The sequence below is a fragment of the Puma concolor genome, chromosome B3, assembly GCF_028749965.1.
Source record: "Puma concolor isolate L17-30 chromosome B3, mPumCon1.1.hap2, whole genome shotgun sequence".
NCBI lineage: Eukaryota > Metazoa > Chordata > Mammalia > Carnivora > Felidae > Puma > Puma concolor.
The window spans coordinates 35,139,304-36,292,736 of record NC_141672.1 but is presented as its reverse complement, the minus strand read 5'-3'; the positions used below and the strand labels follow the sequence as shown (position 1 = coordinate 36,292,736).

The following is a 1,153,433-nucleotide window of genomic DNA, read 5'->3' as shown; positions in this document are numbered from 1 at the left end:
AAAAGTATCTATTTCATTTTTTAATCATCCATGAATAATAAAGACTTGATATTTCCTACCAACCAGGAGCAAGGAGCCTCGAACAGATTCAAATTAATCAGGGGAAATAAAGGAATGTGATACTTCTTTCATCAGAGCTGTGGGTTAAGAGGCACAGCCCCTCAGTGGTCTTATTTTGCCCTTAGAATGTTTTAAGGGCCCACCAAAAACCAAAAGTTCTTCAACTGCAAGATTCAGTGTAGTTAAGGGGATGCCTAGAATGGCAGAGTTTGTAGAAGGTGTCCAAATACCTGCTGATAACTGATGAAATGTAGAAGGTATTTTAAGAAACAAAGAACCAGTCAATTGTTTGAGATAGCAAACCTGGATTATTGAGGAGGCGAAGTGTCATTCATTTCTTTGCATTTATTCGACAGGTATTTATTTACCATGTTCTAGGCACACGTGTAGCTGCTGTGTATATAGCAGAAAACAAAACAGACCAAGTCCCAGCCATCATATAGCTGGCAACCTAGTGAAGAGAAACAGATAACAAACTAATGAAATATAGGCATTGATATGTGCTATGATGCAAAGAAAGCAGGGAGAGGAACTAGAGGGGAGGGCAGAATAGGGGTTACTGTTTCAACAGGGGAGCCAGAGATTTAGATGACATGGCCAAATGGCTAAAGTGAAGAGCAGGCATAGCAGGCAGGATTTCCATCCCCATGGTCTCCATCCCTACTGTCATTCTCATGAGTATGTTACTGTCTTGTGTTACGTGGCAAAGGGACTAAGTAAGAGTACTAATTAATTGACCTTAGAATACTGAGATTATCCAGGAATATGGGGGTCAATCCAATGTCATGACCTGAGTCCTTGAAAGCAAAAAGCAAGAGTAGAAAGGAAGTCAGTGTGACTCAAAGTGGGTGGATACAGCACACACTGTCACTGGCTTAAAGATGGAGGGGCCACGTGAGAACGACTGTGGGATGGACTGTCGGCTGCCTCTGGAAGCCGAGAGGCAGAGGGATGGAGACCTCAGTCCTGCAGCCACAAGCAGCCAAATTCTGGCACCAACCCAAATAAGCATGGAAGCGGATTCTTTCCCTGAACCTCCAGAAAAGAGCCCAGCAGCTGATACCTTGACTTCAACTTTGGGAGAGCCCAAGCAGAACACCCAGCCCCATCATGCCAGACTTCTGGCCAGAGAAATGAGAGATAACGGGTGGGGGGTTATTTTAAGATGCTAAATTTGTGGTGATCTGTTACTCCTGCAGCAATAGAGAATGATTACAATGGGTCATCTACTCTCAGGGAACCACAAGGTACTGGCCCTGAGCTGGGAACACACTTGGCATGTGCTAAGAACAGCTCAGCCAGTGTGGTTGGAGCAGGGTGATGCAGAGTGGTGCGAGATGAGGTCAAAGATACAGTGAGAGCTGGACCACGAGGGACCTGATGGCTTTTACATTTTTACAGGAAGCTATTGGAGAGGTTTGGGCAGGAGAAAGATGTAATAAGAGTTACAGTTTAAAAGGATTTTAATGGCACAAAAACAGACACTAAGACCAATGGAATAGAATAGAAACCCCAGAACTAGACCCACAAACGTATGGCCAACTCATCTTTGACAAAGCAGGAAAGAACATCCAATGGAAAAAAGACAGTCTCTTTAACAAATGGTGCTGGGAGAACTGGACAGCAACATGCAGAAGGTTGAAACTAGACCACTTTCTCACACCATTCACAAAAATAAACTCAAAATGGATAAAGGACCTGAATGTGAGACAGGAAACCATCAAAACCTTAGAGGAGAAAGCAGGAAAAGACCTCTCTGACCTCAGCCGTAGCAATCTCTTACTCGACACATCCCCAAAGGCAAGGGAATTAAAAGCAAAAGTGAATTACTGGGACCTCATGAAGATAAAAAGCTTCTGCACAGCAAAGGAAACAACCAACAAAACTAAAAGGCAACCAACGGAATGGGAAAAGATATTTGCAAATGACATATCGGACAAAGGGCTAGTATCCAAAATCTATAAAGAGCTCACCAAACTCCACACCCGAAAAGCAAATAACCCAGTGAAGAAATGGGCAGAAAACATGAATAGACACTTCTCTAAAGAAGACATCTGGATGGCCAACAGGCACATGAAAAGATGTTCAGCGTCGCTCCTTATCAGGGAAATACAAATCAAAACCACACTCAGATATCACCTCACGCCAGTCAGAGTGGCCAAAATGAACAAATCAGGAGACTATAGATGCTGGAGAGGATGTGGAGAAACGGGAACCCTCTTGCACTGTTGGTGGGAATGCAAATTGGTGCAGCCGCTCTGGAAAGCAGTGTGGACGTTCCTCAGAAAATTAAAAATAGACCTACCCTATGACCCGGCAATAGCACTGCTAGGAATTTATCCAAGGGACACAGGAGTACTGATGCATAGGGGCACTTGTACCCCAATGTTCATAGCAGCACTCTCAACAATAGCCAAATTATGGAAAGAGCCTAAATGTCCATCAACTGATGAATGGATAAAGAAATTGTGGTTTATATACACAATGGAGTACTACGTGGCAATGAGAAAAAATGAAATATGGCTTTTTGTAGCAACGTGGATGGAACTGGAGAGTGTGATGCTAAGTGAAATAAGCCATACAGAGAAAGACAGATACCATATGGTTTCACTCTTATGTGGATCCTGAGAAACTTAAGAAAAACCCATGGGGGAGGGGAACAAAAAAAAAAAAAAAGAGGTTAGAGTGGGAGAGAGCCAAAGCATAAGAGACTGTTGAGAACTGAGAACAAACTAAGGGTTGATGGGGGGTGGGAGGGAGGAGAGGGTGGGTGATGGGTACTGAGGAGGGCACCTTTTGGGATGAGCACTGGGTGTTGTATGGAAACCAATTTGACAATAAATTTCATATATAAAAAAAATAAATAAATAAAAGGATTTTAAAAGGATAACTCTTGCTGTCATGTAGTAATTCACTACAGGAAGGAAAGTATAGATGTAGGAACGATCAGGAATCTATTGTCCTAGTAGATGAGAGATCATTATGTCTGGGAGGTGAGATGAAGTTAAATACCAAATATATTTGAAGATACAGCCACCATGATTAGCTGGTGGGGTGGAGGTGGAGTAAGAGAGGGTGAGATGTGGGGATGCGAGGAGGTAGTTGGATGCATAGGTCAGAGACACGTACAAGGAACTGACAGCAGATAGAGGTGATTTAAAGCCGGGAGACTGGAGATTTCTTAGAGAGTGAACATAATTAGAAAAGGGGACTTCTCTTGAGTCAGGCCATCTTTAGAAATCTGGAAGAGGCCTGGCAAGCAACAGAGGTGTGAGGAAAATCAGACGGGTGGTGTCCCAGGAGCAGGAGGATGTGAGAAGCGAGGGGTGACTGGTGTCACGCACTGCCAGGAGGAGAGGAGAGAAGGACAGGACTGAACCAGTGGATTTGCACAGTAAGGTTGCTGGTGACCTTAATCAGGCTGGTTTTGTAGAGTAGTGAGGATAAAAGACTATTTGGGGCCATCTCAAGGGGAAATGGAAGAAATGGAGAGAGTGAGTACAGACACCTTTTTTTTTTAAACCTTTTACTGCAGAGAGGAACAGAGAAATGAGGCTTTAGCAAGAGAGAAATACAGGGTCAAGAGAGGATAACTTTTCTCTAAGCTGGGAGTTATTATAGCATGTGTTTGATGTTGATGGGAATGACCTGGTGGAGAACAGGGATTCCTGCAGGAGTAAAATGCCAGAATAGGGATCCAGGCCCTGGGAAAGGAGACAGCGAGGATGAGTACAGAGGTCAGCAGGTTGGAACATACACTGGGGGGATGTGGATGTGTCCTATGGAAATAACAGTAACCACCAGGAACACATACATGGCATTCGACACTTTACAGAGAGGTGCCCCTTCATCGCCTCATGGAGATAGTTTTATTTCACGCACAAAGACAATTGTATCTCAGAGAAGGTAAGTAACTTGTGTCTGGTCGCCCATTGGTAGGGTCAGAGTCAGATGGCAGGTTTTTGGGACCAGCTTCAGAGAGAGAACCAATCATGGAAGTTTTGGTCAGTTGGTTTTCTCAGTCCATGGGGGTGATTCCTGCTTAGGACAACTGGAGATTACCTGAAGTAAGTCAGGCCTGCATGGCAGGTAGAGCTGTGAAAAATCAAGGTGAAAGATATCTTGTTGTCTTGTGAACTGAAGAGGTAAGACAATATATATTAGCCAGGCTAGAGGTATGTAGAAAAGACAGACAAAACGAGGAAGAAAAAGCTAGAAAATTCTAATAAGGACAAGATTTTAGACCTGAACATTATCTATTTGTATAGGGTTTGTTTCCAGAGATCTCACCCACTCTAACAAAGTCTCTGGTGCTTGGGCTCCAAATGTTACCTCGATCACGTCACAATGGTTCCAAGGCCCCCCACCCATGCTGAAACTTGGCTACCATCGCCATTTTATATGCGATGCTCACATATGCCCACAGAACAGTCTGTCAGCTTTGGAATTCCTGCTTCTGCCTTGCTCTTTTCAGGCTCCTGTCCCTACTTGTGCATAGCCACAACAATGCTGTGTCCCTCCCCATGGCTTCTACCACTTGTGTCCACCGCAGGATGCCCTAGCTGGGCCAGGGACTGGCTTCTCTTCGTGGCCTTGGGTAGGTGATTGGTGTAGGGTCCTGTGCAGAATCAGGGAGAATATCTTACTGCCCAACCTGGGCCACATTCCTTGTGGTGGTGTGGGGCCCAGAGCTTCGGTGTTTCATAACCTTCTGTGAGTCCCTGGCTTCACCCCTAACTCTGTCTTCCACAGAGACAGTTTTTCCATTTTTTACTTCATTTTCCATTTTTGAGTCAAGCCCAGGTCAAAGGAATGAACACGGAACGGATGCTACACCTTTTCACCACCTGTTCTTCTTTCCTTCTCATCACCAGCCCCCAACCCAAACCCCTCCTTTCTTACCATTTGAATCAAGATTATCAACATCGGGGGAAGAAGGAGAGGCACTCTGCATGACAACAACTCTGAACCCCACGTCAGCCCCAATCTGCTTCCTCTGTCCTCTCCCTTGCTAACCAAGGGCTGACCGGCTGCAGGTGCCTGATCAGAGTGAAAGAACAGGAGGGGAAGAAGGGAGAGCCTAGTGATTGGTGGAGAATATCTCACCATCCTCTTCAAGCCTCTTCTGTGAGGGGGCCAAAGATTTCCCTAGGTCTGTTTATGCAGAACCAGTGAACAAAGAAAAACAGGTTCCACTGGGCTCTCTGTACCTTACTAGGGAGCAGAGTGCTGATACTGACTTCCTTTTAGGCTGTAGGGTGTAAGGGCAAGGATTATATTTTGTTCAACCTGGCAGAGTGCTTCAGACAGGCAGACAGACAGAAACACTCAAGTAAACTGCACACAACTTGAGGGCAACAAATGTGCCTGATACTTTTGTTACTCCCACAGAGCCCCAGGAGTATTAGTCTCCTATTAAAATCTCATCATATGGGGTGATGAGCCAAGGTGGCTCAGTCGGTTAAGTGTCCGATTCTTGACTTCAGCTCGGGTCACAACCTCACAGTTTTGTGGGTTTGAGCCCTGCATCAGACTCTGCACACTGACAGCCCAGAGCCTGCTTGGGATTCTCTCTCTCCCTCTCTCTCTGCCCCTCCCCCACTCACACTCTGTCTCTCTTAAAATAAACTTTAATAAATAAATAAGTAAATAAATAACTAAATAACTAACTAACTAAATAAATAAATAAAATAAATGCTCATCATATGCCTACTGACTACTGGTCATTGAGAAGCAATTCAAGTATCAGGCCAAGAGTGCAGGCATGGGAAACAGAAGAGCTGGCTTCCGGTTCTGGCTCTGCTCTATGACCCTGAGCAAATCCCTCCACCTCCTTGACCCCCATTTTTCATCTTTCTGAATAAAGAACACCACTGGCATGTCACAGGACTCCGTGAGATGAAATAGTGCACGCGGAATTCCTGACTACACTAGACTTGAAGTACTGGACGAAGAGAAGGCATTCTTACACTGCTCTTCCCTCTCTCCTACCACAAGGCACACAAGCACATTCTAGAAAACCTTGAAATCGATGAGCCAGACCCTTCCGCGTAGAGGGGACACATCTACAGTTTCAAGGCTGTTAGCAAAACAACAAAGAAAAACACAGAAAGAGGAAGCCACTTCTATGCACTCTGGAAGACAGACAAGGGGCGCTTAGTAGAGAAGCTCAGGAACCCAGACAGAAAACCCATCCCCAAGTCCAGGGTCACTCGGTTCCTCTGCAGTGACCCAGAGTCAGGGCTAACTGGGCAGCAAATGAGTGGCAACAAGAGACTTTAAGGAGACATTGGCAGTTTCTACTTTTCCTGCAACCAGATATGTTGGAAATAAAGCCTCATTTGGGGTCTCCCCCAAGTTAATGAGACTGAGCTCACAGTTCATTGACTTGCTTCACAGAATTTATTTTATGAGTCTCTCTAATCCACACTTTTCCTCTTCGCTTTGGGACTCAACCAAGGGAAACTTGAGAAATCCCACTGGCTTATTTATACTTACCATGAGGCCTCAGACGCAGTGTGCATTCAATCAACAGAATTATTATTTCATCCTAAGAGAGAAAACATCATTTTGGAGATGATTTTAATTCACATACGTATATACACACATGCCCACATATACACTCACGTGTGTGTGTGTGTGTGTGTGTGTGTGTGTATGCATGTGTTTGTCTGTCTGTCTGTCTGCCTGTCTGAATGCTCAAGTTACAGTTGTAAATTTCCCCCAGGTACTGGGCTTCCCGTTAAACCTAGAATCCAGATGAATTTTACAGGGGAAGTCTCTCCCCAACTGAAGTCAAAATTTCTCCAACTGGCTCAGGAGAGAAAGAGAAAGATCTTGAACAACTGTTCTTTTTCCAGACGATGTCCCCAAGCAAAAGCCAGACCTCAGAGGGAACACCTACATCCACACTCAGGGAAAGGGGTCCTAGACCTGGGTTTCCAGCCACAGTGAAGATTCTGATGTCCCAAATGTCGCGTGGGAGGCGTGGAGGATGGACGTGTGCATTGGTGACCAAGGTCGTCCCCTACCCTCTGCCCCACTTGGGACATAGAGCTTCAAGAATGGCTGACGTTAAATTTCCTCCTGGCTCAGTGAAACAGGGACTTAGGGTCAAATTAGGTAAATCAGAGATTGTAAAAGTAAGAATTGTGCACTCTGAGTTTATGGATAAGATCCATTATCAATTCTGATGGGAAAATGATTTATTACCTAAATGAACACAGTTGGTTTGCTAGATTCAATCTTTGCAAAACAGTGTCTATGGAGAAAAATCAAAGTGGTTTTTTGGAAAGGAGAGAGTCCTTGGCAGCAAAGACATTGGAAATTGAGTTTGTGCCATAATCCACGGGCACACAGCACTCTCTCCTCCCTGGCCTTCCCTGCTGTTTCCTGGACACCCATGAGAGAACCTGCCTGGGCATACTGCTCTCAGGCTTTTGGGGGCAGAGCTGACTTGCTCTGCTTCAGATCAGCTTTTCATCATGTCAGTTACTTCATCACCTGCCCAGGAAAGCAATCTAAAAAGGGTGTGCCCAACTAGAAAGACAGGGTAAGCAGGATGCATATTTAGTCAGGGTCTTTGGGCTGTGAAGAACAGAGGCCCATTCATGTTAGTTTGCATTTTGGGAATCATAAGGACATGCACGAGAGCAGAGGGGTGCCATGAAATCTAGAAACATCTGCATACCAGGCCTTGAGCAAATACAGGAACCTACTTCAGACATTCTCAGCCAAGGAATTTCATCAATCCCTACTGTGAACTCCACCGCTAACATTGACAAAGGTCCCTTCTAACTCTGCTTCTGTGTCCCCAGGAGCCACGTCAGCCTCTGCTCTAGCAACTCCCCTCTACCTCCTAACTTGTATGCTCATGGTCAGTATGTCCTCCTGGACTCTTCTATATCAAACCTGTGTCCTGCCTTCTCTCAAGGCGCTGGTCTATCTCTGCTTCTCCTACAAACTAACCAATTCTGTCCCTAATTCCAGTCCGGATTTCTAAGGAAGACTCATGATATCCCTGTTTGGCAGAGCTTCCATGTCATGTGATGTCAGAGGCCACCACCAGCCAGGCTATGGATTTCCTAATCCACACGTCAGACACCTTCTACTGGCCTGATTGGTTTAAGCCACAGCAGTGAGGTTCCACTACAGAGATCTCAGTCACTACTTGCATAATCACAAAGCAGTGCATGAGAATTTCTTACTATGAGGCTGCGGTCATGGCAGGCTTTTCGAAACTTAGCCTATTTGGAACAATTAGGATGTCAGAGAGCCATTGTCAATTAGCTGAGCGTAGTCTTGTGTTATCTCTTGGGTTGTATTAAATAAACCGTTTTTTAAACCGTAATTTACAGAAGCTCGTCCTCTCCATTTTAAGCAAGTTCACCATAGACGTTTGACCAACATTCCATTTTATTTTTTTTAATGTTTATTTTTGAGAGAGAGAGAAAGAGAGAGCATGAGCAGGGGTGGGGGACAGGGCGGAGGCAGAGAGAGGGGAACATAGGATCTGAAGTGGGCTCTGTGCAGACAGCAGTAAGCCCAATGTGGGGCTTAAACTCATGAATGGCGAGATTATGAGCTGAGCTGAAGTTGGACACTTAACTGACTGAGCCACCCAGGTACCCAACCCGCTTTCTACTTTAAAATAGAAGATACAGGCAGGCAGAAAAGGGGGCTTAGATGCCTGACAAGAGTCCCAGTTCAAGGGCCTCCTATTCAGCATGTCAGGAGCTTCTCAGTGCCCCTCAATGGGGACATGGCTCCTCCCTCATAACAAAGGCTCATGTTTCTAGGACAGTTCTGAAAAAAACCCACCCAAGAAGGACTGTCTTTGCCACTCATTTCATTCCACTGTCTCATCCACCGGCAAACAGAGCAAGGACCTGGGTCTGAAACTGTCACCTGCCTTAACACAAGATACGTGCCCCAACAGGCATCCTCTGGCACCCCACTCTCAGGTGCTGGCTCAGCAGAGCAGGTCATCTTGGTCACTGGCAGCTGAGAGGTTGCCTCTGTGGCCTCTAGGGGCCTGTGGATGGGAACTGCTGCCTCCAACCCCATGTCCCCAGCAAGGGCCACTTGAGTGGAGCGTAAAGAGGCTGCTGCAATCAAACAAGCCAGCAAAATGAGCGCACTTGTGCTCGGTGGTGCATCAGGAAATTGGCCTTCTTTGCTTTTAACAGGTCATTTCTCCAGCAGTGTTATGATTACCAAAGACAATCAGGGCAGTTGGAAACCTGGAATATTTGTACCCTTTATTCTGTTTGGGCCTCAAGCACCAAACATATTAAGTCCATGCCCTGGAGGGCCCCTCCCCTTCAGAGAAAATGTTTAGTAATTGAAAGGCACTCATTAATTGTTTCCAATTCCCCAGTCAATATTCTAACAATTAACATGATTATTTACTACTTAGTGATGTGCTGAAGATATTACAGTCTTTCTTCTACCTCCTTCTGTTTTTCCATCAGGAATGAGTAGCAACATTCAACTATTCATAATATCTGCTGGCAGTCAGTATAGTTTTAAATAATATACATATACATCTACTTTTTTGTGGTTCCATCAACTTTTGGCAGTATTTCTTGACCACCACCTACCACTCTGAGGATCTTACTGTTCCTAACCTACTTCTCTTGTTTTCTTACCCATACTTCTGTTGTTATCCATATTTGCTTTTACATCAAACCATGTAAATTGTGTTTACAGGGTGAGTCTAAAGTTAACAAGCCAATAAGTACCTTTTTTGTTGTAATTACTATCTAAATATTAATCACTACAGAGCTAAATGGTATCATATAATTACTTTTCTTTCTCTATAGGTAAAATGTCATGACCCTTGGGACATTTGGAAAAGAATGTTGTTAGTGTCAAGGTCAAATAGATGATTTGTCCTGACACTCAGCCAATGCTCCAATTAGGTCACAATATAATAAACATTTACATGTCACCCGTGACTTTGTTATAAAACTATTTTTTCCAAGATATCTAATTGCCTTTTGTTTTTCTTGTTGAAAGAAGATAATAAACTGTTAAAATATCCTCAATTTTTTTCTGCCTCTCAATGATAGTGTTTCGTGGAATCCCTATTTTATCCAAAGACAACCTCCAAGGGTCTTCTCTCCCTGCAGATCAGTTGTTCTCCAGGCCTGATGCAGTTGCCATGCTAGGACTTTCCTTTACCACACTGTCCAGTTAGAACACTCTTCCTTACTCATGGCTTTCTTTCTCCCTGCTTTTGCTAGACTTACTCCCTTATTTTGCCAAGTAGATATTTTCTGAGTCCCTGTGTATCTAAAAAGGTATTTCACTGCCCTACCCGCCCCCCCACACTTGATTGACAGTTTGGCAGGATGCAAAATTCTAGATCAAATTAAACACAGTTCAAAATAATTTTCCCTTAGAACTTCGTGGCATGAACTTACCATCCAGTATTGTTGATGCCACTGATTTTTGTTTCAATGCAGGCTAATTGATTTGCTAGTTTGCTTCACCCTGAAAACTTTGAGGGTCTTCTCTTTATTCTGACCTTTCTGAGTTTGGTCAAATTATTTATGTGTGGATCTTTTTCCTTTTATGCTGTTCAGCAGTTGATGAGCCCTGTCAGACTGAAAACTTGTACTTGTCTTCAACTCTTAGAAATTTTCCTCACGATTAAAAAAAAATACTACTCTGTATTTTAATAGTTTAAATTCTGGAACTATTACTGGTCCTATGTTGAATTCTGGATTGATTTTTCCTTTTCATTTTTTTCCCCTCATGTTTTCTGCCTACCTTTTAGCTCTATAGTTTGGAATATTGCTTTGTTTTTATTGTGAACACTTGCTACTAATTTTTAAAGTTTTTAGCATGATTTTTTCACTACAAGAGTTCATTCTTTGACCATTTATTATATTATTCACCCTATTCTTGTCTTGGATACAATGTCTTCTCAGTTGTCTATGAAGGCATAATCGGATTTTTTAAAGTTATCGTTTCCTGAAATAGCTCCTCCAGAGTCCATTATAATTATTTTGGTCCTTCTTTTACATACTGCTCTTCTTCCTCTTGTTTACTATTCACTCATATTCTACAATAAGAAACAAGGCTGATTATTCTAAGTAGTTGGTGATAAAATGAAGGAAAATTTCATATTTTCATGTTTGTGGGCCCTACTCTCAGGTTCCTAAGGAAGCTACACTCTAGCATTTACTAAGGTCAAAGTTACTTGGCAAAAATTCAAAGCATGGGGTCTATTTATGCCCCCAGAACAAATTATACATCTTCTTTTGTTTTAAAAAAAAACAATAATAACCAGAAAGAAGCATTCCAAACATAAAGATAAGAAAAATTTTTAAAAACTGCTTGATTCCCATGATATTAAAGTCATACAACCTCGAACATATTAAAAACACAAGATAAAGCCTGCAACTTTCTAGAATGTCCTTCATCATGGTGATTGGTAACTTTTAAATATTTTTTAAGTTTATTTATTTATTTTGAGAGTGAGCTTGGGCAGGGAAGGGGCAGAGATAGAAAGAATCCCAAAGAGGATCCACGCTGTCAGCACAGAGCCCAACACGGCACTCAAACTCAAAAACCATGAAATCATGATCTGAGCCAAAATCAAGAGTCAGATGTTTAACCAATGGAGTCACCCAGGTGCCCTGGTGATTTTTAACTCTTTATGTGAAAGGAAAACAAACAAACAAAAAAAAAACCTCTGTACCAAATGTGTTTTCCCTCAAGCACTGTCTTCCTTATGAAGATTGTGTATCCCAGGCAGCTGTCGTAACTTGGGCTCAAGTAAACTCTTTTCTTTTTCCTTCAAAATTAAAAAAAAAAATTTAAACATTTATTTATTTGTGAGAGATAGAAAGAGTCAGAGCATGAGTGGGATAGGGGCAGAGAGAGAGAGGGAGACAGAATCCGAAGCAGGCTCCAGGCTCTGAGCTGTCAGCACAGAGCCCGACACAGGGCTCAAACTCACGAACCGTGGGATCATGACCTGAGCCGAAGTCGGATGCTTAACCAACTGAGGCACCCAGGCGCCCTTTCCTTAAAAATTTTTAAAAAGTCTTCTTCATTTTGCATTGATATTGGTATGATTTCTTTCTGCTACTTTATAGGAGTATATAATTATTTTCCCAACAGACCTCTGTCCTGAATTGTAAGGCTGATGGTAACTGTTGTGTATCTGAATAGGATATCTTTAATAGAAGGCTTTTCTTTAGGGTGATCAGTGAGGAATAAGCTACCTAAATTCCAGAAGAAAAAATGCTTGGTTCTGGGGCAGCAATAATCCCCAAGAGTCCTCACTCTCTGTAGATTGCTTGTTCTCTTTATTTAGAGAAAGAACAGAGTTCTCAGTTTGGGTTTGTTTTGCTTTTTGTTTAAGTTTTTGTTTATTGCTTTTTAGTCTTGGTGCAAATTCCAGCTACTAGTTGTTCCATAAAGGGAGGCCAAAGAGAAGGGGAGTAGGGGGTGGACTTCTCTTAGCTTCAATCAGTCCTCTCTGCAGCTCCCTCTCACCACTGCCCTCCATATGTATTAACTCAGATCCAGAACCTCTTCAAGGTTTTATGGAATCAGCTTCCACCTCTCCTCAAGCCCCGTGGTAGCTTCCTCTGCTTCACTCACCAATCAACACACTCTAATCTTCCCTATTCTGAGAATTTCTTGAAATCATTTATTTATTCACCAGTGATTTCTCCTTCCACACTCTTTACCATCATAAATCTATTCCTTTTTGTGTTTCTCTAAATCCTGAATTTCAGCTGGGACTCAGGGAATAAGGGGAGTCCATGAGTGAGTAGTTTTCACACCCTAAATCAGAAGCCCCCAACCCTTCCTTTGGGTGTTTAGACGAGGGGAGAGGGGAGCAGTATTTCCCCTCCCCCAGAGCCAGAGCAGGGGCATCAGTGGACATTGCCCATGGAGGACAGTTGTACCAAATAGAATGGCTCTCTCACAAGAGTCATGAGCCACAGAGGCTATGTGTCAGCAGGGCAAAGAGGACAGACTAGAAGCCCTTGAGAGACAATGGTGAGTCAATTGTCTGAATCAGACAACTGTGAGTCTGTGAGTCAATTGTCTGCAGAATCTGATAAATAATTAGGGGTCACTTTAAGAGGGTAGAAAAGAAGGGGTTAATTTCTAAAACTGGGCAAGCAGAAGTTCATTTCAACATACGTTGGGGATAAGAAAGGAAGTGTAACCTTATATTATAGCCTGAGTTGCTCTTTATAAATTTGCTTCCACAGAAGTGTTAGTAAAGTTCAAGTGAAGATCAATTTTTAGAATATAGAAGTTCACCTCCAGGGACAAATTTTTGTTTGGTACAAGTAATTTGCCTGTTATATAATGTTTGACCCAAAGTGAGGCTAGGATCTTAATATTTATTAAGATTCTAATACATGTTAGGAATGTTACATATCTTATTTCATTCAATACTCATAAGAACTCCATGAGATTCACTCATTCCTTCAATCAAGTAAATTTAATGAGAAGCCTACGTATGTATGTCCTGTGCTTGGATGGGGAGTACAATGGTGTATGAAAACCATTGTATCATTGGCCACCACCACTGGCTCACTGTGTTTCCAGTCTAGTGGAGGATGCATACTTAATTAAATAATTACCTAGTTATAAATGTACAATTATAACTACAAGCTCTATAAAGTACTATGTGATGTCTATCAGAATGCACAAATGAGAAACCTGACCTTTAATGAAGGAGGACCAAGCAAGGCATCTCTAAGAAAATGACACTTGATCTGAAAACAAACAAACAAACAAACAAACAAACAAACAAACAAACAGAGTTAGCCAGTTGAAAAGGAGGAAGAGGCTATTCTGAGTAGAATATATAACGTGTAAAGGCGCTGGGATGGAGAGAACATGGCATTTTTAGGTGTATGAAAGAAGAACCATTTGGCAACCACTCTAGTAATAATTATTTCATGCAATAATCATCATTGGATTCTAATATCAGATGAAATGTTTGATAAGGAACAGGTCTACATAGTCTCAAAGTATCTCTCATAAGATTTTTTTATTACAAAGGGAAAAATAGTAACATTTCAATGGAGGAACTTGATAGACATCACTTTAAGTAAATGACCAAAGTTAATATCACATCAGCAGTAACAGAATACACTGATATCACATGCCTCCTGACATAACGCACTAAGAACACTAAGTGACTTCTATGATATTCCTCCCCCAAATGTATAACCTGTATCTAATTATGAGGAACCATCAGGTAACCCAAAATGAGAGGCATTCTAAAGCAGGACTCTAAAAATGTCAGTATCATAAAAGACAAAGAGAGACTGAGGAACTATTCCAGATTAAGGGGTTGGAAGAGAAATGGAATTTATGTAGAATGTGTGACCCTGAATACTGGAGAAGAAAACATTATTTTCTTTAGCTATAAATGACATTAATGGGATAACTAGTGAAATTTGAAAGAGGTTTGTAAATTAGAAAACAGGATGATATTTAATTTTTTTTGATGCCCTAAAAAGTACAGAAGAATATAGAAAGAATGATAAATATAGTAAAATGTAACATTAGAGGAATATGCATGAAGGGTAAACAAGAATTCTTTGTACTATTTTTGCAGTCTTACTTTAAGTCTGAAATTATGTCAGCATAAAAGATTAAAACAACAGGGACACCTGGCTGGCTTAGTAGAGCAGGCAACTCTTGATCTTGGGGTTGTGAGTTCAAGCCCCATGTTAGGCCTAGAGCTTACTTAAAAAAAAAAAAAAAAGTTAAAACAACAAAAATATGTGACAGGAGACCCTGACAAGTGGAGCTCAATGAACAAAGAATGTGAGACCACATGCAGTCCTTGATAATTGTGTTAAGATGTTGGTCTTTATCCTGAAAGTGATGGGAAGCCACTGAAAGGCATAGGCAGGTAAATGATATGATCACATCAGCGTTTTGTAAAGATCAATCTGGCTTCAGGGCAGAGGAGGAGACTGTAGAGGACCAGAATAATTAATTATAGGGAGGTCAGTTAGATGGGAATGTCATGGTAAAGTGCAACAGAGTGGTGGCAGTGGGCTGGAACACAGGGGGATGGATTAAAGAGCTACTTGGTGGTTGACACTGACAGTGGGTGGGATGGGTTGGAAGCAGGAGAGCAGGGTGAGCAACGAGGGTGGGAGGAACTGAAATGAACTCCCCGGTTTCTGGTTTACACAATTGGATCGGTGACAGAGACCTTCCCTCAGATGGGGAAGATGGGAAGAAGACCGGGTTCGGGGAAGTCAGGAGTTTGGTTGTGGATGTGTTGAGGTTCAGTTCCCTCTGGGACACCTAGGTACAGCTGTCAGGCAGGCAGCTGCACCTGCATGGGTTTGGAATGGAGGGTAAGGATGAGGCTGAGCTCCCTGAGAGAGCAGGGAGCAGGTACAGAGAGGAGAGCGAGCAGGGCCAGGGCGGGGGGGGGGGGGGGGCGCCTTGAACACCTCTGTCTGGTGTATCTGTCTGTGTCCTTTCCCTCTTCCATAGGTGACAAATAAGTCTTACGACTGGTAAGTGACAGAAGAGGGACTGAAGTGGAGTCTGACTTCCAACCTTTGCCTTCCCCAGTAAGTTCTCAAAAAAGTGCAAGATGTAGCCTTGCTTTTGGTCTTTTTCCAATTTTATGTAAAATCAGCCTGAAGAAATCAAAATGTGCTAAGAAAGAGGTGACACGGAAGAAGAGATTTCCATACCCTCCTGTGTCTGGATGCCCAGTTAACAAGGTTGTTGTTTTTTGTTTGTTTGTTTTGCTTTGTTTTGTTTTGTTTGTTTGTTTGTTTTTTTCACCACTTAGGAAAAATAAAAAGCCAGGATTTCTCGAACAGGGTTCAAAGTTTGCTTCAAGTTTACCTTCAGAAGCACATTGGAAAGATGTTCTCCTTTTTAAGTGAATCCTTTGGTGTAAAGAGTAAGAAAAATCTATCCCAGCTTTGGGCACACATTTCGGTGGCTAGGCTTCACTGAGATGCTTCCTCCCTGAACTTTAACATTTGTCTCTTGTCAACATGTAAGAAATGGAGAGAATTGGAGCCAGAAGCAGCCAGCTTAGCTAGGACCCAACATAAACCTGTAGTAATCCTACTTCTTCCTCTACTTCCTCATCTCAGGCCACAGCTGTATAGTTGGAGTGAGGAATTTCACGTATTATTTAGAGATTTCGTGTGTTACCCAGAAATTTCATGTCTAGGATTCCATTGACCTTTTCTCAGTGAAGCAAAGCAAACTCACAACTGTCCTTTGGACATCTCATGAGGAAGTCTATGATAACTCCTGATTTATGAGGTTGGCTGCCAGTGAATCCCTAGGATGGGATGGTGGAATGTGAGAGACCAGCCCTAGAACCCAGCGAACAGGTGTTTAGAGTGATGGACTAAAGATAAGAAGCACAATGATATGAGGCACTGAGATAAGTCAGAAGCCCACCTGGGTTTTTAGACAGTTTTTAACCTTCATAAGAACGTTCCCACATTTATTTGATCTTTCACTGTGCTTTACCAACAGCAAGTACCTGCATATCCATACTTTAGTGTAGTTCTGACCTGAGGTCCAGGACATCTTGCCTAAACTCACAGTTATCTTCTGAAGGAGCAGTGTATTTCTTCGACAAGCAGATAAATCCAGTGTTCATATATGCTGTTAACATAAGGGGAAGCTGGGTGAAAGGTAGACAGAAACTCTATGTACCACTTTTGTGACTTTTCTGTATGTCTAAAATTATTTCAAAATAAAAAGTTTTTTTTTAAAGATGGCATTCCACTATATTCTGGTTTCTACCATTTCTGATGAAAGGAGAATGACAATTCACATCATTTTTCTTCTGTTATGTCACTTTTATGATACCTCATTTCTCTGGCTGTTTTCAATATTTTCTCTTTATTTTTGGTGTTAGGAATTTGCCTTTGATGCACCTCGGCATAACCTTTTTGTATTTAACCTCGGTGTCCCTCTTCTTTCTGGGACTGTGCTTATATAGATTTCACAGTGAGATTTCTTTCTTTTAACTTATTGCAAAAATATTTTCCTTCATTGACAATATTTATAATGGCCATTTATCTTTAAATCTTTGTATGCTAACTCCAAGGATTGATCCTAAATTTCTCTGGGTTTTATTCTGTTTTCTCTCTTTTAAGACTGGGGAACATTTCTTGGTTCTTCACATGTCCAGTAATTTTGAATTGAATTAACCTTGTTAGTGCTATATTGTAGGGATATTGGATTCATTTTTTGTTCCTTCAGAGAATGTTGATGTTTTTTTTTAGTGGTCAGTGAAATTGAGTGGACTTAAACTGTGAACTCTGTCTCTTGGACTCAAATCTCACATCTGAGGCACTGGCTTTCTCTGTGGTGCTTGGAGTGCATCCCTGACATGCATGGTTCATAGGCCAACCATAAACTTGGGCAGAGTTTATACACAGAATTTGGGGCTCCTATGCTCTCCTTTCTCACTCTCCAGTCATTGTGGATCTGTGTCCTCTGATTCTTTGGGACAGAAAGACAGAAGGACAGATCTTGTATCAGAGTTTTGTCATCTCATACACACTAACTTCAGTCTGCCATCAGGCTAAAAGTTATTTAAATGAGGATTTCCTCCTTATTTGCCCCTTCTTGAAGGTTTTACCTCCCCTCAGACTTTGCCTTGCCCCCTTCTAGAAGATTGTAGTTATTTTCTGTGGGATGGTGGGATCCAGTAGGAGCCTAATCAGGCATGCTCTTGATTGCTGCTTCCTGATTGATTCTTGTCTCTCTAGGCCAGTGCCACTTACTACTTAGCAAATGCATCAAAGAGAAGCAACTCAGACTCTTGGGCTGATTTCTCTGCACTTCCCTTTGCAGCAACATCTTCAAGCCCTTGCTTACTCAGTACCCTTGAACTTCAACTGTCATTTCTCAAGCACCATAACACAGCTGAAAACTGCTCAACCTCTCTCTCTTCACAGGTGCCTTTTCTCTTACCCTCAGTCCCTCTTCCCAGACCACTCGGAAATTGGCAAATGCCCCAGTTAAAAATTAGCACAGATTGTCCAGTTTACCTTGATGAGTTTCCCTTCTCTCCTGGCCATCCTGTCCTGGCTGCTTTAGTAGCCACCCACCCCCCAAGTCTCAAACATGGAATTTTGTTTTGTTATTATTCATGTTTTCTAGTTACTCACAACAGTAGGTTTGGTCTTCTATGTGCTAGCTTGCCAGGAATGGGAATGGAATTTAATTTTAATTTTTAAAATTAACCTACATGATTCACGTAAGCGTATGGCAACAAGAAGGCAATTTGGGTAAAATATTTATATAAGGCAAAAGTAGTTGTAAAAGTCAGAGTTTTAAAGGTGTAATTCAAGTCAGTGAACTCCATGAAGCATAGTGGATAAGAGCATTTGCTTTGCAGCAGCCAGATCTTCACTCAAATCCTACTCTGCTGGCTCCTAGACAAATAACTGGGCAAATTACTTAAGTTCAGGTTTTTCACCTATAAAAGGCAGATAATAGTTCTTACCTCCTCCTAACTAATAGTAGTAACTTAATAGTAATCATGAGAGAACGAAATGAATTACTATTTATAAAACCCTTAGTATAAATATCCATGAGGTATAGATACACTATATATATCCATACACACACACACACACACACACACACACACGAATACATAGATACTTAGATAGATAGAGGATAGATAGAACAGTAATGCATACAATACAACATTGTATGGATAAAAAAAGAAGAGAATGCAAAAGCCACAGTATATTATGTATGTATTAGTTTCCTATTGCTGTTATAATGCATTACCACAAACTCAATGGCTTAAAAAAATGCAAATTTATTATCTTACAGTTCTGCAAGCCAGAAGTCCAAAATAGGTTGACAGAACTGTGTTCCTTCTAAAAGCTCTGGGAGAAAACCCCTGCTTTGCCTTTTTTAGATTCTGGAGGCTAGCTGTATTCTCTGACATGGGGTCCCACACCCACTTCTGGATGTTGGCCTCCACTTCTGTTGTTGCAGCTCCTTCTCTGACTCTGACACACTTTCTTCCCTCTTCTAAGGGCCTGTGTGATTACACTGGACCCACCCATATACTCCAGGATAATCTTCCTTTTTTTTTTTAGAAGAGAATGTTTTTAAAAATTTTTTTTTAATGTTTATTTATTTTTGAGAGAGACAGAGACAGAATGTGAGTGGGTTGGGGCAGAGAGAGAGGGAGACACAGAATCCGAAGCAGGCTCCAGGCTCCAAGCTATCAGCACAGAGCCTGACGCGGGGCTTGAACTCATGAGCTGTGAGATCATGACCTGAGCTGAAGTCGGATGCTCAACTGACGGAACCACCCAGGCGCCCCACCAGGATAATCTTCTCATCTCGAGATCCTTAATTTAAGGACATCTGCAAAATTCCTATTATCATGTAAGGAAACATACTCACAAATTTGGGGGACTAGCATGTGGAAATCTGGGGAGGGGAACATTATTCCATAATATACTACAATGTACCACTGCTATGAATTTAATGCCATTCTTCTTACAACTGAGCTAAGAGTAATCAGATACACTGGCTTTTAGATGACTTTGAGCATCTACTTAAGTTTCATCTTTATCATTGTTAATATGGTCTAAAATCCTTTAAAAATGGCTTTTTAAACTTCGAGGTAGCTACACATCAGATTCTGAATTGCAAGAGGCAATCATGTCTTAGAGCCATCATTTCAGATATCATTCCTATCAGTTACCCAGGCTTTGCTCTTGACTGAATGGTTCCGGAAGAATTCCTATTGTCCTCCAAGTGTTGGAGAGAGGATAAAATAAGAATCATTTGGCCATTACCTCCCTACTTTTTCTAAAAGTGCTGGATAGCTCATTTTTTTCCAGGTAATTTTTTTTTTTCTCGGACAGACATCTCGGGGTCAAGCAATCAACCACTCTGGTAATTATGCTATTATCTTTTCCTTGCTAGTCTATCCCCCTTTCTATGCTACCCTCTTCCTTCTATACATGTATCCTCTTCCCCAGGGGTCCCATTAGCCCTTTGCCCACTTGAAACACCATTGTAACAGCTATCTTCCTTTACCATCATTATCCAAGGACTTATAGCCTCTTCCTTTATAATATAAGTGCACTGGACAGGTAAACTAACCGTTGTAACCATCTGTCACAAAATCGGAGTGGATTAATTCAATAAATGCTATATCTCCCTCATATCACATTCCAATGCAGGTTGGTAGGATGTATGGGGGAGTCCTATGTTTTACACAGTTATTCAGGCACCCAGGCTCCTTCCACCTTGAGGACGTATGCTCCTCTGACTCTGTGGAGATAATAGTTGGAGAAAGAGAGAGAAGGTTCACACATGGGAGGGTTTCATGGACCAGTTCTAGAAGTGGCATATGTCACTTCTGCCCCACATCTGACTAGTCAGACTCTAGTCATTTGGCCACACATAATTAATTGCAAGAGAGTCTGGGAAAAGAGTCCCCAGAAGGGAAAGAAAAATATTTGGTGAACAAGTAGCCAGTTTCTACAACAACAAATATTATACTATGTTGTATAGTAGAATATATGAGAGAGGATATCATATAATGATATCAGTGATATAAAAATTGTATATCATCTATATTCCTGGCTAGCTTTTGATATCTTTTAGGATAAAGAGTTTATATCACTTTTTCTGCAGCAGTATCTAACACAGTAGTTGCCCAATAAATGTTTGATGAATGAATCATAGTGTATTGAAGCTAAGAGTCCATGGAGATTTTCTAATCTAAACCCTTCATTTTAAATGTGACGAATCAGAAATCTAGAGATGCTAAGCACTTTGCCCATGTTCACTGGCAGGGCCGGGACCCATTTATCTCACATCCCAGATCAAATGAGACAATCTTTTAAACCAACTTATCTTGTTTCCCAGACCAAATGAGACTCTCTTTTTAACCGACTTATCAGAACTTACACATCTAAACCAGTATTATTTGCCCCTAAGAACTCTCCTTGGGAGTTTTTATACCAGTCAAATACTATTGCCATTTGAAAAATTTATGGAGCTTCTTCGTAGGAATTACTTTCATAGCCTATGACATTTTCTTTAGAATTCCATTAATAGTAGCTGATAAATATTCATCCTTTAAGGATACATTTTATTTTGAGAAACCCAAGTTGTTTGGAGCCCATTTTTATAGATAAAGGTAAGTAGAGGTGATCTGGTCATGTGATACTGGAAAATAAATACAGGTCTTGACCCCAGAAATGGTAAAAGACTGTGTGCCATTTTGTGACAGGCTCTCCTGTATGATTTGCCAACGAGCTTGGAGAGAACTGCAGAAGAGGAGATGTGTGGGCATTTTGAGCAATGGCATCATTGTTGAAAGAAGTGCATGGAGTCCTAAGGCGATGAGTGTGAACAGAACAGTGGCCTGAAATGTACATTCTAATTTGTGTGACACGCCCCCCCCATGTCAGAAATACCTGTGTTGCCAAATGCCCATGTTAACTCTTCTAGCACCTTCAATATTCTACTAGGAAACTTAGATAATTTTTAGGTCCATCCTAGATCCTTATTCAGAAATCTGCCACAAGATGTGAGGAGAAAGGATTGATAGAAGAATGGGGATGGGCACCTGGGTGGCTCAGTCTGTTAAGCATCTGACTCTTGATTTTTGGCTCAGGTCATGATCTAGTGGTTCGTGGGTTTGAGTCCCATGTCAGGCTCAGCACTGGTGGTGCAGACCCGGCTTGAGATTCTCTCTCTCTCTCTCTCTCTCTCTCTCTAAGTAAATAAATAAACTTAAAAAAAAAAAAAAAGAAGAATGGGGGAAATGATTTCTAGATAAAACAGAAGTTGGTAACCTGATCCACCCTTGTCATGGGAAATACTCAGAAAAATATAAAAACAAAAGACTGCAAAATGCTAGCAATTTGACTATGCACTCCAGTCAACCCTCCAGTTCAGGAGCTGAGAGGATTCTAAAAGCAGTCACATGCCCAGGGAAGATGTAAGAAGGAAACTGTTGCCCTTTCCATCAATGAGCCCCAGATCAGAGAGAACTTTCCTCCTTAGGGATGATAAACAAACAACCAAGAAGTAACAGGGATCTTCGAGGAGAGTTTGCAACACAAAATAGAGCCCTGCTCCAGTGAAAAGCGTCCAGGGCTCTGCTTCAATTACACTACGTTAAGCTGGGGAAGAAGGAAGTCAGAGTTCAAGAATCATTGCTTTTGTTTTGTGCACTATATAAAAATGTTAGCATCAGTCTTATTCCTTTCCACTCACACCTGCCTTGTTTTGAGTAGCTTCCCAGCATTTACCTGAATGATCCAATTTAAAGACTTTTTCAGTTGCATAATTACACTCTTTTGGTAAATACCATTTTGGTAAATTTTGAGCAAGGGCCTGCGTGGAAGGAACAGAACTGTTGGGCGCGTATTTCCGGGGCAAGTGCTGTTACAGTAAAGGGGATCTTTTCTAAAGTAAACATTCATTTTGGGAAATAGAAACATGTGAACAGGTGGCCGTGACATAATTATCCAACAATTCAACAAAGACCCCAACCTAGAAAGTCTTCCGCTGGCCTTCTCCGCCCACACAAAACAAGAAAGCACCATGGTTCCATGTCCCGGCCACCGTTTCCTCAGGCTGAGCTCTAATGTCTCTTGGAAGCGGCGCTGACAAGAAAAAGGAGGCATGGGCATACGCCGATGGACAGCCTGTCCAACCACAACCCCATGGCCCGACCTGTCCTTCTGCCTCACCCCAACAGCTGATCCTCCTGAAACATGTTTCCCCTTAGACCTTTAGATCATACTTAGCTGAGGAAGTTCTGAGCCCGGCTGCACACTCCTGAAAGGGCAGTAAGTCACAGACACCACGACTGGGGCTTTCACTTTTCACCTCCCCGCAATCACCTCCAGATTAAATGGTCCTCAGCGAACAGTCAAAAGCTGACTCCTCTATCTGCCGGTCCTGCAGCTCCACCTGGGATGAGGGGCCCAGCTGTGCTATTTTCTGCCTCTCACATCTTCAGAAGTAATAAAGCCTCAGCAGTTGGAAGTTAGCTGTCAATTTTGCTGATGAGGCAGCAGGAAAATGAGAAACCATTTCCCAGCCTATAGCTGTGTTGGACCCAACAAATGCTAACTGGAGCAAAAAGTTGTGGCTGCACACTTAAGTTAGCAGCCAGGACCAAGGCTTGAGGAGCCGGCACATTGACTGAGAAAGGGGCATTTTAAAATAGTCATTATGTTGCCCCAAACTCCTACTTTAAAGGAGGCTTCTCTGATAATTGAGGGTTGTTTAAAATCTGATCTCCTCTGTTAAAACAAAACAAACAACTTAGAAATGCATCAAGCAGATTCCCTAGAGACCAATATAACCCAGAAAATGTAATAATGCAAAGCCTAGGCAGCTGAGTTTTTATTTGTGCCTAGCTTCAGAAAGCCAAACCCCTAAGGGTTCTGAACCCAAGGTTCATTTATTCTTAATAAGCTCAGTTCCAGGGGCGCTGTCAGCCTCCAGCTAATGACGCCACCACCAGCAGCTGGGGTAGCTGGATTCCAAAGAAGAGGGAGAATCTAATTGAGATAAGAAATATAAGCATGACTCATGTCAGCATTCGTTAATGTCCAGACCCCACATCTTCTGTTTTTAACAGCTCATTCAACAGGAATTCTCCAGCTCCCTAAGAGAGAGCACTTCTAGGTGCTAATCGAGATGGCACTGGAGACAGAGGCAGTAATGGGCCCCTCAGTCCCCCGTCCACAGATCTAGTCCCATAGCTGCTTGGAAAAGCTGGTCACCAAATACAGAGGGGGTCTGTCCAGTGTTACACTCCCAACTGGCTGTCTCCTGGTCACGAGAGTCTTTGACCTAGATAATACATCATGAACTCACATTTCATTCCCTTCCCAGGGATGTGTTTCCTTCCTAATGTATCCAATGCTGCTAGAGCCTTGTGGAATGAAGGATCTGGGGGAACAACTTAGGTGTTACTCTAGTCAGCTTGGTCTTGGAAAGCAACTGTCCCAACACAGGCCTTACTCAGATCACCTTCCCTGGGCTGCCAGACTCAGTAACTCAAGTGATCCTCCCTATCCTCTTGGTCAGCCCTATCTGTAACAAAAGCAAGGCATTTCCAAAATTGTGTGAGCAAAGGAACAAAGAGAAGTTAACTGGCCCACAAGGGAATTGTTCTAGATTGGCCTGGGTTGTGTTTCCCTAACAGAACATGAAGAAGGGTTTCCTATCTGAGGATATGCTAAAACAGACAGAGGGATATTCTTGGTAGAAATACCAGGATAGAAATGCTAAATCTAGGAGGCTTCTCTGATTTCTGTTCCCACCTGTGTTCAGTCTAGTCCAAGTTCAGAGCTATATGCTCCAGGAAGACCTGGAGTTTTGCTTTTCATTGATCTCGGGATTTTGTAGCTTGACTCACAGATTCAAATCTCTTGTTTGGACATCTCCTTGGGTCTGGGTCTGCAGAACCACTGTCTATCCAACATGTCCACTTAAACATCTCAAATGATCATCGAATTTAACCCAGTCTCAGTGAAATTTGTGATATTTTCTCCAAACCAGTCTCTTTTCCTATGACATCTCCATGGGTATCCCCATCAGCCTCAGAGTAAATTTAGACAGAAATGAGCACTTGTCTTTGGCATATTCCTCTCCATCACCAGCCTTCATATCCAATTGATCATGGAGTCCTGTCTAGTTATTTCCCAAATGACTGCCAAATATGCCCCCCTCTCCATCTCTCCAGCCATTCTCTCTCTAGCCCAAGAATCTCTCTCTCCCAGCCTTCTGCCAATGACTCCTCTTTGGTCTTCCTACTGTCATCCTTGCCCCTCTGCCTGCAATTCTCCACACAGTATCCAGAATGACCTCATCATAATACAAATCTGATATGACATTACCATATTTATATCATCCGCTTGCTTCCCATGGTTCTCAGGACAAAAGTAAAATACCTAGCATGGCTTGTAAGACTTTCCATAGCCTGGCTCCTACCTCCCTTTCCAGCACCTCTTTCTGTTCTCCAAACACATCAGCTTTTCTTCAGTTCCTCACGGGTGCCATAAGTACCCTACCACAAGAACTTTACACTTAGAGCTCACTCTCCCTGAAGTGCTCTTCTCCTTCTGCTTCATGGCCACTTCTTGAGGGACTCCTCTCTGACCTCCTGACCAGAGCAGTTCTCCTGTTACATGCTGTCATGAGTCTCATGTACTTTCCTTTCAAAGCCTTACCACAGTTATTTGTTGTTGTTGTTCTTGTTTGTACGATTTTTTTTCTTTTAAATACAATTTATTGTCAAATTGGTTTCCATACAACACCCGGTGCTCATCCCACCAAGTGCCCTCTTCCATGCCCATCACCCACATTCCCCTCTCCCCCACACCATCAATCCTCAGTTTGTTCCCAGTCCTTAAGGGTCTCTTATGGTTTGTTTGTATGATTAGTTGATTAATGTCTCTCTCTTCCAGCTTGCTGTAAGCTCTGTGAAGTCCATTTCTGCTCATTAGGTGTCTCCTATACAATGATGCATAGTTGTTATTCAAAAATCATTGAAGAAATTTATTAAATTAAGTGCCAGGAGGCAATAAAATAATGTCTAAAGAATCTTGAAGGAAAAATGTTATGACTTTTTTCCTTGCTTTAAGTTTTAATTTTACTTGCTTTAAAAAATTAAAATCTTACAGTTAACACTAACAGGGTCTTTGACCACTAACCACACACACACACACACACACACACACACACACACACACACACACACACAGAGTCAAAATACCCATTCCTTACTTAGCAGAGATTTTAAACGTGGATAGGTTGTCATTCACTAGGGAAGACAAAACATTTCCAGATATACAAGCACTAAAAATATTATCACTCATATATCCTTGAAAAAAAAGCTTTTAGAAAATTATTTTACCCAAGGAAAAATAAAAATTATGACAACAAAAGATTCATGGGTCATCTCTACATAGTTTAGACTGAGAGTTGTGTTGTATGTTTTCAGATAAGGTCTGTGGTCAGAGGCAAGCTTTCCTTACAATGTTTCAAATTATTTTTAAAAAACAATGTTTCAAATTATTTTTCTCTTTTTGTTTCCATACCTTCCAGTATGCCAGGAAACTGGGTCTTGAGCCATATCTCTCATTCCCCAGTGATTGCTAATTCTGTTTGATAACATCAGAAAACAATAATAATGCTGTTCTAGTCCTTGCTAATTATGATTAAACTCCATGTGGATAGGATGCTGTCCCAGGAGAGTTGCTAGAAAAAAATACCTTTTTTCATTTCTCCACAAAAGCATAGCTGTAGGAAGAACATATTGTTCATTTTATTGCCAAGGAAATTGAGATAAGATTAGCTACTTTAAAACTCATACAGTTTTTTTTAAGTGGTAAAGAATAATAAGCCAGATGCTCTCTGTTATTGCACTTTCTTTTTTATCATTTTCATCCAGTATCTACGAAGGTATCTGTTATTGGTGCTTAAGAGCAGATATACAAATGAACTATGTTGTAAAATACATATAAAAATAAATACACCAAAATGTTAACAACCGTTATATCTGAATTTAATTATTCATTTAAGTAAATATTCCTTGAGGCCATACTGTATGACAGGTACACAGGATGGAACAATAGACAAAACAAACAAAGATTTGTCAAATTTTATGTATCTTATCTACAATTTTTACTTTATAATAACATACTTTCTACAAGTTTGAACATTTATCATACTTTTAGGTTCATTACCATTAAGCTATATGTAATATTCCTTTGTAATATTCTTAAACCTGTCTTCTTCAGTTTTGTTCTTGTTTCATTCTTGATATTATTACTTTGTGGCTTCTGCCTTTTTTTCCCTTAAGTATTCCTGCCAGAGATTTGTCAAGTTTTTAAAGCTTTTCAAAGAAAAACTTTCAGTTTTGTTGATCACGCTAGTGTAACTCTTTTTCCTAGATCAGTAATTTGTCTTTTGGTGATAATTTTCTTTCTTCTGTGTTTTAAGAAGTTTATTCTATTCTTTTTAACTTCATAATTTTGATGCTAAGCTTGTTTATTTCCAGGCTTCTCTTCTAATATGAGCATAATCAGCTATACATATCTCCCTGTAAGTACCACATATATTTGACTATAAATTTCCCTCTGAGAACCACTAACTAGCACACATTTTAATACGTAGTCATTCTTTGTTGTTCAGTTCTAAATGCAAAAGAATCCTGTAAGTAATACCTATAATCTGTACGATGCTAGCAGTTTGCAACGGCTACAACCTGTCACAGTCTATACCTGATCTAAATTTTCCCATAATTCCCAAACAAGAGGCCATGGAGTACTAATTAGCATTGAGAGCATTATGAATAAGTACTAATCTGAGCATAAACTCTGTCTTTAAGGTCTGAATACAAAGACTGGCCAAACAGGCCAAGACCACATAGTAGTTTTTTCCCCATGAGGGTGTCAATCCATTAACTTGGTAAACAACCTGATCTTATTTTCTCTCATCCTGAATTAAAATTCTTCCCCAAGTATCCTTGGGAAGTCATTTTCCTGACTGTAGATCATGTAAACATCTATACATCTGTTCACGTGTGCAAGTCCTTAATAACAATTTAGCTAGTACTCAATTCAGTTCCTGCTTTTTGCTTGTTTTTTCAATATTGTTCAATTCCTGTTACTTCTGACATATGGATTATTTAGAAGTAAGTGTCAAAGGTGACAAATGTGGTTTTAAGTTATTTATTTATTTATTTATTGGTTTCTAATTTCTAGAATGCTAATTTGTTAGCAATGCAGTCATTGAATATGATCTGAGTAATATCAAGTCTTTAAAATGTGTAAAGACTTGCTTAATTACCTAGAATAAATTTGTATAAATGTTCATGAAAACTTAATAGAAATGTATCTTTCCAAGCTGTTGGATGAAGAGCTCTATATGCCCATTAAAACAGTCTTGTTATTTGTATTGTTCAAACTCTCTATGTTCATATTGATCTCTTCTTTTATCTGTTTGATCTAGCAATTATTGAGAAGTGTGTATTAAAATCTCCCACTTTGATTGCAGATTTGTCTATTCCTCCTTGGAGTTTCAGCAATTAAAAACTATGTAATTAGGTGCATCCAAGATTAAAACTGTTGTATCTTCCTGGTGAATTGAAACTTTAGTATTTAGACACCTTCTTTATCTCTAGTAAAGCATTTTGCCTTAAAGTCTATTTGTCTGACAATAATATAATAATACAATAATATAATATCATATATCATAAATAATAATAATAATAATATAATGCTGGTTTTCTTTTGGTGACTATTTGTCTGCATATATTTTTTCTCATGCCTTTACTCTCAACCCTTGTATGTTCTTTTTTTTTTTTAAGTTTATTTATTTCTTTTGAGGGAGAGAGAGAGCATAAACCGGGGGTAGAAAGAGAAGGAGAGAGAGAATCCCAAGCAGGCTCCATGCTGTCAGTGCAGAGCCCAAAGTGGAGACACTGGTATGCTCTTCTGTTTTGGTGCATTTCAGAAAAAGTCATTGGATGGATATTTTTAATTCAGTGTGAAAAGCTTTGTCTTTTAACCAAGGAGTTGAACTTTTTTTGTTTATGAGTACCAAAAAATTGAGATTCATTTCCAACATCTTATTTTGTGCTTTCTATTCATTCTTCTTATTCTAGTCTTCTTCTCTTTGATTGAATTTTACCACATTTCCATTTCATTTTTCCCCTCTACTATTTTGTAAATTGTACCTTTTATTCTATTCATTTAGTGCTCACACTGGACAGATTAATTAAATATGTGTTTTAACATAAAATCTAAAATTAGTTTATTTTGAATCCTTTTTCTTAACAATACTCAAATATTAAAACATTAATTCCTCCCTCCTACCCTCCCTCCCTCTCTCATATGCACTCATCATGAATTAATGAATTGTATGCAATTCTTACATAGAATTCGAGTTTTCTTTTGATATTTCAGCTTCTCAAATTAGAAATTATTGTTGGGGCGCCTGGGTGGCTCAGTCGGTTAAGCATCCAACTTCAGCCCAGGTCATGATCTCACAGCTTGTGAGTTCAAGCCCTGAGTCAGGCTCTGTGCTGACAGCTCATAGCCTGGAGCCTGCTTAGGATTCTCTTTCTCTCTCCCTCACTCCCTCCCCACTCACTCGTGTGTGCACTCTCACTCTCTCTTTCTCTCTCTCAAAATAAATAAACTTAAAGCAAAATTATTGTTGGGGTGCCTGGGTGGCTCAGTTGGTTGAGTGTCCAACTTTAGCTCAGGTCATGATCTCACAGCTTGTGAGTTCAAGCCCCTCATCAGGCTCTGTGCTGACAGCTCAGAGCCTGGAGCCTGCTTCAGATTCTGTGTCTCCCTCTCTCTCTTTGCCCCTCCCCTACTGGTACTCTCTCTCTCTCAAAAATAAATAAACATTTAAAAAATTTTTAAAGAAATTATTGTCATGACTTTACAAATGTTTGCTTACATTTATAAATATAAATTACCATTTTATTTCCTCATCATTCCTTCTTGAATCTCAAACCTTCCTTCCAGAACAATTTTATTTTTATTTGAAGCACAATGTTTAGGAATTCTTTTAGTGAGAATCTGTGGGTAGTAAATCATTTCAGTTTCAGTTAGCCAGAAAATGACCTCATTTACCTTCTTTTTGGAAGATAGTTCCATTCAGTGTACAATATGAGATTGCTTATTATTTTCTCTTGGCTCTTCAAAGATTTTCCACTTCCGTCTGGATTCTACTGTTGCTCTTGAAAGTCAGTTGTGCCTTCTCTGTAGGCAATCTATCTCTTCTCTCACTGTTTTTAAGATCTTTTCTTTGACTATTGTGTTCTGCCCTATTATAACATCAGATACACGTCAGTGCAGACACAGTGATATGTGTAAGTGTGGGTTTTCTTTTCATTATTATGCCTGTGATCCTCTGAGTGTAATGTCTCTAGGATTGATGCCCTCTATTACTTCTGAAATATTCTCAGCTTTTATACATTCTAATATTGTCTCTCCTCCATTCTTTCCTTTCTTTCTTTTTTTATTTGAGAGAGAGAGAGAGTGCAAGCAGAGGAGAGGGGAAGAAGGAGAAAGAGAAAGAATCTTAGCAGGCTCCATGCTCAGTATGGAACCCAAGGTGGGGCTTGATCCCATGACCCTGGGATCATGACCTGAGCCAAAATCAAGAGTCAGACACTCAGCCGACTGAGCCGCCCAGGCACCTGTCTCCTCCATGCTTTCAACTCTCTCCTTCTGAGACTCTGATTAGACTTATATTGGAACTTCTCTTTCTATTATCCATTTCCCTTAACTTCTCTTTTATATTTGCCATCTTCATGTCTCCCTGCAATGAATTCTAGAAAATTTATTTGGATCTTTCAGCTTACTAAACCTCAACTCAACTGTGTAAGTCTGCTGTTTAACCAATACATTTATTTTCTAATTTTCATCATTATATTTGTCAGGCAAGTATTACCTTAAGGTCACTACAGATAAGGTCACTACAAGAAATGAAAAGTACCAACCAATATCCCTGGTGAATATAGATGGAAAAATTCTAGCAAACAAAATGTATTAGGACATTAAAAAATCATGCAAGTGAGATTATTCATCAAGTGAGATTATTCATCCCTAAGATTTAAGGATGGTTCAAAATATGCAAATCAATAAATGTGATATAATCCACTAATAGAATGAAAAAAATCATATGATCATCTCAATAGATGCAGAAAAAGCATTTGACAGAATTCAATATCCATTCATGATTAAAAAAATCTCTCAACAAATTGCATATAGAAGGAACATATCTAAACATAATAAAGTCCATATAAAACAAGCACACAACTAACATCATACTCAGGACAAGACAAGGGTAGCTATTCTCACCATTCCTGTTCAACATAGTACTGTATTTCTTTCCACCTAGATAAGTGAGGTAAGAAAAAGAAATAAAAGGCATCCAAACTGGAAAGGAAGAAGCAAAATTCTCTCTTTGAAAATTACATGATATTGGGCGCCTGGGTGGCTCAGTTGGTTAAGTGACCAACTTCAGCTCAGGTCATGATCTCACAGATCATGAGTTCAAGCCCTGTGTCGGGCTCTGTGCTGACAGCTCCGAGCCTGGAGCCTGCTTCAGATTCTGTGTCTCCCTCTCTCTCTGCCCCTCCCCTCCTTGCACTCTGTCTCTGTCTCTCTCTCTCAAAAATAAATAAACATTGAAAAAATTTTTAAGGAAACTTACATGATATTATATCTGGAAAGCCCTAAAAACTCTACTAGAAACTCCTAGCACTAATAAACAAATTTAATAAAGTTGCAGTATCTGAAATCAACATACAAAAACCAGTTGTGTCTCCATACACTAATAAAATACTAACTGAAAAAGAAATAAAGAAAGCAATCTCATTTATAGTAGCATTAAAAACAATAAAATACTTAGGAACAAATCTATACACTGAAAATTATAAGACATTGATGAAAGAAATTGAAGGAGATACAAATAAATGGAAAGATGTGCTATATTCATGTATCAAAAGAATTAATATTGTTAAAATGTGCATACTACTCAAAGCCATGCATTGATTCAATGCAATCTCTATCAAAATTCCAACAATATTTTTTACATAAATAGAAAAAACAGTCCTAAAATTTGTATAAAACCACAAAAGACCAAAAGCCAAAGCAATCTTGAGAAAGAACAAAGCTATTGGCATTACACTTCCTGATTTCAAACTATATAAATTTTACTTTATACTTTAAAGTTTATTATATAATCAAATTAGTATTATACTGGCATAAAAAAAAAAAAAAACAGATTGACCCGTGGCTTAGAATCAAAAGCCCAGAGATAGTGGTGCCTGGGTGGCTCAGTTGGTTAAGTGTCTGAGTCTTCATTCGGCTCAGGTCATGATCTCATGGTTTATGAGTTCGAGCCCCGCATCGGGGGCTGTCAGCACAGAACCTGCCTGGGATTCTCCTTGTCTCCCTTTCTCACTGTCCGCCACCCCCAATGCTCACACGTGCATTCTCTCTCGTGCGCGCTCTCTCTCAATACATAAATACGTAAACTTAAAATTAAAAAAAGAATCAAAAGCCCAGAGATAAACCCATACACATATGGTCAACCAACATTTGACAAGGGAGTCAAGAATACTCAATGGGAAAAACATAGTCTCTTCAATATACAATATTGGTAAAACTGGATATTTACATGCAAAAGAATGAAACTTGATCCCTATCTTACACCATTCACAAAAAATTAACTTGAAATGGATTAAAGGCTTAAGTGTAACACCTGAAATCATGAAACTTCTAGAAGAAAACATAGGGTGTAAATTCCTTGACATCAGTCATGGCAATGAGTTTTTGGATTGACACCACAAGAAGCACAAGGTATAAAAGCAAAAATCAACATGTGGGACTACACCTCACTAAAATGCTTCTGCACAGCAAAAGAAATGATTAACAAAATGAAAAGACAACCTACAGAATGGAAGAAAATATTTATAACTCATACCTGATATATGGTTAATATCCAAAATTGATAAGGAACTCATATAACTCAATAGCAAAATAAAAGAAAAAAAGTAAGAGAAGAAAGAATACAATTTAAAAATGAGCAAAGGACTACAATAGACATTTTTCCAAAGATAATATTCAAATGGCCAACAGGCACAGGCAAAGGTGCTCATCATTACTGATCATCGGGGAAATAGAAGTCAAAGCCACAAGCAGATATTACTTTACAACTGTTAGAACGGCTGTTATCAAAATGCAACAGATGAGAAGTGCTGGTGAACAGAGAACTCTGTGCATTGTTGGTGAGAATGTAGTTTGGTATAGCCATTATGGAAAACAATATGAAGGTTCCTCAAAACTTAAAAATTAAAAGAACTACCATGTGATCCAGCAATCCCATTTCTGTGTATGGATCCAGAGGAAGTGAAATCACTATCTTGAAGAGAGCTGCACTCCCATGTTAACTGCAGCATTATTTATAGTGGTCAAGACATGGAAATAACCTAAGTGTCCACTGACGGATGAGTGGATAAAGAAACTCTGTGTGTGCGCGCATGCATGCATATGTGTATATACATACACACACAGTGGAATGTTATTTAGCGGTAAAAAAAAAGGAAGAAATCCTGCCATTTGCAACAACATGGATAAATTTTAACGTCATTATGCTAAATAGGTCAGACATACAAAGGCAAATGCAAATGATCTCACTTAGATATGGAATCTAAAATAATAATTGTAAAAAAACCTCATAGAAGCAGATTTAAAAAAAAAAGGAACATATTTGTGGTTGCCAGGGATGGAGAGTTGGGGGTGGGGCATAGTTGAAGGTGGCCAAAGTGTACAAACTTCCAGTTATAAGATAAGTTCTGGGGATCTAATGATAGCATGATGATATCACACTACTGTATTGTATACTTGAAAACTGCCAAGAGAGTAAATCTAAAGAGTTTTTATCCCCTTCCTCCACACACACACGCATAGATGCTAACTATGTGAGGTGACAGATGTGTTAATTAACCTTATTGTGGTAATCATGTAGAAATATATTCTAACATCACATTGTATACCTTAAACTTACTCGATGTTATATTACAATTATATCTCAATAAAGCTAGGGGAAAAAGCATACCCCATGTTGCTCCATATTGACATAGGGCTAGCTAGAACTTTATGATTTTTCCTGAGCAATTCGCCATGTACTTATATATTTCTGAACATTGAAAGGGTCTGATTTATATATATTTACCTACTATCTATCTTTCTTTCTGCTCACCTGACTCCCTCCTCACTTGCTCCCCTACTATTACCTGTCATTGGCTGGTTCCCTTTGGTCTGTTCCTTAGACCTGCCACTCAGTTCAGGGGGTCCTTATCTTCATATTAAATGTGTAGGGCCTAACACAGTGCCTGAGCCATAGAAGACCTTCAATAAATGCCTGGTGGAGGGTAGAAGGGCCATCCCATGGTTATATGAACAATGGCCTTTGGTGGTACAAATGGAAGACTGTTTCCCCTTCATATACATACACAAAAATTCCCCAGTGAAACTAGGCATAAAGACTCACACTCGATTATTACAGGAACTTGCTTTTTAATTTTTTTTAATTTATTATTATTTTTTTATTTTTATTTTTTTAAATATAATTTATTGACAAATTGGTTTCCATACAACACCCAGTGCTCATCCCAACAAGTGCCCTCCTCAATGCCCACCACTCACTTTCCCCTCTCCCTCACCCCCCATCAACCCTCAGTTTGTTCTCAGTATCCAAGAGTCTCTTATGGTTTCTCTCCCTCCCTCTTCATTTGTAACTTTTTTTCCCCCTTTCCTTCCCCCATGGTCTTCTGTTAAGTTTCTCAAGATCCCCCTATGAGTGAAAATATACGGTATCTGTCTTTCTCTGACTGACTTATTTCACTTAGCATAATACCTTCAAGTTCCATCCATGTTGCTACAAAAAGCCATATTTTATTCTTTCTCATTGCCAAGTAGTATTCCATTGTATATATAAACCACATCTTCTTTATCCATTCATCAGTTGATGGACATCTAGGCTCTTTCCATAATAGGGCTATTGTTGAAAATGCTGCTATAAACATTGGAGTACATGTGCTCCTATGCATCAGCAGTCCTCTATCCCTTGGGTAAATTCCTAGCAGTGCTACTGCTGGGTCATAGGGTAGATCTATTTTTAATTTTTTTTTTTTTTTGAGGAACCTCCACACTGTTTTCCAGAGTGGCTGCACCAGTTTGCATTCCCACCAACAGTGCAAGAAGGTTCCCATTTCTCCACATCCTCGCCAGCATCTGTTGTTTCCTGAATTGTTCATTTTAGCTACTCTGACTGGTGTGAGGTGGTATCTCAGTGTGGTTTTGATTTGTATTTCCCTGATGAGGAGTGACATTGAGCATCATCTCAAGTGTCTGTTGGCCATCTGGATGTCTTCTTTAGAAAAGTATCTATTCATGTCTTTTGCCCATGTCTTCACTGGATTATTTGTTTTTCGGGTGTGTTGTTTGGTGAGTTCTTTATAGGTTTCGGATACTAGCCCTTTATCTGATATGTCATTTGCAAATATCTTCTCCCATTCCATCAGTTGCCTTTTAGTTTTGATTGTTTCCTTTGCAGTGCAGAAGCTTTTTATCTTGATGAGGTCCCAATAGTTCATTTTTGCTTTTAATTCCCTTGCCTTTGGAGATGTGTCGAGGAAGAAATTGCTGAGGCTGAGGTCAAAGAGGTTTTTCCCTGCTTTCTCCTCTAGGGTTTTGATGGTCTCCTGTCTCACATTCAGGTCCTTTATCCATTTTGAGTAGGAACCTGCTTTTTTAAAAATTCCTGTTGTTTAGAACTTTATTAAAAACAAAATGCAAGAAGTCCAGTAGCCCTGATCGGAGCAACAAATCAATTTGTTTTCACTCATGGCTGCTTTACCGTTAATGACTTAAGCTAATTAGACAGACAACTGAGAGAGAATTATGAACCTGAATTCAATTCACGACAGTCCAAACAAGTGCTTGAGACTGTTTTCTGGGCAGTGGGAGAAAGCAGAAATCAGCCAGTTAAAGCCTAAAGGCAGATTCAGGTAGAGTAACAGGCAGGAGGGAGCGGTCTCAACCTGGAGGGCCTGCATCTGTCTAGAAAGTTGTTTGAGCTTCAAGTGACACAAAATACACAAAAGTCTTGATGAATTAAAAAGCCGTAAGCAAATCTTGGGGGTTATTATTATTGCATACAGAAAATGTTTGTGAACTGCAGGCAAGACTATCAGCTCGTTCAGGATTCAGGCTGGGGCTGGCCCTGTTCAGCTATGGGTAGAGGGAAAGAAGGGTGTGTTTGAGAGGCTTCAGACTTTGCTGATCCAGGCTGCCATGTTCCTGGTTAGCAACGGACAGAAATAGACTTCTTGTGTAAATTACATCATGGGGCATGACTCTGATAAATTCCACAAGTACTTTCAGGGAAGGATATTGAGTCAGTTGGGTTGTGTTTCCTTCACCCTGGGGAGTTTCCTCTCAGAAACCTGAGCACCAAGCAGCTGAATCCCCAGGAATCTACCCCCACAACCTCTTGCCCTTCTCCTTCCTTTTAAACACATCTTAAGAAGCAATACTCCAGCAGTCAGCCCTTCAGAAGGGCCCAAGGACAGCTCCACTTTGAAATGCTGAGCCAGCACACCAGGGTAGGGGGGACACTTTAGGCACAAAACCCGCCCCTTTAGCAGACTTGCTCTGGGAATTCTCCTCTCAGCCTCACAGTCTCCCTCCCTTAAAACTCTTAGCAAAATTTTAGGACAAAACCAAAACAGATGATTCCTTAATATCCAATGCTTTATTTGTTCAACATGAATATAGGAGTTTAGCGTAGTTTGAAGGAATTCAACAAAGAGGCTTGCATTGGTATTCATCCATTTGATGGACTGAATCCCAATTTGAGTTCAAAAACGGTTGGGGGATAAGGACCATGAGGGCAAACAGAATGAGAGGTCCAACCTTCTAAATAATCAGTCTTTGCTTGGAGACACATATTCAGGGGATTCTAAACAAGAATTTCAAATTCTGAACATTGAAAATTTTGTAAAGGTCCTTTTCCCCTTGTCTGCAAAAACTGCATCCCTGTTGCCATAAGCCTCTCTCCGAAGGACAAGAACAGACCAGACGTATTTTAGTGGAAGAAGGAACCACCCAAAAACAGAAGTTAAAAAGATATGTGTGGAGATGAAAGATAGCAGGCTGGCAAGGATGACAGCTTTGTGACGGCCCAGGCTCCTTCCTCACACTGCTTATCCTTCTACACACTTGTCCTTGTCCTGCAGCTGAACCTCCATCACCAATGTTGTCATAACTCAAAGAAAGCCCAAGGACTTTTGCTTGGCTTTCAAGTGCCTCCTGGGCTCAGTCTTGTACCTATTTTTCTAGCCTCTTCTCACATGGACTCTGGAACCAGACCACCTGGTGCTGAATCCTACCTCTGTCATTTACTAGTGGGTGACCTTGGGCAAGTCCCTCAGTGTCTCTGTGCCTCAGGATAATATATTTTACAAGTGCTATCCTGATCCAGTTTTGAGATCATTGCTAAAAACTTTCAATTCCCCTTTGCAGACAGTTTGCTAAACCTACACCCCCACTGTTTTCCTTACGAGGCTCTAAGACTCTGGGGATTAAACATACATACCCAACTGCCATGAGGCAGTGATATCAAATGTCGAAAGACAGCCCCTTCTTCCTTGCACTTGGAGAATCATTAAAAGTACCCAATCCACCAAAGTCCTGTGAAACATAGCTGACTTTACCTGACCTGCCATATACAAGCCACCTACTACGGTTCGGTTTGCTGTTCCCTTCCCCCAGGTAATACCCCCCCCCCCCCCCCCCCCCCCCGCCATGTGGCTCTGTGTGGCGGCATTCTTTCTTTGGGAGCTGTAAATAATAAGGAGTTCTGCCTTTTATCTTTCTAGGGATCATTGTCTTATGTTCTGCCTTTAGCAGAGTCTAACAAATATTAGGTTAAACATTTGTTACGGAAACACTCAGTTTCCTTATCTATAAAATGAATATAACTAGTATTTTTGGTTATAATTACCTCATGGTAATGTTATGAGAATCAAAGGATTTATTATTTGTAAAGCCCTAGGAGGTTTTATCATACTTGTGAGTAGAGGTTTGACCAGTACCTGTCAGATAAAGGAAAGAAGAGTAGATTAGTCAAATCTAACTACAGGAAGCTGCCTGGATTTGGTATCCATATTCCATCTCCGTGACTTTATCTCAACTTCTGCTTCCTGCAAGATGACTATTTTTTCTCATCCATGCTTTTTTTTTGTCCAAATATTTCCTATTCTTTAAGTCCTGCTTTAAATGCCATATCTTTTATATCAGTTGGGTTGTGCTCCTCTTGCTCTGAATAGTTTATTCTAAGAAACCTGAGCACCAAACAGGTGAGTCTCCAGCAATCCAATCCACCTTCCTTTTAAGGATATCTTAAGAAGCAATTGCACCAACAAGGATGAACCTTCATTCCCACAACCAAAGTAACCTGTCCCTCCATTTCACTCTGGTAGCATCCAGTTCTTAGTTGTATAAAAACAAAGACCTTTAAAGCTGGAAGAAAGCCAAGTGTCAACACATGTCAGGTAGAAGCTCGGTCTACAACATTCCCAACATGTGGCCTTCCAGCCTCTCAGCTCAAGAAGTTCAGGCATTTGATGGGGTGCTTGAGTGGTTCAGTCAGTTAAGCATCCAACTTCAGCTCAGGTCATGATCTCCTGGTTCATGGGTTTGAGCCCTGCGTCAGGTTCTGTGCTGATAGCTCACAGCCTGGAGCCTGCTTCAGATTCTGTGTCTCCCTCCCTGTCTGCCTCTCCCCTGATCGTGTTCTGTCTCTCTCTGTCTCTCAAAAGTGAATTTAAGGGGCGCCTGGGTGGCGCAGTCGGTTAAGCGTCCGACTTCAGCCAGGTCACGATCTCGCGGTCCGTGAGTTCGAGCCCCACGTCAGGCTCTGGGCTGATGGCTCAGAACCTGGAGCCTGTTTCCGATTCTGTGTCTCCCTCTCTCTCTGCCCCTCCCCCGTTCATGCTCTATCTCTCTCTGTCCCAAAAATAATAAACGTTAAAAAAAAAAAAATTAAAAAAAAAAAAGTGAATTTAAAAAAAAGAAAAAAAAAAAGAACTTCAGGCATTTGAGTCTGGCCTTTTGTAGCTCTGACTATGGAGGAAGTTTGGATCTCCAGAACATCACCCAATCCCTTCGGAAACTTCAGGAGGTCTAATGCTTTGCTCTTCTCTTTTCCCAGATCTTGGTTCTACCTTCACTCATACAGTTCTAGAGTACAGGTTGCAAAATGTCAGCTTATGGTGCCAAATCTATGTTTCATTTATCCTATGTAGAGATTTTCTTCTTTATACTTCATAGTATTTGTAACATTAATTGCCAGTATTTAAAACCAGAAAGATTTTATATAAACCTCTGGATTTCTGGCTCCTTTTTAAAAATTGAAAGATTTGGTCATGTTGAACCTGCAATTCCAAGAAGCAATAATCACCTGGGGCTGAATAGGAGCTGCCTCTAAGAAGGGTCATGTGCCCTTCACAGTTCTTGCCTGACCTAGGGCACTTCAGGTTACCTGCATGTTTCCTATGGAAATCTGAGTTTGCAACTCTTCTGCATTAGCTGTACAATTTTCCCAGCATCATTTATTGAAAACACTGTCTTTTCGTCATTATATATTTTTGCCGCCTTTGTCATAGATTAATTGATCATAAAAGTGTGGGGGTTTTCTGGGCTTTCTATTCTGTTTCATTGATCTATGTGTATTTTTTGCGCCTAGCACCACACTGTTTTGATTACTAGATGCTATTACTATATACATTACTATCTGATTACTTTGAAGTGTAGGTAGAAATCTGGAATTATGATAAATCCAGCTTTGTTCTTTCTCAAGATTGCTTTGGCTATTTGGAGTCTTTTGTGGTTTCACATGAATTTTAGGATTATCCATTCTAGTTCTGTAAAAAGTACCATTGATATTTTGATAGGGATTGTATTGAATCTGTGGATTACTTTGGTTAACAGAAGGGAAGGGGTTGGGTGATGGGTGAAATAGGTGAAGGCAATTAAAAGGTACAAACTTCCAGTTACAAAATAAATAAATCACAGGGACAAAAAGTACTGAATAGGGAATATAGTCAATAACATTGAATAACTTTGTATGGTGGCAGATGTTAACTACACGTATTATGGTGAGTGATATGTAATGCATAGAATTGTTGAATCACTATGTTGTACACCTGAAACTTATATAACATTGTATGTCAACTATACTACAATTAAAAGGAAGGAAGGAAGGAAGGAAGGAAGGAAGGAAGGAAGGAAGGAAGGAAGGAAGGAAGGAAGGAAAAAAGAAAGAAATCCCTGATCTTGAGAGTCTGGCTAGTATATACCACATCTACTTACACATTCAATCTAAACCATAATCCTGGGAGTGTTACATGTGTGAGAAGAACATGTTTCTTCTTCCTTTGTTGCTAAAAACGTTGCATTCAAAATGGAGAAAACTGCAAGGACACTGTTGAAACTTTTAAGTTCTAGGAACTGGGGGTAATGTTTTGATGGAGCCATAAAAAAGAACCCAGAAATACTCAAGCCCTGCCCAGGTGATCATCCTAAACCCTTCCTTGCCCTGTCCAGCCCCTCTTCAGGAATCTCACAACTACACAGTATTAAGTGGAAAAATAGGACAATGGGATTAGAGATGTAGGTTGTAGGGGAATTGTAATAAAAATCTCATCTTCATGTTGTCTCCTATCTGGGTTACAATTAAACAAATGTAATGAATTTTGTGCTTTAGCCAGAAACACGTGCAGATTAAGCTTTCTGGAACAGAGTCTAATTGCATTAGAAAGAAAGATGAGGATGTAATTTGGAAGATAGTAAAAAAAAAAAAGATTTGAACTCAAGGGGGAAATAAACTATTCACAAACTTAAAATGGGAGTTGGGGGAAACCAGTGACTTCACAAGACACCAGAGCAAAGCATCTGAGAACATGACCTCTAGAATCACCCTTCTGGATCAGACACAGCACTTCAAATATCCCATTGCTACAAATTCCACATACAGTTATGGGTGCAAATCCTGATGCTCTGACATACTCATTTTGAGAATTTGAATATGACTGCTCTAAGCCTTGATTTCTTCATTTATGATATTACCACCTAATAGGGCAGTTGTGAAGGTCTTACACACTGTATCTAGCCATTTGTACTCAATAAATACTGGCTAGTAATTATAATTATTATTGCTAGTGTTATCAGGAACTGCAGCACTGTTTGGATCAAAAGGAGTTGCTTTTTTCATATCTTACAATTTAAAGCTATATTTTCATCTATTCTCTGCATCAACAAGTTCACAATCATAACATCAGGGTCTCTCTATTTGTACACTGACCTTTCCCTCAACTGACCTATTACGTAGATCTGTTTACTGTTGATGGTCCAAGATCGTGGTTTCAGCCATGTGTCTGCTGAGCTTCTGCGCTCTATCTATTTAGAAAATAAAAGGTGGGAGATAAAGACCCTAAATGTTTGGGGTTTTTAGGAATGGGAAGGAGTGGCCCTAAAGTGTATAGAGGACACCCACTCCAAGGTGGATCTCCATTGCATCTGCCTGTGTGAGCATCTTTTCCAATGTGGTTCGAGAATGTTCCTATATTAAACACCTTTGCTTTGTCAAAAAAAAAAAAAAAAAGGTCTTTTGAAGTTTCTTTTTTGAAGTTGTTTAAGCTCTTTGAATCTATCTCTCTAAGGACTTCTGAGAAATAGTATAGGACGTTCTAGTCTGGCTTCAGAATAAAGAACTTTTTTGAGGTCAGCTATAAAGCACTGTTACTCTTAATGTAATGCTTGCACTGCATTTAATGTCTGTCCTGTTAAACATACCATATGAGCCATACCAGTCTTAAAAAGAATATCCTTGCTCTTCAGTGGGGTTCTGTTAGCATAGTTCACTGAGAACAGAATCACTTACTTGGAGCTGGAAATGATCCTAGAGACTACAGATTTAATAATTTTTAAAAGTAAGACCCAGTGAAGTCATGGAAAGTAAGATCCACATATCTTATCAAGGGCAAAGCCTAGAACCAAATTTCCTCATTTGGGGCTCAAGGCTCTTTCCAGTATACACATCCAGATAGAGGATGATCACAATTTCCCATTCTCACCAAACACCCATTTACTCCCAGTTTGCTCACAAGTTCCTTGGAGGCAACCCTTGGCCATAACTGCCAAAGCTCTGTGGTGGTAAGAGGAGTCCAGTGACTTCTCCAGGCAGCAACTACTCTTTTCCCTTTGTTACACTGGCACTGGTATTTCCAGAGAGTCAACATTTCTCCAGTCCCACATTATTCCTCAAAATGTAAATGGACAATTTGTATTGTGACCCCCACAAGGAAGGTTAAAAGACCTGATGGCCTATTTTCCCTGGTCTCTTCAGGGTGTTAATCAGCAAACAGCCTTTGAACTGCAACGGTTTGGATCCCCACAGGCCTCTGTCACCAGCTGTGGCTATAGATGCTTTGAAGTAAAGAAAACTACCTGATTTTTCATCTAAAAAGCAGGAATCCCCAGAAATAGGGAGCTTTTTTCCTGAGGAGACTGTGCTCCTGATTGTCTTTGAGAGGAAATAGAGAAGCTCTCTCACTGAGAGAAGAACAAAAAAAATGGAGAGGGACAATAACCAAAAAAACAAAACAAACAAACAAAAAACTTGAGAAATTGATACTAAGAGGCACAAGAGAAAAGAGAGGAAGAAAACAGCCACATAAAAACAGAAAGAAATGAGAAAGCTGAAAAGGAGAATTGGGAGCCAGTGAGGCTCATGTGGAAGAAAGAGCATCAGGGACAAAGATGACAGCTGTTCCATACAATCACCCATCAGTAACATCATGGATGTGAAGTATAGCAAAATAGATCACCTCAAAACATGGAACTTCAGCATAAGGATTATACTGAATGAAGGCAATTGAGAGGAAACAGATATAAGAAAAGTTCTCTGTCCTCCCACTATTTGTCTAAAAGCAGGACACATTTTGTAAAAGGGTCGGCCCTCCCCTCTCTACCAAGAAGGATGGACGTTAGTCACCAGAGAGAACTCTATGCCTTTATCAGCCCACACATGGCACCAGAGGAATCTACATAACAAACTTTGCTAACTAGCCATTATCTTCCATTAGTTTCTTTATATATTTACCTTCACACAATTTGTCACCCTAAAAACTCAAGGTCCTTTCTTTTCCTTGTCCCTTCTCTAAAAATATGTTGTTCTTTGGTTAAGATGCTTTATAAGCCCAAGTTCTAACCACTCCTTAACACTCATTACTAAGTGTTCCCATGCTTATTGGGATCAATGCAGATGCCAATAATCTCCTGCTTGTTTTTCTCTTGTTAATCTGTCCTTTGTCAGTCTAAATTTACAAGGCCCCAGCCAATGAAGCTAACATGGTGCTACAGACTGAAAGTTCGTGTTCCCCACAAAATTCATATGTTGAAACCTAGCCCGGAGTGCATTGGTATTAGGAAGTGGAGGCCTTTGTGTGGTGATTAGCATATGAGGGTGGAGCCTCATGAATGGGATTAGTGCCTTTATAAAGAGACCGTGTAGAGAGATCTCTCACCCTTCTGCCATGTGAGGACACAGCAAGAGGCAGCCATCACCAGACACTGAATCTCCTATTGCGTTGATCTTAAACTTCCCAGCCTCCAGAACTGTGGGAAATATTTTTGTTCTCATAAACCACCCAGACTATGGTATTCTCTTATAGCAGCCTGAATGGACTAGGACAGATGGGTAAAGAGAGAAAGAGTTTTTCTCTTCCTATGGGTCACATTAGCAAGAGATGATGGTCCAGCCTTCAAGACAGAGAGGAGTTGCTCATCTAGACTTTCATGGTTCGACAGTTCATACCACTTCCCCAGATGAGGAGGGATGGATAGTGCAAGACATGTAGGTTTGGTTCTAGATAACTAAATAATAACACTCAGTGAATCATCATTAAACTCCCACCCAAATATCAAATGTCATTTGAGACATGTGGGGGGATGCTAGGCTAATGCTATTGAACCTGTTCTCAAAGAAAAGCCAACTATATGTATCCCTGATCCATTCATAGAAAGCAGCAGCAAGGATCACAGAATAGAAATTTGGATGTAGAGGACTTCAGTGACACACATCAATGGGATTGAGTTGTTATGTTCCCAAAGTAAAGGGCAAAGTACTCCACATAACAGGTAAGGCTTTCCAGAGCATTACCTAGGAATGTATGGCTCACACATCTGGGCCTGTTTCCCTATCAAAAAGAATAGATAATCTAAGAGAAAAAGCACAAAAGCATAACCCTCCTGGATCAAACACAACACTTCAAATATTTCATTGGTACAAATTCCACCTACATCACAAATGCCTCTAGCTGTCAGATTTTCAGATTCAATTTCACTCCTTAAATAAATAAATAGATAGATAGATAAATAAAGTTCCTTCCATGTATAAACTCAACTTCATGGACTTTTCTTTCCAAACAATTTTGCAGCCTGGGGGATTTTATGAACTTGGAACTCTGGTTCCTAATCATCCCAGGAGCAGATTGGGTTTTTATATTTAAGGTCAATATTTTGCAGCCTTGCCATTACACTTGTAATTAGCTGCATATACCTAATCTAATTGTCTTTAAAATCTTAAATAAAAGTTTATCTATGGTACTAAGTGAAGAAATTCTTGTTAGGATTCCCATTTGAAACTCACTAAGGGATAAAGTATAGTATGGCAGATATAGACTGGCTGTCCCCAAACCACTGGGTGATCCCTCCCCCCTTGTTCTTCTCTGATAAAGAGTGCAAAAAGCCAGAATACTCCTCTTCCCAGTCTCCCTTACAGCTGGGGGTAGCCATATAATCCCTGAGGGAGTTTTTCCTTCCCAAATATGAAGAGAAAATCTCAAAAGGAGATTTTCTTTCTACCTGAAATTCAGAAAGAACTGCCTGGAGGCACAGCAGCCATCTCGAACCCATGGAGATGAAACTAAGGGTGGAAAGCAGGAGATAGGAGACTGGGTTTAATGCCTCTATAAACCACTGCACCAGCTTAGGACTTCTTATCTACACGTCTCTTAGTACATGAGAAAAATAAATACCTTGCTGGTTTAAGCCACAGTAGGGTAAAGTGAAAAAAAAATTGAAAGACTTTAAAATGGACCAATTGTCTTCAAAGGAAAACTAGGCATTGTCTAATGCTCTCTTTCAGGTTATCTGATTCTATGGGGTCTCTGCACATTTCAGTGTCGTTGAGCTATTTTACAACTCTGTAAATTACATGGAACTGCCAGAAATGCAAATGATTTTTGTCCATAAACATGCAAATGAATCTTGTCTGGCAGAGGTGTGACTGATCTCCCACAGTTTTGCTCTCCTAAGCAAATTCATTTTGGTATTCCCGATTGCCTACATATGTCTCCACTTTTTGGACTTTACTTTGAATTGATTGTAATATCTTACTAAGGTCCTGTTTAAGTAATTAGAGTTCAATACAGTCATCAGCATGTGTTTATTTGTATGAAAGTCATACTTTCACCTTTTTAAAAAAGATATATGCTTTACCAGGTGTTTTATATTACTTGCAGCCTTACTAAACCAATCTAAACTGATGCATATACTTAGCATGACCATACCCAAGTAACCTAGTACCTAGGTGAGAGCTGAAGCCACCACCACCACCACAGAAAAGCAGAGCCAGAGAAATGACTCATTCTCGCAGACTCTGATCAAACCCGTGTCATCTGGACTCACCACACATGGTAATTATCCTCTTCATCACTGCCCACAGCAGAGAATGAGCAGGGGCAGTTGCTCACAAAGAGTTGACTTTCCCTGCAAATTCCTGAGGTATTTTGGCAGGAGAGGAAATTGGCTGCAAGAAGGTCTGGAAGAGCCTGTGTGGTTTTTACTAATCTTGTAGGCCCTGGCGATTGAAAGTTTGATTTCCAGGTGAGGGTGTACATACTAGGAAAGGAACAATTACTCCTGTTCCGTCCATCCTTCCTCTACCCACAGCCAAAGAGCCCATAAGGGAGAAGAAAGGTTAATCAGGGTTCAGTCTTTCTGGTCTCTGACATACAAAAAAATGTTAAAGTGCTCTTCTCCTTCTCCTCTGTATGATTTGCCTGGTCCTCTACGGCCTCGGAATGTGTCATATCTTTCCTTGACGGAAATTCCTTGAGGGCTGGGGCATGTCTTCATGATGGATCTCATAAAGCATCCAGCACACTGGGGGCATTTCATTTGAATAAAGAGCATACTGGTAATTGGAATAAGAAATTAACATTTTTCTTTCTCCCAGGGATTCCTCTGCAACAGTCCCTGGAGATGCTCTAAGTTACATCCTAATAAGCGTGGGGACATTTTGCATGAGATTATTAGACCATGTCATATTCCATCTGACCTTCAGGAGGCTCTGTGGGAAATTGAATTCTACTGTCTGTGTTTAAAGATGTACTCTCTTGTGTATTAGCATGTTAAAGGTTGGTGGCGGGCCAGAAAGCACATTCTAGAGACTTGAGTAAACAAGGGACCAGAGTTTGAAACAGAATATCTTAACATTTGAAAGATCATATTCTAACAATGATGCAATTTAAGCCTAGGCATACTTGATCTAAAGGACAATCAAAAAACTCCCTTGGGATAAAGAATGCTTAAAAGCTGTCCTTCCCCAAAGATGTGGATTCTAAAATAACCCTCAACTGACTGGGTCTGAAGTATTTTCCTTGGAAAGTAAACTAGGCATTTATGATGCTAGTATTTGAGTGATTTAAATGGTCAGGGACAGGGTTTTGGAGTCAAACAGACCTGGGTTGTTGTCACATTGAATCACATACATAGGGAGCTTGACAAGATGCCTGGCACATGGCAGCAGTAGGTGGTCACCATCGATGAGGCCAGCGGAAGTGTATCCGGCTTACCTGACCTCACCTTTGAGGGCCTGTGGCCTGGATTTAGCCAGTGAAGTTAATCATATGAAAGACAAGAGAGGCTACGAAGACAAAAGGCACTGGAATCAATTAGAAATAAAAGGAGTGCAAGAACTTTGCCTTATATACCCTGTGTCTCCAGTGCCCAGAGAGGGCCAGGCACATAGAAAGAGGTCAGTAGATATTTGTTAATTCCATGAAAGATCCAACAGGTCCAGCTCCCTCCCAGGGCTTCTGAGCACTCCAGGGAGACAAGGATTCTGGTCTCTCTGTGTTGTCACTCCTGCCCTCTGAGCTCCAGTCCACTCTGGCACAAACCCTCTCCTGAGTCTTGCTTACCATGTGTGGACATGTGGACACTGGCCCCCTTTCTCTTTTAGTCCCCCTAACATTGCTGGTATAGGTTAGTGTGTGAAGTCCAGTTTTTCTCAACGGCAGACAAAGATCATAGCACTTTTAGGAACATGCTCCCTTGGGAGTCAGGTGGACATCACTGCTCCTCCACCCTGTGTACCATTCCTGCCACAGCAGACACATTTTGGACCAGGCTTTCCCAAGCTCTGACATCCCATTGGGAGCTTGGACTGGTTCTCCCATCTCTGCTCTCCCTGGAGAGACTCCCAGTGTTGGCTCCACACTGACAGATTGGGGTGGCAGAGGTGGGTGGGGGTGCTTAATAATTCTGCCTGACAAAGCAGCTAGACACCTTTTGTCATAGTCTCTTTCTTTTAAACTACACCAAAATCTTGTCTTTCAGAATCAAAAAGGCTGTCTGCCAGTTTCTGAAAATAATCATTCCTCTCTTTTTTGTCTCCCCTAATATACTCTTACCCTACCCCAACCCCAAGTTGAGGGGCAAACACTTTCAACTCTATTAATTTTTTTCTGGTATTTACTTCCATATTTTTTAACATAATGCTTACATGGTTATTTCTTGATTTGTTAATTGTAGACATTATTAATTGACTTCTATACCAGACTCCATAAACCTATGCGGGATAATCCAATAGAAGGAAATTTAATATAGAATATTAGTTAGAAAGTGTTAGAATTGCTGAAAAAGCAGAGATCAATAATTCTAGCTCCTGCCTCCCCCAGGACTAGAGGGGCAAGGAGAAGGAGGTGTCCTTGGGTGCCCAACAGAAGGGGGAACCACTGTGGCTACCCGGCAGATTATGTAAATATTATTCACTCTTGAGTCAGTACTATAATCACATTTTCTTTCTCATACAATTTTTTTGTTTTTCTTGAAACAATTTCATTTGTTGTGATTTGCTTAGTTTACTATATAACCAGTGCTAGGTGTTCCCAAACACTTAACAGCCTATGAAACCTCTCAATGCTCTCCTCCACTTGGTCCAACACAGTTGAAGGGGTTTGGAACATGCCACCCCAAAATATGCTACTTTGGCATATTGATAATTTTGAGCCAAAGGTACTTGAGAAACGGCAGATGAAGAAAAGGCTCTTCCAGCTCCCTTTATCTACCTAACAGCAGATCATAAAATTCCCCATAACAAAGGTGCCCTTCCTATACCAGGAAGAGAAGAACAATCCTATCATGAGAGTCTGGGAGTTGATGCCAGAATGCACCTGCACGAACAAACCTACTGAAGTAACCCATGATTCCCCCTCCCCATATATTCCCTAGTCACTGTCCCACAATTTACTGCCCTTAGCCCAAGCCCCCTTGTCTTGCCACATCTCCATAATTTATCATTATTTATGTAAAAAGGTAAATAAAGCTTTTGGGCCTAATGGCTCCTTTGGGTCTTCATTTACCTTTTGAAATCTCTCAGATGCACATAAAAATATTAAATAAATTTGTATGTTTTTTTTTTCCTGTTACTCTGTCTTATGTTAGTTTCAGTCTTTGGCCAGCCACAGAACCTAAGGAGGCAGGAGGAGGTCTGCCTCCTCTGCGTAGACAAGCCAACAGTTCCATGTACTTTCCCTGAAGAATCTCCCTCCCATCCCCCTGCTCCTGCCTGGGCCTGGAACACAGCTGTCACCCCAGTATCTCCCATCACTGTCCTGCACAGAGGACTCCATAGCTTCTTCTTTCTTGGCTTACTCTCTTACTGTGTAAAACATATCCTCTACAGAAGACAAAAAGTACCACTTTTGAGTCATGGCTATCTGAAAACACATTTACCCTATCCTGACACCAGATTAAATTCTAAGTTGAAAGTTGTTTCTCCCATAGTATTTTAAAGGCATCACTCTACTTTCTTGTAATCTTCACAGTTGCTTTTGAGTTCAGTCCCATTCTGGTTTCTGACCTCTGTTTCTCTCTCGGATGTCTTAGGATTTTCTCTTTATCTCTAATGTTCTATGACCACACAGTAATGTCCTTGGTTGGGGTCTTTTGTATTCATTCATTGTATTGGTTAGTCCAAGGATCTTTTGATTCCAGACCAGAAATCAGCTAACTTTTTCTGTAAAGAACAAGATACTAAATATTTTAAGTTTTGTGGAACATATGGTCTCTGTCACAACTTCTCAACTCTTTCATTGTAGCAAAGCAGCCATGGACAACATGTAAACAAAGAAGCATAGCTGTGTTACAATAAAACTTTATATATAAAACATGGCAACAGGCCAGATTTGATCCATGGACCATTGTTTGCCAACCCCTGCTCTAGATTCTACATACTCATGGCCTTCAGTTTGGGGGACATGTTTTTGTGTTATTTCTTTAATAATATCATCCCCTCCATTTTCTCTATCCTCCCTTTTTTAGATCTTCTATTAGTTAGGTGTTGGGTCTTTTTAAACTGAGTCTCTAATATTCTTATTTTTTCTTTCTTATTGCCCACATCTGTCTTTTTGTTTTCTAAGATCTTTCTTGTTCTCTGATTCTTTTTTGTCATTGTTGTTCTGATTGTTTTTCTTTCATTCTTTCTTAAAAAACAGTAGCTTACTTTTGTTTTGTAGGTGAAATATCTTTGTCTTTCTAAGAACGAAGAGTTTATTTTTTAATTTTTTTCTGCTCTGGGCAATTTCTTTGTCTCCTCTGAGCATGCCCCTCTCCAACATTCCCCCCATTTTGGGGGAGGGAGAACTAATTCTGTTTCTCTTTTATTGTTGGATGCTCTCCTCACACTTCTGCTGATTCTTACCTATCCATTCATTTTTTTTTTAATTTTTAATGTTTATTTATTTTTGACAGAGAGACAGAGAGAGACAGAGCATGAGTTGGGGAGGGGCAGAGAGCGAGGGAGACACAGAATCTGAAGCAGGCTCCAGGCTCTGAACTGTCAACACAGAGCCCGACGCGGGGCTTGAATTCACAGCCCGCAAGATCATGACCTGAGCGGAAGTCGGACGCTCAACCAACTGACCCACCCAGGCGCCCCCCCCCCCATTCATTCATATTTAAAATAAGGTGGAGGGGCTCCTGGGTGACCCACTCAGGTGAGCATTTGATTTTTCATATTGGTTCAAGTTGTGATTTAGCAGTCATGGGATTGAGCTCCATGCTGGGCTCTGCGCTGAGTGTGGAACCTGCTTGGGATTTTCTTTCCCCCTTTCTCTCTGTCCCTCCCCCCCACAAAATAAATGAACTTTTAAAAAAGTAAGATGGAATAAAGTAATGGGAGAATAAAAGTTACCAAAAAGTAATAGCTACCAAAACATAGTTTCCATTAGCTCTCATCAGACCAGGACGGCAGATTTTGTTCACTATAAATCCTGAACAAAATATTAAAAAAACAACTATCAGAAGGCATTGAAGAGTGACCCAAAGTAGCCAGATGTTGGAGAAGAGTTAACACCGGGTCATTTCTCACTCTGTTACAGCTTCTAGCCTGAGAACAAGTTCCATTGAGTGGCAGGCAAAATGGTAAACATTCTAATAGAGAGCCCCAGGCTTACTGGCTTAAAGAATCAGAGTCCCAGGCAATGATAAAGTAAGGGACAATCTGGAAAGGAGAGATTCAGACAGCAGAAGCCCCAAATTTTGTGTACAAACTCCCACCTGTCTCTGGCTGCCATCCATGTGCAGGCAGACCCTAAGCAGCTCAGCTGAGGCTGAAACACAGGACTGTGAATTCAGCTGCTGCCCACCATGGGAAAGATCGAGTCTTCAGTCTGAGTTCATGTAAGTTCACTTCGGGATAATCTTTTCAAATAAACAATTAAGTAATTAGAAGAAACAAACACAGATAGAAGTGATACGAAGTTCAGAATGTGTAGGCCAGGCTTATGAACTTCTAAGGTTTAAGGGGGTCCTCAAACATGAGGATCTGTAAGCATTTCTTGTTCAGTTTCCCCAGAGAAGAAGCAGCCTGTCCCATGAGGGCCTGGTGGTCAGCATTTGAAGGGCAGGACAGGGGAGGGTGGCTGGAGGGCCCCCTCATTCGGAATGCGGGCATGTCATTGACTCCCATATTCATCCTGTGTGTTACCTCCATCACCCATGGTGCATGATGCTCTTGAGACCTGAGCCTCTCCAGCATCAGTTTCTAAAGGGAGAAGGTGTGAGCCTTGGAGAGGAAGGTTTGGTTATCACCTCTCTGCAGGAACTGGGGAGGGACCTTGGGCTCCAATGCAACTTAGGCAGATTTTTAACCAACCCTTTGGCTCAGCCCATGTATCAGGCTCCTTGCACCTGTCTGGGGTTATGGGGTTGCTTCTCCTCTATAGGCACCGAAGCCATAGCTGTCCCCTCTCTGGGGGGCCAGTCACCATTCTTTCATGTGCTTTCTCTGCTTCAAGAATGCACTGATATCTTTCCTAGTTTCCCACGTTTCCTCTATCCTGTGCTTCATAACATTTTATTCTATGGGAGTCACTTTAGGGAGCTCTCAGGAGGAAGAAGAGCTGCCAGCCTGGGTCCATCTGCCATGTTTAGTCCGGAGGAACTAGCATTTGGGAATATGCTGAGCACCCAGCACCTACCATCCCGGCATCGGGTGGCCCAGGACAGAACGCGACGAGAGTCTGACCAGCCCAGCAATGGCTGCCCTGGAAAGGCAGGCACAGACAGAGGGAGATTTAAAGAACCACCTTCAGGGGTCCAGAGCTGTCCTTTATATCTGTTTGAAGGAGGTAGCAGCAGGGGCTCGGGTTTTCAGCTCTAAAGTGTCTGATTTGTAGGCAAAGGAAAAGGAAACATAACCCATTTTCCTGGCAGGTTGTCGATGGATTAAAGCCGAGAGTGTCCTAATGTTCCAGCTGAACCTGCCCTCCTTTCCTGGTGTCCGCGTGATTTATGCCAGGGCCTCTCTCAGGTGACAGCTGCCTCTCTGTTCACCTGGGCAGAGCTTCTGGCTGCTTCCAGACTCCTTCTGAGGAAAGACAAAACAGCGTTTTTCACAGAACATGAGGGGCCACCTTGGGTCCAAATTTCTTTCCCAATTAAACTGCTAGAGAGAAAGCCGGCAGCCTCCCTCCCATCTGGATCTTTGGCAGTTTTCACAGATCTGGAAATGGAGCCAAACCTGCCTCACAGGTGTGTGAAGGCACACAGATCTGCCAGGAACTGGGGCTGGCATATAGTGGGCAGCAAACCCAGACAGTGAGACGAGTGTTGGCTGGAACTGACAGCAGGAGTGAACTCCTGTGCTCACCTCTTCTTCCCCACAGACACACCACAGTGTCTGGTGTGCATAGTACAAGCTCAATAATTTTTTTTTTTTTAAATAGGACAGTGAATAAGAAGAGAGTAAGTACCCGACCAAGTGCACCCACCCGGTACCTGAGGGGAACTGGAAGCCAGGGCTGTCTGACTCCCACACTCCACCCATATCTGACCCAATCCCAACTTGAGTCTACCTGGATGAGCCTCCCCACTGCTTCCTTAGCTAGCCAATTGTGAAGAGTTTTTCTACAACTTGAGCAAACTGCGATGAATCGATACTCTTGGATCAAAGACTGCCACCTTCCATCTTCAAGAAGGCTGCCTTCCAACAGTAAAAGAAATCAATCCCTTCTGTAGTTACCTTACCCGGTCCCTGGAGAGGATAAGGTGGCAGCCCCTGCCCAGATTCAGGTACTTCATCCAGCAGAAGACAGGGAGAGCATCTGCCTGGAGGCCTCAGGTGGGGCCTCCAGGGCACTTTCTGGAAAAAACAGAAACTGGAAGCCACTGAAGGATGGAAAACCCCTCCAGACATGAGCTGTGCCCACTCCAGCCTCTATGTGCCTGCAATTCTACCGGATGTCTTCCTGTCATGATCAACAAACCACCCAACATGATGTCCCTGTGAGGGACATCTCTCATTCTGTCCTCACTTGGGAGCCAGAGAGGACCTTCCTTCCCTCAGCAACCCATCTCTACTTTCCTTGACAACGAACAACAACGGCCAGCCCCAAGCAACCCAAGCAACTCTTGGAAACCTCTGGAAGTGGGGAGAAGAGCATTAGTCAGTAACATCCTTTCAAAAGAAAGGCTGGAAATCGCCTTCTCTTCAGCATCAGAAAAGATTCGTCTACCTCTCTTGTCCCTTTCCTTCCTACTCTTTCTCCTGCTGGCAGGCCATGTCTAATTGCTCCCAGGGAAAGGTCTCTTTATCATTAATCCGTTAAAGCACAGGATTGTTCTTCTGCTATTTCAGATGCCTGGAAAGCCTGACCCTAACTTTGAGGGGGAAAAATTCCCAAGGAACAAAGCAATCATGCAATACAGATATAAAATAGTACTTATAGGGGGAAAGCTTACAAGCAGAAAAGCAGCTGAGCACATGTAACCCCTGGACTTCTCACCATCCCACGGCTCATGCCAAGTATAGACAGTCCACATGCTCCACACAAAATTCCCATCAAAGGGGCCCATCCCTAGAATGCTCTGTGCATTTGGAGGCGGCAGGGAATAGCTTTGTGACTGTAGCACAAGCAAAGCTCCCTGGTGGCCTTGTAAGGGATGGGACCTTGATGCCCAGTGGCCTGTCCATCTGTTGAGTTTATTCACAACCGCTGAACCAGCACCTGCCAAATTGCCAGGAAGAGGAGAGAATGAGCTTCTGGGCCATCTATATTTGTCTCTGAAATCTTCGACTGGACACAGGGTCCAGGCAGTACCAGTCTCCCAACAAAGGGTCACTCAAAAGATGAAAATGCTCTTCTCTTTCAAAATCAAGGGGCAACAGAGTCCCTCTCAGCTACAACCGGGGAGCAAAGTCTTCAGCGTCCCTCATGGCCCACCTCTCTGCTCCATCCCTGTTTTTAGCACATCTCCCATCTGTGTCCCACCTCCTCCCTGGAAAGGAACTCAGTAACTCATTAAAATCTTACAATTAGCTGTGATATGTATCTTTTGCATAGCACCTTATTGTCCATTCTCATTTTCCATGCACAGTAATTATTTAATATATGCCTGGCAGGTACCAAGCACTACACGAAAGGTGGGAGTCCCTAGAAGAATAGAACTTAAATGTCGCCCAAGTGTCCATTCCCTGTGTGTCCCAAATTATCTAGGTCACCCTTCCCTTCAATTTGAAAAATGAAATGAATTGACTGTCCTTCCCTCACTCCATTACACTGTAGGGTTTCTATGTGTTTCTGAAAGGGCTCATGTGCTCACGATCATCTCTCTATCTGACTTCCCTTCACCACTAAAGTCTCGGTCTCCTCTGAGAGCTTCCCTCTCCAAGCCACTGCTCCCTCAGTGCTCCCAGTCCCATTCTCACAAGATTGTTTGGCAGTACTTTCCCATTAGAACAAAGTCCAAGAGATAGTCCACAATTTTCTTTAGGACAAATTTTCCCCTCATTGAATACTGCTCATTGATACAAATAGACCATTGGGAATCACTGGGATGTAGAGACTTGCATTGCAGTGGCATTTGCTATATGGGACTGCACCCATGTTTGAAATTTTCCATTGGCTTCAAATTGAATTTCTTTCCCCTGACCTTACAGAGAGTGAAACGCAATTGCCACAAAACATCATCACAATTTTTAATGATGTGGAGCTATCCACCTCCTCCTCCAAAAAAAAACAACCTGTCGTAGGGTTCCAGGAAAATCTGGTGAAGACAGAAATTTATCTGGCATGTGCAATATTAGGAAAATGTACTGGCCTCATGATGCACATTGGCATCTCAGAAATAGCCAATATAACATCTCAAGCCTACCTCACAGTAGTAAATTTTGTCCCCAAATATATATGGGTCAGGTTCTTCCCCACATCATATTTTTGGTAATTCCCACCTCGTTCCGCATTTCCCCAACTTCCAAAACAACATTCTATAAAAAGCAGTAGCTGTGTTATTAAAAGAGATAGAAGGACAAGGCTTCAGATGCAGTTTGTACTTGATTCAAGAGTGCTTGTCTTCAGGCATAGTATCTGATGTTGTTATTGAAAAGTTCTTGGTCTCTTATGAGAATCTGTTGCCCACAGGAAAGGTCCTCAAAATGTTCACAAGCATTACCAATGTGCTGGATACCAAGGTTATCATTATATGTCCTTCCCACCACACATACACACACACACACACACACACACACACACACACACACACACACTCCAATAAATTGTCCAACAAACGCCAAGTTCACACAAATCCTAAGAATCATAGTTCAGACGATCTAGTACACTGAAGTCACAAAATGAGTCTATAAAACTCTTTAAGTAATCTACAGGGCAATGCAGAAACTCATTGGGGCAAGGGATTGCCTACCCCAAAAGCATTTATGCAAAGGAAATAAAAGGAAAGAGAATTATGGGCCAAAGCATGTATAAAATGTGTACTCAATTTGCTCCTGAAGCTTGGCATTTAGTATAATTTACCTCAATTAAGTTTGAGCATCTCACCTTTTAAGACCCTACAACCCATGTCACCTAACTTTGAGACGGCCAACTACCCCTGAGTTCAGTCACCATCAAGAGCCTGATCATAAGAATCCAGCTCGTGCTGGCGGACAGCACGTGAGCAACTGCCAGTGTATGAGTCTGTGTGCGTGGGGTGCCTTCAAATCCATTTCAATTGGGCAGCTGCTTATCAAGACTTTTCCCCAGAAACCGATTTAGCCTAATGATTGTGAGTAGCAATGACTTTTGCTTAATTAGTACAGTAATCAGTGCAAATTCCCCCTAAATGGTAGAGACCCATTTGGCAGGTGCCAAGTGATATTTAAGCAGGTGCTAAATAGGTGTGAAAGCCTCAGTTCTGGTCTTTCCCAGCTAGTTGCCAAATACATAAAGATGAAATGGGGTTCTAAGTATGCCTGGATGGATGAGTTGTCTAAAACTTCCCTCTAATTGCTGGTAAGAGCCACCCTATCATCATCCCTTCCCCCAGTGAATCTTTGTGAAGGCAGAGACAACACCAGAAGCAGAATAGAGCAAAAATAAAGTCAGTAACACTTTGTTGTCTCTGCCTCTGATTCCCAGTGCCTCCTCTTTCCCAGCCCCCACTCAGAATTCCTTTCCTGGTCATGTGTCCTAACTTCTGTACTTAACAGTGGAGTTGCTCCCATGTACCAAACAAGCCCAGGGCTACATCCCAGTCTGTACTGGGCAGTGAATTTGTATCCCTGGCTGAAGGAGGGAGTGAAGACAAACCTTAAAGAGAAAGGATGTTCCACATATAGTCAGGTGTGTACGTGTGATTGACCCCAAAAATGTTCTCTTCATTATTAGGAAAAGTAACTTTTATGGAGTGCTAGACATAAGCCAGACATAAGCCCATGGGTTTACTACTTAATGCTTCCCAACACCCAGTCCACCCCATGCTAAGACAACCTTGCATGGCATTTGGCTGCTGGCCAAATGGGTGGGAGTGTGTCCCATGGGTGGGAGTGTGTCCTAAGAGGGTCCAGACAGATGGGATGGAAGTGCATGTATTCAACTCTGGGGAAGAGCTTTTTCTCTCCTGGCACTGGATGTGAGCAAGAAAGTATGTTGCCCTAGTTGCTGCTGATGACCCTCTTGTCAACACAAAAGGAGCCAGTCTGACAACAAAGCTGACAGTCAGAAGAGGACAGAGACCAGAGAACGGGAGGAAAGTTGAACTTGGTCCCAATTACATTCTATCTGGAGTCCTCTTTACCTCTGGACTTCTCCCTATGTGAACCAATAAATTCCTTCATTGTTTAAGCACATTTGAGCTGACTTTTCTGTTATTTGCTGCTGAAAGCATCCTAATTAAAACTCGAGCACTCTGGGGAAGGAATTATAATATCCATTTTACAGCTGAAGGACCTAAGTGCATTGGGGTTAAGTAACTTGGCTGAAGAATTGGTTGAATCAGGGTTCAAACTCAGGACTGCCTGGTATCTGGGTTGTCCAAATCATCTCCCCAGGAGTAAGAAGAGCCCAAGAATACTCTCAGGAGTGGCAATTCCCTGTGATGGTTGATTTTACCTGTCAACCTGACTGGTCAAGGGGTGCCCAGATAGATACTTGGCTAAACTTCATTTCTGGATGTCTGTGAGGATGTTCCAGATGAGATCAGCATGTGAAATGGTGGGCTCAGTAAAGCAGATTGCCCTCCCCACTGTGGGTGGGCATCATTCAATCCAATGAGGGACTGAACAGAACAAAAAACTGATGAAAGGAGAATTTGTCCCTTTCTGCCTGTCTGTTGTCTTCTACCCTCAGACTGGGATTTACACCATCAGCTCCACTGGTTCTCAGGCTTTCAGATTTGAACTGAACTATACTACTGGCTTTCCTAGGATATATCCTTAGGATGTATGTGTCCTGTTAATTCTGTTTCTCTGGAGAACGCTGACTAACATAATTTCTCACAGTTATTATTTTTAAATAGGTAAATGATTTACTTGGAGCCAAGCTTGGAAAGTCAGATGAGCGGTCAGACAAAGAAATCACATCCTTGAGTAAAGTTAGGGGACCTTTCCTGTGTGGCTGAAAACAGTTCTGAAGGAAGACTTTCCAGTACTTTTAGTAATGGTAGTATTGTCGTGAGAAGACAAAAATCTCCCAAGATGGCTACTTTGAAGGACTTGCTTGTTTAGATGCACATATTCTGGTGTTTAAGAAATCATGGAGAAATCATTATCATTATCATAATCCTATCTCCCTCACATTCAAGGGCTAGGCTTAAATCTCTGGAAACATCTGAATCCTCCCTTTCTCTCTACCTTTACTCTCACATGAAGTCCAGAACAGTCTCATCCCATCAATGCATCTTGGGAATTCATCTTTTCCTTTCCACTCACCTCTACTTTCACCACAATCCCCTTTCTCATTTTTCTCCTCACACAGCAGCCACTTCACCGTTGGCCTATTGTGATAGCTCCTCTACCTCCAGACTTTCTGCTCTGACCTCCTCACCTCCCCAAACAACTCCCATTATTCCAGCCTCTAAAAAGGCTCAGAAACCTGCCATGTAGCATTATACAAAAAAATGAAGGCTTTGTCAGACAGACATGGGGCCAAATCTTGGTTGTGCTGTTAACTAGCTCTGTGACTTTGCAAAAGTTACTTAACTCTATTCAGCCTCATTTTTTTTTTGTCTTTAAAATGTAAGTAATAATAAGTAGCTCACTGGATTGTGTTAAAGTGTATAATGGGCAATGAATACTTACTGATTTAAAGAGAGTAGGTGAGATGGCATATTAAACATCAATGGCAGGATCAGGTAACTATTAGACATTCAACACTGGCACCAGTCATCATTCATATTGTATTTACCATCCGTAATCACCATACCATATATAGTGACTGTCTCAGGGATCTAATTTCTTGGCTTGGCATTTAAGCTTTACCTGGATTCCTAGGCTTATGTTTCTGCCCTCTCTTACATCAACACTTCACTCCAGTCATATTCTGCTTGTTGTCTTCTAAATATAATTCATGCATTCCCAGCTCTAAATACTAGTTCCCTCTGTTACCCCTCCCAGAGTATTCTTCCCATGCATTGCTACTCATCTAAATAGTATCCCTCATTGAAGGTCTTTAAATCACCCTATCTCCTAAGTCATCTCTGACTGTACCAAACCAGAGCAACTTCCCCATCCACTAAGCTTTTTCTCCACAACAAGCATCCACCACTTAGCCTAAGTGTGTCTTCCCAACTTGAGTACAAACCGCTTGCGGGCATAGAGCGAGCTCACCCTATACCTCTTGGATCCACAGTGCTTAGCAAAGATTCCAGCACATAGTGGGAACCAAATAAATCTTAACCATTATCATTAACCACTACAATGCAGTGAGGCTACAACAACTTTTTTTTAAAAATCACTATCTGACGCTATCAAGTAGGTATCAAGCAAAAATCTTCTATCCCAGATTTTTGAGTTTCTGGGTATGGGCATACATTTCCTAAGTTAGAATTACGATTCCATGAGCAGTTCATGTAAGTAGACCTTGAGAGAATTGGTATCCATAGAAGTTTGTCTTAGCACCACTTCTTCCACCTTCACATCTCTCTCTCTCTCTCTCTCTCTCTCTCTCTCTCTCTCAATATAAATATATTGATGTAGATATATATAGAGAGAGGTTTCAGTCATTCACAGGTGACAGTCCTGGAACCTTTGGGTGTATCAGTAACAGCAGAGCTGGCTCCTGTTTATTGATGATAAATCAGTATGGAGCAAAACTGCTGGGTTTCCACTCCAGGGAAAGGGCCACAGGAAAAATAAGTTAATAAAGGTGAAAATACTTTGTCCACTGTAAAACAGTAGCCTATGGATGAGTATTACAATTGTCATCACCATTGTTATCACCTCCCGATAATACTTAAATCACAGGAATTCTCATATGGGCAAGAGTTGGTCTTCTACTTCTTGGAATCCCCCCTACCACCTAAACTGACTTTATTTTATTTATTTATTTTTTTTTTAATTTTTTTTTCAACATTTATTTATTTTTGGGACAGAGAGAGACAGAGCATGAACGGGGGAGGGGCAGAGAGAGAGGGAGACACAGAATCGGAAACAGGCTCCAGGCTCTGAGCCATCAGCCCAGAGCCCGACGCGGGGCTCGAACTCACGGACCGCGAGATCGTGACCTGGCTGAAGTCGGACGCTTAACCGACTGCGCCACCCAGGCGCCCCAAACTGAGTTTATTTTAAAATAGCTCACACTCTAGCACTTCTTTCTTCGTAGTGAACAACTAGGAAAAAAAAACTTTGAAAAGTTTCGTTTATTAATAATACTCTCACGGAAAAAAATATATGAGAGCTTAGCTGTGAGTGAATAAATGTGTGTGTTATCAATGACCCAAATTTCTCTAGAAATACCTGGAAGGGACCCCCCCCCCTCCTTCTGACAGTGTCATTAACAAGCTGTGTGCACTCCTTGTCTCCATCCATGGAGCTCCCCACCGTTGTGCAGGAATCTGGGATCGAGGACGAGCAGTTCCACCAAGCACAGATTTTAATGAGGGACTCTGCAATGGGACACCATAGCTGCTGCTGCTTTTTACATTACTAGGGGCTGCTGATTGACACCACGGAGGCTTGCCAAGGTCTTGGGGCATGTGAAAGGGAGCGGGAGCTCTGTGCAGAGACTTTTTACATGTCGTTGACAGCCAGTGGGCGCAAGCTACACAAACACAGTTCCAGGCCACACAAAGTTTGCAAAAATTAAACTTATCTGGATAGACAATACAAAATTAAAGTTAATTTCATTCAGCTGCATGCTATTGCATTTCAAGAAAACAACAACAACAACAACAAAACCTGTTTGTTCATGCAAACCTCTCTTCCCCCAAGCCAAAATTCTTCTAAATAAACTAAGCAGATCCAAGATTTGGAGTCAGAAGTTCAGGATTTAAATCCCAGCTCTGTATCTTACTTATTAGTTGTGTGGTCATCAGGAAATCACTTAAATTCTAGAGCTGTCAGTTTCTTCATTTATCATGAGAACAATAAAAGTCATCTTTCAAAAATTTAATTCTCCAAGAGAAGCTGTGAGAATTCAATGAGATAATGTTATCTTAGGTCAGGTCTTCCAGAAGTAGAACCCAAGACAGGATTCCTAGGCAGGTGAGTCAGCACAAAATGCTCCCAGGAGAAACAGGCAAGGCAGTAGAAAGTCGAACAGGAAGAGGAAGAAACCAAGCTGGGGTGCAATTTCAGGCAAAGTTCCATCGACAGTTACCTCTGTCTGATCCCAGGAGCAAACTCAGGAGCATAAAGTATGCATGCGTTTGTCCCAACTGGACCTTTAACTCTGTGTGTGGGAGGAGAGGCACTCCAGGGGCTGGGAGCAGTCTTCAGAGAAGGGAAGCAGGGGCGGCCTGATGGGAACAAACTTGCACCAAAGCTGGGAGAGAAGTTTATATGTACTGATAGCAAAAAGGAGTCAAGAGCAGACCCCTGCCTGGCACACAGTGTGGCTGGATCTCAACCTACCAGTGGCAAAAGGTGCCACTGGTACCTATCTATTTCAGCTTATCTATTTCAGCTCACAAGATGGAATATTGTATGCAACTAAATATCTAGAAGCCTGAAGGATTTTCTGAACTCTTGGCCCTGCCCAAAAGCTGCACATCCAAAGCTCTAGAGAGCCTCAAAACGGCTTCTTGGGAAATGATCAATATTTCTTCCTCATTGCCAGCCAGGCTGTAAGTGAGAAACCAAGATGAGGTTGACATTACAATAATGAACAGGAAGCAATTCAGGGGAAATGAACTCAATTCTTCTTGAACTTTTGGAGATTTTTGGCAGAAGATGGAAAGGGGTCAGGAAATGATTCCAACCTTGTTAATAGACAAACCCCCAGAGTTGAGTCTTGGGACAAATTTCACAAATCCTTAGTAAAGACCTCTCCAGCCACACTCCTGAGGCCAAATCAGCTTCAAACAACACCTAGGAAAGGCTCATCAGGCATCCCCCCCCATTGTCAGCAGTTCCTGTGGGGCATTTAATCTTTAAGGGACAGGAAGAGCCAAAACTGCAAAACTGAAAGAAGCTTAGATATGACTTTTGATTTCATCAATCTCTGAAATCAGAATACCCCCCAAACCCCAGGGATCCTGGCATTTTCTCTCTCATGAGGCACTAAATTCGGAGATTTAGTGAGCTGATGAAAATGTGACCCCTCCTGCCTGAATGAATGACTTTCCAAGTTTGTTAGTTGTTTCTTTCTCCAGGCAGAGGTGACAATGCCAAAACTATTCAGTCTTCCTGGAGACGAACAAAGAGAGAAGGCTGAAGCAGAACCCTGAAGCTCCACTTACAGCCCCATATTATTATTCTGGTTAACAGGTATTTATGGAGTTGCCACTGTACCCTGGGCTCCCTACTACATGCCAGGGGCCAAAACAAAGCTGGTTGAGGTGGGTCCTGCACTAAGTTCACTAGGGAGGCCTGCACTGCACTGGTTCCTCCCTCCCTGGAGAGCTTACTGTCTTTGGATGCAATGTGTTTCAAGGAGGGGTGGCCTGAGGAAGGAATCCCAGAGCTGAGGAGGAGAGCAAGGATGGAGAAAATCAGAGGGATTCTGAGCAGGGTTAGAAGCCAGCAGGCATGGACGAGTGAACCATGAAGCAGCAGCAGCAGCAGCAAAAATTCTTAGAGCAAAACGATTTCTCTCAGCATTCTTACCTCGAACCTCTTACTCAGCATTCTTACTAGAGAAATATCTGCCTTTGGGGGAGCACTTGGGAAAAGAGCTTCTGAGCTTCATTCCCTCCCCTCCTCACTCCCCCACAAGGCAGGAGAAGAGTCTCACCCAAGAGGCAAACCACACCCCAAGCCCCTAAGGATGATCACAAAGATGGCTCACCATAAATGTGGAAGCAGATGAAAAGGAGAGACTGAAAGAGCAACTGAAACAAGAACTATTTCAAGTCAAGAATCAAGGTGTAAAGGTGGGGAGGGGGCAGCAGAAATGGTGGTGACAATGCGTCCAAGATTTCTCAGGGCTGCGCTGGTTTTGCCTGTGGTCCTGACTTCATTCTTTTTTTTTTATTTTTTTTTTTAATTTTTTTTTTAGACTTCATTCTTAATCATAGCCCCGTGACTCTCAGTATTGTCCCGGTTTAGACAATAAGTTATACAGTCACAATAAAGGAAATGGGATCAAGCACCTAGAAGGGAGAGTAGTGTGTTTTGATAGAAAAACATCTACTCCTCAGACAAAAGAAGAAGGAAAAGATGGAGATTTACAAATGAGAAGTTAATACAAGTGACCAAAAGAACAGATAATTACATGAACCCAAGGAGCTAGGTTACATTATTTCTAAGGCCTCTTCCTAAGCTCTATGATTCTATGATTCCCCCCCCCCCCCAACCAATAAGGGATGAGGGGAATATTGGGGGCTTAAATGGGTTGCTTGTTTGACAGAGTTACCAAGAGGTAATTATCTTCTGATTTCCTCTACCTCGTATCTCATCTGCAGGCTTCTAACTCCTGCCTACCCCCTTGGGGGAAAAAACCCAAACACCCTAAATGAAGGCATTTTAATCTCTGAGAAATGACTTGGAACCCAATTAATTGTACAGAAGATTGTGTGAAAATTTAGTGAGAGAAAGTGGTCTTTCTTTCATGGAAGTAGAAAGTGGTCAACTTTCAAGGAGTCAAGACAAATAGAGACCAAACAATAAGAATGTACTGGTACATCTTTAGTACTGCCAAGAGGATGATGTGTCCTTTTTATGAGCTTGTACTTAACAAAAAACTTTTAAATTATAACTTGGGGATTTACCTACACAGAGGGAAGGAGCCCAGCAGTCAATTCAGATTAACATACACATAAATACATATTTACTCCACACCACCCCAATAGTTATATATTCTCATTAGAAGTAAGTAACTGGGTTTTTCTACTTATACATCAAGCTCATGTGAGTTTGGTGAGTGTGAGTCAATTTCCTTAGCCTGGCTTTCTCAGAACACACTCATGTTTCTGAAACCAAAAAGCTAAATAGGTGACCCCAGCTGGGCAAGGTCCCATGAGGTCCCAACTGAGCTGCCAGCCCACTTCTCTTTTGGATAACTCTGTCTATTCTTTCTTCAACATTAATACCTAGGAACTTGGAACAACTATGAAGCCTCTGGGGACCCTCTGCTATGGGTAATGACTGAATAACTCAAGGAGGCTCTGTGGTGGGACCGGAGCTCTGATTCTTCCTCTCTGCATCCCTGGAGTATCAGTGGACTCATCCTGGATTGTTCATCTAAGTCGTCTCTTAGCTCCATTCTCTTTGGGACCAACTTCCCAGAGTATACAGACCAGCAACTCTACCCTCCAGGATGCTTTCTATCCTTGAAGAGCCTCCTCAGGCCAATAGAAGTTTTCATCAAAGCAGTATGAACTTCTTTCTTAATTTCTTGTCTTTGCCAACCCACCTGACTTAGCTATTCTCCAACCCCAGCCAGGCAGATGTGGCCACCCCCTGTTCTCACCAGTACTCAGGTCCTTCTCCTACAGTATTTTCTCCCTTCCTTCCAGACCCAGCCTTTTTCATAAACTGGTTCACTTTTCTAACCTCCAAGAGTTCTCTAATCATCAAACCAAACATCTAGCACCTGCTGACACCCCAGCATCAAGAAAGAAGCTAGAATGAAGAAAGTGAGCACAGTCAGGGAAGCCTAGAGCCCAGGACATAATCTAGTAGGAGCTGTGTCATTTGAGGCCACCTACGAGCCAAGGGCCACTTTAGATTTTTAGGCCTGCTGAAAGTGATGTTTTATTAAGGAGAAGAACATTTTCAATAATACACTGGCATGGGATGCTGTTAGTGCAGAAAGCAGGCAGGAAATGCCTACTCGTTAGTATGCCTCTGCGTGGCTGCATCTTTCAAGCTTGATTAATACTTAATGTGATTGTCTTTAAAATCTGTCACTGCTTGGCAGTGATCAGATGAGTACCAGTGACAGAAGCACAAATATTTGTATTAGGGCTATGCCGTCTGCTAGGGTTGTATGATTAATAAATTTTGCCTGGTCACCCACAGAGATTTTGTTTTCTAATTTAACTGCAGTGGTATTAACCAAAAATGCTGGAATGAGTGTGGGGGAAAGAAAAGAGAGGAAGGGCAGGTTGTTAATAGCTTTGGGGTTTCTCCTTTAATTATTGAAAGGGTAGCCCATTGCTTAAAGGAACTGGCTGACAAATTTAAAAGTCCTCAAAATCCTGCTGGAACCAGAGCAGACACTCTTGAAACCTGAATTTCATCAAGGCAGATATAGCCTGAAGAGAGGAGAATGTGCCAAAGAAATGCTTTAAAATTAAAAAGCGGGTGGGGAGGGTGGGCACAGAGAGAGACAGAGATTTTACCCCAGGGAGGACAATAAGACTCCCCCACTTTTTTTTTTTAATTTCAGAGAAAATGCACACAAAATACCAGATGCTGTAACTTCAACAATTCCAATACAGCCACACTAAATATTTCCGAGCCAGAAAGAATGTTCTGAAAGGAGACGGAAGAGAGAAATGCCCAGGCTCACACTGTCTTGAGAACAGCTGTGAAGTGATTATTACCAAAGGCTCTGCCTGCTCCAGGCAGATCCCAAGATCTGCCTTTAACTCCTCAGTGGTCACAACATAGTCACATGGGACACCATGTTCTAGTTTTTCTGATTTCAGGTGGGAGGAAAGGCCCTCGGGTATTTCTCCAGGCCTTCCTCACTATGTGATCAAGCCAACTCTTCAGAATTGCAGCATCCTGCGGGGTGGGATTGGGGGGCTCCAAGCATGGGTTTCAGTCACTCAGGCCGGGGTTTGAATCATTATCTCTGTCACTTTATTAAGTATGTGATATAGGGCAAGTTACTTAACCTTTCTGGGCTCAGGTCTGCTGCTGGCTTACCTGGATACTCACCTCTATGACACACACAATCATCTTTCAAGTTGTAGTACAAGGACATTGATCCAAACAAATGAAGACAGCAGTCCCTACAGGATACAATACTAACAGAAGGTGTCTAGTTCAATCATCACTATATTATTACCATCATCATCATTAATTAGGAGTCTACTGTGTGCTAGTTTTATAAAAGATGACTAGCCACCTGTGTCCTATAGGATAAGAGCAATAAATTGCTGGCAAGGCCAAATTACTCTATGCCAAAAGCCAAATAATACACAGGGTAGGGAGAATGTAGAAGGGAGAAACCCACAGAGGAGAGGGACTTGGGCTCAATGGCCAACTCTGAAAGTTGACAATTGTATGAAAGGAAGCTAACCTGGAATACGTGGCTAAGCCTGCAGAGTTTTCCATTTTTATTGAGATATAACTGACATATAACATTGTGTAAGTTTAAGGTGTACAAGGTGATGATGTGATACACACATATATTGAATGTGAAAATGATTACTACAATAAGGTTAGTTAACACATCTATCACCTCACTTTTGTGGGAGGTGGGGTGAGTAGTGAAAATTAAGACCTACTCTCTCAGCAACTTTCAAGTACACAATACAGTATTGTTAACCATTATCACTATGCTGTTGATTAGATCCCCAGAACTGTTTCATCTTATAACTCAAAGTTTGTATCCTTTGACTCATTTCCTCCACCCTCCATAACCACAACCTGGAAACCATGAATCTACTCTCTGTGTCTATGAGTTTAGTTCTTTTTAGATTCTACAAGGAGGAGATTATATATATATATATATACATATATATATGTATATATATAATATTATATATTATATATTGAATATATATTCAATATATATTATATATTATATATATTATATGTATTATATTATATTTATATTATTTATATTATATAAAAAATATATATAATTTTCTAATATTATATTATATTATATTATATTATATAAAATATATATATATATAATTTTCTTTGTTCATTCATCCATCAGTGGGCACGTAGTCAGTTTCCATGTCTTCACTATTGTAAATAATGCTGCAATAAACATGGCAACACAAGTATCTCTTCAAGATGGCGATTTCATTTCCTTTGGATATGTACCCAAAAGTGGGATGGCTGGATCATTCTGCTGCCTTGAAATAGTCAGTGACAGACCCACAAAAGAATCACACCCACCACCTATCTCTACATTCAAAATTCAAATTTTGAACACAAAGCCCCAACATATATAAATGCAAATGTAATTACATACACGTAAATTCAGATATGTTCTAACCATCTGAGCCTTCAGCCCCTTCAGTAAGGAGTGTTCATTCAAGGATGAACCAGTCAGACCCAATCCTGGCGCTCACAGTGCTCACAGGCTAGTGGGAGAAAACCACAAGAAACAGACCTTGTCAGCAGAATGTTGGAAGTTTGCCCTTGGGCACTTAGCACAGCCTAGCAAGGAAGAGAGAGCAATGCCTCCAGGAGCACACCTAAACCTGGTCGTGAAGCATGAGGAGGAATCAGGGATCCAAGGACGATGATCAATTGAATGACTACAAATTTGTTTCCATGTAGCCTTCCAAAAAACACATAGTGTAAAGGGGAGCACTGGTTAATGGAACCAGAAAAAATGAGGATTAAAACCTAAAAAGAATACAAAAAGGCATTTGTAACATGTCTTGACCTATGAATAATTAATTTGGAATTACACTAAATGTAAAAGCCAAAAGCTTGGCATCCCATTCCTACCTTGCCAGCCAAATCCCTGAGGAACAGAAAGCAGAGCATTTACAGCTTCTTGAACTCCATGATCCCATCTATAAAATGAAGTGGCAACAGATCACTTACTAACTGTAGAAAATACTTTAATCATTAAACATGCAGAAATCCCTTGTAAATGTAAAAACATGCTATTTTGAAGCTTCCAGATCTAATCTCATTCCTTGTCTAAGTATCAATTAGAAGAGTTTTAACTACCCCAGTGAGCTAGGACTAATTTTCAAGGGCAGAAACTGAGACACCAGAGTGGCAAGAGCCTATCTCCTTCGGCACTGCTGAAGCCTGTCTTAGTATCAAGTCCTCTACCCATCCATACTGCTACTGCCCCATGGGTTCTGCCTTAGGCCCTCTTCTCCACTCTACCCTCTTCCTGGTGACCTCACCACTCCCATGAAGGTTCTGGGAGCTCCCATATCTCTACCTGTAACCTTGACCTCCTTTATTAGCTCCCTGCCTATGTATACAACTGCCTCCTGACCATCGCGCCATTGGATGTTCCAATTGAAATGTCCAATCTGAACATACTATTTTCCGTTGATAAACCTGACCCTCTTCCTGGGTTTCTTAGATGGTAGGACTATCTACCAGATTCCCTCAGCCAGAATTAGGGAGTTATTCACGCTTCCCATTTCTCATCCATCAATCACCCAGGACAATAGACTTCATCTGCTAACCAGCTCTCAAACCTCAAATCTCCCACATCTCTCCATCCCTATGGCCACTACCCCACTGAGCTTTCCTGAAATAGTGTTCTTCCCTTCCAATCCATTTTAAAATGAAACACCATCATGGCATTCTCTTCCTTAAAATCTTTCATGGTTTTCTACTGCCTTTAGTATACAATCCAAACACCTTACCATGGCTTATATGGTGCTTTGGGACCTGGCTCTGCCTATATCTCCAGCTTCGTTTCTCACCTTCTCCCTGTTCACCCTCTATGTCCCAGGCGTGCTGAATTCTTTCTGTTCTGTAAATGTACTGTGTGCCCTTTCTCACTACCAGCTTTCTTTTTTTTTTTTTTTTTTTTTCTCAACGTTTATTTATTTTTTGGGGCAGAGAGAGACAGAGCGTGAACGGGGGAGGGGCAGAGAGAGAGGGAGACACAGAATCGGAAACAGGCTCCAGGCTCTGAGCCATCAGCCCAGAGCCCGACGCGGGGCTCGAACTCACGGACCGCGAGATCGTGACCCGGCTGAAGTCGGACGCTTAACCGACTGCGCCACCCAGGCGCCCCATCACTACCAGCTTTCATATATAGTTCCTCTGCTTGGAATACTCCTCCTTCTTTACTTGGCTAATTCCTACTTATTTTTCAAACAATCTTCCTCCAGGAACTCTTTCCTCGACCTCTAAATTAACTGGTTAGCCCTGAAATAATATTCCCAATTCCATCTGTACTAGACAAGAAAATATGGGCTACACTTTGGCAACAATAGACTCTAACAGCTTAGTGACTTAGTGACATTTTATTTTTCAGCACTTAATTTGGAAATAATTTCAAACTTACAAAAAGTTGCAAAACTAAAAACAGTACAAGGGACATCCATATACCTTTTACCCAAATTTGCCTGTTGTTAACATTTTACCCCCATTTACATCTGTATTTAAGGGTAAGTTACATAACATATGGCTCTTGATCCTAAATACTTCAGTGTATATTTCCTAACAATAGAGAGGTCTCTTACATAACTATAGTATAACTGTCATCTTCACAGGTTTAGACTAATACAAAACTTTTAAAAATTTAATCTAATATTTGCATTTTAATTTTGTCAGCTGATCTAATAATATTCTTTGTAGCATTTTCCCCTTTCCCCATTCATTCTAGAGGTAGATACTGCATTTGTTAGTTGCCTCCTTTAATTTAGAATATTTCCAGACTCTTTCTTTGTCTTTTATGACACTGACATTAAAAGTCTATTTCTCATTCGGGGCGCCTGGGTGGCGCAGTCGGTTAAGCGTCCGACTTCAGCCAGGTCACGATCTCGCGGTCCGTGAGTTTGAGCCCCGCGTCAGGCTCTGGGCTGATGGCTCAGAGCCTGGAGCCTGTTTCCGATTCTGTGTCTCCCTCTCTCTCTGCCCCTCCCCCGTTCATGCTCTGTCTCTCTCTGTCCCAAAAATAAATAAATGTTGAAAAAAAAAATTAAAAAAAAAAAAAGTCTATTTCTCATTCACATCACATGTCTGAAGCAGACTGGCCTACACTCCTCCATCTTATAGCTATGTTCTCTGGAATATGAGGCCTCCAAAGTTATCAAGGTAAGAGTGAGCATGGAGAGAGTGTACCCTGGATGAAAGTGACACATCACTTCCACTCACATGGCTTTGGTGACAATCACACAATGCTATCAAATGCAAGGGGCTGAGAAATGTAGAAATGTAGATAGAGGAGTGAGGGCTAACAGTCTCTGCCAGGCTTCCTACACTTCTGCTATCATGAAACTTATCCTGTCCCATTGTAAATGCACATGGAACTAGTTATCACACACAGATTTTTGACTATGTCATAGCAGAGTTTGCCTTTGTCACTGCCATCTCCCCAGTACCTAGTTAATGCCTGGAACATAGTCAGGGCTTGTTAAATATGTGTTGAATGAATGAATGCCCACCTTTGCTCAGTTTACGTATCGTTACAAATTTCATTCACCCTCTGGGCATTGAGGAGGCACCTGTTGGGACGAGCACCTGTTGGGTGTTGTATGGAAACCAATTTGACAATAAATTTCATATTAAAAAAAAACACAAATTTCATTCACCCTCAAGAACCATAACAAGTTTAGAAAGCTCAGAATAGAATCTACACATTGAGTGTGGTCAAAGAATTTTCCCTAAATTCCCAGGTCAGTTCTAGAAACAAAACACAAGCCTTACTAGTGATCATAAATAAAGCCAGGAAATAGTTAATAGCTACTTAATTGTGATTTAGAAATTGTTTCTTCAATAGCCACAAATTCTACGATACAGCACCTCCTGCTGGAGAGGATATATAAATTAAAGAGAAGCAAATATTCCATTTAAGTCATATAAATGTTGGCCCCATCTCCAAATGAGATCTCTCTGAAGCCTTTAGCAAGTTGTTAGAGAAGATTCTCTGTCTCTTCCTTAAAGACCTTGGACAAAACTTAATGCATATATGGAGGTCACTAAGAATAGTATGTAAGACCTTAAAAACCTACAGCCCACAGGGGTACTCATTCAATATCACAAAACTGGCAAGTGACAAGGCCAACATTAGAACTGAGATTTCTGATTCTATTGTTTATGCTAACCTTCCCTCTCCTTCCCTCTTACCAACACCCTCCCACCCTTCCCCCACCCCCAGTAATCTGGTCAAGTCCCAGCTCTGCAAAGCTGTTGCCACCTCATGTCAGTTGTTTCTGTCTCATCATCCAAATTCATCACTCAGTTAATGTTTTGCCCCCACAGTGCTTATATTCAGACTCAGGCTTAGAAATTTCTACTTGTATTTGGGAAAGGCTACTTCTATGTCTGTTTCTCACCTATAGCTCTGGGAGATAGGTCCCTGTTTCTTTCACTTACATTTTCCCCAAGCTGGCATGTTAATTGGCCGAAATTGTTACAGATCTGATGGTATCTTACACTGTTCCATGGTTTCTAGTCAGAAATCTAAGCTTTGAACTACCCTGAAATTGGAGCTGGGACATCGAAGCAGATGTGACATGGCAGGCAAAGGCTAAGGAAATATATGCATCATCCTGGCTCCGGTAATGGTGGCTTTCATCATATTTCTCTCCTTTAACACAGCACAGTTAGCTCTTTTGTAAAGGCTTTACCTTGAACATCTCTTACTAATTAAGCCCATTCCTTCCTGGAAGTCTCTTTGTACTGCAAATGGGATTCAGCACTGGCTGCTGTGTGATTTGCAGCCACAAGAGTTACAAAGGTGCAGGGTGCCCAGAGAGCACTCTGGAAGAGGTGGGAGAGCAGGGGAGGGGGTGAGGGGAGCGATAAATGGGCTATTTGTTCTAAGTAAAAATTGCATATCCCCTCCTGGACTTTCCTACTATGCCCTGAATTGTTTTATTACCTAGCACTGAAAAGAGCCATGAAATAAGTATTAGACATGTAGAAAAACCTACTTTTTTTTTTTTTTTCAACGTTTATTTATTTTTTGGGACAGAGAGAGACAGAGCATGAACGGGGGAGGGGCAGAGAGAGAGGGAGACACAGAATCGGAAACAGGCTCCAGGCTCTGAGCCATCAGCCCAGAGCCCGACGCGGGGCTCAAACTCACGGACCGCGAGATCGTGACCTGGCTGAAGTCGGACGCTTAACCGACTGCGCCACCCAGGCGCCCCAGAAAAACCTACTTTATTTTTTTTTTAATTTTTTTTTCAACTTTTTTTTATTTATTTTTGGGACAGAGAGAGACAGAGCATGAACGGGGGAGGGGCAGAGAGAGAGGGAGACACAGAATCGGAAACAGGCTCCAGGCTCCGAGCCATCAGCCCAGAGCCCGACGCGGGGCTCGAACTCATGGACCGCGAGATCGTGACCTGGCTGAAGTCGGACGCTTAACCGACTGCACCACCCAGGCGCCCCCTTTTTTTTTTTTTTTTTTTTTTTAATTTTTTTTTTCAACGTTTTTTTTTATTTCTTTTTGGGACAGAGAGAGACAGAGCATGAACGGGGGAGGGGCAGAGAGAGAGGGAGCAGAAAAACCTACTTTAAAGGATGAGTTCATTTGGCAAATAATATGAAACAGTACTTTGTTCAGGTTTCCATTCTCTTAGCCAGCTATAGTGATTACTTTATGCCAGGTGTTTTTTAAGTAGTTAATGTATACTAATTCTTAAATCTTTACATAAGCGTCCTAAAGTAGATGCCATTATTATGTCCATTTTACAGATGGGGAAACTGAGGCAGTGGGATCTTGAGTGTAGCCAGGTCTTACAATACTAAATGGCAGAGCTAGGATTTGAACTTGGTTGTTTGACTTCAGAGTCAATGTACCCTAAACTCCACACCAAAACTTCACAGAAAAAAGAAAACTGTCGCTAAATTTCCTCACTTGGTTAGTGTTTTATGAGGCTAATAGTATCTATCCACCTTGCCAGTTGGACAGGATTCATGGCAATGACTATAAAGCTCCTATGACAGAAAGCCACAGCATGTACTCCATAACAGTAGCTATTATCTTTGTTATTCTTGATACATCAGCAGGGACTCCACAATAGTTCCTTATGTAAACAGAATCATCATGTAAAAGTGTACTCATTAAACCCAAGCCCAGAGACACTGAACAGTTTTCGGTATTGAAAATCTGACCTCAAGTAAACAAATGTCATAGATCCAAATACCTAGCAGAAATTTCCTGAAATCTCCTTTCTCTCCCTGTGGCTCTTTGGGCTCTGATCAGTCCCCAGGGCCGGTCTCAGCCTGAGGAGTCCTTGGGCAGCCAGGTCAACTCCAGGCCCTCTGGGCCAGAGGGCCCACTCAGAGTGTTGGTTCAGGGGTCCCCCTGGAGTATACTTGGTTCCAGAGTTCAGTCCCAGAAGCCCTCCAGGCTCCCAAGAGCTCTCCAGTTTGGGTGTGTCCTAGGCTAGCCACTTGGAGAAGGTCCAGAATGAAAGAGCTCCCCTGGGGTGGAGGAAGAGGCAGATGAAAAAAAGAAAATATTCCATGGCCCTCAGAGTTTCCCAGGCCCAGATTAGTAAACCTTGCACCAAGCAGAAGCCTAGTGGAGCTCAAAAGTGACTTTCAGCAGCCCTGCAAACTTCTGTCCTGGAAGAAAAAAGCCATAAAACACACAGCTTCCTGCCAGGGCCTTGTGACCACAACAGGTTTCCAGCCTCAGGATGGAAGCCCAGAGGAAATACAGGCTGAGACAAGGGAGATTAAAGGGAGTGTAGCCCCTTGGAAGCTCAGCCACAGGGAGGATGTCCCTGAAGAACAGTAGAAGAGGGTCATACAAGGGTGTCTGTCCTGCCTGTGGCCCACTGAGGCAGAGGGTGAACCTCAGAAGTTCCGGAGAGCCCCGTTCTCTCAACATGGGAGGTCGAGGAGTGGTGCTGCAGCTGGTGCTTTGAGAGGCGGACTTGAAAGGGGCAATCCCGGTGTGCGGTTTTGTCAGAATAGGATCAAAACCGTCACTAGAGAAAGAATATTGCTCATGAAAGGACAGGAGCCTTTCTTGTCTACTCAGAAGACTGAAAGAAAATGTATCTGCTCAGCTGCTGAACTTGGCTTGAAAGGCACAGAAAAACCTGTATGAACGAGGGGAACTAACAATACCTCTGCTCAGGGCAAGGATTTGTGGTAATATTAAAACTTCAATTTGAAGAAATTGTTAAAATCCCCAGACATGAAATTAATATAATTAGGTAATAGCTCCTGAACTTAGATCTTTCAGCAAGCTGCGAGAGGGAAAAGGCAGCTAGACCCGACCTCATTAAAAACTAAATGAACAAACGCCAGCTTCCAAAAAAAAAAAAAAAAAAAAAGCCAAGGGGGAAAAAAAACCCCACATAGGGAGTGAAGCTCAGGAAGAGGCAGATGCAGAGGGTTCCAGGTCTACACTGGGGATCAGGAAACCCGGGTCTGCGTCCCTCTGGCTGCTGCATGACCTTGCACAAATGGCTCAAGAGCATGAATCAGAATCCTCTGAATGGCTGCTTAACATGTAGATTGCTGGGCCCCACCCCCAGAGTTTCAGAGTCCCTAGGGGTCAGGTGAGACCTGACTGAGAACCTGCATTTCCAGAAAGTTCCTGGGGAGGCTGATGCTGCTGGTCTGAGGGTCACAATTCCAGACCCACTAGGCCTACCTGGACCTCAGTTTCCCAGTCAATAAAATGAAACAGGAAACCAGGTGATCTCTAAGGCCTGGTCTAAAATTTGTGAGATGAACAACATGAGAAGGCAGGGTGGTGGTAAGAGAATTACTCTACACAACTGAGAACGGCTTACACGCTGTGTGGACTCCCGGGATAGGACACACAGATGTGCTGCCCGAGGAACCACACAGAAGCTGACTGACCGCAGACACTGATTGACTGTAGACCCTCCAACAGGGCAGGGCTGGGAGCTACGCATCCCGAGGCTGCAGCAGCAAATGCTTTCTCCCCACCTGCTAGAAAATGGAAAAAGTGAGTAGCACAAGAAACACCAGAAATACCTCATTAAAATGATGCAACTTTAGTAAGAGTCCCAGTCAATTTTTGAAGGGACAGCCACAAGTGACTAAGGAAAGATATTCTATTTTGGGATTCCAAGGACAAGAGAACTATTTGAAAAGATATACATTACCCTGTTTTAAAGGCAAAGTCAATTGTCAGGCTTTGTCACCCTTGACCACTTTCCTATGTTTCTATATGAACATACTAGCTTTTGGTAGGAAAAATAAAACAACTAAAAAAAAAATTACACTAAACTCCAGAGCTCACTCAAGGGTCTAAGAGCCCTGTGTTCATTTCCTACTTGTTTGTTTATGTAAGTAAATAAAGCAATAAACTTTGAGTCTTCGATATTCCTTGACTACTCTGGTCTATTCCCCCTACATTTATGAATAAATATATATCTCTTGCAACCCTAACATGTACATACAGTGTGTAAAACTGATATAGCTAAGGACTACTAAGCAAATTTCATGGAAATAGCATTTTTATTCATATTAACAATTAGTTGAATTTTTATATATGCATTATATATATATATATATATATATATATATATATATATATATATGTAATTTAACCTATGTAAGTGTTTTGGAAAAATTTATATAATTTAACATATAATATTTATATACTATCTCTTCCACAATGTCTCCCCCATCCCAAAAAATTAGTTGCATTTAGCAAAACAATCTTGCTTTTAGATGAGAGCCTTATTTAATAATTAATATATATCAATATGTGTATATTCAATTACTTCTGTGGTTAATAATATGACTTTGGAGTAAAGCCACCCTAAGTTTGAATTTGGGCTCCACCATTTGGTGGCTAAGAGATGTTGGGCAAGTAACTTAACCTACAAGGAAAATGGAGGAAATAAATGCCTCATAGGGTTATATGAGGATTCTATGAGTTAATGTATAATAAAGCACCACATTTATAAAATGTTAGCTAGTCTTATAAAACAATGTGACATGTTTTTTCATTAAAATGTTTAATAAATTATGTATGGGAGCTTTAATGAATATTAAATTAACATAATCAGTTTTTAACTTTAAAATTAGGTCTCTATTTCCAAGGTTAACTTCAAAAATACTGTGGAACCTGCCAGATACATGCCAAGAGGAGAGACGTTGATCAATGTGGTAACCTAGCAAGCAGTAACCATGTCCTAAGGGAAACAGAATCATTTAATGAATTCGCTAGTTGGTCTTTCCTAGTTAGATTTGTAGCTCTGAATTATAGCCAACATTCCATGTTTGAAAGACTCTTTTTTGCCCATATCTCTGACCTTAACTACTAGTTCTTTGTATTCCCTTACCGTCATTTTCTGCATGACCTGCCACTGCCTATTTGCTATTTCTGCACACATCCCTCTTCTCTATTATCTTCCTGGCATCATCCAGTCACACTTGCAGATTGCTCAAGGCAATGAATTCACCTACTGTGTGCAAAGTAGGCAAAAAAGACCCAGGCTTTGCTTAAGCTGCAGCTCTTATCTAAGGTCTCCTATTTTAGGCTTGGTCAATAATAAGTTATGTTTATTTACTTTGTTTAAATTTTTATTATTTATTTATTTATTTATTTATTTAAATGTTTATTATTTTTGAGAGAGAGAGAGAGAGAGACAGCAAGCAGGGAAGGGGCAGAGAGAGATGGAGACACAGAATCTGAAGCAGGCTCCAGGCTCTGAGCTGTCAGCACAGAGCCTGACGCGGGGCTCGAACTCACAGACCACGAGATCATGACATGATCTGTAGTTGACAGCCCAACCGACTGAGCCACCCAGGCACCCCAATGTTTATTTATTTTTGAGATAGAGAATGAGTGCAAGCATGGGAAGGGTAGGGAGAGAGGGAGACAGAATCCAAAGCCGGCTCCCAGCTCTGAGCTGGCAGCACAGAGTCCAACACAGGGCTCAAAGTGAGATCGTGGCCTGAGCTGAAGTCAGACGCTTAACTGAGCCACCCAGGCACCCCTAAATTACGTTTATTAAATCAGCAAGCATCTAGAGAACAGACAAGACTCCGGGCTGAGCACTCGGGGTGGAAGAGGTGCCTATCTGGGGGCAAAAGCATGATTTTAGGGTCTAACAGGAGACATTATACCTACATGCACATAACTATCACAGGTAGAAAGCAGAATGCAATGAGTATCAGAAAGAAGAGCTCCACATGAACACATGCAGTTCAGAAGACAAAACCCTTCCTATTAGGAGAGGTCTGGGAAGGCAGCGTGGAGAAAAGGATGTTGAGAAGTTTTGAAGTTTTGTATTTCTCTAGAACAGCGGAAGTTGAGAGAGGAAATTCCAGGATGACAGGATGATATTTATAAAGATATTGACATATAAAGGTGGGGTTTCCTTTGGCCACAGTAACATCGGAAGTGTAAAGGAATGGACAACAATCATTAATATTGACCAAATTTGCTGAGCCGCTGCTGGATTTTATTTTTGCACTTTATGTACTTTTGTCTATTATTTTATTGAATCTTCATAACAACCTTATGAGGTACATATTAATGGAAACTTTCCTATCCCTAGAAACAATAGTAGGACCAGGCAAAAATATTTGAGCTACTTGTTCCTGAAATACTTACTCCTGGAAGAGAAGACTGTGAAGTCCCTAAAAGAGCTCACTCTGGGACCTCTGCCTCACAGTGCCCACTAATCCAGAGCTGTTGTTCTAAACTGTGAAATTCCAACCTCTTCTGCTCTTCAAGACCCACTTACAGTCCTACAGTCCAGGCTCTAAAACCCTGTACATATATTCTTCTGACTTATTCCATCTGAGACACCACAGACTTTGGAAAATGGTGATCCCACCTTTACCGAAGTTAGTAAACTGAGCTGTGCTTGATCAATGGAGTTTTTAGCTGTCTTTTGAGGAGTTAGCTATTGATAGACTAATATTATATCCCCCATTTTATAGGTAAAAAGCTGAGGCACAGAAAGGTGAACTAACTTGTTCAGTGTTTCAAAATTAAGTGGCAGAGCTGGAGTAAAACACAGATATTTCTGATGCTGAAGTTAGCTCCTAACCAGACAGTGGAGGCTATAACTGGTAACTTGGGAGTTTGGATATTTTCAGTACTCAAAGAAATGTTCAAAGGATTCTCCTCCTAAAGCCTCCCTGCTCTCTGCCCTGCTTAGGAATGCCCTCTACAACATGACTAGCAAGGGGCCATGTAGCTTCTGTTTCAACATTTTCAGATATAGGTCTTGCTGACTCAGAAGATAGCCCCTTTCATGACTCAACAGAAGTAAGCACTCTTTAGCACTGGGCATTTATAAAAAAAAAAAAAAAAAAAAAAGGAAGCCCACTTATTAGGAGCATGGACCCACCCCACATATTCCTTCACCTGTGTCCCAAGAGTAGAAGATGCTCCAGTGCCCTTCTCCCTGCTATGCAGTGGGCTATGGTGTTATGACTTTAATAACTCCATCTAAACCATGGTTCAACTTAGCAGGCCCCTTGACTTTCATTCTGGAGTACCCACGGGAGTAGAGTTGGGCCTTCAGACATAACCACAACACTTCCAGTTAGAGCTCAGGGCTCACACGTTTATGCAGAATTTCCAAACTTCTATTCATCAGAGCACAGCCAACCTCTCACTGATCCTTTTCCCCAAGGCTATTTCTTCCGAAGTAGGAGCAGAGTAGGGACTGGGGAAGTATGCAGGACAGTATAATTCATTAACTTATTTCCTCTAAAACTCAGGCAGAGGATTTAGGATCTAGTTTCTATTTGGTCACTTCTTTTTTAAATGTAATAAGAACATCCTTCTGGCTGAGTGGTACTGACTGGTACAAAGTTAACTTTTAATACATGAACAATTCTGAGCCAAAATATAATTAGAAACTCTTAGCTTCTATCTTTTCTGGAGGGGATAAACATATACAGAGGAAATTTATCATACGGAGGACCATATCTCATTTGTCTTTTTTCATTCCAAACTCAAGTTTAGAAAAGTAGCCAGGGAATTTAAAAAATTCACTACTTCAAAGATACCAGCTTAGTGCCCAAATTCATATCAACCACAAATTTGAGCATCAAGTCTTCCACCAAAATCAGTGATTTTTTAAAGGAGAGGTGAGAGCAATAACAGGTTCCTGGAACACCTTTATAAGCCTTTTTTCAAGTTTAAGTGAATTCATTTAATAACTTAATACATTAAACCGTACCATCATCCAGACCACACTGTTCCAACTTCTCCATAAGAATTTTGTTCAAACTGATCAAAATGCTAGCTGAAATACAGATAAACTGAACCTCTATCTACGATTGATCTTCCTCTGTAATGACTGGGTTTTTTTTTTTTTAATTTTTTTAACGTTTATTTATTTCTGAGACAGAGAGAGACAGAGCATGAGCGTGGGAGGGGCAGAGAGAGAGGGAGACACAGAATCTGAAGTAGACTCCAGGCTCTGAGCTGTCAGCACAGAGCCCGATGTGGGGCTCGAACTCACAAACTATGAGATCATGACGTGAGCTGAAGTCGGTCGCTCAGCCGACTGAGCCACCCAGGTGCCCCATCTAATGACTGTTAAAAGAGGAAAAAACAAGACCAATCTAAGATGATTTGTTCAGAGCAAACCCAAGTTCATCTCATCTACTTACTAATAAGTTTAAAAATTTTTTAAGATATAGATATCAAACTCACTAGACTACAGAATATAGAACTTCCTACCTTCTTTTTTTTTAATTCAGAAGTCTACCTATCTTTAATCCCTCAGCACCTTTCCAAATCACTACCATGCCTTAAAAAGTCAGCCAATTACTCAGCAGTTATAGCTATATCTTCTCAGCTTCCTGGAATGAAATTCACCGTGGCCCAAAGATTTGAGCTCTTTCAGAAACTACATATACTCTCGTTATATTGTCCCAAGTCTTGTGCTTCATCACTTTCCTTAATAATTCCCAACTAGAATTGTTTTTCCTTTCTAAGAAATTAATATTTCCCTCCTCTATACACATAGAACAGTTTATTGGTACTTCCATCCTAGAACTTATTCCCTGTCCTAGTCCATAGCTCATTATAAGCAGCTTAAATGCAGGGACAAGATATTATTCATTTCTGGGTCCCTTCAGTGCCTATCACAACATGAATAGGAGCCCCATCAATGTTGAGTTGTTGCTGAATGGAGCCTATGAAAATGACATTCTGGAGGCACCTGGGTCGCTCAGTTGGTTGAGTGTCCGACTTCAGCTCAGGTCATGATTTAACAGTTTGTGAGTTTGAGCCCTGCATGGGGCTCTGTGCTGACAGCTCAGAGCCTGGAGCCTGCTTTGGATTCTGTGTCTCCCTCTCTGTCTTCCCCTCCCCCACTCACACTCTCTCTCTCTCAAAAATAAACAAACATTAAGAAATTTTTTAGAAAAAGAAAATGACATTCTGAAAAAGTAGTTCAGGACAATTAATCTGGCTGTGGCATGTGGGAGACATGGGGAAATGTGGAAAATAGAAGCAAGGAAATCACGTAAGGGTGATAGTATCTTAGGATGAGATTAGAAGGGCCTGAATTAGGGTGGTGGCAATGGAAATGGAAGTAGGGAACCAATACAAGAGAAAACTTAGACAGAGAATAGGCATGATCCGCCAAGTGATTGAAAGTGGGATGAATAAGTGTGGCCAAATGACTAGCTGATAGCCAAAAATTTATGTTTCCCTAAGGTATTGTCAAGAAGCAACTGCCCAGCCAGGTACTACATTTCTCTACACACCTTATGCCTAGATGGGGCCACACAAGTAGTTTTTGCCATTCAAATGTAAAAGGAAATGATGGCGTGTTGCTTAGGTCTCAAAGCAGGTGAAAAACCTTCATGATCTTTTGCCTCATCTACCACCCAGAAGGAGAATTCCAAGGTCCTGGAAGAGGAAGGAAATATTCTTGAAGAAGCCTGTGTCCTTGAATAACCACATGGGACATCATCTACCAACTGAGAACTGAAAACACTGATAGTGTACTTTACATGAGTGACACATAAATTGCTATTGTGTTAAGCCACTGAGTTTTTAGTTTATCTCTTATAGCAGCTAGTGTTATCTTAATTAAAATAGAAAGGGGCAGGAAAAGTTTTGGATGCTTTGAGATCTCTGGTGGTATCCAGTAGTTTGGAAAATGGTGGCATTGTCTTAATACAATAAGAGGTATCAAGAGGAGAACCATTTAAGAGGGAAACATCAATACTCAGTTGAATGACGTCATGTAAGGAAAGTGCCAAAGCAAAGTCAGAAGGCTCAGCTTTAGACTCATCTGTTTCCCTTAAAAAGTATGCCCTGGGAGGCTCAGTTGGTTAAGCATCTGTCTGACTCTTGGTTTCAGCTCAGGTCATGATCTCAAGGTTCATGAGATCGAGCCCTGCATTGGGCTCTGCACTGTCAGTGCTTGGGATTCTCTTTCTCTCTCTGCTCCTCCCTTGCTTGTGTGTGTGTGTGCATTCTCTCTCTCTCTCTCTCTCTCTCTCTCTCTCTCTGTCTCCCCCAAAATAAATAAATAAACTTTAAGAAAAATATAAAATTAAAAAAAAATTTTAAAGTATGTCCTTAAGTCCTCTTTTCTGCCTCAATTTCCTCATGCAGAGGCTAATATATGGAGACAGGTCTTATAAACAAGAGTTAATGCCATGTAAAATGGCACTATTATACTCTTATCACCCCCTTTTAAAAGTACAAAGAACCTTAGAGATTGTCTGAGAAAACCACTAAATCTCAGATAGCAGTTACTATAACTGGGCACTGCATTAACTTACACCATTTTCATGACATAGATACTGTTATTACCATCACCAATTTATAGATGAAAAAATTTGAAACACAGACAGGTTAAGTCATTTTCCCATGGTCATACCCCCGGTAAGTGGTTAAGTAGAGATCAAAACTCAAGCAGCCTGGCTCTCAAAATCTGTGCTCTTAACCACCACAAGATGTCCTCTCTAGGTACAGCTTCTTCATTTTAAGTGTGAAAACTCAGGTCATGTCACACAGGTGGTTATGCACCAAATATAGACTACAGTGACAGAGAAGGCAATTTTCTCCCCAGGAAAATTCTAGTTTCTCATAAAAGGCTGCTTCTGCAGAAAATCACTGAGCTGAGAATGCATAAATTACTAAAGAAACTGAACCAGATATTTGAGTAGAATTTATGTTGATAGGAGAAAAAAACAAAATGAGCCTTATCCTTGCCATATCTTTCAAATATGGAACAGGAAGAATAAGCAGATGGATTTATGCAAATGTTCTGCAGGCAAAGTTCTCTTATGGTTCTAAGACATATCAAGGTCCCTAGAGGAGTGAACCCCAATCCCTTGAACCTCTTCCAAAGCAGTGTAGAGAAATGGCCCCAAGGTGACCATGAGGCCAGACCAAGCTCAACTGTGCTTCTGAGAGCACTTAGGGTAGTCCAAATCTGGGGAGCTGCCAGGATAGCCCACAATACATCACAACCCTCCTTGGGTCTCCTGAGATAGCTCACCCCTGAAGAACCTGAACATCCAAGCAAAATGCCTCACAGGGGTTGATGCCAACTGAAACTCTTTCCGGACAAAGTCACCTGTGAACAAGATGCCATCTGAAGTCTCCACAAGAAAGAAGGGCTTCTCCTGGTGTGAGACCATTCACACCTGCTTACCTCCATATCAGAGAAAATCTCAAGTATCTGAAAGCCCCAGGGGCAATATGCATCTACCTTGGGACCAGCTGATCCACATGTCTTACTCATTCCTACTAATTCTCTTTATGGAATGTCACGTTCTCTTAAGACACAGATGGAACATCTTAGATGAATTTCCAGATGGCTAATCTGCCCCTTTCCATTTCCCACACTTAGAGAGACACCAGTCCAGTGGCTGCTACAGAACTGCAAACACACTTGTGAGTATGTTTATCACCCCATATGGACTGTTTATTTCTAACCATGCATTGACCTTGAATTATTTAGGAAGACCCCAAAACCAAGACACATTGACAAAGATCTTAGTTGTGAGCATCACCACATGACACGATAAAACCAAGGAGAAACATCAGGAAATGAGAAGATAAAACCAAGAAGAAAAATCATTAAAAAAGAGAAGGCAAAGTAGGGGGGGGGGCTGGGAGTCTGTAGATGATGAAAAGAGAGAGGCCAATTCCCACATAGACTTTTTCTTTCCAGTCCCAAAGCCAGGGCTCTCTAAATTCAGATATACCTGCCCTTTCAGATGCAAAAAGGCTGGAAAATAGTTATTCCATACCTTTGGATGTCATCCACTTACAAACCCTCTCCCATGTTTTACCTATTTGGTCCTCACAACAGCACATTTTATGAGAACTGTGGCCAATTTGTTTTAAGTAATTTTCTCAAGGTCACAGAGTTCTGAACAAAACATGTCTACAAATTCCAGCCGTGGCCTCTTTGTCCCACCCTGTGCTCCCTCTTGCATCACAATGTGAATTCTGAAAGAATACAGGTTCTACCATCAACCAGCTGTGTAATCAAGGATGAATTACAACTTCTTTATGGCTCAGTGTCTTCACTTGGAAAATGAAGTTACACTAGAAATGGATGATCTACAGTTCTGAAAGTCTAGGAACACAGAAGTCTGTACATCCATGAATTTTAACAAATCACTATTTTTTAATTGCCAGTTATGACTTATTAATGGATCATGAAATTAATTTAGTGGGTAGCCAACATTCCCTCTTTTTCTAAAAAATGAAATGGAATGGAAAAGGTTTGAATGGAGTAAGGTGGGGTTTGGTAGGAAAAAATGGAGTGGGACAGGACAGAAAAAAATGTCAGCAGGCATTGAACCGATGGTGAATGTTGTTTGTAAAACTGGGTATGTAAACTAAGTCACAACAAAATTTATTTCTTACTATATGACACAGTCAAAAATGATTAAAACTTAGATTTAAATTATAAATTCACATGATAATTATAAAAACAGCTTTACTATATTCCCCAAATATGTTCACACTTGTTTTTTTGTGGTTCATTTTGGCTCTGGTTTGACTTTCTCTTTCCCCTTTGGCATCTTTTCCCCTGGACCAGGATTTCTCATCCCCTCTCTCCCTTTCTCACTTGCTCAGCACCCACCCTCCTTGGGGAGGCTTCTAGCTGCTGCTGGAAAGGAAAGTTCCAAAGGAAAGGAAGGCATCAAGGTGTCAGATAGAATTGCAGGTTCTGCTAAGCTCAGGACATCTGGTTTCCTGAAAGGGGGAAACACAAAGGATGAAGACAGTCTAGTTGGGAAGATACTGAAGGCCCTGGAGATTCTGGACAATAGTGTCATTGTCTGGGAGGGACAGGGCTACAATTAACTACATCTCTGGCTCTTCTGCCCTTTCTTTGCAGGGAGGCAATTAATACAAATGTGTCCCAAGTCTTCACATAAAGGTGTTTCAGAAAGGGCTTATGTGAAGGGAGGCAGAAGTTGTATCTGCTTTCCCAAGGCTGGCTGCCCAAGAGAAATTGTCTAAATTTATATAAGAAATGAAAATTTGGGGAGGGAATTGAAGACAAGGGCTTCCAGTCTATTGCTCAAAAACATTCTCCCCCAAAAAGGATTTCCCCCTCTAGTTCAAGTTTAAGCAGGTGAGACAGGAGCTCCATGGGGCTGGATTGGAGTTCTATGACCCTGGAGCCTTCCACAAGATATTTCCAATCATTAGCCTTTCCTGGAGCCTCTCAGGTATAAAAATTCTGGTTTTCTGTGTAATTCAAAATTTGAAGTCAAGGTCAGGAGCTAGAGAATAAAACCCCCTGTGCTAGCAGATTCTTAGTCATCCAATGTCTGAGATGAAGGTCAGAAAAAACATTTGAAAGAGACCTTTAATTCTAAATCATCTGGGTGGAAACTCAAGATGTGATATCCTAATTCTTCCTATCAGTCTGGTCTCAAGGACAGTTTGGTTTGCAATAATGTCCAGGAAATTATTAATAATGAGAAAACATCATTCCTAGAAGCCACAGTCTATTAAAGGGATGCGAAAGGTAAGTGAGATCTCATAGGTTCTGCACAAATATTCTCTTTTGGTCTTTTAATGACAACATCAGTGTTTCCTTCAAGGGGTTGCAGACAGAGGTGAGATGAGGGTGGCCCTAGTATCTAATTGGCTCCCTGTGCTGAGCTCTGAGCAGAGGATCACAGTGTCCATTTCACATCTGTCTAGCAATGATGCCTTGTCAAGTGCCACTGTGTTAAGCAGCCCCTGTGGCTTTATAAAACAGTTGACCTGCTATTGACCTGTTCTGTGTCACTGGAGCTCAAGAGCAGTCTCTTTGGTTAAATACTTATGGGCCCCATGATAGATTATAATAAAGATTATAAAGGCACAGCCAAGCTTAATGGCTCCCAACTGGCCCACAGTACAAGGAGCAGTTCCTGTTAGAGGAGCGTGGGTGAGCTCCTTCAGGGAGACCAGGTCAGCAACAATGACTCCAAAGTTGCTCCATGACAACCCCTTCCCAACTCCTAGCCCTCCAAAGAAAAACAAATGGTCCATCAGGGCCAACTCTACATTTTTTCAGAAAACAAACCTTTCCTTAATTAATTCCCAGACCCAAAGGTGGCTGTTACAAATTTCCACAGGTAAAACCTCATTTTTATCATCCAAAATGACTTGCCAGGAATTATCATTCTTTTTTTTTTTTTTTAATCATTCTATGCTTGCGACTGGGCAAGGGAGGTTAAGCATCACTGCTGCCCTGGACATAGTCAAATAAGTTAAGCACTTGTAGACAAGAGAACCAAAGCTCTAAAGAGACACTTAGATTGGATTAAATCAACATCCAACATCACATGTAGGATAGGAAGTTCACCAAAGATGATAGGAGAGGTCCCTGGTGGTGTACATTTGGACAAGGTAGGAAAGGTTGCTAATATTTTTAAGTGCCTACTATGTATCACACATGTGTTAGGTATTATATATCTTTCATCCCATTTAACCTTTATCAGACCCTTAGAGGGAAGGTATTATTTCTCCTTTTAATAAATGAGAGAATTGATGCTTAGTGAGCTTTAGTTTTGGTCTGGTTTGGCTTTTTGTTTTTGTTTTTGTTTTCCCAGCTTTATTAAGGTATAATTGACAATTAAAAACTGTATACATTCAATGTGTACAACTTGACGATTTGTTATATGTATGCATTGTGAAATACCACAATCCAACTAATTAGCATACCCATCACCTCACATAGTTACCATTTTCTTTTTGTGTCTGGTTATTAGTGAGTTTTAAGTAACTTTCTTCAATATCAATTTCCTTTGGTATGTGAAGATTAAATGAGATTACGCAGGTATGTTCTTATAACTCTTGATATAATGCTCAGTATATGCTATTTTGTGAGTGCCTAGGTTTTTCACAGCTTGAGAAGTCTGTGACTATTATCATTAGCTCTTAGGAAGAGACCTAATGGGATGGTCAAGACAGAGCCTGGGTCTTGAAACTAAGCCCCGGAGACCCAGAGACCTAATGGAACAGTCAAGACAGGAGCCTGGGTCTCGGAACTAAGCCCCATTGCTCTCTCCAGCATGTTTTTCTTTTTTTTTGTCTGTTTGTTTATACTAATCTTTGAAATATTATGAAGTGGCTCACAGGAAACAGATGCATATTTAAAATTCAGGATCAAGAAAAATAAGAATAGGACACAGGCCAGGAACACAAAGATGGAGACCATCAGGAGCTGGGCAGCCACTGTAGCCAAACCTTAATTTACTGAGAACTGAGTTTTCTGGGCACCAATGCAGAGGGAGATGTGATGAGTTACCCCTGTTTTTTGTTCAGGAGGAAGGAAGTATGCCAATTCCTTAGAGGAAATAAAGTGTGTCCTTAAATTTTTCACTAATCTATTTCTCACATGAAGCATCATATTAGAAGCACTGCATGGATAATGTCCTCACCAACCTAAAATGCAGTCATAACTTCATTGTGGCTCTTGTAGTTTCTCTTAGTCAAAGCCAGCAGGGTAACAAAGCACACCTCAGGGAAAGCAGCCTGCTGAAAGTCAAGCAAGATGGTCTGACTGCATCTTTCCTATGGTCTGTTCTGATCAAAGAATGACGAACAGAACATCTGAAGAAATTAATGGACTTGTCAACATACCTTCATAAAGACTACTTTCTTAATGGGAAATACTAGAGGGCTCACTCATGATCTGTCTCACTCTCCAACTCTCCCTCTTCTAAAGAATCTGCTGTACCTCACTGCACTAAACACAGGTGGTTAGAACAGGGCAGGCATTTCATCAGATGGCCAGACACTTGTGAGACCTGGCTTAAAAGATAAGCAGAACCGGGGCGCCTGGGTGGTGCAGTCGGTTAAGCGTCCGACTTCAGCCAGGTCACGATCTCGCGGTCAGTGAGTTCGAGCCCCGCGTCGGGCTCTGGGCTGATGGCTCAGAGCCTGGAGCCTGTTTCCGATTCTGTGTCTCCCTCTCTCTCTGCCCCTCCCCCGTTCATGCTCTGTCTCTCTCTGTCCCAGAAATAAATAAACATTGAAAAAAAAAAATTTAAAAAAAAAAAAAAAAAAGATAAGCAGAACCAAGCAGATTGTTCCCCAGGAATTTGGATCCAAAGCCCCATTTGGAATCGGGAATGTTCTAAGGGCAGGAGTGGGAGAGAACGTGATGGCTAAGTACTAAGGCTGAGCAGGAAGGAAGTAGATGGCATATGTATTCAGGGAAAGCTAGCTGGTAAAGAGTAAGGACAAAGCACATCTACACAGAGAGACCATGCAGCTCCTGAAAGAGGCACTGTGATCATGGACTTTCCCCAAAGGCTGCCCTGGATCCAAAACCACCTCCCATTTCCAGACCTGGCCATGATGAGAATCTTATTTTTGAATTCCTGGGAGAGCCCTCAATTCTTATAATAAACTCTATTTTTCTTGGGTGAGGTTGAATGGGTCTTTGTTCCTTGCAAATAAGTGAGAGAAAATAAGTGAGCCTAAAAAGAACACAGGCTTATAGTAAGAGCTGAACAACAGAGAGTATAACATTCCAGTCTCTAGATTGCAGGCACAGTGGTGTTGATCCAATACATAGGAGATCAAGAGCAGGTGGTGTAACACACAGAAACTTGGATGATTCCAAAGGCATTATGCTGGGTGAAAAAAGCCAGTCGCAAAAGGTCACACACTATATGACCCCATTTAGATGTCACTCCTGACAAGACAAAATGGTAGTGATGGAGAACAGGTCAGTGGTTCCCAGGGGCAGTGGGAGGGGAGAGTGTGACTATAAAGGGATAGCATAAAGGAGTTTTGGGGGTGACAAAGATTGTCCGTATTCTAATTGTAGCAGTGACTACACAAATCTATACTTGAGTTTTAAAACAGAGAACTATAAAAAGAAAAGGAAAAAGGAAGAAATGAATGAAGATAGAAGGAAGGAAGGAAGGAAGGAAGGAAGGAAGGAAGGAAGGAAGGAAGGCAGGCAGGCAGGCAGGCAGAAAGGGAGGGTGTCTCTTGAGTAAACCAACAGAAACTCAGTCACTAAACAGAAACTCAGCCAGATCAGAAGGCGAGCCAATTCTCAGTAAAATTGTCTTGGCATAGGCTGTCCCCATGCTCTTAGCCTTATGTTTTTATCCCTCAATACCTCCTTGTCTTTCTTCTGGCTGGCACTGCCTTCATAGCAAAGTCAAGTCAAAGAAATGAGCAATGATGATGGAATTTCAGGTATCAGCCAAGAGATGAGGGAGGTTGTGATAGCTAGAATCAGAAGGTCTTGCTATCTTCACACTGTAAACACAGAAAATCCTCTATTCTTCCAGCAGATGATCTTGTACAGGAAGAAGCATGATAACCTAGAAGCAGCACTAAAACTTCTGAGAGATAAAGAAAGAAAAATCCCTAAGCAGAAAACAAACTGAATATGAGGATAGGGAGAATTAAGGCAAAAGCAGCTTTTGTTCTAATCAGGATGATTAGGTCTAAGATTTGAAGTTGGAGATGTGAGAAGAGAGCAAAGGTCTTTACCTGCTCTGGCTTAAGCTACTTAGGGCTTCCCAGTGAGGCAAGAGAGTGCCCTCCACATGGTCCAGCACAGTTTCCTGGTCTTGGCCAACAATGGCATCTTGCTTTGCATCCATTCCCCAAATGTTTATTTCCTTCAGAAACTTTTCAGGGAAGGGTAGCTCAGTCAGCAGAGTATGGACACTCCTGGGTTCCCTGACCAAGTATCATCAAAATACTATCACAACCTTACCCCAATGTGTTATTTCTAACAATGGTGTCTGTTGCTCTCGAGACCTGGTGTTTAGCATACAGCAAGTAAAACACATTTATTGAGTGAGTGAGTGAGTGAGTGAGTGAGTGAGTGAGTGAAAAAGAGGCAAATAGAAAGAGAATGGGAGTGAGCAAAGGAGAGGGGGCAGGGGAGAAGGAGAAACATGCGTACCCTAAGGCTCACTCCCTCAGGGAACATGCTGTATGAACATGACAGTCACTCAGTCAACACACATTTATTGAGTGCTATGCTGGAAATCTTCCTTTCACCTCCACAGATGGACTCTCTACCTTTGTCCACCTGCTGTGAACTCCAGGAGGCCAAATGTATATAGGCTGCACCAACAGTGCGCCCTTGCGTGCAAGTGGTTTCAGTCACTGTGGAGCACCTACAGGAGATGAAGGAGGGAGGAGAGTAAGATCAGAGAACTGATTTCCTGGCTCCCTCTCTAAGGGGTTGCCATGGGCAGGCTGCAGCCCTAGATTAAAATGGCTGTTCACACAGATTTTGGTGTCCCTGGTGTCAACTGTCCCTCTCTCACCTTCAGACTTGGGGTAGTAATGACTCCCCACAGCTTCTTAACTCAGGGTGCTACACTATATCTTCTGGCTTCCTACCTCCTACTCACACCTTTGTAAATAATCATTTTAGTAAACTTGGAGTTATTTCTATCTGGGAGCAACAATTGCTTTCTGCCAGTTCCCTGACTGATACAAGTGCCACCTATGTGCCAGGCACTGTGTGAATCTCCTGGGATACAAGTATGGATTAGACACAGCTCCTCCAGGAGTTCGTGATGCAGTAGGCAACAGACGCATAACAGCAAATTCTAATGCAGACTCCAGTGTGCAATGAGGGAGCTATGCACAGGGTAGTGCTTTCCAAGCCAATTTCTGAAAATTAAGCTGAGATCTGCCTCTCAGCAAAGCAGTGGAGAGCTCCCACCGTGCACTGCAGAAAATCCAGAGATAATGCTTCCAAGAGCTCATCTTGTCGGTTTTTTACTGATCCCTGGAAGAGTAAGGAATGACTTGTTTGAGACTTTCAATTTGTAGTTGCAGAAACAAAAGCAAAGTTTAACATGGAATCTTGCTATTCAATCAAATCTATAAATACAGAGAACAAATTGATGGCTGCCAGTGGGGGGATGGGCAGAATAGGTGAAAAGACTTCCAGTTATGGAATGAATAAGTCATGGGAGTTAAAAGCACAACACAGGGAATATAGTCAATGATATCGTAAAAGCGTTGTATGGTGACAGATGGTAGCTACATTTGTGAGCATAGCATAAGGTATAGAGAAATTAAATAACTATGTTGTACACCCAAAACTAATGTGATGTTGTGTGCCAACAGTACTCAAATGAAAAAATAATGAGAAAGAAAGAAAGAAAGAAAGAAAGAGGAAGGAATAAAGGAAAGAAGGAAGGAAAGAAGAAAGCAAGGAAGGAAGAAAGGAGGGAAGGAGGAAGGAGGGAAGGAAGAAGGGAAGGAAAAGAAAGAAACCTAGTTGTATAACTAACTGACAGGATTCTTCAGATTCTCCCACTAGCTAACCACAGCCCTTTGAATCAGTTATTAGTTTCTGTAAGTGATTTTTTTGCTAATTTCTTCACTTTTTGATATAAGAAATATCACAGTACTTTTTTGGTAAACAAATGGGGTTTTATTTTTCTCATCGGACAAGAAGGTTTGAGATGGGCTGTTGCTGATCTTATTTCAGTGGCTCAACAGTGCTATTGAGGATCTGGATTCCTTCTGTTTCTGTTCCACCAGTGGTAGCATTGTTAGCTTTTCCTCCTCATGTGCCTCCTGGTCACAAGGTGACAGCCATACTCCAGGCATCGTAGGCAAGTTCAAGGAGAGAAGAAGGCCGTAGGTAAGCTCTCCTCTCCTGCCTGTACCTCTTATCAGGAAAGCAGAGCATTTTCAGATACCAAAGCAGACTTTCCCTTGCATCTTACTGGCCAGGAATAGTTCACGTGATCACCTCCAGCTATAAGCAGTGCCGGGAAATTTGGTATCTGGCTTTCATTTTTGTGCTTGGTTGTCCTCTTTTCCTGTTTCAATCATTACCAAGTTCATTTTTTTCCTTCTCTTTTGCACCTAGCACAGTCTCCTTTTTCTTGTTCAGGAAGTCACCCTTTTAGCTCACTAGAGATACTACATGCTATTTTCTCTGAACATACTATCCAGAGGAAAAACTTGTACTGGTAGCTCCCAGTTGTCTTTTAACTTTCCTCTTTATTGGGAGGTATGGTATGTCCTGACCAATAGCAAAAACTTTAGCTGTAATAACTCTGCGGAATAAAAGAAAACCTGTGTTGGTGTATGCCAAATAGTAAAGATCAGATCCTGGCAGATCTAAAATGGAACTTGAACAGGATCTTCAGATAAGTTGCAACAAAGACTATCATGTCATAATTTTTTAAAGAGGGTTGGAAGGTAATGCTTCAGGTCAGACAGGACTCAAAAACAATGGCAAAGAAGAGTGAGAAGACCACACGTACCAAGGCTGACCATCCACCAGCCATCGGCCGTCTGCTGTGGTCATTATCCTCCCAGCCACAGAAATGCAGAAGAGACAATGGCAGAAGTGTCAAAAGCAGGGGCTCTGGAGCCACGCCATGATCTTTGGCAAGTTCCTTAAGCAAGCTTCCTCAGAACTGATAATAGCACTGGGGTGCCTGTGTGGCTCAGTTGGTTAAGTGTCCAACCTCAGCTCAGGTCATGATCTCATGGTTTCTGGGTTCAAGCCCTGCCTTGGGCTCTGTGCTGACAGTTCAGAGCCCGGAGCCTGCTTAGGATTCTGTGTCTCTTTCTCTCTCTGCCTCTCTCTCCTTCATGCTCTGTCTCTGTCTCTCAAAAATGAATAAATGCTAAGAAAAAATTTTTTAAAAAGAAATGATAATAGGATCTACCTCATATTGGTGTGAAGATGAAATGAAATACACCTATAAAACATTTAACAGTATCTGGTTCAATATATCACGTTCCTCCCTCCCCAATGCATGCACAAGCACACACACACACACACACACACACACACCATTGTTACAAAGTTATTCTAGGGAGTCAGGTGGAACGCTTACATTGTCCACTGCACATAAGTATTCAAAAGTACTAGTTCTCATGAGGATATGCCTGACAATGAGCCACCCCTGCTCCTCAGGAGGAGAGTCAAACTGAATGAATTAGAAGACATTCTCCATGAGAAGATTTACATCAGTAAGACAGGGAGCAGTAAATAAAGGCAACAGATTAGTGCAATATTACTAAATCCCATCATTTAAGTTCCCGCCTGGCAGATTTAATAAATGAGATCTATCTCTTCTTGGTGGATGCACTAGCATAAGTACCATCTAAATCAGTTCTGCAGAGAATCAAGTGACCTGATGGATATATATCTTTTAGCTCAATAGCAGAAACACATGGAGGATTTGGAGGGATTTGTGCCAGGAATCAGAGAATGTAATGTTTGTCTTGAATTAACTAATTTTTGTAACCAATGGACTGTGAGTGATATTCTCTTGCCAAAGTAGATTTGTGATCTGCCTGAAGTACCAACTATGTTCCAATTTATACAGTAAATCTATTTGGTAATATGAGGTGTTGCAGCAATTTTAACACATCAGTAAAGATGGAAATCAATTTATTTTCCTTAGTATTTGACAACAAGTTTTGTAAATAAAATAAGAAAATAAGGGGGTTTCTGGGACCAGGCCAGCATTTTGTTTCAACCTTTTCTACTTTGTGGCTACTGGTTGAGGGCAGTTTCTCCCCCTAGAGATATCGCTCTGACCCAAGACCAAGCCCACTCCCCTGGGGCCACAAACCTCTTCAGTTGCTAGGAAGAGTGAGCACTTCTTCAGGACAGGCCCACTGCTGGGTTGATGGGCCGGAAGTGACCTTTAAAAGTGTGTCAGGGGTGCCTGGGTGGCTCAGTCAGCTGAGTGTCTGACTCTTGATTTCAGGTCAGGTCATGATTTCACATGATCCATGCTTGGGACTCTCTCTCTCTCTCTCCCTTTCTCTCTCTCTGCCCGTCCCCCACTTGCTCTCTCTCTCTTTCTCTCTCAAAATAAACTTTAAAAAAATAAATAAAATTGTTTTGGGTATTGCCACACACCCTATCTCACCTGGCAAAGGAGATTAGGCAGATATTGGCATCCCTACTTTACAAATAAGGAAACTGAGGCTCAAATACAAGGGATTTGCTGAGGACGAAGGTGAGACTCAAATTCTAGGTCTTTTGACAATAAATCCTGATTTTTGTTTATGAATCCACAAAGTAATTTAATGGTTTAATCTCTATGTAAACCTTCTCCTGTCTCCTGAGAAGATTGAGGACATGAGGTCACGGAGACAGGTAGGAGGTCGTGCAGGCAAAGGGAGGGGACCTCAGACAGAGTGGCAACATGTGCAAAAGCAGAGAGGGCTGGGTGAGACTTCCAGTCTCTGCCTCAGATGGGGAAAGCCAGAAAGAGAAACCCTCCTACACTTACAAAAAATCATTTTACAAGGCCAGACAAATAGCACATGCAACACTTTTCTTGAGACCATTAGGGAGTTCAGGTGATAGGACTACCAACTAACCTAAAACTTGAGGAGCAGGCACCTGCAAGGAGAGATGAGTCATGAGCTCTTGCTTACTTCGGGCTGCTGGAGATTGAAGAACTTAGTAAAACTCAGCAAGCTGGCAGAGGCCAAGGATGAGCTAGCAAAAGTATTTAGAACCCATTGAAGGAAGTGGATCTATAGGAAATCCATGCCCACTTGCAGTTTCTTCTTCATAGATCTCACTGGGCATTCACAGAAAAGTCCAGCATGCATCCTAAGAAAGGAACCCTTGTGCTACAGGCATATAGGAAGGAAATGGCAGCTTCTGCAGGAAATACAAGAAACCTAACCCAGATCCCACTGCTCTCTCTCTCCCCAACAGAACAAAAGCTTTAAACCGTTAGTGGGTTAGTGGGCGAGCTACACACACTGTCACCCTTAGGGCATGGAAGAAAACCAACTACAGCTGAAGGAGGAAAACAGAAAAGAACCCTCTATTCCAGGGTGAGGTGGGAATACCTGCTGAGCCAGAACTACCTCTGGGAGGGGCAGAAGCACTGAAAGCACCCTGGTCCTGGGGCCCAGGAATATAAGACCTGTGTGAGACTGTCCAATTAAGTGGACAAGGAACACCTCTCCACTCCCCACCACTTCCCATGACTAGGCTAACAAGCAGCAAATGACAAATAACAACTGAATATTGATGAGAGACTTATACAAATGTGGAGAGGGGCACATCTCAAAGAGAATATTAAAACCTGAGGATGGAGAAAACGTTAAGAAAAACCTTCTGACAAACTAGCCCCCATTCTAAACACCAGGCAATGCCACAGGTATTTTAAACCCATAGTGCACTGCGGCTAACCATGGCAACAACAAAACCCAACCCAATTAATTAGCAGAAGGAAAGATGTGCTCATTCCAGGCACAAAAAAATTTTACAGATCATACTATGTTGTCTGCTATCTAAGATGGTCACCTTCTAAAAAAAAGAGAGAGAGAGAACAACTAGATATATCATATTAAAAATGCTTAAAACACAAGACAAATTTTTAAAATCTTTAAGAGAGCCAGGGGAAAAAGATACATTATATACAAGGGAACAAAGATAAGGTTTACAGGAGACTTCTTGTCAGAAACCAAGCAAACTAGAAGACAATGGAGTGACATATTTAAAGTGCTAAAAGGAAAAAAAAACAGCAAAATAACAGCAAAAACATCTTTCAAAAATGAAGAAGAAATACTTTCGCAAACAAATAAAAACTAGGAGAATTCATTGCCAGCAGGACTGCACTATCAGAAACATCAATGGAAAATTTTCAGGCAATATGGTACTAGACAGAAACACGGATCCACACAAAGAAATGACAAGTACTTGAAATGGAATAAATGAAGGTAAAGATAAAATTCATTTTTTCTTATTTTTAATGGCTCTAAAAGCAGCGGATTGTCTAACATAAAAAGAGTACCAATGCATTGTGTTTATATCATGTGCAAAACAAAATATACAACAAAAATAGCACCTAGAAAATGAAAGAAAATAGTATGTTGGGAATATACTGTTTAAGTTATAATGTTATTTGAAGAAGGGCTCTAAGTAAATACAGGTGTATTAAGCTATACATTGCAAATATATTGGCAGTCACTAAAAAATTAAAAAGGAAATGTATAGAGAATAAGCCAATGGTAGTGATAAAATGGAATCATAGAATATATTTAATTCCCAAGGTAAAAAAAGAGGAATTTTTTTTCATTTTAGAGAGAGAGAGAGAGAGCACCAGCAGGGGAGAAGGGCAGAGAGAGAGACAGAGAGACTCTTAAGCAGGCTCCATGCTCAGTGCAGAACCCGATATAGGGCTTGATCCCATGACCTTAGGATAGTGACCTAAGCCAAAATCAAGAGTCAGATGCTCAACTGACTGAGCTACCCAGACGCCCCAGAGAGGAAAAGTTTTTTAAACAGATGGAAAAAATTGAAAACAACTAACTATCTAGATGGTAGATTTTAAAGCAACCGTATCAGTAGCCACACTAATTAGAAATGGTCTAAATTCACCAGTTAAAATGCAGACATTGGCCAATTGTACAAAAAAGCAAGACCAACTATAAGCAAAAAATAGTCAAACTGAAGGAAGAAATAGATAAACTCACAATTATAATTGGAGGCTTCAACACTCCTCTATCAGTGATTAATAAAATAAGAAGATAGAAAAATCAGTAAGAACCAGCACTGTCAACCAGCTTAAGCTAATTGGCATTTCTAGAATGCTTCACTTAACAAAAGTAGAAAACATTCTTTTCAAATTAACATAGACTATTCACTAAGACGGACCATGTTCTGGACCACAAAACAAACCTTAACAAATTTTAAGGAAGATAAGTCATACAAAGTATGTTCTGTAACCATAGTGGTATTAGACTAAAATTTGTGAAATAAGCGTCCCCAACAGAGTTTAACTAGAAACTTGGGACACCAGGTTGGGAGGAGGGTCAGTGAGCTTCTATGCATCCATTGCACATGCAAATACAGGCAAAAGCTTTACAATTCACCTGAAGTTAACACACATAGTAGGAAAACTATTTTTGGTTGTCACATTCCTTCCCACCTAATGGGAAATACCTATATTTGCTTTGACTTGAGATGTATATACAAAGAAAGGCCGCGAAATATAGGCTGATACCTGGGAATCCAAATCTAGGGCCTACTGCTCCTCATGCCCTGCTCTTTCCCTTTCTCTATCAGATCACAAGGTGTAAGCAACACAGTGTGACAATTTAGCCCTCAGGCGTAAGGACCTAGAGAGCAAGACTCAATACTTACTCCACTGCTCACTAGCTATGTAATTGTGGGTATATTACTTAATCTCTCTGAACTTCATTTGCTCATCTGTCAAGTGGAGAATAGCAACTGTGTCTATCTCAGTTTTTGTGAAAATTAAATGGAGATGATATATGAAAGTACTTAGCAGAGGGTATATAGACCATAGTAAGCTCTCAATAAGGATAGCTAATGCCATTATCATCCATTATCATTATTCCTAGGGAAGAAATTCTCCAGGGAAGCTTTCCATAGGGCCAAAGCATTTGTACTGTTTAGAGATTATTTAAACTTAGGAACTGGCAAGAGGCATAAAATCTATAGGTATGAAGAAATTAAATCGGCTGTGCTCTCCTGTCTTCTTCCTGGGAAGGTCAGGGAGATAAAATGGAGCCAAAATTTTGGGCTGCCCTTATATAGAGTCTCTCTTAGGAAGACCCTGTCTCATCCCAAACTCTCTAAGTTGTTTTCCCTACCTGATTGTTGGTGCTTGGAATTCCTTTAACTGGAACCAAACACTGTCGTTTCACAGAAATATGACTTAAATATATATGGCGTCAGGATGGGTGATACATTGTATTATATTTTTATTAGGGTAGAAAAGCATGTTTTATATAAGAGGAAAGAAGGCTCTGTTTACATGAAGAATGGGGAATTAGGAGGTCCTCACTGAAAGGGAAGATGGTGCATTCTAAAGACCCCCCTGAACCCAAAGAAAAAAGGAAAACAAGTAAAACCAGAAGGATCTCAGGGGACACAGAGACCAGAAATCTACAAACATCAGGCCTTAGATCCATTTGTTAGAATCACTTAAAGCATTTGTTAGACATACTGACTCCTAAGCTCCACCCTAGACCTACTGAATCTGAACCGGTTGGGGCAGGATGATAGGATTTTAACAAGTGGGAAGAGCCAGATATAGGAATCATGCATCGATACCAACTTTTTACTTTACAGAGGATGAAACTTGAACCTAGGATAATGCAGTAAGCTTGTCCAGGGTCATTTCACAGCTGTCTTCAATAAGCTTGGCTCAGTTCTAACTTTGGGAATGAGAAAGCAATGTGAGCAGACAATGCTAGTCGCTGTCCTGCCTGCCCATAATGGTCCACCCAAGCATTCAACATGTGGACAGCATTGTCTTCCTGTAATCCCAGTGTCTCTATGCTACTACCCATGGTGACACCTCTATCAGGAGGGCTGAGCTAAGCCCAAGCTCTTCTGTAAGTTCAACTTCTTGATTACACCCTCAACTTTTCTCCCCACATTGAAACTGTCAAAAGTGGAAATGTCACATTTGGTCAATAGCTGGCTGTCATGATTGGAGCTGTACACACTAACAAGAGGAAGTCGCAAGAGGCCAAAAATGAATCTAAAGGGAACAAAGTGACCTCTAACCAACAAGAAAACACAGACCAAAAAATGGAGAAAATCGATGAGGTGAAAATGGTCTGCTCAGGAAAATCAATAAGGTGCAAATCAGCTGCATTCAGCCCTGTGGCCTTGCACCTGGCTCCGACCCCAAAGTTGAACCAAATCATTTCTGCTTCCCTAAGACAGCTCTTTACTCCTGCCTCAACCTCCTCCTCCCAGCATCTGCCTATTTATCCAAATGTATATTTCTCCCTGAAATGCCCTAAATTTTGTCACCACATGAAAAGGCCCTTTCTCCATCCTCCCATGTCCATCACTCTTGCCTAGGACCTCAACATTTCACATCCAGATTATTTCCAGAACCTGCTCCTGCTGCCTTCATCCTGTCCCTGGTACACCTGGCATGCAAACCTCAAAATAACCTGCCTCCTATTTTTCCCTTATATGAATCCTCTGCCAACCAAGCACGTCTCCTCTTTATCCCTCCCTGAAACTCGAAGCTTTTGTTCAGATTGGTCTTGAGAAGACCTGTTCTCTTCTCTCCCTAAATATTCAGATCTTCCACCCACTTTGGGTTGAGACAAAGTGTCTCTGGCTCCATCAGGCCTTCCTGGAACACCAGCAGCTCCCAAAGATCTCCTCCTTCTCTCAGCACCCATGGAACTTTCCATCTGAAGATGTGCCCTCATTTCTACATTAAGCACATGCCTGCTTTCACTGTTACAATGCTGGGGGTTGGGGGTGAGCTGTGTCATCCCTACAATATTCTAACTCCTGGAGGAAGGCAGCAAAGAGTGGAAGGCACAGTGGGATGAGAGCTGGGGGTTGGTGCCTCTAGTCATGAAGGGCCTTGGGCAAGTGATCAAACCTCTCCAGCTTTTCTATAACATGAGATGGTTGTATGGGAGAAGTCTAAGTCTCCTCATTCTAACATTCTAGAATTCTAAGGCATGGATTATCTCTTTTTTGATATCCACCATAACACTTATTAGCTCTTTGCTTTTCATTTTCTTTAACCTCTTAAGATTCTCTTGCCTCATTTGTTAAATGGGGTTGATAATACCTTCTTCACAGAATCTTTGAGGGGATCAAGTAAGATACTTGCACCAAGAAGGGTTTTATAAATTTTGTTATTATTATTAAAGAAATACAAGGAGCACAAAAAATATCTGTTGAATAGACGAATAAAAAGAACCTTTTAAAAAGAACAACTATTGGGGCGCCTGGGTGGCGCAGTCGGTTAAGCGTCCGACTTCAGCCAGGTCACGATCTCGCGGTCCGTGAGTTCGAGCCCCGCGTCAGGCTCTGGGCTGATGGCTCGGAGCCTGGAGCCTGTTTCCGATGCTGTGTCTCCCTCTCTCTCTGCCCCTCCCCCGTTCATGCTCTGTTTCTCTCTGTCCCAAAAATAAATAAAAAACGTTGAAAAAAAAATTAAAAAAAAAAAAAAAAGAACAACTATTGTTTGAGGCACACACACACACACGCACACACACACATGACATTTAATGCTCTTCAAATAATAAAGCATGTTATCTTTCCTTTTAAAATTTTTTTTTTTCAACGTTTATTTATTTTTTGGGACAGAGAGAGACAGAGCATGAACGGGGGAGGGGCAGAGAGAGAGGGAGACACAGAATCGGAAACAGGCTCCAGGCTCCGAGCCATCAGCCCAGAGCCCGACGCGGGGCTCGAACTCACGGACCGCGAGATCGTGACCTGGCTGAAGTCGGACGCTCAACCGACTGCGCCACCCAGGCGCCCCTATCTTTCCTTTTAAAACAGAAAGTATTTTCCTTTCCTTTCCCTGAGCTAGAAATCCCATGTATAACTGCCCTTCTGCATTTGTGTCGAAATCAGAAGCTCAAAGCTATTTCTGCAGCCCACTGTGCTACACAGTATGTCCCAGGTAGGCCATGGAAATGTCCTTGCCTACCCACGATGGCACTTCTGAAAGACAAAGAGCCTGCCCCTCCTGAATAGAAAGGAAGAGGTGGACCAAATGTTCCTTTTAGAGAAGCTACAGTCACTCTAACCTGAGACATGAAGATGATAGTCCTCGAGAATAAAATGAGGAGAGGCTGCAATTCAGAAGCCCTTGGTCCCTGGCTGATAGAGTGTTAAAGGTCAGTGAGCTCATTGAATGAATCTTGTTCGTTCTCAGAGCAGATCCACTTGATGATGTTTCTGAGTCAGAAGGTAGAGAAATCTCACCCACGTGGTGCTCAGACAGACAAATCCAAAGCAGAGGTCTCAGACAGACCCCTGAGAATGAATGATCACACCCTGAGCTAGCCACCTGGGAGGGAGAGTCTCAGCTCAGCCAATTGGAGGGTCTCAGGAAGAACCATGACGACGCCAGAGCCCCCAGTGACTGAAAGGCAAGATAGTTCTGCCATAAAATACTCAGGGAAATGGAGTTAGGCTGCCTGGAGCAGATTAGGAAGCCAGAATACACGCATTCCAGAATTCAAGCAACCCAGACAATATTTAAAGAGTGTGATAACGCCCTTCTAGGAAATATAACAACTTATTAAGTCCATAGATAAAAGAGCTTCACACAATAAAAACATTTTTACAACTGCCTAAGATTCCAAATTTTAAAGTATTGCTTCAAGGGCCATCCAAAAAAAAAGAAAGAAAAGAAAAGAAAAAGAAAAAAGAAAAAACTAATATGCTTCCTTTCCTTTGATGGAATTTCACTGGGGCCAGAAGGCAGGTTTGAATGTAAGATGTACAGGGAGATTGAAAAAGAAATGAACATTTTCAAAAATGCATTACTCAGTAACCAGATTAGAGATGAACAACTAGTCAAAACCAATACGTAAATGAACTGTCACACTATTTCTATAATCTTACAAATGCTCAGTATGCACCCCCTCATTCCATAGGACACACATCAATCCTGAAGTCTAATCCATTTCAGACTTTCTATAGGTGGATGGTTGAAATGGCAGCCACAATGCCTTCCTTCATTTACTCTGGCTCACAGGGAAGGAGGAACAGACACAAGATTCTTGCAGTCTCTGCCAGAAATCAGATGGTGTGGTATCTGGGGATCAGGTTAACCACTGTTCAACTGGGTTTTTTTTAATTACCATGTGTTATTTTAGGGTATGTGTATGATATCAAACATATAAAGAACATTTGGGAATTTGACCAAAATTATGTAGTGACAAGGAAGATAATGCTAGAAGTATATGCAGCCTATCAAGGTGAAGTCTGCAGGAGAACAAGTGAGAAGGAGAAAAAAATGTTGTAAGGGAAATCCCATAGCATAAAAGGATTAAAATTAGGGCCAAAATAATGGAAACATGTCATTGCCCTTTCTCTTACCAGCTGTAAGATCTCACATAAGTCCTTCATGTTCTGTCAGCCTCAGCTTCATCATCTAAAAAATTGAGAAAACAGTAAATGACCCTTGTGAAATCAAAATATTTAGTTTTTTTTTTCTTTCAGGACCTCAAGGAGCAAAGTATGAAGACAAATCAGTGACAGACCCATAATCCTGACATTGAACAGATTTATGAATCTGTTTTGAAGACTTGTCGTTTGTGTCAGTATTTTGTGGTCTCAAGGTGGCCCGCATGGTACTGGGCCAGTACCTTGAATCCCTGCTGAGCCAGGAAGGACCCACAGTACAGTGAAAAACCAACATAGAACTTCTGCCATGGAAACTGGGGCTGAATACATGGGTACTCATGTCTTTGGCTAGTGAGGTACATGTGCAAGAATTCATTTTTATTCTTATACAGAAAACTCCATGGCCTGGTCCTCTGAATGTTTTTCACATTCCAAAAGGAGGAAGATTAACTCAATAGCTTAATCCTGCTTCCGTAACAGAAACACCCTCAACAGGGTACTATGTTATGTTCTGCCACAGTCGCTGAGTTCACACACGCATGAGCCAGTGTGTATGTATGCATGCAAGTCAACCGCAGTAGAAGTACCTTGGGTCTAGAAGGATACTGACTCTCTGAAGGAGAAAAGCCAAAGTGACAAGCTCACTCCTAGTGCCTAAGACGATTCCATTCCTGACCAATAATGATGGTCTTTGAGTCAGCCTCAAAAGTGTTTTCAGCAAGCCCGGTATCCCTGCCCTCCCCTCAGTGTCCAGTCCCTCTGTTGTGCCAAGACTGCCAGCCAAAGGACCAATTAGTGCCAACTGTGATGTCAACACTTGCCTGGTGAGTCCCACATCCAGCCACATCTTCCTAACGAAGCTATGAGCTATTTAATTAGGAGCTGCTCTGACAATTCCGTCCTTGTCACATCAGCAATAGATTGGAACACAAGGGAGAACATTTCCATTGAACCCGTGCCACAGCATTTGCTCTGTAAATTGAGACGAGTGGGATGCATTCACCTTGCTGATGCATAGAAATAAGAGGCAATGCAGCTTCTCACCAGATCATGTGGAAAGGTACAAAGACACAGCCATTCACAAAACAGAGAACGTCTGTTTTTTTGCCCTGAGTTGTTTGCTCAACATCTCTTCTTTAGGAGACATGTGTGTGCTGTCTTTAAGGATATTGCCTTTAGAGTCACTGGGACCTGAGTTTTGATTTCTGCTCTGGACTTTATGAACCACCTGACCTTGGGCTAGATTCTTCATTTCCCTGAGGCTCAGTTTTCCTAACTGTCAAATGGGAATAATTATGCTATAACAACTCTGAAGTTGTTATAATGATTAAAACAAACAAACAAACAAAAATGAATATAAACCACTAAGCATAAGAACTAAATATTTAATCAAAGATACTTCTTCTTACTGGTACATCTGAGTGCCCTGTGTTCTAAATTAAAAGATGAACTCAGGGTGCCTGGGTGGCTCAGTGGGTTAAGTGTCCGACTTCAGCTCAGGTCATGATCTCTCGGTTTGTGGGTTAGAGACCCGCGTCGGGCTCTGTGCTGACAGCTCAGAGCCAGAGGTCTGCTTCAGATTCTGTGTCTCCCTCTCTCTCTGCCCCTCCCTTGCTCATGGCCTGTCTCTCTCTGTCTCTCAATAATAAATAAACGTTTAAAAAAAAAAAGATGAACTCTACACTGTGATAAGTATAGCATTGTCTCTATGTTCCTCTCCACTATTTCCACTCCAGACCCTTCTCTTTTCCAACCCAGTCACTTCACCAGTCCTTATATAATGTAGGTTTCAGCCACCTCAACACCTGCATTGGCCTCCTCTATAAATCCAGTTTGTAGGTAATTTTCAAAAAGAATGGCTCTCGGGGTGCCTGGGTGGCTCAGTCGGTTGAGCGTCCGACTTCCGCTCAGGTCATGATCTCATGGTTCGTGAGTTGGAGCCCCAAGATAGTCTCTGAGCTGGCAGCTCGGAGCCTGGAGCCTGCTTCAGATTCTGTGTCCCCCTCTCTCTCCGCCCCACCCCTGTTTGTGCTCTGTCTCTTTCAAAAATGAATAAACATAAAAAAAAAAAAGTATGGTTCTCAAGTCTGAACCCCAAGCTCACTATTACAAAGTACAATGGAATGGAACTTTTATTTCCCTTGAACTGGATAACTTGCTTGCTAATTCAGTCTTAAGTCCCATTAACTTTTTGGCAGCCTTTCCACACAAGGATGGGAAAGGGCCTTTCTAGCCCAAGGGCCAAGAAAAGGTGATTTACTTGGAGGGAACCACCTAACTCCACCCATTTAAGTCCTTATTAAATGGAGAAGAAATGAGATCTTGAGTTATATAATTCATTTGTGATTATTACATTCTTTGAAAAGGTTAAGGTGCTTACCACAAAATATAAAACAGTAATCTGCATCTTTACTGCTGATATTTCAAGAAGGAGATTTGGAAATTTTGGAAGGCAAACATTCCACTAGAGTCTTAGGAGACAAAAAGGGTATTTGGGATGGAGTCTGACAATCAAGGAAAATGAAGATAAAGAGTAAAATCGATCCACAATTTCAGTTTCTCCTATCCAGTTCAAAAGAAAATGTAGGCCTTTTCAAAAGCTAAAACTACCTTTAAAAACCAAGTGTGATAGACTTCTTTCTTTTTTTAAGCCAATATTTTTAAACACTGCCCTTTTACCCTTGAAACCAGCATTCCTCCTCCCTGAAGATGGCCAGCCAGGGCACATTGCCCATCAGCAGAGAAGGGACATTCCAGCAAGAAGGCCTGCAATCATCATGTGATCAAAACACAAGAAATTAACTGGAAGCAAGATCCATTTAGAATTTTCTTTTCCTCATTCAATTTGTAGCCAGGTCAATAATGATTTTTTTTTTTTTAATCTGGCAGGGATTCCATGTCCTATGCCATCCAAATGTATCTGGCACATCTGCAAAGCCATTACTTCCCTCCAGAGCCAGGCAGAGAAAAAAGAAGGAAGAGTGGCTTTACCAGGCTGAGTTTTGTAGTTCACCAGGCTGAGAACAATAGTAACCTGTGGCAGAAACAGAACCTTACGATAACAAGGATGGGAAGTCAAAACTCTCATACACTAACAAAGGGACATTTTCACTGACAAGTAAGAGGAAAACAAGAGTTCCTTAACTCTTGCATGAAGAGATCAAACCAAGAAAGAAAGTAAAATCATCTGTCCCCTCAACCTGTACGTGGAACCAGAAATACAGAGGTCCAAGTACTCTAGGCCAGGATCTCTCTTTAGGAGATATAACAGGCAGGCAAAGAATGAATGATACAGAGAGACAGGCTGAGGGAGCAGATATGGAGAAATGAGACAAAGAAGATATGATTCAAGGAAGGCGAAGGAGAAAAAGTGAGGGGGAGAGAGAAATGCAGGAGGCCCCAACTGAGGGGGAAAGAAAAGTGGCAAAAGGAAATGAAATCAATAGCAGGATGAAAGTTAGAGAAAAGGCATTTGGTGGGCAAGAAATAATGGGAATCAAAATGAAAGGGAAAGGGAAGCAGAGTAATGAATGCAGGGTGGGCTGCAGAGACCCTGAGAACTGGATAAGACACTGAAGCTGTGTTCTTTATGCATTTCTTCGGGGGACTTAACAATTGCAAAGCATAGTCCACAGTGATAAATGTTTGCTCTCCAAGAGCACTGACATGGGGGTCAGGCCAGTCTTGATCCAGATCTTTGAACCTGACACTTAACTTTTTGAGTTTTAGTTTGTGCATCTGCACAACGGGGGTAATAACCTGCTTCACTGGATTGTTATGAAGATTAAATAAAGTATATAAAATCCCACCACAATATATGATTCATAATGGATGCCTAATGAGTGTTAGTTTTCCCTCTTTCCCCATATTAGGCATTCTATACTAGTCTTTTTTTTATCATTAATAATGCACTGCCTCCCCACCCCACCCTGTGGATCTGGCATTTGACTGTTTAAATTCTTTAAGGGCAGAACCTGTGTCTGGTTCACTAGAGAAACCTCAGCATCTTGCACAGTATTGGCACAAATCCAATAGAAGCAAGAGAAGAAACAGGAAGGGATAAGAGATAAACATAACTATTCTATGGCATTGATGTTCTAGCATTGTTCCAGTTGAAATATATGGGTCCATAATCAGACTTCATGAACATTTTTGGGTTTATAAAACTATCTCACATCATATACAGAAGAACAGAATTCACCCAATTCCCCAAATATCATTTCTCCTATGATTTCATCCATCTAGAAGACAGCCAGCATTCTGGAAAGAAATTATAGTAATTGAGACTGGCAAATGTTTCCTTAGAATCTTGAAAACATTCCCATCTGTTGCATAGAGGAGGCATGTTTTCCAAACCAACTTCTGAATGAATCATAAGCTGCAGCAGCTGTGAGAATGGGCCTCCCAAACTTCCAACTGCAAGAAATGTAACTGACCAAGGGCCCCAAGCTTCTGCTGGCTCTGACACCCATTAAAATTTGTCATGCTATGGTGCCAAGGCCACTCTTCCCACTGGCTGCTCCCAGGCAATGACTCAGCACAGCAAGGAGTTTAAGGCTGTCTCTCCTGGGAGACATGAGTGACTTTGGCCCAAGGACTTCCCTGGAGCTTTGCCAAACATCCTCTAGAACTTACCTTAACCCTCTCAGCAGTCTGGGGTGCTTCCACCCAACATTTATTTCCTCTCTTCTTCACTCAAGGCCAGGCTGGCACCCTGATCTGATGGCTCTGGCAGACTCTTGCCTCCCTCTCACTTTCTCTGACATTTTCCTAGACATTCCCTTAATAAAATCCTGTCTTGGCATCTCCTTTCTGGAGTACCTGAACTGTCACATGAGTCATCCTAAGCATGTCAATGAACAGGGAGGGAGACACGAAAGAGGTAGGGACAAGAGGATCATTACAAGACCATCCAGAGCAGTCTTCTTACATAAGCAATGGAACCATATCATATATATATATATATATATATATACACACACACACACACACATATATATACGTATATATATGTATACGTATATATATGTATATACGTATATATATGTATATACAATGTATATACATATATATATATATGTATATACAATGTATATACATATATATATATGTACACAGTCTAATGAGATTGCAGTCATGAGAGAGGAGGAAGTCCCAGAAGAACCAGGAAGGACTAAGAGATATACATGACTACTCTAGATTTTAAGTTCGCAAGAGTGTTCTAATTCAAATATTCTGGACCACCACCAGACCCTGTCTTTGAGCATGTAAAACATGTTCACATCAGAAACGGAAGAATAGAATTCACCCCAGTTCCTAAATATCATGTATACATATATACACGTGTGTGTGTACGTGTGTGTGTGTTTATTTAGGAGCAGCAACATTTAAAGAAGGACATTTTGCATTGTTAATCTTTGTAAAAAAAAAACCAATCTCCATTCTTGAATAGATAAAATAATTAAAATGTTTTAAAGCTTTCTTCTCCTGCCTGTATTCAGGCAAAATTTTCTTTCCTTTTGATGAGTTTTTATTCTTAAGAGTTCAGTTCTTTTGTTTAAACTGTAATTGAATCAAAGTTTTCCTTGATTATTTCATTTCTAGTGTACTCTTTGTTAGAATAGATAATGGATGATAGTCAGATAGATGTATAGATAGATAGATAGACCTCGCAATTTTAGAAATCTAGTCTGTAATCTTCACATCAGTATAATTCAAGACTGTAACATTAGACCCTCTCATAATGCTGAGCATATAGACAGCACTTGAAAAAATTTTGTTGATAAAGTCTTAACCTTGATCCTCATGAAGGCTGATTTCATACAAACAACTCCCAAAAGATTCTCTTTGCATTTCTTTCCCAGCATTTGCTAACCCCTTAAACAAGGCATATCTAGAAGGACTGAATTTAAAGCTGACTGGCACAATCCAGATCATGTGAAGTATGGAAAGGGATTGTCAAATGCCCACATGGGAACTTGAGTTAGTTACTGGTTAACCCCAAATAAAGTCCATCCAAATACAGTGATTCAAAGTCCTTTGCAACCACCCTTGGAGATCTTTAAAATGTGAAATGTTCAAGGATACCCAACACTCTCTGAGCAGTCTGAGAGGTTCTGGGATTGCTCCTACACCATTGTTTTGGCTCCAGAAGATAAACCTGGAAGGAGAAATTGCTTGCTACCCAACTGACATTCGGATTTATTGAGTTTACATACCCAGGGTTCCCTTGGCCAATAGGGTTCAACTCTAAATGAAACAAGAACTTGGAGTCTGGCCAAAGTGATCCCATGACCTAATTATTAATACCTTTCCAACATAACCTTGATGATCATATAGGCTGAGAAAACCATTTTTCAGTGGCCTAGATTTTGAAAAAGAACAAATATTTTTGAAGAACAAAGATAAACCTTGATATGATGAGTTTGTTTCTTTTGTTGTGATTTTTTTTTTGTCTCTCCCACCGTCTTTCCTACCACTCTGGCCAACCAGGCACAACTATGAAGTAGGAAAATTTTGACCCTCATGAATTCATTAAAAAATTACTTATTGAGAACATACTGTATTTCAGTCCTAAAGTTATATTCTGAGAAGACCATGATGAAAAAAATCAGCATCCTTTCTGCCATCATTAGGGCTTTAAGTTTGGGAGGGATATGGCCAGTAATAAAGTAACTCCACAAATCAATACCTAATTTTAAACTATTAAGTGTGCTACAAAGAGCAGGATGCTATGGAGAATCCCAGAGAAAGTAACAGAGGGAGTAAGTTGTGAAACATGAGGAGCGTTGACTCAGAAGAGAGGAGTAGACCGGGTAGAGGGAATATCTCCAGGCAAGTGGAAAAGCAGGAAGAAACACAGAGCATTTCAAGAACTAGAAGAGGGCTATAATGGCTGAGCCCCAAGCCCCTAGTGCAGTGAGATGAGACCACAGAAGGAGGCCACAGCCAGACCAGCAGGCCCTCACACATGCCACAGCTCTGAAGATTTTCTCTCCTTAGACTTTTTCTAATCCCCTCACCCCAGATCCCTGTGTCCTCAGAGTTTTCTCAAGCTGGGATCTGACTCTGCTTTGCACACTCTCCTCATGCATTTCAATATCCTCTCTCACCTGTTTTCTTCCCCATGAAAACACGAAAACACCCAGGCTTTCATCCTGGGCCAGCCTACAAAAACACAATTGTAGAGACCCTGTCCCTTCCTGCTATTAGCGCTGCCTGAATTGCCCTGCTGCTTTTTCAGTATGTCTTGTTTCTTTTTCTCTCTTTTAGCTCAGATTTATGCTCATATCCTCTCCACTTTGTTGCTGTATAAATACCTGGCTAGAGCCCACTCTATAGTCCTTCACAAAGATATTAGACATTAAAAGAGAAAGCAAGGCCTCTCTGCTTTAACCAACAACAAGGAATCCCAGTCACGGTTTCCAGATCTTTCATGGTGGGAAGACACTGTGGGCACCACATTGCTGGGACTCCTTTAACCTGCACATAAGCAACCACTATTTTTCCCAAATTGTACATATCTAGCTTCTAGAAGAAATATATGAGAGAAGGTCATTCACAGCTGTGTTCAATAAACCCGTGGTTCTCAACTGGGGGTGGGGATTATTTTGGCTCCCAGGAGACTTACAGCAATGTCTGAAGACATTGTTGGTTGTCACGCTGGAGTTGGCAGGTGATGGTACCAGCAGCTAGAAGCTGAGGATGCTGCTAACATCCTGAACATCCTCCAATGCACAGAACAACCCCCACAACAAAGAATTATTTGGCCCAAAATGTTAATAATGCTGAGATTGAAAAACCCTACAATAAACTTCTCCAACTTTGAAGTGACAGTTCAAGGTCTATACCCCCTATCCCAGATTAATATCATTACTTTGCTATAATTAATATCATTCAGTGGCTAACCACCTCCACAATGCATTCACATAATTACTAGCTATATTTGTATGTATTTTTGTTGATTGCACTTTCCTCCTTCTTGTGTCTCCAACTTAGATGTTTCGGGCCTTGAGATAGATGATACTTTAATATACTTGGTGCACATAGTAACGCAGCAAGACCTGAGCAGCTGGCATCCAGCAACCTTGTCCTGTGTTGGAAGAGATTAGATTGTTGAAAAGTACCAGGTTTCCCTTTTGCTTTGCATATTCTCTTTAGGTAGGGGACCACTGCAGTGGAATCCAGGGCTGCCCTGGGTAGAGGCAGACAAGGATCTTTAATATTCAAGATAGGAGTGAACACGTTATAGTGACAAAAATACATCACTGCTGTCACCCTCCTTTCATGAGGACACCAGTTATGTCAGATCAGGGCCCCACCCTTATGATTTCATTTAACTTTAATTACTTCCTTAAAGGTCCCATCTCCAAACACAGTCACATTGGGGGTCAGGGCTTCAACATGTGAATGAGGAGGCACACGATTCAGTCTATAACAGTGGGCAAGTTTGGTGGCAGGCCAGTCAGAGAGGTGAAAGGTACAGCAGAAATCCAAGAAGAAAATGATGAGGCCTGCACTGAGTTAGTGGGCATAGGGATGAAGAAAAGGGGAAGTATCTGAAAAACAGAAAGTCGGTAGGACTGATGAGACATAGTAACTGGTTAATTGTGGAATGACTTCAGTAACTGAGTATGAGATAATCATGTGCTGAGGTGGAGGAAAAGCAGAATGTGGGAAAAAAATGGAGAGCTCACTTCTTCACTCTTGGTGTTGAGGTTTCTGGGGGATATACCAATGGAGAGATTAAACATGTGGTAGGATGTTTAATCCTACCTGGATTAGGGTCCAGCCTAATCAGGCCTGGATCAGGAAAGAAATCTAGGCTGAAAAATAAGATTTGGGAATTGCCGGCATGGGTAGAGGCTGGCTGAAAACATGAGAATGGATGAAATCACCTAAGAAAAGTAAGTAGAGTGAAAAGAAAAGGTGGCCAAAATCCAAACCTCAGAAAGAAACCATTTAAAGAGTGGGTGGAGGGGCACCTGGGTGGCGCAGTCGGTTAAGCGTCCGACTTCAGCCAGGTCACGATCTCGCGGTCCGTGAGTTCAAGCCCCGCATCAGGCTCTGGGCTGATGGCTCAGAGCCTGGAGCCTGTTTCCCATTCTGTGTCTCCCTCTCTCTCTGCCCCTCCCCCATTCATGCTCTGTCTCTCTCTGTCCCAAAAAATAAATAAACGTTGAAAATAAAAAATAAAGAGTGGGTAGAATAAACGTTGCTTGTGAAGGTGCTGGAGAAAAAAGAACTAGGAAAGTAATTGAAAAATCAAGAGCATTTGAGGTCAAGGAAGCCGGGGAGGAGAGTTCAGGAAAGGCCTGGTCAGCAGGGCCAAATGCCACCCAAACATGAACAGTGTGACTTAAAAATGGATGCAGCAGGCAGATAGGAGGGCCCCCCATGGGAAGAGATCTAGCACTGCACAAGAGGCAGGAGCCACGCTTGGGGGTTGGAATGGGGGCACAAGGAAGGGGTGACATTGAGTAAACTAATCCTGTCAATTTACCGTGTGAAGGAAATGACAAGGGAAGAATGCAAACAAAGGGGAATGTAGAAGCAAATTAAGGACCTGTTGTTCACATAAGAGGCTTAAACACATTTATGTGCTGAAGGGGATGTGCCAGTAAACAGTAGACTGGAAATACAACCAAGCGTAGAACACTGAGGGCATAAGGATTCCAAGGAAGCAGGGAGTGCAATTCAGGGTCCAGATGGAAGGAACACATCGGGCATAAGAACCTTTTGAATGGATAGATTATAGCCCTGAAGTCAAAAAACTCAGCATGCCAAGGCTCCTACTTCTCCCTCTCCCATCTTCATGTTACCACTTCTGCTTTACTAGAGCCTTTGCCCTGTTCAGACATCTTATTTTTCAGGACAAACACATTTTTCCAGTTGGGCTATCATAAGCTAGCCATCTGGGACTTAACACAGTCCCAGGGGCCTAGTAGTTTCAATAAATATTTGTTGAATAAAAACCTAGGGGTGGGGCCTTAGCTTGTTCAATGCAGACCTTGTACCCTCCCATGGTCACCAGAGAATGGACCATAAAGAAAAGGCAGACCTACTTTCAGGGAAGGTCTCTGGGAAAGATTCATTATTCATTCTACAAACATTAACTGAGTGCATGGTACTGCCTTTAGCCACCGAACAGATGGCCCAAGGCAGCTGATTCATAAGGACTCCTCCAAACTGGAGGATTCCCTTCTCCCCACAAATGACAACTCAGTGGCGTCTACACGCACCCATCTGCCACAAACTGGAGCCCAAATATTCTCTCTGAATCCCCGGCGTTGAGAAGCAGATCACTATCAATTTTTCTTTCTGTCAATAGGAGCTGAGGAATAATTATGTCCAATTGACATAAGCAACTCCAATTGCCTTCAGAATTTGGCCTGAAGCCCAATTATATTTCTCTAGCTTGTGCCACAGTATATGAACAGTACAATTTGTCTTATTTCTTTCTCCCACTTTTTAGAATATTCAGGAAAATTTGGCTCACTGAACCCAACCAAGCATGTTCTTTAAGAATAATTTTGAGCACGATCCATAAGCCAAGTTAATATGATATATATTCTGAGAGAAATTCAGTTGAAAGCATCTAGATATATTATTTTTAAATTATATGCACATGAGTAAAGTATATTTCACACAAATAATTTTAAAATGCTGTTGCTAGGTTGAATATAAATTAAGGTTGTAAATGTGTACATTCAGGGGTGCGCATGTGCACGCACACACACACAGTCTCAAATTCACCCCTGAGCTGTTTTATAAAAATTATTTTCTAAGCTGGTTGTTTGAAATTTAGATTGTACATTTCCACAGAAAATGCCATGAATGCTGGGCAGCTTCCCAGGGTTATCTCTAAAAACCAACTTTACTTATAATTAGATGAACTAGGTAGGACTGGTCTGATTCTTGGGAACAGTGAAGTGCCTGTGTGTTCAATAGGGAAGAAAAAAGAGGTCAGGGGACCATTGGATAGGAAAAGAAAATCAGCTCCAGCTAAAATTTTGCATTCTCCCCTCTCCAAGCGCCCCCCGCCCCCCGCCCCTGCATGCTGCACTAAGTCTTATGTTCTGGAATCCTTTTCCCAAGCTCAGAACTTCACTTGATGTCTAAGTCTCCATGTACCAACTGTGCTTATCCCTGCCCATCACCAAAATCTGTATTCCCTCAGAAGCACAAATCTTACCCCATGAACAGACCAGCCCTGCCCAAGCATTTGTCCTCAGGAACCCACTGGTGATACCAAGACCAAAGGAGGGTTTGTTTGGCTCATTCAGTATAGGCTTGCTGAGTCTTGTTTTCTTTTTTTTCAAACTGCATTAAGTACTAATATTCTAAAATCAAGAGTAGAGAACAGATACTACTAACACTCACCAATATCCACTTATCTTCTTCTGAGCACACTTCCCAGCCCCTTTGTAGTTGGCAGGGCCACATGACTGCCTCGGGCCAACGGACTATAAGCAAAAAGGACATGTGTCTTTGAGGCTGAGGCAGGGAAAAGCTCCTGTGTGTGTCCCAGTCTTTCTGTTTCTCTCTGTGTTAGTTTCCTAGGGCTGCTATAACAACATACCAAAAACCAAGTGGGTTAAACAACAGAAATTACTGTCTCAGAGTTCTGGAGGTCCAGAAGCTTGAGATCAAGGGATTGGCCAGGCCATACTCTCTCCAAAGGCCCTAGGGAAGGATCTGTTCCAGGACTCCATCTTTGCCTCTGCCAGTGCCTTGGCTTGAGACCACACGACTCCACATCCTTACATGGCATTCTCCCTGTGTCTGTGTCTCTGTGTCCAAAATTTCCCATTTTTAGAAGCACAACAGCCATATCGGATTGGGGCCTACCTGATGACCTCACTTCAACATGATTACTTCTGTAAAGACCCTGTCTCTAAATAAGGTAACATTCTCAGGTTAAACCTCCAACATATCTTTTTAAGGGGATTAGGTTCAGCCCATAATACAACGCAATTCAACCCACTAGGAACATGGAGACCTGGTGTTGACATAGCAGAGCCTGGATTGCTGGCTCCCAGACTCTGAGAGGACTTCACATGAGGAAGAAATAAATTTTTGTTAAGCCACTGGAATTTGGGGGTTGTTTGCTATCACAGCATAGGCTAGCCTAACCACCTAATGATGCAGGAATATTTCATGTGAAAATGCAGGTTTCTTCCCTAGAAGATCTAGCCTTCTAGATTTACACCTCAGTGGCAACCACCAGCAGGCAACTGAAGAGTAGCAGTTTCCCTCAGACTGAACCAAATACTGCTCCCCAGGCCTCAGTTCACTACAACCCCCACTCCTCCCTATCATCACCCCTCAACCACTTTCCCTTCCATGTGTGTTCTTGTTTTCCTTAATCTCCATGCTTTATATGATTATATTACCTGCCTAGCCTCTTTAAGCTTGTGAATCCACCAAGTCTACTCCGCACTGGTCCTCTTGTTCATGGCTGTCTCCTTATTTCCCTTTCTGAACTTTTAAATTATAATTTGTGTGTGTGTTCTCAGTAGCTCCATAGATAGCTACAGGTTATATTGGTGGAGTAAGTCCCTTCTAGCTCAGAGTTCATAATTACCTATTTGCCTGTTCACTTTTAATGTAGAGGCATATTATCATCTGTTTATCAATGAAGAAACTTAAGAGTAACAAATTAGGTGATATACCCACTGTCCCAGAATGGGAGATTGGTGAAGACAGAATTTGCAGTCCCTAAGACTGAAAAGCTGTGTTCTTTCGAACCTCTGGGTCTCCATTTCCTCACAGAAAAGTGAAGCTATTAGACAAGAAGTAGGAGTTTCCAAATTTAAGTTTAGTTGTGGAAGTTTTATTCTAGTCAAAGCTCGACATGGAGCAGCCACAAGTAGGTAAGTGGCTCTGGCTGACCTAGAGGTGAACTCCCAAGTCAGATAAGTGACATGTTGAGACCAGCATATGTTTTGACCAAGAAACATTTTAACTCAGGAGAAAATACAATCAATTAAACTTCTGATTTTAAAAAAATAATTGCCAGTTTTCTCTTTTAATTACCAAACGTAGTAGATATATCCACATCAAAAAGATATATCCACACCCTAATCCCAGAACTTATGAATATTACCTTATATGGTAAAAGACTGAATGTTGCCTTATTTGGAAAAAGGATCTTTGCAGATATAATTAAGTTACTTAAATTATGGAGCTTGAGATGAGGATGTGATTCTGGATTATCTGGGTGGACCCTAAATCCCATGACAAGTATCTTTATAAGAAACAGAAGACACAGACACAGACACAGAGGAAAAGACCATATGAAAACATAGGCAGAGATTGGAGTTCTGCAGTCACACACCAAGAAATACCCAGATCCATCTTCTGGAAAGGAAAGATCCAGGGAAAGATTCTCCCCTAGAGACTTCAGAAGAAGCACAGCCCTGCTGACACTTGATTTTGGATTTATGGCCTCCAGAACCATGAGAGAATAAATTTCTGTTATTTTAAGCTGCCAAGTATGTGGGAATTTGTTACAGCAGCCAGGAAACTAATACATCAAGTAATGTGGAAAACTAGTAAGTCCATACTATACCTGAGCTTTACCATACTGCCAACACCATTCCATGGTGGAAAAGTAGAGATGAGATCAAGTTGAAGGATATAGTGAGGGTGGATGAGGTTCAGAGACAGAGTGAGGCTCAAGAATTCTCTGAGTATTTCTTACACCTTGGCTGGCCTGTGTCTTGAATTCATTCTTCCATCAGAGTTAAAGACACTTTGTGTTCAGCTATTTAGCCCTTCATTCTCAGCTGCAGACAGCACAGGAAATTGCCAATTATATTTCTAGCAGTTCTCTCAGAACTTTTGATAATATACGTTTTCATTTCATAGTATTTCTATGTAATGCTGCTTTGTGGAGATAAGCCTCATGGTCCTTAGAACCTATCCCAGTTTAATCAGACTTCTAAGAAATATCTTCAATATTTTTCTGAGTAGAAATAATAAATATGCATAAAAACTCAAACAATAGGTCAGTGAATAAAATAGAAAATGAAAATCACTATAACAGGAATAGGGGTTAGGGTAGAATAAAAACCAAGAGTAGCTATTGCACACATTATTGATGATAACAACCCATGATTTTATGGTTTATAGGGTCATTTTGTGCAGCCATGCCATGCCATAATATCTACATCAAAATGATTGAGCCAAGATGAATCTTGTATCAAGACAGCCTTATCAAAGTGCCCTGCTTCTCGCATTGAACTATATATTCTCCCTGTCCTTACAACACCCAGAAAGTCCTGTAAGAGATTTCCAGAAACTCCTAAGAGGTCTTTGTGCCACAGTTTGAAAAATGTTGGGTGAGATGCTCTTAAAGTGTCTCTCAGCTATAACATTCAATAAATGTGTGTAGATGTGGATGTGCTTAATAGGCAGTCATAAAATAACACAATACAACAGTTATTGGAATGGATACCCATAAACCAGTAAATGCCTGCCAGCAATCAGATGACTAGTAGTTTCTGCCTCTATTGATACTTGTGATTGCAACTTAATGATGTTTTTACTTAACTGATGGCAGCTGTCTCCATGAGAAGCTATTAGCACATTAGGTCTTTATTAAGACTGGCAAAGTAATAAATAATGTTTGTGACTTCTCCTTTGTTCACAAGGTTAATTGTTGTTTAATAATATTCCCGTGATGTGTTAAGAGCTCCCAAGGAATTATGTATGTAAACCACTTAGCTAAAAAAAGAAGTCTTAACAATCTACTAATTTTCAAGTTGTTGATAGACTTGAGACATACCTGGTGGTAAAGTACTGGGTATTATCACGATCACCCAGGATTTTTCATTTATTCTAAATTTTTGTTTAAATCAACAAATATTTATCTAGCAAAATACTAAGCTGCAAACTCTGGGAGGTACAAAGAAATATAAGAAACCACCAATGTTCTCAAGAAATGTTTGATGTGGTCGAGGAAGAAACTATACACATGATAAGTCCATTATTCAAATGAGCTATAGTCAGAGTATACAAAGAGAAAACTAGTTCAGCTTGTCTATAATATATAATCTTTTTATACATTGCTGGATTTTGGTGTGCTAAAATTTGTTTAGAAAAATTTTTAAGTCTGTGCCATTTGTTTAAGCCACTGTTATCTGGTTACTTTGCTACTCACTGCCAAACACATCCTAACTTACCTATGTGTGCTGCCTTAGATTCCACTCTCCTCTAGGCAGGAAAGAAACTGAGAGATAATTAATTTTTATCTCTCTATCCTACCAGAGAGGAGGGCAGAGCCCAAAGAGATGAAGGGATTGGCCCAGATAATGTGGTGGCAGCAAAGCCTGGACCAACCAGGACTCAGGTCACCCAATTGCTCATTCCCTGAGGCCTTAAAAAATGGTCTCAGCTGTGCCAGTTCTGCCCTTCACAGTTTGCCCAGTTTGGACATATCATCTCAAATCTCAGCACACAAATTAGACACACAGGCAGAAAGGAAAGAAATATGGTGATAGTGTTGCTTGATGGTAGTGGTAAAAGCAGTGGTGATGATGAATGAGAGGAAGGAGATGAGGATAAAACAGCAATTTAGTGAGAGCTTAAGATGGACTATGCGCTTTACAAACACATCTGTTGTAACCTTTACAGTGTCTCTCCAAGGTAGTGACTAAAAGTATTCTAACTCGACAGGTGAGGAAACAGTGGCATTAAACCTCTGAGGTTGTGCAGTAAGTGGCTGCTAATGAATGTGAAATCCCAGACTGGGTTGACATCAGAGCCCAGATGCTAAACCACAACACATGTATCACAATGGGCTACGTGACTTCTAGAGAAGCTGCCCAACCTAGGAAGGAGTCTGAGAGGGACCAAACAGGGTCATGGGATAGTCCTTTCGGGTGGTGGCTGAGAGAGCTCTGAGAAAAGCTGATTGCTAAAGTAGCCCCAAATGGCATTTCTGTGTTCTTGCCCTCTGTGGTACATTCAGTTACCAAGACAATCATCTCAAATAGGAATTCCAACGAAGCTCAGAGCAAGTTAATTAGCCGTGCTGCAGACACATTAAAACTCTGGGAGCAGTTACCATAGTAGGTAACCTTGCATGTTTTACAAAGTGTGGCGTTTTCATTTCAGCTCATGTTGAATAATGAATAATTTTCCCTGCCCCCTGCTAGACAGTGAATGATGAGAAGCGCTTTGGTAATTCAGTGATATTGAATAAATCTGATGGTAGAATATCCACATCTTTCCCTAGGCCACCATCCCCTTATTCTGTCTCTCCCTTTTCCCCTCTCCCTCCCCGACAAATCCTATCCCAGACCTTGAGAGAAGATGGCTGCTGAGGCAGCACCTGCCAGGCCTCCTGTGTGGGAATGTGGATGGGAGGGTATGGGGGGCTACCAGGCATTCCTGGCAACCCAGATGGGGTGGTACTACCCAGAAGTCTCTGTTCTGCCCATCCTGAACCCATCTTGCCTGTCCAAGGAAGACAATTGTAACAGCCTGTGTAATTCTCCAGCACCTATGTTATCTGTCTTTTAAAAAGTTCTATGTTTAGTTGCTTTTAATTTTATTTCTCTCCACTGAATGTAAACACCATGATAGTAGAGACTTTGTTTTGGGGAGATGGAGCCTAGAAGAGTGCCGAGAACATAGGGGGAATGCAATAATATTAGCTAAATGGATGAATGAGTACCAGAAGCATTTGCCAGTAATGTCAATTTTACTGAAGATTTCCTGGGGAGGCAGAGGAAAGAATGAAACCCCATCCCATGTAGCAAGACTTTACCCAGTTGCCTACTGGACATCTTTCTTCTGATGTACTTTACCCACCCAGCCTCCACAAATGCCCCTCAACTGTCCTAACAATCTAGGAGATACCTGCCATCAAAACAAAGCCCAGAGTTTGTATGCATGCTCCCCAACTCCATCTCAGAAATCAGTTCATCTAAAGACAAAACAATCCAACCATCAAGAGAGAACTGACTAAATAAATTATGGTACATTCATAAAACAGGATACTATGCAGCCATTACAAAGAGTTTGGCCAATGATAGACAGATAGATAGATAGAACAAATAATAACTAAGAAATATTATTTAATGAAAAAAGCAAGACATTGGACCACATGTATAGTATGATTATATATGTGAAAGAGAGAGAGAAATACATATATATTAATATTGACTTAATAGATCTTTGGAAAGACAAAAAAAGCCAATGGTTTTAGTCTGGAACAGAACTAAGAAATTATGTGGAAGGAGACTTTTTTAAGGGTTTTTTGGTACTGTTTTAAGTTTTAGTTTTTGGAGTGTTGCTTTTTGTGTTTTTTCTTTTGGAGTGTTTTAATTTTTTATGTACATCAAATAAACATAATTATAAACTAAAGGAAAGAAAGAGTACACTCTTGATTATTGAAATGAACTATATTCAGGGGATACAAAGAAAAAAACCGTTCAGCTTGGTTATAATATATAGTCTTCTTTATACATTCCTGGATTTAGTTTGCTAAAATTTGTTTAGAAAAATTTTTTAAGTCTATGCCATTTGTTTAAGCCACTATTACTTGGTTATGTGGCCAAGGAGACCATCAATCAATTTCATCATGCCCCTGAAAGAATTCACCCAACCAAATAGGAATATCATGCTCTGGGGATGTCTGCTGAGAACATAGACTTGAATCTTCACTCTTCCATTCTCTGCAAGAATAAAGTCTTAACGTACATAATGCACCTGTTGGATCCCAAGGCCAAAGAAACTCATTGAACTGACAACTTATATGCATTTGCTTCAGAGATGCTATTTAAGAATAACTATGGGATTGGTCTACCCAGAACTTTTAGCTCCCTCAGCCATTCTTCCCATGGAAAATAATTTTTTAAATCAGAATAAATTAGCTTTGTGATAACAATAGAACATATGAGTGTTTAGAAACATGTTGTATTTATAAAAAAAAAAAAAAAAAAAACTTTCCAATCACCTCAGCTTGGCTTTCTGGAATGTATTCCTCACTGAATTATTTATTATCTGCTGGTCCTTTTGCCTGTATCCACCACTTGCTAATATGTCCTATACAGGTCAATTGTCCTATATAGGTCTAATGTGTCCTATATAGTTCAATTGTTGGAGTAAGAGAGAAAACAAGAGCAAGGATTTTCTGGGGTTTTTTTTGTGTGAACCCCATGAGAGAAATCCTACCTGCCCTTTGAAGGGTACTGTAAACTCTCTTAAGGGGTGAGGGTGTCGGCTCTTTGCCAGGGAGAACCCATGGTAGTTCACGACCACATTTAGTGGCTGAACAAACCATGCTCTAGAGCCACTGAGAGACAGTAGGGAATTAAGTCAGGATCTACAAAACATTCAGTCTAGGTGATCTTCACCTCCCATGGATTCTTCCAATCCTATGTCTATGTCTATGCCAGTACCTACACCTATACCCATGCTTATACATATACCTCACCTGTACCAAGATATCTATACCCTTTCTCTTTGACTGAGTTAGACAAAGACTGAGTGAGACCAAGCATAGATAAGGAAAGGGAAGGCTGGTGAATTTCATTCTTGAAAGAAGAAGGGGAAACCCTTCTCTTAGTGATTCTGTACTTTTTGGTACCATCAAGGAGATCATGGTAGAAAGAGCAGTTCCTTTTTGATTATCAAGGAACAAACAGGATTGGATTTTATACTTTCAAGTCAGCCACAGAGAGGGGCTGTGGCAAGGGTTGAAGAGCAAGCCCCACACTATCAAATCCTGGGTAAGTCAGATGATATTTCCAGTGCAAATGAAGATGATATAAGCATAGCAAAGAACCCTAGGTTCATATATTCATAACTTTCTGTTTTGCATCTTCCTGGAATTAAAGAAAAATTGCTAATGTGATCAGCAAATTCCTAGATCACTGACAATTGTAGAGGATAAATGGACACAGTGGCATTTTAATTTAGGGGCTGATTAGCTAATAAAAGAAGAGCCATTTAGAACTGGATGATCCATATTTCTAGCCTTAGAGTTTCACTCGTCTAATTTAAGGCCTTGACAACCACTTACAAATCACTGAAGACAGAGCCGATTTTAAACCCTTATCAGTCATTCACACCTAAATGTGAATTAATCTATTTTATATCTCCCCTTAAGAATAATTTTCAACAGGAGGAAGAGGAACAGAACATGGTCCCAAGTGTTTGAAGGAGTTGGAAAGGATACCACTATCAAATGGAATAACTGGAAGAAAAAGATGGGGAGGACAGAATCAGCACCAAAGACAAATTTCAGTACCTTTCTTAAGGAGCAGAGCTCAAGCACAAGAGAGCTTTGTCACCTCAAGTGCCTCCATGATGTGTCCAGTGGCAGAGAACATGGTGGTTTCCTGACATCTCCTGATTCATATGTTATGTATAGAGGAGCCTCATCCAAGGGTATCTGTCAGCTGCCTGAGCTATGGTTGTTCTCAGACCATTCCTGTAACAAGCAGCAGAATAGCATAACCTTATTCTGAAGTTTCATAGGAACCATTCTCTGCTTAGAGGGTATCACCTCTGCCTGGCCATTCCATCTCCTTCTTAACCACAGCCATATGCACCTTGAACACCCTCATTATACAATAAACATAGAACTCATAATGGTTTATGAATTTATCTGTGTGGTCTAGTATTGAAAACTTGAGAAATTTTAAACATGGCTTTATTAAGAAAGTTATTTGACTAGATTCTAGGTGGTTCCCATAGCCAGAGACCTAACACATAGGGAAAACTGAACCTCACTGTTGGGGGTTAAATTGTGTCCCCCACAATTCACATATTGAAGTCTTAACCCTAGTACTAGAATGTGGCTGCATTTAGAAACACTATTTGCAGATGATCAAGTTAAAATAAAGTCATTAGGGTGGGCCCTAAGCCAATATGACAGTCTCCTTATAAAAAGGACAAATTTGGACATAAACACACACACATGCACACAGGAAGAATGCCACATGAACATGAAGGTAGAGATCAGGGTGATATGTCTGCAAGCCAAGAAACAACAAAAATTACCAGCAAGCCATCAGAAGCTCAGGGAGAGACATGGAACAGATTATCCCTCAGAGCTCTCAGAAGAAGCCAACTCTGCCAACATCTTAATGTCAGACTTCTAACCACCAGAACTGTTTAAACTACCCAGTCTGTTGTACTTTGTTATAGCAGCCCAAGCAAACTTCAGTAATTACAGTAAACTTTAAAGCCATGGCTCAAGATCCCTTGGCTTAATGCTAATAGCTAAAAATGTCCCTTTCTCTACTTTGCCTAATATCCAGGAATCAGTCTTCAGTAAAATAGCTCTAAACTGAGATGGGTCTTGAGTTTCCAATTGGGTATAGGGGTGGAGGTAGGTGGGGAACTGGTTTTAGTCTTGGTTCACTATTTGCATGACACTGAACAAGTTATTTTCAATCCCTATGTCACAATTACCTGATTGTCATATGAGGAGGTTAAATAAAATTCTGGCGGCAAATAGATTTCATCTCCTTTGTCTATTCTAAGTGACTTGTGGCAGCAACCTAGAGTATTGTCTTGACCACTTGATGTGGATCAATTCTCGGCATCCCTGAGCCTGACCCACCAGCTCTGCTCATCTCATCAGATGAGAATCAGGTAATTTAGCAAGTTATAGCCATCCCTTTCATATACTGTTCCAATGGCTCTAGGTAAGACTTTTCTTAATCCTGTAGAGCAAGTACTTCAGCTTTGGGAATCACTCCTTGCCTTGCCATGCAGATGCCCTAAGTAGAAAGAATACAATGAATGATCAGCAATGTCTGCTGCAAACATGAGATGGGGAATTTGCCCCTCCCTCATGTACTTGCCATTCTTGGACTACATGGTCTCTGAGACCTTCCAAATTTAAAAACCTTAAAATTTCTTTCTCCACTGATCTAGGGCTTCTTATTATCCCTCATCATCACTTTTAGTTGTTGCTGCTATTTTATGCTACTCTCTTGAACCATCTGTTCTTTCTCTTTTTTCTCTCATATCTCTTTGCCAATTGTGATGGTTAATTTTGTGTGTCAACTTGACTGATTCTAAGGGAATGCCCAGATAGCTAGCAAAACATTATTTCTGGGTGTGTCTGTGAGAGTGTTTCTGGAAGAGGGTACCATTTGAATAGGTAAACTGAATAAAGTAGATTGCCTTCATCAGTGCAGGTGGGCATCATCATATAGAGGGCATGAGTAGAACAAAAAACAGAGGAAAAATAAATTTGCTCTCCGGTTGAGCCAAGACATCCATCTTCTCCTGTCCTTGGACATTGGTGCTTATTGTTCTCAGGCCTTTGGATTCCAACCAGGACTTACACCATTGGCTTTCCTGGTTCTCAGGGCTTTTGGCTCTAAATGAATTACACCACCAGAATTCTTGGTTCTTCAGCTTGCAGGAGGCAGATCATGGGATCTCTTGACTTCTGTAATCATGTAAGTCACTTTCTATAATAAATAGAAGATAGGTAGATAGATAGATGATAGATAGGTAGGTAGGTGGATAGATAGATACGAGGACATATGTATATATCCAATTGATTTTGTTTCTCTGGAGAACCCTATGATACACCAACCTTTTCCTGCTCTCTTCTCCTGTGCTTTACAGCATTGGTGGTGACAGAATTATCTATTATAATCATTACCAGCCAATGAAAATGCACATTTCCTTCTAGCTGGATAAAATGACCAATCACAAGACCAAAGACAAGACATTGTGTATGACCTTTTCAACTTAAGCTCTTGGCTATTTTCCCTCAATGCTTATAGTAGTGTTTGTTTTTTTTTTTTTAAGTCTCCTAAGGGTTTATGGTAGTCCTGGAGGTTATGAGTGCTGGATGCTAATAAACTGGAGCAGTGTTGTGATATGACAAAAAGCCTTCGAACACTCAATAATTGACAAGACAAAGCCACAGCCACAATTTCTGAAGAGGAAGCTATTGCATTACAGCAAACGAAGCCCTATCTTTATCTATAGCTTTCCGTACATCATCCTGTTTGATCTTCACAATCTTGTGATGCAGGCAGGGCAAAAACTCTGTTATTCCCACATTACATTTAGGGCTCAAAATCAGACTCAGTGACTTAATTGCATAGAATTAAAACATTTCAGGTTGTGTCATCTCACCAATCACGCAACAAATTATTTAATCTCACTCATAGGGATATTATCATATATGAGTAGATCCTCTTTAATAACCATCAAGATCCACCAAATAAATAGGGTTAAATTTGGCTGAGATTGCACTGATTAAAAACTACATTTAATGAGGCTTTAAACTATGTCCAAACAGCTTTTCCCCAAAGCAGCAGAATGGCTTCTCTCTGATGCATTCTCCCTTTTGAATGAACCAGTTTGCTATATAATTTCATGCCTCACTCAAAGCTCTGATTGCCTCATCAGGTGTGAATCAGATAAATTAAAGAAATATCTAAATTCATTTTGCACATGGCTCCAAGTTAATAGGCTCAGAGTGAGGGCCAGTATTTTACTCCACATTTATCCCACAAGAGTAATGGGCTTTGGGGTCACTGTTTTCCTTACTATGAACTCTCCTTTCACTATAGTCTAGATGCCATCAGTGTGTCTAGTAGTCAGACTCACCATAAATATACGAACACATGCCCAAGTGTTTCCACAGAGAAGCAACCAAGCTTTAATGTTTTCTAGGAAAGTGAGGAAATTCTAGTGTATTGTATGTTCTATATTACTGCCACTTTTTCCAATCCCTGAACCTGGACTTTCCTGAAATACTGGCAAATAGAAGCAACGGGTTCCCCTTTAGCTTAAATTTTCCTCTGAACCAGAGTCTAAAGAATGTTATACTGAGAGCTCAAAATAGAAAAGGCTTGCTGTGAAAAAGCACATATCTCTAGGAGGAGAAATCAGCATCTCCTCTGCCTCCTGGTACTGGTGTGGCATCCAGTGTTAGAGGAGTTCTGTGGGGGCGAGCAATGAAAACTCACCTCAGGAGGTGCAGCTGTGTCTAGGTTTAGAGCAAGAACTAAAGGTTTGCTCCCTGAAGAGCTAGTAAGTATTGGGAAGAAGTAGGAACACAACTATCCTTCTTTGCTCTTCACAGGTATTACCCAAGTTATTTGCCAAAAGGACAGCACACAGGTTTCAAATAAGTCTTTCAGGTTGAGACAGCATGGAGCTCATTACCAGATTAGAGATTGAAAGCCACCAGGGTGATGGCTGTGGGGTGGGCCTCCCAAAGTCCTGAATCACTCTTCCCAGGGCTGTCCACCCACACTGCTTCAGGAATATGGTCATCTGTCAAGTATCTCTGGTATATCTGCAAAGCTCAAATACTCAGGTAATTTTTAGGCCTTATTTTATCAAACTTTTCAACAGATATGTGATTATTCTCTACCTCTTTAAATCTTCCTTCTCCTGCTTCTCTGACACTACACTGTCATAGGTTTTCTCCAATCCCTCTGGCAACCTCCCCGTAGTGCTTCCCTCATACCTCCTGCTCTCACTTCCAAATGTTGGCGTTCCCAAAGTGCATTCCCAGTCCCTATTCTTTATTCTTTTCTCTATCCAGACTTCCTTTTAGGTGTCATATCCATTTCACCCTATTTAGTGGTATCTGCATATGACTGTTACCAAAACTTTTCTCCGGACATTCCTCTTCCAGACTTCTGGATTTGTTTACCCAGCTGCTTTTCTGTTATCTTTCTGTGGATGTTTCAAAAGCATAACTGAAGCCTTGATTCAAAAAAGGTCTCACATGTGCCCCTATGAATCAGCACTCCTGTACCTTTTGGATAAATTCCTAGTAGCACTATTGCTGGGTCATAGGGTAGTTCTATTTTTAATTTTTTGAGGAACCTCCACACTGTTTACCAGAGTGGCTGCACCAGTTTGCATTCCCACCAACAGTGCAAGAGGGTTCCCTTTTCTCCACATCCTCACCAGCATCTGTTGTTTCCTAAGTTGTTAGTTTTAGCCACTCTGACTGGTGTGAGGTAGTATCTCATTGTGGTTTTTGTCTGTATTTCCCTGATGATGAGTGAAGTTGAATATCTTTTCATGTGGCCATCTGGATGTTTTCTTTGGAAAAGTGTCTATTCATGTCTTCTGCCCATTTCTTCACTGGATTATTTGCTTTTTGGGTGTTGAGTTTGGTAAGTTCTTTGTAGATCTTAAATACTAACCCTTTATCTGATATGTCATTTGCAAATATCTTCTTCCATTCCATTCGTTGGCTTTTAGTTTTGTTGATTGTCTCCTTCGCAGTGTGGAAGCTTTTTATCTTGATGAAGCCCCAATAGTTCATTTTTGCTTTTAATTCTCTTGCCTTTGGAGATGTGTTGAGCAAGAAATTGCTGTGGCTGAGGTCAAAGAGGTTGTTACCTGATTTCTCCTCTAGTTTTGATGGTTTCCTGTCTCACATTTAGGTCTTTCCTCCATTTTGAGTTTATTTTTGTGTATGGTGTAAGAAAGTGGTCTAGTTTATAGCAGCACTTTCAAATTATGGAAATAGCCAAATTATGGAAAGAGCCTAAATGTCCATCAACTGATGAATGGATAAAGAAGATGTGATTTATGTATATAATGGAATACTACTTGGCAATGAGAAAGAATGAAATCATGCCATTTGCAGTAACATGGATGGAACTGGAAGGTATTATTCTAAATGAAATAAGTCAGTCAGAGAAAGACAGATATATATTTTCACTCATGTGGATCTTGAGAAACTTAACAGAAGACCATGGGGAAGGGAAAGGGGAAAATAGTTACAAACAGAGGGAGGGAGGCAAACAATAAGAAACTCTTAAATACAGAAGTAACAGCCAAGATGGCAGAAGAGCATGGAATTTTTTTGTGTGTCTCTCATCCATGAAATACAGCCAGATCAATACTAAACCATCCTGCACAACTAGAAAACTGATTTGAGGATTAACACAACAATCTGCACAACCTGAACCACAGAATTCACCAGGTACGCAGCATGGAGAGGTGAACTGGGAAGAGAGAAGCTGTGGAGGGCAGAGAGCTGTTTTTGCTTGTGGAGAGAGGACGGAGATGGGGGGGGGGGTGGTTGGAAGGGAAGGACAGGAAAAGCACCCCCCCCAAAAAAAAACACCTGGAGAGAAAGTAGAAAAGTGGAAACAGCCACAGGGACTGAACTAAAAAGGGATAAAGGAGAAAGGAGAGGGTTTAAATTCCATTAAGACTCTATAAACAGGGGGAACAAAGAGTCTGAAACTCCACAGCATGATACCTGGTGGTGCTCTGGTGAGAAGGGCGAATCCCCAGGAGCAGAGTGAAATCTGGGCATCTTCAGCCACACAGGAAGAGGCGGTTCCCCTGCTGGGAGGACATCTGGTAGAGGCTGTGTGGCTCCCCCCACAGGCAAAGGTCCCAGTGGACCCAGGAGAACAACCACATTCACTGGTGCTGGAACAAGGTCGTTGAGGGTGAAGCCTGGTGCCAAATGTGTGTTGTGATTTTCCATAATCCCTGAAATGTTGCTGCTACACGATCACATGAACTTTTTCTGGGGTGGGCTGGTACCCAGCTGCAGTCTCTGGGCATCGGCAGCAGCACAGTCACACTAACGTTCCTGGGTGCAGCTGGCACCCAGCCACTGCTTGGTGAGACCATCCTGCAGAGGGGCAGAACAGGTCAAAGATGCAGTCCCTCAGAAATAAGAGGTCAGGAAAAACAGCGGTATCTGAGATAAAACTCAGGAGGGAGGTGCTGCCTAAAGCTTGGTCACAGACAGTGTAAAGGTGGGGAATGGACAGAAGCCAAAGACAAAGGACAGGTGTGCGATTGCTGATCGGGGAGAAGAGAGTTCCAACACTACAGACTAGGTAGCTGGGTGACGCCATTTTTACCACTCCCATACATGCGCATACGCACCTACCAGCGCCACAACAATCCACCCCAGTAGGCTAGCAGCACTATCTAGTGGAGAACCAAGTCGTTACATTAAGCCCCGCCCAACTGGGCCAACCTCACTCTTCAAGAACACAAGTCTCACCGCCTGCTTAGTTTCTGGACTAGAAAGCACTTCATAGTCTGACTTCTAGGGGAAAACAAAGTAATATCAGTTGTATTTCAATCTGTTAGCTGGTCCACCTATTCAATTTTCTTTTTTTTTTCTTTTTCACTTCTTTTCTTTTTCTTGAATACAGAAAGAGAAAAAAATCAGTTTTATTTTCACTTTTTATTAAAAATATTTTTCTTTAATTTTTTTTTACTTTATTTTATTCTTTTGTGTTAATTTTTTCAAATTCTATTTTACTTATATCATTTTATTTTAGTATACTTCAGTGTATGCACTTTTTCAAATTTTTGAACGATTTCCTTTTTTTCTTTTTCTTTTTTCTCTTTTTCATTTCTTTTCTTTTTCTTGAATACAGAAAGAGAAAAACTTCATTTTTACTTTCAATTTCTATTAAAATTTTTATTTTTTTCCTATATATTTTACTTTTATGTAATTTTTTTCAAATTCTATTTTACTTTCATCATTTTATTTTAGTCTACTTCAGTGTATTCACTTTTTCAAATTTTCAAGTGATTTCTTTTTCTTTTTTCTTCTTTTTTCTCTTTTTTGTTTCTTTTCTTTTTCTTGAATACAGAAAGAGAAAAATTCATTTTTATTTTTAATTTTTATTAAAAATATTTTTCTTTAATTGTTTTCTACTATATTCTTTACCTTTGTGTAAATTTTTTCAAGTTCTATTTTACTTCCATCATTTCATTTTAGTCTACTTCAGTGTATTCATTTTTTTCAAATTCTCAAATGATTTCCTTCCCCCCCCCCTTTTTTTCTCTAATCTATCAAACCACTTTCAATACCCAGACGAAAACACACCTAGGATTTAGCATCATTTATTCAATTTTGGGTGTGTGTGTGTGTGTGTGTGTGTGTTTAATTTTTTAATTTTAACATTTTATTAATTTTAATTTTATTAATTTTAATTTTTCAACCTCATTAATACCTTTTCTCCCTTCAAAATGATGAAACGAAGGGATTCACCCCAAAAGAAAGAACACAGAGAAATGACAGCCAGGGATTTAATCAACACAGATACAAGCAAGTGTTTGAACCAGAATTTAGAATAACGATAATAAGAACACTAGCTGAAGTCGAAAATAGACAGAATCTCTTTCTGTGGAGATAAAAGAAGTAAAAACTAGTCAGGATGAAATAAAAAATGCTATAACTGAGCTGCAATCATGGATGGATGTCATGGAGACAAGGATGGATGAGGCAGAACACAGAATCAGCAATATAGAGACAAACTTAAGGAGATACTGGAGCAGAAAAAAAGGGGGAGATTAAGGCAAAAGAGCATGATTTAAGAATTAGAGAAATCAGTGACTCATTAAAAAGGAATGACATCAGGGCGCCTGGGTGGCGCAGTCGGTTAAGCGTCCGACTTCAGCCAGGTCACGATCTCACGGTCCGTGAGTTCGAGCCCTGCGTCAGGCTCTGGGCTGATGGCTCAGAGCCTGGAGCCTGTTTCCGATTCTGTGTCTCCCTGTCTCTCTGCCCCTCCCCCGTTCATGCTCTGTCTCTCTCTGTCCCAAAAATAAATAAACGTTGAAAAAAAAATCTTTAAATAAAAAAAAAAAAGGAATGACATCAGAATCATAGGGGTCCCAGAAGAGGAAGAGAGAGTAATAGGGGTAGAAGGGTTATGTAAGCAAATCATAGAAGAAAATTTTCCTAACCTGGGGAAAGACACAGACATCAAAATCCAGGAAGCACAGAGGACCCCCATTAGATTCAACAAAAACCAACCATCAATAAGGCACAACATAGTCAAATTCAGAAAATACTCAGGCAAGGAGAGAATCATGAAAGCAGCAAGGGAAAAAAAGTCCCTAACCTACAAGGGAAGACAGATCGGGTTTGCAGCAGACCTATCCACAGAAACTTGGCAGGCCAAAAAGGAGTGGCAGGATGTATTCAATGTGCTGAATCAGGTTTGCAGCAGACCTATCCACAGAAACTTTACAGGCCAGAAAGGAGTGGCAGAATATATTAAATGTGCTGAATCAGAAAAATATGCAGCCAAGAATTCTTTATCCAGCAAGTCTGTCATTCAAAATCGAAGGAGAGATTAAAAGTTTCCCAGGCAAACAAAAATTAAAGGAGTTTGTGACCACTAAACCAGCCTTGCAAGAAATTTTAAGGGGGACTCTCTGAGGGGAGAAAAGATGAAAATATAAATACATACATAGCAAAAACAACAAAGATTAGAAAGGACCAGAGAACACCACCAGAAACTCTAAATCTATAAGCATCATAATGGCAATAAATTCATATCTTTCAGTACTCACTGTAAATGTCAATGGACTCAATGCTCCAATTAAAAGACATAGGGTAACAGAATGGGTAAGAAAACAAAATCAATCTATATGCTGCTTACAAGAGACCCACTTTAGACCTAAAGACACCTTCAGATTGAAAGTAAGGGGATGAAGAACCATCTATCATGCTAATAGTCAACAAAAGAAAGCCAGAATAGCCATACTTATATCAGACAATCTAGGCTTTAAAATAAAGACTGTATCAAGAGATGCAGAGGGCATTATATCATAATCAAGGGGTCTAACCACCAAGAAGACCTAACAATTGTAAACATTTATGCACCAAATGTGAAAGCACCCAAATATATAAATCAAATAATCACAAAGAAACTCATTGATAGTAATACCATAATAATAGGAGACTTCAATACCCCACTCACAGCAATGAACAGATCATCTAATCAAAATATTAACAAGGAAACAATGGCTTTGAATGACACACTGGACCAGATGGACTTAACAGATATATTCAGAACATTTCATCCGAAAGCAAAAAATATACATTCTTCTCCAATGCACATGGAATATTCTCCAGAATAGACCATATATTGGGACACAAATAAGCCCTCAGCAACTACAAAAAGTCGAGATCATACCATGCATATTTTCAGACCACAATGCTATGAAACTCGAAATCAACCACAAGAAAAAATTTGGAAAGGTAACAAATACTTGGAGATTAAAGAACATCCTACTAAAGAATGAATGGGCTAACCAAGAAGTTAAAGAGGAAATTAAAGAGTTCATGGAAGTCAATGAAAATAATAACACCACAACCCAAAACCTCTGGGACCCAGCAAAAGCAGTCATAAGACGAAAGTATATAGCAATCCAGGCCTTCCTAAAGAAGGAAGAAAGATCTCAGATACACAACCTAACCTTACGCCTTAAAGAGCTGGAAAAAGAGCAGCAAATACAGCAGAAAACCAGCAGAAGACAAGACATAATAAAGATTAGAGCAGAAATTAATGCTATCAAAACCAAAAAAACAGTAGAACAGATCAATGAAACCAGAAGCTGGTTCTTTGAAAGAATTAACAAAATTGATAAACCACAAGCCAGTTTGATCAAAAAGAAAAAGGAAAGGACCCAAATAAACAAAATCAATCATGAAAGAGGAGAGATCACAACCGACACAGCAGAAATACAAACAATAATAAGAGAATATTATGAGCAATTATATGCCAATAAAATAGGTAATCTGGAAGAAATGGACAAATTCCTAGAAACATATACACTACCAAAACTGAAACAGGAAGAAATAGAAAATTTGAACAGACCCATAAGCAGTAAGGAAATCAAATTAGTAATCAAAAATCTCCCAAAAAACAAGAGTCCAGGGCCAGATGGATTTCCAGGGGAATTCTGCCAATATTTAAGGAAGAGTTAATACCTATTCTCTTGAAGCTGTTCCAAAAAAATAGAAATGGAAGGAAAACTTCCAAACTCGTTATATGAAGCCAGCATTACCTTGATTCCAAAACCAGACAGAGACCCGACTAAAAAGGAGAACTATAGACCAATTTCCCTGATGAACATGGATGCAAAAATCCTCAACAAGATATTAGCAAAAACCCTCAACAAGATATCCTCAAAGATATCCTCAAGATACACCCAAAAACAAATAATCCAGTGACAAAATGGGCAACAGATCCAACAATACATTTAAAAAATTATTCACCATGACCAAGTGGGATTTATACCTGGGATGCAGGGCTGGTTGAATATCTGCAAGACAATTAACATGATTCATCACATCAATAAAAGCAAGGACAAGAACCATATGATCCTCTCAATAGATGCAGAGAAAGCATTTGACAAAATACAGCATCCCTTCTTGATAAAAACCCTCAAGAAACTAAGGATAGAAGGAGCATACCTCAAGATCATAAAAGCCATATATGAAAGACCCAACGTTAATATCATCCTCAATGGGGAAAAACTGAGAGCTTTCCCCCTAAGGTCAGGAACAAGACAGGGATGTCCATTCTTGCCACTGTTATTCAACATAGTATTGGAGGTCTTAGCCTCAGCAATCAGACAACACAAAGAAATAAAAGGCATCCAAGTCTGCCAGGAGGAGGTCAAACTTTCACTCTTCACAGATGACATGATACTCTATATGGGAAACCCAAAAGATTCCACCAAAAAACTGCTAGAACTGATTTATGAATTCAGCAAAATTGCAGGATACAAAATCAATGCACAGAAATCGGTTGCATTCCTATACACCAACAATGAAGCAACAGAAAGAGAAATCAAGGAATTGATCCCATTTACAATTGTACCAAAAACCATAAAATACCGAGGAATAAATCTAACCAAAAAGGTGAAAAATCTATATACTGAAAACTATAGAAAGCTTATGAAAGAAATTGAAGAAGACACAAAAAAATGGAAAAAGATTCCATGCTCCTGGAAAGGAAGAACAAATATTGTTAAAATGTCGGTACTACCCAAAGCAATCCACATATTCAATGCAATCCCTATCAAAATAACACCAGCATTCTTCACAGAACTAGAACAAACAATCCTAAAATTTGTATGGAACCAGAAAAGACCCCGAATAGCCAAAGCAATCTTGAAAAAGAAAACCAAAGCAGGAGGCATCACAATCCCGGACTTCAAGCTATACTACAAAGCTGTAATCATCAAGACAGTATGGTACTGGTACAAGAACAGACACTTGGATTAATTTAACAGAATAGAGAACCCAGAAATGGATGGCCAACTAATCTTTGACAAAGCAGGAAAGAATATCCAATGGAATAAAGGCTCTCTTCAGCAAGTGGTGCTGGAAAAACTGGACAGCAACATGCAGAAGAATGAACCTGGACCACTTTCTTACAACATACACAAATATAAACTCTAAATGGATGAGACCTAAATGTAAGACAGGAAGCCACCAAAATCCTCAAGGAGAAAGCAGGAAAAAACCTCTTTGACCTTGTCCACAGCAACTTCTTACTCAACACGTCTCCAGAGGCAAGGGAAATAAAAGCAAAAATGAACTACTGGGACCTCATCAAAAAAAAAAACAAAAAAACAAAAAAACAAACTTATGCACAGAGAAGGAAACAATCAACAAAACTAAAAGGCAACCTACAGAAAAGGAGAAGATATTTGCAAATTATATATCAGAAAAAGGGTTAGTATCCAAAATCTATAAAGAACTTATCAAACTCTACACCCAAAAACAAATAATCCAGTGATGAAATGGGCAAAAGACATGACCAGTCACTTTTCCAAAGAAGACATCCAGATGGCCAACCAACACATGAAAAAATGCTCAACATCACTCATCATCAGGGAAATACAAATCAAAACCACAATGAGATACTACCTCACACCTGTCCGAATGGCTAACATTGACAACTCAGGCAACAATAGATGTTGGCAAGGATGTGGAGAGAGAGGATCTCTTTTGCACTTCTGGTGAGAATGCAAACTGGTGCAGCCACTCTGGAAAACAGTATGGAGGTTCCTCAAAAAATTAAAAATAGAACTACCCTATAAGCCAGCAATTGTACTACTAGGTATTTATCCAAGGGATACAGGTATACTGTTTTGAAAGGGCACCCCAACATTTGTTGGCTTGTTTTTTGGTTTGTTTGGTTGTCAACAATAGCCAAAGTATGGAAAGAGCCCAAATGTCCATTGATGGATGGATGGATAAAGAAGATGTGATATATGTGTACAATGGAGTAATACTCAGCTATCAAGGAATGAAATCTTGCCATTTGCAACTACCTGGATGGAACTAAAGAGTATTATGCTAAGCAAAATTAGTCAGAGAAAGACAAATATCATGACTTCACTCATATGAGGACTTTAAGACACAGAACAGATGAACAAAGGGAAGGGAAGAAAAAATAATATAAAAACAGGGAGGGGGACAAAAGAAAAGAGACTCTTAAATAAGGAGAACAAACAGAGGATTACTGGAGAGGTTGTGGAAGGGGGGATGGACTAAATGGGTAAGGGGCATTAAGGAATCTACTCTTGAAATCATTGTTGCACTATATGCTAACTTGGATGTAAATTTAAAAGAGAGAGAGAGAGAGAGATTCTTAAATACAGAGAATAATCTGAGGGTTGATGGGGGACTGGGGGAGAGGAGAAAATGGGTGGTGGGCATTGAGGAGGGCACTTGTTGGGATGAGCACTGGGTGTTGTATGTAAGCAATGAACAGTGGGAATCGACCCCAAAAACCAAGAGCACACTTTACACACTGTATGTTAGCCAATTTGACAATATATTTTTAAAAAAAGAAAAAGAGATAGGGAGGAAGATGGCGGCGTAGGAGGACGCTGGGCTCACCGCGCGTCCTGCTGATCACTTAGATTCCACCTACACCTGCCTAAATAACCCAGAAAACCACCAGAGGATTACCAGAACGGAGTCGCCGGAGCCAAGCGCAGACGAGAGGCCCACGGAAGAGGGTAGGAAGGGCGGAGAGGCGGTGCGCGCTCCACGGACTGGCGGGAGGGAGCCGGGGCGGAGGGGCGGCTCGCCGGCCAAGCAGAGCCCCCGAGTCTGGCTTGCAAAAAGCGGAGGGGCCTGACGGACTGTGTTCCGACAGCAAGCGCGACTTAGCGTCTGGGAAGTCATAAGTTAACAGCTCTGCTCAGAAAGCGGGAAGGCTGGAGGACAAAGGGAAGGAGAGCTGCTGAGCCCCCGGACGACAGAGCTCAGTTTGGTGGGGAACAAAGGCGCTCGCCAGCGCCATCTTCCCCGCCCATCCCCCAGCCAAAATCCCAAAGAGAACCAGTTCCTGCCAGGGAACTTGCTCGCTCAGCGCAAACACCCAACTCTGCGCTTCTGCGGAGCCAAACCTCCGGCAGCGGATCTGACTCCCTCCTGCTGCCACAGGGCCCCTCCTGAAGTGGATCACCTAAGGAGAAGCAAGCTAAGCCTGCCCCTCCTGCCCCTGTGCACCTTGCCTACCCACCCCAGCTAAGACGCCAGATCCCCAGCATCACAAGCCTGGCAGTGTGCAAGTAGCCCAGACAGACCACCCCACCCCACAGTGAATCCCGCCCCTAGGAGAGGGGAAGAGAAGGCACGCACCAGTCTGACTGTGGCCCCAGCGGTGGGCTGGGAGCAGACATCAGGTCTGACTGCGGCTCCGCCCACCAACTCCAGTTATACACCACAGCACAGGGGAAGTGCCCTGCAGGTCCTCACCACGCCAGGGACTATCCAAAATGACCAAGCGGAAGAATTCCCCTCAGAAGAATCTCCAGGAAATAACAACAGCTAATGAGCTGATCAAAAAGGACTTAAATAATATAACAGAAAGTGAATTTAGAATAATAGTCATAAAATTAATCGCTGGGCTTGAAAACAGTATAGCGGACAGCAGAGAATCTCTTGCTACAGAGATCAAGGGACTAAGGAACAGTCACGAGGAGCTGAAAAACGCTTTAAACGAAATGCATAACAAAATGGAAACCACCACGGCTCGGATTGAAGAGGCAGAGGAGAGAATAGGTGAACTAGAAGATAAAGTTATGGAAAAAGAGGAAGCTGAGAAAAAGAGGGATAAAAAAATCCAGGAATATGAGGGGAAAATTAGAGAACTAAGTGATACACTAAAAAGAAATAATATACGCATCATTGGTATCCCAGAGGAGGAAGAGAGAGGGAAAGGTGCTGAAGGGGTACTTGAAGAAATAATAGCTGAGAACTTCCCTGAACTAGGGAAGGAAAAAGGCATTGAAATCCAAGAGGCACAGAGAACTCCCTTCAGACGTAACTTGAATCGATCTTCTGCACGACATATCATAGTGAAACTGGCAAAATACAAGGATAAAGAGAAAATTCTGAAAGCAGCAAGGGGTAAACGTGCCCTCACATATAAAGGGAGACCTATAAGACTGGTGACTGATCTGTCTTTTGAAACTTGGCAGGCCAGAAAGAATTGGCACGAGATTTTCAGTGTGCTAGACAGAAAAAATATGCAGCCGAGAATCCTTTATCCAGCAAGTCTGTCATTTAGAATCGAAGGAGAGATAAAGGTCTTCCCAAATAAACAAAAACTGAAGGAATTTGTCACCACTAAACCAGCCCTCCAAGAGATCCTAAGGGGGACCCTGTGAGACAAAGTACCAGAGACATCACTACAAGCATAAAACATACAGACATCACAATGACTCTAAACCCATATCTTTCTATAATAACACTGAATGTAAATGGACTAAATGCGCCAACCAAAAGACATAGGGTATCAGAATGGATAAAAAAACAAGACCCATCTATTTGCTGTCTACAAGAGACTCATTTTAGACCTGAGGACACCTTTAGATTGAGAGTGAGGGGATGGAGAACTATTTATCATGCTACTGGAAGCCAAAAGAAAGCTGGAGTAGCCATACTTATATCAGACAAACTAGACTTTAAATTAAAGGCTGTAACAAGAGATGAAGAAGGACATTATATAATAGTGACAGGGTCTATCCATCAGGAAGAGCTAACAATTATAAATGTCTATGCGCCGAATACCGGAGCGCCCAAATATATAAAACAATTACTCATAAACACAAGCAACCTTATTGATAAGAATGTCGTAATTGCAGGGGACTTTAACACCCCACTTACAGAAATGGATAGATCATCTAGACACACGATCAATAAAGAAACAAGGGCCCTGAATGAGACATTGGATCAGATGGACTTGACAGATATATTTAGAACTCTGCATCCCAAAGCAACAGAATATACTTTCTTCTCGAGTGCACATGGAACATTCTCCAAGATAGATCATATACTGGGTCACAAAACAGCCCTTCATAAGTTTACAAGAATTGAAATCATACCATGCATACTTTCAGACCACAACGCTATGAAGCTTGAAATCAACCACAGAAAAAAGTCTGGAAAACCTCCAAAAGCATGGAGGTTAAAGAACACCCTACTCACGAATGAGTGGGTCAACCAGGCAATTAGAGAAGAAATTAAAAAATATATGGAAACAAACGAAAATGAAAATACAACAATCCAAACGCTTTGGGACGCAGCAAAGGCAGTCCTGAGAGGAAAATACATTGCAATCCAGGCCTATCTCAAGAAACAAGAAAAATCCCAAATACAAAATCTAACAGCACACCTAAAGGAACTAGAAGCAGAACAGCAAAGGCAGCCTAAACCCAGCAGAAGAAGAGAAATAATAAAGATCAGAGCAGAAATAAACAATATAGAATCTAAAAAAACTGTAGAGCAGATCAATGAAACCAAGAGTTGGTTTTTTGAAAAAATAAACAAAATTGACAAACCTCTAGCCAGGCTTCTCAAAAAGAAAAGGGAGATGACCCAAATAGATAAAATCATGAATGAAAATGGAATGATTACAACCAATCCCTCAGAGATACAAACAATTATCAGGGAATACTATGAAAAATTATATGCCAACAAATTGGACAACCTGGAAGAAATGGACAAATTCCTGAACACCCACACTCTTCCAAAACTCAATCAGGAGGAAATAGAAAGCTTGAACAGACCCATAACCAGCGAAGAAATTGAATCGGTTATCAAAAATCTCCCAACAAATAAGAGTCCAGGACCAGATGGCTTCCCAGGGGAGTTCTACCAGACATTTAAAGCAGAGATAATACCTATCCTTCTCAAGCTATTCCAAGAAATAGAAAGGGAAGGAAAACTTCCAGACTCATTCTATGAAGCCAGTATGACTTTGATTCCTAAACCAGACAGAGACCCAGTAAAAAAAGAGAACTACAGGCCAATATCCCTGATGAATATGGATGCAAAAATTCTCAATAAGATACTAGCAAATCGAATTCAACGGCATATAAAAAGAATTATTCACCATGATCAAGTGGGATTCATTCCTGGGATGCAGGGCTGGTTCAACATTCGCAAATCAATCAACGTGATACATCACATTAACAAAAAAAAAGAGAAGAACCATATGATCCTGTCAATCGATGCAGAAAAGGCCTTTGACAAAATCCAGCACCCTTTCTTAATAAAAACTCTTGAGAAAGTCGGGATAGAAGGAACATACTTAAAGATCATAAAAGCCATTTATGAAAAGCCCACAGCTAACATCATCCTCAACGGGGAAAAACTGAGAGCTTTTTCCCTGAGATCAGGAACACGACAGGGATGCCCACTCTCACCACTGTTGTTTAACATAGTGCTGGAAGTTCTAGCATCAGCAATCAGACAACAGAAGGAAATCAAAGGCGTCAAAATTGGCAAAGATGAAGTCAAGCTTTCGCTCTTTGCAGATGACATGATATTATACATGGAAAATCCGATAGACTCCACCAAAAGTCTGCTAGAACTGATCCATGAATTCAGCAAAGTTGCAGGATACAAAATCAATGTACAGAAATCAGTTGCATTCTTATACACTAACAATGAAGCAACAGAAAGACAAATAAAGAAACTGATCCCATTCACAATTGCACCAAGAAGCATAAAATACCTAGGAATCAATCTAACCAAAGATGTAAAGGATCTGTATGCTGAAAACTATAGAAAGCTTATGAAGGTAATTGAAGAAGATTTAAAGAAATGGAAAGACATTCCCTGCTCATGGATTGGAAGAATAAATATTGTCAAAATGTCAATACTACCCAAAGCTATCTACACATTCAATGCAATCCCAATCAAAATTGCACCAGCATTCTTCTCGAAACTAGAACAAGCAATCCTAAAATTCATATGGAACCACAAAAGGCCCCGAATAGCCAAAGTAATTTTGAAGAAGAAGACCAAAGCAGGAGGCATCACAATCCCAGACTTTAGCCTCTACTACAAAGCTGTCATCATCAAGACAGCATGGTATTGGCACCAAAACAGACACATAGACCAATGGAATAGAATAGAAACCCCAGAACTAGACCCACAAACGTACGGCCAACTCATCTTTGACAAAGCAGGAAAGAACATCCAATGGAAAAAAGACAGTCTCTTTAACAAATGGTGCTGGGAGAACTGGACAGCAACATGCAGAAGGTTGAAACTAGACCACTTTCTCACACCATTCACAAAAATAAACTCAAAATGGATAAAGGACCTGAATGTGAGACAGGAAACCATCAAAACCTTAGAGGAGAAAGCAGGAAAAGACCTCTCTGACCTCAGCCGTAGCAATCTCTTACTCGACACATCCCCAAAGGCAAGGGAATTAAAAGCAAAAGTGAATTCCTGGGACCTTATGAAGATAAAAAGCTTCTGCACAGCAAAGGAAACAACCAACAAAACTAAAAGGCAACCAACGGAATGGGAAAAGATATTTGCAAATGACATATCGGACAAAGGGCTAGTATCCAAAATCTATAAAGAGCTCACCAAACTCCACACCCGAAAAGCAAATAACCCAGTGAAGAAATGGGCAGAAAACATGAATAGACACTTCTCTAAAGAAGACATCCAGATGGCCAACAGGCACATGAAAAGATGTTCAGCGTCGCTCCTTATCAGGGAAATACAAATCAAAACCACACTCAGATATCACCTCACGCCAGTCAGAGTGGCCAAAATGAACAAATCAGGAGACTATAGATGCTGGAGAGGATGTGGAGAAACGGGAACCCTCTTGCACTGTTGGTGGGAATGCAAATTGGTGCAGCCGCTCTGGAAAGCAGTGTGGAGGTTCCTCAGAAAATTAAAAATAGACCTACCCTATGACCCAGCAATAGCACTGCTAGGAATTTATCCAAGGGACACAGGAGTACTGATGCATAGGAGCACTTGTACCCCAATGTTCATAGCAGCACTCTCAACAATAGCCAAATTATGGAAAGAGCCTAAATGTCCATCAACTGATGAATGGATAAAGAAATTGTGGTTTATATACACAATGGAGTACTACGTGGCAATGAGAAAAAATGAAATATGGCCTTTTGTAGCAATGTGGATGGAACTGGAGAGTGTGATGCTAAGTGAAATAAGCCATACAGAGAAAGACAGATACCATATGGTTTCACTCTTATGTGGATCCTGAGAAACTTAAGAGAAACCCATGGGGGAGGGGAACAAAAAAAAAAAAAAAAAAAAAAAAAAAAAAAAAGAGGTTAGAGTGGGAGAGAGCCAAAGCATAAGAGACTGTTGAGAACTGAGAACAAACTAAGGGTTGATGGGGGGTGGGAGGGAGGAGAGGGTGGGTGATGGGTACTGAGGAGGGCACCTTTTGGGATGAGCACTGGGTGTTGTATGGAAACCAATTTGACAATAAATTTCATATATAAATAAAAAAAAAAAAAAAAAAAAAAAAAAAAAAAAAAAAAAAATAAAAAAAGAAAAAGAAAGGTCTGACACTTCTCGTACAGATTTTGATCAAAAAGGACAGCCACCAGTGACAGGAGAATCACTTCTGGTAATAACAGGCCAACTAAGTCAGTCCAGCTCTCCCACTGAGAACAACTAGAAAATCTGGGAACATAGTTCCACATCTGTTTGAGGGCACCAGAGAATGAACATGGCAATGAAAATTATGAGGCCAAGACCCGAGAAAAGGTGGAAAGCCAGAGAAATAAGCACAGCTTTAGGGACCATGTTTCCCCTAGAGAGATCTTCCAAGGCATGTAGAGGTGGCAGAGAGGCAGAGAAACTGAATAAAGCTTTCAACAAACTTCTAAGGCAAGGAGACAAAAAAGAGAATTTGGGGCCTTTCAAGGAAAGAACACCTGTAATCTCCCCAGGGTTTGGTTTGGGACCCTGCGTTCATCAGGGTTCCAGGGTTCTCCAGAGAAACAGAAAATAGGGTGTGTGTATCTGTGTATATGTACATGTGAGAGATAGCTTGAGAGGGAGAGAGAGAAATTTATTTTAAGGAATTGGCTCATGTGATTGTGGAGGCTGGCAAGTCCGAAATCTGCACTGTGAGCTGGCTGGCTAGAGATTCAGGGAACAGTTGATGTTGCAGTTTGAGTCCAAAGGCAATCTGGAGGCAGACTTCCTTCTTCCTCAGAGGACTCCAGTCTTTTGTTTTGTTTTGTTTTTAAGGCCTTCAACTGATTGAGTGAGTACCACCCACATTGTGGAAGATAATCTGCTTTATCCAAAGTCTACTGATTTTTTAAAAAATGGCTTTATAAATGTCTATAGTTGATCTCATCTAAAAAAAAAAAAACAAAAATACCTTTTAATTGAAGAAGATATAAAGAAATGGAAAGACATTCCCTGCTCACGGATTGGAAGAATAAATATTGTCAAAATGTCAATTCTACCCAAAGCTATCTATACATTCAATGCAATCCCAATCAAAATTGCACCAGCATTCTTCTCGAAACTAGAACAAACAATCCTAAAATTCATATGGAACCACAAAAGGCCCCACATAGCCAAAGTAATTTTGAAGAAGAAGACCAAAGCAGGAGGCATCACAATCCCAGACTTTAGCCTCTACTACAAAGCTGTCATCATCAAGACAGCATGGTATTGGCACAAAAACAGACACATAGACCAATGGAATAGAATAGAAACCCCAGAACTAGACCCACAAACGTATGGCCAACTCATCTTTGACAAAGCAGGAAAGACTATCCAATGGAAAAAAGACAGTCTCTTTAACAAATGGTGCTGGGAGAACTGGACAGCAACATGCAGAAGGTTGAAACTAGACCACTTTCTCACACCATTCACAAAAATAAACTCAAAATGGATAAAGGACCTGAATGTGAGACAGGAAACCATCAAAACCCTGAAGGAGAAAGCAGGAAAAGACCTCTCTGACCTCAGCCGTAGCAATCTCTTACTCGACACATCCCCAAAGGCAAGGGAATTAAAAGCAAAAATGAATTACTGGGACCTTATGAAGATAAAAAGCTTCTGCACAGCAAAGGAAACAACCAACAAAACTAAAAGGCAACCAACAGAATGGGAAAAGATATTTGCAAATGACATATCGGACAAAGGGCTAGTATCCAAAATCTATAAAGAGCTCACCAAACTCCACACCCGAAAAGCAAATAATCCAGTGAAGAAATGGGCAGAAAACATGAATAGACACTTCTCTAAAGAAGACATCCAGATGGCCAACAGGCACATGAAAAGATGCTCAACGTCGCTCCTCATCAGGGAAATACAAATCAAAACCACACTCAGATATCACCTCACGCCAGTCAGAGTGGCCAAAATGAACAAATCAGGAGACTATAGATGCTGGAGAGGATGTGGAGAAACGGGAACCCTCTTGCACTGTTGGTGGGAATGCAAACTGGTGCAGCCACTCTGGAAAACAGTGTGGAGGTTCCTCAGAAAATTAAAAATAGACCTACCCTATGACCCAGCAATAGCACTGCTAGGAGTTTACCCAAGGGATACAGGAGTACTGATGCATAGGGGCACTTGTATCCCAATGTTTATAGCAGCACTCTCAACAATAGCCAAATTATGGAAAGAGCCGAAATGTCCATCAACGGATGAATGGATAAAGAAATTGTGGTTTATATACACAATGGAGTACTACGTGGCAATGAGAAAGAACGAAATATGGCCCTTTGTAGCAACGTGGATGGAACTGGAGAGTGTGATGCTAAGTGAAATAAGCCATACAGAGAAAGACAGATACCATATGGTTTCACTCTTATGTGGATCCTGAGAAACTTAACAGGAACCCATGGGGGAGGGGAAGGAAAAAAAAAAAAAAAGAGTTTAGAGTGGAAGAGAGCCAAAGCATAAGAGACTCTTAAAAACTGAGAACAAACTGAGGGTTGATGGGGGGTGGGAGGGAGGGGAGGGTGGGGGGGTGGGTATTGAGGAGGGCACCTTTTGGGATGAGCACTGGGTGTTGTATGGAAACCAATTTGACAATAAATTTCATATATTGAAAAAAAATAAATAAATAAAAACCAATCTCTTAAAAAAAAAATGCCTTTACGTTGACTTCTAGACTGGTGTTCGACCACATACTATGGCCTAGCCAAGTTGACACATAAAGTTAACCATCATATATTACATACCACTGCTGATCCAAAAACCACACATTGATTAACAGTAGTCTTCAGATTTTCACATTATTTGGTATAAGGACAAAGTACTAATTTATATTAGACTTTGGAAAACCAAGATGTATAATATAATATCTAAGATAACCAATATAAAAAAGAATAAAACAATGTTTAACTTGAGATAATAGAAAGTAATCCAAAAAAAAAAAAAAGGAGAGATAAACAAATAAAAATTAAATGGTAAAATGATAGATATAGGACCAGGTATATCAGAAATTATCTCCTATGTAAATGAACTAATATTTCAATTAACAATTAAAGGATGTATTTGAAAAAAAACTATACACTGCTTAAAGAAATACATTTGAATATAATACAGAATGGCTAAAAGCAAGATGATAAATACATATATATATATACACCATGAAACCACTAGCCAAAAAAAATCTATGGTAGCTATACTGCTATCAATTAAATAATACTTCAGGACAAGAAACATTATCAGATTTAAAGAAGACCATTGCATAATAAAAATGTCAATATACCAGGAAGATACAACAATCCCACATTTGCTTATACCTTACAACATAGCTTCAAAACATATACAGCAAAAAATATACCAAGAGAAATGTTCAAATCCACTATTCTAGTGGAAGATTTTAACTGATTTCTCGTAACTAGAAATCAGTAAGGGGTGCCTGGTTGTCTCAGTCGATTAAGGTTAAGGATCCACCTCTTGGTTTTAGCTCAGGTCATGATCTCATGGTCATGAGATCCAGCCGCTCATGGGGCTCCGTGTTGAGTATAGAACCTGCTTGGGATTCTCTCTTTCTCTTTCTCTCTCTGTCCCTCTCCTGCTTGTGTGCAAATGTGCTCTCTCTCTCTCTCTCAAAATAAATAAATAGACATTTAAAAAATCAGTAAGGGTACAGATGATCTAAACAACACAAATATAATAAACGTTTCCTGGTGGACATATATATAGAACAATACACCTAGTGACTACAGAATATATATTCTTTCCAAGAACACACAGCACATTTACCAAAACTGCCATATTCAGAGCCCTGTGGCAAATCTGAACGTATTTCAAAAAATCAAAATCACATCGGAGTATGTTCTTCACTTTTAATGGGATTAAGCTGAATAATTGGAAAATCCATATCAAGAAAACTAAGAAGTAAACTGCTAAATACCTATGGTCCAAAGAAAAAAATCACAAAGGAAATTACATAACCAATATTAACCCAATAATTTAAAAAATACATATTTAAACCATGATTATATGAAATCTATAGCCTTAAAAGAATATAGCAGAAAAGAAAGAGGCTAGGGGACCTGGCTGGCTCAGTTGGTAGAGCACGCAACTCTTGATCTCAGGGTTGTGAGTTCAAGCCCCATGTTGGATGCAGAGATTACTTAAAATTAAGATCTTTAAAAAAGCAGAAAAGAAGGAAGCTGAAAATCAATGCACTAAGTATCCCCTTTAAGAAGTTAGAAAAAGAATAGAAAGTTCATCCCAAAGAAACAAGAAGGAAGGAAATAATAAAGATAGGAGCTTACATTAATGAAAAAGAAAACATATATGATAAAAGGATAATCAAAGAAAATAGTAGTTTTGTTTAAAAGATTAATATAGTGATAAACTCTCCCCAAAAAGGCACAAATAATCAATGTCAGAAATGAAAAAAGGAAAGGGATATCACTATACATTCCACAAACATTGAACAGATAATAAAAAATATTATTTTTTTAAAAACTACATGCCAATAAATTTGAAAATTTAAATGAATTAGACATAATCCATAAAACGTGCATACAATTCAGCAAAACCAAATTTAATTTTTAAATTAATTCATACTTAAAAACTTTCCAACACAGAAAATTATAGGCCTAAATGGCTTCACTGTGAATTCTACAAAATACTTCAAGAAAAACTAATGCCAATTTTCCCATACGTTCTTCCACAGGAGACAAAAGGAAAGATCTCTTTAACTCATTGTTTAAGACCAGCATAATCCTGATATAAAAACTGGAATTACAAGGACATTACAAGAAAGGAACATTAGAGGCCCATCTCTCTTATGACATTGATCTTTTTAAATTCTAAACAAATTCTAGGAAATACAACCTAGCAGTGTGAAAAAAAAAATTATACAGCACAATCAAACCAAAGTTATTTCAAAAATGCAATTGGCTTAACAGTAAAAAAAAAAATCATTCAATGCAATCTGCTTCATTAATAAAATAAAGGAGATGAAGTCTATGATCATCTCAGTAGATGCAGAAAAAGCAATTCATAAAATGCAAAATACATTAAAAAAAAATCTTGTAGCACAGTGAAAATAGAAAGTAACATCCTTCGTTTGATAAAGGGTGTTTACAAAACACCTAAAATAAAACTGAAATTCTTAATTATCTGCTCCAAATCTACTCTTCTCCTGGTCTTCCCCACCTCAGTAAAATGACACCTTTATCCATCCATTTGCTAAAGCTGAATACCTCAAAGTTATTATTTAGAGTTCAGTCTCTGTCTCCAACCAGCCTCACACTCAATCCATTTGCAATGTTTTGATTCTACTTCCAAATATTTCCAGAGTTCATCCACTGTCTTCCATCTCTTTCATTACTACTCTGGGCTACCGCCATCTCTCACCTGCATTACTACCATAGACTTATAATAGATCTCCCAATTTCTATGCTTACCCCCTCCAAAGCATTATCCAAAACCACTTAGCAGACAAAGTGATAATCTTAAGACATTAATCATATAATATCACTGCCTGTTTAACAACTCCCCAATGTCCTTGGGGGGGAAAAAGTCCCAAATTCTAATTCTATTTTCCCTTCGCCCACTACATCATAGTGGCCTCTTTCAGTTCTTTGAATCTGCCAAGCTAGTCCTCTCTCCAGCACTGCTTCTGTATGTGCAAGTTTCTTTTTCCCCCTTCGCAATTGCCAACTCTTACTCGATCTACAGGATTTAACTTAAATGATACCTCTGCACACTTTCTCACTGCCCTATCCTTCCCTTTCTCAGAACTCTATACTTTTCCTTCAGAATTCTTATCAGAAATCTACATTATCTTATACTTTTACTTTTTAAACTCCTGTCTTCTTCACTACGCTGTATACTCCACAAAGGCAAGAGTCATGACTATTTTGTTGTCTTCTGTTTCATCTTTATCTGTCCCGATGTCTAGTAATAATAAACATTCAACAAATCATTGTTGAGATAACAAATGAATGAATACTTCATATATTCCAAATATATTAAAAGTGTATACAGCTGTTTCAGATTCCTTCCAGCATGCACATTTTGAGCCACCATTGTTAGTAGGTGTGACTATAAGCAGTTTCAGGCATATAACCTTGAGCTTTTAGACAAACCTTGAAGCAAATGAGCACTGTGTTTCTCTTAGACCCATGCAATTAATTCTAGCTCCTAAAAACTCTTATCTCCTGTCACTAAGGTTTGCTACACATGGATCTTATGGGAAGTTATCGCAAACGGGCATAAAAGCAACTAAAGGCAACACATTAAGAGTTAAACGTTTTTATTCAGCTACAAATAGTTTTCTGGCTGAGCAGACTTCAAAGTCAAGTTAAAAACCTTCATTTTCGTGGTAAGCAAATAATGTTCCTAAAATAAAACAAATTGCCCAGCCAGTAATATTTATTTACAAATGCCCTTTGACCACCTTCTAGAAATGCTAAATGATGGTAAAATTTCAAAAGGCAGCAGCACAACCAACGCAATCTTTTTGTTAAAAATATTATCACCTTAAGGTGATAACCCCAGCAAAACAATCTTTATTAGTGTTGCAACTCATCTCTAACTCCAAAGTGATGCAAGATTAATTTGGTTTTGCCTTTGTATTTCATTTGTTCTACCTGCAAAAAGTGGTTGCTATGCTATGCGAAAATAGAATCTGTAGAAGCCCTACGTTGCTAATAAACTTTAATGATGGGATCAACTCCCTTAATATCCCAGAAAGAGAAGAAATAAGATTTTCATTTTTACTCATAGTTGAAAGACATGGCCAGACTTTGTGCCATGATTAGAACCAGTTCTTTCTGGGATTAAACTGAAATCAAAATTACCAGCTGATAATCTGATACCAAAAGGTAGTTAACTCACAAAGGGGAGGAGAAACACCCACTGTCTAAACCCTTACTTAAAGAAAGAGTCTAAGTAATTAAAGAGTCTAAGTAATTATCAAGCTGTGGACCCAAGATCATTTAAGGGCTACTGGTAAGGGCAACAAGGGCTTTGCTGGTGGTGAGTTCAAACTCCAGCTCTTTCACATACAAGTTGTGTGACCCTAGGCAAGTTACCAAACGTCACAAAACTTCTATTTATCCAATTATAGAAAGAGGATAACAGTGCCCCCTCAAAAGTTTCCTGTGAGAAATTAAAGATTATCCACAGAAAGTACGTGGCACACAGTAGGAGTTCAATAAATGGTATTTAGTGGAATAGACATTGGCCTTTTTTTTTTTTTTTCTATTCCTCCTTTGTTAAAAATAGATGAAGAAAAGGAGAATGGGAACTAGCAAAAAAAATTTTCTTAAATACTAACATTCTTCCCGGGGATGTTTACTATTGCAAGGAAACCTAAAACCCATCGAAAAAGGAATGTGAACTAGATAGAAACATAATTGGTCTCCAGGACTTTGTTATCTCATGTCGCCAAATTAACATTCTCTAATAAACTGACATTTGTTTATTTTGTATTACAAATTTGTATTACATTGAGAATAATTTTTGGAATCCCATGGGTGAGAGATAGTAAGGAAGGGAGGAGAGGAAGGAAATGGGAGAAAAAGGAAGGGGAAGGGAAGACACAGAAAGAAAGAGAAGAAAGACAGAAAGAAACCAACCAGCTCCATCCGGATTCAAGTTTGCTTATAAGCAGAAGGATATGAGACTCTCTTCTTCCCTCTGCTATATTCCTCATGAAGGCAAAGACCACAGCCACTCTGTTCACTTCTATATACCCAGTAGCTAGCACAGTGCCTGGAACATCATAGATATTTAATAAATAATTGTAGAATGTGCAAATGAATAAATGAATGAGTGCTGCATATGTCCCTGGAGTCATTCATCCTGCAACCAAGAACTTGAAAACACAAAGGACTGATTTTATGCATTGACTCTAGGTATTTGGAAATGGAATTCCAGATATAGGTGTCCCCAGGTTTGTACCTAGTAGTTGTTTCTTAACCGTCTCTCTGGCCCTGCAGAATGGCCTTTTCAAATAAAGATTCGAGGACCTTGCAGGGTGGCCTCAATTTCAGCTCTCACTCTGCCAGTGTTCTCAGTTGCCTTATATTACAATTTCTGGCGCTAGATATTAAAATTCAGAAAGAACTGTTTAGAGACTCTAGGTTGTACACACAAAAAAAATCAAAGATAGAGCTGAGCAGTTAGAAATCAGTCAATACAGTGTCTGCTCTTATTACCGAGAGATGCTTAATCTCATTATTCAGTTTCGGGAGAGAACAGGAGGCATATAGTGAAATTCAATACAGACAAAATATATAGCTTCACATTAGCAACAGATAAGGTAATGTTGCAATTACCAATTTCAACATAAGTTTATCTGTCAATAATTACAGCTATTTAATCAAAACATTATAAGAATATTTTTTGGTATATTGCGTATTAACATTTCTTATTCTATTAAAAATGAGTCAAATGCCCCCATCAAATATATAAAGGCTACATAAATTTCACCTGGTTGATATGAACCACTAGATTTATGTTTTGAGACATTTTCTAAAACAATTCATAGGAACCTACTGCTACCCTAACACAGAGCTGTGAGGATTAAATTTAATTGTGTATGTAGAAGTGCTTTATAAATATTTGGTGTATGTATGGTGACATTGTTTCTTGCTCAGCCCGTTATCATGTAATGTGTAATGAAGTCACTTTCCATCCTTACCTGCCTTTCTGGTAGAGGCAAGATTTTTCTTCTCTTTCCTTTTTAAACTAATGAGACTGTTGAAAAGCAATCTAAACCTCTCAGAAGCCACCATATTTCAGAAATGAAGTGATTTATGGGTAGTAATTACATTACAAAAAGTTTATACATCGTTTGGGCATCATTCAGGGAAAAAGGTATAGTATGTTACTGCCATTATTAAACCCCAAAGACTCATTGATCAAGAATATAAAGATCAGCCACTTGTTTTGTTAAGTAATTAACTTAACTCTTCCCCATAGCTCCCATTCAGCCTTAGAATGATCCCGTTTCTCATTGGTAATGAGGGTCCCCAACAATATATTGAAAAGGGCTACTGAAAGGTGATACCAGTTAATTGCCAAAAGTAATTGTCATTTTGTAATCACATTATTATCTAATTTGCTGCCACTAGATCATTAAAGTGTCAATTATGCATCTCTGCTTTAATGTATTAATAAAAAAGGCAATCATTCATTTACTGCCTTTATAATTCCTGAGATAATTATACAACAGGCTGAAGATATATTTCTTCTCTGGCTCAGCAAACTCTGCTGCCATATTGAAGGCTCCAAAGGTTAGGAAATTAACATACCAGAACTGACTGTAAGAGGTAAAACCAAACATTCTCAGTCACTTCCTTCAAAGTGCCATAGGGCTGTTCATTCCATGGAATGGTGTGGTAAGGAAGAACTTGCCTCAGTAAAATGGTCTATTCCCTTTTTCTCCATTATTTCCCAAAGGAAAATATGAGTCAAGGAGAAAGAAAACCTTGTTCAGGAACAAGAAGGTGCTTTTCAGTTTGGTTTATAGGCCATGTGCTCTTGAGTGGGCATGTGGTTCAGGACAGGTTGCATTTCTAGGCCACAAGGGAAGATTTTTCATCTTGGAAAGTCTCATCTTGCCTGAGGAGACGTTTAAGCATCTCTGCAGCACAGAGAAGGAGGCCAGGGGGGTCAAGTGATAGTCTAGAGACTATGTTTTCAGGGTTTGGTTACATTATTGTGCTTGCAATTCTGTCAATTCCCACATCATAAGCCTGTATCATAAACAGATACAAAAATCCATTCTGCAGATAAATAGAAATCATTTAAGGAGTCTCAATTTTGGATTATCTGTCCTAACTTTTAGTATAAATAATTGAGCTTCAACTGGGTTCAAGTGTCAATCTTTCTTATCAAAAAATTTACGAGAAAAATAAGTTTTACCGTCGCATATCTTTTTGTCCACTCTTTTCTGTATTTGCCACATTTGAGACTGCAGTAGTTGCATTAAGTGCTCCCTGGAGCTACATATAGCAGGATTCTTCAAGATATTGTGGAAGCCACTGCCTTCTCCCAAAAAGGATTCTGTCCAAGTGCTTCTCCAGATGTCAGAGTCCCACTGACATCACTTTATTCATTCCATACATTGTTCTGGTGCAGAGGTCATCAAACTACAGTGGCAGGCAAATCCAGCCCACCTTCTGTTTTTGTAAATGAAGTTTTACTGAAACATAACCATGCCCGTTTGTTTACATATTGTCTCAGTCCCTTTCACTCGACATCAGAGTTGAATAGTTGCAACAGAGGTTGCATGACTCACAAAACCTAAAATATTTACTATCTGAAACTTTACAGAAAAATTGCCAATCCCTGTTCTACTGGGGCTTTTTCATTGTCTGTTACAGAATCTCCTTCCTTACAAATGATGATCTTTGTTCTTACCTTGCTTGATGTTTCACTTTTCTTTTTTCTGGATTATTCTTCTAAATGATGACATCTTTTTCAACTTCCGAAATTTAACTCTCTGTGACACTTCATCCACCTACTCCCCAGTGATTTTGATAACAGTTCCCCCAAGGAACTGTTGCTCAAAGATGCATGACAATTTCTCCTCTTGATCTGTAGCCTGATAAGGAATCACCCTCTAAGTGGATCTAAAAAGATGATTCATTCCTGCAAGTAGTAGACATTTGATGAAGGTCCTTGCTCTGCATCAGGCATTGATGCTGATAATAAGGCACTGATTCCATAAATAAAACACAGCCTTGACCTACCTAGAAACTCACAGTCTGGCAGGAAAGCCCTCATACACTTTCCTCATACAGGAAAGCCCTCGTACACTACACTTGGAATTGTTGTTTATTTTAACACTTTCTTAGTTTACATGCCAAAAACTGTGTTAAGGGCTTTACATATATTAACTCATTTAATATTCATAATAATCCTATGAGGAAGATGCTATTACTATCATTTTAAAGATTAAGAAAAAAAACTCAGGCATGAATAAAGGAATAGACATAAGTTAGGATCATAGCAAAAGTTTAGTGACTAAGGTCACACATTTATTAGCAAATTTACACATTTAGTAGCAAAGCTGGAGGGCTCCTGGGTGGGTCAGGTGGTTGAGCATCAGACTCTTGATTGGGGCTCAGGTCATGATCTCATGGTTAGTGGGATTGAGCCCCACATTGGGCTCTGTGTTGACAGCATGGAGCCTTCTTGGGATTCTCTCTCTCCCTCTCTCTCTGCCCCTCCCCCGCTTGCACATGCGCACTTTCTCTCTCTCTCTCTCTCTCTCTCTCTCTCTCTCTCTCTCTCAAAATAAAATAAATAAATATTTTTTAACAATTTAGCAAACCTGGGATTTGAACCCAAGCAGTTTGGCTCCAGAATCAAAACTCTTACCAATTTGTCAATACTAGCTTTTGTCTTTCCTTTCTGTGACCTGAGAAAAGACACGGCTTGCACATGGGACATCCCTGAATTCCCTGTCACATAATATGCAGTGGATCTGAGTTACACTGTGCAGATACATACTCACTCCCCAGAATCAACCTGCTTCACTTTGTGGGGAGATAGGTGGGTGCTGGCACATTCATACTCCCAGCCATCTGGGGACACCCTATTCTCAGATAATGATTATCTTATCAGACTAGAGCCTTTCAAAAAAGAAAAAAGGTGATTTTAACTCCCCTGTAGTGGGAGGGGAGAAACTATCATCTTATAGCAAAACTGAAGGCAGCTATTTCTGACTACCAGGGAGAGGCAAATTCCCCTTCAGGGGAGACAATTCTTTACTTTAGGAAAAATATTTTGCTCTATCTTAATAGGGTACTTTTATTTGGAACTTGGTTTGGGTTTATTTTTTAATTTTTGCAGTTATTGTAAAAAGCCCCTGAGCACAGATGGAGAGGAGTTTGTGACAACAAAGAGAGTTGAACTGCTCTACATAATCAAATGAAGAAAAAAATGTTTAAGCTTATTTATTTATTATTTATTTTGAGAGAAGAGAGACCCCAAGCCAGGGAAGGGCAGCGAGAGGGAGGGAGAGAGAGAGAGAGAGAGAGAGAAAGAAAGAGATAGAGGGAGGGAGAATCCCAAGTGGTCTCTGTGCTAATAGCTAATAGCACAGAGCCTGGCATGGGGCTTGATCTCACAGACTGAGAGACCATGACCTCAGTGGATATCAAGAGTCAGATGCTTAACGAACTGAGCCACCCAGGCACCCCTAAGTGAAGAAAATTTTAAGGGCACCCCAAAGAAAGAAGATAAGAAGCTTGGGATATATGAAAATGGAAGAAGTATAAAAAGTAAATATAAAAAACACCTAAAGAGAGAAGGAGGCCCCCAAAAATGTCCATGTGGTGGGGACATAGTCAGAGAAAATTGGCCAGGAGAAATCCTCTGTATGAAGACAATCAGTGGCCTTTAGGACTACAATGCCTGATACCAAGTTTAAAGTTCGTTGCTGTGCTGTGTGATCCTGGGAAGGGTGGCAACTCCGGAGGAGATGGGACCAGTGAAGTGGGGGAGGGGCCATTGTGGGAGCAATATTGGTCATAAAAACAGCCACCTAATAAAAAGCACAATCACAACTGGAAAGGAAAAAGTAAACCTATCCCTATTCACAGATGCTATGAAAATAGCTATATATGCTATATAGAAAATCCTAAGGAATCCACAATAAAACTATCTGAACTAATAAAAAAACCTCAACAAGTTTGCGAGACATAAGATCAATACATAAAACTCAATTGTATTTCTATACACTAGCAATGAACAATCCAAAGATGAAATTAAGGAAATGATTCCATTTTCAGTAACATCAAAACAAATTAAATACCTAGGAGTAAGTTTAACAAAAAAAAGTGTAAGACCTATATACTGAAACCAACATACCATTATGGAGAAAATTAAAGACTTAAATGGAAAAACTTCCTATGTGCTTGGATAAGGACACTTAAATATTGCTAAGATGATGGGTTGCCTGGATGGTTCAGTCAGTTAAGCATCCGACTTTGGCTCAGGTCATGATCATATGGTTCGTGAGTTCAAGCCCCACATCGAGTTGGGTTCTGTGCTGACACCTCAAAGCCTGGAGCTTGCTCTGGATTCTGTGTCTCCCTCTCTCTCTGCCCCTCCCTCGCTTGTTCTCGCTCTCTCTCTCCTTCTCTCTCTCTCTCTCTCAAAAATAAACATTAAATATATATATTTACTTAAGATGACAATTTGCCCCAAATTGATCCAGATTCAATGCAATCCCTTAAAAAAAAAAGTCCTTCTGCCTTTTTCACAGAAATTGACAAGCTGATCCTAAATTCACTTAGAAATTCCAGAGACTCGGGGTGCCTGGGTGGCTCAGTCCGACTTCAGCTCAGGTCATGATCTCACATTCCGTGAGTTTGAGCCCTGCATCGGGCTCTGTGCTGACAGCTCAGAGCCTGGAGCCTGTTTCGGATTCTGTGTCTCCCTCTCTCTCTGCCCCTCCCCTGCTCACACTCTGTCTCTGAAAAATGAATAAACCTTAAAAGAAAGAAAGAAAGAAAGAAAGAAAGAAAGAAAGAAAGAAAGAAAGAAAGAAAGAAAGAAAGAAAGAAATTCCAGAGACTCACAATAGCCAAAGCAATTTTGAAAAATAACAAAGTTGGAAGAGACTTGTACTTCCTAATTTCAAAACTCACTACAAAGCTACAGTAATCAAGACAGTGTGCCTGCTGACTTAAGGATAGACATATAGAACAATAGAATAGAATCAAGAGACCAGAAATAAACTCATATACCTATGGTCAATTGATTTTCAATAGGGGAGAGGGTTCAATAGGGAAGAATAATCATTAAGCAAATGGTACTAACACATGCAAAAGAATGAATTTGGATCCTATCTTACACCATACAGAAAAATTCACTTAAAATGGACCAAAGACCCAAATGTAATACCCAAAACTACAAAACTCTTGAAAGAAAACATAGGTATACATATTTATGATTTGGGATAAGACAATGGTTTCTTAGACACAACACCAAAACAGCAAGCAAGAAAAGGAAAAATAGAGAAATCAAATTTCATTAAAATTAAAAACTTTCATGCTTCAAAGATCAGCATCAAGAAAGTAAAAGACAAACCACCAGAATGGGAGAAAAATTTAGCAAATCGTGTATATGACAAGGGAGTTATATAAAGAATAAATTTTTTTAAATGCTTATAACTCAGCAATGAAAAGCCAATGCAGTTGAAAAATGGTCAAAGAATTTTGACATTTCTTCAAAAAAAATACACAAATGACTAACCAGACCATGAAAAGATGTCCAACAACATTGGTCATTAGGGAAATAAAAATAGAAATGACAATGGTACAATTCATATCTACTAGGATAGTAATAATTAAAAAGATGAACAGTAGAGAGTGCTAGGGCAGATGCAGAGAAACTGGAACCTTCATATATGGCTAGTGGGAATTTAAAATGGTGCAGCCATTTTAGAGAACATTATAACAGTTCCTGAAAAGTTTGAACACAAAGGTACGGTATGATCTTGCAATTCTATCCTACATATATGTCCAAGAGAGTTGGAATCATATGTCCACGAATATGATTGCTCATGAATGTTCATAGCAGCACTATTGATTTTATCCAAAAAGTAGAAATAACCCAAATACCCATCAGCTAATGGATAAACAAAATGTGATATATCCAAACAATGGAATATTATCCATCAATAAGAAGGAATAAAGTACTGATACATGTTACAATATGGATGAAGCTTAAAACCTTATGCTGAGTTAAAGAAGCCAGGTACAAAAGGCCACACATTGTGTGATTCCATCTATGTGAAATTTCCAGAGCAGGCAAACCCATAGGGACACAAAGTGGAATGGTGGTTCCCAGGGGCTGGGGGCAGTGGGTGATGAGAAATGACTGCTAATGAATATGAAATTTCTTTTTTAGAAGAATTAAGATGTTTTTGAATTATAGTGATGGTTACACAACTTTGTGAAATACTAAAAACCACTGAATTGTACAACTTTAAAAGCAGGAATTATATGATATGCAAATTATGCCTAATGTTTTTTAAAAACCTCCTTTTCAGCAAATACAATCAAAAGAAGGTGACCTTGAAAAGGGAAGGAAATAGTTGGCAGAGGAGGACATCCCCTCATTCCTAGAGAAAGACCATAGAAAAAGAGTATTCTCCCTCTCCCTCTCTCTCTCTCTCTCTGTCTTTTTAATTCAAGAGAATTAAATGTGGTTTCTAAGGCATTCATGTTTGAAGTAATGCACCAAATAGCAATTTCATCTAATCTAGAAAGTGGTTTCAGACAGTTCTGATTGAAAAGAAAGGGAAAAGAGATTTCCAAACTGACGTGCTGTGGGCAGATGTTTTTTGCTTTTTAAAGTGGCAGGAATTCAAAGGAAGTGTGTGTAGGATTCTCTGGATGCAGTAAAGGCTTCAATCTCAGAAGACTAGGAACGTTCTCTGAAAAGCAAGCTGAGAGTGAACTTGTGGTCTGAAAGCCAGCCCCAGCTGGGCGCCACCCCAGTGCAAGGAGTGAGGGCACACAGCAGGGCAGGCCAGGAGATCTGTAGCAGAATTAACTGGGCCCTTACCCCAACACAACCTTCTAAGGGGCCTGTGCTGGGGCTTGTGGGTTCAGGGCTGCTCCAGGGCACACAGGTCTCTCCATGAGACTATGACCAAGCCCATTTCTGTGACCTGGTTGGTAACTTGAACAAATGGAAGAAAAAAAGTGCTCCTCCCAGTTCTGTCCCTCAACCCCCTAGTTTGTATTCTCTTTTTACTCGAATTTGTTTTCCATAATGTAATAAGCACCTGCATTGGTCAAAATTGGCTGTTAACCTTATAAGATCAGTCAAGGCCCCATGAGACTTGGGACTTAATTCTTCCTGGAGGGCCACGTGGATACTGGAGGAGCAGGAAGCTAAAGGAAGAAGGCTGTGGCCAACGGGGCAGAGGTAGAATATGTGGGATATCCTAGAAGACCTGGGAAGCATCCCATGGTAAAACCCAACCACTCACTCTACTGCTACCCAAGGCGCAGACTAAAGACCTCTTTCCCCGTAAGAACAAAGTAGGAGGTAGCTAGCGCACAGGCAAAACACCAGCACCACCCAGGATCTGAAAGCCCTTCAGGAGAAAAGTAGTATCACCTCTTCCTGCCTCATCATCAGGGAACAGCAACATTCACCATGGACAGCCCAGAACACGGACCCTTCTCTGCAGCTCAGCCAGAAACAGTGGGGCCCCTGTCTCTAGTTTCCTCTGCAAAAGAGACCAGCCACCATTCAACAAGAAGTGAAGGGGTCTACCATACAGGTTCCAGCCCCCTATACCTGGGCATCTCCAAAACCACCTCCTGTTAATGTTGTGGGCTTTAGCTGCAGTTCTGAAATTGGATGGCCCCAAATTCAAATTTTACCTCTTCTACTAACAAGCTAAGTGACCTTGAATAAGTTATCTTTCAAAAACATCTAAGAAAAATTGTTAGGTTTGGAGCTGAGGGAATTAAGCCAAAGGTATAAACTTGAACGTTTATTGGAAGTAATTAAAGCTATGGCTTAGTTGAGATGGCCCAGAGAGACGACAGAATGGTTAGAAGGCTCAGGACTGTCAGGGAAAATTATCAAAACCTTGGTAATGGACAACAGAGGTGACTGGGCTCTACGCATTGTCTAGTGGACCCTCCAGGGATTATCTTATTTTGTGGAGCTGTGCACATTTGATTGCCTTCCTATTGGCAGGCTATTTTACAACCCTCTTAAGGGTAGAAGTTAATTTGTAGAAAACTGATAGTAATGCAAATGATTGTTGTCCATAGCACTGTGACGAATTTTGTCCCAATAGAGATACAATTGATTTTTACTCTGTAGAAGGATGACCCCAAGCATTATATTTTATTGTTCTATAGAATATTAACCATCTTGAATCCATTAGCAGATTCATTTCAGCATTCCTGAATATATATGCATGTGTTCTTCAAATTCTCCTTTGACCTGATTTTAACACCTTAGTGGTTTCTTTATTAATTAATCATTACATAAAAGCTTTGATGTGTTCTCTTACATTTGTGTGAGAGTCCTGGATTTCACCTTTTTGAAAATGATGCTTTCACAGGACCAAGCCCTTAAGGAAAGCCAACAGATGGTGGAGGGGCATGACCTTGCAAAGGAGGGAAAGAAAACATAGCCAACGAAGCAAGGAAAGAAACAGGAGTGTCTGGGCACAAAAGTCAAGGTAAGACAAGTGTTCTGAAAACAGGGAGTGAGCAACTAAATCCAAGGGGCATTTAATTAATTTTCATCTTACTTAACCACCCAGTTGCATTCAACCCCCAGCCCTCCTTACTGCCTCTCTGCACCACTAGTCCCTCCCACAGATGTGAAGCAACCTTTTCTAAACCACACAAAGCACAGGACGTCTTATTACTCCCTTCTCCTGAGACCAGAGACCTACTCGTCTGACATTTATATAACCAAGGGAACCTACTCAAGCGTTCTTTGTAGAGCGAGGAACATTTACTTCAAGGTGATTTTCTGTTCCCAACTTGACTGAATCACATAGCAAAAAAAAAAAAAAAAAAAAAAAAAAAAAAAAAAAAAAAGAAAAGAAAAGAAAGAAAGAAAGAAAGCAAAGAAAGAGAAGGAAAAAAAACAATTTAATCTATCCTCGCACCTCTTTAAATAAAGTGTGTATACCTTACACATCCTTAAAGGTTGTCCCACCACACTAGCATCCTTGGAAGACAATCCGTTGGCAAATTTGATCCCTCCCTTCATTTCAACCACAGACAGGAGCACTGAAAAGAATTATGTGGCTGTGTCTGAACACATATAAGTTGCCCAGCTGCTACTTCTTACGTGACCTTGGGATCTCAGTAAGACCCAATTTCCCCCTCTTTTTCCCTGCTCTGACTTCCAGATAGATTGCATTTACCACAGCAACAATCTTCCCTGTCATTTTCCAATTCCAACAACCTGTAAAAGGCAGGAGCAAGATGTAGAAAAATCATTGAAACCCAACCAATAGTTTTTAAAAAGCAACCAGCACTGTGTCCCACACTCCCCCCCCCCCCGACCCATGTTCTCTAACCTTAAAAAAGCAAAAGCCACAAGGAGCAGCTTGAAGATGGTCTCATTTTTTTCATCCCCATTTGTCCAGGTTGCAGGAAAATCCCCCAACTGCCAGCAGGCATCGTTACTTTTCATTTGTTAAGCACCCAATGGATGGATCAGCCTTTAGTATTGGGTGCCCTACTGCACCACCTGCTATGATCTTTCCAGGTGTGTCCGCAAATGACACATAGCTAACAAGCCTGAAGATTTTCCTGCTCATCTGAAGTGCACTTTAAGAAATTACCCAAGTGTCTAGAATTAGAGGTGGCTGCAGTCACTGGCATCCCAGATGGTACCACTTTTCAGCATTACAGATTCTCAGGGAGGGGGAACCTGACAGCACAGATCTCCCCCTCCAACGTCTACCTTCTCACTTGCTTCCCAAAGGTAAGATGCCAAAGATGCCCTAGTGGTCATTTTCAAACTTTAGAGTTCTTGGTACCTATTCATATGGCACTTATGAGTGCAAGCCAGTGATACCTCTGGTAAACTTCAACAGTTCCCATTCTTGAACTGTACCAAATGTTGGGTAATTCTACTGAGTAGCCACTAGATGGCAGGCTTCAACCTCCTGAAGGCTCTCCAACATTTCCAGTCTTTGTTGCCTGCAGGGTTCGGGGGACACTGGAATGACAAGCTGTGGGCAGAGGCGTCTTGTCTCTTCCATTTATTAATATTCCTAAGCACAGCTTGAGAAGCTCTCACTTCAATTTAGAGAGCTGATTTGTTTGGGCATTCATTTGGTTTAAGAAGAATAATTCACTAATCATGTGTCAGGTGACATGCTTTTACATTTTAGCTCCTGTCTTTATAGAAAAAATGTCTACCTGAAAGATTCATGACAAGAGGATGTGCATATGTGAAGAATATTCACCTGCATGTTAACAGAGCACCAGGGGTTCCAGGGAATAAAGAATTTACCCACTGGCAAAATAAATGTAGATCTATATTACTGGAACACACATACACAATCAGAATGAAAAATCATATTAGCAATAGCTTGCAAATACCGTTTCAAGTTCCAACCATAATTATAACATTCACTATCAATCCTACTTGTTCTTTCTGACTTTTAATGACTCAGTCACCTACTCAAAGATGAGAAAATAAAGGTGCAAGAATCTGCATTTTAAGGTGTCAGTCACAGCTTCAAAAAGCAGAAAAGAGAAAATCTGTTCCAACTTGTTTGGAAAGAGAGAATTATGCACTTGTACCCATGGGGAATCTCCCAGTTGGGGAGAGGGCTGCTGGGGAGGGAAGGCAGGGAACAAATGAGGACAGGGATCCACACTGGGGACAGTGGTTATACAAACAGAAATAATCTAGGTTCTCTTGGAAAAATTGAGGAGGTAATTTAGTTGCAGCTGGATCAGGAAGATTTCAGAGCAATGAGAATCAGGTAAGGGCAGCAGAGACAGTTAATAGAGGACATTTTAGACTCACAATAAAGAAATAATTTCCTTAGGGCCTTAAAAATAACAATAGCTTCCAGAAGGTAGTTAGCATGCAGACTTGGAGATTACTTCTGCTCATCCTGTTCATAAAGACACACACATGGGTCCATCCACAAGCACCAGTAATTAGATTCCACCACTCTCTGTCCCAAGCAGTCTTGCACAGTGACCATTAACCCTCTGCCTCAGAGGTGGGAGAAGTGATCTGAGAACACTGTCTGCACAGGCCAGGGCTCATAATGACAGCAGCTGTTACCCTTCCTCTAAGCGTGTGTCTGCCTCTGGGAGGGCCAGTGCACTTGGCACATTAAAGAGCATTTATAAACAGTAGGTTAGAAGAGCTCAGGGGAAGAAGAAGAAGCATGTAATGAGTGATGGTTATTAATGACCATTATTATCTTTGTCCTGACCTAAGAGCTATTCCTCCAAGAGTGTTTACTTAGCATGCAGGACTGGAACTGAGTCAAACATGAGGCGCCCTGAAACTCTGCTATTAATCTACCAATTTTTATACACAGAGGAGATTGCTTCATGAAGTGAAGTTCTCCTCTTAAAAAATAATACATATAAATGAAAATTTTAGAGCCCCCCATGTTCCACCAGAAGAGAAACGGATCGATTCTCTGTGTGGTGAGTCACGTACTAGGGGGCATTAGGGCAGGTTTAACATGAATAAGGTATTGATTTTCCCTTGTTACTTGATTCAACTTTATTCCTTTTGGATTGCCAAAGGCCTCTGTGATGGCAGAGGCTGCATTCCAGGGGGCAATTGGGAGCTGTATTTTCTGGTCCTTTATTTATTCATTAAACTTTCGCACTAACAACATCTGAGTAAAAGAGAGGATTCAGTTAAAGCCAAAAAATATGTCTAATCCTTTCCACATTTAATAAAGAGAGTGACCAGGTTACTGTAGAGGCACTAAGAAACTGGGTGGGTGGGCCATTCTCAGTATGATTCATGATATCTGGGGGTAGGGGCATTGGTTTATCTTTTTACTTGTCAAAATTTCATAATTCATTAGTACAGTCCTGTTAATATTTTACATTATACAAAATGATTTTGAGGCAAAGTGAACATCTTCTTTTGCATATACCTACCCCCTCTCCCAATCCATGCATTTCCTGTTGGTAATACTGTAAGTACTTAGATAATGTATCTATCCAGGATTTTCTGTGCATTTGCATCTATAAACACGTAGTAGTTTTGTTTCCACAGAAATGAAATCACGCCATATGTATTGTTCTAGAATATAATGTCTTGGAAATCTTTCCATGTGAGGGTAAAGAGCACTCCCTCACACTTTTTAATATCTGCACGGTATTCCCTAATTTTGATGCTGTTTCACTTATTCAATCTTTCCACTGATGGGCTTTCAGAATGTTTCCAGTTTCTTTGTTTTTGTGTTTTTTTTTTTTTTAATGTTTGAGAGAGAGAGAACACAAGCAGAGGAGGGGCAGAGAGAGAGAGGGAGAGAGAGAATCCACATAGTGCAGAGCCTGACACAGGGCTTGAACTCATGAACCATGAGATCATGACCTGAGCCAAAATCAAGAGTCGGACGCTTAACCAACTAAGCCACTCAGGTGCCCCCGAATGTTTCTAGTTTCTAGTTGCTGAGTAATGCTACAGAGCTCACACAACTTGGCCTCACAGAAGGTCCCTTGACACATGGGCAGCCAGATGAGAGGCAAAGTGGTTAGGCTAGGTCTGGGATGGCAGAAGTGTGTCCTGGGACCACCACCTCTCTGCTCTGGTAGCCCATGGCCCCAGAGATAAGCTTAGGACAACATCTGAAAGGTGCCTCCATCACTGCCTGAACCTACCTCACCCCCATGTGGTTCAGGCAGGTATAGTTGAGACTGAAAATGAGCTGGCAGAACTGGCTAAGCCCTCAGTTAAGATGCGAATGTTGAAGCTGAGTAAACTGGTTGGATCCAATGACCTGATACCATACGGAATGTGAGGAGCGACCATGTCAGCAATGGACACAGAACATTTAAAGTCAACACAACAAAGACAGAGACATATCAGCAGACTACAGAGAAGACAGACATCTCTACCTCAGGCCACAACCTAGAGAGAAGGGCAGGAAAGGAGAAAACAATCTGAATTTCCCGTGTCTTTGTCCCAAAGAGACTGTGTTCAGCTGAAGGTTCCCAAATTTGCTTGAATTGACAAGATCAAGTTTATCACCGTCACTGAAAAAGATTTGAATGTTATGTTAGTTTGCTAGGGCTGCTGTAACAGAGCACTACAAACTAAATGGCTAAAACAGCAGAAATTTACTCTCTGACAATTCTTTAAATTCTTAACACTTGAAATCCGAGATCAAGGTCTTAACATGATTGCTTCTTCTGAGGGCCGAGTGAAAAGCCATCCCATGCCTCACCCTAGATTCTGGTAGTTTGCTGGCAATCTTGGCCTTCCATGGCTTATCAAAGCATCACTTTGACCTCTGCCTCTTTCTTCACATGTTGTTCTCCCTGTGTGTATGTCTGTGTCCAAATTTCCCCTTGGTGTAAGGACACTTATCATATTGGATTAGAGCCATTCCCAGTAATGGCACTTGAACTTGATGACCTCTCTAATCTAAAGACTCCATCTCCAAACAAGGTCATATTCTTAGGTACTGGGAGTTAGAACTCCAACATATCTTTCTGGGGGGAGGGGGACAAAATTTAAACCATAACAAGTGTTAAGTTCAGTTAAAGAGAAATAAAGCTCTACTTTTGCTCACTTGAATCACTTGATTGAAATGTGAACCCTCAAAAGTATTTCACTTGCATCAAGAAATAGGAGAACTAAGGGAGATGTCTGTCCTTGAAGATGCTTGACCTACAACTTAGAAAATGTTTTCTCACAAGTTTGTCTCTAAATTTCACAGAATTTACAGATAATCCCCTGAAAATCCATTGTCTCACCCCTGCAGAAGCAAGACCCTCAAGTCTCTGGAAAAGACCCCACTGGCCACCAAGTCTGTCAGAGAATCAGCCCTAGGAGGCAGCAGGTGAAGTTACCATGTGGTGGGTCCTGAACTGCACCAGAAGAGATACCTAAGACCAACCAGGGGGCCCTCCCAGGTCATCCAGGCAGAGCATAGATGCCTAAGGCAGGAAGGAGGAGAGAAGCCAGGAAGCTCAGGTGATGGCTCCCTTCGGCATGCAGGCTTCCCAGGACCTTTCTCATGATTCACTTTCCTGTTCATCCCAGGAAGAACCAGACAGTGGCCTCAGGAGGTGGACTTCAGGCATGAGCCCCAAGGGGTGGCCCAGGTGTCCATGCCAGCATTTTGAATGGTCAGCTAGAAAGCAGGCAGGATTTATCCCAGGCTCAGAGAGGAAGAGACTTGTCAGAAGCCAATTCACTCTCAACTAGTTAATACCTAAAGTGAGGTTAGCAACTTGGCAGCAGCAAGCATTATGTGGAGCTTCTGAACCTGCCATTCTCTCTTGACAGTTTCTATTAAGACATCCAGTTAGGGAGTTGGTTATGGAGCTTTGTTGGAGACTGTTGTTTTCTCGTGTATGTCAGAGGTTGACTGCTCTTTGTGGAGTGGAGGTTGGGGAGGGGGGTTGTCAGCACAGTACATGGTGGGACTGCCAGAGACTGCAGCATGCCATTGTACCTGAGAGGGAGCTTGAAAAACCTCTGTGACAAAAGCCACAAAAAACCCAGAGACACACCACAGGGAGTTGGTGAGTGGCTCACACCTAACTGATAGATTGGATTTACTCCAAAAAGCACAAATAGCATATCATGTACACCACAGGCTGGAAGTGCGAGAAAAGCAGACTCAAATGATGGCTGATGAAATGCAGTAAACAAATACCAGCTCCCTCACTCCGACTGGAAGAGCTCTCCATCTCTTTTGTGTGCTGGCTGTAGAGTTCCCCAGGAGCATAAACTCCAGTCACCCACATGGGTGCTTATAACACTCCTTTGCTGGTTGCCTCCCTTCCCCCTTCCTCTATGGGTGTTTCCTGGCATCACTTCCCAAATATACTCCTGGTGCCCAAATCCTTGTCTCTGGGAAGACCCAATCAGGACAAACACTTGCTCAGTTGGGTGGTTCCTATTTCACCAAGATGTAAATCAAGGTCTGAACATGGATTTGCTGAGAAACTTACCCTGTTCAGCACAGTATGGGCTGAAGGGGCACGCCATGTAAGCAGAAGACAACCTCTGGTACAACAGCAAGTGAGAAGGTGTGGAGAAAAGTAAATGTCACTGAGAAAGACAGGGTGGCTGTGGAGGAGCTCTTTTTTTCCTCCTATGTCTGCAGCACATCTTAAAATAAGAACTTGTGCCCTCTCCCCGTCTTCTCCATTTTCTTTCTCTCTCATCTACTGATACAGGAAAGTGTCCTGAGAACATGACTAGCTCTCGCTGGCCCTCTTTTGGATCCAGCCTGTCCAAGGACTGAACAATGACTTAAAATCTACCTTTACCCCTGTGTAATTTAGCTTCCCTGGCTGTGATGGGGCCATATGTTCAATTCAGACAAGACTATGAAGTCCATGGTGCCCTGACATCCAAGCCCTGTCCTGCTGGTACTGGCACAAGGCAGGTGCAACTGAGCCCTGTGGACTCCTATGCCTACTTCTCAACTGGTTCAAAATTCAGAGGGCAGATGACATGAGTACTTGGCACTTTTAAATACCAATAGTCACCAAATATGCTACTCTCATGATGGAACAGCAGGAAGATGACACTTTCCCTTGCTTTGTTGGCAGAAAGAGTGTTTCACTGGTTCATTTTGTGGCCAAAGGTCAGATGGTCAACCTGGGAACAAATTGGCAGCAGCAGGTGGCAGAAGTCACACAGCCCTACTCCAGCTGCAAACAGCTGGCTTCATTCCGACTCATTTATGGAAGATTAGTTCTCTTTACCTCTTCAAACTAGCTGCTCTGGAAAACAGATCTGCCTGTTTTAGTGGCACAGAAAAGACTCATGTCCTTAGCCAAGTCACTTCACCTCTCAGGGCCACAAAGAACTGCTTTCTTTTCTCCTGCCTTCTTCCCAAGTTTCACATTGCTTGATCTCCTTGAACAAATATGTTCTCCTCTGCCATATCTTTGCCTCCCCCTTGGTCCCATGCTGCAGCCAGACTCCAAGGTGTCTCATATCCAAACCCATCTCCAGTGACCCTAGGAGTCCTAACACCTCTTCCAGCTTTAGGACTCCATGGTTCTGTGTGCCCAGAATCCCCCATACATAGAACTTCCTAACACTTCAATTCCCCCAGCCTGGGAATCACTGCCCCACCCTACCTGGAAGTTGTGTAACTAACTAAATAATCTCCTGCGAATCCACTGCAGAGGTGATACCCTCAAGACTCCAAGGAAAAACCCACTGACCACAAATTCCACTGGAGAAGAGACCCTAGGAGAACACAGGGTAAGGTATCATGTGGTGGGTCTTGCACTGCAAAGAGCAGGGAGCCATGCACTGTGTCACCCAGGCATGGGATAGAGAGGCAGAGGCAAAGGTGGAGGCAGGTTCATGTTCTCCAGGTAGACTCTACTTCTGTACTCAGCAGAAAGTCATTTTTAAATGAGAATATGGAGTAAGAAGGATGTTCCATCACAGTGAGATCATGTGAAACAACTATTTCTAAGCCCCAGGCATTGACCTACATAACCCAAGTGAGGCTGATTTGTGTTAACACCAAGGGAGCTAGACAGTCATGGGGAGTTCACTGTAATAGGATTTGATCAGAAAAATGTTCTCCCTCCTCCTGGGACTCTCATCTATAACCTGACACTCCATGAAGGCCACCAGGCTTTCCACTGGGGCAGACCATGAGGGAGGGCCTATACCAGAGCAGAAAGATCAGAATAACTGGAGAAATTCTGGGCTAGGAGAAAGGACACCAACCAGTTTCCCTTCCTCTGTGAAACAGGCACAATTCAGATCAACACAGCAGATGTTTTACCTCCAAAGTAAACATCTGAAGTATCATTTTTGTTCTTCAGTACAAATGCCTTTTCACAGTGATATCCCCTGGCCTGGGATCTTTGACTCCTCTGCTACACTTTCCACCAGGTAGGGCATTGAAACTCAGTTCTATACTTAGACTATCATTCTCTGCCTCAAGTGTAGTTATTTGGGCTCAGATCTCACCTCTGGCCAGTGGTGAGAACCCGGGGCTGGGAGTGAGGAACCCTGGTTTGGTCTCAGCACTGAAAAGCTACAGATCAAGGGAAAATCTTTTACCTGTTTTAAGTCCCACTTCCCCCCTTTAGAAAATAGATGGATAAACCAAGAAATCTCTAAAGTTCCTTCCATCTCCTAAAATATCTCTCCTTTTATTCAATTTAAAGATACACAATGGTTTCATTGCTTGTATAGGCCATATTCAGGAAGGGGGTAAGAGAGGCAGATGGTTGAGAATAACACCTTTTCAAGACACCATTAAAAAGTAATTTATATTTCAAGACTCCCATTCTGTCTTTTTGGAAAGCCTGAAAGAAAATCCTTTTATCCGGTTGCCAGACAACCTTTCTTTGAGGCTTTCGTTTCCCTTTTTTTTTTTTAAAGAAATATAAATCTGGCTTTGGATACCTGGTTAAGAGCAAGAGCTGACTTTAGGTGTCCCTCAGCAAGAACATGAATTATGGTTGCCTACCAGTAATGTGACTGAAACTGAAAGAATTTAAGGAAAATGCTTTAAGACAGCTGATGAAACTAAAAATGGCTTGTAGATACTGGAGGCTCGAAAAAGCTATAGAAAAGATTGATAATTAAATAGTGTATTGTATTTCAAGATTCTCTATTTTGCAAAAATGTCTTTCCCAAGTAGTATTTTATCTTCACATTAGCCTTTTGAGGAAGAAGGATAGATAGTTCCTTTTTAACTGACGAGGAACTACACCCAAAAGAATAAATGACTTGTCTTAATTTTCCTGTCTAACTAATGACAGAGCCCAGGTTTCCAGCCTCTAGCTTGGCCCTTGACTTCTGGATGAGTATCTACAGAAGACAAAGAAAGGTTATTTTCCTCAATCAGCTTCCCTCAGACCAGCAACCCAAGAAGGGCCAAGACAGAGAAAAATGAGAAAACAGCAGGTAGGTCAGGCAGTGAAATTCTAGGCAGGAAAATCCAGGGTTACTTTTGTAGGGGGCAGGAAGAATCACACTTCTCTTATCTCAAGTCCCCACCCAGCCCCTGGGCAACCAGGGTGCCCCCACTTGTCAGGAGTCAGTACAAAGTTTTAGAAGGAAACAGAAAGAAAAAGTTTCTAAAATTAAGGTAACAGCCAAACTCGACAGAGCTAATTGTTTTGTTTCAGGTTCCCAGCACCACCCTGCCAGTCTGCAGAAATAAAGACTACTTGTCATAATGCAATATATTTATTTATCTGTCTGCTTTCCTATATGTGCATCCACTGAAGGCACAGACTGATGAATCACTCAATTAGGTTTAAGTTGGCAGTAAGAAACCACGTCCCCTTAATCTGTAAGGTTATGTGCCTGATATATTTGGTCAAGAATGTTAGAAGCTTAAAAGCACTGAAACGAAAGTCTGGAGGTAGTGGTCTAAATATTGCATACCTACTAGAGTTAGAGACTCATTCTTTCACTTAGTTGTGGCAACTAAAATCATAGTGAAAAGTTCTCAAGAGATTTTCTCTGCCAAGACCAGTTGTTGTCAAAATCAAATGCCAATTTTGTTTACCATCATAAGATTAAGAGTGGGGACTTTAGAAGTATGTCAGGGTTATATTATTGTATTGTTAAAATAACTTAGGAATAGTGTTATTCCTAAGTGGTATTGCTATCATGTAGATTCCTTCCAAATACAGTAGCTATCGTTGTATCTTAAGTAAATAAATTAACAAATAAATAATTTATTGGTCATGAGAATTTTAAGGAAATTTTATGTAACTCACCATAAAAGATATGTAAAAGGTAATGAATAAGAATAGCGAACTACTTACTATCAAGGACTTAAGTGGCTTGATGCTTTCATGAGTTGTACTTCACACAAATGTTAAAAATGAGAAAATATTTTATAAAGACAAATAATTATACAATAAATGGTATTAAAAGATAGGGGGGAAAATAATGAAAGAATGCTGGAACGAGTGAGGCAGTCACCCAGAGCAGAAGCAGAGGAAGCCATTGTTAGCAGTTTCCTATGGTGCTAGAGCACCTGAGGGTCTGGGTGTCCTGAGGCTACTCAAACCTAATCCCTTCATACCTGGAGCTTGCATCACTATTCAAGAATGTTTGCAAACAGTTCATGCCTTTGATAGGAAACATTTCTGGGTACCCATCAACCTTTTGGTTCTTAAATCAGACTCAGCATCAGCAAGGCCACACCCAGAAGGAGAAGTGAGGGGAGATGGGAGGGCCAGAAGTAAAGGCAAGTATCCAATTTTTCCTGAATAGTACTCTTGCTTCCAGTTCCCCAGCAGTTGAGACAGTCCATTTGCTTGTCATGTCTCATTCCTGGTGTTCTCCAGTGTCTATATAATGTCTAGTTCACGGTTTGCACTTTACATGCATTTTTTAATTGACTACCACAATTGTCTCTTGGCTCAGTTTCCATCTAAACACCTTTTTTCTCCCATTCTAACTACGCAAATATGAGCTTTGGAGACCTTCATTAACTTGAATGTTGACCTCGCTAATAGTGGCATAACTCAGGTCTACAAGCATTGATTCAATCTCTTTTTCTATTATACCACATAACTCCTCTCCTAAAAACCCACAGTTCTGTGTGGCTTACTTAGTACATCAAATTTAGGTGTTTCTTCTGCTCAGCATTCTCACTCAAATGCCTCCTATCTTTTCCCATCTTTTTCCCCCATTCACAGATTCTCTTTGCTAATCAGGCATTCCTGCCGGTTATCTCCTCATTCTTGCCTTCTCAGAAACCCTTGGCCAATCTTTAAAGTATTCCCCTGTTTCCTTCTACAAATGCATGTCTCTTTTCCTTCCTTGGAAATGTGTATCAGACCACACCTTTTCCAGGAAGCCCACCTAAACTAGTACTACTTCACTCCACTCCACTCTGACTATTCCCCTATCAGCATTCCTGAAGTGCTTATCTTCTCTTCAGGTTCATACTGGCTGACACACAGCAGGCACTGAATAAAAAGTTGTTGAGTAAATGAATAGATTCTATTGATTCAGCCTCTGAGCCATCTCTCAGATATGTCCCTTCCTCTCTATTCCCACTGTCACAGTCCCACAAATGGCTCTCACCATTGTTCCCATGGACCATTAAAATAGTCTTCTAAGAGCTTTCTTTCCCTTCCCTTCTTCATCTATTCAGACTCCACAGTGCCATCTGTGTGAACTTTCTGGAAGCAATCTGATCACATCTCCTATTCTTGATCCTATTCTGATCACATCTCCAAAGCCTTGGGGATAAAAATCAAAAGATCTTAGCAGCACTTTCAAGACTCTTCACAATCAAGTATCAAATAATTCCTCTGGTCTCCTTTACTTTCCACTATTGACATGTCCATGTTTGAGTTAACCCTTCAGTGCAGTGTGTACATCTTGTCAGTGCTGCCGCTTTTGCTGGAGGCATCCTCCCCTCTTCTCTACCTGACAATCTTTTGTTTATGTTTTGGAGCCTATCACAGATATCAGCACCACAGCCTGGATGGCTGCCCCACCCAACCTTGGGACTAGCCCTGCTCTCCTCTGGATCCCCACCAATTTCGTCTGGGGGTGGCGTGGGGAAGGGCAGGGCGCACTGAGCATAGTGCCCTATAATTGCTAGTTTGTGAACCTCTTGAAAGCAAGACCAAATGTTCCTATTTTTTCCATCCACAGCCCCATTAGAGAGTGCTTAGCTCCTAGGATGTTCTTAGTATTGTTGATAAGTGAACAAAGCATTTTGTTCACACCACGTTAATTTGCATTCACTTGGAACCATACACTTTTAGAGCCGAAAGGGATATTAGAAAATGTCTCTTCTAACCTGCTTATTTTTCACACGAAGAAACTTCAGCCTATAAGGATTTAAGTGATTTGCCTAAGATCATGAAGAGGCAGCAAGGGGCATCGACCCTGCTCATCTGCAGGTGATTTATACCATCTTCTGCTTATTGTACATATGAAGTCATGATGCCAAAAGACAGAGTAAGTGCCCCTAGTGAGGGAGAGCATCTTTTTTCTTTTGCATTTTCAGGAGGGCTATTTACTCTCATTTGAATTCAACAAATGCGACTGAATGACATTTACAGACCTGAAGCTCTGCTACACAATTGTGCAATTATCCCTTGATATCATCTTGGAGCACATTTTAGTGAATCTATTCCGTTGCCTTGAAATTTTAAAAATTCTTCAGATCTTTGGGGCACCTGAGTGGCTCAGTCTATTAAGTATCCTCCTCTTGATTTTGGCCCACGTCATGATCTCATGGTTGTGGGAATGAACCCCGCATTGGGCTCTAAGCTGAAGGTGGAGCCTGCCTGGGATTCTCTCTCTCTCTCCCTCTCTCTCTCTGTCTCTCCCCCACTCGTACTTTCTCTCTCTCTCAAAATAAATAAACATAAAAAAATAAAAATAAATAAAAATTCTTCAGATCCATTGAAATTCTTCAAAACCCTCTTAAGATGATGTATATTAAAAGATTTAAGTTAAATAATTATGGCTACTGACTTTGTCTAATACTCAAGATCAAATTACAAAGTTCCCAATTTATGCAATTAATCTAGACAAACACCAATGTCCACTTCTTCCTATTCAGATGTCGCTATCACAATACAATGCTGAGGACAATTTTCACTTCTCAAATGGGAAAAAGGTGATAATAGTGACGATCATGGTAATAACAGACATGTGGAAAGCCAAAGGAAATGACACTGTCAGTCAATGGGAAAATAGGACACTCAGATCCTTCTATCTTTTCAATATTCTCCTATATTCTAACACAAAGAGAAACGCTCCTTTTCAGAAAAAAAAATTAGATGAATTCATACTTTACTCTTTTCAGCTATGGAAAGCAATGTGCTCTCTGAATTCATCACTACCTCCTATCTGTTGACACTATCAGTCATGAGTCTGTAGCCTTCTAACAACAGCGAGAGAGCAGCTTAAAAGGTTCCAAGAAATTTGTGCAAGTAAATACACAACAAAGATTTTTCAATCATTTGCCATAGAAAGGGAACTGCCCACTTTCGAGAGATTTAGCAGCTTTTAACAGTACATTCGTACACTAATGTATGCACAGCCTGTAAGCGAGGAGGTTATCTTTATGCTCTCACTAACACACTCCATCTCCACTCCTTTGTCCTGCCTACAGTTAAAACAGGCTTCAATAGTCACATTACTGTCATTTTGTGCTATCTCAAAGTTAAATCATAATGAGCTTTGAGATTGTTAGTTGTTTCTTGTTTCTGCAGAAATGCAGGCTCCTTTTCCATTTTGGAGGATCTAAGCCTCCAGGTTTCTATGATTGCCTCTCACGCCTTCTCTCTTCTTTTATTCTCTTCCCTTCTTTGGCTCAAAAAGCAAACACATTACCAAACCAAATGTATAAGCCTCCCACACAGAATCTGGAGGAGAAAGACATCCCATTTAATTCAGAGGAGGCATTTCCGAGGCTAGCTGTGGTCCACGGCTTCACCGGCATACAGGACATGGCAGGTATAACCTGACTAAATACAGGACTGTCTATTCGGGGACTGCATCTGAACAAAGTCACTGACCCGGAAAAGCAGCTACTTTTCCACTGGAGTACCCCAATCCCAAACAGTCTACAATTGAAAAATTAAAATGAGTATAATAATAACAATAGTAATAATAACAAACTCTTATATAGGCATTAATATGTGCCAGGTACTCATCAAAGCACTTAACATGTATTATCTCACTTAATCCTCACAATCCTGTGAGGTAGATGCTCTCATTAACTTTGTTTTACAGACAAGTAAAGTGAGGCTCAGAAAGGTTAGTAACTTGCCCAAGGTCACACAGCTAGAGGGCAGTAGATGCAGACTCCACTCTATATGCTCTGGTTCTGAGTTCCTGCTCTTTGCGCTATGCTATGCTGCCTCAAATTATAGGATAAATGTATCCATTAATAAGATTCCTCTCATCAAAAGTGTCATAGAATCCACCTGGAAACCCAGAATTTTATAATAAAGATAATAAAAGTAACAAGAACAAGAAAGGTAACAAGAAACATTTACTGAGGGCTTACCATGTGCCACATACAGGTGTTATCATTATTTCTCATTTTGGGGGTTAGGTAGTTGCCCCAAAATCCAAGAGCTTAGTAACTGTCAGTCAGGAACTGAACAGATGCACCCTGACTCCTAAGTCATCTTGGTCTATTTCTCCATCTTACTTCCACAAACGTGAGGAACATGAGGCACAGAGGGGTGTAGTATGTTATGCAATAAAATAACCTGATTTAACTATTTTCAGAGGTAGTCTTTGAAAAGCTCACACCAAACTCCAAGTCTTCTGATCTCTCAGCCATGTGCTTCTTTTTTTTTTTTTTTTTTTCAACGTTTTTTATTTATTTTTGGGACAGAGAGAGACAGAGCATGAACAGGGGAGAGCCATAAGAGAGGGAGACACAGAATCGGAAACAGGCTCCAGGCTCCGAGCCATCAGCCCAGAGCCTGAGGCGGGGCTCGAACTCACGGACCATGAGATCGTGACCTGGCTGAAGTCGGACGCTTAACCGACTGCGCCACCCAGGCGCCCCTCAGCCATGTGCTTCTTAAGGTAGCTGCCCCTCCTATGTTCCTTTTCATTGAATGCCACCCCTCCATCACAGAAGTCCAAGTTCAACACCTAAAATCATTCCTAGCTCCTCTGTGATGCTCAGCCCTGCAGCCAATATGTCATTATGGCCCATTGAGTCTGCCACCAAACTCTTCTTGAATCTATACCCTTTGCCTATGGGATAAAGTCTACCTGCTTCCTAGAGCCACCTAAGGCCCTTCACCATCTTACCTCAACTTTCTTTGCCAATATCGCACCACCACCACAACTGACTCTCACACACATACACTATGCAGTGTTCTGTAGTCATGCTAAGCCACATAAAAGCCATGCTTCTTCACACCAATAGCTTTTGCAAACACTGTTCTCTTTGCAGGCAATACCCTTTCCCAAACTCTCCATTTTGTAAACTTCTATAAACCTTTAAAGCCTTCTTTGTTTAACCAGGCAGTCAGTCACTGTTTCCTTGGTACTCCCATGTCATTTTTATAGTATTTATCAGTCTGTGTTGTCATGTCTTATCAAACTATAAAATCTAGGAGGGTGAGAATTTTGTCTTCAATGACTTTGCATCTCTAACACCTAGTACCATGTTGCTTCATACTAATGATTTAATAACAGAAATTTGAATTAAATTGAACTTTTCTCACACAATAGCTAACCCTATAGGTCTACTCAAAGTGGGATCCAACATTTAGGCTCTATGTGACTAGTATTTGAATAATATTTTTTTTTTTAATTTTAAAAAAAATTTTTTTTTTCAACGTTTATTTATTTTTGGGACAGAGAGAGACAGAGCATGAACAGGGAAGGGGCAGAGAGAGAGGGAGACACAGAATCGGAAACAGGCTCCAGGCTCTGAGCCATCAGCCCGGAGCCTGACGCGGGGCTCAAACTCACGGACTGCGAGATCGTGACCTGAGCTGAAGTCGGACGCTTAACCGACTGCGCCACCCAGGCGCCCCAAATAATATTTTAAATGAATCTCCTTTGTGTTTGGTGATTATTTACAATAATGTGGAACTTTCTTTCCTTTCCCACTTAACCAATATAACGAAAGTCAACTCTACCAATCTTCTAAAATCTGTGGGAGTTCAGAGATACAAAAAATTTTGCAACCACGTGTTATTTATTTAGGCATGCCCAACATGGAGATACTATATTAAGGTAATTTTACCCTCTTGGTATAAAACAGATAATCCATGAAAAATCAGAGTCACATTGAGTAGTATAAAGAAAAAAATGTAAAATTCTTTTTCAACAATTACAATGGAAGTATAAATACTCCAGTATGAAAGTTTAAATTGGCCTTGGAATTCCAAATAAATTAATACATACATTTAAAAAAACGGGATGTATTTCCTTATCAGTTTACAGAAGATAAATAGCAGAAGGAGTTGATAGTGTTTCACATTTAGAGATGTTAAGGCCCTAAACATTTTTTTAACTCATCTTTCCTCCCAATTCTGGGTGTCAAGATCATATAGCTACCTATTCATTTTATTTTATTTTATTTTATTTTATTTTATTTTATTTTATTTTATTTTATTTTATGTTAATATTTAATTACTTTTGAGAGACAGAGAGAGACAGAGCACAAGCAGGGGAGAGGCAGAGAGAGAGGGAGACCAGAATCCAGAGCAGGTTCCAGGCTCTGACCTGTCTGCACAGAGCCCAACACGGGCTCGAACTCAGAAGCCATGAAATCATGACCTGAACCAAAGTCAAACACTTAACCAACTGAGCCACCCAGGTGCCCCTGCAGTAATCATTTATGAGGGCTTACTGTGTGACAGACAAAATGCTAAGCATTTATTTGAATTATCTCAGCCCTCATATCAGTACCATGAAGTGGGTGTTATCCTGTTTCCTCAACTGAGCTCTTCTTTTTTTTTTTTTTTACATTTTAACATCTCTAAAATGGGTGAATTTTGCAATCACTGTTTTGTCACAGTTTGATTAGAAGCATTTTTTCTTCCTTAGTTGTACATAAAATAATGGTGGCATCCTAGAGCTAAGAAAATACAGTTTCAGCCCCATTTCTGCAGGTGAGGAAACTTAAACTCAGAGAAGGAGCTTGTCTAAGATCAAAAAGCTAGTGAATGGCAGGGCCAGGATTTGAACCCTGACAGTTTAACGCTAAACTCACATGCTCATGCTCAACTATCCACAGTACCACCTTGACGTAATCTGCACTCACAGAATCTGACTTGCCAGTGTGGTAACGGATGTTCTACATTGGCCCTAGAAGGCAGCAGTCTCTTTGGTTGCCAGGGCCACTGGGAAGAATGATGTATGATGAGTGAATGAAAAATCAAGTTTCACTTAACAAGTGGCCTTTGATTTCTCTGGGGCTCCTGCAGTGATACAAAGCATCTATCAGTAGGAAAGGCCTGTGGGAAATGCTCATTCTTCCTAGAAGCTGAAGTTGGGTTGCAACATCCTCTAGGGGTGCCCTGGGGTCATCCCTCGGTTCTGCATCTCCCTCTTACACAGGCAGCCATGTGAGAACTCACCTCTGATTAGATCGTCACCTGCTGTGAACTTATTCTATTTCCTAACATAAAGCCTGATTTTTCTCTAAATTGTGAAAACCCTTCTAAGACCGTAATTAAGTTTCCATTATTGGTTGTATTCTAAAAAACAAATTTGGCAAGGCTTAGACTTGACAATAACAACATAGATATGTATTTTTCATTAATGAGAATCAGAATGAAGTTGTATGCAAGAATTGGAATGTGTCAGCTGCTGAGAGAGAGAGGCAGTTGATTTGGAGAGCAGTGTGACTAATTAGGTTTTCTTTTGTGAAGGAATTAGTTTGTATTGATTCATTTATGTCTGATGTAACTCAGTAGTCCTCCCCTTGCTGGGGGTGGGGGGGGGGGTGGGAATGCCTGCCTGGACTAGTAAGTGATGATAAGAAGCTGGCAGAGCAGCTCCCCTCTTTGGGGCTGTGTGTACCTCTCAGCTGAATCAACTATGCAGGGCCAGGATGACCAGGTCACCCTCATGGGTGTCCATTCCCCGCTTAGACACAGGCCAACCCTGTAAACTATCCCTGCTGGCTGGATATGAAAGCCCTAGCACCAGGTTGCCCTGGAAAATCACTAGACAGAGCCCAGACTCTAAGCGATAGGAGCTTATACTTTCTTGATTCAATAAACCAAACAAAACAGGGACCTGTCCTATTTCTCATGCAGGAAAAAGCTCACTCCCCCTCTGTATTCAGGCCTTTACTATCATTTCCATCTCATGTGGGATAGTCTCTCTAGTGAACTTGGCACTAGAGTTAATGGATCAAAAAAACAAACAAACAAACAAACAAAAACAAACAAACAAAAAAAAAAACCATGCAGGCAAATCATCCAGGGCAACTTTCAGCATGGATAGTATTTTTCAGAGAGAAAGTACTATGAATTTCAGATACGGTTTTGTAACTAGCTAGCTATAGGTGCTTGGTCAAGTGACTGAACTTCTCTGGGCCAATGTTTCTTTATTTGTGAAATTTCCTATATAAAATTACACCAGTAAATTTATTATCCCCAGAGCCCATGCAGAGCATTTCTCCCAAGAGACTAATAGTTTGCACTAAGTTATCCACATTCTTTTGCCCAGAAACCTGTCTCCAATACACACCAATACCAATACATAGACAGCAGTCTGAATTTCTACAGCCATAAAAATCCTTTATTTAAAAAAAAAATGGGGTGCCTGGGTGGCTCAGTGAGTTAAACGTCCGACTTTGGCTCAGGTCACGCTCTCACGGTTTGTGAGTTTGAGCCCCACATCAGGCTCCACATTGACAGCTCAGAGCCTGCTCTATCACCCTCTCTCTCTCTCTCTGTCCCTCCACCACTCATGCTCACTCTCTCTCACTCTCTCTCTCTCTCTCTCTCTACATCTCTCAAAAAATAAATAAATAAATTTTTTTTAAAGGCAGGCCTGGAGAGATTAGGTATAGTCGCATATAAGTAGTGGAAATAAGATCAGCCAGGCCAGGTCTGCCCCAATCCCAGATTCACCTCATAGCCTGGAGGCGATGGACCTGGGAGGGAGGGGTTCATGAAATAGTGAATCCCCCAGGACAGAAGAAAGGAAACCATGTTTGGGCATCCCATGGGATTTGTGGAGAAATGGGGAGACATTTAGAGAAACTACCAGACACAGAAAGTGTAAACTTTCTAGTGCCAGATCATGTGGTAGACCAGGGGCAGCTTAAGGAAGCTGTCCTGGGAATGGAATGTCCGAAGAAGGCCAACCCTACGTTGAAGTAACCAGAATGGCAGAGCATAGGAAAGGCTCTCAGTTGAGGTTCAAGTGAGCACCAAAAGAACAAATTCATGCCAACACTCAGGGAGCAGTCTTAGGACTCAAACAGAAAGGCCTTTTTCATCTCACTGACTACCACTCTGCTCTTGGCCATTGTAATTTCAAATAAGTAAGGATCTGTATCAATTAAAGTTCTTTGGTTACAAACAACATAAACTGATTCAAGCTAATTTGAACAATAAAAAAGAAATTTGGGGAAGCACATGGGCAAATCCACAAAAATTAAAGAAAAGCTGAACCTTAGACATTAGAACAGTCAGAAATAAGAATAGCCGGACAATCTCAATAGCAAGATTATTGGATGGTCACCTCAGGTCACTCCTCCAACCACTTCCCATCCTTGGGTCAATCTGCTTAAGATTTAAATTCCTGAAGAGAGTATCTGATTGGCCTACTTTTTCATGTGCTACGTGCACGCAGGCACAAGTGCACCCAGGAATGCACATGTGAAGAGAGAACCAATTTTAATTGGAAGTCTTAGCAAGTGTCATTTGCATTGTGGGAGGAGTCATTATTGCCAGTAGGCAGAAACAGCGGATGTCCACTGAAGGGTTGTTCTGCAACAAGTCTAAGGGGGCAGATTCCTTTCCGGGAACTACCTGGAAAGTTTGCAGGAGCTACAGGTTATTCAGAGCTGAAAAGAAACCCATGCAAGCAAATAAGCGCTCAGGAATGAGAGAGGCTCATGAATCAGATATTCAGAACAGGACAGATAGATATCAAGCCTGGACAGTGTGACAAAATTTCACCTCAGTCAAAATTATCTTAAATATTGTTTGTTTTTGTGAGGTTCATCCAGAACCTGAGTTAGCCTGGTGCCTCCAGAGAGAGAAATACAGTGAATATGAGCTGTTTAGGAGTTGGGTAATTGAAAATAACAGTAAGCCTTGCCAATGATAAGATAAAAAGCTGAACAATTAGTTCTGTCCTTGGAGGGTAGGTGGGCCCACAGCCAAACAGGACTGGAAGTATCTCTGGGAGTCTCTGGTTGTGCCCCAAACACAGTAACAGTTTCAAACACACACACACACACACACACACACACACACACACACACACACACACCGCACCAGGGGTAAAACCAGGGAATAGATGTTGTTGCCTTCAGTCTCTCCCTACCTCTCTTCAAGGACTTAGATTAGTGTCTTTGGCTTTCAAACTGTCCTCCATTCTTCTTTTATATATTAACAAATTCACACACAATGTGGTACACTTTTGCATTTTAAAATCTATTATCTTTTAGTCCCACTATGGAATAAAATATATTAAAACATCATGAAAAGAGCTTTACTTAGTGCCAGGAGACTTGGGTTCATGAATCTAGGCTGGACACACATTAAGCTGGTGTCATTTTCACTCCCCATTACCACAGGCAACGTGCAGGGCAAGGAACAGTGTTTGCTCATTTTTCCCTCTCCTGGGCCATTCTCCTCCCTTAGGTTCAATACTGGTCCTAAGTTGCTCTACAACTAAATCACATCCATCTTTCACATCTGGCCCAAGTAAAGGCAGTGAGACATGAAGGAAAGGATCAAATTGCCCCAGTTCAAACCCCAGCTCTACCAGTGATGAACTGGAAACCCTTAGACAAATTACTTCTCTGATGTTCTGTTTCATGATCTGTAAAATGAAAGTAATCATACATCTCTTTCACGAAGATCATGAAATAGTTTATGTACAAAGAAACGCCCACATGTTGTATGGAAACCAATTTGACAATAAATTTCATATATTAAAAAAAAAATTTAAAAATAAATAAATAAATAAATAAACAAACAAACTTAAAAAAAAAAAAAGAAATGCCCACAGTAGGCACCTGATAGCTATTATCATTACTTCTTCCATAAAGCCTTCCCTGACCGACCCTTTCCAGAGCATATTCTTGTTTTTCTCCATACCTTTGGTGCAAATTCCCTGTATCATTTAGATAGTCATCAAGTGCTCTGAGATGTTAAAATGGTACCTTTCTTCTAACACCTATATCAAAAAATGTCCCCAATGTACTCTTTCTTTTTTAAGTTTATTTATTTATTTTGAGAAAGAGAGGACATGAGTGGGGGAGGGGCAGAGAGAGAGGTAGAAAGAGAATCCCAAGCAGGTTCCATGCTGTCAGCACGAAGCCCGACTCAGGGGTCTCAAACTCACAAACCCTGAGATCATGACCTAAGCTGAAATCAAGAGTCAGACACTTAACCGACTGACCACCCAGGGTCCCTCCCCAATGCCCTTTTAAAAACAAAACAAAACAAAACAAAAAACCACCACCAACAACAACAACAAAATACACCTTATTTGACAACGTATGATCTCGTGTACTCCTTTTCCAGGAAATGTCCTACTAACTCAACTCCCCATCATCATTAAGTCCTATGACTTAGCAGCATGAATAAGATATTCAAAAAAAGACTATTTTGAGTAAGAAGTTTATAACTATATCCAAATATATCCAAATCTGTGCTCATTTTCCTTTCCAATTTAACCCAGAAATGTTTTTCATGCAGATATGCTTAATTTCTGAACCTCAGAACGAGCCCTTATTTCCCTACCCTTAGAGCTAGTCACTTCTTTTTCCTGCTATTAATCCTACCTGCACCATCCACAGCCTGGCAGTCTTTGTCCTAGTTGTTCACGTCATCCTCTCTGTCTCAGTTGTGCTCAGCATCAGGATCTGTTAACCTAGGAAAAACACAGACGTGGGTGGGAATAAGAGCCAGGCTTTGTTAGAAACTCTGCCCACTCTTCCCCTTTCACACCTTCCCAGGCACCATAGCCCTCTAAGGAGCTACTGAATTTGGGTCTCATGTCATTCAATTTCATCAAAAGTCCAGCAACAGCTGCTTCATTTGAGTAAAAGTTCAGAGAATGAGAAAGTTGAGAGCACTAATACCAATTCAGCAAGCTCAAGCCAGAGACACAATCTAGCCTAGCTTTAGTGGAAGAGATAAAAGGGCATGGCTGATGGCTTCCCTGGGTGGGAGAGAAATAAAGTCTGAAGGCTGTTTTTGCTGAGTATGCTGGTTGTCAGGTGTCTGCAAACAAATCCCTAAAAATTGAGCAAGATCAAAGGACTCATCAAAGACCCATTCATCAAAGCTGGAACTCCACGCAGTCTGGGTTACAAACCATGTCTTCTATCCACACCCAAGAGTATCTGCACAGGAGATAGCCTTCAGCCCTGCTTATTGGTGTAAATCAAATAATACTGAAAATGGGGAAGGGAGAAAAAGATAAATGCCAGGAAAATCAAGGTCTCTAATAATTTTATGGCCTTTTGAGACTCTTAAGAAAATCTCTACCTCCTTATTCCTTCTTTTCCTAGCAAGACTCTTGCTAGCACCAAAAACAGATTTATAGTTCTTACTATTTGTAAGAGGTAACACATTGAATGCCAACAACGACAATGTACGATGTACAACTAAATCCAAACACTGTTCTGTGGGCTTACATTCAGAGGAGAGAAACCACTGAAATATCAATGAGAAAAAAGACACAAATGGCCCTCAGGAGCAAGTAAATGTGAGTGTATTTACAGATATTTTCTTACTTTCCCCACCAGCTATGGGAGAGTATGAACTCTGTACCCAAGAGAGTGCCTTGCTTGTAGTAGGCACACGAAGAATTGGAAGAATTGCACTTTGTTTTAGCTACTTTTGAATGTTGGGTGTAAACAGACAGAGTTTGCCCTGGTCACAGATGATAAACAAATAGGCAGAAAGGAAATGCCAGAAGCTACACCTATTCATGAGGAAGGACAAAACCATGAATGGCAAACAAACTTCACACTGCATTTTCTTGCAAAGCAGAATGCATGCTATGAAGGATCAGGTTGCATACAGACTCATAGCAGATTCAGTATTGCAATTAAAGTTCATGGCTTTTTCCATATCGTCTCCAAGGCCAAGTGCCAAGTGGAAAGGAACAATAGATGAAATGTTTCTCCCTAAAAGATCTTGGTGAAACAACAGATGATGACTTTTATAGACTCAAGGTTATGAACCCAGATGTATTTTCCAGTTAGAACAGAAAAATAGAAATCAGTTTTGGACATTGCCAAGCATTGTGATGCCATTGCCAGATAAGTCTTGTCTTAATTTTAAAAGCATTTGAGAAATGGGATGCTTCTCTACAGTGTGGTTTCCTAGAACTTTTCATAGAACAAAACCAAATGTTGAAGAATTTGAAAGAACCAAAAATCATACAGTCCAATTAAGGTTTCAAGTGAGAACTGTGTTCTCTCAAATGAAGTCTTTTCATGAGGAACCAGGATCCTCATCTCCTACAATATTTGGGTCTTGGCTACTATTATCCTTGCTCTCCCATGTGGTTTCTGACCCTTTTCCAGGAAGTAACAGCTGAATGCAAAATTAGGATGAGAGTTTACTGTGGGGGCAGTCACACCTGGAAGACTGTTCCAGGGGGTAGTCCCTCCAGGAAATAAATCCACACACTTCAGTGACAACAGTGGGAAATGTTTTCAACAGACTTGCTACCCGGCCACCATTGGGGTAGGCTGGGGGTGTCACTGCCTGTCAGAGACAGAGCTTTTACTTTGGTTTCTTAGGAAAATAGTACATGCCCTTTCTGCTTCCCACTGAGAGTGAATTACTCTTGCCTGTGCTCAAGCAGAGAGAGGCTGACTGGGCTGGGAGCACTCAGCTACAGCCTATTAAACTGAAGTTGCCTTTAAAGTTGGTTAATGACAAGAAAAACTGTGTTTCCATCTATGTATATATCCAAGCTCAGACACAGGAGAAAAAACTTTGTGTGGAAAAATGCCTTCATTTTACAAATTTGAATGTTCCTGACTTGACATCTAAAAACTCTTAAAAATAAAAACATCTTGAAAATTATTAAATCTATATTCTATGATAATTCAAATGCACGCCTGCTTGCTCACACACCCACAAACAAAATGACTTTCCTGAAGGTCAAACTCCACACAATAAAGTTAGGCAAAGAAGGCAACATACCTTTCCTCCCTCTCTTTATCATTATCATGGGTGGTTAGCATTTACACGGCACTGTGCTCTTGGCTGTTTTTCATAAGCATTCCTATCAGCTGGCCCTCGGCAGTAACCTTCCTTTAGAAGTCAGGTCAGAGAATGCTAGTTTGCAAATGAGACACAGAAGCCAAAGTATTTGCCTAGCATGTCAGATCAAGAAACAATGTCTGAGTATAGCCATCATATTCCCAATCCCAGGTGTGAATCACCTAGGTCGTTTATTCCAAAAAAATTTTCAGGCCAAATTTGTAGCAATTTTATTACTCGATTTCTGATATCTTTCTCTTTATTCTCTATTGCAACCAGCTTTCGGTACTTCTAAGACAAATTTTCTGATATAAAATAACATTAATATAAAAAGACTACATACTTGGAATTACCCTCCTATCTCTCAGTCTTACAAAGCCTGGTTTTGTTCTTTATTTGTTTTAATGTTCAAAGACTATATCCATCCCTTAATTGTCCAAGTCAACTGACCTAATTATTGCTGTCATAGTTTTAACCACTGTTTAAGTATGTTAAATAACCAAGAGTTGGTAATTGTATATGTCCCTGTCACAGTTTTAAAAGACAAAGGAACAATTTCAACTTTCAATAATTTCTTATTAGCTTTCAATGGAAAGTAGAAATAGTGAAGAAAACGCAAAGCAAACTCAACATCATGTGCCATGATTGGTCAACTGTAACACACCATATGAATCTCTGTTGATGTTGATGATGAAGGGAATGGGGCAGGGAGGAGAAGAAGGAGGCAATTGTCATTTCCATAAAGAAGTACCAAGCGTCATTTCTGGTCTTTAGTTTCAATCACATAGACAATCAGCATTGGCTAATTCCAAACTGGTTTTGAAAATTTTAGAGTTACAACATGGCTGGTAGCCTGATTTGGAAGTCTAAATTTCTGATGGAATATAAGCTGACCACATAACACATTTATTTTGTCGGAGTGATAGGATCTCAGTCACTTACCTAGTTTTTGATCTTGGAACTTATCAAATGGCAGATAGATACATAATGCCATAAAATCAAACTGGAAATAACCTGGGACTAACATGTTCTTTTCTCAAGCAAAGGACGCTAAAAACATTTGGTTCCTTTTCAAAACCAGAACATTCAATAACCTGCAGTGATTTTAACTAGGTACAAAATGTGATCATTTTGAACTCAGATTATAATCCATTAAAGATTTCCTATTTGAAATTCTACAGCAGCCATAAAAATAAGCACTAACTTATATATTTTGGGCCTACAGAAAATCATACAATAAACTACAAATAGCTAACTCTGGTTTCTTTGTGTTATTCCCGGGTGTATCTGCACAGATAGGCTGTAAGTAGCATGAATGGGGTACCTTCACCCCATTCAGATGCCTTCCTTTCTGGTGCAACACCCATCCTACCATTACCTCCAAGTATTTCCTTAACTCATGCTGCTATCTCCCCTGTATGCACCACCACCACTGCTCACGGTCTTTGCTATCTAGCTCAAGTCAGTGACTCTGAATTATTTGAAAACTGATCAACCAGCCACTTCTGAAACATTGGTAGTAAGGCTGTGTAGTATGCTGCAAGGGCCACAGTCTCTGGAGCCAGGCTGCCTGGGTTCAATCTCCCTTTGCCAGTTTCTTTTTCTTTTTCTTTTTTAATGTTTATTTCTTCATTTTGAGAAAGAGTGTGTGTGTGAGCAGGGGAGAGGCAGAGAGACAGAGAAAGCACAGAGCCCAACGTGGGGTTCATTCTCACAAACCAAACCATAAGACCATGACCTGAGCTGAAATCAAGAGTTGGATGCTTAATTGACTGAGCCACCCACGTGGCCCTCACCTTTGCCAGTTTCTAGCTGTTTAACCTTGGGTAAGTTATTAAACTCTGTCTCAGTTTCCTCTGTAAAACAGGCATGATAAAATTGCCTCCCCACAGGCTGTTATAAGAATTGAATGCATGAATATATGTAAAATGTGTGGAGTATTACCTAGAATACAGTAAGATTTATACAAAGTTCATTGTTAAGGGCAAATTTTGAAAAACCTCACTGTTGTCCTATTATAGTCTGAAAAAACCTCTGCCTCTCTCTGGTCTGACTGGTAGTTCTCTCAACACCCTTTGGTTCCCCTGACAATTCTCTAACCCTCCTTACACACTGCAGATAGGACAACAGTCACCAGGCCCTCTAGTGCAAGCACTCCCTGGATTCTACCCATCCACCTGTCACTCATATATCACCCAACCAATCCCTTAGGCCACCACCACTCACTCACAAGTGTCCCCGTAATGGTTAGAGATCCAGGTGAAATTTTGTTGGACAATGAAGGAATAGGATTGTTAATGTCAGTAAGAGAACTAAAGCAATGCTTCTTGTCCGTATCCTGCTTGAATACTCCAGAGAGGAAATACCCTAGAACTAGACCTGCCATGTTTACTATTTATTCCTGGCTGCTATCTTCCTTCTGGCTCCTTCTAAGGAAAGAACACAAGCAGCAAATGTGATGTGAGCACCCTCAGAAACAGGCTCTTTTCCCAGAAATACTTCCCCATCAGCTCCTTCCATTGGAGGATTCCACATAGACATCCTACCCTCTCCTCCACCTTGGCAGAAACATCCATCCAGTTCTTCTCTAGCCAAACCCTGCTATTTACTTAGCTGCTGGATCTCCACTATTCCCTTTAAGGCTTTTACCTTCTCTGAAAAGCCCTAAATGGGCCCACTTCTTCCCAACATTTCCTGCAGGTAGAAATTTAAATCCACATAGGAGTGGGAAGAAGCAGTTGCCAGCAGAGAAATTCTCTTGGACAAGGTGGATTCTCACTTCACCTTACATTTCTGACCAGCCTGTTTCCGAGGGTGCTCACATCACACTTGCTGGGTGTGCTCTTTCCTTACAAGGAGCCAGAAGGAAGATAGCAGCCGGGAATAGTAAACATGGCAGGTCTAGTTTGAAAACTGACTTCAAGATGACGTTTTTTTTTTTTTTTTTTTCCAATGGCAAAGATTGGAGGCCAGATACCAGCATGCAAAGTGCTAGCCCTTTACCACTTATAAAAAATTTAGTAACAGGGGCGCCTGGGTGGCTTAGTCGGTTGAGCGTCTGACTTTGGCTCAGGTCATGGTCTCGCAGTTTGTGGGCTCGAGCTCCACGTCAGGCTCTGTGCTGAAGCTCAGAGCCTGGAGCCTGCTTCAGATTCTGTGTCTCCCTGTCTCTCTGCCTTTCCCCCACTCACACTCTGTCTCTCATTCCTTCAAAAATAAATAAACATTAAAAAAATTTTTTTAATTTAATAACAGGCTGCAAACCAATAATCTATCCTATAATATAGAATAGATTATGTTCTACCATGAGGAGGAAGTAGTAAATTATTATGTTTGACAATAAGATCTTGGGACCCTCTAAGATCCACAAAGTACCACACTGTAATTGTTTTTTTAATGTTGTGACTTTACAGCAATTACATATTCAAAAAAATAATGTAAGCATTGCCACATACTGAATGTCTATATTCCTCCTAAATTCATATGTTTAAACCTAATCCCTAATGTGATGTTGTTTAGAAATGGAGCCTTTAGGTGGTGATTAGGTCATGAGGGTGGAGACCTCATGGATGGGATTAGTACCCTTATAAAAAAGGCTCCAGAGAGCTACCTCACCCTTCTGCCATGTGAGGGCACAGCACAAAGAAGTCAGCCCTCACTAGAAACTAAATCTATTGGAGCCCTGATCTTGGGCTTTCCAGCCTTCAGAACCATGAGAAATAAATGTTTGTTGTTTATAAGCCATTCAGTCTATGGTATTTTGTTACAGCAAGCCAAAAGGACTAAGAAAAGCATATTCGAAATCACAGGCTTCTAAAATCTCAAAATCCACTAAAGATTGAGAAATCCACAAAAACAGTTCACTCTTGAACAAAACATATGGAAAAATGTATAAAGTAAATTCTAAGTTAATAGATACAGATAAGCAAATGGAAGCCAAGATGAAAGTGTCTTTGAATTTGTTCTCTCAATCTTTCTATGAAAATTCTCAAATTTTTTTGACAGTGTCACTTTCCTGAGTTCTATCCATAATTTTTATGGGAAAGACATGTTTCCCAACTCAGTCAACTTAGGTGATTCTGATAAGAACCAATTTTCAAGGTCTTACCTCTTTTATTTAATTTTTTTAATTTTATTTTTTTTAATTCACATCCAAATTAGTTAGCATAGTGCAACAATGATTTCAGGAGTAGATTCCTTAGTGCCCCTTACCCATTTAGCCCATCCCCCCTCCCATAACCCCTCCAGTAACCTTCTGTTTGTTCTCCATATTTGTCTCTTATGTTTTGTCCCCCTCCCTGTTTTTATATTATTTTTGTTACCTTTCCATTATGTTCATCTGTTTTGTCTCTTAAAGTCCTCATATGAGTGAAGTCATATGATTTTTGTCTTTCTCTGACTAATTTCCCTTAGCATAATACCCTCCAGTTCCATCCACGTAGTTGCAAATGGCAAGATTTCATTCTTTTTGATTGCTGAGTAACACTCCATTGGGTGTGTATGTATGTATGTATGTATGTGTGTGTGTGTGTGTGTGTGTGTGTGTGTGTGTACCACACACATATATACCACATCTTCTTTATCCATTCATTCATCAATGGACATTTGGGCTCTTTCCATACTTTGGCTATTATTGATAGTGCTGCTATAAACATTGGGGTGCATATGTCCCTTCGAAATAGCACATCTGTATCCCTTGGATAAATACCTAGTAGTGTAATTGCTGAGTCATAGGGTAGTTCTATTTTTAGTTTTTTGAGGAACCTCCACACTGTTTTCCAGAGTGGCTACACCACCAGCTTGCATTCCCAACCTCTTTGTTTTATTGAGCTGAACTGAGCCTGATAACCCAGACTCAGGTAGTTACTCCACCTATAATCCACCTTGTAAGCCCTCTGAGATTCAGCTTCCCTCTTGTGAAATGGAGATGATGATAGGAAATAAAAGCTCTTTGCAAACTCTAAGGTAATACCTATATTCTAACACAATGCATCATTCCAGGGGCATGTATATTTTCTGAAAAGGCTGCAAGAGCAAATACTCAACTTTTTGTACTTACTTTTGGTTTGAGGCTCCCCAATCCTGAGCCCTTAAATTATTTTAGTGAAAGATGCATCCCTCTTTCTGCTCAAATCCGTATAAATAATGGAAGGTTTTTAGTGATTTCTCAAGAGAAGGAACAGCTATTCCCACTTACACATTTTGCAAAGCTGAAAAGTTAAGCTGACAAAAAGAAAGATGTCTAGGTTATAAGTGGAATTAAGATACAGAACAAAAAGAAAGATGATGGTTTCTTTCATCACAACCACCAAAAAAATAAATCTCTTCTCTTTTATTCATTAATTTACTCAATCATTTGTTCAACAAATATGAGCAATCATGGTCACAAGCACTATTCCTGGCCCCAGATAGCCAGCAGTGACAAAATCAAGGCCCTGCTCTCATGGAGTTTACACTCTACTTGTGGGAAAGGGTGGAAACAGACAATAAATAAACTTGCCAGGAGGTGCTAAGTAGTATGAAGGAAGCTTAAGGAACAGAGTGAAGGGAAGGAAAAATTCTTCTCTAGCCTCCAGGTCTTCCAGCTGGACTAAGAATTAAATTTACATGAGACAGATTAACAGGAGAAAAAGCCAAAATTTTATTATGTGTGCACGGAGGCCCAGTACTGAAATTGAGACCTAAAGAAATAACCAAAGTGGGCAGTTTTTATACTCTTTAGGCACAGAGACAATAAATCTGTGAGGAATTGACAAGACAAAAAAAAAAAAAAAAAAAGCTTAACTTTGGGAGCTTCAATTAGTAAGAAATTCTAAACCGAATTTGGTGTGGAGTAGTAAAGCAGTAAAAAGTAACAAGGGTTGTTTATACAGCCTTCTGGGGTCTAAACTCCCCATATCCAGTGATAAGGATGTCTACCTCCTGGTACAGAGAAGGTGCCTTTCACATGGAGATTAATTTCTTGCTCTCAGAGAGACAGAGGGGGATCTGAGTGTCCTTGCATAGGCTGTCTTTCAAGTAACTTTTACATAAAATAATCAATACACCAAAGTGGCACATTTGGGGGCGAGCTGCCCATGGCCCTTACAAGAGCATGATGGAGGGAGAAGGTGTCCAATGGGGTGGTTGTTATGCCTTTCTCATCAGGTGACATTGCAGCTGAAGCTGGAATAGAGGAAGGTGGCCAGTCATTCAGATACACAGGGACAGCATATCCCAACCAGGGGAACAGTAATGAAACCCTAGAGGCTAGAGTGTGCTTTACTGCCCAGCTGCTTGTATTCACTGACCCTTGTCCCACATTTTTCTTTAAGCTCTTCTTTCCAGCTTATCTCTTAACTCGGGGGCAGGTGGGGGGGGGGGGGGGGGAGGAAAGTGAAATCACTCCTCCAGGGATACCAGCTGCCCTGACAAGACCACCAGCAGCCCAGACAACCCAGACCAGTTTGAGCTTAACCTCAGACTCACACCTGCACAGAAGGACCATGGAGTGGCCTCTAGAATGACCAACAACTACCTTTATATCATTATACTATTAAAACCTCAGCCCAAGGAGGAGCATGAGCCTCCTCTACATAACATACAATGCGTGTATAGCCATGTTTCCTTCAGACTCATGCAATACCTTGTGCCCGCCTCTATCTGCAATGCCAAGGCTTCCCTATGTAAAATTCATCCTAACCCTAAGTAAAGGGAACACATCCACCCTTGCTTGGAGTAGTCACAGCTTTGGAAGCCATTCCCCGTGATCTCCTTATATGCTGCAAATAAAGTTTTCTTTGTGCAATCACTCAACCTGGTGCGGTTTCTGACTCACCAAGAAGCAAACTCATGTTGGTTTGGTTACAGGAGCAAGGGTGCCGGTGATGGCCCATGAGGTCGGAGAGGTGCAGAGGGACAGATGGTATGCAGTCTGCAGGTCATGATAAGGATTTTGCATTCTACTCAGAGAAGAGATGACATTATAGGTTTTAGTGCAGAGGAGTGATATGATCTGGTTTATGTTTTTAACAAATTTCTCTGTGGAGTGTATATTGGGTTAGAAGGCTGCTGGGATCCGCATGGTAGCAGTGCAGGTGGCAGAAGTGAGAATTCTGATTATATGCTGAAGATAACTGTCTCTGGGGGTTGCTAATGGATGGGATGTGCAGCAAGTGAGAAAAGGGGGTCAAAGACCAGTACATCAACTGGAAGAATAGTTATGCCATTGTCTGAGAGGGGGAAGTCTACAAGAGGAGTAACTTTGATGGGAGGAAAGAGAATCAAGATTTGTTTTGAACATCGTAAGCTTGAGCTGCCTGTTAGAAATCTAAGTGGAGATATTGGGGTATTAAATATCCAAGATTCAGTTTTGCCATTTATAAGAAGTTCAGGAGAGCCATTTGGGCTAGAGAGAGAAATTTGGGAGTCATTAGCATAAGTTTGCCAGATTTAGAAAATAAAGTTACAGGACTAAATATTATTGGTTATGTATCTAAAATTCAAATTTAACTGGGAATCCTGTATTTTATCTGTCATCCCTGTGGGTGGGGCTAGCTGAGATCACAAAGAAGGTTAGTGTGAAAAGAGGAGAGAGAAGTGGCCCAAGGATTGGGCCCTGGGGCACTGTGATGTTAAAAGATCAGAAAGAGGAGCAGGAGCCACAGAAGGGACCAGAAGGAAAACCAGAAAGTATGGTGTTCTAGAAACCAAGAGAAGAAAGTGTCATAAAAAGGAAAGAGTGATCACCTGTGTCAGTTGCAACTAATATCACTGGATTTGACAATGCAGACGGCATGGGGGAAGGAATGTTAGACTGGGTTTCAGGAAAAAAAAATGGGAAAAGATACACAGTGAGAACAAGAACATACACAATTACTTTTTGTAATGGGGAGTATAAAAATGGGCAACAGCTGGAGGATAATTAGGGGTCCAAGGAGGTATTTTTTAAAGATGAGGTAGTGGTCAGCAGCCATGACAGGTGAGTGAAGTGGCATCCTGTCCCCAGAGTGGAGTTAAAAAGAAAAACACAGGCCCAAAATGGCATTACTTTGGCCAGGCCAAGTCACCAAACCAGGCCTTAATACCTAACCTAATTGCAGCTTTTATCTTCCCCTCAGAAATGTAGTCTTAACCTGCGAATCAGAAAGTAGCAAGGAGATAATCTATCACAAGGTCCTTCTCCATTCCCCCCCACAACCAAAAAAGGAAGAATGAGGTAATCTGCATAATAAGACTTTCTGCCGTTCCCCCTGAGGGAAGGTGATCTTGCCTGAAACAATACTTTCTTTTCTTTTGCCTATAACTCTCTTGCCCCACCAACCTTCTTATAAAAACCTTCCATTTTGTGCAACTTCTGAGAGCTTCCCTCTGTTTGCTAGATGGGATAATGCCCCATTCATGAATCATTTAATAAACCTAATTAGATCTTCAAATTTACTCAGTTGAATTTTGTTTTTTAACAGTAGCTATGCACTTGACACTGAGAAGCTGGTACTTGCCTAGTATTCAGACACAGAGCTTTGGCACCTAGGTTGGTGGGGAAGAGCCACAATGGGTCCTAGATCAGGAATATCCAAGGTGTGCTTAGTGTGACACCATATTTGACTTTATCCCCCCAAAATGCTACTATCTCTGGGGTGGGAAGTGCTTCTACATGTCAATCCTTTGCCCTGGGGATTTGGGGTACACCTCGTGTGGCTCAGCACCAAGGATGTTACTACCTATGACTTCTGGAAAATCAGACATCTGAAACAGTAGTTTATCTTATTTTCAGCAAACATAGGTCTCGTTTCTGGATAGAAACAGACATTTTGCAACTGAAATTGCAAATATTTCTACTGTTCAGATGCTTAGGGCTTCAGAGAGCCAACACAAGATGGCAGGCATGTCCTTGCAGTATTCAGTGACAGGGCAGAGAACATGACCCAATTGAAGGTGCAGCTGGGGGAGACTGGAAGTCCAACAGAAGAAGGTAGCAGGGCTGGCAGCCATTCACCAGTCAGCCAAGTGCCTCCCAGAATCACAGGCCCGTATACTCCAGCCGTGTGAGATGAGAGGCGCCAGTGAGTCTACTGACCTGGACTGACCGCCAATCTGGCACCGTATACCTGGCCCCTGTATACTCACAGGTGATAAATCCTTCCAGTGCTGAGAACTACAATTCAACCATTTGGAGAAGCAGAAGTGTTCAGATTCCTTAGGTGATATGTTGAGTTTATTAATGCATTAAGCAGCTTCACATTTAAGGATTGTATATTATCTCCCTGGTACTTTGTTAGGAGTGGGAAAGTCTAAGCCATACCACTCCTAAACTAATTTTAACATTATCTGTATCAAAGTTACATGACTTCCTAAGTTCACTAGGAATTGGTGGCCCATAAGCATTCATTTATTCCCCCACAAAACCTGATAACTCCTGTTTCTGCTTTATGTTGGAGTCTTTCCATTTTCAAATATGACAATTAACAAGTTTACTTTAGCATATGTTATAGAATGTCTATTTACTGTGTCACTAATTTTGGGCTTTGAAAAAAATGCTTTATGCTCCACTAAAAGAAAAGATCCAGTTTCATGTTCATACCTTTTCACATAATGTTTTCCCTCATTAAAATGACCAGACAGGGGCACATGGGTGGCTGTCGGTTGAGTGTCAGACTCTTGATTTTGGCCCAGGGTCCTGGGACCAAGCCCCACACTGGACTCTGTGCTGAGCGTAAAGTCTGCTTAAGATTCTCTCTCTCCCTCTGCCCCTCTGTCCGCCTCATGTGCTCTCCCTCTCTCTCTAAAATAAAAAATACAATACAATACAATAAAATGACCGGACAGAAATTTGTTTATAACGCTTACAATTAATGCCTCTATTGAAAAATTTTTTAAGGATGAGATATTGTAGAACCCTTGTATGCTGATGGTAATGATTAAGTAAGGAGAAGGAGACTGATCATGCAAGAGAGAATATAAAATTGCAGAAGTGTTGCCCTTGAGTAAGCAGCAAGTTTGGGGAATATGCAAAATCTAGCACACACGTGCAAGGACTGCCCTACAGGGGTACAGGGATAGTTTGCCCCCTACGTCAACAGCTGAAGGCTGGCTTGTCAGCACAGATGCACCTAGGTTATGAGTTTTGGTGATGAAAGCATGAGGAATTTCTTTTCTGGTTGCTTGTATCCTCTCAGTGAAATAAACAATCAGGTCATGAGCTGAGAGTGAGGAGTAGGGAGGGGCGTTGGAAGTTGGAGGGGAGAGGAGAAAGGATCCGATGATGGTCGAGGAGAGAGGGAATGAATTCAGGGAAATGCTTCAAGATTGGCTGGCTACCTGATCCACTTTAGGTTTGTGGTAATTAATTCAGAGTAGGGTGATGGAGGCAGAAAGGGGCAGGGAAATTAAATATGTACACAAGGGAATTAAATCATGCAGTAAAGACTTGAGGGGAGGTAATGATCAGCAAGAAGGTGATGGGGTCAATGGATTGGAGGAGAGGTGGAACAGCTACTAGAGCCCAAGGACTGGAGGGAATGAGCTGGAAAAATAGGAAATGGTGTAGGATATCAGAAGGTTTGAAGCTGAGATTATGAAGGGGTGTTTTTCCATAAACACTGCCTGCCATTGTTTCTAAGTTTCAATAAAAGTCAGTTTGATGTTGCCTAAGAATAGTGCATGCAAGCCAATGAATGTGGTTCAGAAAGTTCCCCCTCCTTCCCCTTGCTTCCTCCCCCTCTCCACCTCGGCTGCCCTCCCTCCCCAACCCCCAATAATTCTGAAATGGAATAAAACTACTCATATGTGAATTTAACCAAAACAGGTTAAAACTGATGCCTGATGAAAGAGCATCTTTCCATCACACTAAAGATGTAGAGAAAACATAAAAAGAACATGTTGCTGACAGAAGCTGAGAGGAAGAACACAAGAAATAGTTGTCTCTGACATTTAAGCAAGCCCAATGCTGGGTGGTTTTAGATTTATATGACTGATAAATAATACAAGATTCCCTGTAGAGGACAAATCCAAGTGAAAAATAACCAATTGAGAAAAGAGGTATGTGGTTAGTAATCTCAACAAGAAAAGGCTGAGCTATTCTGAAATCCAAGATATCAAATGATGATTTTTCACTTGTAAAATTGTATCATTGGCATTAGAAAAATTTAAATTACCTTTTATGGTTAATCCTGGATTGTTCTTTTACTTAGAACATTTTTTGCCTATTTTTCAAAACCTTTCTATTTTCCTTCTCATTCAAACATTACGGCAAAATTCTTCTCAGCATCCTGGCATCTGGCATTTCCAAGCAGTGGAGTGTTTCTTCGAGAAGGGAGGTGGGGCAGGAATTACTATGCTTTTCCCTGGGAGTAATGTGATTTCAAAAGTGAAAAAAAAAATTCCATCCACTTTTTTTTTTACACTGAAATTAAATATTTTGACATTCATATTTAGCAGAAAAATGCAAATGATTAATAAAATATAAAAAGATGTTCAATATCACCAACATTTATTTAACTCATATAGTGTTCATTATGTGTCAGGCACTGCTCTAAGCACCAGGTACTATTCTAAATTTTTACAAATATTAACTCAATTTATCCCAATAATAGTCTTATTTGGCAGGTACTATTATTTTTCCTATTGTCAATGGGAATAATGAAACTGAGTCACAGGGAAGTTGCTAAGGTCACATAGGTAGTAGGCAACACAATCAGGCAGCTGGACTAGAGATCCATGCCTTTAGACACTATGCCATGTGATCTTGCTGGGAAAATGCAAGTTTAATCAAGATGCCATTTTCTATCCAGCAGATTGGCAAAAAAAAATTGTTTTTAATTGGTAACATCAAATGCTGGTAAGAATGTAGGCAAATGACAATCAAATATTGTTATACCCTTCTTAGAGGGCAATCTGGCAGTATTCACTAAAAGTCTGCAGGACACAAAACTCTTCTAAATAACATTCCACTTTGAGGACTTTGGCCAACAGAAATAAAAACATCAGTTTTTATAGTATTCCATATTCCATATGCTATGCAGCTATTATATATGATTTCACTCTATTGATCCACAGAAAGCTGCAGTAATGTGTACAGAAAGATCCTACCTTCTTGTTAAGTATTTTTATGAGCATATTTAACAGTCGCCTCAGGAAGGAAGATAGGGAAGAGAGGATTATTAACTTTTTCTACATATATTTCTGAATTATTGGACATTTTATATAAGCTAGTATTGCCTCTGCAGTTTAAAATCTAAGTTAGAAATAATTATGAATGTAAATGTGATTATCAGCCTACATGTTTTATATTTTCAACCCCACAAAGGAAATTATATAAATAATACAGCTTTTCCATTCAGATGTGAAAGACTCAGAGTCATATTTATGGGTATCTCTTATGTCCAGGCATTGTACATACTTCTCAGAAATTACAGAACAGACATTAATTTTCTTTAATGGGCATTTATAGCAATAGAAAGCAAAAGGAATAGTTTGTTCATTCTTTGTCTAATAGTATAACTTGCCTGTGGAGAGTAATATCATTTTAAAAATCAGTGTATGATCGACAATCTCCGTTTCTATTCCTTCCGTTTCACACTCAGGTTGGAGAGAGAACCCACATTTAAGAGGGAAATGGAGGGGCTGGGGTGTTGAAAGTTTTTAAATTGTTTTCTTCTTTGATAAAGGGAATTAGACAGACATTTCTTGGGCTTTGCTTCCTTCTGTCCATGCTCTACGCTGTGCGGGACTTGAAGCGGTAAAGTTGGAATCTGGAATAGTGGCTGGAAATGGTCAGGGCACAAGAACTACAATAAGGATTCTGCCAGCGTCTTTTGATTTCTGGTTGTGTGAACCACAAACCCTTCCTGGCTGGTGAAATTTGAAGTGCTGCTGCCATCTGCAGGGGTTCCCCATTGTCATATGTGAGTAGAGTCACAAGTGCATCAGATCCAGTCTCATAACCCTCTGCAGGAGTTCTGAGTCGCAGCTAGTAAACAGACATCCCAGGTGCCTGCTAAAATGAAGGTAATTTGTCATAAAACTTAAGATGGTTACCCAATAAGGCAGCTTTTCAGTTCGTATGTTTAATGTTATAGAATAGTGAATTTGTCCCTTTAAGAGGAAATATGCATTAAGATGTAGGGTCCAAGAGAGGATGTGACTGAGAAGTAGGCCACATCTTTAAAAAAAAAATGGGGGAGGGGAGTAAGTTATAGCATTTTAGATGCACCTGGTGTCTCTGAAGACCATCAAGTCAATCTCCCTGAGGACTACAGGCTCAGTTTCCACTGCTAACAACAAGTTTGGAGAACGTTTGGTCAAGAACCTGGGCTTCCATTTTTACCTGTTCTATTGAGTGGTTTGTTCATTAATTCTGAGCCTATCTCTCTCCTCTGATTTCTTAAGTTATGGATAATTGATAGGAAAGGCCAACTGCCTGCTAGCATGAAACTCCAATACTTCTTTCCCAGAAATAATTCTACTTCACTACGATGTGAAGAAAAATTAATTAAGCCCTAAAATGAAAGTAGATCCATTATACAGTCTTTCTTCATGATGGTTCGAGGTGTCTGCAAATGGTCTGGCAAGTCCAGGAGAACATGAATATCCCTGGTGGCTCCAATGGGGGCAGTGGCCCAATCTTCAGGTCATTATACCACAATACTGTCTGCAAATTCTGAGATACTGAAGTTTTCATACAGCTCACTTCACATTTTATTGTTTCCTCATCATTTTAAGCAATCCTAAGCTCTCATGGAAAGTCAAAACGTACCTTATAGAGTCCACTTTTGCCTTTGGTTGACATTATTAAAAGCAGAGAGTAAATTCCTTTCAATTTACCTTTAGAAAAATTTCACATCATTTTAGGAGACATCCAAGTTCCCCTTCACCACAAATCTGGCAGTTAAAAAATGTGTACAGAAAGAGAGGATTATAACACAAAGCTAGCACCCTAATAGATGTTAGATCATCAGCTTGACACTTCAGAAACTTTGCTGTATCTGGAGAAATGTCCTTGTCTTACGAAATTTTGCCGTGGAGTTATTGATTTCTGTGGCAAATACTTTGTAAGGGCTCATTCGTATGCTCAGTATTCTGCCAGGCACTTTTTATACGTTACCTCTTCATTCTTCACGATGACTCTGTGAAGGTCATACATTCCCATTTAGCAGATAAGGAAACTGCGATATGATAGTTCAACTAACTTGCCTAGAGAGACGTAGGATTGGAAGCCGCATGTGCCTTACTTTTTACGCCTATGCTGTTTGCGCGATCGCATCACAAAAGCAGGATTTGCTGAGCTTTTTCCTGCACACTGTGATTATGAAACAGTCATTCAATGAACATTTGACTCTTTGCTACATTCAAGGCATTGTGAATTTTATTAATATAGCACTAAGAGGAAAAAATAAGTCAGGCCTAAAATTAGACCATAAAACAAGCAAAAGTTATAAAAATGGAAACTATGACTCAAAGCATATTGAGCTATTTGTGCTCACTGCCACTGGGGGCATTGCTGACTTCCGAGTAGAAGAACAAGAGATCAGATTACACACAGGAGAAATCTTATAACCTTAAGATAATTTTGAACCCATCCCCAACACCACATAGGAAAAAGAAAATTGGGGTTAAAACTTAAGACATATCAAAATATACCTAAGCATGATTTGGCAGCTGGGCCAAGCTAAAGATTACAATTTTTATTTCTACTTTCCTTCCTATCCCTATTACATCTGACCACTCAAGCCTTGGAATGGAAAAACAAATGATCCTCTGCAAAATTTACCCCATCTTGTTTTATGGGTTATGTTGTTACTATTTCTGAATCTCAGTGCCTATAGCATTAATTCAATGTTAGGGCAAATCTGGCCACGTTCAATTTCACTGCACTCGCTACTCTGTCTGTTCTTCCTACAGAGCTCTAAATGTCCCAGAGTCAGGATTTAAACAGTGAAGCCACCATCTCAGCCTGGTGCCCTCAGAAGCCTCTGGTGCCATGATGCAGATGCTTACAGCTTAATGAACCACTGTTTAGTGTGCTGCTAAATGAGGTTGCAAAGAGTGAACCACCCCTAATGCATCAGCCTTTCACTTGAGGAAAGGGGTTCTTCTCATCACTTACCAGACTTCACCTGAAGGGCAAATGCACCCCCAGATCTTCACATTTGGGTAAACTGAGAGCGCTTAAAGAAGCAGATCTGACTCTGCCTGCTGATCTGATTTTCTGCTCTAACAGTCATCATTAATATTAATGCTAAATTGGAAGAAGAGACATAGGGGTCCTCAGGCAGAAAGTCAGCACAAAAGGCTAAATGTGAATTATCCAGGATGCTTGGGCCACACTTAGTGCTAATAATGATGAAAACTTTACAGACAAATGCTACCCAGATTCAGCCTAAAAGCAATGATATCACTGGTCCTGTAATGAAAGGTACTACAAATGAAAAGTTGAGAAAATCATTTGGATTTCTGTCTGGGGATGTACCCCATACTCAAAGAGACCTTCTAACCTAGAGCTGATAAGGACATTTGTCTTGATATAAACTACCCCAGACATTATTATGAGTGTTCACTTTTTCCTACCACCTCAACCTCAATAAGTCTAGAATATCATCTACGGCACCCGTAGCCTCCTCCTAAGATCACTTGATACTTCAACTATCCCAGTGTCTCTGGCTTCAAACAGTAGAATCTCCCACAGCCCCTCTCTTGGCCCCTACATTCAATGTCTTCAGGTCGTTCTTAATGAAGTTCATCTCACCATCTTTCCATCTGCCTTTCCCCTTGTCCAGACTCTCATTGTTGCACTTCCCACACGACTTAACCCTGAAGGGTAGCAGAAAATGCCACCTCAAATCTGTCACTTTGGTATATCGATTTTTTTGAGATGCAGGCACTAGAAAACCAGCAGATGCAAGGAGAGACTCACTCTAAACTCCTGTCATCCTCCAAAAGGAACTCACTTATCGTCAATCCTCTCCCCAGGAGTTATAGCAACCAGGGAAGATGGACTCTTACCACAGGAGAGGAGACTAAAGTTCACACCACACCCAGACAAACTTTGTCACAAACTATCATACCTTCCATCTATTCTTCTAAAGGCCCATTCATCTCCCTTTACTCTCCCCTAAGAGACCTCCAACCCCACCCTGCTTTCCCTTTTAAGATGTTGTATAGTCCTGGATTCTAAGCCACCTTGGGGAGTCACCCAGTTTTCCCTTCATGTGTACATGAGGTGAACATGGTAATAGGCTTCTGTTTTTCTCCTGTAAATCTGCCTTTTATTGCAGGTATCTCAGGTAGGAACCCAAAAGGGTAGAGAGAAAATTATTTCCATCCCCTATGACCTCTGGCCAGACTCCTGGCCCTTGCAACATCCTTCACCCTTGCAGCAGAGATTAATTTTCCTGATGTGCCACACTCCCCCATGCAAACCCAAGCAGCTCCCAAGTCTTCAGAGTAAAGTTCTGACTCCTCAGCTCCATGATCATCCCAGCATGGGATTCAAATACTTCCCTTTTGTGCCCACACAGCTTCAATCAGACCAGCCTCTCCTCTCCCCTGTAACAGGCTACATGCACTATGATTTTAGCCACTCTGCCTGCCTCTTCTATCATATAAATCCTACTTCTTTTTTTATAAAAGTTCAGGTTACATGAATCACCACCACCTTCCCTGTAGGCCTCCCCAGTTTATCTTTCTGTGTTCTTTTCTTCTCTATTTCTTCCACTTTTCACTTTCTGTTCTTTTCGCTATTTCTTTATTTATACCACTATTTCCCAGCTAATTCCTGCAGAGATTACTGAGTATGTCATTCATTTACCACTTTCCATAATAATAGTAGGTAACACATATAGTACTTACTAATTCCAGGCTCTGTATAGTGCTTTACATATATGAAACTATTTAAAACTCACAACAACCCTATGAGGCAGGTGCTGTCATTATCCCCATTTTACAAGTCAGACACTGAGAGCTTACATAACTTACCCAAGGTTCTAGGCTAAAGAACTACACTGCCAGGAAATTGACCCAGGCAATCAAGTTCTAGAAACGCTTTTCTACCTTCTTATAGATAATCTTTTATTATTCATTAATTTTTTACACCTGCTCTTATGTTCCCAACCAGATTCTTGAGGAGAAGAGTTAGTTCTTTACAGTTTGCTGACCTCATCTGCCTTAAAGCAGTCTTAAATTATTTCTGGAAATAAAAGGTGGAATCTAAACAAATAAGTTTTCTTACACACCAGTCTCTCTGAAAAATCTATGACCAAACCTTATAAATCCTCTGTAATCTTCTTTGAATCATGTATGAGTCTGGAAAATCCAACTGTATAGAATGTATGAATTGTATTTAACAAGGGCTATAAAGTGAAGCCATACCCCACCTCCTCATGAACACACCAATTTCTAATATATTAAAAAGTATTTTCACAGGGGAAACAATTCCCAAGAAAATAATTCCCAAATGCATTAAATACAAAATAATTGTGGAAGAAATTTTGCGGAGTGTAGTCAGACTACTGAAATGCTGGTTGCAATGTTATCCTGAAAGAAGTTTGTGCAGCACTTAGAGCCTTAGAATTTGTCATTCTAAATGTAGAATTGCTTATGAGGTCAGAACCATCACATTGATATTGTCCAAGCACCTCACATAGTCATACCCATATTGGGTCTTTAAAAATTCTCTGGATTTGTTCCTTAACTTTGGGGTTATCTTACTGTCACTGATTGCTTTTCTTGTATTTCCCTGAAATATATCACTTTCTCCAAACTAATGGATTCCCCTCCTCAGCCCTTCTATCTCAAGCAGCTTTATTCTCTTTGTTCATCTTTTTCTGGGCCATTACATTGTCTACTAGAGTTAGCCTGTAATATCATATTTGCCAGCAGGGGCTGCCATTTGCCACAGGATTTGCTAATTTTCAAAATTCCCTAGATCTGAGACTCCAGATTGTATAAAATAGTACAGTGCCTAATTTATCAAGTTGGCAGGTTTGAAATGCTATAAAATCAGTTACTTAAAATGAGTGATGCTTGTAATGTGCTGCACAGTTTTAATGAGCAGAGCGCCACTGCTCCATTAAGACAACGGGAGACCACATTGGGAAACAAGCAGCAACAACGTGAGGTTAAGAGAATAGCAGGAAAACCTGCTTCTTGCCCACAAGATCCCAGTGGGGACAATATGTTCAATAAACAATTGACTTTCTCATTGGCAAACAAAAGGGACTCATCTTAGTGTCTTTCATCATCTGTCCATCCTCTCCCTTTCCATACAAGGTCAGCCCTATGTTACCTCTTATAAAAATTATACCAATAGCCTTATATCCTTTCTCCTGCCCCCAGACTCTTCCAACTAAAAACTATTCGGTGAAGTGCTGGAATAATCTTTCTAAAATGATACTTTCTTAAAAATTGTGATGTCCATAATCAAGGCAAGCCCTCCTCAAAGTGACATACCACACCTCATAAGCCAGTCTGAAGTTATCTGTCCAATGGTACTTTCTACTCCCTGATTCTCCACTTTGACAAGACAGGGGCTTTTATTCTTCCCCACAGATTAAGCTCATTTCCATCTTGATACGTTTGTGCCTGTTAATCCACTAATCCACACACCTGAAATGCCCTCCTTCTTCTCTTAACTCCTTAGTCAACACTATTGCTATATTAATTTCCCAGGAGTGATTAAATGCATGGAATATTGCTAGTTAACATAATTCCTTCTCCCAGCATCCCTGGGAGCACCTGAAATATAAGACAACCACTCTACACCAGAGCAATATTAATGAAATACAATACTGTAACACTTGCATACAGCATTAAGTGAGCAGACAACATACAGATAACTCCTAGGGGACCTCAGCCAGCACAAGCTCTTCCATTTGCCCATGGTGATTTTGCATTCTCAGCTGAAATGTGATTTTGAAGGAGCCTCCTCACCTTCACAGGACTTGTTTTGACTGCATGAGTAAATTCTCTGGGAGAACCCACTGCTGTATTTTAAGTACCATCTTTCCTCTCTGCCCATAATTTCTTACTCTCCTGCCTTCCTGAAAGTCATGTTATTGTCTGCCCCCACCACTCTGGACTTAAGACACACAAATCATGACGTCTGCTGAGATCACCAGAAGAAAGGCTGGCACCATAATGTTCCCCTTTTCAATATTTTCCTATGTTGGCCAGAGTCACTTCTTAACCACAGTCAGTCCTCCAAGGGCTTCTCTGCCCACTCAGTCAGCTAACAACCGTCATTTCTATGATACACCTCTAATTTACTGTTTGGGGATGAAATATGGTCTATTTAGAATCAGAAATCAAAGGTTTATGAATTTTTTAAAATTTATTTTAGAGAGAGAGAGAGTACGAGTGGGTGAGGGGGCAGAGGGACAGAACGAGAGAATCTTAAGCAGGTTCCATGCTCAGCACAGAGCCCGACATGGGGCTCGATCCCATGACCTGAGCCAAAATCAAGAGTCAGACACTCAACCGACTGGGCTACCCAGGCACCCCCAGAAATCAAAGGTTTAGATTCACATTCTGGCTCTGTTACTTTCTAGCTGATATATTTGAACCTCTTACCTCAGAGGTGAAATGGAAATGATAATTTCTACAAGTCAAGAAGTGAGCTCAAAGGAAAGAACATACATCGAAGCACATTGAACACTATATAGCGCTATACACAAGTAAAGTGTCATATCTTTATGCATTAACTCAGTAGGAGTCCCAAACATAGGTCACCCCATGAAGCAGAGACAATAAGAACAAAGCTAAAAATCCTGGCAGGAAGGAGGAGCTCTCCAGTTCATTTTTTCTTAGCATCAATAAGCTATAGAAACAAGAATTTGTCTACCATCTCTATCTGAATGCCATTTAATGGACATAAAGTTCTTGTAATAACAGAAGAACTACAATTACAGGTGATGGTTCCTAAGGCATGAGCCACTGCCAGCATTGTCAATACACAAGGTAAGTCTTAGCCTTAACGGGGCACAAATTAAAGACCACCTATGATGTACAATGTAAAAAATTCTGAATAAGGCCCTGGTTCCTAGTGACTCTCCCCTTAACCCCTAAATCCCTCAAAATTTCATCATTAGAGCTTCATTTTTTCAAGCACTGGAGGGTGTTTAGTCTTCAAACATCCTTTATTACAATTAAAAGACCTATGAGCAATAACCCTTTCAATATTTTTCAGCTCACACCTTAGCAGAGGTTAGATGAAGGTAAAGAAGAAGTAAAGTCTAGAAGAAGTAAAGTAGAGAAGTAAAGGTTGTACTAGAAATCAAGAAGGGCAGGGAAGAGTTGAGGCCTTGGAGAGTCATGAGTGTCAAAAAGGAGACCAGAGGGACCGAAGATAAACTCCATACTCACCCTACTTTTGCTTTAGCCAGGCCTTGTTAATGCACGTTGTTTGCTTGATTTTTTTTTTCTTTTTGTATCCTGCAGCTTACAATTAGCCTCAATGAATGACGAAGCCTACAGTCAAGCAAAAGTGGAAAGGATATATATATTTTAAGATTTAAATATATCTCTGAAGCCACCTCTGCACAGTGAGGCCAGGGAGGGAGGATGGTGGGGGCAGGCAAGAGGGAGACCCGCCTTGTTGTTTGAGTCCAAAGCTTATGGGGCTTCCCACCGACAGCCCTCGTTTGGCAGCATGGCACTGGAGGTGTGCCTCTTTGGACACATATTGGAGTCCTGCTTAGCTGTGTCTGCTCCTCCTCAACATGCTTCCTTTTCTATCTGCAGTATTTAGAAAGATGAGAGACAACGCTGCGAAGAACACAAAGGCTTTTGCAAACCGTCTCTGACTTCATATCCAAAGCTGTCGCTATCGGGGTTGGATTTAGCAACTTGGCATTCGTTTGATAGGACCACCCCTGTTGGTGGCCATCTGGAGTCTTTTGGAGAATTTTTAAAGAGGCACGCTGCTTGGAGAGCATTTTGTAGTAGAGAAAGCACTAGTGTTCAATTCAGGAAGCCTCTGTTTGAACCCACCCAGCAGCAGCTAAGTGACCTTGGGCAACCCAGTGCACTTCCTTGAACCTCTGTTTCTTCGTCAGTTAAGTGAATTGACAATTCCTCACAAGATTTAATAGTCTAGGGCAGAGCTTCCCAAAGTGTGGTCTCTAAACCAGCAGCATCAGCATCACCTGGAAACTTAGTAGAAATGCATACTCTTATCCCCCACCTAGGCCTCCTGAAACAGAAAGACTGGGAGTCGGGTCCAGCAATCTGTGTTTAAGAAACCCTCCAGGTAATTCTGACATGCAGTCAACTGTGAGAACCACTGCTATAGGGTTCTATTATTCTCCTTCCCTTTCCTCTCTAGGTGTGCCTGGGCAACACTGATTTGCAGTTGGTCAAAGTGTATTGGAGGCCAAGGGAAGCATTCACTTGCATAAGTAGGTTGACCAGGCAGCTGAAGAGGTCCCAATCAGGGAGTGGACAGGGATGAAAGGGAAGAGCCTTTCATCACTTCCCCAGACCCTTCCATGGACAAAGTTCCAGAGAACTCTGAGACCATCTACAAAACAGACATCTTTTTGGCCATGTTCTTGCAGCACATTTCGACAACGTCAAAAGTAGCAAGAGCAAAAACAGTTTTTGTTAACGATGCCAACCTCTCTTTTGATTATTTTTGTCTCTAATCCCTGTAGATACATGTCATTAGTGCCGAGAAAGGAAAATTACTTTCTTCATTTTAGTTTTTTTGTTTTTCCCTCTACCTTTTCTGACAGCTTTTCTTTTCCTCTAAGTTATCAGGGACAACCTGCAAGTGTTGTGCTGGGTTCCACCAGGGAATTGTGGTTTCCTAGCAACAGCCAGGGCCTGCTGGGCCATTCTCTGAGTCACCAGCTCCGGGCAGCTCCTGATAAGCGGTGCTGCTTGCAGAGGAATGCTCTATGGACCCTACACGGGAGCCTGCCTGCACATGCCTCCTTCACAGGAGAACAGAATCTATAGAGAATAGACCATCAATAGGACCTAAAGAATGGCATAAACATGGCACTCTTTTTTCTGAGCTAAATGGATCTTGCTTCTTGATTATTCTATGGGGTGCTGAAGGAAAGAAAAGGAGGAGGGAAGTAAGAGCAGGGAGAGAAAGAAAGGAAGGGAGGGAGGGAGGACAAAGAAATTTTTTCAATGAACATCTCTGAGCATCTGCAATGTATCCTGTAGCTACATACTGGAGATGCAAAATCAAATAAGATGTAGTCCTTGACCTCAGAAAGCTTATGGTCTCACAGGGGAGACAGCTCAGTATGCCATCATGATAGGTGTAATACAGAAGACCACTATTTCTAGGAGACTGAGTATAACTGCAGGGTCTCACAAGTCATAATAAGACCTCTCTCAATTTTGTAATGTTTCCATTTCCCTGTGAAAGTATTCTTATCATTGAGATTTTCAAATGTATTAGGATTAACTCACATGCAGTATGGCTCTTACAATGTGTTTACTCTCTGTATCTGTGATTGTATTAACTTTCTTATTCTTAATGTTGTGCATTTGGGTCTTTTCTCATTTTTGTGTGTGTTTGTTAAATCCAAGAGTTTGTCTCTTTTGTTGATCTTTTTGAAATAGGCTCTTGGTAAATTTATTGATTCTACGTTTCTTTTTAAATGTAATGATTTCTGTTTGTTTTTATTGATTCTTTTCTCTCACTTTCCTAAAGTTATATTTGTTTTTTTTTATGTTCTCTTGAGTTGAAGCCATAATTGAATCCATTTATTTTCATTTTTCTTGTTTATTAATAAAAGCACTTAAAACTGTGAATATCTCTGATTTCAGGTTTGGCTGCTGCCATATGTCTTAATATGAGCTCTTGTTGAATGTGCTTATTTACTTTTGTCTGCTTGATCTATCACAAGGACTAAAGTCCCCTCTATGATTATGGTTCTCATTGTATTTCTAAGAGGGTATTTATAAGAGGTTTTGATATATATATTTGATGCCATGCTGTTTAGCACTTAGTTTCAATGATTCCTTCATATTTGTTATGGATTGCACCCGTCAGCAATAAAAAAGAAGAAAGAAAGAAAGAAAGAAAGAAAGAAAGAAAGAAAGAAAGAAAGAAAGAAAACAAAAGAAAGGAAAGGAAGGAAGGAAAGAAGGAAAACACTTCATCTCATTTAACGGCCTGAGCCTTGAATTCTGCCTCATCTGATATTATTTTTGTCATCCCTGATTTACTTTTATCATCTATACCTTCCTTTACTTTAACATAGAAGGGTGTCTCGTATTTTGACTCGGTGTGCTTGGTCCTGGGCCTGTTTTCCCTCCAGTTTATTTCTCTTTCTCTTACTCAGCTCTGCATCACAGTGTGGATCCTATAGACTGTCAGCTGGCTCCCAGCTGCATTTGGCCAATAGTAGAAACCAGTGGGAAAAAGAGATAAGCAAGGTATTCCTCCCCCACTGCCTCTCATGTGTTGTTTTCTGCAATAGCTCCAGTTCCCCTCTGGCTCCAGTTCCTGCTGAATGGGTCTGTCCTGGTTCTAGCTTCTGCCAAGCGACCCTAGTAAAATTCTGCCTTCTCCCTTTGTCTTCTAACCAAGAGTGGATAGCAGCTTCCTGAGGTTGCTAATCTCTGGGTTGCCTCACTGTCCCCTATTTAACTTTACTCTTCTATCTACTGTGTAACCAATTATTTTTGCATTAAATTCCTTCTCTGGTAAATATTTACAGTGGTTTCTATTTTCTTGAATGAGCTTTGATATACCCATTCGTTATTTTAGTATTAAATTTAACCTATTCATTTTTGCAGCAAATACTGTGGTTGACTTCCTAACACCCATTCCAAATCCCTTTGTCCTTGCCTTCTTCTGGTATAAAGGTCTACAAAGCTCTCCTGCAGCAAGCAAAACCATGTGGTACAATGAGACATAAATAGAATATACTGAAGATTTAAGGGAAAGTCTTATTTTCCTCCAAATACCTATATTTGGTATTTAGTACAGGCGTTGCCCATTCTTTCTCTAGCCCTTCTTTATTCCTGTCTGGACAGAATTTGATGGCTGGAGCTTTAGCAGCCATTATGAAACTATCAGGAAAAACAAATAGAAACAGAGTGAACTGAGCCCTGACACCCTTGAGCCACGGAACATATATCAGCAACCTCCACAATTCCTGTTACAAAAGAAACGAAGGGGCGCCTGGGTGGCTCAGTTGGTTAAGCATCCGACTTCAGCTCAGGTCACGACCTCATGGTTTGTGGGTTTGTCTCTGTCTCTCTCAAAAATAAATAAACATTAAAAAAAGAAAAGAAAAATGATTATTTGTTGATACTATTAATTACAGAATTTTCTGTCATTCTCAGTAGGATGCAACTTCTAACTCAATATTTCCCAGAAGAATGTAATTGGCATTTGGGGCTAGCCAATTCTTCTTGTGTAGGTGTAGACCTGCAAATCACAAAATATTTAACATGCTTGGCCCCAGATGCTAAATGCCAGTAACACTAGTCAAGTATTATGCAAATCAAAGTCTTCTGTCATACATTTCCAAATACCTTTGGAAGTGATAGAGTTGCATCCTCTCCAAAAACAAAACAAAACAAAACAAAACAAAACAATGCACATACACATCACACACATAAAGCTTTCTGTCATTTTTTAAATCATTACAGAAGTTACATGGATCCACTCCCTCCCCATGCTCCCCACCCCCCACTAGAAACTCATCAGTCTTCTGATGGAATCATTGTTGTAAGGATAGAGGTTAGATACTTATTACACTTTTGGGGGAGTGTGAAAGATTTTTAAAATAAAGTACAAGAATATTATAACAAACACCCATGTATCCACTTTTGAGAATTAACAAATGTTAACATTCTGTCACTTTGCTTCAGACTTTTTTGAATAAAAGAAGTAAAAACATTATGAAATTGAAGTCCTTTATTCCAATCCACAATCTCAATCTCAAAACTCCCCTGCTCTTCTTCCCCAGAGATAATGACTATTGTGAATTTGGCACATTTCCACTTAGTCCTTGCTTCTCACTGTCTATGTAAGCATACACAATTCGTAGTAATGTGGGTGTAGTTTTGAGGACTTGTTAAATGTACACGAATGCTAGCATGCTATCCATACCATTCTGGAATTTGCTCTTTGACTAAATTTAAGTTTTTGATATTTAGTTAAAACACAAATGTAGTTCACTAATTTTATGTGATGTATATTATTCAATTGTATGAGTTAATCACAGTACATTTATCTATTCCGTTTTGATGGACTTTTAGGTTGCTTTTAATTTTTCACTATTAAAAACAATACCTAATGAAAATCCTTCCAGGAGTTCATGGGGGGTATATTTACAAGAGCTTCCTTGGGGTATGTGCCTAGTAATGGAACTGCTAAATCCTAGAGTGTGCACATCTTCAACTTTGCTTGATATTTCCAAATTCTCCAAAGCATTACTACTAAAGTCCCACCAATAGAGTAAGAGAGTTCCTGTTTCCTCATATGGTCACCAACATTTGGTATGTCAGAGTATTGATCTTTGGCAATTAGATGGATGGATGGGAATTAGTATGTCTTGTTATTTTAATTTGCAATTTTCCTAATTATTTGTTAGATGAAGCATCTTTTGGGGAGGGGACATTTGCCCTTTATTTTCTTCAAATTGCTGTAAGTTGTGTTTGTGTTTCATCTTTCTCTCCAATAGTCTTTTTACTATTGATGCATGGGAGTTATAAATTCTAACTGAGTTTAGAGATTTAGCAGACTTTTCATTCATTTGCTAAGTACCTACAATATACCAGACACTATTCTAAGCCTGGGGATAAATAGTAAACAAATCAGACAAAATTCATATACTCACAGAGCTATTTATTTCCTCCTTTTTCCTCCACATTCCCAAGTTTTTATCTAAATAAGCTATGTTTTTGGATCCACATTATTATCATTTGTAATATCTTTGCTAAATTTCATATGTTAACAGCAATTATTTAAACACTGATACCAAATTTTACTGGTTTCATCTCTTGCAAAAAGTTCTATGATGCTCTGGCTTCGTCCAATTTGGATTCCTTATTTTGATTTTTTTTTTCTTGAATTGCTATAGGACTTCTTCTCAGGAAGAAGCTATAGGAGTTTTCTCAGTAAGAGGAATATTTTATGAGTTCTTGAATGTCTGAGACTAGATTTTTCTATTGCCCTCACATATAAACCAAATAAGAAACTCTTGCATAATAATATTTTCCCTCAAAACTCGACATATGTTATTCCCTGTCTTTCAACAATTAGTATCATGGAAAAGTAGTATACTGACATTCTTCTTTTCCCTTTCTAGATAATTCGTTTTGTTTTGTTTGTTGCTTTACCTAACTGCAAGAAGGAACCTGCATTGAGTTCTATCTCAGTGTGGGAGTCTGAACACTAAGTTTGCCTGATTCTTGGTAGATCCTTTCAGTCTAAAACTCAAATGTTTTCGTATTTTTTTCCTATTATTTCTTTGTTGTTACCATTTCTCTAATTGCTCTCTCCTTTTGGTATTTTTATTATACCTATGTTGGATTTGTTGGATTTATCCCCTGTACATCTTTCCTTTACATGCTTTATGGTTAAATTTGTACATTTTCCTCTGCATTCTAGGAGAATTTCTCAACCTGATCATTTAATTCACCAATTTACTTCAGGATTCAATTTTCTCTTTGCTCCCTTTATTTAAAATTTAAATTCAAGGATTATATTTCTGATCTTATGGCAATATTTTCTAACCTCAGATTGTTCAGTTTTCATAAACAGAGTGTCCTCTCCAATCTTGTACTGAAATATTAAAAGGAATTGGTGATTCACCTAAGTCCTTTCTTTTTCTGGTTTCTTGGAATAAGTCCATTCAGAGGAGTCTGATTGCACTGACTGGTCTCCCTTGTTTGAATAATTTGAATAATTGTTGAATAATTTCTCAGCCCCGGTGGTTTTTCCCTATTTACCCATTCTTGTCACTCTTTGATTGCCTCATGCTCTCTTTTGTCTTGCCTCCAGATCTTTGCATGTGATGCAAAATCTCTGAATGAAACTCTCATTCTAGCATAATGTCTGGCACATAGTAAGTGTTCAACAAAAATTTGAATTTAACAAATGAATGTCTACATTTTTCCTGTTTGGGGATTTGAAAAATGGCTTATCAGAAACAGATCTCAAACTATTCAGTTTCAGACAAAGGAGGAAGGGGAATTTTCCTATTTTTGTAGCTTTATTTTTATAAGATTGGCAGTCTAGGTTATACCCAGAAGTTAGAAAAGAGAATATGCAAGAGAATTCATTTGCTTAGTCCATCATGCTTAGCACATGCTTTTCTGTGTTTGGTGTGATCCCCAAGTCAGCCCTTTCTCACATCAGCACAGCTTCCTCAGTACAAACCTGGTCTGATGATGCCTCCACTTTACTTGACATGGAAGATCATAGCAAGGGTGGAGTCAAGCTCCAATTTCCCAAGGTCATTTATAGGGTCTACATGTAACCCACATATTTTTGAGTCCCTCTTGGTCTGAGCTTGGTGATTATCTGGGACTCTGCTGAGGGAGTCTACTCACTTACTTTCCAGGTGAGTCTTTCTTTTATTGCATCTGGTTCAATACTTCCCTAAATCCATTTTTAAAGTTTTCAGTCAAGCTCGTATTCGTTTCCTAAGGCTGTCGTAACAAATTGTCACAAACTGGGTGACTTAAAATAATAGAAGCTTATTCTCTCACAGTTCTGGAGGCTAGAAGTCCAAAATTAAGGTTTTGACAGGGCCATGATCCCTCTGAAGGCTCTAGGGAAGAAGCCTTCCTTGCCTCCCTCTAGCTTCTGCCAGTTGCCAGAAATCCTTGGCATTCCTTGGCTGGCAACTGTACTGCTCAAGTCTCTGCCTCCATCATTCCATGACCTTCTTTCCTGCATATTCTGTTCCAAATATCCCTCTTCTTATAAATGCACAATCATTGGATTAGAGCCCACCCTAATCCATTATAACTTCATCTTAGTTTGACCACATCTAAAAAGACCCTCTTTTCAAATACGGTCTCATTTGTAAGTGCTGAGGGTTAGGGCTGGAACAGATCATTTTGAGGGATACAACTAAACTCCCAACAAAGCGTTTAAAAACAATTCATAAAATAAGAGCCTCTCATTACCATACAGTATAGCCTAAATCTAGTTCTATATAAACAGTATTTTATAGAAATTTCTTAAAATTTCTGGCCTCAGTATGCTTCATTTTCTGTTTTCTAGCTCTGCTATGAATGTTTTCTAATATTTCTTTGGTCATTTCAAATGGAATTTGGGAGGAAAGGAGAGTCAGATGTGCAGATTCAAATCAGTATCTTAAAGTGAAATAATGTGATCTCACAAACTTTATCAACATTCACTTATTGATAACTATTAAGTGAGATTAGTAATGAGAACTAGGAAGTATAGCAGTGCCATGGCTTTCAGCTATTAGGGAAATACAGACAAAATGACCAATGACATCAAAACCTCTACTCTGATAGCATCCTGAGCAACAGCTCAAGGCAAAATCCTTCCCTCAACTAAAGAGTAGTTTTCCTCCAAAGATCATGCTCAGGTGCCTAACTTAGAAATATCTAAGGGTGTTTCTCAAAAATTTTCTAATGTCAGTAGAAATGGAAAGATAATGCTCAGTGACATTTTCTCATTCTTCTTGCTGAAACAAGAAGGGAAGCCCCGAGGCACAGGTTGAACTTTGGGAGCACTGCAGAGTGGGCATCATGGATGAGGCAGATGACTGGAGGTGGAGAGAGATGAGGCACCTTCTCTGTGCCCACACCTGACCAGGCACTACTGGTAGACTAATTCATTTAATCTTTGCACGAGTCTGGAAGGTGAGTAGTATTAATCCTGTTTTTACAGGTGAAGGACCAGGCTCAAAGGGATTAATGTACCAAGGTCATACAACAGTTAAGTGGCAGAAACAAGGGAAAAGGGATGGGTTGTTAATGTGGAAGTAAATGCTGGGTGGAACAGTGAGGCGGGGATCACATACCTTAGACACAGCTTTGAAAGCAGACACACTGCTTCGGGTCTTGCCTCTGCTGAGTACCAATGAACTGAGCAACTTTGAGCAGGTCACTTATCTTCTCTTAGCCTAAGTCAACTCATACACAAAATGGGAATAATGTCTACCTTGATGGGGTTACACAAGACAAAGTATGTGATACCCGTTTCCAAAGAATATATGTTCTCTTCTCCCACTTTTTCCAACTTAGAAAGGAAACGACCCCAAGGGAATTCTGACTTGTCTAACTTTGTTGTATTAACAATATGTTTTCTTTTCATTTCAAAATGCTTTCACATGCATTATCCTACTTGATCTTGGTTAGGAAAGTCTAACACCCATTCTACTGCCCTGCCAGGTGAAGAAACAGTCACAGAAACATTGAGAAATCCTCCCAAGGTCACAGAGCTCCAGCTGGGCTGGAGATCACCTGACTTCCAGTTACAGCTCTACCTAATGGTGCAGTCCCACAGCATCGCATTTGCTGAATTACAAAGTGCTGTAGCTGTACATCAAAGCCAAAAGCTATAATAAGGTGCTATAACAGCAATTTCAGGTTGAGTTTCTATTGACCTGTTAGCTGCCCACCCTGACTGAGGCATCCACTATCTCACCCATTCTGTGTACAATGTGGGGCTTCAATAAAGAGCCAGGTGGGGACCATCCATCAGTGTCATCTGCTGTATCTGGAGGTCCTTTGGGAGGCAGGAGTGGGGGAGAAGCAATACTGTCCATAGTCCGAGAGCTGGGTAGCAGGTTCACATAACATTTATATTGCTATGCCATGGGGACTCAGCCACCTAACTCTACCTTTTAGATAGAGCCTTATCTAGGAAATAGAAATAAAGACCCCTGTCCCTTAACACTACAAATAGTATGAAATAGTATGAAAAATGATTGTAAATTATTATAAATAATATGGAGTAAATAAAAGTTATCTGAAAGACTTGCTATCTATCATTATTTACCTTCCACTTTCAGATTTCTACATCTACTACATACCTCTACTACACACACACACACACACACACACACACACACACACACACAGAGTCTACCTCAGGTTCAAGTTGCTGGTGTATATTTATTTTGACTTTCACAGAAAACAAGGCAAATGTTAAATCTTTCTCCCCATTGGGATCCAAATCAATAATTTTTGAGAGTCTTAACACTAGGAGACAAGATCCAGAGTAATGCTCAGTTAAAATGCTGCACAACCAGCCTCATTTCCATTGCAATATCTTAAGCTCCTGATTGTTAAACCTTCTGTGGTGGGAATCCTTTGCTTACTATTCCCCTCATGTGCAGTCTGCACGATTAGCTGCTCAAACGTGAGCCATGCCTTATGCCAAGGTGATCTCAGGCTATTGCACACATTACGCAGACTTTGCATATAAGTGGAATAAATCTCAATGACCCTAAAATCTTTCCCTCATAATCAGTTTTCTTTCCTATAACTGCATCCCTCTGAGGACTGTCTGGGGTTTTACTGCAACAAATAAGTTAATGTAGGAGAGGAAACAGATGGGCTTGCTGCATTCTGGGATTTTTATAAAGCAACTCATTTTGGAAAGTGTAAGTGCGATTTTGCCTACAAATTCCCCAAAGACATGAATAAAGAATGGGATTTTGGATCCCAAAATAACAAAGAAGGACAATAATTATGGTTTCAACCCACAAGTGGCCTGAGAACCCAATCAGCAGCACTGAGGTTCCAAATGCTAATTCCAGGATGGTTGCTAACTCACTTCATGATCTTGCACACGTCAGTTAACAGTTCCACATTGAGTTAGAGTTTTCATTTGCCTCACAGATTTGATATAAGAAATATCCATTCTAAGTGAACATGTTACCTTTTATGAGCCACTAAAGAGTTGTGTACTGTATCTTAAAGAAGAGTTCAAGGCTCAGTTCAATTTAAAAATAGTGAATTGTCATCAACTGACCACTTCCATGATTCAGGACTATTCACGGTGGTATGCTGGGGGGTGAGGTGGGATTAGATAGGAGAGGAGAACTATCAAAAGTACCAGACCGGGGCTCCTGGGTGGCTCAGTTGGTTGAGTGTCCAACTTCAGCTCAGGTCATCTCACAGCGTGTCAGTTTAAGCCTGGTGTCGGGCTCTGTGCTGACAGCTCAGAGCCTGAAGCCTGCTTCAGATTCTGTATCTCCCTGTCTCTTTGCCCCTGCCCCACTCATGCCATCTCTCTGTCTCTGTCTCACTCTCTCTCAAAAATAAATAAACATTAAGAAAAAAAAAAGTACCAGACAATCCCTTCTTTTCTGAGAACTGTGCTGCAATGAACCTCTGCATGGCTGTACCATGTGACCCCATTCTGCTCCCACACTCTACTGCCCACCTCATCCTGAGCCACATTGAACAGAGTAGAAATCTGCCCCAAAGGGAACCCATCCCAAAATGGAGATGGGGTAACCAGAAGCTTCTTGTGGAAATTTGAAACTGAAAGGCAATGGGCTTCACCATACACTGCTGGTAGGAATGTGAAATGATGCGGCCACTGTGGAAAGCAGTATAGAACTTCCTCAAAAAGTTGAACGTGGAATTTCTGTAGGACCCAGCAATTCTACTCATCAGGAGAATTGAAAACATGTTTCCACAAAAACTTGTATACAAATGTTCGTAGCAGCAGTATTGATAATAGTCAAAAAGTAGAAACAACCCAAATGTCCATCAGCAGCATTATGCTAAGTGAAAGAAACCAGATGCAAAAGGCCATATATTATATGATGGCATTTATATGCAATGTCCAGAATAGGTGAATCCATAGAGACAGAAAGTAAACTAGTGGTTGGTAGAGAATGGAGAGAGGGGACTAGCTGGGACTAGCTTTGGGACTAGCTCCTAAAAGGTATAGGGTTTCTTTCTGAGGTGATGGAAATGTTCTGGAATTAGATAGCAGTGATGGTTGTACAACATAAAGAATATACTGAAAACCACTGAAATGTACACTGTTAAATGATGAATCTTACATTATACGCACTTGTTTAAAAAATACTTATTCCATTCATCACCCCACCAAGAACTTAGAAGCACTTTCCATGTTTCCTAGGGTATCACATGAAAATGGAAATACTCTCAAGTATAAAATACCTGATTTTGCCAAAGGAAAAAAAAGTTCATTTTTACTTAGTTGGCACACTTGAAAAACCATGAGGCCCAAGCATAGCAGGAACTTAGAGTAACAAACATCTCACCCAATGAACAGAAGGCATGGAGGGCATAGCAAATGCTGTGCTCACCTGACCCCTTAATCAGTATCTGAAGGAAGACCCCTCTTCCGAGCAACTGCAAACTACCCCAAGAGCTCCTCTCAAGTTTTCTTCCTCCATCCTGCCTACCCTGAGGGTATCCTTATTTCCCACTAAAGACCTAAATGGTAAATGTTGGGGAGGACACTCGGTCAAATATAGTAAAGAAGGTTGGGCCATTCCAAAGCCTCTTTCTTTTTTTGAAATCAGCTACATAAGAATTTAGCTTTTCTCCCAAAGTATAAAATAATGTGATATATGATAGGAGACAGCCTTGGTGAACACCCTTCCTAATAGCATCCATGAAAATTAACTTTCATTGATTTGCTATTAAAATTCTACATCCATAACTACTTTGTATAATGATTTACTGGGTAAGGCTGATTTTGAGTCATGAGCTGGCAGGTGCATAGGTACAAATATAGCAGAGAATGCAATCCTTTTAAGGATGCTGGGAGGTGCCTAAACTCAGCATCACTGTTAACCCCAATGCTCCTGAAGATTGGAATCTCTATGTCTTCCAGAGATGCAGCTTATAGAAACTAGTGCTTGCAAAATCAGGATCTTGCCTGTGAGGTCATTGGACCTTGGCCTAAATCTAATTTGAATAATTACATTTTGTTCCACCCTGAGTCAGGAGAGGCCCCTGATTAATAATCAGCATTTGGTACATGCCAGTGAAGTGTTTGCTGCTATAAATAGGCAGAGTTAACAATCTAATTAACTATAGGAACTGGCAAGATGAACACTCCATTCAGGGAGAAAGATAGATGACAATATTTTTAAAGTCTGTGAGCACTGAGCCATCCCTGACCCTAACCCATTAGCAGTTACTGTCAAAGGTCACTCTGTTAACCCTCATTTAAAAAAACAAAACAAAACAACAAAAAAACCCAAAACCTTCCAAAAGCTGCCCCCCTGCCTGGAGGCAGGCATTCCAGCAATAAATGTTCTATAATGATATGAAAGAAACTTGAGGCACCTAAAGATAAAATGTGGCTGGAGAAGCATGTCACTGTCATTTTATTTATTTATTTATTTATTTATTTATTTATTTATTTATTTATTTATTTTGAGAGAGAGAGAGAGAGAGAGAGAACGCACAAGTGGGGGAGAGAGAGAATCCCAAGCAGGCTCTGAGCCTGATGCAGGGCTTGAATCACGAACCATGAGATCATGACCTGAGCCGAAACCAAGAGTCAGACACTCAACCAACTGAGCCATTCACCCAGGTGCCCCTGTCATTCCACAACTTCTACCCACTGACAGTCCACAGCCATTGGACTTGCTGTCCTCAGTGATCAGGCTCCTACCTCTGATGGCCAGGCAGGAACAATTATGCCATTGTCTTCTGCACATTAGTATTTGGCTCTTGTAGAATTTCTTTGAGGCTTTCTTCTACCCGGTTGTAATAAAATCAAATCCAGTGTAGGGTCTCCTGGGAAAAGAGTGTGTTCTATTAAACGATTTATAATCTGAAGTTCACAGTCTGATTTCCATCTGGGAGTATCCAAATTTGGTCTACTATTGAATTAAAATGAGCATTTTACTGACAGTAGCATTTCTATCTTTTTTTTTCTCTCATATTTTATTAATGATGCTGTGCTTCCCTGACTTGTTCTGATCCCCAACAGAGGATACCTGAGCCCTAAAGTACCAAGCCAGCTAAGCTGTGATCTCACTGTTGAGCCAACCTCTGGAATTTACAGAGGGTCTTAAAGACAGGATCTGGGTTGTTCACACATTATCTAAATGTAGATAGCATCCTAGTAGCCTTAGCCCAAGGCCTGGGGTCCATCTCCATATTTGACCTTAGATTTTATATTTCTCTCCGTTCTTACTATCAGACCTCTCTACTGGGTGGTGCTTATCTATTGTGTTGGGCCTCTGCCTTCACTGCTATGTCAAATGCCGTCAAGGGTGTCCTAATGACAAAATCTCATTTCCATCGTTGTTGAAGCATCTGCTACCACCCAATATCTTTTACATCCCATCTTTACATTCTGTCTAATTCTCTCTTTCCTTAGTTCAATTAACATTCTTTTTGGTTTCCTTCAATCTTGGTGATAGGTTTGCCAGATTTAGCAAATAAAACGATAGGACATCCAGTTAACTTTGATCTCAGATAAATATGCATGGGACATATTTATACTGAAATGTTCTTTGTTGTTTATCTGAAATTCAAATCTAACTGAGCATCCTGTATTTTATCTGGCAACTCTACTTGGTGATGATATTTCTCTGCCACTTTCTCTCTGGGCTTCAGTCTTTGTTCTTATTATTTCCTTTATCTTCACTTACCCTTCTCTGAATTTATCTATTCTATGAGGCTCAACCATCATATCACTTCTGATCACCTCTCTCCTTCCTCTGAACTCCTTAAATATATCCAGCATCTTAATACGTTTTCTTGTCACATATATCTCTTCTATTATCTTAAATTATTATTTGAATTTTTCATGTGTTTATTATTTATCTCTGACACCTGATTTTAAATTCTTGGAGGTCAGAATTCTTCTCTGTATCCCAAGGCCTGGGGCATAGCTTCCATGGCTGGGCTGTCAACAAATGTGTAAAATTTCTGGCCCTTGGCTTCTACTCATCAAATTAATCCTTTTCATTTTTATGTGAGGCTGCCTGGAAATCTTACCACTATGTTTCCTTAGTCTGTTCACTCTCCCACTCTCCTGGGCTGTCACATCTCTTCATAATTCCAGCTCTTCCCCCTCACTCCTAGCTGATGGCCTTGCTTTTTACAATGCAGAAAAAAGATAAGCATTCAAAGAAAACTTCCACATGCTCTCCTGTGTAACAAACAACCACTGGTGTGTGTGCCCATATAGCCCTCCTTCCTTCCTGTGACACTGAATCTGTTCTCTGCTCCTTTCCAAAGCTAACCCCTTCCTTGTTCAGTGCATCTCATCTCCCCCACTGACTCAAAGACATCACCTCAGCAATGCCCCCTTCTCTCCCCTGCATAATCAAAGTGCTCCTTTATATAGGGTCATTACCATTAGCATGCACTAGTATTTTCCCTCTTCATAAGCAAGCAAACAAACAAACCTCTCTCCCTTGACATCAAATTACTCTCCAGCTACCACAATACTTTTCTGCCCCCTTTCCAGCAAAACTCTTCCAATGGGTCTATATTTTTGTCTCCACTTCCTCTCCCATCATTTTGTCCTGAAACCACTGCAATAAGGATTTGGTTCCACTTACACCTAAACTGTTTTGTCAAGGTTACCTATTAATTGCTTCCAAATTATCATATTAAATGAAAGCAACTTAGTTTCACCTAACTCAACCAGGCAGCAGTATGTGAATTGAGTTCACTGCTTTAGCAATTGTCCCTCTCTTTTCTGTGTAATTGGTTTTAAAATGTTCTTGGGGCGCCTGGGTGGCGCAGTCGGTTAAGCGTCCGACTTCAGCTCAGGTCACGATCTCGCGGTCCGTGAGTTCGAGCCCCGTGTCGGGCTCTGGGCTGATGGCTCGGAGCCTGGAGCCTGTTTCCAATTCTGTGTCTCCCTCTCTCTCTGCCCCTCCCCCGTTCATGCTCTGTCTCTCTCTGTCCCAAAAATAAATAAAAAACGTTAAAATAAATAAATAAATAAAATGTTCTTGAAACAGCACCTTCCCTCAGCTTTCCTATCACCCCTCCCTTTTGGTTTTCCTCCCACCTGACTGGCTGGACCTCTTCCCTCAACTCCAGACTCATTTGTGTACACAACATCTCTACTTAGAAGTTTACAATGAAACTCAAATTAAAATGTCCAAAACTAAACTGGTTTCCCCACTCTTGCTCCAAAACTGTTTCTCCCACAGAATTCACCATCTTTTTTGTGTGTGTGTGTTTTTTTTTTAATTTTTTTTTTAACATTTATTTATTTTTGAGACAGAGAGAGACAGAACGTGAACGGGGGAGGGTCAGAGAGAGAGGGAGACACAGAATCGGAAACAAGCTCCAGGCTCTGAGCTGTCAGCACAGAGCCCAATGCGGGGCTCGAACTCACAGACCGGGAGATCATGACCTGAGCTGAAGTCGGACCCTTAACCGACTGAGCCACCCAGGCGCCCCTTCAGTGTTTACTTTTAAAAGACAGAGTGAGTGGGGGAAGGGGAAAAAGACAGGGAGACACAGAATTCGAAGTAGGTTGCAAGCTCTGAGCTGTCAGCACAGAGCCCAATGCAGGGTTCAAACTCATGAACTGTGAGATCATGACCTGAGCCAAAGTCAGATGCTTAACCAACTGAGCCACCCAGGCACCCCAGAATTCACCATCTTAATAATTCTGAAATCCACTCTCATTGGATTTCAGTTTGCTCATATCAAAACCTTGGAGTCATCCTTGACACATCACTGTCTCCCACATTCCACATTCAATCAACTACAACATCCTGTGATGTCTACCCTCAAAATATTTTCAGATGTGGGCCATTCTCACTACCTCCACCTCTTGCCTACAGTATTTCCCTTGGTAAACATTCATCAAAATTTTTGTGTGCATAAATGAATGAATGGAACTGTATATTGTATACTTTAATACATTAACCTTCTCCCAGCCGCAGTGTTCTAAAAGAACTGCATGTTTGGGGCGCCTGAGTGGCTCAGTCTGTTAAGTGTCTAGCTTCAGCTCAGGTCATGATCTCCTGGTTCATGGGTTCAAGCCCCATCTTGGGATCTGTGCTGACAGCTCAGAGCCTGGAGCCTGCTTCAGATTCTGTGTCTCCCTCTCTCTCTGCCCCTCCCCCCGCTCATGTGCTGCCTCTTTCTCTGTCAGAAATAAACAAACTTTAAAAATAAAATGAAATGAACTGAAATAAAAGAAAAGAACTGCATGTTTAAGTGTCCAAAAATAAAGGTTTAGTCATTCCTTTATTCATTCAATGAATATATATTGACCATTCACTAAGAACCAAGTGTTTTCCTAAGCACTACCGAGTGCAGCGTATAGGTAGAGAACAAAAAACTCTGTCCCTGGTATTTACTTCCTTTGGCAAGTAAACAGCTTCCCTAAATTTTGCATTGATCTGCAACATGAGATCAAAAACTTATCCACCTTGTAGGGTGATTGGGAAGAACAAATAAGTAATGTTTTTTTTTTTAAATGTTTTTTTTTCAACGTTTTTTATTTATTTTTGGGACAGAGAGAGACAGAGCATGAACGGGGGAGGGGCAGAGAGAGTGGGAGACACAGAATCGGAAACAGGCTCCAGGCTCCGAGCCATCAGCCCAGAGCCTGACGCGGGGCTCGAACCCATGGACTGCGAGATCGTGACCTGGCTGAGGTCGGACGCTTAACCGACTGCGCCACCCAGGCGCCCCCAAATAAGTAATGTTTTTACCTGCTTGTGCTTTGTAAGCATCCTAGTGCTATGTAAATGGAAATCCTTACTGATCCTTATAACAACTTCATGAAGCAGGTAGGGCAGTATTTTTTATAATCATCCTATTTCCTTAATTAAAAAAAATTATAAAACCTCAGTGATTTTCTCCCAAATCAGAGCTAGTTAGAAGTGGAGCCAGAGCTGTATCTCAGGTCTTCTGGCCTGTGGTCTAGCTCTATGTTCATAGTACTCTTCCTTCCAGACAATTCAATTTATGTTGTGGGGATTAATGGAATTATGTTTACAAAATCCTTCAAAAGTCTTTGGCAAAGAGTCTAGAGAAGTATCTGCATTCATTTCCTAGGGCTGCCGTACCTATCACAAATTCAGTGGCTTTAAACAACAGAAATGTATTCTCTCAAAGTTCTGGAGGCTAGAAGACTGAAATCAAGGTGTCAGCAGGCCATACTTCCTCTGAAGGCTCCAGGGAAGAATCTTGCCACCATGTTTGCCTGCAATCTTAGGCTTTCCTGGGTTTGTAGAAGCATCACTCCAGTCTATCCTCCATGGTCACATGACTTTCACCCTAACTGTATGTTTGATTCCAAATTCCCTCTTTTCATAAGGACACCAGTCTTTGGATTAGGGCCCACCCTAATTCAGCAGGATTTCATCATAACTTGATTACATCTGCAAATGTAAGCAATATTACATTTCCAAATAAGGCCACTTACTTACCCTTGTACTAGGGGTTAAGATTTGAACATCTTTTGGGGGAACACAATTCAACCCACAACAGTACTTCAAAGGCCTGGAAACCTCTTTCAAAGAGGAACTTAACATCATTGGAAGGTATGCATGGCCAAAGACAGTCCAGCTGTGCATGGATCAGACACACGCCAGCGTTTCTCTTACAACTGACAAACAAACACAAAGAGAATCAACCTAAAGGCATAAAATTATTATCCTGGTGGGAAGGGGTTTGGCAAAATGCCCTTGTTTTTCTGAGAGGAGGATCAATTCATAAAGTAATCTACCTTAATCAGCATTATATAATCCCACAAAAGGACATGCAATGAAAGCAATGAGGCAAGGAGGGCAGAGCTCAGGGAGAAATCTTGCCCTACATTGTTACGCGGTACCGTTGCGCAGCTGGCACACCTTTCAGCCTCCTCTGCCTCTAGCACCTTGCCCAGCAACTAACCCAGTTTAGTCAGACCTTCCAATGTTAAGGGAGGTTCTATATTTAGACAATGTTCCCTGCCTGAGGATGAACTGGACTGACTCCGGTGTCACACCTTAACATAGTTCTGTTCCTGCCCTTTGTGTTTTTGGGGGAACAAGCAGCCTTCTCTGACATATAACCTTAGGGTATTTTTAAGGCTAGAGAGACCCTGGAAGCTCCTTTAATTTAACTCTTTCTTTTCACAGCATTCAAGTGCAGACTTTGGATCCACTACCTGGGTTTGAATCAGAGTCCCAACTACTTCTAGATGTGTGCCTTTACACCCATTCCTTAATTTCTCTGTGCCTCATTTTTCTCATCTGTAAAATGCAGGCAATCGTAGTAGTATTTACCTGAACAGGTTATTGGACAGATAAACAGGTCTATTAAAATACTTAAAGCAGTGCCTGGCACATGGTAACTACAAAAGAAATTTTAACCATTACTATTTTTATTGTTTCATAAAAGCACACTAAGGCTCAGAGATGTAATGTGAGCTGTCCAGCAATCTAGTACATAGTCAAGGCTGGAATCAGTCTGCTGGGGCAATACTCTCTTATTTGGTCCACAGTTAGCACACTTCAAGGAGCTCCTCTGAGATGGATGATAAAAGTAGAAACCACACCTCAGCAGCTCTATGGCTCTGACTTTAATTTGTCTCCTGGATTACCTGTTTGTCACTGTGAAAATCAGGAGAAGGGCCTAAGGGGATGAGATAATAACAGTAATAGCAAGTTAGGATGTAAGGCTGTGAGATTAAAGGCAAGGAAAGCACTCCGTGACCATTACAGTAGTCCAGCTGATAAATAATTAAATGGGAAGGGAAGAAAGAATGGGAAAATGAAGTTTATATAAAAATCATAATAAACTAAGTTTATTACCAACAAAAGTACAAATGATAAAATGAGTGTCTTCCTGGAGAAAACCATGATGGTAGATTCCAGGCAAGGGAGGCTGGTTTGGTAAAAGCATGTGATCACTTCGGCCAGTTAACAGTTGGAGAGGTACCCAGGTGGAATCATATCCGGTTTCAGTAACTGTTTGAATTATTTGAGGAATGCAAGGGGGAAACTATAGGAGTTTTCCCTCACTCTGCATCCAAACAACTGAGGGCTGACAAGCCAAGAAAACACCCGGCATAGGGTGTTTTCACAGCATAGGAAAGCCTTCCATGACACCAAAAAGCAGGGTATCTTGGGGAAAGGGACAAATGAACTTTCCTCAGGAAAAGAAAACTAATATTTTTTTAAAAATCTCTGAGCTCCAGACATGTCAATTCATCTAATCAAATTATAGGGCCCTGCGTCAGATCTCAAATGGTAAAGGGATGAAGCGAGCTTATTCCCACCTTACAGGGAGAGGAAGTATTGATAGCAACTGGAAGATAATTGGATGTAGAGTTAAAGGGAAAATGTTGCCTTGAGGATGAAGCCCAGATGGAGGGCACTTTCCTGAGTTTGGAATTAACAAAAGCACTTCCATGTTCACTCCTCATTTTTCCACAGTACCTTAAAAGACTGGTAATTACAATAGCAAGTATTTGTTTTTCATACCTACTCTCTTATTTAATCTTTGAAATGTCCCTACTAGGTAAAATTATTCTTGTCTTTATTTTACAAATAAAAGAATCAGGATTCGAACATCACAGAACTCTGGTTTTCTGATAACACATTACAAGAGTTTCAAGTCTGTCAGGGTGATGACCTTGTGGAAAAGGAGAACCAAACATAACAATAACTGAGGAAGCCAAAATTCAGACCCTTTGGCTTCAAAATGCCATATCCAACTAGCATGACCAGGAGAACATTGTAACTTCACTCTGTTCATAGTTTGTCTAGGTTTGGAGCCCTCAGAATGTGGGCCTTTGGAAAATCCTGGAGCAAATTCATCCATCCATCCATCCATCCATCCATCCATCCATCCATCCATCCAACCATCCACTCATTTACACATTAAAGATTTTTTTGAGTGTCTCCTATGGCCAATCTGGTCCTGTTCAAAATGCTGGAGATACAGTCAAGGACAACACAGACAAGGTCCTAGTGCTTTGGTGCCTAAATGGGGAGACAGATAATGAACAAGTAAAGAAGATATCTTCAGACAGTGCTATAAAAAAGTAAATCTGAGGTAACTGGTACAGGGGTTCTAAGTGGGTATTCAGCATCATGAGTTGGGTGGGTCGGGGAATACCTCCTCATCTACACAGCTTCTGAAAGTCTTGTGCAGGAAAGTTGTCAGCTTTGCTGAGATTGGGGCAAAGCATCTTCCAGGCAAAGAGAAGAGCAGATACAAGACCTGAGGCCATCTTAAGTCAAAGCTAAAGGAGCATAGTAGGAGATGAGGCTGGAGAGGTAGGCAGGGAAAGTCTATGTAGGCATGCTCAGAAGTTTAGATTTTATTCCAATTTCAAAGGAAAACCAGTATAGGGTTTCAGGCAAAAGAGTGATGGTATTTAATTTATGTTTCTAAAAGATTCTTCTAGCTGCCATGTATAGAATAGATCAAAAGGCAGCATGAGTGACAGCTGGGAGATCAGTTAGGAGAATATTCTATAGCCTACAACAAGAGATGATGTGGCATGGATTAGGGTAAAGGCAGTGGAAATGGAGAGAAGTGGGCAGATATGGTATGTCCCATATTTTGAGCAGAAAGCTAATGGACTAGATGCAGAGAGTGGACTAAAAAAGGGACTCAGGCAAGGATAATTCATAGAGCTAAGTTTTTGCTGTGTATTCTGGTGAAAGAGGACATCTTTAAGCCTAGGCCATGAATATAATAAATCAAGGCAACTGAGGCAATACACAGAATTAGGAAAAACTCAGGCTTTGGCGGCAAAACTATATTCAACTTCTGGTTTCACCACTAATAACTGTGTAACACTGGACAAATTTCCCTACGTCTCTGAGCATACATTTCCTCATCTATAGAATGGTCATAATAGTGCCTATGTCCCAGGGGCGCCTGGGTGGCGCAGTCGGTTAAGCGTCCGACTTCAGCCAGGTCACGATCTCGCGATCCGTGAGTTCGAGCCCCGCGTCAGGCTCTGGGCTGATGGCTCGGAGCCTGGAGCCTGTTTCCGATTTTGTGTCTCCCTCTCTCTCTGCCCCTCCCCCGTTCATGCTCTGTCTCTCTCTGTCCCAAAAATAAATAAAAAAAAAAGTTGAAAAAAAAAATAGTGCCTATGTCCTAAAATCATTACTAAATAATGTATGGAAAACACTTAACACAATAGTACCATATATTAAGTGCTCAATAAATGTTAGACTACCATTTTTACCCTTTATCATTAAGGACTATTTACAGGGAAACCAAGTGTCACTTTTTTGTTCTGCTCTGTGCTTACCTTCTGGGTCTCTTGCTTTTTATCATGCACCTAATCACACCATCCTCTTGGATCTGAAAGTAGTATCTCTTTGAGTTGGTGGCACAAAAGAAAGGCACTTGATCACCCATTCTCTGGGTTTTCACCTCATGCCAACAGGCACAAGGTTTCTGAGTCTTCTCAGGCATCCTTGCCAGGCATATCTGGCAGGTAGGACATTTTCACAGGCCACCCCTGGCCAACTCTCCTCAAGCCAACTAGGATTTCCTTGAATATACTTGGCATACTCAGAAGCACAACACAAGTCTTAACACTACATAATACATTCTGAAGCTTGATTATTCATGAATGGAGGCATATTGCGATATAGTTGCATTAGTCATCTGCCTAGACCGGCATCTTAAAAACACTTTTTTCACCATGACCTATAGTTAGAAATACATCATGACCCAGTAAACAGTGTGTGATGGAAACAAACCATCATGAAACAGCCTTTATTTTACCACACATGGTGCATTCTGAATGTTTCCTGTTTTGTACCCCTGCCTCCCCCCCCCCCCCCCCACACCACCTTTTGTTTCAAATTCTGGTCACAATCCATTAAATGATTTCATGACCTATTAATGGGTCATGACTCACAGTTTGAAAAACTGTGCTGGAAGGTCACAGCAAAATTGTTTTATAGCTGAGTATATATTTATTTCTCTAAACCTCCTTTCTCAGAAAGTTTCTGTTTCTCTAGCCTCACCCTGTGTAGTTTGCTATGATTTGCATGTGTTTGAACTCTCTACATCTGTAAAAGGCATTCATTGCTTGTAATTTTTCAAAGGGTGCTTCTAACTCAAGAGTTAGCCCATCTGTTAAGACCTATTTATTGCTTTTTAAAAGAAAAAAATTAAAAGCAAATTAGGAATTCCAGGCTTACACTAACCAGGATTTTTTTTTTTCCTTTTGTAAAAGCCTTCCATCTGTCTGCCCTCTTTTGGACACAACTCAAATAGGAGCATGCATCTCATCAAATCAAATGTGGGTGCTGTCAAAAAGCTGCCAAAATATCGTGCCAGTTGCTTAATTTTCTTAAAGAGAATTAAAATCAGATTTAACATAATGAGTTGTTTGTTTTGTTGCTTTTCTTTCCGTCCATTGTAGAAACATGGAGCTCAATTTACTGCATTTAAGTTTATGCGGTAGCCTTCCAGGGACAGTCCCAAGGTACACTAAGATAAATCTGGAGAACACAGTTCCACTGGGGCAGATCAGTGGTGGAGAAACAAACCTTTGTGGGGGTTGGGTACCAAGAGCTTTAACTCTGAACCCATTTAGACCCAGGGTAAGGATAATTACCTCACCTGAGTTGTTTTTCTCTTTCTCACTGGGCCTAATTTCTCACTGGGCCAAATACCTTCAAAATCCATTCCCAGCAAGTCATTTAATTTTTTTTAATGTAAGCTCTACACCCCACGTGGGGTTGAACTCATGACACCCAAGATCAAGAGTCACATGCTTTACCAACTGAAACTAGGTGCCCCTAGTCATTTAATGTTTAACCAGTTCTCTTTCATGACCTAACCTTGAGATTAAAAATAATAGCTCTCAGGGCTCCTGGAGGGCTCAGTCAGTTGAGCATCCAACTCCTGATTTTGGCTCAGATCATGATCTCACAGTTTGTGAAATTGAGCTCTACACAGGGATCTGTGCTGACAGTGTGGGGCCTGCTCGAGATTCCCTCTCTCCCTCTCTCTGCCCCTCCCCTACTTGTGCTCTCTCTCTCTCTCAATAAATAAATACACATTAAAATAATAATAATAATAATAATAATAATAATAATATCTATCTACTCCTCCAAAGATCTTCTAAGAATATGCAGGAACTAAAGAGTTATGTATAAGTAGATAAAGGGACCAAACAGTTACTGCTCAGTTATCAGATGACAGAGCCTGAGGTCTCTTGGAGAGCCCTCCCTCCCTCCACAAGTCAGTGGTCTTAGGACTGTGGCTTCACCACCACCTAGGATGTCACACCTGAAGGGGAGGCTAAAGCCACGCAACTGTTAGGAGCAAAGACTCTGAAGTCAAGCGACCCTTATGTTCAGTTTCTGGCTTTACTATTTAGATCAAATCACCAATCTCTCTAAACCTCAGTTTTCTCCTTGTTGGGGGATTAAATGAGAATAAATCATATGGAGCACTTAGCACACTCTCTAGCAAAAAACGAAGGCCACAAATGGTTGATGCTATTATTATTGGTTTTGTTATTGTTATGAAAAAAAGGAACTTACTCCGGTATCTTGTAGGTATAGAGCAATCAAAATATAAAGAAGTCTATAAAAAAGAAGGAAGGTGGCCTGCTTCAGATGAATATGATGATGAAACCAAATGCTTATATTTGAAAAACAATGACACAGTACAAAATAAAACACTGATGAAGATGAAGAAGTAAAGCTGGGAAAAAAATGTTTAATGGAGTATTTAGGAAGAATTGCTTTTCAGAATCAGGGGTTGGGCCCTATTTAATCCTGCATATATCTTCTAACTTAATCATAGAGGTTTATTAAAGCAGAAGCTTATTTTTCAATTTCCCTTCATGTCATTTTCATCTCTACGTGTCATCTTCTCATTCTGAAGAATCCTCTACAGGAAAGCTAATTTTTGTTTATGCAAAATATGTTTGTTATGGACTCTATCCCATCTCCACTAATTCTTTATTATTGTCCTGTGATGTTAAATCACCTTTTGCCATTCTAATCAATGTACTCCATGAATTTTCAAGTTTGAAGAGCTTGATAGAGCGAAAATAACTGTGGCAACATTTTGGGTGGGTTTTAGCAGCATTTCTTTGTTTATAGCATTTAGCATAATCTATTTATTTATCTTCCCATTTCATGGAATAAGAATCTTGTCTCCAGTTTTCAGTTCTGTTCAATGACTCTCCTCATAACATCTAACAGAGTTCTTTTTAATGCATGACTTCTAAAATACATCTCCTGGGGCGCATTGGTAGGGCTCAGTGGGCTAAACATCTGACTCTTAGCTCAGCTCACATCTTGATCTCAGGGTTGTGTGTTCAAGCCCTGCATTGGGCTCTGCCCTGGGCATGAAGCCTACTTAAAAAAAAAAAAAAAGTCTCCTAACTACCTAGGCAAGGAGATCTTTCCAGCCTAACTCAATTCACTTCTAAGATACATGTATTTGTGGAAAATGAAATATGTTTAGCTGTACTTCCCAGGTGATTTATTTTATTATTCCAGAAAGTCTTTATCCTTATTTCTGATTGATCAGCATTTGGCTATGGTCCCTCAGACTCTCCATCAAGTAACTAATGACCAATAAACAGAATGTGCCAAGGAAATCATAATTTAAAGAAATCCTGATTTTTAAGAAAATGAGTTTGTAAAGTGAGTATTACTTTATAATGTAAATAAGTTTCCAATTTACCTAGGCTTACATTGAGATTTCTGTACAGCACTTTTCTTAAAGGGGAACCTTAAGATTGTATTGTAAAGGAAAAACAAACCCATATTAAAATCCCAGAAATGTTTCTTTTGTGTAGTCTTGAGCAAGGTATTTAGCTTCTCAGAACCTCAGTTTCCTTATCTGTTAATGGTGGTGATAATATCCACCTTAAGTGTTGTAAGGATTAAAAACGATAATATTCCTGGTACACAGTAGGCACTTAATAAAGTCTAGCTAGTATTATAACCAGAGTTTCTAATAGAAAATAAAAGATAGAGGAAGCTGAAGAATAAGTCAAACTGGAAAATTATTTTTAAATAGAGTATCAGGAAGAACTACTCTCATGAATCGACTGAATGTCCCTTTAGTGCTAAGTCATTCATACTAAGCAGCCATCCACTGTCTGTCCACTGGTGTGGCCCTTTGGGAGAAACCCTAAATGCTTAGACTTCTGCCTTTGCCACCATGCTGATTTCCTTCTGTGTCATTGATTAATCAACCTTGCTTGATTTGCCCAAGCATGATCTGGGTCTGGTCCTTTACTCGAGGCTAGAGCTGACATTTGTTAATGTGATGGCCAAGCAGGATTAAATGAGATAATGCAGGGCTAGCATCTTAAGTGCTCCTTTAATATTGTTACTATTTCCTAACTGTAAAAAGTGGTTAGACAACATGACCCCTGAATTCTATTTTATTTTTTAATATTTCATGACTTCAACCCAAAAGACACTAACATGATTCGCTGAAAACGATGCAGTCTTATCTACAATTGCAAAATATGAAGTGCTCTTAAAACTGAAAGTTTTTTTCATTACTCATTCATCTGCAAATCTAACCTGAATGGCTAGGAGGCTATTTATAGTTCTTACATATTTCACTGCAGAAATATTCATTCATTTGATTACAGGGTACAGGCCCTGCTGTCTGTGTTATATAATATATACAGATTGTGTAATTCCTTTACAGTGGCCTGCAAATACTGTAATCCAGGATCATATCTGGGAATCCTGAGATTTACCATCACCAGCTCTTTTCCTACAGAGAGCTCAGCTCAGTATCCTGCCTAAGGCAACCCTCTCCATTCAACTGATTAAATTCTTGTGAAGTATGTTTCTGCCTTACAATTCTTCCTGCAAATCAGGTTTCAGTCATTTGACTCCACAAAGGTATAGATGGGAAAGAAAAAGGAACCAAAATCAAATCAGTAATTTTGCCTAATTATCAGCTGTGAAGAAAATTTTTGATTAAGAAAGAAACTATTGAAATTTTTAGTAAAAAATGAGACTTAGTTATCATGTGGAAATTTCACATGGTATCACATCCTTCTAAGACTATAGCACCAGTATCAAAAGACATTTAGCTAAGTGTTTTCCAAAGATCTTCCACATATTATTTTCCCCAAAGTACTGATTATAGAAAATACTATACCCATTTTTACAAATGAGAAAACTGAAACCCAGCATACTTTTCTAATTACTATGCGTAATATCAACAACAAAGATGTTTTTGTGTAAAAACTAGTAAGTACACCCAAATACTTAAGAACACCAATTTTCAGAAATAGAAGTCATCTCCAGAACTTGAGGTACCAAAAATGCACCTCAGAATTTAATTATTCCAGGAATAGCCCCTTCCAGCCATTGTCTTATAAAATTTCAAAAACCTTGAATCCTATTTCTAATTGTCCATCCATACAGTGACTTTCAGTCACACCAGAGGAATTCTTTTTGCATATAAATATTTCATTGTTCCAGCATATTTGTTGTAAGGATTATATTTTCTAGTTATTGCCTTGGCATTTTTGTCAAGAATCATTTGACCATATATATATTAAGATATATTTTAGACCCTGTTCTGTTGGCCTATTTTTCTATCTTTAGGCCAAAATCACATTATCTTGATCATTTTACAGTAAGTCTTAAAATCACATACCATAAGTCCTCCAACTTTGTTCTTTATTTCCAAAATTGATTTGTCTATATTAAGTCTTCTGTGTTTCCATATAAATTTTAGCATCAGCTTATCTATTTCTACAAAAAAGAAGACTGCTAGGATTTCGACATCTTAAGGACAGTGAGTTATGCAATTAATGAACATGGTATAGCTCTCCATTTATATAGGTCTTTAATTTCCCACAATAATATGTATGTTTTCAATATACAGCTCTAGGATGTTTTATTAAATTTATTCCTAAATATTACATAGTTTTTTATGCTATTGAAAGTGGTATTTTTTATTGAAATTTCCAGTTGTTGCAAGTACTATTGATCTCATTTTTCGCAGTACTTGTTTTATGAAGTTACCAAAAACACTAAATTAGTGAATCCTGAACCTTTGCTCCTAGGGGAAATACAGGATTAGGCTCTTGTGAATCTCTTTTCACAACATTGTCATCAAATGATCAAAACATAGCCTTGTTTTTTTGTCTATTTCTGTTTAAAGACACCTTATTTAATATATATTGTAGTCTCATTAATATTGAACTCACAGTTGACAGCACTGAAACTCATGCCTGAATGAACCAAACCAAGTCAGGCACATCACAGCTTTCTTGCACTTTGGAACATTATTCAGCATTTCAGCACTATACTTGGGTATAGCACACTCATCAATACTTTGAAATAGCATACTCATCAACAAAAAGCACAAAATGCAAAAAAAAAAAAAAAAAGTGGCACTGGCATGCAAAAAGGATACTTGTTAATGATAATCCCTGCCTTTTACTTGGGTTGTTTAGGTTTTTTACATCTAATGTGATTTTGATGTGGTTGGCTTTATAGCTAACATCTTGTTATTTGTTTTCTATTTTCCTCTCTTCCTGTCTTCTGTTGGAATAATTGAATACGGTTTATGGTTCCATTTTATCTTCATTTTTGGCCTATTGGCTATACCTTTTGGTTTTGCAGATTGCTTTAGGGTTTGTCAAGAGAAGAGGAGACCACTGATGTGATGTGGGTTAGTCAAGAAAGAATTCTTGAGATGTTTTCAATACAAAATAGTGTTTTTACTAAAGCACAGGGACAAGACCCATGGGCAGAAAGAGCTACACTGTGATTGTGAGGGGCATTTGATCATATACTTTTAAGTAGGGGAGTAGAAATAGTTTCTAAAGGATTTTCATATGTTAAAGAAGACTTACAGGATCCTGGGGATCTGGCTATTGGCAAGCTAAGGTTGTTTTTTTGCCTCTGGCAAAACATTAACATTAAGGCAGTTGTGAATTCCTTGAGGAATGTCTTACTTTGCCTGTCTCAGGTATTTATCAATGGGCTATCAGTTATAAGGAAATTTAATTTTATCTACATTTCTTTTGCCTTTGTTCTCCTCATCAACTACCACTCAATACTTGAAATGAAAAAGCAATAGAAAAGAAGAGCTATGCTGATCAGGCAGAGTATCTCAGAGCAAAGCAGATTACTGATTTTTATATTTGGTTTTGGAAATGTGGAGTTCAGGAATTGATGGACTTTGAGAGGTGTAAGTGAAAGTGTGATGACTCAGGTAAAATGACTGTTGACTGGTTGACACTCAGTGGCATGTTTATGGAAGTGAGTGCATCCTGGATTAATTCACTTCAGTAGTGAAGGGCTGACACTGATCTGCTGACTTGGAAAGGCATGTTCACTGATGTGAGTTGTTGGTTGGTTAAACAGCTTCAAAGGCAGTTCTAGTGGCTACTTTTCACCATCGCCAAAGCCTGAACATCTTATTCTCAGATTTAAAACCTATGTCTGTAACTTATTATAGTCTAGTTTCAAATAATATTATACCACTTCATGTATATTGTGGGAATCTTACCACAATATGCTTCAATTTCTCCCCTTTCATCCATTGTGCTATGCTGGCATACTTTATTTCTACATTTATTATTAATCCCAAGATACATTGTTATTATTTTTAAATAATCATCTTTTGAATTTTTTAATAAAAGAAATTTTTTATATCTTCTTATATATTTGCCATTTCCAGTTCCTTTCATTCTTCTCTAATAGATCCAAATTTTCATCCAGTTTTATTTTCCATCTGTTTAAAGAGCTTCCTTTTACATTTCTTGCAGTATAGGCTGCTGGTGATAAATTCTACTTTTGCTTTTCTGTTTTATGAAAATGTCTTTTTTTTGCTTTTATTTTTTGAAAATATTTTTGTTGGTTATGTAATCTTAGTGTGTGTGTGTGTGTGTGTGTGTATACACACATACACATGTATATATTTTTTCCCCTTCCATACTATAAAGACATCAGTCCATTGTCTTTCATGGTTTTTAGCAAGAAGTCTATTATCCTTTCTTTGTCCCTCTTTATGAACTATGTCTTTTGTCTCTAGCTGCTTTAATATTTTGTCTTCATTATTGGATTTTAGCAATTTTATTATGATACATTTTGTGTGGTTTTCTTCTGTTTCTTCTACTTGAGGTACATTGAACTTCCTAGATCTGTGGGCTTATAGTGTTCATCAAATTTGGAAATTTTTTTACTATTATTTCCTCAAATATTTTTCTGTCTCTCCTTGTTTTCTCCTTCTGGGGCTTCAATTGCATGTGCATTAGACTACCTGATAGTGTCCCACAAAGCACTGATTTACTTGTCATTGATTTTTTTCCTCCATTTCATTTTAGATAGTTTGTACTGTGACATCTTTAAATTCATTGATCATTTTTTTCTGCAGAGTTATAATTAACCATTAATTCCATTCGATTATTTTTCATTTCTGATATATATTTTTTTATTTTTCGAAGTTCAATTGGGATGTTTTTGTATCTTCCCTTTCTTCATTTTTTTATTTCCTCTCCTTTCTCAAACATATGGAAATAGGAGTTTTAATGTCTCTCAGATAATTCCATCTTATCTGTCATTTCTAGATATGCTTCTATTGATTTTTCTCCTAATTATAGATGATATCTTGCTTCTTTGGATGCTTGATAATTTTTCATGGATGTGGAACATTTTTAGTTGTATACTGTAATGTGCTAGATTTTGTTGTATTCCTTTATTGCTAAACTTTGTTCTGGAATGCAGTTCAATTAATTATAATAAGTTTGATCACTTCAAAGTTTGTTCTTATACTTTGTTAGTGTAGATTTAGGGCAGCCTTTAATCTGAGATTAATTTGGCCAGCTAGTGAGAACACCAACAATTCCCCCCCCCCCCGTAAAATCTACCTACTTTCCAGGGTTCTTCCTAAAACCCCAGGTAATTTTCTCACATGCATGAGCAGATAATTACTTAGACAAAGACTCAAAGAATTCCTTCGACAGATTTGCAAAGATCTCTGTCTATGAAATTCTCCCCTGGCCCTTATTTTTATCTGAAAATTCTAGCCATCTTGGTCTGCTTAAATTTCAAACTGTCTCCTCAATTCAACATGATGGCTAGTGTCTGTTTGGGGTCCCCTTTCCTGTATTGCCATCTGGAAACTCTCTCCAGATAAGCTATTATGATTGTAGGGCTCACCTCATTTGTTCCCTTGTCTCAGGAATCATTGTTCTGTGCTGTCTGTTTACCATCATCTGAACCCCATTGTTGCATCTATTTTGCCCAGGTTTATGTTGTTTAAAGAAGGTGAATAAATATGGTCCTAGTTACTCCATCATAGCCACAAGTTCCCTAAGGGGTTCTTTTAGTGTGAGACGTTTTAGAGACATATCAAAAGATTAATTAAAAATAAATGGGGCGTCTGGGTGGCTCAGTCGGTTGAGCGACTGACTTCGACTCAGGTCATGATCTCACGGTTTGGGAGTTCGAGCCCCGCATTGGGCTCTGTGCTGACAGCTCAGAGCCTGGAGCCTGCTTTGGATTCTGTGTCTCCCTCTCTCTCTGCCCCTCCCTCACTCATGCTCTGTCTCTCTCTGTCTCAGAAATAAATAAACATGTAAAAATTTTTTAAGAATAATTGAGGGGCGCCTGAGTGGCTCAGTCAGTTCAGCGCCCGACTTCAGCTCAGGTCATGAATTCATGGTTCATGAGTTTGAGCCCCTTATTGAGCTCTGTGCTGACAGCTCAGAACCTGGAACTTGCTTCAGATTCCATGTGTCTCTCTTTCTGTTCCTCCCCCGCTCACACTCTGCCTGTCTCTCTCTCAAAAATAAATAATTAAAAAATAAAACTAAATAATTGAACTGCTTTTTTTGAAAACAGGTGTTTTGTTTTGTCGGATTAATAAACAATTAACTGAGACATAAGTTAATATTTGATCATGCACAGCAGTTAAGTGCATGGACTCTGGAATCATGTTGCCTCAGTCTCAGGGCTGTCATCTACAAGCTGTATGAGACGGTCCATGTACTCATTCCCTCTTTCCCTTTGTTTCCCTATCTGTGGAAGGAAAGTGATAATACTACCTATTCCATGGGGTTTTAGTGAATATCAAGTGAGCCATATGTATATAAGGCACTATAGCCATTATCTATTGCTGTATAATAAACTTGTATAACAAAATACTCTAAAATTTTGTGGCTTAAAACAAAAACAACTTATTTAGCTCACAATTGCGTAGGTAACAATTTGTCTGGGCTTCTCTGGGGTTCAGTTCTTTGTTGGCTCTGATGATGGGGATAAGTGGACCACATGTCCCTTTTCCTCCCACATGGTAGCCTGGGTTTATTCACACAATTGTTCAGTATTCTAAGAGCAGCAACACTGCAAGTTTCATTACTCAAGCACTTTCCAAGTCTCTCCCTTAGTCACATTTTCTATTTTTCCATTTACCAATATAAGCCATATGGCCTAGCCCAGAGTCAGTGTAGGAGGGCATCATCAGTGGTATGGATACAGAGAAGGGACAAAATTATGGCCATTTTTTGCAATCTATCATAGGCACTGAGCAACACTGTGACTGTTTAGTACTTGCACACTATTTTTTCTTTATTTTATTGTAATACAAACTCAACGGGCATATAGTAGTTATTACTTATAAATGATAGACAGTAATAAGAACCAGGTAGCTGAGGTGTTAACTATTAACTCTATCTCATCAGTATACTGTTACAGCTAAAATAAATGTGCTTGTCTTGGCTCAGCTGATCTTTTCACTCTGCTTCTGTGCAATCATTACAACTTCAGGGGACATCTCTTGTCTCCAATCCCACAATTACGTTCTGCTGCAAAATTCCTTCTCTCTGCACTCTTCAGTGAGAACAGTTGTATAAATCACCCAGAATGTTGGCAAGAAAAGAGCAACTTCTGGGCTGAGTGCTTTTTGAAAAAAGTCTTCCCTGCTACCCAGAAGTCATTTACATAGGTTAATTCCTGGAGTTTAAAATCCACAGTACCCCTTTGCTGTAGCAACTGTGAAACTGTCTTTTTTACAGCATCACAGAGGGGTTACTGGTTAAGCATTTTATGCACACATATGTGGGCACTCGACAACAGAAATACTATTTATTGTTCCTGTGCACTTAAGACTGAAGAACTCTCTCTCTCTCTCTGGATATGTTGCTCTCCTGACACCAAATGCCACAATTACTGTCCCAATGAAGTATTACCTGAATTGTCCTGTATCGAGCACTCATCTGCAATTCGTTCCTCAATCATTCTCTGGTCCTACACTCCTAAGCTTGATTCAATCATAGATAGTATGTGCATATCCCACAAGTCTTCATTGAACCTCAGTAACCTACAGGTCATCCACTTCTCTGTGGCAGGATGACTCATTGAGATATTAATGTTACCTTGTTCTTGCTGCAGTAGGAGAATACATAGAATAAAAGGAAAAGTTTCCTTATCCTACCTCCCTTCCAAGAATAATCATGTCTCTGTGATCAGCCTCCTTTGCCCTGTGGGAATTATTTTAGTAGATTTTTGTGCTTCAGAAGAGACCCTGAAAGTAACTCTCCACTCACTCCCCCAACCTCATACCCAGATCTGTGTTTAGGAGGAAGCTAGTGCTTGGAAAACAGGGATTAATGGCCCGAACTCTGGTGAAAGAGAAAGATACCTGTAGAGCAGAAATTTGGGGAAGAGGAAGGGAGACATTTTTTGTTTCAGGTATAGATAGAAGACTTAGACCTCACTCCCATGCAGTGGCCCACAAGTTGTCAACATGGATGGCCCATGATGTGACAACACATGGATACCAGGTACCATGGCCTTTGGAACCATGACCAAGTTTGCTGCAAGAGAGTGTTCATATTTATATGGACCAAAGTGGCTTGGAGAATGAACATCTTAGCAGCAACTATGAGAGAATAAAGACTGAGGCCCTCTGTCCAAGTTTCCTATATTGTGTAAGTCCTGATAGGGAAACAGACCTGTTGCCTCTCCCCTGACCCATGTGCCTGCAGTCAGGTTTCCTGCTAGCTCTGGTATGACCAAGCCAGAACAAAAAGCAGGTGTCACCTTTTGCATACCCTAGTCCAGGTGCAAAATTACACTGATTTACTTGTAAAAGTAAAATCTTTATCAACAAGTTCCTAGGAGCTAATCTTCTAAGCTAATTTCCATCCTTGCATTTTTTTTGGATTTCAAGCTAGTCACCAGAAATACCAGGGATAATAAGATACAGGAGTTGGTAGGAGTCTCATGTGTCAGTGCTAAAATCCCTTCTGGATCTGGTGCACGATAACTAGCTGACTGGCACCAGTAAGTCTGTTAGCAGGTGTGAGATAAAGAGGATTCAAATCCTACCATGGCCCAAAAAGCAATTACACAGAAATGTTGCTGCAGGACTTAACATTAAAAACTCTCCATCCCTTCTAGTTGGCTCTATCCACTAGTCCAAAGGCAATTTCCTCCCAAACTTTCAGCATTATAGATTCCCTCTTTCCCCTTGAACCTGAAAATCCAGCTGTGTTCTCTCGCCTCTGACATCAGCATTACTGGCTTTGATACAGCCAACCATCTGGTTGATGAGGCATGAGGCAGAATGGAATCCAGCTCACTATTCCCTGCTGTTTCCACATGAACACTACAAACTCACTGGCGTCAACATGGATGGTGAGCTATGACTCAGACTCACAAGGGATTATCATATTAAATACTATGGGCCATAATTTCTGATGACCATCATTGACATTTGCAGGTTGAGATTGAGGTGGCTGTTTTTGTGGATATCACAGAATTTTGAGGGGATATTTTTTAGTCAGGTGGTCTCTCCCAAGAAGTTTATGAGATGATGTGAAATCTTCAGTATAGGCAGTAGCATAGACATTTAGAATATTGAGAAAGGGAGTTAACATTTTTAGCTATTTCATTGTTTCAAGTATGTAATGTATCTGTTCATTTACTGTTTGAATTCATACTTCTAAAGCTGCTCTTTATTTTTTTTCCTACTTCATTTCAACACATTATCTGTAAGTAGAAAAGTTCTACCCATCAGTGTTAACCATTTTCTTCACCTCCCACCCACAAAACCTCACTCCCTCAGCTTTCCTGTCATTTCTAAATTGGAGAATTTTAAAGGAGAAAAGAAACACAACAACAATCACAAAAGGAGGAGTAGGAGGAGTGCCTGACTGGCTCAGTTGGTTCAGTGTCCGACTCGCTTTTGGCTCAGGTCACTATCTCACAATTTGTGAGTTCGAGCCCCACATCGAGCTCCGCACTGCAGGTGTGAAGCCTGCTTGGGATTCTCTCTCTCTCCCTGATTCTGCCCCTCCCCCTGCTCTCACTCTCTCTCAAAATAAATGAATAAAATTAAAAAAAAAAAAGTAATGAGAACCCTGGGTGGCTCAGTCGGTTGAGCTTCCAACTTCGGCTCGGGTCATGATCTCATGGTTCAGTTCATGAGTTTGAGCCCCATATCAGGCTTGCTGCTATCAGCACAGAGCCTGCTTTGGATCCTCTGTGTCCCTCTCTCTCTGCCTCTCCTCTGCTGGCATTCTCTCTCTCAAAAAGAAATAAAATATTTTTTTAAGTAAAAATAAAATTAAAGAAGGAATAAGAGTAATAAGAGGCAGTATGATGGTAGGAACAGATTTTATAATCAGAGACTTGAATGTAGTCATCATTCTGCTATTTACTAAATGAGTGATCTTGTGCAACAGCATTTGAACTCTCTGCACCTCAATTTCTAATCTGTAAATTAGGAAAATATTAGTAAACAAGGTAGGGTGTGGTCTGTGTAAACTAGCGGGCCTTTATAGATACTATTTATTAAAGGAAAAGTGAGAAAAAGATTTTGAACTTCATATTAGACCAAAAGTAGAACCACTAAAATGAAAGCTGCTAAGGAAAACTAGTTTCTCCTTCTCATTTTCCCCTTGAGCACTGAAATAGGGACTATCCTTGTTTGGTTTAGTGCTTTCATTATGGAGATGAATTCTTGGAATAGATTTTCCCTGGCAGAATGAGAATCTCCCTGCTCTCTCTCTCTCTCTCTCTCTCCCCCCCCCCCCCCCACTCAGGGAATAGAAATTTAGGATTTAGAAAGGAATACCAAGCCTTCCACTTATATATCTGCCTGTGTCCTCTGGACTGTCCAGTCACCCTTCTCCAGCTCTCCTTTTAAACTGAAATGTAAAAAGCAAAATGCCATCTACAGCCTTGCTCAATGTGACTGTGCAAACCTATTCCATTCTTATTTTGTATTCAGGACACACACGCTCCTCCTCCTGTAGTATTTGCTGATATACTTTGCACTCCAGCTGCTGCAATATTTAAATCAGTGATTCAGTACACAGACCACACGATGTGCCACTACACTCCAACAAGCAAGGTCTGTCTCTCCATGGGGACAGAGGATCTAAGCATCTGTCATTCTCCTCCTGTCGCTTATAATTAACCACACACCCCTTTACACACATAAATATTTATGTGCAAAAATAAAACTCCCTGGTGCTTTAAACCAATCTTTCTTCTCCTTGGTGAGCTTCAGAAGTTGCCAAAATGAATTTTTTACTTAATTCAGGACTCTATAAGAAACTCTTTGGTGTGAAGAACCCACAACACATAATTATATTCCCAGAAAATAATTTTAAAACCTCAGGGTTAGAAGTAGATACATGTGTCCTTCTAGAATGTAAGCTCCATGAGGGAGCAATCTTTGTTCATTTCACAGATATGTCTCAAGTGTTTAGAACAGTCCCTGTTGCATAGTGTGAGCTTGAGGAATATTTTTTGAATGTTGAATAAATGAATGCACACTGACCCCAACTATTAAACATGATTCTGTTGTTTAATATGAAGAGTTTAGATATAGAACTTCTGAGCAAACATAGTGGAACCTGAAAATGCTATGATACTAAGGGAGAATAAACCAGCATGAGAAATAATCATGAGATGTAAAAGTTCAACAAGTAATTCATTCACTTAACAAATGATTGTTAATGATTGTCAAGCATCATCACCTTCAAGTCCTTAAAGTGATGATAAAAAATAGTCATCCTTAACTTCAAGGAACTTGGCTTGTGTGTGATTCTCAAAAGATGGTCCATGGATCTCTTATCAGTATCTGTTAAAATTGCAGAATCTCCGGTCACAACCCAAACTTACTGAATCAGAATCATCAAGGACAATCTGAGAAATCTGTATTTTCACCTTGCTAGCCAGGTACTTATGAACACTAATGTTTGAGAAGCTAGTCTACTGGAATTCATGTTATTTGGCCGTTTCTTGGCCGATAGTTGGTCTCTGCTACCATTCAAGTAATGCTTACATTGTCACATCCAAACATCTCTTATTGAACTGATAGAATAGTAATATTAAAATAAATGATGATTTTTGACTAGTTTTTGAGCATCCTGTTGATTCAAGTCTACAAAACAGTCCTCTTTTAAACTAATCCTTACAGGGACTAGTGATTTGAGATGAATTTAAAAGATTGATATTTAGTACATGTAGACTTTCAGAAAAAGCCTAACCAAATTCCTTGCATGTCCATGAGTTCCTAAACTTCTTCAAATAGTATTTGAAACTTGCCTCAGGCCTCATCAATTTCAAATATCCCAGCACCTCCATTAACCTGTCCTGCTCAGCACTAACTCCAGCACTAACACCTGCACACTTCCTTGAAAAGAATAATTAGGTCCTTAGTGCCCAAGGTGTAGTCAGAATCAACTACCATCTGGCTCAGGATGGTACGGCCTTAATATTCTGAATGTTTAGCTTTAATTATGTGTTTGTGCAATTTAATGCATCTTTCTGTGGACTACTGACATAGCTCATTTTTCAACAACTTTGCTGACCCCCTATGGATTGTAAAATTCATTGCTTGGTTCTTCTTTCCCATCAGAATATCTCCTCTGACCTGAATTCCACAAGAAGAGCCTTTCCCATCTTTTATTTTGCTACTGTCTTACGTGCTTCTACTCTTTTAACTCTGTGATTTCAACCAGCTTGTGAACCTTGTCCTGTTTGGATCCTGCTGCCTCTACTAACCCTTCTCTCTGTTTGAACATTCTTGCCAACTCTTCTTTAATTCTTCACCAATTCTTTTTGAAATGATTTGTAAAAGTTTAATATTTAACTATTTTCCTTGTTCTATGCCTCAGAGCTGTGTTTGCCATTTCACTAAGCAGAGAGTACAAACTGAGAGTTTGATCACATACTAATGTTATTATTCACACATTTTTTTATGCTCTTTTTCTCTGTGGAAAAGGTATATTAAATTCAATGCAGGCCAGAAAAAAAATGAAAATGCTTAGGGAATTGCAAACATTGGTCACTGAGCTAGCTGCAAACACCTCCTTAACATTTTGGGGGGAAAAAAACAGATTAAGAGTGATTTGAGATAACACCATTTAATGTCTTAACATTAAACTGCATATTTACTGTTAATCAAAACAATTTTTTCAACTCAAAGTGATGGTACTTAGTGTTCTGTTAATTATGCAAGGAGCTAATCAATTTGTCCCTTAAATGGATGTTCAACTGATTAAGAGAAGCTAATCATCAGTTATGAAATCCATACGGCACAGATGAGTCAGGGATAAAATGCTTTTTCTAACTTGGGGCCAATAATTCTGTCTCCTTAAATTACCTCTTATTTCAGTTGGAAGAGGTTATTTTCTTTCCTTAAATGTGTAAGAGTTATACTCTTATCTGTAGATTGAAAATTAAAGCCTAGTTTAGCCTATAGTTTAGGAGTCAAACCAAGGACCATGCTATATAGTAGTTCAATTTCTTATGTAATCCCTAAAGGTCAATAATTAGGCAAAGGAATTATAATTTAATGTTAAGAATTGCTATGAATAAAATAAGGTTATTTATAAATTTAACTCCTTTCAATGCCATAAAGAGGACTTAGGTATGTTGTTTGGTACCCTAAAAAGATCATTTTATCTGATAATATTCATCCATTCAACAAATAGTTATTGAGCATATATTAAATGTCTGGTAAAATGCTAGACACCAAAAAAAATGTAAGTAAGGGCATATAAGACACAGTTACTGACTTTAAAAGGCCAAAAAGAAACAAAAAGCAATCACCATAGATCTTAAAAGTTCTTCTCACAAGAAAAAAATTATAACTATGTATCATGATGGATACCAACTAGACTTACTGAGGTAATCATTTTGCTATATATATAAATATCAGATCATTATGTTTTACACTTGAAACAAATATAATGATATATGTCACTTGTACCTCAATAAAATAAAAAATTTCAAACTATCATGATAGATAATAAGATACATTTTTACTAGTCAGAGTCACTCAAAATTAAACAAGTTAAAAAGATAGAGAAGCAGAGTCATATAGCAACATGCTATAGTTTATGCATCAGAGATTGGACAAAAGTTACCAATGTCAGAAAAAAATGACTCAATGACTCTAAATTCAGTGGACTGGCAATGAGGATGACTGCCCTCTAATTCTTAGCTTGTAGCTATCACTAATGTCCTGTTTGACTTTGGGAGTACTTAAATTTTCTCTGTATTTAAAATTTCTCATCTGCAAAAGAGCAGTAATAGAGGTAATGTAGTAGTAGAGGTCAATTTCCGATCATTTGGAGGAAAACCAAGACATCCTCAAGGCCTTCTGTACTTGGAATCCAAATGCAAAGTGCATTAGTCGATCAATCATTCAGTCAGTAAGTATCTATTGATTATCTACTGAGTGCTCTCCAGGGTGCCAGGCCCTATGGGGGACACACAGAAAAGGGAATAAAATTATCATTTTCTTTATTAACTGTCAACCATGTTGGGTAGAAAACAATTAATATGCAATAATAATGAGGAAGGAAATGAATTAATTAATACTTATTGGATGGCTACTATATGCCAGACACTGTTATGCTTTTTAGACTGTAAGGCTTTTTTTGCATGGTATGTTATTTGAAAAGTGAGCAAGTGCATATAATCAAAAGCTAGACTATAGTCTTTTAAGAGCTATAGAGTGTTGGATTATAGAGATATCAATGAAGCTACATTTAGGGATGGCTGCACTGAAGTCAGAGAATGTGAACCGAGCCAAAGTTGAACTGTTTTGGAGCAGATGAAGCTGAATATAGAGCAACACATTCTAGAGGGAAAAGATCAAGCCCAAAAGAGGCAAGGGACAGAGCAAGCTGATCATGGTGCATTTATGGGCATATGCTTTCACTAAAACAGAGGTCTTACAGACGGACAATGGGAAGGTAGAGCTGGGCTTTGAAGTCCTCATTTAAAATTTACAGGAATGTCAATTTGGAAGAAAGCGTGTAGGAAAAAAGAAAATATTTGAAATAGGAAGAGGATGAAATTTCTAGAGTAGGGAAGTCGTGATAAAAGAGGTTGAAGAGAGATGGGTCTGAGTATAGTATATTGATTAGGTTTTAGGGTGCAGCAACTGGACCATTAGATCAGCTCCTTCTGACCCCATAATTCTGATTTCTGCAACACCCAGATCACAGATTTTTCTCTTATCATTTGTAGAATAACATATCCCTTAGAGATTTTAGATCTGCCATTTGATTTCCTGAACCTGCAGTGACAGATGGCTTATGCAATATAAAGTGCTAATCCTACTTTGTCCAATTTGAGATTTGTCATGCAGAGATTTTCTCGAAAAGAGAACAGTTGTTTATTTGCCCAACCTTTATTTCTCCATTGTCTTCCATCTACCTTTTTGTTCAGGGTTGAGTTGAAACAAAGTCAGCAAAATAATGCCATTAATCCTTTTCCTTCCTTCAATTTCTGGGAACAGTGAGTGCCTGGCAAAGGTGAAATAGGGCCATGAGTCTTGCAGGGTCTTCAAAGCTTTTCCTAGGATAAGAAGTTTGAGACCAAAGACAGAAAGAATCAAAATGAGAGCTGCTATTGCAACTTCCTTCTCTGCACAACTGTTGGAGAGAGATGGAAAAAGGGAGAAGGAGTCAATGGAAAAAAGAAAAGTGGAGACAAAGTGGGTGCTATGAGGTCATGATCTCAACTCAGAAGGAAACCTATTTTCAAATCTAGCAGAGGAGCCATGGGGCCAGCTCAAGACACACACTTGGTTCTGCCATTGCCTACAGCATCTAAGTAGATCCCTGGGTAGCACCCCTGGCAAAAGCTTTTGCCTTCTGTCCTTCTTCCTCCATCCCCCTTCTCTCTATTTTTCCATCCCACAACCCTATTCCTTCACCAGAAACCTGTCCTTTTTTATCCAGACCCACTGCAACTGTTCAAAGGCAAAAAGATGGGAGTTCTTGTGGCTCCACACAGGAAGGGCTAACATATCATTTTTACAGAGAGTACATTTTTTCAAGTTACATTTCAGGCCTGCATATGTATGTATGTGTGGATATATATATATATGTCTGTCTGTCTACCTATCTATATCAGCTATCTAAATCTATATTAACCAGATATGTTCCTATAAGCAGGGCCATGGGGGTCTTGATTTCGAGGCCTATTTGGAACCTCACAAATGTCCCTTACTGCCATATTTTGCCCCTTCCTTTTTATCCCTATCCCTTTCACCTTGACTTTGCTCTCCTCACTATCTTCTCCTCTTTTCCCACTCATGGCAGAAAAACACACAAAGCAAGGAAGAATATGGGGACTTCCCTGAAGAAATATTGTCTCTACTAGAGGAGATGTTCTAGAAGGTGGAGTGTGCAGGGCAAACCCCCAAAAAGCACACACTTTTTTCTTCATTAGTTTTGTCCATGGCCTAAAGACTTCCTTCTTCCTACATTGGGATGTGAAATTGGGTCACTTTAAAGAGGGCACTACTCATCAAGGTTCAAGGTATCAATGTGCTGCAGCCCTCATGCTCCGTTCTTGCCTCTCATCAGAGCCGCAGTAGGGATGAGGTAACCTCACCTCTACCAGAAGAGCTAATCACTCTCAGGCCTAAGCTTGGGCCACTGAACACAAGACAGAAATGCTGAGATGCCCCTCTGTGCTGGAGAGTTAGAGGAAAAGATCGTCTAGTCTAGAATCTGGATGGAACTTTCTGAATCCGTTCAAGATTCTGTTTTTTTGAATTCTGATATCAGGCATACACCATCATTTCTACTTCTTCTCCTCCTTCCCTCTCTCTGCACTCTCCCTTACACACACACACACACACACACACACACACACACACCCTTTATTCTGTTTTACAGCAAAGAAGTCCTATCTAGTTCCCTGTATTTTCCTCTATTTCAATTGCATGTAAAAACATTAGCGATGATTCTAAAGCCATAAAGTTTATGATTTGGAAATAGTATATTCCAATTAGGTAACACTGCACAGAGCATCTGTACACTGTTTCAGACAAAGTTATGAATCCTCCATTTCCACAGTGCCCTAACCCCACTCTGTAGTCAATTTCATAATAGGAAATGGCTGTTTTAATAAATATTATTCAAGTTCATCAAGTTCACCCATTCTGAACTGGTCTCCAGATTGCCTGTCCGTCCCTAGCTTTTCAATCATGAGTGCCCTGAAGTAATAATTCTCCATTAGCTAATCAATGAGCTTCCTTGTAGGAGCTTTGACATATATCTGAGTATTAAATAGAGGAATGGGATGGAGTAGACACCAACATTGATTTTTTTATATGCTAAGCACTGTAGCAGACACTCACAAATTTAAATCTTAACCTGGTTGTGATAAGCTGAAAACAGAACAGGACGCTTATAGCCAAGGATTTAATAGTTTAAAAATATATTGGTTCCATTTGTCCTACAAGTCTGACAAAGATATATTTCCATGCTTTTTCTTCTAATGCAGTAATATAGTATCTTACCTGTTATATTAAATAATCTCATTCTTTTTAGCCTATTTAAAATTCATTTTTAAAATTAAAAAACTTTTTGATCCCTCTTGCTCAGAATGTTTCAGACACATGCTGCTACATCAGACACATTGTACACCCACATTAATCAAAGCATAGAGAAATGATTACTAAAGATGTGAGATTGATAACACTGTCTCTTTAGACATCCAGAGCAAATACCATACCGCACAGAAGATAATATTAAACCCACACCCCATCTGTCCTCCCTCAACCTCTCAACAGACCCCTACTAGAAGTTCTTATTTGTAAGCCAAATAAGCCACCACTCAAGATGAGAGAATTTTTTAAAATCTTGTTTACAAGCAGATCTACTTTTGAGTGTTTTGAGTAAACAAACCAAACAAGCAAAAAGAATAATCAACGGCAGATATGTTTGTAGAAACTGCCCAGTGGAAAAGCAAGGAGAATAGAAGTCATCCTTCCCTTGAAAGCCATATTGGTCTCCACCAGCAGTGATGTTGCCATTCACTTTTATGAAGCTCATTCGTATCAAGGCTCAGCAGTGTTTTTGTTGTTTTTTTTCTTTAATTTTCTTGAAAGCTCGTTACTTATTCATTCAAGAAATATTTATTTATTATCTAGTATGTCCCATACAAATTCAAAGTATTGGGGATATAAGATTCCTCTTCTCTTGGAGCTTATGTTCTAGGGCAGTACTATATGATACAACTTTCTGCAGTGATGAAGATGTTCTAAATCTATGCTGTCCAATATGGTAGCCACTAGCTACATGTGATTATTGAGAACTTGAAATGTGGCTATCATCACTTAGAAACAATATTTAAACCTTGTTTTAAAATATTTTTAGTGTTTTTATTTATTTTTGAGAGCAAGACAGAGCATGACCAAGGGAGGGGCAGAGAGAGAGGAAGACACAGAATCTGAAGCAAGCTCCAAGCTCTGAGTTGTCAGCACAGAGGCCGAAGTGAAGCTCAGACTCATGAACCGTGAGATCATGACCTGAGCTGAAGTCAGACGCTCAACAGACTGAGCCACCCAGATGCCCCAAAAATAATATTTTAAAATTTATTTAATTTTAGTTTAAATTTATATTTAAATAGTCACATGTGGCTAGTGGCTACTATATTAGTACAGGTTAGTGAATTCAAGTGGGAGGTGTGTGCGTGTGTGTGTGTGTGTGTGTGTATTGAGAGGGCAGTGACACACATGAATACATACATGAATAACAAAGCAGACAATTAAAATCACACAATTAACATAGGGTGATGCTATATGGAGAGTTTGAGAGGCTACTTTAGAAATGATGGTTGAGGGAGGAGCCAAGATGGCGGAACAGCATGGAAGCTTTTTGTGTGTCTCGCGTCCATGAAATACAGCCAGACCAACACTGAACCATCCTACACACCTAGAAAACCAATTGGAAGATTAACACAACAATCTGCACAACCTGAACCACAGAATTCAGCAGGTACGTGACACGAAGAGCTGAACTTGGGGAGCAAGAAGCCCCAAAAGGTAGGGAACCTCTTTTGTGGGCAGAGAGAGGACGGAGACTGGGGAGGGGGGAAAGCACATGGGAAAAGCACCCCTTCCCAAAAGCAGCTGGAGAGAAAGTGGAAAATTGGAAACAGCCGCAGGGGCTAAACTAAAAAGAGAGAAAGGAGAAAGGAGAGGGTTTAAATTCCATTAAGGCTGTAAACAAGGGGAGCGCAAAGGCTGCAACTCTGCAGCTCGATACCTGGAGGTGCTCTGGTGGGAAGGGTGAATCCCCAGGAACAGAATGGGGGCCGCGAGGTCCTCGAGCCACATGGGGAAAAGCGGTTCCACTGCTGGAAGGACATTTGGTAGAGACTGTTGAAGCCACCTGGTCCCAGCAGACCACAGAAGGCAGCCACATTCGCTGGTGCGGGGGCAAGGTTGTTGAGGGTAAAGCCTGGTGCCAGATGTGTGTTGTGATTTTCCATAAACCCTGAAAAGCGCTGCTCCACTATCTCGCGAACTTTTTGCGGGGCGGGTGGCACCTGGCCACAGTCTCGGGGCACCGGCAATAGCAGGGTCCAGTGGGCGTTCCTGGGTGCAGCTGACATTCGGCCATTGCTCATTCGGCCATTGCTCGGTGAGACAATTCCACAGAGGGGCGGAGCAGGTCAAAGCCGCAGTCCTTCAGAAGTAAGGGGCCAGGGAAGACAACCGCATTTGAGACAAAACTCGGGAGAGAGGTACTGCCTGGGGCTTGGTCACGGAGCGTGGAAGAGTGGGGAGTGGACGAGAACTGAAGACGGAGGATCGGTGCGCAATTGCTGATCCAGGAGAACAGACTGGGTGGCTGGATGGTGCCATATTTCACCACTCCCGCGCATGCTCTTGCGCACCGATGAGCACCGCAAGAATCCACCCCAATAGGCTAGCAGCGCCATCTAGGGGAGAATAGAGCTGTTACAGTGAGCCCTGCCCAACTGGGCCAACTTCGCTCTTCAAGATCACAAACCTCACCGCCAGCTTAACTTGTGGACTATAAAGAGCTACATGGACTGACCTCTAGGGGAAAATGAAGCAATTTCAGTCCTACTTCAATCTGTTAGCAGGTTCATCTATTCAGTTTTCTTTTCTCTCTCTTTTTCCTTTTTCTCGTTTACAATTCTTTTTCTTGGATACAGAAAGAGAAAAAACTCATTTTTATTTTCAATTTTTATTAAAAATATCTGTCTTGAATTTTTATTAGTATATTTTTTACTTTTGTGTAAATTTTTTCAAATTCTACTTTAGTTCCATCATTTTATTTTAGTCTACTTCAGTGTACTCACCTTTTCAAATTTTCAAACAATTTCCTTTTTGTTCTTTCTTTTTCTTTTCTTCTCTTTTTCATTTTTCTTTTTCTTGAATGGAGAAAGAGAAAAACTTCATTTTTACTTTCAATTTCTTTTAAAAATATTTTTATTTAATTTTTATTACTATATTTTTTGCTTTTATGTAAATTTTTCAAATTCTATCTTACTCCCATCATTTTATTTCAGTCTACTACAATGTAATCACTTTTTCAAATTTTCAACAATTTCTTTTTTTTGTCTTTTTTTAATCTTTTTTCTCTTTTTCGTTTCTTTTCTTTTTTCTTAAATACAGAAAATGAAAAAATTCATATTTTTTCTTTTTAATTTTTATTAAAAATAATTTTCTATAATTTTTTTCTACTATATTCTCTACTTTTGTGTATTTTAGTCTACTTTAGTGTATTCATTTTCTCAAATTCTCAAACGATTTCTTTTTCTTTCTCTCCCCCCCTTTTTTTTTGTTTCTCTAATCTGTCAAACCACTTTCTACACCCAGACCAAAACACACTTATGATCTAGCATCATCTATTCGATTTGTGTGTGTGTGTGTTTTTAATTTTCAATTTTAATATTTTTTTAATTTTAATTTTTTTAATTTAAATTTTTCTACCTCATTAATTCCTTTTCTCTCTTCAAAATGACAAAACGAAGGAATTCACCCCAAAAGAGAGAGCACAAAGAAACGACAGCCAGGGATTTAACCAACAAAGACACGAGCAAGATGTCTGAACCAGAATTTAGAATCACGATAATAAGAATACTAGCTGGAGTTGAAAATAGATTAGAATCCCTTTCTGCAGAGATAAAAGAAGTAAAAAATAGCCAGAATGAAATTAAAAATGCTATAACTGAGCTGCAATCACGGATGGATGCAGCAGCGGCAAGGATGGACGAGGCAGGACAGAGAATCAGCGATATAGAGGACAAACTTATAGAGAATAATGAAGCAGAAAAAAAGAAGGAGATTAAAGCAAAAGAGCATGATTTAAGAATTGGAGAAATCAGTGACTCATTAAAAAGGGACAACATCAGGGGTGCCTGGGTGGCTCAGTCGGTTAAGCGTCCAACTTCGGCTCAGGCCATGATCTTGCAGTTCGTGAGTTCAAGCCCCACGTTGGGCTCTGTGCTGACAGCTCAGAGCCTGGAGCCTGTTTCAGATTCTGTGTCTTCCTCTCTCTCTCTGACCCTCCCCCGTTCATGCTCTGTCTCTCTCTGTCTCAAAAATAAATAAATGTTAAAAAAAAACATTAAAAAAAAAAAGGAACGACATCAGAATCATAAGGGTCCCAGAGGAGGAAGAGAGAGAAATAGAGGTAGAAGGGTTATGTGAGCAAATCATAGTGGAAAACTTTCCTAACCTGGGGAAAGACACAGACATCAAAATCCAGGAAGCACAGAGGATTCCCATTAGATTCAACAAAAACTGACCATCAACAAGGCATATCATAGTCAAATTCAGAAAATACTCAGGCAAGGAGAGAATCATGAAAGCAGCAAGGGAAAAAAAGTTCCTAACCTACAAAGGAAGACAGATCAGGTTTGCAGCAGACCTATCCACAGAAACTTGGCAGGCCACAAAGGAGTGATGGGATATATTCAGTGTGCTGAATCAGAAAAATATGCAGCCAAGAATTCTTTATCCAGCAAGTCTGTCATTCAAAATAGAAGGAGAGATTAAAAGTTTCCCAGACAAACAAAAATTAAAGGAGTTTGTGACCACTAAACCAGCCCTGCAAGAAATTTTAAGGGGGACTCTCTGAGGGGAGAAAAGATGAAAGTATACATACATACATACATACATACCAAAAGCAACAAAGATTAGAAAGGACCAGAGAACACCACCAGAAACTCCAACTCTACAAGCATCATAATGGCAATAAATTCATATCTTTCAGACTCACTCTAAACGTCAATGGACTCAATGCTCCAATCAAAAGACATAGGGTAACAGAATGGATAAGAAAACAAGATCCATCTATGTGCTGTTTACAAGAGACCCACTTTAGACAAAGACACCTACAGATTGAAAATAAGGGGATGGAGAACCATCTATCATGCTAATGGTCAACAAGAGAAAGCTGGAGTAGCCATACTTATATCAGACAATCTATATTTTAAAATAAAGACTGTATCAAGAGATGAGGAAGGGCATTATATCATAATCAAGGGGTCTATAGACCAAGAAGACCTAACAATTGTAAACATGCGCCAAATGTGAGAGCACCCAAATATATAAATCAATTAATTACAAACATAAAGAAACTCATCGATAGTAATACCATAATAGTAGGAGATGTTAACACCCCACTCACAGCAATGGACAGATCATCTAATCAAAAAATCAACAAGGAAACAATGGCTTTGAATGACACATTGGACCAGATGCACTTAACAGATATATTCAGAACATTTCATCCTAAAGCAGCAGAATATCCATTCTTCTCCAGTGCACATGGAACGTTCTCCAGAATAGACCATATTGGGACACAAGCCCTCAGCAACTACAAAAAGTCGAGATCATACCATGCATATTTTCAGACCACAATGCTATGAAACTCGAAATCAACCACAAGAAAAAATTTGGAAAGGTAACAAATACTTGGAGACTGAAGAACATCCTACTGAAGAATGAATGGGCTAACCAAGCAGTTAAAAAAGAAATTAAAAAGTATATGGAAGTCAATGAAAATGATAGCACCACAACCCAAAACCTCTAGAATGCAGCAAAGGCGGTCATAGGAGGAAAGTATATAGCAATCCAGGCCTTCCTAAACAAGGAAGAAAGATCTCAGATACACAACCTAACCTTACGCCTTAAGGAGCTGGAAAAAGAACAGCAAATAAAACCCAAAACCAGCAGAACACAGGAAATAATAAAGATTAGAGCAGAAATTAATGCTATCAAAACCAAAAAAAACAAAAAACAAAAAACAGTAGTACAGATCAATGAAACCAGAAGCTGGTTCTTTGAAAGAATTAACAAAATTGATAAACCACTAGCCAGTTTGATCAAGAAGAAAAAGGAAAGGACCCAAATAAGTAAAATCAAGAATGAAAGGGAAAAATCACAACCAAACACAACAGAAATAAAAACAATAATAAGAGAATATTATGAGCAATTATATGCCAATAAATTGGGCAATCTGGAAGAAATGGACAAATTCCTAGAAACATATACACTACCAAAACTGAAACAGGAAGAAATAGAAAATTTGAACAGACCCACATCCAGTAAGGAAATCGAATTAGTAATAACAAATCTCCCAAAAAACAAGAGTCCAGGGCCAGATGGCTTTCCAGGGAATTTCTACCAAACATTTAAGAAAGAGTTAACACCTATTCTCTTGAAACTGTTCCAAAAAATAGAAATCCAAACTCTTTCTATGAAGTCAGCATTACCCTGATTCCAAAACCAGACAGAGACCCCACTAAAAAGGAGAACTATAGACCAATTTCCCTGATGAACATGGATGCAAAAATCCTCAACAAGATATTAGCCAACCGGATCCATCAATACATTAAAAAAATCATTCACCACGACTAAGTGGGATTTATACCTGGGATGCAGGGCTGGCTCAATATCTGCAAAACAATTAAGGTGATCCATCACATCAATAAAAGAAAGGACAAGAACCACATGATCCTCTCAATGGATGCAGAGAAAGCATTTGACAAAATACAGCATCCTTTCTTGATAAAAACCCTCAAGAAACTAGGTATAGAAGGATCATATCTCGAGATGATAAAAGCCATATATGAGCAATCCAACGTTAATATCATCCTCAATGGGGAAAAACTAAGAGCTTTTCCCCTAAGGTCAGGAACAAGACAGGGATGTCCACTCTCGCCACTGTTATTCAATATAATATTGGAAGTCTTAGCATCTGCAATCAGACAACACAAAGAAATAAAAAGCATCCAAATCGGCCAGGAGGAAGTCAAACTTTCCCTCTTCACAGATGACATGATACTCTATATGGAAAACCCAAAAGATTCCACCAAAAAACTGCTAGAACTGATTTATGAATTCAGCAAAATTGCAGGATACAAAATCAATGCACAGAAATCGGTTGCATTCCTATACACCAACAATGAAGCAACAGAAAGAGAATTAAGGAATCGATCCCATTTACAGTTGCACCAAAAAACATAAGATACCTAGGAATAAATCTAACCAAAGAGGTGAAAAATCTATACACTGAAAACTATAGAAAGCTTATGAAAGAAATTGAAGAAGACACAAAGAAATGAAAAAAGATTCCATGCTCCTGGATAGGAAGAACAAATATTGTTAAAATGTCAGTACTATCCAAAGCAATCTACATATTCAACACGATCTCTATCAAAGTAACACCAGCATTCTTCACAGAGCTAGAACAAATAATCCTAAAATTTGTATGCAACCAGAAAAGACCCCAAATAGCCAAAGCAATCTTGAAAAAGAAAACCAAAGCAGGAGGCATCACAATCCCGGACTTCAAGCTATACTACAAAGTTGTAATCATCAAGACAGTATGGTACTGGCACAAGAACAGACACTCAGATCCATGGAATAGAATAGAGAACCCAGAAAGGACCCACAAAAGTATGGGCAGCTAATCTTTGACAAAGCAGGAAAGAATATCCAATGGAATAAAGACAGTCTCTTCAGCAAGTGGTGCTGGGGAAACTGGACAGCGACATACAGAAGAATGAACCCGGACCACTTTCTTACACCATACACAAAAATAAACTCAAAATGGATGAAAGACCTCAATGTAAGGCAGGAAGCCATCAAAATCCTCGAAGAGAAAGCAGGCAAAAACCTCTTTGATCTTGACCGCAGCAATTTCTTACTCAACACGTCTCTGGAGGCAAGGGAAACAAAAGCAAAAATGAACTACTGGGGCCTCATCAAAATAAAAAGCTTCTGCACAATGAAGGAAACAATCAGCAAAACTAAAAGGCAACTGACAGAATGGGAGAAGATATTTGCAAATGACATATCAGATAAAGGGTTAGTATCCAAAATCTACAAAGAACTTATCAAACTCAACACCCAAAAAACAAATAATCCAGTGAAGAAATGGGCAAAAGCCATGAATAGACACTTCTCCAAAGAAGACATCCAGATAGCCAACCGACACATGAAAAAATGCTCAACATCACTCATCATCAGGGAAATACAAATCAAAACCACAATGAGATACCACCTTACACCTGTCAGAATGGCTAACATTAACAACTCAGGCAACAATAGATGTTGGTGAGGATGTGGAGAAAGAGGATCTCTTTTGCATTGTTGGTGGCAATGCAAGCTGATGTAGCCACTCTGGAAAACAGTATGGAGGTTTCTCAAAAAACTAAAAATAGAACTACCCTACGACCCAGCAATTGCACTAGTAGGCAATTGCTACCTGCACGGATACAGGTGTGCTGTTTTGAAGGGACATATGTGCCACCATGTTTATAGCAGCACTATCAATAATAGCCAAAGAATGGAAAGAGCCCAAATGTCCATCGATGGATGAATGGATAAAGAAAATGTGATATATATATACAATGGAGTATTACTCAGCAATCAAAAAGGATGAAATCTTGCCATTTGCAACTATGTGGATGGAACTGGAGGGTATTATGCTAAGTGAGATTAGTCAGTCAGAGAAAGACAAAAATCATATGACTTCACTCATACGAGGACTTTAAGAGACAAAACAGATGAACATAAGAGAAGGGAAACAAAAACCATATAAAAACAGGGAGGGGGACAAAACAAAAGAGACTCATAAATACGGAGAACAAACTGAGGGTTGCTGGAGGGGTTGTGGGAGGGGGGATGGGCTAAATGGGTAAGGGGCATTAAGGAATCTACTCCTGAAATCATTGCTTCACTATATACTAACCAATTTGGATGTAAATTTTAAAAAATAAAAAATAAAGTTAAATTACAAAAAAAAAAAAAAAAAAAGAAATGATGGTTGAGCTGGGAATCTCTGATAGGGTGACATTTTAGCTGAGAGCTGAACAATAAGAAGATTCCAAGCAAAGATCAGGGATAAGCATTCCCACGTAAAGGGAACAGCTAGTGAAAAGCCCTGAAGTGGGAACAAGCTTGATGTTCTAACACCAAGGACAGAGAGAGACCAGTGTGACTGGAGGGTAGAGGGCAAGGGGAGAGCAATCAAGTTGAAGCTGGAGAGGTATAAATGCACCTGTATTCGTTTCCTAAAGCTGTCATAACAAAATACCACAAACTTGATGGCTTGAAAAAACAAATTATATTCTCACACAGTTTTGGAGGCAAAGGGGGTCTGAAATCAAGGTGTCAGCAGGACCTACTTCCTCCAAAGACTCTAGGTTCTAAGGGAGACTATTTCCTTACCTCTTCCTAGTTTCTGGTGTCTCTCAGCAATTCTCAGTATTCTTGTGGAGAATGTAGACTATCACATTGTCTTATCACTCCAATCTCTGTCTTTGTCCTCATGTGGTCTTCCTCAGTATGTTCTCTCTCTGCGCCCTTTCTTCTTCTTATAAGGACACCAGCCATTGTATTTGGGGCACACCCTAATCCAGTATGAGCTCATCTTAATTTCATCTGCAAAACCCTATTTCCAAATAAGGTCACATTCTAAGTTTCCAGGTACACGTGAATTTGGGGGAGGACACCCTTTCACCCACAACAGCACTGATTTTTCAGACTTTGAAAGCTAAATTAAGGAGTTTGGCTTTTATTCTAAAGGTAATGAGATGCCACTGGGGGATATGGAGTAAGAGGGTGACTATATGACTTATGATTTTAAAAAATCATTCTGGCATAAGAAGATTAGATTTTGGAGAAGTAACAGGGGAAGAATAGAGACTAGAAAAGAAAACATTGCAGGAGCCCAGACATGAGATAACAATAGCCTGGAGAAGGTAGTGCTGGTAGAAATGGAAGAAATGGGAAGATTTGAGATATGCTTGGAGGTAAAGGGGATAGAATTGATTGATTAGGTATGGAAATGAGAGGGAAAGAAGAATCAAGGAAACTCTTAGATTTGCGTTTTGAGTGGTGTTGCCATTTACATGCCAGAGCAGAGTAGGAATGAGACAGTCCTCTTTGGTGATGTTAAGTTTGAGATACCTTTTAGACAGTCATGTTGAGAGAGAAGCTGGGCAATTACCACACAAAACTGCAATTCTTAGGAGGTCTCAAGTCTGGAGACGTAAGTTTGGAGTTTCAGGTGAAGAAACTAAGACACAGAGAAGCTGAGGAAGTTACCCAGATCACACAGCTAGTAAGTGGCAGAGCTAGGATTGGAAACTGGGTATTCTGGCTCCAGAACCCATAATTTTAACCACTGTGCTATATTACTTGATAATACTTAAAAGGAACTGAGGATTTTGAAGAAGGAAGGAGGAAGCAGCAGCAACAGGGGCAAGGAAAACATCTTTTCCAGCTGATAATTGTACCTGAATATAAACACAATCCTCTTTTAGTCATTCAAGGGTGCTTTGAGGAACTCTTTAATTTCAATGTGTACATATCTCTGGCCATTTTATTTATTTATTTATTTTTAACGTTTATTCATTTTTGAGAGACCGAGCACAAACAGGGGAGGGGCAGAGAGAGAGAGGGAGACACAGAATCCAAAGCAGGCTCCAGGCTCTGAGTTGTCAGCACAGAGCCAGATGCGGGGCTCGAACTCACTGATTGCGAGATCATGACCTGAGCCAAAGTCAGATGCTTAACTGACTGAGCCACCCAGTCACCCCTATCTTCAGCCATTTTAAAGGAGGTGACAGTGTTATGAGAGCCCATGTTTTATGCAGAACATGTTGACTTGGACGTTTTCAGATATTTATTTAGAATAAAATATGTATGGGGGCACCTGGGTGGCTCAGTTGGTTAAGCGTCCAACTTTGGCTCAGGTCATGATCTCGGGGTTCGTGAGTTCGAGCCCCTCATCAGGTTCTGTGCTGATGGATCAGAGCCTGGAGCCTACTTCAGATTCTGTGTCTCCCTCTTTCTCTACCCCTCCCCACCCCCCCTTCTCTCTCAGAAATAAAATAAACATTAAAAAAAAATAAAAACAATATATACTGTGTGAAAATCAAAACCTAACCAGCATTACTTCCTGGAAAGGACAATTACTGTATCTTCCTTGTTGTGTCTGTGTATCCCTAATTGACTTTCAACGTAATTGGAATATAAAGAATACATCCAATGAGAATTCTGCAATGTCCTGATCAAGTACAATCATACAAAAAGAATTGGTTATTTATACCAACTATCAGAATTTAGTAATTAAACTGCAGCAATGGTTGATGCACTTATAATTAATATAGATCAATTTTTTAAATGACTTATTGCATGACTAGTGACAAATACTAAAATATTTAAGTTTATCATCATTGTACTTACTACCAAAAGAGAATGTGGCATTGGTGGAGAATTCTAACTTCTGAAAAAGAGAAAAGTAGGAGATTTTAGAAAGATGTAGTGTGCATCGTGGACTTTTATTTGGGGACTTTCCTAGCTTGTCTGCCTAAGCAGCCAGCATATTGGACAGGAAGCAAGAATGCACAGTTGTTAAAGGCATACAAGGTTCTGTGCTCTGCCACATACTAGATATGAGACCCTGGGAAAGTCATTTAACTTCTCTTGCCTCTATTCTTACCTACTTCTCTGAGTTATGGTAGGAATAGAGTGAGATAACACACAGAAATTGCTTATAGCACTGCTTGGCACATAATAAATACAATTTTCAATTGTCTCACCCTGTCTTTCTGGCCTGAGCTTGAATTAATTGTCTAAGTGTGAGGTCGCAAATATGTGTTCTGTATTTCTAAATGAGTTCATCTAGACTCCGTTCAGAAGCTCCCCCAGTATGAGAGGGTTCTCCCTACGGCCTGACTTTTCTCTCTTCCTTATCTCTGCTCTTGGGAGCTAACTGTTGTTCCCTCTGGAAAATTATTCAAAATCCCTATCGTCAACCAGGAAATTCCACTTCTAGAATTTGCTAAATTTCCCCTGAAAAAGAATTAAGAATTTATGCTCAGATTTAGCTGCCATGTTGTTAATACCAGTGAAGAAATGAATTCAGAAAAACAGTGAACAACAACAGAGGATTGTGTGGACATACTGTGGAGTACCACACACACAACAGAATTTTAAGCAACTCTAAAAAGAATATTGTATAAAAATAGTGAATGACAGGAATGGAGTTCATAACATACATACTTTTTAATTTTTAGAAAGCAAGCTATAATGCAGCAAGTATTATCTGGTACTATTGTTTTTAGTGTAGAAATAAATATAAGCATAGACAATGTCTGGAAAGTTTTGTGGTCACCAAAATGTAGTGCTTCACATACTCCTCCCACTAACGTTGGAATGGTCTACTAGCAAGTCTGGATAACCAGCCATTCTCGTGTAAATTTAGCCTAACCCTTCTCTTGCTAAACAGAGGCTGGGAGAAGAAAGGAGATGCATTGGCTTATAACTCGAAGGTGGTAATAGCACTCTGCACCTGTCTAATTCTCCTCCCTTTTTTTAATGTTTATTTGTTTTTGAGAGAGCGACAGAGACAAGGAGAGAGACAGAGCATGAACAGGGGAGGGCAGAGAAAGAGGGAGACACAGAATCCGAAGCAGGCTCTAGGCTATCAGCACAGAGCATGATATGGGGATCAAACACACAAACCATGAGATCATGACCTAAGCTGAAGTCGGATGCTTAACTGACTGAGCCCCCCAGGTGCTCCTAATTCTCCCCTTTATACCTCTCAGTTTTATAGGTTTTTACTTGGGGGTTTCTCTCGTGACAGTGTCCACAGGTAGCTAAAGGAGTCATGGATGACAACAGAAGCAAAGCATTGTTCTATTTCCTGGGTAAGACTTTGCCCATGTCGCTGCTTTGGCTCTGGGGCCATTGTCCTAGCCCTGACCTAGACCATTCAAATCATTATGATCACTTAGAGACTTAAAATTATTTAAATAATGAATGATCAAAATTAATTTCCCTGTCTTTTATCATTATTGGCAATATTTTTGAAAACAAATTATAGGTCCACTTTATTATGATACTTTTAATTATGAAATACATGAATTTCTCATCCTTTTTTTTTTTTTTTTTTTTTTTTTTTAAATTTTTTTTTTTTTTTTAACGTTTATTTATTCTTGAGACAGAGAGAGACAGAGCATGAACGGGGGAGGGTCAGAGAGAGAGGGAGACACAGAATCGGAAGCAGGCTCCAGGCTCCGAGCCATCAGCCCAGAGCCTGACGCGGGGCTCGAACTCACAGACCGTGAGATCGTGACCCAGGCTGAAGTCGGACGCTCAACCGACTGAGCCACCCAGGCGCCCCTCTCATCCTTTTTTTAACCATAATAATTGAGAGTGCTTGTTTTAACTTCAGAAATGGAAGGGACTGCTACGTGTTAAGGTAATCAATATTTAAGGTCATTAAATCTTCTTACAATACATTCAGATGCTCATTCCACAGTCTGTGGTAGGAGATTTGTGATTAACCATAAAATTTAGTAGTAAAAGTGTCAGCTTCACGTATTTTAATGAAGATGCTGTAATATTTGTTCCAATTTTTGAGATCACTTTCAGTCCCTGGCATTTGGAAGCAAAGAAGAGCCCTTTCAATGAACACTGCATTTTTTCCAAGGTTCAATGTTTCCATCACTTGAAACTGTAGGCATAAACTAGCCAGTAATTTGTAAATTACTAGGGCACCTGGGTGGCTCAGTTGGTTAAGTGTCTGAGTCAGTTTTGGCTCAGGTCATGATCTCATGGTTCAAGAATTCAAGCCCCGCATCAGGCTCTGTGCTGACAGAGCGCCACCCGCTTGGGATTCTCTCTCTCCCTCTCTCTCTGCCCTTCCCCAGCTCATGTTCTCTCTGCCTCTCAAAATAGATAAATAAACTTTATAAAAAAATATAAATTACTAAGATCAAATTTTAAAAACTAAGATCAAACCATATGAAATTGCCAATTTTGACAAAAGACAGTTTCATATGGTTCATCCTCATATGGAAATAAAGGTATATAAATGATTTTTAAATTTTTTTTTTTTCAACGTTTACTTATTTTTGGGACAGAGAGAGACAGAGCATGAACGGGGGAGGGGCAGAGAGAGAGGGAGACACAGAATCGGAAACAGGCTCCAGGCTCTGAGCCATCAGCCCAGAGCCTGACGCGGGGCTCGAACTCACGGACCGCGAGATCGTGACCTGGCTGAAGTCGGACGCCTAACCGACTGCGCCACCCAGGCGCCCCTATAAATGATTTTTAAATAAAACCTAAAACTATTTTTAAAACCTAAAACTATTTTTAAACAATTGTTTTTGGGGTGCCTGGGTGGCTCAGTTGGTAAGCGTCCAACTTCAGCCCAGGTCATGATCTCACGGTCCATGAGTTTGAGCCCCATGTCGGGCTCTGTGCTGACAGCTCAGAGCCTGGAGCCTGCTTCAGATTCTGTGTCTCCCTCTCTCTGCTCCTCTCCCACTCACACTGTCTCAAAAATAAATAAACATTAAAAAAAAATTTTTTAAACAATTGTTTTTACTCAGATTTATTAGTTACAGCAATAGGTTTTTATGTTGTTTGTTTTTAATCTGCAATTTACCAAGTTTTATAATCACACTGGTTCAATTTATGTTCTAAAGGAACTGGGAACCCGGAAACATTAAGTATAAATTATGTAACTTGCTCTAGAGAGTAAACAGGTTAAATGGGCAACTAAGAAAAGAGGCCCAGAGCTGAAATAATCTTTTTATCCATTCAACAAATATTTGTTGAATGCATACTAAGTGCCAGGCACTATGCCAAGTGCTGAGGAATACCAGTGAGCAATATCCTCCTGGAAATTGTGGTCCAGCTTTTTACCTAATTCTATGTAAATATTCTCATGAATATATTTCTGGTTTAGATTTTATGGGACAATTAACTCCAATTTATACGGTTTGTTTCACACAAATAAAATATTATTTTCTATTTTATGTAAAATTATGACACCAAAGATACTATTTTTTGCAATGCATGAGTTTATATTCTTACTTATGTCCCATTGTGACCTCTGATATGTTTTATTTTTAATTACAATACATGTGAAATACATGTAACATGTAACATAAAATGTGCTATTTTAGTGATTCTGATAATATGTTTTTTGTCATTATATGGGTAAGCAAAGTGTTAAGTTTGTGTGTACTTAATACTGTGGATCTATGTGCATTGGACACTATAAATCTGTCTAATGAAGTAGAAAAAGTTCAAAAGTAGAAAACCAAATCAAGAAGACCAGCGTACCCGTTGGGAAACTTGGGAATCAGAACGTGGTTATCGACTTGGAAGCAAGTACTTGATTACTATCTCCCAAACAGATTTGATCTCATTATAACGTGATGATGAAAAATCACCACAAACTCATAAAATATAATAGGCATCTGGATTAAAGCAGACAGTAAAATATGGTTTCAAAGAAAATGTAACTTCTGTTAGACTGAAGCAAAATTTTATCCATATCACAAATATGCATAATATAGGCTGAAGATCATGAAAGAGTCAACATGTATTAATGTTTACATTACATTGGTAAATAGTCAATTTTGACTCCGTATTAACGAATAAATTGAGCACCTTGTCAGTTACCCTTCAGGTGACATATGCAACTTCCTTTGTTCTTAGGATTGTCCACCATTTCTTATAGACAGATACTGCACAATAAGAAGAACAGAAATGTACTCAGTATTTTCCTTACATTTATTTTTGAAATGCATTTTTGAAGAAATATTGCTAACACCAGGCTTTAGGGTTTTGTTTTGTTTTGTTTTTGCTGAGCCTATTAATATCTTAGGACAGTTTGGGAACATTATTCTATATGCCATGCAAAGCTATGCAGATTAATAAAAAGGATTTTGGCCATTTGTGGCACCTCACCTTATTTTTTTTTTTTTTAATTATATGAACACTGAGAGTATCTTGCCATCTATGTGGCTGTGAGTGATCTCCTCCACCTCTTATAGATTGGGACACTGAATAGAAAGCTCAAATGACCAGTTAATTAATTCAGGGTTTTCCTTCTTTAGATTATCAACTCTAAGAGACAAGGATAAACTATTTATTTATATCCCTATTGATTTATATCCCTAAATCACCTATCACAGTACATAGCATTTAATTTCCATCTGTGGAAAAGAGGCAGGATGGCCTAGTCAAACATACCTGGATTCAAATTCTAACTCTACCTCTTACCGGCTAAACAACCATGGGAAAATTTGTTAATCTCAGAATTATTAATCCTGTATTAAATGATGATGGTAACTTGTTCCACAATTGCTATGAAAATTAAGTGAGGTAATAAATATCATGTATCCAGTACAAAGCATGGGCACATGATAAAGACTCAATGAATGTTAGATCCTTCCCCTTACTTCGTATATTCTTCATACCGGGGTGAATCCTGGAACTAATTATCAAGTGAAGTCCCCCCTTCCCCTTCCCCTTTCAGTACCTAAAAATATTGCCACTAGTGGTGGGTTGCTTTTTTGGTGGAGGTACTACTTCCGGAGGAGGTTCGAGTTCCCTCTTTTGTCAGTATAGACACTTTTTGAAAAACTTGGTGACCTTTGAGGTTTCTTTCAGCTCAGGAGTTCTTTCAGCTCATCATTCCCCTCCTCTCCTCTCTACCAAATTTCAACTTAACCTGATAAACTAGGCATCAGGGAAAACCGACTTCATATTGCCCAAGGCTTCCAGAGGCAATTTTCTGGGCACAAGCAATTAGCTGCCCTAGGCAAAATTGCACAGTAGACAAAGCTTTCCTCCTCCCTCTCCTGCAGTACCCACCCCCATGCCTGCAGGGTTCCTCAGCTGCCTTCAGCCTGCCAGAGCACTCACACCCACCTACAATTCTGACTTTACCCAAGCCTCAAACTCTAAATTTCCCCCCTCTCTCTCCATATATAATCTTCTATTCTGTTTTGGGGGGTTAATCTCAGCTAGGTCATACGAGGTAATCTAATCTAAAATTTTCTGACTGACACCTGCATTTTAAAGAATGTGTTAGCATAAATAGTGAAATATTTATGGGGTATCTCTAAACCCTTGAACTTTAAAATGTCCTTTGCTTACTCTGGGCTACTAGATCTTTCTCTACCAGCTTTATCTTTTCAAAAGAATAGAGGTCATTTCTTATACCTTTGCTTCTGAAATATTATCAATCCCTGTGATAAATTCATCAATGCCAGTAGAGTTCTTAGATAACGTGCATGTGATGGTGTTTTGTTTTTTCTTTTTTTCATATTTACTCTTTCACTCTGTAGTGCCTCACTACCCGTCCTCCATCTATGTAAATCGGGGTCTCAAACCAGTGGCCTAGGATTTCTCTAGGGCTCTGGATATGTGCTGCTTTTGGTTATTTCATTGGGCCTATAATAGATACTGAAGCACATATTATTCTTAGCCAGCAACACAAGCAGTTTAGCACTTCTCTAGCCTACGTCACATATTTGTGTTAACTGTCCCAAGACACTTGAGTTTGTGAGCCCCTACTCAGCCCTTAAGACCTCCCATCCAAAAGTCATCTTTTCTATGAAACTGTGAGAACCAATCTTTTGCACACTTACAGCAAGTTAGTTGCCCGTTGTTCTGAGGAACACCTAGTCTTACACACAGGGGCTCCGAATAGAATGGTTGACTGCAAATGCAAAGTAATGGAGTAGGTCTCAGGGCAGAGACTACAGACTGGGGCAGCCAGGAAGCAAGAGCTGTTATGAGATTGACTGGGTTTTATGGGTGTGCCCTTAAATTGCCCAGTTTAGGATGGTAACTCCTTTACATCTAGGAATGTCTAACACAGCCTTGTACCTTCTAGTGCCTCCTAAGACAGTATTTTCCCTTATATACACGGTGTCAATATTTACACAAACTTCATTCCCATTATGCAACATCATTTCCCCTCCCCCCCCCCCCCCCCCCCACACACACATGTAAACTGAGCTGTTTGACTCATTTGGACTACAGCCAGGACCCACTCCTTTGTTGTCTTTTCCCTCCTCATGAGCAAAATAAGCAAAGGCAACTCATCTTGCCCTCAATTCCCTCCATTACCATGACTGCCACAAGAGGTTGAACATAATGACAGCAATCATCATTAATAAAAAGGCATAAATTCAGTGTTTGGATCTTTGCTGTGAGCCTACCATGTAGGCTCATTCTTCTGGTATTTTGGTAACTGAACCTCCCTGGACTGAAGGTTGAAAGGAGAATATTATTCTAAATCTTATTCTTTTGCAAACAGCATAATGGCAAGATTCCAGCATAATAATACTGGACATTTACATAATGCCCTTTTTCACGGGCATTCATAGCGTTTTGCAAAATGTCTTATGTGTCTTTTTCGATATTAGATAAGAAGAGAGGAGGAGATGATTGATTCTAGTTGGGGAAAGTGAGATAGGCAAAGTCTGAATCAAAGAAAAAAAGAAGAAAAGACGGAAAGAAAGAAAGAAAGAGAGAGAGAAAGAAAGAGGGAGGAAAGAAGAGAGAGGAAAGAAAGACATCATAAAAGTGGATTCCTACTTCTGAACCTAAGGTTTGCTCTTTCCACTGTCCTTCTGATAGCAAAGCGTTTTTCCTTGCCTTGATTCTGCTGTCCAATAGCATCAAGTGAATATTGAAATGCAAAAGAACATTAAAATGGCCTTTAAAATGGGATTCAATCAAAAGACATGTTTAGGATGTCAGGGTTTATTAAAAATGGATTCCTAATAAACCTGTTTTTAAAAGTTAAGAAACTGATATCAAAGCAAAATTAGGGGAAAATATTAAATGACCACAAAATGAGCTGCATGTTTCTGTTTCCTATTGATAGAAGATATAGGAAATTGTTAGCTAAAAAAAGACCAGACTATCCTTAAATAACCTAGAGGCAAGCAGTAATAAGTTGTAATTCATCTGATAAATTTCTCAAAACAAAAATACATCCAGCTTGGACTCACTAGGGATTTTCAGAATACTAGATTTAGAAGAGAAAAAAAAGTACTTTGAAAAAGAAAAGTGGGAAAGGGGGGGGAGTAATATATAGAGTGATTAAAGTCTGAGTCTGATGTTTAAAAAGGCGGTAAAAAGAACTAGTGATATAATAATAGCCCCAGGGATTTAAAAAAGAATTTCCTCAAATATATCTGAGGGATAAGAAATACTGGAGAGAAAATAGGCCCATTAATAAATGACAAATGAGATGAAATGAGATTTTGAAAAAGTTGAGCTACTGAACTGCTTTTTTTTTTTTTTTAATAGATCTTTTAACAAGAAAACAAAAAAGGAGCTAAGGACAGAGAAGGAACAAGGCTTGTCAGCAGAATGCTGATAAATAACAAGCAAAGGAATTCAGTCCTTGCAAAAGCTAAGGATTTTCCAAATCAGCAGACTTGGGGGATATGCCTTCTACTGGGGATGAGAAGGAACTGAGTAATTTATATTCTGAACCACATTTTCCCTTGCATCTTCATCTGGCTGAGATGATCAAACCATATCATGAACCCCAGAAACTGCTTTAACTTCAATCCCCTGCCATTGCATCCTCACCCCTAACATCCTCAGATAATCTCATGTGCTTTCACAAACATCATCCCCTAGCACCAAGCACTATACCAGGTACTATGAATACAAAGAATGAAACATTAGCACCTTTTCTAAATCCTCTTTTCTTTTTCCCTTAAATCGTGTCTAATCCTTTACCTTGGGCCCCTCAGTTTCTGTTCAGGAAACCCCACCAGTTCTTTTCAACAAGCACAGGTATAGGCGCACACAGTTACCTTGAAGCATACAAGTTAATATATTTTTCCTTTACATGACATTTACCTATCTTCTTTCCTAAATTAAAGACCTCGAAATTAAATTCCCATGACCTTAAACACAAGCCAATCATTTCCCTGAAGTTTTCAGAAGGTCAATCAACATTCTTCTAAGAAAACATGAGCAACTTTAACTGAAAAAATAATTAATGCATATGGTTAACATTTCAAACTGTCAAAGGATGGATATACAATTAAAAGTAAGTATTCCTCTCATCTTAAATCACCATTCCCCTTCCCTAGAATCACTATTGAATTATTTATGTGGTCTCTCATATACTTTCCATGTACAAACATAGGGGTATGAATATCTTTTTTCTTTTTTTGAAGAAAACATAAACAAGAGCTGATTTTAAATCCTGTTCTGCATTTTTCTTTTTTTTTTTTTTTTTAAGTTGACACTGTATTTTGGGCAACTTTCCGTATCAGCACATGGAGATCTTTAGAATAGCTACATAAAAAAAATAGCTACATAATATAGTATTTTATTGCACAGATTGCTATAATTTACTTAACAAGTCTCCTATATTGCACATATTGATTGCTTCCTCTCTTTTGCTATTACAATGAGCTGTGCTATTTATGCGTCTGAACAAAGGAGATAATAATATACTTTTGTGCAGAGTTAATGCAAAAATTAAATGAGATTTATGTGAAAGCATCTAGAATGCCTGGCACATGTTAGATATTTTTGGTACATGTTAGCTAAATAAATGAATTGAATGAGGACCCAAATAAACTAACAGTGCTTCCAATTTTGTTTCATGTCTGATGTCTCCACCCACTAGAATGAAAGCCTCATGAAAGTAGGGATCAATCTTGTCTGTCTTCTTTCACTGCTGAATCCCTAGAGTCTAGAACAGTGCCTGCATACAGTAAATGTTGAAATGTATAATTGGTTAATTAATGAATAAATATCATCAGTCATCATTCTTAGTTTACTCTGACCCCCCATTTTATTTTTTTTTTAATATTTTTTTTTTCAACGTTTATTTATTTTTGGGACAGAAAGAGACAGAGCATGAACGGGGGAGGGGCAGAGAGAGAGGGAGACACAGAATCGGAAACAGGCTCCAGGCTCTGAGTCATCAGCCCAGAGCCTGACGCGGGGCTCGAACTCACGGACCGCGAGATCGTGGCCTGGCTGAAGTCGGACGCTTAACCGACTGCGCCACTCAGGCGCCCCTACTCTGACCCCCCATTTTAATTTCAAGGTAAAAGGGCCTATTTAAGATAAAAGAGCAGGCCTCTTTCAAGTGACGTTATTCATAATTTGATTCTGAGAAAAGGCAAAGAGCAAGGCCTCTCCCAGATGGGTGTGGAACCCGGGCAACTCAGCCTGTCCTACCTGTCCAAGCTAATCTCACTTGAAAGGAGGCTGCATGGTCAGCAAGTTTCATAAACCTCTTGGGATATCATTAAAGGCAGAAATTTTGAAAGCGATTTTAATTATATTCAGAAAGTAGGAATAGGTGTAATACCTACATGGCCCTCCCTCCAAGCGTGAGACCGGCGGTGGCTACCCTACCTACCCTAAGGATGAGCTTGTTAAAGACAACCATCATTTGTGAATTAATCACTATTTTCAAATAAAGATCACAGTACAGTCAAGGATTTCTTTATAATAACATTACACTCATTAGCATTGCCTTCTTAGTTTGGAGAGAATTAGAGACATGTCTCTTAACCCTAGGTGCACCATGGGAATATGTTCCATATGGGAATGTCATCTTTCCTACGCGTTGCATGAGGGAAAAAAGTTGGCAAACACTGGTCTAAACTAGGGTTTTCAGGTCAGGTTTCTAGAGCCTGTGGTTGCATATCTGGGATAACCAAGGTCTTAAACTTGAGGGTGACCATATAACTGAAATAAATTGTGTTGGGCCTCACTTGGCTCATTCTCAACTTGTTCTCTTATTAGGAGACACACAGTTGGGAAATCACACAGTAATTATTAGCACAATAATCTCTTCACTCTTCATTTCTTAAGTGGAGAAATATGCACCCCAGCGTAGAGAGTGCATTCTGAATGCAGAGCAAGAATCTTTTAAGTCCTTTCTTTGTCTATTGTTGCCTCTCTCAGCCTCACACCAACACAGTTGCTCCTGAAAAAATTCACTCTCAATTACCACCTTCTCTCAACCTCAAACATCCAGTCCGAGGGTCTATCTCTTATCCCCCATCTCCCTGATGGCATTAACCATTAATCTGCTTACTCAGATGTATGCTCTGGGTGCAGTTTAGCCTTCTGGACTTCAGTGCTGATTAAGACAGATACCCTTCATTATCAGAAGTATCTGCAAGTAACATGAAGTTTTTTGTTTGTTCTGTTTTCTATTTTGTTATTATTTTTTCTAAGTATAGACGTTTCAATATTTTCTTTTTCTCCATACTTTCTATTGTTAAGTTAGCATGTATTGATTTTATAATAAGAAAAAAGTCTTTAATTTTAAGTTTCTACACGCGTATTAGAGAAACTTTGGAAAATCCAGAAAATAAAGGACAAACATAATCACTGAGAACACCTTGGTTTTAGTGCATCTTCTTCAGTCTTCTCTAAATGACACACAGACACACATACTGTACTGTTCTCTATTATTTGATTTTGTGTTTTGAGTATTTTCTCTTTTTATTAAATATCTTTCAAAATATGATCTTAATGGTTCCTTTGCATTTTTATTGTATGGACATATTATAATGTATTCACCCATTCTCCAGTTGTTAGAAATTTGGATTGCTTCCAATTTTTTTACTACTTTATAATAAATGGTCATTAATCTTTTATATATGATATTTCCTTAAAATGGATCAATAAAAATTAGAATTCCTGAGCCAAATCCTATATACATTTCCTAAAATTTTGTGAAAAATTCCAACTGTACCCCAAAATAGAGAGACTGGTATAATGAACTCACCTGTATGTATCACCACATGCTCAACATTATATCAAAATTATGTAACATCTTTATGTTTGCAGTTATTGATACGCAGGATACTGCCTAATTGCTTTCCAAAAACGTACCAGTTTTCATGCACACCAGCACTGTGAAGCCCCCACAAGTACTCCAACCAGTACTGAGTGTTTTCAATATCTAATCTCTGCTGGCTAATTTGGTCAGCTATTTCAAACCTAAGTTGTCAGAATCTGGCATTCCATGGCCCCACTGTCCATTCCAGATCCTCTGTGAATTCCTTTTATCCCACAATGTAGTTTCTGTCTTTCAAGATGGTCTGCCTCTCCTCAATCCAGCAGAGGAGCTCAGGCTTCAGCTGACAGTCCTTCAGCCTCCGGAGAATGGACGTGGCAGCAACTCCCTTTCTGCGCGAGTATTCTTGGTGTACCCGGGGCAGCACAGGCCCAGCTGATCATCCCATTACTTGTCGGGACTTACTGTGAGTAATGATTGAAGGTTGTTGGCAGCTTTTAATCTCATGCTAACAGCTTCCATATGTCAGCCTTCTTTAAGGTCTGCATCTTTGCTGAGTAGACTAAAATTTAGAATATATATATATATATATATATATATATATATTTAAACATGGATTTTTATATGCATTATCAAAGCTAGGTTGGTCTATTTATAGAGAAATTGAATATCTCAGCAGCTTAGTATTTTTATTTGAGGCTAGATGTTCATAAGCAAAGAATTATTTATTATTATTATTATTGTATAAGTAATATAATGGCTCTATGGTGTACTGGAAAGATTACTAAGATGGGAATAAAGAGTCAAAATGTAGGCTTGACTCTGTTATTAACTAGTTATGTAATGCTAGGTTAGTTTTAAAATCACTCAAGATTTAATTTTGCCTTCTTAAATTTTCTAAAATCCCTTCCAGTTCTAAAACTCCACAACTTAAAAATGTCTTGATATAATCTATTACCCATTTTCTATTAAAAATGCACTTTAAAAGATGATAAATAGGGGCGCCTGGCTGGCTCAGTCAGTGGAGCAACTCTTGATCTCTGGGTTGTAAATTCAAGCCCATGTCGACTGTAGAGACTGCTTAAAAATAAAATCTTACCAAAAAAAAAAAAATTAAAAAATTTAAAAAAAGATGATAAATAGCTTAGTAGCTGGTATTATATTACCTGTGAGGAGTAAGGTAAGTTGCCCAGTGGTGGGCAGCTGATAAATGTTTAACAACCAGTTCTCGAGGGGAAAAGGCCCTGATAAATATCGTTGGCCTAGTTCCTTCCATAGTATAAATACTCCCACCATAGGTTATTTAAAGCTACCAACTCCAAGTCACTGAGAGTAGAATTGGGAAGAGATAGACACAATTGTCTCACAAGCCTGTGTGAGCTAGTTCTGACACACCACTAGCCCTGCATTTATATGGTATTCCAGGTAGAATCCTTTACACTGCAAGTAACAGAAAATCTTGTTATCCATGGTTTAAACAATAGGGCACTTAATTTTTTCATGTGACAAGAAGTCTGAAGGTAAGTGGTTCAAAAGTCATTTCAGCAGCTCTGCCACATCAGGGGGCTGGGTTCCTTTCTTTGTAATTCTCTTGGCCTTCCGCCTCCTTGTAAAATGCCTACGGTACCTCGGAATTTTCTGCCCTAAGAGGACAGTGTCCAAAGTAGGAAAGGAAAGATAGAACGTAAATATACTTTTTTCTTTCTTTTTTTTCCCCTCCTTTTATTAGAGAAGAAACATTCTGCCTGGAAACCCCAGCAGTCTTCCCCTTATGTTTCCCTAGCCAGGACTGACTCTATGTCCATTCTTAGACCTATCACTGGCAAAGAGGATCTGAATTGTCATGACTGCTTCAGACCAACTGTGATTCCAACCCTGGCCTAGACACAAGGCAGAAAGAGGAAGTAGCACTGATACAGGCAGGCAACAGTGTCTGCTACGTATGAAAGGGCTTCAAGCTGAAAAATGCTGATACTTTTAACTATCAAGTTCAATTCAATTTGGTAAATATTGAATCTGTTCAATGAGCAAGAGAAAGAACGTATCTGTCCCTCTTTCACCATGATCATATGCCCAAGAGTGGTTTCATAGAGGACTTCCTAGGGGCACCTGGGTGGCTCAGTCGGTTGAGTATCTGACTCCGCCTCAGGTCATGATCTCACGGTTCCTGAGTTTGAGTCCTGCAAAACACTGCTTGAATTATCTGTATTTAAATGCCTCTTTAAAAATGATAATTTAAGTACAGGAAAAAAACAAACAAAAACAAAAACAAAAAATCTTAGCCCAGAAAAAAAAATGGATGGATTTATCTTGAATTGAGGTTCCAAATTGGTACTCTAGAAGCCAAATGAAATCCACAGATATGTTGTTTGGTCCATGCAGCATTTAAAAGTCAAGAGATCAAGGGGCACCTGGGAGGCTCAGTTGGTTGAGCATCCTACTTCTTGATTACGGCTGAGGTCATGATCCCAGGATCACAGGATCGAGGCCTGCGTTAGGCTCTCACTGAGCATGGATCTTGCTTAGGATTCTGTCTCTTTCTCCCCCTCTGCCCCTCTCCCCTGCTCTCTCTCTTTAAAAAAAATGTCAAGAGGTCACATAAAAACAGATTTCTACTTTCTTTTGGGGTCAATAATTGGCAGAAATGGGTTTGAATTTTTGGCTTGAGCTGAGTGGTGGCCCCCCACCCCACTATAGACTGGGCCTCTGCTGCCCTTTCTTCCCCTCTCCCTGCCAAGGCTTATACCTGAGGTACCTTATGGCCAAAAACATACATTTTTTTCTAAATTATGAAAGGAGACTCATAATAGCCCTTGCAAAAAGTAAGAATGTTATCCTGTTTGTCTCATTTGACTCTAATCCTGAGGCTGGGCAGGTGTATAATAGGATTTTTAGAATATATGACAAATAAATGATTCTTGTATACATACATACATACATAGACTACATATTTCTATCTTCTACCCTCTACTAAACATTATTTTCAAGGACAGTCAAAAAGTTTAAGGTATCTTTGGAAGACAATTGGCATCTTTATAGATACCAGCCCATAGGATCTGGACCTCCCTTAAGGTGAATTCTGTGAGCCTTGGATCTCCTTATTAGACTTTTCCATTTTAAGAGATTCTACTTTTCCTATTTGCAACATACTACAATCCCCACATGGAACTGAAGCCTGGGTACTCTACCAGCCCCCCAAGTCTACCTAGTCTGTCCTAACTTCCATGTATCCAGTTGTGCACCTGAAAACCCAATATGCCTTACAAATGAGTGCACCCAACATGTAACAGTAAATTCCATCAATCCATTCTCTACATCCACAAGCAAACTTCCTTTACAGATGGATGCACACACACGCATACGCACATGCACACACATAAACACATACAAAGATGAATAAAACTAGAAAATGCTTTTGGTTCCAAATATTTTATCCATATATTTAACAAATATATAGAAACAGAATAATTTTGCCAATTTGTTTCCTTATTTATACTTCTCTAGAAAGGATTTGGAGGTAATTTATTAAAATCATAAAAAAGGGGTGGTTCAGTCAGTTAAGTGTTTTGACTTCGGCCTAGGTCATGATCTCACTGTTCCCTAGTCTGAGCACTGCGTTGGACTCTGTTTTGACAGCTCAGAGCCTGGACCCTGTTTTAGGTTCTGTGTCTCCCTCTCTCTCTCTGCCCCTCCCCCAGTCATGCTCTGTCTCCATCTCTCAAAAATAAATAAACATTAAAAAAATTAAAATCATTAAAAATAAAAAAACTTATTAAAAAATCAAGACCAAGAAAATTTTAATTAGGTTAGAAGGTCATAAGCAGAGGTTAGGATCCAAATGTCCAAGGTCACAAAATTATCTGAGATTCTTAGCAAACCAAAAGAAAAGAAAAACAAAACTAGTTTACTGATATATCTCTAAGAAAAATTCATGCCAGTATTTTCCTAAAGAAGCAACACTTTCTTTAGTACCAAATTCTGAAAGAAATTTATGGTTTGTGGTCACCTGTGAGAAGTGCTGGTGACTGGGAAAGGTGGTGATGGAATGATGTCTTGGGTGATTTTCTTTACAAATGCAGGTAGCCTTCATAAAATTTTCTCAGGACATCTCAAGCAAAAGGTGAAGGTGTGACACAAAATATGACTCAGAGGAGGCAGTTCTACAGATGGCCCAGGGGAAAAAAAAAAAAAAAAAAAAAAAACTCAAGTAAGCAGCTTTCTGCTGATGCACTGTGATCAGAGAAGAAAGCTTGAAGTGATATTTCTCAAAGGTCAGTCCACAGACCACACATCAGAATCACCTAGGAGTGCTTATTAAAACCATATGTTTTGCAGATCTACAGAGTAGCAATCTCTGGGGGTGAGCCTGGAAATCTGCAGATTTTACAAGTTTCCCGGGGGATTCTTAAATACGTCAGAGCCTAGAACCACTGCAAGAGTGCTGGTCTTTAATTCTTTTTTTTTTTTTTTTTGCTTGTATGTTCTAAAAGAATTTTCACATGTTTTATATCATTTCACATGTTTTTAGGTTGGATTCTAAAATTTATTATTTTAAGTTAAATAGCTACAAAAAACATTTCATACTGACATTTTCAAATAAATCTTTTATATCACTTTAAAATGTATGCAATTAATCTTAAAAACCCATATCCAATAACATCTACAACTGTGAATAAGCCCTTCTTTAGCAGTCAAAATTTTTATATTTTTCTCCTTTTTTTCTTTGAACTCACATTTCCATCCCATTTCCCCACAGAATTTTTTATTCAAATGCAACATATTGTATGCTTGGAAGACTTTTTTTATCACCTTATCATACTTCTCTGCAAAATATGTATGTAACATTGAAATTTTATTTTTTATTTCCTGTGACCTTAAGGGTCTAAATGTTAACATTTCTTTAGAGTTGCATTAGCGTTATAATTATTAGTAGAACACAATTTTTTTCATAAATGATTTTTAAGTATAAAAAGTTATTTTGGAAATGCTTGTATTAATTGATGGGTAGACTGTCCCCTCTCCCGATTTATTTCACATATTTACAGGTGAATATTATTTTATCTATATTTTACCTATATTATTCTAGTCTAGAATAATATAGACTTCAGCATCAATTTTATTTATATTATTTACTTCATATACAATACTCACTGAGAAAACTTGTTTACACAAATAAATAGATAGGAATGAAAGGTATTTTGTTACAGCAGTGTCACTGAAATCTTTGAAGTCTTTCCGAATGGTAAGCCAAAACCCATATAGTAATTTATCATCAAATCTCATTTGTAATAAATTTAAGCTGACAATTTTATTAGGTCATCCTTCAATTTTGTTGAAAGCAAAGAATTGGAAACCACCCGACCTGCAAAATAATTTGTAATCCAGTCATTAACAATCTTTCCCTCTCTTTAACCCCAACACCAGCATTTTGAACTGTGGTTAGTTTAATGCCCTAGAAGTTTTTAAACCCATCCCCTGAGCAAATCTCTAAAGTAAGATAAACAAGTCGCTGAAGTAAGACTTCAGATGGTTGAAAGGTATTTCGTTTTAACAAAAGGGAAAAATATGATTAAGAAAAGGGAGATGGGGAAAGTGGCCAAGGGGCATTTGCAGGCAAATCCATTTTAGTGAGGAGCGCTTGTGGAAATTGAGGATCCAGCAAAAGACTCACTGAAAACCAACCTCATTTCCACCTTTCCTGAAATGCTTTTGTGAAAGTTCACCTGCCTCAGTGTGAAGACCATTGTACTAAGTATCTGGACACACTGAGAAAATGCATTACTTTCAAAAAGACCTCAACAGTAACACAGGGAATTCAAGAGTCCTGAAATGTAACTCAATCCTCAAAACTACCCGGATTCACTCCAAATGTAGATGCTACCTAGCTTGGGACAGCTATAAAGAGGTAAAACAGACAACAAAGTGGTCCTAACAAACAGCACAAGGAGAGGTGGGTGATCTTTAAGAACCTAATGTCTATGATTTTTCCAGCACTTCTCTACTTATTGGAAATCTTATAATGTCTTCAAGGTTGAACTGGCTCTGGGTCAGAAAGGACCAGAAGGTCTTCATGTTTCCTCCCTCAGGAATTTTGTGGCCACAACCAAAACTGAGGGAGGGGAGAATAGAAAAACTTCTTTGTCTCGTGCACACTCTTACTTTTTTCCCCCTTAATATGAAAATAATTGCCTCTATTCTTGGAAACCTGGCTTAATTAGACTAATCTGATTCTTTACTGGTAAAACTAACACTAAAATGTTACTGCTCTGAGTTCTCTAATTATAGAGCATTCACGCTTTTTCTTAACAGATACTAAAATCAAATGCTTTAATGTTGGATGAGGTCATTGTAAATAGCTTGTTATAAGGCCTAATTTGAGGTACCATATGAATTTCAGTGGATATTATGCAGTGACAAAGAAACACAATGTTTACTGCAGAAAAAAAATATGATTTGCTACTATAATTTATCTAAACATTGGTGAGGTCCTACAAGTTATTTCATAAGAAGTATGTTCGCTGACCATAACCTCCTGTTCCTCTTCCTTAGACCCCTTAAACTCAACCACTTCCTGGTTTCTCCTCTTAACCACCCGCTCTTCAGTTTCTTCCCTGCACGGCGTGAGTACCATGATCAACTCTCTCTTTTATGGATACTCTTACCAGACAGCTCAGCCCCCTTACTCCTTGAACTTCTGCTTGTATATTCTGCCAAATCGCAGCTCAGAGTCAACCAACCATCTGTTCTTCCTACTATTGCTTCTATCTTGCCAAGTACTGCTGGAGAAATTGTATAACTGCTGATTCATGCCATGACAATCTGCAACTCCCAAACTCACCTTGACCTTTAGCACTACTTGGCGATCCTTTCACTCTTGCCTGGTTGGCTTCCTTTTCCATGGTGCAGGTGCTATTCCAAACCTCAAGTCATTGCTCTTCCCAAGTTTCCTACCATGCTTCCTCAATCAACAGATGACTTAACTTTCTACTGCAGGAAAAATCAGTGTTCAACTTCCCTCCTTTCAATTTCTAACAGTCATCTATAGCTTCACCCTCCCTACCTCTGTCCCAGAGTTAATGTAGTCTATCAATTATCCATTCAATACTAGTTTTTGATTTTAAGCTCTTTTAATGTATACATTATTACAAGACAAATATTCTTCTTGAAGTCAGATTACAAATTGGAGAAATGGGCATCGGAATGTTAGGGAATAAAAGGTGCTGATTGGCCACTGAAAAGAACATATTCTGATGTCAGAATAGCAAATGTTCTTCCCTGTTCAATCATTTGCAAGCAAGGACACAAAGGAAGGTGAGTTGGATGCTGCCTGTCCATTAAGTGTTTTAAAATTCTAACATTATTCTGCCAACCAAACATTAAGACATGAAATTTAAAGAGGCTCTGCTTTAGTATCAATGCCATTATTGTTCTCTACTATTTGATACCACCTACATCTACAGTCTAAAAAAACTATTAGTAATAAGTCCACTTAGTTCCTTCTTTTAACTAGTTTGCTCACCCTCATTAAATCCAAACTTTTCATGGGAACTCTTAAGACAACCAGTGTGAATTACATTGTGCTTCATCTGATATGACTGTTCTAATTTAATGTCATATTATACTAGCTATCATACAAAACGTACAAGTGGCACATATTTGCTTTAGAAAATGTATTTGTAGGGGTGCCTGGGTGGCGCAGTCGGTTAAGGGTCCGACTTCAGCCAGGTCACGATCTCGCGGTCCGTGAGTTCGAGCCCCGCGTCAGGCTCTGGGCTTATGGCTCGGAGCCTGGAGCCTGTTTCCGATTCTGTGTCTCCCTCTCTCTCTGCCCCTCCCCCGTTCATGCTCTGTCTCTCTCTGTCCCAAAAATAAATAAACGTTGAAAAAAAATTAAAAAAAAAAAGAAAATGTATTTGTAGAGACTGCCTAAGAAGGTTTGCTGTAGAAGATCCTGATAGGAAATATTTATCAGATGCAACCAGGGGCAGATCCAGGTTTTTTTGGGACCCTGAAGTATACATAATTTGGAGATTTCCCTCTTTCTAAAAAAAGAATACAAAATTATGGATATAAAATGAGGTATGGAGCCTTTGAGAGAAGTTTGTAAAGATAAAGGGCTCTGAAGTTTAAGTTTCATCAGCCTCATATAAATCAGCCTTTTTTGTATTTTGTATTGCTTAGGGCATTAAACATCCCCAAACCCATAACAACCAAAAACACATGAAAAAGTAAACACCTGACATGAGCCAGGAACTTCATATAATATTATATTTAATTCTCACTCAAACCTTTTGCCATTCTCATTTTTACAAAAATGGGACCTGAGGCTCAGAGAATTTGGTAACTTGCTCACAGTCAGCTCACTTCTCACAGTGAAGCCAAGATTCAAACCAAGATCGACGAACTAAATCTTGTGTTATTTCCACTACAATATTCTGCCTTTAAGGTTTCCCAAAACACAAAGAGGTTAAGTTACTCTGGAGGATGCCCATAGAAGATGCCCAGAAATGCTCAGTCAATACTTGAAATTGACATGACTTAATTCATATTTGAGAACATCACTAAAAATATTGCCCTAAAGCTGTGTTTAAAGGGCTTGAAGAAAAAAATAAAAAATAAAAAAAAATAAAGGGCTTGAAGAAACAAATGTGTGACTCTTTGGGTTATTTTCTGCTCACTAAGTTACATAGATGAAGACAGAAAATCTTAGTCTAGGAGAAGTGTGGTTCTAGCAAGGGAAGAAAAATGGAGGCCGAATCAGAATCTGGAAGTAAGTGTAAATTTGCAGTCTCTCAGGAAAAAGCCTGGCTGTGGAAGGACATACCGATAGTATGGATTTTTCACAAATTATGTCTCTTGCTATGTGTCCAGTATTATTCTCTCTTGCCCTGTAGTATATCAAGTTTTGAAGATAGGAAAATAATGATAGTTAGCTCATATATTGCTCACTATTATATCCATAGCTTATATTTGCCAGTTTGGCCTTTATTTTTCAAAAATGTCTCTTAGAGGTTTTTCTCTTCTCCTAAGACCCTCAGAAGGTAGATGCTCTGTATTTATATTTTCCTTACTCACAGAATCTGGACAGTATGTAGTAGACATTTAATGGAGGTTACTTGGCATGGAAGGTGGTGTTAGTGAGTTATTTTTGACCAGCCACTGTTTTCTAGGAATTCCATAATATAGATGTGTTCTGATTCTCTGCCCTATTCAATCAAAGACTTCAGGATAAAACTTTGGGCATTGGTTAAACCTAAGGAAAGAATTGATCAGATGTATCTAACAGTATTTTCAGTCAACAAGCTGTCTCTGATGTTGGAGTTACTTAAAACACCTGTTGATTCTGTGGTCTTAGGGCCATTGTGACTCAAGCTGCAGCTAAAAACCAGTCCAATGCAACAGACATTTCAAGAACAGCAGCAGAAAAATGATGACCTAACTGAATGGAACAAGAAGGCACGTATTTTCAAGAAGACATCTCTATTCTTAGAGTAGAAATTTCCCTTCAAGATGACAAGTGGTTCAAACCCTTCAGGATCTTACTTGCCCTCAAAAGTAAGGTGAGCCTTGAACAGATGCCAAGTGGTAACTATCCAGAAGGGAAAGGAGAGTCTCTATTATTAACCTAGGCTAAAGACAGATATTATTCTTCCCACAGATGTTCCAAAATAGATGACAACTACTTGAAGGAATTGTATGAGGACTTAAAGCTAAGGAAGCAGGAACTGCTAGAGATCCTAAAACCTCTTGAAGATAAGAACAATCTCTTATTCCAGAAGTTGATGTCTAACTTGGAAGAAAAACAGAGAAGGTAAGGGCTCCCTACTCAGGATTTCCTAGAGGGGAAAAAGCTGGAGAACTTTAATCCATAGGATTAACAATGATTATTTACATTTTTAAAAAGGTTTAGACATTTAGCTATAATAGATAAAGAATTTGTAGCCACAAATCAGTGGCAAGTAATCTTTTATTCACTTTTAGTAAAATTACATATGACTCAGCCCTCATCTCAAGGAGCTACAGTTATCACCCTTCTTCCCTAGGATGCCCATCAGAGAAACAGAGAAGAGCCTTTAGTATCGTCAGTCTATCATGGTTACACTGATAGCTCCTTATACATATTTGTGGAATGACTTTAGGGTAGATGACTCTGCTCTTCCCATGCAAAGCAGTGAAATAGAAAAATTTTCTGGGCCTAGGAGTCTTCTGGAGGTCTGGCCTCTTTAATATGCTAGGCAGATAAGGTCTCAACTCTTAACTAGAGCACTCACTGTTCTTGGGACCCACCAACTTTGTTTCCTTTCCAGTCTCAAAGAATCTCACCTTAATGGATCTACCTTCATTCTCTACCCTTACAGTAAGCATCTCAGGGAGCCCCGACTTTTGGAGAGCAAAAGCCAGGCAGAAAGTTGTGATCAAGCACCAGCTGCTTACAATGCAGAAATAAACGTCTCTCAGGGCAAGAGAACACAAAGGCTTGCTTCGCTGCTTATAATTAAGGAGGGAAAAGTACCATAAACATAAGCATAAATTAATGTTTTTAAAGAATAGAGAGTCTTTGACTCACTTGGTATTGATTCAGATTTTGTTAGAAACTTCTTGATGACTTGGATTCTCTGAGAGCTACCATAAGGATATAAGTGGTTTCCCCAACTAACTCAAATGTCTTTCACATGGAGAAGCAATACCAACAGAGATGGGGTAGGACATAATTCTTGGATTTATGCTGAAGACAACAGATTCTATGAACTCCTTCTTCACAGGGGCAAAACACCCTTTCTACCCCAAAACCCATACACCAAAATATTTTTCTAAAGGAGTAAAGAAGAGTCTCACTGGCTGTTGGAGGCCTAAGTTTTGAGCATTTTTGGACACAGAATTCATTTTAGAGCACATAGCTGAGGCAAATGTCGATTGGGAATAAAATCATCCTATAGAGAGCTACTATGTCCGGAAGGAATTCTGTAATTCCTATGACTTCGGCACCCATCTCTCTCCCTTGACAGAACACTTTCTGACTGCTTGCAGAGTATTAATACTACCCTTTAGGAAGTATTATGTTTTGTGATGTCTTTTCATTCTAGTCTACAGATCATGAGGCAGATCATGGCAGGGAAGGGGAGTGAAGAATCCTCAGTCATGGAGCTCATTAAGGAAGCAGAGGAGATGAAGCAGAATCTGGTAAGAGGTTGGTGGGCATTTCAGGGAATTGCCTCCTGAACAGGGCTCAACTCAATTACTACCATCAGATGTGGAAGGAAAGACAGTTCATCTCTAGCATCTGAGGCTCCAATACTCCTATCTCCTTCATCTAGAAAGGGGTTAGATGAAATGTTGGGCAAATTCAAGACTTGGTAGCAAAAATTCTATTTCTTTTTGACTCTTAAAAACTTTTCATTCAGGGGTTAGTAATACAAGCATATTAACCCTTCACATTTCAGAAAGAATAGAAAATACCAAAGTAAAATAAAAGAAATAGTTTGCTTCAGGAGACTCATAATTAAAAAAACAACAAGGTAAAGGATCTTAAAAATTATAAATTAGTGGTCTAAGCCCCAGAGAAACTTCTGTACGATCAGAACATCTTAAGTGTTGTGTGAGGAACACATTTCTGTTGATATCATACTATAATTACCATAATTATAGTTATTATTAAAAATCATTATTATTTTTTTATTATCATCATCATCAAACTCATCTCTCATGTTCCTGGATTTTGAGCTAGGTCTATTTATTGCCTTCCTTTATGGTTTGTTTTATACCTGTGTCCCCATCCCTTTCCCCTCATTATTTATAATTTCTTCCAATTTCACTTTAATGACTGGACAAACACGTTTCTGTTTGTTTGGTTTCCTCTCCACCCCCAACAGGAAAGGAAAAACAAGACGCTTCGGAAGGAAATGGAGATGCTATGGAACAAGGTGTGCCTCTAAGGATCTCTTGATAGAATTGTCTTACAGGCCCTAATGCAAAGAACTACCCTCTCCTCTGGTCCCCATTCTCATTTTGTCACGTCCCGGCTTCCATCCTTGCCTCCTTCCATTCCATCCTTCGCACAGCAGCCAGAGTGACATTTTTGAAATAATCAAATCACGTCGTTATTCTTATGGAAACCATTTATAGCTGCTCCTTATTGTGGCATAATGTGGCTGCCTCTCTCTTCTCACAGAAGTCTTCCCCTTCCTTACTTTCTATGCAACCCACACGGGCCTCCTTATGGATTCTCAAACATGCCCAGACTCTTCCTATCTCAAGGCTTTTGCTTTACCCTGGCCTATAATACTATTTCTTTTGGTTGGCTCATATTCATGCTTCAGGTCTCTGCTTAAATGTCACCTCCTCAGGGAGGTCCTCCTTGTTCACTCTATCTAAAATAGGGCACCCCGGGGCGCCTGGGTGGCTCGGTCGGTTGGGGGTCCGACTTTGGCTCAGGTCATGATCTCGTGGTCCCTGAGTTCCAGCCCTGTATTGGGCTCTGTGCTGACAGCTTGGAGCCTGGAGTCTGCTTCAGATTCTGTGTCTCCCTCTCTCTCTGGCCCTTCCTCCCTCTCTCTCTCTCAAAAATAAACAAACGTTAAAAAAAAAATTTTTTTAATAAATAAATAAAATAGGGCACCCCTGCCTTACTTTCTATTACATAACTCTATTCATGTCCTCCATAGCACTTTTTATAATTAAACTTATTATTTTTATTTTATTATTATTATTATTATTATTATTAATTATGATTATACTTGTTTCTTATCTCCCTGACCCCCTCTGGAATACAAGCTCCTCCAGTTTCTTGATTGCTTTGTTCATCTCTGAATCCTTAGCATGTAGCACAATGCTTAGAACATAGTAGACAATAAATGTAAGTTGGATGAATGAATTAATAAATACCTAATTCTAATTCTCCTATGATTTTGCAACAATCATGGCGTTGCCTAATATATAACAGTAGGGCCTTTTGCTGGGAAACCAGGTGGGAGTGGATGTTCCTTTGTAGTCTAAGTCGTTGGGATTTGAGTGCTTTTTCACAGACTAGAAGACCAGAAGAATAGATTGTGTCTTGTGATATAAACAGTGTGTAGTGTGATCTCTGACTGCTTTTTTCATATTAACTTTCCACAAATAATCAGGATACCATCAAGTCTTGCATCTTGACCTGAGATCTGCTCCTACTTCTCAGAGGTAGCTACAAATCAGTTCTGTGAATTGTCAGTTTTAGTTCTTCTGTTTTTGAGTCCTTGTGATAAGAGCCATGCCAGCACAATTCGTCTATGAAAATCCAGCTTCTTCAAAGCTCCCAAAAGATTTTAAAAGGGATGTCCCTGTATGTTAGCTTGTGATTGGCTTTCCCTACCCATAGTTTTAGACAGCAGAAAGTGGAGAGAGAAAAACAGTATGGTCAGGGGCTAAGAACATAAGCTTCAGGGTTCACAAGATCTGCTTCAAATTCCAGCTCTGTACTTTTGTAGCTGTGTGACCCTAAACAAATGACTTAGCCTCTTCAAATATCTTTTCCTCTTTGGAAAAGATGGAAGTAAAAATAGTCCTGTGAGGCTTAAATGAGAATGTTTGTAATGTAGTAGCATATTGTAAATAAGTAAAGACATGTGCAAGTAGCTTACAGTACTGATGGCTTATAATAAGGGTACAGTTAGTAGGTTTTATTGTTATAAGTTACACTAAAGAGACCAAATAGAAGGACTTGTTCCATTCTGAACCCCATTTGGTAGTACACTTTTCTGGTCGAACCCTGACAGTTTCCTGACTGGCAGAAACCAAAAAACCTTGACTTATATTGGTTTTCCACTTCCCTCACTAATTCCCACTAATTTAAAGCTTTGCCAAAACGTGTCTCTACAGACATTCGACACAGAAGAACTTGGTGATCAACAAAAAGCACCGCAGATAAAAAACAAAGCAGACTTGCAGGAGGGGAAGGCAAGTGGACTACATGTTACTTAGAATTTCAGGGTTGTTGATGCCACGCTGCTGGAAACAGCCTGTTGACAATCAGGGCTAATTTGGGCAGGCAAATAGGCGGGATCTGAGCCTTGAGCATATGTGTGTTGGATTTACTGTTGGCTGAGACATTGTACTTCTTTCCCGGGACCTTCTCTTCCTTTAGCTCTCTTCTTTTATACCAGGTTCCCAAAACCCCCTCCTCACCTAGGAAGAGCAAGAATGAACTGGAGACATCATGTGCAGAGAAAGTGAAAGAGAAAAAGAAGGTAGTGTGATCTTTCTGAATGGTAGGGGCTTTTAGAGGTGATAGAATGGAAATTTTTAATAATGTATTAGTATGCTCCTGAAACTGATACAAGTTTTATAGGAGATGTGGTTCCTTTGGGATATTATATTTGAATCAGAGTAGCATTGCAAGTTTAGGGGAAATAACGTTAACGAGGGCAAAGTGGGAGAAACTATACCAACAATGTAACTCCACAATAACTATGTGATGTCAAAATAATAGCTAATTTGTTTTTGAACATTTATTTAGGGATATTATGCTTGTATCTAATCTTCTCACAACAAATTTATTCGTAAAAATTGATTCTATTCATTTAGCTTTTAGCTTTTAGAGCATGGATTGTACCGATGAGGGCTACTAGAAGGACTGTGCAGTTGAAACCAATTTATTAGTGAATCTATGACAGCATACTTTGGCTATGAAGTCTTTGCAGCATTTTGAGAATGCTGATTTCTGATCTCAATTTATTTTGTCACCCAGAAGCTCTTTCTTCCACCAGGAAAAGCCACAGAGGAAAATGGAATGGGTCAGGTATCAGGAACAAGCCAACATCCTTCAGGTACTAAGATCTTCCAAGGTTGGACATGGGATACAGTTTCACTCAAATAATACAACGTCTTTTAGTTTCATAATAGTAATCCCTATGCCCTCCTCTGGATTACCAATTATCCTGCTAAAAGAAATGTTCCATGGCGAGATTGCTGTGGAAACCTATCTCCAGCTTCACCTTGAATAACTTAAGATAAATACATTTTTTTTCCTTTAGTCTTGATTTTGTTCTATTTGAAATGGGGGTGGGGGGAATCACAAATACTTTCTGCCCAACTTTAAAGACTGAGCATGATGGGATCATTTTAAACTTCTGAGTAAAAAGGTTTCAAGTAACAGGTGGTTTAGAGAAGCCAATACTATATGTGTAGCTCTGAAAATGTTCTCCTGTAGAATGGCTTTAATGGCAAAATGATTGAGTTGAGAATTGAAGCCTTGAAGAACTACCAGAAGGCCAATGACCTGAAATTGTCACTGAACTTACAGCAGAATTTGGAGCCAAAGCAAGCATATTTTAATCTTCCTGGGTCTCGAGGTAGGTAAAGTATCGGTATACATGTGGAGGTTTTATTTTATTTTACATTGAAAATTCCATTCCTTGCAAAGTGATTACCACAATGCCTGGCACACAGTAAATTAAATGTTAGTAGTGACATAATAAGTTTTATAACTATCATTATTATTTCTCAGAAGCTCTGGTAAAGTAAGGATTCCTCTGGAGAAAATGAATTTTCTTTTGTAAAGACTAAATTACATATTATGTACTTAGTATATGTAGTTGATACATAGTTGACACCTGATAACATTAGTTTCCTCCCCACTTCCTCCATTTTCCTAGGAATTATTGTAGTTTGATCTCATGAATCTTGTTGGAATAGACTCTGCTATTTCAGAACAGAAGGCCAAAGAGATAGCCATCTGACAATGGGTGTGAGTTTTGCCAATCCAGATTTTTCTCTGAGATTTTCAGTGTTTCCTCCCCCCTCCCAAAGAATTTATGGCATCATTAGAGAAAACAGTAACTGATTTTACCATAAAAAAAAAAAGAAAAAGAAAAGAATGGGGGCGGCTGGGTGGCTCAGTCAGTTAAGTGTCCAACTTCGGCTCCAGTCATGATCTCATGGTTTGTGAGTTTGAGATCCGTGTTGGGCTCTGTCCTGACAGCTCAGAGCCTGGAGCCTGCTTCAGATTCTGTGTCTCCCTCTCAATCTCTCTACCCCTCCCCTGCTCGTGCTCTGTCTCTCTCTCTCAAAAGGGAATACACTTAAAAAAATTTTTTTAATAAAAATAAAAGAATAGCTCCTGAGGGACAGGAGAAAAGGTTCTTAAATTTTCAGGGATCTATGAATCTGAACTCTATTTTTTAATTTAAATTATTTTTATAATTTAAATTATATATTTTTTAATTAATTACGTATAACATGTAATATATACAAAAGAACGTACGGAATATATGTAATTGTGAATTACATATATTCATATACAAGATAATAAAATTACTCCCCATGAATATACCAGTCTACTTAAGAATGGGAAAATACTTAGTACAGATGCTCCTGTGTGGAATCTGAATTCTATTTTAAAAAAGACACATGCAGTGAGAAATCATGGTTAGGGGATGACAATGTTTTATTAGTATTGGTATCAGTATGTATATCTCTAATTTCTTCTCAATCTTATTCTATTAAGGGCTTGAACAGCTGATAAAATCACACAGAGCACATAAGATTAAATAAATATATGAGTAAATCAAATCAAAGAGAAAATAAGTTGAAGCCAGGTAAATACATGAAAATACATGATGAAAGTATTATATGTAGTTGGTAGAAGCAGGCTTCAAACTTGGTTCTGGATTTCCCAGAAAAAGAAACATGGGTTTACATTGTCCACAAAATAATAATAAACCAATTGCTCAGGAGAAATATAGATTTTACTAGTACTGAGACCAGAGAGAAATTTCTCTTCCATGGAGATGGGATACTCTACATATGTTATAGTAGCTAATGTCCTCAACAATATTTCTAAGGTGAATTCAGAATCTAAATTTCCTAGCCTGTTTCTTATCTTTGTTGGCACAATATAATAAAAAAAATTATCAATCTGAAATTTTTAAAAAGCAATGGGTCAGTTCAAGATGATTTGGTCCATGTGCACAGCACACTATTAGTCTGACTTGGCCCATAGATAAAATTTACAAAATCTAGATGGCTGGATCTACTACCCATGCTTTAACCCGTGTTCTACTTATATTTTTTCTTTTAACTATTGCTTGATAAGAATTGGAAACAGAAAGCTTGAGATTTTCTTCTCCAATAAGAACCTAGAATACAATCAGAAGCAATATAAAGTCATCAAGTTATAAATTTAAAAGATGGAGGAGAAGAGGGTATGAGAAGGACAGATTCTTGTTTTACTTTAAAATTAGCTGAAGGTCATTTCAAAGGATCTTAGAGTAAGGAGTTTAAAATCTTTTAGCTCCAGATTCAAATCAAGTCAAGATTAGTAAATAGTGAAGGGTTCCATTTGATTCAATCACCCTATGGAGATTTTTTTTTTTTTCCTTCCTTGCAGAACGTTGAATCTTTGAACTTTGGACTAGGGCAGCCCACAGATCGTACCCTCTTTTCTCTTATCTCCTCTTTATGCTTCTGGAGAATTAAGTGATAGGGCACTAAATTTCCAGTTACCACAAATGAAAGTAGCTACAGGCATGTGTGACCCATTACTGCTCTGTCTTACTGATTGTGCATTCACTGAACACTGATTATAGGCCAGTTTCATTTTCTAACACCCACATAACACAAAATCTTTGGGTTTATTTGAGCCTAAGGGGATCTGAAATCTGAGTCCTAGATTTTATGTTGACTTCTTTGTTTGATTATTGAAAAAAGAACAAAAGAAGCATTAGTTTTCTTCATAGAGGGATTTTTAAAGTAATTATGTTAAGATAACATTATCAACAGTGATGTGATACGGTTTAGTCATGCTCAGTGTTTCCCAAATTCCCTTAGTCTATTTTTTATTCAGTATGTTCTGTTTAGATTGGCTTCCTTAATTTCCTAATGCATTCCTGGAAAATAAAGTTAATATTACTGTTTTATTATTTTTTTAAGTTTATTTATTTAAGAGAGTGCACGCATGCATAGAGTGGAGGAGGCAGGGAAGGGAGAGGGGAAAGGGGAGTGACAGAGAAAGAATCCCAAGCAGACTCTTCGCTGCCAGCACGGAACCTGGCCCTACACCGAAACTACAAGCCACAAGTTTATGACCTGAGCTGTAAATCAAGAGTCTGAGGCTCAACCTACTGAACCATCTAAGCGCCCCAAAATTCCTATTTTAAGTGGAAAACCAATAATAGTTTTCCATAATAGAAAGTAAACTTAATAAGTATACTGAAAACAAGATTTTAATGTTCTAACCAGATGCTAAAGCCTGAGGTCCGTTTTATCTTTATTAGGAAGTGAGATTAGCATGGTGTAGGGAGTTTTAAAGCAAACCTGCACCAAACCGAAAATTTCTCCTTGATGCAATCGAGTTTGAAGAACTGAAAAGGGAGTGATTTTTTCACTGTGATTTATATAGTATTTAATGCTGTGTTCTAGCACCTCCTAAATTTATTTCAGTTGCCACTCAAAATCATCCCACCATCAAATTTCTGGAAACAGTACTTTAATAGAAAAGCTCTGGTTTTACAGTCAGATATATGAGCCACAGGCCTTATTCTGAGGCTAAACAGTTAAATAACCCAGGCAAGTCATTTAGTTTCAGTTTTTTCTTTGCCTAAGACAGTCAAAACATATTATAGAGCATATTGAAAACATGTGGTTTTGGGTAATGCTCACAATAACTCTCTAGGGTAGGTATCATAGGACAAAAAACTAGTTCAGAAAAGCCAGGCTTCTGACTCCATCTCCAAAGTTCATCTCCTAAAATGTGCAGAAAATGCCAGTGTTAAAGCATATGATATCTCATGACCCTTCCACATCTAAAAGGTATGATTTAAATCTGAACTTATCAACTTTTTAATATGTAATCGTCCCAATGAAGACTCATACTCCCTAAGGGTAATTTGTTTAGTAGTAAAGGAAAACAGTTCAAAATAGGTTCACAGTTTGTAATTCTTCATTTAACCCAGTAGGTGGCACCAATTACATCCAGGCTTCTAGTCCACAAATAGTGGTAATTCAGGAAACCTGAAATATCGTCAGAGAAATTGGCCTTCTATTACTCTTAGGACAAAATGTGCTACATTTATATATCAAATGAAAAAAAAAACTATTGATGTTTTCTTCCATGCTCTGCACTGAGGTGTATTACTGGCAGCCTTGATTAGACCTTAATAAACTCCATATTCTGCTGTGCAATCCTTACCTATTATTCTATGCCTTGAACTAGAGTTCCCTCCATTCCAAATACATCCACTGTCCACTTCCTCCACAATCCCTATCTAATACTGTTTCTTTCCACCACAGAAAATTCAGGTAATTGGGACACTGAATTATAAAATGAGTTGGGCAATTGTACACGGTGTTGATTTTTTGAAGTTTAAGTCCTTAATACTGTTCCTAGATACAGTTCATTTTCCTCTAGTTTCAAAAGAATTAAATTTCACAAACCTGTCTTAAAGGATGAAGTGTCATTTTGGACACACCTCCCAGCAAATCAGGGTATAGGCCCTTCTGTTCTAGGCATTTCCAAATAGAAAAAAGGTTTCTCCCACTACTCTTGGCCAAGAATCCCTCCTCCCACATGAACTGTCCTCTGTGCTGGTTGGCTGTGTTGCAGTGGTGTGATCTATTTGGTTGGCAAGATACAATCTTGTGTTAATATTAGTTTGTTGTACTTTACGCAATCCATACTTGCAAACCCTCTTGAGGCCCTGGTTATATATAGCATTACCTTTGTCAATCTAATCTGTTTGGCATTCCGCCTCGCCTAGGCTTATAGAAGAGAAAAACATTTTAGACCGAGTGAAGTCCTTATGGACATGGGTCACATGTAAAGGGATTTGCTTTCCCACCAGTGTAAAATTACAATTTGACCCAGGCTATGGAACAGTCCTTCCCCAGCCTCTGTAGAGTCAAGAGAACAGTTCGTGGTCTTTGGCAGCCATGTATCTTAGAGAGCACAGGCATGAAATAATCTTTCAATTCAGCTGACTTTTCCATCATGCCTGCTGGTAGTTTAAAGAGGAAGTTTATCTTCAGCAATAATATAACTGACGATAAGACATTTGATTCTGACAGACTTCTTTTCTCTCCTCCCCTCCACCTCCTCTCCCCACTGAACTCATACTCTTGGCATTTCCTTGAGTTCTTTTGAGAAGAGGCTGAAGGTTGGATGTGAATATTTTGCTACACTTATAAATTCAGATGAAAGCCCAGTGAGGTGGGAAATGAATACTCTTGAGACCTTATTTATTCTATAACTCTCTCTGTTCTTAAAGCAAGTCATTCTTCCTGGCTTTAACCTTTACTTCACTTTAGTATTACTCTTCCTGATGGCTGACATATACTCCAGTAAGTGCTGCCAAATAATGTTAAGCTAAAATGCTGGAAAACAGAGTCAGAAACCCACAGCTCAAATCTGGGTCCTTGGTAAATATGTTTTTAGGTTTGTTTATTTATTTTAAGAAAGAGAGAGAGCGCAAGCAAGGTAGAGGCAGAGAGAGAGGGATATAGAGAGAATTCCAAGCAGGCTCCCTGCTGTGAGTGCAGAACCTGACATTGGGCTCGAACTCAGGAGCCATGAGATATTGACTGAGCCAACCTCAAAAGTCGGAAGGAAGCTTAACCAACTGAGCCAACCAGGCACCCCTAAATATGGGCTTTTTAAAGCTTTGAGGCAACTTGAACCTTTTGTGGATTTTGTTATTTTACTTTATTTTGTTTTGTTTTGTTTTATAGAGAGGACTCACACAAGTGGGGGGAGAGGGGCAGAGGTAGAGTGAGAGAGAGAATCTTAAGTAGGCTACATGCTCAGCATGAGCCCAACTCAGGGCTCAATCCTATGACCCTGAGCCAAAATCAAGGGTCAGACATTTAACTTACTGAGCCACCCAGGCAACCCAACTCGAACTTTGAATGTCAAAGTTAGGTTTCTGTTACAGTAGTACTACATAGTAGTTACTATAGTTACTACTACTACCTATAGTAGGTTATGAAGTTAATTTTGAATCGAAGTCATTTTTTCGCTTCCTATAAAACCCCACAGAAGTCCAGGGGAGAATAAAATTCTTCCTTCCTAAAAATAAATTTTGAAGGTTGAAAAAAATAAACTGTACCTTTATTAATATTATGATTATTTCAATGAGTGACAATAGCTTCCAAAGTTTGTAATATCACACACTTAGGAAACTCAGCAGGATTATTAGGATAGGGTTGTCATATTTAGCAAATAGAGGATGTTCAGTTAAGTTTGAATTGCAGATAAATAATTAATGTTTTAGTATAAGCATGTTCCAAATATTTCATGGAACGTGCTTATACTAAAAATATTTAGTGTTTATTGAAATCCAAACTTAACTGGGTATCCTGGCAACCCTAACCTAGGACAGACTCACTACAGAGCCTACTTAAACGCCCCACAATTCTTCCCCCCGCCCCACTTTTTATTGGCTCTCTTCTTCATCTCAGCCTATGCCTGTCATTCTGTCTGCCTCCTTTTTTTGTCCCCACCTAAAAATACTGTTTCAAGTTGTTTTCTAACACAATTACAAAATCCACATTAATGCTAATGCCAGAGTCATTCTACAGTGATGCAATGATATGTGATGTGTGATGAATGTTAGTAGCCTTACAACTCAAAATAAAACCAGGTTTTGTTTTGTTGGGTTTTTTTCCTCAAAGAAAGCTCCCATTTTCCTAATGTTTCCCACCAGGTACTGTGAACACTACAACTACCAGCAGATTAACTACCAGCAAAAACGAATCTAATGTGGTAAGAACTAGTTTCATTTTCAAAATTATTTTAAAGGCTTGCATAGATAGTGGTTGTAGATTTTTAGAATTTATTTGTTAAAGTACATTCTAATTTAATATTTTTAGGAGATTTGTAAAGTGGGTGCCAGGGCACTTGATGTTTTAATTGTTTTTTGGATTCCCCCCACCCCGCCCTTCTATGTTGTAGAGAATTCTGGGATCAAAAACCTACACAGAACAACAAAGAGCTAAAGGAAATCAGTTTGATGATGTAGGAGGGAGGATCTTTTTTCTGAGGTCACTGCCAGATGAAGCTCTGAAGGATTAGAAGGCTTTCACTCCGTTTGCTTTGGACAGATTTAAAGACGAGGCACAGCCATTTGTGTTAATTAAAATCTCTCAAACCTTTGTTTTAATGCAGTTTATTCTGTCCCCACTAAATTGGGTGGAAATGCTAGTTAGATGTTTGACCTTAAGCATGTCAGGAATTTAGTCATTTAGGGATTGTAAAATAGTCCCTGATTATTTTGATAGCTTTTGATTTTGAAATGACTAGGTTCAAACCACATTGTATGTTGTTAACAAGTCCATGAAAGGCTGTTCCTCTCCACTTCTGAAATGTTTCATTCTGCACAGATCCATCAGTAACATATGAGCAAAAGTACATACAAAATAAGGAAAATTATAAGCCTTACAGTTTTTTTACTCTCTCGTCTATCATGTCCAACTGTCCTAGTTTGCCTCCTAGTTATCTGCCTCCATTCTGCCTCCTCGTTATCTTTTCCTTTAATATCTCCTACCTTCTTATCTTCTACCTAACTGTTTTAGTTCAGGCCCTCTTTCCGGCCTAGATTAGCATGGCTCTTAATTGGTTTCCCCTCTCTAGTTCCTCTATTCTATCTTCCACAGCACCTGAAGCTGTCTCTTCTAAAAGAGGAATGAGATCATGTCTTTTTCCTACTGGTTTTCCATTGACTTTAGTATAAAGTACAAACTCCTTCATAGACCATATAATGATTTACCTTCTGCCTATGTCTCTAGTCTCCTTTTTCACTGTATCTACCTTTCTTCATATATTGAGCTCAACAGACCTATTTGCAATTCCCCTGATGTGCCATGAGGTCTATTATCTCCATGCCTTTTGTATAAAGTTGATTCTTCTCTCCTTGTCTATTTGCCCATTAACATTTGTCCATAGGGCTGAGTTTGGTGCCCTTCTCCCATCCCAGCAATTCTTAATTTTAACTATTGTATTAGAATCTCCTTGGGAGCTTTTAAAAATACCAATTCACTAGGGAGAGGGGCCAAGATGGTGGAACAGCATGGAAGTTTTTTTGTGTCTTACATTCATGAAATACAGCCAGATCAACACTAAACCATCCTGTACACATATAAAACTTATTTAAGGATTAACACAACAATCTGCACAACCTGAACCACAGAATTCCACAGGTATGCAGCCCGCAGGGGTGAACTTGGGGAGAGAGAAGCCGCCGAGGTCAGGGAGCTGTTTTTGCTTATGGAGAGAGAACAGGGGTGGAGGGGGAGTTCAGGAAAAGGACCCCCCCCCAAAAAAAACCCACCTGGAGAGAAAGTGGAAAAGTGGAAACAGCTGCAGGGACTGAACTAAAAAGGGAGAAAGGAAAAAGGAGAGGGTTTAAATTCCATTAAGACTCTATAAACAGGGGGAGTGTAGAGTCTGAAACGCCACAGCTCAATACCTGGTGGTGCCCTGGTGAGAAGGGCGAATCCCCAGGAGCAGAGTGCAGTTGAGGGTCTTTGGGCCACACAGGGAGAGGCGGTTCCCCTGCTGGGAGGACATCTGGTAGAGGCTGTGTGGCTCCCCCAAAGGCCCCAGTGGACCCGGGAGAAAAACCACATTCACGGGTGCTGGAACAAGGTCATTGGGAGTGAAGCCTGGTGCCAGCTGTGTGGTGTGATTTTCCATAATCTCTGAAACACGGCTGCCACATGATCGTGTGAACTTTTTCTGGGGTAGGCTAGCACTCAGCCACAGTCTCTGAGCAGCAGCAGCAGCATGGTCCCTTGAACGTTCCTGGGAGCAGCCGGCACCCGGTCATTGCTGTGTGAGACCCTCCCACAGAGGGGCAGAACAGGTCAAAGCTGCAGTCCCTCAGAAGTAAGGGGTTGGGAAACACAGCTGCATCTGAGATAAAACTCAGGAGGGAGGTGCTACCTGGGGCTTGGTCACAGACAGCGTAAAAGCAGGGAGTGAATGGAAGCTGAAGACAAAGGACTGGTGCGCAATTGCTGGTCGGGGAGAGCACAGAGTTCGATACTAGAGACTGGGTAGCTGGGTGATGCCATTTTCACTGTTCCCATGCATGCGCATACGCACCTACGAGCACCACAACACTCCACCCCAGTAGGCTAGCAACGCCATCTAGTGGAGAATGGAGATGTTACACTAAGCCCTGCCCAACTGGGCCAATCTCACTCTTCAGGAACACAAATCCGCTTGCTTAGCTTAAGGACTATAAAGCTCTTCATAGTTTGACTTCTAGGGGAAAATGAAGTAATTTCAATCATGTTTCAGTGTGTTCACTGGTCCATCTGTTCAATTTTCTTTTTTTTCTCTTTTTTGTTTCTTTTCTTTTTCTTGAATACAGAAGGAGAAAAAATTTATTTTTATTTTCAATTTTTATTAAAAATATTTTTATTTGTTTTTTTCCACTATGTTTTACATTTTTGTGAATTTTTCAAATTCTATTTTACTTCCATAATTTCAGTTTTAAAAAATTGTTTATTTAATTTATTTTTTAATTTACATCCAAGTTAGTTACCATATAGTGCAACAATGATTTCAGGAGTAGATTCCTTAATGCCCCTTAGCCATTTAGCCCATCCGCCCTCCCACAACCCTTCCGGTAACCCTCTGTTTGTTCTCCATATTTAAGAGTTTCTTATGTTAGGTCCCCCTCCCTGTTTTCATATTATTTATGTTTTCCTTCCCATATGTTCATCTGTTTTGTATCTTAAAGTCCTCATATGAGTGAAGTCATATGATATTTGTGTTTCTCTGACTAATTTCGCTTAGCATAATATGTCTAGCTCCATCCACATAGTTGCAAAAGATTTCAAGATGGAAAGATTTCATTCCTTTTGTCCATCATTTCATTTTATTCTATTTCATTGTATTCATTTTTTTTTTCAAATTTTCAAACGTTTTCCTTCCCCCTGCTTTTTTCGCCTTTTTTTTTTTTTTTGGTTTTCAACAACAAGACCAAAACACACCTACAATCTAGCATCATTTATTTGATTTGTGTGTGTGTGTGTGTGTGTTGTTTTTAATTTTTTAATTTTAATTTTTGTTACTGTATTAATTCCTTTTCTTCCTTCAAAATGACAAAATGAAGGAATTCACCCCAAAAGAAAGAGGAGGAAGAAATGACAGCCAGGGACTTAATCAACACAGATACCAGCAAGATGTCTGAATGAGAATTTAGAATCACAATAATAAGAATACTAGCTGGGGTTGACAATAGATTAGAATCCCTTACTGCAGAGATAAAAGAAGTAAAAGCTAGTCAGCATGAAATAAAAAATGCTACAACTGAACTGCAATGTCGAAAGGATGCCATGGCAGATGCTAAGGATGGATAAGGCAGAGCAGCAAATCAGCAATATAGAGGACAAAGTTGTGAAGAATAATGAAGCAGAAAAATAGAGGGAGACTAAGCCAAAAGAGCACGATTGAAGAATTAGAGAAATCAGTGACTCATTAGAAAGGAAGAACATCAGAATCATAGGAGTCCCAGAAGATGAAGAGAAAGAAAAAAAGGTAGAAGTGTTATGTGAGCAAATCATAGCAGAAAACTTACCTAACCTGGGGAAAGACACAGACATCAAAATCCAGGAAGCACAGAGGATTCCCATAAGATTCAAAAAACTGACCATCAACAAAGCATATGATAGTCAAATTCATAAAATACTAAGACAAGGAAAGAATCATGAAAGCAGCAAGGGAAAAAGAGTCCTTAACCTACAAGGGAAGACAGATCAGGTTTGCAGCAGACCTATGCACAGAAACTTTGCAGGCCAGAAGGGAGTGGCAGAATATATTCAATGTGCTGAAGTGGAAAAATATGCAGCCAAGAATACTTTATCCAGCAAGGCTGTCATTCAAAATAGAAGGAGAGATAAAGAGTTCCAGACAAACAAAAACTAAAGGCGTTCCTGACAACTAAACCAGTCCTGCAAGAAATTTTAAGGGGGACTCTCTCTGAGGGTAGAAAAAAATGAAGAAAAAAAGAAAAAAGGCCAAAAGCAACAAAGACTAGAAAGGGCCAGGGAACACCACCAGAAACTCTAATTCTACAAGCAACATAATGGCAATAAATTTATATTTTTCAGTACTCTCTCTAAACATCAGTGGACTCAATGCTCCAATCAAAAGACATAGGGTAACAGAATAGATAAGAACAAGATCAATCTATATGCTGTTTACAAGAGACCCACTTTAGACCTAAAGGCACCTTCAGATTTAAAGTAAGGGGATGGAGAACCATTTATCATACTAATGGTCGACAAAAGAAAGCTGGGGTAGCCATACTTATATCAGACAATCTAGACTTTAAAATAAAGACTGTATCAAGAGAAGAAAAATGGCATTATATCATAAAGTGTCTTTCCACCAAGAAGACTTAACAATTGTAAACATTTATGTGCCAAATGTAAAAGCACCCAAATATATAAATCAATTAATTACAAACATAAGGAAACTCATTGATAATAATACCGTAAGAGTAGGGGACTTCAACATCCCGCTTACAACAATGAATAGATCATCGAAACAGAAAACCAACAAGGAAACAATGGCTTTGAATGACACACTGGACCGGATGGACTTAACAGATATATTCAGAACATTTCATCCTAAAGCAGCAGAATACACATTCTTCTCCAGCACACATGGAATGTTTCTAGAACAGATCACATACTGGGACACAAAAAAGCCCTCAACATGTACAAAAAGATCGAGATCATACCACGCATATTTTCAGACCACAACGCTATGAAACTCGAAATCAACCACAAGAAAAAATGTGGGAAGATAACAAATACCTGGAGACTAAAGAACATCTTACCAAATAATGAATGGGCTAACCAAGAAGTTAAAGAGGAAATTGAAAAGTACATGGAAGCCAATGAAAATGATAACAATCCAACACAAAACCTCTGGGATGCAGCAAAGGCGATCACAAGAGGGAAGTATATAGCAACCCAGGCCTTCCTAAAGAAAGAAGAAAGGTCTCAGATACACAACATAATCTTACACCTAAAAAAGCTGGAAAAAGAACAGCAAATAAAACCCAAAAACAGCAGAAGACTGGAAATAATAAAGATTAGAGTAGAAATCAATGCTATCAAAATCAAAAAAAAAAAAAAAAAAACATCCCCAAACAAACAAACAAACAAGAACAAAAACAAAAGAACAGATCAGTGAAACCAGAAGCTGGTTCTTTGAAAGAATTAACAAAATTGATAAACCACTAGCCAGTTTGATCAAAAAGGAAAGAACCCAAATAAATAAAATCAAGAATGAAAGAGAAGAGATCACAACCAACACAGCAGAAATACAAACAATAATAAGAGAATATTATGAACAATTATACGCCAATAAAATGGGCAATATGGAAGAAATAGACAAATTCCTAGAAACATATACACTATCAAAAACTGAAATAGGAAGACATACAAAATTTGAACAGACCCATAACCAGTAAAGAACTCAAATTAGTAGTCAAAAATCTCCCAAAAAAACAAGAGTCCAGGGCCAGATGACTTTCCAGGGGAATTCTACCAAACATTTAAGGAAGAGTTAACACCTATTCTCTTGAAGTTGTTACAAAAAATAGAAATGGAAGGAAAACTTCCAAACTCTTTCTCTGAAGCCAGCATTACCTTGATTCCAAAACCAGACAAAAACCCCACTAAAAAAGGAGAACTATAGACCAATTTCCCTGATGAACATGGATGCGAAAATCCTCAACAATATATTAGTCAAACGGATCCAACAATACATTTAAAAAAAATTATTCACCACGACCAAGTGGGATTTATACCTGGGATGCAGGGCTGGTTCAATATACACAAAAGAATCAATGTGATTCATCACATCAATAAAAGAAAGGACAAGAACCATATGATCCTCTCAATAGATGCAGAGAAAGCATTTGACAAAATACAGCATCCTTTCTTGATAAAAACCCTCAAGAAAGTAGGGACAGAAGGATCATACCTTGAGATCATAAAAGCCATATATGAAAGACCCAATGCTAATACCCTCAATGGGGAAAAATTGAGAGCTTTCCCCCTAGGGTCAGGAACAAGACAGGAATGTCCACTCTCACCACTGTTATTTGACATAGTATCGGAAGTAGCCTCAGCAATCAGACAACACAAAGAAATAAAAGGCATCCAAATTAGCAAAGAGGTCAAACTTTCACTCGTTGCAGATGACATGATACTCTATATGGAAAACCGAAAAGATTCCACCAAAAAACTGCTAGAACTGATCCATGAATTCAGCAAAGTTGCAGCATATAAAATCAATGCACAGAAATTGGTTGCATTCCTATACACCAACAATGAAGCAACAGAAAGAGAAATCAAGGAATCGATCTCATTTACAATTGCACCAAAAACCATAAAATACCTAGGAATAAATCTAACCAAAGAGGTGAAAAATCTATACACTGAAAACTATAGAAAGCTTATGAAAGAAACTGAAGAGGACACAAAAAAATGGAAAAAGATTCCGTGGTCCTGGATAGGAAGAACAAATATTGTTAAAATGTCAATACTACCCGAAGCAATCTACATATTCAATGTAATACCTATCAAATAACACCATCATTCTCCACAGAACTAGAACAAACAATCCTAAAATTTGTATGGAACCAGAAAAGACCTTGAATAGCCAGCGCAATCTTGAAAAAGAAAACCAAAGCTGGAAGCATCATAATCCCACACTTCAAGCTGTATTACAAAGCTGTAATCATTAAGAGAGTATGGTACTGGCACAGGAACAGACAGATCAATGGAACAGAATAGAGAACCCAGAAATGGGCCCACAAACATATGGCCAACTAATCTTTGACAAAGCAGGAAAGAATGTCCTATGGAATAAAGACAGTCTCTTCAGCAAGTGGTGCTGGGAAAACTGGATAGTGACATGCAGGAGAATGAACCTGGACAACTTTCTTATACCATACAAAAAAATAAACTCAAAATGGATGAAAGACCTAAATGTAAGACAGGAAGCCATCAAAATCCTTGAAGAGAAAGCAGGCAAAAACCTCTTTGATCTTGGCCACAGCAACTTCTTACTCAACACATCTCCAGAGGCAAGGGAAACAAAAGCAAAAATGAACTACTGGGACCTCATCAAAATAAAAAGTTTCTGCACAACGAAGGAAACAATCAGCAAAACTAAAAGGGAACCGACAGAATGGGAAAAGATATTTGCAAATGACATATCAGATAAAGGGTTAGTATCCAAAATGTATAAAGAACTTATGAAACTCAACACCCAAAAAACAAATTATCCAGTGAAGAAATGGGCAAAAGAAATGAATAGACACTTCTTCAAAGAAGACATCTAGATGGACGAAAGACACATGAAAAAATGCTCAACATCACTCATCATCAGGGAAAAACAAATCAAAACCACAATGAGATACCACCTCACACCTGTCAGGATGGCTAACATTAACAATTCAGGCAACAATAGATGTTGGCAAGGATGTGGAGAAAGAGGATCTCTTTTGCACCACTGGTGGGAATGCAAACTGGTGCAGCCACTCTGGAAAACAGTATGGAGGTTCCTCAAAAAATTAAAAATAGAACTACCCTATGATCCAGCAATTGCACAACTAGGTATTTATCCAAGGGATACAAGTATGCTGTTTTGAAGGGGCACCTGCACCCCCATGTTTATAGCCACACTATCAACAATAGCCAAAGTATGGAAAGAGCCCAAATGTCCATCGATGGATGAATGGATAAAGATGTAGTATACATATCTATCTATCTATCTATCTATCTATCTATATATAGATATGTATATACACACAAATATATGTATACACACACACACACACACACACACACACACACAATGAAGTATTACTCGGCAATCAAAAAGAAAGAAATCTCCGGGGCGCCTGGGTGGCGCAGTCGGTTAAGCGTCCGACTTCAGCCAGGTCACGATCTCGCGGTCCGTGAGTTCGAGCCCCGCGTCGGGCTCTGGGCTGATGGCTCGGAGCCTGGAGCCTGTTTCCGATTCTGTGTCTCCCTCTCTCTCCCCCCGTTCATGCACCCCCCCCCCCCCGTTCATGCTCTGTCTCTCTCTGTCCCAAAAATAAATAAAAAACGTTGAAAAAAAAATTTAAAAAAAAAAAAAAGAAAGAAATCTTGCCATTTGCAACTACATGGATGGAACTAGAGAGTATTATGCTAAGTGAAATTACTACATGGATGGAACTAGAGAGTATTATGCTAAGTGAAATTAGTCAGAGAAAGACAAATATCCTGTGACTTCACTCATATGAGGATTTTAAGACAAAGAACAGATGAACTCAAGGGAAGGGAAGCAAAAATAATATAAAAATAGGGAGGGGGACAAAACAAGAGACTCTTAAATATGGAGAACACACAGAGTGCTATTGGAGGGATTATGGGAGGAGGGGATAGGCTAAGTGGATGAGGGGCATTAAGGAATCTACTCCTGAAATCATTGTTGCACTATATGCTAACTAACTTGGATGTACATTTAAAAAATAAATTTAAAATAAATTTAATATTAATATTAAAAAAACCCAATTCACTGGACCCCTCCGTTAGACAATTAAGTCATGATCTTTCCAAGATAGGGCAAGAGCATCTGTATTTTTTTTAATATTTATTTATTTATTTATTTATTTATTTATTTATTTATTTATTTATTTAAATATGAAATTTATTGTCAAATTGGTTTCCATACAACACCCAGTGCTCATCCCAACAGGTGCCCCCTCAATGCCCATTACCCACCCTCCCCTCCCTCCCACCCCCCACCCCCAGAGCATCTGTATTTTTTAAAAGTTCCTTTGGAAATTCTTATGCGAAACTGGGTTTGAGAATCACTGTTCCAGGTCTTCTTGCCTTTATCATAACATTTAATGAATTATATTGGAAGTGTTTGTTTCTCCAACTATCTCTCTCTCTCACCAGATTGTGAACTCTTTGAGGCGCAGGACTATGTCTTGTTTATCTTTTCATTTTGACCACCTAACACAGTACCTGAGAGTAGATAGAAGCTCAGATATTGCATAATGCCTCAGACAGTTAATTGTAAAGTCCCAGGTCTCTTGATACCTTGTCTTGTGTCATTTTGGATCATACTGCTGTCCAAGATCTTCAGATCTTTTGTTTACTCTAAGTGGTCATTAATTTCCAGAATCCTGTCAATAGGGAGAAAGTTTATTTTTTACAAAACATTTCTTAGTCTGTAGGAATCCCTTGTTATATTCTGGTATGAGCAAAGTAAGCCATCCGATTAAAAATTTTCTTTCCCCCAAGGTTAATTTAAATCTGTAAAGGTGTATTTAAAAATGTAATTTTGGGGGCACCTGGGTGGCTCAGTCAGGTAAGCATCCAACTTTGGCTAAGGTCATGACACATGACATGATCATGATCTCATGGTTTGTGAATTTGAGCCCTGTTTTCGGGCTCTGTGCTGACTGTGGGGAGCCTGACTGAGATTTTCTCTCTCACTCTCTCTGCCCCTCTCCCAGTTGCTCTCTCTTTCTTTCAAAATAAGTAAATAAACTTTAAAAAAAATTTAATTTTAGATTTGAAAATGTTTATATGTAATCACAGAATTTGGGTATTAGAAGGAACTTTAAATGAGTATGATGTGCCTTCATTTTATAGAAGAGGAAACTGGAGTTCAGCTTTGTTGAAAGAGTGTCCAAAGTCCCACAGTTAATTGGGGATGTTAACAGTTAGGATAGTTACCAGAGCTCAGGCTTTCTTAGTACCAGTTCATATTCCAATCTAATTCATATCTTTCCTCTCTTGACCACATAAATAACAGGTTCGGCAGCCCAGAGATAGTTTCATGTTCTCCCAACTGAGTAAAATGAATATGTAATCCATATTCTGTTTCAAGAAAGCCACCTCTGTACTTATCTAGTCCTTGTATGCTTCAGCAGTCCTGAGAGACTTTCCAAGTCAATTGAATTAGACAGAGCAATGAGAGCTAAAGTCAAGAATATAAAATCTGACTGTACACTGACTACTTAAATAAGTAATTTAATTTCAGGGTCTTAGATTCCCAATTTTAAAATTGGATTAAAAGAGCACCATTCAAATGTTTTAAAAATCATATGCACATTTTTTGTTTGGCATTCAATAGGTTTAGATGAGTATCTGACCTTTCCCCCTTTTCTCTTCATTAACTAAGGCATGAAATAAACTAGTTGTTGGAAAGGTTTATCCCTTCTTACACAATGAATCATTTGCCATCACCAAAGTATCAAAGCTGTATGTTTACTATCAGTCACACTTATCACCTTTCCTTCAAATCCGCCAAATTTTTCAGTTTCTTCAAAACACAAAACGGAAATATCAAAGCCTTTTATCTTACTTTGTAAAACTTCACATTGGACTCTGATTTGCACTTCTATGGCAGTACAAAGTTATCATTTGGGTTGGCTGGATATTTGTGAGTATCTGTATTTTGATAAATCCAGAATATAGATCTTACCTTTGTAGGTACAAATTTATTTGGTCAACTTACCCAACAGATCAGCAGCTCATCCAAACTCCTCAAACTCCCAAGAGAATCACTGATAAATGGAATCAATTTAAATTACAATGATGGCTATACCTTCCAAGGTGGTTGGAATATGCCTATATTTAGGGCATTCCCGTTTAAGAATTAAGTTATTAGGGAAACTGAATTAGCAATCAGAAAGTATTGATGGAATTGAAACATTATTACAGTTTTATGTACACTCATAATATTTCAGTTATGTTTCTCTGAGAATAAAACCTCTGATTCTTGACTGTACTTGGGAGATACTTCTCAGTTTTAACCTCAGCTGAGGAAAACTTTGTCCCGTTAGTAATACATTTACAAACCATAATGTTGGATAGTACTATTTTTGTAGCTTATTTATTTTACCTTGACTTTTGAACTATTCAGGGAATATTTGCTAACATTTCACTTCCAAAAGTTGCCTTTTTGCAATGACCACAAAGTGATTAGAAATGCTTGTTACACTTCTTTCCTAAATGAAATAAGGCCAACAACAGGATGACACTTTCGTCTTTAGTCTAGAATTGCAATCATCAAAAGGACATGTGGCAGTATGCAAGCATATTGCCTTACACTTTTAGATCCAGGTAGAAAATCCAGCTTTAGTATGGTCTATGGTCACTTGACTATGGTCACCTTGTGTGGTGTCTTCTTTTATAGGCAGAGGTTTCTGAAATCTGTCACATGCCAAGGCAAATTTCTAACAGCCCCTCTGGCACATTGGGAGGGGCTTGTATTGTTCACAATTCAAAGTCTCTATTACTTCATATGCTCTGTATTTAATCATCAAATATTAGCAGTTGTAAAAGAACAAGTTTCTATGTTGGAAAAGGATACTTGCTCTGTAACCAATCAATTCCACAGCAGGAGATCCACAGAAAGATAAATGTGAAATGTAATTACTATATGGTAAAAATGAGTGGTCATCAGCTCTACTTCCTTCACATACTCACTTATGCTTTATAACATTTCAAACTTTAAGAATCATTTTAAGCCAAAACACTGTTTAAATATTCCTATATATCACATTTCCTCCAATTATTAGTCAATCTAGGATAGAATGAGGTTATTTAGGCTAACAAAATAATTTTCTTTCTTTATAAAAATAATTTTCTTATTAAATGTGGTATATATATATACAATGGAGTATTACTCAGCAATCAAAAAGAATGAAATCTTGCCACTTGCAACTACATGGATGGAACTGGAGGGTATTATGCTAAGTGAGACTAGTCAGTCAGAGAAAGACAAAAATCATATGACTTCACTCATATGAGGACTTTAAGAGACAAAACAGATGAACATAAGGGAAGGGAAACAAAAATAATATAAAAACAGGGAGGGGGACAAAACAAAAGAGACTCATAAATATGGAGAACAAACTGAGGGTTGTGGAGGGGATGTTGGAGGGGGGGATGGGCTAAATGGGTAAGGGGCATTAAGGAATCTACTGAAATCATTGCCTCACTATATGCTAATTAATTTGGATGTAAATTTTAAAAAATAAAAAATAAAGTTAAATCACAAAGTTAAAAATAATAATAATTTTCTTATTGTATATTGCTTTTATAGAGACAAATATATTTACCTAGGATAGCTGGGCTTTAAGCTAAGATTGATATCATGGAAACCAATTAATAATAATAATTTAGGAAAAGCATGATGTTTTTCATTTTTTTAAAAGTATAAAACTTGGGGCGCCTGGGTGGCGCAGTCGGTTAAGCGTCCGACTTCAGCCAGGTCACGATCTCGCGGTTCGTGAGTTCAAGCCCCGCATCAGGCCCTGGGCTGATGGCTCAGAGCCTGGAGCCTGTTTCCGATTCTGTGTCTCCCTCTCTCTCTGCTCCTCCCCCGTTCATGCTCTGTCTCTCTCTGTCCCAAAAATAAATAAACGTTGAAAAAAAAAATAAAAAAATAAATAAAAAAAATAAAAGTATAAAACTTAAACTCAAACCATGTCAGTTTTCAAGCTTCAGACTGTTTTTTCTTGGCTTGTGTATACTGAATCCTAAAACCTGAAGGCCTTATAGACAGAGTGCTTTTGAGAAATCAAGTAATTTCTAGGAACCTAATGTTACTTTTTGATTTAACAATCTCTCTTTCCTTTCTCTTACCTGATAATTCCTTCTTCTTCTTCTAGCAAATACTGTCCTCCTCTTCTATGGTCTACCCTTTATTTGAATTAAGGAAGGAGAAAAACCAGTGTTTTCTTTAGAAATTTGACTTTTCCCCTCCTTGCTTCCTTCTTTTATAGATAAGTAGACATAAATAAGTGATGATTGTGTGTAAGTTGTCATGACATACCAGGAAAAGCTTCTCTATCTTCTGAATGATAACAGGAGATAATGTGGGTGGTATTAAACATACAAATTAGTGTCCTCAGAAAAGAATAAAATCTGTAGTAATGGTGGAGAGAGATAGGAGTCTGTAAGAAGAGTTGAACTAACTGTGAACCTATCGAGGCACTAGCCTTACCTATGTTACCTTGATCCCCCCTCCCTTGGTCTTAGCCATTTGGTAGGGGTCAGCTGATCCTCATCCTCTGGGTGAGTACATAACTGAGGCCTAACCAATAGGGTTAACTTGCCTTAGTGTAAGTACTTTGGGGGTGGGGATATGACCTAGTTCTATGGTTCTCAAGATTTTTGGTTTCAGGACCCCTTTACACCCTTAAAAATTATTGAGGACTCCAAAGAACTTTTAAGTAGGTTACATGTATAAATATTTACCATATTAAAATAATTTTTAAATATAGAAATATACAAACACATTTCATTAGCTGTCAGGGTGATGATATCATTGCATATCATGTAGCCTCTGGAAAAATTCCACTGTATCTAAAGAGAAAATGAGAGTGGAAAGACAAATAATGCCTTAGTATTAAGTATGAAAATCTTTTTGACCTTAAAGACCCTCCAAAAGGGTCCTGGGTTCTCCAGGTGTCCCCAGACAAACTTGATAACTACCGATCTAAATTATTGCTTACAAAAGACAATACCAATTTTGCCACTATGTAGGAAGAGCCAATATGAGAAGTAAGTCAACAAAGGAGAAAGCATAGCTGAAAGATGGCATTTTTATGACATGGTTTCAGATTCTGACTCTAGCCAACCCTGAAGCTATATACATGTATGGAATTCATAACTGCATGAGCCTTTTGACTTAAACTAGGATCAGTCACTTGTAGCCAAAATGTTCTTATACATTTGGAGTAAAAAAAATATGAAAGACCTAGGCACAAAATTATTCAAGCAGAAATCTGGGCAGCAGAAATACAATATCAAAAGCCCAAGGAAAAGTTCAAATTTGTTTTTATAAACATGGCAGACATTGGAAAACAGTGTCCTAATTGTTCTCGAATAAGCGCCATCAAACTCCATGGACACAGTTGTCCATGGACATGATAAATGGCTCAGCTTCACTTCACTAAAAAATAACAAAGGCATCAAAAAAAGCAAAATGTCAATTTCATTAGTAGGAGTATATAAACTTATCTCACCTGACTTTGGAAAATTCTAACTAGAATTTTTGTACTGTGTTGAATAGTTTCCCCCCGATTTCACATCCACCCAGAATCTCACAATGTGACCTATTTGGAAATAGGGTCTTTGCAGATGTAATTTGTTAAGTTGGGGTGATACTGGATGATAGTGGGCCCTAAATCAATGACTGATATCTTTACAATAAGGGCAAGTGAAAATACATATAGGCAAGAAAGCCATGGTGGCAAAGACTGGAATGATGCAGCTACAAGCCAAGGAATGCCAAGGACTGCCAGCAACCACTAGAAGCTAGAAAGAGGCAGGGAAGAATTTTTGTTTTTAAATAGTATTTATTTATTTTTGAAAGAGAGAATGAGCAGACGAGGGGCAGAGAGAGAGGGGGACAGAGGATCTCAAGTGGGCTCTGTGCTGACAGCAGAGAAGCCCGATGTGGGGCTCGAACTCACGAATTGTGAGATCACCACCTGAGCTGAAGTCAGACACTCAACTGACTGAGGCACCCAGGCGCCCCCCCTTTTTTGTTATAGAAGCATATTTATTGATATGGAAAGATAATCACACTATACAGTTAGAGAAAAACCAATCAGGAGAGAGAATGGCTTTGCTTTGATTTTAACTTCTCGGCTCCAGAACTTTAAGAAAATAAATTTCTATTGTTTTAAGCCACCCAGTTCATGGTACTTAGTTATGACATCCTAACTTAGGAACTAATACACTGCCTAACTCAGCCCGTCTAAAATTCATCTTGACTATAATCAAGCATCCTTTGGGGAAAATAATAGGTTAAAATCAACCAGAGTTTCACCTTGTACCAATTTTTGTTGTTGCTGTGCTAAATACACATAACAAAATTTACTATTTTAATCATTTTAAAATGTGCAATTCAATGGCATTAAAAAATTCAATTATGTTGCACCCATTTTTAAGTGACTGTTTTTTTTTTTTTAAATGTTTCTTTATTTTTGACAGAGACAGAGACAGAGACAGAATGCGAGTGGGTTAGGGGCAGAGAGAGAAGGGAGACACAGAAGCAGAAGCAGGCTCTAGGCTCTGAGCTGTCAGCACAGAGCCCGACACGGGACTCGGACCCACGAGCTGCGAGATCATGACCTGAGCCGAAATCGGACGCCCAACTGACTGAGCCACCCAGGTGCCCCTAATTGACTGTTTTAATTGTGGTCATTAGCCTATCAGGAAAGAGGGAAGAATCAAATAAGCCTTACAGGGAGAATAATCCATTGCCAAATTTGTTCTTTCTCACATCTAACATCAATGAGGAGAGTCTGACCCCAGAAAAGCCAGTAAGCTTTTGCCTTATACTGAAATTGTAATTAACCATAGGAAAACTCAAGTACCAGGAGGGCTAAGTGTAAACACACTTTAAGTGTTACACTAAATGGAAACACAACTTTTATTCATTTAGTAACTCATTTGTCTTTCATCTTCAAAATGAAAATCATTATGAAAGTCAGATGCTTATCTTTTGTTAATTTTTAGTAAATGTAAACCCCTGTTGTTTTCATTACTAAAACCTTAATAGAGACAGTGAATCCTTGGGACCTTCTAATTCTTTAGGTACAAACTTTTTTTCACTTTTTGTTTCCCCTTTCCCTTCAGTATATTCCTGAGACATCTGTCAAAATTTGGAAATGCTACTCTCTTCTTACCAGAAAAATTTTTTGTTATAACGCTTGTTTCCAGGGTGAACTTTGAAGAAATGCCATACTATACAGCAAGAGTAAAAAAGCATGTGCATACTGCAATATTCATTCAATAAGCAGCAGTAAAAGAAAAGTCACATTAGGGACACCTGAGTAAGGATGTCTGTCAGTTAAGCCTCGGACCTCGACTCAGGACAAGATCTCGCGGTTCACGGGTTCAAGACCTGTGTCAGGCTCTGTGCTCACAGCTGGGACCCTGAAGCCTGCTTTGGATTCTATGTCTCCCTCCCTCTCTGCCCCCTCCCCTGCTTGCGCTCTGCCTCTCTCTCAAAAATAAACATTGCAGGGTGCCCCAGTGGCTCAGTCGGTAGAGCATCTGACTTCCGCTCAGGTCATGAACACATGGTTTGTGGGTTGGAGCCCTGTGTTGGGCTCTGTGCTGACAGCTCAGAACCTGGAGTCTGCTTTGGATTCTCTCTCCCTCTCTCTCTCTGCCCCTCCTCCGCTTACACTCTGCCTCTCTCTCTCTTTCTCTCAAAAATAAATAAAGATTAAAAAAAAACATTAAAAAAGTCACATTAGACAGTAAAGTCAGTGAGTTCTTCCTGTGCAAATTTTGTTACAGTTTGCTAAATTTAGCAGAGATGAATACACTTGAGGAAAATTGTTGGAAGACAAGCACATATTATAGTTGTTCAATTTAGTTCTATTAGTAATTAGTTTTTTTCAGCAATTTTAGTAGTTTCAGCAAACAAACCTCCATATATATTAGGGTTAATTAAATTTTAATGAATTTCACCCTTATTACTTTTATAGATACAGGAAGTCCCTTGTTTTCTGTTATTTATTGTGAAAGGAAAATACCAGTTTCTTTCTACAGATAATTATAGAATATTCTAAGTTGAGAGGGTGCTTATTTAGTCTGCAACCTTAAAAACCCCAAACTTAGTTTAAGGTCATAGAACCTATTAGTAGGCAGGGTTAGAATTTCTCTAAAAATTCAAGACATTTTACAACTATTTCAAATTTGAGGGAGCCGTGGGGAATAAAGATTGCAAAGGCAAAAGATTACAATATAGACTGCAAAGGCAGCAACGTAACCAACCATTTTCTTGGAGGTATTTTCACATATATCTCTCTCACTTGAAACTAGTTTAGAATCTGTTGGCCACCAGGCTCTATGGTGATAGATTATTAAAGTGGCTTTATGATCTGCCTTCCATTTTTTATCTACCATAAAAAATCCTAGCAATGCACATACTCAAAAGAAATTTTACTATTTTATCCCACCTCAGTTTCATCCATCATCTACTTTGTATTCCCATTATTTAAAATGAAATACAAAACAATATGAATCTTCAGTTAGAGGATAAGTCCATGTTTCAATGGCACAATAAAAAAACATAACCATCAAATTGAGATTTTAATTGCGTACAAACGTTGATTATACATTTTTGACAATTTGCTTTTCATTCTTACGCTCCCCAAGTTTTTTATCATGGCTGAGAACATTAGGAAAAAAAATATGTGTGTATTATTTTTTTAATTCCCAAATTGAAAAGGCTAGAAAACAACAACAAGAAGCCAAGGTGAAATTGCCAAAGGTGATTAATAATACATTTATGAAAGGTACATGAAAATAAGTGACAACAAAAACTATTTTTATGGTAATCTCACATCCTACAAATGATGAAATGAAACTCAATTGTCACGGCCTGGCTTCTACTTCCAATCTTTCGATCGTGGTTCAGGGGCGAGGAACACGTTGTTCTCATTCTCTGAGATTGGTGCTTTTCATCTAAAAGCAGAGACCGTGGTGGTGATGGAGCGTAAGGCCACGAAACCACGGGACACCGGGAGGAAGAAAAGCCAGGTATCCCCATTCAGGATGCTCTGCTTCGCTTGTGAGGACCGTCCTGTGGGTACACAGTTGGAAATGGGATCCTAAAGCAGAGAAGAAATGGAAATCCTCCGGCAGGGCGAGCCGACTGACGAAGCAAGCGGGAAGGTGAGGCGGGACAGGATAACTCCTTCACTACGGCGGGCTCTCGGTTTCAGTGGCCACCGTTCTGCCACCCACGTAGCTTTCTAAGCCACTTGCAGGTTTCCTGGCGCTTTCATGGGGTCGAGCGGCTGCACGAAGAAGCCCCGTATGCTGAGTCCTTTTCTCCTCCCCTTGGGAGAGCGGCTCCGCGGCTCGGAGAGCTGGCCGGCGGCTAACCACGACGCGCTGGCTCACCGCGACGCGCTGGCTCGGCAGGGGATTGCTTCTGTCTGGGGCTCGGCTGAGGCGGCGTTCGCGTCCCGCGCGCACCCGCTCCGCGTTCTCCAGCCAATCCGCCGCTACTCGCGCGCCCAGGAGCGTTCCTCCGTCCTTCTCGGGCTGGGCCGCCTCCTTCCCGCTCCCAGTACTCTGCAACCCGAGCTCTCACACCTCCCCTCACTCTCCACGAGTTCCACGCCTCGCGGTGTAGCTCCGCCCCTGTCCCCGAGTCCGCCCCCGCAACCCTCCGAGCGTGTGCACTCCTTTCCCTTCACTCTCCTGCTATCTAGCCGGTCTCGGTCTCGCTCTCCGCAGGGCGGTCTGGGTCTCAGCGGCCTCGTCGGACGCCTCCGCGCGCTCTCCCCCCTGCGGCCCGCCCCCCGACCCCTCTACCGCAGCTAGCCTCCTCCGACCTGGACGCGGAGTCGCGCGCTCTGACTCCGCCCCCCCCACCGCGCACTCGCGCACTCCCGGCCGGGCCTCTCCCCCGCGCAGGCCGCGGAGCGCCCGGCCGCCTCCCCCTCCTTGCCCGGTCGCCGCGAGCTCCCCGGGCGCTCTCGCTCTCGCGCTCTCCGAGGCGAGCGCGCTCCCGGCCCGCGCGCTCCGGGCTCCGGCTTCTCCCGGCTCCTGTCAGTGCGGTGACTGCGCTGGGAAACATGGCGACCGAGGGAATGATCCTCACTAACCACGACCATCAAATCCGTGTCGGAGTCCTCACAGGTAACCGGGGGAGGAGGTCCGGGACCGTCGCGGCCGCTGTCCCCGACTAGTCTCAGGCTTCTCGTCTGTGGTGACTCTTCTCTGCGGCCTCGGGAGGAGGGAAGACTGAGGAGGGGGACGGGGGGGCGCGTTTTACAACCGCTGAGAGCCGCCGGAGGTTGGGGTGTTCCCGCGGGCCCCCCAGGAACTGGGGCCGGCCCGTGGGATATCAGGCCCCAGTGCCTTCGCAGCCGAAGTCCCTGGCCCCCGGGGACTGAGGGGCTGGTGCGGCGGGCGCTGCGGGGCTCCTTGCTGCCGGTGCAGGCGGCGGGATCCCGGCTCCGCAGCTTGAAGCACGCCGCTCTGACTGGCCGGCGCGCTTCCTCCGCCAGTGCTCGTCTTAGAGAGGGGGGATTCCCGTTTCCACCCCCTCCCTCCCCTCCCCCCTCCGCTGGCGGCCCCGCGCTGCTGTAGCTGTGCTTGCCCCGGGCACCGGCCGGACACCACACTGGGGAATAGCAGGCGAAACTCTGCTGTGCCTCAGGCTACCCGTCGCCAGTCGGGCATCCCCTCAACCACCCGTGGGACACCCCTTGTCTGTCCCGAGAGGTGGGGGATCGCTTGCACCCAGACCTCGGAAAGTGTCTGCATTCCGCCTTCCCCAGCAAAGGGCCCTCTCTCTGCCCGCCTCTTGGTTTTCTTAGAGGGACGGGCTGCACCCTGTGGCCGGGGCTTTTTATTTGAGAGGGTAGGATTCCCCGACTTGGGCTTCTCTGTCCCCCTCCTTTCTGGGAACCCCCCTCTCCGGTTGGTCCCAAGGCTTGTGAGCAGCGCACTTTTCCTGGGTCTCGTTTCCCTCCCTCGCAGAAGCTGTGTGTGCTCTGCATGTCTGATTCCGTTGCGTTGTATTTGGGTAATATCCCTCAGTTCGGCGGTAGGCAGTTGCTGCAGGGCATGACTTCCGAGATGAATAGCAAGCCAATTTGTTGGGGGTTCTGCTGTGGTTCTGTAATTGGCAAGGTTTGTGTGTAATTCAGTGGCGAAGTGGGGGTTAAAGAACTATATTTGGAATCTGAGGGCTTAGTTTGGAGTGAAGGAAATCCAAGGCACACTTGCTGTGATTTTGGAAAAAGAAGAGATGTAGACGGGAATCCTTGTGTCTCCCTAGTCCCCCGCCCCTCACTTCTTATTTTTTTTTCTCTTGTCAAATTCTGACAGGTTGAGACGGTGCTCGAGAAGGGACTAAATTGAATGAGACTTGCTTTTATTAGGTAGAAACAAAAATCTCTGTCGGTAGATATTGAGTGCTAAGCTTATTTGGCTGCTGAGTTTTATGAAAAGGAGATATCCGTGGCACCCCTTCCTCTCTTTTAAGTAAAAGGGTTGCCTTGCCGTGGTATTCTTTCCAGATGTTAATGGTGGTTTGTTGAATTTTCCTAATGGAAAGCCCCTGGGATAGAGAAACTAGTGCAAGCCAGTTGCAGGGAGGGGAACCCCCCCCCCCCCCAACAAAAGCAGATGATGCGCTGTTCTCTTCTTTTGGTGCTGAAACTGTTGCCTTGTGTGAAGATTCAATTGTATCAGAATTCTTAGAGTTGACACTGCTGATTTTCAAAGAATCTAATCACGGGTGTAAAAAATGTACAGCCTCTATCAGCCTTCAACTTGCTCTTTACAGTCCAGCCAGTTTTGAAAAATGATAGAGTAGTAAGAGTGAAGCTTAATAGAATCCAAAGTATTTCAGCTGTCCATGGAAACGAAAGGTCAAAGCTGTTTTCAAGTTAAACCATAGCGTTTAAAAAAATTTTTGTTGTTGTTGTTGTTAATTTAAGCTTTCCCTAATAGTTTTATTTAGTGAATCTTCTTACCTGGGTAAAGTGACACAGTAGATAGGTGTACAGAATGCTTTGAAAGAGAACAGCCCTTATCTCTATCCCTACAGTACAATAGGGATAATATTGGTATGGAAACAACTAAAGAAACAATGTATGTAATTATTGTGCTGCTATTTAAATAAATTACGGTGTGTTTGAGGGCTAAGTGTAAAAGGAATTCCATTCCCAGATGAATTAGGAGCAAATGTGACTATCTGAAGGGAGAATTTGGTTCATTTACTAAAGGTAAGAAGAAACTGGCATTTCAAAGGGGAGTTGAAAGTCAGTGGCAACCTTATAAATGAATATATTGTGAGGATGAGGTTCTTGAGCAGAATAAAAATGAAATGCAAGGACCTTGAAAAGCTTAGGTGGAATAGGTAGGTGGCACAGGCAAGATGTCAAGGAGAAAACTTTGGCAGTGGAATTAACAGTAATCTGGAGAAGCTGTCTCATGAAAATGAGGTACAGTAGTTAAGGGGGAAAAGTCTAGGGTCAAGAATAAGGATATAGCTGAAGGAACGAAAAAGGAGTTTCAGAATTGGAAGAAATGGTAATGGAGGACAATAGTATGTGATGATAAAATGGACATGTGAGGTCAGAAATAACTTATGTTTTTACTTGAAAAGTTATAGTCAACTTCGACAGAGCCTGGAAACAGAAGAATCAGAGGAAAGAACACCAGTTCTCAGTCTGCAAATAGAGGATGCTTATTACAGACAGCTTAAAATTTGTGGTCTTGATATTCCATGTGATTTTGTGCAAGAAAAAACCCTACAAAAATGAAGCTATGTTGTGTGATTTTGTGTCTCCTATAACTTAAAGTTTCGCAGTTTTACTGTGTAAAAGTTTTCTTTATTGAACTTAGTACTATGACTTCATACTTAAGAAAATTGAATTAAGAGGCCTCACTTAAAATTGTGATTTTATGAGTTATAATTTGTGGCTCTCTTAAAGGTGGAGAGCGTGTTTTAGAAAATATCTTCTACATGCTTCATGATAATGATAAGTATTTTTATCTATTTTTAAGAGGTGATTGAGAGTATTGTCTACCTATGCACACATTTTACAATGTGTTTGTATTTTGGTGAAATTGTGTTGTCATTTCTCAAGTCTTTAATTGACTTTCATTGTGACATTTTTTATTATCTGTTGAAAAATCATATGTATACTTTGAAACTTCTCATCCTCTATATTTTTTTTAGTCTTCATCTTGGCTATGAATTTTGCAAATAGATGTAGTATGCAGTCTGTTGAAATTCTCATCAAATATTAGAATTTTGAAACAGTGGTAGGAAAATATTTAGCAGAGGCATTTCTTTTTGCTTAATGGTCTTGAATCATTTTGGACTTGAAAATTAGATTATAATAATTAGTGTGACATGGCTATTTTAGTTATGCTAATTATCAGGAAAATGGGAACATTTAGGTAAATAAAAATTGGTTATCACGGAAACATTTTAGGTTTATAGCAGACTCATTATATATTAATGTGTACTTTTCACCTACTTTTTTCTATTTCTAAATAAACTCTTTATCCAGGGAGCACACTAGTTCTCTAACTGTTAAAGCTTCACAGAAACATCAGGAAACTAATGAATGCATGCATTTATATAATATAGAGAATGAGAATAGGGATCTGTAATCAGTAGAAGATATTAGAACAAATATAAGACTAATAGAGATTAAAAACTAATTGTAAAGTAGAACACCAAATATATTACATATAGGCAGTATTTTAGTCGTTCATAAATAAAGTCATTGAAAATATTTAACAGATTCTAAACCGAGGAGATTATAATCATGTAAGTCTAGAATTGTTGAGGCATTTATTTTCATTCCTCAAGTTTATCCTTGTACATTTTCTGAGAAGCTTATTTATTGATGTTTATATATCTTTGTTTTGAGAATAGGTGTTGTCATTAACTAGGCAAATTCGTATTGCAAACCAAACTTAAATTCTACTGAATGGAATTTTGTGTTCAGGCAAACATACCAATATTGATCTGTATGACCATTGTTAAAAAGAATCCTATTCCTCAAACTAGGTCATTCTTTCACGAATTTTTGGTTGAAATCAACGTATTAGAGAATTAAATGTTTAGCTAAAGTAGGAAATCATTAATTTCTAATGAATATACTATCATCACTGGCTAACAACCTTATAAGCTAGCAGTACCTATGTTGTTATATATTAAGAGTTTTAACTATATTAAAATCATGTATGACTATTTGACATTAACTGAGGTGTGGAGAATCAGCAGTATGTTGCTGGGGAAGAAACAATAAGAGTCTAATTTTATTCTTACTGGTGATACATTCGTATTTAAGGTGAATAAAGTACTTTGTGAAACACTCAGTAAAATAGATAAAACTTATACTTTCCTCCTGTAAATAGGATTGAAGAACAAGGAAACATATTTGGAAAAAAAAAAGAGATCCTAAAAAAGAAACAATGAAACCACAAGAGATTTTTTTCCTTCACATCTGGGCAGAGAAGATAAATACCACAGAAGAAGAAAAGATTATTTAACCTGCCCAAAAGTATTTGGGACTGTAGTTAGTATGGATAGCATGCAGTCTTGCTTAATTTTTGAGCAACCACCCCAAAAGCAAAAGTCTAATGAAGAATCTTCATGTAGAAGTTGTATCCAGGTTGTTCAATGAATTCATAAGTGAATTTGTGTTCAATATATTAATTTTAATTAAACTTTCTTAAATTTTATAATTAAACAACCCGATTATTTTTACAGTTTTTCCAGTAAATATGCATTTTGAAAGAATGGAATTAAACTTACTATATGCTTTAAAAAAAATTCCTAATTTGAAAAATAAGGGGGCAAGGAAATGAGATGTGGTAAAAAGGGGCATTATACAATTTGTGTCCTGCTTTTCATATTGGGTACATGATATTGTGTCAAGGGATACTCTTTAAGGATTCTAAGTCTTAGAATCAATTTTAGTCTTACTAAGTCTTAGTATCAATTTTACTTGACAATGTATAATTTAAACCGCTTTAAGTATGTGTAAATTAGGAACAGAATGTAGAATTCACATGAATTGTTAAGATAAAATTAGAAACTTCAAAGAAATTTCAAGTAAACCCATTTTACAGCTCCAGACCTCATCAATCTTCTCTGTTATTGGTCCTTTGACACCAAAAATTTAAGGAGCACTGGGTCATGGGAAGAACACTAGAAGACTGGATTTCTAATGCTAGATTGGCCAGTAAAGTTTTGTAATATTACTTAACTCTTAGCTTTTCTTACCACTAACCAGAAGGAGTCATTCTCTAAGATCACTTTAAACTCTCATGGCAATGTTTCTATACTTTAGCATCTTGAACAACTGGAAAGAGAAATATAGGATATCAGACTTAGTTAATATTTTTTGTCTCAATGAAAATCATGATGGGAGGGGTTAGAAAAATGCAAAAGAATAAGAAACGGAAGAAAAGATAAAATTTCAGAGGTTAAGTCCTGTCAGTATAAACTGAAGGAAAAATATTTAGATTTTTTTTCATTTGGAAATTTTTGTGTTGGGGCGCCTGGGTGGCTCAGTTGGTTGAACTTCAGACTCTTGATTTCTGCCACATGTCATGATCAATCTCATGACTCGTGAGATTGAGCCCCACGTTGTAGGACTCTGCTGATAGTGTGGAGCCTGCTTGGTTTTCTCTCTCTTCCTCTCTCTCTGCCTCTCCCCCTCTCATGCTCTGTCTCTCTCAAAGTAAATAAACATTGAAAAATTTTTGTGACATTGGTAATCCTCTGTTATCAGTAGTGTCAGTCTTATACTTAATTTCAGACTTAGCTCAAGCATTACTTCCTCAACAAAATCCTAGAAATTATTCTCTACGATGATGTCTTTGTTTTCCTGCAGTATTTATAAATGTTGTCTATACCCTGTAATCATGTATATGTGGGAGGCTACAAGGTATAGTTTTAAAAAAAGACAAAAGTACTTTAGAGTCAAACAAACTTAGATTTCAGACCCAGATTTGGTCTTTATTTTGGGAAGTCATTTAATCTCTCTGAATTTCAGTTTCCTTCTCCAAAATGAGGATGGCAATACTTATTTCACAGAGTTGTAAGAACTGAGATAATGTATGTGAAAATGCCTACCATATATGTCTAACTTGGAGTGTATATTTAATAATCTTCCTTTTCTCATCATATGTTGCTTTGATGCAGTTTGGTAATGTCTTCATGTATAAACATCTTAGTCAAAGTAGGTTTTAAAGTTCTTGAAACAGAAGATTGTGTGCTTTACGTCTTTTGTGTCCTTTTGTTGTAGCACCTATTAATGAAGTAATGGCATAGGAGATGTATAATAAAAAAAATTGGGTGGTGTGACATTTATATAGTGGCTTAGGAAGCAGCTACCCAAAAACACTTAGGTTAACCAGAACTTCACTGTTACTAGTAAGAAGACAGTTCAGGGGTTTAGTATTTTTCTATATATTGCTAGTAAGAGGATGATATTAATAATGTGTATTTGAAACATTTTTATACTATCAGGTTTGATATATTTGCTTCTTAGTTGATGGGCAAGTCTTATGAGGATTATTTTAGAGTAATTTTATAGTAATTTTTAAAAATGTCATCTTAAAAAATGAAAAATTTATAGGTTGAAGAAATTCTGAAAATGTTATTTTGAAGGTCAGTTCTGATGGTCATAATAGCATAAAATAGGAATCAAAAGTTCTACGTCTTCTATGACTTTCAAGACACTTAACTGCATTTTGCCTCTGTTTCCTTAGCTTTGAGTGGGGGTAATTATGCTTACTTAATAGAGTTAATGTGATGAACAAAGGAAATAATGTATTCAGTATTCAACATCTATGTGCTAGGGTCTGTGCTAAAGTGAGGGATACAATAGTGAATAAGACAAATACAGTCCTAGTCCTTTTGGAGCTTATATTTTAGCATTAATAGGAACACGCTATTTAGTCAACTTGGATATTGACAAATTCATGCTTCATTTATGTTGCATTTCAAGGAATAAAGTGCTTCTATATTTTCTTTTTGATGTAGATTACTTAAGTATAAACATCAAAACTTTTCGTGTAAAGCCATTTTTGACACAAATTTTTAAACCATTACATATTTCCTACTTTCTAACATAGAAGATATTGAACATAATTTATTTTTGTTCAATCAGGTTTAAGTAATTATAGCTAACAATTATCAGGCCTATATACATGGTATAAACATGTTCAATTTGTTCTAAGCATTTGGCGCCTGTTATTTAATCCTTATGGCCTTTATAAGTTGCCCTTCACCTTCTAGTTTCTAATCTACTATACCCTTGGGAAGCACACAAACTACCTTGCTAAGAATTAAACATGGTAGCATATCCATTTAGACTTGCAGGTCTAAAGAATGATTGTTTTCACTTTTGGGTTGAGGGCATTAGAGAAGGGATGGTTATTACTATAAGACCAAAAGAAATTTACATATTTCTTTGTACTTTGACATTTCAGGATCATGGCTAATTGTGTCTGCCTGATGCTGAAAATGTTAATAAAAATGCAGAAACTCATGAAAGGAAGAGACCAGCTTGAGTGCTAAGTGGAAATGTACTGTTAAGTTTTTTTTTTTTTTTACGAACATTAAGAAAAAAGTATACTTCGAATTAATGATCTTTAAAGTCTAATTCAGGTTAAGAACTTTTGGATATCTTGGACACAAGAAATTGAATAGGGTAAATACTATTTTCAGACACAAAAAGGATGAAACATTAAAAATGTGATCACCTTTTCTCCCTTCCACTTAAGAGTCAATAGTGAATTTTGATCCTAATGCAAATTTAAAAAATTATGCTGTGATAGCATTGATGTCTCCGTGATAGTAGTTACATTTGAATTTAGTTGCAAATGGGATAGCTTCTGAATACTTAGCATGTTGTTAATGAATTTTAAAAACTTATGGAGTATGTTTGTGTTATTGTAAAATATGTAACAGTACAGAAAGGTAAAGTGTAAAATGAAGCCCTACCACTCTACTTTCCCAGTCTCTTTCTCTCTAGTGTTAATCATTTTTAAGATTTTTAATTTTGGGGTGCCTGAGTGGCTCAGTTGGTTAAGCATCTGACTTCAGCTCAGGTCATGATCTCATGGTTCATGAGTTCAAGCCCCCCATGGGGATCTCTACTGTCAGTGCAGAGCCCGCTTCAGATCTTCTGTCTCCCCCTCTCTGCCCCTCCCCCACTCACTCGCTCTCAAAAATAAACATTTAAAAATAAGAAAAAGATTTTTATTTTTGTTCTTCTGTATACAAGCATATGTTTATTACATCAGAGTTTGCAAATTGGCAGACCGATGGCCATAACTGACCAATACACATGATTCATTAGGCCCCGGCTGTGTTTTTACAAAAAAGTGTGTTTCTAATATTTTAAAAATATATTTCATATAAACCCATATTTTTAACTTTTTAAGACTCAGTAACATGGCAACCTCTTTTTCGTATGACAATAGTTGGTTAAGTGGTTGTCCCCTGGAAATAGAGCATGTGTTCTCCAGTTTCTCTCAATTCCCACTGAACCTATTTATATTCTTTACCTAGCTCTGTCATTTGAATTTGTGATCTTTGCTCATACATAGTATTCTGCACCTACCACCCTTTCCAGCATGTCTTGGACATGTTTTTGTATTAGTGAAAATAATAATAGTTAACTTTTTTGAGAGCTTACCAAATGTAAAATGCTTTTCTAGAGCCTGTCATAGAGCCTATTAATTTAATCCTCCTAATAGTATCACTGTTTTACAGTTAAGGAAATTATAGCAGAGAAAGATTAAGTAATTTGCTCAAATTACTGTGATGGGCGAAATTTAAAGGCCAAGCCGCAAGTCGAACCCATGTAGTCTCTTCCTAGAGTGTGAGCTCTTAACACATTATACTTCTTGGCATGTAACAATTAGTTCATATAGATATTTTCTTTTTATGCTGTATTTAATCATCAGTCATAGGTTATTCTGTATTTAATCATCAATCCTCAATTGATGAACCTTGAGATTTCTAATTTTTCACTGTGACAAATGTTGTAGACAGTAACATTGTACATTTATCATTGCATATTTGTGAGTTTTTTTAAATGTAAGATTAATTACTCTAGAGTTTTTGGGTCATTGGTATATGAATTTTAAAATTTTGATAGAAATTAGAAACTTGCCTTCCAAAAATAATGTACTAATTATAATTAATATTCTCCTCTTCATTTGGTATGATCTTTTTTGTTACTTAACTGGTTCTTTTGAGATCTCTTTCTTGAATTACATATGTGGATTAGTACCCTTTTACTGCAAATGACAGGTACCTAGCTCAAAATTAAGTGAAAATGGGAAGTTACTAATTTACGTAGCTATGTAGGAGTATAGAGGAAGAATTGATTTTAGGATCTCAAGCAGTGTGATCAGGGAATTAATATAATCATGAACTCTTACTCTTCATTTCAGTGCTTTGTTTTCCTGAGTATGATGCAAGTTGCTCCTTTGTCCTTCTTTGAACCAATCATTATGACTAGGAGAGTGAGTACTTTTTTTTCCTAAGAATATAGTCTATTACATCTTTTCCTTTTTCTCCTGCTTTCTCCTTTTCCTCTTTCTCCTGCTTCTTCCATGAAAAGGGTTCTCTGGCAGATAGTTATAAATTCAAACTGGAGCAAGTTGTGAGAATTAGTGGGCTAAACTCAGGACCCCTTAATATCAATAGTGGCTAATTGATTTGTCAGTTAACTATGACTGACTTCCACTTCTTCATGCTGTGTTTAAGAATGCTTATCTAATGACATTTTAGAATAGTAATATACGTGTAATAGTAAGATTTTACTGGTTTTTACAACAGCCTTTTTACGTTACTTTATTTTAAATTTATGATCAGTTATGGGTCTTTAGTCTTTTTTTCCTATGAACAATCTCTCCCAGTGTTTTCTAAATTTTGTTCTAGCAACACTTCTCTGGGAGATATTACAATAGGTATGGTGTAAAGAGGTTTTTCTTTTCTTTTCTTTTTTTTTTTAATTTTTTTAACGTTTATTCATTTTTGAGAGACAGAGACAGATATGAGTGGGGAATGGGCAGAGAGAGAGGGAGACACAGAATCTGAAGCAGGTTCCATGCTCTGAGCTGTCAGCACAGAGCCCGACGCGGGGCTTGAACTTACGAACTACGAGATCATGACCTGAGCCGAAGTCTGACGCTCAACTGACTGAGCCACCCAGGCGCCCCAAGAGGTTTTTATTTTCAAATAAATTTGAAAAAAAGTGCTGTATAACATCCCTTCTTTTGGAGATTCATAATATATTAAAGCATATTAGCATAAAAGACATGAGTGATATTATGGTTGTGGATCCTGTTGAACTTTAGTCTAGTGTTTCTAAAACTTTTTGAGAATGGAACACTTTCTCAAGGCACACCAAAATTCAATACTTCTTTGGGAAATTGTTTTTTTTTTCCCCCATAAATGGTCTTCTGGAAGTCCGTGTAAGACCCTTATATTTATTCTTTTAGCTTTTTGCTGTAGAAATAGTGGTTACCTATAATAATCTCCACCATGAAGATTTTTTTAGTTTGGATTTGTATATATATATACATATATATATATGTATATATATATGTATGTATATATACATGTGTGTGTATATATATATATACACACACACACACACACACATTCAGTTGCTTACCAATTCCCATTTCTTTTTTTTTGTATTAAAATATTGACTGAATATATTATTCAGAAAATCTGTGATAGTGAAAACTAGAAAGAGCAATCTTGTTTTGTTATTATTACATGAGAAAGAACATTGGATCAAATTGTTTCGGATTTTTCCAGTGGGAGTTTGGTATCATTATCTGTGAAGTGTGAAGTTGAAGAGATGCTCTCTAAAATCTCCTTCAGCTCTAAAATCTTATTAATCTCAAACTCAGAACATGCCTCATATTTACCATTCTATTATTGCTTGTATTCATGTTATCTACAATCTGTTACTGACAGCACAATTATTGATCTGAAATGCCTTCCTTACTTCAAATAGGAAAAATTGCTAGACATTGACACTGACATTCATACCAAATATAAATGGAAATAAATGTCTGTTACTTTCACTGCATAATATGTGCAATTTATTTCCTTCAATATCACATGCTACAGAGTTCAAATCACAAAGTGCTTAAGATTTGGAATAAACATTACATACATGTAATAACTGTCAAGCTTAGAAGAATGCTAGTGATTTGGATGTATTGAAGTATTACATTTTTCTTCTTTAATTAACAGATATATATCAAGATCTGGAAAGCCAAGATTAGTACTCCTCCCCTGCAAAAAGTTGTAAATATTTTGCTTACATATTTAAAATAAAGCTGTTGTAAAAATAAGACCTATAATTCTAATGAACACTATTGTTTTAGGATCACACAGATACTTGGAATAGTGGGCTCTGGATTAGACCACCTGGGTTTATACCTAAATTAAATGAAGTTAAATTTTTAGAGTTACTTAACTTTTCTAAGCTATGGTTTTCTCATCTGTAAAATGGGGAGTAATACCAATGTCTGCCCTAGAGGGTTGTTGTGATAAGTGAGATAACTGTAAACATTTAATGAATGTGCCCACATAATAAGTACTCATTAAATGTTTGTTTATTGTAATAACTTTGAATGTAATTACCTTTATAAACATGGTAATGGAAATCCATAAATATAGCTGCTATTATTATTATTATTTTATTATTATTTTTAAGTAAGCGCTTTGTGTGATGTGAGGCTTGACTCATGACCCTGAGATTAAGAGTTGCATGCTCTACTGACTGAGCCAGTCTGCTACCCCACTAATACATCTTTTAGATAACTGATCTAGTCATGGTTTATCTTCATGCTGTTTTTCCACTATTTCGTATTATCTTCTTTTAGGAGCAGCATTAAAGATTATTATTATACTGGGGTTGTCTTGATCTAAATTCTTATTTTCTATCTTAAATTTTGGGCTGTTAGGGTAAGAAGATGGTATTTGTAGTGTAATAACTAATGACAATTTGAGATTTTTGATATATACATTTAAAGTATAGATGGGAAACTGTTTCTGATATTCTTTAAGTCTTATTAAGATCTGTGGAGAAAACTGCCTCTACCTATGTGGGTAATTTAATGGAGTTCTATTCTATAGTAAAGAAAGTAGAAAAGTTTTAAATATTATACAAATGATGCAGTAATACAGGGTGGTAAAGCAATAGTAAAATAAAACTACATAGATGATTGTTGATTTGTAGAAGAGAGATTTTTAATTGGTAGATGAGGAAAAGAGTAAGCCCCAGGGATAAGGAGCCAAGACTTGGGCCTGATTGTGCTTGGATTGAAGTAACAATTAGTTGGGGTATAAGGCAAAGGAATATTATGTATAAAAAGGGGGAAATACTTATGAAATATCAGATGCCAAAAGAAAATCTGTAGAATTTACAGCATTGTGCAGATCAGTCTGTGAAGTATTATTAGGTGGGAAAAAACCCTGTCAACTATACATTATGGTGAAACATTCATGCTTTTCTGATTTTTAATGCAATTCAGAAGTGGGTCATATCTAATATATGAGAAACTTGAAATGGAGATCCCCTACCCGCATAGTAGGAACTGATAAGCAAAATAATTATGGATCTGATTTTATTACTCTGTTGATTAATATATTAGTCTGACTGTAGTCTGACTTGTTAACAAACAATACAGACCAGTTCAATATTGTCTTAGTCCTTTTGGGTTGCTCTAATAAAGTACCATAGACTGGGTGGCTTATAAACAACAGAAATTTATTTTTCATGTTTCTAGAGGCTGGCAAATCTAAGATCAAGGTACCAGCAGCTGATCTGATGTCCAGTGAGGGTCCACTTCCTGGTTGATAGACAGCTATCTTCTCTTTGTCTTCTCACATGGCAAAAGTGGGAAGGGAAGTCTCTGGGTCTCTTTTTTAAGGGCACTAATTCCATCCTTATGACCCCATCACCTCCCAAAGGCCTCACCTTCAAACATCATCGCACTGATTTTCACATAATGAGTTTTGGGAGGACATAAACATTCAGCATGTGGCAAGCATGTGATTTGCTTCACATTATGTGAGGCTAAAACCACTAAATATTTATAGTGTCATCCATCCTTTGAGTATGAGGAGTTAGTTGTAAAGTAGGTTTACATTTTAAGTCATTTATATATTAAAAACACTTGCCAAGTACTGTATGATAGAATTTACCAAACTTTTTCTGTAAAAGGCCAGATAGTAAATATTTTGGGCTTTCTGGACTATATGATTTCTGTCACAGCTATTCAGGTCTGCCTTTGTAGCATGAAAGTAGTCATAAACAATATGTAAATGCATGAGCACGACTGTATTCCAATAAAACTTTATTTATAAAAATGGATTGTGGGCCAGAATTGGCACAAGAGCCATAGTTTGCTAAACCATGCTCCAAGACATAGTCTGTGTTAGAAAAGTATAATTCCAAATTACTTGTATGTGAATTGAACTTTTATGTTAGTTAAAATTTACATTTATAAACCATCACAAAACTTAGTGGCTTAAAACTACAGTTTAATGCCTCTCACATTTCTACAAATTAACTCAGTGGTTCTGCTGTAGGTGGCATTAGTTGGGGTTCTGGTATAGCTGCAGTCGTCTGGAGGCTTAAATGGGACTGTTGTCCAGGGCCTTGGTTCTCCTACATGTGGATTTATCCACATGGCTGATTCATTAGCCTCATGGTGTGATGGCTGGGTTCCAAGAAGCATTCCAAGAGCAAGCATTATGAGAGGGAGGAAGCAGAAGCTGCCAGCCCAATTAAGGAATAGGCCTGAAACTGGCACAGCTTCATTTTGACCATTTTTTATTGGTCATAGCACTAGCCCAGAGTCACCGTGGGAAGAGACTAGGAATACTAGGAAGAGTGGTTAGTTGGGGGTCGTCAAAGTAACTGTCTATCGCAGAATTGTTCAAATTGAACTAGCTTTAGTAAAGAGGAAATTTGTTATAAGAATAATGGGGTGTCTAATCTCATAAAACCTAAGTATAGGATGAAGCCTTAGGAATATTGGATCTAGGGTTTGAAGGTCCTCAGGACTGTTTTTCATTTTTGCTTTCTTCTGTAAGTTTTATTTTCTTTCACCACAGATTTGCTTTTTTCACAATGGAAAAAACAGTGCCATCAACAGTTTCTGTATTATTTATATCTTCCCATTTCAGCCATCCAGAGAAGGACTGACTTTATTTTCACAGTTGTGTTTCTAAAATTTTTGAGGAAGAACTTTGTCCTGGACAGTCATTTGTGATCAAAGGATAGAGGTTATGCTGTACCAACCATGTGGACAGGAGCAATGTCAGTTAACAGAAAAATGATGCTGAATATATAATCCTAAAATAGTTTACTTATTTCTTCCCTAACCATCTGTTTATTAAGATAAAATAATTTCATAAATAATTTGTTTCCCCACTGCAGGACTAATTTACTTCTTTCTTCAGCTATCTGCCTACAGATATTTCATTTTTTGGAGAGTAGACTAAAGTAAGGACTGGGATTGGTTCAGTATCTTGAATATTCATAATAATCTCTTACTGCTTTGAGTAGGGGACAGCAGCATTTAGTATATACTATCTCACTTTGCCACTGTTAATATAGAATCAAAAATGAAAGTTATCTTACTGTGCTGTTACTCATTGATTTCCAGGATTGATTTGGCTGATCTAGCTGGCTAAGTGAGTATATTTTTCCTTTTGAAAGGGTCTACTTACATACCTGAAAGCAAGTAACTATAAGGGATACCTGGTTGGCTCATTCAGTTAAGCGTCCGACTTCAGCTCAGGTCGTGATCTCGTGGTCCCTGAGTTCAAGCCCCGTGTCAGGCTCTGCACTAACAGCTCAGAGCATGGAGCTGGCTTTGGATTCTGTGTCTCCCTCTCCTTCTACCCCTCCCTTGCTTGCACTGTCTCTCTCGAAAATAAATAAACATTAAAAAACAAGTAAGTATAAGACAAAGTGAAGAGCCATAATAGAAGTATAAGCAACATACTGTGGGTGCACAGAGGAAGGAACAATGAATTTAGACTGAAGAATGGCTGTAGGAGGGATGGTATGGTATTTTATTTTTTTATTTTATTTTATTTTATTTTATTTTATTTTATTTTATTTTATTTTATTTTATTTTATTTTATTTTATTTTATCATTTTATTTATTTTATTTTATTTTTATTTTATTTCTATAATTTATTTTTTATAATTTGCATCCAAGTTAGCATATGGAGGAGGGATGGTATTTTAAAGAAGGTAGTGTTTGAGTGGGGCCTGGAAGAATGAATAACCCATCCTGGGAAAAGCAAGGAAAGATAATCCGGCTGTCAGGTTTTTTTGGCTGCTGAAGGGGTGGCACTAGAATGTCTTGGCTAAAGTAGATGAACTTAAATATAGGTATAGGAAATTCAGTATGAACAGCTGCATGACTTATCTGATTTAACCTTCCTTAATTAGAATTACAAGAGCTAACTTGGTTTTGCTACATTCAGGCCTTAGGTGACTGTGTGGTAGTTTGAAGTTTAAGAATTAGATTTTTTAATTAAGTAGTTTATCTCAAAGACTCAGATTTTTAGATACAGAACTTTAAGGATTATCTGGGCAAACCCATTCTACTAGGTAAAGACACTAAGACCCAGTTAAATGACTTATTTAGGGTTACATGATAAAGTATGGGGCTAAAACCAAGGGCACCTTACTCGTAGTCTTGGGTATTAAAAACATTATACAGTGTATCCTTTGTAGTAAGATGATTTACCCCAGTATACACCCATTTGAATTTCCTGCTGTAACATTTTTTTTTTTTTTTTTTTTTTTAACGTTTATTTATTTTTGAGACAGAGAGACAGAGCATGAACGGGGGAGGGGCAGAGAGAGGGAGACACAGAATCTGAAACAGGCTCCAGGCTCTGAGCTGTCAGCACAGAGCCCGACGCGGGGCTCGAACTCACGGACCGCGAGATCGTGACCTGAGCCGAAGTCGGCCGCTCAACCGACTGAGCCACCCAGGCGCCCCGACTTCTGTAACATTTTTAAAATGTGAGATATAACATGCATACAGTTAAACGCACAAATGTTAATTGCACAGCATGATGAATTTTTCATGTATATAGACTCTTGTAAGTACCACCCGAGATCAAGATATGGAGCATTTCCAGCACTCCAGAATCTTCCTTCATGCCTTTTACTAGTCAATATCCATTTCCCATGCCACGCCCAAGTAATCACTATTCTGATTCTTGTCCTCAGGGATTACTTTTGCCTATTCTTGAACTTTGTATAAATAGAATGACTTCTGTCACTTATCATTATGTCTATGATATTCATCCATGTTGTGTGTAGCAGTTGTTCATTTTATTGCTATGTAGTATTCCATTGAATGAATGGATCATTATTCTTCTGTTAATAGACATTTGAATTATTGCTAGTTTTGACTATTGTTAATAAAGCTATTATGAATATGATTTTGTATGTCTTTTGATGAATAAATTGCCTCATAGGTGTAGAATTGCTGGGTTGTCATTTCCCAAAAAAGTTTTACCATTTTCTATCCCCACCAGCAAAGGAAGATAGTTTCAGTGTTCTGCATTCTTGTCAAAATTTGGTGTTGTCAATTTTTTTTACTTTCAGCTGTCCTGGTCAGTGTATAGTGGTTTCTGATTTACGTTTCCCAGATGAGTAATGATGTTGAGCACCTTTTAATATATTAAGATATATTAAATATTTAATATTTTAAATACATTTTTTAATAGGGCTGTCTTACAGATTTGTAGGAATTCTTTATAATTCTGAATGTAAGTATTTTGGACATATATATGGCAAATATCTCCTTCCAGTCTGTGGCTAGTCTTTTCATTCTCTTAATAGTGTCTTTTAATAAATAAAAATTCTTAGTATTAATGAAGTTTCATTTATTAAATGAGTAATTTACTCATTTAATTAACGTTACTCACGTTAATTTACTATAAGTAAATTAAATTTTATGTGTAGTGGGTTACTTACTTACTATAAGATCATGAACATATTCTCCAAAATTTTCTTCTAGAAGCTTTATTGCTTTCCTCTGTACTTGAACTTTTTTGGTGCATGTCAGGTTAATTTGTATGAATGAGGCAAGGTAGAAATCAGTAGCTTTTTTTTTTTTTTTTTTTTTAACAGCCTATGGATATCCATTTGCTCCTACTCGATTGTAGGGTACCTTTGATATAAATCAGATGGCTCTGTTTCTAGAGTGTATATTGTGTTCCACTGGTCTGTTTGTGTATCCTCACACCAGTATTATCCTGTCTTAGTTACTAGGAATTTATACTGAGTCTTGATACCTGGTGATATAGGTTTTCCAATTTTTTTTTCTCCTTCAGTGTTTTTCCTTTTGAGGGGAGCTATACTTCATATACTAATACTAAATACATATGCATCTAGAATCATTACAATACAAAAATCGATTGGTATTACATTTGGGATTGCATTGAAGCTGTACATCGATTTGGACAGAATTGGCATCTTTAACAGTATAGAATCTTCCATTCTATAAACCTGTAGACATGGATATCTATCTGTTTACTTGGATAATTTTTAAAAAAATGTTTATTTATTTTGGAGAGAGAGAGCATGAGCTGGGGAGGGGCAGAGAGAGAGGGAGACACAGAACTGTCAGCACAGAGCCCAACGCAGGACTCAAACTCACGAAGTGTGAGATCATGACCTGAGCCGAAGTTGGACGCTTAACTGACTGAGCCACCCAGGTGACCCTCTATTTACTTGGATCTTTAAGTTCTCTCAGCAGTGTTTTATGATATTCAGATAATTCTATTTTATTTTTTTAATCTATTTTTTTTTTTTTTTGAGAGAGAGAGAGCGAGAGAGTGTGAGAGGGGTAGGGGTAGGCAGAGAGAGAAGGAGACACAGAATCCAAAGCAGGCACCAGTCTCCAAGCTGTCAGCCCAGAGCTCAATGTGGGGCTTGAACTCAAGAATCATGAGATCATGACCTGAGCCAAACGTAACCGACTGAGCCATCCAGGTACCCCTTTGGTATTCAGTTTAGATGTCTCATACATCTTTGGTTTATGGCTAGATATTTGATGTTTCAAAGATGCTGTTGTAAATGATATAGTTTATTTAAATTTCATTTTCCAATTGTTTCATATTAATACATAGAAATACCACTGATTTCTGTATTTTCATCTGTAAACCACAACCTTCCTAATCACTTTAATATTTCATATTGTGTAGATTTTTTTTTGTATTTTCTATGCAGCAATATCATCTGGGAGTAATGATATTACTTACTCCTTTCCAGTCTTTGTACATTTTTTCTTTGTTCCTTATTGCAGTGGCCAAGACTTTCAGAACAATGGTAATAGAAATAGTGATAGTTTTATTCCTAAACTTAGGGGAGAAAATATTTAGTATTTCAATATCAATTATTTTGTTGGCTGTAGGTTTTTGTAGATATCTTTATCAGATTAAAGAAGTTCCCATCCATTTCTAGTTCTCTGAATTATTAATGGCTGTAAGTTTTATCAAATGGTTTTCTGCTTTTACTGAGATAATCTGGTTTGTGTTTTTAAGTATATAATATGATGAATTACACTGATTGATTTCAGTGTTAAACTATCCTGTTACTCCTAGGATAAATCAACTTTGTCATGATGTATAATTGGATTCAATTTGTTAATATTTTATTTAGGATTTTTACATCTATTGATAAGAAATAGTAGCCTATATTTTCCTTTCTTGTAAAATTTTTGTCAGGTTTTGATATGAAGATTTGCTGACCTCATAAAAACTATCGGGAAGTGTTCTTTTTGTCTCCCTTTTCAATCCTCTGAAGGAGTTTGTGTTAGATTGGTATAATTCATCTGTACTAGGAAAGAATGTTTATTCTGAAGTTTGTTGATGTTAGTGTTAATTGAGTTGTTGATGTTAGTGTTAATTGAGTTGTTCAAATCTTTTAAAGACTTTTTTTCCCTGTTTTTATCGGTACGACGAAAGAATCTTAAAATCACCAACTATGATTGTATCTCTTTTCTTTTCAGTTTTTTTCAGCTTTTCCTTTATATATTCTGGAACTCTTATTAGGTATATAAAAAGTTAGAATTGTTACAATTTATGGTTGAACCATTATGTCATTATGAAATGTCCTTTGAGGTCTACTTTGAACTTCTGTTAACATAGTCATTCAGTCTTTTCATCAGTAATTCTGTGGTTTACTTTTTTCCTTCCTTTTATTTCAACCTATCTTATTCTTATATTTAAGACACTTATATTTAAGTGTCTTTTGGAAATAGCATATTATTCAGTCATGTTTGTTTAATCCAGTTTGACAATCTGTGTTTTAACTGGAATGTTTATTCTGTTTATATTTAATGTAATTACTAATAATAGTTGGATAGAAATCTATCATTTCTCTTGTTATTTTCTATCTCATATTCTTTCTTTTTTTTGTTCTTTAAAATTTTTCTATTTTTTGATTTGCCAAGTTTTCTAAATTTCATTTTTATTAGCTTTTTGTTTAGAGCTTCCATAATTATAATTTTTTAGTTATCTTAGATATTTTAATATTTTATTAGTATCAGTACTTTTACCACTTATTGAACAATGGAAAACTTAACACAGTTTAATTTCATTTACTCCTTCTCTGCTGTTTGTTTATATGTTTTACTTCAACGTGTGTTATAAACCACATAGACATTTTTTAAACAATCAGTGTTCTTTTGTATTTATCCACATATATACCCTTTCTAGTGCCCTTCATTTACTTTTGGAGTTCTTTGCTACCATCTGGGATAATTTCCCTTTTCCCTGAAGAAATTCCTTTAATATTTCATCTAGTGCTGATCTGCTAAATGCAGATTTTCTTAGCTTTTGTCTGTGAATGTCTCTATTTTGACTTTTTGAAGAAAAATTTTCCTCATGCTGAATTCTAGGTTGGTATCTTTTATTCTTTCAACACTACAAATACTCCTTTTCTGGCTACCATAATTTTTGTTGAAAGTCAGCCATCAGTCTTATTATTGCTCCTTTAAAAGTAATGTGCATTTTTTGACTGCTTTAACAAATTTTTTTTGTTTGTAGTTTATAACAGTTTGTGTAGTGTCTAAGCATGATTTTATTTGCATTCATCTTTTGCAGGAAAAATTTTAATTTCTTTTTTTTTTTTCAACGTTTATTTATTTTTGGGACAGAAAGAGACAGAGCATGAACGGGGGAGGGGCAGAGAGAGAAGGAGACACAGAATCGGAAACAGGCTCCAGGCTCCGAGCCATCAGCCCAGAGCCCGACGCGGGGCTCGAACTCACGGACCGCGAGATCGTGACCTGGCTGAAGTCGGACGCTTAACCGACTGCGCCACCCAGGCGCCCCTGCAGGAAAAATTTTAAATAAATAAATATTTTAAGTGTTTCCACCCTAATCTCTCTCCTCTCTCCTCAACTTGTTAGATGTTTTGTCATCATTAGATGTCATATGTCTGTTGTGCTTATTCTTTTCTTTCTATGAGTTAGGTATTTCTACTGTTTTTTTTTTTAAGGATATTTATTTATTTTGAGAGACAGAGAGAGAATGCAGGAGAGGGGCAGAGAGAGGTAAAGAGAATCCCAAGCAGGCTCTGCACTGTTAGCACATTAGCACAGAGCCTGATGCAGGAATTGATCCTATGAACTGTGAGATCATGACCTGAGCCAATATCAAGAGTCAGATGCCTAACTGATTGAGCCACCCAGGCGCCCCATCTACTAACTTGTTTTTTAAGCTTACTAGTTCTCTCGTTTGCTGTGCCCAGACAAATATTAAATCCATCCAGTGAATTTAAGTTAATTTATCTTATTTTTTCAATTCTAAGAAGTCTGTGTGATTCTTTTTTTAATAGATTTCCATTTTTTTTGTTGACTGTCTTCATACTTTTATATATTTTGTCTACTTTTTTCTCTGTTTATGAACATTAATAATTGCTTGAAGTCTTTGCTTATTCCACTACCTGCATCATTTCTGACTGCTTCTGTTTTCTGCTTTTTGTCTTGATTACAGGTCATATTTTCTTGTCTCTTCACATATGTTGTTAAGGAAGGAAAAAATATACCATGAATAATAATGAAAAGTAGAGTAGTTATATGAATAGATGTTCATTTTTTTAAAGTTGTATAGTAAACAATATATAATTTAACTAGATAGAGGCTGAAAAAAATCTCTTCCTCCAGAGATGGTTTTCCTTTTCTTTTCTCTTTTTTTTCCTTTTTTTATTTTTTAAAATTTTCATCCAAATTAGCATATAGTTCAACAATGATTTCAGGAGTAGATTCCTTAGTGCCCCATTTAGCCCATCCCCTCTCCCACAACCCCTCCAGTAACCCTCAGTTTGTTCTCCATATTTGAGTCTCTTCTGTTTTGTCCCTCTCCCTGTTTTTATATTATTTTTGTTTCCCTTCCCTTATGTTCATCTGTTTTGTCTCTTAAAGTCCTCATATGAGTGAAATCATATGATTTTTGTCTTTCTCTGACTGACTCATTTCACTCGCATAATATCCTCCAGTTCCATCCATGTAGTTGCAAATGGCAAGATTTCATTCTTTTTGATTGCCAAGTAATACTCCGTTGTATGTATATGTGTGTGTGTGTGTGTGTGTGTGTGTGTGTGTGTGTGTGTATATATACACACATACACACCACATCTTCATCCATTCATCCATCAATGGACATTTGGGCTCTTTCCGTACTTTGGCTATTGTTGATAGTGCTGCTATAAACATGGGGGTGCATGTGTCCCTTCGAAATAGCACGCCTGTATCCCATGGATAAATGTCTAGTAGTGCAATTGCTGGGTTGTAGGCTAGTTCTGGTTTTAGTTTTTGAGGAACTTCCATACTGTTTTCCAGAGTGGCTGCACCAGCTTGCATTCTCAGAGATGGTTTTCCTTTTCAACTGTTGAGCCAACTGGCTGTGGTGCTGACACTACAGTTTAATTAAGAATTGAACTAAATTTAATTAGGGTCAGTCTGGATTGCAGTTTTGGTAAGATTTAGTTAGTCATGTCTCTTTTGCCAATCTTGAGTTACTAGGTTTTTGACTGAGAAACTGTCAGGTTGTTTCTTTACCATCTAGAAGATTACAGGAGATTCAAGTCTGTTCTTTGGAAGTTTTGAGGTTGGCCTTTTGATCTCTTGCTTCACACTGCTTCAAATTCAGGCAAATATTGAAAACCTGCTTATGGTTATTTCCTTTTTCTAGCAGGTTTTTTGCTAAGTACCATGAGACTGAGGGAGATTTCATTCTGCCATTCTAGCTCATTCTCCCAGCGTCCTGCATCACCATAGAACTCAGCAAATATCCCTTTTAGCCTTGCATTTGGCACTTTCTAATTTTTAGTCCACCACTCTAAAAAGCTCTGCTGCTTTCTGTCTTTACCAGTCCTTCTGCCTGGATCAATCTCCGTTCTCAGTCAGTGCCCAGAATGTTTAAATGCTCCTGGGAAAGAAATAGCAGGTGATTGTCAACTCAGCTAGCAAGGGCTCTTCTCTTTTGGAATTTTAGTTTATCTACTTCTTACTTCATAAGCTCTCTGATATCTTAAGAATAGGATTTCATTCATTTTTTGCTTTTGAGATATCACAGTAACTGATGTCTTTAAAGATTGAAGCAGTGAACTGTATTTTTTTTCTGGTTATAAAAGTAATACATGCTGTATTAACTTTTGCTGAGTTAGGCTGCATAACAGATTACAATACTTCAGTATTTCATTGGCTTACAATAGCAAAGGTTTATGTTTTGCTCTTGCTACGTGTTAGCTAAGGCTGGCAGTAGCTTTGCTCTTGCTCCATGTGTCTTATGATTCTGAGATCCAGGCTGGAGAACAACTTCTATTTGGGACATGCTGTTCTTATAACAGGGAAAAAAAGAAAGAAATCTGGCAGAAATACACAGTGGCTCTTGAAACTTCTGGTTGGATGTTTGTTTATATGTCATTGGCCAAAGCAAATCAATAGCCAAAGTCAATGGGGCAGAGATGTTTACTTCTCTATAAGAGTACTGTCAGCTACTTAGGAACAGGTGGAGAGGATTATCTTTTTGAAGGAAGGTGGAAAGAATAATTACAAATTATAATAAAATTTACCACACATACGAACTGAAAATAAATACAGAGGTGTGTAGTATTTCTAGTAGAATTCTACCTTCTGCCCTCTAAGGTCATCAGTGATGATACTTTGGTGTATATTCAGGATTGAAACCTTCCTGTTATGCTAATCTGATAGTTCTTTGAAAATGATAATCTTGACATAAATTAGAAATAAGATTTTGTCTTTTTAACTATTTACTCATAATTACAGAAGAGCCCTTAAACTGGTTACATTTAGTTCTTCCTTTGCCAGGTAGTCCCCGACTTACTATAATTAATTTTCAATTTACTTATTTATTACTTTCAATTTACTTCAATTTATAATATTTCAGTTTCTAAATATAAAACATCTTTAGCCAAAATTTGGGTCTGATCCATGACATGTAGTGTCATCACTTTCTTATTCTCTGAGAGAAGATAAAATTCAGAATTGTGGAATTTTGTAAAGGGTATATTTTTTAAGGGAAAGAGTGCTAGAAATAAAAGTTAACAAAAAATTCTTGGTCCAGCTCAACTATTTCTACCTAATGTATTTCACAGTAAGTTTAAAATGGGTCAAACAGACACCCTGTTAGAATGAGACTACCCATGAAGAAGGTTAGGTTTATTTAGTCATTTATAGATGTTTTCATATTGAGAGCAATTTTTAGTGCTTCAGATTTTCATGAAGGGGTTTCATTGGCAGGGAAAAGTGCAAGTAACTTTATACAAATTGGGGAGGGCAAGACTCATGTGTGCATTTGGACTCTGAAAGGCTCTTAGCATTTGGGCCATAGAAGAAGAGGGAGGTGAAAGAGGGCTGGGAAAAATGGTCTAATGTGTAATTTTGCCTTAGGTCCAACCCAATGGAGTTTGGCATGCCAATGAAAATTAAATTTACAAGACAGGTTGGTGTTGTTGGTACCGTGGAAGAGTGACTTGAATGAGGCACATTTGGATTCAGATTCTTTTCTAGTTGTGTGACTAAAATGCTGTGTGATTTGGGCAGTTTATTTAATTTGTATTTATAAAATAGAAATAATAATTGATTTATTGATCCAATCTTTAAATTGTCCCTCTGTTCCTTCAGTCATCACTTCCTCTTTTATCTAACTTAAATTTTATAGGTTTTTTATTATCTGTAGCATACATTCTCAGCTCCCTGGCATTTACCCCTTAACTTTCTTGTCTGACTCTATGTTGGTCATACTCAGAAAAAGTATAACCTAGGTGACATTCAGTCTTCTTTTAAATTCAATCTGTACCTGTGGACCTCTGTGTCTAGAGGAAAATGCAAAATCGTGCTGACGAGTTTTATTTTTTTATTTTTTAATGTTTGTTTATTTTTGAGACAGAGACAGAGCATGAAGGGGGAGGGTCAGAGAGAGAGGGAGACACAGACTCTGAAACAGGCTTCAGGCTCTGAGCTGTCAGCACAGAGCATGACACGGGGCTCGAACTCACAGACTGTGAGATCATGACCTGAGCCGAAGTTGGAAGCTCAACCGACTGAGCCACCCAGGTGCCCCAGTTTTACTTTAAATTAATGGTCATAAACATCAAAGTGAGTCCTTTATATTATCTGGCATTCATACTATATTTTCCTAGGGCATTTATTTTTTTATTCTCTTAGATGGCTTATTTCATGTTTTCTCTCATCAGACTTCCTGACAGTATCTTTTCCCCAATCTTGTCCTCAGCTGATGATTTTGCTTCTTAAGTCACTGAAAAAAAATTGAAGCAATCAGAAGGGAACTTGCATAGACTCCTTTTATCACATCCATCTACCTACCAAAATCTCTAATTCCTATACTCTATATTCTCACCTATTACTTTCAACTTTTCTAAAGCCAGTATCTCTGTTGTGCATTATATTCATTTATTTATGCATCCTTAATAATATTGTTTCATGAATTCTCTACTCTTACTAAAGTTTTCTCAGTACTGCATCACTGCCATAAAAAGACAAAAGATGTTTTATTTTTATAACCTCTTTTATTTGGCCGTCCTTCCCTTACCAGGTAATACTTTATTTGCTCTCCATTTACAACAAACTATTTGAAAGAGTTGTCCATGCTCACTGTGTCCAATTACATTTTTTTCTATTTCCTTTTAAATCCAGTACAGTTATTTTTTATCATTGCATTGAAACTACTCTCCGTAAAGTTACCAATAACTTTTATATTGCCAAATCTCAAGTTAATTTCTCAATACACATCTCCCTTGACTTAGCAGCAACATTTGATAACAGTTGATTATTGTCTCTTGCCTATCCCTTCTTGGCTTCCAGGAAATTATACTTTAAAAGATCTTTCTTCCTGTATCATTTTTCCTTCTTCTCAGTCTCTTAAAGTTGGGGTATCTGTCTTTGGTTCTCTTCTCTGTCTACACTCACTCCCTTGTGACCATGGCTCTAAATACCAACTATATACTGACAACTGCCAAATTTATATTTATATCTCCATTTAAGACCCCTCTCTTGAATTCCACACTCCTATGTCTATATCTGTCTCTCTATGTCTGTCAAGTAGGGGATATATATTTGTGTATATACTACTTGACATTGCCATTTGGATGTCTAATTAACATTGTGTAATTAATATGTCTGTATCCAAATTATTGATTTCCTGCTCAAAACTTGCTCTTGCCACAATATTTTTCAGCTCTGTAAATGTCTACTACATTTTTTCCAGTTGGAGCCACCATTGATTTCTTCTCTTTCTTACTCCCACAACCAATTTGTTATCAAAAGCTTGTCAAGCCATACTTTGAAAATATGAAAATGTACTTAAAATACATCAATTTCTTACTATTTCCACTGCTATTACCCTGGTCCAAACCATTTTATCTCACCTGGATTACTGCAGTAATCTGGTAATTTGTCTCTCTGTTGCACTTTTACACTCCCTCTTACAGTCTTTTCTTAACACAGTAGCCAAGTGATCCCCTTCCAAAAGTAAAATGTTTCACTTCCCTGCTCAGAGTTGTCTCCTGGCTCCCAGGAACCACAGGACCAACTTCCTTAAATGTCACCTTCTCAAACTCTCTTTTTCACATATATTCCTCCCTTGTATACTCCTAATTTCCCTTACCTGCTCTATTTTTTTTCTATAGCATTTATTGCCATTTAACATATTTTTTAATTTACATGTTTAGTTGTTTATTGTCTTTTCCCTTTGTTAGAATAAGCTTCACTAGGGCCGGGATCTTCATCTATTTGTTTTATTTACTGACACATTCTTAGTAACTGAAACAGTGCCTAGCATGTAATAAGTGCTCAGTAAATATTTTTTGAGTGAAATAAGAATGCCTGTTCCTCAAGATTGTATAGATATTAACTGTGACAGTATACTTGAAGTCCAGACGATAACAGGCAAGCTATACATGCTTAGTAATTTTGTTATTTTTCTTCCCGTTTCTTAGTTACTCAGGAAGTGTTGGGAGTTCTGTGTTTATTTCATTCTCCCTGGTGTAGCCTTTGCATCTGAACCAGCTTTTCCTCATTCTTCTTTATGATCTCTCCCTCTTTCTAACAGAGAAGGGGGAAAGAGTTAAAATTGAAGGAGTAGAAATATAGAGGAGGAAAAAGATCTCTCAGTTTCTTGTAGGTGGAAAAAAATTTATCAGACATCAGACTGCTACTTTTAATGATGTTTCTCCCATTTTAGGAAATCTCTTCTTTTTCTCCATATATTATTTTCTGGTTCACAGTTCCTGGCGTGTAGTTGATGCTCAACAAATTTTTGGGTTACCATGTTAGTTTGGTTCAGTGGAATTTACTTTTCCAAACATAGAAGATCTAAAAGGAGCAAAAGAGTCTGAGAACTAATTCAGAACAGTGAGTAAAAACTGATACAGTCTTATGCTACTACATTGGCCAAGGGGAGAAAATATAATTATGCGATGAATCAGACATAGACAGGTGTTGGCAACAACAAGGTGTTGAAAAAAAGTATAGCTCCTTATTTTATGAAACATACTTTTGTTGTTGTTGTTTTATTCTTACAAACCTTTTTGTTATCCCAGTGTTATAAATGTGGAAACTGAGGTTCAGAGTGGTGATATATCCTGTACAAAGTCAAACAGTAAGTATCAGAGTTGGTGCTCAAAATTAAGTCTTCTCAATAACTAACTTCATGCCCATTCTAGTAAGATAGGGAAAGTAAGGAATAAATACTAAAAATTAAAATATTAAAATAATATTTTGAGGTGTTTATCCTAGTTTTATATTCTGGTTTTGCATGTTATCAGTCACATCACATTCTTTCTGAGTGTGATAACCTTTTACAGAGTGATGCTTATGAGACTTAAATGGAAGAATGTTGTAAAAATGTTGTGCTTATTGGTGTTCTTATTCCCTCATAGTGTGGCAAACCACAGCTAGACTGGGTTATAGGAAATGGTCTGAGTAGAGACAAGTAAGAATTTAATTGTATCAAGCCCCTAGGAAGATATCAGCAGAGACAAGTAAGAAAAAAATGGGACTGGTGAATCTAAAGAAAATTAGTTAAATATTAAAATGAATGAAAATAAATGAGATGGGAGAAAGAAAGAATTTCAGAATGAGCAGGGGAAACAGATGAAATGAGCTCCTAATTTAATAAGAGAAGTAGCTGTGAATTTTCTCCTTGATGTTACACTATAATGAGAGATTCTCATACTGAAAGAGGGCTTAGAGTCCACCATTTTATCGGTAAGGAAGTGGAGGAGGCTCGTAGAAGTCAAGTAAATTGCTCAGAGATGTAACAAGTGGCAGAATCGACATATAAGCCCCAATCCAGGGCTTTTTCTATGTAACATGAGAAAATCATCATCATCATCATCACTAACCCATATGTTTACTATATATCAGGCTCTGTATTGAGCACTTTTATATATGTTAACTCAGTTAAAGTTAATAACCTGATGAGATAGTATGGCCTGTTTTCCCAATGTTACATATGTGGAAACTAAGGCACAGAGAATTGGAGTGATATGTCACATAGCTTACTGGTGGAACTGGAATTTTAGCCTGGGTAGTCTGGCTTGTACATGTTGTTAACCACACTACATTATATTACACTACAACTTTATTTCAATGAAGTAAATGACTTAGGGGTGCCTAGGTGGCTCAGTCAGTTAAGCATCTGACTTTGGCTCAGGTCATGATCTCGCAGTTCATAGGGCTCTGTGCTGACAGCTCAGAGCCTGGAGCCTGCTTTGGATTCTGTGTCTCTCTCTGCCCCTCCCCTGCTCATGCTCCATCTCTCTCTCTCTCTCTCAAAAAATAAATAGACATTAAAAAAATAAAAAATAAAAATAAAAAATAAAGAACTTAAAGGTAACCTAGTTTTTGAATGAGGGAGTTTAAAAAAGGGATTTCAAAATCTCACATTCAGTGATAGCTACTTAATAGACTTAGTAAAGTGGAATCCTTGTTTGTACTTTTCAAAAGAATGCTGAATTATTCAGGTATCTAGTTTTTAAGTTACCATATTCAGTTAATATAAAGCTGTTAAGTTGTGATTTTTGATTTATTTATGACCAGCTGATGCCAATTTTAAATGTTTTAGTATAACTGAAAGGAAGATGGCATTGAAATATCTTTTCCAGTGAATACTTTGAAGTTACTCACCTTTCTAAAACAAGCGTTATCAATTTGAATTAATGTCAAAGAAATATCACTGAAAAATTTATTCATACAAAATAATGCTAAGGTAAGATATTTCCAAGTGTGCTAATATTAATAAGTCATCCAGTCAACTTTGGTAGCATTTTGAGAAGTCCTTAAGTTATATTAACTTAGGTTTAAAAATACATAGTTTTTTTTTTTTTTTTTTTTTTTTTTTTTTTTTTTAATGTCATTTTAGGCAACCCCATTTAGGCTTTTTCATAGTGATTGTTTCAGTAGTAAGGATACGTAATATGCCATTTCCATGACCCTCTTGTCTTTTAAAGAAATTCTCATCATCTTGGCTTCTAAGTTTCTTTGGTGGTTATTTGGTACCTATTTTACAGTTCTCTGCATCCTGTGTACTTCACATGTTCCAATGACCATCAACTCTTTGGTTTCACTGTTAGTAAACTGCCTCTTTTCTGTGTCTTTTCTTTATTAAACATACTGTGGTAAATTGCAAAAATGGGCAAAGTTTTTGGATTCTCCTTCCATTGTGAGGGCCTTTTGTCTCACCCTTGTGTTACTTTCTTTGGCCAATTGAATAAGGCTAAGGGCTGTTTTGCAGGTCCTGATCCTACATCTCAAGAGATCTTGCAGCTTTCTCTTATTTTTTGGAGTTTTCCCACTCCTGCTCTGTAGAAGCCTGGATTAGCTTCTAGTATGTTAAGATACATATATGACCCAGTCACCTCTGTTGCCCCAATTGACAACTTATCCGTGTATCTTCCACATAATCACCAACACAAGAATATTTCTGTTTCCTTGGAAAGTTACCTCACATTTAACCTTTCCTACATCTCTCTGTTGATGTCTCATTTTCCACTTGACTCGCCCTGCTTCCTTGTTCCAACTTCCAGTGTAAGACCTTACAACAGTATGATTCCATTTTATTGCCTCTTTTTGGATGTAATTTTTGTTATATATTTTACTTCTATGTATATTATAAACTTCACCTTACAGTGTTGTATTTTGCCTTGAATAGTTATTTGACTTTTAAGCAAAATGAGAAGAAAGAAAACATAGTCTTTGTATTTTACCAACTTATTTACCATTTCTGGTGTTCTTTGTTCCTTCCTGTAAGTCTAAGTATCCATTTGGTGTCCTTTCTCTTTGGCCTACAGGACATGCTTTAGCATTTCATATTGTGTATATAGGCTGGCAAGGAATCTCTCCGTTCTTATTTAGCTGAAAATGCCTACCTAATTTTTGAAGGATATTTTTGCTGAATACAAAATTTTACGTTGCTTCTACCCTCCCACCTCCTCACCCTCATACTTTAAAGACATCATTTTAGGGATGCCTGTGTGGCTCAGTCAGTTAAGCATCCAACTTCAGTTCAGGTCATGATCTCATAGCTTGTGAGTTCAAGTCCCACTTCAGGCTCTGCTGACAGTTTAGAGTCTGGAGCCTGCTTCAGATTCAGTGTCTGTCTTTCTTCCCCGCCCCCATTTAATACATTATATTAAATGTATATAAATAAACATCTAAAAAATAAAAAAAAAGACACCGTTGTATTGCCTTCTGATCTCCAATGAGAAATTAGTAGTCATCCTTGTTTGTCTTATACATGAAGTCTTTTTTCCTTTTTTTTTCCTTCTCTGACTGCATTCGATCAATATTTTTCTTTATCTTTGGTTTTTATCAGTGTGACTATGATATGCCCAGATGTGGTTCTCTTTGTATTTATTCTGCTTGGGATTGGCTACACTGCTTGAAACTTGGTGTTTTTCTTCATATTTGGGAAGTTCTAGGCCATTATTTTTTAAATATTTCTTCTGCCCCAGTCTCATTCTTTTTTCCTCTAGCAACACAATTACACATATTTTAGATCATCTCATATTGGTTCTCAGGTCCCTGAAGGTTTATTCATTTTTCTTCAGTCCCTTTTCTCTCTGCAAAGTTGAATAATTTTAATTGATTGGTTTTCAAATTCACTTTCTTTTACCATCTCCAGTATATTGTTAAATGCTTCCACTAAAGTTTTAATTTCAAATAGAGTACTTTTAAGAACTCATTTGGTTCTTTTTTATAGTTTATATTTAATTTCTCATTTAATCTAAATTACTGGTTTTCAATATGAATTTTAATTTCTTGGCTTCTTTATCTTCCTTTTTAATTTTATTAAAAAGCCTTGTTATTTCATCTTGATTGTGAAATGGTATTAGATATAATTTAGTACAAATTAAAAGTCTTAGGCTACTTATCTAAAAGTTTACATTTTAGGATATTTTACTTTCCTGGACTTTCTGGGTTTTAATGTTTGAAAACCACATGGACTTAGGATGGATGTGTAATCAAGGGTAGAGATGAGGACAGAAATAAACTTAAGGTTAGGTTCTGTAGGATGGCCAATTCAACAATGGGACTAATGACATTTTAAATTAAGTACAGAACCTGTTAGGTGATTGGATTTTATGTATGCTTTGCTCTTATACTGTAAATTATATAGTCAGGGAATCAGACTTTCAGAGCCACAACAGACTTTAGAAATGATCCTAATTACCTCATTTTCATTCTGTTAAAATGGGTGTGTAAGGACTTCATTCCTACTAAGTTGAATGAATTTTCCAGTGCAAATTATTATGGCAAGAATAGAATCATACATACATGGTACAATATAAAGGTTTTGATAGTTCTCAGCCAATATATGACAGATAATATATTTTATTAATGTTTTTATGTAAGTGTAATTAATATAGTGTTCTATTAGTTTTAGTTGTACAATATAGTGATTCAACAGTTCCATTCATCACCTGATGCTCATCACAACAAGTGCACTCCTTAATCTCCATCATCTATTTAACCCATACCCCCACCCACTTCCCTTCTGGTAACCATCAGTTTCTTCACTATAGTTTTTTTTTTTTTTTTTTTTTTTTCAATTCCCGTTAGTTAACATACAGTGTAATATTGGTTTCAGGTATACAATAAAGTGATTGAACACTTCCATACACCACCTAGTGCTCATCACAACAAGTGCGCTCCTTAATCCTCATCACCTTTTCTCTATGGTTAAGAATGTGTTGTTTGGTTTGCTTCCCTTTTTTCCCCCCTTTGCTTGTTTGTTTTGTTTGTTAAATTCCACATATGAGTGAAATCATATGGTATTTGTCTTTCTCTGACTGACTTATTTCACTTAGCATAATACTATCTAGCTCCATCCATGTCATTGCAAATGTCAAGGTTTCATTCTTATAGCTGAGTAATATTTCAGTGTGTGTGTATAGATATATACCACATCTTCTTTATCCATTCATGAATTGATGGACACTTGGACTGTTTCCATAATTTGGCTATTGTAGATTAGATAATGCTGCTATAAACATTGGGAATGCATGTATCCCTTTGAGTTAGTGTTTTTGTATTCTTTGGGTAAATATCTAGTTGTGTGATTGCTGGATCATAGGGTAGTTCTATTTTTCACTTTTTGAGGAACTTCCATACTGTTTTTCCAGAGTGGCCGCACTAGCTTGCATTCCCACCAGTAATGCAAGGGGTTCCCTTTTCTCCACGTCCTTGCTATCACCTGTTGTTTTTTGTGTTGTTGATTTTAGCCATTCTGACAGGTGTGAGGTGGTATCTCATTGTAGTTTTGTGTGTATTTCCCTGATGGTAAGTGATGTTGAGCATCTTTTCATAGTGTCTATTGGCCTTCTGTGTGTCTTCTTTGGAAAAATGTCTATTCATTTGTGACAGGTAATGTTAATGTATAGATTTAAAATACTGGAACAAAAGTGTATTCAGAATTTGAAGGATAAACAAGTTACTAGTTTAAAAACAGAGGAAAAAAAAAACAGAAAATGGTAGTAGCATAAGCACCCAGTGTTTATTTATTGTGTCACAAAATAAAATCTCTGTAGCAGATCCTGAACATATGGTAGATTACATAGAATGGTATATTACACATATGGTATATCAAATATATATGTACATCTATGTACACACATTTGTTTAAGTTGTATCAAGTTCTATAATATTACCAAGTGATAATTTTCATTTTCCTTCCTAAATTGATTGATATAGTATTCATAAATATTTATCAAAAGGAGAATGAAGTGGCTATTTTATAAATGTCTCTATTGTTTATCACTCTGTCTCCCTAGCGTCTATGACAGTGTCTGGCATACAGCAGATGCTTAATAAATATTTATTGAACAAGTAAATGAATCATCCTGTTTTTTAAAAGAATCATTCTTTTGAAAGAGTGCACAGAGAGATGGATTCCATTTTATATTGACTGTATGTACTACCAAATGCATCATAAAAAGTTTAAGAATAAACTTACACAAAATCTTCTGAAATACAGTTGTTATCCTAAAAAAAATAGGGTTTGTCTTAATATTTGGGATTTCTCCCGAGTTTGCTTTTTTTTTTTTTAATGTTTATTTATTTTGAGTGGGGAGGGAGGAGCAGAGAGAGAGAGAGAGAGAGGGAGAGAGTGAATCCTAAGCAGGCTCCTAACTGTCAGCTCAGAGCCCAATGTGGGGCTCGATCATATGAATCGTGAGATCATGACCTGCGCTGAAATCAAGAGTCAGACGATTAACCTACTGAGCCACCCAGGTGCCCTTCCTGAGTCTGCTTTGATGAACGTGAACTTACCGGTTAATGAATGGGTAACTACTACAACATTTTTATGTGATGAGTATCTAAAATTATTGTAAGACTTTTTTTCAAACCCTTACTTTTCAGTGGTTTCTATTCATTTTGGCATTTAATCACATTCTACCTTGTATTTGTTATTTAAGTGTGTCATGTATATGAATATTATTCAACTAGATCGCGTACTTCCTAAGTATGGGGACCCTCTTTTACACAATTATTTGCCATATGGCATAATATTATTCATGTATAGTTGATAGTCAGTATATATTGAATGATTTAAGAGGAGGTTGCAGAGCACAAGTATTAATTTTTGAGACTCTGTTGGCCTTTAAGCCTAGACTCTAAAGTGATTGCTTTTCCACCCGCATATCTTTCTGAGGGATATCACTTCTATAATACTGGCCTCTGCATAAGAAGTACACCCAGGCAGGTGCGCATTTTCTATCTCTTGATACTGTTCTTTCCAACCATAGCCATTTGGACTTAGGAGAGGGAACCAGGTTTAAGAGAACTCCAGTAAATAGAGTGACTGGCAATCTTTTTATTTTTTTGTGTATAAAAATGATTTCATCTAATCTGATTGGAACTAGGAAAATGAATGATTTAGCAGAACAGCTGAACTAAGATTTCATTAGGTTGAATTAGCTTATGTTAAGTTGAATCTTTTACCAGCTGAATTCGTAGGAAGCAGGAAAGAAAGGATAGAAGGTAAAGTAGTTTATTATTAGATCAGAGCAACAGCTATATGAATACTGAAGTACTATGAGACATAAACTGGCTTCACATGAATTAGCTGTTTTAAATCCATACAATAGGAACATAAGTATTTGAAGGCTTACACTTAAACCGGGAATGATATTTTGATGTAAAATATTTACATGTCTGTTTTGTGAATTATTTTTGTGATCTTGTTTTAGGCTTTGTTAGGATTAAGCTATTTCACTTTTGTTCTTATTTGATGTTGGGGCCTTTAGTCCTAAACCCAGGCCATTCTGAAGTCTCAACTCAAAGGCCAGGTTATTTTATCAAGGTCCTTTTAAATTGCCAGGCCTTAAATTGTAATCTCTTCAGTTGTGAGGTTACTGAAATCTCAGCTCAGATCTTTAACTTCCCAGCTGTCTTTTTCTTTTGGCATTCTTAGAGTTTGCCTTATATATATGCAGTTTAGGAGTAAGTCAACAACTTGAGGGGAATAATATCTTTGCAGGTTTTTGGGCTCCTTCTCTGCAATTCCTTTAAAGTCTTAGTCTCAGTAGTATTTTGACAGTAGTTTTATTTTTTCCTCTCATCCTTCTTTCCAGAGACTAGGGTTGTAGTGTAAGTTCAAGCAGTGAGTCTAGCTGTGGTCTTTGCTAGAGCTAGCAAACTTTAATTCCTATTACCCTACAGGAACTGAAAATCTGCTAGTGCTTTCTTCTGAACAAAGGAGCTCAATAGGTTTGTAGCTTTAGCTCTGCTCACCACTTTACATTTTTATTTTATTTCTGGACCACAAGATAGCAATGTGGGGAATAAATATAAATATTTAAATACTATTTATGTAATTATTAAAATATGTAAATATAGATTTAATTCTTAAATTTTTTTTAAGTTCAGTTATCTTTTAAAGTTTATTTTGGGAGAGAGAGAGAATGAGCATGGGTACACGCACTGGGGAGGGGCGGAGAGAGAGGGTAAGAGAGAATATCCTGAGCAGAGCCTGATGCAGGGCTCAAACTCATCAACTATGAGATCATGACCTGAGTTGAAGTTGGCCACTTAACCAACTGAGCCACCCAGTCCCCCTAATTTTATTTTAATTCTAATGTAGTTAACATACAGCATAATATTAGTTTCATGTGTGTAATATAGTGATTCAGCAATTCCAGATATTACTCAGTGCTCATCAAGATAAGTGTGCACTTAATTCCCTTCACTTATTGCACCCCCCTTCCTTTTTTGGCATAGTTGTATGAATTTTAACACATGTATAGGTGCATGTCTCCATGACCATAGTCAGGATAGAAAATAATCCCAATGAAACCAAAACTTCTCATGTGCTATTTCATTTTAGTTATGCCTTCCTTTACTTATAACCTCTGGCAACCACCATTTTGATCTTCATCACTGTAGTTTTATCTTTTTAAGAATGTTGTATCAGTGGAATCATACATTATTTAGCCTTAGGTGAGACTGGTTTCCTTCATTCTGCATAATGTTTTTGAGATTCAACCAAGTTGCATGTATCAATAGTTCATTCCTTTTTATTGCTGAGTAGTATTTTGTTGTACAAATGTGCCACAGTTCATCCATTCACCAGTTGAAGGACAGTTAGGACATCTGGGTGTTTTTGTTTTTTGTTTTTTGTTTTTGTTTTGGAGTATTTGAGCAGAGCTGCTGTAAACATTCATGTACAGGTTTTTGTGTGAACATATGTTTTCGTTTCTCTAGGGTAAATACCTAGATTGCTGGGATTGCTGGGTCCTATGGTAAGTGTATGTTTAACTTTTAAGAAACTGCCAAACTGCTTTCTTGAGTAGCTGTGCCATTTTGCATCCCCCAACAATGTGTGAGAATTCTAATTGCTCCACATACTTGCTAGCATTTGTTATTGTATTTTTATTTTAGTCATTCTAGTAAGTATGTACTGATATCTCATTGTGATTTGCATTTCTCTATTGGTTAATGATGTTGAACATATTTACATGTGCTTATTTGCCATCCATATATCCTATTTGGTGAAATGTCTGTTCAGGTCTTTTGCCCATTTTTTAGTTGAGTTGTTGTTGTTTTTTAAGGCTAGCTAAATATCTCCCCATCCCCATCCCCCACCCTCCTCAGTTTTCTTCTTTTCTCTTTTGTCATTACCATGTGTTTGGAGCTGTGATAGGGTCTGTCTAAATATAAACTCACTATGCCATCTTGATAGGAAGTTCAAGGCAGGATATTTTTGAAGTCAGAATTATTTATGTGAAAGGATTGCAAAAAACAATAGAAATGGAAGGGCATAATTAGAAAGATTTAAATAATCCCACTAGATATTCCTTTTTAGGTATGTATTCTGATGTAGAAAATGAAATGAAACTAGTTTATATTCAGAGCAACTGATTTTGAGAGATTAGCCTAACTTTGGGCCCCAAACTATAAATGCCTCCATTTAAAAACTAGTTTTAAAAACCTGTTTATACAGTCTTACATTAAATGAGTTCATTTAATTTAATTCTTATATTATTGAGTTCATTGAAGATTTACAGACATGTTTTCTTTCATTGCCGTTTTAAATCGATCCTTCATGGCAATTGTAATAGCATCTTTGGGTACTAGAATATACAAAGACTTCTACTTCAAGCATTTGTTACATGTTCTAATTAAAAAAACAAATTGATAATGTTTATTGAGTACTAAGATTTTAAAATATTTTCCCAAGCTTTGTCAAGAACGTAATGATAAAATGATGGCTTAATAGAAAGCAACTTGTAATTACCACTTTTAAATAAAAGGCAAGGCAACACTGATTTAAGTGAACAAAGACTGAGATGTTTGGCATTTATAAATAGAAATGACTGCTTATATAAATTACATCTTTAGAAATTTGTCTATAATTATATTGGCAGAATTATGTTTTCTAAGGGAAATATTCTAGGAGAAAGAAGATACTTTTTTTTAACATTAAATCATAAGGTAGAACATGCTATGTGGTTTTTGAAGGTACTGTGTAATTTTATTCTTAAAGCTTCCATGTTTTTCTCATAAACCAAAGTATTAAATTACAAGAAAGGTAGTTGTGGTTTCACTGTCATTATTTATATGTTCCCTTCTGAATCCACTGGATTCTGTGATTTAAGTGTGTTTAAACAAGGCTGTCGTCAAAATCATCTTGACTGTTAAAAAATGTGTGCTAATATATTTTCCAAGGGATAGTTTTCTTCCCCTTCTAGAGGTTTCCAGGACAATCTTATTGTTCCCATTCGTTCTGTCTGCCTTCCATTCATTCTTGTATAACACAGGATTCAATATTAATAATACAGGATATTTGTAGCATCCTCTGTCAGATATGTTGTATAAGAAAACACCCCAAAACTTAGGAATCGAAAACAATAACAATTTATTTATAACAGTTCTGTTGGTAGCCTGGTCAGTTATGCTGGCTTCACCTGGACTTAGTCTAGTCATCTGGTTGCATGTAGCTGATAGATCATCAGGGCACCAGCCTCAGCTAGGGTGACTGGAATGCCTGGGTTTCTCATTTCATGTGATGTTTCATTTTCAGGGAGGCCAGTTCAGGTTTTTTCACCTCATACTGGTACATATTAGTAGGAGAAAGTCCTATGCACAAACCCAAATTAAGCTTCTGATTGATTCATGTTTGCTAGTGTTCCATTGGTCAAAACAAGTCACATGACTACATCTAGAGTCATGAGGAAAGGGACAACCAAGGATAGATATAGGAAGTGAGATTTATTGAGGGACATTAATGTAACAATTCACCACAAACACAAATGTTCACAGCACTTTTAGGATTTAACATATTATGCCTTGTAACTTTATGTTTCCTTATAATTAGCTTTAGTGGGAATCTCTGTTGCTATAAAACTTTACTTAGCATATAATACTAGAGGAGTTTTATGAAAAAGGACCAGGCATTGGGTAAGAATACAAAAACCGAAATTAACGATTTCTGGTTTACATAGATCTGCTAATATTTGAATAATATTTTCTGTTAGCTGTTATCTTAATGATGAATATCTCAAACTATCCACCTGGCTCTGCCCATGCTATATTCAAAGTGGCTTAAATAAAATAGATTATGTATCTTTTTATTCTTTGAGAATCTGAACAAGTAGCCTTTTTTTTTTTTAAATTTCAAGTTTTTGTTTAAATTCTAGTTGGTTAATATATATGGTAAAATTGGTTTTGGTTGTGGAGTTTGGTGATTCATCACTTATATGTGGCATCCAGTGCTCATCACTAGTGCTGTCCTTGATGCTCATCACCCATTTGGCCCACCCGCCATCCACTTCCCTCCATCAACCCTCAGTTTTTGTTCTCTGTAGTTAGGAGTCTCTTTGGGTTTGCCTCCCTCTTTTTTTTTTTCTTTCCCTTCCCCTATGTTTGTCTATTTTATTTCTTAGATTCCACAAATGAGTGAAATCGTGTGGTATTTGTCTTTCTCTGTCTGACTTATTTTGCTTAACATAATACACTCTGGCTCTATCCGAGTTGTTGCAAATGGCAAGATTTGATTCTTTTTAATGGCTGAGTAATATTACATTGTATGTATACCATATCTTCTTTATCCATTCTTCAGTCAGTGGCCATTTGGACTGTTTCCACAGTTTGGCTGTTTTCGATAGTGCTGCTGTAAATATCAGGGAGCATATATGCCTCTTTGGTTCAGTATTTTTGTCTCCTTTGGGTTATACCTAGTGTTGCATTTGCTAGGTCATAGAGTATTTCGAATTTTGACTTTTTGAGGAACCTCTGTACTGTTTTCCACAGTGGCTGCACCAGTTTGTATTCCTACCCACAGTGTACACGGGTTCTCCTTTCTGCGCATACTTGCCAACATCTGTTTTTTCCTGTGTTGTTAATTGAACAAGTAGCTTTTTAAAGGCAATATTGAGTTTATTTTAATTCTTCAGAATGTAGGAATTTCAAAGCCTAAGAGATAACAGTATCATTTTATCTGTATAAATGTCTTTTTTTTTTAAAGATTGCTTTTAAAATTTTTTTTTTTTTTTACATTTATTTTTGAGAGACAAAGAGAGACAGCATGAGCAGGGAAGGGGCAGAGAGAGATGGAGACACAGAATCAGAAGCAGGCTCCAGGCTCCGAGCTGTCAGCACAGAGCCCGATGCGGGGCTCGAACTCACAAACCGTGAAATCATGACCTGAGCTGAAGTCAGACGCTCAACTGACTGAGCCACCCAGGCGCCCCTGTATAAATGTCTTAAAAATATTTTTGATAAGTTAATTTGCCCAGACATGTGTTTTAAGACAAACTTGCTCCCAATTAGATAAAACACATATGTCTGGGAACCAAGAGTAGAAGTGGGGCTGCCCATTGACACCTGGGCTCTGTTGCATTCAAGATTTTAGAATCCAAGTGGGCAGTGCTCCTATAGGGCTATAATGGTTCTATTAAAATTAAAGCTGAGACTTGATACCTGGCCACTTGCAGCTCTAGATACTACTGGACAAAGAGGCAAGGGGGAGGGGGGTCTGGTGGTTGTTAATAGGTTGTTAGAAGTTATTGATTTTGGCTATCAGGGGTATGTAAGGTTGTTGCTATGTAATGCGGACAGGGAGAAGTATGGATGGAACCTAAGTTATTTATCTGCCAAGCTGCAAAAAGTTAATGAAGACACCTACATCGTTATATGGGAAGGGTCTCCAAAACCAAACCCTGGCCAACTAAGATGCTGTCTGAAAGGAAAGGGAAGATGAAGTAGGGAGTGAAAAAAGAAAGTCACATGCACCACATATCGTAAATATCTTGTGAAAAATTATAGATGTGACTACTGTTGTCTTGTATTTACTTCTTTATTTTGCCATGTATTTCACGTAATCTCCCTTTCTTCCACACTATTGTGTATTGTGTTATGTTGGTGGTTTGCTTTACAGTTTAGACCGTAGTTACATTATATAAAGATAGGATTATATCATCACTAGAGGAGGAATAAAATATCACAAAAAATAAAATATTCAATTTGGAGCTGACTGCAGAGACTGTTGAGACATTGGGTCATTTCCCTTTGGGAAGATGAGTACATTTACTATTCTATGATGGGTCATTGTTTTTAGGCAAGAGGATTTATTTTATTTAATTTTTAAAATTTTTATTTAATTTTGATAGAGCACGAGTGGGGTAGGCACAGAGAGAGAGGGAGACACAGAATCTGAAGCATGCTCCAGGCTCTGAGCTATCAGCACAGAGCTCAACATGGGGCTTGAACCCATGGACTGCAAGACCATGACCTGAGCTGAAGTTGGACTCCTAACTGAGTTACCCAGACACTGTAGGAGGATGTATTTTAATGTAGAGATTTTTTTTTTTTTTCAACGTTTATTTATTTTTGGGACAGAGAGAGACAGAGCATGAACGGGGGAGGGGCAGAGAGAGAGGGAGACACAGAATCGGAAACAGGCTCCAGGCTCTGAGCCATCAGCCCAGAGCCTGACGCGGGGCTCGAACTCACGGACCGCGAGATCGTGACCTGGCTGAAGTCGGACGCTTAACCGACTGCGCCACCCAGGCGCCCCGAGATTTTTTTTTTAACTTTTAAAAAAAATTATTTATTTTTGAGAGAGAGTGAGCGGGGGAGGGACAGAGAGGGAGGGAGAGAGAATCCCAAGCAGGCTCCGCACTGTCAGCACAGAGCCCTATATGGGGCTTGAACCCACAAACCGTGAAATCATGACCCGAGCCGAAACCAAGAGTCAGACACCTAACCAACTGAGCCACCCAGGCACCCCTAGATTTTTGTTTTAACATGAAGGACGAGTGGTGCATATGGATGTTAGGAAAGCAAGGTGGTAGACAGCAGTGAGTCTTGCCATTTTGTTGGCTGTCCAACATCTGAATCTTCTTTCCATTTCAAACCTTGTTCACCAATGAATCAGTTTTGGTGGGGACTGAGTTCTGCCTACCCGTGTTAGAGTAACGAGGACATACATTCCATTTCTTACTTGGCAGCAAGGAGTGAGCACATGACCTAGCTTTGTCCCAACACAAACTCTACTGGAACTTTGAATCTGGAGAGTTATGCAGTGATGCAGGAAACAAAGATTATTTCCTGGGGTGATAGTAAGTGTCCAGGGGCTAATGTCCAGCTGTCCCAGTACTAGTGCAAGAGGTTTTCGCAGCATAATCTTAATCAGTATTTCTGAGCCAAGACTCTTATGCTTATATTTCCTTGATTCCTTACCATTTTCCAAATCTGGTTCTCCATATTTCTTAGATTCAGTAGGTTAGCTGTTAATTTCCTTTCTGTTTAAATATTCCAGAATCAGCTTCTGTCATCCACAACAGGATCTCTGAACAGTGTAAAACAAAAAAGTACCCATCACAGGGCTTTGTAGATGCACATTTAATGGTGATGTCTTTGCCTCCTTCCTTTCCTTCTTGCTCCCTTCCCAGTTGCATTAAAAGATCTTTAGACACCTATTTCTCTTCACTACCCTCCCTCACCTGCCCCCGAAAGGGTGCTTAGTATGTTGCCTTATACAAAGAGTAGTTAATGTTGACTTATGCCTAACCTGCACACTTAGCAAAGTAGAATTCATCACTAATTCCTCAAAGGTTCTAGATAGCATGTATGAAAATACAAAAATGCCCTGGCAAGCGAACTGAAAACATAATTGGTGATATAGTTTTGGCTAGCTTCTTTGGTTACAGCGTTTATAATGCTTAAATGGTAGGAAGAGTTCAATATGTTTACTTTTACCTAACAAACAATATGGGAGTTCCTTCTTGAAATTTGCTTGGGCCATAAATTTCTAGGAATGACTGATTAAAAGTGGTACTCCTACACACAAAAGAGGAGAAAAATAATAAACTGTGTAAATTTTAACAAAACAGGGGTGCCTGGGTGGCACAGTCGATTAAGCGTCCGACTTCAGCCAGGTCTCGATCTCGCGGTCCGTGAATTCGAGCCCTGCGTCAGGCTCTGGGCTGATGGCTCAGAGCCTGGAGCCTGTTTCTGATTCTGTGTCTCCCTCTCTCTCTGCCCCTCCCCCGTTCATGCTCTGTCTCTCTCTGTCCCAAAAATAAGTAAATGTTGGAAAAAAAAATTAAAAAAAAAAAATTTAACAAAACAAAAAAAAAATGTGTGCTACTTCAGAATTATGTGTGGATTAAATCCCTTAAAACAGTTTTTTTTTTCAGTTATTTGAGTTATAAATATATCTAGTAGTTGTGGAATTCCATATTTTGATTTGGGATTTCCTCTTGCCCTTGATTTTCATTTTGGTTTGAAAATGTTTCTTTGATCTGGCTGGAATTCATAGTAAATGGCACTGATTATTGTCTGCCAGAGATTTGATAGTCTTAACATATTCATTATTTTAGGAGTAGTTTAGTAATTCACTTGAAAAATTATTTAAAATTATTTTCTGTTTAAATCTTGAAAAAGTGACATTTTTCCCACTTAAATCCTTCAAACCAAAGTTTCCAGTTGAAGAGTTTTAGTAATCTTTATCATGATGTATTAACAAGTATCACTGTAGAAGACTGATGGTTTATTAGCTTCATGAAGAACTATAGCATTCTGATAGTGTATACTCTCAGAATTTATTTTAGGAAATGACATAAATACCTTGTTATAATTGATCTTTTTTACAATATTTTGTATATAATCATCAGACCCATATATTTTTTGTATCGTAGACTTTAAACAAATCTTTGTTTTTCCCAGCCTTGAAATGTGGTTCTTCTGTTAAGGGCTTTGTTACACATTTGAAGTCATCCTTCTTTTATTTTTTATTTATTTATTAACATTTTTTTAAATGTTTATTCTTGAGAGAAAGAGCATGAGTAGAGGAGGGCAGAGAGAGAGAGAGGGAGACACAGATGTGAAGCAGGCTCCAGGCTCTGAGCTGTCAGTACAGAGCCTGATTTGGGGCTTGAACCCATGAACTGCGAGCTCATGACCTGAGCTGAGGTTGGACACTTAACTGACTGAGCCACCCAGGTGCTCCAAGTCATTCTTCTTTTAATTGTTCATATCATTTAGTATAGAATTCACTGTTATAAATGGAATTAATAATGCAATGCTATTATCATTAATATAATCTTGAATTAATAGATATTTCTATACTCTGTTTAATCCTGAGATTTCTTGAGTCTAAGATAGCATTGACTATAATTGCTGTTTTAACTTATTTCATAACCATTGCTTTATAGAATCATGTTATGGATGGAGAAATTGGTGTCCAAATGACAAAGAAATAGTTTACCCAGGGTCAGACAAATATTTAGTTGTCAGACTAACTGGAATATAAATTATCTTATTTTTAGTCTAGTGTTTTTGTCTATATGTATGTTTGTGTCTTATTTCATGTGTGTGTATTGTTTATAAAATTGGGCTGAGTAAATTGAAGTTAATATCTTAATTTGTAAACCTAGTTACTTGCAGAATATGTACTGCATTAATTTTCTATTTCTAGAACATATTGTTATTTCTATAACAAATTACCATAAACTAGGTAGCTTAAGCAATACAAATTTGTTACCTTATAATTCTGTAGAATCTCCTTGGGCTAACACCAGGGTGTCAACAGTGCTGCCTTCTTTTCTGTAGGCTGTAGAGGAGAATGTGATGATACCTTGCCCTTTTTCAGGTTCTAGAGGCTGCTGGCTTTCTTTGGCTTGTGGGTACCTCTTTTCATCTTCAAAGCCAGTAATACTGGGTCTAGTCCTTCTGACATTGCCATCTGTTCTGTTCTCTTTCTTTGAAAACAACTGAGAAAGTTTCTTTCTTTCTTTTTTTTTTTTTTAAAGACTCAAGGTATTATAGTGGGCCAAACCAGATAATCCAGTATAATCTATCTCATGGCCCATAATCTTAATTACATTTGCAAACTCCCTTTTGCCATGTAAGATAATAAAATCTGGGGATTAAGATGTTGACAGCTTTTAATAAGGAGGCACATAAATAATTTTTTATTTTTAAGGGATTTTATTGATTTAAATATATAATCTGTGAAGAACTTTTTATTAAACAGTATGTAAAGCTCTAGACTTCTTTAAGAATTACAGTCATTTAATCATAAGACTCATTAACTTAAGTTTCTTTAATGCTAGAAATATAATTGTAAAGAATAGTATAGGATGTAATATCTGGCACAGGTAATTTTGTACACAACAAATTAAGATGGAATTTAAACCTCATACTGCATGTATAGGGTTTGCAATTTAGTGGGTTTATTATATATGTATCTAATTCTTTGTTGATGGTTTCACTTTTGTTTCAAAGGCAGAGAAATAAAAAGTTCTTTCTGTATTCTGAATACTAGACTTCATTTAAATTACCTTGCTCCTTTTCATTTAGCTCTCTAAATTTTTCTTCTGACACTTTTTAATGCTCATTTGAAAGTTCAGCTAGACCTTAGTATAGGACCAACCTCTTTCTAGTTTAAAGGAAATGTTCCTTACTAAGCTAGTAATGAAACTAGCTGCTATATTCTTATTTTTACATATCAGTTTCAGTATATTTGTTTCTGTTTATGATAACCAAATACTTTTTTCAGTAATTTGGTTCTAGTAATAGGTATCCTATCTAATTCATTGCCATCTCTTTTTAGAGAAAGGACGTTTGCTCCTAAAACCTAGACCCTATGGCTAGTTTATTTATTTTGCCAACTCATCTTGGTAATTTTGTTTGACTACTTGCATTTCTGTTCACTGGACATGTGTATGACTTTCTGATACCAAGTACTGGTAATTTCTAGTCTGAGTTTCCTTGCCCACTGACAAGCCCTTGGTTCTGCTATTCAGTTTAAGTGAGACCATAGCAAATTTTTATTATCTTAAATGTTTTACATTACTGACATGGTAGATACACATGGTATCTTGTGTACTTGATGAATAAAATAATTGCATCTTCCATTTGAAGCATTCAGGGGGCATGAACATATATTCTAAATGATTTCCTAATGATTTCTGAAGTCCTATTCATCCTTAAACCTCCAGGGATATAGCTAGCTATTTCTATGTAAATGTGGCTCTTTATTAAATTACAAGGAGATTTAAACCTTCCATTGGACTCAAAAATAACTATGCTTAGCATTTACCATAGTGGGTCCTACATTTTTGGATTTCATGGACTAGTAAAATGTATTAAAAAAGTGTGGAAGATGGACAAAGAAGTGACAACTTTTTATTTTTCTAAGAGCATAATAAAATACAACTGTTATTAGCTGTTGCTGTTGTATCATAAAATATCAAAAAAGTGGGAAGGACAAAAATCATTGAATAAAAAAGGCCTCTAAATTCCGTAAAGTTAGCTTTATAGAAAAACTTAATACATTATCATTCAGTTGTCTCAATTTACTGAGAATGACTAAAATTCATTTAAAAAAATTGATCTTGGGTACCACTAATATAGTTCTAGCCTTTTATTTTATTTAGGTGGGGCTCGAGACTCTGTATGTGGCTTTTTTTAAATCCTAAAGCTAGCCAGTGGTTGAAAGTAAAGAGTAGGAGGAATTTAGAAGTAGTAGTATTTTTTTTAAGGTGACTTCTTTTGATCACAAATCCAACATTTTGGTGTGGTAAATAGCAATTTATCCTTTCTGTCCACGGCTATACTCCATGTCCTACAAAAATACCACATTCTCTCCACTTAAAGAGTATTTAGTACTATCTAATCCTCTGTGTTTTCCATGCCCTTGAACCTTAATTTTGTTGTTGTGGCAACCTAACACTTCTTTTCTCATGGTCTACTTAGTACTTTATTTATGATTTATTTGTATTTGAAAAATTAAAATATATACACATGATATATTCAGTATATTATATTTGTTTAAAATGAAAGATATTTCTTGACCTCAACCCCTTGTCTTTTTCTTTAAAGGTAAACACTATAAATTTCTAGTGTAACCTTTTAAAAAAAACATTTTATACATGTACTAGTAGCTGGCTTTATTTAGATATGTCTTCTAATGTATACAACTATTAAAACAGACACAAATGGGTTTACACTAATAGTACATTTTTAGCCTTATTTCAGGTTTTACTTTGGCCTCACTGTTGTGTTTTGTTTTTGTATTTAAGAGCACATGTTTAATTTATGCTCTCTCTCATTTTTTTTTTTTTTTTAGTATACTTGTACTTGAAATTCTTCCTGGTACAAGTAAGGATAGAAAAAGAAATAGTACTTTGTTTTATTTTTAGTATGCTACAATTAAATCTAGATTGATAATTATAAGTTACTTCTTTACAAGTGTTAATATAATTGTAAGCCAAGAATTTTTTAACACTGGAAAGTATTAGAAAATGTTATTCCTTGCCGTGTATATCATTAAATCTTTTCCTCGAATTTTATGGCAAAGTTTTTGTAATTAGTAAAGTTTGCTATGTCTAGTTAGTGTTTATGTTGGATGATTCATCTATAAAATGGGAGGAAGATAAGGGGGTTATGTGTGTATGTCAGATTTTGTTTAATTTACAAAGGTGGTATTAAAAGAAATTACCACAAGGAAAGGGTTATTGTATACCACTATTTATGCCCATTCATAAAAATTCAGTTTATTATAGCAGTCACAGTTTAAAGGATTTGGTAGAACCTGTGATGGTAAATATATTGTCCATTCCATTTGCTGATCTTTTATGGCTGAGTGTTGTGTACTTCTTTAATTACACTTCTCTTTCATACTGAAAAATACTATTGTTTTGGGCAAATTATTGAACTGTGGGCTGAGAGTCCTTCTCTTTGATGACAATGGACATCTTTCAGAAAAAAGTGGTGCTTTGAACATCATAGGTTAGTTTTACCTGGACTTGACACATTTCTTAGTGAATGTGGTATCTTGACAAAAGAAATCTGCTAAACTGGTGTAGGATACATGCATTTTTTTGGTCATGCTGTTTCTTACTGTGTTTAACTTAGATATGCCGTTTATAATAAAAGGTACTTCTTAGAAGCAACTAGTAAGTAACCCAATAATGCTGGGTGTTTGACCTTTCAAAATTAAGTAATTTTATGTGAAAACCTTCTCGTATAACAAACAAGATAAACCTAATGATTTTACAGCCCATAATTCTGAAAGAGTTGGTTGCATTGTGTGATTCACAAATTTGGAAAACTATTTCTCACTTTTAGGCCTTGCTTGATGTACTTTACATATAAACTTAAATGTACGAGTATAAATATGTTTGCTAAGGTTATTTAGCTTGAAAACTGGTTGTCCAATTTCTTTTGTTTTCTGAAGTTCTGATTTGTCTCCATACCATATCAAAAATCAATGTTGTAATTATGGTAGTAATGACTATTAATATGTTTAAAGTGACATGTAGTTTGAGTTTGCTATATCCAAAGTTAGGAAGGAATTTCTGCTTTGTAGGGTATGGGAAACTGTTAGTTTATTATCAGGGAATAGTATTTAAATAATACTAGTTTTTTTGTTTTTGCTTTTGAGCCTAAACTTTCTAAAAAAATTTTTTTAATGAGCTAGCAAGTTTGGTTATTGTATTTATCAACTAAGAACTGAGTAAACTTGGGTTTCAGTTCCAACTCTGCCATTTATTTAGTTGTATGACCTTGGGAAAAACCCTGTGGCATTAGTTTTTTCTACTTTTTAAATAGTGGAGTTGAATTCCTCGTTTATGTCTGAAATCCAGTCTGCTTCTAAAATATTTGGTGACATTTTATGATTCCCACCCCCGCCCCGGCCAAAATATTTTGACTTCTACTTAAATATACCCCTTTCTATACATAAATATCATTTAGGACTCAGAAATTGGGAGGGTGCAAGTTTTAAATTAGACAGAATCTTATTAATAATCCTTTTGCTTCAAGAAACAAGATGGCTTCACAGATTAATTCTACCAAACAGCTAATTCTACCTATTCTTCTCAAATTTTTGTAAAAACTACAAGAGGAAGGAAACCTTCCAAGTTTATGAGTCCAGCATTATCCTCATACCAAAACCAGACAAAGACACTAAATAAAGAAAACTATAGGCCAATATCTCTGAAGAACATAGATGCAAAAATACTTAAAATATTGGCAAACAAAATTCAACATTACAAGAATCATTCATGATGATCAAGTAGGATTTATTCCAGCAGTGCAGAGACGGTTCAAAATCCACACATCAATGTGATACCTCCCATTAAGGAAATGAAGGATAAGAGCTGTACAATCATCTTCATAAATTAAGGAAAAGCATTTGATGAAATTCAACATCCATTCAGGATAAAAACTCTCAACAAAGTGGCATAGGGGCACCTGGGTGGCTCAGTATGTTAAGTGTCTGACTCTTGATTTTGGTTCAGGTGATGATCTCGTGGTTTGTGAGATCAAGCCCTGCATTGGGCTCTGCACTGACAGTGCAAAGCCTGCTTGTGATTCTCTCTCTCCTTCTCTCTCTGTCCCTCCATCCCCTGTCAGAATAAATAAATAAGCATTTTTAAAAAAGCACCATGGATTTAGAGGGAATATATCTCAACATAATAAAGGCCTTATATAACCCACAGCTAACATCATACTTAATGGTGAAAAGCTGAAAGCTTTCCCTTCAAAAAAAATGTTTAATATTTATTCATTTCTGAGACAGAGCGTGAATGGGAGAGGGGCAGAGAGAGAGAAGGAGACACAGAATCTGAAACATGCTCTGGGCTCTGAACTATCAGCACAGAGCCCAAGGCAGGGCTCAAACTCGGAAACAATGAGATCATGACCTAGGCTAAAGTCGTACACTTAACCCACTGAGCCACCCAGGCGCCCCTGAAAGCTTTTCCTTTCAGATCAGGAACAAGACAAGGATGTATATTCTCACTGCTATTATGCAACATAGTACTGGAAGTCCTAGCCATAGCAATCAAAGAAGAAAAATAAAAAGCATCCAGATTGGTAAGGAGTAAGTAAAACTGCCACTCTTTGCATGTGACATATTATATATAGAAAAGCAAAAAAGACTCCACCAAAAAACTGTTAGAGCTAATAACTGAATTTAGTAAAGTTGCAAGGTTCTGTATTAATGTACAGAAGTCTGTTGCATTTTTGTTTTTAGAAATCTGTTGCATTTTTATACACCAATAACAAAGTAGCAAAAAGAGAAATTAAGGAAATAATCCCATTTATAATTGCACCAAAAAGAATAAAGTACCTAGGAATAAATTTAACCAAGAAAGACCTGTAAAGTGAAAACAAAGCAATGTTGATGAAAGAAATCAAAGATAGACTTCAAAAAATAGAAAGATGTACCATGCTTCTGGATTGAAAGAATTAATATTGTCAAAATGTCCAAACTATAGAAAGCAATCTACCGATTCAGAGCAATGCCTATCAAAATACCAACAGGATTTTTCACAGAAGTAGAACAAATAACCCTAAAAGATGTATGGAACCACAATAGATTTTGAATAGCCAAAGCAGTCTTGAGAAAAAACAAAACAAAACAAAACAAAGCTAGAGGTATTACAATCTCAGATTTCTTTTTTTTTAATTTTTTTTTTTAACTTTTATTGATTTTTGAGACAGAGACAGGGGTAGGGGTGGGTCAGAGAGAGAGAGAGAGAGGGAGACACAGAATATGAAACAGGCTCCAGGCTCTGAGCTGTCAGCACAGAGCCTGATGTGGGCTCGAACCCACAAACTGTGAGATCATGACCTGAGCTGCAGTCGGACACTTAACTGACTGAGCCACCCAGGTGCTCCTACAATCTCAGATTTCAAACTAAACTACAAAGCTGTAGTATGGTACTGATGCAAAAATAGATACGTATATCAATGGAATAGAATTGGGAATTCAAATATATCCATGCTTATATGGTCAATTGATCATGACAGAGGAGTCAAGAATACACAATGGGAAAAAGATAGTCTTTTCAATAAATGGTGCTGGGAAAACTGGGCAGCTACATGCAGAAACATGAAACTGGGCTAGTTTCTTCTACCATATACAAAAATAAACTCAAAAATGGATTAAACACCTACATGTAAGACCTGAGACCATCAAACTCCTAAAAGAAAGCATAGGTAATCTCTTGGACATTGGCCTTAACATATTTATGAATATGTTTCCTCAGGCAGAGGAAACAAGCAAAAACAAACTTTTGGGACCACACCAAAAGAAAACGGTTTTGCACAGTGAAGAAACCCATCAGTAAAATAAAAAGGCAGCCTACAGAATGGGAGAGGATATTTGCAAATGATAAATCCAATAAGGTGTTAATATACAAGATATGTAAAGTCCTACAACTCAATACCACAAAAACCCAATTCAATTAAAAAATGGGCAGAAAACCTGAATACACTTTTTTTCCAAAAAATACATGCAAATGGCTAATAGACACATAAAAAGACACTCAGTAATCATCAGGGAAATTCTAATCAAAACCACAATGAAATAACACCTCACCCCCAGACAGAATGGCGAATTTCGGAAAGACAAGAAATAACAAGTGTTGGTGAGGATGTGGAGAAAAAGGAACTCTTATGCACTGTTGGTGGGAGTATAAATTGGCGTAGCCACTGTAGAAAACAGTATGGGACATTACTCAAGAAATTAAAAATAGAAATACTATATGGTCTAGTGATTCCAGTTCTGGGTGTTTCTCTAAGTAAACAAAAACACTAATTTGGAAGGATATGCACCCCTCTGATCATTGCAGTATTATTTACAATGAGTTGGATATGGAAGTAGCTGAAGTGTCCATGAATATAGGAATGCATAAAGATGTGTCATGCACACAGTCTCTCTTCCCCCCACCACACACACATACATATGATGGAATATTATTCAGCCATAAAAAAGAATGAGATCTTGCCATTTCTGACAACATGGATTGTCCTCGTGGGTATTAGGCTACATGAAGTAAGTCAGAGAAAGACAAATATCATACTATTTCACTTATTTGTGGACTCTGAAAAACAAAACAGAAAAACAAGCAAAAAGATGGAAATTCACTGGTAAATACAGAGGACAAATTGGTGGTTTCGAGAGGGGAATGGAGTGGGGGTATGAGCAAAATAAGTGAACAGGATTAAGAGGTACAAATTTCCAGTTATGAAATAAATTACAGAGATGAAAATTGCAGCATAGGGAATATAGTCAATAATATTGTAACAATGTCATATGATGACAGATGGTAATTATGCTTACTGTGTTGAGCGTTGCATAATGTATAGAAGTGTGGAATCACTGTTTTACGTACTTGAAACTAATATAACATTCTATGTCAACTATACTTCAATAATAAAAATTAAAAAACAATCATTTTGTTGACTGCAATATGTGACCTAATGAAGGAATTAAAGAAAACGGGGTTCTAGACTAATGTGGGAATAATTCTTTGAGTGTGTGTGTGTTTGGTGGCGGCGGTGGTGGTGTGTGTGTGTGTCTGTTTGTGGTTGAACGTATGTATGTATGGGTTCATGTAAGTGTACATACACTCTCCTACTATCGTGATGTTAACATTAAGTCTCGATTTTAGGCAGGTGTTTTGAACCTGGATATTGAGATTAAGGCCTTTACAAGTATATCTGTTCCTTTTTCAGTTGTAATGCTGAGACCAGCATGTATTCCTACTTTTCCTCTAAGGGTAGACCAACCCCCCACCCCTCACCATGTTTTCTTCTCACAGCTGTAGTGTTTCCAGGAAGGTGTGGTTTTGATGCACCTCTTCCTACATATTACAGATTTTGCTCAGGGGAGATAACCAAATAGTTGTAGTCAAAGTTTCTGACCTGGGTTGAATAGAATTGTACTAGTGCCCTCCCGTACAGGTTTGCTGCAGATTAAGGTTTTGTTTTGTAAGGGAGGTAAGCTAGATGGTTCCGGGTAGAGTGGCAGCATTGTTTACTGTTCTCCTTTAGCCAGCAATGGGGAGCTTATTCAGAATTCTCCCTCAGCTTTTCTGTGTTCCCAGTCAGGTTCCAGGAGGAAGAGTGTGCGAGAAGGAATGTGTAAAGGAAAAACACTCCTGTATGTGTCCTCGAGTTTCAACATTCTGCTTGGCTCAGAACACTCAACTTTACAACACTTACGGATTTGCCACATACCCAACAGTTCTATGACATCATCTGGGTGTCCTGCAATTTAACTCAATTCTGACATTATCTACCTGGAGTTAGCATCAGATCCCGCCAGTTAGGGGTTTAGTCCTATAAGACTTCTCCCTCCCAACTTCAGATGCTGTTCTCAAGTCCAGGTTGTTACCTACACTTCTGACCAAAGTCGCAGAAATCAGAGATTCCCATCTTCCTCTTTGGATTCAATTAGTTTGCTAGAGTGGCTCACAGAACTCAGGAGAACAGTTTACTTATTAGATTACTGGTTTATTATAAAAAGATATTTTTCAGGAACAGCCAGATGGAAGAGTTGCATAGGCCAAATTATGTGGGAAGAGCCAAGGGGTTTCCTTGCTCTCTCCAGATGCTACCCTCTCAGCATTTCCACATGTTCACCAACATGTAAGTGAAGGATATTGGGGTTAATCTCTAATCAGTTGGTTGGTTTTCCTGACAACCAGTCCCCATCCTTAGGTTATCATGTGGCTTTTCAAAAGTCACCTCATTAACATAAACTCAGGTGTAGTTGAAATGCACTTGTTATGAATAACAGAAGATACCTTTATCCCTCCCATCACTTTGGAAATTACAAGGGTTTTAGGAACTCTGCTAGGAAAAGGGAAGAAGAACAAATTTATATTTCTTATTATAAATCAGGATGTCACAGTGTACATACAACCTTTTCCCCACCCCCATCCTCCTGTTTGTGGCCCCCAGGATTTCACACTCTCTTGATAGCTCCTGGTCAGCCTTTAGTAGTTTATTTAAAATTTCTAGTTTAATTTTCTTGGTAGTTTATATAGTGTTCAGTGGCAACTGTCCTGGGTTAGGAAAGGCTCATGTCTTATTTCACTCTCTAGGTGACTGATGACTGTCTTTTGAAGAAAGACCTGTGGCCTTAGTTCCCTGATGGGCTCAGGAGGAGTTGATAATTTGGTGTTGTAACAGTTTTTTGTTGTTGTCTGGTTTTTTTTTTTGTATTAGTGTGAGTGACACTTTTTCTAGCTCTTTACACCTTCTGTCTTGAACTGGAAATCCTTTTGCTTTTTTGTTTTTTAAAGTTTATTATTTTGAGAGAGAGAGAAAGGGGCGGGGCAGAGAGAGAGGGAGAGAGAGAATCCCAAGTAGGCTTCACACCATCAGCACCCACCCTGATGCAGGGCTCGAACTCATAAACTGTGAGATCATGACCTGAGATCAAGAGTCGGACACTCAGCTGACTTCACCACCCTGGTGCTCCCTTGTGCTTTTAAAAAAAGTTGGTTTCATGTTGCTGTTCTCTATGAACTCATTGTCTTTTTTCCCTTTGAGTCATAAAAATATTTATATAAAGCTAAAGTTTTTGTATACTCCCATCTATATTCAGTTTTTTATTGTTATGGGTCATGTTTTCCAAAGTCTTTGAATTTCCAAGTAATTTTTATTGTACAATTATATATTGTATAGTTTTAATTGTGTATTATATCATATAATGTATGTTCTTTTGTCAGTTTGATCTTTTTGAAATTTTGTTACACACGTCTAGAGTAAATGTACTAAGTAGTAGCCTTTCTAGGATCTTCTTTGAATGTCTGGAGCGTTCAGTGAATTTACTGTGGCTGGTCAGGACTCCTAAATAGTGCAGCACTATGATTTCTGAAATATCAGTAACGCAGGCTTCCTAGTACTATAGTGTGCAGATTTCATAGACTCTCACTCTGTGCATGCAATAGAATTTGCCAGAGCTGTAGACCTTATTGCATATTCTGGAGTTCCTTTTCTGTAAAACTGCCTACTTTTTGGTAAACTGCTCTGCAAATTCCATCTACATTAGTGTCCCTAAACTCTTTATCTGCATCTTTAGCTCATTGTGCTCTGCTTGGGCTCTACCTCCCTGAAGGGTAGTTTGGACCATGTTTCCAGGCAGAAAGCCTTGGCTGTTGTGGGGCTTATTTACTGTGTATTTTCCTTACTTCTCTTAGGGATCTCTGTCTTGGGCTCTTTTGTCTAACATCTGAAAATAGATATTGTTCTATCTGTTGCTTCAGTTTTATAGTTGGATATGGTGAAAGAGGTGATCAGATACCAGTTACTCTGTCATGGAAACAAGTGGAAGTTCTGTTATTATTATTTTTTCTGTTGAGTAAATTTTATGTGCCAGTCATCATAAACTCTTCCATTTAAACTCTTTATATCTCATTTAGCCCTTATTTAATTTTTATGAAAACCATATTTTATTATAATTATTTGTAACAACTAATAATTATTTATCACCATTTTACATATGAAAAATCTAGAGAGGGTCAGCAATCTCCTAGTGGAATAAATCCTAGTAATTAAGTGGTATAGACGTATACTAATTAAATAGTGTAAGCATGTCTCTGTGTCTTGTTATGTAAAATTATTGGATTTTTAAACTGTATTAAAAATTTAGCTATTTTTAAAAATTATTATTTGATTTTGAGAGTTGATATTATTTGATTTTGAGAGTAGAGGTTGGCACAGTTTTTTGTTCAGAGCCACATTATAATATTTTAGACTTGAGGATCATACAGACTCTTGATACTCAGCTCTGCTATCATAGCTCAACAGTAGGCAGAGGCAATTCATAAACAAATCGGTATGGCTGTGTTTCAGTAAAACTTTATTAAAACAGAAGACCAGTTTGTGGGGCCGTAGTTTGCTGACTGCTGAATTAGATTGAGGGTTCCTGTGGTTTTGATCTTTGGCGTTTTCATGTTTTCTTTTCTTTTCTTTTCTTTTCTTTTCTTTTCTTTTCTTTTCTTTTCTTTTCTTTTCTTTTCTTTTTTCTTTTCTTTTCTTTTCTTTTCTTTTTTACATTATTGTTCAGAAAACTTGGCATTTAGTGATAAAGATCATCTCCAAACTTGTTTTAAAATAAAAAGCAAGAAAGTGCTTAAGTGATGAATTGCTTCATCTCTGTAGCCAAGTCCTAATTCCTATATATTGTCCTCTCTGAAATAGGATGTATATTTTTTCTGAGAGTTGAACTTCTACTTTAAGTAGATGGATTCCTTGGTAACAGTTAAATTATAGGCAGCAGGCTATTTTCGCAGTTGCTATATCTTTAGTGGCTAGCATGATACCTGGCATATAGTAGATAGTCATCAAAAGGTTTTGAATGAATTGTTGTAAAACAAAAAAAATACATTCTTATATTTTATTGTAAAGAATGTCAATGAGGAAGAAAGTTGTGTAATCAGGATAACCTAGTATTTTAGCGTTTTAATTAAACATTAAATTAAAAAATAATTACGCACTGTTCAAATTGTTAGGCAAAACAATTTAAATGAAGGTGGTTTGTTTCTTTATGAAAGTAAGATTATAATAATCCTTTTTGACATATTTAATAGGAAGTTAAATTAATGCATGTTAGCATATAAAACCCATTGTCATGGGTTTATGGAGAGAAAAGCAGTTACTTAGAATGGCAACTTAGAATATGTCCATATAAAAGAACCTAAGGAAGAAAAGCCAAGAAAATGAAAGTGAAATGAATGGTCAGAGTTGTTAGAAGAAAGTAAGAAGGGACTGTATTGGGGTCAGAGTTCAGAAAGAGGGAGTAGTGTGTGGAGGAAACAAAGCAAAACCTGAAAACTGACCAAAAAAAACGGGCAAATAATATAAAAAATATACTTGGAATATAAGTTCTAGTAGTGTGTTCTGAGAAGACTAGAAACACAATTCTAATAAACCTATGAAGTTTTTCAGAACCAATCTACACAAAAGTGACTGAAATTGATTACTCAGAAGAATGAAAACAAATAGTTGTTTAGTTCTAGAATGTTTGGCAGAGGTGAAAAGAGATATAAAAATGAGCTCAGTTTCATAGGTGATTTTGGAGAATGGATAAATATTTTGATGTCAATAAAAGAACTAGAAAAAAATGAATTAGGAAATAAAACCAGAATCTTCCACTTTTAAGTGTCTTTCTTTACTAATTTAAAATAAAAATTTCAATATTCTTTGCTCATAATCCATCAGAATTTTGACTTGTAAAACCTCTAAAGCAGTTACTTTCAGTGCTGTATTTAAACCACTTTTAATTAGCAATTTTATTCCAACTTGTGTTTAGACTACTGAATTATTTTTTGGCCTATTAAACTCTTTATTCTGTGGGTTAATGTTGAATCATATTTGTTCTAGGAACTGACAGTTTCAGGGATGCTAGAACTGCCTTTCTCTGGTCTAGTTGTACTTTGATTTTTTTAAATTACAATGAGATGAAAATTTCAGTACACTAGGAAACAGAAACCTATCAAAAGGATTTCTCCCACACTTTATTTCTTGTCCAGTGGAGTGCAAATAATACCTGTACTTTTCCATATCTCCACTTGAAGGTAGGGCTCTTCAATTGTTTAAAAAGTCCTTGTACTCAGAACTAGTTTAGTTAGCTGAAAAATTGTAGTTGGGCAATAGAAGTTTTACCTCCAAACTGTGTTCAGGCCTCCATACATACCAGCACATGAGTGTTCTAGAAAAAATGTAAGTGTTCTGATCCATCATATTACTTTCTCTATGGCAGAAATTGTGAGGTTTGTCACAACTTCTTTTTTGCCTTGCTTGGAAAACTAGTGACAGGTTTGTCCTTAATTTGTTTATGGGGACAAACATATCAAACATGAAAAATGGCAATAGATCTTTAAACAGGGAATTCGCATAAGTTACCCTTCATTTTCTCTCAGGGAAAAAAATGTAATGCATCTTGTGAGAAAGGGTACAGTGACTTCTTATACCTTGTCTAGGTATAAGGGTTATGATTTGTTTTCATTTGTTTTCACAAGGACAAATTGTTACATGATGGCATAAGGAATCTTAGATTCTATTTGGAGTTGATTATTTCTTATAATAATGTCATCTTTATTTGATTGCTGTGGTATGGTAAGAAAATGGGATTGGTACCAGATACCTATATTTAACTTTAGGATTCACATTCCTTCAAACAAGAGGCATCTTCTTTCAGCCTAATTTCCTTATCAAGAAAATGAAGTTTTCTTCAAGATTACCAGAATTGTTGGGGCGCCTGGGTGGCGCAGTCGGTTAAGCGTCCGACTTCAGCCAGGTCACGATCTCACGGTCCGTGAGTTCGAGCCCCGCGTCGGGCTCTGGGCTGATGGCTCAGAGCCTGGAGCCTGTTTCTGATTCTGTGTCTCCCTCTCTCTCTGCCCCTCCCCCATTCATGCTCTGTCTCTCTCTGTCCCAAAAAATAAATAAACGTTGAAAAAAAAAATTAAAAAAAAAAAAAAAAAAGATTACCAGAATTGTTTTGAACATTAATTTAATAGCTGGTATGGCAAAAATTTGCGAATCATATTGCTATACAAATGTAAATGCATTTTCTTTTAAAACTCTTAAAATGACTGAGGCTTTAAAGTCAAGAAAAAGAGTATGACAGTTCATGGAAATGAATAGTTATCATCTGACCAAAAATCAATTAGAAGTATTATTTGTTAATTAATGTAAAACTAGAGAGCTAAAATATTTTAAAAAGAGAATAATTTTGTCTAAATTTTTAGAATGTGAATAAGAGGACCTAACAATTTGTTTTCTTCCATTCATTTGGCAAAGGAAAAATGATTAAGAAAGAAGAAATGTTTCTCTTAATTTTTACAGTTACAATTATATAACTTCTGATTAAGACTTGGTCCAAACTGTGTAGTCTGAGAGGGACAGAACACTAATATAAGTTGTTAAATCACCTTATGACTAATAGGTTAACAGTTTTACAATTAAAAGTGTGTCTTGTGTTTAAAAGCATAAGGTAAATTTTGCCTGGAAATTCTAACACATGTTCTTACCTATAATTTATTGATGTTTAATTGTAGAGAACTAGGGTTTGTTCCTTTTAAGTATACGATATATGACCATTGGATGTATGAATCTAAGGTTTTATTTTTTGTGTGTGTGTTTAAAAAAATTTTTGTAATGTCTGTTTATTTTTGAGAGAGAGCGCATGCATGTGCACAGAGGCGGGGCAGAGAGAGAGGGAGACACAGAATCCAAAGCAGGTACCAGGCTTTGAGCTCTCAGCACAGAGCCTGATGCGGGGCTTGAACCCACAAACTGTAAGATCATGACCTGAGCCAAAGTCGGACACTGAACCGACTGGGACATCAGCTACCCCCTGGTTTTGTTTTGTTTTAATAGAAGATAAGGAAGGCACTGCTTTTGTTCTCTTTCTGTCTGTTTCATCAGTTACCAAAAGTCCACTGTTCTAGTCCAGATACAACTTTATTTAAACTAAATGCTGTGGGCAATAAGCTTAGGAATTTCCTGAGCTTGTGCTTATGGTTTAACAAGGCATAAAGAAATAGGAAGCCACAGGACAAAAGCATCCAAGATTAGGTAAACAAGATTAGGTAAACAGGGCAAAGCGCCCCCAGTATAGAACAAAGGTATAGGAATAGGAAACCTCAGAATAAAAGCATCCAAGATTACATAAACAAGATTAGGTGTTCAGGGTGGAAACGCTCCCCTAAAATTTAGTACAGTAGCAGAAAGCTGCTTTCAGAGGCAGGAAGGACAAAACAGGCAAACAGGACTATGGACCAAAGCAGGGAAAAGTTGCCAGGACCGGAGCTAATTAGTAAAAGAAAGGTGCCTTGTTGACCCTGAGGTACATGCTCTGTTTTATCCCCTAGGCAAGTTTAGGTAAACCAGAAGTGGTGCCTCACCCCATTTGTCCGGCATCAAGATTTTGTTTTGTATTGACCCAAATCCGTAACACCACATATCTTCAAAACCCCCTTTCCCTCACACCCATGAGTTAATTTTCATGGTTTCGTTGTCTCTTTGTGCACGTCCATCATGCTTGTAAGCCTTCTGATACTAATAAAAACAGAGCAGGGACCCTTACTTGGGCTCTTGTCTCCTCCCGGACGTTAGCCTCTCTCGCATTTTAATCCTGCATCCTCTCTTGCTGGACAAGAGAAAACTCCAGACCCAGAGACAAAATGCCACAAAGTGAGTATTGCCAATGCAAGAAAAATAGCATATACTGAACTCTGATATGCCATTTTTAGTACTGAGTGCCAAAGGCTAAGCAAGGGCTTGAAGCCAACAATACAGTAATAAAGTGTTACGACTTAGAAGGGTTTTAGAGGTTATTAATTCTAACTCCTCTTTTCAAATTCTGGTGTTTGGATAAATTAGCCATTTTGAGACTTGATTTACTTTCATATAATTTGATAATAGACTTGTTGAACCTTAATGTGAATGTTAGGATTATACTAATGTAAAAAAATATTATAAAATGTTAATGATTATTAACAACTTATTAATGATTATTAACAACCATTATTACTATTGTGATCAAACTTCTTCCCATATTTTCAAAAATCAACTAAAAGCACTAACAAAAGATATATATAAAAATACAAAACATAAGTAATGCTTAAAGTGAAAAATTTGATGCCAAACCCCTGCCTTTGTGTGTGGACTAACAGATACTAATTTATACTTTTGTGTTTTAATTTTATTTTTGATATTTTACCACACTGCTACATGAATAATCTGAGATTTAAAATAGGTAAGGAGATACTTGAAAACATGAAACTAAAAGGTTGTGTCAGATCTGCAAAATTCTTTCAAGACTTTCAGGATAAAAGGAAGCAATGTAAGAAAACAAAAGCAAAAAGAATATTCATCTTTCTGTTTCCTATTTATTTTAGGATCTTTTTTTTTTTTAAGAGAGAAATATTGAGAGAGACAGAACATGAGAGGGGCAGAGGGAGAGAGAATCTTAAGCAGGTTCCATGCGCAGCATGGAGCTGGACACAGGATTCCATCCCATGACCCTAGGATCATGACTTGAGGTAAAATAGACAATCACCTGAGCCACCCAGGTGCACCAGGATCTTCTGTTTTATTTTTATACCATCCATTTGTCACTTCAAAAGATGATGATTCTTGTCTTCATTAGGAGTGGTAATAATTTTAACATCTACTGAACTCCTATCATCTTATGTTATTTTTTTTAAGGTCTCCCTCTATCCTCCACCTTTAACTTTCATATTACTGGGAATTTAGTTAATTCATTTTCTTGCCTTAAAGAACCTTAAACCTTAAGTATTTTTGACATTTGACTATCAGTAACCTACTTTAAAAGCTCTCTGGAGAAAGAGATTACACCATTTCACTGTAATCCATTCAGGTATTTAATAGTCCTCCTCGAAGAGATACTTCCATTTAATCAGGTAGGCATACTAGAGATGTAAATCCTTGTGTCTTGAGTATTTTCTTAATTCTGCAGCTGACTTTAGAAGATAGCTAGGCAGTTTTATGAAGGAATAAAGATACTAAGGAATGGTATTGATTATGTCTTTGACATATAGTAGGCAACTAGTAAATATTTTTTTGTCTACTTTTTTCCCAGTCTTTGTTGTAAGTGTTCCTAAACTACTCTCACTGTTAACTTAATGTTAACATTGAGAAAGAATTTTTTCTTGAGGGAAAGAATTTTTTCTTCATCATCTGTAAGATCTTTGATAATCAGACCTAGTAATGGGAGGTAATTAGTTAGTTTTTGTTTGTTTATCTTCTGAACTGGAGATATTTTGAGTTTTAGTAACCAACTTATGAGTGTTATAGACTCCTAAATATTTTGTAGCATAAAGCTGAGGACATCACATTTTGTGACAAATGACAAGGTTTCTCTTGGCAACACAGAGCTGTTGACAGTTGTTAAGAAGTCTGGGACTTAATAGACACTTAGCCTCTTTGGAACCTTGTACAATAGATTTGGCTGTAGATGCTGACTTTGGAAATTAAACTGAATAGGTAGAAGAGTAACCAAAAGGTGTGGCACTCTAGGTTGTCTTCACAATAATGTTGTTGATACTAACTTTTCAAGTGGAGCTAGTGTAAATCAGGCAGGGCATATCAGGAAATTCAGTTATAGGTAATCATCATGAACAGATGTAATATCTTGGAGCCAAATTTTGCTCTTCAGCAGAGGCCTGGAACATGGCTTCAGATCCCCAGATACAGAACTGGTAAGAAAATAGAGAAGCAGATACTGAAGCAAATTCCAACCCTGGAATCTTGAACATATTGGGTTAGGGAAAGCTGAGACCTCAGAGCAGACATTAGAGCCTAGAGGTGGTATTTGGATGGTAATATTGCTTTGGCAGTAGTGGGTCTATGTCAGTACTTGGTCTGGAAGGGTGACTAGTGCTAAGCCCTAACAGATAAGTAGATAACTCTATTTAATAATGAATTGCTTTCATCTGGAATCTTCCAAGGGCCCAACTCTTCAGATATGGAGCAAGAAAATGAGAGAAGTGTGGGATGCAAAACTTGATAGATCTAGGAGGATTACCTTGATTCCTGTTAAAATCTTCAGGGATTTGTTTGTATCTTGGACTGTGAGGTCCTATAATACATTGCAGGTGCTCAGAAGATACTTGTTGAATGATAACTAAATGAAGATGGTCACTCAGATATTGTAGTGCCATTAATACAACCTAGTTTAAGTATGTGGATTATTTCCCTTTTATGATTATGGGAATAATAAACTCATTACTTCAGAACTCAAATACACAATTTCCAGATTAAATTATCAGTCTGGGTAATAGGTTATAGGTGTCACTTAAAAAAAATTTTTTTTTTGTTTTTTAACGTCTATTCATTTTTTGAGAGCACAAGCAGGGGAGGGGCAGAGAGAGGGGGAGACACAGAATCTGAAGCAGGCTCCAGGCTCTGAGCTGTCAGCACAGAGCCCGATGTGGGGCTTGAACTCATGAAACGTGAGATCATGACCTGAGCTGAAGTTGGATGCTTAACCTACTGAGCCACCCAGGGGCCCCTAGGTGTCACTTCTGTTGCTTTTGTTCACTATATACCCCACTCAGTAAATAATTATTGAATATATTTTTTGCTGAATATTATGTTTCGTGATCAACTTTATTTTGTGCCTTTTTTATGTAGATATTTTTCAAGGGTCACTATGAGTATCTTCATGTACTATGCACTGAGACATCTATAAAAAAGTGTTAAGATGTACTCCCTGCCAGTAAGAAGCTTAAATTAGGGTAGCTAACTCAGAAAGGTAGCTAAGTATGCCATTCAGTAAATGAAGAGTGCAATGATGTTTAAGAAGAAAATATTTATAACTCTACATTGAAAACTGGATAATGACAGCCTAGTTAGTATTTTGAAAACATATTCTCTAATATTCTCTTAGTTTTAACGAGGAACTGTTAAAGAACTGTTATTTCACATTTTTATCAACTGGAAGAGAACCAATTTATTTTTCAAGTGAGGTGTTACTAGATAATTCATTAATATTTCCAAAAGAAAATTTATAGAATTCTAGTTGAGCTGCGGTAGGAAAGAAAGACATGTTCTGTAAATTATTAACCATATTTAAAGAGGAGCAGAGAGAAAGGGTAATGGAGGATTTGAAGCTCCACTATGCTGACAGCAGAGAGCCTGATGCAGGGCTTGAACTTAGGAACCATGAGATCATGACCTGAGTCGAACTCGGCCACTTAACTGACTGAACCAGCCAGGTGTCCAAGAGCACACTTATTTTGATGAGCACTGAGTAATATATGGAACTGTTGAATCTATTGTACACTTAATACTAAGATAACTCTGTTAACTACACTGTAATTAAAATACAAAAGAAGTGAACAAACCAAAAATCATGTCATGCCAGTTGCATAAAATGTTGGATTATAATAAAAATTCAGTGAATTCAAATTAAAATGGATAATGTAGAATTTTTGAACTGTGTTCTATTTTTAAGAATGGATGAGAGAACAAAAGTTCTTATTAAATTAACAAAAAAAACTTAAGTCACATTTGCAAACAAAATCACTTTATTTTTCATACATAGTAGTGTTGCTAGTTCATTTTTTAAGCTCATCTGCTATGGACGCTAACTCTACTTTAGTCCTCAAATTTACATCTTTTTTTTTTTTTTCTATGGACCAGAAAAGGCCTTACATTTTCTAAGTTTTGAACTAAATTTTTAGTTCAAGTGTTACTTGTGTTTTGTGTTTTTATTGCTACTCTTCTTACAGTCTTGAACATATACTTGTAGTGAATTCAGGAATGAAGGTGGGGAGTGGGGAGGAAGCCAGTAGAGTCAACAAATGTTTGAGATTCCAGGCTTGGGACAATTCTTTCGTGATAAAATTTAGAAAATTCTCACTAAGGCAGATTTCGGACGCAGCCACCTTCTTAAGAGGATCCTTTGCTTTATTTTTATTACCCTTTAACCTGGAGAATCTTAAACATGTAGTAGAATTGTGACTGGAAATCTTTGCTAGCCTAAGATTTCTCCTTCTACTTCTTATGGAGCATTTTTGAGCATCTTATTTCTCTGAATGTATATGACCCTTCCCTTCTTCCTTCCTTCCAATCTAATGTCCTTCTGACCTTAAATAAAACGTCACCAGGTTTCACTTTCCTTAAGCAATTCATTTGACTTCTACCTTCATAGAGTTCTTAGGATGAGAACTAAGAAATCTCAGTGTCACTAAAAACAAGTCTGAATATTAGGCTAGTCATTTCATGTCTTAGGTCCTTAATGTTCATATCTTTAAATGAGTAAGTTGGACTAGTAGGTGATCTTATGAGTCTTTACAGCTCCAAGAATGTAACAATTCTAAGTAAATTGCCTGGTTCGATGACATGTTTTTTCAGTTTACTGAAACATGTGATGAAGTGCCTGTCTACTGTGTACCAGTTATAGGACTAGGTGCTCTAGAAAATTAAATATAAGATCATTTCTTATTGATAGAATTTTAAGCTCTTGTGGGGATTATCAGAGAGAAATATAAATTATGAAACAACATGGTGTGGGGTAGTGTTTTTCAAAGTGTGTCACATTCAGATGCTTGGTATGATGTTAGAGATGTTACAGACAAAGCATTAAGTAACATCAAATTTCTTATAAAAAGTTTTTCCCTTTTTAATTCTCTTTCAGTCCTTTTCACTATCTTAAACATAAGCCTTTAACACCTGGAACACTTAGTATTCTCCCTTTTCAACAAAGAGGGGCTGAGGCTCAGAACATTCTGTGGGCAACATTCTCTATTAGAGTTTAATGAAATATCTATTTACTGTCATCCTTTCTTTATGGCTAGTCATACCTTTTTCTCAGTGTGGCAGTGACATAAAGGTTTTATTTGGAAGTTTTTGTTTAAAAAGTGAGTTGATTAAAAATGCTAACATTGGAAAAAGCTGGTATATTGTTTTAAGAATTGCCGAAATTAGTGATGTCTTCCTTCTTTTCCCTGGACTGTTTTATTATAAGTCACAAAAAATTAGAAATTTTAGGAGAGATGGGTCAAAGATACTGTTTAGTCTTTGTTATTGCAGTGTCTTAATATGTATGTGCTCTACTTTCAGTCTCTTGTGTGAAAGTGGGACTCTTCACTTTTCCAAAGGGTGTTGGTTTCAGACATGATATTGTTCCTTCTGTGACTAGGGGCAGAGGAGTACAGAAGAATTGTATGTAATTTTTGCCGGGACACACATTGTGGGTCCTATGGTAAAATTTAGTTATACTTTTGTCCATAGTGAAATCTCACTAGTCTTGTGGAGATGGGGATAATCCCTTCAGTTCTTTCCTTTGCTTTATCTGGTAATCAATCAAATGGAGACTTGACTTCTCTCTCTCAAAAATCTTAAAATGAGATTGGTCAAAACAGAACAGAATTTCTTAATACCAGAAGGAAGATTTGCATGTATTATTCATTTTTCCTTAGTGTAGATGTACAGGTACTATTTAGACCTTGATTGGCAAATCTTGGCCATAATTGAATGATACCCTGGGTTACTTGAGAAAGGAACAATTGTATCATGGCACATTCTAGTAGGCTCCCTGTATTGATTTACATGAGTACGCTCCATAATTATACACACATAACCGAAGTATGAGAAGCACTGGTGTGGTGCAAAATGCATGGAATCTGTAGTTAGGATAAGTTGGATTTTCTCTGGCTCTACTAGTAACTACTAAGTATCCTTACCCAAGACCCTTAAATTCTGTTTTATTGTCCTTATCATTAAAGCAGAGGATATACTTGATTTTGGATGGATTACAAATTTTGTAAAGTCCCTTCATCTTTAATTTTATTTATTTATTAAAATTTTTTTTAATGTTTATTTTTAAGAGAGAAAGAGCACACAGGTAGGGGAGAGGCAGAGAGAGAGGGAGACACAGAATCTGAAGTAAGCTCCAGGCCCCAAGCTGTCAGCACAGAGCCCAGTGTGGGATTCGAACCCCTGTGATATCATGACCTGAGCTAAAGTCGAATGCTCAGCTGACTGAGCCACCCACGTGCCCCTCTAATTTTATAATAACCCAGTATATACCCTGTTTTAGTCCCTTGCTACTTGAAGTTTGGTCTGTGTACTAGTAACAGCATCATCTGAGAGTTTGTTAGAAATGTAGTCTCATACGTTAACCCTAGACCTACTGAATCAGATTTTTCCAGATTCCTGGGTGACTACATCAAAATGAAAGTTTGAGAGGCACTGCTTTAGACTGCTTCTTTATTTCATTTGTCACTTGAATGTCCAATTGCTTATCAGAACAAAGGGGAAAGTATATTAGAAGGCATAGGAATTGGTTTGAAAAAAGGGAATTGTGGTGATTCATGTCCCTCAAGATTAGCATAATTGAAGAAAAATTAAACCTAATAATGCTATTTCAAATTATGAATTATTTAAATGGTTAGAACTCATTTTTAGAAAAGGGGGATTTTAAAATCACTTATCTCTTTAAGTCGTTTAATACAGAAGAGAAAGATGATAGCTAGCATTTATTAAGAATATATACTAGTCTTTATTACATGGATGTAGTCTGTTGGCAGCACTGAGGGATTGACATTAGGGTATTTTAGCTTTTCCTGTTATTTCCACCACTAATTTCCACCCCCACCAAATCCCCCAAATAAACTTAGGTTGTGTATAGTATGTTTGCCATGGAAATTTAAGATAAATCTCTTAGATTTCTGTGCTTGTAGGCAGATTGCTATCCTGAAGCCCTTATATAGATATCACTGGTATTGTTAAATTTATTTTCACAATGGAAAAACAGGTTGTAGAGAGGTTTAGTAAATTGACTAAGGTCTCTCAATTAATAACTGGCTGAGCCATGATTGATATATCTTTGGATGACTGAGTTCAGTTCTCCTTCTGTTTATACCATACCATTTCTCTCTTGAAAAAAGAAAAGTTCAGATTTATTACAAAATAGCTAAAGACTGAACATTTCCTATAGAAAAGAATTATGCTTCCTTTGAAAACCTTTAGAAGAGGATCCTGGGAAGATGGCAGCGTAGGAAAACGGTGGGCTCACCGCGCGTCCTGCTGATCACTTAGATTCTACCTACACCTGCCTAAATAACACCGAAAACTGCCAGAAGACTGGCAGAACGGAGTCTCCAGAGCCAAGTGCAGACGAGAGGCCCACGGAAGAGGGTCCCCTCCCGAAGCAGATCTCCGAAGGAAAAGCGAGCTGAGCCTGCCCCTCCTGCCCTGGTGCACCTTGCCGATCCACCCCAGCTAATACGCCAGATCCCCAGCACCACAAGCCTGGCAGTGTGCAAGTAGTCCAGATGGGCCACGACACCCCACAGTGAATCCCGCCTCTAAGAGAGGGGAAGAGAAGGCGCACACCAGTCTGACTGTGGCCCCAGCGGTGGGCTGGGGGGCAGACATCAGGTCTGACTGCGCCCCGCCCACCAACGCAAGTTATTCAAGACAGCACAGGGGAAGTGCCCCACAGTACCGCAGCACTCCAGGGACTATCCAAAATGACAAAACGGAAGAATTCCTCTCAGAAAAATGTCCAGGAAATAACAACAGCTAACGAACTGATCAAGAATGATTTAAACAATATAACAGAAAGTGAACTTAGAATAATAGTCATAAAATTAATCGCTGGGCTTGAAAACAGTATAAAGGACAGCAGAGAATCTCTTGCTACAGAGATCAAGGGACTCAGGAACAGCCAGGTAGAGGTAAAAAATGCTATCAATGAGTTGCAAAATAAAATGGAGACAACTACGGCTCGGATTGAAGAGGCAGAGGAGAGAATAGGTGAAGTAAAGGTAAAATTATGGAAAAAGAAGAAGCTGAGAAAAAAGATAAAAAATCCAGGAGTATGAGGGGGAAATTAGAGAACTAAGTGATGCACTAAAGAGAAATAATGTATGCATAATTGGTATTCCAGAGGAGGAAGAGAGAGGGAAAGGTGCTGAAGGTGTACTTGAAGAAATAATAGCTGAGAACTTCCCGGATCTGGGGAAGGAAAAAGGCATTGAAATCCAAGAGGCACAGAGAACTCCCTTCAGACGTAACTTGAATCGATCTTCTGCACGACATATCATAGTGAAACTGGCGAAAAACAAGGATAAAGAGAAAATTCTGAAAGCAGCTAGAGATACACGTGCTCTAACATAAAAGGGGAGAACTATAAGACTCATGACCTATCTCTCTACTGACACTTGGCAGGCCAGAAAGGAATGACAGGAGATCTTCAATGTGATGAACAGAAAAAATACGCAGCTGAGAATCCTTTATCCAGCAAGTCTGTCATTTAGAATAGAAGGAGAGATAAAGGTCTTCCCAAACAAACAAAAACTGAAGGAATTTGTCACCACTAAACCAGCCCTACAAGAGATCCTAAGGGGGATCCTGTGAGACAAAGTACCAGAGACATGGCTACAAGCATGAAACCTACAGACATCACAATGACTCTAAACCCATATCTTTCTATAATAACACTGAATGTAAATGGACTAAATGTGCCAACCAAAAGACATAGGGCATCAGAATGGATAAAAAAACAAGACCCATCTATTTGCTGTCTACAGGAGACTCATTTTAGACCTGAGGACACCTTTAGATTGAGAGTGAGGGGATGGAGAACTATTTATCATGCCACTAGAAGTCAAAAGAAAGCTGGAGTAGCCATACTTGTATCAGACAAACTAGACTTTAAATAAAAGGCTGTAACAAGAGATGAAGAAGGGTATTATATAATAATCACAGGGTCTATCCATCAGGAAGAGCTAACAATTATAAATGTCTATGCGCCGAATACAGGAGCCCCCAAATATATAAAACAATTACTCACAAACATAAGCAACCTTATTGATAAGAATGTGGTAATTGCAGGGGACTTTAACACTCCACTTACAGAAATGGATAGATCATCTAGACACACGGTCAATAAAGAAACAAGGGCCCTGAATGATACATTGGATCAGATGGACTTGACAGATATATTTAGAACTCTGCATCCCAAAGCAACAGAATATACTTTCTTCTCAAGTGCACATGGAACATTCTCCAAGATAGATCACATACTGGGTCACAAAACAGCCCTTCATAAGTATACAAGAATTGAAATCATACCATGCATACTTTCAGACCACAATGCTATGAAGCTTGAAATCAACCACAGGAAAAAGTCTGGAAAACCTCCAAAAGCATGGAGGTTAAAGAACACCCTACTAAAGAATGGGGCAACCAGGCAATTAGAGAAGAAATTAAAAAATATATGGAAACAAATGAAAATGAAAATACAAGAATCCAAACGCTTTGGGATGCAGCGAAGGCAGTCCTGAGAGGAAAATACATTGCAATGCAGGCCTATATCAAGAAACAAGAAAAATCCCAAACACAAAATCTAACAGCACACCTAAAGGAAATAGAAGCAGAACAGCAAAGACAGCCTAAATCCAGCAGAAGAAGAGAAATAATAAAGATCAGAGCAGAAATAAACAATATAGAATCTAAAAAAACTGTAGAGCAGATCAACGAAACCAAGAGTTGGTTTTTTGAAAAAATAAACAAAATTGATAAACCTGTAGCCAGGCTTCTCAAAAAGAAAAGGGAGATGACCCAAATAGATAAAATCATGAATGAAAATGGAATTATTACAACCAATCCCTCAGAGATACAAGCAATTATCAGGGAATACTATGAAAAATTATATGCCAACAAACTGGACAACCTGGAAGAAATGGACAAATTCCTAAACACCCACATGCTTCCAAAACTCAATCAGGAGGAAATAGAAAGCTTGAACAGACCCATAACCAGCGAAGAAATTGAATCAGTCATCAAAAATCTCCCAACAAATAAGAGTCCAGGACCAGATGGCTTCCCAGGGGAGTTCTACCAGATGTTTAAAGCAGAGATAATACCTATCCTTCTCAAGCTATTCCAAAAAATAGAAAGGGAAGGAAAACTTCCAGACTCATTCTATGAAGCCAGTATTACTTTGATTCCTAAACCAGACAAAGACCCATTAAAAAAAGAGAACTATGAACTACTGGGACCTTATGAAGATAAAAAGCTTCTGCACAGCAAAGGAAACAACCAACAAAACTAAAAGGCAACCAACGGAATTGATTCGGAAAAGATATTTGCAAATGGCACATCGGACAAAGGGCTAGTATCCAAAATCTATAAAGAGCTCACCAAACTCCACACCCAAAAAACAAATAACCCAGTGAAGAAATGGGCAGGAAACATGAATAGACACTTCTCTAAAGAAGACACCCAGATGGCCAACAGGCACATGAAAAGATGCTCAACGTCGCTCCTCATCAGGGAAATACAAATCAAAATCACACTCAGATATCACCTCACGCCAGTCAGAGTGGCCAAAATGAACAAATCAGGAGACTATAGATGCTGGCAAGGATGTGGAGAAACCGGAACCCTCTTGCACTGTTGGTGGGAATGAAAATTGGTGCAGCCACTCTGGAAAACAGTGTGGAGGTTCCTCAGAAAATTAAAAATAGACCTACCCTATGACCCAGCAATAGCACTGCTAGGAATTTATCCAAGGGATACAGGAGTGCTGATGCATAGGGGCACTTGTACCCCAATGTTTATAGCAGCACTCTCAACAATAGCCAAATTATGGAAAGAGCTGAAATGTCCAGTAACTGATGAATGGATAAAGAAATTGTGGTTGATATACACAATGGAGTACTACGTGGCAATGAGAAAGATTGAAATATGGCCCTTTGTAGCAACATGGATGGAACTGGAGAGTGTTAATGCTAAGTGAAATAAGCCATACAGAGAAAGACAGATACCATATGGTTTCACTCATATGTGGATCCTGAGAAACTTAACAGAAACCCATGGGGGAGGAGAAGGAAAAAAAAAAAGCGGTTAGAGTGGAAGAGAGTCAAAGCATAAGAGACTCTTAAAAACTGAGAACAAACTGAGGGTTGATGGGGGGTGGGAGGGAGGGGAGGGTGGGTGATGGGTATTGAGGAGGGCACCTTTTGGGATGAACACTGGGTGTTGTATGGAAACCAATTTGACAATAAACTTTATATATTGAAAAAATAAATAAAAATAAAAAACAAAAACAAAAAAAATAAAAACCTTTAGAAGGATTTCATAATCTTTGGTAAAACACAGATGACTTGCAAAATTTTAATTTTTATGTAACTTTTAGAGACACAGGTAATGGGATAAGTAAAGTATACTTGTGTTATGGGTCAGAGTTCAGTCAAGGAAACAGCCACTATGATTGTTATGAAATCATGAATTTATTATGGCTGTATAAAACCTTATACAGGTATGGGAGCAACTGGAAAGTAAGAATCCTAAAGGAAGAGTTGGAAGTATAGAGAAAAGGCACCAGTCACTTCTGCAGAGACACTATTGTGGGGTGGAGCTTAGAAGGGAATATGGGAAACCAGGCATTTGAAATCTTTGTAGGCGGTTCACGAAGAATTAACTAGTGGATAAGTCTGTAGAAGGCTGTTACCTCTGTTCACCACATCTAACCATGATGATCTTCAGATGGCTGCTGCTTCATTTCCCCCTTCCATGTCTCATGCACATTACTCTGGATTACCTTGGAACTAATCAGAGAAGGGGATTCTGGGGAAACATAGTTCTGGCTTATCCAAGTGGATATTATAAAACCACCACAATATGACTTATGACTTAAGACTAAAAAAGATGCTAAGCAATTGGTTGATGTATATATTTACTATTAGTAAGGAATATATTGACACAAAAAGAATACACATATTCTTTTCATTAATCATTCAGTGTGGGATTTTGGGTGAAATATCAGGACTTTGGGGACTTTGGATTCCAATCATATTTTGGACTTTTGACCAAGTTGCTTAATTGTAGTCATGTTCTCTTCTATAAAAACAAAGAGCCAGCTTTATTTGGTAAATATTAGGAAAATGGAAATTCCTATACTTTTCCTCAACATTTTATTATGAAAATATTCTGACATAGCAAAGGTGAAATAATTATACTTTGAATATCCACTTAGGAACCACCTAGAATCTGCTGTTAATATTTAACCAACTGAGCAACCCAGGCATCCCTACTGGTGTTAATATTTTATTATTTATTCATTCACTCATTTTAATTTTTTTAATGTTTATTTTGAGAGAAAGAGCGTACAAGCCAGGGAGGGGCAGAGAGAGAGAGAGAGAGAGAGAGAGAGAGAGAAAGAGAAAGAGAATCCAGGCAGGCTCCATGCTCAAACTCATGAACCATGAGGCCAGCTCGGACTTGAATTCAGGAACCATGAGATCATAACCTGAGCTGAAATCAAGAGTCAGATGTTTAACCAACTGAGTCACCGAGGCACCCCCCCCATTTATTTATTTTTGGAGCAGGGGAGAGGGGCAGAGAGAGAGAAGACTATTAAGCAGGGTCCACACTCAGTGTGGAGCCTGATGCAGGGTTTGGTCCCACGACCCTGGGATCATTACCTGAGTCGAAATCAAGAGTGGTAAGCTCAACTGACTGAGCCAGCCAGGTACCCCAATATTTTATTATTCATGCTTCATCATACATATCTTAACCACCTGTCTATCCTACATTCCATCTATTAATGCATTTTATTTTTGGTGCACAGTAAATTTCAGACATTGGTATAGTTCTCCCTAAAACTTCAGCATGCATATTATTAATTAGTATTCAGTATTGATTTACACTTTTTTATTTTGATTGAAAATTTGCATGTAGTGAAATAAAAAGTCTCCTTTTCTGAGTTTTGAAAAGTGCATGTAACTGTTGTAATCAAAATCCATATTTCTATAGACTGAATATTTGCATTCCCCTAAAACTCATATGTTGAGACTTAATCCTTAATGTGATGGTATTTGGAAGTGGGGTCTTTGGGAGGTGATAAGGTCATGAGGGTGGAGCCCTCATGAATGAAATTAAGTGCCATAACAAAAGAGATTCCAGAAAGCTGCCTTGTGCCTTCCACCATGTGGGAACACAGTAAAAAAATGGCAGTCTGTGAGCTAGGAAGTGGGTTTTGCCAGATGCCAAATCTACTAGTGCTTTGGTCTTGGACTTCTCAGCCTCTAGAGTTGTGGGAAATACATTTCTGGTGTTTATAAGCCACCCAGTCTATAGTATTTTGTTATAGCAGCTCAGCCTAAGACATATCATGCCCTTTTTAACATGCCAAATAGTCCATTCATGCTCCTTCCCCATCAGCACTAACTGCTACCCTCAAGAGGCAACCACTATTATTTCTACTGTAGATTAGCTTTGTCTGTGCTTGAATTTCATTCATGTGGAATAATGCAGAATAGTTTCATGTGAAGCTTCTCTCAGCTTAATGATTTTGAAATTCATTCATGTTTTTGTATATGTCACTAATTTTTGTTCTTTTTATTACTGAATAATATCCCATTGCATGTGATATCGGTTTTTCTGTTTCATTAATGGACACCTGCTATGTTTCCAGATTCTAGCTTTATGAACATTCTTGTACAGTTCTTTCTGTGAAGGTATGTTTTTATTTCTTTTGTGTAGTTAGGAATGGAATTCCTGGAACAAAATGATTGTACCATTCCCACCAATGATGTATAAAAGTTCCTGTTGTTCCATAATCTTGCCAACAGTTTTTGTAATTTTCACCATTCTAGTGGGTGTGTAGTAGTAATTCATTGTAGTTTTAACTTGCATTTTTCTTATGATTAATGAAATTGAATACTTTTTCATGTGTTTACTAGTCATTTATCTTTTATAAAATGCCTACTTAATAATTTTCAAAAAATAGCTAACTGGATTCAGCAACACATTAAAAGGATTGTGTACTATGACCAAGTAAGATTTGTCCCTAGAATGCAAAGATGGTTTAACATATGCAAATCAATAAAGGTGGTAGACCACATTAATAGAGTGAAAGGTAAAAATCATATGATCATCTCAATAGATGCAGAAAAAGCACTTGACAGGGTTCAACATCTTTGTTAAAAACCCTCAATAAATTGAGTAAAGAAGGAACATACTTTAACATAGTAAAGACCGTATATGGCAGACCTGCAACTAATATCATACCCAACCATGAAAGATGGAAAGCTTGATGGAAAGCTTTTCCCCTAAGATCAGGAATAAGGCATGGGTACCCACTGTTACCACTCTTATTTAAGGTAGTACTGTGTGTTAGAACACTTATGTAAGACAAAGAAATATGCAATTCAGAAAGGGAGAAGTAAAATAGTTATTTGCAGACAATATGATCTTATATATAGAAAAATCCTAAAGACTTAAATAAAAACCTGTTGAAATAACAAATTCAGTAAATTTTCAAGATATAAATTCAACATAAATAAATCAGTGCCATTTCTATGCACAGACAACAAGACATCTGAAAAAGAAATAAAGACTATTCCATTCACAATAGCATCAAAAACAATAAAATACTTAGGTGTAAATTTAACCAAGGAAGTAAAAGTATGTACAATGAAAACTGTAAGAGTTTGATGAAAGAAATGGAAAGATATCCTATGTTCATAGATTGGAATAATAGTTAAAATGTCCATACTACCCAAACCCACCTATAAATTCAATGTATTCCCTATTGAAATTCCAGTGGAATTTTTCACAGAAATAGAAAAAAATCCTAAAATACATATGAAACCACACAAGACCCCAGATGGCCAAAGCAATCCTGAGAAAGAAGAGAAAGCTAAAGATACCACATTTCCTGATTTCAACTGTACTACAAAGCTATAATAGTAAAACAGTGTCATACTGACATAAAAATAGATATATAGACCAATGGGACAGAATAGGGAGCCCCAAACTAACTCCCTGCATATATGGTCCACTGATATTTCACAGGGGAGCCAAGAACACTCAGTGGGAAAGGATAGTCTCTTCAATAAATGATGCTGGGAAAACTAGATAACCACATGCAGAAAAATGAAATTGGACCCATGTCTTAACACTACTCACTAAAATTAACTTGAAATGCACTAAAAACCTAAACATAAGACCTGATTCTGTAAAACTCCTAGAAGAAAGCATATAATACATGGATGTATCAAATCAACATGTTGTACACCTTAAACTTACAGTGTTATTAAGTGTCAATTATATCTCAGCAAAAATAAAAAAAAGAGTTTTAATGAAATTATTAAATATTTGGAAATTTAAATAAAGTTGGGTTGTTTGTTTATATTTGGGTTATAGGAGCTCTATGTATACCCTGGAAGATAAATCCTTTGATATGGTTTACATGCATTATCTCATAGCCTCTGGCTTGCTAATTCTTTTTCTTAATGGTGTCTTTTGCTAAACTGATTTTGTTTTTTTTTTTTTTACTTTGATGATCTAAATCAACTGTTTCTTTTATGCTTATTGCTTTTTATGATCTGTCCAAGAAAAATGTCTCCATCTGTAAGGCACAAATATATGTTTTCTTGTAAGTGTTTTATGCCTATATTTCAAATTACTTTTTGTGTATGATATGAGGTAGAAGTCCCTATACCCCATACTGCATTGGATCAGTGAATGGAAATCACTATGGATTATATTTTACCCAAATCTACCAGGTTTTATTTTCCCAAATATGACAACAGGGGTAATCGAGGTGTTACATGTTTAATGTGTTTCTAGATTTAAAAAAAAATAGATTTGAGAGTGTAAGTGATTACAAATTATATGACAAGGTCTTTATAGCTGCCGCTACGGTGACATTACAAAATCAGAACCACTCTGGAAAGGGAAATCCACAGGTCATAAATGATTTTATAAGAGAAAGGGCTGATACTGATAAATGACCTAATGCAGTTCTGGTATAAAAATACTAGTTGGTTGGAAGGGCTCCATTCTAATCTGCTGTCGCATACAGATGGAATGCCTGCTATTAATGTGACCAATTATAATTATGTGCTGAGATGTACTTTTCTTATATACTTAATTTTTTTTTATTTTGTTTTTAATTTTTATTTAAATTCTAGTTAACATATACTGTAATATTATTTTTAGGAGTAGAATTTAGTGATTCATCACTTGCATATAACAGCCAGTGCTCAACAGAAGTGCCTTCCTTAATATCCATCATCCATTTAGCTCATTCCTCACCATCCCCTGCCCTCCATCAACACTGTTTGTTCTTTATAGTTAAGAGTCTTTTATAGTTTACTTTCCTCTCTTTTTTTTCCTTTCCCCTGTGTTCATCCATTTTGTTTTTTAAATTCTGCATGTAAGTGAAATCATATGGTATTTGTCTAGCTCCATCCACGTTGTTGCAAATGGCAAGACTTCATTCTTTTTTATGGCTGAGTAATATTCTATTGTACATATATAACATATCTTCTTTATCCATTCATCATTTGATGGACATTTGGGCTCTTTCCATAATTTGGCTATTGTAGGTAATGCTGCTATGAACATTGATGTGTATGTGCCCTTTTGAATCAGTATCTTTGTATCATTTGTGTAAATACCTAGTAGTGCAATTGCTGGTTGGTAGGATAGTTCTATTTTTAACTTTTTGAGGAACTTCCATACTGTTTTCCAGACTGGCTGCACCAGTTTGCATTCCCACCAACAGTGTAAGATGATTCCTCTTTCTCCACATCCTCGCCAACATCTGTTTACTTAGCTGTTGATTTTAACCATTCTGACTGGTGTGAGGTAGTGTCTCATTATGGTTTTGATTTGTATTTCCCTGATTATGAATGATATTGAACATCTTTTCATGTGTCTTGTGGCCGTCTGGATGACTTCTTTGGAAAAATGTCTATTCATCTCTTCTGCCTTTTTTCTTTTTCTTTTTTTCTTTTTGAGAGAGTGTGTGCACTAGCAAGTGAAGGAGGGGCAGAGGAAGAGGGGGAGAGAGACTCTTAAGCAGCCTCCATGTCCAGCATGGAGCTCAAGACACGGCTCCATCCCACGACCACGATCATGACTTCAGCCGAAATCAAGAGTCAGTTGCTTAACCGACTGAGCCACCCATGCACCCCATCTTCTGTCCATTTCTTAATGCGATTATTTGTTTTTTGGGTGTTGAGTTTGATAAGTTCTTTATATATTTTGGATTCCAACCACTTATCTGATATGTCATTTGCAAATACCTTCTCTCATTCCGTAGGCTGCCTTATGGTTTTGTTGATTGTTGATTGTTTCACTGGGCAGAAGTTGTTTTTATCTTGATGAAGTACCAGTAGTTCATTTTTACTTTTGTTTTACTTGCCTCTGCAGATGTGTCTGGTAAGAAGTTGCCATGGCCAGGGTCAAAGAGCTTGCTGCCTGTGTTCTCTAGGATTTTGATGGTTCCCTGTCTCACATTTAGGTCTTTCCATTTTGAATTTATTTTTGTGTATGGTGTAAGAAAGTGGTCCAATTTCATTGGTTTGCATATAACTGTCCAATTTTCCCAACACCATTTGTTGAAGAGACTGTCTTTTTTCCTTGGATTTTCTTTCCTGCTTTGTTGAAGATTAGTGGCCATGCATTTATGGATCCATTTCTGAATTTTCTATTCTGTTCCTTTGATCTATGTGTCTGTTTTTTTTGTTTGTTTTTTGTTTTTGTTTTTTTTTTTTAATGTTTATTTACTTTTGAGAGAGAGAGAGACAGAGAGCAAGCATGAGCAGGGGAGGTAGGAGGGGGGAGGAGCAGGGAGAGAGGGAGACACAGAATCTGAAGCAGGCTCCAGGCTCTGAGCTACCAGCTGTCAGCACAAAGCCTGACGCGGGGCTCGAACCCACAAGCTGTGAGATCATGACCTGAGCTGAAGTTGGCCACTTAGCCGACTGAGCCACCCAGGCACCCCTCTATGTGTCTGTTTTTGTGCCAGTACCAGACTGTCTTGAAGAGTGCAGTTTTGTAATATAGCTTGAAGTCTGGAATTGTGATGCCTCCAGATTTTTTTTTCTTTTTCAAGATTGCTTTGGCTATCCAGGGTCTTTTGTGGTTCCATACAAATTGTAGGATATTTTGTTTTAGTTCTGTGAAGAATGCTGGTGGTATTTTGATAGGGATTGCATTAAATGTGTAGATTGTTTTGGGTAGTATGGACATTTAACAATACCTGTTCTTCCATTCCATGAACATGGAATGTTTTTCCTTTTTTCTTTTGGCTCTGCTCTAACTCTGTCCATACTGGACATATTGTATTTTGATTTTCATTTAGTTCTGTGTATTTTTCTTAGTTCCTTTGAGACTTCTTTGACCCCTGAGTTATTTAGGAGTATGTTGTTTTATTTCCATGATTTGGAGATTTTTTTTTGTTCTTATGTTACTGATTTCAAGTTTGACTCAATTGTAGTCAGAGAGCATACTTTGTATGATTTCAGTTCTTTTAATTTGTGGGGTTTGGTTTATAATCCAGAATATGGTCTATCTTGATTGTTCCTAGGGAACTTGAAAAAAATGTTTATTCTGCTGTTTTAAATGGAGTTTATAAATGTCATTTAGATTCTGTTGCCTGGAAATATAATTTAGTTCTTTTGTATCTTTGCTGATTTTTTGTATGATAGTTCTAACATATGCTGCAAATGGAATGCTGAAGTGATCAAATATCATTGTGGCTATGTTCATCTCTCCTTTCAGTTCTCAGTTTTTGTTTTATGTATTTTAAAGCTCTGTCCTTTAGTTCATACCATTTAGGATTCCTGTGTCTTCGTGGTCAGTTGACCCTGTTATCATTTTGTAGGATCCCACTTCGTCGCTAGTAATTATTGTAGATATAAAGTCTGCTTTATCTGATAATAATACATCCACTTTTGACTTTTTTATTGTTAATGTTTGCAGAATATATGTTTTTATATACTTTTGTTTTAACCTACTTGTGTTTTTATGTTTGAAATGAGTTTCTTATAGACAGCATGTAGTTAGGTTGTGTTTTTTTTTTATCTACTTTGTTAATTTGTCTTTATTTTTTATTTTATTTTTTTGTGGCTGTGTATTTAGAGTGTTTGAAGTAATTATTGATATGTAAGGGCTCAAGTCTGCCATTTCATTATTTATTTTTGATCCCTTTTTTTCAATGTTTTATTTCTGTTTTCATGGCTTACTTATGGATTACTTGAACAATTTTTAGAATTTAATTTTAATGATTCTGTCCTTTATCTCTTTGTATAGTTTTCTTAGTGGTTGTTAGGGGTATTACAATAAACATATATAATTCATCATAGTCACCATTTTACCATTTCAAGTAAAGTGTGGAAAACTGTCTTTTGTTTAGGTCACTTTGCCTTTATGTTTATATTTAAGATATAGTTCTTGTAAGTATTTACTTAATTGAGCACACTAGATGATGTTATAATTTTTGCTTCTATCATCAAATATGATTTTAAAAATTCATAAGGATAGTTTATTATATTTATCTTTATTACCTTCCATTTCATTGGTGTCTTTTCCTCTCTGAACTTCTGAGACTTCTTTTATTATTTTCTGTTAGAGAACTTACTTTAGCTATTCTTTAAAGTATGTGTGATACCAGAAGGGAGGTCGGGAGGAATGAGTGAAATAGGTGATAAGGTATTAAGGTTGTACTTGGTGGGATGGGCACTGAGTGATGTATGGAATTGTTGAATCATTACATTGTACACCTGAAACTAATACAACCCTGTATGTTAACTGCACTGGAATTAAAATAAAATTAAAATTATTTTTAAAATGTTATGTGTACTATTGTGTAATCTGAGACTTTTTTTAATATCCCATTTATGAAGGTTATTTTTGCTGAATATAGAATTTGTGGTTGATCGTTTTTTTCTTTAAGTATTTGGAAAATGTTATACTGCTTTTTCAGGCTTCCGTGATGTCAGGTGAGAAATCCACTGTCATGGGTACTATTCCCCTATAAGTGGTGCATTGTTTCTTTCTAATTTCTTTTAAAGTTTTTTCCTTTGACTTTCATTTTTAGAAGTTTAGTTATGATATGGCTTGGCGTGGATTTTTGGGGGGCTATCCTGATATGACTTGGCATGGAATTTTGGGAGGTTAGCTCTCTATGTTTGTATCTTTATTAAACAGACGTAATTTGTTAACACCCATTTGTTAACCCTTATTTCTGTAAATTCTTTTTAGCTCTATTCTCTCTCTCTTCTGGCTCTCTAGTAATAGGAATTTAGATCTTTTGATATTGTTCTATGGTTTCCTCAGTTTCTGTGTTTTGTGTGTGTGTGTGCGTGCGTGTGTGTTTTAGAGTCTGTTGCTCTATTGTTCAGAGAGCTTAATTTCTGTTGTCCTATCTTAAGTTCACTAATTCTTTCCATTCTGATGTTCATTTTATTATCAACCCTATCCAATGAGTTTTAAATTTTGGTTATTATATATTTGAGTTCTATAATTTTTATTTGGTTCTTTATGTCTTACATTTAGTGAGATTTTTCAGAGTATTTGTAATTGCTTTTTGAAGCATTTTTATGATAACTAGTTTAAAAATCTAGTTCTAACATCTCATTCCTGTGTTTGTGGATTTTCTTTTATCATTAGTTTTGATTTTTCTTGATCTTGGCGTGAGCAGTGGTTTTTTGGTTGCAATCTGCAAATGGGAGATACTGTTATTGATTATATTTGTCATATTTTAGCAAGTAGTCACACTGTATCAGTTTATTGTATAGGTCTTGGTCTACTTTTAGGGGCTGTAGTTCCAATGACAATTTAGTGCTGAGAGCTTTTGTAGTGCTGTTAAGGTCTTCTTTCACCTGGTACTGGTAGGAATCCCATTTGGTCCTTAATGCTGACATCCTCAAGTGTGAAATGAATGTCCTTGGTCTGGTTCTGCTAGGTCAGGGGTGAGATGTCAGCACTTCAGGAACAGAAAGCTTTTTTCCTTGGCCTCCTGCTGCTGGAAGGACTCCCCTGCCACCCCAGTTGATGCTATTAGTAGGATGGAAGATACTCCTTAATCTACCTGAGCTGCCTTTGTGCCTTTGAGTGTGGGGTCAGATGACACTAAGCCTGGTGTGCCTTTTTTCTTTCTTTCTTTCTTTCTTTCTTTCTTTCTTTCTTTCTTTCTTTCTTTCTTTCTTTCTTTAAAAAAAATTTTTTTTTAATGTTTGTTTTTGAGAGAGAGAGAGAGAGAGAGACAGAGTGTGAGTGGGGAGGAACAGAGAGAGAGGGAGACACAGAATCTGAAGCAGATTGCGGGCTCTGAGCTCTCAGCACAGCCTAACATGGGGCTCAGACTCATGAACCATGAGATCATGACCTGAGCCAAAGTCAGACGCTTAACCGACTGAGCCACCCAGGAGCCCTGTAGTGCCTCTTCTTTAATTGGGTGGTGAATTGGGCAACGTTGAGCTGCTGTGTTGTTATTCAAATCCTGGGGTCCCTGGCTAGTTGCCTTCCTTTTTCCCATCTTTCAGAGGTCTCCTATGACAGTCTGGTGTATTATTTCCGGGGTTTTTCATTGTTCTTTGCATGGAGGAGAATGGAGAGATGAGTCTATCACATTGTTCCTCACACTGAAAATCCTAATGCTTTTTTTAAAAATAAAGAAATGATAAAAATACTATACATGAGGATTTAAGAGGTATTATTTAATGAATGTATGTTTAGCAATATTGGCCATGAGATTTCATTTTTCCACTTTTAAAATTTCCTTTTGTTTTTAACCAAGTGCAGAAGTGTTTTTGTTTTGTTTTGTTTTTTTTAGCTGCAAAGAATCAAAAACAAATTCAATTTTCGTGTAGCACCATTTTAGCCATGTTATAGGGAGAGTAACATTAAAGCAAATTATTCTGAAACCAGACAAACATTTAGCTGTTAATTTATTTCTGCATCTTATATTCTGTATCTCGTCAGCCATCTGTATATTTCTCTTGTACCTTATTATAGAACCTGAAGTGTGTTTGATACTGGATTAGCAAAAAACTCCAAAGTGGACCTAATAAAAGATATTGGTAATGTTATAATTGAAGAATAAAACCTCTTATTAATATATTCATTGAGATGCCATTTGTTTCTGGGAAGCAACAAAAGTTTTTGACAAGTAGAATGAAAGTAATGTGATGACATGGTAACAATGTCTTTTTGGTATTATCTGTTGATTTTGTGTTGAGTAGATTTTCTACTTGAATAAATATAAAGGTAACTTTTCTATTGGTTTGTTTATGTTTAAAGTACAGAATTCAGTGATATATAGTATATTGACAAAGTGGAAAAATTACCAATGTCTGCCTCTGGAACATTTTTATGACCCCATAACTCTTGTACCTAGTAGCAGTCACTCCCATTTCCCCCTTCCACTCACTCCCTAGCAACCACTAATCTATTTTCTCTCTGTATTGTTTGACTGTTCTGGACACTGCATATAAAAGAAATCATACATGGTTTTTGTTTTGTTTTGTTTTTTGTTTTTGTATCTGGCTTCTGTCATTTAGCATCATAATTTTAGGACTTATCCATGTTGTAGCATATATCAATACTTCATTTCTTTTAATTGCCAAATAACATTACATTTTATGAATATACCCCTTTGGTTTATCCATTGATCAGTTGATAGACATTTGGGTTTCTACTTTTTGGGTATTATAAACAGTGCTGGTATGAACACTGATATACAAGTTTTTCTATGGACACATGATTTCATTTCTCATGAGTAAATACCTAATAGTAGAGTTGCTGTGTCATATTATAACTTTATGTTTAACTCTTTAAGGAACTGCCAAACATTCCGAACTAGCTGCATCATTTGACATTTTCACCAGTGATGTATGTGGGTCCTAATTTCTCTGTGTCCTCGTAAAAACTTGCTATGTTTGTCTTTTTTTATTTATCCTCTGGTATCTCATTGTGGTTTTGATTTGTATTTCCCTAATGACCAACAATGTATAGCATCATGTCATGTGCTTCTTGGCCATTTTTATATCCTTTTGGAGAAATGTCTATTCAGATCCTCTGCTCACTTTTTTTTTTAATAGACTTTATTTTTTAGAGCAACTTTATGCTCACAGCAAAATTGAGAAGGTACGAGATTTCCTATATTTCTTCTGCCCCTACATATGCATAGCTTCCTCCATTATCAAAATTCTGCACCAGAATGGTACATTTGTTATAATTGATGAACCCATATATACACATCATTATCATCCAAAGTCCATAGTTTTTGTTAGGATTCACTCTTGGTATAGCACGTTCTATGGGTTTTGACAAATGTATCTACCATTATTCAATCATAGAGTAGTTTCACTGTCCTAAAAATCCTGTGTGCTATGCCTATTCATTCTTTCTTCCTCTAATCTCTGGCAATCAGTGATCCTTTCACTGTCACCATAGTTTTGCCTTTTCCAGAATGTCAGGTAATTGGAATCATAGAGGGGATGGCTTTTTCAGTTGGCTTCTTTCACCTTTTAATATGCATTTTAGGTTCCTCCATGTCTTTTCATGGGTTGGTAGGTCCTTTACTTTAGCACTAAGTAAAATTCCATTATCTGGATGTGCCACAGTTTATTTGTCCCTTCACCTGCTGAAGATATCTTGGTTGCATCAAAGTTTTGACAATTATGAATAAAGCTAATATAAACATTGATATGTAGATTTCTGTGTGGATATAAGTTTTCAACTCATTTGGCTAAAAACTAGGGAGCACAATTGCTGGATTGTATGGTAAGAGTATTTTAAGAAACTACTAAACTGACTTCCAAACTGGCTGTGCTATTTTGCATTACCACCAGTAATGAATGAGAGTTCCTGTTGTTCCATATCCTTGTCAACATTTGGTAGTGTCATTGTTTTAGATTTTGGCCATTCTAATAGGTGTGTGGTAGTGTCTCTGTTTTGTTTCAGTTGGCAATTCCCTAATGACGTATAACGATGAACATATTTTCACATGCCTCTAAATCTTTTTGGTGAGGTGTCCAGTAAGGTCTTTTGCCTGTATTTGAATGAGTTAGATTTCTTTCTTATTTTTGAGTTTTAAAAGTTCTTTATGTATTTTGGATAAAAGTCCTTTATATGTCTTTTGCAAATATTTTCTCCCAGGCTGTGACTTGTCTTCTCATACACTTGACAGTGTGTTTTGCAGAGCAGAAGTTTTTTATCTTTTTTTTTTTTTAATTTTTTTTTTTCCAACGTTTATTTATTTTTGGGACACAGAGAGACAGAGCATGAACGGGGGAGGGGCAGAGAGAGAGAGAGACACAGAATCGGAAACAGGCTCCAGGCTCTGAGCCATCAGCCCAGAGCCTGACGCGGGGCTCGAACTCCCGGACTGCGAGATCGTGACCTGGCTGAAGTCGGACGCTTAACCAACTGCGCCACCCAGGCGCCCCAGAAGTTTTTTATCTTAATGAAGTCCAACTTATTAATTTTTTTTCCTTTCATGGATCATGGCTTTCATGTTGTATGTTAAAAGTCATTGCCACATTCAAAGTCGTTTAGATTTACTCTTCTGTTATAAGAGTTTCATAGTTCTGTGGTTTACATTTAGATATACAATCGAGTTAATCCTCTGCTATTCTTAAATTGGGTTGCCTTTTTTGTTGTTGAGTTGTAAGAATTCATATCCCTAATCACACACACAATTTGCAAAAATTTTCTTTCAGTCTATAGGTTGTCTTTATTTTCTTGAGGTTGTCTTTTGAAACATAATTTAAAAATTTTTTGATGATATCCTATTTATATATGTTTTTATAGCTTATACTTCTATTTAAGTAACCATTTCCTCACACAAAGTCAAAAAGGTTTACTCCTATGTTTTCTTCTAACAGTTTGGAGCCTTATCTACCTATAATTTGGTGTGTGATCCATTTAGAGTTAATTTTTGTATATAATATGAGGTAGGGGTCCAACTTCATTCTTTGGCTTATGGATATCTAGTTGTCATAGTATGATTTGTTGAAGAGAGTATTCTTTCCCTATTGAATGGTTTGGCAGCATTTGATCGTGACATGGTAACAAAATGTATAGGTGTATTGATTTATTTCTGAACTCTCAATTCTTTTTTTTTTTAATATTCATTAAATTTTTTTAATGTTTATTTTTGAGAGAGAGAGATAGAGTGCGAGTGGGCATGAGTAGGGGAAGGGGCCGAGAGAGAGGGAGACACAGAATCTTAAGCAGGCTCCAGTCTCTGAGCTGTCAACACAGAGCCTGACACAGGGCTCAAATCCACGAACCATGAGATCATGACCTGAGCTGAAGTCAGACGCTTAGCCAACTGAGCCACAACAGGTGCCCCTCAAATATTCATTTTTGAGAGAGAGAAAGAGCGTGAGTGGGGGAGGGTTAGAGAGAGAGAGAGGGACAGAGGATTGGAAGTAGGTTCTGTGCTGACAGCAGCAAGCCTGATGTGGAGCTCAAACTCACAAACTCTGAGATCATGACCTGAGCTGAAGTCGGTCACAACCAACTGAGCCACCCAAGCACCCCTGAACTATCAATTCTGTTCCCTATGTCTTTATGTTTATTTTTATGCCAGTAACACACTGTTTGATTGTAATAGCTTTCTAGTATGTTTGAAATTAGAAAGTATGAGACCTCCAACTTTGTTCATCTTTTTTTTTTTTTTTTAATTTTTTTAAGTTTATTTATTTTGAGAGAGAGCGAGCAGGGCAGCAGCTGAGAGAGGAAAAGAGAATCCCAAGCAGGCTCCACACTGCCAGTGCAGAGCCCGAAGTGGGGCTTGAACCCAAGAACAGTGAGCCCATGAGCAGAGCTGAAACCAAGAGTCAGACGCTTAACTGACTGAGCCACCCCAGTGCCCCAACTTTGTTCATGTTTTTAAAGATTGTTTTTGACAATTCAGGGTCTTTGCAATTCTGTATTGTATTGTATTGTATTGCAAACTGAACTTTAGGATCAGTTTTTACATTTCTGTAATGAAGGCCTTTGGGATTTTGATAGGGATTGCATTGCATCCCTAGAACATTTGTATTATATTACCATTTTAACAATAGCAATTCTTCCAATTCATGATCATGCAATATCTTTCCATGTATCTACATCTTATTTAATTTCTTTAAAAAATGTTTTGTAGTTTTTACTGTATAATTATTATATTTAAAGAAAATTTCCTAAGTATTTTTTCTTTTTGATACTATTAATATAATTGTTTATTAAATCTCATTTTTGAATTGTTCATTGCTAGTGTATAGAAATACAATAGAATTTTGTATATTGATCTTGTACCCAGTAATCTTGATGAACTTGTTATTTCTAAAAACTTTATTGTGTATTCCTTTATATTTTCTGTGTAAATGATCATGTTTCTGCAAATATAGTTAGTAGTAGTTTTTCCTTTCCAGTAGAGATGGCTTTTATTTATTATTATGATTATTTTTTTTGAGCCTACTTGCTGTGGCTCAAACTTCTAGTGCAATGTTTAATATAGGTGGTTAAAAGGCATCCTTGTTCTTGTTCTTGCAGAGAAAGCTTTAATCCTTTTATTGTTGAGAATAATGTAACTATATTTTTTATAAATGCCATTTTTCATATTGGGTATGTTCCTTTATATTCTTAGTTTGTTGAATTTGTTTATCATAAAAGAGTTTTGGATTTTGTGAAATGCTTTTATTGCATCAATATGATGATTGTGTCTTTTAAAAATTATATTAGATTTGATTTGATATATATATATATATATATATATATATATATTCAGCTTGAGTTTTCTATAGTATTTCATTCTTTAATTAAAAAAAAAATTTTGTTTTTAACACATGTGACCTGGCACTGTCCTGAACCTGCATTCTCTATTTTTGTTAAGTTTTAAAATTCTTTTATGTATACCTTAAATTAGACATTATAACTGTTGTTTTATATTGTTTACCTTTACACATATATTAATCAAGTTATTTGATCACCATGTTCACTCACTTCTTACAGCTTTTAAGGAAATATTCCCTCTTGTTTGGCATGATTCATTAAGAAATTCTTTTTGAAAGCTTGACAAACTCCTTTACTTTTTATCTGCAAATGTCTTTGTTTTGGCTTGCTCTTGGGGAGTAATTTCCCCTTTCTCTCAAGGTATACCATTACCATTTAGGTGAGTAGTTATTTTCTCTTAGCATTTTGAAGGTATTATCTTCCAGCTTCATTTGAGCTATTGAGAAGTCATCTATCAATCTAAATGTCATTTCTTTGTAAGTGATCTATCCTTTTACTTGGGTAGTTTTTAACACCTCTTTCTCTTCTTGTACTTCAGCTTCAGTATAATATATCTGGATTATATATAGTATGGATTTCTGTTTATTTTCATTTGTTTCTTGTATCTGTGGATTCAAGTCCTTGATCTATTGTGGAAAACTATTAACCATATATATACATTTGATTGTTATTTCTTTTTCATTCTTTCTAGCCTTTCATTATTGTGCCAAGTTCTAAGCTAAATGATTTGCTTATATTGTCTCATTTAATTCTCACAAGTGCACTTTTTACATATGAGAATACGGAAACTCTGAGAAAGACATTAATTAACTTGCTCATGGTTATCTGCTTAGTGAACCTAACAGTCTTGCTTTGAGTGATTGTTCTTTTTTTTAAGTTTATTTATTTATTTTGAGAGAGAGAGAGGGAGGAAGGAAGGGAGGGAGGGGGGATAGAGAGACAGAGAGAGAGGGAGGGAGAGAGAATCCCAAGCAGGCTGTGTCCTGTTTCACAGAGCCCCATGTGGAGCTCCATCTCTTGAACTGTGAGATCATGACCTGAGCTGAAATCAAGAGTCGGACGCTCAACTGACTATACCACCCAGGCACCCCTGGATGATTGTTCTTAACCAAAGAATACAGTGCCCTCTTCCCTACCACCACCCCTAAAAGCCAAAAGCAAAATAACGAAATGGAAAGAAACTCAGTGGTTATCTCATCTAACCCTGTAGGTTATGTAGTCTTTAAACACTGTAATAGTTTAAGAGAGAAGGCCATTAATATAATTTTGAATACATTGAAATTAAGAAACTTTGGAGGCATATATCTTTGATAGTTAGCTTACTCTCAGTTATAACAAACATATCCTTGGTTCATTTTGTGCATTTTCTTTCTTTACCTAGAAGAAATGACTTTCAGTTGATAGTGGTATTAGGGAGTTTAATCTCCCAGAGGTGTTCATTGCTACCTTGTTATTACTGTTTTTAAGCTCTTTCATTGAATCGAAGTAGGAAAAGATTGAGCCCCATGTTGGGCTCTGTGCTTGTCAGCACAGATCCTGTGTGGGATTCTCTCTCTCCCTCTCTCTATGCCCTTCCCCACTCAAAATAAATAAATAAATATACAATTATAAAAATAAAGAAACTGCATGATTTCTTATTAGGGAAAAAGGAGAAACACTAATTGAAAGTAACTGGTTTTTCTACAGTAAGACTGCAAAGAGTGGGTGTTTTGTGACAGTTAAAAAAAAATCAAATACCGTTAAGAATTGTTAAAATATAGAAGCTTTTTATCCTTTCATATAAGACTTTTGTAATATACTCATCATCATTTTCAGCTACATTTCATTAAACCATACCTTTCAGCTGCATCATAAAAACCAGAAAATTAAGAGTTTTTCGGGCTCTAGTTCAAATGTAATATTTTAATTTGAATAGGCAAAATTATAATTACTTTCTTAGAGTTGGGCTGTTATTGAATTGATTTACAATAGTATATACATAATATAAGTCTACTAGAGTATAAGCTAGTTGGGGCAAACATTGTGGCTTTTAATTGTCTACATTCCTAATGCCTACCAAAGTTCCTATTACATAGGAAACCCACAGGAAATGTTTTATTTACTAAATGAATACTCCAAAACCCTTTGTGACTAATATAATTACAAGTGACACATAACTAGATATGTGAATATTAGTCATGTTTGTTCATATTAAAGGATTCAGTTTTATAAAGTTATATAGATTTTTTTTTTTAATTTTTTTTTCAACGTTTATTTATTTTTGGGACAGAGAGAGACAGAGCATGAACGGGCGAGGGGCAGAGAGAGAGGGAGACACAGAATCGGAAACAGGCTCCAGGCTCTGAGCCATCAGCCCAGAGCCCGACGCGGGGCTCGAACTCACGGACCGCGAGATCGTGACCTGGCTGAAGTCGGATGCTTAACCGACTGCGCCACCCAGGCGCCCCAAAGTTATATAGATTTTTATAAAATCTTAATCTCAGTGAAGGAACTTTAGAGATTATTTAGTCCAATTCCATGTTAATGCCTATAGTAATTAATTAATAAATACTGATTTTGGATAAAATGATTTGATTTTTGTAAAAGGTGGAATTCAAGGTAGAAAGAGAAATTACTACCAAAATAGAGAAAATAGAATTTTAATGTAACTTACAAGCTTCTTGAACTCACATATTTTAGGGAGAGAAGTAGAAGACAATTTAAGCATCACAGAGGCTTCAATCAAAGGCCAATAAAATTGAGCATTTTGAAATGGGAGTTATAGATAGTTTAGCATTTGTTATTAGTCAAGTTTTTTTGTCCCCCAAGAAATTAATTTTTAATCTAATGTTCAATATTGATTCTTTCTTTTACACATAGCAGCTTTATGAAGCTGAAATGGGGATTATTTAGCATGTATTTCATTAAAGAAAATTGAAGAAATTTTCTTCTTAAGCATAGGATCACATTGTCAGTGCCCTCTGTAGGCTATGAAATCCTAGTGGTAGGAAATATATATGTGGGTAAATGTTAAAAGAATAACATTTCTAATTTCCAAAAAATCTAAACTTTTTTTTGTTTTGTTTTGTTTTTAAGAGAGGGAGAGAGAGAATTTTAAGCAGTGTTCACACCCAGCACAGAGCTGACACAGGGCTCCATCCCACAAAACATGAGATCATGACCTGAGCTGAAATCAAGAGTCAGACGCTTAACCTGCTGAACCACCCAGGGGCCCCAATAATCTAACCTTTTAATAATAAAATAATCAAATATGGGAACTGCAAAAACACAAAGAAGAAAATAAAAAATTTCTGCATCCCTTCCATTTATAAATAATCATAACATTTTGTTGTAATTCCTTCAGTTTTGTTTTCTCTCTGCTTATATGTGCACGTATGTAAATATTTTACAAACCTTGGATCATACTGTAAGAAGTCTTTTCTTCATTGCCTTTTTCAACTTTATGAACATTTTTCCCATGCCATTTAAATAGTTATATACAATTTGCTGTTGAATGCCCGTATCATAAAATATGACTAATCTCCAACAGTTGGCCATTAGTTATATACGATTATATCATGAGTAGTGTTATGCTGAGCATCATTTTGTGTAAATTTTTCTACATGATTACTATTTTTTAGGATAAAGAGAATGGGATTTTAAATCATATATTGATTGTGGTACTTGCACAATCAGCTGTACTTTTATCTTGCAGCTATACTTCTGCAGCTATACTTTTATTTTATATTAAATATTACCAAATTATATCTTAAATAAATATTTATCTTGGTGATAAGATTTAATGCAAGGTTTAAATGTAAAGAAGGAAGCTTGTATTTCTTCATAACTAAAAATTTGATTACACATGTTATCATTAATGTTAAGATTCCCTGAGGAGAATATTCTAGTACAGAGGAACAGAAGCTGTACAGTCAGCTGTACATTGCCCACTGTGATAAAATATGACTCTGTGCTACCTTTTAAATATATTATTTGTCATGGCCTTAGAGTATAAACAATTGGGTTTATAGTATTAGTCTATGTGTCAGACTAAGCACCTTAATTAGATTATCTCATTTAATTTTTACAGTGTTGTATGAACTATAAGTAGTATTTTCTTTAACATTTTTTTTAATGTTTATTTTTGAGAGACAGAGACAGAGTACGAGTGGGGGAGAGGTGGAGGGAGGTAGATAAAGAATCCAAAGCAGGCTGCAGACTCTGAGTTCTTAACACAGAGCCTGACATGGGGCTCGAACCCACGAACCGTGAGATAGATCATGACCTGAGCCAAAGTTGGATGCTTAACCAGCTGAGCCACCCAGGTGCCCTAGTATTTTATTTTATAAATGAGGAATTCTGATTGTTAGAAATTTTGCCAGAGTTCATACAAAGTATAAGGGGTAAAACCTCTATTGGAATGTAGGAACTCTGGCTCTAATATCTGCATTTGTAAACATGTACAATGGGAATGTATGTTGCTTAATACTACTCTCTTCTTACTCTTAAAGTTTATTTTCTGATGTTTATATCCTTTCATGGATTATCTTCATTAGCAAAAGGTGAAAAGTTTACTATGTGTAATATATATATGCATACACATGTGTGTATGTATTCAGATGTGAATATATACCTGCAAGCACAATTTAATATTAAACTTTTGATATTAAAATAATGGGGCGCATGGGTGGCTCAGTCGGTTACGTGTCTGACTTCGGCTCAGGTCATGATCTCGCGGTTCGTGAGTTCGAGCCCCGCGTCAGGCTCTGTGCCTGGAGCCTGCTTCAGATTCTGTGTCTGCCCTTCCCCTGCTCATGCTCTGTCTCTCTCTGTCTCTCAATAATAAATAAACATTAAAAAACTTAAAAAAAATACTAAAGTAGTTACTTTGTAGATTCTAGGTTATAGAATGATATTTATTGAATGAAATCTTGTTTCTGGCTATAATTGAAGTATAATTAAAATACAAATTTAGGGGCACCTGGGTGGCTCAGTGGGTTAGGTGTCTGACTCTTGGTTTCAACTGAGGTCATAATCTCACAGTTTGTAAGTTTGAGCCCCACATCGGGCTCTGCACTGAGGTGTGTGGAGCCTGCTTGGGATTCTCTCTCTCTCTCTGCCCCCCTACCCTGCTAGTGCTTGGGCACGCGCGCTCTCTTTCTCTCTCAAAATAAATAAACATTTTAACAATACAAATTTAGCTGTCTCTCTCTCTTAAACTATTTTAGTAAAACAGATTTTGTTATTTCTTCATAAGATTAATATGCAACTGTATTATACTAGAAGTATTTATGTGTAATCTAAAATTACTCTTTAGTTTTAAGACAGTATTTTTATTGTTAAGATGGACAATAATTTGTCCTTATAAAGCCTTTCAAAGAATAAAAGCTTTTTAATTGTGAATTTATCTTGAGTAGAAATATTCCAGATAAGAAACTAATATAGTTCAGGGATATATGTAGGGTAGTTTTTACTAGTAATTTAGTAATGTGTTTCTTTTTTTTTTTTCTTCTTTAGCAGTTACAAGAAGGGCAGTGGTGATTTCTCTTGACTAAGGTTTATTCCTTTGAATATAAAACATTATTTTCAGGACTATAGCCATAGGTTTTGGTGGTGGTGGTAGGGTTTTGATAGACATTTGCTGGATAAGATGCTCTTGACACCAGTATATATCCATTTTGTTTTAACATTTCTATAAGGGCAACAGAGTATAGAAAATATACTCATTGCTATTTGGAGTACTTTGTGACAAATCTGGAATCTTTGCTTATGCTTTTATGTAGTTCCATAACAAGGTTATTTTTAAAACAGCATATAAAACTGAAATTCCAGCATTAATTGGATTGACACTTTTAGTTGTAATTTAACACCTCCAGTTGTAAATCTTGAGGAAATTGGCATTAGACTTCAACATATCCTGTTTTCAGTAGGTTAATGTTCTCAGTATTATATCGTATTGAGGAAAAGGAAAAGTATTTAGTGTTTAAATCTCTTCAGGGCTACATAACTTGATCATTGCTCTCTTGAAAATCTTAGCCATCAATTACCAATTCAAATGTCTGTGCCCTTGGCTCTGTAATCTCCCTGGCATTGTTGTGTTAGAGCATTATTATCTTTTACAGGGACATTGTAATGCTTCCACACTATCCTTCACATTACTGCTAGATTAAAATTTCTACAGGTTAGCTCTGATCCTGCCATTGCTAAACTTCAGTGTACAGAATGATTTCCAGTTGCCCAGTGTGTTTTCTTTGGCTTAACATTTCAGTCATGTTTTGGTGATTTCATCTTCTGTCTACTTTTTCAGGTTTATCTCCCATTCTTTTTTTTTAAATTCCCATCATTTCTTGGCATTACACTAAGCCAAAATGTTCCTTAAATAGTCCAACGTTAGTAGTACTTTTACAATTTTGTTTACACTGTTTTCTTTTTCAGAAATGGCCTCTCCTTGTCTCATATTCAAAATCTATCAAATGTTCTCAGTTCTAATGACTTTTCCATGAAGGCCTTCAAACCAAGTTTCACTTTGTTTCTTTTTTATAAAGCTCATTTTCTCTCTTGTAGTTCCTCTACATATTTGTTACTCCTTCTATTTTTTAACTTTTCATTTTGGAAAATTTAAGGAATACAAAGTAAACAGTATGATGTACCCTCATGTGCCCATTACCCAGATACAGCAGGTATCATTATGACATTCTTGTTTCATTTATATCTCCCTCTACTGTCCAACATCTGCTCAGTTATTGTTAATTCTTTGAGGTAAAATTTACATACATTAAAATTCATAAGTGTTAGCTCTATAGTGTTGGCAATTAAGCACACACATGAACTTCCCTTTACTTCCATAATACAGAATATTTCTGTCTCTAGAAAGTTTTTCATGCTTCTTTCCAGTCAGTCTTCCTACTCTGAGGCAAGCACTGTTTAATTTTTTTCACCATATATTTGTATCTTTCTTATTCTTCCAGTGTAAATGGAATTATGCATGCTCTTTGTGTAAGGCTTCATTTGCTCAGCATAATGTTTCTGATATTTATCCCTTGTTATTGCTTGTTATTCCCATTTTATTTCTGAGTACTATTGCCTTGTATGATTATTCTACAATTTATCTGTTTAGTTAATGGACATTTGTGGTTATTTTCAGTTTTTGGCTACTGTCAATACAGCTGCTGTGGATATTTGCGTATGTCTTTTTGTGGATACAGTTGATTCTCATTATATGCATTAGTTATGTTCTCTAAAGTCACTGTGAACATTGAATTAGCTAATACAGAACCATTTCTTCTAGAGGAAATATAAGATTAGGTTCCTTTGAGCCTCTGGTCACTGTATTTTTGTCAAATGATCAAAAAGTAACCTTATTTCATGTGTGTTTCTGTTTAAAGCCACCTTATTCAATATATATATTGTTGATTAACACTGAATTCATGTCCAACAGCACTACACCTCATGTATATACATGAAGCTTATCTAAAATGTATTTTTCCTTAAGGCATATCATAGCCTTCTAGCACTTTGGAATATAGTAGACTTGGATTGCGAGTAACTTGTTTTGCAAGACGAGCAAACATCTCTAATAAATTTTAACTTGTTAACAAGTGATGTTTTGTAATACGAGTAGTACGTGATGCTGAATGTCACGTGGTCACAGTTGAGCCAGTGGTTCTTTCCCCTCTCTCTCTCTCTCTCTCTCTCTCTCTCTCTCTCTCTCTCTCTCTATGGAATTGTGGGTGATTACCTGCCATGCTTGGATGCTTGATCTCAGGTCGCAGTGTTTGGAGGCAATCGATTTTTCAGAACACTGGAAGGTGCCCACAACTGGCACTTGTGTGTTTTTTGTCATTTCAAAGCACCTATGGATAGTTCTTTGCTTTTCCATACAGGAGTAAGCTTAGGAATGCTTTGCTTCATTCTAGGTCAGCCTGCCTGCAGATATAGACCCTTTCCTCTGCTGCCTTATTGCCAGTTACATTAAATACAATATACGACAAGAATTTATTAATACCGTAATGTAGTCAACATCCACGTGAGCGTATACAATGGCCCCCGTGCAGAAAAAAATTGAAAAGAAAGGCAGTAAGAAGAAGGAGATGATTACAGTGGAAGTTAAGAAGGAAATCCTATTTCATGAGAAATATGAACAATGTATGTGAGTGGCTGAAATTGGAAGATTTTAGAAGAAGTCTACATTGACCATTTGCACAATATTAAAGTAGAAAGAAGAAATCAGAGGGCTAGATGCAGCAAAAGGAATCACGAGAATATCAAAGCAATGGCTACATGTTCTGGAAGATGTAGAAAAGTTGCTTCTGGTTTGGATAAATTAGAAGTAAGTAGCAGGTGATACTGTGACCAAGAACTTTATCTGTGAGAAGGCAAAGGCCTCATATACCAACCGTGTAAGTAAACTGCCAGGTACGTCAACAGAAAACAAAGAAGGCTTCAAGGCAAGTAGGGGATGGTTTAATAACTTTAAGAGGAGAAGTGGCATCCATACTGTTGTGAAGCACAGAGAGGCTGAGAGTTCAGATGCTAAGGCAGCTGAGGCGTTCGCTGCCGAGTTCCAATAGCTTGTGGTTTCTGAGTGTTACCTGTTAGAGTAAGTTTTTAACTGTAATGAAGACAGGGCTTTTCTGGAAAGAGATGCCAAAGAGAACCTACATTACAGGAGAAGATAATGAAATGCCAGGTCACAAGCCCATCTCACCCTCTTGTTTTGTGCTAATGCAAGCAGGGATTTCAAAGTCAAACCCCTGCTCATGTATCATTCTGAGAATCCGCAAGCCCTCCAGAAACGCAAGGTGCAGAGGAGCCAGTTAAACATTATGTGGAGGTCCAACAGCAAGGCTTGGGTCACTTGTATCTTGTTTGTTGAGTGGATCTTTTTGGTCCTGCCACTCAAAGCCTTGCTGGTTATGAATAATGCTCCTGCTCATCCTCCAGGCTTTGAGGATGACTTACTGGAGGAATTTGAGTTCATTAAGGTCAATTTCCTTCCTCCCAACACCGCACCAATCCTCCATCCCATGGATCAGCAGGTCATTTCGAACTTTAAAAAACTCTTTATACCAAAGCACTATTTCAGCAATGCTTTGAGGTGACCTAAGGAACAAACCTTACTCTCCAAGAGTTTTAGAAAAATCATTTCCACATTGTGAACTGCTTCCAGATTATTGATAAAAGCTAGGATGGGGTCACCAAGAGAACCTTTAATTCTGCTTGGAGAAAACTGTGGCCTGATTGTGTTTTTGGACATGACTTAGAGGGGCTTGCTTATGAACAGGCGCCGCCAGTTGTCTGAAATTGTGTCCTTGGGGAAGACCATGGGACTAGAGGTGAATGAGGATGCCATTCAAGAACTGGTGGAGGAACATGGCCAGGAGCTGACAAGTGACAAACTGATGGATCTGCATTGTGAGCAACAGCAAGTGGTTATGGAGGAGATCGCCTGTGCAGAGGAGGAGAAAAAATGGTGAAGTGGAGGAATCCCTCACTTCACATGAGATTAGGGAGTTGTGTAAAATGTGGGAAACGGCAAAATTTTGTAAAAAAACACCACCGAATAAGGCTGTAGTAGTGCGAGTGATTAATCTGGTTAATGACAATGCAATGTCACATTTCCACAAAATCCTCAAAAAGGAGGCAAAAGTAAATGTCATTGGATAGGTTCCTTGTTAAAGTTACATGAAGGAAAAAGATTCCATCAAGCCAACAGATAGCAGTAATTCCATTAGTGAGAGTGAAAATTGTCCTACATGATAACCCTCTTCTCTCTCATCTCCCTCACACTAGCCATGAAGGTTTTCAAAGGTAAGTACAGGTTAATTTGTTTATTTTTCTTTATATTTTGTATTTTCTTTATTATTTTGTATTACATTACAGTATTGTGATCATTTTTGTATGAATATTTTTGGGTTGTGGAATGAATCATCTGAGTTTCCATTATTATGGGGAAATTCTCTTTGATATACAGTGCTTTGGATTACAAGCATGCTTCTGGAATGAATTATGCTCGCAAACCAAGGTTTTACTGTACTTGATAGCAGTTCAGTACTGTAATAGGGGCCATTCTAAACAGAAGTATCCCCAACACAAAGCACAATAACACAAAAAACATGGCACTAAAGAAACTACAACAAGGATACTCATTTACAATATGAGAGTTAAAACAGGGCAGTGTGTTACCTTATTCAACTTCAGATGAGAATGTTGGGCAACTAAAAATTTTCTTTATTCTGTGCATGTCCCTAAATTATTGTGAAATATTGCCAATATTAATTATTGGGTTACAAATGAATTTTAGTGAGTAGGCAAATTCACAAACATGGATTCTTTGAATATTGAAGATTGTATGTTTTCATTGGTCATGGATACATATAAGCAGAATTATTGGTCAAATAGTATTTTTAACTTTATATGATACTGCCAAACCTTTTCCCAAAGTAGTTGTATGATTTTTAATTCCCAACAGCAATGAATAAAAGTTCTAGTTGTTTCATGTGCTCACAAGTATCTGGTATTATCATTACTTAATTTTAACTATTGTATTGCTCATTTAATATTTACCGGCTGTAATTATTTGTTTGTGTCTTGTCTTTTCCTCCATCTCCCTACTGAAAGCTTTTTTTTTTTTTTAATGTTTATTTATTTTTGAGAGTGCACAAGTTGGGGAGGGGCAGAGGGAGAGAGATGGACAGAGCATCCAAAGCAGGCTCTGTGCTGACAGCAGCAAGCCCAGTGTGGGCTCAAACTCAAGAATCTTGAGATATGACATGAGCTGAAGTCTGACTGACTTCACCACCCAGTTCACCAACTGACTGAGCCACCCAGGCACCCCAAAGCTTTTTGATGACACCATATAATTCACCTTTGTTTTTGCCACTCTAATATTTTTGAGAGGTTCTATATAGCCTTGTTGCTAAGTGTGCAAACGTTGGACCCAGCTCGCCTACGTTCAAAGCTCAGCTCTTCACCAATTAAAAGTTTTTGAGATCCTGACAATAAAAATAACATAGTAGTAAATGAACTTTTCATAATTAATTAATTGGGTTTCCCAACAAACAATTAAATTTAGAAATCAAGCTTCTTTTGGGTTGATCAACTTGTCCCAGATCAAACAAGTAGGAAGCAGTAGAAAAAGATTTCAACCTAGGCTTAACTAATGCCAAAGCCTATATGCTCTTAACTACCATACAACATAGTACTGCCACCTGAATCCCACTTTAAAACCTACTGTATGTCATTACATTTATTTACTATTCTTAATTAAGATGTAAAGGAATGAAGATACATCTTTAAATATTGAGCTTTGTGATTCATGAATTTGATGTTTCTTTCCACTTAGTTATTTTAATTTTTTCTGAATAAAAGTGCATAATTTTCAATGTGGAGATTTTACATATCTTTCATTAGACATAATGAAATGAAAGGTTATGAATGGTTATGTGATATCTTTTGATGCTTTTATAAGTGGTATCATTTTGAAAATCTTCATTTCTAATTGCTTGTTGCTATTAATTTTTTACATTAACCTTATTCCCTTTAATTTTGCTAAATTCACTTGTTAATTCTCATGGTTTGTGTATTTTTTGCATATATTCTTTATTGTATTGCCTAGCACCACCTGTTCATTTTTGTATAGAAATAATTGTGGATATTTTTGTTTCATTCCTAATTTGAAAGGGGAAGTTTTTAACATTTCACCATTAAGTGTAATGTTTGCTTTAGGGTTTTTGTAGGTATCCTTTGTTAAGGAAGTTAAGGAAGTTTCCTTCTATTAGTAGTGGACTCAGAGTAGTTAACATGAATGGATGTTGAATTTAATTAATTTTTTTGTTACAAATATGAGGTGTTAATATGTTTTTCTCCTTTAAAAGAAAAAATATTAAATAAATTGTGTGCATTGGCTTTTAAAATACGAAACCAACTTTATATTCCAATAAACTTGACTGTATGTATTTTGTAATCACTGGATTTAATGTGCTAATATTGTGTTGAGGATTTTTGTATATATGATTATGAGTGAGGTTGTCTTATAATTTTTTGTTTAATGTTATCAGTGTTATATTGGAAGGGCTCACTCTTTCTTCTGGAAGAGTTTACATAAGACTGCTAGTTCTTTCTGTTCTTTATTACTCTTACTTGTTTTTCTTGTGTTGTTGCAGTGGCTGGGATCTTAGCTGTTCACAGTATTGAACAGAAGTGGTCAGAGTGAATATCCTTCCTTTGTTGCCAGTTATTAGTGGGAACACCTTCAGTACTTCACTATCATAATCATTTTAAGCTTTTGGTTTTATTTATTTTTACTAGATGCCCTATACTAGATTGAGGAAGTTTACTTGTATCCTTAGCTTAAAGAGAGTTAAAATTTTTTTAAATGTTTATTAATTTTGAGAGAGAGAGCATGGGCAGAGGGTGAGGGGCAGAGAGACAAGGAGAGAGAATCCTAAGCAGACTCCACACTGTCAGTGCAGAGTCAATGTGGGGTTCAGACTCACGAAATGTGAGATCACAACCTGAGCCGAGATTAAGAATTTGACACTTAACTGAATGAGCCACCCAGGCGCTCGTGATTTTTTTAAATCATGAATTTGGGATGAATTTTTTCAAATGCTTTTTCAGTATCTATTGGGAAGGTTCTATTGTTTTATGCATTGGTCTGTGTAGAGGTTTTAAAATGTTAATCCAATTTTGCATTTGTGGGATAAACCCAACTTGGTCTTGAAGTATTAGCCTTTTTATATATTTCTGTGTTCCATTTTCTACTTTTTAAAAAGTATTTTTGCATCTACACTCACGATAGGTACTGGTCTGGGTTTATAATTTTGTTTTCTTGTGAAATCCTTGATCATTTTGGTCAGGATTATGCTGGCCTCATAAAATAAAGTAAGTTAAATATCTGATAGAATTTTTCAATAAAATCATCAGAATCTGGGATTGGAGGATATCTGTATCTATATCTATCTATATCTATCTATCTATATATGTGTGTGTATATATATATGTATATATATATATATATATATATATTTTTTTTTTTTAAAGATAGGGTTAGGAGGTGGAGGTTTCTTAATTAGGGAAAATACCATTCTAATTTTATGTTTTTTCTTATGTGAATCTTGGTAAGTTGTAGTTTTTCAAGAAATCATCCATTTTATCTAAATTTTGAAATATATTAGCAAGCAATAGGTCATAATATCCCCTTATACTTTTAATGTCTGTATAATCTTTTATGATGTATATCAGATCTTTTAATCTTGATATGGTCGGGTGTGTGTGTGTGTGTGTGTGTGTGTGTGTGTGTGTGTTTCTGTCTTGCCACAAACTTATCAATTTTATTAAGGTTTTCAAAGACCCAATTATTGATGTGATTTTTCTCTATTTGTCTATTTTTTATTTTAATGATTTCTATTCTTTATCATTTCCTTTTACTCAATTTACTTTGGAATTGGTTACCTCTCCCTGCCTTCCTTCCCCCACCCACCCCAACCTGGCCCAAGATTCTTAAGGTAGAAACTTAGATCTTTGATTTTAAACTTTCTTCTTTTATAATATGGGCTTTTAAAATTAATTTTCCCTACAAAATGCTTTATCGGCCTCTTGAAATTTTTGATGTGTTGGGTATTGTTATTTGTTTGAAGTATTTTTTGTTTTCTCTTGTGATTTCTTCTATGGCATATGGTTATTTAGAAATACATTTCTTAAATTTCTTACTGCTTGTGAAATTTTCTCATTTTTATTGAGTTTTTACTGTAATGCTCTTGAGGTCAGAAAACATACTTTGTATAATTGCAGTCTTTTATAACTTATTGAGACTTATTCTATAGTTCAGCACAAGATCTGTTTGGCAAATGTTTGTGTAACCATAAGTATCTGTTTTTCTTGTGTATCATGCCTTGTAATTTTTTTTTCTTTAAAAAAATTTTTTTTTAACATTTACTCATTTTTGAGAGGCAGAGAGAGACATAGCGTGAGCAGGGGAGGGGCAAAGAGAGAAAGACACACAGAATCCAAAGCAGGCTCCAGGCCCTGAATTGTCAGCATAGAGCCTGATGTGGGGCTTGAACCCACAAACCATGAGATCATGACCTGAACTGAAGTCAGATGCTTAACCGACTGAGCCACCCAGGTGCCCCATTTTTTTTTCTTTTTTAGTTTCAGGTATACAATATAATGATTTAACAATTCTATATATTAGTGCTCATCAAGATTAGTGTACTCTTATTTTCCTGTATCTATCTTAATTTCCTTTATATTATCACCCATTCTTCTACCCACCTACCATCTGGCAACCACCAGTTTGTTCTCTATATTTGAGTCTGGTGTTTTGTTTTTGTTTTTGTCTCTGTTCATTTGTTTCTTAAATTTCACATGAGTGAAATCATCAGTATGTGTCTTTTTAAACTGACTGATTTATTTCACTTAGCATTATACCTTCTAGGTCCATCCATGTTGTTGCATACAGTAAGATCTCATTCTTTTTAATGGCCAACTAATACTTCAGTGTGTGTGTGTGTGTGTCTTAATAAAACCATATCTTCTTTCTCTGTTCATCTGTCACTGGACACTTGGTTTGCTTATATTGTCTATTGTAAATAATGTTGCACATAGGGGTGCATATATCTTTTCAAATTAGTGTTTTTATTTTCTTTGGGTAAATACCCAGTGGTGGAATTACTGGACCATACGGTGCTTCTATTTTTAATTTTTTGAGGTACCTCCATACTGTTTTCTACAGAGATTACACCAATTTGCATTCCCACCAACAAGTACAAGGGTTTCTTTTTCTCCACATCCTTTCAAACACTTGTTATTTCTTGTATTTTTCATTTTAGTCATTCTGACAGGTATAAGGTGATATCTCTTTGTAGTTTTGATTAGCATTTCCTTAATGATGAGTGATGTTCAGCATATTGTCATGTGTCTGTTGGCCATCTATATGTTGTCTTTGGAAAAATTGTCTATTCAGGTCTTCTGCCCATTTTTAATTGGATTATTTGTGGTTTTTTCATGTTGAATTGTATAAGTTCTTTATATATTTTGGATATTAACTCTTTATCAGATACGTCATTTGCAAATATCTTCTCTCATTCAGTAGGTTGCCTTTTTGTTTTATTGATGGTTTTCTTTGATGTAAAAAAGCTTTTTATTTCTGTAGAGACCCAAAAGTTTATTTTTCTTTGTTTCTCTTGCCTAAGGAGACATATCCATAAATATGTCACTAAGACTGATGTCCTAGAGATTATTACCTTTGTTTGCTCTTAGCAGTTTTCTGGTCTCAGGTCTCACATTTAGGTCTTAAAAGTTTTTTTTTTTCAATGTTTATTTATTTTTGGGACAGAGAGAGACAGAGCATGAATGGGGGAGGGGCAGAGAGAGAGGGAGACACAGAATCGGAAACAGGCTCCAGGCTCCGAGCCATCAGCCCAGAGCCTGACGCGGGGCTCGAACTCACGGACCGCGAGATCGTGACCTGGCTGAAGTCGGACGCTTAACCGACTGCACCAGCCAGGCGCCCCATCACATTTAGGTCTTTAATCCATTTTGAATTAATTTTTGTGTATGGTGTAAGAAAGTGGTCTGATTTCATTCTTTGGCATGTAGCTGTCCCATTTTCCCAGCACCATTTATTAAAGAGACTATCTTTTCCCCATTATATATTCTTGCCTCCTTTGTTGTAGATTAATTGATCATGTAAGTGTGGGTTTATTTCTGGGCTCTCTATTGTTGCATTGATTTATGTCTTTTTGTGTCAGCACCATACTGTTTTGATTACTATAGCTTTGTCACGTGTCTTGAAATCTGGGATTATGATACCTCTGGCTTTGTTCTTCTTTCTCAAGATTGCTTTGGCTGTTATTAATGTCTATGTGAAAGAAGTTGATAACGTTCAAATCTTCTATATACTTGCTGATTAATTTTTTACTTGTTCTATTACTGATTAAATTAGATTAAAATATCTAATGTATCTAATGGTTATAGATTAATAAATTCTTTCAGCTCTGTCAATTCTTTATTCACCTATTTGGAGATTTGTTGCAATATGTTATGTATATTAGACAAATTGACCTTTTTAACCATTAAGAAAATCCCTTTATTCTGTCTTTGTTTTTAAGCATTCTTTGATACTGATATAACCATACTAGTTTTTTTAATTATTATTATAGTTAAATACATGTAACATGAAAGTTACCTTCTTAACCATTTTTAAGTGTGCAGTTCAGTGATTTTAAATACGTTCAGAGTTGTGCCACCATCACCACCATCCATTCCTATAACTATTTTTATTTTGTAAAATGGAAACTCTATACCTATTTAACAAGAATTCTCCATTGTCCCCTTTAAGTCTCCATATTTTTTCCAATATTTACTTTCTACCTGTTTGTTTCTATCTTTTGAAAATTATATTTTTAAATAAATAACATACAGTTGGGTCTTGCTATGTTTCCCTTGGCTTGATACTTTCTTCTAATTTTGGTGTTGATTCCATTTATTTTTTATTCTTTTAAAGTTTTATTTATTTATTTTCAGAGAGTGCTAGAGCAAGTGTGAGCAGAGAAGGGGCAGAGAGAGAATCCCAAGCAGGCTCCACACTGTCAGCACAGAGCCCGATACGGGGCTCAACCCCATGAACTGTGAGATGATGACCTAAGCTGACATCAAGAGTTGGCCACTTAACTGACTGAGCCACCCAGGTGCCCCTCCATTTATTTTTAAAACAGCTTTATTGAGGCATAATTGACATACAATAAACTGTACATTTAAAATACATGGTTTTAGGGGTGTCTGGGTGCCTCAGTCGGTTGAGCATCTGACTTCCCCTCAGGTCATGATATCACGGTTCGTGGGTTAGAGTGCTCTGTAGGGCTCTGTGCTGATAGCTCAGAGCCTGGAGGCTGCTTTAGATGGTGTGTCTCCCCCTCTCTCTGCCCCTCCCCTTCTCGCACTTTGTCTCTTTCTTTCTCCAAAATAAATAATGAAAAACATTAAAAAATTTAGATACATGATTTTGTACATTTTGATGAATATATTTATTGTGAAACTGTCACCGTAATCAGGAGGGTATATCTATACATTATCCTCAAGAATTACAAAAAGTTGCCATGTTCTCCTTTGTAATCTTTTTCTTCTGCTCCACTCTACCTCCATTGATGTCTGAGCTGTTTTCTATCACAATGATTAGTTTCCTATACCTAGAATTTTATATAAATGGAATCATATAATATATTGTCAGGTTTCTTACTCCTTTCACTCAGCACAGTTATTTTGAAGTTGCTCTTATTAATATCCCTTTTTATTGCCTACTCATATTCCTTTGTATGGATATACTAGAATATGTTTACCTATTTACCTCCTCATAGACACTTTGTTGTTTCTAATTTTAGGTTATTACAAATAAAGCTGCTATAAATGTACATATATAAGTGTTAGTATGGACATATTTTTTTTATTCATTTGGGTAAATTTACAGGAGTGGAATGGCTGGATCATTTGGTAGATATGTGTTTAACTTTTTTATTTTTAATTTTAGAGAGAGAAAGCATGTGCACGAGCAGGGGAGAGGGGCAGAAGGAGAAAGAGAATCTTAAGCAGGCACCATGTTCAGTGTGCAGCCCAACATGGGGCTCTATCCCACGACCCTGGGATCATGACCTGAGCCAAAATCAAGAGTCAGACACTCAACTGACTCAGCCACCCAGACACCCTGGTGTATGTTTAGCTTTTAGGAAACTACCAAGTTGTTTTACAGTATAGTTGTTTCCACTAGCAGTGTGTTAATCCCATCACCAGTTCCTTCATATTCTCACCTATATATGGTCAGTCTTTTTAATTTTACCTGTTCTAAGAGGTATTTAGTTGTATGTGGTTTTAATTTGCATTTCCTTAGCGACTAATAATAATAATGATTAACATCTTTTTAAGTGGGATTTTTTGGCTTTATTCTTTATTTAATTATTTTTTACCATACATATATCTTCTTTGGTGAAATGTTCAAATCTTTTGTTTATTGAGTTTTTCCTTTTCATTGAGATTTGAGCATATATTTGAATGCAAGTCAGATATATATTTTGCAAATATTTACTCACAGTCTGACTTTTCATTTTTTACTAGTGTGTTTCGAAGAGCAGAAATTTTAAATTATGATTAATAGCATAACTTTTTTATTTAATTTTTTTTCTTTTTTTAAATGTTTATTGTTAGAGAAAATGTGAGTTGGGGAGTGGGGGAGAGAGAGAGAGAGACAGACAGACAGACAGACAGACAGAATCTGAAGCAGCCTCAGGTTCTGAGCTGTCAGCACAGAGCCCAACATGGGGCTCAAACCCATGAACGATGAGATCATGACCTGAGCTGAGTCAGACATTTTAACTGACTGAGCCACCCAGGTGCCCCAATAGCATAACTTTTAAAAGACACATATGAGAACATCTTTGTTTTCTCAGAGTCAATGAAGAGTTCTGAGATATCATACCATAAGCGTAAGCCGTAAAAGAAAAATACATAAATTAGACTTCATCAAAACCAAAAACTGTTGTATTGTAAAAGACTCTGTTAAAAGGATGGAAAGGAAAAACTACAGATTGGAGAAAATATTTGCAAAACTCGTATCTGACAGAGAAGGAGAGGAAGAACTCAAATTTTTATGGCACTGTTGAATACAGGTGCTCAAGTCACCATTTTCTTTAGTCCCATGTGAGGAGGGAAAGCTGGGTGCCAGAGTTGCTGAAGTACCAAAGTTTGTAGGGAAAAGATGCAGTGATATGCAGGTTCTCTGAACTTGGGTGCTTTTCAGATATCAGAAGTTATATGAGAGAGTAAGTAATTGTGGTCTAGCCCCAAACCTTAGGTGAGCAGCCAAAGGAGAGAAAAAGCCTACTGCTTTCTCGTGTCCCTACTGTCTTTTTCCTCTCTTACTGCATTTTGCCCCTGTGTTCTCCCTGGGAATATCATAATCATATATCATAATTTATGCTATAGTTCCTGATGTGTGCCTGTTAGACATCTTGGTCATATTCTGGTAGGAGAAAAAGTAACTGAGTTCAACTGATAGATTTAAACAAAGTTCGCAGTACGGAAGTAATGTTAAACTGACCTTGTGGGTAAATCCTGTGGATTTATCATGTACAGTTTACCTGAAGTGTTTAGGCCTGGTTCACTGATGGTTCAGCTAAGTGTCCACAGGGTGGCAGCCACCCTCCAGCTCCAAGGACAACTCTAGAGGACTAATTGTGGTAAGGATTGATTCACACAATAGGCTGAATTGAAAGTTGTTTTCTTTGCCTTAGACTATGGGTTGGCAAACTTCAGCCCGTGTGCCAAATCTGGTTGTAGCCTATGTTTATACTGCTTTTAATCTGGAAATTGTTTTTACATTTTTTAAACATTAGGAATAAAAAGAATACACGCTGGAGACTGTATATGGCTGACAAAGCTTAAAATATTTGTTTGCCCTTTTTAAGAAAGGCCAAGTCCTGCCTTAACAGTACTCTGAAGGATCAAGTAAGTTCTGTTTTTCCTGAGTGTTGGGCTATTGTCAAAGGCCTCATTTGGGGAAAATTAGAGAATAGCAGATTAAAGGTACATCCTTCATGTGGGCTACAAACTGAGGAAACAAATCATAGCTGCTCCTTGGAAGGTCTTGGTCACTCATGTTGATGCTTAGAGTCAGGAGCTGTTTTTAAATGACGTTGACTGGTATCAAATGGCTGATCAGACCCACACTCCCAGATCACCACCCTGGCCACTTAGATCCATCATTGTACTGGTTATGGCAGTATACCCACCATCATAGACTGGGTCAACAATAGAGTAAGTACTGTATGCTTATGATGTGGAAGCTGTCACTTCTTGCCAAACCTATTACTCCTGATAGAAGTCGTCCCCTTTTTATCATGGTGAAGGACCATTTGACTCCATCTTGGGTCTACTGTTGGTTGCTTCTTTCCATCTTGAGTCTACTCCTGGTGCCTCATATAACTTTTTCAGTTAATGGTAGTGTTGTCCAGTCAGATGTTGTTACCAGTCAGGCCATCACTGACTGGCCATACCATTGTGGCCCCTGAAACTAATGTGACATGTATTTTGGCCTTCTGAACTATTTATATTCTGACAATGATGTTCTTTTTGTCACAAAGGCCAAACTCAGTGGGCCAAGAGTCAAACTATTTGATGGAAGTTCTATGTCTTATACCATCCACAGGTATCTGAATTGGCCTTGAGCACTGGATTGGCCTCCTCTAACATCAGCTCAGGAAGATTTCTGACTCTGTTCTTAACTGCTCCTGGTATACATACCTTGGTAAGGCAATTTGATGCTAAATTTGGTCATCCTCAGAAAGGGATCATCTCTTGACTGCTTCCTTGCTAATGATAAGGGCTAAAGGGATAGGAGATTATGTAGATCTATTCTGAAAATATGGGATTTTTGCTCTGACCATTCCTGGGTATGATGCTTCTTTCTTTTTCTGGCTAGTTTGGTTGGTTACATCCTCAGTGTGTCAGCTTAGCCAGAAAGGGGAAAGTTGGCCAACAAGTACAGACTCTCTTTGTGGCCAGGGTTCTAGAGATTTTAGTCATCATGCTAGCCCAGCCTTATCTTTAAATAGTCATTTAGATGTTTCTAGTTCTTCTAATCCCCATCTTCCTGCTACAGTTACTCTACCAAGGATGAAAGTAGCTCTTCTCTTCTTCCATTTTCTGGATTTTAGTTCTTTTAGGTTTCTTTGCCTCTTAGTTCTGTGACAGGTTTTTTTTTTTTTAAATGTTTTTGTTACTATTATTTATTTAGCAAGTACTTATTTTTTAAGATGAGAGTAGCATTCTCTTGTGACTATAATTTAGGTAGAAGTCCCTAGGGAACAGCTTTTAAATGATATAAAGCACAGAAAGCACTTTGGTGTGAGATATATAGGATATATTCAATAAATATATATATATATATTCAATAAATAGTTTTTATTTATTTGTATTTTGCTATTCCTCATGTTACTTTATCTCAAAGGAATAGATTATGCAAATTTCTTTTATTATAATCCTCTCTGTGATTCAAACATTGTAGCTAGGCAGAATCAGGGAAGTAACTATGGAACAATAATTATTTAAAATCAGATAGAGGAAGTGAATATCAATTAAAATTATTTTTTTCTTGGGTTTTCTCTTTCGAATCAAGGAGTTGCATTGGTATTCAGTATTAAATGGAAAGATGTGTCACAAAGATTCAAAGTAAAAGAAAACACACGTTTTGTTACTTAAAAATGCATTGTAGGGGCGCCTGGGTGGCGCAGTCGGTTAAGCGTCCGACTTCAGCCAGGTCACGATCTCGCGGTCCGTGAGTTCCAGCCCCGCGTCAGGCTCTGGGCTGATGGCTCAGAGCCTGGAGCCTGTTTCCGATTCTGTGTCTCCCTCTCTCTCTGCCCCTCCCCCGTTCATGCTCTGTCTCTCTCTGTCCCAAAAATAAATAAACGTTGAAAAAAAAATTTTTTTTTAATTAAAAAAAAAATGCATTGTAGCTGCTGCTGGTAAGATATGGCAACATTTTAATAGAGTACAAGGTAATATTATAGAATAGAAATCAGAGAGCACATTACCAAGTTTTTTGATACTACAGGAGGAAATTCACAGGCACAGAAATTTGACTTTATGTGGAATGTCAGCATGTTAAGAGTTAATTCCTCAGACAACACATCTAATCAGAACTTCGGTACTTATGTGATATTCATGTGCAGTTTTTGCTAGAATATATTTTAAAATTCATGCTAACCTATTTGATTATTACTCACATGGATATTAAACATTATAAATAAAACCAATAAAACCTTTTGGATCCCAAATTTATTAATCTATGAATAATTAATAACAAATTTGATTCTCTGCTTCAGGTTAGATTTACAGTGTACCTTATTTGTGGTGTTTATCTTCTTGAAAGTTTTGCTACTTCTGATTAATGAAGGAGTTTCTTCTTTGACCTGCCTGAAGTAAAGAAAAGCAGTATCTATTAACTTGACTTGATCTCCAATCAAGTAAGATATCTAAGAAAACATCTGTCTGATAAACCTGGGCATGTGACAATTTCCATTTGGAGTAACATTCTGTTGTCAATCTCAATGATTATTTCAAAATACACATTCTAGGATCATTAGCAAGTTCTCCTAAAGAAACATTGACCCTTCTTTGGTTATGAAAATTACAGATTTTTAAAGGTAAATAAGGCATATATTGTTTAGTACTATACATTAAGCTTGTTATCAGATATCATCAATTTAACACACAGATTTAAAAGCACTCTGAATTTGAATTGCATGTTAAACATTGTTGAAACAACTATTATGGCATAGTTGACGTTGCCCATGTATGTACAAATTTGGCAATAGCTTTTAATAGTCTTACTTCAGTTGAGTTATATGCATTATTGGCACCACACGTTTTCAATTTAACTGCCATTTAAAATGTCTCTTAATGTTGTTTCCTTTGAGACTAATTTAGCTGCTGGTGATTCAGAAAATCTGATCAGTGTGTTTTTTCAGAAACAAAATTCTGAAAAAAGCCTTGTGCAATGTTCACGGGAATGTAACATGGTGTAGCCACCATGGAAAACAGCATGCATGTTCCTCAAAAGACTAAAAATAGAAATATACAATCCAGGTATTTACCTAAGGAAAATGCAAACACTAGTTAAAAAAGATCTATACATCCTTGTCTTTATTGCTGTATTATTTACACTAGCCAAGATATGGAAGCAACTTGTGTTCTTTGATAGACTAACAGATAAAGAAGATGTGGTATATGTGCACAATGCAATACTACTTAGCCATAATAAAGAATGAGATCTTGCTATTTGCAGCAACATGGATGGATCTAGAGGGTATTGTGCTAAGTGAATTATGTCAGAGACAGATGCCATGTGATTTCACTTTTATGTGGAATCCAAAAAGTGAACAAACAACAACAAAAGAAAAAAATAGACTCATAAATATAGAGAACAAACTAGTGGCTGCCAGAGGGGAGGACAATTGGAGGCATAGGCAAATAGATGACAGAGATTGAGAGGTACAAATTTCATTATAAAATAAATGTTACACGTATAAAAAGTACAGCATAAGGAGTTAGTCAATAATATTGTAACAGCTTTGTCTGGTGACAGATGGTAGCTACATTTATCATGATAAGCATTTTGTAATATATAAAATTGTTGAATTGTTGTACACCTGAAACTAATATAATGTCTATAATATTGTACTTCAGTTAAAAAGTAAAAAAAAAAAAAAAAAAAGTCTGAAAAAATGGCCATTTTCTTGCTCCAAACTGCAAAACATTTTCAGTTTTAGATTTAGAGCACCACTTACAATGACCAGACAATGACTTATTTTCATTTCTACACCATCCATTTCCTTCCTATCACCTGTGTACGCTTACCTTCAGTTTTTGTTCCACTTTACAAGCCACATCCAATACATTTTAGCACAAAATCATAAAAGATGAAAAAAAAGTATCACATATGCTTTTAGCAAAATGGGATGACCCAGGTTTTTGTTGCAAAACATAGTGATGGAGTCCTTCCTGTTGGACTAACTGGATGAGAATATGATTATTTGCTTTTTGTTCTCAGAAATTATTTTCTCAATTATTCTTGAGAAAATGCATCTAGCACAGTGTGTCATCTGAAGATTGTTAGAATTTGCTTGTAAGATCAACTTTAGCATCAACATCGGTTTACAGTACTGCTGTACAGGCATTCATTTTGTGACTTGGCTGGTAATCGTGAAAGTCTCCTTTGCCAAGTTTTGTATCTTTTCCATTATGGGCAGAAAATAAAAAGTTCTGAATTCTCAGTTGTGTTCAATGAAAGCTAAAAGCAGACCATAAGTATGGGTTCCTGGCCTTTTATAGTTTTTGAAAAATGATGCAATACTTTGGGCAACTTGGTAAGAAAAGTAAAGGATGATGCAGTAGTGACTATTGATTAAACTATTGCATCGCCTTTTTAGTTAATTGCATTAGTCTTCCATTTTGTTATTAATTTAATTTTTAAGGATAGTTGGAAATGGACTGATGAAAGGACTGAGGAAAATGATGAAATAATTCAAAGAAATTCAAAATAGAGGAAAAATAAGAACTCTGTGATACCAATATACATCTTAGACTTATAAAGGGACCCAACAGATCTATATGGTAATCACAAAGTTAAAATGATTTTTTTAAATACAAATCTGGTTATTCAATATATAGTGTAATAATGATTTCAGGAATAGAATTTAGTGATTCATCACTTACATATAACACCCAGTGTTCATCCCAACAAGCACCTCCTTAATGCCTCTTGTCCATTTAGCCCATCTCCTCACCCAACACCCTGCCAACAACCCTCAGTTTGTTCTCTGTATTTAAGAGTTTCTTATGGTTTGTCTCCTTCTGTTTTTATGTTATTTTCTTCCTTTCCCTATGTTCACCTGTTTTGTTTCTTAAATTTCACATGAGTAAAATCATATATTTGTCTTTCTCTCACTTATTTTGCTTAGCATAATACACTGTAGTTCCATCCATGTTGTTGCAAATGGCAAGATTTCATTCTTTTGGGTTGCTGAGTAATATTACATTGCACACACACACACACACACACACACACACACACACACACACACACATGCACGCACCACATCTTCTTTATCCATTCATCCATCGATGGACATTTGGGCTCTTTCCATACTTTGGCTATTGTTGATAGTGCTGCTATTATGTGCCCCTTTGAATCAGCACTCCTGTATCCTTTGGATAAATACCTAATAGTGCAATTGCTGGGTTGTAGGGTAGTTCTATTTTTAAATTTTTGAGACACTACTGTTTTCCAGAGTGTCTTCATCAGTTTGCATTCCCACCAGCAGTGCAAAAGGGTTCCTCTCTTTCTCCACATCCTTGCCAACATCTGTTGTTGCCTGAGTTGTTAATTTTAGCCATTCTGACAGGTGTGAGGTGCTATCTTGTGGTTTTTGATTGGTATTTCCCTGATGATGACTAATGTTGAGCATATTTCCATGTGTCTGTTAGTCATCTGGATGTCTTCTTTGGAAAAGTGTCTGTTTATCTATTTTGCCTATTTCTTCACTGCATTATTTCTTTTTTGGGTGGTGACTTTGATAAGTTCTTTATATATTTTGGATTCCAGCCCTTTATTTGGTATGTCATTTGAAAATATCTTCTCTCATTCCATTGGTTGCCTTTAGTTTTGGTGATTGTTTCCTTCGCTGTGCAGAAGCTTTTTATCTTGATGAGGTCCCAATAATTCACGTTGGCTTTTGTTTCCCTTGCCTCTGGAGACATATTAAGTATGCACTTGCTGTGGCCGAGGTCAAAGAGATTGTTGCCTGTTTTCTCCTTGAGGATTTTGATGGCTTCCTGTCTTATGTTTAGGTCTTTCATCCATTTTGAGTTTATTTTGGTGTATGGTGTAAGAAAGTGGTCCAGGTTCGTTCTTCTGTGTGTTGTCCAGTTTTCCCAAAAGAGACTGTCTTTATTCCATTGGGTATTCTTTCCTGCTTTGTCAAAGATTGGTTGGCCATACATATATGAATCCATTTCTGGGTTCTCTGTTCTGTTCCACTGATCTATGTGTCTGTTTTTGTGTCAGTACCAGACTGTTGTAATGATTACAGCTTTGTAAAACAGCTTGAAGTTGGGAATTGTGATACCTCCAGCTTTGGTTTTCTTTTTCAGGTTTGCTTTGGCTATTCAAGGTCTTTTCTGGTTCTGTACAAATTTTAGGATTGTTTGTGCTAGCTCTGTAGAGAATGCTCTTGTTATTTTGATAGGGATTGCTTTGAATATGTAGATTGCTTTGGGTGGTATTGACATTCAAAAAATATTTTTTAATGTATATATATTTTTGAGAGAAAGAGAGAGAGAGTGAGAGTGTGAGCAAGCAGGGGAGGGGCAGAGAGAGAAGGAGACACAGAATCCACAGCAGGTTCCAGGCTCTGAGCCGTCAGAACAGAGCCTGATGTGGGGCTCAAACTCATGAACTGTGAGATCATGACCTGAACTGAAGTCAGAGGCTTAACTGACTGACCAGCCAGGTGCCCCATCAACATCTTAACATTTGTTCTTCCAGTCCATGAGCATGAAATGTTTTTTCCAGTTTTTTGTGTCTTCTTCGGTTTCTTTCATAAGCTTTCTGTAGTTTCCCATGGATAGATTTTTCACCTGTTTGGTTAGGTTTATTCCTAGGTATTTTATGGGTTTTGGTGAAATTATAAATGGATTGATTCCTTGATTTCTCTTTCTGCTGCCTTATTGTTGGTATATACAAATGCAATTGATTTCTATAAATTGATTTTATATCCTGCGACTTTGCTGAAATCGTATCAGTTCTAGCATTTCCTTTTGGTGGAGTCTTTTGGGTTTTCCACATGGAGTGTCATGTCATCTGCAAGGAGCGAAAGTTTGACTTCCTCCTTGCTAGTTTGGATGCCATTTATTTCTTTGTGTTGTCTGACTGCTGAGGCTAAGACTTCCAACAGTATGTTGAATAACATTGGTGAGAGTGGACATCCTTGTTGTGTTCCTGACCTTAGGAGAAAAGCTCTCATTTTTTTCCCATTGAGGATGATATTAGCAGTGGGTCTTTTATGTATGGCCTTTATGATCTTGAGGTCTGATCCACCTATCCCTACTTTCTTGAGAGTACTTATCAAGAAACGATGCTGTATTTTGTCAAATGCTTTTTCACCATCTATTGAGAGTATCACATGTTTCTTATCCTTCCTTTTATTAGCGTGATGCGTCACATTGATTGACTTAGCATATTGAATCGACCGTGCATGCATCCTAGGACTAAATCCCACTGATTGTAAATAATTCCTTTATTGTATTGTTGGATCCAGTTTGTTAGTATCTTGTTGAGGATTTTTACATCCATGTTCATCAGGGAAATTTGTAGTTCTCCTTTTGGGTGGGGTCTTTGTCTGGTTTAGGAATCAAGGCAATGCTGGCCTCCTAGAATGATTTTGGAAGTTTTCCTTCCGTTTCTATTTTTTGGAACAGCTTCAACTAAATAGGTATTAACTCTTCTTTAAATGGTTGGTAGAATTCCTGTGGGAAGCCATTTGGCCCTGGGCTCTTGTTTGTTCGGAGATTTTTTATTACTAATTCAATTTTTCTTTACTGGTTATGGGTCTGTCCAAATTTTCTATTTCTTTCTGTTACAGATTTTGTAGTTTGTATATTTCTAGGAATTTGTCATTTCTTCCAGATTGCCAATTTGTTGGCATATAATTGCTCATAAAATTCCTTTATTATTGTTTGTATTTCTGTGGTTTTGGTTGTCATCTCTCCTATTTCATTCATACGTTTATTTGTGTCCTTTCCTCTTTCTTTTTGATCAAACTGGCTAGGGATTTATCAATTTTGTTAATTCTCTCAACAAACCAGCCCTGGTTTCATTGATCTACTATTGGATGGATGGATGGATGGATGGATGGATGGATGGATGGATATCATTGATTTTTGTTCTAATCTTTATTATTTCCCTTCTCCTGCTGGTTTTGGGATTTTTTGTTGTTCTTTTTCCAGCTCTTTTAGGTATAATGTTAGGTTGTGTATCTGAGACCTTTCTTCCTTCTTTAGAAAGGCCTGGATTGCTATATACTTTCCTCTTATGACCACCTTTGCTGCATCCCAGAGATTTTGGCCTGTTGTGGTTTCATTTTGATTTGCCTCCATGTAAATTTTTAATTTCCTCTTTAATTTCTTGGTTAACCCATTAATTCTTTAGTAGGGTGTTCTTTAGTCTCCAAGCATTCATGGTCTTTTCACATTTTTTCTTGTGGTTGATTTTGAGTTTCATAGCGTTGGGGTTTGAAAATATGCAATGTACGATCTTGATCTTTTGTACTTGTTGAGGGCTGATTTGTGACCCAGCATGTGATATTCTGGAGAATGTTCTATATGCACTTGAGAAGATTGTGTATTCTGCTGCTTTAGCATGAAATGTTCTGAATATATCTGTAAGTGCATCCGGTCCAGTATGTCATTCAAAGTCATTGTTTCTTTGTTGATTTTCTGTTTACATGATCTGTTCGTTGTTGTAAGTGGGGTGTTGAAGCCCCCTACTATTATGGTATTATTATCAATAACCTTCTTTACATTTGTGATTAGTGGATTTATATATTTGGTTGTTGCCACTTTGGGGGGCATAAATATTTACAATTGTTCAATCTTACTCGTGGATAGACCCCTTAATTACAATATAATGCCATTCTTCCTCTCTTGTTCTAGTCTTTATTTTAAAATCTAGTTTGTCTGATATAAGTATGGCTACTCCAGGTTTCTTTTGATGACCATTAGTATCATAGATGGTTCTCCATCCACTTGCTTTCAATCTTTTTAGATCTAAAACAAGTCTCTTGTAAGTAGCATATAGATGGGTCTTCTTTTATTATCTATTTTGATACCCTTGGTTTTTTGATTAGAGCATTTAGTCCATTGACATTTAGAGTGAGTACTGAACGATATTAATTTAGTGCCATTTTGTTGCCTGTAGAGTTGGGTGTTTCTGGTGATGTTTTCTGTTCCTTTTAGTCTTTGTTGCTTTTGCCTTTCCTTTCTAGTCTTTGTTGCTTTTGCTCTTTTTGTTTTGTTTTGTCTTTTCTCCACTCAAAGAGTCCCCCTTAAAGTTTCTTGCAGGACTGGTTTAATGGTCACAAACTCCTTTAGTTTTTGTTTGTCTGGGAAACTATTTCTCCTTCTATTTTGAATGACAGCCTCCTGGATAAGGAATTCTTGGCTGCATATTTTTCCATTTCAGCGCATTGAATATATCCTGCCACTCCTTTCTGGCCTGCCTAGTTTGCTTGGGTAGGTCTTCTCCAAACCTGATCTGTCTTCCGTTATAGGTTAAGAACGTTTTTCCTATGCTGTTTTCATAACTCTTTTCTTCTCTGTGTATTTTGTGAATTTGACTGTAATATGCCTTGGTGGTAGTTGGTTTTCATTTAATGGGAATACTCTTTGCTTCTTGGATTTTGATGTTTATGTCCTTCACCAGATTAGGAAGGTTTTCTGGTATAATTTGCTCACATAAATCTTCATTTCCCTTGTCCCCTTGTCTGATTTAGATGTTAATCCCGTTTTAATAAGTCACTGAGTTCTCTAAGTCTTGTATCATAATCTTTTGCCTTTGTTTTCCTCCTTTTTTCTGTTTCATTGTTCACCATAATTTTGTGCTTTATATTGTGAATTCGCTGCTCTGCTTCATCCATCTTTGCCATCATGGCATCCATCCAAGATTGCATCTCATTCGTAGCATTTTTAATTTCATCCTGACTCTATTTTATTTCTTTTATAGCCACAGAAAAAGATTCTGTGCTTTTTTCAACCCCAGCTAGTTTTCTTATTATCTTTGTTTTAAATTTTAGTTCATAAATCTTTCTTATATCTGTGTTGATTAAGCCCCTGGTTGTTGTTTCTTCCTGTTGTTTCTTTTAGGGTGAATTCCTTCATTTTGTCATTCTGGAGGAAGAAAGAAATTAACAAAATATACAATACAAATTTTAAAATTATAAATAAAACAAAAAAATCAAAGGAAGTTAGATCATAGATGTGTTTTGATCTGCTTGTTGAAAGAAGCTTGATAGAATAGCAAAAAAAAAAAAAGGGAAAGAAAAAAAAGTAAGAAAATTTAGTAAATAAAAATTATATATAATAGAGTAAAAGAAAATGAAATAGAATAAAAAATAAAAAACTCAGGGGCGCCTGGGTGGCGCAGTCGGTTAAGCGTCCAACTTCAGCCAGGTCACGATCTCGTGGTCCGTGAGTTCGAGCCCCGCGTCGGGCTCTGGGTTGATGGCTCAGAGCCTGGAGCCTGTTTCCGATTCTGTGTCTCCCTCTCTCTCTGCCCCTCCCCCGTTCATGCTCTGTCTCTCTCTGTCCCAAAAATAAATAAACATTGAAAAAAAAATTAAAAAAAAAAAAACTCAAAGTAAAAAAAAAAAAATAAATTTTTCTCTTTCTGTATCCAAGAAAGAGGAAGAAATAAACGAATGAAAAAAAAACAATTTAAGCAAAAACAGAAGCAAAAGAAACAGATAAATTAACTAGCAAACAGAATGAAACCCAAATGCAGTTATATTCAGTGTCCCCTAGAACTGAAATATGAAGCCCTTTATATTCCATATAATAAGCAGGTGGAGGGACTTGTGCTGGTCTTGTAAGGGATGTGCTTAGAGGGCGCATTTGGGCAAGGCTTGGTGTAATGGCTCCGTTCTCCACTAGGTGGTGCTGCTTAGCTTACTGGGATGGATCAGTGTAGTGTGCATGAGTGCACATGGGAGAGGTGGAAATGGCTTCACCAGCTCCCTAGTCTCTGGCACAGGAACTTCACACTTTCACTGCCCGTGATCAAGCACCCCTCCTTTGTCTCAGGCCTCTATCCACTCACCTCTACCCTGTCTGTGTCCAAGCTGTACGCCTTCTCCAGAGTTTTATCTCAGATGGGGTTATGTTTCAGAACACCACACTTCAGAGACCTGCGGCTTGGACCCACGCTTACTCTCTGAGGGAGGGTCTCATTGAACAATGCTTTGGTGCTGGCTTGCCCCAGAAAATGTTTGGGCGATTGCGCAGTGGCAGGGGTTTGGATATTATGGCAAATCACAGCATACAGTCGGTGTCAGGTTTCACTGCATTCTGGCATCTTTGTCCCAAAAGCAGCAAACATGGTTGCTCTCTGGGGTCCGCTGGGATCTTTGCCTGTGGGGAGGTTGTATGGACTCTACCAAATGCACTTCAAGCAGGGGAACTGCTTCTCCCTGTGTGACACAGAGACCCCTCACACCCTGCTGTCTGCTCCTGGGGATTTGCATTACTTCCTCACCAGAACACCGCCAGGCACTAAGCTCTCAAACTTCAGACTCTGTGTTCCACTGTTTATACAATCCTGTGGTATTGAAACACTCTCCTTTCTTCCTGTCATTGGTTTTGGGGAATAGATTTCTTATTTAGTCCCTGCGAATGATTTCACTCTTTCTTTTTTTCTCCAGCTGCTTTTGGGGGATTGCTTTTCTTGCACGATCCTGATGTGCTGCACTCTCCCCCTTTCTCTTTCTCTGTACTCCCACAAAAACAGCTCCCTACCCTCTAAGACTCTTATCTTCCCCCTCACCCCTCAATTTTCCTCTCTGCACCTCTTACCTGCTGAGTTCTGTGGCTCAAGTTATGCAGATTTTTGTGTTAATCCTTAGATCAGTTTCCTAGGTGTTCAGAATGTTTTGGTGCCAATCTAGGCTGTGTTTCAGGGACAAGACGAGCTCGGGTCTCTGTGCTGCTCCACCATCTTAACTCCTTCTAAAATGATCTTTTTTTTTTTTTTTTTTTTTTAAAGCAACTTGCTCTTTGCGAGACCTCTAAGAAAGAGAAGAAAGTCATGAAATATCCTTAAAAGTTGTTAGACTTCTCCAAAGAAAAAACACGAAACTAAAACAAAGTACTGTAGATCTTGGTATACTGAGGGTAAAGGCCACTAGCTTTCTGATTTCCCTAGAGAGACATAAGCAAAATTAGCTCCACACTTACCAATGTTCATTTTATTTTATACATACTTCCATTATTATACCCATTATATTATACATATTCACATTTGATTCACTAGCTATACTATATTTCTAGAACTTAGTAAAATACTTTAAATGTGGTATCCCTTCAACTGTTTGTTGAATTAACATTTTCTCATGAACTGTTATACTGTCTTATAAAGAAACTAATTCAGTTTCCTTAAACTTGATGGTGGGAATGCCTCTAATAGGGGTTGGATTTAACATAAAAAATAAAATTTAATTATATTTTAGCTCATTGCTAACCTATATATTACAGGTTGTTATTACCTTACAGTCATATTTCCTGATGAGATAAAATTGTAATCTGATTATCGTAAGAAAAATACTTAATTCATGAAATCTGCTAACGTTTCATGTTTGTTATATTAAGGCAGAAAGATAATAAGTTAGAATTTTAAAATCCGAGTTACATATTGGTGAGGATTTTATACTTTATCCTAAATGAATTGGAATAACATTAGAGCATGGCCATGTATAACCTGCTAAGTCAGATGATATCCCATGTTCAAAATCTTAATATGAATATCCAGTGAATTAAAGAACTAAGCAAGATAAAGCAACAAACAAAAAGGACTTTGGAGGAAACAATCATTGTGAGAAACAGAAGAATATTTTTAAAAAAATATTTACCACAATCAAGTGGGACTTATTCTAGGGATGCAAGGGTGGATCAGTGTATACATATCAATCAAAGTGATACATCACATTAAAAAGAGGAAGGCTAAAAACCATATAGTCATCTCAGTAGATGTAGAAAAGGCATTTGACAAATTTAACATCCATTTGGGATAAAAACTCTCAACAAAGTGTATAGAGATGGAATATGCCACAACATAATGAAGGCCACATGTGAAACCCATAGCTGACATCATACTCAGTGGTGAAGCACTATGAGGATTTTCTCTAAGATCAGGAAAAAGACACGACACTCTCACCTCTTTTCAACAGAATTCTGGAATCTCTAGCCATGACAGTCAGACAAGAGAAAGAAATAAAAAGCGTCCAAATTGATAAGGAAGAAATAAAATTGTCACTATCTGAAGGTGACTATATATAGAATTTAAAGACTATCAAAAAACTACTAAATTAATAAATGAATTCAGTAATGTTGTGGGATACAAAATCAATATACGGGAATCTGTTTCATTTTCATACAGTAATAACAAAATAGTAGAAAAACAAGCAAACATTCCATTTATAGTTTCATTAAAATGAATAAAGCACCTAAAAAAATTTAGTAGGTAAAAGACTGATACTCTGAAAATGTTATGACATTGATGAAAGAAGCCAAAGACAGAAATAAATGGATATTTATTATATATAAATATTAATATCTATATTTATATTTATATAAATTTATATTTATATATAATATATATTTATATGTATATATTTGTATACCCATATAAATCCATATAAATAAAAATAAATATAAATAAATGGATATACCATTCTCATGGATTGGAAGAATTAATATTGCACAAATCTCCATACTACCCTAAGCAATCTGCAGGTTCAGTGCAATGGCTATCAAAATACCAATAGTCTTTTTCACAGAACTAGAACAAATAGTACTAAAATTTGTAGGGAACCACAAAAGATTCCTAATAGCTATAGCAATCTTGAGAAGGAAGGACAAAGCTAGAGATACCAGAATTCCATATTTCAAACTATACTACAAAGCTGTAGTAACCAAACCAGTATGGTACTGACACAAAAACAGATGCACAGATCAATGGAATAGAATTGAGAGTCCAGAGAGATACACTCATGCTTATATGGTCAATCTGTGACAAAGGAGGAAAGAGTATACAATTGGGGAAAAGATAGTCTTTTCAATAGATGGTGCTGGGAATACTGGGCAGGTATGTTCAAAAGAATAAAATTGGACCACTTTCTTACATTATGTACAAAAATGAACTAAAGATCTAAATGTAAGACCTGAGACAATAAAAATCCCAAAAGAAAACATAGGCAGTAATCTCTTGGACATTGGATATGTTTTTTTGTAGGCCAGGAAGACAAAAGCAGAAATAAACCTGGACTATATCATAGTTTTTATATAGTTAAGGAAATCATCAATAAAACAAAAAGGCAATTTAGTGAATGGGAGAAGATATTTGCAAATGATTTATCCAGGAAGGGTAAATTTCCAAAATGTATAAAATCATACAACTCACCACCAAAGAAATTCTAAACAATTTGACTAAAAACTGGGTGGAGGATATGTATAGACGTTTTTCCAAAGAAGACAAACAGATGGCCAACAAGTATACAATAAATGCTCAACATCACTAATCATCTGGGAAATGCAAATTAAAACCACAATGCGACACTACCCCATAGCAGTCAGAATGGCTAGTATCAAGAAGATGAGATAATGAGAATGTGCAGAAAAAGGAACCTGTGTGTACTATTGGGGGGACTGTAAATTGGTTCAGCCTCTATGAAAAAAATATGGCAATTGCTCAAAAACTGTCACCTGATCCAGCAATTCCATCTGGATGTTTATGTGTATAGCAGTCGGTATTGAGTTGATGGTCTCTTAAGTTTGAACACTTTATAAAATCATTACATTTTACTTGCTCTTCCACACTTTATGTATATGATGTCATATTTTACATATTTTGTGTATTTCTTGAATAGTATGTGTGTGTGTATATATACGTGTGTGTGTGTGTGTGTGTATATATAATTGACACTGTTATTTAACTTCTTTACAGCTTTGTGAGTGGTTAATCTACTACCTTTACTGTGTTTACTTTTATTAGTAAAAGTTTTTCCTTTCATGTTTTTTTTTTACTTCTAGTTATGGTCTTTTCTTTCCACTTAAAGAGCTCCCTGTACCATTTCTTCTAATGTTGGTTTAATATTGATGAACTTCATTATCTTTTATTTGTCTGGGAAACTATCCATCCTTCAATTTTGAATGATAACCTTTGCTGGGTAGAGTATTCTTGTTTGTAGGTTTTTTCCTTTTCAGTGCTTTGAATATATCATGCCATTATCTTCTGCCTGCAAAATTTCTGTTAAAAAATCATTGGTAGCCTTATGGGTTTTTTCTTGTGTGTAATGGCTTACTTTTCTCCTGCTACTTTTAAGATAGTCTCTTTATCTTTAATTTTTGATATTTTAATTATTAAGTGTCTCATGTAATCTTCCTTGGGTTCATCTTGTTTGGAATTCTCTGTGCTTCTGGAACCTGGATGTCTATTTCTTTCATCAGGTTAGGGAAGTTTACAATGATTATACCTTGAAATAAATTTTCTGCCCCCTTTTCTCTCTCTTCTTCTGGGACCCCTATAATGTGAAGGTTAGTATGCTTGATGTTGTCCTCGAGGTCCCTTAACCTTTACTGTTTTTTAAAAAAATCCTTTTTCTTTTTGCTGTTCAGCTTGGGTGCTTTTCATTATGTGGTCTTCCAGATTGCTGATCTGTTCTTCTACATCCCATAATCTGCTGTTGATTACCTGTAGTATATTTTTCTTTTTAGGTACTGCATTCTTCAGCTCTACGTGGTTTTTTTTTTGTTTTTTTTTTTTTTTTTTTTTTTTTTTTATAATTTCTTGTCTTTTCATTGAAGTTTTCACTGAGTTCATCTACTCTTCTCAAATTCAGTGAGTATATTTATGACCATTTTGAATTCTTTATCAGGCATAATGCTTATCTTCATTTGTTTAGCTCCTTTTTTGTGCTTTTGGTCTTATGCTTTTATTTGGGACATATTTCTCTGTCTCCTCATTTTATCTAAATCTCTGTTTCTTTCTCTTGAGTAGGCCAGCTATGTCTTCTTCTCTTGAAAATAGTGGCCTTGTATAGAAGGAGTTTTGTGGTGCCTTATAACACAGTCCTCCCCTGGTCCCCAGAACCAGGTGCTCCAGGGGTATCTCCTCTATGGGCTTCATCTGCACTCCTCTTATGGCTGAGCTTCAACTGCTATGGGCACTGGTGGGCAGGGTTTGCATTCTATGCGGCTGTCTGTGAGGCCCAGTTGCAGTTGCTGTGGACATGCTGATGTTGGGCTGGCTCTCAGCCTGGTTGTCTGCAGTGAGCTGCTGTGACTGGGTTTGCACCTCATGCTGCTAGCTTAGTAGCCCAGCTGCAGCTTTAGGCTTGCTGGTGTCAGGGCCAATGCTGAGACTGGCTATCGCAATGAGCTGCTCAGACTGGATTTGCACACTGTTAGCAAGAGGCTCAGCTGTAGCCACCATGGGCTTGTTGGTCAATGGGGCCAGCACTCAGCCTAGCTATGATGGTCATTTTCTCTTCAAAACTATGAACTATCTAAGGTTTTAGATAATTCCTCAAGTGTTGCATTAAAAAAATTTTTTTATGTTTATTTATCTAGAGAGAGAGAGAGAGAGAGAGAGAGAGCGAGTGCACGAGTGGGGTAGGGGCAGAGAGAGAGGGAGAGAGAATTCCAAGCAGACTCCGAGCTGTCAGCTCAAGGCCTGATGTGGGACTCAAACTCATGAAGTGTGAGAACATGACTTGAGCCAATATCAAGAGTCGGGTGCTTAACCAACTGAGCCACGCAGGTGCCCCTCAAGTGTTGCATTTTGATGATGCAAGTGCAGGAAGAACTAGAAGTAATGATAAGTCAGATCCAATTTCGAATGTATTTGATGTCTGGAATCAATATTTACCAATAGTAATAGTCCAAGTTCTGTATGACAGTTGATGAGAGAAGTTGGTTGCATTTAGAGGATATTGTAGATTATAAAACCCCACATTCTAATAAAATATCACTATCCCTTTATTTTTATTTCTGTAAATTATTCATGAAATGACATAAAATATTTTTTAAATTATGTTGCTTAGTTGGCCCAGCCGATGAATGGTGGCGATTATTTTTTCTGGCATACTGAAGGTTAAGGTGGACCTTGAAGAATATAATTAAAGTTTGGAAATGGAAGGGAAAGGCAAAAGAATACCTGGAGATATATATTCTCTCCCTCCCCCCCCCCTCTCTCTCTCTCTGTGTGTGTGTATATATTCCCTCCCCCCCCGTGTGTGTGTATATATATGTATACATATATGTACGTATATGTATATACATATATATGTATATATACATATATATGTATATACATATACGTACATATATGTATATACATATATATACACACACACACAGAGAGAGAGAGGGGGGAGGGAGAGAATATGTATCTATATATATAGATATCTATAGATATCTATATATAGAGAGAGATTGCATGTGTATGTACATATATGTGTGTGTGTGTATATATATATATATATATATATATATATATATATATACACACACACACACACACACAGAGAGAGAGAGAGGGGGAGGGAGAGAATATGTATCTATATATATAGATATCTATAGATATCTATATATATAGAGAGAGATTGCATGTATATGCAATATGATATTGTATATATCAATTTATTATTTTGGCTTATATTGATATATAAATATTTTCTCAAGATGATGATAAAAAAGGGGTGCTTGGGTGGCTCAGTTGGTTAAGCATCCGGTTTGGGCTCAGGTCATGATCTCGTGGTTCGTGAGTTCGAACCTTGTGTCAGGCTCTGTGCTGACAGCTTGGAGCCTGGAGCCTGCTTCGGATTCTGTGTCTACCTGTCTTTCTGCTCTCCCCTGCTCACACTCTGTCTCTGTCTGTCTCAAAAATAAAAAAAAGATGATAAAAAGGAAAGATGGGAACACATTATAGAAAGCTTCATATGACAACAAAGGATTGGATTTTACTTAAAACCACTGTTTACCATTGGGGCAATTTTATATTTAAGAGTAAGTAGTACTTTTCATATTTTTCTTTAGATGGGTAACTCAGTCTCTTGGAGGTTAAGAAATGGTCTTTTAGAAGAAAAGATTAAATATAGGGTTTTAATGAGGTATTAGGGATAACATGGATTGGAACAAAATATTGGTGATGAGATAAAATGCCTAAGTGGAATGGATCTTATTATTTTGTTTATTCCTAGTTAATATGTATGATAATCTTTTTTGTAAAAGAAATTGGGAAGGTATCTATAGTAATTGTTTTCCTTGGTCATATTAAAAAGTAGTATAAAATTAGTTACTTTAGACATTTTTTTTGTCCTATGGAATTTTTAAAAGTGTACCACTATCTTATTATTATACTGTAAAATGTCAGCAGTGCTGCTGGAATGTGTGTAAAGATTATTCAGTGACTAAGTTTGACTTTGCATGTCATTTTGTATTTAATATAGGCTTTCAAGTAATATTTGATGATGTAAAAAGCTAAGTGTTGAGGCTTTGCTTCTGAGTGGAATGGAGTAATGGGGGAATCAAATTAGCTTTCTTTGTCTGTAACAAATAGAAAAATGAGATAAGATAGAGACATCACCATTCTGTAGCTTAGTTTATCTCAGAAACATATTCCATTTCTCAGTTGCAGTTGTGGTAAAGTTCAGTCTAGCTCGGTTTTGTCCTAATCGTATTGGCAATTACATAAAATATAAATAGACTAACATTACAATTGAAATACTAATCTTGTCAGACTGTGTAAAACAAAACCAAACCCAATTGTATACTGCATTCAAGAACCACATCTTAAATATAAAGAACAAGGAGGATGACATAAAAGGATAGAAGATAGATTGCCATGCAGTCACTTAAAGGAAATCTAATGTAGCTCTACTAATGTCAGACAAAGTAGACTTTAAGATCAAGACTAGGTATAAGATAGATGTTTACAATGACAAAAGGGTCAGTATATCAGGAAATTATCATAATCATGGATCTATATGTACATAATGAGTTAGTTTTCAACTATATAAAGAAATATTTGTATAAACAGAATAACTGGACAAATCCCAGTTATACTGGGGGAATTTTTGATACTCCTCTCAATAGCTGATAGAAGTGGGTGACCCCAAAATAAGGAAATTGAGTAATCAGTGACCTAGGTAACAACTCTGGAATAGGTCACTGGAAAATGATAGAATTTACATTCTTTTGAAATTCATATAAAACATTAACCAAAATTGACCATATGGATCATATAGATTTATAGCTATAAAGATTAGTGTAATTTCAGTTAAAATGTCAGGTAAGTTTTTTGTGTTTTTGAAAATTAATGATCTAGTCTACAATTTGTTTGGAAATTCACAGAACTAAGGTAGTCAAGGGAATCTTTTTTTTTTTTTTTAATTTTTTTTTCCAACGTTTTTTTATTTATTTATGGGACAGACAGAGACAGAGCATGAACGGGGGAGGGGCAGAGAGAGAGGGAGACACAGAATCAGAAACAGGCTCCAGGCTCCGAGCCATCAGCCCAGAGCCTGACGCGGGGCTCGAACTCACGGACCGTGAGATCGTGACCTGGCTGAAGTCGGACGCTTAACCGACTGCGCCACCCAGGGGCGCCCCAGTAGTCAAGGGAATCTTAAGGAGTAACAAAATCAGTGCAAGACTCTAGTACCAGACATTAAGACTTAGTATAACACTAGAATTATTAAGGCTGTGGTATTGGTGCAAGGATAAATCAATGGAACAGAATAGAGTATCCATTTTTTGTAAAGAGTATAATGGCCTCCAGACATGTCCAACCCAATCCCTGGGACCTGTAATATATCACATTACCTAGCCAAAGGAACTTTTCAAATGTAATTAAGGTTAGAGATAATAAGATAGATGATCCTGAGTTATCTTGTGTGTTTCCAGTCTAATTGTAGGAGTCCTCGAAAGCAGAAAATTTACTCTTGACTGAAAGCAGAAGAGACATGCAATAGAAGGGGCATTCAGAGAGATTTCAAGTGTCAGAAGGATCCTATGCACTATTATTAATGGCACTGTTATTTAGGCATGTGTAAGGGCTAGAGAAGCCTCTAGTTGCAAAGAGCAAAGCCTCTAGCTGAAAAGAGGAATCCCCAGCTACAGCCAGCAAGGAAACAGAACGCTGGTCCTGACACTGAAGGACCTGGATTCTGTGAACTTCAATGAGCTTGGAAGTGGAGTCTTTCCAGAGCTTCATAATGAGAGCTGACAGACCCTTTGATTTTGGTTTTGTGAAACCTGGAGCAGAAAAATCAGGCAAACCAATTCAGTCTGAGTTGTGAGATAGTAAATTTGTGTTGTCTTAAGCTGCTTACTTAAAATTGTGTAATTTGTTATAGTACAACAGAAAATTATTAACATCCATGAAAAGATGTACACAAATACTATCATCTGATTTATAAGACAGATAACATTGCAATACAATGGGGAAAATAATTTTTTTCTCTTAGGGTATTCTTACAGGAAAGAAGATCATCGACCTCTTCAAATCATACACGAAGATCAATTTCAGATACATCGATAGATTGAACTGTGAAAGATGAGAAATTAAGCTTGTAGATGAAATCATGAGAGAATATCTTCATGACCCTGGGTTAGGCAAGGATTTCTTAAACAGTAACCAGTAAAATTGATAAATTGGATCACATTATAAGTCAGAACTTTAGGAACGATAGTATAAAAGAAATAGAATAAAAGAAGATATTTGTAATACATGTATTCAACAAAAGACTCATCTATAACAACTGAATTTAAAAAATGATCAAAAGAATTGGAAAGATATTTCACAAACAGTATGTGGTTAATAGGAACATATAAAGTTGTTCAATATCAGTAATCATTAGGTAAATGTGAGTTAAAACTACCACAAAATATCTTTACACTTCAACAGAGTATCTGGGTGAAAAGGTGACATGTCCAAGAGTTAGTGAGGAAGTTATACAATCAGATAATTAATACACAAATAGGTACTACCAGTTTGGGAAGCTGAACAGTGCCTACCAATCCTGAACATACATATTTCCTATGCCCCAAGAATTACACTCATAGGTATGTATCTAACAGAAATATTTGCTTATGTTCACCAAAAGACATGTGCTGGAGTATTTATAGCAGTACTATTTGTAACATCCTAAATTGGAAACAACCCAGATGTCTATATAATAAATGGATAAATCATTGTATAATTTTATACCATGGAATACTATACAATGAGAATGAACAACATAAAATTAAATTGAAAAACAAAGAAGAATCTCATAATGTTCAGCAAAGGGCACCAGATACAAAAAGAATGATTTATGTAAAGGTATGACTTATGTAAAGTTCAGAAACAGGCAAAACTAATGTATAGTTTTAGAAGTCAGTAATTCCTACTATTGTGGGTGGAGTAGTGACTGGAAGAAAGCATGAAGGGTGTTTTGTTTTTTTAGAAAAATAAAGATTTACACACTACTTTCAAGCCTTATCTATGTTTATTTGATATTAGAGGAAGTGGCTTTTTTACTCCTTTTCTACATAATAATCATGGTTTACTTCCTGTTTCATTTTTATCATTTAATGGTACTGATTATTTACAGTTTTATTTTGAGTCTTATACCTGTGCCAAAGCAAGGAGATAGGAATGTACATGAACAGTCAATGTAACCAATTGAGGTTTATTCAAAAGTGATGGCTTAATTCTACTGTGATTAAAATTTCTTTTTTTATGTTTATTCATTTTTGAGAGACAGAGTATGAGTTGGGGAGGAGCAGAGAGAGAGGGAGACACAGAATCCAAAGCAGCCTCCAGGCTCTGACCTGTTAGTACAGAGCCCAATGCAGGACTGGAACCCACAAATCATGAGATCATGACCTGAGCCTAAGTCAGACGCTTAACCAGCTGAGCCACCCTGAGTGGCACCCTCAGGTGCCACTCTGAGATTTTAATTGCATCTTTTAATTAATCATTTTTTTTGACTTCGGGTATACTCATTGGACTTTACCTTTAAAACTGTCTGTACTTTGTTGAAATTTGGATTTCTGTACTTAATTACTTAGATTTTTGATTAGTTCTGTAAAATTCCCAGTAAAACTTGAGCTATATTTGTGAGTTTGGGAAGAAGTGATTACAAGTATATATTAAGGTTCTGAAAAAATCTGTATAGTGCAGGAACCATCCTTTTTAAATTTGTGTAAGTCTATTTAAATTACAGTGTAAGAGGGTGATTTGGTATACTTTTTTAGATATTTATGATATTTTCTAAGACTAATTTTGTTCTCTGCCCACATTGGTATTTTTTCTGATTGCTTTGATAATTATATAAACCTTCAACAATGCCACCTGCCATCAAAAATGCTTCACTTTTTGTTTCATCCTTTTAAGGGAATTTATCACTAAGCCAAAGCAGAAATAATAGTAGTAATTATAGCAATTGAAGTAATAGCAGCATACATTTATAATGTGTCAAGCAATGTTCTAATTACTTTATATGTACTGATTTATTTAATCTAACAGTTCTGAAAGAAGTGCTATTCGTAGCTTCATTTTATTTTTTTATTTTTTATTAAAAAAATTTTTTTTAATGTTTATTCTTGAGACAGAGAGAGAGGGAGACACAGAATCTGAAGCAGGCTACAGGCTCTGAGCTGTCAGCACAGAGCACTACACGGGGCTCGAACTCACGGACCGTGAGATCATGACCTGAGCCGAAGTCGGACGCTTAACCGGCTGAGCCACCCAGGCGCCCCTCTTAGCTTCATTTTAAACATGAAAAGTTCAAGGAATAGAGAGGTTAACTATCTTGCTGAAGGTCACATCTATTAAATAGATGCACTTGGGTCAAATCCTCTTTGTCTAAGGTCAGAGTCTGGGTTCTTAACCTCTATACCAGCACAAGACAGATAAAGAGATTGTAAAAACTGAAAATCAGTTACTAAGTAAACAAATTAAGGTTTTACAAGTTTTTCAAAATTGTAAAATGGTTAGTGATTGTTCTTAAATAATAGTGATTAATTCTGAAGTGGAGATTTTTGTAATTTTATATAAATTTATATTTGTATATATTTATATATTATATTTATAAACATAAATGTATAATTTAAGATACTAATTTAAACTTTTCATTAAGACATGAAAATGTTTTCTATACTTCATGTTTGGAAAGGTTTCTGTATTTATCTTTTCTTTGCTGAAAGATACGAAAAAAATAATTCATGATCTGTCCTAAGCAAGAGTGGCTGGTTGTTCTATTCCTCTGTGTAGTAATATATCTTCATGTGATGAAGTTGATACAGAATTTTTAACTTGCTCCTTGGGAATTCCTGAATATTTTAGGAACTTCATAAAAGTATTCTGGAAGCAAGCATTAAATGGAGAAGTTGGTGCTTAAAAACCTATGAAGCAAATGAAAACTAGAAAAGACAGTTGAAATGAATGATAAGATTAGAATTTAGATGAGAATTATGCTCATCTAAAACATATTTGTTTGATTCCATTTGTCTGAGTTTTTCTGAATTGCTTATAATATATCCCAATAGGGGCACCTGGGTGGCGCAGTCGGTTAAGCGTCCGACTTCAGCCAGGTCACGATCTCGCGGTCCGTGAGTTCGAGCCCCGCGTCAGGCTCTGGGCTGATGGCTCGGAGCCTGGAGCCTGTTTCCGATTCTGTGTCTCCCTCTCTCTCTGCCCCTCCCCCGTTCATGCTCTGTCTCTCTCTGTCCCCAAAATAAATAAAAAACGTTGGAAAAAAAAATTTAAAAAAATATATCCCAATAACATCACAGTCTCTTTCCTGGATGCTACATCTTTTTTAAAAATATTTTTGTTTATTTTAATTCCACTACAGTTTAACATACAGTGTTATATTAGTTTTAGGCATACAGTATAGTGACTCAGCAATTCCATACATCAACCAGTGATCAAAACAAGTGCACTCCTTAATCCCTGTCACCTATTTCACCCATCCTCCCATGCACCTCCCTTCTGGTAACCATCAGTTTTGTTCTCTATCACTAACAGTCTAGTCTGTTTCTTGGTTTGTCTTTCTCTCTCTTTTTTCCCTTGCTCACTTGGTTCTTAAATTCCACATGAGTGAAATCCTATGGCAGTTGTCTTTTTCCTTTTTTTAAAATTGTATTTAAACCCAGGTTACTTAACATATAGTGTAATAATGATTTTCAGAGTATAGTGATTCATCACTTGCGTGTAACACCCAGTGTTCATCCCAACAAATGCCCTCCTTAATGCCCATCACCCATTTAGCCCATCCTCCCACCATCACCCCTCCAGCAACCTGTTTGTTCTCTGTACTTAAGGGTCTTTTGTGGTTTGCCTCCCTCTCTGTTTTTATCTTATTTTTCCTTCCTCTCTGTTCATCTGTTTTGTTTCTTAAATTTATTTCTTAAATTCCACATAAGAGTGAGATATGATATTTATCTTTCTCTGACTTATTTTGCTTAGCATAATACAATCTAGCTCCATACTCGTTGTTGCAAATGGCAAGATTTCATTCTTTTTGATCACTAAGTAATATTCCATTATATATGTACACACACCACATCTTCTTTATCCATTCATTAGTTGATAGACATTTGGGCTCTTTCCATAATTTGGCTATTGGTGATAGTAAGCATTTGGGTGCATGTGCCCCTTGAATCGACATTTTTGTATCTTTGGATAAATACCTAGTAGTGCAATTGCTGAGTTGTAAGTTAGTTATATTTTTAATTTTTTGAGGAATCTCCATACTGTTTTCCAGAGTGGCTGCACCAGTTTTCATTCCCACCAACAGTGCAAAAGGGTTCCCCTTTTTCCACATCTTTGTCAACATCTGTTGTTGCCTGAGTTGTTAATTATAGCCATTCTGACAGGTGTGAGGTGGTATCTCATTGTGGTTTTGATTTGTATTTCCCTGATAATGAGTGATGTTGAGCGTCTCTTCATGTGTCTGTTAGCCATCTGGATGTCTTCTTTCAAAAAGCGTCTGTTCTTCTGTCCATTTCTTCAAGCTGTATTACAAAACTGTAATCATCAGGACAGTATGGTACTGACACAAAAACAGACACATAGATCAACGAAACAGAATAGAGAACCTAGAAACGGACCCACAAACGTATGGCCAACTAATCTTTGACAAAGCAGGAAAGAATATCCAATGTAAAAAAGACAGTCTCTTCAGCAAATGGTGTTGGGAAAACTGAACCACTTTCTTACCATACACAAAAATAAACTCAAAAGGGATGAAATAAGTAAATGCAAGACAGGAAACCACCAAAACCCTAGAGGATAAAACAGGTAACAACCCCTTTGACCTCGGCCACAGTAACTTCTTATCAGACGTGTCTCTGGCAGCAAGGGAAACAAGGCAAGAATGAACTTTTGGGATCTTATCAAGTTAAAAAGGGTTTGCACAGCAAAGGAGACAATCAGCAAAACTAAGAGGCAGCTGAGGCAATGGGAGAAGATATTTGCAAATGACATATTGGATAAAGGATTAGTATCCAAAATCTGTAAAGAACTTCTAAAACTCAACACCAAAAAAATAGTTATTTGTCTTTTTCTGACAGACTTATTTCACTTAGCAATATTCTCTAGCTCAATCCATTTTGTTGCAAATGGCAATAAATTTCACTCTTTATGGCGGAATAATATTCCATTCTGTGTATATGTGTTTGCATGTGTGTGTGTGTGTGTTTGCATTTTTGTGTGTGTGTATGTGTGTGTATCCCATACCTTCTTTATTTATTCATCCATATTGATGGACACTTGGGTTGCTTCCATAATTTGGCTATTGTAAGTAATGCTGCTATAAACAAAAAGGTGCATGTATGTATCCCTTTGAGTTAATGTTTTTGTATTTTTTGTGTAAATACCCATTAGTGTGATTATTGGATCATATGGTAGTTATATTTTTAACTTTTGGAGGAAACTCCATACTATATTCCACAGTGGCTGTACACTTTGCATTCCCACCAACAGTGCATGAAGGGTTCCTTTTTTTCACATCCTCATCAATCCTTGTTGTTTCTTGTGTTTTTGATTTTAGCCATTCTGACAGGTGTGAGGTAATACCACATTGTAGTTTTGATTTGCATTTCCATGATGACAAGTGATGGTGACCATCTTTTCATGTGCCTGTTGGCTGTCTATATGTCTTCTTTGTCATATCTTCTGCCCATTTTGAAATTGCATTATTTGTTTTTTGGTTGGGGGTTTTTAAGTTTTTTATATTTTGAGTACTAACTCTTTATTGGATATGTCATTTGCAAATATCTTTTCCCATTCTATTGGTTGCCTTTTAATTTTGCTGATTGTTTCCTTTGCTGTGCAGAGCTTTTTATTTTGGTGTGGTCCCAAATGTTTATTTTTGCTTTTATTTCCCTTGCCTCAGGAGACATATCTAGAAAATGTTGCTATTGCTGATGTCAGAGACGTTACTACCTGTGCTTTTATAGGATTTTGATGGTTTCCTATCTGACATTTAGGTCTTTAATCCATTTTGAGTTTATTTTTGTGTGTGGTATAGGAAATAGTCCAGTTTCATCTTTTTGCACGTAGCTAACCAGTTTTCCCAGTACCATTTATTGAACATACTTTTTCCCATTGGATGTTCTTTCCTGCTTTGTCAGAGATTAATTGACCATATAATTGGGGTTTATTTCTGGATTTCCTATTCTGTTCCATTCATCCCTGTGTCTCCTTTGTGCCAGTACCATACTATTTTGATTACTATAGCTTTGTAATATAGCTTGAAGTCTGGAATTGTGATGCCTACTGCTTTTGTTTTCCAAAATTGCTTTGGCTATTTGGAGTCATTTGTGGTACTGGACAGATTTTACAATTGTTCTAGTTCTGTGAAAAATGCTTTGGTATTTTGATAGGGATTGCATTAAATCTGTATATTGCTTTGGGTAGTGTAGTCATTTTAATAATATTAATTCTTCCAACCCCCGGGCATGGAATGTCTTTCCATTTCTTTGTGTCACTTCAGTTGCTTTCATCAGTGTTTTATTGTAGTTGTCAGAGTGCAGGTCTTTCACCTCTTTGGTTCGATTTATTCCTAGGTATCTTATTATTTTTGTTGCAATTGTGAATGGGCTTGATTCCTTAATTTCTTTCTGCCACTTATCAGCGTATAGAAAGCAACAGATTTCTGTATGCTGATTTTCTGCCACTTTATTGAATTCATTTATCAGTTTTAGGAGTTTTTTGGTGAAGTCTTTATGGTTTTCTATATACAATATCATGTCATCTGCAGGTAGTGAAAATTTTACTTCTTCCTTACCAATCTGGATGCCTTTTATTTCTTTTTGTTGTCTGACTGCTGTGGCTAGGACTTCATGACTATGTCGAATAAAAGTCACGAGAACTGACATCCTTGTCTTGTTCCTGATCTTAGAGGAAAAGTTCTCAGTGTTTCCCCATTGAGCATGATGTTAGCTGTGGGGTTTTCATATAAGGCTTTTTGTATGTTGAGGTATATTCCCTATAAACCTCCTTTGTTGAGAATTTTTATCATGACTGGGTGTTGTACTTTGTCAAGTGCTTTCTCTGTGTCCACTGAAATGATCATATGGTTTTGACCCTTTCTCTCACAGATGTGATATATCACATCGATTGATTTGTGAACATTGAACCACCCTTGCATCCTGGGAATAAATCCCACTTGATCATGGTGAATGATTTTTTTAGTGGATTGTTGGATACAGTTTGCCAATACTGTATTCTGTTGAGGATTTCTGCATCTGTGTTCATCAGAGATATTGGCCTACAGTTCTCTTTGTTTTCGGTGATGTCTTTATCTGGTTTTGGTATCAGGGTAATGCTGGCCTCATCGAATAAACTTGGTAGTCTTCCTTCCTCTTCTGTTTTTTGGAGAAGTTTGAAAATAACAGATATCAACTCTTCTTTAAACGTTTTATAGAATTTGCCTGTGAAGCTGTCACCTGTGGTCCTGGACTTTTAATCATGGGGAGTTTTTTGATTATTGATTCAGTTCATTGCAGGTAGTCAGTGTGTTCAAACTTTATATTTCTTCCTGCTTCAGTTTTGGTAGGTTATATGCTTCTAGGAATTTTCCCATTTCTTCCAGATTGTCCAGTTTGGTAATATATAATTTTTCATAGTATTCTCTTACAGTCCTTTGTATATCTGTGGTGTTGGTTGTTATTACTGCTCTTTCCTATGATTTTATTTGAGTCCTTTCTCCCGCACTCTCTCTCTTTTTCTTTTGCTGAGTTTGGCTAGAGGCTTATGAATTTTGTTGATCTTTTCAAAGAACTTGCTCCCGGTTTCATGGTGTGTCCTGTTGTGTTTTTAGTTTCAGTATCATTTATTTCTCCTCTTATCTGTATTATTTCCTTCTTTCTACTAGTTTTGGGTTTTGTTTGTTCTTTTGTCTAGCTCCTGTAAGTGTAAGTTTAGGTTGTTTATTTGAGATTTTCCTGCTTCGAGAGGTAGGCCTGTATAAACTTCCCTCTTGGAACTGCTTTGGCTGCATCTCAGGTTTTTGGACCATGGTGTTTTCATTTTTGTTTGTTTCTATGTACATTTTGATTTCTTCTTTGATTTATTTGATTCATTGTTTAGTAGCGTATTATTTAACCTCCACCTCCACGTATTTGTGCTCTTTCCAGATTTTTTTTCTTTTGGTTGATTTCTAGTTTCATACAATTGTGATCAGAACAGATGCAAGCATGACTTCAATCTTTTCAAATTTGTTGAAGCTTGTTTTGTGGTCTAATGTGTGATCTGTTCTGAAGACTGTTTCATGTGCACTTGAATGTGTATTCTGTTTTAGGATGGAATATTACCTGTGAATCCAGCTGGTAGTGTGTCATTCAAAGCCACTATTTCCTCATTGGTTTTCTGTTTGGATGATCTGTCCATTGATGTAAGTGGGATGTTAAAGTCTCCTACTATTATTTGTTAAAGTCTCCAACTAGTTCCTTTATGTGTGTTATAAGCTGTTTTATGTAACTGGGTGCTTCCATGTTGGGTTCATAAATATTTCCAGTTGTTTTATCTTCTTGTTGGATTGACCCCTTTCTTATTATATAGTGTCCTTCTTTATCTCTTGTCACAGTGTTTGTTTTAAAGTCTCTTATGTCTGATATAAGCATTGCTACCCTGGTTTTCTTTTCACATCCATAAATATTTCTCCATTTCGTCACTTTCAATCTGCAGGTGTTTTTGGTCTGAAATGAGTCCTTTTTAGGTAGCATATATGTTGATCTTGTTTTTTTATACATTTCATCTTCCTCTGTTTTTTGATTGGAGTGTGTAGTCCATTTACAATTAAAGTAATTATTTATAAGTATGAAGATTTGTTACTTGTTTCATGGTGATTTTTGTAGTTTGTCTCTGGTCTTCTCTTTCATGGTTTTTTGGGTTTTTTTTGGTTGGTCTTTGTGGGGTTTTTTTGGTTGTTGTTATATACTTGAGTTCCTTTCTCTTTATTCTTTTCATGTTTATTAGTGGTGTTTGATATGTGGGTACAACTAGGTTTGTTTATAACATCTTCTGCATATAGCAGTCCTTATTAAGTTGATGGTTGCTTAAATTCAAACCCTTTATTTAGCCCTAGCCCCCCACATTTTAGGTATATGGTGTCATATTTTATATTCTTTTTTGGCATTAATCCTTTGGCCAGTTTTTTACAGAAATACTTATTTTTACTGCTTTTGTCTTTTTAAAGTTTCATACTCTCACTAATGGTCTTTCCTTTCCACTCAGAAACTCCCCTTTAACTTTTCTTGTAGGGCTAGCGGCTTGTAGTCATTAACTTCTTTAGTTTTTGTTTGAGAAACTCTTTATTTCTCCTTTTATTCTGAATTATAGCCTTAGTATATAGAGAATTCTTAGCTGTAGGTTTTCGTCTTTCAGCACTTTGAATATATCATATCACTTCCTCTGGCCTGACAAGTTTCTGCTTAAAAGTCCATGACAGCCTCATCGGGTTTCCCTTGTATTTTAATGTTTTTATTTTTCTTGCTGATATAAAATTCTTTTCCACTACTGTTTGCCATTTTGATTACTATGTGTCTTCTTGTGGCCTTCTTTGGTTGATTTTGTTGGGGATCTCTGTGTTTCATGGATTTGGGTAACTGTTTCCTTCTGTAGATTTGGGAAATTCAGCTATTATTTCTGCAAGTAAATTTCTTCCCCCTTCTCTCTCTCTTCTTCTTCTGTGATACCTCTAATGCAAATTTTACTATGCTTGATGGAGTCACTGATTTCCTTAAGTCTATTGTTGGTTTGCTTAATTTCCCCCCCTCACATTTTCAGTGTGGGTAGTTTCCATTACTCTGTCTTCCAGTTCATTAATTCATTCCTCAGCTTCTTCTGGCCTGATACTTTTTCCATCAACTGTATTCTTAAATTCAAGTATTTTGTTCTTCATCTCTGTTTCCTTTTTAACTCTGTGTTAAGTGTCTCACTGATGTCCTCTTCTCTTTTCTCAAATCCAATGAATATCTTTATGATCATTATTTTAAATTCTCTATCAGGTTATGTTACTTATGTCTATTTGGCTTAGGTCTCTTGCTGTGGTTTTGTCTTGTTCTTTTATTTGTGACATATTCTTCTGTTTACTCATTTTGACTAAGTGTGTCTGTTTTTGTGTGTTAGGAAAGTATTTTGGGTTTATATTAGTATTGAATTATAGTTTTAATTTGCATTTCCCTAATGACTAACAATGTTGACCCACCACCTGTCTCTTCTCCTCCTCCTCCAATAAGACCTGTGAGCTTATTGGTCATTTTTGTAGCTTCATTTGTGAAGCATGTGTTCATATATTTTACTTATTTTTCATTTGTAAGTGTTCCTTCTGTATTCTGGATAGCTGTTCCTCATCAGATATATACTTTGTTGATATTTTCTCACAATTTGTGATTTGCCTATTCATTTTCTTCATGGTATCATTTTGATGACCAGTTTTAAATTTTGATGGTCTATTTTATCAACTTTTTTTCCTGTGACTATACTTTTCTGTGTACAGTGTAAAATCATTGCCTATTTCAAAGTTGGAAAGATGTTTTAACATGGTTTCTTATAGAAGCCTTATGTTGAGATCTATGACTTACCATCACCATTGTTATTTTTAATCTAAGGTTTAATTAATGGTCATATATTACTTTTATTTGTCTAGATTCTTTAGTCCAATAGAACAGTTCTGGGGCACCTGGGTGATTCAGTCAGTTAAGAGCCCGACTTCAGCTCAGGTCATGATCTCACAGTTCATGAATTTGAGCCCCGCGTTGGGCTCTCTGCTGACAGCTCAGAGCCTGGAGCTGGCTTCAGATTATGTATCACCCTCTGTCTCTGTGCTTCTCCCCTGCTCATGCTCTGTCTCCCTCTCTCAAAAATAAATATTAAAAAATTTTTTTTAATTAAGAAAAATAAAATGGAAGTGTTCTTCATTTTTTTTTTTGATTATTGAAGTATAATTGGCATACGTCATTATTTTAGTTTCAAGAATAAAGCATTAATTTGACAATTCAATACATTACTCAGTGCTCACCAAAATAAGTGTAGTCCCCATCTGTCACTATACAACATTATTGCAACATTATTGACTATATTCCTGTGCTGTACTGTTCGTCTCTGTGACTTATACCTGGAAATTTGTACCTCTTAATCCCCTTTATCTAGTTTGCTCATTTCCCACCCACCTCCTTCCTCTCTGGCAACTGCCAGTTTGTTCTCTGTATTTAAGGGTCTCTTTGTTTGTTTTGGGTTTGTTGTTGTTGTTGTTGTTGTTGTTACACATATAATGAGATGGATGGTATTTGGCTTTCTCTAACTTACTTTTTTTCATTTTTTTGATTGTTTCAAGTTTTTATTTAAATTCCAGTTACTTAACATATAGTGTAATATTAATTTTAGGTGTTGAATTTAGTGATTCATCACTTACATATTAACACTCAGTGCTCATAGGAACAAGTGCCCTCCTTAATACTCATCACACATTTAACCTGTCCACCTGCCCATCTCCCCTCCAGTAACCCTTAGTTTTTCTGTACAGTTAGGACTGTTTTATGGTTTGCCTCTTTCTTTTTTTTCTCTGTATATTCTTCTGTTTTTTTTCTTAAATTCCATATATGAGTGAAATCAAACGGTATTTGTCTTTCTCTGACTGACTTATTTCCCCCAGTATTATATCTTCCACCTCCATTCACATCACTTCAAATGGCAAGATTTCATTCTTCACCACATGTTCTTTATCCATTCATCATTCGTTGGACATTTGGGGTTTTTCCATAATTTTGCTGTTGTTGATTGGAGTGTATGTGTCCTTTCGAATCAGTATTTTTGTATGCTTTGGTTAAATGCCTGGTAGTGCAATTGCTGGATCATAGAGTGGTTCTATTTTTAACTTTTTTAGGAACCTCGAAACTGTTTTCCAGAGTGGTTGTAACTGTTTGCATTCCCATCAACAGTGTAAGGGATGTTCCTCTTTCTCTGCATTGTTGCCAACATTTGTTGTTTTCTGAATTGTCACTTTTAACCATTCTGAAAGATGTGAGGTGATACCTCATTGTAGTTTTGATTTGTATATCCCTGATAATGAGTGGTGCTGAGCATCTTTTCTTGTGTCTGCTAGCCTTCCGGATGTTTGGGGAAAATGTCTCTTCATGTGTTCTTCGTATGTCTTAACTGGATTATTTGTTTTATGGGTATTGAGTTTGGTAAGTTTTGTATATATTTTGAATATTAATATTAACCCTTTATCAGATATGTCATCTGCAAATATCTTCTCCCAATCCGTTATAAGTTATTCATGAATTATTCGTGGGGTAATGTTTTGAGAATGTCAGTTCCTTTACAACATTTTATCCAGTGTTTTAACATCCACTGACAATTCTTTCCTACATCTGTTATTACTCTGGAGGTTGTTAACTGATAATTGTCTAATTCTATTATTATTTCTACAGGTATTATTCACATTCCCCTATAAAGGAGAGATTTTTGTTTTGCCCAGTCTCTCCTTTGTTTCTTTTTTTAAGTTAGATATTTCATACTCTGTTATATCATTGTTCATTCTGATGTTTAAATAATTCCAAATTTGTCATTGGGCAGTTCTTCATGTTGGCTCCTGTATCATTTTGACATGTTCTCTGTTGTGTTTGACCACTTTTAAACTTTTTATCACAAGATGATATTTCAGTTTCATTTAATGTTTCTTTCTTTGCTTTGTGTTGTTTTTCTGCCCTAGACCTGGAATTAGACATACCCTCCAGGGTGCTAGATGTCCTCATTGTTACTGTGTGTCATGAACTCTTGGCCTTTTCAGTAGACACAGCTTGAAAAAAAAATTTAAAAAGTATGAGCATCATGAATTCCTACTGAAACCTAAAATACAATCCATAATCTCATGGTTTTTCTCTTGTTACCCTCTTCTGTATTTGCATCTCCTTTCTTCCATAGAGAATCCTGGGTCTTATTTTTTCTTTAGTGCTGTTAGGTTATTAATTTGAGTTATGGTTGGGTTAATCTGGTGCCTATATTTTTATTTTTTCATCTTCATTTATTTTAACATTTTGAATATACAACATGAATATGGTTCAAATATAAAAGTTATATCAAAAAGTATACTTAGAGACCTCTCAATCCTTTCCCTATCCATTCTACCCTGTTCTTTTACTCTGTAGGGATCCAATTTCATTTTTTGGTTAATCTTTCATGTTTCTTCTTTACAGAGGTAGATACTTATATAGTCTCTAAATTTACCTTCTTTCTTATTTGAAAATAGCATCAATAATGTTATGCAATTTGCTTTTTCACATATTAATATTAATTTCACATATTAATATCCTGGAAATTATCAATCACTTACAGAGACCTTTTATGTGTTTTACAGTTATATAATATTACATTGTGTGGAAGTGTGATAATTATTCTACCCAATATTTTATGTATGAGTATTTATGAACATTCAGTGTTTTCTGCTCCCAGTTTGTTGCTTTCACAAATAAGTGAATAATCTTATGTAAACTTTTTTTCTCTATTGTTCAAAATGTATCTTCTGTGTAAATTCCCAGAAGTGGAATTCTTGAGTCAAAAAGCAAATGCTTATAAACTTTTCTTATATATGCTTAAATCCTCCATTACAAGAGTTGTAACATTCTGCCCTGCCCCCAGCAATGAAGGAGAGTAAGTTCTTTCCCCACATCCTATTGAGCAAAGTAACATTGCCAAGCATTAGAATTTTTGCCAGTTTGATAGGTGAATGATAGTATCTCAATTTAGGTTTAATTTGCATTTATCTTTTGTAAGTAAAGTTGAACATTGTTTCATATATTAAGGTGCTATTTGAATATCTTTTTTTTAATGTTTGTTTATATTTGAGAGAGAGAGAGGGTGGGGGAGCAGCAGAGAGAGAGGGGGACAAAGGATCTGAAGGCCTCTGCACTAACAGCAGAAAGCCCAACGTAGGGCTCGATCTCATGAACCATGTAATCATGACCTGAGCCAAAATCAGACGCTCAACCGACTGAGCCATGCAGGCACCCCTTAATATCTTTTATTCTGAACACTCTGGTCAGTTTTTTAGTTGTTTTTTTTTTTTTTTTCATTTTTGATTTTTAAGTATAACTTATACATTAGGGTTATTAGCACTTACTGTATCACATGTGTTTAGAATAATATTTTCTAATTTGTTATTTGTCTTTTGAATCCATTCTTGGAGTACTTTGGCTTCACAAAACTTTTTTTTAACTAGTTGAATATACTCATCTTTTATTACTTCTGGATTTCCAATTATCTTTATAAACTTCTTCTGATACCCAGGTCATAAAGGAATTCATCTTTGTATTTTTTACCAGCTTTATTTATATATAATGTACATATCATAAAATTCTTTCATGTAAAGTGTATTTTAATACATTCAGTGGTTTGTAGCATACTCAGTGTTTAGTATATAACAAAGTCATAATACCATCAATACTGTCAATTTTAGAGTATCTTCACACTCCAGAGAAAAACCCTGTGCTCATTAATAGTCACTCCTTATTTTCTCTCCTCTCCTAAGCCATAGTCCATTATGGATCTACATTCTGTCTGTGTATATTTGTCTGCTCTAGACATTGCATATAAAAGGGATCAGTGTAATATGTGGCCTTTCTGTGTCAGGCTTCTTTCATTTAGTATAATCTTGTTCAGAGTTCATCCATGTTGTGTGATTTATCAGTACTTTATTTCTCTTTATTGCCATATAATAACTCGCTTATTAGCATTGCATGCTTTGTTTATCCAGTCATCATTTGATGAACATTGAAGTTCTTTTTTTGCCATTTTGAATAATACTGCTATGAATATTTGCCTAGATGTTTTTGCATGTACATATGTACACGTTTTCACTTCTGTTGTGTATATACATGGGTGTGAAATTATTGAGGTATACAGTCACAGTCTAACTTTTTTAAGGAACTGCCTATTTGTTTTCCAAAGTGGCTGCATGTTTTGATTTTCCACCAGCAATGTATGAGGGTTTCAAATTCTCCGCATTGTCACTGACACTTACCTGATTTTTCAATTGTAGCCATTCTGTTTGGTGTAAAGTTTTATCTCATTTTGATTTTCATTTTCATTTTCTTAATGACTAATGATGTTGGACAGCTTTTCTGTATTATTGACTCATCATCCTTTAGTCATTGTTTAATTTGGTTGTCTTTCAAACATTTTTTTATTTTAAATTCTAGTATAGTTAACATACATTGTTATATTACTTTCAGTTGTACGATAGAGTGATTCAACAATTCCGTACATCACTTGGGCTGTCTTTTTATTGTTGAATTGTAAGAATCTTTATATATCCTGGATACTGCTTTATCAGATAGATGATTTACAAATATTGTCTCACATTCTGTGGGTTTGTCCTTTCATTTTCTTAGTGTTCTTACCAGCAAAAATTATAAATTTTTATGATATCCATTTTTTTCTATTCTTTTGTTGCTTTTGATATCATACCAAAGAAGCCATTATTTAATCCAAAGTCACAAAGATTTACTCTTGTGTTGTCTTTCAGGACATGAAACATGAGTTTTAGCCTCATATGTTAAGGTTTTTTTTAATCCATTTTGAATTAATTTTAATATGTGGTTTAAAGTAGTATTCCACCTTTTTGCATGTGGATATCTCGTTGTCACATCAACATTTGTTGAAAAGACTCTTCTTTCCTCTATGGAATTGTGTTGGCACCTTTACTGAAAATTAATTGACCTTAACTGTCAGGGTTTATTTCTGTACTTTCAATTTAATTCTGTTGATCTATATGTCTGTATGCCAGTACCATATTGACTTGATTTACCATAGCATTGTAATAACTTTTGAAAATGTGATGTGTGAGTCTGCCAAGTTTTTTATTTCTCAAGTGTGTGACTGTTGAGGATCCCTCTAATGTCTATATGACCAGTTTTTTTCAGGATCAGTTTGACAGTTTGTGCAAAATAGCCTACTGAGATTTTAGTAAGATATGTTGAATATATAGATCAAGAGGAGTAATGCTATCTTAATAATTAAATTTTCTAACTCAGGAAGATAGGGTGTTTATTTAGATATTTTTAAGTGATATTTTTTAGTTTTCAATATGTAAGTCTTACACTTGTTTTGTTAAATTTACTTGGAAGTATTCATTCTTTTGATGCTATTTTAAATGGAATTGTTTTCTTCATTTTATTTTCAAATTGTTTATTGATGGTATATAAAAATGTAATAGACTTTTTAAATTAAAATTTTTATTTTGGGATAATTGTAGATTCACATTTCATTATAAGATTTAATACAGAGAGATCGTCTGTAACCTCTATCCAGTTTTTCCAAAAGGTAATATTTTACAAATTAGTACAATGTGATAACCAAGACGTTGATGTTGATCCAGTGAAGATATTTAGAATTTCTGTCAACACGGTGATCCCTCATGTTGCCCATTTATAAAACACCCACATATCTCCTACTATTACCCCACTGGAACCCTAGCAACCACTAATTTGTTCTTCATTTTTACGATATTGTTACTGCAAGAAAGTTATATAAATGGAATCCTACTGCATGTAATGTTATGGGTTACTTTATTTTCTATGGATTCATCGAAATTGTGGTATATATTTGTAGTTTGTTCCTTTGTATAACAAAGTAATATTCTTTGGTATGATAGTGCCATGGTTTAATGTTCACTCATTGAAGGACATCTGAGATGTTTCCAGTTTGGGCCAAATACAAAGCTGCTATAAACATTCCAATATAGTTGAATGGAAACCAATTTGGCAATAAACTTCATATATATTGAAAAAAAAAATTCCAATATAAGTTTTGGTGTGAACATAGTTTTCATTCCTCTGGGATAAATGCTTAAGAGTACAGTTTCTAGGTTGCATGAATATTGCATACTTTTTTTTTTAAAGTTTATTTTAAGAGAGTCTGAGTGGAGGAGGGGCAGAGAAAGAGGAAGAATCCAAAGCAGGCTCTGGACTCTGAGCTGTCAGCACAGAGCCCGATGCAGGGCTCAAACTCATGAACTGCTTGATCATGATCTGAGCCAAAGTTGGATGCTTAAGCGAATGAGCCACCCAGGCACTTCTGCACACTTAGTTTTTAAAGTAATTGCCAAACTGTATTGCTGAATAGCTATACCCTTGTGCATTCCCACTAGCTAGGAATGAGTTATCCAGTTCCTTTACAACCTAAGTTTTTCTTTTTTTTCCTTTCTAAAATTTTTATAGTTTTACATTTCACATTTTAGTCCATGATCCATTTTGAGTTAATTTTTATATAAGGTGTAAAACAGGTGGAGGTTACAATTTTGCCTAAGGATGTCCACTTGCTTCAGCACCATTTGTACGGGTCTGTCTTTTATTGAATTGCTTTTGCACTTTTGTCAAAACTGAGTTGAGCATATTTATGTGAGTCTGTTTCTGGGTTCTCTGATCTGATTCAATGATCCATGTGTATATCCTTTTGCTAATACCACACAGTCGTAATAACTGTATAAGTCTTGAAATTTAGAAGAATGATTTCTCACATTAGGTGCTTTTTTAAAAATAGCTTTAGCTGTTCTAGTTCATTTGCCTTTCCATATGAATTTTAGACTAATAATACCTGTATATACATAAAATGTGACAGACTTTGAGTCTGGAGTTCTCTCTTGTCCAGTAAGAGAGTGGATGCAGAATTGAATACAAGAGAGGCTAATGTCCAGGAGGAGACAGGAGCCCTGAGTAAGGGTCCTTGCTCCGTATTTATTAGGATTGGAAGGCTTAAATGCATGATGGATGTGCAGAAAGAGACAATAAAACAGTAATCATTAACTCATATGTGTGAGAGAAAAGGGGTTTCAAAGATATGCGGTGTTAGGGGTTAGGGTGAATACAAATCAAAGTCCCAGAGCCGAGCAGACAGCCATTTACTGTCTGTTTATCTTAACTTTTCTAGGGGCTAAGACAAATAGAGCATGCTACCTCAGGGTTCACAAGGCATTTTTCTTGCTAATTAGCTCTGGGTGTTTCCGCCCTGCTGTGGTGGCGTTCTACCTCTACCTGTTCTCAAACACTTTTGTCCTGTGGAAGTGGCTTTCCACTCTGTGCTTTCTTCTGTGCTGGGTGCTTTTGTCCTGTGGTGGCTTTCTGCCCTAAGCCTTGTTAATCCATTGGTGAAAGCTCAGAGGATTCTTAAACTTATTCCCCACAACACAACTCACCGAGATTTTAAAAAGAAGCATGCTAAATCTGTGTTTCAATTTGGGAAGAATTGTCATCTTTACTGTGTTCAGTCTTCAAATCCATGAATATCATATGGTTTTCCATTTATTAGGTCTTATATTTCTTTCACCAGTAGTTTGTAATTTTCAGTACAGAAGTTTTATACATGACTTGTTGTATATGCATATGAGTATTTAATTTTCTTTTGAATAGTTGCCAATGGTATTATGTTCTTAACTTCACCATTCATGTTTTCATGGCTAGTTATAGAAATAAAATAGACTTTTGTATATTGATCTTCTATCCCAAGATCTCGATGAACTCATTTATCAGTTTTAGTGGTATTTTGTAGATTTTCTATTTTGCCAGTCATGTCATCTACAGTAATGGACAGTTTACTTCCTTCTTTCCAGTCTTTTATTTCCTTTTATTTCCTTCTTTCACTGGCTAAATCTTCCATTATTTCGTTGAATAAGAGTGAAGAGAGTCAACATCTTTGTTTTGTTCCTGACCTCCAGTGGAAAGCGTTCAGTCTTTGTACTGTTAAGAATGGTGTTAGCTGAAGATTGTTTATAAGTGCTGTTTATCAAGTTGAGGAATTTTCCTTTATTGCTTTTTTATTTTTGAGAATTTTTGCATAGAGGAGTATTGAACAACACTTTTTCTGCTTCAGTTGTGTGATCATGTGATTGTACTTGTTTAGCCTATTTATATGTTGGATTACATTGGTTGTTTTTCAAATGTTGAACCAGCCTTGTGACCCTGGAATGAACCGCATTTGGTCGTGGTGTACAATTACATTTTTATATTGCTGAATTCTATTTGCCAACATTTTTTAAGGGTCTTTTTTTTTTTTTTTTAAGTTTATTTAATTTGAGAGAGAAAGAGCAGGGGAAGGGCAGAGAAAGAGGGATAGAGAGAATCCCAAGGAGGCTTTGCACTGTCAGTACAGAGCCTGACATGGGGCTCAGACTCATGAACTGCAAGATCATGACCAGAGCCAAAATCAAGAGTCAGATGCTTAACCAACTGAGCCACCCAGGCACCCCTTGTTTTTTTTTTTTTTTTTTTTAATATGAAACTTATTGTCAAATTGGCTTCCATACAACACCCAGTGCTCATCTCAACAGGTGCCTCCCTCAGCGCCAATCACCCACTTTCCCCTCCCTCCCACCCCCCATCAACCCTCAGTTTGTTCTCAGTTTTTAAGAGTCTCTTATGGTTTGCCTCCCTCCCTAACTTTTTTTTTTCCTTCCCCTCCCCCATGGGTTCCTGTTAAGTTTCTCAGGATCCACATAAGGGTGAAAACATATGGTATCTGTCTTTCTCTGTATGGCTTATTTCACTTAGCATAACACTCTACAGTTCATCCACATTGCTACAAAAGGCCATATTTCATTCTTTCTCACTGCTAAGTAGTATTCCATTGTGTATATAAACCACAATTTCTTTACCCATTCATCAGTTGATGGACATTTAGGCTCTTTCCATAATTTGGCTATTATTGAAAGCACTGCTATAAACATTGGGGTACCAGTGCCCCTATGCATCAGCACTCCTGTATCCCTTGGGGAAATTCCTAGCAGTGCTATTGCTGGGTCATAGGGTAGATCTATTTTTATTTTTTGAGGAACCTCCACACTGTTTTCAGAGTGGCTTCACCAGTTGCATTCCCACCAACAGTGCAAGAGGGTTCCCATTTCTCCACATCCTCTCCAGCATCTATAGTCTCCTGATTTGTTCATTTTGGCCACTCTGACTGGCGTGAGGTGATATCTCAGTGTGGTTTTGATTTGTATTTCCCTGATGAGGAGTGACAATGAGCATCTTTTCATGTGTCTGTTGGCCACCTGGGTGCCTTTTTTGGAAAAGTGTCTATTCATGTTTTCTGCCCATTTCTTCACTGGATTATTTGTTTCTCGGGTGTGGAGTTTGGTGAGCTCTTTATAGATTTTGGATACTAGCCCCTTGTCCGATATGTCATTTTGCAAATATCTTTTCCATTCCGTTGGTTGCCTTTTAGTTTTGTTGATTGTTTCCTTTGTAGTGCAGAAACTTTTTATCTTGATGAGGTCCCAATAGTTCACGTTTGCTTTTAATCTCCTTGCCTTTGGAGATGTGTCGAGTAAGAAATTGCTGTGGCTGATGTCAGAGAGGTTTTTTCCCTCCTTTCTCCTATAGGGTTTTGATGGTTTCCTGTCTCACATTCAGGTCATTTATCCATTTTGGTTTTATTTTTGTGTATGGTGTAAGAAAGTGGTCTAGTTTCCATCTTCTGCATGTTGCTGTCCAGTTCTCCTAGCACCATTTGTTAAAGAGAATTTTTTTTTTTTTTTTTTTTTTTTTTTTTTTTTACCAGTGGATACTCTTTGCTGCTTTGTCAAAGATTAGTTGGCCATACAATTGTGGGTCCAATTCTGGGTTCTGTGGTCTATTCCATTGGTCTATGTGTCTGTTTTTGTGCCAATACCATGGTGTATTGGTGATTACAGCTTCGTAGTAGAAGCTAACATTTGGGATTGTGATGCTTTCCGTTTTGGTTTTCTTATTCAGTATTACTTTGGCTATTCGGTGTCGTCTGTGGTTCCATACAAATTTTAGAATTGCTTGTTCTAGCTTCGAGAAGAATGCTGGTGCAATTTTGAGTGGGATTTCATTGAATGTGTAGACTGCTTTGGGTACTTTGACATTTTAACAATATTTATTCTTCCAATCCATGAGAATGGAAAAATTTTCCATTTCTTTGTGTCTTCTTCAGTTTCCTTCATAAGCTTTCTATAGTTTTCAGCATACAGATCTTTTCCATCTTTGGTTAGGTTTGTTCCTAGGTATTTTATGGTTCTTGGTGCAGTTGTGAATGGGATCAGTTTCTGTATTTCTCTTTCTCTTGCTTCATTATTGGTGTATAAAAATGCAACCGATTTCTGTACATTGATTTTGTACCCTGCGACTTTGCTGAGGTCATGTATCAGTTCTAGCAGACTTTTGGTGGAATCTGTTGGGTTTTCCATGTAGAGTATCATGTCGTCTGTGAAAAGTGAAAGTTTGACTTCATCTTTTCCAATTTTGATGCCTTTGATTTCATTTAATTGTCTGATTGATGATGCTAGGACTTCCAACACTATGTTAAACAACAGTGGTGAGAGTGGACATCCCTATCGTGTTCCTGGTCTCAGGGGGAAAGCTCTTAGTTTTCCCCATTGGTGATGATATTAGCTGTGGGCTTTTCATAAATGGCTTTTACGATGTTTAAATATGTTATTTCTATCCCGACTGTCTTGAGGGTTTTTATTCAAAAAGGATGCTGAATTTTGTCAAATGCTTTTTCTGCAGCTATTGACAGGATCATATGGTTCTTATCTTTTCTTTTATTAATATAATGAAACATATTGATTGATTTGCGGATATTGAACCAGCCCTGCAGCCCAGGAATGAATCCCACTTGATCATGGTGAATAATTCTTTTTATATGCTGATGATTTTGATTTGCTAGTATCTTGTTGAGAATTTTTGCATCTATATTCATCAGGGTTATTGGCCTGTAGTTCACTTTTTTTGCTGGGTCTCTATCTGGTTTGGGAATCAAAGTAATGCTAGCTTCATAGAATGAGTCTGGAAGTTTTCCTTTCATTTCTGTTTTTTGGAACAGCTTGAGAAAGAGTATTCACTTTGCTTTAAACGTCCAGTAGAATTCTCCAGGGAAGTCCTCTGGTCCAGGACTCTTATTTGTTGGGAGATTTTTGATAACTGATACTATTTCTTCACTAGTTATGGGTCTGTTTAAATTTTCTGTTTCTTCCCATTTGAGTTTTGGTAGTGTGTGGATGTTTAGGAATTTGTCCATTTCTTCCAGGTTGTCCATTTTGTTGGCATATAATTTTTCATAGTATTCCCTGATAATTGCTTGCATTTCTGAGGGATTGGTTGTAATAAATCCATTTTCACTCATGATTTCATGTTTTTGGGTCCTCTCTCTCTCTCTCTCTCTCTTTTTTTTTTTTTTTTTTTTTGAGAAGCCTGGCTAGAGGTTTATCAATTTTGTTTATTTTTTCAAAAAACCAACTCTTGGTTTCATTGATCTGTTTTTTTTGGATTCTATATTGTTTATTTCTGCTCTGATCTTTATTATTTCTCTTCTTCTGCTGGCTTTGGGGTGTCTTTGCTGTTCTACTTCTAGTTCTTTTAGGTATGCTATTAGATTTTGTATTTGGGATTTTTCTTGTTTCTTGAGATAGGCCTGGATTGTAATGTATTTTCCTCTTAGGATTCCCTTTGCTGCATCCCAACGGGTTTGGATTGTTGTATTTTCATCTTCATTTGTTTCCATATATTTTTAAATTTTTCTCTAATTGCCTGGTTGACTCATTCATTCTTTAGTAGGGTGTTCTTTAACCTCCATGCTTTTGGAGGTTTTCCAGACTTTTTCCTGTGGTTGATTTCAAGTTTCATAGCATTGTGATCTGAAAGTGTGTATGGTATAATCTCAATTCTTTATATTTATTGAGGGATGTTTTGTGGCCCAATATGTGATCTATCTTGGAGAATGTTCCATGTGTACTCAAGAAGAAAGTATATTTTGCTGCTTTGGAATGTAGAGCTCTAAATATATCTGTTAAGTCCATCTGGTCCAATGTATTGTTCAGGGCCATTGTTTCTTTACTGATTGTCTGTCTAGATGATTTGTCCATTGCTGTAATTGGAGTATTAAAGTCTACATTCTTACCACATTGTTATAAGTAAGATTGCTTATGTTTGTGATTGTTTTATATATTTGAACACATTTTTTTTTAATTTTTTTTTTTCAACGTTTATTTATTTTTGGGACAGAGAGAGACAGAGCATGAACGGGGGAGGGGCAGAGAGAGAGGGAGACACAGAATTGGAACCAGGCTCCAGGCTCTGAGCCATCAGCCCAGAGCCTGACGCGGGGCTCGAACTCACGCACCGCGAGATCGTGACCTGGCTGAAGTCGGACGCTTAACCGACTGTGCCACCCAGGCGCCCCAATTGTTTTATATATTTGGGTGCTACCGAATTTAGTGCATAGAAATTTATAATTGTGTAGCTCTTCCTGATGGATAGACCCTGTAATTATCATATAATGCCCTCCTTCATCTCTTATTCAGACTTTAATTTAAAGTCTAGTTTGTATAAGTATGGCTACTCCAGCTTTCTTTTGACTTCCAGTAGCATGATAGCCAGTTCTCCATCCCCTCACTTTCAATCTGAAGGTGTCCACAGGTCTAAAATGAGTCTCCTGTAGACAGTAAATAGATGGATCTTGGTTTTTTGTTTGTTTGTTTGTTTTTTATTCATTGTGATACCCTATGTCTTTTGATTGGAACATTTAGTCCATTTATATTCAGTGTTATTACTGAAAGATGGGTTTAGAGTCATTGTGTTATCTGTAGGTTTCATGCTTGCAGTGATGTCTCTGGTACTTTGTGGTCCTTGGAACATTTCACTGACAGAGTCCCCTTTGGGATCTCTTGTAGTGCTGGTTTAGTGGTAATGAATTTCTTCAGTTTTTGTTTGTTTGGGAAAACCTTCATTTCTCCTTCTATTCTGAATGACAGGCTTGCCAGTTAAAGGATTCTTGGCTGCATATTTTTCCTGTTCATCGCATTGAAGATTTCCTGCCTTTCCTTTCTGGCCTGCCAAGTTTCAGTAGATAGGTCTGCTGCTACCCTTTTGTTTCTACCTTTGTTAAGGCCTGTTTTTCCCTAGCTGCTTTCAGAATTCTCTCTTTATCCTTGTATTTTGCCATTTTCACTATGATATGTCATGCAGAATATCGATTCTAGTTATGTTTGAAGGGAGTTCTCTGTGCCTCTTGGATTTCAGTGACTGTTTCTTTCCCTAGATTGGGAAAGTTCTCAGCTATGATTTGTTCAAGTATATCTTCAGCCCCTTTCTCTCTCTCTCTTCTTCTTCTGGAAATCCTATAATATGGATATTGTTCAGTTTGCTTGAATCACTTAGTTCTCTAATTCTCCCCTCATGATCCTGGATTTTTTAAATCTTTCTCAGCTTCCCCTTTTTCCATAATTTCATCTTCCAATTCACTTATTTTCTCCTCTGCCTCTTCAGTCCACACTGTGGCTGCCTCCATTTTATTTGCACCTCATTTATAGCATTTTTACATTCATCACGACTATGTTTTAGTCCCTTGATGTCTGTAGCAATAGATTCTCTGCTGTCTTCTATGCATTTTTCAAGCCCAGTGATTAATTTTATGATTGTTATTCTAAGTTCTTGTTCAGTTATGTTGCTTATATCTATTTCAATCAATTCTTTAGCTGTTACTTCTTCCTGATATTTCTTTTGAGGAGAATTCTTCTGTTTCATCATTTTGGCTAGTTTTCTGTCCGTTTTGAATTTTTAAAGCTTGTTATGTGCTGTGCACCTGTGAGCACTGCTATATTTATAAAGGGGGCTCATATACTGTCCATGGCCTGGCCCTTCAGGATGTGTTTTTTGGAGAGTGTTATTTGCTGTCATTGTGACTTTGGTTATTTTATTTCCCTACTTATAGTTATGTTTTGGACCTTCCACCGGGTGTGCTTTGATTTATTCCTTGAAGTAGCTCTGGAAAGGAAAACAGACAAACAGAAAACAAAAACATGCAAACACATAAACAAATAAAACAAACAAAAACAAAAAAACTAAAAGCTAAAAACAATCCAAAAGCAAAAAACTCAGAAACACCAGCTAGAAGCAAAGAACAGGGTGGATGTGGTGCTGATGGAAGAGCACATACAAAGAGAAATGACAGGGGTGGAGAAAAAGAAAAAATAAACATTGACCAGGCAGAGAGACTAAAAGGCTTAAGAGAGAGAGAGAGAGAGAGAGAGAGAGAGAGAGAGAAAGGAAAATAAGGAAGGGAAAAAGAAATTTAGATAAAGTTACTTAGAGAAACTATACTGCTTGATTATTGCAAAGAGAGAGAGAAAGGAATATAAAGAAGGAGGTGTAGAGCATGTATCAAGAGAATGGATTAAATGTGTTTGTTCAAACAAACCAATAACCAGAGTAATCAGCCTAGTGGAGGGAGAGTTAAGAAGCAAAATGGAATGGACAATACATCTATATAACAAGAATTGTCCTAGAATTAATCCAGGCAATTCATCAGCGCTGGTCTGGAGGAGGGGTCTGTTTCGGCATCGTCTATCCCGCTCCAGAAGACAGGCAGTTACCCAGGACTGAGGGGCGTGGTTTGGTATAGGCTGGTCTCGGCTCCACTGTGGGTCCCATGGACCAATCCCTGAGGCCCCACCTTGGTGGTGGTGAGGAGGAAAATGGCCACCCCCCAGTCATTTCTCCATTACCGGGTCAGCCACGTCACTCCTTTGGAGCCACGTCACTCCTTTGGAGCCACGTCACTCCTTTGGAGCCACCCTCACTGTGTCCTGGCGCAGATGAAGCTGTCTCACTCCGCCGACTCCTTAACTCCTGCTCCATGAGTCCGGGTACTTGGGAAGCACTTCCTGATATGTAGTCCCTGCTGGTTTTGTCCTATGCTACAGTACTTCAGGGGAGGGGACCAGTTCCTGCTGTGGACTGCGCCCCTGATCTACCACCAAACCCAGAGGTTGGTCCCCTCCTCCCCAGGTGTGTACAGGACAGCTTGCCCCAGTTCGACAATGGGATCTGCAGTTAGAAATCCTCTAGCCTGTAGTTAGAGATGGGACCCCTCTCCGTCCTGGTCCCAGGTTTTTTTCTGTTGTCCAGATATAGGCCTACACTTTCCCAGCTGATCTTTCTCTTCCCTTTGTTTCTCTGCAGAAGGGGATTCCTCCCCTCCATGTCTATGCTGCCCATTTTATCTTCCCCAGTTCGCAACCACCCACCTATGGCCCATCAAGTTGTCCCAGTTTCTCCCTGGTAGACTCAGTGTCTTTTCCTCTCAGACTCTGGGTTCAAAGTCCTTTGGCTTCAGCCCTTCTTTGTTTGAGAGACGTGGGAAGTACCGATCTCCCCACTTCTCCACCATGTTGGTCCCTCTCCCAGTGTTTATTTATTTTTGAGAGAGAGATAGAGCACAAGCATGGGGGTGGGGGAGGCAGGGAGAGAGGAAAACACAGAATCCGAAACAGGCTCCAGGCTTTGAGCTGTCAGCACAGACCCTGACCCTGGGGCTTGAACCCACCAACTGTGAAATCATGACTTGAGCCGAAGTCAGATGCTTAACCGACTGAGCCACCCAGGTGCCCCAAAATAATTTAAAATTAAAGAAATGATAGTTGTGAAATTATTATAGTATAATATCTTTTGCAAAAAAGCATTGTTTTGGCTTATGATTTTGGGTTGAATACATTAAGAAAATTACCAAAATTCAATCACTATTATTTATTGTAGTTTGTTGTTCATTTACATCATTCAGTTTGTTTGGTAATAGTACTTTGTGCTTAGTTTACCTTTTTTTTTTTTTTTTTAAGAATTCAGGGAAATTTTAGTTGGTAGGAAATCATAGGACTTAGGCATGGAAGAAAATTTAAAGTAGTGTCTGAGGATAGATAATTAGTTATAGGAAAATCTGTTTTGAAATGAGTCTGCTTAAAATAAGGATCAGAATTTGGTGTAAAATATGGATCAGAATACTAATATTCATATAGAATTGAAAGGAATTATGAGTCACCAAAAATATCTTGAAAAAGAAAAAACAAAGTTGGGGAACTCACAGCTCCCAATTTAATAACTCACTACAAACCATAGTAATCAGAACAGTGTGATATTGGCATAAGAGTAGACAAATAGATCAAGAAAATATAATGTACTCCAGAATAGCCCATATGTGTATAGGTAATTGATTTTTCAAAGAGAGCCAATATCATTCAATAGGGAAAGAATTGCCTCTTGAACAAATGGTGCTTGAACAACTAGGTAAACACTTGTTTGTCAAAGAAAGAAGTCAGACTCTTACCCCCACACAATGTACAAACATTAGCCCAAAATGGATAAAAGACCTAAAGAGTTGAAACTATAAAATACTTAACAAGAAAGCATATGGGAAATTCCTCATGATCATGGATTTGGTAATGGTTTCTTAAATATGACACCAAATAAAAAATAGACAAATTGAAATTCATCAAAATTAAAAACTTTTGTACATTCAAGGACACTATCAAGAGGACATAATGACTTGGGATTGGGATGGGATTAAAAACTTGCAAATCATACGTTTGATAAGGGTCTAGTATCCGGAGTATATAAATACATCTTACAAGTCAACAACAGAAAGATCAACCACTGAATTAAAAAGTATACAAAGGGGGGCGCCTGGGTGGCGCAGTCGGTTGAGCGTCCGACTTCAGCCAGGTCACGATCTCGCGGTCCGTGAGTTCGAGCCCCGCGTCGGGCTCTGGGCTGATGGCTCGGAGCCTGGAGCCTGTTTCCGATTCTGTGTCTCCCTCTCTCTCTGCCCCTCCCCCGTTCGTGCTCTGTCTCTCTCTGTCCCAAAAATAAATAAACGTTGAAAAAAAAAATTAAAAAAAAAAAAAGTATACAAAGGGCTTGAATAGACATTTTTCCCAAGAAGATACACAAATAGTCATTAGCACATGGAAAGATGCTCAACACCATTTATCATTAGGAAAATGTAATCACAACCACAATGACATGATACTTTACACCCCACTATTATGACTGAGTTAAAATGACCGTAATGGCTGGTGGTGAAATGGGACCCTCTTACATTGCTGGTGGAATATAAAATAGTGGAAATGCTTTGGAAAACGATTTTATAGTTCCTCAAACAAATTAAACATGAAATTATCATATGATCAGCAATTCAGTTTCTTGGTATATACCCCCCAAAATTGAAAACAAGTGCAAAATAAGTACTTGTACATACATGCTCATTCAGCACTATTCACAATAGCCAAAAAATGGAATCAGCCCAAATGGCCAAAAGGGTGATTGGATAGACAAAAGTGGTACTTACATACCATGGAAGTAGGTGGAATATTATCTAGCCAATGGAATATTATCTAACCAGAGGAACGAAGTAATGCAACATGCTACAGCATAGATGAAGCTTGAAAATATTATGCTACGTGAAATAATCTAGACAAAAAAAAAATCACATATGCTTCCATTTGTATGAAATATCCAGAATAATTAAATCCACAGGGATAGAAAGTAGATTGGTGGTTGCCAGGGATTAGGGGAAGGGAGGAATAGGGACTTGCTGCTTAATGGGTAGCAGGTTTTCTCTTAGGATGATGAAAATGATTTTGGAAATAGAGGTAGTGGTTGCAAAACATTGTGAATGTGCTAAATGTCACTGAACGTTACACTTTAAAATGGATAATTTTGAAAAATAAATAATTTTGTATTATACGAATTTCACCTTAATAACTAAAACAAAATAGATTTATCTTGAAAAATATGGGGCATCTGGGTGGCTCACTTGGTTAAGTGCTGGAGTTCAGCTTCAGGTCAGGTCATGATCTCATGTTTCGTGGGTTTGAGACCCATGTCAGGCTCTGTGCTGACAGTTCGGAGCCTGGAGCCTGCTTCAAATTCTGTGTCTCCCTCTCACTCTGCCCCTCTCCCACTCACGCTCTGTCTGTCTGTCTCTCTCTCTCAAAAATAAATAAACGTTAAAAAAATTAAAAAAAAAGAAAAATGTGACTAAGATTTATGCAATCAGTCTCATTTTTCTTATGTCAGTTGTTAATTACATATGTTTAGAATAAATAAGTAACATGCTGAATTTTTGGTGGTATTTTAAAATCATAACATATTGACATTTTCCACTAAACATTTAACTTTCACACTATGATCATAGAAGGGGACAATTTTTAGAAAGGTATGTGGTGTTTCCAAGAACCAGATCTTAAGTTTTTGACACTCAAGTATTTATTTTTTGAAGCACTTATATCAATATCTTTATCTTATTCTGTGATTGTAAACTATTGTTGAATTTGTTCAGTCTAACTTTGAATAAATTAATTAGAATCTCTAGATAGTATAAACTACATTTTATTTTAATCTTCAGTTGTTTTTGCAGAGCCATTTCTTTGGGATTTTATTTCACTTGGGTATTTTGAAACTATGGAATGAATGAGTTTTATTATTTTTTTTTTTTTCAACGTTTATTTATTTTTGGGACAGAGACAGAGCATGAACGGGGGAGGGGCAGAGAGAGAGGGAGACACAGAATGGGAAACAGGCTCCAGGCTCTGAGCCATCAGCCCAGAGCCTGACGCGGGGCTCGAACTCCCGGACCGCGAGATCGTGACCTGGCTGAAGTCGGACGCTTAACCGACTGCGCTACCCAGGCACCCCAAGAATGAATGAGTTTTAAATTGGATCTGTTTTTACTGTCAACTTAGCAATTTTCAAGTTGTACCTTATTTTCATGTTCTTAAATATGGACAATACAATAGGTTAAATAAATACTGAATTCTTACCAAGCTGTATTTTAAACAAGAATTTTTGGTGATAGAAATACTTTTGTTATAGGAAAATTCTTCCTGACCAGAACAAGATAGAATATAAATGTCATCCTGAAAGAAAGAAATGACTAGATCTTTCACACTATAGCTTCTAGTAATCAGATGGAATAATCCATAATAGTAGGACTGAGAAAATACATTATAAAGATTTTATCAAAGATCATATTGATTATACATAATACTTGTTGTAAGTAGGAAAATGAACATGAAGTGTTCAGCACATAATGTCAACTATTACTTTGATTGTAAATCATAAAAAAATGACTATATACAAAAATAACGTATTTATAATTAGCCGAGAACCTTGTTAGGATCCATTTCATAAATATTTCTAAGTATATACTGAGTTTGAATGCTGACTCTTGCTGACCGTAGGCAAACTGTGATTCTCACCTATAAAATACTGATGAGTAGAACTAATACTCTTCTGAGGTGTGTGTATGTATATGTGTTTCAGCCTCTATAAAAATTTCTTCAGCATTTTTTTCAAATATAAATACAGCTCTTTAGCTTAAAGTGGAAATGGATGTCATTGATCTGAGATACCTCCATAAAACCCATGAGATATGACGCATGGTTAGCTAACCACTTAACTAGATGATCCATAATGTTTTATTCTACTTTAAAAGCTGTAATTCTTTAATAATGCTTTGAGTTGAAATTTAGTGTCTTATAATGAATTTTAGTTGTATAACTTTTATGTGTTTTGAAGTTATGGAAATGTAGGAGAATCCAGAATATGTGAATGATTGACAAGAACTATGGTCTGTATATGGTATAGTGGTTAAGAGTAGAAGGTCTAGAGTTACAGCATCTAGATTTTCCCAGTACTTCTATTTATTAGCTATATGATTGATAGGATGTTTAATCTCCCCATGCTTTACTATCTTCATCTGTAAAATAGTAACACAGATAGGCTTATCACTGGATGATAAAGAAGATTAAGTGAAATAATAAATATGAAATTCTTAACATATAACAAGTACCAATTATTTTCTTGATTATAGATCCAAAAGTTTAACATTTTCAGGGAAAAGTGCATATGATTGGACAAGAACTCTGCTAGAGTCCATTTTACAAATATTTCTTTCTTTAAAAAAAAAAGTTTATTTTGAGAGAGAGAGAGAGAGAGAGAGAGCGTGAGCGCGCAGAGGAGGGGCAGAGAGAGAGGGGAAGACAGAGAATCCCAAGCAGAATCTGCACTGACAGCACAGAGCCCAATGTGGAGCTAGAACTGCAATATCATGACCTGAGCCAAAATCAAGAGTTGATTTCCCAGGCGCTCCAATTTTACAAGTATTTCTAATTTTTCTTTGTGTCCTTCCAAGTTAATTATTGTATCAATTTAAAACAGATTGAAGTTCAAGTTTATAATTTTCATGTTAGTACCATAGTTTGACCACGTTTCTGTTATAATTTCTTCCATTTTATCTGATATTTGTGGTGACATGTTGAAAACATTTTATTAGTCTGTGGAATGAAGAGTGTAGTAGTTCCTGTAATCATATACTGTGGGAAAAAAGAGAGTAAATTATGGTGATCCAAAATGATTGATTTTAATGTGTTTACATACAAAAAAATCATGTTCATTTTCTTCTTAAGTACTATATTCTTATTTACAATGAAAAAAACAAAATTTGTTGTGTTGGTAAAAAATAAAACTTTAAATATGATATACGTTGTTAGGCACCTAAAGTTTTAGAATTTTTGTTAACAGACTATTTTAGGTTTCTTCCTCTGTGTTTAACTTAAAATTTGGATGGGACATGAATTTTAGAAAAGTCCCTTCTTTAGCAAAACTCATTTCACAGGTAGCTGACTAGCAAGCCTTTAAAGGAGCAAAGGTTTATTCCATTTTAATTAAGCCTCCAAAATTTTCAGGCTCTTGAAGTTTATAAATAAGCTCTTATATTTGCCAAATTAGGCAAGAAACTTTATGAGAACAAATTTTATGGTATATTATGGCTTCAATTTTAGTTCAGCTCAGCAGGAAACCACTTTATTTACACTGTGTCAACATTTTATTTTTTTCCTTTGGCCCTATTCAGGCAATGGTGTAATAAAGAGCATTTGTATTAAAATTACAAAAAGGAAATTTGTAAATCAACAGGTTGAGATCAGTGTCTGTTAAATATGGAATGAAAATTATATATTAATGAAAATCATTTCACTTGTGGCAGAAAAAAAAGTGGGGAATATCTTTTTGGATTTAATAAAAAAAAATCCAAACTTTATTCAACTTCAAATATTTTTAAAGCATCATTGTTTATAGGTATTATCATTAAATTCAGAGAGAGATACAGATGTATAATTTTCAGGGACTTATAAAAAAGGGAATATAAAATCCAAATAAAATATTAGGTACTGAATCTTTGAAAGGAATCAGGCGAATGTCATATTATCTTTGATCCTTCTGTAGGTTAGAAATGACTAAGTTATATATAATAAAATTGTTAAATTGAAATAGAAAATAATCAATACTAAATATTTATGCTACAAATAAAAAATATAAGTAAAGTTTTATTTTGCTTTTAATTTGGGGATGGATATTTTATCAAGGTATATACTTTTAGATTTCCAGTTTTCCATCAGGATATTAACATCTTTCCATTGTCTTCTGGATTCCATAGTTTATGTTGAGTAATCAGCTGTACGGTTTATTGTTTTTTCCTTTGAAAGTGATGTGTCCTTTCTCTCCTCCTGGCTCTTTTTAAGATTTCTTACCATCTTTTATTTTCAGTGGTTTGACTGCTGGGTGTTGTGTTATTTTACTTTTTCCAATGTGGGGTTTGATGTTCCTCCTGAGTCAGTGAATTAGTGTGTTGTATCAGTTTTGGAATATTCTCAGTTGTTTTCTAAAAATATTGCTTTGCCCCATTCTCTCAACCAAAGCTGGAGTCATATACTCAACTACAATTACATTGGGCTGTTTGATTTCCACATGTTTCTTTTCCTCTGATCTTTTCACCTCCCCCCTCCCCCCATTGCTTCTGTTTGGATATTTTCTACTGATCTCTTCATGTTCACAAATCCCGTGTTTTCTGTGTTGAGTCAGCTCAACCACTGATTTCTTAATTTCAGATATTGTGTTTTCAATTCTAAAATTACTATTTGATTCTTCTTCATAGATTTTAATTCTTTGCTGAAATTTTACTTCTTTCATCAAGTGTGAATATTTTTCCGTATCTTCAACTTCTGTTAAATAGGTTTTTTGAAAGTTTTAAGTTTTTGTAAAGTCCTTATCTTCTGATTCTGTATCATCTGTGTGTCACTATAGACACACACACACACAGACACACACACACATATAATTTTTTCTTTTTGTTATTGGTCACATTTTGTAATTTCTGTAATATACCAAATACTGTTTATTATAAGATCATAGAAATTAAATGTTATTTAGTGTTAAGTGCCAGTCACTTTAACTCAACTTCAAATTGAGATGGATAGAGTGAAAACTTTAGATATATACTTAGTCTACCTCGGGTTTTAAATGTCTTTAAGGGCAAAACCTGTTGTGTGCCATATTTCCGATGTGACTTTGTACTTAAGTACTGTGAAATTATGAGAAATTTTACTTTATCTTTTGAGTTCTGTCCCCTTTTCACCCCCTCCCCACATCCCACCTCCCACCTTGCTTGTGGTTGAGAGTAAATTATTCTTAGGGGAGATCTGAAGTTCTACACTGAAAGTGGTAGGCTCCACCTACTGTAATATGACTTTGACTCCTAATCACCACAGTACTATAGAAAACATTATTTGCCCTCTGACCCATTTTTTTCCTCCTCATTCCAAGTCATCTTGTGCAGTCCTGGCCCTTAGCAAATCTCCAGCAGAAAACTGTCTATGTTTTAGGGTTCCAATGGATTTCAGTCTGTCATGCCAGCCTGTGAACCATCAAGAACTATGCTGGTTTCTCTTTTCCCTAATAGTCTTCCTCTTTCTGACTCTTAGGTTATAAGTGGCAAATCCTCCTAGAAATGAAAATAATTAGGAAGCTTGACTCACCTAAGAAGTGATACCACTTTTCTCCTCATTTATCCTTATTAGCTCACATTGTTGTCTAATATCTTTAAAAATATAACTTGGAGGGACAACTTACCTTTTTTTCCCCTAGTTGTTGTGGAATCAGTGATTTGCCACTATATGCTGGTAATTTAGTCTTATAAAAGTAAGAACAAAATTTAGACCTATGTGTTTAGTCTTTTCTGTGTTGTATTTTTTTTATTATTTTAATTTTTAAATTTTATTTAAACCCCAGTTAGTTAAAATACAGTGTAATAATGATTTCTGGAGTAGAATTTAGTGATTCATCACTTACATAGAACACCCAGTGCTCATCTCAACAAGTGCCCTCTTTATTGCCCATCATCCATTTAGCCCATCCCCCCACCTAACACCCCACCAGCAACCCTCAGTTTGTTCTCTGTATTTAAGAGTTTCTTATGATTTGCCTACCTCTCTGTTTTTATCTTATTTTTCCTTCCCTTCTGTGTTCATCTATTTTGTTTCTTATATTCCACATATGAGTGAAGTCATATGATATTTATCTTTCGCTGACTTATTCCACTCAATATATACTCTAGTTCCAATCCATGTTATTGCAAATGGCGATATTTCATTTTATTTGATTGCTGAGTAATATTTCATTTGTGTGTGTGTGTGTATACACCCACATATATATAAAACATCTTTATCCATTTGTTAGTTGATGGACATTTGGGTTCTTTCCATAATTTGGCTATTGTTGATAGTGCTTCTATAAACGTTGAGGTGCATGTGCCCCTTGAATCAGCACTTTTGTATTCTTTGGATAAATACCTAGTAGTGTAATTGCTGGGTTGTAAGGTAATTCTATGTTTAATTTTTTGAGGAATCTCCATACTGTTTTCCAGAGTGGCCCTGGCTGTATGTGTTGTATTTATATAAAGTTTGTATGCTTAGATTATTGGTTTGTTATTGAATATTAATATTTGTTGCAAAATCTGCTAGGTCCAGAAATTGATCAACATTACTGTTTGGAAAAATGCCATCCAGAGAGCCAGTTTTAATTTAAAATTCCATTTTGTCAGGAGTAATTGAAATAAAATGTAAACAAAAATTAATTTTCTTTTTCTCTCTCCCTCTCTTGTTTAGTGAGTGATAGTTGCTTCAGGAATCTTGCAGAAGATCGCAGTGGGATAAATCTCAAAGATCTCGTACAAGATCCTTCTTTGTGAGTATTTGGTTTTCATTACTAAGCATAATTCAAAACTTCATGGTTGGTGTGACTTTTTTCAAAAGAATTGTAACTAAGAACTGATTTGAGGTTGAGTAGTTTTTCTTTTTTTTTTTTTAAAGTTTATTTATTTATTTTGAGAGTAAGAGAGGGGCAGAGAGAGGGAGAGAGAGAATCCCAAGCAGTCTCTGCACTGACAGATCATTGCAGGGCTCAGTCTCACAAGTTGTGAGATTATGACCTGAGCTGAAATCAAGAGTCAGATGCTTAACCAACTGAGCTACCCAGGCACACCAACTTTTTCTTTTCTAACAATTTGAGTTACATATAGTGGAGTACATCCAATAGTTTCAGTAGAAGTGAAGATATAGAATAGTTTCTTTTTAGAAATAGGTAGTAGAAGAAGACATAGCATTATGATTAACAGTGGACTTTCAAGGAGTCTTACTAACGGTTGATCATATCTTGCCAGTGTGGCAGTAGCTACTGAGCAGGGAAATGATGCGTAATTTATTTGCTGGAGAAGGTGCAATTGAATTTGCTCACATTAATTTTAAGTTCTTAATCATTTATAATACTTGTAAGAACAATTAAAAATATAAAATAATTATAAATAATATATTTGAATATTTAGAATATATTTATAATATTTCATATTAGAAAGCTTTATAAGGAAATAATTTTTGAAGAGTTTTATAGGTTTCAATTTTTAATGTTCTTACTAGTGTCTCTATTTTTTATGAATTTTTATAATTTTATATTTACTATAAAATATGCATATTATCTTCTGTATGAACATACCTAGATGATCTTACCTCTGGGTAAGATCACCTTTTATTTAAAAAAAAATAAAGACTAGTTAAGCCTTTGGCAATAGAGAAAAGAAAATGGAATGCTGGCAGGTGCTTTTTTTAATGATATGTGTAATGCATTCAGTAAAATATATTGTAACAGGAAATCAGTCATTCACATCACATATAATCTATATTCCCACAAGTTTTACTAGTAATTCATTGAGTATTTTGTGATGAATGAAACACAAGCATGTGTTGCATCTGAAGGATATTGATTCTTTAATGATTTTCCAGTTATTTAAAAAAATACAGTCATAAGACACAGAATCTTGAAAATGACTGAATCTTGAAGTTTATAATGTAATGAATTTACAAATGAGTTTCCAGACTCAAGTCTCTCAGTTCTGTTTCTCTTTTCCTTACTCAAAAGGAATCCGTATTCTTTCTCCATGATTTTTATTCCAGTGAAGACTGACATTTGTCCTTTCAGTCTATAAATATTTAATCAAGAATATAACTATTTTATGTGGCTGTAAATATTCTGAGTAAATTAATGTTGATAACATTTATTTGCATGAAGAGTTCTGTTTTCCATATGGATATGGGAGGAAACTATATAATTTTTCTGAAAGATTTCATCCATTTGAATGAATAACGTAAATTGTTCCATTATTGTACTATTTGTAAGGCATATTTTTGGTCACAGTAGTAGTATTTATCTGTGTAATGTAGTCTTTGTGGAAAAGATGTGTTCCTGTAGACTTTAATAATATAAAAGCCATGGAGAATTATACTTGAATAATTGATTATAACAATGAGTTACAGCGTTCTGAGAGAATTTGATACTTCTTCCCAGAGTACAGAATGATATTCATCATGCACTAAATTTTACGTTCAATCTTAGTATTCTTAGAAGAATTTATCTCAGATTACTACTGTATGGGCTGAACAAAATTATTCTAAGTCTCTGGTTTTAAATAGCATATATCTTAATTTAGCATCATTCTTTTAACTTGGCATTAGTCTTGAATGTAAGAATTTAGTGATAATTTGTTCTTGCCTTTGCCACTTGGATTTGGAAAGAACTTTTTTAATGAAGAATTGTCAAAATGTACTATTAATGACTCAATTCATATTTTAGAGACATATTTGTTCCTTAGCAAAGCTCTTTAAGGAAGGAAGTGTCCTGTGTAGAAAAATGATGTATTTTTTTCAGTTGTTACTATGGGAAATATTTTATTCTGAGTTATCATTCTATAGCAGTATTCACTTAATAGATACCTCATGGGTAAGGATTTTTCTTTTTGTTAAAGCCATTTACTTCTCTTCTGTCCTAAACTCCTGACAGAAGTCTTTACTATTTGTTCATTGATTCGTGTACACTACATAGTTCTATAGAAGTTGAATTGTTTATGTTGCATCATTGAGTGAAAATATGTCGGAAATGTTTTTACAAAACCTCCTCCTTATAAAAGTAGTTTGATGAGACCTCCACACTAGTATAAGGTTTGTTAAAATTGCATACATATGTGATTTTAATAAATGCTCCAAATAAAAAATATTACGGTATGATATGTGTATTTAATGAGTGCTTTATGTATTTACCTATTTGGTAGACTTATGACTTACCTACTTGAGCTGCTGATGCTGAAAGTAGGTGATGTGTGAAGAATAATTAAGTCTTCCAATCACTAAGGCTGTTATAAGGAAAACAGAAGAAAGAAGGAAAAATTAAGCTGAAGAGAACCCATGGTATCTGGCTAATATTGACACTTGGAGCAGTATGTAGTTTGTCGTAATTGGATAAATGAGCAAGTATGGAATTTCTGTGGACAAAGTACAAATATCAAATCAAATCAAGTGTGTGTGTGTGTGTGTGTGTGTGTGTGTGTGTGTCTATAAATGGATGAGTGAAGTTTTAAGGGTTTACTGCTTCAGAGGAGAATGAAAAGGCAGAAAAGGAAGTGACTAAATCATACTTTCAAATCTGTGTTAGGGCAGTGGAATAATGTGATAGGTCCTCCGTAATTTATCTAGGTTGTGTATAATACACTCTCCAAGATTTTGCTTCCATTGTATAGTAAAACTAATTATTGGACTTGAATGAACTGAGTGAGCTACGATACAAGAACATGATGGTGGGATGCTCTGGGAGAAAAAGTTGAGAAGGTTGTGAATACCTAAGAAAAACTTTCTGGACTTATTACTAACTTCTGATCTGCTTTAATAATGAGAACAGAATGTAACTTTTGGGAAAATTGAAGTAAAGGGGATGGATATTTGAGAAATTCTCTTTTTGATAGTTATTCTGAGAATATTTGTTTCTATCACAGTCTTGCAGGGGTTAAATGTAAGACCACGTAGAAGAACTTGACATTCTTTTCTAATGTTAAGGATTTGTTTGAAGTAGTAACTTTCCTGCATGTCGAATTTTGAAATAAACAATTTAACTGTTTTAATAGCTCATCTTATATTTAGGATTATAAGTGTTTTAAGATGGATTTCTTAACTCTGTGTGTATAATGTATTGAGTTGTGTTATAAGACCTCTTGTTTTAGTTGGGGTCTCTCAATGGCACATTGAAAAGCGTTGTCAAATTTAAGTTGACGTTTCAACATATTAGAAACATATCCAATGTGATATACTTTTAATATATATAAGAAGTTATTCTTAGCATGATATAATTAATTTTTGTTTCTTTAAGTGGAGGGATGCATGCTATTTACATTATGAAAAATCATTTATGCTACTTGTAATCTATGCTAGAGATATGACATTACATGCAAATGAAACACTATGTAATGTTCTTTAAGTTATGTTTAGTTGTATTCTTTATAGAGGTAACTCAAAAATACTTTTAAATCTCTATTGACTATGTGCTGAAGATGAAAGATAAAACATATTACCATATTTATACCTTAGATTTCCTATTACTGAATTATAATCTATTTAACACAAATAATTATTTGAACTCAGATTCATTTATAGAAATTATTAAAGCTGTTTAAGGATCAAAAGAGGAAAAATAACTTAATGAAAAGGGCTAACAGAATTGGACATCTGTTTGTATAATTCATTGTGTTGATGGTGATTATGTTTGTGGGTATGGTGGGTATGTGTTGTTTTATTTAATTTGAAGAAGCTTTTAAAAATCTAGGACCATCCTATGTGTGTTATGTAAGGTAATTATAGGAACAGTTGTTTAATTCATAGCAGAATTGGCCATCTTGTGACACTAGAAATATGATTCATAATGTAGGATAGTAATAATTTTACTTACTAATAGGGAAAGTTTATATTCTTTGAGAATTTTGCACAACATGACAAATATGTCAGTCTTTGGGTTTTTTTTTTTTCTTTATGGTACTCAGAGTATATTTTCAATTGTTTCAGTAATACCAAGATTTTGAAAAAAAGATATTACCAATTTATAACCTCTTATGATTAATAAAAAAGGATGATTCAATAGAATAGACCTTAATTCTGAATTCTGGGTAAATTATATTATGAATGAATAAATACTTTTTCTTGTCAATGTTCTAGGTTATTTCTTTTAATTGTCATGAAATAAACATAATATTTACCATCCCAACCAATTTTAAATGTAAAGTTCAATAATGTTAAATATATACACACTGTTATACAACCAATCCTAGAAGTTTTTCATCCTTCAGAACTGCAACTCGATACTACCATTAAACAATAACTCCCCATCCGCCCAACCCCCAGCCTCTGGCAACTCATGTTGTACTTTCTGTTCCTATGATTTTGACTATTGTAGAAATCTCATATAAGTGGGATCATGCAATATTTGCCTTTTTGTGACTGGCTTATTTCACTTGACATAATAATCCCAAGGGAATTCTTCCATGTTGTAGCATGTGTCAGAGTTTCCTTCCTTTTTAAGGAAGAATAATATTCCATTGGATATATGTACACCACATTTTGTCCATGTTCATCCATCAGTGAACACAGGGTTGCTTCTATCTTTTGTTTATTGTGAATAATACTGCTATGAACATCGATGTGCAAATTATCTCTTTAAGATTCTGCTTTCAGTTCTTTGGTTGTATACCCAGGAGCAGAGTTGCTGTATCATATGGTAATTCTGTGTTTAATTTAAAAAAAAAAAAAATTTTTTTTTAACGTTTATTTATTTTTGAGACAGAGAGAGACAGAGCATGAACGGGGGGCGGGGGGGCAGAGAGAGGGAGACACAGATTCTGAAACAGGCTCCAGGCTCTGAACTGTCAGCACAGAGCCCGACGCGGGGCTCGAACTCACGGACTGTGAGATCATGACCTGAGCCGAAGTCGGACGCTTAACCGACCAAGCCACCCAGGCGCCCGTCTCTGTTTAATTTTTGAAGAACTGCCATACTGTTTTTTTCCATAGCGACTGCACCATTTTATATTCTCACCAACAGTGTACAAGGGTTCCAATTTCTACTTCCTCACCAACACCCATTATTTTCTGTTCTGTTTTGTTGTTGTTGTTGATAGTACCATCTTAATGGGTGTGAGGTGATATGTTCTTGGTATTTTTTTAATTTTTTTTTAACATTTATTTATTTTTGAGAGACAGCATGAGTGGGGGAGGGGCAGAGAGAGAGGGAGACACAGAATCTGAAGCAGGCTGCAGGCTCTGAGCAAGCTGTCAGCACAGAGCCTGATGCGAGGCTCAAACCCACAAACTGTGAGATCATGACCTGAGCTGAAGTCGGATGCTCAACCGACTGAGCCACCTAGGCGCCCCTGTTCTTGGTATTTTTAATTGAACTTCATTCCTTTACATTTTGTCTTTTTAATGATTTCAGTGTAACTCATTTAGGCATTAAAGAAAAATGTTTGTTGTGATACTCTGGTATATTGTGCAGTAAACTGTATAAAACTATTTTACTTCCTTTCATTATCATAATGAAGATTATAAAGTGTAAATATGTAATTTCATAACAATAGCATTTCAATGAATTTATTTCCCTTATTTTGTATTGTATCACTTGCCTTGTATTACTGCAATTCCTGTTACACCTCATCTGTAAGGATTACTTTTATGTAAAAAAAAAAAAAATTAGTTTTTAGTTAAATGATACCAGATTGGAAATGCAGTATACTAATTAAAAAATAATAACAATGTGCTAGTAAAAATGTATTTTGATATTATAGATTATTAGTGCTTAATGATGGCATTTCATAGATAAAATTGAATAAAATAGTTGTATCTGATTATAAATTCTTTAGACATGAAAATTTTATTTATTTTAATATACTTCTTTACAAATCTTACCACCAGGTGAAAACTTCTTTTCATGGTTCTGAAACATAACTTTATCCCCCTGAGTATGTTTGACTTCACACTACAATCTGACTGAGTGATATTTTGGTCCTTTGGATCATGGCATTAAATGTGAAGGAAAAGCAGGATTGCCGTCTGGAAAGCAATCATATCTAAATATAGCCTGTACTTATCTGCTGGTGTTAAGACAGGTTGCTATGGTGAACTGAATTTCTTAAAAATGCCAGTCAGCAGAGGATAAACAGTAGTTTTTGAAGTGGTTATTTTCCATAGAGCTGCACATTCTCATACCACATGTTCAGATAAATGAATTTAGTTAATGTTTTTTATGGTCTATTTGCTAAATTTCAGTTTTAGAGTGTCTTTGAGACCTTTAATTTTATTAAACAAAATACAAGAATTTTTATAATGTTATCCTTTGTTTCTCTGATGATAAATTGATTTGACATGAAAATGGATTTTTTAATTGCAGCTGTTTAAACATTATTGATCATTCAGTTTGTTCTGCTTCCAACAGTTCTGCTAAATCTAAGACAGCTACCAAAGTTGTCTTTGTAATATTACCTCTAAATGTAAGTTTTTATCATTTTTAATCAGGTTCTTTTTTGGGTTATTTATTTATTGGTTTATACAGTATATATTGGAACAATACAGGTTAATTTAGGTTGGTACTATAGTATTATAGTACTATGTTCTATGTCAGAACTGCACATCCAAAGACTTTGGATTTTACTTTCCTTTTAGAAGACTTTCTCTCATTTCTGTCCTTCCATACATTCCTGAGAATGTATATTTTGTGTGGATTTATTTGTTTTAGAATTTAATAGAAAAGCATTAGTAGATGCTTGTATTAAGTTCTTCAGAACTAGGTTTAACAGACATTGTTTTTGTAATCAAGGACCATATGATTGAGGATGGACAATATTTGAGTTGAGTTGGCCACCTAAGGCGTATGGATGACCAATACAGTATTAGAGTTTTTAAATGAAATAATGCATCATTTTAATAAGTGGGCTCTTTTATTTTTATAGTACAGAAACCTGAATCAAACTAGCTTAAAATGGAAAATGGGATTTTATTGGCTTAAAGTGTACTTCTCATGGAATCTTGACAGCCTAGAAACCAGATCAGGTATGGAAACCCCAAAGAATAGATTGAGGGAGTTTGTGCAAATGAGTTTGTTTCTTATCCTCTCTCATCATCTATTCTGGTCTTTCTTGGCATTAGTCTCACTTATGACAGTCAGACTTTCTCCATGAAACTAGGAAGATGGCTGCTACTCTAATTTCCTTGCTTCTAGCTCCATGCTGTCTCCTTACTTCCAGCTCTGAAATGTAAAATCTCATGGAAGAGTTCTGAACTCGTTACTCTGGTTAATTTGGTCATTTGACATCAGCCAGTCACTGTTGCAGTCTGTCTTGGTTGATCAGTCATAGGACAGATACTTGTGGCCAGAATGATGGGATACCCAAATTAAATTTCTCTCAGAAAAAGGGAGTAGGTAAACCAAGAGAGATCTACTGTATTCATTTTCAGTTGTTAATTTAAAGAAGAATGTATACATTGTCAAAAATTGTTAATTCTTTAAAATAGAACATTTTGTTTACCTGCACAAAGTATCTCAATTAGATACTGGTAGTATATCTGCAATAATTTCAAAGGGTATAGTTCAATTAATTGATAATAGTTCCATATTTGCTGATATTATTAACTATTTATATCATATGCACAAATGTGAAATGACTCAGGTGAATTTATTACTTTAGTTACAACTGGCTAGACAGCAGGTGGAATAGTGACAGGTTGTTTCTGTTTTTTCATACTTTCCTCTTTCTTAAATAGAAGAATTTCACCACTGTAAATCAAAAAGGAAAAGAGTCAAAGATTCTCATTTACCATTCCATTATAATATCTTAACTGAGGAGTGTCATTATAGAGGCATATAAAAGTTTAATGGAACAGTGATGAAGTATTTCAAGGAGAGGTGATCCTTGAAATGAAGCATTTGTTTAAAAAGAAAAAGTGAAGGAAAGAAGGAAGGTAGGGAGATGGAGAGGCAGGAAGAGACTAGGGGACTGAGAAAGAGAAGAAGGAAAGAAAAAGAGGGCAGAGAGAGAAAGGGGAAAGACTGATTATGAGAAAGAATGGAAACTCTGTATGTTATCCTGTTTAGAAATGCAGTTTGGGTTAAGTGAATGAGAGTCTAGAAGGTTAAAACTAATGATTAAAACAAAGTTTTGATATCCATGTATTTAATTTATCCAGAATACATCGACACATCTGACATTAATGGTCAGAGTGAACAAATGGATGATTGCACTGTCTACTTATATTACTTTTACATTGCTGTGTGATAAATTACCACAAACTTGCTGGCTTAAAAAAAAACCCACACATTTATTATCTCATAGCACCATGAGTCAGGATTTTGAACAGAGTTTAGCTGGATCCTCTCCTCAGGGTTTCCAAAGATTGTAACCTAGGAATTGATTGGGTTGCATTTTCATTTGGAGGCTTGACTAGGGAAGAATCGCTCCAAACTAATTCAGGTTGTTGGCAGAATTCATATCCTTGTTTTATATGGCTGAATGCTCTGCTTTTTTCTGGGTGTTGATTATTTTCCATCCAGAGCTCCCATCATCTTTGCCAAATAAGGTTGCCTAACAGTGATATAGTGTCACCTTTCCAATATTCTTTTGGTTAGAAGGAAGTCCCAAGTTCCACCCATGGGGGGGAGGGGATTACACAAACGTATGAATACCAGGAGATGGAATCAGTGGAGATCACCTTAGGGTCACACTACTTTTGAAATTTTCTTTCCTACATGGAGTCATATTCAATAAGTTTAATTCTGTTAATGGAGAGATATAAAAACCAAAACTCAACTGATTTGTGATTTATCTCAGCTCATAGAACTGCATAGTGATAGGCCGCCTGACAACCAGATATTGTGCTCTTTCCACTTCCAGCTTTAGTTTTTACTGTTTTGGTTTTGTTATCAGTTAAAATTTTTTTTCTGTTTTATTGAGAGAAAATTGACACATAGTCTGTAATTTTAAGGTGTGTAGCACAATGACTTGGCATTTGACTTTAATTTGTGTTCTAAGTTTATAAAATATATGACTACATCTTGGCACTGACATTAAAATATTTGAAAATATTTTTTCTACATGGTCTGTAGGTATATAATTTTTGACCATTTAATTGTTCTCTCACAATTAAGTTTTCTATCATCTGTATATCTATTTTTCTCCTCAATTTTGCTTTGGAGGAGGAGGAACAGAACTTTTGTTTCTCTTGGTTTGGACTTAGGTTGGCCAAATCTGAGGAGCGAGACTATAGAGACTAAAAGTGAGACTGAGAGTGAGATTTAACACCTACAAAGGAAAAGCATCAATGGAATAATGACAATTGAGTCCACTGTATGACCTCTTCTGTGAGTTTTTCAGTGGGAGATTGCCGGCTGTGGGATGGGAAGACAATCAAATAGGGAGGTCAAGAAGCTTGCTAATAAAAATTCTGCATAAGTATGCTACCCTAATGGGTTTCCATATCTGCTTGTGACTCAGCCCAAATTAGGAAGAAAATGGCAAAAGGAAAGCTAGGAGATATGAGTTGTTTCTTCTTTTTTTTTTTTTTTTTTTTTTAACATTTTTTTAACGTTTATTTATTTTTGAGACAGAGAGAGACAGAGCTTGAATTGGGGAGGGTCAGAGAGAGAGGGAGACACAGAATCCGAAACAGGCTCTGGGCTCTGTGCTGTCAGCACAGAGCCCGACGTGGGGCTCGAACTCACGGACCGCAAGATCATGACCTGAGCTGACATCAGACGCTTAACCAATTGAGCCACCCAGGCACCCGGAGTCGTTTCTTTTGGAGATCTTTTGAGATTATTTTTTGAGAGATTACAGAGAATCAAATTACCCCTACCCAGCTGGGAAATTTTCCCTAATACTGGACTTTGGGCAGCAATTTCAATGAGGCCAGCCCTTGCTGCCTTTTCTACTCTTACTTAAACAGCATAGTAAATTATAAGTACCCTAGTATTTTTTTGCCCTTCGAGAGAAATTAAAGTTTAGAGAAAGTCTAATTATTTATTATTTATTTTTTAATTAAAAAAAATTTTTTTAAGTTTATTTATTTTGAGAAAAACAGAGATAGCATGCGTGGGGGAGGGGCAGAGAGAGAGGGAGGGAGAGAATCCCAAACAGGCTTCTTGCTGCCAGCACAGAGCCCCATCCAAAGCAGGCTCCAGGCTCTGAGCTATCAGCACAGAGCCCAATATGGGGCTCAAACCCACAAACCATGAAATCATGACCTGAACCACCCAGGCAACCCTGAACACAGTGTTTTAGATATGACCTGGCTGTCACTGAGGAGATCAGACTTGCTGAAATCATGTTTGTTATACTTCCTCTAATTCTTTGTGAATATACTTCAACTTTCTTGGGGAGGTGGGGGGCAAAGTAGGTAGGAAACCTAATTAGATATATGACTTCCCTTTCTTAGGGATCTTTTTAATTTTTTTTTTTTTTTTAATTTTTTTTTTAACATTTTTTTTTTTATTTATTTTTTTGGGACAGAGAGAGACAGAGCATGAACGGGGGAGGGGCAGAGAGAGAGGGAGACACAGAATTGGAAACAGGCTCCAGGCTCTGAGCCATCAGCCCAGAGCCCGACGCGGGGCTCGAACTCACGGACCGCGAGATCGTGACCTGGCTGAAGTCGGATGCTTAACCGACTGCGCCACCCAGGCGCCCCAAGGGATCTTTTTAATTTTTAAAGAGCTTACATTTCACTCAAGGTGTAAATCACATACCATACAATTCACCCATTTAAATAATAACCTAGGTGGTTTTTAGTATATTCCAGAATTGTGTAGGCATTATCACTATCAAATTTTTAGAATATTTTCATCTCCTCAGAAACCACTCCCCATTCTCCCTTTCCTAGACAACTATTAATCTACTTGTTGTCTCTATATAGTTGCCTATTTTGGATATTTTGCGTGAATGAATAAGTATGTTCTTTGTGACTGGATTTTTTCACTAAGCATAGTATTTTTCTTTTTTTTTTTTTTTTTTTTTAATTTTTTTTTTTTCAACGTTTATTTATTTTTGGGACAGAGAGAGACAGAGCATGAACGGGGGAGGGGCAGAGAGAGAGGGAGACACAGAATCGGAAACAGGCTCCAGGCTCTGAGCCATCAGCCCAGAGCCCGACGCGGGGCTTGAACTCCCGGACCGCGAGATCGTGACCTGGCTGAAGTCGGACGCTTAACCAACTGCGCCACCCAGGCGCCCCTTGCATAGTATTTTTCAAGTTCATCCACCTTATAGCATATATCAGTACTTCATTATTTTTATTGCCAAGTAATATTCCATTGTATGGATATATCATATTTTGTTTATCCATTTATCAGTTCATAGGCTTTGGGGTTTTCCCACTTTTTGCTTTTATGAATAATATTGTTATAAACATTCATGTGAAGTTTTTGTTTCAAAGTATGTTTTCTGTTTGATATATAGCAAGGAATGGAATTGCTAGTTCATATGGTAACTTCATGTTTAATATTTTAAAGAAGTGTCAAAATGTTTTCTGAAGTAGTTGGCCTCCCTTATCCCTCAATTTTTTAAAAGTGGCAAAATATACATAATAAAATTTTCCATCTTAATAATTTTTAAGCGAGTAGTTCAGTAGTATTAAGTACATTCATATTGTGGTCAGTTAACATCATCTATCTTCATAATGTTTTCATCTTTTCCAAATGAAACTTTGTACTCATTAAACAATAATTCCCATTCTGTGCTTCCCTCCAATTCTTAGGAATTGCTGTTGGCAACCAGTAGTCTACTTTCCATCTCTATGAATTTGGCTACTCCAGAAACTTCCTATAAGTAGAATCATACAATATTTGTTCTTTTATGATTGGCTTATTTCATTATGCTTATTAGCATAATGTCTTATTCATGTCATAACATGTGTCAAAATTTTCTTTCTTTTTAGGTCAAGTAATATTCCATTGTATGCATATATCACATTTATTGATTCATCTGTCAGTGGACACTTGGGTTATTTCCACATTTTACCTGTTATGAATAATGGTGCTATGAACATTGGTATACAAATATCTCTTCAAGATCTTGGTTTTAATTCTTTTGTATATATAACCAGCAGTGAAAATGGATGATTCTTTGATAATTCTATTTTTAATGTTTTGAGGAACTGCCATACTATTTTCCACAGTGGGTGTATCATTTAAAATTTGCCCAAATAGCACACATGGGTTCCAGTTTCTCCACATCCCCTCTACACTTGTTATTTTCCTTTTTTGATTGTAGCCATCCAAATGGATGTGAGGTGGTATCTCATTGATTTGATTTGCATTTCCTTATTAGTGATTAGTGATGTTAAACATCTTTTCATGTGCTTCTTCATCATTTGTGTATCTTCTTTGGAGAAGTATCTGTTCAAGTCCTTTGCCCACTTTTGAATTGGGTTGTTTATTTGTAGGTGAGTTTTAGACATTCTCTGTATATTCTGGATATTAATCCCCTTATTAGATATATGATTTGAAAATATTTGCTTCCATTCTGTGTGTTGCCGTTAAATTCTTTTGACATCATCTTTTGATACAGAATTGTTTAAAAAACAATTTTAGCTCTATTTCCTCCCTTATTTTTACAGTTATTACACATATTTCCTCTACATGTGTTTTGCCATCCCAACATTATAGGTGACCTTTGAACAACATGAGGGTTAGGGATGCTGAACACATGTGCAGTCAAAAATCCACTTTGCTCGCACTCTCAACAATAGCTAAATTATGGAAAGAGCCTAAATGTCCATCAACTGATGAATGGATAAAAAAATTGTGGTTTATATACACAATGGAGTACTATGTGGCAATGAGAAAGAATGAAATATGGCCCTTTGTAGCAACATGGATGGAACTGGAGAGTGTTAGGCTAAGTGAAATAAGCCATACAGAGAAAGACAGATACCATATGTTTTCACTCTTATGTGGATCCTGAGAAGCTTAACAGAAACCCATGGGGGAGGGGAAGGAAAAAAAAAAAAAAAGAGGTTAGAGTGGGAGAGAGCCAAAGCATAAGAGACTCTTAAAAACTGAGAACAAACTGAGGGTTGATGGGGGGTGGGATGGGAGGGGAGGGTGGGTGATGGGTATTGAGGAGGGCACCTTTTGGGATGAGCACTGGGTGTTGTATGGAAACCAATTTGACAATAAACTTCATATATTGAAAAAAAAATCCACTTTGCTCAAAAACTTTACTAATAGTCTGTTGTTTACCAGGAGCCTTTCTGCCAACATAGTCAATTAACATATATTTGATATATGTATTATATACCATATTCTTACAATAAAGTAAGCTAGGGAAAAGGAAATAAAATCATAAGGAAGAGAAAATACATTTATAGTTCCTTCCTTCCTCCCTCCCTCCCTCCCTCCCTCCCTCCCTCCCTCCCTCCCTCCCTCTGTCTGTCTTTATTATTTAGAGAGAGAGAGAGAGAGAGAGAAAATGAACCAGTAGAGGAGGGGCAGAGAGAGGGAGACAGAGGATCTGAAGTGGACTTCTTGCTGAGAGCAGAGAGCCTGATATGGGGCTCAAACCCATGAACCATGAGATCATGACCTTAGCCAAAGTTGGACACTTAACTGACTGAGCCACCCAGACTCCCTGGTAGTTCTATTTTTAATATTTTGAGCAAACTCCATACTGTTCTCTCTAGTGGCTGCACCAATTTATATTCCTACTAAAAGTGCACATGGGTTTCCTTTTCTCCAGATCTTCACTAACACTTGTTACCTCTTTTTGATGGCAGCCATTCTAACCGGTGTGAGATGATATCTCACTGTGGTTGTGATTTGCATTTCCCTGATGTTTAGTGATGTTTAGCATATTGTCATGTACCCATTGGCAATTTGTATGTTGTCTTTGGAAAAGTATCTATTCAGTTCCCTTGTCTATGTATTAATTGGCTTTTTTTTTCTTTTTTTTGCTATTTTGAAGTAATAGGACTTCTTTATATTTTGGATATTAACCCCTTACCACATAGATGTATGGTTTGCAAATATTTTCTCCCATTTCATACATTTCCTTTTCATTTTGTTCATGGTTACATTTGCTGTACAGAAGCTTTCAGTTTGATCTAGTCCCACTTATTTATTTTTTCTTTTGTTGCCTGTGCTTTTGGTGTCAAGTCTAAACAAAAAAATCATTGTCATGACTGATGTGAAGGAACTTACTGCCTTTATATTCAAGTCTTTAATCTGTTTTGAGTTAATTTTTCTGTATATGTAAGATAGTGTGATCCAGTTTCTTTCTTATGCATGTTGCTGTCCAATTTTCCCAACACCATTTGTTAAAGAGACTGTCCTTTCCCCATTGTATATTTCTGGCCCCTTTGTTGTAAATTAATTGACCATATATGCATGAGTTCATTTCTGGGTTGTCTGTTCTGTTCTTTTGATTTATGTGGCTGTTTTATACTGTTTTAATTACTAAAGCTTTTTACTATAGTTTGAGATGAGGGACCATGATGCCTCCAGCTTTGTTCTTCTTTCTCAGTTTCATTTGGCTCTTCAAGGTCTTTTGTGGTTCCATACAAATGTTAGGATTGTTAATTCTATTTCTGTGAAAAATGCCATTAATTTTGATAGGGATTGCATTGTATCTGTAGATTGCTTTGCTTAGTATGGATGGTATAACTATATATTCTTTCAATCCGTGAGCATGGAATATCTCTCCATTTATTTTTGTTTTCAGTTTCTTTCATTAATGTCATAGTTTTCAGTATACAGGTCTTTTATCTCTTTAATTTATTCCTAGGTATTTTCTTCTTTGTGATGCAATTATAAATAGGATTGCTTTCTTAATTCCTCATTCTGATAGCTTACAATTACTAAACAGAAATGCAATATATTGTGTATTGATTTTTTTTTATCCTGCAACTTTACTGATTTTGTTTTAATTTTAACAGCTTTTTGGTGAAGTCTTTGGGGTTTTCTATAATATGTCATCTGCAAGTAGTAACAATTTTATGACTGCAAGTAGTTACAGTTTTACTTGTTTCTTTCCAATTTGGATGCTTTTCATTTCTTTTCCTTGCTTAATTGCTCTGGCTAGTATATCTAACAGTCTGTTGAATGAAAGTAGTGAGTGAGGGCATATTTTTATTTTTTGTTTCTGATCCTAAAAGAAAAGCTTTTACCTTTTCACTATGGAGTTTGACACTAGCTGTTATAAATGGCCTTTATTATGTTGAGGTACATTCCCTTTATATCTGCTTTGTTGAGAGTTTTTATCATAAATGAAGGTTGAATTTTGTCAGATGCATCTTCTGCATCTATTGAAATGATCATATTATTTTTATCCTTATTTTGTTAATGTGGTGTATCACATTGACTAATTTGTAGATGTTGAACCATCTTTCATCTCTGAAGTCAGTCCCCACCTGATCATGGTATAGGATCCTTTTTAATGTATTTTTTAATTTGATTTGCTAATATTTGGTTGAGGACTTTTGCATATATGTTAATCAGAGATTTTGGCCTGTTCTTTTCTTGTGACATTCTTGTCTAGTTTTGGTATTGTGATATCGTTGGCCTTGAAAAATGAGTTTGAAAGTGTTCCCTCCTCTTCTACTTTTTGGAAGAATTTGAAAGGATTGATACTAATTATTCTTTGAACATTGGGTAAAATTTGTCAATGAAGCCATCTTGTCCTGCACTTTTGCTTTTTGGGGTGATTTTGATTACTGATTCAATGTCCTTCCTTATACTTGGTCTGTTAATAATGAAGTTTTGGGGTGATGGTGGAGTGGTCCAGAGCTGAAGGCCAAGAAAGAATTCTTGAAGATGTCTTTGGGGCAAAAAGGTGATTTCATTAAAGCCTGGGGACAGGACCCATGGGCAGGAAGAATTGCAGTGGGGTTGTGACAGGTAGCTTATTATATACCCTTAGGTTGGGAGGGGGTCAGGAATAGAATAGTCTCTAAGGTATTTTGGAAGCAAGGTTTCCAGGACCTTGAAGGGCTAGCTGTTGCTAGGGAAGCACCACTTATTACCATTTAATAGAACCTCAGTCATGAGACCCTTCAGATATATATATTGGGGAGGCCATAAGCTTGGAGTATGATTGCCAGAATATATCTTGGGGCAGTTGAAATAAAGGAAGTAGACTTATAGGATCCTTGAGGTTGGGATAATGTTAAGACAAGGTTCCCTTTTGCCCTTAGCAAAGTGTCATCCTTGAGGCAGCTGAGGTGCTAGAGGGAGGTCACTCTGCAGGTTTTAAGGACTTGTCAGTGGGCTGTAGGCAGTAAGGGAATTTAATTTTTCATTTGCCTTAGTTTCCCACGTTACCATGGCAAGCACTTAAACCCCTTTCCTTTCTTCTTGGGTAGGTAGAAGTGTCTGAGGAGTATCACACATATTCCACTGGGCAGGGGTGGGGAGGGCCGGGATGTGCCAGCCTGTATTTTGCCCTCAGCTTTCCCCAGGCTCCCTCAGCAGTTAAGATTTCTGTTTAATCATGATATAGTCTTGGTAGTTTGTGTTTCTAAGAATTAATCCATTTCTTCTAGTGATTTCAATTCACTGAAAAATTTCAAAAGCTGAGATTTTGGTGCTCTCTCTTGAGTACTTTGATGAAAGATTTTCAACTGTTTATGGAAAACATGCACTCGAATTTAGATGATAATTATAAAAGTACTTAATAACATTGTAAGGTACTTAACTTGATTTGTAAAATAAAGCATAAGCTAGTTTGTTCTCTTTTAGTTTAGAAGCATCTCAAAGCTTCATACCTTTATTTAGCAAACAGCCCAACAGACTATTTACCCTTCTTACCTGTCTTTTCACCTTCCTTCTTTGCCTTCAAACAATGGGAGTTAACAGAATTAGAGAAAAAGGAGAGAAAAGCCTGCAATGCTGTTCAATATCTTGGTTGAAGTTTTGGAAATATTTTGAAAGGGCATACAGTAAGTGAAATGTTACTTCATTATATATCTGAAAATTCTTTTATCAGTATAACACCTCCTGCCTGGAGTTCATAAGAATTGAGCCACATTCAGACAGTATCAACCTTTCCTTGGGAATTTATTTACAAAAGAAAATAACTCACTTTAAAACAAATAGGTATTTTGTATGTTTAATGTTTTTAATAGGCTACAAAACATAAGAAAATATAGAGATTATAAGACTAAGTCTATGGCCTTAATTTACTGTCCTGGGGAGGAGAAACTTTTCCGCTATCCTCTTAATTTAATTCTTGGTTGCCTGCAAAGTAAAATTACAAAGAAATAAACTTAATCACATATGTGTATACCAGAGTTCACAAAGAAATGTGACTCAAACATGTATTAGAATTTGGGCCTTATATACCATCTTAATAGGGAAATGGAGAAGAAGAGCACTTTTAGGGAAACAAGTCACTTTTTAGAAGGGCAGGAAAAAGATCACTAATGATATGATAAATGACTTTGGACAGATAAACGTGTCTTTAGGAAAACAGATGAGAGATATGATAGTTTTATGGTTGTGTCTCTGTTGGTGTGCTGTTTACTTTTCCTCTGAGGAGATTAGAGTTCTTCCCTGGGAGGGTATTTATGACAGTTGAGTTCTTTTGGAATGCTCTACTTTTAGGTAAAGAAATAATTTCAGATACTCAAATGCCTTTCGTTCAAAATAATTTTTGTGTAACAGTGTCATATTATGGATCCTTTCAAATGAGTCTGAGAGATTGCCAGATTTTCTTGGATTTGCCTGCTCTTCATTATTAGAAGAAAGCTAGAGTGTTATCATATTATATATTTTTAAATGTTAAATAAATAGATTTACATAAGTAGTTTTCATGTAACAGTTGGTGCTGTTCTTACTGTAAACTATGTACATGGTCAGCCTGTTTTTCTTCCAGTAGAATTTAGTAGAAAAGTCCCTATCACCAATACTTTATGCTGAGAAAGCCTTTCTAATGATTTTAAGTTAGTGAAAGCTGAACATGTGAAGGACTTTTAATAATCTTTTAGACACAGAGATCAAAACATAAAGTAATTTATAAAATGGATCCAAACATAGGAACAGAATACAGACTTACAATGTGTCATGAGATTATCACTTTAATGATGTGATTTGATGTGGGGTTCAGGAGCAAATGGTCAAGAAAGAAATCTTGAGATATTTTCAGTGCAAAAAAAAAGGTGGTTTTATTAAAGCATGGTGAATGTGGGTCCTGAGAAACTTAACAGAAGACCATGGGGGAGGGGAGGGGAAAAAAAAGTTAGGGAGGGAGGCAAACCATAAGAGACTCTTAAAAACTGAGAATAAACTGAGGGCTGATGGGAGGTGGCAGGGAGGGGAAGGTGGGTTAAAAAAAAAAAAAACGGCAAAACAAAAAAATCATGGTTGCAGGACTGGTGGGCAGAAAGAGCTGCACTGGAATTGTGAGGAGTGATTGATTATACTGATTGATTATATACTTTTAAGTTGGGAAGGGTAGAGACAAAGGAAGTTTCCAAAAGGATTTTCATATGCTAAAGAAGATTTACAGGATCTTGGAGGTCTGGTTGTTGTCAAGGTAAGGTTGTTTTTTCCTCTAGCAAGGCATTAACATTAAGAAGGTGGAAGTTCATGGCCTAATGCCATACTCTGCCTATCTCAAGTATTTGTCAATGGGCTGCCAAATGGCTGTCAAAGTTATAAGGAAATTTAATTTTATCTACATTTCCTTTTGCCTTTGTTCTCCACAGCATTCTCCCCTGAACAATTTTAACCCTTAAATCTTTAAGGTTGTTGAGGGTGGAAGGTTTTATCTTTCGTAACTTCTTCCTGCTGAACAGGGGCATAGAGATGTCCCTACCTATGGGCCAACATTGATCAATTGGGGGAACTTATATATAGGAATTAACAAAGGCAGAGGCAGCCGAACTCACGGTAGCATAAATGACCTCCCTTGAGTAGAAAGGATCATCTGTTGGCAGTGAAAGAGTCTTGGCACCAGAAAAGACAACACCAGAAACACCAGAAAAGACAACAAAATAGACAAAATTATTATGAGAAAAAGAAGCTCAATAAAAAAGTCCTTTGATAGTCGACCAAAACCTTCCTCCAGTCCAGGAGTTTAACCAATCACTAAAGGAAAAATTGTTTAAAGTGCCAGTTTGAATATTTATATCTTTTAGCAACCTTGTTACATTTTTGTGATTTCTGGAATGTATACACAATATTCTGTTTTTATGACAGCACGTTTCACCTTGTGTAGCAGTTAAAATATCTGATGCCATTTTGAGAGTCATTTAAGGCCTTAATTGTGTAGTAAGTGGTGTTAGCCATTATATACTCTGTTTTGTTTAGCAAGCAATCAGGTAATTAATGAGAGGCACCTTTATGGAAACAAAAGAAAAATATAAGTTAATGGTTGCAGCAAATTACAAACCCTATGTCTTGAGTCTCAAGTGCTTAAAATCTAATATCTACAAAGATGGGTTATCAAAACAGATTTTTGCTCTATAATCACCCTCATTTTTATTAAAGATAGCCAAATGAAGACTAACTCATTTGAAAAACCAAATTTTAACAAATTTGGCCTAATTATTTACATAAGCCTAGCAAGAACAGTGATTGATCTTGTAGCTCTTTTAAAATCTGCTTTGCTGAACTGTAAGAGACTCTTAAATACAAAGAACAAACTGAGGGTTGCTGGAGGGGAGTTTGGTGGGGAGATGGGCCAAATGGGTCATGGGCATTAAGGAGGACACTTGCTGAGATGAGCACTGGGTGTTATATGTAAGTGATGAATCACTAAATTCAACTCCTGAAACCATTATTATACTATATGTTAACTAACTTGGATTTAAATTAAAAAGGAAGGAAGGAAGGAAGGACAGAAGGAAGGTAAGAAAGAAAGGAAGAAAAGAAAGGAAGGGAAAGAAAGAGAACGAAAGAAAGATCAATCAATCAATCTGCTTTCCTGGAACTTTTATAAGGAATCTGAATTGAACTTTTATTTTTTTATTTTTTTTAAACTTTTTAACATTTATTTATTATTGAGAGACAGAGCATGAGCTTGGGAGGGGAAGAGAGAGGAGGAGACACAGAATCTGAAGCTGGCTTCAAGTTCTGAGCTGTTAGCACAGAGCCCGATGCGGGGCTTGAACTCAAAAACTGCAAGATCGTGACCAAGCTGAAGTCGGACATTTAACCAACTGAGCCACCCAGGCGCCCCTCGATTGAACTTTTAGTAGCCTCTCTAGGCCAGGAGCCAAGCCAAGTGCTTGCCATCAGACATGTTTGCAATACCTGTAGATGTGGGCAAATTCCTCTTCTGGAGGTCCCCAAAATATCCTGAGGTTCCTGCATCCAACAAGAAGTGACATTCTTTACTCACCTGGTAAGGCTGTTGGGAACTCTATAATCAAGGTTATTATCAGGTCAACATTTCCAAGGGGCTCTTATTGGCTTCATTCTTCATACAGTCAACCTTAGTTCCTTAAAACTGTATGGTCATATCTGAGTCTATGCATGTTTCTCAAATATGACATCTAGTCAAAGCCTTGATAAAATAACCAGTATTTTCAATGGTGTCCTGTTACAAGAACAGATTCTTATTGAACTTCTACAAGTAACTATGATTGCCAAGATGAAAGAAAGAGTATTCACTGAGAGTGTCTGTATTTCAGAGGGTTCAGGTAGAGGGTTTAAATGCTTCAAGCTGTTCATAAAGGAATGTTTTTTCATATTTATGTGGTCATGGATATTTTAAGAGAATGTTTCCCTAAACTGGAAGAGCAAACATCAGAGAATCAGGTTTCAAATAAGAGTCACAAAAACTGTAATCATCTTCCTCAGTTGATTCAGTTCCATGTTACTAATTCTTGTTCAGTTTGAATGCAGCTTTTAATTAGTTCCAGAATTCTTAACAATTTTAGTTTTATGATTTTAAAGATAACAAAAACCTGTATCATCAGAAGCCCTTTTTTATGAATCTCCTTTAAGGTGAAATGCATTTTGCAAGAGAATAAAAACTCAAGAGTTGAGTTGAGATGACTCATTACCCATGTTTGGTGCCAAAATGGTATGATTTGATCTGGGATCTGGAAATGAATGGTCAAGAAAGAATTCTTGAGACATGTTTGGTGAAAATAAGGTGGTTTTATTAATGCACAGGGACAGGACCTATGGGCACAAAGAGCTGCACTGGGATTGTGAGGAGTGATTGATTATATACTTTTCAGTTGGAAGGGGTAGAGACAAAGGAAGTTTCCAAAAGGATTCTGATGTGGTAAAGAAGACATACAGGATTCTGGAGGTCTAGCTAAGGTTGTTTTTTTTCCTCTAACAAGGCATTAACATTAAGATGGTTGGGAGTTCCTGGAGGAAAGCCATACTCTTCTGTCTCAAGTATTTGTCAGTGGGCTGCAAATTATACAGAGATTTAATTTTATCTACATTTCCTTGTTTTGTTTTTAGAATTTTTGGTAAATATATGACCCCTTTATTTAATTTTTTAATTTTTTTAAAATATAATTTACTATCAAGTTAGCTAACATGCAGTGTATACAGTGTGCTCTTCACTTTGGGAGTAGATTCCCATAATTCATCACTTACATACAACACCCAGTGCTCATTCCAACAAGTGCCCTCCTTAATGCCCTTCACCCATTTCCCCTCTCTTCCCACTGTCCCCCTATCAATCCTCAATTTGTTCTCTGTATTTAAGAGTCTCTTATGGTTTGCCTCCCTCTTTGTTTGAACCTATTTTTTCCTCTTCCCTTCCCCCATGGTCTTCTGTTAAGTTTCTCCAGTTCTACATATGAGTGAGAACAAATGATATCTGTCTTTCTCTGCCTGACTTATTTCACTTAGTGTAATACCCTCTGTGTATTACCCTCCATCCACGTTGTTGCAAATGGCAAGATTTCATTCTTATTGCCAAGTAGTGTTCCATTGTATATATAAGCCACATCTTTATCCATTCATCAGTTGATGGACATTTGAGCTCTTTCCATAACATGGCTATTGTTGAAAGAGCTACTATAAACTTTGGGGTTCATGTGCACCTATGAATCAGCACTCCTATATCCTTTGGATTAATTCCCAGTAGTGCTATTGCTGGGTAGTAGGGTAATTCTATTTTTAATTTTTTGAGGAATCCCCACACTGTTTTCCAGAGCGGCTGCACCAGTTTGCATTCCCACCAACAGCGCAAGAGGATTCCCATTTCTCCAAATCCTCGCCAACATCTGTTTCCCGAGTTGCTAATTTTAGCCACTCTGACCGGTGTGAGGTGGTATCTCAGTGTGGTTTTGATTTGTATTTCCCTGATGATGAGCAATGTTGAGCATCTTTTCATGTGTCTGTTGGCCATCTGGGTGTCTTTTTTGGAAAAGTATCTGTTCGTGTCTTTTGCCCATTTCTTCACTGGATTATTTGTTTTTCAGGTGTTGGGTTTGGTAAGTTCTTTATAAATTTTGGATACTAACCCTTTATTTGATACTCATGTGCAAATATATTCTCCCATTCCATCGGTTGCCTTTTAGTTGATTGTTTCTTTTGCAGTGCAGAAGCGTTTTATCTTGATGAGGTCCCAATAGTTCATTTTGGCTTTTGTTTCCCTTGCCTTTGGAGATGTGTCAAATAAGAAGTTGCTGCAGCTGAGGTCAAAGAGGTTGTTGCCTGTTTTCTCCTCTAGGGTTTTGATGGTTTCCTGTCTCACGTTTAGGTCTTTAATCTCTTTTGAGTTTATTTTGTGTATGGTGTAAGAAAGTGGTCCGGTTTCATTCTTCTGCATGTTGCTGTCCAGTTCTCCCAGAACCATTTGCTAAAGAGACTGTCTTTTTTCCATTGGATACTCTTTCCTGCTTTGTCAAAGATTAGTTGGCCATACGTTTGTGGATCCAATTCTGGGTTCTCTATTCCATTTCATTGGTCTGTGTCTGTTTTTGTGGCAGTAGGAACTCTGTCTGGTTTGGGAATCAAGGTAATGCTGGCTTCATAGAGTCTGAAGCTTTCTTCCCATTTCTATTTTTTGGAGCACCTTGAGAAGAATAAGTATTAACTCTGCTTTAAATGTCTTGTAGAATTCCTCTGGGAAGCCATCTGGCCCAGGACTTTTACTTGTTGGGAGATTTTTGATAACTGATTCAATTTGTTGGCTAGTTAAGGGTCTGTTCAAATTTTCTATTTCTTTCCATTTGAGTTTTGTTAGTGTGTGGGTGTCTAGGAATTTGTCCATTTCTTCCAGGTTTCCAGTTTGTTGGCATATAATTTTTCATAGTATTCTCTAATAATTGTTTGTATTTCTATGGTGTTGGTTGTGATCTATCCTCTTTCATTTATGATTTGTCTATTTGGGTTCTCTGTCTTTTCTTTTTGAGAAGTCTGGTAGGGGTTTATCAATTTGGTTTATTTTTTCAAAAAACCATCTTTTAGATTCATTGATCTGTCCTGGTTTTTGTTTTTTTGTTTTGTTTTTTTTTTTTTTTGGATTCTCTATTGTTTATTTCTGCTCCAATCTTTATTATTTCTCTTATTTTTCTGGCTTTGGGGTTTCTTTGCTGTTTTGCTTCTCGTTCTTTTAGGTGTGCAGTTAGGTTTTGTATTTCAGATTTTTCTTGTTTCTTGAGATAGGCGTGGATTGCAATGTATTTTCCTCTTAGGATTGCCTTTGCTGCATCCCAAAGGGTTTTCATTTTCATTTGTGTGTTTTCATTTTCATTTGCTTCCATTCATTTTTAAATTTCTTCTTTAATTTCCTGGTTGACCCATTCATTCTTTAGTAGGGTGTTCTTTAACCTCCATGCTTTTGGAAGCTTTCTAATATTTTCTTGTGGTTGATTGCAAATTTCATAGTGTTGTGCTCTGAAAATATGCATGGTATGATCTCAATTCTTTTATATTTATTGAGGGCTATTTTGTGACCCGGTATGTGATCTATCTTGGAGAATGTTCCATGTGCACTTGAGAAGAATGTATTCTGCTGCTTTTGGATGAAAAGTTCTGAATATATATGTCAAGTCCATCTGGTCCAGTGTATCCTTCAAGGCCATTGTTTCTTTATTGATTTTCTGCCTAGATGATCTGTCTGTTGTTGTAAATGGAGTATTAAAGTTCCCTGCAATTAGTGTATTCTTATCAATAAGATTGCTTATGTTTGTAACTAATTGATTAATGTATTTGGGTGCTTCTAAGTTGGGGACATAAACATCTACAATTGTTAGCTCTTCTTGATGGATAGACTCCATAATTATGACATAATGCCCTTCTTCATCTGTTATTATAGCCTTTAGTTTAAAATCTAGTTTGTCTGATGTAAGTATGGCAACTCTAGCTTTCATTTGACTTCCCATAGCATGATAGATCGTTCTCGATCCCCTCAATTTCAATCTGAAGGTGTCCTCAGGTCTTAAATGAGTCTTTTGTAGACAGCATATAGATGGATCTTGTTTTTGTATCCATTCTGATACCCTATGTCTTTTGATTGGGGCATTTAGTCCATTTACATTCAGAGTGATTATTAAAAGATACAGATTTGTGTCATTGTGTTATCTGTAGGTTTTATGCTTGTGGTGATGTCTCTGGTCCTTTGTATTCTTTGGAGCATTCCACTGACAGAGTCCCCCTTAGGATCTCTTGCATGGCTGGTTTAGTGGTCATGAACTCTATTTTTTGTTTGTCTGGGAAAGCCTTTATCTCTCCTTCTATTCTGAATGACAGCCTTGCTGGATAAAGAATTCTTGGCTGCATATTTTTCCTAGTCAGCACATTGAATGTTTCCTGCCATTCCCTTTGGGCCTGCCAGGTTTCAGTGGACAGGTCTGTTACTACCCTTATGCATCTACCCTTTTTGGTAGTTAAGGTCCCTTTGTCCCTAGCTGCTTTCAGAATTCTCTTTATCATTGTATTTTCTGAGTTTCACTATTAGGTGCCATGGTGAAGACCTATTCTTGTTGAATCTGAAGGGAGTTCTCTGTCTGGATTTAATGTCTGTTTCCTTCCCCAGATTAGGGTAATTCTCAGCTATAATTTCTTCAAGTAAACCTTCTGCCCCTTTCTCTCTTCTTCTGAAACTCCTATGATACGGATATTATTACATTTCATTGAACCACTTAGTTCTCTAATTCTCCCCCATGGTCTAGTATTTTCTTATGTCTCTTTTTCTCAGCTTCATAATTTTATCTTCTATTTCACTTATTCTCCCCCTCTGCTTCCTCCATCTTTTCTGTCACTGTATCTAGTTTATTTTGTTCCTCATTTACAACATTTCTTAATTCATCATGACTGTTTCTTAGTTTCTTGATCTACAGCAATAGATTTTCTGCTGCCTTCTATGCTTTTTGCAAGCCCAGCTATTAGTCTTATGACTATTATTCTAAATTCTTGATTAGATATATTGTTTATATCTCTTTTGAGCAATTTTTTGTCATTTCTTCCTGAAATTTCTTTTGTGGAGAATTCTTCCATTTCACTATTTTTGCTAGTTTTCTGTCCTTTATGTGTTTTAAAAGCTTGTTATATGTCCTGCACCGGCAAGCACTACTATATTAAAGAGGGGTCATATGCTGTCCAAGGCCTGGCCCTTCAGGAGGTGTTTTTGGAGTGTGTTGTGTGCTCTCTTTTGTTGTGACTCTGGTTGCTTTATCTCCCTACTCGTAGTGGTGGTTTGGACCTTCCATCAGGTATCCTTTGATTTGTTCATTGAGGTAACCTGGAAAAAATTTAAAAAGAGGGGTGGTTATGGAAGAAGCCTATCCCATACAAAGAGAAATGATAGGAGTGGGGATAAAGAAAAGAATCAGAGAAACTATACAGCTAATCCAGAGAGAGAGAGAAAGAGAGAGAGAGAGAGAGGAAAATAAGAAGGAGATACAGAAGTGGTGTAAAAAGAATAGGTTAAAAATGTCTGCTTAAACAAACCAACAACCAGAATAGAGAAGGGAAGAAATAAGAGGAAGAAAAGGAAGGGAAAAAAAAAAATATATATATATATATATATATATATTTACAAAATAGGAATTGACCAAGAATCAGATCAGAAAACACAAAACTGCTGGGTCCCTTGGAACTGGTGGCTGTGTTGGTCTGGAGGAGGGGCTGTCTGTTTCCGTCATTGTCAAGCTTGCTTGGGTAGATAGTTACCAGGCACAGAGGAGTGCAGTTTGCTGTAGGCAGGTCCTTCTCCACTGTGGGCCTGCAGTCCCTTCCCTGAACCTCCATCTTCTTGGTGATGGGAAAAAAAATGGTGACACCCCAATGTCTTCTCCCTGAACCGGGTGTTCCAGACCACTTTTTTTCAGGCCTTCCTCATAGTGCCATGTGGGCACAAGTGGGCTGGTTTGTCCTGCTTCACAGTCTTCTGGGGCACCCAGGTGCTACACTGGGATTCAAAACCAGATGTCTTAAAGGATCTGTGCTCCACACGCCCTGGTTCCAGGGTAGTGTCACTCTATACAGCCAGCCAACACAGAGCCTCTGGGTGGCAGGCACCTGCATGGTCTTTTGTCCTTAGAGCTGCTATATACCTTCTTCCTACAGCATTTAAGGAAGGGGACTGCTTTTTCCTACTGTGCCTCTGAACTAGCTACTGTGCCTGGGGCTGGCTCCACTCCCCTCCACCCCCCGTGCTTGTACTGGGCAACAGGCCCTGTTCCACAGAAATCCCCACAACCCTGAATCAAGTTAGAATTAGTTCTTTCTCTGCTTTTTCCATTCCCCAGTCCATGGTTTTTCTCTTGTCCAAATACAATCCTACACTTCCTTCCATAGCCTCTCTTTCTCTTCCTGATGTCTCTCCACAGAGGGGGATCCCTCCCCTCCATGCCTACCCTATCTGTTTTATCTCTCCCAATTCACAATTACACACCTATGGCCTGCCAGGTTGTCCCTCTGGACCCCTGGAGATGTTTCTATCACTCTGTAGTCTGGATTCTTGGAATTGTAAATCTTCTGGCCTCAGTACTGCTGTGTTTGAAGAATGATGGAACTTCGGGTCCCCCTACTTCTCCTCCCTGTTGACTCTTCCCTATGTTTTCCTTTGCTTTTGTTCTCCACATCATTTGTTTATTTCTCAACTAATTTGTATAGGAAGATATTATATAATGCCTCATTGTATCAGTAAAGTTCATGTTGTGGCCCTATTGTCTGAACGTCTTCCTACAGATTTAGATTAATGAAAGATTAGCAGGGTTTTGTAAACAACTATTCTTTAAAATATAAAAGAAAATAAGAATAAAAACAGGATTGAAAGCACTCTGAGGGGAGGAACTTCATCAGTTACATTCAGTTTGTTTCTTCATTGCTTGTCAGTCTCTCATACTTAGTAATTTTCTTAAATAAGAATACCTAATTTAAAATTTTGGCTTTCCCACTTACATGTCATCAGAAAGTATAAATTATTTTAAAGAGAGTGTATCTCCTTTTCAACAGAGCCTTCATTTAGGAGAGAGTATTTGAGTATCAATATCCAGAGATAAGCTGCATTACAGGGGCACCCTTGTGGCTATAAAAAAAGAATATGAATTGTTTGGGGAACAATGAATGTTCAGAGCATTATATGTATAAAGGAAAGTAATGGGAAGCTATGTTGGAGGAAGAGACTTGAATGACAAAGGGAAGGAAAGTTTTGAGCAAGAAATGCATGTTTACAGTTTTCATTATAAGGATGATTAACTGACAATAGTGTGCATGCTCCCGGACTGGTTCCGGGAGCACATGGAGATTATGAATGCTATTGTACATACTTTACATACTACTCCCATAAGTCATCATTGGTTCTAAGTTATTCAAATTTCAAATTTATTTTTTTTTTCAACGTTTATTTATTTTTGGGACAGAGAGAGACAGAGCATGAACGGGGAAGGGGCAGAGAGAGAGGGAGACACAGAATCGGAAACAGGCTCCAGGCTCTGAGCCATCAGCCCAGAGCCCGACGCGGGGCTCGAACTCACGGACCGCGAGATCGTGACCTGGCTGAAGTCGGACGCTTAACCGACTGCGCCACCCAGGCGCCCCGAAGTTATTCAAATTTCAAAAGTTCGTTGATATTTTTATATTAAGCTGTTGAAATACTAGAATTGCTTCTACAAATGCCATATAGTTTCTAGTTATCAATCGTATAGTATCTTGCTCCTCTTTGTTTATAATTCCCAGAATGTGTTCAGGGATTTGGAATCTTAGAAGTCTATTTTCCAAAATACTTTCTGTGTCATATGAGTTATGTTAAAGTGAATCTAATCTTAGTCTGTGCATCATCACCTTTCAGAAGCTGCAAGTTAACCAGGTCGTGATATATCTTTTTTACACATATATGGATATGAAAATAGCACTACATGTATAAAATTTCTTTTTTATGAGCTTGAGAAATATTATTTCTCTCTGTATTTTATAATCACATTATTTAAACTCCCTACGTTGTATTTTCTCCCTTTGTTTTATGCTGCTTTTATTTTCTGTAGCCAATTTAATCAGATCTGATGCCTTGCCCACAAGTAGAATATCTGTTAAGGGAATGAATAGGGGGTGCCTGGGTAGCTCAGTTGGTTATGTGTGTGACTCTTGATTTCAGCTCAGGTCATGATCTCAAGGTTCCTGGGATCAAGCCCTGCTCTGAGCTGATAGTGTGGAGCCTGCTAGAGATTCTATTCTCTCTCCCTCTATTTCTGCCCCTCCTCTGCTGGCATTCATGCTCTCTCTCTCAAAATAAATAAGCATTAATTTTTTTTTAAAGGGAATGAATGAGTTCTGGTGGAGTGGTATCTGGTAAAAATAATTGACATAAAAGAGGCAGTATAGCACAACAGTTAAGAGCTTGATAACTTGGATTGAAATAGTGTGCTTTTCACTTAGCATTGCTTTTTAACCACTGAGCCTCAGTTTCCATACCTGCAAAATTGGGTACTAATCTTACCCACTATATAGGATTATTTTGAGGACAAAATGAGATAATAACAAGTAAAAGCTCTTAGATTTTGCTAAGTGGAAAGTGTTAAATAGATGCTATCTCTCAATCATTACTTTTTTAACTTGAGTTACTTATGTTATCTGAGAAAGCAATAAAGATAATTTACTAGAATAGTTCTTAAACTTTATTGGGCAAATTTTATTGTACAAATGGTAAGAATTTATTAAATTGTATATTACTAGGTCATAGGTGAGAGATTCTGATTTATGAGAATAGGGGTAACCCCCCAAAATTTGCAATTTTAGGAAGCATCAAAGGAAAGCCTGTTATAGGATATGTTTTCAGAAATTTTCCTTGAATTTCAGAAAATGTTAACGGTTTCACTACTGTGGTAAAAAAATCAACGTATTGGATATTGCTACTTGCCATGTAAGCCATACAATTTTAGAAACAAATGTGGCGTTTCTAAATTTTTTTTAATGTTTATTTTTGAGAGAGAGAGAGAACGTGTGAGTGGGTAAGGGGCAGAGAGAGAGGGAGACACAGAATCTGAAGCAGGCTAACGGCACAGAGCCTGACATGCAGCTCAAACTCAATGACCGCAAGATCATGACCTGAGCTGAAGTCAGAGGTTCAACTGACTGAGCCACCGAGGTGCCCCAGAAATTTGGCATTTCTATCAAGAATTATAAAACTACCTTTTGGGGGGCCTGGGTGGCTCAGTCATTTAATCATTCAACTTTGGCTCAGGTCATGATCTTGTGGTCCGTGAGTTCAAATCCCCGCGTTGGGCTCTGTGCTGATAGCTCAGAGCCTGGAGCCTACTTCAGATTCTGTGTCTCCCTTTCTCTCTGCCCCTACCCCACTTGCACACACTTTCTCTCTCTCTCTCTCTCTCTCTCTCTCTCTCTCTCTCTCTCTCAAAAATAAATAAAACATTTTAAAAAAGTTATAAAACTATCTTTGGTTTGATTCAATAATTTATTTTTGATTATTTTTCTTAAGGATATAACCCAAAAAGTTACATTAATTTATCTTTTATTTCTAAAATTTTGACATTAAATATGGCAATATCTAAATATAGATCGCTATCTAAATTATTGTTTATCTGTTCAGTGGGTTCATTACTAACCATTAAAATTTGTAATTATGAATCCTATAGTATCATAGAAAGAAATACATAAATCAAAAAGCATTATTTATATTTATATGCAGACTATACTTGCAATTATGTAAAAATATAAGTAGGCAAGTGAACAAAGAATGAAAGGAATACATTCAAATTTAAAATATTTGGCCTAGGATCAATTAAAAGGGAGGGAAATAATACATATGAACTCATTGCAAAATAGTTGCACAATATATGGATTAAGTTTAGTGTATTATACTTTTAGTTTCAGCTTTCTTCATGTTGTATAGCATCGACCAAGATAAAACAGAACAAAACAAAACTTCGTAAGTTTTATTATAAACTGCTTTCCTACAGATTCAGAAAAGTTGGGTTCTTTCTTGTCTATTTGTTGATTAGTACCCTGCCATTAGGGACCCTTCTGACTCTCAAAGGTAGGAAAATGAATAAATTATCAGCATAATTCTAGAATGTTGTAGTAAGTGTTAATAATTGCTTTCTATTTGCTGGCATATGAAAAGAAAGTTGACAGGCATATATATACATAAATACACACACACACACACACACACACACACACACACACACACACCATAAACCATAGCCAGTTAAGTAGAAATTTGGTACTCCCACCCCTTATTGGTATTATTTAGAAGATAAGTAATCAATTAATTAAATGACAGTTTTTGTGACAAATGGTAAATCAGAAAATAGGGTATGGCAAGATAAAAGAAAGGTTTTGTTTTCTATCAGGTTGCTTTTGCTTACTCTTTTGTGTGACACTTTGAATCTAGATTTTTCTAGGTTATCATTCTAAGAGAAAATTAATTTACCATACTGTGTTTTTACCATCTGGAAAATGACATAAAATGCAACTCAAATTGTCTTAATAAAATGAATATACTGGTTTACAAAATTTAACAAGTCTGTGGGTAGACTTTATATATGGCTTAATCAGAATTCCAGGTGTGTTTTTTTGTTTTGATTGAACAGTTGATTGACTATTTGTTTATTTTTCCTACTACTCTCAACCTGCCCTCTTTCAAACTGACAGAGTTGACAGCAATTTCAGGCTATTGATATCAAGATAAAGCTTTTATATCTCTGAATTCCCCAGGAAAGACCATAAATTCACTCTGATTGTATTGGCTGGCTTAGGTAACATTCTTGAAATGAGCACTCTCTTTGGCAAGTTGTTGGAATGTGCTCATTGGCTTAACCTAGCGCATACCTCAGCACTAAAGCTGGAAGTTTGAGATCAGCGTGCCACCAAGTGGAAGACACAGCAAGAAGGTGGCCAGGCAAGAGAAGAGAGCTTTCACCAGAACCCAACTATGCTGGTACCCTGATCTCATACTTTGAGCCTCCAGAAATGTGAGAAAATCAGTTTCTGCTGTTTCAGCCACCAAATCTATGGTATTTTGTTATGACGACTTAAGCTGACTGAGACATTTGGCAACTTTAAATGTATAACTGTCAAATTTAAGGTGTATGTAGTTACTTTCTTGGGTCTTGATTTAGTTGGTTCTTTGTTTAGTTCTAATCTTTTTTCCCCCTCGTATTTGCATTCATTAGAAAACAATGTGCCTCATATTGTGGTAATAGATCCTTGTAAATAATGATTTTAAGTATGAAAAAGATAATTTTAATTATCTCGTTTCTACATTCTTTTGTAAGTACAGAATATTAAACCCAGTTTTTGTATGTTAGACTAAAATTTTGCTACAGGTTTTTAAAAAAAAATTTTTAGTGTTTATTTATTCTTGAGACAGAGAGAGAGATTGAGAGAGCAAGCACAAGCAGGGGAGGGGCAGAGAGAGAGGGAGACCCAGAATCAGAAGCAGGCTCTAGGCTCTGATCTGTCAGCATAGAGCCTGACGCAGGGCTTGAACCCACAGACCGTGAGATCATGACCTGAGCTGAAGCCGAACGCTTAACCAGCTGAGCCACCCAGGCGCCCCACTGCAGGTTTTTTAAGAGAAATTATTTCATTTTATAATATTCAGCATAGAATCACAGGATGGTTATGCAGTTCATACATGGCACTTAATAGATCAGTAAAGTCCTTCTGACAACTAAGTATCAAAATTGCTACTTTACTTTAATATTTATAATGTACCATGTTCATAAATCTGGTGCTTTGCATCGCAATTACTATTATTGTAATCAGCTCTAAATCAGCTCTTTCAACTGAAAGACATACAAGTAACAGCTACTACTAATAAGTCCTTTTAAAATTAGAAAGTGTAAATTATCAAGTAGTGCCACAAATTAAACACTTCTTTGGAAGACACATCAAACATGCCTTGTTATTCACTGTTAAATTAATAAAAAGACACTATTCTTAAACATGTACTACAGTGCTTTCTTTTTAGCTTTATGCCAGAAAAAAATTTGGAATAATTAACACTCCCAAGCTCTCAGGAGGCTATCTGTCAGTAGAAGTGTAACAGCAGAAGTAAAAGAATTTTGAAATTCATAAAAGGCAGGGCTTAATTAAATTCACAACAAATTCTAATTAGAAGATGGTAGTGTTGTAAAGTTGAGTTCCGGTGAATACTTAGTGTATTTTTTACTATTAGTGATGAGCAAATCAACCCGGTAATGAATCCCTTTTTATATTTTCCTACACCTAATTGCACTTGCTAGACAATCTTTTTTTAAAGATACTATGAAATCTCTTAATTTTTATTGGTTGGTAAATGAACAAAGTGCTAGTTGACAATATGATGATTTTGTGTTATAACTAGTTTGCATTTATATAGTGTATTTCTCTTACGAGTGAGGTCAGATATTTCATAAAAGGTTTTATCAGAAAATCCCTATGCACAAAACAGAAATGCATATACTTAAGAGACAAATCCTTACTTGCTCACAAACCGCTAGAAACAATATATTGATCCACCTTTAAAAATATGTACAAATATCTGACTTATGTGTAGAAAGTTGCAGTTTTAAAAACCAAAACAAGTTGAATAAATTATATAATATAAAAATTATGAAAATATTCTGTAATGTAATTTATGGTGGCAGAAATCTGAAAGTAATTGCCTAGGGGAGAGGAAGTTTACTGAAAAAGGGTCATGTTGAAACTTTCTGGGGTGATGAGAATATCCTGTATCTTGTTTGGATGGCAGTGTCGTAAGTATATAAAATTGTCAAAATTTATCAAACACAACACCCAAGGTGTTTGCATTTTATTGTATGCTAACCTCATATGAGCATTTGAGTAGGGGTATAATATGATTAAATTTGCATTTAAAATCAATTTAGCAATGTTGAAGAAAATGAAATGTATGGAAAATAAAAGTTATGTCTTCTGTGGGCCCTAATAGTTAATGGTTTCTTAGAAAGAAAAGTGGCAGTTATCTTTGTTTTGTTTTTGTTTTGTTTTTGTATAGAACAAGAGAGTCTTAGGAAATTTTTTTCTTATCTGCCTTAATCCTGGTGTGATCTCCCACCAAGATTGTAAAAGCATTGGAAGCCTTTTGAATTTTTTGTTGGGACTTTAATTCATGAAAGCCCACCAGCTAGCTGTCGCCAAGACTGTCATGTGCTATATCACTCCTGGTGAAGTTAATTAAAAAAAAAAAAAAAACTTTATGTAATATTGATAAGCATATTGATTGCTTCAGCAAAGAAGGATAAACGCCATAAGAACTGGGATGCTGTTTTAGAGGGACTTAATAGGGATTTATCATAGGAGTTAGGCTTGTGCCTAAATGTGGTTCCCTTGCACTCAGTCTCCTCATTGCAGAGTCTGCTCGGCTCCACCTGGATTTCTTCTATTCCAGCAACCTGGTTATTCTCTCAAGACTTTCAACTGGAGATGATCAGAAGCCCATCTCTCTGGGATCACCGTCCTTCACTGCCTGAGTTTCACTGTTTGAATACCATAGTTTTATATATTTTGCCTGAATTTTTTTAGTTGTTTTAGGCAGTACAGAAAATCCAGTCTCTGTTATGCCATCATAGTCAGAAGTCAAAATTCTGGAATTGTTTTTAAAAGAAAATATTGGGGGAGGATAATGTGTGGGCAGACAAAAAAAAAAAAAATGTTAGTATGCCAAGGCTTATTTGGAAGACATGAAAGGCCACAAAGCTTAAATGACAGAAGAAAAGTAATATTAAAATATTCAGAAGTAGTTTTGTAAAACTAGTTTCAGGAATAGATTTTGATCTGTGGAAAGAGATGCATTTTAGCTAAGTTGTACTCAGTAATATTGATTAATATGCACTAAATAATTATTCCAAGGTTTAGAAAAAGTGCAGGGCTCAACAGGTGCACCCATCCATTAGTAATTGTGGTTACTTAATAATGAAAGTAAAATATTATTTTTCTTTACATTTTTGTGGTTTTAAAATATAGCTAGTAAGTTGTTAGGACATAAAAATGTATTGTGTTGTTTAGAACTTCTTAATAAACAGAACTCTATTTCTTTTGACTTGGGAATGTCATAAAAGATGATTGAGACACTAAGGGCATCCTGAACTGAGAAAGTTTGGGACTCTGTCATGTAGCCAATTTTTGTTTTTTTTTAATTGCTTCAAGTGTAATTTCAGTCATTTTTGATGGCATTTTCCTGGAGATCTTGTCTTTGGCAGTCAGTATAGATAAGTTTTTGTTGGTAACTGATGTATAGAGTACTATGGAAGTACAGAGAATGAGAAGTATTATTTTCTTGGTGCTTACTGTGCTGTAGGCATTATTTTTTAATCTCATCTAATACTTGACAACAATCCTGAGTTGAGTGTTATTCCCATTTAATAGGTAAGGAACCAAAGATCAAAGAAATGAATTATTTTGCTGAAGGCTACACATCTAAATGGGTGAAACTTGCATTTAAATCCAGTTCCAAAGCTTGTGCAGTTTTCATTGTAGAGGTCACATGATTTTCCTATTTATGGCAACCCTGTAATGAAGTCTTCTTGAAGTGATACTGAAGGTATTATTTTCAACTTAGGGAAGTTAATTAGATGGAGGATCAAGGGAACAAAAATTAGTATGTGTTAGATTTGAGGATTGGAAGTAAACACTAAAGATTAGATTTTTATGTTAATTCTTAGTCCCTATTGTACATGCTGGCTTTTTTTGCATCGTTTGATGGATTATTAGATTTTTTAGTATTTTCAGTAACCTTATTTCCATAGTAGACAATAGTGAGAATTGTTACAGTGTACACATAGTTATGTTTAGTCATCTACAGTTTATAGTCCATAGAAGTCTCATTATACAGAGTTAGTTTTTCACTGTGAATTTTTCATTTTGAAAGTGTTCTTACCTTTGTGCTTCTAGAACATAAAGACATTTCTTGATCCAATAAAAGGCCTTTTATTATTTGTTATTCATTATCTCCTTCTGGAACTTTTACAGTATTTGGAATTATCTCAACCATTCTCCATATCTCTTTACCTCTGTTTTGAGTTTCTATATTTTTGCCTCTTTTTGTTGCAGTCTGTGTCATTTCTTAAGACTTGTCCTCCAGTTTATAAATTCTCTTTTCAACTATGTCTAATCTCCTTCCATCTTCTTTTTTACCAAATCCTAAATATTATTAGATGTTTTATTCATGGATGTCCTGGCTGGTTATTTTCAAATCTGCTTAGATAGATTTCTTATATTTAGTACTTTCTGTAGGCACATTAAGTACATTAATGTTCTTTATCTCATAATTCTAATACAGTATTTTCAGGTCAGATTCTGTAGTTTGATTTTTCTACATATACTTCCTATGGTAGTTTTTTGTTTGTTTTGGAGACTTTTGAATGTGTGAATTCATCCCTTTGCAGGAAATGTGATTCTCCCATGCATGTGGAGGTAGTACCAACTCTGGAATTACCAAATTTTTGAGTGGTATGATTTTAGGCCATAAACCTAGATAAGTGTTGGTTTGTGGTTATTAATTCTCAAAGGAGTCTTTTTTTCTCCTTTCATATCTTTCTATTCTACCTAGTTCCCAGGAGACAGGCATATATATCTGTAACCTCCCTGTTTGGGGTTTTGTTTATATTATGTTTATTTTTCATAGTTTATGATTTACAGAGTCTTGAATGTGGATTTTAAATAATATGACTTCACATCCAGATTGAGCTCTAAATTCTGGGCCCTTAAAAATAGGACTCTTAATGACCAAACTGTAGGCCACACATCAGCAGATGCCACCAAGGTTCAGCAAATACTAGCCTTAGAATTCTTAACTATCTGGATTTCTGCCCCCTTTTTTCTTATAGTCTTTTATAAATTCTTTAGTTTTCAGTGAGCCCAGCCACTGAATAAATAAGTTTTTAAATAAGTTTTTAAAAACATATTTTAGTCAACTTTATTAGATATGCTATACAAGGGGGGGAGTTAACTAAATATCTTGGTCTGTCATTGTACATAAAGACAGCTCATTTGATTTTTTGTAATTAGTACTCATGGGAGTCTTCAGAAGCAAGTTACAAACTTTAGAACTCTTTCATGTGGATTTGCTGTTAACTTAACACAGAGGTGGAATTAGATAGAACTCTTTTCCCTGGCCATATATAGCCAAGTTACTCTTGATTTTCCAAGGAACATTTAAAATCACAAAATATGTCTGAAAAGGTATACTGACATGGTAGTGGTGTTAGGAAACCAGTTGTTACCTATTTTATATTCATTCTTGAATTTTATCTCAAAACAGTAACATGAAATTAAAGTTAGAAATTGAAGCACTGTTAATTCAAAACTCTTTTCTGTTTTATTTTAAACTGTTAAACTAAAACAGATATTCTTCCTACCCCAAAATAGTTACATTAAGAACAGTCTGTTGTCAACAGAAGTCATTCTATTATAGTTATTCTATTATAAAGGGTATCGTTTCTATTTAAAATGCTAAGCTACAAATATTTAGCCTTTTGAGCCATCTGCTCTGCTAAATACCCATAAGTATTTTAGACTAAAATCTGAAAAATGGAAATACTTCAAAACCTTTACATTGTTGACTTTTGATTTTGTACAGCATGTCTTACTTTGAGTAGAAACAGAATGATGTAGAAAGTTTACTTGCAAAATATTCCATTATCCTCATTAAAAAAAAATAGAGTTTTAAACTCTCTTATAGAAAGGACCCTCTATATCTGGATGAAATTGTTTTGTTAAAAATATCTAATTCTTTAAATAAATATAAACAAAAACTCTACTCAGTATATTTATTCCAACAATAAATATATTTGACTTCTTAAACTTAGAGTTCTGTTAGGTAAATTTATGTTTAAAATCATTACCTTGATTAAGAATCTTCTGTTAGAAATGTTTAGGAAAGTTTGCTCCCCACCTTGTAATGAAATTTTAATAATTGTCTTTATAACTCCAGGAAATTAATTAATGTCTTCAATTAGCCATTTTTATGAGTTACATGTTTTATTGAATACTTTATATTTCCTTTTTTTTTTTAAGTTTATTTCTTATGAAAGAAAGAGAGTGCACAAAGGAGGGTCAGAAAAGGAGAGGGGGAGAGAGAATCCCATGCTGGCTCTGCACTGTCAATGCATTGCCTTACGTGGGGCTCAATCTCAGGAACCGTGAGATCATGACATGAGCTGCAATCAAAAGTCGGATGTTTAACTGAGTCACCTATGTGCCCCTATATTTCCTTTTTTTAAAAAAAAATTTTTTTAAATGTTTATTTTTTTGAGAGAGAGAGAGAGAGAGAGAGACAATGTGAGCAGGGGAGGGGCAGAGAGAGAGGGAGACAGAATCTGAAGCAGGCTCCAGGCTCTGAGCTGTCAGCACAGAGCCCAACATGGGGCTCGAACTCACGAGCTGTGAGATCATGCCCTGACCCGAAGTCGGACGCTTAACCGACTGAGCCACCCAGGTGCCCCTATTTCCTTTTTAAATAGCATTCTATTAAACTGTTAAACATGTGGAGAAAGCTTAGTCACCCTTACACTCCCTCCACCATCACTCATACAAAAACACTCACTCCCATTCCCAGAGGACTGGAAACAGGGAAGAATGAAGCATTACAGCTGGACAAAACAGGAGTTGAAGAAAATTGCATGAGAAGTAACTATGAACTGATTTTAGAATGAATTTATAATTCAAATTCAAATATCACTTGTACAAAAAACCTTAAATATGTGAATTTTGTTTATTGTAGGCCATGACTTCAGGTGCTTCTGAGCACCTGACAGAAAGAAATGTAAATTCTCTGGTGACTATACTTTACTTTTAAATTAAAAGAAATACCACAAATTATTTCCCAATGAATATGAAAAGCCCAATGAATATGAATATGAAAGGAAATAAGGTGCCATGAATGAGAATTAGCAGAAACATTAGACAGGTTTGTGCCATTTCATTGTGGTTTCTATTCCATTTGGACATGATTGAATATGCCCCTGAGTCTGTATAATACTTACTGCAGAAATTCATTGTGCGTGTGTGTGTGTGTGTGTGTGTGTGTGTATGCGTATGTTTATAATGTCCCAGTCCCTATTAGGATTCATTTCTGGAAGCAGTGGTAATAAGAACCAAGAGCCATGGCCTGAGGTTGAAGAAATATGTGGTGGAGTTCAAGCCATGCTTGTATTCTTGGTTGGAAGTTTCCTTTCAGGACTTTGAAAATGCCATGCTACTCTCTTCTGTCCTACAAAGTTTCTAATAAAAATCAGCTGAGGAAATCGTATGTGAGTTCTCTCATATGTAACAAGTTGATTTTCTTTTGCTGCTTTTAAGATTTTCTTTATATCTTTAGTTTTTTAAGTGTTTATTTTAATTCTAGTTAGTTAACATATAGTGTAGTATTAGTTTCAGGTGTAAAATACAGTGATTCAACATTTCTATACAATACCTGGTGCTCATCACAAAGGTACTCCTTAATCTCATCACCTATTTTACCCATCCCCCCACCCACCTTCCCTTTGGTAACCATCAGTTTGCTCTTTATAATTAAAAATTTATTTCTTAGTTTATCTCTCTCCCTATTTTGCCCTTTGCTCATTTGTTTTGTTTCTTATGTTTTACATATGAGTGAGATCATATGGTATTTGTCTTTCTCTGACTTATTTTGCTTAGCATAATACTCTCTGGCTCCATCACATTGTTTCAAATGGCAAGATTTCATTCTTTTTGACGGCTGAGTAATATTTCATTGTATGGATATGCTACATCTTCTTTGTCCATTCATCAGTCAATGGACACTTGGGCTAGTTCCATAATTTGGCTATTATAGATCATGCTGCTATAAATATCAGGCTACACATATCCCTTTGAATCAATATTTTTTTTTTCAACGTTTATTTTTGGGACAGAGAGAGACAGACCATGAATGGGGGAGGGGCAGAGAGAGAGGGAGACACAGAATCGGAAACAGGCTCCAGGCTCTGAGCCATCAGCCCAGAGCCCGACGCCGGGCTCGAACTCACAGACCGTGAGATCGTGACGTGGCTGAAGTCGGACGCTTAACCGACTGCGCCACCCAGGCGCCCCTGAATCAATATTTTTGTATCCTTTGGGGAAATACCTAGTAGTGCGATTTCTAGATCATAGGGTAGTTCTATTTTTAACTTTTTGAAGAACCTTCATACTGTTACTACAGTGGCTGCACCAGTTTGCATTCCTACCAGCAATACAAGAGGGTTCCTCTTTCTCTATATCCTTGCCAACACCTGTTGTTTCTTGTGTTATGACTTTAGCCATTCTGACAGGTATGAGGTGGTATTTCATTGTAGTTTTGATTTGCATTTCCCTGATGATGAGTGATGTCAAGCATCTTTTCATGTGTCTGTTGGCCATTGATATATCTTCTTCGGAATAATATCTATTCATGTCTTCTGACCATGTTTTAATTGGATTATTAGTTTTTTGGATGTTGAATTTTGTAAGTCCTTTATATATTTTGGATACTAACCCTTTATCTGATATGCAGATTGCAAATATCTTCTCCCATTCCATAGGTTGCCTTTTAGTTTTGTTGATTGTTTCCTCTGCTGTACAGAAGCTTTGTATTTTAATGAAGTTCCAATAGTTTATTTTTGCTTTTGTTTCCCTTGCCTCAGGGGGTATATCTACAAAGAAGTTGCTATAGCCGACATAACCAAAGAGGATATTGCCTGTGTTCTTTTCTAGGATTTTTATGGTTTCAAGCCTCACATTTAGGTCTTTAATCCATTTTGAATTTATATTTGTGTATGGTGTAAGAAAGTGGTCCAGTTTCATTCTTTCTTCATTTGTGTTGCTCTCCAGTTTAGCCAACACGATTTGTTGAGACTGTCTTTTTCTCATTGGATATTCCTTCCTGCTTTGTCAAAGATTAATTGACCATATAGATGTGGGTTCATTTATAAGTTTTCTATGTTGTTTAATTGATCTGTGTGTCTATTTTTGTGCCAATACCATACCAGTCCCTAAGAGGCTACATTAATCATGTTTTTTTTTCCTAAATCAGTATTTTAGATGTAGAATTGATAAAGCAGATATTGAACTTGCAATTAACTATCATTAGCTATAGATTTAAAGAGTATTTTAGATTTGTCACATGTAATGTATTACTGATGTTTTGAATTGTAATATGCTAAAATTTAAGTGAAATGATGAGTTTGGAATTGGTGACTTTGGCTAAGAACATTCGTCATGGCCTGCAATAGTTACCACCATTTCCAAGGGCCATTTTCCTTAGTATCACTTCTCCACTATACTTTATGGTATCTACTACTCAGAATGTAGCCCCCCATATTTCTGACTTAAGGGATTTCTTAATATAAGGACACTTATATTTCATAGAACAAGATATGGATATTCTAACTTCTATTTTGTAAGGGAAAATTTGTGATAAATGTAGACAATATGATGAGTTATTGAGAGATCTCACCTCTTTTATTCTTGAAATAAGCATATGTAAAGCTCTTCCTGTTCACAGGCATATATCTAGGTTTTGGAGTAGGAAAAAATTGTTCCTGATCTTAAAAACTTTATGTAGAAAGGTATAAAGCCATGATAATAAAATGGATCAAATAAAATAAATGCCAAAATATAAACAATACAAGATATTATACATCCACATTTAACTGACGTCCCCTTAATCAATTCACTAGCTTAACCTGTCTTCTCAATTGCTTATGTAAAACACACTGACAGATGTTCAAAATACAGTAGACCCTTGAACAACATGGGAGTTAGGAGCACTGACCCATTCGATTGAAAATCTGCATGCAACTTTTGACTCATCCTACATTTACTAATAGACTACTATTAACCAGAAGCCTTAATGATAACATAGTTGATTAACATGTATTTTCTATGTTATATGTATTATATGCTATATTCTTACAACAAAGTAAGCTCCAGAAATGAAAATCTTGGGGCACCTGGGTGGCGCAGTCGGTTAAGCGTCCGACTTCAGCCAGGTCATGATCTTGCGGTCCGTGAGTTCGAGCCCCGCGTCGGGCTCTGGGCTGATGGCTCGGAGCCTGGAGCCTGTTTCCGATTCTGTGTCTCCCTCTCTCTCTGCCCCTCCCCCGTTCATGCTCTGTCTCTCTCTGTCCCAAAAATAAATAAACGTTGAAAAAAAAAAAAAAAAAAGAAATGAAAATCTTACTAAGAAAATCATAAGGAAGGAAGCCAGAGCTGCTATGTGGGACTCTAGCTATCACCAGCCAATACCATATGCACATCCTGGGAAGTCTGGCACTATGCTCATTCCATGCATGAGTTGTCAGCCAGGGACATCAAGGGGAGCATAATTAAACTGAACAAGCACCGGGACTTCATGTGTGTATCATCACCTTTGTGGCCTCACAATGAGTCAAAACAGATATAAATTATACTCAGCTGGTTGCCCTGCATACCCTATATTCTAAGTGATGTTTATAGATCTTGGTCTTCTCTTGCAAGTAGTTCAGGAGGCAAAAACCAGGGGGTACTGTAGAGACCATCAATTTGCTGCTGGGTATAACATCACACTTCATATGTACAACATGTATGTGAATGGAGACAATGACCACCTGCTAGAAGTGTATGAAAGTACAGCCCAAGGGGAGAAGAATCCTAGAACATGTCACCAAGTGGAACTTCACCAAGTTCTCTTGATAAGAACAGCTGTGTTGTTAAGTGGTATGGTCTCATGGAAGAGCCTCTGGTAATAGAGAAGGACTTGCCCTCCTACCTCTTGCTCTACAAGTGTGCACCCCCCACCAAAGCGCACCAACACCACCTGGAGTGTTCCACCTGGCAACCATGAGGGTTTGCCTGAAAACTAGCCTGAGCTTCCTGCTGGAGGAAGGTCACTTACCCTGCCTGGTGGCTTAGTGCCCCCCTCACCCCTAGGTCTCTTGTGGGAATACACAAGACAAATAGGGAAATGCAAATTCCCAATACAAATTAGAAATTAGGAAGAGAAAATACGTTTACAATAATGTAAGTAAAAAGTTGTTATTTAAGTGGACCCACATAGTTTAAACCCATGTTGTTCAAGGATGAACTGTATACTAAACATTTGCCATTAGAGTGCTAGGCTACTCTCTAGAATAATTCCCAGCAGTTGACATTTATACTTCTAAGAATCAGTTGTATTTATCCAAAACCATTTTATGCCAGTAGATCTTTTTATTGTAATTGCCTAGTTAAATGTTAAAAATTTTTAAATAAGTGAAAAATTTATTTCTGTTTCTATAAACTTGGGAAGATTATAAAGTTGAGTTACTAAATATTGTTTTTAAATTAGATATGGTTAGATTATATATGAGGTAAAATCAGAAATCTCTTCTAATGATTGTTTCAAAAGAACTTATAATTACTTAGTCTAGGTGTGGCTAATGAAAGAAACCTTGTGCTACCTCCAATCAGAAGGCCCATACTCAGAGCAGATCCTAGTTCCATATCAAAATATTGGTCAATAGATAATCATTTATATGTTTTAAGGTAAAATAAACCATGTAATTTATTGTTTTTATGATTCGTCACCTTAACTAATTTTATTGGTTAGTCAACTAGCACACCCATGTTGAAATAGCTTTCATAGTCAATGAAACAAATAATGAATTCTGTATTTTCTAATGACTTATGCTTCATTGTTGTATGAAGGATCATCAGAAAAGAGTTTGACTATTAAAGAAGTGTGAGACTTTTCTTTACCAGTCCTGTCATTTTTCTTTTCTTCCCCTTAGTTTATGTCTACTTAGTCCATATGCCTTTCTATTCACTGAATGCTAGTACTTTTTGTGGCCAGTTTGGCAATTACTTCCTATAATAATAGTAATCATTAACATATACGTATAACAAGAACATCTACTCTGTTCATTTTGTTATAGACAATTTATGGCAAGTTAAAAAATATGCCCAGTATTATCTCTTAAATTTGATATCTAGTCTACATTTTATCTAACAAGATAACAAAAGCATCATGTTCAAGTAGAATACTGGAATAAAAGCCAAGAGATATGATTTCTGTGCCTCTATGCAGTGTTATCTGGGATAATCTTGGACAAGGCACTTACTTATATTTTTTATTTTAAAATGGAGAATTAAACTAAATTACTTCAGAAATCTTTTTTTAATAAAGCTTAAATAAAATAACCCAAACAAATCCAATATACTTTTTATAGATTATGAGATTTTTCAGAAGGGATTTCTTGGTTGGGTTTCACTTTTTTGACACTATTGTGATACTAAAATCAGACGTAATAGCTGTTTTCTGAATCTGCAAATATAAAAAGTACTAACACAAAGGTGATGGCTATAGTTTCATTGGTCCAGAAGGAAGGAAGGAAATTAATTTGGGAGGAGTAGAGAAGATGGTTTCAGTGCTTTTTATTTCTCTTTTTTTTTTCATTGTTTTCATTTTTTTTTTTTTTTTTTAAACAGAGGTAACAAAGGGGCATTTGGGTGGCTCAGTCGGTTAAGTATCCTAATTGACTTCCACTCAGGTCATGATCTTGTGGTTCAGGAGTTTGAACCCCGCCTTGGGCTCTGTGCTGATTGGAGCCTGGAACCTGCTTCAGATTCTGTGTCTCCCTCTCTCTCTGCCCCTTGCCTGCTCGTGCTCTGTCTCTCTTTCAAAAATATATAAGCATTAAAAAAAATTAACAGAGGTAACACATTGGCTTATAATAAGGTCAGTGTATACTTTTTTTGATAGGAACAAAATAAAGTTTAACATGTCTCAGTAAAATTCTAAATGTCATTGACCTTTTTATATTTTATCTATGTGGAAAATCTGATGATTAAGTCCACAATTTAATGAATTTGAGGTAGACTGAACATTTTCTAAGACTTCATCATTTTGATCCTTCTGTATTACTTCCCCATGTTACTATTACTCCTAATTGTGCAACATAGCTTTGGCTAGATTCCAGCAAGCCAGGCGAGCTGAAACAGTTGTCCTAAAAATAAAATTTTTGTGGTTGTGGCGAGTCATTTGGCTGATTTTCTAATTTGGTTGAATTTGGATCATAATTAATTATGTGTTACTTTGATATCAATGTCAGATAAATAGCAGAAGAACAGTAAATAATATTGAAAATTTTGTGGCACTCACATTTTGGTCATGAACTTCTGAAGGCTCCTAAAAGAAGCATTGTCCTATAGTAGATTTGTCTTATAACACCTATCCTTTCATTTTTTTTTTTTCATACTAGAAATGCACTCTGGTTAGAGGAGAGATTAGGGCACCTTCTGCCTTTTGCAAACATGTGGGTGTTTATGAATCACAATTTGAGAACTAGAGGTCTATAGCAGTGTTTTTGCAAGTATGCTCTTGTACTGTCTGCATCAAAATCACCTAGAAAGCTTGTTTAAAATGGGTATTTCTGGCCTTCATCTAAAGCCTTTTGAATCAGAATCTCCAGGAATGAGATTCAGGAATATAGATTTTAACAAGCTCTCATGTGGCTCATATGCCCACTTAATGTAGAGTATCTTGCCTTAAGTATATTTTGTATCTTGAAATATTATCTAATGATTATAGTATATGCATATACAGTTGACAGGTGTTTGAATTGTGTGGGTTTGTTTCTTTTTGATTACATTAAATTTAACTTAATGTATTTTTTAAAGTTTATTTATTTTGAGAGAGAGAGAGAATGAGTGGGGGAAAGGGGCAGAGAGGAGGAGAGAGAGAGAGAGAGAGAGAGAGAGAGAGAGAGAGAGAATCCTAAACAGGTTCCATGCTCAGCATGCAGCCTGATGTGGGCCTTGATCCTATAACCCTAGGACCATGACCTGAGTTGAAATCAAGAGTCAGACACTCAACCGACTGAACCACCCAGGTGTCCCTGTGCAGGTTCCCTCATATTTAGCTTTTTTTCAGTGAATATTTGGAAATACTTTGGATATTTGTGACAATTTAGAAAAAGTTACAAACTGTGTAGCTTAGAAATATTGAAAATTTTAAAGAAAAAGTTGGGTGTGGGGCACCTGGGTGGTTCAGTCAGTTAAGCATCCAGCTTTAGCTCAGGTCATGATCTCATGGTCCGTGAGTTTGAGCCCTGCATCGGTATCTGTGCTGGCAGCTCAGAGCCTGGAGCCTGCTTTGGATTCTGTGTCTCCCACTCTCTCTGCCTCTTCCCCACTCACGCTCTGTCTCTCTCACTCTCAAGATGAATAAATGTTAAAAAAAAAAAAATATATATGTTTCGCAAGTATGTAAAATATATAGACAATAGTTTATTTTATTTTATTTTTTTTTTTTAATTTTTTTTTTTTAACGTTTATTTATTTTTGGGACAGAGAGAGACAGAGCACGAACGGGGGAGGGGCAGAGAGAGAGGGAGACACAAAATCGGAAGCAGGCTCCAGGCTCTGAGCCATCAGCCCAGAGCCTGACGCGGGGCTCGAACTCATGCACTGCGAGATCGTGACCTGGCTGAAGTCGGACGCTTAACCGACTGCGCCACCCAGGCGCCCCGACAATAGTTTCTTTTATAATATACTACCGTAAGTATTCACAAATCTATTATTAACTTTTTATTAAAACTTATCAATACTTATACACACACTTACAGACTGTACATGGCAATATTTGTAGTTGAGAGAAATATAGACAAACATAAAGTTGCAGTATTAAATCATAATTGCACATAACCACTACATACTGTAGTACTGTAATAGTTTCATCATCACCTCATTGCTATGGCGGTGACCTCAAGTATTGTGAGTTTCCGCTTAAAGTACCATGTGATGCTAACCATCTAGAGAGCTTATCCAATGAAAGGCTTATCACACTAAAAAGTGGTCTTTTGGGGGCGCCTGGGTGGCTCAGTCAGTTGGACGTCCAACTTCAGCTCAGGTCACAATCTCGCGGTCCGTGAGTTCAAGCCCCGCGTCGGGCTCTGGGCTGATGGCTCAGAGCCTGGAGCCTGCTTCCGATTCTGTGTCTCCCTCTCTCTCTGCCCCTCCCCCGTTCATGCTCTGTCTGTCTCTGTCTCAAAAATAAATAAAATGTTAAAAAAAAAAAAAGTGGTCTCTTGTAGTTCTCACATATTTTTATTTTTTATTTTTTATCTTTATATGTAGAGAGAAAGAGTGTCAGCAGGGGAGGGGGGGTGGTGGGTAGAGAGAAAGAGAGAGAGAAGCCCCAAGCAGGCTCCATGCTCAGCGTCAAGGTAATAGGATAACAGGAGAAGCAGCTTCTTCCAACCAAGAGGCATCAGACAAGTTCCCAGGTGCCATTAAAATCATTTGAGGAGAAAGCATATTTGCCTGAACAGGCTTTTATTGAAGACAAAATTGTGCTATTCTGGAAAAAAAAATGTCACAAAGGACATTTGTTAGTAAGGTAGAGAAGTGAGCACCAGGATTTAAGGCAGGAAGAGATAGGCTAATTCTGTTCTGTGCAAATGCAGTTCAGTTTATGATCTGGACTGCCCTTATCTCTAAAGCTGCCAACCCCCAAGCCTTGAGGGAAAAGATAAACACCAGCTGCCAGTCTTTTGGTTGTTATCCAAGAAGGCCTAGATAACAAGAACTCTTATTCTGGATTGGTTCCATCAATGCTTTGTCACTGAAGTCAGGAAATATCTTTCTAGTAAGGGACTGCTTTTTTAAAGTGCTTTCGATATTGGACAGTGCCCCCTGGTGACCCAGAACCCCATGAATTCAGCTACAAAAGATGTTGAAGTGGTCTCTTTGCCCCCAAATATCACGTCTTTAATTTAGCCTCTATATCAGGGGGTCATAATGACTTTTAAATGGTGTTACACAGTACTATATGTAAAGAATTGTCAACACCATGGAAGAGAACCCTGATAGAATATCACGAAAGTCTGGAAGAATTAGACCATTGAAGATGCCATCATTGGTACATGAAAAGTTGTGGAAGCCATCAAGCCTGAAACCATAAATTCCTCCTAAGAAAACTATCCAGATGTTGTGCATAACTTCACAGGATTTACGATAGAGCTAATCAAGAAAATAATGAAAGAGAATGTGGATATGGGGGGAAAGGCAGGTTGTGAAGGGTTTCAAAATGTAGATCTTGGAGAAACCCAAGAGCTAATAGACAACACACCAGAGAAATTAACAGAAGATGACTTGATAAGTGCTTCCAAAACAGTGTCAGATCATGAGGAACAAGACGTAGAAGAAGTGCCAGAAAATAAAATGACTTTAGACAATCTAGCAGAAGGGTTCAGATTATTCAAGACTGACTTTGACTTCTTTAATGACACGGACTTTGGTATGAGCACTGAAACTAAAGCAAATGGTGGATGAAGGATCAGTACTGTATAGAAACATTTTTCGATAAATGAAAAAGCAAAAATGTTGGACAGAAATGATAATGTATTTCCATAAAGTTACACTATTCAGTGTATCTTCCTCTCCCACCTCCTCTACTTTTTCCACCTCTGCCATCCCCAAGATAGCATGGCCAACCTCTCATCTTCCTCCCTCTCTTCAGCCTACTCAATGTGAAGACAAGGGTGAAGACGTTTATGATGATCCACTTTCACTTAATGAATAATAAATAATCATCATGGTGTAGAGTCAATAAACTTATCTGTTGTGTATGCAAGTGTCTTCATGTGAAAGTCTAATAACTATACAGCAAGAATTGTATGAGATACTTTTGTGTCATTATAATCCTCATCATTGCCTAAGTAGTCATCATGTACAACACTGTGTGTAAGTCTTATATGGAAGTAGATGGCCTATCCTTATTTAGGCATTAAGTGAGTGATTTTTAATACTGTATAAAATTATGATGTGTTCTTTTACTGTTTTATGACTTTGCTTCCAAAGAATTACATTACCGTATAGTATGCCTATCTCACATAATTGGAGAAACTGTACATCAGCCTATCATAGGTAAGTGTTTTTTTTAAAAAAACTAATGTTTCCAATATCATGAATATGACTAATACTGTATGCCATAAAACTTTTATAACCATTCATAAGTGTATAGACTAGGCTGCCATAAACAGTCATATTTGATTACACTAAGATACCACAAAGCAATCATATTGCTGCTTCTTTGTTTTCAGTGCAGGAATCATTATACCTGTAAATAAATAGGAATTTCGGGGCGCCTGGGTGGCGCAGTCGGTTAAGCGTCCGACTTCAGCCAGGTCACGATCTTGCGGTCCGTGAGTTCGAGCCCCGCGTCGGGCTCTGGGCTGATGGCTCAGAACCTGGAGCCTGTTTCCGATTCTGTGTCTCCCTCTCTCTCTGCCCCTCCCCCGTTCGTGCTCTGTCTCTCTCTGTCCCAAAAATAAATAAACGTTGAAAAAAAAAAAAAAAGGAATTTCTTTTTCACATTATCTTTTCCTTTTATTAAAGTTTATTTATTTATTTTGAAAGAGCGAGAGAGAGCTCATGCACAAGCAAAGGAGAGGCAGAGAGAGAGGGAAAGAGAGAATCCCAAGCAAGCTCCTTGCTGACAGCCACATTGAGGGGCTCTAACTCAGGAACCATGTGATCATAATCTGAGCTGAAATCAAGAGTTGGTGCTTAACTGATTGAGTCACCCAGGAACCCCTTATCTTTTCATTTTTGATGTTTAGTGTGAGTAATACAACATCTACAGTGCCTTTTATCCTATCATATTGCTGTAGGTACTGATATGATTCATCTTGCAAACAGATGCAAACTTATGGTATTGATAAATACAGTATAGTACTGTAAATGTATTTTCTCTTCCTTATGATGTTTGTAATAACGTTTTCTTTTGTCTAGGTTACTTTATTGTAAGAATACAGTATATACTACATATAACATATAAAATATGTGTTTATTGACTATGTTATCAGTGAGGCTTCTGGTCAACAGTAGGCTATTAATAGTTAAGTTTGTGGGGAGTCAGTAGTTATACATGGATATTTGACTGTGTTGGAGGTCAGGTCAGCACCCCTAATCCTGCATTGTTCAAGGGTAAGCGATAATTTGTACATAAATGTACACAGAAAAACTGGAAGTGCATGCTAACAATTTTTACAGATGGGATGTTCAATCAAAAAAACTTTGGCGAACATTGATCTAGATATACACCATTCAGTATGGTAGCCGACCAGCCACATGTTGCTGTTGAGCAGTTGGAAAGTGGCTAGTCTAGACTGGGATCTAATTATAAAATACACATCAGATTTTAACAGCTTATATGGATGTAAAATATCTCCTTAATAATTATTTAATTGACTACTTGTTGAAATGATATATTTTGTTATATGGAATCAAGTAAAATATATTAAAATTAATTTTACCCATTTCTCTTTACTTTTTTTTTTTTCCAATGTGGCTTCTAGAAAGTTTAAAATTATGGGGCGCCTGGGTGGCTCAGTTGGTTAAGCGGCTGACTTTGGCTCAGGTCATGATCTTGGGGTTCGTGGGTTCGAGCCCCACATCAGTCTCTGTATGACAGCTCATAGCCTGGAACCTGCTTCAGATTCTGTCTCCCCTCTCTCTCTGCCCCTTCCCCACTCACGCTCTGTCTCCACCTCTCAAAAAATGAATAAACATTAAATTTTTTTTATTAGAAAAAGAAAGTTTAAAATTATAGTGTGGTTATTAGCACAGATTTCTATTGGACTGCACTGGTCTACAGCTTACAAACATTGACTAGGGAATTAGAGGCTCTCAATTTCTTCACAGTTCTTATTTATTCCTTTACTCATCTGAATAATGAAGATGGTAGATATTTATAATTAGTATATAGCTAAAGTCTAAACCAACAATTGTTATGTCATTGGGAGAGATTAAGAGATTAACATATATTAATGAGATTAATGGGAAGATCAGTGTCAATTTTAGGAGCCTGCTAAGAAATTCTTAGGAGCTACTGAACTTAAGTATCTCTTTTATCCTTCTGTAAGTATAACTGCAAAATCATTACCAACCAATTGGACCTTAAATTTGGAGTTTTACCAAATATTTGTGATATTGTCAAATTAAAGTCTTAGAGGATTACTTAACACTTGAATAATCTGACTGTAATAACATCCCTGAATAATTGCTTTTAAAAAATTATAGTTCAATAGTTCTGTGGGATTTTTAAAAATAATAGTTGTCTAAATTTAATATCATGTGTCACTGTTGTGTCTGATCAGTGGGGTTTACTGATTTGTCACAAATTTAGATGAATTCATATATAAGTTAACTTTTTACTTGGATTCAGGCACAACCTAAGTTTTTAAAAAGTGATTTTATTGGTTTTTTCAATTATATGTTTTATATCTTCATGCATTTTGGGTTGGGATATACTTTTAAAAGAAAAGTACTGGGTTTGTCTTAATTTCCTGCTGAATCTCAAATTGTAAAATTTCTTAGAGTAATCATGAATGAGCTTATAAAATGAGAAGTTAATTTCTGTTGTCTATTCAAGATGTAGTCCTTGGTCCAGTGTCTTTGACATCTAGGACTTCTTTTTTTTTTTTTTTTTTTTAATTTTTTAAATGTTTATTTATTTTTGAGAGAGATAGAGACGGAACGTGAGTGGGTTAGGAGCAGAGAGAGAGGGAGGCACAGAATCTGAAGCAGGCTCCAGGCTCCAAGCTGTCAGCACAGAGCCCAACCTGGGGCTCGAACTCACGAGCCGTGAGATCATGACCTGAGCGACTGAGCCACCCAGGCGCCCCAGATCATCTAGGACTTCTTAAGTAATGCAGTATTTAAGGTCCCACACTAGATCTACTCCATCAGAATTCAAATGTTTAAGTGTAAGATGTGCTGGTGTTGGTTGTCACCTGCATGTCTAGATTTCTGCTTAGACTGCCATCTAGTGACAGGTTTACAAAATTTATGCAACTAAGAAATCTATTTTTCTGTTTTTCTTTTCGAAGTAGTAAAATATTTTATATATTAAAAAACCATAAATTTAAAAGGAAGATATTACTTTTTCCACATGTAGTCCTATACCAGTTCCCTAGAGACACTTTTAACTATTTCAGATTTTAGTGGTTTTCATATTTACCATCATAACTAAAAATGACAGTTGGATTCCTTTTTCTAAGTCTTAAAATGTAAAGAATATTTATGGACTTCCTGCTCTAAAAGGTGAGGAATTGACTCACATCATCACATCTTTCCCTGTCCCCCCTTTTGATACTTATGTTGATTTAGTTCTTTGATGGGATTAGTTTTTTACTTCACCTAATATGCATCCATTTCTTTCAATGTAAAGTTTAAACACCCTCTCTTTACTTCACTTTCTAAATCAATATCCCATTTCTTTCTTTATTTTTCTTCTTTTGTTTCCCAGATTCTGTCAACTTTGCCATTACTTTCATATTGTGACGATCTCTACCCTTTATATTACTTTTTTAAGAAAATTAATTATTTTTAAAATTTACATCCAAGTCAGTTAGCATATAGTGCAACAGTGATTTCAGGAGTAGATTCCTTAATCCTCCTTACCCATTTAACCCGTCTCCCCCCACCCCACCCCACCCCTCCAGCAACCCTCTGTTTATTCTCTATATTTAGAGTCTGTTATGTTTTGTCCCCCTCCTTGTTTTTATATTATTTTTGCTTCCCTTCCTTTATGTTCATCTGTTTATTATCTTAAAGTCCTCATATGAGTGAAGTCATATAATATTTGTCTTTCTCTTGTCTCTTGTCTTTGGAGTTGCAAATGGCAAGATTTCATTCTTTTTGATTGCCGAGTGATACTCCAGTGTGTGTGTGTGTGTGTGTGTGTGTGTGTGTGTGTGTGTGTGTGTGTGTGTATACACCACATCTTCTTTATCCATTCATCCATTGATGGACATTAGGACTCTTTCCATACTTTGGCTATTGTTGATAGCACTGCTATAAACATTGGGGTGCATGTGCCCCTTGAAAACAGTACACCTGTATCCCTTGGATGAATACCTAGTAGTGCAATTGCTGGGTCGTAGGGTAGTTCTATTTTTAATTTTTTGAGGAACCTCCATAGTGGTTTTGATTTGTATTTCCCTGATGGTGAGTGAATTGAGCATTTTTTCGTGTCAGTTGGCCACCTGGATGTCTTCTTTGGAGAAGTGTCTATTCATGTCTTTTGCCCATTTCTTCACTGGATTCTTTGTTTTTTGGGTGTTGATTTTGATAAGTTCTTTATATATTTTGGATACTAACCCTTTATCTGATATGCCACTTGCAAATATCTTCTCCCATTACATCAGTTGCCTTTTAAGCTGCCTTTTAGTTTTGCTTACATTACTTTGTAGAGCCATATTAAATCATTCATTGCATACATTTTGGCTGATTGCTTTTGAAGTAACAGATACCTTATTAGGTGGTGTGGACGCTGTGGTGAACATTTACATAATATCTGCCTTCATGGGGCATATAATCTAGTCTTCCATGCTTTGTTAAGCATTGATTCTAAAAATTGTAATCTAATAAATTGTATGTAAATGTTTATAATTTTTACATATTCTTCATTGCAGAACCAGGTGATATAACAAGCTTAATAGATAAGGAATTGTAATACTACGTCCCCTAACCCTCTGCTACTCAAAGAAGAATGTCAAGATTAAATGCATTCTCTCTTCCTATACTCCATGACTTCAAAATAATGACTCATTTGTATTTGTTTTATATTTGGATTGTGACTTTTTAATAGTTTTTTTAGAGGCTTCTAATTGCCTCCCCCCCCCACCCCCCCCATAGTGTATGCTGTTACCCTATCATTAAGTTTCTCATTTTCTCATGTATTACTCTGGTGCACATTTTCATCTTTATCTTCCCAGAGTACTCTGATTTTGTCCAGAGACCGTTTGCTCTCTAGACCTACTACACAGCTATTGCCGTTTGCTTTATTTTCATTACACTCCTGAGACAGCTATTGATTCTTGAATTCAATTTTAGTCTTAGTGGATTATATCTTCAAGGTAGTACTTAATAAATGAATTAATGTATGTAGGAGGTAAAGTATCTGAGTTCCGGTATCATTGAAAAAAGGTTTTATTTTCCCTATTCTTAGCTGATACTGTGGTTGGTTGTGGAATTCCAGATTCGAAATCAATTGCCCTCAAAACTTTAAAGCAATTCTCCATTGTTGTCTAGTGTTGCTGGATTTCTTATTTTCCTTCTCTTAACCATTTATTTTTCTAACTCTGAGAGATCTTTTCTTATCTGAAATTTTATGAAATTGCATGTAATAACATGTTTAGTTATGGCTCTTTTTTTTGTTCATCCTGTTTGGCACTTGATAAGTCATTTCAATTGAAAGATTTGTCTTTCTGCTTTTGGAAATTTTCCTCTCTTGTTGAATTGTTTTCACTTGCTATGTATTTCTCTTCTTTTTCTAGAACTCCTACTCAACAGATGTAGTATTATCTTTTCTATGCATTCTGTAGTTGCTGGCTTGCCTTTACTCTGTTTTCAATGTTTCCATCTCTTTAGGAGTGTTATTGGCCTATAATTCATCTTTGTCTACTTTTCTTGCCTGGTTTTTGTTTTCATATCAAGGTTTTACTGCTTATAATTAAATGAATTTGAGATTGTTTTATTTCCTTACTTCCTTGTTATTTTTGTCATTATACACTTGTATAAGACTAAAAGCATTCATTCTGTGAAAGTTGGGCCTTATGCTTTGTTAAGATATTTAACTACTGATTCAGTTTTGAATGGTGTTAGTACTATTGAGACTCTCTCTTTCATCTTGAGTATGTTGTAAAAGGTTATTGTGGAGTACCTGGGTGGCTCAGTCAGTTAAGTGTTTGACTGTTGATCTTGGTGTTGGTCATGATCTCACAGTTTGTGAGATCAAGCCCCACATTGGGCTGTGTGCTGACAGCGCAGGGCCTGCTTGGGACTCTCTCTCTCCCTCTCTCTCTGCCCCTCCCCTGCTCACTCCTGCTCTCTCTCAAAATAAATACAATTTAAAAATAAAAGGTTACATTGTTACTGGAATGTGTCCACTTTGTTACTGTTCAAATTTATTATGCTAAAATTGTTCATACTAACCCCTTGTCTTTTGAAAGCTGGCTAGATTGGTAGTTCTGTTTCTTTTTTATTACAAATATTACTTATTTGTATCTTTTCAAAGTTTTTTTTTTTGGTGTGTTGGGTATTTCATCAGAGTTTGTCTGTTAGTCTTTGAAGGATCATAGTTTTTTACTTTAACTGATCTTTCTCTGTTGTATATTTTTTATTAAATTTTGCTTTTATATTTTGTCATCTCTTCTACTTTCAATTTATTCTCTTTTTTATTTATTAAATTTCACATTAGTCTTTTTAATTTTCTTCCATTCTCTTTTCTATTGCACAGTTTTATAACTTTAAATTTCAGCTTACATAATTTGATATGCAGCCTTTTCATTAGTTTTGTTTTTGTTTAGTCACAAGACTTATTAGAAGAATGTGTTTATATTTCCAAAATATGTGACTTTTGTGTTTATCATATTATTATTGACTTGTATTTAATAATACTGTGTTTTGAGAACTTAGTTTGTATCCTTCTGATTCTTTGAAATTTGTGGAGCCTGTTTTATATACCCAGCACCTAACGTTAATGGTTGGTACCTAAAGGCATTTAACATCTGTTTAATGAATTAACTAAATCCTTTAAGGATGTATCACATAATATGTCATCTTTTTCTTTTTGAAATCTTATTGTTGAAGGAGATTGGTTGCTAATCTTAGCTGTACATGTAGTACATTTTTTCTTTTTTTCATCTACTTCATATGTCATAACATATAAGGAGATATGTAGTTTAAATAATATCTAGAAAGTTGGGTTAATATGCCAGAAAATTAGAAGAGTACCTTGAGATTTCACTGGCCCGCTTTGACCCAGGGGAATAAATACAGTTTTAGTGAAAATGATATTTCTGTGTATTTCTCAGATATGCCCATTGTGTATACCATTTATTAAGCCTGCAGTTTCAATATAATACTTAGAGTGTGCTTTATACCTCACTCAAATAAAGTATTTGAGGTTGCAAATGAGTAAGTACTACAGTCACATACTTTTGTCAAAAAGCCATAGCCAAAAATGCTACTTTCTCCTTCTTTGAGGGCCAAGATATTATCCCAAGCATTTTTTAGGAAGAATACTATACACACAAATCAATTAATCTTATATGAGTGGCCAATCTGTCCCCCATCTTGAAGAATGTTATTAATTTCTGTTCTTACATATTATTATCTCCTTTTTTCTACTTTCCTTGAATTTATTCTATTCTTTTTTATGTCTTCAATTGCACTTAAGGTCCTTAATTTTCATCATGGCTTTCATTAATTCAAACAGTGAATTAAATGGTCAGATCCAAAGTTATAAGGCAAGAAAGTCTGCCTCCCCAACAACTCCTTGCCTTATAACTGGATTTGATGAGCTCACTTGCTGTTACTAATGCAATGAGACTCCATGTATTTGCTTTCTCTCTTACATATCCACCATCCACTGAGAACATACTGTGACAGTTTGTCTCAAGAAAACAAGAAACTCTAAGGACAGCCACCCCTCAGCCAAGCCCTCTCTGAATCAGATAACATGCCAGTTAGCCACATATCCGTGAATGAATCCAGTTGAGCCCAGCCTAGAAAAGGTATTATTCAGCCAGACCACAGATTTAGGGGAAACAATAATTTATGCTTGGTTTAAGCCTCTGAGTTTTAAGGTGACTATTGTAATATTATATTATATTATATTATATTATATTATATTATATTATATTATATTATATTAGCAATAGCTGATACAAATATGTTTGTTCTGCTGAAAAAATGTTTTAAGGTAAGTTCTATTCTGATTTTTTCTTGTATCATTAATTGATAATGGAAACAAAAGATACATCTCTATCTGTTGGTCCAACAGGAAAATAGACTATTACATTATTGGTCTTATTCATTAGACCATGTTAGCAGAAGCAATCATACCAAGGTAAAAAACTAAACTAGCATTATGTTTTTAAAAATGTTATCAAAATATACTTTACATAAAATTGACCCATTTTTTAAAAATCTATGTAATTCACTAGTTTTCAGTATTTTTAGAGTTTTGCAACAGTCACCACAATCTAATTTTGAACTTTCCTGTCACCCCCAAAGAAATCTTTGTGCCCATTACCAGACACTTCTCTCCTCACCTCCCCAGTCCTATTCTATGCAACCACAAATCTACTTATCTGTAGAGATTTGCCTATTCTGGACTTTTTATATGAATTGAACTATACAACGTGGAGTTTTTTGTGCGTGATTTTTTTTTTTCACTTAGCATGTTTTGAGGTTAATTTATGTTGCAACATGTATCAATACTTAGGTTCTTTTTATTCCTGAATGGTATTCTATTATATGGACATACAAGGTTTATTTCATCAGTTAATGGAAATTTGGGTTATTTCCATTTGGGGCTCTTATTAATAAGGTTGCTATTTGTATGGACGTATGTTTTCATTTCTCTTAGGTAAATACCTAGGAGTAGAGTTGTTGGGTCGTGGTACTATGTTTAATAGTTTTGAGGAACTGTTTTCCGAAGTCATTGAACCATTTTACATTCTCACCAAAAATTTATGAGGGAAAACTAGTAGCAATTTTAATTGTATTCAATATTTACTTGTGCTCTTAGAGAGTTTAATGTCATAACAGAGTGATAATAACTATTTCTGATTACTATCTTTTATATATAAACTGTTCTAGGTTTTAAAACCAAGAATAATAACATCCAGAATAATAACACCCTTTGTAACTACAGTTGTTTTTCCTTCTACTTGTAATTCAAGTATTCATGACAGTTTGGCTTCCTTTTTTCTTTTTCTCTTGATATAGAATTGTTTTCTTAGTCTAATCTAATCTATCTCTATAGTATGAATATATATATAATGGATATGTGTATATAATGGAATGGATAAATTACAACTGTAGATTCCATTATTAAGGTGAACCTTATATCTTCCTTTTGGGAAATTGGATATATTTGGTTGGCAGTTGGTACCTGGGAACTAGGATTGGGGTCTTCAGTGTAAAATCAAAAAGCTCTTTCTCTCAGCTCACTCCATGCCAGGTTGCAGGGGCTTTCTTGCAACCCTTCTCCACGTCCATACAGCTACTACTCTTACATTGTAGTTACTGCTAATTCCCTTTACGTCTTTATTGCTGGGTGTAATGGCTTACCATCATTGCTAGCTGTGTGGTATTACCCTATTGCTTGGTGGTTTCCCTGAGCCTAGTTTATAACTTTATTAAACTCTCTTCCTTTACTGAGTTTGAATATGCCATCTATTTCCTGCCAGTGCCTTTAATTAATAAGAGCACAATTGAAACCTTTAAGATTATCTGATGATAGGGTAATGTTTCTTCCATAGTTTAGGAAATTGACTGGTCTGATTTATCTAACTTGTATATTATTTAACATGTAATGAGATGATAATGGAAACTCTCAATATGTTTAGTATAGTATATGGTTGATAGTTTTCATTGGAAGTTCTCATATTGTTCCATAAGGTACAGAATGTGATGCCAATAAGACTTTAATTTAAAATTGATAACTTAAAATTTTGCTAAATGTATTTCTCTGTACATTGACTAGTATGTATAACTTATGCAATAGTATAAGAAATGTGTGAGATGGGCCTTTTAAAATATGGTCTTAAATCTTTTCATGGTTTTTAAAAGTAATAAAATAATATAAATAAGATCTTATTTTCTACCACAAATCTATAAAATTGTTTAAGAACTACATGTTATTTTATACAGTACTTTTGTTTTACCTAGACTCATTTTGTGTCCATGGAGAAATTAAATTACAATAATTTATTTCCTTCATTAAAAAATTAAAATATATTTGACCTTTGAGGGCTGTCATATTTAGAGAAGTTGTCATATCTCAGGTGTAGCTGTGGCAAAGTGCACTTTCCTATGAATCAATTATAAAACCTAAGTGGATGTTTTTATATTTGTTTTTCTTGTATTTTTTTGTAGAAATGTTTGAAATACATTATCAGTCAATGTAAGGAAACATTTGGCCATATTTGGACAGTATATTGACGTATAGTGCTATATGAAGAAAGCCTGCAGCCAAATAATGCATTTGTCACTGGAGGTTAAGTAAAAAAAAATGTAATTGGTAATTTTGTAGTCTTTCAATTTTAGTAGAAATTAGAAATCTTTGTCTCTGATTTTGTCTAAAACAATGCTATTGGTTTGTGACATCAATTTCTAAGAATATGAAGTTATAGAGGTATAGAATATCAGGGAGAGTTTCATGCAAGTAGGGTACTTTTAAAATTTCAATGATATTTCCCAGTAGAGATTAAATGTAGTAATTAGCTTGATATTACTGACTATATTTGCTCAATATAAATCTATTACAGTAAAACTGAATCATAAGGGTTTTAAATGAGGTTTGCTGCTAAACTAAACTTTCAACACTGATCTAGCTTTGGGCAACTTTTCAAGCCTGTCTCAGTGCTTGAAGCCTCATGAAAGTGATCAAGTGGTTCATGAATAGTAGACATTTTTCTAAGAAGCTATTCAAGGTACCTTCCTGTTATTGGCATAGTTTCCATGTATTCCTAGCTCTTTGGGTAGTAGGCTTTATAGAGCTGTTTGACTGTTATTTTCTGGTGATCTTTTTCAGATCTCTTTCTGTGTGAATTACGATTCTGCAAAATGTTACATTTGTATATGGCTAGAATCGTTTAGTCACATTATGGAATATAAAAAATTTCTGTGACCTGTGAGCATTATCAACCAATGTAGAGATACAAAATATATTTCTACCCAAATTAACGTACTTTTCTTTCTTACATGTTAAGTGTGAGTCCAGAATATAAAGGTACTAATTTAAATACTGTGTACTGTTAGGCTCTAAAACAGGTAAAAGGAAAAGGGTAGTTAAAAAGAGAGTCTACTAGAATGTTTGGGCTGGTGAATGAGCCAAAGTAATACATGCCAGAGTTTACCTCTTCATACCAACTTATCACAATTAGAATTAATTTTTCTTTGTACAATTATCTGTTTAGTGTCTCCTCTTTATTATAAATTGTATGAGCACAAAGATTGTCTAATTTTCTCCTTTATCTCCTGTCATAGCACATTGTCTGGCATATAGTAGTAGTTGCTCAAAAAAGTATATTTATGATTTTGAATGTTTAACTCACAAGTTAACTTAAAAATATTTGTAGAGTTTGTCGATTTACTCTGCATATGATATGAATGTTCATTGCATATTGACATGGAAATATCTAACAGCTACCAGTTACTTAGTTTTATTTAAAATTTACAAAATGGCTTCACACTTTTTTATTATTTGTTGTCGTAGTAACCCTGTGAGGTAGATGATGGTATTTTCTGTTTTATAACCATGCAATGTGGAGTTTAGAAAGAGTAGATTATTTGCTGCGAGGACACAAAGATTTATAACTGACAGATCCTAAACTTGAACCATTTGTTTTTATTATCTCTTAGATTCTTATGTTTACTTTTATCATATACCCAGTTCTTCATTAACTATGGGATGGTTGCAAAATTAATACATATAATTATCATTAGGATATACAAATAAGTAAATGAGTACCTTTGAGTATTTCACATGTTCTGAGAATAGTAGTCATCACTGATAATGAACATGAAATTTCATAAATCTAGGTTGTGTTTATTTAAATCCGAATCACATAAAACAAGACAGAACAGCAATATTTCCAAATTGTGCAAAGCAGGAATAGAAATATATGGCAATTAATGAAGAAATAGCATATAGTGGTCTTTGAATTACCTAAAATACTTATTTTTCTTGTCTATACATGCTTGAGTTCAACTCATTAAATTTCCTCTCATTTTTTTAAAAACCAGTATAATCAGCAGTAATACAAAGGGTGAAAGGAAATAAAAACCAAGTAGAGACAAGATATGTTAGTTGAGAGTGAGTGTGTGTGACATGGGTGTGGAGAATCTAGCAAAAGCCATACTATATGAAAAAATAAAATTTAGTGGTATATTTTATTTGAACTGAAAGAATCTCTAAGACCTAGAGATATTCACTCTAAGATCATCTTTTTTGGAAGATTATGTAAACATTATCATGAATATTGAATAATAAAGTATGCAGTAGTGAGTATACCTATGTAAAAGGATCTATATGCATATGTGTGTGTATTTGCATACACAATTGTTTTTATATGCCTAGAGGAGCATCATACAGGAAACTAGTATATCAGGGTAAGGAAGAATTTTTACTATACTTTTCCTAACTTTGGAATTTTTTACCATATGAACAATTATTTATTCCCAAAAAAAATGAAAAATAATGATTGCTTAAACAAGTTAATTTTTCTTTTTTTTTAATATGAAATTTATTGTCAAATTGGTTTCCATACAACACCCAGTGCTCATCCCAACAGGTGCCCTCCTCAATGCCCATCACCCACTTCCCCTTCCTCTCGCCCCCCATCAACCCTCAGTTTATTCTGTTTTTAAGGGTCTCTCTTATGGTTTGCCTTCCTCCCTCTCTAACTTTTCCCCCCCTTCCCCACCCCCATGGTCTTCTGTTAAGTTTTTCAGGATCCACATAAGAGTGAAAACATATGGTATCTGTCTTCCTCTGTATGACTTATTTCACTTAACATAACACTCTCCAGTTCCATCCACATTGCTACAAAAGGCCATATTTCATTCTTTCTCATTGCCAAGTAGTATTCCATTGTATATATAAAGCACAACTTCTTTATCCATTCATCAGTTGTTGGACATTTAGGCTGTTTCCATAATTTGGCTATTGTTGAAAGTGCTGCTAAAAACATTGGGGTACAAGTGCCCCTATGCATCAGCACTCCTGTATCCCTTGATATTCCTCTATTGAATTCTTCAGTTAGTGTATTTTTTCAACTTTAGGATTTGTTTGTTTTTGTGTTAGTTTTTGTCAAACTTCTCATTTTGTTCATGTATTGTCTTCTTCATTGTCTGTTTTCTTATAGTTAACTAAACTTTTGTGAGAGGATTATTCTGAATTCTTTGTCTCATAGTTCATAGATCTCTATTTCTTTAGGGTCAGTTATTGGAGCTTTATTAGTTTCCTTTGGTGATATCTTCATTTTTCATGATCCTTGATTCCTTACATTGGTGTCTGCACTTTTGAATAATGGGGCTTCTCTTCCAGAGCTCACAGATTTTGCTTTGTTAGCAATGGTTCATCAGTCAGCTTAGTTTGGGTTTCTGGGTACATTTACAGCTAATGTCATTGGGCAATTATGCCTGCTACTATGGTTTCTTTTGAGGGAAGATGCCTCTTTGAACTTGAGGACATGGATGGGGCTGAGGCTGTGCCATTGTCTGAGAGCAATGGGGTAGGACTTCTGGCTTGGCTTCTTACCTAATTGAGGCTATAGAATGTACTGCACTATTGCGTGAATTCACGGGTCAGGTTTTCCAGATTATGGAAACTGAGTACTGTAATCTTTAGTATATGGGCTTATTAATTAGATTCCATGCCCTGGCAGATCAGCAGGCCAGTGCCCATGGCCTATACAAATTGTTTGGGGGCCCAAATCAGTCCTGACTGTGAACTGAATTCCCTGGTTAGGTGGGGACACCAGTTTTGGTCTCCAGACAGGGGAAGCCATGGGTTTTGCTCTCAGCTCAAGTGTCTTTGGGCTTTTGAATTGGTTAAACAGTTTTCATGTGTTCTTGTTGGTTTCCTTGGTCAGATGGGCTGAAGGTTGTATTCAACAATGAGACAGACCGGGAATTAGATATTTTTGCCTCGACCCAAGGGGAGAAACAGTTTGAAAACAGGTGAAAATCTTTTTTAAAAAAATGTTTAGTTTTGAGAGGCACAGCATGAGCAGGGGAGGGGCAGAGAGAGAGGGAGACACAGAATCTGAAGCAGGCTCCAAGCTCTAAGGTGTCAGCACAGAGTCTGATGCAGGACTCGAACCCATGGACCGTGAGATCATGACCGGAGCCAAAGTCAGACTCTAAACTAACTGAGCACCTAGGCACCCCCCCCCTTTTTTTTTTAATGTTTATTTACTTTTGAGAGAGAAAGAGAGTGTGTGTGCGGGGAGGGGCTAAAAGAGAGGGGGACAGACGACCCTAAGTGGTCTCCACACTGAGAACAGAGAGCCCAGTGCAGGTCTCTAACACGCAAACCAAGATCGTGACCTGAGCCGAAGTTGGACGATTACCTGACTGAGCCACCCACGGATCCCTAAAACAGGTGAAGTTTTGTTTGTTGTCTTAACTGAAGCCAATCTGCACTCTAAGTTCCCTGGCCAAACAGGGCCATTTGCTTTTCTTTACAAACTATCAACTCTGCCCTTCTCTTGGCTTGAGCACTGCTGGGTCACACAGCTTTCAGGCTTTGTCATCAGCCTTCTAGTCAGATGGGGTTGGAAGACACTTTCTACAGGGGAGCTATGTCCCAGCCCCCTTGCCTGAGCAGGAGTGGGATGAGCTGCTCTAGGCTAGCTGCAATTTCTGAAATAGGCTCTCTGGTTGGGAGGGGCTGGGATCTGTCCTCAACCTGAGCTATGAATTAATTTTTCTGTGTTTGAGTATCATGGCAGGTACTCCTCACCCAATATTGCATTCTAGTTTGTACAAACTGTTTTCATCTTAGCCAGAAGTCCATACTGTGTTCCAGTGCTTCCATAATTTATCATCCATATATGTGTGTGTGTTTATATGTATATTATAAATATATATTAATATATAAATATTAATATATAAATTAATATATAAATAAATATATATATAAAATCCCCTTACTTTCTACTAGATTTCAGCACAGTTTTCCTTATTTTGCTGCCTCTGTCTTCTATGTGTACAATTCTAATTTCTACCTTCTTTGCTTTTGTTCATAATTTCCTATTTTTCAGAAATATCATCTACTTTCTCTTCATCTACTCATATGTGATAGGGACATAAATATATTTTCACAACATGTTATACCCTTAATACCTTTCAACTCCCTTTCTGGATAACTGTTAGAGTGGCATATTGAAGAAGCCAAAAGTGGATATACTGGATTCTTTCACATCATAAAGAGGTGACCAGAGAAGGAGGAATTGAAAGGAGAAAGAAAGGTTAAGGTAAGAGGGGAGTTTTGAATGAGTTTAGAGAGAAAGTAGGGAAATTGCAATTAAATGAGATATAAGACCTTTGTTTGAGAAATGGACAAAAAGCTTTTGAGACATTTGGTTATGTGTAGGGAGTATGCATGTAATTTTCTTGTTCACATGTTTTATATTTAAAACAACTTTTCCTCATATTTTCCCATATATGTCATATAAGATAACATATTTTCACATATATATCTAATATGAGAAAATGTGAGGGATGATATATAAAATGTGACGTGAAAATGCTGGGGTTTGGGAGTGAATGGTCAAGAAAGAATTCCTGAGGCATCATTGGTGCAAAAAAGTGGTTTTATTAAAGCACAGGGACAGGACCTGTGGGCAAAAAGAGCTGCAATGGGGTAATGAGGAGTGACTAATTATATACTTTTAAGTTGGGAGGGAATGGTGGATAATGTGAGTCTCTCAGGAATTTGGAAGCAAGGTTTCCAGAACTTTGAGGGACTAGCTGTTGCTAGGAAAAGGTCATTTACTACTTTCTTGTAAAACCTTAGTCATGAGACCCTTCAAATGTATATCAGTGGGCCATATGCTTGGAGGTTGATTGTTAACATATCTGGAGGAGGAGGGTGGGTAGAGATAAAGAAATTTTCAAAGGAATTTTTTTTTTTTAATTTTTTTTCAACTTTTTATTTTTTTGGGGACAGAGAGAGACAGAGCATGAACGGGGGAGGGGCAGAGAGAGAGGGAGACACAGAATCGGAAACAGGCTCCAGGCTCTGAGCCATCAGCCCAGAGCCTGACGCGGGGCTCGAACCCACGGACCGCGAGATCGTGACCTGGCTGAAGTCGGACGCTTAACCGACTGCGCCACCCAGGCGCCCCTCAAAGGAATTTTTATATGTTAAAGAGGACACAGGATCCTGGAGGTCAGGCTAATGTTAAACTAAGGTTGCCTTTTGCCCTTAGCAAAGTATTAATATCTAGGCAGTTGAATTCCTAGAGGAAGGCCACTCTGCCTGTCTCAGAGACCTGTCAATAGGCTGTCAAGTTGTAAGGCAATTTAATTTTTTTCTTTTGCCGTTGTTCTCCACATTAAAATATATATTGTTACCATAGGTTATATATTATATTTAAATAAATATATACATTTATATTATGTGACATGTATCTATATTATATGGCATATATGCTATACATATATATACTATTCATATATATACATATGCTATATTTATTTATATGTGTTTTACTTTTTCATCAAGATTATAACCTTCTTCAAGCCAAACCCATCAATTTGTATTCTACACATTACCCTGAATATTGCTAAAGTGAGTTTCCATTGCATATTCCCTTAATTTTTGTATTCTGCCCATTGAATATTTCTCAATTAAAAACCTGTTGCTTATTTCTTTCATCTAACAAATGACTGTTCTTTAGTTTCACATGCGAGGCAGTTAAATGAATACAATGCCATGTGCCCAGAAAATTACTTTAAAACCAAGCCTTCAGAAATAAATTATATATGAGCATCTTGAAGTAGAAACTTATTCCAGTTCTTTATTTGAATTTTAGTTTTAACAGCAGGAAAATGCATAACTATAAATCACACCTAAAAGCTAATAAGTTTTGAATTTTTGTTTTTAAATCTATTACAAGGAAATAAAACGATTCCTAAAGAGTAAAATGGTTAAGAGGAGAATGTTTGTATTGCAGGAATGCTGTCGGTTGACAACACCTACCTTTTCCTTTCCAAATAACAGCTGGACAGTGTGGCGCTGTTGCAGGTTTATTTTTGCAGTTGTAGCAGATGGTTACCATTATTCTTACTTAAAACAGTAAAAGAGAAGATTAGACATGAGTGGTAATATTATTGAATGATACCCTTATAGGTTTTTGTTTCAGTGAAGACTAGTGAAAACATAAGACTTCTAAATTTTTTTTTTAACGTTTATTTATTTTTGAGACAGAGAGAGACAGAGCATGAATGGGGGAGGGTCAGAGAGAGAGGGAGACACAGAATCTGAAGCAGGCTCCAGGCTCTGAGCTGTCAGCACAGAGCCCGACGCGGGGCTCGAACTCACGGACCACGAGATCATGACCTGAGCCGAAGTCGACCGCTCAACCAACTGAGCCACCCAGGCATCCCGAGACTTCTGACTAATGAGGGGAAAAGTCCATTTCTATTGTGTTATATAATTTAAATGTCTGGGGCCAGATAAACAATATCCTTTCTTAAATAGTGTTTTTGAAAGAATCTTAGTAACTCTCTGAGATTGCTTACAGTTTTAACTATAGAAACTCATTTTTCATTTTCCAAATTAAATTTTCTCTTTCTTGTTGGTGTAATTTTCTTTTTTTTTTTTTATTGTCTTTTTCTCTCTCTTTAGTACTTTGGAGAAGTTTAGGTTGGTGTTAGTTTTTCTAGCTTTTTGAGTAGGTCACTGTGTCAATCAGGATTCAATCAGAAAAATAAGAATCACTCTACCTTTTATTTATTTATTTAAAATTAATTTTTAAGTTTGTTTATTTTGAGAGAGAGCACATGAGCAGGGGAGAGGGAGAGAGAGGGAGAGAGAGAGAGAGAGAGAATCCCAAGCTGTAAGTGCAGAGATTGATGTATGGCTCAAACTCACAAACCGTGGGATCATGACCTGAGCCAAAGCTAGGAGTCGAATGCTTAACCAACTGGTGCCCCCATTCTACTTTTTTAAAGCAGAAAGGGATTTACTTCAGGGAATTAGCAGTTTCTAAAACTTGTGGAAAGGCTAGAGGAATGAAGGTCAAGTAAGACCTTTGCTGGACTTCAGTTTTACTGCTCACATTTAGAGATTCCGGAAGTTGAAGCAACTTAAAGAATTGTATACATATGATTATGGCTGCCTCCAGTTCCAAATGGGTAATATGTAGGAAAACACCTGGAAGGAAAATGATACTGAGTTAGTAGCAGAAAATCTGGTATTGGTGTAAAATATAGAAGGAGCATATGGTTAAAGTAAGCTCTATAAGTTCTGTGAAAGGCATAGGCTAACATTTTTTTTTAATGCATCAATTTCTATGTGGGTATTTGTCACCTTTTTCTTACTAAGCCTATAAGTACTGACTGTGTTGAAAGTCATCAGCTTCTTGCTGTCTTCTGTTACTGAATTTTTTTAAAGCAAGAAGTTATAGAAGATAAGCCAAATATGCCACATTTAAAAGTATGGAACTATTGAATGTCCATGAAAAGGAAAACTTTTTTCGCAGGTAACAAATTCAATTATTAGTAGAGTAAAAATAAAGGAGAATTTCATCAGATTCTTATGTTACATTCAAAATTACTATCTTGTCTGTCAACATTGTTTCCTGCTGGACTACAGAAAGAAAAAGGTAGTTTTGTACATAATTTAGAAAAGTGCAAGTATTCACAATTTCAAAAAAAATCATTAATTATTGAAGGCAAAGTAACCATCCTATATCAGTTATAGTATGAGTTAGTGACACATAAACCTTTCCATAGAAGTCCTAGAATTCCTTTTGTAGGGTATTTACTATCTTTATATTTTAACCTCAGGTAAGATTCTCTATAGGAATAAAGATTTATCTCGTTTCATTGCTGCATGCCTGATAATTCTAAGTATTCAAGTGCTATAAAGATAAATGCCTAAGCAGTGTTTCTGCGCATTAATAGCGACCAACAGTTTAATTAATCATGATAATGAGGGAAGAGAGAACAAGAAGAAATGGACTACAACTTCTTTTAGTCAGACTGTGAACATATTACCAAAACCCAAGTTCAGCTGCCAATACTAAAGAGACTAGTTTTCATTAAAAAGGAACTTGAGGGGCACCTGGGTGGCTCAGTCGGTTAAGCATCCAACTTCAGCTCAAGTCATGATCTCACAGCTCATGAGTTTGAGCCTCACGTCTGGCTCTGTGCTGACAGCTCAGAGCCTAGAGCCTGCTTCAGATTCTGTGTCTCCCTCTCTCTCTGCCCTTCCCTTGTTCACACTCTATCAAAAATATATAAATACAAAATTTAAAAAAAAAAAGGAATTTGAGCTTTATTCAGGAGGCTGGCCATCTGGGAGCAAGGCAGACTCTTGTCCAAAAGCCAACTTCAAGGTTTCTGCCTGGCCCAGAGAATTTTTACAGGGGTTAGGGCAATTTATCAGGTAAGGGAGTGTAGTACTGTGTGACATTTCTTGATTATGTGCAGACGGATGGTGTCAGCTACAGACATTATCGTGGTACTTGGAGGTTGTGCAGAAGGGTCTGGTTCCTCAGTGCCGAGGGTGGTGCCAAAGAGCCTGGTGACATGTAGAAGTGCTCTGTTCTTTGTAGGAAGGAATGCATAATCTATAGATATACAGAGAAAGGTTTTGTTAATCTCACTGGCTAAGAGTACTCACTAAAGCCTAAAGAATACTAGGTAGGCTGGAGGGTCCAAGGCAGCTTCAAACAGAACCAAACATTGAGAAAAGCGTTAGAACTCCAAGGTGCTTTTGACCATGAAGGGCAAAACAATGACATTATTTGTGAATTTGAAAACCTAATTTGCATTTCTAATTATCTGGATATTAAGTAGTTTGTCTTTTACTGGAAGTCAACACCCATTTATTTGCCCATTGAAAAAGATTGCAGATAAAAATGCCTTTTTTCTTCAAAACCACAATATGTCTTGATTCTAAAGATGCCAAAATTGATCTAAAAGGGAATTTCAAAATTTATTTCTACTCTGAAATTTTGTTATAACAAAAAGTTATGAAAATCATTAATCCTTATTAAAATGGGAGCAAATAAGAATAGTAATAGACACTAGCTTTTCTACCCTCACTTATTTGTTCTCAATATAGTAAGTCTGGGGGCACCTGGGTGGCTCAGCTGGTTAAGCGAGCGACTTCGGCTCAGGTCATGATCTCAAGGTTCATGAGTTTGAGCCCCACGTCGGGCTCTGTGCTGACAGCTCAGAGCCTGGAGCCTGCTTCATATTCTGTGTCTCCCTCTCTCTCTGCCCCTCCACTGCTTGTCTGTCTCAAAAATAAATAAACATTCAAAAAATATATATAGTAAGTCTGCCTCAGTACTATTTTCTTTGATACTTTTATATTAAGCATATATTATATTAAATTTTACCTGTATAATAAGAAAGATCTGTTGATGGAATATGCTCCTATTGAATGAAAGAGGTGAAATTTATGGTTGCCAACCTAAAAAAGTTGGTTTAGGAGACCCAAATTAGATGAGAGTGTCAAAGTATTTCTTAACCTCTATCTGCCATATCATATAATACTTTCATTAATCCTTCCTGAATAGTTTTACATCAAATTGACAAGTAAATGTTTCCATTTGCTTCAGGTCCTAAATCAGTAGTTACAAACGCATGTGCCTACAGGTGTATATTAGAGTGGCTCTTCGCAATACTACTTTCTGTGAATATGGGAATATTCTATCTGTATTGTCCAGCACTGTAACCACTAACTTTATGTGGCTATTGAGCACTTAAAATGGGCTAGTATAACTGAGGAGTAAAAAATATTTTAATAAATGTAAATAACCATGTGTAACTAATAACACTAGATACAACACAAACGCAAAATTTCATTGATTTAAACCCAAGAGAAGTTTTATTTACTTTTTATGGAATAATCCAATGTGAATATTTCTGTATGCCTGGGGCACATCTTACTTCATCTTGTGGCTTCATCATCTGTTAAGGTCTTGGAGACATTTGTTTCCAGATGGCAAGGGGAGAAAAGCACACTTCTTAAAATCCTGGCCTGAAAGTCAGATCACTCTGCTGACAGTACGAACTAGTCATGTGGCCACATCTGGAGCCAAGTAACTGAAAAAATGTGGTCCCTGACCAGGCAACCACTATCCAGCAATAAACTTGACACTGTGGTAGGAGACACACATATTTTTGATAGTTCTGCCATAAAAGACCAGGCAAGTAACATACAAAAATGAAATGGGCCAGATCAATGCATATGCATTAACTGTAAGAGGTGGGGGCAAAGCTATGGCATGCCCTAAACATAGAGAAGTTACTATTCTTCACCAGCCAGTGTTGCCCTCTTTTAAGGTGGAACCTATGTTGCCAGATCATTTAGGGTATGGGGGTTTAGAGGTTTTTAAAATGAAAATCTGAAACCTATGTTTTTATCTGAAATATCACTTGTTTTAAAAGTTTATGAATAAAACTGCTACCAACATTTATGTACAAGTATTTCTATGAGTAAGTATTATGTATAATTTTTAAGAGCTTGCCAACTTATTTTCCTGAATTTCTGTAACATCCCACCAATATATATGAGAGTTCCAGTTGCTCCGCATTCAGAACTTGGTATTGTTGGTATTATTTTATTTTATTTTATAATTTTAATTTTTATTTGAGGGAGCAAATGAGCATGCATAACCGGGGGAGATGGGTAAAGAGAGAAAGAGAATCTTAAGCAGGCTCCATGCTCAGCCTGGAGCCCAACACCGGGCTCCATCCCATGACCCGGGGATCCTGACCTGAGCTGAAAACAAGAGTCAGCTCACCCAACTAAGCCACCCAGGAGCCCCAGTATTTTTTTATTTTAGCCATTCTGGTAGGTATGTAGTAGTATCTCAGAATTGTTTTAATTTTTAAAAAATTTTTTATTTAAATTCCAGTTAGTTAACATACAGTGTAATATTAGTTTCACATGTATGGTATAGCGATTCAACACTTGCATACAACACCCAGTACTCATCACTACAAGTGAATGGTTTTAATTTCAATTTCTTATTGGCTAATGGTGTTGAACATTTCTTCATTAGCTTATTTGCCATCTGTAAATCATTGTCGATGAAGTGTTTATTCAAATCTTTTGTCCATTTTTGAATAGGTTGTTTGCTTTCTTACTGTTGAGTTTTGAGAGTTCTTTATATATCCTTTGTGGAAATATATACAAGCCTTTTGTTGGATGTGTGATTTGCTAATATTTGTTTCCAATCTGTAATTTGTCTTTTCATTTTCTTCAGTGTCTTTCACAGAGCAAAAGTTATCAATTTTCATGAACTGTTTGAATAACTGCTATGGAGGCCACAAAGATTTTTTCCTGTGTTTTCTTAAAAATTGTTATGATTTTACTTTTAGATACAAGATCAATATGAGTTCATTTTTGTGTGAGGTTTAGATCAAGATTCATTTGATGGCATATTGATATCTAATTGTTCCAACACAACTTGTAAAGAACTAAAAGAGCTGTTTTCTAGGCCGCCAGGAGGGAATAAGCAAAGGAAAAGATATTTCTTCAATATTCTCACTATGAGATTTCCTATAGGGCTTCATCTTCCCCATTGGATAACAAGTTCATTTGCTTTAATGTGTTGACATTCTTTGAAAATTGCCTAATTTTAATCAAGAACATATTCATTTACTAAATGCTTACTATAGCAAATTCTAACTACACTATTCCTTTACCATATCATTAGATTAAGAGTGTAAGGCTGTAACCAAATGCCTAGAGTTTATCTCCTAGCCAACATGGGAATAAATCCAATGAAAATAGAATTTAGAAACAAATGGGTTTAATATTCTAAATGTGTAAACTACATCGTCATTTTGGTCATTACATGCATGATTGTACTAACACAAATTTGCTTTAAAATCTCCCTAAAATCACTCAAAAATCAATAAACCAACAAATATTTATTAAACACTTATTTTGTAGGATTTGTTAGGTTCTGCAGAAGGTAAAAAACATAATACATAGCTTTATGTTCTCAGAAATTGTACACTCAAGTTGACATATATTAAAACTTAGAGTTACAAAATCAAATGTCCTCAGTTGCAACACAAGTATTATAAAAATGCCAAGTGTTGGTATAAGACAACAGGGAGAGTTAGGACCTATGTTAGCCTAGAGAGCCCAGTCACTGATTAGAGGAATGCACATAAACATACATATGTCGAAAGAAATTACCTTAAAACATTGAATTAACATGGCCCATGAGTTTACAACACAACCTCTAATATTGCAGATTAACCTTTAGGTGTCTGAAGGGACTCTAAACTTGAAAGGAGTGCCTTCACAAAAAGATATCCGCAAGTGCAGACACAGCTTTCTTTGCTGAAAAAGCAGATTTTTCAAATTACTCATTAGGCTTGTTTCTAGTTAGTGTGTATGAATGTATATATAGGTATGTGCATGTATATTTCCTATAGCGAACATAGCCCTTTTTTTCTCTGTTACATTTTCTAATAGGCCATTATTAGTGTTTTGATTTTTTTTTTATTAATCTCATGTCCACCCAATATATTGAACTCTTATTTGTTCTGATAAGGCCTGAAGTATGGATTTAATTAAAACTGAAGGTACTGTGATTTCCAGACTTGTTCCTGTTTTAGTGAAAATGTTTCTGATATTTCACCATTTAGTACTATGTTACTTTTGATTTCTTATATATCCCCTTTATCAGGTTGAGGAATTTTCCTTCTATTCCTAGTTTATTTGAAGCTTTAGTTTTTGTTTATTTGAATCAGGAGCGAATTAGAATGTTATCAAGTACTTTTTCAATATCTATTGAGGGGCGTCTGTGTGGTTCAGTCAGTTAAGTGTCCGACTTTTGGTTTGGGCTCAGGTCATGATCTCACAGTTTGTGAGTTCCAGCCCGCTGTGGGCCTCTGTGCTGACAGTGCAGAGCCTGCTTGGGATCGTCTCCCTCTCTCTCGACCCCTCCCCGGCTTGCTCTCTCTCTCTCAAAAATAAATAAATAAACATTAAAAACAATGTTTTACTAAAAACATCAGTATCTATTGAGATGGTCTTCTGTTTTTTCATTTCTATTGAACCCTATTCCAGAGATAAACCTTACTTGGACATTATATGGTTTTATTTTAATACACTGCTACAGTCTATTAAGATTTTTGCATCTACATTTTTAAAAGATATTAACCTAGTTTTGGCATCAAATTAATGCTAGTTTATCAAATATTTTTAATGCCGTACAATTGTTTGTATAAGATAGACACTATCTATTGATTGACTGTGTTATGAGACTCATGAACTGAGCCGAAATCGAGACTTGGACACTTAGACACTTAAACAACTGAGCCACCCAGGTGTACCTTGTCTGCCTTTTAAGTCGCTTCTTGGTGGTTGGCCCTTTCTTTTTCTTTTTTTTTTTTTACTTTTAAACATCTTCTTATTTCAATTTTTATAATTCATGTTCTCTTAGGAAATCTTCCTTTAGCATTTTCAAATTTGTGAGCATAATATTGCATACAGAATTATAGAATAGATTCATATATTCTTTTTCTTTGAAAATTCAAAAGAAATTTATTTCTTTGAATAATTCTCTTTCTTTGAAAGAATTCATATATTCTTTCTTTGATTCATATATTCTTTTTCTCTGAATTCTTTGAATTCAAAGAATTTTGATAATTTGATAAATTGATAAAATTTGATAATTTGATAAAAATTGCATAATTTTTAGACATTTAGGTTGTTTCCAATTGATTAGGAAATAACTCAAGTTCATATAATAACTAGAAATAAAACCCAGCAGATTTGATTTCTAAGTAAGTACTCTTATCACTATAGTATTTTATACTGTTTTGTATAAATCCATAAGAAAATACATGTAATTGAAAGTCATTTTTGTATTCAGAAAGTCATATAACAGTTGGACTATCAAAATGGAGAAAATAAATTACAGTTAAGCAAAATAAAACTGTGTAAAAAAACCTGGAGTTAGAGTTTTAGTTTTTAATCATTTAAAATTAAAAATTATGTAATTTTTACTCATTTTAAGACAATCATATCTTAGTAAGCCCTGTATTTATTATAGTCATATAATAAGTAAAACTGTTCCAGTTTTTCTTACTTTGAATAATAATTATATTCTTAGCATTTAGACTTCATAAAGTATATTCATATGTACTATTTGTTACTGGCAAAAAATTTATGAGGGAGAAAGTTGGTCATAATTTTGCCTATTTTATTGATAAAATCTGGCTCTTTGGGAGATTAAGCAGTTTACCTAAAGTCTTATAACTCTTTGTCAGAAATAAAGCTGTTATCAAGCTAAGGTTTTTTAATTCTCTATCTGGTGTTTTACAGATCTATGTGAAATACACTTTCAAAACTTTCTTAAACTGTTAGGTGCAAAATATTTACTCTTCTTTATAAAAGAAAATCTGACTGTTCTTTAATTTTCCCTACTGCTCTTTAGTCTGTTTTTTTCTTCTAAATCAGATTCTTGTTATCACATACATAAATTATTACAATTATCCCTTTTCTGATGTTTCTGTCACCTCATGCTACAATACTGCTTCCAAAGTAATCTTCCAATTATGGTTAATTGTATGTGTCAACTTGATTGGCCTATGGAATGCCTAGATAGCTGGTAAAACATTATTTCTGGGTGTGTCTATGAGGGTGTTTTGGGCAGAGATTAGCATTTGATTCAGTAGACTGAGTAAAAAATATCCCCCTCACCAATATGGACAGGCATCATCTAATCCACTGGGTGCCAGAAAGAACAAAAAAGCCAACAAAGGGCAAATTATCTCTCTGCTTTTGATCTTTAAGATCAGTATGTACAGATTGGACCATTTATCTTCTGCCCTTGGACACTGGCTCCATGGTTCTCAGACTTTCAGACTTGGACTGAATTATAACCACCTGCTTTCCTGGTTTTCCAGCTTGCAGATGGCTGATTGTTGGACTTCTTGGCCTCCATGACAATGTGACCCAATTCTTAATATCTTCAGTCTGCATCTATGTCTATATCTATATTTGTATCCACATTTATATCTGTATATATATTTGTATCTATATCTATATTTCTGTATCTATTTACATGAATATCCATATCTAATTATTCTGTTTCTCTGGAGAACTCTAATACACTTTTTTTTAATTGATTGTTGAATTCAGTTGCAAGACTACTTTTATTTTTTTATTATTTATTTAAATCCAAGTTAGTTAACATATAGTGTAATAATGATTTCAGGAGTAGAATTTAGTGACTCAAACTTACATAGAACACCCAGTTGTCTATCTTAACAAGTGCCCTTCTTAATGCTCATCACCCATTTAGCCCATTGCCCCCACCCAACATCCCTCTAGCAACCCTCAGTTTGTTCTCTGTATTTAAGAGTCTCTTATGGTTTGCTTCCCTCTGTTTTTATCTTATTTTATTTTTCCTTCCTTCCCCTATGTTCATCTGTGTTATTTCTTAAATTCCACATGAGTGAAATCATATACTATTTGCCTTTCTCTGACTTATTTCACTTAGAATAATACACTCTAGTTCGTCCAAGTTGTTACAAATGGCAAGATTTGCTGAGTAATATTCTATTGTGTGTGTGTGTGTATGCATACACAGACACACACACACACACACACACACACACACACACACACACCATATCTTCTTCATTCATCAGTCGATGGACATTTGGGCTGTTTCCATAATGTGGCTATTGTTGATAGTGCTGCTATAAACATTGGGGTGAATGTGCCTCATTTGAATCAGTACTTTTGTATCCTTTCAATAAATACCTCGTAGTACACTTGCATGGTCATAGGTTAGTTCTATTTTTAACTTTTTGAGCTACCTCCATACTGTTTTCCAGAGTGACTGCACTAGTTTGCATTCCCACCAGCAGTGCAAAAGGGTTCCTCTTTCTCCTCATTTTTGCCAACATTTGTTGTTTCCTCAGTTGTTAATTTTAGCCATTCAGACTGGTGTGAGGTGGTATCTCATTGTGGTGTTTATTACCCTGATAATAAGGGATGTTGAGCATCTTTTCATGTGTCTGTTAGCCATCTGAATGTCTTCTTTGGAAAAGTGTCTATTTCTGTCTTTTGACCATTTCTTCACTGGATTATTTGTTTTTTGGGTGTTGAGTTTGGTAAGTTCTTTATAGATCTTGGATACGAATCCTTTGTCCAATGTCATTTGCAAATATCTTCTCCCATTCTGTCAGTTGCCTTTTAGTTTTGCTGATTGTTTCCTTCACTGTGCAGAAGCTCTTTATCTTGATGAGCTCCCAATAGTTCATTTTGGCTTTTGTTTCCTTTGCCTCCAGGTACATGTCAAGTAAAAAGTTGCTGCGTGCAAAGTCAAAGAGGTTGTTGCCTGTTTTCTCCTCTAGGATTTTGATGGCTTCCTGTCTTTCCTTTAGGTCTTTCATCCATTTTGAGTTTATTTTTGTGCATGGTGTAAGAAAGTGGTCCAGGTTCATTCTTCATGTCACTGTCCAGTTTTCACAATACTATTTGCTGAAGAGCCTTTTTTTCCATTGGATAGTCTTTCCTGCTTTGTCAAAGATTAGCTGGCCATATGTTTGTGGGTCCATTTCTTAGTTCTCTATTCTGTTCCATTGATCTATGTGTCTGTTTTTGTGCCAGTACCATACTGTCTTGATGATTACAGTTTTGTAAAACAGCTTTAAGTCTGGAATTGTGATTCCTCCAGGTTTGGTTTTCTTTTTCAGGATTGCTTTGGCTATTGGGGGTCTTTTCTGGTTCCATACAAATTTTAGGATTGTTTGTACTAGCTCTGTGAAGAATGCTGGTGTTATTTTGATAGAGATTACATTGAATATGTAGATTGCTTTGGGCAGTATTGACATTTTAACAATATTTGTTCTTCCAATCTATGAGCATGGAATGTTTTTCCGTTTGTGTCTTCTTCAATTTCTTTCATAAGCTTTCTATAGTTTTTAGTGTATAGATCTTTTACTTCTTTAGTTAGGTTTGTTTCTAGGTATTTGACTAACACACTAATGAAATCTACTTTCGTATGTTATTTCACTCATCAAAGAAATGACATTTGCTTCTCAGTGACTTTATAATAACAGCATTATTCAGCCTAACATTTAAGACTTCCTTGGCCCTGCCCCCTGTGTCTTTCCAACTCTAGACTACTTCATTTGAACATCCAACTTGTGCTATAGGTAATCAGTGTAGATCTTTACTATCTTAACTCACTATACTTTTCACACGAAGTACTTTTTTCCTTTATCTTTATCTAAGTTTAATCCCCTTTAGGCCATAAATAAATTTCATTTTCTTTGTCAGGTCATAAGTAGCCACTCTAGCCCACTCTGATTTTTATATTCTGTACTATTTGATCATTATTATTATCTGTATCATTCATTTTAAGCTTAATTACATGTTGCTATACTTAATTATATCACATTTTTCTAACTGTATTGTCAGTTCTTGATAGACATGGATGATGACTTAAACTTCTTTGTGCTCTAAATTTTTTTCTTTATATTCTTCTCAGCACATAGCACAACACTTTGCTGTGACATTATAGGTGCTCATTAAATTATTTGAGTTAAATAAAACTGTATATTTATTGTTACTGTTAAATTCCTATGTTGGAAAGATCTGTATCAGAAGCCATGAAAAATATATTGTGAATTCTTCTAAAAAAATGTTTTCTCATTTTCTAGTTAGTCTTCATTCCTTTAATGCAGCATTTCTCAGTGCTCTCAACAATTATTTGTTGTGAGAAGCCTTACTGTGCATTGTAGGATGCTAAGCAGTATTACTGGCCTCTACACACTGCATGCTAGTAGCATCATCCATGCTGTAACTAATTAAAATGTGTGCAGACATTGCCAAATGACCCCTGGGAGCAAAATTGCTGGCAGTTACAAACTATTCTGGTGGTTTTAGCAAATTTTTTTTTCAACAGAACATAAGTATGTAGATAAAGCAATTAAATTACAATCTTATTAAAAGTACCTTTGGTTCTTTTTTAGTGTTTTATTGAATTCCCATGCTATTGCAAGTTCATGTTGTTGGGTATAAAGAATGCTATAGAGATATGCTCCTTCAGTGCTATTCAAATTTATAACTTTAGTAGCTTATAATGTCTAAGGTAAATTGTCAGAATGTTGAATTAGGTTTGGCAGGAAGCCTAGTTGAACCACTTAGTAGGGAACAGGGAAGACTTAGTTATAGGAGTGAAAAAGAAGAGAATGAACAAGGTATATCTTTAATTATTCATCTTTCTCAATGTAAAAACATCTTCATATTTATTTAAGAGTTATATATAAAGTGCCTTATGTATGCATATAAGAATGCTAAACACTCAGTAATATATCTTTTAAAAAAGGTAAGAACTGTTCCTGCTTTCTAATAATTTATAATGCGGTGTGAAAAGAAAACACACGCACACACACACATCAGAAACAATAACAAACAAGACAGCATGTGTGATTACATGACAAATGAATTGAGAATAACCACTTCCTATTAAAAGTCTGTAGAAAAAGAATATCATTTTGTTTTAGAACAGTCCTTTTCCAAGCAGTTTTCACTAGAAGCATCTTGCCTTTGCGCTTTCTCTAAAAATCATGGTATCTTTGTATTGTTATACGCCTCTTTCAGATTTTTACCAGAGTTCATTTCATAGACCTGAAGTTGAGATATTCTCCATCCACATTTCCCTCTACCTTCAAATTTCCCGTCAGTAATATGGGGTAATGTAATACTATGAGTTCCACTAACCTCTCTTCAATTCACTTGCAAATAAAAATAAACGGTTTTACTGCTGACAGTCATGATAAGCAAATCTTTTTTCCTGTTAGTCCTTTTGTTTATAGTGTTAGTGTGTGAGAAGGAAGAATTGATAATGTTTGAGGTGAGGAGAACAGAAAAGTTTGAAAGATAATTGCTGGCTAGAGGTAGAAATAAAAACAGTGAAAAGATCAGCTACAACTTACTTTCACTGAATCCTCTACTCTTACTCCAGGCAAACATTAGAAGAGCAATCCGGTTTTTCCACCGTAGAAACAACCTCCTTAGTTTGTTGGGTTTTTCTTTAAAACTTAAGTCTTATTTTTCATTGAAGTAATCTTTCATGTTTAAAAAAATCAAATGATGCAAAATAGCTCATAACAATAATAAAAACTAGTAATCTGGGTTTTCCCCCCGCTGCTTCCATAACCAAACACTTTCTTTTAGTTTTGATACTTATATATATGTTTCATACCATGTCCTTTGTGGTATCAGTTTTAGACACTGTATGTTGACTTCTATATTAGTTTTTTATGGCTACCACAACAAATTATCACAAACTTAATGGCTTAAAATAACACAAATTTGTTGTCTTGCAATTCAGTACTTCAGAAATCCTATTCAGGATCTCATTTAGGTTAAGATCAAGATGTAGGCAAGGCTGTCTTCCTTTCTGGAGGATTTAGGTAAGAATCTGTTTCCTTGTTTTTTTCAGCATCTAGTGGCCACCTTCTTTCCTGGGTTCATAGCTCCCCTCCCCACCTCAAAGTGAACAGTGAGGCACCCTCTTCTTCACAGTGCTATCTCTCTGATTCTCTCTTCTACTTTTAAGACTCTTGTAATTACATTGGGAACACCAAGATAATCCTAAATAAACTTCCTATTTTAGTTCCTGTTTTAAAACTGCAGCAAGTAAGAGACAAATAACCGGGAAGTAAATAAAGTCAGTGAGATAAGAGCAATTGTAACGTTATATTATATATCTTGACTCTACTATTCAGTTATGGTCCACACAGTTCAAGGGTCTATATGCAGCATTTCCTGGAGATGATTATTTAACCTGGGATTTTGAGAATGACTGAACCTACACTGTAATGAAAAAGCAATCAAATTTATTACCTGTGTACATACAGTTATCTTTTTACAATGAAATCTATATCTCAGTAATTAATTTCAGTTGATATGCAGTAGTTCTTCACATTAATCTTTCTCATTCAAGCAATGATGAGACTCTATTCCAGCAGTAATGGAGTAACTTGTATTGGGTAGCCCTTTCACTGAAAACAACAATGAAAACTGAATAAAACATCCAAAACAATGGTTTGAAGGAATTGGAGAACAACCAATTTACATACTACTTGAGAGTATGATATTTGAGAGAATAGAAGCACTGGTGAGCTCCACATTCATCCTGGCTTTTTCCTGAGGGCATTTTTCTGTTCCTGGTGTAGAATATGAGCACCCCAGTGGAAAATGAGTCTTAACTGTCATTAGCCAACTTTAACCAACTCTTAAGATCTATATGTACATTTTGAAATTCCAGGAAATTCATCAAAAAGCAATCTATAAGCCTGAAGAGGTAGCAGAGATTTCAGCAACTGCATGGGCCTGAAGGAAAGGTTCAATTTAAGCCCTGCCAACATGGGAGAGCCTTGGTAAACAATACAGACTTAGCTGAGACCCCAGAAGGACCACATTTTAGGAGAAGACAAAATACTAAAATATATCAGCCCCAACAAAGACTAAAATCACTGGTACTCAGTCTGCCTGACAGAAGAAAACTGTTATAACCTTTTTAAGGAAGATAACAGCATCCAGAGCCTACAATATTTCTCAACCTTAATGTCAGTCATCTCATTAGAAATTTATCCTGTGCAAACACCTCCAAGTAATTAAAACCAAGAGAAAAAACAGACCCACAGGTGATTAAGATACCAAAATTATCAGATATTTTAAAATAACTGCAATTAATATCTTCATAAAAATAAAAGATGGAAAAATCTAAAACCTTGTTTTTTGTGTTTTTTTTAAGAGTCAAATGGAAAGTATAGAAGTGAAAGGTGCTTTAAATGAAATGAAGAATTCATTAGATATGTATAATGGAAGATTAAGCGCAGAAAGAGAAAATAAATGTACAATGAGAGAGTTCAGTTGACAATAGCCACATTGGAACACACAAAAAACAAAGCTCAAACCAAAATAGATCCTAAGACACATATAGCACATGGTAAAAATGTCTAGCATTTAAAGAGAGAATGATATTGAAGCAATATTTTTAAAAATACTGAGAATTTTATAAAAATTGAAAGCATTTGCACATTCAAGAACCAAAAAAATTTTCTATGTACACACATATGTACACATACAGCTAGGCATATTGTATCAAGCTGCTGAAAACAAAGACAAATAGAAAATTTCATTAATTTTGCTTTCTGCTCAGCCAGCCTTTCAGAATAATTAATGACTTTAGCAACTGTACTTTTCCTGTTTTCTGCCATTTTAGGAAAGTTCAGGAAGCCTGTCAGTAGCTTCCAACATAGTTAGCTTCTCAGTCTTGATTCTAATCTCCTTCTCCAACTCCATTATTCTTTATAATAGAGTCACAGCATACGAGCTTTTAACTTACGAATATCAAATCATATGTTCAAAAAGAAAAGAATTATTTAAATATTTTGGATGTTCAGTAGGCATTGTACTCAATGTGTTTATCCCTTGGAGTGAGTATGAGACAAGAGACTTGAATTTATAATCCATTTAGCTGGTTTGATGTCACTACTTACAATGCCTCTTACAATTTGAGCATCTGGCCAAACTGACTAAATTTCTGGTATCTAAAAACACAGGGGTGCCTGGGTGGCTCAGTCAGTAAGGCATCCGACTTTAGCTCTGGTCATGGTCTTCAAGTCCATAGGTTTGAGCCCTGCATCAGGCTCTGTGCTGACAGCTCAGAGCCTGGAGCCTGCTTTGGATTCTGTGTCTTCCTCTCTCTCTGCCCCTCCCCGACTCACACTGTGTTTCTGAAAAATAAACATTTAAAACATTTTTAAAATAAAAATTTGGGGGGCCTGGGTGGCTCAGCTGGATGGCATCTGACTTCCGCCTGCAGGTCATGATCCCACACTTTGTGGGTTCAATCCCAGTGTCAGGCTCTGTGCTGACAGCTCGGAGCCTGGAACCTGCTTCAGATTCTGTGCTTCCCTCTCTCTCTGCCCCTCCCCTGCTTTCTCTCTGTCTCCCCAAAATAAATAAAGATAGATAGATAGATAGATAGATAGATAGATAGATAGATAGATAGAGTAAGTAAAAATAAAAAAAAAAAAAACACATTGTTGATACAACACAGCCTCTAAAACTCGAACCAGTTAATTCATTGTTGGCACAAAGAAACAATAGTCTGTTCTGATTCTGAAAGGGAAACTATGTCTGTTAGAGTTATAATATTGAGGAAGACAGTATGTAAATTTCCAATGTTGAGTAGTTGTAATGGTCTTTCAAGGGCATTGTTGACCCATTTTTTGCCTTCTGTACTGATTTAAAGTAATATGTGATTTACATAGTTTAAATCTTTATACCCTCAGAATATTAACTTTTGGAATTTTTTTCTGACCACATCATCTTTGGTTCTTCCTCCAATTTTGTTATTCTCATAAAAATGTTCTGTCTCATCGTGATTGCCAGTTCCTTTATTCTTTACAACTTCTTCAGTTTTTATACTGGCTTTGTTATCAGCCCAAACCCCGGGATCAGCCATTTCAACAGTACATTTAGTGGCACAGTGGGCCTCCTTCCCAAGGATTTTTTCATTTTCATATTTCTACTCACTAGCTTAGGCTGTTTTTCCCTAGTACGCTCAATTTCTAGTCTGGACTATGAAGTTCTGGAGAGATTATCATCCTATAGATTTCCATTGCTGATTCACCTTCCACCCTGCCCCCCCGTAAAGGAAAAAAGAGAAGAATAAATTCTGGGATCAAGCATACAAAAATAGAATTTATCAGTAACTTCTGTGTTTTTAGTAAGAAGGAAAATTTATCTGGTAAAAGGAAGAGATAGGCATGTGTTAAAAGTTTGGGCAAAAGTGGAAATTTAGAATAATTGCTATCATATACACAGAATGGCCATTGAGCAGCAGTTATATCTAAGTTGCAGTTAACTAGCATAAATTTATAATGAATAAATTCTACCACTGTTTATTGTGTGTTTCCTGGTAGCATATAACAATATTTGTACATAGTAGGTGCTCAAAGGATTATTGAATAGAAATACTTGTCAATAATATATCTGAGATTGACTAGAGAAGACATACTTACATAGATCAGGAACATATTTAATTGTTTTACCAAATAAGGCATTATAAATTGATAATAAAGTTTTAAAACAGTATAAATAAGGGTACACAAATGATGAAAATTGTTCATTAATTTAGAATATGGATCTAGTTGAGGAATTTGGAGATAATTCAGAGAAGAACCACAAGAATATTCAAAGATTTAGAAAATCAAATTTATAAGAATTTTCTTTACTGGAAAATTTTAAGTTACTAAAGAGAAAGCTGAGTAATGACTTGGCCATCTAGCGCACAGACTTGATATATATAGAAATGTGACTATATGTTTGGTATGTATATACTAAAAGCAGAACAAAAGAATATCAATATGAATTGCAAAATGTGTGATTTTTATTCTATAGGAAAAAGTACACAAAATGGGGCATTGGAATATAGTTCTATAGGAGATTGTGTAATCTTCTATGTTATTGAAAATTAAAATAGGTTTTATTTTAAAAACACATTTATTTCTCACCTATTCTATACATTAGGCCAAGTTTTGAAATACAGAAACAGTCTCTGACTTTTGCAGTAAGTTTTAAAGAGGGGCATATTACATTGATAAAAGGGTCAATCCATCAGAAAGAATTAACAAGCACAAACACATCCATCTAAGAGTCTCCGAGTACAAGAAGCAAAAAATGACAATTGGAAGGACAAATAGACTGTCCAACAACAACAGCTAGAGAGTTCAATACCCCACTTTTAGTAATGAGTAGAACAACTATGCGGAACAGTACATTATACTATTAGATTTATAAAGGAAAACAATAGAAATAGGTACACAGTATAGATAGAAAAGAGGTGTTGATGTTTAACCATACAAGAGGGAAGGACTAATGAAGGGATGAGAGAGAGGAATGTCCAAAATAATTTTCCAGAAAATTTGACTTTTCATTTAGGTTTTAAAAGGCATATAGCTGTCTGCCAGAAGGATCAATCAGAGAACACTGTACAGAAAGGTGTGGATATGTGAAAAGATACGGATCTTTGGGCATCTATATGTGATTTTAAATTGTTTGAAATTTAGTAAGTGCATTGTGGTGGAGTAAGGGAAGCAGTAATACTGGGAGATGAGGCTGAAGAGGTGTTAGGCTGTCTCAAGACGGCGAAGAATATAGATAATGTATAGGTATTTATTGACAGTATTTTAAGAAAACTACTGAGCATCTATGAAATGTACATAAATTGAGTTAAGAAACCAAATTTTAATGCTTATTGTTCCTTTGCTTCCTGAAGAATATGCTAGTTATGATCTTATTTCTGGTATATTTTGGAAAATTAATTAATTATCTATTTAAGAGGTGGGGAGAGACAGAGGGGGGGGGAGAGAGAGAGAGAGAGAGAGAGAGAGAGAGAGAGAGAGAGAGAGAGAATCCCAAGCAGGCTCTGCGCTGAGTTTCAGGCTCAATCCCATGACCCTGGGATCATGACCTGAGCTGAAATCGTTGGCCGCTCAACTGACTGAACCACCCAGGCACCCTGAAAAATAATTTTTTAATTAATTTATTTTTGAGAGGCAGAGAAGGGGAGTACACCTGGGGGAGGGCAGAAAGAGAGAGAGGGAGACACAGAATCCAAAGTAGGCTCCAGGCTCTGAGTTGTCAGTGCACAGCCTGACATGGGGTTCCAAATCATAACTGTAAGGTCATGACCTGAGCCAAAGTCGGTCACTTAACTGACTGAGCCACCTAGGCGCCCCCAAAATAATTAAAATATTTGATCCCATGTAGGGTTTTCTTTATGTATTACCTTTAGTATTGATTAAACCTGTAAACCCTGAAAGCTGTTCTGCAGAGAATTAGAGCAAAAATTTATTCTAGCCTTTCTTCTACAGTGCATTAAGTCCTATGCAGTTATCACATCTTTCTAGGGTTAATAGTAACTAAGATGTATGTATTTGTTAATTCTGCATTGTTATCTTATATTCTATAAAACACTGGTATTCCAAAAATATTAATAAAAGTTTAAAACGGAAGGAATAAAAGGATTCTCAGACTCTCAGTTCCTTTGCCACCTTTCATGCAGTGCTGTCATTCATTCTTCTTGAGTCACTGGATCTAGTGGTCATACCCTAAACTACTACATTGCTAACAATTACAACCCTTCTATAATTTTTACTTCAGTCATCCCTCTCTCTAGTCACCACTTCTTTTTCTAACTCCTTCTTGTAACTCAACTGCAGTTGATCTCACTGGGACCTCTGATTCATTGACTTTTGATTAGCTCTTTATCCCTTTCATTTCCCTCTTTACCCAGCTTGTATCCTATGGTCAATCTTTACAATTACTCCCTTCAACACATCTTTAATTTTCCTGTCCCTCTCTTGTTTCATTGAGTTTGTTTAGCTGAATAATAGTGACCCAAAACGAATTCCTGGAACTCTAAATGTTACCTTATAATGAAAGCATGTATTTGCAGTTTATGATTAAGTTAAGGATTTTGAAATGGGAAATTTTTTTGGATTATCAGGGTGAGCTCTAAATCCAATCACAAGTGTCCTTATTAGAGACAGAAAAATTTCATACAGGCAAAAAGAGAAGACATATAGAGGAGAAGGCAATGTGAACAGGAAACAGAGATTATAGTTATGGGCCACAAACCAAGGCATAGAAGCTGCAAGAGGCAAGGAGCAGATTGTCCCCTAGAACCTTTGTAGAGAATGTGGCCCTGTTGACACCTTGACTTCAGTGATTATTTTCAGTCAGCAATAGTGATTTCAGATTTCTCTCCTACAGACCTATGAGAGAATACATTGTTTTCAGCTACCAAGTTTGTGGTGATTTGTTACAATAGCCATAAGAAACAATATACTTGGGTAAACCATAAAGTTGATTAAATCCCAACTTTCCATCTATTTTGGATCTGCTTCCATGCAGCTGGAGATAAACATATAACCAAATGACTCCTTTGTGCTTAAATTCATGATCATTAACCTCACATTGGTCTATCACATAGGGTTATGATTTATTTCTCTAGCCCAGGAGTTGGCATACTTTTTCTGTAAAGGGCCAGGTAACAAGATTTTTATACTGTGAGCCATATGGTCTCTGTCATAACTATTCAACTCTGCTATTATAGCACAAAAGTAGCCATACACATAATACATAAACAGATGAATGTGGCTGTGTTCCATAAAGCTGTATTTAGAAAAACAGACAGCAGACCAGATTTTCCTAAGCCCTGTACTAATACATTATCTCTTTCACCATATTAGATGGTAGTTGTACCTTTCTGTATGTCTTCAAATCTCCAACACCTCCTCCTCAGTCTCCTCCTCTTTATTTATGACCTTGCTTCTTGTGTCATGGAGAAAAGAAGATCAAAAGAGAATTTCCCTATGTTCTTATTACAACTATATACCTTCCTGCATCTGAATTCAAACAATTTGTCTTTTCATGTGTTATTAGTGATGAATATATGTGAAAGAACCATGCGGACTTATAAGCAAAGGTCAAGTCATACATTTGTGTTCTAAATCCTATACCTTTTTATCCATCTGAAGATATAGTTACCAAAATTTTCCAGTCTCCTGAATTTTTACTTTTCTCTTTTCACTTGACTTTTCTTATCAGCATAAAAACGTGCTGTTATTTTCCTATCCTTTAAAAGTATATTTGCTTAAAGATATCTCCTTCTGATTATTGACCTATTTACCTTTTTCCCTTTGTAATAAAGCTTCCCTTTATAGTATGGAATATTTCTCTACTCCCTATCTACAATTCCTTTCCTCCCATTTTTTTTCTCATTTTTAAACCTTACCATGTAAAAATTGAAACATACATAAAAGAGAGAATAGTATAATAACCCCCCCGTACCATTACACTGCTTCAACATTTAATCATTCATAGCCAAACTTATTTCATCTCTACTTCCACTCTCCCCATACACTACTGAATTATTTCCAAGGAAATTTCTGTCATCAAATAATTATATCCACAGATATTTCAGTACGTGTCTCTCAAAGGCAGAAACACTTTCGTTTTTTTAAATGACAATAATACCATTATCATACCTTAAAAAATCAATGTTAATAGCAAATACCCAGTATATGTTCAGGTGTTCCTGATTTGTCTTATAATTCTTTTTCATTTTTACTTTTCATTTTTCAGAATCAGTATCCAAACAAACTTGTTTTGACTTGATATATTTCTTAAATCTTTTTTAATCTATAAGTTACCCCTTTTTCACCCTTTCCCCCAAAATTATTTGTTAAAAAGTCCAGTTTTTCCAACATCATTTGTTGAAGAGCCTATCCTTTACCCATTGTGTATTCTTGGTACCTTTGTCAAGAGCAGTTGACAGTTTATGTGTGGGTTTATTTCTGGACACTATTCTTTTCCATTGGTGTATATGTCTGTCTTTATGCCAGTACTGTATTGTTTTAATTGCTGTAGCTTTGTAATATATTTTGAAATCAGAAAGTGTTCTTTGTCAAAATTGTTTTGAGTATTTGAGGTCTTCTATGGTTTCATATTAATTTTAAGATTTGTTTATTTCCATTAAAAATGCCATTGGAATTTTGATAAGGATTGCACTGAATCTGTTGATGGCTTTGGGAAATATGGACAGGTTTTTTGGTTTTTTTCATTTTCTTTTTTTTTTTATAGAAAACTTTCAGACATTTATTACTTTTATAATGGTATCTGGAAACTGAGTTCTCTGAAGTTTATTAGGATTTGATCCTTGTTAATTTTTTTTCCCAGATTCATTGCATTCAGAAGCTCTGTCTCCATTATAAATACCTTGGTAATTATTAAAAATAAAGTCTTCACAAAAGGCCTTCTTCATAAGTTCATTACACATAAAATGTTGCTCCAAATTATGTCTGTGATAACTTTTGAACGGTGAGGTGGGATAAAGACTCTCCTATGTTTATCAAAATTAGGTGACTTTGGAACAAGAAGGGATTATTTGTTGTAGAAGAATAATGAACCCTCAGAAAAGGACTTTTCAAATTGATTACAATTACAATTTTTATATTCATTTTTAAATTTCTAATTTTCAGAAATGTTTGAAGTGATTTAAATCATTGGTTTCTGCATGGAATAGATGACTTTCCAGATTTTCCAAATTTCTTTTCAGAGAATATGTATGTTTAAAAAATGGAGTTGGTTCTTTCTGTTTATAAGACATTGTTCTGCAAACCTAACTGGAGTTTTCCCCAAAATATTTTATATTCTCTATCTCTTTTGGCAGTAAGGATTCAATTAAGGGTAATTGTCTCAGTTTAGTTATATCCATAATAACATTCTTTCTGCCCTTCACTTCCTTCCATCACCTTCTCAGTCTTTCATTAACTGTGAATTCTCAAAGCCAAGCTTCCATATCTTCCCAATAGCACTTTATGGAATAACTCTTCTTTGCTTGTCTTTGTCAACAATCCCAGGGTGTCATAAGAAGACATAACTGGATGTAAGGCTACTGTCTCCTTTCTCTTCACATTTCCGGGTTCCTCTTTTGTTCCAAAAGGATGACCAGGTCTGGCTTTGACACAATGAGACCCAAGAGGAGTTTTCCATAGTTCTCTAACATCACATTCCTGTACAATTCCCGCTGAATGTGGTTCAGGCATCCCCACTCCTCCTGAGAGAATTCTTTGACCACATCACTGAAGGTCAGCAGTCCCTGAAAGCTGTCTATTTCCTCTTCTTTAACCTAATCCTCTAGATTTCTTTCTCAGAAGATGTTTGAGAGTAGTATGGACATTTTTTTAACAATGTTAAGTCTTCTAGTCCATGAACACAAGATGTCTCTCCATTTATTTGTGTCTTTTAAATATCTTTTAGTAATGTTATTATAGTTTTCAGTATACAAGTATTTTGCCTCCTTCATTAAGTTTATTTCTAAGTAATTTTTTCTTTTTTGTTGCTATTGTAAATGGGATTGTTTTCCTTATTTGGGGGTAGTTAGTGCATAGAATGCAGTTGAATTTTGTATATTACTTTGATAATATGCAACTTTACTGAATTTATTCATTAGTTTCTTGCAGTTTTTTTGGTGTTGTATTGATGGTTTTCTATGCACAAGGTCATGTGATCTGAAAGAGAAAATGATACATTTTTCTCTCTAATTTCTATGCCTTTTATTTATTTTTCTTGCCTAATTTCTCTGGTTAGGAATTCTAGTAGTATGTTTAATAGAAGAGGTGAGAGTGAGCATCTTTGTCTTATTCCGGATTGTAGAGGAAAAGTTTGAGTATGAGTAAGCTGTGGACTTTCATGTATGGCTTTATTATGATGAGCTGCATTCTTTCTATACCTAATGTGTTGAAATTTTTTATCATAGGAGTGTTGGATTTTATCAAGTGCTTTTTATACATCTATTGAGATGATCATGTGATTTTTATCCTTTGTTCTGAAAATGCAGTGTATCACATTAATTGACTTGGATATATTGAACCATTCTTGCATCCAAGGGATAAATTACACTTGGTCATGGTGTCTGACCTTTTAATGTGCTGCTGAATTTGGTTTACTATTCTTTTATTGAGGATTTTTACATCTGTGTTCATCAGGGTTATTGACCTATAGTTTTTGGTTTTTTGTAGTGTCTTTTTTGGCTTTGATGTCAGTGTAGTCCTGGCATCATAAAATATGTTTGGAAGTGTGCCCTATCCTTCAGTTGTGTGGGGTTTTTTGGTTTGTTTTTTGTTGTTTTTTTTTTAGTTTAAAAAGGATTAGTGTCAAATTTTTTAACAAGAATTTTTTAAATTTAAATTCAAGTTAGTTAACCAATAGTGTAGCATTGGTTTCAGGAGTAGATTTTAGTGATTTATTACTTACATATAATACCCAGTTGTCCATCTTAACAAATGCCCTCCTTAATGCCTGTCGCCCATTTAGTCAATGCCCCACCAACCTTCCCTTCAGCAACCCTCAGTTCTCTATATTTAGGAGTCTTGTATGGTTTGCCTCCTCTGTTTTTATCTTATTTCATTTTTCCTTCCCTTCCTCTATGTTCATCTATTGTGTTTCTTAAATTCCACATATGAATGAAATCAGATGATATTTGTCTTTCACTGACTTACTTTGCTTAGCATTATACACTCTAGTTCCATCCATGTTGTTCCAAATGGCAAGATTTCATTCTTTTTGGTTGCTGAGTAATACTCTGTTGTACGTATATACCACATCTTCTTTATCCATTCGTCAGTTGATGGACTTTTGGGCTGTTTCCATAATGTGGCTATTGTTGATAGTGCCGCTATAAACATTGGGGTGAATGTGCTCCATTTGAATCAGTATTTTTGTATCCTTTCGATAAATACCTAGTAGTACACTTGCGTGGTCATAGGTTAGTTCTATTTTTAACTTTTTGAGCTACCTGCATACTCTTTTCCAGAGTGACTGCACTAGTTTGCATTCCTATCAGCAGTGCAAATGGGTTCCCCTTTCTCCTTATTTTTGTCAACATCTGTTGTTTCCTCAGTTGTCAATTTTAGCCATTCAGACTGGTGTGAAGTGGTATCTCATTGTGGTTTTTATTTGTATTTCCCTAATAATAAGGGATGTTGAACATCTTTTCATGTGTCTGTTAGCCATCTGAATGTCTTCTTTGGAAAAGTGTCTATTTATGTCTTTTGACCATTTCTTCACTGGATTATTTGTTTTTTGGGTGTTGAGTTTGGTAAGTTCTTTATAGATTTTGGATACTAACTCTTTATCTGATATGTTATTTACAAACATCTTCTCCTATTCCGTTGCTTACCTTTTAGTTTTGCTGATTGTTTCCTTCACTGTGCAGAAGCTCTTTATCTTGATGAGCTCCCAGTAGTTCATTTTGGCTTTTGTTTCCCTTGCCTCTGGAAACATGTCAAGTAAGAAGTTGCTGCACCCAAGGTCAAAGAGGTTGTTGCCTGTTTTCTCTTCAAGGATTTTGATGGTTTCCTGTCTTACCTTTAGGTCTTTCATCCATTTTGAGTTTATTTTTTGTGCATGGCGTAAGAAAGTGGTCCAGGTTCATTCTTCATGTCGCTGTCCACTTTTCCCAACACCATTTGCTGAAGAGACTTTTTTTCCATTGGATATTCTTTCCTGTTTTGTCACAGATTAGTCGGCCATGCATTTGTGGGTCCATATCTGTGTTCTCTGTTTCTCCCATTGATTTGTATGTCTGTTTTTGTGCTAGTACCATACTGTCTTAATGAATCAAGCTTTGTAAAACAACTTGAAGTCTGTGATATCTCCAGCTTTGATTTTATTTTTCAACATTACTTGCTTATTTGGGGTCTTTTCTGGTCCCATACAAATTTTAGAATTCTTTGTACTTGTTCAACCCCAATTTATAATCTTACAATTATGGTTTTAAAGTCTAGTTCAGACATCTTACTTATATCTGTATTGACTAAATTCCTGGCCATCATTTCTTGCTGTTCTTTTTTTGGGGGTGAATTCCCCCATCTTTTCATTTTTGAGGAAGAAAAAAAATTAATAAAAAATTTCAAATTAAAACATTAAAAAATATAAAATAGAATAAATGAAATTAATAAAAAATTTGCTCTTTATCCAAGGAAGAAAAAAACAACATAAAAACAGAAGCAAAGAAAACAAACATGAACAAACAAAAACACACCCAAATGAGTCTAGATTGAATTTCCTCTAAATCTGAAACTTTGCAGCATACTATGATCCATAGACTAAGCGGGTGGAAAGGATTTGTGCTGGTCTTCTTGGGTAGGGGCCTGCTTCTCTGTTTCTCAGGCCAACTTGCCCTTCTAGAGATGTGCCAGGAGGATGCAGGTAGTCAGGCCTTGGTGTAAAGGTTCCATTCTCTCCTTGGTGGTGCTGCTTAGTTCATGGGGGTCCATCAGTGCAGGTGTGCTAGTAGTAAAAATGGCTTCACCCCTCTCTCTAGTCTCCAGAGCAGAAATTTCATGGCCTCAGAGATGCACAATCAATCAGTCACCCTTCCTTTGTCTCAGCCTTTCCTCCACTCCCTGCCTTTACTCTGTGTCCAGGCTGTCTGCCTGCCAGGCAGTGCCTCCTTCCATAGCTTTATCTCAAATAGGGCTGTTTGAAAACCCCAGACACCCCCATGGTTCATACCTGCACTGATCCTCTGGGGGATGGTCTTGTGAAGCAATGGCCAGCTACCAACGTGTCCCAGAAAACATTTGTGCAAGTATGCAGTGGCAGAGACTTTGAGTATGGTAAATTGCAACACATAACTGGTAACACCAGGGTTTGCTGCCCTCAGCCAGCGTCTTTGTTCCTGTACCAATAAACATGGCAGCTCTCTGGGGCCTGCCAGGACTTTTGCCCACAGACCATCTAGCCTCTACCAAATGTACTCTTAAGCAGAGAAACCACTCTCCCCATGTGGCATAGGGGCCCCTCAGACTGCACTGCCCATTCCTGGAATTTGCCAGGCTTTCTCATCAGAGCATCTCCAGGCACTGAGCTCAAAAGTTCAGACAAGACTGTGCTCCGCTGTTTACAACAAACTGACCATGGTGAAACCCACTCCTTTTTCCAGTGGTTTTGTGGAACAGATTTCTTGTTCAGTCCTCTGCGAGTGGTTTCACTCTTTCTCTCTAGCTCTTTTCAGGGAGAGTGCTTTTCTTGCACAGTCCCAGCATGCTGCACTCTGTCCCCCCTTTCTCTTTCTCTCTTTGTCCTCTCTGCTCAAAAACAGCTCCCTATCCTCTGGCACTGCAAGTTTTCTCCCCCCAAATCACCCCTCTTCACTGCATACCTGCCAAGATCTGTCGCTCAAATTTTGCAAATTGCTGTGTTAATCCTCAAATCAACTTTCTAGGTGTTCAGAATGATTTGATGTTGATCTAGGGATGAGAAAAGCTCAGGGCACCTCTACTACTCTTCCATCTTAACTCCTCCTCTAGTGTTAATTATTTTTTAAAGGTTTGGTAGAATTCACCAGTGAAGTCATCTGGTCTGGGCTCTTTTTCTTAGGAGATTTTTCACTTATGATTCCATCAGCATATGTCTGTTCAGGTTTTCTAATCTTCATGATTCAGATTTGGTAGACTGTACCTTTCTAGGAATTTATGTGTTTCTTCTATATTACCCAATTTGTTGGCATATAAATGTACCTAATAGTTTCTTATGTTTCTTTTTGTTTCTGTAGCATCAGTGATAATGTCTTTTCTTAAATTTTTATTTTACTTGGGTCTTCTGTCTCTTTTTAGTCTGGCTAAGAGTTTGTCAGTTCTAGTTTGTCTAGTTCTGTGAAGAATGCTGTTGGTATTTTGATAGGGATTGCACTGAATGTGTAGATTGCTTTGAGTAATATAGACATTTTAATTATTTGTTCTTCCAGTCCATGAGCATGAAATGTTTATTTATTTTTGTGAGAGAGAGAGAGAGAGAGCAAGAGAGTGAGCGAGCACACAAGCAGGGGAGGGACAGAGAGAGAGAGGGAGACACAGAATCCGAAGGAGGCTCCAGGCTCCAAGCTATCAGCACAGACCATGACTCAGGGCTCGAACCCATGGACCATAAGACCATGAGACCATGACCTGAGCCAAAGTCATTCAACTGACTGAGCAACACAAGAGCCCTTAGACATTTTTATAATATGAATTTAATTTTTTGTACCTATATATTTTTTCCTTTAAAAAAAATCAGGTAGCAGAATGGACTGTCTGGAGCCAAGCGTAGACGCCCATGGAAGAGGGTAGGAAGGGCGGAGAGGCACTGCACACTACACGGACTGGTGGGAGGGAGCCAGGGCGGTGGAGGGGCAAGCCCGCCCAGCAAGGGAGAGCCCCCGGGTCTGGCTTGCAAAAGCGAAGGGGCTGGACTGTGTGAGTTCTGACAGCCAGTGGGACTTAACATGTGGAATGTTATAAGTTAACAGCTCTGCTCGGAGAGCAGGAGGGCGAGAGAACAACAGGAGGGAGAGGTGTTGAGCCCCAGAAGACAGAGTTCAGCTTGACAGGGAACAAAGGCGCTGGCCAGTGCCATCTCCCTCTCCCATCCCCTAGCCGAAATCCCAAAGGGAACCAGTTTCTGTCACCGTAGTTGCTTGCACTGTGCAAACACCCAGTGCTGTGCTTCTGTGGATCCATCCCTCCGACAGGTCTGCCTGCCCCCCTCCCGGTGCTGCAGGGCCCCTCCCTCAGGGGACCACCCACAGCAAAGTGAGCTAAGCCTGCCCCTCCCACCCCTGTGCACCTTGCAGATCCACCCTGGCTAATATGCCAGATCCCATAGAAGCAGCACCACAAGCCTGGCAGTGTGCAAGTAGCCCTACCACTCCACGGTGAGTTCTGCCCCTGGGAGAGGGGAAGATAAGGTACACACCAGTCTGACTGTGGCCCCAGCGGTGGGGGGGTCTGACTGCAGCCCCACCCACCGAAACAAGTTACTCCAGACAGCACAGGGGAAGTGCCCTGCAGTTCCACCCCACTCTAGAGACTATCCAAAATGACGTAATGGAAGAATTCTCCTCAAAAGAAACTCCAGGAAGTAGCGACAATTAACAAATTGATCAAAAACGATTTAAGCAATATAATGGAACAAGAATTAAAATAATAGTCATAAAATTAATCGCTGGGCTTGAAACAAGTATAGACGGCAGCAGAGAATCTATTGCTACAGAGATCAAGGGACTAAGAAACAGGAGGAGCTAAAATATGCTATAAATGAGGTACAAAATAAAATACGGGCGACCACAGCTCAGATTGAGCAGGCAGAGGAGAGAATACGTGAATTAGAAGATATAATTATGGAAAAAGAGGAAGCTGAGAAAAAGATAAAAAAAATCCAGAAGTATGAGGGAAAAATTAGAGAACCAAGTGATGCAATGAAATGCAACAATATCCATATAATAGGGATTCCAGAGGAGGAAGGGAGAGAGAAAGGGGCTGAAGGTGTACTTGAACAAATCATAGCTGAGAACTTCCCTGATCTGGGGAAGGAAAAAGGCATTGAAATCCAAGAGGCACAGAGAACTCCCTTCAGATGTAACTTGAATTGATCTTCTGTACAACATATCATAGTGAAACTGGCAAAATACAAGGATAAAGAGAAAATTCTGAAAGCAGCTAGGGAAAAATGCACTCTAACATATAAAGGGAAACCGGTAAGACTAGTGACAGATCTATCTACTGAAACTTGGCAGGCCAGACAGGAATGCAAGGAAATCTTCAATGTGATGAACAGAAAAAATATGCAGCCAAGAATCCTTTATCCAGCAAGTTTGTCATTCAGAATAGAAAGAAAGATAAAGGTCTTCCCAAACAAACAACAACTGAAGGAATTCATCACCACTAAACCAGCCCTACAAGAGATCCTAAGGGGGATTCTGTGAGTGAAATGTTGCAAGGACTACAAAGTACCAGAGACATCACTACAAGCATGAAACCTACAGACATCACAATGACTCTAAACCCATATCTTTCAAATAACACTGAATGCAAATGGACTAAATGCTCCAACCAAAAGACATAGGGTATCAGAATGGATAAAAAAACCAAAACCCATCTATTTGCTGTCTACAAGAGACTCATTTTAGACCTGGGGACACCATCAGGTTGAAAGTGACGGGATGGAGAACTAGCTTTCATGCTACTGGAAGTCAAAAGAAAGCTGGAGTAGCCATATTTATATCAACAAACTAGACTATAAATTAAAGGCTGTAACAAGAGATGAAGAAGGGAATTATATAATAATTACAGGGTCTATCCATCAGGAAGAGCTAATAATTATGAATGTCTAGGCGCCAAATATGGGAGCCCCCAAATATATAAAAACAATCACAAACATAAGCAACCTTATTGATAAGAATGTGGTAATTGCAGGGACTTTAATACTCCACTTACAACAATGGATAGATCATCTAGACACAGATTCAATAAAGAAATAAGGGCCCTGAATGATACATTGGATCAGATGGACTTGACAGATACATTTAGAACTCTGCATCCCAAAGCAACAGAATATACTTTCTTCTCGAGTGCACATGGAACATTCTCCAAGGTAGATCACATAATGGGTCATAAAACAGCCCTTCATAAGTATACAAGAATTGAGATCATACCATGCACACTTTCGGACCACAATGCTATGAAACTTGAAATCAACCACAGGAAAAAGTCTGGAAAACCTCCAAAAGCATGGAGATTAAAGAACACCCTACTAAAGAATGAATGGGTCAACCAGGCAATTAGAGAAAAAATTAAAAAATATGTGGAAACAAATGAAAATGAAAATACAACAATCCAAACCTTGTGGGATGCAGCAAAGGCAGTCCAGAGAGGAAAATACATTGCAATGCAGGCCTATCTCAAGAAACAAGAAAAATCCCAAACACAAAATCTAACAGCACACCTAAAGGAAATGGAAGCAGAACAGCAAAGACACCCCAAACCCAGCAGAAGAAGAGAAATAATAAATATCAGAGCAGAAATAAACAATATAGAATCTAAAAAAACTGTAGACCAGATCAATGAAACCAAGAGTTGTTTTTTTGAAAAAATAAAATTGATAAACCAGTAGACAGGCTTCTCAAAAAGAAAAGGGAGGTGACCCAAATAGATAAAATCATGAATGAAAATGGAATTATTACAGCCAATCCCCCAGAAATACAAGCAATTATCAGAGAATACTATGAAAAATTATATGCCCACAGACTGGACAACCTGGAAGAAATGGACAAATTCCTAAACATCCACACACTACCAAAACTCGAACTGGAAGAAATAGAAAATTTAAACGGATCCATAACTAGGGAAGAAATAGTATCAGTTATCAAATCTCCCAACAAATAAGAGTCCTGGACCAGAGGACTTCCCTGGAGAATTCTACTGGACATTTAAAGCAGAGTTAATACCTATCTTTCTCAACTGTTCCAAAAAATAGAAATGAAAGGAAAACTTCCAGACTCATTCTATGAAGCTAGCATTACTTTGATTCCCAAATCAGACAGAGACCCAGCAAAAAAAGAGAACTACAGGCCAATATCCCTGATGAATATGGATGCAAAAATTCTCAATAAGATACTAGCAAATCGAATTCAAGAGCATATTAAAAGAATTATGCACCATGATCAAGTGGGATTCATTCCTGGGCTGCAGGGCTAGTTCAACATTTGCAAATCAATCAATGTGATAGATCACATTAATAAAAGAAAAGATAACGATATGATCCTGTGAATAGCTGCAGAAAAAACATTTGACAAAATTTAGCACCCTTTCTTAATAATAATCCTCGAAAAACTCGAGATAGAAGGAACATACTTAAACATCATAAAAGCCATTAATGAAAAGCCCACAGCTAATATCATCATCAATGGGGAAAAACTGAGAGCTTTCTCCCTGAGTTCAGGAACACGACAGGGATGTCCACTCTCCCCGCTGTTGTTTAACATAGTGTTGGAAGTGCTAGCATCAGTAATTAGACAACAAAAGGAAATCAAAGGCATCCAAATTGGCAATGATGAAGTCAAGCTTTCACTTTTTGCAGATGACATAATATTACACGTGGAAAACCCGATAGACTGCACCAAAAATCTGCTAGAACTGATACATGAATTCAGCAAAGTCGCGGGATACAAAATCAATTTACAGAAATCAGTTGCATTCTTATACACTAATAATGAAGCAACAGAAAGACAATAAAGAAACCGATCCCATTGACAATTGCACCAAGAAGCATAAAATACCTAGGAATAAACCTAACCAAAAATGTAAAAGTTCAGTATGCTGAAAACTATAGAAACCTTATGGAGGAAATTGAAGAAGATATAAAGAAATGGAAAAACATTCCATGCTCATGGATTGGAAGTATAAATATTGTTAAAATGTCAATACTACCCAAAACTATGTACACATTCAATGCAATCCCAATCAAAATTGCACCAGCATTCTTCTCGAAGCTAGAACAAGCAATCCTAAAATTTGTATGGAACTACAAAAGACCCTGAATAGCCAAAGTAATTTTGAAGAAAAAGACCAAAGCGGGAGGCATCACAATCCCAGACTTTAGCTCTACTATAAAGCTATAATCATCAAGACAGCATGGTAGTGGCACAAAAACAGACACATAGACCAATGGAATAGAATAGAAACCCCAGAACTAGACCCACAAACGTATGGCCAACTCATCTTTGACAAAGCAGGAAAGACTATCCAATGGAAAAAAGACAGTCTCTTTAACAAATGGTGCTAGGAGAACTGGACAGCAACATGCAGAAGATGGAAACTAGACCACTTTCTCACCCCACTCACAAAAATAAACTCAAAATGGATAAAGGACCTGAATGTGAGACAGGAAACCATCAAAACCCTATAGGAGAAAGCAGGAAAAAACCTCTCTGACCTCAGCCGCAGCAACTTCTTACTTGACACATCTCCAAAGGCAAGGGAATTAAAAGCAAAAGTGAACTATTGGGACCTCATGAAGATATAAAGCTCTGCACTGCCAAGGAAACAATCAACAAAACTAAAAGGCAACCAACGGAATGGGAAAAGATATTTGCAAATGACATATCGGACAAAGGGCTAGTATCCAAAATCTATAAAGAGCTCACCAAACTCCACACCCGAGAAACAAATAATCCAGTGAAGAAATGGGTAGAAAACATGAATAGACACTTCTCTAAAGAAGACATCCGGATGGCCAACAGGCACCTGAAAAGATGCTCAATGTCACTCCTCATCAGGGAAATACAAATCAAAACCACACTCAGATATAACCTCACGCCAGTCAGAGTGGCTAAAAGGAGCAAATCAGGAGACTATAGATGCTGGCAAGGATGTGGAGAAACGGGAACCCTCTTGCACTGTTGGTGGGAATGCAAACTGGTGCAGCCGCTCTGGAAAACAGTGTGGAGGTTCCCCCAAAATTAAAAATAGGTCTACCCTATGACCCAGCAATAGCACTGCTAGGAATTTCCCCAAGGGATACAGGAGTCCTGATGCATAGAGGCACTTGTGCCCCAATGTTTATAGCAGCACTTTCAACAATAGCCAAATTATGGAAAGAGCCTAAATGTCCATCAACCGATGAACGGATAAAGAAATTGTGGTTTATATACACAATGGAATACTACTTGGCAATGAGAAAGAATGAAATATGGCCTTTTGTAGCAACATGGATGGAACTGGTGAGTGTTATGCTAAGTGAAATAAGTCATACAGAGAAAGACAGATACCATATGTTTTCACTCTTACGTGGATCCTGAGAAACTTAACAAAAGACCATGGGGGAGGGGGAGAAAAAAGGAAAAAAAAAAAAGAGGTTAGAGCGGGAAGGAGCCAAAACATAAGAGACTCTTAAAAATTGAAAACAGACTGAGGGTTGATGGGGGGTGGGAGGGAGGAGGGTGGGTGATGGGTACTGAGGAGGACACCTGTTGGGATGAGCACTGGGTGTTGTATGGAAACCAATTTGACAATAAATTTCATATTTTAAAAAAATGAAAAAAAAAGTCAGGTATTCCACATGTACCATACAATGAGATATTTAGTCAATTATTTGATACATGGGAATTTTCAAAGTTATTGAACACAATTTTACCTAACCTTTTATTTCTATCTGCTTGATTTAATATTTGCTTTACATAGTTATGTTATTGTTCAAATAAGAGCAGACCAGAGTTCCTTCCTTTGTGCTGTTAGCATGCATCCACTTTCCAGGTTGGTTTTTGTTTTCCTCTATTTGACAGCATATTTAGAAATTTAGCTGTATTTCAAAATGACACAAAGTATACTTCTTTAGAGTCTATGAAAATTTGAAAGATGGTTTGCTTCTATACTGTTGTATTTCCAGATCTGCTCAGATATTACACCTTTTTCTTAAAGCATGCCTTTTCTCTGAGTGTCACTGAAATTGTGATATTAAAACCTAAAACTTCTTCCCCTAATGGAATAAAATTTAGAGAACTGTTGATTTATGGACTTCTCTCCCAAGAAACCATATTTTGAAAGATTGATGCATTTAGTAGCATTTTACATTATGTGTGACTGATTATAGTTAGACCTAGACACTGTTTAATACTTTCCTTTTTAGAGGAGTGTGGGGTTTTTTTGTGTTTTTTAATTAAAAAATTGCACTTTATTTGAGGCACCTGGTGATTTTATATTTGTATTATTTATATTTATTTGAGGCATATGGTGATTTATAGCATTTAAGATAACTTTAAGAAATCAAAAAGTATTATGAGAAAGAAATAATTGTTGAATGAAACATTTATGACAAATAAGTGGCAGAAATATAATTGAATGAAGGGACATCCAGTTTCTTGATTTGATAATTTTACCATTTTTTGTCTTAACACTGTAAATCTTAAAATAAACCAGTGATAAGCCACATTATTAGGAGATATAATTTCTTGTAACAATTTTAGGTTTGAATTTTAATTAGAGCTGGTGCTAGGACTTTATTGAGTACCACAGGGCCTTAAGCATAGGATAAAAATAGACTAAAATAACCACTTGTGGAATTTGTTGGATATGCGTGTATGTTACATAAGTCTAGTAGTCTCCCCCTTTATATCTGATAGAAGTTTTCTAATGGGATCATAATCTTTAGCATCATTTAGATAACACGATCTCCCTGGGAGGAAAAAAGATTAACCTTACAAGTGACATCTGATAACTTCTAAAATAGAGAGAACCAAGCCCTATGCACAGATATTTTTAGAATATTGTCTACATAAGGCTAATTCATTAATACTAATGTATGAAGCAGTAGTTTGGCCTCTTATAAAATCACTGAACATTTCCTACTTCTGTCAAGTTGAAAGCTCTGAGAGTAGAATACTGCTCAAACTAAGACATCTAAGAATTATTTTATAAAAGAAGTCAGTTTAGACCACATTGTGTGTACCAAAAATGTATGATAAAAATTATTAAAATGGAGATACTGCTTTTAACAAAGGATTCCCTGAAGAGTGTGGTTAACATTTTCATCATTCATTAATTTACTGAACATTTTTACCAAGCTTTAAGTGACCACTGTTTGTCAGTTACAAAACTAACTCAAAATGTAATCTGCACCTTCGTAATCTAATGGGAAATATAGATCTCTGGGTAAATAATAAATATAACAACAACAACAACAACAACAACAATAAATCCCAGAATGCAGGTAAGAGTAAGGTACTACTTATAGTAGAAAAAGAGCATATCTCTGATTCTAGAATCTAGATAAATCCTGTGAAAGTGATATTTTGCTCCTGAAGGATGATTAGGAGAGTCAGGGATGCAGAAGGGCTTTCAGCTTAGGGATAATACAAAGACAAAGAGGCAAGGGAATGCCTAATGCATTAATGAAACTACTGATAATTGTGCATGGCTAGAATAAAGAGGCTGTGAGAGTGTAACAGGAAATGAGAAAAAAAATGGAGTCAAAAATTGGGTTACAAAGGGAGTTGTTTCATCAAACTTAAGATATTAAATATAAAATAAGGATGCAACATGACAAAAATTACATTTTAGAAAGGTCTGAATGGTGCATCTATGATAAGGATACTGTTAAAACTGTGGTTAGAAATTATAAACTCTTAAATAACAATCTGGAAGTAGAGAAATAAGTATTTTCAAGATAAATTAAGCTAAGTAGAAATATGACTCAGTTACTAATTGTTGTGGGGACTAAGAGGAAGACATCCAAGAATATTTCCACAATTCTGACATGGACTTCTGGATGAAGTAATATTTACTACAGCAAAAATTGGAGAAAAGTAAAGGAGAAGCAGATTTTAGGTAGGGACAGAAAATTAAAATATTTCAGAGCAACTCTGAATTACCTTTGAACATCACTATTACCAATAAATTTGGACTTTTTTTTTTTTCTGGAACGGTTTCACTTATGGCAATAACCACTATCTACATATTTCTTTATTTTATTACATAGGTAGTAGACTATTTCATTCAGAAAAGTCATATAATTAAAACTTTTAAAAGAAATCTGTATTAAGAAAATTAATGAATTATCATACTTAATACTTAAAATAAGTTAGGAAAGCCAGGCATAGTTATGCTTCAATAGGCAATTGTTGACAACATACAAAAAGAGATATGGAACACTTTACATAATAAAGCAAATGTTAGGCTACCAAAAGGTGTCTCAGTAAATTTAAAAAGATTAAAATCATATAAAGTATCTTCTCTGACCACAATGGGATGAAGCTAGAAATTAACAAAGGGGGGAAACTAGAAAATTGACAGTATGTGAAAATTAAGTAATTCATTCTTAACCAGTGGTTCAAAAAGTAGTCATTAGTAAAATATTTTGAGACAGATGAAAACAAAACACAACATACCAGAATTCATGAGATGCTGTGAAAGCACTGTTCAGAGGGATATTTATAGCTAGAAATGCCATCATTAGAAAGGAAGAAATATCTCCAATGAATGAGCTAACTTTATACCTTGAAGAACTGGAAAAGAAGTGACAACTAAACCCCAAACTAGCAAACACAGTTGTGACAACAACATAAGAGTGGGAGGAAGATAGAGGTATAGAGTATCAGAGTTGTTTTTTTTTTTATGCTATTGAAGTTAAGTTATCAATTCAACCAGATTGTTATAAATTTAGGAAGTTAAATATATTCCTCATGAAAGCCACAAAGAAAGTATCTAAAAGATACATAACAGAAAATGACAAAGGAATCAAAATACAGTAAAACCTTGGTTTCCAAACATAATTTGTTGTGGAGACATGCTTGTACATCAAAGCAAATTTCAAGAACCATTGCCTCAGTTGTGATCATGTGACATTCAGTATCATATACTACTCATAAGACATCACTCATTTATTAATTTGAAATTTATTAGAAATGTTTGCTCATCTTGCAGAACACTCAAAGAACATGTTATTTGTAATCAAGCTTTTACTGTAATTCATTACAAAGAAAAAGAAAAAAATCAGCTAAACACAAGATAAGACAATAATGCAAGGATAGAAAGAGGGAAAAAGAAAAGGGAGAAAGGAAGAAAATGATAAGGATTTGGATGGAGATAAATGAAATACAGAAGAATAGAAAAACAACAGAGAAAATGAAACCAAAAGTTTGTTCTTTGAAAAGATTAAGAAAATCTTAGGTAGATTGACTAAGAAAAAAGAGAAGATACAAAAGCTAATCAGAGATGAAGGTGGGAATATTACTACCAACTTTCAAAAATAAAAGGATTATAAAGAATACTGTGAACAATTGTATGCCCACAAATGGATGACCTAGATGAATAGATAGATTCCAAGAAACATGTGAATTACCTCAACTGACAGAAGAAATAGGAAATATCAGCAGATCTATAACAAATAAAGAGATTGAACAGTAATCAAAAACCTCCCAACAAAGAAACATCTAGGACCAGATGACTTCACTTGTGAATGAAACCAAACACTTAAAGAAGAATTAACACCAGTACTTCTCAACATCTTCCAAAAAATTCAAGAGGATAGAACATCTCTAATGAGGCCAGCATAACCTTGATACGAAAGCTAGAAAAAGACATCACAAGAAAAGAAAATTACAGGGGCGCCTGGGTGGCTCAGTTGGTTGAGCGTCCAACTTCAACTCAGGTCATGATCTCGTGGTTCATGAGTTCAAGCCCCACATCCGGCTCTGTGCTGACAGCTCGGAGCCTGGAACCTGCTTTAGAGTCTGTGTTTCCCTCTTTCTCCACCCCTCCTCTGCTCATGCTGTCTCTCTCTGTCTCAAAAATGAATAAACAGTAAAAAAATTTAAAAAAAAAAAAAAAAAAGAAAAGAAAATTACAGACCAGTATCCATTATGAATACATATAGGTACAAAAAATACTCAAAATACTAGGAAACTGAATTCAACAACATATCAAAAGGATTATACACCATGACCAAATAAGATTATCACAGGAATTCAAGAATAGTTCAATATAATAAAATCAGTGTAATACAACACATTAAAGAATGGAAAAAAAAAACCCACATCATCATCTCATTTGACACAAAATGCATTTAACAAAAATTTAAAATCTAACACCCTTTTTTGATGAAAATACTTTGAAAACTAGGAGTAGAAGGGCACTTCCTTAACATGACAAAAGACATGAAAAACACATCTAACATGCTCAGTGGTGAAAAACGGGAAAACTTTTCTTTTAAATCCAGGAACAAGACAAGAGTGTTTATTTTCACCAGTGATATTGAACACTGCATTGGAAGTTCTAGCCAAAGCATTTAGATAGGGAAAAGAAATAAAAGACATCCATACTGTTCAGGAAAATGTAAATCTATTGCTATTCACAGTTAACTCTGATTCTGTATATAGAATATCCTATGGAATCCAAAAAAAAGTTATAGCCAGCAAAAGAGTCCACTAAAATTGCAGGGTAGAAGAACACAAAAATTACACAGTTCTATATACCAGCATAAATAATCTGAAAAGGAAATTAAAAGCAATTCCTTTTAAAATGCCATCTGAAAAGTAAAATGTCTAGGAATAAATTTAACCTAGGAAATAAAAGACTTGTACAGTGAAAAATTACAAAAGCTGCTGAAAAAAACTGAAGATTAGCTAAAGAAATGAAAAGTCATCCCATGTTCATGGATTGGAGGACTTCATATTATTAAGATGTCAGTACTAGTCAATGTGATCTACAGATTCAGTGTAAACCCTATCAAAATTCAAACAGCCTTTTAAAAATAGAAATGAGAAAACCATACCTGAAATTATGAAATTACAAGGGGCCACAAACAGCCAAAACAATTATGTAAAAGAAGAACAAAATTGGAGAATGTTTCCCAATTTCAAAACTCACTACAAAGGTTACCAAAATCAAAACAGTGTGGCACTGTTATAAAATAGACCCATAGACCAGTGGAATAGAATTGAGGAACCAGAACTAAATCCATATATGTATGGGAAATTGATTTTAGACAAGGATGCTAAGTCAAAGTTGTAACAACAGCTTTGGGAAAGAAAAGTCTCTTTAACAAATACTGCTAGAACAGCTGGATGATCTTGGATTTGGCAACGGATGTTTGTTTTTCATCATGTTAAGTGTACTCTTTAATCCCCATCACCTATTTCACCACCACCCCCAACCTCCCCTCTAGTTCTCGATGGTTAAGAGTCTATTTCTTGGTTTATCTCTTTTTTCTCCTTTGTTCATTTATTTTAGTTCTTAAATTCTACACTTGAGTGAGATCATATAGTATTTGTCTTTCTCTGACTTATTTCTCTTAGCAGTATATTCTCTAGCTCTATGCTGTTGTGAATGGCATTCGTTTTTATGGCTGAATAATATTCCATTGTATATATACCACATCTTTATCCATTCATCTTCGATGGACATGTGGGCTGCTTCCATAATTTGGCTGTTGTAAATAATGCTTCAGTAAACATAGGGATGCATGTATCCTTTTGAATTACTGTTTCTGTGATAATGGATTTTTATATACGATACCAATAACATTAGCAACGACAACAAAAAAAAAGATAAATTGGACTTAACCAAAATTAAAAGCCTTAGTATGTCAACAGACATTATCAAGATAGAAAATGAACTGGGTGTTGTATGGAAACCAATTTGACAATAAATTTCATATTAAAAAAAAAGAAAATGAAAGAGATAAAATATTTGGAAATCATATATTAGATAGCATTTAATATCCAGAATATGTAAAGAACTACAACTAAATAACAAAAAGACAACCCAATGTGAATGAAAATGGCCAGAGGACCTGAATAGAGATACTTCTCCAAAGAAGATAAACAAATGGCCAGCAAACATCTGAAAAGATGCTCTACATCACTAGTTGTTATGGAAATACAAGTCAAAACTACAAAGAATTACCAGTTTATACTTATTAGGGTGGCCATTAAAAAAACACACACACACACACACTGGGGCACCTGGGTGGTTCAGTCGGTTGAGTGTCCGACTTCGGCTCAGGTCATGATCTCACGGTCTGTGAGTTCAAGCCCTGCGTTGGGCTCTGTGCTGACAGCTCAGAGCCTGGAGCCTGCTTCGGATTCTGTGTCTCCCTCTCTCTCTGCCCTTCCCTCGCTCATGCTCTGTCTCTCTCTGTCTCTCTCTCTCTCTCTGTCAAAAATAAACATTTGAAAAATAAATTAAAAAAACACACAAAGATAAAAATAACAAGTGTTGGTAAGCATGAATTAGAACCCTCACACATTGCTGGTGGTGACGTAAAATGGTATAGCCACTGTGAAAAACTGTTTGGCAGTGCCTGAGTGCTAAACTTAGAGTTACCATATGACTGAGCATTTCCACCTCCTAGATATATACCTAAAAGAATTAAAAAGAGAGACTCAGATACTTATATTCCAATGTTGGTTGCAGCATTATTCATAATAACAAAAAAATGGGAACAATTTTAAGTGTTCACTAACAGATGAATAGATAAAATGTAGTATATATGCATCATGAGATATTATTCAGTCATTAAAAGGAATAAAGTGGTACTTGATACATGCTACAGTGTGGATGCAGCTTGAAAACACTATGCGGAGTGAAATTACCCACACACAAAAGGACAGATATTTTATGATTCCACTTATATGAGGTTCTTAAAGTAGTCAAATTCATAAAGAAAAAATCTGGAGAAAATGGGACATCAATTACTTAATAGTTATAGATTTTCTGCTTATGTGATAGAAAGCTTGGAAATAGTAATGACAGTTGCATATCACTGTGAATGTAATTGACATCACTGAATCATACATGTTAAAATGCAAATTTATTACATGTATTTTCCATGGCAAAATAAAAAGGAAAACAAAAACCAGATGACCATAAATGTGACTTTAATTTATGGACTTTTAGTTGTACTCTGTTGCTATACGTCTGTCCTTATACCAGTACCACTTTGTATTGATTCCTGTAGCCTTCTAGTAACTTGAAATCAGCAAGTGGGAATCCTCGAACTTTCTTCTTTTTGTGATTGACTATTGTGTGTCTCTTGAATTTTCATATGAGTTTTACAATCTTCTTATGAATTTTAGAACTCGGTTCTTAAGCCAAGCTCTGCCATTACTAGTTCTGGGAATTTCAAAAAAATTGCTTGTCTCATTTTTTTCATAATCATCATAGGTTATAGGAGTTAAATGAGAAAATACATGTAAATACATGTAAATGCTCAATATACTAATACTAGTAGTATTGGTACTATTATTACCACTGTCACTGTCAATGTAATACCATTTTTATATATTGACTAGAGTAAATTAGAACTCTACTAGTGTGTAGTCTTTGTTCAACAATGAGAAGTGTATTGTAATGGAAAGAACATGAAAATTGGAAAGATTCTGCCTTGAGTGCAGTAACAATGGAATATTGATAGTATGCTAAATTTATAAGTATTTTAAATCTGGCTATGTTTCTTGATGCCACAAAAATAGAAATGTATCTTCAGTAATCAGTTCATGGGACAAAATTGATGGTGAAGTTACCGTAATTTGGTTTTAGTTGTGGAATAGGAAAAAAAGATAGTTTGAAGTAAGTTTATTCTTGAACTTTCTTTTTTTTTTTATTTTTAAAATTTTTTAATGTTTTTATTTATTTTTGAGACAGAGAGAGAGCATTAGCAGGGGAGGTGCAGAGAGAGAGGGAGACACAGAATCTGAAGCAGGCTTCAGGCTCTGAGCTGTCAGCATAAAGCCCGATGTGGGGCTCAAACTCATGGAGTGTGAGATCATGACCTGAGCTGAAGTCGGACGCTTACCGACTGAGCCACCCAGGCAACCCTTGAACTTTCTTTGTTTAAACTCACTTATGACTCAGTTTTTTTGTTTGTTTCTTTTTTTTTTTTCATTACTTCTAGATTGTTTCTTTTTATGAGATTTTTTTTCTGATGTTATATCATCTTAAATTTTTTTTTACTCTATGTTATGTATAATACAGACGCCCTCCAAGTCTCCTTTGTTTTAGAATACAATTATCCTACTGTTTTGTCAGCATACTATTCATATGCATATTATTTGTATCTCCCATATCCATTTTAATCCAAGTAGGTTCATATTAAATCATATTTTACTTGCCTTTTTTTAACAGTTAAAAGCAGAGATGGCTGGGTGGCTCAGTCAGTTGAATATCCAACCCTTGATTTCAACTCGGTCCATGATCATAGGGTCATGGGATCAAGCCCCTCATAAGGCTCTTTGCTGAGCATGGAGCTTAAGATTCTCTCTCTCCCTCTGCCCCTCTTCCCCACTCACTCACTCAATCTCTCTCTCTCTCTCTCTCTCTCTCTCTCTCTCTCTCTCAAATAAAAAATAAATTAATTAAATTAAAACATTTAAGACCATTATGATTGAGGGGTGCCTGGGTGGTTCAGTCGGTTAAGCGTCCAACTCTTGCTTTCAGCTCAGGTCATGATCTCACAGTTTGTGAGTTCAAGCCTCATGTTGGGCTCTGCGCTGACAGTGTGGAGCCTACTTGGGATTTCTCCCTTCTTTCTCTCTGTCCTTCCCCAGCTTGTTCTCTCTCTCTGTCTCAATATGTAAATAAACTTAAAAAAAAAAGACTATTATAATTGATTTGATCTGATGTAGAAATACTAATCTGGAAGTTTACCTTCCCTAGGTTGGGATTTCAGGAAAGGCAGTATTTGAGTACTGTTAGTCAACATTAATCAAGAGAAAATGAGTTGTTTATTGAAGTTTATCATAGCAACTTTTTAATTTTTCTTCCAGAAGTCAACTGTTATCAACACTGCATCTTTGAATCATAATTGTACTAACAAATCAAAAGTGTTTCTGTAATAGCCATTTATTTAAAAGTTGTTGTGGGCTGCTTGTGTTATTATCAGTTTATTTTACAATGATAGGTATTTTTTAAAAACTCTTTTTTTGAAATAATTTCAAACTTTCAACTTCTGCCTAGTTCTGTTGTGACACTTTACTGCTTTATATTACAGATACTTGTTTACTCAGTCTGCTTCCATATAAGACTGTGATTTCTTTGCATCCTCATTCCCTTGGTTGTATCTATTACATAACATAAACTCAAAGAATAAAATTAACCCATTATTTGCAAGACTCTAAATTGAAGTCCTTGAGTTTTCAATAGTTTTTTTGCTCTAATTTCTTCATTGATATCCCAACAATCTCAACTTTTAATTTGAAAACTTAAATAATTGACAGTGAAAACATTTTTTAAATGCCTACTTCAAACATCTTACAGATGGTTATATAGGGGCATCTGGGTGGCTCAGTCACTTGAGTGTCTGACTCTTGATTTCAGCTGAGGTCATAATCCCAGGGTTTTGGGATTGAGCCCCACATCAGGCTCTATGCTGAGCATGGAGCCTGCTTGAGATTCATTTTCTGTCTCCTCTCTTTCTCTCTCTCCTCGCTCATCTCTCTCTCCTCTTTCTCTCCTCTCTCCTCTCTCTCTTCTCCCCCTGTGCCCCTGTCCCTGACTCACATTCTCTCTAAAAAAATTTAAAAATGGTTATATAATTTTTCATTTTAGTAGCTATGTCCTCGTTTGCTAGTTACTTACTATGGTCTTCTTTGGTATATCACTTATATATATTGTATAATATGAATTAAGTTAAATGTCATGAGTGTTTTCATCATTCAGTTGTGGCACTTTAAATCTAGGAAGTAATTCTCAAATCAAGATATGAACCCTATTTCCATTAGCAAGTATAAATAGTAATATTAAAGAGTTTAAATGTAGACTTTTCAATAAAATTCATTTGGCCAGATGAAGTTATTTTTTAATGGAAACCAGAATGTCATTTTTATACGTTTATTTATTTATTTTGAGAGAGAAAGAGAGTACATAAGCAAGCACGCATGAGTGGAGGAGGGGCAGAGAGAAAGAGAGAATTCCAAGCAAGCTCCATGCTGTCAGCACAGAGCCTGACTTGAGGCTTAAACCCACGAAGCATGAGATCATGAGCTCAGCCAAACTCAAGAGTTAGACACTTAATCACCAGCAGCCCCAAAAATGTCATTTATTAATTTACTTTTGAGACAGGAGATGATATCCTAAAGTATCTAAAGTGTGTAAATGCCTTATTTGTGATTCTCTTTTCTAAAATTCAGATACTTATAAAGTCAAATAAGTAATCAGAAAGTTCCTTTTTAAGCACTGAATCTGAGTAATGATAGGTAAATAATCTTGGAGTTTGAGAACTTAGAATTCCTATTTGATGGATATATGATAATCGCCAAGAAATGCAAGCTATCTTTAATTTAAAAATTTTAGTAGTGACTTTTTAAAAACTGAAAAGAAGTAGATGGTGTTAACTTTAATGACATAATTTAACTCAATATATCCATCATATTGTTTTAAAATGTACTCAGTTGTTTTAAATTAGTCTTTTTTGTATCAAGTATTTGAAATCTGTTATATATTTTACAATTAATGTGCATCTCAGTTGCCTCCTTCAATTGTGAAAATTACTGGATCACTCTGTGTCTCTGTTTCCCCGTTTTTACAATGATAACAGTTATAAGAATTAGATGATACATCACATGCCTGGCAAATGATAAGCGTTACACAAATCTTAGCTAATTTCCAAAAAAAAAAAAAAAATTTCAAACAGGTGAACATGGCATGTAATAACCTCACTCCCTCAAGACAAAGATTGTATTTTAGGAATTAAATTGTAATCCTCAAAACACTCATCTCTTTCCTTTGGACAATGCTGGACACACCTCTCTGACTCTTGTTTAAATTATTTTTTTTAATGTTTATTTTTGAGAAAGTAAAAGCCTTAGTGGGAGAGGGGCAGAGAGAGAGGGAGACACAGGGCTCCATGCTAACACCAAAGATCCAAGATGCTGGGCTCCTACCCATGAGCCATGAGATCATGTCCTGAGCCAAAGTCAGATGCTTTACCAACTGAGTCACCCAGGCACTCCATACATTATTTTTAAAAAGAAGCAAAATCATTATTGGTTCATTAATTGTGACTCATGTACAACACTAAGATATTAATAACAAGGAAAACTGTGATGGGAAATCTGGGAAATAAATCTCTTTACTTTCTACTCAATGTTTTTTGTAAATTCAGAAGTACTCTAAAAAGTAAATTCTGTTAATTAAAAACAAACCAATAAGGAAACTACTGTCTGCTATTAGTGCTTCATACATCTTAGTTGTGACAGAATCCGTCAGTAAAAGTGGTAGCATCATTAAAAGTATCAATGAGAGAAGTTTACTTATAGTTAAAAATATAACTTAATATTTCCTCTTTTTGTAGTCATTCATTATCTACCACTTTTTAAGTAATATATGGAAAACCTAAGCATAAAAAGTTGTTTTTACATCATGGTTACTGGGATGGGCAATGGGCAATTACTGGTGGCATTTTGATGCTAATGGAAGAAATAGTCCATATATTTTTTACACTATTGCTGGTTTTGAGAATATTTTCTTTTCCTAATTTCAGGTTGGGTGGGACTATATCAGCATACAAGATAGTACCAGATGAAATAGAAGAAATCAAGGTATAGTATGGCATTTTTCACCTCTACAAGGACTTAGTATCTTGACAGGTCAGGGAAGTGGGGGGAAGGATTGCTTTTTCTTTGTACTATTGAATCTTTGGGTGTGTTAGGATATCATTTATTTCACAGTTATTCTATTTTAATATATATATATATATATATATATATATATCAGATAGATTTCAATTACCATTATCAATGCATTTCTATGAAAAATATTTGGAAAATCAAAAAACAACCCTTTCCTATAAACTACGTTAAAAATCTACTTAAGAAACACTGTATAAAAGCATTAGAATGCATAGCAGATTATCTTTCTATTTTGTTTTAATTTATTTCCCCTGTAAGCTTTCACTAACTATAAATAGTACCAGTCTTCTAGAAAATATTTCCTGGTTCCATTGAAAACACAGTATGCAAACGGCGACTTAAAATTTGTAGTACATTAAATGAAAAATTGACCTTATTCTTTGAAAATCACATCATTATTGCATTCTTCTGTTTTTAACATTTTACTAAGTCCTATGGATTATTAGTCTTCTAGCATAACATGTTGCTCTGTAAGAGCAATTTACAATCCAGTGAGAATTGAATTTACTATCTGTTACATAAATAAAATTTAACTGAGTAGCAATAGTCAAGGGTAACAGTACTGAGTTAAATTCTTAACAATGACATGTAAAGATCTCAACAAATCATTAAGCTTGATTTAATCAAACTTTCCAAAATTGAGTTCAATAAACTCAAATCTTAGTAAATTATTTTTTAATTTGCTTGCATTATTTTTAAATCCGTTAATGTAATTAGTCTCTATTAAATAATATACTATTAGTTATAACGTGTCAGGCGTTCTGTGTAGCCAATATCAGGAACTAATTCAATAATTACATTCTAGCATAAAAAAAGTGTCAAATGACTCATTCGAACTTGATATAAATTCATAAAATAGTTTGGTTTGGAGAAACCTTAGGTCTAATCCAGCTTATGTTACTGAAAGAGGAGATATAAGGAATAAATTTGAAAGAAAAGAGGAATAATTTTGGACTTAATAATTTGAAATCTCTCTCAGATAACCAAATACTCATTAAATCATTGGATAAATCAGCCTGGAATTCAGAAGGAAGATAATTTTATCTTTCTGTTGATAGTGGGATTTGTCCTTATCCAAGAATTGCTTGAGGCCATGCTAGTAAATGGAATCACCTAAAAGGATATATGAGGTAATAACAGTGAACCAAAACTGTTGACCCATTTAAGAGCTAGAGGATTCATGTATTTTTTATTAGCTTAATTAATTAGCAAAAACATTGCCAATTTTTTAATATTTTCCTCTAAAGAAGTAATTTTTCATTGTATTTTTGAAATTTTAGAGTTATAAGAGTTATCCCTCAAGAAATTCCTTCAAAAAAAACATGATTCGTGGATGACATTAATATATGATTTTTTAAATTAATTGATGGCATTATATCTAAAACAGCTTCAGAGAGTTTGAGGCTTGAGGCATAAAAAAATATGAAATTGCTTCTTGCTTTTTAAAGTGTCAGAAGAAACCTTTTTATAAAATATTTCATCAACTTTTATTTGATGGCACCATTAGCATTTTCAACTGAAATCAGATATAATCTTTTTTGTTTGAATTGCAGGAAATGTGAAATATCTAGTTGTAATGTTCATTTTAGTTGGCAAATAACAGAGTAATTTTAAATATCTAAATAGTACAATTGCATTTAAATTTGAAATATATCCACAATATAACATGTATAAGTAAATATATATGTGTAGTTTATTATTAAATTATAATTGATTAATGAGGGGCACCTGGGTGGCTCAATTGGTTGAGCATCCGATTTCTGCTCAGGTCATGATCTCCTGGTCCGTGAGTTTGAGCCCCACTTTGAGCTCTGTGCTGACAGCTCAGAGCCTGGGGCCTGCTTCAGATTCTGTGTCTCCCTCTCTGTCTGCCCCTCCTCCCACTCATGTTCTGTCTCTCTCTCTCGGTGTCAAAAATAAATAAACATTAAAATATAATTGATTAATGAAACAATTCAATTTTTATAAGGTATGGTAATCTTTCACAATTTTTCTAGCACCAGAAATTATTATTTAGTTCATGCATAGTTTGAATTAAGCATGTATTTATTAATTACAATATATCACCTCATAGTCAATAGATGCTTGGCCAAAGGCTTAAGGGATAAAGTGCAAATACATTCCTGGCCCAGTTATGCCCATGTGTTCCACTCAATACCCTGAGTTTTTATTGTTTTCCATTCCTTGCTTTTATTTAGTTTTACTTTTATATACATCCCTAAATATTATAATATATTTGTATTTCTCTTTGAATTTTAAATGAATTATTTTGTGCCTTACTTATTTGGTTCAACACTATGAGATTTATTCATAGTGTTTTCTTTGGCTAAGATTTTGGAGGGTTTTGTTTTGTTCTTTTTGTTTTTGTTTTTTTGCTGTAAAATACTCCATTGCACCACAAATTATTGAGACTTCCCCTTCGCAGTGGGCATTCAGCTTGCTTCCATTTGGAGCTATTATGAGATATGATGTTATAAAATTCTTATAAAAGCATCCTGTGTAAAGTTTGTCTGAGGTATATACTAAGGAATGGAATTTCTGGGTTTTAAGTAATGTGTATTTTCAGCTTTTCTATATGAAGTCAAACTGTTTTCCAAGATAATTATACCAGTTATACTAGCACCTTGGGTGTATTTATTTTAAATAGAAATATTTAAATAGAAATATTTAAATAGAAATATTTAAATATACTACCACCTTGGGTGTATTTATTTTAAATAGAAATATTTTAAATAGAAATATTTAAATATTTAAATAGAAATATTTAAATAGAAATATTTAAATATTCTTTATCTGTAATTTATATCGGTATAAATTTTTATATATGGGATGACTAAACTTACAAAATATTTTCAAATATATTTTTATTTTCCCAGCCCAATTTATTGCAAAAGCCATCTTGTCCACTACTTGTTTGAGTTGCCTCATTTATCATATACTGAATTTTCCTATGCCTGGGTACACACATATACATACACAAGTCTGTCTTTTCCTGAACTTTTGTTTCATCCATTTATTTACCAGTTCCACTGCTAGCACCACACTGTTGTGGTTATAGTGCTTTTAAAACATAATAGGAAATGTTTGTGGATGGGGAGGGGTGTTTGTTATTCTGTTGGTTCATGTATTAATTACTCCAGATAATATTACGATAAGTTTATCAAATTTCAAAGGTATTCCTACCGATGAGACTTCTGGTTCTAGCCAAGATATAGTAGCCCTATTCTTCCCAGATGTTTTCTTTTATAACTGAAAACCCCTGGACATTACAAAATAAACAAGCATAGAAAGACTCTCAAGGGTAGGAAGAAGAAATCAGACTTTATAAGGTCTTCAGGACTTGAGGAATGATACAGCAGTGAGTTAGCTGGGTTTCCTTTTTGCCTCCTATTTAAACTGAACAGAACACTGATGAAGCCTCTAACCTGGAAATACCCACAGGTACAGACAAAACAAAAAAAAACTACAAAGGTCTGTCTCCTCAAGCCAAAGGACCCAGGACAAGGGTGGACTAACAGAACAAAAGCCTTTGTTAATACTCACCCTACTCCAGCCAAACACTAGTGGGGAAACTACTTAGTTCCCCCATGGTTTTAGCAAAGCCAAGCAGGAAGCTGATCTTCCACCTCACCCCCTGCTACCCCTAAAAGCAGATGGCAAAGCTTTGAATTTCTCCCCTGGTAGTGTTTGTTGGCAGGGCTGAGCCATTCAGTCTTCCACATGACAGAACAGATAGTGCTCTGATTTACCTGCCAGTATATTGTAGGTGAGGCCAAGTGGGTAGTTGATTTTCCATCAGCCCAGCGGAAACAGGCTGTGTTCTGCTTCCTACAGCAGGATATTGTTAGTGGAGTCCAATGATGAGCCAAGTCTCCACCCCCACCCAACAGCAATAAGGCTAAAGAGACAGCACAAGGTGGAACTACTCACCACTCTGCTTTACCTTCCCTTTCCTGTGTCACTGAGGCCTATAAGAGAAATGTAACTCCATCCCTGTCTGCATCAATAAGACTGAATGAGATGGAAATAATTGATACTTCATTCTCAGTACAAGTTAATCTTCTACCTGCCCTTTTGGTATCAGCAGGGCCCAGCAGGGAGCTGAACACATAACTCTTACTTTCAATAATGTGGAGGAAGGTGATGCCCCACTTTGGCCAAAAAGGTTTCAGCAGGGCCAAGAGAGGACCTAAACTTCTACCCTACTGTCTTTAATGAAGCAGTATGAAGCAGTGCCTCAATTTTGCCAGAGAGGTGTCAGTGGGACCCAGCAAGAAGCTGCACATATATATTCATATAGCCCTCATACCACACTACAACAAAGAGACATCTGCTTAAAAAAAAAAAAAAAAAGATTAAATAAGATGTAGAGTCTCATAATATCCAGAATGCCCTGGGTATAGTAAAAAAATCACTCATCATACCAAGAGCAGGAAAAATCACAACCTAGTGGAAAAAAATAGTCAATAGACACCAACACAAAGATGAATCAGACCTTAGAATTATCTGACAAAGATTTCAAAGAACTTATCATAAAAATGCTTCAACAAGCAATTACTAATTTTCTTGAAACAAATAAAGAAAATAGAAATGACAAAAAGGAACAAAATGTTAATTACGGAACTGAAAAGTACAATCACTAATATAAATGGCTGATTGGAGGAGGGAGGCAGGGAGCAGTTGTGCCAGAAGGAAGTGGAACAATATTTTTCAAGTGCTGAAAGAAAGAACTACCAATCACAAACTCCATATACAGTGAAGTTATTCTTCAGAAAAGAAAGAGAAATAAGGACACACTCAGACAAAAGAAAACTGAAGGAATTTGTCACTAGATAAAGTACCCTGTAAAAATGGCTAAATAAAATCTCTAAAGAGAATTAGAAAAGAAATGAAAAAAAAGGAAATGGAAAAAACTTAAAAAAGAGAGGAAAAGGAAATGACAGAAAAAGGCTTGCAATTTTTAAAAAAGGAAAGAACAGCCGAATGGATAAATATAGCAAGCTATCTTATAGTTTTCTTAAATCATATGTGAAGATTGAAGCAAAAAGTTTAAAACTATATGATGTGCACAGTGCATGTAGAGTAAATGAATACAATCATATTTAAATGTGGGAAGGTAAAGGGAGACTAAGTGGAAGTAAATTTTGTGCATTTCATTTCAAATGATAAATGTCAATACCAGTAGATTGAGATAAGTTATATTTGTTTATTATAATATACAAAGCATCCCCTCAAACCAACCACTAAAAAGCAATGTACAAAACACTGTACTCAAATACACTGTAAATTAAGATAGAATCTTAAAGTTTGTTCAAGTAATCCCCAATAAGGTATGAGAAAGAAGACAAATAATAAAATGGCACATTTTGGTACTAAGATGTAATTACCTTAAATATAAATAATTTAAATATACCAATGAAAAAGGTAGAAATTGATGTTATCCTCAAGAAATTCATTTGAAAAACAATGACATAGGTAGGTTGAAAATAAAAAGTTAAAAAAAGATATACCATGAATGCATTAATTTTTACAGAAGAGGAAATTTCTAAAGTCCATAATCCATGTTTCTTTCTCAAAAAAAAAACTAGAAAAAGATAAGCCAAATATTGTCAAAGCAAGAAGACAGGAAATACTCAAGAATTCTTAACAGTGAATTGGAAAACAGTAAAACAATGGAGAAAAATCAACAGAATAAAGAGTTCTTTTAAAAGCTCAGTAAAGTTGATACACAGTAGACTAACAAAGATAAAACTGATACCAGGATTGAACAAAGACTACCACTACAAATCTTCCATCAATTAAGTGGATAATTAGAGAATACTGTGAAAAACTTTATACTTATAAATTGGGCATCTTAGCAGAAATAGACCACTTCCTCAAAACCCACAAACTACCAACATGAAGAAAGATGAATAGACAATCTTTGTAGTCTTACAACCATTAATGAAATTAAATTCACCATGAAAAATCTAAAAAAGAAATATCCAGGTCAAGATGTTTCACTGGAGGGCGCCTGGGTGGCGCAGTCGGTTGAGCGTCCGACTTCAACCAGGTCACGATCTCGCGGTCCGTGAGTTCGAGCCCCGCGTCAGGCTCTGGGCTGATGGCTCAGAGCCTGGAGCCTGTTTCCGATTCTGTGTCTCCCTCTCTCTCTGCCCCTCCCCCGTTCATGCTCTGTCTCTCTCTGTCCCAAAAATAAATAAAAAAAAAACGTTGAAAAAAAAATTAAAAAAAAAAAAACAACAAAAAAAAACTCTTTAAAAAAAAAAAAAAAGATGTTTCACTGGAGAGCTTTACCAAATATTAAAGAAGAATTGACATCAATTTTAGTCTTTTCCAGAAAATAGAAGGGGAGGAAATACTTCTCACCTTATTTTATGAGGCTAGTATTTTCCTGATAACAAAATCAGGAAAACAGTGCAAAAAATGAACTACAGACCAATATCTATCATGAACTTAAAATCTACCAAATATTACCAAATCAAATCCAATAATGTATAAAAAAATTATAGATCACTACCAAATAAGATTTATTTGAGGTATGCAAAACTTGTTCAACACTGGAAAAGCAATCAATCTAATCCGCCATATCAACAAGCTAAAGAAAGATTATATGATTATATATATTGATGCAAAAAAAGTGATAAAATCTAAAATCCATTCCTGATAAAAACTTTCAGTAAACTAAGAATAGAGGGGAACTTCTGAACTTGATAAATAGCATCTACAAAAAAACTTACCACTTAACAACATACTTAATGGTGAAAAAAACAAATGCTCTCCTCCTGGAACAAAAAGCAAAGTTGTCAACTCTCGCTACTTTTTTCAACTGAGTATTAGAAGTTCTAAGCAGCACAATAAGGCAAGAAAAGTATTAAAAGGGACAAAGATTGGAAAGTAAGAAACAACACTCTCTTTTAGCAAATTGTATGATTGTCTACATAGAAAAAGGTATCTACAGAAAAATTCCTACAACTGTAATAAGTCAATTCAGTTAATTTGAGGAATGTAAGATCAACAGTCACACACACACAAAAACCCCAATCAACACACATATGTTAATCTGTATGCTGAAAACTACAAAACATTAACAAAATAAAGGGACACTTAAAGAAATGGACAGACATGCCATGTTCATGGGTTGGGAGACTGAACACACTAAAGATGTCATTTCTCCCCATATTGATATACAGGTTTATGCAATTCCTATCAAAAACCCAACAAGGTTTTTTTGTAGATATACAATTATATTAGTTTATTCTAAAATTATACAGAAAAACCTAGGTCCTAGAACAGTTAAAATAATTTTGCAAAAGGACAAAGTGGAAGGACTAGCTCTATCCAATGGTAAAGTTTACTGTTAGTTACAGTAATCAAGACAGTGTAGGGTTGGCAGAAAAAAAAAAATACATGAAACAGAATAGACAACCCATAAGTAGACTAACACAAATATGTTCAACAGATTTTTAATAAATCTGCAAAACCAGTTCAATGAATAACCTTTTCAAGAAATGATGCTGGAACAATTGGAATCCATAACTGCTCCCCACCCTCCAAAAAAACACCTCAACCTAAATCTCACACCTTATACAAAAATTAACTCAATTTTAGTCTTTCTGACAGGGTTGAGGTAATATCTCATTATGGTTTTGATTTGTATTTCCCTGAAGATGAGTGATGTTGAGTATCTTTTCATGTGTCTGTTAGCCATCTGTTTGTAGTCTTTGGAAAAATATCTATCCCTGTCTTCTGCCCATTTTTTAACTGGATTATTTGTTTCTTTGGTGTTGACTTTTATAATTTTTTTATATATTTTAGATACCATCCGTTTATCAGATATGTCATTTGCAAATATCTTCTCCCATTGTGCAGGTTGCCTTTTAGTTTTATTGTTTCCTTTGCTGTGCAGAAGCTTTTCATCTTGAGGAAGTGCTACTAGTTCATTTTTGCTTTTGTTTCCCTTGCCTCAGGAGACATGTCTAGTAAGAAGTTGCTACAGCTGATGTCAAAGAGGTTACTGCCTGTTTTCTCCTCTAGGTTGTTTATGGATTCCTGTCTCCCATTTAGTAATGTCTTGATTACTACAGCTTTGCTTTTCTTTTTCAAGATTGCTTTGGCGATTCAGGGTCTTTTGTGGTTCCATACATATTTTAGGATTGTTTGGTGTAGCTTTGTGAAAAATGCTGTTGGTGTTTTGATAGGGATTGCATTAAATGTGAGGATTGCTTTGGATAGTACAGACATCTTAACAATATTTGTTCTTCCAGTCAACGAGCATGGGATATTTTTCCATTTCTTTGTGACTTGTTCAGTTTCTTTCATCAGTTTCTTCTGTTTGTCAGTTTGAAGGTCTTTCACTTCTTCGGGTAAATTTATTCCTAGGTATTTTATTCTTTTGACTGCAACTGTATGGGAATTCTTTTTTTGATTTCTCTTTGTGATAATTCATTATTAGAGTTTAGGAATTTAACAGATTTTTACATAATAATTTCATATCCTACGGCTTTACCGAATTTTTTCTAATAATTTTTTGGTGCAGTATTTAGGGTTTCTATCTATATAGTACTATGTCATATGAAAATAGTGATAGTTCTGCTTCTTTTCAATTTGGGTGCCTTTTATTTCTTTTCTTACCTAATTGCTATGGCTAAGACTTCTAATACTATATTGAATAAAACTGGTGAGAGTGGACATCTTTCTCTTGATCTTAGATAAAATGTTTTCAGCTTTTCATTGTTGAGTATGATATTAGCTATGAGTGTGACCTATATGGCCTTTATTATGTTGAGGTATGTACCCTTTATACCCACTTTGTTCAAGAGTTTTCATCATAACTGAAGATTGTATTTTGTTAAATGCTTTTTCTACATCTATTGAGATGATCTTATGATTTTTATCTTTCGTTTTGTTAATGTGCTGATAATGTTGATTGATTTGTGAATGTTGAATTATTCTTGCATCCCTTGAATAAAGCCTTCTTGATCGTGGTGTATGATCTTTTTAATGCATTTCTGAATTCAGTTTGCTAATAGTTTGTTGAAGATTTTTGCGTTTCTGTTTATCAAGGAATATTGGGATATATATATATATATAAATTTTTTTTTTTTTTTTTTTTTTTTTTTTTTTTTTGGTAGTGTCCTTGTCTGGTTTTTGTGTCAGGGTAATTACTCCCAGCCTTGTAAAATGAGTTTGGAAGCTTTTCTTCCTGTTAAGTTTTTTGGAGGTGTTTGAGAAAGATAGATATTAAATCATTTTTGAATGTTTGATAGAATTCACTAGTGAAGCTATATGGTCTTAAACTTTTATTTGGGGGGATGTTTTTGACTACTGATTCAATCTCCTTTCTAGTAATTACTTTATTTATGTTTTCTTTTTCTTGCTGATTCAGTCTTACAAGATTGTATATATCTAGGCATTTATCATTTTTATCCAGTTTGTTGGCATGTAATTTTTTACAGTAGTCTCTTATGATCCTGTCTGGTTCTGCGGTATCAGTTGTAACTTGTCTTCTTCATTTCTGATTTTATTTATTTGAGCCCACTCTCTTCTGAGTGAATCTAGCTAAAATTTTATCAGTTTTGTTTATCTTTTCAGAAAAACACCTCTTAATTTCATTGACCTTTTCTATTGTCTTTTTAGTCTTCATTTATCTCAATCTGATATATATTATATCCTTACTCCTACTACCTTTGGGCTTGGTTTGTTCTGCTTTATTTAGTTTATGTGTAAATTTAGATTGTTTGAGATTTTTCTGGTTTTCTCAGGTAGGATTGTATTGCTATATTAAGGTCTCTCTTACAACTGGTTTTGCTGCATGCAGTAGATTTTGGTATTTAATATTTATGTTTTCATTTTTCCAGGTTTTTTAAATTTCTCTTTTGATTTCTTTGATGATCCATTGGTTGTTTAGTACTATGTTGTTTAATCTCCATGTATTTATGATTTTTCTCCAATTTCCTTCTTGTAATTGATTTCTGGTTTCATATCATTCTGGGAGGAAAAGATGCTTTGTATGATTTCAGTCTTCTTGAATTTATTGAGATTTGTTTTCTGACCTAACATGTGGAGTATACTGGAGAATGTTTTATGTGCACTTGAGAAGATTGTGTATTTGCTACTTTTAGATGGAGCGTTCTATATATAACCATTAAGTCCGTCTGATCTAATATGTTGTTTAAGGCTGATGCTTCCTTATGATTTTCTGTCGGGGTGACTTGTCTATAGAGATAAGTAGGGTGTTAAAAGTCCTCTACTATTATCGCATTGCTGTTGATTTCCCCCTTTAGGTCTGCTAATAATGCTATATTATTTTGGTGCTTCTGTGCTGGGTGCTTATATATTTATAAATGTTATATCTACTTGCTGCATTATCACTATGTAATGCCCTTCTTTGTCTTTTAAAATTTAAATGGTTTTTAGGGGCGCCTGGGTGGCGCAGTCGGTTAAGCGTCCGACTTCAGCCAGGTCACGATCTCGCGGTCCGTGAGTTCGAGCCCCGCGTCGGGCTCTGGGCTGATGGCTCAGAGCCTGGAGCCTGTTTCTGATTCTGTGTCTCCCTCTCTCTCTGCCCCTCCCCCGTTCATGCTCTGTCTCTCTCTCTGTCCCAAAAATAAATAAAAAAAAAATAAAAAAGCTATTTCTTAAAAAAAAATAAAATAAATAAAAAAATAAAATAAAATTTAAATGGTTTTTAAAATTTAAATTTTTTTTAAAATTTAAAATTAAAATTTTAAATGTCTATTTAAAATCTATTTTGTCTGAAATAAATATAGCTACATTATTTTCATTTGCATTTTCATAAAATATCTTTTTCCATCCCTTCACTTTCAGTCAGTATGTGTCCTTACTTCTGAAAGGAGTGTCTTGTAGGAAGAAGTATGTAGATGAGTCTATTTTTTGTCCATTCAGTCACTCTTTGTCTTTTGATGGGAGCATTTAGTCCATTTACACTTAATTATTAATAGATGTATACTTAATGCCAGTTTATTCATTGTCTTCTGGCTGTTTTTGTAGTTCCTCTCTGTTTCTTCTTTCTTTTGGTATGTTCTTTCTTTAGTGTTATGTTTAGATTTATTTTATATTATCTTTTGTGTATTTACTATAAAGTTTTGCTTTGTGGTTACTGAGAGGTTCACATATAACATCCTATGAATAGAACTGTCTATTTAGCAACTTAAATTTGAACACATTATAAAACTACATTTTTACAACTTCCCCCTATGTTTTATGGTTTTGAGGTTACATTTTAGCTCTTTTTATTTATCTCTTAACTAATTATTGTAGTTTAATTTTACTACATTTGTTTTTTAGCCTTCATAGTAACTTCATTAGTGAATTATCTACCATCTTTGCTATATAGTTACCTTTTCTGGTGAGATTTGTACTTTCATATGTTTCTTGTTATTATTTAGTGCCATTTCTTTTCCTTTTAAAAAAGTCCCTTTAATCTTTCTTGTAAGGCCAGTGTATTGGTGATGAACTCCTTTAGCTTTTGCTTATCTGAAAAATTCTTTATCTCCCCTTCAATTCTGAATGATAATCTTGCAAGGTGGAGGTTTCTTAGTTGGAATTTTTCCTGTCAGGACTTCGAATACATCATGCCACTTTCTTCTGGCCTGCAAAATTTTGCCTGCAAAAATTGCTGATAGCTTTATTGGGTGTCCCCTGTATTTAAGCTGCTTTTCTCTTGCTGCTTTTAAGATTCTCTCTTGATCTTTAACTTTTATATTTTAATATTTCTTGGTGTGGATCTCTTTGGGTCCTTTTTTTTTTTTTTAACTCTCTGGACTTACTGGACATGGATGCCTGTTTCCTTCTTCACATTAGAGAAGTTTTCAGCAACTATTTCTTCAAATCTGTATTCTGCCCCTTTCTCTCTTTCTCTCTGTTCTCTTTCACAAATGTTATTATGCTTAATGTTGTTGTATCAGTCTCTTGAGTTATCTTCATTTTATAAAATTCCTTTTTCTTTTGTTCTCCTTTGCCTGGTTGAGTGCTAATGCTTTGTCTTCCAGCTCACTGATCCTTTCTTTATTTCATTCAGTTGGCTGTTGAGTTCCTCTTATGTATTTTTCACCTCAGTTACTATATTCTTCAGTTCTGTGTCTTATGTTTGCTGTTTTCATATATTTTTATTATATAGGTCTTTATTAAAGTTTTCACTATGCCCTTCCATTCTTCTCCTGAGAGTTAAGTGAGCATCTTTGTGACTATTATTTTGATTTCTTTATTAGATAATTTATCTCTATATCATTAAGGCCTTTTCTTGAGATTTTGTATTGTTCTCATGTTTGGAAAATATTTTTCTGTTCATTTTGCTTACCTCTCTGTTTGTTTCTATGTATTAGGCAAAACAGCTACCTCCTCTCAGTCTTGAAGGTATGGCCTTGTGTAGATGATGAGCCTTTTCATTCACCCTTGCACTTGTTCTTGGTTATCTATTGAACCTTTGTGATTGTCTAAATATACTGGTTTATTTTTTATATGCCCTCATTGTTGAGGATCTTTCAATACCTGTCAGTGTTCCAAGAGGAGGAATCGCATTTAGCACCTAGTTTCAGGCAAAGCAGAAGCCAGACCCTCAAGCAGCAGCTTTTAAAGCATGCAATATACACAGTCCGGGAGGGCCACAATAATAAACTCTGCTCACCTCCATACCAAAAGATCTGGAGGTGTACTCTGAGCAACTGTTGCAACAATCAGGGTAGTTGTAGAGCTCCTTTCTGAGAAATCTCCTCAAACTGTAGTGAGACTGGGGGCTACACAGGATGGTGTCTCCTTGTTTACACTCCTTGAAAGTGCCTTCATAGCTCAGATGTGTGGGAAACCTGGAGCCTGTCCTTTAGGCTAAACATTCAATATAAGTATATAGGCCTTTTTCACAAGAAGGTGGGGGTATGTTTCAATCTGTTGTCTGTGGAGTGCTCTAGGGATGTTTTCTTGTTGAGAACTGATTTTCTAATTGCTGTTGTGCCTCTGAGCTCAGGAACACCAACCCCCTTGACTACCAGGGCCAGATGAACAAGGGGCATTTCCTTTGTGCTTTGTGTGCACCCACTGGCTTTAGCAGGGCAGTTGAGAGTATAAGATATGGGGCACACACTCCAGCTTCTGAAAGGCAGTGGGAAAATATCTTGACTGAGTATGCCTGTGGCCTTCGGCAGTGCTGCAGGAGAGTGCCCTATCTGTGCATACACCATGGCCCTGGGTTGGCGGTGGGAGAGTGACATGACCATTTACTCATCAGCTCTGCTGGGGTATGAGCGAGTGTTGCCACCACCTGTGACCATTGACTTTCTTAGTAAGGGGGCCAGAGAATGCTGTGACCATTCACACTTGCCTGCCTCAGTCAGGAAGTGGGGGATCACTGCAACCCCTGTGGTAGGCAGTGGAAGGGTGCCACATCTGAGTGCACCTACCTATGCTAACAGGGTAGGTTTTAGAGTGCACAAATGGCATTTGCCCATGCCTTAGTCTCCAGAGAGAATCCCAAGTGTCCTTTGCCTCAGAATACCCCCAGATCAGCAAGGCCTGATTGTTCACATATAATGTAGGTACTTTTCAAGTTGGTGCTTTTGTGCTGGATCCTGGGGTAAGTGAGACTATACACAAGCCCATTAAAAAGAGAATTTCCATTTCCTATAGCCAGTTAAGTACCTTGATATCTGCCCTTTTGGTGTTCTAAGCAGATGTTTTGGGGAACTCATCTTTCTGGTGCAGATCCCAAGAGTTGGGGTGCCTGATGTGGGGCACTAGCCCCTTACTCCTCTGAGAGAAATACCACACTGACGAGATCCCTCCTTTTGTGTGTCACCATACCTGTGGTGGGATTTTTAGCCAGATCATGTCTCTGCCTCTCCTACCTGTCTGAGTGTTGTCCTTTTACCCTTTGTTGTGGAGAAGCAGTTCATCTAGTTTTCAGAATCTTTAGGTGATTCATATGTAGCTGTAGGTTTGGTATGTCCATGGGAGAGGTGACTTCATGATCTTCATATGCTACCATCGTGGTCTGGCTTCTTTCCAGCATGTTCATTTTTTAACATAGATTGCAAGACGTGCAAAGAATAGGAGATTGTGAAACAAAGCAGACAACTGCCTGTGAGAAGCTGTAGATATTGAATTTAACAGATTTCTAAATATGCTAAAAAAAAAAAAAAGAAAACCTATAGGAGACCATACGGAAAGAAAAAAAGCCATGATGACAATATTTCATCAAATAGAGACTAACAATAGAAATATAAATTTTATTTTTTAAAAGGCTAAGGCAAATTCTAGAACTGCAAGTATAATAACTGAAACGGAGGATTCTCCAGTGGGGTTTGTGCAACAATAGCACTGAGTTGGCAGAAGAAAGAATCAGCAGACTTAAAGATAGATCAGTAGGGATTATACAAGCTGAAGACCAGAGAGGAAAAAAGAATGAAGAAAAATGAACAGTCTCAGAGAAATGCAGAACATCATTAAGCATACCAGCATATAGATAACGGGAATAAAAGAACAGAAAAGAGCACCAAAAAAAACCTTACAAGAAATAATGGCTGAAAACTTGCCAAATTTGATTACAAACATTATACATCCAAGAAACTCCTTCAATTCCAGATAGGATAAACTCAAAGATATCCACACCTAGACACACGATTTTAGTCAGTGTAAGCTGCTATAGCATAGTACCATTGACTGGGTGGCTCATAAACAGTAGAATGTTTTTTCTCGCATTTCTGGAGGCTGGAAGTCTGAAATCAGTATGCCAGCATGGTCAGGTTCTTGTGAGGACCCTCAGTGGGTTGCAGACAGCTGACTTCTAGTATCCTCACATGCCACCAAAAAAAAGCTAGTTAGTTCCCTGGCCTCTTCTTCTAAGGGCACTAGTCTCATTCGTAAAGACTCCACCCTCATAACCTAATCACCTCCTAAAGGACCCACTTGCAAATACCATCACATTGGGATTATGGTTTCAAATTATGAATTTTTGTGGGACACAAACATTTCACACCATATATCATGGTAAAAGTGCTAAAAGACAAAAACTTTTAAAGCAATATAAACAAAATGACTCATCACATACAAGTGAGCCCCAATAAAATTAACATCTGACTTATCATCAATAAAAGAAGGCAGAAGGCAGTAGGATGACATATTCAAATTAGTGGAAGAAAAAAACTGTCAACAAACCAAGATGTTATATCCAGGGAAATTGTCTCTTAGAAATGAAGATGAAAGAAACACATTCCCAGAGGAACAAAAACTGTGAGAGAATTTGTTGCTAGCAGATCCATCTTATAAGAAATACTAAAGAAAATTCTTCAGGCTTAAAAAGCAAGTGACCATGGACAGCAATTTAAATCCACACACTCAATAAAAGAGCACTGGTAAAAGTAATTATGTATTTATAAAAGACAGTATAAATATGTATTTCTTGTCCTTTCCTCTCAACTAATTATTTTTAATTATTTTAATGTTTATTTATTTTTGAGAGAGAGAGCGTGAACAGGGGAGGGTCAGAGAGAGAGGGAGACACAGAATCCAAAGCAGCGTCCAAGCTCTGAGCTATCAGCACAGAGCCCTATGTGGGGCTCAAACCCATTAACCATGAGATTGTGACGTGAGCCAAAGTCAGGTGCTTAACTGACTGAGCCACCCAGGCACCCCTCAACTAATTTTAAGAGCAGTTGTATAAAAGAATACATAGGTAACTTTTGTTGAGTCTATAATGTAGAAATGTAATATATTTGACAATAACAGCACAAAGAAAGTGGTTTGAAGCAAAGCTGCATTGAAGTAAGTATTTAATACCAAATGGTATCTCAAATCCACAAGAACAAAATTGAAGAATCAAAAATAACAAATAAGAATGTTAATACAACAAACTCTTGTCTACATGTACTTGTCCACTTTCTTTTCTCAGCTTTTCTAATAGACATAAATTATGCAACATATTAATTATACCAGTGTATTGTTGGATTTTATATATGTATGTGTATGTATATCTTTTTGTTCACACAAAAATATATGGGGCAGGGGGCGTGCCTGGGTGGCTCAGTCAGTTAAGCATCTGACTTCGGCTCAGGTCATGGTCTCACGGTTTGTGAGTTTGAGCCCCGCATCAGGCTTTGTGCTGACAGCTCAGAGCCTGGAGCCTGCTTTGGATTCTGTGTCTCCTTTCTCTCTCTGCCCACTCTCTCGCTTGCATACATGCGCTTTCTCTCTCTCTCTCTCAAAAATAAATAAACAGTAAAAAAAAAAAATAAAAATTAAAAAATATATGGGTAACATGGCTAAGAATAATAGCACAAAAAAGAAGAGACAACAGAACTGTATAGAAGTAATGTTTCTGTGTTACTATAAATCAGAAGTTGATTTGGTAAGATATGCAGTGTAAACCCTAGAACAACCACTAAGAAAATAGCTCCAAAAATAAATCATTAAAAAAAATCATTAAAGGAATTAAAATGTCACACTGGAATATATTGATTTCATGCAAAAGAAAAGAGTAAGGAGGTAATAGAAGAATAAATAAGAGATAAGAGACACATAGAATGCATAAAGTAAAATGGCAGATGTATACACAGCTGTATCAATAATATTAAGTGTGAATGGATTTAATAATCCAGTCAAAAGGCATATACTGTCAAACTATTAAATTATTAAAGACCCAACTATAATACTATGTACACCAGACATGTTATATATTGAAAGGTGCCATAGAGTTTAAAATTAAAAGGATAGCAAACATATGTCATGCAAATAACAACCCAAAGGAATGGCAGAATTAAATTCTTTTGTTAGTTAGAATACATTTTTAAAGAGATGCTTTCCCTTATCTACTATATAGTTATGCAGTGATACAGTTTATACCGAAAAAGCAGGTTAAGTGCTTGATTCTTTCCCTTCCTATGATTTCAGTTTTTTAAAATTTTCTGAAGCTTGCTTTGTGGTCCAGTATATTGTCTATTTTGGTAATTGTTACCTTTGCGTTGAAAAAGTCTGCACCTTCTGTAGTGATTGGGTTTCATGTTGTATATGATGGAGATTTGTGTATTTCTCCTGTTAATTCTGTCAAATTCTGCCTTATATTTTTTGTAGCTATGTTACTGGTTGTTTATAAAATATTTTTTGTATTTGCTTATTGAATTGATTCTTTTATCAATGTAAAATATTTTTCATCTAACATTTCTTGTCTCTTAGCTCTACGTGGTTTGCTATAATATTGCTACAACCACTTTACTTTGGTTGATGTTCGCATGACATTTCTTTTTCTATCATGTATTTATGTCTCCTTTCTTGTTATTTTATTTAAAATGTAAATGTCTCTTATAAGCATCTTTGTATTTTTTTCTGAAACATCTATTTTTCGCTTACAGCATATATACCATTTACATTTATTATAATTATTAATATAGTACCTATTGTTTGTTTCCTATTTGTCTCATCAGTTTGTCTCCTCTCCTTGTCTTCTTTTAGATTAATAGAGTAGCTTTTAATCAGTTTTTTCTTTTATTAATTTTTTAGTTATATATAGTTTGATTGTAGTTTGGTATTTTGTTGGGTTTTTGTTTTGTTTTCTGCTAGTTTTGTGTGTGTGTGTATGCATGTGTGTGTGATTTATCCCAGGGCTCATTACAACATGCATATGTTACTTTTTTTAATACTAATCATTATTTTTCTATTTCTAATAGTAATTTGGAAGATTTCTAAACATTGGTTTTGACTATTGTTTCTTCCCATTCTGTCTTTCTTCTCTTTCTGGGGTTTAATTATACATGCATTAGACCTCTTGAGTATGTATCACATATGTGTTTTGTCCTATTCTGTTTCTTCATTCTTTCTCTGTATCATTTTGTACCTTTTTTGTTGATTTGTCTTTAATATTCTTGCATTCTGCTGCATTTTTTCTTTTGACCTGAGTTTATATTCTTTAATCCTGATAAACCTGCCCATTTAGATCTGAGTTCCAGATATTGTAATTTATGTGCTAGTGCATCCATTTAATTCTTTTATAGATTCCAATTTCTGCTGAAATTATCTATTGTTTCCTCTCTTTTTTTAAAAAGTACTTTATTTTCTTGAATGTATTAATTTTAGGTTATTTTAAAGTTGGCTACACACTCCCCTTGCATCTGTTGTGGGATTTTTCATCTTTTTTTTTTTTTATCTTAGTATTGGATTCTATTTTCTTGCATGCCAAGTAATTTTTATAAGTTTATATGTTAAAGGACCATATTGTTTGTAGATGATTTATCACCCATCATAGAATGTCTCCCTTTCTCCTGATAGAAAGTATGAGAAACTGATCAATCCAGTCTAATCAGGAATTGATGTGGATTAGAACTGGGTTGAGAATAGTTGGTTTACATCCCTTTATTCCTGAACAATAACAGCAGATTTAGCTCTGCTGGTCATAGTTTGCAGCCTAGCTCTCTTGCCTGCAGCCTAACTAATATGTGCCTCAAAAACTGGCAAACATCCTGAAGGGAAAACTGGCATTGTTCCATGGTTAGTCTTATGTCCCTAACAGGTCTTGGTTTTTTAAGCACTATGAAGATTTTACTCTGTCTTTAATAAGCTTGTTGTCTAGCTTTACAGCCTTGTGTACAGCACCACAATCTACAGTTGTTTTAAGGAGAAAAGCTGCCATGGGCTCAAGTATATTCAGATTTCTAATTCCTAAATGTCTAAAAGTTTTCTGGTTTATTTTCCTCCCATTAGAGACTCTTTGCCTAGAAAAGCTGATTGTCAGCCCTATGACCTCAATCATCAAATACCCCCAGTGGGGATGGGTTGGCAGATGGATGGGAAAAGCTAGAGAGTATCAGTTTAACTCAGGAATGTTTCCCCATTTCTGGAATTGTATTTATCCAATTTATTGTTTCTGTTTCTCCTGTGTCTTTAAAAGTAGGAATTTGTAATTATCTGATTGTGTTTAATTATTATTATATATTATTGACCTGCTGTGACCTACTGCATTCTACCCCAAAGCAGAACTCCTTTATTATATTTTTTGAACTCACTATTGCTAGGATACAGAAAAGCTGTTTGTTTTGTGTATAAATCCTTTAATTATTTATGAAACACTTTTATTATATCTAGTAGTTTATCAGTCGATTAAGCTTTGGTAAAGTGAAATTATAAAGTAAAATCCTTTTGCCTGGATTCTGGTCTGTTTGTTTAATGTTTGATGAATGAAGCACTGTTTCAAGTGCTTTAAAAATGCTAACTGTGGGCGCCTGGGGGGCTCAGTCAGTTAAGCCTCTGACTTCAGCTTAGCTCAGGTCATGATCTCATGGTTCGTGAGTTCGAGCCCCACTATGGGCTCTGTGCTGACAGCTCAGAGTCTGGAGCCTGCTTGGGATTCTGTGTCTCCCTCTCTCTCTGCCCTTCCCCCACTCTCTCTCGCACCCACATGCTCGCTCTCTCTCTCTCTCTCTCTCTCTCTCACTCAAAAATAAACATTAAAAAAAATTTTAAATGCTAACTTGTTTTAATTTTCATGACAAACATGAGGTGGGTATTATTCATTTTTTTTGGTGCATATATGTATGCACACCCAATAGATATCCACCTAATAGACTAGATATGACCTAGAAATACTGGTACATAGAGTATGGAAATGAATAATTTTACTAGATTCTGCAAATAGTTTTCCCAGGTAGATGTTTACTTTTACAGTAACATCATTTTATGAGAACTCCTGTTTGCTTCACATTATCACCAACATTTAGTATTATCAGTCTTTTTTCATTTTAATCATTTCATAATAGTAATACCAAAATTTGTTTTCAATTTGTATTTCCCTAATGACTAATGATATTGAACATCTTTTTATATATTTACTGGCCATTTGAATATCTTCTTTTATGAAGTGACTGTTCATGTCTTCCACTTTTAAAATATTAGGTTAACTATATTTTTATTATTTATTAATAGGTATTCCTTATATGTTCCTTTGTTTGATGTATCACACATTATCTCTGCTGCTTCCCTGTTTTCTTAAAAATGTCTTTGATGAATAGAAATACCTTAATTTTAATATAGGTTAGCTTGCCAATCTTTTCACTTACAGTTAATGAATAATTATTTGTTGTTTAAATGATCCTGAAGACATTCATCATCTAGAAGAGACTATTTTATTATAAAATGTAATTTCTATATTAAATATATGTATAAAAGTTTTTTGTAGTACAGAGGAGACAATGACTAACTCTGGCTACAGGGACAAGAAATTCATGGAGAATATTATGGAAGGGGCTTCTAAAACAAAACAAAATATTAACAAAGACACTAAACATGAGTAAACAGTGTTTTGGGGAAGTGCAAATTGGCTGAAGTCAAGGGGTTGTTAATAATTGCAGAAAATGAGGCTAAAGTTATGTTGGAGTCACATTGTAAATGATTTGGATGCCTTAGGGAGGGGAGCTTCTAGAAATTTTGAAGCAAAGACATTTCCAGATTTATTTCAGAGGATGTATTGTGCTTACCAAAATGAATTTGAAGGGGGAATAGAGGCAGAACACTTAGCTTTATACCAATCTGGATGAATGATGATAAAGACAAGGTTCAAGTCAGTAGCAACAGTAATAGAAAATATGGGAGGTATGTCACAATGTTAATAAAACAGGCTCTGCATCTGAATTGGATTGTGACCTTGTGTGTATTTTAACCGTTCTGTGTTTTCCTAGAAATAAAAGCCTACCTTTGTTGAATTACAAGACCTACCTACTGTTGTTGTGAGAAGTAAATGTTTGTTTAGCCAAGTACCTAATATATAGTAATCACATAATGACAGCTGTGTGACATGATCTAAATAGAGTTGAGAAATGAGGAATAGAAATAGAGATTAATTCAGGTATTTAGCTTAGACAACTTCATGAAAAATAATGCCAATCCCTGAACTAAGAAATTTGGAGGAACAGTTCTATTTGGAGGGAATAATGAATGTTGGTGGTATTTGTGTATTTTTTTTTTTGCTTATTTATTATTTTAGAAATCAAGTATATATGTATGTATGTATGTATTTATATTCTCAAGTTATCTAACATACAGTGTAGTCTTGGCTTCAGAATTAGATTCCCATGATTATTCTCTTACATACAATACCCAGTGCTCTTCCCAACAAGTGGCCTCCTCAATGCCCATCATCCATTTTCCCCTCTCCCATCAAACTTCAGTTCTCTGTATTTAAGAGTCTCTTATGGTGTGCCTCCCTCTCTGTTTTTATCTTATTTTTCCTTCCCTTCCCCTATGGTCATCTGTTAAGTTTCTTAGATCCCATGTATAAGTGAAATCATATGGTATCTGTCTTTCTCTGACTTATTTTGCTTAGCATGATACCCTCCAGTTCCATCCACATTGCTGCAAATGACAAGAGTTCATTCTTTTACATCCCTGAGTACTATTCCAGTGTGTGTGTGTGTGTGTGTGTGTGTGTGTGTGTGTGTACACACATACCACATCTTCTTTATCTATTCATCAGTTGATGGACATTTGGGCTCTTTCCATACATTGGCTATTGTTGATAGTACTGCAAAAAACATTGGAGTGTATGTGCCCCTTCAAATCAACATTTTTGTATCCTTTGGATAAATTCCTAGTAGTGCTATTGCTGGGTCATAGAGTAGTTCTATTTTTAATTTTTTGAGGGACCTCCATACTGTTTTCCAGAGCGGCTGCCCCAGTTTGCATTCCCTTTCTCCTCATCCTCGCCAACATCTGTTGTTGCCTGAGTTGTTAATTTAAGCCATTCTGACTGATGTGAGGTAGTATCTCTTTGTGGTTTTGGTTTGTATTTCCCTGATGATGAGCAATGTTGAGCATCTTGTCATGTGTCTGTTAGCCATCTGGATGTCTTCTTTGGAAAAGTGTCTATTTATGTCTTCTACCTATTTCTTCACTGTTTCACTGGATTATTTAGTTTTTGGGTGTTGAGTTTGGTAAGTTATTTATAGAGTTTGGATACTAACCCGTTATTGGATGTCATTTGCAAATATCTTTTCCCATTCTATCAGTTGCCTTTTAGTTTTGTTGATTGTTTCCTTTGCTGTGTAGAAACTTTTTATGTTGATAAAGTCCCAAAAGTTCGTTTTTGCTTTTATTTCTTTTGCCTTTGGAGACATGTCAAGTAAGAAATGGCTATGGCTGAGGTCAAAGAGGTTGCTGCCTATGTTCTCCTCTAGGATTTAATGGTTTCGTGTCTCAAATTTTAGGTCTTTCTTCCATTTTGAATTTATTTTTGTGTATGGTGTAAGAAAGTGGTCCAGTTTCATTCTTCTGCATATTGCCATCCAGATTTCCTAATATCATTTGTTGAAGAGACTTTTTTCCATTGGATACTCTTCCCTGCTTTGTCGAAAATATGTGGACATATATTTGTGGGTCCATTTCTGGGTTCTCTATTTCATTGGTCTTTGTGTCTGTTTTCGTGTCAATACCATACTGTCTTGATGATTACAGCTTTGTAATACACGTTAAGGTCTCGGATTGAGATGCCTCCAGCTTTGGTTTTCTTTTTCAACATTACTTTCGCTATTCGGGGTCTTTTGTGGTTGCTTACAAATTCTAGGATTGTTTATTCTAGCTCTATGAAGAATGCTGGTGCTATTTTGGTTGGGATTGCAGTGAATGTGTAGATTGCTTTGGATAGTGTCGACATTTTAACAATATTTATTCTTCCAGTGCATGAGCATGGAATGGTTTTCCATTTCTTTGTGTCTTCTTCAATTTCTTTCATAAGTTTTCTATAATTTTCAGCATATGGATCTTTTACTTTGGATAGGTTTATTCCTAGCTATTTTATGGTTCTTGGTGCAATTGTATTTGGGATTGATTCCTTGATATCTCTTTCTGTTGCTTTATTATTGGTGTATAGAAATGCATATAGGATATTGATTTTATATCCTGGACTTTGCTGAATTCATCTATCAAGTCTAGCAGTTTTTTGGTGGAGTCTTTCAGATTTTCCACATAGAGTATCTTGTCATCTGCAAGGAGTGAAAGTTTGACTTCTTCTTTGTCAATTTGGATGCCTTTTATTTCATTTTGTTGTCTTGATTGCTGAGGTTAGGACTTCCAACACTTTGTTAAACAACAGTGGTGAGAGTGGACATCCCTGTCATGTTCCTAATCTCAGGGGGAGTGTTCTCAATTTTTTTTCCATTGAGGATATTAGCTATGGGCCTTTCATTTATGGCTTTTATGATGTTTAAGTATGTTCCTTCTCTCCCAGCTTTCTTGAGGGTTTTTATTAAGAAAGGATGCTGTATTCTGTCAAATATTTTGTCTGCATCTTTGACAGGATCATATGGTTCTTATCCTTTCTTATATTAATGTGCTGTGTCACACTGATTGATCTGTGAATACTGAACTGGCCCTGCAGCCCAGGAATGAATCCCACTTGATCATGGTGAATAATTCTTTTAATATGCCATTGAATTTTATTTGCTCATATCTTGTTAAGAATTTTTGCACCCATGTTCATCAGGGATATTGGCCTGTAATTCTTCTTTTAGTGCAGTCTTTGGTTTGGGAATCAAGGTAATGGTGGCTTCATAGAATGAGTCCAGAAGGTTTCCTTTCATTTCTGTTTTTTGGAACAGCTGTAGAAAGATAGGTAGTAACTCTACTTTAAATGTCTGGTGGAGGGGCGCCTGGGTGGCTCAGTCGGTTAAACATCCAACTTTGGCTCAGAACCAACTTCAGCTCAGGTCATGATATGATTCATGAGTTCGAGCCCCGCATTGGGCTCTGTGCTAACAACTCAGAGCCTGCAGCCTGCTTCGGATTCTGTGATCTCCCCAAATTTGCATACATGCACCTCTGTCCCACCAAGCTCTCTGTCTCTACCTGTGAAGATCTTTCTGTCACTCCGCAGGTTGATTTCCTAGATGTTCTAAGTGTTCTGACCTCAATACAGCTGTGTTTGAGGGATGAAGGAAATCCCAGTCCACCTACATCTCCACCATCTTCACTCCTCCGCTCACTGGTCTTTAAAGCATGTAAGATCCTGTATTAGGAAATTTATTCACTCCCCTAACCAAATAATTTATTGCTTTTGTTTGATTTATTCACTGTTGGTGGTTTTCATCTCTCTTTTTTCTTACTGGTACTATTCATGTCATTGAGAGTTCCTTTTCCTATGCTGTCTTCTCACAGTAAGAGAACGTCAGAGGAATGATGGAAAAAAATACATAGTTTTCTAGTATAATAAATTTTGTATTAATACAGGTTTTCTCTCTACTACATTTCTGAACATTTAGTCCATGCCCCTCCTTTTTTTTTCACCCACAACTTATGATTACCCATTGTATAATCTGGAATCATAATTTTCCTGATGACATTAGGACAATTTGATCTCTAGTTCTTGTTCCTCTTCGAAAAGATAGTTTAAGCCTACCTGTATTTTTGCTATTTTTTGCTGCCTATAAATAGATCAATGTTCTATTGTTTCTCTTACTAATTATTATGTAATAATTTATACAAAAATATTGGCTAAAATTCCACCAGAATACTATACTTTCTTTAACCTTACAAAAATGAATTTCCTCTATTTTTTTACTAATAGACATTAAAATTACATTGTAACACCTTAAGGATTTTTTTCCACTAATATTCTAACAAAAAACTGAACCACAGTGACAGTTATTACTGAGTCACTGTAAATCAGACCTTTTATATTCCACAAAGCACTAAATATCAATGAATGCAACTATTTCCAGATGGTTTTTGTTAAGGGGATTTTTAAGTAGAATTAAATTAATTATACAGTATATGTTATCCATGCCTAATTATTTATCTGGTTTAACTCAGCCTGGAATAAAATGTTCAAAGATAAAGCCATATCATATACAAAACTTTGTCAGAATTATATTACCGATGTTTGAGAGAAGGTGATAGAATTATGACAGAAATCTTTCTATTTCCTTTTCATTGTATAATTTCAACATGAAGATATATGCTCACATCACATTCTCACACTGGTATATACAGAAGCTGGTAATAAATAATATGGTTTGACCAATATCTTTGCTTCCTTAAGAAGTTTCATAATGTGCATGAATGTACACATGTGTGCATACAAACAGACATTTATTTTTTAAGTTTTTATTCTGTACCCAGAATGATAGTAGATGCTTTTCATGTTCTTGTTTACGTTATTGTTTTTAACAGTGACCCAAGTTTCAAAGAGTTTTAGTATCTTGCCTATGGAACCAAAGGTAGTTAGTCGACTGGAACTGGAAGAACAGGCACCCAGGTCTGTCTTGCCCCAATCTTGTTCCCTTTGTCACCTCTTCTTCTACCCCAGTGCCTCACAGCTAGAAAATTTATAGAGGTAAACGTTGTTGTTTGTAGATGAGAAAAACTAAAAGCAGAGTAAATATCAGTAGGGTTTTCAAATTAAAATATGCAGACTGTTGTGTAGACTTAGAATTCATTATAGTGAGCTTACTCATGACGTGTTGTCGAAATGAAAAAAAAAAAAACAAGTTAAAAATACCTGTGTGTGCATTGTGCATCTCTGTAATGCATGTGTGTTTATTTATTTATAGAAATTTGTGTGAAAGGATGATTGACATAAATTTAAAATGGGCTATCTCTGCTAAATTTTTAATGACTTTCAATTCATTATACGTTTTATGTTGATTGAGTTATTTTTGTCTTTTTAATAAGCATGTTTTTTGGAATTATAAAAAAAATCACAAAGAATATTCTCATGTGGGGCCAAAAAATTAAAAATGGAATAAAAAATAGGAATAGGTTGAAATATAAAACACTTTTTTCACCAAATATCATTTCTAGAACCTACTTTACAATTATAAAACAGATGATACATTTAATCAAATTTCTTTCACATAGCCACTCATTTTGTTTTCATATTGCCTATTCTACAACAGTGAGTAGAATGGCTTTAAATGCCAAACTCATAGAGGTGGTACTAAATTTTATTGATAAATAAAATACCTAGTGCTTTAAGGGGAAGCTCTAGTCCAGTATAGCTCAGTAGCTCCTATCGAAAGACTCATCTGTTATCACAAATAGCAGTTATAAACTCTGAACTAAACAAAAAATAACCATCTGAAAACACTGGGTAGCAACCAAATGCAAGAAGATTCTGTCATTTGGAAGAAGGCTCTTGTTGAATACCCCATTTGTATAACTTTTATCCTGACAGTAGGTCCCAGTCTGGTGTATTTGGCAGCTAAAACCTACAAGCTTACTGGCTAGAAGAACAGAGTTTGGGACAAGCACAGATGCTTTAAACTGATGGAGGGGTGGGGATATCCTGGAAGGGAGAGAGCCAAAGAGTAGATCTTCAAATTCTATAAATAAGCCCCTTAGGTCTCTGGCTGACCTCCGAACCATGATAGTGCTGGGTAAACTACAAACACTGCAATTGGGGCTAAAGGAACTTAATTGAATTTTGAATTGCCATCACTGTAGAGCAGACAGAGATTGCAGTTGAGTCTACCCAAGTCATCTGCTTACTAAAATAAAAACAAATCAACATTCCTCAAAGCAATATAACAAAACCTAGAGTTTCTTCAACATATCATTCAGCATGTCCAGAATACAGTCCAGAATTATTTAACGCATAAAGAAACAAAATGTGATCCATTCTCAAAAAAGATAATCAACTGACACAAACCCCAAGATGGCCCAGTTATTTCAATTAACAACGATTTTTTTTTTAATTTTTTTTTTCAACGTTTATTTATTTTTGGGACAGAGAGAGACAGAGCATGAACGGGGGAGGGGCAGAGAGAGAGGGAGACACAGAATCGGAAACAGGCTCCAGGCTCTGAGCCATCAGCCCAGAGCCCGACGCGGGGCTCGAACTCACGGACCGCGAGATCGTGACCTGGCTGAAGTCGGACGCTCAACCGACTGCGCCACCCAGGCGCCCCTCAATTAACAACGATTTTTAAAGCAGCTCTATAATCCGGCTCAAGGAGTAAAGGAAAATATGCTTGTAATGAATGAAGAGATATAAAGTCTTTGCAGAAAAAATAGAAACAAAAAGAACCAAGTGAAAATTGTAGAACTGAAAAATACAATTGCTTTAAAGAGTTTTGAAAGTACCTTTTTATCTTTAATTTCAGGGTCCCACATGAACCAGTTTAAGATTAATGACAGTGCAATCATGTAATAAATGTATAGTTATTAAATAAAACTTTAAAGTATGTTGGATTAGCTTTTAAACCAGTAAGATTCATGCCTAGTTATTTGTGTTTGGAAAGTTTTGGTATTGTTTATTAGTGGAACTATACTGTAGGAATTATATGTAGAATAAAGGGAAAATGAAAATATTAATAATTCTTATTCAAAAAATAATCTTTGGGTAGAGTATAGTGGCCATACTAATGGTAATGTACTGTTTTTCTTGGCAAATTTCTTAAGAAAGATTATCTATTGATTTAGAATTAATAATGGGCAGTAGAATAGCTAGTTTTGGAGTTCAAAGCTCCCATTCCTCCATAGAAACACTGGGAAACAAACAGAAATTGTTAAAACCAACTTTTTCAGCACTCCATTTCAGAAAATAAAGTTTTATAATAACCAAGCCAACCCTGAATTAAGAATATTGATTTGTTTGGGGTGATAAAAGTTTTCAAAAATAGATAGTGGTGCCAATTGCACTATATTGTGAATGTAATGTGTAATGTCACTGAACTGTACGCTTAAAAATGGTTAAGATACAGGGGCGCCTGGGTGGCGCAGTCGGTTAAGCGTCCGACTTCAGCCAGGTCACGATCTCACGGTCTGTGAGTTCGAGCCCCGCGTCAGGCTCTGGGCTGATGGCTCAGAGCCTGGAGCCTGTTTCCGATTCTGTGTCTCCCTCTCTCTCTGCCCCTCCCCTGTTCATGCTCTATCTCTCTCTGTCACAAAAAAATAAATAAACGTTGAAAAAAAAAATTTTTTAAAAATAAAAAAAAATGGTTATGATATAAGTTTTATTATATAACTTTTTTACCATGATAAACATTTTTTGAAAAAAAATGCATGATGTACTGGTAAATGTTACAATATGTATGAAACTTGAAAACATTGTGCTAAGTAGAAGAAGCCAGTTTACAAAAGACCACATATTGTATGAATTCAGTTTTGTGAATATCTAGAATAGGCAAATCCATAGAGACAGAAAGTAAATTTGTGGTTTCCTGGGCCCTCTCAGAGGTGTAGTGACTGATAATATTTACCAGGTTTCTAATGTTGCATTTCTTACATTTGGTGGATTCCTGAGGATTCCTATCAGAATCATAGTCATAATATGGTTGATTTATTATTCTGTGGCTTTAATTACTTATTCCCAATTCTTCAGAGGTCCAATCTTAGACCAAGCTTTATGTCAGTAGAGCCATCACCATTTATTCAGGTCACCTATTATATTAATCACTGAAGAATATCAATATGCATAAAATTTGGCTCTTAAGTTCAGGGAAGGCCTTGGGGAAAATAGAATAAAAAGGCCAAAAGAGTATCTCTTCAATCCATTTAGCTCTGTAAATCATTTAATTGTTCTGTTTTACAGAATCTTCCCTTTTAAAATATTTCAATTTTTGGCCTCTCAGAGTTAGTGATAAAAGGAGTACCATGAACCCTGACTCTACTTGGGTCTTCTAAGGTGGTTAAAGTGGTGGAGAAGCTCACACTTAGGCCACTGTAACTCTGGCATAAATAATGTTGAGAAAATAACAAAAGAAACCATTTATTTACCAGTTATTATGTGTTAAGTACTCTGCCAAGTGTTTAATTTGCACCAGTGAGAGTCCATCAATAGGAGCAAATCCTTGGTATTCTGTAAAGGAATTGAGTTTAGGTCCTCATCACAATACATTGTTCGCATGCTATTGTGATGAGTACAAAATGTGGACCTGAGTTACCTTCATTCAGAACAATATACTAGAGATACTTAAGCACAAAATAATTATTTTTGAATAAGTAGGCATGTGATGTAGTTACATCTACTTATTTCTATTTATTTCAAAAATGAGAGGATTAATATATTGTTATCTAGTAAAGCTGAGAAAATTGTATTGATAAAAAGCATTTATAAAGTACAGAAAAAGCATTATCTGGAATAATAGTAATCTGCTCTTCAAAACCATTTGACACAATAACTGGAGGATCTTTGCATTAATTAAGGTAAACAATAAATAGAACTCCAATCATTCACATTCTCTAAAATAACTTTATAAGCAGTACACACAGTATTTGAATAATATAGTATTTGATGTTTAAATGAATAGAATTAAACTGAAATTGGTCTAAAGATTAAGCTGTCAGTCCACTTGAGTAAAAGAGAAGCCCTGTTTCTCAGGAGGAAAATTATAAAATTAGCCTGAAAAGGCATCCTGGGTTGACACTTTTGGTGGTGTGAGAATAACAAAAAGTAACTTGCAATGCAACAAAATCCTGATTTGGGGATCTTCTCTAGGTAGGAAGTGTTCTAAGGATTATATAAACATGACATGTATATTTTAAGAATATATGTTATAAATACATATAATGTTTATATAAATGCAAATATAAAATAAGAATGTATGAAAAATAATGCATGGATACTCCTTGGATGAAAACACCTATTTACCTTGTGTCTACAGTCCCCAGATATGCCAGGAACCCTTATACTTCTCATTTAAGTAATCACTTGCCAGGTGTGTTACTCTAGTAAATGATAACTATTGTTTGAGTTTGTTTTTTGAAGGTTTTGGTGAAAGCTTCAACTACATTAACAAATATTTGGGAAATAGGTTGATATTGTCTTAATGGAAAAAAGTAGGTTGGGGGGGAAGGTTTTAAAGAAATCCATTTTTAGAATGCTAATTTTAAAGTGATTTGGAGTAGATTCTCAAAGCCAGAAAGGACCAGAGAGGGAGATTTCTAGTTCAGATAACATAATTGAAGATGAGATAACAGACAAGGAATGGGAGAATCTGCCTAGAAAAATAAATGAGAAGTTATTAAGCTAATTTAGTAAACAATTTTGGGGAAAAGACATGAAAGAAGACCTTAGGAAAATTTTCCTAAAATATAAAAGCATGCTTAAGTTAAGATACTTAGATAACTTAAAACTGCTTGCATTATGTTGTTTTGTTCATGGAAATGGTATTTCTGTCATTTATGAAAACTAATAACTGCACACTTAAAAATTAGGAAACAATATCCCTATCCATTTAAAAATGTTCCCTTAGAACCCTCTTGCACTGTTGGTGGGAATGCAAATTGGTGCAGCCGCTCTGGAAAGCAGTGTGGAGGTTCCTCAGAAAATTAAAAATAGACCTACCCTATGACCCAGCAATAGCACTGCTAGGAATTTATCCAAGGGACACAGGAGTACTGATGCATAGGGGCACTTGTACCCCAATGTTCATAGCAGCACTCTCAACAATAGCCAAATTATGGAAAGAGCCTAAATGTCCATCAACTGATGAATGGATAAAGAAATTATGGTTTATATACACAATGGAATACTACGTGGCAATGAGAAAAAATGAAATATGGCCTTTTGTAGCAACATGGATGGAACTGGAGAGTGTGATGCTAAGTGAAATAAGCCATACAGAGAAAGACAGATACCATATGGTTTCACTCTTATGTGGATCCTGAGAAACTTAACAGGAACCCATGGGGGAGGGGAAGGAAAAAAAAAAAAAAAAGAGGTTAGAGTGGGAGAGAGCCAAAGCATAAGAGACTGTTGAGAACTGAGAGCAAACTGAGGGTTGAGGGGGGTGGGAGGGAGGAGAGGGTGGATGATGGGTATTGAGGAGGGCACCTTTTGGGATGAGCACTGGGTGTTGTATGGAAACCAATTTGACAATAAATTTCATATATAAATAAAAAAAAAATGTTCCCTTAGAAAAGTTTTAGTGGATTTTTGAACACATTTGTTAAATATATTTTAATTTTTTTTGATGTTTATTTAATTTTGAGAGAAGACAGAACCCAAGCAGGGGAGGGGCAGAGAGAGAGGGAGGCGCAGAATCTGAAGCAGGCTCCATGCTCTGAGCTGTCAGCACAGAGCCCAATGTGAGGCTCAAAGTCAAGATCTGTGAGATCATGACCTGAGCTGAAGTCAGACGCTTAACCAACTGAGCCACACAGTTGCCCCAAAACAAAAGCTATTTTAAATATTATGTCATCTTTAAATATCTTTTTGTGTGGCATGCTGAATATTTTTTAGCATAACATTCAGAATTTGCTTTACGTATACAGATATATGATCAGAATTTTGGAGATCACTTTTATAGAGGAAGAGGCATGTAAACAAGTAAATTTCAGTAAAATATGAAAAGTGCTATCCCAAAGGGATGCCTGATAATACACACAAGGAATAAATTGTCTGGAGGAGTCAGTGGAGACTACTGACATGTCCTAAAGCTGTGTCTCATTAAGTATATTTCTGCTCTGATCTTTATTATTTCTCTTCTTCTGCTGGGTTTAGGCTGCCTTTGCTGTTCTGCTTCTAGTTCCTTTAGGTGTGCTGTTAGATTTTGTATTTGGGATTTTTCTTGTTTCTTGAGATAGGCCTGGATTGCAATGTATTTTCCTCTCAGGACTGCCTTTGCTGCGTCCCAAAGCGTTTGGATTGTTGTATTTTCATTTTCGTTTGTTTCCATATATTTTTTAATTTCTTCTCTAATTGCCTGGTTGACCCACTCATTCGTTAGTAGGGTGTTCTTTAACCTCCATGCTTTTGGAGGTTTTCCAGACTTTTTTCTGTGGTTGATTTCAAGCTTCATAGCATTGTGGTCTGAAAGTATGCATGGTATGATTTCAATTCTTGTAAACTTATGAAGGGCTGTTTTGTGGCCCAGTATATGATCTATCTTGGAGAATGTTCCATGTGCACTCGAGAAGAAAGTATATTCTGTTGCTTTGGGATGCAGAGTTCTAAATATATCTGTCAAGTCCATCTGATCCAATGTCTCATTCAGGGCCCTTGTTTCTTTATTGATCGTGTGTCTAGATGATCTATCCATTTCTGTAAGTGGGGTGTTAAAGTCCCCTGCAATTACCACATTCTTATCAATAAGGTTGCTTGTGTTTATGAGTAATTGTTTTATATATTTGGGCGCTCCGGTATTTGGCGCATAGACATTTATAATTGTTAGCTCTTCCTGATGGATAGACCCTGTCACTATTATATAATGTCCTTCTTCATCTCTTGTTACAGCCTTTAATTTAAAGTCTAGTTTGTCTGATATAAGTATGGCTACTCCAGCTTTCTTTTGACTTCCAGTAGCATGATAAATAGTTCTCCATCCCCTCACTCTCAATCTAAAGGTGTCCTCAGGTCTAAAATGAGTCTCTTGTAGACAGCAAATAGATGGGTCTTGTTTTTTTATCCATTCTGATACCCTATGTCTTTTGGTTGGCGCATTTAATCCATTTACATTCAGTGTTATTATAGAAAGATATGGGTTTAGAGTCATTGTGATGTCTGTATGTTTTATGCTTGTAGTGATGTCTCTGGTACTTTGTCTCACAGGGTCCCCCTTAGGATGTCTTGTAGGGCTGGTTTAGTGGTGACAAATTCCTTCAGTTTTTGTTTGTTTGGGAAGACCTTTATCTCTCCTTCTATTCTAAATGACAGACTTGCTGGATAAAGGATTCTCGGCTGCATATTTTTTCTGTCTAGCACACTGAAAATCTCGTGCCAATTCTTTCTGGCCTGCCAAGTTTCAAAAGAGAGATCAGTCACGAGTCTTATAGGTCTCCCTTTATATGTGAGGGCACGTTTACCCCTTGCTGCTTTCAGAATTTTCTCTTTATCCTTGTATTTTGCCAGTTTCACTATGATATGTCGTGCAGAAGATCGATTCAAGTTACGTCTGAAGGGAGTTCTCTGTGCCTCTTGGATTTCAATGCCTTTTTCCTTCCCCAGTTCAGGGAAGTTCTCAGCTATTATTTCTTCAAGTACCCCTTCAGCACCTTTCCCTCTCTCTTCCTCCTCTGGGATACCAATGATGCGTATATTATTTCTTTTTAGTGTATCACTTAGTTCTCTAATTTTCCCCTCATATTCCTGGATTTTTTTATCCCTCTTTTTCTCAGCTTCCTCTTTTTCCATAACTTTATCTTCTAGTTCACCTATTCTCTCCTCTGCCTCTTCAATCCGAGCCGTGGTGGTTTCCATTTTGTTATGCATTTCGTTTAAAGCGTTTTTCAGCTCCTCGTGACTGATAGGAATTTCTTAGGTGGTTATATCAGATTCTTTAATAAACCAAAGAAAATATGACATTTCTCAAATGGTTTTATATTGGTGAGGTCTACTTAATTCAGTGATTCATGTTTCCATCAATAAATGTAGAGAAAAGAAAAAATATCTATTGTAATAGATGAGTATGAGACTCTAGGTAGATGTCTGAATGGTGGCTGTATTACTGTCCCATTTTTCTCTTTTGGGGGTTCTTTAGTCTTGGGCAAGAGAAAAATATTGCTTAAAATCTCTGTAATGATGGTTTTCATTCTGGTCACGGTAAAGAAAATGTTATATATTCATAAATACCTGTAATATCTGTAAAACAGTTTTCTTAAGATGATCATACCTCTTTCATAGCACTAACCATGATATGTTGATGTGCCGTATTAATTTGTTCATACCTCTAAGATCTTTGACATCAAGGCCATTTGTCTTACATTTTTTTTCATTCTCACATTTTCCTGGCACATACTAGGCATTGGTATGTTTCTTAAACTGAATGGTTAAAATTGAGTCTTCATGGCAATTTATTTAAACCTAATTCACATCAGGTTTACTTTCAAAGCTGTTTTGAAGATTCTTGTAAAGGTTGTGTAGACTTATGACTAATAAAATACAATAAAATATAAATTGAAAACAGCAGGAGGATGCAAAGATGCTAACTAGGAAAGTAATTTTATAAGTACTGTATTGTTCCATTGAAACCACCACAAGACTTTGTGTCTTACAACAATGATTTATTATTTCTCACAAATCTGTGGGTTTGCTGGGCTTAGCTGAGTGTATCTTTTTCTGGTCTTACTTGGGGGTCATTCATGTGGCTGAAATAATTGGTCGACTCAACTGAGGCTCACTTAGGTGTCTCACTCAGATGGCCTCACTCGGGTGTCTGGGCCCTTGGTGCTTTCTATTCTGCTAAGCTTTCTCTCTACATGTTTTCTCCTCATTCCATTATTTAGACTGGACTTCCTTTCATGGTAAGAGAAATTTACCAAAAGAGTGAAGGTAGAGGAGTTGAGGCCTTTTGAGACCTAACCTTCAGAACTCATATACCATAATTTCTGCCCTAATCAGAGGTACAAGTCTGGCCCAGATGCAGAATTGGTGAAAATAGACTCTACCTCTTGACAGGAGGATTTATAAAGAATATGTGGTTATATTTAACCTACCACAGTATAGAATATGCATAGTTGTTGAGTATAAAATTTATTTCTGAGCTGGCTGAAAATTGAGGGAAAAATGAGATATTAATGTGCTGGCTATCTAAATAAAGAACAAATACCAGAAAGTTCAATTTGTAAAATCCTTTTATTTTTGAATAATACATACAGATTTTAAAGAATTCAAAAATTCAAAAGAAAATAAAAAGGAATTAAAATGTACTTCACATCTATCCAGAAATAACCATTATTAAAGTTGTAAAACATTTCATCTATCTATGCCCATGTTATAGATAGAAGAATGGATAGATGTTTAACTGGAAGTGAAAGAAATAGCTATGCAAAACCAGGAGAGTACTCTCAAGCTAATACAGAGGCATTTTATTTCGTTTAAATAGAAAAAAAAGTGAATGTCAGAGCATAAGAGATACTACATGCTAAACAGAGATCTTTCTCTAACGTTTAAAAATAAGGAAAATTATTAATAAGTTACAGTCCTATTTTTTACCCTTTTTTATTTTTTTTTAACTTTTTTAATGTTTATTTTGAGAGAGAGAGAGTGAGCAGGGGAGGGACAGGGAAGGGGGGAGACATAGAATCCAAAGTAGGCTCCAGGCTCTTCGCTGCCAGCACAGAGCCCAACGCAGGGCTTGAACCCACAAACTGTCAGATTGTGACCTGGGCCCAAAGTTGGACACTTAACCGACTGAGCCACCCAGGCACCCCTACTCTCTTTTTAAACCTTAGACACAGTTGGTTGAACCACTGCTCAGAAAGATCAGGATATTAGCACTATTATATTACCTATCCTCTTCATACCTCCAAGTGTCTGGTTATTATATAGTTATAAAAACAAAATCTTGATCGAACAATATCCAACCTTCTCACCAAACTTATTTCACAAACCATTGCAGATATGTGGAAAGAAAGATAAAGTTATCCCAGACTATTAGATCTGGACAGACTTAAACAGAGAAAAATGGAAAAATCAAAAAACCAGAGTCCATTTATAATCTTTATTAGAATGCTCTGTTTTTCCCTCTGAGATTTTATCAAATATCCAACATTAGACTTTTTTATAAGCTCTTAATTTCTGATATTTCCTATGTTTCATTTTTTTCTTCATTTATTTTAAAAATTTGATGCTTCCTTTATTTTTATACTGCATAAAATAAATACAGAAATAGCAATGTGTTTTGATCAATAGTAAATATGTTCCATGAATTGTGCTTCAGAATTTCGTGTTGATTGCTGAGATAAATGTGTGTTTCTTCACTGGTATATAAAGTATTTGAGTATGTGGATGTTTTGAGTGGGCAGGTAAGTTCTTCTGCATGTGACAATACTATTGTTTTCTTTCAGGAAACCCTGATAGATTGGTGTGATGAAAAGGAACTTAATTTGATATTAACAACTGGAGGAACAGGGTTTGCACCACGAGATGTCACTCCAGAGGTGAGATAGTCTGTGCCTTTCTTTTTTCAAGGAGTAGGCTATTCATTTTATTTTTCATATTTTTTTACTATGTTTTATATTACTTTTATAATGTTGCTAGGCAGAACAGAAGACTTGTGGTTCTAAGAATGTAAAAACTGTTCTGTGGAAGCATTGTAAGCATTGTTATGTAAAAAATGTTTTTGACTACTTTTCTTTGGACTTATACTAGACATGATATAAAATGAGGAAGATTGAACTGGTCCAGAAAGTAATTTTGCATTTGTTCAGTGGACTGTGATAGAAGCTGAACTTCAGACATATTGCCAAAGGAGGTGATAGCGGAACTCTGATTCTTAGCATGGCATCTGGTCTAATGTGTTTTGTTAATGTAATTCAAAATGTATCTGATATCTCTGTTCTTCAGATACCCTTGTCATTGGTCTCAAAGCACAGGAAATTGTGATAGAATACATATACCAAATTTATAGTACTTTTGAAGAGAAAGGGTTACATATTCCATAATTTTAATATGAATTTAAATGCAGAATTTAATAAGCCAAAGCAGAATTAATATCTAGGCTTTATGCCACAAGAATCACCTTAAACCTTTGCATAAGTAGAAAAATTAAGGGAGAAAATGAAGAGTAGGCAGTGCTCAGTGATACAGGAGAGTCTTTTTTCTTTTTAAGGAAGCCATAAACCTCAGAGTCATATGCAAACTTATATCACCACTTGTGATATTGTTTTCTTTACCTCCCAAAAAAATGTTTGTTGGCTGAATTTCAACTTAATATTAAGTACGTCCTTCTATTTTCAAACCAGAACACAATTTTATCTACTGTTTACTTAACAGCAAGATACTTTTACTCTGCATCTATTAAATATTTACTGTCCTTCTTACTCTACTGTGGTGGTTTTCAAACTTTAGCCTGCACCACATTCAAGCTGAGGATTTATCAAAACAGATTATTGTACCCACCCACAGAGTTTCTGATTTAGTAAATCTGCAGTGGGTCCCAAGAATTTGTATTTCTAACAAGGTGATGCAGATGTTGCTGGTCTACAGACCATACTTTCAGACTTTGAAAACCACTGTTCTAGGATATGAAAATGGACATTTTTTTAAATAAAGTGTAAAATATTTACTGTTCGTCTATGTAAAAATCGTGACAGAATTTTTTGGATATTATTGTAATTTTAGACTTATAAATAAAATGGTTTGCTTTTAAAGCAATCAGAATAGAGTTATATTGGGAAGTTGTTAATTTCAACTGCTCAGAAAAGAAATCATTCTTACATAATTAGTTTAGCTTCTGAATCTTATGGGGAAATGGTCCTTTGGCCAATTTTTACATTTCTTTTAAACTGTGAGACCAACTTAAAAAGTACAATTGAAGGGAAGCCATCTCCTATAGAGGTGTGTCTGTGTTTTGTTTGTAAGAAAATTACATACATATGTGAAGACCTTGATTTTTGGAGTTTGTTGTGTTAAGTATTTGAAGTAAATGGCCTTGGGTTTATATGTCCCTGTTTTTTGTGTGATGGTTTGAGATTTTCATACTATTTATTTTTATTACAGAAAAAACAGAAAAAAGTTACTATAGAATTTATATCAGATAACAACATTGTTTTTAATTGGGAGGGAATGCTTTGCACACAAAGTTAAGTATTTTGTTTTCTGTGGAGTGTCAAGTTAATACCAAAATGCTAGGCTGAAAATGTAAACCTTTGAATTTTGGCTCTGCTACTAACAGGGTGACCATAGACTAATTACTGAACTACTCTGTGCCTCAGTTTCCTATAAAGTGAGGTAAACGAAAGTACCTACCTACTGGGAGCTGTGAGGATCCAGTGAGAACTGTTTCTGGCATTTTAGTAAGTGCTGTATATGCAAGGATTAACTTATAAGGGTTAATTTTTTTATTATTATTAGTTGCTACATAAACACTAAGTGGACAAATTTGGTAGTATTTTTTTGTATGTAACTACCAAAAGGATGAAAACAGTGTTATGGTAGATTTAAAGTGTATTGATGAAATCTTTATAATCTTGTTAAATTATTTTTTGAATTTTGATATAGTAAGCTTCATATTTTATCTTTCTCATCTTCATGTGAAATAGAGGTTTAAAATTCTACCATTTTAATATCTGTCTATCCCATCCATTTTTTTTAGTGCCATTAATTGACAAGAGTCTCTTTCCCTGACTTTGTATGTCTCATTATATCCGAAATTAAGAAACCTTTATCCTTAAATGAAGTCTTTTTTTTTTTTTAACATTTATTTATTTTTGAGACAGAGAGCATGAACAGGGAGGGTCAGAGAAAGAGGGAGACACAGAATCTGAAACAGGCTCCAGGCTCTGAGCTGTCAGCACAGAGCCCGACGCGAGGCTCGAACCCACGGACCGCGAGATCATGACTTGAGCCGAAGTCGGACACTTAACCGACTGAGCCACTCAGGCGCCCCTTAAATGAAGTCTTTTAGTTAACTTAAAATCTTAGAGATGTTTTTTAAATATATTTTTTTAATATTTATTTATTTTGAGAGAGAGAGAGAGAGAGAGAGAGCATGTGCACACACATGCATGCGTGACCAGGAGAAGGGACTGAGAGAGAGGGAGAGAGACTCATAGCTGACAGCTGTCAGCACAGAACCCACATCAGGGCTCAATCTCACAAACCGTCAGACCATGACCTGAGCTAAAATCAAGAGTCAGTTTCTTAACCAAGTGAGTCATCCAGGTACCCCTTAGAGCACCTAAATTAAATTCTTATATGTGCCTATAACAACTACCTGTGTAGAGCTGTATTAGGATGGTTTTTTTTAATGAGTTAAAAATATACATAAATAAGGCTTTTTAATATCTTTTTTTTTTTGAGAATAGGTAACTTAGCTGATTGTAGATATATTGATTCTTAATAGGTTCACTTTACTACATATCTTTTTTACATATACATATGGTATGATTATCTACAGCAAAGTCCTTAGAACTGTTATGCCTTTGAAAAATAAACAAACATGAAAGTAATGTAAGGCCAACCAGAAATAGTTCTACTGATTTCCCATTTTCTCTACACACTTTAATACTTGCCATTCTTCTGATATCTAAAATACAACACAGGGATATCTTCTAGGAATCCATAAATATAATTTGAGTTCTGTCATAATACAGTTATTTGTCTTTAACATGTCTTAGATAGTTGTACCTGAAAAATGAAGTAACTATTTCTAGACTACATTTAACTATGTACAGCTTACAGTTGCAAAACTTTTTAAATAGTGAGAAGTTATAGAAAACACAAATATTAATTATTAAGGTAAAATAATAAAACTTCTCTATTAAGGTACTAATGTTTTATAGTCAGTAATTGACAATTGGCTTAATCTACAAACACAAAGGACAAATGTTTGTGGAATATGTGTGTTGTTAGGGAAAAAACTGGATTCCTCCAAAACTGGATAAATGAAATAAAGCAATCTAAACTTAGTGTCTGTGGGTATGAACCCAAGAGAACATGAAAAGTTTATAGACTTGGGTTTCTTCCCAAGTATATTAAAAGAAAAGTGGAATAGCACGTTCAGTAAAGTATGTCCTGTTTCCTTTGTTCATATATAGAAATAAGAATTGATTTTCCTAAATTATGAGTTTGTTTCTATTTTTAGGCCCTGTGGCTTAGAATATGATTCATCTGATATTTACATGCCGGCTGACCTGCTCCCTGCCTCTAATAAATATGAGATACTATCAAAGCTTATATATAATAGCATAATAATCTACTCCCTTCAACTTTTTAGACTTTTATTTTGATATGAAAATCTTCATTTTTTAAGAATAATTTTTATTTTCTCTGATCTGACAAAGGTTGGATAATCTGTTGGCATTGGTGAATGCTAGTAATTATAAAATTCCATAGAACTTAAGAATTCAGGGTTGCCCGGGTGACTCAGTCAATTAAAGCGTCAACCCTTGGTTTTGGCTCAGGTCATGATCTCACGGTTTGTGAGTTTCAGCCCCATGTTAGACTCTGCACTGGTAGCATGGAACCTGCTTGGGATTCTCTCCCTCACCCCCTCCCTCTCGCTCTCGCTCTCCTCTCTCTCTGCCACTCCCCCACTTGTGAGCATGAGTACATGCTCTTCCCCCACTCACTAAATAAATAAACATTTTTTAAAAGAACAAGAATTCATTGCTGTATAAAGTATTATCTCATCATGTCCCATTATCAGTTGTAAACAACTTATGTCCAAAATAGAAATTGTTATTTATTTATTTTGTTGTTGTTGTTGTTGTTGTTTTAAAAGTTCTCAGTGGAGCTTATTTTTATTTTTTTAATTATTTTTTTGAAGTTGTTATTTAAAGAATCTTATTATTCATAAAAAGTATAATTAAGGACATATTACTGAGGTCAAGCCCTTTTTTACACATAAATTCTAGAAGAGAATAAAAGATCAAGAAGCATTAAAAAATGTGTATATATAATTAACAAGCAATTTCTGATGACATGTTATGGTAAATTAGAAAATGTTAAATTATTTAATATAATTGAAGTATATATAAATATATATATTTAAACAGAAGCCCAGCATACATCTTAGTTCTCATTCATTCATCACTTTTATTTTTAATCCTTAATATGTATGCATTGCCATACTTGCTGGGTGCTGGAGTTAAAAAATGAATAAGGCATGGTCCTTATTCTTAAGAATTCTAAATATGTTACAGGAGTCAGCAAATGAGGCATATAGACCAAATCCAGCCTGCCTTTTTGTTTTGGTTTGATTTGGTTTGGTTTTTGTATGTGGCTTGTAAGCTAAGAATGGATTTTGTATTTTTAAATGGCTGAAAAAATCAAAAGGAGAATGGTATTTTGTGGCACATGAAAATTATTTGAAGTTTAAGTTTCAGTGTCCTTTTTAAATGAAGTTTTTTTGGAACACAGCTACACTCATTCCTTTGTGTATTGCTTGTGGCTACAGCAGCAGAGTTAATATTTGCAACCAAAACCTTATAGCCTGCAAAGCCTAAAATATTTACCATCTGACCTTTTGCAGAAAAAGTTTGTTGACCCCTGGTCTATTGGATGACAATGTCATCTTTACTCACATATTTTAGGGACTTTTTTAAAAATTGATTTTTATCTTTTTCTCTTTAGTAATCTGAAATGATACTGGGTTTCATTTCTTAAATGTTTAATTTTAGAAGGAGCAAAGAAAAATGCTTTTCTGCCATAATGAAGTATATTGCCACATTGTCTCAATATACAGTATAACATAAGTAAAAGATCCCTTATTCTAAAAATATATAAAATTTTGAACTTCTAAACTGATCAAAGTAATGGATTTATTATACATTAAATAAAATCTCACTCTTAAAAATTTTTCGAACTGTTGTTCTTAGCAGTACCTTCTAACAAGTGTCCTGATATAATTGGGCATGATGAAACAATCAAGCAAAAGGAGAAATAGCAAAAATTTCAGGAAACTATAAATTTTGATATAAGGGATATTCATTAAAAAGGATTCTTATGGTTCATTATGGAATTGAAGAAGCATCTGACAAAATGACCAATGCTGAAGGGAACAGAATACTGAAAATTTGGTACAAAGGATATTTTTCTAGGAAAAGATTATGAATTCTAGAAGGTATATTCTGTGTATAGTCTATAGTATTTATATTTCTTTGGAACAAATCACTATCTAATCCTTTCTACAAATATTTTCCACTTAAGTTATTGGAAATTTTTTCACAAAAATCTCAAATCAAAGAAAATTTTTTTTTATTTTATAAAATTTGTTTTATAATCAATTTGTCAGAATTCATGTATTTCATCATTTAGGTGTGAGTGTATTGTAAGCCAGGTATCATTTTATGCAGTCATTAGCCATTTTTCTTTCTTGATTATAATGCTTCAAAAATAACAATACTCTGTAAGTAAAATGAAGGAGACATCCTTGACCTGAGTTACTGACTACACATTAATGATTCTCAATTTGTGACTTGTGAAAATCAGTGAGAACTGACATTTAACAGCTTCACCTAAAACTTAACATCAGACATTTTGACAGAAAAATTCCTGTATTATACCAAAAAATATCCTATCTAATAATTTCTGTTTGCGAAAGAAAATTTAATCACTAACACAGGTTGATTAAATTATATCGTTTTCAAGTATATATGATACTCTTCAGGAAACATGGATTCTTTCCCTGGAAAAATATCATATACTGATATTCTAAAACTCTATGAATATTAGAGTTTATTTTGTAGTGCTATGATTGTTTTTTACTAAAATAAAATACCTGTCATATGTGCTAAAGCTAAATATAACCGTATTGAACTAGGATTTTGAGTTTCTTAAAATTGTTCTGTATCAATAGGGTAACTGAACAATATAAAATTGATAAAGCAGAATATCAGAAACCCTTGCACTTGAAACATTTCAAACTAGATTGAATAAAATATATCACTCTTCTGTGGTCAGATATGGCTATAATTTATGCCATTTTAATCTCTTCCTTTAATTTTTATGAAATAGCCCAGGACATAAGAAATATGTTTCCATGTCTTTGTCTTAACATGTTGGGATACACTAACACCATAGAGTCAGATAGACCTGAATTTAAATCCCAACTCTACCACTGTGAAATTAAGGCAAATTAACATGTTCAAACTTCACTTTTTTCATTTACTAAATTAGCTAATGCCTACCTCTCAAGGTTGTTGTTTCTAGTGGTTGAGATAATAAAGGTAGCCAATAATAATAACTAATATTTATATATAGCACTTACTATGTGTTAGCAGCTGTTTTAAGCAAATGTTAATTAATTTAGTCTTCAAAACAACCATACGAGGTATGTGGTTTACATCTATTTTATAGATGGAGAAACTGAGACACAGATCAATTAATTGACTTGTCCAGGGTTATCCAAACTAGTGACAATAATGCATGTAAAATGATCTAGTATAAAACCTGGCACCTTTGTAGATGTTTGGTAAATGTTTATTTTTGTCTTACCTTTTTCTTCCTCATTTAATTAATATTATCTATTACTTCCAATTAGATTTGACAGCCCCAAATATTTCTCCTACTAACCCTTGTACTTCAGGTATCTATTGTTAGCTACTAACATACCTCATGGATAGTCTAAAAAATAAAGATATCAGTCAGCATTTCCCCACTACTACTTTCAGGCATGAGACGAAGGAATAAGATTAAGAATTTTTATAGTGTAAATGATATGAGGAATGTGGAGTATTAGTGCAGTTGCGTTAAGTACCTCTTTATATCCTACCTGAACCTGTTTATTTTGTTTAGGTCCCTAATTCCTCTGTAGTTTAAACTTCTTGGAATTTGGCTTGAAAAAGCTGAGATATATGAGATTCAGGGTAGCTTTTTTGTAATAGCTCACTTTATTCTGGGGTTTATAATTATTTTACAGTATCCATTAAAAAGCAGTATATGTCTCAGAGCATAGGCAACATTTAGGAGCTACCAGTTTGCTAAAAATTAAAGCGTTTATAGTTTTTCTTAGTTTAACAAGTATTATTTTAACAAGTAATAGTTTAACAAGTATTTATCAAGCACCTTGAGCTTCACTGAGTGAGTGCTAATGTACATGTACTCCCCAAATAGTCACCTGACAAATCAAGACACTATAAATCTAGTATCAGAAATGTTCAGCCAGAAGATTTCTTTAAAGAGGACGATTAAGAGAAAGCTAATTAATCAGTAAAAATTTTGTACAAGTAGAATTTAAGCTAAAATTGAAGGAGAGAAATAGGATTCCGATTAGGAAAGAAGAGGACATTACTAATGGGAGTAAAGAAGAAAGGGAAATGTGTGATCAAACTACAGAGAAAGATAAAATTAAGAAATCTTCCTGGCTAGAGGATTCATTTTACATAGAAGGATGGATAAACTAGACTTATGTTATTTTAATCTCTTTCTTAGAACATCTAGAGTAGCACCATCTGTAGAGATTAAAAACAGCAACTGTCCTTATGCCAAGATTCCTTAGAAGCCAGAATTCATAAGTCTACTATGAAGCAGTACACACAGTAAAATCATGACATCAAGGCTCTCTAAAAGTAGACCCTTTTGAGATGTCATTTATTCAAATACAGATCAACACATTCCTCAGTAGGACTAACTTCATTCTTTTTGAAGATTTTTGTTAATGTTTTTGTTTAGTTGTAAGTCCTAATTTAATTCACAGACCTAGTGACTATACGCACCATTATTTATAGATAAAACTGAAACTGCTCTGAAGCACCAAGTTCCAGTTTTTTGATTTATTGTTTGGAAACCATTTCAGTCAATGTTTATCTTACAATCAACACAATCAAGGAATATTTTCTTATGGATTTCATCAGTAATTTGTCTCAAGTTAGCTTAGTGTTTTATATAAAATTACAAACTATATAAAAAATAGGTAAATCATGGTATCTCAGAGTTTGAGGAGAATTCAAAGGCCATTGTGTTCAAAGTCCTAGTCCCCTTTTCATCATTCCCAACCTTTGTCTGAACATCTCAATCACTACTTCTTCCATCTGGGAGTTTGTTGGTTTTGCAATTCTAATTGTTTGAAAGTCCAAACATGTCACACTGAAACCTGGCACCTTATAATTTCCTAATCAATGTTTCCAATTCTTTTCTGCAATGTACTAAAGAAGGTAAATTCCTTTTTACATGGTAATTCTAGTATTTGAAGGTAAATGTTACATTTTCCTCTTAAGTCCACATTCTTTTGTAGATTTTCTTTGCATTCATTTGTTTCCATTAGATACAAACTTTCCCAAGACATTCAACCTCTATTTCACTTATACATTATAAAGAAAAACTCCTTGGTATAATTGTACCAGGGGAAAGGTAAAGGTACAAAATTCAATCATTTAGATAAGGTAATTAAGGCAATAAGTGACATTGAATTTAAAACTATTATGTTGAAAGTCTCCTAGTCCACATAAAATCAATACAGAGGGAAAAACACATTGCTCCTCAAGGTCAGAATTTTAGAATTTTGAGCATAAAACAAAAACAAAAATTTCATATATGAAGAACCCATGTATAAAATGCTGTCTTCATTCCCTTGATTATATTTCTTAATTGCATGCCTACTCTGTATCAGAATATGTACCCAGCTTTTGGGGGCCCTTATGAAGCAGAGAGATGCTATCAATAAAACATACAAATAAATACAAATATATTTATTATGGAAAATTCTGTATCTAATTAGAGCTCTTACTAGAAAAGCAGTGTTGCCCACATAACCATTTGTGAGGCAGCATAACATAGTAGTTAAGAGCACAGACTACTTGAGTTTGAATCCTAGATCTACCTTTTACTAGTATATGACCTTATACAACTTACTTACCTTCCTATAGAAAGAATAAAACTACTTCCTTATAGGATAGTTATATTATGTGAATTAACATAAGTAAAACACGAAAAAATATTTATTTGCTACATAAATATTTGCTGTTATCACCTACAATATAAAGAGCTGTAGCTTAAAAATAAGTAGATGATGGTTGAATAAATATTGAAAGAATTTTTCTCCAGGGGAAAAAATTAAGCAAGATAGGACGTAAAATATACACTGATGTAACTGTGGGAAAGGAAAGAAATAGAGATGACATGCTAAATGTTGATTTTTACCTTGAATTTATCAGAGTGGTAAAATCTTGAAATCATCTTTCTAACTTACCATTACAAGGCTACTGTCATAAAATGGCAGATGCTGGCATAGCAGAATACTTTAGTTTTACAAAATATATACTAAGACAATGACAAAAAAAAAATCATTGAATATTTTACAAATATAAAATGCTCAAAGCATATTTATCTAGAGATATAGTTACAGGAAAGAAGTTTTTAGGATATCCCTTTCTTCATTGTCTGGTCAAGAATATAGATTCATCTCTCTGTGTTAGACCTCCATTTAGACTTAATGTTGCTTTTCACGCAAAATGTAATAAAATGACAACAAATGAATTTATACCTGTGAAGTCCTCTGAGCTTCTTGGAAACATACCATTGACATACCAACATATTGCCTACCATAAAAAGAAACCGTTAGGGAGTCAGAAAGTGGACTCAGATAACAAATAAACTATTTGGAATGATTCTAATAATTTTACCAGTATTATTTTCTTGTATTAGAACTTGGAAAGAACACAGCTGCTATTAAAGAGTAGAGGACAAACGCCCAGTGGGAGGAGTAATCATTTCAGATAAGCATTAATGATTGACACATAAGTGAGAATTTAGGGGAAGAATCCAAATTCCTTTAAAAAATGCTGAGAAGATAGAAGCAGTAACGGTATTGAAAGGTTGGGTTTTGAAAATGAACTGTTGTCAGTTTCACAAAGATAACAATCCAAAAGAAGCAGTTGATTGTGCAGCAACGACCAACTGATGTAAGAGGACATAAATTATACTTCTTTATGAAGATTAAAGGTAGCATACCTTTAATAGTGGTGGATGTCATTGGTATAATTTAAGTGTTTCCCCCTCACCTTTTTCACCCCTTTCCGTAAGTTTGGTTGCAGCATATACTATAATATACTTGCATGTCATAATCCTTAGGGTGAAACTTTATGTAAGGAAAGATGAGTCAGGTGATTAGGAGGTGATTTTGAATAGAGTTTTGCAAATTTTTAAAATACTTTTCGACAAAATGTAGACATTTGAACCAATGAGAAAATAACTATTAGTTTTGAATATTGTATAAATCCAATGGAGTCTTATTATAATGTGTTTCTCGCTTGTAATGATTTAAGACTACAGTTATTTAGGAGACCCCATTATAACAAGGTCAGTTCAGTATGACCCCCATTGATGAGGTTCAAAAAAGATTCACATCATGACAATTTTCCACTATAGTTAATCAGGGTATGTTAAACAGGGTTTTAGTTAATTATGTGATACTTTGATATATAATTTAGGTGGATACCTAAATTTAGGTGGATACCTAATATAATTAGTATAATTTAGGTGGATACCTAAAGTAGTGGTGGATGTCATTGGTATAATTTAAGTGTTTCCCACTATAGTTAATCAGGGTATGTTAAACAGGGTTTTAGTTACTTATGTGATACTTTGATATGAGCTCTATTTGTGGGCCCTATTTACTTTCTTGTTCCCTTCCTTTTCGCCATTTTTAAGTCTTACTTATGCTATGCTCTATCCCTTAAGATGAGGCTGCTTTATTGTGGGATAGATAGATGAATGACTTTTAATAGTCATTAATGTTATTTAATAACATTTAGAAGAATGAGAAGGTTACTTTTATATATGTGAAAACAAATCCTAGTATAAATGTATCTTCCCTCCTAGGTGTATCTTGGGCAACAGCAGCAACAGTATTTAACAATGCTCTAGTTTAGTGTTGCTCAAAATTTAGTTATTACTCTTTGCCTTCTAAGTATAAAATACCATTTGGACACGGGTCAGCAAATGTATTCTTTAGAGGTCCAGACAATAAATACTTTAGGCTTTGTGGGTTCTTTGTTCTCTGTCATAACTACTCAACTCTGCCAGCCCTGTAGCACAAAAGCCATCATAAGACAGTATAAATGAATGCACCTCATTGTGCCCCAGTAAAAATTTATTTATGGATACTGAAATTGGATTTCATATAATTTTATCATGTCATGATATAAATATTATTATTCTAATTTTTTTTCAATTATTTAAAAATTCAAAGATCACTCTTAGATTGCAGGCAATGCAAAAAACAGGCAGCTAGCAGGATTTGTCCCATTGGCTATGATTTGCCAACCCCTAAAGTGTGCCAGAATCTCCTCTGTTAATCAAAGGTTCATAGTATCTGAGCTTTCAGAAGAATGCTCTGAGAATTTAAGACAGAGAACAGAGATGCCCCACAAGAAATTAACACTTTGTAGATTCAATTATATCTTGAGTGCCTGCTGTATATATGCCAGACATTGTTCAAGATGCTGGGGATACAGCAGTAAACAAAGAAGTCATAAGTTTCTGCCTTTACGAAATTTACATTTTAGTGGGTGACACAAATATAAGTAAACAAGATGTGTAATATTAGAGATGATATTAAGTACTGTGGATAAAAATAAACCAAGAAAGGTGAATAGGTAGCACAGCACAGGCAGGAAAGAGAGTTGTAATTTTAAAAAGGCCGTCAAGGAAGGCCTTATTGGTAAGGTGACATTTGAGCAAAGACATAAATGAGCAGAGGGAGCAAGCCATGGATCATGTAGAATCTGTATGCCACCCTTAGGATAATGGAGAGTTTTGAGCAGAGACACTACATGATTGGACTTATATTTTAATAGGGAAATAATTTAGGAGACTATTGAAATAATCCAGGTGAAAAATGATAGTGACTTAGACCAATAATAGAGGTGAAGGTAGTGAGAAATACATTACTGATATATTTTGAAGATAGAGATAACATAAAATAAGAGAAAGAGAGAAGTCAAGTATAATATCCAAGATTTTGACTTGGGCATTTGGAAAGATGGAGTTGCCATTTACTGAAATGGAGAATGCTGTGGGAAGGGTAGATTTGATGAGGAACGTCAGTTTTAATTTGGTCATGGAAATGAACTATCCAAGTGGAGATGTTAAGTTGGCAGAGAAGTCTAGACTGGAGATACTATTTTTTTAAAGTCATCAGCATCTTGAGGGACTTAAAATCTGTGACGATTGATGAGATCACCAACGTATTTACTGGTATTACTATTTATTTATTGGTATTACTGCCCTTGATTTTTTTCCTCATCCACTTTCAAAGAGGTAGGTAGTTTCTAGTAACCTATCCCCTCTTCCTATTCACAAATAGCAGGGATCCCATTGAATCAGAAAGTTGACCTACACAGAAAGTATCATTAGTTGGCCATCCTCAAATTTTGCCATGGTATAAACATGGGAGTGAGTTTTCCCAAGTACCTCCTTGCTGGAAACTGTTTGCACTGGAGGTAAGTGTGAAAGGGGAGGTTGTGGGAAATGATGGGGTGAGGGCTTCCTAAACCTTTCCCAAACCTCAGAAATTGCTTGATTTTGAGGAATGGAGAAGGTTCAGGCTGGTTCTTATTTCCCTGAACCAGTTCATACAGCCCTAAATTTGACCTGCTTTCCTCAAACTGGGAGTCAGAAATCCCTTTTCTCTTCTGTTTTTCTGCTGCAGAAATTCCCAACATTCCCATTTTGTGGGCTCCAGAAAGGGGTAAGCGAAGACTTCAATCCCAGCCAATCATTTCCAGATTAATAATTTTTAGTGTTTTGGTTTTTTTTTTTTTTTTTATCATCATAAAGAATGCTTGGACCCATTTTTCCCATCCATTTAATTTCCTTGTGGATTGTTATGTATCTATGTTCTAGGATCATTCTGTATCCCTGGGCAATAGAGTTCAGATTCATCTGCTATTTCCATTTGTGTGCTGTTCTCTTGTGGATTCTCATATGCAGTTTATTGATGAGTGTTTCCTAGATGGAAGAAACCCAATTCAGGAGACTGGCTTTACTCTCAATTTCATCTTTTCCTGAATGGTGTTTTTGTTCCCTGCTGAGAGCTTTTCCTACCCTACACAACTGCTTCTGATGATCTGTCATTGCTTCTCTGCTGTTCTGTCTTATTGCTTTGACTGCCTTTGATTTTCGCCTCTACTTTTTGCCCCACTTTTATGCATCTGCTGAATGATTTGCATTCTTCACTTACTGGTACTTTGTCTATCAGGAAATGGCCTGATACTGCCATATCCATCTGCTATTTTAGCATTTTAGACTACCCAGCATTGTCTATCTGCTCTCCTACCATTCTCCTATATCATGGCCTTCCAAGTGCTACGCTATCTGCCTGCTTGATCTTGTCCTGCCCAATTTATGCCTGTGATATTATAAGTAGGTTCAGATTGTTTAGCACTTCTGCTAACTATCTCCACTTGTCTTGTGCCACTAAGTTGGACTGCTGACTGAGGTTGCTTGACTACTGTCTCCTTTACCTATTTGCTGCCATGGCTGCTTCACTAATTAACTAAAGACATTGCATTCATCTCCTATGTAATCAGACTTGCAACTTGCTGATCGGCTCATATTACTTCCTTTATACTTTTCTGCATCTGGTAAATCACTGGCGTTGTTCCTCTGTTGTCTTGTAACCCTGATCAGATTTTATTTCCAAGAAAAGTGTTGCCTACGTATTGTCCAAACATATCTTAGAAATAGGAAAATGCTTCACTATTTAACAGTCCAATCCAGTTTACTCCTAAACTGACTTTTAAACTCACTATCACCATCCTTTCTGCCTTTTTATACAACTCCACATTCTTTCCCTTATTTAACAATAGATTTTTTTTCAAATAATTTATCATCTTTGCCTCAGTTGACCTTTGATATCATATATTGTATACTTTTGTTTCTTGTATATAGGATCTTTCAGTGATTTTCCATATATTAAATTTATTTCATAACTTATTTTCCATGATTTTTCTGGGGCTTCATGAGGATGAGTTACTCCTATTAATTTTTCCTTTTTAGTAAGATACAAGAATTTTTTGAAACTTAAAAGTGTCATCTCTAAAAATAATAAATTTAGTTATGATTCTTTGTAGTTAAAGTAGCTTTCCACTGCTCCATTTTTTCCTCTGAGAATATCATTTCTCAGCCACCCCATAATTTATGTAATATCACTTCTTTAGAGATTCTTTTGATGTATTTATCTTTCCCTCCTTTTAAACTATATTTTCTTGTGTGTGGGTAAACTTTAAATTGAATTTCCCCATTATTTGCTAAGTACTTGGCATTTAAGAAGAACTTGAAATACAAAATTATCTGCACTGTGAAGCTTGATGTCTTATTTACTCATATTTCAATGAAAAACAAGACCAAACAAGAAGTGGAGAAGAATTTTGGTGAAATTTGCAAACAATTCAAGAGTCTGAGGAGATTAGAAGTGGGGTGTATATGTATGTATGCAAGTGTGTGTGTGTATGTGTGTGTGCGCACGCGCGCATGCACATGTGGTGTGTATGTAGATTTTAAGTGTTCTTTATATGTATCCACAACATCATTGTGCTTGAAGTGTGAAATATTCTGAGTCCCCATATTAAATTTTATTTTATTTTTATGAAAAAGAAATGGAAAGGAAAAGGCAAAAGCTAAAAAGAGAGTGATAAATTTAGAGAATATAGAAAAAGGGTATGGACACTTGTTTTTTTCTTTTACTTTAACAATAGAGATAAAACTAGTATCAAGAAAAAGGCTGCTGTAAGAAAGTCAAGAAAATCATTTCAATAGCTTTTTATTTTTTTTATTTTGGCAAAATACACATCACATAACATTTACTGTTTTTACCATTTTTAAGTGTACAGTTCAGTGGCATTAATACATTTTGTACAGCCATTACCACTATCTGTTTCCAGAATTTTTCATCATCCAAAACAGAAACTCTCTATACCCATTAAACAGTAACTCCTCATTCCTCACTCCCCCTGTTTTAATATCTGTCTCTGAATTTGTCTATTCTAGGTGCCTCATATAAGTAGAATCATACTATTTTTGTCCTTCTGTGTTTGACTTATTTCACTAAACATCGTATTTTCAAGGTTCATCCATGTGGTAGCATATACCCATTCATTCCTTTTTAAGACTAATAATATCCCATTTATGTATATACTGCAATGTGTTTATCCATTCATCTGTTGACAGACAACACTTGAGTTGTTTCTTGGCTATTATGCATATTACTGCTATGAACATTGGTGTGCAATGTCTGTTTTTCTTTCCATTCTTTGGGTATTTACCTAGAAGTGAACTCCCTAGCTTTTAATATTCTTGTCTAAGAGGAAATTAAAGACCTCAGGGAAACTATATAAGTAACATGAAAGATGGGTAAGTCCAAGATATTGCATTAGGAGCAAAAAATTATAAACTTTTAGAAAGACACAGAATGCCAAGTGAGATTTAGAAGACCTTATGTTCTAAGAATGAAAGGGAGAATGAAATTGGACAGATGTTGGATGTTTGAAGGACAAAAAAAATCATTCTGAACAATGTTGAAAAAAAAATAAACCATCTTGGGGCACCTGGGTGGCTCAGTCATTTAAGCCAACACTTCTGCTCAGGTCATGATCTCGCAGTTCGTGGGTTCGAGCCCTGCTTCAGGCTCTGTGCTGACTGGAGCCTGGAGAGCCTGCTTCCAATTCTGTGTCTCCTCTCTCTGCCCCTCCCCCACTCTCACCCTTTCTCTGTCTCTTTCAAAAATAAACATCAAAAAAAATATACCAATTTTAGGACAGATGATGGCATGTCTTTGAAATGGAATAATGCAGACTTGTAAAGAAGTAGGTATTTAAATGAAGATAACTGGATTGAGATGAGAGAGCTAGGTTAAGTTTAGAGGAACCAGCAATAGGATTAGGAATTCATTTTAAATTCAGTGGTACTCAGTTCTGGACACAGTTTTCTACCTATAGAGATTTTACTAAAAAATTGCTAGGCCCAACCCCACCAAAGATTCTGACTCATTAGGCTGGAGATAATGGTTTAGGCACTATGTATATGCATGTGTGTGTGTTTAATCCACTGGTAAAACACAGTGTGAGTTAAATTGAACTCTGTACCATAGTGTCCTAGACCTTACAGGAGTTAAAAAGTTGGGAAGAATTGGTCCTTGTCTTCAAGGAGTTTAAAACTGGAGTAGTTTAGTATGCAAAAAAATTGATTTTGGAAGGAAGACTTTCAATCCATTAGGTGATAATGTTTTCACTTTGTTAACTCAACAATTTTTTGGTGATTTTACCTACTTTGTCTTGCTTTTCTCAACCAGGGTTTCTCATCTAAACTATCAAACACAGAAAATGATTTGTGTGACTTCTCAATCCTCCCAAGGGTGGTACATGAATTAGTTCTATAAGCATAGGAGAAAAGTTAATTCATTACTTCCAATAATTCTCTCAGAACCTATTTTAAACAGGCTTGTTCTATGCTATGTAGTCTGTTAGGAGTACATAACACAAAGATAAGGCCCAAGAGAGGGAAAGAGACATTTAACAAAACAATGAATTTCTAACATCATTTCAAAATTTTGTTATTTTCTTCTAGTTCTTCAGTGAAAACGTTCAAAATCAGAGTAATTGTATATAAGGAAATTCTAAGCATCTGTGATTCAGGAATAAGAGTATGTTCTATAATTTATGCCTCATCACAACTGGAGGACTCTGGTAATAGTTTAAATGCCAATAAGAATCTCTTTAATTAAAAACCTGAAGTATTCAGTGGCAGATTAGTGATTCATTGGTAACTGTTAATAAACAGCATTATCTAAACCCAATGTTACTAATTTTGTAGTGGAAGAATAGAAAGTGGTTAGAGAAAAATTGATAACTAATGTTCAGGAGGTTGTTCTTGAATGTTATTGCAAGCACAATGAGCTATTCTCCAGCTGTATATCAATATTGAAAATGTTTGGGAATTTAATTTATACTCACTGTCAACTAAACCTCACTTGAATTCCTGGTGTCAGAATTTCAGTCCTATTCATTAGTTTTTATTATGAGTTTGGTTAATTAGCCATTTGAATTAGGAATTTATTTGTTCTCCCTATATTGATGGGTGCCTTCATACTTGAGAGCAGTAAGCTTCATTCCTACTGCTCACTAATTCACAATGATTGCTTTAAAGGAATCTCTTTAAAGTGCTATGCCTAAGAAAGTTTTAGTAACCTGTTTTTCCTCTCATCTCCTGATGTCCTACTAAAGTTGTTTATCTTACCAGCATAGCTGAGGGAGGGTTAAAGTTCTCATGTCAGTAGAGAAGCACTAAAATAGAAATTACATCCAGAATTAACTTGTTTTCTAAAAAAAAAAAAAATGAATAATTTTAAAAGATTTTGCTTTACTTGTATTTATTCTGGAAAACATTTTTTGTGAAAGATAAAGATTATGCAGAAATTTTAAGGTATAAGATCTGAGATAAAGGAAAATATAAGAGTAACATTTTATTAAATTTACTTTATTAGTAATAAATATACTTCTTATTTTCATCTCTGAAATCCTGTTTTTATTTTGAGAAAAGCTAAACTGAAAGTTGTATAATGTGTTTCTTTTTTATGAAAGTTAACTTGAAGACAGTGTTGTTAACACACTCTTATCCTATAGGACTCAAGTCTTTTGTACATTGAATAACAAAATCCTCTAAATTTCCTTGCAATCAGGAGATTCTTTGTAGGCAACCACGCCTAATAAACAAGTTGTCATTCTTTCCTTTTCACTCCTGAAGAACAGTGGAAGATATTCAGGACCTTACAAGGAAGTTGTAACTTCCTGATACAAACATTTTGTGGAGGTAGTTTTACTCCTTCAGTTTTGAATATAGACAATGACAATAGCAGGCACTAATAACTAGTCTCTACATCCCCTCATCTCATTTTCTCCTTTTTGCTCTCTGTCCATCAGATATTTCAGTGTTGCTGGAAAAAATTAACCTAGTACACCTGTGGTACAAGAGGTCCTATGGAGTGAGATATATCATTGAGGGAAAGTTAATTGCCTCAGCTCTGGAAGCTATTTGATGCAAAGATCCTTTATGTATGTTTAATAGTATTTAATTTCATGAATATCAAAATCAGTTCTTGAAAAGTTCACTGGTTAGATATTTGGATATTTACAAAATACAAACCACTCCCAAACATTTTGTATTTGTCTCTGAATACTTTTTAGATTTCTTATAATATTTAGTTTTTATGAAGAAATAGAGTTTATATTCTATTCATATCAGCAGCATAAAAACATCTCAGGTGTTCAAGAATCAGTTTTTCTTTGGTTTGTTCCTAGCTATATTATAAGAGTAAATGTGTATTTACTTTGCAGTTAGAAGTAATAATCCCATTATAGACATCTTAAACAAATATTCTGAAAGAAAGTATCTTTTGTAAGTTAAATTTATATTTTCTCATTCTCAACTTAATGCCTTCTGATCAAAATTAAGATCATTCTTGTGAGGAGATAAAGGCAAAAAGCCTTTTCAGATATCTTGTTTCTCATTATGGTTAGTTACTAAAAACTAAAACCCAAGACCATCTGCAGAAAGCTCTTATGTTATTAACAAGAAAATCTGTCTTCAAATGTTCATACTTCACAGTTAGCGTCAGAATATTAAGAACACAGTATTTTGCATGTAATAGGTGTTCAATAAGAGCATAAAATGATGACTTTTTATTGTGACACAGTAATAAAGATGAGATTGTAAAGTATTATAGATGAGATTAAAGATGAGAAGAGTATATGGTCATTTAGGGGAAGGAAAAGGTAGGGATTTTTAAATACTTATCTTGCCTTATATGAATAGCCTTAAAAGAAACAACACCTATCTTTTTCTGAGTATAGATTTCTGATTATATGGGTTTTTTTCTAAAAAAGAATTTGGGAAATATAGGACAGCAAAATGAAGTAAATGAAAATCACCAATAATTGATACATAATTATTATCTGGGACTAATTCATTAGTTTTCATATTGAGAACCCATCATATATACAGGTTTATATCTTGGGTTTCTAGTTGTTATCATAACTACTAAAATTTACCGTGTACTTAACTACGTTCCAAGCATTGTGATAAGCACTTTATGTAATGTCTTATTTAATACTAACAGCAAACCTACAGAATAAGTACTACTTTAGAGGTGAAAAAAATTAGTTTTAGAAAGATTAAATCATGAAATAACCCACATCACAGAGCTAGTAGAAGGTGATAGAATTAGAATTTCATCTAGATAGTCTTGACACCATAGCCCTTGCTTTTTAACCACTCTTTTTTTATATAAATTAAGCTTTTTTTCCATTTAACAACTGTTTTACAAAAAAAAAAATGAGATTTGCCAATCACTACAGAGTATAAGCAAGCTATAATTAATTTCATTTCCTTGTTATTAACCATTTAGGCTCTTTTTATTTCATATCATAGACATTCTCTTTATAAATAAATTGTCAAAAACATCTCTGATTATAACTTTAGAAATATTTCCTTCAAATAGAATAACTGATTCAGAATTAATTCTCATAATACATAACTGCCAAACTGACCTCAGGAATATATGTATAAATTTATATATTCATACTACCAGTTTTTGGAATTAAACATTCATTATTTCTAATCTTAACAGCTTGATGGATGAAAATTATTTGGCTTTATTGGCATATTGTAGACTAACAATGAATTAAACACTTTTCTTGTATTTGTCTAGTTTTTTCTTCTTTTGTAAATTGCCTGTTTTTTTTGTTTTCTTTGGCTCAGTAGCCAATTCTTGAAAGTTGATTCTAATTACAAAGAGATGTTTAAGAAATTGGTTGTCAGGAAATAATTTTGGCATAATGAGATTTATATTTTAACTATATCATTTTGACTATATCATAAATCTAAACCAGTTTAGGGGCTCCTGAGTGGCTTTGTCGGTTTAGCATCTTGATTTCAGCTCAGGTCATGATCCCAGGGTTGTGGGATCAAGCCCCGCATCAGGCCCCACAATGAGCATGGAGCACACTTAAGATTATTTCTCTTTCTATCTCTCTCTCTCCCTGCCCCCCCCTCCCCGTCCCTCTCTCTCCCTCTCTCCCTTTGCTCTTCTCTGCCCCTAGTGCTCTCTCTCTCTTTCTCTAAAATAAAAACTATATATACATAAAAATCAGTTTATTTTCTCTTTTCTCAAGCTCCATTAACATAATAGTACTCATTTATTTCATTACTTACCCTCTACAGCAAAGGTCAAGTTCAAAAAAATATCCTGAATCAAAGGCATGCAGTTAATAAAGTACGAATGCATTATTTTCTATCAAGCTAGTTATGTGCATAATGAGGTTTTTTTTCTTCCATAGCTGATGCACAGTGGTTTATTTTATAACTATTCTTTTCTTATGGGATGCCAATGTTAAATATTGTGTGGATAGAAAATTATTGAAACTTAATATTCCAGAATTAATGATCCATTCATAGATCTAAATCTTAACAAAATAATTTATCATTAGGACATTGAATATACATAGCTACTTTAGCAGTCATGTTTTTTAAATACCAAATATACAATCCTATTTATACATTTTTTTTTGCTCGGCAAACTTGTTTTTTTTTTTTTTTTTTTTAAATTTTTTTTTTTCAACGTTTATTTATTTTTGGGACAGAGAGAGACAGAGCATGAACGGGGGAGGGGCAGAGAGAGAGGGAGACACAGAATGGGAAACAGGCTCCAGGCTCTGAGCCATCAGCCCAGAGCCTGACGCGGGGCTCGAACTCACGGACCGTGAGATCGTGACCTGGCTGAAGTCGGACGCTTAACCGACTGCGCCACCCAGGCGCCCCCAAACTCGTTTTTCTATATACGAATTCCAAAAGAAACAATATTCTTGCATGCAATTAATGTGAATTACCATTTGATTATCTAGACATTTAAAGCATTTATAGACTTTTTCAGATAGGTAGAGCTTAATTCCCTCCATTGCTCAAAAGAGCCTGTTCTTTTTTTAGTTGCCCCTCACATGCAAATCATTTCATGCCCAAAGCTTTTTGGTAAGTGAATCGTTTAACACTTGGCTTGAATTTTTCCACAGAAACATTTATTTATGTAAGTGTTTCTCAACCTGGGGATTTTTTGGTGCCTGAGGAACATTTGGCAATGGCTGGTGACATTTTTGGTTGTTATAACTGAAAGGATGCTACTGACATTAGGTGAATAGAGGTCAGGGATGCTGCTAAATATCCTACTATGCCCTGAACAGCCCTTACAACAAAAAATTCTCTGTCCTGAATTGTAATAGTGCAGAAATTGAGAAATCCTCATTTAATAATAATATTGAGTATTCACTGACTGCCAGGCACTGTGCTTGGGGTTGGGGACACATGTATAGAAAATTATGATCTTAGCACTGAAGGAAGTTACTAGTTAGGTTGAGGATGGTTAGGAAAGGGAAAGAATTGGATAAATAAACTATAACATGATCATCAGTATAGTAATGGTGTGTCTGTGATATATTAGGAGCAGGATAAAGTTCACCTGAGGGACTTAGGGAAATTTTCAAAGAAATAATATTGGAACTGTTGTTTTTATTCTTATTGTTTGTCTCTTCACTTAAATTTCCAAAAAGCACACAAAAAATATAGCTAACAGCTTAATGAATTTTTAAGAAATGAACATACCTGTCTGACCAGCATCCAGATCAAGAAACCAGATTATCAGTATCCCAGATTGAGCCCCCTTTTGTGTCCCTTTTAGTGACAGCCCAACCCTCAAGAGTAATTACAGTTTTGACTTTTAACATCATTATTTTTGTTTTTTAGTAAGCTTTATGCAAATGAAATCTTATACTGTGTTATCATTTGTATCTGGATTCTTTTGCTCAACATTATGTTTATAAACTTGATACATGTAGTTGTTTCTTCATTATCACTACATACAGTAATTGTTTTTATGACTATGCCAATATATATTAAACAACCGTAAAGACACAATTGCTGAGATCTTAAGTCTGCCAATAGATCAGTCTGACTGCAGAAAGGGATATGAAGGGGAAGTGGCAAGAGAGAGCCTGGGGAGGTAGGTAAGGCCAAATGATGGACGCTGTCTGTGTCTTATAAAAGGCATTTGGGTTTTTTTCTAGTAGAAAATAAAGATTGTTTTGAAAGATGTTAAACAGCAATGAATGTAGTGAGATTTACATTTTACAAAGACCGCTTTTGGTAGAATAGAGAATGAGTTAAATGGGCATAAACTTAGCTATAACATTAATCAGGAGGTTATTAAAATATTCAAACAAAAGATGCTGAGTAGCTAAATGAAGACAAGGGTAGATAGGGATAGATTACTTTCTGAGGATAAAATTAATAGCACTTTTTGACTAACTGGGTATGGAATTTGCAAAGGTTAGTTTCCTGAGCCAACTTCCAAAATCCTATATGTTACTGAAATATAAAATATGTACAGTGAAGAAAAATGATAGAATTCAATGTCAGCAATTAAAAATGAATTCAAAATAACATCCAAGTTTATCTATAGTATTCAAACTTGTAGAAAAACATTTATTATTAGTTGAAAATGAATACATTGACGAAATCTTCATGGAGAATCCATATGATCCATAGAATATGGATCCATATGATCCATAGAATCATAGAGTGGTAACAGTCTAGACCAAGTCTAAACTAAAGGTAGTAGCTTTTATTTTTCATTTTAATTTCAAATTTATGACTTTTTTCTGTTGTTCCAGAATTTCACTATTTTTATTTTATTTTTATCTCTCACTAAATTTATACATTTAGTCATGAAGCAGGTGGGTTTTGGCTTGGGAACTAAAAAATGAGACAAGTGCGTGTGTGTTGGTGCATACACCAAAAGCAAGAGTTGAGAAAGGAAGAAAGAAAGTAAAATATTGTATCGATATGAATTAGAAAGAAACTATCTAAAGTGGAGTTAACAGAGTTCCCAGTCATTATTTCTAGGTTTGAGATTACTGTCTTTTACTTTTTTTGTACATGCATCCCTAAAGAGAATAAAGGCAGTGAGTCAGAAAGCTTCCCATTGTTACCAGGCAATAGTATTACTTCGAAGAGGTATTTATTGCAGAGACAGTGGTTAAGATAGTTGTCTCTTTGTGACCCAGAGAAGAGATATGATTATTCATTTAGAAAACTCCAGAATCAATTCAAAGGGTATTAGAATCAAGAAGAGTTCAGCATGGTGGTTAAATAAAGGGTATTTTCCTTTATAAAAATCTATATGCCAGTATTACTTAAGCTAGAAACAACCATTAGAAAAAGTAATGGGAAAAGATCTCATTTGTAATAGCAGAAAAAAGTAAACTTCATAAAACCCAAGAATAAACTAAAAAAAATTGTCAGACCTGAATAAAGAAAACTTTATTAAAGGACATAAAATATAGCTTGAATGACTTGGTAGTTATGCCATATTCTTAGATGCAAATAGTTTTGTGAAATTGTCAATTTACCTTAAATTGAGATAAATGAGATATAATTCCCAATGGATTTTGGGGGGAATATAGCTTGTGATTTTTTTCTTAAGTAAAACAATGAGAGAGCCTTACTCAGATGTAAAGACATGATATAAGGCGCAGTGATTAAAATATTTGGTATGTTACAAGAAAATAAAGTCAGAGATAAATGCCACCAAATGATATTTTATTAACATACCTATGTGTAAAATTGAATTTAACATATTATATATGTGACATTTCAAGACATTTGAGGAAAGAAGGATTAGCCAGTAAAAGATGTTGAGAAAATTGGCTCTCCATTTTGGTGGACATTGATCATACAACACAAAACTAAACTACAGTTAATTAAATAAAAACATTTAATTAAACATTAAGAACTATAAGTTTATGATTTAAAAATTAAGAGATTATTTTTATTATCTTTAGGCAAGAGAAACCTTTCTAGGTAAGACATAAAACAAAGAAAATAAAATAAAAACATTGATAGAAACCCCCGCTGTTAATAAGCATTGGAAACCTTTTAATGAAAATGCCAACTAAGCAAAAACTTGTTACAAATGTTAAATGTTAAAAATTAATATTTGCAAGAGATTTAACTGCTAAAGTTTAATATTTTAAATATGTAGAAATTTCTTAATAATTCAACAGCAAGAACATGGACACCAATATAGAATAACAGGCAAAAGATATATTCAGGCAGTTTGCAATGGGAAAGAAGCAAATTGCTTTTAAATATGTGTTCATTATAACTGGTAAGAAATGTAAAATTTGAAAATATTGTATTGCTTTGTACACATCATTTAAATAACTATTTAAGATAAAGATTGCCTGGAAGTGTCAAGGCTTGGGTGAAAAGACCTTTGTTCAGAGTATAAATTGGTACCATTTTTCTATAGGGCAATCTGCAGTGTATCAAACATTTCAGTGTAATGGTGTAAAAGACATTCATTTGATAGGGAATAACAACAGTTTACAAATAGGGTACAGCCTAGAATAATTGTTGTTTTAGTACTTAAAAAGCCTTCCCACTCTAGAAAAACTTGACCCAGTACAAAGAAATAACCTGTGAGGCATACTATGTGAAAGGACATAAACAGTGTCAATCATTAGATTCATTGTGTCCCCCAAAATACCATGAGTTGAAGGTCAAAGCAGCAGAGAGCAGGAAGCATAACTGTAGGAAGCCTGGACTTTGCAAAGGGAGGAGAAGTCCTGAGGACAGATGGCTGTACCTGTGCTGTTGGTAAGACACTTAGGCTTGGACAAAAACCCTGTGTAAAATTAAGCCTGGAATTCCCTAAGACTGTGAGATCCTTGTGGGAGGCTAAAATGGAACCAGTCAGTGATTAAACATACTCTCTGATGAAAGGTAGAAGCAGAAATAAATTTTCTCCAAAGGAAATTTTCCCCAGTGTGGGTCAGCCATACTCTAACAGATTAAGATCTAGTAATGAATATCAACAAAACCATTAATCGATAGGTGGACTGAAAAATGTGACAACTACTAGAACTGTCCAATACAAAATATAATATAGCTAAGAATTTGGTGACTATTATCATTCATTTTTCACGCTGGGAAACTTTTGTTTAGGACTATTGCTAGACCAGACAGGATGCAGACACAACAGAAGTATATCAAACTGTCCCTGACAAGCCAGGGTGTATGTTTAACCTACTGATGATGAAATCTTCAAAAGAACAAAGACGCACAAAGATAAAGACATTGCAAGAGATCATTATTTTTGAATAAGCAATTTCGGAGAAAATAGGACTCCTAGAAATGAGAAAATATACATTAAAATTTTTAAATCTGTAAAAAGATGAAACAGCAGATTAGGCCAGCAGAAGAGAGAATTAGCATACTGAAACATGTATCTGAGGAAATTACCTCATATTGGAATAACTACATAGAGACAAAATGTTATGTAAATATGAGACATAAGGTATGGAGGAAGAAGTGAGAAGGTCCAAACCACATTACATCAAAACCACAAAAGGAAAGAATGGAGGAAAGGCAATGATTCAAGAGGTAATGGCTGTAAATTTACTGAACTGCTAAAAAAACATGAAACCACACATCCTCAAGATATGGTGTAAATTGAGAAGGATAAATAAAATAAATATGTAAAAGTGAAACTTCTAAACCAAAATAAAAGAGAAGATCTTAAGAGTAGCCATAAATAAAAGATCACTTATAGGAATGACAGTAGGCTTTTAAACAACATTGGAATAAGACAGTAAAATAATACATTTAAAGTATTGAAAAAGTTATTTTGTAAATTATTTTATACAAATTTTCTTTTTGTGTTGTAAATATGTGAAGTGTCTACTCTGAGGTTCATAATATAAGACAGAAACTTGTTCTAAAATGTTGCCTGAGAAGACACTTAAGACTGTATTCATTAGGACAATATATCAAATCCTAGGATGCCATGTACCTATTAAATTTATGGGTTACATGAAAGTTGTAAAGTGTTTTCTTGAATGAAGATATTATATTTCAAAACTGAATTACACATTGTATTATTTTCTTTTCTAATGTATTCAGTATTGTCAATTTTTTTACTGCACATGCCTTTACACTTTTATGTTTTGGGGGAACAGCTTCTTAAAATCTTTTATCACATAATGAAATTAGCATATATTTAACATAAAAATAATACTAAAAGCTTTGCTCCTCCCACATAATAATTTTACTTCTCATTTGTAATAATTTCACTGTTCTACTTAACTGAAAAACTGAAACCAACCTATAGAATGATCTTAATATACCGGATTGAAAACTCACTCATTTTTGAGTCTCAGATTGCAGTTATCTACAGTTTAACCAAAAGCAGTGTCCTTTTATCTTTAAAGATTTACGCCCAAGAGACTCCTAAAAACTGAGAACAAACTGAGGGTTGATGGGGGGTGGGAGGGAGGGGAGAGTAGGTGATGGGTATTGAATAGGGCATCTTTTGGGATGAGCACTGGGTGTTGTATGGAAACCAATTTGCCAATAAATTTCATATATTAAAATAAATAAATAAATAAATAAATAAATAAATAAATAAATAATAAAACAATTCTAGATACAAAATAAAATAAAATAAAGATTTATGCCCATAGTCATACCTAATATCATATTAGACTCAAAACATTATAGTGTCTCATATTGTTCTGAGGTAGCACTTAAGTAATTCTGAGCTTGCTTTTCAGTTATGATAATAAACCTTATTATTTGTCCCTTGCCTTAAATAATCTTTACTGCTTTTCACAGATAATAGATATCTTTGATATCTATTATCTTTGATATCTATTAATTATTACTTAGCTTTCTGACCTATCTCTCAATGACACAAGAATATCTCAGATTTAATCTCCTTTTTTATAAATAACTTTTAAGAGTAGACCTACATTTGCCCTGATTGATTTAGGCCAGGTTTATTTTGAGATGCTGAAAGTGAATGCTATATCATAATTTTATTCTTTTTTTTCTGATTCCTTCCAAGTTTAAACAACTACTGTTTCTCTTTGATGTTTTCTTTTCATTGCTGCTGATCAGAGCCAGGTCAGGAAGATTAAGGAAAATATTCCTTACATAAACCCATCATTTTGTAATATAAAAAGCTTAAAAAGATAGAGAATTTGACACAGCTGTGTTATCTGAAAATTATTCAGAGAAAATTACAAAATGTCTCGTAGCTTCTGGGCAACTTGCATTATGGAAAAAAAAAAAACTCCTGGGAAACCAGGACATGACAGAATCCAGTCTTGCCATTCTCCACATCCACACCTATTTCTTTGTTTTCTGTCCTTTCCCTAGAGGCAAATTCTGTCAGGTATTGAAGTCTACCTTTCCTATTGCAGATTCGAGCAAAATGCCAGTTTTCACCTGCCCCACTTAATGTTCCTGCGTTGGGCATCCTCTGCTCTTGGACAGTTTTTTATGTGAGGAAAGGACCTGAATAAACCTCATGATTGTCTTAATATAAAACAATATTGCTTGGTTACCAAATCCTTCAGGTTTGTTTTAAAAACCTGAATTTAGGGGCGCCTGGGTGGCGCAGTCGGTTAAGCGTCCGACTTCAGCCAGGTCACGATCTCACGGTCCGTGAGTTCGAGCCCCGCATCAGGCTCTGGGCTGATGGCTCAGAGCCTGGAGCCTGTTTCCCATTCTGTGTCTCCCTCTCTCTCTGCCCCTCCCCCGTTCATGCTCTGTCTCTCTCTGTCCCAAAAATAAATAAACGTTGAAAAAAAAAAAATTTAATAAAAACCTGAATTTAATTTTTTTTTAAAAAGCCTGAATTTTTTATATCCTTTGTTGGTTGATTCTTGTGAATTTGGTTTGGCTCTTGCATACCCTGAGCCACACTTAGGGTACAATTCCTGGAGCGTATCATTGGACTAGAGCATCAAGGTAGCATGGACAGAGGAAAGGTTATAAATGAACAGCCTCAGGAGTGTGTGTATGTTGGTATGTGTGTCATGTGTCTGTTAATAGGATAATCCTTTCTTCCCATTCTGACTAGATGACGGGCTTTGTTTAGTGCCAGTAGATACAACCAACTTCTTCCTCACGTCTACCAGCTGCCCTAATAAAGTCAGCTATTCAGTTTCCTATGGCCCTAACTTGACAACTTCAATCCCAATCCTACGACATGTATACATGTGTACACACACCCATATACATTATTCTGTTTACCAAGTATAATTATTTTGCCCAGTGGTCAACTCTATTTGACTTCTCTTAAATTTCAATCTTTAAAGAGACCACACCACACAGGCTTCATTTGGATAGTGAACTACCTTATTCTAAGTACGATAGTATGAATGTTCCGAAAGTCTCAGTCCTCAGAGCTTAAATTACAGATCCTGATTCATAGATATCAGCCCCATATTCCATACCAAAAAAAAAAAAAAGTGTGTGTGTGTGTGTGTGCGCATGTGTGTATAAAAATTATGATTCCTGGGGCGCCTGGGTGGCGCAGTCGGTTAAGCGTCCGACTTCAGCCAGGTCACGATCTCGCGGTCCGTGAGTTCGAGCCCCGCGTCAGGCTCTGGGCTGATGGCTCAGAGCCTGGAGCCTGTTTCCGATTCTGTGTCTCCCTCTCTCTCTGCCCCTCCCCTGTTCATGCTCTGTCTCTGTCGCAAAAATAAATAAACGTTGAAAAAAAAATTAAAAAAAAAATTATGATTCCTTGGAGGAATCTCATTGAAAAAAAATATTTCTTTTATATACACATATTTGAAATTAGAGTATATATAAGAACTGTAATTTTCAAGATTTTTTTTCTATTTATGATCTTTTTTGCATTCCTATGTTTATACTTTTTCAGTGACAAAGGATAGCTGCACTGCTTTTTACAACAGTTTTTAAAAATTAAGCCTCTGATCATTTTTAAGTTCTTGTTAAGAGATTTTTCTTCCAATATAATAAACATAAAGACCTTCTTTCATTTAACTTATGTCAATTTTATTTAGTAAATAATGTGTTCTTCCTTTTATAGTTCTCCTAGGTTGTAACTCACTAAATTATTTTTATCCATTCTTGTATTTGTAGAGGCTCTTAAAAAGTAAACTTTTCTACTGTGAAGTATAATAATGGTTGATTTAAAATGAGTATGTTAAGGAGCACCTGGGTGGCTCAGTTGATTTAACACCTGACTATTGATTGCAGCTTAGGTTATGATCCCAGGGTCGTGGAATCAAGCCATGCGTCAGGCTCCATGCATGGAGCCTGCTTGGAATTCTCTCTCTCACTCCCTCTGCCCCTCTCCCCTGTCGCACTCTCTCTAAAATAAAGAAATAGATAGATAATAAAATGAGTATGTTTAGACCCCTGTGTTTAAGATGAGCAGCAGAGCATTAACTTGAAGTGAATGGAACATTGCCTCTTTGTGTTACCCTATTTTACACCATCCTGAGTCTTATTCCTGTCCTGACAGCTACTGTTTTTACAGCTTTAAGTTTTAGTGTGTGATCGTTGGTGAAATTTAAGTTAATAAAATTTACTGACATAGTTTTTCATCTTTGCTTAGGTACATAATTACATTACTGTTTTCTATTGGACTTGGGTGAAAGCATAAATCAGGAGATGCTGTTAGTTCTTTTTCCTTCAAAGGATATTTTCAGTCTTTGCACATTCTTTTCCCAAAGATTTATGGTAGTGTCCAAGGCTATCTTTCTGGTAATTGGTGTCCTCAAAACCACTGCTCTGAGAATTCTTCATTAAGTTTTTTTTTAAATTTTTTTAATGTGTATTTATTTTTGACAGAGAGAGACAGAGCATGAGCGGGAGAGGGGCAGAGAGAGAGGGAGACACAGTATCCGAAGCAGGCTCCAGGCTCTAGGCTCTGAGCTGTCAGCACAGAGCCCGACGCCAGGCTCGAACTCACAGATCACGAGGTCATGACCTGAGCTGAAGTCAGACACTCAACCGACCGAACCATCCAGGCACCCCAATTCTTCATTAAGTTTTAAAGATTGTTGCTGGCATGTTGCATTTGTCAGACATCTTTTGATCATTCAAACACATTACAAACAGACATATTCATCTCCTAGCTTCTGTTCTACACTGTTTCTGATAGAACTGTTCAGTTTTCACAATTGCTTTGACTATAGCAACAACTTATACAACATAGATGACTTCAGATTTTGTCTTAGTACAAATAATTGTATCCAACATTTGTTAAGCACTTGATATGTATTAGGAATGATACGAAGTATTTTATATGTTTTATTGTATTTAAGCAAAGGAAAAAAATCCTAAGTCTGAATAGGGTGCAATGTCTTATAAACTGAAAGCATATAATAATGATTAATGGATTAAGTTCAGAATTGGAGTCTACAGGTATGAGTTCCTTTCTGAGGTTTTCTACTGATTTACCCTGTGGCTTTGGATTAGTTATAGAATTTTACCAAAAGAGAAGTAATAAATCTCTTCTGTATTATGTAATATAGGAATATGTTAACTATTTAAATAGAGAATATCTGTAGGTGTTTTGTAAAAGCACATAAATAAAAACTTCTGATGTGAATATTTCTACTATTGAATTATGTGGTTAAATGATATTCATGTTTAACTCTCCAATGTAGTAGAGAAATAAGCTTTTTTCAGAGCATTATAAATTAAATGTAGAGTATGTTATCATAACTAGCATTATATTGTGACATCCTTTTAGTTAGCTAAAAATACTTTATAGTGTTAATACTTTAGTTTTATAAGAAGAGTAACAAACATCATGACCCCTTTTTAAAAATGGAAAACTGAGAGATAAATTTCCAGAGGCATAAAAATAAAAACATAAGCTGATATTCACTTATTTTTTTTTAATTTTTTTTTCCAACGTTTATTTATTTTTTGGGGACAGAGAGAGACAGAGCATGAACGGGGGAGGGGCAGAGAGAGAGGGAGACACAGAATCAGAAACAGGCTCCAGGCTCTGAGCCATCAGCCCAGAGCCTGACGCGGGGCTCGAACCCACGGACCGCGAGTACGTGACCTGGCTGAAGTTGGACGCTTAACCGACTGCGCCACCCAGGCGCCCCTGATATTCACTTATTATGTGAATAATGAAGGACTCTTAGGTTATAGGTGATGAATAAAAAGTGAGACGATCATAAAATGAGAGGTTAGTAGCTTTAAAATCAATCTTTAGATGAGCAAACCTGTAGAGCAGTTTGTTTAATTCAAGGTCTAGCATGCCATAGGCTCCAAATACTTACATGTACACATTTTTCTCTCCTATTTACTAATGGAACTTAGTTAAGTTTATCTCAAAATAACAGAAATATTGGATTACTCTGTTTTTAGGAAGGACTTACTCATTTTCTTCTTTCCCAGTTGGCTTCTAATTTTAAAATTGAGGGTGGTATGAGATGACAAAATACAACACTTTATAATGATAATTAAAACAGAAAGGAAGTGTTTTTACCTGTTTTCTCTCTCTTCTCAGCAGTTCTTCCACTTATCCCAGTTCCTTGACTTCACCTGTGTCTTGTTCCTCTCACTTTATCCCATGTGACTATTTTTGTGAGAACCTAATTTTGTAGAAAGAGAAATTTAAACATGATAATTATGTGTTCGTAATGTAGATACTTTATAAAGAGTCCACAGTGAGAATTATCATACCTTAGGGCAAAAGAGCAAAGTTTGAGACTGTCTAAAGTCAATTGGCAGTGAGCCATTTGCAAACAGTACATATAGGTCTAAAGTAGGAGCTTGTTTCTTTTATTCTCAATTAAGATGTGTAAGGACAGCCTAAAGTTACACTGTGATATAAATATTAAAACTTGCACTGCTTTAGGGATACCAAGTAATTATGTGTGATCATTAGTAAAGTGGAAATTCAATGTATAGATTTTTTTTAGGCAGCTGTTATGTTTCTGTTTAAATTGTACACTTCTAACCACATTAAAAAAACAAACAAACAAACAAACAAAAAACAACTCCAGAGTAGGTGGAATACAGAGACTGGGCTATATTCTCACCTGTTGAGTAACCAGACAGCCCCTTTATAGTACAATTATAAATTGTATCATCTTTCAACTTCATTTTTCTTCAGATTTGAGAAACAGGATATCTTCCCTTATGTACACAATCAGCTTTTGGAAAGGAGCATGAATGAGTAACATTTTTTTTTTTTCTATATAGATTGAAAGACATATGTACTATGTATCTACCATAAAGAATTTTATTTTCTTGGGCCCCTGGGTGGCTCAGTCGGTTGAGTGTCCGACTTCGGCTCAGGTCATGATCTCACGGTCTGTGAGTTCGAGCCCAGCGTCGGGCTCTGTGCTGACAGCTCAGAGCCTGGAGCCTGCTTCGGAACGTGTCTCCCTCTCTCTCTGACCCTCCCCTGCTCATTCTCTCTTTCTCTCTCTCTCTCTCAAAAATAAACATTAAAAAAAATTTTTTTAATTTAAAAACATTTATTGTCTTTTACATAATTATTATGTAAATAATATAATTTATTATATTATATATTATATATAATATATATATAATATATTATAATATAATAAAATATAATAAATGTATATTACAGATATAAAAATACTAATAATGCATAGAAGTATCACTAGTCTTTCACCTTTTCCTGCAATGAGATGTGAAGTAGTGCCATTTATATAAGTGGAATATGAAGATAAGCATTCTCATGAAAATCTCTTATAAAAATAATTTTATCATCTGAGTTCCCTGATTTTTGTTTGATAATTTGATTATCAAGTTAATGTTTAAAGGAGGAAATTAATGTGAAAAAATAACTCATTGTGGAAAGAGAAAAGTAAAGTTAAGAAGTATTTGCTATATACTCTCAAATTCGTTAACAACTTGGTTGGGATCTAAATGTTAGCAGACAAGGTGAGATTTTTCATAAAATAATACTTGGAAATTTTTTAATTACCCATGATGAAGACAGTCTCAGTAGCCCAGAAACTGATTTTTACTCTAATGTTAAAATAAATCCTTTTGTTGAGCTAGATAAACTGGTTAGCTTGCTTTAGGGAGCCATGTTATAAGGAATACTTATCTTTAAACCTTGGTGATATGTTAACTTGGTGACACTTAATGAGAACTGAGTTGAACTGTGGGGCTGTTGGCATCTTATACTCACTTCATTGGGATGGAAGATGACATTGCTGTGGTACTTAAATTTTTACTCTTGTGTGCTTTTTGTCTCCTTTGATCTTTCATCATGCTCAGATCTTACTTAAACATTGTACAACTTTAACTGAAAAACAAAATGAGATTATCTCCACTCTTCTAGGAGTGGAAGAAAATGTAAATATTTAAGAAGTCTAAAAACTCTTGAGTTAAAGAAGTATATAAATAAGATCGTTTCTTCCAAATAAAACTCAGATAAGTACCTTCATTCCCTGGTTGCAGTTTCTCCTTTGTAACAGTAGCTTTTAACCACTTAGTCACATGTTATGATACACTGATTTGTTATGATTGGTTGAAAGGTATAGGCAACTAATAAAAAATTAAACGATGCAAGTGAATATTTTAATCAATTAGAATAAATTCAAGGCTGCCTTTAGAATAATGTCCCTCTTGCTTCCATTATGCTCTGTCTCTTAAATGAAAGGAGAAATGAGCAGATTTGTAGCTGGTGCTCCTTCTTGAATATCTAGGAGTTAGTCGTGTACAAGTTTTATCCATCATGTGTAGTCTTAAGGAAAAAAAATATATTAAAAGATAGCTTCTGTGTGCCATACGATACTTACAGAGGCAGACTCTGAATTGTTAGTTTATTATAACCCTTTTTTAAAGTGTAAAATAAAATTAATGTGTTTACCCTTTAATTGATAAAGTAGGGTAAATTTAATTGGCTGTCATTAAACTGCCTATTTATTACCTAATTTATCTTCTCAGTAGGTCTATATTTTGCTCTGATGAAGGCTCCTCATATTTATTTCAGTCTACTTTACAAAGTTGAATACAAGGTGAGCATGAAAATTAGATCAGGTGGTACACATTATCATTAATCTACCGCATTTCTTCCATCTGTAACGTGTTTTTCAAAGTTGGTCCTTTGACCAGCATCACAAGCATAACCAGAAACTAGTGAGAAATGCAGATTTTGAGGTGCCAACACTTGGTTTCGTTCGGCTCAGGTCATGATCTCATGGTTCGTGGGTCCAAGCTCCACATAGGGCTTCGCCCTGTCTCTCTCTCAAAATAAATAAATAAACGTTAAAAAAAAAAAAAGAGTTTTAAAGATACCCTTTGTGGGGCGCCTGGGTGGCGCAGTCGGTTGGGCGTCCGACTTCGGCCAGGTCACGATCTCGCGGTCCGTGAGTTTGAGCCCCGCGTCGGGCTCTGGGCTGATGGCTCAGAGCCTGGAGCCTGTTTCCGATTCTGTGTCTCCCTCTCTCTCTGCCCCTCCCCCGTTCATGCTCTGTCTCTCTCTGTCCCAAAAATAAATAAAAAACGTTGAAAAAAAAAATTAAAAAAAAATAAATAAAGATACTCTTTGTTATTTAAGACTATTTAATCAGCAGAGGGCACTGCAGTAATTCTTAGGAAATTTTGTTAAATCTATATAGTCAAATTACAGTCATATAGATATTAATACATAGGTTATGCTCTGTTGATAAAAATATGTCTAGAAAAATAAAGAAAAGCACTATACTAAGTGGTTTTTCACAGTCACCATGAGTAAAAGGAATTTCTGCACATTTACATTTAGCTAATATGTGTCCTGTACATATTTAAACCACATGGCCCGTTAGCAATAACATTTTTTGATATTGTTTTTCCTGTGAAATTAAAATGGATCTGAATTTCATTGGCAAGTTCTCGGAGCTATAAAATTATTGTTTATAACACCCTTTTTTTGCAACTTGAACAGTCTATGAAGCACTTTCTGACTTTAATGTGTCTTAAAAGTGTCTTTGATAAAAAGATCACAATAAGTGGTTTTCCCTAGGTGGTTTCATAGTTTAGAAAGTATTTAGCAACTTTCATAGTTTAGAAAGTATTAAGAAGTTAAATATGAAATGTTTTATTTAAAGAGAGTGGCTAAATCCAATTAAACCTCATTATTTTGGACTCCACTAGTTCAGAAAAGGTTATATGTGAAGTAGGAATATAAACTTCTCCTACTGCTCAAGGAAACAAAGATAATGTATAAGAAAGTTAGAAACAATTTAATTTAAAATTTTCAAACTTTTAATGGCATTCTTTTTTGCCACTCATTATGAATAGCCTATTGATAATGAATGCTTGTTACCTACTCATTAACAGGCACAGATAAAGCTACACTTATTAAAACCATTCTTCTGTTTCTATGATCTACTAATTTAGACACAATTTTCTCATTTCCTCTAAATTAAGTTTTATTCCATTGCTCTTTGCCACCTTCTTGTACCTTTTCATTTATGGTTTATAGATGTTTTTACCCGGCTCTTGCCCTGTTGTCCACCTTCCAACTCCCACTTCATTTGGCTGCTTGTTCCTTTTAGATCCAGTATTTCAGTATTCTGCTCCCTGCCTCCCACTTGCCAGTGTTCTTACATTTAGGTTCTTGCTCTCCATTCTCTTTCCCCTCATCTTTGCTTCTCAACCACTGTTTCTAGGTTTCATTTCTGGATTTTTGTATGTTTCCTATTTTCTAACTGTTATAATCAATCAAAACTGCAAGGAAGTAAGGTGGATTAGAAAGAAGAGGCACAAAGAGAATTACCATGTATTGAATGCCTAATCTATGCTAGGTTATTGACTTGTATCATTTAGTTCTCCTAAGATGTAGGTATGTTTCATTATTATCTCCATTTTATTCATAAGTACACTGAAGCTCCAAGAGGTTAAATATTTTGTTCTAATTCACAGAGCAACTATGTGATAAAGCTGGGTTTCAAACCTATATTGGTTCATTTATTCATTCTTTTATTCAACAAATATTTATTGAGTACACATACTATATGTTGAGCACTGTCCTAGGTGCTGCAATACATCCAGCTCTTACTCTCATGAACTGTAACTGTTGTCACTGTCTGACTTCACAGATGGTGATCTTTCTGCTATACTAAACAGCTTTAGAGGAAGAGAAAATACAAAGGAAATAGAAGGGCTCTAATGTTTTATGGAAAAGATAATATTTGATATAGATGTAAAAAAAGGACTGTTCTGTGTGTTACTTAGAAATATCTTGTGTGTATGTATGCATATATATGTGTGTATATATATATACGCATCCTTCAAAGAATTCAGAAATTAATATTGTTATCATTCTTTTCATTGGTTTCATTTTTGTTCAACAAGAGAATGATAAAAAATGTATATATCCAATCAAAAATGCTGGTTTGTGTTTAGTCCTAGAAAGAGTGTGACACTTCTGCACTCACCACTGTAGACACCACTGCCTTTTAGTGGCATCACCAAAGTATCTGTTTTTCTTTTATGTTCTAAAACAAGTAAAATTTGTGTCTGGAGGCCCAGATTATCTAGACGGCTTCACCTTTAATTGTCCTCCCTAAATTACATTTAGAAAAAGATGGAAGACCTCTGTGTAAAGAATACGTTTATTCATCCATCCATTCATCATCCATATATTTATTAATACTCTGAAAAGATATTTAGGATGGTTTGCCCAAATACATGAAACAAAAATAGACCTTTTAATAGAATAAATGTGGGAAAATAAGGAAAGGAAAAATAAGGTGAAATTAGGTTGTGTCCTCTACTAAAAAGGATACACAGATTTGACTCTTCTCAAGGGTAACTGATTCATAAGCATCATAATTAAAAACAAACAAACAAACAAAAACTGGTAGCCCAGGGGAGTACCCATTCCTAAGTATGACACTTGAGAGAAAGTTTCTCATATAGCTCCTCCTAAAGAGGATCACAGTGCAAAGTGGTATACGATGGCCTTAAATACTTCCTAATATAAATCCGAGTTTCACTGAGCCATTTCATTGGATCCAGTTGCATATAGTAAAACAATTCTTAGAACAGTGAGAAGAAGCATTGTAGGTAGACCACTGTGGTCCAGCCAAATCCAGTGGTTTATTTTAGAGAATCTATAAAAATTAGTGAATTACATCTCTTGTAGATAGTTCTCATTTACAATTTGTCAATCAGGTTTTTCATGTGGTAGGTGACGGTGAATTTACACACTCTTAGAAGTTTGTTTTATTCACTACTGTAACATCAATTCTAGAATACTACCTAGGGCATATTAGATGCTTAATAAATATTTGTTGCGTGGATGGATAAATGTTTTTGAGGTATCTGTTTAAGTGAAAGACTTCTCAGCTATTTTAATATTTTCTTCCTTTGTCCTTAAATAATGTATGCTACTATACTTTGGAGTACATCATCTTTATATGGATCCCAAATTCATTAAATGTTGAACACTGTTTATGTGACTTTTTCAAGCAGATGATGAAGTAAATGTTAGCCCTGTCCAAAGAATTCTTTTAAGATTGTTCTCAGTAATATGACATACTTGATTTTTAAGACTCTAAGATTTACAGTCTCTAAGTAAAGGTTACAAACATCAATAAAGCAGTTTATCACATGGAAATAGTGTTTCTTCTCAGGAGACCTCAGAATCAGACTAGAAAGCTGAGTTTGGAAAACCAAGGAGAGATTCTGGATAATGCTAGCTTGGCATTATTTTAACTATATATTTAAATAAAAGTAATTAACTCCCAAACTTAGGAATTTAAGAATTTCCTTTTCTCCTGCCTGCTGGCCCTCTATTTTTAAGGCAGGTTTTATTGAAAGACATTATGGTAGTGTTAATTTTCCTTTAAAATTTCTGCCATTGTTAGATATCACGTTATGCTGGGATTCAGTGGACATATGCTGGGATACCTGATACAGTTCAATTATTTTGCCAAGTCCTTGACCTAAATTTTGCCAGAGCTACAATCTGATTTAGTACTGTCCCTCTACTTCTAATAAAATATTAAAAAATTAATCTTTCTCTATATTCCTCCATAATTTATCTTTTATTTCATTTGCCTTTCTTCTTCTGTACTGGAATAGTTTATTTTGCAAACTTTATTCCTGTATTGCTCCCAATTACTTTAAATTACTTCATATGTAGAAACAGGATTAAGAATACATTTAGTCATTTATTTCACTCCCAACTTTGAGCGTTAAACATATCTTTACCATCACAATATGATAAATATGTATCTACTTTGACCTTTAGAAAGTGAAATTTTCCTGTCTAATTCACTTCAGGTTTAACTACACAGTCTTAAAAATGCCCTATCTTAAAACATCTATTGTATAGTTAAAACCTATCACTCCATTAATTGTTTTTAAAAATACTAAGATAATTTATATTGAAAATATGAAAGATGGTAAATTTAGTTTTTCTTCTACCCAAAACATGAGAAAGTTAACTTGGTACTTCCTGAGTTCCTTTTAATTGTATCATAAAATCATAGAGCTAGGACAGAAACAAAATGATCTCAGGTTTTAGGGATTAATTATTTCATGTGTAATAGACAAAGAAAAATACCCAGATTTCTTGCACTGTGAAAATCATTGAGCTGTTATAACAATCTGAGATTTCATTTTGAAATTTAGGTTTTTAGATGAGACTTGCATCAAATACCTCTGAATTATAAGAAATAAGAAAGGTCTGCTAATATATAAAAGTTCCCTGGATGTCCTGGTTGTCAGCTTTTATTCAGAGGTCCCAAAGAACTGAGTCTCAATAAATACAATGTTTGGGAAAGTACAGAGTATGGTTTATAGAAAGCATGATTTATCATTATTTTTAAGTTAACTTTACTACTCTGCATTCCTTCTTTTTGGCTTATTTCACTCAGTTTGCTATTTAATCTTTAATTACAGGCCACAAAAGAAGTAATAGAACGGGAAGCGCCAGGGATGGCCCTGGCAATGCTGATGGGATCACTTAATGTTACACCTCTGGGCATGCTCTCTAGGTAAGAAAGTCACCAACATGTTGCAAAGAAAATTAATTCCATACCACTAATCACTACAATAGTCTGATTAATATGAGAAACTTTAGCCAATGACACTTAAATTTGCTCCCTTTTTCCCTCCAGAGTTAAGAGTCTTAGTATCCTGTCTAGATAAATCTTAACCAGTTTCCTTCAAGTTTTTTTTTTCACATATTATCTTTAAACTTTTAGAAAATATTAGATTATGCTAAAAGTTGTCAATCCTGACCCAGAGAAGAGTGCAGTTTATTAAGATGTAAAATTATTTTTGTATGTGATTATTTGTAATCATCAATTAATATTCATTAATTGTCATTAAATGCTAATTTAATAGCCGTAAACAGAATTTTTTTTTCAGTAAGTTATTCTCATATGTTAGAAATTTTTAAATAGGCATATTTATGTGTGGTCATAAAAAGCTAAATTAATATTATTAGTGTTTTAAGTTAGTATATTTAAAACTGCCTTTGTTGACATAGATGTTGACATCCTTTCTCTCTGATGTTTTAGTTATTTGTTATTGTTTTAGTAACTTAGATTAAAATTTTCTTTAATGAGGACAGCATACATCATTTAAGTTAAAGACAGAAGTATCAACTTAGTGAGAACCTGTTGACTTAATAGGTTGACATTGATTAATAGACAGTTGATCTCTGAGCAATCTAAAAATACACGACAACATTATAATTTAGGGATTCATAATCATCATGTATAGCCATTTATTCATCCTGTGTACAATATGAATACAAAACTAAATATATCTATGTAACGGTAACACATGGAATATGAATCATAATGTCCTTTCTGTTACTTAGACAGGGTTTATATCCCATTAATGGCAGTTACTTGAAGCACAGCTACAGGGAAATGTGAATGGGTCATTAGTTACTATATTCTCTTTGCTGTGACATGTACTATAACATTTAATTTCAGTAAGAGCAAAAAAGAATTATAGTAGCATGTAGAAATTGTAAATTTAAAAGTCCATGCTGATCTTTAAGGAATTTGCATTGATTCTTTTAAGCTGTTCTTTTTTTAACCATATCTACATTTCTGAGGTCAAGGGTCACATTTGATCCCTTTTCTCTGTGGAATTAAGCAGTGGCCTTTGGACATAAAAGAACATTTTGTTGGCATATAAGGAATATGGTCAAGAAAAAATTAAACTTCACCTCTTGTTGATTCTTTTATAATAAAAATCTAATTGAGCAGAAATAATCTCTATTTGCCAAGCCCTGTATTAACCATTAGGGATACTAAGGATAGAAAGAAAAATAAGGCATAATCCTCACCTTAAGGATCCCAGAGTTTACTTGGAGAACTTGTTCTTTGCAACTGTTAAGGTAACTCTTTAAGTTCAATATAGCTTTTTTTATCTAGTATAGAAATATCACTTTCCGTCTTATTGAAAGATTTTTCTGGATTAATTCCTCTTCTACCTTCTGAATCCACATAATTCCTGAGCACTGGACTATTGAGTGAGTAGAAATTTAATCAGCAGGAGGTGATTCTAAGTACTTTGGAATAAGTCTATCGTCTTTATGCTGAAGGCTTTGAAAATTAAAATAATTACACAGGATGGTAACAGATTCTACTTGCTTTTCTTTCTGTTCATTGCTTATTTAATGGAGAGTTTATTTACAAGTTTAAAGCAGAGATAGTAGTCTGTGTGTATCATGCATAAAAAATTGTGGAATATTTTCCTAACTGTTCATTTTTTGTGAGCAAGGCCTTTTTTCAAGGCCTTTTAAAGATATTACTGTCTTAAAACAGCCATGATTATATTGATGTTTCCTTTCTTATATCATTGTTACCTTGTATGTACTTTGGGCTTTGTACATGCTTCTGTTATAGCACATGCTATATTGTAATTATATACTTATTTGACTGTATTACCTAATTTGTATAAAATCCTTAAGAACAGGAGCTTTATCACATTCATTTTTACATCCTCAGACCCCAAAACAACTTCTGACACATAGTAAGTACTCAAAGAATGTTTATTATTATGATTATTGTTGATAAATCAGTGTTTCATGCTCATTCTATATAATTTTTTTCAAGGTAAAGTAATACAAGTTGTTGCCTTCCTATTTTTTCATCTCTAGAAAACAGCATTAAATAAAAATAATTTTCTAAATTTCTAAATCTGCTTAAAATGGTTTTTATCTATTTGATTAACTAAATAAACTCAAGTTATACAACTTGTAACTTATAACAACTTAGTTACAAGATAGTATCAAGTAATAGTTAAGAGCATCATCTCTGAAGCCACACTGCTTGGGTTCAGTTCTGACTCTACTACTTACTAGCTACTTAACATCTTTTTTGTTTTCATTTTCTCATGTGTATATGAACATGTTAATAGTAACAACCTTTTTGGATTGAATCCATATAAAGTGCTTAGAACAACAACTGATTCATAATAAGTCTTATTTAAGTGTTGATCACTGCTGTGGTGTTTTATTGGTTGAGAGCATGACAACGCCTTCAGTAGCTTTTCTTCATAGTAGTTATTTCATCTAGAAATATTGTCATTCTACCTTCATTCTTGAAGGATATTTTCACTAGATGTAGAATTCTGGATCAACAGTTATTTTCTTTCAGCACTATAAAAAAAAACATTATTCCACTGTCTTCTGGCTCTATGTTTCCTACCAAAACTTAAGTGATTCAGAGAAAGCAAGGCTAACAGGGAAAGCTATAGCTGTAAAAGCTTACATTTAAAAAAAAGGAAGATCTCAAAAACAACTACATAACATTACAACTTAACTAGAAAAAGAACAAATTAAACCCAAAGCTAGCAGAAGGAAGAAAATAATAAAGATTAAGACAGAGATAAATAAAATAGAAAATGTAATGACAATATAGAAATCAACTAAACCAAATACTGACTCTTTGAAAAGATGGACAAAATTGAAAATTTTTAGCTTATATTGGCTAAGAAAAAAAAGAGACAAGACTCAAATTACTAAACTCAGAAACAAAAATGGGGACATTACTACCAATTCTATAGAAATAAGTACTATAAGAGAGTACTATTAACCATTGTATGCCAGTAAATTGGATAACCTAGATGAAATGGACAAATTCCTATAAACACAAACCCTATGCAGATTGAATCAGAAAAAAATAGAAAATCCAAATAGATCTGTAACAAGTTAGATTCAATCAGTAATCAAGAACCTGTCTACATATAAAATGGCTGTATCAGATGTCTTCACTGGAGAATTCTACCAAACATTTAAAGCATTTTTTTTTTAATTTTTTTTTCAACGTTTTTTTATTTATTTTTGGGACAGAGAGAGACAGAGCATGAACGGGGGAGGGGCAGAGAGAGAGGGAGACACAGGATCGGAAACAGGCTCCAGGCTCCGAGCCATCAGCCCAGAGCCTGACGCGGGGCTCGAACTCCCGAACCGCGAGATCGTGACCTGGCCGAAGTCGGACGCTTAACCGACTGCGCCACCCAGGCGCCCCTCTACCAAACATTTAAATGTGTTTTTCTCCTTTATCTTACAACTGTGGTATATTACCTTGATTGCTTTTCATATGCCGAACCATCCTTGCATTCTAGGGATAAATTCCACTTGGTCATGGTGTATAACCCTTTTAATACACTGCTGAATTTGTTTTGCTAGTATTTGTTGAAGATCTTTACATCAATGTTCATAAGGGACACTGGCCTGTAGTTTTCTTATCTTGTTCTTTGTCGGGCTTTGATATTAAGGCAATGCTGGCCTCATAGAATTAGTTAGGAAGTCCCTTTTCTTCTGTTTTTTGGAAGAGTTTGAGGAGGAATGGTGTCTGTTTTTCTTTAAATGTTTGGTGGAATTATTTAAGCTAATTGTAGATTGGCATGCAACTGTAAGAAATACTGCTTAGAAATGCCATGCACCTTTATCAAGTTTTCCCCAATGGGAACAATTTGTAAAACTAGCACAAAATTAAAATCAGCATATTAACATTGATGCACTGAAGATAAAGAACAATTCCATCACCACAAGGATTCTCCCGTTGTCTTTCTTTTGCCATACCTACCTATCTCCTACCCAGCCTTTCTGTCCAAATCTTTGACAACCACTAATCTGTCCTCCATTTCTCTATTTTGCCATCTTGAGAATTTAACTAAGTAGAATCATGTAGTATGTAACCTTTTTGATTGTTTTTTTCCATTCAGCATAATTCCCTAGAGACTCAAACGATTGTTACATGAATCAACAGTCCATTGGTTTTTATTGCTGAGTATTATTCCCTGGAATTGATGTATCATAGTTTGTTCTACCATTTTTCTATTGAAGGACATCTGGGTCATTTCCAGGTTTGGCTTTTATGAACAAAGTTACTCTGAATTTTGTTTACAGGTTTTATTAACAGAAATTTCTGTTTTTCTGGGATACATACCCAGAATACAGTTGCTGGGTCATATAGCAGTTATGTGTTTACTTTTATGATAAACTGCCAAATTATTATCCACAATAACTGTACCATTTTATATCCCCACCAACAATGTATGAGTGATTTGTTAAATTTACATTATGGTTTCCTTTTGGTAGTGTACATCCTATGTGTTTGGCAAATGTATACTGACATATATTCATCTTTATGGTATCATACAGAGAATTTCACTGTCCTAAAAATCCTTTGTGCTCTGCCTATTCATCCCTCTTTCCTTTTCAGTACCTGGCAACCACTGACCTTTTTCCTGTCTCCATTGTTTTGACTTTTCCAGTATGTCATCTAGCTGGAATCATATAGTATGTAGCCTCTCTAGATTAGCTTCTTTTGCTAAATAATATGCATTTAAGCTTCCTTTGTGTCTTTTCATGACTTAATAGCTCATTTCTTTTTAACACTGAGTGATATTCCATTGTCTGGATGTACCATTTATTTATCCATTCACTTACTGAAGGTCATCTGGTTGCTTCCAAGTTTTGGCAGTTATGAACAAAGCTGCTGTAAACATCCATGTGCAGATTTTTGTGTGAAATTTTGGTGAATAAATTTATAGTGAATAAATTTTCAACTACTTGGGTAAATATCAAAGAGCAGAATTGCTGGATTGTCTGAGAAACTGTGATGTCTTCCAAAGTGGCTACATCATTTTTCATTCCCACCAGCAATGAATGCAATTTCTTGTTGTTCTGTGTCCTCAACAGTATTTGGTGTTGTCAGAGTTCAGAATTTCAGCCATTCTTTTTTTTCTTTTTTAAGATTTTTTTTAGGTAATCTCTGCACACAATGTGGGACTCAAACCCACAACCCCGAGATCAAGAGTGGCGTGCTCCACTAACTGAGCCAGCCAGGTTCCCCAAGTTTTGGCCATTCTAATAGATGTGTAGTGTTATCTAATTATTGCTTTAATTTGCATTTCTCTGATGACATATGATGTTGAACATTTTTTCATATGAATATTTACCATCTGTATATCTTCTGTAATGAGTTGTCCGTTAAGGTCTTTGGCCCATTTTTTGGGTTGTTTGTTTTATTATTGTTGAGTTTAAAGGTTTCTTTGTACATTTTGATTAATATTTCTTTATCAGATGTGTCCTTTGCAAATATTTTTTCCATTCTCTGACTTGTCTTTTCTAGACATTGTTTTTCATAGTGCAGAATTTTTAATTTTAATGAAGTCCAGTTTACCAATTATTTCCTTTACGGATTGTACCCCTAGCATTGTATCTAAAAAGTAATCATACCCAACTCATCTATGTTTTCTCCTGTGTTATCCTGTAGTTCTCTAGTTTTGTATTTTCCATTTTGTTCTAGGATCCATTTTGAGTTAATTTTTGAGAAAGATGTAAAGTCTATGTGTGGATTCATTTTTTTCACATGTACATGTCCAGTTGTTCCATGTACATGTCCAGTCTATTTATTGAAAAGACTATCTTTGCTCCGTTGTATTGCTTTTGCTCCTTTATCAAAGATCAATTTACTATATTTATGTGTTTCTACATTTCTGGGTTCTCTATTCTGTTCCATTCATCTATTTGCTGTTCCTTCACCAGTACCACACTAGCTATAACTTTATAGAAGGGAATCAGAGTCCATATGTATAAGTCTGCTAACTTTATTCTGCTTCAATATTGTGTTGACTATTTGGGATCCTTTGTCTCTCCATAGAGAATGTAGAATCAGTCTGTAAATATCCATAAAACAACTTGCTGGGATTTTTATTTAGATTGCCATTGAATCTATAGATCAAACTGGGAAGAACTGACATCCTGATGATATTTACTTTTCTTATGTATAAACATGGAATAGGAACTTTATTTAATTCTTCATTGATTTCACTCAGTCTGATAGCTTTTGTTAGATGTATATAAGTTTTTCATTTGGGGGGCTGCTAATGTAACTGATATATTTTTCATTTCAGTTTCAGTTGTTTATTGCTGATATATAGGAAAATTTTTGACTTTTGTATTTTAACTTTGTATTCTGTAACCTTGCCATAATACTTCTTAGTTCCAGAAGTTTTTTTCTTGACTCTTTCAGATGTTTTACTTAGATGACCATGTCATATATAAAGAAAGGTAGTTTTGTTTCTTCCTTCCCAATTTGAATACCTTTATTTCCTTTTCTTGTCCTATTGCAGTAGCTAAAAATGTCAGGTAGTGTTGAAAAGGAGTGGTGAGAGAGGATATCATACTTGATCTTACTAAGCAAGCTTTGAATTTTCACCATTGAGAAATGTATTGGATGTATGTTTTTGTGGATATTTTTTATCAAATTGAGGATGTTTCCCTCATGCCCCTCTATTCCAGCTTACTGGGTTTTTATCACAGTGGGTGTAGGATTTTGTCAAATGTTTGTTCTGCATCTATTGATGTGCTCATGTGACTTTTCTATTTTTTGCCTGTTGATGTGATTGATGGATTATATTAATTGATTTTGAAATGGTGAACCTGCCTTGCATACTTGGGATTAATCCTATTTGGTCATGGTGTATATATTTTTTTAACACTGTTGGATTCAATTTGCTAATATTTTGTTGAGGATTTTTGCAGATATTGTGTATAGGTTTTTTCTTCTAATGTCTTTGCTTGGCTGGTATTAGACTAATACTAGCTAGCCTCATAGAATGAGTTTGGAAGTATTCCCTCGGTCTCTATCTTCTTTAAAAGATTGTAGAGAATTGGGGTAATTTCTTCCTTAAAGGTTTGGTAGAATGCACTATTGAATATATCCAAACCTGGTGCCTCCTGTTTAGAAGATTTTTTTTTAATGTTCATTTATTTTTGAGAGAGACGGAGACAGAACACGAGTGGGTTGGGGGCAGAGAGAGAGGGAGACACAGAATCCAAAGAAGGCTCCAGGCTCCGAGCTGTCAACACAGAGCCCAACACAGGGCTTGAACTCACAAACTGTGAGATCATGATCTGAGCCGAAGTCGGACGCTCAACCGACTGAGCCACCCAGGCACCCCTAGAAGATTATCAATTAGTGATTCAACTTCTTTAATAGAATAGGCCTATCTAGATTGTCTGTTTCTTCTTATGTGAATTTTAGCAGATTGCATCTTTAATATAATGGTTCATTTCATCCAGGTTATCAAATTTATGAGTGTGGAGTTGTTGTAAGTATTCTTTTATTATCTTTTTAGTGTGCATAGAAACTGTAGTGATACCCTCTCTTTTATTTCTAATATTAATAATTTGTGTATTCTCTTTTTTTTTTTTTTTTTTTTTTTACTTACTTAGCCTGGCTAGAGGCTTATTGGTTTTATTTATCATTTCAAAGAACTGGTTTTGGTTTTGGAGATTTTCTCTGTTGATTGCCAATTTTCAGTTTCACTGATTTCTGCTCTAATTTTTGTTATTTCTCTTCTGCTTACTCTGAATTATTTTGCTTTTATTCTATTTTCTTTTTCTTAATTTTTTTTAATGTTCATCTATTTTTGAGGAAGAGTGAGACAGAGTGTGAGTGGGGGAGGTTCAGAGAGAGAGGGAAACAGAATCTGAAGCAGGCTCCAGGCTCTGAGCTGTCAACATGAACCCCAACATGGGTCTCGAACCCACAAGCCATGAGGTTATGACCTGAGCCAAAGTCAGACGCTTTATCCACTGAGCCACCCAGGCGCCCCAGGTGCCTCTATTTTTCTATTTTTCTTAAGGTGTAAATTCAGATGATTGATTTAAGATCTTTATTTTTAGTGTTCAAGGCTATAAATTTCCTTCTAAACCCTGTTTTCTCTGCATTTCAAAGTTTGAAATTTCTCTCTCCCTATTTTTTTTTTTTTTACTTTTCATCTTTGTGACTTATTTTATAACTAGAAATTTGTATTTCTTAATTCTCTTCAGCTATTTTGCCAATTCCCTTACTCCCTTTCATTTTTGTTTAGTTCAAAATATTTCAAAATTTCTCTTGGATATTTCTCCCTTGAAGTGTTATTTCTTTTCTTTTCTTTTTTTTTTTTTTTTTTTTTTTTTGACTCAAGCATTATTTCAAAGTGTGCTGTTTAATTCCACTGTGGTCTGAGAGTAGACACTGTAGAATTTGTATCCTTTTTAAATTTTTTAAGGTGTGTTTCATGGCCCAGAAAGTGGTCTACCTTGGTGAATGTCTCACATGAGCTTGAGAAGAATGTGTATTCTGTCATTGTTGGATGAAGTAGTCTATAGATGTCGATTATACCCAGTGTTTGATGGAGTTGTTGAGTTTAGGTATGTCTTTACTGATTTTCTGCCTGTTGTATGTGTCCATTTCTGAAATAGGGGTGTTGAAGTCTGCAACTGTGATAGTGGGCTTAATTTCTTCTCTTTGTAGTTTTTAGTCTTTGCCTCACATAGTTTGATGCTCTGTTGTTAGGTGACCGCTTGTTAAAAACATGTTTTTTTGGAGAATTGACCCCTTTATCATTATAAATGTCCTTCTTTAGCACTGGCAACTGTCCTGGCTTTGAAGTCTGCTCTGTCTCAAACTACTATAGTTACTCCTGCTTTATTATTATTATTATTATTATTATTATTATAAATGTTAGCATGATAGGTTTTTCTATATATATCCATTTACTTTTAATCTATATTTATATGTTTAAAGGGGGTCTCTTGTAAACAACATATAGTGGGGTTGTGTTTTTAATCCACTCTGACACTCTCTGTCTTTTAATTTTGCATTTAGACCATCGACATTCAAAGTGATTATTAATATAGTTGGATTAATGTCTCCCATATTCAATACTGTTTTCTATTTGTTGCCATTCTTTGTTCCTATTTTTATCTTTCACTTTTTCTGCCATTTGTTTTAATTGAGCCTTATATATGATTCTGTTTTTTCTCCTTTCTTAGCATATCAATTATACTTCTTGTTTTACTTTTTTTAGTGGTTGCCCTAGAGTTTACAATATACACTTACAACTAACCAAGTCCACTTTCAAATGGAATACCTTATAATTACACCTTGTAATAACAAAATTATCCTAATTCCTTCCTTCCTCCCATCCTTTGTATAACTGCTGTCATTCATTTCACTTATATACATAAGGATACATATACACATAAAATATATACATAAAGCATATATAATGAATATACTGTTGATCTTATCATTTTGAACAAACTATTATATGTTAGATCAATTAAGAATAAGAAAAGTAAGTTTTTATTTTACTTTCATTATTCCTTCTTTTATGCTCTGTGTAAGGACCTATATCATTTACCTTTTCTCTAAACAACTTCTTTTAACATATCTTGCAAGGCAGATCTACTGTCAACAAATACCTTCAATTTTTATTTGAGAAGCCTTTATTTCTCCTGCACTGCTAAAAGGATAACTTCACAGTGTACAGAATTCTAAGTTGGTTGTTCTTTTCTCTCAACACTTTAAATATTTCTCTCCACTTTTATCTTGCTTGCATGGTTTCTGAGCAAAAGTCAGGTTAATTCTTATCTTTGTTTCTCTTTACATAAAGGGTTTGTTTTTCCTCTGACTTTTAGGATTCTTTCTCTTTGATTTTCTATAATTTGAAATTATATGTGTAGGTATAGTTTGAGGTTTTTTTTGTTTTTTGCTTTTGCATTTATCCTATTTGGAGTTCTCTGACTATTTTGGTGTCTGACATTAATTTGGGGGAAATTCTCAAGCATGTTTTTTTTTTTTTAATTTTTTTTTCAACGTTTATTTATTTTTGGGACAGAGAGAGACAGAGCATGAACGGGGGAGGGGCAGAGAGAGAGGGAGACACAGAATCGGAAACAGGCTCCAGGCTCTGAGCCATCAGCCCAGAGCCTGATGCGGGGCTCGAACCCACGGGCCGCGAGTTCGTGACCTGGCTGAAGTCGGACGCTTAACCGACTGCGCCACCCAGGCGCCCCTCAAGCATGTTTTAAGTATTTCTTCTTTTCTTCTTCTAGTATTCCCATTACACACATGTTATACCTTCTTTAGTTGTCCCACAGTTCTTGGATATTTTGTTTTGTTTTCAGTCTGTGTTCTTTTTGCTTTGCAGTTTTCAAAAGTTCTATTAATATATCCTCTAGTTCAGAAATTCTTTTCTCAGCTATGAGCCCATCAAAGGCATTCATCATTACTGTTCAATTTTTTTTTATGCATTTCTTTTTCATTCTTTCATTGGATTCTATCTTTCTGCTTATATTGCCCATCTGTTCTTGCATGCTATCTAGTTAATAGCATGGGTTATATCCATTATAGCCCTTCACATATTAATCTTATTTTAAATTCCTGGTCTGATAATTCCAACATCCTTGCCATACCTGGTTCTGATGTTTGCTCTTTCACTTAAAAATTGTGTTTTTACCTTTTAGTATGCCTTGTAATTTTTTCTTGGTAGCCAGACATTGTGTACTAGGTAAAAGGAACTTGTTTGGTTTCTTTAGATTATTTTTTAAGGTTTTATTTAAATTCCAGTTAATATACAGTGAAATACTTGTTTCAGTTGTACAATTTAGTGATTCAACACTTACATACAATACCTGGAGCTCATCACAAGTGCCTTCCTTAATTCCCATCACCCATTTAACCCATTCCCCTACCCACCTCCTCTCTGGTAACCATCATTTTGCTCTCTATAGTTAAGAATCTGTTTCTTGGTTTGCCTTTCTCTTTTTCTCCCTCAGACTCATTTGTTTTGTTTCTTACATTCCTCATATGAGTGAAATCATATGGTATTTTTCTCTGACATTTCACTTAGCATGATACTCTAGTTCCATCCATATCATTGCAAAGGTCAAGATGGCATTCTTTTTAATGGCTGAGTAATATTTGTGTGTGTGTGTGTGTGTGTGTGTGTGTGTGTGTGTGTGTGTGTGTAAACACATCTTTTTTATCCTTTCATCAATCATTGGACATTTGGGCTGTGTCTATAATTTGGCTAATTTGTAGATAATGATGGTATAAACATTGCAGGGGTATGTATCCTTTTAAATTAGTATTTTTGTATTCTTTGCATAAATAATGTAGTAGTGATTCCTGGATCATAGTGTAGTTCTATTTTTAACTTTTTGAGGAACCTCCATATTGTTTCCCAGAGTGGCTGCACCAATTTGCATTCCCACCAACAATACAAGAGGTTGCCCCATTTTTCACATAAAAGGAACTGTTTTAAATAGGCCTTTAGTAATATGGTGATGAAATTTGGGAGGAGGGAAAGTGTTCTGTATCCCTACATCAGGTCTCTGTACTTTAGTGAACCATTGCCTCTGGACTTTGTACCTCACAAGTGTTTGTAGTTTTTTTTCTCACCACCACCCCCCAACCTTAGGTGGGACAGCATGGCTAGAGGGAGCAGGAGTGGGGTATATTGTGTCTTCCAGGTCAGTTAGTCTCTGATAATATCCCAGCAGATTATGCTCTGGTTAACTAGTTACCTCTGAAGGCACGCCTTGTTAAGAAGAACAGAGTGCTAACAGTGTTTCAAAATGGTTCCTTTCTTCTCCCCTTGCTGGAAGCACAAGGATTTTTCTTCCGTATCTACTATAGGAACCTGGTTATGCTCCTGGAGGTAAATCTCACAATATTTTGGAGGGTCCCCTATGACTAGGTCCTCCTAGAATTTTTAACTTCCACTTGTCCATACTGAGCATCCAGCAATTCATTAATAACAACTCAGGTTTTCTCACCTCAGCACTATTTCTTGCAGCTGTTTCCCTTGCAATTCTCTACTGTGGTAAGCCAGAACTTCCTGTATTTGCTTGTTGGCCTCTCCAGTCATGGAGACAGCAGTTTGCCCTGTGTCTCCCCTCTCTTACAGATTCAAAAAGAGTTGATTTTTCAGTCTCTTCAGGCTTTTACTTGTTAGTAGGATGGAGTGACAATTTTCAAGCTTCTAACATGAAGTACTGGACACAAGAAATCTGTAAACAGTATTTTGTTTTAATTTTTTTAATTTAAGTATAGTTGACATGCAATATTACATCACTTTCAAGTATACAATATAATGATTCAACAACTTTATACATTATTCTATGCTCATCACAAGTGTAGCTACCATCTGTTACCATACAACAATTATGTATTCCTTATACTGTACCTTTCATCTCTGGGACTTATTCATTGCAATAGCTTGAAACTTGTACCTCCCAATCCCCTTCACCCATTTCATTCATCCCCATACTCTGCTACCCTCTGGCAACCACCAGTTTGTTCTTTGTAGAAATATAATTTGTATACTGATCTTATGTACTGCAGCCTTGATTAAATACTAGTGCGATCTAAGAGGGTATTTTTTGTTTTGTTTTAAGAGTCTTTCATCATGTCATCTGTAAATAGGAGCAGTTTTATTGCTTCCTTTCTGATCTGCCTGCCTTGATTCTTTCTTTTCTCTTGCCAGTTGTACTGACTAGAATTTCCACCACTGTGTTCAGTAGCCATGATGAGAATGGACATCCTTGACTTTTTTCTGATCTTACAGGAAAAGCTTTCAGTCCTTCATCAATTAGTATAATGTGATTTGTAGGCTTTTTTATAAAAGCTTTAAAGTCTGAGAAAGTTTGTCTCTATTCCAAATTTTTCTGAAGAGTTGTTACCATGAATGAATATTGATACGCTTTTGTACATAAATTAATAAATTATGTGATCTATTTTTTCTGTCTGTATGGTAGATTATATTGATTGACCTCTTTACGTATAGAACCAGTCTTGCATTCTTAGAATAATCTCCATTAGGTTATGTCATATCATTTTTTTCCATTCTTTTTATATATTGCTGAAATCTGTTTGCTAATATTTTGGTAAGAATTTTTACATATATATTCATAAAAGATACTATTCTACAGGTTTTTTTTTACTCTATCTGTATTTACTTATCAAAGTATATTAGCTTCATAAAAAGTAGTAAATAAAGCGTTCCTCCTTCTTTTCTCTGGAAGAGTTTGTTTATGTAGAATTTATATTAATTTCTCTTTGAACACTTTGTAAAATTTACCAGTGAAACCATATGGCCTGGAGATTTATTTTTCTAGAGTGTTTTCACTGTAGATTCAATTTCCCTAAAAGTTATGAAGCTACTCAAATTATTTTATTTTTGATTGAATGTGGCATTTTGTACTTTTCATGGAATTCTCCCATTTCATCTAAGTTTTATGTATGTAGTACTTTCCTAGTATCTCCTTATTGTTATGTGTTTGTCTTCATTGTCTGTACTAATATTTTTATTTCATTTGTATATTGGTAATTTGTCTTCTTTTTCTTTCTCAGTCTTGCTTAAGATATTTCAGTTTTATTGATTATTTCAAAGATTGGGCTTTTTGTTTCATTGGTTTTTTCTATTATTTTTCCATATTCAAATTTCATTGGCCTCTGCTCTTATCTTTATGATTTCATTGTTTATCTTATTTTGGGTTTATTTTGCTGTATACAGTCCTTAAGGTGGGAGCTTATATTGATTTGAGACTTACCTCTTTTTTAATGTATTAGAAACATTGTTTTAGGTGCATCCCACAAATTCTGATATGTTGTCTCTTCATTTTTAATCACTGCAGTATTTTTTTTTTCATTCCTTTAAGACTTCTTTGCTCCATTGGTTACCTAGAAATTTATAAACTTGGTTTAGGTTCAAAGTGTATGGGAATTTTCCTATTATCTTTCTGTTATTGATTTCTTTTTTTTTCTTTTTTTTTTTTTTTAATTTTTTTTCAACGTTTTTTATTTATTTTTGGGACAGAGAGAGACAGAGCATGAACGGGGCAGGGGCAGAGAGAGAGGGAGACACAGAATCGGAAACAGGCTCCAGGCTCCGAGCCATCAGCCCAGAGCCCGACACGGGGCTCGAACTCACGGAGCACGAGATCGTGACCTGGCTGAAGTCGGACGCTTAACCGACTGCGCCACCCAGGCGCCCCTCTGTTATTGATTTCTAATTTGATTCTGTTATCAGAAAACACATTGTATGATTTCAATTATTTTAAACTTGTTGAGGTTTATTTTTATGGTTTTGGTTATGATCTCTCATGGTAAATGTTCCATGAGCACTGGAGAAGAATATAGATTGTTTGGTCAGGTGACTATTCTATGTCAATTAGATCCTGATAATTGATGGTGCCTTTGAGTTTTTCTGTATCATTATTAGTTTTTCATCTAGTTCTTCTATCACAATATCTAAAAAAGAACTTGCATCCAAAATAAAGAACTCGTAGTTATTTACCCAACTGATTTGAAAACTTTATGCCCGTGAAAAACTGCATGTGAACATTGATAAGATAATTGCTAAAAACTGTAATCAACCAAGATGTACTTAAGTAGGTAAATATATAAGCAAACTGTGTTGCATCCATACAATGGAATAGTATTCAATCATAAAACAAAATGAGCTATCAAACCACAAAAAAGATGTGGAGGAATCTTAAATGCATATGCTAAGTTAAAAAAAAAAAAAGCCAATTTGAAAATGATACATACCATAGGATTCCGATTTTGTGACATTTTGGAAAAAGTAAAACAGTATAGACAGTGAAGTGATCAGTGACTGCCAGGGATTTGTGGAAAGAGGGACATAGATGAATAGATGAATCACAGCCAATTTTGAGGGCAATAACACTATTCTGTATGATACTATAGGGTGAAACATGGAAACATATGTTATGCATTTGTCAAAACTCACAGAACTTTACGTTACAAAGAATGCTTAATATATGCAGAATTTTTTTAAAAACAGCATTTAGGCAGTTGGCATATCCCAGAAAATAATGCAGACTCTGAGAAGAGAAACTAAATATATTAAAAATATAGGAAACAGGGACGCCTGGATGGCTCAGTCGGTTGAGCGTCCAACTTCCGCTCAGGTCATGATCTCGCAGTCCATGAGTTCGGGCCCCACGTCGGGCTCCGTGCTGACAGCTCAGAGCCTGGAACCTGCTTCAAATTCTGGGTCTCCCTCTCTCTCTGCCCCTCCCCTACTCATTCTCTCTCTCTCTTTCTCTCTCTCTCTTTCTCTCTCTCTCTTTCTCTCTCTCTCTCTCTCTCTCAAAAATAAAGAAACTTTTTTTTTTTTAATATAGGAAACAATCTCACTGAAGGGGCTAGAGGGAAAAGATGCTGACCTAAGTACAGTAGTCCCCCTTTATCCACAGGGATACATTCCATGATCCCCAATAGGTGCCTGAAATCACAGATAGTGCTAGACCCTATATGTATACTATGTTTTTTCCTATACATACTTAACTATGATAAAATTTACTTTATTAATTAGGCACAGTAAGAGGTTAACAACAATAACTAATAATAAAATAGAACAATAGTAACATACTGTAGTAAAAGTTATGTAAATGTGGTCTTCCTCTCAAAGTATCTTATTGTACTCTATTCACCCTTCTTCTTGTGGTGATGTGAGATGATACATGCGTATGTAATGTGATGACGTAAGGTGAATTACATAGGCAGTGTGATATAGTGTTCTATTGACCTTCCAATGATATGTTAGAAAGAGGACCATCTGCTTCCAGACTGCTGTTGATCATGGGTAATTGAAGCTATAGAAAGTGAAATTGCAGAAGGGAGGGGGCAGGGATACTACTGTACCTTTGGATACAAGTGGTGTTTGTAAGGCTAAAGGTAAAGGAATTGCACATAAGTATTTTATTCTAGTTGATAGTTCTATCCCTTGCACACTTGAGTTAACAATTCTGATGTTACTATATATGTTTGCTGATATCACTATATATGTTCACTATATATGTTTCAACAATTAAGTAAATGGTGAATGGTGGGAACTGCATTTCTCATTGATACAGTAGAAAATCACATATTTACAATGGGAGGAGGCTAGAATGATCCATGTGTTCAGAGTTGGAGACATCAGTGTGGATTCATGTTTATTTAATATAAATGGTATACAAATGGTATGTATATAGAAATATTTGTAGATATGTGTACGTACATGGTTAGCATACATACATATTCCTTTGCTCTCTCAGCAGAAAGGGTCCAAAAGAAACAATACCTCAGTAAAAACAAGCATACCTAATGCTCAGATCTTGATTTCTAATACTGTTTACCAATAAAAGGAACTTCTTCTCAGACAAATGGCTGGTTCCAGGACTGGGCAAGAAATATACAAGATAAGCCTAGAGCACCTTTTAGTGCTCAAAAGTAAAGAATTGCTCAAAAAAGCAAACAAAAAAACCCACATTTTTGGATGTATGTCAAAGGCATATAGGAGCCAACTGACAAAGCTCCCAATGGCCAAAGTTTCATGAAACAGTTTAAGCAACAAAATGTAGTTGTACTTTATTATAACCCAAGGTGTAAATATCCATGAGTCCACACTGATCTAAATGAATACTTGAATAAATTAACACTGAGGAAAAAGAGACAAGTCTTTCATGTAGATTTCCAAGTTATTCATGTTTATGTTTTACCCTCAAAGAGGGGGCATGTGGGCTGTACAAAATGACATCCTTCCTAAGAGTACAGTATGGAAAGGAAAGGAAAAAAGTACTGTGGAGAAATCTGACAGATACCTCAGGTGATCAAAGTCAGTAACATTCATGTATCATGGTATGATTTTGTGCCTTTGATATGATGTGATGAAAATAGCGCTTTACTTCTATGCTCTTCCTCCCCAAATCCCACAACTCTAGTCTTATGAGAAAAATATCAGAAAACTTGAGTAATGGGGCACCCTACAAAATACCTAAACAATACTTCTCAAAACTGTCAAGGTCATTAAAGCCAAGGAAAATCTGGAAAGCTGTCACAGCCAAGAGGAACATCACAAGACTTGAAAACTAAATGTTGTAATAGGGTAATCTGGATGGGATCCTAGAACATTAAAAGGACAAGAGGAAATATGAATAATGTATGGACTTTAATTGTATTATACCAATATTGGTCATTAAGTCTAACAAAATGTACCATACTAATGTAAGATGTTAAAAGATAGGGGAAACTGGGAACAGGGTATATGTGAACTCTATATTTTATCTTCTCAACTTTTCAGTAAATCTAAAGTTGTTCAAAAAAAATTCTATTTTTAAAAAACAGTTTGGCTCATTTTACAGCCATATTCTATACAACTTTCAAGGAACAGGTAATTCCAATCTTACATAAACTTTTCTTTGGAATAATAGAAATGTAAACATTTCCTAATTCATGTTGTAAGACTACAATAATCTTAACCAAAACCAGAAAAGAATAGTCAAAAAAATGAAAAATATGGGTAATATCATGGTGAACATAGATGAAAAGCACTTCAAAAATAAAATATTAGGGGCGCCTGGGTGGCGCAGTCGGTTAAGCGTCCGACTTCAGCCAGGTCACGATCTCGCGGTCCATGAGTTCGAGCCCCGCGTCGGGCTCTGGGCTGATGGCTCGGAGCCTGGAGCCTGTTTCCGATTCTGTGTCTCCCTCTCTCTCTGCTCCTCCCCTGTTCATGCTCTGTCTCTCTCTGTCCCAAAAATAAATAAACGTTGAAAAAAAAATTAAAAAAAAAAAATAAATAAAAAATAAAATATTAAACACCAAATCCAGCAATATGTAAAAAACAATACTTCAAGATTGATTTATTTCCAAGATAAAAAGATGGTTCAACATTAGATAACTGATTAACATGAAACACCACGTTAACAAATTAATGAGGAAAAAACATATAGTCTTCTTATTTGATTCATAAAAAGCATTCAATAAAATTCAACACCCGTCTATGAATAACAGCTCTCAGCAAGCTAGGATAAGAAGGAAAGTTCCTTAACCTGATCAAGCAAATATAGTTAATAGATGCTGTTAGTCTTCTCTTTAAAGTTAGCAATAAGACAAAGAGTCCTGTCATGACTATCATAACTATAAATCAATTGCTATCCTATAAATCCAAAATGTATTTTTTAATACAGCCATTTGCAAGGTTTATTTTATTTCATGATGTGGAGATTATAACTTTAGCTCAATTTTCTGAACTTGTTACATAAAGTGGATTTATTAATTGCATAAATGATAACATTGTATTTGATGCTATGCAAAAGGTCCATACCTGACCTCTAGAAATTTACAAGTCTTGGACACCCTGCACAAACAGATGAAGAGACATAAATAACAGAGCAAAACTAAAAGGTCAATATATAAATGAACAGTAAGGTGCTTATACAGCATTCTAGCACATTTGTAAAAGTGGAGAAACAAGGATAAAGCTGGTGAACAGAAAATTTGGGGAAAATCAGGATATCCTTGTCCAAACTGATCAAGATGAGACATGTAATTACTTTCTAGTAACTCAGTTGGATACTTCTTAGGGGAAGTGGTATTACCCAAACTGTTTATAGGACAAAGATCAATTGAATGGTGGCTAGAATGAAAGGCTAGTCCAGTATGGTATTGTTTTGAAAAAAACCTTTACAAGTTGAGACAACTTTACCCTAACCTTTTTCTATATCACATTGAAGGACTTTTACAGTGAATACCCTTATAGATTCTACCTGAATTCTGCTATTAACATTTTACTGTAGTTGCTTTTTCATTTATCATCTATTCATTCAAACAACATTTTTAAAAAACTGTCAACATCAAGGCTCGTCAGAATAGGCAGCAGTACTACTGTTAGAAGTGTAAATTGGTACAGACATTATGGAAAATGATTTGTTTTCATATAGTAATGATGTACATCTGCTTATTCCTATGATTCATAAACCACATCTACCAATATACCCTAGAAAGGTAGCTTACACTTTTTGACCATGAGCCACAGTAAGAAATATACTTCACATTGTAATCCAGTACCCACATACATATGTGTGTGTATGTCTCTATGTGGATATATATACATATATACATATATGTATACATATACATGCACATATATGTATATAGAAGTTACAAAACGTTTAGGAAACAATAATCCTAACTACAAGAAAGTCATTCTGATATTTTCTGTTCTATTTTTTTTTTTTTGGCATACTACTTATAACTATTTAAGTTAGTTTACTACCCTGTTAATTGGCGTTGACCTGCAAGTTGAAGAACATTCCTTTAAAGAAAGCCTCGCGCATAGGTACGAAGAAAAATGTAAAGGAACGTTTTCTAATAGCTGCTTTTTTTCGTAATACCAACAAATAGAATAAAAGATGCCCATAAGCAGAAGAATAGATAAATAAATTGTGGTATAATTATAATAGAATACTGTACATCAGTGAAAATGAACTAAAGCTATCTATGTATGTCAGCATGGAAGAACATCACAAACACAATGTTGAATGAGAAAACCAAGTTATATTAGAATATATACAGTATTATTCCACTAATATAAATTTCAAAAACATGCTAAACTGAATAGAACAATATATTTAGATAAACATCTGTGCAAAAGTATTTTTTAAGTAAATGAGTGACTGATATATGCTCCAACATGGATGAACCCTGAAAACATGCTGAGTAAAAGAAGCCAGTCACAAACGGCCACATGTTGTGTGATTCCATTTATGTGAAACGTTCAGGATATGCAAATATACAGAGACAGGAAGTAGATTATGGGTTGTTTAGGGCTGGAGATTGGGAGAAAATGTGGACTGCTAATGGGTATGAGATTTTGGGGGGTAAGTTGATAAAAATGTTTCAAAGTTGATTCTGATGATGGTTGCACAACTCTGTGAAATACTTTAAAATTTTTAAAATTTTACCCTGTACATGGGTAAGGTGTATAGAATGTGGATTCTGTCTCGATAAAGTTTTTATAAAAATAAGTAAGGGGGTGCCTGGGTGGCTCAGTCAGTTAAGCATCTGACTTCATCTCAGGTCATGATCTCGTTCATGGTTCATGGGTTCAAACTCTGCATCAGGATCTGTGCTGACAGATCAGAACCTGGAGGATGCTTCCAATTCTTTGTCCCTCTCTCTTTCTCTCTCTCTACCTCTCCTCTGCTCATTTGCACATGCACGCTGTCTCAAAAATAAACATTTAAAAAAAAAGTAAAGAAATGGTTTTAAGAGTCAGGAAAAGAGTTACTTGGGAAAAAGGAGACAAGAATAGTATAAAACACACAGTGGTCTTTGAAGATATAAATAATCTCAACCTAGATTTTAGGTACATGGGTAACTTATTATCTACATTTTATATATGCATTATAAATTTTTGTGTATTTAATACTTAATAAACTTTTAATTTTAAGGGAAACAAAATTATTTTGTAATATTCTTTATATATCCATGCCTTTATATATCCAAGTTTAACATGAAATATCAAAATTTTGGTATGAATCTTGACTAGGACCAGTTTTCATTGAAATATATCCTATTTTAGTGGGAGGAGCCAAAATGGCAGAACACCATGGAATTTTTTTTGCTTCTTGCATCCATGAAATATAGTCAGATCAACACTAAACCATCTTGCACATCTAGAAAACTGATTTGAGGATTAACACAACAATCTGCACAACCAAGCCACAACTCAGCAGGAATTCACCTCAAGAAAGAGCAGGAAGAAATGACAGCCAAGGATTTAATCAACACAGATACAAGCAAGATGTCTGAACCAGAATTTATAATCACGATAATAAGAATACTAGCTGGAGTCGAAAATAGATTAGAATCCCCCTCTGCAGATATAAAAGAGGTAAAAACTAATCAGGATGGAACAAAATATGCTATAACTGAGCTGCAATCTCAAATGGATGTCATGGCAGCAAGGATGGATGAGGCAGAATGGCAAATAAGCGATATAGAGGACAAAATATGAAGAATAATGCAGCAGAAAAAAAGAGGGAGACTAAGGCAAAAGAGCACAATTTAAGACTTAGAGAAATCAGTGACTCATTAAAAAGGAATGAATTCAGAATCATGGGTTTCCCAAAAAATGAAGAGAGAGAAAAAGGGGTAGAAGAGTTATGTGAGCAAATCATAGCAGAAAACTTTCCTAACCTACAGAAAGACACAGACATCAAATACCAGGAAGTACAGAAGACTCCCATTAGATTCAACAAAAACCGACCATCGACAAGGCATATCATAGTCAAATTCACAAAATACTCAGGCAAGGAAAGAATCATGAAAGCAGCAAGGGAAAAAAATCCTTAACCTACAAGGGAAGACAGATGAGGTTTGCAGCAGACCTATGCACAGAAACTTGGCAGGCCAGAAAGGAGTGGCAGGATATATTCAGTGTGCTGAATTGGAAAAATATGTAGCGAAGAATTCTTTATCCAGCAAGGCTGTCATTCAAAATAAAAGGAGAGATTTTAAAAAGTTTTTCAGACAAACAAAAATTAAAGGAGTTCCTGACAACTAAACCAGTCCTGCAAGAAATTTTAAGGGTGACTCTCTGAGGGGAGAAAAAAATGGAAAAAAAAAAAAAAAAAAGACCAAAAACAACAAAGACTAGAAGGGCCAGAGAACACCACCAGAAACTCTAACTCTATAAGCAACATAATGGCAATAAATTCATATCTTTCGGTACTGACTCTAAACATCAATGGACTCAATGCTCCAATCAAAAGACATAGGGTAATAGAATGGATAAGAGCAAGATCCATCTATATGCTGTTTACAAGAGACCCACTATAGACCTAAAGACACCTTCAGATTGAAAGTAAGGGGATGGAGAACCATCTATCATGCTAATGGTCAACAAAAGAAAACTGGAATAGCCATACTTATACCAGACAATCTAGATTTTAAAGACTGTACCAAGAGATGCAGAAGGGCATTATATCATATTCAAGGGGTCTAACCACCAAGAAGACCTAACAATTGTAAACATTTATGCACCAAATGTGGAGGCACCCAGATATATAAATCAATCACAAACAAAAAGAAACTCATCAATAGTAATACCATAATGATAGGAGACTTCAACACCCCACTCACAGCAATGGGCAGATCATCTAATCAAAAAATCAACAAGGAAACAATGGCTTTGAATGACACACTGGACCAGATGACTTAACAGATATATTCAGAACATTTCATCCTAAAGCAGTGGAATATACATTCTTCTGCAGTGCGCATGGAACATACAAAAAGATCAAAATCATACCGTGCATATTTTCAGACCACAGTGCTATGAAACTTGATATCAACCACAAGAAAAAATTTGCAAAGATAGCAAATATTTGGAGAGTAAAGAACATCCTACTAAAGAATGAATGGGCTAACCAAGAAGTTAAAGAGGAAATTGAAAAGTACATGGAAGCCAATGAAAATGATAACACCACAGCCCAAAACCTCTGGGACGCAGCAAAGGCGTTCATAAGAGGGAAGTATATAGCAATCCAGGCCTTTCTAAAGAAGGAAGTAAGATCTCAGATACACCTTACACCTTATACCTTAAAGAGCTGGAAAAAGAACAGCAAATAAAACCCAAAAACAGCAGAAGACTGGAAACAATAGATATTAGAGTAGAAATCAATGCTATCAAAACAAAGAAACAAACAAAAAACAGCAGTAACAGATCAATGAAACCAGAAGCTGGTTCTTTGAAACAGTAACAAAATTGATGATAAGCCCCTAGCCAGTTTGATCAAAAAGAAAAAGGAAAGGACCCAAGTAAATAAAATCAAGAATGAAAGAGGAGAGATCACAACCAACAAAGCAGAAATACAAATAATAATAAGAGAATATTATGAGCAATTATACACCAATAAAATGGGCAATCTGGAAGAAATGGACAAATTCCTAGAAACATATACACTACCAAAACTGAAACAGGAAGACATAGAAAATTTGAACAGACCCACATCCAGTAAGGAAATCAAATTAGTAATAAAAAATCTCCCAGAAAACAAGGGTCCAGGGCCACATGGCTTTCCAGGGGAATTCTACCAAACATTTAAGGAAGAGTTAACATCTATTCTCTTGAAGTTGTTACCAAAAATAGAAATGGAAGGAAAACTTCCAAACTCTTTCTATGAAACCAGGATTACCTTGATTCCAAAACCAGACAAAAATCCCACTGAAAGAACTATAGACCAATTTCCCTGATGAACATGGATGCAAAAATCCTCAACAAGATATTAGCCAACCGGATCCAACAGTACATTAAAAAAATTATTCACTATGACTAAGTGGGATTTATACCTGTGATGCAAGGCCGGTTCAATATCCACAAAACAATCTATGTGTTTCATCACATCAATAAAAGAAAGGACAAGAGCCACATGATCCTCTCAATAGATGCAGAGAAAGCAATTGACAAAATACAGCATCCTTTCTTGATAAAAACCCTCAAGAAAGTAGGGATACAAGGATCATACCTTGAGATCATAAAAGCCATATATGAAAGACCCAATACTAATATCCTCAATGGGGAAAAACTGAGAGCTTTCTCCCTAAGGTCAGGGACAAGACAGGGATGTCCACTCTCGCCACTGTTATTCGACATTGTTTTGGAAGTCCTAGCCTCAGCAATCAGACTACACAAAGAAATAAAAGGCATCCAAATCGGCCAGGAGGAGACCATACTTTCAGTCTTCTCAGATGACATGATACTCTATATGGAAAACCCAAAAGATACCACCAAAAAACTGCTAGAACTGATCCATGAATTCAGCAAAGTGGCAGGATATGAAATCAATGCTCAGAAATCAGTTGCATTCCTATACACCAACAATGAAGCAACAGGAGGAGAAATCAAGGAATCGATCCCATTTACAATTGCATGAAAACCCATAAAATACCTAGGGATAAATCTAACCAAAGAGGTGAAAAATCTATGCACTGAAAACTGTAGAAAGCTTATGGAGGAAATTGAAGAAGACACAAAAAAATGGAAAAAGATTCCGTGGTCCTTAATAGGAAGAACAAATATTGTTAAAACTACCCAAAGCAATCTACATGTTCAATCCAATATCTATCAAAATAACACCAACATTCTTCACAGAACTATAACAAACAATCCTAAAATTTGTATGGATCCAGAAAAGACCCTGAATAGCCAAAGCAATCTTGAAAAAGAAAACCAAAGCAGGAGGCATCACATCCCAGACTTCAAGCTGTATTACAAAGCTGTAATCATCAAGACAGTATGGTACTGGCACAAGAACTGACACTCAGATCAATAGAACAGAATAGAGAACGCAGAAATGGACGCACAAATATATGGCCAACTAATCTTTGACAAAGCAAGAAAGACTATCCAATGGGATAAAGACAGTCTGTTCAGCAAGTGGTGCTGGAAAAGCTGGACAGCTACATGCAGAAAAATGAACCAGGACCACTTTCTTACACCATACAAAAAAATAAAATCAAAATGGATGAAAGACCTCAATGTAAGACAGGAAGGCATCAAAATCCTAGAGGAGAAAGCAGGCAAAATCCCTCTTTGGCTTCAGCAGCAACAACTTCTTAACACGTCTCTGGAGACAAGGGAAACAAAAGCAAAAATGAACTATTGGGACCTCATAAAATAAAAACTTCTGCAAAGTGAAGGAAACAATCAGCAAAACTAAAAGCTAACCAACAGAATGGGAGAACATATTTGCAAACGACGTATCAGATAAAGGGTTAGTATCCAAAACCTATAAAGAACTTTTCAAACTCAACACCCAAAAAACAAAGAATCCAGTGAAGAAATGGGCAAAAGACATGAATAGACACTTCTCCAAAGAAGACATCCAGATGGCCAACCAACACATGAAAAAATTCTCAACATCACTCACCATCAGGGAAATACAAATCAAAACCACAATGAGATACCACCTCACACCTGTCAGAATGGCTAACATTAACAACTCAGACAACAACAGATATTGGTGAAGATGCAGAGAAAGAGGATCTCTTTTGCACTACTGGTGGGAATGCAAACTGGTGCAGCTACTCTGGAAAACAGTATGGAGGTTCCTCAAAAAATTAAGAATAGAACTACCCTACAATCCAGCAAGTGCACTACTAGGTGTTTATCTGGGGGATACAGGTGTGCTGTTTCAAAGGGGCACATGCACCCCAATGTTTATAGCCATACTATCAACAATAGGCAAAGTATGGAAAGAGCCCAAATGTCCATCAATGGATGAAAGGATAAAGAAGATGTGGTATATATACAATGGAGTATTACGCAGCAATCAAAAAGAATGAAATCTTGCCATTTGCAACTACGTGGTTGAAACTAGAGGGTTTTATGCTAAGTGAAATTAGTCAGTCAGAGAAAGACAAATATCATATGACTTCACTCATATGAGGACTTTAAGATACAAAACAGATGAACATAAGGGAAGTGAAACAAAAATAATATAAAAACAGGGAGGGGGACAAAAACATACAGAGGGGTTGTGGGAAGGGGGGATGGGCTAAATGGGTAAGGGGCATTAAGGAATCTTTGCCTAAAATCATGGTTGCACTATATGCTAACTAACTTGGATGTAAATTTTAAAAACTAATAAAAAGTTAAAAATATATATCTCTCATTTTAAAAATTTGTCCTTTGTGTATTTAAATTTCAAAAAATATATATTTTAGAATACAAGTTAGTTTCATATTCTCTGTAAATCAGAATATACTTAAATATAACATGTCCATTTTGTACATCAGTATTGCAACCATCCTAATTCATCTCCTATTATTCCAACATTCTCTCAACAGGTTTCTTTGCTTCCTGTTTCCCACCCATCAAATCAGTTTTTCAAATTGCAGCCCAGAGATATCCTTTGAAAACAAAAATATCAACATATTATTCTTCTTCTCAAAACTTAAGTGAAATATCATTTTCCTATGAATACAAATTGATTTCTTTAAGATTATTTTCCAGGGCCTATATAAACTATCTCTGCTAACTGCCTTTTTAGCAGCATTTCCCACCCACTGGTTTTAATTTGGGCTGCTATAACAAAGTATCATAGACTGGCTGGCTTCTAAACAGAATCTTATTTCTCCCAATTCTAGATGCTTTAAATCTGAGAGTAGAATGCCAGCATGGTTAGGTTCTGATGAGAGCCTCTTCCAGGTTGTAGAATTCTGACTTATGTTTGTATCCTTATGCGGCAATGGGTCAACAGTGAGAGAGCTCTTTGGAGTCCCTTTTTTAAAGGCACTAATCCCATTTATGATGGCTTCACCCTCATGACCACAGCACCTCCCAAAGGCTTTATCTCCTTATACCATCACAATTGGGGGTTAGGATTTCAACATACAAATTTTTGGGGAGAGACCCATTTACTCTGTTCCACCCATTTGTCCTCATTGTTGTTACCACACACATCAGGTTCTCTTGCTAGCTTCTGAGTCCTTTTTACATACCATTTCCTCTGCCTGGAATGTTCTTCCCAGTCTGCCTCTAAACCTGTTTTTCAGGTAGCAGCTTAAATTTTTTTTTCTTCCTTCTTTTCTTCCCTAATCACCATTACCCTTTCTCACCTAAGACTAAAATGCCTTCCTACCATTTCCATAGTTTTTCATGTACCTGTAGCACCTATTTAATTATCTTAACACTTACTGATATTTTCCTATAAATCTGTAAACTCCCCTAAGGCAAGATTATTTACTCATTCTTGTAACCCCATTGCTTAACACTGCCTTGCCTATGGTAAGCACTCAGTATTTGCTGAATAGATAAATGAATTCACTCTAGTAACCATACTGTTCATATTTTGGAAGGTGTTTGAAGTAATAAAAATAACAAATTATCCCACAATTAATTGGGAAATAAGTTCAGGTTTTTTATTCTTGTATTTTGTTTTTGGTTTTTGCCTTGGTAGCTCTCCACTAGATGGATTTATATTGAAATTAATGATAATTCAATCTGTTACTGAGGGTAATGCACTGAGTTAATTTGATTTTAAATATATTCCTTATTTTAAAAAACTACTTCTGTCTTACCACTTAATATTGAATATGTCTGGCTGTTTATACCTTTTCTAATTTGATATGTTTGAAGAAGACAAAACCAGAACAATCTTTCAAAGGATACAAACAAAAATCCTTATCTTATTTATATTTCTTTTTCTGATGTTTATTTCATAAGTAAGTTTAAGAAAATATATCTCAACTTTTTGTTGAATAACATGTTGCTATCTTAACTCTAGTGCTGACAAAAATAATAATTTTATCTTCTGTATCATATGTAGAAATATCTAAAAATTAGAACTAAAGAGTAAGTAGTTTCTTTCAAAGATGTCAGAAATTTATGTTTACATATTAAAAACTGAAAGGTAATATATAATGCCTACCTCATGGATGTTCTGAGTAGAAAATAAAATTACTAGTATAGTATATGACAGATAAAAAGCAGTAGTTAAATATTAGATGTTAAGTTACTTACAAGTTATCTTAACATCTTTTCCATATTATTAATGGCAAAAGAAAAAGTTAGTTCTCTGCACCCTCCCTTCCCTCAAAAGAGAAAAGAGAAAAAACAGTAGAAAAGGAAGTAAGATATTCTCTAGAAAAAACAAGGTACTGTATAAGGTACTGAAACAGATACATCACAGAACATGAAGCAAAAAAAAATCATTGGACTTTTATCATACTTTTTTTCTTTATATCTTCTATCATTCCCTTTCATGTTATCTTAGACTATTATTTTTGACATAGTCTTTGATAATATTAAAAAGAATCCATCAGTGGTCCCCATTGTGTTAAGTATACATTCTAGAGGGATGTGTAGGTGGCTCAGTCAGTTGAGCATCTGACTCTAGAGGTCATGATCCCAGGGTCATGGGATCAAGCCTCATGTTCAGCTCCTCGCCAAGCATAGAGCCTGCTTAAGATTCTCTCTTTCTCTCCCTCTGCCCTTCTCCCCCACTCATTCTCTCCCTCTCTCTGAAATAAAATGAAATGAAATGAAAGATAAAAAGAATACATTCTTGGAGCCCCTGGGTGGCTCAGTCAGTTAGACGTCCAACTTTGGCTCAGGTCATGATCTTGTGGTTTGTGAGTTCAAGCCCTGTGTTGGGCTCTGGGCTGACAGCACAGAACCTGGAGCCTGCTTCAGATTCTGTGTCTCCTTCTCTCTCTGCCCCTTGCCCATTCATAGTCTCACTCTCTCCCAAAATAAACAAACATTTAAAAAACTTTTTAATTATGGAAACCAATTTGACAATAAATTTCATATATTAAAAAAAAACTTTTTAATAAATAAAATGCAAGAAAAAAGAATACATTCTAGAGACTGAGAAGTGGGAGGATCCTAAGCTCACCTCATCCCATGGATACACCTAGTAACAGCCATGTCAATGTAACAAACCCAGAAAACGAGACAGGCAGAACAGACTCTCCACAGGTAGCTGTAGAGAAGAGGCCACATGAAAAAAACAATAGGAAGAGTAGAGACCTGGGCAACTATGGTATGGAACCAAACTAACCTATGAGACTAACCACATCAGGAGGAATACCACAAGCATGGAAAAGGAAGAACAGACTATACTAGGCACCCCAGATACAGGGGACCTGCCCTGGGGAGATGAGTCGCCATAACATTTGGCTTTGAAAACCATGGGGGCTTAACTTCATGAGTTTTACAGCCAGTGGACTTAACACTAGGAACTTTAAAAATCAGCAGCTTGGCTCTGGGAGAGCCAGAGGTGATAGGAAATTGAATCCTCACCCTTAAAGAGAACAGTATAGCAAACAACCCACTGAAATCAGTGTAGAAGCAGCAGTTTGAAAAGCTCCTGTGGACTGCTCCATCCAACCCACCCTACTCATCAGGGGTCTCTCCAAAGTGGCACCTAACATGTTTCATTCTGCGAGCAGCCCCAGCAGTGGCCAGCACCACTCCAAAGTGACTAAGTAGTTCTTGCCCTGGGAGTAGGGAAGATAACCATACATACAGGTTAACTGCAGCCCAACAGTGGGCTGGGGTCAGACATCTTATCTGATTGCCAGCTTCACCCACCAATTAAAACCTCACTGGGAAGGGTGCCTCGGTGGCTCAATCAGTTAAGCACCCGACTTCGACTCAGGTCATGATCTCAAAGTTGGCAAGTTCGAGCCCCATGTCAGGCTCTGTGATGACAGTTCAGAGCCTGGATTCTGCTTTGGATTCTGTGTCCCCCTCTTTTTCTGCCTTCCCCCACTCATGCTGTGCCTCTGTCTTCTCTCGAAAATAAATAAATATTTAAAAAATTTAAAAACCTCACAGGGAGTAGCAAAGAAAGAACCCTGTAGTTCAGTGTGACTGCAACCCCAGCAGACAGACTGGGGGCAGACATCTGGTATGACTGCAGGCCCCTCCCACCAAAGAGTCTCTTGGGGAACAATGCAGGGAGAGTGCCCTGCAATCTGGTGTGCTCACATTTCTGGCAAACAGACTGAGGGAGGCATCTGATCTAGCCAAACTTCAAGCCCAAGTCAGCCCCAGACTGACCCCTTAACTGCACAGAGACCAAACTCTGCCCACCACAAGCACAGAGGGCCATGGAAGCCAACTGGACTGAAGGCAGACATGGCTCAGCCACAACAGTGGAATGCAAGCAACACACATAGGAGACAGCCCTGAAGCAACACGTTCTTGTGAACAGGGGACATTGCACTACAAGACACTACAAGACTTCTTGATCAGGAAATGTTGACTTTCCTAATATGTAGGATAAAAATCACAAAGTTGGACAAAATGAGGAGAAAGAGGAATGTGTCCCAAATTGAAGAACAAGACAAAATCACAGCAAAGGAGCTAAATGAAATGAAGATAAGTAATATGCCTTATAAAGAATTCAATATAATAGTTACAAACATACTTACTGGACTTGAGAAAACAGTGAGAGGATCTCAGTGAGACCTTCAACAAAGAGATAGAAAATATATAAAATAACCAGAGGTGAAGAACTCAATAACTGAAATAAAAAATACATAAGAGGGAGTAAATAGTAGACAAACAGAAGCAGAGGAACAGATTGGCAAGTTGGAAGACAGTAATGTAAAGCAAGCAAGCTGAACAGCAAATACAAAAAATAATAAAAATTGAGAATAGATTAAGGAAACTCAGTGATAGTATCAAGTGTTAATAATATTTTCATTATGGGGATTTCAGTAAGAGGAGAGAGAAAAGGCAGCATAAAATTTATTTGAAAAAGTAGTAGCTGAAAACATCCCTAGTCTGAGGAAACAGACATTCAGATCCAGGAGGCAAAATCAAGCCCCTTACAAAATCAACCCAAGGAGTCTATACCAGGACACATAATAATTAAAATGGCAAAAAGTATGACAAAAAGAGAATTTTTAAAGTAGCAACAGAAAAGAAAACAGTTATATACAAGAGAAACTCTGTAAACCTATTAGTGATTTTTTTTTAAGTAGAAACTCTACAGACCAAAAGGGAGTGGCATTGATATGTTCAAAGTGTTGAAAGGAAAAAATCTGCAACCAGAATATCCAGCAAGCTTCTCAATCCAAATAGACGGAGCTTTAAAGAGTTTTCCAGACTAACCAAAGTTAAAGAATTCCTCACCATTAAACTACCCTTACAAGAAATGTTAAAGGGAATTCTTTGAGTAGAAAGAAAAAGCCATAATCAGGCCTTAAAAAATTATGAAAAGAAAAAGTTTCACAGGTACATACAAACATGATTAAAGTAGTACATCGATCACTTATAAAACCAGTACAGAGGTTAAAGTGCAACAATAATAAAAATCAATTGTATCTATAAAAATCAGTCAAGGTATTTGCAAGATAAAAGCATGGAAAGTATGACATCATATACATGAAAACTTGGGGAGAGAATAAAACTTTGGTTCTTCAGGATAGTGTCAGACTTAGGCACCATCATCCTAATATAGACTGCTGTATGCGTAGGATGTTATATATAATCCTGGTGGAAATCACAAATCAAAAGCCTATAGTAGATACACAAAAAATAAAGAGAAAGGAATCCAAGCATATCATTACAGAAATCATACACCACAAGGAAAGAGCGCAAGAGAAGAAAAGAACAAAGAACTACAAAAACAACCATAAAGGAAGTAACAAAATGGCAATAAGTATGTACCTATCAATAATTACTTTGAATTTAAATGGAATAAATGCTCCAAAGACATGGGGTGACTGAATGTGTAAAAAGCAAGTCTCATTTATTTTTTTTTTTTTTTCAACATTTATTTATTTTTGGGACAGAGAGAGACAGAGCATGAACGGGGGAGGGGCAGAGAGAGAGGGAGACACAGAATCGGAAACAGGCTCCAGGCTCTGAGCCATCAGCCCAGAGCCCGACGCGGGGCTCGAACTCACGGACCGCGAGATCGTGACCTGGCTGAAGTCGGACGCTCAACCGACTGCGCCACCCAGGCGCCCCAGCAAGTCTCATTTATAAGCTGCCTACAAGAGACTCATTTCACACCTAAAGACACCTGCAGATTCAAAGTGAAGGAATGGAAAAACATTTATTATGCAAATAGAAGTGAAAAGAAAGCTGACATAGCAATACTTATCTTGTACAAAATAGATTTTAAAACAAAGACTGTAATAACAGTCAAAAAAAAGGACACTACATATGTACAAAGGGAGCAATCCAACAAAAAGCTATAACAATTGTAAATATTTATTTACCCAATGTAGAAGCATCCAGATACATAAAGCGACTATTAACAGGCATGAAGAAAGAAATTGACAATAATACAATAATAGTAGGGGAATTCAACACCCTACTTACATCAATAGATAGATCATCCAGACAGAAAATTAACTGGGAAACAGTGGCTTTGAATGACACATTGTACCAGATGGATCTAACAGATGTATTCAAAACTTCCCATCCAAAAACAGCAGAATACACACTCTTTTCAAGTGTACATGGAACATTATCCAGAATAGATCATATGATTAGGCCACAAAACAGGTCTAAACAAAATCAAAATGACTGAAATCATATCATGCATCCTTTCTGACCACAACAATGTAAAACTAGAAATGAAAAAATTTGGAAAGAATACAAATACATTGAAGATAAAAAAAAAAAAGTGCTATTAAATAGTGAATGGGTCCACCAGGAAATCAAAAAAATCTATAGAGACAATTGAAAATGAAAACATACTGGTCCAAAATCTTTGGGAGGCAGCAAAAGCTGTTCTAAGAGAGAAGATTATAACAATACAATTATATTATAATTCTATTAACAATTATATATAGTATTATATATAAAATAGAATTATATGTGTGTATATATATATATATATATACTATAATTACATACATATGTATATGTACAGGTATATGTATATGTATATGTATATGTATATGTATATGGCAATGCTTGCCTCATAGAATGAATTTGGAAGTTTCCCTTCCTGTATTTTTTGGAATAGTTTGAGAAAAATAGGTATTAACTTTTTTTTAAGCGTTTGCTAGAATTCCCCTGTGAAGTCATTTGGTACTGGACTTTTGTTTGTTGCAAGTTTTTTTAACAATACAATAATTATAATAATCTTGAGGCCTACCTCAAGAAGGAGCAAAAATCTCAAATAAACAACCTAAGCTTACACCTAAAAGAGCTAGATGAAGAATAAATAAAACCCAAAGCCATTATAAGGAAGGAAATAATAAGGATTAGATCAGAAATAAATGAAATAGAAATTTTAAAAAAACATAACAGATGAAACCAAGAGCTGGTTCTTTGAAAAAAAATCAACAAAATTGATAAACCTTTAGTCAGAATTATCAAAAGAGAGAGAGAGGACTCAAAAAATAAAATTAGAAATGAAAGAGAAGAAATAACAGCCAGTTCCACAGAAATACAAATGATTATGACAGAATATTACAGAAAATTATATACCAACAAATTGGACAACCTGGAGGAAAAGCAAATTTCCTAAAAACATGTAACTTCCCAAAATGGAATCAGGAAGAAGTACAAAATTTAAACAGACCGGTTACTAGCAATGAAATTGAATCAGTAATCAAAAAATTCCCAAGGGCTCCACAGTTGCTCAGTCAGTTAAGCATCTGACTCTTGATTTCGTGACAGGTCATAATCTCATGGGTCATGGGTTTGAGCCCCAACGTCAGGCCCCACACTGACAACATGGAGTGTTCTTGAGATACTCCCTCTCTCCCTCCCTCCCTCCCTCTCTCTCTCTCTCTCTCTCTCTCTCTCTCTCTGTCTCTCCCTCCCTCCCTCTTCCCCCCCCCCCCCCGCAGTTCCCTCTTGCACTCGCTGTCTCAAAATAAATAGGTAAACTTAAAAAAAAAAAATCACAACAAACAAAAGTCCAGGACCAGATGGCTTCACAGGTGAGTTCTAGCAAACACTAAAAAAGAGTTAATACCTATTTTTCTCAAACTATTCCAAAAAATAGAGGAAGAGAAACTTCCAAATTCATTCTATGAAGCAAGCATTGCCCTAATAACCAAACCAGAGAAAGACACCACAAAAAAAGAAAACTATAGGTCAATATCTGTGATGAACATACATGCAAAAATCCTCAACAAATTATTAGCAAACCAAATCCAACAATACATTTAAAAAGTCATTTGCCATGATTAAGTGGAATTTATTCCAGGGATACAAGGGTGGTTCAATATTCTCAAATTAATCAAAATGATACATCACATTAACCAGAGAAAGGATATAAAACAATATAATCATTTCAATAGATGCAGAAAAAGCATTTCACAAAGTATAACATCCTTTCATGAAAAAACTCTCAAATATATTTATAGGGAACATGCCTCAACATAATAAAGGTAATACATGAAAACCCACAACTAAAATCATACTCAGTGGTGAAAAACTGAGAGCTTTTCTTCTAACATCAGGAATAAGACAAGGATGTCCATTCTCACCACTTTTAATCAATATAATACTGAGAGTCCTAGCCACAGCAAATACACAAGATAAAGAAATGAATGGGGCGCCTGGGTGGCTCAGTCGGTTAAGCGGCCGACTTCAGCTCAGGTCACGATCTCGCGGTCCGTGAGTTCGAGCCCCGCGTCGGGCTCTGGGCTGATGGCTCAGAGCCTGGAGCCTGTTTCCGATTCTGTGTCTCCCTCTCTCCCTGCCCCTCCCCCGTTCATGCTCTGTCTCTCTCTGTCTCAAAAATAAATAAAACGTTAAAAAAAAAAAATTTTTTTTTAAATTAAAAAAAAAAAAAAGATAAAGAAATGAAAGACATCCAGGCTGATAAGGAAGAAGTAAAACTTTCACTATTTGCAGATGTCATGATACTATATATAGAAAACTCTAAAGACTCCACCAAAAAACTACTAGAATTGATGAATGCAATAAATCTCAAGATACAAAATTAATATACAAAAATCTGTTGGATTTCTATCCACCAATAATGAAGTAACAAAGAAATTAAGAAAATAATCCCACTTACAATTGCACCAAAAAAATAAGATGCTTAGGAATGAACCTTACCAAAGACATAAAAGACCTGTAATTGGAAAAAGTATAAAACATTGATCAAAAAATTGAAGATGATACAAATGGAAAAAGTATTACATGCTTATGGGTTGGGAGAACCAATAGTGTTAAGATGTCGATACCACCCAAAGCAATCTCAGATTTAATGCAATCCATCAAAATTCCAGCAACATTTTTCACAAAGCCCGAACAAATAATCTTCTAATTTATATGTAATTACAAAAGACTCTGAACGTAGCCCAAGCAGTCTTGAAAAAGAAGTACAAAACTGGAGGTCTCACAATCCCAGATTTCAATACATGCTGAAGAACTGTAGGAATCCAAACAGTATGGTTCTGGGACAAAATAGACAAATAGATCAATGGAACAGAATAAAGAGCCCAGAAATGAACCCATGATTTTATGGTCAATTGGTCTATGACAAAGGAGGCAAGAATATACAATGGGTGAAAGACAGTCTCTTCAATAAGTGATGTTGGAAAAACTGAACAGCTAGACTGAAAAGAATCAAACTGGACCCCTTTCTTACATGGTACACAAAAATAAACTCAAAATGGATTAGAGGCCTAATGTAGGACCTATAACCATAAAATTCCTACAAGAAACATAGGTAGTAATCTCTTTGACACCTGCTATCAAAACATTTTTCTAGATCTGTCTTCTTTGGCAAGGGAAACAAATGGCAAAATTAAACTGTTGGGACTACACCAAAATAAAAAGCTCTTGCAAAGCCAAGGAAACCAACAAAACAAAAAGACAACCTAATAAATGCAAGAAGATATTTGCTAATTACATATATGATAAAGGGTTAGCACCCAAAATATATAAAGAAGCTATGCAACTGAACACCAAAAAATTGTGAAATAATCCAATTAAAAATAGGCAGAACATGAACAGACTTTTTTCCAAAGAAAACATACAGAGAGACAACATACACATGAAAAGATACTCAATATCACTAATCATCAGAAATGCAAATCAAGACCACAGTGAGATACCCACCTCACTCCTGTTCAGAATAACTAAAATAAAAAACAAGAATTAACAAGTGCTGGCAAGGATGTAGAGAGAAAGGAATCCTCATGCACTGTTGGTGGGAATACAAGCTGGTGTAGCCACTATGGAAAATAATACGAGGTTTCTCAAAAAATTAAAAATAGAATTACCATATATGATCCAGTAATTTCACTACTGGGTATTTGCCCAAAAAAATTAAAACAAAAATTCAAGGATATATGCATCTTTATATTTACTGCAGCATCATTTATAATTGCTGAGATATGGAAGGCACCCAAGTGTCCATCCATAGATGAATAGATAAAGTAGATGTGGTATATCTATAGAATGGAATACTATTCAGCCATAAAAAGAATGAAATCTTGTCATTTGAAACAACATGAGTGGATCTAGAGGACATAATGCTAAGTGAAATAACTCACATAAAGACAAATACCATATGATTTCACTCATATGTGGACTTTATGAAACAAACAGAAAAAAAAAGACTTAAAGAGAATAAATTGGTAGTTGCCAGATGGGTGGTGGGTGAGGAGATGGATGCAGTGGGTAAAGGTGATTAAGATTACTATTATCATAATGAGCACTGAGAAATGTATAGATTTGTTGAATCATTATATTGTACATCTGAAACTAATATAACACTGTGTGTTAACTATACTGGAATTGAAATTAAAAATTTAATAATTAAAAAAAAGAGGTCTACATCTTTACAGGGAATTCATGACCTTCTTCATCTAATCCCAATGTACTTTTTAAGGGAAAAGTGGCCAGTATTTATTGATTATCCATAATATACTAGACACTATACAATACATTATATTTCAAAGATTATATTAATCCTTACAATCACTCAGGTTTTGAAAACTAAGCATTAGAGAGGCTATGTGACTAAGCCAGGATTACATTAATAGTAAAGAGTAGATCAATAGCATTAAGGAAAGGAGAGGGGCAATATGAGAGATTTTACATGTCTAGCAAATTACCAAATGATGCTATGTTCTCGTGCAGAGACTACATTTTGGAAATTTCTAATTTATCTCCATGACATCTGTCCACTGGTACTTCTTACCTCACATTAGTCTTTTGAGTAGACTGTGCTCTCCCTAGATGAAAGACTTAATATACCCAAAATATACTTGGTTCTTTTTTGTCTCTGTGCTTTTACCTTGTATTTCTTCTCTATCTAAACTACCCTCTTTTTCTTACCCTTCCCCCATTTTTTCCTACCTATTGAAATATTTTCCTTTAGAAAATCACTCAAATGTTACCTCTTCCATGTAGACTTACCTCATATCCTCACCAAAAAGTTTACAACTCTTATTTTGAACTTACAGCACTTTTTGTCAATTTGTGTCATTACCTACTATCTTATAGTTGTTTATGTGCTTTAATGTTTTGTATTACATTTGTAAATTCCCTAAGGAAGAGAGTTGCATTTATCTCATAATACTTAGTGCGACTCCTTAGTTTCCTAATATGCCTTAGTTGGAATATACTAAGACTATAGTACTTGTATTTTTGAAAATTATTAAATAGGATAGTGTTTGTGAAAATAAAAGAATTATATAAAGTTAAAACATTTTCTTTTTGCCATGACTCTGGACATTCTATAGATGAAAAACCACATCCCAAAATTAATTTTTAGATATTGAAAGAAACTGATGGACTTTTTGAAAAAGTGGCAAAATAAAAGTCCAAAAAGATTAAGAGAAAGTAACAGATATAGTCTCATGAATATATACTAAGGTTTTTAATTATATACATAATACATGCATAACACACACACAGAAAAGTAGTAATCTAGATATTATAACTTTTCTACATACATACAATACTGACTGGAGTTTTTATTTATACATTTATTAGCACTGCTATTTAGGATGTCATCTGAGAGTAGATGAAGTATTATTGGAAATGTAATAGGCCTGGGCTTGTTTACCAAAAAGTTGGAATAAAAAGAATTAACTGAATTTGTATTTGCCAATAACCTTGTGGTGAAGGGACTTAATACTTGGAACATTCTTAAACATTCTTGGAAAATAGAGTTACATTCTTATAATTGGAAATTAAATTCCAAATTCCATAGTACTTTATAAATTACAAATATATTGAAATACATTATTGTCAGGATAAATTCATTGCCATTATCCTTAGAAAAGGAATCTACATTAACACAGATGGGATGAACTTGCTGTATAAAATTACAAAGACCCCAGGGGCATGTATCAGTCAAATTCTCTGTACCTTAAAGATAAAACCTCATAAAAACACATTAATGATAGAGAGATAGATGATTTAACTGATAAAGAGATCAAAATAATGGTCCTAAAGATAGTCACCAAGGTCTGGAGAATAATGTCTGAACAAAGTGAGAATTTCAAAAGAGAGAATATAAGGAGGTACCACACAAAAATCACATAGCTGAAGAATACATAACTAAAACAATCAGTAGTGGAATTTAACAACACTAGATGAAGCAGAAGAAAGAATCAGCAAACTTGAAGACTGGGCAATGGAATTCAGTCAGAGGAGAAAAAAAAATTGAAGATAGTTTAAGACACTTGTGGGACAGCATCAAGCAGACTAGTATTCACAATGTAAAGATCCCAGATGGAGAAAAGGAAAAGTGGAAAGCTTATTTGAAGTAATAATGGCTGAAAATGTCCCTAAGCTAAGAAAGGAAATAGACATCCAGACTCGAGAAGCCCAAGAGTTCCAAATTGGATGAATCCAAACAGACCCACTGAAAGACATAAAAGCAGCAAGAGAAAAAAAAACTTTTTTTATATACAAGGGATCCTTAGAAGATATCAGTAGATTTTTTTTTAGCAGAAACTTTGCAGGTCAGAATGGAGTGACAAAAAATATTCAAGTGCTGAAAGAAAAAAAAAAGCCTGCCAAACAAGAATCCTCTACCAAACAATGTTGTCCTTCAGAATTGAAGGAGAGAGAAAGAGTTTTCCTTATGAGCAAAAGCTGAAGAGTTCACTACTAGACTGGCCTTACAAGAAGTGTTAAAGGGATTTCTTTTAGCTGAAATAAAAGGGTAATATTTAGTAACAGGAAAACAAATGAAAGTGTAAATCTCACTGGTAAAAATAAATATATAGTTGAATTTAGAATAATGTTTTAATGGTGATGGATTGATCACTTATATATCTAATGTGAAAGTTAAAAGACAGAAGTATTGGGGTGCCTGGGTGGCTCAGTCATTTAAGCCTCCAGTTCTTGATCTCAGCTCAGGTCATGATCTCACGGTTGGTGAGGGCTCTGCACTGACAATGGGGAGCCTGCTTGGGGTTCTCTCTCTCCTTTTCTCTCTGCCTGTCCCCTGCTCACTCTATGTCTCTCAAAAAAAACCAGCAAAAGTATTAAAAAATAACTATAAATATAGTAACTTATTAATGGATATGCAAGTTAAAGAGATGTAAATTGTGACACCAAAAATAGATGTAGTGCAGGGTGTAAAAATGTAGAGCGTTAGAATGTTTTCAAACTTAAGTTATTATCTACTTCAAATCAGCTGTTATAAATATGTTTTATGTAAGCCTCATGGTAACCACAAAGCAAAAACCTATAGGAGACACACAAAAGATAAAGAGAAAGGGATCGAAACACACCACTACAGAAAGCCATCAGATCACAAAGAAAGGGAGCAAAAGAAGAAACAAAGGTATTACAAAACAGCCAGAAAACAACAGAATTACAGTCAGTCCCTACCTATTAATAATAACTTTAAATGGACTGAATTCTCCAATTAAAACATAGAGTGGCGAATGGATTAATGAAAACAAGACCGCACTATATTCTGCCAACAGGAGTCTCGCTTCAGATGTAAGGACACACACAGAATGCAAGTGATAGGATGGAAAAAGATATTTTCAAATGGAAAACAAAAGAAAGCTGAGATAATTATGCTTATACAAAACAGATTTCAAGAAAAAGGCGAAAGAAGGTCATTGTATAATAATAAAGGGATCAATCCAACAAGAGGATACAACATTTGCTAAAACTTATGCACCAAAGAATGGAGTATCTAAATATATAAAGCAAAAATTAACAAACTTTAAGGGAAAATTAGAGAGCAATGCAATAATGGTAGGAGTCTTCAGTACCCTGTGCTTTCATCAATGATTAGATCACCCATACAGAAAATCAGTAAGGAAACATTACACTTAATGACACTTTAGACCAAATGGACTTAATAGACATTTACAGAACTTTCCTTCCAAAAGCTGCAGGATACACATTTTTCTCAAACACACTTGGTCCATTCTCCATGATCATATATTAAACCACAGTACAAATCTTAATAAATTTAAGATTAAAATCATATCAAGCATCTTTTTTATTCATAATTGTATAAAATTAGAAATTACAAGAAGAAAAATGGAAAAATCACAAATATATGGGGATTCAACTACATGCTACTGAACAAGTGGATCAAAGAAGAAACCAAAACAAAATCAAGAAATATCTTGGGAGAAATGAAAATGGAAATGTAGCATTCTAAAACTTGCAAGATGAAGCAAAAGCAATTCTAAAAGGGAAGTTCATAGCAATAATTTCCTACTTTAGACCTCAACTAAACTTTATACCTCAAGGATCTAAAACAGAAAATTTTAAGCCCATAGTTAGAAGGATGGAAATAAAGAACAGCAGAAATAAAAGATCTAGAGAATAAAAACAACAAAAATACCAATGATATTAAGAGCTGATACTTAGAAAAGATTTAAAAATTTGGATTAACCAAAAATATAATAATAAAAAGGTGACTCAACTAAATAAAACCATTTATAAAAGAGGAAATGTTAGAACTGATGTTACACAAATACAAAGATCATAAGAGACTATGGTGATTAATTGTATGCCAACAAATTGGACAACCTACAAAATAAGGATAAATTCTTAGAAACATACAGTCTACCATGACTTAATCATGAAATAGAAAATCTGAACAGACCAATTACTAATAGGGAGATTGAATCAGTAATTTGAAACCTTGTAACAGATCAATGGCCATATGGCTTCACTGGTGAATTTTAAGTTGCAGGCTACAAAATCAATATGTATAAATCAGTTGCATTTCTATACACTAATGAACTATTAGAGAAATTAAGAAAACAATCTCATTTACAATTACGTCAAAAAGAATAAGATACCTGGGAATAAAATTAACAAAGGAAGTGAAAGTCCTATACACTGAAAACTACACGACATTGATGAAAGAAATTGAAGACACAAATAAATGGAAAGATATTTCATGATCATGGATTGAAATAATATTGTTACAATGCCCATATTCCCAAAAAATCTACCTATTCAGTGCAATTCCTATCAAAATTCCAGTGGCATTTTTTACAGAAATAGAACAATCATTCTTAATGGAAACGCAGAAAACCCCAAATATTGAAAGCATCTTGAATGTGATGCTTGTGATGAAATGTGAAGAAAGCTAGAGTCATCACACTTCCTAATCAACTGTATTACAAAGCTATAGTAATCAAAACAATATATCAAAAGCATAGAAACAGACACAGATCAGCTGAACATAATGAAGTACCCATAAAAAAAACCCATGCATATGTAGTCCATTAATTTAGGACAAAGGAGCCAAGAAAATACAATGGGGAAAGGATAGTGTCTTTAATAATAAATGGTGGGAAAACTGGACAGTTACATGAAAAAGAATGACAATAGGACTACTATCCTATCTTAAACCATACACAAAAATCAACTCAATATAAAGTCTTGAATGTAAGACCTGAAACCATAAAACTAGAATAAAACAGTGGATAAGCTTCTAGACATCATTCTTAGGCAGTGCTTTTTTGGATTTGACTCCAAAAGCAAAGGCAACAAAAGCAAAAATGAATGGGACTACATCAACCTAAAAACCTGTACAACAAAGGAAGTCATCAACAGAATGAAAAGGCAACCTATGGAACAGAAGAAAATATTCACAAATCATATATCCAATAAGGGGTTAATAATATCCAAAATATATAAAGAACTCATAGAACTTAGTAGAAAAAAATCCAATTAAAAAATGGGCAAGGATGCTCAGTTGGTCAAGCATCTGACTCTTGATTTCAGCTCAGGTCATGATTCCAGGGTTGTGGGATCCAGCCCTTCATCAGGCTCCATGCTGAATGTGGAGCGTGCTTGGGATTCTCTCTCTCTATCTCCCTCTCCCTCTGCCTCTCTCCCCCACTTGTGCTTGCTCTTTCACTCTCCCTCTCTGTCAAAAACAAAAAAAAATTTTTTTAATGGGCAAAGGATCTGAATAAACATTTTTCCAAATAAGATCTAAATGGCCAACAGTTACATGAAAAGATACAAAGAATTGGAAATCAAAACTGCAATGCAATACCACTTTACTCACCTGCTAGAATGGCTTTTATCAAAAAAGATGAGATAACAAGATGTGCAGAAAAGGGAATGCTGTGTACTGTTGGTGGGAATGTAAATTGGTTCAGTCACTATGGAAAAGAGTATGGCAGTTGCTCAAAAAATTAAAAATAGAACTACCATATGATCTAGCAGTTCCATCTGGGTATTTATCCAAAGGAAAGGAAATCACTATCTTGAAAAGATGTCTGCACCCCCATGTTCATTGTAGCATTACTTACAGTAGCCAAGACATAGAACAACCTGTGTCTATTGACAGATGAATGGATGAAGAAACTGTGGTATGTATATGCAATGGAATATTATTGAACGTAAAAATGAAAGAAATCCTGCTGCTTGCAGCAACATAGTTGGACCTGAGTACATTATGTCAAGGGAAATAAATCAGATGAAGAAAGACAAATAACTATTATCTTACATATATGTGGAATCTAAAAATAACCAAACTCATAAATACAGAGAACAGATTGGTGGTTGCCTGAGGCAGGCATTGCACAATGGGTGAAATGGGGGAATTAGTCAAAGACACAAACTTCCAATTATAAGATAAATGTAAGGGATGTAATGTTAGCATGGTGACTATAGTAAATACTGCTATATTGTATATTTGAAAGTTTCTAAGAAAGTAGATTGTAAGAGTTCTCATTACAAGAAAAAAATAGTAACTGTGTAGTGATGGTTGTTAATTAAGCTTATTGTATAATCCTTTCCCAATATATATACATATCGCATCATTTTTGTACACCTAAAACTAATACAATGCTATTTGTCAATTATATATCAATTAAAAGAATATGGAAAATTTAAAGTAAATAGCTATCATCTCTTGTCTTTGTGAACAGGACTCAAGAAAAAAAAACAATAAAACATAAGACAAATTTAGGTTATTTCAGAGAGTGAAAGTAGTTAATAATCTCATTCATAGGAACAAGTTTTGGGAAAAGATTATTATATGACTTAAAAATCTTAGTTTTAAAATTTTAGAAATAGACTAATCCCTTTGTTTTCAGCTGATGAAAATTAGATGTTACCAGGTGAAAGTAACACAGCCAGTTATTGAAAAAGCATGATTCCAACTCTCATATGAAATCCAGGCCTTCAACTCTTGATTCCTGTCTTCCAGTGCTTTTCCATTGTTTATGTTTCTTATCTAACCACCTAGTTTAAAAGTGGCTTGGAAATTTACAGTAATCTTGAAAGAGCTTTCTGCTTTTAGTTGCCCTTGTTTTTCAATGGATCTGTTAGCAGCTGAGCTCTCCAAACTCTCTCCACTGCCATTCATTTGTGAGAGACCTTATTTTACTTTAAAATTTACACTTTACTAAGAAGCAATAGCTCAAATTTAAGTCTCCCTCAACTCTTGAGTGCTCTTTGTTTTAGACTTTTGAAAATATTACTGTGCTAGACATTTTTACATTTATCTCATTGAAATCTTAGAACTGTATGAGATACAAAGAAGCTAGAGAAAGACGATATTTTGGCCATTACTTCTTTAAATTGGCTAATATATTCTGATTTTATGTCAGTACATCTTTACAATCTAACACACTAGCTATTGTGAAAACCTCAGCCAGAATGCCCAATTTGTGTAACAATTGGTGAATCTCTAGCTGTAGTAATTTCATTCTAAAACAGTTGTTCCCATGTGAAATACAATGTTTGATCTCTGTTGTTGAATGTATTTAAACCAACCATTCATTGCAATTTAGTACTCATCCAGTTTCTCTTTCCTTTCAGGCCTGTATGTGGAATCAGAGGTAAAACTCTCATAATTAACCTGCCAGGTAGCAAGAAAGGATCTCAGGTAAGCCACCTTGAGATTTATATGGTTTAGTATAAAGTTTTAGCCAACCGCAAATTAGTCAACCAAAAAGCTGGAGCACTCCACAAGGCTTCCCTCACTTCTGACACCAGTTGCAACCTAGCATATTCCCAAAGCCACCCTCACTTTCGATAATTCACTAGAAAGACTCACAGAACTCACTGAAAGATGTTATGCTGGTGGATATAATTTATGACAGGGAAAGGATACAAATTAAAGTTAACCAAGAGTAAAAGAGAAGGACTAAATGCACACCTTCTATAATCCTCTCCCTGTAGAGTCATGAAAGCATTATTCTTTTGGCATCAGTGTATGGCAGCACAGGGAGCATTGCCAATCAGGGAGCCGCCAAGCCTTTTGTGTTCAGAGTTTTACTGGGGCTCATCACATTCTGCCAATATGGCTGGCCTTTAGTCTCTAGCCCTTTCCAAAAGTTATGCTGATTCCTTTAGTCTCCACCACTTTCCAGAGGCAAAACTGATACCCAAATGCCCAAAGCACCCATCATAAATCACATTGTTAATACTGTCTGGTGGCCAAAGCTCCAAGGCAAACAAAGACTCCTATCACATCCCAAAAACTGAGAACAAAGGCCACACTCTCTTGAGATAAGGTTAAGTCTTCATTACACAAGCTTCCCCCTGGCCTTTGGCTGAGGCTGTCTTATAGAAAATGATTGTATTCATCTGGCTGGGCATCTATATTTACTACAGCATTTATATTACAGATGCAACAACAGTATCAGTATGAATATGTCTAAAATTTGAAGAAGCCAGTATGAGAGATGAATTTGAGAAACAGCTAATCTATCCTCTAAAGCCATTACACACATTTTCATATTTTTGTACTAATATACTAATTTTTCTACCTCAATCTGCTACTATTTGTATTATGTGATACTTTGAACAGAACTATTTACCACAGAAATTAGCTGACTTTTTCAAGCCAATCATTTTTCCATTGGTATTATATTTTGAGGGGGATTTAACCCAATTTCCCATTATATATGATCATCAATATCAGTATTCTAATCTTTCTAGCAACACCAGTTTTATAACATTTCACAGTAGGGTGGTAGATATAACCTGAAATATGAGCCAGAAGATACTGGCACACTACTGGAGTCCTACACAGATATTAACAACCTAGTCCATCATCATATCATATGACCAAAATGTCTCCCAGAACTATGCTACTCAGGTTTACAGGCTTTTCAGGTTCCCAGAGCAGGAGTAGTCTCAGCAACATAGGGCTTTACCCCTTCTGGCATCTATTACAACTGAGCTAAGAAACAGTATCCTCTTGTTCTAAGGATTTTGAGACACCAATATAATATTGGATCTCTTCCATTGCATAACCCATGTACTCATTCCTTTACCTCCAGTTACCATTCCTCCTTCTCTCCATTTATACTCGGGACTTTTCCTATGAAAATCTTTGAATGAGACAGTTGATTTGGCCACTGTGCTGGTCCAAATTGCCACTAGTAATACTTATTCAGCAAGTGCCACCTGCTTAGTCCTTTTCCATTCATATTAGGTAGGGTTACATAGTAGGTACAGAACTAGTGAGCAATCGCACACACCAGGCAATGTAACTGCATCCATTTTCAATCCCAATTTGTCCAGATGGAGTCAGGCATAATCTACCTCATCAGGCCCTTAGGAACTTTGACATAAAGACTTAAAGATACACTTTCTGCTTAGGAATCATCCTGCTTCTGGCACGCACAGTTGCAGCCCTGCTCCTGTCACCACAACATCAGGTAGAAAAAAAGAAAGTTGATCTGATATGATAAAAGAAAAAGTATAGTCCTAAAGAAAAAATATAGTCTTACCAACATCACCCCCCAACCCTCTCTTCCCCAGAAAGGTAGAGGACTATATTTAGTGGGGACCCTCCCTTGGCCTCCCTCATGTTGAATGTGACCACACACTAATGAGAGTATGTAAGCCATGCTCCTCCTTTTTTAGACAACAAATGTTTCCATTGCCCATTCAAATTTTCTATCAAATCATTGCTCTGAATATGAAAGTGTGTACCTTGGTCTAAAGAAATGTGACTCTACAGTCATTGGTACAATATTTTCTGCCCTAGTCCTTTCATAGTACACTGAGCATTTGTATCTACCATTGGGTAAGCAAAGCCCAGTACCGAGTAAATGTCTATTCCTGTTAGGACTCATTTGTAGCCTCCAGAGACTAGCAACATCAGTGCAACTTGCTAGCTATGTGTAGGACCTTCCCCTATGGAATCTGCCATATAGCTTTCTGCTGTCTTTTTTGTTAGCAGACAGAACAGTTCTTGTTGGCATTTTGTGCCTCAGAGGGTACAAGAGAAATTTATCAATTCAGCCCATCTCTGCATTGTTGCAGCCCCCCATTGTCCATTCATCTCATGGGCCCAGGTGCCATGTCAAGCATGCATGCTCAGATATCTGCTCACGAGTTCCAGTTAACTTCCCATTCTGAAAGGGGGTTTTTCTGATGGGGATTAACGTATTCTACTTTAATATACCCCTTCTATTCCCGGAGTAATTTCCATGTCCTATACAGGCATCCCTTTGATAGACCAATTTTCCATTGCCCTTCTGCCTAACCATATGACCAAGCTCCTGGACACTTCCTATGAGTTGGTAAAAACCCAAACATAGGGGCAAACACCATGCAGTTCAGCCCATCGAGCTGATTTGTTTTTACCTTCTTCAATCAGAGTGGCGGCCTTCCAAACAGGATGCTGTCCCTTCACCTTGGAATTGCCATCCATAAACCAAGCAGCTCTTTGTTGATCAGTAGAAAGCTGTTTATAGGGCACCGCCCAAGTGGCCCAAGTGGCCATAGGATCCAGCAGCTCCTCAGGTGGTTCCGAAGTCGGCCCTAGGTGAAAAGAGGCTACCTGCTCGTGAGTACCTCCTTGCATTCTCCTGGTAGCATGATCCTATATGCACCATTTCCATTTTATTATGGAACTCTCCTGGGCATTGCCTTCCCATTAGAGCATTTCTCTACTATTACCTAAAACATTATGGATATTTCAGGTTTCAAGATAATTTTATGTTCTTCAGTCATAGGGTAGTCTCAATTATAAATCCAATAGCAAGCTAGTAAATGCCCCTCAAATGGAAATTTTCTGGTCCCAAATCCCAGCAGTTGTTTTTAGGTGGCATTCACAGGTTTTTGCTATAAACCTAGTTTGCACTCCACCAGGCCCCTGGACACTTCCTATCAGTTGGTAAAAACCCAAACATAGGGGCAAACATGCAGTTCAGCCCATCAAGCTGATTTGTTTTTCCCTTCTTCAATTAATAACCTGTGTTGATTCAGGCAATCTTACTTATTTCCACTTGACATGTACAATCTATGTTAGTGGAAGAGTGGATTTATATGCTTTGTTTTACAGTACTAGGTAGGGGAAGAATTATCCAGTCAAACATAATATTCATCCCCATAATACATTCCAGTGAAGGAGACTGACCACTTCATATAAAGTTCACTGTTCAGACATTCTAATTTTCATCCCAACTTTCACCATAATTCCATCAACTATTGTATCTCTGTATAATTCCAGTCTAACTGTATCCCCTCATTAGAACTTCAACAGGTGTTAGAATCACAGTACTTGAGTAGTGCCATGTCAAGGAATCCTAGAAAAGGATCTTCTCCTTCCCATGACCATTTTATCCATTTGTGTGTTATATGGCCTTGGATCTCTAGGCCTGGGTTGGACCAAGGGATTCAGACTCTTTGGTCTAGACTTATATTGATTAGATTTGGGACCCTCACTTAAGGTGATTCAAGGTGAGGTTTCTTTTAGTTATCTATGCCTTCTAGCTTTTAAAATTCCTTCAAACTAGGGTAAATTTAGATTTGTTTAGGACCCTTTAATGTTGGGAGACCAGTGCTCCCCATCTGTCTGCTCAACCCATAATGGTGCTACATTAAGACCTTTCTTTTGCCTCCAACAGTGCTCACTTTATTCATCCATTTCTTAATAATCATTTAAGTATTTCTACCCTGACAGGACAAGTCCCTTGTGTCTCCCATTTCTCTTTTCCCCATTCTCTAATGAATAAATCTAACTTTATTACTATTTATTCCTTCAGTGTAACATTTTTCTTTGGAAGCAGCTCAAGGGCTAGCAGCTATATGTCAGATGAGCCAGAATCTAAGCTTGGTGCAACCTTAGGATCCACCCCTACGTTCTCCATTTTGTTTTAGTTAGTACAGATAACAATAGCCAAGAGATTGTATATTTACCTTGTTTCTCTATGCATCCAATACAACTCCTTAAAAGTTGCATCTTTCATTTCAAAATTCCATTGCTAACTTTTATCTCCAATAACTAATCATAGCACAGTTACAACTGCATACTGTGCATGATCCTGTGTTTATCCAGGCTCTAAAGATTCATCATCCCCACCCTCTTCCGTTCTCTTCCCAGATCATGCTTCATGATCACATGAGTCAGGATCTTTCTACTGAGTTTCATTTCTAACACCAACTGTAAGGAGTTTGGGCCAACTGCAAAAGTTAGCCAGCTATAAATGTGGAGCACTCCACGAGACTTCCCTCACTTCTGGCACCATAAAACTACCCTCAATTTTAATAATTCACTAGAAGCACTCACAGAACTCATTGAAAGCTGCTAAACTCAAAGTTATGGTGTATTACAGGGAAAGAATACAGATTGAAATCAGCCAAGAGAAGTAGCATATAGGGCAAACTCTGAGAGGTTCCTCAAATGAGGAACTTCTGTTCATCCTTTCCCATGGAGTCATGGATAGCATTACCTCTTCTTGGCCATAATATGAGACAGTACACACAGAATATCACTAAGTTGGCACACTCACCTTTGTCTTTGATGTCCAGAGTTTTTACTGGGACTTGATCACATATTACCCATATGGTTGACCTTTAGTCTAACCCTTCCCAGAGGAAAAACTGTCTTTAGTCTCCAGTTTCTTCCAGAGGCCAAACTGACCCCATGTTTCCCTAAATCCTCATAATAATCCACATTATTAGATTGTCCAGTGGGCAGATCACCCAGGCAATCAGCGACATTCCTTTTAGGCAAGACCAGGAACTAGAGTTCACCTCCCAAAAGCTGAGAGTAAAGGCCAGACCTCTCGTTAGTCAAGTTTAAATTCTTTGCCATATAATCTTTATCTCTAAGGTGATTGAACCATACAAAGAGAAGTCAAAAGATTAGGCACCCTTACAGATATTCCCATAACCCTCTGTAAATTTTAAGATATTTCTTTATATCTTAGATTTTAAGGTAAGTTATTTTAAAAGAGAAAAACCTCTGCCCAGATACATTCCCCAGACATATCTGGCCCTATGTTCTGGTTTTAAAGTTCTACCTATTCTCTTTTGGTGATACATTACAGGTAACAGTGGACACTTGAGCAGGAGACTATAGTGATTTTTATGCAGTGCTCTGTACAAACTCATATCTATTTTTGCATATTGCACAATGTTGCCTAGCTGTATTTTATGATGGTAGTCAGAACTTTAGCTCTCCAAATAAATTAAGTCAGTCCTCAATTGGTTTGTTAATTCTAGTACTCTGCTCTAACTAGAAAGGTGAAAACTGTTTCCTGCCTTTCTCATAATGCCTCTTTAAGACCCAAAGTTGTATAGAAATTTTAGTTTAAGAAAAATGTACTCTAGGCTTATACATTACTGTAGTTCTACAGCTTACAGAGAATACTTTAATATATACAGTGTTTACTTCATATTTCATATTACAGACAGTACCTTAAATATGATTTATTCTTAAGACTGACAGAAAGATATATAGATCCAAAATCACAAATAAATGTGATTGCTACCATTTTATATGCCTGTAAAGGTGTTTTATCTTCATTTTTTTTCTTCCTCTTGTATACAGGAATGCTTTCAGTTTATACTGCCAGCTCTACCTCATGCCATTGACCTTTTACGTGATGCCATTGTAAAAGTAAAGGAAGTGCATGATGAACTTGAAGATTTACCTTCCCCACCACCTCCTCTTTCCCCTCCTCCCACAACTAGCCCCCATAAGCAGACAGAAGACAAAGGGGTTCAATGTGAGGAAGAGGAAGAAGAGAAGAAAGACAGTGGTGTTGCTTCAACAGAGGATAGTTCTTCATCACATATAACTGCAGCAGCCATTGCTGCCAAGGTAAGCCCGCTGACAAAGACCCAAAGATCTAAAGGAACCACAGGTAAATGTACTGATTTCATCCCTCTTTCTGTCCCATTTTTTTCATAAGTTCAGTACATCTTCAAGGCATCCTTAAAAAAGAACTAAGGTATTCATGACACTTCACAGCTATGTTCCCTCCATAATGTAGATAGACTCGTTGAAAGCACTGAAGTTCTGAGTTTTGAGGCGTTAAAAATATTGCTGTTACCTATTGAAGTATAGCTGTAATGATAAACAATGTGACATTTTAAGAACTCTCCAGAAATGTCATTTTTGTGATCATATTAAATATATAATATTTTTATATTTAAAACATCAAATATTCACAAATTCATAAAGGAGCAGCAAACTGAAGGTAAGAGACCTTAGATAATTTTAAAATTAGTTGAGAAAGCTTAATAAAGATTTTTTTAAAGACAGAGTTTTTCAGCAATTAACACTTATTTAAATATTTCTTGACCCAAATTACCCAAGTACTATAGAGAGGAAATAAGATACAATGTATTTGCATTTTTTATTTAATAAAGTAATATTATTAGAATAGTACCAAAGTATTGCAGATTCTCTGTGGGCAATTTTGGTAGTAAATAGAGTACCATGTGGAACTTGCATAAATTTAGTCACCTTAGTCATAGAACATCTACATTATTATTCATATTTAGTATAATCCACCCAATATGCTTTAAAATCTTCAGAAAGTAACATATCACTTCTGAGAATAATGATTGTTCATTGAGAGCATAAAGATTAAAAACCTAATCTTACTATATGAAGTAATTCCTAAAGTTTCAAGAGTCATCCAGGTATTTTGGTTATGAACATAACTTGAGGGGATTTTTGACAACACATAAATTGTAAAGGATCGTAGAGATCTTTTTAAGGTGTCCTTTTACACCACCAGTAAGTGGTTCTTTCACTGAAGACCAAATGATTTTGCCTCCACATCTATTCAGTGGTCCATTAAGTCTTTACTTAAGACTAGTAAGTAGTTATGTTGTATGTGATTTTTGCTTTGTTTTGTTTCATTTTGTTTTTATGGAGCTGATTAAATAGGTACATTTTTAAATCATTGTATCTTCTCTTTTACTCTTAATTAAAAGAGTAAAAAGTGCCATCAATTGCCATCTTAAGAAAAAGCTTACAACATTTGAAGTCTAAGCTGATATTGTCATTCTACATTTGAGAATTTTTGGCATTTCATTGTTTCATTTGTTTTCACCTTTTCCTTTCCAGTCATTTTGCTTGTATAGTTTCATGTTTTCCTGTCACTGTACTCATAGTTGTTATGTGTTGTGCATTAGAAGCATCCATTCTACACCAGTCCAGCTGTTATCATGGCACACGGTGAGCAGCCCATTCCTGGTCTCATCAATTATTCCCATCATGCAACAGACAGTACAGATGAACGGGTAAGACAATAGGCTTTTGCGTTAATGATTTTGCAAGCATACAGCCTACCTCCTATCCTTGGAGATAGGTATAACATTTTATGGAAGATGTATTTTATTCTGAAGGATCTTCAGCATACTTTTTTCTAAAAGTGTAAGTGCCACTGAGCATATTCCATCAAGGAATTTAATAGAGTTTCTCCTGTACCTAAATACTCTAATATCATTAAGATTCTGTCATATGTGACAAAGAGCATTTATCACACAACCCCAAGAAATTCATTGCTCAGAAATTATTATTTTCCTTTAGTAATTTTATCAAATACCTTTAAATAAATTACCTGGCTCAATTAAGATAAGCCATTAAAAGGATCACTTTAAGTCATAAAAATCCAAACAAATTGGTCAAACTAATATTTAATTAACCTCGCTTTTTGCCTCATGATTTTTCTCCTGATTTTCTTTTCCTTCATTATGTTCTCATTAATACCATTTAGAGATTTGAGTCTTGATACAATTTCTGAGATTACTAATCTTCAAATAAAAGCTTAGAAGGATACATTATCACTTGTTTTAGTCACTGTCTATATGATAGTTTGTAAAAAGCTCCAGGCCAGAAAAGATTAAACTGTTAAGTATAGCTAACTATTAAAAAAAAAAAATCTTTAAAAACCTTAAAAATGTTTTAAAAAATAAATACAGTATAACTAAACAGTAATAATTTAGACCATGGATGTCAAAAAAATCTATCTCAGTCACTAATATGGATATAAAATGAGAGGGGGAAAAAACGAAGAAAATAAAAAGTAATAAAGTGAAATTTGGCTTAAAATCCTTAGGGAGATCCAATTAAAAATGGACAGAAGACATGAACAGACATTTATGGAACATTATTCAGCCATGAAAGAGAATGAAATCTTGCCATTTGCAGTGACGTGGATGGAGCTATAAAGTATAATCCTGAGTGAAATAAGTCAGAGAAAGACAAATACCATATGATTTCACTCTCATGTGAAATTCAGGAAAAAAACAAATGAACAAAAGAAAAAATAGAATTCTGTTGGCATTCGGGATTTACCTGTGGTTGTGACAAAAAGATACCTGTGGGCTTAAGCAAGTGCTTGAAAGTGTACTCTTCCAGCAGTGTGGTTTATCTGGTCCTATTAGTTGAATTCATTGGGCATATTGGTGGATGATCTCTCAAACTGTTAAAGAAGGGGCCTCCGGGTGGCTTAGTCAGTTAAGCGTCCGACTTCAGCTCAGGTCATGATTTTGCAGTTCATGAGTTCAAGCCCCACATTGGGCTCCATGCTGACAGCTGGGAGCCTGGAGCCTCCTTTAGATTCTGTGTCTCCTTCTCTCTCTGCCCCTCCCGGCTCATGCTCTGTCTCTCTCTCTCAAAAATGAATAAACATTTTTAAAAACAATTTTTAATTTAAAACTTTTTAAAAAATATTTATTCTTGAGAGATAGAGACAGAGCATGAGCAAGGGAGGGGCAAAAAGAGAGAGACACACAAAATCTGAAGCAGGCTCCAGGCTCCGAGCTGTCAGCACAGAGTCTGATGCAGGGCTGGAACCCATGGACCTCCAGATCATGACCTGAGTCGAGGTTGGACGCCTAACCAACTGAGCAACCTAGGCTTCCCTTAATTTAAAACTGTCAATGAATAATTTTTAAAGTTAAAATCATAACTTTATTACAAATACTAAATGAATACATATCAATGGTGTTATTTCATTAATTAATTATTGAAGGAACCAGAAAGGTATTACAACTGGTTCACAGGAAAACTCAAAGGACACAAATACGTAAACATTAAGAACTAAATGAATGGAGATGAAATTTACAAATAGATGTAACACTTTAGTTGTTATCTGCAAAGCAGCCCATTACACTTCTCTTGTATAAAAGAATCATTTGGACAAAATCAGTTACATTACTATTTTCTGCAAGTTTGAGTTGTAAGATAGCTGAAAGACTGGACAGTGAACATAATCCAGAATGGTCCACTACACAGGACACCTAATATTTTTGTCCATTTTAAAGTCTTTCACAATTTTTCTTGACCTTTGAAAGGAATACAAAGATGCATGGATGTTTACAAAAGAAAATAAAATTTTTACTCAAGATGTCCATGGATCTAATGTGCTTCTTTAAAAATGACTGTTGATTTTCTCAAAATTTCAATTAAAAACACCAGCAAGTGCTTGTAACACTGCTGTTGTTTGTAAAGGGGTGACTTACTAGGATGCCAATTGTTTTTTTCTAGCATTGACCTTTGAGTAATATTGTGACCCAATTATGTATCTATGTGTTAGGAATAAGTAATGATTATTTGGGCTAATGTATGTTTTTATAAGTTTTACATTAAGCTAACTATTATTATCATAAAATAAGTAGAAAGCTATATTAAAATAAACTACAAAGACCTTTTTCATATTTGGGAAGCAATATGCATTGTGCTTTATGAAACAGCATGAATTTTGGCATCATATATTTTCAGATCCATCAGTTAGTAGCTCTATGACATTGGGTGTAGTGCTTCTCCTTTCTAAGCCCCAGTCTTCTCTAAAATAGGAAGAACAATGATATTAACATCATTATTACTTAATGACTAAGTTGTGAATATTCAAATAGGAAAATGGATATAAAAGCACTTAATTCAGTGTCTGAATAAAAGTAAGCATTCATTATTTTAGGGAGTCAACCACCTCACTGATACCAACTCAGCTTTCAGATGCTACTTCTACATTTCTCTCTTCATACCTCCTCTTTCCTTTGCCCAGTTGAACAATCCTTTCTTTTTCCTTCTTATTCTACCTTTAGATATCATTTAAGGCCTAATAAGTGGTTCTTATATTTTTATAGGTGGTGACCTCCTTTGGAAATGTGATTACTGTGGCCTCCCCTCTCCAAGGGGCTATGCACACAAATGTTGAGCTTAGTTGCAAGGCCTATCCCTTAGATTAAGTATTCTTGTGCCACAACAAACAACAGGTGTTGGTGAGGATGTGGAAAAAGGGGAACCCTCTTGCACTGTTGGTGAGAGTGTGAACTAGTACAGCTACTCTGGAAAACAGTATGGAGTTTCCTCAAAAAGTTAAAAATAGAACTACCCTACAATCCAGCAGTCTCACTACTCAGTATTTACCCAAAGATATAAAACTGCTGATTTGAAGGGATACATTCACTCCAGTGTTTATAGCAGCATTATCTACAATAGCCACACTATGGAAACAGCTGAAATGTCCAATGACTGATGAATGGATAAAGTCAATATGATATGTATGTGTGTATATATATTATGTGAAGCAAAACAAGTCAGAAAAAGACAAGTTTCATATGATTTCACTTGTAGAATTTAAGAAACAAAACAAACAAGCAAAGGGGAGGGAAAAGAAAGATGCAAACCAAGAACAGGCTCTTAAAACTATAGAGAACAAACTGATGGTTACAGAGGGGATGTGAGTGGAGCAATGGGTTACATAGGTGAGGGGATGAAGGAGTGCATTTGTGATGAACACCGGTTGCTATATAGAACTGTTGAATCACTGTCTTGTACACCTGAAATTAATATTACACCGTATGTTAACTAATGAATTTAAATAAAAACTTAATAAAAATAAAAATTCTAAAAAATTCTTGTGCCAGCTAAAGTCCAGCCTCCTCCCTAAACCTTTTCATAGATCTAATCTATATTTATCTTTCCTTTCCTTTTGTATTACGTTCACTCACCAAATATTTATCTCGACACTAATATGCATATATCACTCTGTTGGATGCTGTGAGTTTTTAAATGATTATATATGATTTGGGCCCTGCCCTTGAGGAACTCACAGTATAGTACAAGAGAATATATTCTTAAATGAACTAGTTTTATAAGTAACTGTTTAGTGTTCTCATGAGGTACAAAACTAGTCCAAATTTTATTCTAGAAAATTCTATGAGATTTATCAGTGGCTATTTTGAAACTACTTGGCATGATGAATTCCCAGAGAACAATCTGGTCTAATCCACCATCATCTTTCATCTCAAGTTATTTCAGTGGCTAGTCTCATCAGTTCCACCTTTGCCTCTCTTCAGTTTACTCTTCCTCTCAAAGCAAAGTCCACTTTTTAAAGCATGAAGTAAATCATGTCACTTTTCTACTGGTAACTTTCAATGGATTCTTGTTCCATACAGAATAAAATTAAAACTCCTTGACTTGCTCTGCTAGATTCTACTTGATCTGGCTCTCTCCAACTTTTCTAGGCCTTTCTCTTAGCATTCTTCTCCCTTTCCTCATTGCTCACTAAGCTTCATCAAGCTTTTTCTTGCCTTGGGGAATGTTCTGTCCCCACTACCTAAAACGTTCTTAACCCCACTCTTTGCCTGGCTGACTTCTATTTATTCTTTATGTTTCATTGTAAGTATCTCTTTCTCATAGAAAGACCTGATCTGCCTCCTCCAGTCTAAATTATTCTTACAGTTACTTTCTCTTATAGCATCTAATACTTTTCCTTTATAGCACTTATCACAATTTACAATTGTGTACTTATTCATGTGTTTGATACCTATATATGTAGTCTGTAAGGTCCATAAGGACAAGTATCACATCTCTTAGTTTATATGATTGATCTATACAACATACAGCACAGCTTGGAACATATTATACACTGTATAAATATTTGTTAAATATGTTCCGTGAGACTGTCCATTAACTAAGTTTACAAGACAGATATAAAAAACCAAGATATGGTTATCAATGCTCATGATGTGTAAGGACTCTTCCATGAAACAGATAATCAGCATATTCTTTCCCTGTAGTAAGCCAATATATTAAGTGACTATAGTAATGATGATAACTTTTTTAAAATTATTTTAATGTTTATTTTTTGAGAGAGAAAGATAGAGGTTGAGCAGGGGAGGGACAGAGAGAGAGGTAGACACAGAATCCGAAGCAGGCTCCAGGCTCTGAGCTGACGGCACAGAGCCTGACGCAGGGCTTGAACTCACGAACTGTGAGTGAGATCATGACCTGAGCTGACGTCAGACGCTTAACCAACTGAGCCACCCAGGCGCCCCAAGAAGGTAATTTTTTAATGCTAACTATGCAGCAGATAGTATTTTAAGTGGTTTATATAAACTATCAGAAATTGATACTTAAATGCAGGTATCAGCAAGATAATACTTTTTATTTTCTTGGAACACAAGTTCATATGGCAAAACAAATTTTCATACAGACTCTGATTAATACCATTGAGAACAACAAAAATTCTGAATAATTTCAAACAACATGAGAATAATTTTAATAAGTATAAATAGTCCTTATAAAGAAATAAAATCATGAAGATTTAAAATTTTACATTTATAAAAAAATATGTTATAGTCGACCTCATGTTCACTAGACAAAATCATAAAGTATGGCTTTTCTTTGTAAATATGAATCATAATTCTTTTGTATTTTTTGTCATTAAGTTTAATCTAAATGCAGGTCTTCACATTTATTCTTGTTAAATTTTGTTTTGCTACATGTATCTGATCAATCTAGCCTAAGAAGATCTTTTTTTAAATCGGTATGTGCCATATTACCTGTATTTTCTAGCTCTGTTACGGGCATATATGTTAATCATGCTTTCATTGAAGTTACTGATAGAACTTTTTTTAGGATAGGCCATTTTGCATGCTAACAGAAACACTACTGGTTATTTGTATGTGTATATGTTAACCAGCTAACATATATGTCTCTTCTAGCCATCAAAACCCACTTTCTTTGTCTGTCTTGTCCACAGGAATTTTATGAATGACTTGTCAAATGCCTTACTGAACAGGATACACTAATTTGATAGTTCTGTGCCTTAGTAAAATTTTTATAACACTTAATCATAGCCACTAAAATAACAGTATCAGAAGCTCTAGAAAGATACATGATATATATATTTTACATTTTATATATGTAATCTATTTTTACTATAAATTCAGATCTTATATTGCATATTTGGATGTCTAGTTGGATTTTTAGAAAATACAACCTACCCAGAGCTCCTGGCTGGCTCAGGCACAGGAGCATGCAACCCTTGATCTCAGGGTTGTGAGTTTGAGCCCCATGTTGGGTATAGAGGTTACTAAAAGAATAAATAAAAACTTTAAAAACAACAAAAAAAGGAAAATACAGCCTACCTTGAAGGTCTTTAAACAGAAGTTACCAGGAAAGGGTACACATGATGGAGCTAACCACCAAGCTGGACAGTGACTCTAAAAGCACTGCTACGGAGATTGACAAATTGTAGCTATGGAAGCCATAACCCTTCATACATGCCTGCTTTGGGAAAAACTAGCTCCAATTATTATAAGTTTGCTCACTGTCTACCCAAAATTAAATCCAAACATCTTCCTATTGATTAATTTTCTAACTTTTCTGTAAATTTAAACATTTTTTCAATACAAAATTTTAAGCGGTAAAAATAATGATTCAAGGGGCATTGTATACTCACTTATGAATTTCCTTGACATCAAAATACAAGTTTATGTGTTTATTCTATTAGTATTCTTACTGGCACTTCAAAAGACCACAGAGTTCAAAAAGAGAAGTGATACTTCGGTTACATGTTCTGAGTTTGATATTGTAACTCCATTTTTTCTTTTACAAGTATTCACCCAGTCAAATTAATAGACCAGAAAAACAACATAGATTGAAAGAATTAGCACGGTTCCTTAAAAAAACTATGCATTCTCATTACAATTTCCCTTAAAGGGGAAAATTCTGTTGTTTAATAATCGACATTCAAAATTACATAGCATACCTGCAAAAGGTTTGAGATCAACTGGGACTAATTGTTTCCTCCATGCTCTCAGTTGCATAAGACAATAAGAATACAGATTACTCTCTAAAAGTGAAGGAATGTTATCTCCTTTGGAAGTGATTTGGCATTTCTTTTTCTCATTTGTGCTGACTTAACCCACTATAAATTCTGCTTACTCTAGGTGGATCCTCACTACTCCTTGGCAAGCCTTGGGTTCATCTCTTATTGACTCCTTCATACACATTGATGAATTGCAATTTTCAGAGCTTAACCTTTTTCCACCTCCTCCTTTTCCCCATTCTCTTCTCTTCTTGTTTTATTAAAATAAAGACCATCAAGGCTAAACATCTGTCCCTCTGCTTAAATTATTTTTTCTGAGTTAATTCTTCATTCTATTCCTTCTGTCTCAAAGAGAGCTTATAATTCTTAAAAGTTAGTGGCTGCTTCTACTTCTTTATTATTAAGGAAATAATTATTAAGTATCAAGACATTATTAAGTATGCAAGACATTGTGTTCATTCTTTTACTTCTCCCTAACTGTTGACTGTGTAGACCAGGTATTAATTTTGAAATAATCCCTTTCGTGGATTTTATTAGTAAAAAATCTATAATTGTACAAGTAATACATGAATACATTCTTATTAAAAATGAAAAATGAAAAAAATAAAAAACAGATGATTAACACCCATTTGAACTGTCCCCTCATCTTTTTATTTGCTTTCACGCTGCCCCAGAAGGAATCACTTTTTTTAAAAATCAGAGGGTTACCTTTCAAAACTTTTTTATGCTTTTCTATACAAACATAGTAAATACAATCCTAGTAGTTTCTAAGTGGTGTGTGTGTGTGTGCGTGTGTGTGTGTGTGTGTGTGTGTGTGTGTTAAATTAAGAAAGGAAGAGAGAAACTTGACAAACTGCTTCTAAAATACATATAGAATAAATGCAAAGGCCAAAAATAACCAAGATACTCTTGAATAAGGAAAAGAACCAAATGGAAAGTCCTGCCTTATTAATATCAAGATTTAAAATGATGTAATTAAAGTACTGCATCATTGGTGTAAAATTTAACAGACCATTGGAACAGAATTTAAGCCCCCCCAAACACCAACACACATATGGGCACATATGATAGTTTGTACTACATACTAGTGGAAAAAGTCTTTTTTCAATAAATGATGCTGCCACAATAGGCTGCCCGTGTCAAAAAAAAAAAAAATGTTCACCTATCTCATAAAGTATACAAAATTCAATTCTAAGATTACTGGAGACCTAAATATGAAAGGCAAAACTATAAAACTTGTAGAATGTTATAGGACAACACTTTTTTTATGCTGGATTAGGGAAGGATTCCTTTTAAAAATACTTGAAATAAAATTCACATAACATAAAATTCACCATTTTGACCATTTGAAAGTGTATAATTCACTGGCTTTTAGTACATTCACAGTGTTGTGCAACCATCAGCTCTATTTAATTCCAGGATATTTTATCACTTCCCCCCCATAAATCCCATACCAATTAAGCAGTCACTCCCCGTAACTTCTTTCCCCACCTCTGGCAACTACTAATTTGCTTTCTGTCTCTATGGGTTTGACTACTCTGGACATTACATACAAACGGAATCATATAATATGTGGCTTTTTATGTCTGGCTGGTTTTGCTTAACATCATGTTTTCAACGTTCATCTATGTTGTTGCATATATCAGCACTCCTTTTTATGGCTGCACAATGTTCTATTATGTAGATATACTACATGTTATTTAGCCATTGATCAATTGATGGACATTTGGGTTGGTTCCACCTTTTGGTTATTAAAATAATGTTGGTATGAACATATGTGTACAAGTTTTTGTTTGAACACCACTTTTCAATTCTCTTGCATGTACACCTAGGAATAGAATTGTTGAGTCATGCAATAATTCTGTTCAACTTTTTGAGGAACCACACAAACTGTTGTCTACTGAGATCTATCATTTTACATACCCAGCAGTGGTGGATGAGGTTTCTAGTTGTTCTACATGCTCAACAACGTTTGTTATTTTCCTTAAAGAAAAAAAAAAAAAAAAACTATAGCCATTAAGTGGGTGTGAAGTGGTATTTCATTGTGGTTTTGATTTGCATTTCTCTAATGACTAATGATGATGAGCACCTTTTATTGTTGTTTATTGGCCATTTGTATATCTTTTTAGAAGACTGGTCTATTCAAGTCTTTTGCCTCTTTTAAAAAATGAGGTTGTTTTTAGAGGCATCTGGGTGGCTCAGTCCATTAAGCTTCTGACTCCATGATCCGCGGTTTGTGTGTTTGAACTCCCCCGTGGGACTCTGCACTGATGGTGTGGATCCTGCTTGGGATTCTGTCTTTCCCTCTCTCTGCCTCTCCCTGTTCATGCTCTCTGTCTCAAAATAAATAAATAAAAACTAAAAAAATGAGGTTGTTTTTAAATGGATTGTCTTCTGTTGTTGAGTTGTAAGTGTTCTTTACATATTTTGGGTACTAGACCGTTAGCAGATAGATCATTTGCAAATGTTTCCTCCCATTCTATAGATCATCTTTTCTACTTTTATCAGTAATGCCCTTTTATACAAAGAAGTTTTTAATTTTGATGAAATCTTTTGTAAATTTTCTTTGTTTCCAATACTTTTGATAGCATATCTAAGGATCTATTACCAAATACAAGGTAATGAATACTTATTCCTATGTTTTCTTCTAAGCATGTTTGTCACTTTAGCTCTTATATTTAGGGCTTTCATTGATTTTGAAATAATTTTTGTATGTGGTATCAGATAAGGATCCAACTTCATTTTTTTGAATGTGGATATCCAGTTGTTCTGACACAATTTATTGAAAAAACTATTCTTTCTATTAACCTTAAATGTAACAGGGTTTCTTTCTGAACTCTCAATTCTGTGCGATTGATTTATATGTTTATCCTTATGCAGGATTACACTGTTTTGAATACTGTACCTTTTAAGTAAGTTTTCAAATGAGAAAGTGTGCATCCTCCAACTTTATTTTTCAAGATTATTTTGGCTACAGGGAGACCTTAAGTTTCCATATGAATTTTGAGATGGGTTTTTCTATTTTTGCAAAAAAAAAAAAAAATCTGTTGGGATTTTGTAGGGTTCACATTGAATCTGGGGATCCCTTAAGGTAATATTGCCATGTTTACAATATACATCTTTCCATTTCTTTATGTCTTTTTTTTTTTTTTGTAATTTTCAGTGTACAAGTCCTGCACCTCCTTAATTAAATTTATTCCTTAATTTTTTATTCCCTTTGATGCTATTGTAAATGAGATTCTTTTATTGAAATTTAAAAAAATTTTTCAGTGTTAGTGTACAAAAATACAACCAATTTTTGTGAGTTCCTCATGTATCCTGCAACTTTGCTGAATTTATTGGCTTTAATAGTTCTTTCTGTGGGTTAAAGGATTTTGTATGTATAACATTATGCCCTATGAAGAAGTTTTATTTCTTCTTCCCAATTTGGATAGCTTTTATTTCTTTTCTTGTCTAATTTCCCTGGCTAGAACTTCCAGTACAATGTTGAAAAGAAGTGGTGAATGAAGACATCCTTCATCTTGATCTTAGGAGGAAGCTTTCAGTCTTTTATCTAAAAGTAGGATATTAACTATGGGTTTTTCATAGATGCCCTTTATCAGATTGGGGAAGTTGCCTTCTATTTATATCTATTTTTCTGAATGTTTTTATCATGAAAGGGTGTTCAGTTTTGTCAAATGCTTTCTCTACATCAATTGAGATTATCTTGTGGATTTTTTTCCTTATTCTATTAATGTGTTGTAGTATACTGATTATATTTCTAATGTTGAACCACACTTGCACTTATGGATAAATCCCACTTGGTCATGGTATGTAATCATTTTAATATGCTGTTGGATTCAGTTTCTAGTGTCTTATTTAAGAGTTTGCATCTATATTCATAAAGAATATTGGTCTATAGTATTATTTTCCTGTGATGTCTTCATTTGTCATTGATATCAAGGTAATTGTGGCCCTGTGAAATGATTTGAGAAGTGTTTCCTCCTCTTCAGTTTTGTGGAAGAGTTTGTAAAGAATTTGTGTTAATTAGTTTTTAAACATTTGATAAAACTCTTTAGTAAGGCCATCTGGCCCTGAGTTTTTCCTTATTGGAAGTTTTTTTTTATTATTAATTCATACTTGTTATATGTCTACTCCAGATTTTCTACTTCTTGTATCAGTTTTCATAATTTCTATGTTTCTAAGAATTTTTTCATTTCATCTGGGTTATCTAATTGTTGGCATACAATTATTTATAGTATTATAATTCTTTTTATTTCCTTGTGATTAATAGTAATGTCCCCACATTCATTCCTGCTTTTAGTAATATGAATTTTCTTTTTTTTTCTCAGTCTAGATTAAAATTCGTCAATTCTGTTGTTCTTTCCAAAGAACGAACTTTGATTTTGTTGATTATTTCACTGTCTTTTTGTTCTCTATTTTATTTATCTTTACTATACTTATTATTAGTTCTTCTCTTTGCTTTAGGTTTAGTTTGCTCTCTTTTTAGTTCTTTAAGGTGTAAGGTTAGAGTATTGATTTGAAATCTTTATTTTTAAAGTAGATGTTTACAACTATAAATTTCTCTCTGAGCACTACTGTTGCTGTACTCGTAAGTTTTGGTATGTTGTGTCTTCATTTTCATTTATGCGAAAATATTGTAATTTCCTTTGTGATTTTTTCCTCAACTCATAGTTAAGAATGTGTTTAAATTGGGGGCACCTGGGTGTCTCAGTTGGTTAAGCATCCTTCTCTTGGTTTCTGCTCAGGTCATGATCTCTCAGTTTGTAAGTTCGAGCACCCCATCGGGCTCTGTGCTGACAGTGCAGAGCCTGCTTGGGATTCTCTGTCTCTCTGTCTCTCTCTCCCCCTCTCCCCCCATCCCACGCTCTCCTCCCACCCTACTCTCTCCCCCTCCCCCTCTTATGCACAGTCTCCCGCTCCCTCTCAAAATAAATAAATAAACTTAAAAAAAGAATGTTTAATTTCCACATATTTGTAAATTTCCCAATTTATTTCTATATTGGTTTCTACTTACTTTTCATTATGGTTAGGGAAGATACATTGTATGATTTCAGTATTTAGTGAGACATATTTTGTGGCTTAACATTTAGTCTACTTGGAAAATGTTCCTTGTTCACTTGAGAAAAAATGTGTATTTTACTGTTATCAGGTAGATTTTTTTCCTCTGTATTGTTGCTGATTTATAACGTTGGTCAAATCTTCTGTTTTACTTGTTGCATCTTCTGACGAGTTGTTCTAACCATTTATTGAAAGTGGAACATTGAAGTCTCTCAGTATTATTGTTAAACTTTTTCACCAATACTATTAGTTTTTGCTTCATATACTTTGGGGCTCTCATTAGGTGTGGATATGTTTATAATTCTTACATTTTATGATGGATTGACCTTTTTTATCATGTCACGTTTTTGTCTCTTGTAACAGTTTTTATCTTAAAGTCCGTTTTGTCTGATATTATAGCCATTCTAGCTGTCTTCTTTTTTTTTTTTTTCATTCTAGCTCTCTTTTGGTTACCATTTGCATAAGATAAATTTTCCCATTCTTTTACCTTCAACCTATTTGTGTCTTTGGATCTAAAATATGTACTGTACTTAGATAATGTTTTTTTAATCCATTCTGTTAGTCTCTACCTTTTATTTGGGTAGTTTAATCCACTTACATTTAACATAATTACTGATAAGGTAAGGTGGTTTTTTTTTTTCCAGTTGTTTTCTATATATCTTATTATTTTTATGCCTCATTTTTTTCATTACTTCCTTCATTTTTGAATAATAGTATTTTCTAGGGGTACCTGGGTGTCTCAGTTGGTCAAGCGTCCAGCTTCAGCTCAGGTCATGATCTCACAGTTCATGAGTTCAATCCCCACATCAGGCTCTGTGCTGACAGCTCATAGTCTGGAGCCTGCTTCAGATTCTGTGTCTCCTTCTGTCTGCCTTTCCCTCGTTCTCTCTCTCTGTCTCTCTCTGTCTGTCTGTCTGTCTCTCTCTCTCTGTCTCAAAAATAAACATTAAAAACAAGTTACTGGATATTTTCTAGTGTGTCGTTTTGATTTTTCTCTCATTTCTTTTGGCAAATATTCTTTTAGTTATCTTTTTAGTGGTTGCTCTGGGGGTTAAATTAACATCTTACTTTGTAACAGTCTAATTTGAATTAATACCAAATGAGCTTAAATATTATACAAAAACTTTGTCCCATCTCCCTCACTTATGTTATTTTCACAAAATATATATTTATACCTTGTGTGTACACCAACACAAATTTATAATTATTGTCTTATATAGTTTTATTTTTAAATGGTATTAGATTTACCAAAATATGTATTAATACGTTTATGTCTACCTTGTAGAGTACCAGTTTATTTATTTCTCCATGTGAATCCCAAGTTACTATCTAATGTACTTTCATTTCAGCCTGAAGGACTCCTTTTAGCATTTCTTGTAGGGAAGGTCTACTAGTATTGAACTCTGTTTTTGTTTATCTGAGAATATTTTGATTTCCTTTTCATTTCGTATTATATTTTTGCCAGATATAAAATTTCTGGTTGACCATTTTCTTTTTTAATTTTTTTTTTTCAACGTTTATTTATTTTTGGGACAGAGAGAGACAGAGCATGAATGGGGGAGGGGCAGAGAGAGAGGGAGACACAGAATCGGAAACAGGCTCCAGGCTCTGAGCCATCAGCCCAGAGCCTGACGCAGGGCTCGAACTCACGGACCGCGAGATCATGACCTGGCTGAAGTCAGACGCTTAACCGACTGCGCCACCCAGGCGCCCCGACCATTTTCTTTCAGCATTTTGAATATGTTAATTTGCTACCTATTGACCCTTATTGTTTTTGCTGAGAAATCAGCTGTTAATCTTTTGGGGGATCTCTCATATGAATTGCTTCTCTCTTGCTGCTTTCAAAATTCTTTATCTTTTACTTTCAACAATTTGTTATGTGTCTTGGTATAAATCTCTTTAACTTGGAATTGTTGAACATCCTGGGTATATAGATTTGTGTCTTTCATCACATTTGGAAAGTTTTCAGTCATTACTTCCTCCAATATTTTCTCTGCCTCTTTCTCTCTTCTTCTGGGACTCCCATTACGCATATCATTGCTCTTTGTCATAATTATAGGTTTTGGTTTGTTGATTAACTTTTCTTGTCAAGTTTTATTATTTATTGTGTGTGGTTACTGAAGTCTCTGTTCCATTAGCTTTTTGATCAGCTAGTGATTCAACAGAGATTTCCTTAAATGTCTGGGATAAATATATACTGAAAAAGAAAAATCTCTCATTCTTTGCATTTGGACTCTGTATATGTGTCAGGACATGCCTTCAGCACTCAGCCAGTTTACAGTTTTGACTTAGCCTTCATTTCCTGCTTGTGCAGAGTCTGAAGTTTGACAAGAGGTGAAATATTAGGTGAAGTCTTCTGAGGATGTGGCCAACCCTGGGCATAAATATGACCTCTAGATTCCCAGGAATATGTGGGAGTTTTTCAAAGTCCTTATGCCTGAAAGCGTTTCATTACATTGCCTTTCCTCCCAAGTTTTTGTTAGTCTATTCTTTGTCCCAGCTGTTATCCCTTGCCCAGACAGCAGTAGTTAATATATTTGTCTTTACATTTTTGGGCAGTACCACCAGCTGGTTAGCTGTAGGAGCCCTGGGAGAGTTTGAGGTTAGGAGAAATAAAAGCAAGCCCTAAATGCCCTTCAGTGAACTAACTGACATGTTGAAACAAAGAACTGTAATTCTTAAGAATAAGGTTTATTCTCCCTCCAGTACTAAGAACCTTATGAGGAATGTGAGCTGTGTCTTCAAGTCTACCACTGAGCTGTTTAGTGGAGGAATTGGTTTTTTGTTGTTGTTGTTTTTTTTTTATTTTTGTTTTTTTTCTTGATTAAGTATTCACCTGGTTGCTATAAACTTTTAGTTTTTAGATTTGGGGTAAAGTTGATTCTGACAGTTTTTGCTAGTTTATTCCTCTCTTTCATGGTGTGATAGAATTTTCACATTTCCTACTCTGCCATTTCCACTGGATTCCTTTTAGGACACAAAGACCACTAACTATAAAGGAAACTATTGGTATATTTGGCTAAATTAAAATGTTCTATTAATCATAAAACATGATTAAGTAAGACAACAAGCTATAAAATAGAAATAGATGTTTTCAGCATACAAAACTGATATAGAATTAGTTATCCAGAATAAATACAGACATCTAACAATTTATTTAAAAAGGACAACCCAATAAGGGAATATTTGAGCAAAAGACTTGAAGAGGGTCTTTACCAAAAAGAACATCTAAATGCCTGATAAACATATAAAATAATGCTTTTTCTCATTAATAGGGAAAGGAAAATCAAGCCCTCAAAAACATATTATTACTACTACCAGATTTGAAAAAAAAATTGCTAGTATGGACAATACTAGGTAGAGATAAGTTGTGGAGTAGGAGGAACTATCACCATTTTCTTTTGATAGACATATAAATTGCCTTAACCAATTTGGAAATTTGTAAAAGAGGGTATGCCTACCCTAAAGCCAGCAATTCTGTTTCTGAGTGTGTGTGTGTGTGTGTGTGTGTGTGTGTGTGTGTGTGTGTGTTTGAGTGTGTATCCTAAAATTAATCATACATGCTAGAATATTCAAAGTAGCATTGTTCATAGTGTCTCCAAAACGGAGACAGTACAAATGCCCATCAACTGAGTAATCCATATTCACTGCCTCCTTTTCCTTACCTCCAGTTTTTGTTTTTGTTTTTGTTTTTGTTTTACCTCTTATAATTGGGTACCTGTCTTCATCAAATAATGAAATAGCTATCTCTCAGGGCATTTGGGTGGCATGGTCAGTTAAGCATCCAATTCTTGATTTCAGCTTGAGTCATGATCTCATGGTTGGTTTGAGCCTGTCATTAGGCTCTGAACTGACAGCACGGAGCCTGCTTGGGATTCTCTCTTACCCTCTTTCTCTCTGCCCCTCTCCCCATCAGGTGCGCGCTCTCTCTCTCTCTCTTTCTCTCTGTCCATCTCTCTCTCAAAATAAATAAACTTAAAAAAAAAAAAAGAAAGAAAGAACTGCCTCTCAGACAACTAATAACTACTCCTGCAAAGAATTTCAAAGTTTATCTTTTGCCTAAGTTTCTTTTGAGATAGGTGGGAAATTTATTTCTAGGTTACATAATGAAATTGTGAGTTTATGGTTGCCAGTTATAACTGGATCCATGTTATTGATAATTCCTTGCCCAAATCCTTAGTTATCCTCCCTGCTAATTCATCAACATATATATCCAGATATTTATGAAAGTTATCTTTGCCACTTATATTTCCCCATTTTTCTCATTAATGGATTTTCACTTCAAGCATGAAAGGAAAAAATAACAGTGAATGTGTCTCCTCTTTTCTTACAAATTACCCCACTTTATCATCCCACTTGCTTCCTCAACTCACTTCTACTCTTTTTACTCTACTGGTAACTTCTTTAATTGGTGGATCTAATGACATTTTTTAAAGTTTTTATTTAAATTCCAGTTACCTAACATACAGTGTGATATTAGTTTCAGGTGTATGGGTAGTGATTCAATACTTCCATACAACACCCAGTGCTCATCACAGCAAGTGCACCCCTTAATCTCCATCATGTATTTTACTCATCCCCATACCCAATTCCCCTCTGGTAACAATCAGTTTGTTCTCTATAGTTAAGAGTTTGTTTCTTGGTTTGCCTCTCTTTCTTTTTTTTTTTTTTTTCTTTTTTTCCCATTTACTCATTTGTTTTGTTTGTTTCTTAAATTCCACATATGAATGAAATCATATGGGATTTGCCTTTCTCTGACTGACTTATTTCGCTTAGCATAATACTCCCTAGCTCCATCTACATCATTAGAAATGGCAAGATTTAAATCTTTTTTATGTATGTAAATGTACACACACACACACACACACACACACACACACACACACACACACACGCGTATATATATACCACATCTTTTTTATCCATTCATCAGTTGATGGACACTTGGGCTGTTTCCATAGTTTGGCTGTTGTAGGTAATGCTGCTGTAAACATCAGGGTTCATGTGTCCTTTTGAATTAGTATTTTTGTATTCTTTGGGTAAATATCTAGTAGTGCAATCACTGGATAGTAGGGTAGTTCTATTTTTAACTTTTTGAGGAACCTCCATACTTTGCCAGAGTGGCTGCACCAGTTTGCATTCCCACCGACAGTGCAAGAGGGTTCCTCTTTCTCCATATCCTTACCAACACCATTGTTTCTTGTGTTAGTGATTTTAACTATTCTGACAGGTATGAGGTAATATTTCATTGTAGATTTGATTTGCATTTCCCTGATGATCACTGATGTTGAGCATCTTTTCATGTGTCTATTGGCCATCTGTATGTCTTTTTTGAGAAGATGTCTTTTCATGTCTTCTGCCCATTTTTTAATTGGATTATTTCCTTTTTGGGTATTGAGTTTTATAATGCTTTATACATTTTGGATACTAACCCTTTATTGGATATTTAATTTATAAATATCATGTCCTATTCTGTCAGTTGCCTTTTAGTTTTGCTGTTGTCCCAGTAGTTTATTTTTGTTTTTGTTTCCCTTGCTTCAGGAGATATATCTACAAAGAAGTTGCTACAGCCCATGTCAAAGAGGTCACTGCTGTGTCCTCTTCTAGGATTTTTATGATTTCAAGTCTCATTGAATATTCTTTTCTGCTTTGTAAAAGATTAATCGACCATATAATTGTGGGTTCATTTTTGGATTTTCTGTTCTGTTCTACTGATTTGTCTATTTTTGTGCCAGTACCATACTGTTTTGGTCACTACAGCTTTGTAATATAACTTGAAGTCTGGAATTGTGATACCTCCAGCTTTGTTTTCCTTTTTCAAGGTTGCTTTTTGGCTATCCGGGATCTTTTATGATTCCATACCAATTTTAGGATTGTTTTTTCTAGCTGTGTGAAAAATGCTGGTGATATTTTGATAGGGATTGCATTAAACATGTAGATTGCTTTGGATAGTAGAGACGTTTTAACAATATTTGTTCTTCCATTTCATGAGGATGGACTGTTTTTCCATTTCTTTGTGTCATCTCCAGTTTCTTTCATCAGTGTTTTATATTTCACATCTTCAGGTTAAGCTTATTCCTAGGTATCTTATTGTTTTTGGTGCCATTGTAAATTTAATTGATTACTTGTTTCTTTCTCTACTGCTTCATTATGTGTATATAGAAATGCATCAGATTTCTGTAGACTGATTTTTATCCTGAACCTTTATTAAATTCATTTATAAGTTCTCACAGTTTTTTGGTGGAGTCTTTCAGGCTCTCAGTGGCTTTTTTCCAACTCTCATCCTACTCATATTATAATAGTTGATATCTTTTAACATCTCCTTGAAAGTTTCTTCTCTCTTCCCTTCCCTTATGTTCACACTGTCTTGATTTTCCTTTTAAGTGTCTAACAATTTCTTAAAGATTTGAAAACCAAATAATTTATCTTCCAAACTGAAATACTTTTGAAAATGAAAAATTTGGTATTTAATATTGAGCCAGTATGATAGATACAAATCCTGATTACTCAAGGAAAAATAGGATGTACTATTATTTCATTTACAGATTCTTTTTTTTTTCCTCCTCAATTTTTTCTTCTGTTATCCATCTTCTGAGTTCCATAATATGGATCTTACCTAGAATTATCAGCCATCATCTTTTGTTCTTTTACATACTGTCCTTGGATGATCTGAAACATTTGCATGGCTGAAACTACCACCTCCATTGATAATTACCAAAGTATATATCTTTTTTTTATGTTTATTTTTTTTTGAGAGAGAGACAGAATACAAGTTGGGTGGGGGGGGGGGCAGGCAGAGAGAGAGGGAGGCACAGAATCTGAAGCAGGCTCCAGGCTCCAAGCTGTCAGCACAGAGTCCAACATGGGGCTCGAACTCACAAACCATGACATTGTGACCTGAGCCAAAATCAGATGTTTAACTGACTGAGCCACCCAGGTGCCCCTCCCAAAGTATATATCTAATCCTTAACTTTTTCCTGAGCTCTAGACTCATATTTCTTTTTTTTTTATTTTATTTTTTATTTTTTTTAATTTACAACCAAATTAGTTAGCATATAGTGAAACAATGATTTCAGGAGTAGATTCCTTAAAGCCCCTTACCCATTTAGCCCATCACCCCTCCCACAACTCCTCCAGTAACCCTCAGTTCTCCGTATTTATGAGTCTCTTCTGTTTTGTTCCCCTTCCTGTTTTTTTATTTTTGTTTCCCTTCCCTTATGTTCATCTGTTTTGTCTCTTAAAGTCCTCATATGAGTGAAGTCATATGATTTTTATCTTTCTCTGACAAATTTCACTTAGCATAATACCCTCCAGTTCCATCCACGTAGTTGCAAATGGCAAGATTTCATTCTTTTTGATTGCTGAGTAATATTCCATTGTATGTATTTACCACATCTTCTGTATCCATTCATCCATCGATGGGTATTTGGGCTCTTTCCATGCTTTGGCTATTGTTGATAGTGCTGCTATAAACGTGGGGGTGCATGTGTCCCTTCGAAACAGCACACCTGTATCTCTTGGATAAATGCCTAGTAGTGTAATTGCTGGGTCATAGGGTAGTTCTATTTTTAGTTTTCTGAGGAACCTCCACACTGTTTTCCAGAGTGGCTGCACCAGCTTGCATTGCCACCAACAATGCAAAAGAGATCCTCTTTCTCCGCATCCTCGCCAACATCTGTTGTTGCCTGAGTTTATAATGTTAGCCATTCCAGCTCATATTTCTAGTAGCTCATTGGGTATCTCCAGACTATTAACCCCAAAGTATGTCCTTCAAATTTAAACTTATCTTTTCCCTGAAATATCCTGCTGTTCTGTTTACATTCACACACACACACACACACACACACACACACACACACACACACACACATAGAGAGATGTGTAGTATATGTATACTTGTGTGTGTGAGTCTGGAAATCTATATATCATACATACATCCTACTTTGAGCATATGCTTTCTTAGGTATTGGGCATACAATAGTAGCAAAAGCACAGTTTCATCATGACAGTGCATTCTAGTATGTGAGATAGACATCTAAATGTAGTATACATATAAATATAGTATAAATGTGGAAATTGCTATGAAGTAGAGAAACATGCTGTCAAGTGAAGTACAATAGGAGCCTTCTTTGACTTTCTATCCAATACTTGGCCTTTTTTATTAGACATAAGTGGCAACATATAGCTCTTTTAAACCAGACTATCCACCATTTCTTTAAAATATTTATCACAATTCAGTACTCAAATGTATTAGATAGAGCAGTTTTTCTTCTCAGAATTCCCATTGCCTTCACCCTAGTTATGGGAATATTCTTTATAAATCACATAAAATGTTAGGCCCTAACATGGTAGCAATACCATCAATAATGAGGATGTTGGTATGGAAACTAAATAAAAGAGCTTCTATGGAAATTGTATTATGTCCTTTGGGAGAAACAGATGATACATAAGAACAGCAGTACCTTCCCAGTCATAAAGTCTGGCTGCTGCTTCCTTGTTTTCACATAGTAAGTGATACTTGCTGATTGAATATTAGTTAATTATTTATCCTTTTATCACATATACATCCCCTCTTATGCACAAAACTTGAAAGTGGTCAAGTTCTCATTTTGAGATTAGAAAACCTAAACCCATTAGTACTAGCCCAGAACAAAATTATGCATGCTGCAAAATAATAATTTTATAAACAACATAATTAGTAATTTTTAAAATAAATAATTCATGTTGTTTATATGTTTTTAGAATAGTGACACTCAGTTACATCAGTATCACGTTGATAGGTGTAATATCAATAATAATAAACATTAAGTATTTACTACTTACAAGTGCTAGATAATTTATATACAGTATCTTATTTAACCCTCAATAGTAATCCAGTGAGGTAGATACTATCATTAGCTTCATTTTTTTTAGATAAAGGAAATGGTGATTTAAAAATTATAGCTGTCAGTGTCCCAGCAGAAGTCATAGCATAGTTAAAAGGATAATTGAGAAGAGTTTAATGAAGGGACAATAGTGCCTACAAAAGTTTGGTCAGGTTATAAGGAAAGCAACAAGACACAATGCAGTGTCCCAGTGTTCCCTGGGACTAGTAATACTGGGAACCCTTACTACTCTAGTCCTAATGGGGCAAAGACAGGGAACTCCTACTGAAATCCAGAAAAGAGCTGTAAGCAAGGGTCATCTGACAGGGGCTGTGACTTAGCCAGCCTGCGGTGACCAGGTAGAAAGGAGCCAGGGGAATAAAGACCAGATCTTAATCTCCTCTAATGCTTTAGTTTCCTGGCAGTGCCTCCCACTGGCTGAATGCAACTAGAAACTAGACAGTACAGACTGGCTTATTGATTTTATCTATACAGGTCAGTTTAGAGCAGAGAGGATGAAGAAGGGTGGAGAATCTGAAAGGAAAATGGAAAATATCTAAGAATTAAATAACTATTACGTGGCAGAGCCAGTATATGAATGCCAAACACTTTACTCCGTAACCATAATGCTAAACTGCTTCTCATAAAAAAGTTCCATGAAATATTATTTGGCCAGGGAAAATATTTTAAATCTGAAGGTTTCTGTCCTATCACAAATTGTTGGATAGAAACCTATATCCAAACTCACAGAAAGGCATTTATACCTAACAGTAAGTGACACCAAATATATGAGAGCTAGGCAGCAAATAATGCCACAGAAAAAAAGTTAGGTGTTGATACTGATTTCAGTGTTGTTGGTGTTTTCAGAATATTAAGCCATCCTTGTTTTTCTTGTTCAGATTCCAGATTCCATCATTTCTCGTGGTGTTCAGGTGCTCCCACGAGACACAGCCTCCCTCAGCACTACTCCTTCAGAATCGCCTCGTGCTCAGGCTACATCTCGCCTTTCTACAGCTTCCTGCCCAACACCAAAAGTAAGTACAGTTCCTTGGCACCTTACACCTATTCTACTATCTGAGTGTGGGAAACTTAACCAGTATTTCCCTGTTTGTCAAGGTTGGATTGCATGCAAGATAATGCAATGAAAAATTAGTGGACTATAAGATAATTACCACTCACTGTTTTACAGATTGTGCATATTAGGCCAATAGTAAGATAATAGAAATTTCATGTAAAATGTCTACTCCTACATTCACAGCTACAGATATCACTTTCTGTAGCTCCTGTTTCTTTGCTCTAGACTTGTTATTTTTTAGCATACTCATCAGTAGAGATGTGAAGTTACTTGTTTATGCAAAGGGTGAATGCATTTCTTTAAAAAGCAAAATTAACAAAATAATGTCACCAAAGGGTTTTTTTTTTTTAACTTGTCCAAGCTAGGGTAGCTCCCTGCTCTAGTATCATGCCAAATTTTTTCAAACATATTCAACTTGGAATGTTGCTGCCTAATATTTGGAAACAAATCTAAATTGATTAGAAAGAAAGTTTTAATGCCAACCTTTGGGGGAGGGAGGAAGTTTTTTAGTATTTATTTTTTTACAATTTTTCCCAAGTACTGAATCATGTGTTGGAGGAAAAAAGGATTAGACATTTATTTGCTGCCTCACATCTCCATGTATATGATAAATTAAGTAGCAGACGTAATTATGGCTATTACTGCTTTCTTCCGGAATGTCCCTTTCCTGGTTAAGTTAGTCATTTGTGCTTTCAAGATTTCAATATGATGGATCCAATATTGGCATCAAAAGATTAACAGTAACATTCCTTCTTAATTGATAAGATATGGTGTTCAATATCAAATTTTCACTAAATTTATTCAAGAGATATGCAGGTAATTTTTCAAACTGTGGCTTTCTCTGTCATCAGATTTACCACTTATATAGCTGTCTTCCTCAATTCCAACTTTTTCCTGAGTTTTAAGAATGTTGCAACTGGACTTAACTAGAAGTGATCTCAAGCCATTCTTCATATGTGTAGTACGGTTGCTTTTACATTCCATGGTACAACCTTCTCAGCAAAGTCCTCACAGTGTTATTACTGTTGTATATCATTGTTTTTAGACTTGTGTCAAATACAACCAATATTAATTTATAGTTTAAAAAAATTATGGTTCTAAATTTTTAATGAAGACAAAATGTAAGAACATTCTAGACATAAAATGTATGTTAATGCCATTCAGGTGCCAGTCAGCTTACATCTTCCACTGAATGAAAACATGGAGTTCTAAGATTGATGCAAAGAAGCATCTCATTCATGACTTTCAAAATTTTTTAACAAAATAATTTATTGTTTGCATTAAATCTCAATTACATAAGCTATACTCATTTATGAAGTCTAGAAAATAATGCTAAAACTTAAGTCCACTATAAATGTTTAGTCAAATATTAAGACCTAAATGTTGGGAATGCAGAACTGTTCAAGATGCAGTATTCTTTTCCTTAATAATATACTATGAACATTTATACATATTTTAAGCTAAATTCAGTTATACATAGTAGTTCTTGAGCCTTTTTAAAACTTTATATCCTAATTACAAAGAGAACATTAAATACAATTTTAAAATAATTTGGCATTGCAAATTTACTAAAGTGAAGTCCTAAAAATAAAAAAGTCAAATTAATCTATTGAAAGTCTCAAATTATAAGACTGTTTAATTAAAATCTAAACTAAATATTCTTATATTTGCTTTTATATCAGTGACATATAGTCACTGCACCCATGGAGTTTACAGTTTAATTAATGTATATTAAAATAAATATTAAGATAAATGTAAATTATTCTGATAATCATAATTTTACTGTAACTTAATAATTATAAATTGAAATTCTTGCTAAGCAGAAATGAAAAGTTACATTGATAGAAAATAATAGGAGGGAAACCTTACTTAAATAGGATTACCAGAGAAGACGTCTCTAAGGAGAACATTTCACCAGGGACAAAAAGGATATATAAAAACAAAACAAAATTCAACAATAATGACCATTTTAAAGGTGGCTGTCACCAGCCAATTATCACCAATCAGGAACTCTCAGACTAAAACATCCTTAGTACATGAAAGTCTTAATTCAGTGACTTCAAAATCCAACTTCAGCTATTAGTTCTATGTATTTTAAATAATGACTTTTTGTCTTTGCCTACTGAGTCAAATTACAAGGCCATAGGTTTTAGCACATAATACTAGGTGAATTGTTTATTTTAAAAATGCATAGAATATTTAGGGCAGAAAAGTCAGAAAGCCGGTCTTCTCATTTGAGATGTGGGTAAATGATGTTATTAACTATATTAAGGAATAATAAGAGAAGAAACACATTTTGAAGGTAAAAGGAATTAATACATTTGGTTTTGAACGTCTTCAATCTGAGATATATATGAGACATCCCATGAATGACAGCCAGCATAAAATTAGAACACTAGTGAGTTTGACATTGTTACTGTTACTGTTACTGCATCTTGGTGCTGATATTTATAATTTAGTACCTAATAGTGTTCACTAAACCTCATAGAAATCCCTCTTCTATGTTTCAGGTTAGACATGCAGTCTGTCATGTGCAAAAATATATGTGCAAATACATTTTCTTTACATGAGAAATATAGTACAGTCTTGAATGATCAGCAGTAGAAAAAACACTTGATAGTAGAAGATATAGATTCAAATGCTGGCTTCTCTGCTTAATAACCACACTACCTTAAGCAAGTTGCTCAGCTTTTCTGAGCTTTGGATCTGTGAGTAAATGTAATCTTTGCCTCCCCAACAGGGTTTATTAATTTATTAAATGAGTCTTTTCCTGGTTCTGGGGAAGCAGTGGTGAGCAACTAGATATTGTTCTTACCATTACAAACAGACAAACAGGCAATTACAAATTATAATAAAGTATAAGTGCTATGATTTATCACCAGAGGACAGAATACTTTGGGAATAACCATCAGAAGCAATTAACCTAGTCTTTGTAAAAATATAAAACAGCTAAATAAACAAATTATGATTAAAAGCTAGTAGTTCCAACCTTTCTGTCTGTAGCTTTTTATCAGCTGGTCAGTATTTAAGCTAAAGGACTTATGTGTGCATCTGTTTTCTTTTAGACCAACAACTATAATATCAAACATTATTTTAGGTTCATATTTTATATGTTTACTACACTATAATACCGTATCATATCATAGATTATCCTTTTATTTTTTTTAATTATCAGCTGTATTGAGGACAAGATCTATAAAATATACCAGACAAGATCTATACCATTTGGATTTACCTTTTGGTATATACCAAAAGGTATACCATATACCATTTGGATTTCCTTTTTAGTACAAAATCTAGTAAAGATAACCATGTATTATCTTTTCTAAACAATTCTTTATTAAATGGCTTTGTTTCCAACAAATATTTATTTGCTGAAATGAGATAATATTTTATTGTATGTGGGGAAAAAATTATTTCTCTTTTATATCAGTTATTTTGTTTTAATTAAATCTGTCTGAAATGACAAATGATTTTTACTCCACTTGCTTTATGACACTGTGAAGTATCTTGTAAGAACAAACGAGATTTTAATCTTTCATTGCCCTAAGTAAAACAGTGGCTTAGCCAAAAATGTCAAATAGTATGTAGATTCTATTTCAATAGTAGTGGGCAATATTTAGAAGACTTAAATTCTAACATGGTGGTTGTCTCCCAAAAAATGTTTGCTAAAAGAAAAATTCTATAACAGAAAAATTCTCTTGTAAAGTAAACATGACTCACAATTTATATGAATACCGATTTTTCCATTATAAAAGTCAGTAACATCTCTGTTTGAAATCAAGAAGCATGAGGTAAAGAATAATGACCAGAGCAAAAAAGGGGGGAAGAAATCCAAACTTTCAATCAGTTCACCATCCCAGTAGATGTTGTTAAAATAGGGAATAATTTTTAAAGACCAATTTAAGTATCTTTTTGTTGCCTAAGCATCTGAAGTTTGACTTTAAAAAATAAGTGTAGTCTATTGTTACATATCCCCTGTACCTTAGAGATTAGAATAGAATTTTGTGCCCAGACTAAGAAACAAGTTTATTTTTTCCTCTCAGGAAGAAAATATAAATACTATCTATCTAAAACTAAAGTTTATGAAATGACTAAAAAGTATATGTATTGAAATAACCTTAATATTAAGGGTGTGTTCATTTAATACACTAATGCCTAATCTTCTATTCAAACAAAATGCAGAATTATGATTTCACTATAGGTTTCTATTATTTTCCTTTGAGCAAATGAATTTAGATTCTTCTGGATACAGAATAAATGATTTTCTTCATTCACAGTTTCAGTATGTATGTCTGAAAGGCAGTGTGATTTCCTTTACATATAAAAATGGCATTATTGATCTAGTATCAGGTCTAGTATCTATATTCCCTCTGAGATTTTTTCTTAGTCATATTAGTTTGTACAAATGATTCCACATTGTCACTATTTTCCTTTGTGAACACCAGCGTGATTATGTGATATGGTTAGTTCATTGGTTCGAAACCTGAGGCTCCCAAGTCTGGAGAATCTTGTGAAGTTGTGAAAATTCTAGCCAAGATAAAAACACTAAGTGGAACCCACAGATTATTTTCTACTATTTTGAAGAGCTAAACAAAATCAGTAAGACTACTTTAAATACTAAATTTCTTTGCTTTTGTCTGAAATTACATCAACATTGGTATATCAACATCTGTTCAATTGTTAATGACAAATAGAAATTTATGGGTTCTATATGTAGAGTCAACAAGTGCCAAAGTGTTTGGAAAGCAAAGAATTAGTGACATCAGAAGTTTTCTTTTGTACAAAGTTAATTGCCCTATCTGGGGAATACTAAGCAAATCATTGTCTCAACATTATGGTCAAATCTGGCAATTCTCAAATTTAATGGTCTCAGGAACTCTTTATATACTTATAAATTTTTAAGGACCCAAAATAGCTTATGTGGGTTATATCTAGCAATACTTACTCTTGTAGAAATTAAAACTGAGAAATTTTTAAATGTTTATTTATTTGCTTCAAAATAATAATAAAGCCTTTATATGTTAACATAAACAACCTTGTTAAGAAAAAATATTTTCCAAAACAAAAAATATTGAAAAACGTGGCATTGTTTTACATTTTTCAAATATATTTTGATGTCTGGTTTAAGAGAAGACAACTGAATTCTTATACCTGCTTCTGTACTTCAGTCTGTTGTGATATGTTTTGGTTGAAATATGAAGAAACAAATTCAGCTTCACACATTTATGTAGTCAGAAAAAAAAAGCGAGCATTTTCACATAATTGTAGATCTTCTTTTGGTAGACACTACACCAAAAATTTACAATTGATACTTTATTAAAATTAGTTGAAGTCTGAAATCTAAAACCCTGTTGAGGACTCTGCCATACTCTGCTATATTAAAATCAGTTGGGCCATCTTGAACTTTGAATGAATCTTATACTTGGACATGGTTTTGGAATGTATTTATTGGTTACTTAGAAAATATAAGTTCTTCCAAATGTTGACATATTTCATTATATTATACAAAAAATTATCTTCATTGATATAATCGCCAGACTTCTCAAAAAAAGTTTTGGAAGCGTTGGAAGCTCTCAAGCTCATGGTGATATATGTTTTCCACAATTCTAATTTTATTTAAAAGCTAGAATGTTATCCTTGGCAAAAAGCAACAAATCCTGTCTTGTTTTCCTTGAATTGACAGGCTCATTTCGTTCAGTTTTGAGAAAATGTCTACCAAACATCTAAGTCTGGATAATCATAGTCTGTCTGTCATTCTTTCATTCCTTCAAGTAAAAACCGTGTTCTATGCAAAACCTGGCTAGTTCAGCTTGCCCCTCAATTGCAGAAGTGCTTTTTCTTGAGACAATGTTCATCCTTTGGTATGCAGTGGAAGTATTTTATGCATATTTTCCATTTTATCATACTCAAGGGACAAGTTTTAAATTAGTATTTACTGTTTTATTGAGGACAGTGTTAAATGAAACTAGCTCTTCTTTTTTGAAACAGTTTGGGTTGTTTTTTTTTTTTTTTTAACTATTAGTACATGGTAGTGAATAATACGATGACTATTCATACTGTTTGGATCCACTGCCTTGATTTGCACTAAAGTGCCAACGCACCATTGCTTTTGTACCATCAGTGCAAATGTCAATATAGTGAAAAAGGAAATTAATGTTAAAATAATTTGACCTTTTAGACCCTGAAAGGGTCTCAAGGACCTTTGTGGGTCCATGGACTGTATTTAAAAGGACTAGTAGAGTAAAATAAGTAACCTGCCTTACGTTTCTTGAAAATATATATCCTAGGTCAAAATTATGTATGCTGAATCTCATTTTCCATGAAGACAGTGTTACGGTGATATTCTCAGTCCAGAGATTATAATCTTTATGTAAATGACCACCAGTACCATGCTTAAGTATTATAAATGATTCACCCTGATTCTATGATCCAGATTAATTCTAGGACAGGGAACAGAGTTCCTCCTACCTAACTGAAAACGAGAGAAGACTTTAAGAGTCTTTTGAAGACACATAACCCAGTTGTAATTTCCAGCTAATTCTGTTCATTTCCAATGTGATACTATTTCTGTATTTGGTAGCAACTGATTTATCCCCGGGATATCCTGTCCTAATAAATACATAGAGAGCCCTCTTTCAAGTCATAGCATAGCTATTGGAAGATAATTTTATTAGGGATATAATTGAGGATGGCCCATTTTTTTAAATTAGCTTGGAACATTTAAACTTGATGAGATTTCTAAATAAAAATACAAATTTTCAGCTTTTCCTTAAAAAATCAGATCAACATTACTGGGCTAATACTGACATATATAAATACTAGCTTGGTATTCTTTATACCCACCAAGCTGTTTTATTTATTTGCATTAAATCCCTGGCTTCTATAGACATAACTAATTTCCACTCTCATTCATTATTGCCTACTTTGTCCTTTATAACAACATGTGTGTTTTGCTCTTTATTCTGATTTGATAGCAAAACAGATTTTTGAGACTCCAAATAAAGGATGGTTCTCTTATATTCTTTTCTAATGAGAAAGGTACTACCCAATATGGTAAAGTATTTCATATTTTGATAAAACTGAAATTGGATGATAACAGTATATTTTAGCTATAAATTTTGAATTTATAAATTATTTTTAATAGTTATTCTATGACATTCTGCTAAGTATCCAGGATTAGATGTTGATTTCTATTTCTTCATTCATCTGATTGTCTCCTCTGCCTTTATATGTAATAGAAATTTAAAGTGGAATTCATCCCATCCTTGCCTAATTATTGAATGTTCACAAAATATGTTCATCACTGAAGTTCAGTATAACTTAACTGTGAAATGTATAATTGCCATCCTGAAATCTGAACTTGCAAATGAATTTTGATTAGTTAGCCTGAAAAGATACAACTAACCAGAAATTATTAGCTACAGAGTTAACAGTTTTATAGCTCAGGTAGTCTAAAGTGGCATATTTTTTATTTAAAAAAAGTAATATGTATATGCTCATTTTACAGGGGAAAAAAAGAATTCCTGTATAACTACCCTTAGTAAATAGCAACTTCTAATTTTGCTATATATTCTGTTCTTTTTTTCTATAAATTCAAATATTTTATATAAATGGAGAAAATGGGAAGGCCGTGATTAAGAGCTCAGGTTCTGGGGTCTGAGAGGCCTGGTGAGGAATGTCAGCTTTATTACTTACTAGATGTGTGACTTTCAGAAAGTTTCTTTACCTCTATACCCTTAGCTGTTATTATTAAAGTATATAATATTTTAACCTATCCCATTCATTTAGTAATATGAACATCTTTCTATGTCATGAACTTCTTACTTTTTAAAAATTATCTTCTGCAATATTATTACTAAGTTGGTATTCTGTTTCACACTAAATGTTAGCTATTAAACTATATAATATTTTAACCTATCCCATTCATTTAGTAATATGAACATCTTTCTATGTCATGAACTTCTTTACATTTTTAAAAATTATCTTCTGCAATATTATTGCTTATTTGGTGTTCTGTTTCAGGGATGTAGCAGTTTTTTTGCCAACTACTATTTGGATATATTAGGTGTTAACTATTTCCCAGTTAAAAAAAAATAGTGTAATAATTTTCTACAAGTTAAATATTTTAGTTTTCTCTTAGTTAAACATAGCAACTTGTATTAATTCTACCTTTAAAAGTATATGCAGAATTCATAAGTCTGGATTCCTATAATTTATATAGATACCCAAAAGAGATTACTTTTGCATATTCATAAATTCAGTTTAATGATATTATGGAAGAAGCAAGTTTAGCATTTGCATTTGACTGATTTCCTGGCAGACATTTAAAAATTATGGATCCAAAGCTGTTTGAAAAATTAACAACATTGACTATGTAGAAGTATTGTAGCTATGAGGCGCTATCAACCCTAGTCTGCCACTTTATAACTTTTTGAGAATTAGTAGACTTCAGTTTCTATTTCTGTAACATCCTGGTATTAAATTAAGTATTCTCTAAAATCATCTGTAGGCCTATAATCCCATTCCTCTGTACTAAGTTTCCGTACTGAGTAAATATTATCACTCTATTTACCCTTCTCTTTGATAATATATTAATATCTAATTAATATAATTTACATTTATTTATTCCAGCTTTTGCATTCCATGCTACTATGTAAAGTTAGAGATTATCAACTGAAAATGTTCTAACCTCATTTCAGATCTTTCTTACTCAGATCAAGCTCATCTATTTTAAATGGAATATTGGTTTCTTTTGGTATCCACTAGAGTTCTATTCAAGTTATAGGAAGATAGGACAGTAAAATCTGTAGAAATACAAGAAATAGTGAAATTAAGAACACCAACCATTCAGTTTAATTTAAAAGTTTTGATTTCTATAAATTGATTTTTAATGGTTTAGGGCATGTTTTGCGCAAAAAGCAGCTGAACAAAATTACTGACATGTCTCACTTATGACTTTAATACAGAGCATATCCCAAACTAAAATAGTCTCTATATCTTTTTATTGTAAAAAGATACATATTCTAAAACTGGTCATGTATTTTCTCACCCACAACTTCAGGATTGTCTGCTCTCCCTACTCATTCGGTTTTTATTAACGACGGAACAATACATTAATTCAGAAAATTATTCAATGAATATTTTTAGTGGATATTATGTCAAAATTATGCTAGGTGTTGGGAATATGGTATAAAGCAGTATAAAGACTTACTGACCCTGCCCTCAAGGACCTTATAGTGGAGCTGAAAATGAAAAAAAAAAATTATAAGAAATCTATCAGATAAAGAGTTGATAGATAGTATTCCTATTCACACTAGTAGGAATATAAATTTGTGTAACCTTCAAGTGAACAACTATATATACATACATATATATATATATATATATATATATATATATATGTGTGTGTGTGTGTGTGTGTATATATATATAGACATATACACACACACACACACACACACACACACACACGTATATATAGCCTTAAATTTTTTCTTACATTATAACCAATCATAGTTACCAGAAATTTATCCAGTGGAAATTATCAAAGAAGCCATCAAAGACTTATGTACAAAATTATTTATCATAACATTATTCATATTCATGAAAACTTAGAACCAACATTAATGTCTATGATTAAATAACTTTTAGTACATACATGTCTCAGTTATTTATATAACCTAAAAAATCATATCTTTTAGAATATCTAATGACATAGGAAAATGCTCAAAAAAAACATATGGCTAGAAAAATTAGTAAACAGTACTGCTCAGGGACAGAATTGCAAGTTATTTTATAACATATATATTGTTTTCAACCAGAAAAGTAAAAATGTTTGTTTGGTTATTTAAATAAAATCTGGTGATAAGAGAGATGTCTTGCTTAGTTTCAGATTTATAAAAAATATTCATAAAACCAACTATTTATTTGTTTATACCAGAGCATTTTTATATCTAGGCTAAGCCATTCTATTCTTAATCTTGCTGGGTAGAAAATTGTATCATATTTCAGTAGAAGTTTGAAAATAAATTTTTTTCTGTTTCATATACAAATAATAATTCCTAATAACAGGCACTGTACTATTTAAAACTTATTTCGAAGTGCGTAATAACTCTTTTATACCACACCATTGATGGCTTTATAATTTCTTTCAGAGAGATAAAAATTTTGGAAAAAAACATGAATTGCATTATGCTCTGGCAGGAAATAACTTGCTTAAAAATCTAATTTTGTATAGATTATTTTAGAATCAAAGCTATTATAGAAACTTAAAGATCAAAATTTAAATCCATAATAAACTATAAATAAATCATTTCAAATGTTAATATACCATAAGAAATCAGATCCTTGAAAATAAAGGATTTCCTAAGGATAAAAATTTTTTTAGGGAAGAGGTTGGTGGATCTGTGTCTTGCTAACAAGATTCTGATTTTTGATTTCTCATTTCTTCATTAACCTTTGCAGCCTTTTATTGGTTTAATTTATAATCATATTGCTTTTCTCCAGAAATGCATTGAAGTATTTCTTTTTCCTTGACACATAATTATAACTTATCTTACTTACATTTCTTCCTTCCCTCTTTTTTACTTTACCACAGTAAATCACATATGAAACCAAATTGTTTTATGATGAAACAACAGAGCTGAAATGCAGTGAATTGAACTATTAACTAGATCCTAAAAAATATTTCTTGGGGCGCCTGGGTGGCGCAGTCGGTTAAGCGTCCGACTTCAGCCAGGTCACGATCTCGCGGTCCGTGAGTTTGAGCCCCACGTCGGGCTTGGGCTGATGGCTCAGAGCCTGGAGCCTGTTTCCGATTCTGTGTCTCCCTCTCTCTCTGCCCCTCCCCCGTTCATGCTCTGTCTCTCTCTGTCCCAAAAATGAATAAACGTTGAAAAAAAAAATTAAAAAAAAAAAATATTTCTTTACAAGAGTGTGTTTAAATTTTGAGCTCTAAAGTAAAACATTTTTAAAAATTTCCAAATCATAACTACCAGAAACAATCTATAACTGTACCAATATATATTGAGTGGTATTGGTTAGAAGATAATTTCTAAGACAGAAGTTTTATTTCCTCTCAATGATACCCATACTTTAAAAAGTAGCAAAATAAAGTAGCGTTAGAAATATTTGTTTCTCGGGGTAGTTCTGAACGTAAATTAGGTAATTCTAAAAATACAGCATTTCAGTTCCTAGGACAAAAAAAAAAAAAGGAAATATGTTTAATCTATGCAGTTTTAATTCAAGTCAATATAAAATATATCATGAGAAAAAGAGGGAAGAACTACATTAGGCATTCCATAAAAAGTCCATAAAAGTCTAAGTCCATAAAAGTCTAAGTTTAATGAAAAGACCTGAGAAAGAATTTAAGAGTAGCTGAGCTTTTTTTAATTGATATGTCGTCAGAAAGCCCCTAACCTCTCTAAATCGGAGTTCAAACCCAGAAAATATAAAATCTTTTCTCAAATTTTTTCACAAATCTATAGTAACTAAAGAGAAGTGTGAATACATACACCCAGGGATACGGGCATATAACAATACGGTTTTTACAAGCCTAAAATGTCTTTCAAGTTTTATATTTTATTTTAAAAATTAATATAAAGTTGGGTTTCTTTGCCGAAATCTACATATTTGCTTTAATACAAATATAACGTTTACAACTACTTATTGTTGGCAAGAGAGGTAAAGGTGGGATGGGGTAATTTTCTATCTTGTTAACAGTGGAAATGATCTTACAGTGAACTCAGGTTTGGAGAATTGGACTAAATCAAAGGTAATCAACAACCCATATTGTATTAGCATCCAGACAGTTTCTTCTGTTGCATGATATTTCTAGAATTCAAGCTCATAAAAAAAAGGTAAATACAAATAGCAGAGTCATTTCACTGCTTTTACACGCCACATCCTGGTAATTGATCCTTGCAGATAGATTCCTCAGTAATCAATCTCTGAAGAAAGATTCCCAGAAGGTTGCAAAAGAGGTGATACACTGCAATATTTTCAGACTATTTTCAATAGATATTTTGTTAAATATATTCTAGCTGAGAGGCTCAATAGAAAATTGAAATGTTTTTGATCCTCTGATTTATATCTTTTGAAATCTCAGTGAAACGCTTATAAAAAGGTTTTCTTCAGGGTAGAAAAATTATTAGGGATAACATTTTTTGTTTTACTACTTTTTAATTTTTAATATATATACACTAATAATATCAACCAATCATAATCCCCACAATTCTTTCCATCCAATTGTGAAACTTCATGTATGTTGCAGTGATCCTCTATGTAATATAAATATTTGCAGTTTACTCCTCTTAGTTACTACTGATGCAAAATGTTTAGGCTCGTAGGAAAATATACGTAAAATTAGCTAATAATGTGAGGCTCTTACAATTATCGTGAAGACTAAAGTAATTTATTTCATCCAAATGATAATCTTTTGTGATTACTTTTAAATTATTATCAAAGAAAAATGACAGTCAGGCATTTGGATTAGCTATGAATTTCTTTTATTTATACTACTCCATCAATTGATGATCAAGGGTTGACTAGAATAAGTGAGAGTATTAAACTTTAAGATCTATTGATGTGACTTTTCTCTAGTTCTCAAATTTTAGTTTATGAGACATACTTTTCAAAATTCTTTCTGAAGTTTTTCAGTATTAGCTATTATAGCTGTTTCAGGAGCCACAAAAATAATCACATGACACTTGAATTACAACCACTCTGGCTTTGATAATAACCACATTGGTTTTCTGAAGTCTTCCTCTTGTGATAGTCTAAATTTACAGTCAGACTTATATACAGAAAATTGATGTCAAGCATTGACAGTTGAGCTGTCTACTCCCAAAAATCTTTGTTTAAATTGGTATTATAGTCTATTTTTTACATTTAGAGTTCACGGGTGGCTATCCTTTCTTATAACTCATTAAGTTTTGGTAATTGCACTTGCATTTGGAACTGAAATGGTTGAGGAAAAATTTCTTCCATAAATAAATACAGTAACATAAAATTTCTTCCATCAATGGAGACACAGATACACACAAGTCAGGCAGAGGCATATATATACATATACATCTTCTTATAAACATCAATTTTTTTCCAGCCCTTTTATTTCCACGCCTATAAAGGGAATACAACCTTAAACTAGAAGTCAGGAACTGAGGAACTGTGGGTATTGTTCCTAGATTTGTTATTAACAAATAACCATGAAGAAGATACTTCATGTTGCCGGAATTGATGTAATTTTAAGCCTTCTAGAAATAAAACACTGTATAGAAAATGGTATTCACTTGTTACCGGGTAACAATTCTGAAAGTCTTCATAGCTTCTAAAAGTTTTCAGAAAGCAGCATAGGGCATTAGAATTTATATTTTTATAGGAAATTACCTAGTTTATAATCAAGATATTGTGAGTCTCCACTTAAAATGGGAAACAGCTTTTGGTATAAAGATATTCTCTAAGACCAAAGAAAATAGCACAAGAGAAGGACTAGATATTATAAGTACCCTGCCTATTCAGAAGCCCTCTCTTACAGTGTTGCCATTCTAATTAGTATCCATTGTTTCTAATTTTGAGAATTCTGTTTGACCAAGAAGAATGAGCATTGGTGATTATCTTTTGTGTATAATGTTTAGTTAATGCTGAAGCATTAGTAAAAACTATATCAAGTAAAACCAAAAGTTGATATAATTCTTATGTACCATGATGCTTTTTTTCAAAATGAAAATTCCATTTTCTCAGTATTATTCCTAAGCAGGCTCCATATGCTATCAGTGGTGTCCTAAAAGGGATAAGATAATCTACAGCCTGACTCCAGGAAATAGAATTTTGTAGCATGGTCAGGTGTCTTATTTTTCCTGAGGACTTTAACACTTGGAACCTGGCATCACATCGATGCTTCCTCTACCATCTCCCAAAACAAAAAAACAAACACACACACACACACACACACACACACACACACACACACACACACACACACACACACACACACACACGAGCATCTAGCCAGCATAGCTAACTTGACCTATGCTGGTCTGAATGGAGACCATCATTCTGCACGCATAGGAACCCATAGTGTAAAAACACTTGGTCTGAAGCTTCCTCACCCTTCATCTCTACTTTTTTTGTTTATCTTCCTCTCTAACCAAATATTAGTTCTTGTTACAGATCTATAAAAAAGCAAAAAAAAAAAATTCTAATTTGTACCTCATCAAATGAAACACTTTGTGTTGAGAATCTTCCTTTTCTCATTTAAAGTGAAACCAGTTTTTAAAATGGCAGTTTTAGTTTTTTCTATCTTACCCAAGAGGAAAATTTAACTGAAATAACAGACAGTTTTGGGGGAGCGGATGTATTTAACATTGGTCTGGCATTAAAATTTTCTGGTTGGGCAGCACAATTGTTTAATTGGGAATCTCAGTTACAGCTGAACAACCTCAGCACTTGGGTCAGCAAGCAGAGGAGCGTCACTCTGTCACCTACCAAGAATGGTGCTTGTTGGAACTGATCTTTCCAGTTAGGGAACACTCATGTTTCTAGTCATTCCATTGATGTTTCTGATATTATAATGGAATAAACACTATAATCCTTAAAGAGACAAAGTTCTCTACATAGGTATATTTGTAATTTTTTGTTTTTCGTAAACCAAATGCAAATGTAACACTACTCCAGAAACTGCTACATCAGAAGTCCCCAAGATAACCAAAAGTAAGTGCCCGTTTCCTAATCTCAGGAATAGTGCTATAATAAAGACTGAATTCTAGTAACCAGCCTATTTGCAGAGCATGTCATATAGCCTCTGGGTTAGTTAACTCCTTGGCATCCTAAGAGGTACCTCAAAGAGTCGATTGATGTTTTGCATGTATTACTAATGTGTAGAAAATTTTTTAAGTTCACTTTTTCTTTATTCTGTCTTTTTTACCCATCTTCCCTCATTGTAGCAAATTAGACGGCCGGATGAAAGCAAAGGAGTTGCTAGTAGAGTTGGATCCCTCAAAGTAAATATGTTTCTAACATTTTTTTGGCAAGATTTCGTCTATAGCCTACACTTCTTCCTTTTTGGAGGGTGGTGGGAGGAAGGGGGCTTTTTCCATTTTTCACCATCCCATTTTTTTATTTTAATATTTTTATTGGCTGTTGGGTCATTTTTTTTTTGTTTGTTTCAGCTGCACATAGAGCAACCAGCTGAAGGCAAGCTGCCAAATAACTAGCTTTGAATGGCACCACAAACAAGAGAAAGGGCAACTGTCTCATTACAGGTGCCTATAATTTGGGGTTCTAGAGTAAACCGTTCCTCTGATTGATGTCACTGACTATGTGTTAAGTTCCTCTTACACAGAGAACTAATATTTATTTTCAGAATATTATCTCCCCTTTTTGCTTTTTTTTATAAAAAGTAACTAAATTTTATTTTAGTGTCATTACCATTTGTAGTTCATACCAGAAAAATAACTATTATGAGATAGTAACATTTGTTATATATAATGAATCTTAAGAATTAGAAAAGGAATTTTATATGATGCTGGTGTAATGGGCTCATGTATAGCTAATAGTATTTAAACACTTTTAATCCCATTTGTTTTTTTTTTTCAATTAAAAAATTTATATAACAATCAGCGAAAACTAATATATATCCAAATGTTTGCCCATTTGTGTATGTAATCTGCTAATACACAGCTTAAAGATTTCTGATCTGATGGTCCCATTTGCTAGTTTTTAAATATCTATTTGGTCAATATATCTTGGGCACTCGATACTCTAACATTCAATCACAATGAAAAGGTAAGCCAGTTATCACCCTTTAGAAACAAAGACATAGTCATTGATCACTTTTAATGCTGCCACCATAAATGCAAGGTAGAAAATTTGCTGAATTTTAAAAATGTGCAGAGGAATTTCCCCCCAAATTAACCACTACTTGTATCTCTCAGTCCCATTTGTCCTAACAGCATTAGTAACTGTTAATCAAAATGACAGACAGTTCACTGCATTGGGATGTCTCAAAATTCAATTAACTACCTTAAGGCCTAATATTAAGTCAATTCAAAATTTTATACACCTCCCCTTCATTTTCATTTAACAATTTATGAAGCACTAATTTCTGCACTCCTTCTTCTCCTTGCCTCTTCTGCCTTCTTAATTTTACTTTTTTTGTTGTCGTTTATTTATTTGTGTGTGTGCACACACATGAGTGCACATGGATGAAGGTGTGTCTGTATGTTTGTGTCCTTTATTCCAGACAAGCCATCTTCTCTGTTTCTGACGCTGCTGTATACTGGGTAGTGATTTGTTGTGGGGGGTTTTTTGTTTGGTTGGTTGGGTTTTTTTATGTTTTTTTCACTAAGGATAACGAGAGGGGATGGGAAGTGTTGATTATATGCCTGTTTCAAAATCAAGGAAGGTTAAAATTATTCAGTAAAAAAAATACAAGTTTATGCATCCCAATGATATGTCAGTAGCATTCCTCACTGTCTCTTGTGAGGTATCATATTTTACCTTTGTCTTTAAGGGAAGATAAGTCCACTGTTGTTTAGCCTAATGGATTATGAGTCAGATTCAAGCGAAAAGGTACAGTGTGACATAACTTTTTAGAAATTATTGATAGTGAAATAAAGATAAAATGGCATCTGTAAGTGCAGCACCATCTGCTATAAATTGGATTGTGTGTGCAAGTGTGTGTGTGTTTAATTACCTCTAAATTCAGCTTTTGGCTGTATAGAACTTCAAGTTATAATTGTGTGCTTATTATTTTTAAGTGTATGTACAGTATGATTATGTATATACACATATATATGTATAAGAAAAAAGATACATGTTAGGGTTCAATCAATTTACTTTAATATGTATTCATTCAGCCCTAAATCAAAAAATGTGTTTGGGAAAGAAAGACAAATTTCATAATTTTTAAGTATTTTTATTCCACATTTCTACCAAATAGAAAATTTTAAAGTGAATCTCTAAGGAATTATAAGGATAGTTATAGTATTTATTTATTTACTCTAACACTTTGGGGAGAAAAGATGCTGTAATTAAAATAAAACGTTGGCTTCCTAGTCACAGGTTATTGAACATGTATTCTTCTGTTATACAAAGATCTTTAATGTTTTGAAATGTTTGCCAAAGGCAGTGAGAAATGTATAATGCTGTGATCTTATTTTTAAAAGGAAAAAGGAAAACTGAAAAGAGAACAAGTTGCTTTTTCAATTCATTTTCTGATGTTTACATGTAGCTCCATCGAAAGCTGGAGGAGCTCAGAGATCACCTAGAAGGCAATGTGAAAGGATACTCTCTCAGAGTAAATGTACGATTTCACTCGGTGATTTTTTTTTTCCTAAACTTCTGCTGACTGGTAATTCCAAATCTGATTGGTTTGTCCTCTCATCTCCATCTTTTTTACTTTCTGTCTCTTTTCTCCCTATCTCTCTCTTCCTTTTCTAGCTGCAGCTTCATGCTCACGTTTATGAAATAAAGATTAAATTGGCAGGGTAGAGGACACGCAAGTCACACTAACACTGAAGTTGATTTAATAACATTTTGGCTCCAATGCAAAATAAAAATTCTTTTCAAAATTTGTTTCTTATACAATTGTATAATTTTCTGAGACTTTTTATGAGACTTCATTTGGAGCTTTTCCATTGACTGTGTTCTGCCCCTTGTGGGATATGTCAGCAGGATTATAAATTATTGGCTGGATCCAAGTGCTAGATCCTTAATAATTCAATTTCAGCTATCAAGGAAAATGATCAATGTTAGAATATCATCATAGGTAATCTAGCAAGTAGACACATTTTCTTCTGAATTAATAGGCTTCTCTTAACTCGGACTCTTTGGGAATAGCTATGATAAAATTTTTTTGTTTAAAAATAAAAAAAATTAAGCAGTAAATATCTTCACTGTCATGTAACATCTTACAAATACTTGAGATAAAGGCTATTATACCCAAGACAGCACTCTGAAGGAGAACAATACCTTATAGCTACTCAATATTATACATGTATCAGATAGATAATACTAACAGTAGTATTTTTTTGTGACCCATAGTTCAGACTCAGAATGCTTGGTCCTTCTCCTAAATATATCTTTTCAAAAAAAAAAATGGAAATAAAATCTCTAAAATGGTTTATGATGTAAAATATGGCAGAAGAAAAGCTAAATTAGTGCAGTAAGTAATTTCTGGCTCAATTTAACTCTGACATCCCATTCCTAGTGCTTTTTAAGAAGTTTCTATCAATCCTAGCCTGGCCTGGATCCACTTCTCCCAAGATTATTGTCATACTTTTAATCCATATTGCTATAATAGTTTTCTTTTATAGAATAGAATAAACAACAATAGTGATATTATAATTCTCTGATATCTCAGCTTGTTTTTAATTATATACTATACATAGTTAAGTATATCTCTATATTAAATTTCTGATTACTAAACCTCAAACTTGTTTTTATTAATACTAATTGTTAAATTCTGATTGCTAAATTAAGTTGATGTAGCAATTAATGCAAGTATCTCATTTTTCTACTTTCTTGTGAGTCAGTCGTTCTTTTCTATCCATATTCTTAGAAGTTGAAAGATCATCCATAATCACTCCCAGAATTTATTCCACTGTCTTAAAAAAAAAAGATTTTATGATTAAATCAGTCTGAACATACCTAGATATTCTTCTAGAAAGCCCTAAAAAAAATTCTGATTAATTAATTAATGTATTTAGTGTCATACTCTTTGTAACCAATCATGAGAAGTGATTTTCTTTTTCAGTCAAACCAAGACTAGATAGTTGAGACTTGCTAAGACCTGTATAGAAGGGAGTTAGTGTTAGATTAGGGTTAAATTAAAAATTTTGGCTTCAAAAACTGAGTTATATCATGCCACTTTTCAGTTTCTTTTTTTCAACACCTATACTGCATGGTACAGTATATAATGACTAACCCCAATGTCTTCATCTTTTGTTATATTTCACTGGGTCACACTTTGTTCTGATTACCTTTTTTTTTCCTAATAAGATTGAATATGAGGTATAGCATTCTAAGATTCCCATTAACTAGAAAAGTATCTGGAGGAAAACTATCAAAAGTCAAATTGTATCTTCTATAGACAGTTCAGTTTAGAGAAGATGCGTTTCAAAGAGCTGAATGTTTAGTTTCTCTCCTCCCCTTTAATCCCATTACCCAAGAATGCCTTACAATAAGCCTTGCATGTTAAAAATTGTTGCTTAGAAGCAGAATAAAGCTATTCTCAGTTGCATAGGTTATATAAACAGATTTTGTTTCTAAAATGAGATAAATTGGCATATAATGACCATTCCATTTTGTGAAAATTTATTTTAGGCGTCTATACACAAGAGCAAGTATGTAGGTGCCTTTCAATTCATTGAAACATTTATAAATAGTTCAGTAAGATGAAAGATTAGAACCATGTTTGTACTTAAATATTTTATTATTACTTGGGAAAATGAGACATCATTCAAATCTTTGGGATAAGGACTTAATTAAATCATTAACGCTTCAATTTGTATCTTCTATGTGTTATATTTTAGAGACAAAAGATTCCTGCATCCTTACTTATTACAGATAATCAATGATATAAGGTAGAATATTCTAAGATGTAATTTTTGGAATAATTTTAAAATTGATTTATCATATGAAAATGTACTTCTTTATCATACATTGACACTTCTATAGCAAAAAGTAGGATGTGTTAGGTTCTGGAATTATAAATGTATCATCATTTTCTGTATGTAGTACAAAGTGGAAGTATTCAGAACCCTAAATCAGTTTTTAGTAACTTTTAATAATAATAAAACTATAATCACATGGCTTTACAAATTATCATCTTGTAAACAAAGTTTGTCTGATTAAATGATTGCAAGTTACTACAAATCCTTAGACTAATAATGTGTTGAGAATAATGACTGAAAAATCCCACATAAAGGAAAAAATTACCTTTACATTTAATCAAATACAGGAATCTAGTAGGAAGAACATTAAAAGTAGTGCTTAAAGTTAAAAAACTGTGTAAACAGAGTTGAGAATTGGAAAACATAAGATGATACAAACTAATACTTTACAAAATTAAGTCAAAGTGAGTTTACAAAGTTGAATTAGTTAAAGAGTGATGGAACCCTGAAAAGCTTGAGTGTTAAAATATTCAGAGAAAAAGAAGATAAATGTTCATGAAATAAAAACTAGTAGAAAGAAAAGAAAGGAGAGAAGTAAAAATACCAAAACCACAAATTTTATATTTTCTCAGTGTATGCAATGTGATGGTAAATTTCTACTGAGCTGCAAACATACAGATAGGTTTTAGGTAACCAAATATGTTAGTTTCTTAAAGGCTTTGACAAACAGTCAAAGGGAAAATGATTTATGAAGACAGATTATTGGCACATAAGTGACCTAGGAATTCGGTTATGAAGTAAAAAGAATATAATTACAAGTACTTGCTATGCTAATATAAATAAAGACAAGGTATTATTTGAGGTGGAAAAAGTTAAGGGAGGAGTTATCACTTAAAATAAGACTATGTTTTTAGTAAGTTTAAGAAAACTATCTGCATCAAGTCAGAAAGGAATAAGTCTTTTGAAGAATGATTTTCTGAATGCTGAAATAAGACTTATAGGAAATGGGACTAATATAAATAATGGATTAGATAGTTGTGATTTTATAGATTTTTTAAGATCAATATTTTATTCCAGTCTTTGTTCTTATATTTTTGATAAATTATTTGGGAGGGTTTTTTTTGCATTTTTATATTCATCAAATTAATGCTATCACTCACGGGTCAGCAAACTGTAGCTTCTGGGCCCAAATGCTTTTCTCTCTTGTGGGCCCACAAGCTAGGAATGATTTTTTGCATTTTTAAATAATGGGGGGGAAATCAAAAGACTGTCATTTCATGACATGTAAAAATCATATGTGTGTCCAAAACATATAAATGTCCAAAAATAAAGTTTTATTGAAACACAGCCATATTCATTCATGTGCATATAATATGTGGTTGCTTTTACAGTACAAAAGCAGAGGTGAACAGTTGCAGCAAAAACCATATGGCACAGAAAGTCAGAAATGTTTACTATATGACTATTTATAGAAAAAGTTTGCCAAGACCTGCTGTAACCGGCTAGTGTGTCAAAATGACAAGGACATAGAAATGATTATAATAGAGTCTTTGTAAACTTATCTTCATTTTAGAGCTTGAGGAAAGGAGAGCTGCTCATTTTTCTGGGGATGGTTTCAGATTATTCTGCCCAGAATAATATCTGTCTAAAAGAGTTGATACCCTGATCTTCCACCTTTACTTTTTTATTCTTCTGTTTGCCACTGTTTTCTCTAACTACTCTTTTTTCACACCACATCACACACACACACAACGTAAACCCCTCCATGAAATTAACATTAAACTTTGCAAATATAGATTATAAATTCCTCTTGTTTGAGGAGGCCTCTACAGAGATTTAGGGTGTAAAGGTATGTTCCAATCTTGCTCTCAAACTTTTTTAAAAGGCGTTTTTAGAGTGTTTTTGCTTACTCTGCTTTTTTTCTGTTTTTACTTCATTTTGTTTCATTAAAGATCTTTCCCCTGGAGACCAACTTTTGGTTTCTCCTATTTAAATGTACCTAAAATCATCCTGTCTATAGGAAATTTTGTGCAACTGGTAAAGACACCCTGACATGATCAACTATGTCATATCTTAATATATGGCACTTAACTATCTAAAGGCATCTGCATTAAGTCAGCCAACTTTGAAGAAAGGAAGAACAGCTAGAACATTGATTAGTCCTTAAATATTCAGTAGCTTTTAAAGGAGTAAACATCAGTTTGTTTGTTAACTCTACTTTCTTAGGCAAATTTTATTGTCTTTGGTTCTTACATGAAGAATATTTTTATTTGAGGTTCCTAATAAGTCTTCCTTGTTTGATGTGTTGGCACTTACTCAAAATATTAATATCTATTTATTTACTATTTAATTTATAATAATTATGTAACATCTTGAGCATCTTAGTAGATGATGTATGTCTTATAAATATGACCAGACTACAATAATGGCAAAGATGACAGTAAATCAACTTCAGGATTATCTCTTTGGAAAACAGACTAATTTTGCTACCTTTCACTTTTGGTATTTAATGTGTAAAGTTAACTAATACAATTCTGAGATTTCACTTCTACTGAATAACAAAAATCTGTCTGTGTTTAGAACAAAAATATTCTTATCTAATACTTATAAAATCACCTACAGTAGCCTAAGACATCATGGAAGCGGGAATGACACACTGTGACGTGTTTAATGCTTATTGCAAATTGCTCTTCCCAGAATTGACTTTAATACACAAATAAGGTACTAATAAAAGATCTTCTTGACAAATAAATTTCCCTGGTAACAGAAAATGGAGAACTGAGTGGGGCAGGGGGTGATAAGACTCCAACTGTTTATGAAAGATAAAGTTTTTCAGTTTTATGGACATAGCTATGGAGATAAAACAAACATGCAAAGTTTTCTTAGAACTAGCACCTTGCAGAAGATGTGTGTGTGTAATTAGATGTGTATGTGGTTGGAAAAAAAGATTCAATTTCTTAAGATGTCTATAATGACCATATTTCAGAAAATACCTCAAAGTAATCCGTTAAGTGGCAGTGATAACATTTGATCACAAATCTTTATGATGGTAAATGTAAAATCTTCTCAACATTATTTCACACAGTTCAGTTTTTTAAACATAGAAGAAAAAGAGTTTGTATGTTCATTTATTCATTAAACACTTACTGAGCATCTACTACATTCTTCTGTTCTGGGTGCTAGAAATACAATTAAAGAACAAATCAGATAATAAGAGCATTTCTGATTCCTCCACTATGTCATCTTCTATACTTTCATTTCCCCACCCTGAGTTTGCATTTTGGAACTTAATGAAGAATTTGTAACTCAAAACTGCATACTTAATAATTTAGCTCACGTGGCATTGTACAACCTAATGAAAGAAGAGGCCAGAGAATTGACCATAGCAGTGTGACAACCTAGAAAGTAAGAACAGGGCAGAAAATTATCAGCTCAAATCATGAAGATTAAACATGGTTTTGAGTATAAAATAGCTACTTTAAAAGATCAATGAAACATTCTGATAAAAGGTCTAGATAAGAATTTGTGTTTCAGTTTTTATGTTTTTATGGTGTTTTTATTGATATATATATTAATATATCACATGGACATATATATGAATGTTCAGTAATACTGTGAATGGAATAATAGGAACAGCACATGAGAGTCAGAATACTGAGCTGGCTTTGGTGCCCTCTTTAAAAAACAATATGAAGATGTACAATAGAGCCCTCATTCTATAAATAACGTCACATGTAGTTTGCCAATGTTAATAAAGCAATGAAGATCAGTGTAGTACCTTAGGAGAAAAATGACCAGTGTTCTGCTTTCCAATTAACCTTAAATGAACATCTTCTCAGTAAAATCATACCAGATCTGATCAGAGGGAGTCATCTCTGTCACGGACTTTTTTCTTTTTTTTTTAAGCCAGGTATTTTTATATCACAAGATTCTCCTCAAATAGCTTGACCCTTGAGATTTCAAACTCAAGTGTTTGCTTATAAGGCTATCTTGTTACCTGACAAATGTGTTCGTGATGGAGCCATCTAATCTTCTGAGACCCTTACTATGCTATCACTTCCTCTTTAACAGTGTTTTCTTTTCCCCACTGCAAAACCAGGCTCGGCTTCCCTCGTGCTCATCTACTTATAGTGTATCTGAGGTATACTTTGCACGTGTTATCTTACATGGTCAACAACATGCTCGCCCTCACCATTTTTCTTATTTTATTTTCCTTTTGCCTTAATTTATTTTGCCTTGCACTTTGCACTTGGCTGAAAGGGATGAGGGTACCAAAAGGGAAAAGTTAGCTGTTTTAGGAGGAAATTTCAATATTTTTATACTGTACTGTTTTCTAAGTTAACTTTTTTTTTTAGCAGTCACTGTATCATGTCGAAATGGTTAAAGTCTGAACAGCCAACTTGATTGTTACCACCACCTTAATTCCATAAAAATTTCTTTGAGCCAGGTAATTTGTTATTAAACTAATATTGGCTAAAGACAAAGATTTTGGTTTTCAGGCCTGTCTAGGTCTCTCTGGTAGCTGAAGATTTACATTAAATAAGTGACAATCTTGTCCCATTAACCATAGACACAGCATCCCAAATTGCCTATTAAATGAAAAGTTAATATGATTCCCCTATTTTTGTATAAAATGGAAGATTTATTCCTTTTTAAAAACTGATTAGGTTACTCAGGAAAATAGTTTCCTTGATACGTACATTTTCATAAGGTTCTTATAATCTGGAAGATTAATTTTGTAATCACTCATGAGATTCGTGCTCTTTTAACAAAATATTTTACATGACATTTGAGCTATGTTTTTTTGCCTTTTGGGGGTCTAATTTCTTATTCTTACTGTGTAAAACCATAGTGTACATGTGTTTCTGTTTTTGTGAAATATTATATTGAAATATTAATAGATTTTGATATCCTTTCCAAAGCAGAGGCACTGTTGAGTAGCTGAGAGAAAAGAGAATTTGTGCCTCAAGAGGGCTAGTAAATAAAAGAACTTTAATACCCTATGAATTTTAAGATCTTAATTTTTTATCTTATAGACAAAACACATTTCTACATGTAGTTTTTGCAGACCACGGTAGCTACCATGGGCAGGCCAGTATTGTTAGCTTTATTCTGTTTGCAGAAATAACTGTCTCAGAATATCATGCAAAAAACCCAGAAAGATGGCACCATCTGAAATACCAGGTTGTGTTTGCAGAACCACAGGCAGGATAGCATCTTTTTGCTTTAAAATTTTAAAAATTTAAAAAATAAATAAATAAAAGCCTCGAAAGGAAGAGCATGACTAAACCCACAAGGGTTTAGCCTCACAAGGTTGAATTTATTGAATCAACAGAATTATAGCCATCTTCTGTAATTTTTTTCTTTTGAATGTTACAGCTATTTTAGATTTTTCTTTTAAAACTGATTTTATGGAGAATGAATTTCTTCTTGAAATATGTATATGTAGGAAAAGGAAAGTAATGAAAGGCAGATGAATGACTTGTGATATCAGCAGACTGTTGAAAGGCAAGATTGATATCATCTCATCACCACATTTTCCATAGGTCTTTTCTTAATTCCCCAGGATTATGATTCCCAGTGTAAAAAATATATAACCCATTTCTTTCTGACACTTCATCCAGGCAATTCTCCATTTCCCATGAGAGTGTATAAGAAGTCTACCATTGGCATCATCTTCAAACACAGCCTACAGCATCCATCAGGGTATTACTTTCTCTGTGACAGCATGTTTGCAGGAGGGTTCTCAGGTTGGAATGTGGAACTGGCTTCTGGGGGGATGGGATTGGGTATGCTGTAGCATTTGCTCCCTAGCACTCTGCTCTTAAATGAACTCTGGCTTTATCTGGATTTGTTACTTTCATTGTGACACATTAGCTTTATTTATTTGTCATAAAATGTGTTTCTCTTTTTGTCATTTGTGGTAGGGTTTTTTTGTTACCAGTGCCATACCTCTGTGGACTCCATAGGTGGTGATTATGTTTAATTTATGATGCTGTAAAGACCAATATCTTGAAGAACTCCTTAGGGATTACAGAATAACCTTCCATAATTTTTTCTATTTCATCTTAAATTGGTAAATGATTATTTTATAAAATTTTAGACTTTGACTCTTACTAATTAGAATTTCAAGAAATGTCCTCATGTGTCATTTTTTCATATGGAAGCCTCTTGATGGAACTGTTTTTAAGTGCATTTTTTTATTTTATAGCATCACTATGGAGGTAGCCAAACTTTCCATGGCTCAATATCTTCTTTTCCTCATTTACATCATCTTCACTGACCTTCACCATTAAAGAAATAAATTCTCCAGTACCTATTGCAGCACGTTGGCTTAATCAATTTCATGTCACTGTCTTCTGTGACATTCATAAGACCAAAAAATAAGCTTTGTTCAAAAAGGAATCTATCCATGAATTGTCCAAGAACAACATAATTGCTAACCTTACCTGCTACTGCTCAGCAAATGTTACTCCATGTAGTTGATTGCCCCTTTGTGAAAAATACAATTCTCTTACTATGTGACAACCTTTGTGGTTGACATCTCATTTATCTTATTTCAATTAGTCTTCACTATAGATATTTAAAGAAGATACTGTCATCATCCTCATTATACAGACCAGGAAAATGAGTTCAAAGAGGTTAGATATCTTGCCTAAAGTCATAAAGTTTCCAAGTGAGTGTCAGAAAATTGTTTTTCCTAAATACCATGCTTTCTGCTGCTGTTCAGGAGTTATTAAAAGTTGGCTGTAGGTGGCCTTCAGTAGTCTTACATTTTCATGGACTATATTTACCTGGTTCAGGTTGATCACATAGTTTGGATTCTTGTGAGAGGATATAAATGTATCTATTAGATGCAAACTTTAATTCCAGGAAATATTAGAAAGACATACCTTTTATAATTATTTTTCGTATATATAGTCATTCAGTAAATATTTATTGAACACTTACTATTCCTTATTTAAATGTAATTATAATCTGCTAGCTCTGTCTTGACCTTAGAATTGGCCTCACATTTGGAATGCATAGAATATCATGAATGTAATGAGATCAGTGTCACAGGTTGTGTACACTATTGTTCATCCCCTCAAGCCAAGTAAAAAAAAGAGAATTCACCTTCCACATTTCCAGCTAATCTCAGCTTTCTTTCAACAGTGTTCCAGCAATGTTCATTTTTTAAAATCTTTTGAAAACATTGCTTCAGAATTCACTTAGTTTAGAAGAAAGCCAGCATGAGTACTATCTCCTTGTAGTAACAGTGCTCTTTCTGACTTACTTGAAAAGTTGTAATATACACTGGATGTAAATTTTTTATGATTTATAACAATAAACAAAAAAATAATCATTGAACCCTTTAAAACCTTATATCTAATGTCTTAGATTTCCCAGTAGCAAGGTTGATTTAAATAATTAGAAATTTTGAAGTTAAATTGATTTTTACTGTTGAGTGGACAGAGACTGAAATTTAATTTTATTTTTATTTAATGCTTAAGAGCTTTTAGCTACCTAAAGAAATGGTGACATTTTCAAATTGTAACTTGCAAAACAGTTGCCCTTTGAACCTATCACACTTTTAGAACACCAGTTCTGATCTAAACAAACCTTGACTGACTGACAATTTGGAGCTTCTGAAATGGAAACTTCAGTTGAATTGCAAATAGTAGATCTACATATTCAAGGAAGGAAGGAAAGATGGAAGGGAAGAAAGAAAACTAGATTTTAAACACTGTAACATTTCCTCTTTAAAAGAAAAAATAGAGCCATTTTTGAACTACCAGTAGCACTACAAACTATTTACCTTGGATGAAACTAATAAAATAAAATAAAGATTCTACACTGTGAAATGATCACCTAAGATTTTCTACTTCACAAAATCTCACTTAGAAAATTTTTAATATTAAATGTATTATTTATTTCAGTATAGTTTTCTCTGATGTTTTACTCTTTCCGGTCACTCTTGCATTCATTGTTTTCATTCTCTTTATTTATAATAGGTGGGAATTTGGAGATAGTGTGAAGAAATCTGTTAGGAATAGTATCTTTTAAAAACACTAAAACTGCTGCTTACCAGAATATATAAATTGTTTGAATCAAAATAAGAAAATACCTCTCTCTTACATCCAAATAAGGGACCAGCCATAAAGATAATGGGAACGCACATTTGACTGGAATATTTGATAAACCTATCTAATCAAAACATTCTTATAAAAGAACTGAAAAGAATTGATTGACATATTTTCAAAAAAAAGATGATGGGTACTTCTGTCTACTTGGGCATAACACTTTTAAATTTCCGTAACAAAAAGATTTTTAAACTGTTGTAGTTGACTGTGAATTTCTGCTTATCCTCATACACTGCCTCATCTATTCTGATCATTTGAAATACAAAAGAGGTGGTCACTGGAACAATGGTATGAGAATTTTAAAGTTTAAGATGAGGAAATATTAATGCATGGATAACAAGTTTAGGAAGCTTTTGATGTAAGTATTTTATAGGCTATGTATTTCTTTGAGAGAGAATTATTCTCCTTTTAATTCTTACTTGTAATATGTACAATGAACTTTGTAGCCAGATCTACTTTCAAATCTGGTTGTAGTAAAATAATGAACTTGGTAAGTCATATAGGAGGCATTCAAAAAATATTTAGGAAATGGTGAATGAATTCTTAAATCAGCCAACTTATCTAAACCTTATAAAGTTTCTATATCCGGGTTTCAAGGAGAATTGATAATTTATGTAAAATCTAGTAGAGTACCAGGGACATAGTAAGCACTGATTTCTTTTTCTTCTTAGATGTGTAAGCTCTAATCACCTCAGACTTGGATTTAGGACATTAGCCAAACAATTGGATTCTCTCTGTTAGTCCTTCTTTCTTCTTAGGTCAGACTAACCTTCCTAAGCACTACCTTAATTCCCATCAGTTCTCTAATCAAAAAAGCTATAGTAGCCTACCCCTGAGCTGTTGTATCAAGAGTAAATGCCTTTCTTCCTCTCTCCCAACATCCTTTATAATTTTTATATAGGATAAAATTATAAATTTTATGATTTATATAATTATAATCCACTGTTTATCTAACATTATTTTCTAGTGACCAACTTCTCCCAGTTTGCCCAGGACTCCTAGTTTAGAATTGAAAGTACCACATCCTAGGACTATTTTGTTTTAAAACTGAAAGTTCTGCGATCTCGCGGTCCATGAGTTCGAGCCCCGCATCAGGCTCTGGGCTGATGGCTCAGAGCCTGGAGCCTGTTTCCAATTCTGTGTCTCCCTCTCTCTCTGCCCCTCCCCCGTTCATGCTCTGTCTCTCTCTGTCCCAAAAATAAATAAACGTTGAAAAAAAAATTTTTTTTTTTAAAAATAAAAATAAAAAAAAAAAACTGAAAGTTCTGTACTCCAGGAACCCCCTCAGTCCCTGGCAAACAAGGACAATTTGCCATTTATTCTCTATCATGTACCTACCACTCCAGTCAAGGGATACCTTCTTGTTATATTCCTTCTTTCTTATTGGCCATTATTTGTGCTATTTTGTCTTTCTGAAATGCCCTCATCTACTTAATAGCTCCAGTCTACCTTCCTCCAGAAAACCACATCTACCAACTCCTACATACCCTAATCATCTTCTGAAGGGAATTTCAATTGTGCTTATAGACAGTATTACTCTATATTGCTTTTCCTTCTGCCTGTTTGATTGTTTTTACTTCTGTTCCTTACATGTTGATGATCAACTTGATTTACTCTCAGATTCTTGTTTTTTAAAATTATTTTTAAGCTTATTTATTTATTTTGAGAGAGAGAATGTGCACAGGCAAGGAACAGAGAGAGATGGAGAAGGAGAATCACAGGCAGACTCCACACTGTCAGCGCAGAGCCCAACATGGGCTTCAATTTCACAAACTGTGAGATCATGACCAGAGTCAAGATCAAGAGTCAGATGCTTAACTGACCGAGCCACCCAGGCACCCCTCAGATTCTCATTTTATTTCTCACTATATATCTACACTGACCAGCATGATAGCCAGTTTAAATTCACTAAAATTAATTAAATTTAAAAGTTAGCTTCTTATTTGCAGTAGCCACATTTCAAGCGCTCAGTAGTCACATGTGGCTAGTGGCTACCTTTTTAGAAAGCACAGATACACATTTTTATCACCACAGAAGTTCTCATAATCAACCATTGTTATTATGATCATCACCATTTATCATCATTATTACTTCTGTTTCTACTTATAGCATTAACTTTGGTCAGGGATAATTCTAGGAGCTTCACATATTTTACTATCAAACATCACTGTCACAATATAGTAACTACCTTGGCATCAACTATCTACAGCCCACATCTCTCTCCAGAGTTATAAGCACCTTGAACATGACTCAGTCCCCAATTTTGTTCCTTCATCCACTATTTGAATATATGATACTACCCAATTACTCAAACTGGAAACTCAAGAGTTATTTTATATCTTTTATGACCATTCAGAACCTAAATCCTATAGATTCAGGGTTTTTTGTATCTCTAGAACCTATGCCCTTCTCTCCAGGAATACTTTCAGTGATTTAGTTGGATTTCTCATCTGGATTACTAGATTAATCTCCAAACCAGTTTCTCTACCCTCATCATTTATTCCATGACCATCTCTAATCATTACATTGCTCACCAGAATGAACTTGTTAAAATGTTAATGTAGTCATGTCATTCCCCTGCTTAAAATCTTTCAGTGGCTCTCCATAACCCTTAGGAATTGGCCCTTACCTCATCAACAATCCTCTTACCACCTCCTGTCATGGTTGAAATTAGCTTCAGCCATACTTATTGCCATTTCTCAGTTGCCAGGGTCCCTCATATCTGTGAATTACACTTGCCTTTTTCTCTGATTTCCTTGCCTTTTCTTCAGCTAACCAAAGTGTAATTGTCCCTTAAAATTCTGCTCCTATATCCCAGCTCCAGAAAGTTTTTTCCTGATAATCTCCCCTCAGCTCCTACCTCCATCTGAGTTAGGAGCATCTCATGCATATCCACATAGCAATATGTACTAACTTCTATTACAGCATTTATCATGAGGTGTTATAATTAATATGTTTACTTAACTGTCTTTATCTATTGCATTGTGAGCTCATGCAGACCAGAAACTGCTTTTTTGTTTGAAACCTGTAATTCAGAGGCTAGATCAATTTGGGACAAACAGTAGGTATTCAGTAAATGTGGGTTGAGTGCATGATTGAATGAATGACATTGAATTACCCCCTAATGGGTATATTTAGAATAGTATTCACTCTATTATTAGTTTATGAAACTTGGTTGAGTAAAGACATTGACTTAGCTTCTTTTAGGTTTTACTCCTTCCCCCATCTAGCACACAGTGAGTATTTAATATACACATATTGACCAGATCTTGAGTTAGAACCCAGTTTCAAATATCCCATTATATATGTGTCATATATAAAGATTTGCATGCATTTTTCTAATTTCTAAAAGCGTATGGTAATCACAGTCAGTACTTCTAAAACATTTTCATTCTACTCTGCCTGACTGTTTCTGCAGGATACTCTGATAGCCATTTTTTAAACAAATAAATAACAGGGTTAGCAGCCTAATTTTTCTTGAATGTGGGCTCAAACAATATCAGTTACTCCAGTCTCTACAATTCTAAATCCTTATTGACCTTGGATGTAATGGGAGTGAAGAGAATCTCAAACTGTAGAATTGACTTTCTCACCCTGTTGTTGAAACCTAAGTTTACTGAGAGCAGGACAGCTTTATTCTCTGTGACCCCAATCAGTCTCCTTGACATCCTGTTTGAAAAACACTGAGAACTAAAGTCTATGAAAAATCATGCTCTCATAAATTTAGATAGGAATTTGTATGGGAATCAGAACTGGTACATAAAAAAAATACAGAAACCTGAGGTTTATTGTTAAGCCAGTAGTAAGTATTCCTTAGTTAGCTTTAAACAAAAATGAAGTCAGAATCTAGTGTTATTGATTGGTAAATAAGTTGTACATAGGCCTCTGATTAAAGCTTTATCTATTACCAAGACACAAAGGGAGTATTGGCTGGCATTTTAAGTCAAAAGAAGGACCAACATATAAATTTCCAGTGGCCATTTTTGTTTTTATTGCTGTCTATCCAATAGTAAGGGGAATTGACATCAAAATGAATTTTACTTTTCCCTAGGCTGATGCCTAGCATTCTTTTTCTTCATGTGCCTTATGTACCACAGGCCAGCATTTTGTCTGTTTCTCTTCTCTCTTAATTAACCCACTTGTCTCTTCTACATGGGAGGTAATCCAATGCATGCTGGCACAGCTTCCTATAAATTACATAGGTTTAATGAATTCTAAGTAGCTCATGGTCATACCCTGCTTTGGTTCATACTGATAGATTTATAGACAGGTTTGGTTTACCACCAATCCCCTAATTTTTAAACATTAAGATAAACATCTTCTTGACTACCAGCAATATAAATTTTCTTTGCTTGTTCACACAAATATGCATTTGCGTACAATGAAATGAGGAACCTAGATTTCAGCAAATGGAATTATCAATTTTATCTGGTCCTTTTTTCCCCTTTTCAAAAGCACTACTAGGTATTTACCCAAAGAATACAAAAATACTAATTCAGAGGGATACCTGCACCTCGATATTTATAGCAGCATTATCTACAATAGCCAAATTATGGAAACAGGTCCCTACATCTTGGAAATAAGGATGCTCCTTTCCTCAGGGTATAGGGAGGGCAATGCTTATGACCTGTTTCGAGAATGAAGTGCAGGGCAAGGACAGAGAGACCCTCTTGCTTCTGCCATTTTCTCAGACTTACTCAGTTTAAAATATTTAACATTCCAAGATGCCATATTTTGAGGTAGCATGTCCTGAACCCCATCATCATATTGTCCTTGAATTCCGTTATATGTCATACTCTACTGTCATTTACCAACTTATAAGTAGAGCAAAGTAGTTTCACATGAAAATAACTAAAAATGTTGACCAGATTTCTAGACTAGTGTTCAAAACTGAAATAGCACTGTAGTTTAACTGAATTGGGAGTCAAATAGACATATATGATTTTCTTAAAAATTACTCTTTTTTAATTTTTTTAAGTTTATTTTGAAAGAGAGAGAGCACAAGCAGAGGAGGGGCAGAGAGAAGGAGAGACAGAATCCCAAACAGGCTTCCTGTCATCGAAACAAAGCCTGATGCCATGCAGACTCGAACTCACAAGCTGTGAGATCATGACCTGAGCTGAGATCAAGAGTCGGACACTTAACCAGCTACGCCACCCAGGCACCCCTAGACATATGTGATTAAATGTAGGAATCTATGTACTATTTGTAACATTATTTCTTGGGGAAATGCATTTTAACCTCTAACAGAATCCAGCCTACTGAAAGGCATTTTTATTCTGACAAACTCTAAATGGCAACAGAATCTTTCATCCTCTTTCTTTCCTCCAACAGCTCAAATGGGATATCTTGCTTAGAATATTCACTTACTAGGGGAAGGTATAGGAAGAGGGAAACTTGCAATTTGGGTCAATGGCTTCTTGACAGCATCATCAATCAATGTCTGTTGAGGATGTTTATATCAGGGGTTTATGCCTATATGGTTAAATTTCAATAAGCTTTCTATTATGTGGTATTATTTCTTTTCTTTTTAATGTTTATTCATATTTTGACAGAGCGTGAGGGGGGGGGGGGGGTGGGCAGAGAGAAAGGGAGACAGAATCTGAAGAAGGCTCCAGGCTCTGGACTGACAGCACAGAGCCCGATGCAGGGCTTGAACTCACAGACCTGAGAGTCACAGGTCATGAGATCATGACCTGGGCTGAATTAGGACTCTTAAATGACTGAGCCACCCAGGCGCCCTGTTATTATTTCTACTATATGTTTCTAGTGAATGCTGATATTTCTGACTTATTAAATGCCTTTTTTGTCCTTATTACCTTGTAAACACCATAAAGGTCTTTGAGCCAACTTAGCAAAGTAAAATAAATATATGACTGTGAATTAGAAGAGGTGACTTCTGTTACCTGGTCTATCCATGAGAAAGCTAAGTCATCATGAATGTAGCCAACAAGATTCTCAATACTGCTAAAATATTAATGGTACAATTTTAAAGGAATTGGGTCTTGATCATGCTGTGTGCATTTTCCTTTCTACTTGAAAGTTCAGAGTGCCAAATAAATACAAGTAAAAAAAAAAACATGCTTTGAGCTTAAAAGTCTATAACAGATTTTGATGTCTTGAGTGATTGTAAAAATTGAAATTGATATGGTTGTTATTTGTATTTGGTTCTTTATACTTTCAGTTTTGCTGACACTACCAATAAGTCATGGTTAGTCATCAAGTATCTACTAAGCATCTACAATACCGAGTAGACATTACCGTATTAGGTATATAGAGAATGTAGAAAAAATTATAGGGCCTTACTTAAGGATTTTACAAATTGGTATATTGTCTATTTTTTAATCATATTTATGTATTCAGACTGCGATGTTGAAGAATATCACTAGAAGCAGTGCTGTTGGCTCTGAAAATTAAAGCTATTCAATATTAGCATTAAAGAAAAGTCTATGGGAAAATCATCATTCTTCAGTCCTTTGTTCACAAAATAGTCATGGGGGGAGTATTTTAAAATTCACCAAATTATTGTTCAGTCCCAAAACAGAACTTGCTTAGGGTAGTTTTTCCTAGAATAGATTTGAGTCATTGGGACCTTATTATATAACTTTAAAAGTGCCATAATATTTCTTTAGGCCACATTTTTGTCTAGATAGAGATTGTGTCAGTTATTCTAAGTTGGTGGTAGTTTCATTTAATTTATTTGCCAAGTACAGACCCTTTTGGAAAAGAGGGACAAAGGCAAAGCATGATGTTACTCTTTATTAACATTACTTATTGAAGAAGAATGCAAATTTTCACCTTTTAACTGCTCTCCTTTGCTCTGCTAAGTTATCTAACACATTTGAGTGATATAGGAGACCCTGAAAGAAAGAGGACTCCAGTAAGCATCATAGGTTAGAATGAACAACATATGCAAAGGTGATATTGTTTATGTAAAGTAATTTTATGTATTTTTTGAAGTCCGCTCAGTTGAATATAAGGGCATATTTTAATCAAACTAATAGTCTTTACCATGTATTTTTAGCCACCTGCTTGTGTTTATCTAATAAATTCTTCCTACGCTATTTAACAATTGCAGCTATCATTTTCCAAAATAGATTAATGTATAATATTTACAGGCTTAATAATCCTGTGTGTGCTATGTTTATTATTCAAGAGGTTTTTTAATATCATTTTATCTTTTCACAGCATCTCTCTAAGAATATTCATTTTATTCTCATTTTTATCAAAAATTACAGAGTTAAAAATTATAGAGAGTTGAGGGCTTTTCTATAAGATATACCCTATCATCATCAATATGCTAACTTAGAAAAAAAATGGGGAATATATGGTACCATCCTTTCTATTGGCTTTAAAAAGCTCACCTTGTATAGTTACATATATATAATGTCAGTATTTGATAGGTATGCTCATTTTTATCATACTGATTAACTTCTCTTCAGCTTAAATCTTTTGGGAACCCAGACTCATGTTTAGGTTCAGTGAGGAATTTTATATCCAGGAGTAAATATCAACGCATTGGATGATAAATTGAAGCTACATACATCCTTTGAAATACATGTGCTTGCATTATTTGTGAATCTACTACCCTTTAAAATACTTTTGACTTGGGGCGCCTGGGTGGCGCAGTCGGTTAAGCGTCCGACTTCAGCCAGGTCACGATCTCGCGGTCCGTGAGTTCGAGCCCCGCGTCAGGCTCTGGACTGATGGCTCAGAGCCTGGAGCCTGTTTCCGATTCTGTGTCTCCCTCTCTCTCTGCCCCTCCCCCGTTCATGCTCTGTCTCTCTCTGTCCCCCAAAAAATAAATAAACGTTGGAAAAAAAAAATTTAAAAAAAAATACTTTTGACTTAATTTTCATGTGACTTTTATTACTATAGAAAGTGAAGAATTATGAAAAATAGATTATTATGTAAAATATAATATTTTATAATAAAACAGAGCTAGATACGTGTTATGCATAGGAAAACCAATGTTGCATATATCCCTTGGAATTGAGAGGGGAAAAGAAAAGAAGTAGTAGCTATGTTGGTACTCAAATGTTTTGCATTTTAAGGGGAAAAAAAAGAATGAAAACAAGAGGAAGGGGGTTAAAAAAGAAAGGGAATGATGGAGAAAGAAAACAAGCCCTGGTTTTTCATTCCCTTTTCTGCTTCAGTATTTAAAGAAGAGGTGATTTATTCTGACTTTCCCATATTAAATAGTTCAGTGCATAAGTAGCAACTTACAAAAGAAGGGTGAATTCAAAAAGACCTTAAGGATATTTTTGGATTCATATTCCATGAAACCCTGAAAGGAATTTAGATTCATATGGACTTTCATAGTTTCATGAGAACATAGTTTTCAATTGTGTTAGCAATTTTCCTTGTGTTATTTCTAAATCTTCCTTAGGATCAGAAAAGAAAGGTCTATTTTTGAAATTTAGTCCATGGCATTCTGTACTCAATATTGCCTAGAATCATAAAAATAAGCTTGCTGCTTTTTTTTTCCTCTTTGGCAACTTGCTATTATCCCAGCACACAGCAATTAAATCTAATTCTGTTTGGGCTACCATGCCTAACTGTTCTTGTTAAGAAGCATGGCATGAACTGATGCATGGCTCTTTGAGAAGGCTGCTGTGTGTATCTGCATTGAAAGAAAAGTTCTTATAGCAAACTAGCCTTTTGAACTCAGTATTGAAGTTGCAGTAATTAATGATGAACTGTGCAGTGCTTGACAGAGAAGGGAGTTCCCCAGGAATAAAAGTGGGAACGGTGGCAGAAAATGGTCTCCTGCAGTCAGATGCTGCTAAATTAGTCACAGGTGCTTCTCAGTTGTTAGAGGTAGGCATCCCTTTAAGAATATACATGAGTGGGAGAGTAAGGAAAGGGAAAAAAAAAGATGCCACTGGGACATGCAAGAGGTTGCTATGAGGAAACATTGAATCAATCTTCAATCTCAAATATTTGGCTCAGAGTCAGAAGTACTTTGGGTCCAAGTAAGACTGATTTTAATTGTCTTACCATCAGATTTCACAGACTAATCATCCAGCTTTAAATATATCAAATATGTATCCATGACAATTCCGTATCCCTCATATCCATGACAATTCCAAAATCTTTAAACAAACTTTATAATTGCCTTCAATATTTTAAATGGGAGCATTGGTTTAATGATCAAGTGATCAGCACCCTTCATTAGTTCCATTAACCATTATCTTGTTTCATATGTGCATGTTTTACTTACCAGAAAATAAACTGGATGCTATTTTTCCAATGGGAAAAATGTTTTTCTTTTTTACTTTTAAATAACAGTTTCATCTCAAAAAGGTGGGAAACAAGTGAATGGTCCTGAAATTGGGCATTTAATCTTTATATTCCTAAATTATTTTTGTGGGCATAAATTATTAAGTTTTGCTTAATTTATATCAGGATGTTCCCAATGAAAATTATTGTTAGTACAGCAATTGAACCATACAGCTATCAATTATTCCAACCTTTGATATATAAGTTAATGAAGTTTAAACAAACAAAAAGTGTTGTATGAGCAGAAAGCTCAGAAGCATCTAAGTGCCTTCCTTTAGCTCATTTCCGTTTCTTTATACATAGCAAGTTTATCTTTAATCTCCCCAAGTCATCTGTCTTAGAGCCATGTAACACAGTTCAAGAGTTAGAGGACAAGTCAAAATAATCTTGGGTTATTCACTCAACCTCTGCTGACACCATATAACAAGGGTCTCTATAACCTCACTATTATATGTCAGTGATAGTAGTATTTCTAAAGTGTTCTTGGGCATGTAAGTACCACTTTTTCAGTCCATCTGTATCATTATATTGTCACTTACAATTAATTGACAGTTAACTTGTAATTTATTAACTAACTTTCAAACATAACTGAACTCTGTTTCAAAGGCTTGGTCATGTTCCCCAACTAGAGCTATCTACTTGGACTTTGCTTTACTGAATCATTTATCCTGGTAGATGTAGTCATACTGTGTCATTGCTTTAAGTTATGTTGGAAATCACTTTGGCTTCATTTTAAGCATCCCATCCACAAAGAGAAATTCTGCTCTTGTGATTAGTCATGATGTGATTCTGTCTTCTCTTACATGCACGTACACCTTTTAAAATTTTATAAGCTATGCCTTTTGACTATGGCCTATTGACTTTAAAAGACAGTTTGAGATCAGGAATGATATTGGTGTTTTTAAGGTCTACCATGTGTTTTGAACGTTAAAGTAAGAAGTGTGAAGAGAATAATCTATAAGAATCCCCATTCTGTTATTTATTACCTCATTTACATTCACCTACTTTCTTAGTGCAGTTCCCTACACTCCACTTTTTTCTGTGTCTTTTCCCTTTCCGTGTGTGTGTGTGTGTGTGTGTGTGTGTGTGTGTGTGTGTGTTAACAGAAACTACCTGTCTTCTTTATCTCTAGTTGTTTCTTGTTTTCCTTTCCCTTTTCAATGAATAATAACCCAACCCATCTCAGCCACTGAGAAGGAGTATCAACCTTAATAATTTCTGTTAAAGTGAATGTTTATCTCAGTTTGCTGTAAAGGAACAAAATGGGATGAGTGTAGCTGCTTTAGTGTTTGAATATGGTGACCCAAACATATACTGTGCCCAAATTCTAAGCCAACTAATTCACAGGAGTATGGGAGAGATAATCTGGATGAAACTAGCATAAATGAATTAGGTATTATAACATTTCTACTGTAAAATTTCTAAGTCATACAGTGACCCTGTGAAAAAACTATTTATAAAAAGAATATATGTACCTTTTTCACCTTAGTTGCATTAAAACATAATACTAATGAGTTCAGGGTTACAGATTTGTAAAGCCAGTTGCTTCACAGCTGTTCTATCATTATAGATTATAAACTAATCCTAAATATATTATTGCAGATATGTATGCAGGGGAGGACTGAAGAAGGATGTGTTGATGGTTCAAAATAAATCTGTCAACAATTGAATGAGACTGATTTTAACAAAAATTATAATGGTCAGTCTATATTACACTAACAGTTTTGAATTTTAGAAATTTTTTTAAAGATCAAGTGTCTCATTTTCAACATCAGTTTGTATTTTTCTTTCATTTTCAATAGCTTCTGTCTTGTTTTTCATATGTTCAGTGAAGAACATAGATAAGAAAAGAGAAAAAAATCACTCTTGAACTCCCCCATGTTAATTGTTAAAATTTAACAGAAATAATAAGTGAATTGAAGAAAAGAGAAAGTAGGAGTTTCCTCAGAGTTATAGAGTAAATAAAAAATAAAGAAGCATATATAGAAGGAGTAATTATCATTGAAGGATTCCTTATGTGGAAAAAATGTAAGAATAGCTAGTGTATAAGAGATTTAAGAGTTGGAAAGCTCTGCTGAATGAGTTTCTGCAGAGTTTGACTTCACTCTATTCCTCATTTAACAGCTGAGCAATTCAGGGCACAGCAAAGCTACCTGAAGCAGCCCTGAAAGGATAGAGGGAGTAAGTTGGTTAATAGTTAAACTGTCAAGGACAGCAGTTACAGTTTAACAACATTCTCAGTTAATATATACTTAGTGGAGGAAAAATAATGAAAGTATATGACTTGTAAACATTGGCACTGTGTTTGTTCTTAGACTAAAGAGGGCAAAAGAGTATCCAGATGATCCCAAATTCCAAATTTGAGAAGTCTACACTAAAAGGTTTATGGGTATTGGCAGCTTCATGTAAGTGTCCTTTGGTGAATCAGTTCCCTTTTATCTTTTCTTTTATAGTTCTCATTTTTTAATGAAATATTTCCAATATACAAAAATAAATAAATAAAAAACACCCATATACTGACCACCTAGATTTAGCAAATGTTCATGTTTTACTGTAATTTCTTTAGATCTTTTAACATGTTTTTCTATTAAGGAATTGTGACAAAGCTCAAGTTCCCTTTGCATAGAATTTTCATTATATAAGAACAATACATTATATGATAGAAAATTAGAAATATATCAGAAATATATTCTTTCCACATATATGGCCTATATTAACCCTGCATTGGAATGGTACTATATTTCTCATCATCCCTTTTGCTCCTGTGACAAACTGATATGTTCCTGCTTATATTTTTTTTTAAAAAAAACACTGATTTAGTAGCATGATTTCAGTGATTTTTGGTATGTGCTAGTGGAGAGAAAAATACACACACATACATGTACTATATGTATATGTATTGTTGGGAAGGAAAAATTTTTCTCTGACCTTCAAAGTTTCTTTTGGCTTGTCTAAGAATTAAATTGAAATGAGACAGATTAACAGGAGAAAAATTTAATTTTGTACATAAGAGAATTTCACATACTCAAGAGGTTCAAAGTCAAGTCAGAAATGTAAAATGAGGTATTTATGCTACCCTGAGCTAAGGAATGGGATAAGGGCTTGGGCTTCAAAAGGAAGGAAGGCAATTCACGGGGCAGTAAGAAGAAAAAGAGCAGATGTTTGGTGATTAGATGTTTGTCCTGCCATAGATATAGGTCACTCAGATAAAATTTATGTAATGTAAAAACTCTCATTCTGAGAAAGACCCCCAATTTAAATTCTTCTAGGTAGTTACGGGAGAGGCAGAAGTTTCGCTTAAGCCCACTGCGTCTTGATTGCCTTCAGCTCAAAATAGTCCATGTCTAAGTGGCACACTTTGAGGATATTTGTTCTAAGGATATTTGAACTCCTTCAATAAGCTGTTTATATACTAGGTATGTGTGTATATACGCATGTGTGTGTGTGTATATGTATATGTATACATATACACACACACACATATATGATCATTTTCCTGTTTATTTTGCTGAGACAATAAATAAACTGGACAAAAGTAGGAGCTAAATCTCAAAAACTGCTCTTACGGACCCCAACCAAACCATAATACCATAGATCTATACTAGGAATATATAGGAAATCAAAAGGAACGAAACAGGAATGCAAAAGTAACAAAAAGAACTAACACTGAACCAAAACACCCCCCTGGCATGATTAATAACATTGTTCTGTTCCAAATGAAGCCCAATGTGATTTGGACATGAGTATTGATGATTGTTAAGCATAGAAGTTTTTTATAACTCAGCTTTCTTTAGTTTGCCCATGTGATACATTTTTTTAATAAACTTTGAAAATGCTTCAACACTTCTAATTAATTATAAATCCACTGTCTGAAGAATACTAACAAGTATAGTAGCTATCACAGATTAATAACAATATGGTATCACAAGAGCTTTTATGCAGAAATTTATAGTAAAACTTCAAAAAAGTATTCTCTTTTATCGGAGATAACTTCATTGATTTTTATGAAATATCAAATTATTTTCAAAAGGCATTTTTATATACCACTTAGCTGGAACCCTAAGTCTAAACACATACCATGTCTCTTTTCATTACCAATCCTTGGCCTTTTTGACAAATTACAACACTCTTCTTTGGTCAGTTCCAGACTAAGAAGGATTGACGAGAATAGTTCCAGTAGCTGACTTTTGATAGTTGGTATCATAATCATCATAGTCATTATCATTCTCACCTCTATTATTATCATCAGAGATAACATATTTATCCTTTATTAAATGTCAGGTATAGATCAAATGTTCTACCTGCATTAGTTTGTTTATTTAATTTTCAAAATAGTCCAATGAGGTGGAAACTCAATAAAGCACAAGCCTTTGCATACTACTAGCTTTTCCCTCAATCTGGGCAGTTCTTCTCTTTGATCTTCCTCTGGGTATCTCAGATCTTAACTCAAATGACACCTATTCAGAGAAATTTTTCTTGTCCACTCTATCTAAAATAGCTTTACCCACAGGGCCCCTGGATGGCTCAGTTGGTTAAGCGTCCCAACTCTTGATTTCGGCTCAGGTCATGATCTCATGTACATGAGACCAAGCCCCATATCAGTCTCTGTACTGATAGTGCAGAGTCTGCTTGGGATTTTCTCTCTCCTTCTCTCTCTGCCCCTTCCCCATTTTCTCTCTCTCATTCTTTCTCAAAACTAAATAAGTTTTCAAAAAATAAAATAAAACAGTTTTACCCTGTCAATCCCTTTACTATCTTTTATTTTCTTCATAAGCATTTATTGCTAGCTGAAACTGTCTTACTCATTTACATATTAAATAGTTTAAGTGTTTATTATCTGTCTACTCCTATTAGAATATAAGTTCCATGGTACCAAGGTCCCTGTCAATCTTATTGATGTTTTACCCCACACCTAGATCTAAGCCTGGCATTGGGTAGGTGCTCAAGAAGTATTCTTTCAGTAAATGAATGTTATCATTATCCTGATTTTTGTAACATGTGAAAACCAATGCTTAAACAGTTGAGTAATTTATCCAAGGTCTGTAGTTAGCACAATTTTATATTTTTTGTCTACTTAAAGAAGGATTCATTGCATATGCAAGTCTCTAACTTTAGTAGATCAAATTAGCACATGTTCCTGGACCTACAGCTATCAAGCTTAATTTGAAATAAAGATTGGCGCACATCTAAAATAATCTTGCCTATCCTCTTCATCCTGAGAATGAGTTAAATAAATGTGAACTTACACTAGTATGAGGGAGTAGAACCAGGAATGTATATAGAGCAAATGCAAATTTTGCAAGGTAATTAAAGTGAGCTGGAATACCTCAAAATACTGATAAACCTAAATTTTTTTTTTTAATTTTTTTTTTCAACGTTTATTTATTTTTGGGACAGAGAGAGACAGAGCATGAACGGGGGAGGGGCAGAGAGAGAGGGAGACACAGAATCGGAAACAGGCTCCAGGCTCTGAGCCATCAGCCCAGAGCCTGACGCGGGGCTCGAACTCCCGGACCGCGAGATCGTGACCTGGCTGAAGTCGGACACTCAACCGACTGCGCCACCCAGGCGCCCCTTGATAAACCTAAATTTAACAATGTTCTAAGAATATCCCTTTTTCTTCAAAAATTTTTACACATGGCTATTTAGCTTTTTCTATTTAAAAAAGTCTAAAAGGAAACTTCAATCAGAAAATATAATGCTTAATTACATAGTAATTCATGGCCAATATATTTACATTGAATTTCTTTTATTTTAATGGGTTGTTTTCTTTCTCTCGAGAATTTTTCATGATTGAATCTTGACCAAATAAAGTTCGTTTTCAAGCTGAGTTTTCACTAAACGGATAAAAAAGAAACTACAAAAAATTTTTGTGTATTAAGCCTTGGAAATTATATTTTAAATCAGACGCTTAAAAGATATAATGTATATCTCATGTAAATTTATTCCATTTTTAATACGGTAAACCACTATTTTAATATTATAGTCAAGACAAAATCTACAGTCCATTTGAAAGTGACTACAGAAGGTATTTCATACAATCTTAAAAACCAAAGGTATACACTAGGGAACAAACTCAAAAATAAGCTAGAATTCAGTTAATAGACAAATTCTATCAATAGGTACTCCCACGCCATAAATTTCTCAGGTAAAATTGTGAAAGACTTTGAAATAGACAAGACTTATTTTTGGCTGTCTTGTCTAGGGTACCCTTCTGGATCGTCTTCTCCCTTCTTTGAGCTATTGTACAACACTAAATTGTAATATGTAAATAGTCATGGAAGTTATTCTAATCCATAGGAATAAACATCGTGTGTATTTGGAGATGCAAATGATTTTTGTTCAATTGATCTGAAAGTTCATGTCAACATTCCTGATGGCCCATGTGTGTGAGGTATTTTTAATTCTTTTTTGAACCAATGGGAACATTTTTCTGGTTCTCTTACTAACACTTAGATAGAAATCTTTGACATATGTTCATTTTATATTTGTATGAGAGTCATGAGTTTACCTTTTTTTAAAAAAAATTAACTTCTAACACAGTTATCCCTTCTTTATAAGCTAAATATTTAATTTTAATGGCAATGGATTTTCTGCTTTTCCATTTGATTTAGCCCAGACATCCAAAACTTGAGAATTCAGAGAAAATGCAAAGGGCATGTGTAATGGAAGCAAGAGTCTAATAATATCAAACTACATCTGTAAACTGTTTATTACTTGGTTAGGTCATAACAGACTTGATTAACATAGTATATACCACACATGGTTACAGTATAAGGCTTTAGAAAATTTAGTTCTTATCTCCAGTCCTCAAAGGAACATCCTAAACATTTTCTAACCCACTGCTGTTTTACTAATATAGTATAGAAATGTCTTTGCCTTTGTATATCTTCCATGTGCCTTATGTGTACTGTTAAACATTTAGAAAAATAAAAACTGCAGTACAACAGCCTTTGAGAAAGGAAAACTATGTAGCCAATTCTTATATGGTGTATTATACTCAGTAGAAGCAGGAGTAGTTGTCGTTTTTTAATGAATAAGTAAATGATATGACATAACATTTAAGAATGTGTTAGGGGAAGAAAATAATTTTCCATCTACCTTTCTGAGTCCTTGGCTAAGACCTTTTGTAACAAAAGACAGATTAACAAGAGATAAACAAAAAGAAGTTTATTAAAATGTATACCTCATATATATCTGAGAGTAACTCCCCAAGATAGCCTAAACCACCAACTTAAATACCATCTTTAGCCAAAGACAAAATTAAGTGGAGGCAGAGAGGCCAGTTCTGGGGAGGTTACCAGAAAAAAACACAGTAAATAAGAGTAAGGTTTATTAAACAGATTTGTATCTATGTCGTTTCCATTGATAATATTCTCTTCAGGTACAGAGAGGGAGACAATCTTATATATTTCTTTTATAAATACGAATTTCCTTTACCAAAGGGTAACTTCCACTTTCTTTTCAGAACTTCTTGTGTCTAGTGTTTCTCAAAATAATCAGCTCAAAAAATCTTTATACCAAAAAGGTACATTTTGGAGGGGCATATTCTGCTCCTCCTTATGTGCCACCCCAAAATATAGCATATTGATTATTTTGAGTTAAAGTAACTTAAGAAACAGCCAGTTCAAGAAGGATACTCTAACCCTCCTTTGTCCCCCTGAAAGCAGAAATAAATCTCCCATGTGAAAGGACCCTCCCTGTACTGGAAGTGTTGAAGGCATCCTTATCACCAGAAATAGGGAATTTAGCTCCGAGAAAGCTATATAAACAAACCTTGTTACTTCACTAATTTACTACCCTAACCCCAAACCCCTTTGTCCTGTCAATTCTTCACAGATTTATTCTTTCTCTATCTCAAAGGTACAAAAGCTGATTGTTTTGGTCACTTCTTTGAGCCTTATGTCTCTGGGGCTTCTGTATATACAAAATTAAATTTGTTTTTCTCCTGTTAATCTGTCTTATGCCAATTTAATTATTACACCTGCCAAAGAACCTAGAAAAGAAGAAGGGAAAACGTTTCCTTGCCTACAGCATATTCTGCTATCCTTAAATGAAAACCAAGGAGAATATTAAATCTAGTTAAAAACTCCGTATTCTTAAAACTCATGTTTAATGAAAGCCAATGTGACTTTCTTCCAGAAGTGCCAGAAAATGATAATAATTACAAATGCTTAATAATTCAGAGTTTTATATTATTAACTATATTCGTCTTTTAGGCTCTAGGTCATAAACCCATAAAGTTCATGGTGTTTTTTTTTAAACTTTCTATTCAGATACTTGAATAGATCTTACTTGATCTTATTTTTGAGAGCAACTGTTGTTGCTCTTGGTAGCAAAAGAAATTAGCTAACATTCTGAATTACAGGTCCAGAGTATCATCCAAACAATAGTAACAACAAACACAGTAATAAACTAATACCTATATACCATTCACACTGAGCCAGATACTCTTCTACTCAAACACTTGACACATATTGTCTCACTTTCTTCATAAAAATCCTATGAGATAGGTATTGCTGTTATTTTATATATTAGAAAACAAAGACCTGAAAGAGATTGTAACTTACCTACTGTTATACAACTAATAATGGTAGAGCCAAGATTCAAATCCAGGCAGGCTGTCTCCAGAGTGCTACTCCCCAAACTGCCTTTCACCATACCAGTTTTCCTTCACTCCTGCATCCACCTGCCTATTCTGAGTGGTTCTTATTGCTACGAGAAATAGTCAAGAGCAAAAGACAATGAAAATTCAAGGTCTGATTAGGAATGCACTGATTGCCACCGGTAGGCTAGAAAGATAGGGTCATTTACTGGTGTACAGAGAAATGAATTTGGAAGTCAGGAAGGCTAAGTTTCATTACTACTTTACTGTTTGATCTAAAGCCAGTAACAACCCCTGCTTTGTCATCTCTAGAGTGAAGACAAGTTACACTATAAAGTAATTAATTATTCATCTAAAGATTGAGAAATGGTGTCAAGAATAATCTGAAATCCCTACCAGTCAAAAACTAGTTTATTCAGTTTAGTCTGAATATATATATTCAGATGATTAGGTAGTATATATCCCTTATATTTATCTAATTCAACGTCAAAATTCTCAGAACAAACATCAACTCAAAAATATTGTTGGTACCAAAGAGAGACCAGCCTGAGATTTACAATTTTCTTAAAATCATTGTGAGTGACTCAATTTAAAATTAAAGCTTCATTGATAATACATTAAGGATATTCACCATTGATATCTGAATTTGTATTCTGTTGAGTTATGGTGATAACCAGTTCTGTTCTTAGTTATGTTCTGCATATCATACTATTCTCTTTGAGAATAAGGAACTCACCAAGTTACCTATAAAGCAGCATAAATAGGCTTTTGATTTTAAGTGTTAATTATAATTCATTTCACCAACTGTGTAACCTGCTATAGTTCCAGCTTCTTTTAGAAGAAGTCAATACTGAGAAAGAAAAATTCTTCACATTTACCTAGAAATTAAGAAAGCTCAGTGGAATTTAAGATAATAATAATTCATGTAACAGTGGGGAAACAGTTACAAATAGTCCTCTGGAAAAGATTGTAAAATTGTATTGCTTACAGATACTGTGTGCCTGAAAAGGCTTATGTTATACATAGATAATAGCTTTGTTGCTCTTATCTGTGTTCACCACATGACTAAAAGTTCAAAAAATAATTAGTTGTGGATAAATACGTGTGTGTGTGTGTGTGTGTGTGTGTGTGTGTGTGTGTGTGTGTGGAAGTTCATGTTTTGTTAGGGAGTTTTAAATGTGATGACTTTTAATGATTATTCCATGTAATTAAATATCTAAACCAATGGGAAAAGAGCAAGTGAAGCAGAAACTTTTTATAAGCCTGAGCTCATAACTTTTTGATAACCATATTTCTTTTTGTTTCTTAGATGGGCTATTAAATGGGCAATTGGTTAATTTCATTACCAATTTTATATAATTGTTCTCAAAAAAAGAAAAACTTCTTTTATATATGATTTGCCAAAGAGCAGCAGATGGATGTAGGAGAGATTTCTTAGAGCAACAAAATCCTAGAGATAAAAGGAAGCTTGGAAATTGTCTATTTCAAAATTTTTTAACCTTTTCTCTCCTATGGAGCCATTTGGAAATCTGGTAAAGCCTACAGACTTCTTTTCAGAAAGTACTTTTAAATATATAAAATAAAATATGTACAATTACAAAGACTAATGAAATTAAAATCATAGAAATATCTATAAAAAACAAATTGTGTAATAATACTGCCTCTTTCAAAATACACTAAACAAAATCTAGCAGCAAGTCATTACACTACTGTAATTTGAAATCTTGGTCAATATGAACAATATTTTAAGACATCCATAATAATTTGAAGTAATAGATCCTGCTAATATTACTGTGGTTTGTCTCCTAAGCTCATAATGGAAGAAATTAATAAAATTTAATTAGGTTGGTGAATATAAAAATTTTAATTTTTTTCTCCATCCCAGTAAATGAACTCCTTACTTTTATCCACAGGTTCTCTCAAGGGCTCCTGTCATCCTCAGTTGATACCCCTGGAAACATTCTCATTTTGCAGATGAGGGAACTAAGTCCCATAGAATTAAGATAGCTTGAGTAAAATCATACAGCACAGCATTAGATTAATCCTTGCAAAGGTAACTTCAGACTTTAACTCAGCCTTTTTCTGAAATTTTAGTCTAGAAATTGGCAATTATAGTCTGTCATTTGTCACTGACTCATGGCATGATATGGAGCAAATTCTTTATTGTCATTGTATCTCAGATTCTACCTAAGTAAATGTAAGTGACTTGAAATCTACGTAAGGATAATAATGATGACTTAGACTTGTATTGTTCTTTTTCATTTATAATAGTTTTCACTTTCACAAACAATATCCTACTTAATTTTCCCCATTTTATGGATAAGAAAATTAAAACTCCAAGATGTTAAATGTCATGTCTGAGGTCACACAGCTAAGAATAGAAAAAACCAACATCAGAAACCATACCACTAGACTCCAGAGTATCATGCTGCCTTTCATGTCATAAAGCAAAACTCTGAGTTCCTCAGTTGAATATGTGTTGTGGTAATATAAATCTAATTAAATACAAATGAATTGTCATTAGGTTCAGATAAGCCAAATACTTGTACCCTAATTTATCCAGATAAAGTGATGAATGAATGGAACTATGGAAAGAGCTTTTCTAAACCAATTCTCCATTTTTGATATAAGAATTGAGATGGTAAAGAAATAGAACTTTAAAAGTCTGAGATTGTAGAGTTGTTGGCTTAATGTTGTTTAAATCAAACCTTTCTTTCCTTCTGTTTCTGGGTAGGCTGAAGAGGCAAGTAATCTAAGTACATGCCAATGAGGTCCTTTTTTCTGTCTTCTTAAGTTTTATTTTTATGAGTAAATGGTATTCAAAGAAGTTTGTTCTTTCAGAGGCACACTGCTCTTAAATAAGTTAAGTAGGGTAGAAAAGTCAAAGTCAAAGAGCCAAACTACATCAAACATCTCTATCATCGCTGTCATTCTAGTGACCTCACCATATGAGATATAGAATGCCCTTTTCTCTTAGAAAATAAGGAGTCTGCTTAACCTGACCTAAAATTTTTGGTGTAGAATAACCGTTATTGGAGTCCAAATGTCACTGTTTGATTAACCTTAAATAATATTAATAATGTGTTTTCCAAATTCTGAAGATCATTCTGTAGGGAACTCAGATATGTCTTAGCTATAATCCACATGCTTTTTTATATTACATTTCTTAATATGAGCCCACCCAGCTAAGTAAAAATCATTCTTAAGATGGTACAGGAGTGACTGTGATCATACTTGTACTATAAAAAATAAATTTTAATGTGCTGAATTTGAAAAAAAAAACTATGATTACTACAAAATAAACATTAAGAATTAGCAAATGTTTACTCTGTACAGAGCACTATATTTGACATAGTAGGAAATATAAAGAGAATTAAAGCCATATCCTTTCCCTCCAAGAACCTGTAGTACATTTGGGGACCCACATCAATAATTGGAATATAAATAACTATGGTAACTCATAATATAAGTTCAGATAAGAGGCTTTAAGAATTTAGGTAAACCTAAAACTAGAATCTGGTGATTGATGGTTGTGCAACCATGGGGATTTATTATAATTCATCAAACTATATACGTAAGATGGGTGAATTTTATGGTAGGTAAATTGTATTTCAATAAAGAAATTAAAAGAGTTTAGGGTGGGACACTTAGCTGGCTCAATAGGTAGAGCATATGACTCTTGATCTCTGGGTCTTGAGCTCAAACCCCACATTGGATGTGGAGCCTACTTAAAAATAAATAAATAAAACTTTGAAAATAAAGAACTTAGGGAAAGAAGAAATAACTTCTGATTAAGGAACTTTTGGAATAGTTTTTGCAGCTGGCACATTTTAAGCTAGATCTTAAAGGACAAGTAGTATTTGGATCAGAAAATAAGCAAAAGGTATTCCAGACAGAATAAATAGCTCATTTAGTCTAAAAGCTCAAGAGTACAAGAAATATTCTAGAGGAGCTAGTTCAGACTTTCCTGCAAGCCTTAGATTTTATATATTCTTTATAAAAGTTTTATATATAACGTATATATATAAAACTTGCTTTCCTACCAATATGTATGGCCATATGGCTATGACATTTCCAAAGTTTTGGTCAATCTCTCTTGGAAAGCGTATAACTGTACATGGGTTTTATTTCTTTTGGGGGTTCAGAAAGAAGACTTTGCCTCCATTTTAGCTAATGATCAAGTTACAATGAGGAGGATATAATTATAATTATTTTACAACTGTCAGTTCCTCCACTGATCATAACATCATAACTGACATTTGTTTCTATCTTCATAGCTTAAAATCCTTGATACATGTCTTATTTCCTTTGAGCCGTTTAACAATCTTTATTTCCCCTGTAAGGAAATGGAGATTCAAGGAGGGCCTAGAGCCTAAAATAATAAAGACATGCTAAAGGGAAGGTCAGGATATTCTGGCTTGCTAAGAATAGATGAGGGAGAGGAAATGGTAATATAAGTAAATAATCTTTGCATTATTAAAAATCTAACTAAATTTCATGTCACATATGAATAAAAAAACAGATGAAGTTAACTACTATTATCAATAATAGGAAAGCAAAGTTGAAGTTTTTTCTAAGGAGCTGATATACCCTATTGACAGGAGCAACCCATGTTAAAATAAGTTTTGACAGTAGAGAAGAGTACATAGGAAATTTAGTAACCGTTTCTAAATAGGTAGTCTTTGTTGTGGTTTGTCTTTTAAAATGTAAGAAGATTAAAATTTAAATTATCTTTCTACACCATTGCCATAGAATTTCTCAAATTACATAAGTAAGCAGATATACAGAAGCTTAATTTCTAATTTAAAATGTGACTGCTGACCAGTAAAATGATGCTAAAAATAGAAAGATAGGGCTTTCTCAATGTCCATCAAAGACAACTTCTTTAGTTCTCGACTTTGACCCCATATGACCAACCACTCAGAATTTTTCAGTATGAACCATATTGTATAGATTTATTCCTAATATTTGCAAGGAGAAAGAATACATATTAGCCTGGTGAGCAGCAAAATTGAGGCAGTTTTTATGTAACCTGAGTTGTGCTAACCTGCAATCAAATGTAATCTCCATTTTAATATTTATACATCTTTATATTGTTATGAATCTATTCTTAACATGGGCTTTATTTTATTTGTTTCTCTCCTCCCTCACTTCTGTGAAATGCAGAAGGGAAAGGATGTTTGTTATTCACACATTGTACCCCACTAACTGGTGTTACACATCTGGCTTCCACTGGAGAGCCCCTGACATCGCAGGGAACGGTGATCAAAATTCCACACACTAGCTTCAAGCTGGGGGCTCATAGCTACTGCAGCATTGAAGGGGGTCTTTTCCTGGCTTCTTTAAAATAAGCATGATGATGGGATGGTTTAAGGGAAGAACACCTCTCAAATCACATGACCACTGCTGTGCTTCCGTGTGTCCTGCTTTCTTCATAACAGCTTGGCACTACATTTTTTCCCTGTATCTTAATGGTTTTGTGTGTGTACGAGTGGGATGGGGTGGGGAGACTTGTCAGTGGATGGTTATACATTATGCATGCATCTTTCAGTGTTAGAGTGATGTGCCTTCCCTTATGTGTCACAGATTATAGTCTCACAGATTAAATATTCTGTGTTCCTGAGAGATTGGACTGTCTCTCTTATTGGTGTGAGATTCATGTTTTTTGATGTTTACCCCCTCAATTGTTCTTCATGCTGCATTAAACATAAGTTGAAATGTTCTCCCATAAGAGTTAGCTTTTCATGTTGGGCTGAAAAAGTCTTCATTTCTGTGTAGCAATTCATGTTATTATAACCTATGGCTTTCAATTGTACCTCCCATAATGAAGAGCTGACTTTAAACACTGTGCTATTCTTGTTATGACCTAAGCATAAGGTAAGTCACTTCTCTAACTGTATTTAAAGATTGTGGTTGTTTGTTAAAATTTTCTCAGCTTTGTTTAAAGCATTTTCACTTTTTTTCTTTACCATTATTACATGCTCTCCCCCCTTTTGTTTTCTGTTTCATGGCTTAAGATTTCTTACTGTACAATGTGATCTTCAGCAAAAATTATATTATACATGTAAACACATGTTGAAATGAATTAAATGAATTATTTGATGTCTGAAAGCAGTCTTGATTAGTAAATGAATACCTATGTTTTCAGTAAGTCTCTTGTGTTTTTCTTTTCCTCCATTGACTGTAATATAATAAATGCTGTTTCTAGACATTATTTTAGTTTAATTCCAGTTCAAAGGGGGTTAATTTTCAACACCATAAAGTTAGATGTTAATTGTAATAAAATAACATAATCCAATAAAATAAAGTAATAGATAATCGAACACCATACCTTTCATTTTTAATCCCCAATAAATTTGGTATTAGGTCAAAATGTCAATTTTATTTTGTTTTTCAGACTTCCCTTTGTTTTTTGTTTTTTGTTTTTCCATTGACTAAAAAGCCACTGTAAGATTTAAAAAAAAAAAAGTGAACTGTAAAACTTGGGACAAACCTGTGCTACCTTCTTTCTAATCCATATATATGAGAATAAGAACAGTAATTGTTTCTTGATTTTATTTTTTCAAGTAAATCCCATTACACTGTGAGTTAGGTAAAAATCTTCATATTGGGATTTTATAAAATTAGGTAAATATTGTAAAGGTGACCAGTTTCATGGTATAAGAAAGAGGGACATCACTTTTGCATATATATTTTTAATATCTTAAAATTATTTTTCTCATTTTTTAATATATACTCAAGATCACCAAAGTAAAGAAGTTCATGTAATCATTGATTTTAAGTGATTTTCCTCAAATCTAGGTCAAATAGCCAGTGTAATGTAAATGAGAAAACATTGGTTACACTGCTGTTAGCAATTTGTGAACCAAAATGAATACTCACATTCCAGAAACTGAATTATTTTTTATCACCCAAATTTCTGCAAAATATATAGTTACGAACTCAGGTGCCACAAAACAAGACTTTGGGTTTCATTATTAAATTCATGCTATGAACATTTTTTTTAATTTTTTAGCCACCTAAAGTAGGAAGAGGGTTTTTTGTTGTTGTTGTTGCTGTTTTGGTTTGGTTCAGCTTTTTGGTAAAGCTAGCTAGTTTTTCACCACCATTTCCATTTAGACATCATCTAAATCTGTTGAAACATTTGACGAGACAATTTGAACTACTCATCTGAAATGCTCTGTTCATTATAAATCTCTTGTTTCTATCCACACACTAGCTCCACTCTAAATTGGAAGGGCTTAAAGATGAACTCTGGAGGAATAGAGGCTACGACTTAAGAGTAACTATTACTGATCAAAGGAGCTGCTTTCCATTCGCAAACATTGCTTTGCGCTATGGGTTTGGGCTCCTTCTGTTTCTACATCTTGTTGAAGACTTTCTTGACTTCCATTTGACTTCCTTGAACTCTGTTTTTGTCTTTCAGCATTATCCCCTTTTTTTTCCTTCTCTCTCCCAGATTTTTCTCTCACTCTATTAGCTTTCTCTTGTGTTCCCTGAACTGCTTTTAAAAATGTAGTTTAGGGGCGCCTGGGTGGCACAGTCGGTTAAGCGTCCGACTTCAGCCAGGTCACGATCTCGCGGTCCGTGAGTTCGAGCCCCGCGTCGGGCTCTGGGCTGATGGCTCAGAGCCTGGAGCCTGTTTCCGATTCTGTGTCTCCCTCTCTCTCTGCCCCTCCCCCGTTCATGCTCTGTCTCTCTCTGTCCCAAAAATAAATAAAAAAAAAACGTTGAAAAAAAAATTTTTAAAAAAAATGTAGTTTAACTCTTTATTAAGCTTGTCTATTAATTTGTCTATTAGTGTTTGTTTCTTTTCTCCTTTAAGGCTGTAGTGGTATAGTTACACCTATTTTCATTCCATGGTGTACAAACTTGCTTGTTTATTTTGCAGCAAGTTCATTAGAGATTCTTACTCTCTTAGTATGAATTTTCAATAAGAAATAGCAGAACATTTTGCATTCACATATTGGCTCCTTCTATAAACCCATACTTTCTTTTCTCTTGTCTAGACTTATTTCCCCAGACCTCTCTTTCTTCTTTTTCTTCTTCTCACTCTCATGTCTTTCTCCCTGTATTTTTGTTTTAAGTAGTCATTAATTATTTCCTTTCCCATTTGGTCCATAATTGTTTTTCAATAGAACTTCTGAGTAAAAGAATGTAAGAATATTATCTCCCAGATTAGTTTCTTCATTCTAGTGTAGCTTATAACTAACTAAACAATCTGGGCCAAAAGGGAATAACTTTAACATCTGGAATTATTTTTCCCTTTTTTCCCCTTTTTTTGGTGTGTGTGTGTGTGTGTGTGTGTGTTTTTCTTGTGTGTATGTTTGTGATTTTTTTTTATTGTTGTTGTTTCTTTAAACATTAACAATTGTTCTTTTCAGGGAAGGACAACCATAACCCACCCTAAGTTGCAACATTTCTTTCATAAGTTGTTTCATTACAATAGTAGATTGTGTTAAGCAATAGAAATTAATTTGTTGTGTATATATACATTTGGGGCAAGCTGCTGGGGAGTGGGAAAAAAGAGGTGTGTAGTTTAAATACAGTTTCCTCAGATATTAACAAACATGTATGCCATCCAATGTGGCTTTTGAATTCAACACTTTTGTAACATTTAAAAGAATGTTCTGCTTGGACATCAACTTTTTGCATCAAAGCATAAGGGTTTCTGATTGATAAACTTTATTCACACCTAAGAACTGGCAAATAAATGAGTTCAGTTTTATTGATTCCCAACAAAGGCATCTTTCATAGCCAATATTATAACCAATTATTATAATCAGTAAGTAACAAAAGTCATTGGAATCACACATTAATATTATATATGAGGATTTCTCTGTTTTCCCCTTATCAATGTGTACAACTAAAATTACTACAATGGAATATTTTATTACAACTTTATTACCTGGATTGCATTATTAGTCTAGTCAAGAGTTATCACAGTGCCTTAAGATTAGGGGTCTGTATTCACACCTGAATATGTTGTAACATTTTTTTCCATATACTAATTTCAGTACACATCAATAAAAAATTGCCTTTGGTTTTGCCTCTGTGCCATTTATAATGTTGTACCCCCAGTTTTTTTCAGAAGTCTGCTCTTTCTTTACAGTAAGAAAAAGACAAAAAATAGGAAACAAATGTAATATATTTTTACTACTATGTTTTGATATCTGAGATATATTGAGCCTTTGCTCCTAAACCTCAGGAGCTTGCCCATTAAGTATGCATACATATCTGGCTATCTGTGTTTTGAGCCCTAAATTACTGAGTTTATGCTCTCTTTGCAGGTCCAGTCCAGGTGCAGCAGCAAGGAGAACATTCTCAGAGCCAGTAAGTATGCCATCATTTCAGATGGACTATAAGACTGTGGTTCAACAGGAAGGAGAGCTTAAAAATATTTTGGTGAAAGAATGAAAAAGAGCATTTTGGGTCAGTTTATATAAATGTTAGGGTTTTTACCTCTTAAGAATATTATCAATATGTTAATGAATATTGCCTTCATTCCAGTTATTTCTGGAAGCCTACACCAGAATTTTGATAGCACTTATAACTAAGATTGTAATGAGTTCCTCAATGATTCTGTGATTAGAACCCTCTTTAACTGCCCCACTGCCAAAAATCATTTGAAAATAGACTAACTGAAAATAATAATATAAATCCACTGTAAGCATCTAACTTTAAAAAAAAAAAAAAGTGACTCTTAAGAGGAGTTGTAATCATCTTGTAAATACAAATTCATTCCTGAAATATCCTATTTTCACAAGCAGCATGTTTTCAAACATAGTGCCATGAAACAAGGATGAAGAAACCTTAATTTTATTTTTTTTGTTTGATCACTAATAACATTAACTTGGAAGTCCTTTAACTTTGTGTATTATTCATGTTTCTATCTTATAAAAAGGAACTGTAAATAGCTTTTCCTTACCTGTATCCTTGAAATGATATAACATGGGAGGTTGTGCCTTAAAAGTTTGGGGATCCTAAGAGAAAAGTACTATATAAATGCTAATAATTTAATATTGTTCTCTGTCACTTAAAATTAATGACATCATCCTATCTTCTCCCTGATCTTTATCAAGAAATGAAGTTCACGTGGGCCATACATAACTAAATGGGTCTCTTGCATACCTACACCACTGGGAATTTTAGTAAACAGGATGATTTTCCAGTAGAATATCTGTATTTTTTTTAACTGTTACAAAAGTAATTGGAGAACTTCAAATAGATACAAATGCATGTTTTGTTTTATTTTCTTTAGTGTAAATTTTTCCCATTTCTGTGTTGTGAATCTGTTATGTTAGCTTGAAACCCTTGAGTTGGTAAGCAAGCACACTGCAATTACTTGCCCAGGACTTTTATATTAAAGTTGTATAAAAATAAATTGAAGCAAACAGATTTTACTGGTATACCATTGTAAGTTTCCACAACATTTGACAGACAAGTGACTTGAGGGAGGCTCTTCAATATAAGAAATGTAACATTCTGTAATCCCTTGCTAAGACCTAAGGTTGAGAGAAATCTGAGTCAGGGGAGTGATGATATAATGTTCACTAAAATAAAACTATGCAGATAAATGAGCTTTTAAAATGACATTTATGATGATTACTGTATGATTTCTATTTATTGTTGATCCCAAGATGATGATGGATCATTGATAGTGATTATGATGGTTAGGAACAAAAATAATTTCTTACTGACAACAGATTTCTTTGAATCTTCTTACACCTTTATCATGGATTTTTGTGTTGTTAGAATGTCTTTCATTTCAGTTATGTTCTTACTGGCTTATAGACTATTAATCACTTTGGATGGACGTCACAGTGGTCCAGGTTTTCCTGATCATGTTTTCTTAGGATGTCATAGTCATGTACATGGTCCATATAGCCATTTAGATCCATATAGAGAGCCCATCCAACATTGTAACCTATCTATAAGTTTAAGGTCTTTCCTTTCAACACCACTTTGGTAACTCGTAGTCACGCTCATAGCCACACCCAAGGCTCTTTCATCACCATGAGCTGTTCTACCTCTCAACTTTTTTTTTTTAATTTTTTTAAATTTTTTAACGTTTATTCATTTTTTGATAAAGACAGAGCGTGAGTGGGGGAGGGGCAGAGAGAGAGGAAGACACAAAATCCGAAGCAGGCTCCAGGCTCTGAACTGACAGCACAGAGCCCGACACAGCACTCAAACCCACGGACCATGAGATCATGACCTGAGCTGAAGTCAGACACTTAACCGACTGAGCCACCCAGGCACCCCGTCTACCTCTGAACTTCTTAACTTCAATATCTAATTGCTTATTTAGTCTGCTTTAATCACCCTTAGTTTCATCCTTTGCCTTGTACTACTATATTGCAGTCATATAGACCTAATTAGCAGTTCCTCATTCTCCCACTGCTGTGTTCTGCCTCTATTCTTTTAGGAGTACTCTTTCCCCCACTGCATAAAGTATCCATTCCTCTTGTTTTCCTAGGAAATATTTTTTTTAGATTTATTTATTTATTTTGAGAGGGGAGCACAAGAAAGGGAGAGGCAGAGAGCTAGGATGAGTGAGAATCCCAAGGGAGAATCCCCAGCTAACAGCACAGAGCCTAATTACCAGCCCCACAGGGCTCAGTCCCATGAACTGCAAGATCATGACCCTAGCCAAAATCAAGAGTGAGACACTTAACCAACTGAGCCACCCAGGCGTCCCCTAGAAAACTCTTATTTATCCTTCAAGACTCCATTCAAGTGTGAGCTCCTCGGAGTTCTCTCTCAGCAAGGTAACTATCATCGTTTTTTCATTTATTTACTGAGTTGCCTATTCTCATGGAAAACATTTCCAAAATATAGTCAAGGTGAAGAAAACTATACAAGTATACGTCAGAGATATTACAGATTTGGTCCCAGACCACTTACAATAAAGTGAATATCGCAAAAAAGCAAGTCACATGTATTTTTTTGTTTCCCAGTGCATAAAAAGTTATGTTTACACTATACTGTAGTCTAGTAAATATGCAGTAGCCTTACATATAAAAAAATGTATACACCTTAATTTAAAAATACCTTATTGCTTGGCTCAGTCGGTTGAGCGTCCGACTTCAGCTCAGGTCACGATCTCACGGTTCGTGAGTTCGAGCCCCGCGTCAGGCTCTGGGCTGATGGCTCAGAGCCTGGAGCCTGCTTCCGATTCTGTGTCTCCCTCTCTCTCTGCCTCTCCCCCATTCATGCTCTGTCTCTCTCTGTCTCAAAAATAAATAAACATTTAAAAAATTTAAAAAAAAAAATAAATAAAAATACCTTATTGCTAAAAAATGCTAACCATTCTCTGAAATTTCAGTGAGTTTTAATCACTGATCACAGATCACCATAACAAATATAATAATGATGAAAAAGTGTGAAATATTGAGAGAATTGCCAAAGTGTAACACAGAGACATGAAGTGAGCAAATGTTGGAAAAATGGCACCAATAGACTTGCTTGATGCAGGGTTGCCATATACCTTCAACTTGTTAAAAACCAAAACCAGGGGCGCCTGGGTGGCGCAGTCGGTTGAGCCTCCGACTTCAGCCAGGTCACGATCTTGCGGTCCGTGAGTTCGAGCCCCGCATCAGGCTCTGGGCTGATGGCTCAGAGCCTGGAGCCTGTTTCCGATTCTGTGTCTCCCTCTCTCTCTGCCCCTCCCCCGTTCATGCTCTGTCTCTCTCTGTCCCAAAAATAAATAAACGTTGAAAAAAAAAAATTAAAAAAAAAAAAAAAACCAAAACCAAATAAAACAAAACACAGTATCTGCAAAGCACCTTAATGTGAAATACAATAAAACAAGATATGCCTGTAATCAACTTCTTTGTTAGCATACATAGAAATTTGTCAAAACAAAACATCATCAACAGATCCTAGAAAAAAGAATGGAGTTATAACTTCACTTCTAAGATTAAAACTTGGAGTTTTTCTAGAATTATCCAAGGAGGAGTTAACGTTGGTAATGTTTTTCTAAGTAAGAACTTTCCTTTGGCGCCTCAAAAATGTCATCAAAACAACCTGTTGATAATAAACCTGAGTTTATTCTTCCTGTGGTCTTTTAAGGTTTGCAGCCTAATTCCACCTTGATGGGAGTGTCCACACACACACACAACACCAAGCACTTTTCAGACACCAGCAGGATGTCCAAGAATTCAACTCAATTCTGACACCATCTACCCAAAAATAGCATCATATTCCACAGGTTAAGGATTCAGTCCTACAAGACTGCTGTCCATAGTCCACTTCACATGCCATTTTCAAGCCCCAGGCTGTTACCTGTGCTTCTGACCAACTGGCTATAGATTGAACGTTCCGGTGACCTCCTCCTTAGGTTTCATTAATTTTCTAGAGTGGCTTGCAGAACTCAGGGGAGCACTTACTTTCATTTATCAGTTTACTAAAAGATATGATAAAGGCTACAAATCAACAACCAGATAAAGAGAAACATAAGGCAACATCCAGAACAAAGGAGCTTCTGTCCTTGTGGAGCTTGGTGCCTGGCTCTGAGGCACATGGAAGCATGCTAGCTCCCCAGGTGTGGAAGCTCTCTGTAAAAGAAGGACCCAGAAGCTCTTCTTCTTGGGTTTTTATGACGACTTCATTACATAGTCATGATTGACCAATTCATTGGCCACTGGCTGATTCAACCTCAGAGGCTGGGGGAGTAGGACTGAAAGTTCCAACCCTTTTTTTTTTTTTTTTTTAATGTTTATTTATTTATTTTGGGAGACAGAGCAGGGAAGGGCAGAGAGAGAGGAGAGAGAGAATTTCAGGCAGGCTCCGCACTGTCAGCACAGATCCTTATACAGGGCCCAAAATCACGAACCATGAAATCATGACCTGAGCCAAAATCAAGAGTCAAATGCTCAACCAAATAAGCCACCCAGGTGCCACTGAAAGTTCCAGCCCTTTAATCACATGAAAAATCACTTGGTCCTCCTGGAAACGAGCCCCTGCCTTAGGATGGGGTCTAAAAGTCACCATGATTAATAATAAGATACTCATTTCATCCTAAGGCTCTGAGGTATTCTCAAGAACTGTGGATGAAGACCAAATATATCTGAGGAATACAGTTTGGTCTTCTGAATGAACAAATATATATTTCTTATAAATTTTATATCACATACGATACGGGAGAATACCACTTCAACAAAATCATAGTCTCAACTAATACTTTCTCAGAAAGGGAAGGACAAACTCAGGATACCTAGGAGATTTTTTATTTAAAGCAGATCTTTTAATGTAGAGCTTGATTAAAATTAAGTAAGGATTGTTATATAATCATCTCAGAATCATGGACATAGCAAGGCAAGGGATTCTGAGAGTCTTGGTATGTAAATTGTCTTTTGATAATTTCTATTTTTTAAAGTTTATTTATTTATTTTGAGAGAGAGAGATAGAACAAGTGGGGGAAGAACAGAGAGGGAGAGAGAGAATGTCAAGCAGACTATTTAAGAAGTTCTAGAATGAGTAATGAAGTTACTTACAACTTCTGTCTTTTAGGGGAGATTTTTCTGGAATAGTGAAGTTATGTTAATAAACACAATGGAATAGTAATGTTATGCTAATAAAGACAGAAAGTTGTGTACTTATAGATGATTTCAGGTATCAAGGTTATCCTTGTGGTCAGTCTTCAGCCTGATGTCTGAGAGTGTCATCAGTCAGTCAATCCAGACCTTTACTAAGAAATCACAATAGTAGTCAACTGTCTAGAGAAGTTGTCTCAATCTTCATAGGTGTCAAGTTCTCTTTTGTTGACTCTTGTTGTTATTAGATGATCATTTATTGAGCCATCTGATGAGACAGCAATTGTATAGCAGCACTTAGGACTGGGGAGATCACATATCTGAACCCAGCTACACAAATGTGAGACTTATGATCAGAGTTTGTAGTCCTTTTTCTCAGCCAGGAGATAAAAAATTAAGCCACAACAACTATATACCCAACAAAGTAGATAACCTAAAATATATGAAAAAATTATTAGAAACAACCAGCCTTTGAATCATAAAATAGAAAATCTGAACAGACTGATTGCTAGTGAGGAGATTGAATCAGTAATCAAAAATCTCCCAATAAAGAAAAACCAGGGGGCACCTGGATGGCTTAGTCAGTTAAGCATCCGATTTTGGCTCAGGTCATGATCTCTGGTTTATGGGTTTGAGCCCCGTGTCGGGCTCTGGGCTGACAGCTCAGAGCCTGGAGCCTGCTTCAGATTCTGTGTCTCCCTCTCTCTCTCTGCCCTTCCCCAGCTTGGAGACTGCCTCCTCTCTCTCTCTCTCTCTCTCTCTCTCTCTCTCTCTCTCTCTCTCTCTCTCAAAAATAAATACTAAAAAAAATTAAAAAAAAAAAAAAAAAAAGGAATAACCGGGACCAGATGGCTTCCCTGGTGAATTTTACCAAACCTTTAAAGTACAATTAACGCCAATCCTTCTCAAACTCTTACAAAAAATTTTAGAAAAGGGAACACTCCCAAACTCATTTTATAAGGCCAGCATCACTCTAATACCAAAGCCAGGCAAAGACAACACAACAAAAGAAAACTACAAGCCAATAGTCTTGATGAATATAGATTTAGAAATTCTCAATAAAATACTAACAAACTGAATTCAGCAGCACATTAAAAGAATCATTCACAGGACTCCTGGGTGGCTGTCAGTTGAGCATCTTGGTTTCAGCTTGGGTCATGGTTTGTTTTATGGTTTGTGAGTTACAGCCCCAAGTCGGGCTCTGCTCTGGCAGTGTGGAACCTGCAGACTCTCTCTCCTTCTCTCTCTCCCCTTCCCCTACCTGCACTATCCTTCCCTCCCTCCCTCCCTGCCTCCCTCCTTCCCTCTCTCTCTCTCTCTTTCAATAAATTAAAAAAAAAAAATCATTCACTGTGATCAAGTGGGATATATCCCTGGAATGTAAGGATGATTCAATACACACAAATACATAAATGTGATGCATTAATAGAATGAAAGAAAAAACATAATCATCTAATAGACACAGGAAAAGCATTTGACAAAATTCAACATCCATTCATGATAACCTCAACATAATAAAGGTCATACATGACAGGCCCACAGCTAACATCATACTCAGTGGTAAAATGTTGAAAATTTTTCCTCTAAGATCAGGAGCAAGACAAGGGTACCCACTCTTTCACCCTTATTCAACATAGTACTGGAAGTCCTAAAGAGAGCAATCAGGCAAAAGAAATAGAAGGCATCAGAATTAGAGAAGAAGAAGTAAAACTGTCTATATTTGCAGATGACATGATTTTATCCTTAGAAAATCCTAAAGACTCCACCAAAACCTGTTAGAACTAATCAATGAATTCAGTAAAGTTGTAAGATAAAAATTAACTTACAAAAATCAGTAGCATTTCTATACAATAACAATGAAATTTTCTGAAAAATAAAGAAAGAAAATAATCCCATTTATACTAGCATCCAAAACAATAAAATACTTAGGATACATGGATAAAAGAAATTGAAGAAGATACAAATAAATAGAAAGCTATCCCGTGGTCATGGATTGGAAGAGCTAATATTATTAAAATGCCCATACTACCCATAGCAATCTGTTGATTCAGTGCAATCCCTATCAAGGTTCCAACAGCATTTTTTACACAGTAGAAAACAAAATATCCTAAAATTTATGTGGAACCACAAAAGACCCCAAGTAGCCAAATCTACCCTGAGAAAGAAGAACAAAGAGAGAGGCATCACTCCCTGATTCTAAGCTCTATTATAAAGGTATAGTAATCAAAATAGTGTGGTACTGTCATAAAAACATATACATAGACCAGTGAAACAGAAACAAGAGCCTAGAAATAAACCCATACATATATAGCCAACTAATACTTGACAAGGGCGTCAAGAATAGTCAATGGAGGGGCGCCTGGGTGGCTCAGTAGGTTGAGCGTCCGGCTTCGCTCAGGTCACGATCTCACAGTTTGTGGGTTCGAGCCCCACGTCGGGCTCTGGGCTGACAGCTTACAGCCTGGAGGCTGCTTCGAATTCTGTGTCTCCCCCTCTCTCTGCTCCTCCCCCACTCGTGCTCTGTCTCTCTCTCTCCTTCAAAAATAAATAAAAACATTAAAAAAAATAGCCAATGGAGAAAAGATAGACTCTTATGATAAATGGTGCAGGGGAAAATTGGATATGCAAATGTAAAAAGAATGAAACTTGACACCTGTCTTAACGGCACTTAAAGAATTAACTCAAAATGGATTAAAGACTTAAATATAAGACCTGAAACCATGAAATTCCATGAAGAACACATGGGAAAAAAGCTCCTTTACATGGGTCTTGGCAATGATTTTTTTTGGATATAACACCTAAAGGACAACAAAATTTAAAAAAAATTTTTTTAAATAGGATATCAAACTAAAAATCTTCTGCAGAGTGAAGGAAATGATCGGCAAAATGAAAAAACAATATAAGGAATGGGGAAAAAATTGCAAACCATATATCTGATAAGAGGCTAATATCCAAAATATATAAAGAACTCATGCAACTCCATACAAAATAACAATAATAATAATAATCCAATTTTTTAACTGAGCAAAAGACCTGAACAAACATTTTTCCAAAGATATACAAGTGGCCAACAGGTACTTGAAAAGCACTCAACACTTCGTAATCATAAGGGAAATTTTCAAAACCACAAGGAGATATCACCTCATGCCTGTTACAATGGTTATCATCAGAAAGATAAGACATAACAAATGCTGGAGAGGATGTGGAGAAAAGAGGACCCTTGTACTGTTGGTAGGATTGTAAATTGGTACAGCCACTATGAAAAAACACTATGGAGGATTTTGACTCTTAAATCAAGACCCACTTTTCCCACCTCTTTTAAAAATAAGTTATCCAACAGTCTTTTTCTGAGAGAAGAAACAGCTGTGCTGACAGCTCAGAGCCTGAAGCCTGCTTCGGATTCTGTGTCTCCCTCTCTCTCTGCCCCTCCCCTGCTCATGCTCCCTGTCTCTCTCTCTCTCTCTCTCTCTCTCTCTCTCTCTCTCTCTCTCTCTCTCTGTCAAAAATAAATAAACATTAAAAAAAAATTTAAGTTTGGTTACAAAAGCTAGTTCCCGGGGCACCCAGGTGGCTCAGTCAGTTACAGCTCTGACTCTTGATTCCTGCTCAGGTCATGATCTCATTGTTCATGAGATCAAGCTCCACATTAGGCTCTGTGCTGTCACACAGAGCCTGCTTGGGATTCTCTCTCCCTCTCCCTCTCTCTCTCTCTCTCCCTCTGCCCCTCCCCTGCTCACGCTCACTCTCTCTTTCAAAATAAATAAATAAACTTATTAAAAAAATAAAAACTAATTCACACCAAAAAAATCCCTGAGAACCTTTTCGTCTAGGTATGATCTAAGAGGGGATTTTGGATTTCCATCTCTCTAGCCTATTATATACTTTGTCATCTGAAAAAGTCACCTAATAGTTGAGTCCAGTTATCTAGGATAGCAATGGATTCATTACAAGGAAGTAGAACCAAAAAAATCTGGGTGGCTACCAAAGAAAGATGTGTACAAAACTAGTTTGATTGTATGCTTTAGCTAGTTTACAAGTAAATAATAGCTGGGTACTAGACACATGCCAATGAATAATTAAAAATGCAAAAAGCAATATTAAGAATAGGGCAATATAGATGACATGGTTAAAAGAAGTCTTAAACTAGGAGGGCAGGGAGGGGCGCACAGGGTGGGGAATAACAATGAAAACAAAGAACCAAAGAATGCATATTAAAGCATGGTAGTCAGTTGTGTTTGTTCTATGGATCTTGGGTAGAAGCTCTCTACATCTCGTGGTCACAGGTCTTAGTTAGAAAATGTCTCTTTCAGAGGACTATCTGCCTCTAGAGAGTTCCTAAAAACACCCCAGCTTTTCCACAAATTCAAGAATGGATTATTTCTGAGACATGAATACAAAAATCAAACCTTTGGAGTTGCATTGCTGTGCTCATTGCTAATAGTACCTTATAAGGTCATCCAGTGGGGTACCAGAGCTGTCTTTCTCTGATGCCCCTTCCAAAAGACCATGTCTCTGGGTTTTAGGTCGTGCAAGGATTGTTTAGAAGAGTATTGAGGAAAGACAGTTCATACTTGTTTATGAGACTTGGACAGCAGGAATAATCCCATGCAATAATTAGCTCTATCTGCTTCTCAGTGTGGAATTTAGAATCAAAGGTGATCTTCCTACATGTATGGACTGGCCTATTACTAATTCATGTGGGGGAGTTCATGAACCCCAGAAAGACTTGATCTCATTGGCATTAAAGATAATACCTTAGACCATGGAAGTACAAGAGTCTTCTAAGAGTTTAGCTTATTTAATTTTCAAAATTATATTTCTTCTCTCTACCTTTCCTGAAGATTGGGGGTGAGACTGACAATAACATATTTAAGTAAGTGGCAAGGCTTTACAAAACTCTTTAGTAATAAACCCAGTAAAATGGATGCCTCCATTACTAGAGAGGTCATGGAGCCTGTGACCCTAGGCTGGGAACACAAAATCAAGAAAATTTTGCTACTGTTAGAGTTGTAGTTGATGGTTAAGGAAAGACTTCAAACATCCCAAGAACAAGCAAAGAATGATCAAGGCATATTCAAAACCCACTATAGAGACTAGTGTTATATAATCTATTTAGAGGTGTTTAAGGGTCCCTGAGGTTTGGGCTTTTGTCCATGTTCCACCTTTAGTTTTACCAGGATTATGTTGGTGGCAAATGAAATATAGTAAAGCTTTCCCATCGATGTAAAGTATGTACATTGGCAAATTTGTTCTTTCACTGGTATGTAATTTCATGTAAAATTTTTACAAGATTCCATTTGAGGTCTTTCAGTGCTACTAAAATAGCCAATAGTCAATTTACATTGAGAATTCTCCTAGTACCTCTTTTCTGATTTCAGAGCTGGCTTTTAAACCAAACAGTTGGTCCCTTGGGGTATTCTGAGTTCTATAATCTTAGTGAAGGCTGTCTGTCAGTCTGGCATGATTAATAATCAAAACATTTCCTTTAGCCTCTATATTATCTCCTTCTGTTTGAGCTCCTATTTTGTATTATCCACTTCCTCAAAAAGCATTAGAGCATTTAAAAGTTCTATAATTTGCTAACCATTCTTAATTAGGATTCCTGCTGAGGTCAAAAACCCACCTTATTTCCAAAGCATTTCAAAATCATGGAATAACCCAAAACCATATCTACTATTAGTGCATATATTAACCCTGTTATCTTTAGGTAATGGAAATCTCCGCTGTGCTCACAAGAGTTCTACCACCTGGGCAGATTTGCCTCTGGCAAAGGATCATTCTTAGTCTAGGGATGAAGTTTTATGACAATTAGGTAGGAAGTTATTGAAGAGCTCATTTTAACTCACAGAAGCCCTGCTCACGTTTGGCACCCAAGGAAGAGGTTCAGTTTCTGAGAACCTGGTTAAGTCTTATTTTGGCATGGCAGCTTCAGAAAAGTTGAGAACTTATTGCCTGCAATAAGTCAGTGAGACTCAGGAATCCTTTTAATTATCTCTTAGTTACTGTCATGGGAAAGTTTTATAAAGTCCTTACTCTGTCGGGAGTAGGAAATTTACTTCCTTGAAACAAAGCATATTCTAGCTAATGACCTTATAGACAAAATTGTAATTTCTCTTTGGAAACTTTATTTTCTTTGTGCGTTAAAACCGTAAGTAGATAGATGGAATCAGTCTTAGAGGTCACTCCATCTTTAGAACACAACAAAAAGTTATCCACATATTGAATAAAAGTACAATCCCAGGGAAATAGAGTCCTTTAGGTCCTGGTTGAAAATTTGTGAAAAGTAGGAGAGTATTTCAGGAAACCTTTGGAACTTAACAGTCTAGGTATATTGTTGATTTTCTTAGGAGAAGGCAAACAAATATTGACTATTTTGACCTAAACGGTCATTAAAGAAAACAAAACATAAACCTACACCATCAAATATGCAGCCTCAGGAGGCAGTGAAGATAAAAGAGGTTTAGGGATGGGTTCTGTGTGAAAAAGGGAAATGACTGTTTTATTATAGGCCTGACATACTAAACAAATCCATATCTACACCCACTGGGCTTTTTGATTGGAAGGATAGAAGTGTTACAAGAATAAGGACAAAATATGTCGAATCTTTTCTCTATTTACTTTCACCTACCAATTTTAGTGCTTCTTTAGATTTGGGTTTAAGAGAGCATTTTGTACTTTGGAGTAGAGGTGTGGATGGCTGGTGTGAATCTTAATATATTCAGCCCCAGTAATTCTCGCTATATTAGTTGAATTTTTGCCCACAGAGTGAAAAAGTTCTTGCATTTCCTTGAGATTTTCAATTTGGGGTTGATGTAAACAGAAAGGTACTGGCAAATCAATACCCAAATTAGCTATAATCTCGCAAAAAGGGGAGTCCTTGGGGCACCTGGGTGGCTCAGTAGGTTAAGCATCCAGCTTCATCTCAGGTCATGATCTCGCAGTTCACAACTTCGAGCCCCACATTGGGCTCTGTGCTGACAGCTCAGAGCCTGCAGCCTGCTTCAGATTCTGTGTCTCCCTCTCTCTCTGCCTCTACCCCGCTTGTGTGCGTTCTCTTTCCCCCTCTCTCTCTGTCTCAAAAATAAGTAAACATTTTTTAAAAAGACATAGGGAAGTCCTAAGGGATTTCAAGGAAGAGTATTTAATCTAGCAATTTCATTTATACAATACACTCCTATCAAGTTAGCAGGTATGATATCACAGGAGGGAAGTATATTCCTCTGTTAAATATCTAGGGCATACAGTTATGAATGGAACTGTCAGAGGATTATTAGAGATGCGCACCAGGACATAGTTTTTTACTTCCAGTGGGGAGATCATGTAACAGTGATAGAGTTTAAGGTTGATACTATATGCCCTGTATCAATAACAAAAAATGTTATAAGGTTGCCCTTGAGAATTTAGAGAAATTTGTCCCTGGGAATTTAAGGGTAGAACAAAAAACTGGGCACTTGATTCTCCTTCAGAGCACCTTCAGTAACTTACTTCATTTTTTTCCCCTTTAGTTTCTTAACTAAGATAAAATAGTTCTTTTTTTCAATGTCCTTTTTATATATAGTATCTATAAGTATCTTTATCAAAAGATTCCTCCTTTCAGGATTTAAAAACCCTGATAGGAGCATCTACTTGTTTTTATCTGTAAGGCCATCCATTAATTGAGTTTTTTGTTGTTATTGCTCTAAGACTCAAAATACTCAGCAGGATGCTAGAAGTCTGGCAATGGTATTATTTTCCATATTAGTTTTTGCTTACATACAAAATCCTCTATTTTTGTCTTAAGACCGTTTACAAAAAAAAAAAACTAGGAGAGACTTAGGAGTCACATCTACTTTAAGGTCTACTCCTGAGTGCTATCTAAAGGTGTTAAAGAGCCTCTCCCTGAAATCTCCAATGTTCTCATCCTTTCTTTGCCTATAAGACTACATCAGAGCCCAAACTACTTTCTCAGGAAAGACTTTGTAAATAACCTTCAAAAGACCTTGAGCAACTTCTATAGCTTTTCTAAACCCCTCTGGTTTCTTATGCAAGTCAGGTTCTTCCTTTTCTGCCTTTCCTTTGGAATTTTTTTGCATCTCAAGCTTCTACTAGATATTAACTAAATGTTTTAGATCTGGAAGCCCTGGATTATAAACTTTTAGAATTATTCTTTCTCTGCAAATTTCATTCTATCCTTTCTAGGCTTTGGAAAATCATTGATAATTCTCAGCTCAGAGGAAGAACAGGGCTTAAAATCAACCCTAGGGGGCATTTTTCTGTTCTGAAGGAAGTTCAAGAGGTAACTGAGCTTTGGAAGTTCTGGCCAGCCAAAAGGAAAGGGGAGTGGAGCAGAGGGAGAGATGAGGCAGAGGGGAATGGGGCAGTATAGGATGAAGAAAGAGAAATAGTAGGATGAAATCCACGAAGTTCAAGATGTGATTTTGGAGGATCTAAAAAAGACATTGTTTAAAGTTTTTCACACTTTTATTTTACCTTGGCCAAGGAATTTCTTGGAGCCAATTTTGGAATCTTAATTTCTTTTGGATATTTCCTCATATAATAAAAAAAATCCAGCCCATTGGATGTTTGGGATTTTGTTCCTTTTTGTTATATAGCATCTCTCAAATTATTTTATTTTTTATCCAAATTTTTATTTAAATTCTAATTAGTTAACATATAGTGTAATATTGGTTTCAGGAGTAGAATTTAGTGATTCATCACTTACATATGGCACCCAGTGCTCATCATAACAAGTGCCCTCCTTAGTAGCCATCAATTATTTAGCCCATTCCCCACCTACCTCCCTCCATCAACCCTCAGTTTGTTCTGTATCATTAAGAGTCTCTTATGGTTTGCTTTCCTCTCTCTTTTTTTTTCCTCTTTCCCATATGTTCATCTGGGTTTTTTTTTCCCTAAATTCCACATAAGTGAAATCATACAGTATTTGTCTTTCTCTGGCTGACTCATTTCACTTAGCATAATACGCTCTAGTTCCATCCACATTGTTACAAATGGCAAGATTTCGTTCGTTTTCAAACAATTTTGTCTAAATTGAAAGTTCCCCAAAGTGGCCACTGTAACTCTAAATTATCCTTGGTGAAATTAAAGATAAGTGCAAAACTTCGGGTTATAGCATAACTACATGTAAGAAGTAGGAGTCTGGCCTGAAGGAACATAGATTTAGATTTAGACTAAGACAAACTTGAACACCTGTGAATAATCCAGCCAAGAATGTTACTGGGCACCTCATGTGCCAGGCTTCCAAAACCTAATGGCTGTGCTGTCCCACTACAAACCGACATATTTATAGTTCCAGAACATAGAAAGGCTTGATGGAGACCTTTCTCCAAAAACCAGACTGTCACTAATAAAACAAGAACATGGAAACTTCTCTGACATTGATGAGTGACCCAGGGCAAAGTTTATCTAAAGGTCACAACTTTAAGAAGAAACCTGAACCTCTCAATTCTGAAGGCCAGTAAGAAAAAATAGACTTACCGGGACTATGTCCATCTTTTTCCAATGAATTGTCCCTTTACAGAGGTATAACAACAAAAAATAAATAAGTGAATGAATGAATGAATGAATGAATGAATGACTAGAATAGACAGATAGTAATGTGATAAGTCACATTTCCACCAAGGATAAAAGCTCTTTTATATATCTGGTCTGATTATCAAAGAAGTCCTAAAAATGCTTTCTTATTCCTAGGAGACAAAATTAACTTAGCAATTGGAGAGCTGAAAGAAGAATCAAGAGTTCAAACTAATGTGAGACTTCCTTATCTCATTGTAGTGATGGGAGACACTCCCATTCTCTAAAGCTGGAGGCTCAGAGGGCCTCAGAGGAGCTTGCTGTTATCAAATCAAGAGTCTTGGGCTTTGTTAAGAAGGAGGTCAGTCTTGACTAGGTCTCTCTGTGGCTTCTATGTTTGTTAAATGCTAGCTCCCCACAAATAAGTTTTTGTAATAAAAGAGAACACCATTAGTAGCATTTCAGCGTGAGTTCAACTTTGAGGTATTTTAGGATGTTTTGAAACTAGGTTTAAGTTGAGTTTTTCATTGTGGCAGTTTGGTTAGAATTGGGTAAAATCATGATAAAATAGGTTAGGATTGGTGGACATAGCAAGGCAAGGATTTTGTGTGTGTGGTGTGATTTTTTTTTTTTTTTTTTAATTTTGGCCATATTCTGCAGAACATTTGCATTTAAACAAAATTAAAACCTGAGCAAAACTCAAGTTGAACAAAGAGCCAGTGCTAACTCCAGGAGATCCACAGGATTAAAGACAACATATTAAAATTGTGATTTGAACACATTGATTTTTGGTGTATTAGCTCGTTTAACTACTACCTTAACATGTCAGCATGCATACCCAGGAAGTAGAGAAGGCTTGTGTTAACCACAACCTAACCAACTACACAGAGATAAGGAGTTATATTTTTCATTTCCAATCTGAAATGACTGAAACAGTTCATTTCATTTTATTCTTACTCATATTCCACTGGAGTCAGATATGAAGTACCATCTTCTCTTCTAAGAATGAAGTCTTCATGTTTCAGATGCCATCTAAACTATTGTAGGAATACAGGGTATGTAATTTCTCTAATTAATAGGTTTATTTAGTTTCTGGAACATCAAATGAATTACCATGGCTCCCAAAGTCCAAACAGAGCCAGTCATCAGTGTCTTTTCTTTCAATTTTTTTTTAAATTACGGTGAAATTCACATTAAATAAAATAAAGCTTTTTTTTTTTTTTTTTTTTTTTGAGACAGAGAAAAAGAAGGGTAGGAGCAGAGGGAGAGATAGAACTTTAAGCAGGCTACATGCTCAGCACAGAGCCTAACACAGGGCCCAATTTCATGACCTAAGCCAAAATCGAGTTGGACATTTAACCAACTGAGCCACCCAGGGCCCCAAAAATAAAGCATTTCAGGGGCGCCTGGGTGGCGCAGTCGGTTAAGCGTCCGACTTCAGCCAGGTCACGATCTCGCGGTCCGTGAGTTCGAGCCCCGCGTCGGGCTCTGGGCTGATGGCTCAGAGCCTGGAGCCTGTTTCCGATTCTGTGTCTCCCTCTCTCTCTGCCCCTCCCCCGTTCATGCTCTGTCTCTCTCTGTCCCAAAAATAAATAAAAAACGTTGAAAAAAAAAATTAAAAAAAAAAAAAATTAAAAAAAAATAAAGTATTTCAAAGTAAACAACTCAGTAGTATTTAGTACATTTACAATGTTGTACAATCCCCACCTCTATGTAGTTCCAAAACCTTTTCATCACCCCAAAAGGAAATCCCATACCCATTAAGCAGTTACTCTCTACTCCCTACTCCCCCCAGCCCCTGGCAACTACCAATCTTGCTTTTTTTTCTCTGAAGATTTGTCTATTCTGGATGTTTTATATAAATGGAATCATACAATTCCATATAAATATGTGATGATTTTTGGGGCGCCTGGGTGGCGCAGTCGGTTAAGCGTCCAACTTCAGCCAGGTCACGATCTCGCGGTCTGTGGGTTTGAGCCCCGCGTCAGGCTCTGGGCTGATGGCTCGGAGCCTGGAGCCTGTTTCCGATTCTGTGTCTCCCTCTCTCTCTGCCCCTCCCCCGTTCATGCTCTGTCTCTCTCTGTCCCAAAAATAAATAAAAAACGTTGAAAAAAAAAATTAAAAAAAAAATAAAAAAAAAATAAAGTATTTCAAAGTAAACAACTCAGTAGTATTTAGTACATTTACAATGTTGTACAATCCCCACCTCTATGTAGTTCCAAAACCTTTTCATCACCCCAAAAGGAAATCCCATACCCATTAAGCAGTTACTCTCTACTCCCTACTCCCCCCAGCCCCTGGCAACTACCAATCTTGCTTTTTTTTCTCTGAAGATTTGTCTATTCTGGATGTTTTATATAAATGGAATCATACAATTCCATATAAATATGTGATGATTTTTGGGGCGCCTGGGTGGCGCAGTCGGTTAAGCATCCGACTTCAGCCAGGTCACGATCTCGCGGTCCGTGAGTTCGAGCCCCGCGTCAGGCTCTGGGCTGATGGCTCAGAGCCTGGAGCCTGTTTCCGATTCTGTGTCTCCCTCTCTCTCTGCCCCTCCCCCGTTCATGCTCTGTCTCTCTCTGTCCCAAAAATAAATAAAAACGTTGAAAGAAAAAAAAAATTAAAAAAAAAAATATGTGATGATTTTGTCTAGCTTCTTTTGCTTAGCTTAGTATTTTTGAGGTTCATCCATGTTGTAGCAAAAATCAGTATTTCATTCCTTCTTGGAAGGAGTAAAATTCCTGCATAAAATTCCATTGTGTAGTTAATACATTTTGTTTATGCATCTGTCAGTTGGTGAACATTTGAATGTTTCATCTTTTGGCTTTTGTGAAAAATGCTGCTTTGAACATGCCTGTACATGTATTTGTTCGAGTATCTGTTTTCAGTTCTATTCGGTATATACCTAGAAGGTGGAATTGCTGGTCAGATGGTAATTTATGTTTAACATTCTGAGGAATTGCCAAACTATTTGCCACAATGGCTAAACCATTCTACATTCTCAACAGCAGTATCCAAGGATCCCAATTTTTCCATATCCTTGCCAAAACTTACTTTATTTTTTTTTACAGCCATTCTAGTAGGAGGAAAGCAGTATCTCATTGTGATTTGCATTTCCCTAATGAGTAAAAATGTGGAGCATCTTTTCATATACTTGTTTGCCATTTGTATCTTCTTTGGAGAAATACCTGTTCAAGTTCTTTACCCAATTTTTAATTGATTAGTTTGTCTTTTTGCTGTTGATTATAAAAGTTCTTCATGTATTCTGGATACTAGATCCTCATCAGATATATTACTTGCATATATTTTCTCCCATTCTCTAGGTTGTCTTTTCACTTATTGGTAATGTCCTTTGCACAAAATTTTTTAATTTTGATGAAATTCAATTTATCTAAGTTTTCTTTTGTTGTGCATGCTGTTGGTATCCTATCTAAGAAATCATTGCCAAATCCAAGGTCATGATGCTTTACTCCTATGTTTTCTTTTAATATGGTTTTAGCTATTATATTTAGGTCATTGATTCATTTAATTTTTCGTATATAGTGTGAGGTAGGGATCCAACTTCATTCTTTTGCATGCAGATATTCAGTTGTCCCTGTGCCATTTATTGAAGACACTGTTCTTTCCCCTATTGAATGGTCTTGGCACCCTTGTCACAAATCAGTTTACCATAGATATATCGATTTATTTCTGGACTCTTAATTCTATTCCATTGATCTATATTTCTATCCTTATACTGGTCTTACACAGTTTTGATTACTGTAGCTTTGTAGTAAGTTTTTAAATTGGGAATTGAGAGCCCTCCAACTTTGTTATTCTTTTTCAAATTGTTTTAATTCTTAGAGTCCCTTACATATGAATTTGAAGATTGACTTTTCCGTTTCTGAAAAAAAGAAAAAAGCCATCAGGATTTTGATAGGTATAACAGTGAATCTGTAGATTGTTTTGGGTAGTATTGCCATTTTACAATACTAAGTCTTCTGATCTGTCTTCCTTTAGATCTTAATGTGAGGCTCACTTTTTATATCTCAGGTGTTTGTACATTTTCACAATGAAGTAGCTATGACATGTAAGTATCTGGTAGAGATTCCATGCCCAATCACAAAGTAATCTATGTATTTCATAACTGAAGGAATTTGTTTTTAATTTTCTAAGTTTATTTATTTATTTTGAGGGAGAAAGAAAGAGAGAATACGAGCAGGGGAGGGGCAGAGAGAGGGAATCCCAAGCAGGCTCCACACTGTCAGTGCAGAGCCCAATGCAGGGTTTGAATTCACAAACTGTGAGATCATGACCTGAGCCAAAACTAAGAGTCAGACACTTCTGACTGAGACACCCAGGTGCCCCTGGAGGAATTTTTATTACACAAATATCATGTGCATTTTCTTGCCTCAGAAGTGAAACCAGCATATCAGTGTCAAACTTGGAACTACTGTGATCTACTGTGCCAAACACCAGGTGCTCCTTACCCCACGGCTGCCCCTCCTCTCATATCTCCAGCCACACCTGAGGGCCAGGCCACTTGACAGTCCTGAGACAGGCCAGTCCCCCAAAGCCAGCAGTGGAGGCCAGGACCCTGTGCCCACAGCATGCCTCACTCCATGGGAAGGGCCTTTGTACCACAGCAATATGCAAGCCACCTCCAGTGCAAGGGTTTGAGGGTGAGAGTTTAAAAAGGTCTTGCTATGTCAGGTATCTTTGATGCTATTTAAGAGTTCATGGATCTTTCAAGAAGTTCCTAGAATGAATACTAAAGTATTTGTAAGTTTTATCTTCCCAGGTAAGAGTTTTCTGGATTAATAAAGTTGTGTTGGTGAAGACCTAGAATAGTAAAATCATGTCAATTCTGACCCTAATGTAATAGACAACAGTAGTTATGTAGGCACAAATATCCCTAGAATACGGAATAATTTATCTGCATCCTAACTAGGTGCCTAAAAGAAAGCATCCTTTTTCATTTAACTATGTATAAAATTGTATGCTAATATCTGGAGATTCTTATTTGAATGAATTATAAAATAAGTAAAATATAGGCTCCAGGTTTTGGGTTATATAAAAACAGAACTGACTTTCTCCTTTGAATGAATTAAGAAATTTTACTTCTTCAGCAGCAAGAAACTAGAATCATGATTCAGTTGAAACACTTCTAAAGTAAGGGATTTCCCATGGCTCGGTTTCAGAACTGACTCAGCAATTCTCTCCTTTTCAAATAACTCTTTTCCAGATTGTTTTGCCAGTTCTCAAAGACTAGCATATTTATCCTAGATTTCTAATGGACTTTTAATTTTAAAATAATTTTATCTTAAGGACATGTTTACTTGAAGACATTACTATTTTATTGGGGACACTCATTATATAATAGAACAGGGTTCAATGGGATGCAGATGAGATGAATATCATCAAAATCCTTACCAGAACTATTAAGTGAAAAATTTTAGCTATTTATCTGCAGCTCCTAACTTTCTATGTGGCTTGCTTTTTCTACTTTATGTGTAAAAGTTTGCTAGTCTTATTCTAATCAACTGAACTTTATTATTTTTAGGGTTCCTCCTACTCATCTTAATACTCAAGCAAAGGTTTCAGAAATTATATTTAATTTAGAATATTATATAATACATGATTTTCTATTAATAACCCCACTTATCACATACTTTTAATACCCATACACAAATGTCAGATATTCCATTTTTGCCATCATCATTTTAATGATAATGATCTTAAATATCTTTAAGAAACCTATCAGCACACTCACCATCAAATTTGCCAAATATTACCTGTAATGTGAAGAGGGCTCATTAAAATCCCTTAGTTTTTAAAATATTATAGGTCTCAATTGTTAATTCTAATTTAAGGAAACAATAAAACAATTTTCAGTAAGCAAGATCTGTGATGGAATAAGCTTGTGCCCTCTAAACTGATACGCTACTCAAATTCAGGCTTATGCATAAACAGAGCAAATGGTAACCCTTTGAATATATTTTGAGGTACACTGAAAAATCTACAGGTCTCAAACATTTGTCTCCACTGGCTCATCTTCTAAAAGAAAACAGGCTCTAGAGTTAAACTACTTATGTTCAAACATTAATTTCTCCACTTGCATGAACTTGCATAAGTGCTCAGTGTCTTGGTGCCTCCGTTTCCTCATCTGTAGAATGAGGACACTAACTGTATCTACCCCATGGGTTGTTATGAGGATTAAATAGTGAAATGCTTGGTACACAATAATCACTCAATAAATGTTAGCTGCTATTGTTACTACTACTAGCACTACTAGTATTAATGTTATTATTATAATAATTATTCTTTGGAATGAAGGCATTGTCTCAAAAAACTACCTCAATGAAAATCCTGTTTGGGGTAACAGATTAAGCCTTTAGAATCCATCGATTTTAGGTAAATTTATCAGATAATTTGACTGCCACCCCTGAGGGCCTAGTTCTAAGAAAGAAAGGGAAAGCCTAGAGGATGCAGGTCAGGGCTGGGTACCACTTTTAATCACTCTCTCCTTGAAACAATTATCTTCCTTGACATTGTTCTCTCCTTTTATTTTTTTTATTTGTGTTTTCTATTTTTCCTTAATTTTTCCCTAACATAATTTTTCCTTAATATATCCTTAATATTTTTTTCAATTTTTTTAAGTTTTTATTTAAATTCCAGTTAGTTAACATACAGTGTAATATTAGTTTCAGGTGTACAATATAGTGATTCAGCAATTTCATACAGTACCCGGTACTCATCATAACAAGTGCACTCCTTAATCCCCATTACCTATTTAACCCATCCCCCCATCTACCTCCCTTCCGATAACCATCAGTTCTCTATAGTTAATTTAAGTCTGTTTTGTGGATTTTCCTTTCTCTTTTTCTATTCCTTTGCTTATTTGTTTTGTTTCTTAAATTCCACACATGAATGAAATCATATGGTATTTGTCTTTCTGTGACAAATTTATTTCACATAGCATAATAGTCTATCTCCATCTATGTCATTGCAAATGGTGTTCCCTCTTTTAAACTGTTTCCTCTTTCTCTAGCTTCTTTGAAGGCTCCTACTTTTGGCTCAGTCATTAAATATCGGTTATTTTTCAGAGTTCTCCCTTAGACTGTGCATTCACACTGTATTCTATATGGGTAAGGTCATCCACCTACAAAGCTTCAGTAAACCTAGGTCTTTTCCCTAAACTTCACACTGATATTTCTTTTTTTTTTTAACTTTTTTTAAACGTTTATTCATTTTTGAAAGACAGAGACACAGTGTGAGCGGGGGGAGGGGCAGACAGAGAGGGAGACACAGAATCCAAATCAGGCTCCAGGCTCTGAGCTGTCAGCACAGAGCCAGACGTGGGGCTCGAACCCACACACTGTGAGATCATGACCTGAGCTGAAGTCAGATGCTCAACCGACTGAGCCACTCAGGCACCCCCACACTGATATTTCTAATCATCTACTGTAAATCTCTTGTTGGATATTCCAGAAGTATCTCATACTCAACATGACCAAAGTTAAATTTATCATCTCAATGCTCTTCTTCACAATATCTGAAAGAATCCACCTACTTATCCAAATGAAACCTGTTTACAGTGTTTTTTTATCCCTTTTTCTACAACCATTTTTTATCTTTCTGCATGCAAATCTAAACCTTTCATACTCCTTTAATGATTTTCACCATTTAATAGCTTCTTATTTGTTCTTAAAGTTCTAACTCCTTAAAATTGCTTACAATCTAGCTTCTGCTTACCTCTAGTTTTACTTCTGCCACTTCCATCTTGAATTCAGTGCTGCAATTTTCAATTTCCCCAAATGTTTTTCTTCTATCTTTCCTCCTAGATAACTCCTACTTATCCTCCGTTTCCTCCAAAAGGCTTTTGGTCAACTTCCAAAGCTGAGCAAAGTACCCCTCCTGTGTTCTCCTCTAGTGCTCTGCAGTTCTCTTACTTTATTGCAAGCCCATTACAGTATAGTGCTTTTCTCCCTTTTCAACTATTTCCTCAACTCCATCCTAAGCTCCTTGCAGTAATTGATCTATCTTGTTCCCAGTAATTGATCATACCGTTCCCAGGATCTATGACAATGACTGTCTCTCAATAAACAAGTCGAATGGGTGAGTGAGTAAATAAATGAAAGGAAAACCTTGGGCAAGCAGAGTAGGGAAATGATAGCAGAGCTTCCAGAATAAGACAAGAGAATGGAAACAGTGAAGGAAAATGATCAACATAAGCAAGAACATTACTTTTTTTTTGTTACCAATGCTATTTTTTCCTTAACTCCTCCTTCTGTTCAAATTATTTCAAGTTTTTATTCCAGCCCTTCTTTCATTCATCCTCACTAGTGTCACCAGATTCAGGACCTGTACCCTAGAGTATATTATCATATGTTTTGGTCCAGTCTTATGCTTTTCAATCTGTCCTAAGTAGATAAGTCTTCTAGTTAAATTTCTTGCACCTTGCTACTAAAAAACATGGAGTTTTGTTTTTTTCTTTATGAGAAAAAATTCCTAAAGGGCACCTCAATGGCTCAGTCGGTTAAGCGTCCAACTTTGGCTCAGGTCACAATCTCGCGGTTCATGGGTCCAAGCCCCACGTCAGGCTCTGTGCTGACAGCTCAGAGCCTGGAGCCTGCTTCAGATTTTGTCTCCCTCTTTCTCTGCCCCTCCCCTGCTTGTGCTCTGTCTCTCTCTCTTTCTCTCAAAAAATGGATAAACATAAAACAAATTCTTTAAGAGAATTATAAAATAGTCCTTGAAGAAGTATGTTAATTTCTTGTAGTTCTTATTTTTAGAAGAATTTTCCTAATTCTCTCCTGCTGTGATCTTATTGCTTACCCTCTTGATTGGCACTTACTGGACCAGACAACTGCTTATCATCACTTATTTAGTTTCTCTTTACGTAAGTAAAGATAATTAGCAGTTCACTTCCATAAATATTTATTGAGGTACTATTTATAAGCACTGCCCTTCTCAACTTCCTCATCTAATCTAAGTAAATCAACTGTTTCTTTCATATATCTTCATGTAGCTTATTTGCCAAGTTCTCAAAATTTTTCTTTTTTATGAAATCTAATACATTCATAAGTAGTGTTTGCCTTCAATTTAAATTTGATCTTGTTGTATTTTATATGAAAAATTATGACTCATTTATTACTTTTAATTATTTTTTTAGCCTCTTCATCGTCAATATTTTATCTCATATAGCTAAAAACATTGTTAATGAATCATGGAATAGGAAGTCCGACCCTTCTTTTCTCCACAGAGACACTAACTTAACAACAATATACGGACCAAAATACCTTTGTGAGAATTCCACAAACCAGTTAAGAAATTGCAATGCCCCAGGTGAGCGCAAAGCTAAGAACAAGCCAAGAAAAGCTGCATTAAAATGGGAAAGACTCTAAGCCAGCACAGCTTATTATGATCATCAGAAAACACCCAACTTGTAGCCTCTCACTGGAAGGAGAAGGAGAGTGAAGCGTGGAATGTATATCCAATGTTTCAACTTTTGAAGACTGCCCAAGGAACTGGTTTGTCTCATCTGACTTAGAGTGCTGATAAAACCAGCATAGTTTGGGTGCCTTGGTGCCACGGAAAGCAAGTGAGAGCAAGGGCAACTTGCAGTGACACTAGAGAGCCTAAAATAATGCAGAGGCTGGCATAGCTCAGTGTGGTGGGGAGAAAGCATGCAACTCCCAGCTCATCCTCTGGAAAGAAGGGAAAAGAGTGTAGCATGCATGCAGCAGTTCAGTTTGTGGGGGAGGGTGCTACGCAAAGGATTGGTTTCTGTCTCTTCTGACTTAGGGTACTTGAGCTGACACACTTTGGATGCTAAGAGGCCACTGAGATTAAAGGAGAGCAGTTGACTTGCTGCTGCAGCACTAGAGAGACTGCAGTGCTGCAGGCAAACACCAGAGGGAGTAAGATTATGGGCTCCTGAAAAAGAAACCTGCAAACCTCTGATTAGGAAGTTACATACACAGCCAAGAGAAATCACAAAACCCTCATATTCTGTAGCTGGGCTGTTTGGTGAATGTCTTCCTCTGTACAAAGCCATTCTATAAAGACTGGGAGATGTGGCTGTTTTTCCAAATGCATAAAACTCAGGAAAAAAATCACAAGGTACATGAAGAAACAGAGAAACATGATTCAATCACATTAACAAAATAAATCTCCAAAAGCCAAACCCAAAAGAAACAGACATCTATGAACTTCCTAACAGAGAATTCAAAGTAATTTTCTTGAAGCTAAATGAGCTGCAAGAGAATACAGATACACAACTATGCAAAATCAGGAGAACAATGCATGAACAAAATGAGAATATCAACAAAGACATAGAAATAATTAAAAAACAACCAAGCAGAAATTATGGAATGAAGAATAACTAATTTGAAAATTTCACTAGAGGGGTGCCAGGTGGCTCAGTTGGTTAAGCATCGGGCTCTTGATTTCCACTCAGGTTATGATCTCGCAGTTTGTGATATTGAGCCCCACTTCAGGCTCTGCACTAACTGCCTGGAGTTTGTTTGGCATTGTCTCTCTCCTTCTCTCTCTGCCCCTCCTCTGCTTGCTCTCTTTCTCTCAAAATAAATTTTAAAACTTTAAAAAAAAAAATTTCAGTAGAAGCATTCAGTAGCAGACTAAATCAAGCAAAAGGAAGAACTTGAAGAAATATCATTTGAAATTATCAATTCAGAAGAAAAAAGTGAAAATAAATGAAGACAAGTGAAGAAAGCCTAAGGAATTTATAGGGCAACATCAAGCAAACCAATATATGCATCATGAGACTTACAGAAGGAGAAAAGTGAAAGGGAGAGCTTATATGAAGAAATAATGGCTGTAAGCCTCCAAAGAGGCTTACATTAAGGCACATGACAAACTGCCAAAAGTTAAAGATAACTAAAAAATCTTGAAAGTAACAAGAGCAACTCATAATGTTTAAAGAAGTTTTTATACGATTATCAGTGGCTTTCTTAGCAAAAACTTGATGGGCCAGAAAGGAGTAGGATGATATATCCAAAGTCCTGAGAGGAGAAAAACAGCCAACCAAGACTACTGTTTCCAGCAAAGCTGTCCTTCAGAAATTAAAGAGAAATAAGGACTTTTACAGATAAGCAAAATCTGAGGAGTTTATCACCACTACAAGGTCTTTGTTACAGTTTGCAGTAAATTGAAATAAAAGGACAAATTGCAAATTGAAACAAAAGGATGCTAGACGGCAACACAAATGCATATTGAAATATAAAATTCACCAGCAAAGGTAAATATATAAACAAATACAAAAATCTGTAATATTGTAATGGTGGTATGTAAAGCACTTTTAATTTTGGTGTAGAGTTTAAAAGATAAAATCACAAAAAAACTAGTAAGACTATGTTAATGGATACACATTTGTATTTGTGATTTGTAACATCAATTAACATAAAGTATGAATGGGAAGACATAAAAGAGTAGAGTTTTTGTATATGACTGAAGTATTATCAGCGTGAAATAGATTGTTGTAACTCTAAGATGTTTTATGTAAGTTTCATAGAAACCACACACACACACAAAATATAAAATATACACAGAAAGAAATGAGAAGGGAATCAAAAGTCTATACAAAAAAAAATCAATGAAACACAAAGAAAAGCAGCAAGAGTAGAAAAGAGGGACAAAATAACCATAAGACAGACAAAATTTTTTCAATGGTGATAGTCAGTCCTTCCCTATCAGTACTAACTTTAAAAATAAATGGATTAAACTCCCCCATCAAAAGACATAGGGTGGCTGAATGGATTTAAAAAATAAGATACAACTATATACTTTTTACAAGAGATTTACCTTATATATAAATATACACATAGGCAAAAAGTAAAAGTATGGAAAAAGTTATTCCGTATAAATGGTAACCAAAAGAGAGCAGGAGTGGCCATACTTGTATCAGGCAAAATAGAGTTTAAGTCAAGAACTGTTATAAGAAAGATTATATAATGATATAAAGGTCAATTTCATACAATGAAAGATATAACAATTATAAATATATAAGCACCTAACATTAGAGTACCCAGATATACAAAGCAAACATGGACAGAGTTGAAGCAAGAAATAGATAGTAACACAATAATAGTAGGATTCAATATTCTACTTTTAATAATGTATAGAATAACCAAACAGAAAATCAATAAGGGAACAGAGGACTTGGACATTATAAAATGATTTGACCTAATAGATACGTACAGAACACTGCACCCATCAACAGCAGAATACATATTCTTCTCATACATATTCAGAGAACATTCTCCAGGACAGATCAAATATTAGACCACACACAGACACAAAAAAAGCCTTAACAATTTAAAACTTACAGGATGCAACAAAAGCAATAACACAGGGAAGTTTATAACATAAATGCCTATACTAAAAGAGAAGAAAGACCTCATTAGCAACCGAACTGTACATTTCAAAGAACTTAAAAAAAGAACTAAACCCCAAGTTAGAAGAAGGAAAAAAATAATAAATATTATTAGAGCAGAAATAAATGAAATAAATGGGGCACCTGAGTGGCTCACTCATTTAAGCATCCAACTCTTAATTTTGGCTCACTTCATCGTCTCCTGGTTTGTGAGATTGAGCCAGTGTCATGCTCTTTGCTGACAGCATGGGGCATGCTTTGGATTCTCTCTCTCTGCCCCTTCCCCACTTGTGTTCTCTGTCTCTCTCACTTTCTCTCTCAATAAATAAACATTTTTTTTAAAAAAGAAGTAAATGAAATAGAGAACAGAAAAATAATAGAAGAAATTAACAAAACAGTTGTTTTTTTTAAACATTAGTTAATTTGACAAACTCTTAGCCAAACTGAGAAAAAGAGAAAAGACTCATTTACTAAAATTAGAAATGAAAAACAAGACATTACAACTGATGCCACAAAAATAAAAAACATTATGAGACTACTTTGAACAATTACATTCCAACTAATTGGATAACCTAGAAGAAATGGATAAATTTCTAGAAACCTAACAACCTACCAAAACTGAATCATGCAAAAACAGAAAATCCAAACAGACCTAATAACTAGTAAGGAGATTGAATCAGTAACCAAAAGCTTCCCAGCAAAAAGACCAGAACCAGATGACTTCACTGTAGAATTCTACCAAGCAATTAAACAAGAATTAATGCCAGTTCTTCTCAGATTCTTCCAAAATATTGAAAAAGAGGGGACACTTCTGAACTCATTTTCTGAAGCTATCATTACCCTGAGCCAAAGATATTATGAGAAAACTACAAACCAATATCTCTTCTGAACATAGATGCAAAAATCCTAGGCAAAATACTAGAAAACCAAATTCAACAGCACAGTAAAAGATTATACACTGTGAACAAGTGAGGTTCATACTTGGGATACAAGGATGATTCAACATACAAAAGTCAATCAACATACACCAAATTCATAGAACAAAGAGCAAAAACCACATGATCATTGATAGATATAGAAAAAGCATTTGACAAAATTCAACATCCTTTCATGATGAAAACACTCACCAGATAGGAATAAAAGGAAATTACCTCAACATAATAAAAGCTATATATGAAAAGCCTGCAGGTAACATTATACTCAGCAGTAAAAAATTGAAAGCTTTTGCTTTAAGATCAAGAACAAGGACAGGTGCTGGGTGGCTCAGTTGGTTAGGCATCTGACTTCAGCTCAGGTCATGATCTAGTCTGTGAGTTCAAGCCTCACGTTGGGGCTCTATGCTGAAAGCTTAGAGCCTGGAGCCTGCTTTGGATTCTGTGTCTCCCTCTCTCTGTCCCTCCCCTGCTCACGCTGTTTCTGTATCTCAAAAATGAATGAACATTTAAAAAAAAATTCTTTTTTAAAAGAACAAGGCAGGAGTAGCTGCTTTCACCACTTCTATTCAATATGGTACTGGAAGTTCTAGCCAGAGCAGTTAGGGAAGAAAAGCAAATAAAGACATCCAAACTGGAAAGGAAGAAATAAAATGATCTCTGTTCACAAATGACACAATCTTATATGTAGAAAACCTGAATTATACGTGTGTGTGTGTGCGCGCGCACACACACACACACACACACACAACTGTTAGAATTAAAGAATTCAACAAAGTTCCAGTATACAAACTCAGAAATCCAAAATCAGTTGTGTTTCTATATGCTAACAATGAACAGCCCAAAAGGAATTAAGAAAACAACCCCATTTCAGTATCATCAATAAAGTAAAATACTTACGAATAAACTAAACAAGGAAACAAAGACATGTACTCTAAAACTATAAAATATTGGTGAAGGAATTTTAAAAGACACAAATAAATAGAAAAACATCCATTACTCATGGTTTGGAAAACTTAATGTTGTTAAAATATCCATACTACCCAAAGCAATCTAATGATTCAGTGCAATCCCTATCAAAATTCCAATGACATTTTTGTCAGAAATAGAAAAACCATTCTTTCAGTGAAAAACTCTGGGGTGCCTGGGTGGCTCAGTCAGTTATCACTTTAAAAAACAAAGAGAAGGGACGCCTGGGTGACTCGGTCAAGTATCTGACTTCGGCTCAGGTCGTGATCTTACAGTTCACGAGTTCAAGCCCCAAGTTGGGCTCTGTGCTGACAGCTCAGAGCCTGGAGCCTACTTTAGATTCTATTTCTCCCTCTCTCTCTGTCTCTGTTTTCCCCTGCTCATGCTTGCTTCCTCTCTCTCTCTCTCTCTCTCTCAAAAATAAACATTAAAAAAAATTTTTAATAAAAAAAATTCACTGAAAAAATCAAAAGATTTTTTAAAATTTACTTATTTGGGGGGGGGCACATGTGAGTAAGAAAGGGGCAGAGAGATAGAGAATCCCAAGCAGGCTCCATGCTGTCAGCACAGAGCCCAACATGGGGCTCAATCTCACGAACCATTACCTGAGCTGAAATCAAGAGTCCAGTGCTTAACTGACTGAGCCACCCAGGCAACCCAAAGGATTTTAAATAGCCAAAACAGTCTTGAGAAAAAACAAAGCTGCAGGCTTCACATTTTCTGATTTCAAAACATATTATAAAAATACATTAATTAAAATAGTGTGGTTCTGACATAAGACAAACATATAGACCAATGAAACAAAACAGACAGCCCAGATATAAACTGTCACGTATATGGTCAAATGATCTTTTGCAAGGGTGCTAAAACTACACAACGGAAAAAGGATAGTTTCTTCAATGAACAGTGTTGGGAAAACTAGATGTCCTCTTGCAAAAAAAAAAAATAGAGATTGACACTTAATCTTATACCATGTACCAAAATTATCTCAAAATGGATTGAAGACTTAAGCATAAGACCTGAAACTATAAAATTAGAACACATAAGGGGGAAATCTTCATGATATTGTAATGGACAATCAGAGGACACAACACAAACACCAGCAACGAAAGCAAAAATAGGCAAATGGGACTACATTAAACATTAAAACTTCTTCACAGCAAAGTACACAATCAACAGAATGGAAAAGCAACCTATAAAATGGGACAAAATAGTTCTACACCATTTATCAGGACTTAATATCTGGAATATAGAAGGAATTCATACAATTCAACAAAAACTACAAAAATCAATAAAAAAGTGAGCAAAGCGTTTGAATATACATTTTCCAAAGAAGATATGTAAATGCCCCATGCATGCGACAGGATGCTCAACATCATAATCATAAGGGAAATGCAAATCAAAACTGCCACCATCAAAACAACAGAAATAAGTGTTGGTAAGGATGTGGAAAACTTGGAACCCTTGTGTAATATTAATAATGGGATGGTAAAACGGCACAACTACTATGAAAAACTTTAAGGAAATGCCTCAAAAATTAACAGTAAAACTACCATATGATCCAGCAATCCCACTTCTGAGTATATATCAAAAAGAATTTAAAACAATATCTCAAAGAAATATTTGCATATCCATGTCCATTGCAGCATTATTCATGATAGCTTCTAAAGCCTAAATATCCATCAGCAGATGAATGAATATAAGCATACGGTGGAATATTACTCAGCCTTTAAAAAAAATCCTGTCATATGCTCCAACATGAATAAAACTTGATACATTATGCTGAATGAAATAAGCCTGTCACAAAAGGCAAATACTGCATAACTCAACTTATCTGAGATAGCTAAAATAATCAAAATCCTAGAAACAGAAAATACAATGGTGGTTGCCAGAGGCTGGAAGGAGGTGAGGCATTTGTTCCATAGGTATAGAGTTTCAGTCACACAAGATGAAAAACCTTTCTCTCCCAAACTCCAAACTCCTTTTGTTGTTACATACTGGAATCACCACCTGATATTCTGCTGGCATCTCACACTTCCCTCATCAGAAACCAAATTTAGTACCCTTCAAGTTGTCTCTTTGTTGCTATCTTAATGTCACTCCCACTTGGTGTCATAACCAAACTTGAAATCTCACCACAATATTTACCTCTCCTTCCCAAAGCACAGTCATAGAACTATTTGTTAATGACTCTTCTAAATATTGTTTTTCCAATTCCCATTATATTAGTTCAGGCCTTCTTCGTCTATAGCCTCTAGGATCATAATAGCACACTTACTGCTCTTCCTTCCAATCTGCTATCAGTCAAGTATTACATTTTTCTATATCACTTCTCTATTAAAAATCTTGACTAACTCTCCATTTTCTACAGTACTAAGCCTCTTCAAATCCTTTCTGCAACTGAAATGACCAGCCTTATGCCTTATGGGGAGGATACTTCATCCTCTCCACCTCCAACCTCATTAGGTGTTCCCTCATTCTCTGAAAGTACTTTCAAATCTCAATTATTTTGTTCATTCTGTTTCAGATGTTGCTCACTTTTTCTTGTTGTTTAAAGCTCAGTTGTCACCTCCTTGTGGAACTTTACCATGTGTACCATCAGAATTAATTTTTCCTTTTTCTGCATTATCATACATAGTTTTTTGTTTTAACATTAAAACATAAGCATGTACTTGTTAATTTGTTTTTGGTGGGGTTTTTTTTCATTTTCCTTAAAATGCAGTCTGACTTCTGTGTTCATGCGACTGAGAAATAGGAATCTCATCTTATTTACCTCAGCATTACTGCCTAATGTTTCATAAAGTACCTTACATGGAGAGAGTATTCAATTTATATTTAGTAAATGAAGTAATATTTAGTAATGAAGTTGAAGGAAAGAAAGTCCCCTTAGTATGATATAGGAAAAAGCACACCAAACTAAAAATCTGGACATCTGGTCTTTTCATTTTTTTTTTCATCTTTTTTTTTTTACATTTATTTATTTTTGAGACACAGAGAGACAAACCACAAGCAGGGGAAGGGCAAAGGGAGAATGAGACACGGAATCCAAAGCAGGCTCCAGGCTCTAAGCTGTCAGCACAGAGCCCCTCCCCCCCCCACCCACCCCCACCCCGTCCCGCCCCCCCACAGAGCTCCAGCTCACAAACTGTGAGATCATACCTGAGCCAAAGTCAGATGCTTAACTAACTGAGCCACCCAGGCACCCCTGGTCTTTTCATTTTGATGTACTATCTATTTAGACATATACCATTGAGCTAATTTTTCAACCTTTCTATGGTAGAATTTGTAGTCCACAAGAAATCTTTATAGGTGTCACTCTTATGCTTATAAACTTCAAAATATTGGCTTACATGATAATGTTATGTAAATTGTTTCCAATTGGCTTATTTGGTAAAGTTCAAACTCCAAAGCCTAGCATTCAAGGGCCACCATGGTCTGGTTTTAGTTACTTTTCCAGCCTCAACCCCCTCTGTTCCCCATTAGGAATCCAGTGCTCTACCATATTTATCTCTGCATTTTTCTCTAATCATATTGTGTCCAGTCTCACCTTGGCTGCTGTATCACTTAGTCCTGGCAGGAGTCAAATGACACACTCAAACAAGATAATGGAGAATTTAATAAAGGAACTAGTTACAACAGAGTAGCCAGGGTTAAGGAAAAGCAAGATAAGTTGAAGAACTTTGGGGGCTAGCGACAGCACGAAATTGTTACTACCCTTAAGCCTCAAGGAGTCAGGGAAGGGAGTAATTGTCTAAAATAAGTCTTTGAGGCCTGTCTCACAGAACTAATGGTTTTTATTAAAGGAACATAACCACTGCCAACCAGCAGACAGGAGGCCAAAGGAATAAATATCTTGTCTGAACTGTTTTTCTCTCTATTCTCCTGCTAATGCTTTCCATTGGCTGAACTCAAGCAGAAGCCACAGGTATAAGGATTCTATTGGTCCTATCCATAAACACTAGCCTATTGGGGCACACAGAGCAGGGTAGAGAAAAGTGGAGAGGGTTGTGTGAGAACAAAAGTAGCTGCTTTTTTCAAAATGTTCTTTCCAGCTGAATTTAAATCTATTTATCTCGGATGATAGCTCTATTAAAATGTTAATGCAAGTATCTAACATTTATGAAAAACTTACCATGCTCCAGGCATTGTGGCACACAGATGGAGGAGGAGGGTGCTGTTTGAAGAGGAGGAAGGACTAAGGGAAATAAGAGGCTGGAGAAGCTATCAAATCATGACCTCCAACTGGCCATATAGTTTTTGCAGATGAACCTCCTAATTGCCATGCTAATGGGACTTTAATGGACTTTATTGTAAAGGTCAATAAAGGAATTTAACATGGAATGACAAGATCGAATTTGAAATTTTGAAATAACATTTACCACTATGTGAAGAATGGATTGATTCCGGGTGAGATCAGAAGCAGGAATCTGATGAGAGCTTGAATTAAAGCTGGAGCAATAGAAATAGAAAAAATAATACAGGATTTTTTGAAACACTAAGGAATCACAATTGACAGGATTGGGAACTACATGTGGCAGGTAAGGAAGTAAAAAATGACCCCCAATTTTTAACTTGGGCAATATGTGAATTACAAGATTTTATATTGATATGACCCATACTTTATCTTCATAGTCTTAACAAATAAGTATGTGTTTGCTAGTTGGACTGGAAGGAGAAGAGCAGTTGAGACAGATGTGTCAGAAGAAAATCATGCTGTGTACTAGAAATTAATTAAGTTTGCTGTTGCTAGTATATGTAAGAGCAAAGAGAGATGAAGTTGAAGAGAAAGGACAAATCATGAAAGGCCTAGAATTACTCTAGGTCATCTGAACTGTTACCCTACAGCAGTAGGAAGCTTTTTTTTAAGTCTTTATTTTAATTCCAGTATAGTTAATATACAGTGTTTTATTAGTTTCAGATATACATGTAGGAAGATTTTTTGATGGTTAAAAATACAATTAAATGATGTTGAGAAATTTCCCTAGAACCCCAGAATTTGGACCATGACTTTGGAAGATATTGGCTAGGTTTGGCTAAGAAAATAATTATTTCAAATTTAAAAGCATTTATTAAATATTTTTAAGCGATGTAAGATTATTCTCAAGAATCTGAATAATACAAAAAAGTAGGGAAAAAAATCAGTCTCATCCTACTACTTAAAGATAACTACTACTAACATATAATTATTTTATTTTCTTCCAGTATACACATTGGATTGTATATTAATTGGGTTGTATAGTAATTCACAGTTATAATTGTACTGTAATTTATACTTTTTTAAAAAAACTATAGCCCTTGTATCAGCAGAATTAGTTGTGAATTAACTCCTTTTTTAGGCCTATGGAAAGATGAGGACAATATCAAGTGCCCAATAAATTTAGAATAAACTATATAATTTCTGCTTATGTACAAAATACCTTAAAAACTATTTCTATTTTCACCAGTGACACTGACTCTTCATATTTGCCTCTGTGATCACCTGTTCTAAGATTTTCTTTCTCAACTATACAAATTGACATCTACCACATGCCTAACGATCACATTGAGTAATGTCTACTTCTTACAAAAGATGTTAGCCAAAATTTACTTTTTTATTAGTCTGTCATTGAAATTAATAAATAGAATAGGTATTCTGGAAGTTGTAGCCTTATGTGCTCACACCTAATAATATGAGAAACAACACCATGTAGAGAAGATTCACTAAGGGAAATGTGGCTTTTATGAGCTGGTAAAACTCCTCTGGCTACAAAAATGACTCTGAACTTCTCTTGGTTCTTTTTCCCAGAGCATTATAGAGACTAGTTAGTTAATGCTTAGAAAAAGGCTTTAAAAGGTACTTGTTAGACTCCACTTTTAGAGATATAATAGCTGTGATTTCTAAAGAAAAATTCTTCTTCTCTACCATTGTCTAAAGAATGTTTAACCTACTGAAGAAAACAATTCTAATTTTGCATTTTTTTTAAATGTTTGTTTATTTTTGAGAAGGAGAGAGAGCACAAGCAGGGGAAGGGCAGAGAGAGAGGGAGACAGAGGACCCAAAGCAGGCTCTGCCCTGACAGCAGATAGCCTGATGCAGGGCTGGAACTCCCAAACCATGAGATCAATGACCTGAGCCGAAGTCAGATGCTTAACCGACTGAGCCACCCAGGCACCCCTAATTTTGCATTTTAATACTAGTGGCATTTATGAAAACATTCTAAATGGAAACTAACAAATATATATTTAAATTTATATATATATACACACATACATACATACACACATGTGGCCCTCAAATGGCCCATGGACCTAGGGCAGTGAAGGAACTGAGAAAAAGAGACCACAGTGTAGTGAGGCACAGGAGACCCCGAGCCAACAGCCTGAGGTACTGAGGTTTATTGTACATTTTCTTATATACATTTTCAGGAAAAACAGGTCAGCAATGATTAACAACAGAAGCTTAACAAAGCATGTCAACAATGTACATCCGATTCAGCTATCATACATATCTTGCATACAAGAGCAGTCTTGCAGATACCTATGTTCCAATAAGAGTCTTCACGACAGAAGCAAAGTCAAAGAAGGGAGTGAATGCACTGTGCTATATACAGCTGGCTTCCTTTCAGGAACATCCCTATCTGCGTACTAAAGAACAGACCACATTTCCCAAAGGCAATTCACTCAAGTCCTTTCAGGTTATTTTTAACCTTACGATCTCAAGTTTTCTCAGAGATCTTGGAGCCTGCATCAATATGCACCTATGGTCATTGTGGTGTTCTGTTTGCCACATGCAACACACATACATACACATATATGTGCACACACACACATATACATACATATATTTATAACTCTGAAATTATATCCTGACAGCCTCTTACTTTGGGGAATAAGAGAATTCTCAGCTTTTTGGCTATTTAGGTTTAAAAAGGGGATCCTAGCAGCCTAATAAAGCAAGCTGGAGTTCAGAGACCCAAAAGGGCACAAAGCCAGAAATCAAACAGCAGGACAAGAATGAACCAAGGGATTTCAAACCAAATAATATACAAGCTCTGAGGTTTGTATTCCTGAACCAGAATGACAGCAAAGCAAAGGGTAATTACTAATTGTGTAAGCAAAGAAGAGAAAGGTGATGAAACAGGGGTGCAGGAAAGGGAAAGATTGTATCTGAAAGCTGGTCTTTTGCCATAGTAGCTATAATCAGGACCTACAATTTTTAATGTATATACACCACTAGTACTGCTAGTAAGGGCAGGAACCTAAGGATCATGATTTGAGTCCTTTCTCAAGAGCCCCCAGTCCTTAGGAACACTACAATGGAAAATTCCTGTTGATCATTTGCAGCCACCTCAACTCAAAAGACTTTACTTGCCTTTGTTGGGTGTGTTAACACTTGACTCATACTTACAGTTTTTTTAAAAATGATTTTATCGGGGCGCCTGGGTGGCGCAGTCGGTTAAGCGTCCGACTTCAGCCAGGTCACGATCTCGCGGTCCGTGAGTTCGAGCCCCGCGTCGGGCTCTGGGCTGATGGTTCAGAGCCTGGAGCCTGTTTCCGATTCTGTGTCTCCCTCTCTCTCTGCCCCTCCCCCGTTCATGCTCTGTCTCTCTCTGTCCCAAAAATAAATAAACGTTGAAAAAAAAATTTAAAAAAAAAAATGATTTTATCCTTTTTTCATGTTGCTTTAGCTAATCTATTTTATCATTATATCTTCTAATACCATTTTTTTCATTTCATCTCTTTTTCGCCTGTACATTCAGCTAAGTTTATCTGTTTACTTTTAATATCTATTTAACTTATTTGTATGTGACAAATTAAAAAAAAAAAAAGAGCCAAAGGAAGACAGTTATAAAGACAGTTTATACCTGATCATGGGAAATAAATAATTTTTCCTCCTTTTGGCCTTATAATTTTTCCATAGATAAACCTCCTGATCTAAAAATCACCTATAAGGGTTAATTATTTAGGTAGTACACTGAACAAAGCTAATTTTCCATTTCCCTGACTACTTGACCACAGGTAAAATATTTTTTTATTCTCCTTTTTCATTTCCCTACAGCATTGAGCCTTTTACCACTTTTAAACAAAAAGGTAAAGAGAAGAAAAACCCAGTTTCAGCCTATTATTAAAAAATGTGTGGGGGTGCCTGGGTAACTCAGTTGGTTAAGTGTCAGACTCTTGATTTTGACTCAGGTCATGATCTCACAGTTCATGAAATCAAGCCCCACATGGGTGTCCTCTGCACTGAGAGCACAGAGCCTGCTTGGGATTCTCTTGTCTCTCTCTCTCTCTCTCTCTCTCTCTCTCTCAAACTTAAAAAAATTTTTTTTAATGTTTGCAACCATTTTTTTAAGTTTATTTATTTATTTGAGAAAGACAGAGATAGCACAAATGAGGGAGGGGCAGAGAGAGATGGAGAGAGAGAGAATCCCAAGCAAGCTCCGCACTGCCAGCATAGAGCCTGATATGGAGCTTAAACCCACAAAACCGTGAGATCATGACCTGAGATGAAACCAAAAGTCAGATGCTTAACGAACTAAGCCACCCCGGTGCCCCTGCAATCATTTTTTTAAATAGACAATTCTAGTAAACAGAACATTGAAATTACTGACCAGAATAATGTTTGAAATTACATGTAGTGTTTATCTCTCAGCCCATATTCTTTGTCAAGCTGTATAGTCTAGTGATTAAAATCAAGCCTTTAGGAACTCGTTCAACAAAAATGTTCTACGTGACCACTGTGTGCACAGCATCCTTGAGCTTTAACATTAAGATACATTTTCCTTTCTCAAAGAGCTGAAAATCTAGTTAAGAAAATAGACTTGTATATAAATAAGTATAATTACTGTGAGATATGTAGTTAATATAGTAGGTAATGAGAATCCTAAGAGCATTTAATAGTGCCTCAGTGCAGGAAGAAAACATGGAATGGTTATGTGTTGCTTCACAAAGGAGAGACTATTGAAAAAGTTTTTTTTTTTTTGAAATAATTTCAAACTTCAGAAAAGTTGCCAAAATAGTACAAAGAATTCTTGTATATCTTTCACCCAAAGTCTCCCAATGTTAGCATTTTGCCACATTTGCTTTATCATTTCTCTCTATATATTAATTTTTTTTTCTGGAATTGCTTGTGAGTAAATTACAAGCATGATGCCTCTTTATCCCTAATACTTCAAATATATATTTCCTTTATAAATTAAAAAAGGAGAAAAGAAAGAAAAAAAATTCTCTTACATAACCACAGTGCAATTATCAAAATCAGGAAATGAACCTTGCCACAATGCTGTTATGTAACCTTATTCAAATTACATTTTGCAAATTTTTCTAATAATGTTCTTGATAGCAAAAGGAAAAAAACATTTTCTTCTGATCTGGGATCCAATCCAGAATCATGCATTACTTTTAGCTACTATGTGCCTTTAGGCTCCTTTATCTGGAGCAATTCCTCTTTTTTTTTTTTTTTTTTTTTTTCCATGACCTTAACATTTTTCAAGAGTATAGGTCATTATTTTGTAAAATGTTCCTCAAATTTAGACTTTTTGGATGTTTCTTGATGGTCTGATTCAGATTAAGCATTTTTGATAGAAATAGCTTATATGTGATGTTGTGTACCCTTCTCCATGCACCATATCAAGAGGTTCATGATATCATTTTGTTCCATTAATGGTAATATTAATTTTGATCACTTGGTTAAGATGCTGTCTTCCAGGTTTTTCCACTACAAAACTATTTTACTTTGTAGTTAGTAGAATCTTGTGGGGTTATATAGTGAAATTATATAAATTCATTGTTTTTCTTCAGATTTTTACCTTCAGTTTTACTATCCGTTGATGATTTTAACCTGAACCAATTCTTGCTATGATAGTTGCCAAGTGTTGACTTTCTAATTCCAAAATTTCTTCATTTATCAGTTAGCATTCTGTTGTAAGAAATAATTTTATTTCATTATTTATTTATATTAGTGTTTGTTCATAGAATCTTATTTTTATTTTATTAAAGGGGTTATGTAATCTGTTACTATCCTAATCTACTTTGATGCTTAAATTGTCCCAGTTTTGGCCAAAGAGAGTCTCTTCCAGTTGACTGCAAGATCCTTTTGACATGTTCCATCATTATTTGATTACTTCCTTACTGAAGAGAGTTGTGAAGGAAGAATAATAATTTCTTAGGAAAACAAGAGAAGAGAAAATGCATTCTAGGCAGAACGAACATCATATGCTAAGGCAGGAAAATATGAAATAGTGTGGTATATTCCAATATCTGCAATATCATCAATTTCCTAATGAAGTAGTGAATGAATGATGAGACTGAAAAGGAAGCCAGGAAGCACTTTGTATACCATTCTAAGGAATTTGATTTTATCCTGTGGGTGATAGTGAACCATAGATAGAGATTAAAGAGCAAACATTTCCCTGTTTCATAATCTTGATGCATAGAAATCCCAGGAGTATTTTCTTTTAATATTTCTTATATTGCCCTAGAAAATAACACAATCCTTTCAGCCATGTTTTCTAGATTTTGTCAGAAATGCTATGAGGCTCATTATCTGGATAAATAAGTAGAAAGATGTTTAAGACTATTAAATTGAAGAAAGTATGAGAAATTATTTTCAGATATACAAAATGCTATATCATTTTAAGCCTATGAATTCTACCATCGCCAGTGCTTCCTTGGGCTTTGAACTTGATCTCTGTTAATTTAAGAGAGAGAGATATATGAAAGAGTAAATGCTTACATATCTAAACTTCAAATTCCTCAAATTACCAAAGGTCCTAGCTATTTAACCTGAACAAACTATCATTTTCACTCTTTAGGTTTCCTAGGAAAGATATTTATTATTTTAGGTGGTTTGCTTCTCTGAAAGCTCCAGAAAGTAGAAAAATAATGAATTCAAGCTGCAAGTACTATGATAAATAAAGGCAGTGTTATTAATAGGGCAGAACAAATCTATTCCTTGAGATTTTCTGTATATCCAAAGAATGAATAATGATTTATACTTTAGGCAGTTTGGGGAACTCTTTTATTTTTGTCTTGAGGGATAAAGTTTCCTCTTGAAGATTTTAATTTAATCAAGAAGAACCTTCATAAATACCTTTTTTCTGTTATATTCTATCATTTGAAAACATCTTTTCATCATTTACTTCTAATTTAAAGAAGTATTTTCAAACCAGGATGAAACATTGTATATTAAGAATTGTCACATTAAAAATAATGCATTTGAAGTGGGAAAAATAATTTCATTGGTATAAAATTGGTATAGCTTCATTTCAAGATAGCCATGCTATAAGAAAACGGTTACTGCTACATGACAAAGATCTTCAGTTACTCTACTCAGTAGAAAGGAATCCATTTGTACTTTCTGTGCCATTTTGAAGGCCTCATACATAATAGACATTGCAATTAGTATTTAAACATATCTTTGATGACGGCAATCCTGAATGAACCCATACTGTTTTTACACTGTCTGTGTTATGTAGTCTTGCTGCATAGAAGACAGGAAATCCCAGTAACATTTTGAGGACTTTTACTTTCAAAGTCAACCCCATGACTGGACTTAAGCACTAGAAAATATAAGAGAGACGAGTTAAGTTTCACTTATAGAAACCTAGATTTATAAGGGAAACCTTAAGGTGGTCAATCTTTGCCAATTTAGAATTGCTTTAATCTTATAAGTCTACTTGAGAAAATTAAGCCCATTGCAGAAGAATGCTATCAATTTAGATGTTATAGTAATTCAACCTGTTATTCTCTGCTCAGTTCAGACAGCTACTAGTGGAGGGGATGTCTAGATTTCATTTCCCTATCCTTGCCCCACTCCCATATAAAGATCCCATATCCTACAGCACTTAGTAGTTTATTTTTGTCAAAATAGCCATGCTGCCTACCAATTATCAGTGATAACCATACATTTATAAGTTAAATAGATATTCCCTTGAACACTATAATCTTCTCTATAGGACACGTATTTTTGCATGTTAGTTTTGTAGCATACATGAGTTGAATGGAGCTGATGCCCTCACAGATTCTCTTTGTGACCACTGGTATTTATTTGTAATGAAGCTATCAGAATGTATTTGTGGCTATGAAATATTTTATTTTTGTTTTATAGGAAAAACTCTATCCAAATTTTCTCTCAATTTTTGGGTATTTTCTTTATCCAAAACTCAAGCTGCCTTTTATTATAACCTTCTTACTTTAACAAAAAATTATTCTTTCCTTCCTTTCCTACTTCTGCCGAATTTATGGACCATTCGATGAAATTTGGCTACCAGACTATATAACCCATCTGACCTTCAAGAGATAAAAGTACATACTTTTTTTTCTTCCATCAGATTTCTGTGCTGGGCTCAGAATCAAGAAGAGTATTAGAATGTGGAGGAAAGCAGTTCTTGATTCTTTTTCCTGTGTGATTTAGTTCTTCAATGGCCCAGGACAAATATAAGTGCTTTGGGATTGTAACTTGCAAAATAAGAGAAGTCAGAGATAACTATTCTTAAATTTTCTGAAGCTTTCACTTTGAAGTTTCTTGCAAGTCACTGCTGTCAACATCAGAAAATAGTTAAAATTATGTTTCTTTAAAAAATGGAAACAAACCACAAATTTAGTAACATACAGGGTATACCTTCAAGGAGTTTACAATTGACTAATGTAACTAAGACAAATGTTTAAATGTCTATAATATAAGATGGAGAGTGATAGGTACCCTTAAAAAATATACAAATAAGATACAAAATTATTTTAAAGATTTTGGGAAAGGTTTTTTAGGCTGGTAGATATCTACACTGCCATTTTCAATTAAAGAGAGACAGAAAACTACCAATTCTGCTGAGCTATAATGTTCCTCATGGCAGAGTATATGCCACTCTATGTATCCCAATTCCCTAACATACCTGGCTCATAAAATGCATTCAATAAATATTTGTTGAATGGGTGTGTATATCACTGATAATCAAACTAACTTTCTAATAAGAAAAATTCTATTACAAAGCATATGCAAGAAATAAACTGTACAGTTAAAAAGTACAGTTTTCTCCTCAGAAACTAAACATTTTAAGAGGATAACTTTTATAAGGTTAGACACAATTTGCACCGTATAGAAAGTAAAATATATTTTAGAAAATATCAGACTTGAGACCTATAAACCTGAATAAAAAACAGAAAGACCTAGTTCTGTCCTCTTCTCCAATTACACTGGTTGTGACAATATGCTTTTATGATATGTAATTGCAAGGTTGAGACTTCAGTGAAAATGAGTAATAAATTTATGTTTCTGTTGTAAGTAAATGATAAATCATATCATACATTATCCTTTGTTAGTGTTCACCTACTTAAATTTTGAGTAGACAATGTTATTCATGTTTAGCACTAAATCTCTAAGGTCCTTCAAGCTTTGAAAATTTTGTAATTTTATGATTACCCATGGGAGAGAAATGTCATAAGTATAAGCATCTATATAGGTCTTTTTCTTTGAGTACTTGTACAATATCATATCTTAGAATGGAAACTCTTTGAGGCAGTACCTTTAAGTTAATTCAGTGAAGACGTCTGAAGCAGCTTCTGGGGTTGGGGTAGGAGTATTAAACTTAATAAATTACAATGAGTAGAAACTTACTACTAAGGAATATATACAGTCATTATAAAGTAGATTAAAGAAATAAAAGCTTATTTGTCTTGAATATCAAAAGCCTGAAGGCAGATAGTTCAGGGCTTGTTCAGCAGCTCAATATTGTCATCAGAGATGCAGGCTCTTTTTTCTTCTCAGGTTTCCATTCTTACTGTGTGCGTTTCCATCCTCATGGTTAAAAAATGGCTATGCCAAGTCCCGGTATCTGGCCATGTTCCAAGCAGAAAGAAGAAAGAAGGGCAAAAGCTTTCTCCTCTTAAAGCTTTGTCTCTTTATCTTTTTATTCACCATAGGAAGCCTGCCCCCAGCTTTCAACATCTTACTGACCAGAATTATGTCATATGGTCACTCTCAGCTGCAGAGTGGCTAAGGAAGAATGGAGTTGTAGATAGCAGACAGGATAGCCAAGCAACTGTGTTTGTAGCTACTCCTTTTCTGTTTACCATCTGGGCTATATACCGTTAGGGTTCTAAAGAAAGGCCAAGCTATTTACGCATGAAGATATAGTGATCTAAGAAGTCCCTTTTTGTCATTAAATGATTCATTGATTTAACAAATATTTATTTTTATTGTTGAGTATGTCCCAAATACTCTTCTAGATATTGGAGATAACAACAGTTAACAAAAAAGGCAATGGAGCTTACGTTCTACATAGATAAAGCTATAAAAAAATAAATATAAGTGTATATATGATACAAATTATAGATATGTGGATATGAATATATATATGTGTGTATATATACACACACACGAGGAAAAGTAAAGTGGGGTAAAAAGAATAGAAAGTGATGGTAGGTAATATTCTATATAGGGCATTTCACAAAGGCCTCTCTGATGACCTGAAATAAACAAAGGATGGATGGAGCCATAATATCTGCGGAAGAATGTCCAAGTAGACAAAACAGCAAGTGCAAAGACCCTGAGGAAAGATGTATTTTACATTCTCAAGGACAAGCAAGGAATCACTATGGCTACAGCACAGTGATCAAGAGAAGAAATGACAGGAGTTGAAGACAGTGGAGGCCATAATATGTTGGGCTCCATAGGCCATAGCAAAGATTTTATTCTGAGTGAAGTGGAAAGTCGTTGGAGAGTTATGAGCAGAGATTAGAACCATCCAATTTAAAATGTAAAAGGATCACTATAACTACTGTGTGGAGAATACATTATAGTGGAACAAGGATAGAAGCAGGGAGGCCAGTTAGGGGGCTATTCAATTTCCCAGGAAATAAGTGATGGTTTCAACTATTGTAGTAATTATGGCGATGGTAAGTAATGGTCAGATTCTAGATATATTTCAACAGTAGTTTAGATTTGGTTCTGATGAAAAGGTTTGGGATTAGTAACTGGAAGAATGGAGTTGCTATTTTCTGAGATGGAAATAGCAAGAGAATAAGACATTGTAAGGATAAAATAGAAGGGTGGGTAATCAAGAGTTTCATTTTGGACATGTTAGCTTTGAATTGCCTGTTACACATCCAAGTGCATGTTGGATGATTTACACTCTTATCCACCAGCTGTTTGGATGACATATAAATCTAGAGTTGAAGGTAGAGGTTAGGATTGGAGATATAAATGAGGAGTTTTGGTGTGTAGGTGATATTAATGCCATGAAGGGGAGTGAATAAGGAGTGAGTAGCTAAAAAATAATCTTTTTCTGTGACTTTTCTGAAAATATAAAATTTCCTATGAAATCCTAAATAAATTTGAGTTTGAGTATTTCATTTTACTAACTAGCTCATTAATTAATTCAGTGTTTGGTGTGTGGTTAAGGACATAGACTCTGAAGCCAGACTTCCTGGGTTTGAATTCTGGCTCTGCTTGTTGCTAGGTCTGTGATTTAGGCCAAGATATGTAAACCTCTTTATCCTCATCTGTAAATAAAGATAATAATGGCTCCCCATAAGATTGTTGTGAAGATTAATTAGAACAGTGCCACAATGCATAGTAAGCACTCAAAAGGATTATGCAGTAACATCATTAAATTTCACCAAGTTTTGACAAATAATGTAACATTGCTGACTTGATTTAATGTTCCACCAAAGCAGGCTATATTTTGGAAGCAGGAGAAAATTTCTCACCTTGTAATCTTCATTTACAGACATGAAAATGAGAACTGATGATACTTATAAGACATTTCCACTTTTTAATCAGTGTTTCAGCATCATAGTCTTAGTTAATTATCTTCCTGTTTAGGTCACAGTGCTGTCGATATCACCAAGGTGGCTAGAAGACACCGCATGTCTCCTTTTCCTCTAACATCTATGGACAAAGCCTTCATCACAGTCCTGGAGATGACTCCGGTGCTTGGGACAGAAATCATCAACTACCGAGGTACTGTTATATTCGCCCATTGCCTTTTCTTTTCATTTTTTTCCAAGTAAGATTCATATAATGTTAATTCATGGTTTTCCTGAAAGAGAAAGGTTATTAACCATTATCACAATTACTATCATCATTCTTTTTGCTTTTTTGCTTCGTATTTCTCGTCAACTCTAAGATCAATATTAATGGTATACAGAGTAAACCACCCATAAAACTTCCTTTTCATTAAAAAAGAAGGAAAACAATCAACTATGTTTACCCTGTTTGTCAAAATACCAATACTCTAAATTAAAGAAACAGTTATCAGCACTGAGTGAGGAAAATAGTTAACTCTGAGTCTGCCTGATGTCCTTCTGTCAGAAATGAGAGATAATAAATGTGTCTCCTAACCGTGTTTTCTTTTGTGGAAAACATGTTTTTAAATGTAAAATATAAAAAATATATTAATTCATTCATGGATCACTGAACAACCAGTCTGACCTCAGTTTTTCTGCTTCATCCATCTTCTCATTTTCAATGAGAGCATATAAGCTCTTAGTTTAATAGCACATAGAGACCAGCCTGTGAAAAGACAACGAAAAGGTAGTATTCCCCAGTGTTTTCAGTTTTTAATCAACCATTTCCCTTTCTAAATATTCAGATAGAAGTTTTAGTGCAATTTGAATAAAATACAGTTTCTTAATTGTTTTTGTTATGCAGATAAACACAAAAGGATTGATTTTACAAATAAAGGACTTCATTCATAGATCATAAAATATTCAAACTTCAATGAACATTAGAGAGCATCTATACAAACACCATAATTTTTCTGCAAGGACACTCAGATTCAGACCAGCAGAAAAGGAATAGGACTAAAGTTCAAGACTTAAATTCATCTTTTTACTACATGATAGTGCTCTTCTTTCAGTATTAAAATATAAAAAATGATAGAAAACATTAAAAATTCTGTTTAAATTAAAAGGTCTGTGGAGCACCTACCTCACTTGGGAGAGCATGTGACTCTTGATCCCGGGGTCATTAGTTCAAACCCCATGTAGGGTATAGAGTACTTCAATAAATAAAACTTTTTTTAAAAAAGGTCAGCTTTTCAGGGCTCAATCGGTTAAGCGTCTGACTTCGGCTCAGGTCATGATTTCACGGTTTGTGGTTCGAGCCCCACATCAGGCTCTGTGCTGACAGCTCAGAGCCTGGAGCCTGCTTCAGATCCTGTGTTTCCCTCTCTCTCTGGCCCTCCCCTGCTCATGATCTGTCTCACTCTCTCTCTCAAAAATAAATAAACATTAAAAAAAAATTAATAAAAAGAACAGTCAGGTTTGGTTTTTTTTTCAGTAATCTCTACACCACACGTGGGGCTCAAACTCATGACCCTGAGATCAAGAGTCACATACTCTTTCAACTGAGCCAACCAGATAAGAAACGAAACAGGTGAACATAGGGGAAGGAAAAGAGAGAGAGAAAGAGAGATAAGGAGGCAAACCATAAGAGACTCTTAACTATAGAGAACAAACTGAGGGTTGATGGAAAGAGGTGGATGGAGGAATGGGCCAAATGGGTGAGGGATATTAAGGAAGGCACTTGTGATGAGCATTGGGTGTTATATGTAAGTGATGAATCACTAAATTCTACACTTGAAACCAATTTTACCGTATATTTTAACTAGAATTTAAATTAAAACTTGAGGAAAAAGGCTTAAAACTAGTGAAATACTAAGTGCCCAATTCTGTCTCCTTGGTCCTTGACCCTACTTCAACAAAAGTTATTTTTATATAGTTATAATCTTTGACTTTCGTTCTTTTAAATATGTGTATATCATCAGGCTGAGACCTTTTCTTTTATTTCTGTTTTACTCATTAAAGGAAGTAAAGACTTAAAAACTGTCTAGAGTGCAACATTAACAACTAGCTCTATGATTTCAGAAATCAATTTTAGTGAAATAGGTTTCTTTATATTATTAAAAGCAAAATATTCAGATATTTTTATATCAACATGAAGACATTTTCAGAAAATGTAAATATAAACTTAAGCTGGAAAAAAGTTTAATACTTTACCTATTATAAAAATAAGTTAACCATCACTGGCTTGTTATAATTTTAGGAGAGTTTCCCTTAACATCACTCCTTAGGATAATCTCACTGTGTATGCCAAGTTACATTTAAACAAATTCTAATCATTCTAAGAAGAAAACAGAACTGAAAATGACCCATTTTTATTTTTCTTTTAGGAAAAAAAATGCTGTTTCATGGATTCTCTTTCCCTTCATGTGCTTGTTTCCTCTTCATTTATACATTAAATCAGTTGTCACTCATAAGGAAGCAGACTCTTCATGGATGGTTAACTTCCTTGTCAAGTGTTTCCAACCATGATGATAAAAAATAATAGTGAGGTTTGCATTCAACCTTTGAGTTGGATCAAACTCAATTTTTAATGCAAAAGAGCATTGTAATTAAACCTCCTAGGCATTTTAGTTAGGTGTTTAAACAACAATACTATATATAGAAACATATTCAGTTTGTTCAACATATATTTACTAAACATCTGCTAAATGTCAGGTTCTATGTTAGGTCCTGGATATACAAAGATAAATAAAACAAAACTCCTGCCCCATGGATCTCACTGTAGTATGGGAGAGAGACAGATAAATAATGTGGTACTTGTCTCTTTTATTGGCTCTTACAGGCTTGCCTTCCCTTTTCAATTCCTTAAATATAAACGTTCTTTGGAGTTTTTGTCTTTGACCCTTTTCAGATCTTACACATTTACCTAGGATAACCCAATGAGTGTCACATATTATGTGATTTCTAGGTCTAGATCACTTCCCAGAGCTTGCCTGAACTCCAGACTCGTACATCAAATGAATACCTGCTGCTCATAAATATAATATGACCAATACTAAACTTATTTTCTTTACCCCATGTTTCTTCTACATCCTCTGGAATCCATCCCTTGTTCTCCATCCCCACTGCTGTTGATTTAGATTAGGTCTTTATTATTAACATCCAAGGTTATTGTAATTGACTCACCTAACCCAGTTAGCATCCTTCCATTCCATTCTCCAATTTGATGCTAAAGTACAGACATACCTCAGAGATATTGCAGGTGTTCCAGACCACTACAAAATAAAGTGAATATTGTAATAAAGCAAGAAATTAAAATGAATTTTTCAATTTTCCATTGTATATAAAAAATTATCTACGCTATATGAATTCTATTAAATGTGCAATAGCATGTCAAATGTACTTGCATTTTTTTAAGTTTTTATTTAAAATTTAGTTAACATATAGTATAATATTTGTTTCAGGAGTACAGTTTGGTGATTTGTCGCTTACATATAATACTCAGTGCTCATCTCAACCAGTGCCCTCCTTAATATCCATCACCCATCTAGCCCATACCCCCGCCCACCTTCCCTCAAGAAACCCTCAATTTCTTATCTGTAGTTAAGAGTCTTTTATGGTTTGCCTCCCTCTCTCTTTTCCCACTGCCCTATGTTCATCTATTTTGTTTTTTAAATTCCACATATGAATGAAATCATATGGTATTTGTCATTTTCTGACTTACTTATTTCACTTAACATAATACATTGTATCTCCATGCACATCATTGCAAATGGCAAGATTTCATTCTTTTTGATGGCTAAGTAATATTCCTCTGTGTGTGTGTTTCCACAATTTGGCTATTATTGATAATGCTGCTATAAACATCAGGGTACATGTGCTCCTTCGAATCAGTATATTTATATCCTTTGGGTAAATACCTAGTAGTGCAATTTCTGTGTCATTGGGTAGTTCTATTTTTGACCTTTTTTGAAGTTTATTTATTTATTGTGATAGAGAGCATGAGCAGGGAAGGGGCAGAGAGAGAAGAAGAGAGAAGATTCCAAGCAGGCTCCGCACTCTCAGCACAAAGCGCAACACAGGGCTTAAACCCATGAACCATAAGATCATGACCTGAGCCGAAATCAAGAGTTGGAAACTTAACCAACTGAGCCACCCAGGCGCCCCCTATTTTTAACTTTTTGAGGAACCTCCATGCTGTTTTCCAAAGTGGTTGCATCACTTTGCATTCCTACCAACAGTGTAAGAGGGTTCCCCTTCCTCCACATCCTTGCCAACATCTGTTGTTTCCTGTGTTGTTAATTTTAGACATTCTGACAGGTGTGAGTTGGTATCTTATCATGGTCTTGATTTGTATTTCCCTGATGATAAGTGTTGTTGAGCATTTTTTCATGTGTCCGTTAGCCATTGGTATGTCTTCTTTGGAAAAATGTCTATTCATATCTTCTTCCCATTTCTTAACTGGATTATTTGTTTCTTGGGTGTTCAGTTTGATAAGTTCTTTATAAATACTGGATAGTTACCCTTCATCAGATCTATCATTTGCAAATATCTTCTCCCATTCAGTTGGTTGCCTTTTAGTTTTGTTGATTATTTCCTTCACTGTGCAAAACTTTTTATCTTGATGAAGTCCCAATAGTTCATATTTGCTTTTGTTTCCCTTGCCTCCAGAAACATGTCTAGTAAGAAGTTGTTACAGCCAATGTCAAAGAGGTTGTTGTCTGTGTTCTCCTCTAGGATTTTGATTGTTTCCCATCTCACATTTAGGTATTTCATCCATTTTGGAGGAATGTGCATACCTTAAATAAAAAATACTGCTTGGGGGGCACCTGGGTGGCTCAGTTGATTAAGCATTTGACTTCATCTCAGGTCATGATCTCGCAGTTCACAACTTCAAGCCCCACATTGGGTTCTGTGCTGACAGCTCAGAGCCTGGAGCCTGCTTCAGATTCTGTATCTCTCTCTCTCTCTCTCTCTCTCTCTCTCTCTCTCTCACTCTCTTCCCCTCCCCTGCTCACGCTCTGTCTCTCTCTCATAAATAAATAAACATTAAAAAAATTTTTTTAATACTGCTGGGGTGCCTGGATGTCTCAGTCCTTTGAGTGTCCAACTCTTGATTCTGTTCATGTCATGATCCTAGGGTCATGGGACTGAACCCCACATAAGATTCTCTCTCTCTATCTATCTCTATCTCTGTCTCTATCTCTCTCTCTGCCCGTTTCTCCTTCTGCCCCTCTCCCCTGCTCATGTTCTCTCTCTAATTTAAAATCAACTTTCTCTCTCTCTCAATTTAAAAAAAATACTGCTGAAGTATGCTAATCATCATCTGAGCTTTCAGCAAGTCATAATCTTTTTGCTAGTCTCATCTTGATGTTGATGGCTACTGACTGATCAAGATGGTGGTTGCTGAAGGTTATGGTGGCTGTGGCAATTTCTTAAAATAAGACAACAATGAAGTTTTTTGCATCAATGGATTCTTCCTTTCATGAACAATTTGGCTGTAGCATATGATGCTCTTTGATAGCATTTTTCCCACAGTAGAATTTCTTTCAAAACTGGAGTCAATCCTCTCAAATGTTGCACTGCTTTATCAACTAAGTTTAGGTAATATTCTAAATCTTTTGTTGTCATTTCAACAACATTCACAGCATTTTCACCAGGAGTAGACTCCATCTCAAAAAAGCACTTTCTTTGCTCATGCATAAGAAGCATTCCTCATCAGTTACAGTTTTATCTTAAGATCTCAACAAATCAGTCTCATTTCCAGATTCCCCTTCTGATTCTAGTTCTGCTATTTCCACCACATCTGCAGTTACTTCTTCCACTGAAGTCTCAAACCCCTCAAAGTTATCCGTGAGGTTTGGAATCAACTTCTTCCAAACTCCTGTTAATGTTAATACTTTGACCTTTTCCCATGAATCACAAATGTTATTAATGGTATTAAGAATGACGAATCCTTTCCAGAAGGTTTTCAATTAACTTTGCCCAGATCCATCAGAGGAATCATTATCTATGGCAGCTATAGCCTTATGAAATGTATTTCTTTTTTTTTTTTTTTAATTTTTTTTTTCAACGTTTATTTATTTTTGGGACAGAGAGAGACACAGCATGAACGGGGGAGGGGCAGAGAGAGAGGAAGACACAGAATCGGAAACAGGCTCCAGGCTCTGAGCCATCAGCCCAGAGCCTGATGCGGGGCTCGAACTCACAGACCGCGAGATCGTGACCTGGCTGAAGTCGGACGCTTAACCGAGTGCGCCACCCAGGCGCCCCGAAATGTATTTCTTAAATAATAAGACTTGAACATCAAAATTACTCCTTGATCCATGGGCTGAAGAATGGATGTTGTGTTAGCAGTCCCTAAAACAACATTAATCTCATTATACATCTCCATAAGAGCTCTTGGGTGACCAGGTACATTGTCAGTGAGCAGTAATATTTGAAAGGAATCTTTTTTTTCTGAGCAGTAGCTCATAACAATGGGCTTAAAATATTCATATTATGCCATGTTATAAACCACTGTGCTGTCATCCAGGCTTTGTTGTTCCATTAATAGAGCACAGGCAGAGTAGATTTAGCATAATTCTTAACGGACCTAGGATTTTTTTAATGCTTACTGAGCATTGACCTCAACTTAAAGTCACCAGCTGCATTATTCCCTGACAAAAGAGTCGACCTGTCCTTTGAAACTTTGAAGCCAGACATTGACCTCTCTCCTCTCTAACTATGAAACTCCTAGATGGCATCTCCTTCCAATAGAAGGCTGTTTAGTCTACATTGAAAATATGTTGTTAGGTGCAGCCACCTTCATGAATTATCTTAGCTAGGTCTTCTGGAGAACTTGCTGCAGCTTCTACATCAGCACTTGCTGCCTTACCTTGCACTTTCATGTTGTAGAGATGGCTTCTTTCTTTAAACCTCATTAGCTGACCTCTGCTAGCTTAAACTTTCCTTCTGCAGCTTCCTCATCTCTTTCAGTGTTACAGATGTGAAAAGAGTTAGGGCCTTGCTCTGGATTAGGTTTGAACCTAAGGGAATGTTGTAGCTGATTTGATCTTCTATCCAGAACCTTCATAGTTCATTTTTATTTCAGGTAGATGCACCTCTAACTATTGAATTTCATCCACTGATCACTGAGTAGGAAAAGTATGGGGACTAGGGCAGGGGAGACTGAAAGGCCTCCACAATTCTCTGAAATCCTGAATATTTTGCCTGTGAAAATTATCCGACACCTACAATTATAGAAGCCCATAGAGGAGAGCCCATGATTCCTAAGAAATGTTCAGAACCGTTGAATCTGTGGAGCAATTTGAAACTGTAACATCTCTAAAAAAATTTTTTTTATGTCTGAGAAGATTCAACAATAATTCCAGAAAACTAAGGATAAATCATATACGGAAATGCTGGAAGTGATTGCTGTCAAGGTCAAAGACATAGGGTAACTCTATGAAGGAATTTTAGAGTATAATACATGAAATACTTATAATGTTATAGAAAGAAGGTAATTTGGAAATCAAGTAGTCTCTCTTACTTTAAAGATAAGGGAAATTAAGACCAAAGAAGTATAATAATGTTCTTAAAGTTGGACACATAGTTATGTTTGAAACCTAGGGTAACCTAGGATTCTTGACTCGTAGTCTGCTGTTCGTTCCACTATAGCATACTACATCTCAAATCAATATGAAAATTATTCTTCTGAAACAAGTGCCTACATGTGCATTTATGTGCAAAGTATTGTTCATTTGTTTTAATCTTTATGGACTACAGATGAATTTTCTGTTGTCTGTGGCCTATTCTTTAACATATCTACTATTTTCAGTTCCTATCTGCAAGCAAGGCCTTTAAAGAGCAAGTGCTCCACTGATTATAAATACCTTCCTTTGGTTTCTTGGGAGAGGCATACCTGGTGTAACAATGGATGATAGTATTTGTAAGACTATCACATATGATTCATCCTCTTTGCTTGTAAAATGCATGGTGTTTGGAGCGCCTGGGTGGCTCAGTCGGTTATGCATCCAACTTTGGGTCAGGTCATGATCTCACAGTTCATGAATTCCAGCCCTGCATCAGGCTCTGTGCTGACAGCTCAGAACCTCGAGCCTGCCCCAGATTCTGTGCTCCTTCTCTCTCTGCGCCCCCCTCTCAAAAATAAATAGACATTTAAGAAAAAAATTTTAATAAAATAGAAGGAATGATGTGAATAAATTACAACTTTACATTTGCTACAGTACCAGCCCCTTACTGTAAGGCAGATTTAAATATTCTGGCATCATTCCTTGTAATTCCCAATCTCTTTCACTTAATGATGGAAAAACTTGAGCTTTCAAGAGAAAGAATTCTGCTTTCTTAGGAGCATTATTTTAGATTACATTATCTAGGCATTCTTATTTAAAATTACATTACCAAAGATTTTAGCATCTCTGACTTGGGTTCTTTGTTTTTCCATAAAGGACAAGCAATTCTAGTCAAGGAACCTGTAAGCTTTTCTGCTGGAACTAGTTTGAGACAGTAAAGTATCTTTTTTATAATGCTGACCACAGCAGAGGAACTGCCCCCTGTCTCTAACATAGTAGTTAGATAACTGCATATCTTCAGGCAGTGATCTAATGCATAAATTCACTGCCCTCTTGAAGAAATTCAGAAGCCCCTAATTCCAAGTGGTAGGAGGTTCTCACCAAAGTGGTTCAGACATCATGCTAGGAATTCATTAATTCCTCCTGACAGTTCAGAGGCTGTCAGAAAATAAGGAAAAAGGAAGCAAGATATACTGCAAGTAGCTTTGCCATCAAACATACTCTCTACTTGCTTTGCTTTTTAAGTAGCTGAGAGACCTTGGGCAAGCTACATAACCTTTCAGAATCTCATTTCCCTCATACATAAAAATAGAAATAATATCCACCCAATAAGGTCATTGTGATGTCCTGTTAAAGGAAAGAATATGTATAAATCATCTAGTTTTCACTAAGCTGTCATATTTGGAATTTAGTAACTGATTTTCTTCCCTTCCTTCTACATGTTGGAATTCTAAAATCATAGCCTTAGGATAAGCACACTCTAAATTACGAAGTCAAAGCTAGAATTCCTTGGTTCAGCTGCAGTTGTTGATCCATGTTAACAATCTCTGGATCCCTATGCATTTTGTTGTAACTTGTTTTATATTTTCCACTCACCCAGGTCTTTCAGGCCTGTGCTTCCTACCTAATTAGAAAATTAAACAGTAGTCTTCACTGTTTTTCTGCTAATTTCTGGTTGAGCTTTATAAAATTAAAGCAAAGAATTGAGATAGTTATATTTTAAAAAGTTTGAGAAAGATATATTTTTATTATCCAAATTACTACCGCATTTCTACCTCCACCTAGTAAGGTCTTCACCTAGGATGATCCTGTTTACCTGCAGATATCTTTCTGGGAATTGGTCTGTGTTGGCATTTGCTGTAGGTTTTTCCATTAATGTGGCTGCTTGAATTCATTCATAATTCCTTTCAGTTTGTCTCATCTTTTTAGACTCTTTACTCCATAAACTTCATTACACTTCTAAAATGTGTACATCTCATTAAATCCTTCTATTTATGCTTCTGATTGCATCATTCCCTTTATACTGCTCCCTGCATTCCTCAAATATGAACAGCCTTATCTATGTATTTGTGAAGTGTGTGTGCATATATGTGTTTATACGCACGTAAGCACAACATCTAGAGAATATGCTCTTTTTCATATCCAAAGATTATGATTATATTACCCATCTGTTCTCTGTATTTGTGCTTTCAGGTACTATTTTCCTCCAATATTGTGGGTATAACACACATGGGCTGTTATCACAGTAGTCACAAGGCCCCTTTGTTTGGGGGAGTTATTTTATGGTTATATAATTGAGTAAAATTAACTCCCATAGGAATAAGACCTATAACATTGGCCTAATTATCCCTATGTTGCAACCAGGTAGACTTATCTTCCTATTTCATACTTTCCTCTATGCATACCATCATATATTTCCATACATGTATCCTCTTTTTTAAAATAAAGCATATCATAAATATATCTCATTTTAGCAATTTCGATAGAAAATAATGTATATTTAATCTGGGGCGCCTGGGTGGCGCAGTCGGTTAAGGGTCCGACTTCAGCCAGGTCACGATCTCGCGGTCCGTGAGTTCGAGCCCCGCGTCGGGCTCTGGGCTGATGGCTCGGAGCCTGGAGCCTGTTTCCAATTCTGTTTCTCCCTCTCTCTCTGCCCCTCCCCTGTTCATGCTCTGTCTCTCTCTGTCCCAAAAATAAATAAACATTGAAAAAAAAATTTTTTTTTAAAAAAGAAAATAATGTATATTTAATCAAAAAAGTAAGAAGGAGTTTTAATGATGTTTAAGTTAATTTACGCAGCTCTGTTGAATATATCTGAGGTTAAAACAAGATAAAGTCTTTAAATATGATTCTTAGTTTTCCATTCTTTATGGATACCTCATTATCCTTTCACATTTTAAGTATGTATGCTTTATTTGACATAATTTACTTAGTCTTTTTATTCAGTATCTATTTTGAAGTGCCATAGTCTATGTTAAAACCGTAAAGTTATGACTGGTGCAGCCACTCTGGAAAACACTGTGGAGGTTCCTCAAAAAATATTAACTACCCTCCAACCTAGCAATAGCACTACTAGGAATTTATCCAAAGGATACAGGAGTGCTGATTCATAGGGGCACATGTACCCCAGTGTTTATAGCAGCGCTTTCAACAATAGCCAAATTATGGAAAGAGCCTAAATGTCCATCAACTGATGAATGGATAAAGAAGATGTGGTTTATATATACAATGGAATACTACTTGGCAATGAGAAAGAATGAAATCATGCCATTTGCAGCAACATGGATGGAACTGGAAAGTATTATGCTAAGTCAAATAAGTCAGTCAGAGAAAGACAGATATCATATGTTTTCACTCATATGTGGATCCTGAGAAACTTAACAGAAGACCATGGGGGAGGGGAAGGGGAAAAAATAGTTAACAAACAGGGAGGGAGGGAGGCAAACCATGAGACTCTTAAATACAGAGAACAAACTGAGGGTGGATGGGGGGGATGAGGGAGAGGGGGAAGTGGCTGATGGGCATTGAGGAAGGAACTTGTTGGGATGAACACTGGGTGTTGTGTGTAAACGATGAACCACGGGAATCTACCCCCCAAACCAAGAGCATATTTTACACACTGTATGTTAGCCATTTGATAATAAATTATATTAAAAAAAAAAGAAAATGGTATACTCCAAAAAAAAAAAAAAAAACCATTATGATTCAGAATACAAGCAATGGCAAAATGTTTCCATTAAAATGGAACAAAATTAGAATTTTTTAATGTTTATTTATTTTTGAGAGAGAGAAAGAGAGCCAAAGTCAGATATTTAACTGACTGAGCCACCCAGACACCCCAAGCCACCAGTAATTTTTGAAAGTCAATATCATAGTTGGTAATTTTATTATTTATTTCTTCTTGCATTCCATCTGGGAGCTTTATTTTATCATGTATTTTTTTCTTTTTATAAAATACTTCTTGCATATTTTGCCTTTCTTTTTTTAATGAATTTTTCTTCAAATGTTTATGATGAGGGAAAGAACACAGGAGCGCATGCCAGTGGGGGAGGGGCAGGGAGAGAGAGAGAGAGAGAGGGAGAGAGATTGTTGGATCTCACAACAATGAGATCATGACCTGAGCCAAAATCAAGAGTGGGACACTTAACCAAGTGAGCCATCCAGGCACCCCTTTCTTTTAATAACCATGGCAATATCCTGATAGAGGACCAATGTTGAAAAAATTAGAAATAATTTTTAGTATAGTAGGATATGTAGTTCAAAATTATGGAAATTAGAGTAAAAAAATTCTTTTTTCCTGTGGAGCACTTGACAATTTCTAGGACAGTGATTGAGAAATTACCAATAAAGAAAAGTTTAAATAGTTCAAACTATACAAAAAACATTTTGTTTATTTACTTGTACCAAATCCTAACCATCAAATTCACCCCTTGGACTTAAGTGCTACCCATTTACCAGTGACACCCTATTTATTTGACCTGGGTGTGGCAAAGTTTCCATGATTAAGTACTAAAAGAAGTGAGCACTTACTCTCAACTGAAACATTTTCTGTGACCTTAAGAACACTTTATATATTTTTTTAAGTACTTCTCCTAAACTTTTTTATTTTAGTCAAGTTAAATGCTTTTTACAGTTACACAGTTGTTATTTTTAAAACTTAATATTTTACATATAGAAATGAATATAGGTGACACAGATGTGGGTTATCATACTCCGTAATAAAATAGATATCATGAAACCACAATACAACTTAAGAATTAATTTGTTAGCAATTGCATTGCATCTTTTTTTATTGCTAAATCATGACAATCATTTCTGGTAATCATAACACTTGCATTTATTCCAAATTCTGTAACTTTGCACAAAGCTTATTTTTATTTTATGACATAAGAACCATAACAATATTTGTCCTTACTCATTGCTTTGGCAGGTAATGAGCATCCCTAGATGAAAAAATACAAATACACAACATAATGCCCCTTTGAACAAGCTATATATTTTTAAAGCATAGAGATTTTCATTGTACTACTCCATAACCATGACTTCTGGAGTAACTAGAGAGTAATTAATGTACTTGCTTTCATCATAGGGATATTCACCTCTCAGTCATTCACTCCTTTTCAGTTTATACATGAAACTTTCACATAAATGAAGACTATAATGCATAAATGAGATCTATAGTGTACCAAAATGTTGTCTAGTCTTTCAAATATATAGTGAATATATGGAGAATAAATTATATTGGGATAGGTTGGAGGGGATCCACCATGTTAAATATTTAGTATCTGTTAAATAATCAAGAAGCCTTCTGTACATATGCTTTACTTCATTTTAAGGTTCTTTTTTAATGCTGTAACAACTCAAATCTTCATATGCTTCACCCTTCCTCTTAATCCCTAGCCTTAACTAATATCTAATATTGTTCCTACCAATAAAAATAAGGTAAAAACAGAGAGGGAGGCAAACCATAAAAGACTCTTAAATACAGAGAACAAACTGAAGGTTTTTGGAGGGGTATTGGGTGGAGAGAGGGGAAAATGAGTGATGGGCATTAAGGAGGGCACTTGTTGGGATGCGCACTGGATGTTATGTGTAAGTGATGAATCCCTGAATTCTCCTGAAGCCATTACTACACTATATGTTAACTAACTTGGATTTAAATAAAAATTTAAACGGGATAGAAGGAACATACTTAAAGATCATAAAAGCCATTTATGAAAAGCCCACAGCTAACATCATCCTTAATGGGGAAAAACTGAGAGCTTTTTCCCTGAGATCAGGAACACGACAGGGATGCCCACTGTCACCGCTGTTGTTTAACATAGTGCTGGAAGTTCTAGCATCAGCAATCAGACAACAAAAGGAAATCAAAGGCGTCAAAATTGGCAAAGATGAAGTCAAGCTTTCGCTCTTTGCAGATGACATGATATTATACATGGAAAATCCGATAGACTCCACCAAAAGTCTGCTAGAACTGATACATGAATTCAGCAAAGTTGCAGGATACAAAATCAATGTACAGAAATCAGTTGCATTCTTATACACTAACAATGAAGCAACAGAAAGACAAATAAAGAAACTGATCCCATTCACAATTGCACCAAGAAGCATAAAATACCTAGGAATCAATCTAACCAAAGATGTAAAGGATCTGTATGCTGAAAACTATAGAAAGCTTATGAAGGTAATTGAAGAAGATTTAAAGAAATGGAAAGACATTCCCTGCTCATGGATTGGAAGAATAAATATTGTCAAAATGTCAATACTACCCAAAGCTATCTACACATTCAATGCAATCCCAATCAAAATTGCACCAGCATTCTTCTCGAAACTAGAACAAGCAATCCTAAAATTCATATGGAACCACAAAAGGCCCCGAATAGCCAAAGTAATTTTGAAGAAGAAGACCAAAGCAGGAGGCATCACAATCCCAGACTTTAGCCTCTACTACAAAGCTGTCATCATCAAGACAGCATGGTATTGGCACCAAAACAGACACATAGACCAATGGAATAGAATAGAAACCCCGGAACTAGACCCACAAACGTACGGCCAACTCATCTTTGACAAAGCAGGAAAGAACATCCAATGGAAAAAAGACAGTCTCTTCAACAAATGGTGCTGGGAGAACTGGACAGCAACATGCAGAAGGTTGAAACTAGACCACTTTCTCACACCATTCACAAAAATAAACTCAAAATGGATAAAGGACCTGAATGTGAGACAGGAAACCATCAAAACCTTAGAGGAGAAAGCAGGAAAAGACCTCTCTGACCTCAGCCGTAGCAATCTCTTACTCGACACATCCCCAAAGGCAAGGGAATTAAAAGCAAAAGTGAATTACTGGGACCTTATGAAGATAAAAAGCTTCTGCACAGCAAAGGAAACAACCAAGAAAACTAAAAGGCAACCAACGGAATGGGAAAAGATATTTGCAAATGACATATCAGACAAAGGGCTAGTCTCCAAAATCTATAAAGAGCTCACCAAACTCCACACCCGAAAAGCAAATAACCCAGTGAAGAAATGGGCAGAAAACATGAATAGACACTTCTCTAAAGAAGACATCCGGATGGCCAACAGGCACATGAAAAGATGTTCAGCGTCGCTCCTTATCAGGGAAATACAAATCAAAACCACACTCAGATATCACCTCACGCCAGTCAGAGTGGCCAAAATGAACAAATCAGGAGACTATAGATGCTGGAGAGGATGTGGAGAAACGGGAACCCTCTTGCACTGTTGGTGGGAATGCAAATTGGTGCAGCCGCTCTGGAAAGCAGTGTGGAGGTTCCTCAGAAAATTAAAAATAGACCTACCCTATGACCCAGCAATAGCACTGCTAGGAATTTATCCAAGGGACACAGGAGTACTGATGCATAGGGGCACTTGTACCCCAATGTTCATAGCAGCACTCTCAACAATAGCCAAATTATGGAAAGAGCCTAAATGTCCATCAACTGATGAATGGATAAAGAAATTGTGGTTTATATACACAATGGAGTACTACGTGGCAATGAGAAAAAATGAAATATGGCCTTTTGTAGCAACGTGGATGGAACTGGAGAGTGTGATGCTAAGTGAAATAAGCCATACAGAGAAAGACAGATACCATATGGTTTCACTCTTATGTGGATCCTGAGAAACTTAAGAGAAACCCATGGGGGAGGGGAACAAAAAAAAAAAAAAAAAAAAAGAGGTTAGAGTGGGAGAGAGCCAAAGCATAAGAGACTGTTGAAAACTGAGAACAAACTAAGGGTTGATGGGGGGTGGGAGGGAGGAGAGGGTGGGTGATGGGTACTGAGGAGGGCACCTTTTGGGATGAGCACTGGGTGTTGTATGGAAACCAATTTGACAATAAATTTCATATATAAATAAAAAAAAAAATTAAAAAAAAAAAAAATAAAAGAGCTAAGGCTTTTACAGCCATGTAAAAAAAAAAAAAAAAAAAAAAAAAAAAATAAATAAATAAAAATTTAAAAATAAATAAATAAATAATATTGTTCCTACCAACAGTCATTTGGCCTGAGTAAGCATATGGTATCAAACCTGCCTTCTCAACTGTTTTGGTGACTACAATGGATAGCCATTGAGTCAAAAGTATCCTTCAGTAGCCTCTCACTAGATTGGATGGGATGGTGGTTTTTAAATGTTGCAGTATCAGTGCTGTCACAATGAACTTAAGTAAGCTTTTGAGGAATTTATAATCAACAGCAAACGGATTTATATCCATGTTTTATAAGAGGAAGTCTTAGACAATATATTTTCTCTTCAGCCTTCTGTTATCTGCCACATTCTTCCTATAGTCCTGATTCATAAAACTGATAGTTTTATGCTATGAATCATGATCTTTATGATAAGTTCTATGAATATGATAGATCTTAACCAAAGTGAGGACAAGGAATCAATTTCCCAGACCACTGAACTCAGAGTTGCCCCTTGACTTCCTCCACAGCCTTCTTAGAACTAACAACACAGTGAACTTTACAGCTGTGAAGTCATTTCAATAAGTGACTTTGAAAAATTAAGATGCTTTTCCTTCTTAGATCCAAAAGTCATTTGGGTATCCTAACATCTTAATTGAGACACCTAAATTTAGACATCTAAATTTAGATTTATATATATTTATATATATATATATATATAAAATCTGGGCCAGAATAAATGTCCATCCAAGCAAATTAAATATACTACTTTTACCATTTAGATAATACATTTGGATTCAATGCTTACAAATCATACTCAACTTTATAAATAGCTCTCTGTTTTGATTTCCTTCTATATATGTCCATTGTCAACCATTTGAATCTGTAAAGACTCTTTCTGAAGATATTTTTAGGCCAGTCATCCCAGTGTAAAAAAGCTAGCACTCCAAAGAGTAGAGAATTTGTTAATGACTACTATTATTTGGGAAGCTGACTTGTATATAAGTATCTTGCTGACTACATAAAAATTCTATCACCTTATAACCAAGCATACTACACAAAACAGTGTAAATCATCAACTAATCTTTTCCATTCCTTTCTTCTTATCAACCTCTTGATTACTTAATTGTATATATGGACAAGCGTCCCCAGTGATACATAGCCCTACCTTTAAAATTTTTGATCTCCACAGAATCTAGAAATTTGCATTTGTTATCATCTTCATCTTTATCAAATTTTATATGTTCTTTATTATATAGAACTTAGAGAATACTGTGTGGGGGGAATGGTAGAACAGAATGGATATTATGTCCTCAGATTCTGAATATACAGGACCATAACTTCTTGGCACACCACCTAACTTTCTACAACTGAAATGCTCACTGCAGACTGTGAAGGTTGTAAACTCCCACCATCAAATATTCCTAAGAAAGCATATTAGTTATATTAATTATATATTGGGGAAACTGTTTTGCTTATTATAAATGGAGCTCTCATTGGACTGGAGAGAATGGGAAAAAGGAATTTTGCTCAGGTCTTCCTGAAATCATATATTTTGCACAGCTTCAGCTGCTCACTGTGGCTTCTTTACCAAATGATAAACTTAAAACAGTCATAATACCTACTTGAGAAGTTACTCCTGCCTGGTTCCAATTCAAGTTTGAAGGCTGAGACTCCTTTTCTAACATCACAAGCCCAAAGTTTATTCAACATTAATACTTGGGCTCCACCTATGGGCAAAGAGAAGGGACGATTTAACATGTAGGTAAGTGTATGTAAGAATATCCCATGTGATTTGCAGCACTACTGTATACTCTTTAAGTTCCCAAATAGATCATCTGGTCACATAATGAGTGAAGTCTAATATTGACTGATTGAATAAGCTATCCATTATTTAGTCCTGAACCCTCCTGAGAGATGTGGATAGAGTTTCTTTTGTAGCTGAGAGGTGTATCTGATATATATTCCTTCTGTTCTCTCGTATCTTCTGCCAGCTGGTAGCCTAGACCATTTTTCAATCAACTGCCTATTTTTCTCCCAATCCTTTCCCTTGCCCTAGGTTTTTAGACAAAAATTTGAGGTAATGCATGTTTTTCTCTTTGAAGAAATTTGATCTCTGTTGTTAATTTGATACCAACTCCAAAATCAGAACAAATCCAGTAGGGATCAAATTTACCTTAAATAAAGATAGTAACCTCTGTATTTAGCATGAGTCCAAAATAAAAAGATGGTTAATTATATATGTTATTATACCCTTAACTAAATATGAGGCAGTTCTTTCTTTCCAGATGAAATGTTTTATTTTTCTTTCCATGATTCTTGAAGGTCTCTAAAGACCAGATGGTATATGTATGCTACAAATAATGACTTTTCTTGGCTCTTCTAAATATAGTTACATGTTCAAATAAGGTAAATATTCTTATTTTTAAAAACATCTATTATCCTTGCCCTTTATTGAGATATAACTCATATGTTATATAATTCACCCACTTAAAGTATATAGTTCAAGGGTTTTTAGTATATTCATAGATAGGTACAACCATCACCACAGTCAATTTTAGAACATTTTCATCATGTCAAAAAGAACCCCATCCTCGTTAGCTTCCTCCTCTTCCCTTGTCACCCCCATCCAGCCCTAAGCAACTAGTAGTCTACTTGCTACTATAGGTTTACCTATTCTGAACATTTTATATAATGGGATCATATAATATGTGGTCTTTTGTAACTGGGTTCTTCTACTTAGTATTTTCAAGATATATCCATGTTGTAGTATGTATCAGTACTTCATTCCTTTTTTTATTGTATTAAAAAACATTAACATAAAATTTACCATCTTAACCATTATTAATTGTATAATTCTGTGACATTAGGTATATTCACCCTGTTGTGAAACATATCTCCAGAACTTTTTCATACTGGATACCTAAGCCTCTACACCCATTAAATAACTCTACTTTTCCCCCTCATCTCAGCCCCTGGTAACCACCATTCTACTTTCTGTTTCTAAGAATTTGACTACTTAATACCTCATATAAGTGGAATAATGTAGTTGTCTTTTTGTGGCTGATTTATTTTACTTTGCATAATGTCTTCAAGGTCAGTCCATATTGTATCATGTCACAGTGTATAGAGATATACACCACATTTTGTTTATCCATTCATCCATTGATGGACATTCGGGCTGCTTCTACCTCTTGACTGTTATGAATATTGCTACTATGAATATGGGTGTGAAAATATCTCTTTGAGACCCTGCTTTAAATTCTTTTGGATACATACTCAGAAGGAGAATTGATGGATCGTATAGTAGTTCTATTTTTAATTTTTTGAGAAACATTCTTATGGTTTTCCATGGTGGTTGCACTATTTTACAATCCTACCAAGAGTGTATGAGGGTTCCAATTTCTCCACATTCTCATCAACACTTGTTATTTTGGGTTTGTTTTTTTTTTTATAGTAGCCATCCTAATAGGTGTGAGGTGATATCTCATTCTGGTTTTGATTTGCATTTCTCTGATGATTAGTGATGTTGAGCATCTTTTCATATGCTTGCTGACTATTTGTATACCATTTTTGGGGAAACATCTGCTCAAGTTTTTTGCCCATTTTTGGTTGGGTTACTTGATCTTTTTGTTGCTGAGTTATAAGAGTTCTTTATATATTCAGGACATTAGCCATTTATCAGATTTGCAAATATATTCTTCCATTCCATCAATTACCTTTTCACTGTGTTGATTATGTCCTTTAATGCGCAGAAGTTTTTTTTCCAACATAATCTTTTTTTAAGTTTTTTATTTTAATTCCAGTATAGTTAACACTGAGTATTATGTTAGTTTCAGGTATACAATATAGTGATTCAACAATGCCATGTATTATGCAGTGCTCATCCTGGTAAGTGTACTCTTTAATCCCCATCACCTATTTCACCCATCCCCCCATCTACCTCCCCTCTGGTAACCTTCAGTTTGTTCTCTATAGTTAAGAGTGTGTTTCTTGGTTTGTCTCTCTTTTTTTTCCCCTTTGTTCATTTGTTTTGTTGCTTAAATATATCCATCCATATTGTTGAAAATGGCAAGATGTCATTCTTTTTATGGCTGAATAATATTCCATTGTATGTATGTATACACACACACACACACACACACACACACACACACACACACACACACCACATCTTCTTTATCCGTTCATCATTCAGTGGACATGTGAGCTGCTTCCATAATTTGGCTATTATAAATAATGCTGCAATACACATAAGAGTGCATGTATCCCTTGGAAATAGTTTTTGTATTTTGGGGGGTAAATACCCAGTAGTGATGCACAAAAGTTTTTAAGTTTGATGTAACTCCATTTGTCTATGTTTGCTTTAGTTGCCTATGCCTTTGGTGTCATACTCAAGAAATCATTGCCAAAACCAAGAAATAGACTCTTAACTATAGAGAACAAACTGATAGTTACCAGAAGGGAAGTGGGTGGGGGGAATGGGTTAAATAGGTGAAAGGGAGGGGCGCCTGGGTGGCTCAGTTGGTTAAGCATCCAACTTTGGCTCAGGTCATGATCTCACAGTTCGAGATCGAGTTCGTGAGTTCGAGCCCCGTATCGGGCTCTGTGCTGACCAATCAGAGCCTGCAGCCTGCTTCGAATTCTGTGTCTCCCTCTCTCTCTCTGCCCCTCCCCAACTTGCACTCTGTGTGTCTCTCTCTCAAAAATAAATGAACATTAAAAAAATTATAAAAAATAAAATTTTAAAAATTAGGTGAAAGGGTCGACTTGTTGTCATGAGCTCCAGGTGATGAATGGGTTGAATCACTATACTGTACACTTGAAACTAATATTAACACTGTATGTTAACTGATTGGAATTTAAATAAAAGCTTCTTAAAAACGTGAGGCCCACTTAGATTATTGGGAGAAATGTTTCAATATAAAATCAGAAAATGTTTGAAAAATATAAAACATTTTATGTATTCATCACCATTATTGAAAAAACCATTGCCAAACCCAATGTCATAAAGCTTTTCGTCCATCTTTTCTTCTAAGAGTGATATAGTTTTAGGTTTTATATGTAGTTCTTTAATCTATTTTGAGTTAATTTTTATATATAGTGGAAGATAAGGGTCTGTTCTATTCCATTTGAATTAGTTAAGGCTCTCCAGAGAAACAGAACCGATAGGATATTTATATATACATATACATATATACATACATATATATATATATATACATATATATACATATACATATATATATACACATATACATATATGTGTGTGTGTATATATGGGGGGAGAGGGAGAGGGATTTATTAGGAGGAATTGGCTCACATGATTATGGATGCTGAGAAGTCTCAGGATATGCCATCTGCAAGCTGGAGACCCAGGAGAACCGGTTATTTTGTAACTGGAAGTTTATACTTCTTAATCTCCTTGTACTATCTTTGAATATTAACTATTACCTTTACTGAGCTATTCATAATCCCAGCAAAGTCATTCTCTTAGAATCTGAGCTAGTGTATAACTTACATTTTCATGAACTACCCTAGGCCAGATTAGTTCCAGGCAAGGAGCCACCCCAGGAAGTTTATTGTGATCCTGTCAAATGCCATGGGGCTCACCATCAGGTTCATTTGGTAGTTTATAGTGTATAAGTGAATACAAACTAGACTCTCTGGTTTCACCACTTCCTTGGTCTTACTAAATATAGGTCAGTAGCTTCAGGATATGTCCAGAATAGCTACAACCTTCTAGGAATATCTGAAGCTAAAAATGGCTAAGAATTTTCCCCTTCCAATTCATCTGTCACCTCCCTAAAAGGAAAGAGTTAATATCACTGTCACTGTAGACCAGAATACAAAATGAAAAATCTCTCTGTACTTATTTCTAGATCCTGGGATCTGGAAATCAGAGGCCCTACAAAGCCAAAAACAAAAAACAAACAAAGACACCCATTCAGCTCTGGAAGCAATGGAGTTTTCTAAATTATACAAACATCTCCTGTAAATCAAGTCCTGTATTACTTACAGTCTCTAGGGACAAGCTTGATGTGTTCCCTCCCCCTCTTCTTCCATTTCCACTTCCTATTATTCCTTTGCTTCTTTGAAATAATAAGACAGATTCTGACTAGAAGATTTAAGGAATTGGTCATGACTCTTGAAACTCTTATTTTTATTGGCACTGGTTCAAATTCCTAAGCTCTAGCTAAAAATGATTATTATCCAGAGTGGTTTGAATAGTCACTTCACAAGGCAGTTTACTGTCCCTCTGCTTAGAGTCAATAATTTTTTAGGTTAATAAAGCCAAAATCAAAGGCTAAAATTCCTTTTCTTTACTTTTCTTAAGAAAAAGAAAAACTTGCTTAATGTAAAAACAGCATATGATCATTGTAGAAAACTTGGAAATTTTCAGAAAAGTATAGCAAAGGGAATAAAAATCATACATAATTCTAAACATACTAAAATAACAAATGCATTACATTTTCATATATGCCTTTCTCTTTTCTATTGACATGTACACATCTATGTTAACAGAGTTAAGATTATATACTACATGTATAGTTCTGCATGTGTTTTAAACATATGTCATAAAAATCTTCCTGGTCAGTGAATATTCTTCATAAATATTACTTTAGTTTGCATAATATTTTATCATAAAAATAGACCGTTGTGTATTTAAATTTCTGTATTATTGACCTTTTTATTTCTTTCCTTTTCTTACTAATATAAGCAACTGAAATAAATATGTGCATAAACATTTATCTGTTTTCTTAGGATAGATTTCTAGAAGTGAAATTACTGGGTAAATGAATAGAAAATGTTTAAGAATTGGGTTTTTAAAGAAAATCATCTTTGGGTAGTTAAAGGATTAATGACACATTAAACTCAATACATCTTTGATGACTGTGTAGCCACTCATATTCAGATAATCTCTGCAAGCATAACTATTAATTGACTGAATCTAATCTTTCATTTCAGACATAAGGATACATCTTTTCCTTCTGTCTCCAACTCCTTGGAATAGAAATCAGGAGGTCTAACTGAGCCCATATACAAGCCTTGTCAGACAGGCACACATACCTACCTTGTTTATGACTGCCTGTTTAACCGATTACTCTCAACATCCATATTTTTCTTATATTCTCTTTTTTCAGATGGAATGGGGCGAGTCCTTGCTCAAGATGTGTATGCAAAAGACAACCTACCCCCCTTTCCAGCATCAGTAAAAGATGGCTATGCTGTCCGAGGTAAATATTTTGGGGTTTTTGAGTATCATCATACACTGTATTTTTTTTCCTTCAGATTTTTGACTCAGCCTAGGCACCCAGGGAGTTTTACATTTGTTTCCCCCTTGGTTATCAAAATAATTCAATCACAGATAACAATCTGGATTAAAACTTTTCAGTGAAAGTATTATAGTTACCTGAAAATGCTTGTTGACAAATAAATATGTGGAGATTGATTGAAACTCTATACTATAATTTATTCTTCTGACCTCTACACATACTGGTAGCAGACAGTCTTGGTCTAGAAGTTTTCCAGATGTTTTCTAGTTGAAAACTATGTGGTCCAAGAAAGAAGAGCAGATTTCCAGCACAGGGATAATGTAGGGTGGTCTTTTCTTCTGCTTTAAACCCAGACATCATTAAGGGCTTCTTAAAAAGCAAGCACGGTTCCCTGGAAGAACTGGATTTCAACGCTCTGAAACCATACATCGTACCAGCAATTTATACCTTTGGAGTTGCCTGAGATTGCATAAAGGTTAAAAGCAAAATACTAAATAGCAGTTGCCTGCTTAAAGTCTAATCTAAGAACCCAAAATGAAAATGCAAGTGAATTACTTAGAAACTATTATTGGTTATTAACTCAAGGCTGATATCATTGAAGAAATGTCTAAAAACATTTCCCAGTTGACTAGAGCTATGAAGACAGGTTCCCTTTTAATGGTCCTTTATGAAGTCTCTTACTTGTTTGTTTTTGTTGCTTTTACTCCATCTAGCCATTAAAAAAATTTCCTCTTTTTTATAATTAAATATATTCATTAATCTCCTCCATGTTCCATCACTATCTCTTAGCAGTATCTTTTTGTGTTGGAGACAACATAGCAAATGGTTAAGGTTACGGGCTTCGAAAAGCAAAGTCAGAGTTAATCTGGTTTCAAGTACCGATTCTATCTATGTAACTTTGAGCAAATTACCTAAAATTTTTGAGCTTCAGTTTTCTCCATGATGATAATTATAAAAATACTTACCCCCAACAAGTTGTTGTGAGAATTAAATGAGACCCTAGAAAGCCTTAGTAAAGTATCTGGCACCAAAAACAAGCACACAATAATTGTTTTTTTAAACGTTTGACAATGGTAACTATTATTATCACTATCATTAGTATAAACACATTTCCTTAGATCATCTCTGGAAAGAAAGGTAACATTTATCTGAATTGTTCTCATATTCTACGTAAATAAAATGGTGGAGAGATTAATTTCTACTAGTGTATTCCTTCACAGGAATACTGTCTTAGATGTACCTCATTCAGCTTGATCCCACTAAAGGAGAGTATTTCTGAGAACCTGAATAGCAAATCCCTGGCAGCGCTTAGGACTTTTTTTCTTCCAAATGTATTCCTTCTACAGTGCTTATTATAATGAATATTGTCCAGAAAGAAAATTAGTTCAATCTTCTGATAGCCTCATTGGCTCTTGTTGCTTCTTATTCTCCAACTAAAATGTCAGTTCTGTTTTGAATTTATAATTGGTAGCCATATAGGATTACTGTAAAATGACAAGGAATTCTTACTTCCAGAGTAGAACAAACAACTATAGCAGATGAAATACCAAAGGGATAAGAAAGTATTTTTTACATTCTTGATAATATAATATAGGAGAAAGTGAGAAAATAAATTATTGGAGGCAGAATTATTCTCAAACAGAATGTTGTTCTGTGATTTTTACATGAGTTAGCAAAAGCTCAATAAAAAGAAATTATGCTCTTAGCTTTTCTAGTTGCCAGAAAGAGTGATTAGCCCACATGAGCCTCAAAAGAGCCTTTCTGCTACTATAGAATCTACTAAAGAAATTTTACTTAAAATTTCCTTTCGGTATCTTATTTTTTCTTTTGATTTGAAATGGTGGTGTGTTTAGTTATTTCACATGCATACACACACACACACACACATGTGTGCGCACACACGCACGCACACACATACAAACCATCTAAAATAACATCTCACAATATAAAAGGTTTAACAAACTATCATGCTCATGATTCATTATGTGTTTCCTGTGAAGTGTTGGTAGTGTAGCTATCTCTAAGATACAGAGTATGTAACAGAGACATAACACATAACAGATAACCATTGTGGATAAGGTTCAATCTCAAACTAAGAGTGTTTGATGTGTCTATGTATATATACCAACATCATAATTAAGGCAACAGAAGACATCAGTGAACAAAGAGGCATGGTCCTAGTTTCTGTGTTAGAACACTCCCCACAGGCAGTGTTTGGTAAAGAATATCCTTGAGGCTATTGTTGTGGCTCTCTACCACTCTACTTCGTGTACCTTCTTCTCTCCACCCCTGTCTTCCTTTACTCCCGTTCCTGTCTCCCCACTCCCTTTATTCTCCCTTTTTTCTTCTCCTCTGCCTTTGCCTTAGGCCTTCCAGTAATACCCAGTGGCACCAGTGAGCATTGCTAACCCTGTAGGTGTAAAGAGGTTCCTAACTTGCTCTGGATCACTAAGCATTAGCCAATATCCTTCAGAAACATGTGGCATAAAACTCCAAACCAGTTGGAGGATCACTTGCTTTAAGGTATGTGGGTTGCAAATCAAGACAGTAAAAAATGACTAAGCAAATAACAAATAGGGACAACTTTTTTTTAAAAAAAAAGAAAGAATAGGGGCGCCTGGGTGGCTCAGTCAGCTGAGCGTCCGACTTCAGCTCAGGTCACGATCTCACGGCCAGTGAGTTCAAGCCCCGCGTCAGGCTCTGTGCTGACAGCTCAGAGCCTGAAGCCTGTTTCGGATTCTGTGTCTCCCTCTCTCTCTGACCCACCCCGTTCATGCTCTATCTCTCTCTGTCTCAAAAATAAATAAACGTTAAAAAAAATTTTTTTTTAAAAAGAAAGAAACTAAAACAAAGAACTTAAAAAAAAAAAAAGAATAAAGTTTAAAGACTGCAGGAATCAAGGGATGATGATATAACAGGAAGGCAAGTAACATGATAAACCTAAAACTGTATTCAGGATGGAGTGAGTAGTCGTCGTCGTCGTTGTTGTTAAAGAGAAAGGGAGAGATTTATTTTGGGCTCAGGCAGAAGGGGAAAGTGCCAGGCTCAAGCCTTAACAATCACCCCAAGAATGGGGTGAATTTGAAAGATAAAAGCAGAGAAAAGAAAATTAAAGTAGTATGTTACCAATTAGGATTGATCTGGTATTTTTATTCGTATTTTTGAAGAGCTGTTTCTCTCTTCACACTAATTAAGCTAATCATCTTGATGCATTTCTGCCTTCCTGTAGAGATGCAGATGCCTGTCTTCTCAGTTTTCTTGGAGATGTTCGTGAAGGCAGAAGTACCTCAGAATACCACGTTCAGCTTTCTTGAAAATTTTCTATTTGAAAGGCTTATCCCTTCAGAACTTGTTTTACAGAGATGATTTAGAAAAAGGCAAAAGAAAGAACAAGCCACTAATTATTTTAAGAATCATGTGTAACAATTCTGGAAGGATATGAAAAATTTTTGCCATTTGGGTAAAGTAAATTTGAAAGGTTTTTTTTCTTTTTTACATCCTGATTGAAATACATGCATATGAAAAATACAGAAAATTAAAAAGAACATTTTAAAATTACCCTTTATGTCACTGCCTACCCAGCCACCATTAAGACTTCACTGTACTTCCAGTGGGTTAAAATGCATACGAAAATTCAGTATAACCTTTTTGATTCAGAGCTAGTCTTGTTCTTTCGGGAAAGCCATGTTCTAAGGTTTCTATTTCTCCCATCTAAATCTCTGGCCACAGCTGGTTTTCCATTTAATAACTTACTGCTTTCCACTATACGTCACTCTGGATAAAGAAGAGGGCCTTATGATGTGGGAGTATTACTCAAGTAAGCAGAGAGATATTCAGATTAATTAATTTTAGTCAGTTCCAAAAAGCCTAAAATACTATATTTAAGGATATAGTATCTCTTTTCACAATACTAACAATAAATGAGCATTTTTTTTTCCAGGAAGATGATGGTAAAGAATATAAAATCTTTTCTCACTCACCTGTCCTACCCTTAACTTCCTGCTTTCCCTAAGAAAAAGCCACAGATTTAAAATTCCAAACAACTCACTTGATTTAATCCTTCAGTATGATTGCAAAAAGTATTAATCTTGTTGTGCTAGTCTTGTCACCTTCCCTTTGCCCCCCAGCACTTTCTATAATCTTAACTTTAGTATATACATAAATGCTATTATCCTGCTGCCTATCATCCAGTCTTAGTGTGGTTCCATAATCAGTTTCTTAATCCCTCTGCCTTATTTGTCTGTCAACGATATTTCCTAGGACCTCTGAACATATGCTATCTCTATAGCCTCAGTTTATTCAGCCCTAACATGAAAAGGTTGAAACTCCTTATTATTGAAAACTAATGAATAGCTATAAAGTGTTTCAAGAGGCTTAAAGAGAGTTCACATATGGCTGGAAAATGAAAATGAAGAATTGTTCTATAGCAGATGGCTCGGGAAGATCATATTCTACACATTGCCACAATGAATAGTTAACTAATGGTATCCATTTTTAAATGATATCATTGAAAATCTTCAAATAAACAGGTGAAGAAGACTAAAAGTGTTTGCTGGACATTAAAAAAGGAAGGTAGTGGGGCGCCTGGGTGGCTCAGTCTGTTGAGCGTCCGACTTCAGCTCAGGTCACGATCTCGCAGTCCGTGAGTTCGAGCCCCATGTCAGACTCTGGGCTGATGGCTCAGAGCCTGGAGCCTGCTTCCGATTCTGTGTCTCCCTCTCTCTCTGCCCCTCCCCCGTTCATGCTCTGTCTCTCTCTGTCTCAAAAATAAATAAATGTTAAAAAAAAATTTAAAAAGGAAGGTGGAAGTGGGAACAATGTCAGGATCTAGCACTGAAGTATTATGAATCAGTTGTATAATACATTTGCTTTTAGGATTTGATTTATATTACTTTTATCACTTCCTTCAAATTAAATTCTACAGTTACAAAAAAGAAAAATAACTTACTAACAGAAAAGTCTGAATATAGAGGGGCGGAGTTCTAAGCCTCTCCAGAAATCCTTGGAATCCATGCATGTTTTGCTAATGGCATATTGTGGCTTGCTTACTTAGTTACAAGCTTTAGGATCACATGCCAGCAGACCTCCACTTCTGCTCCTTACCACCCAAGCTTATAGAATTCATCTTGAAAATGGCACCTTTTTTCACCTGTCTCTTTAATAGATATTTTGAAATAAATATCAGCAAGTTAGATCAATCATTATTTTTGTCTTTATAAGAAATAGTGAGGGGCGCCTGGGTGGGGCAGTCGGTTAAGCGTCCAACTTCAGCCAGGTCACAATCTCGCGGTCCGTGAGTTCGAGCCCCACGTCAGGCTCTGGGCTGATGGCTCGGAGCCTGGAGCCTGTTTCCGATGCTGTGTCTCCCTCTCTCTCTGCCCCTCCCCCGTTCATGCTCTGTTTCTCTCTGTCCCAAAAATAAAAATAAAAAACGTTGAAAAAAAAATAAATAAAAATAAAAAAAAAAAAAAGAAATAGTGAGCCTTCATGATAATATAAAATCAGGATTTCTGTTGTACTTCACTAGTTTTTATTCCTTACATTTTCTCTAAGTCTGAATTTGTCTATATTCAGTTCAGTCTTAGAGTGCCCTGCTCCTCAAAAAGGTAGTTCAGGAATGAGCACTAATCGCATCAGCTTGTTAGAAATGTAGAACCTCAAGCCCTGTCCCAGACCTACTAAATCAGAAATCTGTATTCTAACAAGATCTGCAGGTGATTTGTGCACACTTGAAGGGTTGAGAAGCACTCTTATAAAAGAAATAATAAAAGCAACTGCTCTCTTGCCACCAAGAACCTTCTATAATGTGGTTTGACTGAGCCTTCTTTAGCTAGCAATATAGAGACATGTTTCCCAGATAGAAATTTTCAGGGCAAGGTGAAGAACATAGTTTAAGTGAGCACGTATTCTCTGAACAGTCAGTGCCCCTTTCCTGCAGCTTAGAATCATTTAAAGGCTCTTTCAGTTGTTGGCCTTCTTAACACTCTATTGCAGGCTCATTATTCAATGACATTTATTTGGAGCATTTGTGTACAACATTGATATAAGGCATTTTCAGTGTAGGTGTATTTGCATATGTGGAGGAACAGAAGACAGGAAGAAAGTTGAAGAGCAGAGGGTTTCGAAAAAGAAATAAAAGAAGTGATCCCTGTCTCTTAGAAGCTCATAATCTCACTGAAGAAATAAAGTATACACATTTATGAAATTATTCAAGAAAATTTTGAAAACATAATTCTAATATGTACAAATCAGTTTACAAACTTTCCCCCTAAGTATTATGGAAATGCCAAATTCATTTCTTTATTCTTTTAACAAATATTTATTGAAAATCAGTGATGAGCTAGGCACTATGCTAGACAGAATAGCAACATAATCTAAGTTATTATATAAAATTAAGCAGAGCAGTCTTTTTAAACATTCTAAATAGATGGTGAACATTGACTCACATTTGAAAACTGTAAAAATGGACCAGCAGAAAATGAAAGGCATCCAAAATACAGAAGTTTGGATTTTTTTTTTTTTTGAGAGAGAGAGTGCATGTGCCAACTGAGCCACCCAGGTGCCCCCAAAATACAGCATTTTGTGTTGAAAAATATTATTTATTTGTTCATTTATGCATGCATCTTTCTAAAAAGATTTTTAGAATCCATACTCGTTCATTTATTGAACATTTTTAGTACTTCACATATTGAAAATTTATTGAATACCTTTTATGCAGCAAGTGCTAGGGATTCCCCTGAGACAAATAAGAAATAACTGCAAATAATTAGGAAGCCATAAATTAGAGTTGTTTAGGGAATACACTGGGGAAACAACAGAGAAAGTAGCTGACTCTTGAAGGAAGAGGAGTCAAATATGATTTCATAGAGAAGGTGACACTTGAGCTGAGTCTTAAAGACTAAGAAGACTTCAATCAGAAAGCACAGGTAGGAAAAGGACACTCCAAGCAATGGAAGTAGCATGTATTAATGGAGTTAAAGTAGGAGTCATCTTGGTACTCTCAGGGAGCTACAATTCTAGAAATTGAGAGTGGCTAGAGTGTAAGATCTAAGGAGGGTATGAACCAGAGACCTTTGCACACAGGTGAAGATCTTTAGATGGAGCATTTCCACTCATTTCCCCCTCCCCTTCACACACACACACACACACACACACACACACACACACACACACACACACCCCTTCTGCCTACTTACCTTTCACTCATCCTTCATATTCACACCAGAAAACCTTTTATCAGGGTGGCTTTCCCTGACTCTCTCGTATAGTTCACTTTCATTGCATGCTCTCATAAAACCATGTTCCTTTCCTTTAGAATGATTTTCTTAATTTGCATTTATACATTTATTAATGTGACTATCTGATTAGTATCTATCTCCTCCATTACATCAGTGGTTTTAACTACACCCATAGAAAGACACATATTAAATACATTATGCACAAATATATAACATATGTAACATACAATGCCTATAAATGTACATATGCACACACATATAAACAAAATTATGTTTCATGAAACAATATGATTCATCTTACCATGTGCAATGAAGTATATTTCTATTCATTCTGATTTTTAAAATTATTTACAAATGCGGGCACCTGGATGGCTCAGTCAGTTAAGCGTCTGACTTCAGCTCAGGTCATGATCTCACAGCTTGTGAGTTCGAGCCCCACATTAGGCTCTATGCTCTCAGCACAGAACCTGCTTCAGTTCCTGTCTCCCCCTCTCTCTGCCCCACTCCAGCTTATGCTTTCTCTCTCTCTCAAAAATAAATAAAAACATCAAAAAGATTATTTACAAGTTTATTTTACAGCCCACCTCCACATTTGATTTGAACATTGCCGTAAATTGGCATTGCATTAGAATAGAAGCCATGTCTGGTTTTACTCCATTCTGTTCCACCACCTAATATGACACTTAGGGCATACAATATACTCAGTAGTAATTCAATGAGTGAATGAAAGCAATAAATGGCTTTAAAATATATTATTTTTAAAGTATGATTATCCCGATGTTTTCAACAAGAAAACTGAAGTTTAGAGAAAGGCTTAATAATTTGCTGAAAGTCCTGAGGCTAATAATAGGCAGAACTAGGATTCAGATGCAGTTTTGTTTTACTCTAAAACACCATTAACTTCCCCTTGTGAAAGAGGGAAAAAGAGAAAATGTCTAGGTTGCTTATGATAGGTTGCAAGCTAGGAATATCTCTAGTAGAAAAATACTTTAAAATAAATTTATTCACCCTTGAGATGTAGTTAGTGTGGAATTCTGAAAGATAATTGACTTTTTAATTTTCTTCAATAAGAAAATCAAAATTCACTTTAAGATACTGTAAAAATAAATTAGGGGATAGATGAAATAAGATTGCTAAAATGATAATTGTGGAAGCAATGATTCCTATGTCTGTTTTATGTCTATTTTAAATTGTTCATTTAAAAAATTTTTAAACACAAAAGCAGTATAAGAATAGCATTGCAGAAAAGCTGTTCATGTTTTTCAAATGGACACTGAAAATACAATAGGATTCTAAAAAGCACAAGAAACCCAAGAGTTTATTAACTAAGATAGTCTATAAAGCACAAGATACAACATCTACTACATTAAGAAAAAGTTAATTCTTGTTCCTCTCTACATCAGGTTAACCAAAGCCATGCCAAAAAAAAAAAAGAAAAAAAAGTGACTCATTATAAACAGTATTATATATAAGCCTTTAGAAAAATACCACTTTGTAGTCACATAAAAAAAGTGAATTTCATATGTCTTTTTTAAAAGAAATACTTTTTATTATTAGCATGATTGCAAATATAATTAAAATATTCATATAGAAAATGTTAACTTTTCTGTGTGTCAGCAAATGTAATGCAGAACTGCCTATATATCATGATTTAGAAATAGCATTTTGGCACATTATAAAAAAAAACTGTAGGGTGCCTGGGTGGCCCAGTCAGTTAAGCATCTGACTCTTGGTTTCAGCTCAGGTCATGATCTCATGGTTTGTGAGTGCAAGCCCTGCATCAGGCCCCATGCTGACAGAGCAGACCTTGCTAGGGATTCTCTCTCTCCGTCTCACTCTTTCTGCCCCTCCCATGTGTGTTCTCTCTCTCTCTCTCTCTCTCTCTCTCTCTTCTCTCTCTTTCTCAAAATAAATAAATAAACTTTAAAAAAATACTATATTGGGAATTAAGGGACTGTGATTTAGTCCTGGCTCTACCACTAACCAAAACTTGTTCAACCTAAGTCTCTTCATTCTGTGACTCATTTCCTTCAAATGTTAGATGAAAAAAAAGAATATATGTTCTTTCTACTTGGCTGGATTACTATGAAAATCAGACCAAGTGATAAATAAGAAAATAAGAAATAGTTTAAAATTTTTAGCAAATGGAGAAATAGGAATGTAAATAGTAATATATCTGTATAGATAGGTGTATCCACTAATGTACACATACATCACACATACACACCTATAGAAAAGGTGGTATTTATTTAGGAGGATAGGCTAGAAGAAATAGTTCTATTCAAAAAGCACAAGTATGGAAATTATGGAGCAACAGGGTGACCATCTCCCATGACATCAAGAAAGGACGTGATTAGGATCACTTCTACTGGTAATTGTGAGTGGTGGATACCAAAGATCAAACCAGTAGTAACAAAGATACTGTCTGGTCTAGAAGATCAGAAAAATATTATACTTTCCTGAAGCCTTATCTGATCATTTGAGTCAAATTTTAGAATTCCAACACTAGGCCCTTATTCCTTGCTTTAGGACAATTTTGATGTTTGTTCTTGGTTCTGTTCACCTAACAGCTGCCGATGGCCCAGGAGATCGTTTCATCATTGGGGAATCCCAAGCTGGTGAACAGGTGAGATTCACAGTTCTGAAAAGCCCTGAAGATTTCAGTTTCATGGACTTTTAGCATCGAATTTTAAGCTACCATCATTGTAATGGAAATCTTAGATGTGGATTAGACAGGGTATCAAAGAAGTTAAAGGATGGTTCCCATGAGAAAGAGACAAAAGAATTATTTTTTAACTGAAAGAATCTGCGTCTATTACTCTGTGTCTAATAATATATATTGTTGGTATGTTTCACCGACATGCCCCACATTTTCCAGTCCTGTGATTGGATAATTCTTCCTGTATAAACATTAATGTTGTGAATAGAACTACAGTTTCTAGGTGATCTTCTTAGACTTTTCTCCAACTTGTGTTACCAACAAGGAAAATTAGAAGCAGCAAATTATTTAACCTCTCTACCTAATCATTTAAATTAGTTTTTCTCATTAGGGAGCTAGCCAGTGCACAGGTATACGTGTATATCTTTTAAGAAAAGGAAGCACTAATGGGTCATAATGAATTACAATAGAAGTCCTCTATTTAATGTTTCTGAGACCAGTAATTGACCATTTAATTGGAAATAAGTGGAAAATGATTGTATATTTTTAAATAAACATAAATTTAACTGAAATAAATGAACATTTACTTGTCAATAATTTGATGGAAAGCCAAGACTTTTCTTTTAATAAGTATCTGCTATTTGAATTTGTCTGGTCTTTCTTACATAAATCACACCCCAAAGTACTCTATGTGATTTCCAATTTTGATCTTTAAAATGGAAAAAAATTCAAGGACATTTGCAAGTTACCTAAGTATAGAATCCTTTTAGGTTTTTATTATATTTTTACAATTTTTAAAAGCTACTTCACCCACACCTAATCTGACAGTTGTTTTTAAGCAAAAATTTTTAATTGAGTTTTAACAGAGGTTTAACTTAATTTTTATAGGAAAAAACTCTTTTCACACTCATATATCATTGATTTGCATAATATTTCATTAAACTACATATTTCAGTAGCAACTACTGCCACAAACTGGCATAAACAAGTATGGGAAGAAACTCATTTGAACTGTAAAGCAGTAGTTTACAATTATACAAGAGTCGAACAGCCTCAAACTTAAATAGTGCTGTAAGCATCATTATGTTTAAGAGGAAATAGAGAGCATATGTTAATCTAGTGAGTTTCTGAGGTTGATTAAAAGAGTTCCTACCTTATTAAATAGAACCAGAAGAAGACCAATGTACTTTTTTCCTCTACTACTACCAAGCAGTTATAAGGACTATATAAAAATAAAGGAGGAAATGAATGGATGAATGAATGAATGAGTGAATATGGCAGTTTGGACAAAAGCTATGTTTCATGCCTTTTCTTCCTTTGCCTATTATGTGCTCCCATATGTACTGAAAATAGGGAGAAATTGAGGAAATATATAGGAGAAGGATGGTACCAGTGGTGATGACCCTAGCCTCCTCATCCCTACATTCAAGCATTGAGGAGAAATGTGTATAGATCTCTGAAGCCAAGCCTGGCACTATAGTGATTAGAAGCTGTACACAGGCTGGTTTCAGTCCCCATGACTGTTTTCCTGGCAAAAAGAACAGCTAGGCCTGGATCCCTTTTTTATAAATGACTGTTATTGTGACCTCAGAATTTGACTTCGATATATATTTTATTCAGTGTTGGGTGTCTAAAGCATCCACTTTTATAACAAAGGCACAAAGTACCAATTATTCTAGGTCTCTGATCTTCAATTGAGTCTATTCAACATTTATCAAACATACCTACTATGTATACCAAGCACTGTGTTAGGTTCTAGGTATATGAGGTAGATTAAGATATGATTGCTACTCTTAAGGAGTTTACATCCAGGGAGGAGACAGAATATAAATTAAATACAATATATGTTAAGTGCTAAACTAATGCTATCAGTCATGTACTGTGGAGCATAATAGAGAGGTTGAGCATTTCATCCTAGGAGGATTAAGAAAATAACATTGGAGCTGGACCTAAGAGAGTTTTTCAAAAACGGAAATGAGAAAAGGACATTCCAGGCCAAGAGAATAGTATAAATCAAGACACAGAGGTATTTTTAAAAATTGCATGGAGTGCTTAGGGAACTACAAATAGTTTGTGGTAGTCACAGCCTAGTATAAATACATAGGTAATAAATACATAGGTAACAGATTAATAAGGGTCTTGCGGACATCTTAAACTTTATTTACTAGTTAAGACTTCCAACTGGTACTAGAGAACTAGGAACACAAGAAAAGTCATGATACTGAAAAGTTGCTAACTTCTTGTAAGGTTGATGGAAAAAAAGATGAAAACTATGAGAAAGTGGGGTTTTTCTTCAAATTACCTGTGATGTCCTTTATCTATAACTAAGGTGTTATACAAACTTTGTAGCAATCTCAGAGATCTTATAAGAGCCAAATTACTCACTTTTTGAAAGTACGTACACTTGAGAATTGGGTGGCATTGCATACAAAGAGACAGTGATTTACAAAATTCTTTCTTGGTGTACCAAAATACTTGACCTTAAATCAAAATTATAGTTTGTTTTGGTCCTACTGATTAGCATTAGACACTTTCAAAGAAAATATTACATGATTATGAAGTGCTGTCATTGGGCAAATCTCAAAAAAATCAATACCTCCATTAAGGAAAAATTGGGGTTTTAACATTTTTACTTTATATAAAACATAAGACATACCAATACAAATACAGAGCAAGTTACTCTTAAAGAATTGTTAATCTTAACAATCTAAAGGAAGTACTTCACATATTCCTGGAGTTTTTCAACCAATTACATTCAATTGAGTTTTGTATGTCTACTCTAGGTGGTTATATAAAAATATTTATATACCCAATAATATCTTTTACATTGGATCTCATATCAGTGAGCTGGTAGGAAGTCTTCACTAATCTTAGAGAGGAGCCAAATTTTTTATTTAATAACCACCCAAAAACACCTCTTAAGAGGTGGCTTCTTGGTTTAAGCCAAGAAGTAGAGAAAATTACAGGTACAATCACAATAACACTTAAAGTAAATTTACAGAATATGGTACATTGAGCCTGAATAAATTAAGGCAGGGATTCATGCTAACACATTACAGCCTAAGAAGCAACTGCCCTGAAACTCACTTTAGGATTCACTTTCTACCTTCACCAAAAAGGCACTTTCAGCAAAAGGAAGACCTGGTTAGGCCTGTATTAAATATCTTTGTTCCCCAGGCTTTTAAGATAGTTTTAGCATTAGTATATGTCATATCAAAACTTTAATGCTTTTAATCAAAAATCATTGCACTGCAAAATGGTCATATGTAGTAGATTAAGAGATGTCCCAGACAATAAATAATATTGAATTTATTGAATATGGGAAATAATATTGAATATGGGAGAAAAGCACAGAGAACACTGGAGTTATAAGCCAAGAAGGATGGAATACTTCATGTAGTTGTCAGCTACTGAGATCATACAGAGTTCATTCATTCATTCTAGAAATATTTATTCATAACCAACTTTGTGCTAGACACTTTCTAGGGTTTGGTATGATAGAGCAGTAAACATTTGTTTAAAATGGGTGATTAATGGGACTATACCCAAGAAATAGAAGTTAAAGGAAACAAAGGAATGTTAAGCACCTGGGTGCTACAACAGTGACACTCCATTACCAACCACCTCTAAGTCTGAAGGGGCAAAGAGAAAGAGTGGTGCCTGGATCAAGGGAGATTGATAGCTACAGGATAGGGCCACCCACTAGAAGCTGTAGCCGTCAATAGTAAAGACAATATAGCCATCACCAAACTGCAGCCCAGCAGGGAAAGAGCAAGGGGAATAAAAACCCTACTTTTCTCTTTCTCCTACCATCTAATCTCTTGTTGGCCACTCCTATTGGCTGAACCTAACCAGAAGCGAGAACCTGGTTGAAATAGTCCATAGAGGTCAGCCTTCTGGGCCATTGCACAAGATCAAGAAGGATGATGTAATCAGAGAGGCAAACAAAAAATAAATCCCTGTCTTTGTAGGATTTATATTCTAGAATGTAATAATGCACTTAACACTGTACTCTGCATAGATTGAAAGGTTTGATAATTTTAGCTATTGGTGGTATTGTTTGCAGCAATAATATTCTTGAAAGATTTTTAACACTGTTCTAATAAGTAAATTTCTGGTTTTACTTTGTACATCCAGTAGAGGGATATTTTCCCTTAACCATTCCCTAATTTTTTTTTAATGTGGTAGAAAATGTGTATAGAAATGTGTTAGAAATATGTATAACATAAAATGTACCATTGTAACCACTTTTAAGTGTACAGTTCAGTAGTGTTCAGAATATTCACATTGTTGTGACCTAAGATTTTAAGTGTTTATGAAGCAGATATCTTTAAAAAAATCTCTTTCTTATTGAGAAGTTAACATCATGTCAGAATTTTCTTTTAGGGGAAATTTGAAGCATTCCTTTTCCTAACTGTGACCTAAGTCATGGCTTATGACAAGTGACTCTTCTGGGGCCAAATCAAACCTATCAAATGGATCTTATAAAAATATGCTTTTCTCTATGCTGAGAGAAGTTTGCAGGGCAAGTTCTGCAATCAGTCTCTTGTACCTTCTATATGATAGTTCAAACAATGAAAATCTTGGATATAATGTTTAACCCAAATCATTACAGACAGTGAAACCATTTTTGAATTATTTAATTACATTTCCTAGACTTTTACTATTAAAAGGTGAACTAATATAGTTTAGAACTATTTTCAAGAGAAATAATTGAAATGATTTTTCTGGCTTGCCTTTATTAAATCAAAAAGTTTAGTTAATAACTAAATATTATTTCTTAAATATCAGAACTTCAGTAAATGACCAACATGCTAGTTTTTCATAATTGTCTTTCATAAAATCACATCGCATGGCATTTTTTTTTTCTTATAGACACTCAAATCACTTACGTACAAGTATTAAGAAAATTCACATTACTTAAGTTAGACACAATAGTGGCAAATGTAAGTGGCAGTTCTTCAAAAGGAAAACAGGACATCAAGAAAGACATCTAATGGTCACTACCTTAAATCAAGTTAAATCCTGTTTGGTGTAAACGTACCTGTTTGTGGGTAGTTTTTGTTACATGGGATCAAAATGAGTAAGAGTATAAGATTTTCCTTTTATGATTTGTTTCTAAAAATATTACATCTCCTGCAGACTTTTGCTTTGCAACAGCAAATCCATTCTTTCTTACATGTTTGTATTTCCAGCCGACTCAGACAGTAATGCCAGGACAAGTCATGCGGGTTACAACAGGTGCTCCAATCCCCTGCGGTGCTGATGCAGTAGTACAAGTAGAAGATACCGAACTAATCAGGGAATCCGATGATGTACGTCATCACCAGGTCTTACGGCTCTGTTCCTATGGCAACATTATAAATCATGCCCATTTTCTGCAGTGTTTATAAGATTAATCCAGGCTTTTTTGGTAATGTTAGGATCTTACATTGTAGTGTATAGATCTCCAGTAAATAGAAATTGCCTTAGATTTGAAAAGCTTTTGTTACAGGAAATGTTTTTAGGATCATTACCATGATTATAACAGAATTTGAACCACATTTGATCCAAGAAATTTCACATGCAAACAAGGAAAGAAACTATCTCAAGATAGAAGAGCAGAGATACTAACTGTTGACATACCTTATAGCTGAGAAATTTGCTCATCAAGATTAGCTTTGGGGCACCTGGGTGGCTCAGTTGGTTAAGTGTCCAACTCTTCGTATCAGCTCAGGTCATAGTCTCATGGTTGGTGAGATTGAGCCCCACATCAGGCTCTGTGCTGTCAGATTCTTGGATTCTCTCTCCCTGTCTCTCTTTGCCCCTCTCCTGCTTACGTTCTCTCTCTCTCTCTCTCTCTCTCAAAATAAATAAACATTAAAAAAAAACAAGACTAGCTTCTGGAAAAACAAGACTAGCTTCTGATAAAATGTGAAGGAGAATTTAATGAAAAAGAATTTAACAGAGAAATTCTTGAATATTACACTAAGCCAACCATTTGAACCTAATAACCCATCAACTATGGTTTTCTGTAATTCAGGAAACTCTTTGTCATCAAATGATAGCTGGAAATATTAAATATATGTCAGTGCCCCCTCTTTTGCCTACAATAAAGGACCCTGGGATTTTTTTTTTTTTTTTTTTTTTTTTTGGTCTAAGCAGGCCTTCATCTCACTGAAACTAGTGGCAATTATTAGAACCAGAGGATCAGCTACTAATAAAAGAATAGTTTCAACTGAGGTTTTACTGATTGGCTATCTTGTTTTTTGAAGAAGTTTAAGATATTTTATATCTTAAAAGGTAGAGCTAAAAATAAATAGTATTCTTTTGGGCTGGGCATATAGAAAAGTTTGGGCATGCTGAGAGACAAACACTTTTCTTGATCTGGGATTTTCTTTTTAATCACTTTCCCACATGAAAGGCTTATAAAATTCAACTCTTGGCATACAGATCACATTGCTTGCTATTAAAACTGTCCAACAGATTTATTGGCATCAGGGAAGCCAGCAGAGCATTGAAATCCAGACCATACATATCCACAAACTCTGCCACATGACAAGACACAATTCCAGTATCACAATATTATTCACAGCCCCAAAATGTAAAATTAATGATCACCATTAATTTACAGAAACCTACTGCCAGGCAAACTGTAAGCCCTGAAATTTCTCCAGATATTTGGAAAACTTGGCATAGTATTGAACCCATGATTCATGGGAACAGAAGAAACAGGTTATTTCCACACATATTCACTGTATCTATTAGGGTAGCCATATAGGTATGTCTTTTGTTCTCCCTTGAGAATGCTGCTTACAATGTAAGATCCAATATTTTAATTGATACATTTTTTAAAAGCATGAATATTATGAAAAAAAGCCTTTATTTATATCTTGGCATCAAACCTAATTTTTTAGGACCCTGTGGTAGACATTTATCATGTTCAAATGTTTAGCAAATAGTTCTCCATTTCTTTATCTTTGTATGTATCCTGGACCTATCTGATGATAAAAGCATCTGAGTAGCTAAATTCTGTTGACCAGAAATTCTGTTAGATCGTTCTGTTTGAAATTACATGACTTGTTCTCATTATAGGGCACTGAGGAACTTGAAGTACGAATTCTGGTGCAAGCTCGGCCAGGCCAAGATATCAGGTAAGTTCATAACATATAGAATGCATAGCCCACTTTTGTTTCTACATGATCATGAACTTGAGAGAACATGGCTGTTATAAACCCACAGTTCAGTTAATTAGCCATTAGCATTCAGGGATTTTAACAAGTAGTAAAATGAATTTTCTTAATTCTACATCTCATGTCTGCTCTGCCTGCTTTTTCATAAATGTGGTAAAGGCAAATGAAATAGTCAAAACAACATGTGAACAAAGTAAAGTCATGAGCCCGCTTAATCCACAGTTAATCCTACTTCCAGATAATCCAGAGTCACCCAACTGTACCCCTAGACAATCCAGAATTTGGTATGAACACAGGTAATCCCAGAGCTGAGTTTTTATGCAATTAGATGGTAGTCCCTCCTCTACTGACTATCAATAATAATAATCTGCTACTCTTTATATACAAAGAGGAGATTACTGTCTTACCATAAATAGTGCATATACTTTAAATTATTTTTCTTACTTTGGAATATGTTTTGCCCTGATCCTGTCAATACTAATTTGCTCAAATGTCTTCATAACAAAGCTACAATTCTCACATCCCTCTGGCAGGAAGCCAAGTTGAATGGACTTCTGCAGCCACAGACCTGGGTCAGCCTAAATTGTCTGAATAGAAATTATCTCTGTGGTAACCTCATTAGTGTTATTCTCCTCACCTCAAAGCTGACAAGATATGGACTCTTATCATTAATGCCACTAGCTATTTTCATATAAATTCTTACCTTACATCAAAGAAAGTTTTCAGTTGGCATTTTTGGCTGTAATGTGGTATAAAGTAATTTGTAAAACAGTTTTCGAATGTGAAGTAAGACTGTTTAGCAGTAATAGATAGAAATCCTATTTCTCTCTTCTATTGCGTGATTTAAGTTTTTTATTTAAAAAGCCTTGAGTTTTTAGAATCTTTTATTTTATTGTTCTGTTCCTGCCTCATCTCTTGACTTTTTTCTCCTCTTGAGTGTGTCCTCCTTCTCTGACACTAAAGTTAGTTGAAAAAATACTATTCTTAGTCATCTTGCTTATGGTTCTGCTTTGACTTTCAGACCCATCGGCCATGACATTAAAAGAGGGGAATGCGTTTTGGCCAAAGGAACCCATATGGGCCCCTCAGAGATTGGTCTTCTGGCAACTGTAGGCGTCACAGAGGTTGAAGTTAATAAGTTTCCAGTTGTTGCAGTCATGTCAACAGGGAATGAGGTAAAAACAAAAGGCGGGGGGGATGAGAGGGTAATTGGGCCTTCAGATAGAAGTATTTTTGAACTCTTCGTTGTAAATAGAACATTGTGCATTATAGATTTTACCACATTCCTACATTACAGGGAAATAAATTAGCTTCAGAATAATTCAAATACAGAAGAAAGAGGAGGAGTAGAAATTACATATTGAGAAATGCTCCCTTCCATTATTAGAATGAAATGTTACAACCAATGGCTTTTCCACACATTCAGTATATATAAACAAAGAATTTTGACTGCTAGCTATAGATACTCAACTGTGCACATTTAGTGCCCAGTCTGTTGGGACAATGCATTGTGCCCACCCACCTGCCGAGATGATGGGCCACTTCTGTGTGGGAAATAATCAATGAATTGGAACACAGTGGTTAGCCCTTCTTGCTGGAAGTTCCATGTGATTCTTAATCACCAGGAAAGATTTGATAACCTTTCTTTCTTTTTTTCTAAAGATAGCTTCTCTAGTGGCCTGCTTCTCAGAATATGTCAAGTGTCATTTCAGCCCTGATTCAGGATGGGGAATTTAGTCAGTCTTTCTCTGAGAACTCTTGAAAAATTGCCTCTCCCATGTTTTGCTTAGGTTATACAAAAATTCAGTTGGAGGATCTAATGAAACTGGGAATGTTGAAAAATGAGTGTGCTGGTAATTCAAAGCCTAAGAGCAGAATCAAAAACTACAGAGATTTATTTCGACTTTACACCTTATTATTTTTAAAAAGATTAACAGGATTTCCTTTTTCTCTCTTTTAATCTCCTAATTTTGTTCTGAAAATAAGCCATTTATTTGTACCATTGTTTTTAATTTCTTAAAGTCTTAAAAATGAATATTTTTCAAAGGTCTTTCCATTACCCTTATAGCTCTTTTGGAAAGGGCAAAAGAAAGGAACAGAATATTTGTTTTGCTAATGGAGAGATGAATCCATGTTCTACACCCTGTATAGCTGCACTGGTCATTCCCTAAAATGATTGATTGACCCAAAACAAACATTCTTTTTTTTTTTTTAAGTTTATTTATATTTTGAGAGAGAGAGAGTGAGTGATGGAGGGGCAGAGAGAGGGAGAGAGAGAATCCCAAGCAGGATCCACGCTGTCAGCATGAAACCAAATGCGGGCTCAGTCTCATGAACCATGAGTTCATGACCTGAGCCAAAATCAAGAGTCAGACGCTTAACTGACTGAGCCACCAAGGCACCCCCCAAAACAAACATTCTTTTCGAGTGGTCTACATAGTAATGTTTTTAATATCCCTAGGACTAACTGACACTATGTTTAGCATCAGAAAGAAATTTCTGTTAAACTGGCTTATTTAATGAACTATTCTTATTTGTGATTTATGTATATGCTTTGTGTATCTCAGTGAGTTCAGGGGGGTTGGGAAAGCTAAAGATAATGAGGAAATTCATAAGTAACTAGTTATTAGGCAACTTTGTTTAAGCTATATTTCTTGTATTCCTCCTAATGTTTTTGTAGGGCTGGACAGCATTCTCAATTATCCCCCAGAATACATTGGTAGTACTTTAAAAAAAAAGTACTATCACACATTCAATATTAAAACTATTTACTAGTGATAAAGAAAAGTGATGGGGTAAGAATAGAGATGATACTTACATCATGGAATCTAAGGAAGAATTTGTAGTCCCAGCTCCCTGCCTCCATAGGCTTGATTATCTTTGGAGAGGCTTTGATAGGTACTATATGACTCCATTCTCCTACTTTCTCTGGCCTGCTGTACTTACTGTGGTTTTCCAAGGGATGAATGTATCTAAATTCTATAAATCTCTGGTTCCATATAGCTTAACATTCCTTCCCTATTTCCATCCAAGGTTAGCCATTCTTGTGACTCTTTGTGATTGTATAATTTATTTCAACATATGTTTATTGACTGCCTCTATACCAGGCACTAGACTGGAAACTGGTGGTAAAAGATGAATAAAGTATAGTATCTCTTCTAAAGGCTTGAGGTCTTTGATAGAAATAATGGGAAAAAATATTAATTTTCAGATAGGCCAAAAGAAATTATACTTGTCTATTAATGTGGCAAGTCTATAATTTAATCAGTCACAGTACACACTCCTCGTAAGTACTAACTTCCCCTGATATGTGTGGCTTCATATATGTCCACTTTTTAATCCAGTGTGGTATATACGTAAGTGGAACAGTGGCCTGAGGCAACCCAAAGAATGCCATACAAGATGTCTGTCTTTAAAACCTGCCCAGTATTTTACGAGTACATGTGTTTGTTCTGGATAAGGGAATTATTTCAAAATTGAAGAGGTACAGTTATGAACTATAACTAATACAGAACAGCCAATGTAAACATTTGTTGGTTTCAACAAATTATGTATTTTAACATTTAGGTAATACCATCCAGTAATTATGTAATCATGGCAGACACTTCCAGCCTTGTTCAATAAATATTCATTAAGCATCTATTACATGCTGGAATGCCCATCAGGGATTATCTTAACTAAATATCAGACTTATATAAGATGTGAATACACTGTATCATGAACCAGTTTATTTAAAAGGATTTTGAACAGGAAACTCTGTCCAGCAAGGCTGCACCAGACTTTCATCTTTGGTGAAACTAGTCCTCTTAATCATCTACACAGCCATCCAAGAGCTATTCTCTTTTTTCAAGTGACATTCAGGTACAATGGAACAAGAATTCTACTAAAAGAATATGGGAGCCACCAACACAGAAGCATATCCTGCATGGGAATCAGTATTTCTTATAACAGTCTTAGGCAGCTACCAGGGTCCCTACAAGGGAAATGTCCAGATACAAGTGTCACCACATTCACAAAAGCCCAAAGATGTTACTTTCCACTAGGGATTTATAATTCATTTATAGTTCCTTCTAGTCCATATGCATGTTACCAATCAGAGACCATTTTTGCCATAAGAATTGCTGCCTGGTAACAAGCTGACATTTCATCTGTATCAAATTTCCAGGAGAACAGAGCTAGAAAGTTAACCCAAGGTCAAATTTGTCCTTAGAGATGGAAAAAGGTTTTGTTAATTATTTACCCTCGCATAAGAGGATGCATTATCTGTGGCAAATTGGAAAATAATAATAAAACTAACTACAAGTCCTTCTGCTTTTTATTATCACCATACGCTGGCAATTCTAAACAATGTCAGTGGTAAAATATTCTTCTCCACTGGGGCAAACCATTTCCACCACCCCTCCCTATTTAGTATACTATACCATATTGATGCTAGGCGCTGTTCTGACTGCTCAGGATATAGCAGCAAACAAGAAAGACAAATCCCTGTTCTTACAAAATTTATATTCTAATGGAGGTGGGATAGAGGTGGATAGTCAATGAACAAGTAGTCGTCAATGGTTTTATAAAGAAAAATAAAGAATGGTAGATAAAGACTGGTAGTAGAAGAGGTATATGCCAGCTATTATCTGTTGAAACCTACCCTACATCAGCCCTTTCATGCTCTCCCCTATACAATAAGGCTAGAAGCCTGAAAAGCCAATTTCCCGGGCTCTCTATTGGTTTTGCATTTGGGATGTATTGACACAATATTGACACAATATTATTGTGTCACAATAAGTTGGAAGGAAGTTAGCAGAAGTATAAGCTCCTCAACCTTCAGTAACATCACTTTCCCCCAGTAGCCCTAGAGACAATGGTGACTTCCTGCAGTTACTAATCTTTGGAAACACACTTTTTTCCTTTTGTTTCTCCAACCCTCCCAACACGTTTGTACCCAATTCTTAGTATTAAGTCCTTTCTTTTCCCACTCCCCTGCATTTGAAATACCTAGAGGATTTGGTTTTCCTTTCCAGACCTGACTGATAGAGTCTTCTATTTTATATAGGGTAATCAGGTCTCACTGATGAGGCAAAATTAGAGTGGAAATCTGAAGGTATTAAGGGTGTGTGCCATAAGGGGAATTGAATTCCAAGCAGAGGGAACAACAGACAGAAAAGTTCTGAAGTAGGGTGTATGCTCATCATGTTTGAGGAATAGCAAGGAGGTCATTGTGGCTGAAGTACAGAGGAAAAGGAGCAAAGTAAAAGGAGATGAGTTGGAAAGATAACAGAAATAAGACCATTTCATTCTAAATAGTCAGTTTTAGGGGCGCCTGGGTGGCGCAGTCGGTTGAGCGTCCGACTTCAGCCAGGTCACGATCTCGCGGTCCGTGAGTTCGAGCCCCGCGTCGGGCTCTGGGCTGATGGCTCGGAGCCTGGAGCCTGTTTCCGATTCTGTGTCTCCCTCTCTCTCTGCCCCTCCCCCGTTCATGCTTTGTCTCTCTCTGTCCCAAAAATAAATAAATAAATAAATAAATAAATAAATAAATAAATAAATAAACGTTGAAAAAAGAAAAAAAATCTAAATAGTCAGTTTTGAGGAAGGAAAAGATAACATGAAACCTAACATTTCCTAAATTTTTAAATGTTTACTCTGATATCAACATCACATGGCATATAGAAAAGGGAGACTAGTTAGAAAGAAATGTAATATCCAGGAAATGGGGAAATATTTGGTAGGAAATAATCAGATCCAGCAAATACTTTGAAGATTAAGCCAACAGGTTTTGCTATTAATTCAAAGTAGAACTATATAAGAGAAAGTGAGGAGTCAAGATAAACTCCAAAGTTTTGACCTGAGCGTTTCTAGAGATAGTTATCACTTACCCATGTGAGAAAGATTGGGCAGCAGAAATCAGGGCTTTTGTTTTGGACAAGTTAAGTTTGAGATACTTTTTAGAAATCCTGGTAGAAATATTGAGTAGGCAGTTGAACATACTGTCTGGAGCTTAGGGGAAAGATTAAAGCTAAAGATAACGTATTTGGAAATTATCAGCATACACAGTATTTAAAATCATGAGACTAGATAATAAAGTCACATAGGAAATGAATATAAATAGGAGATAGGAGATACAAATTTTACACTTAGGAGACAGCTGTATCTTCCTTCTCTTTCCTCAACCTTTATACTGCCCAGTTTTGTTTTTCTTTTGTTTTGTTTTTATACTTTCCAATTTTATTTCTAATTTTGACTCTTAATGCTATCATCTCTTTGTTCCTCAAATACATTCTGATCCCCTTAAAACTATAGATGGTGACCTAAAGGCCTTTACACTGGACATCAGTCAGCCCACTGCCAATTAGTTCAGGAAGTCAAGACTGAATGCATGTTAACTAGTTACTCAAGTAGAAGCAATAATTATTTCTTTAGTAGGTGCTGGCTCTTCTAGTTCGAAGGGTACTCTTTCAGTCATTTTCAGTCATATTCCATAACTTACATTTATTCATTTAATATCCCTTCTCTCTCTCTCTCTCTCTCTCACTATCACATACACACAAACACACGCACGCACGCGCGTGTGCACGTGCATACACACAGAATTAAATCTATTCATCTCCACTACGTGTTTGCTTATTCTATTCCATCTTTTATCATTTTCTTGGCCACCATCAAAAACAGATGCCTGTACAAACAAGCTCTCTAAAATGTAAAGTCTCTGTAAAATCTCCGTATACTACTCTTTGGGGCCCTCCACAAGCAGCTGCTGTTAGAAAACTATATTTAACTTCACTAATAAGAGAAGGAACAAGAAGTTGAGTATCTCCTGTGACCAGTACCACTATGTGCTTTATGATTAAAGCAACATCATGAGGGTAGTATAATTATCCTTCATTTTAAGTAAGAGAAAATTAAAGCTCAAAAACAAAGCAATTTTCCCAACATAATCTATTTTGTGTAAGGATAGAGGTTGATTTTACAACTAAGTCTTCTGGTTGTAATGACTTTTTTTCTTCCCTATGCCACAATGCTTCCCACGGGAATCCCCTTAAATTTCATATCTCCAGCTTTTAATGGCAGCCCTGAAACCTATCAGGTTAAGTAGTTTTTACTGTCATTAGTGTCTTCTAGCTATACTGTACTTACTCTCCAGATTAAAGACTATGACTTAACCACTTTAAAGTTGCTCTCACTATCTTCAGATAGCCTCACTCCTTTAATCTGTTCCTTTGCTTTCTACGCTGATACCTAAACTGGTTGACTCTATCCTCTATTGTCTCCATTTTTGCTCCCAAGCAGAGAAACATTACTGAAAAAATTAATAGAACTGTGATTACCCAGCCTACAACAAATTTCTGCCACTTAATGTCAACCTAGTACTTAAAGTTGCTTGGTAATCCTGATGTCACGGTCTTGTTGATTTCCTAGCACATTCCCCTGTGGATAGTTCATTCATACATTCTGTACCCTCTTTATATCTCAGTAATAGTCCTTCTTTCTCACTCTTGGCATCTTTAATGGAAAAATGAAACTAAGAAATATGTGTCAAACTGAACTAGATGAGGGCTCCCTCATCTTTTCTTTAACTAAAAATTTTCCCCATTCCTTTAGCTATCTTTCTTTCCTCCAATCTAAAAGGAAATGGTATTTCTTTCTAAGAACAATTCTTCTACTTCTACCTTTAAATTCATTCTTTCTCACCTTCCTCATAACTTTCTAAATTATTTTTTTCTGTCTTTGATTACTTTCTCTTTAATGGCTCATCTTCCTTCTATATCCAAATATACAGTGATTACCACTCTCATAAGAAAACCTATACTTAAACACCCTATTGCCTCCTTGAGCTACTGCATTGTTCCCCTCCTACTGACTACTAGGTTTGTGCAAAGAGAGATCTGCACTCATTGCATTTTCTTCTTCACTATCCACTTAAAAACAAAAACAAAACAAAACAAAACAAAAAAATCCCAAATCTATTTAGTGCCCCATTAGCACAGAAACTGATTTCCTGAAGACAGTAATAACTCCTAATCTCCAAATCCTGCTCTGATATTTATCCTCCCTAACCTATCTATACTATTTAGTATCAGTGACATTCTTCACTTACCACTTTGAAACTGTCTCTTATATTCTGTGATTCCATCCTGTTTGATGCCCCGACTGCTACTTCTGTTGTTCCTTATCTTTCTCCCATTCGCTGGATGGAGTATTCTTTCCCAAAATTCTGTTTCCCAAAATGCTGTGTCTTCCCACTCTCTAAATTCTCCCTTAGAGTTTTTCTCTCATTTGAATACATGCAGGTAATTTCCCATATCTATAGCCTCAATCCTGACCTCTTTTTGTAAATTCAAGCCTTCATTTTTAACTTTCTTTGGATATTTCTACCTGATGTTCCACTATTACCTAATCTCACTCGCCATCTTTCCCTTTCTACCACCATAAAGAGTGGAATACTTCCTTCCAGATTTGCCTTTTTCTTTGTTGAAGGCATCACTATTTCCTGGAACCCTTTTTGCCAAGGCCATCAGTGACATTTAAATTTTTTTTTCATCTTTAATTGTGGTAAAATACACCTAACATAAAATTTACGATCTTAATCATTTTTAAGTGCATATTTCAGTAGTGTTAAATACATTCATATTGTTGTTCAACCAGTCTCCAGAACTATCTGAAATTCTGTACTCATTAAACAACAGTTCCTCATTTCCCCCTCCCTCCAGACTCTGGCAACTACCATTCGACTTTATGTCTCTATGAATTTCATTACTCTAAGTACCTCCTGTAAGTGGAATCACACAGAATTTGCCTTTTTGTGTCTGGCTTAATTCACTTAGCAAAATATCTTCAAGGTTCGTCCATGTTATAGCATGTGTCAGAATTTCCTTCCTTTTTACAATTGAATATTTCATTACATATATGTGTATGTATGTGTGTGTATACATTTATATAAAAATTATATATATAACTTATATATAAATTTATATAAAAATTCTATGTATATAAATACACACACACACACACACACCCCACATTTTGTTTATCTAGTCAGCCATCATGGGCACTTGGGTTGATTCCACCTTTGGCTATTGTGAATGATGCTGCTATGAATAGGGGTGTGCAAATATTTCTTCGAGACCCTACTTTCAATTTTTTGGGCGTACGCTATCTTTTTAACATAAGGAGATTAGGTGTAGTGACAGCTTACTTATAGGAAAACTAGAAAATACAAATAAGCATTGATTCACTACTTACTATATATGAGCTCCTACTATGTGCCAAGTACTATTTTAGTTGCCAGAATACAGTAGTTAACAAAAAAACACAGTGGTCCCTGTCCTCATGAAGATTGCATTCTAGTGTAGTGCAAAAAGGGAAAGAAACCACTGCTAATATTTTGATATATAGTCATTCAATTTCTGTGCTTATATAAATATATATTTATTTGTAAAAATGAGACAGTGCCATAAATACTATTTTATTTTCTGGGTTTTATTTTTTCAGTTAAATAGCATATCACAAATCTTTCAATGGCAGTGATATGTGTCCATAATGCATCAATGTCTATAAAGGGTTCTGTTATATGTATCATAATTAATCAGTTCCCTATTGTTAGATATATAATTTGTTGACCATTTTTTACCATTGAAATAAACAATGCTGTGATGAACATATTTACTTGCATCTACCAAAAAAAAAGAGATACACTCAAAAATAATAGAGGTGAATCAAAATGGAATTGTTAAAAATATTTAATCCAGAGGAAGACAAAAAAAAGAAAAAAGAAAAGAAAAGAAAATGGAGGGGGAATGAAGCAAAAAAGAAACAAAAAAAAGAAGCAACAAACAGAAAACAATATAAAATGGCAGACGTAAGCTCTAACATATCAATAATTACATTAAATATAAGTGGTCTACTTTATTTGTAATCCCCAAAACTGGAAACAGGAATAAAAAGCCATGAACTATTGCCACATGCATCAACCTGGATGGACCTCAGTGGTATTATGCTGAGTGGAAGGAAAAAATCAATCTTAAAAGGTTACGTATTATAGGATTCCATTTATATAACATTCTTAAAATGATAAAATTATAAAGATGGAAAATGTATTAGGGATGTATTAGAGATGGACAGGAGGGAGAATATGACTATAAAGGGTTAGCATGAGGAATATCTTCGAGGTGAAGAAATGGTTCTGCATCTTGATTTGAGGTAGCAGGTCATGCAAATCTACATATGTGGCAAAGTGGCAAAGAAGTATACATATTCCTTATACCAATGTCAGTTCCCTGGTTTTAATATTACTCTATAGTTATATAAAATGTTACTATTGGGGAAACTGGGGACTTCTCTGTACTATTTTTATAACTTTTTGCAAATATATAATTACAGCTCTTTATGAGCTGCAGTTAAAGAGAATTTAAACTAAAATAGTTTGTGTTCTGTGTTAGCATGTGACACAATTTATCTGTTTTGGAAGTCCTGATTTCAATTTAATTTCTCAGTTCCCCCCACTCCTGGTCACTTTCAGCCTAAATGAGACCATTATCTTCTGGAGACGTGATCAGTCCAGTTTGTATCACTTTTTGATGGGCCATTATTGTGTATTAGGTTTTCTGAAGTAGTCATTTTGATTTATGTGAGCATCATGTCTTCATGTTCTATTTATTGCATGACGATTTGTTAAACCGTATAGCTTAGCAGATGCAGTAGCATTTAAAGCTCCAGAGATTACACATCTGGCCACTGCCACGTAGATTAACATTAAGGCAAATATAAAACTTTGCCAGGTACTTCAAAGCCACAATTCTAGATTTCTAAATTTCAATGTAAAAATATGTCAAATACTTTAGCGTCCTTCCTTTTATCAGGAGAAAGGAGCAAATCTTTGTATTACCTAGTAGCCATCCAGGAAAGTAAAACCTTGTTTTAAAGGTGTGAAAGACATCTGAACAGTTTTATCCTGAATATGGGAAAGGCAAAACCAAGAAGAGTTGTCAGAGGAGAAAAGATATTAATAAAAGTCAAAATAAAAACAAGAAATATTTGCAAACAATATTTTTAAAATCACCAATAAATGACCATGATTATTAGAAGCTTTTATTTAAAGTGATTTAAGAGTATGCCACAACTCAAAGACTTAACAAAATATTTTGGTTATAAAAAGGGACCTTTGTTATCTGGGCACAAGATAACTTGGCCATCTTTAACAGAAAGAAAACCCAAATTACAATAATGATTTGCAATAAAAAATTCACAGGCTTTTTTTTCCTTATGAAGAAACCCATGTCATATGACCAACTTTGTCAATATTTTTCATACATATTATCCTTTCTGTGAATTCATTATTTATAATTATTACTCCCAAGCTATAAAAGTAATTTTCCTTTAGACCTTCTATACTTACTGTGTAATACCCCCAAATATTTTTCACTGTCATCCCTCATATTTTGGCACAATCAGATCATTTTTGCCTGAAGAAAAATATTCTGTTTTTTTTACCTAAAAACTAAACATATTCACTACCTTGCACAAGCATTCCTCTGTCTTTGTATATCCTTTTTAACCTGTTAATGATGGTTACTCTAACCTGTTAATGATGGTTACTCTAACCTGTTAATGATGTATGTAATAAGAGCATGAGTATGTTAAAGATTACATTGCCTGCAATGTAATATCCAAAATACCCAAATTATGGAAAGAGCCTAAATGTACATCAACTGATGAATGGATAAAGAAATTGTGGTTTGTATACCCAATGGAATGCTACTTGGCAATGAGAAAGAATGAAATATGGCCTTTTGTAGCAATGTGGATGGAACTGGAGAGTGTGATGCCAAATGAAATAAGTCATACAAGAGAAAGACAGATACTATATGTTTTCACTCTTATGTGGATCTTGAGAAACTTAACAGAAGACCATGGGGGAGGGGAAGGAAAAAAAAGTTAGGGAGGGAGGCAAACCATAAGAGACTTTTAAAAACTGAGAATAAACTGAGGGTTGATGGGGTGTGGGAGGGAGGAGGAAGTGGGTTATGGGCATTGAGGAGGGCACCTGTTGGGATGAGCACTGGGTAATGTATAGAAACCAATTTGACAATAAATTTCATATTAAAAAAAATGATTTATCAATTGCTCAAATTAATACTTGTTAAGATCTTAAAGTTAACAAGGATCTGGCAATTAAAATTTAATTCAGGGACACCTGGGTGGCTCAGTCGGTTGAGCGTCCTTCTTTGGCTCAGGTCATGACCTCATGGTTTGTGGGTTCAAGCCCCATGTCGGGCTTTGTGCTAATGGCACAGAGCCTGCTTTGGATTCTCTGTCTCCTTCTCTCTCTCTGCCTCTCCCCTGCTCATATGCACTCCCTCTCTCTCTCAAAAATAAATAAATATTTTTTTAATTTTTTAATAAAATAAAATTTAATTTCATATAAGACCTTATGATTTAATAGAAGCCTTACAAGAATTCATCCTGTAGAATGAAAAATATATTTTTCCTAAACCCTTCTAATTTCTCAAGTTCTCAATTTTGTTACCCCTGAAACAAAAGACAGATTAACAAGAGAAAAGGCATATACATTTTTTTAAGTTTTTTGTGACAGAAGAGCCTTCATAAGAAAATGAAGACCTGAAGAAACAGTCAAACCTGAGCATTTTTATATTAGGCTTGATGAGGAGTGGAAAGTCATGGAAAAATATGATAGGACAAAGGGTTTGAGGAAAGTGTAGTAAACTGAGGGAAACTTAGCAAGGCTTCTTGTTCGTTTGGATTCCTCTGTGTCCCTTCATCTTCAGAGATAAGGATGCTCCTTTCCTCCAGGCATAGGGAGGGTACCTCTCACATGAAGGTTTTATGACCTGTGTAATGGGGAAGTCCTTCTTGCACATGCCATTTCTCAAATTCCTTCAGCTTGAAATATCCACTGTACCAGTTGCCATATTTTGGGTAGCATGCCTTGAACCTCATCAGCCTCTTTTCACAGAGACATGCCATATCATCATTCTCCGATTTAGATGAACACAGTGTTGCTATTTTGTAGCAAAAGTAGGAAAGGAAATTTAGAAAATTAAAATTAATCTAGAATATATTTCTAGTATCATTTCTTACATGCTGGTAAAGTCAGGAAGAAAACACAGGACAATTTTTGAAGCAAGATTATCAACTCTAATTCGTGCGAAGAGTCATCACGGTAGAAATAGAATGTGGACTTTTTTCAAATACAATTTGTAAACCTCAGTATTTAAAAACCAAATTCTTAAAATACTCCTTAAGCTATGTTTGAAAGCTCTAAATGCCCTTTTTTTCTTTCTGAGGCAATTAGGTTTTTTTGTTTGTTTGTTTGTTTGTTTGTTTTCCCCAGAGTTTAATCAGAAGCTATTTAAAATACGAACATCTCCATTAGAGTTTATAATCTGACTTTTTCTCTCAATGTGTTACATCTGTTTACCTGGACAATCTGAGTATTTCTAAGGTGTGTCCATAATTACTAGAATTGGTTTTTGATCAATTAATAAAGTATTCTAGAAAAAGGAAAAAGAAAAGTAAGGATGTATAAGGGAGCTGTTTGCAATGGATATGGAGTTAGTGACCACTAGAGAAGCCTGATTATCTTCCCTTTGCAAAGAAGGGAGAAGTCTTATGCAGGCAAGCCCATTTCAAAACATAGGAAAGGGAAAGTGAGTCATTATAATCAATCTCAGGCCCTTTGACAATTCAATCAAGACCATAAGATTAAATCTCCAAAGAACAGAAACAAAGAAGATGTCTCTTGAAATAAACTAAGTGATTTCTCTTTTAGAAAGGAGACAGAGAACCTCCTCACGAGGGTTTAACAAAAGAATTTTAAATTTTGTACCTTTTTATTTAAACTTCCTTTTGAAACTTTGCATAACAATAAAAATGCTAATCATTGAATATTCAGAATTGTATTTCCCTTTTGTTCTCAACATGCTTTCAAGTGGATAAATGTGGTCATGTCATATGTACTTCAAAGTGACCACTGGAATTCCAAATTGTTCTTCATGAATTTATGCTTTTTTGAAAGATAAATGCAAGAAAAATAAAACAAGCCAGAGTTATGCCAGGAAGTACAAGAATTTTATTATTAGATGAACCCATGAATTGGAAAAATATTGCTTATATATTATACCTGAAGTCCTTAGCACTAAGGTTGAATCCCTAACAGCTGACCCTAAAAATCAGCAGGAATAGTTAGAGAAGAGATCTTTCCCAAAGCCAATTTCTCAAACATAAACAAAGAAAAGCTCTTACAGACACACAAGAATTTAGCCAAACAAGCTACATCTTGTTTGTTGACAAGCAAGATGATTAGTATCAAATCAATGCTTTAACACATCTTCACAAGAAAAACAAAAATTTGTACAAATTTGATCAAATAACCAAAAAGTCCTGGGAACCTTATTCTCACAACAAACAAAATAAATATCAGCTAGCTTTGGGAGCTCAACAAAAAAGGATCAGACCTTAAGGAAGTGCTGGACTTACCATCATAAGCAAAGAATCTCTGGAGCAAAGAGACTCAGGAGACCTCAGTGAAGTTCAATGTAACCAATATAAGAATACTCGTAGGAAGGGGTCTTGTCTAAGTCTTGGTGGGACCTCTAGGACTATCAAAGTCTTGATATAACAACCACCAGGGAAATTTGTTGATCATACAAAGCTGTATAAAAATTTCTGAGCAAGGGAGAGCATCACCATGGAAGAATCCCAGTAGTGCCAGAAATGGAGGATATTACTGAAGGATATATACAGGACTTTGAGAACTGAGGTTGGTCATGAGAACTGGGGGTGGTTTTAAGGTCGAAATTAGCAAGTAAGGTCTAGGCAGAGACTGGTCAGATTTTATAAAATAGGTGAGTTGCTGAAATGGTCTCATCTTTGGAGCACATGAGTCCATCTGGAGTTATCATGGTCTCAATTTGTCCATGGTCTTGGAGTATATAAGTCTAAACAAGTTTATGTTAAAACAATTTGACTTAAGATAGTTGTTTGAGTTACTTGTCATGGTTTGGTACAGTTTCTCTGTTATACAAATAATAGTACAGTTTTGCAAGTTGATGTTTCTGTTTCTCAGAAAGAAAGAGTTTGTATGTATGATAGCCAATTATAATGATTTGTAGACATTTAGACATTGAATATCTGAAATGAAGGAGTGGGATGCCTGGGTAAGAGAATGACTAAAACCATAGAGTCAAGGAAGATATGTTATTAGGATGTTCTTAAGATCTGTGATCTTTGGGAAGATAGTGAACTACAAAGGGAAATAAAAAGAATCAAAGTTTAAATGTTTGAAAGACAGTAGCACCACTAGTAACAGAAACAGGAAATTGAAATTTAATATATGGTAGACAGGAAAGTAACAAGGTAGGGAGATAATGGGTTATGTGTTGTTTTACTTTGTTTTTTTTTTTTTTTTCTTTTGTATTTTAACTGTGGCAGGTTTCAGGCATTTCAAAGATGACCAGAAGTATAAGATAACCAAAAAATAAGATTAAGTTTTAAAAGGAAATATTGTGAATTTGTTCTACTATATTCAGCCTTAATCTCCCATTCAGTTCTGTTTTTCTTTGAAAATACATGAAATGCACTGTAAACCCCACACCCTCATTTAACTAAGTATTATTTTATCATGTCAGCTTTACAGATAAATGACTAGTTCTCCAATGATCTCTAATTGTTCTGTTATTTCTAGAACTGTTTACAGCAAAATAACACCCTAAAAACAGGGCTCTTGTTTAGTTGGTCAGTACCCTTTTGTGAAAAAAAAAAAAAAATTATATAACCACACAGTTTCTTTCTGAAGCAACTTGTCTGATTAATGGAGTTAAAGAACTATAAGCCTTGGCCTTTATAAAATTATAATGACTTCAATAACTGTGTGTTAATTAAGATCAGAAAATTAATCTATATTAACACTGCAATAGCAATTTTCTAAGCTCTGCCAGACTAAGGATGAAAGTGGGTTGCAATGTCACATGGCATCTGATTAAGTTAAATTAATGCAGTATTTGAAGGGAAGACTCCCAAGTGACACTGAATAAGATGATCAGTTTTTCTCTAGCTATTTTAAGGGAACAGTTGGTTGCAAAGCTACTACTTTTCAACATAAAGCCAAATGTCCTACCACATGGTATCACTAATGAGTCAGAAGGAAGATTGAAGGGGCTTGGGGTTATTGTTTGGGAGAACTGAGATATGAAGCTCTAGGTATTGGCCATATTAACAGCCTAAGTATCTAAAATGTGCAGGCTTGCCTTCAACTTCCTTAGGTAATAGTCCAGATTTTTTCACCTCCAAGATGTACTTTTTATTCATTTTGTATTTCTGGATTCAAAGTACATCTTAAAATTGATGTGTAAATTAAAGTTGTACGTTGGTGTGTCTGCATGTGTTAAGGATCACTCCTCTTAAGTATGTTATAATCTGATCTAAATCTGTGTTTACATTATAAGCTAATTCCATCTACACTAGCATCTAGGAGTAAAATATGAAAATAGTTGGGGTAAAATAGTTGCTCTTTAAATGTCATTTTTCATGAAGGAAGATAATCATATTTATTATATATTTACCCACACTAACTGAGTGTTCATTACTTCAATAAATCCTAACTACTGTGTTTTTTTTAACGTTTATTTATTTTTGAGGCAGAGAGAGACAGAGCATGAACGGGGGAGGGTCAGAGAGAGGGAGACACAGAATCCAAAGCAGGCTCCAGGCTCTCAGCTCAGAGCCTGACGTGGGTCTCGAACTCACGGACCGCAAGATCATGACCTGAGCTGAAGTCAGATATTTAACCAACTGAGCCACACAGGCACCCCAGTCCTAACTACTTTTAAAGGCAGTTATTATTACTATATGTTATAAGTAAGAGCATTAAGGCATAATGTGTTTAGGTAACTTGAATTTGAATGTCTGAATCCCAAGCTCTTCCCACTATGTACCACACTGCCTCACTGAAACATCCTAACATAGAATAAGTTTCCAATAATTTTTTTCATAGACATAATGGGAGATATTAAATCTCTAAAGGGTGATTCAATTCAGAGTCATGGGATAATTGTGCATATTTCTAGTTAAGTATTACTTGTTTAATTTTGCTACTAAAGAGACGAGATACTTGTCTCCCTCTCCTTCAAGTAAGTTTAACTTCTTTGATATTGTTGATCCCACTTCAGAGAAGAGATCAAAAGCTTGAAAAAAAATATAAACAATCATTTTCTTCAGACTTGAAAATATCATGTCACAAAGTCTGTACCTCAGATGTTCTCAGTGAAAGACAAACTAGAAAAGAATATTGGGAGGGAAAAAGTAAGTTGTTTTCTTTAGTTTGCCCCTGTGAGCGACCACTGGGAAGGCCAATCTCTACAAACCACTATTGTCAAATTGTAGCCAAAGCAGGTGTGATATCTGGCCTGCTATTTAGTCACCATTTAAATTTCTGAATGCTTTTTAATTCTGGAGGGACATTTTTTCCAACCTCCTATACTCTCTATCCAGGGACCCTTTGGGTGTGTACCGTCTATGTGCCAGATACTGTTGTAGGTGTTAGATATGCTAACCCCTGTGTCCTACATCTACTTCTTTTCCATTAACCATAAGCAACATTATCCTAAGAGAATAATTTGTGGTGGTTTTTTTGGCTTTGTAGCTGCTAAATCCTGAAGATGACCTCTTACCAGGAAAGATTCGAGACAGCAATCGTTCAACCCTCTTAGCAACAATTCAGGAACATGGTTACCCCACAATCAACTTGGGAATTGTGGGAGACAAGTAAGTATTGGATTTTATTTGGAAGTTGTTTTTGTACAAATTTGAATTTTGGGAGTACTAACTAGGTGGGGTTGTTGCTAAAGAGACAGAAATTTAATACAATAATTTTCAATAATGTCATTCTTTAGAAGCCAAAAAATTATGGACATGGCTGTGTCCTTTAGGGACATTTTCCTAGAATGCCTATTACAACAGGAGAAATACTTTTTGCTCTCCTGTGGGTATGTTAAGTTTACAGGGGTCTTTTTTGATAGTGTTGGCTTTATTCTAATGGAATTAATGGTGATGGTATTATTCCTATTCACCCACACTTGTTTCAAGAAAGACAGGGAAGACATGGGTAAGAAGATAAAAAAGAATGTCAAAATTAGCACTAACTGCTCCTTTGTAGTTTAAGTACAGTTTTTTCTAGGACTTTTATATTGATTTTTGTAGCCTTATGTAACCCAAGTTTCTCCAGGCTTCATTCACCCATCTGTAACTAGAATCTGTGACTAGAATTGCCCATCTCTAAGAGCAATTACCGCATATGCTAAATTAACTCAGCCCTCTGCTAAATTCCCCCAAGGATTTCTGTACCTTCCAACCTGTGATCAAGATCAAGTCTTTTTCTGAGCACCCCACTACCACGCAGCACTGCCATGCAGCCCTCTCTCATCAGGATTTCCAGTTCACAAGACACTTGCCTGCTTTTTTTAGTAATATTCAAACATCAACCTGGTAGAGACAAAGCTCAGAGGCAAATCTAAGTGATAGATAGCATGATGTGTCTGTCACCCATAATTGCCCCTTTCTTTCTTGTAACCACCTTGTCACTGAGAAAAGCTCATTATATCTGGATCTTTCTTCCCCAGGACAAGGTAAGAATTTCCCAGCAAATGTGCTTTTGAAGAGGCACCACCTTACCATTTCAGAGTATGCTCTGACACTTACACCCCAGCTTAAGCTCAAACTGGACACAACACAATCCAAACCTTGGACATAGCATCTTGCTGATAACATGAAAGGGAGTAGTTTTATGTTCTTTCACCTTTCAAAGTTCTCTCCTTTCCTCCTAGTTTTTTTTTCTTTCTCTGAGGATATTGGAATACAGAGTCTGTTAGACATGTTTTCAAATGTCATTGTTTTTAAAATCTTCACCTTTGTATTTACTTGGATGCTTAGTTTTAGAGATGCCCATAGCTGAGTAACCAGCCAACTTAGAACCCATGCTGGTGAAGACAGTTACGTAATATCACTTTGACCCAGGCTCCCTAGCCCTTGGGAAAGAGTAAAAATAACCCACTGAAAAAAAAAGGGGGCCGGGGGTGGGGGGGCAGCAGGAGGACGAGTAGTTATGTGAATTTGGGCCTGACTATTAACCTGTCCTTTTTTTTTTAACTTTTTTAAAAGTTTATTTATTTATTTTGAGAGAGAGTGAGTACGCTGGAGGGTAGAGAGAGAGAATCCTAAGCATGCTTCACACTATCAGTGCTCAGAGCCAGATGCAGGGCTCCAATTCACAAACCCGTGAGATCATGACCTGAGCCAAAATCAGGAGTCAGATGCTTAAACAACTGAGCCACCCAGGCATCCCTAACCTGTCCTTTCATATAAACTTCAAGCACCCAAAAGTTATCCTGACGCAGGTACACCTTTACAAAAGACAAAAATTAACTTCCCAAAAGAGATGAGGAACCCAAGAGTTCCAAAAGCACAGAGTAGGTCCAGAAACTCTAGGGACCAACTCACCAGATTATTTAGGATTTGTTTCCCACCTACAACTGCCTCTGGCCTTGCCTTCAAGGGCATTAATGGGCTGTAAGAAATATTATAAGGTAAAGGAAGCACTTTTGTGTGTGTGTCATTTTTACCTTGAGCTTTTCTGGACTATAATTCTGTCTACTCCTCCTATTTTTGCACTTTTGTATATAAAAACAATTGCTTACTTGATATACTATTTTTGCTGCCATTACACCATTGAAGGCCTCATATGTTGATATGCTAATATTTAATTTTCTCAGGCCCACACTGTTGAGTTATGGTAGATGTTTACTAATAATATTGGTTTCATATGTTAACTCCAAAATGTTCCTTGACAACAATATAAAGAACAATAAAAGCATAAGCAAGATATAGGCAGTTCTGAGAATATACATATCTCTAGTGCATATCCTTTTCTCAAATGAAAATATGTTCCAGAAAACTGAGAACAATGTTTTTAAAATACAACAATGCAAAGCTAGACTTTCTCAGTCTTAGAGTGCTATATTAAAGAGGCCCAGAGTAAATGGTTAGAATGCAGAGGTGGAATGTGGGTGGAAAGAATTTATAACTGTTCTAATGGAAATGTGTGCTGGGAATTTAGCAAAGGAAACAAGGTACATTTAATCTGCAGCCTGTTGATACTCTCTGAAGGCTGCCTCCCTCTTCATTCTTCTCGTTCCTATGTAGCCCTTTGCTAATGAAAGCAAATGTTATACAGAAGCCTCTCTGTGAAGCTCTCCAGGGAAACAAGAGGGTCATGGGAGAAACTACACTTTCTTTAAAGCAAGGAGAGAAACAGCTCAAGAATGTCAGCAAGCCCAGAACCCCTGCTCAGTTGCGACAGATAAGAGTAGGGAGTAAGAGCTCTATTCTTATATTTAAAATATGGTTGGAGTCTGGTTTTTAAATTCTATGATTCTACTTCTCAGCTCTTATTCTTATCACCAACCATAATTAAAATGATAAATGTTGAAATTGTAGACTAAGACTCTATAATTAAATTAGGCTTAATTTTTCCTCTGTTTATTGTACATGTTATTTAAAAAGAGGGTATCGTGAAAATTTGGGGAAAGGTGCTTCAAATACCTGATAGTTAGCAACTGTATTTTAAAAGCATTCACTTATAAATATTTTGTGTGTATTAAAATATATTCCATAAGACAATTTCTCACAGCATGTGTAACACAAGACTGTTGGAGTTCCTAGCAGTTTTTTAAAAAGACAAATTTGAAACAGAGATGTTAAATGAACTTGCCCAGCATTATGCAAGTTACTGGCAGAGGTGAAAATGGAATTTAAGTCTTGAAATTATCAATCTGCAATTCTTTGCTATCATTATGAAGACAAGATAATAACTACATATGTCAGAAAGGAATCATAACTATGCGCTACAGTGGTCAGAGGTTTTTTTTGTTTTGTTTTGTTTTTATAAAGGTGCAATGTTAGCTAAAACATGAAGGATGAATAGAATGTGTATAGTTAGAAAAAGAGTGTGTTAATCAAGTAGGAAACATGGAATGAATAAAAAGTAGAGAAGTAGAAAATAAAATACAGAAGTAGAAATAAACAGCGAGCTACTCAAAGGCCAGAATGATTAGAACAGGAGGTTTCGGTAGAAGGATAATGGAGGTGAATTTGGTAGAAATTTGAGGCCAGACTTTGAAAGGCTTTGCAATCCAAGCAGAAACTACCCAATTCATTTAAATTTGAAGCTTTAAAAAAAAAAAAAAAGTGAAATTGACATCATAACCATTATTTTACAAAGATAATTTGACCAAGGCATTTCACATGGGCTAAAGTTGGAGATGGACTAGGTATAACAATACAATTTATTTATTCATTGTTCAGTCAGTCAGGAAGTATTGGTTGTGTACCTGTGAGAATCAGCTAGAGATCTTATTTAAAATGCTGATTCTGGGGCACCTGGGTGGCTCAGTCAGTTAAGCGTTCAACTCTTGATTTTGGCTCGGGTCATGATCTTGTGGTTCATGAGATGGAGCCCACTGCATTGACAGTGCAGAGCCTGCTTGGGATTCTCTGTCTCCCTCTCTCTACCCCTCTCTCTGTTTCCCTCTCTCTGTCTCTCTCTCTCTCTCTCACACACACACTCAGATAAATAAGCTTTTTTTTTAAATGCTGATTCTGATTTAGCAGTTGTGGGGTGGGCCAAGATTTTGCATTTCTAACAAACTCCCAAGGACACCAAGCTGTTGGTCCATGGATCACAGGAAATAACAAGGATTTTTGTCAATTTAATCATGCATCTACTATGAATCTTAAGACCAAGGCTATTGAAGATACAAAGCTTAAACAGACCTAGATCTTGCCTTTGAAATTACATGTACTAGAAATGTACTAGAATTTAGAGATTAGTAATAAAAATGTTTTATGAAGTTCCAGAGCTTAAACTCACATTTGGAAGTAGAATTTCTTTAAGAGATTAAATCAAAAGACATTGTGAAGGTTATTACATATAACAGAAGAGTGTCAATGTTGATTTGTCTTCATCTGGATTACAAAGCCTCATCAAAATGGTATGTGACTATAAACACAAATAAAATGCCTGCAAAACCCAGCTATTAGGTCTGTCTACCACAGTTTTACATTCCTCGCTAGCAGTACACCATTTCCACTTCTTCATGTTTTATTTGTAGTTTATCTTTTCTTGATTTTTGTAGCTCCTCCTCCTATGTTCATTCCCTAAATTTAGGAGTCCCCATTGCTCCCTCTTGGCTTTCTGTGCTTCTGATTCCTTATGCCAATGACTCCCAAACTTCATCTCTGTCTTGGGCTCCATGCCTAGATCCACTTACTTCCTAGGTGCATCTTCTTTAAGTTCAATGGGCATTGCAAACTCAACCTGTCCAAAAATCAGTTCACCATCCCCTCACCTCACTCACCGCCTCTCCCCACGACTGCCCTGTTCCATTTCCTTTCATTCTTCTATCTCAGTGACTGCCTCACCACCTACCCAGTCACCCAAGCCAGAAGAAACCTGAGCACGTCATCATAGGTCCTCTCTTTCACTCACCCCTGTATTTAAGTCCTAGAGATTTTCCCTTCTTGATATTTCTTCTCTGCATTCTCATCCCTTCATCCGTATTGTCCTGGCTTAGTTCAGGGCTCCATTTATTTTTTGTCTAGACATATGAGACTGCCATCTTAACTGGTGTCCATTCTTGAAGTCTTCTTCTCCTCTAACTAACCCTCGATTCTGCTACCAATATGACCTTTCTAAGGTGTGTATTCTATACCTGTGGCAGAATTGGGGCTTTATTATATATGGATAAGCACACCCTAATAATTCAACAAACTTTTATGAGGGGTTACTGTGTCAGGTATTGTACCAGTCCTTGGTACTACAGAGATGAATGATACAGTTATTAGTAAGAATACAAAGAAGTTTTCTTTTTTTCTTTTTTTTAATTTTTTTTTCAATGTTTATTTATTTTTGGGACAGAGAGAGACAGAGCATGAACGGGGGAGGGGCAGAGAGAGAGGGAGACACAGAATCGGAAACAGGCTCCAGGCTCTGAGCCATCAGCCCAGAGCCCGACGCAGGGCTCGAACCCACGGACCGCGAGATCGTGACCTGGCTGAAGTCGGACGCTTAACCGACTGCGCCACCCAGGCGCCCAGAAGTTTTCAATTCTGATCCTTACCTCTCTTCCCTTCCCACCCAATATACATCCATTTTCTCCAGACTCCTTACTGCAAACATGTCAGTCTTCATTGAGTACCCATCATATATAAATAGCACTGTACTACATTCTCTCACTTATGTGTCTTATTTAAGCCTCTTGAAACAACAGAGCCAGATAAGTGTCTGTTATCCCCATTTTGGAGATAATAGTACTGAAACTTAAAAAAATTAAACTGTTCAGAGTTACGCAGCTAGTAAAAGGCGGAGTAAGGAGTTCAACCCAGGCCTGTCTTAACTCCGGGGTCCTTTCTAGAACCTTTTGCTCTACCATGCTACCCTTTTAATTGGAGTTAGCATCTGTATTTCATTAATATTAAGGTTAATAAACTAAATAGGCTATATCTATTTTAATGAATAAAACCCCTTAGTAAATAGTAGCTGTGAACATTTCAAAAGCCAGAGGGGAAAATTTAGTTTAAATTGTGAATTACATATTAACTGTGTAGTTATAAATGAATTTTAAAGACTTGAGTTGCAGAATCCAGATCTTTAGATGATATAGATGATATAGAAAAGAGGAAAATGACAGGAGGATTTATTACAGTCTTCCTTTTATAATTTCTTCCTTTACCTTTCTTCTCACAGCTGCTGGGGCTGCATTTGCGATATTTATTATGTTTGGATAATTTGTTACACCAAGTTCATAGTATCATTTGTGGGGGTGGGGAGATAAAGGAGAAAGGAAAAGAGAAGAGAGCATACACACAGTGTGAATGTATAATACTTTGGTAGTCAGCCTTACATTTATTCAACTTATAAATAACCTAGATTCCCAAACAGCCAACCTTATTCTTTCCTTTTTCCTACTCACCATATAAAGTTTCTCTGTCACTACATTAAAAGAAGGGAAGGGAGAAAAAGCATTTTGAGAAGTAAGGGGGAAGGCCAGGAACAACAAGAACAATTTAGTGGTACCCTTAATCTCCTTGCTGCCTGACCCTCACAATGTAGCCTATTTAGGAGAGATGTTTGTTAAGCCCAGATATCCCACATACTGGCTGAATGTGTTCTATTCACTTTGCTATACTTTCTGATAATATAATATTTAAAGATACAATTGTGTTAAAAAGTTTTCTACTTGGGGCGCCTGGGTGGCGCAGTCGGTTGAGCGTCCGACTTCAGCCAGGTCACGATCTCGCGGTCCGGGAGTTCGAGCCCCGCGTCGGGCTCTGGGCTGATGGCTCAGAACCTGGAGCCTGTTTCCGATTCTGTGTCTCCCTCTCTCTGCCCCTCCCCCGTTCATGCTCTGTCTCGCTCTGTCCCAAAAATAAATAAAAACGTTGAAAAAAAAATTAAAAAAAAAAAAAAGTATTCTACTTGAGAGTTTGCATATTAATGTGAATACATTTAAACCAGACATCCAACATCTGAGTAAATCTGCTGTCCTGAATGAACAGGAGTAAATCACTTAGAACTTGGAGTTCTTTGAGGCAGTGGGAAAACTGTACGGAAACAGAACCTTAGCATAGCAAGATACTAGGGGCCCAGCAAGAAGTGCATTGGCCGCAGGAAATGACTAAAGAAAGGTAGGTGGGAAGATGTCATAAGCAAATGCTTTATATTTCAACATTGTTTCTTCAGTCTTCCATCTTGCTTCCACAGTTCAGGCTAGTACTGCAGGGTAATTCCGCAATATACGAGTAACATTATGAGCTAAATTAAGGGTTTGTTTGTTTACTCTAGAATCATACCCACCATGTGGAGTACTTATAGATGTTTATATAGAAAGGTGTTCTAGGTTACAAACAACCAATTTTACATAACCTGTGAGTTACAAATTAGCTGTGCAAAAAAGACTTACCTGAAGCTAGCAGCTTTGTACTAACTGCATGGTATCTTTTAATGCTGTCTACAGAGATGTAATTAGTAGTAAGACATTAAAAGACTTTAGATATGGGTTAACATGATCATCTTCTATTCCTGGTCCAATTCTATTATGCACCTCTTGGGCCATTGTTCTAGAGGTTCTAGTGTACATTTTTAATGTAACTTTTTAATCTTAGAATAAACAAATGTTCATTGAAGAAAATTTAGAAAATATAGGTTCATCAAAAAAAAAGCAAAGAAAGGAAATTAACATATAATCCCATTACCCAGTATTACTCTCCTTTTATTCTTCAATTCTATGTGTGTATAGAGTTCATATATGTGTGAGTATAAGAAAGCAAAGAAATCATACTCTTATTATAACTTTTCATTTTTCCACAATGTACCATAAACATCTGTCTGATTACATAGTTCTCTGCTATATCACTTAAATGCCTATATATTATTCTCTAGTATAAAGTTTAATATTACTTATTTATACAATCCCTAATTGTTAGGCATTAGGTTGTTTCTAATCTTTCTCATTTGCAAGTAAATGATGAACACCTCTATCACTAAATCTTGGCATATACCCACAATTATTTGCGAGTGTCTTTAAATTTTTATTTTATTCATTTTGTGACCATTTGTTGAGTGTCTGCCATATCCAAAACTATGTTGATGGCAGAGGTAAAATGGTAAATAGCTGCTGTCCTCAACTGCTGGTAGGCATGTAAAACAAGTTGTTCATGACTGTATCCTCAGCAATTAGAACAGTGCCAGCACATGGTAACTATTCAATAAGTGCCAGGAAGTAACAGAAAAAGAAAGAGAGGGACCACTGAGTATGAACCTGAATATGAAACTAGTCAAGTCTAGAGGTTTCTAATTGGCACAAATTGGTATGAGTCTATAGGGATAAACTACTTCTAAGCTCCATCCTGTTTCTACCTTGAATATGGGATAGTAGATGTCCTGGTTTTCTTTTTCCCATGGCTGGTTCAATGACTTCTTAGCCCCCTTTTGTCCTCTAGGCAACATGAACAACTACTATTTCCCTACTGTGGGGGAAGAGTCCGAGACAAATGAGGAAGTTTGGATAGGTAAATGAGTATGGCATACCATATTTGCCAGCCAAGATAATTGTGGGCAGACTTGGTTAAGATAGTCATCATTTGGGCACATATATTTTTCTTTGTTTTTCCTTTCCCTCACTTTCCTGATAAAATTTCTCAGAGAAATTGCTGTTTTATGTGGCTTATACAGAGTGGAAAAAGGATTTGTTCATAGTTAGCCAGGGATATATTCTTTCCCAGCAGGAAGCTCCATGAAGGAGTGTCTTGGTACCCCTGTGTACACAGCACTAAGTAGGAATACATCTCCTAGATCAGGTAGCCCTGCCGTCTTTTCCTATACTACCGTTTCTTTCCATGGAACCTAGAAACTATGCAACTGTCCAGAAGAATCTTACAGGGTCCCTTCACAGTGAGTCCAAAAACCTAGCCATAGGAGCAGGCAAGAAAGTATGGCACTGACAACAGAATTCCGTTACTAACTGAGACACATCCCCCAAAAATGCACAATGTAAAGCTTTGTGGCTGAGATAATTCGTTTTATCTTTCTGAAGAAAAAGAAATATAAACTGGGAGGGGAGCAGAATTCCAAATGGATTTGGGAAGCCTCTAATTTAAAAAGTTGGGGAGCTGTTTCCTTGGGCTTAAATAGATGGATGTTATACATTTACCTCCTCAATGAAATAAGCAGTAATCATGATCCAAATATACAGAATCCCCTTGGGAAATTTTTTTTAGATAAAGTTCAGCATTAATCAAGTTTATATAATGTCTAAGACTGACTTTAACTATTCAGCTGTTTATATTTTTACAGCAGCTTTAAAACAGCTTGGTAATGTAGCTTGTAACTACTGACTTAGCCCTTCTAGCCTTTCAAGGCCTGCAGGGCTGAGAAATTCCCATAATTAAGAAAAGGGTTCCCCCTTCTGGAAAACTGCCATCACAGTAGCCTGCCCCACTCAAATCATACTGGGTTTCCTAGGCTCTGTCATAGATTGGTGTGCGGGATTTGAATTGCCTGCTCCTGTTGTTGCCAATTTGTGAAGCTGCCTCTTCACATTAGAGCATGAAACAGAAGGAACAAGCACTGAGACAGCAAATTGGATTCTTAAAAAACTAGCACATTTAGGAGGAATTATCAAGATAGAGTTAACAGTACAGTGGTTATTTGGGCAAAGCCCGTTGCCTTACATCTTACAATTTGTGAACAAAACATATCCTAACATCTTGGTGTTTACCTAATGTTCTAAAAGTAGAAATTTTTATCAAGGAGAATTTTTATTTGTTTTTTTTTAAATATGAAATTTATTGTCAAATTGGTTTCCATACAACACCCAGTGCTCATCCCAACAAGTGCCCTCCTCAGTACCCCTCACCCACCCTTCTCTCCCTCCCACCCCCCATCAACCCTCAGTTTGTTCTCAGTTTTTAAGAGTCTCTTATGTTTTGGCTCCCTCCCTCTCTAACCTTTTTTTTTCTTTCCCCTCCCCCATGGTCTTCTGTTAAGTTTCTCAGGATCCACACAGGAGTGAAAACATATGGTATCTGTCTTTCTCTGTATGACTTATTTCACTTAGCATCACACTCTCCAGTTCCATCCACGTTGCTACAAAGGGCCATATTTCATTCTTTCTCACTGCCAAGTAGTATTCCATTGTGTATATAAACCACAATTTCTTTATCCATTCATCAGTTGATGGACATTTAGGCTCTTTCCATAATTTGGCTATAGTTGAGAGTGCTGCTATAAACATTGGGGTACAAGTGCCCCTATGCATCAGTATTCCTGTATCCCTTGGGTAAATTCCTAGCAGTGCTACTGCTGGGTCATAGGTTAGGTCTATTTTTAATTTTTTGAGGAACCTCCACACTGTTTTCCAGAGTGGCCGCACCAGTTTGCATTCCCACCAACAGTGCAAGAGGGTTCCCGTTTCTCCACATCCTCTCCAGCATCTCTAGTCTCCTGATTTGTTCATTTTGGCCACTCTGACTGGCGTGAGGTGATATCTGAGTGTGGTTTTGATTTGTATTTCCCTGATGAGGAGCGACGTTGAGCATCTTTTCGTGTGCTTGTTGGGCATCTGGATGTCTTCTTTAGAGAAATGTCTATTCATGTCTTCTGCCCATTTCTTCACTGGATTATTTGTTTTTCAGGTGTGGAGTTTGGTGAGTTCTTTATAGATTTTGGATACTAGCCCTTTGTCCAATATGTCATTTGCAAATATCTTTTCCCATTCCATTGGTTGCCTTTTAATTTTGTTGATTGTTTCCTTGGCAGTGCAGAAGCTTTTTATCTTCATGAGGTCCCAATAGCTCATTTTTGCTTTTAATTCCCTTGCCCTTGGGGATGTGTCAAGTAAGAAATTGCTGCAGTTGAGGTCAGAGAGGTTTTTTCCTGCTTTCTCCTCTAGGGTTTTGATGGTTTCCTGTCTCGCATTCAGGTCCTTTATCCATTTTGAGTTTATTTTTGTGAATGGTGTGAGAAAGTGGTCTAGTTTCAATCTTCTGCATTTTGCTGTCCAGTTCTCCCAGCACCCTTTGTTAAAGAGACTGTCTTTTTTCCATTGGATAGTCTTTCCTGCTTTGTCAAAGATTAGTTGGCCTTACTTTTGTGGGTCTAGTTCTGGGGTTTCTGTTCTATTCCATTGGTCTATGTGTCTGTTTTTATGCCAATACCATGCTGTCTTGATGATTACGGCTTTGTAGTAGAGGCTAAAGTCTGGGATTGGAATGCCTCCTGCTTTGGTCTTCTTCAAAATTACTTTGGCTATTCGGGGCCTTTTGTGGTTCCATACAAATTTTAGGATTGTTTGTTCTAGCTTCAAGAAGAATGCTGGTGCAATTTTGATTGGGATTGCATTGAATGTATAGATAGCTTTGGGTAGTATTGACATTTTGACAATATTTATTCTTTCAATCCATGAGCACAGAATGTTTTTCCATTTCTTTATATCTTCTTCCATTTCCTTCATAAGCTTTCTATAGTTTTCAGCATACAGATCTTTTACATCTTTGGTTAGGTTTATTCCTAGGTATTTTATGATTCTTGGTGCAATTGTGAATGGGATCAGTTTCTTTATTTGTCTTTCTGTTGCTTCATTGTTAGTGTATAAGAATGCAACTGATTTCTGTACATTGATTTTGTATCCTGTGACTTTGCTGAATTCATGTATCAGTTCTAGCAGACTTTTGGTGGAGTCTGTCGGGTTTTCCATGTATAATATCATGTCATCTTCAAAAAGTGAAAACTTGACTTCATCTTTTCCAATTTGGATGCCTTTGATTTCCTTTTGTTTTCTGATTGCTGATGCTAGCACTTCCAACACTATGTTAAACAACAGCAGTGAGAGTGGACATATCAAGGAGAATTTAGATCCAAATCTAATTAGTTCTTGTCATCTTTATAAACTGCCTTTCTTCCCTTGTGAAATAAATACCTTTTGGGGCACCTGGATGGCTCCATAAATTGAGCGTCTGACTCCAGCTCAGGTCATAATCTCATGGTTTGTGAGTTGGAACCTGGCATTGGGCTTGCTGCTGTCAGCTCAGAGTCTGCTTCGGATCCTCTGTCCCCTTCTTTATCTGCCCCTCCTCTGCTTATGTGCTCTCTCAAAAGTAAATAAACATTTTTTAAAAAGAAATAAATACCCTTTCCTGCTCAAAATGCAAAGTTTTAATTTTGAATCAATATAATTTATTTTCTGATAGATTTCTAAATAGATTTGTTTATTAAGAGAGGACTCTCATTTTTTTTTTTTTTTAATTTTTTTTTTCAACGTTTATTTATTTTTGGGACAGAGAGAGACAGAGCATGAACAGGGGAGGGGCAGAGAGAGAGGGAGGCACAGAATCGGAAACAGGCTCCAGGCTCTGAGCCATCAGCCCAGAGCCTGACGCGGGGCTCGAACTCACGGACCGCGAGATCGTGACCTGGCTGAAGTCGGACGCTCAACCGACTGCGCCACCCAGGCGCCCCAGGACTCTCATTTTCTATTGGCCAACCAAAAATGTGCTTTCTACTTTAACATGCGTGCTTTTTTTAATAAATGAAAGCACATTCTTTTTTTTTTTTTTTTAAGTTTATATGTTTATTTTTCAGGGAAAGAGTGAGGGGGAGACAGAGAATCCCACGCAGGGTCCACACTATCAAGTGCAGAGCCCTACAAAGGGCTAGAACTCCCAAATCCTGAGATCATGACCTGAGCCAAAATCAAGAGTGGGATGCTTAACCAACCTAGCCTCCCAGGCACCCCAACAGATGGACTTAACAACAAGAGATTATTCCCACTCCCAGGGACAGACTTGGTGGCTGTTATAGTTGCCTTTCTTAACCCTTAAGAGTTGCTGTTATAGTTGATGTTGCCAATTCTTCTAAACATAACTTCTGGGTATTACTGTACATTTAGAAATGTTTTTCTTACTTGTCCCCCATAGAAAGTAATATCTTCTAGAAAGCCTTTCTGGATTCTCCCATGCCAATTCTGAAAATTCTGTACCACTCAACATTTATACCATTTTACCTTATATGTAATTTCACTTTAATTATGTATTTGAATTCCGTCAATGATATTAATTTCATTGCTTAGTTTATTTTCCTAAATTTTTGTCATATGTTTTCTGCACTTGCTTGTAAACTTAAAGGCAGGGACCATGCTTTCTTCTGTGTTTACATGACTTTATAGTGCCTAAACACCCAGTGGGACTGAAGAAGGACTAAATGATGGCTAAATGTAGTATGGAATTTGATTTAATACATGAAGTAGATACCTAGAAAATACTTGCAGTTGAGTAATTTATCCTTGACCTCTGACAAAATTAGTCTATGGTTAGTTTATGTTCAGAACTGTTTTCTTGTTATCTTGGTATGATCAGTTGCCATTATTCCTTAATCTCTAAATCCTACAATTTTTCTCCTTTTTCTACTGTCATCCTCACTCATCTTAAAATGATACAACTCACAGTTGGTGTAACAGATGAAACAGGAAACTAATTAGCAGCTGTTGTCCATCTGTGTGTTTATATTAAATATTTTAAAATAAAACTGCATTTGCATTCTGAATGCTCTAAAATCCATAAAATCTAAACTTGGGTAAAGGCTCTGTATTGGTTTTGAATTTTATGGTAGACTTCATCATAAAACAAAACAAAAAATTTTTTTTTATGTCAGAATCAGGATTGTAGTCATTTAGTGGCAGCTGGGTGGCCCAGTCGGTGGAGCATCTGACTCTTGATCTCTGAGTCTTGAGTTCAGGTTCCATGTTCGGCGTGGAGCCTACTTTATAAACAAACAAATAAATAAGGATTATAGTAATTTAAGGCAGACACAGATTTTAAAAAGCAAAAAAAAGTCTGAAGTGAAAATGGTCTCCCAAAGCCCTCTGAAATCTGAAAAGATGTTATAGTCAAAAGATATTATACCTTCTAGACATACTCTTTCACAGAAACTGAAGTACATAAAGTATTGAGAAAGCTACATGCATTCCCTGATAGATTTATTTTGAGATATGCTTTACCTTTCTGTTAACTTTAAGCTTTTTTTTAATGTCTGATTAAGTTGGAATTCTGGGGAGAGTACTCTTATTATTATTGGTAGCCATTCCCCAAGCTGAAAGTGAATGTCATAGCGTTGGGAAGAAAAATGCTTTTATTTTGTTTACTCAAGTCAAATAGTTAAATGCTCCTGATGTTCAAAAAGTGAGAGGAAAAAAGTATGATCTGCAAGATGAGTCTTACATTGCAATGCTGGAGTCAGTCTCTCCCTCTATGCTTCAGTCTCTATGTGAAAAGAAAATAGTCGTTGTGTTTATACTAATTTCATTTATTTCCAGAGAATCACAGTATCTTAGAATTGAAAGGAACTTCTGATGTTAGCCAGTTCAGACTTTCACCTAGTGAAGATGTTAGAGAAAATTTCTGACAGCCAGCCATCAGGTTTTTGTTTGCCACTTTTAGTGAGAAAGATCTTCATTCTTTTGTCGAATGGCTGCTGTGGCAAGCCAAAGTCTTCACCCCTGTTTCTTCCATCCATTAGTCCTAATTCTGCCCTCTGGAGCAATACCAAATAAATTTACTCCCTCTTCTATATGACAACCTTTCAAAGAAGGCACTATTTATGATTATATAAATGCGAAGTAGTATCTTCTCTTCCATCTGCAGACAGTATTACCATATTACATTATGGTCATAACAGTTGCACACTCTTCATTCCCAAAGCTATTATAGAGAGATTGAGTTGAAGCCAGGGTTAATTTGGTTTATTTATTGAGTGCCTACAATGTACAGGTCAGGGCAACCAAGAAGCCTAGATAACATGAAACCTTGTCTTGTGAGACAGCTACACATTATCATATCAAATTTATAAATTTGCCTCTTATCACAATTTATTGCCTCTCTATGCTTTTTAGTTCTTTTAACTTAAATTCCACTTCAACATTAATATGCCACTCTTGCTTTTTTGCTTATTTACACTTGGCTGGTGTCTCTTTACCCTACTGTTGATTTCCAGTCTTTCCTCTTTTACTGTACCCTTTGTGAATAACATTCAAATGGGATTTGACCTTTAAAAAAAAAAAAAAGGCTCAATCTCGTACCAGCCTTAAGTCACTATAACCCTAATCCTGGCATAAAGTTTATTTTGCTTTACCATGAAGTTTGCTATAAATTATTCCTTTGATATTTTTTCTCCCATCTTACTTTATGTTTACAGTTCATCCAACTTTGTTATTTCTTCCTTGTCCTTTTTCCTGTTACTGGTTTCATCCAGGTGCTATTTTTCCCTTTTGCCCCCTTACTATTTTAGAAGGTATGCTAGACTTTACCATTCCCCTGGTGCTTTCCTTCCAATTTCTGATACTCATAATCAAATATGCATTTCTCCACTATTATATTTTGTAAAAGGTGCTAACTATATCCTTCTTCCAAGACATTCCCATTTCCTCTATGTCCCTACACCAGTGAACTTTTACTTCCCCCATCTCCTCCCACCCGTAAACTTTTAGGTATTGCTGAGAAAATGCTTTGAATTCTAGACGAGGATTAAGTTGTCTTTTGTAGTAAGTCTGTACACATTCTGGGGAATCCATATCTAGTATATACATTATAATTTCCCAGTTTATTTGATCATTATTCATTTAGATTTAGCTATATATATAGTTTTATAAATGTGTTTATATATGTATTTCAAAAATGCTTCTTACCCTCCTTGTCTTCCCCTGTCTCGAGATTTCTGATCTGATCCATTTTTTTTTTCATTTAGAGTCATTATTCCAAAACATTACTGGTTGATTTATTATCTGAATCTTTGCATTTTCACAAATATGATTCTTCTAACCTTATAGGTCAATGGTGTCTGACTGGGTATAGGATTTAGAGCTTGCAGGCCTTTTTTCTCAGAGTATATTTATGGTAATCTATGGTTTTGCAGTTTTGGTATTGTAGGTAAGAAGTCCAAAGCTAATATTATTTTCCTTTGTTAATAACCCCCATGTTTCTGTCTGACAGCTGGTAAGATTTTCTGTTTTATCCTTGAAATTACAAAATTGTACCAAGACATTCTTAGGTTTATATTTTTTGGCAATCTTGTCTTGAACTCAGTACATTTTTTTAAATTTCCAAGACCTTTTCAAATAAATGACATTTTCTTCCTTCATTGGTTCCTTTTTTTCTTTTGGAATTCCTATTGGTAGTCTATAGTCTCTTGCTCTGTCTTCCAATTTTCTTATTATTTCCTGCACTGACTTCCCTCCCTTTGTATTTCTGTACATTCCTTTGAGGTTTTGCTGCCACTTGGGCTTTCAGGCCACTGACAGAGTTTGCACCAGGCACTATCTCCACCTTCATCTACTAAATTTTAAAATTTGAAAATCATGTTTTCCATTCCAAAACATCCTTTCCGTGTTGTAAGTCTATCTCCATTAGTGCTTTGTTTGTTGTTATTGCTGCTAAAGTTATTTATTTCCCCAGCAGCTTTACTTCAGTAGCATCTGTCCTAAATATTGTGCTTATCCTACCACCCTCCAGATGCTGGCCTCTTAGATTGCTGGTATTTTCTTTTTTTTTTTTTTTTTTTTTAATTTTTTTTTTCAACATTTATTTATTTTTGGGACAGAGAGAGACAGAGCATGAACGGGGGAGGGGCAGAGAGAGAGGGAGACACAGAATCGGAAACAGGCTCCAGGCTCTGAGCCATCAGCCCAGAGCCCGACGCGGGGCTCGAACTCATGGACCGCGAGATCGTGACCTGGCTGAAGTCAGACGCTTAACCGACTGCGCCACCCAGGCGCCCCAGATTGCTGGTATTTTCCTTTGCCTACTGAGAGTTTTATTTATTCTCAGCCCGCAGGAGGCTGCTAGGGTAGTGTGGCCATTAGGTGAACATGGTTGTAGTGGAAAAAAGGATCACAAGTGGTAAAAGGCACAGAAATCACAGCTCATGAATTGCAGAGCACCAGTGGCAAGCTGCCAGTGTTCTAGTGAAATGCAAAAAGAAAGAGAGAGAGGAAGGAAGGAAAGAATGATACCTTTGTGCTTAAACTATATTCCACTTAGCTTCAAGTAATTTAAATCAATGAATGTTAGAAATAGAAAGAATGTGGTCGAAATGTTCTTATTTTACAGGTAAGGATAATGAGACCCCAAAAAGTGATGTTTGTTTTTCAGAGTCATCTTAATTAGCAGTAGAGACAAAACTGGGTTCTAGACCTTCAACTAATAGTTCTATTTTCTGTCACATAGTACTTCATTTTTTAGCTTTTTGTTCTAAATCAGCTCTCTTGTAGAATGCTTTTATATAATATTGGTACTCTAAGAGAACAGTGGGTAGTTACTTAATAGTTCAAGTGAAAATGGATAGAAAGTGCTAGTAAATCCAGACTAATGCTAGTATTAGATTTATCTTCAAAGAAATTATTATTAATCACCACTCAAATCTAATTAAAACTGCAGTTGTTAATGAAGAAATAAATGATATCACAATATTCCTTTAAGATGTGCTGCACTTTGAGAAAAGGAGAGCTACGGGTATATACCTAGGAAACATAATCTGCTTAATCCAGTATCCCCTCCAGTAGCAATGCTGAGAAGATAGTTCAAATTTTAAAAGTACAAATTGTTGGGTTTTTATCATCTCTATTTAACATATACAAATAAGATTTATATATTTAGGATAGAATAATAAACAGTTTTTATCTGAAGGCACACTGTATATAACAAAATATCTTTCACTATGTGAATATTACTGTAGTTTAAAAGAACAGTAGAATGAACATAGGGTAACCTTGAACCTTTCACCACCTCTGTGAACCCCAGGGCCCTCTCTCCCTGTGCCTACTCATAGAATGATGAAATTAACACATAGCTGTGAAAATGCCTAGTTCTTTTTTTTTTTTTTTTAAGTTTATTTATTTTTGAGAGAGAGTGTGTGTGCACAGGAGGGGCAGAGAGTGAAAGAGAGAAAGAGAGAGAGGGAGACAGAGGATCCAAAGTGGGCTCTGCACTGACAGTAGAGAGCCCAATGCGGGACTCAAACCCACAAACCATGAGATCGTGACCTGAGCTGAAGTCAGATGCTTAACCTAGTGAGCCACCCAGGCACCCAAAAGCACATAGTTCTTTTACAACATACATGTTATTGTCATTATTTTATTTCTTAAATGTCAAATTATCTAATATGTACAAAGTAATGTCATATGAAAAACACATGTGAGATATATACAGTCATATTAAAGGATCAGATTATAATGTTTTAGTTTTACTCTCCCATCTTTCAGAAAATTATGTACCATGCTCTAACACAACTGAGAAAATCATGAATTGTTTTTATTCTACTGTAATATCCACAATTATAATACTTGTTACCTATTCCTTTTATCATTCAGATAATTGCCTACTCTTAGAAAGCAAATCTGTTTTTATTTCTTAAAAGTAAAAAGGTGACAGAGAGGGAATGTGAAATAAATGAAAAATATCAGCATTTGTCAAATCTGAGAGATGAATACATGGGTGTTATGCTATTATCTTATGTTGGAAATATGTTGTCATTTAAAATATAATATGAGAGGCGCCTGGGTGGCTCGGTCAGTCAAGCATCCAGCTCTTGATTTCAGCTCAGGTCATGATCCCAGGGTCATGGGAGCAAGTCCCACATCAGGCTCTGTGCTGAGCATGGAGCCTGCTTGAGATTCTCTCTCAAAGTAAGTTAATTAACTAATTAATTTAACAGTATATATCATAAAAAAGAGAGCAAATGTCTGACTTGTAAACAAGCCCATAAAGTCATGTTTAGTCAAAATCTTACTTAGTTTCCATCTAAATATAGGATTAAGAATCACATTTATTTCATTCCCCAGAATTATACTAACATGTCCCCACATGTAGTTTTCTAGTCAGCATAGGCAGATTCTCACTTTTTTGCCTAAACATCCTCTATTTGGTGCTTTTGCACAAGGGCCCATTCTCATGAGAATTTTCCTCATATGACATTTGATACTCCTGAAAAAACTGGACAGTCAGCCTGGTTAGTCAGTAGGATGGAATAAACACATAATGAGGATCCAGAGGTTTTAGTTCTAGCTTTGCCGCTTATTGCTGTCTACTCTACCTTTAAAACACTACTTTGCTCTGAATATTACTTTCCTTTTCTGTAGAATGGGCATGATAATAATACCTGTCCAATCCACCTCACAGACTGATTGTGAAGTAATAAGTGGAGTTACAGTATACAACATAAATGAAGTCATAGATCCTCTGTTTTCGCACATTTGTACCTGTCCCTCTAGTAAGCTGTGATCTCTTACTAGATCCCAGGCACAGAAGTATGCAACAGAAAGTAGAGTCAAAGAAAGGGGCAGAAGGAGAAAGAGAAGAGAAAGACCCAAAGAATGCACCCAGCTGTGATACTGAACACAATGAACCCCCCCCCCCCCCGCCCCGCAAAGGCCTTTCCAACCTTAAGATTCACAGGAATACACGAGCAGCAGAGTAGAAAGCAACATTGACAATATTCTTTGAAACATAATAAATTATAGTAAGGACTTGGCATAAAATCCCTCTTAGTTTATTTCTGCAAATTAAAAATTTTCATGTGGAGAGTTGATGACTCTGCAGTTTTATAAAATAGGGGGAAAAAATCTCCCCCAGATAATATAAAAACAATGATTAAGAAAAAATTCACTGAAAAGTGTTTTTATTTGCATCATCAGCTGGCCTATCCCAGGACCTTTATCCACATACAAAGATTAATCCATGAAGATGTGCATGTCACTGCTGCTTTGTTTCCAAGGACTTTACTATAATCCTCTAGAGCTGACATGTTATAAATTATGTATTATAAAATTGGTGAAATTGGCTAATATCTCTTTATATTAACACAAAATTGTATTTTGTTGATGATATTCATTGTCCATTCACCAGAACCACATTCTCATTCAACCTGTGTTTATATTCTTTCCATTTACTCCTTTTTCCAACCATTTGACTCACCCTAATGATAAAGGGTCCGAGAGCTCTAGGCATGCAATAATCAGGAACCCAACATGTGCATATCTTATAGTATTTTAACACAACTAGGTAAGTTCCTATCTTTTTCCCTAACACAAAATGAAAAAGATTGATGAAAAACCTGTACAAAATACTTAATTCAAAAATACTTTAGGGGCACCTGGGTGGCCCTGGGTGGTCAGTTAAGCGTCTGAATTCGGCTCAGGTCATGATCTCGCAGTTCATGAGTTCAAGCCCCGCATCAGACTGTCTCTTGTCAGTGCAGAGCCCACTTTGGATACTCTGTCTCCCTCTCTGCCCATTCCCTGTTCACACTCTCTTTCTCTCTCAAAAATAAATGAACATTTAAAATAATACTTTAAATACATCCATTATTGAATATAATTCTTCCAAGAGGTTTGCCCAATGTGTTTAACTTTGAAAGGGATTTTTTTTTAAGTTTTTTAAGTGTTTTACACATAGATCCTAACTTTATTAAATACCTGGGTACCTTTTCGGCTGCATAAGTAATTAAGTGGATGATTTTTAAGAGTCCTATGTTTGTAGTTTGAACCTCATGTGAGCCATTTTTCAAACTTCTATTTTTGTGTTTACTCCTTGGGAGCTTGCTTCCCAAAGCCAAACAACCCCCAGTACCTTCATTGACAGGCCAGTGCTTGAAGAGGAGAATGTTATCCAGATCCAGTAAGAGAACATTAGATGAAACTATTTAGGCCGGAACCAGGCCTGGCTTGCTATTGAGCCATTTAGACTTTTCACATGTAGTTCTGAATGTATCTGAGGCCCAAACTATGATTTTCTTCTGTTTTAGTCATGAATATTCTCTTATACTGTCAAACATGCTAAAGTTGAACTCTGCCAGATTGTTAGGTGTGTTTATATGATAAGCTTCTGTCAGTAGTGCAGCAATAATAACAACAACTAACCTTTCTTTTAAAACTTAGTTTGGACTGCATACTATTCCATAAACTGTTTTATATGTATTATGTCACTTAATCCTCATAACAACCCTATACTATCTCTACTTTGTAGAAGGAAAGCTGAAGCACAGAGAAGTTAGGCAACTTGTCCAAGGTTCTCCATCTAACAGGTAGTAGCCCCAGGATTTAAACTCAGGCATCTGACTTTAAAGCGTACTCTTGATCTCTGTGCTATACCACCTCCCAGTTGGCTTATCTCTTATAGAGCCTTAGAGAACTGAAGGTAGCCTCTCAGATGAATCACAAGCTCCTCTCCTTACCTCTGTCACCCCTGGAAAAAGAGTGAAATGATGTTCTAGTTACAAATCTTCTACTTCTCTTCCGCCCCCTTTCCTCCTTCTCTTTCCCTCCCTCCCCCATCAAATAGTGCATTAAGGTAAAGGGACATGAAAAAACTTCACTACCAAGAGAAATTTGGGGAAATATATGCTATCTCACAGAGCTACCATTTGATTTCAAGTTAACAAAAAGACATGAGGCTAGCTTAAGCAAAGGAGGGGTTTATGGAGCAAAGGAAACAATCAACAAAACTAAAAGGCAACCAACAGAATGGGAAAAGATATTTGCAAATGACATACCGGACAAAGGGCTAGTACCCAAAATCTATAAAGAGCTCACCAAACTCCACACCCAAAAAACAAATAATCCAGTGAAGAAATGGGCAAAAAACATGAATAGACACTTCTAAAGAAGACATCCAGATGGCCAACAGGCACCTGAAAAGATGCTCAACATCGCTCCTCATCAGGGAAATATAAATCAAAACCACACTCAGATATCACCTCACGCCAGTCAGAGTGGCCAAAATGAACAAATCAGGAGACTAGAGATGCTGGAAAGGATGTGGAGAAACAGGAACCCTCTTGCACTGTTGGTGGGAATGCAAACTGGTGCGGCCACTCTGGAAAACAGTGTGGAGGTTCCTCAAAAAATTAAAAATAGACCTAACCTATGACCCAGCAGTAGCACTGCTAGGAATTTACCCAAGGGATACAGGAATACTGATGCATAGTGTCACTTGTACCCCAATGTTTATAGCAGCACTCTCAACAATAGCCAAATTATGGAAAGAGCTGAAATGTCCAGTAACTGATGAATGGATAAAGAAATTGTGGTTTATATACACAATGGAGTACTACGTGGCAATGAGAAAGAATGAAATAATATGGCCCTTTGTAGCAACATGGATGGAACTGGAGAGTGTGATGCTAAGTGAAATAAGCCATACAGAGAAAGACAGATACCATATGTTTTCACTCTTATGTGGATCCTGAGAAACTTAACAGAAACCCATGGGGGAGGTGAAGGAAAAAAAAAAAGAGGTTAGAGTGGGAGAGAGCCAAAGCATAAGAGACTCTTAAAAACTGAGAACAAACTGAGGGTTGATGGGGGGTGGGAGGGAGGGGAGGGGAGGTGATGGGGGGTGGGAGGAAGGGGAGGGGTGGTGATGGGCATTGAAGAGGGCATCTTTTGGGATGAGCACTGGGTGTTGTATGGAAACTAATTTGACAATAAATTTCATATAATAAAAAAAAAAGGAGGGGTTTATGAGAAGATGTAGGGCTATCTCATGGAACCCAGGAGCAAAATAGGCCTCAACTAGAACTAGAAAAGCAGAAGCTAGGATTACTCCCTTTTTCGATGTACATGTTGAATGTCCAGGGGAGAGAAAGAGAACATCCCCTCTGCACAGGTAAGAAGTTCTCAGAAAACAAGGGTATTGCTAGACAGATATTACTCAAAAGCCTCCCTTCCTGCACTCTGTCATTTAAAGAGGAATGCAAGTGCAGTGCATTATAGTTTCAGATAGTAACTAGATCTTTTTAGCTCACCCTTGCCTTCTTATCTGCCCATAAGCACTCATGCCTGGCACTTTGTTTTATTTCTTGCTTCATCAATCTCAAAGTATGCCTTTGTAACCCTTCTAACCTCCAGAGGATAGACTCTTGATTTTGCTCCACCTCTTCTTCCCAGGCCTTTGACCTGTGGAAGCAATGGTCCTGTATATTTGTCTTTTCAGTTGACTAACAGGAATCTGCCTAGTTTCAATTCCTGATGTTCATCCTGTCCTTTTACCCTCTCAGAATATTTCATACAGTCTCTGCCTTCCTAGTTTTTTCTCCTACCCTTTTTTCCCCAATAAATACCTACTGCCTCTTCATATTTCTAGGGAACCCCCCACCACCACCCTTTTCTTGTTAGATGAAGTCCCAATTCTTGAGCTTAAGGGCCCTCCAAAATACTATCCTATCCCAGTCATTCTACATCCTTCCCTTCCCTTCCCTTCCCTTCCCTTCCCTTCCCTTCCCTTCCCTTCCCTTCCCTTCCCTTCCCTTCCCTTCCCTTCCCTTCCCTTCTCTTCCCTTCCCTTCCCTTCCTTGTAGTTGTCAAGGCTAGAAACTTGGGTTCAGCCCTGACCTCTCCTTCTTCCCCCTCTCCCGTATCCAATACTAAGTTCTAAATATCTCTGGAGTATATCATTTCTCTCAGTCTCCATCACAACCTGCTCCCCAAGCTGACACCCCATGTCCTGATCACTGCAGAAGCCTCCTGACTGCCCTTGCCCATGCTAGTTCCCCCAGACTCCTACAGAATTCAGTTTCTAAATCTCAAACCTGCTTATGTCATTGTCCTATTTAATACGTTAAAGATGTTCCATTGTGCAGAGGATAAAGGTAAATTTCTCGTGGTCAACAGGCCCTTCATAGTCTGACTCTGATGGTTTATTTGATATGTCAACTTAACAGGGCCATCAGGTGCCCAGACATTTGGCCAAACATTATTCTAGGTGTGCCTGTGAGGGTGTTTCTGGGTGAGACCAACATTTGAATCAGTAACTAAGGCAGGTTGCCCTTTCTGATGTTGCTAGGTCTCATCCAATCAACTGAAGACCTGAATAGAAGAAAGACTGAGTAAGAGGGAAATCCTCCTGCCCAATTGTCTGAGCTGAGACCCTGGTCTTTCCTGCTTTCAGACTCAAATGGAAAATAGACTTACATGACTGTTCTAGACAGTTTATTTTCTCCATATTAATCCCCAGTGAGGCTGTATTGCAGGCTGATATTCTTTTTTATAAAGCCTTTTCTCATTCCTTCCACCTGTAAACATCCAGCCCATTTTTCAAGGTCTAACTAACTTAAGTCATATCCCCTCTAAAGAATCTTGTGTGACCTCTCCAATATCTAGTGTCACGCACTGTCCTGATTTGCCTTGGATTTCCTAGGATATGTGACTTTCAGTACTAAATCTGGGATTATCCTAGGCAAACTGAGATGGTTAGACAGCCTACCAACACCTCAATGTCTCTTCCTTGTTAGAACAAAAAGTCCTGTGAAATTATCAGTAGCCACTATTTCTGCACTTATGATGTCCTTTCTCTGCAGTAAGACTTAGGCTCCTATTGGACAGAGACCTTTTTGATTGCCACTTCATACATAGTATAATGCTATACCTATGTTAATGCCTACCCAGTGAATAAAGTGGTTTAGTTTTAAGTTGGCACTCATATGTAAAATCTTGTCCTTATGATTAATTTATTTGTCTTTATTTATTTCCAGCCCAGATGACTTACTCAATGCCTTGAATGAGGGTATCAGTCGTGCTGATGTCATCATCACATCAGGGGGTGTATCCATGGGGGAAAAGGTATGAAAAAATGGGATTCATGAAAATTTATCTGCTGTAATGTCCTTGCATATGGTTTATTAACTAAAGTCTGGTACATATCTGTTACCCATAACCAGACCTGCACAAATCTGGAAATCCCTAGGGCTTCAGAAATTTCTGGGCATTCTAAAAGGGATGCAGTATGGGTAGATCAGGAGCAACTTGGAGAATCCCACAGCATGCAAAATGGTTCCAATGTTCCCCTGTAGATTTCTGTTTCTTTGCTTGCTCAACTTTGCTGTAACATTAGGACTTCCTTTATACATGATATTTAACCCCAAGATAAAGCTCCAAGATGCTGTCCTCCCCTGCCACATATTCCAAACCTGATAACCCTTAGCTTCCCAGAGGGAAGAAAGAATTAGGCATTCCATTGCCCCTTTTGACAAATAATAAGGCTCATAATCATAATAAATGAAGGAAATAAAATGCAAACATATATATATATATACAAGCATATATAGGATTTTATAAGACTAAGTATATTTGCATAAAATATATGCTTAGTCTTTTAAAAATCCTAATTCCAGGGGCGCCTGGGTGGCGCAGTCGGTTAAGCGTCCGACTTCAGCCAGGTCACGATCTCGCGGTCCGTGAGTTTGAGCCCCGCGTCGGGCTCTGGGCTGACGGCTCAGAGCCTGGAGCCTGTTTCCGATTCTGTGTCTCCCTCTCTCTCTGCCCCTCCCCCGTTCATGCTCTGTCTCTCTCTGTCCCAAAAATAAATAAACGTTGAAAAAAAAAAAAAATCCTAATTCCAGTGTCCCAGTATCATTAAATTTATATATCTTAATGAAATGTGTTGGTTCATGATGATTATTGGGACTACTGAATAATGTTATAAAAGCAAAATATACTTTACTACAGTAACCAACCTGATGTTTTGGCTCAAAAATATTTCAGAACACAAAATGTTTTTACTGACCTATAATCCCTTTCCATCTTTTATTTTTTCATATTAATGACTAAACTGAAAAATTATAAGAATATTTTCAGAATGGCAGTTTTTACTAAAATTCAGATTTTCCAAGAGCATAATTAATTTTTGGCTAGATCTTATATATATGATTGTTCTTGGTCTCTGCCCTCTCTAGCTATAAAACTGCCTAAATGTATAACCTTACTCTTTAGCAGAATTCAGTTGTGTGAATAGAGAATGTCTACCTTTCATTCACAACTAGTTTTAGAGTGTTTACAAACAGCCCTTAAGTGGCCAAAAACCATAGAAGAAAAATAGAGGATCTCAGTCTAAGACAACCATCTCAGATTACATCCAAGAATGAAAGTGTTGAAGTGTGGGTAGGTATTCTCCTTATAGCAGACAGATGGCTAGGTTAGTCTTAGCATCTCACAGAAGTCCTTAGCCCCAGGTGGAGCAAATTGCTGCAGACCTCTTTTGAGATCACAAAGGCCAGGGCTGAAGTCTGCATTGTCATAGAGCTATAAGAAATAATTTTCAGCCTGTCTGTTTTCATTACCATCAAACTCCCTGTGGTAACACAAGAGCAAACCCTGAAGTTAAGAGTACTTAATGTTAGGGCACCTGGGTGTCTCAGTCGGTTAAGTCTCCAACTTTGGCAGGTCATGGTCTCATGGTTTGTGAGGTAGAGCCCCGCATCGTGCTCTGTGCTGACAGCTCAGAGCTTGGAGCCTACTTTGCATTCTGTGTCCCTCTCTCTCTTTCTGCCCCAGCCCTGCTTGTGCTCTCTCTTTTTCTTTCAAAAATGAATAAACATTAAAAACAAAAATTTTTTAAAAGAGTACTTAATGTTAAATTTGTTTCCAGGGAGTATTTCATGTATCATTTATCTTGGTTGCAAATGAGCTTAATTATAGAACAATACCTGTTTGACAAACCTGAAGTTTGTCTTCTCCAATATTTCTGAAAGCAACTAGCTTATAACATACATAGGTTTGGCAATTGTGACTCAACTCTGGTAAGGACAGAACACTTCTCAACCTTAACCTTCTTATTACTGCTCACAAATATGTGATTTTTCCTAGGGACTTAAAAATAAAGAAGCAATATAGTAAAGCACATTGGTTTTATTTATTTTACTATCTGTATGGTAAAATACTTACACTAAACCTTTAGTTTACTAGGGAGGAGATTTTAGGAACTAGGCATCCCGTAGTATTCCATGGGAGCTAATAACTGTCCTTTCTTCCTCCTTGAGTGAGAATGAGACAAAAAAGGAACTGGGAAGAAAGACATAAAGCCTAAGTGCTGCAGACTCCTGCCAACCTTCTAGTTGCCAAAAAAGAATTTCAGTTGTACTCAGTGTCAGGAGGAAAGAAAAGCATAAGAAACAGAACATCTGCTTCAGCCCAAGGGCTAAGCCTGAAAACCAGTCGCTGAAAAGGCAGGGAGGTCAAGGAAAGATCCAAAAAGCATTATGTAACAAGCATGAATCTTGTGTGCAGAAACTCAGGTATGCAAGAAATTTATTTACTTGATTCAACTTAAATCCTACTATGAGCACCTATGCTACAGAAGAGGCAAGAAATTTTATGAAGCCATTATGGAACTCACCCACTCCAAGGATTATGCCAAGAAACCGTAAAGGGCTTAAGAGGCCAACAGCAGATCAGGAAGACACATGTGGTCACCAGTCTGCACCGGATACACCTAGAGCATCTCTCTAGTGCCATTAGGTCTCAGTTATTTGCTCCTTTGGGACTTGCTAGACACACTGGGATCATGGGGAAGCTGGGAGCCTTAGGGCAAGGGGAAGGAGCTCCTAATGCTTGTGAGACCCACAGACCTCAATCCTCTTCTCAGCCAAGAAAAAGTGGCTCTTCCACAGTTGCTTCCCTCAAAATCTTTTCCTATTTCCACCTCCCTCTGCCCCCAAGTGTTTACTTTTGTAAAATACTGACAATTTCAAGTACATAGTATCTGCTTTTTGCTATGAAAACTAAAGAATTTATATGCATTACTATGCAGAGTACTATACAGTCAGTTAAGCCTCCAACTCTTGGTTTTGGCTCACGTCATGATCTCACAGTTCGTGAGATTGAGCCTGCGTCAGACTCCACACTGTCAGCACAGAGCCTGCTTGGGATTCTCTTTCCCTCACTTTCTGCCTCTCCCCCATACTTGCTGTCTCTTTCTCTCTCTCTCAAAATAAATTAATAAACATTTTTAAAAGAATGATTACATCACTATAAATTTTTCACAACCTACAGGATTGTAAAATAGCTCAAAGACAATGAAAGGCACAGATAACCAAGGAGGATACACTGCACTGGACACCCAGTAATTTTTTTTTTTTTTTTTTTTTTTTTGTCTATTTGAAAGTCTCTTAATTTTTTCCTGACAGTGTCTCCCTCCTATCTCATATGATCAAAATAATCATAAAGATCATTATTGATCACCAAAAAAGGCTGGTCTCAAAGGCTTGCCCTGATTATTTAACAGCAAAAGTGTTCATTAACCATATAGGCCTTCTTGACTTTGTTTTGCAAATCTAGAGCCATACAGCAATAGACTATTAAAATTAATCAGTATTCCAAACAAATAAATACAATAAAATTTCACTTATTGTTTATTTCAGTCCTGTGTCATTCTTGTTCTGCTATATTTGGGTTAGCAGTCCGCTTTCATGAAGCCATCTGCTTCTATTCTAAAGAGTCCTGGGACTCCTGACAGAGTCTACTGGTACTATATAAAAGTTATCTCAGCTGTATCACCTCAGGTGCCTGTACCCAAGAGACTATTCTTTGAAGTGTCAGAAGTTCAAATTGAAGTGTCGGAAGGTCCTTTTCCCTAGTGCTCTGAATCTGTCTTTGTTGCAGGTACAAAAAAAGCAGAGCCTTTAAGCAAGCATTAGAGTAAAACAGAAACTTTCCAAAGATGACAGACACTGTATGGCTGTACTTAATGTGTTGCTGTAACTAATAATTTCAGAATAGAAGATAAGTAAAATTCTCCATTGAGATACAGTATGTAACTATTTCATAAAGGTTTTTATGTGTTCCCGCTGAGAGTGCAAACATATATGGGCAGTAAGGCATTGCCAAATCTCTACACAATTTCTAAACTATTTATATGAACTTCCACATATATGGATCTAACCGTGGGCACACTGAGCATGTCTTCTCAGATATGACAGCAACTCCCCACCCATGAACCTCTTACAATGGTAACATATCGAAGAAACCTAAATCTTTCTAACATATCTTTTTATAAGATGAAAGAAGAAATCTTTGTGATTTTCTAGGGACCCTCTAGGAAATTTCAAAGACAGTTTTAGATGTAAAAGATATTCTGAAATTTTTACCTTTTACTAAATTTAGATCTGATCTTTAGAAGGCAAAATCAAAAGAGCTGTCAAAAAAGAATTGAGTCCTCAATTAAGATAGGATCATGAGGGACGCCTGGGTGGCTCAGTTGATTAAGTGTCCAACTTTGGCTCAGGTCATAATCTCACGATTCGTGAGTTCAAGCCCTGTGGCAGGGTCTATGCTGACAGCTCAAAGCCTTGAGCCTGCTTTGGATTCTGTGTCTCTCTCTCTGCTCCACATCCCCCCCCCCCCCAAATCACTCTCTGTCTCTATCTCTCTCTCAAAAATAAATAAACATTAAAAAAAAACTTTTAAGATAGGATCATGAATACCTGAGAAACAATACTAGTTGCCTAATTTTTCAAAGCAACAATAAAATATTTGGAAATAAGCATAGAAAGTAGCATGATCGTAAAAAATCTTAGCTCATTCATAAATGAGGAAACTTCATTTTTTATTTTTTATTTCTTTTAAAAAAAGGCAAAATAAACATAAAGCACAAAAGGAAGATTACACAAAAAGAATAACCTTTAGTTTCATGGGGAAAACATTAATCACTAAACTAAAGAAATAAGCTCATCAAATTTGAATGAACTTACTAAAATGTTAAAATAGTTCTCAGCTTCATTTCAGACACAGGGATTATAAACCAAGGCAAATAAAAGTGTCTTTCAAAGTTTTGCCCTTTATTATGTTATTTTATATTTTGCAACAAACCGCCACTTTACTTTAGAACAAAGAACAAGGGTCCCTTGACCCTTTAAGTGGGTCTGCAAGGTCAGAACTATTCCTAAGACTTTATCTGAATTTTTTATTCTCTTTCTCTCATAAATGTACAGTGAGTTTTTCGAGTGGCTGTATATTGTGTAATATCTCATCAGACTCAACACAGAAACAAGTAAGAGGATCCAACTGACTTCTATTAAGCCAAATGTTAAAGGAATTGTCAAAATTATAGAACAATGCATAAAAAATAAGTTACTTATATAAACACAACATGACCTTATCATTGCTGTTTCCAAATGAGCCACATTTGTTTTAATATTTTAGTTTTAGTTTCTAATACAGTAACTATCAATAGGCATAACCTACATAAACAAAAGCTCTAGGGATCCATATAAATTTTAATTTAAGAGCATGTAAAGTGTCCTGAGATCAAATATTTTGAGGGCTGGCTGGACTTTAAAAAAAAATACTCTTTTTTCCTTGGAAAACAAAAGAACACACATCGTTATACTTCTCTGTCATTAATGTTACTAGCATAATTATAACCACCCATATTTCATCAAAATGTTTAAGGAAATAACTAATTTTATCTTTCACAGTGAAAACTAGATAATTGAGAAATCATATGTAGGCATTTGAGAAGACTAGCAAAGTTCATAAACACACAGACTATAACTTTCTACAGCCACATGCATCCTTTCTGTACTTTCCTGATGTAGTACAGATGAACAAACATATTAATTAACATGACCTAAAGATATAGCTTCTCCCTAGCATATAAAAGTAAGAAACAAAGTATATTAACTTTCAAACAAAAGTGTGGATGGTACCCAACTTATGGTAGTTCAACCTAATGAATTTTCAACTTTACAATGGTGCAAAAGTGATGCACATTAGTAGAAACCAGACTTCAAATTTTGAATTTTGATCTTTTCCCAGCCTAGCAATATGCAGGGCAATACTCTGTCGTGATTCTGGGCAGCCACAGCAAGTCGCAGCTCACAGTCAGCCACAATCCCAAGGGTAAACAACTGATAAACTTACAACCATCCTGTACCCACACAACCATCCTCTTTTTCACTTTCAGTATAGTATTCAATAAATGACATAAGATATTCAGCACTGTATTATGAAACAGGCTTTACAGAAGGGTTCTGTAATGTAAATGTTCCGAGCACACTTAAGGTAGCTTAGGCTAAGCTGTCATGTTCGGTGGGTTAGCTTTATTAAATGTATTTTCAACTTATGATATTTTCAACTTACAGCAGGTTCAGGAGGTAACTCCATCATGAGTGAAGGAAGACCTGTATATTAACTTAAATTATGCTTAGTTATCAATGACCCAGGATTCTGTCTTACTTAGAAATCATCCAGATGTCTGATGATTATTCATTGATTAAGTTAATTTAATATCAGTTCAATAAGATTTTAAGTTACTTAAAGATCTTGAAAATTATTTTCAAGCTGACATACTACAAACATAATTACTATTGAAATTTAAAGTTTGTCAGGATAAAGAGTCAATTATATTGTACCCAATATTACATTTTTCACATTCTTAAAATATATAGAAATAGCATTAGCTTATTTGATGAATAAACCTATGTAAGTTTAGGGGCGCCTGGGTGGCGCAGTCGGTTAAGCGTCCAACTTCAGCCAGGTCACGATCTCGCGGTCCGGGAGTTCGAGCCCCGCGTCAGGCTCTGGGCTGATGGCTCGGAGCCTGGAGCCTGTTTCCGATTCTGTGTCTCCCTCTCTCTCTGCCCCTCCCCCGTTCATGCTCTGTCTCTCTCTGTTCCAAAAATAAATAAACGTTGAAAACAAAAATTAAAAAAAAAAAAAAAAAAAAGAACAACCTATTAAGTTTAGGAAAAACAAACCCAAGCAAAATAAAAAATATTTGCCTAATTATACTTAACATTGATAAATAAGAAAAAGAACATTGGTGGGTTTTCTTAATAACTAAAACTTATCTCATTTGCTAAAGATTTACCTTAACTTGTGATCTTTGATTCTTAAAATTATAAGAATACCTTTTAATGTAGCTGATTTAAAATATGTTAAATTTTCTTCTAGCCTGATAATTTTAGGAATATTCTATTTATATAAGCAGTTATTTATCTAAGTCCATCAGAACAGAGCACCTTTTAATTTAAGAGACAATATAATTGTTTTGGTATGTTTGTCTTCTTCCTCCTGGTAAAGCAAACTTTACTGTGGCCCTAAGATGGGGGCTCTTTTCTCTAGATCCTGCTAAAACTGGAGAGTTGGGGATGAGAGGCTCTTGGATTGCCCCTTCCAACACCTCCATCACATTCAGACTCAGATGAATAATAATCTTGTTTATCATCAGTTTTCTACAGCTTAAATTTTCTCAAGATTTCAGTTTAATTCCAGTTAGTTAACACAGAGTGTTGTATTAGTTTCAGGTGTACAATGTAGTAATTCATCATTTCTGTACATCATCCTGTGCTCGTCATAAGTGCACTCCTTAATCCCTATCACCTATTTCACCCATTCCCTCCTCCTCCCCTCTGGGAACCATCAGTTTGGTCTGTATAATTAAGAGTCTCTCTCTCTCTCTCTCTCTCTCTCTCTCTCTCTCTCCCTCTCTCTCCCTCCCTCCCTCCCTCCCTCCATCCCTCTCTCTCTCTCCCCCACTCAATCCCTCCCATTTTTCCCCTTTGTTGTTTGTTTTGCTTCTTAAATTCCACATATGAGTGAAATCATATGTTATTTGTCTTTCTCTGACTTATTTTGCTTAGCATTATACTGTCTAGCTGCATTCATGTTGTTGCAAATGACAAGATTTCATTCTTTTTATAGCTGAATAATATTCCATTTCTAAAGCTTAATTTTTGTAAAATAGCTCAAAGATGATGAAACACACAAATAAGCCAGAAGTTTGTGCTACACTGGACATCCAATAATCTTTGTTGCCCATTTTAAAGTCTTTTGCAACTTGTCTAATGTTGTTTGTTCTTACCTGAGTTGTGGAAAAGGCCTTGCTTCTTCATCCATTCATTTTTCTTCTTCCTATCTGACTCCAGCTTTCAGAATATCAGACAGAAATCCTTGCTGCTTCTATAGGTAGACAAAAACTTAAAAACAATGATGATTCTCAGCCTTTATGGCTATGTCTGGTACAAGCTTTCCCTCTGTCACAGCAAGATTAAGCATTCCTTCATGTTCACAAAGAATGAAAAGGGACATTTTTAACAACAGAGAGGTTTTTTGTTTTCAAGAAAAATAAAATACTTCCATTCATTTAGCAAATATGTAATGAGCATATCTGCTTTCTAAAACTCTGTATCATAACCTTTAAAGCCTACAGGTATAGCTTCTGCCTGTCTCTCCAACCTCATCTTATGCCTCTTTCCTACTCATTGTCTTTTTAGTTCTAGGCACATTCTTTACTGCTTTAGAAGCTTTAGTATGTACTTCCCTCTGCCTGGAAGTATGGCTGAATCCTTCATATGGCTGAATCCTTCTCATCCTCACCACCTCTTTTAAAATGGCCTTTCCTTATCTGCTACCCCACCCAATTATTCTCTATCCTAGTACCTGTTTATTTCTTTCATAGCATGTACCACACTTTATAATTATTTTATTTGTTGCTTTACTTATTTTAGTCTGTCTTCACCAGTAAAACACAACAGAACATCTTTGTGTTCTGTTTATTCTTCTTCACCATTAAATCTCTAGCACATATAGAATCCCTGATGTATAATAGGCACTCAAAAATATTTGTCAAACTAAGAAATGAGTGAATGAAAGGCATGTGCTATTCACTAGGGGTTTGTTATATATACACAAGGTTTCTACGCTTACAAACTGTATAGTCTAGTAAAGTATATATACCAATCATCAGGCAATTGCAGTATAACCTATGTGTGTGATATCAGAAGGACATAGTGTTATAACAGCACATAAGGTCTGGAGATTTTTGCTCCTACTATAATACAGTGGCTTATTTGGACCAAGCTTCCCACCAAGAACAACTATAAAAGCTATATAAATTTTTTAAATTTTTTAAATAAAAAAAAGAGAAGAAAAAGCAGGTGTCTGAAGAGAACAACCGAGGTACCCAGGATTTAAGGCACCAAGATCTCAGAGAAAAGCGAAGGACAGAGATGTAACACTAGAATTCTCTGCCACATTTTTCCTCAAAGCATTTACTAATTCCTAAGCCAGAGGGATGGGGGGAGGTGTAATGGTAGAAGAGGCCAAGAAGCCAACCATAACAGAGTAGATAAGAGGCTAAGAAAATAAACAGAATTTTAGCAGTCTTAGTTCAGGGCCTGCAGTGGGGAGGGGCCCTGGCAAATATCTCAGGCTCTTAGTTTAAACCTTTGAAGTGCTCTAGGAATAAGGACGAATAGGAAATATACCAGCCTTAGCAAAGACTGGAATTTTTTAGTCAGAAATATTGTGTAGGTGTGGAAATGCAGAAAGGACTAAAGAACAAAAAGAAGTGTTAATATGTGGGTAAATGTAAATGACTATTGATTGTATAAAATAATAATGTCTTATGAAGTTAAAATTGGTTTGTATATAAATATTATATATTAAATCATAAATGTAGAGTATATGTTTGTATAATATATAGAGAAATATATATAATAGTTATATATATACACACATACATACACTAAATATATACATACTAAATATTATATATACTAAATATTTATATAGAACATATGGTACATTGTAGCCCAAAAAGCAGAGAGGAATAAATGTAGTTAGCATATTTTAAGTCTCATGCATTGTCTGGGAAGTAATAAAAATATCAAATTATAGTATACTATAATAATTCAAGGATGCATATTATAATCTCTAAAATAACCACTAAAATAGGGGACGCCTAGGTGGGTCAGTCAATTAAGCATCCAACTTTGGCTTAGGTCATTATCTTGTGGTTTGTGACTTCGAGCCCCTCATCAGGCTGTGCTGACAGCTCAGAGCCTGGAGCCTGCTTTGGATTGTGTCTCCCTCCCTCTCTGTCTGCCCCTCCCCTGCTTGCACTCTGTCTCTCAAAAATGAATAAACATTAAAAAAAATTAAAATAACCACTAAAATAATAATAAAAAAACTAGTAACTAACAAGCTAATTGAAGAGAAAGAAATTAAAATAACAAAAAAAATGGTGAATTCAAAAGAAGAAAAGATGAAATAAAAACAGAAGTAACAAATAGTAGGGTGATAGTCTTAAACCCAAATGTAGCAGAAATTGTATTAAATGTAAATGGACTAGATCCTCCGATTAAAAATTGTCATCCTGGATTATGAAAAGACAATAAATTGTATCATGGTAATAAAGGGCCCACCTTAAACGGAAAGATACAGCAAACTGAAAGAAAAGATTAGAAAAAAATTGCAATAAAAGATAGCTGGTGTGGCTGTATATGGTGACTTGATCAGATTTGTTTTCAGATCTCTCTTACTACTGTGGGGGGGAATGAATTGGAGGAGGGCAAGACTATTGCCAAGGAGACATATTTCAGTAATCCAGGTGAGATGATGTTGGCTGAGGGTGTGGAGATAGAAGGGAACAGATTTTTAAAATAAAGTATCCTAAGCTTGTACAATATTTAAATTTTAGTAAGTGACTAGACTTACTCTTAGATTAATGAATAGGAAACTCAGCAATAGAGCTAGAGGTTGAGAAATTTTAAAGACTGCAGTTTGTTTTCTTTATGTCTACAAAACCAACCGCATGGCAGTGTTGCCTTTCATTTTCAAAGGTCAGGTTTTGTCAAACCACTGTGGATTGGTTGTAACTTTAAGCTGGTTGTGTTTTTGTTGGCAGAATATACATTTGGAACAATTAAACTCCCTTTACTCTGTTTCAGAGCTCCCTCCCTATTTTTTATTTTAGTTGACTTACTTAGATTTGGCAGTCTGTGGGCAAATGTCCAAGTCTTTCCTCAAGGAATGTGTGCATTATTTTAAGTCCATTAAGTAAAATAATATAGTATACATACATGTGGTTTCCCTGCCCCAGCACAACTTCTTAAGCTTCTTATTTGCTAACATCCTTTCTCAGACATAAAATTCTATATTAAAAGAGAAACAGTAACCTATCAAGTAATGATTTATATGCTAATGTGGTTATTTGGTTTATTATCTAATTGTACTAGAATGTATTTTTTATGAAAGCAGGGACATTGTCTCTTTTGCTCAAGCCCATATCCCCCTGTACCCAGATTAGTACTCAGCATATACCAGGTACTCAATATTGAGAATAAATGAATGACAAGAATGAAGAGATGAAGGAATATTTGTCTTAAGTAAATCAAATTCACTAAAATAAGGTGTTTCTTTTCATTTCAATCTTATAAATTCATTTTATTTTCATTTGAAGTTTTGAAAGTCTGATATTAGAATGTTTGAAAGTAAAGTGATTATTTTTCATATTTGCAGGACTATCTCAAGCAGGTGCTGGACATTGATCTTCATGCTCAGATCCATTTTGGCAGGGTTTTTATGAAACCAGGGTATGAAAATAATCTTGTTATCTCATATATGGGGTTGGCTTGGCTTGCTTTGACTAACAAAGTTTTAAATGTTTTCTTTTTACATTTTCTATTATGGATTATTTATTCTAATAAAAAAAATAGTATTAGAATTCCTTGCATCAGTGTAGCGCCTACCTGAAATGGGAATTCATCTTCTTTATGAGTCACTGGGTTTATTATAAACAAAGCAAAGCAATTTTCCAAACCTTTTCTCTGTAGTTCCCATGTCTAGTTCCTTCTTTCTCTTTTTCTCTTTCTCTCCATACTGCTGCTTTCTCTCCTTTCAAAAACATTTTAGTATGAAAATTCTCAAAATGCACAAAAATAAGGAGTACAGTGAAACCCCCGTGTACCCATCACCTAGCTTCAGTAACTATCACCATTTTCCCAGACTGTTTTATCAATCCTCCCTTCCCTTTTTGAGAGGACAGAAAGCTAGATTGTTTGTTGGGTTGTTTGTTTGTTTTGGGTTTTTTTTGTTTTTTTATTGCTTTAAAGCAAATTCTACAATGTCATTTTGGTATACATCTCAAATAATAATAACGATAACAGCAGCATTCTCTTGTGTAATCACAGTGGTATTCTTACCTAACAAAATAAATAAGAGTATCTTAATATCATCTAATACCCTGATCATATTCAAAATTCTCCCAAATGTTAAGAAAAAGAATGTCTTTGGGGAGCCTTGATGGCTCAGTTGGTTGAACATCCAACTCCTGATTTTGGCTCAGGTTATGATCCCAGGGTTGTGGGATTAAGCCCCATATCGGGCTCTGTGCTGAGTGTAGAGCCTGCTTAAGATTCACGCTCTCTCTCTCTCTCTCTCTCTCTCTGTCTCTCTCTTTCTCTCCCTTTCTCCCATTCTCCCTTTCTCTGCCCCTGTCCCCAGCTCGTATTCTCTCTCTGTCTCTCAAAATAAAAAAAATAAATTAAAAAAAAGAGAGAATGCCTTCTTACATGCTTTATTTGAATTAGAATTCATCAGTTCCACAAGCTGTATTTGGTTACTAAATCTGTATTGAATAAGAACATTTACCTCTACCCTCCTTTTTCATGCCATTGACTTGCTGAAGAAACTGAATCATTTGTCCTAACAAATGGATTTGGCTAATGGCTCCGTTGTGGTGGTGGTGGTGAACTTGTTCTGCTCTCTTTCCAGTATGTTGTATGGACTAGAAGTTAGATCTAAAAGCTTGATTAGATTCAGATTCAATTTTTCTTCCCTTTGCAAAAATACTTCATAAGTACTCTTTCATACTGCTTCTTACCACCTCCTGGGAAAAAGAAGAATAACCACATACCAAGATCTGGCACATCTCCTAAAGCTAATAACTCCCTAAGGAAAGGCTGATGGAGGTTCTGTAATCAGTTATAAATCCTCAAAGAATGCCAAACAATGGTGTTGATGAAAATGTGTGGCCATGTCTTTAAGCAATAGTTTGCCTGTTCAGACCTGTTACTCTATAAACTTTTCCTTCCCCATTCAAAGGCTTCAGTGTAGAGGTGAGCATTCAAATTCTAGCACACCTCCATGCTGTCAGGGACAACAGTAATTATGCTTTCGTTTCAGAATTATACTCTGATGGGTATTCATGTGAACCCTAAGAGAGAGTAGAGGTGAGACATCAGTTGTTAGGAGTGAGCTATGGGAACATCATAAATTTCAGAAACCTTTTTTAAGTATAAAGGCATCCCTCCTCAACTCCCCGATTTATTGGTTACCTCTCATCAGGTCTAGGATTAGGCTTTATCACCATGATTTTACCATTTAAGTATGAAGTTAAGATTAACCCTAAAGTCTTCTCCACAATTTGATAGAATGTAAAATTCCTGGTATTATATTTCTGTAGTTGCCCCAATATGGCTACTGCTAACAAAGTCCTTTTATTATTGAGACTATTGAATTTGAATCATTCTCATTAAGAATATTTTGTCTTAAGTAAATATTATTATGTTGTGAGTGCACAGGCATTTTTTCCCATCCCTGTAGGCAGTACTAATTTGATTAGAATACAGAGGACATCCCAAAAGCATGTCAGTGTGCTTCTCAGTAATCTCAAAAATTGAATTGACTGTTCTTTTTGTAGTGAGAAAGAAGCTGATATTAGTTGCCCTCACCTCTAGAGGAGAATTATTTGTAATATCTATTATTTAAGTCAATCTCAGCACCTGTGATGTATAATTTTGATACTATTTTATTTTCAGTTTATCTTTTTACCACTTCAACTTAACGCTCTCATCAGTTCCTAACATTTATTCTCCTCCCTTAAAGTCATAACACTCTGCGACCTCAGTCATTGTATAAATGCTGTTACATTCTGATCTCAAGAGGAGAACTGAACAATAGGTGCTGAGTTAGAAGGAAATGGCTTACCAGAACTTAAACAAAAGCTTCACAGTCTTGTAATAGGACACTCATGATAGCAGTGCATGATAAAATGTTTTGTTGTAATGGAATGCTTTTTAAATGAGTACCTTTAGAGAAATCACAGTACCTGTCTGCAAGATGTAAAAGATAATTTAAATTGGCTTTAAATACAGTAGAAGGAAAGTATTATGCATTCCCTCCTCACTCTTATTATGTGTGTTAGTTTGCTATAATAAAATAGTTTAGAAGTTTAAGTGGGCTTCCTTTTACTTGGCCAGAATTTATACTTGTCTAAAGATAAGAATTTAAAAGTAATTGCTCCTTAATAGTAGAACAAGAAGTATAAAAAGCTCAAGAACAATTTAGCTTTGCTCTTCCCACATACAGTACATTAAGAATGTAATTAACCTCTTTCATTTTAGACACAGAGATATTCAAAAAGACATTTGAAGTATTACCAATCAGGACTACGAATCACAATTCTATGGGTCGTCTACAGTGAACATAGCTGTTGCCAGGAGTGTATCTTGGAAATTATTTTCATCACATAGTAACAGTCATTGCCAAATAACCTATTCATAAATTGGTATGATAATGTAATCTAGTTTTTTCTAAAATACAGCCAAGAATCAGGAAATAAGCAAAAAGGGCCTCAGAGTAGCCAAAAATAGATGTTACATAGTACACATACTAACACTTCACAGTAGACCCTCTGAGAGCCTTGTCCAATTATGAGCCATAAAATTAAAAGAATCTTGGTTCAAATCTTTGTTTTCCCATTTAGTAGCTAAGTGATTTGAGCCAAATTTCTTAATCTCTGAGTCTTAGTTTCCTCATCTATAAAATGGGATGATACCTGTTACTTCATGGGATTGTTGTGAAAGTTAAATGAAATAATGGATGTAATGCATAGATGTTTCTTTCAAAATAATAACATTACTATTATTTTTATCATTCTGACAATATAATTATTACTAATCCTCTCTGGTTCCTAAACCTAAAGCCAGCTTTAAGGGACAAGATGATGGAGCCTAGCATGAAGGGGAGCCACAGAAAAAAACTAAGGGAAAAGAGACAAGAACCTCAGTGTGTGGGATGAAGTTATGGTTTATAGGTGAAAACAATGCACAATATACCCTTGTGACCCTACATCACTGTAGGATAGCAGAGTAGAATAAGTTAATAATGATAGTTGTGAATCATCAAAAAAATGTTAATGTTCATTATATTATTGCAAAAGCTAATAATGAGTGATCCATTTTTGAAAGACAAAGTTGCAAAAATAATAAAAATGATTTAGGTACTGAAAGAGATAATTTTTCAACTATATGGAAATTTTAACATTTCCTAATGATTCTACATTACTCAAGTTTCATTAATATAAGGAAATCTTAGCTAAAAGTTTATATAAAGCATAATCAATAGAAAAAAATATCACTATTCTTGACTGCCTGTCCACTCTATGCCACTTACACTCAGCCCTCTCCCACACCCCCATGATCAGGATTCATGTCAGAATCTTGAGGAAGTATAATTTATAAATATTTTTAAATTAATAGTTTTGTTCTAGTCATGGTATTTTATTTATTTTGACATTTCAAAAAAATCCCTTCATAAAAAGCCAGTGTTGTGTTTATTGCTGAGTATAGTTTTAAATGGTTGAGGAGTACTCATCTTGAACAACAGGCAGTTATCTGATAGACTATCACCAGCTAGTCTTGCAGTAATAAGAATGATTGTTGTAGATCTCCAGCAAAAATAGTATGGACATTATCAACTAGAAGGGTAGAGAAACTCCAGGATTTGAGATACACTTCTCTGGCACTAGCAGGAAATGGAAAAAAAAAAAAAAAAAAAAGCTACAGAAAACCAGGAAGTTTGGTTACTTGAAAATAAAGATGCTAAAAATAAATTAATGTAAATGCTTTTGAAACAATTCATGGTATAAAGGTTTAAAGAAGAGTCAACAGAAAGGTATTTTTATATGATAAATACTCTATATGGAAATCCACATAGCAAGAAAACTGGAGTACTTAATTTACTTGTCACATTACTTAGCAGCCCCTAACAAATGATCTCTTTCATTCTCTAGCCTGCCAACAACATTTGCAACCTTGGATATTGATGGTGTAAGAAAAATAATCTTTGCACTACCAGGTAAGAATAGTTGAAACAGTTTCTTTTGCTTTTCCTATAAAAATGATCAAAATCATTCTGAAACCCAGGTGACCAGTTCCTTATCAGAGCACTCCATTTGGAATCTGAAAGACCTGGGCTCAAGACCCAGCTTTACTTACTGTATGACCTTGGGCAAATCACTTACACTTTTTGAAGCTGTTTCTTCATCTATACAATGGGCTAAAGCCTACTTTGTATGATTGGTGTAAAAGTCAAATTAGATAGTATCTTTCAAAGTATATCCCAAACCCTAAAATGGTAGCCAAGTGTTAACTGTCACTAGATCTATCTGGGCTACCTGCTTTTCCTTATAAAAAATTGGTCTAAGTTAGCAGTCTAATCACCTCCCATAGCTAGAAGTATTGTGTTCATAAGTCCAAAGGGCCTTGAATCACCCATGAAAGTAAATGGTAAACAAAAAAAAAAAAAAAAAAAAAATACAAAGCTGGCTTTTGTTCTTGCCAGATTTGTACTGGGATGGGGCAGGCAACATGGAATGAGGGGTTTCTCAGCCAAACCCCAGGCATCATCAGTCTGACCATATCACTGTCCCCCATCCTCGCTCCCGTGTGAACAGAAACTCACATGTTCAGACAGTAGAAAAAGCGAAGTGGTTCCGTTTATAAAGACTTTCAGTCAGTTTTTTATTGATTTTTGGCTTGCAGTTAAAGCCATGCTTTTAAAGTCATTACCAATCTTGATAAATTCTAAAGCAGTTTAGAGGTTTTGTGTATCTACTTGTTATTTTTTCCAGCTTTTAAAATTATCCTCTGATCTGTAGCAGCATCCTATTCTCTATGTTTTCGGACAGATTCCTTCAGAAAATAACCTGCTTATTCCTTTCAGATGCACAAATCTGGTGACTTTGGGATACTTATCTGCTTTTGATAGTAAATGAATCTCAAAATAGAGTATAAGGAAAGGAAGACAGGCAGAAAATTTTGAAAAGCATTTTTTGGAGTTTTGAATTTTGAAAGCATTTCTAAAGCTCCTATCTATAAGCATAAAAGATTAGGTTTATATCCTACAGGAAATGTTAAGAGAGAAGACTGTTAAGTAAAGTAGTCCTCAAATGTATCTGTAGTAAAAACTCCTTAGGGCCTTTAAGGTATGTATGCTCAGATCCTCTGGAAAAATGTGATTCTCTTCCTAGCTTCATTTTGCCTAGAAAAGACTGTTACTTTGTCTACAGAAGACAGGACTTGCCCTATAGACAAAGAATTATGCTGGGAGCCTACTTTGCCTTTACTTATGAACTATTGTTCATCTGCCGAAGAAGTTATAATTAAATAACCTATTTTCAAATTGCTACTTTCATTTGAAATTTTCTCAGCCCAGCCTCAGTGAACCAAAAGAGGGCAGCAACAACCCAGATGTTCAGATTGTGGAATCAGTAAAGTGGTTCCTTTTAAAAGGATTTTAAAATTCATGATTGTATTTCTGCTTTTCTGAAGGCTGCACATTTAAAACTGTTACTAATCTTGATAACTTTGTTTGTTTGTTTGTTTGTTTTGAAGAGAGAGAGAGAGAGACAGCATGAGCAGGAGAGAAGGAGGAGTAGAGAGAGAGGGAGACACAGAATCTGAAACAGGCTCCAGGCTACAAGCTGTCAGCACAGTGCCCATTGTGGCTCAAACTCACAAACTGTGAGATATTGACCTGAACCGAAGTTGAACATTTAACCAACTGAGCCACCAGGAGCTCCTAATCTTGATAACTTTTAAAGCAGTTTAAAAGATTGATGTAGGGGCGCCTGGGTGGCTCAGTCGGTTGAGCGTCCAACTTCAGCTCAGGTCACGATCTCATGGTCTGTGAGTTCGAGCCCCGCGTCAGGCTCTGGGCTGATGGCTCAGAGCCTGGAGCCTGCTTCCAATTCTGTGTCTCCCTCTCTCTCTGCCCCTCCCCCATTCATGCTCTGTCTCTCTCTGTCTCAAAAATAAATAAACGTTAAAAAAAAATTTTTTTTTTAATTTAAAAAAAAATTTGATGTATCTACTTGCCTTTTTTTTTAACTTTTTAAAATTACTGTAATAACATATGTTCACTATAAAAACATTAGAAAATACAGGTAAACATTAAGAAATGTTATTGGTAATCCCTTCCCCCCTACACACAAAATAACCACTATTTGCAATTGTTTGCGATCCATTTTCAATTAGAGTAATTTTATAAAGCAGCAGCATTACAAGAATGCTGTCATCGTTGCTGAACAATAGCTTTTTTCTTTTTTCTTTTTTTTTTGCTTTCCCAGAAACATATTCATCTGTGTATTTTGAGACAGGTGAAAAGCAATTAATTCTCATTAAGAGTCTGCTGTGCTGTTGGGCAAGACAACTCATTTTTCTATTGAAATTATTACTATTACTCATCACTTTTTACAGCTTAAAAAAAATCTATTCTTAACTACTTTTGTGGGTAGAAGAAAATTAAAGGTATGGTTTTAGCTAATAATAGGCTAAACCATTGCCTTTTACTTTGATGATGCAATTAGCAGCACAAGCCAGGCCAAGGGAAACTAAAAATCTAATAGTCGATCCCAAGCCCTCCGCGTACATATACATGCTCGATACCACTGGATTAATGTGTTAGTAAAATTGGAATTTTAGACCCAGGAGGGATATTGAGAGGCATGTAGTCCAAACCTTTCATTTTGGGAAGAGTAAAATTAGATTCAGAAAGGTTTGGAACTCACTCGGGCCGCTCAGTTTATTTAGTTAACAGTACCACACACGAAACGAAATCTGTGATTCTCAGCACAGTCATTTTTTTCATTGCCCACCTTTCTTTCCTTCGAAGTGCATGACCCACCCAGATTTCTTCTTGGAGGGGTACAACTGAATTCTTCAAGTTTTGCTTATAATTTTAAAAGAACTTGGTATTTCTATTAGTCTGCCCAGACTTCCATAACAGACTATCACAGACCAAATGGCTTAAGCAACAGAAATTTATTTTCTCACAGTTCTGGAGACTGGGAGTCTAAGATCAAGATGCCAGCAAGGCTGGTTTCTGTTGAGTCTTTCTTCCTGGTTTGCAAACGGCCAACTTCTCACTGTGTCCTCACATGCCTTTTTTTCTGCGTACATGTGCTCCTGGTGTTTCTCCCTCTTTTTATACGGACACCAGTCTTATTGGATTAGGACCTCATCCTTATGACCTCATTTAACTTTGATTACCTCTTTAAAGGCCCTATTATCTATAAATACAGTCATATTGGGTGTTAAGACTTCAACATATGAATTTGCAAGGGACACAATTCAGCCTATAACAGTATTCCTCTTCAAGTCCTTCTCAGCTTAAATTGTTTAGTTTTATTTTTTTAATTTAAAGAGATTTCTGGGTAGAGGGGGGTTATGGATACATTTCTTTGTGCTTAACATATTTTCTAAATGTTTTTGTACAGAGCTTGTATTACTGTGGCAATTTTAAAATATTTTAAAAATAGCAGGTACAATCTGCTTTAAAACTTACAAAGATTAGTAATGACTTTCAATGTTTAGTTCCCAGGAAATTGGAAATAAAAAACTGTGTTAAACAGTTTCAGGGAATCAGAAGTTTCTGCATTTCACCGGAAGACAAATGTTTATACCTTCTGTGGTATTTGGTTGACTGTAGCTCTTTTCTGGCATCCTTCAGGATTTAAGGTGATTTAGAAGATTAGGAGTTAGTGGTTAGTCACTTCACTCTTTATGATGCCTGAAGGTATAGACAATTGTAATTTTTTGGCAAATTTTTATACGTATACTATAAATAACTGCTTGGTTGACTTTCAGGGAATCCTGTGTCAGCCGTGGTCACCTGCAACCTCTTTGTTGTGCCTGCACTGAGAAAGATGCAGGGCATCTTGGATCCTCGGCCAACCATCATCAAAGCCAGGGTAATGTTTTCTAAATGACAAGGAACCAAAACTGAAGCCTAATAACAATTAAGGATATGATTTTCCAACTGCCCAAAATAAACATCCAGAATTTTGTAATCGTTGTGAGGGAAAATGTAGTTATATTCTCCCTATCATGACAGAAATGGAGGGGAAAGGGTCCCATTTATTCCCAGCCCACATTATTCCACAACTTCTAAAGTAAATAATTTTTTCTGGCAGAATCCATATGGAAGTGGGTATGTAATGATAAAATGGCAAATAGAATGAGACTGGCACTACCCTAAAATAAACCTATACGGAAGGAGGGACAAGAATTCCCTTTCAGCTGTGTAAAGTCACACAGCCGACTGTTTATCTTCTCACTTTTTCCGCAACCTCTCTGATAAATTTTAAACAATTTGGAAAAAGACAAAGGACTAGAAGGAGACTAGCGAGTTAAAATAAAACGTTGACCACATTGTTAGGAAAAGGACAACTAAGCCTAAGAAATTATACTTGGTTAAAAGGCCACTTAGAAATTAGAGTCCCCCTTCTCCACCAACACTACAGTTTGATTTACTACTACTCAACTAATTATGTAACACAATTTCTATATAACTAATAATTAATTCTCTTGGCAATGTGACCTACAGTATCAAACCATTGCTTTTTTTTAAAAGCTTGATTGAGATACAATTGACATACAAAAAATTACATATATATAACATATATATTTTGACGAGACATATGCATATGCCCATATCATCACCACAGTCAAGGTACTAACATATTTATCACCTCCATAAACTTTCTGTGTTCTTTTGTGGTTTTATTTGTTTGATTTGTGGTATGAACATTTAACATGAGAACTATCCTCTTAACATATTTTAAAGTGAAGAACACCATGTTGTCAACTATAGGTACTGTGTAGTACAACAGATCTCTAGAACTTACTCACCTTGTATAAGAGAAAATTTATACCCATTGAAAAACAATTCCCCATGGCCCACTCCCCTCAGCCTCTGACAATCACCATTCTATTCTCTGCTTCTATGACTATTTTTTTTATAAAGGGCTTTTTTTTTTAAGTTTGTTTATTTGTTTGTTTGTTTATTTATTTTGAGAGAGAGAGAGAGCACATGAGTGGAAGAGCAGCAGAAGGAGGGAGAGAATCCCGACCAGGCTCCACACTGTCAGCGCAGAGCCCAATGTGGGGCTCCATCCCACTAACTGTGAAATCATGACCTAGGTGAAATCAAGAGTCAGATGCTTAACTGACTGAGCCATGCAGGTGCCCCTGTGACTGACTATAATACCTCAAATAAGTGGAATCACTCAGTATTTATCCTTCTGTGACTGGTTTATTTCACTTAGCATAATGTACTCTAGGTTTATCATATTGCCACAAATGGTAGGAATATCTTTCTTTTTTAAAACTAAATAATATTTCATTGTATTAATATAGCACATTCTCCTTCTCCATTCATCTATCAATAAACATTTGAGTTGTTTACATATCTTGGCTATTACGAATAATGTTACAGTAAACATGAGAGTGCAGATGTCTCTGAGATCCTGATTTGAGTTCTTTAGGATATATACCCAGAAGTAGAACTGCTCAATCATATGTTCTGTTTTCAACTTGGGGGGGGACCTCACACTGTCTTCCACAGTAGCTGAACCATTCTACATTCCTACCAACATTATATCCAGATTCCAGTTTCTCCACATTGTCGCCAATACTTATCTTTTGTGTTGTTGTTGTTGTTGTTGTTTTAATAGCTATCCTAACAGTTGTGAGATGGTATGTCATTGTGGTTTTGATATGCATTTACGTATCTTCTTTAGAGAACTGTCTATTCAAGTCCTTTGCCCATTTTTAAATCAGGTTATTTGTCTTTTTGCTATTGACTGGTAAGAGACTCTTATATATTTTGAATATTAACCCTTTATCAGATAGATGGTTTGAAACATTTTCTCCCTTTTCATAGGTTGCCTTTCCATACTGTTGTTTCCTTTGCTGTGCAGAAGCTTTTTAGTTTGATATATACTGGATATGTATTTTTTATACATAAAATACTGGATATGTATTTTTTATTTTGACAATTATGGATAATTGTCTATTTTTTATTTTGTGGCTTGTGCTTTTGGTGTCAAATACAAGAAATCATTGCCAAGACCAATATCAAAGAGCTTTTCCTGTATGTTTTCTTGTATTTTTACTGTTTTGGGTTTTAAATATAAGTCCTTTATCCATTTTGAGTTAATGTTTGTGTATTGTGTAAAAAAGGAGTCCAAATTTAATCTTCTGCATATATATATCCATTTTTCCAATACTTAAACTGTTATTTTTTGAGAGCTTTGAAATAAATTCCAATGTGACAGAATGCTATGATTAGTTGACAGGAAGAACACAAGGCATAGAGGAGGAAGAAGGAATATTTATAAAATATTATTGTGAGAATATATTGGATAAAACATTAAGGAAACCTAAGCTTCAGGTATTCTTTCTTTTTAATATTTTTAATGTTTATTTTTTATTTTTGAGAATGAGAGAGAGAGACAGAGTGCAAGCAGAGGAGGGGCAGAGAGGGAGACACAGAATCCGAAGCAGGCTCCAGGCTCCAAGCTATCAGCACAGAGCCTGACATGGGGCTTGAACTCACAGACTGAGAGATCATGACCTGAGCCAAAGCTAGATGCTTAAACCAAATGAGCCACCCAGGTGTCCCTAAACTTCAAATATTCTTAACATTGACCTTTTAAATATTGAGATTTTGTAGGCCAGCATATGAAGAGATATCCTCCTTTTCCTAAAATTTTAGTAAAAGCTCAACTATATATTCTGAAAACAGATTATCGGGGGATTTTCCAATAATCACGGTGGTGGTCTTATTTTAAATTTAATGGAAAAAGAAGAAAAACAGCCATCAGTAAACAAAAAGTATTCTGATCAAATCAGAAGGTCAGAGTCATAAAGCTTAGACATCTAAACCAATAATATGAATTTGCTCACCATTTTCATATTTGCTAAATTTAGAAAATAAGAAAAATCTGCATTGTTATAAGAGAGAAAAAGAGGATTTCTCTTTGACTTTGCAAAGTTCTTATGAATCCTTTCATTTATTTCTCATCTTAACATTCATTATCTCTTCTCTAAAACTGACATTGTGGCAGCTATCCTTTCTGACAACAGTGATGAGCTAGAGCTCTACAATCACACTGATGCATGGTACATTGTTCACACTGCTGCTCACTCCTGTCAACTCATGGAATTGAGAATTAGTCTAAGAATCAGTCAAACTCCCTTCTCCCACAGAGCAGTGTCACTGGGACTGTCAGATGGGTCATCAGTGTCCTTGGCTGTTTACTTCTTTTGGTTTTAACTCCTAAAATCACCCCCACACCTTTCCTGACATAACTGTCACTTTTAGAACATAACTTTATTCACTTCCTTGAAACATGGTAAAGCCTCTTGTCTGTGTTTTCTGACCATCCAATATGCAGCTTACAGACACCACTTATTACTGTTCTCCAAAATGGCCACCAAAATCACAGCCTCTCCCAATCCTTACTGCTTTCAGACAGTGAGGTAGTTATTAAATGCTGGTGTCGGTAACTCGTAGTGCTGGTTCTGATATAGCTGTCCTGTGGTTAGGGCAATGCTGCATTATTTTGAAAGGTCAACAGAAAAAATGTCATCTTTTGTATCAGTGCATTCTGACATCAATTTAGAACACTTGCACCATAACCTGGGTCAGTTATGATTGAAGTTGAAATACTTCTGGCTTTCAGTAGGCAATTAAAAACGTAACCTTAATTCACTGAATTATTAACCTAATGCTTCTACAAACAGATATCCTTTTGTGTTTCCTTAACACATTTCCTTAATATCCCATCAAAGTGCCCTCTACTGCCCCTTGTTCTCAACTCGTTTCTCTAGAAATATACCTTACACAACTCCTATTAGTATTAACAGCCCATCTCAGGCAATGATTAAGAGAAGGGAAAGGGAAAATATTTTCATCTCCCATGGGATTAGGCCAGCATGTGCTGGGAGAGTATGGGCATGTTGAACTCTACTGGGCTATTCCAAGTTTCACATCTTATCTCTTCTCTTGAGCATTATTGTCTTCCTGCTATGAGAACTTCATGAATGCTTTCTGGCTGATGTCATAAACAGTAAAATACAAAGCATCTTAACAAAATGTTTATTTTGTTGGAAAATCACTAAGGTGTTTGCAGCTGTAGAGAGAAATATGATTATTTATTGTGACAAGATCAGTCATTGATCTTTAAAAATGTTATTGGATGCCTATTATATCATAATATTGTGTCCTATAGATTAAAAAATGGATATGGAAAATTATAGGACTTTCCATGATTTATAAGAGATGTAAATCAGTTTTAACGTATTAGGAAATGAAAAATATATAAATGAAAATATAATTTATAAAAATTTTGGAAAAGTTATTTTGAAACTGATCCATAGCAGCATGTGCAAGCATTTTAAAGTTACATGATAAATTTTAGATAAATGATTTACAGGGTAAATAAACTCAAGGATCTCTGTGGTAGACTAATGAAATCAGCGCCTCGTAACTTTTATAGCACTTACCAAAAAAGTTAACGTAAAGCTGCCTGAGCCACTCTTTGGAAGCTTTGACCAGATTGGAGCAAAGTCCAGGCCCCCAGCATCAACCAGGGCTTTGCGCATGTTATCTTAGGCCCCCACCCAAGTAGAATCCCCTTTGGTCATCTGTTTTCTCACAAATTCTTTTCTCCAATCTGTACAGTCCTGCATCCCAACCTATTCCCTTGAACCTTCTGGAGTTTTCACTTTTTCCTCATTCAGGTCTTTGGCAAGTGTCTCATAGTCTACCTCTCTAGCTCACCTCTTACCATCAATTGCTTTATTTCTACAATTCTAAATATCTTTATTTCTACTTCAGCAAGTCACTTCCAATACCCTGAAGTACTTCATCCCAAAATCACCAACTCTGGTGTACAATTTAGGAACAAGGGCAAGTTACTATCAGTCTTTGTAAAAAGGGTATAAACACTCCTTTCACCCCTACCCTTAAGTCCTTAAGCTGCACTGGCTTTGTCACTTTCCTCACCCAACCTAAGTCCTGTGGTGTAGCACATCAACTTTTTTTTTGCCTCTTCCTTCCATGATAGCCCACTATAAAAATCCACAAACTTGGATCAAGCCTTCCTTCTTTATCTTTCACTTTTATTCCTAGGCCACAACTAGAGAAGAGTCTACAGCTGTTCACATTAGCACTTCTAATTTACAAACCTCAGCAGGGGCCCAAATTCCCTTCATGATCCTTTTATATCCTATGGATCAGCTTTTCCATTCCTTACAGCAGCCTTCTAAATCTTCACCATTCTCCTAAAGCTGCTTCCACCATCCATATCCTCTGACTTTTGTAACCGAATAAGCCTGGCTTTGAATGATGGCTCCAACATTTACTAGATTATAATCCTTGACATATTTAATGGTTTCCTTTCTTCTAATCTTGCTTCCTCTTAAACCCCTGTTATAACTCTAACCATGTAAGCATCTCCAACTAAAACGCTTCCATGCTTCACATGACCCCCGGGTTAAATCCAAACTGCTCATGTGAACATAGGAGGCCCTTCACCCCATGGCCTTTTTCCCTCTCCAGCTTCATCTGTTTCTCGTCCTGAACTCTCACCATAGTAAGCTATTTACTGCTTCCAAAATGGACATGAGATCCCCTGCCTATGCCTGTGATTATTCCCCTTCCTAGAAGGTTCTTGCCTAACCACCACCATCTCCTTTCTCAGTTTTCAAGACTCCTTAGTCATAAGACTCAGAAATCACATCCCCTGTGAAGCCTTTCTCGGTGTCCCTAAGAAGGGTTGGCTACTTAGCTTCTTTGTGCCATTTTAATACCTTGTTGACAGCTCTGGAAATAACGTTATTACACTGGATTTGCAAATAACTATTTACCCTGAGAAATTTTTTAGGTCACTTCTCTGTAAGATGGACAGGACAAAGAGGAAGAACAAAATATTCTCACCTTTTTTTTATTAATAAATTTTTTTTTAGGTTTAAGTTCATTTAGGTTCACCGCAAAATTAAATGGAAAGTACATAGAGTTCCCATATACCTACTGTCCTCACACATGTACAACCTCTCCTGCTATTGACATCTACACCAAAGTGGTACATTTGTTACAACTGATGAACCAACTGACACATCATTATCACCCAGGGTTATCAAGGATTCACTCTTAGTGTTGTATATTCATTGGGTCTTGACAAATGTATAATTTCATGTATCTACCATTGTCCTTTCATACAGAGTAGTTTCTGTGCTCTCCCTATTCATCCCTCCCTCTATGCTATAATCTTCATCTTTTTACTATCTCCATAGTTGTATCTTTTCCAGAGTCATGCAGCCTTTTGAGATTAACTCCTTTCACTTAGTAATAGGCATATAAGTTTCCTCCTTGTCTGGTGTACCACCATTTGTTTGTCAATCCACCTACTGAAGGACACCTTGATTATTTACAGATTTTGGCAATTATGGATAAAGCTGATACAGACATCTATGTGCAGGTTTTTGTATGGACATAAATTTTCCCTTTACTTGGGTAAATAGCAAGGAGCACGATTGCTGAATTGTATACTAAGAGTATGTTTAATTTTGGTAAGAAACTGCCAAACCATCTTCCAAAGTTGCTGTACCATTTTGCATTCCCACCAACAGTGATTAAGAGTTTCCATTCCTCCACATTCTCACCAGGATTTGGTGTGGCCAGAGTTTTGCATTTTGACCTTTGGTAGGTGTGTAATGATATCTCATTGTTTTGGTTTGCACTTCCCTAAGGACATATGATGTTGAATATCTTTCAATGTTTACTTGCCATCTGTATATCTTCTTTGATGAGATATCTGTTCAGGCCTTTTGCCCATTTTTTAATCGAGTTGTTTGTTAATGAATTTTAAGAATTTTTTGTATAATTTGGAAAGCAGACATCCATCAGATGTCTTTTACAAATATTTTTTCCCAGTTTGTGGTTTATTTCCTCATTCTGTTGACCTTTTTTTTCTCTAATTTTCTCCCTTAAACATTTACATGTAGAACATATATGATAGTATACCACATAATACAGTTTTACCTCTTTTTTAATGTTTATTTATTTATTTAGAGAGAGAGACCGCATGCACACAAGCAAAGGGAAGGGGCAGAGAGAGAAGGAGAGAGAGACTCCCAAGCAGGTTCCATGGTGTCAGTGCAGAGCCCAACACAGGGCTCAATCCCACAAACTGAGATCATGACCTGAGCTGAAGTCAAGAGTGGGACACTTAACCTACTGAGCCACCCAGGTGCCCCCAGTTTTATCTCTTGAGTGACTACTGCATGTCAGAAAAATATTTGAAAAGAAACAGAGGAAATAGTCTTAGTCCATAGCCCACTCTAGTTTTGAATGAATAGAAGAAGTCCTCAAAGGTGAAACATCAGGAGTGTCTTGGGAGCCCAGTCAGTTAAGCATCTGACTCTTGATTTTGGCTCAGATCATGATCTCATGGATCATGGGATCAAGACCCGCATTGTGTTCTGCACTGACAGCACGGAGTCTGCTTGGGATTCTCTGTCTCTATCTTGCTCTCTCTGCACCTCTCCCATTCATGCTCGCTTGCTCTCTCTCTCTCTCTCTCTTTCAAAATAAATAAATAAACATTTTTTTAAAAGTGAAGCATCAACTTTTTCACCCAAAAAAATGTGTTTTGTGTTTCCTCATGGTACATCATTCATGTAAGCACTGACACTCATAGTAAATAAGTGATTTCTTAAGCTAAGTGATATAATATGCCAGAACTATAATATCAGTACAGCTAAATATATTGGTTAATAAAGTATTCTGCATTTTCATAAAATACCATAAAAATCTAGCCGGTTTCATCTCAGCAAAAGGAACAGCTGTTTGTAAGGCTACAAAAAAAATTGTATTCACCTCAATTTGATGCAATTGATTCTTGTTCTTTAAATTAACATAAATATCTTCCTTTAAAACAAACAACCCCATTTTGTAGATAAACAAACAGGTATAGGAAAGCAAAATAATTTCCTAACATAGCGTGCCAGTTAACGGTACACCTGGGAGTAGAAGGCGGAGGTCAGATATCACCCCATTCTAGTATTTGTTCTCTCGTACTACCACGAGCCAATCAGTGCCTTTGCCAGGTGAAAACCTGCTCAGACACCTAACAAATAACACAGCCACGGGAATAGTCTTGTAGTTTAATTCTGGAGAACCCCATACACAGATTGAAAGAGAAAGAGACATTTTTGCCCTCAGCTAAGCACACAATAATTCAGGAATAATGGCAAGTTACCCCTCAGTAGATATGAAATAGAGTATAAACATAAGCAATATCAACTGAAAGAATTTAGTATGATTTAGCCAAGGAAAAACACTTCAGCATTGAATTTTATTCTGGACTCCAGAGGAAAAGCAGCGACTGTCAGAGTGAATAATTAGAATGTTTAAAAAACAGAGTAACCAGAATAGATTGGTGATAGATTTACCTGAATCAAAATTTCTAGAATATTCTTTTTTATTATTATTAAATATAATTTATTGTCAAATTGATTTCCTTATAACACCCAGTGCTCATCCCAACAGGTGCCCTCCTAAATGCCCATCACCCACTTTCCCCTCTCCCCTGGCTCCCCATCTACCCTCAGTTTGTTCTCAGTATTTAAGAGTCTCTTAGAGTTTGCCTCCCTACCTCTCTGTAACTTTATTTTTTTTCCCCTTCCCCTCCCCCCATGGTCTTCTGTTAAGTTTCTCAGGATCCACATATGAGTGAAAACATATGGTATCTGTCTTTCTCTGCCTGACTTATTTCACTTAGCATAATACCCTCCAGTTCCATCCACATTGCTGCAAATGGCATGATTTCATTCTTTCTCATTGCCAAATAGTATTCCATTGTATATATAAACCACATCTTCTTTATCCATTCGTCAGTTGATGGACATTTAGACTCTTTCCATAATTTAGCTATTGTTGAAAGCTCGGCTGTAAACATTGTGCTATAAACAAGTGCCCCTATGCATCAGCACTCCTGTATCCCTTGGGGAAATTCCTAGCAGTGCTATTTCTGGGTCATAGGGTAGATCTGTTTTTAATTTTTTGAGGAACCTCCACACTGTTTTCCAGAGCGGCTGTACTAGTTTGCATTCCCACCAACAGTGCAGGAGGGTCCCTGTTTCTCCACATCCTTGCCAGCTTCTAGAATCTCCTGATTTGTTCATTTTAGCCACTCTGACCGGCGTGAGGTGGTATCTCAGTGTGGTTTTGATTTGTATTTCCCTGATGAGGAGTGACGTTGAGCATCTTTTCATGTGTCTGTTGGCCATCTGGATGTCTTCTTTGGGAAAGTGTCTATTCATGTCTTCTGCCCGTTTCTTCACTGGATTATTTGTTTTTCAGGTGTGGAGTTTGGTGAGTTCTTTGTAGATTTTAGATATTAGCCCTTTATCTGATATGTCATTTGCAAATATCTTTTCCCATTCCGTTGGTTGTCTTTTAGTTTTGTTGATTATTTCCTTTACAGTGCAGAAGATTTTTATCTTGATGAGGTCCCAATAGTTCATTTTTGCTTTTAATTCCCTTGCCTTTGGAGATGTGTTGAGTAAGAAATTGCTGTGGCTGAGGTCAAAGAGGTTTTTTCCTGCTTTCTCCTCTATGGTTTTGATGGTTTCCTGTGATCACATACTGGGTCACAAAACAGCCCACAATAAATATAAAAGAATTGAGATCATACCATGCACACTTTCAGATCACAATGCTATGAAACTTGAAATCAACCACAGGAAAAAGTCTGGAAAACCTGCAAAAGCATGGAGGTTAAAGAACATCCTACTAAAGAATGAATGGGTCCACCAGCCAATTAGAAAAGAAATTTAAAAATATATGGAAACAAATGAAAATGAAAATACAAAAATTTCTAGGATATTCAAGCTGTAATTGAATCATTTGATCTAAGCAATACCTGTTCTAGTTGAATAAAAGGTTTCTCTTCCATTTTAAGGAGAGTAACTTCAATGATTATTGTGCTAATGGAAAATGTTAATTCTCATACACTGGAACAAGTCTTATATTCACCAAAATTGAACTAATCTTTGATAGGCTATCGTCCATAATTATACACTATATAAACTTGTTCAAGGAATACCTCTTAGGTACCTACTACCAAGACATTATCACTTTGATTTATCAGATTTCAAGATGAATTTAATGAAATAGATTTTTTTAATGGCTCTAGGTTAAAGGTTGATTAGTCATTCTACATTGCATGTGTAAACTGAAGTTGCTATATTAGAAAGGTTTTCATCCTTAATGGAAAGATATGAAAGATGCCATTCCATAATTCTTTTATTACCAGTGATGTGGCTAAACAAAAATGGTATAACTTTTAGTAGAGACTACTTTTATTTGCCTGAAAGAGATTGTATGGTCAGTATTGGGACATGGGGAATATTCAGGAGTAAAAGAAAGTGTCCCTTTTATGTTAAAGATAGGTGTATGAATTGGTAGCTGAAGAGTGCCTCAGTAAATATTTATTAGATGGACAGACGGGTGGATGGACGGACGGATGGATGGATGGACGTACATATAAATAGATATTGAGCTTGTTTCTTTAGGTCTATTTCTTTTATTTTTCGGTGTTAAAATATCTGCTTTCTCAATTCATAGGTCAGAGGTACCTGTGCTATCAACCCATAAAATTAGACTTCAAAAATAGACCTTCTCTTTTTCATCTGCCCTTTTCCCCACTGTGAATACCAACTTCTTAGTCTTCTCTTTTCACTGGAACAACCCAACTTCTGGACTTCTGTATTAAGAACATAAGGTGGTAGAGGTGGGAACAGCAGAATGCCAAGATATTTTCCATGTCTACTTTATTCTTTGCACAATTTCCACCACCCTGTAGTTTTAAGGGATGATCAGGTGATCAAGTTTGTTTTCATTTACTCTATATTCTATAGTTATCATGTGATGTCAAACTGGATCCTCGCCCAGAATACCATCGCTGTATATTGACTTGGCATCACCAAGAACCACTGCCTTGGGCACAGAGCACAGGTTAGTCATTCACATCTGTGGGTATGTCTATCCATGTATCCCATTAAAACACAAAATTTATGCATAACCCCCTCCTTGGGCACACCTAATTTAGTAATTGTTGTACATTTTCCTTTTTGAAAGAGTAGATGAGTTAAATTATTCCCTAATGGTATAGCATAAGAAGAAAATAAGAGTAAAAACAAAATTTTACTTATTCCATGGAGCCATATTTTCTAGATAAACACAAATTTAGAATTATGGAAGATTTTTGTCTATTTGTTCAACCTCTAAATTCTGAGCACAACTTTGGTTGTACTATGACTATGCTACTCTGAAATGTGAGATTAAAGCTCAATTATAATGTGATCCTCTGTAGCCTCTACTATACCTTAAATATTGGTAAATTTTAAGCACTGAGAAATCAATATTGATAACTCAAGTATTCTATAGTTACCGCCTCTACACTTTAAACTTTTATCCCCAAGTAGTCTAGTCATAGTTATATAACTTCTGATGTGTCTCCAGAAAACTGTATTACCCTCTAAACAAAGGTCCTATCAAGTGCAAACATCAGTTAACAGAGGGAATAAGTACATAGGCAGTGTCTCCCCCAGACTTACATTCAAATTGGCCACCAACTAGTTAGTAGGACTGTAGGCAAATTACCTAACCTCTTTTGAGTCTTGTGCAAATTAAATAAGATAGTTAAGTAAAATGCCCACCACACTATCTGGTACTTAATAAATACTAAAAAAAAGTGGTAGCCACTGCTATTATTATCTTGTTTTAAATAAGTTTTAAAAGCCTCTCTTTTCAGACACACATAACATTTTTTAGCCTGAACTGAGAAATTCTATGGCGTTTTGCATAATGCTATAAAATCCTATTTTATTCTTTTTAGGCAATAATTTCTGCTGTTTATTTTTAGAGTTTAGTGAGAAGGTAGTAGGATACAGTAGCAAGGCCACCTGGAAAAGGGACTGGGAAGTCCGATCTTCTCTCTTCCTCTTGAAGACCTGTGTTTCTGTTCATGGGTGTTTATTTTGAAAAGAACCGCAAGGGCTCCAAATGTACACAGTGTGCTGCTTATGCTGCTGTAATGAGATATTTCTTTCTAGGTAATCAGATGAGCAGCCGTCTGATGAGCATGCGCAGCGCCAATGGCTTGTTGATGCTACCTCCAAAGACAGAGCAGTACGTGGAACTCCACAAGGGCGAGGTGGTGGATGTCATGGTCATTGGACGGCTATGATGGTCCCAGAGGGAGAAAGCTTTGATGCATGTCCACATATCATTGACTGTATCCTGTAATATGCAACGGCACAGCTAGTTTTTCTGATCTGGATAAAAGTTGATCTGTATAGTCAACATCTTGAACTATATTTCAAAAGAATTTAAATACCTTTTAAAGAAAAAACACCTAAAAATAAATCTTAACAGACAACTCTATTCTGATTATATCAAAGCAAATTTTTTCTTTCTTGCAAATTGCTTTGTGTGTTCAATGCTAGGTCTGATAGCGATAGCTTTTAGTAGACAGCAGTAGGTGCCTGCAGAACTTGTGTTTTTCTCATCTTTAAAATACAACTAATTATGCTCTTAATCAAGGCTGTCTGCTTATTTATACTAGCGTAGGCAACACTTGGATTTCCCTTCTTAGTATGCTTCATAACCGCTTTTCAGAGAGCTTTTGCTTGTTCTTTATCATGTATCGTGTTTATGTGCACAGTGCCAACAGAAGAGTGACCGGGTGGAGGCCCAGCCCTGCTGCAGGGAGCACCCTCACCTGCAGAGCGCCTGGGAGGCGCCTCACCCCGGTAGCCTCATGGCACAGTACTCTGGGGCGGTAACTGGATACCTTTTATTTGAATAAACAAACTGGGGGAAAAATGCTTCCTTAAGTGCTGACAGCCTTTTTAACCAATACATTTAAAATTGTACAGAACAAAAAATAAAATCAAAGACTGATCTTGTACAGATATTAGTGTTACCAGCATTCATGTGGAAATCAAGAGCAAAGAAAAAATAATGTTAAACAACTCTGTACCATAACATTTTCTGTAATGATACTGAAACTTAATGAATAAAAAAAATCCTTGATCATTATTTAAAAATCTATTGTGTTGGCGTGTTATTAAAAAACAGAAGATTGTCATGCCATTCTGATGGGATTCTGCTTGGATAAAAGGAATAGTTAAGAATACGTGGCAAGGGTAAGTGGTGTAAAGATGATTGAAATGTAGTATAATATATTCTGGGGAGCCTGGGTGGCTCGGTCGGTTAAACATCTGACTTCAGCTCAGGTCATGATCTCACGGTTCAAGGGTTTGTGCCCCACCTCAGGCTCTGTGCTGACAGCTTTGAGGCTGGAGCCTGCTTCAGATACTGTGTCTCCCTCTGTCCACCCCTCCCCTGTTCATGCTCTCTCTCTCTCTCTCTCTCAAAAATAAGTAAACATTAAAAAAACTTTTTTTTAATATATTCTGCATTTTATCATAGCGTTGTGATCTACAGCATTGTGAAAATACAAATTAGAAAGTACAAGACAACCTATAGTCAGTCTGGTCTTTCCAGTCATGGATAGAGAATAGCAAGCAAATTTAGAGGGAAGAAACTTGATACTGAGGAAAAGAAACTAATTTCTTATTAGAGATGCAATAAAAACAAATTTTAGACATCTACAGTTCTTTGGAATGGAGGAAAAACAAGAACTAATGAACCACAGTATTGCAGATGAGTAACTGGAAATTTTTTCATGTTAGGAAGGAAGTGAGAAATGGGAAAATTCTGTGCTACACGTGGAAAATATACAAATAAAATATACTTTATCCACTTGGTTCCTGTAATAAAAACTTAAAGGCACTTTCTAACTGGTGATAACAAGGGACATTAAATATCCTGTAGGGTATACATAGCAAAGCAAACAACAAAAATTGGGCTACTAGTGAATAAGGTCCCAAATGATGATGGTGAATAAAGCCAAGTAGTAAACAAGGAAAATTTGATATTGATATCTGATATTTCCCGAGTTGAAAATAAAATGATCTATGTTTTAAATCTTTTATATTTTCAGTTAAAGAACATAAGATTAATCACTAGAAGTTAAATGAAAGATCATGTAAAGTATTCTTTGCCTACATTCATTCATTCATTGAGCATCTACTATGTGCTTGGGTGCAAGGTACATCCTGCTACTATTTACAAGGATGAAAGGAATAACAGCTGACACTATACTGCATCAAGGGAAATAAAACTGTACAAGGAACTATAAGATTTAATATGGTTGATATTTGATAGTATATGTGATAAATGTGATAACATTTCAAGGGGCAGAGTGGCATTTTGGTGGATCTTGAAGGAAGGGTAGAATTTTGATGATGATGATGCAAGAGGAAAGGTATTGCAGAAATAGAATTATGGACAATTGATAATAATCATTTTTATTATAGAATGGAAGTTCCACAGGGCAAAGATTTTTGTTTATTTTGTTCACTGGTATTATCCCCAGGTCCTTAGAAAAGTTCCTGACATATATACACATGTGTAAATATCAGTAAATATTTGTTCAATGAAACACGTAATACAGAACTTACTATATGCCAGGCAAAATTAAGCACTTTTCATATGTTTAATTTTCATAACAGAATTAGTGCTATTATTTATTATTTCTATTTATAAATGAGGAAACTGAGGCACAAAGAAGTTAAGAAACTTGTCCAAGGTCACATAACTAGTTAGAGAAAGAGCTAGGATTTGAACTTAGCAATCTGCCTTCAGAGTCCATACTCTCTTTTTTTTTTTCTTTTTCTTTTTCTTTTTCTTTTTCTTTCTTTCTTTTTTTTTTTTTTCTTGAGAGAGAGAGAGAGAGAGAGAGAGAGAGAGAGAGAATCTTAAGCAGGCTCCACGCCCAGCCTGGAACTCGATGCTGGGCTCCATCTCACACCCTGGGATCATGACCTGAGCCAAAATCAAGAATTTAACATTTAACCATCTGAGCCACCCAGGTGTCCCCAGAGTCCATACTCTTAAACACCAAGTTACAGAAACAAAATTGATACATTTGTAAGACCAAAAAAGTACATGTTTGAGGCCAAACTATGAAGTTCTTGAAAACCAGGTTAGGGAATCTAGATCTATTCTAGAGATAATCAAACTGTTAGAGACTCCTGATCAGGGAAGTGTTCAGATCAGAACTGTCTTTTTAGGGAAAATGGCCTGGCAGCGTTGAGGAGGACAGATTGGATTGAGGAGAAACTGGAATGAGACACCAGTTAAGAAGTGATCTGGTGGTGAGGGGTGACGACAGCCTTAACCTTAGTGGTGGAAGTGATGGTGATGGGGAGATCACAACAGATCAATGTACCTCTGAACATAAAGAATGGAAAGAATTTTGTTACTGATTTCAAGTTTTGGAAGGGAAGTTAGTAGGAGTAAGAGATGAATCAAAGTCCTACATCTTGGCTGAGAAAATGTTAAACCATTAGCAAAAAGAAAAAGAATTTTTTGGAGGAGATGATGAGTTTGGATACGTATTTGAGATGGTAGAGGAATACTAAGGTAGATATGTCCTGTTGGCATTTGAAAGCATAGGTTAGGAGTTCACAAAAGAGATACTGTCTGGGTGTAATCTTGGGGATCGTTCACATGGCAGTGGTATTTGAAACAGAAGCGTGGTTGGGAAAGGTTAACAGGAGAAGAGGAGAGGGCCTTGGGGAGCTCCTTAGTTTAAAGGGTTGGACAGAAAAGACCATGAGTGGAATGAAAAGAAGAGCAGTTTGCTGAAGAGGAGGAACCAAGTAGTGCAATATCCCAAAAACCAAGGAGAGTTTCAAGAAGGAAGGATAATCAACTGTCAAAAACAAAAATGTCAAGCATGAAGGCTCAAAAAGATTTGCTGATTAGGCAAATCATTTGTGAGCTGCAAGAGTGCAATTTGAATAGTGGGTTGAGGACAAAAGCCAGATTGCAAAATAGGCACTGTGAATACGAATTATTTGGAACTTGTACATGAGAAAAGATAGATACTTGGATGGTAGTTTGAACTGATAACAAGGCGGAAGAAAGATTTTTGTTTGTGAGTTTTGAGAAAGGAAGAAAACAATAGTGAGCATATTAAAAATGCAAAAGTAAGGTTCCAGATGGAGAAAGAAAAGGAAGAAAGGGCTGGATTTAAGGATGCTTGGGGTCTAATTAACCTGGAGTAGAAATGGAACATTTTTTCCTTCTGAGTTAGAAAAGAGAAAAAAAAAAAAATGAGTGTATTTGAAGTAGATACAAGAGAAATTTAATTTAAAATTTAAGATTCAATGAAATGGTTCTATTTGGCACAGTGGGAATCAATGTCTTTTAATCTATTTGCATTTATTTGATCTAAGATATTTTAGAATTGCACATGTATGATGTGTTACCCTTTTTTGTCTTAGTTGATACTTAAATAAAAGACTATAGATGATGTCTTCAGATTCTTGCTTATAACTATATGGAAGTCAAGCAGTTCTTTTTTAACCTACTTTTTTGGTTCTATGTTTTAGTTGTCTCAAACTATATCACACAATGAGAAAAAGAACATAAGCACATTAATTGCACCAAGTAAATGCTATTAAGTGATGTTGCATGTATAACAAGTGGATTCTTCGGATGGCTTTCGTTTTTTAAATTATTTGCTAATGAGAAAACTTTGTGGATCTGACCCACAACCAATTCCTGATCTTCATGAAACTCTATATAATAAGGTAAGTCTTTATCATTCCCAAATATAGAAAGTGGACATTTGTGTAAGTACAGAATTCAAATCAAATAAACTATGTATCTTGTTATACCAATGATGATGGATCTGAATTAAATAATGCATTGCATTCTAACATGCTTATAACAAGCATTAAGCTGGACTCTAACAGAGAACTACATTGTTACAATGTTCATCAATAACTTGGCCTAGAGACAAAAGGCTAAAGAGTTGCTTGATTTTGGCCATTTTGTATGGTCAGTTACCAATATTTCTCCTGTAGTACTTTTGCAATAACTCAATAATTTATTTAACAAGGCTTTATTAAGTCCCTGCAGTGTTCCAGCCTCCATGCTTGGCACTGAGGATACAGTGATGAGTGAGACAAAGACTCTGACATCCAAGTAGAGGAGATAGATTTTGAGAAAGAAAAAAAAAATTATTTGAAATACAGATTATGAAAAGCCTATGAAGAAAATCCAATATGTTAGAGATTAACTGGGTAGAGGCCTAAATCATATTTGGTGGCTGTGTCAGGGTGCAGCCATTAATAAAAAAGGGAGAAATCACACTATGAAACTTTAATGTAGGAGTAAGTTAAATAGGTGTTAGAGACCTGGAAAAGCACAAAGGAAACATTAAGATGTCAGAGGAATAACTACAGGAAGCAACTATCACAACTGGGTCTGGGTGGCAGGAGGAAGAGTTTAGAGTAATCAGAATCTAGAAGCTCAGAAGTCAGAGCCTTTGGAGCTAGGACTCAACCTTTTAAGGAGTGGGCACTGCCCAGCTGCTTATTCTGAGTTGGGGGGAAAAAATGGAGGCTAGAACCGGTTGCTGTTGCCAGGGCAACACTGACAGAAACAAGCAGGGAACAGGAAGGACCACCAGTTCCTTCTTCCTTCCCTCTGCTTTCGAAGCTCCCTGCAGTCTAATGCAACCTCTTACTGAACCTAACAGGAAGCCAGCTGGCAAAAAACTGCAGCCAGCCCCAGCACCACAGTGCAGAATGCAATGGTAGATTTAGAGCTGAGAGACGATCACTGGTCAAGTGATGGAGAAGGGTTCTCTAAACAAGTGACTTTTGAGCTCAGATCTAAAGAATGAAAATAAGCCCCACATGTTAATAATTAAGAGAATAGCATTTCAGAGGAAAGGGCTTAAAGAATACAACTTCAGAAAGGAGTCAGAGTATGATGAGGGATGGGAGTGTGGTCTGAGATATAATTCGAGGGAACTGAGGCCAGGATGGAGCCAGATCATGCCCACAAATATGCAGGCTGTTGGGTGTAATACTAAATACACACACACCTTATAATGCAAATCTGCTAAGAGCATTGGGAAGCCGCTAAAGGTTCAGGTGGGAAAAAAAAAAAAGTCTATTATTTGCTAAATACCCATTGAATACAAGGCACCATACTTGACAAGGATTCTTGCAAACAAGGAACTCATTCTCTACCTTCTAGCCTGTTCCTCTGTCTGCATTTTGATTTCTGGTCTACCCAGTTTCCCAACCAGAAACCTCTGAGTCATTCCTTCTTCTCACTCCCCACATCCAATTCGTCACCACATTCTGTCAACTCTACCAATAGTTATGAAGTAACCCTCTCTTTTCTATTCTCACTGCTACTACCTCGGTCTTTCCTCTGCCCCAAGAACTGCCCTCCCCATATCCAGCCTTCACACTGCTGCTAGAGTGATCAATCCAGAACACAAATATCCTCAGGCTAAGACTCTTCGTTTGAAAACTACTTCAGCAGATGAGGTCCAAGAACCCAGTTAGGGCATTCAGAGCCTTCTGGAACCTAGCCCCTGCCTCCTCCAATTTCACTTTTCCCCCCTCCAACTTTATGTAACAGCAGACAATTTGCAGTTACCCCTTCAAACCATGTCATTTTATGCCTCAGTGCCTTTGCACAGGATGGCTACTCTTTCAAGGCTTAGTTTGGGCATTAACTCCTCCAGGAACCCTTCCCTTAAATCTCCAAACTAGACTAAGTGCCCCTCACCTATGCTCCTACTTATCACTGAATCTCATTGGAATAGTCTGCTTATATGGCCCCTCCCCCAGTTGATGGTAAGTTCCTTGAGGGCAAAGATGTTCCTCTTTGTAACCCCAGCATGCATGGTGCCCTGTAAGTGGTAGGTACTCATTACTGAACAGACCAACAGAATTGACCTTATGTAGCACTCAGCAGGGGGCCAGAGCCAGAACCTGACAGGAAAATTTCATATCCCAAGCTTAGAACATGCAACAGAGAAGAGCCCATAAAGGTATGAGTTAGTGAACACTTCTCATGAAGGGACAAGGACAGAAGCTAATTGGTCATGGACCTCACTTTGACAAAGCACCTCAAATGCTGACTTGTGGCATCATCTCCAAATGAAGTTACACATATGGTTTTATATTCTATGCATGTTTTAAAAACATTAATATTTTAAAGGTAAATGTTTAAAATCTTCCATGATTATTTCCCTCTTTTGCTATTCTTCACTTTTTAATATACCAATAGCCAAAAAAAAAAAGAAAAAATGGAAGTGAGATAATACCAAAGACTTTCATCAGGATTAACATTGACCTGGAAAAAGAGGAGATCATATTTATTGAAAAATGTTTCCTGGCCCTGAGGCAGGAAGAACAGGAACATGGCAAGTGGTGATCATGCAATAACTGGGCTGAACGAAGAAATAGGTGACTAGAAATCTAGTCCATAGTACTCATATGACTACAGGAAGAGTTTTCCAACCGGAAGAGGACATTCAGGATAGAAGACAGGAAAAGGAGTATCCAAAGCAAAGGTAACAGGAAGCCCTTTGAGTCTGTGTGTGGAGAGACTGCCCTTGTCTGCAGACTGAACCAGTTACATGTGGAGAGCTATCACCAGAACTGATGCCTTTTTTTTTTCAATTGGGAACTTTTTTTTTTTTAATGTTTCTTTATTTTGAGATAGAGACAGCACGGTGGGGGAGGGGCAGAGAGAGAGGGAGGGAGCGAATCCCAAGCAGTCTCCACATATGTGCAGAGCCCGATATGTCTAGAATACACCAGACGCTGGAAGCATGAAGACACCTCTGCCCTGTAAGAATGCTACAGTCTTTTGAAGCTTTTCTTTACAGAAGCTCAAAGTGATTTAACTGTGTTGAAGTTTCAGAAAATTGGGATGTAAGGAAATTGATGAATTATCAATTGAATGGTAAACAGTATAAAGTGTCTTCAACTTTCTCAGCATGGTATCTTTTCCATGGTGATTCTACTGCTAAGTTGACTTTTTTCTCCAAAGAAGCCTCTGTAAACTTCACAGACAACCAGAAGTACCGCTCCCCAGCTGCCAGTGGGAATGCTGGCAACACTTGATCTCAGCGGCTGACGTTCAGGGCTGCTCCTTCCCAGGGCTCTTCTCTTACTTCAGAGACTATGTCAACACATTGTGATGCAGGAGCAATAGAACAATGCCCAGAGCAGCCTGGCCTCCTCTGCTTCTTTTACTAAGTGGTTAGTTGCCTACCTGGTAGACATAAACACCTTCTGACAAAGAAATGTGAAAAGAGTTGGAAACCTGCTGTTTGGAGACTATTCTCCTACTAGACATCCAAGAGATCTCCAGAGATCTATTTCAGCCTCACATCTATGTAAGTACAATTTCAGTGTGAACCTGAGGAAGAAGGAAATGGATAGTACTTGAATGAATTCAAGTACTTCAAGGGCAAAAATGTCTATTTTCTTTCCATCTTCCTCTTTTCCTTCTAGTTTCATGTCTTATACTACAACCAGAACAGCAGGAAAGCTCAGAGACTTAACTCTAGCTACTGGATTTTTCTTAAAAATAATTTCATTGAGAATTTGCGTTAAAATGAAAGCAAGTTTTCTAATTGTCTTTAAATTTTGGTTTTCTGGGCCGCCTGGGTAGCTCAGTCTATTAAGTGTCCCACTCTTGGTTTCAGTTCAGGTCATGATCTCACGGCTTCGTGAGTTCAAGCCCTGCGTGGGGCTCTGTGCTGACAGTACGGAGCCTGCTTGGGATTCTCTCTCTGCGCCTCCCCCACTTGCTCTGTCTCTCTCAAAATAAATAAATAAACTTTGAAAATAAATAATTAATTAATTTTGGTTTTCCAAACCATTACCCCAATTTTCTTTCATTGAGTGAGAATTGAATGAACTTTTGGAAAGACGGTCACTTTTCATTATTCAAATGGGAGAGAAGATCCAGAATACAGGGCTTTCCTGTTCAAAGCTGAACGATTAGCTGGGGGCCCCATGGGGAGAATTCGGTCCACAACAGTCCAGCCTTCTCAAAGGTGTGACCAGAACTGCAACATAGAATTGTGATGCAGCAATCCTAAAAATATGTTTGCTAGTGTGTTAAGAATGTTTAAAAAAAAAGCTGTCTAAGGAGAGGCTATGCTTCAAAGTGCTATGAAGAGCCAACCTGAAAGCACAAGTACCACAGAGAACAAGTAATGGGTAAACACTGCCATGTAAGAGCTTTTATGTAATTACAGATGAGAAATAACGCACACAGAAGAAAAGGCAAGAGAATCTAGGTGGTCAGTATAAGGGCGTGCACTATAGAATTCTTTCTGTTTTGTTTTGTTTATTCTTGAGAGAGCCAGAGAGAGAGCATGAGCTGGGGAAGTGCAGAGAGGAGGGAGACAGAGGATCTGAGGCAGGCTGTGCACTGACAGCAGCGAGCCCGACTCAGGGCTTGAACTAAAGAACCATGAGATCATGACCTGAGCCGAAGTTGGGACACTCAACTGACTGTGCCACCCAGGCGCCTCTCACTATAGAATTCTTAAAACTTTGCTATAGGTTGGAAAATTTTTTATAATAGACTACCAGTGGGAAAAGATCAAATGGGAATGGTAAATAGCAAACAATTATAGACACCCTTCCAAATTAAGTGATCAGAAAAGGCCCTGAAAACATTTCCATGTTGGCTCCCAGACTCCTGCTCCCTCCCTTTCCCGATTTCCATTAAAGTCAAACTGTCACCAGTCCACAAAATTCACAGTGACTACATTCATTCCTGGGAAAATCAAGACATTCCACCACCGCCCACAGGTGAATATACTTCATATCCACACTATTCTTAGCCCTAATAGGGCCTTGGTCATCTTGAAACATTACCCAGAGAAGGAAGTCTGGTGATGTCATGGGAAGTCTGGAGCAAAGCTGAAGAAGTTCCATCCCTGAAATATATACAGCTCATTGCCTCTCTGTGTTTCATGTCCCCATTAAACTGCTGGCATTGGTTTCTGATTTGTAATCCAATTTAATATGGAATCTCTCTACCTTTTCTTTTTACTAAAAGTAGCCAACAATGCTTTTTCAAATGACAGTCATATTGTAATTCTCCAGAAAAATGCAACCTTTTGTAACTATCTCCTGAATTAATCTTCATCTGGTTAAAGCCAAAAGAGAGAAAAGAGGATGGGGGGGGCACTAATTAAAAGAAATAACAAAGAATGTAAAGAATCTGCTTGTGACAGGATAAGTTAGGGTCCATCTCAAATACAATTAGATTCCTTCACGCTCTGTAACACAGTTAAAACCCTTATACATGCTCTCCCCGTACAATACTTGCTTAATTAGATGTAGAAAACATTTATTGAGCCTAGGGAAAGGCATAAATTATCACAAAAACATAAACTGTGATTGTGAAAATGAATACACAATCCTTGTAGAACAAGTTATAACAAAAGATTCTGTGTATATGTGAAATGAAGCCAGGTTCCCCTGATGCCCTATAGCAAGTCTGCTTTGTTTCTCTGCTCTATTTCACACATTCATTCAAAACGTATTTATTGTAATTCTATAACATATACATTCACTGGCCCTTTGATGTGATCAACCTTTTTTAATACTAAAATTTACTTTTTATTTATGAGTTTTATACTACAGACCTTTATTGTACATGTAATGTTAATAAAGCAAGATAGTATGAACTTCCATAAAGAATTTGCATAAATAAGCCTTGCTTTATTTTTAAAATATTTATGTAGAATCTACAAATGGTGTACTCATTAATATGAGTAACACTGTTGCAAATTTCACTTGCAACATCTCTCTGCTCAGATTTCTCATCATAATGATTGTGGTCATATCATTCTCTAAACTGCAGTGGTCACAGGGCAATGCAAGAGAAGCATAAATGCGTAGGAATTTATGCTTCGTTATCTACATTTATCCTTATTAAAAATGTATCCATGGAGGGGCACCTGGGTGGCTCAGTCGGTTAAGCATCTGCCTTCAACTCAGGTCATGATCTCACAGTTTGTGAGTTTGAGCCCCGCGTCAAGCTCTGTGCTGACAGCTCAGAGCCTGGAGCCTGCTTTGGATTCTCTGTCTCCTTCTCTCTCTGCCCCTCCCCCTCTTGTGCTCTGTCTCTCTCTCAAAAACAAATAAATGTAAAACTTTCTGAGGGGAAAAAAATGTATCCATGGAAATGATGGAAATGTTCTAAAGTGAGATTATGGTGATGGCTGTACAATTCTGTAAATACACTAAAAATCATTGAAATAGGTGAAGTTGATACTATGTAAATTATATCTCAATATCTCAATAAAGCTATATTAGAAACTGATCCATAAGTAAAATTATTAAGAGAACAAAAATATCTGGAAAAGTCCAGCCCACACAAATTAGAATTATTTTGAATCATCGTAATTAATAACAATATCTCAGTAAGGGTTGCTAATTGGATAAGAGGGCTGGGGGCTATGAGCTATCTGGCTGTTCTGGTCTTCCCACAGGAAAGCACAGCAGAGCACAGGGAACTTATCAGAGTGAGGGCCATGAATTATCTACTGCTTTTTAAGAGAAACTCATTTCTCAAGCATCAGCTTAGCCACTGGGCACAATTAATTTTGGTACATCTTACAGAAGATTGTGATGTTCCAAATAGGTCCACACCATGATTGGTAACTCCTGCTTTTAAAATATTTAATGTTATAGGAAAATATTAATATGTCTTATATGTAACATACAATGTATATATCTAACATACAACATTGTGTATTTTACATATTATATAAATATATATTTATAAAACTAAAAAGATATATATACCAAAACTTTAGTACTATCTCCAGATATTGAGAGTAAACCTACTAAATAGGGTCTTCTTTAAATTTTTTGAATGTCTATTTATTTTTAAGAGAGAGACAGAGTGTGAACAGGGCAGAGAAAGAGGGAGACACAAAATCCAAAGCAGGCTCCAGGCTCTGAGCTGTCAGCACAGAGCCCGACGCAGGGCTTGAACTCGCGATCATGAGATCATGACCTGAGCTGAAGTTGGACGCTTAACCGACAGAGTCACCTAAGCGCCCCTAAATAGTTAATTTAACAGTTGATGATTATGCTTTGGGATCTTTGACAAAATGTGTGGTGGTGTGTGTGTTTAGCCAAAATTGGTTTCATAAAACAATTCATATGTCTCAAGAACAGTGCAGTCTCAGCTCATTACCAGGATAATGGGAGAGGTGTGGGAAGGGTTTGTGGTGGACAGATTGGTAATCTCGAATGACAGTTACAACAAAACCAGTTAAAATTCACACATTTATTTTTACCATCTATACACATGATCCAAAAGTGTCAAAACAATTCTGGAACAAATGTTTAGAAACGAACACCACACAGGTGAAGATAAAAGATTCTGTTCCATTTTCAGCTCCTTAGCTGATCTCCTCTTTGTTCCAGAGTTCAAAATGGATGAGAAGGGCAAGGCCCAGTGTGGCTGCAAATTCACTGCAAATTTCTTCTCTGTGGCCCTAATTTCACAATTACACTTGCACCCTCAGGAGATTGTCCACTGACTGCTCTCTGGAGGGACTGTTCTTGCATCAAAGGGATCCTGGGGACCACATAAATGACTGCTGGAAGGGGCATTCCCTAGTCCTAGTGACCACAGAGAATCCACAGATTATCATGAATTTGCTAACAGTAGACATTGCAGGTTGTCACTTTTCTTAGAGTGATTTTTTTTTTAATGTGCACTTTGTCACTCACTTCTGGATGAGCAGAAGTTGACTACTGCATTTCATCAGATCTAAGATCCATCAATTATTATATCCATTATGTTATGGACCACTGAGAAAGAAAAAAAATGCTGCTAATTACACAATTAAATGCTTTCTCATTACTTAGAAGTTTTCCACACAATGTCTGTCATACTCTATTCTGTCATCCTCTGTGCATTTCTTAAAAGAGTGCTCCACTCCAGTCTCTGGGAACTTCTTCCTAAACTCTGACAGGTCTTCTGCAAGTTTTATACTGGAACTTTCTTGACCACATCAGAAGGTATCAACAAAATGTTTTCAGATTATCATTAGAAACACATTTTATTTTTATCCAAGTATAAATTAATATACAGTGTTATATTTCAGGTGTACAATATAATGATTCAACAATTCTATACATTTCTCAGTGCTCATCAAGATAAGTGTATTCTTGGGATGCCTGGGTGGCTCAGTCAGTTAAGCACCTGACTTGATTTCAACTCAGGTCATGAGCTCACAGTTTGTGAAATCGAGCCCCGTGTCAGGCTCTGTGCTGACAGTTCAGAGCCTGCTCAGGATTCTCTCTCTCTGCCTCTCTTTCTGCACCTACCCCGCGCACACTCTCTCTCTGTGTCATAAATAAATAAACTTAAAAAAAAAAAAAAAAGAGGGGCAACTGAGTGGCTCAGTTGGTTGAGTGTCCGACTTCAGCTCAGGTCATGATCTCACGGTTGGTGAGTTCGAGCCCCGCGTCAGGCTCTACGCTGACAGCTCAGAGCCTGGAGCCTGTTTCAGATTCTGTGTCCCCCTCTCTTTCTGCTCCTCTCCTGCTCGCATGCTGTCTCTCTCTCTCAAAAATAAAGATTTTTTTTTAATAAAAAAAAAAAGATAAGTGTATTCTTTATCCCCATCACCTATTTCATCCATCCCCCTATTCACCTCACTCTGGCAACCACCAGGTCTCCATATTTAAGAATCTGCTTTTTTGTTTTCTTTGTCTGTTTTGCTTCTTAAATTATTCCACATATAAGCATATGGTATTTGTCTTTCTCTAGTGACTTATTTCATTTAGCATTATACCCTCTAGGTCCATCCATGTTGTTGCAAAGGGCAAGATCTCATTCTTTTTTATGGCTGAGTAATATTCTATCGTATATATACATATACATCTTTATTCATTCATCTATCATTGGGCACTTGGGTTGCTTCCACAACTTGACTTTTGTAAATAATGCTGCAATAAACATAAAGGTGCATATGCTTTTTGAATTACTGTTTTTGTTTTCTTTGGGTAAAAATACTCATTAGTGGAATCAAATGGTAATTCTATTTTTAATTTTTTGATGAATCTCCATACTGTTTTTCACAGTGCCTGTACCAATTTGCATTCACACCAACAGTGCATGTGGGTTCCTTTTTCTCCATATCCTCACCAGCACTTGTTATTTCTTGTCTTTTTTATTTTAGCCATTTTGACACATGTACAGTTATATCTCCTTATAGTTTTAATTTATATTTCTCTGATGATTACTGATGTTGAGCATCTTTTCACGTGTTTGTTGGCCATCTGAATGTCTTTGGAAAAACGTTTATTCAAGTCCTTTGCCCATTTTTTAATTGGGTTTTGTGTGTGTGTGTGTGTGTTGAGGTGTATAAATTCTTTAAATATTTTAGGTATTAACATCTTATTGGATATATGATTTGCAAATAAATTCTTCCATTCAGCAGGTTGCCTTGTTTTGTTGATTTGGGGCGGGGAGGGAGGGGGTTGGTTTGGGTTTGTGTTTGTTTTTATTTTTGTTTTTGTTTGTTTGTTTTTTGCTTTTTGTTTTGGTGTAGTCCTGATAGTTTAACTTTGCTTTTGTTTCCCTTGCCAGAGGAGACATATCTGGAAAAATATTTCTACAGCTGATGTCAAAGAAATTACTTCCTATTTTTTAAAGTAATTTTATAGTTTCAGGTTCACATTTAGGTTTTTAATCTATTTTGAGTTTACTTTTGTACATGGCATAAAGATGTAGTCCAGATTCATTCTTTTACATGTAGTATCCAGTTTTCCTCATACCATTTGTTAAAGAGACTATCTTTTTCCCACTGTATATTGTAGATTAATTGACCATAAAAGTGTGGGTTTATTTCTGGACTCTCAGTTCTGTTTCATTGATCTATGTGTCTATTTTTGTGCCAGTACCATACTATTTCAATTACTACTAGCTTTGCAGTGTATCTTGAAATCCGGGATGTATTGCCTCCAGCTTTGTTCTTTTTCAACGTTGTTTTGGCTATTTGGGGTCTTTTGTGCTTCCACACAAATTTTAGGATTATTCCGGTTCTGTGAAAAATATTGGTGTCTTGATAGGGATTGCATTAAATATGTAGATTGCTTTGGACATTGTGGACATTTTATCAATATTCATTCTTCCAATCCATGAGCGGGGAATGCCTTTCCATTTGATTGTGTCATCTTCAGTTTCTTTCATCCATTTTATACTTTTCAGAGAACAAATCTTTCACCTCTTGGGTTAAGTTTACCTCAGTATTTTATTCTTTTTGGTGCAATTATAAATGGGATTGTTCTCTTAAATTCTTTCTGTTACTTCATTATTAGTGTATAGAAATGCAACAGACTTCTGTCTGTACCCTTCAACTTTACTGAATTCATTTATCAGGTCTGGTAGTTTTTGGAGTTTTGGAGTAGTTTTTGGAGTCTTTAGAGTTTTGTATTTATAGTCTCATGTCATCTGCAAGTAGTGAAAATTTTACTTCTTCCTTACCAATGTGGATGCTTTTTATTTCTTTTTCTTGTCTGATTGCTGTGGGAAGGACTTTCAGTATTATGTTGAATAAAAGTGGTAACAGTGGACATCCTTGTCTTGTTCCTGATCTTAAAGGAAAAGCTCTCAGTTGTTCACCATTAATTATGAAATTAACTGGGGTTCTTCATATATCGCCTTCATTATGCTGAGGTATGTTCCTTCTAAACGTACTTTGTTGAGGGTTTTTATCATGAATGGATGTTGTACTTTGTCAAATGCTATTTCTGCATCTTTTGAAATGATCATATGGTTTTTATCCTTTCTCTTACTGATGTGATGTATCACACTGATTGATTTGTGAATATTGAACAACACTTACATCCCAGGAATAAACACCACTTGATCATGGTGAATAATTTTAATGTGTTGTTGGATTTGGTTTACTAATATTTTGTTAAGGATTTTTGTATCTATGTTCATCTGAGGTATTGGCCTGTAGCTTTATTCTTTTTTGTAGTATCTTTGGTTGGTTTTCAGGGTGATGCTGGCCTCATAAAATGAATTTGGAAGTTTTCCTTCCTTTTCTATTTTTTGGGTAAGCTTGAGAAGAATACATTTTAACTCTCCTTTAAATGTTTGGTGGAATTTGCCTGTGAAGACATTTGGCCCTGAACTTTGTTGGGACTTTTTTGATTACTGATTCAATTTCATTGCTAGTAATTGGTCTATTCCTCTATTGCTTTAGGATTCAGTTAGGGAAGATGATATGTTTCTAGGAACTTAACTTTTTCTTCTAGATTTTCCAATTTGTTGGCATACAATTTTTCATAATATTCTGTTATAATATTTTGTATTTCTGTGCTGTTAGTTATTCTTTCTCCTCCATCTCTGATTTTATTTGAGTCTTCTCTCTTTGTTTTTTCTTGATGAGTCTGACTAAATTTTTATCAACTTTGTTGACCTTTCCCAAGAACCAGCTTCTGGCTTCATTGTTCTATTGATTTTTTAGTCTCTATTTCATTTATTTCTGCTCTAATACTTATTATTTCCTTCCTTCTATTGGCTTTGGCTTTGTTTGTTGTTCTTTTTCTAGCTGTAAATGTAAGGTTAGGTTGTTTATTTGAGATTTTTCTTGCTTCTTGAGGTAGACCTATACAATCTGCCCTCTTAGATCAGTTTTTGCAAAATTTCAAAGATTTTGGACTATTGTGTTTTCATTTTCATTTGTCCCAAAGTATCTTTTGATTTAGAAACACATTTTATTTTAAAATTTTTTTTTTTCAACGTTTATTTATTTTTGGGACAGAGAGAGACAGAGCATGAACGGGGGAGGGGCAGAGAGAGAGAGGGAGACACAGAATCGGAAACAGGCTCCAGGCTCTGAGCCATCAGCCCAGAGCCTGACGCGGGGCTCGAACTCACGGACCGCGAGATCGTGACCTGGCTGAAGTCGGACGCTTAACCGACTGCGCCACCCAGGCGCCCCTAGAAACACATTTTAAATGACAATTAAATGCAACCCATGTAGTACAATAAATGTACATAATTTAACATGAATAACCATAATTAAATTTGCACACGTGCAGCCAAATAACAACCACCATGCAATTCTCCCCCACCACCACCAGCTGAGTGATCACAAGGAACATTCCATTTCAGAGTTAAACTGAGGAAAAATGTTTCTTAGAATGAATGAAACTTGGGAAATATGAAACTATAAGTGAGCAAGAGGGAACCCAGGGCAGCAAATGCTGAGTAAATTATACTTTTTGACAGAGGGGCAGGTGTCAGTAGACCAATATAAGCTCTCAGGTGCTCACTATGTGACAGCCATGGTGTTCAGTGTTTCCTATACATCACTCTATTGAGTTAAGTAGTTTTATCATCATTTTATAGATGAGAAATTTGAGCTCAGAGATGTTAAGTAACATGCCCAAGGCCACAAAAGTAGGCGACAGAGCCCGAGTATGAACGTGGATGTGTCTGACTCCAGAATCCTTTACAGTCCCAGTTATACCAATTTCCACACTGGCCTATGGCATTGAGTTCTGTAGTTATTATGGTTGTGGTTTACCTTGTCCAGGTATTCCTAAAGGGGTTATTTAAATCACAATTTTACAGAGAGAAAAAAGTATTGTCTGTAGTGACTGCAAGCACAATATGGAGAACGATACACAAGTGACAAAATAGTGAGCTGGAAAGTTAGTAATATAGGCTACTCTGGCTTTTTATGGGAAGAAAATAACTTAGGTTTCTTATGACCCTCCATTGTACAATAGTTATTTGAGTCTGTATTACTTCCTTTGTCACATTATCAAATATCTTACTTGCTTTAAGAGCCCAGGATTTTACCATTTGGCAATTTCAGGTCAACCATGAGCTATGAACTCGTGACTGTCTGGTTCCACTCACCAAAAGACCATGATTAGAATCATTGACAACAGCTCAGCTCAGATATAAACAGCAGCCCTCTGAGCACTTCACCCACCTTGCTTCATTAGGAAAACTCTTTCTAAGGCATGGACCTCTCAGGTAGGAAATAAAAGTAAGGATTTGTACTGAAATTTTCCTCCTTTGTATGCACTTTATTTTCTATTTTTGTTTCCTTCACAAAAGACTTCACCATGAAAAGGAGGAAGCCCAGACTGGAATGAGTTAAAACCTTCGTCTTGGAGAGAGGATTGTGGCTTGGCCCTGAGTTAAGGTGAGATATGTTGATGCATACTAATGAGACCATATTAAGCTCTACATCGTCACACGCTCTCCTTCCCTTTCTCTCTCCATTCTGTCTCCTTTCCTCTCCTTTCCAAGCTGTCTTTGCCTCTTTTCCTCTTCTGGAAACTCAGTGGATCAAGAATGCTACTTTTCTAGATCTCAAGAGGGAGACACATGAACTCAAGAGGGAGAACATGAAGAGAGAGTTTGAGCTGAGAAAGATAAGTGTAAGAAATCACAGCTGTTCTTGAAAATGGAGGGTGAACAACTGCTGTGATTTTGCTTGTCACCCTGACCCAAAGGGTTGCTGACCTTTGTCTTCTTTCCTCCATTATACCTTGCTTTCATCCAAAAATGCTCTTTTGTAATGATTTCTTGCCATGTTCCAGAAGATCCCCCATATATTAGGACCCAAAGAATCCAGTTGATGTTTTGATCACTTGCTGTGTCCTCTGTCTCTGTTAAGGCAGTTTCACTGTCTTTCAACAAAGTGATGATGGTATAAATGCCTTGTGCTGTTGGGTAAGTCATGAAGGAGGGAAAACGTAGATGACAATGAGACTTTAGGTGCTTTTTTCCTACCATCCAATCACTATAAGGATTCTTCCACTGTTGTTGCAAAGGTCTTTTCTAAGAAACCGTGGCTAAATAAAGCCTTTTTGCACTCTAACCCTCAGAACCTGTCCATCTTCTCTAGATCTTCTTTTACACCCCCATCCTCTTCTCTATACCTTTTACTTCCTCTTTCCTTGTAGTATTATTTCCATTAATATCTTTAAAACATCACAAACATACAGAAATATTGCAAGTACACTACAAAGGTCTTTTTTTTCCTGAATCTTTTAAGAGTAATTTGCCAACTTGATGCCCTATTACCTCCAAATACTTTAGTTTGTGTTTCTTACCGTCAAGGGTATTCTCCTCCAGAGCCAAAATTTAACCATCAAAATCAGAACATGAATGTTGCATATTACCATCATCTAATCCTGAGACCCCATTCAAATTTTACCAGTTGTCCCAATAATAGGCTGCCTAGCCAGTTCAGAATCACGATTGCATTTAGTTATCATGTTTCTTTAGTCTCCTTCAGTCTGAAAAAGTTTTAGTCTTTTCTTTGACTTTGACTTGCATTGATATTTTTTAAGATCACAGGCCAATTATTTTGTCAAATATCCCTCTAACTGGCTCTGTCTGATATTTCCTAATGGTTGGATTTGGGTCATGCATCTTTGGGAGGAATATCACAAGGGAATGCTCTGTGCCCTCATTGCATCCTATAAGATGATGCACCATTTTGATTTGTCCCGTTGCTGATGTTGTTCATTCACCACTCCACTATGATGGTGTCTGCACGGCTTCTTCAATGTAAAGTTACTTTTTCCTCCTTGAAAATTAGTAAGTATTTTGAGCTATGTAAATTTCTGTTCCTCACCAAACTTTTAATTTATTAATTTATTTATATCAGTATAGATTCTCAAGTTTTCCTATTTTATTTGACCAGTTCCCCTGTATATAACCAATTACCCTCCTCCTCTACCATCCTCTCTCCTGCTCAGACACCCTCCTCACCCTGCTAGGCTCTGATTTCTTACACTGTACTCCCCTTATCCTGACAACAGAGGTGTTCTTGCCTTCTTTGGGTTCTGAGCCAAGGCTCCCCACTCCCCCAAGTACAGATTCCTGCCTCTCTTTGTCCCAGCTAATGGATTGAAGACAAAATTGTTCAGGAATAAAAGGGAACAGGAAGAAGGATGTCTTCTGTATTCTTTGGTGCTCCCTCTTTTTTCTCTTTTCCATCTGTCCTGACCTATCCTGACCCCTCTCACCCTTGCCAACTCTTGCCAAGTCCTTGCTTTCCAAGCACTCAAGGCAAAATTGAACCATGGACAGTGGCATAAGCTCCACCAGTCAGACTATGAGGGTTTGAATCCTGGTATGGGGACTTAGTTCCCATCCTCTCTGTTTTAGATGGTGGTGGTGGTGGTGGTTTTATCTCTTTCCCATTTTTATCCCCTTAATGCTCTTTCTTTCTTTCTCATTCTTTTTCCATTTTGGCTTCACTCTAGACTGTTTTACTTCCTTGCTTTTCCAGACTCTTTTTACTTTCCCCATGTTCACGTACAGATGTGTTGAAGGGAGGCATTGAGTTGCCACCAGCAGAAGGTCTGATGGGGAATTCCCATGCCCACACTCATATGCTTAATGGGATGTCATGTAGCAGTGGTGTCTGCATCCCATGGCCCTGGCTGGGACAGCAGCAAGACACGTTCACTACTTACCCCTTCACCTGAGCAAAAGGGAAAAAAAGAGTCTTTGAGGAAGGACTGAGGTGGAACTATACACCTGAGGCAGAACACATAAGCAGCTTGCTGGTTAAGGAACCTTCCTCTAACTGGCAGGGAACTTGTGAAAAGGGAAGGGTGATCTTTTGAAAATATGAACAGAATTACATTCTGAGACCATGTTCCCTTCCTGGAATTCTGTCATTTCTGGTAGATAAGAGGCAAAATCCAATGATGTATAGCCATTTTTCTTTGTTGAAGCAGTTTCTGGGGAGAGAGCCAGAACGAGAGACCAGAGGAGATAGACAACAGTCATTGGTTAGAAATCCTCATCCAAGAGCTAAGGATCAGTCAAGGGTGTATGGTCAGGAAAAGACGTTCTCAGTGTAGTGTAGTTTTGATACAGTTCTCACAAAAAAGGATTTGAGAACTCTTCATGATGGCAGGAGCAGTGGTACTATTAATTAGGAAGACAGAACATAATGGTTTGGGGGATGTAGTGTGTGTGTTTCAAGGCCTCCTAGAGAGGTTCTTTCCCTTTCCTAACTGCCCAAATAAATGTGTTGCCAGCCCCATTCCCCAGGCATTTTCTGTTACATGGATCTTTTCTAGAGTCTTGAGAGCTCTAATCATCCAGCATCCTTTTTTTTTTTTTTTTTTTTTTAAGTTGATTATTCTTCCTATAGAGTGTAAGCTGCATGGGGACAGGGATCTTCTCAATCATGTTCAGATGTATCACCAATGCCAAAAGCAGTGACTGGCATATCATAGATGTTGATAAAATTTGTTGAATTAATAAGTAAGTGAGGCAACTTCATCATATTAAATTTTCTCTGTATCTGTTCATTGTATTCCCATCCCCTCGACTCTCTGATGTTTGTGAGTAAGCACCATGAAGAAGAACAATAGGAACTCTACCACAAGGATCAATAAGCAAGATGCCATCTCCGTCCCACCCTTCCAAGATGCAGGAGATCTTCAAAATATGTTGGATGGAGGAGAGTATGCCCCTTTTGTATCTCCTCCCATATTAGAGAGCAATTTTCTCCAGGTAAATCATATTTGAGCCCTGAATTAAGTTCCAGTAACTTCAGTAATTAATTTTCTCAAAGAAACTGAAAAGATTGGGAGGAGAATTATTTTAAATGTGATAAAGGACTGCATGAGACAGTTAAAGGGAATAGTTTTGGAACTTTAACCAACCTAAAATAATTACAATGTTAAAGGAAAATTCACCTCAATTTTTCCCAGCAAACTCTCACCCAGGAATTCTGTTCTAACTCTACCATAATTGTCATTCTATCATGTCTTCCCAAAATGACATGAAGGAATTACAATGAATTCAAACATCCCACCACAGGAAAGCATTCAGATGGCTCCTTTCTTAGATTTAAAAGACATTTTAAGGAATAAAATGTATGACATGACTGAGTATTAAAATGAATTTTGGTTGGGATGAGCACTGGGTATTGTATGTAAGCGATGAACCACGGGAATCTACACCCAAAACCAAGAGCTCACTTCCTCCTGCACCCTTTTCCAATAACCTTTTGCAAGCTCTAATGAACACTGGGAGAGGTAGTTAGCACCCTGTAGACCAGACACACCCCATATCATAACTGGGTAAGTTATTCCCTTCGACGTACACAACCTCTCAAGGTTAGTATGTCTTTGGCAGCAAGTTGCCACAGGTTATGCCTCAAGTTTAAACAAAAAAGAACAATGATCTCAAAGTAAAAGAGCACAGCTCCCTTGCATGGAGTCATCGAGGACCCTGGTCCTCTCCTTTTGCTCTATTACCCTCAGGTTGGCTCCCCTCAGGACATTACATGCAAACAGGATGGTGACAGCTGCCAGAAACAGATGAAATGCTCTCATCCTAGCAACTTTCTGTGAAGGCTGAGAAACTGTTCCCAGAGCCACCAGGAGGCCCCCGCTGTGTCTCATTGGCCAGGAGGGGGTCACATGCCCCTGCTGAAAGCAAGCATTGGCAAGGGGATGAAATCACCATGACCAGTTTAGGTTTATCAGTATTTAACCCCAGAGCTGGAGCACCATCCCTGAGGGGCAAATACTGGATGAATTCTGAATGCTGTTAATCAGGCATGGCTTTGGGTAGGTCCATAGTGTGGGCTACAACCTTTTTCTGAGTATATCTGTTTTTAAGTGATTGTTTTTTTGTTTGTTTGTTTTTGTTTTTTTTGAGAATGTACAGCTGAGAAACCAAGTGTTGCCCCTCTTTGGCTTCCTTCACATCCCTGTCTAGCCACTTTTCAGTCTTCTCATCTTCCAACTGGCAGAGATTTTTACTGGCCAAGATTCTTTGATTTGGGGATTTTTGCACATGCTATTCCTCTGCCTGGAAAGTTCTCCTGTCCAGCCAGTTTATCTCATATTGTTCAGGTCTCAGCGAGAGGTCTCTTCCTCTGGGAGATTTCTCTGACCCTATGTCCAGGGTGTGCTGGAGCAGCTAAGTGTTCTGGAAGTTTGCAGGTCTACTGTTTAACACAGCCATTATTAAAAATTAGATTGTATAAACTTATATACTCAAACCTCATCATTCCTATTATTTTACTACATTTTACTATTATTTATGCTCTTGAGGTTATGGATATAAAAATTTGGCAAAGGTCAGTGAAGACTTGTGTGAAAATCAATTGACTATATTGAATTTAAAATGAAGAAAATTGTAAATATCATTGTTTGTAAATTGTGCTACTCATCTTTTATAGCAGTAAAATATGTAATTATCATATGCATATCTTCCAAGAGATAGTTGTTACACATTTACCAGCACACCACTGCCTACATCTCCTCTTAAATCAAGTCTCCTGTTATATGCTTCACAGCACAGCACCCTGACCTTGTACTTGGGAATACTTCTTGCAATAATGATTAGTGACATGTTTGCTTAATGTTCACCTTCCCTGACAGAACCCCCATGGCCCAGGGACTGTGTCTGTCCATTCACTGTGATATTTCTTTTATTTTGAAAAAATGTTTTAATGTTTATTCATTTTTGAGAGACAGAGAGACAGAACATGAGCAGGGAAGGGACAGAGAGAGAGGGAAACACAGAGTCTGAAGCAGGTTCCAAGCTCTGAGCTGTCAGCAGAGCCTGATGTGGGGCTCGAACTCATGAACCACAAGATCATGACCTGAGCTGAAGTTGGACGCTCAACCAACTGAGCTACCTAGGCATCCCACACTGTGATATTTCTAAGAATTCACATCAACAAGTGATTGAACAAATGCATCATGGTTCATTTCTCCATTATTTTCTGCACTGCTCAGGTAAGCCAGGTTGTTGGGGCCATATACTTTATCACAAAACTTCTCTTCCTGTTCTCTACCTTAGGTTAATAGGAGAGGTGAATCCATTTACCTTCACAACCGAGCCAACTGGGTGACTGTAGGCATCTGCTCTTCCAGTAGCACCCACAAGACCCCCAATGTGATGCTTCTGGCACATCTGACACCTGAAGCCCAGAAAAATACAGAACCCCTATTTCAAAGGCTCCTGACATCTCCTTCTCCAGAGAACCTGGTGCTCACCAGGTGAGTTACAAAGGGAAGAGGTTAAGGATCTCTCAGAAAACATGCTTTACCCCTGAGAAACTGAAAATAGAAACACCAATGATATTTGCTCCAAGGGAGCATCTCACTTGCACTGTGTGACAAATGATAGAGTCGTGTCCTCAAAGTCTGGGAAAATAGCTTATGACAAGCTGGCAGTCAAACAGGTAGTTAATTTTTAAAAACTAAACCTAAGTAACAGGAACTGAAGATTCATAATAAACTGCCTCTCTAGGGCATGTCCTTCTTTCCCCAGCATCTCAGCCTCCATCAGAATTAGCTCTGGTCTTGGGGCACCTGTGTGGCTCAGTCTGTTGAGCGTCCAACTTCGGCTCAGGTCATGAGCTTGCAGATCGTGACTTCCAGGTCCTCATCGGCCTTGCTGCTGTCAGTGCAGAACTTCAGATCCTCTGTCCCACTCTCTCTGCCCCTCCCCAACTTGCACTCTCCCAAAAATAAATAATTAAAAAAAAAAAAAAAAGGATTAGCTCTAGTCTTGTCTCAAGCCACTAACTTGCTGTATGACCTAGAGCAATCACTGAACTTCTCTCTCAGCTTTCCAGGATTAACTAAGTAGGACAACTTCTCAAGATAAATAGTTGATACTCTGATTTTTTAAGCTCATCAGAGTCTTAGGAGTATGCTTTGAGCGAGATGGCCCTCAGGAGCCTGGTTACATGTACTAAAAATCAAAGTTTTGAGCCTCAAAAGCTAAGGACCAGACCTGGGAACATGGTGGCCACAAGAAGGTACTGTTCAACCTTGTGCCTGCCCCAACCCAGGCCCATCTGGGAGACAAGCCTGTTTCCCTGAACCTCACTGTCACAACTGCTATGCAACATAAAAGGAAAGGCCTTTTGACAGGTCTCCAATCAGGCCTCCAGATGACATTTGTGTTTGTTTGCAGGTTTCTCCCTCTACAGTTTGTGACTCTTTCTGTGCACGATGCTGAGAATATGCGCCTCAAAGTAAAGCTGGTCAGTGGTCGAGCCTACTACCTGCAGCTCTGTGCCCCTGCATGTAAACAGGACACCCTATTTTGTCAATGGGTGGAACTCATCTCCCTCTTGAATCAGGAGAAAGCCAAAGCTTCCAAACTGTCAGAAGTCTCAAGCCTCTCGGAAATCACCAATAGCACAGATATCACAGGTTCAGTGGACATCATGGATATTGCAGCATTTGCAGCCATACAGACCCCGCACATGTACACATGTTCAGACCCTGTACATGCCATAGAAAGCATTGATTTCTCAGAATTCACAGATGTCACCGATGTCACAGACGTCACAGATGTTCCAGAAAATGAGGTCACAGAGGCCCCAGATATAAAAATTGTCACAGAAGTCACAGAAGTCACGGATGTCTGTGATGTCCCAAACAACTCGGAGGTTACAGTGGTGTTTGAAAACGATGACATACTAAGGGCCAAGCAAGAGGAAAAGGTATGTGACATGGAAGACTCATTCTTAATAATCAAGAACAGGAGTGATAACCAAGATCGCCCTTCTTGGTTAGCTCCTTGACATTGATTATCAAAATGCTGTGAAATGTGCTCTGAGTAATTTTAATGAGATAGTATCCCTGAGCCCCAGTATAAAGGAGTTGTAAGACATATCCTGAAAGAGGCGTGACCATGCTTACCATCAGATTTAACCCAGTATCAGAAAGCTGTGGTGGGATGGAAAGAACTTTGGGACCAAGGTCAGAAGACTTGGGTTGGAAACTTCCCCTGCTGCGTATCAGTTTGACCAATCCACTGAAGCTGTGTGAGCCTCAGTTTCCTCATCTCCAAAGCGAGGATACTGATATGTAAGGGCTATTTTAAAGTTTAAATGTATATAAAATTACACACTACATTGAAGGATGGGGTGAAATTTCAGTGGGTAAAAGTGAGAGTGGAAATAGAAAAATAAAATACCAAAAGAAGTGAGTTGCTTTAGAAAAAGCCAGAAAGTGAAAAACCACAGAGCCATATCCAAGAACAGTTAGTTCAGTTTGGCTGGAGCATAATATATACAGAAAATATTGGGATATAGGATTCGAAAGTTGTCTGCAAACCTTGAATGCCAAATTAAGAAGCGTGGACTTTGCTCTTTGGGCAAACTTTAACTGTAAAAAACCTCTGTGTGAGGGAGTGAAGGAGCTGTGTTTTTAGAAAGGTTAACCTGATGGTAACATGGAATGTAGATAAAGAGAGAAGTTTGAGGACTACTGAGGAAAATCTCCATGGGGCCCACAAGAGAAAAGTCATAAAGGGCAAGGATAAATATTTTACAGAAGAAGCAACTGCAATAAATATCGTGGAGAAAATTTAACCTCACTAGTAATCAAAGGAATGCAAACTTGGGGGAAAAATAACCTATAAAACTGTTAATTAAAAGAATAAAAATAGGGGCACTGGGTGGCTCAGTCAGTTAAGCATCCAACTTTGGCTCAGGTCATGATCTCGCAGTCCATGAGTTCGAGCCCCGTGTCAGGCTCTGTGCTGACAGCTGGGAGCCTGGAGCCTGCTTTGATTCTGTGTCTCCCTCTCTTTCTGCCCCTCCCCTCTCACACTCTGCCTCTCTGTCTCTCTCAAAAATAAATAAACATTAAAAAAAATTTTTTTAAAGAAGAAGAAAAATAGTCAGTGTTAGTAAAGATGTGATCAACTTGGAATTCTTATAGGTTTGTGGTAGGGATGAGAATTGGCCCAAACTTTCTTGAAATCATTATGAATCAAGAACCTAAAAATGTTTATACCCTTTGATTCAGTGACTCCATTTCTAGGACTCTTTCTTAAGGAATTAATCAGAAATAAGAATGAGGATTTAGCTGTAAAGTTGTTAATTATACTATATCTATACCATGTTGGTAAAAATGAAATAACGAAAATTTGAAAGTAACCTAAATATCCACCACAGGGGAATTGCTAAACTAATGTAAATCTACAAAGGACAGGTGCCTTCTTTATTTTTTTCGGAGCAATGATAGTATCAGGCAAGACCATAGACAGTCAGTAAATATCTATTAAATGAATGACTACTCTGTAGTTATTAAAATTGTTGGAAAAAATTTTCTTGCAGAAATTTTCATGATTGGGAAAAGTTGAGTGAAAAGTGAGTATGATTCCTATTACATGAAAATACATTTCATGCTCACAAACAATAGAAGGTGAGAAAGTCATACTGTTAACAGCAGTTTATTTCTAGATTCTGGGATTAATATTTTCCTCTTTACACTTTTCTGAATTTTCTGTTTCCTACAATAGAAATAATTTTTAATTCAAAAAAATTCAAGCAGTTTTACACAATTTTTAATGACATGAGGAGAATGCTTTCAATAAAATCATTAGGATATAGAACTGAAATGTTATCACAAAGAAGACACAAAATAAATAAATGGGCACAAAGACTAAATGACATGTGCCATAGGAGTAGTTATTTCTGGCCAGTGGCCTTAAGCAGACAATAATATTCTCCCTTTCACTTTATATCTTCCAGGATTTTCTAAATATTCTACAGTAAGTATGTGTTACGGAAAAAAACGTGTTTTCTTTAAGGAAGAAGAGTATTGTATTATTTTCGAGGGAAGTTAGGAGAGGCGATGGACTAGGCGGTGCTGATGGGAGGAGGAGGGTGCAGGTATGAGGGATGTCAGACAGACAGAGTCCTTAGGACCCACACCAATTCCTCTGAGGCCCGAGACAGATTCTGAGGAAGACAGTGAGTGGTGAGGAGAGGTGATGCATTAATAGAAACCAAGAAATCAAGACAACAGGAGAGATTTTATAGTATTAGTTCTAGGTATTGGTTCTAAGTCTTTTGAGAAATAAATGCTTTTGTCTTATCGTGAACCTCCCAACTCATGTCACCTGGTAAATGCTCTTAAATAAAGAGCAACATTAGATTGGAGAGCAGGTGGCAAGGCATTTCTAGACAACCTTCCATGCCCTGACAATTCAGAAAGAGGAAATGCTGTAATTAAATACTAGTTTTCTCGTGCGAGGTGACAGCGGTGTGCCTGACCACATGAGCTTCTGAATGGGCTGTGTCAGGTCCCACACTAGAAGCCTCCGATGCCTGCCTGGCCTCCTCAGTGGCCACACAACACCAAGAGTCATTCCCTCATTACTGCGCCCAGGCACTCGAGGGCACTCAGTTAATACGAATGACATGATTACTGTATTAGATATTGCTCCAGAAATCATCTATTTCTGTGTGACACCGTTCTGTTACCTGTTTTGCTGCTGTTTATTATTTTCAAAGGAAAAAATGGAAAACATTCTGAAGCCTGGGTGTCTACGAGATACAAAAATTAAGAATGAATGCAAAGAATCCTCAAAACATGTCACCATCTCAAATGTAACACTGACTTTCGAAGGTGAACGATGTTTTCATTCTACTTTGACTCCAGAAGAAAGTGACATAAATTCATTCAAAAGGATGAGCATTACTAGAACATCTGAAATAAGGACAACTGATGTTAGCAACACAGCTCTCAATGCTGAGGAATCCAGGTATGTGAGGCAGGGAAATGTCAGGGATGCTAAGACGTGAAGTAATGTGAGTGTGTGCTTTAAGGTCCCCACAACTCTGGCCCTTGATACTGAACAGTCTCAGCTGTAAATACAATGTAATTGAATGATGCCATCGTTAACTCTGAATTATCCACTGAGCCTGGGTAGCTCAGTCAGTTAAGCATCCAACTTCGGCTCAGGTCATGATCTCACGGCTTGTGAGTTCAAGGCCCACAATGGGCTCTGTGCTGACAGCTCAGAGCCTGGAGCCTGCTTCGGATTCGGTGTCTCCCTCTCTCTTTGGCCCTCCCTTGCTCATACTCTCTCTCTCTCTTTCTCTCTCTCTCTCTCAAAAATAAATAAAAATTTAGGGGCGCCTGGGTGGCTCAGTCGGTTGAGCTTCTGACTTCGGCTTGGGTCATGATCTCACAGTTTGTGAGTTCGAGCCCTGCATTGGGCCCTGTGCTGACAGCTCAGAGCCTGGAACCTCCTTTGGATTCTGTGTCTCCTTCCCTCTCTGCCCATCCCCCACTTGTGCGCACGCTCTCTCTCTCTCTCTCTCTCTCTCTCTCTGTGTCTCTCAAAAATAAAAATAAATAAATGTATAAAAATTTTTTTTAAAGTAGATAAAATTTTTAAAAAAACTAAATTATCCACATTCAGTTTAACCTTGTCAAATTATTATTTCCCTATCAACTTCTCACACCCTTCAGTTCACATTTGAGTCTATCTGGTATCAACTCTGTGTGGCTGAAGAATACAGGATAGAATCAGTGTCCACAGTTTGGAGTTAGACTATGGGAACTCTTTCTTTCATCTTTATACTTCTATTTTCTCCTCTATGTATTTCTCATGCTTTTGTACATTTCCAACTAATAAGTTAATAATCTGAAAAAAAAATATTTTCATAATTTTAATACACAGTTACAAGCTGAATGTGAGGGAGCACTGATGTATTCTAAAGATAAAAGTTAATCCTGGGCTCCTGGGTGGCGCAGTCGGTTAAGCGTCCGACTTCAGCCAGGTCACGATCTCGCAGTCCGTGAGTTCGAGCCCCGCGTCAGGCTCTTGACTGATGGCTCAGAGCCTGGAGCCTGTTTCCGATTCTGTGTCTCTCTCTCTCTCTGCCCCTCCCCCATTCATGCTCTGTCTCTCTCTGTCCCAAAAATAAATAAACGTTGAAAAAAAAAAAAGTTAATCCAATCATTTCAGAGTAACTACTAAAAAGAAACCAAAGAAAAACACAGAGGTCTAAATGCTTACAATAGCAAGACTGAAAATAGGGAATGTAATGAACTATGTCTAAATTCTTCTTTGTTTGTTTTTATCTTGAGAGAGAGATAGGGAACAAGCAGGGAAGGGGCAGGGAGAGAGGCAGACAGAATCCCAAGCAGACTTTGCACTGTCAGTGCAAAGCCTGATGTGGGGCTTGAACCCACGAACTTGGAGATTGTGACCTGAGTCAAGGGTTGGACACACTCAAGTGACTGAGCCACCCAGGCGCCCCTGTCTAAATTTTTTTTTAATATAAAAAAGGAACAAGGGAAAACAAAAACAAACCAAAAATAAATAAATAAATAAACGAGAAAAATTATTAGTAATGTGACGTTCCACAGTGTTTGGCTGGTTCTTCAAAAAGAATGACAAAACAGGGGGCGCCTGGGTGGCGCAGTCGGTTAAGCGTCCGACTTCAGCCAGGTCACGATCTCGCGGTCCGTGAGTTCGAGCCCCGCGTCGGGCTCTGGGCTGATGGCTCGGAGCCTGGAGCCTGTTTCCGATTCTGTGTCTCCCTCTCTCTCTGCCCCTTCCCTGTTCATGCTGTCTCTCTCTGTCCCAAAATAAATAAACGTTGAAAAAAAAATTAAAAAAAAAAGTGACAAAACAGGCAAACCATTGGACAACTTTTTTTTAATAATAAAATTAGAAATTTAGAGGTCATCATCAACTAACAAGAACAATAGTAAAATGTTATTGAGAAATATTACATACAGCTTTTCTTTAATAGCTTTGAAACCCTAAGTTAAATAAATGACTTTAACAAAAATACAAAGAGGCAAAACTGGCACAGTCACAACTTGAGAACATAGAACAACGTCATCCAGGAGCTCCCATGAAAGAGAAAAACATAGTTGTGACTTTTACTGGACAGGGTTTTAGATACTCTAAGAATTATCTCTATTTAATGTAAAGTTCTCTTTTAAATATAGAAAAATTATGTTATGTTCTCCTAATTTTTTGAAGCAAATAATTTGTTTGGATTATAAAGACTGACCAGAAATAAAATTCTATATTAATCCCTACTTAAGACAATAAATGTTAAATTCATAGAATCTTAGCGGGCAAAATGTAGCAAGCGCTTAACATGAAATTAAGGAAATATAAGTCATTATTTAAAGGAAGAGCAGGGGCGCCTAGGTGGCTTAGTCGGTTAAGCGTCCGACTTCGGCTCAGGTCACAATCTCACTGTCCATGAGTTTGAGCCCCGCATCCGGCTCTGTGCTGACAGCTCAGAGCCTGGGGCCCGCTTAGGATCCTGTGTCTCCCTCTGTCTGCCCCTCCGCTGCTTGCACTCTGTCTCTCACATTGTCTCAAAAAATAAACATTAAAAAAAATTTTTTTTAATAATTATTCCCAACCAGAGACAGCATTGTGGGTTTTTTGTTTAATTTTTTAGAGAGAGAGAGAGAGAGAGAGAGAGGGAGAGAGATAGAGAGAGGCAGAGTGCAAGCTGGGGAGGGGCAGATAGAAAGGGAGACAGAATCTGAAGCAAGGTTCCAGGCTCCAAGCTGTCAGCACAGAGCAGGGCTCGAACTGAGGAACCCGCAAGATCGTGATCTGAGCTGAAGTTGGATGCTTAACCAACTAAGCCACCAGGTGCCCCAAGAAATTTAATGAAGAAATTGTTTTTAATGAAAAATTATAGAAGTGTTCTACTTAAAACTTACAATAAATTAAAGATGTTCCTTATTAACATTTCTATGTAATATAATTTAAGGGAGTCTAGCAATTACAATAGGACAAAGAAATATGATTAATATGAGATTTTTAAAAATCACTCTTTGCAAATGGAAATTTATATTTAGAAAACTTGACAATCATCAAAAATATTAGTCTGTAAACAACTTTAGGATAGTCACAGATTAGAAGATAAACTCACAAAATATCATTTGTTTCATGATTTTTATTAACAAACCAAAAATACATTGACAAAAGAGAATGTATTTTTCAAAAGCAGCAATAAAAATTAAATATTTAGTGAGAGTGATAAGAGACCTGTATACATGGAATTATAAAACTCTAGTGGCAGAAACCAAAGACACTTCAATAAGGAAAAATAAGCTTTCTATCTGGGTAGGTATATTTAAGACAACAAAGATGACAAAGCCTAAATTAATTTATAAATTTAATATAATACCAATTATCTCAATAGGATATCTCATAGAAATTATAATATAAAAAGTATGTGGAAAAGAGAAGAGTAAGAATCTCAAGGAAACTTGGGGCTGGAATATATCGAGGGACTCAGTTGTATAAAATCTTAAGCCATATTATAATTAAATGGCCATCAGAAAGTTTAGGATATAGACATTAAGACAATAAAACTGAGTCAAACTGATAGAGGTTCAAAAAAAAACATGAAAAAAAGCAAAACTCTACAAAATGTCAGAGATTTATGCTGTACCACAAAAAAAATTTTCAGATGAGAAAAGAGTAAAATATTTTTTTTTAATTTTAATATTTATTTATTTTTTTTTAATTTTTTTTTTCAACGTTTATTTATTTTTGGGACAGAGAGAGACAGAGCATGAACGGGGGAGGGGCAGAGAGAGAGGGAGACACAGAATCGGAAACAGGCTCCAGGCTCTGAGCCATCAGCCCAGAGCCTGACGCGGGGCTCGAACTCACGGACCGCGAGATCGTGACCTGGCTGAAGTCGGACGCTTAACCGACTGCGCCACCCAGGTGCCCCTTAATATTTATTTTTGATAGAGAGAGAGAGTGAGCAGGGGAGGGGCAGAGAGAGACGGAGACACAGAATCTGAAGCAGGCTCCAGGCTCTGGGGGCTCAAACTCACCAACTGTGAGATCATGACCTGAGCTGAAGTTGGACGCTCGACTGACTGGGCCCCCAGGTACTCCAAAAGAATAAAATATTTTAAAACTAAAATAAGCTAGAATAAAATGGAACAGTTGAAATTGCCTCAATTGCATAAGAAACATCACTTCTTTTCCTTTGAAGCAACAGAAGAAATTTTCAATGGCAAAGTTTGGTTCATTCTTTCAAAAATATTTACTGAGCACTTTCTTTGTGCTAGGAACTGGGGATACAGCTGTGAATATAAGTTATAGGATGTTTCATTCTAGTGGATCTAGATAATACACAAATAAAATACATTATGCCAGCTGGAATGTGCTGTGATAAATACAAAAATAGAGGGGTGCCTGGGTGGCTCAGTCAGGTTAAGTGTATGACTCTTGATCTCAGCTCAGGTCATAATCTTACGGTTTGTGAGACTGAGTCCCTGTGCTGACAGGTGGGAGCCTGCTTGAGATTCTCTCTCTTCCTCTCTCTCTCTGCCCCTCCCCCACTCACGCTCTCTCTCAAAATAAATAAATAAACATTAAAAAACAAAATAAAACGGGGTACCTGGATGGTTCAGTTGGTTGAGCTTCTGATTTCTGTCAAGTCATAATCTCACGGTCCGTGAGGTTGAGCCCCACATTGGTTTGCTGCTATCAGCACTGAGCCCACTTTGGATCCTTTGTCCTCTCTCTGCTCCTATGCCACTTGCACGTGCATGTGCATGTGCTCTCTCTCTCTCTCTCTCTCTCTCAAAAATAAACATTAAAAAAAAAGCTTCAAAAATAAACCCCAAAACAAAAATAGGATAACAGAATAGAGGGTGATTTGAGGAGGAGGAAGGATATCTTATAGTGGTCTGGAAGCTTCTCTGAGGAAGGACAGAGATCTGAAAGCAAGGTGGAGCTCTGAAAGAATAGAGTTCAGGTTGATTGATTGCAAAACAATTATAAATATCTGCCAAAAAATCATTTTAATAAATACATAACAATACAATGGAAAAAGAATAATAATAAATAATCTATAAAGGTTTTACCTTCCATATATATAAGTAGCTGATGGAAATTTGTGAAGGATCCAATTAACAAATGGTTTAAAGTTATGAATAGAAAATTTACTCCAGAAGACAAATAAACACTTAGTGAGGGATCAATCTCACTAATAATTAAAGAAATACAAGTTAAGCATTTACCATTTGGCTTTTGATTAGATGTTAACTACATCTAATATTGATGGGGACACTGTAAATGGTGGGAACTTTCTACAGAGTGATTTGGCAATTCACACTACAAATAGTTTTACCCCTTGACTTAAAGGAACATGTGGCAAAGAAGTAATTTGAAACAGAAAATAATTTAATTGAACATACTGTTTTGTAATTAAAACCTGAAAGCAATCCAAACAACCCCTGGCAGAAGAATAGCTAACCAGGAAATAGTATGTTAATTTAGTGAAACAGCAGATCCCCATTAGGAAAAGAATCAGAAAATTTCAATAAAAAGACCTATATGACTATAAGGAACTGCAAACTGGAAGTGTGAAATTCTGAAAAATGTATATACGACGGTATTTTATTTCTGCAGACAGGATGGTAAGAAACCACAGTGTTTGGACATAGTTGGTGATTAAAGGAATTAATATTTGTTGTAGCTTTTGATAGATGTTTCCATTAAACTTTTATTGTACAATTAATTACATGTATAATTTAAAAATCAAAACTGATGCTAGGATGCATTAATTGGAAGACACAGCAGCTAGACAATGACCTTTGCAGTCAGACAACCCTGGGTTCAAATTCTGCCTCCTCTAGGGCAAGTTAAATTAGTTTTTTCAGGTCTCAGTTTCCTTATCTGTAAAATGAAAATAACACTAACCATGTAGTTGTTACAGGGATTAAATAAGCTGATATTAAAAACTTCACAATGCCAGGCGCTTGGTAACTTGGTAAAAAAAAAAAAAGAGAATAGATTAAAAGAGGGAGGAAAGGTAGGGAGGAAGGAAGAGAGAAAGGGAGAGATGGAAGGGAGGATTCAGATTCTAGATTAGACTGAACATAAATCTAACATAGCTTTGACTTACATTGAATACAGTAGAAAGATGATTCTATACCTCTGAAGTAATCTTTCTACTATACTATCCAAAAACTGAACCCAGGGTGGGGGGGGGGGGGCACAAAACTTAAATATTTTTTAATGCAGGAAAGAAATCAAGGCTATTTAAGTTGAGGAAGAAAATGGGAATAGGTGACAATTACCATCTTCAGCATATGAGGAAGTCCATATTTAAAGGCTAAATTTAAAAAAGTGGATTTAAACTGAAAATTATTTTAACTAAACAGTTTACAAAGAAAACTTTATTATGTAGTAAAACAATATAGCAGACAATCAACCAATCTATAAAAAAAGTATTAATGCATATTACTGATTAGATATTAATAAACAACGGAACTAATTTCTGGAAGTTGTAGAATCTTTCTCCTTCGAATCTTCTCAAAAACAAGCATCAGGCCATTTGTCCTGGATAGAGTTCAGACATTCTTCTGCAAGGGGTCAAGACCTGTTCGTGTTTCTTATGTAATTTTAATCTACTGCTACAGTGAATGACAGAAAGCATGGTGAAGTCGAATATAAGTACATCCTGAGGACTCCTTAAAGGAGTGGAACGGAATGGAAACAGTAAATGCACCTGAGTGTGTTGCAGCGTTCTTAGAAATAGAGCAATAAAAGTATGGAACGATCTCAGGACACATTAGATGCCCAGTAAATGGTCATTATTATCACTAATAATTCATTTCATTTCCAATAGTGTAGATAAAAGAAATTTGGCTATTCTGGCTCAAAAAAGCACAACACCAAAAACCTTTACTCAAAAATATCTTAAGCAACTGAGGATTAATTACTCAAAGCTGGCTTTCTTTTTAACCTTTTTTCCTGGCCAAGGAGGGGTCAAGGAAAGCAAAGGAATAAGGGTGATCCTTAGGAGAACCACACATCTTGAAATCATCTGGCTCTGTGCTGACAGTGCAGAGCCTGCTTGGGATTCTCTCTCTCTCTCCCTCTCTCTCTCTCTCCCCGTCTCTCTCTCTCTGCCCCTCCTCTACTCTCTCCCTCTTTCTCTCAAAACATAAAAAAACTGGGGCGCCTGGGTGGCGCAGTCGGTTAAGCATCCGACTTCAGCCAGGTCACGATCTCGTGGTCCGTGAGTTCAAGCCCCACGTCGGGCTCTGGGCTGATGGCTCAGAGCCTGGAGCCTGTTTCCGATTCTGTGTCTCCCTCTCTCTCTGCCCCTCCCCCGTTCATGCTCTGTCTCTCTCTGTCCCAAAAATAAATAAACGTTGAAAAAAAAATTTTTTTAAACATAAAAAAACTAAAAAATAAATAAATAAAACTAAACTGTTAAAAAGTATAAGGATAACTTAAATTTTTAGGATGTAAAATGTTCTGTAGGTGCAAAGATTTGTTTAACTATTATGATCACTATTAGAAACAATGAGAAAATGAATCCCTATATAAATGGCAAAAATCATAGAATTTTACAGATAAAAAGGATCATGAAGGTTAACAAATCCCAATTTCTTCAAGGTTCTGCCTTTCAGTCTCTCAGCTTCCTCTCTCTGCTGACTGTTCTGGGGACAAAGAAAGAAAAACAAAGCAAAAACAAATGTGGGTTCCAAGTAATCCTCTTAACCCCAATTTAATCAAGTATGGGTTCTTTTTTTATTGCCTATTTGCATCTGGAACATAATTACTATCCAGAGCCTAATTTGGGAATGTTCATTATGAATGAAAGGTGTAATATCCTAGAACAGAATAGAATTCAGTTTATTCCTCGGACATTTGTAAAATTAAGTCAAGACACTGAAAGTGATAAGTAAGTTCTATCTAGTTTTCATCTCCAAGACCATGGATTTCAGTGACATTTTTATAACTGCGTACTTTGGGAAAATGAAAAAAAAATTAAACGATGAGCTTGTTGAATATTTTGCCCTCAGATGTATTAGTTTTAAAATGTAAACTGAGCAGTTTCAATCTGGATGAATGAAAGACTATGGAGACTTCTATAACATTACCTTAGGATTTACTTTATAGAGCATTTCTATTTCTATTCCTTCTTATACCTTGACAATATTGCTACTGTGACTCTTTCCTTTGTTTTAAAGAGGATAATATCAGGCTTCATTTTAATTTTGCACCAATTTTTTAAAGTACATTTACTTAATATTTCTCAGTCTCAAAAACTTTTATCATTAAGCTCAACCTTTATTTAAATCACCGACCTATTTGGTGAAGGCTACAGGAGAATTTATTTGCAAATGCCTTAGAAAATGACTAATTTACCTTTATTTCAGAAAGATCCATTGTAGACCTCCAACTGGATATATTTGCCAGACCTCTTAAAATGGATCATAATTATGTCTTTATACATTTATCTGGGAAGCTATTATCTGAGGGTAATTATTCTTCCCAAATGCTTTTTTTTTTTTTTTTACTCAAACAGCCATGCTTCCAAAATATTTATTGAAAATGTAGCCAAGAAACAAAGATTTGGTAAAATTTGTTTTAGCATGCTAATGAGGTTAAGAAAACAAGTATTTTAATTATTGTTATTAATTTTAAAATCAGGAATGCAGAATACTTCTTTGTCCAAAGACATCCAAAAGCTTAGTTATCCAAAGGCATTTCCGAAAGTGAAATGGTCTGAACACCTGACAGATAGTTTTCTATTTTATCCAGTAAGCTAAGTAAACTAACCAAGTACTAACTTAGGCAAATACTTGAGCATGTCATTTGCCTGCAAGATTCCCAAGCGCTGTCACCTCCATCAGGGCCATAGAGATTGTGATGAAACCAGAAGAAGTGGGCACCTTCTAACCCCAGGCATCCATCTATTCCAGAATTTCTCCCATGTCTCTATGAGGGCCTATATTCCCAACACAATAGACTCTATGGAAGCCCCTGAGCAGCAGCGATTAGCTTCTCTCTGCCTCAGCCCCAAATGAGTTTTCCAACGCTGGAGAGGCAGCAGGATAGGGATGCCCACAGCCTCACCGAGTGACAGGTGATAGAGAAAATAAAAATAGATTATGTGTCATTATATACTATTCACTTTTATGGCTTTTACAGGTTGGATAGCTTGCATGTTGACAGAATTTTAGGTAATTTTACTCTAATATGTGTTAATAATGTAATACCCTAGCTTGCTACACATGTTTCATTACCACCTACAAAGCATTTAGGAAAGGCCAGTTACCTCCTTCTTAGTAATTCTTTTCTAAATATTTGTGGTTACACTGGCAAAATTTTGAAATGTGCTGTTTATTTTTGCAGGAGCATGAGAACTGATTCAGGCACTTCAGGTATGGAACAAATTCCACTACATTTCTTTGTGATCTCTGGTATCCAGTAGTCAACCTTGGGTCCTGGAAGAAAGTAGTTATGAGCAAAGGAATCCAGCTAGATGTTTTGATGTGTCCCCTTTGCTCCATTCTGAGAGTCCTACCATGCAGGAACTATTCTTCAAAGCCTGTCCTCATGCTATCTTGCAAGTGGTAGGCATCACTGCACTTTTTCTGTGCTGGTAGAGTCAGTTTCCCAGTTCCCTGAATCCAGCTCACTGGGCATGAACCACTCCCAGGCCTGCTCAGCAGGCAGAACCCAAACAATAGGGTCTGTATCCTTGCTGGTTTGGAAGGAAAGTGGTCTACCACTAAATTTCTTGGTAAATCTACAATTGTATAGTCCTTACTTGTATCTGGGGCTCCGCTTTGCTGTCGGGTGATACTATTTAATGTTTTATTCAGCAGTTGTTTCTTTACATACTCTCGTGTCTGAGGATCTTTTAACTTCTTAGCAACAAGTTTTTAACATGGGGTTGTCATATGGCACCAGTGGAGATCTGTCCCCTTGCTTGCTGCTGACCTACTTCTAAGTTACTGTCTAAGTTGAGGGGTGGATAGGCCTCAGCTCCAGTCATGCACATAAAAGAACATCATGGAGAGAAAAAAAAATACTTCTGCTTTAAAATCCAAGAACCCGTGAAGGCATTCTCAGTCACATTTGCAAGAGTCCTACAAAGAAGAGCAAACAACTAGAGGATAGTGTTTATATAAATGGGATTTTTGTCTGTAGACCTTACCACTGAGCTTTGGTGTCCAAAAGTACCAGATGAACTTCACTGAGATGTGAAGTTCCAATCTACAGTATTGAACCTGAGAACATTGTAGGGAAATGCCATTGTAGTTTATTAGAAAAATGCAAAATCTCCTTTGCAATATATAGAATTTTCACCTACCAATTTTTACCTCAAGTTCTATTTCAAAACGAAGTCACAGTAAATTTATAGAAATTCTAGAGATGTCCAATAGCCAGATATTTTTGTCTTACTTTCTAAAAGAGGATAAATCTTGCAGCAGCCTTATTACTGATAATTAGTATGTTAGCATATGATTAGCACATAATTAGTACAATCACATACAACATACATTCTGAAGCACTAGTTATTTGTGCATTGGGAATTTATAATTAATGTAGGATATTGATACATTTATTTTCATTCCATATGTGACTGATTCTTTCACCTGTCTTCTGGCACAGGCTTAGTTTTGTTGAACTGAAGAAGCATTTGATCCTTATCTATTATATATGAGGCACCATGGCAGACTCTGAGAGAGATTAAAAATACATAATAGGACATCACCTGGCCTCAAGAGATGGGCCCAAATAACATAAAGTAAAATGTTATAGGTGCTTTCAGAGAAAAGTGGAGAATATAGTTTTAGCTCAAGAGAGAAAATCATGAAAGAGTCTATGAAGGAAGCAGTCTTTGAGTTAGGAAAAGGGAAATAAGAATATCCTGGGTACAGGATACAGTAAGAGCAAAATTGAAGAATAAGACAGTGTTGGGCATATTCAATTTAGGAATAGTGAGAGATGCAGCTGGAAAGCAAAGCAGGATCCAGATTATGGAAGTCTTGGGTCATCTAAGGAGTCTGGATAGTACAGACCTCCTTTTGGCAGGTAAGAGCCACTGAAAGACAAATAACGAAATGAGTGTTATGTTTTAGAACGATTACTCTGACTGCAATCTCTAAGAGAGCTGCAGCAGGCTACAGGTAGGAAATCATTATAATGGTCTGGGGTGAAATGTGTCAGTCTTGAACCTAGGGGGGAAAAAAGCCAGATGGAAACAAGGATGTGAATATGCAGTTAACAAGATTTATTGGACTGACTACTTGTGGGGACAAGAGAAAAAAACAAAAAAAAAAAAAAAAAAAAAAAAAAACAACTGAGGATGACAGAGTTTGAGAGGCAACTTAACTAGGAGGTAATGAGTCCATGAAACAAGCTGGGAAAATGAATTACAGGAAATCTGGAAGGCAATGATGAAGAAACCAGCTATTAAATACTGCACCTGGAATCAAAAGCCCTAGGTTTGAGTTCTAACTGCACTTCCTCTGTTCCACGGATGTGTCATTTAATGTCTCTGGACCTCAAGCTTCTTCAGCTGCCAAATATGTGTGCATATGGGTGAGGAATTGAAGAGGGCATGGTTAGCTGTCTCAAGACCCTTTCAGCTGTTATGACTTTATAAGCTGACATGTTTATGGTCTTGGTGGCCCATCTTTGTAAATTTAGCAGGCAGCTTAAAATGGGGCTCTGAGAATCAGGAGCTAAGCAAAGGTAGAGCAAACATGCAGTGACGTTTGTCACACTCAGCTTGGTAAATCATGAGGATGGTACAATATACAAATTTGGCTTGCAGTTTTCACAAAGTATTAATTATTTTTCCTGGTTTTTTTTCATGTACTTTCTTATTCTTTCCACTTTTCTCTCCTGTCTTCCCATTTTTCCTTACTTAGGCTTGCATAGTATTTTGATTTTCCCTCTGCTTAGCATTTCTTTCCCCTTTTTTACAGTCCTCTAAATCACTTCTTTTTGCCCTTTCATACCCTTACTCACACTTAACACTTTTTGCCCCAAGAAGAGCAAGGATTAGTAGAATCTTAATCCCTTGTTCCATTGAATTTAGACTAAATGTAGACTAAAAATGAGTCTGTGAATCTGATTTCTATTCTAGGCAGTAGCCAGAATAGTAACTGCTCCCCACTGCAATAAAACAAAACTCTGGTCCTATTAACCTGGTCAGATTCACATTCACCCAACTCCAGGCAATGCTACCTGAGGACCATGGTCTCTTATTCATGTCTCAAACCACTCAGCAGTTTGACAAAAGGACACTTTTTCTCCTTTCTGAGTAAGGCTTTGGGTAAAGTGGACTCTGAATGTACTGTTTTCATGAAAAGGCTGCAGGAAGAGCCTAGGCTAACACTGTCTCTCAGGATCTGGGTCCATCTGTCCCTTTTCTTGACTTTTAATTTCTTACCTATGTAGGTTTTACTCACTTTAGCTCTGTTGATCTCTTTACGGTGAGCCCAAACTTAGGCTTACCTTTGATCCTATAGTATTTTCCCAAGATGGAAAGCAATCAGACAAAGGATAGACATCCAAGAAATAGAGAAGGGAAAACTGCTACCAAACACCGGGAATTTCCTCCCCATTTATATCCATCTTTCTTTTCCACTTTCCTCTTAACTATTGCAAATCAAATTCTTTGCAATCTTAAGCAGCCATGTTCATTCAGTTTATGAAACCCAGTCTAAAAAAGAGAAAGGATGGGAGGACCCTAACAAGGAAACTGTGAAATTTAACAATGGGCTCCATTGGGAAAAATAAAGACATTTTTAAATTTAAGACCAAATTGAGTTCTCTCTCCTGTGCTTTTCTCTCTTGCTTTTGGCTTTTTTTCTTTCTTCTTCACTTCCCCTCTCTAATGATCTCTATTTCACTTTCCTCACTATTTTTCTTTTCGCCCTCTGGCTCCCTCCTCTCATGTCAAATCTTTTACCTCCCTCAAACTTGTGCCTCATCTGTTTCCCCCTTTCTCAGGGGAATGGATGTGAGGAAAGGAAAGTAAAACAGAAAAAGAAAAGGCCAATGGAAAAAAACATGTAAGACAACCTAAAGGTAATTTTTTACAATTATAAGTTGCTATAGATGATAAAGGACAGACATGACACTTTCACAAAAAGTTGTCAATAAATTGAATCTTTTGACATTGAATCTTATTGCTTCTATTGTAGTAACAATAGAGGTGGAATGGAATGTTGAGGGTTCATTGTAGTTTCTGCTCTAGAATCCTTCAAGTGTCAAAATGTAATGTCGCACAGGGATTAGGGGAGCTTCAGGTGAGGCACTAGAAGAATATTACTTGCTGCTGCTTTTACAAGTGATTCCATCATTCTCATCCCTATTCTTTCTCTTCGTTCCCTCCTCAAACTCTTTTCCAACCTTGGCAGGAACCACGTGGCCATATCTCATCTGGGCTCTGATGTTGGAATTGAGGTGCCCACCCATCTTTCCACTCTTCTGTGTCACTCTGCCACCACAGTCAGCTTAGCATTTGGGCACTTATTAATAGGAACTCACCCAGATGCACACCATGGGCCAGACATAATGCACCAGAGGAAAACAGTGTAGCCAAAAGATAAAAGCCCATGCACAATACCCCCTGGCCTCTCTGCACACTCCTTCGTCTAGGCCTGTTCTTTCATCATTTCTTTCCTCCCATAAGTGTGCTCTTAATATTGTTCTATGGTGGCGGTGGACAGTAAAGGAGGCACTCACGGTGATGTGTGTTGGTACCTAGGGAGGGTCCCAACCCCTGTCATTTCTCAATATATTACAGCATTTAGAAAGAGAAATTCATTTAAAGATAACTCAATATTCTACAATGATCCCATCTTTTGACTGATATTTTCTATAATGATGAAATTTCAAACCCCAGGGTCTTATGAAGAGAGATCTGCAAATGCAAAGAAGGGCAAAAATAGTAATATACATACCATATTTAAATCTTGGCTTCTAAAATTTAAAAAGTGGCTCCCAGATATTTAAATTGTGAACTGCTGATATATAAGAAAAAGTAGATGATTAAAAATTTTTTTTCCTTTTTTTTTTTTTTTTTTGAGAGAGAGAGAGAGAGAGAGACAAAGCATGAGCAGGGAGGGGCAGAAAGAGAAGGAGACACAGAATCTGAAGCAGGCTCCAGGCTCTGAGCTGTCAGCACAGAGTCCACATGGGGCTCAAACTCATGAGCTGTGAGATCATGACTTGAGCTGAAGTCAGACGCTTAACCGACTGATCCACCCAGGTGCCCACCCAGATGATTTTTTTTGATGGTGAAAAATTTTGGGTACTAATCAAGACTTCATATTATCACAACTGAAAAAGTAGGAAAGTTACTTGGCCCCTTATTTATAGTGAGCATATATTATGTGTATGTAAATATATATATATGACTTATTTTAGGACTCAGACTAGGACAGATCAAGGACTTGCAAATAATTCAGTGACACATCTATAAATTTTAAAGACTAAAGCCCATAATCTTAATCTTGGCATCTTGATTTATTAGATTCTTATATGAGTAGAAACAACCTTTAAAAACAAAAAATTTAAGAAATCATAAGAGGTTCCTTTAACATCACTTCAACCTCTAGATTTAAAAAATGAGATCTTATCTGTCCAAAGGGTCTTTACTGTTAGATTAAGAAGAGAAGCTATATTAAAAATGCAATTTTACTTATTTCAATCACTTATTTTACTTATATTTAGTTTTTTAATGTTTTACACTTAACAGTAATAACTTTAAAAATATTTTGTGTTTTAGACCTTTGAATTGAACTGACTTTTCCATCTTTTTGGCAGATAAATACAAACTACTAAACTAAAAAATAAGAACAACTCAAGAAATAATAACCAACAGAAGAGAAAAACAAGGCAGTGTCTTCCATGTGGCAGAAATAAAGGCTACTACTAATCAATCATTAAGTATTTTTTTTTTAATTTTTTTCAACGTTTTTTATTTATTTTTTGGGACAGAGAGAGACAGAGCATGAACGGGAGAGGGGCAGAGAGAGAGGGAGACACAGAATCGGAAACAGGCTCCAGGCTCCGAGCCATCAGCCCAGAGCCCGACGCGGGGCTTGAACTCACGGACCGCGAGATCGTGACCTGGCTGAAGTCGGACGCTTAACCGACTGCGCCACCCAGGTGCCCCTAATCATTAAGTATTTAAATCCATGCCAATCTAATTTCTTACATCTTGATTATCATAATTGGGGATATCAGTTTTAAAGGAAAAGTAGAGAAACATACAGAACTATTAAGGTTTTCAAATTATAAACTCAATTTTTATCTATAGGGCTTCTTTGCTTTGGAGTTATTGGTTAAATTTGTTATTCTCTTTGGTTTTACTTTTCTCACTTGGACATTAGCCCAACTCTGTGTTGTTTCTAACATTAAGCACTATGAGGTCCTTGAAGGGGGACCATGGTCTTTAAGTCTTTGTGTTCTAAGTGTTGAGCACATGGCCTGAGAGACAGTATTTGCTGAATCAATGAATGCCACTTCCAAACAGTTTTTTTAAAACTCCTATACTTAAAAAAAAGAAAAAAGTTTATTTATTTTGAGAGAGAGAGAGAGTGCACACGCACAAATACACAACAGGGAAGGGGCACAGGAGAGGGCAAAAGAATCCCAAGCAGGCTCCATGCTATCAGCACAGGGCCCAATGTGGGGCTCAGTCCCATGAACCATGAGATCATGACCTGAGCTGAAATCAAGAGCTGGACGCTTAACCAGCTGAGTCATCCAGGCACCCCTAAAACTCCTATGCTTTTAAATATAGAAAAAGAATTACCTACAGTCCCTATCTGAAGAATAGTTTGGATTTTTAAAAGCCACCACTTACTCCTTTTCAAAAAGCTGCCAGTCATTCTACAATGTGCTTTGCATGCTTTCTCAATCTTCATAATCTAAAGGGGTATTATTACTTTTCTCTTTTACAGATAGGTGGTGAAAGTAGATCTTACCCAAGTTACTTGTTCAAAATCATGTAGCTGGGGAAAAAAGATATATACATAGAAGATCTCTCTCTCTCTTTCTCTCTCTCTCTCAAATTTCACACAAATTGTACTGGTATTTCTACTGTGTCCTGAGTCGCAACAAGGAATATGTCTCACCTCCATTTTCTCCTTCTTGTCCCACAGACAAATCTCTAGAACTATATGGTCCAGTATGGTAGCAACTGGGTCTATGTGGCCACTGAGCACTTGAAATGTGGCTAGTGCAACTGAGAAACATAATTTTAAATTTCTTTTAATTGTAATTAAATTTAAATTTAAAAGCTGAAGCAGCATAGAATATTTTTTCATTAAACATAAATTTATTGTTTTGGTACGGCTACATTTTTTCACTTTAACTGTTGAAAATTTAGCACCTGAATTGAGATATATTTTCAGTGTATGATATACATCAGATTTTGAAGACTTAGTACAAAAAAAATAAGAAAATATCTCAATAATTATATTCATTATGTGTTTAAATTACAGTATTTTGGATATATCAGGTTAAAACTTATAAATTAATTTCATGTTTCCTTTTACTTTCTTCATTAGCTACTAAATAATATCTCACAAAATTACATATGTGCTAACATTACATTTCTATTGGACAGGAAAATCCTCTTTCCATTCCCCTCGGCTCACAATCCCAGGGAATTACTCCTCCTCTTATCTTTGCTCCAGAGGTAAAAGGCATTTCTTTCCCATTTCCACAATCAAGAATGAAATAGAAGGGGTGCCTGGGTGGCTCAGTCAGTTGAGCATCTGACTTCGGCTCACGTCATGATCTGACCACTTGTGGGTTGGAGCCCCGCGAAAAGCTCTGTGTTGACAGCTCAGAGCCTGGATCCTGCTTCAGATTCTGCGTCTCTGTCTCTCTCTATGAGTTCATGACCTGAGCTGAAATCAAGAGTCAGATGCTCAATCAACTGAGTCACCCAGGTGCCCCTAAATGTTTTCATTTAAATGAACCACTTTCCTTGTACCATTTGCAATTAACCATGCCCCCCCCCCCAACTCCCACCCCAGCCTACTCTCACCCCTTACAACCACTGAATGGATTTTACCTTCTAAAGATTTGGATTTTTGTGATGAGGAAAAAAGTTTGTAAATCCCAGATATCTGTTTCCACTGAGTTTTTGCAAGTTCCTAGTTAGAATTACCTTGTTTATCTGATCTGTAATTTCCATCAGAAACTGTTCCTCCGACTGACTTCCTTGACCCTGTCTCATGGCAGGGGTATGTCTGCTTTGAACTGACACATCCATTAAAGAATCACACATATAATAAGACCTTATAATCACTTAGATGTTAGAAAAAAGATATCTAAGCTTGTCAGAGACTTCTGTCAGTTCAGGAATAAAAGTGAAGTGCAACTAATTTTGACTTTTGAAGAAGCTTTCTGCCTTCTAATTCTCAGCTGTATTAATTAAATGAGGGATTATTGGGGCGCCTGGGTGGCTCGGTCGGTTAAGAGTCCGACTTCGGCTCAGGTCATGATCTCACAGTCCGTGAGTTTGAGTCCCACGTCGGGCTCTGTGCTGACAGCTCAGAGCCTGGAGCCTGTTTCAGATTCTGTGTCTCCCTCTCTCTCTGCCCCTCCCCTGTTCATGCTCTGTCTTTCTCTGTCTCAAAAATAAATAAACGTTTATTAAAAATAAATAAATGAGGGATTATTATAGTAGTTAAAATCAACCATGAAGCATAGGAGGAGGTGGTAAAGAGCAAATAGTTTTCTTTTCCTTTTTCTTTTTGCATTTGCCATACTCTCTCCCTTCTTCACCACACAGAGGACCACTTAGGAACAAAAACAATCATCTTTAGACAGAAGTTATTCCTAAAAAAGTTCTGACATGTTAAATTTGTAATGCTCATTAGAAATTCTAACAGCAATGTTGAGCCAACAGTTGAATACATGATTCTGGAGTTTGCAGCAGAAGTTCAGACTAGAGATCAATTTAAAATTGACAGTGTAGGGTCACCTGCTTGGCTCAGTCAGTTAAGTGTCTGACTTTGGCTCAGGTCATGATCTCAAAGTTTCTGAGTTTGAGCCCTGCATCAGGCACCGTGGAGCCTGCTTGGGATTCTCTCTCTCTCCATCTCTCTCCACCCCTCCCTCTCTTTCTCTCTCAACATAAATAAACTTAAAAAAAAAAAAAAAAGACAGTGTATAGATGGAATTTAAAGCCATGATATCAGATGAAATCATGTAGGGAGTGAACGATGAAGAATATGATAAGAATAAGGACAAATGATTAATGCATTCAGTGTAGAACACTGTTATAAGCACTTTACATATATATTCAGTCTTTACAACCACTGTAGTAGGTAGCTACTTTCATGATCCTTAATTTATAAATGAGGAAACTGAATCTCGGAGAAATTATTTTGTTTTGATCAAACGGTCAGCAAGTGGTAGAGCTGGGATTGAAAGCCAGGCAGAGAGGAAGTAAACACTGAATGTTAGAATCTTGGGACACTCCAATTTTAAGCATTCAGGGAGATAAAGAACCAACAAAGGAGATGAGGAGGAGGTTCCAGTGGGTAGGAAGAGAAGCTCTTTTCAAGAGCCCAGAGGATAAAATGGAGAAAATGCTCAGTGGCATCCAATGCTGCTGGCAAGTCAAAGTAAGATGAGAACCAAACATTAACATTTGCATTTAACAAAGTGGCTCTAATTAATGACTTTGACAAAGGTTATTTTGAAGCAGTGGTGGAGTTAAAGCTCAGAGTCAGTCCAAGAGAGGATAAAAGAGGCATTTAAGTTCAACTCTGGAGTTCAGCACAGATAACATCCCATTCCCAGTCATAGATATTCACATATAGATATGAATTAAAGCAGCAGCAAAGATTTGTTGTACAGACAAAATAGAGATTTGATTGGGAGCTTAGCGAGGAAAAGATATGGGAAATTTTTATAGCTATTTTCAAGGAGAACAAACTTGATTTCCTTTCTCTTGGCATTAAGTCTTGATCTTTCCTTCATTTAAAAAATTTCCAAGGGGTTGGCTCAGTTGGTTAAGTGTCTCACTCTTGATTTCCGCTGAGGTCAAGATCTCGTGGTTCGTGGGTTTGAGCCTCATATGGGGCTCTGTGCTGATGGTGCAGAGCCTGTTTGGGATTTCTCTATCCCTCTCTCTCTCTCAAAATAAATAAATTAAAAAAATTTTTTTCAAAGCTCCGAATTTGTCTACCTCCTCTCTTCAAAATAAAATTTTTCCAGGACCATGTTTTATGTGTCTACTCATCCCCAGCCTGGCACAGAACCATCCAAGTAAGGTACAAATGAAAGTGTGATAAATGACTCACATCCTAAATACTGAATATCTTACCCTGAAGTTATGGTTGATACTTGTTGTTCCCATAATAAGCCCATACTTTTCTTTGCGTACTTCACCTATTTAAATTGATAAACGTTTTTTACTCATCTTTTTAAAGTCATGTACAAGACCTTGGTTTTTCTATTATTGAAGGTATTTTCATAATAGTTTATTCTCTATTCCTTTCTTTGTCACCCATCATTACATAGTATAAGACTTTACCTTTGAGTCCACAGAACACCTTATTTTCATTTGCCATACTTTCCTAATGTATTTTATCTATATGGGATTGTCTTGTCCCTTTCCCAAGCTGCCTGTTAATTCCTCCCGGATGAGAACTGTCACGTTTTAATTCCTTACAGTACAGCAAGTATCAGTATATATTTTTTGAATTAATGTGTGAATAGTAAAGCTATTTGAGTTGAATGATACTGACCTGTATTAAATAATACTGCCGCTAACCTTAGACAGTGGGACCTCTCATTCCGCATGGCAACAACTGCATAATGCTTTTAGCTTAGAGACATAATTTTTTTAGCTAGATGAAAGGTGAAGAAACACATCAAAATAATAACTAAACACAATGAAATTCAAAAACTTCAGGGCTTGTTGGTTTGCTTTCTTTAACTTTTTAAATATTTATTTTTGAGAGAGAACAGAGAGAGAGTGCGCATGCAAATGCACGGGGTGGCAGGGAGGGGCAGAGAGAGAGAGAGGGAGATACAGAATCCAAAGCAGGCTCCAGGCTCCAAGCTGTCAGCACAGAACCTGATGTGGGGCTCCAATCCACAGACCATGAGATCATGACCTGAGCTGAAGTCAGATGCTTAACCAACTGAGCCACCCAGGCACCCCTGTTAGTTTGCTTTTTTTGGCTATTTTATACTTTTTAAATATATGTAGTTAATGATGAACTCACCTACTAATTGCTTATTTTACAACATACATGAATCAGTGAGTATTCTTTTAGTTTACATTATTTCTGATCTCTGGTTCATACAATTATAGAGATTAGGCTGCTAACCCAGTTATGGAAACAGCTTTCACTAGTGCCTATAGGTAAGAAAACCAGAGGGATATTGATTATATCCTTTAGTTAAGGATTTCCCATATAATGGTGAATGGTAGAATCTTGAAAACTGAGATTTCAGATCTGTTGCAAATGTCTGAAATGAAATATTAACATATTTCCTCAAGACTTTAATGAAATAAAATAGTATAACATTATATTATATAAACATATAATAGAGGCTGTTGGCAGATGCCAAAATAAGGAAGGCAGAAGGGTATTTGCTGCCATTACTTTCCACTGTACACTTGACTTTACAGTTTGCCTTTTACTACTTCACCCAAAATACTTAGTTACAAATTTGCCAGAGTGATTCAGTGGGTGAACTTCCCTATGACAAGAATGAATGACTCTTTTGAGGTTTTAAACCACAGATTACCCATTTCATTCTTTTTTAAGGATGAATACTATATTTTCTAACCTAACTATAGAAATATATATATATATTTCTATATATAGAAATACTATATATTTCTAACCTAAGCCATCCATGTTACATTCCATATACAGAGGCTACCAGAATTTTAAATCTAAAACCAAACAAACAAAACCCGGAAACAAGAAACATATTACAGATGAGAAAATTTAGGCCCAGGAATCTTGTCATGTATCCCAGAAGTAGTTATCATCAAATCACAGAACTAGTTATCATCAAAACTACAACTCAAATAGAATCACCTTACATCCACTTTCTATACCTTTTCTTCTTCTTCTTCTTCTTCTTCTTCTTCTTCTTCTTCTTCTGCACACAAGGATAGTAATTTGAATGATTTGGGGATTCTGGGAATGTAATATTTAGCAGAGAATACATTTTTTTTTTTTTTATCTGCCATTGGGTCCACCCTCTTTTAAAACGAAAATACCTTTAGGAAGTAAAAATAATATTTGGAAAGCACTTTAGAAAGGTATTTCCCCATATTTTGAGATCAGTAGCTGCTCTCTCACACAGATAGTGATCGCCATTCTATTAGGGTGGGGTCCTGTGACAGAGGAGTCCAAGCAGCTGGTGAAGCAAGGCTAGGTAGCTGGAGGGTTCATTTGGGCGGTGGTGTTTTGTAAACCTGCTTGGGGCCAGGCAATTGGAAGATATGGGTAAAGAGTGACTATCTTCCTAAGAGGCCATTTCTCTGAACAGGTAGATCAGTGGTTCTTAACTGCAGGCGATTTTGCCACCAGGGGACCTTTGGCAACGTCTAGAGACATTTTGCTGGTCACCAATGGGGGTAGTGGTACTACTGGCACCCAATAGGGAGAGACCAGGGATGCTGCTAAACACCCTACAATGCACCGAACAGCCCCCATGACAAATTAGCTGGTCCAAATTCAATAGCGCTAAGACTGGGAAACCCTGTGCCAGAGGAAGAACTCATTGAGGAGCTTAGAGGAAGCTTCTTGAATTATTATTTACTTTACGCATTTAAGAGAAAATAGGTCACATACACGCCTTTTTTATTTCCTTTTTGGATGTGACTAACAGTTTCTAAGGAGTCCTGGAGACTTTTTGTGGATTTCCTTGCACTGCATACGGGGTGGCCCAGGTAACTAAGTGCATTCACTCGAGTTTTGTGAAACAGCTGTGGCCCGGCCCTTCTTCCTTTCCGTTTTTCAGAACTCGGTCCTAGCTGCTAGCTTTTTGGAGTTTTCTGCCGTAACAGAGAATTCTGTGGGACGCTACACATATCCAGGTGTTTAAGTATGTCATGGTTCTTTAAACAAATGTTAGATTGTGTGACGTGCCTCACAGAACACTGGAGTTGCCACAACGGGAACCAGATTTTCTTCAGGAGCTGACTGACGGGCAGTCAGGGAGACTAAGGTCAAGGGCTCTCCCGACTACAGCCCGCGTCGGACTAAGTCTCAGGGAAATCTCACGTCCCCACACGGCTCGGCCGGGCGGCTCAACCTCAAAGCGGTCGCCTCACGCGGACGAGCAAAAAGCAGCTCGCGTTTCACTTAGAGGCGCGCGAGTGCGCGCGACCCACGGCTCGGGGCTGCGGGGCGGACCAACGAGTGGGCCCTCCCTCCACGCCGGCGCGGGATTGGGCGAACCGCGCCAGCCTCCGGGCCTAGGAGCGGGCGGGGCGCGCCGAGGAGGGAACTGGGATAGGCGCGCCCGCTGCGCCAGCGTGCCGGGGGCGCGTGCGCGGTCTCGCGGCGGCCGCGGGGGCCGGTCTCGCGCGGTCTCGAGGCGGAGTTGCTGGCGGCGGTGGCGGCGGTGACGGCGGCGACTGGCGGTGGGGCGCAGGCGGGGTCTAAGGATTGTGAGGTGGGGAATCGGGAGTTTCTGGGTTCTTTATCCGGTATTTTAAGTGCCGCAGGGGAGCTGTCGTTTGTGCAGTGTGTGGGAGCGGCCGGGGCGGGAGGATCGCCGGCCGCCGTGGCGCAGAGGTAAGAGGACCAGCGGCGGCTCTGTGTAGAGATCTTAATCAACAGGTCCCCGGGAGCGCGTCGGGGGAGGGGCGGCGGGGCTTGTCCCCTCCCCCACCCGCCGCTCGCACTGCCCGGGCGGGACCGGCGGCTGCTCTGCTGGCGTCTCCAGGCGGCGGGAGCCGCGGGCTGGCGGCGCAGGGCGTGAGCCCAACCTTTGTCCCCCGGGGGGAACGCTGGCAGGCCCTGCCCGCTCCCTCTGCCTTGGCGTGGGACCACCCTGGCGGGGGTTCCTGCCTGCTCTGCCCTAGACGCCGGAGGCACAGCAGGGAGTCCCCTCTTCTCTGCGCCCCCGGCCCCGAGTTCGCGACTCCTGGGACTCCCCCTAAAGCGGGAAGGGGAGATCGGCGGGGCGAACACTTTCCTTTAGAAGACGGAATGTAGTCAGCGTTCCTCTGCCTGACTCAGCTCCTGGTATTCGGCTGCTCTTTGCGTTCTTTAAACAAATAAACAGTTCCTACTTCCTTGTGTCCACTTTTAAAGAAAACCCTAATGTCGTTAATGGTTTCTGGTAATTTACTTCAAGTTTGCAAGGTGAACTTTGAAGCCTGTAAATTGTTGTAACCTTCATTTAATGAAAGACGCTTTAAATAATCTTTGGTGCAAATTATGTAACTTCCTAATAATAATAACAACTCACCTTCTGTTTAGTTGATTGGCATACAGTAATGTGTACGGAATTTAGGTTTTGGTCGGAAGGTTTTTCTTGGCAGTGGCGCTAAAATTAAAATCTGATAGCTAGGTTTTTAGAAGTATGTAAGTGTGTGTTTTATCTCCTTGCTTGTTTAGAATTGTAAGAATTTAGATTTGGAAAGCCCATAGAACAGGACTTTTGAAATACTGATTTTCTTGACAAGGTAAAAGGTGTTAATATTTCTGATTTTTAAAAAAGTAATCTCATGCTTTAATAATAGTATCCTAATTATGCCTTTGGAATATACCAGAAGTTAATAACCTATTAAATTCTGCAGTAGGAGCAAATGACATGTGGTTATTGGTGTCTTTGATGTTTAAATATTGGTGGTAATGAAATTGTTAAGTAAGCTTTTTTTGAATTATGAACTACTGTGTGTGTGCGTGTGTGGTTTTTTTTTTTTTTCACTAGTTCCCTGTGGACATGGCATAATAAACTTTAAAAGGCTCTTTAAACTATTGTAGTAGGCTGAAGCTATTAAATTATAATGTAAGATCTTTATAGATGAACAGGCAAAAATAGAAAAGCAATTCATTATTTTATCTTTTTTAAAAAAATAATTTTTATCATGTATCTAAATGACTTTTGGTAGACAGACCTGAAGTTGACAAGTAAAGATGGACTCATTAATAATATTAACTTGATTTAGAATATTAAAATGGGAGAATTTTACCTGAGGGTGACCCAAGTCAGTATGGTGGGTTTTGCGGTTTATATGCTCTTTATAAATTATGATCTTGATTAAAAAGTTCATCACAAACCAGGAAATTCAGTCCATTTTATGTATCAATATACTAAGATGTTCTGTTTCTCTGATAGTTTCTGATTTCAGGGTGTCTGAGAAAAAATAGTTTCTCAACATAGATTCTTTATAATTCTTGATTATATATTTATTGAATCATAGAATTCTTGAGTTGGAAATAATCTTAGTGTTGTATAGCTTAACATCTTCATTTTCTAGGAAAAGGAAAGTGAGGTTTATAGAGTTAAGGAGTCCATAGTTGGACTTATTAGTGGCAAAGTTGAAACTAAATGCTGAATACTTGTCTCCAGATTCCAAGTACAGTGCTCTTTTCACTATATACTATTGTTAGATAAACAAACCAGTAAACTATTCTTCTCAAAATCATATATGTAGCTAGCACGATTGAATCTTCCTGCATTTCTTTTCTTTTTTTAAATAACCACTGAATGCAATTACTTCACTGCTTTCAGTTTTTCAATTATTTTGTTTTCAGATTTTCAGTATTTTAAACAATGTTTAGTGAGTATCTTTGTGCATGTTTCCTCAAGCACATGTATGAGGGTTTCCCTAGAAAGTATACCTACCTGTAGGTGGAATTGCTGGGCCATAGGTTGATGCGCATTTTCAGCTTTGCTAGCTGCTATCACATTATCCTCTAAAGTTGTAACAATTTGCATTACTGCCAACGGTATACAAGTCATCCTTGCCCGCACTTGGAATTGTTAGGTGGCATGGTCAGATAATTAATTTTATGCCAATCTGATAAATGATGTTTTGTTTTCTTTGTTTTGAAAAGATTTTAACTTTATTTTTAATTTACATGAAATGAAATTAATGCTTTTTCTTGGACAATTGTTTTGACAAATGCATAGAGCTGTGTGACTACCAAAATCGGGTACAGATCCAGCACCCAAAATTCCCTTAAGCTGCTCTTCCGTAATCAACCCTTCTTTCACCTGTAACCCTTGGCAATTAATGACCTGTTGTCTTCCCCTGGAGTATGTCTTTTCTAGACTATCATATAAACGGAATCAATTAGTATTTATTTAGCCTTTTGAGTCTTGTTTCTTTCATTTAGCATAATATAGTTGGGTATTCATCCATGTTGTGAGGCTATCAGCAATTCCTTCTGTTTTACTGCTTAATATAGTATTCCATTGTATGGATTTACCACAGTTAGCTTATTTGCCAGTTGAAGGATATTTGAGTTAGTTTTTTAAATTAAAAAGACTTTTTTAACCATGAAAAAGCTGCTATAAATCTCTAGGAACAGTTTTTGTGTGAACATAAGTCTTCCTTTCTGGGTCATATGGTAAGTGTGTGTTTAAACTTAAAAACCGGTGTGTGGTAGGCAGAATAATGGCCCACAAAGATAGCTTAATCCCTAGAACCTGTGAATAAATTAGGTTACACGGTAAAGGCAAAATAAAGTTGCAGTGGAATTAAGGTTGCTAATCAGTTGACTTTAAAATAGGGAGGTTATCCTGGATTGTCTAGGTAGATCCGATGTATCATGAAAGTGCTTTTTAAAAGGGAGAGAGAAGCAGTATAGTAAGAAAGAAAAAAAAAAGATGTAAAACAGAAGCAGCACCAGAGGGATAGATGAAGAGTTCTTGGTTTTGAGGATGGAGAGAGGAGTCAGTCATAAACTAAAGGAATGTGGTCTTTAGAAGTTGGAAAAGGCTAGGAAATGGATTAACAGAACACAGCTTTGCCAGCATCTTGATTATAGCCCAGGGAGACCTATCTCAGATTTTTAACGAAAAGAACTGGAAAATAATAAATTTGTGTTGTTTAAAGCCACTAAGTCTTTGGTAATTTGTTACACAACATACTTTTCCAAAGAGCCTGAACCACTTTGTGTTCCTACCAGCAATGTGTGAAGAATGTTCCAGTTACTTTACATCCTCATCACTATGTATGGTCAGATTTTTTACCTTTACATTCTGATAGGTTTGTAGCCTTATCTCATTGTGGTTTTTATTTGCATTTTCTTGTGACTAATATGTTGAACATCTTTTCATATGGTTATTTATCATCTGTGTATCTTCTTCTGGTGAAGCAAAATCTTTTGCCCATTTTAAAATTGGATTTTCTTGGGCACATGGGTGGCTCAGTTGGTTGAGCATCTGATTTCAGCTCAGGTTGTGATCTCCCAGTTTGTGAGTTCCAGCCCCACATCGGGCTCACTGTTGTCAGCCCGTCAGCGTAGAGCCGGCTTCAGATCCTCTGTTCCCCTCTGGCCCTATCCTGATTGCGCTGTCTACAAATTGGACTTTCTTAATGATGAGTTTTGAGTTTTTCATGGTCCTTTGTCAAACAGGTGATTTGCAGTGATTTTTCTGCCAGTTTGTGGCTTGCTTTTTCCATTCTCATAACTGTGCTTTTTGAAAACAGGTTTTACATTTTGATGAAGTGCAAAGTATCAGTATTTGTGTGTGTGTATGTGTATCTCTTGGCATTGTATATAAGCACTCTGTCTAACCCAACGTCACAAAGGTTTTTCCTGTTTACAAGTTTTATAGTTTTATGTATATTAAATTTAGATCTGTTTTCCTTTTTGAGTTAATTTTTACATAAAGAGAATTTAGGGTTGAGTTTCATTTATTTGTCCAGTTGTTCCATGACCATTTGTTGAAAAGACTACATCCTTTCTCCATTGAATTGCCTTTGTCTCTTGGTCAAAAAACATTTGACTACATTTTTATGGGCCTATTTCTAGACTCTTGTGTTTCATTGATCTGTTTGTCTATCCTTTACCAATATCACAATGTCTTGATTACTATAGTTTTAAAACAAATCTTGAAATCAGGTAATGTGAGTTCTCCCATATTTATTCATTTTTAAAAATTGTTTTAGTTATTTTAGTTCTTTTGCCTTTCCATATAAATATTAGGATCCTCTTGTTAATATCCACACCAAAAAAATATGCTAGGATTTTGATTGGGATTGTGTTTTATAGATAAACAAGGATGATTGATATCTTAACAAAATTGAGTTTTTCCAGTAAGAACATAGTATTTTTCTCCATTTACCTAGGTCTTCCTTTCATATATGTTTTGTAGTTTTCAACATATAAATCCTGTAAGTACTTGATTAAATCTATACTTAAGTATTTCAATTTTTTGGTCCTATTATAAATGATTTTTTAAAAAAGCATGGGTTCTAATTGATCATTGCTAGTTTATAGAAATATAATAGATTTTTTTTTGTATTGACTTTGTACCCTCAGTTTTTACCAGACTCATTCATTAGTTCTAGGGGTGTTTGTTTTTTGGTGGATTTCCTGGGGTTTTCTAAGTAGACAGTCATGTCATCTGTGAATAAAGAACTGTTTCTTTCTAATCTGATGCCTTTTCTTTTTTTGATTTATTGCACTTACTGCACATCTCACATTCTAATGAGATGTTTGAATAGGAGTGATGAAAGGAAACATCTTTGCTTTGTTTACAGTCTTAAAGGGAGATCATTCAGTCTTTCACCTTTAAATATGATGTTAGCTGTAGATAATTTCATAGATTCTCTAAATCAAGTTAAGGAAATTTTCTCTGAGGTTGCCTGGGTTTTTTCATGAGTAGATGTTGAATTTTGTCAAATGCCTTTTCTGTATCTGTTGAGGTAATCATGTGGGTATCTTTTCTGAAATCTGTTAATATGGTGACTTACACTAAGCAATTTTCAAATGTTGAACTAGCCTTGCATATTTCTAGGAAAGCTCTGGAGTTGTTTCAAATAAAAGTAATTTTGGGTTATTTTTCTTTGACTTGTATACATTAGCATTTATTCTTAACGATGAAGAAGGAAACTGAATATAAGATTTTGTGAGAGGGGTCCCTGGGTGGCTCAGTCAGTTGAGTGTCGGACTCAGGTCATGATCTCATGGTCTGTGAGTTCAAGCCCCATGTCGGGCTCTGTGCTGACAGCTCAGAGCCTGGAGCCTGCTTCAGATTCTGTGTCTCCCTCTCTCTCTGCCCCTCCCCCGCTCATGCTCTGTCTCTCTCTCTGTCAAAAATAAATAAACATTAAAAAAAATTTTTTTTTAATTTTGTGAGTTTTTTTTTTTTTTTTTAACGTATATTTATTTTTGGGAGAGCAAGACAGAGACAGTGCGAGCAGGGAAGGGGCAGAGAGAGAGGGAGACACAGAATCTGAAGCAGGCTCCGGGCTCTGGAGCTCTAACCCATGAACCATGAGATCATGACCTCTAACCCATGAACCATGAGATCATGACCTCTAACCCATGAACCATGAGATCATGACCTGAGCTGAAGTTGGACACTTAACCAATTGAGCCACGCAGGTGCCCTGCGAGTAAAGTGTTTATAAAGGCAGAGGAGTCAAGATATTCCTTAATAGTTATGTACATTTTACATGTTGGTAGGACTTAAGTTTTCTTGGTCTATACTGGAGTTTGTACACTGTAGTTTACCACTGCAGGACTCTTGTCTAAAATTACTAAATGAAGGAAGAAAATATTATTTGTATCATTGTAATCAAATACTTCTCATGCTAATTTAGGAAAGCTGTTTAAATTTATTTGAATGCTGAAGTAAATTTGGAATGAAGATGAAATTATTTAATTAGAAGATTTTTACTTGGAATAAAAGCAATGGGAATTTTAATTTTTTTTTTAATGTTTATTTTTGAGAGAGCATGTGAGCAGGGGAAGGACAGAGAGAGGGAGACACAGAATCTGAAGTAGGCTCCAGTCTCTGAGCTGTCAGCACAGGGCCTGACGCGGGCTCAAACTCATGATCCGTTAGATCATGACCTAAGCTGAAGTCAGATGCTCAACCGACTGAGCCACCCAGGCACCCCAAAAGCAATGGGAATTTTAAAAAACAAAACCCAGCCTCTTTCCTCACATCAGAAAATCAACCACAGACCTTTGAGAAATCACATAAATGTTTGTCTTAGTGTAGAATGAATTTAGCGATGTATTAAATAAAAAATATGAAGTGAAATATAAGTTACCTGTAAGAAAAAGGCTCTTTTTTGCTGTACTGAAGATGTTCCTTCATGCAAATTTTGGGTATATGGTAAAAAGATGCATGTTCATTTTAACATTTGGAATTGTGAAGTTTTTCCTCCATCAGTTCAAACTAAACCTTCATTATGAAAATAAAGTTTCAGTAATTTCATAATCAAGCTGTTTAATTTCAACATTTTTATAAGTTTGGGCTTATATGATTTAATCATAAAATTCAGGCATTGTGGCCTCTGTCTCATATAATTTTAAAGTTTTCTTTTTAGTTTACTAGTTGTCCCAAGACCCTGAACATTGAAATTTTGAGGCCTCTGAGGTTCTTGGCAATTTTGATCCTTTAAGACAAGGGTTGACAACTTTCTGTAAAGGGCCAAGATAGTAAATACTTAAGCTTTGGGGGCCATATCATTTCTATTGCAAGTACTCAACTCTGCTGTTGCAGTGTAAAGGCAGCCAAAGAAGTGAATGTTCCAGTAAAACTTTATAAAAACAGGGTTTGCCTGACTTGACCTGTGGTTTTAGTTTGCCTACTTTTGTTTTGGGCAAAAAGTCAGCAGGAGAAATGAAAATAATTGTAGTAATGTAGTGGTAAGAGCATTAGGATGAGCTTAGTTGGGAAATTAGTCCATGCTGTAATTCCCAGCCAGGCTCTCACTTTCCTCGTCTGTAACATGTAGCTGCCTCAGAAGATGATTTAAAAGATTAAAATAAGGTATTGAAGGCCCTGAGCAAAATATTCTGACAGGTGGTAGATACTTAATAAGTATTTCCCTCTCCTCCTCCAATTTTGTTGCTGTGTAATGCTTTGTGATCAACAGATATTAAATAATTAAGGAGATTCAGGTTTTTTACAGTTTGTAGTATATCTAAAGTTATTCCAAATATTAGAAATTATTAGAATAAGGATTAGAAATAATTGTGTTTATAGCTAAATTGCTTTGAATTTTTTTTTTTTTAATGTTTATTTTTGAGAGAGAGCACGAGCAGGGGAGGGGCAGGGAGAGAGGGAGAAAGAGGATCCAAAGCGGGCTCTGTGTTGACAGCAGAGAGCCTGAAATGGGACTTGAAACACGAACTGTGAGATCATGACCTGAGCCAAGGTAGGATGCTCAAACTGACTGAACCACCCAGGTGGTCCGACATTAGATTGTTTTAAGAGAACTTATTAGTTGTTCAAAATTGGAAGCAGGATCATGGAATTAACTCAATAGTATGCAAGTGACTTTAAGGATTGAGTTTATAATGTTTAAGAATTACAAATTTATTTAAATATATCATAGTTTATTTAACCATATTACTTTATTGTTGGTGGACCTATGAGTTGTTTCTAGTTTTTGGTTGCTATGAATATTATGAGTGTTCTGTACATTCATCATGGTGTATATAAGTACATGTGTTTCTCTAGGGCTGTGCTCTCCAGTATCCAGTATGGCAGTCACTAGCCGCATGTGACTATTTAAATGTAAATTAACTGAAATTAAAAATTCAGTTCCTCTGTTGCAGGAGCAACATTTCAAGTGCTCAGTAGCCATATATGGCCAGTGGCTATGTTGTTATTTGCACAGTGTAGATGTAGAATTTTTCCATTATTATAGAAAGTTCTATTGGACAATAATGTTCCCAAGTATATAATTAGGAATGAAATTATTGGATGATAAGGTATAGATGTTGTCAGTTTATTAGATAATGCCAAACTTTTTCAGTGTGATTCATTTTATTAATACATACTTCTAGCAGCAAACTATTGAGTTTCCTTAAATTGCCTTACTGAAATTGCATAAATTCCACTTTGTTAATACTGGACATGTAAATTTAACTATTATTAATGTTTTGTGAATCCGATGGTTCTTTGGACCCTTCACCTGTAACACACACACTATTGGGCGTAGAGTATTAGGGGATTCATGGAAATTAGGTCGTGAACCCCAAATTCAAACCTCTAACTCACATGATTCATCACATGATTCATCACGTGATTCTATTCACTATATAGATATCCTACAGATATTTTTCAAAAAATTTTTTTTTCCTTTCTAAGTTTATTTATTTATTGGGGGCAGACAGAGAATCCCAAACAAGCTCACTGTTGTAAGTGCAGAGCCTGACATGCGCTCAGTTTTACAAACCTTGAGATCATGACCTGAGCCAAAATCAAGAGTCTGATGCTTAACTGACTGAGCCAGTCGCCCCTACAGATGTTTTTCAAAATAATGATTCACTTTAAAAGTAATCAACAGATACTTAAGAGTTTATGAAAGGAAATTTGATAATTCTTTGTAGGTATCTTGAAGGGACAGTGTTCCTTTTATACCTTACCATTTAGACATAATACCTTATCCTTTTACACTTAAACTTTATAGTGAAAGTAGTAATTCATTTGGCTAAATCACAGTACTTTTTGCTTTCCCCTAACTCTTACCTAGAACAGTATCTCTTGCCCCATCTCTTAATGTGTTATATAGTATGTATATCCTTTGTGTATATTTTAAGTATTAACAGCTACATTGTAAGGTTTTTATTAGTATTCTCCCTTTTACAAATGAAGAAACAGAGGCTCAGAGAGATTAACTGTCTTATCCAAAGTCTTATTGTGAGTGATAGCAAGGATTTGAATTCAGTTTATTTGACTCCAGAGACCTTGGATTTTTCTACTTTGCCTGTATTTTAGTGTGCCTTAAGACTTATTTTAACAGTGTCTTTTTGGTATGATGAAAATCTTTTTGAGGAATGCCATGTTTGATTTAGTGTTTGAATGTACTTGAATTAAAGTGAAGAACCGTGAAACTGTAAATTGTAAGCTCCTTAAGGATTAGGGGCTATTGTCTTTATCTTGATACCTCACTGCTTAATATGGCCCATAGTAGATGCATGTTACCAGTTTGCACTTTTATTATTTGTTTAAATTTTAGCCTTGCTTGTGAGTTTAATAAATATCAGAGACTGTTCTAACCTAGTCACCCCCTGGAACTTGATAGAATTTGAGATTCAAAACGCAATTCCGTATATCCTGTGTTGGCCATAAATGTATTTAATGGCGGTGTCTAATTTTCACATAGTCTTGATTAACTTTCTACAAAGATATAAACATAAACAGATAAATTTGCTAATGGCTTTTTCTTGCTTTTCCAAGGGCCTTTACTGTGTAAAGGCATTACAGTGTAGTTACAGTCCTTGCATAGATTAAGTACTCAGGCTATAGAGTCAGAGTTATGCCGCAATACCTTCTTGTCCTGTGTGTGACTCTGGGTATGTTAACTTATCAAAGTCTGACTCCTTATTTGCAGAATGGAATTGTATCAGTGCCCAATTCAGAGGGTGGTAGGGGAGGACAAACCTTTTTCTATCCTCTTAGGTTCACTGTGACAAAAGACAGATTAACAGGAAAAGTGGCTTATTACTAACTGTGCATATGGAGATCCTCATAGAAAAGAATTGAAGTCCCAAAGAAACAGTGAGGCTGAGCAATAAATTGTGGAAAAGTGACAAGACAGAGGAAAAGAGGTTTAGGCCTTTAAGGAATATAAATTGTGGGAAGGTAAGTATGTGGGGAAAACTAATGGAAAATAAAGTTTATTTTAGTAAGGTTTGTTATACAGATTGAAGTTGGTGCCTTCTCCATTGATGAGAGTAACTTCCCAGGATTGAGTCCTCTTCCTTGTACCTTTATAAAGGGAAGTTTCTGCCTGCTTTTTATTTTATTTATTTATTTATTTATTTATTTATTTATTTATTTAGAAACGTTTATTTATTTTTGAGACAGAGAGAGACAGAGCATGAACAGGGGAGGGGCAGAGAGAGAGGGAGACACAGAATCTGAAACAGGCTCCAGGCTCTGAGCTGTCAGCACAGAGCCCGACGCGGGGCTCGAACTCACGGACCATGAGATCACGACGTGAGCCGAAGTCGGACGCTTAACCGACTGAGCCACCCAGGCGCCCCTCTGCCTGCTTTTTAACCAGATAAGGGGGAGGGCATTGAATTTTTTTCCCCCTGTGTGTACTGTCTTTTTTTCCTTTTTTTTTTTTTTTTTTTTTTTTTTAACGAGAGAGAACTGGCACGGGGAGCTGGGGAGAGGGGCTGAGAGAGAGACTCTTAAGCAGCTCCACACCCAGCACAGAGCCTGTGGGCTTGATCTCACAACCAAGAGATCTTGACCTGAGCCAAAATCAAGAGTCTGACACTTAACCAACTGAGCCACCCAAGCACCCCAATTTTTTGTGTTTTTTGAGAAAGCGTGTGAGTGGGGGAGGGGCAGAGGGAGAGGAAGAGAGAACTTTTTTTTGTTGTTTATTTATTTACTTAGAGAGAGAGAGAGGGAGAGAGAATGGGAGAGGAGCAGAGAGGAGAGAGAGAGTCCCAGGCAGGCTCTACACTGACAGTGTAGAGCCCAAAGTGGGGCTCAAACTCAAGAACTGTGAGATCATGACCTGAGCCGAATTCCAGAGTCGGCTGCTTAACTGACTGAGCCACCCAGGGGCCAATTAATTTAAATTTTGTTAACATATAGTGCGATATTGGTTTCAGGAATAGAATTCAGTGATTCATCACTTACATACAACACCCAACGCTCATCACAAGTGCTGTCCTTAGTACCCATCTAGCCCATCTCCCACCCACTTTCCCTCCATCAACCCATGGTGCTCTATCATTAAAAGTCTCTTGTGGTTTGTTTCTCTCTGTTTTCTTCCTCCTTTCCCATATGTTGATTTGTTGTTTCTTAAATTTCGCATGAGTGAGATCATATGGTATTTGTCTTTCTCTGATTGACTTAGTTCACTTAGCATAATACATTCTAGCTCCATCTACGTCATTGCAAATGGCAAGATTTCATTCTTTTTGATGGCTGAGTAATATCCATTGTGTATATATTCCACATTATCTCTTCATCAGTTGATGTATATTTGGGCTCTGTCTATAGTTTGGCTATGTTGATAATGCTGTTATAAATATTGGGGTGCATGTACCCCTTTGAGTCTGTATTTTTGTATCCTTTGAGTAAATACCTAATAGTGGAATTGCTGGATTAAAGGGTAGTTCTATTTTTAGCTTTTTGAGGCACCTCCATACTGTTCTCCGGAGTGGCCACACCAGTTTACATTCCAGTTTACACAACAGTGCAAGATTGTTCCCCTTTCTCTGCATCCTTGCCAGCACCTGTTGTTTCTCGTGTTGTTAATTTTAGCCATTCTGACAGGTGTGAGGTGGTATCTCATCATGGTTTTAATTTGTATTTCCCTGATGATGAATGATGTTGAGCGTCTTTTCATATGTCTGTTAGCCATCTGTATTCTTTGGAAAAGTGTTCATGTCTTTTGCCTATTCATTGGATTATTATTTTGGGGGGGAGTAATTGAGTTTGATAAGTTCTTTATAGATTTTGCATACTAACCCTTGACCAGGTATGTTATTTGCAAATGTCTTCTCCCATTCTATAGGCTGCCTTTTAGTTTTGTTGATTGTTTCCTTCACTATCAGAAGCTTTTTTTTTTTTTTTTAATTTACATCCAAATTAGCCTATAGTGCAACAGTGATTTCAGGAGTAGATTCCTTAATGCCCCTTTAGCCCATCCCCCCTCCAACAACCCCTCCAGTAACCCTCTGTTTGTTCTCCATATTTAAGAGTCTCTTATGTTTTGTCCTCCTCCCTGTTTTTATATTATTTTTATTTCTCTTCCCTTATGTTCATCTGTTTTGTCTCTTAAAGTCCTCATATGAGTGAAGTTACGATATTTGTCTTTCTCTGACTAATTTCGCTTAGCATAATACCCTCCAGTTACATCCATGCAGTTGCATATGGCAAGATTTCATTCTTTTTGATTGCCGAGTAATACTCCATTGTATATATATGTACATGTACCACATCTTCTTTATCTATTCATCCATTGATGGACATTTGGGCTCTTTCCATACCTTGGCTATTGTTGATAGTACTGCTATAAACATCGGAGTGCATATGTCCCTTCGAAACAGCACACCTGTATCCGTTGGATAAATACCTAGTAGTGCACTTGCTGGGTTGTAGGGTAGTTCTATTTTTAATTTTTTGAGGAACCTCCACACTGTTTTCCATAGTGGCTGCACTAGCTTGCATTCCCAGCAGCAATGCAAAAGAGATCTTCTTTCTCTGCATCCTCCCCAACATCTGTTGTTGCCTGAGTTGTTAATGTTAGCCATTCTGACAGGTGTGAGGTGGTATTTCATTGTGGTTTTGATTTGTATTTCCCTGATGATGAGTGATGTTGAGCATTTTTTCATGTGTCGGCCATCTGATGTCTTCTTTGGAGAAGTGTCTATTCGTGTCTTTTGCCCATTTCTTCACTGGGTTATTTGTTTTTTGGGTGTTGAGTTTGGTAAGTTCTTTATAGATTTTGGATACTAACCCTTTATCTGATATGTCATTTTCAAATATCTTCTCCCATTGTGTCAATTGCCTTTTAGCTTTACTGATTGTTTCCTTCGCTGTGCAGAAGCTTTTTATTTTGATTAGGTCCCAGTAGTTCATTTTTGCATTTGTTTCCCTTGCCTCCAGAGATGTGTTAAGTAAGAAGTTGCTACAGCCAAGATCAGAGAGGTTTTTGCCTGCTTTCTCGAGGATCTTAATGGCTTCCTGTCTTACATTTAGGTCTTTCATCCATTTTGAGTTTATTTTTGTGTATGGTGTAAGAAAGTGGTCCAGGTTCTTTCTTCTGCATGTCGCTGTCCAGTTTTCCCAGCACTACTTGCTGAAGAGACTGCCTTTTATTCCATTGGATAGTCTTTCCTGATTTGTCAAAGATTAGTTGGCCATACATTTGTGGGTCCATTTCTGGGTTCTCTATTCTGTTCCATCGATCTGAGTGTCTGTTTTTGTGCCAGTAGCATACTGTCTTGGTATTACAGCTTTGTAGTATAGCTTGAAGTCCGGGATTGTGATGCCTCCTGCTTTGGTTTTCTTTTTCAAGATTGCTTTGGCTGTTCGGGGTCTTTTCTGGTTCCATACAAATTTTAGGATTGTTTGTTCTAGCTCTGTGAAGAATGCTGGTGTTATTTTGATAGGGATTGCATTGAATATGTAGATTGCTTTGGGTAGTATCGACATTTTAACAATATTTGTTCTTCCTGTCCAGGAGCATGGAATCTTTTTCCATTTTTTTGTGTCTTCTTCAATTTCTTTCATAAGCTTTCTATAGTTTTCAGTGTATAGATTTTTTGCCTCTTTGGTTGATTTTATTTCTAGGTATTTTATGTGTTTTGGTGCAATTGTAAATGGGATCGATTCCTTGATTTCTCTTTCTGTTGCTTCATTGTTGGTGAATAGGAATGCAACCGGTATCTGTGCATTGATTTTATATCCTGCAACTTTGCCTAATTCATGGATCAGTTCTAGCAGTTTTTTGGTGGATGTCAGAGCTTTTTATCTTGATGAAGCCCCAATAGTTTATGTTTGCTTTTGTTTCCCTTGCCTTTATGTCTAGTAAGAAGTTGCTCTGGCCGAGGTCAAAGAGGTTGCTGCCTGTGTTCTCCTCATCCAGGATTTTGATGGGTTTTGATGGTTTCCTGTCTCACATCCATTTTGAATTTATTTTTGTGTATGGTAAGAAAGTGGCCCAGTTTCATTCTTCTGCATGTTGCCATCCAGTTTTCCCATACCATTTGTTGAAGAGACTGTCTTTTTTTCCGTGGGGTATTCTTTCCTGCTTTGTTGAAGATTAGTTGACCATATAGTTGCGGGTCCATATCTGGGTTTTCTGTTATGTTCCATTAATCTGTTTTTGTGCCATTGCCATACTGTCTTGCTGATTACAGCTGTGTAATATAGCTTGAAATCTGGAATCAAGATGTCTCCAGTTTTGTTTTTTCTTTTTCAGGATTGCTTTGACTATTTGGGGCCTTTTGTGGTTCCATACAAATTTTAGGATTGTTTGTCTCGCTCTGCAAAAAACGATGCTGCTATTTTGAAAGGAATTGCGTTAAATATGTAGATTGCTTTGGGTGGTATAGATACTTTAACAGTGTCCTTCCAGTTCATGAGCATGGAATGCTTTTCCATTTCTTTATGTTCTCTTAAACTTCTTTCATAAGTATTCTATAGTTTTCAGAGTATAGATCTTTTACCTCTTTAGTTAGGTTTATTCCTAGGTATCTTATTGTTTTTGGTGCAATTGCAAATGGGATTGATTACTTGATTTCTTTTTCTGCTGCTTTGTTACTGATGGGTAGCAGTGCAACAGATTTCTGCATGTTGGTTTTATATCCTGAGACTTTGCTGAATTCATGTATTAGTTCTAGCAGATTTTTGGTGGAGTCTTCTGGTTTTCTACATAGAGTATCATGTCGTTGACAAATAGTGAAAATTTGACTTCTTCCTCGCCAATTTGGATGCCTTTTATTTTTGTTGTCTGATTGCTGAAGTTAAGACTTCCAGTACTATGTTAAATATTAATGGTGAGAGTGGACATTTTTGTCTTGTTCCTGACCATAGGGGAAAGGTTCTCTGTTTTTCCCCATTGAGGACGATATTAGCTGGGAGCCTTTCATACATGGCCTTTGTGATGTTGAGGTATGTTCCATCCATCCCTACTTTGCTGAGTGTTTTTGTCAAGAACGGATGCTGTATTTTGTCAAATGTTTTTTCTGCATCTTTTCACATGATCATATGGTTCTTATCCTTTCTTTTATTAATGTGGTGTATCACGTTGATTGATGAATGAATATTGAAACAGTTCTCCAGCCCAGGAATAAATCCCACTTGATCATGGTGAATAATTCTTTTAATGTACTGTTGGATTCAGTTTGCTAATAGCTTGTTGAGAATTTTTGCATCCATGTTCATCAGGGATATTGGCCTGTAATTCTCCTTTTTAGTGGGGTCTTTGTCTGGTTTTGGAATTAAGGTAATGCTGGCTTTGTAGAATGAGTTTGGAAGTTTTCCTTCTATTTCTGTTTTTTGGAACAGTTTGAGAAGAATAGGTATTCTTCTTTAAATGTCTGGTAGAATTCCCCTGGGAAGCCATCTAGCCCAGAACTGTTGTTTGTTCTGAGATTTTTGATTACTAATTACGTTTCTTTGCTGGTTATGGGTCTGTTCAAAATTTCTATTTCTTCTTGTTTCAGTTTTGGTAATTTGTGAGTTTCTAGGACTTTTTCCATTTCTTCAGATTGCCCAGTTTATTGGCATATAATTTTTCATAGTATTCTTTTATAATTGCGTGTATTTCTGTGGTGTTGGTTCTGATCTCTCCTCTTTCATTTGTGATTTTATTTATTTGTGCCTTTTCTTTTTGTTAAGTCTGGCTAGGGGTTTATCAGTTTTGTTAGTTCTTTTAAAGAACCCGCTCTTAGTTTCGTTGATCTGTTCTACTGGATTTTTGTTTGTTTCTATATCATTTATTTCTGCTCTAAACTTTATTATTTCCCTTCTTCTCCTGGCTTTAGGTCTTATTTGCTGTTCCTTTTCTAGCTTCTTTAGGTATAAGGTTAGGTTGTGTTTTGGGGACCTTTTTTACTTCTTAAGATAGGCCTGAATTGCAGTTACTTCCCTTTTAGGACTGGCTTTGCTGCATCCCGAAAGTTTTAGATTGGCATGTTTTCATTTTCATTTGCTTCTTTGTATTGTTTTATTTTTTCTTTAATTTTCTGGTTAACACATTATTCTTTAATAGGATGTTCAAAACCTTCATGTATGTGAGCTTTCCAAATTTTTCTTGTGGTTGACTTTAAGTTTCATAGTGTCGTAGTCTGAAAATATGCACGGTATGATCTCAGTCTTTTTGTACTTGTCGAGGACTGATTTGTGACTCAGTATATGATCTATTGTAGAGAATGTTCCATGTGCACTTGAAAGAATGTGTATTTTGCTTTAGGATAAAATGTTATGAGCATATCTGTTAAGTCCATCTGGTCCAGTGTGTAACTCAAAGCCATTTGTTTCCTTGTTGATTTTCTGCTTAGGTGATCTGTACATTGCTGTAAGTAGGGTGTTAAAGTCCCCTATTATTTTTGTATTATTATCAGTGAGTTTCTTTTTGTTTGTTATTAATTGATTTATATATTTGCATGCTGCCAAGTTGTGGGCATAATGTTTATAATTGTTAAATCTTCCTGAATGATAGACCCCTTAATTATAAGGCCCTTCTTCATCTCTTGTTACAGGCTTTGTTTTAAAATCTAGTTTGTCTGATATAAGTATGGCTACTCCAGCTTGCTTTTGATGTCCACTAACATGATAGATGGTTTTCCATCCTCTCACTTTCGATCTGCAGATGTCTTTTGGTCTAAAATTAGTTGCAGGGTGCCTGGGTGGTTCAGTCAGTTAAGCATCTGAATTCGGCTCGAGTCATGATCTCATAGTTTGTGAGTTTGAGCTCCGCATCAGGCTCTGTGCTGACAGTTTGGAGGCTGCGTGGAATTCTGTCTCTCCGCCCCTCCTCCACTGGCACATGTGTGCTTTATCTCTCTCTCTCTCAAATAAGTAAACTTAAAATAAAATGAAATAAGTCTCTTGTAGGCAGCATATAGATAGATCTTTTTTTTAAATCCATTCTGATACTGTATGGTTTTTAAAAATATTTATTTTTGAGACAGAGAGAGAGAGCACACATGTATGAGTGGGGGAGGTGCAGGCAGAGAAGGGGATACAGGATCCAAAGCGGGCTCTGAGCTGACAACAGAGAGCCTGATGCGGGCTCAAACTCATGAACCATGAGATCATAACCTGAGCCAAAGTCAGACACTCAGCCAACTGAGCTACCTGGGTGCTGTCCCACCCCCGTATGTCTTTTTTTTTTTTTTTTTGGAGCATTTAGTCCATTTACATTCAGAGTAATTCTTGAAAGATACGAATTTAGTACCCTTGTGTTACATGTAGAGTTGGTGTTTCTGGTTATGTTCTCTGGTCCTTTTTAGTCTTTGTTGCTTTTGGTCTTTTTTTCTCCCGACCTCCACTCAAAGAGTCCCCTTTAAAATTTCTTGTAGCACTTGAAGAAACAAAACAGACATACATAGGGGAAGGGGAGGAAAAATAAGGTAAAAACAGGCAGGGAGGCAAACTGGAAGATACTTTTTTTTTTTTCTCCCTTGCTTGCTTGCTTGCTTATTTATTTATTTATTTATTTATTTATTTAAATTCAAGTTAGTTAACATACAGTGTAGTATTGGTTTCAGGAATAGAATCCACTGATTCTTCACTTACATATAATGCCCAGGGAAGAGACTCTTAAGTATGGAGAACAAACTCAGGGTTGCTGGAGGGGTGTTGGGTAGGAGGATGGGCTAAATGAGTGATGGGCATTAATGGTGGCACTTGTTGGGATGAGCACTGGATATTGTGTGTAAGTGATCAATCACCAAATTCTACTCCTGAAACCATTATTATACTATATGTTAACTAACTTGGGTTAAAAAAAAAAAAAAAAAAAAAACTTCTTGTAGGGCAACTCCTTTAGTTTTTGTCTGGGAAACTCTTTATTTGTCCTTCTGTTTTGTTTTTTTTTTTTTTTTTAATTTTTTTTTTCAACGTTTTTATTTATTTTTGGGACAGAGAGAGACAGAGCATGAACGGGGGAGGGGCAGAGAGAGAGGGAGACACAGAATCGGAAACAGGCTCCAGGCTCCGGGCCATCAGCCCAGAGCCCGACGCGGGGCTCGAACTCACGGACCGCGAGATCGTGACCTGGCTGAAGTCGGACGCTTAACCGACTGCGCCACCCAGGCGCCCCTGTCCTTCTATTTTGAATGACAGCCTTGCTGAATAGAGTATTCTTGGCAGCATATTTTTCACATTCATGTTGAACATATCTTGCCACTGCTTTCTGGCCTGCCAAGTTTCTGTGGACTGTCTTCCCTTGTAGGTTAAGGACTTTTTCCCTTGCTGTTTTCAAGATTCTTTCCTTGTCTTTTTATTTTGTGAATTTAACTGTGATATGCCTTGGTGATGGTCGGTTTTTGTTGAATCTAATGGGAGTTCTCTGTGCTTCTTGGATTTGATGTCCATGTCCTTACTCAGATTAGGAAAGTTTTCAGCTATAATTTGCTCATATAACCTTCTGCCCCTTTTTCTCTCCCTTCATCTTCTGGGACTCCTATGATACAAATATTATTATGTTTTGATAAGTCACTGAGTTCCCTAAGTCTGCCTTCATGATCCCTGACTTGTGTTTCCCTCTTTTCAGCTTCATTATTTTCTGTAATTTTATCTTTAGTATTACTAATTTGCTCCTCTGCCTCATCCATCCTTGTTTTTATGGTTGCCATATGGGTTTGCATCTCGGTTATAACATTTTTAATTTCGGCCCAACTAGTTTTAGTTCTTTTATTTCTGTAGAAAGGGATTCTCTGGTATCTTCTATGCTTTTTCCAAGCCCAGCTAGTGTCCTTATAATCGTTGTTTTAAATTCCAGCTCAGAGATCTTACTTGTATCTTCATTGACTAAATCCCTGGCTGTCGTTTCTCCTGTGTTTTGTTTGTTTTTTTGAGGTGAATCCCTGTGTCTTGGCATTTTGGAGGAAGAAAAAAATAATAGTAATAGAATGAACTAAAAATTTAAAAATCAAATAAAGGAAGTTGTGTTTTGGTCTGCTTGTTAAGAGAAGCTTGCTAGAGGGGCACCTGGGTGGTTCAGTCAGTTGAGCGTCTAACTCTTGGTTTTAGGTCGGGTCATGGTCTTGCAGTTCATGGGATAAAGCCCCATTTTGGGCACTGTACTGACAACACAGAGCCTGTTTGGAATTCTCTTTCTCCCTCTCTCTCTGCCCTTCATTGGCTTGTGCATGCACACTCTCTCTCTGAAAATAAACATTTTTTTAAAAAGAGAAGCTTGATAGAAGAGAAAAAAATTAAGACTAATAAAATAAAATAATAGATTTTGCTTTTGTATGCAAGAAACAAAAGAGAAGAAAAACAACAACAAAAATTACCAAGCAAACAAATCAACCCAGATGAAGCTAGATCCAGTTTCCCCTAGAGCTGAAACTTTGCAGCAGTCTATGGTCAGTTGACTAAGCTCCTCATAGGAATTTGTGCTGGTCTTCTTGGGGAGGGGCCTGCTGCTCTGGTTTTCAGGCCAACTTGCTCTAGTGGAGATGTGCCTAGAGGGCACAGTGGGTCAGGGCTTGGTATAACAGCTCCTTTCTCCACTTGGTGGTGCTCTGTAGCTCACTGGGGTCAATCAGTGTTGGTGGGCTAATGGTGAAAATGGCTTCACCTGTTTTCTAGTCTCCAGAGTCAGAAGTTCATCCCCTAACAGATGAGCGACCAGTCATCCCTCCCGTGTCGCCCCCACCGCCCCCAAATCAGCTTCTCGCCTTCCCCCTGTCTGTATCTGAGCTGTCCACCTATGAGGTGGTGCCTCTCTCCAGAGTTTTATCTAAGGAGTGGCTGTGTTTCAAAACCCCACACATCAGAGACCCCCACGTTTTTGACCCACTGTGATCTTCTTGGGGAGGGTCTCACTGCTGTGTCCAGGGCCGGCTTATCCCAGGACACACGGAGAGAGAATCTTAAGCAGACTCCATACCCAGCATGGAGCTGGCAAGAGTCCTGACCATGAAATCATGACCTGAGCCAAAATCAAGAGTCAGTCATTCAGCCAACTCAGCCACCCAGCCACCCTGCTGTTTCTTAATTGCCTTTAGCTCAAAAAAATCCTTATGCCAAAGTGTCACATTTTGGGGTGGCATAGTGTAATACGCTTCAGAGCTTTATTTTGAGGTTTAACTGAGCTGCTGTATCAAGAATGAGTAGCATAGGGGCGCCTGGGTGGTGCAGTCGGTTAAGCGTCCGACTTCAGCCAGGTCACGATCTCGCGGTCCGTGAGTTCGAGCCCCGCGTCAGGTCCTGGGCTGATGGCTCAGAGCCTGGAGCCTGTTTCCGATTCTGTGTCTCCCTCTCTCTCTGCCCCTCCCCCGTTCATGCTCTGTCTCTCTCTGTCCCAAAAATAAAAATAAACGTTGAAAAAAAAATTAAAAAAAAAAAAAAAGAATGAGTAGCATAGTGCCTTTATTAAGCACTTTATAAATGTTAGATAAGAGATTATAAACCTGTGACATTCACATGGAATAGCAATGAACTGCATTACATTTTAATAAATACTTTTAGTGGATCATGTGATTAACAATTGCTTAATTAATTAATTGCTTAATTTGATTAAGCAATTTTATAGGAATTGTGTGAATTGGTTGTCATAGACTGAGTCGGTGAAGAAAAATTGTAATTGTGTGTTGAAGTAAAGTTCTTTTCATCTCTGAATTAATAGTGAAAGTCAGTGGGGGAAATAATTGTTACCTTATTTATAAACAACTCACATATGTAGTGAGGTAAGTTTTACTCAATTTTATCAGTTTCTTATTGACTGAAGCATTACTCTAGGGTGTTTTCCCCTAGGTTGTTTTTACTGTACACTTTTAAATAGGCATTCACAGAATTGAGTTTCATTACCATGATTTAAAGTCTTCTATTTAGATAAAGCATTTGTTTAATTTTACAGATATCAACGTGCTTGTGTTAATATTTTGTTTACTTTTTTCCTTGTGTAATGGATGCCTTTCATACCTGTCTCTTCTATTCTTTCCCATTTATACAGATTTTTCTTAGAATGCTCTTCCTCTGCAAGTAATTCTTACAGCATTTTCTGCCATTGTAGTATAGCACTTACCAAGTAACATTGCAGTTGTATAGGGTTTTGTTTATTTGCTTATCTGATTATCATACTAGATTTTAAGTTTCTTAAGGATAAGGAGACTGCCTTATCAGTCTTTTTCTTGCCAGCAACTATCCAAGGTTTTATGCCAAGTGGGTACTTACGTTGTTGGATAAAGTGTACTTTATAAATAACTCTTTTTAACTGCAGAATTTGCAGTACAGTAATCTTTAAAATTAACCTTTTGTTGTTATTACTCATGTTGCATAGTATTTCCCTTATGTTTCTTGCCTTCTACTATCTGGTCAAAATCAGAATTTGCAGTACTATAGTACTAAAAGTTCAGTGGATTCTAAACTTGGTGACATTTGTATCCTCATCAGTCTTTTTTCTTCGATTCTTCTTTCCTATTCTGTTGATATAACCCTAGTTCTGGTCCTGAAAAATACTGTGTTCCTTCTTTAGTCAGATTTGTAGATAGGAATAGTTGTTACTAATTTTGCTTAATATCCTTTTTTTAAGTTTGTTTTTGTTTTTTTAAGTTTATTTATTTATTTTGAGAGAGAGAGAAAAAGTGTGCATGTGAGCTAGGGAAGGGCAGAGAGAGGGAGACAGAGGATCCAAAACAGGCTCTGTGCTGTTAGCAAGAAGCTTGACATGGGGCTCGATCCCACAAACTGTGAGATCATGACCTGAGCTGAAATCCAGAGGTGGACTGCTTAACCGGAGCCACCCAGGTGCCCCAATTTTGCTTAATATTCTTGTCCTAATAGCTCAGAAATGGTTATTTGGTAGTTCTTTAATGACAGGGCAAACTATTCTCTTTTTTTTATGGCCAGTTGTTGAATTGCATACCAATGAGCCATGTAGGTCTAGGTAATCATCTACTAATTTGCTGACCTTTAGAGTGTATTATTTTCTTGTAAGCTATAAATCACTTGAGGTCAAAAGTTGGAATCTCTTACAATGCATTTTTACAGACCTGAAACTTGTGATACATGTGTTCCAGGAAAGGCAATTGACTAAAGGATTGACACTCAAGATTAAAGGGAATGGAGAAAATCTATATGGGATAGGTATAGAAATAATGTATCTAGAAAGCAAAGGAATAGTCATGAGAGTTTGATTAATTGGGATTCTTTAAGAGTTTGTCATTGTGCATTATTAACATGATGAAAGTGCTATCAAAATTGTGAACCTGACTTCTGTATTTTAAAGTGTAGGTGGTCCCATTTGGAAGTTTTTCTTATTATTGCTCTTACTCTTTTTGTTGTTATTGATGTTAAATGTTTATCTATTTTGAGAGAGAGAGAGAGAGGAAGAGAGAGAATCCCAAGTAGGCTCTGCATGCAGAGCCCAATGTGGGGCTCAATCTCACAAACCTCGAGATCATAACTTGAGTGGAAACCAAGAGTCAGACACTTAACTGTCCAAGCCACTGAGGTACCCCTTATTGTTCTTATTCCTATGGTTTCCTCTCATTTTTAGGTAAAGATGTTATATAGTCATTACTGTGTGGTAGAGGCAGTTCTGAGTATGAGTCTTGCTCATATTGATGGTTTAAGTTCTTTATTTAGGAATTTTTTTTTCTTTTAGGAATTCTTATTTTATTGTTTATGAAATTGTTTAGGGCCTTAGGGATAATATTTTTATTACTTCTTTCTGTGAAAAGATTCCAGAACTCTTGAAAGGGCTTTGTTGGTGCTGTAAACTTTTATAGACTTTAAGAAAGTAGTTGTAATTAAAAGTTTCTGTGTTTTTTTTCTTTCAAAAGGTAATATCTTTGTGTTTTTCCTCCAAATTATAAAAGTAACACATTTATTTTGGTCAGCATTTTGTAAGTTATCCAAATAGTACAGAAGTACAAGTAGAAAGTAAAACCTGAGAGGTATGTTATCTTTACTTTTCAGAGATATTAAGTGAAAATGGTATTGTGTATATTCTTCTAGATTTTTTGTTAATAACTTTATAAACATCTTTTATTTTTTCTTTTAAGTTTTTATTTATTTGTTTTGAGAGAGCATGTGGGAGGGGTGGAGAGAGAGGGAGAGAGAGAGAATCCCAAGCAGGCTCTGCACTGTCAGCATGGAGCCCGATGCGGCGCTTGAACTCCTGAACCAGGAGATCATGACCTGAACCGAAATCAAGAGTCAGATGCCCAACTGACTGAGCCACTCACGTGCCCACATAAACATCTTTTATGTGCATTTGTAAAAATGGTATGAAATGTAAACACCATTCTGAAGCTATCTTTATTCACTTGCTTTTGTTCCATGTCAGTTCATACAGAGCTTCAATCTCTAGCAGCCACATTAAATTTTTTTTTAATTAAAAAAAATTTTTTTAAAGGAACAGTTAGTGGCAATATAATAATATATTTTATTTAACATAATGTATAAAATATTACCATTTCCACATATATTAAAAATGAGATGTTTTACATCCATTTTTTTTCCATATGGAGTCTTTGAAATTCAGTGTGTATTTTACACTGATGGCACATCTCGATTAGAATGATAAATTTTCAGGGGTGCCTGGTGGCTCAGTTGGTTAAACATCTGACTTTGGCTCAGGTCATGATCTCACAGTTTGTGGGTTCGAGCCCTGCATCAGGCTCTGTGCTGACAGCTCAGTGCCTGGAGCCTGCTTTGGATTCTGTGTCTCCTTCTCTCTCTCTGCCCCTCCCTTGCTTACACTCTGTCTCTCAGAAATAAACATTTAAAAAAATTTACAGAATGATAAATTTTCATTGGAAATACTTGATCTATATTTAGGTTTTATTATATTTATAGTTGAAAACATACATTAACATACCCAGATTATTCCAAACATACTTTATAGGATGAATTTCTAGAAAAAGTATTAATAGATCATAGGATTATTTAAAAATTAAAAAAAAATTTTTTTTAATGTACATTCAATTTTGAGAGACAGAACATGAGTGGGGGAGGGGCAGAGAGAGAGAGAGGGAGAGAGGGAGACACAGAATCCAAAGCAGGCTCCACGCTCTGAGCTATCAGCACAAAGCTGGATTTGGGGCTCAAACCCACGAACCGTAAAATCTTGACCCGAGCCGAAGTTGAACACTTAACCAGCTGAGCCACCCAGGTGCTCCTGGTTTATTTAAAATTTTTGGTAGACTTTGCAAAATTGTTCTTCATAATATTGTACTGTCTTATAGAGTCAGCAGTACACAATGTCTGTTTTCCTATGTTTCCAACACTGAAGATGATTGGTTACTCACACAGAAACTTTTTACCAAGGTAAATATTTTTACATATTTATACTACTTGTTTTTCTTCCTACTTGTTGGAAGAAAAGGGTCACTCACTATAAATGTTTCCTTGCGGAGAACAACAAAAAGCAGGCTCAGAAGTCATAAAAAGCTGTGAGGAATTAAGGTTGGGTGCAAGGATGCAAAAGAATAACACAAAGAAGATTTAATCTGCTCTAGTACCAAGTAAATCAAGGTCTTAAAAAATTTACCCCCACGTGCCCTTTCTTAGGAAGCTTTTGGAAGTCTCTCAAGGAGAAGGAAGTAGATGAAGAAAGAGGAGAGAGGTGAGGAAAATTTCTTAGAATATGGATACATGAATGAAGATGACTTAGAGAATAAATTCAGATTGGAGCATGTTTTTGTCAGATCCCATGCAGAAAACAGATGACAAAATCAACCTGAGTAATGGAATAGAGTTTTAATGAAGGGACTATTTAAAAGATGTGGGGTGAATTAAGGGAACCAAGAAGTATCCCAGCGTTAGCAACAGCCGGCTGCCTACTAAGCTTAGGCCTGAATGGGCCAGGGAGGGAGCAGTACAGGAATTTACTAGAGCTGCTACTGTAAGTCCAGGAGCCACCTAGTGGGAACTGTGGCCTTAGAGGAAGGTAACCCCTGCCATATCACAGGAGAAAGGTGAGGGTATAAAGAACCCAATCCTCTCTCCTCCCTCCCAATGGGTACTTCGCCTAGCTGAGCCCACTGGAAGCCAGAAGATAAGAAAACATGGTAATGCAGTCTGTAGAGGTCAGCCTTCTTAGACCTGGAGTAGATGGAGAAGGGTGAGTGAATCTGGGCAAAAAGAAAATATCCAGCTTAGAGCTAGAGAATGAAGGGCTCCAGGAAGGAGATGACTATAAAGCAAGAAAGAAACTAATAGGTTACCTGATTTATTTGAATGTGTACATTAAAGAGTAAATTGATTCTTTTACCAGAACACATGGACATGTATTAGGGATTTAAAAAGGAAAATATAACTTATGGGGAGAAGAAAATGTATAAATAAATGCTACAGCAGGGACATAGATTAAGTACCCTAGAAGTGTAGGTTGTGGATTTGAGCAGGCAGGAATAAGGAAAATTTCATAAGACTCTTAATGGTAGAGGAAAATTTTAACAGATAAGGAGTTGAACAGGAGGATTTTTTTCCCCCCTGGATGTAAGAAATAATATGTAAAAAGCTGTGGAGGTGGGAAATTGCAGGGCTTGTATTAGAAATAGCAGGTAGTTTTGGAAGATAAGGGAGGGAGAAATAGAGTGGGGAAGGTATTTTAGAACTAATTCAAGGGAGCCATGTGAATGACAGGCTAAGGAACTTGAAATGGGTTCTCCAGAAGTTGTTAAAGTACCCTGGAGTCAAACAATTCAGTTTGAGGCCCAACTGTGCCATTTAGTTTTTGACATTGGACAATTTAGTGTCTTTACTAAGCTAAGTTACAAAATTCGGCAAGAAGATGGTTGTGAGGGTAAAATGAAATAATGCAGGCTAGGTGTTTAGCACAGTGAATGAATGATACACAGTAAACGCTTGGTAAACAGTAGCTGAAGAGAAGGGAATGGCAACAAAAAAACTTTTGAAAAGGGACACTCATGATAATAGGTGTGCTTCAGGAGAATTTATTTAGTACAGTTGACCCTTGGACAACACAGGTTTGAACTGCATGGGTCCACTTACTTATGAGGGTTTTCTTCTTTTCCTTAAATACAGTACAGCTCTATAAATGTATTATCTTATTATGATTTTCTTAGTAACACTTTCTTTTCTTTAGTTTATTTTAGAGCTAGAGAATATAGTATATAATACATATGACGTACAAAATACTTGGTAATCAACTGTTTATATTATCAGTAAGGTTTCCTGTCAGCAGTAGGCTGTTAGTAGTTTATGACTCCTAACCCCCATGTTATTCAAGGGTCAACTGTGTAAAGTGAGTGGCAACTAGAAAGACCAAGATTGGGGCGACTTAAGTTCATAGAATAACCCACGAAAGAGATAATGTGAATATGATTTAAGGTAGTGGTATGAGAATGGAGAAGCTAAGGGTATATGTGTGAGATATTATGGAAGGAGAATTGATGTGTTGGTGTAATTAATTATTAACATATTTAGGGATATTACAGTTATGATTCTTAGTACTTAAATTTGCACCCAGGGACAGCTAATTTATCTGACAAGACTAATCTGTCAAGTCTGTCTTATTTTTATGGTATTCATTTTTCAAGCTATAAATTAATATTAAAAAGTTTGTCACGGTAGGACATGTGGCTCAGTTTGGCAGCACATACTGAAATTGGAGCAATACAGAGTAGAGAATAACATTTTTTAAATGTCACTAGGAAACTGAAGTGTTTGTAGCTTAATTTTAGTTTTCAAATGAGGAGAGAAGTTTCTATGAATTTTTACCATTTCTCTACTTGACGACCTCTCCTCTGCTGAGTGTTTAGAAACTTTGAGCAATAGATGTCATGCTACCACAGTCTGGTACTTGTAGTCTGTTAACATATAAGCGAAATTAATTACTGGGTTAAAATTTGTTTTATGAAGCAGTCAGTTGAAAAGATGAATTCTCTCCAATCATATTTTAAAAGTGAAAGAATGTTGTAATTATGTGAGTTTTGAATGAAGTATGTAGTCAGTGTAGTATCATCTTATAGAGATGTAACTAACAATGGACTGTGGATCCACACAAGAGTTCACTGATGTGGATTTTAGTTCCTGTTCTGTTACTTGTAGCTCTGTGACTTAACTTGCTGTGCCTCCCCATCTTCTGGAAGATGTGTAGATATCCAACCTGCTTACCTTTCAGGCAAACTGGAGCTCAAATGAGATAATGTACTTGAATTTATTATGGAAACTGAAAAGCTTTACAAATGTAAGGTATGAATATGTAAATTACTTATAAATTTTCATCTCTAGCTTGTCCTCTTTGGTTTCCCTGTCTAGCATTAACAACCTGCCAAAAATGCCCTTTTAAAATGGAATTTATCTGGTGCCTGGGTGACTCGGTTAAACGTTGGATTCTTGGTTTCACCTCAGGTCATGATCTCAGTTTGTGAGATCAAGCCCCACATCAGGCTCTGTGCTGACAGTGTGGAGCCTGCTTGGGATTCTCTCTCTGCCCCTCCTCCCCTCCTCTCATAAATAAATAAACTTTTAAAAAAAGTAAAATGGAATTTATCATCTTTCCAGTTCTCCCTATCCTCCTCCTCTCCCTCTCAAGGAGAAAAACCTTGTTCTCTGAGTTCTTCTATTTTAAGGTCCCATAATTTTTCCCAGGTTCAATTGTCATGCTCAGTATTTTAGAATTATATTTGGCTCCTGGTCTCCAAATCCTACCAGATCATCCTTTGTAATAACTATTGTTTGAAGTTATCCCTTTTTCATTCCTTCTGCTACTTCCTTTATCCTCCCATGCATCAAGTATTAAAACATTATCTCTGTTGGCTCTTCTACTTACATTTCCCCTGGTCAACTCTGGTTGTTACAGTGTAGATGTAACTTTCTAAAGAGCCCATTTTTGCTTTTTTTTTTTTTTTTTTAAACTCAGAAACCCATAGTTTCCCATTGCTTACAGGAGAAAATGCAAACAGTTTAGCTTAGCATTCAGAGTCAACTCTGGCTTTATCATCTATCTCTTACACTGGCTCTGTTCCTTATCAAGACTGTCCTTATTCTCCAACTAGGCCATATATATTCTTGATTGGTAGCAATATGCTGAAAAGCCATAATGTTGCAAGTAATTTTATCCCACATGTTTAAAAATCCATTTCTGGTCATTTTAGAAATGTTATAAATTACCTTTTGTCCTAATAATTTTTTAGAAACTTTCCTAACCTTTTGGACTCATTTAATCTTTTATTACCAAGTTGTTGAAGGTGATAATGGGGAGTTCAAGTAACCAACCATTTGATATCTTTGATACTGTTTGGCTTTTAACCAATTCCTGCTGTGAATTCACCATCTTAAATGTCTCCAAAGACCTTCAACTTTGTGTTTGATATAAGCAAATGGAGAATTTTATCACTGGATTAAAAAAGAAAGTTGTCAGTAATAATTTCTGAGTTAATACTTTGCATGAATAGCCCAAATATATTTGAATTTTAACTTGTATTTACTTAGTGTTACATATAGCTAAAACTCCTCTGTGAAGACAGTGTATGGACCATTAATTCATTCTGCAGGATTTTTTATATAATGTCAGTTTGTGAATCGTTTTGAATACACAATGTATATGAATATACATTGGTCTTTAATTATTTTGAGTTTCTTTCCAAATGTTCTTTTTTCTAAAAAAAGTTGTTTGTATTTTTTTTTTTTTTTTTTTTTTGAGAGAGAGAGCATGCACAAACAGGGAAGAGGTAGAGAGAGAGGGAGAGACAGAATGTCAAGCAGGCTCCATGCTGTCAGCACAGAGCCTGACCTGAGGCCCAAACCCACAAACTGCGAGATCATGACCTGAACTGAAATCCAGAGTTGGACACTTAACTGAGCCACCCAGGCGCCCCTCCAAATGTTCATTTTTGCCACTTTTATATCTTCTTTGGTGAAGTGGTCAAGTCTCTTGCACTATTTTTAAAATTTGGATTATTTGATATGAGGGGTTATGAGTATTTATAGTGGATGTAAATAATTTGCAAATATTTCTTCCTCTTTCTAGGATACCTTTTCATTTTCTGAACAGTATCTTCTAGTGGGATATTTTGGGGTGGCACATTTTCCACCCTTCAGTGGATTCTAAAAACCATGTAGAATCCACAGATCTTGGCAACTGACTAGATAATAGGGCTTGAAAAAGATAAAAATCTTGGAGATAGTGGTATAACTAACAGCACTAGGGAAGAAATTGAAGTCATTTAGGATATATTGAAATTGAGATTCCTGGTGATATTCATGTAGAAATGTACTTTCTGTTCCCTCAACTTAGAACCCTTTATTTCTGGATCTTCCCACAGCTGACTCATTTTTTTGTCATTCAGGTCTCAGTGCAAATATCACCTCCTAAAATAGGCCTTCCCTGGCCATCTTATCTAATGTTGCAACCCCTTCTAAACATCACACTGTTTATTATATTACTGTTTCACTTTCTTTTTAGCTCTTTACCTGGAGTCATCTTACCATATATTTGCTCCTTATTACCTGTCACTCTGCCAGAAAGAAAGCTCCATTAGGACAGGATCCTCTCCTGTCTTGGTCCAGTGTAGCATAAAAGTTTCCCTCTCTGAATTAACTGTGGTTCCTGACTTGTCATATTCCTTTGGATCTTTTTGGATCCTTCACTTCCCATTCTTTCAGAGTCATTAGCTATTCTTAATATTTAAAGTTGATTCAGGGGTGCCTGGGTGGCTCAGTCGATTAAGTGTCCGACTTCAGCTCAGGTCATGATCTTATGGTTCTTGAGTTCAAGCCTTGCATCAGGAGTGGAACCTGCTTGGAATTCTCTCTCCCTCTCTCTCTGCCCCTTTCCCACTTGCACACTCTCTCTTGCTCTCTCAAAATAAATAAGTAAACTAAAAAAGAAGTAAAAATTAAGAAAATAAAAATAAAATTGATCCAGAAGTTATAGTTAAAGAAAAATATAAATTGCATTTTTGTTTGAGCCTTAACCTAGAGGTCAGAAGGTTATCATTAATAATCTGTAAAGGGTCTTATCAGTTATGTTTACCTCTTTCTTCTCACTGATTTCAGGTAATTTGTATTGAACTTTAATTGATGACCAGTAAATATAGGAGGACTTAATTTTTACTACTTCATACCAAGAAATCCTAGCCATCTGCAAACAGAATTAGATATCTTAATGAGTTAACATTTCTCAGTCTCTCCCTCTAAAAAACACTGCAGACCTTTACACTTCATTGTCCTCTGTTTTACAGAGTAAGAAAGTTAGCTTGAGTTCTGTGAAAAAACAGAGAAGAAAAGCTAAGAGGATAGTAGACTAGTGCTTTCCAATTTGCATAACGTAAGTTCTTTTCACTATTCTTGGCTTGAATCTTCTGTTAGCTGACAAAGCTGTTTCTATGGAAACAAATAGTCCAACTTCTTAGAATGTTAGAGGAATGCTGATCACTTAAAATGAGACTTCCCAGCTGCTAGTCAAAGGGCATTACTTGTGGGAGTAGGGGAGGAAGGATGAATTGGAAAAAAAAAAATTTTTTTTTTTTTTTTGAGTTCTGGACACTAGTGTAGACAACCATCTTCATATTCCCCAGCTGTCACACAAATGTTTCTCTTGGTGTGGAGTTTTCAGTGGGCCTCCATCCCTGAGGCTATTTCAGGCCTCCCAATCTTAATGATTTGTAATTATTTGAAACTTATTTAGCTTCCTTTTACTCTCTTCTCCTATAGCCAACTCGCATAAGCAAAGCTCTTTTTCCCCTGCTGGTTTGAAGTTAGCATTGAAACAACTTTGGCCTGCCAACCTGAAAGTTCATTTTCTTGTTTTTTGGACTATGTAAAGATTTTTAACTTTTTCTTTTCTTTCTTTTTTCTTTTTTCTTTCATGAGCACAGGTGTGAGCTGGGAGTCTGATGAGGATTTGAAATGTGGGCTTTTGAGGCATTTTAAAAACAATTTATGGGGCACCTGGGTGGTTCAGTCAGTTAAGCGTCTGACTTTGGCTCAGGTCATGATCTCACCTTTCATGAGTTTGAGTCCAGCATCAGGCTCACTGTTGTTGACACAGAGCCCGCTTCATATCTTCTGTCCCCCTCGCTTCCGTTCCTTCCCTCTCTCTCAAAAATAAAATAAAATGTTAAAAAAGTAAAAATAAAAATAATTTACAACTAGAAGATTGAGAAGAGAGGAATACTCTAAGGGCCAGGAATTTGTAACTACATTATCTGTATAAGGTGGTCTTTTATTTACATATAAGGAGGTAATTCTTTAGTTCAGTTATTTACCAGTTTCTCAATTGTCAAAGGACTTTCTCTTTTTCTTCCGTGTGTGTGTGTGTGTGTGTGTGTGTGTGTGTGTGTGTGTGTGTGTTTTGGAGAGGGAGAGTATTAATTCCTTTGGACTGCCACATTTTATTGTGTGTGTATGTGTATTTTGGAGGGGGAGAATATAATTCCTTTGGGTTGTCACATTTTATTGATGTGTATTGACTACATATGTGAGCTGGAGTATTCACAGTTTGTTTGAGAATTATGATCTTGATGCTAGAACCGTAGGATGTAGCATAATGTTTCTTTGATTCTGGAATAACTTTTGAAACATTCATGGCCCTTATGAATTAACTTGTGAGCATTACAAAGTCTTTTGGAGTGTTTGATGAGATCATTATTTAATTGAGGTGGTCTAGAAAGGTTTCTTAAAGGAAATGGGGGTTGAGGTAGATCTTAAAGGCAGGAGATGAAAGGAGAAGCATATCCTATTTCTTATTTCATAAGGCACTTGGGCAGGAAGAAAAAAGATAAGGGATAGGCATAAAAAGGAAGCTAACTTAGAAGGTTTATGCAGGAAAAGTAGTAAAAGATAGAAAGTTTGGATTTACCTTGTGAGTTGGGACTCTGTTCTGTAGGCAATATGAAAGCCATCAGAGGTATTGAACAGAGGAGTGATTTGCTCAAATACTGAAATAAGCATTTATTCCTTATTAGATATCCCTTAGTAGGTGAATAAGACAGTGCAATCACCTTGAAATTAATGTGTCCAAAACTAAACCCATATTACTCTTCAATTTCTGTCCTCTTCTATCTAATTCTTCTCCTGTATTCTCCATCTTAATGATATTTGCCACCTACTAACCCAAAGATAGTTGTCCTGGAGTCATACTGCTTGGGTTCCTATTCTGAAGCCTTCCTGTTTGCTTGGCCCCTATGCTGGGCAATATCATGGATCTAGAGATGAGTCAGTGGGTATCTGACCTTGAAATGCTTCTAGTCTGATGGGGCAGACAGAGATACAAATAGCTGTAGTCTAGGTTGATCAGAGATGTGATAGGAATTGTGGGATTCCAGAGCAGGCATATAACCAGTTTGGGGAGGCCTAGAAATTTGGACGAGGATGTATTTGAGACTTTTGAAAGGAGACTAGGCAGGGCACCTGGGTGGCTCAGTTTGTTAAACATCTGACTTAGGCTCAGGTCATGATCTCACAGTTCCTGGGTTCAAGCTCTGCATCAGACTCTGTGCTGACAGCTCAGAGCCTGGATCCTGCTTCAGGCTCTGTGCCCCTCCCCTGCTCGCACCCTGTCTCTCTCTCTCTCTCTCTCTCTCTCTCTCTCTCTCTCTCTCTCTCTCTCTCTCAAAAATAAATTTAAAAAAATTAAAAAATATTAAAAGGAGAGTAGGAAAGGATTAGATCCTAAGTAGTCTGATTCTGGAGCGTGTTTTCCTAACCATTATGTTGTCTTGGGTAACTGGGTAGGTATAATGGCATTAATTAAAATTGAGAGTAGCAGAGGAGGATTAAAGAGAATATGAGGGGATTAAAGGGAAAGAATGAGTATAACTCTGGACGCATTAATTTCTAGATCCCTGAGGACCTTTTGGTAGATAGGCTAATGGTCAGGAATCCTATCTGTATAACTGTATGTAGTACCTAGCCAAGAATAAATGCTTATTTATATTTATGTATGAATCACTCTTTTCTAAATCTTTGATGGCTTTCTTACTGTCTTGAGAATTAAGGACTTTATTTAAGACCTTCCTTAAGTTGGACCCAAGCAAACTTTCTAGCCACTATTCTCTTGTACAAGCTGACTGCTTTAGTTCAACTAGCCTTATTTGTACTTTTCCCACACCTTTTATCTTCCAGTCTTTTTGTTCATATGGCCTCTTTTTTATTTCTCCATTTTATCTTCAAGACCTACTTCCTCATCTACAAAATAGGCATATTTGGAACTGTATTTAGAGTAGTAATGAGGATTACTAAATGAATGAATACTGTGTAAAGTGTTTGCAATATTCTCCAGCATGTAAGTGCTCAGTAAATGTTAAAGTTGTAATTGTTACTACTACTGCTACTGCTACTGTTGCTATTACTACTTTCTTCTCTTCTCTTTCTTGACTCTTTTGGCTATATGAAATAAAGACGCCAATTTTTAGCAATTCTATAACCTATATATTTTTTAATATAACTTTTCTTCATTACTTTCTTAATTCAGTACCCCATTTCTTACAGTTGCCTTCAAACTGGTCTCATTACCACCCTTCAGTCTTGTACACTTCTACCAGAGTGATATTTCTGAAAAAGCGAATGTGATCATTTCAACTCTGCTTTAAATCCTATAATAATTCTTACTACTTTAAGGATAAAGATCAAAGTCTTTAGCTCTTAAATTCTCTGGCCCCCTGCTTGCCTTTGCAGTTTTATCATTACTCATGTATGATATGCTCTCATTGTCACATCCAGACTATTGCATTCTATTCTGTTTTCTGCAAGTGCCATGTTTTCATACTCTTCATTCTTATTGGTCATGTGATTCCCTCTGCTTGGAACAGACTCTTCTTTTAAAGATTTTTTTTTGGTGTTTTATTTATTTTTGAGGGAGAGACAGCACGTGAGTAGAGGAGGGGCAGAGAGAGAGAGGGAGACAAAGAATTCAAAGCAGGCTCCAGACTCTGAGCACAGAGCTTGTGGGGCTTGAACCCACAAACTGCGAGATCATGACCTGAGCCGAAGTTGGACGCTCCACCAACTGAGCCACACAGGCACCCCTGGAACAGCTCTTCTATCTGGCCAGTTTTTTGTTGTTCTTTGAAATGTTGCTCAAAGAAATGTATCCTTATGTTTTGCGTATTTGCTGTGACTCCTTACCATATACTAAGTTTTAGAGTCTGTGGTCTGTGTGGTCCTCTGAATTTCTGACATTGTTACTTGAACAGGTATTTACTGGGCATTCTCTTTATGATATGCGTTGTGTTAAGCACTAGGGAGTATAAAAAGACCAGACTCCTGTCTTTAATGAATTTAGAATCTAATGAGAAACCAACTGGGGAAGAATAATCATTCATTTTCTTTGCTCTCTCTCCCAGTAGAATGAACACTCCAAGGGAAATGACCAAAATGGAATTTTAAATGGATTAATATCAGGTTGCAGAAATTTTTCTGAGAGTAAGAGATTAGATTGAGAAAGACAAGTATGCTAATAGTCCAAGCATGAAAACCCTGACCCAGATCACCTGGCCCAGTCTCTCTTGCATGAGCTATAATCACCCCCTCCCTGATGATCTGTTATGGTGAATATGGACACAGCCTTACAATTTTTATGCTGAGAGTTTTAATTTCAGATCATAATTTTGTAGAATAGCATTAAGGCAAAAATTACATTATTCATTATTAAATTTGATTCTTAATATCCAGTAAATATTATAATTAGAGGAAGAGTTCAGACTTTTATTTTTCTGGAAATATGCATACTCCTAGATTTTTAAAATCAAAATTAAGTATAGCACTACAGTAACTCCCACATAAATTTCTGCTTAGGTGTAATGAGAACTTAAATAGGCTGAATTTGCATTACATATAGTCAATATATAAAACTTAAGAATAGCCTAATGTGGGGTGCCTGGGTGGCTCAGTTGGTTAGGCATCTGATTTTTTATTTTGGCTCCTGTCGTGATCTCATGATTCATGGGTTCGAGCCCTACAGTGGGCTCTGTGCTGACAGCACGGAGCCTGCTTGGGATTCTTTCTCTTCCTTTCTCTCTGTCTGTGCCCTGGTCATGCTTTCTCTATCTCAAAATAAATAAATAAATAAGGAAATAAAATAGCCTAACGTAATTCTGATAGTTCTCATTTTAATGAAAAAGAAGGCAATCTAATTATAAGGTGTTTATGTGTAAGTCACATAATTATAAAGAGAGAAGTTAAAATTTGGATATAAGAAAAGTCTACCAAAATTCTTGTGAAAATGTAATTCTGGTGACTTATGTAGCTTGCATCTGTTCTCCTGCTTGTTGGTCTAGTGGTTTACCTCATATTCTAGGTAGGTTTAAGAAGTCTGTGACAAGGTGTTTGTTGGACAGAAGATTGGCTGGCATTTAGGAATATTATCTGAAAACTCTGCTTTTGCTGAGTCGGCATGTCCTCTAACCAATCTATTTACTGAAGTGATGTTCAACTCAAGGAGGAAGCAGATTTATTATTGTAAATATTTTTAAAATCTTGAGCAGAGAAGACTAATTAGATTTAATGTGTGGGTTTACACATATACAAACAGTCTGCCTGTTTATGCCTAAGAAATAGCTTGATGAAAAGCCAGTGTCATCCATGAAATATTTTTCTTGTCTAAAGTATGTTGAAGGAGGGGCACCTGGGTGACTCAGTTGGTTGAGTGTCTGACTCTTGATTGCAGCCCAGGTAATGATTCCAGGGTCATGGGATCAAGCCCCGTGTCAGTCTCTGCACTGAGCTTGGAGCCTGCTTAAGATTCTCTTTCTCCCTTTGCCCCTCTCCCCAGCTCCAGCTATCCCTCTCTCTAAAAATAAAAAATAAAAATAAAAAATATGTTGAAGGATTTTTAAAATAAGAGAATCAAATTTATACTAAGAATTAGTATATATATATATTCTTTAGTTTTAAAACTTACATACACTATCTCATTTAAAACTCAGAATAATCCTATGAATAAATTTTCCAAAGGAATCTAAGGTTCAGAGAGAGAAACTGACTAGTCTTAAGTCTTAAAGTTAGAGGAAGTGGCAGAGTCAATTAAAATTCAGTTTTCTGGTCTATAAGTCCTGTATCTTCTTTTTTTTTTTAATCTTTATTTATTTTTGAGAGAGACAGAGTGCGAGTGAGAGGAACAGAGAGGGACGGAGACACAGAATCTGAAGCAGGCTCCCGGCTCTGAGCTGTCAGCAAAGAGCCTGACGTGTGGCTTGAACCCATGAACTATGAGATCATGATCTGAGCCAAAGTCAGACGCTCAACTGACTGAGCCACCCAGGTGCCCCAAAGTCCTATATATTCTTATTTGCTGTACAGTGTGACTTTAAAGTTTTTTTGAGCAGTGACAGATACTACCATTTTCTCTGAATGAATCTTTGTAAAAAATTAACTTTTAATTCTTTTTTTAATGTTGACTGGTTGTGAATACTGATAACCCACATATATTTTTTCACTTAGTGTGGTTTTATCCTATAGATGCCTTAGCTGCTAATTAAAAGTTTCTTTTTCATTAGGTATCTCCTGCATCTCATGAACTCCTAAAAGTTAATTGTCCTCCATAATACTGCCTTAATCTCAAGTGAGCCACTAATATCGTTTGCTATATGCCAGTTTCTTTAGCAGTTAACTAGGAAGTTATTTCAATCTTGTGTATTAATTGAGTATAAAATACTGTACAAAGATGTACAGTATAATATATAGTATAGTACAACTATACAGAGATGACTAAAACATCTTTATACCTTAAGCAACCTATTCTCTACTAGACTAGTACCTAAAACTTTCTTACTTTCCTGCTTTGCTAAACTTTGCAATACATGATTTTCCTCAGCTATAAAAAAAATGGTATGCTTCAAATTCCTGGGAGAGGATTTTTTTAAATATTTGATTTCCTCAGCATTATCTGTAAAATGAAAAGAAAGTAATATGTATAGCCAAATGTACACTTATGAGCTACTGTATTGTGCATAGATTGGAAGTGTGCTGTGTAAAATCTGTTTTTATATTGTAACTCTTACACTTTTTTCCCCCATTTTTCCCCTTAGATTTCCTTCATGGATACATTTCATAGCATTATTATGTGATGTGAGAAGTTTTTTGTTTTTTGTTTTTTTTGAAGTAACATGGATTTTATACTACAGAATCAAGAGATTGGCTTTATAGGAGAAGTTGATTTATAAAAAGTGGTACAGGTTTTTATAGATAACCATGACAACATCCCATATGAATGGGCATGTTACTGAGGAATCAGACAGCGAAGTAAAAAATGTTGATCTTGCATCACCAGAGGAACATCAGAAGCATCGAGAGATGGCTGTTGACTGCCCCGGAGATTTGGGCACCAGGATGATGCCAGTACGTCGAAGTGCACAATTGGAACGTATTCGGCAACAACAGGAAGACATGAGGCGTAGGCGAGAGGAAGAAGGGAAAAAACAAGAACTTGACCTTAATTCTTCCATGAGACTTAAGAAACTAGCCCAAATTCCTCCAAAGACTGGAATAGATAACCCTATATTTGATACAGAGGAAGGAATTGTCTTAGAAAGTCCTCATTATGCTGTGAAAATATTAGGTAAGTAAATACAGCAGAATTATGGAAAATGTTTTACTTTGTTTCTCTTGCCTTAACATAAATGTGTCCAGGAAGAAAGAGGGATTGTTTACTTTTAGTTACATAGAGCTAAAGCACATGGCTTAAACATTCAGTCACTGCAACATGGTTTTTAGATATAATCTTTGAATTAAAAATTTCTACATGTAGCCTAACATAGCCTTGAAACTCACCTTTTATTTCAAACTTTTATGTCAAAATTACTGAAAAGCAGTTTTCAGATTTTGGATTTCTTTTTTTCAACGTTTTTATTTATTTATTTTATTTTTGGGACAGAGAGAGACAGAGCATGAACGGGGGAGGGGCAGAGAGAGAGGGAGACACAGAATCGGAAACAGGCTCCAGGCTCCGAGCCATCAGCCCAGAACCTGACGCGGGGCTCGAACTCACGGACCGCGAGATCGTGACCTGGCTGAAGTCGGACGCTCAACCGACTGCGCCACCCAGGCGCCCCGTCAGATTTTGGATTTCTGATTTCCTTATAGTTTGTAAAATAGTAATAAAATTAACATCTGTAGCTTATAATCTATTTGATTTTCTTTAATGACTGTCAGTAAGAAGAACTGGAGCTGTTCATATGGCATCATACACATAAAACATGGCTCAGAATTTCCAAATTCCATTCTGTGAAAAAACCAAAAAACTAATGGTATGAGATATTAATAGAGGTAAACAAAACAGAATTCTGTGACCAAATAAATTTTGACAACAGTGGGTTAAATAAATTAAACCTCTTATTATAGGACTTTCTTTAGATCCTTTAGAGTACTAATAGGCATTCTGAATCTACAAGAGAGATTGACATCAGATGTATGTTTCCAAACTTAGAATATGTGATCATTGAACTTACTGCCCTCCCTTCCTGCACACCAATCCCATTATTTTTTATTAAATATTCTGGTAAGTATTCTCTATGATTCGGAGAATATTTACATTGAGAATATATTGAGAATATACATTTACATTGTATTACATTGTAATATATCCAGCCTAAGCCTGGATTGGTTTCTCCTTTTTTTGTTTAAATTTCTTTAAGATTAAAGTATTTGTCCATTTGCTTGAGGTAGATCAGGCATAATTGTCCATCTAATAGGTAATATTCATGTAATCTCAGTAAAGAAACAAATACATGTGGGGCGCCCGGGTGTCCTAGTCGGTTGAGCGTCCGACTTCGGCTCAGGTCATGATCTCACGGTTCTTGGGTTCAAGCCCCACGTTGGGCTCTGTGCTGATAGCTCGGAGCTTGGAACCTGGAGCCTGCTTCGGATTCTGTGTCTCCCTCTCTCTCGGACCCTCCCCTGCTTGTACTCTGTCTCTCTCAAAAATAAATAGATATTTAAAAAAATTTACAAAAAAAAAAAAATAAACCCACTGTTTCACATATTTTAAAGTAGTTCAAAATGTAGTACCAGGTATCTGTAATTCAGTTCTTGACTAGGAGAAAATATTTAACATTTTGAGAAGTAAGTAGTAAATTTAATGTTAATAGACTCAACACAAATGTGTTAATTCTAGGAAACATGAAAAGTTAGTGTAAATTATAGAGTTATTGCTATTTAGTTAAAGTTTCAGTTTTTGAATATATTAAATTTTAATTTTTCATTTTAAAATGAAGTGTAATAGCTTTGTACCAAACATTTTTTCCTGTGCATAATTTGCTAACTCATCAAACTACAACAGAAGTACTCCCTTAAAGTTTTATGTGTCTCCCTGCCAATATTTTGATTAATAAACACATGCCCGGAGGCACCTTCTCAGCCTTTTTCAGCCAGAAACAGCCACCTTGTTTTAAATGAGGGAAGGATGGGACAACCAGTTTATTTCTTTGAGAGGGAACCCTCAGTTTCCAGTGATACATCATCTTTTATCTGTGAGTAGAGAAAATACTATTTTAAGAATTGAACAACTAATTTATTTCTTTGAGAGGGAGCCCTCAGTTTCCAGTGATACATCATCATTTATCTGTGAGTAGAGAAAATACTATTTTAAGAATTGAAAACATGATTGGAAAAGTTGATAACTTAGTTGTCTGATAGTGGTTTTTAATGAAAGGATTTATAAATTAGACACTGTATAATAATAAAGTGCAGGGATGGAATTAATAGAAAATATTCCACAAGGATGAACTGAATTTTCTTGTTTAGAAGCAGTCAGAATCTTACTGAAAATTAGAAAATAGTGATGTGGGAATTTAATTTCAAATAAATGATCAATATTAATATTATAAATTATAAGAATTTTGATATATTAGGGAAGATTTCCTTAAGATTGAGATGAACTATTAAAACTTGCTACGAATAAAATCTGATTGTTCTCTTCATAAGCAAAACAAACTACTTTGTGAGAGAAATCCTGAGAAAATAACAGAAAGCAGGTTAGAGTAGAATGAAGTATAGTAGAATCATTTTCAGATACCTGTAATTTACAGGTGCCACTGGTTTTTTTTGTTTTTGTATTCACATAGAAGTAATTTTTGGCCAAGGTTGTAGACAAGTAAATACAGTAGAATATTTAGAGGGAATAAAGTCATCTATCACATATGAAGAGACCTTAGGAAAGGCACACCCACCCACCCAAACACACCCATGGTGAGCTATCTGTTTTGTGGTTAATAAGGAGACCCTTGAGATTTGTGAAGAGGGGCTAATTCACACCAAATGTTGTTAGTATGAAGATAAAAGATACGCCAAGGGGCAGAAAACTAAGGATGAATAAAATATTTCATTATATTAATAATAGCATGTTTCAGTTTTGATTAGTATCTGCATATTTTTGCCACGTGTCTGAATATTCAGCTATGAAGCCAATCGTATTCCTGTATTTGATGTTACAAAGTAAAATATCTCTTCTACATTTCTTTCTGATGTTATTTGGCTTCTGACTGACCATGGGATATACTAGAACTTTGTTAGATTGTGATAAGCTTTTTTAAAGATTGGCTTTTAGCAACATTTACTTAAAGCCAACAAACAAACTTCCAGTGCCAATAAACCTTGAGTTCAGCCTACTTCTGAGAAGCTAATTATTATTAAATTTTTGCTCAGCTGTGGTAGATATTACCAAGCTCTTTTAGCCATTCTTTGAGGAACTTTTTTTTTCTTTGAGTGACATGATTAGACTTATTGGTACTAGATTTAATGTTTAACATGTTGGGTCTATTTGAACCCAACACATTCTCATGTGTTCAGATTGCTAAAATTAGAGCTAATCTAACATAAAGAATAGAAAATTCATTAGGATATGTGGATAGACATGTAATGTTTGGTGGTTAAGTAAGCATCATTCTACTGAAGAATAATTGTTACCAGTCTTTGATACAATGCATCAAAAACTTCATTTTACCTATTAAGTGGCACCTGGGTGGCTCAGTTGTTAAGTGTCCGACTCTTGATTTCAGCTCAGGTCATGATCTCACAGTTTGTGAGATTGAGCCCTGTATCAGGCTCCACATTGACAGTGTGGAGCCTGCTTGGGATTCTCTACCTCTCTGCCCCTTTCCTGCCCCTATGTGCACACTCGTGCTCTCTCTCTCCCAAATAAATAAAACTTTTAAAAAATTAATAGATTTTAGCTTTTTCTCCTCTTACAAAGACTTGCATCATTATGTCATGATATGTTCACATCACTGAGTATTGGAAAGGGGTGTCTGGAGTAAGATGTAGAGTTTAATACTTATCTTCATTTAATTGCTGTTGACACTAGACAGGTTACTTTTCTGAGCCTCCACTACAGTTTCTGGATTTTCTTGAGGACCAAGTGAAAAAATGTAAATACATATGTGGCACACTGAAAGTTTGACTGAAATTTAACTTTGTCTTTTTAATTCAAGTTAGTTAGCATACAGTGTAGCATTGGTTTCAGGAGTAGAACCCAGTGATTCATCATTTACATATAGCACCCAGTGTTCATCTCAACAAGTACCCTCCTTAATGCCCATCACCCATTTAGCCCATCTCCCCATCCACCTCCCCTCCAGCAACCCTCAGTTTGTTCTCTGTATTTAAGAGTCTCTTTTGATTTGCCTCCCTAGAACTTAACTTGTGTAAGAATTAGAAGCCACCAGAGATCCTTTAACTTTCTAGTCTGTGAAATTAATTTGTTGATCTTAACTGGTAAATTTTCATTTTATTTTTTAAAATAACAAATTTATTAAGATACTCATATACCATAAAATTCACTCTTTTAAACTGTGTAATTCCTGAGTTTTTAGTGTATTCACAAAATTGTGCAACCATCACCACTGTATAACTTCAGAGTGTTTCCATAATCGCCAAAAAGAAACTGTACCCATTAGCGGTCACTCCCTAGTTTTCTCCCAACAGCCCTAATCTACTTTCTGTCTGTAAATTTGTTTATTCTGGAAATTTCCTATAAGTCATATAATATGTCGCCTTTTGTGACTAGCTTATTTTTACATAGCATAATATTTTCAGGATTCATCATGTTATAACACAAACTAGTACTTCATTCCTTTTTAATGGCTGAATAATAGTCCATTGTATGGATATATGCCACATTTTGTTTATCCATTCATCTGATGATGGAACGGGTTGTTTCCACCTTTTGGCTGTTGTGAATAGTGTTATGAATATTCCTGTACAAGTTTCTGTTTGAACACCTGTTTTTAATTCTTGGTATACACCTAGGAGTGGAATTGCTGGGTTATATGGTAATTCTGTGTTCAAGTTATTGAGGAACTGCCTTACCTTCCACAGTATCTGCACTGTTTTACATTCTTACCAGCAGTGTATTGAGGGTTCCAGTTTAAGCTACATCATTGCTTCTGTTTGTATTATGTGTCTTTTAATTCTAGCCATCCTATCAGTAATTTTTAAAGAACTGGAATAAAATAGAAAATATTAAAGTATATTTCACATGAGTATTTATAAATCTTATATTTCAAATAGGTATGAATATGCTGGGTTGAAATCAAATATGTATACTTTTTAATGGATTGGCAGCAAAGTTTGAGAAATACTATCCTAGTCAAACCCACCCATTTTATAGAAAGGCCCATAGACTTGAGATGGGTTGTCCAGTGACATATAATGCATCTAATAAGTGATCTAGCAGTAACTAGGACCCACGTATTCTCATCCCAGATCTGGGGCTTCAGTAACAGTTTTTCATTGTCTTACCATATTTAGGGGTAAGATTTTTGCTGTGCTCTCTTAACTATTTTTGGCCTATATACTTAACTGGTATTTGTTTTTAATTTGTAACCCAATTTGTTAATGAATATTGTTCAGGATCTTTCATGAGCTTCTGATTATTTTTTAATTTTTTTTAATGTTTACTTATTTTTGAGAGAGAGCAAGCGAGCAGGAGTCAGGGAGGGGCAGAGAGAGAGAGAGGGAGACACAGAATCTGAAGCAGGCTCCAGGCTCTGAGCTGTCTGCACAGAGCCCAATGCAGGTCTCAAACTCATGCACTGCGAGATATGACCTGAGCCAAAGTCAGACGCTTAACCTACTGAGCCACCCAGGCGCCCCTGATTATTTTTTAAAAAGTTAATTTTGACTGGGGCGCCTGGTGTCTTAGTTGGTTAAGTGTCAGACTTTGGTTCAGATCATGAACTTGCTGCTCGTGGGTTCGAGCCCTGTGTTGTCAGGCTCTGTGCTGACAGCTCAGAGCCTGGAGCCTGCTTCAGATTCTGTCTTCCTCTCTCTCTGCCCCTTCCCTGCTCGCGTGTGCTCTCTCTGTTTCTCTCTCTCAATAAATAAACATTTAAAGAAATTATTTTGGGGGCACCTGGGTGGCGCAGTTGGTTAAGTGTCCAACTTCAGCCAGGTCACGATCTCGCGGTCCCTGAGTTCGAGCCCCGCGTCAGGCTCTGGGCTGATGGCTCGGAGCCTGGAGCCTGTTTCCGATTCTGTGTCTCCCTCTCTCTCTGCCCCTCCCCCGTTCATGCTCTGTCTCTCTCTGTCCCAAAAATAAATAAAAAACGTTGAAAAAAAAATTTAAAGAAATTATTTTGACTTAGTTCACTGACAACCAGAATTCAAAGATCTGAATTTTGTATTCTTAAATTTGGAAAGAAAAAAGAAGTCTACCTCTATTTAAGCAAAGATTTCCTGAATGAATGTTCTAATTTTGATTCAGCGATAGATATACTGGAGCTGATACAGTTTCCTCCTACTCAGAAATATTAAGGTCTTCATCTGAATATTCAGTTTGTACAGTTTAGGAGAAAAGAAATCTTTAAAAGTTTCAGAAAAGAGTCAAAAAGTTGGTTGAAATCTAGAAATTTCTGAGGATAGGTTAAAAGAATATTATTTAAGCAATGACATGTAAGAATCTTAATGCTAGAATAGATCTCTAGAAACTGTGTTTTTATGTGGGGTAAATGATAGCATAAGTAAAAATAAGCAGAGGGGCGCCTGGGTGGCGCAGTCGGTTAAGCGCCCGACTTCAGCCAGGTCACGATCTCGCGGTCTGTGAGTTCGAGCCCCGCGTCAGGCTCTGGGCTGATGGCTCGGAGCCTGGAGCCTGTTTCCGATTCTGTGTCTCCCTCTCTCTCTGACCCTCCCCCGTTCATGCTGTGTCTCTCTCTGTCCCCAAAATAAATAAACGTTGAAAAAAAAAAAATTTAAAAAAAATAAGCAGAGCTAATCCAGGGTTATCACCATTACTTCAAAACTTCTCCAGAGATGGAGATTCCTTAGCTTCTTTGGGTAATTTTATTGTTTACCCTTAAAGCCGAAAAATTCTCCCATATGGCTGCCTAGAGTCTTGGTGTTCAAAGATAGAATTTCAGATAGAGCAACTCTGGGTGATTGTTTTCTGTTGCCTGTTTTAAATCTTCACTCTTTTACATTTTAGGCTACTAGCAGAGGGCTGAGGGGAAAGGAGAGGGTTCACGGGGTGAATTTGTGGATTTGTGTGTATGTTTGTATTTATCTGATTAATTTTATTCCAATGCCAAATGTAAGTAATTTTTCTTTTAGATAAATTAACATAAATTTTTGATTTATGTTAATCTTTTTTTTTTTTTTTAATTTTTTTTTTCAACGTTTATTTATTTTTGGGACAGAGAGACAGAGCATGAACGGGGGAGGGGCAGAGAGAGAGGGAGACACAGAATCGGAAACAGGCTCCAGGCTCTGAGCCATCAGCCCAGAGCCTGACGCGGGGCTCGAACTCACGGACCGCGAGATCATGACCTGGCTGAAGTCAGATGCTTAACCGACTGCGCCACCCAGGCGCCCCTGATTTATGTTAATCTTAACATAAATGATTGATTTAAGTGTTACAAGAAACATTAGAGAACATGATGGAAACTTAAAACAATTTCTACTAAACATCAAGTGAGAAGAAATAGATCTAACTGTGGGACAAAGAATTTAAGTTAGATAAAGAACTTTCTTGTAGGGAAGCTGTAGCAGACTAGAATTTATCATCAAATCCAGATTTCCTATACCTGCCTTTGCCTTCTCCTCTGCAGTATCCCCTTTTCTGTCCTCCCTCTATCCTGCCTTATTGTGGTTTTCTCTCTGCTACAGTATTCTCATCCTTGTCCACTCCCCACTCTGCACCGATGTCATTCTTTCTCACTAACCCTGTGATTCTCCATTTATCTATTTTTCTGTCCATGTGGCTTCTCCTTGTGTTTCCCCTTTGTCTCGCTGTTTATGGGAGTGGGGGAGGGAGTCTCTGTTCTCTGGATTCTGTTCTCTCTTTATTGTTTATCTTCATTGATAATTACAGAAGAGGGTACATATTTGACAAATGATTTAGTTGCATCCAATTGGATTTTTAAAATTCCTTCTGGAATTGTACAGAATGTTGAAGAACTTGGGCTTTTTATTTGCTTTAAGTAAACAGATACAGCTTCCATCAGACAATGGAACATTTCTTTAACTGTATAGAAAATTAACTGTTCTTGAATGATAATGTATTTGTAAAGTGCTTTTAAAGATGTACAATAGAGGAACAAAGGTTTTTTTTTAACCTACAATTAACTACTGTGACCTTTGAAATTAAGAATTTTTATATGAAGACTTAAAATGTGAATATGTGTCAAAGTGAGAATCCCTGAGTTGATGTTACGCACAATAATTTTTCATTAGATGTAATCTTTAATATCAAAGACCTTTGTCAAAATTCCATTGAGAATTTTCTAGTAAAGAACTGAGTAAAGACCGTGAACCCATTTCATTTATCATGATCCATATTTTAAGACTAAAGTTGTAGGTATTTGTTGCTTCCTATGTGATTTTAAAACTTAACTGGACAGAAACAGCATCATTTTTAATGTCTTTTAAATTGATAAACTTAAAACAAAAACCCACTGATTTCATCATTGGGTTCTATTACTTATTATTTTCTCTTAAATATTCATTTGTTTCAACTGTGTGTAGTTTTAGTCCATATCTTCTTGTCAATCTACATATATTTAATGAAGTTTAAAAACTCCCTGAGTGTCTGCTAATTTAAGCTGTTCTACTTGTTCACTGAACATTTTTAATGGAAACTTGGATTGGAAGGATAAGAGTACTTTGAGCAGCTTTCCTGCATAATATTATAAAAGTAGCATCTGTAGGGCAAGTAAAACACATGCATTATATGCATTATATGTATGAACATTCACAAAGAGTTAACTAGAGGAAATTCCTTCTAAAGATACATGGTAAGATAGCTAAAATGTATGAGCTCCTCTGATTACTGACCTATGTGCATTACATGCTGCTGTATTGGGCAAAAAGACATTTCAGGACAGTTTTTCCAAAACAGATAACCTAATCAAGCCCTAGAATCTAGGGAAAAAATTATCTTCTTTTATTTCTTTGGTGTGGTAGAAAAAGTACTGCCTTAGAAATTGAAGAAATGGGGGCTCCTGGTTTGGCTCAGGTCATGTTCTCGCAGTCTGTGAGTTCAAGCACCGTGTTGGGCTCTGTGCTTGACAGCTCAGAGCCTGAAGCCTACTTTGGTTTCTGTGTCTCTGTCTCTCTCTGCCCCTTGCGCTCTCTCTCCCTCTCTCTCTCTCCAAAATAAACATTAAAAAATTTTTTTTTTTAAGTTGAAGAAATGGATTCTTTATCTGGGTGCCATTTTTTACTGTATGGCTTTATATCCTCCAGAGATTTGATCTGAATTATATATGTCTCTAGTTGGGGGTTTGGGGGTTGTTTTTTTAAATTGGGAAATATTTCTGAGGGTTTTTATGAGAATTAAATAAAATAATGTATATGTACATAATTTGATATTCTGTATCTTACTATTCACTAATGGCAATGACTAATATGGGCCGAATACATATTTGTAGGTTTTCAAAAAATGGTTAACGATGTTTAATTTTAAAAGCTGAGCTTAAGTGCAGGTGATCTCAATTCAGTCTGGCAACATTCATAATGTATTAAGTCTAGAGATAGTTCCTAAGAAAAGATAATTTCAATGAAGACAGTTTTTACTAAACAAAAATGTGACTAGGACTTCAAAGAGGTGAGTGACGTTGTAAAGAATGAAAAATAACAAGTTTAAATTGGTCTTGATGTTAGCCTAATAATCTTGAACCTTAGGCCTAGTTAAGTTTTTTAATATTTCTAGCATTGGTAAGATCCTTAGGTTCTCCCACAACATATTACTTAATGTAGGTAGCTACTAGGTCTTTTAGCCTGTTTGGGACTCTGTTGTATTATGCTTTATAGTTTTCCTCTTCCTGTAGACCTTACCTTGGTCCCTGACCTTCTGAGTGAAAGACATTTCCAGTTTGACTGAGAAGTGTTATTTTTCTCTTGGATTTTAAACTCTCCTAGGTGGTCTTTGTGGCTTTAGAACTCAATATGCACAAATTGGCCAGATTTCATCTTTCTCTGAACCTGCATTCCTTATGCTATCCATTTTGGACTAACCACAAAATTTCCTATTTCCACAAAATTTCCTATCTGAGCGGTGTCTCAACTGTTAACTGCTCTCCTGAAATAAGGTCATTGATTTTAAGTTGCATCTCTCATTAAGCCATTCCTAGTTTGAGGTACTCTACCTTACTTTCTCTTTTTCTTTCTTTATGGCATATGACTACAGTATCTTATTTTATACTTACAGTATTCTAAATAAGAATTATATGCTGTGTTTACAATAGAAGCAAGAAGAGGGCAACAAAAGAAACCAGTTGCCAATGCAGCAATAGAATAACTATAAAAAACAGACACAAAACTCAATATAGCAATCAAGGTCATTTAGTATAGAAGAAAATAGGTTTGACTACCTTAGTACTCAGTATATCATGTCTTAAAATATTATAGTAACTGAGGTTAATAAAGCCTTTAAGTCTGTGGTTCTTAACCAGAAGGGTACATTATAATAAACTTAATACATATGTATTTATATTTATACTTCGTATATCATTAAAAAAGACACAGATTCTGATTGTGTTTGAGGTAGAACTCAGGACAAAAATTTATACATTCTTTTAGTAATTCTCGTAAATATCCTCAATTAAAATTACTGTTTTGTTAAAGCAAGAAAAGATAGTTACATTCAGTAAGTTCTGCATAAGACTTAAGATACTTATATAATCAGTGTCATTCCAGTCATTAAGGGAAAAAACCTCTAATAGAAAAATAGGCAAAAGAGAAGCAGAAAAAAGATGAAAGAAGAAATACAAATGGCTGTTAACCTTGTGAAAATATATTCAATCTCACTACTAGGCTAAGAAATATATTTTTTCCTAACCAGGTCACCAACAATGAAAAAATTAATCCTTATAATTTGGTCATTTGTAGGAATGAGCACTCAAGTTAATTGCTGGTAGGAGTATTAGTAACAGTCTGGAGGACAATTTGTCAATATGTATCAAAGTTTTAAATGTTGTTTTCTGATCAGTAATTTTATTTTACGAATTCTAAAGAAATTGGAAAATATCAGATTGCAAAACATTTACTCTGTGACCTATACAGTTAGATCAGGATTTTTTTTGTAATTTTTATTTATTTTTGAGAGAGAGACAGTGTGTGAGTGGGAGAGGGGCAGAGAGAAAGGAAGACACAGAATCCGAAGCAGGCTCCAGGCTCGGAGCTGTCAGCACACAGTTCTGAGCCATGAGATCATGAGCCGTGAGATCATGATGCTTAACCAACTGACCCACCCAGGTGCCCCAGATTTAAAAGAAAAAAAAAAAATCTGAAAGGCAGTATAACAAATTAACACCAGTAATTCTAGCTGGAAGATACAACAATAGAGTTTTGTTTGTTTGTTTTTTACAATGTCAGTATTGTTTATGGGTGACTTTGGTACACAAAAGAGATTAATGCAAAAGTTCCTTTGCCTTTAAAAGTTTAAATACCTTGGGGTTGAAAAGACAATAGATGGTTATCTTTTGGGCTGAATAAAGTTGTGTATTGATTTCAGGGAGCAGTGCGATCTGAAGCCCTTGATTTTTCTCATTGCCCCAACAACCAGTCGGAGCTCTTAATTACTAAAATTTTAAAACAGGAATTTCATTATCCACCCAGTGAAATCTAAGATAGTCTCCCAAGTATCTTAACTACTTTGTTGGTTTTGTAATTCTTTTTCCTTTTTAATTAAATGTTTTCCTGTTTTGCTCTAAAGATAGTTTAAGCCTATTGAATTCTTTATGCTCTTAGAAATTCTTTATTTGCTTAGTAATTCCATGGTGACCTCTTTGAATTTGGTTGAATCTGATAGTCCATAACCTTTTTCTGTACCCCCCAGCTTTATTGAAGTATATTTGACGAGTAAAATTGTATTTATCCAAAGTGTATAATGTGATAATTTGATGTATACATGGTTAATTAACACATCCATCACCTCAGTTACTGTGTGTAGTATGAGAATGCTTAAGATCTACTCAGCAAATTTCAAGTACACAATACAGTATTATTGACATAGTCATCATATAGATCCTCAGAACTTATTCACCTTAAAACCAAGTTTGTGCTCTGACCAACATCTCCCAGTTCCCTTTACCTGTATTCTTTCTGTCTACTGTTAAAGATACCATCTTAAAGGGGCACATGAGTAGCTCATTTGGTTAAGTGTCCAACTTCAGCTCAGGTCATGATCTCACAACTCATGGTTTTGAGCCCCACATCGGGCTCTGTGTGGACAGCTCAAAGCCTAGAGCCTGCTTCAGATTCTAGGTCTCCTTCTCTCTCTGCCCTTCCCCTTCTCGAGCTCTGTACCTCTCTCAAAAATAAATGCACATGAAAAAAAAAAAAGATGCCATCTTAGCTATGGTTAAATTCTAGCTGTTTATTAAGTTTTATTTAGCTCTGAGTCACAGCTTCTTAGCCTATCTGATTGACAGTTTTGACTCTCCAGTTTTATCCCCCCATTATTTGCTGCTTTAGATTATTTGCTATTTTAGATTACTAAAGAGCATATCTGTTTATTTTATAAGGACTAAACCTGTTTTGATTGGGGGGAAAAGATAAGGAACCTCAGGAATCAGCTGAAGAACTATTTGAATCTATGAAAAAACTTAACTGTTAAGTAGTAGGTTATAAGATACGTGTATAAGAAGTAGTAGCTTTTCTGCAAACCTTACATGAAGAAAACTAACAAAAAAGACTTAAGCTGAGAGGGTTTTTCCCATGTGACTGAGACCGGTAGTATCCACTGTAAGTTTTTCCCAGACTTGTATACAGGTTTAGTTTCAGTCAGAATCTCAATAGGACTTTTCTTTTTTGCAGAAATGGGAGACAACTGGGAAGTACCTTGAAAAGTGATTCTGTAACTCATTTTGAATGGTTAAAAGACATTTTTGAAAAAGTAACGAGCAAGTACTTGTATTATCAATATGAGGAAAGACTGTAATGCTACTATAATAAGATATTGTGGTTCTGATTAGACCAGTGGACTAGAAACAGATCATTATATGTAAGAATTTGGTGGTGTCATACATCAGTGGAACAGGAAGGATTATTCAGTAGATGGTATTACAATAATTGTTAACCACTTGGAAGAAAAAAATTGAAGTTAAAGTTTCCCCCTCAAATTTCTACCAAGTAAATTTCAGATAGGTCAAAGTTAATTATGAAGTAGAAACCAAAAGAAATATAGGCAGATATTTAATGACCTGGGAGAAGGAGTTTGTAAGTATAGAAACAGTGAAATGATTTTTCTGTAGTAAAGGCTACCATATATACAGCTAACAAATGAAAAAATTAAACTGTTGCCAACAAATGTGACAAAGTGTATACAAACACATGCATACATCTACCTTATTGGGGGGCAGGGAAGAGACAACTCATGGTTCTTAACCATTTTGGGATAACTCCCTCCCAGAAAAATACATGTGCTATATATGCACACTAACAGGCATGCACACACATAATATGTGCCCACAGCTTTCAATATAATTTTAGGAGACTCATGTTCACAAGAGTTTTATGAATCACAAAGAAGTGCCTGGTAAATGTTACTAAATCTCACCCTCTCCATTAAATAAATTGATTTTATAGAACTGTAATGTTGAATATTGGGGAAAATATTGCTAATGGGATGTAAATTAAATTAGTAAAACTTCCCTGGAAAGCTGTTTGGTCTTTAAAAGGTCAGAATCTCACTTAAAAATTCTATTTCTAGGAGTTATTTTAGGAAAACATCAGAATCTCAGACAAATTTGTATTCAGCCATCATTATGTACTGAAATGCTTATTACGTATAGTAGCAAAAAATTGTAGGGAAGCAACCTGAATGCTTAACTTTAGTGTAATGGAGCAATTATATATAATGTTTTTAAAAGACTGGTGATGTAATTAAAAAGTACTGTTTAAAAAGGAAATGATCTAAGATGTTAAAAAAAGTTTCTAGATGATGGGACTATTGGTTTTAAATTTATTTATTCATGTCTGTATTCCTACTCATTTATTTTTGTCATATGTATTAGTTTTATACTTAAAACACTTTTGAAAAAATGTTATTCTATTTTGTATAATTTGTAGAGTTCTGCTTAAAAATGACAGTGAATTAACTCAAAAATATATGCAAGGAGTTTTTTTGAGAACTTTTTTTTGAGAAATTGTTATTGGTTCAAGAAAGTTTATCTTAAAATATGTTGAATTAAAACAGAAACAATTAATTTTTGGATACTTTTCCTTCTCCTACTAGAAGTGGAAGACTTGTTTTCTTCACTTAAACATATCCAACATACTTTGGTAGATTCTCAGAGCCAGGAGGATATCTCACTGCTTTTACAACTCGTACAAAATAAAGATTTCCAGAATGCATTTAAGATACACAACGCTGTCACAGTACACATGAACAAGGCCAGTCCTCCTTTTCCTCTTATCTCCAATGCACAAGATCTTGCACAAGAGGTATGTATTCTGAACATCTGCTTGACATATACAAGCTAATTGTTAGCGATAGTAAGGCAGTATTATTGGAAAATACTGATGTGAATATAAGGCTTGTTTGAATTAATTACTACTGATCACATGTTACTAATTTATTGTGTTAGGAAAAATTTGCCAAATGCATTTTATCCTGAAAAAATACATACTTAGTTCAGAGTCAGAGCTCTGTTTCATGAAAAGAAGTTCTAGTTTTATATATAAAATTATGTTTACATAGTGAGAGAAATATTTGTCTAAATTACTAAAGGGAAGTGTTTTAGTACTTTTATAAATGTATAGTTTTAAGCATTATACATTATAAACTGAGATGAGTACTAATGAGATAAAATTCTGTCTGATAATCAGGTGTCATAAATATATAACTTCTGAAATTTGTTGCTTGTAGATACTTTGAAGTTTTTCCTCTTTAAAAACTATAGAGGCTCCAAAATAATTGAAATTTGATGTACAGTGAGACATTCTCTTGTTAACATGCTGACTTTGAAGTTCTAGTTTCTACTGTTTGTTGGTGTTGATGTTCAGTGTTAATGTATTCTGCAAACATCTTTTGAACTGAAGGTTTTAGGGGCACCTGGGTGGCTCAGTCAGTTAAGTGTCTGACTTGATTTCAGCTCAGGTCATGATACCAGGGTTGTGTGATCTAGCCCCACGTCAGACTCCACACTTGAGTGTGGAGCCTGCTTAAGATTTTCTCTCTGTCTAGAAATAAAATAATAAATTGAAGGTTTTAAAAAGATATAAATAAGTCATTTCCTGTTTTGGGGGGTAGAATTCTGTCATTATAGGATTTTAAGTTATTTTGATATTATGAAAACTAATAATTCTGGAAGCCCATCAAGTAAATCTATTTGATTAAACCCAGACACTAGACAGAAAATGGGCTCTGGGGAAGAGTAGTACTTTCAGAACTACAGACCTATAAAATAGGAGGCATTTTTTTCAGATGAGCACAGAATGTATTTTATTTAGGTGCATACAGTGGACAAGAGTAACTGAGAGAAGTCTATTATTACCCAGGGCAGGAGAGTGTGACCTAAGGTCCTGTTCCTAGAGAGGAAGTTTTCTGTCCACTCGAATTTAAAAGAGCGAGTTGAAACTCATTCTTTGTGCTCATCTTTCATTATTGAAATTAAATATGAAATTAAAATTTAAAATTTTTAATTAAAAAATTATCTCTGCGGTTTTACTTATTATAGTTTAAATGGTTTTTCTGAAAATTACTTTCCTTGCAGAGATCAAAATAACCGACATTACTTTGATTTTATTTACTCACAAATACAGCGTAACTTTGATTGTATAGGTTTGGGAGGAATGTATGATAAATAATTATAATCATTCTTTTCTCTGTCTTATTGGGCCTTTGTTTGTTGAATGGAACAATGGGTGGGAAAGAGAATGAAATAAGCAGGAGAGATCAGAATTGTTCCAGTTAAAGAAAGTGACACAGACAACAGAAAGGGTGAAAAGAAATAGGAATATAAAAAGGCATACATAGCTTAAAAAGTTTTAGGAGTTGAGTGAGATAAAGAACTAGAAGTGGCTTAAAGAGTAAATGGTTTGGGAGAGAAAGGGTTGAGGACTTTAAAAAATTAATCTGAAAATTAGTTTTAAGATAGCTAACGTATTTACATGATTCATAGTTCTAAAAGTGCCATAGCAAGGAGACTTTCTGAACGTTTACTTTCACATCCTTACAGTATCTTCAGTAACACTTGAGATTGTGTTGCTTTGGTGGTGGTAAGATATGTGGGTGATAGTTATCTTGGACTGAGACTGTTCTTAAAATGAGTACAAACTGATGAATCTAGTCAGTGTGTCACAATGTGTGTGGTTGTACTGCAGTGTAAATAACTTTCCTGTAGCTGTGCGTGCACAACTCTGTGGCAGCCCTGGCTTAGAGTGCATAACATTTAAAAAAGTATATACTCAGAGCTCATCAAAGAAAAGTCTTAAATCTGAAAACAAAATTCTAAAAGTTAAATGGACTCATTCATTGCCTTTATTTTACAGCTGGAAAAATGTTAGCAGTCACCTAATTCAACCCTTCTGTTTTATATTTCTGGATATTGATAGTGAGGTCAGGTGAGGTTTTGTGAATGGCATAAGACTAATAACTAGGCTGTTCATACGTCCAATACCTAATGTTCTGCTTTTTAGCATTCGTAATTCCACCTATTTTAATATGCAGTATTTAAAAGAAGAGGTTACTTCATGCTTTAGTTGTATCACTTTTACATGAAAATTTAAGTAAAAAAATTCAAGGAATATAGTGAAAGAATGTCTTAAAACATTAGGAAGTGTTCTCTGTTTTTATAGCTCTTTAAAATAGTATTTTTATAGTTTTTTGTGTGTCAGTTAAACACTAAATATTTTATAACAGATAATAAAATTTATATATTGAATCAAGATTAAATCTTTGAAAATATAGGAAATGTATTAATAACCCCACAACAAGTATTTTTGTCATTAAAGTGCTTTTATCAAGAAAAGGTTGAAAACTTGGGTTTCATTTAATGAACTTTTTGCTTAGTCCAGTAAAAATGTAAGACAACAGACTAGGAAATAGTATTTTATTTTATTATTTGATTTTGAGATATTGAGATATATACATGTGTATACAGTATAAACAAAAACTTGAATCCAAAAGAACTCTCACAAATTAATAAAAAGACTGTTCTTTTTTTTTTTTTAAGTGGGCAAAGGACTTGAACAGACACAGAAAGAAAAAATCCAAATGGTCAATAAGTATGAAAAGGTGTTCAGATCATTCCTATCAGAGAAATACAAATTAAAACAAAATGAGATACCACTACAGAGACACCAGAATGACTTAAAAAAACAAAAAACAAAAAAACTGGCAATATCAAATGTTTGTGAGCTTATGAAGCAGCCGAAACTCTCATAGAGTATAAATTGGTACTACCACTTTGGAAAATTTTTGGCAATATCTACTAAAGCTTAACGTACCTATGTATTATGAACCAGCAACTCCACTTCTGGTTACATACCTGAGAAAACTGAAAACGTATCCACACAAAGGCTAAGGTACAAATGCTGTTTTAGCATTCAGATAATAACTGGAATCAACCCAGATGTCCATTGACCAGTGAAAGTTGAGTTAAGCTATCACTGAGGAAGAACAGTGAATCAATTACAATCTAATGAGAAGTACTGTGATGGCAGTATGAGTAAGGTACCAAGAGCATGTGATAGATGTACCTGATTCAAGGGGCAGTGATGGGAGGAAGCAAAAATTTTGAAGAAAATTTAAGTTGCTGAATCTTGAAGGATGATTGGGAATTTACCAGGAAGTCCAAGAAAGAGGAAAAGCCATTCCATTGGCAAAGGGTACAAAGATCATAGTGATTGAGAAAGTTTCTGGCATATTTGTTCAACAATGAGTAAAGGGTAGGATATAGTCTTAAATAATTGGAGTCCAGATCCTGAAGGCCAGATAAGCCATATTAATAAGTTTAAATTTAACTTATAATGGATCCTTGTTGGTAAATATTTTTAAATAATTAACTTACACAAAAAGATGAAAGGAAAAAACCATAGGATCAACTTGATGATGCAGAAAAGATACCTGAAAATAAATTCAGTACCTTTCCCTTGGTGGTGAAAATTCTTAGAAAGCCAGGTACATTTTGTTAAGTTGATAAATAATATCAAATCAATGGGGAGCATCTTGCCTAATGGTGAAATACCCACCACATTGCTTTTTAAGCTTGGAACAGGACAATCTACAGACTCTCACCTCTAGTACTAACATTTTTCTGCAGGGACTAGCTACTACAACGAAAAAGTAAAAACATAATAGTATATATAATAGTGAAATATAAAGTGGGAGAACAGGGAAACTATGAATTTGTTTCTAATTTCAATAGGTTGAATTACTTTCAGAAGCAAAAACATTGGTTTATTTGATATTCAACATGATACCTATTAAAATATGGATATAATTTGTACACATGCAAACATCCTTTTCAAACATGCATGTGAGAGATATTGGAAAAAATAAATTATTAAGAAGGCTATCTTTAAGTGGTAGGTGATAGGTAATTTTCTTATTTTGATATTTATGTTTCCCAAATTTAATATGAAAAAGCCACTGTAAAGAAAAGTTTAAAGCAAAAAACTTAGAAATTGTGTGAGGTCAAGAATGGAGGCATAAAGTATGGAGGCTATTGTAATTGTCCAGCTGTAAGATTTTGAGTAGCAGTTGAACATGATGTGAAGAAATATTTAAATAGAAAACTAATAGGACCTATTGTTTCTGTATGGAGACTAAAGGTAAAGGAGACATCAAGGAAGACTTCCTGTCCTCTTTTATTGAATTTGTCAAACATTGAATGCAGTTTGCCAGCCATTCTGTGAATAGCCAAACAAAGCTGAAAAAGATGAGTTCCATCTATAATGAGCTCAGTCTGGTCCCATCAACAATTTTAAATCAAGTTTGTTCAGACTTATGAGTATATGTTATTTAAGCAAATTCAGGTAGCTGGAACAGCTGGCATCATAGGGACCATTCACGGTCATCATAGGGAGACAGCCTGATGCATGCAGGGAGGAAGCAGCAGTTTGGGGCTGGACCAAAAAAGGTTATAGCATGAGGAGTGCCAGGTGATAGGGCTGGAGAAGAGGCAGAAATCAGATGATGCTAAGAATAACACTAAGGAGCTTGGACATGATCTTGTAAGTGACAGCCAACAAAAATTAAAATGTTTATATTTCTGTTTTAGAATTGAAAAAGATATTTAATGACATAGAAAAATGTTTTTATAATTAATATCAAGTAAAAGTAGTTATTAAATGCTGTTATAAAATTATATAAATAGTATGATCTTATTTTGGTAAAACTAAGCATAAAGGAGATACACCCAGATTTTCCCATAGTTTTGGGGTTTATGGACATATTTTTTTGGTAACCAACTTTATTGAGCTATAATTTACATATGCTTAAAATGGGTACATTTATTGTATAGTTCAGTATGCTTTGACACATGATATACACCTGTGTAATCTATCACTGTGGTCGTTACAGAAGCATCCGTGACTTTTGCTAAGCTCCCTCATGGCCCTTTACAGAGAGTAACACCTCCTTCCCACTTCCCGGGCCCTAGGCCTTCACTGATCAGTTTTGTTTTTATTTACTAATTTGCCTTTTCTGAACATTTCATATAAATGGAATAAGATCATATGTAGTCTTTTGTGTCTGACTTCTTTTTCATATTTATCCATGTGTTGCATTTATCAGTATTTGTAATGTCTTGCTGAGTAGTAGTATTCCATTGTATGAATATCCCGCAGTTTGTTTAACCACTCACCTGTTGATATTTGAGTTGTTTCCTGTTTATCATTCTAGCAGATGTGTAATGGTATCTCATTTTAGTTTGTATTAACATATAGTGGGCATTTTTTTTATAGGCTGTTTCCCTATCTTTTGTAAAATAGCTTGTCAGAGTTTTTTTTACCACTTAAAAAATCAGATTGTTGGTCTGAATTGTAAAAATTTTTTTTTAAGTTTATTTATTTTTGAGAGAGCACGAGCGGGGGAGGGGGCAGAGAGAGGAGGAGAAAGAGAATCTTAAGCAGGCTGTGCACTGTCAGTGCAGAGCCCAACACAGGGCTCGATCCCATGAACCATGAGATGAGATCATGACCCGAGCTGAAGTCAAGAGTCAGACGCCTAAGTGACTGAGCCACACAGGCATCCCAGGAATTACATTATTTAAATGGAAGGAACAGTAGATTTAAAATGAGAGACTGGGTTTTAGTACAAGAAAATAGAGAATCCTTTGCCAAGTTACATGAAAGAAAAAAATACCAGTAACATCAGGAAAGAAAAAAGCATGAATGCAAACATAGGAGATTAAAAAATTATAATACAGTTACAGTTTTATGGTGTTAAATGTCCAAGTGCTATGAAGTGGATGGTTCTTTTAAGGAAATATAAATTGCCAAAGTGATTGATTTAAGGACGGATAACCCAAAAAAGTAGACAAGTAACTATCAATAAAATATAGTTAAAATTAACAAATCAGAAATCCACCTTTAAAAAATCACCATGCTCGGGTGATTTTATGTACAAGCTCTATCAAAACATTAAGAAACATAATTCTTGTGTTAAACTGTTTTAACACTTAAGTGTAGGAACATTAACATAGAAATTTAGGAACATTAATATAGAAATCTTAAAATATGAATAACTCACATCTAGAAATGTATTAAAATAGTAATTTATTATTAAAACCTTGGATTGTAACTTGTTCTGTGAGTGTCTTGCAAGCCAAGCAATCATTTCTAATACATTTTAACATGATAAACGGCAGTCTCTTACAATATGAGTAATAATGTGATGCCAAACATTACATGATCACAACTGAGCCGATGGTTCTTGAAATTTGCTTTGATACATGAGTGCTTTCGTTTACAAGCGAGTTTCCTGAGTGAATTGTGCTCACAGACCAAGGTTTTACTGTGTGCCTAGGTACTGTGCTAAGCAGTTTATATGGATTATCTCAAACTTTGAATGGTAGGTGCCATTTTATAGGTAAGGAAACAAAGGCTAAAAGAAACTCATCATAATTAAGTGTTTCTCCTATGAATGCAAGAATTGCTCCACCTCGAGACTTTTTTAATTACCTGTGCCTGTGGTATTGTAGTTGTTCCATTATTGTCATGTAAGCATATCTCGTTAGTCTGTAACTCTTTAAAGTGTCATCTCTGGTTTAAAATATATGAACATATTTTAAAAGTACAAAATAGCAAGTAACTGTTAAGATAGTTTTTCTTCCCTTATGTAATCATTTTTAGTCTATTTTATAGTACATTGATAGAAACTTCCAAGAAGCAAACAGTTTGGGACACCTGGGTGACTCAGTGGGTTGAGTGGCTGTCTGACTCTTGATTTCGGCTCAGGTCATGATCCTAAGGTCATAGGATCAAGCCCCACGTCAGGCTCCACACTGAGAATGGAGCCTGCTTAAAATTCTCTCCCTCTGCCCCTCTCTCCTGCTTGTACTCTCTCTCTAAAATAAAGATTAAAAAAAAAAAAAAAAACAGTTCATTCATAGTCATAAATACCAAAATCTTTAGTGTATTTTTTTAAATAAAAAACACTGTTAACAATGATAGCAAGATGGAAAACTCTGAGAAAAAACACATGACTTTTTTCTCTTATAATTCTTTGTAGTGCTTTCCTTTCTTATAAGTAGATTTTACTAATTTAAATTGTATCTTTTTTTTTTTTTTTTAAGACTTGTATAGATGCTGGTGATGTTTCCTGTAACCTAGGAAAAATAATCTTTTGTTTCTTAGGTACAAACTGTTTTGAAGCCAATCCACCAGAAGGAAGGACAAGAATTAACTGCTTTGCTGAATGCTCCACATATTCAGGTAGAAAATGAACAGAACCATATGTATGTATATATATATATGTGATTTTTCTAGCATTCAAAATCTCTTTGAATCAAAATCTCTTAGGGCTAGAAAGAACCTCAAACATTATCTGTCCAGCCTGTTTTATTTACACCTCCCACTGCAAAATAAATTACTATGTTGAAATATATATATTTAGATATATATAGATATAGATATTTATTTATTTATATAGTTACTTATTTTTTGGATTATCTATTTTTGTATTTAAAATTAACCACATTAGTTTTGAAACAACTTTATATTTTTCACAAAAATTCTTCCCTTTTGGGAGTACCTGGGTGGGGGTGGCTCATTCAGTTAAGCATCCGGCTCCTGATTTTATCTCAGGTCATGATCTCATGGTTTCTGATTTTGAGCCCCACGTCAGGCTCTGCACTGACAGTGGGAAGCCTCCTTGGGATTCTCTCTTTCTTCCTCCCTCTTTGCCCCTCCCCTGCTCATGTTCTCTCTAAAAAATAAAGATTTAAAAAAATTCTTCCCCTTTTTTTGGCTATATTTTTCCATAAATTTTAATTTTCTATGGTGTTGGTCCATTAAATTGATTTTGTTTTCGGGGCGCCTGGGTGGCGCAGCCGGTTGAGCGTCCGACTTCAGCCAGGTCACGATCTCGCGGTCCGTGAGTTCGAGCCCCGCGTCGGGCTCTGGGCTGATGGCTCGGAGCCTGGAGCCTGTTTCCAATTCTGTGTCTCCCTCTCTCTCTCTGCCCCTCCCCCATTCATGCTCTGTCTCTCTCTGTCCCAAAAATAAATAAAAAACGTTGAAAAAAAATTTTTTAATTGATTTTGTTTTTATGAACTTTAATAAGCATTTTTTAAATTTTATTTTTTAATGTTTATTCTTGAGAGAGGGAGAGACAGCATTAATGGGGGGAGGGGGGGAGAGAGAGAGAGGAAGACACAGAATCTGAAGCAGGCTACAGGCTCCGAGCTGTCAGCACAGAGCCTGCCGTGGGACTTGAACTCACACACTGCAAGATCACGACCTGAGCTGAAGTCGGATGCTTAACCAACTGAGCCACCTGGGTGCCCCTGAAGTTTAATAAGCATTTTAATAAGCATTTGATAACTCATCCAAGAGTTACCCTGTTATACTTAACACATCTTTATTTTTAGCTATAAAAGACACAGGGTTGCATATGTACTTCAGTTAGAAACTTTGGAAACAGATCTGAATAAATAATTATAGCGCCTCTTTTAAAGGTTTAAATGAGAATATTAATCTACATGATTAGGTTAAAAATCTCTCTACAGAAATCATGCTGCTACTGTAAATGCTGTGGATTTGTTTGAAACAGGCACTTTTATTGGCCCATGATAAGGTTGCTGAGCAGGAAATGCAGCTAGAGCCCATTTCAGATGAGAGAATTTATGAAAGCATTGGCCAATATGGAAGAGAAACTGTAAAAATAGTTCGTATCGAAAAGGCTCGAGATATTCCACTGGTAAGTGTTCCACATCTCTGATCTGAGATCCTTTCTACACAGAGATCTTCTATATGGCAGATAATTGAAGACCCCTTTACATTTCTGGTAGTTTTTCTTTTTTGAGATTGATTTGCTGGAGTTCTTTTATGTTCTTGCTCTTGCTCATGTTCCTTATTCAGTTGAGAAAAATTTGTTCATGTTTTCTTACCTATGATTTGATGAAAATAATAGCTTGTAAAATAATTGTTGAGGAACGAAGAAGTGACAAATTATCTGCTTCATTTATTCTCCCAGCTTTTTAAAAAAACAATAATTAGAAATTCTGATATTTTCATTCCATTAAATCTCTTGAAATACAGTTACTTATATTTTCCACATATACTTAGAAGTATGTATTCTTTAATGTTAATATTAATGTTTTAATTTTTTTGTTTTTTAATGTCATATGTAAAACTTTTTTTTCGATCTCTTTTCTAAATCTGCTATCATTGTCTCAATTTTCTTTCTTTTGTTTTCAGAGAAACAATGTCTCAAATTACATCTTGAATAGTATGGTACATAAGTTAGGGACTGTATCTTACGGGCAGTTATGTAATTAGATTTTTTCCCCCACAGAAAAAGAAATTGGGAAAGTTACAAGAAAATTTTAAGTGTTTAGGAGAGGGGCACCTGGGCGGCTCAGTCATTTAAGCATCTGACTTCAGCTCAGGTCATGATCTCACAGTTCCTGGGTTTGAGCCCTGAGTAGGGCTCTGTGCTAACAGCTCAGAGCCTGGAGCCTGCTTCAAATTCTGTGTCTCTCTCTCTCTCTCTGCGCCTCCCTTGCTTGTCCTCTGTCTATCTCTTCCAAAACTAAACATTAAAAAAACATTTTTTTTTAAAGTTTAGGAGAAAAATGTTACGAACTCTGCTTTTAAGCTTTTAATCCATATTTCATATTTCCATTTTTTGAGCATATGTATTTCAGTTGTGCTTTCAATTTATGTAATGAATGCTAATGTTTCATACATTTAAATGTGAATTGGTTGCAGCTATAATATATAATGTTTGAATAATCAAGCAGATTATTATTCATCCCTTAATCATATTTTGAATTTTAAAAAAGGACTTTTATAGTTACAAGTCATGTTCACAAAGTACGTCTAAATATAGTATAACCATGAATAGTATCCAGAATCTAGAGAACAAATTTGATTATAGGTCTTCACGTTGTTTTTAAGTGCATATTTCTGTTGTATACTTTAGAAGTCTGCTTGATTCTAATGAATACATAGTGTGTCTGAAACAAAATGTAAGGAAAATGATGAACTTTCAAAGCTAATTACCATGGTTACTCTAGTTGTGTAAGTTAGGTTTTTTTTTTTTCAAGATAACTGAAAGCTAGTATTGTTGAATAGAAAAAAAATTTAATGAAGAAATGTTTAACAATAGAAAAAAATTAATGAAGAAATGTTTAACAAAAAAGTGCATTTCTATTTCAAAATTACATACTGCCTTTTTTAGGGTGCTACAGTTCGTAATGAGATGGATTCTGTCATCATTAGTCGGATAGTAAAAGGAGGTGCTGCAGAGAAAAGTGGTTTATTACATGAAGGAGATGAAGTTCTGGAGATTAATGGCATTGAAATTCGAGGGAAAGATGTCAATGAGGTTTTTGACTTGTTGGTAAGTTAATACAGGAGAATAACTGTTAGGTGGACACCTGGGTGGCTCACCCAGCTCACCCAGTGTCCGACTTCGGTTTAGATCATGATCTCACGGTTTGTGAGCCCGAGCCCCATGTCAGGCTCTGTGCTGACAGCTCAGAGCCTGGAGCCTGCTTCAGATTCTGTGTCTCCCTCTCTCTCTGCTCCTCCCCCTCTCATGCTCTGTCTCTGTCTCCTAAAAATAAATAAATGTTAAAAAATAAAAAGAACTGTTAGATTCTTAAAAGCTGCTTCTTTGTAATTAGACTTCAAAATAAAATATTTTAAAAATATTAAAAATTCTTAGACAATTTCTAACTGAATTTTCACATGATATAATTATTTCTGTAATACTTATTAGTAGAGTTTCATTTTGGGGTGGTTACCACTGATTTTTTTCTTTTTTTGAGCTTTATTACTGCTATGTATATTGCCTCTGAAATCACAATATAGCTATTTCTTCAACATGTATTTATTGAGTGCCTACCATGTGCTAGCCAGTAGGAAAATAGTGATAAAACAAAGTCCATACCCTTATCATTTTTAAGTTCTTTTTTTTTTTTTTAATTCTCTTCAACTGATTGCTGTTTCCTTAATGATATTAGGTAATAGTAATGGTATAGATGTACACTGCCCAACATAATAACCACTAGCTCCTGGTGCTAGTTATTTAGATTTAAGTTAAGTAAAATTTAAAATTACATTCCTCATTCATATTTGCTGCATTTCAGGTGTTCAAGAGTAGTATATAGCTAATGGCTTCCATATTAGAACGTTGTAGAAAGTTCTTTTGGACAGTGCTGGTATAATCAGGAAGCCATTTCATAGTCTGTCTTTGAGGGCAGTTTGATCACTTTGTATATATCCACAAACCAGACTTCTATTCTTATTTAATATCAGTTGTTACAATAGAATCTGTCTTATCTACTGATGTTTGTTGAAGAATCTATAAAATGTCCTTATTTTCACTCAAACTCATTCATTGCTTTGGTAGAGCAGTGTCAGTGGTCATTGTTTTTAGGCCTTGTTTTATTGGCTCTTGTCTCTATGTTGAACACTGCTCCCTGCTATCTCTGGACCAGAATTTGTGATTACTGTTCAGGTTGGAGGTATCTGAACAAGGCAGTCAGTGGTGTACTGGGAAATAATAGTTACCTGACAGTAAAACTCCATACAGTTAAAAAATAGAATGAATGACAGAGACCGTGTATCTGGGAAGTGAGAATATGTGTATATTTGCATCATTTTTCTAATCCTGGTCACAATTACTATTTCAAGTTATACTTTATTAAAATTGATGTGTGCCAGAGTAGATAACCTAGAATTGTTATAGCACTGTGGTATCTTTCAATCCTTCACTGTGCAATTTTTCTAAGCTTACACCAAATGGAATACAAAAACCAAAGACTTATAAGCTAAGTGGCTTTCTCTGGTGGACCAGAATTGCAGAATGTCCCATTCCTGAGTAGCTTAATATAATGGAGTTCATGAAAGGCCCAATTTGTGCTTCCTTATGAAACAGCATTCATCTTTACCAACTTTTTAGAAAGTGTTCTAGGGGATCCAGAATAGTCCAGTTTAGGGAATATTGATTATAAGGTCATAGAATGATTTTTGTAAGTGACAATTTTTAAATAACCTAATCTTTCTGTTGCAGTCTGATATGCATGGTACTCTGACATTTGTTCTGATTCCCAGTCAACAGATCAAGCCTCCTCCAGCCAAGGAAACAGTAGTAAGTGATTTTTTTATGTCCCATTATTTATTTTCTGGTGGCTACTGTTTACTTTTTTATTTAATTGACAGACTTTTTTTTTTTTTAGAGTACTTTATGTTCACAGCAAAATTGAACACCAAGTACAGAGTTCTCACATATCTCTTGCCCCAACACGCACATAATTATCTCCACTATCAGCATCCTGTACCAGGTAGAACACTTGTTATGTTGATGAATCAACGGTTTCATTATTTCTCAAAGACCATAGTTAACATCAGGATTCACTTTTGGTGTTGTACATCCTATGGGTTTGACAAGTGTATAGTTCATATGTATCCATCATTTTATCATACAGAATAGTTTGCTCTAAAAATTGTCTTGCTCTGCCTAATCGGCACTTCGTAACCCCAGTCCATGGCAACCACTGATCTCCATAGTTTTGCCTTTTCCATAATGTCATATAGGAGGAATCAAACAGTAGGTAGCCACTTCAGATTGGCTGTTTTCATGAGTGATAAGCATTTAAGTTTCCTCCATGTCTTTTCTTAGCTTTTGGTAGCTCCTTTTTTTTTTTTTTTTTTTTTTTTTTAAGTGCCAAATAATGTTCCATTATCTGGTTATACGGTAGCTTATCCACTTACCTACTGAAGGCTATCTTGCTTGTTTCTAGGTTATCAGTAAAGCTGCTATAAACATCCCTGTGCAGGTTTTTTGGGGGTTTTTTTTTTGGTTTTTTTTTTTTTTTTTTTTTTGGTTTTTGGTTTTTAATTTATTGTTTAATTTATATCCAAGTTAGTTAGCATATGGTGCAACAGTGATTTCAGGAGTAGATTCCTTAATGCCCCTTACCCATTTAAACATCCCCTCTCCCACAACCCCTCCAGCAACCCTCTGTTTGTTCTCTATATTTCAGAGTCTTTTATGTTTTGTCCTCTTCCCTGTTTTTATATTCTTTTTGCTTCCCTTCCCTTATGTTCGTCTGTTTGGTATCTTAAATTCCTCATATGAGTGAGTCATATGATACTTGTCTTTCTCTGACTGATTTCACTTGGCATAATACCCTCTTGTTCCATCCATGTAGTCCTATGCAGGTTTTTTTGTGTGGATATGTTTTTGTCTCATTTGGTATACTAAGGAATTGAAAACTTATGTCCACACAAAAACTTGTACATATATGTTTACTTTTGAGTCTTAGAAATGTCTCTTTAATTATTTCTTAACACTCAAGTAAAAGGTAAATTCAGCAGTTCTGATTTAAATAAACATAAATATTAATATTTCAAAGTTAGTAAACTCTGAAAAGTAAAAAATAAAACAGTTTTCTTCCAGAATTTTTATGACTTGCAACTTCTTTTTCTGTCATTATAGGTGGTTTATTTAACTTAAACATACTTAGTGCAGGAGGAAAAAGTGCTTTTTCAAAGTATGTACAGCTTTAATTTTAGAATATCTATTGCTCTTTATGTTAAACATTTATTCAACTGCTATGGTAAAAGACAAACTTCATACAACCTAACAGTTCCACTCCTAGATATGTATCCAAAAGAATTGAAAACACATCCTCAAAAAAACTTGTATGTGAATGTTCATGGCAGCATTATTTTATTAACCACAAAGTAGAAACAGCCCAAATGTCTGCTACCTGATGAATGGAAAATGAAATATGATCTATCCATTTTTAGAAAGGAATATTATTTGGCAGTAAAAAGGAATAAAGTACTGATACTTGCTATAACATGGGTGAACTTGAAAAACTTAGGCTAGATGAAAGAAGCCAGTCACAAAAGGCCATATATTGGTTCATTTATATGAAATGTCCAGAATAGGTAAATTTGTAGAGACAGGAGGTAGTAGATCCTTAGGTGTCGGAATGGAGAGTTAGGAGAGCATGGGAGTGATTCTTAATCAGTATGAGGTTTCCTTTGGAGGTGATAAAAAAATGTTACAAAATTGTTCATGGTCGTACAACTCTGAATTAATAAAAAGTATCTAATTGTGTACAGTAGTGACTTTTATAATGTATGAGTTATTTCTCAGTAAAGCTGTTTGGAAATTTACAGACTTCAAAATGCGGAGTTGACGTAGAAGGCTGATGTGTATTGCGTCTGTTATTATTAACTTCTACAAAAGCATAATGGTTTGAAAGAACACAGTTTCATTTTTTTGTCAATATTTCATCACAGTTATGGGGCATCTGGGTGGCTCGGTTGGGCGACTGACTTCAGCTCAGGTCATGATCTCACAGTTCATGAGTTCGAGCCCCGCGTCAGGCTCTGTGCTGACAGCTCAGAGCCTGGAGCCTGTTTCAGATTCTGTGTGTTCCCTCTCTTTACCCCTCCCCTGCTCACGCTCTGTGTCTCTCTGTCTCTCGATAATAAATAAACGTTAAATTTAAAAAAAAATTTCATCACAGTTATGCTTCATATTTTGGCTATCATTCCATGTTTTCCCTTCATTCCTTATGGAACATATTGAAGTTGATGTTGCATCTGCAAGCTTCCTTCTGTTTAAAGTGCTTTGTAGGAAGAAAAATGAGGAAATAGTTTGTCCCTGAATTCCATCAGCCTCATTCTCTATGCCTTTTTCCCTGTAAACGAGGCCTTAATTTCAAAAGTAGCTCTGCAATCTGAGTAGACTTCACAGAGGAGGGTTAGAATATGCATTTACTTATCTGGGCTTTAAAAAAAATAATAAAGGGACAGAGAGAAAGGAAAAGATGGAAGGTTTATCCATTTTAAAATACCGTATTTTGGGGGTGACTAACTGGCTCAATCAGTAGAGTATGTGGCCCTTGATCTCAGGATTGTGAGTTTAAGCCCCACATTGATTCAGCATTTGATGGTAGAGATGCTTTTCATCGATGAGTTTCTTTATGTTTGTGATTAATTGATTTATATATTTGGGTGCTTCCATATTTGGCACGTAAATGTTTACAATTGTTAGGTCTTCTTGGTGGGTAGACCCCTTAATTATGATATACATGCCCTTCTTCATCTCTTGATACAGTCTTTTTTTAAAGTCTAGGTTGTCTGATAGAAGTATGGCTATTCCGGCTTTCTTTTGTTTACCATTAGCATGATAGATGGTTCTCCATCCCCTTACTTTCAATCTGTAGGTGTCTTTAGGTTAGAGATGCTTTTCAAAATGAAAAGATGATGTACAGTATTTTTTTTTCCTTCATTTCCTTCTTGAATTGTGAAGAACTCTCAAAATTGCCATATCTCTTGGAAAGTTTTTATCAAACCTAACTGGCTGAAAATGAATTACTGTTATTAAAGCTTGCAGAAAGAAAACAGTGATAGGAAATTATAATTTTAGTTATTGGAGAATATGCAGAATAATTATCTGTGAGATTGCTGAATTTAAGAAATTAAAACAATTTATTGACCACTGTTATGGTACAAGTCAGGATCTATTAAGAACAGCAAAAGGTATCTTTCTGATGTATGTTTTGTGATGTTTGAAGAAATGTGTGTTTAAGAGAAAATGGGAGTTATCTGCCAACCCCACTATATTTACTTGCTGAATTATGACGTCACAGACGGCAGGAGTCAGCTCTATCAGAAGTACTGCTTTATTTAGGTTTCTTTTGCATCACACATAGCAACCAGTGGCTGCTCTATCCGTCACAGAGGGCAAGAGTCTTGGCACCTTTGTAGTTCACTTCTGGGTGATGGGCACATTTGTCCCAGGAAACAGCATCATTCATTCATTCATTTATTTTTTAATGTTTGTTTATTTTTGAGAAAGAGTGCAAGCTGGAGAGGGTAGCAAGAGGGAGACACAGAATTCAAAGCACACTCCAGGCTCTGAGCTGTCAGCACAGAGCCTGACACAGGGCTCAAACTCATGAACCATGAGATCGTGACATGAGCCAAAGTCAGACGCTTAACCGACTGAGCCACCCAGGTGCCCCAACATAACATCATTTAAATGGCAGTTTCCTTCTGTCTGCGTTGACTTGAAAAAAAAAAGTTGGAGTTCTCAGACAAGTGTGCAAAACTCTAGATTATTCTACCATATAATTGAAATAATATGGAAGGAAGAAATAAAATATTTGAACATGAAGACACTTTTTTCATGTAGTCCAGTGCTCTGATCTAACAGAAATAAATTGAAATGTGAGGGGTCACAATGCTTATTAGTGATGGAATATGTACTAGAAAATTCAGAGATTATTGATTATCCAATAAATATTAGCTATTATTGTGATTAGTTACTCAGTACCAGGTATGGTACTAATTGTTTTTTATAGGTTTTACCTCATTTAATGCCCACAGCATCCCTGTAAAAATACAGGTATTTTTATTTAACCCCTTCAACAGGCATTGAAACTAGAACTTAGGTCAAGTTAATTGCCCAAGCCCACTATTAATAAGTGACTAAGGACTAAATCTTATGCTTATTCCAGAAATTAGGCTTTTAACAGTGTATAGTATAACAGGTAATGTCCCACAAAGCCACTAAATATTGCATTACTGTTTATTATCAATCTAAAGAAAATAATTAGAATACCATGATAGAAAAGTGTAACTATAGATGAATTAACATCTTAGTAGCTGGGACGCCTAGGTGGCTCAGTTGGTTAAGCATCCAGCTCTTGATTTTGGCCCAGGTCATGATCTCATGGTTTGTGAGTTCGAGCCCTACGTCAGGCTCTGCAATGATAGCACGGAGCCTGCTTAGGATTCTCTCTCGCTTGCTCGCTCGCTGCTCTTCCCCTCTTCGTGTGTGCTCTCTCTCTCTTTCTGTCTCAAAAGTAAATAAACCTTAAAAAAAAAAAAAAACTTGTTAGTAGCTATATAAATAATGATACTAGATTCTGAGTACAATAAAAGCATACTAAAGACATTAGTGTTTCAAATTGCCATAGGGTCTCTTTTGCCTACAGAAGACTTACAGCTTTAAGAAGACTGGGAACATGACTGAAGTCTTCATTTGTGGGGATTGGGATGGGAGGATAGGAGAGAGATGTGGTTTAAGGGGAATTTATAGGCTTAGGAAAGGAGAATGCTAAAAATCACAGGTCAAGGATACAAAACACAGAATTAGCCACTAGCCAAATGGTATTAATAATTGAAATCTATTCTTAGGGGTCCCCAGTTTTTTCCTTACAGTGAAAATCTTGTTTTTGTGTACTAAGCACTATGCTAAGCAGTGAGTTGATAATAATTAACATGATATAAAATAGCTATAGCTTGTAGTAAATGATAAAATGGAAATAAGCAGCCTTGAACACTGAAGAATAAAAAGAAATAGGATTAAGTGGTCAGGAAAGTCCTCTGGGTGGAGGCAACATGAGGCTGAGACCTGCAAGAAGAGATGAAGCTAGGCCTATTAATTGCCAGAAGACCTTTCTATTTGGAAATCCTTGGAGGTGGAGGAAAGTGGGGGAATGGAAAGGTAGGGAGAGGATTCAAAGAGATGAAGCTGGAGAGGTAGGTAGGACCAGGTCAAGTAGATCTCTGTGGCCACAGCAGGAAGTTTGGATATTAAATCTAGTATCATGATCTGATTTTTATTAAAAAAAAACATTTCTTGGGTGCCTGGGTGGCTCAGTCGGTTAAGTGTCCAACTTTGGCTCAGGTCATGATCTCACAGCTCGTGATTTTGAGCCCCATGTCGAGCTCTGTGCTGACAGCTCAGAGCCTGGAGCCTGCTTCAGATTCTGTCTCCCTCTCTCTTTCTGCCCCTCCCCTGCTCGTGCTCTGTCTCTGGCTCTCTCAAAAATAAACATTAAAACATATATTTAAATAAATAAGAATAAAAAATTAAAAAATAAAAAAACAATTTTTGGGGCGCCTGGGTGACTCTGTCGGTTAAGTGGCCTACATCAGCTCAGGTCATGATCTCATGGTTTGTGACTTTGAGGTCCATGTCAGGCTTTCTTCTTTTGGTGCAGAGCCCACTTCAGATCCTCTGTTCCGCTCTCTTTTTGCCCCTACCCCCACTCATGCTCACTCTCAAAAATAAATACACATAAAAAAAAATCATCTGGCCGCTGTGTGGAAATTGGATTAGTAGAGCCAGTAAGGGAAGCAAGGAGACTTAGGAAACTGAAATCATTATAAAGTATGATGATGGCTTAAACTAGGATGATAGCAGTGGCAATAGAGAAAATAGATCAGGTTGTGTTCTAGAAGTAGAGATGGCAAGACCTTGTAAAGAATGCAGCGAGGAAAAGAGGAAGCAAGGATGCTTGAATAACCCACTGAGTGGATAGTGGTTCTGCTTACTAAAGGGAAGTCTGGAGGAAATAGATTTGGGGAGAAAAATGAAGAGGTCCATTTTCCAGGTTGAAGGGCATTCATGTGGACATACTGAGTACATAGAATTGAATGTATCAGTCTGTAATTCTAAGGAGAGATCTGGGCTATAGTTGTATTTACTGTGGGGAGAGCAGGTCAGGGGAGCAGTCTGTTTATATGTATTATGTGTTTGCAAGAAATTCTGCAGTTTAAAAAAAAATGATTAAGGATGTTCACAGTTTTTAAGGAGTTGAGAACTGCCTTTGTCAAATGTATTTACTTTTCTGTTAAGAAGTATAAAATGTATTCTCTAATTTTCATCTTAATTTTTTCTCTCCTTTGGAAGAGGATCTGGAATTTTATAATGCAGTAAGATTTTTATGAATACTGGGGCGCCTGGGTGACTCAATTGGTTAAGTGTCCGACTTCAGCTCAGGTCATGATCTCACGGCTTGTGAGTTTGAGCCCTACATCGGGCTCTGTGCTGACAGCTCAGAGCCTGGAGTCTTCTTTGGATTCTGTGTCTCCTTCTCTCTCTGCCTCTCCCCCGTTCATGCTCTCGCTCTTGCTCTCTCTCTCTCTCTCTCTCTCTCTCTCTCTCTCTCTCTCTCTCAAGAATAAACATTTTTTAAAAATTTAAGATTTTTATGAAATTTCAGTGTATATTAGATGGATATCCCTTTTCAAGTTAGGGCAATTGCTGTGTTAAGTTTGCTGTTATTCTAAGGTTCATATTTCTGTCTCCCTTCTATTAAACAACTTCTGGATGTCCCACAGATACCCAAAACTTCTCATATAAAATATGGAAGCAGACAAAGATAATCCTTGAGTGGCATCGAGAGGAGGAATCTAGGGTTGGAGGAGGAATTTGGAAACTGTTATAACACACTGGAAAGGCTTTTCTTGATGCTGCCCTTAATTTTACAGTGTGAGCAAGGGGTAGAGTTTAGGCCAAAGCTAAAGGAAGATAGATAGACTTTCATTCTTTTCTCTTCCACAAATAATTTTAAAACTTCAAGATAAATCTATAATAAGAAATACAGAAATAAAAATTACAAAGAAAAATTATTTTGGAGCATGGACTCCCTTAGGAAAGATGTAAATGAATTGATGAATTGTTATCTCTTTACCATATCCCCATCATTAGGACTTCGAATGTGAATAGTTTACAGGTACTATGAAAAGGCCCAGAGAAAAATGTTGGGCTGGAAGGTAATTGTATATAAATACAAGATTTTGTTTTGTTTTGAAACCAAACAATATTTTGATCATGAGATACATTGTACTGATATTGCAGCATTGTTAAACCCTGGAGTCTTCTAGAAGGGTCAGCATCTCTCCATTTTGAAAAGGCTTTGTTTTCCTTTGTATGGTAAAAAAAAAAAATAGCCACTAAAGGAGCTGGAGAGGAAAAATGGATGGAGATACCTTCTAGCACTGATAAGAGTTGATCGGTAGAATATATGGATAGAAGTCACATAGAGTATGGCAAGGCAATGCTCAGACTTTAACTCAACCAAATGGTCAAGCTCTGTTGTGAAAAAACTTTGCTTTTTTTTTTTTTTTTTTTTTTTTTTTTTGCTTTGCTCTTAATTTTAGGGTACATTGTATACAGCTCTAGATAAACTTGTCACATAAGCAAAGCATTTCCCCTCTGTACTCTTCCTCAGCCTACACAAAGAGAGGCCCCATTCCAAACCAGCTAAATCTGAATGGTCAAGGGGTGACCCCAAGGCAGGAGTAGAGTGAAAAGCATCTCTGGCTGATTTTGTTGGACTTTGGCAAAGGTCGTTGAACTAGATACAGCCTCCACAGTGGTCTAATTAGTTTCCCTTAGGGTAGTAGTTCCCTAAGATTTTAGGGTACATTTCTTTCTTTCTTTCTTTCTTTCTTTCTTTCTTTCTTTCTTTCATTCATTTTTTTTTTAATTTTTTTTTTCAACATTTATTTATTTTTGGGACAGAGAGAGACAGAGCATGAACAGGGGAGGGGCAGAGAGAGAGGGAGACACAGAATCGGAAACAGGCTCCAGGCTCTGAGCCATCAGCCCAGAGCCTGACGCGGGGCTTGAACTCCCGGACCGCGAGATCGTGACCTGGCTGAAGTCGGACGCTTAACCGACTGCGCCACCCAGGTGCCCCCATTCATTTATTTTTAAATGCTTATTTATTTATTTTTGAGAGAGACAGCACACAAGCGTGGGAAGGGCAGAGAAAGAGGGAGACAGAATCTGAAGCAGGCTCCAGGCTCTGAGCTGTCAGTGCAGAGCCCAACACAGGGCCCGAATCACAAACTATGAGATCATGACCTGAGCTGATGTTGGATGCTTAACTGACTGAGCCACCCAGGCACTAGGGTACATTTTAAATGGCATGTGTGTAACAGTTATCCGAGGAACCTAGTTAAAATGCAGAGTCAAAGTCGGAGATGTGGCATAAGAATTTAGTATTTTGATAAACATTCTAGGCAAGTGATCTTAGCAGAACACTTTGAAAACATGCTCTGTATTGCTTTCAGAAAGCTATTTGATAAAATCGTCAGTCAGGTTACCAAATTAGTCTGATCTCCTAGATGTCTAAAATAAAAGCCTGATAACAAAAATCTCTATACCTCCTTAAATAATCCCTGTGATTCCATAATTAGATTCCTAAGACTCTTTGGCTAAAAAGGCAACAATTTAAGCAGATTTTGGAAGGTTGGTTGACAGGGATAGTTGACAGGGACTTCTAGATTATCCTACATTTTATGCCAAGGTTATAAATTGTATGTATAATCTCTTTAATCAAAGTCTCAACTGTGTTTTGATTCTCTGCTACTTTTGTATAACTTTCTAAAATTTATTTTTGGTTTTACCTGGCAGAGTTTTCAATGTGTTAAAACTCTGTTTTCACATTAACAGTAAGGCTCTTTAGGGCACTCTCTAGCTGGAATGCAGCAGAACACAGTCCAAATGAAAGAGGTCTCTTAACCATATTTAATCCAAGAGTGTGTACGTTGTGATTCCATTTGTATGAAGCAAAGTACCGGGAAAACTAATCTATGCTTCTAGAAATCAGGATGATGTTTGCCCTTGGAGGACATAGAGTGGTTAGTGACCGAAAGGTACAGGAGTCAGGGCTTCTCGCATGCTGGTGATATTCTCGTTCTTGATTTGCATGCTGTTTATACAGGTATGTTTCATTTGTGGAATTCATTGAGCCATACATTTATGACTTTGTGTACTATTTGAACTTACAGAGTACATCCATGAAAAGATAACCCCAAAAAAGCAGACTAGCTATGTAAGTTCTGCATTTTTAACTGGATCATTTGCTTTATTTCAGTATTGCCAGTTTTATATTGGGAGTTGGATTTTCTCATTTCCTATATATAGTAGTTAGTAAAATATTTTTCTGAAATTATAAAAATATTTAAGACACCCTCAAGCATAATTTCTGAAAGAGGCTGTTACTTTCATGAGGATTCTTGGTTATGCCTTATGGAGGGAGATGGATTAGATAGATAGAGATATATTTTTATCACTTAGAAAGTGTTTTATCAAATTTCATATATCCATCATCATTGAAAATACTCAATTTTGTGTTTTAGGAGCTGAAAAAAGATACTGTACTTTCATAAAACAATTCTTGAAATAGACCAGTATTATTTTTATGATAGGTGGCCTCAATTATGGTGAGGATGTGAAAGGCAATAACAATTGGATAGAAAAGGACTCCGAATAATAAAATTCTTAAGCTGTCAATTAGTTGCTTGGCTCATTGAGCTGAAACCTGAAGTTTAACCTCTATGGGGCAGAAACACTCATTGCATATAGGTGCTGGATTTCATTAGATGAAAATGGACTTCTTACAGATTTAGGAAATGCCACATGTCACTTAACCAGGCTGGATGAAAATTATAATGGAAAGTTAAAGAGAATATTAATATTAATTCTTTTTACTTTATTAAAATTAAGACAACTTTGTTACATCTTACAGAGGTATATTGGAGGAAATAGTATAGGAATAACTTAGCTCTCAGTAAGATTCATGTGAATTCTTACCTACCTTTAATGCTGCAAGTGTAACACATTTTTTTGATATGCAGAAAAATTGTTAGCAAAAATTATAACCATACAACTAGTTAAATTTCAAAGCCTACAAATAGAATACACAGGAATTTATTATAAACTTGATTTAGGTGATTTTAGCAGTTTGGGGTGTGATTGTTTCTGAACCTAAACAGATCCCTTTTAAAAGAAACACTGAGAGAAGTTTAAGGCACAGTCGCACTGACAGTGTATTCAAGAAGGGTAACAGCACCAGGGAAACTGACACTCTCCTGCATAGGTGACAGATGTGGTGAGGTTAGTCCACATTTCTAGATAGTAGTGGTTTAGAAATTACATACCTTACTGCAGAGTCATTGTTTTCAAAGGTCAGGAATAGAGGGGGAAAGGGTCTCAGTTACATTCCTTCTGCTTCTCTCAAGCCTTTGAGGCCCCTTAGCACTTCAGGCTCAGTTAGCAGCTAACAGTGCAGTCCTGTGCATACTTTTATACAGTTTTTGTTTGTTGTTTGTACTCTAGTACATGTTTGTAATCAACAGAGTGATGAACTTAACTGAAGAAAACAAGCCTGAGAAAATACTGCAGTTACTTAACTAAACCTCCCTTCTTTCAACTCATAATTGCTTTGCACTAATAAAATTGTAACATTTTGATTATATTTATGCTGAATATTTTGTGTTGCCATTTCATCATTACCGTTGTTTTGATTTTTACCCTTTTTATCTTTTAGATCCATGTGAAAGCTCATTTTGACTATGACCCCTCAGATGACCCTTATGTTCCGTGTCGAGAGTTAGGTCTATCTTTTCAAAAAGGCGATATACTTCATGTCATCAGTCAAGAAGATCCAAATTGGTGGCAAGCCTATAGAGAAGGGGACGAAGATAATCAACCTCTAGCTGGGCTTGTTCCAGGTAAAAAGACAATATAGTATAAAGTACATATTTAAAAGAACACTTTGGAAAGAGCCCAAATGTCCATCGATGGATGAATGGATAAAGAAGATGTGGTATGTGTGTATACACACACACACACACACACACAATGGAGTATTACTCGGCAATAAAAAAGAATGAAATCTTGCCATTTGCAACTATGTGGATGGAACTAGAGGGTATTATGCTAAGCGAAATTAGAGAAAGACAAATATCTTATGACTTCACTCATGTGAGGACTTTAAGACACAGAACAGATGAACAAAGGGAAGGGAAGCAAAAATAATATAAAAACAGGGAGGGGAACAAAACATAAGAGACTTAAATATGGAGAACAAACAGAGGGTTACTGGAAGGGTTGTGGGAGGGGGGAAGGGCTAAATGTGTAAGGGGCATTAAGGAATCTACTCCTGAAATCATTGTTGTACCATATGCTAACTAACTCGGATGTAAATTTTAAAAATTTTTTTAAAAATTAAAAAAAAATCATTTTGGGGCATCTGGGTGGCTCAGTCAGTTAAGCATCTGGCTCTTGGTTTTGGCTCAGTTCATGATCTCACAGTTTGTGAGATCAAGCCCCATGTCAGGCTCTGCCACTGATAGTGTGGAGCCTGCTTGGGATTCTCTCTCTCTCCCTCTCTGCCTCACCCCTGTTCACTCTTTCTAAAAACAAATAAACTTAAAAAAAATATATTTAAAATATAAGGCTTCACAGAGAAGAACTCACTTTTTCATGTCCTTAAAAAACGGATGTAGTTACTTTTTCATGCAGTTGAGTCTATGTGTATAAAACCACAGAAGGCCACAAACCGTCTGCTTTAAAATCCAAAAGCTGAAAACAGATTCTGTCTATACTCAGTCATATTTCAAGGAATGAGGAATGGGCTTCTTATATTAACTTCAGGGGATGATGCTACACCCTTGATTCTTCACAGTAACAGACATGAGATGTTCCTCTAGAAATCCTGCGGTATTGAGCAGCCATCATGTTCTACTTAGTGCTCATGCCAAATATCAATTTGATATCTTCTCATCATGCCAGCCTTAGCCCATAAATATTTAGAACTAGAGTATATTGACTGATTGTATTGAGTTTCTAAAAGTATAGAGATGCACCAAGGAGATTTCAGTGATATCATTTGTAAGGTTTTTTTTTATAGGACAAATAAATGAACCCACCTTAGTTTGAGTTTGATGATGGTTTTGTTAGAAGACTTCTTAAGAAGTCATATTGTCTACCTTCCATTAATGTCTGCTGTCATAACAACAGTCTACATCCATATGTACTATAAAAATGTGCCATAGAAGTACATGACTATAATGCTTTTAAACATTTTAATATGTAACTGATCAAAATTATTTTGCTCCTTATTTTTTCTAAATCTGTTAACATCAGATACTTACATTTATTTCTTTTTTACTTACTTTAAAATTTTAGTGCTCTAAAATTTTCCATCACCATAGTTACTTGTTTTTACTAGCATTGCAGTCTGTATAGCTCCTGAAGATAACCTGGTTATCTTTAATGCTTCTTGAGTGTATCAGACTCAGTATTAATGGTTTTGCTTTTGTTCTTATGAAATACACTGAGTTCTGCAGATTACGCCAACATAGATGGAATTTGCTTATTGATATCCAAGAATCCTTGGCTTGAAACAAAAAAAAAAAAACTAGATATAAAAATTTAAAAAGTTGAACTCCAGTCCAAGTTTTTTAAGTAAAACCACTTTTATCTTTCAAAAAAAAATACATTTGATTTTAAGGTAGATCTCTGAAAACAAGATGAAAATCAAAAACTTTGAAAGCCGCCTATATTAAAATCTTAATTCTAAAAGGAAAAACTTAGAATGAAATGTTTTTCATTTATTTGTATCATTGGTAGCTGAAAGGTGGAAGTAAAAAAATGATTAAAACATATATATGTACATATGTATATGTGAAGAAAAAGGGATTGAGAAGAATAAATGCAAGGGAATACATTGAGTAGTATCTTAAATTCAAATGGTGAATGTTCACATATTATTTTGTAAAGTGACCTCCTGGAAATAATTTCTTTAATTTGAGATAATTTTAAATGATCCAGAACCAAGATCCAACGTAGTACTTTCTACATAGTAAATGCTTAATGAAAGCTTTGTAAAAATTGAACTATTAAATTTTCTAACACTGGTTTATTATTTATCTTCTATTATAAGATACTATATTCTAGTAAAACATGTCCTAGGATTGGTTGATAGTGAGGCTGAAACTTAATACTTTAAACATTTGGAGGCTTATAATTATAGCTGACATACTCTCATATGATGGCAGGAAGATTTAAAAGGGAATATATTCTGCCAACTAGACTGAGTTTCATGTCTTTGTACCCTCAGCACATAGCCTGGTGTCTTCCATATGTATCACAGATTCTTTACTACATGATCTAAAATTAAACTGATCTCATTATACATTATTAGTTATTGAGAAGAAAGAGCAGTCAATTCCATTGAAGGGAGGAAAACATAAAAAAGAGGAAATAAAATGTTATGGTTTCATAGTACCATGAAAAGAGCACTGTCTTGGAGAGTAAGAGATAGGAATTTGAATCCTAATTCTGCTCCTTTTGAGTCTTCAGTAAATCATTTAATTTCATTGAGGTGTAGCTACCTCACCTGTAAATTCAGAAAATAATGCTTCATAAAAACATCAATGTTATGCATAAAAATCTGTCAATTGGGGCCTGATAAGAAATCGTAACTGGAAACAAATGGTATCTACTACTATTTTAGTTTACTTTATGGTGATCCTCCCCTCAGAAAAACCTTTTCCAAATGCTACTTGTTGGTTAAATTGAAAAATTAAAAAGACTCTGTTTTGGATAAAATTTTGTGTCAAGTAAGTACAATCTATTCTTTGGGAGTTAACCCAGTAATCTCTAGAACATATTTATATCTTATGATTGAATCCATCCAGTTATTTCTGTGTCTAATTTTTTGTTTTTTCATTTGTATATGAGAAAGGGAAATAAATAGTAACTGGTTTGATTACTAAGAACCACTGGAAAGTGGGTAGGGAGGTAAGGGCTGGAAGGTTCTTTGAAAAGCAAATAAATGTTGATCCTACTCACAGAAACCTTGAACCAAAGAATCAAACAGTTATAATGTATAAATATCAGTAATTATTACTGATAACAATAATGCTGAAAAGAGGCCAGTTAATACTTTTAGTCATAAAACATTACTGTGTGCTAGAATACAGAGAATACAACTTTTAAGTTTTGTTGAAAATTGCATGTTGAGGAAAAGAGAGTGAAAAGGAAAACTATTTGTCACAATCCATCTCTTAGACTGAGACCACAGAGGGGAATTCACAAGAACTTTTTAAAATATGTGTCTTACCATTAAATAATGTACCCTCTAATTTACATTTGATCATAGTCCAACATTAGTGTTTGACATATTAGAAACATCTTATAATGGATTGTATTATTGTTGCCTGTTTGTTTCTTTTGTGGTTTATATGTTTATATTAAAAGAAGGTTACCATAACCAAAAAAAGGAATATAAGTGAAGAGTTACTTCTGGTGTTTTCCCCTTGATTAAAAAAACAAAAACCCTTCTATTCTTTTGTCTTAAATTATACTAATTTAATTATACTAATTATTTTCTTTCTGCTACTAAGGGAAAAGCTTTCAGCAGCAAAGGGAAGCTATGAAGCAAACCATAGAGGAAGATAAGGAGCCAGAAAAATCAGGTTGGACACTTAATATTTGACATTAATGAGAGGTTTCTTGGGTCTCCATCTGAACTGTTTAAATCAGTTAGAACTGTCAAGAAAGATGTATTCATGGTAAGAGTGATATGAGCAGCAAAACTGATTATCTTAGGACTCTAAATGAAGGACAAGATTTAAGTATTAAAAAGTGTCTGTGATGTGAGACTAATGGAAAATTGTAACTGTTTCCCTGAAAAATAGTTCTGTGAACAATGTAATATGTGTTTATAAATTTCAATGGAAAACTATTTCAGTTCTTTAATTTGAAATACATAGCTTTGTTCAAGGAAACAAGTACCACATTTATAGTTGTTTCTGATTGTTCAACAGGAAAACTATGGTGTGCAAAGAAGAATAAAAAGAAGAGGAAAAAGGTTTTATATAATGCAAATAAAAATGATGGTGAGTTCTCCTCTAAGATATAGCTGGATTTACATCTCAAAGAGGTCTGTATCTAACACTTGAAAGAAATTAAACTGCTATTTTTAGGGAGTTATACTATTAGTCCTATTTTGCTTCTTAATGTAACATATGTGCTTAAGAAAGTCGTTTAGCAGAAATTATTTTCTTTTGGAATCCTATGAGTAATGCAGTGTTTTGAGTTTAGAGAAAAACTGGCATAAAAATTAAAGTACAATTTAGCATTATGTAGTGTTTGATAGATTCCTGTTTTTCCTACTTAAATTCTTTGCAAAATTAATACATGCCTCCAAATGAGTATTTTGTTTACAGTAACTCATGTCACCAAGACAACCCTTCCACAGAGCCTGCTACCTGTTGGCTGAGTCAGGCACAAAAGGAGAGTGTTTTTGTTTTGTTTTATTACTAAGATTTAAAAAAAAAATTTTAAGTGTAGCTTCTCTACACATCAAAGGCTCTAGTAACACAGGGTTTGTGTTCACAAGTGACAGCAGTCTGCTGGACCTGAGTGATGGCTGTTGCCTCTCTATTAGGCACCAACTACCTTAGTTCGGCAGTTTCCACATCCAATTTTTATAAACCCAACCTCATTTACTGCTTTTCATTACCTTCTTCATTGGTCCTTAACGTGCATTAGAATTTTCTCCCTCTGCTTTGCTTCATGTCAGAAACAAGCCAAATAATAAAGCAAAGACACTCCTTAACTTCTTATACAATTTATAAGGCTTATTATTCTCTCAGTATCTTGAGGTTTTTTTTTTTAGGTAGCATAAATTAAACACAAAAATAACATAGGTTATTGAAAAATTCTATTTAAAAGAGATTCAGTCTACTTTAATAAAAATTTTTTTTCCAAAATAAATATCCATAATGCTAATTAAATCACTATGTCATTAAGATTTATTGAATTTTTAATCCTTTGCTCTATATTTGGGTAAGTAATATATGTTTCTGCATCTTTTGAAACATACTAAATTGGTTCAGCTCTAATAGCTATTATAGAAAACCTGCATATCTGAAGCTTACAGATCTATAAACTAAGTCTTTATAAATAAAAATGCTGCCACAGTCTGATTGTACATGTTAGAAGGAAGAACTCAGATTTTTCAGAGTGTAAAGTATTTTGGGAAAGGCAGGAATTATATTTCTACAATAATAACTATCATTTATAATAACCATTCTATTCCAGGGGTAGTAACTATATACTTTAGATACTTTCATCCATTTAGGCCTCACAATAAATTCCTTGAGATTACAGATTAACAAACTGAAGTTCAAATATTAAAAATCTGCTTTAGTTCTTAAAGCATATATAGCTGAGCTCGAATCTAGACAGTTTGGGTTCCTATTCTGCACTCTGTGCAAAGCACTGGCAAGACTAAAATGATTGCCTGACCCCGTGGAACTTACAGCCAAGTGTGACCATATATCTGGTGCTCTTTCCCCGTCAGGGAGTGAGAACAGGAGTGAGAAGATAGCAGGCTGCTAGTTCTCTGCCTTTGTTCTTACCACTTGACAGCTCTGATTTCATCTGGGTTATGGGCTTTAGGAATGTTACCCCACCTTTCACAATTTATACATCTTGAATCGTGACCTCAAGTTAGTATTCCAAGTTCGGATAGCACACATATGATCTGATTTCAAGTTATATAATCACAGAAAAGTATCCCTACTTTCTCTGATAACACTAGTTGTAGCTACTATTTGTAAATGTTTGTCAGTGCCAGGTGTTGTGCTCAGCATATATATTGTGTCTGATCCTTAAACCAACCCTCTAAGTGAAGTATTATCTCCATTTTACAAAAATGGCAGATAATATTCTCATTAGTTTATCCCCTGGTGCCCACCCTCTGACAGAGTATTGACTGCAAACTAGTTATTTTACATAAGAAGGAGTGTAGTTATATTGTATTAAAACATTCAAACTATGAAGCATAAGGAGCAGTAAACACTTCCAGAAAGATCAGTATATTGTCTGATTTATTTTCGTAGTATCCTGGGAAGTATATATTCACATTGGAAAATATTCATATAATCCTACCCAGTTATTACTATCTTGATCCAAAAAGCTAAGCATTTTTAATGATAATAAAGTGTCTTCTCTCCAATTTTTTGGAAAATTTGAGTACATTTTTATTACATGGCAATAATTCTATCTGAAGGGCTTAACTTTTTCTTTTTCAAAGATTATGACAATGAAGAGATCTTAACTTATGAGGAAATGTCACTTTATCATCAGCCAGCAAATAGGAAAAGACCTATCATTCTGATTGGTCCACAGAACTGTGGCCAGAATGAATTGCGTCAGAGGCTCATGAACAAGGAAAAAGACCGCTTTGCATCTGCGGTTCCTCGTAAGTTTGGATGCATTCTCATTTTCCTGTGCTTTTCAATTTTCTATCTTAGAACCTAACTGGAGGGAAATTTTTCATCCAGTTCATCAAAAATAGTTTTGCCCAGAAAAGAGGAACTTTGTTTTAATCAAATCTTTTGAGAATATGTAACTCAAGATAGTCATTATTGAGAAATTTCCATTTTTCCTGTGGTACTAATTACTTTCTAAATGAATTTCAATTTGGGTTTCTTACGATTCCCTATTCAATATGGAATCAGCTTCTGTTTTTTAAACTGATGCAGAAGATAAAAATGTAGACCGAATGTCTGAACACAGAAGTTCTGTTTAAAGATTTTATAGTACCTAGAGGCGCCTGGGTGGCTCAGTTGGTTAAGTGTCTGACTTCAGCTCAGGTCATGATCTTGCCCTACATCGGGCTCTATACTGACAACTCAGAGCCTGGAGCCTGCTTTGGATTCTGTGTCTCCTCTCTCTGCCCCTCCCCTACTCGTGCTCTGTCTCTCTCAAAAATGAATAAACGTTTAAAAAAAAGCTGTATCTTAAAATTAAATAGTATAAGTAAATAATAAATAGGTAAGTAAGTGAATAAATATTACACAGTGCCTAATCTTATGGAAATAAACTTTAGGAAAAAAATGGTAGTGTTTAAATGCAAGAAGCAATTTAAAGTGTAAGCATAAAATGTGTTACGGCAATTAAATGTAACTATTATTAAGATACTAAAACCACATTTTTGTTCATTTCTCAGTCTAGAAATAAAACCAGTCAGTGTTAAACACATGGGCTCTTAACATTTCCTCAGTTCGTCATTTTACATTTCCTCTGTATTACAAAATTAAAATTTTTCCTGACTAGCAGAAATATCCCCCATCTTTACTCTGATCCATGCCCGTTATTTTTACCTGATTTTGTTTGCCTAGATACAACTCGGAGTAGGCGAGACCACGAAGTAGCTGGTAGAGATTACCACTTTGTTTCACGGCAAGCATTTGAGGCAGACATAGCAGCTGGAAAGTTCATTGAACATGGTGAATTTGAGAAGAATCTGTATGGAACCAGCATAGATTCTGTACGGCAAGTGATCAACTCTGGCAAAATATGTCTTTTAAGTCTTCGTACACAGGTAAATAAAGTTCTCATACTATTTTTTCCACTGGTCATCTGTTTTTTTAGTGGACAAAAGAACTTAGTCTCTACTATTTCAATTATAAACATTTGATTTAAGAAAAGTACAGGGGCGCACCTGGGTGGCTCAGTCGGATAAGTGCCCGACTTTGGCTCAGGTCATGATCTCATGGTTTGTGAGTTGGAGCCCCGAGTCGGGCTCTGTGCTGACAGTTCAGAGCCTGGAGCCTGCTTCGGATTCTGTCTCCTTCTCTCTCTGCCCCTCCCCCACTTGTGCTCTGTCTCTTTCTGTCTCAAAAATAAATGTAAAAAAACAAAAAAGAAAAGTATAAATGCGGGGCACCTCGTGGCTCAGTCAGTTAAGCATCCAACTTCAGCTCAGGTCAGGTCATGATCTTGCGGTTGCAGTTCTTGGGTTCAAGCCCCAAATCGGGCTCTGGGCTGACAGCTTGGAGCTCAGAGCCTGGAGCCTGCTTCAGATTCTGTGTCTCCCTCTCTGCCCCTTCCCTGCTCACACTGTTGTCTCTGTCTCTCTCTGTCAAAAATAAATAAACATTAAAAACATTTTAAAGAAAGTATAAATGCTTTCACTAAATGCCTTCAGAATTCTTTAATGTTAAATTGGGTGAAAACATTTATCAAAGAACTTAGGGTAGTTAAAGCGTATTGTCTTAATAATGTTATTAGATAGAAAAAGCATGTTCCTGTAATCCCTGTTTAGACCGTGTGCTTCAGTTGAGGAACACACAGTCATGCAGTGGCAAAGGCAGGGTGAAAACCACAATCTCCTAATTCAGTCTGCTTTTTCTTGGGTGTACTTTTCCAGAACTTCTTTTTATATATGTGTGTGAAATTTTTCTTTATATTCTGCTTGTATTTAGCTCCCAGCACCCAATAACATTACTGCTTATTTCTACTTCCTCCAAAATGGAATTTGAATATGGTTATTTATAATCTTTATGTGATCTTATTAGAGGATATTTTAGCATCACATAGTTGTATACCTTCAGTGTCATTTTTATTTCATTATATAAACAGGGCAAGCTAATTCGTGTGTGTGTGTTGCATAGGTACATAATATATTCTTACAGTGAATGGTAGGATCTTAAAATATTGTGAATTGTTACAAAGATGTTTGGAAACATTCATAGGCAATGTTTTGTTTTTTTTTTTAATGATATTATTTGGAGTATATTACTGGGAAGCAAATAAATGATGAAAATTATTATAAAGATCCAAAATATTTTTTTTTTAATAGTCATTGAAGACTCTCCGGAATTCAGACTTGAAACCTTATATTATCTTCATTGCACCCCCTTCACAAGAGAGACTTCGTGCATTATTGGCCAAGGAAGGCAAGAATCCAAAGGTAATAATGTTGTACTGTTCCACTGAAAGTAAACATGAAAGAGTCATGACCTAATATGTCACAAGTGCTTAAAAGCTACATCGGCTTGAGCTTTCAAACTGATTATTCTTTGAGCCCTGTCACTTTTCCCAAAATTTCTGTTGTTGCTTCTGGCTGGACTGTGACAGCTCTCCAAAGCAGGGACTTCCCTTGTTGTTCCCCACACAGTCTCTATTGTTATCCCAAATGTGTGGTTACTCTTGGTATTCCTTAACCTTCTTTATATGGGTCCCTGTTATTTCCAATAGAGATTATGTGACCGCCCTGCTTTCTACCCCCAAAGAAAAAAGTTCTCAGCAGATTCTTAGGGATTACCCACTTTTCTTTGTTAGATACTCTGTATATGTGGGGAGCCGACTTGGGTGCTCTTGATTTTCTCTTCTTTTTTCTCTTTTTTCTCATTGAAATTTATGTTCTATTTGCCTTCCCCCTTTGGTCTTCTCAAATGACCTGAAACGGAAACATTTTTTTTAATTATTTTAGATGCTGGACATGGTTGAGGTAGTTCACATTTTACTAAACATCGTTAGTAATAAAACTATACTGATGTACTTAATCAGAAAGCATTGACTTTGTTTAAATATGTGAAATGGGGGCGCCTGGGTGGCGCAGTCGGTTAAGCGTCCGACTTCAGCCAGGTCACGATCTCGCGGTCCGGGAGTTTGAGCCCCGCGTCAGGCTCTGGGCTGATGGCTCAGAGCCTGGAGCCTGTTTCCGATTCTGTGTCTCCCTCTCTCTCTGCCCCTCCCCCGTTCATGCTCTGTCTCTCTCTGTCCCAAATATAAATAAACGTTGAAAAAAAAAAAATTTAAAAAAATAAATATGTGAAATGAAAACTGTCAAGTGACTTACTATATCAAAGTAACAAGTACTTTCCCTTGTTTTTTGCTGATTTTTAAAAAAATTTTTTCTAATTTTTTATTTTTTAATGTTTATTTCTGAGAGAAAGTGAGCGAGCATGAGGGTGGAGAGGCAGAGAGAGACAGGGATACAGAATCCCAGGCAGGCCCCACGCTGTCAGCACAGAGCCTGACACAGGGCTCGAACCCACAAGTTGTGTGAGATCATGACCTAAGCTGAAACCAAGAGTTGGATGCTTAACCAGCTGAGCCACCCAGGCACTCCCCACACCCCACTTTTTTTTAATGCTTATTTTTGAGAGAGAGGGTGTGTGAGTGGGGGAGGGACAAAAAGAAAGGGGACAGAGGATCCAAAGCGGGCTCTGTGCTGACAGTAGAGAGCCTGATGGGGGGGCTCAAACTCAGGGAACCATGAGATCATGACCTGAGCCAAAGTCAAATGCTCTACTGATGAGCCACTCAGATGCCCCAAATATCTTAAATATTTCTGTTTTACAGAGGAATCATTTAGTCTCCTCATTTCATTTGTTCTCTCTAAATCTCCTTAAAAACCATAAACAGGGTGCCTGGGTGGCTCAGTCGTTAAGCATATGACTTGAGCTCAGGTCATGATCTCATAGTTGGTGAGTGCGAGTCCCATGTCAGATGAGCTTGTGTCCTGCTTCAGGTAAAAAACACAAGCCGCTGGCGAGCCCGGCTTCTCTCTCTTTCTGTGTCTCTCTCTCTCTGCTCTTCAATCACTTATGCCCTCTCTCAAAAAACAAACAGGGACGCCTGGGTGGCTCAGTCGGTTGAGCGTCCGACTTAGCTCGGGTCACGATCTCGCGGTCCGCGAGTTCAAGCCCCGCGTCGGGCTCTGGGCTGATGGCTCAGAGCCTGGAGCCTGCTTCCGATTCTGTGTCTCCCTCTCTCTCTGCCCCTCCCCCGTTCATGCTGTGTCTCTCTCTGTCTCAAAAATAAATAAACGTTAAAAAAAAAAATTAAAAAAAAAAAACCATAAACACACATCGTCACACTTTTGTATAATATCCTTTTTTTTTTTTTTTTTTTTTTTAAATGTTTTTATTTATTTTTGAGACAGAGAGAGACAGAGCATGAACAGGGGAGGGGCAGAGAGAGGGGGAGACACAGAATCCGAAGCAGGCTCCAGGCTCTGAGCTGTCAGCACAGAGCCCAATGCGGGGCTTGAACTCACAGACTGTGAAATCATGACCTGAGCTGAAGTCGGACGCTCAACCAACTGAGCCACCCAGGCGCCCCTGTATAATATCCTTAAAAGTCACTAAAAGCGTGCTCGCTTCGGCAGCACATATAGTAAAATTGGAACGATACAGAGAAGATTAGCATGGCCCCTGTGCAAGGATGACACGCAAATTCGTGAAGCATTCCGTATTGTTTAGAACAAACTGAGGGTTGATGGGGGTTGGGAGGGTGGGGAGGGTGGTTGACGGGTATTGAGGAGGGCACCTTTTGGGATGAGCACTGGGTGTTGTATGGAAACCAATTTGACAATAAACTTCATATATTGAAAAAAAAAATTTTTTTTAACATTTATTAAAAAAAAAAAAGTCATTAAAAGCATAACATCACTCCTTTCCTGATTCTTGGCTATACACCATAGCCACCAGCCCTCTTTCTTCCTCCCCAAGATAATATCTTTTCCCGTTCTCGGTCTGCTTATGTTTCTTATTCAATCTATATGTGAAGGTCATATTTTTCAGTGTCTTAGGCTATAGACAATCAAGGACTTTCTCATCCTACATGATGAGCGTAATTCTGGTTGCTTTCTTTAGGCAATCTTTAAAGTAGGCTATCTGGTTAAAGTAGTGTTTCACCCTTTTTTCAGTTTTTGCAACATAATTGTTAAGTTCATTAATTAATAGAGTCAAAGTATCTGTTGTTCTTAGCACTTGGGATGATAGCCAAAAAAATGAGACATGGTCACTGGCTGTTCTTGAGGGGGTCACAATAAAGAAAACAAAACTGGGGCGCCTGGGTGGCGCAGTCGGTTAAGCGTCCGACTTCAGCCAGGTCACGATCTCGCGGTCCGTGAGTTCGAGCCCCGCGTCGGGCTCTGGGCTGATGGCTCGGAGCCTGGAGCCTGTTTCCGATTCTGTGTCTCCCTCTCTCTCTGCCCCTCCCCCGTTCATGCTCTGTCTCTCTCTGTCCCAAAAATAAACGTTGAAAAAAAATTTTTTTTAATAAATAAATAAATAAAAAAGAAAACAAAACTGATACTCTATGAAACTTAGTGCCCAGTAATTACTTTGGTAGACCAGAAGAAATACCATGGTTGCTTAAGGAAAAGGCTGGATATTAAGGACGAGAGTGGACTTCATCCTACTTGTTCAGCCTAATTTTTCAATTTTCTAATTTGCACACTTAACTTTTTTGTTAGTTTTTTCTTCTCCAAGGATTCAGTATTGTGCAAAGGGCTATCTGTATACCATTCCAGAACATGTTAGGCAACCTTCTTTGGGTTGGTGGTCTGGAGTGCTCTCATGGGATTATTTATCCTATTATTTATTTTGAATTAGCTATCCCAAATTGAGTAAGGTCTAGAATGATACCAATTATACATATTTTTAAGTGAAGAACTTAATCAGGACCAAGATGTTTTACTAGTTTACAGTATGCTTGATTTTCTAATGAGAAATTTCTAATTTTTAAAAATTAACTTTATTGAAATTATTTTATATATTTTACCTGTATAATTCAGTGAGTTTTGGCAAAATGTATAGCTGTGTCACTGCCATGCCAGTCAAGATTTAGAACATTTTCATCACTTTAGAAAATTCTCTCCTGCTTCTTTATATAAATTAAAAATAAAAAAAGTTTATTATTCTGAAAGAGAAGGGGTGGGAGAGAGACAGAATCCCAAGCAGGCTCCATGCTCAGCATAGAGCCCAATGTGGGGCTCCATCCCACAACCACGAGATTTTTACTTGAGCTACCCAGGTGCCCCCATGCTTCTCTGAAGTTAATACCCCTCCATTCTTCCCTAGGCAACCACTAATTTCCTTTCTGTGACTGTGGATTTGTCTGTTCTAGCAGTTCATTTAAGTGGAACCATAGTGTATATTTAAGTTTGCATCTGGCTTTTGATTAGCATAGTGTTACTGAGATTTATCAGTGTTGCATCTAACAGTTCATACCTACATATTGCTGAGTCGTATACCATGAGCTAAATATATCACAGTTGGTTCATTCATCAGTTAAAAACCATTTGGGTTGTTTCCAATTTTGAGCTGGTGGGATTAAAGCAGCTTGAAATATTCAGTCTTTTGGTGGATATGGATGTTTTTGGGTTTTTTTGAATTGCTGGATCAAATGGTGAGTGTATATTTTAACTGTATAAAGTTGTAAAGCTGTTTTAAAACAGTTTGGTTCCACTTGCTCCCACTTTGGTTCCATTTGCTTCACATCTTACCAGCTTTCGCTTTTGTTGGTTTGTCAACAACTTTTGCCATTCTAATAAGTGTGAAGTATCATTAAGGTTTTCATTTGCATTTTCCTGATGACTAATGATAGTATTTTTTCATGTGGTTATTTAAGTATATTCTTTTGTGAAATGTCTTATTTTTTTTTTTTTCAACGTTTATTTATTTTTGGGACAGAGAGAGACAGAGCATGAATGGGGGAGGGGCAGAGAGAGAGGGAGACACAGAATCGGAAACAGGCTCCAGGCTCTGAGCCATCAGCCCAGAGCCCGACGCGGGGCTCGAACTCACGGACCGCGAGATCGTGACCTGGCTGAAGTCGGACGCTTAACCAACTGTGCCACCAAGGCGCCCCATCTCTTATTTTTTAAAATGGTGGTTTTATTGAGTTGTAAATTTTTTTTTATATATTCTGGAAATATTTTCTCAAAATATTTTTAATTTTAAAGAAGCACTCTTTTTCATTTTTCTTGTAATGATTTTTGCATACTGTCTAAAAATATTTGCCTACTTCCAAGATTATAAAGATTTTATCCTATGTTTTCTTGTAATAGCTTTCTTGTATTTGGCTTTTACTCTTAGGTCTACAATCTCTAAAATGTCTTTGTTTTAGTATGAAGTAAGGATGGTGTTGGTTTGGTGGTTTTTGTTTTTATTATTTTTTTTAATCACATGTGGATGTTCAGTTGCTCTAGCATCATTTCTTGAAAAAGACCGTCCTTTTTCCCATTGAATTCAATTGGCATGTTTTTAAAAAATCACCTGGCCAAATATATAGTGGAGAGTGGGGTAGGATTATTTCTGGACTCCATGCTGTATTTATGCTAATTACACACTGTCTTGATTACTGCAGTTTTATTTAGAAGTTTCAAAAAAGTCAGAAAAAGGAATGAAGTATTCCTACATGGTGCATCATGGATGAACCTCGAAAACATTATAAGTAACAGAAGCCAGTCACAAAAGACTACATGTTGTATGATTACATTTTATGGCAAACCTATAGGGACCTAAAGTAGATTAGTGGTTGCCTGGGGCTGGGGGTTGGGAGACAATGGAGAGTGGCTGCCTAGGGGTATGGATTTTTTGGCTGGGGTGGGAGGATGATGAAAATATTCTAAAATTGTGCTGTTGAATGCAGAACTCTGTGACTATACTAAAAATGATTGAATCATTCATTTTAAAATGGGTGAATTAGGGGCGCCTGGGTGGCGCAGTCGGTTAAGCGTCCGACTTCAGCCAGGTCACGATCTCGCGGTCCGTGAGTTCGAGCCCCGCGTCAGGCCCTGGGCTGATGGCTCGGAGCCTGGAGCCTGTTTCCGATTCTGTGTCTCCCTCTCTCTCTGCCCCTCCCCCGTTCATGCTCTGTCTCTCTCTGTCCCAAAAATAAATAAAAAACGTTGGAAAAAAAAAAAATTAAAATGGGTGAATTATAAATGAATTGTATCTCAAGAAAAGTGTTATCAAAAAAGAAAATCCCAGATGTTTCTGTGAAATTGAAAAGAGGATTTCAGGGGCACCTGGGTGGCTCAGTTGGTTAAGCATCCGACTTTGGCTCAGGTCATGATCTCACAGTTCGTGGGTTCAAACCCTGAATTGGGCTCTGTGCTGACAGCTCAGAGCCTAGAGCCTGTTTCAGATTCTGTGTCTTCCTCTTTCTCTGCCCTTCTCCTGCTCACACTATCTCTCTCAAAAATAAACATGAAAAAAAAATTTTCTGAAAAGATGACTTTAAAGTTTATATGGAAATTAAAAAGAATAACCAAACACTTTAGAAAAAGAACAGAGTCAGAGGCCTTTTGTCTTTGTTAGTTTTCTTTATTGTCGGTCTCTCATTTCATTAACTTATACTTACTTTGGCTTTAATTTGCACTTGCTCTAGTTTCCTGAAGAAAACTTAGATTTTAAAATCTTTCTTTTCTAATAGGCAGTTATAAATCCCTTTAAGCAGTTACTTAATGGCATCCTACAAATTTTGAGGTAATTTTTCCATTATCATCTTGTCAGAAATACTAATTCCCTTTGTCCTTTTCTTTAATACATGGGTTATTTAGAAGAATGTAATTTTCACCAATTTGGAGATTTAAAAAAATACTTTATTGATTTGTAATTCCATTATGGTCCAAGAACACTGTAGCCTTTCAAAAATGTTTGAGCCTTATTTTTATGACCCAACATCAGTTCTATGTGCATGTTCCATAAATGTAATGGTTAGAATGTATAGAGGGTGGTGTATCTGATTGCCTTTTTATTCCACTTATGTTTTATCTCCTTTGGTATTTCTAGTAGTGCTTTTTATCACTCATACGATAGAAGTATTGAGCAAAAACAAGTCCACATGGACCAGTCAGGAAAGTGATGGTGTTCCTCCTTGGATGCAGAATGTAAATAATCAGTTAATCTGATTGTACTCTGAATTCCTGCTAGAATGGGGGTCTGAGAGGGCTAAACTCCTATGCCAGTTTTTTCAGTCCAAAACTTTTTGAGCAAAAACATTTTGTTTCATCTTAGTTATAAATTGTTATTTGAAAAATAAGAGGAAATTAAAAGTACCAAATGGTAGATGCCATTTTGGCAAAGGACAAAATAATGTCTTAAATTTGATAAAGAAAAAACAGATGGATTGTTCATGTGAATCTTCGTAAGATGTAGGGTTTTACATTTCAGCTCTAGCACCACAAAATTTAGATTCTTTTTTTTTTTATTTTATTTTTTTAATTATTTTTTTTTCAACGTTTATTTATTTTTGGGACAGAGAGAGACAGAGCATGAACGGGGGAGGGGCAGAGAGAGAGGGAGATAAAGAATCAGAAACAGGCTCCAGGCTCCGAGCCATCAGCCCAGAGCCTGACGCGGGGCTCGAACTCACGGACCGCGAGATCGTGACCTGGCTGAAGTCAGATGCTTAACCGACTGCGCCACCCAGGCGCCCCCAAAATTTAGATTCTGAGTTCTGGAATGTTCTTTCAATAATACTGAGATTTGAGTAGAATAAATTTTAGCAAGAATGTTACAGTGTATTTAGTTATCATGGTGTAGTAGAATCCCCTAGGAAACAAAGGATTCTGTGTACCACAGCCAGATGCACAACATTCCAGAATGAAAATTAGAGAGCCACACAAGAAACTGCTGCAGGACAAGCCAGAGCTGTCATATTTTTAATAGGTTTTCCTACTGTTACAGAAGTTCAACCAGTTGAATGATAGAAGTTGTTTTGCATTGAGTGTCCAATATAGTATTGGTGTGTCTTTTATATCTGAGACATTTGGACTTGAGTTTAATTCTCTTCATTGACAAGGGGTGATCTGGGTGCTGTTTTACTTTCTTGAACACATGTGCCTGGTAATCCAGAGGATTCTGAAGAAGTTTTGCACCTAGCTTTATCTCTAAGGCTCATCTATATGAAACAGCTGTTTCCTTTACCCAGTATTTTAAAGTAGCCTACTCTGTATCATTTCTGAAACTCTTCTTAGGATACTTCTTTTGCATCTTTAAAGACCTCCTTTGTGTACTGAAAATAGAGAAGCAGTTTAAAGGCAAGTGAACATTTATTAGATTATTAAATCTTGGGTTGACCAATGTTTTCATAGAAAGATATCCACTCTGTTGATCCTTTTCTTTTCCCTTGATGTTTATTTACCCTGCCGAACAGATATAAAGGGCAGTGGCTCTTTATAAAGCCAAGAGTAGATGGCATTTTGGGTCCTACCACCCTTGCTTCAACTGGAAGGGTTCGCTCTGTATTACAAAAGATGTTATTTTTTAGGGAAAGTTTATAATGCCCTAAAATGCTTGAAAAGGAAGGTCTGTAGGGAATTCAAAGTAACAGTCTTTGCTCTTGAAGCCTCTAGTCTAGTGGGTAAGACAGAAATATTTGAAAACCTGAGTAACAGTACAAACAGATTATGTTGCGTTCCAAATAATTCAGTATGAGTCCTAATTGGTGCCAGAGCAAAGGAAATCACTGAGGCCAAGACAGGGTTGAGGAGGAGCTCCTGAAGTTGCATATATTGAGACAGCAGGCAATATAAGGTCATTTTTTGTTCTTGAGTCACCTCTGACTCATCGTCTATTTTGTTAACGGAATTACCTGTTTTTGTCTTCTTTTTACAGCCTGAAGAATTGAGAGAGATCATCGAGAAGACTAGAGAGATGGAGCAGAACAATGGGCACTACTTTGACACGGCAATTGTGAATTCAGATCTTGATAAAGCCTATCAAGAATTGCTTAGGTTAATTAACAAACTCGATACTGAACCTCAGTGGGTGCCATCCACTTGGCTCAGGTGAGGGAAACATCCGTTCTGTGGCGTGATTGGACCTGATCTGGCAGCCTACCACTAGGAAGATAGCCTTGATACTTCAGCAAGACCCTGAGTACAGGTGGAAGGCCAAATAAGCTATTCTTTGATCTCAAACTAGGGAGAAGAAAATCCCCTTAGGCAATTTGTTCATAGCGGTTATTATTCTGTATACATGGCTTCAGAGGTTCTTGGCTCCTTTGGGGATTCTAAATGGAAGCTTTCAACAGACCAGTTCCATTTTATCCATGTAAAAACTTTAATTCTGTTTTCACCTAACTAAATCTTTTCTGCCTGGCCCTAGTTCCATGAAAAACTTGTGGGACTATACCCAATGGGCCATATCTCGCATAGTTATAAATATTGATGCTATTTAACAGTTAAAGGACTTTGTGGGAATTGGGGGGATGGGGACTGTGCTTCTGTGCACTGGGCAAGACAGTATTTGGTTAGAAGGCTGGTTTTGTCATCAGAATTCGTTTCCTGGGGATTCCTAGCTGGCTCAGTTGGTGGAGCATGAGACTGTTGATCTCTGGAGCACCACACTGGGTGTAGAGATACTTTAAAAAATGTGTTTTCCTGAAAAGTAAGAAAAATGGTGCCACTTTGGTCTCAAGCTACTGTTAGGCTTGAATTCATTTGTGTGTCTTTTAATTCTTAAAACATTCCGTTAGAAACATCAGTTTTTTAGCTACTTTGTGGATCAGATTTCACTGCACATTCAACAGATTCTGATCTAGTTAAACTTACACAGCATATGCTGATCTTTTTAAAACTGTCACAACTGATTGTATAACCTTGCTTTCTTTAATCTGTATAGTACAATAGAATGTATAAGTTACACTTATGAATGGCAGATGGTCATAAACTGTTGATCGTTTCTTCCTCATGATGCAAGTAGTTTTTCATATTCGTGAGAAGACAGCACATTCGACAGTTTTTGCATTTTTATACATGAGCACAGTAGAATTTGAGGACTATGCCATATAGGTAATAAACTGGAATTCTGTGATGAATATAGCTGCTGTACTGTATACTGATATTTAATAGATTGACAAATGGTTATTGATAACACTCATTCAGCATTGGAATAAAATTATATCCAAGGGGAAATGCTAGAACAACTGACTTTGAGATCACAAGGAAAGGATGACCTGAAAGTCATTTGAACATTGTAGGAAAAGAACTTGGGGGGGGGGGGGGGGCTTAAGCATATAGAAACAGGTTTTTATCCTATCACGTTCTGCCTCTTATGACCAGAATGCAGCAGCTTGCTACACCATAAATGTTTAAGCTAATGGGATTTTCATACTATCTCTATAGCTGTAGCTTTAAATTTTAACTTCTGTAATTGGCATGGAAAGTTATTTTGTAGTCTTTTCAAGCCTTTAGGGATGGTGTGATGTGTGTCAAACGACCTCAAATGTGAATGTCTTGATTTTATTTTTATGATGACTTTAGCTACAGCATTTCCTGTTCCCAAAGCTAAACACTGGAATAACATGGAGTTGTCACTTAATTTAACATAAGCAATTGTTTTTAAGGTGTTTTTCTTGGTGTCGTGTATGTATTTGATTTCTGTGTAATTTTATTTGAACAAATGTAGATAGTTTATGTTGCCGTTCTCTGTTCAAATTTGCATGGCCTTGAAGTTGGCTGCAATGTGTCTTATGTGGAAATTCTTCCTAAGGAAAGGTTATCTTGAAAGTAACATTCCTGGGTTAAGGGAAGGAATGCCACACATACTATTTTTCAGGTCGGAAACACTCCAGCTTCGGGCAGTGAAAACCAAGGAATATTAGCACTTAACTCTTCAGTTCTCCAGTTTACCTTTCATTCCTTAGGCGAAAGTAGTCTATGGTAGACAGTGGAGTTTTTTGAGCTGCTTTTCATAAGACTGTTTTCAGCCCTAGCATCTAAAATGGTGGCAGTTTAAGTAGCTCTTGTGCCAGTTCCTAAGCCTGCAGGCTTTAAAAGCAGATCTCCTACCAAGGCACATGCCATGTCAAAGTATACTTTTTGAGGGTCAGTGAAGTCCTATAGATCTCATTAGCACTGGTAGAGGGATAGAAATGTTCACATCCCAAACTTTTTTCAGTCCCAGTAACATGGATGTATTGTGTTGATATTCAACAGAGCATCCCCCTACACAAAGTGAAAACTTAGTTGTTTTTGACTTCCTTAAAAAAGAAAAAACAAAAAACCTTGCTATATACCCAGTTGTCCAACTGCTGTGGCCACAGTTCATTTCCTGTCCCTTGTGGTTCTGACTGGCGACTCCAGTGTGGGAGAGGTCTTATCCACTTATAGAATGGTATCAATAGCTACAAAAATGCATATTAGTTCAAATAAGGAAATCTCTTCCTTTGCTAAATTTTCATAAGTCACAACAACTGGAAAGGAAAACAGTACTTAACACTAATTCAGATTTGCTTTATATGAAAAATGTAATGTCTGGATTTTTTTTCCTTATGGCCTAAGGAATATTGATAAGGAATAATTTGAATGTAATTTTCTGAATGTGTATGGAAAATACAAACCAGGGATTTAGCCTTAATAAAAGGTAACCATTCTTGACATCTATTCTTAATCCTCCTTTGTACTCTTATCTCGTATCTGCACTCTTATTTTGAGTTGTCCTACTGCACACTGTCTTGTAAAAACAAAAGTAAAATTATATTTCAAATAAAACCATTGAGTAAGTTGTGTTTATGTCCACTATTCAAGGTTTCAACTCGTAACCACCCTGTCTTCAACTTTTTGCCATGAAGTTCACTGGATTCTCTGGGTGAAACGTCAAATACCTTTTCATGTATTCTTAATGGCGGGGGAGTGCCCTCTATTGGTACAGACGTAGGTTCTGTCTCCTGGTTTTAAAAAATTAAAGATAGCTTAACATTGTCAACTTAATCATATAATAGGCAAATTCCACTTCTATGCAGCCAAGGATTGTAGGACATGGTTAACTCCCACCCTAGCCTCAAGTAGACTACATTCACTTCTCCCTTTTCTACTCTACCCCTCTAGATCTCCCAGAGGAAGCAAATCATACCAACAAAAAGTGTCACACGTATACATACCTGCTACCCAGCTGGCTTTCCATTCTTGATCATTCCCTTCCCCTATGGATCACATCACCCCACACAAACTGTTCACAATTTCTAGTTGATCAGTATGCTAAAACTATAAAGTCATCTGAAGTTGTGTAGGGAGTTTGGCCAAGGCCAATAAAAAATGGAGTTTTGAGAAGCCATGGGAAAAATCTAGGTTTTTCTCTGGCCTCAGTGCTTTAAGGTGAACACTAATTTTACCTAAATGAAAAACTATTAAGTAACCTGGCTTTCTATAAGTACACTTCAAGCTAACTTTTGCCTCCTAGAGAGGCAGTACATACTGCTTAAGAACCAATGCCTCCATGCCAGCTCTGCTATTTGACCTGACAAAGCTTCAGTTTTCTCATCTGCAAAATGGAGAGGATAGGATTTACACCTTACTCTGGTAGTGGGAGGATTAAATGTAAGCAGGTCACGGTTACCTATTTTCAAAGCTCAGGAACTCACTCACTGGTTTTCCAATCATTATCAAAGTTACTTACAGAATAAAAGCTCAGATTCAATGTAACAGGTTTTCCTAAAACTCAGCTCCTCCAGCACAAGCCTTGTGTCTTACGTTTACCCAAAGTTTTAAATCTAGGGGAGGCAAAAAAGGATAGAGGTTAAAGGTATCAAAACACTAAGGGCTGACTGCCTAGATTCACTACTTCTAGCTTTTTGGCCTAGGAACCAATTACTGAAGCTCCTTGTGCCTCAAAGTTTTCTTCTGTGAAAAGTGGCGTTAAAATAAGTATCTCTTTATGGTTGTTGTGACAAGATAAATAAAACACTTAAAACAGTTGGCACACAACTAAGATTATTTTATAGCAGGTATTAAATGTTTGCAAGATTACTTGGTACTTTAAAAAGCCTTGGCTGTGCTATCAATGGACTTAAATACAATACTCATAAGCCTAGTGTTAACAATTTCACTAAAAACTCTCCCACAGCCAGTCACCTCAGACAGTGGGTACAAGAAAACCTGAGTAATCATGGATGGCTCACACCAAATCAAACAGCACCAAAAACCTCGGTCTGCTTCTAACAGAGCCACTCAAATGCCTCATCTTCCTATGTGGAAGACAGCAAGTTGTTATAGTTTAGAAGATAAAAAGTTACCACCTGAGAGTAAGAAACAAGGTATTTTTTCTTAGATGAGAAAATATTAATGACCCCCCTTAACTCACTCATATTTATGAGTATCCCAAAATTCAACAGTCCTCTCAATAAGTTTATCAGTAAAGTACTTCATATGAAGAGGGGATAAAGGGAGGCTATCCACCTCCTGCATGTCTACAGAGAAAGCGCTTTAGGTAACAATCCCATGTGCCAATCTGAGCAGAACGTGACTGATTTTAGCAGTAAATTTCTTAAATAAGGGAACAACTCATTTTTAAATCATTTTACTGTTTACACCATAGTCACATTAAAATTGGCAGAACTCCCATGACAGACAAGACAGAGACCTGTCATGCAAGGAAAAATAGTGAAGGTTTCATAAAGCTTGAGAGAAGTACCACGGTAACACAAGGATGGCTGCAGCAATCTCAGGGAGCAGGTAGGAACAAAGGGTGCTACAGTGACAGCTGGCCTGAGGCCACTGCTGTTTCCTAAGGGGAATTTCCTAATATGCTTGGTAAGCAGAGCACTTGTAACAGATGTAAACAGAATAGGGTACCATTTCTGCAGAGTAAATTCTACAGGTTCCTGGGCAAGGTCTACAAATCTCACATGATATAAATGGTTGCTGAATTAGGATTTTGCAAAGGCAGGCCCATAACCAACATCCTGGGAAATGTTACCACCAGTGAAATTCTTAGGCCATAAAATAAATAGCCACACGTACCAAACCTACACACCGTGAATTAAAATGGTGCCATGTTAGGGCTTATGAAAGAACCAGAGCAGGAAACTATTCAAACAAAAGATCCTCATCCTTCTCTTCAGCCAAAAGATTAGCAGGCTCCATCACCTCTCCAGCTGCCCTCCGCTGTTCCAAGTCCTTCTCTGATTTTTCCTTGAGAATCTTTTTCTTCTCTTGGATTTTCTTTAACCTGTAAAACAAGGAGGGGATTTTCTGAACATGGTTTCAGTTCTAAGTAGATGTGATTTCTTCTAGTTTTGTAACAATAACATCTACAAACTAGAAAACTTTCATTTTTAGTGATTTATAACCCATTTTTAAAGTATTTGAGGTAGAACATAGACATTTTAAGCTAGTAACAGACTTCAAAAGTTCCTATCCCAGACTGAATAAACTTTGAGATCCGCCCCTTAATAATGGAACAGCGTTTGAGCATTCAGACATTTAATAAAATTTTGGATCATTCCATCTGGATCACTACAACCCTGAATGTCACTGAAGGACAGAAACACAATAACCTCTTATAATTAAGATTATAAATCATACTCAGATGCTACTCAAGATCCAAGAAGGCCACATCCTTCCTGAATACTTGCCTTCACCTGTCTCCCACTTCTCGGAAGCTGGCACACTGACCCCTGTGTACTATACCTATTGAGGATCTGCTGTCCCTACAAGGCCTAACTGTTGATAACCAACTCAGGTAGATGCATCATTTCTGACGACTGTGCTAATCCTCTAATGGTGTCATTTATCTAATTACATAATACCCCCCAGTACTTTATACTTTCTCCTGGAGCATGTTCACTATGCAATACATAAATGTTAACTGATTAATTCCAGTTTCTTTTTATGTGGAAGACACCTGATCTAAATTAGGATTTCATTTTAAAGAATAATCAAGTCTATCAATAGTTTCTCCTAAGGGCCTTTCTAGAGTGCCACATTTTAAGTATATGCAAAACTCAGCATACATTAGTCTCCATAGCCTTATGCCAATATTAGGTCTTGCTTCTCATTTATCACAATAAAATACAGGCTGTGCTAATTCTAAAGAACGTAAGCCAACATGTCTCTGAGAAAATCTAGCTTTGGAATATGAAAACAAAAAATGACCAATTCCAACAAACCTATAGAACTCTTCTCGCTCTCTCTCATCCAGCTCTGTGATGATATAAGCAAGGGTACGTTCGATCCGGGGAATGATGACTAGGGTTTAAAAAAATAGATATGTGTGTATATATATATATATATATATGAACTTCAAACCTTTTTTCAAACTGCCAGTGCTCATCTGTATAATAGATACTTTTTCTAATTGTAAAATTAATGTACATTTAATACAGGAAAGTTGGAAAACAAAAAAAATAAAGTATAATCCAACCACCCTAAAATAACTACTGTAAATATTTTGGTATATACCTTTCTAGTGTCCTTTCTATAGACCAATAACACTGAATCACAATATACACAACACTGAATATACTGGATTTATATGAATATGTAACACTGAACCACAGATGCTAGTTTAAATAGAACACCAATCCACTGTAAAAAAGTAAATCATCAGGGATACCAGGGTCAGGAGATCAAGCCCCATGTCAGGCTCCATGCTCAGCATGGAGCCTGCTTGGGATTCTCTCTCTCCCTCTGCCCCTCTTTCTAACTCGCACTCTTAAAAAAAAAAAAAAAAATTAAGATAAAAAGTAGATCATCAAGCAAAGAGAATGCACTAAGTTGTAGAGTTTTACGGTAGTCATAAGGTGCTATTTTACATAGAATTTGCCTATCTGCTTCTAAAAACTGAACTGACTGAAGAGTTGGAACGATTTATAACCTTACCCATTTTGTTTTGCTTGCAATTCCACTGACAAAGCCTGGCACTAGCAACCAGCCAGGAAATGTGTGTGGAGTTTTGAAAAATGAGATAACCTCATCTTTAACACCAAAAGCCCAAAATAAGTTCTGTGCTGTTCAAAATCTATTCCTTTCTTACCTTAAAATTGAGCATTTCTTTAATGAAAACGGAGTTCTTTGAACGGAAAGTATTGTGCCAACATTAAGTGTAGTTTTAGAACAATAAGAGATGGAAAAAAAAAATGCATCAAATGGGAAAATTTTTAGGAATCAAGAAGAGCAGGACATAAAGCTTACAGGAAAAGGGATTTAAAGTTAAATATTTAATGTGTTCAAAAGATTACTGAATCACTGGAAAGAACTAGAGAAAACGCTAGAGCTCTTGAAAAATAGTTTTGCCCTTTATTCATAACCAGGAATGAATAAAACACTTCAGAACTTTTAACTTCCCATTCCATTGTGTAACTCACCCCCAAATCATAAACATACTTCTATCAAAGCACTTAGTAACACTTTACTGCTGACTCATGGCCCTTCCCACTGTGGGGGCAAGGTCTTATTCACCTTGTGATCAGTGCCGGATTCCCAGCAGTTACATAACAAATGTGGAGGTATGGACAAGCGGGTGAACAAAGAGCCTCACAGCAGCTTACACTCACCATGTTCAATGGCATTTACACGCCTGTTGGTTATCTTAATAGCTTCATCCAAAGTAACAAAGGAAGTCTAAAATAAGAGAACAAATAATGTAAGCATGAAGTCTTCCTAATCATGTCCTGTTCACTTGGCTTCACTCAGACTGCACTTGTAGAGAACATTTGGAAACCAAGACTACTTTTCAATCTGCTTAAACAGGAAAATTCTTGTGAGATTGCCACAGAGCTAATACTATTTCTATGCTATTCTAATTTGTTCACTTCAGATTTGCCTGTTATAAAAGTGGCAAGGGGAAAGAATCAGGCACTATTACATAGATCTACATTAACTGGTCACAAAAGGGAAAAAATAGCTTTCATGCATAAACTAGGTTATATTTACATTTAAATCCAGTATCCACTGTTGCTGTTCTCACCTACACAAGAGTGAAACTATACCATTGCACACACATTTTGTTAGTAGTAAGAAGTAGACACAAAGGTACAGAAGCCATCATTTAAGGAATCAAAACATCCCTGGCTTTTTTTTACATAAAGTCACGGAAACAGTTTAAAGCAGTAAGTGCAGGACGTGTGGATTCAAGACCTGAAGCTTCCCCTCTCGGCTCTCAGCTCTCAAACCGAAGCAGGTCTCTAGTTCTCCTGCTACTGACCTGAAGTGAAGCCAGTTCCACCAGTAATTCCACTGCTTTGGCATAATTCCTCTTTAATTTAGCCAATTGTTCCCCACCTCTGGCTAAACCAGTCAGTTCATAACCTGAAAGAACCAGTTAGACAACACTTGCAGGTAGACGTAAATAATCTTCCCGATAAATTTCCCAAAAAGAAGTCAGAATAATACCAACCAAGAAGAAACAAATTCACTAACCCCTGTTAAATGGAAACATTAAGTACCCATCCTACTCCCTAGGCATGCTGAACAGTGAACATGTTTTTTTTGATGTGAAGTTTTAAGCATTTAAGTTTTTATTTAAATTCAGGTTAGTTACCATACAGTGTAATATTTGTTTCAGGCATACAATACAGTGATTCAACACTTCCATATAATACCCGGTACTCATCACAAATGTACTCCTTAATCCCCATCACCTATGTAACCCATCCCCCACCCAGCTCCTCTCTGGTAGCCATCAGTTTGTTCTCCAGAGTTCAGACTTAACAGTGAACACACTTTTCTCCCTAAGGAAGCTATTCTAAATATAACTATAGAAGAAGCTTTTAACCAACCTTCACTTTATTCACATTGTGCCCATCCCCTTGTATCATATGGCCTGATGCCTGCCATTAACAAGTGACTCTCTAGGATGCTCCATTTCTTTATTCAAGCTGTACTAAATATCCTCTGTGAACCAATGAAAGAATAGTACCAAAAACTGTTGTTTCTATGAAGAAAAGTTGATTACTTTGAAAAGACTCAACAAAGATGTGTTACTACCCAAAAAATGCTATCAAATTAGGAAATTCTAATACAATTGTAAAAAATTGAGGCTGAGCTATAAAATCTAGGAAGATTCAGCAGAGAGTCTAAAACCTTAAAGAAATTCAAACTGGAAATTATAAACAATGCATTATGGGTGCAGTTTATGCAGAAAGACAATACAGAAGTCTTTTTTTAATAGCAAATGACTGTATATTTAAGTATATCTAGGTGGAAATAAAACATTTTAAGACATCACAATGTTTTAAGACCCCTGCCATAACACTTTAACTAACCATCGTCCCAATTGTACCAGATGAGAAGGCTGCTAACACACTGGAGCCACTAAAATCAAAGAAGGTCTATCTAGCACCATTTTCCAGAAAAAAGTTTAAAGAGGAACCTGGAGAATCCAGAGACACAGACTACCCAAGTTTCACACTTACTGTCAGTTCCTTCATGGTAATGTTCGAACACTGGCAAAGTAACCCCTGTTAAATACAAAACGTGTGAATTACAAACATGCCCTTGAAGTACTGTTTCTTAATCACCACTCTTCCCCTGTGTTTCTTTTTCAGCAAATACTCAAAAGTCAAGAGACTGTCTGGAACTGGAACTGGTTTCAATAAATGAATTTAGGAACTTGCTATCTTAAGCGTTCATTCCTATTTAATAATCAAATTATCCTGAGTCATAAGAGATCTGTCACAATTTTCTTCCTTTCAGTTTTGAGGCATACATAAAATGCAGAAAAAAAACTGCACATATTTTACACATACATTTTGATGAATTTAGATACCTGGGTACACCCATGATACCATCACCACAATCAAGGCAATCAACCCATCTATCACCTCCAAAAGATTTATTGTGTCCCTTTTCGTGTGTGTTAAGAACACTCAACACAAGATCTACCCTAAGTTTTTAGGTACACAACACTGCATTGTTAACTATAGGCACTATGTTGTACAGCAGATCTCTGGAACTTATTTATCTTGTGTATCTGTAACTTTATAGCTATTGAACAGCTCCCCATTTCCCCCACCCCCATCCTCTGGCAATGGTTTCAACATGTAAAGCCAATAAACTTGTTCTAAGTAGAAGAGATTAGTTAGGACATGAAGATCTTGCTGTATGAACACATTAGTTTTTAAATGTCATTTTTTTCTTGGGGCACCTCAGTCGGTTAAGCGTCCGACTTCGTCTCAGGACATGATCTCGCAGTTCATGGGTTTGAGCCCCACATCAGGCTCTATGCTGACAGCTCAGAGCCTAGAGCCTGGAGCCTGCTTTGGACTCTCAGTCTACCTCTCTCTCTCTCTCTCTCTCTCTCTCTCTCTCTCTCTCTCTGCCCCTCTCCCACTCGTGCTGTCTCAAAAATAAAAACATTAAAAAAATAAATAAACGTCATCTTTTCTTCCCAGGCATGCTAAAGGGTTGAAAACTTACCTGCTACATTATCTTTCTTAGCTCGAATCTTCACTTGGGCTTTATTTACATTTTGAATTACTGTGGTGCTGCAGAAAGAGAAAAGGCCATGATTTAGTTGAGATTTTAGAGTGAGAAAACTACAGAGACCGATCAGGTAATTTCAACAAGGATGAGATAGCACAATTAAGTATGTTCCGAGAATGGTCTTTCCAGAAAAAGAAAAAAAAAAAAATCACTGCTGCCAGAAGAGGGCCTCAGAGAGTAAAGAATGAACAATTTTTCAAAACATTAAGGGGGAAAAAAAAGTTACAGAGAGGGAGGGAGGCAAACCATAAGAGACTCTTAAATACTGAGAACAAACTGAGGGTTGATGGGGGTGGGGGAGAGGGGAAAATGGAGGAGGGCACTTGTTGGGATGAGCACTGGGTGTTGTATGGAAATCAATTTGACAACAAATTATATTTAATGTAAAAAAATTAACCATAAGAAAATAACAAAAAATTATTTTAAAGTACATGGATTGAGTTTTCAGTCAGGCATGTGGTGCCAGAAAGGTGATTTAAGGGCTTTTATTCAGCTAATGTAATTTAGAGAAAATTCGTTCCTTCTAACCTTCTAGATTTGGCTAAGCAGGACTTTAATTCCTTTAACCTGGAACCTAACTTCCATCTGGTTTTGTCTGACTCCCCAGTTTGTTCTTATAGTGTTTTCACCATAACCACCCTAAAACACATTCACATTCCACTCATACTACTGATTCCCTGTCTCTGCTAGAAAAGTCAATGCAAGGTGCTGTCCCACAAACACTGGCAAAATTAAAGTCCATCTCTTCACAAAAGGACTTCTGCCCCTGAGGCTGTAAGACCTGCCCATTAGGTAATGCTCCTGGATAACACAAACTAAGAATGGAGACACTGTGTCATTGAGTAAAGACAACAAAAATGAAAAACCCTGAAAATTTCCACCTCTGCCCCCAAATAGCCATTTGCCTTCAGGAAGGCACTGAATTTAAATGAGGAATAACAATGCTTGCCTGGTTTACCTCACAAGGTTATTTGGGGAGAATCATACACTGTAACCGGCAAAACCCCCTTTGTAAAACAAAAACATTTTATATTCTTTGTAAAGCATGTACTGATGTGACGAAGGCCTTAGAGAATTTATGCCCTTTAACAACCAATTCCATTCTCAAACTTATCCTAAGGAAGTAATTCTACAGAAACAAAAAAATATATATACATGAAGATGTTTACAGCATCTTTTCTAATATTCAAAAAATCTGAAAATCAACCCAAAGTCCACCATTAGAAATGGTTAATAAATTATGTACATTTAGAGAAACGTTATACAGCTATGTAAAAACCAGGAAAAATTTTCATGATACAATGTTAAATGAAAACAGACTAGGGGCGCCTGGGTGGCTCAGTCGGTTAAGCGGCCGACTTCGGCTCAGGTCATGATCTCGTGGTCTGTGAGTTCGAGGCCCGCGTCGGGCTCTGTGCTGACGGCTCAGAGCCTGGAGCCTGTTTCTGATTCTGTGTCTCCCTCTCTCTGACCCTCCCCCGTTCATGCTCTGTCTCTGTCTCAAAAATAAATAAACGTTAAAAAAAAAAATTTATAAAAAAAAGAAAACTATAAAATGTTAAGTACCCTGTGCCTCCAACTGTGTAACAGACACATGTGGATGATAATAAAGGCACTAGTGTTAGGGTGACAGAGTAGTAGCAACAAACACTTGCACCCCCATCGTTTGTCTTTATTGCTTCTATGGTTTTCATTAAGAACAGCTTTGAAGTGAAATTATGAACATGAAAGCACTCTGATTTTTCAAAACACCCCATTAAGTCTTACCTGAAGTCCCCTGCCGTGAACTTGGCCTCTGCAAGTGAAAAGGCAGCTTCTCTCATCACTTCACCCATCAACATTTTAGTCTGGAAAAGCATAAACCAACAACTGATCCAACCAAGTTTATTACAAGGAAAAAACATCAAAATTACATTTAATAACCAGTATTTTATGCCAGGTGCGTGCCTAAAATAATGACTTGATAACAAAAATATCCAATTTTGTTTTAACAGTTTTGGTTATGGTCAGTTAATAGTGTTACAAAGCCATACAGTTTATAATTAAAACATCAGAATAAAGACATTAAGAAATAGAAAACAATCTTTACTGAAGGACCAATCTTATTCCTGAATGAGTTCATGCCAATTTGCTCACTGCAATGCAGTCAAAATCTTAATGGCATAGTGGCTTTAATATAAACCTGAAATATTTAATGTTTGGGGCGCCTGGGTGGCTCAGTCGGTTAAGCGGCCGACTTCGGCTCAGGTCATGATCTCGCGGTCTGTGAGTTCGAGCCCCGCGTCAGGCTCTGTGCTGACAGCTCAGAGCCTGGAGCCTGTTTCAGATTCTGTGTCTCCCTCTCTCTCTGACCCTCCCCCGTTCATGCTGTCTCTCCCTGTCTCAAAAATAAATGTTAAAAAAAAAAAAATTTAATGTTTGAGAATATTCAATAACCTTTTTAAAAAAAAAGTTAGGGCAGATGGGCAGAGTTGCCAAGTATTAAAAATGTATAGCTACACGGGTGCCTAAGTGGCTCAGTCAGTTTAGCATCTGACTTCAGCTCAGGTCATGATCTCACAATTTGTGGGTTTGAGCCCTGCAATGGGCTCTGTGCTGACAGCTCAGAGCCTGGAGCCTGCTTCAGATTCTGTGTCCCCCTTTGTCTCTGCCCCCTCCCCCCCTTGCACTCAGTTTCTTGCTCAAAAAATAAACATTAGAAAAATTGTTTTTAATGGGGTGCCTGGGTGGCTCAGTGGGTTAAGCGTCCGACTTCGGTTCAGGTCATGATCACAAGGTTTGTGAGCTTGAGCCCCACGTCAGGCTCTGTGCTGTCAGTTCTGAGCTTGGAGCTTGCTTCGGATTCTGTGTCTCCCTCTCTCTGCCCCTCCCCCACTCATGCTCGGTCTCTCAAAAAATGAGTAAACGCTAAAAAAAATTTTTTTTTTTAATTTTTTAAAAAGGTATACCTACAATAAGGAAATTCATTCGATATGGGAAAAATAAGACAATGAAACAGAACAGTACTCAGAAAGAGCCGCAAGCCTATATGGGAATTTGGTAACAGAGACCATTCAACTGGCCACCCACTTACAAAATGATAAAGCTAAATCCCTACCTCTTCACATCTCTCTCACTCTCACACACACACACACACACACACACACACACACACACACTCTCTCTCTCTCTCTCTCTCTCTCTCTCTCTCCAGAAGTCATTAGTTTCAAAAAAAACTATAAAGCATAGAATATTTTCTTAATCTTTTTAAAAGGGCCTTTCTAAGCATTATGTATAACCCAAGTACTATGTTAAAAAGGAAAAAAAGACTTCACCAAACAAGAAATATTTTTTAAAAAGGCTAGGAGAAAATATTTTTGGCATTTTACACACTAACCAGACTATTGTAGAACTTCTACAAAAAGATATTCACCAAGAAAATCAAATTACCAGTAAACATGAAAAGATGCTCAACCTGACAATCAAAAGTAGTGCAAATTAAAAGATACCAATTTTAGTCCCATAGATTGGCAACAAATAAAAAAGATTACTAATACCCAGTTATGATGAATTTGAGAGAATAGGTGCTCTCATAATCATTTGACAGGAATGTAAATTAGTATAACAACTTGGAAAACAATTTGACAGTTATCCATCAAAAATTTAAATGAATAGATCCTTGAGATTCTAAGATTTTCCAGAGAAATGCCAGTACATATACTGTCAGAAGGTGGAGAAGGGACAGTCGAGCATCTTCCAGGCTAAGACGACACTCTGAGACCGAAACCCAACGCAAGGCACTGCAGACCATTTACAGTTTTATGCAGGAAGGGACCAACAATCCAGGCAGCTATGCGGCTATCTCTGCCAAGTCTGGATCATAAACCCCCAGCTTTTATAGAGGGGGTGGGGGGTATGGTGGGGAGATCACAAGGGAGTTACCTAAAGTGATACCCTCTGTGCACCAGCCATCTCTACCAGTTGCCAAGCGAAGTCATTGCGCAGCACGAACAAGATGGAGCACTGACAAATGGGAGTCAGTGCTGTCAGCATTACTACACTCTACCCTCAACATCTTTATGGCCCGTATAACCTTTACACACCATTCTTCCACAATGACCCTACGGACAGGTATTGGGAGGGGACTTGCATCTCTATACCACAGCAGCAACAACAGATCTGTACGACCAAAGAAAATACTTAGAACTACAATTTCCCAGCAACGCTTTCTGCAGACTCAGCAGTCAGAGCAATTGTCAACTTCAGCGTAAGTGGTGGCCTATGACAAGAAGACGTTTCCAGACACAATAGAAACATTAACGATGCAAGGTTAAGGGCAGTAAGAAATGTTTTACAGGCAACAGGTGTGGCAAATCTTCATTCACAAACAACAGGGTAGTGGTTTGGGCCCCATGAGCTAAGAACACCCCTGGCTTAGGTATTTTCCCTGGGAAAAGACCCCATGTATTTTGCCCCTTAGTATCATCAAAGGGTGTACCTATATTGTACAGGAGCATTTCGGTTTGCACTAACAACCCTACCTCAATACCAAGCATCAGAAATTCAGAAGCAGTTATTTGCATGTGCTGGGCCCTGACCAATGCATAATAAAGGGTTAAGAATACTACTGGATGGGAGGCTGTGGCCCCAAGGGATTAGGATACCAAGCCACCCGGAGGAGACATTCCAAGTTTATTTCCAATGAACTAAAGTCTTACCACGTGGGAGGTCTTGTAGCAATCACAAAAGGAGGCCCTCCTCCCCCAACAGACCATGGGTCTCCAGATAACACCTGCACAAGAGCTGCAAACCGCATGGGTGTTGCTGGTGAGGTGTTCATATGTAGATGTCTGTCTTGCTATGGGCATAGCTTTAAGGAGATGAATTGCTGGTTAGTCTTGGAGACCATCCTTTCAGGGATCCACCCGTGATAAAGTCTTTAATGTGCTATTAGCCCAGGGGCGCCTGGGTGGCGCAGTCGGTTAAGCGTCCGGCTTCAGCCAGGTCACGATCTCGCGGTCCGTGAGTTCGAGCCCCGCGTCAGGCTCTGGGCTGATGGCTCAGAGCCTGGAGCCTGTTTCCGATTCTATGTCTCCCTCTCTCTGCCCCTCCCCTGTTCATGCTCTCTCTCTGTCCCAAAAATAAATAAACGTTGAAAAAAAAAATTTTTTTTTTAAAAAAATGTGCTATTAGCCCATTCATCCTTTCAATTAGGCCTGCAACAGTGAGGCTGTATGGCAGGTGGGAAGTCCATAATATACCCAGGTCTCTGCCCATTTTTGGATATCATGGCCAGTAAAATGTGTCCCTTGATCACTGAGTAGGGGGGTGTTTGTACATGCTCTCCAGTTTTATTAATCTGTTACAGTTGCAGCCTGATTAGCTCTTTTTATAGGCTAAGGCTTGTACAAGTCCTGTGCAAGTGTCCACACAGGTCTGTACATATTTGTGCCCTCCCAATACTGGCAAAGGGCTTATGTAATAGATCTGCCAGTGAGAAACAGAGTTTATAGTCCACCCAATACACCCCAGGGTGTGGCATAAGGTCCATCGCTTGAGATGGCACTGGGGGCAGTTCTTGTCAGCAGCTTGTAGACTGAATATTTTACAGAAAAATGTAATCTCATTTCTCAGGTACTTTTGGGACCTCAGTGTCCTGATTTATGATGGACCCATTCTGCTACATCAGACAGGGTCAGCATTTTCTCCAGCTGAAGGGCTCATACCCAGACTAGAACATTTGCCTCAGGATTGCCTGGTAGTGTGGATGGGGAGTGAGCAGGGACATATGCCATACTTGGATGGCTGTTCGATGGCTGCACTGGGCTTAGAGCATACTACCCAAACATCTTCTCACAGTTCTACTTTCCACAGGGGTCTATTTAATATAGCCCAGCCTTCTTTGTGCCATCATTGCATCTATGTTGTCAACCTTTACAACACTGCCCAGCTGTCAGCAGCCAAATTGATGGGCACTGGCTCATGTGTCAACACAATCCATACCATTTTCAATTCTGCCCACTGACTTTGATTAGTTCCTTCAAACGAAAGTACATCAGAATCCAGCTGGATGGCAGAGGAATGCCAAATAGGCAAGTTTCCCCAGCAACAGCCATCAGTATACTATGCACCTGCTGGAGATGAGCCTACCTCTTCCCTTACTGGGGGCGGGGAGGAAGCATAAAGTCAGACAATTCTGAAGTTGGGCAGGGTCAATTTAAGTGACCAGCCCTAGTACCAGGTGCAGCTCATGAGAGAGGAGGTTCCTCCTCTGTAGATAAGCATGCCATTTCTGTAAGGTGCTTACCTGGGCACAGGCACTCTTAGGTTTGCTGAACATGTCTGTCCTTAGTTCATCCTCCTACCAGCAGAGAGGTTCGTACCATCACAGGCAAATCAGCACTCAGGCCTTCCATCTGCTGCAGTGCAAGATATATAACTAATACCTGTGCTTCCACGGGATTCTACCTGGCTTCTGTTTCCTTCCATAATTGAAGCCACAGAATCCTAACAGGATCCGTTTCCCATTTCATCCATCCCACAAGCCCCAACCAAACCCTTCTAGACATGAATTTACATCTAATTCACAAGTCACAGCTGGCATTAATATCTCCAAGGTCTGTACTTGTTTTACTGTCATTTTTTAGGATAGCCTCTTGTTGGTTTGCACCCCAATCTCATTAGCTTCCCCTCCTAACCAAGGCATATAAAAGGTCTTAATGTCTGCCCTATCACTAGACAGGCAATAAGTAGTCTTCAGTAACCCAGTAAACCAACAAAAAGCCTATAATTCCTTTACCATTTTAGGGACTAGGAAGATTTACATTTTATCAATGACCATCTGTGGCATCACTGGTCTTACACAAACTGATGATGCCCGGGAACTTTACTGATTAACCCAGTCTTTGGATTTGTTGGTATTTACCTCTCACCCTCAAGACTTCACACCTGGAATGAGGTGGCTGCTTGAGACAGGAGGATAAATCATAAGTTAACATAACACTGACATGATGATAAAGCACCATCTCTTCTGAAAATATTCATTTTTCCAAATCTCTGGCTACCATCCTGTGACAAACAGAGGGACTAAGGAGATACCCTTGGGCAACACCTGGAAGGTCACTCGGGTTCCACACGAAGGGAAATTGGTCATGGGATTCACATCCTAATGAATGCTGGAAAAGGCATTAGACAAGTCTAGCAGGTAATAATAAGTCTTAATGGATGCCATGATTTCCCCTAACAATAAGGCTGTATTAGGTATCATGGCATGGATGAGCAGAGTAATTTTACTGAGTTCCCTATAATCTACTGTCATTTGCCAGGTCCCGTTAAATTTCATTATAGGCCAAACCAACTACTGAATGGGCTTTGAGCAGGCCTGATTACCTCCACCTTTTCTAATTCTTTAATGGTGGCAATAATCTCATCATGCCCCCCCTAATAAGTAGCTCATATCATTTTATGTTTATTACTCTTTAGAAACCAGCAGCTGTATAGGTGCGCATTTTGCCATGACCCACAACAAGTTTCACTACTTGGATACACACCTGAATCCACCTGTCGTTGTTAGATTCAGATCCTGCAGAACATTTATGCCCAAAATACTCAGAAATGTGGGAGATATGCACTAGAAAACAACAGGCAGGAAGTCTGCAATCTGTAAGTAAAGACTAGTTTGCAGAACTTTGATAATCTGCCCCACATAAATATCTACTGCCTTTACTTTTCCCCCAAATTTCAAGGGGTTTCCGTAAGTGTGCATTCAGCTCCAGTGTCTATTAGAGCTGGTAGTCTGTAAGTGCAAGACCAATAAATGGTTAATTCAACATGCAGCCTCTGTTTGCCCCCTACTGCAAGCAATGTTAGCATAATCCCTAGTCTCTAGGGGTAAGGTGTATCCACTCCCAAAATTCCTGTTAGCAGAGGTGCTCTGGGGAACACACCTGGTTTTCTTGAGCTTTCCTCCAAGGGAATAAACTGCTTTCCCTTAAGCAATGTCTTCCATAGGCTTACCAAGACCAAACTGGGTTGTGTAGATTTTCTCTCCGGGACCTATATAAAATTAGATCTTGGCAATAATTTTTGAGAGACCTTGATGGACCCCCTCTCTGCCATTTTATCATTGGCAGGACCTTTTGTTTTCCCATTTTTCAACCTATTTCCCTTATGACAGATTCTTCTGGTTTGACTTAAGTCAGCCACCATAGTAGCTACTATAGCAAATGGGTTGATTAACCAAAGGGACAAGAACAGATACTAAGTCCCATATCATGCCCCTGGGGCTGACTGTAATATAAGGTCTTCAATACCAGAGAAAAATAATTCTTTGTTGAGGCCTCTAAAATGCTAGGCATAAATGGCAGGTTTCATTCCCAGTTCATGTATAATTTCTTGTAGTTCTTGCATAGAGATCAGGGAATATCCCTTTGCTAGGCCAAGTTTTTTTTTTTAATTCCCATTATATTTCAGTTTTTATTAATGGTTGGCTCACCGTCACAGTCACAAGTTCAGCACACTGGTATGTAACGTGTTATTTATTCTCTAATTTGTTTATTCATTACTATGTATAGAATATATACACATATAATTAAAGCTGAATTGGGTCCCCATGAAGTATATGTTGAAGTCCTAACCCCGGTTAAAATGAGGCCTTTAGGCTGGAATCTAATTCAATCTGACGTCCTTTTAATAAGAACATTACAACACACAGACACCACAGAGGAAAAACCATGTGAGGACACAGCCATCTGCAAGCCAGAGACAGGCTTCAGTTAGGCCAAGTTATCTGAATACTAGCATTTATCCAGTCAAATTAGCTAAGTGCCCATGATTCTCACCTAGGATTGTGGCATGTATTTGTCACAAGGCAGGTTGAGCAGGGACTGAGGCCATTTTTGACGTCCCAAACCTCCACCAGAACACCATCTTCCCCAGTATCCCACAGTCCCAACACTCAAGCTGCCACCCCTTTTTCGGCCCTCCTTCTTAAAGTGGCTGACTGGCTCTACTACGTCAGGGGCAGAATATTCCCTCACAGTCGTTTCCTGAGCATGGGAATTTCTTCTGCTCATCCTCAGGCAAACAAGCAGCCTGGGGCTCTGTTCCAACCAAAGGGCATGCCTATAAATCATCTTCCCCCTCTAGGAAAACATCCTCCTCATCAGAGCCATTACCCCAGGGATTGCAGGCCTCAGGACGCCAACTCTCCTGAGACCTCACAGTTCTCCCTTTAGTGCGAGGTAGTGGGCACTCACCCTCCTCCGCCTGCCACCAACGGCCATCATTCCCAAGTGCCCCACCCCCCCAACCCCGCTGCTGGATTCCTCCGGACAGAACAACCCTAGGGGAAGAACGTGCTGCTCCCACATCCTCTTACAAAGCCAATGCCACCTCTCCGGTCCGTTCCAAATCCCTCTCTACTCCCAACTCTCCCTCCATGGCACCTCACAACACACAGACCAACTGCCAAGCCACCGCCACAACTGCTATTCCACTCTCCCTTCTCCTTTTCTCCCCCTCTCCCGTTTCAGGCAGGCTATACACCAACCCCTTGGCCATTTTCAGGGCACCCCCGCACTCACACACCCAGCCAAGTCTCCCCACGTGGCGGTGGCTAGCCAGCTTAGGCTCCCCCCACCCCTGGCCCCTAGACCAGGCTAGCTTCACTTTCAGTTTCCTGGCTGGCTTGCAGGCTGGTAGAAGATGGAGGAGGGACACTGAGAAGGCACTCAGAAAAACAATGCAAGCCTCTCAGAACCGGTTACACCCTTTTACTCACAGTAACTTACCGACTGGGGGGGATCAGGAAGCCTAACAACCCAAAAAGCTACTGTCCGCCAAGCCTGGCCCATAATCCCCTGCTTTTATAGAGCAAGGGGCATGGTGGAGTGGTTACAGGATAATTACCTAAAGTGGCACCTTCTGTGCACCAACCACGCCATTAGTTACCTCGAGCAGCTCTCCAACCACCTCTACTACTTACCTAAAGTGGCACCTTCTGTGTGCCAGCCATCTCTACTAGTTACCTAAAGTGGCGCCCTCTGTGGGCCACTTTAGGAAAGATCAGGACAAGCCTTCCCACATTCTGGTTACGGCAAACATTAACCTCCATGGAGCCTGGAACACATAGCCCCCAAGTCATAGTGCAGGCATGAACAAGATGCAGGGCCAAAGATGGAGTCAGTGTCGTCAGTACTCTTACACATACACAAAAGGATTTAAGAGTACCCTCCCCCACAAAATAGTAAAACTACACATTCATCAACAGGAAAACGGCTAAATTCCATTGTCCATTCAATGGAGTACCATGCAGCTGCTATAAAGAAAAAGGAAAATCTATGCACTGATGTAGATAGCTGTCCAAACTCTGCCAGGGGGAGCAGCCAGGAAACGTTATTGAATTATATAACAATTGCATGTCTGTTGCTAAAAACATCATGAAAGACAGACAGGGAGGCTGAAAGACTAAAAATCAGTGTCATGAAGAACTCCTCTGGGAAATGAAACAAGGGTAGTTAGGTAGGGGAAGAGGAGTAACTTTCACTTTTTAAATATACTTCCATATTCACATAGCAATTACCCAAAAAGCAATGAACTGAAACATACTATGGGCCAGCACTGTTCTAGGGACAAGAAAGTCTCTGCTCTCAAGGAACTAACCAACCAAACAAGAAAATATGCAGTAATACATACTACAACTAAAATAAGGAAATGTGACAGAAGTAAATATGGTGGTCACTTCTGATTAGGTAATGAGGGATGGCCTCTCTGAAGAGACCAGAATGGCCAGAGGAGCAAATCACAAGAAGTTCTGAGGAAAGAACATTTCAGGCAGAAGAAACAGCTACTGAAAAGGTCCTGGAGGAAGATGGTAGGGAGAATGTTCCAAATGAGATCAGAGAGGCAGGCAGGGGCCAGATGGGATCAAGTGGGGCTTTGCAGGCAAGAGTAATGAGTTTGAATTTTATTAAGTAATCTGAAACTTGTTACAGTGATAATGGTATTTTCACTTTTGAGAGAAAAAAAATTAGGGGCAGCTGGTGGCTCAGTCAGTTGGGTGTCCCGACTTCAGCTCAGGTCATGATCTCACGGTTCGTGGGTTCGAGCCCCGCGTCGGGCTCTGCGTGGACAGCTCAAAGCCTGGAGCCTGCTTCAGTTCTGTCTCCCTCTCTCTCTGCCCCTCCCCTGCTCACACTGTGTCTCTCTCTCTCAAAAATAAATAAACACACAAAAAAAATTTTTTTAAATAATAAAAAGACAAAATTTTAAATTAAAATAACTTAAAGAAAAATTTAAATGCCAATAGCCATGCTAGATTTTCCTTAGATACCTCTAAAATAACTGTTCTAACAACAGTTCATTCTACCTCTATTATCTTCTTTAGGATCTGTCGAAATCGAAGAGTTAAGGCATCAGATTTTTTCTTCAGGAGGTTTCGACCTGTCTGTGCTCCTTTTAATCGAGCCTTCATGATGGTCTGTGCCCTACACAAACAAAATTAGAGACATATATTCACACTGTTTAAAAGACATACAAATATCTCCCCAATACAGTGTTAAAATCATGCTTCATTCTTTGATGTCATGAGAATAAGAATATATAGCACTTGTGCTGACAGTTACAATTAATTGGTTTCTCAATACTGTAGATTTCCACCCTCAGCATTCCATAAATAAGAAGTTCATTTATTTAAAACAGAAACAATTCTTTAACCAATATCTGGAATTAGTTATTAAATTATGATAAAATTTATCAGGAGTTCTATCTTATAATGCCACCATAGTTAAAATATTAATTTGATTTGTAAGTTAAAATAATATCTGTGTTTCCATTACACATGTATTAAGCATTTAAAAAAAAATCTGTCCACTAAAAATTTCATAATTTGAAATGCACTTACCTCAGGACCAACAATTCCACTTTGAGGAATTTATCCTACAGATTTACTCCCACATATACACAAAAATATACACAAGGTTAAGGATGAGTACTCCAGCCTTATATGTAATAGCAAAAGGGTGGATATTAGTGTCCCATAAATCATCGTTCTTCCAAGGGAATGTTATGCAGTCATAAAAAAAAATAAGAGGAAGGTAGATCTACATATGCTCCCTATTTTATATTCTCTTACTCATACAAAATAAGGGATAAATATGCTTATTTTGATACAGAGAATAGTTCTAGAAAAGATTCACAGAAACTGATAAGTTTCCTTTGGGAAATGGGACTGAATGAAAAAAAATGGATTACTTTTTACTATTATATTTATATTCCTTTGAACCTTTTGAGTTTTATACCACAACCATTTATTACTTTTTCTATTAAAAGTGTGGCACTAATGTTTTCATATCATCAGTCAAAATCCTACCAACAATCATTTTATTAATTTATAAATGATTCTAGGAAACAATGACACATATAAGACTTCTGAGAAGTGGCAAACTACTGAAGTCTCCTTACCTCCTTATTCCAATCTTTTCCTATCAGAAATCCCAATACAAGTCAAGAAAGTAATAGCAGAAATTGACATTTCTGTCCTTCCTACCCTATGCCAGATAAAATTTAATTTTTAAAAAAAGTGGGTAATACAATTTAACAATATGTTGTATAATGTTGATAAAATGATTTGTATAAGGGGATATAATTTCATATTACCAGTGTTGTAACAAACTGCAAAGTATCATGTATTAATGGACTTTTGGGTAAATTCCTAGATTTTACTCTTTTACCATAGGGGAAACGTTACTGAGATAATTCTATAGCTGGAAGAAACTTTAAACATTATCTTGAAAATGAGACTTAGAAAAACGAAACACTTTCTCACTCTAGGTGAAAAAAATAAACAGACTGAAACAGATTTCTGACTCCAGTGCCTTGTCCAAGGCTCAAATCAAGGCTCAAACCTAGTCCCACTGTATCCCAACCACATGCCACGCTGCCTATTAGAAACAGCATCAGGGGCGCCTGGGTGGCGCAGTCGGTTAAGCGTCCGACTTCAGCCAGGTCACGATCTCGCAGTCTGTGAGTTCGAGCCCCGCGTCGGGCTCTGGGCTGATGGCTCTGAGCCTGGAGCCTGTTTCCAATTCTGTGTCTCCCTCTCTCTCTGCCCCTCCCCCGTTCATGCTCTGTCTCTCTCTGTCCCAAAAATAAATAAAAACGTTGAAAAAAAAAAAATTAAAAAAAAAAAAAAGAAACAGCATCAGACGGGGCGGGGGATGCCTGCGTGTCTCAGTAGGTTGAGAGCCGCCAGACTTCGGCTCAGGTCATGGTCTCACCTCACGGTTCATGGGTTCGAGCCCCACATCAGGCTCTGTGCTGACAGCTTGGAGCCTGCTTCAGATTCTGTCTCCCTCTCTCTCTCTCTGCCCCTTCTCGACTCTCTCTCTCAAAAATAAATGTTAAAAAAAATTAAAAAAAAAAAAAAAGAAACAGCATCAGATGAACAGTTCTCTCTTTGAAAACTATCAGTGGCTGACTTTGTACTGACTGGCCTCACTGAAGGTCTAAGCAAAGCTGGTTCAGTTTCCAGCCTGAGCTGGAGCTATCCTCCCCAATGTGTACATTTAACATATCATATTGTTGACACTAAGGACCAGAATTTGAGCTCGAAGGGCTGGATCAAATTTTTTTTTTTAATTTTTTTTTCAACGTTTTTTATTTATTTTTGGGACAGAGAGAGACAGAGCATGAACGGGGGAGGGGCAGAGAGAGAGGGAGACACAGAATCGGAAACAGGCTCCAGGCTCCGAGCCATCAGCCCAGAGCCTGACGCGGGGCTCGAACTCCCGGACCGCGAGATCGTGACCTGGCTGAAGTCGGACGCTTAACCGACTGCGCCACCCAGGCGCCCCTGGCTGGATCAAATTTAAGTCAAATCCCAGTACTGCAGATTCCAGCAAGTTTATTGTAAAAAAGATAATCTGGTTGATAAAACTGAATTTACCATGCTAATTTTAATTTCCTCGCAGCTAATGGCACTTCTGTGAAACAGACAAATTTTAATTCTTGAGATTTGAAGAGTGACTTGCCCAAGGACTTACAGCCAGTATGTCATAAAACCTATAAGATGCAAGTATCTGACACAGAAGTCACGAAAGTATTTTCTATCCTAGCTCTTAAAACACATATTCTTTTATAAGTTTCAGAGCCACTTGACCATAGGAAAAATGTATGACCTTCATCTAGAATGATGACTGTTTTCAGCTGAATCAAACGCATCTGACCGCATGACAAAATACCCACTGCTAAGCCTTACGGAAAATATTTAGAGAAGCAGTTACTTCCTGCACCTGATTTTCCTCTCAATCAGCAAGCTGAGTGCTCTTAAATAGCAGTTTTCACCTTTTGGAACCTATTAGTCTTCCTGTATAAGCCCAAAGAAGTTTATTTTCACTTTAGTCTCAAAGTAAAAACAAAACAAAAATGCTAACATTCTGACTACTATCAAAGATAAACACAGCCAGACATTAAAATGGTGAAAACAGAATTTGTTCAGTAACCACTAACAGTGGGAGAAAGAGCTGAGCTCCATTCTGATTTGTGCAGAAGTGGTTGGGTATTTCAAAGGAATAAGGGAGAGGACTAAGAGCAGCCTCAAGAAGGGTCACAGAACTGAAAAATTACCAAGGGTTAGTCAGTAAAAATGACTTTAGGCAAGCTGTGTCTACTAGCTGGCAATCATGAAGTTAGGATTCTATCCTCCCACAGAGACTGGCAGACAGAGGCCCTATCCTTCCTAATATCTATGTTTCAAAGAAATGGCTTTCAGGTCCTTGAGAAAGGGACTTCTAAGTTGTAGAATAGACATATACATCTCAAAAAGAAAAGAAAGGATTCATAATTGTAAGCTACTTTTACTGAATGCCTTAAGGAAGGGAAGTCAGGAGCCTATTGTCAAGTGGCATCTGGGTGGCTCAGTTGGTTAAGCGTCTGACTTTGGCTTGGGTCATTATCTTGCAGTGCATGAGTTCGAGACCCGCATCAGGCTCTGTGCTGGCCGCTCAGAGCCTGGAATCTGCTTTGGGTTCTGTGTCTCCCTCTCTCTCTGCCCCTCCCCCTCTTGCTCTCTGTCTCTCTAAAAAAAAAAAAAAAGAAGAAGAAAAGAAAAAAAAAGTATTGGATAGAACAAACAATAAATTCTCCTGGAAGCACTGAGCTTTCTCAGGCAGCCATGTTGATGGCCTTAGGCTATGCTAGAATTTGGTGGTCTCTCAGCACAGACATTTGGTAAGACTCAAACTCAAGTACTGGGAGTTCTGCAGATCTCACTACTTCAAAGTAGCCTTGATCCTGACCTATTTTACAGGCAGTGCCTTTCTCCACAATGGGCTTGCTTCCCACTTAATACAAATATCTACTAGAAAATCAGCAGGTAAAGGTAAAAAATAACAAAATCCCCAAACGCTTTCATTTCATTAAGAACTGCAGCCACCCTGGAAAGAAATCTAGGAGTGAGTTTGAATATAATTCTCTTATTTTAAGCATTCTCAGATTCTCTAAGAAAAAGATCAAGATGAAGAAAAAGAACAGAACACCCCCAAAGAAATAGGACCACAATCTAAAGATCTAAATGTCAGAGGCAAACCTGATTTCCTGCTCCTTGCTGGAAAAAACAAACAAACAAGACAAAAGGAAGTGGAAGAAGAGAGAGAAAATAACAATCTATACTTTCCACACATTGTTAGGCACATTTGAGAAAACTACAAAACCTTTTACAACTGTTCAAACACTTAGGGCTTTTTCTCCTGCCAAAGAATTCAGACAAAAGAGAAAGGCAGGCCACAACTGGGCAGATTCCAAGGCATAGGTTCACTCAAGGAACATTTTTTGTAGACTTTCTATTGATTAATTATTAAGACACTCTTCTCCTGGAGAAAGCTCACAGTCCAGGGGGAAAGATATGTAAACAAATATCCACTTTACAGTGTGATGGGTGGTATTAACAGAGGTCTGAACGAGGGGCAATGGTGATGAAGCAAAAAAAGAGTGCCTGGGAAACTCAGGGATATCTTCCAGCCGCAGGTGACATTTCATGGGATCTTAGAAAATGAGAAAAGGGATCCAAGATCGAATCTGACGTCCACGCTAGTGCAATTCGATTCAACCCCCAATTTGGCCTAGAAACCTCTTCTATGTGCGTACCACAGTAAACTTCCCTTCTCAAAGTATTTATGAAACCTCGCTGGCCTGTCCATCTCTCCGCTAAACTGTAAGCTCTCTAAGGCAAAACTGGCGACGATTCATAGTTCTATAAACCCAGTGCCCAGCTCAATAAGGGAATATGGAACGAATGGCTCGATTAATGAATAAAGACTGCGGACCTCCATAAAAACCAGCAGTTCGGACAGACTGTTGCTACGGCTTGGGATCTTTCCAGTCTGGTTCCCTCAAAGGAATATGTGAGGGGGTCATCAGGAAGCGTCGTCTCAGACTCACGAAAAGGGACGGGGTGAGCTCAGGATCTACCCAGGAAACAATGAACCTCCCTGCTAGTCCAGGGTATGGAGGGGTCGCTGCTCCGAACAGGCGTTCATGAACCTATGAATGCTGCTCGACCCGTTCTTTTACTTACATTCGCGAGGGAAAGATTTCAATTCGGTCTTTGCCCGACATTCTGACGATGATAGTTCGGTTCGAGTCTGGGCCGGGCTATCGTGGCTGCAACACCCACAGCCACAGGGACCTCCTCTACGGGAGTCAGCTGGTTGTATCACCTGACCTCCTCGCGTTGCTAAGTGGCAGCCGGGATTCTTACACACGCATTCTTAACTTCCGCTTCCTGTTGGCACTTGGCGGGGGCGGTTGGGGAGGAGAAAAAAAAAAAAAAAAAAAGGCGATGCCCGGATGTTGAGGCCTCGCCCCCTCCACCCCCGAACCGCCCCTCACTTCCGGTTCGCCTCCTAGCCCCTCCCCCTCCCCCTCCCAGGAGGCTGAGTAAGGCTTTGCACGCGCGAGGTGAAAGAACAGGGGAGGAGTACACTCCTTCTCTTCCTCCACTTTTCGTCTTTGGTCACAGCGCCACCTCATGGTTGACAGAAGCTTTGCGAGAGACTTAATTCTTCAAGGACAAGGAATCAGAGTCCTACCAGTTCCCTGCGCCTTGAAGGTTACTTAACGAAAACGACAGATAATCGAGAAAACGTACTTTTCAGGTCCTCCTATGATCTACTTTCTTCCTTTTCTTCGGAGGACCTAGACTCTATGATCAGTGAGGAAGAGGGACCGCTGTTGTACTGGCGCATGCGCAATGCGAGGTGGTTCCGCATGCGCGGTGGGATAGAGCGAAGCGCACGCTGAGGTTCGGCTGCCGCTGCGGCTGGACTGTCTAATCTCTGCGATTAAAGAGCACGGCACGGGATCCCGGCGCGGGATTCACATACATACCTCAGGTGATTAGTCCCCCAGATCGGTTTCTTCAAGAACTCGCTTTGGTTGTGTCGGTTGACTGGTGGTCGAGAGAGAGTAGGCCCTGGGCTAACACCCCTCCCTTTCCCGTTCCTGCGCGGGAAGTGTCCGACACCACCCGCCAGCGCCGGCTTGGTCGGCAGTGTTAACAGAGGTGTCATTATACGAGCGGAGGGATCTTGTGAAGGAAAGTGGGCCAAACGACTGTACACCTTCAATATACTGAAAGTGAGGGTACCTTGAGACGAGGGGGTGGCCTTGGGAAAACGCTGTGACACCCCCACCCCAGGACACTAAGAATTCCGCTCCCACCCCTTTTTTTTCCTTCCGCCCCAAGCAAATGCTACCTCTCAGTGGAAACCAGACCAGACACGTGAAGGGACCATTGGGGTGGTCCGTAACGTTGACAAGAGCTGGGTTAGAAAGATCCAAGAATAGTTTATTTGTCCGATAATTGATTTTTTTTAAATTGATGTTCATATTACTGTATCGCTTGACTTGTGCATTTTTACAGAATGAGTCACCCTTTGCATCGAAGCTAAAACATACTGTTGAAGAGTTCACTAATCTTAGTATCGGTTTGCCGTATTTCAGCACCAATGAGAAGAGAATTACACGCTGTGGCCTCACAGTTAAACATAACTAAAAAGATAAGGGAATTTTAGGGTTAAATGCGTATTCAGCCTCAGGTCCCCTTTATTATCCCCCAAACTTAGGCTACTTTGTTTCTTGGAGAAAAGTTGTAGCAGAGAAGTCCTGGTTTTTCTCCCGATTGAAGTTGTTCAAGGAAAAAAACTTGTGATTATGTGTCTTTCAACAGTGTGTGAATTATATAGAGCTTTACTACTGAGTTGATCTAATGCCAAGTGACAGTTACTGATTCTAAGATCTCAGAAAGACACACAGTAATATTTGTAGGAATCAGGGCTTCCTATTTCAACTACAGTGAAATAGTTTAAAAGCTTATTTGTGTAGCAGTTCTAGAAACTACCATTCAGAGAGCGTTACTGGTGACAGTGAGAGACAAATTAAAATTATCGTGAATTGTCTCTCACATAACACACTTAACTTTGGAAAGGAATGTGGACGTCCTGGATCTATTATGGTTACTTGACCATGCACTGGTTTAAGGAGTCCTACCTACCATTTGACCAGGCACAAGGTATTTGAAATTGGCTTGGAGTTCAGTTAATACATTTTGAAAGGTGGATATTCAGCATTGAAGAACACATACCATATTGCAGTATTCTGACGCACTGAGATTCTGTGGGTTAAAGGTATTCTGGATTTACTATGCGAAGTCTTGGTTTTAGTTCCTGTTCCAGTACCTTTTAAGTATTTATCTTTGAGGAAGTCATTTAATATTTCTGTTCCTTGGTTCCCTGGAACCCTGCTTCACTGTACTCCTTTCCTAGTACCCCATATTGCAATTGATATGCTTACCAGTTTGTTTCCCACTCTATGATTAACTTCCTTAGGTAAGAATCTTTAAGTGTTAGTAGTACTTAGTACATAGTAGATACTGCAAAAATAATTGTTTAACGAATTAAGTTACAAAATACAAAAAAATTACTCCTTTGCCTTTTATCGTCATTATTTGTATAGCACAGTACACTTTGCAGATTTACATATATTTTAATCTAATTTGATACACTCCACAAACCTGCAAGGTCCATGACACAGACTAGAAACTGCAGTTTAAGGTGAATGCATTTCCCAAGCAACAACAGGTAGTAGGTAGGAGAGCAAGGGCTGAAACCCATGTCTAGAGCTATTTTGTACTTACTGGCTATTCTTTGTGTTGAATAACATACCATCAGCTGTGTTCTTTTTTTTTTTACTTTGTATATTGTAAAGAGACTGGTACCTCCCAGAACAGTAGCATTCATCTCTCCCATCAGGATTCTTTTACAGTATTGCTTGTATTCTTTAATTATCAAATTAAGCCTTGATTCCCCAGAATTATCAGCTTTACTATTTGCATAAATTTGGTAAGTAAATGTGGTTAGCCTCTATTAAATCTCTTAAAACTGTTTCACACATTCTGTGACATCATTTACTTCGATACCCAGTTTGAGACTTTTCTAGCTCTCAAATTTTAGTGCTTTACATACAGATATTTGACAACAGCTGTCCAAAAGGAAAAAAAAAAGCCATTTAAGAATGAAACAACCAGCTCAGCTGTTTCTTGCTGGGTAATTCTGGCCATTGAATGTCTACTTCCCTTTATTTGCTAAATCCCTATTTTGTCAAGCTACAAGAGAACTACATTTTGGCCCTATTATTAATATGCCACTTTATTTTTGTTGTTAAACAGGATAGATTGGTACTAAAAGTTTGCATTAATCTATGATCTATGATTCAGCAATGAATATGTATATTGCATTTTTTAAAGATGCTTCTGATATATCTATCAGTAATAAGGGGAGAATATATAGCCTGATGAATCAGAGCACAGACTATGGATCCAGACTTCATAGGTTCAAATTCTGACTATCAGTTGTTAGCAGTATATGACAGAACAAGTTGCTTAGCCTGTTTGAATTTCTTCATTTATAATATAGAACTAGGGGGAAAGTGGTACTCAGGCAGTAGCCAATACCTATAGGTGGTAGATGCAAAAATCAGTGGGAAGCCACTGTGAAGATACATGTGGATGCAATTAGTTCTCAAACTGAACTGCAGCAGAACTCTGGTGTTCTGTGGGCTGGATGTGGTTGGTCTGTCTTTAAGATCAAGTAATGGCAGCCTTATTGCCCAATTAGGAAAAAAATAAGTAAATGAATTTTCACACATTTTTTGTAGGCCTTTAGATCCTATTATTACTGCCTGTTTTCTGAACTTTGACAATAGTAAATTGGTTAAGGTTAGTAGAAAAACATGAAAATCAACTGTGATTCATTTTAGAGCTTTCTTTTAAAAATACGTTCCTGTGCATGGTATAATTTCAGTCTTGTGGGTCATAAAAGGAGTGGTGCTGAAAGTAGGTTGGGTAGATCAAAGGGAATAGTTTTAAATATATTTAATGCTTGGTGGTTGGGACGCCTGGGTGGCTCAGTTGGTTGAGCATCCTTCTCTTGATTTCACTTGGGTCATGATCCCAGGGTCGTGGGATCAAGCCCTCTGTTGGGCTACGCTGAGCATAGAGCCTGCTCAGGATTTTCTGTCTCTCGTTCTCCCTCTCTTCCCCATTCTCACGCGTGTGCTCCCCCCAAAATAAAAAATAAAAATAAATAAATATATTTAGTGCTTGGAGTTTAAGAGATGCTTGAACTTTATAGTAATGGAGTTCTATAAAGCTATTCTCAAGATTGGGTATACCTATTCGATAGAAGTAAAGTGTTTAGTTGTATTTAGTTATATTTATTTTTTTGTTAATAAGTTTTTGGTCTTTGTCGTAACATGATACTGTGAGTTTGGCTAGAATAAATGATAGGGTATATTGTTTGATATATGGTGAGGGCTGTGGTTTAAGTAGTGGGAAGATTCTTCCCTTTATGTGGGTGGTAGTATATAAAGTCTTAGCTGACTTGGAGAATGAGTAGCTTTGGTTTTGTTGATAGGTTTATAGTAGTAGTGATGCTTCCCATCATTTGTTATTTCTTAAAGTGGTGGTATTTAAAATAGTGTTTCAAGGTGTACCTTTAATCCTTAAGTCTCAGAGTACTTCACAGATGGTCATTAGTTTTTATGATTCCTCTAAAACTGATGTCAGAGAATCACTCAAGCCCTACAAAAATGTGGAGCAACGTAAAAATTAAAGCTTCGTTCCTGAACATCCATCTGTTTTCTGGTACCATTTAAGAAGTTTGAAGAGTTGAGAAGACTAATCATTTCTTCCAGTGGCAAGATGTGGAAAATTGACATTTCTTTATTTTGACCTTAACTGAACACTCACTTGATTCTTTTGTTTAAAATGCAGAATGCCGGGTCTAAGTTGTAGATTTTATCAACACAAATTTCCTGAGGTGGAAGATGTAGTGATGGTGAACGTAAGGTCCATTGCTGAAATGGGGGCTTATGTCAGCTTGCTGGAATACAACAATATTGAAGGCATGATTCTTCTTAGTGAGTTGTCCAGAAGGCGTATCCGTTCTATAAACAAACTCATCAGAATTGGCAGGAATGAATGTGTGGTAGTCATTAGAGTGGACAAAGAAAAAGGTAAGTGGGAAAAATATCTAAAATACATATTTTGGATTTAAAAATGTTTTATTTTAGTTTTTCTTTTTAATTACTGGCTGCTGTAAAAACAAAAACATCTCCTTTTATGCTTAAATTCTTTTTACATACAGAGTTGTTAGAGAAGGATGCCAATTAGCCATCTAAGTAAGACTTCTTAAGTTAGTAGTGGCTTAATTGGCACATCCCAGGACTAGTTTTTGTGGGTGAAATGACTTTTATTCCCAGAGGTTACAGGCTCTTGGTAGTTGACTCATTTTGGCTAAACTCAGAAGAGATAGGATAAGTAAACCAGAGTACTAGTTCATTTAGATTTGTAAGATGCTTTTTTCCTGATTTAAAGCTAAATTTGCAATCAGATTATTGGATGAACGTGGAAATGGGGCAAAGGTACAATGGATTTTAGGAACATTTTATATAAGCTTTGAAAAAGCAATATGCTGCAAACACACACCTAAAACCCAGTATTCTGTATCTCTTCGGTTATCAGAATGTTTGTGACTCCCCCAAAATCATGTGGGAGATTTCAGATAGTGCTGAATGTGTATTCATTTTTTTACTTGTCCCCTTTTTTCTGGACTCCATGTAAATCTTCACCTTTGTGAACACATTTTTTTCTAGACACAGTGTACAATACCATTAAGTAAGTTTGGGGTTCAACTTCCTTAAAATAATTGGTTATAATTGTCTCACTATAATTTATTAGGTGTTAGTTTTACATAGTAGTTACCATCATTGCTTAAAAGACCAATCACCTTGATTGAACTTGTCTTTTTGAATACCTCAGCCATCTAGTTAATTGTGACACTTCTGCAAGTGATTGGTTTTTATACATAGCTTGACATTTTTTTTCTCTGATTATAGTCGTAGGTGATAAACTTTAGAGACATTTTGTTATCCCTTAGGTAGTGACTACCACTTAGCATATTGATTATTATATATGTTTTGGTAGGGCTTAACTTCTAGAACCCCTTATTATTAAACTACTAAAGACAAATTATACCTTAAACTTGTGTTAAGTCTTCATATCACTGCCCCACTAGGACTTAAAATGGTGTCTTGTCTAGTATTTTATTTTCTATCATAGAAAATATATACACAAGAAGGAATCAAATATATTTTCAGTTGCAATCAGAAAAAAGTGAAAAGGTATACTTAAGTACAGTAGATGTAAAAGTATTTTCATAGCAGCACTGTTTGCACAGTGTTAATTAAAAACAAGAAACAATCAAAATCATGGTTAAATAAATTGTAACATTCATGCAGCGCAACTTTGTATGGAATGAGATCTCAGTGTTCTGATATGGAAAGATCCTAGAGTAAGATACAAGCAAAGTACAGAAGATCCTATAGAGGGCATCCACTTCTGATATTGGAGGATTAGGTTCTGTTGGACAAATGTTCCAATGTAACAGTTAAACAGTGAAAAGCTGTGAACAAATATATATATTTAAAAAAAAAAAAAGTGCCTAAAGATGTTGGGAGCAACCAAAGGCAGGCCAAAACTGAAGGTAGGTCAACCCTTGGAAGAGAGGAACTGCACTGGATAAGTTTTACAGTTGTTTGTCTGAGTGCATGCCATAGATAGCTTCCAGCAGGGCAGCTAAAATTCTAGTGGAAAGTCTATAGTGTTTCAATGGCTTGAGAATCAGATGAGAGTTCTGGACAACCACAACATTTGGAAGGTAGTGATGAGGATTAGAGAAAGGACCAACTCAAGGAGAGCCCCTTAGTTTAAATTATAAATTCTCAAATCTCTGCCTGAACCCTGAACCAGTAACGTATAGGATGGGGTACAGCCCCATGAGGGGCAACAGGGTAAAAATCTAAACAGATTTTGGTTGCTTTCCACCTGGGGAAACAGAGCTTTAATATTTGAATTCAGACAAGTTTTGCTTACTAAAACAAAAAATCAGTATCAAGAGGAACATAAAGGAACTCAGAGTCTCTGGCACATATTATTCACGATGTCCAAAATTGCTAAACGTTTCAGAAAACAGGAGAGAAAAGGCAGTCAGTCAGTGGAGACCAACCCAGAGGTGACCTTAATATTGGAGTTAACAGACAAGGATTTTAAAGCAGATGTTGTTAACTGCTCAAGAATATTAGGAAAATAAGCTTGTAATGAATGAAAAAAATGAAATCTCAGAGAAATTAGAAACTCTCACAAAGAACTAAATACAAATTCTAAAATTAAAAGTTTAATATCTAAACAACTCACTGGGCTAACAGCATAGATGACAGAAGGCTCAAGTCAAACTTGCAGGGAGTTCACTTAAAAGAGCCAATTTTGGGGCGCCTGGGTGGCTCAGTCGGTTAAGCATCCGACTTCGGCTCAGGTCATGATCTTGCAGTTTGTGAGTTCAAGCCCGGCGTCAGGCTCTGTGCTGACAGCTAGGAGCCTGGAGCCTGCTTCAGATTCTGTGTCTCCTCTCTCTGCTCCTCCCCCACTTGTGCTTTGTCTCTCACTATCAAAAAATAAATAGGGGCACCTGGGTGGCTCAGTCAGCTGAGCATCTGGCTTTGGCTCAGGTCATGATCTCACGGTTGGTGAGTTCGAGCCCCGCATCAGGCTCTGGGCTGACAGCTCGGAGCCTGGAGCCTGCTTCGGATTCTGTGTCTCCCTCTCTCTCTGCTCCTCCCTTGCTCACACGCTGTCTCTCTCTCAAAAATAAATAAAGATCAAAATAATAATAATATGTGGCTATTTAAATAAATAAATAAATGTAAAAGAACCAATCTGAAGAACAGAGCAGGAAAAAAAATGTGTCAAATATTAAAAGCTCTATTCCAAAAGAAGAGAGAGAAAGGGCAGAAAATATATTTGAGGAAATAGTTGTCAAAAGTTTCCTGTATTTACTGAAAAAAAACATCTACAACCTGGAGAAGCTTGGCAAACCTCCAGCAGGATAAATACTAATAAGACCACATCTAGGCATGTTAAACCATTGAAAAACAGAGATAGGGAAAATCTTGAAAGTAGCCAAAAGAAAACGACTCATGATTTACAGGGGAATAGTAATATGAATTAGTATGGTATTACTGAAAATTGTGGCTGTCTGAGCATTGAATGACTGACCGTTTAAAGCACTGAAAGAAAAATTGTCAACCCAGAATTCTATATTTTAAGAAAATATTCAATAGTGAAGATCAAAAATGATGACATTTTTGGGTAAATAGAAACTTAAGAGGATGTATTACCTAATAAATCTCCATTATAAGAAACAATAAAGGAAGTCGTGCAGGCCGATGAGGTGTGAGGCCTGACATAGGAAATATGTGGGTAAATGTAAAAGACTATTTTTCTCTTAAATTCTTCAAAATATATTTAAGTGCTTGTCTCGTTATATACCCATGGGATTTTAATTTATGGATGTGATTGACAACATGAAGAGGCCAATGCTGTGGCCACATCATGCCATGTAGGGCCACCATGAGGAAGCACCAGTTTTGGTCAGGAGACAGAAGGAGCATCAAGAATACAGAAAATGTAGATAATACAATTGACCTTGTGATGATGGATGCCAAAAAGACAAGTATAGAGAATCTTTTGACTAACTTTTATTTGGGTAATTGAAAGTATTAGTTAGTTCCCTCTACTAAAGTGATGCAGAATATGCAGTTACATGATACAAGTGCCTTCTGAAAACAGAAATCTCTCATCTTATATTTCTTACGCAGCATTTTATTGATAATAATGTTAGTGGGAAATAAGTGTAGATATACCAACCAAACAACATGGTTGCAAAAATTTATCACAGTGCTAAGCTTTTTTTCAAACTTTTCTCATACAGGATATATTGATTTGTCAAAAAGAAGAGTTTCTCCAGAGGAAGCAATCAAATGTGAAGATAAATTCACCAAATCCAAAACTGTAAGTTTGATATTTGGGTGAAATTAGTTCACTATTTAATATATTTAATAATCAGCATGTAATATTATAGGCAGGAAAAAAAAAAAAACCTGAATTTTCTGTAACTGTATTTCCATTTACAACTATGAGTTGAGAAGAATAATTTGAAGTCTTAATTTCAAAAGAGTTATGACTGCAGTGTTTTATCTGGTGGTGGTACTACCTTAAGGCATTGCTTATGGTTTGCTATTCTGTAACGAGTATATTGGATGTTAGTGTTTTTAAGTTATTTTAGGTTAAATTAACTATGGGTGATTTCAGTCAGTTTGACTTACGGTAACATGTAGTTCCTGGCTTTAAACCCTGTTTGGGGATATTCGAGACAACCAGCTATTGTATGTTAAGAATAAGCAAGGGTCGGGGCATCTAGGTCACTCGGCCAGTTGAGCATCTGATTCTTGATTTCAGCTTAGGTCATGATCCCAGGGTCATGGGATCAAGCCCCAAGTTGGGCTCCATGCTGAAAGTGGAGCCTGCTTAAGATTCTCTGTCCCTCTGGCCTTCCCCCACCCCCCACTTGGACTCCCTCCCTCTCTAAAATAAAATGAAAGGGGCGCCTGGGTGGCTCAGTCAGTCAAGCATCCAACTTCAGCTCAGGCATGATTTCATGGTTCGTGAGTTCAAGCCCTGTATTGGGCTCTGACAGCTCAGAGGGAGCCTTGAGGCTGCTTCAGTTTCTGTGTCTCCCTCTCTCTCTGCCCCTCACCTGCTTGTTCTCTCTCTCTCCCTCCCCCCCTCCCCCTCCCCCCCCCTCCCTTTCTCCCTCTCTCCCTCTCTCCCTCTTTCTCCCTCTCTCCCTCTTTCTCCCTCTCTCCCTCTTTCTCCCTCTCTCCCTCTTTCTCCCTTTCTCCCTCTCTCCCTCTCTCCCTCTCTCCCTCTCTCCCTGTCTCCTCTCTCTCTCTCTCTCTCTCTCTCTCTCTCTCTCTCTCTCAAAAGAAGTAAGCATTAAAAATAAAATAAAAAAAGAACAAGCAAGTGTTTGTGAATCCAGGAAAGCAAGGCAGGCAGGGGCCTGTTACTAGTTCCCCTCCCCCGCTTTGCTAGGGTTCTTTTCTGTTTCATTTTCTAATTTCTGCTGAAATTCCCTACTTCTGTGCAGTAAGCCTTAATTAAGCAAGAACAGTCATTTTTTTCATTCTTTATCTTCTGTCTATATTTTTCTCTTCTCTGTTCCCATATAGATTATCCTTTATTCTCTAGGTCTTAGGTTCTTAATGGCACTGTTTCCATTGTTTCTGTTTTCTTTTTCTTTTGTTCTCTCTCTCTTGTGTGTTTCTGTCCTCAAGGTAAAATGCCAAGAAAACAATGCTTTAAATGAAGAGATTTTTGAAATCTTGATTAACCCCAATAAATAAGAGAATACAAATCTAAACAACCAAAAGACCATTATCCAAACCTTTCCTTTTGTTTTACTGATCTGTTTACTATTACTGCAGTATGGTTTACACATTAGAAAACACAATCAGTAAAATCCCTTCTTAATAATCTGATGACCTGGGGCACCTAGGTGGCTCAGTCGGTTAAGTGTCTGACTTTGGCTCAGGTCATGGTCTCCCAGTTCTGGAGTTGAAGCCCTGCGTCAGGCTCTGTACTAACAGCTTGGAGCCTGGAGCCTGCTTCGGATTCGGTGTCTCCCGCTCTTTCAGCTCTTCCCTTGTTTGTGTGCTCAAGCGCATGGGGTGTGTGTGTGTGTGTGTCTCTCTCTCTCTCTCTCTCTCTCTCTCTCAAAAATAAGTAAACTTTTAAAAAACAAGTAAGTAAATTAAAAAATAATAATAATCTGAGGCCCTTGCCATTCAAAATGTAGTCTCTAGGGGCACCTGGGTGGCTCAGTCGGTTGAGTGTCTGACTTGCGCTCAGGTCATGATCTCATGGGCTCTGTGCTGACAGCTCAGAGCCTCGAGCCTCCTTCGGATTCTGTGTCTCCCTCTCTCTCTGCCCCTCCCCTGCTCATGCTCTGTCTCTCTTAGTCTCTCAATAATAAATAAACATTAAAGACATTTTTTTAAATAAAAACAAAACAAAAAAACGAAAATGTAGTTTCTGGACCAGCAGCATTGACATCACCTGACCACTTAATGCAGTATTTCAAGTCCCACTAAGTTTGATAAGCTCCACTCTAGGAAACTTTCACTTTGTTTTGTCCCCTTAGAATATTGTAAAATGAGTATGTTAGTAGATCTTATCAGGATGATAAGGTGATAGAATGAAATAGGCAATGTTAGTACCTCTTCTCACTCAATTTTCATATGTAATATGAAAACCTCTTTTCTTGTCTTTAAGCCCTTTTATTTTTAGAAAATTAGAAAAAGGGTTTGGCAGCAGTGAGTGGGAGGTAGGTAGGATTGAAGGATAACTGTTAAAATGATAACAGAGCAGAAAAATATTAAAATTTCAATTCTGGTTCCATGCTGTCATATGGAGTAGTAATAATAGCTTGCACTTGCATAAGAGGATTTGTATAATTTATAAATTTTGTACATTTGTACAATATTTTCCATTTATAGTGTGCTGCATTTGGATATATTTGACCTGTGTGAGAGCTCACTGCTGTAACAAGGAGAGATGTTAGTAGTTCCTTCTTCCAGAAGAGGAAACAAATTCAGAGAGGTTAATTAGTCCCAGAGTCAACTCATAGTCTGGGTCTTAGGACACTAAATTACATCCTGTTTCTACTTGTTATACCTACTTGAGTTAACTACTATTGGAAAGCCAATATTTCTCTATGAAAAAAGAACTTGTATGTTGATCTTTTGTTAAGAAATTATTGTAGTCTAATTAACCAAGGTTTTATATGCTGTCTACTGAAATATAAAAATACCTATTTTTTAATAGCTCTCTTGAATCTTTGAATTGTTGAACTCTTCATTTTGTTTCTAGGTTTACAGTATTCTTCGACATGTTGCTGAGGTGTTAGAGTACACCAAGGACGAGCAGCTGGAGAGCCTGTTCCAGAGGACTGCCTGGGTCTTTGATGACAAATACAAGAGACCCGGATATGGTGCCTATGATGCATTTAAGCATGCAGTCTCGTAAGAACATCTTCTTGGCTCTGTTTCTACCTTGATACCACAGCTGTGCTAGGTCTAGCACATGGGTTGAGAGCCTGACATGTAATAAAAACACAACATCCACGTATTCTGTCCTTGCCAAATTTAGGTTAAAACATTTCAGTATAAAAGGCCCATAATATGGGCCAATCCTATATAACCAAGCATCTGTAATTTTGTACACCATAGTTTTTGTAAACCATATGGTTTCACATTATCCGCTTACACGTTTTCCCCTCCTAGTTTTGTTATTCTGGTTAACTTCAGGTCCAGTGTAAATGTCTCATCTATAACAGTAACCTTATTTTCTTTACCTTAGTTCCTTTGACCTTCAGCCCATGCCACTTAAGCCAGTTTTCATATGGCCTCACCCTGGGTCTTATTATCACCAGAATTTGCTGTGTTTCCAAAACCTGTAATTTATACATTCTGTTCTTTCAGCACAGCTTCCTGTCCTTCCAGCTCCCCCATAGTTAGCTCTACTCTATGTCTTCCTAATTCTTTTGCCAGTCTATGATTCCAGACCTTTTTTTTCCTTCCTGTCTTTTCACCCTTTCCTGCCTTCTCTTTCTTATTCAGCATAGACATACCATGGTCCATCATTCCAACAACTTTCTTGCCAATGTCATGAGCTTTTGCCCTGTTTTTCCTTCTGTTACATCCAGCCTTGGATCGATGTTCCTGCCTTCTCTACACTTGTAGACTACTGGGTGCTGCTAGGAAAAACCACAGTCTTGCAGGTTGGTGCCACTGCATACTCATGGTCTCCAACCTCAGCTGCGCCTTCACTGCTGCCTCACATTCTCTCTGCTCTTTGTCAGTTCTTCTCCCATTCTTAGAGTGGCTATTTTAGAGCTTTTCCACACTCTCCATCAGATACCCAGTCCCCCCTCTCTTCCCTCCCTCTCAACTGGTATGTTTCACTACCTATTTTATAAAGACAATATAAGCCATTGCACAGGATCTCCTGTACTCCTTCCACTATCTCAGCAAACTTCTCCCTCCCACCCATCATTACCTCCTGTGCTGGAATTCATATCCTTCCTGCTCTCAAACTAATCTTACCACCTGTGCACAGCTACTGCTCAGAGATCTCTTTTTATTCATTATTCTCTCTTTTGGGTTTTCAGCCTTTATCTTTGTTGGTTTTGCTCCATTAGTATAAAAATATGCTCTACCTTCTCCCATTTATACTAAAAGCAAACTTCTTTACTACCTTCCTCTACTTTCTCCTGTAGCAAGTATCGTATCCTTTCTAATAGCCAGACTCCTTCACTTCTGTGTACTTCCTGTCTCTCCTTCTGCACCTCCTACTCTTTCCCAAATGTTAATGCCCCACAAACAGCCTCACCACTACACCAAGGTTAATTTCCCAGCCTTTGTGCTGCCAAAGGATATTGGTCCCCTCAGCTCTCAGAATGGCCAAGTAAGACCTGGAACTGTTAGAGTCGCCAGCAAGCCAACTCATCTGGGGCTCCCAAATCCATTACAGTCCTCCTGGTCCCCCCATCTGACTTTTTTCTTCATATTACATTGTGGGAAAGGTAAGAAGAATAGTTAGAATAGCTAACATTTATATATGCCTCACAACAACCTGTGGTATAAGTGCTGTTATTATCCCAGTCTTACAGGTGAGAAAATTGAAGCAGAGATTAAATAATTTGTACATGTGCACAGAGCTAGCAAGTGGTAGAGCCCCAATTCAGACCTAGATACTGGCTCCATATGGAGCTTATGCTATTAACCATTAAGCACTGTGGTATATTTCTTTCCTCCCTGATTTCAGTCCTGCATTCGTCAGCCAGTACATTTCATAATTTGGTGTGCTGTCATCTTCCAGTCCTGGCTTAGCTCTGTCACTTCCACTCCAGCACGCCCTCCATTACTGCTCGGCATTGGTATATGTTGTCTTTCCTTTCCCCTAACATTCTTTTGTTTCATCAGCCATGGAGTGACCACATTTAAAGATAATTCTATGCCACATGTGCTTCATATTTTTTTCTTTTAATTAAGAATAAAATTTCTGAGATAGGTGGAAACCATATTTTACCCTTCCCAACCCATTCCCCTCGTAAGTGGTAACTACTATAATTAGTATGCATCATTATTATTTACATTTTTATAGTTTTATTACATATATATATCTGTAAAGTACATATAGAATTTTTGTATTTAAAAATATTTCTTATTCATGTAAACTGAAAAACAAAATTTATTGTCATTGCAGATCTCTGTACCTGACAGTTTTACTTACAAGGCTGTTAAGAGCAAGATTCTCGAAATTGATAGATGTGTGCCTACTTCATATTAATTTTTATACAGTATTTCGAGAATATGCTTTATTCCTCTATTAAGAGATATAAGGTCACACACACACCCTTATCCCGTATTTTTGAACAGGGCTATTAAGAATATACATACACATAGCAGTAGAGTTGTTGGCTCATAGGACTGATTACACACATCTTTAAATTGACTCAGTTTTGTCAAAATATTCTCCGAATTGGTTCTACAATTTATATTTCCTCTAGCAGATGTATGAGCGTTCCTATTTCTCTTTATCCTCACCAACATTTGGTATATATCTCAGATTGTTTTCCTTTTTGCCAAACTGATAGGTGTAATAGTATCTTGTGGTTTGCATTTTACTGGTTGTTGGTGAAGTTAACAGTTTTCCTGTGCTTACTGCTGCTTCTGTGAAACATCTGTTCATCTTATTGCTCATTTTCTGTTGGTTTGTCTTGTTACATTTTGTAGGCAGTATTAGCTGAATGAAAGTTCCCTCCACCCATTCTTTTGCTTTTCATTCCCGAACCCCTGCTGTTTAGGCCTGATGCTTGCTCATGCCATTTCTACTTTAATACTTTATAACTTTCTTACAACACTTCTGCCTTTGCTTTTTAAAGTCCTACCATCCTTTTAGTCATTCATTTTTTTCATTTGTTCATGTTCCGCAACCATGCTGGTGACTAAGACCCTGGTCTTAGTGGCACTCAGAAGGGTCGGGTGAAATGCCACGTTAGTCCATGCAGCCCTTCCTAAGCCCACTGACTGAAAGTAATCCCTTCCTCTACTGATTCCCAAGGATGCACTTTTATTTTTAAATTTGCTTGTATGTTTTTGTTCTTTTCAGGCTCCTTGAAACAGAGACTGCTAATTACGTGGAAATGCTTAATTATTGTGGGATGCCAGATGTTTTAGAAGACATTTTAAATTCCTTGTTTTAGCCAGATCTCTAAAATTTTTCTTTACATAGTAATCAGTTAGGTGTTTTCTATTTGTCATAATTGTCCTAAGTGCTTTACTTGCACTCTCATTTAATACCACAGTCCAGTGACTGGGTGAATGAGTTTTCATCCTCGTTTTACAAGTTTCGAAACTGAAGTCTGGAAGGGCCCCGAAACACCATTATTAAAGTGCAGAGCTAAGATTTGAACTCAGTCTTGACACTAAAGCCTGTGCTCTTAAACATTCTGTGGTACTGTGTTTGATGTCAGTTATTAGTAAAGTAACTTTGATCTTTTATGTTTGTGTGTGTGTTTTGTTTTGCTTTAATTAGAGACCCATCTATTTTGGATAGTTTAGATTTGAATGAAGATGAACGGGGAGTACTTATTAACAATATTAATAGGCGTTTGACACCACAAGCTGTCAAAATTCGAGCAGGTAAGTGATTTTTTAAATGTTTAAAATACATTGCATAAATTAAAAAGTTGTTAAATGATGAGACTTACCAAAGAATATTTTGCTATATCAACATCTATAAATTTTTCTAAATGTCTATTTCTTATAACAAGAAAAGTTGAAGAAATTATTTTTGCTTCTACTGAATCATAAAATGTATATATTGATACAAGGGAAAACTGTCATATATGCATTCAACTAACATTAAGTTAGCCCCTTTTTTTTTTTTTTAATTTTTTTTTTTTTAACATTTATTTATTTTTGAGACAGAGAGAGACAGAGCATGAACAGGGAAGGGTCAGAGAGAGGGAGACACAGACTCTGAAACAGGCTCCAGGCTCTGAGCTGTCAGCACAGAGCCCGATGCGGGGCTCGAACTCACACACCGCGAGATCATGACCTGAGCTGAAGTCGGCCGCTTAACTGACTGAGCCACCCAGGCGCCCCAATTTAGCCCGTTTTTTTAAAGGGGGGGTGTAATTTTGTTTTAGAAAATAACCTTAAAATATTCTAATAGTACAGTAAATCCTTTTATGCCTGCAGATTAACCACTGTTAATATAGTTTGGAGTATATTCTTTCAGACATTTTTCCTACACATATACACTGTATAGGAATATATGCTATTTACATTCATAGATTTTTTTGTTTTTTACAAAGATGGGATCATACTATGAAAAATTTTCCTCAACTAGCATGGTTGCCTTTCCATGCAAAACATGGGACTATTTCTCATTTTTTTTTTTAATGGCTTGGTGTGATATTTTTAATGTTTGTTGACAGAGAGAGAGAGAGAGAGACAGAGACAGAGTGCGAGTAAGGCAGGGGCAGAGAGAGGGAGACACAGAATCTGAAGCAGGCTCCAGGCTCTGAGCTGTCAGCACAGAGCCCGACTCAGGCCTTAAACTCATGAACTATGAGATCATGACCTGAGCTGAAGTCAGGACGCTCAACCGATTGAGCCACCCAGGCGCCCCAGCTAGGTGTGATATTTTATAGAACAGTGAAACCAGTATAAACCAGTCTTCTCTTGATGGACATTTATCTTCTGCCAGTTTTTTCACTGTGAGAAAAAAATACTACAAATTAGCATGCTTGTAACATAGACACTTACCCAGTTATATGAGTGTTCTGTTAGGCAAACTCTGAGAAGTGCAATTGCTGGGTCAGAGGGTATGCAATTTCTAAACTGTTCTAAGCAACTTGCAGTTATTGTTTCATTCAGCCTTTATCACACTCCTCCTCCTCTCCACTTGACAGATAAGGAACTGAGGCATAGAGATGTTGGAATCATGATTTTAACCCAGGCATAGGCAGAAATCAAGGTGTTTGTTGAATTTCTCTCCTTTATAGTCATCATTCAGGGGCTTGATGTGGAGGAGAAGATATTTCACTGCATATTCAGATTTTATAATTATGAAAGTTAACATATAGGGTTATTTCTATACTGAAAGGATTATGAAAGCTTTCATAAGTGTTTGAGTGCTAGTGTATCTGCCACATCTCTGATTTTTAAGCCTTTCAGTACTTTTTTGCATTATTTGGTATACGTTTTCAATTTCTGTACTTTTAGATATTGAAGTGGCTTGTTATGGTTATGAAGGCATTGATGCTGTAAAAGAAGCCCTGAGAGCAGGTTTGAATTGTTCTACAGAAACCATGCCCATCAAGGTGAGTAATGTTTTCTCTCTCCCTGCTAAAATACCAACCTAAACCAAATCAGATTCTTTTTATGATCATGTTTCATAACAGGTGTCGGGCAGAGTGGTTCTTGGTGCTGTTGTCTAAAGGATGCTACTGCTACTGTCACAGTGGATAAAGATTTCTATTGGTATTTAGTGCCAGGGGGCCGGCTGTGCTAAACCTCCTTTATAATATAAAGAGTTGCTATGGGGCATCTGGGTGGCTCAGTCAGTTAAGCGTCCAGCTTCAGCTCAGGTCATGATCTTGTGGCTCGTGAGTTTGAGCCCCGCATTGGGCTGTCTGCTGTTAGCACAGAACCTGCTTCAGATCCTCTGTTCCCCCTCATTTTCTCTGCTCCTCCTCTGCTGGCTGTCTCTTCTCTTCTCTCAAAAATAAACAAACAAACAAAAAAAAAAGAATTGCTGTGCCCATAATGCCCATAGGATCTTGAAAAGGATAACATATTCTCATATTCACACATCTTTTAGGAGTTTTGGTCTGAATCTTCTAAGCAGTACAATTAACCAGATGGTTGTTATTCAGAATCTTAGATTTTCTTCTGTCGGTTTAGTTTAGAACCAAATAAGAATTTTTGTTGCTTTTAGAAACAAATTATCCATTGTTCTGATGATGGCTGTAGTTATGTTAGCCACCAAAGAGGGAGAAGTCTTAATTGTATATATTGTCTTTCAGTGGACTGTTTACATTGGATTATATCACTGTATCAACTAGTTTTTGCTGCATTAACAAACCAGCCCCAATTGCTGACTTACAGAATTAGAAATTAAGTTTTAGGGTGATTTGTTAAGGCAGCAGATTAGCAAAAAAGTTCTCAAACATGCTGATGGTTTTGTGTTGTATTGTTATGTTCATAATTGATTTTTTTCTTCTTTCTTAGATTAATCTAATAGCTCCTCCTAGATATGTGATGACAACAACAACCCTGGAGAGAACAGAAGGCCTCTCTGTCCTCAATCAAGCTATGGCTGTTATAAAAGAAAAGATTGAGGAAAAGAGGGGTGTCTTCAATGTCCAAATGGAGGTAAGGTCTATACTGTTTTTGCCTTGTTCTTAAAATATATAAGAAATTTAGGGGTGCCCAGCTGGCTCAGTCAGTAGAGTATGCAACTCTTGATCTTGGGGTTAGAGATTACTTAGATACATACATATGTATGTATGTACATACATACGGAATTTAAATCTGTAAATGATTTGCATTCTAAAATACTTAATCACTGCCTTTTAAAACATGAGATACATCTAGGATTATAATTCTGCTAAGCATAAAATAATCATTGACTCAGAGGGCCCTTAAAGGGGCTTTTTAGAAGTAAATGAGAACTGTCACTCATTTAGAAGTAAATGAGAACTAGGATGGTTATTCAGGAGTAAGGTCACTGATGGATGTTGGGTTTATCCCCCCAAAAGAGAAAAAAAATAGACAATAAAAATGAGTGGTTATTGTCAGAATTTAATGTGGAAGGCTTAAAATTTGATCTAAGGATTAGGAACGAGTAATATTTTCTTCATCTCAACAAGAATGAAACCTAATTAGAAAAAAATGGTAAGTAATTTATTTTAAACCCAGAGGATGCATTTTTATAAGACATCTTATGGGTTTGAAAGATACAGCCACCGAGATGATGTTCATATTTTTCAGTTTTGGCTTATAAAAATGATAGAAGGGAATATTTTCTTTTAATACACATTTCTTTTCCCCATACTCTCACTCTTTTACATTTCTCCCATTATTTATCTAATGGAATTTATTAATGATGCAGCAGCACTCAAGAATGAACAGATGGCAGAGTTGGTGAAGGAAAAGTATTTTTTTAAGAGTTAAAATACTAGGCAATAAGAGTATTAAAGTTGAATTCGTATACTGTTTAACCATCTCACTTTGAAATTATGCCTCTGCTTCCACAGCCTAAAGTGGTCACAGATACAGATGAGACCGAACTTGCAAGGCAGCTTGAGAGGCTTGAGAGAGAGAATGCAGAAGTGGATGGAGACGATGATGCAGAAGAAATGGAAGCCAAAGCCGAAGATTAACTTTGTGGGAAACAGAGTCCAGTTTAAGGAACACAAAACAGCCCTTCCTGGCTGTAAACCCTAGACTGAAAGTTTTCCAGTATTGAAAACTTCAAAGCTGAATATTTTTTATTTCCAAGTATTTAAATGTTCCAACAGACCAAAATGTGAAATGCCCTCCTAAAAGTCAAAAAGTCAGCTGTTTTCACACAGTAGCTCCAACATTCAGCATTTTTTAAGGGAGTGGGCCTAATTTCACTAGAGATAAATCTTTAAGAACATAAAATTGGGCTTGTGGTTTCCATTTCTGATGTCTCCAGATTGGCACCCCTTTGTAGTTCAGTGCCTCCATGAGATTTACAAGGGGGCACCCAAAGCAAATAGCCTCAACCTTTCTATATAAAATGTATCAAGCAAACATTAAATAAATTTCTGGGATATTTAACTATAGGCTTCTTCCTTCTTGTCACCAGTTAAAAACATTATGATTACTAAGATCCTAATTCTATTATCTTCCTTTTAGTCTAGATGTAGAAGAAACATAAGGGCAGGTGACCAAAGGATCTATACAGCGGATCCTTTCAAAGAAGGGTTTGGAGAAAATAATTTCTCAATTTTAACCACAGTTACAGTTGACTCTTAGGGAGAAAAAGCCTTAAAACACAATATAAAAATTACATAGGATGTGTGCCTTTTGCCAGTTTGAGACTGAGAATACATGGTATGAGGGAGAATTTATCACACTGGTTCTTGTTGGTGTACCAAGCTGCTCGCCCTGAGTTTGTAATTTAGGGTGGTAAAGTTTTTTTTGTTTGTTTTTAAAGATGCTGCCTTAGTTATTTTGAGTATCATTGCTCAGCTTTTGATTTTTTTTTCCTCTCCCATTAAATCATTCACTAGGTGCCACCTAGAGCTTTAGTTCTTTATAACAAATAGGGATCTGATTGAACACAATTACAATGATTTTTCTATATTTCCATCATTTGTATGTTTAAGAGCTAATTGTTTTAAAGGTATATGAATCTAAAGGTAAAGAAATGTAAAGAAATTTCATAGATAACATAGTAACTTAGATACATATCTAAGTTACTATTTGAAGTTAAGTTATAGTAGCCAGGGTGTAGAAAGTCTTGAGTTTGAAGACTGGTCTGTTTTCATAGATTTAATCTCTTTGGATACTTGAGGTACTAGATGTATTCATTTTATTAATTACTCCTAAGAATAGCTATTTAAAAACATAAAAGATTAAACCTAACCCACCTTACTTGACTGAGGACTAGACTTAATTCAATTATTAAAGGGACTAGGAAATAGAAGAGTGTGTTGGTGAAACAGTCAATGCCATTTTTGGAGGTTTGTCCCTTTATTTAATTCAGCAGCCTCTAGTAGCTTTTTAAATCCCAAAGTATAACTTCCTATGGCTATTTCTACAAGATAGCCTTGATTGCCAGCTAGCATGCCATACTGGGAATATTTAGAGGAGGATCTAAATATTGGCACATGATTTTCACTTTGGTCTTTTTGAGGAGTCAAAAAACTAGTCTATAAGGCTTGTGACATCAAGAATGTCATCAAAATATAACTGATGCTCCCTAAATGTTTGCTGTAGGCAGGAGAATTGAATTTTCACCTTGTTTACTGACGTTTTTGTACTTCGAAGGCGTAACTGTTGAGAAGTACCAGTGACCTCTATGGTGAGTGATTTTATCCCATGCAAGCCTTTTGCTCGGCCCTACAACAATTTTGCAAATTTATGACCCGTCCCAGAGAAAAGGTTAATACCTCACTGATACCTTGAAGGAGAGAACTAAGTAAAAGCATACATATACCCTGCTGCCCTAACAAGATCACTTCCAAACGTGAGGACAAGCTACACACCCATCTCCAGATAACCTGAGGAACAGATTGACAAGGACAATTGACAACTTTATCCAAATCTTGCATCTCCCCACAGCGTCTTTTCATTAAAAACTGACAATTTCATCTACTCCCCATTCTGCCTTTGAGGTAAAAGCAGTTATCAGCTCACACAACTGAAAATTAGCAGTAGTTTGGGTCTCGTTTAATCATAATTGAAAGTCAAAACCATAATTGAAAGTCAAAACCAGCCGAGAAAAAGTGGGAACATTCAAAACATTTTATTTGCTGTATTTTATAGCAAAAGAAGACGGACCAGTACGTACATGGGTCATTTTCATTTAGGGGAAACCTACAGAGACCTGCTAAGCACTAAATCACGCCAAGCATTATGATGATTTCTCAGCTGCCATACTTTCAAACATTTTAGCTACTTTTGTATGAAGATCCATCAATTAAAATGGTTTGGGATTTTTAAAAATTCAAGTACTGGTACCTTGGCAACAGTTGCCCCCTGATTTGCCTCAAGGTGATGGCCATCTACTTTTTTCAATGCATGAAGATTCTGATACACCTATATAGAACGGTGCCGTTGCACCAATTTGGAGTCAAGCCATCAAGCCAAATGCAGTTTAATTTAGATAAACACTTGTTGATATTCAAAGAGCAATAAAGAAACTAATTCCAGGGACATCAGACCTTGGTGAAATGCCAAATGGAAAATGGTGCTTTAAAAGGCAGTCTCTTACAATGTAAGGAATAAAATAAAACCTCATTAGCTTGGAATTCCTGATCATTCAGGTCAGGTATTTCTAGACCAGATTAAGAGGAGACAGTTCAAACTAAAAGGAAAATTTTTTCCTTAAGCACTTTGGAAACTATTCCCCTTAAATGTAAGTTACATATCTATTCATTAAAGGAAGTCTAAGCACTTGTACTTGGCAAGAATGCTGGCAGTAGCTTGTGCCAGATTACTGTATAAACTTGAAAGTAATAAAAATGTTTTTAAAGATACTGTATGATACAGACTTTTCACTACTTCAGATTAACCCCACTGGTGAAGCTTCTTGGTACTTACATGTCTCAATGTTAACTTTAAAACAAAAATTTCATGCCTTAATTTAATTCTTTTACATCTTTCTCTGTCCTTTAGCAACTTCTGCTCTGCATCTCTTTCTGAATGCCATTTTTCATAGAAACACTGTAACTTCACTCTTTTTTGTATGTGTGAGTAATCCCAACTGAGCCCATGATTTCTGCAGTATATATGCTTATGCAGGCTTCTTTTTCAAAGCAAATCAATATTCAAGGAATGTTCAACCAAAATTTTGCCATCATCCCCATTTTAAGATGAAGCATTTTAAGATGAAGTGACAGGTCACTTGACATGTTTTCATAATCTTGCATAGTAATTTACATAGGCTCGAGTATGGAAAACCTTTGAAAACCATACAACTTTGTCCAGGAAATTCTAATAGCTAAAAACATGGCAGTTTTTATTAATTCCAAGGAAGGAGTTAGTTTTTAACAGCACTTCAGAGACAGCCAACACGATATTAGCATTTTATTTAGTATTGCAACGTGGCTAGTTAGTGTTACAACAGGGAACCCTACCTTGGTGCCCGAGGAATGGCTGGCTGTGAAGATGGGTGAAAGTCAAGATGCTGACGCCTAATGGTTGTTCTAGCATTTCCAGGCTGTTAACAGGAAGGTGGGGAAGGAAATAGCACCACTGCCGATTGTGATCTAAGGATCACCAGTCTCACTGCAAAGTAGTGCAAAATATACAAAGAAGCTATAAGTCTGCACACGCCCATTCTCCAGGATATCTTGTCTGTCCCATCCGGTAGGAGGAAGGAAACCTTGTCCTGTTCCTTCAGGAACACGCTCCCTTGTCACGTTAGCTTTTTGATAGCTTCAATCCACTCAGCTCGCTCAGCCTTGCTGCTGGCCTGGATGTAATAGTGTGTGTCATCCTTGGTAATCACTTTGAAGAGATTCCCCTGGACATTTCCTTTAACCCCTGGGCAGAAGAAAAATCAGTGAGTGAGTATCCATGTCTGCTTTCAGCTAGAAGTCAACTGAGCCAAAAACAAAAATACATATGAAGTGTTTTTCAGTGCCAACGTATGTGGTTAGGGAATCCCACCCAATGCCCGCTTCCCTTTTTTCCTGCTTTCCATTCCCTGTCCTTCACCTGTGCCCTCCTGGCCTGCTCCCTGCACCAACCACAGATCTACAGTTCCATTCACATCAAAGAATCCAGTATGCTTATGATAAAAGCAGGCACAGATTTGGGACCTGATATTAACTTGTTTCACTTCTTTGAACCTCAATTTCCATGTCCATAAAATGGGAATAATACTGTCTTAGGTGGCCATTGTGAAATTAGCGTGCTAATAGACATTCAGCTGTGTTGCTAATCCTTAAACACTGTAGGCTTCTATTCTTAGGTGGCAATTTATCTGCCAGTAGGCACAGAAACTGAGGGGAAAGAATACCAGAGACAAGGATTATTTAGTTGTGTTGTTAAAAGACTAAGAACACCACCCCCCTTGCCCTTTTCCCTAATTCTGAAATTGGCTTCAAACTCACACCATTCGTCTCACTGAGAGAGCATACTCCGCTCCCATAGCTCAGTCCATCAGCAGAGCACTGCTGACAGCACAGCAGGGGGGGATTTGAGGAGGAGCCTGAGGCCTGCAGGCCAGCGTGAAGTTGCACCTTACCAGTGGGAACGCCGTTATCCTCCAGAGCAGACACGAGGGAACCACGAAGAGAAAACCCACCCACTGGCCGGTTCTCTTCCTGCAGTGGAAAGGATTCCTCATTAGGCATAGTGTGAATGCATAAAAGGGAAAAAGGAGTTGAACTCTTGCCTGTAACCACCCTGAGGCCCGCTAAGAAGTCAGAGAGTCATCTGGAAGAGTAGGTGAGGCTGAATTTAGACATCACACGGCCATGTGACATGCACTAGTAAGGAAATCTGGCCTTCATTTCACTGCCAGCAGTGGCAAGGCCACACTCCTCCCCTCACTCCATCGTGTGCCACTGTTAGGGCGGGAATTCCTGACTGAAGCCTGGTGATGGAGGAACTGCCCACTCTCCAATATTTCAAAAAATGAATGAAAATCCTACATCTACCAAGACAAGGCTGGACAGGCCAACTAAAAGGCCATTTTTCTTTGCTTTTGACTGGAATTAAATCAACTCATCACACAATAACTCTTATATTCGAAACTCAGAGTAGCAATCCTTTGATCAATTAGAAAAAAGAAAACAAAATTAGTAAATTATGACCTAAACAGTACATGGTAAAAGAAACTTTCCACAACACTGGTGGGGACAAAAAAGGTTGAGGGGCAGGATTCATGGGATCTCCTCATAGAAAGGGGTGAAGAGGCTGGAAAGCACTAGTTAGGAGTCTATCAGCCCGCTCCACCCTCCCCAGCCACACAAAAAGCTTTGGAGAAACTAAAAGATGCTTTCCTCTCAAAATAATGATAACCCTCTTGAGCAGGCAACAGCGTGCTGAAGGGAATGATCAGACCATTGAGTGCAGCTTGGATTGTGGGAGGAAAGGGAGGGAGAGATGCTGAGAGAAAGGAAGGAAGTACAGCCAGCTGCCTGCTATGCCCAGGAGAGAAGGGTCTGGAAGTATCACACACGGGTACCAAGTGAACATGTGACACTCACTTTGGAAGGGTCATAGTAATGCAGAAAAGCCGGATCCTTCCTCAGAACAAAGCGCCGCACCTTCCAGTTTTTCCTTTTGTGTCCCTGAGGCAAAGAAGGAGTTCAAGGCTCATCTGTGACAGCTCTGTCCCTTCCTCCCACCTCCATGCAGCTAATGCCAAATATCCAAGCCAGCTGGCTCCAACAGACTACTTTCTAAGAGGAGTCTGCTGGAGACCCAGGGATTGCAGTGACTTGGACTTCCCTGCTCAGAGACACATTAGCAAAAACACTGTCACAGTTAGCCAAGTTCCCAGAACCAAAGAGGGTCACACTGAAGGAAGAGGGGAGCATGACTCAGGGCCCACTCAGCGTGTAAGGTGGACAGGGAGGCAGCAGGTGTCAGCTACACTAAGAGCTCACAGGCAAACTTGAACCCAAGGGCTCCAACTTTAAGTGTCAACTTAGCAAAAAAAACAAACCTACACACAGTTGCATGTACTTATGTGCACACAAATACAGCGAAAACCACTTCAACGTTCTGCATCAGCAAAAGAAATGATCACTTCTATGTTAAAATCTAAATGTGTAAGACACTGGTGTGTGTGTAACTCTCTTTGGCTTCACCCCCTGGATCGCAAAGCTTCCTCAACCCTTTAGCCTGGAACACCCAGAGCCCCTCCCACACCTTCCTCGTGGTCTTCCAGGGCCTCACTGCCTCCCCTCACTAGACTCCTGTCAGGCCTGGGAGCAGCAGTAGAGATCTATCTGGGGAGATAGGCAGTTGCATGCACAGTAAATAATCCAAGAGCAGATGGGGATCCTGATATGCAAGAAGCAGGTGACAAGGACAGCCATGTGCTCCAAGTAAAAATGGGCAGGGCACTGAGCAGCACGTGTGTCCATGGTACAGACATGCACATTCGCACGGTGTGTGGGAAATGCACAAACACGAAGGGTGTGCAGAGGTCACTTCACATGCTGGGATGTGGGGATTCTGTTCACAGAATAGCCTGTGTGTCAGGCACAGGTAGAAAGGCCGCATGTGTGCCTGGGACAGGGCTGCTCTCCAAACACTGTTAGCGGTAGTGACCACAGTCAGGTTTTAAACACTGACATTACACTGCAGAATTTTGTCTTAAAAGACTTTTTTTTTTTTCGAAAAGTGTATCTGGAGGGTATGCAGAGTCACACGGAAGAAGACAGAGACCCCAGGAAGTGTTCTGGAGCTGAAGGCCAGCAAATGCAAAACACTGATCCAGTAAGCAATGTCCTTCCAGACAAATGCATGAACTGGGCAGTGCTGCAGACGTTTTTTAGCATTGTGATACTGACTTATGCGTACTTTCCCCTGTGTCTGGGACACACACGCACACGTGTGTGAACGGGCACATTCATGCCTCTTGCCTTGCTCCCTGCAGCCGCCACCGGCTCCTGCTTTAGCAGATTCTGCTGGTAATGAGTGCCCTTTAGCAGCTCAGCCCCTCCCACCCTTTGGGGGCATTCTGTCCATCTCTCTCTCCAAGACAAGCATACCTGCTTGGCCAGATAGCCTTGTTTTACCACTGTGCCACTCAACTCCACAGTGCTGAGGCTAATTTCTTCCTTGGAGCTTATCTTCTTCTTGTAGCTCTCAGCCTAGTGGGAAGGAGTGAACAAAGGCTCTGTTACAAAAAGGCTCCAGTTCCAGGCTCTGGGACTACCACAGGGGACAGGAAAATCCTTGGTACAGAAACCTCACTCCCCCTGAGGGTGAAGAAGTCCCCAAACCCTAGGCCTCTGGCCCATGACTGTGGATCCCCTGGCCCTCACTCGGTTACCTTCTCCTTCCCTCTGCCCCAGCGGCAAGAAGAACCCACTCCCTAACTTACGAAAGTGTACAGGGCCGTGGAGTCATCCAGGAACTGCTCGGCCAGGTCTCCAGAGCGAATGGCTCCCATGCTTCGGACGCCTACTGGCTTAAGGAAATTCTCTTCCATGAGCATGGAGGCCAGGGTCACAGCCTCCAGACGGTTAGCAGAAAAGCTGTTGGAGATGAGCCAGTCCACTAGGGAGGAGCCTGCATTGGGGCAAGGGGAGCATCAGTCAGATGACAGGCTACAGACCAGCCTCCCTGGGGGTGCTTGGCTGTGACCTCATTGACCCTAACCTCCTGGGCAGCCTTGGGTTCTACCCAAGAGCATGCGGCCATCTCAGACCAGCCCATTGGCCACAGGCAGCTCTGGCCTCAGCACAGGAAGGCAAGCATGGCTGAGTCTCAGGTCGCCACACCCCAGGTTTCCACTGCCCAGCCCAGCCCCCAAGAGGGGATGCTCACCTATGAAGGTCTTTTTGTAGGTGCTTCCCTGTTCCATGTTGGGGCTTGGCCGGATTCCGCTGCTGCTGTCGTGCATCTTGTCCACAATGCGACTACACAGAAGGAAGGCAAAGGAGAGGGGCCCCACAGTGTGTGATACCCACATCACACCAGCAGGTAGGAGGGGGAGTCCAAGAGTGCTGCTACAGGTATAAAGCAAGTGGCAAACGGTGTGATACACATCACAAAGTAAGAGGCGTTTCCGTAATGCATCAGATTGGAGAGGTAGGATTTCAGGATGTTTCTTTTCTTCTTGCTCATCTAAATTCTCTCATGTCTCTACACTAGATGGGTATTACTTTTGTGGCAAAACTTAAGAGCTATTACTTTCAACTTAAAAGCAAAATAATATACAATAATGATTCTCTATGATCTGCAGAAGTCGGACCTCCTCCAGCTACTTCTCAAAGTCACCCATCACTTCAACCCACTCCTACCTCCACTGCTCCTCCTGCACTCACCATGGTCTAGCAAGCACCCAGGCTGCACAATCAAGATTTCAGTGACTGGCATGGAGCTTTCTGGGAGCCCAGGAATGGACTCGTGCCTTGTCTTTGATGGGTGTAACAGTTCTGCTGCCTGGAAGGCTAGGGGGTATTTCCTGTAGATGTAACAGTTTCCATGATGGCAGTCCTTTCTGACGTCCCCACTTTAGAGTATTGCCTCCACCAATGATGCTTTCCTTCTGTTCTGTGAGATGATTCCTGCCACCAATAGAAGATCTTTTCTCATTTTCTATTTATGCCCCTGAGTTGGAAAGCCACTGAGATGAGACCTTATTTATTCATATTTGCATCTCCTGAGCACCTAGTACAGTATATGGCATTCAAGAAGCCCTCTATAACTATTTCCTGAATGAATGGATGGATGGATGCATGCATGCATAAATGGATGGATGAATGAGGAACCTCATAGAGCAAGAATGCAGCCACTACCAGAACACACCATTCTTGCCACCAGGCTGCAAACAAGACCAGTGGCTTGGTGAGTGGAGATTCCTAGGGGGCTGTGACATAGCCCCAGACACCCTGGCTGAAATTGAAGGGAGGGTCTCAAGACATTGAGGTGTGAAAGCAGCAGAGGCCCCAAGATATTACATAGGAGCAGGGCAGGGAGGGAGGGTCACTCCCAGGCAGAAAAAATAATACAAACAGGACAGTGACAGCAGAAAACCCTGATGCACAATGGTGGCACCAGACAGGCGTGTGTAGTAACAACAGAACCCACCCCTCCCCAGTTGCACTGACAGAAGCAACTGCAACAAAGCCAGGCAGGGTGAGGGGCAGGGGTGGGCTGGGTACTCACTGCAGACTGATGTGAGGGGGCAGCTTGAAGGAGTTCTTCAATATGTGGAGTTGCTGGACTTTCCCCGGCTGCCCAGCATGAATAGCCCCTGTTATCTCAAAGGCCCAGGCATCCCTCTCCTCTCGAGAACAGGCTTCCAGGAAGTACTCAGTGGATGTTTGAGTCTTCAACTTAATGAGAAGCTGCAGGAAGAGATGGCTCGTCAGACCAGCACTCAGAGGCCTGGCAGGCCAGAGAATGTTGGCCCCAAACAAAGATGACGGGGTCACAACAAGCCCAGGACACACAGATCTGGTGGCTGCCAAACTCCCAACCCCTCAACCACGTCCCAGGGGGTGGTCTTCAAAGATTCACTTGTCAACCTGAAGCAACAGGGAGCTCATGGCTCACAAGGCAAGCTCTCCCTCTTGGACAGACTAGTTAGCGTAGGGACTGTTGCCTGGGTACTTTGCCTCCTTGCTTCTAATCACACAGACTAACCTTACCTCCCATGACAGCCCCTGTGCTGAAGTGAGAAGTGTACTGGCTTTCAAGTCCAACTGATCTGAATGCAAATCCTAGCTTAGCCACTTAGCTATGAACGCTTAGGCACATTAAGGAACCTCACCAAGGGGTGCCTGGGTGGCTCAGACCGTTAAGCATCTGACTTAGGCTCAGGGCATGATCTCACGGTTTATGAGTTCAAGTCCCTCATCGAGTGAGCTCGAGCCCCACTTCGGGTAAACCATGAGCCCTGCTTCGGGTGAGCCCCACTTTTCTCTCTCTCCCTCTCCGTCCCTCTCCCCCCCTCAGCCCCCGTCTCTGCCCCTCACTCACTGGGCCCTCTCCCTCTCTCAAAAAACAAAACAAAAAAGGAACCCCAACAAGCCTTAGTCTCTTTATCTGTCATATGGGGATATTAACACCTACGTTGGAGGAACTGTACCTTATGCTCCTTTTGGTCCTCTTTTCTTCAGTCATCCCCAATCTTTCACACACTTCTCATATCATATGGCTTAAACCCTTAATCAGCTCATGCTCTGTTACATGTTCTGCAGGTGGTCGCCATTCTCATAAACTATGACCCATGGAATGGAGCCGGCTGCTCCAGGAAAGCTCTGAGGGACACAGGGTGGCACGGCTGACGGCCCAAGGTAGCTCTGGTGGCACCATAGACTCGCACTCTATGAGGTCAGCAGACAGTCTTTTTGATGTAGGCCACATCTCCTCCATTCCTTAAATGTGCATTTAGGGTTTTTTGGGTTATTTTTGGCCACTGTGGGATTCTGATGTTGACCCTATTAAATGTCATCTTAGAAGCCTACTGCTTCTTTTGGGAAAGCGGATGCATTCTATTTCATTCTGATTCTGTCTTCCAGTGCATTAATTCCCAACTTGCTTTGTTTGCAGACTCAACATCCCTCACCTCAACTAACAGTAAAAACAGTGATGAGATGAGGCCGGTTCACAGTCCCAAAGGATACCACAAATCCGTTCCTCCAAGTTAACACTGACTCACTCATCAGCATCGTAGGGGAAGAAATTCACCCAGCTCCCTGCACCTGCACTGGCAGTCTGTAATCAACATTTTAATGAAAGAATTTCAGGAGAGACTATATAATTCCATGTGAAATTCACACATACTCTTTCATAGCTTCCCAAATTAAAAAAATAAAATCTATATATGTGTGTGTGTGTGTGTGTGTGTGTGTGTGTGTGTGTGTGTGTATACACATATATACATTCACATACACATGTATATACTTTATAACGTGTTCTTAGTGAACTTGCTGGCTCCTCTTGACCTCTTGCAGGTCAAGTACTCTTGAACTGGGAGGATGACAATCTGAGAATGTTAGGGAAAATTAACATGAAGTTCACAACTCCAGTTAGCAAATTTCACTTATTTCCTTTTTTGAAAGCTTCTCTATCTCCAGCCCGTTCTACCAGCACTCTTGCTTTCCACTGTCCCTTAAAGATTGTTAAAGGGCATCAGGTTAACGAGCAACCCTACAAGGTCTGGGGTTTAATTTATTGAGAACTAGAGTCTTAACTTCACTTAGAAAACTAGGGGTTTTTCCTCTTAAAAACGTCTCCACTGTAAATGTTTCTTCTTTCTTAAACATCAATTCAACAAACATTTACTAATCATCTGCTATGTGTCCAGACATTGTGTTTGGTCTTCTTACCCACAAGGAAGAAGGTGCAGCCCCAGTCTTCCCAGGCTGGGCATCCTCCGGCAGCCCCACCTCCACCCAACAGAATGCTACCCCACCTGACTTTTTCCCTTAATCAGTGGCACTTCCAGATTAGCAGAGGAAATTGTAGAATGACATTTCATTTTTGCAACCTCATAGGGTGGAATGACACTCAATACCTTCCTCTCCCTTGTCCTCAACATCCAGTTGACATGTCCTTCATAACATTTTCTTGTGTTTCCCCCTACTTTTTGCCTTATTTCATGACTCACTATTTTAATAGCTCCCTTTGTTTTCTTATTTGAGAAAAAGTCAAAACTACAAAAGAGTACAGCAGTTAACATAATACCAGGAAACCCACCTTCCAGAATGGACTGTCACAAACGTTTTCTTATACTTAAAAGGCTTGTCAATTGGTTTAGAAAAGTCAAAGAAGAAAAACATAAGTGGTTAGATCCCTTCTTTATTGATCTAGTAACCTATTAGAATCAGAGCGTAGTTCCTCATTTTAGTCCTCCTAAGAGTGTTTCCACCAGTCCATTCTCTTACTTCAGAACCTTCAGTGACTCCCCATTACCTCCATCTGGCCCCAGCCAATCTCCCATTGCTCCCTTGGTGAACATTCTCCTTTTGCCACACTGGCCATCGTCATCTCCAAATCTATCCCTATCTCTCCCCTCACTTTCACTCAAGACTTTCCACCTGACATTCCAGAATATCTGCCTCTCTCCTCTTTCAGATCTTTGCCAAGTCTCTATTCCTCCCAATGCTGTACCTGACTCAACAGCCTATAAATACGTCTTCCTCCTCTTCAGGAATATGGTGTTCTCTATGACTAATCATGTTTATACCAACATTTGGAACTCAGAATGTTTTTCGATTAACCACTTGTTTTCATAATAAGATGACTAACTGCAGGGAAAGCACTCTTACCATTTTCTTCCTTGACTCCTCCAAGCCTAGCATATTTCTTGGCACAAAATGGGCCCTTAAAAAAAACGACTGATTCAGATAATTTTTCATGGTAGGGTTGAAGCTGCGCCTGACTTTTAGAACACTCACCCCCTTAGAGGATGAAAGCCATCACATTGAACCCCAAGATAGCAATAGTTGCTCCCATTTGTGAGGTTCCTCCTAGCCTACAAGGTGCTTTGACAGACTGTTACCTTCCGCATGATTCTCAACAGAATCATGGGGGATAGTGAGGTGTCACTATTTTACCCCATTTTATAGAGGAGGAACTAAGGCTCAGAGAGGCTCAATTACTTGCCCAAGGTCACACCTGCTACACAGCTCAGCAGGACTTGAATTTAGGTTTTTTCAATGATAGCTCTTCCTATTATCCACATCACCTTCACCAAAGAGGCCAGAGATGAGAGGGTCCCGGGCAGAAAGGAGCCGAGAAGCAGGGGCCTTCACTTACGGGTCGGTTTTCATACTCCAGGCAGGGGCAGGTGATGGTGCAGCCATCCAGAAGGATCCGGCCCTTGGGAGGGGTCACCTTCCGACCCCCCTGGAGCTTGTAGTACAGCAGCGTGTTCTGCCGGAGGATGAACCATCGTGCTTTCCAGTTGTGGACAATGTGACCCTGAGGATGGACAGTACAGCCCTGTGGTGAGATGGCTGAGGGGACGACACTGTGTTCAGGGAGAGGTGTCCCACAGCACAGGTAGCCAGACTGTGCCGTGGGATCAACTGCCCAGAAAGGGGGACAGCATTATCTTTTTTTTTTTTTAACTTCACTTAATTTTTTTATTTTAAAATAATTTCAATTCATAGGAAAGCTGAAGAATAGTATTAAGAACTTGTATGATAGAATCATTTAAGAGTAAATTCTTAACATGATGCTCCAACACTTCTGAATATTTTATTGTGCATCTCCTACAAAAAAAGGGGGCGGATATTTCCAACATAACCACAATGCAACCATCAACATCAGGAAATTTCCATTAATATATTATTATCATCAATTCCACAACCCCCAGCCAAGTTTCACCAATTGCCCTAGTAATATCTTTAATAGCCAAAGAAAGGATCTAGTTCAGAATCATACGTTTTATTTTCATGTGCATGAAAAAAGCATTATCAGTCTGGATCTCTTTGTCATCTGAGTATGTAACCAAGACCTTTGGCATTGACCTTCCAGTTCCCATTTGACCTTGTTTGTGGTTATAAACCTTGAAAGAAACTACAAAGTATACTGAAGAGGAAGTCCTACTACTAGGAGACCGCTGTTGCTAACATTTTGTTTTCTTATTGTCTTTTTTCCTTAGTTTTTACTTTCTGGTTTAAAAAAAAAAAATCAGGACCATGTTACATATAGTTTCATTGTCTAGTTTTTGTTTTGTTGAGCTTTGCTGAGCATCATCTCACACTGATGTATTTCTTTAAAACATGTTTTTGAATGACCGCTAGGTGGATGCAATATTTACTTGTCAATCTTCTATTGTTTGAACTGAGGTTGTTTCTTTTTTTCACTGTTATAAACAATTCTGCAGTGAATATTCTTGCACATAAATTCTGATCTGCATCTCAGATTTTCTTTTCCTTAGCATATATTCCTAGAAAGAATGTCACTAGTCAAAGATGTAGGCAATTTGTAAAGTTGAAGCCACAAACAGTCTACCAGTGCTAAGGACCCTAATAATCTTGCTTAGCTTGGTATGGCAAGACTGAAAGACAGGGTAGTTTGGGGGTTCTCAAGTGAGTCATAGAGCCAATGGACAGGATAGTAAGGTAAAGGCAAAGAGCCTATTTCTAGAACAGACCAACAGATGAGGGAATGTCTGCTGAGGAATCAGAAAGGAATGGGTTTAGTACATACTCATGAAAGCAACTTTCATGGCATATTTCCCAGAGCAGAGCCCAATAAGAGCGAGCTTCTAACTAAGAGAGATGGGCTTTATCTGAATCAGAGACCATTTCCCTAGTTCACTCCTTTCCTTACATTTCCTAGCATTTATTAAGTTCAAAGTCTCCTCGTGTTCTCACATTTGTGGAACTGTGATTGTTCGATGTGTACTGTGCACAGTGCTGTTAGGGAACCAAAAGTTGTGGGAATTGACCGAGTGAGCACTGGGCTATGCCCAAACAATTTACTGTGGCAACTCAATAAAACTTTTAACTATGTTAATATGACAAGAATTTATTAATATGTCTAAGTGCTATTACATTGCATGGCGATCAAGCTCTTCACAGAAGATAACTTTCATAGTCAAGTTCAAGTTTACATTTTTTGCTCTCTCCCATACTTAGGATCGACATGTAACATGACGGGTGACAGCTTTTCTTGATGTGGGCAGACATGTTTCAAGAAACAAAGAAGATTTGGCTTTGACGTCTCAGCAGTTGGGGTTCTCTACTGCTCCCCACATGGCCCAGACTCGGGTCCTCTTTTTCGATGACCCCCTTCTGAGGGGCTGTTGAAGCAGCATTAGCAGTAGATTGTTGGCTCAAAAGATTGTGTACAGGGAGAATGCAATCCTAGTTGATGGAATGGGGGCTGGTGTGAGGTAGAGAAGTGAAGAAGGTCAAATAATCTTATATCTTAAAACACAGGTGTTACAGGCTAAATTATGTCACTCCTCACACACACAAATTCATATATTAAAGCCCTAACTTTCAGTGTTGACTGTAGGTGCAGATAGGGCCCTAGAAATGTGATTAGATTAGGATGAGGTCATCAAGTGGGCCCTAATCCAATCTGACTGGGGTCCTTATAAGAAAAGGACACTCAGAGACACAGACATCAGGGAGGAATATGCACAGAGGAAAGACCATGTGAACACATGGCAAGAAGGTGCCCATGTGCAAGCTGAAGAGAAGCCTCAGAAGAAACCAAACCTGCTGACAGTTTGACCTTTTACCCTAGCCTCCACAACTGTGAGAAAATAAATCTGTTTAGCTGTCTTGTCTGTGGTATTTTGTTTCAACACTCTAGCAAACTAAAGCAACAGGGAGAGGAGAAATGGGGCTGGAGACGTTCAAGAAAGTGTCACCAACAGATGTTGAACAGAACAAACCAGTTTGGAGATACTGTACTTTCCTGGACAAAATGCTACATTTCTCAGAATCCCTGGCACGAAGGGAACTGATAGGTGACCAAGTGGCTGCCACCCCTATGCATGGTTTCCCACGGGAAACAGGAATTTTTGGAGAGAACAATGTTGGAAGAATAGGTTCTTCTGACACCCAGTCCCCAGGGCTACCAGGGACAAATAGCAAACAATGTCAGCAATGATGTTTCCGCTAGAAATGTCTGCTGGTGCTGGTAGGTATTTTTGTCTAGCTACATCATCTCTGGCTTTATAGCATCCCAGCCAGGTTCTCTGGCCCTCCCAAATATTCCTGAGTTACTTAATAGTTATTATTCCTCCATGAAATCCCTTTCTGTTCAAACTCACTAGAGTGGAATGTGTTTATGAGCAACTACAGATCCTGACAGTAAGGGTGAGAGGTCTGAGGAGAAAGGCTGATGAGAAAGGATTTACTGTGTAGGTAGAAACCCTGAAGCAGCTTGTGACCCTCAAAAAAAATGTTCAAATCTTCTGACCCAATAATTCTACTTCCGGGGATGTGTGTGGAGTAAATCATCTAGGAGAGGGAAAAGGTTTTATGTATTGAGACACTTAGGATCATTGCTTATAATAAAATAATGCAAAGTATTCTAACTGTGTAACAATACCATGCCCACTGTGGCTATAGGGGAGGCATTCCAATCCTAACAGATGGCAGGAAAGGTCATTGGTGGAGCCCTCAAGGTCAAACAGCAGTCTGAGTCAACAAGAATCACAGCGCCAATGGTCTTTAACACAGGTAAAGCACTTTTACTTACATTTTTTCATACGATACCTAAAAATGACTCTAGTAGCTATTTTAGAAAATTTCTGAAGGGATACCTCAGGATTGGTAATAGTCATCTCTAAGGACTAAGACTGGACATAAGGCAACAAGAATGAAAACTTATTTTTCAATTTACAGCCTTGAGTACTTTTCTAGTTTTTTTTTTAATAAAAGTATGTATTATTTTTATAATGGAAAATTAATTTTAATTCAAACAAACAAAAATCCTGATGAGATGATTAGGGAAATAATTCATACACTTATCTATTCATTCAACAATCAATGACTAACTACTACTGCACCAAGCACTGGGCTGGCAGCAGGGAGACAAAGATGAACAAGATACTGACCCAAGACAGCAGAGGAGACACACAATGATGCCACTCAATGTGATAAGTTCCAGGACAGATGACTGGTGGGGTCCCCCAGGATATCCACCTTTTGGTATTCACAACCTTATATATACTTTTTCCCCACATTGTACAAGGGCTGATCTGTGTGACCAAGAGAATACGGCAGAGTAATGATTTGTCAGGTTAGGTTAGAAAAGACGGACTCTGAGGAAAGCTAGATGCCACATCATGACCGGCCCCTATAGAGAGGTGAGGAACTAAGACCTCCAGCCACTAGCCATGTGATTGAGTTTGGAATCGGACCCTCCAGTCAGCCAAGCCTTCAGGAGAGTGCCACACTAGGCAATATTTTGGCTGTAACTTCATGAGAGACTTGAATCTTGCAGCTAAGCTCTTCCTGAATACATGCCCCTCAGAAATTATGTGAGACAATAAATGTTTACGGCTTTAAGATGTTAAGCTCTGGCAGGGCACCCGGCTAGCTCAGTCAGCTAAGTGTCTTGACTCTTGGTTTCAGTTCAGGTCATGATCTCAAGGTTCATGAGTTCGAGCCCTGCACTGGGCTCTGCACTGTCAGTACTGTCTCCCTCTCTCTCTCTGCCCCTTCCCTGCTTGTTCTTTCACTCTCAAAAATAAATTAAAAAAAAAAAAAAAGACATTAAGGTTTGAGGCAACTATTATAGAACAATAGAGAAGTGATATAGGTCATGATGCAAACCCCGAAAAGCAGCTTAGGTGGAAGAAGAAGCTCAAAAGAGAGTGAGCGGGGTTAGGTTGGCTCCCTGAAGAGCTGCTACTGGGGCTGAGTCTTGAAGGTTGTGTAGAGTTGGTCAGGTCAGGAAGGCAGGGAAAGGAGAGCTTAAACCACTTCCACTTTTGAGAAACTCCAACTGGTTCTGTATGGATGAGGCTCAGAGGCCTGTGGGCAAAGGACAGAAGTGATGCAGGCACAGTCAGCTTCAAGTTCCATGCAGTAAAGTTTGATCTGTATACTGTGGCCAGAGGGGAGTCCTGGAAGACTTCTAAGAAGAAGCTGCTAAGAAAGGCTTAGGTTCTCATGTTAAGAAGATCACCTTGACCACACTGTGGCAGAACAGCTGAATGAAGTGGGCCAGACTGGAGCAGGCAGTTCAGTTGGCAGATGCCATAATAATCCACAAAATGGGAAGGAGAACTCCATTATCCCTGGTCTACAGAAAAGCACGCCATGTTCAGCAGAAATAAGGAACTGGTCTAATGTCACCAGGTAAAGGGATCGAGGCCAAAACTACTGTGGTATAAGTTGAAAGATATCCCAGGCTTCCCTCTACCCAAGGAGTTTCCTCCCTCTCCAGGTCCTTGTCTGCAAATGGCTGGCCAAGGCCAGAGGCCCACCGGACCAACCACAAGTGGCTTAGAGTCCCTAGAACCCCTTTAGGGAGAGGGAGGAGAGTCCATAGCTGGGATAACAAACCTATGACTGGGTTCAAGAGGCATGGAATATTATAGCTGGAGGCACCCTTTGAGAAAGTCCATACTACTCCCTACTTTAATGATGAGGGAACTGAGGCCCATAAAGGTCTTACCCAAGACCTTACAACCCTAGAAAAGCAGAGATGGTACTTGTTACAGATTGAATTATGTTTCCCTCCCCAAAAGGTATGAAGTTTTAACCCCTGGTACCTATGCATGTGATCTCATTTGGAAATAGAGTCTTTGCAGATGTAATTAGGATACCGTGAAGTCATAAAGGATTAGGGCGGACCTAATACTAACTGGTATTCCTTATATGAAGAGGATAATTTGGACAGTGAGATATACAAGAAGAAGATGGTCATGGGACAGTGGAGGCAGAGATTAGAGTGATGCATCTACAAACCAAGAATGGCAAGAATTGCCTGCGTGAGATAATAGGTTTTATATTTAGGTCTCTGTCCCCAGCTCCTGGCACAGAGCTCTGAAACCCTTGTAATTTCCTGGGTAATAGGAACGTCTTTTTTCTAACGAGGTGACTCAAGTGGGCTCCTGGATGAAGGCTGGTCACCATAAAGAACCACAATTAGAAGCTTGGCATTTTCAGCCCCACCCCAATTCTCTTGAGAAGGGAGAATGGCTGAAAACGGAGTTAATGATCAATCATGCCTATGTGATGAAGTCTCCACAAAATCCCAAAAATACAGGGTTCAGAGAGCTTCTGGGTTGGTAAATACATGGAAATGCTGAGCCTGGCATGCCTGGAGAGTACATAGCAGCTTCATGCCCCTTCCCACATACCTTGCCCTACCCAGGTTTTCCAACTGGCTCTTCATCTATATCACTTATCATATCCTTTAATAAACTGGTAAATATATTTTCCTGAGTTCTGTGAGTCACTGTAGCAAATTAACTGAAATGGAAAAGGGGGTGTATTGGAACCTCCAATCGATAGCCCATTGGTCAGTCAGAAGTGCAGCTAGTGTCTAAAGTATGGGTGGGGTGGGGTGGAGGGGGGCAGTTTTGTGGGACTGATCTCTTAACCCATGGGATATGATACTATCTCTAGGTAGATAGTGTCAGAATTGAGTTAAATGGCAGGACATGTAGCTGGTATCACAGAGAATTGCTTGGTGTTGGGGAAAACCTCTACACTTTTGGTGACCAGCAGTGTCAGAAGGGAAGTGTGAGTACAAGTAAAGGAAATTCACAGGATAAAGAAACAATAGGTTGTTCCCTATAAGGTTTTCCCTACATGGGAAGGAAAAATCTGCAAACGTCAAAGCAAAAGAGCCAAGGGAGGATTCTCCCCTATAGGTTTCAGAGGAAGCATGGCCCTGCTAACACCTTGATTTCAGACTTCTAGCCTGCAGAACTCCTTCCAGACTTGTTTCTTCTATGCCTATTTTTCCTTACTAATAATACCTTTTATATTTTCACTTTTTGGGTTTTTAGATTATAAGCATTTTTAACATCTGCAAAACCATAATATACTTAGTCATTTGTTTATTTGTGCGGACATATAGGTAGTTTCCAGTTTTTTCACTACATAAATAATACTGTGTTCATAAAGCTTTGATGGTATTTTCTTGGGATAGAGTCCTTCCTACAAAGGACATTTTCAGGCCAAAGGGTGTTAGCATTGCCATGTCATTTTCTAAGAGGGTCATCAGAGGTATGAGCTGGGCAGCAAGGCCTGAAGTACCTCAGTGTCTTCTTAAAGGAAAAGCAATCTTGTCCGTGCTGATCTCACTTCCTTCCCCCTCACCCTCCTTTAAAGCCAGGCCAAGTGAGTGCCCTGCATTTTGCCTGGAGCTTTGCTTCTTTCTTGTCTGGGCGGGAGTGAGAGCCAGATCTATCATGCCCCTGCCCGTCAACCGCTTTCACCCTCCTGGGTGATGACTGTTTTGTACTCTGGGCTTCCAGCTCAGGCCCTGCCCCCACCCCAGGCTTTAAACCGTCCTAAATCTATGGAATCCCATGGCCCTAGCCTTGCAACTAGTCCAGTGGATACAGAAGCTGCTGCCGGCGCCACCCAGGAGGAGAGGGAGTGGGGGTGGGGGGGAGAAAAAGTTGAGATTGATCAATAGGCGGGAACTGTTAGCAGGGGCACCCAGCCAGGTCCCTCACCTTGCAGGAAAGGGTGTGGCTTCCGCTAGCTTCAGGGCCAGCCTCCAAACACCAGGCTTTGGGTTTAGCTGGAATGAGCATTCAGTATTTCAGCCAAGCGCCTTCTGTGGGCCTTTGGGCTGGACCTGTAGACTGTTCTCACTTCCCTGCACCCTGAACTCCCTTGGCCAGCGACCCAGGACTGGGCAGCCATCCAGAAGAGAATTCACATCCTTCCTTCTAGCGTTCCCGGATTCTGCATGGTGGTGGTGGTGGGGAATCTTAGGAGGAAACTCCAGCAACTGGGGGAGACCCCTACTAGGGCCAAGCTATGTGGACAAAGATGCCTATCAGATGCCCTGCCCAGCTCACACTCTCCCTCTCACCTCACAAGGTGCAGGAAAGTTGGAGCAACCCCGCCACAGGTTGTCTTTCTGAGGTGAAGATGCTTCCACAGAACGAGAAGGACTAACCACAGTGGCTTGGAATTTGGTACCTGCTTGTGTCCAGCCTGACCCTTGATCTGGCATCAGCCTCCTACTAGATCTCCTGCTTGTAGTTTTGAGCAAACAACACCCCTGCCCTCCTATACAAATAATGTGTAACATAGCATGTCTACATTACCCATGGACCTGAAAGCAATCTGAGACTTCAGGGCTGCTCTGACCACCAGGGGAGGCAATGGAAGGGGGAGCCCCGTCATCTCTCTTCATCCATCTCCCTCCCAAAGCTACAATCTCAGTAGAAGAGCCAAAAGTCTCATCCCCAGATTTTATGCCCTGCTGTTATGTTAGTATAAACCCTTAGTGTGGACATCAATGTTAAAAGAATTTTAAAATATTGAACTTCCTCTTGCTGCTGCTCTTTGGTTCATTTTCCACCTTGATCTGTGTGCTCTTTGTCTGTCTGAAGTCTTGTAAGCTGTGGGAAAGGCGACATGGGCCATGGGCATGAGGCCATGGGCCATGGACTGAGGATGGAGACTGCAGTCCCAGTTATTAGTCCCCCGGCCCTGGGCAAGTGGTTTCATCTTTCTGCCCCTCAGTTTCCTCATCTGTAATTCAGTGATAACAACACCCACCCTGCTGTGGACAGAATAAGGTTTGGAGTCAACCTTATGGGTTTGCACCCGCTCCATCACCACTAGCACCGAGATCCTAAGCAAGCTGCTTAATTAACCTCCCCGAACCTAGTTTCTCCTTTGGGGAAAGGGAGGAAAGTGGTGCTACACGTGTGGGACTGCGGGGGGCTGAAGAACACGAGGTCCGGGACTCCTACACGCTAAGAGCTTCATTCAGAAGCCTGGGCTGCCTCCTCGCTCAGGGGTTACTGTGAATAGTACAGGAGATGATGCGTTCGTACATAGACGGGCGCCGCGAGCACACTTAGGTTGCTTCAATATAGCATATTTAAATACTGTACTCTTTCCAGCTTAATACGTTGTTTTAATTAAGATAACCCTTCAGGAGTCGCCCCCCGCCTCCTACCACTAGCCAAGCTGAACTCTCCTCCTTGCCTGTGTGCCCCGGCCGCTCTGTTCCACCTGAAGCCGCCCTCCAACCCCGGCACCCGGCTGTCCCCAGGCCGCCGAGACCGCCGTCGGGCGCGGGCTGGGGACCCGGCTCCGGGAGCCGCCCTCCGGGCCAGTGTCCGCTCACCCTCTTGACGAGGAAACCCTCCTTGAGCACGCCGTCCTCCATGTCGCTGCGCGCGCCAGCCGGGCCTCCGGGCGCTCCAGGTGCGCTGTCCCCGCGCCGCCCGCTCCTCCGCGCGCCCGCGGCGCCCAGGAAGCACCTCCGACCCCGCGCGGGCGACGCCTCCCTGGCCCGCGTCCAGAGCCCAAGACCGCGGAGCCTCCCCGGCAGGAAGTCACGCCAGGTCGGGGTTTCTGACGTGGTCGCCCCCGCAAAGGCGCGCTAGGGTCTGCGGTTAGGCCTCCGGGTACAGAGTCTGCGGGCTCTGAGCGTCCCGCCCTGCCGTCGCCTCCGGGAGCCTTCCCCGTCCCGCGCTCTCCGACCGGGCGGGGTGCCCCATCCAGGTGCCCCTGAGCGCGCGCGGCGCCTCTGGCTGTCTGGTCTTTGCCCATCTTCGCCAGCCCCCAGCCTTAACCAGGTGCCTGCCTGGCACTTAGTGTATGGCCCTCGAGTAATACTTACGGAATTAAACGGCACTGAAAGGATTTGCAGGGATTCCGAGTAATCCCGAGCTCAGTGGAAATGGGGGGGGGGGGG

General features: G+C 37.1%; 7 protein-coding genes, 3 long non-coding RNA genes, 1 other non-coding gene and 1 pseudogene across 42 annotated transcripts; 9 read left to right on the top strand and 3 right to left on the bottom strand.

Annotated features, from left to right (window-relative positions):
• Nucleotides 1–275,391: 275,391 nt before the first annotated feature.
• Nucleotides 275,392–288,012, top strand: CCDC196 (coiled-coil domain containing 196). Its single transcript, XM_025919979.2, has 10 exons — nt 275,392–275,456; nt 275,555–275,707; nt 276,981–277,077; nt 277,767–277,817; nt 279,748–279,825; nt 280,032–280,115; nt 280,635–280,694; nt 281,078–281,219; nt 287,565–287,623; nt 287,813–288,012. Exons 1-10 carry the CDS (start codon nt 275,407–275,409, stop codon nt 287,930–287,932), a joined length of 894 nt encoding a protein of 297 aa, XP_025775764.2. The 5' UTR covers nt 275,392–275,406; the 3' UTR covers nt 287,933–288,012.
• A 17,925-nt stretch (nt 288,013–305,937) lies between these two features.
• GPHN (gephyrin) lies at nt 305,938–941,429 on the top strand. Of its 18 annotated transcripts, none has more exons than XM_086709476.1 (26): nt 305,939–306,579; nt 467,037–467,115; nt 577,799–577,856; nt 613,662–613,754; nt 626,909–626,947; nt 653,023–653,117; nt 696,961–697,027; nt 702,938–703,210; nt 704,536–704,643; nt 726,292–726,426; nt 741,413–741,469; nt 743,701–743,772; nt 781,384–781,426; nt 826,217–826,354; nt 848,827–848,919; nt 858,767–858,822; nt 864,050–864,184; nt 865,929–865,987; nt 867,048–867,201; nt 883,674–883,795; nt 908,157–908,244; nt 919,702–919,775; nt 924,257–924,321; nt 928,113–928,216; nt 939,237–939,333; nt 940,434–941,429. In XM_086709476.1, exons 1-26 carry the CDS (start codon nt 306,516–306,518, stop codon nt 940,565–940,567), a joined length of 2,502 nt encoding a protein of 833 aa, XP_086565602.1. In that variant the 5' UTR covers nt 305,939–306,515; the 3' UTR covers nt 940,568–941,429. The 18 variants fall into 18 exon arrangements, with proteins under 18 accessions (XP_086565608.1, XP_086565602.1, XP_086565610.1 ...); XM_086709478.1 differs by having other exon boundaries at nt 305,941–306,579; nt 864,050–864,169; XM_086709480.1 differs by lacking the exon at nt 305,939–306,579 and adding an exon at nt 315,922–315,963.
• Nucleotides 342,319–348,394, top strand: LOC147579888 (uncharacterized). The gene is made up of 2 exons (XR_015252278.1): nt 342,319–346,853; nt 347,081–348,394. It is a non-coding gene; the product is annotated as an uncharacterized LOC147579888 (long non-coding RNA).
• LOC112855043 (phospholipid hydroperoxide glutathione peroxidase GPX4 pseudogene) lies at nt 508,587–509,932 on the top strand (annotated as a pseudogene).
• Nucleotides 941,430–948,189: 6,760 nt separating the features above from the next.
• GARIN2 (golgi associated RAB2 interactor family member 2) lies at nt 948,190–983,828 on the top strand. Of its 11 annotated transcripts, none has more exons than XR_015252274.1 (10): nt 948,192–948,670; nt 958,163–958,326; nt 958,411–958,498; nt 961,680–961,842; nt 964,150–964,349; nt 965,275–965,809; nt 968,615–968,865; nt 978,274–978,302; nt 981,892–981,969; nt 983,713–983,828. XR_015252274.1 is itself a non-coding variant. In XM_086709499.1 (10 exons), the coding sequence occupies exons 4-9, from the start codon at nt 961,684–961,686 to the stop codon at nt 981,903–981,905; spliced, it is 1,188 nt and encodes a 395-aa protein (XP_086565625.1). In that variant the 5' UTR covers nt 948,192–948,670; nt 958,163–958,326; nt 958,411–958,498; nt 961,680–961,683; the 3' UTR covers nt 981,906–981,953; nt 983,713–983,828. The 11 variants fall into 11 exon arrangements, 3 of the variants coding, with proteins under 3 accessions (XP_086565625.1, XP_086565622.1, XP_086565623.1); XR_015252272.1 differs by having other exon boundaries at nt 961,676–961,842; nt 980,805–981,969; XM_086709499.1 differs by having other exon boundaries at nt 981,892–981,953.
• Nucleotides 983,829–991,447: 7,619 nt separating this feature from the next.
• Nucleotides 991,448–1,087,439, top strand: PALS1 (protein associated with LIN7 1, MAGUK p55 family member). 3 transcript variants are annotated; one of them, XM_086709494.1, is made up of 14 exons: nt 991,448–991,563; nt 1,028,700–1,029,229; nt 1,043,342–1,043,550; nt 1,050,910–1,050,987; nt 1,052,327–1,052,473; nt 1,053,959–1,054,120; nt 1,055,798–1,055,875; nt 1,066,884–1,067,067; nt 1,070,749–1,070,820; nt 1,071,172–1,071,243; nt 1,073,448–1,073,615; nt 1,074,538–1,074,740; nt 1,076,001–1,076,111; nt 1,084,561–1,087,439. In XM_086709494.1, the coding sequence occupies exons 2-14, from the start codon at nt 1,028,863–1,028,865 to the stop codon at nt 1,084,735–1,084,737; spliced, it is 2,028 nt and encodes a 675-aa protein (XP_086565620.1). In that variant the 5' UTR covers nt 991,448–991,563; nt 1,028,700–1,028,862; the 3' UTR covers nt 1,084,738–1,087,439. The 3 variants fall into 3 exon arrangements, with proteins under 3 accessions (XP_086565620.1, XP_086565619.1, XP_086565621.1); XM_086709493.1 differs by having other exon boundaries at nt 991,551–991,685; XM_086709495.1 differs by lacking the exon at nt 991,448–991,563 and adding an exon at nt 1,018,897–1,018,920.
• On the bottom strand, nt 1,073,225–1,076,736 carry LOC147579887 (uncharacterized). Its single transcript, XR_015252277.1, has 2 exons — nt 1,076,470–1,076,736; nt 1,073,225–1,075,277 (listed from the first exon to the last, which is right to left on the bottom strand). It is a non-coding gene; the product is annotated as an uncharacterized LOC147579887 (long non-coding RNA).
• Nucleotides 1,078,301–1,078,407, top strand: LOC147579886 (U6 spliceosomal RNA). Its single transcript, XR_015253073.1, has one exon. It is a non-coding gene; the product is annotated as a U6 spliceosomal RNA (small nuclear RNA).
• Nucleotides 1,087,440–1,089,227: 1,788 nt separating the features above from the next.
• Nucleotides 1,089,228–1,111,874, bottom strand: ATP6V1D (ATPase H+ transporting V1 subunit D). Of its 3 annotated transcripts, none has more exons than XM_086709500.1 (9): nt 1,111,702–1,111,874; nt 1,106,497–1,106,614; nt 1,096,917–1,096,996; nt 1,095,084–1,095,151; nt 1,094,081–1,094,125; nt 1,092,871–1,092,974; nt 1,092,221–1,092,287; nt 1,090,835–1,090,913; nt 1,089,228–1,089,894 (listed from the first exon to the last, which is right to left on the bottom strand). In XM_086709500.1, exons 1-9 carry the CDS (start codon nt 1,111,740–1,111,742, stop codon nt 1,089,753–1,089,755), a joined length of 744 nt encoding a protein of 247 aa, XP_086565626.1. In that variant the 5' UTR covers nt 1,111,743–1,111,874; the 3' UTR covers nt 1,089,228–1,089,752. The 3 variants fall into 3 exon arrangements, with proteins under 3 accessions (XP_086565626.1, XP_086565627.1, XP_086565628.1); XM_086709501.1 differs by lacking the exons at nt 1,106,497–1,106,614; nt 1,111,702–1,111,874 and adding exons at nt 1,099,847–1,099,998; nt 1,101,436–1,101,576; XM_086709502.1 differs by lacking the exons at nt 1,106,497–1,106,614; nt 1,111,702–1,111,874 and adding an exon at nt 1,099,847–1,100,026.
• A 485-nt stretch (nt 1,111,875–1,112,359) lies between these two features.
• Nucleotides 1,112,360–1,131,521, top strand: EIF2S1 (eukaryotic translation initiation factor 2 subunit alpha). Its single transcript, XM_025918927.2, has 8 exons — nt 1,112,360–1,112,518; nt 1,116,457–1,116,698; nt 1,120,511–1,120,590; nt 1,123,510–1,123,661; nt 1,127,239–1,127,345; nt 1,128,936–1,129,033; nt 1,129,944–1,130,087; nt 1,130,972–1,131,521. Exons 2-8 carry the CDS (start codon nt 1,116,458–1,116,460, stop codon nt 1,131,095–1,131,097), a joined length of 948 nt encoding a protein of 315 aa, XP_025774712.1. The 5' UTR covers nt 1,112,360–1,112,518; nt 1,116,457; the 3' UTR covers nt 1,131,098–1,131,521.
• A 2,961-nt stretch (nt 1,131,522–1,134,482) lies between these two features.
• Nucleotides 1,134,483–1,153,080, bottom strand: PLEK2 (pleckstrin 2). The gene is made up of 9 exons (XM_025918564.2): nt 1,152,861–1,153,080; nt 1,143,870–1,144,034; nt 1,140,270–1,140,451; nt 1,138,926–1,139,017; nt 1,138,480–1,138,667; nt 1,138,145–1,138,246; nt 1,136,630–1,136,713; nt 1,135,663–1,135,741; nt 1,134,483–1,134,956 (listed from the first exon to the last, which is right to left on the bottom strand). The coding sequence occupies exons 1-9, from the start codon at nt 1,152,900–1,152,902 to the stop codon at nt 1,134,829–1,134,831; spliced, it is 1,062 nt and encodes a 353-aa protein (XP_025774349.1). The 5' UTR covers nt 1,152,903–1,153,080; the 3' UTR covers nt 1,134,483–1,134,828.
• Nucleotides 1,139,769–1,141,899, top strand: LOC147579885 (uncharacterized). The gene is made up of 3 exons (XR_015252267.1): nt 1,139,769–1,139,948; nt 1,141,307–1,141,439; nt 1,141,659–1,141,899. It is a non-coding gene; the product is annotated as an uncharacterized LOC147579885 (long non-coding RNA).
• Nucleotides 1,153,081–1,153,433: the final 353 nt, after the last annotated feature.

Coding starts and splice junctions, on each gene's coding strand:
- CCDC196 (XM_025919979.2), top strand. CDS start 275,407: ATGACAAGTGGTTCAAACCCTTCAGGATCTTACTTGCCCTCAAAAGTA. Junction 277,818..279,747: donor TGGAGATGCTATGGAACAAG/GTGTGCCTCTAA, acceptor GTGTCTCTACAG/ACATTCGACACAGAAGAACT. Junction 287,624..287,812: donor GCAAAAACGAATCTAATGTG/GTAAGAACTAGT, acceptor TCTATGTTGTAG/AGAATTCTGGGATCAAAAAC.
- GPHN (XM_086709476.1), top strand. CDS start 306,516: ATGGCGACCGAGGGAATGATCCTCACTAACCACGACCATCAAATCCGT. Junction 743,773..781,383: donor GATACTCTCTCAGAGTAAAT/GTACGATTTCAC, acceptor CTCTCTTTGCAG/GTCCAGTCCAGGTGCAGCAG. Junction 864,185..865,928: donor ATGATGTACGTCATCACCAG/GTCTTACGGCTC, acceptor TTCTCATTATAG/GGCACTGAGGAACTTGAAGT.
- GARIN2 (XM_086709496.1), top strand. CDS start 961,684: ATGAAGAAGAACAATAGGAACTCTACCACAAGGATCAATAAGCAAGAT. Junction 964,350..965,274: donor GAGAACCTGGTGCTCACCAG/GTGAGTTACAAA, acceptor GTTTGTTTGCAG/GTTTCTCCCTCTACAGTTTG. Junction 968,866..978,273: donor CTCAATGCTGAGGAATCCAG/GTATGTGAGGCA, acceptor TTATTTTTGCAG/GAGCATGAGAACTGATTCAG.
- PALS1 (XM_086709494.1), top strand. CDS start 1,028,863: ATGACAACATCCCATATGAATGGGCATGTTACTGAGGAATCAGACAGC. Junction 1,071,244..1,073,447: donor TAATGCAAATAAAAATGATG/GTGAGTTCTCCT, acceptor TCTTTTTCAAAG/ATTATGACAATGAAGAGATC. Junction 1,073,616..1,074,537: donor CTTTGCATCTGCGGTTCCTC/GTAAGTTTGGAT, acceptor TTGTTTGCCTAG/ATACAACTCGGAGTAGGCGA.
- ATP6V1D (XM_086709500.1), bottom strand. CDS start 1,111,742: ATGTCGGGCAAAGACCGAATTGAAATCTTTCCCTCGCGAAT. Junction 1,096,997..1,106,496: donor TCCTAAAGAAGATAATAGAG/GTAGAATGAACT, acceptor ATGCTTTTCCAG/ACTAAAATGTTGATGGGTGA. Junction 1,094,126..1,095,083: donor TAAGAAAGATAATGTAGCAG/GTAAGTTTTCAA, acceptor TGTATTTAACAG/GGGTTACTTTGCCAGTGTTC.
- EIF2S1 (XM_025918927.2), top strand. CDS start 1,116,458: ATGCCGGGTCTAAGTTGTAGATTTTATCAACACAAATTTCCTGAGGTG. Junction 1,116,699..1,120,510: donor TAGAGTGGACAAAGAAAAAG/GTAAGTGGGAAA, acceptor TTTCTCATACAG/GATATATTGATTTGTCAAAA. Junction 1,123,662..1,127,238: donor GCATTTAAGCATGCAGTCTC/GTAAGAACATCT, acceptor TGCTTTAATTAG/AGACCCATCTATTTTGGATA.
- PLEK2 (XM_025918564.2), bottom strand. CDS start 1,152,902: ATGGAGGACGGCGTGCTCAAGGAGGGTTTCCTCGTCAAGAGG. Junction 1,136,714..1,138,144: donor AAGGCTATCTGGCCAAGCAG/GTATGCTTGTCT, acceptor TCTTTGCCTCAG/GGACACAAAAGGAAAAACTG. Junction 1,134,957..1,135,662: donor GGATAACGGCGTTCCCACTG/GTAAGGTGCAAC, acceptor TCTTCTGCCCAG/GGGTTAAAGGAAATGTCCAG.